Here is a 995,166-nt window from a genome sequence, read left to right as displayed (position 1 = left end):
TGCTTTTAGACACAGGGTAGAATTAGAGACAATATTGGATGTACAATTCCTCAGGAGACTACGGTAGTATATTCTATTCCTTACCAGTAATAAGGTTCTTCCTATTAATAATTAAGAGATTGAAACTCCAAACAAGTATTCATTATGAACAGATACACATCAAAATCATAATATTTTCAAAACAAGGAATAATTTCTCTAATGGTTTATTATAGAATACCAATGTATAGCTTAGAAATAAAACTTTGACTATTTCAAGAATATAGATAAGTCTAATTTTTAAATGCTGTATATATATGGCTTTCACTCAATCATCTCTCAGATGTTGTTATTAACTCGCTCTGTGTTGTTGCAAAACTTTTTGGTGCGGACTCGTTTCCAAAACTATTGCTACTTTGTGTGCTTTAAACAAAATACCTTGGGTTGATCTTTCATCATCCCAGTGCTAGGAATACTGTGTATCTATCATTAGCTATATGGGACTATATTGTAGATTGTGGTTTCTCAGTAGAGAAGTGACTGTAGTGTGATTCTAGATAAATCATCATTAGCAATTCATTCAGATGGTCAATAACTTGAAATTTATAGCTGTGATAGGAGTTCAGAAATTGGCACATCCCTTTACAAATAACAGCAGAAAATACAACTCCTGGGAAAAAAAAAGGTGCTGATTCTATAAGATTATTTATATATGTAGGTGTTCAAAAAAGATTATTTTCCAGAAAGTTTGTGCAGGGTTTAATTTGCTGCTGTTCAGCTACACTATATATAAATAAAATATAGACAATATATACATTGTTTTCGCTGTATCACATTAAAGTACTTGGGCTTCAGAGGTAAGAGGCAGCCAGCTGAAAACAGGAGATGGAGATGAGATACAGTTTTAGTTTTCAGTTTAATTAACACTCTGCATTACAAAAGAACAAGTATTTCACAAATAGGAATCAAACACTAAAATTAGATCTAAAAGAACTGCACGGGCTTTAGGGTTAAATGCTCATCTTAAACCTCGCTGGAGGATACTTTTTCAAGATTAAAGCAAGACCAGTTACTTAATGTGAACTTTTGGGAAGTTTTAAAGGTGTATGTTTTAGTCATATGATTTTAATTTTTATTTTGCTTCTTTTAGGTTTGTTCTTATTTAAAGCAATATGATTGTGTGTGACTCCTTGTAGTTACACTTGTGTTTCAATCAGATCAGATTGTTGTATTTATTCCACTATTTTGCATTTAAATGATAACATAAAAGATATAAAAAATTTAAAACTGCTATTTTTCTTATAGAAGAGAAAATGGGTGTTGGTGATTGTATTTTAATTATTTAAGCGTCTCTGTTTACCTGCCTAGGAAAACATTTTATGGCAGTCTTATGTGCAAAGATCGTAAAAGGACAAAAAAAAATTTAAACTGCTTATAATAATCCAGGAGTTGCATTATAGCCAGTAGTAAAAAAATAATAATAATAATAAAACCATGTCTATAGCTGTAGATGGGCTTCACATCTGTAAAGCAATCAATTGTATATTTTTGTGATGTGTACCATACTGTGTGCTCCAGCAAATGTCCATTTGTGTAAATGTATTTATTTTATATTGTATATATTGTTAAATGCAAAAAGGAGATATGATTCTGTAACTCCAATCAGTTCAGATGTGTAACTCAAATTATTATGCCTTTCAGGATGATGGTAGAGCAATATTAAACAAGCTTCCACTTTTGACTGCTCTTTCGTATTGTGTTTCTTCTTTTCCCACTAAAGAATCAAATCAATAAACAGTGCCCTTTGTTGCTCCCATTCAAAGAGTATCTCTGAGTACCTGTTTCCTAAAAATAAAGTAGGAGTTTAAATAAGAGCTATATAAAGGCTTGTCAGAATGAATTCTAATGTGCCATGAGACACTTTGCATACTCTTAAATATGCAAAATGTCTCTTGGCACCCTAGAATTCATTCTGACAAGCCTTTATATAGCTCTTATTTAATCCTAAAGCATCTCCACATCACCCTGCATTACTCAAAATCATTGCTTCTATGTCAATGTCATAACAGAAAACTTTCCCCCCTATTTTAAGATCATATTAAAACCTGCTAGAGACACCTATTATTTCCCTCTCTCCACAGTCAAATCATGCACCCGCGCCGAGCTTTTCAGCAGGACGGAGGCCCCGTGCAGCAGCAGTGAGTTGCCGACCACATTTCCTGAATGGGAGTCAGCGGCAGAGTTTATAGATCGCTGTGAATTAGGAGGGGGGAGCTGTCTTCGAATTCAAGAGAGTTAAACAGCACCACTGACAGCAAATAGCCCCCCTGGCCTTTTACACTCAGAGAGGTTACAGCCCTCGCTGCTCCGGGTCAAGTTGTAGCTTCCACTGGACCCTCCTGGAGCCATCACCAAAGTGCTAATATGTGCTTTCCTGGCTTCTCTGCCTATCCTGAGAGTGTTTTGTCATTGTGTTTGCCCACCATATTTCTCACCTTTCAGAGGTGGCTGGCTCTCTGGAGAAGCAAGCTGATGACACAAAGGCCACTAGGCTGAATTGGTTTTAGGAGCATGAGATTACCTAAATCACTAAGATGTGCTCGCTCACGAGAGCTCAGCAGGGTCTGTCCTGTTTTAATGTCTGTAGAGGGGCAGCCGCTCAGCATTGACTCTGAGAGATTTTACTTTGGATAGTTTCAAAGTACTGGGGTGGAATTAAAACAATCCGAGTTACCAACCTTCAAAGACATATATATTGCATCTAGAATTTTCCAGTGAGGGCCTCAGATGTTTAAAGACTCAAATATCAGAACTCACTCGCTATTTTTTGTACTTAAGAATTATTACAGGTCAATATTCCTAGTACTGATGTTTTAATCATGTATGCTTTGGGTGTAAAAGAAAATAAAGCACAGTGTTGACATTTTGGCAAATTGTGTTTCTTAGTATACCATGGTACTAGAAAACAAATCATGGAAAATGGGATAAAACTTTTGAAATCTAGGCATCTTTTTCCTAGTATACTTTTTGAAGATATGTTTTATAGATGGATTCCAAAATTGCTTGCCCCCAAAATAAACTAATCTTTTAATTCCATTTACATAAACATTAAAAAGTACCCTTGTATAAGCAAGTAACTCTGACAAACGGGTCATATATTTGTTGTTGTTTTGTTGTTGTTGTTAATTTGTATTTATTTATTTGAGAGAGAGAAAGTTCCCATCTGCTGCTTCACTCTGCAAATGCCCACAATGGGTGGGGCTAGGCAGGGGCCAAGCCAGGAGCTGGGAACTCAATCCGTGTCTCCTATGGAGGTGGCAGGAACCAAATTAGTTGAGCCATCACTGGTTTCTCTCAAGTTCTGTGCTGGCAGGAAGCTGGAGTCAAGAGCTGGAGCCAGAAGTTGAACGCAGGCTGTCCAGTAGGGAATCTTGGTGTCTACACGCTAGGCTGAATGTCTACTCCTTATATATTCCTTTAAAGAGATCACTTTTATTTTACCAGTTGCTTATAGACAATTTTTTGAAACAAGTGTTTCTAAAACTTGTTCCCCTATTTGGGTCACCTGGAGGATGTCAGTCCCACCCCCAGGGACTGAGGTTTCATTGTTTGGAGAAGGGGCCTGGGCCTTGGGATGTTTAGAAAGAATCTCCAGGTGAATCCAGCTGAAATCAAAACCCAAATGGGGAAAGGGCTGCTTTAATTTTTATACTCTTCTCCAATAAGCCAGGGCTTGGCCTTTAAGATAAAGGACTTTTACAGATGGGTTCTTGAGTTTTGGTTAGTTTAGTTTGTTTTTTTTTTACTATCATGACAATTTATTTTTTTCTTTTTTCTCACGGTGTGAAATGCACCTTGATTTTTTTGACATTCCCTGTCCCTACTAACACTTTCCTTATTCCCAACTCCTCCTTTCCCAAACACAGGGAGAACACATTTTATTAGCTTGCTCCCAAATCCCATTTCCTGGTTATGCCCATGCTCAAACACCTGGGTGCAGCATATCTCACAATCATTTTTAAAATCCTATAAATTTGGTCCTTTACTGACACATAAAATTAATTTAAGTGTGTTTAAAAATACCTGTGTTTTTTTCTCCTGAAAAGCAAATGAAATTTTGATTTCTTGGGATGGCTTCTTTTACTTGTGGTTGATTTATGTGAGAAGTAGAAATGAAAAAAGAATAGAAACAGAGAATTTCATTCTTGCTTTTCTGCAAAAACTTTATGCATACTTTACCTATTGCAAAATTTGATTTGTGATTAATCTGTGGGGGAAGAAAAGAGATATGCTTAATTTTTGTTTTAATCCACAATGGTTTACACACTGAATGGATGCTTCGATAATCCAATAGAGTGGAAAGTATTTAAGTCACTGTGTCTTGCTCTTTCAAATCCCAGAATCTAGCTCCTTATGCACCTTGGTGGTATAGAAAATACAAAATGAAACAAGCAGCAATTGATGGATTGCATACTGTGTCTTATTGTGCAACAAAAAGGAATTTCAAAATATAATTGTCCTTTCCCAGGAGTATTTATCTTGTTCTCCATGAAGTTAAAGGTCTGAAATAATGTGCCCATCAGGGCTCAGTGTTGCATGTCCATGCCAGTTGGTCCAAGGGCTTGTTATGATGGTAATGACCTACTGGAACGTGAGCTTGGATTGCAACAATACGACTGCTACCAGCTCACCCGCTGGGAGAAATATTTTATTATTGTCAAATATCCTCCACAGAGATTTGTTTTGCCTGTTCCTGTTTAAATTAAATTCAAAGCAGAACTGTATTACTATTTCTCTAGAGTGTATTTCAGATAAACAACCAGTCTCAAAATTTAGGATTCCTGGCTAGTTCAAATTTGTTTATTAGCAGAAAAATTACAATAGGTGACACCATAGCTGCAGGAATATTATGATTGCAGCTACACAAGAGATTTACGTACTGAGCCCATGGCCTAAAAGCAAGAACTCCCTTTTTCATTACAGATGTCGGCCAGATTAATAATTAACAGCTCCATCAATTGTACAACCTTAACAAAAAGATGTACCACTGTGCTAATGCATGGCCATAACATGCCACAGGATATGGAACAGAAACATTGCTCCAAGTAAGTATGTTTAAATTTAAGATCATAAACCAAATGTGTGTTGCATGTATGTGTGCATGTGTGTGTGTGCACAAAATTTTTTTAAACAGTGTAGTAGACGCAGCACAGAAGCACAAAGCAGGAATGAAACTGCTCTTTGATCATGATATATCTTTCCCAACATTTACCAAAAAACAGTATTTGTTTTATTTGAGAGTCAGAGAATTAGAGGTAGAGATGAGAGAAACAGAGAGCACTCTCATCTGCTAATTCACTCCCCCAAAGCCCCTGACCATCAGAGCTGGACCAGGTGGAAACCAGGAGTCAGGAACTCATTCCAGGCCTCCCATGTGAGTTCTTAAGCCATCACCTGCTGCCTCCCAGGGTGCACATCAGCAGGAAGCTGGAATCAGGAACAGAGCTGGGACTCAAATCCAGGCACGTTGATATGGGATGTTGGCATCCCAACTGGTGGCATTTCAACTGCTAGGTCAAATGTGCACTCCCCACCACCCCAGATAGTTTTTCAAAGGAATTGAAAAGAATGCCCTGGAGTAGATGAAATTGCTTGTATAATTTTCTTGAACCTGTATACCTCAGATTTGACAAAGGATTCTGTGATAGCGAAGGTTTTGTCAACACAAATTTTGTAGGATGCATTCAAATGAGAACTCCAGTTTATTTTACAAAAAAAAAAAAAAAACACCTTTAAAAAGAGAGGGGGGGAGAAGGAAGCAAGCAAGGAAGGAAGGCAGGAAGGAAGAAAGGAAGGAAGGAAAGAAAGGAAGGAGCCTGTTTCCTCTGTGAAATTAATAGCGGCCTGTGTGTTTTGTAATGGGCTGAACTTGGAGAACCGGCCTTAGGAGAAACTGCTGGGAGGGGTGACTAAAAGGGCCTAACAGAAGACATTTCAGACTAGCAGGAGCACTAAATCACACTATTCACACTCCAATCCAATCTGCCATGCTTAGTCAGATTTCACAGTTTTGTTGGGAAGTGAAGAACTGTCTGCTATTTAAAACACACACACAACAAAACAGCCCAGAAAACTAAAACCATAAGAGCAATTTCCAAAATAAGTTCTGTCGTTATGCAAGAGCTGACTCTTTTCCCTTGAAATATGCGATTTCATATCATTGCAAATGAAAAATACTAAAGATTCATGTTAAAAATTACGTTGCAGATACTTTTGGAATAATCTGAGAGATACTTTATCTCCTCTTTTATTATTATTATTATTTTTTTTGCCTTGGTCTTCCTTGCCTGAGCAAAATAAATTGAGCAACCCTGATGTATCAACTTTACCATGCTTGTTAATCAAAGGCAGAGGCATGGCTTATATTTTAAATATGTGAATAGGAAAAATATCCCTTCTCCCAGAGAAATAAATATGTAGTTGAGAATAATTTTGGGCTGGGTAGTAAGTAAAAACATGTTTAGAGAGGAGGAATGTTTTCATACACAGGGAATTCAGTGGTTTATGACAGTTGTTGCGACTTAATCAGATTTGATGGTGGTAAAGTAGATTGGGGAAAATGACAGAGCACCAGTACACCATACTGGTTACCTGTGAGAACGTTGAGCATTTACAAAATTGTGTTTCTTTTCATTTTATTTGAAAGGCAGAAGTAGAGAGAGAGAGAGAGAGAGAGAGAGAGAGAGAGAGAAAGAGAGAGAGGAGAGAGAGAGCGAGCCACCATTCACTGGTTTCCTCCCCAAATGCCAAGGACATCCAATGCTAGACCAGCCTAAAGCCATGAGCTCAGAACTCAGTCCATGTCTCCCACATGGGTGGCAGGGACCCAACTACTTGAGTTATCAGGAGCTGCCTCCCAGGATGCGCATTCCAGGGAGCTGGTTGGGGAGCAGAGGAGCCTGCAGCTGAAACAGGCACTCTGATATGGGCTGCAGGCAACCCAGGTGGGGACTTAGCTGCTGCACATGATGCTGTTTGGGAACTTCGAGATTTTTACACGTGAGTTCAAATCCCCTAACTCTGCACTAAACACTTGTGTGACATCGCTACAAAAGTCTATTCTGCTTATATGAATGCAGGTGAATGTACTGTCAAAGGACTGTTAGGATAAAGGACTGTTAGTATTCAATTAGATAATTTAAGGAAAATCCTGTACCTAACTTTAAAATTCAATATGTTCAATCTTCAGTTTCTTTCCTTTTTAAATTTTATTTAAGTTAATGAGTTTCATGTATTTCATTTACACAGACTTAGGAACATAGTGGTAATTGCCACTCTACAACTTCTTTCAAGAGAGGCTAAGACTCCAAGATAATTTAATTGAAACTGGGAGAACACACAAGGCTTCTTTGTTATGCTCCTCTTGAATGGGCAACACAGGAAGGTGAGTCAGGGTTCACTTGGCTTTGCGCCATGCAAGTTTGACCAGAACACAATCGTGGGAGTAACTGTGTATTGGTCACTCTAACTAATATCTCCAATGCATAGACAAGGGAAATGAGGCTCAGAGAAGGTAAATAACTTGTCCAAGACGTTATAGTTAGTACAAGACAGCTAAATTTGAATGTACTTCTTTTAACTCCTGAGCATAATTCTTAAAACACTAACCCTCCATTTTACAATTTCCTGAAATTTACTAGTAGATAGTATATATTTTTTCTTACTCTAGATATGTAGAACACAGATTGAACTAACTTGGTGGCTTAGATATTTTCAGCCCTTTCTCCACTGTAAATCTTCTGTTGAATCCTTAAAAAATAGAGAATATTGGTTTTTGTCTGTAAGACTTCTAATATGCAGAAATGATGGCATGCTATTATTATGTATGTGAGTTACTTTTTACTCTGCACTGGACTATGATGACTTATCCATGTAGTAAGGAGGAAATGTACAGCAGAGTAAACCACTGAACACATGTATCATATTTTATCTATTTCTCTTGCAATGAATCATAAGGTTGCTTTCAATTCCCTAATACAATAATACTGTGACAATGAACATCTTTGGCCATTTTCCCTTATGAATCAGTGAAATTACTTTTCTGCAATCTATGTCCAGGAATAAGGTTGTGGGGTCCCTGACCATTTATATATTTATTTTTACTACAGGAATTATCACACAGAATTACATTAGTTTGAACTCCTATTGGCACTGTATTTTAGTTTCCTTTTCCCTTGGTAGCATGTAATTTTATCTTCCTCTGAATTTTTTTCTAGTTTGACAGTTTTTTAAGTGACATAATATTGTTTCTCCTTAAACTTCCCTGAGCATCTTTTCCTTTTGTTGTGCCTGCTCAGGTTCTTTCCAGGAAATGTCCACTCTTCTTTTGTTGGGTTTCCCATCACTTTCTTGTACATTTGCATGAGTATATATATATATATATATATTCTGGATACTGATTCCTGAGAGTTTCACTTTTTGTAAATGTCTCCTCCTACTCTATCAATTATACATCTTATTGGACCATTGTCTATTTTTTGACTCTGAGAAAGGCAAATTCATCAATTTCACCCTTATGATTTTAGATTCTAAAATATATTCTTCCAACTGTATTTCCATTATTTTTATAAGTAAGCTTTCACATTTGGGTTTTATTTAATTGGATTGGGATATTCTTAATGTGTCAAAGATTTAACATTGTTTTCCAAACTGTTCATTCCACACTAATTTATGATGTCACATCTATGTATACCTAACTACCACATACAAAGAAGTTGATTTCTTGGCTCTTTATTCTGATTTTTGCATGATTTACCTCTACTGCCACAATGACATATAATTTTATTACTATAGTTTTGTAGTTCAGTTTAATATTTCATAATGTATCATCTGCTTATGCTAACACATTTTGTCATATTTTTCAAATTCTTAATTATTTTAGAAATTTTATTATAACTCAATTTTTTCAAGTTCTTAAAATAATCTTTCTATAAATTGTATTGAAATTTTTCATGTATAAATTAGAGAAAGTTGCATTTTTACAAATACATTTCAAAGAATGTTTTATATCTCCCCATTTATTCTGACATTTTTTCATTATTTTTTTATTTTTTAAGTTTTATTTTATTTATTTGAAAGACAAAGTTACAGAGAAAGAGAGGTCTTCCATCCACTGGTTCACCCCCCAAATGACCACAACAGCCACATCAGCTGTTGTGGATCAGCTGTTTTGGATCAGCTGAGCTGATCCAAAGCCAGGAGCCAGGGCTTCTTCTGGGTCTCCCATGTGGGTGCAGGGGCCAAAGAACTTGGGCCATCCTCCACTGTTTTCCCAGGTGCATTAGTAGGGAACTTGATCAGAAGTGGAGCACCCAGGACTCAAACTGGCTCCCATATGGGATGCTGGCACTGCAGGCTGCAGCTTTAACACACTGTGCCACAGTACCAGTCCCACATTTTTTCTTTAACACAGACATTTAAAAATTAGCTCCAATTATTGGCCGGTGCAGCTGCTCACTAGGCTAATCCTCTGCCTGCCACGCTGGTACCCCAGGTTCTAGTCCCGGTCGGAGCGCCAGATTCTGTCCCAGTTGCTCCTATTCTAGTCCAGCTCTCTTCTGTGGCCCGGGAGTGCAGTGGAGGATGGCCCAAGTCCTTGGGCCCTGCACCCGAATGGGAGACCAGGAGAAGCACCTGGCTCCTGGCTTCCGATAGGCGCACTGCGCCCACCGCAGCACGCAGGCCACAGCAGCCATTGGGGAGTGAACCAATGGAAAGGAAGACCTTTCTCTCTGTCTTTCTCTCTCACTGTCCACTCTGCCTGTCAAAAAAAAAAAAAAATTAGCTCCATAAAATCTCATGCTTTCTTTGAGTCAATTATTGGGTACTCTATAAATTTGTAGCTGTTAAAAGTTATAATTCATTTTTATTACGATAATGATTTTAAAACTATTGTTTTTGCCTTTTAAATTTTTATTTTATTTTTGTTTGAACTGGGTGGGGAGAGAGAGAGAGAGAGAGAGAGAGAGACAGAGAGGTATCTCCTGGCTACTGGCTTACTCCCCAGATATCCGTAAGAGCCAGTGGTAGACCAGGTTGAAGCTGAAACCTGGAAATTCAGTTCAGGTCTCTCACATGGTTGGCAGGGACCCAATTACTTGAGCCATCACCTACTGCATTCTAGGATCTTTATTTTAAAATATTTTTTTTTAAATTATTTAGCTGAAAAGCAGAGTTACTGAGAAGCAGAAGCAGAGAGAGAGGGAGAGAGAGAGAGAGATCTTCCATCTGCTGGTTCAGGGCTGGGCTTGACCAAAGCCCAAAGCCAGGAGCTTCATCCAGATACCTTCTGTGGGTAGCAGTGGCCCAAGTACCTGGGCCATCTTCTGCTGCTTTTGTAGGCACCTTAGCAGGGAGCTGGATTGCAGACAGAGCAGCTAGGATTCACTGGCATCACATGGGATGCTGGTGTTGCAGGCATCGTCTTAACTCACCATGCCACAATGCCAGCCCTGTAAGCATGCATTTTAAAATGTTACTGACTTGTAATTATATTTTGTAATTTTCATAGAACATAGTTTGCATGTGGGTGAGTTATGGAATTTAGTAAAATTTTCCTGTGGACAAGTTAGCAACTAATTTTTGATTTAGTTCCACTAAATAATAATAATAAATAATGTCCCCTTAAACCATTTTTCTTTTTTAAATTTATTTAACAGGTAGAGTTATAGATAGTGAGAGAGACAGAGAAAAGGTTTACCTTGCATTGGTTCACCCTCAAAATGGCTGCTATGCCTGGAACTGCACTGAAACGAAGCCAGGAGCCAGGTGCTTCCTCCCGGTCTGCCATTCGGGTGCAGGGGCCCAAGCACTTGGGCCATCCTCCACTGCTTTCCTGGGCCACAGCAGAGAGCTGGACTAGAAGAGGGACAGCTGGGACTGAAACCGGCACCCATATGGGATGCTGGCGCTGCAGGCAGAGGATTAACCAAGTGAGCCATGGTGCCAGCCCCCCTTAAACAATTTTTAAAAGTAGCAACCGGTGTAGTAGAACTTAGGTGATCTGCAGTGAATTCATGTAAAGTTAACACTCATGAAATCATCAAATGTATAAAAAGTTTACAAAATCTCACATCTATGACTCTTCCAGAAACAAATGATGGTCCATTTTTTCTATTACTTCTGACCAACATAGAAGTTATCTTCCTTCTCTCTCTCTCTCTCTCTCTTCTCTCTCTCTCTCTCTCTCTCTCTCTCTCTCTCTCTCTCTCTATATATATATATATATATATATATATACATATATATATATATAATTTGAAATATACAGCAAATGATATTTTGTGGCTATTTTCTTTCCATCAACACTATTTTTGAGGAATCATCCCTATTGTGAAAAGCAGTCATTAGCTTATCTGCAGTGATAACTAGAACTGTTGCTTTTGGCACATGATGGACGTTTGGCTTGTAAGGAGTTTCGGCTACTACAAACAATGCCTCTATGAACCGACTTGCTTGCACATGTCAGCTGACCTAAATGTACATGCATTTGTTCACGTGTGCTGAACAGTTGTCATAGAGTCTCCATAAACAGAGTATCCTAAACCATTTTCCAAAGTGGCTGGCCCAAGATACTTTTCCATTAACAGTGTGGAGAGTTTCTAAAAGTCTGAACATTTTTGCAATACTATACAGCAATTAAAAAAAAATGAAATCCAGTCATTTGCAACAAAATGGAGGAATCTGGAAAATATCATGCTGAGTGAAATAAGCCAGTCCCAAAGGGACAGATATCATATGTTCTCCCTGATCAGTGACAACTGAGCACCTGAAAGGAAACATGTTGAAATGAAATGGACACTATGAGAAACAAGGACTTGATCAGCCCTTGCCCTGATTATTGAGGGACAACTTACTACTTTATTCCTTTTAGTATTTTTCTGTTCTACTTAATACCATTGGTTTAACTCTTCAATTAACACACAGTTATTCTTAGTCATTTAAATTTAACTGAAAAGTAATTCCCGTTAAATATCAGAGTGGGAATAAGAGAGGGAGGAGATATACAGTTCGACACATGCTCAATCAGACCTCCCCCTAATGGTAGAGCTAGAAATGTTGCAGGAGATTCCAATTCAATCCCATCAAGGTGGCATGTACCAATGCCATCTTACTTGTTAAAGTGATCAGTTTAAGTTCATAATTGATCAAAAAGATAGGATTAAGAGGGATCACATAAGAAGACTAGTGTCTGCTAATACTAACTGATAGAATTAAAAAGGAGATAATGATCCAAAATGGGAAGCAGGATACACAGCAGACTCATAGAATGGCAGATGTCCTAATTGGCCATCAAAGAAGGAGGTACCTTTCTCTGAAGGGAGGAGAGAACTTCCACTTTGACTATGGCCTTGTCTAAATAAGATCTGAGTTGGCAAACTCAAGAGGCTTCCATAGCCTTGGCAACCCATGACAAGAGCCTCGGGTGATTACTGATGCCATAAATAAGAGTGTCAGTTGTTAAACCAACAACAGGAGTCACCGTGCACTTACTCCCCATGTAGGATCTCTGTCCTTAATGTGTTGTACTATGTGAATTAACGGTATAACTAGTTCTCAAACAGTACTTTAGACTTTGTGTTTCTGTGTGGGTGCAAACTGTTGAAATCTTTACTTAGTATATACTAAATTGATCTTCTGTGTATTAAGGTAATTGAAAATGAATCTTGATGTGAATGGGATGAGAGAACGAGTGGGAGATGGAATGGTTGCAGGTGAGTGGGAGGTTATGGTGGGGGAACTGCTGTAATTCAAAAGTTGTACTTTGGAAATTTAAATTTATTAAATAAAATTTAAAAAAAGAAAATCTTTAAAAAAAGTACTCTTGTTCATGACAAGCACAGATATGAAAGCTAACTTTCCTCCTGAAAGGTACAGTTTTGTGTCTTGTGTTGATTCCATCTTAAGTGGTAAAATTTTGTTCAATAAATTCTCTTTAAAAAATAAAAAAGTTTAATCATTCTGATGACTATGAGTGGTATTACATAATGATTTTTCATTTTCATTTCCCTGAAGACTTATCATTGAACACAATTATTTATTTATTATTTGTTATTGAAATGTCTTTTTTTAAATGACGTTGCTGTTCAAGTCAATTGTCCTTTCACATTTCTGGCGATCTGTACTTACTTTTTTTGCAAATGTTTTAAAAATATTTTAGGCATGATTCGATTTTAAGCAAATAACTTTTCTGAATCTGTGGCTTGAATTTTTGCTTTCTTGATGGCACCTTTTGATGAAGCACTTACTTTGAATCTGATCCAAGTTGTCAGTGTTTTTGTGTGTCGTTAGTGCTTTTGGTTCAGCTTTTAAAAATCTTTCCTTATCTATGCTTATGAAAGTACTTTAAAATATTATTTTCTAAAAGTTTCAGAGGTGGAGGTAAAATATCTTTCTTGTTAGATTTTTTTTTTAAAATCTTGTTAGATTTTTCAAGTGACCTGGAATTGATTTTTAAGTATGACATTATGTGAAGGCTAAGTTTTCTTTTTGTTTTTCTCTATGAACATCCAGTTGTGTAAGCACCCTTTGTTGAATAAGCTGACCATCCTCTGTTGTATAGTCTCCCTGCTGCTAAATGTCCAGTCTTTCTCTGGCCCCCCTCTTTTGTTCTGGTCGTCTGGTTTTCAGTTTTTGTGCCAATCCTACGTATACTTCCTTCCTTCCTATAGTGTGTATGGTAAGTCTGGGTACCTGACAGGGCCTTTCCTTTTACTGTTGCCTTTTCCTACATATCCTGGCTTTAACATTTCTACATAAAAGATAAAGTCTCCTCATCCTTTAGCACACGCATACACACATCTATTAATATTTTAATTGGTAAGGCATTAATTTTATAGAGCAAGTTGTAGAACATTTATGTCTATATTACATTAAGACTTCCTATTCAAGAGTATATTAGATACCTCAATTTTATTTAGGTCTTCTTGAATATTGGATGCTTTTATAGAAGAGCATCTTAAAAATATCTTGCGTTTTTGTGACATAGGGTATGTACCATAAATATTTTGCTGCTCTTATAAAAGGGATATATCCTTAACTAGTTTTGTAAATGTCATGTTCTGATTTTGCTGATATATAGAATTGAAATGAATTCTGCTTGTTGATTTCTATCCAACAACCTGGACAAACTCCTCCATTAATTCTAATAATTTATCCATGAATTCTTTTGATTATTTTATATACACTAGCAGTTTATTCACGCATCATTACTTTTTTCTCTTCCTCTCACCCTTTGTGTCTTTAAATCCTGTGCCTTAGAGCACTGGCAAAGATCTCCAGGCTGTGTAGCACGAAAGTAGTGAGAGTTGGCCCCTTGCTTTCCTCACCTTAAAGAAAAAGCATTCAGCATTCACAATTCACTTTGATGTAGGTTTCTTATAGATACCATATAATAGATTAAGGACAATTGTCTGTCTTTTTTTTAAAAATATTTATTTTATTTATTTGAAAGACAGAGTTACAGTAAGAGGTAGAGACAGAGAGAAAGAGATCTTCCATCTGCTGGTTCACTCCCCAAATGGCGACAACGCCCGGAGCTGCGCCGGTCCGAAGCCAGGAGCCAGGAGCTTCTTCCAGGTCTCCCACGCGGGTGCAGGGGCCCAAGGACTTGAGCCATCCTCTACTGTTATCCCAGGCCATAGCAGAGAGCTGGATGGGAAGTGGAGCAGCTGGGTCTCGAATTGGTGCCCATATGGGATGCCGGCGCTTCAGGCCAGGGCTTTAACCCACTGTGTCACAGCATCGGCCCCGACAATTTCCTTTCAACGGGTCGATAATAATTTTTGTAGTGCATGGATTTTGAATTTTACCAAGTAGCTTTTCTTACATGTATTGAGATGTGCAATGATTTTTCTCTTTTGTTCTGGTACTACAGCAACTTACTTTATGACATATTTTATAACAGCTATTTTAATGTAAAATTAATTTTGTGTTTCTAAAAAACCTCACTTGATTATAATGCATTATTCTCCCTATATTACTGAATTTGGTTTGCCCATACGTTTTTTTTAAAAAAAATGATTTATTTACTTATTTGAAAGAGTTACACAGAGAGGGAGAGACAGAGAGACAGATCTTCCAAATGCTGGTTCACTCCCCAAATAGCTGCAACAGCTAGGGGTAAGGCAGGCTGAAGCCAGGAGCCAGGAGCTTCATCTCAGTCTCCCATGGAGGTATCAGGGGCCCAAGCACTTGGGCCACCTTCTGCTGCCTTCCCAGTCCATTAGCAGGGAGCTGGATCTAAAGTGAAATAGCCGGGACTCAAAGTGGAGCACATGTAAGACGGTGTTGTTAGTGGCAGCTTTACTTGCTACACCACAAGATTTGCCTATATTTTGTTAAAGAGTTTTTCCATTTCTATTTGTAATTAGAAAATCTTATCATTTTCTTAGCTCATAATGTAATTGTCAGATTTTTAATACAAAAGCATTTGGGGGAATAGTACTTCGGTTTTCTTCTGAAGGAATTTGTGTGAAATCAGATATTGCTTTGGTAAACGTATGACCAAATCTGTCAGAGAAATGTTGTCTACCTGACATTTCCTCGAAGTAAACTGTTAATTTAAAATTGTATTTTTGAAGCAAGTATAGCACCACACAAAATTTCTATCTTGAGGGCTGGCATTGTGTCATAAAAGGTGAAGCTGCTACCTCTGACACTGTATGGGTGTTCAAGTCCCAACCGCTCTACTTCCCATCCAGCTCCCTGCTGGTGCTCCTGGGAAAGCAGCAAAAGATGGCCCAAGTGCTTGGGCCCCTGCACTCATGTGGGAAACCCTGATGAAACTTCTGGCTTTGGCCTGGCCCAGCCTTGACCATTGTGGCATCTGGGGAGTTAACCAGTGGATAGAAGATTCTTTCTCTCGCTCTCTCCCTTTCTCTCTCTGTAACTCTAACTTTCAAATAAATAAAATGCATCTTTAAATAAAAGCAAATTTCTATCTTTTCTTTTTTTTTAAATTAAGCTGATAATCATATGTATCACCTCACATACATCAACTCTGAGTGTGATTTGGAGTTTGTGTGTAGCATGAACACTTAAAATCTAAGTAATTTTGTAGGATAAAACACATTTTTAGTGATGACAATCACCAAGTTGCAGAGTAAATCTTTTGAATTTATTTCTCCTATTTAACTAAAATGTGTATCATTTGACCAACTTCTCAACCTCTCCACCTCCCCACCTCTGGAAATTATTCCTCCACTCTTCACTGGGGTGTGTAGGTTCCACCTCTAGTAAGCAATGTAGTATTTGTCTTTCTGTGCCTTATTTATTTCACTTAGGTTCATCCACATTGTTCCAAGTGACAGAATTTGCTTAGTTTAAGGACCAAATAGTATTCTACTGTGTATACATACTATATTTTCTTTATCCATTCATCTTTTGATGGACACATAAGTTGATTGTATAACTTAGCTAAAATAAATAATGCTGCATTGAATATGGACATGTAGATATCTCCTTGACATACTAATTTCATTTCCATTGGTTATACACCAAGTAGTAGAATTGTTGGATCATGTGGTTCTCGGGCCTTTAATTTCTTTTGTGGAACCACCATACTGTTTCTCGTAATGGCTATACTAATCTGCATCCTGATGAACAGTTCTGTTTTCTTAATTTCCTCACCAGTGCTTCTTACCTTTCTTCCTTTCTAACAGGCATGAGGTAATGTCTCTTTTTTGTTTTCATGCACAGTTCTCTGATGAACAGTGACTTTGAGCATTTTTTTCATCTACCTCTTGCCATTTCTTTCGTGAAATGTGAAATATCTATGCATTTTTTTAATTGGGCTTACTTTTTTTTTTCCTTTTTACTATTGAAATGTTTGGGGTCCTTATACGTTTTAGATATTAACCTCTTAGCACTTGTATGGTCCAAAAACAATTTGTCTCATTTTGTAGGTTGTGTTTTCAGTGTATCAATTGCTTGCCTGTGCCAAAGCTTTTTAGTTTGTTCTGATCCCATTTGTCTGTTTTTTCCTTTTGTTCCTGTGCTTTGGGATTCAAATCCAAACCATCCTTGCGAAATCTAATGTCATGTGGATTTTCCTGTATGTTTTCTTCTAGCAGTTTCAGAGTTCCCCATCTTACATATAATTATTTAATGCATTTTGAGTTGACTTTTGAAACACTATAAGTGGCTGGCGCCACAGCTCAATAGGCTAATCCTCCACATGCGGCGCCGGCATCCTGGGTTCTAGTCCTGGTCGGGGCTCTGGTCTGTCCCTGTTGCCCCTCTTCCAGGCCAGCTCTCTGCTGTGGCCTGGGAGTGCAGCGGAGGAAGGCCCAAGTCCTTGGGCCCTGCACCCACATGGGAGACCAGGAGGAAGCACCTGGCTCCTGGCTTCAGATCAGCACCGTGCACCAGGCCACAGCGCACTGGCCACAGTGGCCATTGGAGGGTGAACCAACAGTAAAGGAAGACCTTTCTCTTTGTCTCTCTCTCTCACTGTCCACTCTGCCTGTCAAAAGAAAAAAACAAAACAAACCACAAATACTATAAAAATCTAGTTTCATTCCTCTACTTGTGAGAATTCAATTAATCTAATACATTTATTGAAGAGACAGTTCTTTCTTCATTGTATATTGTTAGAAACATAGTCAAAAGTTAATTGACTGTAAATGTGTGGATTTATATCTAACTCTATTTTGTCCTGTTGTTTGTGTGTCTATTTTTGTGTGATTGCTCCACTGTTTTGATTATTGTATTTTATAATAATATTTGTGATGGCATCAAAGTGCCAGGATATTCTAGTATCTCCTCATGTTAATATCCTTTATCACATCTGCGAAGGCCCCTTTTCCCATAAGGTAACATTTACAAGGTCCAGGGATTAGGACCTGACAGGTTCCTTTTCCACTGCTAACATTGGCTAGTTGTACATCCTCCTTTTACTTCTTAATCAATCTCTCCAAGGTATATGAGTTTTAAAAGTTGCTTCAATGAACAAACTTGAAATTTTTTTGATTCCTCCTCAGTTAAGTGATTGCTGGTATGTAAATTTCTGTTCTTATTCCATCTTTTATTCATTTCTTATATTCAATTTTTTTAAACTTCTTGTGTTGGATGTTTAGTCATGAATTTTCACCTTTCCTTCTGTTCTAATATATTTTTTGACATTTTTCCTATGGTACATTTTGCACCAGCCTTACCAGTACCATTTCCTTCTTTGCTTTTCTCCAGAGCAGTTGTCACTATGAGCATTTCTACAGAGTGCGCCTATTTGTTTTGTGTATCGCCTGTCTCCCCTCATGGAAGGTGCACACGGTGAAGCAGGGCTTTTGTTTTCCATTCATTTTTTTTCTCATCGCTGTTCATGACATGAGCCTAAAACACGGCTGCACTTACTTAAGAAGTAGAGATTGGAAGTCCATCTCGTGTTGGGTCCTGTGGCTTCTGGGAAGAATGTGTAAGAAAATAAACATATTCTCCACAATCCTGCAGGACTGCGTCAGAGCTAGGAGGACAGGCTTTGAGTGAAAGATTAAATAGTGAGCTCTTGCAAGGAAGAATTACTGGCGGCTAAGGAGCATAACAGAAGAGCCCTAACCCAGCTTTTTGTAGGCTGAGGAAGGCAGCCTTGAATGAGAAGTAGTTGAATCGAAACTCACCAGCAGTTAACTTCCCTGAGGAGAGAGTAGGAGGGAGGGGGTGCCAAATGGTACAGAAGACCTTAAACAAAGGGATCCAGCAAACACTTGCTGAATGATAGCAATGAGAGGTCAATTGTTGATCTCCCAATTGTACGGTATTTGCTAGCATGTAAACCATTTGGATGCCATGCCTGTTTGCCTTTCTGATGGGTTCTTTCGACTCCCAGTAGCACTGTCACACTCCCAATGTAATTGCCCAGGCAAACACTGTCACCCACCTTATTATTCTTATATACTTTCAGAGAAAGCATAGATATAAAGAAATACATGAAGGGCCCTACCAAGCAGTCTTTATTATTCTAACATTAACTAAATTCTAGTTCTTTCTTACCCAGCCACAAAGTTCCACTTCTTAATTTTTAAAGACTGTATTTTGTGCTCGCACACACAAAATCTGCATGGCATTTCTGTCCATGGAGAATTCCCTGGCCTGTGTCAGAGCTTGCTACCATCTGGAATTGCTACTGTTTTCCTTCTGCCAGATGCTTTTTATGGATGGGGAATTTGTTCTCATCCTTCTGTTCACATCCACCGTACAGTTTAAGGCTCTTAACTCTCTTTAAAAAGTAGAGGTGGGGCCGGCACCGTGGCTCACTTGGTTAATCCTCCACCTGCGGCGCTGGCATCCCATATGGGTGCCGGGTTCTAGTCCTGGTTGTTCCTCTTCCACTCCAGCTCTCTGCTGTGGCCCAGGAGTGCAGTGGAGGATGGCCCAAGTGCTTGGGCATGGGAGACCAGGAGGAAGCACCTGGTTCCTGGCTTCTGATCGGCGCAGAGCAGGCTGTGACAGCCATTTGGGGGGTGAACCAATGGAAGGAAGCCCTTTCTCTCTATCTCTCTCCCTCTGTCTAACTCTATCTGTCAAATAAATAAAAATTTTTTAAAAAGTAGAGGTGTTCTACCTGGAAATAATTCTGGCACCATCTAACCTTCTGTAACATGTTGAAAATCTACCCAGTGGAATTGGAGAGGCACAAAGTGAATTATTTCAGATTAATTTTTTCTTTTTTTAAAAAAGTATGTACTTATTTATTTGAAAGAGTTACAGAAAGAGAGAGAGAGAGAGAGAGAGAGTCATCTATCCTCTGGTTTACTCCCCATATGGCTGCAGCAGCCGGGGCTGGGCCAGGACAAAGCCAGAAGCCACAAGCTTTATTTGTGTCTCCCACATGGGTAGCAGGGGCCCAAGCACTTCAGCCATCTTCTGTTTTTCCCAGGCCATTAGCAGTGATCTGGGCAGAAGTGAAAAGCCAGGACACAAACCATATGAGATGTTAGTGTTGCAGGAGGCAGCTTTACCTGCTCTGACACAAGGCCAACCCAAAGATTAACTTTCATAAAGTTCTACAGAAAGCCATTTATTTTTTTGTTTCTTTTTTAACTTTTATTTAATAAATTTAAATTTCCAAAGTACAACTTTTGAATTATAGCAGTTTTCCCCCCATAACCTCCTGCCCACCCGTAACCAACCCATCTCCCACTCCGTCTCCCATCCCATTCACATCAAGATTCATTTTCAATTATCTTTATACACAGAAGATCAATTTAGTACATACTATGTAAATATTTCAACAGTTTGCATCCACACAGAAACACAAAGTCTAAAGAACTGTTTGAGTACTAGTTATACCGTCTAGTCACATAATACAACACATTAAGGACAGAGATCCTACATGGGGAGTAAGTGCACAATGACTCCTGTTGTTGGTTTAACAATTGACACTCTTATTTATGGCGTCAGTAATCAAAGAAGTCTACTAAGAGACTATTGGAACTCATTGAAGAGTTTGGCAAAGTAGCAGGATATAAAATCAATGCACAAAAATCAACAGCTTTTGTATACACAGGCAATGCCATGGCTGAGGAAGAATTTCTAAGATCAATCCCATTCACAATAGCTACAAAAACAATCAAATACCTTGGAATAAACTTAACCAAGGACATTAAAGATCTCTACGATGAAAATTACAAAACCTTAAAGAAAGAAATAGAAGAGGATACCAAAAAATGGAAAAATCTTCCATGCTCAAGGATTGGAAGAATCAACATCATCAAAATGTCCATTCTCCCAAAAGCAATATACAGATTCAATGCAATACCAATCTAAATACCAAAGACATTCTTCTCAGATCTGGAAAAAATGATGCTGAAATTCATATGAAGACACAGGAGACCTCGAATAGCTAAAGCAATCTTGTACAACAAAAACAAAGCCGGAAGCATCACAATACCATACTACAGGGCAGTAGTTATCAAAACAGCATGGTACTGGTACAGAAACAGATGGATAGACCAATGGAACAGAATAGAAACACCAGAAATCAATCCAAACATCTACAGCCAACTTATATTTGATCAAGGATCCAAAACCAATCCCCGGAGTAAGGACAGTCTATTCAAAATTGGATTTCTTTGATTTCAAAGTGGCATAACTAATGTAGGAATTTTTTCACATCAGATTCACATCTCTTTGGCCTTCTTCAAGAGAAGGCAGGGTCAAAACTTAATCACATGAAAGGAGAATGGGGCCTACACAAATTAATAAAAGGCTCAAAGGAATCATGGTTTTTCACTCAATCTCAGAATCACTGTGGGAGCTGTGTTATTATGTCCATTTTTGGGGTCAGAACATGAAGAAAGTTCATTCAGAAAGCAGAGAGTCCAGACCCTTATCTGGATCCATGTGACTCTAACGTCTGTATTCTATCCATCAGCCCAAGTTGCCTCCAAGAATGAATCAATGAGCGAGTAAAGCCCGATGACAATAAGGGAAACCAGAAAAAAAGGGGGAAATAGTTTCTTTCTTTCATATTAAGCTTTTATTTACCAACTGCAGGAAATTAAGTGGCTTTCTGGGTATAATGTTATTCTTTGCTTGTTTGTTCTTGAAATCAATATTTGATCATTAAGTATAACTAATGGATGTTGGAAATTCTCTTTATTCACTGAAAAATATGTTAGAGCACCAGTGAAATCTTTAAGTCAAATACTGTACTTGAATATTCTTTTTTTCATGGAATGAAAAGACATGCCAAGAAAAACAACATAGTTTGCTACATCAATTTATAGCCAGTTAGGGTTTTTTTTTTTTTTTTTTTTTTTTTTTTTTTTTTTACAGGCAGAGTGGATAGTGAGAGAGAGACAGAGAGAAAGGTCTTCCTTTTTGCCGTTGGTTCACCCTCCAATGGCCGCTGCGGCCAGCGCATCATGCTGATCCGAAGCCAGGAGCCAGGTGCTTCCTCCTGGTCTCCCATGGGGTGCAGGGCCCAAGCACTTGGGCCATCCTCCACTGACTTCCCGGGCCATAGCAGAGAGCTGGCCTGGAAGAGGGGCAACCGGGATAGAATCTGGTGCCCTAACCGGGACTAGAACCCGGTGTGCCGGCGCCGCAAGGTGGAGGAGTAGCTTGTTAAGCCACAGCGCCGGCCACCAGTTAGGGTTTTAAGAGGAGGACGAACCAAAACTCAATTTCTCCTTGTTTTCATTTACTTCCCCAAAGTCAGAGCCAGTCACCAATGTGCTCTTGCTCTAGCTCTTATATTTTGCAGACAAACAGGAACGAAAAAAAAAAAGAATGCTTGGTGGCTCTTCATGGAGATCTATCAGATGTTGACTGAGTATACGGCCTTGTGACCCTGCCCCTCCAGGGACTCAGAATTCAGGTAGGGGTCAGGGCTTGTTTCAGCAGCACATCCACTGAAATAGGAAGGGATCAAACAAACATGTACAAGGAACAACAAAAAGACTGCATGAGAATGGAAGTAAATGCTAAGTTTGTTTTGGTGCAAAAGTCTTTTGAAGTCCATGCATAGCATTTTAAAGTATGCCCTTTCCATGAATTTTGTGAGGACCCCTTGAAACACATGGATTTCAGTTTTTTTGCACCAACATAAAGCTTATCTTTTAATTTCCCTTTCTGTGAAATTGTTTAAATACCCTCATATTTGAAGCTGTGGGAGATCAGTGGAGAAAAATAATCTTTACCACGGATGCCCAGGAAAGGGTTCAGAGAAGATTGTTTGAGTTTATATCACCATAGAGAAAATCAGGCCTCAGGAAAAGATCCTTTGGTAATCCTTGCTGAAACTAGACAGCAAATAGAGTAATATATTTAGTTTGGAATCTTCCAGTTGTGAAAATGGCCAGAAAGCCTAGAATGTGCTAAGCAAGTACCGTAAAAAGGATAGAATGGCAGATGAGGAGCAGTTCCAAGAATTCATGCCAATGGCAATGGCTGCAGAAGATGAGCATCAGCTTCCAATTCAATGAGTTTTACCCAGCAGGAGCACTGGGGCAGGACCCAGAACATCTGCACACTTGTTGAGGATTATACCTGTGACCTTTCAGAAGACAAGTCACCCTTTCAACACTTATTTCCATTATCTATAAAACAAAGAAGTTGCTTTAAAGTATATATGAGACCTATCCCAGGTGTAAAATCCTCTGATCCTAGATATGTGATGCAGGTGTGGGTTAGCAAGGAGAAGGCCATGTATCCACAGCATTCTAGCAGAGCAAACAGGAAAAGCAATGAGCCTAAATAAATGAAAAAGGAAAATATGCAATTAAAAATATTATCATCTCTTTACATTTTCTTCGGTTCCCTTGAGATATTAAAAAATTATGACACAACCATTTGCCAGGGGCGGTTTTGGCATGGTCACTACCAGTTATTTAGTGCTATTGAAGGGTCAAATGCTATATTTAACACTACATATTTTATTTCATTTAATACTCAAGACCTATGAGGTAGGTGCTATTATTATCCCTTCTTTGACAATGAGAACACTGAAGCTAAAGAGGAGGAAATAACCTCCTTCAGGTCACATATGGTCTAGGAGGCAGAACTGGGATTGGACCTCAACCTGTTCTAAAGGAAAACACTTGCACTTAACCTTGATAGCTTCCTCCTGTTTGAGAGAGAGAATGGACCAGAGCCACTTGTGAGATCCTTTGGTTGATTTTGTAATCATGGAACAGCTGATAAAATTTTGAGCAAAAACTCCTTTTCAGATGTTACTTATCAAGGAGCAAATATCTAGTGTTTACAGAAATAAAAGTTCTATTACATTTCCTCATGTCAGAGTATACGGAGGGTTTATGTGCTTCTCTGGGAAGAAAAGGAAATACAGCTGTTTTGTAGGTAATAACAGTTTATTTTATGTCCTATTTTCTTTAACAGTGATTGCTCTTACTTGGAAACTCTCCTGGCATTTTGTAGGCAATAAAAACGTAAAAAGAATGCTCTTTGCTGAGCATTTCACAAGTCTGGCCCCCAGTTCCTAATCTATGGCAGAAGGCATCTGCAACCTGATTCCAAAGCAGCTTCTCAATGCATCCACCAGAAACTCGGGGAGCAGGGCCACTCGCTCTCCCGATGTGCCTTGAGTCAACTCTCCTGCCGTTGGCGCCTCCAGTGCCATTGTGAGACAAGAGAACCACACAGTCGGGCAGAAACAGAAATGGAAGCTTAACTATTTCAAGGTAAAGTTTGTAATTTCATGTTGCTAACACTTGACTGCGCTCTGCTTAAAAATCCTTGCCCAGGCTCAGGGCTAGCATACAGACAAATGATTTTTTAAAATCCTGTATTTGGTGTCTCAGAAAAGTCCCTTGAGACATCCCCTGCTCCTTTGATCTCTGCAAAGCCCTGTTCCATGTGGCCCCCAGGAGACAAGTCTTCTTCCCTAAATCTTCTATGCTTTGCATTTGGGTCTCATTGGACCGTGCTTACTTTCATAAACTAAATCACATGAATGGGCATGGGCACCACTAAATTATGTGCTTTTAACATTTTTTTGAAAGGCAGATGGAGATCTTCCATCTTCTGGTTCACTCCCCAAATGTGTGAAGTAGCTGGGGCTGGGCCAGGCCAAAGGCAGGAATCAGAAACTCCATCCAGGTTTCCCACATGAGTGAGAGGAATCCGGGTACATAAAACATCTCCTCCTGCCTCTAGGGGTGCACGTTAGTGGGAGACTGGAATCAGAAGCAGAGCCAGGATTCAAACCCAGGCACTCTGATATGGGATGTGGATGTCTTAATTATGGTGCTGCACAGGTGCCCCATTTTAATTTTTGGAAAATGAAGTGCCTATTTAAAAATCACTGCTCTATACTAAATATCATGGTGGGTGCTTTATACAGATAAACTTTTGTAAGAGTCTTGTAAGAGCTCCTTGAAAGAATATTTATAGGGATTGGCCCCAGGTCCTATGTAAATACTTTCCCCAATGGACTGCATTTTTTGTCATGGCCATGGATATATTGCTAATAATGTAGGCTTCTCAGGTCTCTGACAGGTCCATGTGTGAGAGTGAGAAGGGGCAAGAACTGCTTAGCAGATGTAAATCTCTTCAACTGATTAACCCAAGACTTGTCTACCTCCCTTCTTCGTTTCCTTATACCTGGAAAATCAAATAGTGTAACAATAGTAATATCCTACTTATAATTATAGAATCCTTTTTATTGTGTTTCAGCCTTGTCAAAAATGAGATCCTATCCTTGAAAGTGTATACTTCATTTAGCAGCTTTTTGAAAGTTTGGAGAAGTTTTCTCACTATACTGGGACAGTGAATTCATAGGCTTACTAGAGAGGCGCAGTGGAAATAAGGGTAATTTTATTATTTTATCTCCTTGCTAGGGACTTTGAGGACACTTTTAATGAATGTAAGTGGTTGGTGCTTGTTTTTTTTTTTTTTCTTTTTTGTTGTTGTTGTAATGGCAATAGCAATTCAGAAAAACATAGATTAAGGAAATCTCATGCCCTACCATAATGTATTGCTGTTGAGGTCAGCTTGTTCGGGAGAAAAGGGTTGAACAAACACTTTGCAAGTTGCAAAGATCCAATACTCTATTAACCCAATATGCTATAGATGACTTACTGATGGCTAATGGTTCTGAGAATAGGACCTCTTTGATGACCTTCTAAGCTACCTGTATATTTCAATTGCTGGTTCAGATCATCAAGGACACCATGGGACACTGATAGTCCACAAGCATCAACCATGGGTGTATGTTGAAGAATGTGTTCACTGATCAGAACAAGAGCTGCAGAAAGTGTCCACAGTAGGTCTGCAGGTGTCCCAAACCCCTCCCATGTGGTGAGTTGGAATGGGGCACCTGTGTGCAAGCTGAGCACAAGGTTTCAGAAACATTTGCCAAGACACAGCTAATGGGAGACAAATGCAGTAGGATTTAGCATTCACAGGTTATAACAGACTGCTACAGGCAAGTTGACCTTTTTATTTACTTTTGCAGAAGTGGGAAAAGTGAGATTGCAATGATATCTAAAAATATAGACAGTGATGTGCACTGGCAAAACTAGAAATTTGTTATATTACATAAGAATTTCAGAAAGGATAGATTTCTTACTCAGAATATGGGGAGTGTTAACATTGTTTACAGTCTACGGGAGGATTCCCTCCATTGCTCAGATATTTTGTGATCAAGAACTTTTTGCATTTTGATACATAGAAGGTCACTGGTATTGTTAGCTCTTAAGAAGTTAAATAATGGATCTTTAGTAAAGGATTTCTTGATTTTTTGAAATATCAGCAATGTTAATAGGAATTCACTGGTGTGTGTGTGTGTGTGTGTTTTCTTTTTTAGTTTTTAGGTTTGAAGTTGCTGAAATTCTCCTGCAAATGTATCTGTTATTACACCATCTTAATATTTCTAATGAATAGATAGTTATCTCATGTTGACTACCTGGTTTTCCCATTCTTTCAGCTTCTAAGTCACCTAGTTTTACTAGCATTTCTTGAGTAATAACTGGTATACACATATATTTATAATAATGGATGTTAAATTTTGATTCCAAAAATAACCTAAGGGAAAAACAAATCTAGTTTGAGTGCATACTATACGTAGATATGTCATTTTATTTGTAATTAACATTTCATATTTAAAATTACTTTTCACCATCCTTAGGACATAGTTTTTATATATGTAAACTGATGTTCATAAAAATGATAGTAACACCAACATATTTAAAGAAAAATTAAATCCTGTGTATTATTTTTGCAAGTTAGGTTCATTCCCTGGCAGCTTGAGTACAGCATTGAACAGCTAGATATTGAAGGTTTACCACTGAATATATCCCTTAAATGACTCTTAACTTATTGTGTGTGCTAGGTACTATTCTTACTGTCAAAAAGCCATAGATAAAAAAATGACAGTCCTGTTTTCAAAGGATTTGATGGCTACTTAGATACAAGTGTAGAATTTTACATACAAGCATTAAATTGTATATGATCTATGGATCACCCAGAAACTTTAGAGAATAGGATGGGAAAAAGAATTGCTGTCTACTAATCAAACATCTATGCAAATGTATTGGGATCCACACATAGGACATTTTCTCAACATAATTCTCATGATATACAGAACAATCTCCATTTTCCAAGGGTATGAGAATCAAAAAGGGAAGATTGATTTGTCTAAGGTCTATTTCAATTTATAAGTAGAAGAATCAAGTATTGAAAAAGTACTTATGGCTCCAGAGCTATTATTCACAGATTTTGCTTAATCCTTTCTCTCTTCCTGCCCCCACCCTCCCACCCCACCCCACACCATGCTACATCAAATCCTGAGCATATTTTTGATTGACTTGTTTTGTTTTGCCTTGATAATGCATTTCAAATAGTCTTTCCTGATCCCCTACACTTGTTTTTGCTGAGTGTGTAGAGGTAAATGAAGGCAAAAGATAATCCAGAAGTTTAGTGTCTGACTGTATAAGACTGAGCTACTTAAAAAATGGATAATTCACAGAATAAACCTATAATTATTATCTTTTTAAAATATAAAATGCTAAAACTACTAAGGATCTTTGAATTCTCTTCCTCATCCTTCATTGAACAAATGAAGAATCCGAGCCTCACAGTGGCCCCACTATTTATAGTCCTTGAAGCAATCAGATCAAACTGGGTAGAGAAGTTTATTTCAGCATTAGCCGTGAATTGTAGGAAAAGAGATATTATTTGTTATTTGGTTTTTTGGATTGTTTTAAAATCTTGTTTGCTGAAATAAATAAATGTCTTCAGAATAAATGAAGTACTGGTATGTTCCTCTTGCCTGAGATTATGAATTTCTGAAGTGTTGGGTGGAATCAAACTATAAGGAAAAAAAAAAAAACAGGGAGAACTAATCTTTGTAGATTAATTTGGTTCTTCCACCCCAGTTTATGAGACTGCAATCTTGCCATGCTTATTGATTATCAGACAAGACTACTAATCCCCTTAAGGTCATTAAGTGTACTTAATTAAAGAGCAGTTAGCAAGCTTCTCTTTACTAAAGTAATGTGGCTGTTAAAAGTGATTTGTACTTTAGCAATACGGTAGCCATTAATCTGAAGGTCAATTTGTCATTTATATTTTCCCAAACAAATGTATTTGGTAGATCAAGTGAGTGCTGATATTTATCGTGCAGCCTCTTGATGCATTGTAACTGTAATTGTCAATTAAGAAAGAAAGCATCCAATAGCCTTGCCAGTAGAATACGACAGTCATTTCTATTTTTGTATGTTGGGAGTAGTAAGGGAGTTGGCCCCCACATATTGTCTGCTGAGCACTCTGTTACTTTTTTCCTTTTTCTGTCAGTGGTAATGTAGTTGAGTATTAATATGAAAAATAAAATAATTTCATGTAGTTTCTGTGTTCCAAAAATAATTTGAACAAGAATAAAAGAAACAAATAAGCTCACACATGGAGTAGCATCTGAGATGGATTAAACGGTAAAAACTCAGTTCTTCAATTCATAGCTAGAAATCAGAGGTTTTTGCACTGATGGAATCCCATGGTGTTAGTTGTTGGAAATTCCAGATTACCATATTTGTTGACTAGCCTCCTAGAGCGTTCTTCATTTTGTCCTATACTCTTTCAACCCTTGCAAACATAATTGTTTCAAGATTATACCTGTAACTTGGCAAATGTTCAACGTCTACCTGATATTAAACATTGGTATGGATTATTAGGTATTAAGGGGTTCCTAAGGAAAAGGAAGAGCAATATGATAAAATAGTACTGGTCTTAATAAATGTGCCAGTCTATTTTTATTGGGTGTAGTTGACATAGTACAACTGGAGTGATTTCAGCAAATACTGGAGAAGTTCCCAGCACTCACTCAAGAGATAGGAAACCTGGGTGTTAGCAATGGATTATCTCTGATGCTATGTTTCTTGCTCCTCTCTTCTAGTCTTCATTTCTATTTCTCCACTGGAAAATGGATTCATAAAGATGGCTATCTGATTTGAGAACATATAAGGGAATATTCAGTTCTCTGATGAAAACTTAATAAAGCCATGGCAGGGAAAGCCATGATTCTTTTTGATTCCAAATCCTTTTGCAACTATAACAACCATTTTCTCCTGGTATCCACCTTTGGAACGGAACTGAATACATGCAGCCTAACACTGCAGTAGCTGGTGCCATTGGCACAGACTCCAACCAACTAATAGCAGTCAGATTTCTCTTGTAGCCATAAAGTATCAGTGTTATGCACTGATGTTGTTCACATTTAATTTTGCAGTTGGGATAGAAACAAATGGAGAGTATTTACTTGGTTCTTTAGGACTAGCTCTGACATACTTAATCTTGTGTATTTCCAATCACAATTGAACATGCATGCATATTTGTGATTTGGTACCACAATAATAGGAGAGCAATTTGATGAGCCATGGCCCAAGTTAGGAGATCCCCAGATGGATGTCAGTATGGGGTGAAACTTTAGAAACAGTAGGTTAGTAAAGCCCAGGAACTAGTGAGTCCATGAATAACAAGTGACATTGGTGACCTTGTTGGCCCTACCAATCATGTGCTTACTGGGGCATGATTACCTTTTTTGTTATACAACCACCTATGAGGTAGAGTATAGCTTATGAGTTATGGAGTTGAGGCCAACAAGGACCACATCTAGTAGTTGAGTTCAGGATTAGGGCAGGTAAATGAGTAGTTATGAGGGCCAGGAAGCATCTTTACCAAGCTACCCTCCACCAATACTCAACTATTGTAGGGTAAAGGATGATCAATTAGTTGTTATGACTGTTACAGTTAAGGTGAGTGGTAGGAAGGAAAGGTAGTGGTTTTAAGTATTGTTTGTTACAGAAGCTTTGTAAAGCTTTCTCTAGTTCAATGGAAGAGTTGACCCTTATGATAAAATCAAACAACCCCCCCCCCCCCAGAAAAAAGCATTTGACCACGTTTATAGTATTAGGATGTTGCAATTATGCATTTAAAGCTTATCGTCCTATTCAACATTTTTATTGGTCTGCGAATTGATGCATCTGAAGTTGAAGAAATCACAACTTACTTGAATTAACCAGGTTCCTAACTTTTACTCTGTGAGTTGTTCTAGCTGCTTTGCTATGTGTCTCTTTAACTTTCTTACACATGTCCATGTTTGCCAATGTCATAGCCATATCCGGGACATCTCTTTAATATTCCTTCAGTGACTATTAAATTTGATTTAAAAATACATCCATTTAGATATTTTCAAGCTGCTTACCAGTTAGCAGTATTTTTAATGCCCTATTTGTCTAATACAGTTGCTTGTGCTGTTTTTATAATCAGATAAGGTTCATTAAACCATTTTTGAGATTAAACAGTACAAAATCATTTTTTTCTGTTTATGTGCCCCATTAATATTGAAGCTTATGCTTACCATGGCTTAATGTTTCCATTTTAAAATATCATTTATGTTAATATGGAAAGGCCCTATTATCTAATTGTGAGGATTATTTCCATTACCTTTTAGTATAATCTCTGCAAATATTGGCCTCCATATTTCTTTGAGCTGTCAGAGTTTTAACCTTGGGCATTTCTTAGGGCATTGTTCAAAATGCTGTTTACTCTTGTTCAGTTTTTAAATATGTGTTGTTTTGTGTTTTCAGATATAACAAGTACCTGATCTCATATGCTTAGCTCTCGTTTTGTTTCTAGGTAACACCTGAAACATTCATGATGTAGAAGACTCAGCGAACCTTCCTGCTATTTTAAATCTTCTTGAAGAGACAGGCTGAAAGATAGAACAAGAGAGAACAGGTAAGTGACCAAGTAATCAAGTTAAGACTAATTTCTTATTTTAAAAAAATCCTAATTTGCAACCACACAGGTGATACTGTTTCAACACAAGGAAAAACCCAATGACATACAGTGACCTGAATTATGTACCTTCTAGGAACCAAATGTCCTTTCCATGACCATATGTCTTAAAATTTCTGGAAAGCTCCTATTTCAAATATCTCCTCCACTGGTGACACCCACATATGCCATCAGTTTCAATTGTTAGTTGAAACACACAGCCACCGTAAATTTTATCTAGCATCATTTACAATGATCAGAAAGATTTATCTTTCCATACACAGAATAACATGGTGTCCCTTTGTCTAGCCTTTCAGTCAGCAGAAGTGAGGCTGCTGTGAGCACTGTGCAACCGGTCCTCCTCAGGTGGCTTTGTCAGCATGGATGGATGAGACCCCGAGGGTGCTGTCTTTCTTAAGTGACCATGTCACTCACTACTTGATCCTGTGCATGCTGTCCTTGCCCACTTCTGATACCACATCAGCAGTGATTCAGATCTCTACATCTAGTTGTCTCTGGATCAAGTGGAGCTCATTGTTATCTCCTTAAAAGGAAAATGATCCATGTGGGATGCAGCTGAGAAGGCAAATGTAGCAAGAGCTTAGATCTGGATTCAAATCCTTGCTTTCTCGTTTACTAGAGAGGTCACAATCTCTGCAAATCTCAATACTCTTTCTTAACGATAAGGATCAATATCCCCTGCTTCTCAGTGGTGTTACAAAGATTAAAATAGATAAATGTGCGTAGATATGGTATTTAAGCTACAAAGTACCATATTAAGTCTAGATGATACTAATCCTACTACCAAGAAGAAAAATGCACAAGCTATGACATTAGTGTCTGCTGTGTGCCAGACTCTGGTCCAAGTGCTATGTTACGTTTATCTTATTTACTCTTACCAGTACCCCCAAGTTGTGGGTACAGTGACTATCCCCATTTTACATATGGGTAAATCAAGAAGGTAAGCAACTTGATGCTGACTCACATAGGTCATGAATGAGCTAGAATTTGACTCTAGAATCCACGTTCATAACCACTATACTCTGACTCTTGAGTAACAAAAGTAATAATTGCATGAAAATTATGTATAAATCTTTACGAATCAGTAATTTTTTTTTTCAAATTATCTTTCTCTCCTTAAACATGTCCTAACACAGTGGATCAATAATCTCTTCTCCCTTCCTGGCGACTGTGTTATGAAAGAACAGCTAAATTTAAATAGTAATACAATATTTTCATTTGATATGAAACATTAATGATGATTTTAAACTATATTTTCTAGGAAATTATTGGTCACCTCTGTGTCTACAATGCATTCTGCTGCCTCCTTTATTTTAGCTGACTCCAGTTTAGATAAAATGCATTAAAGTTGTATTTGTTTCTTCTCATGACATTTTAGAGATTGCTTAGTATCCTTTTTGCTTGTCATCCCCAGCATGTAATTTTCCAGTGGAGTTACAGTACATTCAAGTAGATGTGAAGGTTTCCTGGTCCTCCTGTCAAGCTCCGCCCCCCCCCCCCCCAGCTCTTGATTGACTCCCCATTCTTCCTCATGTCAGCACTTGTTTTAGTCAATTCCAGATTTTTTCAGTTGCTTTAGATTTTAACTCAGTTGCTTCAAAAATTCCCATTCTTCATTCTCCCCACACAAGTGGCGTTTTATTTCTGGGGCTTATGTAGATAGCATCAGGCCATCACGGAGATGCCTGCTCAGGACGCCATCTGCTGAGGTGGCCACAGTTTTGCCTGGCATCTGATCTTCCCAGGACTTCCCTGTCCTGAACTCAAGTTTCCCTCTACCTGCCTCTTTTGACATAGACCAAATCTCAGCATTTACATAATTCCTTTGGGGGAATGGGAAATTTGAGGAATGCATCTTGTGTCTCTGATCTTCTGGAGATTTGTGGGGGTGAAGGTAAGGTCACTGGGGGAGGGTACTGTCCCTGTCTTCTCCAATTGAACTTTCTTTTTGTTTAGTAGCCCTCACTTCCATTGGTCTAATTGCATTTCAACAAAGGATCTCCTGTACTTATGTAAGCTCCCCACAAGTGGCCCCAAGGCACCCTTACTCTTTTTTTGTTAAGTTTTTAAAAATTTATTTGAGAGGCAGAGTTACAGGCAGGGAGAGGAAGAAACAGAGAAAGGTCTTCCATCCACGGGTTCACTCCCCAAATGGCTGCAATGGCTGGAGGTGGGCCAATCCAATGCCAGGAGCCAGGAGCTAAGAGCTTCTTCCAGGCTTCCCACATGGTACAGGGACCCAAGTACTTGGGCCATCTTCCACTGCTTTCCCAGGTCATAAGCAGAGAGTTGGACCAGAAGAGGAGCAGCCAGGACATGAACTGGTGCCCTTAGGGGATGCCAGTGTCACAGGCAGAGGCTTAGCCACAATGCCCACCCTTGCACCCTTACTCTTAGGTGATAAAATTTACTAGGGATGGGGCCAGGGCTGTGGCATAGCTGGTAAAGCTGCCACCTGCAGTGCTGGCATCCATATGAGCACCAGTTCAAGTTCCAGCTGCTTCTCTTCTGGTGCAGCTCTCTGCTATGGCCTGGGAAAGCTTGGGCCCCTACACCTGTGTGGGAGACCAGGAAGCTCCTGGCTCCTGGCTTGGAATCAGCCCAGCTCTGGCCATTGCAGCAGATGGAAGATCTCTCTCTGCCTCTGCCTTTGCCTCTCTGTAACTCTGCCTTTCAAATAAATAAATAAAAACTTACCAGCGCCTCTTTTGTCCCTTACAATTCTGTAACCTTCCCCTCTTGGGAGGAGGATCATGTTGTATCTGGCTTGGGGATTTGAAATTGGAGAAGTACAATACAAAATGCTTTCTGTATGATCGCACATTCTTGTAAATCTGTCCTTACAAGAAAGATTTTTACACATAGACTAAGCACTTTGATGTGAAAGTCGGGATGATAATGATTTAGGCCTGGCTTTGTGGCCCAGCTGCTGAAGCTGCCACTTGGGATGCCGTTTTCCTATACTGAGTCCTGGCAGTTCCACTTCCAACCCAGCTCTCGGCTAATATGCCTCAGAAGGAAATGAATGATGGCCCAAGTACCTGGACTCCTGCCAGCTACTTGGGAGATCCAGAATGAGATCCAGGCTTCTGGCTTCAGTTTGGCCCAGCCTCAGCTTTTGCGGTCCTTTGGAGAGTAAACCAGCAGATGAAAGATCTTTCTCTTTCTTGCTGTTTCTCCCTCTTTGTATGTGAATATGCATTTCAAATAACTAAAAAATAAACCTTAAAAATATGATGATGGTTTTGTCCAGTGATCCAAGTGTGTTTCTTCAGCTTTGGGTACTCCTGAAATGAGAAAGGGTTGAAATAGACAGAGTATAGGAGTGGAAGGGCAGTGAATATCCCTGACAGTATCATGTCACCACACCTACTTCTCCTCCCCTTCTCCCCCCTCCCCTCTGCTTCTCTCTTCTCCCCTTCCTTTCCCTTCTGGCTGGTTGTTAGGGAGGTGAGGTGTGTGATGCTTGCTGTGTTGCTGAAGAGGGTGTGCCTGTAGTCATGTCTCTCTGACTTGTAGAAGTCCTGCTTCAATGATATTGCTTAATTGCATATTACAGATCCTTCAATTTTTCACACCCTTCTTCTCTCTCAACTCTGAACTATATTCTTCCCTTTCATTTAAATTTTTATTTGATTATTTACATTTTTGTTAGCAATCTAATGTTTAGCTCCTGAATTGTTAGCATTTTAAGTTTATTTTTATTTATTTGAAAGGCAGAGCGAGAGCATGCACGTGCGTGAGAGAGATCTTTTATCCACTGGTTCACTCTCCAATGCCCACAGAAATCTAAAGCTAGGAGCCAGAAACTCATTCTAGGTCTCTCATATGGTTTGCAGGCACACAAGTGCTTAGGTCATTATCTGATGCCCCCAGAGGTGTGCAGGATCAGGATGTTGGATGGGAGTGGAACCAGGACTTGAACACAGGCACTCTGAAATGGGATGTAAGTGGCCAAAGTGGTGACTTAACATGCTGTATCACAATGCCTGTCCCAGTTATCTGTACTTTACTAAACAAAAATATAAAAAATAGGGTTCAAATATCTCAAAATACTCATTATTTTGTTTTTTAAAATACTATTGTTGTGCCCAGATGATTCTTTATGCCATCACTGTGAATCCAGGCAATGGAAATTCAGAAATGAGCAGAGAATTTGACACTCTTCTCTTTAACAGAGGTCATAGCCTATTTTGGGAGATGATTATTAGGTGCTAACAGAGAAGGTGAGTACTCTGAAGGTGAAATAAAAGACTGACTATACTTTAGGCATATCTCCCCAAATTTGCCATGTGGTGGAATACTAGAATAAAGAGATCAAACTAAAGCTGTATCATCCCATTAACATTCCCTTTGACTCGGAAATAGGACTGTGGTAGGAATGTTAAAGTAGTTCATCATTAATAAAAAGGATCACAATTGACTAAACATGAATTTGATGTTTTCTAGGGCATTCAAGAGAGGTAATCATTGACTAAAGATAGACATATAATGAAAATTGAGTTTCTTTTATTATGTAGAAAAATATAAAATATGTGAATAAATATGCTTTATTATTTCACTAGTGAACACTATAGGCATATAGCATGATACTGATGAGTTTGACAAAAGGATTCTGAAATGACACTCAGCATATTCATCTGCAAAAATAGTCCTGACTACCCGGGAATTCGATGTCAAAAATAAGCTAGCATGGAAATATGACTCACTTATAATCAACTAAAAGTTTTTGTGTTTTGGTTAGGCAAGCAGCACCATTGCAGCAAACAGGGGTGATGAGAGAGTAGAAGCTGTGTGCTATGTTATGGTGGCATTTACACTGATATTTTAAAATAAGCGCTAAAAAATTTGTTGGCTGTGTACTGGGCAGCTAGAAATGATTCCTCAGGAGTCCTAGTCCCAAATTGTATTTTTTAAATAAAAACTTGTTTCTTTTTGCCTCCAGGACTTTTTAAAACCAAAGATTTCCATTCACCAGCATTGTGCCTGTAATGTGAGGCCCTATCTCTATGAACAGTGCCTGCCCTATGTCTAGCTAGATGAATATGCAATTTGCATAAAACGAAAGTCTGCATGTGTATATGAATGTCTGATCACATTTTAAAAGAGAATCTCAAATGCCGACAGAATACCTCCCTCCTTTCTATACAATCCAACAGCTTGAGTTCTTGTGTACCCATGAAGCCTTATGCCATATCTTTTAAACAAAGAATGAACCCGTGTATGAAAAGCAGCCAGGAAGACTTTGGCTTCATGGCTGTGCATGAAACAAATGCCCCCTGAGAGCCTCTTTCTGTGCCTCCACTCCTCTGCTGCAGAATCCCCAGCCACTGGTATTTGAGTGATGCAGCAATAGATGCTCATGGGATTTCCAGCGGCACTGTGAAGGAGCCCAGGTTTAGATCATAATAGAATGGTTCCTCGTGAAGAACACAGAATGTTATCAGTCAGCTTTTACACTGGCACCTTGGAGAGGGACTTGGGTAGTGTGGGGGTAGGCAGCAAGGGTGAAATTGGGTAGAAGATGCTATACCTTGTCAGCTTCCTGAGTTATGAGAGAGAGCATGGAGACATTTATTCTACTCTATGAATAGTAGCCATTGGTAAGAATTAATGTTCTTTCAAGAAGTGGCATGTTGAGAATTAGACAGCTACTGCTGATATGGTCAGAGGAGGTCATCTTGCATGCTTACATCTTAAAGTGTAATTGGAGAGGTGCTCACAAAATCCTTAGCTGTTGGAGTAAATTAAATGAAAACTCACTATTTTCCTAGACTATATCAAATCTGTCCATGTGAGAAAATGCTCTCTTCTAGTTCTCGAGTCAATCAATATTTTTACCCACTGTAGATTTTCTGTTTAGGAAATTTATTCATCTTCTATCTAGCTCATAGCAATAAGAATACTAGAAATAGAAATAGAAATGGTCAAAAGGCAACATTAGCTTTTCCCTTATTTAGAAGAGCTGGGAGGAGGGGTTATTTTGGACAATTCACTTGACCAAACAGCTTTCTTATATTTATGAAGACTAGAAAAAAATGTCATAATAACTGGTGGCCTTTGTGTGAGGTTCTGAGGATAAATGAATATGAATAAACAGAAAACTGCAATCAATCTTCCTACACTTAGTTGCTGACTACATTGTAGATGTTGAATAAAACTTGATTAACAGAAGGATGTTGGTCTAGGAATAAAACCCTACCGGTGACTCCAAAGGAGGGGTCCACCATCCCTGGAAGAGCCCAGAAAGATTTCTCAAGAAGATGGAATACAACTTTGGTCTTTAAGTGTGATTAGGAATTCATAATTCAGAGAAAAAGAGAGAGAAGCTTATCTTTCTGATAGAGAGCTAGGGCATGTGAAAGATGCAGAAATGTAAAATACAGAGCACATTTAGGAAACTTTGAGAAGTGCAGTGTGAACGGGGGTACAGTATGGCAATGGGGAGGAAAAGAGGCTAGAAGGTGGGGTAAGGTGTGGACTTCAAAGAAGGCATGGCCTTGGATTTGACTCCCTAATGAATGTTCAGTTTTTAGCAAGTGTTGGGTATTTATTGAGTGAATGAATGAATGGACAGAATGATGATGAGGGGGCAGTCAGTGTTTTCTTATAGACAGAGAGGGATCAGTGGAGACTAACCAGGAGGGCGCACGTAGATACAGGGCTGGGATGGAAGAAACCTCTGTTGCCTGATAGACTAGGGTCAGGGAGGTCACTAAAGAAGCAATGCATTGTCTGCTGATGAGTTTCCAAGGGGAATTCTGTTTATGTTGCAAACAGCACTAAGAGAAGCAGCTAGATATGAAGCAGAGAATCAATAGATATTTTTGACTCATTGCATATTAAGGGTAGAATGATTGAGCAGTTGCTTCCGATAAGAGGTCCAGGAAGAATCCGCATAGGTTTTAGCTAAGGATGTCCTGTAGGTTGTTAGACTGCATGCCCAGAAGTCACAGGGAAGAGGGGCAAACTCAGGTTACAGCTTCTGGAACTCTTAGACTATAATGATATCTGAGATGAAAAAAAGTAGAGGTGGGATTTTCAGCAACATTAATGTTCAGTAAGATCTGAAGGGGAGCTCAGACTTAAAAGAGGGAGACTACAAAACAACCAGATAGGAGAAGGCCAGGGAGAAACAAGACTGGCTGTTTTTTCACTAGGACACTTTGAGAAATATCACATATTAGTTATAGAATGCAGGTTGTGTTTTCTGTTAGTCTGGAATTCTCACTTTATAGAGTGACTTGGCATTCTCCATTGGTTGCTGATTTAATGTGATTGTGAAATTCAACTTGGCTGGGTGAGTATCTAGGATACAATTGTGCTTGGTGATAGTTTTTAGAAAGTGGTTTTTGCTATTATTTTATGGTAAGCATATCTTTTTTTTTTTTGACAGGCAGAGTTAGACAGAGAGAGAGAGAAAGAGACAGAGAGAAAGGTATTCCTTTTCCGTTGGTTCAGCCCCAAATGGCAGCTATGGCTGGTGCTCTGCGCCCATCCGAAGCCAACAGCCAGGTGTTCCTCCTGGTCTCCCATGAGGGTGCACGTGGGCCATCCTCCACTGCCTTCCTGGGCCACAGCAGAGAACTGGACTGGAAGAGGATCAACCAGGACAGAATCCAGCGCCCCAACCAGGACTAGAACCCGGGGTGCCGGCGCTGCAGGTGGAAGATTAGCCAAGTGAGCCGCAGCCCCGGCCGGTAAACATATCTCTATCCCCATTAATACCATATAAATATTGCTCCATATCCTAAGTTTCAGAGCAGTAGCAATGGCCCAGCTTTGCTGTGCAAACATGCACACAGGCAGAAAGCTTGTAAACACACCAAGGTGAGAATGTGAGATTATTCTTCAAATGGAAGAAGGAAGAGGAGTAGGGACAGGTAGTGGGGAAGGAGAATCACACAAATCCTGGGCAACTAGATTTCATTTTCTTCCTTTTTTGAAAACTATTCCCCCTCCTGGGATTTATCTTGCTACTCAGAGCACCAGGTGTGTCACACTCAGTCCCAAGTGGGCATTTGTCCAGATCCCCACGTGTGATACAATTTAGCGCAGATTGTCAGCTGGGCTGAGAAGAGCAGGGCCTGCTTTTTCGCCACTGCCCAGTCCATTTGACAGAGCTGTGAGGGGAAATCTCAGCACTTACCGGCACTGGTCATTCGTCAGCGTTTCCGTCAGCGCTGGCCCACTGTGTCTTTCAGGACCCAGAAAGCAGCTGCTGCCCCTGCTAGAAAATCAAGGAACGTGTGGCACAAAAAGGGAAATCAATTAATTTTACAAATAATAACACATGCTAATAAGGGAAATGAGATCATGGGAGCAAATTAAGAAATGCATTGCACTGTTTCCCCATTCCTATACAAATTGTTTTTTTATAAATTAGGACATTAATGTATATAAATCTGGTTGCTGCATACACCATTAATTTATTAGCCCTTCCCGAGACAAATGATAGCTATTTAGGTTCTATTAGAGCATTAGTTGTATTTTGAGCTTGTTTATGAAATCAGGGCTCCAGCAGACCAATTCGCTATCTATTCTGACTCATTATCTATTTTCTGAGACTGATTTAAAAGCTGATTTTATGGTTATCTTTGGTATTGGAATATGTAGGACCCTATCCAGAAATGTAAAGTTAATATACTGAAATGTGGAGGGAAAGGCCATTATATGGTCAGGGTGTAAAGTTACAGGTGAAACTTTGTTTCTCATGGAACCCTGAGAAATCCATTACTCAGCTCTGAGCTAGCCTTCTTGTGAACACTATGTGCATTCCTTATTTTTAGATCGAGCTTATGAGTTTTTTTCTTGTTCTGATAATTGTGTGGTTTCTTACTGGTCAAGACAAAAACAACACACATACAATAAGAAATGTGCTCTTCCACTGAATGATATCACTGAGCATTTCCTGTGTTGTTGGAACTGTGAGAGAAATCACAAGTGCAATGGTGTTTAAGAATTATCTCTAGAGGAATTTCTGAATCCTAGTTTCCTATCCACTGTGGAGATAGTCTAATGTACCTATATCGTTAGATAACTTATTTATTGATGCTAGACACAATTTTTAAAAATAATTAACTTACATATTTATTTTCAATGTATTACACAGAGGATATGAAGTAACACACACACACACACACACACCCCTACCACTACATATGTCAAAGAAGGGGCCAGCCATTATGGTGTAGTGAGTTAAGCCACCACTCAGGATATCTATATCCCACACTGGAGAAACTGGTTGGAGTCCTTGCTACTCTGCTTCTGATACAGCTCCCTGCTGATGTGCTTGGGAAGCAGCAAATAACGACTCAAGTACTTGAATCTTTACCATGCACATTGGGAGACCTAGATGGAGTTCTTGACTCCTCGCTTTAGCCTGGCCAAGTCCCAGCTCTTTGTGACAATTTGGTGAATGAGCCAGTGGATAGAAGATTGATAGGTCTCTGTTTCTTCCTCTTCTCGTCCCTCTCCCTCTTCCTGTCGCTCTAACCTTATAAATAAATAAATCTGTTGTAAAAGGTAAATGGGAGAGCTTTGAGGAGAAAGAGAAATGTGAGCAGTAAAATAACAACTCATACCAAGTATACAATTGCACCCAGAAATGTTTATCATTTGAGTCCATTCAGTGGCACTTACTAGAGTTGGGCAGAGAAATTTGTAAGCTTCCCAGAGGCCAAGGCAAAGAGAAAATGTTAGCATCATTGCTAACATTAAATGCCCCCAAGTTAAAAGCACTACTTAGCATCTGTAGCTTCCATTTTTGGGGCACTTAGATTTCTCAGTTGATTCTCCCAATAACAGAAAAACAGAAGGTTAGAAGGTTAAGTATCTTGCTCAATGATCCACATCTAGTAAGTGGTAGAGCTAAGCTCAGAACTCAGAACTTCAGAACTTGACAACTCTCCCTTAATACTCAAGGTCTCACAAGATGCACAGAATCATCATAAAGTGATATGCTAAAGGCATTTCATGAATATCATGGAAATCGAGAGCAGGAAATGTTTCCACCTGTGTATGTGGCAGAAAGGAGTAAACTTATGGAATAATTGGCGTAGATGTGTTTATACACTAAATAATTTGTGTATTTGTAGGAAGTAGTTTTTATAATTACTCAAGATTCCTTTCTTTTTGTTTTCCTCTAGATAAGCATCTATGCCACCACATATATCGTCCTTTTGTTCTCCCTGAATCTTTTAATGATTGTAGAAGATATAGTGTTAGTGAGACTGGATCATACATCTCATATTAAAAAAATAGTCTACAATGCTCAGAACATATTTAAACAGGTGCTGAAATTTGCTTGCAACTTGTCCTAGTTTTTTAATCAATAGACCAAGGAAAAATGTGTTATTTCAGAGCTGTGTTTGAAGGCTAGTAATCAGTAAAATGGTATATTTTATGAGTTGCATAAATGCTTTGTGTTGTTACTGAAATATCTTAATTGTTTTCATAAATGTATTTAATGAGTTCCATTTAAAATGTGATGTTATTTATCTTATGGGACTAAATGACTCACTCCATCCAGACACTGCAAACCCAAAGGAACATTGCTTTTTGCCTGCGGTGCAAGGTGAACCAGAAAGCTCTAAATCCAACTGTTAGCTGCTCTGCTCTGCCTGTGAGAGCTGTGTGCTTTGCCCACAGGAGATCTGGGCTGGGGACTCTCTGTCTGGGAGCCTCTGGTCTGGAATCCAGGCTTAATTGAATAACAGCAGGGGCTTCAGCTGGGAGAGATGAGATGGCCAGTCAAGACAGCTACAAGGTCAAGAAACAGCCTCAGAGGAATGCTTATGTCCCAGAGTTGGTGGATGATCAATTCTGGATAGAGAGTGAGTGATTCACTGAAGAGAGCTGCCATATCATGGAAGGAGAAAGTGAAGGCAAGGGGGACATCTACTCTCTAGAATTCTTATAATCATTGTAGCCCAGTCTTCAAACTCTTGTTTTTCTTTTAATTCTTCTTTATTTTCATTTCTTTCCTCCATGATTTTATAGTTCATTTATTACCTTTATGTTCAAGTAATAATAATAGCTAATTTTAGTCAGCACTTCCTATTATCTGCCAGATACTGTCCTAACCACTTTTACATGTACCATCTCATTTAGTATTTCCAGCAACTCTATGAGATACAGTTTGGCTATTATTATTCTATTTTATTTATAAAGAAACAAAAGATTAGTGACCCTGTTTAAGGTCATGCTGCTGTTAATCCCAAGAAGCAGAATTTGAATCCGTTACTTTGCTTTGAGTTTGTCATTTGCAGTTCTGAGTCAGATTTATTGAGTTATAATTTATCCTGTTTAAATGTATAATTCAGTAAGTTTTGGCAAATATACGCAATCACGTCACCATCACCTCAATCAAGGTGTAGATGAGGATGTTTCTCAATCCCAAAATGTCCCTAATGCTCCTTTGCAATCAGTCCTTTCTCCACACACACATCCCTGGGTAATCAAATTGATTTTTGTGTTTACAGTTTAGTCTTTTTCATGCTATACAAATGAGATAATTCAGCTTCAGTCTTTTGCTCCCATATTACTTCATTTAAGATACTTTTTTTTAGGATGGTCCACACCCATATTATTTCATTTAAGATACTTTTTTTTAGGATGGTCCACATTATGTGCATTAGTAGTTTGTACTATTTCATTGCTGGGAACTATCCCACTCTCAGAGGTGCCGCTGCTTATTTACTAATGCATTAGTTGCCATTTGGGTCTTTTCCAGTTCTGGCTTACCAAGAATAAAGCTGCTATTAACATTTGTATGTAGGTAATTGTGTGTGATATATTTTCATGTCTTTTGAGGAAGCATCAAAGGTGCAATTGCCAAGATGTATGGTGTGTGCTTAACTTTAGTAGAAGTAGCACAACTGTTTTTGGTTTTTTAAAATGGTTGTACCATTCTGTATGAGTTCCAGTTGCTCCACTGCAGCACTTTGCATTGTCTATCTTTTACATTTTCATGCATTCTTTTTTGTGTATAGTAATGTCTTGTGGTAGTTGGATTTTGTGTTCTTTTTAAAGGCTAATGACATCTTTTAATATCCTTCTTTATCTGCCATTTTTTTTTGTTAAAATGTTTGTTGAACTCTTTTACCCATTAAAAAACTAGATTATTTGTCTTATTTTTGAGCAAAATAATTCTATATATTCAGATATAAGTCCTTTCTTTCCTTTGTTATGTATTCATTCTATTCTCCAAATAATCAATAAGCATTTCTTGTCTATTGGGGAACTTAGTGGATAGAATAGTGTTTTCCTCACTGTTCATGTCAACCTCAGACTTGGACCTTCTTTGGAAACAGCATTTTTTTGCAGATGTAATTCATGTGGGATCTTGAAATGACAGCATCTTGGATTTAGAATGCACTCTAGATCCAATGACTGGTTTTTTTTTTATAAGAAAGGAGAAGACATAGAGAAATGATACAGAAGAAGGTCCTATGAAGACAAGGTCAGAGATTGCAGCTGCACTGTCACAGCCAACACCACCACTAGGGGCCACCAGAAGCTAGAAAGATGCAAAATGATTTCTGCCCATCTTGGGAAGGAGTGTGGCCTGGCTAATATCTTTTTTTTAGACTTCTCACTTTCAGAACTGTGAGAGAATAAATTTTTGTCATCCTAAACCACAAAGTTTGTAGTAATTCAGTGTGGAAGCTGTAGGAAACAGGTACAGACACTATTCCAGGGAATCCAGACTAGTACAATGAATAATGTACTGTTTGTCTTTAAAGAAGTTCAAAGAATAATGCTACAAGATGAACTGGTAGCTATTTCCTGAAAATATCGGCAACAGTTTACAGAATTAGCAATATCTGAACTTTTTTCAAAAATGATGATTAGGCATTGCTTGGTCCGATGTGGGGTGGGAGGGAAGGAGCAAGAGGTGAGGCAGGCAAAGTGCATAGGAGTGTTAGTGAACAATGGAGCTGATGGAAATGTTACTGTATGACTGCAAGCAGAGCATAGAAGGGGCAGGCAGGAGATGATGCTTTAGGGGTTTGGAGGTAGGGACCATCTGAAGGACGTTGTATGCATGCAAGGGAGTCTTTGTTTTACTCTGTGGATGAAGTAGAAGAAGCCAAGTCCCAAAGGATGGAAAATAATGCAATCAAACATCAGCGTAGTGGCATGATTAAGAGCATATGTGCCTGGACCTGAATTCCCAGCTTGACTGCTTATTAAGTCCGGAAATTTGAGCACATTTCTTTATCATCTGTTTTTCATCTGTCCAATGGAAATAATAATAGTACCTACGGTAAAGTGCTGATGTAAGGAATTTTTTTTTTTGACAGTCAGAGTGGACAGTGAGAGAGAGAGACAGAGAGAAAGGTCTTCCTTTGCTGTTGGTTCACCCTCCAATGGCCATCGCACTGCGGCCAGCGCACCGCGCTGATCCGAAGGCAGGAGACAGGTGCTTCTCCTGATCTCCCATGGGGTGCAGGGCCCAAGGACCTGGGCCATCCTCCACTGCACTCCCGGGCCACAGCAGAGAGCTTGCCTGGAAGAGGGGCAACCAGGACAGAATCCGGCGCCCTGACTGGGACTAGAACCCGGTGTGCCAGCGCTGCAGGCGGAGGATTAGCCTACTGAGCCGCGGCACTGGCCCTGATGTAAGGAATTAAGCAGTTTGTTTTTGTTTTTTTTTTTGTTTTTTTTTTTTTTTTTTTTTGACAGGCAGAGTGGACAGTGAGAGAGAGACAGAGAGAAAGATCTTCCTTTTGCCGTTGGTTCACCCTCCAATGGCCGCCGCGGTAGGCGCGCTGCGGCTGGCGCACCGCGCCGATCCGATGGCAGGAGCCAGGTGCTTCTCCTGTTCTCCCATGGGGTGCAGGGCCCAAGCACTTGGGCCATCCTCCACTGCACTCCCTGGCCACAGCAGAGAGCTGGCCTGGAAGAGGGGCAACCGGGACAGAATCCGACGCCCCAACCGGGACTAGAACCTGGTGTGCTGGCGCCGCAAGGCGGAGGATTAGCCTAGTGAGCCACGGCGCCGGCCTGGAATTAAGCAGTTTGACATGCATGATTTTTAGCAGCATTTGGCCTTTACTAGATATGGATCTGGATGCTAGTCATTGTTATTGGTGTGCACTTTATTAATAGGAAGTTCATTCTGGTAGGAATGTGGAGAACCTGGAGGTAAAGACAACACTGATGAAGCAGTAGTAATAAGTTAAGTAAAAGTCTGAATATAGCAAGGATGAAGAGGTTTGGGGAGTATTTCTTACATCGAATCAGAAGATTGTATTGGTTAATATGATGTGAAGAACTGGAAGAGGAAGGTTTTGGCTCAAATATTTCTGTCTTGGCTTAGAGAGTAGATAATGATGCCATTAACAGAGAAGGAATATATGAGGATACTAAAAATTTCATGGAAAATGGAATTTAGAAATCAATTTTTTGATGTTAAAATTTTTAAAATCCATTTGTAGATTTTTTTCATAACATGCATTTGTCATGGACTCAGATGAATGGATTTCAAATTTTATCAAAATACACTTGTCTTGAGTTCTATTTTCCATCAACATTTTGAAGTACCCTAGTAAGATAAGCATGGAGCTAGTGCTGTAGCATAGCAGGTTAAGACACTGCCTGTGACACTAACATTCCTTATGCGTGCCAGTTCAAATCCTGGTTGCTCCACTTTCCATCCATCTCCCTGACAATGTGCCTAGGAAAGCAATGGAAGATGGCCTGGGTGCTTGGGCCCCTACCACCCACTTGGAAGATCCAGATGGGGCTATGGGCTTCTGGCTTCAGCTCTGGCTGTTGAGGCCATTTCAGGGATAAAGCAGCAGATGGAAGATGGATCTGTCTCTCTCTCTCTCTCTGTCCCTCCCTTTCTGTCACTCTGCTTTTCAAGTTTTTCAAATAATATTTTATTAAGATAGCAACGGGATTTGGGGACAATATGGCAGGGAGTGAGGAATACATTTCATTTTAGACATGGTAGGGTTTATTTTTTAATGGTTTAATTATTTATTTGAAAGGCAGAGCAACAGAGAGAGAGAGAGAGAGAGAGAGAGAGAGAGAGAAATTTCCAACTGCTGGTTCACTCTCCAAATGGCCACAATAGCAAGGATTGGGTCAGGCCTGAAACAGCAAACAGGAACTCCATTTTGGTTTCCTGTAAGGGTAACAGAGGCCCAAGTACTTGAGCAATCATCTGCTTTTCCACATACATAAGCAGAGGGTTGGATTGGAAGTGAAACAGCTGGGACTTGAATCTGTACTCTGAGATGTTGGCATCACAAGTGGAAGCTTAACCCACTGAGCCACAATTCTAGCCCCAGACATAGGAAGTTTAAGGTGATTCTGACACCTAGAGAGAGAAGTCTAGAAGGCATTCTAAAAAGGAAGGGAATAGACATAAATTCCTACATTTCACAGAGTGAGGTGCTTGAACAACACTTTTGGGAATCATCTGGGACTGCTACTCAAAATGCAAATTTATTGACCTATTTCAAATCCTACCGAATCAAAATACCTGGCAGGCAGGTCCTGAGGGGTTGCTTTTAAGGACTCCTTCTAAGTAATCCTGATGCTTATGAAAACCCTTGCTTCTGGAAAACATGGGTCTCCAATCCTTCTTGTCCATAACAATCGTCCTCTAAACTTTGGAGAAAATAGTGATGCCCGGGCTCCACTTCCAAAGACTTATTTATTTCAGCACAGACAGGGACCGCAGCCTCAGCCTGTTTTAAGATTAGCACAGGTGGTTCAAGTTTGCAGCCAGGAGCTAGAAGAAAAAAAAGAAAGAATGTTTGAGAAATGGCAGGAGATGAGATCTGAAAGTTAAGTGAGGAAACTATTTTTGAAAGTAGGAAAAGGCAACAGCACTAAATTTGACAGAGGTTGGTAGTTGAAAATGAAACAGAACTGACAACAGCCTAGTGAGTTTGACCAATTGGATTTTGGTTATGATTTTAGGGGGGGCATTTTCAATGGAGTGAACGAGGTATAGGAATAAGAGAGAGTAAGGGTTAAGGATGTGGAGACAACAAATACAGTATTTTCAGTTTGAAGAAAGACAAAACACAGCTCGCAGCAAAGACAACATACTCAAACCCACACACATATTTTTTAGAATGTGTTTAGAAATTTTAGATTTGCAAAAGAAAGAACCAGAAAAGACAATGCTGGAGATGTAATCTTAACAGGCATATTTCAAGTAATAAGTCTAGGAAAAATGAAATGCAATTTGAGATGTGAAGAGAAAAGAGCCACAGTTCTGTCCTGAGAATGAGAGGTAGTAACAAAGAAGGGGCCATCTGCTGGGATGGAAGGCAGTTTTCTATTGATGGCCCCACCTGTGCAGTGTGATGTGTGCTTCAATCATCAGCTAGGAGGGAAGGGAGGGCGGGTCCTTGGAGGGCTCAAAGAGGTTGGGGAATTGTTGCATGGCTGATACAAGAGGAAGCTGAGTAATAATAAACATAAATACTGCCGGACAGTGTCCAGGAGCTCTCTTGTGATGCTGAGTCACAGATTTATGGTGGCAGTGGGCCATGTGGCCAGGTGATCTTAAAGATCTTAACAGAAGGTAATAAAAGGGTGGATAGTCTTCATGAGCTCTTGATGTGGGTTTGATACAGGTGTGGGACTAAGAAGGAGGTGGGAAGAATGAAGATTTGAACAGCAAGACGGATTTCTTAGTATAAGATTTCAGAAGGGATGAAAATGTAGATAGCCGCAGTGCCTTGGTGTTATTAGGAGAGTGAATTGCTGATTATAGTAGAATAATGGGATGAGGGGGTTCTGGGAAGAGACACCATATTTCTGCTCTTTTGGAATGCAGGCAATAATTTGAGAGGTGCTATTGAGGAGTGATGAAATTTGACAAGTTCTGCAGTGTAGCTTAGGTTTGAGCACATCAGAAGAGAGATGTCTTAGTTTGGAATCCTCCATCTATCACTAGTTATTTCGGGGAGCCTCAACTTTTTAATATGTAAAACCTGAGATCACAGTGGTTCTCTCTTACTAGATCTTAATTATTTTAAATGCAGGATAAATAAAATAATGTATGTGAGGCACTTAGCACAGGGTCTGGTGCTTACAAATGCTCATGAAACATTAATTCTCTAATTTCCTCCTACCTTTCTCTATTCTTGTGCTAATCAGAGTCTGATAGGTCATTGAGTAGACGGTTATGAAGTGCTGCTGTATTATCAAGGTCTGTAATTAAGGAATGCAAGAAACACACTTTTGTTATTCTTAATTTAATTTCTACTCAGCTTTTTCTCAAAATTACAGCTAAGTTTTCTGAGGCTTATCTAGTAAGAGACAATGACTAGGGGGAGCATTGGGTCTCTATGATGAGACGCATTCGGTTTCCTCCTTGACTCTTGTTTCCAGCATGCTGTAGTTGCACATACCTTGTGCCTCAGTTTTGGTGCAATACTTTGGGGCATGGAAAGCAGTCTGTTTGGCTTAAGGCCTTTGTAGGGCACAGGGCAGCCTCTGTAAGGATTCAGAACCTGCTCTAAACTCAGTCTGCAGCCTGTCCTTTTGTGGTGCTTTCCCAAAAACTGGGCACAGATTTGTACTCTTAATCAACTGATCTTAGGAAGTCAGAGCACAGGACCCATCGCCTTGTCCCGTCGTCTGGTCTCTAAACGGTCATTGTTTTCTTCTTAACTCCTCCAGCACAACATCTGCCCCAACATATGTCCACAGCAGCGTCAGTTGCAAGATTTGGGAAACATTAGCAGGGATCCCTACTCTTTACAATTCTCAGTGCTCCTGCCCACAAACATTTTATGACTCTCTAGTGAGCTCTTTGTTTCCTGAAACGCTTTAAGCTTTTTTAAACTAAAGTCATAAAGAGAGCTCTTTGACCCCTTACCCCTTTCCTGCCCTATCTTATCCTTCCCATGAGACAATAAACAAACAGATTGGCTACTTGGGGAGAAAAGGATGTGAGGGAAAGTAAATTTTGTGGAAGAATAATCAATTCAGAAGGGTCACCCACCCTGTAACTTGTCTTTCTGAAGTTAGTGTACTCTGAAATCTCTTATTTGAACTGCATCAGAAAATTCATAAATGATGGAAATTCTAGATATAGCAGGTGTGGCATTTGGAAGGTCTGTAGTAACTGAGAGGCTAGACTCCCAAAGGAGAATGAGAGTGATGCCCTGGATTAAGTAGCAGTCTATTTTGCTTAGTTTCTCCCTGGAAAGCAGGGCATTCCTATATTAATGACTGGTAAATACACTTTTAGAGAGATTGTATAATATGGCTATGACCCCTATAGGATAGACTCTGGTCTCATAGACATGATCACTGCTGACTTGAAGATTATTCATTACCATTTACATGAGAGTAGGTGTTTCTTATTTTTAAAAAGCCCATTAGACTACAATAAACATAAATATGGTAGACAAAAATTGTTTTAAAAATCGAATTTAAAGTGCTTAAGGACAAATGATAACACTATTTTATTAAATGTCCAAAACATCATTACCCTAATTCATGGCAAGGAAAATATGTGAACTCAATATGACTGCAGACTTTCCCTGGGCTGTAGTAAATCTCAGAAAGTTTAACTCCTAAGCCATTCTCACAAAATTGACAAAATACACGTCGGTCCTGCTGCAATGTACCCAGCCTTGGGATATTATTCACCTTTGAGTCTATATGAAAGGTACTCTTCCAGTTGAATTCTGTGCACCTGCTGTATGGGAGAAGCAGCAACACACTATGTTAGGAACAGGGAAGTTGTGTGATGAACAACCAGAACTACAGTATTGAAAGCTTTGAAGTCGGACTGATGTCACATTATTTTGAATTTGTATATCAGTAAATGTGTCTGAAAGACAGTTTATACTGTAAACATCCAAATTAATGATTCTAAATGTTCTACGAAATAGGGCATCAAGATCAGGAAGAATTGAAAGTAGAGAGAAATGAAGGTATAATTCAATGCCTGTGAAAGGTACAGATACACATACTATCCGATTGGCTTCTTCCTTATGCTAAACATTTTGATGAATTATAAAATATATATACAGTATACAAATATTAAGTATACTTTATAGATATGTAATATATGCTTTCACAAGTTAAACATACTTTGTAACCTGCATCAAAATAATTTTTAAAAAAACATTATTTATAGACTTTCCAAAGCATTTCCCCTCCTTCAGCCTTGTATCTCTTTTCGCCACCATCTCCTTTAGATCTACCTTCATTCAGGAATTTATCTTCCATATGTCATATTGGAAAGCCTAGTTTGAAGTTAGTCATTGACATTGATCCATGCCAACATAATAGTAACAATATTAAATTTAAAATGAACAATACTTGAATATTCAATGTCAAATGGCCCAAGAAAAGCAGAAGATAGAATTAACAAGGATAAAACAGAAAATGATTAAAAATATGAGGATAATATTTACAAGTTCCTCTAAGAACTAATGTTTAAAATAGACACAGATCTGTAAATTCTAATAAAGAAAAATAGAAAACCACCTAACAATATGTAGTGATGGGTGTAATTATGAGAACATTTTGTCAATTTCTATGTTAATGGATTTGAAAATTTTGATAATATACATAATTTTATGAAAAATACAAATGTAAAAAATCATGCCAGAGGAAATTTATCAGTAACATGGGATGATTTTAGTTATGCAATAATTATACCCCTCACCAACCAAAAGTATCAGGGTCAACTGGGTTTGTTTTGAGTTCTTCCAAATTTTCTAAGAATATATCATTTCTAAGCTGTATATATTGTTCCAGAACAAAAGCAATGCAAGAAATCTTGTCAGATGTTTTTTCAGTAAAGTAACAAAACACAAACATAGTAATGTTATAAGAATTACCATCCAGTACTATGAATATAAATATTAAGTATATATGTAAAATATAAATTCCTACTATAACTGGCTATTTTTCAAAAGGAAGAAGTCATCACAATCAAGTAGGGGTTTTCTTTCCATAAATGATTAAAGTATGTTCCATGTTATGTCAACATAGAGAAAATGAATAATCTTTTCAAAATATGAAGAATTACAAATGCAATGTAAATAACATCTTAGGACTACAAAAACACACTGTTGACATTTTAAACAATGAATTGATTTTTGCACTTAAACTCTAGGTGTCTTGGCCTTATAGTTTTCCAACAGTGCAAGGAGAATTTATATAACATTAAGGAGTGAGATAATGGTACCTGCTGTCATCCTTATTATAAAATTTTGTTCTGGATATTTCTGTAAATATGAAACTGTATAAAGTATAAGTAACATAAATAACAGTAAGAAAGTAGAAAGTAATATTTTATTATCAATATTAGAACTGGTATTCTGCAATTGTGAGTTATATTTATCTATAAAAATGAAAGTTTAATATTGTTTGATAAAGTGGCCATTTATATACTTACAAATTTTGTATATAAACCTACAAAAATCAAAAGACCTTTTCTATATTGCAGTAGTCATTTAAACATTTAAATATAATGAAATGAATTAGGTCTCTTGTAATAATCTTGAAGCACATAAATTGCATAAGAATAATAAGAGGGGCCAGCGGGCGCTGTGGCATAGCAGGTTAAGCCGCCGCCTGAAGTGCCAGCATCCCATATGGGCGCCGGTTCGCGTCCTGCTTGCTCTACTTCCGATCCAGCTCTCTGCTATGGCCTGGGAAAGCAGTAGATGATGGCCTAAGTCCTTGGACCCCTGCTCCCATGTAGGAGACCTGGAAGAAGATCCTGGCTCCTGGCTTTGGATCAGCACAGCTCCAGCCATTGCTGCCGATGGGGGAGTGAACTAGCAGATGAAAGACCCTTCTCTCTTTTTCTCTCTCTCTCTCCCTCTCTGTCTTTGCCTCTTTTCTATATAACCCTTTCAAATAAATAAATCTTAAAAAATAATAAGAAATATGTGTTACTTTTAAATTCCTTTTCCTGGGAATTTAAAAGAAGTCTTGAATAGACAGGTGGACCATATTTCTGGAAGGAAAGAATAACATTTTAAACTATAAATTCTTAACAAATTAACTTACATGCTTAATATCATCTGAAGAATACCTAACAAGATTTCCTTATTCAGCTTTGAAAAATTCAGTTCTAATGATTCTAAGAGAATAAATTGTAAGAAGACCAATGGCTTTTACAAATAGTAGGGAACAAAAAGGTTATTTATATCACTTGTTATTAAAACACAATATAGCTCTTGAATATTTATTGAAGTCAATGTAGAAGGTTCAGGAAAAAACATTATAACAGATAAGAAACTCAGAAGTAAATCTTACCACACCCAAAAGGATTTTTTATGATCAAAATGTTATTGTTACATTTTTAGTTGAAATGGGAAATCCATAGGAGTTAGATTTTGTGATAGAAGGTTGAGTTTCTAAGAAGTCTAATTTATACTTATTAGCTTGTTTCAAACTCTTTCTGTTTTTTCTTTCTGACTCTTTCCTTGGCTTTTCTAACCCCACCGCAATCCCATACCTGCCAGTCTTTTTCATCCCTTTCCCTTTTATGTGGATGTTCTGGGGAGCTCTGAGTTATTCGCTCCTGTGGTTGTTTGTGACTTCGTATGTTGCTTTAAAGCTCAAACCGGAGGACCCAGAATGTGGGTTAACCCATCTGTGTCATCAGCTTGGGTGATTTGTTCACACTTCCAACCATTATATTATATTTTATTTATTTATTTTTAAAGATTTATGTATTTATTTGAAAGAGTTACAGAGAAAGAAGGGGGGGGGGTCTCCCATCTGCTGATTCACTCCCTAAATGGCCACAACAGCAGGGACTGTACCAGGCTGAAGCCAGGAGCTAGGAGCTTCTTTGGGGTTTTCCATGTGTGTGGCAGGGGCCCAAGTACTCGGGCCATTCTCTGCTGCTTTCCCAGGTGCATTAGCAGGGAGCTGGATTGGAAGTGGAACAACTGGGATATGAACTAGTGCCTATATGGAATGCTGGTGATGCAGGCAGTGGCTTTACCCACTATGCCATAGTGCTGCCACCCCCATTCATCAATTTAAAACAGTTTATTACAAAGAGGAGTAGAAAGAAAGACACACAGAGAGACACGGACAAACAGACACAGCTCTTCCATACACTGGTTAGCTTCCCAAATACCTGCATAACCAGGGCTGAGCCAGGCCAAAAGTCAGGGGCTCAGAGCTCAATACAGGTCTCCCACATGGGTGGCAGGTACCCAAGTACCAAAGTGATCATCTCATGTCTCCCAGCAAGTGCATTAACATGAAGATGGAATGAGGAGCAGAGGAACCAGGACTCAAACCTGGTACTCTGAGATGAGATGCAGGCATCCCAAGCAATAAGTTAACTGCTACCCCAAACACTTTCCCCTCATCTATCAAGTTAACAGATCATTATTAATTACTGGACATATATCAGGATTGGGCATGATGGGATGGGCAGGTGGCCTTTTCTTTGAGTGAGCACCTAGAGAGATAATTTCACAAGAATTCTTCAAGCAATTCTTTCCCATACTCCATTTTCTTCCCTGTTCTATTTCTGGCAGCCTTTGCCCATACTACTTGTTTCCTTTGAACTGCACCCTGCTTCGAATGGATCATTTATATACTACATTCTTGTTTTCTTTAAATTTTGGTGACCAGTCCCACAACTGAGTAACAGAGAACTCCTTTTCTGTGGTCTTAGTGTCAATTTTACTCCTATACATTAATTTTTTCATTTTTATTTTGTAAAAATGTACCTTGATATACAGTTGGTGGGAATCTATAGTGGTACAACCATTATGGAAGATGGTATGGAGATTCCTCAGAAATCTAAAAATAGATTTACCATATGATCCAGCCATCCCATCCCTGGGACTCTACCCAAAGGTAATGCAATTAGCATATGAAAGTTACCTATATCCTTATGTTTACAGCAGCTCAATTCACAATAACTAAGTTAAGGAATCAACCTAGATGTCTATCAACTGATGACTACATAAAGAAAATATTGTATATATACATGATCTGATATGTAAAAATGAAATCCCATCTTTTGCTACAAAATGGATGTAACTGGACACCATTATGTTTAGTGAAATAAGACCCATAAAGACAAATATCACATCTTTTCCATATATATGGCTAATATAGAGTATAAAATACTTGATTATTTTCAAAGCAAAGAGCCAACACTGGGATTTTCCTTGGAACAGTATTTGTTCATTAATCAGTAAGCAACTGCAGGCCGGCGCTGTGGCTCAACAGGCTAATCCTCCGCCTTGTGGCGCCGGCACACCGGGTTCTAGTCCCGGTCGGGGCACCGATCCTGTCCTGGTTGCCCCTCTTCCAGGCCAGCTCTCTGCTGTGGCCAGGGAGTGCAGTGGAGGATGGCCCAAGTCCTTGGGCTCTGCACCCCATGGGAGACCAGGAGAAGCACCTGGCTCCTGCCATCAGAACAGCGCGGTGCACCGGCCGCAGCACGCTACCGCGGCGGCCATTGGAGGGTGAACCAACGGCAAAAGGAAGACCTTTCTCTCTATCTCTCTCTCACTGTCCACTCTGCCTGTCAAAAAAAAAAAAAATTAAAAAAAAAAAAAAGTAAGCAACTGCAGAATACCAGGCACTGTTTTCACCCTGGCACCTCAATCATTTTTAGGGCATTCTAGATTATTCTCGGACATTGCTGCTGTTAGGGTTGATTTGACATTGTTGTGAAGATTTAGTTGGAGCTTGATTTGAATTATGTTTCCTTCCTAAATATTAATGGGCAGTTGTTAATAAATTATTTACCACCCCAGTCTCAGCATCCTCATCTGTAGAATAGTTAGAGTATTAATAATTACTTGAGGGCTTTACGTAGAAAAGATAGTATTACAAACACGATGGTGACACATACTATGGACTCAGTTAACATTGTTTTTTTGTATTGTTACTCATTCAAAGGGATTTCTCTCATACCCATGGCCCTTAATACCTTTCTTTATGACAATTTTGATTTTATCCAGAAATTAAATACATTCATGGGTATGGAGTGAGGTAGAAATGAAGAGATCTGGTCATATGGATATATGGCCTTTGATTTATGTCCTAATAGTCACTAACACCATCACAGTTGAGTGTCATGTCACTTCATGCATACCTTATTACCTCTTCAGTAAAATCTTTCTCCAGTAATCTGTATTAGTGATTTTGAGAATGAATGTTTGCCTGTGGTTGAGAAACTAAGTCGCCAAGTATTTTTCTGAGTGTTTACTGCCTGTTCATTTTCTACACTTGCTCTTTTCTTGGAAAGCCTTTGTCTTCTCAACCTAAAAAAAAAAAAAAAACCTGATATTAAGAAACTGTATTAAGTATGTTACATGGAAAAATGAAGGAACTTTCTCGAGTCTGCTGATATAGCATATACCATATGATCTTCCTTCACTTGAAACAAAAGCTGTCAAACACTTGATGTTTGCCTTTTTTTCCAAAGAAAAAATGTTTTTGTTGCCTTTATCATATTTATGGCCTCTACTTCACTCTAAAAGCAGCACATTTGTTTTTCATTCCATGAGACTTTTTTTAAAAGTTCATTTTATTTGTTAGAGAGCTCTCATATCTACTAGTTCACTCTTTTACTGCCTGGAATGATCAGGGCTGGACCAGCATGGAGCCAGGAGCCAAGAATGCAATTTGGGTCTCTAGTGTGGGTGGCAGGACCCCAGTGCTTGAACCATCACTGTTGCCTCCTCATGTCTGCACGTAGAAAGCTGGAGTCAAGAGCCAGAGCCATGCTGGCGCCGTGGCTCACTTGGTTAATCCTCTGCCTGTGGTGCCAGCATCCCATATGGGCACTGGGTTCTAGTCCCGGCTGCTCCTCTTCCAGTCCAGCTCTCTGCTGTGGCCAGGGAGGGCAATGGAGGAGGGCCCAAGTGCTTGAGACCCTGCACCTGCATGGGAGACCAGGAAGAAGCACCTGGCTCCTGGCTTTGGATCGGAGTAGCTCTGGCTGTAGTGGCCATTTGTGGAGTGAACCAGTGGAAGGAAGACCTCTCTCTCACTGTCTATAACTCTACCTGTCAAATAGATAAATAAATAAATAAATAAATCCAGTGCCAGGAATTGAACCCAGGCACTCTGATGTGGGATGCATGCATTTTAACCACTGGGCTAAACATGAACTCCCAAGACTATTTTGAATATAATTAAAGTGGGTTGTGTTTTTAGACTAAATATGCCACCTAACTCACTGCTTAGCTTTCAATTTCCTGAACCTGCTTCGTCAAGCTTCTTCCCTCAATACAGTAGCGCTCTCTGAAAAACATTTTGAAACCACACACTGTGAGTTACAGGCAATCCAGTGCATTCGCACAAAGTGAAAGAGTGTCCATGTCATTCCTAGAAGTATACTGCTTTGTAGAAACTTGACCCTTAATTATTGCCGATTGCCTGTTTGGCTTGAGCTCAGTTCTGTGCTGTACCTGCCTGCTGTCCTCCGCATTGTGTCATTTTCATTTTCAGACCCACACCCACCTCTTTTTCCTGCTCACCAGCCATTAACTTGCCTGCTGCTACCTGTCCCATGCTGCTTGGCAGCTGTTATTTCACTGCCAAGCTCAGACCTAGAGAGCCACTCTTGAATTCACCTGCCAGGCTCAGTCTTGGACCTTGCCCAAACTGAGAAGACGGAACAGACAGGATTTAGATGGCCTGCCACATGCTATCTAAAGTATCAAGTTTTCCCTGGGTCCCAGGTGTACCTGAAGTATCAACATGGGGCTTTTATACCTCCAGCAAATACAATCTTGGATCATCTAAGAGTTTGCATAATTTACAAAGTGTAAGAACACATGCTCAAAAATTTTGACCAAGGCAATAGAATGAATGAGAACTGCTAGCAGTTAGATGTTGAATTAATAATTGAAGCTGTTCAAATTACTTATGCTTCTTAATACTTCAGAAATTTCCAGAAATATCTGAGAATCTAGTAAGTTCTACATTTAAGGGCTGAATTATATTTCTCTACACAGGCTGAAACCAGGAACCTCGAACTCCATCTGGGTCTCCCACATGGGTATAGAGGCCCAAATACTTGGGCCATCTTCTGCTGCTTTTCCCAGGCCATTAGCAGGGAGCTGGATTGGAAGTAGAGCAGCCAGGACTTGACTCGGCACCTGTATGGGATGCCAGCATTGCAGTCAGAGGCTTAACCCATGGTGTCACAATGCCTCCCCAATGAGCTTTCCTTCTTTATTATTATTATTTTTTATTTGAAAGGCAGAGTCCCAGAGAGAGTAGGAGGAGGAGAGAGTGAGAGAGAGAAAGAGAGGAAGAGAGAGAGAGAGGGTTATCTTCCATTCTCTGGTTCATTCTCCAAATGGCCTCAGCAGCCAGGGCTGGGCCAGGTGTAAACCAGGGGTCTGGGACTCCATCTGAGTCTCCCACAGGAGTGCAGGGGCCCAAGCACTCAGACCATCTTCCACCAATTTCCCAGGCACATTAGCAGGGAGTTGGATTGGAAGTGGAGCAGCTGGGTCTCAAACCTGTGCTCATACACGATGCTGGCATTGCAGATGCCAGCTTAATCTGCCACAGTGCCACCCTGAAGCTCCCATTCTTAACCACTGAACGGATTTCCCTTTCTTAATGCTCTGGGTGATGGAAGGTACATAATCCTCTCTTTTAATTTTATCTTATTTGTTTTTGAAACCTCCCTAGAACGTACTCTGCCTTTACCACCTTCCTTGGCTCTTCCAGAAGACAGGGGAGGAGCAATATGAATGAGAAAGGAGGTTTTGGTCTTATGCATTTGTTCAGTGCCTGCCTCTTCCACCTGGGAAACAATTCTTCCCAGGTACCCTCTGAGCCTTCCAGGTCCCCTCTCCCAAGGCCAAATTTCTGGCTACCCCATCAGTTAGTTCTACCACGTGGCTTATTAAAAGGCAGAAACTTCCCTTGCAGGGCATCTCAATCCTAGATTTAAGGTGTGTCAGCCCGAGACCCCTATTGTCCAAAGGTAGAGTGTAAAAGGAGACTCCCCAGGTATACTCCAAGAGAGGCTACCGGACGGGGAGTAAGATGGGTTCACCAACAGCCACCCTGCCAATGTTTTTGTCCTTTATTATGTGAATTGTCTTGCTACCAACCTATTTTTTGCTCTTCTTCCTCCAACTGTCCTTGTACCTGCTGTCTTCTTACTCTAGGCTCCGGTCTGGGTGCTTTCTCTCTACTGGAGAGGTTTGGTTGCTAGAATTATGTCCATATCCAAGACCTGTCTGAGAAGATTTTGACTAAGGTTATTTTTTTCTTAATATGCATCTGCAAACTAATTGGGTCCAATATTACTGAAGTGATTGTAGCCTCTTGTGGGCCAAATAACTACTGACTACTCAGATTCAACTGAGAAATTAAGGACACCATAGCTCCCTTTCAAGGATGAAAAGCAGAAGGTTCTATTCTACAAGGTCAGCCCTGCCAGCTAACTGAAGGGAATACATTTTATGCATGTAGATTATTCAGTTAGTGTCTACTTAATGCGATTGATAGGAGTGCCAGCAGTTTTCCTATGGAAAGTCCAGCTATGTCAGGAAATGCAGCAGACCCTGTGTGTCACATAGGACAGTCCCTGCTGTAATAATCTTACATTCTCAGTGGCTGGAAACCACATGGGTTTATTTCTTGCTCATGCCACATGTCCTTTACAATCCTGTGAGTGTTCTGGGTGTTGCAGTCATTCAGAGACCTGGATGACAGATGTTCTGTCTCAACATGATCAGCACATCAGGGACAGAGGACCACCCCTTCGCTGCCTCTTCAAACTTCCATCCACAAGTGACATGTGTCACTGTTACTCATGTACCATTTCTTGGAAATTTAATCTTAGGTATCTTGTAGTTTTAGCAGCCTTAGCAAGAATTTAGAAACGGGAGAATGTAAGAATTATTGCTTTCATCAAGAAAAGAGTGATTTAATTGGCTACCTGAAATTTAAGCATTGCTAGGAATTGTATTGGTTCAGAAGATTGCAAAAAAAGATAGAAGAGAATTTTTAAATAGGGAGCACATTGCTAATATTTTTTCAGAGCCTTGGATCTGTTTTCTGCATCTCTTGTATATAGAAAAGGGTCAAAATGCAAACCGTGGGGGCATAATGGATAAATGATCCTGGCAGGAAACTGCAACCTTCAGTTTCATCTCTCCATGTTGCTTGAAAAAATCTTATCTTTTCCCTGCAGTGGTCATATATTTTGTAATTTAAAGGAGAAAGAAATTGTATGGGGTGGGGGAGTAAAGAAATGGTGTTTCCTCACCTCATTAAATATCCTTGACACATATTTAATGCATAGCTATCTGAACCAGGACCACCCAGCCTAGGTGGCTGTGATTCTCCAAGGTGTGGTCTTGCCTTGCTCATCTCTTTCAGGAGAAACCTCCTAACATTGGCTGACAAACTTTTGCTTTTTGTAGCAGCTTCCTGATTTACCTCTAGTATCTCTCTTTGTCTCACTCTCCTTCCTATTTCTTACAGGGCTTTCATTTCCTGAATTTACAATTGTGCAACTATGCCTTATTCTTTCCATTTCAGTTATGAAAGAGAAACCGTATACTTGCACATAGGTATCTGTAGATTTACCCTGATGTTGCACATGTTACTTCTCACATTTCGTTAGTTAAAGCAATCCCATGGCCACCCCTAATGTGACAATGGGTCATGTAGTATGTGCCTACAAAAATAGGATGAGCTGGTAGAACACGAAAGAGCAGCATCAGCCATCTGTGCCTTTGCTCTTCTCATATTTTGATCAAATAATTGTCCTCTGATTGTGTTATTGACAGACCACATTGGATAATCATGGATACTACCTACAGTTTAGTATTAATTTTTCTTATCCTAGTTAACTGACCACCAAAATGTTATCTAGATAACCTGTTTTCCTGACATTAACAACATGCTGATTATTATCAGAATTATTATTTATGATATTAACCATTTTTTTAAAATTACCTATGTCAAGTTCCAGAAATTTCCTTCTCTTTTTAGTTTATTAAGTGTTTTGATCCTAAATAAGCAAGCTATTTAATCTTTGGTCTTAAATATACCATCTTATTTATTTTTACTCTTAATATATTTGTATTTTTATAGTGAATTACATTTACATACTCTTTAAGATTTTTTATTTATTTATTTGAGAGGTAGAGTTACAGTGAAAAGGAGAGACAGAGAGAAAGGTCTTGTATCTGCTGGTTCACTCCCCAATGCCTCAATGGCTGGAGCTGCACTGATCTGAAGCCAGGAGCCAGGAGCTTCTTCAGGGTCTCCCATGTGGATTCAGGGGCCCAAGCTTCTGGGTCATATTCCACTGCTTTCTCAGGCCATAGCTGAGAGCTGGATCAGAAGGGGAGCCGCAGGGACTAAAACTGGTGCCCATATGGGGTGTGGGTGCCACAGGCAGAGGATTAACCTACCGTGCTACAGCATCAGACTCAACATATTTTTAATCAAAAATAAATTTTGCAAATCTGGAATAAACCAAATATCATCAGGAGACTTAATCTTTTTTTTTTTTTAATGATTTATTTGAGAGGCAGAGGGAGTGCTTCTACCTGCTGGTTCACTTACCAAATGCCTGTAACAGATGGGGCTGGGACAGTCTCACTACTCAAAAGCCTGCAATATCTAGTGCTGGGCCAGGCCAAAGCTTGGAACTGGGAACTGAATCAAAGCCTACCACATGCGGGACAGCCATTCAACTACCTGAGCCATCACCTGCTGCCTCCCTAGGTGTGCACCAACATGAAGCTGAAATCAAGAGCAGGGCCATCACTCAAACCCACGCACCCTGATACGGGATGCAGACATATAAAGCAGTCTTTTACTCACTAGACTAAATGCCTGCTCCTGAAACTTAATCTTTTAATACATTCCTGGATTCTGTTAACATTTGTTTCATTTCAGATTTCTTTTTAATTTATGTATAGGAGGATAATTGTTTGGAATTTTTATTTCTTATAGTCTCTCCTGTTTCTCTTAGTGTCAAGTTTATAAGTGTTCATGAAGTAATTTTGGAACTACTGTCTCTTCTTCAATTGCAGGAGTGATTTTTAAAGTTAGGATTATATTCTCCCAGAAATGTGGTATAACTGATTTACACCACTATCTAAACACACTGTTTTGCTTGTAGGAGGCAATGTAGCTACAGACTGTTTCATGAGTACAGCTTTTCATGTTTAATGTTTCCTCTGTAATTAAATTTTATTTTTCCTTTTATTGAGGTATGATTTGCATGAGGTACGTAAATCTGAAGTGTATATCTTGATGAATTGTTGTCAGATGCATCCAGCTAAGTGAACCCAACCACTTCAAGAAATGTCAAGAAACAGAATAGTCCCAAAACCTTTGCAGGCTTCCCCAAACCCTTTCCCATTTTATTCTCTGCTTTAAAGGGAGTGTGTTATTCTGACTTCTATCACCAAAGATTAACTTTGCTTATACTAGGATTTCCTATAAATGGGATCATGGAGCATGTTCTTGGTTTTGTTTGGCTTCTCTCACTCACCACAATGTCTGTGAGATTTGTCCATGCTGTTGCTTGTAGCAGTAGTACATTTGTCTTTCAATGCTTATTCTATTATATGAATACACCACAAGTTATTTGTGTATTCTGTAGTCAATGAACATTTGTGTTATTTCTGTCTCCTTGAATCAGTTTAGGTTGGAAAAGGTTGGAATTTTCCAATGTGCGTATTTTTTTTTTTTTTGTATTTTCAGTCATTCTGCCTAGAGTTTATGCCACTGTTTTTATACCTAACATCACTTGCCATACACTATTTTTTTCTTGATCAGTATGTAAGAGGTTGGTCAATTTAAAAAAAAAGTTTATTTATTTATTTGACTGATAGAGTTACAAAGAGAGAAGGAGACATATACACAGGGAGAGGGAGAGACAAAGAGATCTTCCATCTGCTGGCTCATTCCCCAAATGGCTAAAACCACCAGAATTGGGCCAGGTAGGAGCCAGGAGCTCCACCCAGGTCTCCCATGTAGGTGCAGGTCCCAAGTATTTGGGCTACCCTTGGCTACTTTCCCAGGCACATTAGCAGGGAACTGGATCTGAAGTGGAGCTGCCAGGATATGAAACAGGCAAGTATGGGATGCCGGTGTTGTAGGTGGTGGCTTAACCTACGACACCACAGTGCCAGCCCCAAGGTTGGCCAACTTCAACAGTAAATTCATAGATGTCAAGAAATCAAGAACAGGGTATACCTTTTAAGTTTGTCCATTAATACAAACCAAGCCTCAACTACTTGAGAAACTAAGCTTATTGTAGTCAGCTTTTCCAAAGTGAGGGAAACTTGCTTGTACCTGTGTATCTAAATCACCATTTTCTTGATGAAAACAAATTCTGATTCATGACACCTTTACAACAACAAAAGAAGTTGCTAGCAACTCTGTAGGAGACTGCAAAATGGGTTCAAGGGATCAAGTTCTTACCATTCCTGTTATGTGAACTCCTTTGCCATGTAACATTGCCATTCCTTCTTTGAGAAGTGGAGTCTGTTTCACATCCCTTGAATTTGTGCTGGGTCATGTGACTTGTTCTGGTCAGTTTCCATCACAAATGTGAACCCAGGTTGAGAAGTACTGTCTAGAGTTTATGCCTCTATTTTTATACCTAACATCACTTAAGGACTACCCCCTTAAGTTGCTGGAAATTTTTCTACAATTAGCAGAATGGGCTGAGAATAGACACCCATGGCTTTCAATCCAACTGACATCAAACCAACTAATTGAGTAAGGTCAAATTAGACCCTGTAGCCTCAGTCAAGTGGGTTCAGATGGCAGCTATCCAGTGAATGTACAGAAACACAACATGAGCACATGGCTACTTGTGTCACTAAAGTTTTCCCTTGTTTGCTCTCTTTTTTCTTTTTCTATACTTACTTTCCTGGTACTTATATATGTGTGATGGAACTCTTGGTGCCTAATTCACTTCTCGGCATTCATGGTACTGTACTACAAAAGTTGAGTGATATGTTAATCCCCCTTTTCCCTCTGCAAATTATAGGCAGAGTTGCTAATCTTAGATTTTCCATTTTGATTTTTTTTTTTTTTACAGATAGAGTTAGACAATGAGAGAGAGGAACAGAGAGATAGGTCTTCCTTCCGTTGGTTCACCCCCCAAATGGCAGCCATGGTCGGAGCTATGGTGATCCGAAGCCAAGAGCCAGGTGCTTCTTCCTGGTCTCCCCTATGGGTGCAAGGGCCCAAGCACTTGGGCCATCCTCCACTGCCTTCCCAGGCCACAGCAGAGAGCTGGACTGGAAGAGGAGCAGCCGGGACTAGAACCCAGTGCCCATATGGGATACCGGCACCGCAGGTGGAGGATTAACCAAGTGAGCCACAGAGCCGGCCCAGATTTTCCATTTTGAGTTGTGACTTCCTAGAGCAAGTTGGAAGCTCTTATATGATGGGAGACTTTTATCCCCAGAATGGTGACCAAAATAATATGCACTAAAATTGAAAATTAATTCATAGATTCATAAGGTATAAAAAAGTCAGACATTAAGTAACTTGTTTGAAAAAAGAGGATGCACCTTTTCTGACAGGTCTGAATAGTTATTTTGTCTAATTCACTATGTTCTGTATTGTCCTGTATGTCTGGTTTTTTTTTTTTTTTTTTTTTTTTTTGACAGGCAGAGTGGACAGTGAGAGAGAGAGACAGAGACAGAGAGAAAGGTCTTCCTTTGCCGTTGGTTCACCCTCTAATGGCCGCCGCGGTAGCGTGCTGCGGCCAGCGCACTGCGCTGATCCGATGGCAGGAGCCAGGTGCTTATCCTGGTCTCCCATGGGGTGCAGAGCCCAAACACTTGGGCCATCCTCCACTGCACTCCCTGGCCACAGCAGAGAGCTGGCCTGGAAGAGGGGCAACCGGGACAGGATCGGTGCCCTGACCGGGACTAGAACCCGGTGTGCCGGCGCCACAAGGCGGAGGATTAGCCTGTTGAGCCACGGCGCCAGCTCTGTATGTCTGTTTTTAAACATGTCCCCCAAACCTTTGATGCATTTAAATATTATTTGCTGATTATACACTAAATTTGGGTTTATAAATTTGTTTCAGCTCTTACAATTATTTATTTTTACTTTATTTGAAAGGCAGAGACAAAAACAGAGAGATGGAAATAGATCTTCCATCTACTGTTTCACTCTCCAGATGATTCCAAGAAATAGGGCTAGGCTAGGTTACCGTCATGAGCCAAGAGCTCCATCCAGGTCCAGTGCGAGTGGAAGGGACCCACTACGTGAGCCATCCCCTGCTGCCTCCCCGGGTACACGCCTGTAGAAAACTGGATGGGATCCGAGTCTCAAATTAAGCATCCAGTATGCAATGCAGGCATCTGAAGTGCAGTCTCTAGCACTGTGCCAAGCCTACCCCTAAATTTGTTTTTCATTTAAAAATGCCCTTGTAAGATTGCGATAATCAGTAGTCAGGGAACAGGATACTTCGACACAAGGTGAAGAACTTTTCCTGTGGGAGCATCTGGTTCCAGTTGATAAAGTTCATGTATAAAAGGATTGTGGTTTCTGCCTCTTTCAGGGTAAAGGAATTAAAGAGAACCTAAGAGAGAACACAATTAGAGTTTGTCTCTGACTGCCTTACTGACAAGAAACACCACTGAAAACATTTCTCTTATTTCCAAACATTTTTATAAATATGAAGAAAAAAATCATGAGGCTAGCTGCTTCCTGAGGAAGTTTTCTATTCTTAAGATACAAAAGCAAGGCTAGAATGATCAATTGTTTAAAGTATTTCTCCTCTAGGAAGAGAGTCATGGACATAATAGAAACTATGAAGAACTGACTGCAAATGTGTACACATGAGCACACAATTATTCATATACAATGAGGTGGCAACAAAGTTGCCAATGTCATTGTTTCTGTCATTTAATTAACATCTGTATTTTCCAAACCCACCCTCTGCAGATAAAATCAGATGCTCCCCACAATCTAAAAGAGCAGATGTATTCAAATGAGAGTATTTTGGAGCAAAAGTTACAGTGACCACCAAATGGTTGGAGAAATGTCCATCAATAGGCCAAAGTTCTATGACATTGATATATCAAAGTTTAGAATTCAGTGTTGTATCCCTAACACAGCAAGAGCACTGGAAATCACTTATTGTGTTGTTGTCTCATAGTGGCAGCTCATTTTGATTGCAGAATTAAGTGGATTGAGATTCACAAAAGCAGAAAAGGGGAGGGGCAGATGGGGCGATTATAGGATAAGGTGTACTGCTACTTTAAAATTATGCATGCATGGCCCCATCCAGGCCCCTCCCACTGACCAAGGTACCAGCTGAAAGCTTGGAGCTCAGAGAGCTCATTTGCAGGCCGGCCACCAAGCAGACAGCGCTGTTTCAGGTAACTGCTGTGCAGAATACTTTACCTGGGCACCCAAGTCTTCCTTCCAGCTTCCTGAACTGTCCCCTATGTACTGAGAGTAACCGCGGGGGTGATAGCGTTGCCAGGCAACGAGGGACGGTGGTCCTGTGTGAAGAGCCATTTGTCACACTGAGGGACTGGTTGAAACGCAATAAAGAATGGTAACTCGGCTTATTTATCAATACAATTACTTATACAGTATTAGAAATCCATATTTAACTTACAAATATGTAGTCATAAGAGGAAACACTAACACAAACGTGTGCTAACTATTAAGGCATTGGACAGACAGATGGTGTTGGGATTTTAATCAGCTTTACTGTGAGCTTAAAGTTGCTGCACATGCTGGGATAAGGGGAAGGCCCAAGTGCCTTGGCAGCTTTATTGCAGGCACCTGCAAGTTAGCGCGGGATTACAACATTGGATGCATATGTAAGGAAACTCTATCAGGTACTTTACCTTGTTAAATTGAGTGGCTTGTGCTAAATCCATAGGGTGCAGGAGCAACCCCAAGTTACTGCGTGGTGGAATATATTATTAATAATTATGTATGTATATAAATCTAGAAGCACTTCATACAGTTAGATATACTCACATGTAAGTGCCATATATATAAATACATATATATGTAAATTTTGAAAGCTGTAAATAAGGTCATGAAGAAGTTCATGGAAAAATGCATATTATGAAAACAATATGCATGAATTAAGAATTTTTGGCACCAAGATAAACTTGTGATTTCATTTTTTTCCATAAACTTTTTGAAGTTCTTTCGTAAATACATACTTGGTTGTCCTGTGGACTTTTAAAGTGTTTTCTTTGCCCAATGAGCTTAAGATTTATTAGCCCCCCACTCCCCCATATGTTTTACCATAAGCAATGTGCTTCATGATGTTTTTTGAGCTGTGTCCCTCCTCAGGGGCCCAAAGTCTTCATGCTCAGGATGAACTTGAATTTTAAAGACACAACAGCTTTCCCTTGACTTTTTGTTTTTGATTCTCAGACATCAGCTGCTTGCCACTTATGTCTTCGCCGCTGCTAGGAACATCTTTGGAGTCACCTCCGTGTGAAAACGTGTGTGAGGTTTCCCGAAAATGGAGTATCTCAACGTTACTTGAAGTCCCTCACTTTGAAGTGTTGCTGGCGAGCGACGTGGGCCTGGTTATTTATTTAGGAGGGCTTTATCGGGAGAAGAATGCTTTGTTGTAAACATGAATTGCCTGGCTCTTTCAATGGGCTTCGGCTTCTTGTTTCAGGTCATTGAAACATTGATCTTTGGCTATTTTGCGTCAATATCCTTGGCTGACTCACGGGGTCTTTTCCCAAGGCTGGAGAATGTGGGAGCTTTCAAGAATGTTTCAATTGTGCCAACCCAAGCCACATGTGGACTCCCAGAACGGAGCACGTTTTGTCATAGCTCTGCCACTGTTGAAAGTATTCAGTTTTGTACCCAGCGGCTTTGTATTCAGGATTGTCCATACAGATCCTCAGCCCCTACCTACGCTGCCCTTTTCCCAGCAGGCCTCGGCAGCTGCATCACGGCCGACAAGAACGATGTGCGTCCTCGCTCTCCTAGCAATTCTACAAGTTTCATTTTTGGAAATCGCAAGAACTGCTTTTCCTCTCCTCCCCGAAGACTGGCGGCATCGTTTACTTTAGCTGTGTGGTTGAAACCTGAGCAAGCAGGTGTAATGTAAGTAGTAGCGTGGGTGTAAACTTTCCTAGGAGCCTGAAAAAGCACTTAATCGTGAAGATTAGTACAACCTGAACTCCAGGCTAGGAAGGACGCCTCACACTGCAGAAGCCCCACAGCCAAGGACTCACTCCTAGGTGAGTCTGTCCTGGTCAGGTTGCAATCCAAGAGCTGTTTCCTTCATTGGAAATTTCTGTTTCCTATTGATGAATGCAAAGAGTGTGTCAAAGTAGCTTCCATGCAGACAGAAGTGATTCCACCTGAATCACTTATTTTCTAGTTGATTAGCCAAACCAAGTTTGGTGTGTTTTAAGGCCTGGGTCTTAGTAATACCAATAAATTGCTTGGCTTTTGGGCTAGGTTCATATAAACAGTTGTCCCTACTAGAGTACAAAATTCCATTAGGCATATAGATCTCTGAGGACATAGGACTGTGTTTCTTCATCCTTATTTCTCCATGAAGAGGCATGTGACTCACAGAAGATGTTCAATAGTATGAGTTGAACATATGCATTGCACTCCCTCTCTGCCAAGATAAAGCGTTTAGCTCTTTACTAGAGGGTGTATTCACCTCCTGATTAATTATGGAAAATACAGGTTAGCGTGAGAGGTTCCCTAAATCTAATATGCTGCTGATCTTGACCCAAATGCCTCCCATGAGTCTGGAGTCCAGCTTTGCTACAATCATTCCTTGTTTATTTTTTAAAAAGATTTATTTTATTTATTTGAAAGACAGTTACAGGGAGAGGTAGAGACAGAGGGAGCGGTCTTCCATCCCTTGGTTCACTCCCCAGATGGCTGCAATGGCCGGAGCTGCGCCAATCTGAAGCCAGGAGCCAGGAGCTTCTTCCGGGTCTCTCACGTGGGTGCAGTGGCCCAAGAACTTGGGCTGCCATCTGCTTTCGCAGGCCATAGCAGAGAGCTGTATTGGAAGAGGAGCAGCCGGGATTAGAACTGGCGCCCATATGGGATGCTGGTGCTTCAGTCTAGGGCTTTAACCCGCTGTGTCACAGCACTCACCCCCGCTTGTTAGTTTTTTGAATCACCTATTTTTCATCCTGAGTGATTTTTTTTTAGTTGATATTTTTTCTTCCTGAACATTTAGAGCGAGTCTGCACATTTTAAATAAGTGGAACAGTATTTAGAGACATTTGCTGCTCCTTGGTATCCTGGAGGGTTTTTGGACCTTCCCCTTGGGATGTAGTCTTGGTAGAGTGTTGGCTGACTCTCTCAAAAACTTGTGAAACACCCCAGAAAAGTCTGTCACTATCAGAAGCAAATATAACACAAATGTCTTTGGTGTTCAGTTTCAATTTGCCAAGTGCAAGTTGGCTTATTTTTATTTGAAATTTGGAGTGAATATAATTGCAAACCACTATCCCAAGAAGTTTCTGTATCTACCCTAAAATGAAATAGTTTTCTTACTGTTTGAGATTTCTATAAATCCAAACATTATGTTACTAGTATCCAAAGATTGTTCAAACATTGTTTCTTTACAAAGAGGACTAGAATGAGATATTTTTCCAAGCTTACAGAAACAAAAGAGGGGACTTTTAAAAAGTTCATAGAAAATGGAAAGAAAAAATAATTTTATTTTGGTGCAAAATTTTTTGAAATCCATGAATAGTGTTTTTGCATAATATGCACTTTCCACAAACTTTTTGAAGGCCCCTTGTATCTGTACCAAATTCATCTTCTATTGTCATCATTTTGTATAAATAAAACAGTATTTATAGAGGTGTTAGCATTTGGTTTTGATAGTTCCCTGTATCAAGGTTATTTCCATTCTCAAAACTAAAATACTTATGGGAATTGGGGAAATTTCAGGGTGTTTGCACTAGATAAGTAAAACAAACAAAACATGGATTATCCAATTATTGTTTATTCAGGAGCAGAATAAATCCAGTTCCTAAATATTTTGCTACCTGCCTTCCTCTCACATTTATTATCTACCAAAGCTAGTATGTTTACAAGCAAACAAAATAGCAAGGAAGATAATCAATAACATATTAAGAAATGCATTTTCAGTAAGCTTGGGGAAATAAGTCTGTGTTTGGTAAATACGTTCTTGAGTAATGGTCAAGTTCTCACTTGTAGATTTAGATTCAAGAAAAATGAATGGTATCAAACTTAGATAGTTTTAGACTTGGAGGTAGAAGATAAAGGGAGCCCTTTTATTCCAGTGAATTAGAAATATTCAACTTCTGAGGGTTGAAAAAATTGTGTAGAACTTATATAGAATGTTTATTTCTACTTGATATGAAATTATTATCAACTAAATCTATTGCCTAAATTAAAAATGTTTGTTATCATAAATTATCTAGCACATGTACAAAATATATCAAAGTAGTGGTAGTAAAAGGGTTACTATTAGCATTCCCCAATCTTATTTCTACCTTCCAACTCAAGGAATAAATAGATACAGGTGAGAAGAAGTGATTTGTGAACAACACAATCTTTAAGGAAATTTTAGAAACAACTTTCGTGGTAGTCCTTGGCTGGTCCCACTTTACCTTTGCTTCTTTGGTGCTTCCTAGTGAATCTGATCACTCATCAATTTTTTTGAGGGTCTACTGTGAATCACTCATGCTTCGGTCCTAGAATACTGATAATCTGTTGGAGAAGACAGATCTCTTGGTGCTGTTATCTGGACAACACTAGGTTAAGTAAGGAGGAACAGTGGCCACTTAACAAGCCTTGAGTATCGAGAAGTGTTGTGGAATCAGGAATACTCACAGAGGAGAGAACAACCAAGTAAACAAAGGGATCTAGGATGTGAAAGATATGCCACTGAGATAAAGATAGAAATGGTCCTAAAAAATGTTACCTAGCCTGAATGAGACTTAGCAATTTTCTAAGTATTCTCTTATTTTTTCTTTAATCACAATGTAATTTCACTGTGTTCTTTGACAACTAAATGATCTTTCACCCAGAATCACTGACACTATTTTGGTGTCTTATTTGGGCTATGTGTTCACAGAGAGGTAGCCAGTCAACTCACAGACGCTGTCTTTGGCTTCTGTCTGGTTGATGATGGTAGAAGTAGAGAAGATAGCTGTTCATTCTCCATGTCATCGTAGGAATTAAATAGACTGATTCTGACTTCAGGGCTAGCAATATAGAGCCTTCCATGGACACTAAATTCTCTTTACATTAAAAAAAATAAGATGAAGAAAAAGAAAGATTCGCATTGATGACTCAGTACTCAAGTGGGATGTAGTTTGTTGTAACCACTTCTCAGGAAAGAAATAGCAGAGGAACTAATGAGCCAGTAGATTAAATGTTAGTTTTGTGGAATGACTCAACCACTTTAGTTTCCATCATGGATCTCTAATGAAGGGTGTTGAAGCTCTGGGGAATATATTGTAAATAAGAATTCAATTTTTTTTATTGAAATAAAAATGGCTTCTTCATTGGAATAAAGGTAGCTTTGAATATAATGACATTCAGGCACTTATTCATAGGGCACCATTTTGAGTGGAGTTTGGGGTCATTTTACCACAACCGTGACTGCTCAATGCCTTTGCATGTCTTTTTGGTTGGATGCTGACCTTTTCTCTCTCTTCTGGTTGCTTCCTAAGGTGTGTTATAGAAAAGACGGTGGATGGGCAGATTGTGTTCAAACTTACAATATCTGAGAAAGAGACCATGTTTTATTATCGCACAGTAAATGGTTTGCAACCTCCAATAAAAGTAATGACACTGGGGAGAATTCTTCTGAAGAAATGGATTCATCTTAGTGTGCAGGTGAGTAAAATAAAAAATATTTAACATTTGGTTAAACACAAGGATCTGTCTTCCTTTCTCTCCGTTAAATGGCATCCACCCACAAAATCTGAAGCCGTATCTTTTAGAGTTCAGGTGTGTATAAATGATTACTAAAGAAAAATGTTTAAATGACCTAATGTTGTATTTCTTCATATACTGGTTACCCCCAAAAAACTGACATAAAAACTCTCATGAGAACACAAAGACAATCAATTGCTATTTGTAGTAATAGGAAGTTACTCAGGAAATGTTTATTTTATTTGATTAATATATTTTGTTTAAAAATGTGTAAGGTCCCTTTTGTCATCTCATCCTAATTTTACTAGTCATGGCTGTATTAAAATCCCTGTCTGATTTTTATAGCTGTCTTTCTCTGATAGCATCCGATGATGTGAATGAAATTTGGCTCTTGCATTAAAATAGTGACCTTAGAACTAATGAACTTTACACTTGAGGCACTCAAAAGGTGTTATATTATTATTGTAGTTGTCAGCCACAGTTTGTAGGAGCTTAGGAGCTGTTAAAGGCTGAGAGAGCTGTGAGATGTCTGGTATTTATAGTCCTCAGAATGGAGGCACAGTTTATTCTTAATTTCTTCAGGACACTGAAATGGCCCAATGTACCCAAGAGGATACCCCTGCCTTTCAAACTAGAGGTGCTATTAGCACATGCTCTCAGAGCTTGCAGCTAGTGGCCTGTGTGAACCCCACTTACATTAGAGGATGTTTGCATATTCAAATATTTAATGAAAATTACCTTTGTGGCTTAAGTGGTAAAGTTACTGTCACTCACATGGGAAACCTGAATTGTGTTCCTGGCTCCAGGCTTTGGCTTGGCCCAGCCCCAGCTATTGTGGTAATTTAGGAAGTGAATTGGCTGTTTCTTTCTCTCTCTTTCAAATAATTAATTTTTTAAAGTCCTAGGAATAAATTTAAAGTTTTCATGCAGAGAGGTAACCCTGATTAATTTTAGGAAGGTGTAAACAAAGTAATATTCAGTTGGCACACCATGCCATGTGTATTCTGGGTTCTCAGGATATGAGTTTAGCATATGCAGGTCTCCATGCCTCTAGGATCAAAGGAACAGAAAGAGTAGTATGTGTCTGATAGAAGGCACTGCCTATGGCTACAGCAAGTGATGGTTTCAGTCTCTGACTGCTTAACTGTTGTTTAGTAGTGGGATGGAGGATCCTTGTATTTTGAAGTTGTCTATTCTACCTACTGACTGATGCAATAGAATTAAGTTTTATTTTGTAATCTTATTTGTTAAAATATTTATTTATTTGTTTGGAAGTCAGAGAGAGAGAGAGAGAGAGAGAGAGAGAGAGATCTTCTATCTGCTGGTTCACTCCCCGCAGAGGGCTGCAACAGCTGGGGCTGTGCCAGGCTGAAGCTAGGGTTTTCTTCGGGCTATCCTACATGGGTACAGGTCCAAATGCTTAGATCATCTGCCACTGGTTTCCCAGCTGCTTTAGCAGGGAGCTGAATCAGAAGTGGAGCAGCCAGTCAAAGGCGGTGGCTTTACTGGCTATGCCACAACACCAGCCCCCAGAATTGAATGTTGAAAGTGTGGCAGCAAACTGCTAAAGAAAGACAATCTAAGGAAGATGGCAAAAGATATGTTTCTTGCGTATTTTTGTATCAACAATGATAAAAAACATTCTTTTGACTTTCATTTTGCCCTGCCTGTGAAACTTTGCTGAATTTTGGTAGATAGTAGTACACTGAACATTTTACAAAGAAACTTTAAATCTAAATGAAAAGAGGTAACCATGATTGAGTTACACTCCTGGGAGTAAAAATGCTCTGTGAATGCCTATTGAAATCAACATTATCATTTCAATACGTGTCAAATCTGAGTCATTTCCTAGTTAAGGCAGAATTTCTTTATAAATCTTTAAATTTTTCCCTTCTTTCAAGAAAAGGTTAAAATACTTATAATTTAATGAGACCGCTCTATTTCTTGACACTTTGATATCAAGAGAAAACTTGTTCTTTTCAATTTGTACTTTTATTTATTTTTGACAAGTTCTTTATGTTAAAACTACCAAACTAATCAATCATAAACCATTATAAAAACCATTGATATCAGCCATTTATTCTAGTAGTATTTACTCTGAATTCATTCATGTGAAAATTGTGGGCAGGCTTTGTGGTACAATGGATAAGCCATGATTTGGGACACCCACATCCTGTGTCAGAGTGCCTGGGTTTGAGTCCTGCCTCCACTTCCAGCTTCTTTCTAATGTACACCCTGGAATGTAGCCAATCCTGGTCCAAGTATTTGGGTCCCTGCCATTCATTTGGGAGACCCAGATGGAGTTCTTGCTTCAGTCTGGGCCATCCCTGGCTTTTTTGGGCTTCTGGGGAGAGAATCAGTAGATGGAAAATCTCTCTCTCACTCTGTCACTCTGCCTTTCAGGAAAAAAAAATAACAAGCAAATGAAAAGTAAAAGTACTTAGTCTAAATATAACATATGCATTGTTTTTTTTTAAAATCAGACACAAGTTTGAGTATGTTCAAGATATTGCAAATTTATAAGAATCCATATTATATATGTTTATTAAGAAATGTACTCTCTCTAACTGCATTTCAAATAAATGAAGAAATCTTTTAAAAAACGTGTTCACCCATTAAAAGCTGTTAAAAGAACTATTGGGAAGGATAAAAGTCTTGGAGTTGTGGAATCTGATTCAAGGATTGCCCCTTTGTAGCCTTAAGAATGTCAGTTGGCTCAGTTTCCCTATTTATGTGATGAGAAGACTAGTCTAAGTGAAATGTATGAAGCCTTTGTGTATTTTACATTAAAAAGTAAGTGGAGTGTGGAGGTAGACACAGTTGATCAAAATAGGTAAAGCTGCAGAGTTGTGTTTGTCTGGGAAGCAAGTGACAGATCTCATTCCATGTAGAGTACTTTGTCCTGCTGTCCCATGCAGTCTGATATTTCTACAGAAACATTTTTTGTAGATTTTATGATCAATATACAGACACATATAACTTGCTAGTCTTTCGTTACATACATGCAAAGAATATTTGCTCAAAAATATTTTTAAGAAATATTTATTTATTTGAAAGGCAGAGCGTGAGTAAGGAGATGAGAGAGATCTTCCATCTGCTAGTTTACTCTCCAAATGACCAAAACAGGCTAAAGCCAGAAGTTAAGAATTCCATCTGCTTCTCCCACATGGGTGGCAGGGACAGAAGTATATAAGCCATCATCTGCTGTTTTCCCAGGCAGATTGGAAGTGGAGCATCTAGCTCTTGAAATGGGGTTCCAATTTGGGATGCATCTGTCACAAGCTGCAACCTTAACCCAGTATGCCATGTCACTGGCCCCAGGGACAATATTTTTATAAATTTTGACTTGTAGTGGCTTTGTTATGTAATATATTCAACGTATGATTTTGGGTTGAGTGACTTCTTTCTTTTTATTTTATTTTATTTTTTAATTTAGTGAACATAAATTTCCAAAGTACAGCTCATGGAATACAAAGGCTCCCCCCCCCACAACTTCCCCCCCAACCGCAACCCTCCCCCCTCCCACTCGCTCTCCCCTTCCATTCCCATCAAGATTCATTTTCAATTCTCTTTATATATAGAAAATCAGTTTAGTATATATATAGATTTCAACAGTTTGTCCTCCCATAGCAACACAAAGTGAAAAAATACTGTTGGAGTACTAGTTATAGCATTAAATAACAGTGTACATCACATTAATGACCGATATTCTGCAAGATATTTTTTTTTTAAAAAAAGATTGATTATTTTTCTATGTAATTTCCAATTTAGAACCAAGGGTTTTTTTTTTTTCATTTTCAATTATCTATATACAGAAGATCACTTCAGTATATACTAAGCAAAGCTTTCATCAGTTTGCACCCACACATAACCACAAAGTGTAAAAATACTGTTTCAGTACTAGCTATATCATTACTTCACCTTTGACAACCTATTAAGGACAGGTCCCACATGGGACGCAAGTACACAGTGACTCCTGATGTTGATTTAACAATTTAACACTGTTGTTTATGGCATCAGTAATCTCCCTAGGCTCTAGCCATGAGTTGCCGAGGCTATGGAAGCCTTTAGGGTTCACCGACTTCGATCCTATTCCGACAAGGCCATAGTCAAAGTGGAAGTTCTCTCCTCCCTTCAGAGAAAGTTACCTCCTACTTTGATGGCCCCGTTCTTTCCACTGGGATCACACTCGCTGAGATCTTTCATTTAGGTCTTCTTCTTCTTCATCTTTTTTTTTTTTTCCCCAGCGTGTCTTGGCTTTCCATGCCTAAAATACTCTCATAGGCTCTTGAGCCAGATCCGAATGCCTTAAGGGCTGATTCTGAGGCCAGAGTGCTATTTAGGACATCTGGAGTGACTTCTTTCATTCTAGGCATAGGATAGAACACCTAATTAATAATCTGGGACTATCAAGTTTCAAATTGCAAATCTGAAATTATCTTATATTCATATATTCACCCATATTCAAATATGGTCTCAAAATATGGCATGCCTTTCTATGTGTGTGCAAAAAAAAAAGAAGAAGAATCATAACCTCTGTTATGGAGTGACTCAGAAATCAGAATTTAGCTTCTGAGTGCCAATTGATGTAGAATTAAAGAACAGATCTAAGCTTTGCCTTATCTCAGACAGTATACTCAGTATGTTTCTCATCAGTAAAATCAGAATTCTGTTTTTCCCAAATCAGAAAAAAAGTTTGCAATGTGAGCAGAGCCAGACATACTGAACATTAGAGATGTAATTTCCTAAACAAAATACCCCCGCCCCACTATTGTTGAAGACATAAATCTAACAGCTTTTATTTCAAAACTAGCATTTTGAATCTTCAACCAGTTGGAAAATGATTCGTTTTTAAGTTAATATTCATCCAGAGATGACTCTGACATCACTGTCAATTTGGATTTCACTTTGGGGCTTAATATATGAGCTATTTCAAATTATATCAAATTGGGGTTTATTATATCATATTTTTGCACAAAAACTGGAAAATAAATTTGTACTACTTATTATAAAACAGGGAACACTGAAAATAGCGGATTTTTTGAAGCTTTTTATATTGAATTTGCACAAGCAGTTAAGATACCATTTTTAGTCTTTTTGTTTTGAAATGTATACAATAATTTTTCTTTGGCATTGTTTTAGGATTGGTAGAAAACAGCTTGGAATTACATTCATTTAGTTCCATATCATTTAAAAGTAAAAGTGGGGGACCGGCACCATGGCTCACTAGGTTAATCCTCCACCTGTGATGCTGGCATCCCATATAGGCGCCGGGTTCTAGTCCCGGTTGCACCTCTTCCAGTGTAGCTCTTTGCTGTGGCCTGGGATAGCAGTGGAGGATGACCCAAGTCCTTGTGCCCCTGCACCCACATGGGAGACTGGGAGGAGACTCCTGGCTCCTGGCTTTGGATTGGCGTAGCTCCAGCCATTGCGGCCATTTGGGGAGTGAACTAATGGAAGGAAGACTTTTCTGTCTGATTCTCCCACTGTCTGTAAACTCTACCTGACAAATTAAAAAAAAAGTAAAGTAAAAGTGATTTCATAGAATGTGAGAGAAGAATGGTCATTACCAGAGGCTGGCAGAAGTTGGAGAGAGAAAGGGAGAGGAAAAGGTCAATTAACTGCCTTTAGTTGTAGCTACATAAGAGACTGAAATCCTGATGGCCCACTGTGTAACAGGGTAACATTAGACAACAATAATGTACTCTACATTAAAATATCTTGAGGAGGGGATATAAAAATATGAATATTTGAGAAGGTAGATGTTGACCAAAATTTGAACATGACACAATGTTTCGGTGCCTAGAAATATTACCTGTTACATACACATATGCGCTGTTTTTTAATGTATCAGTTACAATAAAAAAATCTCAAAAATTATCCCAGTTTTCTATGAAACTATTCTTTGCCCTTAATTTGTCCCACACACTTAATAGGAAAAATAGTATCAACAGAATCATCAGTATAAAAATTACTATAATTTGAAGCTAAGCAGATACTATATTGTGAACCCAGTAAATGATTTAGCAATCAGATTCACATTTTCTATGCTATTTTGATGGTACTTTGATAAATTGTGAATATAATAGCCACAGGTAAGTCTAGCTACAGTAGTGTGAAAAAGAACAGCTCTGATATGAAGAAAAAAATGCACGAGTAAATAAACTTTTAGGAATCAATAGATGAATGATAGAAGCTTCATAATCATAGCTTATTCATGAAGTATTCTCATTTGATTTATGTAGTCAATCCAGGAAAGGAAGACTATTGATAATTCTGGAGGAAGAGAAAATGCAATTTAAGTAACGTTTGTTGAAATAGATAAACCAAGTCTTTCAATTAATCTCTGGAATGTATGCCCATGTACATGCTCTATAAAGGCTTTTCACTCAGAAGGAAGAGGTCTCTGACCTCCTGCAACTGTAAAGGCACTTAAGGCGATTTTATCCCAGTTTTTCCCTGAGTTTATTATCAGTCGGTAGTTTTCCTCTTATACCAGAAAATCACAGGAAGACAGAGGAAATCTCAGGGATGATCTTGTCTAGCTGCTGAAAGATCAAGACCAAGTCACAATCAGGAGGAAGATTTGGTTTTCTCTTATCGTGATAAACAGAGATAATGACAATGTAATGAAGCTCTTTAAGAAAAATCTGAGAGGATTTTGAATGCTTTCATCTCAAGGAAATGTTGGAGGAGAAAGATACATTTGCCCTGATTTGAACATTACATTACACAATAAATAAATGTATTGATACATCACATAGTATCATAAATATTTATAAAAATACATCCATGTACATATGTTTTTAAGTACTCATTAAAACAAAAAAAATGAAAAAAGAGGAGTCAAACTCGTGTTTTTGAATTAGACGTTATAAGAAGTACTCCAAAATGTTTGTAGGAAAATAGAATTAAAAGATTATCTTAGATGTAAAATTTTGAAAACTATGCCTAGTTTATTTTTATCATAAGCATTTCCATAATTTTAAAAACACCTTATAACTTTACTCTTAGATATTAAACCCTGGGCCATATAACTTGTTAATTGCTGAGTTGGTATCAAGATAAAAATTTCGGCCGGCGCCGTGGCTTAACAGGCTAATCCTCTGCCTTGCGGTGCCGGCACACTGGGTTCTAGTCCTGGTTGGGGCGCCGGATTCTATCCCGGTTGCCCCTCTTCCAGGCCAGCTCTCTGCTATGGCCTGGGAAGGCAGTGGAGGATGGCCCAAGTGCTTGGGCCCTGCACCCGCATGGGAGACCAGGAGAAGCACCTGGCTCCTGGCTTAGGATCAGTGAGATGTGCCGGCCGCAGCGGCCATTGGAGGGTGAACCAACAGCAAAAAGGAAGACCTTTCTCTCTGTCTCTCTCTCTCTCTATCCAGTCTGCCTGTCAAAAAATAAAAAAATAAAAAAGATAAAAATTTCTTTATTTCCTCCTATTTTCCTTCCATAATATATTTCTACATAGGTTAATACATATGTGTATATCTATATCCATATGAGTTTATTGCTATAGTATATTCACATAAGATTCTGCTATTGTGTGTATCTCTCACATTACCACTAGTTTGTAAATCCCTATAAGTTTATGTTACTATGTATATACACATAGATTTATGATACTCTGTGTAACTTCAGTTCCTATTAAATAGGAATCATTTCTTTCTTTCTTCCCTCTATTTCTTTCTCTTTCCTTCCTCCCTCTTCCTCTCCATCTGTCTCCCCTCCCTCCCTCCCTCCCTTCCCTCTTTTTCTTTTCTTTTTCTCTCTCTCTCTTTTCTTTCTCTTTTTCTCTTTTTCTTTTTCTCTCTCTTTCTTTCTTGCTTTCTCTTTTTCTTGCTTTCTCCCTCCCCTCCTGTCCCTTCCCCTCCTGTCCCCTCCCCTCCTGTCCCCTCCCCTCCTGTCCCCTCCCCTCCTCTCTCCTCTCCTCTCCTCTCCTCTCCTCTCCTCTCCTCTCCTCTCCTCTCCTCTCCTCTCCTCTCCTCTCCTCTCCTCTCCTCTCCTCTCCTCCATCTCTATGGCTTGTGGAGACATGTGGAAGTTTGCTCACTGAACTCAGAAGACTATGTCCCAAACATCATCCCAAACTCCACCTGTTCTCCAAGAGTACCCAAATGATATTTTCCCTAAATAATTTTTACTGATTTTATCTATAGTTTTATGTATGTTAAATATTGCTTTTGAGTTATTTAAAACTGTTAAGACCATTGGAATTAGTGAAGTTTTTCAGAATAATTGTTAAAAAATTACAATAGTTCCCATTATTCAGAGTTGAATTATGTGTACTATATTAAACATTTCAAAGCTTTTTAGGGGCTGATGATAGTACTATGATATTAACTTAAATTTCCCCATTACAGAGATGAGAAAAATGAGCCTTAGATCTTTAATTTACATGCTTATAATTGCAATCTCATGCTTCCGTGAACTTAAGTTCAAAACGATAAATTGCCATGAACAAAGTCATTGTGTAGATCCAAAGAGTAATTAGTTTTCACAGTTCTTTGACCCAAACAACAACAAAATCACACCCACAAAAATGCAAGAACCAAAAAGTTATATTTGTAAAACAAATGTAGTTTTGTACTTCATTGCACATTTTGTTTTTTAAAAGATTTATTTCTTTGAAATGCAGAGTTGCAGAGAGAGAGAGAAAGAGAGAGAGAGAGAGAGAGAGAAAGTAAGTCTTTCATCTGCTGGTTCACTACCCAGATGGTTGCAGCGGCCAGGGCTGTGCCCATCTGAAGCCAGGAGTCAGGAGCTTCTTCTGGGTCTCATATGCAAGTGCAGGTGTCCAAGAATTTGTGCCATCTTCCACTGCTTCCCTAGGCCATAAGTAGAGAACTGGATTGGGAGATGAGCAGCCAGGATATGAACCAGGTGCCCATATGGGATGCCGATGCCACAAACAGGGACTTAGCCTGCTACACCACAGCGCTGACCCCAATTCTTGATATTTTATCTAAAAATCATGCAATCCTTAGAAAATTATATAACTTTTCAAAATATGGATTCCTGTTGCAAATTGGAAACAGACACAAACCCAGCCTATTTAGATTCCACTGTCAATTTGAATATGTAGAGAAAATGTCTGCAAGAACACTTCATAGTCTGTAAATTCCTATGCTAGTGGACTTAGTCTGTTGGAAAAAAAAGCTAAATAATCATAACAGCAAAAATGATATGATGACCGTGGCAAGTGCTACAGAATCATGTGAAGGATGGTTTGATCAAATTGCTGGCAATCAGGAAAGCTTCCTTGAAGAAGTTATATTAAAGAATTTAGTTTTCAAGCCTACCCTAAAAATCATCAAAAACTGGATGGTTTAAAATAGCAAAGGTTTATTATCTCTTAGTTCTGGAGTGTGGAAAAAGTTTTAAATCCAGGTGTGGGCAGGGATGTGCTCCCTCTGAAATTTGTAGGGAGAATCTTCCCTCGTCTCTTCTAGCTTCTGGTGTTGGCCAGCAACCCTGGGCGCTCCTGTATGTGTAGTTGCATCACTCTAATGTTTTCCTCCATAATTACTCAGCCATTTCTTCCCCTCATGACTCCGGGTCTTTCCTTTTAACGGGGACGGTATTCATATTGGATCAGGGTCCACCCTGATTCAGTAGGACTCAACTTGAGATGTGAAATGACACTGTAGTTGCTTCAATGGTTGGAATTACTGACCTTATGATTTTACAATGGTGTGAAAGTGATGCATATTCAGTAGAAATCAAAGTTCAAATTTTGAAATTCACTATTTCCTGGGCTAGCAATATGAGATGTGCTCCTCGCTTGTGTTTATAGGCAGCATCAGTAAGCTGCAGCTCCCAGCCAGTCATGTGATTACTGGAGGAGAACATGTACATTGTGCTGTGTTGCTCATTTAAGTTATGGTGTTTCGTAGGTCAGTTATATTAAATGCATTTTTGACTTACGATGGATTCATTGTGGTATAAACCTATCATAACCTGGGATTATCTATATTTTGAGGTAAGGTCACATTCGCAGACGCTGAAGGTTAGGACCTCAATACATGTTTTTGGGGGATGCAGTTCAACGGATAATCATACGTGCTCAAAAGAATGTACAGGATTCAACTAGGATAAGACAGCAGGGAACAGTCTATACACACACAGCAGAGTGCACATGCTCCTTTGTGCAAGGAAATGTGTTGTGAATGAGAGACTAAAAAGCCAGTGGCTAGGATATAGCAGGCAAAGAGGAGCGGTATGGATGATAGGACAGCTGGAAGAAGCTGTATTTTAAAGAGCATTGTTGGACATGTGAAGATTTTTCAAATATTGAAATATTTTATGTAAGGGATAGGAAGAGAGTGAAGGGAAGGAGGGGAAATGTCTGACATGAGCAGATTATCTTCTCCTAAACATCAGTTTGAGTGCAGGGAAGATAGGACAGTTTGCTTGAAGACAAGAACAAGGGTTATTGGGGCACTCTCATGATCCAAGTCACATATGAGTATAACTTGGAGTGTGATCATAATAGTAAATATGCTGATAAGTGATGAGTGTTGAGAGCAGTGTGGACAGAATTAATACCATGGGCTTACTGATGGGAGGAATGTGGAGTTCAAAGGAAAAGGAGCTATTGGTGTGAATCCCTGCTTTCTGACTTGAATGATTTCATGGAAAGTGGTTTCAGTTGCCCACAAAAAAACACAAATGTATGAAAATCACATTTTTAGAATAAGTTATTTTAAAAAATGTTATTGGTTTATTTTTGTTGTATTTGATGGGAGGTGGGGGGATGGAGGGAGGGGAGAGAGACTAAGTCAGGCCTCAGCCTGGAGCCAGGAAATCAATCCAGGTCACCCATATTGGGAACAGACCCAGCTACTTGATGGGTCATCTACTACCTCTGCAGGTAGCAGGAAACTGGATCAGAAAAGGATCTGGGCATCTATCTCAAGCACTTTGATATAGGATACAGGCATCTCAAGCAGGAACTTAACCACAGTACCAAACAGTGGTTAATCAAGAATCAGATTTTTGAAAAAAACACATGTGAACTAGACTTCAGGGCAATAATTCTAGACTACAAAAGTCATTGAAATTGAGAAAATTGAAAAAAATATTTTGGTGCCCATAGTGCATTATATCTTCATTGATCTAGGGTGGGGTACAAGCATTCTCTTTCTCTCTGTATAGTCAAACATGTGTTACAAAATAAAATAAATGGCGTTCAAGGCAGGAAATAATCAACTCCAGTTGGGATCTGTCAGGAAAAGTGCAGAAAGGTGGAACATGAGCAAACTTTGGAAGGATGAATGTTTTTGATAGGTGAAGGGAATGAAGGATGGGATTCTGTACAGGAGGAGCAGGCAATAGTACTTGGGAGATGAGTATAATGAACAGTGTCAGTAAGAGTGTTGAGTCTGAATTATTTAGAAACAAATGTGTTCACGTGTTAGACAAAAAGGCTGAAAAATAGGTTAGAGGTTTGCATAGAACTAGTTTTCTCTCCCAATAGATATCCATGATTTTTTCTTTTCACCTGCTTCTAATTCAGTCTATTTAGTAATTGTTATTACACTGTAGGGCCATTAGCTTGTACATAATATATGTATACATGCAAAAACCACTTTTGTTTAGAAAATGCATGTGGAAATATCATCTCATGTCACATTATGCTGTTTACTTTCCATAAGTCTGAATGTTATCACTCTAGCATTCATAATAAAAATTTAAGTTCAGTGAGACCTTTCCTATGGAAGCACCTCCAATCAAGATCGACAGCAAGCCATGAATAAATTAACATTTAAATGTGGAAACTGATATTTGAAGGAGAATTTAGCAAATACTTATTTCTGCTAGAGCTGGCAGATTCTCAGCCAATAGCTATAAAATGTAAAATATATATAAAAGGGAAATTGTATACAAATATCATAGTGCACATTTATTACACACACTACTAAAATTGAAAATTGCTATAAAATGAAGATTTTCCAGTGTCCACTTATTTCTTCAACAATCTGTAAGCTTGAAAATGCCACTATGGTAATTTCATCAAATTTGCAATGGTTAAGATTTGATAGTAGTGCTTTTTAAAACCTATATTATTTGATGGAATTGTCATTTATATTATATCATTTTCACCTAAAAGCCAAATATAATAAGATTTAGATTATTTTTTGCTTTTTTTGTGGGTAGTCATTTTTGTGCCCAAAGGGTAACTGATGCCTTCAGTTATACATGAACAGTTCCCATTGAAGTCAGAAAGAACACGTGTATATAACCTAGGGCAGAATTTGGCCTATGGTATGTTTCACTTGATAATGGAATGGAGAATATGACTTTATTTAAACATGGACTTGAATAGTTTTATTTCCTGGTACTGTTTCCCTTGATATTTTTTTCTCTTAAGTGCAATATTCGAAAATATTCTGTACAACTGGTCATTCCGGCTGTAACATAAGGGTATGTGTGCAAGACACTAAGTTATAAGGTGAAGACAGGATAGTTAAATTTCTTCAAAAAATACTTTCCAAAGAATACAAGGATCTAATTGATGAATGAATTTTCCAGTGAATATTTGATATTAATGTTATGCATTTATGTACAACATGCCCTAAGGTTATAGTTATATCATTCTGCTTTCCTGTGAAAATTCATCTGTGTATTCTAGAGATAGAGAAATAATTACTTTTGTGTATGATGTTGCATTTTTTTTTTTTAACCTGAGGAGGGAGGCAGGAAAGAAATATAGAAAGGAGGAAAAGAGAAGGAGGGATTGAGGTCATGTGACTTGGGTGAGGCGTTTGGAGACAAAGCTCCCTGTCATGGTAGGAAGCCCTTGCCAATTTTACTATGGTAGCGGTAACCTAGAGAATTTCGATTATGGATCCATGGTATGTAATTATCTGCTGTTTATTTTATGGGATATAAATCCTTTGTATTATTCTAGTTATTTGGTCAAAATGTTACATGTAACCATTTTGTGATATTTGCACTTTAGGGAATCTGTAGAAAGAAATTGGGTTCAATATGAGGTAGATAGAAAAGCACAATCAAAGAATGAGCTGCAAATGAGATATTTTCTGTGGCAACACGCACTGAGGGAAATGCTGGCCATTATAATTCACTAAAATATCTGCAATAATCTCAGTGTTCCAAAGTAAGTGAAAAATTTGTTTTATGAAAGTTGGAGATGCAAGATCTCAGGAATTTTGAAAACTGTGGAGCACTGAACTTGGAGAGGTATAACATAGTAGTATTTGTTTACTTGTTTTTAAAAAACCACTTAATTGAGATATGATTGACATACAAAAATCTGTATATGTTGAATGTATGAGGATACAAGTTAACTAGTTTGAAGATATGTACAAGTATGTGTCCATAAAACCATCACTATCACCTATGCTGTAGACATACCCATCTGTTTTTAGTTAGACTTTTTTTTTTTTTTTTGAGATAATTGTTGGTCAAAGGCACTTTTGAGAAAATATGTGGAGAGATTCTATGTATCCTTCATTAGTAACTTCTTATAAAACAATCATCCTCTATAGTGACCAGCATACGGGAATTGATATGAAGGGCAGGTTAGGGTACCTCTTGCAGCACTGGCATCTTGTATCTGAGTGTCTGTTGCAGTACTGTCTAGTCTACTTCTTATCCAGCTGCCTACTAATGGACCTGGAAACAGCAGGTGGTCCAAGTACTCAGGTCTTTGCCATCCACGTGGCTCTTGGCTTTGGCGTGTTCTAGTCCTGTCGCAGCCATCTGATGGGTGAACCAGCATATGGAAGATCTTGCTCTTGTGTTTTCTTTTTAAAATAAATCTAAAAAAAGTAAAAACATAGATTATGAAAAAAACCCTATGTGTGGATTTTAAGGTATTTTTGGCACCAAAATAAGTTTCTTTCAATTACACTTTCCTTGAATTTTTGAACTACCCCTGTATAATCTGCCCATCTTATTCAGATTTCTCTGTATTTTTCTTATATTTCTCTCTCTCTCTCTCTCTCTCTCTCTCTCTCTCTCTGTGTGTGTGTGTGTATTTATTTCATTCACCACAGTTAAAATACAGAAGAAGTCCATCATTAGAAGGAACCTCATGTGGCCTTTTAGAGTGACATCTACTTTTATCTTTTCCCTACTCTGGGCTCAGGTCACTAACTTCTGGTAACCACTAATATGTACTCTGTTTCTAAAATTTTTCCTTTTCAAAATGTTATATTATGAAGTCATACAATATGTAACATCCTGGGATTTTGTTAGACTCAACAAAATTCTGTGGAAATTCATCATCTAAGTTGTTTATTACTAATGTGGCATTCTGTGGTGTGAGTGTACCACAGTTTGTTTAACCACTTACCCACTGAAGGGATGTCTGGGTTGTTTCTAGTATAAAATAAATCTGATAGAATGTTTGTATATAGAATTTTGTTAATATATACCTTCATTTCTCCAGAATGCCCGAGTGTGTCTGTTGGGGTGTACCACAGTTCCATGTGTAGTGTTTTCTTTTCCAAAATGGAAATACTATTTACAATCCTCCCAGTGATCTTGTTTCTCCAGATCCTTAGTAGTATTTGCTATTATCACTTAAAAAAATTTCACCATTCTGATAGGTGTTTAGTGTGATTTTATTTTGCATTTGCCTAAACCAATGATGTTGAACATCATTTCATTTTCTATTTGCATGTCCTATTTGATGACCTTCATGCCTCTTGCTTATTTCCTAATTGGATTGCTTGTTTGTAGCTTGTCATTTTTCTTCTTAGTGGGGGCTCTTCTGAGAGCAAAAGTTTTAATTTTGTGATCTAATGTATCTTTCCTATTATGCCTTATAATTTTGGTGTCAAGGCTATGAACTCTTGCCTAGTCCTAAATATTGAACATTTCTCCCTAAAACTTTAGTATTTTATATATTTTAAATTTAAGCCTGCATTTCATCTTGAGATTTTTAATTTTTTTTATTTCAGTTTTCATTTTATTTGGAAGGCAGGACACAGAGAGAGAGAAAGAGAGAGAGGAAGAAAGGAGAGGAGAGAAGAGGGAGGGGGAGGGAGGGGGAGAGAGGAGGAAGGGAGGGGAGGAGAGAGGAGAGGAGAGGACAGGAGAGAGGAGAGGAGAGGGAAGGAGGGAGGGGAGAGAAGAGGAGGGGAGGGGAGGGGAGAGGGGAAGAGAGAAGAGGAGGGGAGAGGAGAGGAGAGGGGAGAGGGGGAGAGTGGGGACAGTGGGAAGAGGGGGAGAGGAGGAGGGAGGGAGGGAAGGAGAGAGGGAAGGTGAATAGAGACACTGACTAGCTGACCAACAGAGGCAGATGCCTTCACCTACTGGTTCACTCCCCAAATGCCTCCAATAGTAAGGGCTGAGCAAGGCTGAAGCCAGGAGCCTAGCATTCAATTTGAATCTCTCATGTGTGTGGGGAGGATGCAAGCACTTGAACCATTATCTGTTGCCTGTTAGGATGCTCATTAGCAGGAAGCTGGATTAGAAGTGGAGGAGGTGGGTTTTGAACCAGGCACTCTAATGTATGATGTGAGCATTCCAATCAATATCCAGACTGTTGTTCTAAATGCCCTCTCCTTGTGTTATTTTTTGTATAAAGTGTGAATTTTGTTTTATTTGCCAGTGTATAATGTGATGGTCCAGGAACACTGATTATAAAATCTATCCTTCCTCCATTGAATTGCTTTTGCATATTTGGCAAAAATTAGGTAAATATTTATGTTTTCACCATTTTCTGAATTTTCTTTTTTCCCCATTAATCAATATCATTATCCTGCATCAATACCACATAGTCTTAATTACTGTGAGCCTTGATATCTGATAGAGGGATAGCTGCTATTTTGTTTTTATTTAAATGTTTAAAAAGCTGCTTCAGAGCCTATGTTTTTGTATATATATTTTAGGATAAATTTGTCTATGCTAACAAAAAATATTATTGAGCATTTATTAATACAACTTAGATTAATTGCATCACACATGCAGGACAACTGGGGAAATTTGAAATCTTTCACTATGTTGAGTCCTAGCATGTATGAGTATCTCCATGTATTTATGTTTATGGCTTATGTTATTAAAAGTTTATAATTTCAACATATGGATCCCATCCATGCCTCCATAAGCTTATTCATAAGTGTTTCATTTACTTCAGAATCATTATAATATGCTTTTTGTTTCAAATTGAAGTTTTCACATATTTATTGTTAGAATATAGAAATTTTATTAATTTTTCTGGATTGATCCTGTATTTCAAAACTTTTCTTCAGAAGTTATTAATAGATTCTGAGGGTTACAGCAAGTGTATGATCATTACTACAATACACTATCATATTAACTTGAGAACTGATAAAAATTTTTGAACTCACTTATTTCTGGAAGTTCTTTTATAGTTTGTTGTGCTTTTTTATGTAGATAATCATGTCATTTGAATTAGCAGTTCTATTTCTACTTTCAATATGTGTGATTTTTATTTCTTTTTCATATTGCAGTGGCTAGACTTTCTAACGCTAGGTTAAGTAAGAGTGAAAAGAGCAGCTATCTGCTCATCTTGATCTCAGGAAAAAAGAATTCAGTCATTCACCATCACGTATGATGTCAGCTATAGCTGTTTTTATTTGTGGGTACTCTTTATCAAGTTGGGGAAGTTCCCCTCAAGTCCTAATTTGCTGGGAAATTTTATTATAAATGAATGATTTTTTTTCAAAGGCCTTTTCTGATTTTAATTGATAGGATCATATGATATTTCTTTTGTATTCTGTTAATGTGATTGGTTACACTGATTGATTTTCAAATGTTAACCAATCTCATACACCTGATATAAATCTCATTTGATCATGATATATAATTCCTTTTATATGTTGCTGGATTGAACTTGCTCTTTTTTTCCTAGTTTCTTGAGTTAGGCACATGTCTTTTCATTTTTTAAATAAAAATCCTCCAACTTCTTTTTCCTTTAGTATTAAAAAGTTTATTTTTTATTTGAAAGAGAGGGAAAGAGAGAGCACACACCTATGCCCTTCCACCTTCTGGTTTGCTCTACATACTCATGCAATAGCTGGGACTGGGCCAGCCAAAGCCAAGAACCCTTAGCTCTATCTGGTCTCCCACTTGGATGGCAAAGAACAAGTGTGGCACATTGGTTAAATTGCTGCTTGAGATACCCACCTTCCTTATCAGACTGCCAGGTTCAAGTCCCAGCTGCTCCACTTGGAATTCAGCTTTTTGCTAATGCACACCTTGGGAGGCAGCAAATGATAGCTTGAGCACTTGGCTTCCTGCCACTCACTTGGGAGACTTGGGTAACATTCTGGGCTCCTGACTTCGGTCTGGCACAGCTCTGGCTGTTGTGGGTATTTGTGAAGTGAACCAGAAGATGAAAGATTTCTCTCCATCTCTGTCTGCCCTTAATAAAATGAAGAGATATGAATAAATGCTTAAAAAATGTGGGATTTTTCTTTCACTCATGGGTTATTTAGAAATGCGTTATTTAATTTCAAAGCATTGGAAATTGAAAAGTATGACTCTCTTATTGGTGTCAAATATGAACTCATTAGAGTCAGAAAACTCACTCCTATATTATTTTTTAAAGATTTGTTTATTTGAAAGTCAGAGTTACATAGAGAAGGAGAGGCAGAGACAGAGTGAGAGAGCGAGCAGGGTGGGGGAGGTCTTCCATAGCTGGCCACAATTGCCAGAGCTGCGTCGATCCAAAGCCAGGAGCCAGGAGCTTTCTCTGGGTCTTCCCATGGAGGTGCAGGAGCCCAAATACTTGCGCCATCTTCTACTGCTTCCTCAGGCCATAATAGAGAGCTGGATTGGAAGTGGAGCAGCCAGGGCTCGAACCTGCAGCCATATGGGATGCTGTCACTGCAGGCAGCAGCTTTACCCGCTATGCCACAATGCCGGCCCCAATGTAGTATTTCAATTCTTAAAAATTTGCTGTTGGATTTAAATAGCCCAGGATGCATTTTGTCTTGGTGAATTTTCCGTGAGGACTTGAAATTAATGTGTATTATGCTATTATATAAAAAACAAGCTATATATATTTTTTCATTTATTAAACTTTTATTTAATGAATATAAATTTCCAAAGTACAGCTTATGGGTTACAATGGCTTCCCCTCTCCCATAACTTCCTCCCACCCGCAACCCTCCCCTTTCCTGCTCCTTCTCCCCTTCCATTCACATCAAGATTCATTTTCAATTCTCTTTATATACAGAAGATCAGTTTAGTATATATTAAGTAAAGATTTCAACAGTTTGCCCTCACATAGCAACACCAAGTGAAAAATACTGTTGGAGTACTAGTTATAGCATTAAATAACAGTGTACAGCACATTAAAGACAGAGATCCTACATGATATTTTTAAAAAATTAATTCTATGCCATTTCCAATTTAACACCAGTTTTTTTTTTCATTTCCAATTCTCTTTATATACAAAAGATTGATTCAGTATATAATTAGTAAAGATCTCATCAGTTTGTACCCACGCAGAAACACAAAGTGTAAAAATACTGTTTTAGTACTAGTTATAGCATCACTGCACATTAGACAACACATTAAGGACAGATCCCACATGGGATGTAAGTACACAGTGACTTCTGTTGCTGACTTAACAATTTGACACTCCTGTTCATGGCATCAGTAATCTCCCTAGGCTCTAGTCATGAGTTGCCAGGGCTATGGAAGCCTTTAGAGTTCGCTGACTTTGATCTTATTCTGATAGGGTCATAGTCAAAGTGGAAGTTCTCTCCTCCCTTCAGAGAAAGGTACCTCCTTCTTTGATGGCCCTGTTCTTTCCACTGGGATCTCACTAACAGAGATCTTTCATTTAGGTCATCTTCTTTTTTTTCTTTTCCATGGTATCTTGGCTTTCCATGCCTACAATACTCTCATGGGCTCTTCAGCCAGATCCAAATGCCTTAAGGGCTGATTCTGAGGCCAGAGTGTTGTTTAGGACATCTGCCATTCTATGAGTCTGCTGTGTACCCCACTTCCCATGTTGGATGCTTCTCTCCCTTTTTGATTCTATCAGTTAGTATTAGCAGACACTTGTCTTGTTTGTGTGATCCCTTTGACTCTTAGACCTATCAGAGCCATCAATTGTAAACTGAAATTGATCACTTGGACTAGTGAGATGGCATTGGTACATGCCACCTTGATGGGATTGTATTGGAATCCCCTGGCACATTTCTAACTCCACCATTTGGGGCAAGTCCAATTGAGCATGTCCCAAATTGTACATCTCCTCCCTCTCTTTTTCCACTCTTAAATTTAACAGGGATCACTTTTCAGTTAAAATTTAAACACCTAAGAATAATTGTGTGTTAATTACAGAGTTCAACCACTAGTACTAGAACAACAACTACAACAACAACAAAAAATACTAAAAAGGATAAAGTATTACATTGTACATCTAGAGTCAGGACAAGAGCTGATGAGGTCATTGTTTCTTATAGTGTCCATTTCATTTAACAGGTTTCCCCTTTGGTGCTCAGTTGTCACCGATCAGGGAAAACAAATGATATTTGACTCTTTGGGACTGGCTTAATTCACTCAGCATGATGTTTTCCAGATTTCTCCATCTTGTTGCAAATGACTGAGTTTCATTGTTTCTTACTGCTGTATAGTATTCTATGGAGGACATGTCCCATAATTTCTTTATGCAGTCTACTGTTGATGGGCATTTGGGTTGGTTCCAGGTCTTAGCTATTGTGAATTGAGCTGCAATAAACATTAATGTGCAGATGGCTTTTTTATTTGCCAAATTAATTTCCTTTGGGTAAATTCCAAGGAGTGGGAAGGCTGGGTTGTATGGTAAGGTTATGTTCAAGTTTCTGAGGAATCTCCAGACTGACTTCCGTAGTGGCTTGACCAGTTTGCATTCCCACCAACAGTGGGTTAGTGTCCTTTTTTCCCCACATACTCTCCAGCATCTATTGTTGGTAGATTTCTGAATGTGAGCCATTCTCACCAGGGTGAGGTGAAACCTCACTGTGGTTTTGATTTGCATTTCCCTGATTGCTAGTGATCTTGAACATTTTTTCATGTGTCTGTTGGCCATTTGGATTTCCTCTTTCGAAATATGTCTATTGAGGTCCTTGGCCCATCTCTTAAGTGGGTTGTTTTGTTGTTGTGGATTTTCTTGATTTCTTTGTAGATTCTGGTTATCAACCCTTTATCTGTAGTATAGTTTGCAAATATTTTTTCCCATTCTGCTGGTTGCCTCTTCACTTTCCTGACTGTTTCTTTTGAAGTACAGAAACTTCTCAATTTGATGCAATCCCAAATGTTAATTTTGGTTTTGACTGCCTGTGCTCCTGGGGTCTTTTCCAAGAAGTCTTTGCCTGTACCTATATCTTGCAGGGTTTCTCCAATGCTCTCTAATAATTTGATGGTTTCAGGTTGTAGATTTAAGTCTTTAATCCATGTTGAGTGAATTTTTGTGTACGGTGAAAGGTAGGGGTCTTGCTTCAAGCTTCTGCACGTGGAAATCCAATTTTCCCAGCACCATTTATTGAATAGACTGTCCTTATTCCAGGGAATAGTTTTGGATCCTTGATCAAATATAAGTTGGCTGTAGATGTTTGGGTTGATTTCTGGTGTTTCTATTCTGTTCCACTGGTCTTTCCATCTGTTTCTGTACCAGTACCATGCTGTTTTGATAACAACCGCCCTGTAGTATGTCCTGAAATCTGGTATTGCGATGCCTCCGGCTTTGTTTTTGTTGTACAAGATTTTTTGGCTATTCGAGGTCTTCTGTGTCTCCATATGAATTTCAGCATCATTTTTTCTAGATCTGAGAAGAATGTCTTTGGTATCTTGATTGGTATTGCATTGAATGTATAAATTGCTTTTGGAGAATAGACATTTTGATGATATTGATTCTTCCAGTCCAAGAGCATGGAAGATTTCCCCATTTTTTGGTATCCTCTTCTATTTCTTTCTCTAAGGTTTTGTAGTTTTCATCGTAGAGATCTTTAACGTCCTTGGTTAAGTTTATTCCAAGGTATTTGATTGTTTTTGTAGCTATTGTGAATGGGATTGATCTTAGAAGTTCTTCCTAGGCCGTGGCATTGCCTGTGTATACAAAGGCTGTTGATTTTTGTGCATTGATTTTATATCCTGCTACTTTGCCAAACTCTTCAATGAGTTCCAGTAGTCTCTTAGTAGAGTTCTTTGGGTCCCCTAAATAAAGAATCATATCATCTGCAAAGAGGGATAGTTTGAGTTCTTCCTTCCCAATTTGTATCCCTTTAATTTCTTTTTCTTGCCAATAGCTCTGGCCAAAACTTCCAGAACTATATTGAATAGCAGTGGTGAGAGTGGGCATCCCTGTCTGGTACCAGATCTCAGTGGAAATGCTTCCAACTTTTCCCCATTCAATAGGATGTTTGCCATGGGTTTTTCATATATTGCTTTGATTGTAATGAGGAATGTTCCTTCCATACCCAGTTTGCTTTGAGTTTTCATCATGAAAGGGTGTTGTATTTTCTCAAATGCTTTCTCTGCATCTATTGAGAGAATCATATGGTTTTTCTTCTGCAGTCTGTTAATGTAGTGTATTACGCTGATTGTTTTGCAAACGTTGAACCATCCCTGCATACCAGGGATAAATCCCACTTGGTCTGGGTGGATGATCTTTCTGATGTGTTGTTGCATTCTATTGGCCAGAATTTTATTGAGGATTTTTGCATCTATGTTCATCAGGGATATTGGTCTGTAATTCTCTTTCAATGCTGTATCTTTTTCTGGCTTAGGAATTAAGGTGATGCTTGCTTCATAGAAAGAATTTGGGAGGATTCCCTCTTTTTTGATTGTTTTGAATAGTTTGAGAATAATTGGAGTTAGTTCTTCTTTAAATGTCTGGTAGAACTCAGCAGTGAATCCATCTGGTCCTGGGCTTTTCTTTGTTGGGAGGGCCTTTATTACTGTTTCAATTTCTGTCTCAGTTATGGGTCTGTTTAGGTTTTCTATGTCTTCCTGGCTCAATTTAGGTAGGTTGTATGTGTCCAAGAATCTGTCCATTTCTGATAGATTTCCCTGTTTGCTGGCATACAAGTCCTTGTAGTAATTTCTGATGATTCTTTTTATTTCTGTGGCGTCTGTTGTTATGTTTCCCTTTTCATCTCTGATCCTATTGATTTGGGTCTTTTCTCTTCTTTTTTTAGTTAGTTGGGCCAATGGGGTGTCAATTTTGTTTATTTTTTCAAAAAACCAGCTCCTTGTTTGGCTGAGTTTTTGTAATGTTTTTTTGGATTCAATCCTGTTGATTTCTTCTTTGATTTTAATTATTTCTCTTCTCCTACTGGGTTTGGGTTTGGTTTGCTGCAGATTTTCTAGATCCTTGAGATGACTTGAAAGCTCATCTATTTGGTGCCTTTCCAATTTCTTGATGTAGGCACCTATTGATATAAACTTTCCTCTCAACACTGCTTTTGTTGTATCCCATAGGTTTTGGTATGTTGTGCTGTTATCCTCATTTACTTCCAGAAAGTTTTTGATATCTCTTTTAATTTCATCTATGACCCATTGTTCATTCAGGAGCATGTTGTTCAATCTCCATGTGTTTGCACGTGCTCTAGGGATTCCCGAGTTGCTAATTTCCAATTTCATTCCTTTGTGGTCTGAGAAGCTGCATGGTATGATTCTAATTCTTTTGAATTTGCTGAGACTTGCTTTATGGCCTAGTATGTGGTCAATCCTAGAGAAGGTTCCATGTACTGCTGAGAAGAGTGTATAGTCTTTAGATGTAGGATGAAATGTTCTGTAGATATCTGTTAGATCCATTTGGGCTATAGTGTCCTTTAAATCTACTTTCTCCTTGTTGATCTTCTGTCCTGTTGATCTGTCTATCTCTGAGAGTGGAGTATTGAAGTCCCCCAGTACTATTGTATTGGAGTCTAAGTCTCCCTTTAAGTCCCTTAACAAGTCTTTTAAACAAACTGGTGCCCTGTAATTAGGTGCATATACATTGATAATCGTTATATCTTCCTGTTGAATGGATCCCTTAATAATTATATAGTGCCCCTCTTTGTCTCTCCTAACAGTTTTTGTGGTAAAGTTTATGTTGTCCGATATTAAGATGGCTACGCCCGCTCTTTTTTCATTTCTGTTGGCATGGTATATATTTTTCCAGCCTTTCACTTTCAGTCTTTATGCATCATTGTTGGAAAGATGAGTTTCTTGCAAGCAGCAAAAAGATGGGTTTTGTTCCTTAACCCAATCAGCCAATCGGTGTCTTTTAACTGGACAGTTCAGGCCATTAACATTCAATGTGGCTAATGAGAAGGAGTAACTTTGCCCTGTCATTTGCCAAAGATATTTTCTAATATCTGGTTTGAGATTCCCGTGTTTCTGTGTTTCTGTATGTAACACATCTTTAAGCATCTTTTGCAGGGCTGGACAAGTGGCGACAAATTCTTTCAATGTCTGTTTGCTGTGAAAGGTCTTTATTCACCTTCATTCACAAATGAGAGCTTTGCAGGATATAATATTCTGGGCTGGCAGTTTTTCTCTCTTAGTACCTGGGCTATATCTCGCCATTCCCTTCTAGCTTGTACGGTTTCCGATGAGAAGTCAGCTGTGAGTCTAATTGGAGATCCTCTGAGAGTAATCTGGCATTTCTCTCTTGCACCTTTTAGGATCTTTTCTTTATGTTTCACTGTGGTGAGTTTGATTACAACATATCGTGGTGAGGATCTCTTTTGGTCATGTTTATTAGGGGTTCTGTGAGCTTCCTGTACTAAGATGCCTCTGTCCTTCTCCAAACCTGGGAAATTTTCTGCTAGTATCTCACTGAAAATGCCTTCTAATCCTTTCTCCCTCTCCATGCCTTCAGGAACTCCTAGAACCCGAATGTTGGGTTTTTTAATAGTATCCTGTAGATTCCTGACAGTATTTTTTAGATTTCTGATTTCTTCTTCTTTTCTTTGATTTGACTGTTTCCTTTCCTGTTCTCTGTCTTCTAATTCTGATATTCTCTCTTCTGCTTCACCCATTCTGTTTTTAAGGCTCTCTAATGTGTTTGTCATTTGATCTATTGAATTCTTCATTTCATTATGGCTTCTTGTCACTATCACAGTTTCATGTTCTACTAGTTGTTTCATTTCATTTTGATTCCTCCTTAATATTTCATTTTCATGGGAGAGATTTTCTATCTTGTCCATTAAGGATTTCTGTAGTTCAAGAATTGTTTTTGAGAACTTCTTAATGTTCTTATCAATTTTTTGAGATCTGCTTCTTGCATTTCCTCTATCTCTTGATCTTCATAATCTTGCATTGGGGTGTCTTTTTCATTTGGGGGCATCATAGTGTCTTCCTTGCTCTTGTTACCTCGGCTTCTACATTTGTTGTTTGGCATGTTGGAGATAATTTATGGTTTTTTTTTTTTTTTTTTTTTTTTTTTTTGCTGTGGTGTTTTTTCTCATTATACTATGCCTCTAAGTGGACTGTCTGCTTTGATGGATCCTTAGAGGTTGTGATGGGTGTGGCCAGAGAGCTCTGCTTGATTCTTCAGGTTTAAGGCTGTGCAAAAAGCGACTCACACAGATTGTTCTCTCCCTTGCTGCTTGCTGGATCTCTCTCTCTCTCTCTCTCTCTCTTTTTTTTTTGACTCAGTTGGGACGTAATTCCGCACAGCTGAGTGGAATTGAGGGTAGTTGAAATCTGGCCTCTGTGAGTATTCGTTTGATCTACCCCTGGGACCACACAAAGAGTTTATGCAGCCCTCAATGTGTTCTCAAGTTTCACCATAGTTCCAAAGTTACTGAGTTTGTGTACTTGTTGCCGCTTTACATATGTAAAATGGCTCCTGCTCTTTGTTTTGCTGGGCTTTGTTAGGTGAGTGGAGAGAGAGGCCTCTGCCTTTCCCCACCAATGTCTCGGGTTTCTGAGGTTTTTGTCTTACCTCCCTTTCCCGCGCTGGCAAGATTCTGCGGCTCGGCTCCCGCGGCTGGGGTTCCATGCAGTGGTCTCCCTGTAGGTCCTCTGTGTCACATCCACTAGATCCGGAAGCATTTCCTCTGCAGTTTTTTTCTTGAGTCTTTTCCTGAGGCTACAGTAATTCCACTTTTATGAAACTATATTTTCCCAGACTATCGGCGCATGTCCTCACTATCCGCCATCTTGGCTCTGCCCCAAAACAAGCTATATATGTTTTCTCTTTATCTTTGTTTAAATAGCTAAAACCTTTCTATAGTTATTCTTTAAGAGTTGGTTTGATACAAGTGAATTCATATATGTAAAAACACAAATTGCATGTTATTATTTTATACTTGTTAATTTTCTTTCTAGAATTTCTATCAACTGATGAAAATATTGAAATCCTAATTGTAGGTTTGTTTATTTCTCCTTTTTGCTCTATTGTTTTTTGTGCCATGTATTTTGAAGTTCTGTTCTGAGATGCACATACATTTATAATCACATGCCTTCCAGGTTGAGTTATCCTTTTATAGTGGGTAAAGCCCTTGTTTACTTCTAGATATTTTGTTTATTCTAAATTCTATGCTCTCTGATATTAATGCCGCTACTCCTTTCCTTTAATTCATGTTTGGATGATATATCTTCTTCTGATCTTTTAATTTCCACTTATTTTGTCATATGAGAAGTGAGTTTCTTAAGATAGCATATTTTTGGATCATATTTTTCTTATTTTTGTTATAATCTGCTTTTCTAATCTATCATTTATTGGACATATGAAGACCATTTACATCTAAGTTTCTAATTGGTTTGTCACCCTTATGTCTCTAATTTTGTTTCACATTTCTTCTGGTTGTTTTTGGTTTCTTTGTTTCTGTTTTCTCTCCTTACTATGGGTGAGTTGAACAAATTTTCATACTCAGTGTTTTGAGTATGTCTTTTTGCATGTTTTGAATGGCTCTGGATATGAAAGCACACTGCCTTATGCAGTCTGATGTGGTTGTCATATTGCTTCCACTGATGAAGCCCTACTTCCACGTAGGTCTCTTTACCCACCCTGATTGAGTGGTTCCTCTACCTACATCAAATACCAAATGAAATAGTATTTTAATTCTTGCTTCAGCCATCAAATTATTTAATAAGCTCAAAAGAAGAATAATCTATATAGTTACCCCTAATTATACTCATTATATTCTGTTCCTTATGAAATTCTAATCCTTTTGCTATCATTTTGTTTCTCTTTAAAGAATTGCCTTTAGCCATTCTTCAAGAGCAGGTTTGAGGTCATCAAATACTCTTAGTTCCCATTCATCTGACAATGTCTTGATTTGCCCTTCATTCCTGAAAGGATATTTTTGCAGGATTTAAAATCTGCAATTGACAATTTCTTTCATTATTTGAAAAATGTTGTACTACTACCCGTAGCCTCCATTTTTCCACATGAGAAATCTGCTGTCATTTGAATTGATATTCACTTAGAAGTTTTATATCCTTCTTCTGGTTGTTTTGAAGGTTTTTTTCTGTCTCATTTTTTTTCTAGGAGTTCAATGTTGAATGCCTTGGCATGAATTTCTTTGGTTTCATCCTATTTTATGGGATATATATATAAACATTTTGTATGTATATATTAATGTCTTTTGTCATATTTGCAATATTTTTCAGACATAATTTCTTTAAAAACCTTTTCACTGTTGCACGCTGCTCTCATTCTAGAACCCTGAAGACAAACATGTTCGTTAGCTCTTGTGTTGTTGTCCCACAGGTCTTTGAGGCTCTCTTCATTATTTTCTCTTCAAATTTTCTTTCTTTTGTTCAGATTTTGTAAACTTTCTGGAACCACCTTTATGTTCATGGATTCTGTTCTCTGTTATCTCCGTGTTATTCTTGTACCCATATAACATGAATTTTTTCTTTATGACAGTGTTTGTATTTTTTAGTTCTTTAAGATTCATTTGGATTTTTAAGAATAACTTCTATTTCATTGCTGAGATGGCTCTCACTTTCTTGTTGCTTCACACAATTCACAATTATTTGTTGAAGCATTTTTATGATATCTACTTTAAAATCTTTGCCAGGTAATTCCAATATTTGATTCATCTCAGCACTGCTTTCTGTTGATTTGCTATTCTTAATCAACTTCTAATTTTTCTGGTTTTTTTTTTTTTTTTTGCTTGACAAGTGGTTTTTATTCTATTCTAGGCATTTTGATTGTGGGATTATGAGAGTCTGTGATTTTGTTTTCATTTTTATTGGCAGACTGTCTCCATGTTGAGAAGTGTCACAACGGCTGTGTGGGAATGTAGGCTGATTCAGCTCCCCAAAAAGTGGAGCGATGACTCACACTGCAGCAGATGGGTAGGGTACATGGAACTTCTCCTGTGACACCTTCCCATTGTAAGTGGGCCATCTTCTGGTGCTGCCCTGTTTCCTCTGAGTGGAGATAAATCCCTAGGTCCCCACTGAGCCATGTTACTCCAGGAGAGGGACAGCTCTTGGCTGATTCACATTACTTTTTGCTGCAAGGTAGAAGTGGAAACTCAGCTTCCTGCTAGTCCCTGTTTACATCAGAAGGAGGTAGAGAGTAATGTGTCAGGTCATCCTATCTCCTCTCACCATATTCTGCTGCATTGATGTCACGTATGGAGGCTCTACTCCCACTGGGTCCAGTTTATAAGATAGGGAAGAGGGAGGTGGAACATTTGCCTGCCCTACCTCATCCACCTCATCTACTCCCACTAATACCAGTGAGAACGGGGGCTCAGCTCCTCACTAGGCCCTGCTCGGTTGGTGGAAACCAGGGCACAGATGAGTTACAATACACATCAACTCATTCAGCCTGTTCCTGTGTGGTGGGCTCAGTCCCAAATGACACCAGAAATGGGGAGAATGTAAGTGCTGACCACCCTGACTCTTCCTTGTTCAGTGTTGTTACTGTTGAGCAGATGGTGAGCTTCAGCTCTTGATAGGGCCTTGCCTTGGGTTTGGGAAAGTGGAATGCTACCTGCCCCTGCTTTGCACTGCCTCAGGTGGCATTGACTGAGATGACGCAACGCTAGTCACGTGGAGCATAGCTGACTTCTGCAGAACTAGGATGGGGATCAGCACCCTGATCACTATGTCAGTACCACATGGTGAGGGGAGTTAGAGTACCAACTACTTCCACCAGAAAAGGGCTGGCCAATAAGCTCCTTACTCAGTCTAGCAAACTAGCCCTACAGTTAAATTGGAGAATTGTCTCTTTTGCCAAGTGGATGATGGAAGATCAGCTCCCTGTTTGGTTTGTCAGCACCACTGGGCAGGGGAATTGGAATATTGACTGCTTCTGCCGGTGGGAAGGGAAGATGAGCTCCCTGCTCCGCACTGTCAATGCCACTGCAAAAAGGAATCAGATACCACAGCTTGCTTCTGCCAGGTGAGGGTAGGGTGAAATGTTAGCTCCCTGATGGCTCTGCTGGAACCAAGAGTGGGTGCATGTGTGTATATGGCTTTTCCATTGTAGTTCTGAAGTAGGGCAGGTGCTTTTTGGCAGATAGGTTTTCTGTTTTAGGCCAATATTTCCCTGGTTCTTTATCTAGGAGGAACAGATTTTTCTCTGAGCTTATTTTATCTGTGTCTGTTGGTAGTTATAGGGTAGAGGTTTCTGGAATGCTTTGTCTGGGATATGTGTGCTTATAAGCAAATCTATGGGATTGACTCCATGTTATTCTTCAAGTCTCAAAGTCCCTAAGATTTTCATCTGTTCCCCTATTTATGGAGTCATCCTGTACTTGTTTGTTATCACGTTTGGGAATTTTTAGCCATTGAGAAGTTTTCTGTAAGGAATAAGGTTACTCTTTGCCAAAACTGGAGGTCAGAGAATGCTCTAAAGTACCCTCTCTACCCTTGCAAAATACCCAATGGTTATAAACTCTTCATTATTTAAAGGACATCCACTAACGAGGTGGAAGGAAAGGAAAAATTTTTAAGAAAGGAATTGGTGTGGGAAAGAGAAGAAGGAGAAGATATATTGGTCAGATATTGCAAAGTCAGTTCTGATGAAGCTAGACATGGTCTTATTCACAAATAAAAATCTGACATTAATTGCAACAGCAGTCAGGTGTACTACCTAATTGTAAAGTGCTTGTGAGGAGCCTATGGGTGAACATTTGCAGATTCCCTTAACATTTTTCAGCAATTATTTTATCATAATTGAAGTTAAAAAGCAGGCTGAAATTGTTTCCGAACTAAATTTAAATATTACACTGGATACATGTAAAATAACTAGAAAGACCAACAAGATGTGTCCTTTATTGCTTGTGATTATTGCAACTGCCACTGCTGGCAGAGAGCCATTTCTTTCATGTGCACAAGTAAGAAGATTAATTCTCAATTAGAAATATAGACTTGATGCAAGGGCAACATTTAACTTGGCATCAACGTGTCAACATTTCAGCTAATTTACCTGGCTAGGGACACTTCAGGGGAAAGAGAAATTGCTAATGTTTCATATTAAACATGAGAATGGAGCTTGGGGAGATAATACAATTTATACTTTCTTTACAGTTTGTTTCAATTAATTTTGGCAGTTATGTTCTGCAGAAGCAACTGTAGATGTTGAGAAGCTGCCTAAGGACCCTCAAGTATTGTCTCTTCATGTAACAATCACCATCACCATAGTTTGTGTCCGATTTGGTTTAAGCATGGGGAGAAGTGGAGTCAGTATGGAGCAAAAGCCATCACTTTTATAACTTGCAGATCTTATGAGTAGGAGTTCTTTGTGTTCTTATATGTAGTTTGATGTTCATTTTTGCCATGTGTAACTGGTTCATGTAGTGATTAAAATAATAAGCAATGCTTGATCATGGTTAAAATACCAAGGAAAAATTCTTCCATTAATTACAGCTTATCCAAATTAATATATTTAATTAGGAACTGCTGTTAATTTTTGTTGTAACATATTAGATATACTGTCTTAAATTAACATCAGTGTAACTGAGCAGCACTATAGGTAATTCACTTTTTAAATGTACGGTGGAATGTCCAAGGAGAATGTATGCTTCTAAATCTAGGTCTTCAATAATATTTCAAAAAGAATCACAAAATTCAGATAGGAGTTTAGACTTTGCATAAAGAAAAATGAATTAAGTAGCCGTATTGAGCCAAGCTTCAGATACTACAAACTAGAACTGTGCTTCTGTACAGAAAGTCTTTGAACCAAGATTTCCTTCCACTAAGACTCAGTTTGTGTGGATTTGTTTCCTTAATACATGTTACATATTACATCTATATAATAAATGTTTGATATATTTCCTAAACCGGTCACATTTATGGCTTCGACCAATAGAGAGAGTATTGTTACTGATCGTTTTTTAAAATATTGATTCATTTATTTGAAAATTTGAAGTCCGAGTTACACAGAGGAAGAGAGAGAGAAAGATCTCCCATCTGCTGGTTCACTCCCCAAATGGCCTCAATGGCCTGAGGTCAGCCAGGGCAAAGCCAGGAATCAGGAGCTTGTTCCAATTCTCCCATATGGGTGACAGGGGCCCAAGCACATGGGCCATCTTCTGTTGCTTTCCCAAACACATTAGCAGGGACTTGGATTAGAAGTGGAGCAGCCCGGTCTCAAACTAGCACCCATATGGGTTGCTGATGCTACAGGAGGCAACTTTACCTACTACTCCATGGTACCAGCCATGGTTACTGGTCTTTGATATTGAAAAAATGACAGATTTGGTAGTGTGTGTATTTGTACTTGTGAAGTAGTTGAGACAGAATAAGTGACAAGCCTAGAAATTGTCCCAAGTTTTGATTTTGTTTGTGCTTATTTTTTCATTCAACAGTGCACATCCATGGGTAGATTAATTGCTTTGTGGCAGGATTTTTCAATCCTAGCACCATTGACAATTTGGACTGGATATTCCCTTCCAGTGGCAAGCTGTCTTATGCAGTGTAGGGTGGTTAGCAGCCTCTTTAGCCTCTCTACCCATTGGATGCCAGTGGGAAATCTGCTAAGCTCCACCTACCACCATCCTCTTCCCTTTCAAAACTGTTTACAGACAATGCCAAATGTCCCCTGGGGGATAAAATCATCTTTGGTTCAGAAAAGCTGCCATAGATTCTCATTGTTGGCTGTTCCATTTCTTAGAAGGATGAGTTTTAATACAATACCTGTACACAGAAGGCTTGGATTTAAGGTTAAATTATACTTAAGTGAAGTATCTGAAAAGTTTATCGTAACATAAAATTTAATATATATCTGCAACAAGAAAACTCTGAAATGACACATAATTGATAAGTTTGGAAATAAGAAGTCTGAGTTGGTGGCCATGTTTTTCGGAAGATGAAAGCAATGTGTAGGCATTGTATTGTAGGGTAAGTCAATACTGGGGATGCATTGCCATACTGGAGTGCCTGGTTCAAATACTGATTGTTCTGAGCTGATCCAGCCTTGTGATAATGCAACCAGGAGCCAGCAGATGATGGTCCAAGTACTTGAATTCCTGCCATGCATGTTTGAGACTCTGATGCAGTTTTTGGTTCCTGGGTTTGGCCTGGTCCAGTCCTGGTTGTTGTGGGTATTTGTAGAATGAATCAACAGATAGAAGAAATTCCCCTAAACCAACCTCTCTCTCTCTCTGTCTGCCTTTTAAACAAATGAAAATAAACATTAAAAAGAATAGTAAAGTATAAAAGGGCAAACTGCCTTTTTTCTAAGTTTGAATAGTATCATTACAGAGGCTAAATAATATTGGATTATTTAGAATATATATATTTTAACATAAAATATACAAGTTAAGGTAAAATTTTGTTGAACAGGCTGGCACCGTGGCTCACTTGTCTAATCCTCTGCCTGCGGTGCCGATACTCTGGGTTCTAGTCCCGGTGGGGCGCCAGTTCTGTCCCGGTTGCTCCTCTTCCAGTCCAGCTCTCTGCTGTGGCCCGGGAAGGCAGTGGAGGATGGCCCAAGTGCTTGGGCCCTGCAACCGCATGGGAGACCAGGAGGAGGCACCTGGCTCCTGGCTTTGGATTGGCGCAGCGCGCCGGCTGTGGAGGCCATTTGGGGGGTAAACCAACAGAAGGAAGGCCTTTCTTTCTGTCTGTCTCTCACTGTAATACCAAAAAAATTGTGTTGAACAAAATTTCTTTTCAAAGAAAGTATATAGAATTTTTAGCATTAGAAATATTGTTTTTGAGAAAGATAGTCTTCATTGCATGAAAAAAACAAGGTTTTAGGAAATCATTGATTTGTAAAAGTAAACATTTTTTTCCAAAGTTTTAGTATTGTTTTAGGGTGGTGTAGTATTTGAGTGAAAGACCAGATGATTATAATTAAAAATATCTAAAATTGTAAATGTCTAGAGCAGTTATTCGCCTTAGGTTGACAAAAACCTTCTGCCACTAACAATTCAGAGACATGTGAGTGACATTTCTACAAAGTTTCTTAACTCTATTCCTATACAGGTTTTGAATGGGTAAACAAAATTATCACACTCACATATTTATATGGAGCTTTTTGTCCTTAAAATTTTTTTGTTCACTAAAATTATACACATAAAGCAAAATGTACTTTTATTTGCAAACAATTCTCAATTTTGGCAAATGTGTACTTATGTGTAACCACTATTCAGCCAGCACAGAGAGGAGTCCCAAAACATCAAATATTTTCTCTGCTATCTTTCTAAAGTTATTTCCATCTCCACCCCCTATTAACCTCTGAACTCTTTTCTGAATACATGTACAGGAGTAGGATTGCTGGTACATGTGTTAAAATTTCATGAGAATTTGCCAAACATTATTTCAAAGTGGCTGTCAGTTTTGCATCCCCACTAGCAACGTATGAGATTACAGTTGCATTTTATCTATGCTAACATTTGGTATGGTAGATGCTCTTATTTAGCCATCCTGCCAATACATGTTTAGTGGTTAGCTTATTGTGTCTGAGTTGCATTTCCTTAATGGTAGATAATGATAAGTATTTCCTCAGGTACTTGTCTTCCTTTCATGCATCTTCATTACTGATGTGTTTGCTTATATATTCCCATGTAAAAAGGCAGTGTTCAACCATTTTAGTGGTTCTTGATGTATTATTCAGCACGCAAACCCTTCGTGAGATACCTGTTTAGCAAATATTCTCCCTGTCTGTGGCTTGCCTTCTCATTTTCAGTAGTGTTTGACAGATCAGAAATTTTTAATTCTCTAGGTTTGTTTTCCCCTCCACAATCTCTTTGCTTTGGTTCACTTTTCAGAATCCTTGGTAGTTGATTTCTGTGCCCAGAGTTCCAACGTGGTGATTGGCCATGAGAGAGATGTGTAATAGGCTGACAGGGAATAAAGCACCTTGATACCTGTAAGATGCTTTACCAGTTTCGATGCTTTTGAAGCTACTATGAATCTATGGTGTCTAACTTATAGAAGCTCTGCATAGGAGAAAAGATATATCAGTGTGAGGTTGGGTAGAAATATTTGTGGAAAGTAATTTTTGAGTAAAAAGTAAAAGTATAGTTTTAAATTATAAATGATTTTCAACCAGTATCTTCAAATATTTAGAAAATAAAATAGAAAAGAGAAACCCAGCCAACCCCTAATTTTGCTCTAAAATGATGGTAAATTCTTTACGGTTTTATATGCATATTTTATGTAGTTCTGACCATAATGAAAGCTTAGCACTGAGATAATTTTGTCCCTATCCTTTTTGAAACATTAGATCATAGTCTATTTCCATATAGCTTCATAGTTCAAGGTATGAAGGGAGTAATAGAGGTTTCACAAGAGGAGATGAAGGGTAATGCTACAGAAGGGACTGGTGTGAGTGTTCAGGAAACTGTAGCACTGTGAGTTGGTTTTTATTCCCCCTCGTGTACAAAGTTATATATTTACCCTACATCCTGTGAAGATTTGTCCTTAACAGTGCCATTTAATTTGGACCATAATCTATATAGAAGCACAGGACTGTACTTACATAACATGTTAAAAATTCAGGTACCCATCCACCTACCTACATCAACTGGTTTCTCATCAAGTCAGGGGCTTTGCATGTATCAGCATTTCAACTACCCTAAGTATAAAGGCTGATAAAATCACTGAGATACAGCACAAATGAGGATATTTAACAAAGATGAGCCGAGGATCACAAGCAGTTTAGAAGTCAACACTTTTTCTCAGTGGAAAATATTCACACACAGAAAAAGAGATGGATGGGAAATTTGTTCAATATAAGATTAAGACCTGGAACAAAAGCATATGGGCATCGGCAGAATCTGCTCCAGAGGTCATAATGCCCAGCGGGAAACAACTCTAAGCAAGTCAGTTAACCTCACTCACCTTAGTTCTCTTGTTGGTAAGATGCAGTGCTTATGCAAACTCAATACATGTCAAAAAATATCTGCAAGGCATTGTTTAAAATTGACCCTCCGGATTTCTTCATGCATGCCTGGCTATTATTTATTAAGATGTACTGGGGCAAGGCTCAAATGGAAGAAAAAAGGCAGATCTGCCAAGTGAAGAAGTAGGGTTAAGCATAATGCAACAGAAACTATTACACTAATCCAGGAGGACTTCACCTGTCAATCAAATATAAATTCATTATTTTTTAAAGATTAATAATGATTTGTTAACTTGAGAAAGCCAGCAGATATTAGAGCAATGTGATGACATCTATAGGCATCTATGACCAGTTGATGACTGACTAACCAATTTCAAAAGATGCTGGAGAGGATCATAAAGTTTAGTTCCATGTGTATTTTGATGATATTTGCGCTATATTTAAAGCTTTCTGTCACTGGAAGACTTTTAGTGTTGTCAGACTGTCCATTGGACTGGATGAGCTGCAACAACTTCTTGCAATTGAATGTCAATAAGACCAAAGCAATTTTGGTAGATTCGTAGCCCAGCTTAAGCATATTCACTTGCACAGATTACATTTGACAGATAGTTACCTTCAGCTGAACTCTGTGGTTAGGAGCTTGGGCGTATTCTTGACAGTGAGCTTGGAGTTGATGCCTAATGTTTATTTCATATCCTGTTTTTACCTCCCCTAATGTGGTGTGTGTAAATCTATTTAAATATATTCACAGCTGATATTCTCGTCAGTCCACTTGTTATCTCTGGACAGAATGCTGTAATGTTTCAACTTCATTATTTTGATAAAGATAACTTGCATGCACCCAGTTTTAATTTAATTGAGTCCAATGAGGAATAATTAATTTTACAGAATCTCCTTGATGAGTAACTGCAACACTGTGGTGCAGGAAAATGCCCAAGTGGTGGGAGAATTCTCATATTTCTAATCTCAAAATCTTTAAAATGTGTTTTGTGATTATGAACACTGGGGTAATATTACCACATCGTTTGCTGTATCATTAGCTTGTTTGTTAATTGTAAACGTCATCAGTTCTCTTCAACACTTAAGTATAACATTATCTACTTCAATAATATTTTGTCTTCTAAAATTAATATAATCTAAAATGTTTTAAGTGAATAATAGAATGCATAGAACCCAATACATTATGAAATTGAAAAACAGTGATTTGTGAATATTTAGATGAGAAAATAAGAATATTTAGAGGAGAAAATAAGACTTTGGCTTTTATGTTCAGAAAGAGGTACAATGATGATATGAATTCATTCATCATTATGGTATTCTCAACTTATCCGCTATGTTAAATTCATTAAGATGCCAGTTGGCAAATTTAAGGGATATATAGATCTCATAGTCTAAGGCTCCTGTTCTACTCAAATAACACTGCAAAGTTTTGGAATCCATTTATTTGACTAGGTGACTGGCAGCTTTGTTTGCGTCAGCCTAAATCTAGCTTGGACATAGTGATTTTTAAAGCAAACATTTTACACAGGCATTTCCATCTTTTCTAGAATATGCGATTTTAAGACATCAAACGACTCAAATTATGTAGTTATACAGTTCACACAGGAGAAAAACTCATGCTGAAGTATATGAAATATTTTTCAAAATTATTTTCTCTACATTTACTGACATATTTTTTCTTTTTCTAAAAGCTGGCAGTCTTTTTATTTTTCTCTTTTACTGACAGCTAGTAAGTGTACTGACAGTTGAGAAGCAAGATGTAAATGTAAGTCACTATTATTTTGTCCACCTGATACCTGAGCATTACCAGAAATGCTTGGCTATATTTTAGAATAAAGACTAAATCATATCCAGTGGGTTTGAAGAGAAGATATACAGGAAATTTGTTCTCAGTTCTCTGTTAATAAAAATGTGTTTGAGGCAAATTGTAGTGCATTTAGAAATATCATACTTTCCTCATTAAGAGATTGATATTTGTACTGCAGAAAATAGGCTAATTATTTAAGGTGTGTATTTTCTCTCTGTTCCATTTGCTATAGATCTTTTTAGCATGTAAATTTACTTTAGAAATTAGTGGGAAGCATAGAAGTGGAAGAAAGAAGGTTAAGAAATTAATAAATAGCAGGTTAATTTACCCCTGAAACATAACATTTAAGATAAAATTATTTTATTATAATCAGAAGCAATTCTTTGAAGAAATGCTATAGAAGTGGTTAAATGTGGAGAACGACATTCTTTTTTTTTTTTTAAAGATTTTATTTACTTATTTGAGAGGTAGAGTTACAGACAGCGAGAGGTAGAGACAGAGAGAAAGGTCTTCTGTCTTTTGGTTCACTCCCCGGTGGCTGCAACAGTCAGAGCTGTACCAATCCGAAGCCAAGAGCCAGGTGCTTCTTCCCGGTCTCCCATGAGAGTGCACAGGCCCAAGGACTTGGGCATTCTTCTACTGCTTTCGCAGGCCACAGCAGAGAGCTAGATTGGAAGAAGAGTAGCCGGGACTAGAACTAGCGCCCATATAGGATGCTGGCACTGCAGGCGGAGGATTAACCTGCGCCACAGTGCTGGCCTCGAGAACTACATTCTTGATAGTATATTGGACTAAGCTAGATCAATACTTTTATCTTACTTCCTTTGAAAAGAGATTTTTCATTTCTCTACTTTGTAACATCTGAGTCTGAAAACACAAGTAGAAAAATAAATAGTAGCATTTATTTATTATTCAGGATTCAAGGTATTTTATTTTGCCATTAAACTTTTTTTGGCCCTATTATTTGGTTACATATGTGAGAATTGGTAGATGGGAAGAGAGAATTTACAAATTTTTAAATTTAAAATGTTGAAATTTATAAATTTTTACCTTAATCAAATAATTAACATTTCCTTGCTTACTTAGACTAGATAATTCAAGAAATGTGTTCATTAATAGCATTTTCCCCCTACAGAGAGAGAGACAGAGACACATACATGCAGAGTGCTACCATCTACTGGTTCATTCCTCAAGTGCCCACACTGGCCTTCAGCTGGGGCTGAGGCTGGAACCTGGAAATTTAATCCACGTCTCCCACAGGAAATTAGAATCAGGAGCCGAGCCAGGACTTGAGCTCAGGCACATCCATATGAGACATGGGCATCTTTTTTTTAATGTTTTTTTTTTTAAACTTTTATTTAATGAATATAAACTTCCAAAGTACAGCTTATGGATTACAATGGCTTTCCCCCTCCCATAACTTCCCTCCCACCCGCAACCCTCCCCTTTCCCACTCCCTCTCCCCTTCCATTCACATCAAGATTCATTTTCAATTCTCTTTATATACAGAGGATCAGTTCAGTATATATTAAGTAATGATTTCAAGATTTTGCCCCCACATAGCAACACAAAGTGAAAAAATGCTGTTGGAATACTAGTTATAGCATTAAATAACAGTGTACAGCACATTAAAGACAGAGATCCTACATGATATTTTTTAAAAATTAATTTTCTATGCCATTTCCAATTTAAAACCAGGTTTTTTTTCATTTCCAATTATCTTTATATACAGACGATTGATTCTGCATATACTTAGTGAAGATTTCATCAGTTTGCACCCACACAGAAAAGTGTAAAAATACTGTTTCAGTACTAGTTATAGCATCACTTCACATTAGACAACACATTAAGGACAGATCCCACATGAGATGTAAGTACACAGTGACTCCTGTTGCTGACTTAACAATTTGACACTCTTGTTTATGGCATCAGTAATCTCCCTAGGCTCTAGTCATGAGTTGCCAAGGCTATGGAAGCCTTTAGAGTTCACCGACTTTGATCTTATTCCGATAGGGTCATAGTCAAAGTGGAAGTTCTCTCCTCCCTTCGGAGAAAGGTACCTCCATCTTTGATGGCCCCGTTCTTTCCACTGGGATCTCACTTGCAGAGATCTTTCATTTAAATTTTAACAGAAAAGTGATTCCTGTTAAATATAAGAGTGGGAAAAAGAGAGGGAGGAGATGTACAATTTGGGACATGCTCAATTGGACTTGCCCCAAATGGTGGAGTTAGAAATGTGCCAGAGGATTCCGATATAATCCCATCAAGGTTGCATGGACCAATGCCATCTCACTAGTCCAAGTGATCAATTTCAGTTCACAATTGATGACTCTGATAGGTCTGAGAGTCAAAGGGATCACACAAACAAGACAAGTGTCTGCTAATACTAACTGATAGAATTAAAAAGGGAGAGAACGATCCAACATGGGATGCGGGATACACAGCAGACTCATAGAATGGCAGATGTCCTAAACAGCACTCTGGCCTCAGAATCAACCCTTAAGGCATTCAGATCTGGCTGAAGAGCCCATGAGAGTATTGTAGGCATGGAAAGCCAAGACACCATGGAAAAGAAAAAAAAAAAAAAAAGAAGACGACCTAAATGAAAGATCTCTGCAAGTGAGATCCCAGTGGACATGGGCATCTTAACTGCTGTCTTAACCACTGAGCTAAATGCCTGCCACTTTAATACCTACTAATTTTTTTGCCTTGTTTCTGTTGTTTCTATTTACTATTCTTATACAGACATTATATGAAATTTTATGTAAGATAAAACTTGATTTGCCTTTCAATATGGTAGTTTACATATTCTGTGAACTGTTTGAAGAATACCTATTGGAAAACAAGGAAAAACCTGCATACTGAGGTAAAACGGGCAGGAATTTCTCCATAGAAGCCGCAGCAGGGTTTGCTTGGTAGGAATTTCAGCCAATGGAGTAGGCAGCTGAAAAGCTGCCATTGCTCTGTCAAGTGTTATGCAGATAGTTTGTGGTGCTAGCTTGTCCTCCAATGTCATGCTTTGATTTTTCTCTCTGTTAACATGGAATTTACATTTTGGGCTGACTGAGAAAAGGCCATGTGCAAATGCCTCATGACATGTGTAGAAAGCTGCTTTTATGTTAAAAGTGATATGTTTTCTTGTTCCTAGGTTCACAAGAGAAATTTATCTTCTGGGTCTTAAATCATTTGGAATTCCTTTGTGTGTTTGTAATTTCTGCTGTAAGTTTGTTAAAACTACCAACAAAGCAACTGGTTGGTTGCTTACTAATAGCTATAACCAAAAGCAGCATCATTTAACAAGCGCACTTAATGGATTTTCAGCAAAAGAGGATATCTTTAAGAAGATCTGAAGTATGGCTCTTTATTTCTTAAAAAATATTTTTTATTTGAAAAGCAGAGTTAGGGAAAGAGGAGAGAGATCTTCTATCTGCTGGTACACTATCCAAATGGCCACAAAGGCTGGAGCTGGGCCAAATCAAAGCCAGTAGCCAGGAGCATTTTCCAGGTTATCCATGTGGGTTTCAGGAGCCCAAACACCTGGGCATCCTATATGGACTGCCTTCCCAGGTGCATTAGCAGGGAGTAAGATTGGAAGTGGAGCCCCCAGGACTTGAACCAGCACCCACATGGGATTCCGATGCTGTAGATGACAGCTTAGCCCTCTATTGCACTGCATTGGCCCCCTAAGTATGGCTTTATGAGCACCCAAGAAGGGAGGACCTTGTAACATTTCAGTTTTTAGAAGAAGGATGATTTTTTCCTGTGTACTTGTTTCATGGCCTTCTCACTTTGGAGCCACCTTTTGGATACCTTCGTCTTACATGAAAATTAGATTTGTTTTGGAAAAAATAATGGTTATAATTAAGCCATTTATTTAAGATTATGGAAATCTGTTGCTTTTAACTTTTTTTTTTTTTGCTGTAACACAAAGTCATATTCTTTGTATTTTTTCCCCTAAGAAACCTTTTATTTAATGAGTACAAATTTCTTAAGTACAGCTTAAGGGATATAATGATTCTTCCCACCATAACTGTCTTCCCACCCCTACTCTCACCCCAACTCCTCTTCCATTTCCAGTCCCACTCTCCATTAAGGAAAAAAACTTATTCCTTGACAGTCAAGAAAAGCACTGTTCAAGTCATTGCTTCTCAAAGTGTCCTTTTTACTTTTACAGATTTCCTTTTAGGTGCTCTATTAGTTCTAACAGATCAGGTAGAACATATGGTATTTGTCCCTTAGGGATTAGCTTATTTCACTAAGTATGATGTTTTCCAGATTAATCCATGTTGTTGCAAATGATCAGATTTAATTTTGTAAAGAACTGTGCAGTACTCCATAGATTACATATCCCATAATTTATTTATCCGGTCTTTAGTTGATGGGCATTTGGGTTAATTCCATGTTTTAGCTATTGTGAATTGAGTTGCAGTAAACATGGAGGTGTAGATAACTCTTGTTTACTGATTCATTTCCCTTGGATAAATTCCCAGGAGTGGGATTGGTAGATCTATATACAGATTTCTGAGCTATCTCTAAATGGATTTCCATAGTGGTTTTATCAGTTTAGATTCCCACCAATAGTGGACTAGGGTACATTTTTCTCCACATCTTTGCCAGCATTTGTTGTTTGTTGATTTCTGTATGAAAGCCATTCAAACTGGGCTATGATGAAACCTCATTGTGGTTTTGATTTGCATTTCTCTGATGGCTAGTGATCCTGAGCATTTTTTCATGTGTCTATTGGCCATTTGGATTTCCTCTTTTGACAAATGTCTGTTTAAGTCCTTTGCCCATTTCTTAACTGGATTGTTTATTTTGTTGTTGTGGAGTTTCTTGATCTCTATATATTTTGATTTTTAGTCCTTTATCAGTTGCATAGTTTGCAAATAATTTCTCCCATTCTGTTGGTTACCTCTTCACTTTGCTGAGTGTTTATTTTGCAGTACAGAAGATTCTCAATTTGATGTAATCCTATTTGTTAATTTTGGCTTTGATTGTGCCTCTGGGGTCATTTCCAATTTCTCTTTGCTTGTGCCAATGTCTTGCAGGATTTCCCCAATGTTCTCTAATAATTTGATGGTATCAGATCCTAGATTTAGGTCTTTAATCCATTTTGAATAGATTTTTGTATAAGGTGTAAGGTAGGGGTCCTGCTTCGTACTTCTGCATGTGGAAATCCAGTTTTCCCAGCTCCCTTTGTTGAAGAGACTGTCCTTGCTCCAGGGATTCATTTTAGCCCCTTGGTCAAACATTAGTTGGCTGTAGATGTTTGGATTGATTTCTGGCATTTCTATTCTGTTCCATTGGTCTATCCATGTTTTTGTATCTGGCTGTTTTGATTATAGTTACCTTGTGTATGCCTTGAAATCTGGTATTGTGTTTCTTACAGCTTTGTTTTTGTTGTATAATATTGCTTTACCTATTTGAGGTCTTCTGTGTTTCCATATGAATTTCAGCAAGATTTTTTTCTGACTCTGAGAAGAATGTCTTTGGTATTTTGATTAGTATTGCATTGAATCTATAATCTATAAATTGCTTTCAGAAGAATGGATATTTTGATGATATTTATTCTTCCAATCCATGAACATGGAAGATTTTTCCATTTTTTGTATCTTCTTATATTTCTTTCTTTAATGTTTTGTGATTTTCATCATAGAGATCTTTGACATCCTTAGTTAAATTTATTCCAAGGTATTTGATTATCTTTTGTAGCTATTGTGAATGGGATTGATCTTAGAAGTTCTTTCTCTGGTGTGATGTTGTTTGTGTATACAAAGGCTGTTGATTTTTGTGTATTGATTTTACATCCTGCTACTTTGCCAAACTCTTCTATGAGTTCCAATAGTCTCTTTGTGCAGAATCCTCTATATAAAGACTCTGGTCATCTGCAAATAGGGAGTTTGATTTCTTCTTTCCCAATTTGATTCCCTTTGATTTCTTTCTCTTGCTTAATGGCTCTGGCTAAAACTTTCAGGACTCTATTGAACAGCAATGGTGAGAGTGGACATCTTAGTCTGATTCCAGATCTCAGTACAAATGCTTCCAACATTTTCATATTCAATAGGACGTTGGCCATGTGTTTGTCATAAATTGCCTTGATTGTGTTGAGGAATGTTCCTTCTATACCCAATTTGCTTAGAGTTTTCATCATGAAAAGGTATTGTATTTTATCAAATGTTTTCTCTGCATCTATTGAGATAATCATATGGTTTTGTTCAGGAGTTTGTTAATGTGATGTATCAACATTGATTTGCGAATGTTGAATTATTGTTGCATATCAGGGATAAATCCCACTTGGTCCAGGTGAATGATCTTTCTGATGTGTTATTGGATTTGATTGGCCAGAATTTTGTTTATGATTTTTGCATCATTATTCATCAGGGAAAGTGGTGTGTAGTTCTCTTTCTCTTTTGTGTCTTTTCGGGGTTTAGGAATTAAGGTTATGCTGGCTTCAAAGAAAGACTTTGGAAGGATTCCCTTCCTTTCAATTGTTTTGAATAACTTGAAAAGAATTGGAATTAGTTATTTCAATGTCAGAATTCAGCAGTAAAGCCATCTGGTCCTGGGCTTTTCTTTGTTGGGAGGGTCTTTATTATTGATTCAATTTCTGTCTTGGTAATGGGTCTGTTTAGGTTTTATGTTCTTCATGCCTCAATTTATATGTGTCCAGGAATCTTTTCATTTCTTTTGGATTTCCCAGTTTGTTGGCATATAGCTCTTTGTAGTAATTTCTGATCATTTTTATTTCTCTGGTGTCTGTTGTTACATTTCCTTTTTGACCTCTAATTTTATTGATTTGGGTCTCTTCTCTCCTTCATTTGGTTAGTTGGTTCAAAGGTGTGTCCCTTGTGTTTATTTTTTCAAAAAACCAGCTCTTTGTTTTGCTGATCTTTTCTGTTGCTTTTTTGTTTGTTTGTTTTAATTTTTCTTGATTTCTTCTCTAATTTTAATTTTTTCTCTCACTAGTTTTGGATTTGGTTTGCTGTTCTTTTGCTAGATCCTTGAGATGCATTGGTGCCCTTCCATTTTCTTGATGTAGGCACCAATTGTTATACTTTCTTCTTAATACTGCTTTTGCTGTATCCCTTAAGTTTTCTTATGTTGTATTGTAGACTTTATTTGCCTACAAATTCAGAATGTTTTTGATTTCTCTTTTGATTTATTCTATGACTGACCATTCAGGAGCTTGTTGTTAAGTCTCCATGTATTTGCATATGTTCTAGACATGCCTGTGTTGCTGATTTCTAGCTTCATTGCATTATAGTCCAAAAATATGCATGGTATGATTTTGATTTTTTTGAATTTACTGAGATTTTTTTTATGGCCTAGCATGTGGTCAATCCTAAAGAAAGTTCAAGGTACTGGTAAGAAAAATGTGAATTCTGCATCATTCGGATGAAAAGTTCAGTAAATGTCTATTAGGTTGGTCTATAGCATCGATTAACTCTGGTTTTTCCTTTGATCTTCTGTCTGGTTGTTCTGTACTTTGCTGAAGGTGGGGCAATGAAATCTCCCATTACTATTTATTTGGGTCTCTCTCTCTTTTTTTTTTAAAGATTTATTTATTTATTTATTTGAAAGAGTTACACAGAAAGGCAGAGAGAGAGCAAGTGAGCAAGAGAGAGAGAGCTGTTTTCCATCCGCTGGTTCACTCCCTGATTGGCTGCTACAGCCAGAACTGTGCTGATCTGAAGCCAGGAGCCAGGAGCTTTTGTGTCTATCATGCAGGTGCAGGGGCCCAAGAACTTGGGCTGTGTTCTACTGCTTTCCAAGGCCATAGCAGAGAGTTGGATCAGAAGCCGGGACTCAAACTGGTGTGCATATGGGATGTCAGCACTGAAGGTGGCCACTTTACCAGCTACCCAAAAGCACTGGCCCTTATGTCTCCATTTGGATCCCTTAATTTTTTCTTTTAAATAGCCAGGTGCCCTGTAACTAGGTGCATATGCTTATAATAGTGACATCTTCTTGTTGAACTGATCCCCTTATCATTACATGGTGTCATTCTTTGTATCTTTTAACAGTTTTTCTGTTAAAGTGTATTTTGTCTGATATTAGGATGGCTATACAAGCTTGTTTTTTATGTCTGTTGGCATAGAATATCTTTTTCCATCCTTTTTGCTTTCAGTCTACATGCATCTTTGTTGGTGAGATGTGTTTCTTGTAGGCAGCAAATAGATTTCTTTTGTTTTTTAGTCCATTCAGCCAGTCCGTGTCCTTTAACTGGAGAGTTGAGGCCATTTACATTCAAGATGACTATTGACTATTGATAGCTACTATATTTACCCTACCATTTTTAAAGAAATATTCATGTATTTTTACTTTGAATTTCCTTTGTGCTTTTCCTTGGAGATCTCCTTCCTTTACCTTCTTTCATAGTGATGAAAGTTTCTGTGGTTCTATGAAGCATATCCTTATGCATCTTCTGCAGGGCTGGGTGAGTGGTCACAAATTCTTTCTGTTTGTCATGGAAGGTCTTTATTTCATCTTCATTCATAAATGAGAGCTTTTCAGGGTATAGCATTCTGAGTTGACATTTTTTTTTTCTAATAAGACTTGAAATATATCTTACCATTCTCTCCTAGCCTGTAGGGTTTTTGATGAAAAGCCTACTGTGAAACTGTTTGGCAATCCTCTGAAAGCAATTTGATGTTTCCCTCCTACATATTGTAGTATCTTTTCTTTATTTTTTACTGTGGAGAATTTGATTACAATGTGTCATGGTGAAGTTCTTTTCTGTAATGTCTGTTAGGAGTTCTATGTGCTTCCTGTACTTGGATGTCCCTTTTTTTCTCCAAATTGAGGAAATTTTCTTTATTATTTCACTAAAAAGGACTCTTACTCCTTTTTTCTCTTGGCATGCCTTCAAGAATTCCTAGAACCTGTATGTTGGGTCATTTTATGATATCATTTATATTCTCAACAGTGTTTTTTAGTTTTCTAATTTGTTCTTATTGTGTTTGGTCTGACCGTATAATTTCCTGTGCTTTTTTTTTCTTTAAAATTTTACTTATTTATTTGAAAGTCAGAGTTACACAGAAGAGAAGCAGAGAGGGAGGGAGGGAGGGAGAGTAAGTGAGTGTCTTCCACCCATTGGTTCACTCCCCAATTGGCCACAACGGCCAGAGCTGCACTGATCTGAAGCCAGGAGCCAGGAGATTCTTGTGGGTCTCCCACGTGGGTGCAGGCCATCTTCCACTGCTTTACCAGGCCATAGCAGTGGGCTGGATTGGAAGTGGAGTAGCCAGATCTCGAACTAGCGCCCATATGGGATGCCAACTCTTCAGGCCAGGGTGTTAACCTGCTGCGCCACAACGCCAGCCCCATTTTTTTTTTAATTTATTTTTTCTAAGTTGGATATTCTTTCTTCTGTTTCATTCATTCTTTAGTTAAAGATTTCCACTGTATTTTTTATTTGTTCTATTGAATTCTTTATTTCCAAGATTTCTTTTTGATTTCTCTTTAAGATCTCAATTTCATAGGAGAAATTCTCTTTCATGTCATGTATGGATATCATTAGTTCATGCATTTGATTCTGGTTACTTCTTAAGTAGTCCTAAGATAATTTTTTTTAATTCACTGTATTGCATTTCTTGTCTCATCATCTTCCAAATATAATATCGAAGTGTTGTGCTCTTTTGGTTGTGTCATGTTGTCTTCCTAGTTCTTGTTTCTTGTATTGGTGCATTTTTTATCTGGGATTTGTGGAGATGTCTGTTGGTTTCTTCTTTTTTCACTGTGGGGATTTTATATTTGGACTATGAGTAGATTAGTGGAGTGTCTGCTTTCAGGGAATATCTAGAGTCTTGTAGAGGGTATGGCCAGGGAGCTCTGTTCAATGCTCTAGAGTGAAGGTTGTGTCTGAGGTGACACTCCCAGGTTTGCATGGTAAATCTCCTTTTTTTTTGTTTTTAATCAGAGGGGAAGATTTTTCTTGTTTGTTTGTGTAGACTCAGCTGAGCTCCTCACCTCAAAGGAGACCAGTGACAGCACTAGCCCCAGTAAGTATGTTATTAGTCTTCTGTGCCACAAGGACCGCACAAATGATCTGTGCAGTCCTCAGTGTAAGCTCAGATTCCCCAGCAATGTCCCATGCCAGGGAACCAGGGAGCCCTGATCATGTGGAGCCTCCCACAGTGACTTCCAATGGCCTAGCCACACTCTGTGTCCTCCCATGCAGGTTCAATGTTTTCACAGCCCTGGCACACAAGCCTCCCACAGTCAGAAGCACCGAGCTCTCTGTCTGTTCTCCCCACAAGACTCAGAATTCTCAGCTTGGCTGGTTGCTAGGAATGGGCAGGAGCTAGCACAGCTGTTATATATGTCCAAAATAGTGCCTTCTCTCTGTCAGCTTGTTACAAGATGCCTTTTCAGGGTGATTGGGGAGAGAGAAAATGTACCCCCTTTCATTTTTTCCTCCTCTAAGTTGGCAGGTACACTATCCCCCATGGGGCTCCAAGCCAGATTCCCTCTAGGTTCTTCCTGCAGCTTTTTCACCAGTGGTTTGGGCTGCTTCAGTGTAGTGTCATCTTACTTTCCAATGCTGGTGTGGAGGGTCTCGGCTGCTGGGGTACTAAGTTGTGTGCCTCCTCACCTTCTATGTAGGTCAACTGTGTTCCTCCAATTTGTGTAGAGTTTCCTCTGCTGTTTTCTCCTTAACTCTTCCCTGAGACTGAACTCTTTCCACTTTTTATTTTTTTTTTAATTTTTATTTGACAGGTAGAGTTATAGACAGAGAGAGACAGAGAGAAAGGTCTTCCTTTCTGTTGGTTCACTCTCCTAATGGCCGCTATGGCTGGTGCTGCACCAATCTGAAGCCAGGAGCTGGGTGCTTCTTCCCGGTCTCCCATGCGGGTGCAGGGACCCAAGCACTTGGGCCATCCTCCACTGTCCTCCTGTCACAGAAGAGAGCTGGACTGGAAGAGGAGCAACCGAGACTAGTACCTGGTGCCCCAACCAGGACTAGAACCCAGGGTGCTGGCACCACAGATAGAGGATTAGCCAAATGAGCCATGACACTGGCCATCTTTCCATTTTTTAAAAACTATCTTCTCCTATACTGGAGCAGTAAGCTCCCTCCCTACTCTGCCATCTTAATCAAATGTTTGTTTTTAACTTAAAATAGCCAGGTGACTTGCTCATAAAAGAATGTCATCAAGTCCTGGGCCAAGACCTTCCCTGTCTCCATTTTATTAATGCTATGGAAACTAGTTGCCATGTGGCACTTGATTGTCAGGAGGGTTAAGGTAAGGGAAGATTTGAGGGTCAGGAGATCCTGATGCTATTCAAGCAGATATTTGAGTAGAATTCCCACACCAGAATTTTGTCTCATCCCTAATTCAAATAGTGTAACAGTGGGGAAAGGGAGAGGACAGGAGAACAGACAGAGATGTCTTTTCTGGTTAAATGTTAAAATAAGGTCCTTTATTTCTGTCTCTGGTGGAACTTGGTGTTAAAAACTCTGTGATGCAATTTGCAAATGTCACTATGAAATAGATTTTAACATTTGTGGCTCTATAAAGAGTATTATTGAGTACTTAATAGATTCTGTTTGCCTAGTGAAGTCACTAGACTGCCAATATCTACCTAATTAATTTATAAAGTACTCTGGCCCACCCAGAGACTGTATATTGTAAAAATAAATTCTATGCTCCAAGTTTTTGTGTTTAGTAATTACAAATATTCCACATTTAAGGAAAAATGTCTAAATCAAAAGTATTGGTTTTGAATTAATCAGCAAAGAATATTTCATTAAGAAAAATTTGGTCTGTATCAAAGACATGTTCATCTGGTTAGCTAAACTAAATTGTTAAAAAAAAAAGGATTTCATAGTTTGCTTTTATTGCCAAAATATTATTGAAGTCTATTACTCCAAAGCCTAGGAAAACAAGCTTTAGATATTGTAAGTGATAAGCCTTTAACCTGTCTTTCTTACAACCAATTTCTTTATCAGTTTTATATTAGTTTTATAAGCATCCCTAATATGCAGCTTATTTTTTAATTTTTATATTTTCCAAATTATATCCTATTGCTATAATGGAGGTATAATATTGATATATTCTGAATCTTTCATACCCTGTATTGTTTTTCTCCTTTTATAAAATAAGAAAACTAGGTAATTCCTCTTATCTTACTTTAAAACCCCATTATGACTTATTAGAATTTTCCAGTTGTTCTGTGATACAATTTTTGTAGTATGAGAAGCTGAACGGTAGAGTCAGAGTTTAAGCAATTCCCAGAAAGCTGCAACAGCATAAACAGAGTTATTATTTTTTTGATGACTTCTATTCATTGTGTGTTATTTATAATTGTACAATTAAATTGATCTAATTGAATGCCAACTTTGTACAAGAGGTTTTAGAAATGACAAAATGAGTTAGATAGAATCTTGGTCCAAGGAATTAGTGGAAAAGATGAAACATTAGCACTAGTGACTATAACATTTATAGGGGAAGAAATATGAATTGCTGAGAGGAAGTGTTTTTTTTTTCTGATTATGGTGATGCTTCTTGGATTATAAATAATTTCAGCTGAGAATTGATTGAAAAATTTTCATGAGCCAGAATTGAGGAGATAATAATTCCAGGCTGGTAGTTGGAATGTGAAAGTCACAATGGTCAGAATATTCATTTGACCTCAACATAATAAATGTTATTTATGATAAATCCACAGCCAAGATTGTACTGAATGGAGAAAAGCCTGAAAAATTTTCCTCTAGGATCAGGGATGTCTATTTTTACACTTTTATTCAATATAATACTGGAAATTTTTAATAAAGATTTATTATTTGAAAGGCAGAGTTACAAAGGAGGAGAGGCAGAAAGAGAGAGAGATCTTCCATCCACTGATTGACTCCACTAATTGCTGCAATGGCCAAGAATGGGCCAAGCCAAGAGCCAGGAGCTTCATCTGGGTCTCCTATGTGGTTTCAGGGGCCCAAATACTTGGGTTATACCCTGCTGCTTTCACAGGCATATTACCAGGGAGCTGGATTGAAAGTGGAGCAGCTAGAACTCCAACTGGCACCCATGTGGGATGCTGGTGCTGCAGGTGGCAGTGTTACCTGTTATGCCACAATGCCAGCCTTGGTACTGGAAATCTTTTTTTTTTTATTTGACAGGTAGAGTCATAGAGAGACAGAGAGAAAGGTCTTCCTTCCATTGGTTCACCCCCCAAATGGCCACTATGGCTGGCGCTGCGCTGATCCAAAGCCAGGAGCTTCTTCCTGGTCTCCCACGTGGGTAGGCCATCCTCCACTGCCCTCCCAGGCCACAGCAGAGAGCTGGACTGGAAGAGGAGCAACCGGGACTAGAACCCAGCACCCATATGTGATGCCAGTGCCACAGGCGGAGGATTAACCAAGTGAGCCATGGCGCTGGCCTGGTACTGGAACTCTTATCAGAGCCATTAAGCAAGAGGAAGAAAGAAAAGGCCTGCAATTAGGAAAGGAGTAAGTAAAATTATCCTGCTTGTGTTTGATTAGATAGCAAGAAACCAGAAGATTCCACCAAGAAACTATTGTATTGATAATTGAATTAAATGAAGTTGCAGGATACAAAATCAGCATATAAAAATCAGTAGCATTTTTACATACAAATAATGATCTCTTTGAGAAAGATACTGTAAGAGTGATCTCATTTATAGTAGCTACAAAAAGAATACCTTGGAGTAAATTCAACTGAGAAAGTGAAACCCTTCAACAATGAAAATTATTAAACACCAATGAATGCAACTGAAGACACAAAAAGATGGAACGACTTGCCATGTTCATGGATTGGAAGAATCAATATTGTCAAAATGTCCATATTAACAAGATTAATCTGCAGATTCAGTGCAATCCCCATGACAATACCAATGATGTTCCTCATAGAACTAGAAAAAAATAACCTTACAATTCATTTGGAAGCACGAATGATATAGAATAGCCAAGCAATTCTGAAGAAAACAAAGTAAAAGGCATCACAATACCTGGTATCAAGACATAATACAGAGGTATTGTAACCAAAGCAGTATGGCACTTATATAAAAACAGACACATACACTAGTGGATAGAATAGAGATTTCAGAAAATAACTTATGCATCTGTGACCAACAGATCTTTGGAAAAGGTGCCAAAAACACATACAAGAGAAAAAAAATAAATGGTGCTGGGAAAATTGGATTTAATATATAGCAGATTTGAATTTGACTCATGCCTCTCATTCTATATAAAAATCAACTCAAAATGATTCCAAGATCTAAATGTGAAACCTGACACTATAAAACTATTAGAATAAAACAACAAGGACATACTTCAAACATTGGCATAAGCATTATTGTTTAGATAAGACCCCAGAATCACAGACAACAGAAGCAAAAATAAATGAATGGGATCATACTAAGCTAAGAAAGAAGCTTTGGTACAGCAAAAGAAATGGAGTGAAGGCACACTAAAATAACAGAAGAAACTATTCAAAAACTATGTACTTGAGAAAGGATTGATATCTATGTACACTGTACATGGAAATTAAAAACTAAAAGCAAAGGGCAAAGCATCTGAATAGACATTTCTCATAATAAAAAATACAAATGGCTGCTATTAGATACCACCTCACTCCAGTTATATTGGCTATTATCAAAAAGATGAAAACAAAACAAAAACTGTTAGCTCGGATGTGGAGAAAAAGGAACCTCTGTACACTGTGGGTGGGAAAATAAATTAGTACAACCATTGTGGAAAACAGTGAGGAGGTTCCTCAAAGTATGAAAAATAGAACTACCACATGATAGAGTATATATCTAAAGGCAATGAAATCCTTCTGTTGAAGAGACATTTGTATTCCCATATTTATTGCAGCACTGTTCAATTTGTCAAGAAATGGAAGTAACCTAAGTCTACTTCATGATTAATGGATAAAATGTACTGTGTATATACAGTGGAAGACTACTCAGCCTTATAAAGGATGAAATCATGACATTCCCAATACTATGGATGGATCTGGAGCTGATAATATTAAGAAGGATACGTATTGCGTGAGCTCACTCACAAATGCAGTCTAAAACAAAGGTGATGAAATAGAAGTTAAAAATACAAGGGTGGCTACCACAGATAGGAGAGAAAGGATCGGGGAAAGGTTTATTTAGAGAGACTATAGACAGGAGTAAGAATTTCTTAGATTCTATTGCACAGTAGGGTGACTGTAGGTAATGTCAATGTCCTGTATATTCCTCTATAAAGAAATTTAGAAGATAAGATTTTGGATGTTTTCACTATAAAGAAGTGTTAAATGCTTGAAGAGATAAACATATTTATCTTGATTAGACATTAAACAATATATACATGTAATGAAAATCACATAGCAAGTACCTCATAAATATGTACAGTTTTTATATGTTAAAATTTTACACAAATTTTTATTTTTTTAAAGATTTATTATTTATTTATTTGAAAGAGTTACACAAGAGAGGCAGAGAGGGAGAGGTCTTCCGTCCACTGGTTCACTCCCCAGTTAGCCACAACGGCTGAAGCTGCGCCGATCCGAAGCCAGGAGCTTCTTCCAGGTCTCCTACGTGGGTTCAGAAGCCCAAAGACTTGGGCCATCTTCCACTGCTTTCCCAGGCCACAGCAGAGAGCTGGATTGGAAGTGGAGCAGCCAAGTTTCAAACCGTTGCCCATATGGGATGCCGGTATTACAGGCCACGGTGTTAACCCGCTGAGCCACACAAATTTTTAAAAAGAACAGTACAGTTATTTAAATGCATGATAGTAGATATAATTAGTGATAAATTATTATGTTACTGCTTTAAAACAAGAAATACAAATCATCAACAAATTCTTGAAAAAAATGCTCAGTATCACTAGTCATAAGGGAAATGTATATCAAAACCACAATTACATGTCATCTGACTCCAATTAGAACAGCTATTATCAAAAAGTCAAAACTGGGCTGATGTTGTGGTGTAGCAGGTAAAGCCATCACCAGTGATACCCGCATCCCGTATGGGTGCTGCTATGTGTCCTGGTTATTCCATTTTTCTAATCCAGCTGCTTGCTAATGTGCCAGGGAAGGCTGTGAAGGATGGCCCAAGTGCTTGGGCCCCTGCCACCCATGTGGGAAACCTAGAAGAAGCTCCTGGCTCCTGGCTTTTTACTAACTCAGCCATGTCTGTTGCAGCCATATGGGGAATGAACCAGCAGATGGAAGGTCTCCCTCCTGATTCTCTCTCTGTAACTCTGTCAAATAAATATTTTTTTTTCCAAAAAGCCAAGAGAAACAAATGCTGGCAAAGATATGGAGAAAACTCTTTTATATATGGTTGCTAGAATTTTAAATTATTATAGCTTTGGTGGTGAGCAGTAAGAAGATAATTCAAAAGAGTAAAAACAGATCTATCATATGATTGGTTTTGCACTTCTTGGTATTGAAATGAAATCTGTATGTAAGAGATGCCTGAACTCCTACATTCATTGCTGCACTATTCAAAATGGTCAAGATATGGAATCAACAAATTGTCTATTGATGGATGAATGGATAAAGAAAATGTGTGTATTACATAAATATATATACGCAATGAAATATTACTCAGCAATATCAAGAATGAAATTTTGATATTTACAGCAAAATAGATGGAAGTGAGGATCATTATGTAATAAGCCAGATATATAAAGACAATACCACAAATTCTCCTTGTATGTGGAAGTTAAAACAACTTAGAGTAGTGATGACCAGAGATTGGGGAGGATGAGAGGAGAGAGGGGAGAGTGAGTTTGGGTTAAGAGAACCAACGTGCAGTCAGATACAAGTAGGAATTTAAGGGTTAGCTATAGTTCTTACTAATGTATTATAAAGTATATGAATGACCAAAAAGAGGAGTTGGTGGGCTCCAAATACAAAAGGAGGAAAAGGAAAAACCACTTGGCTGGCTTGACTACTAGGTTATGTGAATGTGATAAAATATTGTGCTGCACTCCACAAACCTGTTCAAGTATTGTATGTTAATCAAATCTTTCCCAAATGATTAAATTATGGGATGATTTCTTTTACAAAAGTTCATATAAGTAAGAATGCAACAAGATGATAATCTGAATGAATTTTAGTGTTGGATGATAGAAATGTGAATGAAGTTACAATAGTCAAAGGGAAACAACTGAAAGCTCATAGAAAAGAGGAGGTCTGGTGAAAACAGTCTTTTATTTATGCTTTAAGCAAAAGGAACTTTGTCTCTGCCAGTACCTTCGCCCCAGAGTTTCAGTGAGGCTGTGGAACAGGTGACCTCATAATCCATTGTTAACCCACAGTTGCCTGCTTTCAGTTGCCTAATGTCTGCTCCCATATTCTCATGCTGCTGTTTTCTGTCCCTGGTTGATTGCCTTTCATTTTTCATTCTTCAAGTGCCTCAATGGGGGAGGTGGTGCAGATGCAGAGTTGGCATCCTTTTTCCTTCATCTTGTATTGGGAAAAATAGTTTTTAAAAACTTAGGTAATTATACAGTATCTTTTTTCATTAGCTGCTTCATTTTTGCAACTCCTGACACCTTGAGCATCTCCTCCCCTACTAAGTAAAAAATTTTAAATTCCACTCATACTCTTTTTTTTTTAAAGATTCTTATTTATTTGAAAGTCCAAGTTACACAGAGAGAGAAGGACAGGCAGAGAGAGAGAGGTCTTCCATCCACTGGTTCATTTTCCAATTGGATGCAATGGCCAGAGCTGTACCGATCTGACTCCAGGAGCCAGGGTCTCAAGCACTTGGGCCATCTTCCCCTGCCCTCCCAGGCCATAGCAGTCCACTCATACTCTTAATGTTTCCCTCTATCAGCATCATTATTTGCTCAAAGCCCTTGTATTGTCAATTTTTCTCCAGTACAAGCACTTTTTCTGATGATACATCCGTCCAAATTATTTTTGACTAATGACCAAAGATAAATATCTGGGAGGGTCTTTTATTGTCCTTTCATTTATTGGGTCCCTTACCAGGTTTTCTTCCTTGGCTTCTAGCACAGAACACAGGAAATAAAAGTGTTTTTAAACCATTTCCCCATTGCATTTTCTTTTGTCCTCTGTTGCCTACAAATACTAATTCTGAGATCATTCACCTGACTACATTCTTATTTCTTAAATGTAGAGCATAGAGTAACACTGGAGGAAAACAAACATGTGTGTGGTTGAGGCCACTATAAATTAATGATTTCCACCTGGAACTGCACTTTCGGGGTAGCCCTAAATTCCAGAGGAGCAGTTGTTGATTCAAAGGGTGTGCATAATTTTATTTTTGGTACATACTGAGAAATTTCCCTGAGAGAAATATTTGACTAATGCACACTCTTATTAAAAGTTAATCAGGGGCCGGCGCTGCGGGTCAATAGGCTAATCCTCCACCTGCAGCGCCAGCACCCCGGGGTTCTAGTCCCGGTCAGGGCGCCAGATTCTGTCCCGGTTGCTCCTCTTCCAGGCCAGCTCTCTGCTGTGGCCCGGGAGTGCAATGGAGGATGGCCCAAGTGCTTGGGCCCTGCACCTGCATGGGAGACCAGGAGAAACACCTGGCTCCTGGCTTAGGATCAGTGTGGTGCGCCGGCTGTGGTGCGCCAGCCTCAGCGGCCATTGAGGGGGTGAACCAACGGCAAAGGAAGACCTTTCTCTCTCTCTCTCTCTCTCTCACTGTCCACTCTGCCTGTCAAAAAAAAAGTTAATCAGGGTGCTTGCTTCTCATATGCTTGCCAATGGAGGGAATTAGATTTTTCATTTTCCCCAATTTGTATTTTTGTTTCATTTTGCATTTCATATCCTGTCTTGTGCATATCTCACCGTTTCTTGGCTTAGTAGCCAGCCATATTTTTTTTCTTCTGAGTAATACCTGTATAGTATGTTCTCTTCCCCTTCCTCTTTCTCTTTTAATGAAGAGTTTATACTTATATTCATAACTAAGAACTCTTAGTATAGGTAGAACCAATTCCCTGTGAACATCTGAAAGGTATTAAACTTGTTATTTCTATTACTGAATAATTTATACCACGTATACTATTAGTATTTTAATATTAGAATACCAGTATTTTATACTAATTATACTATTGAGTATTTTAATATCCATATGTAAAAATAATTTATACTTCTCAATTCATAATTTTGGACATGAAACTGTTAACTCCTATAAGAAAGTAAGAGAATTATCACATCTTTGCCTTCAGAATCCTGTCTGTTCCCACATTCCAGTGTCTGTTGGAATAAATAGGGATTCTTATCCTAGTATGTTATAACAGAATCATTATAATAAAATAATGTTACTTTTTATTTTAAGCATTATAGTATTTCATAATAGTTACTTAGAAAGTTATTTATAATATTTGAATATGTTAAATACTCATTCAGCATTCTTTTAGAATATACTTACCCGATTTCTTAATTTGAATTTAGTCTTCTATTTGGTGAGAATACTTCTACTTCCTGAAAAGAAATGTGACTGATGATATACCTTCTGAATCCTTGCGTAGTTGAGAATATCTTTCAAACACTTGTACTCATGAACAATGACTTGGATGATGATGAATTATTTTAATATCCCCTTTCATTTCTGAGTACTCAATATATTGCATTGTATTTCTAAATAGAAATCTAAGACAAGTTTGAGAATTATTTCTCACTATGAATATCTGAATTTTTTCATTTTTCATTTTCATTTTAATTAATTTTAACAGATTTAATATGATTTATACATACAAGTCTAAGAACATAATTATACTCCCTTCTTCCCTGCCTCCTTCAGGGATTCTTAAATTATTTGTCCTTAAAATCCCAAAACTACCAGCATGTATCTTGTTGTTAATTAATCTTTGTTTTCTTGGGAATATGGTAAGATTTTATTAGCTGAATATTCATGTCATTTGTTTATATATAGATCATTTGTTTCCTTCAGTGTTTCATCATGTAAGACTAGAGACCAGCATAGTTTCTTACTTCATATATCCAGGATACACAAAAGATTGTATATACTCAAATGCCCATTAATTCATCATCTTAGCCCATCCACCTCAAACCTCTTCTATTCAGGCTCTCTACTTTGATATCATCCTGGATCCTTGCCTACCACTGTGCACTTTTCATCCCACATACTCTCCCTGGGAAGCCTTATTAGCAATCATGAGTCCTGGTAGTATTTTTATACTTGTGATTACTAAATCTGGAATTCCTAAGTTCATATTGCCACAGTGCCGTAAGTGAGCTTTCAAAATCCCAGCATCATTATTCTAAGTTGTAAGACTCCGTAGTTTAGAACAAAGACCCTGATTTAGCTCTGATAACTGCATAACCACATGTACTATGAGTCCTTTTCTTGTACCTTTCATCCTTGCCAAATGCATCCATCTTACATCCATGCAACTGCATGTGCTCAATACCTCTGCTATTTATTCAGAGTAACTCTTTTTTTCTTTTAATTTTTAAAATATAAATTAATTTGAAAGGGAGAAAGAGAAGAGAAAGGCAGAGGTAGACATTTTCCATCTTCTGGTTTATCCCCCTAAATCCTCTAACAGCCAAGGCTAGGCCAGGTGGAAACCAGAAGCCCACAACTCCATCCCAGTCTCCTACCTGGGTGACAAGAAACCAACCACCTGAACCATCAGTAATGCCTCCAAGGATATTAGCAGGAAGCTGGAATTGGGAGTGGAGCCAGAACTCAGGGTCAGGCACTCCAGTGAGAGATGCGGGCTTTCTAAAGGGCATCTTAACTGCTGCACCGAATGCCTGCTCCAACTCTACTTCTTCATCACATTTGGCATCAAGTTTTTCAGGAAGCCTTTTGTGGTTTCCAAATCTGAATGAAGATGCACTCAGGGTTTCTGTGAAATCATTAACAATTAACTCAGTGGTTTCTGTTCCTGTCTTCCAACTTGACTGCAGAACCTTTAGGCTGAGGTTCTTAATCTTGTTCACTGCTTGGTAGTATGTTGCAATGTGTTTAACTCTCAATAAATATTTCTCTTTGAAGAATGGGTGAAGTGGATGATTGAAGAAATATCATCCAGTATTGGAATAAGGCTGGAAATAGGACAAGTGGCTTGAAAGTTCCTGCAAGGATCCTGATGATGGGTGTTAATAGACTATATTGCAGGACAAAAGCAAAGAGGAAAGCATTTTTATGAGGCAAGTAAATGACAAAGTTGAAATTCTGTACTGATTTAAGTTGAGAACAGTAAAGATCATCCTGAAGTTTTTAAAATTATTTACTTAAAAAGGAGACAGATAGACACAAAGAGATCTTAATCAATAGACCAGTCTCCCATCCACTGATCCATTCCCCAAATGCCCACAGAAGCCATGCCTGGACCAGATTGAAACAGGGAGTCAGGAACTCAACCCAAAGATAACTCTTAGGTTTTAAACAAACTTCTCTACTATAAGGCCTGCAAATTTTGTCTAGAAAGAGAAGGCTTCATTAACTTTGGCTATGTTAATTAGAACACATTTTTTGTTCCCTTTCTACCCCACCAGCTGCCTCCAAACACTTTTGGCTACTTCTGTCTCCAAAACCATCTTTATACTGTTAACTTCTTCCCTTAAAATACACAGATATCATCACATCCTTTCACTGTTTAATTAAACTCTTTGCTCACCTTTGCTTCTGTCCTCCTAGAGAATGAATTCTCTTTCCTTAAGAAGATGTTCAAGACTCTTCAGAAGTTATTAGTCTGCACATTTGTAACATTGTTGCCTTTCTGTTGGGTCTTCAACTTTAACGTTTTGCTGAGTCTTTCAAACCATGTGCTTCATAGTCTTCATCCAAGTTCTTTGTTCAGTTTCTTCTGCTTTGCAACTTTTTCTTGACCCCATTTCTTTTCCACACATTATAGTACCTAGCCCTCTAACTTCCTCTCCTCTCTGCTCCTATAACACTTTTCCCCTCTCTCTGGTTATATGACCTTTGTTTAATAAGTGGAGAGATTTTATTTGATATCAATAGGTAGATTTTTGCCTTAGATAAATTTCTTAATTTATTGAAGGCAATTACTTTAATTTAGTCATATATATGTGTAAATATATATACACACACACATATATATATAAGTGTGTGTGTGTCCAGGACATAGCAAAATATCTATTGCGTAGCAGATGTTTAAGTATACTATCAGAAAGATGATATTGATAAAAAGTGTATGTGATAGAATGACTAGCTCAAGATGCCTTCTGAAGGAAGGGTGAACATTTACCAGTTTGCTAAATTGCCTGTAAACCTTCTTTCTTTAACCTGAACAAAATTCTCTTTTCCATGATTGGTTATTCCTTTGTAATCTTTTCCAATTATGCTGGTGATATAGCTCAGTGCTCTCTTTTGTCTAATTTTAAAGGCTGAAGCTAAACTAGTGATTCTGTTTTTTCTCCATTATGTATTGTCTCACCCTGAATTCAATGGTATTCTTTTTTTTTCTCTCCAGATATATTCACTGAATGAAGCCTTTTCTGAACTCTCTTTATTGCCCAGAGGATAACCAGAATTTCTTTAAAAGTAACATACCTTAAAAAATTTTCATATCTAGGTTAAAAATCCCAAACATTGGACTCTTTTCACTTTCCATAAAAGGCTTTTTCTGAATTTGACATTTCTGGTCTCTTTGATTTTTTTTTTATAGTTTTTGCTCTGTATTCTGCCTGATGCCCAAAACAGTGCTGCTTTTCAGAAAATAGGAGATCGTGATAATGACATAAATATTTTGATCGACTTGAAAAGAGATGTTACTCAAAATGTGTGTTCTGAATGGCTTTCCATTTTACTCAAAAGAATCTTTTTCTTCATTCTTTCCCCAAATCTAACCTCTTACATTTTTCCTTTAAGTTTATGCCAGCTGCTTTTGCAGTTCTTATAAATTCAGTGTCATCTGCAGATATTAATAGATTAACTGCTTTTTGTGATTGTTAATGAAAATCTGACATAAAATTGTAATTTCTTATCAACACTCCTCTTAATTCAATAGATACTAGTGTTAAGTGACACTACTTGAATTTAGCTTCATACTAAATATTGTTTCAAATAAGTCCTGGTTTTTACACTTGTATGGCTCCATGGTTCTAATATATTTCTATTTTATTCATTTTGATTTCTGTTCTTTTGAAGTATCTTATGATAAACTTGTCCATTAAAACATCTATTCCTACTAAACTCTGCTTAGATCGTAAGTGGCATAGCTCCTCTAGGGAGGTGAATGTAATTTGTTTGATTGGATACTCAAGTTTTCAATTGTTTTATTTTCCTTGGAGAAATAGAACCTTTCTAGCGTTCAGGTCAATTGATGTAATGGTTGGATTCAGATGGAATGACACTTTCTCCCCCTTGTAAGTCTGTAGTTCCTCAGAGAAATCCTTGGGAAATCTGTCGACAACTTGCTGTCATCTAACTGGTATGATGGTGTAAATGACTTAGACAGTGATTCTTGATACTGTGAAAGCCTAATGGTAAAGTGGAATTCTGAGATGGCTTCAAGTGCATTATGAATAAGCACTGAGACAATACCTATATTCATTTCTTATGGTCTGCTTACTAGATCTTTGACTAGAGAAAAGGATTTACAGTTTTAACCTGGTTAGACATTAGCAGCTGATAAAAAATACTACTTTGGTTAAGGTGCAGCAAGGAATGCAATTATTACTTTTAAAGGAATCCTGAATGTAGAAAGCGGATGACATCAGATTGGCAAAGACAACCAGAGTGAACCCATAAATAAAAGGTGCAGCAGAGGTCAGTGCTGTGGTGTGGGTGCTGCAGGCACAGAGCTGACAGCATACAGGAATGGGGATTTGTGGGTGTGGCTCCTGAGGGTACAAATAGCAAACAGCGGTTGGAGCCTGGGTTGACTTATGATGCTTTTCCCCAAGATCAGACATCTGGTAATATAGACATTTCATCTTAGTTTGCAGCACAGATTGTGTGTGGGCTCTAGGGCCATCAGAAAGTAGTGGATGGAACCAGATGCAATAGAGTCCTCTTGCCAAGAAATGAGTTGCACTGAAAACCTATTCTTATCTCACAATTATGGGATCCAGTGTCACGTGAATATAAACATATTGACAGATCCAACGTCCACCTAATGGGAGTTTCAGAAGAAGAAAATAGAATGGATGGGTACAAATCATAGAAATTATGTAACGAAGTTATGTTGAAGTTGTCAAATCTATCTCTGAAGCTACTGGTCTTTGTTCTGAGTGTTGGGACTAATTCAGTGAACTGATTCACAATGAATGTGGCATGAATGTGACTGTGTACTTGCTCACATGTTGAGGGACAGTTGAAAACAAAGTAAACAAACACAAAACACACTGAAAGATAAACAACGCCAAAAGAATTGAAATGGGAAATGTGATAGGAAGTTATTGGATGATTTTTCAGACTTGTGTGGGTGGTAAAGTGTTCCCCTAGATGATAGCAGTCACTCTAAGATCAGATTGACCATAGACTCAATTCATCCTACGTCTCTCATCCCTGCAACACAGTCATGGAGAACAGTCTCAGAAGTCCTTGAGATCTCACCTGAAATTGAGAACTTATAAATTGTAACTCAAAGATGAATTTGTGGAAGGTACAGCTAAATTACCACCTAGTTATACCTCTTTGTATGTCAAAGTGTCCTAATTTACAGACATCCATTGTGACAAGTATTAGGAGCTAAAAAGCATCTGAAAAATGCTGAACAGTAAGTATGTGAGATACAGCAAATATCATGCTTTTTTTTTCTAATTAGATAGTACAACCAGAGTAATTCTTGTGGGTTTTTTTTTTTTTCATGTTAGATATCACAACCAAAGTAACTCTTATTTTTGTTGTGGATTAAACAAGACTTGGCTGCCCAGACTCACAGAGATATTCGAATCCAAAAAGTTTCACGTTAACAATTCCTAGATCAGTATGAATGGTTGATGGATTACAGCAGAGGCTTGATCAAATGAAGGTATCTGCAGGTGGGGCCTTTGATAAGTTGTTGGATTAGATTGCAGGGGTAGAAGCTTATGATTGAATCATGATGGCTTTTTAATGAGAGATAACAGAGGAGGCAGAGAGACAGTGTGCTCCTTGGACCTCACTCTCTCTGCATGTGATTTCCCCTATCCCACCCTCCAGCCTAATAATATGCCTGAAACAATGGGGCCACTTGACCATAGACACTGACCCTCTCAACTGAAAGCCTGAATCAAACTTCCTCAGTGACTACTTTCAGGTATTTTAGTTAAAGCAATGACAAAGACAACAAACTTTTAATTATATTGCTCTTTAATATCCACCTTGATCCTTAATTACTCTTCCTAACAGTATACTGGAAACAGTTATAATCTCATTATTTTTCTTTGTAATGAGTAAAATAAACATGCAAATGTTTCTCACACCAAGTATTTTTATTGTGGACTTCACACTTTGAGGCTTGTTGACCTGTGGGCAAGGCTAATCTGGGCTTGGTGAAGAGAAAAGAAATATTCTAAATATGCACTCTACCAAATTTTGAGATGTTGACAGCTCCTGCTTATCTGAGAGAAAATGGTTTGGGGAGGTATATTAAGGATTGAATATGCATAAATATGAATTAAAATGAATATGATTCTGAAGAGTCCAGCTTAACCCTGGCAACCCACTTGCCAGTATAGATTTTCATATGACCACGATAATATTCACTTATCTTGTGCAAAATCATCACATGATTTCATCTCTTTCTGTTATTGTTGTGAAGGGAGTAAAAGAAAATGGAATAGTCTGCATTTTACCCTTAAATAGCTACTTTTGTGTTTAGGGGTCACATATCCTTGCTTTATAAGAATGACTATTTCTGGGGCCAGTGCTGTGGCTTAGAGGGTAATGCTGCCGCCTGCAGTGCCGGCATCCCATATGGGCACTGGTTTGAGTCCCAGCTGCCCCACTTCCCATCCAGCTCTCTGCTATGGCCTGGGAAAGCAGTATATGGCCCAAGTCCTTGGGCCCCTGCATCCGTGTAGGAGACCTGGAGGAGGCTCCTGGCTCCTGGTGTTGGATCAGCTCAGCTCTGGCCATTGAGGCCAAATGGGGAGTGAACCAGTGGATGGAGGACTTACTTTCTCTCCCTCTCTCTCCCTCCCTCCCTCTCCTTCTCTCTCCCTCTTTCTCCCTCTCTCTGCATAACCTGTGTAACTCTGACTTTCAAGCAAAATCAAATCTTCAAAAAAATAGTAAAAGCAGAAAAGAATGTGTTAAATGTCACCATAGGAATATCATCATCAAAAATCTTAAAACAATGACTATTAATGAGGTCATTTTTTGTCCAAACTAAATGAAATATATGTGCTTCTCCACTACTGACCAGTAAGCAGCTACAGTCCCACTAGTTTTAGGGAAGACCCTGTTCTCAGTTTTGAAATGTCTTCAAAAATAAAGCAATGCACATCAGATTTCATGATTTACGTTTCTAAAGGCAGATAAAAAGATTTGTATCTTTCCTTTTGCTTAAGATGTATTGTTTTAAAATTTAGTGTATAAGACTTATTTTTTAATAAACTTTGCCTAGTAGTATCTAGGGAAGCAAAATAAAATAATAATCTGAAGGCACACATATGGATTTATGGAAAAGCGTGCATTTCTTTTATGAATCTAAAATTAACAAATACTTCATTATTCAGTGGCATCTTCCACCCTGGTTTAAGCTTTTAGCAGATGTAACTCATGCATAGAGGAGATGATTATTGACTTTTGTCTTGTTTATGTGGCAAAGCTCTGTTTCTTTACAAATTATTGCTTTGGATCTTTAAGATGTCAATTGAGGACTGGCCTAAAGTTTATTTTTTGGACTGTGCAGAGAAATGATTTTCTATATATCTTTCTCCATGTTGAAGGCTTGACGAATGACCCTCTGACTTGGGATCAGCAGTGTGTTCATGTCTCTTAGCATGGTTTTGGCTTACTCTATGGAAGTGTAAACAGAAATCCAATGCTTTCTATTTTCATTATCTTGCTTCAGGCATAATGTGACTTAATGATATGCAACTTTATCATTGAAAAGTAATGAAATTAAATAAAATCAGAGGAGACTTAAAATTCTATTTTATTAGGCTAAACATTGTGGCATAGCAGCTTTTGCTGCTACTTGGGGTGCCCACAACCCATATTAGAGTTTAAATCCCAGTTACAATGCTTCTGAACCAGCTTCCTGCTTGTGCATTGTGGGAGGGAAAGCAGATGATGGCTTTTGTGCTTGGGCCACTGCCATCTACAAGGGAGCCTGGACCGAGTTCCAGACTTCTGGGTTGGGTCTTGTCCTAGCTGTTGTGTTTGGAGAGTCAACCAGTGGTTGGAAGATCTCTGTCACCTTTCTTTCTCTCTTTTTTAAAAGATTTATTTTTTTGAAAGTCAGAGTTCACAGAGAGAGAAGGAGAGGCAGAGAGAGGGAGAGGTCTTCCATCCGCTGGTTCACTCCCCAACTGGCCGCAACGGCTGGAGCTATGTCATCCGAGGGCAGGAGCTTCTTCTGGGTCTCTCACACAGGGGCAGGGGCCCAAGCATTTGGGCCATCTTCTATTGCTTTCCCAGGGCATAGCAAAGAGCTGGATCAAAAGTAGTGCAGCTGGGACTTGAACCAGTGGCCATAGGGGATTCTGCCACTGCAGGCAGTGGCTTTACCTGCTACACCACAGTGCCGGCCGACTTCTCTCAATCTCTGTCACTTTAGCTTTCAAATCAGTAACTAAATAAATACATCTAACATTTATATTATTGAAAGTTTGGCATTTATTAGCAGCAGAAGAAGGTTTGTAGTAACTTAACTGTCTTGTAATTTTCTTGCTTAAAATGTTTTTCTCTTTTTCTATGATTCACTTATTCTTTACCTTTTGGTTCTCATACTTTGGTAACTCTTTTTAATCCATCAAGAGTTAGCTTAGGTGAATTTCCATTCATTTGAAGATTAAATGACTGTGCAGTACTTACTATTCTGAAGAATCAGGAAATAGCAGTGAACAAAAAATATAAAGGAAAATAACATCTCCTATGGAGTTTAAATTCTAGGCAGAGAAAGGAAACTAGAAATAAAGAAGCAAGATAAAATATACAGTATGTTAAGAGTGGACAATAAGAAAAGTCTGATAAGAAAGGGGATTCAGAGCTGGAAAGTTGCATCTTTAGGTGAGATAACTTGGAGAAGGTTTGCTAAAATGACAGTTGAAAAAAAGTCTACAAGAGATGAAGGACTAAGCTAGCACACCTCTTTAGGACTAGTGTCAGGGAGAGAGAATAGAAAACGAAAAGATCTGGAGGCAAGTAAGCACCTGGAATGTTTAAAGAGCAGCAAGGAGGGGAGTATATAGTAGATGAGAGAACACAGGAACATACGAATAGGGGATTAGCCCAAGAAGTGATAAGGAGCCAGTGCTCTGTGTAACTTCAACTTTTGTCCAGAGAAAGATATCATTGGAGTTCTTTTTGTAAAGGAATCACTTGATTGTGTTTTAGTTGGAATTCTTGGGCTGCTATCTTGAGACTGGACTGAAAGTCAATGACTATCAAATCAGGGACAGTAGTTAAAAGGCCACTCCCAAAACTCAGGGGAGATGTGGAAGTGGTGTGGTTCAGGGCTGCAACAGAAGTGGTGGGCAGAGTACATTCTGGATACACACAGATAGGAGGATCTCTGCATTTGCTGACAGAGTGGATGAGAGGAATGAGGGAGAGAGGAGTTAGAGTAGTCTCAGGATTTTGGTACGAGCAACTTGAAGAGCCATGGTGCAGATACTCTGAAGTGGCAAGAAGCATAGGTATAAAAGCCTGGCTACACTTTGGAGCATTTATGCTTTTATTTCTATTAGACTCCCAAGAAGATATGTTGTTTAGAAAGGTGGATATGGTGATCTCTAATAGAAATCTGAGTTAGAAGCAGTCATTTGGGAGTATCATTGCAATGTGGTATTTAAAACCAGGAAAAAAGATATTACCAAGGGAGTGTAGAGCAGAAAAGAAAAGAAGTGTCAGGGCTGAACCCTGAGACACTTCAATGCTATGGGTCTAAGAAGAGAAACTAACAAAAAGGACAAAGAAGAACTGGATAAGGAGTGATAGGGAAATGAAAAGAGTTTGTATTGAAAGTAGAATGTGATAGAGAAGTGCCTGTTTTGGGATTAGATGCTGTCATGGCAACTGGAATAATAGAGTTTATTATATTTATATACAATATAAAGTTTTATATTTATATAATACAATATATATAGTTTAAAGTTTATTATGTTTATATATATAAAGTTTATTATATAATAGAGTTTATGTAGTTTAATTATAACTGGTATAATAGAGTTAGATTAGATATATGAGAATTAATCAATATAATGAGGATAAGAAGAGCTAGGTTTCTCCCTTTCAGAGAAGAGGGTTACAAAATGGAAAGAGGGAAAATTGGAATGAATTAAGGGTGTTGGTTTAGAATTTAAGGTATTTGTATAATCACATTTCTCTCTGTGTGTGTATGTGTGCTTGTATATGATGGGTCTCCCAAAATCTCATGGAATATACTTATAATGAAGAAAAAATTATGAATGAGTTTCAAAAGATTTTGCCCAAAAATAAACTTGCCCTTTAAATCTTTTTCATATTTACTGAAACATCACCCTATTTGTACAAACACATATGTAGATAAAATACAGAAGTAAATTTGTATATACAGTTGTTTTATCTGCAGTCATCATCATAGTGATATTTCTTACTATGGTACATTGAGAGGAAAAGGAGCATCTAAGTTATTAGGGTATACCTGACACCAATTGTTTGTTTTGAAATAAGTCCCATCAGTAAAAGGAGCCAGTATTCCTTGGAGAATTGACTGAGCTCAGGTATAAGGCAGAATAGGACAAAATGAGCATGTAACATCTTATTCCAAAAAGCAAGAAGCTGCTCTAAGAATTATGTTACATGTTAGTATGACACAGTCCAGTTTTATGAGGTCTCCACTGTCCAAATGTGAAACAGCATGAGTATTGTGTTATATCTTGTCCATAATTTAACTCCTACTGAATAAAACAGATTCATCATTTTATAGACATAAATAAATAAATGCAAACACTGAAAGCTTAATAATGAAAAGGATATTTATATAGACTATCTCCTCTCAAAACATTTTTTAATTGCAAAGGACACAATTGTATTTTTATAGTGGAGAAGCCTTGTGCATACCATATTAACACGAATTATTAAAGGTAACTGCATTAGTGATGGAACAAATGATAAGATGTAATAAGATCACTATTTCACCTGAAGGTAACTCTAGGGAAGCATGAGACAAACTAAAACTGAGAGGCAACTTGCAAAACACATGGGCTACGGTGTTCCAAAAAGTGGTAGGATCACAAAAGTCAAGGAAGGCTTGAGGATCTATTTCAGATTGTAGAAGAACCAGTAGTCTTGACGACTACACTCATGTAGTTGCAGGCTGGATTTGTTTGCCATAATGGGTATTGTTGGACAGTTAGCAAAACTTGAATGGCCTCCAGGGAAATGAGGGTTGTGAAGTATTCATGGTGATTTCCTAATATGGTTGTTTAGGATGTGCTGGTGTAGGAAAATGTTTGTTTTAATAGCAAATATCCATTACAGAATTTAGGAGTCATGACTCATTATGTCCTTAGGACTTTCCCATCATTTTGAGATATATAGATTTTTTTTAAGTAAGAATCTAGAAACTACTACCTGAATTGCATTGTGGATGGAATAGGAAAAGAGTAAACAGAGCAAGTGGAGAAATATTTAGGAACAGAAATGTCCAACATGATGTTTTTCTTTCTCATTCTTTCCCCTAAGCATTTATTCATTTTAATTTTTCATTATCATTTTATTCAGAAGGGAAAGAGAGGCAGACAGATCTTCTATCTGATGGTTCACTCCCAAAATGTCTGCAACAACCAGGGGTGGAACAGAAGTACTTGAGGTATCACCTGCTGCCTCTGAGAGTACCCATTAGCAGGACACTGGATCAGAAGTATAGCAGGCACTCTGATAAGGGGGTTTCGGTGGGACTGGCATTGTGGCATAGTGGGTAAAGCCACTGCCTGCTATGTCAGCATCACATATGGGTGCCAGTTTGAGGCCCAGCTGCTCCACTTCCAATCTAACTTCCTGCTAATGCACCTGGAAAAACAGTGGAGGATGGACCAAGTGGCTCCTGGACCCATGTGGGAGACCCAGAAGAAGCTCCTGGCTTCAAGCTGGCCCAGCCCTGGGACCAGCCGCTGTGGCCATTTGGGGATTGAAACAACAGATAGACAATCTCTTTCTCTCTCTAACTTTGACTTTCAAATAAATAAATCTTTTCAAAAAGGAGGTGGGGCTTGGGTGTACCCAGCAGGGATTTACTTTTTAATTTTTAATTCATTTATTTATTTGAGAGGTAGAGTTGTAGACAGAGTGATAGAGAAAGAGAGAAAGGTCTTCCTTCCATTGGTTCACTCCCCAAATGGCCACTACGACTGGCGCTGCACCGATCTGAAGCCAGGAGCCAGGTGCTTCTTCCTGGTTTCCCATGTGGGTGCAGGGGCACAAGCACTTGGGCCATACTCCACAGCCCTTCTGTGCCACAGCAGAGAGCTAGAAGAGGAGCGCTGCAGGTAGAGGATTAACCAAGTTAGCCACAAAGCCAGCCCCCCGAGCAGGGATTTAAATGCTGGGCCAACCACCAACCTCCATGTCTATTTTATTGCATTGCTCTGTTATGAGTGTGGTTTCTTGTGGATTATTCTCCAATGTGACAGTGTTGAGAGGTAAGGAAGCTTTGCAGGCACCAGGGTCTGGAGGAATCCATCCACATGAATGAGTTAGCTGTCAATGGAGCTTGCCACCCTTTCTCTCTCTTCCCCATGGCACTGTTTCTCCTTCCACCTATAGGCACCAGTCCCTGACCCTTAAAAGAAGCACAGCAGATGCTGGTTCCAGGGCCTTGCACTTCCAGGATTGTAAGCTAAATAAACCTCTTTCCTCATAAATTACTCAGTCTCTTGATTTCTGTTTTAGCAACACAAAATTGTCTAAGGTATGCATTTGTCACTTTGCACTGAAATTATTTTTTAAATCTTATTTAATTCAGAAGCAAAGAAATAGGGAAAGCCACCATCTGTTGGTTTACTCTCCAAATGTCCAGGAGCTGGGGACTCAATCTAGGTCTCCCACATGGGTGGCAGGAGCCCAACCACTGAAGCCATTATCTGCTGCCTCCCAGGAGAAACAGTAACAGGGATTTGGAATCTGGAGGAGAACAGAAGCCCAAACCCAAGCTCTCTGATATGGGATGCAGGCATCCCAAGTGACAGTTTAACCACTGCACTATATGTCTTGCCTGAAAGTATTTCTATTTTTTTTATTACATGTTGTGAATTCTATAAATGAAAGTTCTGTGTTTTATCCACTCTTTATGTATGCCATCATACTTAACATTCCATTGTGCACTCAAGAAATGTTGAAGCAAAAGAATCATTTTTTAAAATGCTATTGGTTTTTAGTGAAGGGTAGCATAAGCAGTTTTCTTCAAAAATGTGGAAACCAAAATAGGTTGACTTAGATTTAAGAACTGTAGTGAAAGCAAATAAACAATTCCTTGATTATTGGGGTATAAATACTAAAAAGGTTTACTAAGATGCTTAACAGCTAATTCAGATAGTCATTTAGGAATTATCTATTCTCTATGGTAAGATAGGAAAAGGCATCGATGATTTATTGAGATAACTGAGTGAGAAAAATGTTACCATCTGTGCACCCAAAGCATTCTTATGCCTGGGACTGTGTGTGGCACATTCCTATGCAGTATGTATGGCAAATGGGATTGGTCTATCCTGATTCACTAGGAAATCAACAATAAATCCAACAATTGACTGTTTTATCATCATATATGTGAGTGTAACTTAGAAAGTTTGTGAAGGGGTAGGTATTTAGCCTAACAGTTTAAGATATCCACATCCTATATCAGAGTACTTACTTGGACACCCACATCTGGCTTCTGATTCCAACTTCTTGCTAATGCAGACTCTGAGAGGAGGCAATGATGGCTCAAGTTATTGTGTACCTGCCACTGACTGTGGCAATCTGAATTGTGTTCCTGGTTCTTGGATTAGGTATGGAGATTGCAGGCATTTGGAAATGAACCTGTGGATAGGAGCACTGTCTATCTTCATTATTCATTCATTTTTAAAAGATTTACTTATTTATTTTAAAGTCAGAGTTACAGAGACAGGGTGAGTCAGAGATGGCTGCAATGGCCAGGACTAAGGCAGGCCAAGGCAGGAGCCAGGAGCTTGATCCAGGTGTCCCATGTGGGTGGAAGGGGTCCAAGCTCTTGGGCCATCCTCCACTGCTTTTCTGAGACCATTATGAGGGAACTGGATTGGAAGTGGAGCAACTGTGATATGAATTTCATGTATACAGATTTCATATATAAAACATTTTTATAATATTGTTGATTAACTTCTCACCCTCCCTCCTGCCCATTCTCCCACCCTCCTTCGCTCCTTATCCTATTCCCATTCTTAATTTTTTTTTATTAAACTTTTATTTAATATAAATTTCCAAAGTACAGCTCATGGGTTACAATGGCTTCCCCCTCCCAAAACTTCCCTCCCACCCACAACCCTCCCCTTTCCCGCTCCCTCTCCCCTTCCAATCACATCATGATTCATTTTCAATTCTCTTTATATACAAAAGATCAGTTTAGTATAAATTAGGTAACGATTTCAACAGTTTGCCCCCATATAACAACACAAAGTGAAAAAAAAAATACTGTTGGAATACTAGTTATAGCATTAAATAACAATGTACAGCACATTAAAGACAGAGATACTACATAATAGTTTTTTTTAAAAAAAATTAATTAATTTTCTATGCCATTTCCAATTTAACACCAGGTTTTTTTTTTTCATTTCCAATTATCTTTATATACAGAAGATCGATTCAGTATATAATTAGTAAAGATCTCATCAGTTTGTACCCACACAGAAACACAAAGTGTATAAATACTGTTTCAGTACTAGTTATAGCATCACTGCACATTAGACAACACATTAAGGACAGATCCCACATGGGATGTAAGTACACAGTGACTCCTGTTGCTGACTTAACAATTTGACACTCCTGTTCATGGCATCAGTAATCTCCCTAGGCTCTAGTCATGAGTTGCCGTGGCTATGGAAGCCTTTAGGGTTCGCTGACTTTGATCTTATTCCGATAGGGTCACAGTCAAAGTGGAAGTTCTCTCCTTCCTTCGGAGAAAGGTACCTCCTTCTTTGATGGCCCCGTTCTTTCCACTGGGATCTCACTCACAGAGATCTTTCATTTAGGTCTTCTTCTTTTTTTCTTTTCCATGGTATCTTGGCTTTCCATGCCTACAATGCTCTCATGGGCTCTTCCGCCAGATCCGAATGCCTTAAGGGCTGATTCTGAGGCCAGAGTGTTGTTTAGGACATCTGCCATTCTATGAGTCTGCTGTGTATCCCACTTCCCATGCTGGATCTTTCTCTCCCTTTTTGATTCTATCAGTTAGTATTAGCAGACACTTGTCTTGTTTGTGTGATCCCTTTGACTCTTAGACCTATCAGAGCCATCAATTGTGAGCTGAAATTGATCACTTGGACTAGTGAGATGGCATTGGTACATGCCACCTTGATGGGATTGTATTGGAATCCCCTGGCATATTACTAACTCCATCATTTTGGGCAAGATTGATTGTGCCCCATTCTTAATTTTTATAAAGATCTATTTTGAGTTTATTTTAAATCCTACACTAACTAAAGAGTTCAACAAATAGTATTAACAACAACAAAAAAAAAACAAAAACAAAAAAACTGTTCCTCATCAGTAGAGACAAGAACTAAAAATTATCACCAAATCTCAAAATGTCAATTTCACTCCACTACATTACATTTTAGGTACTCTATTAGTTGCCACAGATAAGGGGAAACATATGGTATCTGTCTTTTTGGTACTGGCTTATTTCACTAAGTATAATAGTTTCCAGTTGTATCCATTGTATTGCAAAGGACAGGATTTCATTTTTTTGTCACTGCATGGTATTCCATAATGTGTATATGTGCCATAGTTTCTTTATCTAGTCATCAGTTGATGGACATTTGGGTTATTCTATATCTTAACTATTGTGAATTGAGCTGCAGTGAATATGGGGGTACAGATAATTCTTTCAAATATGCTGATTTCATTTTGTTTGGGTAAATTCCCAGGATGAGACTGCTGGGTCATTTGGAAGATCTATTTTCAGATTCCTGAGGTATCTCCACACTGTCTTCCACACTGGCTGCATCAGTTTACATTCCCACCAACACCGGACTAGGTTTCCTTTTTCCCTGCATACTCACCAGCATTTATTGTTTGTTGATTTTTGGATGGGAGCCATTCTAACTGGGGTGAAGTAAAACCTCATGGTGGTTTTGACTTACATTTCCCTTATGGCTGGTGATCCTGAGCATTTTTTCATGTGTCTATTGGCCATTTGAATTTTCTTTTTTGAAAAATGCCTGGTCAAGTCCATGGCCTATTTCTTAGCTGCGTTGCTTATTTTTTGTTGAGTTTCTTGAGCGTTTATAGATTTTGAATATTAATCCTATATCAGCTTTTTAGTTTGCAAATATTTTCTCCCACTCTATTGGTTGCCTCTTCACTTTGCTGAGTGTTTCTTTTGCAGAGCAGAAGCTTCTCAGCTTGATGTAATCCCATTTGTCAGTTTTGGCTTTGCTTGCCTGTGTTTCTGGGGTCTTTTCCAAGAAGTCTTTGCCTATGCCAATGTCTTGCAGAGTTTCCCCAATGTTCTCTAGTAATTTATGGTATCAGGTTTTAGATTTAGATATTTAATCTATTTTGAGTGGGTTTTTGTGTAAGGTATAATGTAGGGGTCTAGTTTCATACTTCAGAATATGGAGATCTAGTTTTCCCAGCACCATTTGTTTAAGAGACTGTCTTTGCTCTAGGGATTGATTTTTGCTACTTTGTCAAAGATAAGTTGGTTGAAGATGCATGGATTGATTTCTTCAGCTTCTATTCTAGTCCATTGATCTGCACATCTATCTTTTTGCGATTATTGTTTTGATTATAATCGCCCTATAGTATTTCTTGTAATCTGGTATTTTGATGCATCTAGGTCTCTTCTGTTTACATATGAATTTTAGCATCTGATTTTCTAGATCTGAGAATAATGTCCTCCATATTTTGATTGGGCTTGCATTGAATCTGTAAATTGCTTTCAGTAGGACATTTTGATGATATTAATTTTTCCAATCCATGAACATGGAAGATTTTTCCATTTTTTTGTATCTTCTTCTATTTTTTCCTTTAATGTTTTATAATTTTCATTGTGGAGATCTTTGATTTCCTTGGTTCATTTATTCCAAAGTATTTGATTTTTTTGTAGCTTTTGTTAATAGGATTGATCTTAGAAGTCATTTCTCAGCCATGGAATTGTCTTTGTATACAAAGGCTATTGATTTTTCTGTGTTAATTTTATATCCTGCCATTTACCAAACTCCTTTATGAGTTCCATTACTCTCTTAGTGGAGTCTTTTGGATCCCCTATATATAGAATCATGTCATCTACAAATAGGGATAGTTTGATTTGCTTTCCAATTTGTATCCCTTTGATTTCTTTTTCTTATCTAATTGTTCTAGCTAAAACTTCTAGGACTATAATTAATAGCAATGGTGAGAATAAGCATTCTTGTGTGGTTCTGCATCTTAGTCACAATGCTTCTAACTTTTCCCCATTAGATAAGATGGTGGCTAAAGACCTCTTACAGGCACAGATTTCAGAATGATTTTTATATTTGGAAGACACTGAAAGAAAAATAGAGTCTATCTGATGGCTCACTTGCACATGATCACACAACCCAGGCCTGAGCCAGACAGAAGTCAGGATCAAGAACTCAATCCAGATTGCCATATTCAGTGGCAGGAACCCAACCACTTGAGCCTTAACCTGCTGTCTCCCAGGGTGTACATTAGTAGGAACCTGGAACCAGGAGCAGGGCTGAGATTTGAACTCAGATACTCTGACAAGGGATGTGGGTGTCCTAAGCATTGTCTTAACCCCTGCACAAAATGCTTACCCCTGTAAGAATTTTGAAGTACCCTTGTATGTGTAAATTATCTTTCTTTGCAGTAGAGAAAGAGAATAATCACCTAGGAAGAAGTGTCCATGAACAATTCACTGAAATTCAAAATATGACCAAAGAAACTACTAGAATTCTTTTTTGAAATGTAGAAACTGAATACACTAGGGGCTCACCCTCATGAGGTAGCAGCTTGGAGAACTGTAACAGATAACAAGGGGAGAACAACAAATCCTACCCAGGGTATAAGTGTAATATACTTAGCCTCTGGCTAAAGATTGCTAAAAGGGCATGATCTGACTGAGTTTTTTAGAGCAGAAAAACAAGTGTGTGTGTGTGTGTGTGTGTGTAAGTGTAAGTAATTAGGGAATTAGGGAGTGGCAAGGAAGAGAAGTGGTCAAAGGAGGAAGAGCAATGCTGAAATAAAACCTGTGAACTCGTGGGAAAATTCCAAAACTAAAACACAAACAAGGAGAAGCTTTGAGGATCATGTCTTTATATGAACGTACTTCCCCATGGTATCTTTTCTAAGCCATTATTTAGTGAATCTAACTAGTAGTGAATACACATGCATGCTTCAGATATTTCTGAGCAACCCACATGATTAATTTCAGCTAAAGCAACCTTCTCTGAATAATTTCCTGAAGTCCTTATTTTTTATTGTTTGCACAAAAGTGGTTTATTAGATGCTTCTGCTTTATTTCACTTGGGCACAGTAAACCAGAAAGAGAGCCCCTACATGGGCTGGGCTGAGACGAATCCATTCAGGGCCCAACAGTAGCTGCAGAACTGGAGGTGGAGATGATGGCTAATAAGGTACAACACAGTGACCAATGCTTGCAACTGGGAATGTATGCCTCCCCTCTACCTGGAAGTCAAGCTTTCCAAGGCCAAGTGAGCCTGGACCCATGTGTCTCCAAGTACTCAGATGCCCATGAGCAAATAGACAAGAAGTTGACAGAGTTGTCTATGCAGGATGAAGAGCTGATGAAGTGGGTAAGCAGAGCTCAGGGCCTGCCTAAGGCTCCACACAGTACGCATGCAGGGGTATGCCCTGCCTCTTCCCACTCAACACACAAAAGCGCCCCCTCCTGGGTGTCCTCTGTGAAGACTGCTGGCCTATGCTCACTCAAGAGTCTCCAGGGCCCCAAGGTGTGGTAGAACTCTCTCTGGGCTGAAGAAGGGGTGTTTCACACTGGAATGTGACTGTGTGTGTGTGTGTATGTCTGTGAGTATATGAATATAAACAAGGTTGTTGACACCTTATTTGTGCAGAGCAGTGTGATTGGCATTCAAGAGCAAAGAAACAAGACATGTTCTTCGACCAAAAAATAGTTTATAGGATGTTTAATAGCCTATTTTCTAATATAATTATATAAAAACTTAGAAAAATCACTTTGAAAATTATGTGAAGAATTCTCATTTGAAACATTTGAACTGTTGGAAACTGACACTGTTTCTTTATTGCTTGGAATTGTGAAGTGTGGATTGTGTTGGTGATTTTATTTTGGAGATATCAATTAGTCAATCAGTATTATCGAGTACATGAGGCGTGCTCATCAAAGTTGCAAATGACATAAAACTTGGAGGGATGCTAAATATATTGGATGACAGGCATAGCATCCAAAATGTTTGGACAGCCTGAAGCAATGGGCTGAATCTAACATGATGAACTATAACATGGATAAATATAAATTCTTGAACTTAGTTCCACAAAACCAACTGCAAGCAATTCTGAATTGTTTTTAATGGGATAATCCAATACTGATTTAACAGGTCAGGCCACATCTAGAGATTGTGATATTTCAAGCTGCATTTTAAAAAGAGTAAGATGAAAAACCATGTCATATTTAGAACATTCCAGAAATGGCACGTATGCTGAGAGAGACTTGGAGAGAAACCACATCTTTCTTTACATTGAAGTAAATTCTCATTTAGCAAAGGGATTGCTTTTGTACAGTGTGTTCTCAGTATTTAGAGCTGGGTCTTAAAATGTGAAACTATAAGAAGATGCTTTCAGTTTGACCAATCATTTATCAAAGCAAAGGCTGTTCAGAGATGAAAGCGTTCCCCAGTTCTGCAGAAGGAGAACCCTGGAGCTGTTAGGCCTTGTAACCTCCTTGGTAAGGAGGGTTACTAACACTGTTGAGGAGCCCAGGGGATGATCTAAGGAAGATGTCCAGTGCAGTGCCGGGATACAGTGAGGGAGTGAAATGTGCTGGGTGTGTTACTCTTCTTACTGTGAGCAGCATTGACATGGGGCCTGAGGCATCCCTGGGTAGAAGTATAGAAGAAAGGCTCAGTTGATAGGTTCAGTCAGCTAAATGGCTGCTACTTCAAAACACTAACTGGATATAACTGGCTAATTAAAATTGGCCACATAAAACTAGTTCTTGACTGTGTCAGCCTTCTGTGTTACCTTGAGTCATTTTTGTTTTCAATTTTCAGTGGTTCAGTTTCATTATCTTTAAATTGGGTTAATAACTGACCTGCCTTGGGTTGCTTTAAAGATAAAAGGGATGAGGACACATCCAGTAAGAATAGTAATAGACACCAATTATTAACCATCCATTATGTGTCAGGCACTACAACAAATACCGTATGAAAAATACCCACAACAGCAAATATTCAGTCAACACTGCAAGTTGGGCACTACACTTTGTACTTTACACACATTGCTTCAATAATTTCTCACATCATGATTATGATGAATTTAATACAAAATTTAATACAACAAAATTTGAAAATTGAGACCGAGTTAGAGTAATTAGCCCAAGTCACACAGATACTGTGTTGATGTGATGTAAAACCCAGTTGTTTTAATCAGAAATTGTCTCTGCTGAATGGTATAGGATTGTACCTGTGTCTAAAAGCAAGAAATTCACCTTCCTTGCATCCTCAGGCAGAGAGCGATTTGCCTCTCCAGTGTGCTGTCAACCACGGCAAAGAACAGGAAATGCTCCCTTTGGCTCCCTGGCTTGCCAGTATTTCCTAACATTCTCCCCAGATAAACTTTCATTTACTCATTTGTACATTATACATTTTGATTGTATACCTATTTTTAATGAACTATGTTAGATGAATATTCAAGTTAATTTCTATATTAACTTTTGTCTGAGGTGCAGATACCATCAGATGGAGTCTTGTAAGCATAGTGATTCTATTTGTCAGAGCTGTCATTAAAAAGTACCACAGATTGGGTGGGATAAGGACAGACATTTATTTTTCTATCAGTTTTTGGAGGCCACAAGTCCAAGAACAAGGCCTCCAGGGGCTTGGTTCCTTCTTAAGTTTTGTGTCCTTGGAGAGAAGATGGCCCTGTGCTCCATGAGATTTCCATGGTCTCTCTGTGTATATCTTTGTGATAATTCTTCCTCTTACGGAATACAAATCATGTTGGATCCAGACCTGAACGACTTTGTTTTCTCTTTTTTTTTTTTTTTTTTTTGACAGGCAGAGTGGACAGTGAGAGAGAGACAGAGAGAAAGGTCTTCCTTTTGCCGTTGGTTCACCTTCCAATGGCCGCCGCAGTAGGCGCGCTGCGGCTGGCACACCACGCTGATCTGATGGCAGGAGCCAGGTGCCTCTCCTGGTCTCCCATGGGGTGCAGGGCCCAAGGACTTGGGCCATCCTCCACTGCACTCCCTGGCCACAGCAGAGAGCTGGCCTGGAAGAGGGGCAACCGGGACAGGATCGGTGCCCCGACCGGAACTAGAACCCGGTGTGCCGGCGCCGCAAGGCGGAGGATTAGCCTAGTGAGCCGCGGCGCTGGCTTGTTTTCTCTCTTTTAAGACTATGTTTCCAAATGTTGTCACATTCTGAGGTACCAGGTGTGAGAATTTTAACATAGGAATTGTAGAAGAATAAGATCAGCCTGTAACAGTGGTGGAAGAAAAACAGGCCCAGAAGCCAGATACATTGGTACAAATCCTGTTTTGCTAATTAGGAGGTGTGGTACATTTGCAGCCTAGTGAATCTCTTGATTTGTCCTGTTTCTCATCATCTATGAAGAGAGAGTTAAAGGTAGATTAAAAGTTGTTCTACAAAAACCAAAGATTAGAGTTCCTATATCCTGCAAACACAATTCATGTTTGATGTTATGATTTATTACAATAAATTCAATTGGTGTGTTCCTGAAAAAAAAAAATAAAACATCTGACATGCTAATTCTCCTATCAATGTAAACTACTTTTATAATTGTAAAGTAGTTGACAAAGGAGTATTGGGGGTTATAGGACTTGAGAAATATATTTTAAAAAATATTAAAACTTCAGAGAAATGCCCATATAGAAATAACTTGAATAAACCATGGAGAAATAATTAGATTGGAGGTTGACTGATGGTGAAGGTTATAAATAAGGGTGGATGAAATTAGAGAAAATTCAGAAGGTGAAGATTAGGATCATGAGCAATTGGGGGTAGATAGTGTAGGGTGGGGATTGCATGTATTCTCAGGAAGGGGATGCACCATAGATGTGCTATTTTAAAATAAACTTACAGAGATTTCAGAATAAAGTGTCCTATGTTTAAAAATTATTGATGGAATAATGGAATCTTTTATGCCAGTTCTTTTTTCACTTATAAATTTCTACTTCAGGGAAATTGCTAATTCTTAAAGATTTTTCTTCTCCACAGAGTTTTCTCTTGCGATTCATATCAGGGTTGTTTTATGTTTGAATTTCTTAGCATTCCAAATACTATTATATATGCTTATATCAACAATCATCATGTTTTGAGGGTGAAGTTGAATTTAAGGTATGTCTGGGTAAAAAAATAAAAGAGTCCCTAAAGAAAAAAAAAATGTATGTTGCCAAATAACCTCATGTTGTGTCTATTTAAAATGTGGTAAACACAATGGTTAAAATGATTTTGCTTTACAATGACATCCATCAAATTAATGAAACTGACCTTCTTTGGAGGCTTGTAGGCTGGATGTGGGGAGGCAAGTCCACAGAAAAGATCCAAAAACATGTCAAAAACAGGGCACATAGTAGTGACTCAACATAACTTCTCAAAGCTACCCCCTGAAAAAGATAACATTTCATTGGCTGCATTAAGATCCAGTAGTAAATTAAAAATAACTTTATTCATTTATAGTGACTTGAACACTATCTACTAAATTAGCAATTATTCTTTTGTTATGGATACAAGTTTCTTGAGAGATATAATCATGATTTGCTTTTCTTGGTATGACTCACAGGGTCCTGTGGGTGTTTTATTGAATTCAGTTTAGAAGGATATAAGTAATGGGGAAGATTTTGTCTAATAAGAAAGATAACATAGTCTGCCTATTTATTTTCCATCCTGAGTCAGCAGTTGCTTTTGGCTATTGGTGATCAGCAGCAGTAGAACAGCAACAAAGGTAGGAGATTTCAGTGGGACTGGTGATTGTGGACCATTACTACAGTCAAAGTAGACATGATTATATATTTCCCATGGTGACTACTCAGTTATTGTATGAGTTTCTGGATTTTTAATTGTACTTCCCACTATGCAGGCAAAAGAATAAAAGGATAATTCAGAAATTCTACTTTTGTTTTAATCTACTGCACTCTTTTACTCAATGAGTACAACCTATCACAAAGATGTCACTTTGATGAAGAAAGTGATTAAAGTAAAATATGAAACTCCAAGAGAACAAGAGCCTGAGAATGACCTGCTCCTTTATATCTGTTTTCCAAAGTGTTTTGGATCTCTAACAAGAGAGATTTAAAGACTTGTCTACCAGTGTTACTACTTGTGGCAATTCATTCATTCAAGGCACACCAATAAACACACACAAGTTATTCTAATCCACACAGGGCTAGAGCATGAGATAGGTGGTGTTTACTTAGTGGAAGCTTTTCTTTGCACAAATCAGAAATTCCATCCTATATATTCCTATTCCCCTAAATAACTGGCAAGGGGATCATCAGAATGAACTATTGCAGAACGCCACCCCAGGCTTCACAGTTTCAGTGAGATGGGACCCCAGATCAGAATTGTAAAGTAGTTTGGAGAATCTTGGATCATAAAACACAGTGCAGAAAACCAAAGAAGATTTAATCTTATTTATAGAAAGGTGGTTGGCAGGGGAGGGGACAACAGCAGAGTGGCTTGGGATCTTCATTAATCATGTTTTAAGTAGCAAAAAGTGAAAACATTCTTCTGGAATTCACTGCAAGTGACACTGACTTCTCCTAAGCAAATGCATGATGAGTTGATATTAAAAAGGAATAAAAAAAGGTCCTGAACTCCCAACTACAGATATAATACAGTGAATACAGAAAATCAAAGACATGCTTTCTATCTGACTCAAAATAAAGGTACACTTAAACTTGTAAAAGACAACATTTTTATTTGAATGATATGACAGAACTGTCAAAGGAGTGTTACCTGCTATAAAGAAAACCTAAGAATTATTGCCTTTATTAGACCAGTGGCACTGAGCTTTAGCCATACATTTCTAACTTCTGTCCCTCTACAGAGACAATTTTCTTTTCTTAAATAAACTGTCATGCTAGTGTTAATATATTGTTGGCTCTCTCATGCTCTGAGAATACTGCTGATATAAAACATGTATATGTTAGATTGGTAATAGTATCTTTAGTGTAGCTGACTAGAACAAATGTGTTTCCCTCATGGCTGTGCTAATGTGATAAAGGAAAATTGGCTGTTCATCAGCTTTTGGCTCGGTAAAGACAGTAGAGATGGAACCACATTCTTTTTTATGCATTAATACCACCGAGAACTTTTCACTAGTTATATTTCATGTGCCTGCATGTTGCGCAAAGATGTTGTAAAACATGAGATAATGCTACAAATAACAAAGTAGAAAAGCCTGTATCTTTTATAATGATAACAGTCAAACATCAAATGACAGTAACAGGCTGTAAAAAATGGAATGCAAAAAAAAAAAAAATTCAGCCTTGCCACCCTGCATAGAGGCAAAATTCCAGGCCCAAGAGGAACTGGTGTATTATTAGGTCTATTACAGTTTTGTTCTAAGATTAAGTCCAATGCAACACTGGGTCAATGGACTTAAGAAAGAACATGGGATAAATGAAAGCGGATGGGTTAGAATGGAGAAAAGCCATTATGTTCCAGGTCTTTTTTTTTTTTTTCTTTAAGATTGATTTACTTATTTTAAGTCAGAGTTACACACACACACACACACAGAGAGATAGACAGACACACAAAGAACTTAAATTTACTGGTTCACTGCACAAATGGCCACAACAGCCAGGGCTAGGCTGCACTGAAGCCAGGAGCTTCTTCTGGGTATCCCACATGGGAGCAGAGATCAAAGCATTTGGGCCATCCTCTGCTGCTTTCCCAGGTGCATTAACAGGGAGCTGGATTTTAACAGGAGCAGCTGGGACATGAACCGGCACCCCCGTGGCATGCTGGCACTGAAGACAGTGGCTTAACTGCTACACCACAGTGCCAGCTCCTCCAGATTGTTTTTAATTCTTTTTTAAATTGAAGTGTTCTTAAGGTAGCAATTCACATAATTATTGAAAGCTATCAGAGACTAGACTGGTTTTGGAGAAGCGAGTCCCACAGAGAAGATCCAGAAATATATTATTCAGCACATGTAATAATGACTCAAACATAACTTTTCAAAGCTACTCTTTAAAAAAGGCAACATTTGGTTGATAACATCAAGATTCAGAAACTTCTTATTGCAAATCTTTTTTTTAACAGAAAAACATTTTTGAAAAGCAGTTTATTTTTAGACAATTTTTAGGCTCACTGCAAAATTCTCATACGTCCTGTGCTCACATACCTTTTGCTTCTCAGCTATCAGAATTCTGCAGCAGACTGGAAAATTTATTACCACTGATGAACCTATATAAATACATCGCTACCATTCAAAGTCCTTAGTAGAAAACCATTTTGAATGGTATGATTTGGCATATTTCTATTAAGATGTTAACATTTCAATTGCATGCCCTTAAATCTCATTCTTCATCCCTTCCCTCAGTCCTTCCTGTAAAGTCTTTTGTTTGCCTTTTTTTCTCCTTCACTAATTGGAGTACCAATGATTATTTGTGCATGAAGTTAGCACTTGAACAGAAAGACTGTAGAAACTAAAGTTGATATCAAAACAGCTGGCCAGTTAAGTTGGAAATATATGTAATCGTGTAATTCACAGCTAATAACTGAGGTATTTTGCATAAATTTAATTGAATTGTCTATTCAAAGATCATGTCATACAAACAAAAAATTCCATAAGTTAGTGGTGTAATCTAAAGGTTTTTAAACTACAACTTTTGGGTCAAATCTGCTGGCCATATTTTTTTGGTAAGTAAAGTTTTATTGGAACACTGCTGTATTCATTTGTTTACATATTGTTTATGGCTGCTTTTGCATTATAATGTCAGCTATTACAGGGACATTTTGCCCAGAAAATCAGATCACATGGCTTTTAAAAAAATATTCCCTGGACATTTATGGTAAACATTTACTAATTCCTAACATAGGCAATTATTATTTTCCTTGACTGATTCATTTGAAATATGATTGGCAAATCTTTATGCTGGTCTATATTGGGAAAGTATGTTAAAATTACCAGCTGGATACTAACACCTAAATAAATATTTATAAGGAATATTTTTGCTAGTAATTTAAATTTAATTGCATCTACATGTAATTCATTTTTGGTATCTGTTTTTAAATATTTCTCCAGATCATATTAATTTCTGCTTTATTTCTGTATATGGATGTAACAACTGTAGTTGGTGTATAAAGAAAAAACTTATCCTTATAAAACTTATAAAGGCATGATATTCATATGGACAACAATTATGCCCATTTGTGAGTGCATGTAAGCATATAGCTTTTATCTAGATCTATTAAATACAAAAAGATAACATTGAGCTGCTGAAATAAATTATTTACAGTCTTCCAAACTTTTATGAAGAAACTATAGAGGTGGGAAATCAGCTTGACAAAGATTGTTGATCAGTAGTTATTATAAAAGCTTATGCACTTGTGATATTAATAGTGGTAATTTCTTACAGGTGCATCAGACAAAAGTCAACTTCTTTATCAATGGATTAGAGGAGGATAATACTGCTTTTGATACAAGAACTCTAAGTGGTTCAATTATAGATTTGGCTTCTGGTTCCATACAAATCGGACAGAGTTTAAATGGTAAGATACTGACTTCAGAATGCTATTTATTGGATTCAGTTATTTTGCCTTTTTTTTTTTCTTCATTTCCTGGGGCTTCTGTAATAAATTACCCCCCAACTTAATGGCAATGTAATGCAAAAGAGGTTTATGGCTTCTCAGTGTTTGGAGGCTAGAAGTCTGAAGCCAAGGGTTCAGCTGCATTGTTTCCCTTTCTGGAGTCTCTGTAGGAGAGCCTGTTCAATGCCTCTCTGCTTCCAGTAGCTGTTTGCCATTTTCAGCATTGCAGCCTCCTAGCTCCAATCTTTGCCTCTGTGTTTGTATTGCTGCCTCTTTTATATGAGTATCCTCTCTCCTGTCTTCTTATAAGGGAACTTGCTGTTGGACTCAGGACAGATCTCATCTTGTAGTCAAGGGTTCTATGGACAGACACTTTTTCCAAATATGGTTGCATTTGGAAATTCTAGGTGGAAATATCTTTTGGGGCTGCCTATTCAGTCTGCTTTACCAGGGAAGCTTTAAAATTAATGTTTCTCTATTTTGATAGCTTTTATAAGTAAGAACGATATGTATCATACTATATCACAAACTTTTTTTTTTTTTGGTTTAGATTTTAATGTAGGGGATTATTAAAGTAGACTGTAGAGTATTAGAAACTAAGAAATAATGTCAACATGTAATAATGTGCATTTATGTTGTTCATATTTTCCAATGCTACAAATGGGTCATACAGTTTAAGAAAGTAATACAGACTACATTTTGAAAACAGCAAAAGTTAAAATTAGAACCATCTGAAATAGCAGGTACAATGATCTTTAAATTGATTACATTTTAAAATGGAAATATGTTATTTATTCTCATAAGAAAATCTAAGCAGTGTGAAACTCTGAAATAGAAAGCATTTTTCATCTTTCCATCTTCAGAGATAGATACAGTTTAACATTTTATACTCTTTTGGATTTTTAGTACTTAGAGCTAGAGATAGGATTACATGTATAGTATTTCCCAAAACTGAAATTATATATCCTTCTTCAAAATCTCTAAAAATAAATATGAAGTTACCTCAAAAAGTTCATGCAAAATGGACTTGCATGATGTTTTATCTGTATAATTAAAAAATTCATACATAAATATCTTCATAATACATCATTTTCCCATGAATTTTGAAGACCCCTCTTAGGCATGGATTTTGGCTGAAATAAAGTTAGCTTTTAATTATATTTTTATGAAATTTTGAAATATTCTGATATGCCCTTTCTAAATATTATGAGCAATATTTCATGTCATTATATATTCTCATTTAGATGTTTTCATTTAAAATGGCTGAATTTGTTCAGTTATGTAGTTCTAGCACATTTTAAAATGATTTCTTTTCCGTTAGTGAGCATTTAAGATATTTATAATATTTATTATCAGCAATTATTTATATAAAGCCGTATCTTTTATATACTTTTTATCTTTTTATCCCAATTATCTATCATAACAATATCTATGTTATTGAACAATTGACTGATAGCACAGTTCTCTATACCTTGGTGTGCACCGAGGTCTATCTCCCCACTTCTTACTACCTCTATAACTTGGAAATACCTTTTAAGTCTCTAAATTATAGTTTCCCCAATTTTATGATGCTGCAGTTTAAATCAAGTCAACTTTTGGGAGAATGGACATTTAACATCAAGTCCCCTACCCATGAGCTTAATGTATTCCTTAATAACTTCCAGAATAATTTAGTTTTCTGCACAGTTATTGAATTTGTTAGACTTATCCCTACATATTTTAAAAATAGACTTATTTTTTAGACCAGTTTGAGGTTCACAGCACAATTGAGCAGAATATACTGAGTTTCCATAACCTTTCTGCTCCTACACATGAAGACTTCTCCATTATTAATATTACTTACCAAAAAATATGTTTGTTAAAATTAGGGACCTATATTGACACATCATTATTACCCTGTGTCCATTTACATTGGAGTTTATATTAGACTTCATTATTAACATTGTGCCATGAAGAGCATCCACCATCAAAGTATATACAGGGTGGTTTCAGTGCCCTCGTAATACTCTGAGTTCTACTTCTTCCTCCTTCCATCCAAACTTCTGAAAGACATTGATCTTTTTACTATCTCTGTAAGATTTGCTTTCTTCCAGAGTGCTAAATAGTCAAACTTACACAATTTGCAGCCTTTTAAGACTAGCTTTTTTCACTGAGTAATAGCATTTACATTTCCTCCCTGCCTTTTCATGACCTGATAGCAATTTCTTCTTAGAACTGAATAATAACCAGGATATACCACACTTTATGCACTCACTTAATAAGGACATCCTGTTTGCTTCCACATTTTGACAATTATAATTAAAACTGCTATAAACATTAGTGGGCAGGTTTTTTGTTGTTTAGTCTTGTTCTTTGTTTACTGGTTTTTTTTTTTTTTTTTTTGGTCCACTTTTGTCCATTGATGAATGTGGGATGTTGAAGTCCCCCATTATTACTGTGTGGAACATGTACCTCCCTTTAGATCCATTAATATTTGTGTTAAATTGCCAGGTGCCCTAGCATTGGGTACATATACATTTACTGAAGTCACATCTTCCTGTTGAATTGATCCCTTAAGGATTACATAATACCTTCTTTGTCTCTTTTAACAATTTTTGTGTTAAGGTCTATTTTATCTAACATTAGGATGGCTTATCCTGTTCATTTTTTATTTTCTGTTTGCATGGAATATGTTTTTCCATCTTTTATTTTTAGTCTGTGTGTTTTTGGTGAAATATGTTTCTTACAAGGCAGAAAATAGATGAGTCTCTTATTTTTTTAATCTATTCAATTAGTCTGTATCTTTTAATTGGAGAATTTAGGCCATTTACATTCAAAATTGTTATTGATAAAGTTATTGATAAGTAATTACTCATTCTTGCCATTTTTTCTGCAAATATTCCTATTGTTTGTTTTAGATTTGTTTTGTACTTTTACTAAGAGGTTTCTGCATTCAAAATCTTTCATGATGATGATTATCTTTCTCTGTTTCTGTGTGTACTACATTCTTATGTATCATTTTTAAGGCTGGCTGGGTGGTGACAAATTCTTTAAATGTCTGTTGTTTTAGGAGGTCTTTATTCCATCTTCATTTATAAATTCCAGCTTTGCAGGGTACAGTATTCTAGATTGACAGCTATCTTTTTTTAAGGTTTTTATTTAATGAATACAAATTTGCATATGTACAGCTTTTAGAGATAATGTTCCTTCTCCCCATTCCTGCCCTTCCACCCTACCCCTATCCTACCTCCCACTCCCTCTCCCATTCCATTTTCCAGTAAGATTCATTTTTAATTGACTTTATATACAGAAAACAAACTCTATACTAAGTAGAGATTTAAACTATTTGCACCCACATGGACACAAAGTATAAAGTACAATTTGAAGACAAGTTTTACCATTAATTCTCATAGTACAACTCATTAAGGACAGAGGTCTAACATGGGGAGCAAGTGCACAGTGACTCCTGTTGTTGATTTAACAGACAATTGTTATCTTTAACGGCTTGAATAATGTCTCACCATTCTCTCCTAGCCTATAGGGTTTTTGATGAGAAATCTGCTGTCCTTTAATTTGAGTTCCTTTAAAGGTAATCTGGCATTTTTCTATAGCACATTTTAGAATATTTTCTTTATGTTTTGCTTTTGAAAATTAGAATATAATTTGTTGCCTTGAAGATCTTTTCTGAGCATGTGTACTTCAGGTTCTAAGCACTTTCTGTACTTGGATGTCCACCTCTTTCTCCAAATTAGGGAGATTTTATGCTGTTATTTCACTAAATAAACCTTCTAGGCCATCCTGTTTTTCCATTCCTTCAGAAACTTCTAATTTATGTTTATTTCATTGTTTCATGGTATCCCATAGAGTCTCAACACTACTTTTAGTGTTACTAGTTTTTTTTTTTTTTTTACTTTTTTGTCTGATTGAGATATTTCCAAAGACTTGTATTCTGATTTTAATATACTTCTTTGCCTCACCAAGGCTTTCCACTGTAGTTTTTGGACATATTGAATTCTTCACTTCTAATATTTTAGTCTGATTTTTCCTTATTATCTCTACCTATTTGCAGAATTTCTTGTCAATGTCATATACATATTTCTTTTATACTCATGTAATTGCTTCTCTGTATTTTCGAGTAATTTGAATTCCTTTTAAGGCATTTTGCAAATCTCCCTGTCTGCACAATCTAATATTGAAGTATTGTTAAGTTCCTTCTGGGGAGTCATATTGTCTTCATTGTTTATGTTTCTTGTATTTCTATGCACATTTTTTTATGCATCTGGTGAAATACTTGTTGGATCCCCCCTGAAGAATTTATTCTTAGAAATGTGCCTTTATGGCTAGCTGGAATGCCTGTGCCTTTGGCAGAAATCCAGAGCTGTGTGCAGTGTGGAGACAAGCAACACTGACCAGCATTTGTGGGTGGGGCAAGAATTCAGAGTGATACCCAAATTGTACATGGTAGATCTCCTCTTATGTCAGTAGGGGGTAGGGGATGAACATGCTGGTTGGTAGGTTCACAGTCTTAGTCCTTCTCTGTGCCAAGGTGACCTAACTGCTTAGGTTGAGCTTACACTGCCCAAACACTCCACTCTCAGGAGCACAAACCACACAAAGAATTTCTGTGTTCCACAGTGTGAGTGTGGAACCCTCTGTGATGACTCTTTCCAGCACGCAGGGAGTTCTGAGCTTCCAGAATTAGACCCAGTATTTACACAAAGATACAGCCACACCCCAATGCCATTCTCAGTTTCTCAGCCCATCCCATAGCCACAGGATTTTTTCCAGTCAGAGAGTGAAGGGTATCCACTCTCGCCCTCTGAGCCTCCCCTTCCATGAAGAAAGCTGTCCTTTCACTGGAGCCAGCCACCTGCCCAACAGAGATCAGTCAGTGCTCCAGCTGGGAAAGCTGAGTCCTGTGCTTAAGTGGGAGAGGGGAGGGGAGCAATGGGCCCTCCTTCATGTCACTTACTGGCCACTCTGTCCACTGACAACTCTTCAGGCTAGACTTGAAGTTAGTGGGGATTGCATTTTTCTCCCTCATACAAAATCCATCAGTGGCATGTGGGCCACAGCATCCTCTACTTGCTTTATTCAGGGAATATGGCCCTCCCTCCCTTCTGCCTCTACCCTATAGTTGCCTTGGTGGGTGGAGGGGAGAAAAGCAATAGATCTTCATTTCACAGGATTTAGTGGGCACTCTGCCCTCTGTCAGCTCTCCAGGCTGGAGTCAAAGTCAGTGGAGACCACGGGATTCTCCCTCGGAAAAGATTGTGAGTGGCACACGGGGGCTGCTGACTCTTGTCATCTTTCTCTGAGGTGATGGCATCCCCACCAGCCACCAGGTATTGGAGTCACTGGCGGCATTTTTCAGGCTGCTACATATTTGAACAGTCTTCACTGCTTATTGTTGTCTCTCTCCTTTCTGTTGCTTTTCCACCAAAAAGTTCTCTCCAGTTGTCCCCTGGAAAGGCAGTTCCTCCCCTATTCTTGTGGTATCTTCCCATGGTCAAAGTTAGTGTCTCTTTTCCCTGTTCAGGTATCTTAGATACTCCAGTATGCAGGTTTTGGTTTGAAGATGTTTTTAATTTATTTGGGTAAATACCAAGAAGTACAGTTTCTGAATCTTATGATAAATTTACTTCATTTTGTAAAAATTGCCTAATTGTTTTCCAAAGTAGATGTACCACTTTGTATTCCCACCAAAAATGAATGAGAGTTCCTGTGGCTCCATATCCTCACCAGCATTTGATATGTTTAGTGTTCTGTATTTTTTTTGGCCCGTTGGTTAAACTTAGTATTATTTTTGAAGTCCTTTTCTAATTTTGTGATTATGATTTTAAAAAAGTAAATGTTATATTGAACTTGCTAAATTCATTATTAATTTTATTAGTTACAGTTACATAATCCTTTCAGCTCTTTTCAAATTTTTGCATTAAATGCCTAAAATGGACATGATTTTAGGATTTCCACATATGTGTGTGTATGTGTGTGTTATTGTTACTCATTTTGAAAATGACAAATTTCAGTTTCCTTTTTCTCTGATCTGAGTTAGACTCATGTCTAGTTTATTTTAAAAATATTTTGTCAAAGATTTATTTTATTTATTTGGCAGAGTGACAGGGAAAAACAGGTCTTCCATCTGCTGTTTCACTCCCCAAATGCCCACAACAGTCAGAACTGGTCTGGGTCAATTCCAGGAGATAGGAATTCCATCCTGGGTTTCCCATGTAGGGGAAATTTTGATTAACATTCTCTGGCTCCCACGCACATTAGCAGGAAGCTGAGTAGGAAGTACAGAGTACCTGGCATTCAAACCAGCACTCCAGGATGGGATGAAGGCATTCCACCCATGGCTCAACATGCTGCACCACAATACCCACCACTCGTGCCTAATTTAAAGAAAGAAAGTAGGGGCCGGTGCATTGCAGGTAAGACCACTGCCTGCAGTACTGGCATCCCAAATGGGTACCAGTTCAAGTCCTGGCTGCACCACTTCCCATCCAGCTCTCTGCTATGGCCTGGGAAAGCAGTAGAAGACGGCCCAAATGCTTGGGCCTCTGCACTTATGTGGGAGACCCAGAAGAGGCTCCTGGCTCCTGGCTTCCGATTGGCCCAGCTCCAGCCATTGTGGCCATTTAGGGAGTGAATCAGCAGATAGAAGACTGTTTCTCTCTCTCTCTCTCTCTCTCTCTCTCTCTCTGTCTCTGTCTCTCTGTTCCTCAGCCTCTCTATTACTCTGACTTTCAAGTAAATAAATGGATCTTTAAAAAAGGAAGGGTTATTTTTGATGTCTAAATACATATAAAAGTCTGTGGTTACATTTCCAGGCTCTGGTGTCAAACAAACCTGGCACTGAATACAATCTAGTTGCATTCACTTGATCTTTACTAACTTTGAGTTTCTGCTAATCTAATAAATGGTGTTTTAACACATAACTCATAGGGATGTTATAAAAATGGCATAAGAGAATCTATGTTTAGAACAAATTGCTAGTCACAAAGTAAACATGTAATTGTTATTACCTCTTTGAACACCTATTTTCTTCTGGTGAAACAAGAAGGTAGGGATAATACTAGCTTTTCATATGAACATTATACATAACAAAAGAAAAAATATCTGTGAAAGACTGTATCACAATAATTTGTGTATGCTCTTAGATCAAGTTAAACTTATGTGAAGAAGCAATAATTTAATGAACCTTTATATTTAGAAACTAGGTTTCAGTAATTAGTATATTGGAGACTTTTATAAAGTACTCTGCATGCAGAATTTTTAAAGAACACATTAAATCTTGTGGGCCTTATTTCAATATTTAATCCCTATTAGTACTTCTAAAAATGCTTTATTGCACCAAATGTTGCTCAAAGTATTCAGGAGTTCCATAAATTTGTCCACTATGCACTACAGTGTTAGAATGACCTGCTGCCATTCTACTTTACTAATTAATGCTTCGCAAGGGTGGTGTGGATTGAAGGTAATTATTTTTAAACCATGTAACAATAAATTTCACTCTTGATTAAAAAACATATAATTGGAAAGGGGTTTATTTCAAATAGTATTTCATTTTTATTATAATTTATCTTTAACATTCTGGGCATCTGAGAGCTACAGGAGGACAAGGATATTGTAAAATAATTTTTATCTTTATTCAATCAATTTATAGGTACAGTTGTATCTACTGTATCTTTTCTCTAATTAGAGATGGCATGTAGACTGGCTCATTACTTCTGCCTAATGAGCCAGGCTCCATGCCACCTCTCTAATCAGAAAAGAGATAGATACAGAATGTTCCTGTGGACTTATTATAAATCATTTTCTTTCTTTCTCTCTTGCTCCTTTTTTTAATCACAAAATTAAGTCACTGTCCTCCATAGTTTTGTCCACATCCAAGATGGTTTCAGTCAGAAGAGGTAATCGTGCAGGAGATGCCTGTGAGCTGAAGCAGAGGTGCTGTCATCCGTTGCGGCGCAGTCCGCCTCTGCTTTGGAAGACGCTGCCTCAAACACAGGCATATCAAGTCAGGGCCCTGAGCAAACCAGGATGCGTCATTTTGTTTTTCTTTGACTCATTTTAACTTGATTCAATATTTCTGTAGCTAGTAAGTAGCAACTTTCCATATGAGTGTAGACTATCACAGAGCTTTTCCTTTGAGTCTTAGCTCTAACTGAAAGTACTTTCTAGAAAAATGTGTTGCCAGTGACATTTTCTGTTGCAGTGAGACTTTATCTTCTTTAGGAAATTAATCTGTGAACCAAATGAATGCTTTTCTTTGAACTCTCATCTGTCCATACTAGTCAGAGTGATTTTTAAATATGCAAATAGAAACACCTTAGATAGCCAATACCAGTCAATGTGTGCTCATTTTGAGAGCATTTTCTTCTAGTTGTAGGCTGATTAACAGAGATCTAGTTTCCCATTAGGGTGAGAATATGTACACTGTGCATTCAATTTTGTGTCATACTTTTTTTAAAAAAGCCACTGGTTATTAAGGAATCAATAAACACTCGTTAAATACCTATAAAAGCAAAGTAGTAGAGAGTAAAAGGGTACTATTCTAAAGCTAACTCCAACTTTGCTCCCCTTCTGTGTTTTCCACTTTGTGTGTGTCATAACCTACATAGTTGTCATTGATTTGGAACTTAGTTACTACTTTTATCTTCTAGTGTCTAGTGAATATACATTTCTAAATTTACCCAGGTGTAGAAAGTCCATTTCCTTTTATTTCTGCTAAAATTCTTCTGAAGACTGTTTTTTTTTTTTTGAAATTAGATGAAAAGAAATAGAAAAGTAGAAATCAGTGACTTAAGATGAGTAATTAAAATAAAATAAGAGCATGGGGATAAGGTATTGGTTAAAACCAGAGGTCCAGTTAAAAAGTTGGTTTTATATCATTGCATAGGGTTATCTAGAACATTATAGAATAATTTGTTGAATATGTCATATGAAAAATGTTAAATGCATGCCTTACAACCATGCTCCATGAGAATGGTGATGAATTAGTTTGCATATAAAATATATGATCAAGAGGTAGAAGAGGATGATTAAGACAAATGCTTGCAAAACTGTGGAAGGCTTCTATTAGTAACACACTATGTATAAAAAAACTAAGGAGAACATTAACATGCTTGAATCATTGGATGAAAAAACAATTCTTTTTTTTTTAAACTTTTATTTAATGAATATAAATTTTCAAAGTATAGCTTATGGGTTACAATGGCTTCCCCCCTTCCACAACTTCCCTCCCACCCGCAACCCTCCCCCCTCCAGCTCCCTTTCCCCTTCCATTCACATAAAGATTCATTTTCTTTTTTTTTTTTATATACAGAAGATCAATTTAGTATAAAGATTTCAACAGTTTGCACCCACATAGAAACACAAAGTGAAACATACTGTTTGAGTACTAGTTATAGCATTAAATCACAATGTACAGCACATTAAGGACAGAGATCCCACATGAGGAGCAAGTGCACAGTGGCTCTTGTTGTTGACCCAACAAATTGACACTCTAGTTTATGGCGCCAGTAACCATCCTAGGCTCTCGTCATGAGTTGCCAAGGCTATGGAAGCCTTCCAAGTTTGCCGACTCTGATCATATTTAGACAAGGTCATAAAAGACAGGGTGAGGATAGTAACCAATGATCCTAAGAGTGGCATTTACCAGGTTTGAACAATTATACAGCATTAAGTGGGGAAGAGGACCATCAGTACACACAGGTTGGGAGTAGAGCCATTGGTGGTAGAGTAGAGGTTATGATTACAAAGGAATGAGGCCCAAGTGCACTAGACAGGGCCTAGAACAAAGGACAGAGTCATTATTAGAGGAGCTAAGAAAGGTGCTGTCTAAGCTACAATTAAGTTTTCTGATTGAGAGGCAAATAGAACCTGATAGAAGGGGCTTGATAATAATCTGGTGGGCTTTAGGCCTTGTAAGTTCAGAGGCCCAGACCTATCTATCTCTTCACATGGGGTATATCCTAAGGGAGGTGTGAACCTCCTAGGGGAAGGCACTCTGTTGACTTTCATTACTTGGCTGGCCTGGGAGGAGAGCTGGCCAGGTAAAGGCAGGTGGCATCTCTAACAAGAAATTTACAGTTCTGCCTGCAATGTTGCTGACCCTACTTGACCATCCCCTCAGCTGCAGTGGTCCCTTTGGAAGTTGGGCTGAGTGAAGGGCTTTTCAGCTTAGAGCCAATAAGATCTGTGGCTCTGACCTGGGCATCCTTCGACTCCAGGGCAGGTCCATTTCCAGTGATCCAACTCTTGGCAGAGCTGCCAGGGCTCTTCACAAGCTGACTTCTGCTGAAGCCCAGGCTTACCACATTGAAAGCCACTGCAGTGGACTGGCCTGTTGGGTCTCCTTGAGGGCAGATCACTGTACAGATCAGCCATTAATAGGCCTGCCACCCATTGCTTCTGATGCCGAGCTTTCTTTTCCTCCTGGTTTGTGTTAAAGCAGACCAGAGGATGCAAGTCAAGGGAGTGCCCGTTTCCCATCTCTAATCTTCGGTGGCCTGAACTACAAGTCTATAGTCACAGGCATGTTCTGTAGTAGTTTTTCTAAGGTAGACAATGCCCATGAGGAAAATTATATTCTCACTTGAAAACTTTCTTTCCCTTTGGTCTGAAAGGGAGGTTTTTTCTACTTACTGTATACTTCGCTGATGGCGAAGTGAATCTAGCTATGAGATTATTATTTAAGTTCTTATTTTGGCTATGCTATTGCAGAAAAATGTTAGCCATCTCTTTTATAAGGTCTAAAGATTAAATTGTGCATCCTACAGATTCCTTCATAATAGAATTAGTTTCCTACCTTGAAGAGAATAGAGAAATGAAAGAACAAGTTGGGCTTAGAATAGAGAAGTGAGGGAGCAAGTCCTAGATCGCTTGCTGACAATAGCAGTATCACATGAATACTTAGCAAACCGTTTCAACCATTAGATAACAACTTAAGAAAACATTTACCAGAAGGTCCAATGCCTTCTATAAATTTTAAGAATCATGTATTTGAAAACACCTCTTAAATATCTAACATGGTGTAGTTTGTTTAGCCAGTAAACTTAAGCACAACCATCTAAAATGTTTTCAGTTTCTTTCTACCAACAAGTTTAAAACATATGATACACAGATTCAGGTCACACAAATTAAAATGTATCTTTGATTGATTTTAGCAGCTTAAATTTATGGACAATCTTATCTATAAGCCATTTAAAATAAAACTCTTAATAAAATTTCCCCATGTGGACATACAATATGTACACACATATAATATAGCATAATAGACCAATATAGCAATTTTAATAATAGCTTTTAAAATCTTTAACTCTTTTTGTAGATTGCCAATTGATTTGAATTGCTTTTTCTTTTTAGTAACCTCAGTTAACCATACTTTCTCTCAGTTGGTACTGTTAATACATTATTGGCTTCATCTGTTTACAGAGCCATCCCAAAGTACTGAATACAATAGAAGTGGCTGGAAAAAGTCCATAGGAACCTATAGGAGGACAGTTAAACACAGAACCAACAACGCTTTAGTTTTATGAGCAGCAGCTCATATATAACTGTGGATGACAAAAGACTTTAAGTCGCCATGTTTAAAATTATAAACTCATCAACCAACAAGAGGCACTTGCTTACTTCACAGTATTTTTGAAAGCACCTGTAGGATTTTACAAGTATTTAACCCTTTAAGCCTCTGGGGCTTTCTCATTAAGATAACTATCATGTCTAGTAACACAAGATCATTAGACTTTTTAATTCTCAAACATTTGTATTAATAGCATTTTCCATTACAGAAACTTAAAGTCTGGTAACAGACATCAAGAGAACATAATAGATTACTTTAACACATTGCTTTAACAGAGCATCAGAGTTTAATTCTATGTCAAAGAGAAATTGAGCTTCCTGTGATCTTTTGCTGTGAGGTTTTCTTCCTTTACCTTCTTTCATATTGGTGACCATGTTTCTGTGTTTCTGTGTGTAACACATCTTTAAGCATCTTTTGCAGGGCAGGATGAGTGGCAACAAATTCTTTCAGTTTCTGTTTGCTATGAAAAGTCTTAATTTCACCTTCATTCACAAATGAGAGCTTTTCAGGATATAGTATTCTGGGCTGGCAGTTTTTCTCTCTTAGTACCTGGGCTATGTCTCGCCATTCCCTTCTAGCTTGTAGGGTTTCTGATGAGAAGTCTGCTGTGAGTCTAATTGGAGATCCTCTAAGAGTGGTCTGACGTTTCTCTCTTGCACCTTTTAGGATCTTTTCTTTATGTTTCACTGTGGTGAGTTTGATTACAACATGTCGTGGTGAGGATCTCTTTTGGTCATGTTTATTAGGGGTTCTATAAGCTTCCTGTACTAAAATGCCTCTGTCCTTCTCCAAACCTGGGAAATTTTCTGCTAGTATCTCACTGAAAATGCCTTCTAATCCTTTCTCCCTCTCCATGCCTTCAGGAACTCCTAGAACCCGAATGTTGGGTTTTTTAATAGTATCCTGTAGATTCCCGACAATATTTTTTAGATTTCTAATTTCTTCTTCTTTTCTTTGGTTTGCCTGTTTCCTTTCCTGTTCTCTGTCTTCTAAGTCTGATATTCTCTCTTCTGCTTCGCCCATTCTGTTTTTAAGGCTCTCTAATGTGTTTGTCATTTGATCTATTGAACTCTTCATTTCATTATGATTTCTAGTCACTATCAGAGTTTCTTGTTGCAGTAGTTGTTTCATTTCATTTTGATTCCTCCTTAATATTTCACTTTCACGAGAGAGATTTTCTATCTTGTCCATGAAGGATTTCTGTAGTTCAAGAATTTGTTTTTGAGAACTTCTTAATGTTCTTACCAATTTTTTGAGATCTGCTTCTTGCATTTCTTCGATCTCATCATCTTCATAATCTTGAATTGGGGTGTCTTTTTCATTTGGGGGCGTCATAGTTTCTTCCTTGTTCTTGTTAGCTTGGTTTTTGCGTTTGTTGTTTGGCATGTTGGAGATATTTGGTTTCTTCACTGTGGTGTTTTTTCTTGTTACACTATGGCTCTATATTAAGTGGACTGTCTACTTTCAGTGGAGCCTTAGAGGCTTGAGATGAGTGTGGACTGAGAGCTGTGTTTGGTTCCTCAGGGTTGAGGGTGTGTCAAAGATGACACTCCCAGGTTAGGTGTGGTAAATCTCTCTTTCTTTTTTTGATTTAAAAGGGAAGTAATTCCGCACAGCTGAACGTAATTGGAGGTAGTTAGCAGGCAAGTGATATACCCACAGGAGCCAGAGATCAGAAGCTCTTTCCCAAGGACCACACAGGGAATCTCTGCTGCCCTCAGTGTGGGCTCCAATTCTCCTGCAGTCTCCCACTGGGTTGCCAAGTTAGATGCTAATCTCCTGTTATTTCACCCCTCCCCACAGAGTCAGGTTTTTCTGCTAGGCTCAGGGCTGGTGCAGACCTGAGGTCGCCCTGCTTATGACGTATGTCCAAAATGGCGCCTGCTCTGTCTTGCTCGCCTTTGAGAGGTGAGCGGAGAGAGAGAAACTTGTGTCCGTATCAGTCACTTTTTTTATTTTTTTTCTCTCTCTTCTAGTTAGCCTGGTGAACTTTTCCCCACGGAGTTTCAAGCCTCGTTCCCTCTAGCCTCCTCTTTCCGCTTGCCTGCTGGTATCTCGGGCTATGGAGGTTCGGCTCACCTCGCGTTCCAGCGCTGGTGCGTTGAGTCTGCCGCTGGTGTCCCGAACTTGGGCTCCCACGCTCTCCACGCAGGTCCACTGTGAATCACTAGTTCCGGAAGAGTTTCCTCTGCTGTTTCATCCCCTACTCTTCCTTGACCCTGCAGTATCTCCACTTATATTAAACTTTCTTTCCCCCCGGACTAAGTGTGCTCCCTGCCTATTCCGCCATCTTGCCGCCTATCCTCATTTTCAATTCTCTTTATATACAGAAGATCAGTTTAGTACATATTAGGTAAAGATTTCAACAGTTTGCCCATATAGCAACACAAAGTGAAAAAACTACCATTGGAGTACTAATTATAGCATTAAATAACAATGTACAGCACATTAAAGACAGAGATACTACATAATAGTTTTTTTAAAAAAATTAATTTTCTATGCCATTTCCAATTTAACACCAGGTTGTTTTTTTCATTTCCAATTCTCTTTATATACAGAAGATCAGTTCAGTATATAATTAGTGAAGACCTAATCAGTTTGTACCCACACAGAAACACAAAGTATAAAAATACTGTTTCAGTACTAGTTATAGCATCACTTGGCTTTAGACGACACATTAGGGACAGATCCCACATGGGGTGTAAGTACACAGTGACACCTGTTGCTGACTTAACAATTTGACACTCCTGTTCATGGCGTCAGTAATCTCCCTAGGCTCTAGTCATGAGTTGCCGTGGCTATGGAAGCCTTTAGAGTTCGCTGACTTTAATCTTATTCCGATAGGGTCATAGTCAAAGTGGAAGTTCTCTCCTCCCTTCCGAGAAAGGTACCTCCTTCTTTGATGGCCCCGTTCTCTCCACTGGGATCTCACTAACAGAGATCTTTCACTTAGGTCTTTTTTTTTTCCATGATATCTTGGCTTTCCATGCCTACAATACTCTCATGGGCTCTTCAGCCAGATCCGAATGCCTTGAGGGTTGATTCTGAGGCCAGAGTGTTGCTTAGGACATCTGCCATTCTACGAGTCTGCTGTGTATCCTGCTTCCCATGTTGGATCTTTCTCTCCCTTTTTGATTCTATCAGTTAGTATTAGCAGACACTTGTGTTGTTTGTGTGATCCCTTTGACTCTTAGACCTATCAGAGCTATCAATTGTGAGCTGAAATTGATCACTTGGACTAGTGTGATGGCATTGGTACATGCCACCTTGATGGGATTGTGTTGGAATCCCCTGGCACATTTCTAACTCCACCATTTGTGGCAAGTCAGATTGAGCATCTTCCAAATTGTACATCTCCTCCCTCTCTTTTTCCACTCTTAAATTTAACAGGGATCACTTTTCAGTTAAAATTTAAACACCTAAGAATAATTGTGTGTTAATTACAGAGTTCAACCACTAGTACTAGAACAACGACAACAACAACAAATACTAAAAAGGATAAAGTATTACATTGTACATCTAAAGTCAGGACATGAGCTGATCAGTTCATTGTTTCTTATAGTGTCCATTTCACTTAACAGGTTTCCCCTTTGGTGCTCAGTTAGTTGTCACCGATCAGGGAAAACAAATGATATTTTTCTCTTTGGGACTGGCTTAATTCACTCAGCATGATGTTTTCCAGATTGCTCCATCTTGTTGCAAATGACCGGGTTTCGTTGTTTCTTACTGCTGTATAGTATTCTATGGAGTACATGTCCCATAATTTCTTTATTCAGTCTATTGTTGATGGGCATTTTGTTGGTTCCAGGTCTTAGCTATTGTGAATTGAGCTGCAATAAACATTAATGTGCAGATGGCTTTTTTATTTGCCAAATTAATTTCCTTTGGGTAAATTCCAAGGAGTGGGATGGCTGGGTTATATGGTAGGGTTATGTTCAGGTTTCTGAGGAATCTCCAGACAGACTTCCATAGTGGCTTAACCAGTTTGCATTCCCACCAACAGTGGGTTAGTGTCCCTTTTCCCCACATCCTCTCCAGCATCTATTGTTGGTAGATTTCTGAATGTGAGCCATTCTCACCGGGGTGAGGTGAAACCTCATTGTGGTTTTGATTTGCATTTCTCTGATTGCTAGTGATCTTGAACATTTTTTCATGTGTCTGTTGGCCATTTGGATTTCCTCTTTCAAAAAATGTCTATTGAGGTCCTTGGCCCATCTCTTAAGTGGGTTATTTGTTCTGTTGTTGTGGATTTTCTTGATTTCTTTGTGGATTCTGGTTATCAACCCTTTATCTGTAGTATAGTTTGCAAATATTTTTTCCCATTCTGCTGGTTGCCTCCTCACTTTCCTGTTTCTTTTGAAGTACAGAAACTTCTTAATTTGATGCAATCCCAAATGTTAATTTTGGTTTTGACTGCCTGTGCTGCTGGAGTATTTTCCAAGAAGTCTTTGCCTGTGCCTATATCTTGCAGGGTTTCTCCAATGCTCTCTAGTAATTTGATGGTTTCAGATCATAGATTTAAGTCTTTAATCCATGTTGAGTGAATTTTTGTGTACGGTGATAGGTATGGGTCTTGCTTCAAGCTTCTGCACGTGGAAATCCAATTTTCCCAGCACCATTTATTGAATAGACTGTCCTTATTCCAGGGATTAGATTTGGATCTTTGGTCAAATATAAGTTGGCTGTAGATGTTTGGATTGATTTCTGGTGTTTCTATTCTGTTCCATTGGTCTATCCATCTGTTTCTGTACCAGTACCATGCTGTTTTGATAACAACTGCCCTGTAGTATGTCCTGAAATCAGGTATTGTGATGCCTCCGGCTTTGTTTTTATTGTACAGGATTGCTTTGGCTATTCGAGGTCTCCTTTGTCTCCATATGAATTTCAGCATCATTTTTTCCAGATCTGAGAAGAAGGTCTTTGGTATCTTGATTGGTATTGCATTGAATGTATAAATTGCTTTTGGGAGAATAGACATTTTGATGATATTGATTCTTCCAATCCATGAGCATGGAACATTTCTCCATTTTTTGGTATCCTCTTCTATTTCTTTCTTTAAGGTTTTGTAGTTTTCATCGTAGAGATTTTTAACGTCCTTGGTTAAGTTTATTCCAAGGTATTTGATTGTTTTTGTAGCTATTGTGAATGGGATTGATCTTAGAAGTTCTTCCTTAGCCATGCAATTGCCTGTGTATACAAAGGCTGTTGATTTTTGTGCATTGATTTTATATCCTGCTACTTTGCCAAACTCTTCGATGAGTTCCAGCAGTCTCTTAGTAGAGTTCTTTGGGTCCCCTAAATAAAGAATCATATCATCTGCAAAGAGGGATAGTTTGAAATCTTCCTTCCCGATTTGTATCCCTTTAATTTCTTTTTCTTGCCTAATAGCTCTGGCCAAAACTTCCAGAACTATATTGAATAGCAGTGGTGAGAGAGGGCATCCCTGTCTGGTACCAGATTTCAGTGGAAATGCTTCCAACTTTTCCCCATTCAATAGGATGCTGGCCGTGGGTTTTTCATATATTGCTTTGATTGTATTGAGGAATGTTCCTTCCATACCCAGTTTGCTTAGAGTTTTCATCATGAAAGGGTGTTGTATTTTATCAAATGCTTTCTCTGCGTCTATTGAGAGAATCATATGGTTTTTCTTCTGCAGTCTGTTAATGTAGTGTATTACGTTGATTGTTTTGCGAATGTTGAACCATCCCTGCATACCAGGGATGAATCCCACTTGGTCTGGGTGGATGATCTTTCTGATGTGTTGTTGCATTCTATTGGCCAGAATTTTATTGAGTATTTTTGCATCTATGTTCATCAGGGATATTGGTCTGTAATTCTCTTTCAATGTTGCGTCTCTTTCTGACTTAGGAATTAAGGTGATGCTGGCTTCATAGAAAGAATTTGGGAGGATTCCCTCTTTTTCAATTGCTCTGAATAGTTTGAGAAGAATTGGAGTTAGTTCTTCTCTAAATGTCTGGTAGAACTCAGCAGTGAATCCATCTGGCCCTGGGCTTTTCTTTGTTGGGAGGGCCTTTATTACTGTTTCAATTTCTGTCTCAGTTATTGGTCCGTTTAGGTTTCCTATGTCTTCCTGGCTCAATTTAGGTAGGTTGTATGTGTCCAGGAATCTATCCATTTCTGATAGATTTCCCTGTTTGCTGGCATACAAGTCCTTGTAGTAATTTCTGATGATTCTTTTTATTTCTGTGGCGTCTGTTGTTACGTTTCCCTTTTCATCTCTGATCCTATTGATTTGGGTCTTTTCTCTTCTTTTTTTAGTGAGTTGGGCCAATGGGGTGTCAATTTTGTTTATTTTTTCAAAAAACCAGCTCCTCGTTTGGCTAATTTTTTGTAATGTTTTTTTGGATTCAATCCTGTTGATTTCTTCTTTGATTTTAATTATTTCTCTTCTCCTACTGGGTTTGGGTTTGGTTTGCTGCAGATTTTCTAGATCCTTGAGATGACTTGAAAGCTCATCTATTCGGTACCTTTCCAATTTCTTGATGTAGGCACCTATTGATATAAACTTTCCTCTTAACACTGCTTTTGTTGGTATGTTGTGCTGTTATTCTCATTTCCAGAAAATTTTTGATTTCTCTTTTAATTTCTTCTATGACCCATTGTTCATTCAGGAGCATGTTGTTCAATCTCCATGTGTTTGCATGTGCTCTAGGGATTCCCGAGTTGCTAATTTCCAATTTCATTCCTTTGTGGTCTGAGAAGCTGCATGGTATGATTCTAATTCTTTTGAATTTGCTGAGACTTGCTTTATGGCCTAGTATGTGGTCAATCCTAGAGAAGGTTCCATGTACTGCTGAGAGAATGTAAAGTCCTTAGATGTAGGATGAAATGTTCTGTGGATATCTGTTAGGTCCATTTGGGCTATAGTGTCATTTAAATCTACTGTCTCCTTGTTGATCTTCTGTCCTGATGATCTGTCTATCTCTGAGAGTGGAGTATTGAAGTCTCCCAGTACTATTGTATTGGGGTCTAAGTCTCCCTTTAAGTCCCTTAACAAGTCTTTTAAATAAGCTGGTGCCCTGTGATTAGGTGCATATACATTGATAATCGTTATATCTTCCTGTTGAATGGATCCCTTAATCATTATATAGTGCCCCTCTTTGTCTCTCCTAACAGTTTTTGTGGTAAAGTTTATGTTGTCCGATATTAAGATGGCTACGCCCGCTCTTTTTTCATTTCTGTTGGCATGGTATATCTTTTTCCAGCCTTTCACTTTCAGCCTGTATGGATCATTGTTGGATAGATGGGTTTCTTGTAAGCAGCAAAAGGATGGGTTTTGTTCCTTAACCCAATCAGCCAATCGGTGTCTTTTAATTGGACAGTTCAAGCCATTAAACTTCAATGTGACTATTGAGAAGGAGTAACTTTGCCCTGCCATTTGCCAAAGATACTTTCTAATATATGGTTTGAGCTTCCTGTGATCTTTTGCTGTGAGGTTTCCTTCCTTTACCTTCTTTCATGTTGGTTACCGTGTTTCTGTGTTTCTGTATGTAACACATCTTTAAGCATCTTTTGCAGGGCTGGATGAGTGGCGACAAATTCTTTCAATTTCTGTTTGCTATGAAAGGTCTTTATTTCACCTTCATTCACAAATGAGAGCTTTACAGGATATAATATTCTGGGTTGGCAGTTTTTCTCTCTTAGTACCTGGGCTATGTCTCGCCATTCTCTCCTGGCTTGTAGGGTTTCTGAAGAGAAGTCAGCTGTGAGTCTAATTGGAGATCCTCTGAGAGTAATCTGGCGTTTCTCTCTTGCACATTTTAGGATCTTTTCTTTATGTTTCACTGTGGTGAGTTTGATTACGACGTGTCGTGGTGAGGATCTCTTTTGGTCATGTTTATTAGGGGTTCTATGAGCTTCCTGTACTATGATGTCTCTGTCCTTCTCCAAACCTGGGAAGTTCTCTGCAAGTATCTCACTAAAAAGGCCTTCTAATCCTTTCTCCCTCTCCATGCCTTCAGGAACTCCTAGGACCCGAATGTTCGGTTTTTTAATAGTATCCTGTAGATTCCCAACAATATTTTTTAGGTTTCTAATTTCCTCTTCTTTTCTTTGGTTTGCCTGTTTCCTTTCCTGTTCTCTGTCTTCTAATTCCGATATTCTCTCTTCTGCTTCACCCATTCTGTTTTTAAGGCTTTCTAATGTGTTTGTCATTTGATCTATTGAATTCTTCATTTCATTATGGTTTCTCGTCACTATCACTGTTTCTTGTTCTACTAGTTGTTTCATTTCATTTTGATTCCTCCTTAATATTTCATTTTCACGAGAGAGATTTTCTATTTTCTATTGTCCATTAAGGATTTCTGTAGTTCAAGAATTTGTTTTTGAGAGCTTCTTAATGATCTTACCAATTTTTTGAGATCTGCTTCTTGCATTTCTTCTATCTCATCATCTTCATAATCTTGGATTGGGGTGCCTTTTTCATTTGGGGGCATGAGAGTGACTTCCTTGCTCTTGTTGCTTTGGTTTCTACGTTTGTTTGGCATCTTAGAGGTGTGGCCAAATTGCTGTTTGGTTCTTCAGTGTTGCCTAGGCTAAAGAGTTTGTTTTTCTTATGTAAAATGGTCCCTGCTCTTTGTCTTTCTGTGGTTTGCAAGGAGAGTGCAGAGAGGCTAGTGTCCCAGCTGGCTCCCCCCCCCTTTTTTTTTTTTCTCTTCCAGTCAGCCTGATGTAGTTCCCTCTCCCCCCCACGTGAGCTCGGACCACAGTCTAACCTTCGCGGCCAATGTCTCAGGTTACCTGTGCTTCCAGCGCCGGGGCTCAAATTCTGTGGGTGGGCTTCTGTAGCTGGGTTCGTTGTTTTCCCAACTCTAGTGGCCCCCGTGTCCGTGGCGCGGCTCAGTTTGGGTCGGGTCGGCACAGCGCAGCTGGGCGCTGCTAGGTGCGGCTCAGGGCGGCTCTGTGCGGTTCAGCAGGGCTCGGCAGGGCTCGGCAGGGCTCGGCGTGGCGCGGCGCGGCGCGGCAGTGGGCCACCTTACGCTCCTCGCAGGTCCTCCATGTCACATCCACCAGATCCGGAAGAGTCTCCTCTGCAGTTTTTTCCTCTGAGTCTCTTCTTAAGGGTACAGTAACTCCACCCTTGTTAAAATTTCCCTTCCCAAACTGTTGTGTGCGTCCTCACTCTTCCGCCATCTTGGCTCCCCCCCGAAAAAACAATTCTTTTTTTTTTTTTTTTTTTTTTTTTTTTTTAATTTTTTTTTTTTTTTTTTTTGACAGGCAGAGTGGACAGTGAGAGAGAGAGACAGAGAGAAAGGTCTTCCTTTTGCCGTTGGTTCACCCTCCAATGGCCGCCGCGGTAGCGCGCTGCGGCCGGCGCACCGCGCTGTTCCGATGGCAGGAGCCTGGTGCTTCTCCTGGTCTCCCATGGGGTGCAGAGCCCAAACACTTGGGCCATCCTCCACTGCACTCCCTGGCCACAGCAGAGAGCTGGCCTGGAAGAGGGGCAACCGGGACAGGATCGGTGCCCCAACCGGGACTAGAACCCGGTGTGCCGGCGCCGCAAGGCGGAGGATTAGCCTGTTGAGCCACGGCGCCGGCCCCGAAAAAACAATTCTAACAATGCTTATCATTTTGTACTTTCTTTGGCAAAAGATAAAAAAAGAGATATCGGTGTTCTAAAGAGTCTGGGGTAACCTGGCAGACTATCAGAAGCAAAAATGTGAAAGCCACATAACCCAAGGATTCTACTTCAAGGGCATTGTTTCAAGGATTTCATTAGACAGTGTTTAAACGTACACTCAGAAATGTTCACTGTAGAATTTTTTGAAGTAGTAAATAACTGGGATTCATTTAAAACTTGAAAAGGGCATTGATTAAATAAAATATAATTTGTATCTATGATGTGATACTATATAGGGTACTTCAGAACATGTGTGGACAATGGAATTAAATAAATTTATCTTGGTGCAAAAAATATCAAAATCCATGTATGGATTTCTCTTAATGTGCATTTCCCATGAACCTTTTAAAAATTGCTTGTACATAAAAGGAATTTAAATGTATTTCATTTCAAATGAAATGGGTTTCTTTCTAGAAACAAGACAATGGTTTCCTGATGTGTTATTACATTCAAAAAGGAAGAATACATAAAAGATTCCTTAAATTTAGCATATGTGTGATGTTAAGTATAATACATATTATTTATATCTGGAAGGACGCTTAACAAAGTATTCAAAATGTTAATATAAAACTATGAGAGGTGTTGCAGGTAACAATTTTCAAATTTCCTTTTGTATCAATTGTAATTTTTTCAGTAAACTATGTGATTTTATGAAATATTTTTGTAGAAAGTAGAAAAAGGAAAGATTTTACAACATATTCTTTCAAAGTAACCAAAGTTCAGCCAGAGAGGCCTAATTTGTGTAGTTTCAAGTGTAGGCTTCACAATTTTGCTTATTTTGTGTCCTTGGCACATGGTTTGAGGAAACAGAAATCTACACTTGACATTTAATTCACTGTATACACAAATTGCTATTGCTGTAATGATTAGTGCCTGAGAAGCAAGCCATGAGATTTAAAAGCAGATAGATTTGGGATAGAATCTCAGCTATGCTTGTTAAAACCCAAGTGATTTTGGCAAAAAAATAAATTTGTTAATCCAGTTTCTTCCCTGCTGAAATGCATTTTATATACCTAGTTTTCAGGATTATTATGAAGCTTATTTATTTATTTTCAAAGCTTTTATTTAATGAATGCTAATTTTATAGGTACAACTTTAGGGATTAGTGGTTTTTTCCTCCCCATACCCACCATCCCACCCCTATTCCCATACCACCTCCTACTCCCTCTCCCATCCCATTCTTCATTAAGATTAAGTTTAATTAAGTTTAGATACAGAAGACCACCTCTATACTAAGTAAAGATTTCAGCAGTTTTCACCCAACCACACACACAACATAAAAAGTACCGTTTGAGAACAAGTTTTGCAGTTAATTCTCATAGTACAACTCATTAAGTACAGAGGTCCTACATGGGGAGTAAGTTAGTGACTTCTGTTAATTTAACAATTAATGGGGTCCAGCAAGATGGCGGAATAGGAAGGGAGCACACTGATAGTCTGGGAATAGACAGTTTAATGAAAGTGGAGATACTGCAGGTTCAAGGATGAGTTGGGGAAGAAACAGCAGAGGAAACTCTTCTGGAATTAGTGATTCACAGTGGACCTGCGTGGAGGGCATGGGAGCCCATGGCTCGGGACACCAGTGGCGGAATCTACACACCAGCGCTGGAACATGAAGTAATCCGAACCTCAATAGCCCAAGACACCAGTGGGAAAGTGGAAGGAGGAGCCTAGAGGGAAGGAGGCTTGAAGCCCCATGGGGGAAAGGCTAACTAGAGGAGAGAGGAAAAAAAAAGGGGGGGGGAACTGGTATGAACACAAGTTTCTCTTTCTCCGTTCACCTCTCAAAGGCGAGCAAGACAAAGAGCAGGCATCATTTTGTTCATATGTAAAAGCTGCGTGACCTCAGGGCTGCGCCTGCTCACAGCCAAGCAGAAAAACCTGACTCAGGGGGTGGAGTGGGGTGAAATAACAGGATATTAGGACCTAGTGAATGTGTGGAGCTAATGAACTGAGACTGTGAAAAAAGAGACGGTGGGTGAGAGAACTCACAGAGTTCCCGAGAGTACTCTCCTGAGACACTACAATTCGGTAACCTTGGCAACCCAGTGGGAGACTGCAGGAGAATTTGAGCCCATACTGAGGGCAGCACAGATTCCCTGTGTGGTCCTTGGGAAAGAGCAGGCGAATGTTATGCCCACAGGAGCCAGAGATCGGAAGCTGACTACCTTCAATTCCACTCAGCTGTGTGGAATTACTTCCCTTCTGAATAAAGTAAATAAAATAAATAAATAAATACCATGCCTAACCTGGGAGTGTCACCTTTGGCAGACCCTTAACCCTGAGGAACCAAACAGAGCTCTTTGGCCACACCCATCTCAAGCCTCTAAAGCTACATCAAAAGCAGACAGTCCACTTAATACAGTCATAGTATAACAAAACACCACAGTGAGGGAAGAAGAATCCAAAGAATATCTCAAATGCCAAGCAACAAATGCAGAAACTGAGGAAACAAGAACAAGGAAGAAATTATGATGCCCCAAATGAACAAGACCCAAGCCAAGATAATGAAGATGATGAGATGGAAGAAATTCAAGATACTGATTTCAAAAAATTTATGATAACATTTAGAAGCTTTCAAAAACAAATGCTTGAGCCACATAAATCCTTACTGGACAGGATAGAAAATCTCTCTCGTGAAAATGAAATCTTAAGGAGGAATCAAAATGAAATGCAGAAACTAGTAGAACAGGAAAGTGTGATAGTAAAGAGAAATCAAAATGAAGAACTCAATAGATCAAATGACAAGCACATTAGAGAGCCTTAAAAGCAGAGTCAGTGAAGCAGAAGAGAGAATATCAGACTTAGAAGACAGAGAAGAGGAAAGTATACTGTCAAACCACAGAAAAGAAGAGGAAATTAGAAATCTAAAAAATATTGTTGAGAATCTAGAGGATACTATTAAACCCAACATTCGGGTTCTAGGAGTTCCTGAAGGCATGGAGAGAGAAAGGATTAGAAGGCATTTTCAGTGAGATACTAGCAGAAAACTTCCCAGGTTTGGAGAAGGACAGAGACATCCTAGTACAGGAAGCTCATAGAACCCCTAGTAAACATGACCAAAAGAGATCCTCACCATGACACGTTGTAATCAAACTTACAACAGTGAAACACAAAAGATTCTAAAATGTGCAAGAGAGAAATGTCAGATTACTCTTAGAGAATCTCCAATTAGACTCACAGCAGACTTCTCATCAGAAACCCTACAAGCTAGAAGGGAATGGTGAGATATAGCCCAGGAACTAACAGAGAAAAACTGCCAGCCCAGAATATTATATCCTGCAAAGCTCTCATTTGTGAATGAAGGTGACATAAAGACCTTTCATAGCAAACAGGAACTGAAAGAATTTGTCACCACTCGTCCAGCCCTGCAAAAGATGCTTAAAGATGTCTTACACACAGAAACACAGAAACATGGTCATCAATAAGAAAGAAGGTAAAGGAAGGAAACCTCACAGCAAAAGATCACAGGAAGCTCAAAGCATATATTAGAAAATATCTTTGGCAAATGGCAGGGCAAAGTTACTCCTTCTCAATAGTCACATTGAAGTTTAATGGCCTGAACTGTCCAGTTAAAAGACACAAATTTGCTGATCATGTTAAGGAACAAAACCAATCTATTTGCTGCTTATAAGAAACACATCTTTCCAACAGTGATGCATATAGACTGAAAGTGAAAGGCTAGAAAAAAATATACCATGCCAACAGAAATGAAAAAAGAGTGGGCATAGCCATCTTAATATCAGACAAAATAAACTTTACCACAAAAACTTTCAAGAGAGACAAAGAGGGGCACTATATAATGATTAAGGGATCCATTCAACAGGAAGATATAACAATTATCAGTGTATATGCACCTAATTACAGGGCACCAGTTTATTTAAAAGATTTGTTAAGAGACTTAAAGGGAGACTTAGACTCCAATACAATAGTACTGGGGGACTTCGAAACTCTGCTCTCAGAAATAGATCAGCTGGACAGATCAACAAGGATACAGTAGATTTAAACGACACTATAACCCAAATGGATCTAACAGATATCTACAGAACATTTCATCCTACATCTAAGGACTTTACATTCTCTCAGCAGTACATGGAACCTTCTCTAGGATTGACCACATACTAGGCCATAAAGCAAGTCTCAGCAAATTCAAAAGAATTAGAATCATACGATGCAGCTTCTCAGACCATAGGGGAATTAAGTTAGAAATTAGCAACTCAGGAATCCCTAGAGCGTATGCAAACACATGGAGATTGAACGACATGCTCCTGAATGAACACTGGGTCATAGAAGAAATCAAAAGAGAAATCAGAAACTTTCTGGAAGTAAATGAGGATAACAGCACAACATACCAAAACTTATGGGATATAGCAAAAGCAGTGTTGAGAGGAAAGTTTATAGCAATAGATGCCTACATCAAGAAATTGGAAAGGCACCAAATAGATGAGCTTTCAAGTCATCTCAAGGATATAGAAAAACTGCAGCAAACCAGACCCAAATCTAGTAGGAGAAGAGAAATAATTCAGAGAAGAAATCAACAGGTTGAATCCAAAAAAACATTACAAAAAATCAGCCAAACGAGGAGCTGGTTTTTTGAAAAAATAAACAAAATTGACACCCCATTGGCCCAACTAACTAAAAAAAGAAGAGAAAAGACCCAAATCAATAGGATCAGAGATGAAAAGGGAAACATAACAACAGACGCCACAGAAATAAAAAGAATCATCAGAAATTACTACAAGGACTTGTATGCCAGCAAACAGGGAAATCTATCAGAAATGGATAGATTCCTGGACACATACAACCTACCTAAATTGAGCCAGGAAGACATAGGAAACCTAAACGGACCCATAACTGAGACAGAAATTGAAACAGTAATAAAGGCCCTCCCAACAAAGAAAAGCCCAGGACCAGATGGATTCACTGCTGAGTTCTACCAGACATTTAGAGAAGAACTAACTCCACTTCTTCTCAAACTATTCAGAACAATCGAAAAAGAGGGAATCCTCCCAAATTCTTTCTATGAAGCCAGCATCACCTTAATTCCTAAGCCGGAAAAAGATGCAGCATTGAAAGAGAATTACAGACCAATATCCCTGATGAACAAAAATGCAAAAATCCTCAATAAAATTCTGGCCAATAGAATGCAACAACATATCAGAAAGATCATCCACCCAGACCAAGTGGGATTCATCCCTGGTATGCAGGGATGGTTCAACGTTTGCAAAACAATCAACGTGATCCACCACATTAACAGACTGCAGAAGAAAAACCATATGATTCTCTCAATAGACGCAGAGAAAGCATTTGATAAAATGCAACACCCTTTCATGATGAAAACTCTAGGAAAACTGGGTTTAGAAGGAACATTCCTCAACACAATCAAGGCAATTCATGACAAACCCACGGCCAGCATCATACTGAATGGGGAAAAGTTGGAAGCATTTCCACTGAGATCTGGTACCAGACAGGGATGCCCACTCTCACCATTGCTATTCAATATAGTTCTGGAAGTTTCAACCAGAGCTATTAGGCAAGAAAAAGAAATTAAAGGGATATAAATTGGGAAGGAAGAACTCAAATATCCCTCTTTGCAGATGATATGATCCTTTATTTCGGGGACCCAAAGAACTCTACTAAGAGACTATTGGAACTCATCGAAGAGTTTGGCAAAGTAGCAGGATATAAAATCAATGCACAAAAATCAACAGCCTTTGTATACACAGGCAATTGCATGGCTAAGGAAGAACTTCTAAGATCAATCCCATTCACAATAGCTACAAAAACAATCAAATACCTTGGAATAAACTTAACCAAGGATGTTAAAGATTTCTACGATGAAAATTACAAAAGCATAAAGAAATAGAAGAAGATACCAAAAAGTGGAAAAATCTTCCGTGCTCAGGGATTGGAAGAATCAATAGCATCAAAATGTCCATTCTCCCAAAAGCAATTTATAGATTCAATGTGATACCAATCAAAATACCAAAGACATTCTTCTCATATCTAGAAAAAATGATGCTGAAATTCATATGGAGACAAAGGAGACCTTGAATAGCTAAAGCAATCTTGTACAACAAGAACAAAGCTGGAGGCATCACAATACCAGATTTCAGGACATACTACAGGGCAGTTGTTATCAAAACAGCATGGTACTGGTACAGAAACAGATAGATAGACCAATGGAACAGAATAGAAACACCAGAAATCAATATAAACATCTACAACCAACTTATATTTGATCAAGTATCAAAAAGCAATCCCTGGAATAAGGACAGCCTATTCAATAAATGGTGCTGGGAAAATTGGATTTCCATGAGCAGAAGCCTGAAGCAAGCCCCCTACCTTTCACCGTACACAAAAATCCCCTCAACATGAATTAAAAACTTAAATCTATGACCCAACACCATCAAATTATTAGAGAGCATTGGAGAAACCCTGCAAGATATAGGTACCGGCAAAGACTTCTTGGAAAAGGCCCCAGAAACACAGGCAGTCAAAGCCAAAATTAACATTTGGGATTGCATCAAATTGAGAAGTTTCTGTACTTCAAAAGAAACAGGAAAGTGAGGAGGCAACTGACGGAATGGGAAAAAATATTTGCAAACTATGCAACAGATAAAGGGTTAATAACCAGAATCTACAAAGAGATGAAGAAACTCCACAACATCAAAACAAATAACCCACTTAAGAGATGGGCCAAGGACCTCAATAGACATTTTTTGAAAGAGGAAATCCAAATGGCCAACAGACACATGAAAAAATGTTCAAGATCACTAGCCATCAGGGAAATGCAAATCAAAACCAGAATGAGGTTTCACCTCACCCCAGTGAGAAAGGCTCACATGCAGAGATCTACCAACAGTAGATGCTGGAGAGGATGTGGGGGGAGAAAGGGACACTAACCCACTGTTGGTGGGAATGCAAACTGGTTAAGCCACTATGGAAGTCTGTCTGGAGATTCCTCAGAAACCTGAACATAACCCTACCATACAACCCAGCCATCCCACTCCTTGGAATTTACCCAAAGGAAATTAAATTGGCAAACAAAAAAGCTGTCAAAATGTTACATCAACAACAGGAGTCACTGTGTACTTACCCCTCATGTGGGATCTCTGTTCTTAATGTGGTGTTCAGTGTGAATTAATGCTATAACTAGTACTGAAACAGTATTTTACACTTTATGTTCGGTGTGGGTGCAAACTGATGAAATCTTTACTTAATATATACTAAATCGATCTTCTGTATATAAAGGTAATTGAAAATGAATCTTGATGTGAATGGAATGGGAGAGGGATCGTGAGATGGGAGGGGTGTGGGTGGGAGGGAAGTTATGGGGGGAAAAAGCCATTGTAATCCATAAACTGTACTTTGGAAATTTATATTTACTAAATAAAAGTGTAAAAGAAAACAATTGATTCTCTTATTTATTATGTCAGTGATCACCCAAGACTCTTGCCATGAGCTGCAAAGGCTATGGAAGCGTTTTGTGACCACAAACATTATCAATATTTAGACAAGTCCATAAGCAAAGTGAAAGTTCTCTCCTCGCTTCACAGAAAAGTAAATCCTTTGATGGCCCCTTCTTTCCATTGGTGTCTCACTCACAGAGATCCTTTATGTTGAATATTTTTTGCCACAGTGTTTTAACTTTCCATGACTGAATTGCTCTCATGAGCTCTTCAGCCACATCTAAACTCCTTAAGAGTTGATTCTGAGTTCAGAGTGTTACTTGAAAGGATTGTCATTCTATGAGTCTGCTTTCTGGACAGCTTCCCATGTTGGACATTCCCTCCTTTTTAATTATGTCTATTATTATCAGGCACGTGATGCTATTTATATGATCTTTTTAACACTTAATCCTATTGATATGTTCACTTTAACACTAAATATGAGCACTTTAATGATTAAGATGGTGTTTTATAGGTTTACAGTTACAAACTTCCTCCTCCTTCTCTTTTCCCCCCTCTTATTTTTTACTGGGATCTATTTTCAACTGACTTTATATATATATATATATATATATATATATATATATATATATATATATGATTAAATCTGTTAAGTAAGGAGTTCAACATATAATATGAAGAAATTAAAAACTAAAAATAAAAATAATTAAAAATAAAATAAAAATAAACAGTTCTTCAAAGTCAAGACAAGTGCTATTCACATCATTATTTCACAAAGTGTCAGTTTTCGCTTTTACAGCTTTCATTTTAGGTGCACAGTTGTCACAGCTCTATCTAATATAGTATTTTCTCCTAGGGAGTGCATTATTTTACTAAGTATGAAGTTTTCCAGATTGATCCATTTTGTTGCAAATGACTTTCATTTTTTTAATTGCTGTGTAATGTTCTATAGAATACATATCCCATAATTTCTTTATCCTCTCTTTGGTTGATGGGCATTTAGGTGGATTCCATGTCTTAGATACTGTGAATTGAGCTGTAATAAACATGGAGGTGCAGAGAACTGTTTTATTTACTGATTTTGTTTCCTTTCTGTAAATTCCCAGAAGTGGAACGGCTGGGTCATATGGTAGGTCTGTATTCAAATTTTTGAGGTATCTCCATACTGTCTTCCATAGTGGCTTTACCAGTTTACATTCCTACCAACAGTGGATTAGGGTACCTTTTTCCCCACATCCTCACCAGCATTTGTTGTTTGTGGATTTTTGTATGAGAGCCATTCTAACTGGAATGAGGTGAAACCTTATTGTGGTTTTGATTTGCATTTCCCTGACAGCTAGTGATCCTGAATATTTTTTATGTGTCTGTTGGCATTTGGATTTCCTCTTTTGAAAAATGTTTAAGTTTTTTGCCCATCTTTTACCTGGGTTGTTTGTTTTGTTGTTTTGGAGATTCTTGATCTCTTGTAGATTCTGGTAATTAATCCTTTATCAGTTGCATAGTTTGCAAATAATTTCTCCCATTTTGTTGGCTGCCCCTTCGCTTTCATGATTATTTCTTTTGCTGTATAGAAATTTCTCAATTTGAAGTAATCCCATTTGTTAATTTTGGTTTTGAGTACCTGTGCCTCTCAGGTCTTACCCAGGAATTCTTTGCCTGTGCCAGTGTCTTGCAGGATTTCCCCAATGTTCTGAATAAATTTGATGTTTTGTGTCATATATTTAGATCTTTAATACTTGTTGAGTGTATTTTTTTGTGTGTGTAAGGTAGGGGTCCTGTTTTATACTTCTTCATGTGGAAATCAAGTTTTACCAGCCCCATTTGTTGAAAAGACTATCCTTGCTCTGGAGATTGGTTTTAGATTCTTGTTCAAATATAAGTTGGTTGTAGATGTTTGGATTGATTTCTAGGGTTTCTGTTCTGTTCCATTGGTCCAGCCGTGCTTTTGTACCAGTATCAGGCTGTTTTGATTATAACTGCCCTGTAGTATGTCCTGAAATCTGGTATTGTGATGCCTCCAGCTTTGTTTTTGTTGTACAAGATTGCTTTAGCTATTCAAGGTCTCCTGTGTCTCCATATGAATTTCAGCATCATTTTTTCTAGATATGAGAAGAATGTCTTTGGTATTTTGATTGGTATCACATTGAATCTATAAATTGCTTTTGGGAGAATGGACATTTTGATGCTATTCTTCCAAGCCATGAACATGGACAATTTTTCCAATTTTTTGTATCTCCTTCTATTTCTTTCTTTAATGTTTTATAATTCTCATTATAGCGATCTTTGACATCCTAGGTTAAATTTATTCCAAAGTATTTGATTTTTTGTAGCTATTGTGAATGGGATTGATTTGAGAAGTTCTTTCTCAGCCATGGCATTGCCTGTGTATACAAAGGCTGTTGATTTTTGTGCACTGATTTTATACCCTGCTACTTTATGAATTCCAATCGTCACTTAGTGGAGTCTTTTTGATCCCTTTTGTATAGAATCATGTTGTCTGCAAATAGGGATCATTTGACTTCCTCCTTCCCAATTTGTATCCTTTTGATTTCTTTTTCTTGCCTAATAGCTCTGGTTGAAACTTCCATGACTATATTGAATGGCAATGGTGAGAGTTGACATCCCTGTCTGGTACCAGATCTCAGTGGGAATGCTTCCAACTTATCCCCATTCAATATGATGCTGGCCGTGGGTTTGTCATGAATTGTCTTGATTGTGTTGAGGAATGTTCCTTCTAAACCCAGTTTTCCTAGAGTTTTCATCATGAAAGGGTGTTGCATTTTGTCAAATGCTTTCTCTGCATCTATTGAAACTTGGTTTTTGTTCTTCAGTTTGTTAATATGATGTGTCTCATGGATTGATTTGTGAGTGTTGAACCATCCCTGCATACCAGGGATAGATCCCACTTGGTCTATGTGAATGATATTTCTGATGTATTGTTGGGTTTGAATGACAGAATTTTGTTGAATATTTTGCATCTATGTTCATCAGGGAAATTGGCCTGTAGTTTTCTTTCTCTGTTGTATCTTTTCCATGTTTAGGAATTAAGGTGATGCTGGCTTCATAGAAAGAATTTGGGAGGATTCCCTCCCTTTCAATTATTTTGAATACCTTGAGAAGAATTGGAGTTTGTTCTTTTTAAAATATTTGGTAGAATTCAGCAGTGAAGCCATTTGGTCCTGGGCTTTTCTTTCTTGTAAGTGTGTTTCTTAATGATTCAATTTATCTCTTGATTACGGGTTTGTCTAGATTTTCCATGTGTTCATGGCCCCATTTAGGTAAGTTGTATGTGCCCAAAAATCTATCCATTTCTTTTTTTTTTATAGAAGATTTATTTATTTGAATATCAGAGTTATGCAGAGAGAGAATGAGAGGCAGAGTGAGAGAGAGAGAGGTCTTCCATCCATTGGTTCACGCTCCAAGTGACCACAATGGCCATTGCTGCACCAATCTGGAGCCAGCAGCCAGGAGTTTCTTCCAGTTCTTTTACATGGGTGTGGAGGCACTTGGGCCATCTTCTACTGCTTTCCCAGGCCATAACAGAGAGCTGGATTGGAAATGGAGTGTCTGGGACTCAAATTGGCACCCATATGGGATACCAGCACTGAAGTCAGTGGCTTTAGTCACTACACTGCAGCACCATTCCCAAATCTATCCATTTCTTCTAGGTTTCCCAGTTTGTTGGCATACAGCTCTTTGTAGTGGTTTCTGATTATTTGTCTTTCGGTGCTGTTTGTTGTTACATTTCCTTTTGCATCTCTAATTTCTTGATTTGGTTCTTCTCTCTCTTTTTTATGATTAGTTTGGCCAGTGGTGTGTCAATTTTGTTTATTTTTTCAAAAAAATCAGCTCGTCATTTGGCTGCTCTTTCATTTTTTTGTTTATTTGTTTCAATTTTGTTGATTTCTTCTCTAATTTCAATTATTTCTTTTCTTCTGATTTTTGGGTTTGGTTCACTGTTGCTTTTCTAGATTGTTAAGTGCATAGATAGTTCATTTATTTGATGCCTTTGTATTTTCTTTTTTTATTTATTTTTTATTTTTATTTTTTATTAAACTTTTATTTAATGAATATAAATTTCCAAAGTACAGCTTATGGGTTACAATGGCTTCCCCCTCAAAAACTTCCCTCCCACCCACAACCCTTCCCTTTCCCGCTCCCTCTCCCCTTCCAATCACATCATGATTCATTTTCAATTCTCTTTATATACAAAAGATCAGTTTAGTATATATTAGGTAACGATTTCAACAGTTTGCCCCCATATAGCAACACAAAGTGAAAAAAAAAATACTGTTGGAATACTAGTTATAGCATTAAATAAGAGTGTACAGCACATTAAAGGCAGAGATCCTACATAATATTTTTTAAAAATTAATTAATTTTCTATGCCGTTTCCAATTTAACACCAGGTTTTTTTTTTTCATTTCCAATTCTCTTTATATACAGAAGATCGATTCAGTATATAATTAGTAAAGATCTCATCAGTTTGTACCCACGCAGAAACACAAAGTGTAAAAATACTGTTTCAGTACTAGTTATAGCATCACTGCACATTAGACAACACATTAAGGACAGATCCCACATGGGATGTAAGTACACAGTGACTTCTGTTGCTGACTTAACAATTTGACACTCCTGTTCATGGCGTCAGTAATCTCCCTAGGCTCTAGTCCTGAGTTGCCAGGGCTATGGAAGCCTTTAGAGTTCGCTGACTTTGATCTTATTCAATAGGGTCACAGTCAAAGTGGAAGTTCTCTCCTCCCTTCAGAGAAAGGTACCTCCTTCTTTGATGGCCCGGTTCTTTCCACTGGGATCTCACTCACAGAGATCTTTCATTTAGGTCTTCTTCTTTTTTTCTTTTCCATGGTATCTTGGCTTTCCATGCCTACAATACTCTCATGGGCTCTTCAGCCAGGTATGAATGCCTTAAGGGCTGATTCTGAGGCCAGAGTGTTGTTTAGGACATCTGTCATTCTATGAGTCTGCTGTGTATCACACTTCCCATGCTGGATCTTTCTCTCCCTTTTTGATTCTATCAGTTAGTATTAGCAGACACTTGTGTTGTTTGTGTGATCCCTTTGTTTCTTAGACCTATCAGAGCCATCGAATGTGAACTGAAATTCATCACTTGGACTAGTGAGATGGCATTGGTACATGCCACCTTGATGGGATTGTATTGGAATCCTCTGGCACATTTCTAACTCCATCATTTGGGGCAAGACTGATTGTGCATGTCCCAAATTGTGCATCTCCTCCCTCTCTTTTTCCACTCTGAAATTTAACAGGGATCACTTTTCAGTTAAAATTTAAACACCTAAGAATAATTGTGTGTTAATTACAGAGTTCAACTGCTAGTACTAGAACAATAACAACAACAACAAATACTAAAAAGGATAAAGTATTACATTGTACATCTAGAGTCAGGACAAAAGCTGATCAGGTCATTGTTTCATATAGTGTCCATTTCACTTCAACAGGTTTCCCCTTTGGTGTTCAGTTGTCGCCGATCAGGGAAAACAAATGATATTTGTCTCTTTGGGACTGGCTTAATTCACTCAGCATGATGCTTTCCAGATCCTTCCATCTTGTTGCAAATGACTGGGTTTCATTGTTCCTTACTGCTGTATAGTATTCTATGGAGTACATGTCCCATAATTTCTTTATCCAGTCTACTGTTGATGGGCATTTGGGTTGGTTCCAGGTCTTAGCTATTGTGAATTGAGCTGCAATAAACATTAATGTGCAGATGGCTTTTTTATTAGCCAAATTAATTTCCTTTGGGTAAATTCCAAGGAGTGGGATGGCTGGGTTGTATGGTAGGGTTATGTTCAGGTTTCTGAGGAATCTCCAGACAGACTTCCATAGTGGCTTAACCAGTTTGCATTCCCACCAACAGTGGGTTAGTGTCCCTTTTTCCCCACATCCTCTCCAGCATCTATTGTTGGTAGATCTCTGCATGTGAGCCATTCTCACTGGGGTGAGGTGAAACCTCACTGTGGTTTTGATTTGCATTTCTCTGATTGCTAGTGATCTTGAACATTTTGTCATGTGTCTGTTGGCCATTTGGATTTCCTCTTTCAAAAAATGTCTATTGAGTTCCTTGGCCCATCTCTTAAGTGGGTTGTTTGTTCTGTTATTTTGGGTTTTCTTGATTTCTTTGTAGATTCTGGTTATCAACCCTTTATCTGTAGTATAGTTTGCAAATATTTTTTCCCATTCTGTCGGTTGCCTCTTCACTTTCCTGACTGTTTCTTTTGAAGTACAGAAACTTCTCAATTTGATGCAATCCCAAATGTTAATTTTGGCTTTGACTGCCTGTGCTGCTGGGGTCTTTTCCAAGAAGTCTTTGCCTGTACCTATATCTTGCAGGGTTTCTCCAATGCTCTCTAATAATTTGATGGTTTCGGGTCGTAGATTTAAGTCTTTAATCCACATTGAGTGAATTTTTGTGTAAGGTGAAAGGTATGGGTCTTGCTTCAAGCTTCTGCTCATGGAAATCCAATTTTCCCAGCACCATTTATTGAATAGGCTGTCCTTATTCCAGGGATTAGTTTTGGATCTTTGATCAAATATAAGTTGGCTGTAGATGTTTGGATTGATTTCTGGTGTTTCTATTCTGTTCCATTGGTCTATCCATCTGTTTCTGTACCAGTACCATGCTGTTTTGATAACAACTGCCCTGTAGTATGCCCTGAAATCTGGTATTGTGATGCCTCCGGCTTTGTTTTTGTTGTACAAGATTGCTTTGGCTATTCGAGGTCTTCTGTGTCTCCATATGAATTTCAGCATCATTTTTTCCAGATATGAGAAGAATGTCTTCGGTATCTTGATTGGTATTGCATTGAATGTATAAATTGCTTTTGGGAGAATGGACATGTTGATGATATTGATTCTTCCAATCCATGAGCATGGAAGATTTCTCCATTTTATGGTATCCTCTTCTATTTCTTTCTTTAAGGTTTTGTAATTTTCATCGTAGAGATCTTTAACGTCCTTGGTTAAGTTTATTCCAAGGTATTTGATTGTTTTTGTAGCTATAGTGAATGGGATTGATCTTAGAAGTTCTTCCTCAGCCATGGCATTGCCTGTGTATACAAAGGCTGTTGATTTTTGTGCATTGATTTTATATCCTGCTACTTTGCCAAACTCTTCGATGAGTTCCAGTAGTCTCTTAGTAGAGTTCTTTGGGTCCCCGAAATAAAGGATCATATCATCTGCAAAGAGGGATAGTTTGAGTTCTTCCTGCCCAATTTGTATCCCTTTAATTTCTTTTTCTTGCCTAATAGCTCTGGCTAAAACTTCCAGAACTATATTGAAGAGCAGTGGTGAGAGTGGGCATCCCTGTCTGGTACCAGATCTCAGTGGAAATGCTTCCAACTTTTCCCCATTCAATAGGATGTTGGCCGTGGGTTTTTCATATATTGCTTTGATTGTATTGAGGAATGTTCCTTCCATACCCAGTTTGCTTAGAGTTTTCATCATGAAAGGGTGTTGTATTTTATCAAATGCTTTCTCTGCGTCTATTGAGAGAATCATATGGTTTTTCTTCTGCAGTCTGTTAATGTAGTGTATTACATTGATTCTTTTGCGGACGTTGAACCATCCTTGCATACCAGGGATAAATCCCACTTGGTCTGGGTGGATGATCTTTCTGATGTGTTGTTGCATTCTATTGGCCAGAATTTTATTGAGGATTTTTGCATCTATGTTCATCAGGGATATTGGTCTGTAATTCTCTTTCAATGCTGCATCTTTTTCCGGCTTAGGAATTAAGGTGATGCTGGCTTCATAGAAAGAATTTGGGAGGATTCCCTCTTTTTCGATTGTTCTGAATAGGTTGAGAATAATTGGAGTTAGTTCTTCTCTAAATGTCTGGTAGAACTCAGCAGTGAATCCATCTGGTCCTGTGCTTTTCTTTGTTGGGAGGGCCTTTATTACTGTTTCAATTTCTGTCTCAGTTATGGGTCCGTTTAGGTTTTCTATGTCTTCCTGGCTCAATTTTGTAGGTTGTATGTGTCCAAGAATCTGTCCATTTCTGATAGATTTCCCTGTTTGCTGGCATACAAGTCCTTGTAGTAATCTCTGATGATTCTTTTTATTTCTGTGGTGTCTGTTGTTATGTTTCCTTTTTCATCTCTGATCCTACTGATTTGGGTCTTTTCTCTTCTTTTTTTAGTTAGTTGAGCCAATGGGGTGTCAATTTTGTTTATTTTTTCAAAAAACCAGCTCCTCGTTTGGCTTATTTTTTGTAATGTTTTTTTGGATTCAATCCTGTTGATTTCTTCTTTGATTTTAATTATTTCCCTTCTCCTACTGGGTTTGGGTTTGGTTTGCTGCAGATTTTCTAGATCCTTGAGATGACTTGAAAGCTCATCTATTTGGTGCCTCTCCAATTTCTTGATGTAGGCACCTATTGATATAAATTTTCCTCTTAACACTGCTTTTGTTGTATCCCATAGGTTTTGGTATGTTGTGCTGTTATTCTCATTTACTTCTAGAAAATTTTTGATTTCTCTTTTAATTTCTTCTATGACCCATTGTTCATTCAGGAGCATGTTGTTCAATCTCCATGTGTTTGCACGTGCTCTGGGGATTCCCGAGTTGCTAATTTCCAATTTCATTGCTTTGTGGTCTGAGAAGCTGCATGGTATGATTCTAATTCTTTTGAATTTGCTGAGACTTGCTTTATGGCCTAGTATGTGGTCAATCCTAGAGAAGGTTCCATGTACTGCTGAGAAGAGTGTATAGTCTTTAGATGTAGGATGAAAAGTTCTGTAGATATCTGTTAGATCCATTTGGGCTATAGTGTCATTTAAATCTGCTGTCTCCTTGTTGATCTTCTGTCCTGATGATCTGTCTATCTCTGAGAGTGGAGTATTGAAGTCCCCCAGTACTATTGTATTGGGGTCTAAGTCTCCCTTTAAGTCCCTTAACAAGTCTTTTAAATAAGCTGGTGCCCTGTGATTAGGTGCATATACATTGATAATTGTTATATCTTCCTGTTGAATGGATCCCTTAATCATTAAATAGTGCCCCTCTTTGTTTCTCCTGACAGTTTTTGTGGTAAAGTTTATGTTGTCCGATATTAAGATGGCTACGCCTGCTCTTTTTTCATTTCTGTTGGCATGGTATATATTTTTCCAGCCTTTCACTTTCAGTCTGTATGGATCATTGTTGGAAAGATGAGTTTCTTGTAAGCAGCAAAAAGATGGGTTTTGTTCCTTAACACAATCAGCTAATTGTTGTTTTTTAACTGGACAGTTCAAGCCATTAACATTCAATGTGACTATTGTGAAGGAGTAACTTTGCCCTGCCTTTTGCCGAAGATATTTTCTAATATCTGGTTTGAGATTCTTGTGGTCTTTTGGTGTGAGGTTTCCTTCCTTTACCTTCTTTCATGTTGGTTACCGTGTTTCTGTGTTTCTGTATGTAAGACATCTTTAAGCATCTTTTGCAGGGCTGGACGAGTGGCGACAAATTCTTTCAATTTCTGTTTGCTGTGAAAGGTCTTTATTTCACCTTCATTCACAAATGAGAGCTTTGCAGGATATAATATTCTGGGCTGGCAGTTTTTCTCTCTTAGTACCTGGGCTATATCTCCTCATTCTCTCCTGGCTTGTAGGGTTTCTGATGAGAAGTCAGCTGTGAGTCTAATTGGAGATCCTCTGAGAGTAATCTGGCGTTTCTCTCTTGCACATTTTAGGATCTTTTCTTTGTGTTTCACTGTGGTGAGTTTGATTACGACGTGTCGTGGTGAGGATCTCTTTTGATCATGTTTATTAGGGGTTCTATGAGCTTCCTGTACTAGGATGTCTCTGTCCTTCTCCAAACCTGGGAAATTTTCTGCTAGTATCTCACTAAAAAGGCCTTCTAATCCTTTCTCCCTTTCCATGCCTTCAGGAACTCATAGAACCTGAATGTTGGGTTTTTTAATAGTATCCTGTAGATTCCTGACAGTATTTTTTAGATTTCTGATTTCTTCTTCTTTTCTTTGATTTGACTATTTCCTTTCCTGTTCTCTGTCTTCTAATTCCAATATTCTCTCTTCTGCTTCACCCATTCTGTTTTTAAGGCTCTCTAATGTGTTTGTCATTTGATCTATTGAGTTCTTCATTTCATTGTGGTTTTTGGTCACTATATCATTTTCCTGTTCTACTAATTGTTTCATTTCATTTTGATTCCTCCTTAATATTTCATTTTCACGGGAGAGATTTTCTATCTTGTCCATTAAGGATTTCTGTAGTTCAAGAATTTGTTTTTGAGAACTTCTTAATGTTCTTATCATTTTTTTGAGATCTGCTTCTTGCATTTCCTCTATCTCTTCATCTTCATAATCTTTATTGGCATGTCTTGTTCACTTGGGGGCGTCATAGTGTCTTCCTTGCTCTTGTTACCTTGGCTTCTATGTTTGTTGTTTGGCATGTTGGAGATAATTTATGGTGTTTTCTTTGTTTTTTTTTTTGTTTGTTTGTTTGTTTGTTTTTTTGCTGTGGTGTTTTTTTTCTCGTTATACTATGCCTCTAAGTGAGCTGTCTGCTTTGTTGAATCCTTAGGGGCTGTGATGGGTGTGGCCAGAGAGCTATGCTTGATTTTTCAGGTTTAAGGCTGTGTAAAGAGTGACTCTCCCAGATTGCTCACTCACTTGCTCCTTGCTGGCTCGCTCTCTCTCTCTCTCTCTCTTTTTTTTTTTTTTTTGACTCAGTTGGGAGTGGAGTTGAGGGTAGTTGAAATCTGGCCTCTGTGAGTATTTGTTTGATCTACCCCTGGGACCATACAAAGAGTTTATGCAGCCCTCAATGTGTTCTCGAGTTTCGCTAATGTTACTGAGTTTGGCTGCGCTTTACATATGTAAAATCGCGGTGCTCTTTGTTTTGCTTGGTGAGTGAAGGGAGAGGCCTCTGTTCCCCCCCCCCCCCAATGTCTTGGGTTTCTGAGGTCTTTGTCTTACCCTCCTTGGGTTCCCGTGCTGGCGAGATTCTGTGGCTCTGGCTCGTCTCCCGCCCCTCGGCTCGTCTCGGTTGGTTTTCCACGCGGTGGGCTCCCTGTAAGTCCTCTGTTTCACATCCACAAGATCCGGAAGCGTTTCCTCTGCAGTTTTTTTCTTGAGTCTTTTCCTGAGGCTACAGTAATTCCACTTTTATGAAATTTTATTTCCCCTAGCTAAGGCGCACGTCCTCACTATACGCCATCTTGGCTCCATCCCCCCTGTATTTTCTTGATATAGGTATCAATTGCTACAAAATTTCCTCTTAACACTGCTTTTGCTTATCTCACAAATTTTGGTATATTGTATTGTAATCTTCATTTGTTTCCAGTAATTTTTTTGAGTTGTCTTTTGATTTCTTCTATGACCCACTGTTCATTCAGAAACATGTTGTTCATTTTTCATGTGTTTGCATAAGATGAAGAGATTCTTGAGTTGTTGATTTCCAGCTTCATTGTGTTGTTGGCTGAGTAGATGCATTGTAAGATTTTGATTTTTTTTGAATTTGCTGAGATTCACTTTATGGCCTAGCATATGCTCAATCTTAGAGAAAGTCCCATGCACTGGAGAAAAAAAATGTGTACTCTGTGGCTGTAGGGTGGAATGCTCTGTAGGTATCTGCTAGGTCTATTTGGTCTAAGGTGTAAATTAACTCTGTTCTTTCCTTGTTGATTTTCTGTCTAGTTGATCTGTCCACTGCTGAAAGTGTGGTCTTGTCCCCTATTACCATTGTATTTGAGTCTGTATCTCCCTTTACATCCCTTAATAATTCCTTTAAATAGCCAAGTGTCCTGTAATTAGATGCATATACCTTATTAATAGTCACATCTTCCTCTTGAAATGATCCTTTAACCATTATATAGTGTCCTTATTTGTCTCTCTCTCTCTCTTTTTTTTTTTTTGACAGGCAGAGTGGATAGTGAGAGAGAGAGAGACAGAGAGAAAGGTCTTCCTTTTGCCGTTGGTTCACCCTCCAATGGCTGCTGTGGTAGGCGCGCTGTGGCCGGCGCACCGCGCTGATCCGATGGCAGGAGCCAGATGCTTCTCCTGGTCTCCCATGGGGTGCAGGGCCCAAGCATTTGGGCCATCCTCCACTGCACTCCCTGGCCACAGCAGAGAGCTGGCCTGGAAAAGGGGCAACCGGGACAGGATCGGTGCCCCGACCGGGACTAGAACCCGGTGTGCCAGCGCCGCAATGCGGAGGATTAGCCTAGTGAGCCGCGGCGCCGGCTGTTCTTTGTCTCTTTTAATAGTTTTTGTGTTAAAGTCTATTTTGTCTGATATTAGTGTGGCCACACCAGCTCTTTTTTGGTTTCTGGTAGCATGGACTATCTTTTTTCATCCTTTCACTTTCAGTCTGCATGTGTCTTTGTTGGTAAAGTGTGTTTCTTGTAGGTAGCAGGTAGATAAATTTTCTTTTTTAATCCATTTAGCCAGTCTGTGTCTTTTAACTTGGGAATTGAGGCCGTTTACATTCTGTGTGGCTATTGTTAAATACCATATTTTCCCTGCCATATTTCCTTAAATAGTCTTGTTTATGTACTTTGGACTTCATTTGTACTTTTGTTGGGTCATTTTCTGCGTTCATCTTCTTTTGTAGTGATGTTCCTGTTTCTGTGTTTCTGTGTGTAGCACATCCTTGAGCATCTTTTGCAGGGTTGGGCCAGAAGTTACAAATTCTTTCAGTTTCTACTTGTTGTGTAAGATCCTTATTTCTCTTTTATTAATAAATGAGAGTTTTGCAGGATACAGTATTTTGAGTTGACAGTTTTTTCTCTTAGGACTTGGAATCTGTCTTGCCATTGTTACCTTTCCTGTAGGGTTTGTGATGAGAGGTCCGGAGTGAGTCTAATTAGGTTTCCTCTGAATGTGATTTGTCATTTATCTTGTGCATATTTCAAGATCTGTTCTTTGTCTTTTACTGAAGTGAGTTTTGCTGCTATGTGTTGTGTTGGAATTCTTTTCTGATTCTGTATCTTGAGAATTCTATGTATTTGTTGTACTTGGATGTTTCTTTTTTTTTTCAAATTGTGGAAGCTCTCTGTTATTTCAGGAAGTAGACCTTCTAAAACCCTCTCTCTTCCCATACCTTCCAGAATTTCTAGGATCTGTAAATTTGGCACTTGATAGAATCTTGTAACATTCCAACTGTGATTTTTAATTTTCTAATTTCTTCTTCTTGTATTTGGTCTGACTGTATTATTTCTGGAAGTTTGTCTTCTAGTTCTGATATTCTTTCTTTGGTCTCATCCATTCTATTGCTAAGACTTTCCACTGCTTTTTTAATTTGGTCTATTGAATTCTTCATTTCCAGTATTTCATTCTTGCTTCTCTTTAAAATCTGTTTCTTGGGAGCACTTCTCATTTAGATTGGAAATTTGTTTCTGATTACTTCTAAGTAAGCTACTAATTCTCTGAATTCCTTTTCTGGCATATCCTCCATCTCTTCTTCAGCCTCCATTATTGAGGATTTGTATTGCTCCTCTGATGAGTTCATAAAGTCTTCCTTACTCTTATTCAAGATTTTTCCTTTGTTCTTCAATATATCTGGTTGATTTCTGGTTGACTTTATTTTTAAATTCCTTTCCCTCTGCTGTTAACTGCTATGTGTCTGTATATTGCAAGTAGAAGCACTTAGCCCTGCCTCCTATAGCCATTTTGACTTCTAGATTGTGGTGGAGATGGGTACCAAGGCTTTGGTGCACTAAGCCGCACCTGCTGGGGCCAGTAACACTTCTCACTGGTGCGTAAAATGAGCTCAGGTTTTAACTGTTTAGGACTACTCCTTGTTGTACAGCTTGCATAATGGGGAGGAAATCACTCTGAAATGTTGTGACCCTTATTCTCAGGTGGGGCATGTTGTGAGGAGGCCCCCACAATTGATGGGTGTGTGCGCAGGAGGTAAATGTGTGCCCCCTGCTTCCACTCAAAAATGTAGTTTGGCTTCTCCCCATCAGCTGTAGGTCCAGATTGGGGGATGCGAGGAGACACAGAAGGACCATGGCCTGTCAAACCTCTCCATCCTTTCCCCTACAATTTCTCCTTCCTGCTTAGAGCTGCAAACACAGTTTGCCAAGCTTTCCCACCCTCCACTGTCTGCAGCTCTGTGGACTTGCTACCTCTCATCTGGTTTGATGCGTAGGAGGCGGGTGAGGGCGACGAACCAATCTCCTTGCTTGGTTCCTGTGCTACTGCCTCACTACACATCCATGGCCTCTCCCTCTTCTTTGCTCCCCCAGAGTGGATCTGAGCAGTCTCTGGTGGACTGCTGGGCCACTTTACGTGAACCTCTTGTGATTCTGCCACTGGCTTGTATTCCTTCTGCTCACTAACTATCCATTTTTCCCCCTGTTACTCAACATCATGCTGCTATACCACCATCTTGGCCCCCTTCTCGAGGCTTCAAATTTATTTATAATGTATGCTTGTTTCCTGCTTGGTATTCAATACAATTTTGCTGTTCTTAATATTTTTCATTGATATATTTAAGTTTGTTGACTTTATGAAACCCAAGTATTTTAAGATAGTGATCATGGGCTATATTGCATTTTTTGGTTTCAAATTTAAATTTTTTTCAGGGTGAGGTAATAAAGAAATTTCAAGTTAGATCAATAACAAAGCAGATGTTTGAAAATGCTATATCTTGTATAGATATATTCTTTGTCTTTTTAAAAGATTAGCCCTTTAAGTATTATGTTATACAAATCCTGAGCTCCCCCTCATATTATTTTTAGTCAGACCAAAGCACTTCCTTTTCCATTGCTTGTAGCTCATTCTGCTGAAGCAAATAGTTTAAGCATCTGTATACATTCCTTTAATTTATTTTCACTTTTGGAGGATATTCTCATTGGACGTTTAATAGTATTTTAAGAGTTTGTAGAGGGACCACTACTGTAGTGTAGTAGGATAAGCTTCCGCCTGTGGCATCGGCATCTCATATGGGAGCCTTTCACGTCCTGGATGCTCCTCTTCTGATCCAGCTCTCTGTTAATGGCTTGGGAAAAGATGTTCCAAGTGCTTGGGGCCCTATACCCACATAGGAGACCTGGAAGTTGTTCCTGGCTCCTGTCTTGGGATTGGCCCAGCTCTGGATGTTGTAGCCATACAGAGAGTGAGCCAGCAGATGGAAGACTTCTTTCTCCATCTCTGCCTCTCAAATAAACAAATGAATATTTAAAAAAATTTGAAATATTGATTAAAAGATAAATTTATTTTTGGTGCAAAATAATTTTGAAGCCCCTGAGTAGTTTTCTCAGAATATATGTTTTCCATAAATGGTTTTAAGATATCGTATATTAATGGATCAAGCTTATGAACACCAAAATGTCTCTTTTAATTTTTTAACTATTTGAAATAGTCTCATAGAATTTAATATTAATTACTGTTGTTACTTATCTTAGACTTTTAAAGATTTTAATTTTTTTCTTGCCTTCATTGCTTCTGATGAGAAGTCAGCCATCATTCATATTAATGCTTCCTTGTATGTTATGAGTATGTTTTTTCCTCTTGATACTTTTGAGAGTTTCCTTTGTTTTCAAAATGGAATAATATCTTTAAATATGTAAATATTTAAATATTTAAAAAGTTACATAAACAAAGCAAATTTCATGTATTTCATATATACAGTTTTAGTAGCATAATGACACCGTCCTGATTCCTACTCTTTGTTATCTTTTTCTTAACTTTTAAATGTTACAATGACATATTTTCAATTTACTTTATAATCATAAGCTTTACCCTCCAATAAATAAAGAATTAAGCATGTAGAAAGTACACTGTTCCTGAAGAGTATAGAAAAGGGTTATAAGCAATAATCAAATCCCAGAGATGCCATTTTTACTCATATATGTTATATTTTTACACTCTGAATTTTTACACTCTGAATATTATTTGTGATTATCATAAATCAAGGAAAACATGATATTTGTCTTTCTGGGACTGGCCTATTTCACTAAGAATAATGGTTTCCAGTTGCATCTATTTTGTTACAAAAAACAGGATTTCATTCCTCTTAGGGATTTCACTCCTCTTAGGATTCCAACATGTGTGTGTGTGTGTGTGTGTATCATAATTTCTTTATCTGGTCATCAGTTGATGGACATCTGGGTTGATTTCATGTCTTAGCTATTGTTAGTTGAGTTGCTACAATATAGAGGTACAGCTAACACTATCATATGTTAATTTCATTTCCTTTGAGTAAATTACCAATAGTGTAACGTCAGGATTATATGGTAGATCTATTTTTGTATTTCTGAGGAATTTCCATGCTATCTTCCATAATGATTGTGCTAGTTTACATTCCCATCAACAGTGTATTGGGGTGCCGTTTTCCCTATATCCCCAACAACATTTGTCATTTTTTGATTTTTATATGATAGCCATTCTAACTTGAGGTGAGGTGAAACCTCATTGAGGTTCTTAACTGCATTTCCCTGATGGTAGTGATCCTGAGCATTTTTTCATGTGTTTGTTAGTATTTTAACCTTTGAAAAATGCCTATTCATATCCTTAGCCTATTTTGTAACTGGATAGCTTGTTCCATAGACAGTCTTTTCAACAAATGGTGTTGGGAAAATCGAATCTTTGCATGTAGAAATATGAAACAACACTTCTACCTTATACTCTATACATAAATAAACTCATAATGGATGAGGGATCTAAATCTAAGACCTGAAACCATCAAATTATTAGATGAAAATGTAGGAGAAACATTGTAAGATATTGGCTTAGGCAAAGATTTCTTGGGTAAGACCCAAGAAGCACAGGCAAACAGGCAAAGGTAGACAAATGGGATTTCATAAAGCTAAACAGCTTCTGTACAGTAAAGGAAATACTAAAGTAAAGGGCTACCAACAGAATGGTAGAAAATAATTTCAAACTATACATCTGTTAAAGGACTAATATCCAACATATATAAGGAGCTCAAGAAACTCAACAATAATAAAGAATAATATTTTCTTTTTTATCTTTCATGTTATATTGACTGAATTGTGCATAAGAATGGTTTTTGTTATAATTATGCTGGTTAAGGTTTTCTTAGATTTTTCTGTATGTTTATATTTTCATTACATTTGTATTTTCTTGATAATTATTCTTTTATTCCCAAATATATGCATACATACTCCCTTAAAGATCACTTTCAGTCTCATAGCTTTAAATATCCTCAAAATGATTGACTTCCTAATTTGAATTTACCTCGAGGCTTCTTTCCTAATCTGCAGCCCATTTTATGCGTTAGCTACCAGAAACCTCTATTTGATTGTTTCATTTATATCTCAAAATTAAACTTATATTTTCCAAAACTGAAATTTTTAAGGGAATTTTCACTTTGAACCACATACTGCCTCTCCCATATTCTTCCTGATCTCAAGTGAGGTTGGAGCAAAAATCTTGGAATCATCCTTGCCAGTTATAGTTCTCTTGTATTCAACATTTTATGTGTCAAAAATAAATCCTATGGCTGGTGCCATGGCTCACTAGGCTAATCCTCTGCTGGCACCGGCACTCCAGGTTCTAGTCCTGATTGGGTTGCTCCTCTTCCAGTCCAGCTCTCTGCTGTGGCCCCAGGAAGGCAGTGGAGGATGGCCCAAGTCCTTGGGCCCTGCACACGCATGGGAGACCAGGAGGAAGCACCTGGCTCCTGGCTTTGGATTCGTGCAGCACGCCGGCCGTAGCGGCCATTTGGCAGGGTGAAGCAATGGAATGAAGACCTATCTCTCTGTCTCTCTCTCTCTCTGTCTAACTCTGCCTGTCAAAATAAATAAATAAATAAATCCTATTAGCTTTAAGTTATATCCAATTTTGATTGCCTCTCACTATCTCCACTAGAATCTTCCCAATCCAAGTAATCATTGCTGCTCTTGCATGCATTCTGCAGCTCCCACCCTGGCTCTTTACTTTGTTCTTATACAAAATTGCACAAAAATATGAGTTGGATACATTAATTCTCTTCTGTAAATGCTGTATCATTCTTCCTTTCACCAAGGTCATACTTGCCATTCTTAGAATGTTCTACAAGATTAAATGAAATAATTTCAATTGTTCCACTTGTTTTATGTCTTGCCATTGTTGCTTTTTTTCTCTTTGTCTTACACAAATTGGTCTTTTTCTGTTTTTTGAATATGTGAATATATTTCTATACTAGGGCATTTATGCCATTGACTATTCCTTCAGTTTAGAACTTTTTACCTCCCCAGGTACATGAAGCCGACTCCCTTACCTACTCCAGGACTGCACAAATAGCACGTTCTGACAGATAACTTCTCTACCACCCTGTTTAAATTCCTCATATTTAGTTCTTATCATGGTACTCTATATTTTTCCCATATTTCTTACCATCTTTAAAATATCACATAATTTACTTATTTTTTGTTGTGTATTTCTATTTTCCCTTCTAGCATGTAAACTCTATGAAGGCAGTAATTCTTGAAGGCATTACTCCCTGACATATCCCAGAAACCAGAAGATTACCTATCAAATGGTAGTTATTCACTAAATACTGGATGAGTGGATCTGAAAGGTAGTGTCACAGACACAGACAGAGGAATACAGAAAGATCTTCCATCTGCTGGCTCATGTCCTAAATGGCCACAATGGCCAGAGCTGGGCCAGTCTGAAGCTTAGAGTGAGGAGCTTCTTCTGGGTCTCCCACTTGGGTACGGGGCCCCAAGCACTTGAGCCATCTTCTACTGCCTTCCCAGGCCACAACTGGGGAGCTGGATCAGAAGAGGAGCAGCTGGGACACAAACCAGCTCCCATTTGGGAGGCAGGCACCACAGGTGGAGACTTAGCCTGCTCTGCCATGTTGCTGGCTCCAAAAAGATTATCTTTTTTTGTTAATTTTTCTTTGCTACTTTGTTAACGTATGGTAGACCTTATATAACTTCATTCTCAGATTCTTCATTGCTACTGTTTAGATACATACTTTATTTTTATATATTGATATTGTACCCTAAAATTTGATGGATTTTAGTGGGTTTCTTGGGATTTGAATATTAGAGAAACTTTAGGTACTATCTTTCCAATATGTATTTCTTTTTTTTTTTTTTTTTGCTTAATTACCCTGGGCAGTGCTGCTAGACAACTGTTGAATAGAAGTTTCAAAAGTGGACATTGTTATCTTATTCCTGATCTTCAGGAGAATCTGTTTAATCTTTGACCATTCATTATGATATTAGCTGTTGACTTTTAACAGTTTATCAGATGAGTAAGTTCCCTTATTTCATGGTCAGTTGCTGGTTTTGCTTTTGCAAACCAGTGTTGGAGTTTGGCAGTGCATCTGTGGAGATGACCATGTAGTTTCTATTCTTTTTTCTTTCAAGAGGAGGAGTCTTCAAAAAGTTCATGTAAAATGTATATCACTAAACACATGGATTGGAAAATATTTGTAACAAAATAAATTTATCTTTTATTTTTCCATAAACTCTTTGACATATCTCTTATTGTGTATTACTTGGTTTTCCAGTGATGAGTCATATTTACATTCTTGGGATAATTGTATTTTGCTTATGGTATTTTTCTTTACAGTGCTGTATTTGGTTAATTAGATTTGTATAGAAGAATTTGCATCTCTCTAATGTATAATAGTCTGTAGGTTTCTTATTCTGTCTACTGGTTTTGGTATAAGGGTAATAATAGCCTTAAAATGATTTGGAGATTGGTTCTTTTTGTTATATTTTTTGAATGAGGTTGTAAAGAATTGTCCCTGCTCTATCCTTAAGTATTTAGTAGAACTTGCTGGTAAAAATATCTGGTCCTGGGATTTATTTGAGAGAATTTTTAAAATTCTGCTACTGTAACCTCATTACTTGTGATAAGTCTATTAAGATTTTTCCATTTTTGAATCAATGTTAGTGGTTTGTGTCTTTCTTAGAATTTATAAATTTTATGTAGGTTATCTAATTTTGGCATACAGTTGTTCACAGGATTCCTTATAAACTTTCCAGTGTCAGGTGAGTAATAATGTCCCTTTTTCATTTCTGATTTTAACAACTTGTATTTTCTTTTTTCTTGGTCAGTCTAGGTTGTCAAAGTTATGGGTCATGTCAAAGAATGAAAATTTTCTGTTTTCCTTTATTGCTTTCCTATTCTCTGTTTCATACATATCTGGTCCATTCTTCATAATTTCTTTATTTCTACTTGCTTTAGGTTGAATTTGTTCTTTTTCTAGTTTCTTAAGGTAGAAGGTTAGATTATTGATGTGATAGCTTTCTTTTTAAATATAGGTATTTACAGCTGTAAGTATCATTTTAAACACTACTTTTCTGAATCTCAGAGGTGTTCTGTATTCATTTTCATTGATCTCAAATGATTTTCTAGTTTTCTTGTGAGCTTTTTCTTTGATGCAGTTATTAGCATTATTAGGGATGTATTTAATTTTTACATGTTTGCCAATATCACAATTTTTTCCTGCTATTTATTTTTTCAGAAAAAAAAAATTTGTTCAAAGAGTAGGGTAGCAGAGAGAGATACACACACAGAGACAGATCTTCCTTCTACTGATTCGCTCTCCAAATGTCCACAACAATCTGGTGAGGGTAGGCTGAAGCCAAGAACCTGGAACTCCATACAGGTCTCCCAACTGGGTGACAGAGATTCAAGTACTTGGGGCATCTTCTGTTTCCTTCCAAGGTACATTTACAGGGAGACGGATGAGAACTGAAGCAGCTAGGGCCTGAAACTGCCCTCCAATACAAGATGCCAATGTTGCAAGTGGTGGCTTAATGTACTGCACCACAACCCCAATCCCTGCTATTCATTTCTAATCTCATTCCATTATAATACAAGAGCATACTTTGTATGATTTCAATAATTTTATTTATTTAGGTTTGTTTTGTGATCTAACATATAGTCTATGGTGGAGAATGTTTGGTGGGTGGTTGAGATGAGGTATGTGTTTTCCTATTGTGTGGTAGTAGGTTTTATACATGTGTGATAGAGCCAAGTATTTGTAAAGTTAGTTCTTTTCTTCTATTGCCCTGGTGAACTGCTAATTGCTCTCTCAATGATTGAAAGTAGGGTAGTGAACTATACATTACTGAAAGATTGCCTTTTTCTCTCTTTAATTCTGTCTGTTTTTGTTTCATACACATATGTTTATGACTGTCATATCTTTGTGATGGATTGACAGCTTTATTATTAGAAATGTCTGTTGCGTAAATTTTTTGTTTTAAAGTCTATTTTATTTGATACTAATGCAACCTCTTTTTATAGTTACTCTTTTATAACATATCTTTTTCTCCATCCTTTGACCGTAAACCTGTTTATAGAAAGCATTTAGTTGGGTTATGTCTATTTGTTTGTTTTTCCATTCTGTCAATAACTGCTTTTTGATGGGAATGTTTAAACATTTAAATTTAATGTAATTACTGAAAAGGTTTTGTAGTGTCACTCTGCTATCTCTTTTCTATATATGTTATGTATTTTCTGTTTTTTTTTTTTGTTGTTGTTGTTCTTCCGTGGCTATCTTCTTTGTGTTGATTTTTCTAGCATACCATTTCAGTACTTTATTATTTCTTTTATATTTTTAGTTACTTATTAGTGGTTTCCCAACACATTACTGTTATATATATATATATATATATATATATATATATATATCTTAATATAAAAATCTAGTTTAAATGAGTATTAACCTAATTTCAATATTTTACAAAAACTTTGCAATTACATTGTTTTGTTTCCTTCCCCTTCCTTGTGTTGCTATCATCAAATAAATTACATCTTTTTATTTTCTGTGGCCATCAATTCAGTAGTGTAATTACTGCTTTATGAAGTTGTCTTTTAAAATAAGCGAAAAAATTACAATAAAAATACACTTTTTTATATTAACTCATCTAGTTAACTTTATGAGTGCTCATTATCTCTTCATATGGATTAGAATTACTGACTAATATCCTTTTATTTCAGCCTGAAGGATTCCTTTATCACTCATCTTTCCTTCTGGCTTGACTTCAGACTTCCTGCTTCAATAGATCCTAGAGGTCTTTTCAGGTCTTTCTTGAGAATATGCATGTCTGGATGTGTTAGGGTTCTCTAGAGAGAGCTGGCAGAATATGTATATAGATATATATAGAGGGCATTTTATTCCTGGCTGCTGAGAAGTCCTATGACAGGTCAACTGCAGGCTCGACACCATGGGATGCCTGTAGCATCGTTCGTCTAATACTGAAGGCCTTAGAACCAGGAAAACCAACGGTGTTACTCCTAGTTTGAAGGCAAGAGTCTGAGTACCCAGCAAAGGGGCCATTGGTATAAATCCTGGAGCACGAAGACCTGGAATTCTGATGTCCAAGGCATAAGGCAAGCTCTCAGAGAGACCAATTTGTCATAGTTATTCTGTCTTGGCTCCAGACATCTGATGGTACCTGTCCACGTTGAGTGTGTTTTTTCCACACCCAGGTTTTTATACAATTGTCTTCCAGGTTTTTAGATATTCCATAAACCCATCAAGTTTAAACCTAAAATGAGCTGTCACATGATTGCATGTGCCTAGCCTTCTAGAATCCCAGGCACATGTCAGAGATTCAGAAGGTCCTCTATGGAACTGTCATTCTACAGCTTCCCCTTTCAAGTTTTTTTCCCCCAACTGTTATTGCTGCTTCATGCAATTGCAATAAGCAATTGCCATTAATTGTTTTCAATAAACATTCCCAGGAATAGGCTGTTTCCACTGGGCAAACACTGAATCTATTCTAGCCTTATTAATGAGATTTTTCTGGGGCATTGCTAGATACATCAAATAATGACAATCCTCTGTGGGGGTGGGGAGGACCTTTTTTCTGCAAAGGGACATTTGGATATTTATAACATCATTCAACAGCCATACAAAATCATCAAATTAAAAATTAGCCTGCTATAGATTTATTGAATTTTGAGTCCTGCCTGTGGTTGCCTTGGCATGGTCAGAACAAATGATTTCACAGGCCTTTTATGGCCCATAGGATGGATGTTCCCCACCCCTGCAAGGATTTGATTTCCAAAGAGCTCAAATCTGATTCTTTTCTTCCCAGTGGCTGCTGGTTTTCTTGCTTATAGAAGTCTGTTTTTGAAATTTCCACTAAGCAATAGAGAGGTGGAAGATGGGATTTGGGAAAATGAAAATGCCACAGAATATGTTCTTACCAATATTCAGCCATTTTAAAATTAAACATTTCCATCAGTGTTACAAGTATTTAATTATATTCAGAGTTCTGAAAACATTGACTTAACACTGTTGACCAGAGTCCTCAGAGTTGTCATGCATAGGACATCTTCAGTTATTCTTAGTTTGTCGTTACGGATGACAATCTGCTACTTGTTTCCTCAGTGTCTCACAGAACTTACTTTACATATGAGCACTGTCATTCTTTGATTTACAACTAGTATTTCATATTTCAAATGTTAATATAAATGATAACTAAAGTTAATTTACATCAATTCATTGCTAGTATATACTAATTGAATTAATTTTTATATATTGAACATATATCATGCAAAATTGTCTGAATCACTTATTAGTCTCAGTGGCTCTTGTGTAGATTCACTGAGATTTTCTATATAGATGTCCATGTTACATGCAAACAGAGGCAAATATATTTTTTTCCAATTGGTGTGCCATTTGCTTGTTTAGCCTTATTGCCAACCTGTTTTTACCTTGAAATATATATATATGCATATATATATATATTATTTATTCATAGTTTTTCCATTTAACTAACCTTGCTGCAGCCACCCCATTATAATGCAACACTGCTTCTTTCTAGTCATTACTAGACAATCATGAGGTCTTTTTTATATGAGTAATGTCTAATTCCTTTTTCCAAATGATATAATTTAGACCTCTCTTTGCCATATGAATGATTTTTCAAAGAGGAGCTTCTTTATGGAATGTTTATTTTAATGAATATTTGTTGTTAAAAAGTTGGCCACTATCAAAGGCATGAGTATATTCTATCCTTATGATTGTGTCCTTGAAATACCTCATAGCATCCTCTGCCCTGACCTGTCATCATAAATCCCCTGTTTGCAATGGGTGATTCCCAGTGACTGTAGGTCTTTGGCAAACTTTCCCTAACTCTTTTCTTTAAAATATTCCTTCAAATATAAATTTTGTAGCAGTGGCCTGATTGTCTTATCGTAGATTCCGAAATTTAAAACTAAAATCATTTTTAAAGGTTATAAAACCCAGTCTCTTTATTTTATGGAAGATAAAATAGATCTCATTCTCCATCTGCAGCAGAGTTTCCCTTTAACTGTTTTTAAAATATAGAAAGTGAATTCTAATTTGTCAGCTCTGGAAAGTCCATCTCCACTTGTAACACCCTGGTGTGACTACCTTCATTTTATCTGCATAACTGTAATCACCTCCTAACTGGTATTTTTACTCGTATCCTTATCCCTCTGCATGGCAGCCCCAACACTTTTGAATAAACCTGGGATTGTGTCATTCTTCTAGTCAAAACCTTATAGTGGATTCCCATTTCACAAAAATACAAAAATTAAAATCCTCACAATAGACAACCAGGCTTTTAGTAATTCACACCTCTGTCCTCCTCAGCCATTTCCTTGTCCAGACCTAACTTTCCAATATCTTTCTCTGCTCTTACTCCTCCATCATGCTGACTCTTGCATCTCCTCCAATATGCTGAGTGTACTACTTCAGGGGTCAGTGAAGTCAACCTGCCTGGAATACTTTGTCCCTGGACGTATGTGAGGTTTGATTCCTTTCCCCCATCAGTACCATGATCTCAATGAGACCTCTCTTGCACATTCTGTCTCCAATAAGATCCCACCATGTTCTCTGGTGTTCTCAGATTTGACTTGATTTTATACTGGCTTTTTGTTTTAGCCTACTACATAAATGACTGACTATGTTAGTCTGTGTACTTGAATGCAGGCCCTGTAATAGAAGATGTTGTTGACTGATACATCTTTGGCACCCATGAAAGTGTCTGACACATTATAGCCTACTAATAGAGATTTGTGAATGAATACATGTGTGAAAGAATGAAAATACCCTCATGTTAAAAGTCATGATTCAGCTCTAAACCTCATCTTCACTTGATTATATCTACAAAGACACTATTTCCAAAGAAAGTCACCTTCACAAAACCAGGGGCTAAGACTTTGTTATGTCCTTTTTAGGGACATGGGTCAGTCTAGAATACTGACTTTGTTTTTGGGGGTGGGGACTTCATCGAGGCAGAGCATGCTCTCAGTGTGTTAGGAACCTTCCTGCTGCCCCAGAGATGCCGAAAGCACCATCAGTGTTGCTCAACTTCTGTGTGTCCCTGGCTGACTCAAAGGTAAATGTTAACAGTTCTTTCAAATTCCTGGTTCCTCATTTCTACCACATTCTTCTCTAAACTCAATGAAGTGAGCAATAGCCCTTTACTGCTCATCCAACACCTGTCGTCAGGTTTTACCGTCCTGTTCACTAAGCACTGTGGTATGCCACTTATACTCTGTAACTGGAATTATGCCTTTGTATCCTGAGTTCATGCTCATTCCTGAAAATTCTCAATTCTATCACTAATCACTGGACATCTCTATTAGGGTGTTGGCATGTTTGAGGAAATCGTGTAACTTATGAGCTTGTTTCAGTGAGAGTGAAAATCTCTGTTTTCAGAGATCTCAAAATGTTTCTTGAGTACACTGATTTGATCAGTGCCCATTGAATACATGTATTGAGACATCACACGATAGCCCACAAATGTGTATTGTTATCTTTACTAATTAAAAAATCTACCTCATTAGCACCCCTTTATCTCTCCCTTCTCACATATCAACTTCTTCACCTATTTTCTGAAGCAACCATAACAGAACTCTACCTTCCTTAAGTCCACTTTACAATGACCATCCCTCCTCTCTGCTTTCCTCCTTCCTTTTCCTTTCATTATTAAATATTTACTGAATAATTTATCATGTGCCAGGAACTTTGCTCTGAGCTAGAAATGGACCAGTGAATAAGACCAATTACTAAATTGTATGTCTTGCCAGGGAAGTTTATTTAATATGAAAGGTCTTCTAAAAGTTTGTGAGAAATGGATTTTATGAACAAACCATGCATGATTTTCAACATTTTTGGTGCTAAAATCAAATTCTCTTTCAATTCTGCTTTCCATGAATGTTTACTCCTCTCCTGTACTTTCATGTTTCATAAGCAAGTTATAGAAGTAAACAGGGCAAATATGTATTTTTGCAACAGAGTGAGAAGAGTATAGTTATCAAGAGCTCATAGTACCACCATGGTCCAGAGCAAGTGTCCCACAGGACATATTTCAAAGTTGAGGCATTGAAGGACGGGGATGGGACAGGAAGATTTTAAACAGAGGCGAAATCAAGTGTGGAACTTTCAGCCCCAGGAACTCTGATAGTTGTGGGGCATTAAACATTTAGTCTGTGAAACTGCAGGATGGGATATGATGGATGTTATGAGAAGGACAGGTTTGGGTGGGAATGGGTGAAGATGAAGAATAAATAAGAAGCATATTTAGCTTCCTTCACTTTTGGCAGACATTACCTTTTACCTCCCAAGGTAAAGTCATACCGTGAGGAGTAGTTTTCCTCAGTTTGACTTCTGTACTCTTAAACAGAAGCACTTAAGCACACAAGGATGTAGCTGTATTGAGATATGTTTTTTCTCATCTTTCCTCCTGTCTCTAAGAACAATACGTCCTTCCTTATACAATCCCCTACCTTGCTTAACTTTAAGTCCTGGACCCAAGCCAATGTACTACAAACATTTATTTTTGATTTGGTAAAATTTTCAGATCCCATCCTCCTGTATATATCCATAATTGAAACTTTAGTAAGAGTTTTACCATTTTACCAATTTTTCTCATTATTGAAAACAATCAAAACTCAGATATGGTAGTTTTTTTTTTTTTTTAACCTTTTTCTGTCCTCAGTCTTCTGGGCTTTATTATGTTATCAAAATCCTAAATTCAGGGCCGGCGCCATGGATCACTTGGTTAATCCTCCGCCTGCTGTGCCGGCATCCCAGTGGGCACCAGTTCTAGTCCCGGTTGCTCCTCTTCCAGTCCAGCTCTCTACTGTGGCCCGGGAGTGCAGTGGAGGATGGCCCAAATGCTTGGGCCCTGCACTCGCATGGGAAACCAGGAGGAAGCACCTGGCTCCTGGCTTTGGATCGGTGTAGCGTGCCAGCGTAGCGGCCATTTGGGGGGTGAACCAATTGAAGGAAGACCTTTCTCTCTGTCTCTCTCTCTCCCACTCTTTAACTCTGTCAAAAAAATCCTAAATCCATAATTGCTACATAAATTAATAAAATAAATTTTATGTGGATTAATGTTGGTACCTACCTATGCCTTGAAAGCTCATCTAATTTGTTGTAGTTTGGTCTTTGGTCCTGGTTGTCTTAGAAGAATTTTCCTGAGGTGATGAATGTTGAGACTTAACTCTTGGATTCTGTTGAAATATGTGAGTCAGAACCCATGAGTAGGAGGTCTTCAATTTATCCTTATTTGTTGGAGATTTTCAAGGCCAATCATTAATGTAAGTTTAGAGAGGACCCAAACAGATTATTCTGGAGCTTGTAGCTAGCACAGGTGGGAAGTGGAGTGGCAGTGCCTGCTTCATGGCCATGCCAGTGCTTTGGAAATTGCAATTGGAAGCAAATGCAATCCAATTTTGGGCTGATAAGATGGAGAATTATGAACTGGTGAGAGAACTTTAATTTGCAAAAGTGATTTATGAAAAAAGTCATGAATTTATGTCAATAAATAAGTTGACCAGACTATCACTTTAATTTAAGTCCTGCAATGTCTATGGAAATAATTAGTTAGTATTGCTAATCAAGCGGAACTAGCAAAATATATATTGATTAGTACAAATTTGAAAGGTCAGTCATATCAAGATAGTTTAAAGCTTTATTGTTTTAAAGGACTGTTATGGGAGTATTAGCCATTGCTTTGTAGACTGAGATGCCTCATACCCTGTGTGTGTATATATTTATATGACATATATGCATGGATGTATGTATTTTGCAGGTTTTGAGCAGTTTGTTGGAAGAATGCAAGATTTTCGATTGTATTCAGTGGCACTTACAAATAGGTAAGCAGATAGAGTATTATGAACCTCAAGAAGTGTGAGGATAAATGCTGAATTCACTTAAATAAGACTACTGGGAAGAACATAGCATTTTTCATCTTTACAGCATAGGGCAAATCTCACCTAATTAATGTTTACGGTGTTTGGTTTGGTCTATAGTTATTATCCACTAGTGCTGCTCTGTCAGGTAACTCCTTGTAATATGAAATTGATCAAACTTTACAAAGGATTTTTTTCCTAAGAAAACTCTATTTGTGAATATCCCATAGAACTTGGGATACATCTGTTTAAGCATTCTATATGGGGTATTTTCTGATATTTAAGAAACAGTTATATCTCCCTTTTATAGTTGTTTGTTGAATTTAAAACTACTAGAAAATGTAGAACAATGAAAATGATTATTTTGATGTATGGGAAAGTCTTAAGAGACTAGGCTATTAGACTTGAAAAAAAAGATGAATGAGATTTTGAAGTATTTTTGTTACATATTTTTCTATTTCAGTGAACAGATAACTATATAGACTTGTGCTAGCTTTAATGAAGTATTTCCTTATCTTGATAGTAGATAGGGAATCTTTCTTAGGGCTTTTTAAAGGCATATAGATTTACAATGTTGAGAAAACTCGAGTAAAATTCTAAGATAGCTTCCAAAATTTCTTTCTCAAGTTATAGTCTGATGATGTACAAGTATATTGTTTTGTGGATGAGCTGATATTTATTTACTTCTAGTAAAGTTTGGGAGGAAGAGTGTTTGTGTCTTGTTAGGGAGGGGCGGGTCAGGATTTGTATAGTGGGGTGGTGCATGTCCCAGTGACAGGACTAGTTATTGTACACTGATGCATTGCTCTTGAGGCAGGGCTGTGATTAGTGACAGATCCATTATCAACAGGGGCATTCTTTCTCATTAGTTTGCATAACCAGAAGATGCCTGAATAAAGGGTGGTATAACACCAGCATATGTCATTGTGGAGATTTACTTCCAATAGACTTACTACCTTTTAGATCACCTTTGTCTAAAATGTGGAAAAACAAAGTTGCAATAATTCTTTGGGAATGACATTTCCCTAGAGGGCAAAGAATTCATATTGGGAAATGACTATTGGTCCCATTGAAAACCTTGTATCCATTAACAAATATTAATGAAATTTCAAGTAGATATCACTTCATGTGATTTAGTGAATGGAAAGGCTGTCTGACTCCTCCATTGCTCTGCTGGGATCTCTCAGAGGAAGTCTGGTCTGACCTTGGTTACTAGTGTTGGCATCCAAAATGTCTGGGAACCTGTGATGTGGAAGTATGCTTATAAATAGAATGACTAATTCTGATCTAGAACAGGTCTATTGCCCTTAATGGAAAAATTAAATACATCTGCCTTGAATTGGCAGTTCTTTGACTCTTGGCAGCTGCTATATGATCTGAGCCATTGAAGCATTTTAGGAGCCAGAATCTGTGCTGATGAGTCACAGGAAACCACTGACAAGTGGCCTTGGCCTCAGTCCCTTCACCTGAGATAGAAGCAGATAAAATGATTCTTCCTTTCTTACTTCTTTCCCGAGGAAGAACTAGAGACCTCATCTGTAACTCTCATTATTTAAAATAAGTTACTGTTTTGGCTCAGTGATAAGTGTATGATACTTTTCTGTATCATAGGTGCATTGAAATATTATTGCATTTAAATAAGAATCTTCATAATCAGAGAAGGGATTTTGCAGTTTCTTGATGTGAAAATTTATCTTTAAAAATGTATTGGCGGGCCAGCACCGTGGCTTAACAGGCTAATCCTCTGCCTTGCGGCGCCAGCACACCGGGTTCTAGTCCCGGCTGGGGCGCCGGATTCTATCCCGGTTGCCTCTCTTCCAGGCCAGCTCTCTGCTATGGCCCGGGAAGGCAGTGGAGGATGGTCCAAGTGCTTGGGCCCTGCACCCGCATGGGAGACCGGGAGAAGCACCTGGCTCCTGGCTTCGGATCAGCACGATGCGCCAACCATGGCGGCCATTGGAGGGTGAACCAATGGCATAAGGAAGACCTTTCTCTCTGTCTCTCTCTCTCACTATCCATTCTGCCTGTCCAAAAAAAAAAAAAAAAAGTATTGGCTTTGATAAACATTCTCTTGAATGAGTATGTTTATTTGGCCAAAAAAGAGTTTTATTTTATTATGATTCAGAAAATTATTAAAGCTGATTTGATGCTCATCAAAACACTAAAAGAATGATACCCATTTATGACAATTCTTAGAAGTTCTATCACTATTGAGCTATTTGTTCTGATAGTCTTCACTCTCTCTCCTATAGAGAGATTCAAGAAGTTTTCTCTGGAGATCTGCAAAGGTTGCACATCCAGTCACACTGCCGCTGCCCTGGTAGCCACCCTCGCATCCACCCTTGGCTGCAACGGTACTGCATTCCTAATGCTGCAGAAGACACCACCCGTGATAGAGTGCTACGGCTCAATTCTGAAGCCCATCCTCTCTCTTTTGTCAATGACAATGATATTGGTACCTCGTGGGTTTCACATGTGTTTACAAACATTACCCAGCTGAACCAAGGAGTGAGCATTTCAATAGATTTGGAAAATGGACAGTATCAGGTAATTAAAAACGTATTAGTTCCTTGTGGCTGCTTCAATAATTTTGCACAATGACTTTGTACTCTTACAGTTCCAAAGACCAGACATACAAAATCAGGTTATTGGCAGGGCTCTATTTTCTTCCAAAAGATCCAGGAGAGGATCCTTCCTTGCTTCTTCCATCTTCTGATGACCCCTGGCAGCATAATTCCAATCTCTGCATTCATTTTCACATGAGTCCTTCTTGTTTCTTTGTGTGTGGTAATTTTCCCATTTCTTTCTTTATAAGGTCCAACCCTAAATCCAGGATAATGTAATCTTGAGCTCATTCATTTAATTATATCTCCAAAGACCTTAATTCCAAATAAGGCCATATTCATGAGTACCTGGAATTATTTCTTGGACATATTTGTTTGGAGATATCATCTAAGGAACTTCTAAAAGTTTGCAGGATATAAAAGATATTTATTGTGGTACAAAATATTTTGAAGTCCATGCATGCAATGAGTCATCCAAAGGTCATCCAGAAGTTTCTGGAAGATGCATGTTATGGTCAGATTGCAAAATTTGTTTACACAAAATATGTGTATCCTTAGGGGCCAGCATTGTGGTGCAGCAGGTTAAACTGCTGCTTGTGGTGCTGGCATCCCATATCTGAGTACCTAGGTTCATGTGCCATTTCTGCCTCTGATCCAGCTCCTTGCTAATGTACCCGGAAAGGCAGTGTAAGATGGCCTATGTGCTTTAACCCTTGCCACCTACATGGGAGACCCAGATAGAGTTCTTGGCCCAGTGTGGGCAGTTGTGCCCATTTAGGGAGTCAACCTCTGGATGGAAGATCTCCCCCCCTACCCATTCCTTCCTCTTTCTCTGTCACTCTACCTTTCAAATAACATAAATACATACATACATATTTAAAAATAAACATCATTTAATATTTTTTAAAATTTATTTATTTGAAAGGTAGAGTGACAGAAAATGAATCAGAGGGAGATATTCCATCTGCTGGTTCACTCCTCAAACAACTGTAACAACCAGGTCTGGGCCTGGTGGTAGCCAGGAACCCGAAACTCCATTTATGTCTGTATATGGGTTGCAAGGCCCTATCAATTGGGAAATCATAGGCTACTTAGCAAGATGCTAGATTGGAAATCAAGTAGCTAGGGCTCAAACACATGTTCTGATATGAGATGCCTGTACAACAAGGGGTGGCTTAAACCACTGTACCAGAACACTAGCCCTATCCATGAACCTTTGATGTACTCTTGTATAACCTAACTGCATGGTGAAAACTAAGCTACATAAATGAGTATAACCTCACTAAAGTAGTGCCTTGTGATGTCTGAAATAAAAATATCTAAAAGATAATACTCAGGGCTTAGATTTCCAGAGAACTGTATCAAAATAATATTTGTGAATTCTGGAAATGTTCATTTTGTTACTAAGCAGCACAAATAAATAAAAATTGTGGTGTTTATTCCAAATAACTACTTAAGAACACATAGAACATTTGTTTTATAGAAGTAACATCCTTTGTCCTGTCTTTACATCAAACTTTGTGTTAATTTGTACTTTCATCTATAAAATCCCTAAGAAGAAGGACTAATATACAATTATAGAATATATTGCTTGTACTATGGGGTTATGACATTTCTGGATGTCCAATAATTATTTGATAATTATAATGAAGAGGCAGTAAGCCATTATTATTGAATCTAACAAGTCCATGGCTTGATTTATACTGATGGGTCAAACTTAAAATTCCAATTATAATAATTAACATATCCATTTTTCAGGTGTTTTATATTATCATTCAGTTCTTTAGTCCACAACCAACAGCAATAAAGATTCAAAGAAAGAAGAATGACAATTTGGATTGGGAGGACTGGCAGTATTTTGCTAAAAATTGCAGTGCTTTTGGAATGAAGAACAATGGAAATTTGGAAAATCCTGATTCTGTCAACTGTCTTCAGCTTCCCAAGTATGAATATTTTTAAAGCAATTCTAATAAACTGATATGTTAACAATAACTTGTAGGCAATCCAACTCATTCGGTTGGTGGAGATAGCCCTCAAAAAATTTTAATTTTTTATTAATATAAAAATAACTGATGGCTGGCGCCATGGCTTAATAGGCTAATCCTCTGCCTGCGGCGCTGGCACACCGGGTTCTAGTCCCTGTCAGGGCGCCAGATTCTGTCCCGGTTGCTCCTCTTCCAGTCCAGCTCTCTGCTGTTGCCTGGGAGTGCAGTGGAGGATGGCCCAATGCTTGGGCCCTGTACCCGTATGGGAGACCAGGAGAAGCACCTGGCTCCTGGCTTCGGATCAGCACAGTGCGCCGGCCTCAGCATGACAGCCACAGTGGCCATTGGAGGGTGAACCAACAGAAAAAGGAAGAGCTCCCTCCCTCTCTCTCTCTCTCACTGTCCACTCTATCTGTCAAAAATAAATAAATAACAGATTGAATGTGGCTCATAGATATAATTCTATGACTATACTAATTCTCTCCCTCCATTCCCTTCTTTTTTATGTTTGTCTCTTTTAAAAAAAGATGTATTTATTTATTTGAGAGGTAGAATTACAGGCAGAAAGAGGGAGAGACAGAGAGAAAGGTCTTCCATCTGCTAGTTCACTTCCCAAATGGCCACAGCAGCTGGAGCTGATCTGATCTGAGGCAGGAGCCAGGAACTTCTTCTAGGTCTCCCATGTGGGTGCAAGAGCCCAAGCACTTGGGTCATCTTCTGTTCCTTTCCCAGGTTATAACACAAAGCTAGAAGAGGAGTAGCCAGGACACAAACTGGCACACATATGGGATCATGGCACTGCAGATGGGGTCTTAGCCTATTACGCCACAGTACTTGCCTCTTCTTTTTTATTTTTAATTAATTTTATTAATATAAAAGGAGTAGATTTCACACATTTAACAGATATAATTCTAAGAATATAATGCTACTTTCCTCTCTCCTTTTCCCTTATATATTTTATAATTTTTTGTGGTAACATTTTTAATTTATTTTATAATCACAGGCCTAATGCCCACTAAATAAACACTCAAGAAGTAAAAAGTAGAAAGGAATATATATATATATATATATATATATGTTCTATAAAGTATAATCAAATCTCAAGATGTCAGTTTTACTCAAATATATTAAATTTTGTTTTGTACTATAGATATTAGCTCCCACAAATCAGAGAAATTATGTGATCTTTATCTTTGATTCTGGCCTATTTCACTAAACATAATGGTTTCTAGTCGCATCCATTTTTTTTTTTTTTTACAAAAGACAAAATTTCATTCTTTTTTGATTCCATATCTTAGCTATTGTGAATTGAGCTGCTATAATCATGGGGGTACAGGTAACTCTTTTATACATTGATTTCATTATTTTGGGTATATTCCCAGGGGTGGGATGTTTGGGTCATATTGTAGATCTATTTCTACATTTCTGAGGAATATCCGTAGCATCTCATGTAATGGCTGAACTGCTTATCTTCCCATCAACAATGTTTAGGGTACCTCTATCTCCACATCCTTGCAGCTTTTGTTGTTTTGATTTTCGGGTGATAAGTATCCTAAGTGGGGTGAGGTGATACTTCATTGTGGTTTATTTACATTTCCCTGAGGGTTAGTGAGCCTGACAATTTTTTCATGTGTATTTCATCATTTGAGAGATACCCGTTCATGTCCTTTGCCCACTTATTTATTAACTAGATTTTTTTTTTTGGTTGTTGTTGAGTTTCTTGAGCTCCTTATCTATCCTGGATATTAATCCTTTATCTAATGTATAGTTAGAAAATATTTTCTCTGAATCTGTTGTTTTCTTCTTTATTGAGGTTTTCTGTGGCTGAGCATAAACTTCTTAGTTTGATGTAATCTCAGCTTGCCTCTTCCTTGCTTTTATTACCTGTGCTTCTGGGGTCTCATGTGAGAATTTTTTGCCTGTGCCAATGTCTTGCAGCATTATCCCTAAGTTTTCCTCTAGTAATGTGATAGTTTCAGATTGTAGGTTTACATCCTTGAATAATTGTGAATTGATTTTTGTATAGGGTGTAGGGCAGGAGTTTTGTTCCACATGTTTGCCGATAGAGATCCAATTTTCCCAAAACTGTTGGTTGAAGAGATTATCCTCCAAGGAGTGATTTTAGCTTATTTGGTTGTAGATGTATGGATTAATTTCTGGAGTTTCTATTTTGTTCCATTGGTCCACATTTCTGTTTTTGTGCTAGTAGTAGGCTGTTTTGATGTTTCTAGCTTTCTTTTTATTGTTTAAAATGTTGTTGACTATTCAGGGTCTTTTGACCCTGAATATTAGGATTGTTATATTCTGGATACATGAAGAATGTCCTTGGTATTTTGATTAGGATCACATTAAATCTGTAAATTGCTTTGAATACCATGGACATTTTGATGATAAGAATTCTTCCAAGGCATGATTAAGGAAAATTGTTCAATTTTTTGTGTCTTCTATTTCTTTCCTTCATATTTTGTAATGTTCATTGTAGAGATCTTTCACATCCTTGGTTAAATTTATTCTAAGTTACTTAAATTTTTGTAGCTATTGTGAATGGGACTGATATTTCAAGTTCCTTCTCAGCCAGAGTATTGTTGGTATATAAGAATGCTGTTGGTTTTTTGTTGTTGTTGTTGATTTTATATCTCGCTGTTTTGCCTAATTCTCTTATGAATCTCAATAGTCTCTTAGTGGAGTCTTTTGGTTCCTCTATATAATGGCCCATGTATTCTAAAAACAGGGGTAATTTGACTTCCTCCTTCCTAATTTATATCCATTTCATTTGTTTTTCTTGCCAAATGGTTCTGGTTACAGAGCTATATTGCATAATAATGGTGAAAGTGGGCATCCTTCTCTGGTTCTGGATCTTAATGGAAATGCTTCCAACTATCACTCATCCAACATGATGTTGGCTGTGGGTTTGTCATTTATTGATTTGATTGTTTTGAGGTATTTTCCTCCCATAACCAGTTTTTAAAGTTGTTTGTATGAAAGGATGTTGTATTTTATCAATGTTTTCTTGGCTTCTATTGAGATAATCATATAGTATTTATTCTTCATTTGGTTAATGTGATGTGTCGTGTTTATTGATTTGTATATGTTGAAGCATCCCTGGGATAAATCCCACTTGGTCTGGGTAGATGATCTATTTGATATACTATTACATTTGATTAGCTAGCATTTTGTTGAGGATTTTTGTATTTGTGTTTGTCAGGTATATTAATATGTAGTTATTTTATGGGTAAGCCAAGTCACTGGTCTGATAGAGACATCATTCTGCTTTCATATTCTTTGTTAAAAATATATAATTTTTTTAGATATAATGTAGTTCATAGATATACTTCAAAGAATATAATACTTCCATTATTGAACCTCTCTAGTTTTCTCTCTGTTTTTTTGTAAAATCTTCTGAATTTTTGAGTTAACATTTTGAATTCACATTAATTTACATTACAGTCAAAAGGTTAATGTTCCACCAAATAAAGAATTCAGCATGTGAAAGTAAAAAGATATGATCACTAAACTATAGTAGTATATCATTCATAACCATTTGCTAGTCAACTTTCTTGAGGCAGATTCTCCTAAGTCTCTTCCCTGAATGGTGTGTTAGAGTATGTTTGAAGTTTTTTTAGAAAAAATTTGGAGCAACTCTTGTTTATAATTTCACTGGTGTTCTGCCATCTAGTTTCTTGATTGTTTAGTATTTTTTCTGTATTAATAGAATTTTCATTATATTCTCAAGGAAATGTTTTAGTATGGCTTTTTGTCATTTTCTTGAATTTCTTGTCTATGGAACATAGGATATGTGTTTGTTTTCTCAGTATGTAGTAGTTAATCTTTTACTGATATTGTGTAATACTATCTCAAAATTGTGATTTGTGTTTTGTGAAAATTTGAATAGCCTTTCATGGTTTTAAATCTCTTTTGTCAACAGTTTTCCTCCATATTCCCATGGTAATGTGACATTTAGCATCTTGGCTCCTGGACCAAATTATCGTCCTGGATATAATGACTTCTATAATACCCCATCTCTTCAAGAATTTGTAAAAGCAACACAAATAAGGTTTCATTTTCAAGGGCAGTACTATACATCCGAGCCTTCTGTTGACCTCAGACACAGATATTATGCAGTGGATGAAATCACCATCAGTGGGAGGTAATATTCATTACTGAGATTTCAATTGGAATGCATTTTTTTCTATAAATTTATTTTCAACAAGATTTTTGTGATACTTCCTTAAAAATACATTGACTAAGATTTTAGAGCAAGCCAAATTCCAAGCTCATTTTGAAATTATTTCCTACTTTTGATTTTTGGTGAGGAGTTTGAAATAAATTTTCAAAATTTATTGTTTAAAAGTTATGATATTCTGAATCTGACTTAGATATAAATGGTCAGATATTTTACCTGGTTCTTTCTGAAATGGAATTTTCAAATATTCTGGAAAGCAAAGTGATGGAACTAGGTTTGGCGTTAAAGCCAGATAGTTTGTAAGTGTGAACCCTATCTACCTGACTTCAAATTTCCATGAGGAATAATTGTGGTAACACATTTATAAATACCCCATCATAACAGAATATGACTCACAGTGATAAAAAAAATGATAGCTGTAAAACCAGGGCAGCTTGGTATCTAATATGAAAATGGATATATAAGATAAATTTAGAGAGAGTTGTTCTGGAAGACTGATATGTCTTTAGCAGAATACAAATATGTGAGAATTATTTATTAAGTGATAATATAATGAAAAGGTGATACCATTAAGTACTCACTGTACAACTTTGAAAGATATGGGGAGATTTGAAATTCTGTAACTCATTTTGGTATTCATCATGTATCTTCTTGATTGTGTTTTGAAGTTCCAGTAAATATGCCCCCTTCAAAATTTGCCATATGGTTGTTGTGGGTGTTCCCAGTTCCAAACCCCTCACCCCAGTTACAAAGTGACTTGAACATTACCTTCACAATTCAACGTGATTTGGATATTAATGACAGTTATTTCCCTATTTGTATTTCGGGGTTCATTAAGCTTACATGAGTAACTACAAAGAGATTTTGTGTTGGTTAGACATGCTGGTGTTCCCTATTGGGTTCATGCAGAGAAACGGGTTGGTGATTTTTTTTTTTAACCTTACTGATTTGGTGACTATTTTAAAATTTACTTCATATGAGTGAAGCTGAACATTTTTCCATTCGATTATTGTTTTTTTAACTTTTATTTAATGAATATACATTTCCAAGGTACAGCTTTTGAATTATAATGGCTCCCCCCCCCATAACTTCCCTCCCACCCACAAGCCTCCGCTCTCCTGCTCCCTCTCCCCTTCCATTCACATCAAGGTTCATTTTCAATTATCTCTATATACAGAAGATCAATTTAGTTTATACTAAGTAAAGATTTAATCAGTTTGCACCCACACAGAAACACAAAGTGGAAAATACTGTTTGAGTACTAGTTATAGCATTAAATCACAATGTACAACACATTAAGGACAGAGATCCTACATGGGGAGTAAGTGCATACCGACTCTTGTTATTGACTTAACAAATTGACACTCTTATTTATGGCATCAGTAATCACTCTAGGCTCTTGTCATGAGCTGCCAAGGCTATGGATGCCTTTTGAGTTTGCCAACTCTAATCATATTTAGACAAGGTCATAGTCAAAGTGGAAGTTCTCTCCTCCCTTCAGAGAAAGGTACCTCCTTCTTTGATGGCCCCATTCTTTCCACTGGGATCTCACTCACAGAGATCTTTCATTTAGGTTTTGTTTTTTGTTTTTTTGTTTTTTTTGTTTGTTTGTTTGTTTTGCCAGAGTGTCTTGGCTTTCCATGCCTGAAATACTCTCATGGGCTTTTCAGCCAGATCTGAATGCCTTAAGGGCTGATTCTGAGGCCAGAGTGCTGTTTAGGGCATCTCCATTCTATGAGTCTGTTGTGTATCCCGCTTCCCATGTTGGATCATTCTCTCCCTTTTTTAAATTCAATTGGTTAGTATTTTCAGACATTAGTCTTGTTTATGTGATCCCTTTGACTCTTAGTCCTATCATTATGATCAATTGTTAACAGTAATTATCACTTGGACTAGTGAGATGGCATTGGTACATGCCACCTTGATGGGATTGAACTGGAATCCCCTGGTATGTTTCTAACTCTACCATTTGGGGCAAGTCCGATTGAGCATGTCCCAAATTGTACATCTCTTCCTTCTCTTATTCCCACTCTTATATTTAACAGGGATCACTTTTCAGTTAAGTTTCAACACTTAAGAATAACTGTATATTAATTACAGAATTCAGGTTGGTGATTCTTAAGAGCTGTGTGATGCTCACGTTCACAGGTGTCAGTGCCATGGTCATGCCGACGTCTGTGACACAACCAGCCAGCCATATAGATGCCTCTGCTCCCAGGAAAGCTTCACGGAAGGACTTCAGGTGAGTTTGTTTTATATATGGAAATTTAGAAAAGTTAAGCATAGAGACGGTGAATGTACATGGTTAGTTACTTATATTTGAATATAAACAAATAATAAGTAAATATTGTTATGAGCTATCAATAAAGTTGAAAACTGCTTTTCAGAACAATCGCAACCAGGTGAGTAAGAGCTAGTATGAAACCCTAAGGCCTCCCTTTGTTTTCCTTTTCCTTTAAAGGTTTCAGCAGGATTATATTTCATAAAATAATTTTTGTCTGAATAACCTGAAACTTAATTCCTACATCTAAAGGATGTTTATACAAAGGTGTCAGTGCAAATGAAGGGTATTAAGACACAGGATGATCTTTATGTGTTGATTTGTATCTGTCAAGGTAAGTTTTTATCCAGATATCAAATTTTAAATAATGAATTTTTAAAATGAATTTAAAACTACAGAATAAAATGACGACTTGGGAGTTGTGCCATTTTGATGTTTGTCACATAGTCAGTCAAAGTTTCACAGTTCAGGAGAGCATTTGGTTATATCTTCAGGAATAAGAGGTAAATGGAAAAAGAGCGGTATTAGTTGTCATCAGTGATGTCCAGCACCAATGTGAGCAACACCTGACATGAAACGGCCAACAGAAACAGCAGTAGTTGTACCAAGAATCACAGGAGGTAGTTCAGGGTCTTCAGAAAATGATATTTGAGGCATTTGTCTGCTAATTCTTAAGAAAATAAGATTAATAGCCACTATAAGACATTCACAAAAATTGATATGACTTAAGACATTTACCTGTCAGTCATTTAATGGAGAGGTTAGAATAGTATTTGTTTAAAATTTTATTTAAGTTATATAGATTTCAAATATTTTATATACAGATTTAGGAACATAGTGATATTTTCCACTCCATCCTACCCTGCCTTCCATCCTTCCTCCTCTTTCCTCTCCTAATACCTCTCTTAATTTTTACAAAGATCTATTTTCAGTTTACTTTATACGTATCAGATTAACCCTTCACTAATGAAAGAGTTCCACAAATAGTAAGAAAAGCACACTGTTCCTCAGCAGTAAAGGCTATAAACAATCATTGAATCTCATAAAATCTTAAATGAGGGGAATTCGTAAGCTCAGCAAATGAAATACAAAAAAGAAACTCATATGCGGTCATAAAGGAAATTTTTCATGGCTTATTAGTGTCATATAATTATCTAAAATCCTGCACCTTGTAAGGACTAATGTAACTGTAGCGTAGTGATAAGTGATGGCTCGATATAAACTGTATTGTATTAACAGGTAAAGAGTCAAGGTCCCTAATACATATATAGAGAAAGTTATATGTTAAGAAAATTACAACAACCTAATAAAACAAATATACAAACCAACCAATATAAAATGATGAAATAACATTCAATAAACAAGTGAGAGTTTGCCCAAACTTAGTTTTAATCAGGAAAAGTACAACTTATAATAAAAATATTGTTTTTATTTTCTGAATTTATAAAATGTTTAGAGATTGATAATATTTAGGACTTGTGACAATATCATCTTTCATAATCATTGATGGGACTGCCACTTGGTATAATATTTTTGGAAGACATTTTGAGTATTAAAGTTGCACTTATAGTGAATTATATAGTATAATTCCTGTCATTCTTAAAAAAATCCTGCAATGACAAGTGCATAGAATGGTTATGTTTGTATCTGTTTTATGAAGATGGTCTTATATGTTAGTGTACTTTAGTTTTTAAGATAATAGCAAGCATTTAGACTCAAGTATGATGTGAAAGTTTCTGTGCCCTAGAACTTGCCCTGTATGTGTGTCTCAATTAGTCATTTCTCTTCTCTGTGCTCTTTGTTTAAGATACTAGAGAACAATTTCGTTTTTAGATAAACTATCTGTCAAGACATTGGAGACCTCCATTTCTGTCTTCTGTGATTCTTATTTTGATGAACTAATTTGCTTATGACTGAAACATTAATGTATGTAACTTAATAGCAAGAATTTGTGTTGTCTAAAATACAGACTTCCTCTACCACTTTTATAATGTTCTGCTTTTTAGTTCCAACTCAGTCTTTGATTTGGTTATAGATTCCTTTTGCTCTGTGCTCAAACCAAAACCATCATGTTTTTGCTTAGGTATATCCTTTTGAAATTATTTTCCAGACCATTGCTTTGTATTGCTGTTCTTTTTATTCATACATTTAGCCTTCACCATTAGTCATTAGTTGTTTTCAAAAGAAGAAAATCTTTTATTTATAATTCAGATTTCTACTATCTAAAGACCTTTGAATCAGGTTTAATGACTATATCATGAGAAAAAAATATTTTAAAAGACCAATTTTTATTATCTTTGCATTATCATAGAAAAGAAATTAATTTGATTAACTTTACTAATTCACATTTACTTAGCTGTATTGTATTTTTAAAGTTTTGTCTATTCTGTATTTTAAAGTAGTTAAAAAGGTAATTGGCATATAATGATTGTACATAATTTTGAGATCCAGTGTGCTATTTCAATACATGTATTCGATGTGTAATAATCACAACAGGGTCACTAGCATATCCATCACTGCATTTTTAATTTCTTTGTGTTGAGAACCTCCAAAATCCTCTTTCAGCTATTTTGAGATATGCAGTATTAACTATGTGAGAACATCAGAACTTACTCTTCCTAATTGTAACGTTGTACCCCTTTACTGCTCCTCTCTCTCCTCCATTCAGAGTAGAATGGCAAGGACCCACGACAGGTTCTTTTAGGCTTCAGACAGTGAATTTAATTAACCTGAAGAAGATAATAAGATCAATAGCAAAAGTTTATTTTAGATGAATAACCTATATTTCTTTGGAGTAGAATTGGGTCAAAAATCAAAGCTCAGACTGAGGCTGAGAGTGGAAGGCCCCAAAGATAATTGAGGCTGTGATTTCGTCGGAGTTGGTCTTTGGTGTGGGGCATTTAGTGTGGTTCTCAAGTCACCTGGTGTGGAGGCGATCTGGCCATCCTTATATCTAGTAACCACTCTGTCCTCTCCATGAAAACAACTTTTTTAGGTTTACCATTGAGTGACATCGTACAGGATTCTGTGCCTGACTTACTTCTCTGTCTGTAGCTTCCAGGTTAATCCATGTTATTATAAATGACAGGATTTTTCAAAAGGTTTATCTTATTTATTTGAAAGGCAGTCACAGAGTCACAGTCAGAGTGTGTGTGTGTGTGTGTGTGTGTGAGGGAGAGAGGGAGGGAGGGAGGGAGGGAGGGAGGGAGGGAGGGAGAGAGAGAGAGAGAGAAAGAAATTTTTCATTTACTGGTTCACTCCCCAAATCTCAAAATGGCTGCAACTGCTGAGGCTGGGCCAGACTGAAGCCAGGAGCCAAAAGCTTCTTCTGGGTCTCCCACATGAGTTCAGGGGCCCAAGGACTTGGGCCATCTTCTGCTGGCACATTAGCAGGGAGATGAATCAGAAGTGGAGCAGTAAGGACACAAACCAGCACTCACATGGGATGCCAATGTCACCAGAAATGGCTTAAACCTCTGTGCTACAATGCTAACCCCCAAGTGGCAGGATTTGTCCCATCTTATGGCTGAAAAGCATTCCATTGTTTGTATATACAACATTTTATTTATTCATTCATCTGTTGTTAAATACAGGTTGATTACATGCTTGGCTATTATGAATAGTGTTGCCATAAAATGTGAGTACAGATATCTCTTAAATCTATTGATTGCATTTCCTAGTGTTGTGGTGAGATTGTTAGATAATATTGTAGTCCTATTTTTTTTTAAAAAAAGATTTATTTATGTATTTGAAAGGCAGAGCAACAAAGAGAGAGGGAACCATCTGCTGGTTCACTCTCCAGATGTCCAAAACACTCAGGGCTGGACCAGACAGAAGCCAGGAGCCAGGAACTGCATCTGGATCTCTCACATGAATGACAGGGACACACAAGTATGTGGACCATCATCTACTGTCTTCCAGGTGCATTAGCAGGGATCTGTATTTGAATCAGAGCACTGGAACTCAAACTGACACTGTGATATGTGATGCCACTTGTGACAGGTGGTGGATTAATCCATTGAGCAGAGTACACCTGTTTTTAATTTCTTTGAGGAACCCAGGCTTTTCATATTCTTACCAACAGTGTGCAAGGGTTCCCTATTCTGTATATCCTTGGCATCACTTACTGTCTTCTAGATCTTTGTTAGTGGTCTAACTAGAGTGAGGTGTTGTGATTTTGATTTGAAGTTCCCTAAAGATTTGTGATGCTAATCTTTTTAAGTATATCCATTGACCATTTGTGTATCTTCTTTTCTGAGATGTCTTTTAAAGTACTGTTGCCCATTTTAAAAACTATTTTTGCCATGAATAATTTGAGTTCCTTATATAATCTGATTATAGTTTGAAAATATTTTGTCCCAATCTATAGGTTGTTGAATATTTCCTTTGCTGTGCAGAAGTCTTCTAGTTTTTTTAAAAATATATTAATTTATTTGAAAGGTAGAGTTAGAGGGAGAGACAGAGAGAAAGGTCTTCCATCTGCTGACTCTCTCCCCAAATGGCAGTAATGGCTGGAGCTGTATCAATCTGATCCAAAGCCAGAAACTTCTTCCTGATCTTCCACATGGGTGCATGGGCCCAAGCACTTGGGTCATCTTCTACAGCTTTCCCAGGCCATAAGCAGAGATGGGTTGAAAGAGGAGCAACCAGGGACATGAACCAGCATCCATATGAGATGCTGGCACCGCAGGTGGAGGCTTAGCCTACACCACCACAGTGCCAGCCCAAAGTCTTCTAGCTTGAATTAATCATATTTTCCCCAGTGATGCAATGATGGTTCAACAAAGACAAATTAATAAATGTTACACATTATATTAATTAAAAGAAATCAAAACAATGTGGTCATTTCAGTAATGCAGAAAAAAGCCACAAAATCATTCCTTTCTGAAAGTCTGAAGAAATTAAGTATAGAAGGTACATGCAACAGTATGATAAAGGTCATGTATGTCAGACCCACAGCTAACACCATACTGATTAGGAAACAGTTTGGAGATTTTCTTCTATTATCTGTAACAAGACAAGGATGCCCATTTTCACCACTTCTATTCAATGTAGTATTAGAAATCCTGGTCAAAGCAACTAAGCAAGAGAAGGAAACAGTCATCTGAATTGGAAAGGGGCAAGTCAAATTGTTCCTGTTTGAAGGTGAAATCATCTTACATATGGAAAACCCCAAAGAATCAATCAAAAAATACTAAGACTAATGCAGTAAAGTTGCAAGATACAAAATTAATGTTCAGAAGCTAGCAGCATTTTATGCTAATAATAAACTATTTGAAAAAGAAATCAAGAAGGCAGATACAAAAATATCTAGAAATAAATTTAGCTGAGAAATCTCTTTATAATCAAAACTAGTTATGAAAGTGGTCAAGAAGGACACCAAGAAATGGAAAGAGAGCCTGTATTTATTGATTAGAATAATTATTATTATTAACATGTCCTGTACAACCCAAAATGATCCACATATTCAATGTAGCAACTGCCAAAATACAATGGCTTTCTTCACAGAGAAAAATTCTAGAATTCACATGAAGCTGCAAAAGACCCTAAGTAGTTAAAACAAGCCAAGAGCACAAGGAACAAAGCTAGAGGCATCATACTGATTGACCTCAAAATATACTGCAAAATTATATAGGCAAACCAGCATGGCACTGACATAAAAACATACACAAAGACCGATGTAACAGAATAGAGCCTGTAGATACATCAGCTGGTCTTTGACAAAGGTGCCAAGAATGCACAGTTGGAAATGGGCAGCCTTTTCAATAAATGGTACTGGGAAAATCAGATATCCATCCACATACAGAATAATAGAACAAGACCCATATGTCTTACCTTTTATAAAAATCAACCCTTAAGGCATTCGGATCTGGTGAAAAGCCCATGAGAGTATTTTAGGCATGGAAAGCCAAGACACTCTGGCAAAAAACAAACACCTAAATGAAAGATCTCTGCAAGTGAGATCCCAGTAGAAAGAACAGGCCATCAAAGAAGGAGGTACCTTTCTCTGAAGGGAGGAGAGACCTTGACTATGACCTTGTCTAAATATGATTAGAGTTGGCGAACTCAAAAGGCTTCCATAGCGTTGGCAACCCATTACAAGAGCCTAGAGTGATTACTGATGCCATAAACAAGAGTGTCAATTGTGAAGTCAACAACAAGAGTCAGTGTGCACTTAGTCCCCATGTAGGATCTCTGTCCTTAATGTGTTGTACAATGGAAATTAATGTACTCAAACAGTACTTTATACTTTGTGTTTCTGTGTGGGTGCAAACTGTTGAAATCCTTACTTAATATATACTAAATTGATCTTCTGTATACAAAGTTAATTGGAAATAAATCTTGATATGAATGGAATGGGAGAGGGAGCGGGAGATGGGAGGGTTGCAGGTGGGAGAGAAGTCATGGGGGGAGGGGAGCCATTGCAATGCAAAAGTTGTACTTTGGAAATTTATATTTATTAATTAAAAGTTAAAAAAAAAAGATTCAAGGTAAGATCCAGGTCTATGAAACTGCTAGAGGAAAACAGAAAAATTCTTCAGGATGCTGGGCAGGCTAGGTGTTTGTTGTAGAAGACCCCAAAAGCATTGATTTCAAAGTTAAAGTGATATTTATATTGTTTTTAGAGTCTCTTGATCCATTAAGATGGATGGATCTTTCCTTTGCTTGTAATCAGTTATTTCTTTTATTAACCTTGCCCTCCATACCCAAACCCACTAGTAACACAGATAAAAATTGCCCTGGGATGAGTGTAGCAGGGCTCTTTGAACTTAATGTATCTAGTAAGCTAAGGTCTGGTTGGAACTGTGTTATACTTTTTCTGAGCTTGCTTTGCTTTGGCAGTCTCGGTCAGTCTTCCCTTCATCTCTTCCTCTTGATGTCCTGTCCCATGTTTTTTCTTTCTCTCTCTTTAATCACTCACAGTGTAGTGTTGAATATTTTATGATTCTTAGATGATTTCATGCCTCTCCTTAAATATAGAGGCATTAAATGTATCAAGGCTCATGATTGGTTTCTGAAGTCAAGTTGGGATTTTCAGACTTGGTCTCAGGTGGTGACTGTTAGATTCTGAACTAGTCAACTAATTAGCTATAATTTAGATTGAGAATACATTTTAAAGCTTCTTGTTTAGAGAGTATCTCTTGAAAACAAAACTTAAATGCAGACTTTTTTTTCCTCCTTGACATATTCTGATAATTTGTGAATTTAGTCATAAATTTAAAAAGCAACAAATACATAATTGATGGTAAATGCAACTAAAGGGAAAAAGTCAACATACTATTTAGTTGAATAACTTTTTAGCTCCAAATATTTTCAACAGTGTCTTGAAAATGAAAACTGAGGGGCCAGCATTGTGACATAGCAGGTAAAACCACTGTCTGGGATGCCGTCATCCCACATGGGCACTGGTTAGAATCCCTACTGCTCCACTTCCAATCTAGTTCCCTGTTAAGGTACCTAAGAAAGCAGCAAAGATGGCCCAAGTACTTGGGCCCCTGCACTCATGTAGGAGACCTGGATAAAGCTCCTAGCTTCTGTTTGGCCAAGCCCTTGCTGTTGCAACCATTTGGGGAGTGAACCATTAGATGGAATATTTCTCTTTCTCTCTCTCGCGTGCTCTCTCTCTCTCTCTCTCCGTCTCGCTCTCTCTCTCTGTTGCTCCCTTTCTCTCTCTCTAACTCTGCCTTTCAACTAAATCTTTAAAAAAAGAAAATGAAAACTGTTTTCATAAAAGCATTCTCTCTCTTTTTTTTCCAAGTATGTTAATAGCTGCAGGGACCTAAGTGTCTGAGAACAATTGCCTTACAGTAATTTGAAAATATATTTATGATAGAATTTTCTGCATTGTTTTACTCTTTAAAATAATGTTTCAATATAAGCCATTCATTTCCTATTGGAACCCAGATTCTTTTTAAAGACCAGGATATAGTCCAAAAAGAATGTCTTCAATTTACAGTATTATACTAACCATTAATAATATTACTCAATAAACAGAGCTTCTGTGAATTATATTAGAACAATTTGGCAAACAAATGAAAACGTAAGCCTTGACAGTATGCCAGTTCTTGGCAATTGTCTTTTCTATGGGAAAGTAGGTTTAACAGAAGTGCAAATGAATGAAGTTGAGAGAAATGAGTAGAATGGTGAATTCAAGAGGAGGTTGCCATTCTAGGGAATTCTCTGTATGAAACATTCTTCAATTGTTTATCAAGTCACTATCACACTGATATTCCATAGGTAGTAGCAGTGTTTAAACAAATATTTATTTAATTTTCAATAAGAGTTTGACTTTTAAAAAACCTCTTTTAATCAAAATATAGTCAACACTGTGTCTTCTGTGTCCTTTTCTCCAGTGGTAACCATTGGCTGACTCTGGGAAGTGGTTACCTTGCTTACATCAGTATCATGCTTTGGCTTGCTACTCCATTCACTTTTACTACCTATAGCCTTATTTTTGGATGAAATCATTCATACTCCTCAGCCTTCTAGGTCTTTTGAGTTTATGGGCCTTATATAAAGGAAATCTTACTGATAGATTGAGACATTGGTAGGTGGAATGCATGATTAATCACTTTAATTATATTACATATAGGGAAACCAACTCTCTACTACTGTATCCCTACCCATTGCTAATGTCTATTTCTATTATCTCTTCAAAATAAATAGAAACCAACAGGAAAATGATGGAAGAAAATACATTACTCAAAACTCTGCTGATGCTGATATGAACATAATTTTGCTTAATTATTTCACAGCATTTTGTGGTACCCAAAATGTCTACCTTAGGAACAGTTAGTGAGACTCTTCAGTACTATTCAACTAGGAACTCTGATATATTTGATTATGGTATTGACAACCTTAAGAGATTGATTTTAAACTGTGATAGGTATCATAAATATAATGGCATATTTCATTAATATTTTTCGAGTACTTGTTATATTTCTTCCCAAGAATGAATGAAGCAATGAGAAATTAATGTATGGGGCTTCATTAGGATTGATATAAGGTAAAACAAACCCAAAAGACTAAATACTAGTCATTAACTTTCAGAGTTAAACATTTTGAAATAGAATGCAGGATTTTATGATACTGAAATGACATGAATTACTAGATACCTCACAAAGCAGAAACACTTTAAATGATAGATTTTATACAAATGACAATGTTACATGTATACACAGTTTCTTTTTAAGTAAACTTTTTTTTTGTCTTGAGAATACTGTAGACTCATGTGTGTTTGTAAGATATAATACAATGAGATTTTGTAGCCCTTTTACCAATTTTGGTATATCATACAAAACTAGAGTTGTTTTCTTTCTAAATCAACTTTCTTGAAGTATGATTTGCATGTATTAAAATATACCCATTAAAACATATAATTTAATGAGTTTTGGACAAAATATTCCCTTGTAGAATCATCACCCCAATCAAGATATACAGTGTTTCCCTTGTCACATTTTTTCGCAGGGCTTTGTATTCTGGGCTTTCCTCCCACTCTCAGTCCCATCAAGCCACCAATCTGCTTTATGCCACTAGAGTTTACTTTTGTCTACACTAACATTTTATTTTGTGGGGTTATTCAATATGTATTTAAATCCCACTTCACCTCTCTTTTTGAGATTATTCTCTAACTACTTGTGTTAATAGCTTTACTGCAATAAAATACCTCTGGTCTACTTGGGTACCACTCTGTTACAGCTATTGAAAAGTGTGTGTTAAGCTCATAGGTGCCGAATGTAACCTAGGAATGGGGAGGTTTAGTTTGTATATTATATGTCTAATACCATGATTGCAATAGGTACACCCTATCTATGGCTTCTCTCATCTTCTTCTCTTGTCTGTAACTTTATTTACTTGTTAAAATAACTTAGTTTTCGATGAAATCTAGTTTTAAGAAGAGTAATAACATTTGAAACTTGCATCCTTAGGAGTTTTCATTTTCCTTTAATAGCTATATTCACCTCTCAGGGGCTCTGGCCAAGAATGATGCAATGATCAGTGCCTCAGCCAAGCACCGGCACTTTGTTGGCTACTTAGCTATTCTTTCATCATTTTGTTACATCACTACCTGCAAGGGTAGCCAAGTCTTCACAGAGCAATTTATTAGTAGCCATGAATACTTCCTTTATTCTTTGGCTTTAATTTGTGACCCTTTTATAACATTAATCATGGATCTTATGAATTAACTACAATCAAACTATCAATATACGTTTTTGTTAGTGTTATAAATAACAGAGCCAGCTTGAAACATTTTGTATAATAAGCCTTCCTAGTACTCAATAACTTGAATGGTGCCAATATCACACTCTACATTACTTATTATGTAAATGAATATTTCCTGTTATTTTAGAGAGTATGTTCCTTTACAACATTGATGTCCAAAAGTATGACTCATCAGGACTAATTTGTGTCATATTTATATTATACATCAAGTTTACCACTGCTTATTTTTTCTTTATTTGGTCACAGAAGAATTTTACTACAAGTGAGTTTCATTTTATATTTTTATAATACTTGTGAGTTAATTTACTTTCATATAACTAGTATTCAGGTAAGAATCTATTTTATGTACATTTGAGTCAAGGTCGAGAACTTCATTTCCTCTCTGACACATGGTAGATATTATTAATCTTTGAAAAACACTTGCAATAGTTCTTTCCCTGAGATTGGTATATGCATAAATGCATTTAAAAAGCATGTTGAAAACAAGAAAAAAGGTTATGAGCATAGAGATAAATTAAGATAGCCTTACCAAAGGAACAAAATAAAATACAAAAATAATGGAAGATAATACTTGAAGGCACAAGAACAAAGACTTTCCCAAAGTTGAGGAATGGCATAATTCTTAATTCCAAATAAGATAAGTAAAAGAAACACATACATAGGTGTGATATGATGATCCTAATGATTACCAAAGACCAAGAATAGGTACTAAAAGCTACCAGAAAGAAAAAGGCAAATCATAAGAAATGAATTTATAAAAACTACAAGTGTTATTTTGCTCAGTAGCCATGATGGAAACCAGGAGACAGTAGATGATATCCATTGATGTTCAGAGAGAAGTCAACTGACAAATTAAAAGGTGTATTTGTAACTAGCTTTTCAATTACAGGAAAAATATGTTCTAAATATTTTGAAATGATTACCCGTAGATTATCACTAAATTTATATCTAAATTATATATTTCATAATGAAATATATTGTCTCCCCCAAAAGGCCTGATGTGCAAGAACAAATAATGAACAAATAGATTAGCAAATGTGTATATAAATAGAAAGTGACTTTACTAAATAACAAGAATGTTGCATGTAGGAAAGAATGTAAGAAATACCATCATTGGTCATTAAAAACAGTATTTAGAAGAAAAGACTAGGGGAAGTTATGGCAGGGAAAAGCCATTGTAATTCATAAGCTGTACTTTGGAAATTTATATTTACTAAATAAAAGTTTAAAAAATAATAAAAGACTAGGGATCAGTGCTGTGGCGTGATAGGCTAAGGCTCTGCCGACATCCCTAATCGGTGCTGGTTTGTGTACCATTTACTCTACTTCCAATCCAGCTCTCTGCTATGGCCTGGGAAAGCAGTAGAAGATGGCCCAAGTGCTTGGGTCCCTGCACCCCTGTGGGAGACTTGGAAGAACCTCCTGGCTTTTGGCTTAAGATCAGCCCAGCTCTAGCCGTTGTGGCCATTTATGGAATGAACCAATGGACGAGAGACTTTTTCTCTGTCTCTCCCTCTTCCTTTAATTCTAACTCTCAAAAAATAAATAAAATCTTAATAAAAAGAAGAAGAACAGTCTAAACCCAGTTTCCATCCCCTCAAGTGCATGCTGCCAAAACTTGAGGGTGAGAATGGCCCCAGCCATAGATGGTTTGACAGGATTTTATAAGTTTATGATGACACAAAAGCAACATGCATTTGGTAGACATCTTATTTTTATTTTTACTCTTGTCCCTTAGTTAGCAGTATGTGGGATGACCCTCTGATGATCCTGGGCAGTAGCAATAGATGCAGTACCCAGGGAATCCGATGATCATGATGGGGAGATACCTGAAACTCTGCAGTGTGGTATTGCTAAGTTATGTTCAGTAGGGTAGATGGATTAATGCATTCCTGACTTGTGGGGTCTTCACCTTATCTTGGATTTTTCAGGACATAACTCCATCATATGCAAAGGTCTATTTGGACTTACAAAGTTCATAATTCAGAAGTACAGGCTCACTAAACTCTGAAACTTAAAACACTGTGGGATACCCACCACCACCACCTCTCTAAAGACCTGTTTACCAGAATTTCTTCTACCCTGTACATCATGGATGTTTTAAGAATTAAAACAAAGGGGCCAGTGCTGTGGCATAGGGAGTAGAGCCACTGCCTGCAGTGCCAGCATCCCACTGGGCACTGGTTCAAGTTGCAACTCCCTCTTCTGATCCAGCTCTGTGCTATGGCCTGGGAAAGCAGTAGAAGATGGCTCAAGTCCTTGGGCCCCTGCACCCACATGAAAGACCCAAAAAAACCCTCTGGCTCCTGGCTCCGGATCAGCCTGGATTTGGCTATTTGGGATGAAAGATATATCTCTTTCTTCCTTTCCTTCTCTCTCTATGTAGCTCTGATTTTCAAATGAATAATAATAATAAAAAAAAGAATTAGAACAAGACTCAGACATGGCAGTGGTGTTGGATTATCACACCAGGAACTTTAAGCAACTGTGCTTAATATGCTAAAGGGTCTAATGGAAAAAGTTGATAGTAAACAACAACATAAAGATAATAGAAGCAAAAGATAAACATTCTAAGAATCAAAAAGAAATGCTAGAATCTAACACTGTCCTTGTTTATTAGTTTTATAAGTCTGCCTTAAACTATACCTCATTAAGATATAACAATGAATGAGAAACAGATTGGGTAACATGGGACAATATATATACAGTATATACATATATATATATATACACTATATTATATATAGTATATGTATGTATACTATAGAGTATTAACTTTAACCATTTGTTTCTGAATGAGTGAATATTTTATAAGTATAGATAGGAGCATATATTTTTCCTCAGTAATTCAGAATTGATATAATTTGAAACTTGAAATATTATAGTCCTGTATCCAACAAGGAGAAAATAAACATTCTTACAATGATCACATGGGAAATTAAGGAACAATGAGCATGGACTAATTCTTAAAGCTGGTATCAAAAAATTAAATGGAATTTGTAATTTCAGTGGATAAAAGCCTTGATTCAATCCAGTCTTTTTTCTTTTTAAAGGTTTGTTTATTTGAAAGGCAGAGTTACAGAGAGGCAGAGGGAGGGAGGGAGGTAGAAGTCTTTCATCCGCTGGTTCACTCCCCAAATGGCTGCAATGGCTGGAGCTGGGCCGATCTGGAGTTCTGGAGTTTCTTCCGGGTCTCTTACATGGGTGCAGGGTCCCAAGGACTTGGGCCATCCTCCACTGCTTTCCCAGACCATAGCAGAGAAATGCATTGGAAGTGGAGCAGCCAAGACTAGAACCGGCACCCATAAGGGATGCAGGCACTATAGGTGGTGGCTTTACACTACAGCACAGCGACGGCCCCCCTGTCTTTTTTTTTTTTTTTAAAGATTTATTTATTTGAAAGGCAAAGAGATACAGAGAGAGGGAGAGAATGAGAGATCTTTCCTCCACTAGTTCACTCCTCAAGTGGCTGCAACACCCCCGGCTGGGCCAGGTGAAGGTCAGGAGCTCAGAATTCCATCAGTGTCTCCCAGGTGGGATGCTGGATGCCAATGTCACAGGCAGAGGCTTAACTGCTGTGCCACAATGCTGACCTCTTTTCAATCCAGTCTTATGCAAACTAGTGAGGAAAATAAAAAAGAGGGAAATCTTGAGCTAATTTTATAAATGTTTTATTAATTCAATAAAATTTTACTGAGTACTACTGTGCTGTGCACTATTTCTACAGTATAAGCAAAATACAGTTATCTCTGTTCTTGAAAAGCTTACATTCTCTTAGAAGTTGGTGGCAAGGATAGGGAAGGAAAAAAATAAATGTTAATATATATTATATGCCAAGGTTTATTTGAAGGCATAGACCTTTATTTTGAATCTGTCCATGTATGTGTGGAGGCCAGTAAACAAAATCAAAGGTTGTACAAAAATGAAATTTAACAAACCATTTATTTGTAAAATCTACCTAAAAATCTTAAAGTAATAGCAAATCAAATCTAGAAATGTACAAAAATAATATTATATAGTAATTAAATTGGATTTCTCTTATGAATAATGGAATGATTTAAGATGACTGAATTTCTTTGGTCACTACCCTAACATATGGAGGAAACATATGTGATCACTTCAGTAGATTCAGAAAAAATTGATAAAATCTAATACTTATTCAGATAAAAGTTTTAAGCATGTTTTAATTTAAAGAATATTTCTTCAGCCTGACAAATTCTTAGAAATAACAGTGCACAGAATGATGGATCCATTGACACATTCTATTTAAAATCAAGAATAAGAAAAGGATAGCCCACTAAATAGGATAAGAAAAATAAAAACTTGAGAACTGGAAAGAAAAGCTAAATTGCAAATATCTGAAGATGATTGAGTAGTAAAAATGCAAGAATATCTACATAAAATTTATTAAATATTAATAATAGAGTTCCATTAGGTAGCTAAATGATAGATGTATGAATATCAGTTGCTTCTAATATATCAATATAATGAACAGAAAATTAATTTAAAGAGATTCTAGTTATACCTGAAGGATAATCTACTAAGAGATTTACATAGAGAAAAATTCTTTAAAAATTTTTATAGGACCACATCATGAATACATATACAAAAATTTAGTATCACAAAGGTATTGTTCTTTCCAGTTATAACATAAGTACAACAAATCCCTCCCATAATTATTAAAATACCAATAGTATTTTCCAGTAACATTTTTCTGTAACTTCATGATTAGAGAGGTAAAAATTAAAATGATGTATTTGAAAAAGACAATAAGGGGTAAGGTCAGATTGATAGCAAGTCTTATTTTGAAAACAGAAGAAAATAAGGTATTAATTCAAGGATGCATGAATAGAACATTCAGTCACAGAAGTTCTCATTTCATGTATATGGCTAAAATAATGGACTATTTAATAATTATAAGAGCAGGAAAATTTATTTTTCATATGAAGAGTTGAATTTATAACTTGTACCGAAAACAAAAACCAATTCCTAGCAAAATTCATATCTAAACAATAAAAAAAACTAAAAATTTTGACCAAAATATAGTATATCTTTCTGATTTCTGGATTCAAGTGTAAACTATAAAGAAAAATTGGTAAATGTGATTGCATTAAAATTAGAAACTTTTAAACATTAAATGCCATGATTTTTGAAAAAAAAAATACAGTATTAGCAACACACATAACTGACAATGTTAAATTTTAAATTAAACAAATTGAAAAACCACACAAAAGAATGAAAATTCACAGAAGAGATGTGGCAATGTAAAAGGTCACAATACTTAGGAAAATTTGTCACTTTACTGTTTATCAGTAAACTAATAAAAACTGTGAGATCACATTTTATAGCTAATACATAGACAAAAATAAAAAATTCTGAAAATTTCTGCTACTAGCAACTGGGGACTCATAACACTCACTAGAAGGTGCTGACATTGTTTCAAAACAATTTGCAATATCTCAATGCAACACTGGTAGCAGCAGATAAGAATGAATATTGCCATGGCTTGAAAATGTCCAGATTGCTCAAACAGTGATGAGAGCACAAACGTTTTAGAGCATGCCTACACAGAATGCCATTTATGTAAGTTCTAAAAACATACAAAAACAATGTTGTTATACTAAATGACACATAAACATGAAATGATTTTGAATGAAATTAATCAAGAAATGATTTTGAATGAATATTACTAAATTCAGATATTTTTAATAGAGTTGTTAAGTTGGGTGGTAGGAGAGCACAATTACTTGTTTTTAAATCATTTATAAATTTGTTTATAATGAGGATTCCAAAATATTTATAAAATACATTGTATTATGCTATCAAGAATATTTCATCTATGTTAAGTATTCATGCTACTGACAGAGTGGAGACGACTATTCAGTATGCAATGATGACTACATGACTATTGTATAGGTTCTGCTGTGAAGATTAATCATTTGCTAGTTCTATTCACTCAACAAATATTTATTAAATGCTTGCAGTATTATGCCAAATTACAGCTGTTGTATCTTGATTACATATACAAGTATTTGAAAATATTGAAAGAGCATAATAAAGGAGCATAAATATTCAATATGTGAAGATCAAACCATATTAGTGTGTCCATCTCAAACATTAAAATTTTTCATTAGCAATGATTTTTATATATTGTATAAGGTGTGATATTTCAATAAGTGTATGCATGTACTGATCAAATTAGGGTAATTAATTTCTTCCTCTCCTTATCACTTTATGAATGGACACTTCAAAATCCTCTCTTCTATATACTCAGAAAATATATAATATTTCATGTTAACTATAGGCATCGCATAATCTATTGAACATCAAGAACTTTTTCCAATTGTGTTTTGATTCCCATTATCCAACCACATCCCATTTTACTGATCTCCTACCAAGCCACGTCTCCTAGGATCACTGTCTTGCTTCAGATCATTGTTTTTTCTTTATTTTTAGTGTTCACATATTTTTCTGTGTCTGGCTATTTTACTTCATGTAATGTCTTCCAATTCATCCATTAAGATGCAAATGATAAGATTTTCTTTTCTTTTCTTTTTTTTTTTTTTTACAAGTGAGAGTCAACCGTGTGTGTAGACATCACAATTTATTTATCCATTGATTTGCCAAAGGGCACTTTTTCCATGCCTTAAAAATAGTGCTACAATAAATATGGGAGTGCAGATTCCTCTTTCAAAAAATTGTATCATTTCTTTTTGATGGATACTCAGTGGTAGAATTTCTGGACCATATGTGAGAACTATTCTTTTTTTATTGTCAACTAGTCATTCATAATTCTTTCAATGAAATAAAACCCATGACAGTGCAACATTGAAATATTTCTTGAGTGGTTACATGATAAGAATTAAGTTCATTCAGACTTTAAGCCATTTTCTCTTAACAGTTTATGCATAGGAATAGTTTTATACAGATTGCATTGCAAATAATTGTACATTACCTTTTTGGTACTCTATTAGGTATACCACAGATCAGGGAAAACATATAGTATTTGTATTTTTTGGGACTGGTTTATTTCACTAAGAATAATGGTTTCCAATTGCATTCATTTTGTTGCAGAAGATAGGATTTCATTCTTTTTTTGACAGCTGATTAATATTCTATAGTGTATATATGTATGTATGTATGTATATGTGTGTGTGTATATATATATATATATATATATATATATATATATATATATATATCACATTTTCTTTATCCAGTCATTTGTTGACAGGCATTTGAATTGATTCCATACCTTAGCTATTGTGAATTGAGTTGCAATAAACAGATGACTCTTTCATATGCTGATTTCATTTTCTTTAGGTAAATTCCCAAGCATGACATGGTGGATTAAAGAACCTCTACATTTCTTTCCTATAAGGGCTGTTGTAAATTATATTTTCTCCGACAATGCTTAAAAGTGCCACTTCCACATACCCTCCTCAATGTTAGTTATTTTTTATCTTTTTTGATGTCATTCTAAATGGGGTGAGTGAAATGAGGTGATATCTCAACGTGTTTTTGTTTCTCATTTCTCTGATAGCTAGTAATATTGAGCATTTTCCGGCCATTTTTATTTCTTCTTTTGAAAAATGTATATTTGTATTCTTTTCCTGTTTCTTAAGTGTATTATTGGGTTTTTGTCACTGTTGAGTTTTTTGAGTGCATTATGTATTTTGGATGTCCATAGTCTGCCAGATGAACAACTTGCAAATATTTACTCCCAGTTTGTCTTTTCACTCTGTTGACTGTCTTTTGCTGTGCAGAAATGTCTTAGTGATATCTAATATATCTATTTTTGCTTTTGTGGCCTGTGCTTTTGGTACCCTACCCAAAATTCTTTGTCCACACCCATGTCTTAAGCTTCTCCCTATGTCTTCTTTTATTATTTTCAGTTTCAGGTATTAACATGTAGATCTTTGATTCATTTTCAGTTGATTTTCATATATTATATGTATGGATTTAATTTCATTCGTCTATATTCATACATGCACTTTTTCCTGCATTGTTTATTGAAGAGATTGTCCTTTCTGCTGTGCACACTCTTGGTTCCTTTGGCCGTATATACATGGATTACTTTCTGGGTCCTCAGGGCTGGCATCATGGTGCAGTAGGTTGAGCTGCTGCCTGTGATGTCAGTTTCCCATATGAGCATCAGCTCAAGTCCTGGGTGCTCCACTTCTGATCCAGTTTGCTGTTTGTATGCCTAGGAAAGCAGCAGAAGATGACCCAAGTGCTTGGACCCCTGTCACCCATGTGGGATACTCAGATGGAGTTCCAGGCTCCTGGATTTGGCCTGGCCTAGCCCTGGCTGTTGCAGCCGTTTAGGGAATGAACCAGCAAATAGAAGATTTCTCCATCTTGTTCTCTCCTCCTCCTCCCCCTCTCCATCTCCATCCCTCCCCCCCTTAACTCTACCTTTAAGTAAATAAAATAAATCTTTTTAAAAATTTCTGGATTCTCTGTTTATGTTCTACTTGTCAAAGTGCTGGTTTTTATACCAGTACCATACTGATTTAACTCCTATAGCTTTGTAGTATTCTTTACGTCAGGTATTGTGATATCTCTGTCTCTGTCTGTCTCTTGTTCCCTCCTCTTCCTTATCGTTCTTTCCACTCACCCCTCTCCCTCCTAGGATTGTTTTGACTATTCTGGGTCTTTTGTGGTTCCCTGTGAATTTTAGGTTTTTTTTTCTATTTCTGTAAAGAAAGCTGTTGAAATTTTGATGGTGATTACAGTGACTCCTTGGGTTACTTTGGGTAGTATGGACATTTAATCAATAGTTTATAATCCATGAATGTGATATAATTTCCATTTCTTGGAAGTCTTCTATAATTTCTTCATCCGTGTTTTTAAAATTTCATTCTAGAGTTCTTTCACTTCTTCTGATAAATTTCTTCCTAAGTTTTTATAGCTATTAGGAGCAGAATTACTTTCTTGGTTTCTCTTTTAACAAGTTCATTATTGGTGTGTAAAAATGCTAATATTTTTTAAATGTTGACTTTGCTTTCTGCAAGTTTGTTGAATTCATTTATTAGTTCTACTGGTGTTTTTGGCAGAGCATTTAGGCTTTTCATATTATCTGTGCACATATGTATTTTTATTTTCTCGTTTCTTGTATGCAGTTTATATCCTTCTCTTCTCTAATAGCTCTTGCTCAGGCTTCCAATTTGATATCAAATAACAGTGGTGAACATAGACAGCTTGTCTTTTCCTGATTTTAAAGGAAATGCTTTCAGCTTTTTCCCATTCAGTATGATATTTGCTGTAGGTTTTCCATACATAGCTTTTATCATTTGAGGTATTATATATGTAATTTGTTGAGTTTTTGTCATGAATGCGTGAACCTTATCTATATCAATGGAGAAGATCATATGGCTTTGTTTTTTATTGTGTTGATATGATGTATTATGCCTGCCTATTGATTTGTAAATGTTGAGCCATTTTTGCATCACTGGGAGAAACCCCACTTTGTCATGGTGTTTTTGATGTGCTGTTAGTTTGCTTGGATAGTACTTTCTTGAGAATTACTGCATCTATGTTCATCAAGGATCTGTAATTTTTTGTTGTGTTTTATTTGGCTTTTGTTTAGGAGTAATGCTGGCCTGTCCTGATTAAAAGAGGCAGATTTCCACCTTTTCCAGTTTTTAAGAATAGTTAGAGAAATACTGAAATTTTTTAAGTGTATTGTAGAATTCAACTATAAAGCCATTAAGTCCTAGACTTGTCTTTGGTGGGAGACTTTTTTTTTTTGACAGACAGAGTGGAAAAGGTCTTCCTTTTTGCCGTTGGTTCACCCTCCAACGGCCGCTGCGGCAGGCGCATCTCGCTGATCCAAAGCCAAGAGCGAGGTGCTTCTCCTGGTCTCCCATGGGGTGCAGGGCCCAAGCACTTGGGCCATCCTCCACTGCACTCCCGGGCCATAGCAGAGAGCTGGCCTGGAAGAGAGGCAACCGGGATAGAATCTGGCGCCCCAACCGGGACTAGAACCCGGTGTGCTGGCGCCGCAAGGTGGAGGATTAGCCTGTTAAGCCACCGCGCCAGCCGGGAAACTTTTAATTACTGCTTCAATCCTGCTCTTACACTGTTTAGATTATCTGTATATTTTTGATTCAATTATGATAGGTTGTATGTGTCTAGAAATTTATCCATTTGTTAGCATATAATTCAAAATACTTTCTAATGATTATTTGTATTTCTTTAGTTGTAATGTTTCTCTTTTCATCTCTAATTTTATTTCTTTGAACTTTTCTTCACTAATTTGACTAATGGTTTGTCTGTTTTGTTTTTCTTTCCAAAAAACCAACTTTTTGTTTTGTGCACATACTTAGATACACACACACACACAAACAATTTTGATTTAATTTACTTATACTCTGAGTTTTTTTTTTCTTTTTTAAAGGAACTCATTAATACATTACATTATCTGAGTCATAGCAAATGTGATATAAAAAATACAACACAATTCTCATAAATTCTCATATTAATGTGAAATTTATACTGAGGACAGATCAAATATAATTTATAGATACAATCCTTTTCAAATTTTTAAAATTTATTTTCTTTTTAAAATGCTTTATTTAGTAAAAAAAAACAATGAAATCCGATCATTTGCAACAAAATGGAGAAATCTGGAAAACAACATGCTGAGTGAAATAAGCCAGTACCAGAGGGACAAATACCATATGTTCTCCCTGACTGGTGACAACTAACCAAGAATCAAATAGGAAACCTGGTGAAGTGAAATGGACACTAGGAGAAACAATGGCTTGATCAGCCCTTGTCCTGACTGTTGATGTACAATTTAATACTTTATCCCTTTTAGTATTTTTGTTTGTTCTACTTAATACCATTGGTTGAGCTATGTAATTAACACACAATTATTCTTAGGTGTTTAAAGTTAATCAAAAAGTGATCTCTGTTAAATATAAGAGTGGGAATAAGAGAGGGAGGGGATGTATAATTTGGGACATGCTCAAGTTGACTTGCCCCAAGTGGTGGAGTTAGAAATGTGCCAGGGGATTCCAATGCAATCCAATCAAGGTTGCATGTACCAGTGCCACCTCACTAGTCCAAGTGATCAATTTCAGGTCACAGTAGACCATAATGATAGGTCTAAGAGTCAAAGGCTTCACATAAATAAGACGAGTGTCTGATAATACTAACTGACAGAATGAAAAAGGGAGAGAACGATCCAACATGGGAAGCGGGATACACAGCAGACTCATAGAATGGCAGATGTCCTAAACAGCACTCTGGCCTCAGAATCAGCCTTTAAGGCATTAAGATCTGGCCGAAGAGCCCATGAGAGTATTTTAGGCATGGAAAGCCAAGACACTCTGGCAAAAACAAACAAACAAACAAACAAAAAAACAAAAACAAAAAACAAAACAAACAAAAAAAACCCAAAAACCTAAATGAAAAATCTCTGCGAGTGAGATCCCAGTGGAAAGAATGGGCTATCAAAGAAGGAGGTACCTTTCTCTGAAGGGAGGAGAAAACTTCCACTTTGACTATGACCTTGTCAAAATAAGATCAAAGACAGTGAGCTCAGGGGGATTCCATGGCCTTGGCAACACATGACTAGAGCCTGGGAAGATTGCTGACGCCTTAAACAAGAGTGGCAATTTGTTAAGTCAACAACAGGAGTCACTGTGCACTTACTCCCCATGTAGGATCTCTGTCCTTAATGTGTAGTTCAATGTGCATTAATGATATGACTAGTGCTCAAACAGTATTTGGCACTTTGTATGCTGTGTGGGTGCAAACTGATGAAATCTTTACTTAATATATACTAAATCAATCTTCTGTATATAAAGATAATTGAAAATGAATCTTGATGTGAATGAAATGGGAGAGGGAGTGGGAGATGGGAGGGTTGTGGGTGGGAGGGAAGTTATAGGGGGGAAAAAGCCATTGTAATCCACAAACTGTACTTTGGAAATTTACATCTACTAAATAAAAGTTTAAAAAAAAATGCTTTATTTATTTATTTGAGAGGCAGAGTTACAGACAGAAAGAGGGAATGACAGTGAGAGAGGTCTTCTCTCTGCTAGTTCACACCCCAAACGGCTGCAATGACTGGAGCTGGGCCAGATGGAAGCCAAGAACAAGGAACTTCTTTTGGGTCTCCCACACAGGTGCAGGGGCCCGAGCACTTAGGCCATCTCCCATTGCTTTCCCAGGCCGTTAGCAGAGAGCTGGATCAGAAGTGGAGCATCTGGTACTGGTGTTGGTGCCAATATGGGATGCTGTTGCTGCAAGTAGAGGCTTAACCTACTACACCACGGTGACAGCCCCATTATTTTTTGATCTTTCAATTAAATTTTAATCATACAGAAGGGGCTGGTGCTGTGGCATAGTGGGTGAAGCTGCCTGCAGTGCCCACATCCCATATGGGCACCGGTTGGAGTCCCAGCTGTTCCACCTTCTAATCCAGCTCTCTGCTATGGCCTAGGAGGGCAGTAGAGGATGGCCCAAGTCCCCTGTGGGAGACTCAGAAGAAGCTCCTGGCTCTGGGCTTCAGATCAGCGCAGCTCTGGCTGTTGTGGCCAGTTAGGGAGTGAACCAGCAGATGGAAGACCTCTTTTCCTCTCTCTCTGCTTCTCCTTCTTTCTCTGAGTAACTCTTTCAAATAAATAAATAAATCTTTAAAAAAATCAAACAGAAATATATTATCCCTGTTTAAAAAAAAATGGAAATGAACAGTGCTCTCGACCATTTGTCATCCTCAGTTTTGTTCTGCCTCCTCTTTCCCTCTGTTGAGATGCAATGGTTCTTGCCATTTTTTTGGGGGGGGGGGGGCGGGGTCTATTTTCCTGATACTTTGCTATTCATTAATTTAGATTTTTCTCCCTATAGGGATTGTACAGTATAGCTTCCTACCTCCCTACCTCCCTCTGGTATGTTTTTAAGACCAACCCACATTAATGGCTGCCTTCATACATAGCAGATTATTTTTAACTGCTTCAGAGTCCCATTGGATGTGCACATCACACTTTTAAAATTATTTTCCTATTTTTGGACATTTTAGTTTGATCCTAATTTTCCGCTTCTGCCAACAATGTTGCACAAATATTTTTATAGCTGACTTGAACATATATTTCTCTAGGATGCTATGGGAAATTATCTGTAGGATCATATATTGTACTCATTTTTAGCTTCAACCAATTCTGAACCATGATTACCAATGTGGTGAGTTTATATTTCAACCAACAGCACGTAGAGTGAGCCTTTCTTTAAACTCTTGTCAAACTTGTCAACATTTGAAAATATTTTTATATTCTTGTGGGTGAAAAAATAAATCATATAATGTTTATGGCTTTAATGTGCTAATTATCACTGGGGTTTCAAATACTTTCACAATTTTTGTTCACTTATGTTTCCTTTATTGTGAATTGTACGGCAGTATGTGTTGCCAATTTTTCTACTGGCTTGTTTACTTTTTGTTATAGTATACTAACCCTTTGTTTTATATGCTACAAATACATTCTCCCAATATCATTTATGTTTTAACTCTGTTTATGAAATTTAGAAGTTCTAGATTTTGATGCTACGTAAGCCCAATTTATTTTTTATTAACATACAGAGAATGTGTTTCAGGTAGTTCAAACATACAGTTTGAATACAAGAATATAATGATGCCTCCCTCCTTCCCACCTTTCCTCACTCCCTCCTTCTTCCTTTGTTTCTTTTTCTTTATCAATTTTTGTGATAGCATATTTTTAATTTATAATCATAGGTTAAATGCTCCACTAAATAGGAATTTCAGCAAGTAAAGTAGAAAGATCTCTGTTTAGTAGGAACATAGATAAGGGTGATAAAAGTATAATCAAATTCCAAGATGTCTATTCCACTTGTATGCATTAAACATTTTTTGTTACTTTTTGCTTTATACTAATTATGGTTTTCAACTCATTCTTTTAAAAATCCAGGGGATGTATAATTAGACTGATATTTCCTCTTTTTATGTATGCATTTATTGCTATAAATTTCAGTCTTAATACTGCTTTTACTATTCTACCACAGATTTTAATATGCTGTATTTTCACTTGTTTCAAAAAATTTTCAAATTACTTTTTAATTTTAGTGATGATCTATTGGTCCTCCAGAGACTTGTCATCCAATTTCCATATATTAGTTAATTTTCCATTGTATTTGGTTGCTAGTTTAATTCTGTTATCTAGAAGACACATAATATTTTTATTTTCTTTTTAAATGTACTGAGACTTGTTTTATGGCCTAATGTGTTTTCTTGAGCTGTTGGTTGAAATGTTCTGTACATATTTGCTAGATCTATTTGCTATATAGTATGGTTCAACATCAACATGTCTTTGCTGATTTTCTGTCTTGATTATCTGTCTATTCATTGATGACAGTAGTGTGTTGTATTCCCCAACTATTCTTTAACTGGAGACTGTCTTTTCCTTTAAATCTAGCAATATTTATGTATTTGGGTGGTCTGATCTTGGGGTGTGTATGTGTGTGTATTAATCAATTTTTACTGAATTTATTTTACCAATATATAACGGTCCTCTATTTCTTTTTGTAATTTTTGAATTAAAGTCTGTTTTATCTGACTCCTACTCATTTTTGGTTTTCATTTGCATGGAATATCTTCTTGTAACCCATCACCTTTGGGATTTTTGTTTCTTTACCAGTGAAGTGACCTTTTGTAGGTAATATATCATTAGTTCCTTTTTTTTTTTTTAAATTGATTTGGCCAACCTATATATTTCAATTGGGAAAACATTCCATTTACACTCAAAGTTGATAGGTAAGAACTTACTCCTGGGGCCAGCGCTATGGCTCACTTGGTTAATCCTATGCCTGCAGCTCTGGCATCCCATATGGGCACCAGGTTCTAGTCCCGGTTGCTCCTCTTTCAGTCCAGCTCTATGCTGTGGCCTGGGATGGCAGTGGAGGATGGCCCAAGTGCTTGGGCCCCTGCACCTGCATGGGAGACCAGGAAGAAGCACCTGGCTCCTGGCTTCGGATTGGCACAGTGCCAGCTGTAGCGGCCATTTGGGGAATGAACCAATGGAGGAAAGACCTCTCTGTCTCTCTCTCTCTCACTGTCTATAACTCTACCTGTCAAATTAAAAAAAAAAAAAAGATCTTACTCCTGTTATTTTGTTAATTGATTGTTAAATATATTTTTTGTTCTTTTCTGCTCTCTTATTACTGATCTTTGTGTTTTGGTGGCTTTCTCTCATTATAGGCTTTGATTCTTTTTTGTGTATACTGTAGTAGTGAGTTTCATATATTTTCATGATGACATTTTTCATCCTTTTGCTTCTAATATATGGCTCTTTAAGCCTTTCTTGTAGGGCTGACCAGGTGGTGATGAATTTTGTCAGTTTCTGATTGTCTGGTAAAGACTTTATTTCTTTCTCTATTTCTGAAGAATAGCTTTGCTGGGTATAGAACTCTTGGGTGGCAGATTTTTCTTTCAAGATTTTGAATAAATCATCCCATTCTCTTCTGACCATTAAAGTTTCTGCTGAAAAATCTGCTGTTAGCCCAGTTCTAATGGGTATTTCTTTATATGTAACTTGATGGTTTTCTCTTGCTGTTTTAAGAATTCTCACTTTGTCTTTGACTTCTGATAGTTTGATTATAATATACTTCAGATAAGTCTTGTTTGTGTTCTTTGAGCTTCCTGAATCTGGATGTTCATATTAAGTCTTGGGAAGTTTCAGCTATTATTTCTTTAAATAGGGATTCAATGTGTTTTTCCTTCTCTTCTTCATGCATGGCATCTCATAGGTCTTATAGGTTTTCTTGATTCTTCTTAATACTTATTTTCCACTAATGGGTTGATTATGTTTAAGGATCTCCAATCAAATTCAGAAATTTTTCTCCTGCTTGATCATTCTAATATCAACACTCTCAGTTGTGTTTTGTATTTCTTTTTAGTTTTTAGCACAGAAATTTGATAGATTATTTTTTATGATTTCTACCTCTTTGTGAAATTTCTTACTCATGCATGCTTTGCCTCTCTTCTTTGAATGGTGTCTTTATATTTTCTTGCATTTTCTTATATTTTATTGAGTTTCCTTAGGATTTCAATTTAAATTCTTTTTCAGGTGTTCTATAGATTTTCTTCAAACCAGGATCTATTTCTGGAGAATTATTTTGTTCTTTTGGAAGTGTTTTGTTTACTTGCTTCTTGTTGTTTCTTTTGTCTCTATGTTATAACTTTTATATCTGGGATAAAAGTTACTTCATTTAGTTGAGATATGGGTGTCATTTGAGTAGTTACTTTGCTTCTATGTGAGCCAAGAGGTGTAGCCTCCATTTGACTTCTTTTGCTATAACTAACAACAGTAGTGCCTATGTTCTAGAGTGAAGCAGTTCATGGACATAAGGTATAACTTCGTGATAGAAATGGGCTTCCAAAGGTGTGTGTTTTCAGGCCCTGCAGAGTCCAGCTCTGATCACAGAGGGCTTTGTGATGGTAGCAGCCATACTCCTTATGCTGCAGGAAACAGAGGGATGATCCCTAGGACCCTAGTGGTTAAATACAGATAAATCTGGGGCTTGTACTACTGACAGTTACAGGATGCAAATCCTGGAGCTAGAGGAATCAAATGGAATTTTCTTTAGGACAAAGGGAAGGGGCATGTGATGCTGTGAAGGTTGTGAAGGGGACTTTACCTAAACCCTGCTTTGTGAGCATGGGTGACACTGGCACTTATGGCACCAACAGATACTGTCCTAGAGCTGAAGGACACAGATTGGACCATTTTCAAGTGCCATGGAGGAGCATAAGTGGTACTGGGACTGTGGCACTGACAGTCATTTTCCTGGAGCTACAGGATGCAGATGAGTCTATCCTCAGGTCCTATAGGGGTGAGTGCAGAGGAGATTCTGATGCTTGTGTGATGGCATTAGTGAGCTTGAACCTGTGAAACATGGATAGCAACTTAAACAGTCCCATGGGGCAAGAAGGGTTGACCCTGGGGCTTGTATTCATCAACCTTGGATGTTGAGCCACAAACTACAGAGGGACTTTCTCCAGATGTTGCAAGATTGGCCAGGGTAACTCCAGACCTTGTCTGCTGGGCTCTGAGAGCATGATGCTAGCAGTCGTATGAGAGGAACTTTTTGAGGTCCTGCTGGATCTGGTACCAATAGCTACCAGTGTTGAACCATGAGATGTGGAGAACTTCCTGAGGTCACCTTGGTGAGCATTGGTGACTCTGGCATTTCTTCAGTGCAATCCTGCAGCTGAGGAGCTCAGCCTCTGAACCATGGGGTGCATGCTGGCTCTGGGAACTTCTGGTGGCGCTGATGGCTGCTTCCTGGACCCTAAGTAAGAATGAATTCTACTGGTGGCTGTACTGTAGTGTTGGGTTCTGGGGATTAGGGAAGGAGATGCAATGTAGGTTCCTTATTTAGAGCAAAAATGTTGCTGGAATCCTAGTCATTTTTCCAGCCAAGATTTAAAGCCTCTGAGGACTGTGGAATTCTATGGTGGTTATAGCTGATGGTTTGCAGTGATGATGGATTTTGCTGTGCTTTTTCACTAACCTTTTCAGAAATATGGAAACCTCTGCCATTTGCAAGCCAGAGGAACAACTGCAATGTTTCTTTCTCTCTCTCTCTCACCTCCCTTCCCCATCTTTCTTTATCTATGGGCTTTCTGAATCTGTGTGCTGTTTAGAGTTCTTGTCATGTCTTTACTGGTATCCAGAGTTCTCTCTCGGTCAGTCTTAGAATTCACTCCTTCCTTGTTGAATTGGTTCTTCTCTTGTGATGGAGGCAAGTGCAGGATACCTCTTTGCAACTATATGGGTTTCAACATCTTGCAGAGTTATATCTAAAGAACATATTTGTATAATGAATCCAGTTTTTCTTTAATGAAGCGTTTTTTAAAATAATAATTCAGATTATCTTCTACGAATATGATTTCTGTTCTAGGTCACATTTTCTAAGATATAAATAGAATTTAGTTATTATGATTGCAATAAAATAGAATTGTGTTGTCTTGGCCCTTATCCTCAAACTTGAACCAACCTTACAATCGTCCTGCACTCTTGGGGGAACCTGATGTGTCTAGGTGTGTCTTTTCTTTTTAGTTCCCTGAGCAATTCTCATATATAAAGAGGAGGAAGTAATAAAGAAGGACATGTAGGCCAAAGTGGAAGTTAAATATCACACAGCATACAGTATTGAAAATTAACAAATCAGATTTAAGGGCCTGTAATGTAAATTGTTCATCTCATTCAAACACTACCCACCATGAGGTCTGTATATAAAAGGCATAAAATCACAGCTTTGTGTTTAAAAGTTCATAGACTATCAATTAAATTTATAAATTGCTAATCTGCCAACTCAAGTTATCCAAAAAATCCTGCCTACAGTCCGTATTTTTACAAATATCAATTTTGTTTCACGTATTACTAAAATTTGTTTTATGGGATGATTTTTATAATCTTCCATTTCACTTTGCCCATGGGTTATTTTCATTGCTTTTGTTAGACATCTTCAAAAGAAAAAATTAAGTTTCTAAAAATAGCTACCATTTATTAGTAGTTGAAAATATTGAGTAGATTATTATCAACTATGCCTGATCAGTATTACACAACAGTATTAGTAGTTATTTAATTTATCTTATTTTTGTACCTTTAGAGTAGGTAAGTATATCGTGACTGTGGATACTGAATTGTACAAGAATTTCTAGTCAGGGAAAGAGCATTACTGAGAAAGGAATACTTCATTGAAGGATAAATACGTGATCATTGTTTTCATTGCAAAGGCAAAATTCCATGGGTAAAATATTGCATTTACGTTTCAATCTTTAATGTTATTATTCAATTAAATGCCAGTCACATTAAGGTATAGTCCTGTAACATGTTGGAAATGCCAAGTCTATTAAGTCATTCACTCATGTATTCACCAAATATATATTGATCACCTGCCATGTGCAAAGCACTGAGCCGTTATTGTTCTAGGTTCTCTGCAGTTGGGAGCTTTGTGCCCTCCCCACTCCCAAACTCAAAATTAATAATAAATTACCAAGATTGTCTAACATTAGCTTTGCCACTGGAGCAGAGAGCTACCGAGGAAAACATCAAATGGGGAAAACTTATGCAAGTAAACTAAAGTTTTATGTATATCTGGTAGACAATGAAATTACACTAAAATTGCATCATTTATATTATAAATGACCTGCCACCTTGAAAGGAAAGGAGAAACGATGACAAGAGCCTAAGAACAGTAACTTATCAGAGACTTAAGCTTCTATATATTCCCACTTGGGTGGCTGAATTCGAATGAGAAAGGAAACATTTACTGACATTCTAGGGGCCCGCAGTCCTTTCAGGCTATCTGGGACCAGTTTCTCACATTGCCTCTGTGAGTTCAGTAAGTTAGCACTATACTGACCTCTACAAAGTAAAACACTTTATAATTTCTCACATATAAGAAGGGTACTTTCCTGTGTTTCCCAGGAAGGTGAGGGCTGTCTCCATGTTTCTGAATTTTCTAGCCAGGAGTGGAATGACTCAATTCTTAGGTTTCCAGGGCCCTGCTGTGCTACTTAGATGCTGAGAAGAAAGCCAGAGCCAACTGAGCCACAGTGAGTGCCTTCAGCCCCCCACCCCAGGTTATTCTCTACTCCTGGAGCCCTATAATATGATTCAGAGCAAGGACTCTGAAGGAGAGATCTAGATGTATAAATGTAGCACCTACTGTGGGCTACCTGTCTTCTAGGCACCAGGAATATAGTAATGAAGAAAAAATAGCAAACATTTCTGTGTTCAGGAATTTTTACATTCTAATTTACATGGCAGTGAATGACCTTGGGACAATGCTGCACTTCTTCTTCTCTATAATATAAAGATAATTGCAACTCCTACTTCATAGGTTGTTGTAAAAATTTAGTCAAGTAGTAATAAAGCACTTAGGCATGACACTGTGTATCTTAGCTATTCTCATAATGTTAAAAGCGTTGTCTAGGAAAATATATCTCGAAGTATTTCATTGTTGAGGGTGGAACGGGAAAAATTTCTCTCTCACTCTCCCTGTCACCCTCTCTCTCCTAGTGCCAGTAATAAGGGAAATGAATTCACTGACAAAAATGAGTTCTTGCTGCATCATTATATGTTAACTTATTTATACAATCATCCATGAATTCATTTGTTCATTCCTTCAGTAGACATTTATTGAGAAATTACAATAATTTTGGGCATTATGCTAGAATTCACTATTTAATAAAATCTAGTACTGCTTCAGAAAGCTCAGAATACAATAGTGAAGACTGTTAAGTAAATAAAGTATAATATTCTGTCATATCTGCAATGGTTTTAAATGTATAGGCGATTTGCTTTTATCTATAAATGCTAAATGGAATGAAGTATTGATAGTTATCCTTTTGCCCCTAAAATTTTAGCCTATGTGGTAGATAGTAGATTGAATAAAAAATAAATGACTATTTCATTGGCTTATGAATTGGTGAATTCATATACATTTTCCACATGTGGCTTTTAGAAACAAACATTTTAAAGAATTTCTCCCTGTTCTTTGAAATAATTGAAAAACAAATCATTAATTTCTTCTTTTTCTTAATCTGTACATATCGAGGAAAAAATAAGTTCTTTCTGATGACTCATAGTCCTCATTATGAAATAAACTTTCGAGGGCCGGCGCCGCGGCTCACTAGGCTAATCCTCCGCCATGGCGCCAGCACACCAGGTTCTAGTCCCAGTCGGGGCGCCGGATTCTGTCCTGGTTGCCCCTCTTCCAGGCCAGCTCTCTGCTGTGGCCCGGGAGTGCAGTGGAGGATGACCCAAGTGCTTGGGCCCTGTACCCACATGGGAGACCAGGAGAAGCACTTGGCTCCAGTCTTTGGATCAGCGCAGTGTGCTGGCCACAGTGGCCATTGGAGGGTGAACCAATGGAAAAGGAAGACCTTTGTCTCTCTCTCCCTCTCTCTCACTGTCCATTCAGCCTGTCCAAAAAAAAAAAAAAAAAAAAAAAAAAAGAACTTTCAAAGGGCATTGCATCTATTAAGCATAGAGAGCTCACTTGTGAGGACCTTGAAGGAGATCTCCTTTCCCTGCCCTCTACCTTCCATGAGTCCAGGTATCTCTGAGTGATTCCTCAATTATCGGGTATCTCTGACTGAGAGATACCTTTCTTCAGTGATACATAATAAGCATTTACAATTGTTAATAGTGAGTGATTAAATGAGTTATTTCTCTTGTTAAATAACTAAATTTTCCTTTATATAATTTGTAGTTTCTTTTTAAATTTGATAGTATTAAGAAATAAATTATCAAAATTGAGACTGATTGGAGTAGAGTTGACACAAATGCTTTTGGACTGGGGGATTATCTTTGAAAGATTGTCTTCGCTTGTCTGTAATAGTAACAAAAGAACACTGAATTCCAGTTTAGTGATCCAGAAGAGAGAAATGTCATTGTGTATTATTAGAATATAATGTAATAAAATCAATTCCATCAGTGTCTTCTAGATTCAAGGATTGTTGTATGATTTTTTTTTTTTAACCTGAACATGTCAAAGTATTTGGCTGCTACTTAGTGGAGTTGATTAGTAGCCTTTAAGAAGCTATCAAAATGAAAGTAGTTAAATGAATCAGTGATAAAGGTCCTGGACCCTGATATAGCCATTGTCTAATCTTATAATTCGAGCATCCAGGGACATATCAGGGGGAATCCAATTGTTACAGAAGAAACGGAAACTTAATTGAAAGTGACAAATGATCAACGGGAGATTGGGAAAACATTAAGTAGAAAACCATTTGACTCCGGAGCTGCATAAAATATAAGACACACACATATTCTCAGATTTTAATGAGACTTTACTATCATTAATAGAAAATATAGACAAAATTATAAAAAATTCCAAAATTTACCCATAATACACTTACCTGTTATTATTTCTCCCCTTTTGTCATGGGCCTCTTTGTATCATCTAAAAAGAGTTGTGAAGAAATGCAGTGATGGGACCAAAAAGTTAATAGTGTCATGAAACTTCGTAATCAAAAGATAAACTGCAAAGTATTTCTTCTGTTTCTCTGTCATTGTAAATCAAACAAAGGAATAATAACACAGCATCACACTTAGGCTCAAAACCCAAAATATAGGAATCAATATGTCATTTAGTTGTATACGTTTTAACTCAAATTTAAGACAGAAATTTAGGCTGTCGTATCATAAAATATTTGCTTTGTGCATTAATCTCATTTTGAAAACAGTCTTTTCAAAACCATACAAATTACCTATAATTAATAAACTCATTTAGCCTACATTTTTTTCAAAAACAAAATTATTTTATTTGTAGTTTCTTGCTCATCTTTATGTAATTTAAAAATTTTAATTTTCTTAGCTTTTTTTAGCAAAATGTTACATGTAAATGATACAAAAATGTGTAACTTTCTTATAATCATTCATTCAGTTATGTTTTATTTACTCTCAATTTTTAATGTATTAGTGATAAATGTGTACTATAAAAAGATGAAATTATAAAATATGTAAAAGTCATCCGTAACCCTGCTTGCTAATTGACACCCTTGGTAAATAGTTTATATACTTTGAGACCTTCTATTATTGTTATAAGTACATCCATATCATCTGTCTCTATCTTCTTAACGTTCTACCTCCATATTCATATCTGTAGATGAATCTACTTTTATCTGGAAAATAGGATTAAATTCTACATGTTAGTTTAACCTTAGTTTTAAAATTCAAACCATATTATGAGTATTTTTCTGTATTTTTATTTGTAAATGCATTATTTTTTAAGATGTGACTTTAACTGTTTCCTTACTTTTGAGTACTAAGCTTGTTTTATTTTCATCACCATAACAATGTCTCATTATAAAAATATTCTTTTTTTTTAACTTTTATTTAATGAATATAAATTTCCAGTGTACAGCTTATGGATTACAATGGCTTCCCCCTCCCATAACTTCCCTCCCACCCGCAACCCTCCCCTCTCCCACTCCCTCTCCCTTTCCATTTGCATCAAGATTCATTTTCAATTCTCTTTATATACAGAAGATCAATTTAATATAAAGATTTCAACAGTTTGCACCCACATAGAAACACAAAGTGAAACATACTGTTTGAGTACTAGTTATAGCATTAAATCACAATGTACAGCACATTAAGGACAGAGATCCCACATGAGGAGCAAGTGCACAGTGGCTCCTGTTGTTGACCCAGCAAATTGACACTCGAGTTTATGGCGCCAGTAACCATCCTAGACTGTCGTCATGAGTTGCCAAGGCTATGGAAGCCTTCCAAGTTTACCGACTCTGATCATATTTAGACAAGGTCATAAAAGACAGGGTGAGGATAGTAACCAATGATCCTAAGAGTGGCATTTACCAGGTTTGAACAATTATACAGCATTAAGTGGGGAAGAGGACCATCAGTACACACAGGTTGGGAGTAGAGCCATTGGTGGTAGAGTAGAGGTTATGATTACAAAGGAATGAGGCCCAAGTGCACTAGACAGGGTCTAGAACAAAGGACAGAGTCATTATTAGAGGAGCTAAGAAAGGTGCTGTCTAAGCTACAATTAAGTTTTCTGATTGAGAGGCAAATAGAACCTGATAGAAGGGGCTTGATAATAATCTGGTGGGCTTTAGGCCTTGTAAATTCAGAGGCCCAGACCTACCTATCTCTTCAGGTGGGGTATATCCTAAGGGAGGTGTGAACCTCCTAGGGGAAGGCACTCTGTTGACTTTCATTACTTGGCTGGGCTGGGAGGAGAGCTGGCCAGGTAAAGGCAGGTGGCATCTCTAACAAGAAATTTACAGTTCTGCCTGCAATGTTGCTGACCCTACTTGACCATCCCCTCAGCTGCAGTGGTCACTTTGGAAGTTGGGCTGAGTGAAGGGCTTTTCAGCTTAGAGCCAATAAGATCTGTGGCTCTGACCTGGGCATCTTTAAGTAGTTTCAAGATGTTAGTTTTCTGGATTGCTGGCTGCCTTTCATGGTGCAGGGGAAATTATATGTATGTTGTTCTGAAGAGACGTGGACGTGGATAAATAAGCTGCTCTGCTACCTGGATTGGCTTTGAGCCCTTCTACAAATCCTGGTCATTCCAGTTTTATAATAATTTTTAAAATTTCTCAATTTTAGAGTCTTAAAATGAATACTATGCTTGTTTTCTTCAGGAAAACAGAGCATACCTTCCATATTTCTTTAGATTTTTTGTTTTCCAGAAGAGGAAGGCCAGCCACCTGTGATAACAAGTAGCTGGTAGGACCAAAAACCTTCCATTATGTCGGTGACAAAATTCCTCTTTTATTATAAACTAAGGACACCATGATTATGTCTTTTGAGCATTGACAGATCTAGTCTAGTTCAGTCTTATTTGCAAAACAGCTTTTTGATTATTTTTTAAGGTAGACAATAAGGATAAAACCTCAAATGAGATATTTAAAGATCATAAGAAAGGAATGTTGTCTTTATAGAGATATCAGGGAAATCTTTTACTAGATTCATTCTACTAATACACATTGACAAAATCCCGAACTCAAAAAGCCAGCAGTTATTTGATCGAAGACAAACTGCATCTGAAATCATTCTAATATGGCAACAGGTTCCACATAATCATTTTCACTAATTCTTAGACAAGAATACATAATGAATAATAAAATTGCATGCATATAATTCATTAAGGAAAATATATAATTTTATTTTAAAGAGAGATAGATGAAAATATACATACCAAAAAATAGACAAAGTGACATTTTCTCCCATCCACTGTCCCACTCTCCAAACACCCGCAGCAGCCCAACTACTTGAGCCATTACTACTGCTTTCCAGAGTCCACACCAATAGGAAGCTTTAGTTTGGAGTCAAGAGTCAGAGCCAGGCTTCAAACCCAGTCACTCTGACATGGGATGCAGCTGTCTCAACTGCTGTACCAACTGTTAGGCTACATGCTCAGTCTACAACAAGCCTATTTTTAAGTAAAGCCCGAATCATGCTTAGGGCACTCTTTTTCAGGCAAAGTATGCCCATGGACAAAGTTTGTAGATGGAGTAAAGTTTTTAAAATACTGGGAGAGAGGTTGATTGGATCATGATTAATTGTCCTGTGTGACCTCAATGAGTTCATTTCTCTCCTTCGGGTAAGAAAGTGAGTTCATCTATTCTTTCATTTATTCAGTTAGAGCATGTCTCTCTCACACATATGGCAAGCAAGGGAAGTCATGGTTATCCACTAATGATATGTCATGGTTCCTAGGATCTATGTGTAGATAAGCCCTCCTCTGCTTTTTAAAACTACAAATGACAAAACTAACCAGAAACAAATTTTGGTTATGAATTCTGTTCATAAATCATTCTTTGCTCCACTCTACAGATTAACCTTCCTCCATATAGCTGATCACAGGCAAGGACATTCTAGATAATAGAAAATCAATAGATACAAGTGAAATATTGCATAGAAACAGGTATATGTGGGGACCATCTTAAAGTTTTAAACCTTTTACTTGCCATAATAATTATATATATTCATCTGGTTTAATGTTATATTTCAATACATGTATTCAAATGTGTAATCATCATGTCTCCAATAGCCAGGGCTATACCAAACAGGAGACTTAAGCCAAGAACTCAACTGGGTCTCCCATGTGGGTTGCAGGGACCCAAGTATTTGAACTCCAACCTACTGTCTATATTAATGTGTATAGCAGGAGCTGGACTGGAAAAGAAAGTTAGGGCTTGAATCCAGGCCTTCTTATATGAGATGTAGGCATCCCAAGTAGTCATTTAATGTTGAGCTAAAGGCTGGCCTGTCTTTTGTTAATACAAATGCAAAACTCAAAAGTTTTTTATTTAACATTATTTGTCATTAATTATGTTGAATTTATCCTAAGATTACAAGTATAGATTTCAACTAACCTATTAACTTATTACACAATTTGTCACTTCAATAGGTCAAATAATTAAATTAGTACATTTAATAAAATTGACAGTGTATTTCTTATTTTTCAACATAAACACATCTTGGTTTTCTCATTATAGGGATTTTTTTCTTTAAGATGATAAAACTTCTCTACCTAAAATCAATCCATATCACCATATAAATTGTATTATTAAAGAGATTTCTATTAAATCAGAAAAAAGACAAATATGCCTATCATCATTACCATTCCCCATAAGTTAGCTGTTCTGCTGATGAATCTGAACAACAAAGTAGAAAAAAAATTCCAATGTGAAAATTCTGTGCTAAATCTTCACAGACCAAAGGACAATTCTAAGCCCATTAAAATCATAAAAATGAATTCACTGAAAAATAAATAATATTCTCAGAAAAAAACTGTATATCATGAAGAATTAGGTGGAAAATATTTAGCTCTACTTTTTATCAAAGAGATGCATACTAAAAAATGATTACTATATTTTATAAAACCCAAATAGTGAAGAGATAAAAATAACTGTTCTAATCTCAGGTATGGCTGGTGGGAGAATAAAAGAGTTGAATTTTTCTACATGGAATTTGGCCACATTTTTAAAAATTTTAAACATTTATGTTCTTTGAAAATGAGATTCATCTCTTATGATTTTCTTAAGAAACTACTCTGATACATCCATACTCCCATCCAAATTAAATTGGAAAAAAATAAATGTGCAATAATTTCAGAATTCTTGAGTGTTATTTTCTAAAATATGATAGTTAATCCATTAAAATGCCTTGACATTTAATGATATGGGTCTATGTAACACTATTCAATACACATATATATTTCTAATATTGAAAAACATCCACATTTTATAAGAAATTATTTCATGTAAATATTTCCACAATCTTTGGTAGTTAAATTAGTGATTTCTATTTTTATTTAATCTATTTTATAAAAGAATACTTACAACCATCCCAAATTCATTTTAGATAATTCATCAGTTGCATCTAAGAAAAAAATTCTGCTATGTTCATAAATTATATTGGAAAATTAAAATCATTCTTTTTTAAAAGTATTTATTTGTTTGAAAAGCATAGTTACAGAAAGATAAAGACAAAGAGAGAGGGAGGGAGGGAGGGAGGCAAGGAGGCAGGCAGAGGTCTTCCATCTGCTGGCGCATTCCCCAATGGCTGCAATGGCTTGAGCTGGGCTGCTCTGAAGCCAGGAACCAGGAGCTTCTGGGTCTCCCACGCAGGTGCTGGGGCCCAAGGACTTGGGCCATCTTCCACTGCTTTCCCAGGCCACAGCAGAGAATTTGATCAGAAGTGGAGCAGCCTGGTGCCCATATGGGATGACAGCACTAAAGGCTTTACCCACTATGCCACAGTGCTTGGTCCAAAATCATTAATTTTAAAAAATATTTCTAGCTTTAGTTTTTTTTCCAGTAGATAACAGGTATGTTGCACAATTTTGGTAAAATTTTTCTTCTTATAGAGCTTTGTAGGAAGTCTGCTTGCACAATTGTTACATGTGTGAGTGGCAGTTAAAGGCTGTCATTCTCCAACAGCGTGGATCAAGTACCTGTTGTGGTATATTACTATGGTTGATTTCATAAACTTTGCTGCTGCTGCTTCAGCTCACAAATTACCATATAAATAACAGGTGCACATATCATAAGTGACCAATCAGATCTTCTCTTTTGAAGTCTGTGGTGATTGGTCACATCCATATCAAGTTATTCACAGAGAAGGATGTGGTTGCCTCCTTGTCTGTGATAAACCTAAATGATTCTTCCCAAGTAAGGATCTTCAAAAAAGAGAACTGGCCAACAAAGGTTAAAGTGGTGCTAGGATAGACAATAGGGGAGGTGAAGTGTAGACTGAATATGAGTGGAGTCACTGCACTGTTGGGGAGACTCTGGGCATGCCTGCACAACAACGTGGGTGAATTTAAATGAGGGAAGTAGTTTTGTGTGTTAAAAGGTCATTTATTTTCATTTTATTTGAAACACAGATGAACAGGAAGTGGGGGGCTGGAACTCACCTGCTGCCTCCCAGGTCCACATTAGCAGGAAGGAGGAATAAAGAGTGGAGCTGGGACTCAAACTCACGCACTCTGAGTTGGGATGTAGGAATACCAAGAGGCATCTTGAAGCTGGACCAAATGCCCATCTCAAAGGTCATCTTTAATGCATTGAAGATGTCCTGGAGGAAGTGATACCAGCAAAAACTTCACAGTAGAGGAACTCTCAGCCATGTTTCACAACACTTAAAACACAAATGTTAAAACATCGGAAGCTGATCCAAACTTATTAACATGAGTATTTGCCAAAACACAGAAAAGATGCCTGTTCCTTTTTAAAGATTTTTATTTGTTTATTTGAAAATTAGAGTGACAGAGATCTTCCAGCTGCCTGTTCACTCCTCATATAGTCACATAGCTGGGCCAGGGGTCCAGAACTTCCAGTTCTCCCATGTGGGTTGCAGGGCTTGAGTACTTGGGCCTTCTGCTACTGCCTTGCCAGGAGCATTAGCAGGCAGCTGGACCAGAAATGGAGATGCTGGGACTCAACCTAGTGCTCCAGGCTGGGATGCTGGCATAGCAATGCCAGATTAGCCCACAAAATCACAGTGCTGGCACCAAGACCATTGTTTAATACGATAAGGAATAGAATGGCAGAGAGGCATGCATTGTTAAGAGCATTTGGTGCCGGTGCCACAGCTCACTTGGCTGATCCTCCACCTGCGGTGCTAGCAGCCTGGGTTCTAGTCCCGGTTGGGGCACCGGATTCTGTCCCGGTTGCTTCTCTTCGAGTCCAGTTCTCTGCTGTGGCCCGGGAAGGCAGTGGAGGATGGCCCAAGTGCTTGGGTCCTGCACCTGCATAGGAGACCAGGAGGAAGTACCGGCTCCTGGCTTCGGATCAGCGCAGTGAGCTGGCTGCAGCGCGCCAGCTGTAGTGGCCATTTGGGGGGTGAACCAACGGAAAGGAAGACGTTTCTCTTTCTCTCTCTCACTGTCTAACTCTGCCTGTTTAAAAAAAAAAAAGAGCATTTGGTAAGGTTTTTACAAAGAAAGAAAACGCTTCTTCAAGTTTATAATGTTTTAAATTGCAGAGTACTAACATGTTGTTTTACTGCTGATGATTCACCTTTACAGGGGAGTTTGAAATGTTTTGACATGTTTTTAGATTTTGAAACAGTCATAAATTTTACCATTAACTATTGAGATTGCTTTGCATCATTTCAGTTGCATGGTCACTTTCATAATTTAGCTCTACCACACCTATAACATGTTTTTTTTTTCTGATTTATAAAGCATTGTATCCAAAATATAATGCTTCCTAGCTTCAACTCATGAACCCTAGCTTTACATTTAGTAAAAGTGATTGTTGTATAAATAGAAAATTCACAGCTTTCTCTTTCTTACTTGTGCTAGTGTGATCGCTGTTTGCCTCTTTATAACGACAAGCCTTTCCGCCACGGTGATCAAGTTCACGCCTTCAACTGTAAGCCTTGTCGGTGCAATAGCCATGCCAGAAGCTGCCACTATGACATCTCCATAGACCCATTTCCGTTGGATCACCTGAGAGGGGGAGGAGGAGTTTGTGATGATTGTGAACATAACACTACAGGTAATGAACGAAAGAGAAATTGCTGAGTTGGCCTTTGTGGACTGTGTGCGTCTGTCTACAATGCATAGTGTTGCAAATATGCCTAAGCCAAATAATTAGATATTTTTCAGAAGTAGAATTCTAAACTGCATCTTTTTATTTATTTATTTTTTCCTTTGGAGCGGCACACAATAGGTGGAACGGTGCCAAACTGAAGCTGGGAGCTGGGAACTCAATCCAGATCTTTAACATGGGTGACAGTGACCTAATTACTTGAGCCATCATTGTTGCCTCCCAGAGTCTGCATTTACAGAAAGCAGAAATTAGGAGCCTGAGCTAGATAACCAACCCAGACACGCTGACTGGAGACATGGGTATCTTAACTAGCATCCTAACCACCAGGCTGAATGCCTGCCTATATATATTTTTGGAATTTTTTTTATTTAAAATAAACCATTCATACCATTGATTAATCTTCAAATATATTCAAGATGATTTGAGTATTCTTAGCTTGAATATATATCTCTCCTTAAAGTAAGTTTACTTGCATCACTTTTATCTTATATTATGTCCAGATTCTCACATGAAGATGTTTATATTCATTTGGATTTGGCATGGACTTTGATAATCTGGGAATGATCTTTTTTAAAGCCCTAATTAAGGGGCTGGTGCTGTAGCACAGTGGGTTAAAGCTCTGACCTCAAGTGCCGGCATCCCACATGGGTGCAGGTTCTAGTCCTGGCTGCTGCTTTTCCGATTCAGCTCTCTGCTATGCCCTGGGATAGCAGTGGAAGATGGCCCAAATCCTTGGGCCTCTGCACCCGCGTGGGAGACCTGGAACAGGCTCCTGGCTTCTGGCTTTGGGTCGGCACAGCTCCAGCAGTTGTGGCCATCTGGGGAGTGAACCAGCAGATGGAAGACCTCGCTCTCTGTCTCTCCCTCTCCCTCTAATTCTGACTTTCAAATAAATAAAATAAATAATTGAAAATAAATAAGTAAATAAAACTCTAATTAAGAAGATGATAATCAATGCCCTGTTCTAAAACCACAAAGTATTTTAGCTAGCCATCAAACACTACTATTTTTTGAAGACAAGCAGAAATAAGCAACATCTGAATTTGTAAAATATAATGGCTCATGTCCTATGCGTTTGAAGGTGCTACTATGAAGCATGAAGTAAATTATTTGATAATTATTGATGACGTGAAATGCCATTAGAACTTGGCTAGGTACTGGGGACATGAAGATGAGTTGATAACGAATTTTTCTGTCTTTGCATCATTATATAGTAGCAAAGTAGTGTAATTACTACTCAAGGAATAATTCCAACGTTGTCTTACCAGTGCATCCTGTGGTTGCAATAAGGCAACTACAGGAAAGGTTCAGCAGGTGAAATAGTGAGATGGAAGAGAATTCGGTGGATCAACAAAAGTATTTAATAAGGGAAATATGTTGTTCGATGGCCCAGAATAGAAAGAAACGTAGCATCTTTGAAGAAATGATCAAAGGGCAAATGGCTCATGGCAGGAAGAGAGAATAAGAAAGAAAGACATGACAGATCATAGAGGTTTCTATAAGTCAAGATAAGGAATTTGGCTTCTGGCTTAAGGTCAATGAGAACACTTAAAGGGTATTAAACAGGAACTTGCTCTTCAGTTTTTAAGGTTTTCAGGTAAAGTGGAGGATGAGATGAAGAGGGTCAAAGGTGGCTTTGAAAAACCAGTTATTAGGGTGCTGCTGTAGCTCGGCTGAGAAACAATGTCAGAGTCACTGAAGTAGTGTGGGTAGGAAGAGGGGAGCCAAGGGATATTTGGGATGGAAAAGTGAGAGAGTGTTTTGTGAGCAAGGTGTAGGCGAGTGAAGGAAGAGTCTCTCCTGATCTCTGATACTCCAGCTTGAGCGTTGACATCACAATCAACACCATTCATTCAGACAGGAAACCCAGGAAGATCCAGCCAAGGCAGAAATGACAAGTTCTGTTCAGGACATACTTTGTATTTCTAAGGGACACAGAGCAGGTCTTTTGTGGGCAGTTGGAGGTACAATTCTAAAGCTCCTTTCTTCAATAAAAGCTTTTTGTGGTGTTTCAGAAAAGATTGAAATCATCTATATAATTCAGTGGCTCCTTATGCTTATCACAGGCTGTAAATGTACATTTATTCTTGGTATTATTTAATTAAGATTAGTCTTTTCCGTAGACCATAAGGAAGCTCTGGGAGAGTGAGGCACTATGTGTTGTGTGTTTTGCTCAATACTGAGGTCCTTAGCACTTAGCACACTATTGGGAACTTGGTAATCATTCAATAAATATTTATTGAATGATAAATAAAATAGATATTTCTAGATTAGAGATGGAGATTTGGGCATCATCAGCATATGTAAATGGAAATATTCTAGAAATACTATAAATCCATTTAATTTTAATTAGTTCATAGCCACCATCCATCAGAATATGAATTTTCACTAGATTATTTCCATAGTCTTCTAATATTGGACCACTTGCATTGACACCTGAGCAGAATGCATAATGTTTAAAGGGAGCCTTGACAAATTCGAGTTTTGTTTCAACAGTCTTATACTCGTATGCTATTCACATTCACTTAGAAGCTCCTTGTAGTTTCAGTTTCTTTATATTTAAAATGGCAAGGGAAAATTTCCAATTAATGCATTGCAAACAGTAAAAATTACCTGATACAGATAGTATGTTGTACTGTTCTAATATTTAATATGAAATTTATTAGTTATAGCTAAATGTAGAGAATTTTTATTTTGATATTTACAGTGAAAAATGATGACCACTAATAGAAGCATTTGCTGTTCTCATGAAAACTACAGAATAATCAGTTGTATTAAGAACAGTATGCCACGTTATAAGATATTGTTCTGGAAAAATATTTCTACTACTACATACCTACTTGTTTCCAGCTATATAAGAATCACATATCATCCAGGTAGAAATTTCTCATATTTGATTTAGATTAAGTGCCTGGTTCATGAAATAAAGTTTTAAATTTAGAAACAAACTCTTTTAAAATCGATGGGCCCCTACAAGGTATAGCTTCTAGAAGTGTGATATTATATAACAGATGGGAGTTTAATGAAGTAGAGCACAGTTTGTAACAGGTTCATTGTTTCATATGCTCTGGATCACTAAATTGGCAGGTAGAGACGAAAGGTGCATTAAAATGGATGTCCTGAAAATTATAGAATTCCCTCAAAGGAATACAGTCTTTAATTTTGAATTATGTGGTGGACTTTAATGAATTGGAAGTCATAATGCATAACCTTTCCTTGATACAGGAAGACACTGCGAGCTGTGCAAGGATTACTCTTTCCGACAAGTTGGTGCAGATCCTTCAGCCATCGATGTTTGCAAACCTTGTGATTGTGATAAAGTTGGCACTAGAAACAGTAGCCTCCTTTGTGATCAGGTGAGTTCTTGTTGGTATTGAAGGTAAGGATGTAATTACTCTTCCAAAAACTAATTCTAAGATATGCTACCAGTGGAATTGAGGACTCTGTTTTACAGAAAATCTTCTCTGTGTGTTTATATATTTAGTGATGTTCCTATGGAATTGATAGTATGAACATGAAACATATGGTTACTTAAGAGGTCCCTTGAATGTAAGAAAGACTTCTTTCCTTTTAACTTTACAAGTGTCAAAACAAATTGGAGGGTGGGGGTCCAGAGTAAACTGCGATGTTAATTAAGTGTAATTAAGTTAAGTAAGTTAATATTAAATAACAAATAAGAGCAATGTTTTTAAAAATTCTCTAGAAGATAGAAGAGCCAAAGTCACTTGCATATAGACTCAATGAAAACTATGATAGCCTGCTTCTAAATTTCATATTCTTTCTTTCTTTCTTTCTTAAATCAAAAGTAGAAAGGATTATCATGATCTAAGCACATTTTTATTACCTACATTTCAAACATCCATGCCTCACCTATCTGAACACGGATTCTCATGGACCTGGGTCCATAACTCCTATGCGGGCAGAAGCTGCAGCTCCCATATTTAAATCAGGTGTCTTCAGCTGAAGGTGCTACCTGTCCTGGTAATAACAATAGGTGAAAATTATAAAAATAGTAAAAGGGTAATTACTTGGAAGAATCAATTCAATGATTGTATTAGTTTTTAATAATTACAGACCATGTTATAAATAATTAAGGGTACAGTGGCTAGGAACATAAACCACAATCTAGTTCCACAACATTTCTTTTTAATTACAATGGATATAATAAGTTCAAACAATATTTATTATATTACTTTCAGGATGCAATCAAAAAGGCTTTCCAAAAATAAAATACAAATGTAAGTGAGGGCAAAATATGGATTTAAAGACTTTCATAGTAACCATAGTGTGTTAATAGAACAGCATTACATGCTTCATTGGAAAGTTGACGAGCAGAAGAATAATCAACAAAGACAATTTCTATTTTTATTTTATGATATTGAGGGGCTGTTCTCTCAAATCTGACTACATCTCATTGTTACATATCTCCTTTGAATTTTTGGCCTGGCTTCCTTGCTTGTCATTCAAGTCTCAACTGAGATCTTAATATATCTCAAATACAGAACATTCTAAACTCACTGCCTTTTACATCATGCCATCTATTTATCATTAGAGCTTTTATGATATTATTTGTTTACTTCTTGCTTTTCTAACAGAATGCTTCCAGTCATATAACAAGCATCAAATCAATATTTGTTGAAGAAATAGAGATTCTGTCTGAGAACTGATCTCATACTTAGATTATTTAAAGCGATTTCTATTGTATTCTGAGCATTATGTAAAATTTCCATTTTAAGAACAGTGTTTTTTTCCCCCATGAAGATCTAAGGTTAAGTAACTTTGGTATATAGTATTAAAAGACTGTGAAATAAAATTCTACTTCTCAGAATCTCATTTAAATGTCACAAACCATATGGATTAAAGTGCAGCAGATTTGTCTCTCAATTCCACAACTCACATGTGTAATAATTTAACACCTGATTTTTGTGAACTCAAACTTCTCTATCAAGTCCATCCCATCCAGAGTGGTAGACAGTTCCTGATGGCTCTCTAGTTATTTAACTGAGTGTTGGAGGAAAGCCAAAATCCACCATGGTCCATTTCAAGCCACCAGTGAGATGTCATGTCGCATGGAGTTGGTAAGAAATATATGGAATTTATTCTCGTGAACCAGTGCAGACCTCTCCTGCACATTACTGGCTGCAGATCCCTCTCCCTGTGTCTCATAGAGTGGCTCTAATTCTTAGGTGGGATCATTAAAGTGTATACTCAGGGCAATAGTGTTTCAGGGCATGGGACCTCTCAATTCATGCAGGCATTCTTTGAGATTCCTTATAACAGAGGAAATCTCCTCTCTCTCACTCAGAGGGTATTTTTAGAGGCTTAATGGACACTGTGAACTTCCTGTTCTGCCCACTGCCAGAAGGAGACTCACCACTGCTTACTGACAGTGGAATACTTGGATTTCTACTCCTGCCTGGCAAAAGAAGCAGCAGTCTCTCTTCACCAGTGGAAGAGTTTAAAAGGACTGCTGCTAAAACAGAAGATTTAGACAAGACTTGTAGGGGCCACCATGGTGGCATAGAGGGTTAAGTTGCTGCCTGCAATGCTGGCATCCAATATGGGCACCAATTCGAGTCCAAGCTGCTCCACTTCCAATCTAGCTCCCTGCTAATGGGCCTGAGAAAGCAGCAAAGGATGGCCTAAGTGCTTGAGCCCCTGCATTCATAAGGGAGACCTAGAAAAAGGCTCCTGACTCCTGGCTTTTTTCTGTCCTAGCCCTGGCTGGTACAGCCATTTGGGGGGTGAACAGCAGATCTCTCTGTCTCTGTCTTCTCTTTCTTTGTAGTTCTGCCTTCCAAATAAATAAAATAAATCTTGAAAAAAAAAAAGACCTATAGTTGTCCAGGTTTCAATTAAAAAGCATTACTTGTCAGACCAAGAATCATGATAATCATGAAATGAAATAAGAAAAGACCATCAACAGTACCAAGACTAACATGACCTTGATGTTAGAGTTGAAAATATCCATCAGAAATTAGTCATGAAGAGAAATTAAGAATACACTTGAAATAAATGAAAAAAGTCTCATTAAAGAAATAAAAGGTATAAAAAAGAACCCAATGATAATTTTAGAATTAAAATATGCAATGCCAAAACTAGAAAATAATCTCAGTGAATTGAAAGATTGGGAATCATTGGTGGGATGGAAGACACAAAGGAAAGGATCAGTGACCTTGAAGATAGAATTGGAATTACTTAATCTGAACAATAGAAAGATAATAGAGTGAATAAATAAATGGGGAATTAGGGACTTACGGAATTATAACAAAGAATCTAATATTCTTGTCATTTGAGTCCTAGAAAGAGAAAAAATAGAGGGTTAAGAGGGTTAGGGTAATAAAGCATTTGAATACATGTCTGAAAAATTTACAAATTTAGCGATACTCCTATACCTATGAATTGAAGATGAACAAACCCATAACAATTGAAACAAAAAGACATGTACTTCAAACATATTATAATCAAACTACTGAAAACTGAAGAAAGAAAAAATTGTTGAAAACCAGAGAGAAGTAACATATCATCTACAGGAGAAAATCACTTTGAATGGGAGATGACTTTGCTTTTTTAAAAAATACATTTGATTAAAATACAGTATATGTACCAAGAAATGTACTTAGGTGTAAAGATCAATGAGTTTGTTTTTTTTTTTTTTTGTCATTTGATCACACTCATAACCAACACCCAATTAAGAACAAAATGCCACAAGTTTCCCAAGAGTCCTTACTATTCCCTCCATTTCTTTTTTGTCACTGTGTGAAATAAGATTGTGTTATCACTTACATGATATGATTCAGTGAAGCAATATTTGTAACTAGTAACCAAGTGATCTGACACCCACACATTTTTTAATCCTCTTCTTCTCTATTAACTACTACACATAAGAGACAACATAATAATTGTCTTTCTCTGTCTGGCTTATTTCACTTATCATAATAATCTCCAGTTGCTTCCATTTCGTTGCAAATGTCAGGATTTTGTTCTTTGTAGATGGCTGAGTGATAGTCCATGTGAGATATAATCACATTTTCTTTATCTAGTCATTAGTTGACAGATATCTAGCTTGATTCAATATTCTAGCTATTGTGAATCGAGCCACTATAGCCATGGGAGTGCAGGTAACTCTCATATGTTGATTTTACTTCCTTTGGCTATATTCCAAGGAGTGGGATGGTTCAGTTATATGGTCAATTAATTTTAGTTTTCTGAGGAATCTCCAACTTGTCTCCATAATGGTTGTATGAGTTTAGTTTCTAACTAACATTGTATTAGATTAGCCTTTTCTCTACATTCTTGCCAGCATTTGTTATTTTTCTTTTAATTTTTGAATGATAACCATTTTATGTGGATGAGGTAAAACCTCATCATGGTTTTTAATTGTAATCCCCTGATAGCTAGTGAGATTGAGCATTTTTTTCATGTGTCTATTGGTCATTTGTATTTCAGCCTTTGAAAAATGCCTGTTCATGTCCTTTGCCCATTTATTTTTTCCAGTTTCTTTTGTTTATTTAAAGATGCGCATATTTGAAAGGTACAGTGTCAGACAGGTGGGGAGGTTTTTTTTTTTTTTGTCATCCACTTGTTCAACCACCAACAGGCTGTAACCAATTCAGGCCAAAGCCAGAAGCCAGGAACTCCATTTGGATCTCTCACGTGGGTATCAAGGATCCAAGCCCTTGGGTCCTTCTCCACTACTTTCCCAGACATATTAACATGGAGCTTGATTGGAAGCACAGTAGCCAGAACTGAAACTGGTGCTCAAATATGGGATGCCGAAGTAGCAAGTGGTTTTTAACCCACTAAGGCACAATGCTGGCCCCAGACTCATGCTTCTTGAAGCTACAAGACTGAGGTCTTGTTTCCTTCTGCTAGCTGTCAGCATTTCTTGACACTTCTTTTGCCATGAGGATGTCTGCATCATGAACACTTGTAAAAATCAAAGGCAGCAAGAGAGTCACCTTGCACAGTAGAGATAATAATCTTACATTCTAAAATGCTAATCCATTACTGAGGATTTGGGAAGATCACTAGGACATTATAATAAAGAGTCCATCAGCAGCTTTCAAATACCACCTCCTTTTCTCTTTCCGCTGCATGGAGTCCATACATTTTTTTCCTTGAGTGATGGTGTGAAGTTTAAGTTCTGCTTGCTCACATGAACTCTTCCCTGTCCCTACTTCTAATCTTAAGAAAACTAAGGCCACTCATACCAGCTTTGGTGCAGTCTACTCTACCTAGAAAGTCCTTTGATGGGAGTGATATATAATATATATATGTAATATATATTTGAAAATATATAATACACATACACACACACACACACACACACATATATATATATATATATATATAAAATATTTGAAAGTCAGAGTTACACAGAGAGAGAAGAGGCAGAGAGAGAGAGAGAAAGTTTTACATCTGCTGGTTCGCTTCCCAATTGGTCACAACAGCTGGAGCTGCACCAATCCGAAGCCAGGAGCCAGGAGTTTCCTCCGGGTCTTCTAAAGCAGGTACAGGGGCCTAAGGACTTGAATCATCTTCTACTGCTTTCCCAGGCCATAGCAGAGAGCTGTATCGAAAATGGAACAGCCAGGACTTGAACCAGCGCCCATATGAGTTGGTGGCACTGCAAGCTTCAGTTTTATCTGCTAGGCCGTGGTGCCGACCCCTAGAGTGATATAATTTTTCATTTCCTCTTGGACTGTATGTAGACTATTGGCATCCAACCTATTAATTGGTGTGTGTGGGGGGTAATCCTCAGTAGAGTGACTTTAGTAGATATGGCCACCAAGAGATAGCATAACAGGAACCACACTGGAAATGGATTGCTTTGTTTTTGTTGTTGTTGAGTTCCTTGACTGCCATATATATTTTGGATGTTAATCCTTTATTAGATCATAGATTGCAAACATTTCTGTCTTTCATTTGGTTGCTCTTTCACTTTGTTAATTGCTATGCAGAAATTTCTTAGCTTTATGTAATTTCATTTGTCCTTTTACTTTTATTGCCTGTGCTTCTGAGGCCTTATCCAAGAAGTTTTTGCCTGTGCAAACGTTCTTCCATGTTTACCCTATTAATGTCATAGGTTTAGATTCTTGATACATTGACAGTTGGTTTTTATATAGGGTGTAAGTTAGAAGTCTTGTTTCAAACTTCTGCCTGTGGAAATTCAGTTTTTCAACATCATTTGTTGAAGAGTCTGTCCTTTCTCCAAGGAGTGAGTTTAGCTCATTGGTCAAAGTTTAGTTGTGGATTGATGGACTAATTTCTGGGATTCTTCTGTTCTATTGGGACACATGTCTATTTTTTTTCCAGTACCAGGCTGTTTTGATTGTAACTGCCCTGTAATATGTCTTGAAATCTGGTATTGTGAGCCTCCAATTTCATTTTTATTATTTAAGATTGATTTGGCTACTCAGGGTCTTTTGTGTATCCACATGAATTTCAGGATCTTTTTTTCCTAAATCTGTGAAGAACATGCTTGCTATTTTGATTGCAATCATATTGAATTTGTAAATTGCTTTGGGTAGTATGGATATTTTGATGACATGAATTCTTCCAATTGATGAACATGGAAGTTTTTTTTCTGTCTTTTATTTCTTAATGTTATGTAACTTTCTTTTTTTTTTAAGATTTATTTATTTGAAAGAGTTATAGACAGAGAGAGAGGTCTTCCATTCACTGGTTCACTTCCCAAATAGCCACAGTGGCTGGAACTGAGCCAATCTGAAGCCAGGAGTCAGGAGCTTCTTCCAGGTCTCCTATGTGAGTGCAGGGGCCCAAGGACTTGGGCCTTCCTCTGCTGCTTCCCCAGGTGCATCAGCAGGGAGATGGATGGGAAGAGGTGTAACCAGGACTCGAAATGGCAATCATATGGAATGCTGTTACTGCAGGCTGGGGCTTTAACTTGCTGCACTGGCCCCATGTTTTGTAATTTCCATTGTAGAGATCCTTCACATCCTTGGTTAAACTTATCCTAAGGTATTTAAATTTTTTATAGTTATTGTGAATAGAACTGATCTTATAATTTCTTTTCTGGCCGGAGTGTTGTTGGTGTATAAGAATGCTATTGATATTTTTTTTTTTTGTTGATTTTGTGTACTGAAATTTTCCTGAATTCTGTTGAGTTCCAGTAGTCTCTTACTGGAGTCTTTTGTTTCCCCTAAATAAAGGCACCCACAAACACCCACAAACAGGGATAATTTGACTTCCTCCTCTCCAGTTTTTAATCCTTTTGATTTCTTTTTCTTTTCTGATGGCTCTGGTTAAAACATCCCTAACTATATTGAACAATGATGATGATTTTCCATGGTGGTTAGGAGGAGCTGACACATTTTCAAGAGTTGGAGGACTCTCGTGGTACTAGTAATATTTTATTCTTTATTTGTTATGAGTGTGATCATAGGACAAAAATTTATTTATCTCTACACTGATGTATATTTAAGTATATATACTGTATTGCAAAATATTTTATAAAGAATCTCAATACAGACCTTTATATTCAGTAAAAATAGCATTGAAAAGTGAAGAAGAAATCAAGGCATTCTCAGATGAGAGGAAATTAAGAGAATTTGTCTCTAGCATACTTACCCTGAATATTGGCTAAGAAGAATTCTAAAAAGAAAGTAACAATAATAAAAGAAGAGATACTGAAACATCAGGAAACAAGAAAAATTTCACAGAGTTAAATTATGTATAAATGCATTGTTTCCTTTAGAGTTTTCTAAATTATGTTTAATGGTTGAATCAAAGTTTATATCCCCATCTCATGTAGTTCTCAATATATTAAAAAGAATATTTGGGGCAGGCATTGCAATTCGGTGGATTTAGCTACCGTGTAGGACATCTGCATCTGATATCAGAGTGCGTGGTTTGATTCTTGGCTGCTCTGTGGTCCCAGTCCAGCTTCTTGCTTATATGCCTAGGCTACAGTGAATGTTCACTGGGTTCCTGCCACCATTGGAGGAACCTACATGGAGTTCCTGGCTGATGCCTGTCTTGGCTCTGACTGTTGTGGGCATTTAAGGCATAATTTCCTGGGTAAAAGGTCTCTTTCACTCTCTTAACCTCTGGCTTTCAAATAAATAAATATTTTTCTTCTTTTTTTTTTTTTTAGAAAAGAAGGAATATTTAAGACAACTATATTTAATGATCAGGATAAAAGGATTCAAAGAGAATTTTTCAACAGTTAATGAATTGGTAACTAAACAAAGAAGACTTTGTTATATTATGTACATATAATGTAATAACCATAGCAACTACCAAGCAAACCCCTCAAAAAAGATATACTCAGGAAAGCTAAAATAAATCAAAATGGAATTCTAAAATATGTTTAGGTCAGCCACACAAAGGCAGGAACAAATAAATAGGGAAATGAAAAGCAGAATAAAATCCAAAAAATAAAGTAGCAGAAAAATGAAGCCTTAACATATCAATAATAATATTAAATATAATTGGCCTATTAGGCCAATTAAAAATTGAGATTACTAGACTGAATGCAAAGTTGTGCCCCATCATCTGCTGTTTACAAAAAATTTATCTCAAGTGTAATAATATTGGTAGACTTGGGGAAAAAAGGTGGAAAAATTAAACCATGTGGAAATTGGAGCAAATCAAGGATTGCTCTGTAAGTATTAGATAATACAGACTTCAGAGCAAATAAAGTTTCTGGAAATGAAGATATTATATAATGATGAAAGAGTCAATCAGTGGGCTAGTTTTGCCGTGATAACTGGTTAAGCCACTGTTTGTGATGATGGTATTCCACATAGAGTGCCTGCTTGAGTCTAGCTGCTCTACCTCTAGTCTAGCTCCCTGCTAAAGGACTTGGGAGAGCAGCATGTGATGAGCCAAGTACTTGGGCCTCTGCCAGCTATAGAGAAACCTGGAGAGAATGCCTAGCTCTTGGCTTTAGCTGGGCCTAGACCTGGCTCTTGTGGTCATTTAGGGGAGTGAAACAGTTAATGAAAGGTCTCTTCTATCTCTCCTTCTCTGTCACTCTGCTTTTCAAATACATAAATCATTAAAAAAAAAAAAAAGAGTAAATCAAGCAGACAGACAGAAATCCTAATTATGTATGTAAAAATAGCAGTTGACAAAGTTCAATACAAATTCACAATAAATACTCTCAAAATCTAGAAATACAGGAGGAATTCCTCAACTTGAAAACAATATCCATCAAAAATAGTTACCTTCTGATGACATTCTATTTATAAGTGAAACACTAAATTCTTCCACCTAAAATCAGGAACAAGACAAGGATGTCTTTTATGATAACCTTTTAACCTGAAATTTTATAAAATAAAATGTTAAGGTCCTGCCAACACAGCAGAGCAAGAAAAGGAAATAAAAGGCCTATTGATCAGACAGGAAAAACACCTGTCCCTGTTTTCAGATGAAATAATGAACTACATGGAAAATCCCAAGGAATTAAAAATCAATCAACCTTACTTCTGGAACTAATAAATGAGTTATACAAGGTTTTCAGATATAAGATCAATATATGATAATTAACTATATTTCTATGTGTTAATAATGAGCATGTGAACACAAACATTAAAAATATTAATCATTGCTTACTTTATGCTAAATTTCACCAAATGTTGGTTTAAAATGCAAAGATCACTTTGTGTTTCTATGTGGGTGCAAACTGTTGAAATCTTTATACTAAATTGATCTTCTGTATATAAAGAGAATTGCAAATGAATCTTGATGTGAATGGAAGGGGAGAGGGAGTGGGAGAGGGGAGGGTTGTGGGTGGGAGGGAAGTTATGGGAGGGGGAAGCCATTGTAATCCATAAACTGTACACTGGAAATTTATATTCATTAAATAAAAGTTTAAAAAAATAATTTAAAAAATGCAAAGATCCAAATAAATGAAAACTATTCCAGTGTTATTGGATTGGAAGATTCAATACAGTAAATATGTTTATTATCTCCAAATTAATATCTAGGTTATTATAGGAATTTCCTTTTTTCCCATGGAAACATTTTATTTAAGGTATACAAACTTTAGCATTTCATAAATACAATTTTAGGAATATAGTGATCTTTTCACTATACTCACCCTCCCGCCTACACTCCCACCCTTCCTCTTCCTCCTTCAGGTATTCCCATTCTTCTTTTTACTAAGATCTATTTTCAATTAACTATATATATATATATATATATACATATATATATATATATATATATGATTAACAAAGTAAAGAGTTCAACAAATAGTATGAGAGAAAAATTTTTCCTTAAAAGTTTTTGATTTCTCTTTTGATTTCTTCTATGATCCACTGTTCATTCAAGAGCATGTGGTTCAGTCTCCATGAGTTTACATATGTTCTAGAAATTCTTGAGTTGTTGATTTCCAGCTTCATTTCACTGTGGTCAGAGAGGATGCATGATATGATTTCAACTTTTTTGAATTTTTTTTTTTTTTTGGACAGGCAGAGTGGACAGTGATAGAGAGAGAAAGGTCTTCCTTTGCCATTGGTTCACTCCCCAATGGCTGCTGCGGCCGGCGCACCGCGCTGATCCAAAGCCAGGAGCCAGGTGCTTCTCCTGGTCTCCCATGTGGGTGCAGGGCCCAAGGACTCGGGCCATCCTCCACTGCACTCCCGGGCCATAGCAGAGAGCTGGACAGGAAGAGGAGTGACTGGGACAGAATCCGGCACCCCGACTGGGACTAGAACCCGGTGTGCCGGTGCCACAGGTGGAGGATTAGCCTATTGAGCCACGGCACCGGCCAACTTTTTTGAACTTCTGAGACTTGCTTTATGGCCTAGCCTGTGGTCAATCCTAGTGCTTTATGGCCTAGCCTGTGGTCAATCCTAGAGAAAGTTCTATTCACTGGTAAGAAGAATATGTATTCTGCAACTGCAGGATTAAAAGTTCTGTAGGTATCTGTTAGGCCAATTTGGTCTATAGTGTTGATTAACTCTGTTGTTTCCTTGCTGATTTTCTGTCTGATCTTTCCATTGCTGAAAGTGGGGGTATTAAAGTTCCCCCATTACTATTGTATTGGAGTCTATGTCTCCTTTTAGATGCATTAACATTTCTTCTAAATAGTCAGGTGCCTTGCAATTAGGTACATACACATTTATAATAGTTACATCTTCCTATTGAATTGATCCCTTCATCATTATATAGTTCCCTTCTTTGTCTCTTTTAACAGTTTTTGTATTAAAGTCTATTTTGTCTGACAGTAGGATGACTACACTAGCCTGTGTTTTTGTTTCTGTTAACATGGAATATCTTCTATCTTTTCAGTTTCAGTATTCACGTATCTTTGTTGGTGAGATGTGTTTCTTGTAGGCAGTAAATAGGTAGGTTTTGTCTTTTAATCCATTCAGCCAGTCTTTGTCTTTTTTTTTATTATTTTTTATTTTTTATTTTTTTTTATTTTTGACAGACAGAGTGGACAGTGAGAGAGAGACAGAGAGAAAGGTCTTCCTTTTGCCGTTGGTTCACCCTCCAATGGCTGCCGCGGTAGCGCGCTGCGGCCGGCGCACCGCGCTGTTCCGATGGCAGGAGCCAGGTGCTTATCCTGGTCTCCCCTGGGGTGCAGAGCCCAAACACTTGGGCCATCCTCCACTGCACTCCCTGGCCACAGCAGAGAGCTGGCCTGGAAGAGGGGCAACCGGGACAGGATCGGTGCCCCGACCAGGACTAGAACCCGGTGTGCCGGCGCCGCAAGGCGGAGGATTAGCCTGTTGAGCCACGGCGCCGGCCCAGTCTTTGTCTTTTAACTGGAGAGTTGAGGCCATTTACATTCAAGGTGCCTATTGATAAATAATGACTTGGACCTGCCATTTTTCCATAAATATTCCTATTGTTTACTTTGGTTTTCCTTTGTACTGGGAGATTTTCTTCCTTCACCTTGTTACATAATGATGACCGTGTTTCTGTGTGTAGCACATCCTTAAGCTTCTTTTATTTTTTTAACCAAATTACCGGTTTCTTAAAAAAAGTTTATTTATTTATTTGAAGACAGTTACAGAGAAGCAGAGGCAGAGACAGAGAGAGAGAGAGATCTTCCATCCACTGGTTTACTCCTCAGATGACCACAATAAGTGGAGCTGCGCCGATTTGAAGGCAAGAGCCAGGAGCTTCTTCCAGTTCTCCCATGGGGGCACAGTGGCTCAAGGACTTGGGCCCTCTTCACCACTTTCCCATAGCAGAGAGCTGGATTGAAAGTAGAGCAGCTAGGTCTCAAACTGGAGCCCATATGGGATATCAGCACTGCAGGTGGCAGCTTTATTTGCTAGGGCACAATGCTGCCCCCCCCCCCCCAAGCATCTTTTGTAAGGCTGGATGAGTGGTGACAAATTATTTCAATTTCTGTTCGTTATGGAAGGTTTCTATTTCACCTTCACTCATAAATGAGAACTTTGCAGGGTGTAGTATTCTAGGTTGACAATTTTTTTCTCTTAAGATTTGGACTATGTCTTGCCATCTCTCCTAGCCTGTTGGGTTTCTGATGAAAAGTCAACTGTGAGTCTAATTGGAGATCCTCTGAAGGTAATCTGATGTTTCTCATGTGTGCATTTTAGAATCTTTTCTGTTTTACGGTGGAGAGTTTGACTGTAATGTGTCATGGTGAGGATCTTTTCTGGTCATGTCTATTAGGAGTTCTATGTGCTTCCTGTACTTGGATGTCCTTTTCTTTCTCCAAATTAGGGAAGTTTTCTGTAATTATTTCACTAAAAATGCCTTCTAATCCATTCTCTCTTTCCATGTCTTCAGGAACTCCTAAGACCATATATTGGGTCATTTGCTAGTATCACATAAATCTCTGACACGGTTTTACTGTATATTAGTTTTTTTAATTTCTTTGGTCTGACTATAAAATTTGTCTTCTGACTTGGATATTCTTTATTTTGCCTCACTGAATCTGTTGTTAAGGCTTTCCACCACATTTTTTATTTGTTCTATTGAATTCTTCATTTCTGTTATTTCATTTTGATTTATCTTTAAAATCTCAATTTCATGGGAAAAATTTCATTTCTGTCATGTATGGATTTCTTTAATTTGTGGATTTGTTTCTGACTACTTCTAAGTAATCTTATCAATTTTTTGAATTCTGTTTCTGGCATTTCTTCAAATCTTTTTTTTTTTTTTTTTGACAGGCAGAGTGGATAGTGAGAGAGAGAGAGAGAGAAAGGTCTTCCTTTTGCCGTTGGTTCACCCTCCAATGGCCGCTGTGGCTGGCGCATCACGTTGATCCGAAGCCAGGAGCCAGGTGCTTCTCCTGGTCTCCAGTGCGGGTGCACGGCCCAAGGACTTGGGCCATCCTCCACTGCCTTCCCGGACCATAGCAGAGAGCTGGCCTGGAAGAGGGGCAACCGGGATAGAATCCGGCGCCCCAACCGGGACTAGAACCCGGTGTGCCAGCGCCACAAGGTGGAGGATTAGCCTGTTGAGCCACAGCGCTGGCCTTCTTCAAATCTTTTATCTTCACATTCTAGTATTGAAGTGTTATTGTGTTCCTTTGGGGGCATCATGTTGTTTTCCTTATTCTTGTTTCTTGAATTGCTGCATTTATTTTCAGGCATTTGTGGAGATACTTGTTAATTTTTCTTTCTCCCCTGTGATGGCTTTTATCTTTGGACTATGCCTCTGTGGCTTACTGGAGTGTCTGGTCTTTCAGCGAATACCCTGAGGCATGTGCTGGGTGTGACATGTGTCCCATGTCAATTCTCCCAGCTAGACTCAGGCATCTCCTTTTGGCTGGTTGCTGGGTATGCAGACATGAGCTGGTGCAGCTGTTAGTATGTCCAAAATGATGCCTGCACCTCACAGCTAGTTAGAGGACGCTGCTGCCCAGTGCTCAGGGAGAGAGATAAGTGCCCCCTTTTGTTTTCTGAAGGTTGGCAGGTACACTATCCGTCACAGGACTCCAAGCCAGACTCACAACAGGCTTTTCCCGCAGCTTTATCACCAGTGGCTTGGGCTGCATCAGTCTGGTCACAGCTCACTCTCCAAAGATGGTGCAGTGGCTCTTGGCTGCCGGGGTCCTGAGTTGTGTGCATCCACAACCTCCACATAGGTCCATAGTGTCTCTCTAATTTGTGTGGTATTTCCTTTGCCGTTTTCTCCCTAACTCTTCCCTGATATTACACTCTGTCCACTTTTTTTTTTTTAGATTTATTTATTTTATCTGAAAGGTAGAGTTACAGAGAGGCAAAGGCAAAGAAAGACCCTCATTCCGCTGACCCATCCCCCAGATGACCACAATGGCTGGAGTTGCACCAATCTGAAGCCAGCAGCTAGGAACCCCCTTCCCCAGGTCTCCCATGTGGGTGCAGGGGCCCAAGTACCTGGTCCATCCTCTACCACCTTTCCAGTCCACAGCAGAGAGCTGGACCAGAATCGGAGCAGCTGGGACTCAAATCGTTGCCCACATAGGACACCAGCACTGCAGGTGGTGGCTTCACTGGCTAGGCAACAGCACGGGATCCAACTCTCCACTTTTTAAAACTATCTTCGCGGCCGGCGCCGTGGCTCAACAGGCTAATCCTCCGCCTTGCGGCGCCGGCACACAGGGTTCTAGTCCCGGTCGGGGCACCGATCCTGTCCCGGTTGCCCCTCTTCCAGGCCAGCTCTCTGCTCTGGCCAGGGAGTGCAGTGGAGGATGGCCCAAGTGTTTGGGCTCTGCACCCCATGGGAGACCAGGATAAGCACCTGGCTCCTGCCATTGGAACAGCGCGGTGCGCCAGCCGCAGCGCGCTACCGTGGCGGCCATTAGAGGGTGAACCAACGGCAAAGGAAGACCTTTCTCTCTGTCTCTCTCTCTCTCTCACTGTCCACTCTGCCTGTCAAAAAAAAAAAAAAAAAAAAAAAAAAACAAAAAACAAAAAAAAAAACTATCTTCGCCTAGACTAGAGCAGTAAGCTCCCTCTCTGTTCTGCCATCTTGGAATCCTAGGAATTTCATTTTAAAATGTCAGAATTGTAGAAGTAGACAAAATTATTTTATATGTAGGTTTTAAAATAGCTAAAATAATTTCAAAAAGAAAAGAAGGAAAAAAAAATGGAAAGAATCATCTTACCTGGTTCCAAGGCTTATCATATAGCTATGGTAATCAGGATTTCATAGTATTAGCAAATCAGTATAATAAGGAAACCAGATATAACTGCATTGAAGTATGGTTAATCAACTTTTGACAAAAATGTAAAAGCAATAAAATGGAGGGTAGTCTTTTAAACAAATCATGCTCTGGCAGTTGCATATTTACATAAATGAGTCCAAAAAGAAACAGATTTTAATGTAAAATGGGAACAAAACTCTTAAAAGATAATGTAAGAGGGGACAACACTGTGGTGTAGTGGGTTAGGCCGCCACCTGCAGTGGCAGCATCCTGTATGGGCACAGGTTCAAGTCCTGTCTGCTCCACTTCCTATCCACCTCTCTGCTATGGCCTGGGAAAGCAGTAGAAGATGGCTCAAGTCCTTGGGCTCTTGCACCCCCGTGGGAGACCTGGAAGAAGCTCCTGGCTCCTGGCTTCAGTTTGGCACAGATCCGGCTGCTGCAGCCAATTGGGATGTGAACCAGTGGATGGAAGACCTCTCTATCCCCCCCCCCCCCCCCCGCCTCTTCTCTCTCTGTGTAACTCTTTCAAATAAATAAATTTATCTTTAGGGGAAAAAAAAGATAGGAAAATTGTTGGACTGCAAAGCTTCCTAATGGCTTCTTAGAGGGAAGCATTTGGCACAGCTGTTAATTTGCTTCTTTGGGGTACCCGCAAACCCACATTGAAGTGCCCGTCTCTTCTACTTCCGATTCAGCATTTTGTTAATGCACACTCTTGGGGGCAGCAAGCAATGGATCAGTACTTGGGCCTTGTCACTCATGGGGAGACTCAGATGGAGCTCCTAGCTTCTGGCTTCTGCAGGTATTTGGGGAGTGCCTCAGTGGAAGGAAGCTCTATTTTTGTCTTACACTGCATTTCAAATAAAATGAAAATAAGTAAATACAAATTTAAAAATATTTTTACACATAATCTGTTAAAGTTGAAATAGTGTATTTCATAAAAAAATAAAACATTTGTTCTCGATGACAACCTCTTAGAATGGAAAGATAGGGAGTAGCACTGTGGCATAGTGGGTAAAGCCACTTCCTGCAGTGCCAGCATCCCATATGAGCACCCGTTTGAGTCCTGCCGGCTGTACTTCCAACCCAACTCTAGCTATGGCTTGAGAAAGAAGTAGAAGGTGGCTCAAGTCCTTGGGCCCCTGTACTTGCATGGGGCACCCATACGAACCACTTGGCTCCTGGCTTTGGATAGGCCCAGCTCTGGCTGTTTCAACCATTTGGGGAGTGAACCAGTGGATGGAAGATACTTCTCTCTGTCACTCTCACTCTCTTTCTCTGCCTCTCTGTAACTCTTCTTTCAAATAAATAAATGAATTTTTTTAAAAGAATGGAAAGATTGGCCAGTGCCACGGCTCACTTGGCTAATCCTCCGCCTGCGGCGCTGGTACCATGGGTTCTAGTCCTGCTGGGTCGCCAGATTCTGTCCTGGTTGCTTCTCTTCCAGTCCAGCTCTCTACTGTGGCCTGGGAAGGCAATGGAGGATGGCCCAAGTGCTTGGGCCCTGCACCCGCATGGGAGACCAGGAGGAATCACCTGGTTCCTGGCTTCGGATTCGATTGGTGCAGTACGCTGGCCGTAGCGGCCATTTGGGGGGTGAACCAACGGAAAGGAAGACCTTTCTCTCTGTCTCTCTCTCAAAAAAAAAAAAAAAAAAGAATGGAAAGATAAATTATACACTGATACACTGAGAGAAAATATTCCCAAACCACATATATAGGAACTAATTAATATCTAGAATATATGAAGAATTCAAGGCTAAAACAATGGAAGAAAATTAAAGTATAAAAACACTGTCTAACTAGAAAATAGCAAAAAAATAATAAATATCACTGAATGTGATATACAGGTTGAAAAATAAACGTATGAAAAGACATTCAACATTGGCCACTAGGGATATGCAAATTTAGACTATAATGAGATAAAACAATGTAACTGTTAGACCAGCTAAATGTGAAAATAGTGACAATACCAATTACTTTTGAGGATGAAGTGAAACCAGATGCTATTTTATATGGGAATGTTAAATGTTAAATGACTCCAAAAAAAGAATTTGCAAGTTTTTAAAAAGCTAAATACATACTTATCTTGCACTCCTGGTCATTTAAACTAGAAAAATGAAACTTAGTTTGCAAAAGACACATACACATATTTTATTAGCAATTCATTTGTAGTACTCAAAACCAGGAAATAGCGAATTGGTTTCCTATCAGGTGAATAGTTGTTTATTTTTAAGTGATACATCCAGGCTACAAAATACTACCCAACAGCACAAATCTAACAATACATCTAACAACCTGAGTTAATCTCAAGAGCGTTACTGGCATGAAGAAAAAAACAGTCTCCATGAAGCATACACGGTGTGCCATTTATTCAGCGTCTGCAATACAAAATTATACAGATAGAGAAGATTTGTAGATGCCAGAGGAAACAAGATGAATGTGAGTAGAAACTATCATCTTTGTGATGACGGAGCAGTTCTGTTTCTTGTTTGTGGTGGTGGTCACACAAATGTTCACACGTGATAAAATTACATAGATCCACATATCTATGTTTCTTAAATATCAAGTTCTTGGTTTTGATCCTGTTCTATAATTAGATAACACATAAACACTGAAAAAACCAGCTGAACAGTATGTGGAATGCCTCTATACTACCTTTGTAACATCTTTAAAATTTATAATTACTTCAAAATAACCTAAAATATGCAAAAATAGATGAAATGAGTCATATTAATATCAGGAATTAATGTTGCTATAAGACAGTTCAGACATTGTTTTTTGAATTTTTAAAGACTGATTTATTTATTTGAAAGAGTAACAGAGACACAGAGAGATCTTCCACCCATTGCTTCACTCCGCAAATGGTTACAACAGCTAGAGCTGAGCCAGGCCAAAGCCAGTAGCTTCACTCAAGTCTCCCAAGTGGATGACAGGGGCTTGTCCACTTGGGCCATCTTCTGTTGCTTATCCCAGTCACATTAGCCAGCAGCTGAATCGATGACAGAGCATCTGGGACTCGAACCTGTGTGCATTTGGGGATGCCAGCATTGCAATAGATGGCTTTACCTGCTACACCAGAGCACTGGATCCCAGTTCAGACATCTTAAAAATTCCCAGGGAAGAAGTTTTTAATAAAAATTCACAAAACAAAGAACAAATTTCACGTCATAAAGATTGTGAGACATATGGCTACAAAATGAAAGACCAATAAAATTAAACATAATTATAAATTTGTGATAAATAAAAAGAAATATGATAAAGTGACAGTGCTGCAATATTTATATCTTTCAAGTAGTACGTCAATAGATATTATTATGTTCTTTAAAGTTGCCAAAATAACGAGTGAATAACTAAAAATAACATAACCAAATATTTCAGTGGGCAATGGAATGCTTTTCCCTTCAGGTTGGAAATACAACAATGTCCTCTGTCCACCTGTGTCCAATATCCTACTGTGGGTTATCGTCAGGGAAATTAGGCAAGAAAATAAAGTAAAAGACATTTAAATTGGAAAGAAAGAAGTAAAACTATCTTATATGACTTGATTTTACAGACAGAAATTATAAGCAGTCTATAACAGTTAGACACACTAATAAATGAGTTCAAAATGGTTGTAGAATGTAAGATTAATACAAAAATTATACTCATTTTGTAATCAATTGTATTTTATGTATCTATAATTAACAAACTGAAAATAAGATTAAGAAAATAATTTTCATTTTTAATAGAATCAAGAGTGAAATGCTTATTTTCTGAAAACTCCAAATCATTAAACGAAAGAACACCCAAATGGAAAGGCCATGTTCTTGTGTCAGACAACTTACCATTCTTAAGATGACATCACTCTTCAAATTGTTCTAGAAATTCCATGCAATTTCAATGCAATTTCAAAGTTGAAAGTCCACATGGCTTCTTTGCATTAGCAAAAGGACCCTAAAATTCATATGGAAATATAAGATAGTCAAAAATATCAAAAACTGTCTTTAAAAAGAACAAAGTTGGAAGTCTTACTCTTTCCAATTTCAAAATTTATTATAAAAGTGCACTAATCAGAACATTGTGGTTCTATCATAAAAATAAATACAAGGATAACTGCAGTAGAACTGAGAATATAGAATAAATCCTTGTTTTTATAACCAAATGGTTTTTGACAAGAGTTCCAAGATGAATCAAATGGAAAAAGAGGTTATTTTAATGAATGATCCTGGGACAACTTTGTATCACATGCAGAAGAGTTGGGTTAGACCCATGCCCTTTATCTTAGGCAATATGCAAAAAGAGTTAACTTAAAATGGATAGAAGAACTGCATGTAAGAGCTAATACCATAAAACTCTTAGAAGAAAATATAGATGTAAATCTTTGTGTCTTTTGATTAGCCAATAATGTTTATATACAACATGAAGCAATAGAGGAAAAATGTATATATTGGACTTCATTAAAATTAAAAACATTTTATTTTAAAGGGCACCAGCATTAAAGTGAGAAAACAATGCAAAGAGTGAAAGAAAATATTTACAAAGCATATATCTGTTAAGAGATTTTTTTTCTTTAGTATGAACCTTAAAAATTCAACAATGAAAAGACAAAAGCAAAAAAAAAAATATTAGGTCAATAATCTGAATGGACATGCTCTAAGGAAGATACATAACTAGCCAATGTGCACATGAAAAGATCCACATCATCACTAGCCATCAGGGAGATGCAAATCAAAACCACAAGGAGATATCACTTCACAGTTATTAGCATTGCTGAAAAGATGGGCAGAGGCAAGAGCTGGTGAGGTTGTGGAACAGTTGAAACTTCCATAGACTGTTGATATGAATGTAAAATGTGCATTCACTTTGGAGAATAGTGTGGTATTCTTCAGAATATTTAACTAGAGTTAACATGTGACTTTGAATTTTCACTCCTTGATGCATCACCTAGTAAAGTGGAAACTTTTTCTCACAAAATCTTACACTTGAATGTCTTAGCCACATTATCCATAATAGTCAAAAGGTAGAAATAATCAAAATGTCCATCAACCAACAAGTGGATAAATAAAATGTAGATGAACCATGAGATGGATTATTTTTCAATCGGAACAGAAAACAAGGACTAGTATTTGCTGCAACAAATACTTATGTCTGAAATGAGAGTAAGGAAAGATAGAGTGACAGAAGAAAGTTGCTGGTTTTTTTTATTTACTTAAAGATGCTTCTGTAAGTTGATATTTTCTGCATGCAGAAATGTTCAAAATGTATAAAAGTAAAGACAAACTTTAAGTTGTTAATCTTTTTCTTTGTTTTATATTTTTTCATTTCATTTTGAAGGTAAGGACAGAGATATATCCAATCTTCTGATTCACTCCCCAGATGCTAGCGTCTGGCAGGACTGGGCCAGGCAAAGCCAGGAGACCAGAATTCAGTCTGGTGGCAGGCACACAAGTACTTGAGTCATCACCTGCTGCCCCCCAGGATGTGTGTTAGCAGGAAGTTGGAAGAGAAGTAGAAGAGCTAGGATTCAGAATAATGCATTCCAATATGGGATGCAGGCATCTTAAGTGACAGATTAACTGCTGCACTGAGTGTTGATCCCTTTCTCCTTGTTTTAAAAACATTTTTCCTTTTTTAAGTCACTCTTCTGCTCCTTCCAAATTGGCTTTGTTGATAATTTTTAGCATTGGAAAAAACAGAATTTCATTGAATCTGATATGCATCCAGAGAAAGCTATGTATAGGAGTGTGAATGTATGAAATTAATAGTAAGACAAATTTAAAATCTCCACGTTGCCTGTCTGTAAGTCACTTGCATATTTTAGTATTTTCTCATTTTTCAAGAACAGAGTTTAAGTGTGTGTATTGTTGTGTGTGAAAATATTGTGTCAAGTGTACCTCGACTAAATAATGTGATAAAAGATTTCTAAAAAATGTTCACTGTCATTTTCAGTGGGATAACAGAATACACAGTAAAAAAAGTTGTCAACAGTGTCAGAATTATAAACTGTAAAATTGAATTCAAGGACATTTTTGAAATTCATGCAACTGCAATCCTTAATAATATTAGGGAGCATGCAAGGAAATTAGGCAGTAGTTAAAGTCTCATTTTGTTGTAATAATTTAGGACTCAAGCCAGCCCCGAATGGCCTGAGTGACTGTTGTGTGCTCTCTGTTCTGGAAAGGAACTTTCCCTTTGGCACTTGTCATTTGAAACTCAATCTAATCTCATAAGCTATGGCATGTTTGCCTTATTCTTCCATAAGAAATAATGTAATTCTTCCTCATGTGAATGCCAAAATCTTGAGAATGGCATGAACTAGTGCTCTGAGTCACTGAATCCTAAATATGAATGCAAATACAAGGCACCATCTAAAGCATGATAATATTAATATTAAGAAAAGCAGATGAAGAGTAATCATTATGATTAAGGAGTTCTTAATACAGAGTCCTTAGGGTCCCTAGGGCTACCATGTAAATTTTAGGGCATCTATGTTCATCTTTATATTGTATGTAGCAGATATCTTTGTATTTTTCTTCCTTCCTCCTTACCACCTTCTATTCCTCCCTTCTTCTTCTTCTTTTTTTTTTTTGATCTTTCATCTCTGCATTTTTTAAATAAATAATTTATTTGAAAAGTAGAATGACAGAGAGAGCGAGAGACTGAGAGATAGATAGGATCTTCCAATCACTGATTCACTCCCTGAATGCCCACCACAGCCAGGTCTGGGCCAGGCCAAAGCCAGGAGCCAGGAACTCAATCTTGAACTTGGGCCATCTTATGCTGCTTCCCATGGTGCATGGGTACTTGAGAAAATGTGAAAAAGTGGAATTCAAACATAAGATTGTTTTGGTGCAAAGTTTTATTTTTTTTAACCTATGCCGCCTTTTATCATGGCATATATTTTAAAAATATGAAAGAGAGAGAGAATGAGAACATAAACACTCTCCCATGTACTAGTTCACTCTCCACATGCCCACAATAGGTGGCATTGGGTCAGGGCAAATCCAGAAGATGGGAACTCAATCTGGGGCTCTCATGTGGGTTCGAGACCCAACCACTTGACCTGTCATCTGCTGCTAATAGCAGAGTGTGCATTAGCAGAGAGCTAGAATTGAGAGCAAAGCCAGGAATAAAACCCAGGCATTCTGAAATAGGACATGGGTGGTGAGTGTCAAACAGGGCTATGACAAATGCTCTCTCTGCTAATACACATTTTTTTTTCTCTTTTTTTTTTTTTGGACAGGCAGAGTGGACAGTGAGAGAGACAGAGAGAAAGGTCTTCCTTTTGCCGTTGGTTCACCCTCCAATGGCCACCGCGGTAGGCGCGCTGCGGCCGGCGCACCACACTGATCCGATGGCAGGAGCCAGGTGCTTCTCCTGGTCTCCCATGGGGTGCAGGGCCCAAGGACTTGGGCCATCCTCCACTGCACTCCCTGGCCACAGCAGAGAGCTGGCCTGGAAGAGGGGCAACCGGGACAGGATCGGTGCCCCGACCGGGACTAGAACCCGGTTGCGGAGGATTAGCCTAGTGAGCCGCGGCGCCCGCTTTTTTTTTTTTTTTTTTAAACAGGCAGAGTGGATAGTGAGAGAGAGAGACAGAGAGAAAGGTCTTCCTTTTTGGCGTTAGTTCACCCTCCAATGGCCGCTGCGGCCAGCGCATCTCGCTGATCCGAAGCCAGGAGCTTCTCCTGGTCTCCCATGCGGGTGCAGGGCCCAAGGACTTGGGCCATCCTCCACTGCCTTCCCGGGCCATAGCAGAGAGCTGGCCTGGAAGAGGGGCAACCGGGATAGAATCCGGCGCCCCAACCGGGACTAGAACCCGGTGTGCCGGCACCGCAAGGCATAGGATTAGCCTGTTAAGCCACGGCACCGGCCGCTAATACACATTTTTAAAGAACCCTTTGAAGACCTTTCATACGCATGGATTTCAAAGGGATTTTTAGCACCAAACAAGCTTATCTTTTAAATTTTTTTTTTCTATGAACTTTTTGTTATACCTTCATGTAATGTGAGCTTCCTAGGATGTTCCTCTAGTTTCTTCTTGTTTTTGAGCTCCGTGTATGAGTTCCTTAGCATGTGTCCTGAGTTGGAGGTTGACTGCCCCCTTCCCTCATCTGCCATGAAGGAAGTGCAGAAGAAGCAGATAGAGCCCCAGAACTAGCACAGGCTTTCTATGAACCTCGAGGGACCTAGACAAGAATCTGTGAACACACCTGAAGTGCACATTTCTAGAGGTGACAGTCTACTCCTGACCCAAGGTAGGAATAGATGGGCTCTATTCTCTCCCTCCATGCATTGCGTGCCTTTTGAAAAAGAAGATTCTAATTCAGGAAATCTGAACAGGAGACTGAGATTCTATCTGTATAACAATTCCCATGTGATTGCAGTTTGTGGACTGCTTTTAAATAACCACGAAGCTAGAATACTGTCTAAGATGGACAGATAAAAGAAGGCAGATCTAGATGTATGTGTGGAGGAGTGAGAGTTGTGAGTGATTTTATGCACATGTGCATCCACTTGGTCAGGTGTGGGTTCACTCTGTTCCATCCTCTGAATCCCATCTTCAAAGGGTTTTCAAAGTTTTCCACACCATTGAGCCTCTGTTAAAAGAGGATCGAATTGTGTCCTAAGAACTGGTCCGCAAAATTAGGGGAGCTAACCTAAGCCATTTTAGATGGAAATAAATGGCAATAATGAAAAATAAAAGTTGGATGGAAGCTAAAATTATAGTTGTGATTATATAAAAAGAAGAATGTTGATTATAATGTCTGATAAAGCATTAGGCTGGTTGCAGTGTTGCCTGAACAGGGAGAAATATTTAAAAGACATTAAAACAGTTTAACAAAAAATGGACTGAAGTTGAAGTAAATTTCCTGAAATGGGAAGGCATCAATGAAGGAAGCATTCCTGATTCTAATCCATGGACTATGGAATCATAAGGAATAGGGACTCTACTCATGATACTGATGATTTTACCAGAATGAGAATTTTTAAGGAAACACGTTAAAATTTGATACAGAGTATACTTTTTCTGCATAATGTACCATTTTTCACAGTATTTCCATGCCGCCTTCTCAGAATGACATATTAATCACTAATTATCACAAAAGTCATCATATGTATTTTTCAGCAAACTATTTCCTTACATTTTGCATGTTTCCAATATGAAAGTGTACAAAAAGAAGAGAATTAGCACAAAGTTTCCTTTGTCTATAAGGAGCTCATTCCTGAATGGCATGGTGTATGGATCATAGCTACATGCATTCAGATGGTGAGGGAGGCAAAAGGTGGACCATTTACTTCTAGCTCAAATAGAGACATCAATTTCTGGGCCCATGCCATGTAGTCAGGCACTCAGAATTAGCTTAGAAATGATTGATTATCCTGAGATTGTAGTGGACCAGAGTCACAAGAATAGGGATGATGATCCTAGGATATAAATTGGAAAAGAAGAGAAAAATGAACTTGACCTTGACAGAAAGGCTAGAATGGATGGAGCCATCTGAGAATCCAGGATGTGACAAACTGCCTGGAAGTAAAAATTGAAGGAGCTCTGAGGGAGGCTCCCAGCCTCTGCTTAAGTTGTGTTCCCCATGTTTGGGCATGTCTGGGATCTAATTGAGAACACACTCATCCCAAGGCCAAATAATAATCTCTCAGGCATTTCAGGCTACCTTCAGTAGTAAGACAGTAGTCAGCGTTGACAGAGGCATCAGTTAGTGACTGGATGTTGATAGAAGCCCCATTGTCTTGTTACTGTACCAGCAGGAATAGGCTGAACAGATGTAATACGTACTTGCTAAATGTCTAGGGACACATCAATACACAAGTTTCTTCCATAACCCCTCCGAGGCTGCTGTTGTCAGTTGCAATTGGCTCACCTCCTTGTGACAATTCAGGGAGACAGGCTCCTTCCATTGTTTGGCTCTGGTTTCTTGTAGGAAAGGAAAAGATAATACAGAGAAACAACTGCCATTTTTAAAAAGCCTTGGTCCAGAAGGGGCATATCTCTGTTTTGCTGTTACTCTGTTAGTTGCAGCTGGTTTGGAGCTGGAAGATTATTGTCCCTGGCCAGGTAGCCACTCCTCAGATAAAGCTGTGTGCATTGAAGGGCAGACTGGGTCTTAGAGAGCCTATCATCTCTTTGTTCCCATTGACAGGGTTAGCTCTAGAGTGAGAGAGACATTCTCATCTCTTCTATATGTAGACTAGAGCAGCTTCTGTTTAGTGAGAACAGATTCCCCCTCAGCACCATGAGTTTGAGACCATCAGTGGCAGCACCTGCTTGAGAGTAGACAATTGAATAGAAGCAGGGGCTCCAGTGGAAGCACACATCACAACAGCACACTGTGTGGGAGAAGAAACAGCTTGCATATAAGGGGGAAACGCATGTTGATGAACAAAATTGAGAGAAAGGCACCGGGGACAAAGGAATGAGAACACAATCACAGCTTTTCCAACACAAATGATCCTAGAGGAGGAGGCTGGGAGAGAAATACAGCATAAAAGGAAATGAGGCGGGCTGGCGCCACGGCTCAATAGGCTAATCCTCCGCCTGTGGCACTGGCACACTGGGTTCTAGTCCTGTTCGGGGTGCCGGATTCTGTCCTGGTTGCCCCTTTTCCAGGCCAGCTCTCTGCTATGGCCCGGGAGTGCAGTGGAGGATGGCCCAAGTGCTTGGGCCCTGCATCCCATGGGAGACCAGAAGAAGCACCTGGCTCCTGCCTTCGGATCAGCGTGGTGCGCCAGCTGCAGCAGCCATTGGAGGGTGAACCAACAGCAAAGGAAGACCTTTCTCTCTCTCTCTCTCTCTCTCTCTCTCTCTCACTGTCCATTCTGCCTGTCAAAAAAAAAAAAAAAAGGAAATGAGGCTTAGTAATCATAGATTTGAAGACAATTTCAAAATATGAGTATTTTAAGATATTTAGCAAGAGCAACCATCATTGGCTGTATACAATCCTTGAGGTTAGGATTAATACATGAAAATATCTTTTGTTTATATAGGTAGGTAACTAGGTACATATAGATATAAGAAATGTGCTTTAAAAATTATCTACTACATTATAGTGACCCCTTGTGTATACTTTTCGATGATAATGACTTGTTTGGGGACAGAATATAGTCAGCCTCCCTCCTCTCTGTCCTGCCAAACCAATGTGTTGACAATTTCCAGAGGCAGATACACTTTCAGAATCCAGTGCAAACTGGTCATCAGTGTGTTAGTGTGCTAGCCTTCTCAATACTCTCCACAGTTGGGGGATGTCTCAACTTACACTGGACCAAAGGACCTGACCTCCACTTTGATCTACCTACATATTTTGGTACCATGTATAGAGGTGGTACATCTTGAAATGCGTAAAAGAGATTGGTATACTGGTAAAAATTCATGAGGACAGAAAGTAGTCTGTAAGACTCTGATGTGGACCGGCTTTTTAATACTTCCTTTGTACAAATAATTCTGGCAAGCGCTTTAGCAAACTAATTCTATCTTAGCCAAAGTTGGTATAGGAATTATTAATTTAGCCATTGTACAGCTGGAGACATTGAATCTCAAAGAAATTATGAAACTCCTCTAAGATCAAACAAGTGACAGTGAAGCAGAGCAGTAATTCAAAACTTGTAGTTTCCAAAGGTCAGGCTCAGATTGAGATTGGAGAAACTAAGTCTTAAACGTGTGCCCCGACATTGTGCATAGTGCCTTAGATATATGTGAAAACCCATGGTAGATTGTGAAACTGAATATTACGGATACTATCAAAAGTAGAAAGGAGGCCGGCACCGTGGCTCACTTGGTTAATCCTCCACCTGCAGCTCTGGTACCCCAGGTTCTAGTCTCAGTTGGAGTGCCGGATTCTATCCCAGTCGCTCCTTTTCCAGTCCAGCTCTGTGCTATGGCCCGGGAGGGCAGTGGAGGATGGCCCAAGTGCTTGGGTCCCTTCACCGGCGTGGGAGACCAGGAGGAAGCACCCAGCTCCTGGCTTCGGATCGGCGCAGTGCCAGATTTGGCAGCCATTAGGGGAGCGAACCAACGCAAGGAAGACCTTTCTCTCCGTCTCTCTCACTATCTAATTCTACCTGCCGGCCTTGGCGGCCATTAGGGGAGTGAACCAACGCAAGGAAGTCCTTTCTCTCTCTCTCTCTCTCTCTCTCACTGTCTAATTCTACTTGTAAAAAAAAAAAAAAAAAAGAAAGAAAGGGAATACATCTGTTTGTGGAACACTATACCAAGTCCTGTTAACTTAATCCTAAATATTTTTTTAGAATTCCTAAAATTTAGGAAATAATGATGTACATAGAATTGATTGGCAAATGAATTTCTTGGACCAATACAAAATCAAATGGAGATTTATTTGATACTAAAGGGTTAATCTACCTCCCTTGATGCTTAATGTATTACAGATATTCAGCATATTATTTTATATGCATATTTAACAAATTTGGATAATTTGTAAAGCTACTTTTAAAAAGCCTGATTTGGATATTTTACTTATTAACTTCCTCCCATAATATAGCTGTAGTTTATATTTTCTCTGATTCAATTAACATCCTTGTAAGCAAGCATTATTCTACACATTCATGGCAACTTATCACTTTCACTAAAAACAAAACATAAAAGGTTGTAAAACCAAAAAAGTCAACTTTCCTAAAAGTATATATATATATTAACAATAGACATGGAAAATACATTTATTCATATTTGAAAAATGATACTGTAAGATATTTCATATTAACAAAGTCAAAACACCATCTTGTTAATAACTGCTATATTAATTTTGCCAGAAATTACAATAAAATCACACTCTGTAGTTCTGGCATTCAGCTGACATTTATGCAGCCCTCTAATTTAACCCAGTGCATCTTTTACAAGTTATAGCTTAGAATCTTGGAGTGAAATAGACCTAAACCAGCAGAGGGAAAAAAAGATGATGCAATGTAAAATTATACCCCTTTGAGAACTAGAAGGACTATAATTACATTGCTTCCTCTTAAAACCATTCAAGTATGTAAGCATTGCTGGGAACAGCAGTATGTGGGGAACCTCTTTACACTCCTTCCGTCTGAAACACTCAAAAGGTTGAGAAAAAATGTATCCCATTCTTACGTTTGCTTTATTTGAGTAGGCTTCAGAATTTTACCTTTTTGCACACTCCTTAGAGATTATGGGGAGGAAATTTGGAAAGCAGTTTCTGGGAAATGCTTTCTGGAGGGGGAGGGGAGCTGAAAAAATATACCAGCCTGACAAATGACAGGCATTGTAGAGTGGAAAAGAAAAGACACCTTGGTTTTACACCAGTGTAGAAGCTTTTCTTCTCAAATGAATATTTTCGACAGCTGAGCAAGATGATAAACAGCAGTATCACAAAACACTTAAATGGAAACAAGTATTATGATGTACATAATTCACCTGGCGTTCTCCAATTCATGACATTTATGTGTGGCAGAATCTACTGCAGATGCATTTATTTATTTTTGTAGTGGAATGAGTACCTACAAAGGTAGCCTCTCTGGAGAGGCAGAAACTTAAAGAAGTCATTGTGTCTATACTAGGAAATTCTCAAGATCCTCATCAAGGGTGGAGCAAGCTCATAGAGGGTAGAATATGATATGTAAACTGAGACCAGTAGATATATACATACTGGGTACTGCAGAAAGTATGCAAAAAATTAATAGACAAATTTATCTTGATGCAAAAAGCTTTGAGTCTATGCATTTTCATAATATTTTCTGTGAATTTTTGAAGAATCTTTACATGTAATTTTTCTTATAAGCACCAACAATGATGCAAATTATTACATATCTTATAAATGATTTCATAAAGGAGTAGTATAAATACTTTAGTATTGAATTAATCTATGTTTGTTTGATGCTTGAGGATGACTTAAAAGAAAAAGGAGTGAGACTGAGTTCCTAGGAATTGATTGACATGGAGCATTGGTGAAGAGTACAAGCACTTAAAGCAGTAATTTTCAAATGTTAGTCTCCATAATAATCACCAGCAAATCTTATTAAAATGAAGATTCTTAGACTTCACCTTTAGGGAATTTAATTCTTTGGGATATTTAATAGGAGTCAAACAACTCAACTTCAGAATATCATAAGCATGTTGAATGTGGATTTGCATATTCAAAATTTTTCATCATTTTAAATTGGCATGTATACTTGATTGAAACAAATATTTTAAAAACTATAAATGTGTGTATATGTGTATGTGTGCATGTGTATTTGAATGGAGAATAATTTGGGTAGGTAGTCTCTAAAGGGCTATTCATGGAGTCATAACTAACTCCCTGACAAAAGTGAATAAAATTTGTGACTTCTGCAACTCACATATTTAATATTTCCTAAAAATATTTCAGTGATATAAAAATATTAAATAATTCAGTCACAAATCAAACATTATGTGACTATTACTATGTGGCCAACATTGTACTAGTCATGTTATATATCAAGTGAATATAGACTATTAAATTCAGAATTTGAACATAAATTTGTTTTAGTGCATAAAAAGTTAAAAGTTCATGCTTTTTTCACAATATTCATTTTCTGTGAACTTTTGAAGTATGTCCGTACTTCCAAACTCATTTTGTGAAAAATATTTAACTCTAATCTCACAACCTGATAAAACAGTAAAAAGTCATAAAAATATCCCATATGAACATAGATAAAAAATGCCTTAATATATTAGCAAATTGAGTCTTAAAACTGATAATAGAATAATCAATCATGATCAAATAGAATTTATCTCAGGAATGCAAGGTTAGTTTAACATCTGGAAATTATTTAGCCACATAAACAGAATAAAAGAGAAATCCCAAATAATCATCTCAATAGATAGCAAAAGTTATTGAGAAAACACAAAACTCTTCATAAGTACTCTCTGTATACTTGACATAGAAGACAACTTCCTTAAACTGAAAAAATAGTTTACAAAAAATACACAGCTAACACCAATTTTTTTTTTTACAAATATTTATTTGAAAGGCATGGTTACAGAGAGAAAGGGGAAAAGACAGGGACAGAGACAGGGATCTTCCATCTGCCAGTTCACTGCTCAAATTGCTGCAAAGGCCGGGGCTGTGCCAAGCTAAATCTGGGAGCCAGGAGCTTGTTCCAGTTTTTTCATGATGGTGGCAGGGGTCCAAGCACTGGGACCATCTTCTGCCACTTTCCCAGGCCATAGCAGAGAGCTGGATTGGAAGTAGAAGAGCCAGGACACTGGCCTCAATGCAAGATATTTCCCCCTAAGACTAGGAATGAAGCAAGGTTGTTGGCTTATATAACTTTTACTCAGAATTGTAGCAGAGGTCTAGTGTAGTGCAAACTGAAGAAGAAAATGAAATAAAATGTGACCATCAAGAAAGAAACAAAGCTACTATTATTTGCAGGAAACATGATACTGCATAGGCAGTGAAAAGGTAAGATTCGTGGCAGATATCAAATCTTCTGTGCCTACAATATCACTCTCTTCCTGCATTGTTCTCCACAAAGCTCTTTTAAATTGCGTTACGGTCTAAGAACATGGTGCTTGTTAGGTAAATTTAGCTAGAAGACATAGAAATGTGATATGTTGAGGCCACATCACAGCACTTAGACCTCCTTGCATGGACAATAAGAAACTCCTGGATGTCACTGAATATGAGAGTGACACAGAGGTGTTCTAAGTAGGGCAAGGGCAGTTGAAACAGTATACTCCAGTGAGGAAGAGTATGATAGCACAAAGACTGTTCTGTTCAAAATTGCTGGTCCTGGATGGTAATAAAAGGCAAAACATCTTTTTGTTAGCTTGATTGATTTTAATGCTTTTACAGAAAATGCCTTATCTTTTTGGCATCTAATAAATGTCACTCTCACCACCTTGGCTTCAGAATGCCTCAGGACGGTCATTATCGGAATTAGGGTGGATGGAAGTAAATTTGAAAGCATTGTATATATTAGATGAGGAAAGAGGAACAGACTCATAGGTTCATTTGTTATACAATTGCTGGGTAACCATGGCAATTCTCAAGAAGGTGGTGGTATTGCTAGCATAGGAGTAGGAAACACATTAGGTCTGTGCCATGAAGTGGTATATGACTAAACATCTGCTACTGACAACTTGAGTGAATGAGTTCCCCAAGGAAGAATGAGAGTTAAAGAATTTCTTTAAGAGTCTATGATATTATATATAAGGGAACATTCTAAAAATGTTTATGGATTAAATATTTCTTTTTTGTCCCCATTTATATGTCTTTCGGTTTAAAAAAAAACCCTCTACATTCAATTCATTTCCAGGGGAGACTTCCTCTTCTTAAAATTTTTGAGTTTGCTTTGCAAATTCTTTGTTTGGCAATATCAACATTACCTCATTGGCTTTTAGTGAGTTCTATGAGAAGATCTAATCTATAGGACATTAGGTTTTCTCTACCATGAGCCAAAAGAGTGCTTAAGAAGACATATTTTTGCTGTTTTAAAAGCGTTGCTTCAAATTACTGAGAATAAAGTGACCATTAGAGAACCCTTGATAAATACTGATGTTTTTCCCCTAATGTATTAATATTGAAATCATGCTTCATATTTTTAAACACAGAATTGCTACTTATATACATACAAACCCACAAATCATGAATGGATACTGTTGATGCCTTGAGTTCACCCTGGTAGAATTTCATCTCCTAAATTAGAAACTAGAGAAGAAGGCAGACAAGGGGAATTATTGCAGGATCTTATTCTTTTCTATTGTCACTAACATTGCTGCTAAATTTCTTGTGACAGTTGTCACCCAATTGACTGTGTATATCCATTATTGCTTCATATCCTGGGACAGCCAATTTTTGCTTTATAGTCCAAAGTGGAAAGTCCTCATTGAATTCTTCGATCAAAGGCACCCAACATGTAGCAACCATTAGCTAATGTTAGTGCTGTTCAGAGAAATCCAAAAAATAATTACTGAGTTGCTTGGCTGGTTCTTCTGCCATGTCTTCAGCTGGCAGATATGGGCCATTGTCTTAACTTTCCTTGGGAATGTTGAAATATTAGATATTTAGTTTATCATAAGCCAAGTGAATTGGGTGTTGGGTCACTGAATAATTATAGCTTTCAATAACCTGATCTTTTTAAGATTCAGTTGTTTTTATAAATAAGTATAACTGTCACTGTGGAACATATATTTTAATGTGTTTGGGGTAGTAAGGGAGGAAATAATAATAAATATAAATTGATTAAGTGCCATGGAAGTAATCAGACAAGGTAAAAGATCTCAGGAGTGCCATCTTTTTTTAAGATTTATTTATTTATTCATTTGAGAGGCAGAGAGAGGAGAGAGGAGAGAGGAGAGAGGAGAGGAGAGGAGAGGAGAGGAGAGGAGAGAGAGAGAAAGAGAGAGAGAGAGAGAGAGATGTCTTCCATCGCTGGTTGACTTCCAAGTTGGCTGCAACAGCTGTAGCTGTGCCGATCCAAAGCCAGGAGCTTCTTCTGGGTCTCCCACATGGGTGCAGGGGCCCAAGGACTTGGGCCATCTTCTACTGCTTTCCCAGACCATAGCAGAGAGCTGGATCGAAGTGGAGAAGCCAGGACTTGAATGGGCACCCATATGGGATGCGGGCACTGCAGGCAGTGGCTTTACCCACTATGCCACAGTGCCAGCCCCAAGAGAGTGCCATCTTAAGGCAGGGAATTACAACTTTATATATGTAGTCATGGCAGGTGAAAAAGTGACAAGATTTGGAAGTTGAAGGAGGTGAGGGAGTTAGTCCTTTGCAAATCAAAAGGGGAAGACTCAGGCAAAGGGAGCAAGCTACATACACTCTATGAGGAGGGAACATCTGTGATGTGTTGGAGATTAGAACAGGGCCTGTGCAGCTAGCAGACAATGAGCAGAAAAGAGAGCAGGCTGGGTGTTTGACCTGACAGTTAAGCCACCAGTCAACACACCTGTGTCCCATATTGGAGTGCCTGGGTTCAATTCTCTGTTCTTGCTTCTTACTCCAGCCTCATGCTATTGCAGGCTGTGGAAGACAGTGGCGATGGCTCAAGCACCTGAGGTCCTGAGGTTCTGGAAGCCATATAGTAGACCTGGATTAAGTTCCTGCCTATTGCTCACAGGTTCTATTTTGTCCCAGCCCTGGCCTTTGTAGGCATTTGGGAAGTAACCTGGCAGATGGGAGTGTTCTCGCTCTCATTCTATCTGCCACTCTCAGTTAAAAAGGAGCGAGGGAATATTCCAGGTCTTTGGAATGTTTGCACAGGCTGCAAGTGATTAGCCTTTTCCCTTCGCAAGTGCCTGTACAATATCCATCAAGACTACATTAGAAGGGTTGAAAATGTCTCTCAGTCATATTTGTTCTGGACCTGTATGGAATATGAGTTATACCTAATCTGTACCAAGCACTTAGTAACTTAGTATGATCCAGAAATTATGCTGAGAAGTTTTGTGTTAGTAATCTCAGTTAATTGTGTCAACAAATCTGTGATCATTTTACAGATAAAGTAATGAAGACTAAGATATTTTAGGTTGTTCACAAAGTATTGTTTATACTGTGGCTAGTAACTATAGCACATAATCCAAATGGTTAAGGAATTGATACCATTCAGTTATGAAGGAAATTGGACATGAGAGAGTTAAATTCTAAGACTCAGTAGCAAAATGCACAACTATCTAGCACCACGGTGACTGATTTCCCCATATAATTTAGGAAAAGTCAGTTTTTCAAATAGAACTATAATACTTCATGGAATTATTTATTCCTAAAGGGAAAGCATGTCTAAAATGTTGCAGCATTATGCCTGTGGTATTCTAAGTATTTAAAAGTTTGTTGATATTGTTGTTGTAAGCTTAAGAGTTCTATAAGAAATCGAAGGTTCATTTGCTAAATTATCCTGCTGTAGAGCATCCACTACAGTAAAATACCTGGATGGATTAATGGGTGATGTAAAGTTGCAAAAGGTTATGACCCTGGGGTAGCTAATGGTACACTAGAGAGAGGTATTTTCTGATAGTCTTATAATAATTTTAACACATGCTAAGCAGTGAGGAATTACATAATGGTAGAAGCAATAAATTCTGTAAGATAGCAGAAGGAGGAAGAATCCTCTAATTTGGAGGAGCTCAGAATAGAAAATTGTTACAGATGAGTAGAGACTGCCTTCCTGAAGCAGAGATCATGGTGTCTGGTGAGGCGTTATCGATGTATATTTCCCTGTTCAGTGTTTATTTTTAGCATGCAGATATGCTCTGTCTTCCATTTGAAAACTCTTGATCACAATTTGTTCTTTAGTTATTGACTCATTTTCTGGCTGTCATTTTCAGCAAAAGTCTTTAAAGTACTTGTATATGTTCCAAATTCTATTCTCCTGTTATCTCCTCAAGCTGTTTCCATCAGTCCTTTGCGCTCTTCATTACCCTGTAACTTTTCTTGTTAAAGTTTTCAAGGGCCTCTGGCTTTTTAAGCCCAAGGCATGGTCTATCTCATTTTATCTGATGTATAAACAGCATTGGAAATAGTTGATCATTCCCTTGTCACTTGGATGCCAGTACACCATATTCTCCTGGTTTTACTGCCAAATCCCTGGCCAGTCCCTCTTTCTCTTATGCCATTTGTTCCACTTGCCCCAGCCACTTACTTGGAGAGTTCTCCAGAATTCTCTAGGTCTTTGCTGTATTCACACTCATCCCCTTGATGATATTTACTTTATAAGTCATCTATAAGCACTGACAATTTTCAAATGAAATCCATACTCATATTTACAAAAGTACATGACATGACATGAAACATATCTCTCAAGTTTAATGTGTCCCAAACTGGTCTGATTTCCCTTCCAAGTCTGCTTTATCTAAAAACTTTTCATCTTAATTAATGACAACTCTGTGCCTCCATTTACTCTGACCAGAAGCCATGATATCATCTTTGGATTCTTTCTCTTACTGACTATATATGATCCATTAGAAAAATCACATCAACTCTAACTGAAACATCCATATTTTTCATTCTTCCTAGGTGCAGTAATTCCTTTGTTATATATGCTTATTTTTCTGTGTATCTATCATTACCCCTCCTGTACATGCTACCCAGGGAAAGACACAACAGTTAAGCTGCCTCTTGGGACATCACCATAACATGTTGGATTACCAGTTCCAGTACCAGCTTCTCCAATTTCTACCCAGCTGCTTGCTAATGTGTCTGGGAGGCAATGGAGGATGGTCCAAGTATTTGAGTTCCTCCACTCTTAAGGGAGACCCAGAATAGGTTTCTGGCTTCACCTGGCCCAGTCCCAGTTGTTGTAGCCATCCATGGGGTAAACAAACTGAACAGGACTACAGGTATGATTCAACATATGCAAAATAATAAATGTGATATATCACTTTAACAAATGGAGGACTACAAACCATATGGTGAGCTCAATAGATGCAGAGAAAGTATTTGATAAAACATCTTTTCATTATGAAAATTTTAAATTGGGCATATAAAGAATATACAGTCAACACAATATATGGCAAACTCACAGCCGGTATCATATTGAGTGGAGAAAAACTGAAAGCACCTCCACTAAGATCTGGAACCAGACACAGGTGGCCACTCATGATGTTACTATTTAATATAGTTTTGGAAGATTTTGCCAGAGTTATTAAGCAAGAAACAGAAATCAAAAGGGATGTAAATTGGAAAGGAGGAATTGAAATTATTCCTGTTTGCAGATGACAGGATCCTATATAAAGGAGAACCAAAAGACTCCACTAAGAGACTACTGAACTCATAAGAGAGTTTGGCAGAGTTACAGGGTATAAAATCACCACACAAAAATCAAAAGCATTTGTATACACTAAAAAATGTCATGCTGAGAAATAAATTAGCATATCAGTCCCATTCACAATAGCTGCAAAAAATTTAAAATATCTTGGAATAAATTTAACCAAGGATGTGAAAGATCTCTACATTAAGGAAAGAAATAGAAAAAGAAACAAAAAAATGGAAAAATCACCCCTGTTCATGGATTGTAGTAATTAATATAATCCAAATGTCTGTACTACCCAAGCAACCTACAGATTCAATGTGATTCCAATCAAAATATCAAGGACAGTCTTCACATATCTAGAAAAAACAATCATAAAATCAGTATTGAAACACAAAAGACCCCAAATAGTCAAAACAATATTAAATATGGAAAGTAGAGCCAGAGGTATCACAATACCAGATTCAAGACATAATATAGGGCAGTTATAATCATAACAGCCTGGTACTAGACATGTGGACCAATGGAACAAAATTGAAACCCAGAAACTAATCCATACATCTTATAACCAACTGTCCTTGAGAAAGGACATTCTTTTCAACAACTGATGTTGGGAAAATTGGATCTCCACATGCAGAAATGTGAAATAAGACCTCTACCTTGGCCGACGCTGCGGCTCACTAGACTAATCCTCCGCCTGTGGCGCTGGCACCCCGGGTTCTAGTCCCGATTGGGGCACCGGATTCTGTCCCGGTTGCTCCTCTTCCAGTTCAGCTCTCTGCTGTGGCTCGGGAGTGCAGTGAAGGATGGACCAGGTTCTTGGGCCTTGCACTGGCATAAGATACCAGGAGGAAGCACCTGGCTCCTGGCTTCGGACTGGTGCAGCGCACCGGCCATAGCAGCCATTTGGGGGGTGAACCAACAGAAAAGGAAGACCTTTCTCTCTGTCTCTCTCTCTCTTGTCTAACTCTGCCTGTCAAAAAAAAAAAAAAAATCCCTACCTGACATCCTAAACAAAAATAAACTCACAGTGTATCAAGGGTCTAAACCTAAGAACTGAAACCTATCAAATTACTAGAAGAAAACATAAAGGAAAGAATGTGAGACATTGGTCTAGGCAGACTTCTTGAATGAAACCCAAAAAGCAGAGGAAACAAAAGAATATAGACAAAGGGAATTACATCAAGCTAAGAAGTTTCTTCACAGCAAAGGAGACAAGTAACAAGGTAGAGAACCAGTTGATAGAAAATATTTGCTAACTATGCATCTGATAAAGGATTAATAATATGCAAAGTATATGAGGAGCTTAAGAAACTCAACAACAAAATACATAATCCAGCTAAAAAAGGGCAATAGACATGAACAAGCATTTTCTAGAATATGAAATTCAAATAAAAAACAGATACTTGAAAAAATGGTCAGGCATAGTACTTTCAGAGAAATGCAAACAAAAACCACAATGAAGTTTCACCTTACCACAGTTAGAATGGTTACCACCCAGAAATCAAATAATAACAAACACTGGTTAGGACGTAGAGGAAAATGTACCTCAATACACTGTTGGTGGGAATGTAAACTGGTACAACCAATGTGGAAGACAGTATAGATTTCTCAGAAATCTGAAAATGGATCTACAATATGACCCAGCTATCCCACTCCTAAGAATATATCCAAAGGAGATGAAAGCAGCACATGGAAGGGTTACATGTACCTCCATGTTCATAAAAGCTCCAGCACAATTCACAATATCTAAGCTATATGATATACCTACATGATGGCATACTGCTCAGCCATAAAAAGAATAACATTCTGTCTTTTGCAACAGAAAAGATGGAACTGGAGACCATTATGCTTAGTGAAATAAGCCAGATCCAATAGACAAACAAGTTTTCTCTGACTTGTGGTAGCTAATATATACAGTACAAAAAAAAAAAAAAACCTCTTAAAGTATATTAATAAAATTGACATCTTGGGATTTGATTACTGTTTATAGCTCTTGTCTATATTCCTGATGAGCAGTGATCTTTCTATTTTTACTGGTTAAACTCTTTATTTAGTGGAACATTAAGCCTGTGATTTTAAATTAAATTGAAATTACATTATTATACAAATTGGGGGGGCATTGTAATCCATAAGCTGTACTTTGGAAATTTATATTCATTAAATAAAAGTTAAAGTAAATACACGGAATATCCTAATTTGGGCTATTTTAATAAGCAGCCAATTATTTTGATAATAAAATGAGTTTCTAAAATTTAAAATTAAAAAGTAGAATCATCACCAGTAAATTAGATAAAATAACTTTTTCCATTCTTTCACTTTCATTCTGTTTGTATTTTTATTGGCAAGGTGTGTTTCTTGTAGGCAGTATATAGATGGGTCTTATTTTCTAAACCATAAAACCAGTCTGTATCTTCTTCTTCTTCTTCTTCTTTTTTTTTTTTTTTTTGGACAGGCAGAGTTAGACAGTGAGAGAGAGAGAAAGAGACAGAAAGGTCTTTCTTTTACCATTGGTTCACCCCCGAGATGGCCATTACAGCCTGCGTACTGTGCCAATCCAAAGCCAGGAGCCAGGTGCTTCCTCCTGGTCTCTCACGTGGGTACAGAGCCCAAAGACCTTGGCCATCCTCCACTGCACTCCCAGGCCACAGCAGAGAGCTGGACTGGAAAGGGAGCAACCGGGACAGAATCTGGCGCCTCAACTGGGACTAGAATCCGGGGTGCCGGCGCCGCAGGTGGAGGATTAGCCAAGTGAGCTACGCACTGGCCCTGTATCTTCTAATTGGAGAATTTAGTCCATTTACATTCAAAGTTACTGCTGATATGTATTGACTAGGGCTTGCCATATTTCCATAAATATTCATATAATTTGTTTTGGATCTCTTTTGTACTTTTACTAAGAGGTTTTCTGCATTCAAATTCTTTCATGATGATGATTATCTTTTTTTGTTTCAGTGTGTAGTACATCCTTAAGTATCATTTGTAAGACTGATCAGGTTGTAACAAATTCTTTAAATTTTTGTTTATCTTGGAGACATTTTTGTTATTCTCAGAGATCTTTATTTCAAATTCATTTATAAGTGAGAGTTTCACAGGGGTACAGTATTCTGGGTTGATTTTCTTTTTTTTTTTAGAACTTAGATTATATCTCTCCATTCTCTCCTAGACTGTAGAGTTTCTGATGAGAAATCTGTCAATCTAATTGGAGATCATTTAAAAGTAATATGATGTTTCTCTCTTGCAAATTTTAGAAAATTTTCTAAATTAAAATACTTTTGAAAGTTTGACTATAATTTGTTATGGTGAAGATCTTTTCTGATCATGTCTATTTGGGGTTTTATGTGCTTCCAGAATTTGGATGTCTATATAATTCTCCAAATTAGGGAAATTTTCTCTTACTTAATTGAATAAGTTTTCTAAGTCATTCTGTTTTTCCATTCCTTCAGAAACTCCTAAGATATATTTGGCTGTTTGGTAGTATCCTATAGACCCTGAACATTATTTCTGTTTTTGCTAATTCTTCTGCCACCTCCTTCTCATTTTTTAAAAGAGATTTATCTATTATTTGAAAGTCAGAGTTACACAGCGAGAAAAGGAGAGGCAGGGAGAGAGAGAGAGGTCTTTCATCTGCTAGTTCACTCCCAGTTCCTTTTAATGGCTAGAGCTGTGCCGATCCAAAGTCAGGAGCCAGGAGCTTCTTCTGGGTCTCCCACACAAGTGCATAGGCCCAAGAACTTGGGCCATCTTCTACTGCTTTCCAGGCCATATCAGAGAGTTGGATTGGAAGTGGGGCAGTGGGGACTTGAACCGGCGACGATATGGGATGCCAGCATTGCAGGCTGCAGCTTTACCTGCTATGCCACAGCACCAGCCCCCTCCTTCTCTTTTATTTTTTTGTCTGATGGAGATATTTCAAAATACTTGTTTTCTAGCTCAGATACTCGTTCTTATGCCTAACCAAGCCTGTTGTTAATGCTTTCCGCTGTAGTATTTATCTGACAAGTTGATTTCCTCATTCCTAATATTTCTTTAATATCTGTATTTTTATGCTGAATTTCTCATCCATGTTATGTAAGGATTTCTTTAGTTCATGTAACTTCCCTGTGTCTTTGAGTAATACTTGAAAAGGAATTCAAAATGAAAATTGTAAGATTGCTCCTAGCTTACTAGAGGCATTGCAGAAGAAGGAAATGGTGGTGCTGGTAGAGAAGAGGCAGTATATTCAGACTGTTACCTAATACTTCCATTTCCACTCACTTATAAGCTGTTGATGATCTCATGAAATGGAGCTGGTTGATTTCAATTTTTCTTGACAGCAAAATGAATGTCATTATGGGGTAGGTATGATTTGGGTATGGACTTGAAAAGACTTGAAACTCTAAATACGTTAAATAGAATTCCTCTAACCATGGTTTTCAGCTTTGGATATTTTGGCCTGAATAATGTTTTGGGGAGAGGAGTTGTTGTATAAATTATATATTTAGATAATTCTTAGGCTTCTCCACACTGGATGTGTATTGAAGTCCTCCCCAAACTGGGACACCCAAGACATTCTCCAGCCGCTGCCCATTGTCCTTAGGCTTCAAAATCACTCCCCGTTGAGAATTTGTGTTTTAATTTAAGGCTAGCAACATCTTCCTTTCAATGTTTTACTGTCCCATGTCTTAAGACTTTAAAGGGTTCTATGGGAAAATTCAGTTCCTTATTTTAGAAATCCAATTCAGGTGGAAATTTTAGTTTCTCTGGTTAGTTCAAGAATATTGTCAGTATTCATATGTCTTCCTCACATTTTCTGCCTTTGAAATTAATAGTACAATTTTTACTTTCCTATTTTTCTTACTGATGTCAGTCAATTTTTGGATTATAGTTTTTTAAAAAAGGTTCTTATTTTATTATAGTGTTGGGAAAAAGAGGAAATAGGCAAATTCTTCATCTGGATTTTGCAAAAATACTCTTACTTTTGGTTATAATTATTTAAATGTATGTTTTCATGACAATAGTTATCATTAATCAATACCTACATTTTTTATTCAGCAAAATAATCACTTTATTGTTATTTTTACTCCTTTCCTATTGTTCTTTATGATTATTTTCTCTTTACTATTACTTGAGTGAACCATTTCTAGCAAGGTCAGTCCTTTTTCAGATAGCCAAAGATATACAATATGCTTATCCTTTACTTCCATCATCTTGAGCACAAACCACCATCTTCACATGTATACCTAAGGATCAGCTTAATCATAATTTAATTAACTGTTTTGGACAGTAACATATTATTTAGTGGTAACATAGATTGAGGCAAGAACTTTTGTTTCAAGTGAGTTATTTTATGAAGCAAAAAAGGTATACATTTAAAGTGCTTGAATCATTGCCACATGAAAATGAATCTGTTCCCTTACTTTACTCTCAGTCACAGGCAGAGAAACCAGTATGTTTCTGAATTCTGTTTCTCATGCTGTTTCTTAGACGTCTGAGCATTTTGTACATTGCACCTCTGCCAGTCTCCGTACAAATTCTGCTGTATTTCAGAATTTGTGTTTAAGGAAATGTGCTGATGGAGTGATTGGTGGTTTATAGCTCCAATTTTGGCTGCTTAAGAAGATGATTCTTGAGCAATGGAGGGTCAGCTTGGCATTTTTCATTGGTACATTCCTTTTCCCTGGTATAATGTGCAAAGGTATCTTTGCTAACCTTCTTTGGAGCTCTGTGTTATTTGCTTTCAGAACTTGAAGCTTATGGTACAAGCCAAATGAATAGTTTCCAATGCAACTCCATCTGTGATTCAGCTAATGGAAATTCTCTGGATTTTGTCATCTCATCTTCTCCAAAATTGAGTCAAAAAGTCATTTTGAGATTTCTAGTTCCAACTACACAAGTAAATCTACTAGATTCATATTTCCACCTGAAATGACAAAAAAATGGTCAAAATATATATCAAGCAATTGTTGGCAAGACCTTGGCTATTAGGCAGAAATGACAGTGTTCCCTGTGAGATGAGAAATACATTAGAAGAGTATTCCAATTGCCCGAAGAAGTTGTAATAGATGGGAGCAAGAGTTTTGCGAATCCAAAGTGGTTAGAGTTTGCAGAGGAGAAACAGTGGAAAAGGGGCAATTCCATAGATATTCAAAGTATCTTCCTTAAATATGCAGCTCACTACTGGTCATTCCATGTGTTGAGGCAGGAGAAAATGCAAGCTGTAAGGAATTTAGGTAATAGGGCTTTGTATTTATACAAAACAGGGAATAGTGCCTATTTGTGAAGCACAAGTGGAGAAAACCCCCGGTTGCCAGAGAATTAGATGGAGAACTGCTGCAGTACCACCTAATAAATATTAAGAACAACACCTTCAGGGAACAAACTGTTCCCAAGTAATTTCATTACATCCCAGATCAAAGGTCAGGAATATCTATAAGAACACTAAAATATCTAGCACTCAATAAGAAAAGATTCACAGCATCTGGCACAAACAAATTTAATTGATGTTGTAGTCAATATCATAGCTGTTAACTTGTGTGACTTCCTTTACTGGCTTAACACAATAATAATTATGATTTAGAATTCTATGGTTTGGCTTTGTGCTGGTCTGGATTGGCATGGCTGTTTTGGTGACTGCCTCATTTTCTATGGTTAGATGGTGAGAATACTGGTTGCTAGATGACTGAGAGAGGCCTCACTCACATATGTGGTGGTTAGCAAGCATATAATTGTGGTGTTAGGAGCACCTATTGGCTGAAAACATCAGTTTCTCTTCATTGTCCTCTGACGCTCCAACAGGACAGCTTGAGCTTGTTCACAAGGTGATCTGAGAGTTGTAAGTCCAGTAAAAGAGAATGAACACAAGATGTATAACCATTCTAACCTTCTGCTTACATTGTTTTCAATATGTTAATCTAGAGTTAGTATGGAAATATTCTATCAATGAGCATGGAAAGAGTGTTTTATCTGACTCTAAGTGTATTTTTTAAATTTAAGGTGTACAAATTTCATGTATTTCATATATACAGAGTTAGGAACATATGATACTTCCCACTCTACCCTCCCTCCCACCCACGCTCCCACCCTTCCACTCCCTTCCTCTCGTGTTCTCTCTCCTAATTTGTATAATGATCTACTTTCAGTTTACTTTATACTCATAAGATTAACCCTATATTAAGTAAAGGATTCAACAAACAGTAAGAAGACTGTAAGTATATTTTTTAAGGGAGGAGGAGGAATACCTGTCTCTACTTTGTAGGCAGGAATTGGTTGTAGAATACAAGTACATTTGCAGTCATCACACTTAGACTAGTACAGAAGTGAACTTTGTATTTTCTGCTGGGTTTTGAGAAACTTATTAAAATTAACCTGACTTATAAAATTATGAGGCTTTTATCATTTTACTTTTACTGTAATTTAGTGCAGAGGGAAGAAAAGTAGAATGGGAAATATTGTTATGTTCTTACAATTGTTTATAAGCAATGCAAGATTTGAAAAGATATAGCTAATATAGAGAAGCTATAATCTATAAGTATTGTATAAAGTCTTAGGTGAATAAAATGAGGGTAAAAATATCATAGTATTAAAATCTTAGGTGAATAAAATGAGGGTAAATTATATTAATTTGTAGCAGAATTGTTCATATGGAGAAAATTGTTTTTTATTTGCAAAAGACAGCTTGATAAAACTTAAGTGTTGGCAGGAATCAAGGCAATAATGCATATTTGTCAGGTGTTCAATTTGAAAAAGTGAGAATCAGGCACAGAGAAAATTAGACAAAGCAAGGAGGAAAGAGAGAGGGGTGAGTGCAGAAATCTAAGAAAACCTCTGATTAATAGAGAAATAAAGGAATGTTATAAATTGTTCTCCTATTTACCCCAAATCTTTGGTAATGTTTTCTTTTTTTCTTTTTTTTTAACAAATATTCTCCTTCTTGATTTGAAACATTGGCCAAGTTTTCCCGCTGGTGAATATAGGGCAGAGCTCTCAGGAGTCAAGAAGATTCCAAAAGCAAAAATTTAGGGCCAGGGTGACTATGAGATTATTCACCCATATAGAAAGTTTATATACTTAAGCAGCACTTCTATCCCTCAGAAGGAGTGGAATTAAAATTACCAGCAGTCTTATTTAGGTTTCAGGAGGTAAGGATGCTCCATCTGATGCATGTATAATAATGTAACAAAATATATAAAAGGTAGTTTTTATACAAAATGCATTTTTATTTCTTTTTCACCCTTCCTTGGTTTTGAAAGACCATTCTTTACAAGCAGGGAAAGTATTAGATTATTCCTTGACAGAAATATAATACATGCCCAACCACTTATATTTCTTGTCAACTATTTGGAGAACAGAAATAACACACGTGAATCACCAAAAAAAAAAAAAAATCTAAATGATCAGAAGGTATACCAGTGTTGATCAGAGTACTAACCATGGCTATATGTGACAAATAAGCACCAGTTATTTTTGCACTGTAAACCAGATTCCTATCGTGAGTGATTATCTGGTTTCTTATGGAGTTGGATGGGAGTTGGGGGTAGGTAACACAGGCAGGAGTGAGGAGGCATGCATAGTGTTGTTCAGTTTGACAAATCTGCAATGTGTTTTGAGTATTGAGACTCATTGTTACCCACAATTGCATCTGGTGTATTTATAATGCTTTAATTTTCAAGATCTTACACCATTTCATGTAAATTATCTGATCTTAAAATAATTTCAGTTTCTTCCTATTTCTCAGATAGGGAAAAATGAAGCAGTGAATGATAGATTTTTTTAAATAGTTTCATTTAAAGCTCTTTTCCATTCAAATTCTTGCAACTGAGTCCTAAAGTCCTATGATAGTTCTTGATACCTTGAAATCATTGTAGATCAAATCATGTCTTCCCACATGTAGGACACTTCCATCTGTGGAAACCATACCTGTAATTGTGACTAGCTGGCTTTAGTTCAAGTGAAGGAAAATGAGGGGAAGAAAGGCCACTCCTGACTGTTAACAGAGATTTGAGTCTGTGTCTACAGCTCTCTATTACATTCCCGAGTTATTATTAAGTTTCTCATCTTTATTTTACATCTCATTACATTTGTCCTCTTCCAACTAAGTTTTAGCTCTGTTGTGTACTAACAGTGGAAGCGTGCTTCAACTAGTTCAAGAAAGATGCATGCTATGTGCAAACTGTGCGTGGATTTCAGAACTTTCACACTAATATAACATATTTTGATTCTATTATTCCATCAACATTTTGAAGTACCCTCATATTATCTATGTATACAGTAGATGACCATTGCATGTTTTGTGTAATTTTATTCTGATGGTGGCAGCTTGAAGAGAAAACATACCCAGTGTTTTAAATTGCTTTCAAATACTCTAAAACAAGTAGTGTTTTTGTATATTTTATCATAATATAAATCAGCCAAACAGTCATAGTACGATGAAAGAATACTATCAATGAATGATAGGTTTACTGAATATTCCTGAAAGGGGAGTTGTATAAGAAAAAGATATTAAGGTTAGTATCAGTAGGCATAAGTGATGCTACTAACAAAAACTTAACACACTGTACAAACCTTGATGGGACGATGTTATTACAGAAAGATGCTTCTTAGTTTAAACACCTGGCGTATATAAAATGTGTCTGGGTCAACCAAATAGTGAGAGGAATGAAACAAAACCAAATGAACTATTTTTTAGTCTTTTCATCTCTATATTTTGAATTCTTTGTATATATGTGTACTCTGTTATGCTTAATTCTCCCTTTCCATTTTACTCACTTACTGCTGTCTTCGGTGGAGTTTATTTCCATTCAGTTCTATATATGCACCCTGCTGAAGCCATCCATGTTTTGTGTCAAGAGGAAAAATACCTTATTACCTTCTTTTCTATTTAACATTTAAAGTTTTTTTTTCTCTCCCTCCCTCCCTGTCTTGTACCTAATGAGCAAATTATCTAAAAATAGATACGTTCATCATTCTACAAAATGTTCTATCTTCTCTAGATTGGAGGCCAATGTAATTGTAAGAGACATGTGTCTGGCAGACAGTGCAATCAGTGCCAGAATGGATTCTACAATCTACAAGAGTTGGATCCTGATGGCTGCAGTCCCTGTAACTGCAATACCTCTGGGACAGTGGATGGAGATATTACCTGTCACCAAAATTCAGGCCAGTGCAAGTGCAAAGCAAACGTTATTGGTATGTGTAATGCAAAAGTTTACAGTCACATCTCTATTACCATCTGGAATAAAATTCTCTATTTGATTTCTTAACTGAAGAGTAAAGCAAATTTCCTCGCTCAAGGCAGGCTGAAAAAAAAAAACAATTTGGATGAAATTAACTGTCTAAAAATGATTAAATTAATATTTCTATCAAACTACAGCTTGAAGCTTAGTTTAATCAACCCTTTAGAACTTCCTTTATTCTGTAGCTGCATTAGTTCACATGGTCCAATACTAATAAGTCACAGAAAAATATCATTTGCTGACTGCATAGATGTTTCTTTTAGAAAATTAGCACTTTTTCAAAATGTTTTATACTTAATGAGTTCTAAGCAAATCATTTCCATGCTAGTTTTCTTAATAGACCAAAATAAATGGATTTTTTTCAAAATATTCATTGCTACAGGGAGCTTTGTGATAAATCTTTCCATTTTTTTCTATTATATTTCTTTGAACTGTTCCTATGAAATGCAAAATAAGTCAACATAATTCCACAGATCATGTATATTGCTGGGGTTAGTTATAAAGGGCCACATAATTTTAATTTTGTAATTCACTGCCAAGTTGATTATAATAAACAGCTACCTTCGGTGTTATTTATCATTTTTTTATACACGACGTGCTTTTTTGTTTGTTACTCCCACAGGTATTTTTCAGAAATTAGATTTGATTATAGCAATTTATTACATCCAACATTTTTGAGGGGAACCACCGCCACATAAGGACAAAATTTATCAAGTGCCCAAAACACACTATATACATAATGCACTTTGAAATTTTGATATATGAGAATATTATGAGAGGAAAGTTTCCTGATGAAGTGAGTCCAGTATTGTAACTGAATCTATCTTGGTTCGTATAGGAAGTTTAAAAAAGACCTTTGCCTTTCTATTGTCATTCAAGTCACTGAGTATTTCATGGTTTTTGTAATACTGACCTGCGCCTTACAGTAATAAAACATGCCCAGCAGTGACCACACACACATGCATTTGCACGCGTGTACATGAACTTACCTTTAATGCTTTCACTTCTGTCATGTAATTCCTGAATCTAATTCTTCATGTTTTACATTTTTAGTTATACATTTATCATGTTATGGAGTTCAGTTAGCAAAGCATTCCAATTTACGTTAATAAAAAGGAATATGGATGCTCTTGATGGTATTACATGAGATTTCTCTGACTTCCAAAAAGATTGGGTCAAAATCTGTGACATGCCTTATCTTTGTGCATTTCAAGCATATCCAAACTAACTTTTTAGCAAGAAAGAAATAACTGGCTTTTCAAAAGAAGCACATCTTTTTATATATTATCTGTGATGCCAAATTAATTCATAAGACTTGAATTCAGTCCCTGTGGCATCCTTTATTCTTTAATGTGAAACATACAATGAGATGGCTACTTTTCTATATTAAGGGAGTATTTCCTGTGGTGGTTAGATTTCTGAGCTTGAGGAAGGGAAAAAATCCAAATCTACATAGAATTTGTCATGTTATTTACCTATTGGTTGTTCCGTATAGTTTTCTGCAAGAACATATGATGACTATATCATTTTAGTATTATGAACAATTATTTCTAGAATTATTTCTGTGGTTTCAGTATTTTAGCAAAAACATAAATATACAATTATATTTATTGGCCTAATTGGATTAGCAAGTAACCTTACTCAATTTTACGTTGTTAATATGAAGGGGGAAAAACAGAAAGTACAAATGTATATTGTATATGCTTCAGAAAGCAAACTGTTAGAGTTAACAAAACTGTTAAATCTTACTAATGATTCTATCACCAGTAAAATGCATTAGCACCAATAATTTTATTAAAGTAGGTCATTCATCTAGAATAAAAAGGGAGAAGAATGTGAATTAAATGCCAAGTGTGCTAACTCGCCTGTACTTGTTAACACTGAATGTGATGCCCTGTAGGCCTTCCTGAGTATCGTTAGGAATAGATTACCTGTCAGGAATATGTATGGCATATTCAAATAAGCACTGCGCATATTTTTAAAACTGATATGATATGAATCCATGTAGACCAATTTTAATAGTTCAAAATGAGTCATAATTCTTGTTAACAATACAGTTATTTTTAAAATTTGCAGCAATAGTGGTCCTTTTTTATTTTCCTTATTGAAATTAAATGATATGCCTTAGGTGAGTCATTCATCACTGTTAAAGAACTTGCCTCCTATTGGAGTTCTTGAATTTTTATCCACATATATACATACATATTACGCATTTCCTTCCACTTTAGGAAATGCTTTTCTTCATATGAGTTCCTCAATGTGTTTTTGACTCTTATTTTAGGACTAACATTTTTTATTGCTCTTGTAGCTTGAAATAAATGTTTCAGTTGATTCAATTCCAGGTAGTCAGTTATTTAAATTCATGAATATATGAAGACTATCTCAGGGAAACATTTTGCATCTAAACATTTACTATTCTAAATTCCTTTTTTATTCCTTTGATTGTAATACCCTTTTGGAGTCTAACCTAAGTTGTTGAAGATTTAAGTTTAGATGACAAAACATTTTTCTCCATTTGGAAAATGTAAATATGTTCTCCTTTAAGTAAAAGTGATATAAAGAACAGAATTTACTTAGTGCTTAAGAGGTATATTCTGAATCATACAATATGACAAGCCATATGATTGCTTTATGAGCCAAGAAGAGCATAATTTATATTAATTGAAAATGATAAAATATAGGAGCACACAAAAGGATTAAAATAAAAATTAGATCAGTTTTATTCATAATAATTATTTGAAAGTATGATATTCAGAAGGAAGAGTATGTTATTATCACAAAAATACGAATCAGCTTAATGTTTTATTTTTTCTTTTACTCAGCTTTATTAAAGGACAATAAGCAAAAATTGTAAAAGGGTACAATATGATGTTTTAATATATACATGAATGATATATACTTATATATTATGAAATGATTAATTCAATGTAATTAAGATATTCACCACCTCGAATACTTATGTTTTTCTGGCAAGAACATTTAAGATCTAATCTCTTAGCAGTTTTCAAGTAGACATTATTATAGTTACCAGGCTGTACACATTATATTTCTAGAAATTATTCTCCTTGTGGAACTAAAAATTTGTAACCCCACTTAACATCTTATTAAGTATGTTTGGGGAATTCTGATTTCAAGGAATATAACTTATGTGGTAATATGCAATTCTATACCTTTAAATTAACATTCTTTTTAAAAAATGATTTTAATATTTGTTAAGATGGAAAAGAACTCCAATATGGATAATAGAACAACCAGCTGCATTAAGCAATTTGCATTGCGTTATGTAATAAATAATTAAAATTTTCTAAAATTGCAAACAAAGCTATGTATGAGAGCTAAATTAAGTATTGCCATTGTATTTTCAGTATCCAAATAGCCTTCTGTGGCATTGCTTGTGAGAAAACACTCGGTATTTTGTGTCCGTGTGAAGTGTTTGCAGTAGCATTGTTTGTGATTTACCTATCTTCAATTGAATCATTTTCCCTTCCTATTCTTTTAAATGGTATTTTATCTTCAGGGCTTCGATGTGATCATTGCAATTTTGGATTTAAATTTCTTCGAAGTTTAAATGATGATGGATGTGAGCCCTGCCAGTGTAACCTCCATGGTTCAGTGAACAAATTCTGCAATCCTCTTTCTGGGCAGTGTGAGTGTAAAAAAGAAGCCAGAGGACTTCAGTGCGACACCTGCAGAGAAAACTTTTATGGTTTGGACGTCACTGATTGTAAGGCCTGTGACTGCAACACAGCAGGCTCAGTCGCTGGGACGGACTGTGACTCCAGAACAGGGCAGTGCCCCTGCAGACCCAACATTGGAGGGAGACAGTGCAATGAATGCTTGGACGGGTATTTCTACCTACAGCGAAACGATTCTTTTCTCTGTCTGCCTTGTAACTGTGATGAGACTGGGACAGTGAATGGTTCTCTGCTGTGTAACAAGTCCACAGGACAATGTCCTTGCAAATCAGGGGTAACAGGTCGGCACTGTAACCAGTGTGAGCCCCACAGGTACAATCTGACCATTGGCGATGTTCAAGGCTGCCAGATGTGTGAGTGTGACTCCTTGGGGACATTACCTGGGACTGTGTGCGACCCAGTCACTGGCCAGTGCCCATGCTTGCCTAACCGTCAAGGAAGAAGGTGTAATCACTGTCAACCAGGTAAGGGAGAAACTTGTTACATTTTCAGCTCACAATGACATTTACTTTGCTATTCTGTAACATGAAATTATTCTGTTTTTGATTTGAGGCTTCTAAGAAAATACTCTCCCAAACCATTGTTATATTTATGTCATTATCTTACATAGATGCAGCTATTTTTTTCCAAAATTATCTGCTATATTTATTATACCATTCATTGGGGGGGGGGCATATTAGATGAAACGCAGCCAATCAGACCTCCAAGGAGATTTGAAAAGTTCATTGAAAATGAAATTAAAAGATAAGTTATTTTTGTGCCAGGTAATTTTGAAAGCCATGTATAGTTTTTCTCATAATATGCATTTTCTATGAACCTTTAGAAAACCTGTATATTTCATCATTGAGTCTTAATTTCTCAACTTGAAATAAATCCCTGTTTACTAATTGAAAAGTGATTATGAAAAAGAAGAATACATCTTTATTTCTAGAGAAAGGACAACTTGAGTGGATTACCTGTATAATGCCAAATATTTACATAATACCAAATTTCTTAGTAGGCTGGCCAAATATTTTTATTGGAAAATCAAATGTCCAGGTATTATATAGAAATATCTAGAATTATTTTTTTTAACTTTTATTTAATGAATATAAATTTCCAGTGTACAGCTTATGGATTACAATGGCTTCCCCCCCCCATAACTTCCCTCCCACCCGCAACCCTCCCCCCTCCCGCTCCCTCTCCCCTTCCTAGAATTATTTTTAAGTGCCATCATATTTGCAAAATTGACCTCTTTGCATAAAAACTTTTCTACTTGTTTCTGTACAGGAGGAAAAACAGAACTTATGTCAGTCTCTCTTTGCCTTCATAGATTTTAAATAAAATAATGTAATTTATACAGAATTCATCATAATATCATGAAAATATATACTGATCAGTTCTCTAACAGCCATGCTTAACTTTCTATAATGAAAATCTGCTCTGAATTACCTGTGAAAATGAAGAAGATACAAATCCAAAAGGGTGCTTTCTCTGCCTGGGAAGGGCTAGAACAATGTCTTCTTCATATAGGAGAAAATCGAGTTCAGGAGAACAGAGCCATGGTTGCCCTTTCCATTGGTCACGTAACAAGCAAGTCTGAAGAGACAGGAAGGCATGGAAGAAGAGTTCATTATTTTTCAAATATAAGTATCAAAAATATTTCCACATTTTTGAATATAAATGTGGGTAATACTATAAGTAAATGCCTTAAAGCTTAAGGATATGGAACAATGCAGTCAGGACTGAGGAACCAGAAATCTTCTATGAATGCATATATATTCCTATTCTTTCTTCCTCTCCAGTAGGGTGCTCTGCCTTTCTCTCTCTTTCTTCATGGTTATGTGGCCACTCCATGTCCACTGATACTGCTTACAAGTTTTTTAAAACAAATTTTTTAGATTTATGTATTTGAAAAGCAGAGTTAGAAGAAGGAGAGGGAGAGGGAGACAGAGGGAGCGAGAGCGAGAGCGAGAGAGAGAGAGAGAAAAAGAAAGAAAGGAAAGAAAGGAAAGAAAGAAAGAAAGAGAAAGAAAGAAAGAGAGAAAGAAAGAGAAAGAAAGAGAGAAAGAAAGAGAGAGAGAGAGAGAGAAAGAAAAAGAAAGAAAGAAAGAAAGAAAGAGAAAGAAAAGAAAAGAAAAGAAAGATCTTCCATCTGCTGGTTCATGCCCCAAATTCCCACAATGATGGAGGCTAGGCCAGGCTGAAGCCAAGAACCAGGAGCTTCTTCAGGGTCTCACATGCTGGTGCAGTGACCCAAGCACTTGGACCGTCTTCCACTGCTTTCCCAGGTGCAATAGTAGAGAACTGGATCAAAAGTGGAGCAGCTGGGACTCAAACCGGCACCCATATGGAATGCTGGTGCCACAAGCCTCAAACTAACCTGGGCCACAGTACTGGCCCCCTATTGCTTAAAATTTTACTTCCAGCCACAGAGACACATATTTGCTGCCTCATGGCTAAAATTTCAAGAGGAAAATTCTAACAGTTTTGTTTGGTGGCTAACTCGGAGGAAACTCACTGTGGCCAGGGGTGTTCAATCACATAAAATGAACTTGGCTTCTAGGGCCACTCCATCAGGTAGGGGCGAGGTGGTATGTATGCCAGATGATGGGAAGATCTCTAAGAGTTCATTAGGTTGTTGCAAGAGTACTGAACAACTTGATTGACAGCCACAGCACTTTGTACTTTGCCACCTGCAGATTAATCCTTCCAAACTTGCAACCAGTTACCTCTTTCTGGTTTCCTAAGATGATTTTTTTTCTCTTTTACTTCTTATTAATATCTCCAAGTTTGGAAACAACATACTCAGTCTCCTGCATGATCAAATAACCATGGCTTATATATTATTTTTTCCCTTAGTGAACCAACAAACCTAATATATTAAATGTTATAACCTTTAGAGTAATTTATTGTTAAACTGTATGGAGGACTTCATTGGACTTTAATTGTGTGTATATGTATGTGTGTGTATACATATAAAATTATATATAAATAAATATATATGATGATCCTAATTTTGGATGAAACTCTAAAACCACCCTAGGCCTTTCAAAGAAAGACTAAGCCCATCACTCAGGAATTTTGTAAACCTATCAAATGTCTAGATAATGGACTGAAATTCATAATAAACCTATTATCTTTACTGAATGTTTTGTATGCTATGTTGAAGTAACCATAATAATCCAGTATCAACACACAACAGAAATAGGCATTCTCTTTTTTTAAAGATTTATTTATTTATTTGAAAGGCAGAGTTACAGAGAGGCAGAGGCAGAGAGAGGCAGAGGCAGAGGCAGAGGCAGAGAGAGAGAGAGAGAGAGAGAGAGAGAGAGAGAGAGAGAGAGAGAAAGGTCTTCATCTGCTGATTCGCTCCCTTACTTCAATAGCCGGAGCTGTGCTGATCTGAAGCCAGGGGCCAGGAGCTTCTTCCAGGCCTCCCATGTGGGTGCAGGGACCCAAGGACTTGAGCCATCTTCCACTGCATTCTCAGGCTGTAGCAGAGAGCTGGATCAGAAGTTGAGCAGCTGAGACGCGAATCAGTGCCCATATGGGATGCCAGCGCTGCTAGCAGCGTCTTTATCCGCTATGCCACAGCACTGGCCTCATAAGCATTTTCTTTATCTACATGATACAAAGGACTTTTTCATTTGTGTGCTTAATGGGATGGAGAGATGCAGACTTAGCTGTTCCTTCTCTTTGTGACCCTTCTGTAATGAACTCTTCAGTGCCAACCCTAAGCTACCTTCTCTCATGTTGGTCTCTGTCTCTTTTCTACACTGGAAGTGCTGGCAGAATACTTCTAACAACACTTCTCCTACAGAGATTCCTAAGATGATTATTTATTTTTCTTAGAATTTGAGTCCAATATAGGCCAGCCATTAGGAATTTTGTCCTCTGGATCCAATCCAGGCATCTGTCTTTGTTTCTGATAGTCATTGATTCACATACATTCTTCAATCCCTGCAGCCACTTCACTGGTGCTACACCTGTCATGTCTTGGTTCTTTGGTTCATTCTCCTTTCCCAACTCAGAGTACTGTATAGTCATCTGGCATCCTTTTCAGTGTGGTTGATGCCCTCTAATTTTTTTCTGTTCAAATATTGCCTATAATCTTCCACCACTCAGTGAATCACAAATACTTGTTCAATGTGAAGCATAAGTGTATTAGGAAGTGACTGAGTTCAAGTCTATAGAAAACTAATAATTCAGGTTTATGTATTTTTATGCTTTATTATTTGCCTTTGAAGAAAAGTGGATGTTCAAGAAATTATACATATTTATTACAAATATTTCAATAATTGGGTTTCTTTTGTCTGAAAACCTATGGGTTTACAAAGGGAGCCAATGAATAAAGAACATTAACAATGATGAAAATATTTGTTTAATAAAAAAAAGCAACAGCACACAGCATAATATTTAGTGGTAAATGTACTAGACGAAGAGCCAGAACACTTGCTTGGTAGCTCCATTTCTTCTACTTACTGTCCCTCTAAAGGCATTTCTCCACCCTCCTCAACGTATTTTCCTCCAAGTGTCAATGTCTAGCCAACGATGGGCAGCTTTATCTTTCAGGAAGTATCTGAAGGTGCCCAAATCAATTCCACTCACATCCCATTGGTCAGAAATGCTCTGTATGTATGTATATTTCTGCAAGAAAGTATGGCGAATAGATGTGCTCTCAGAATATCCCTGCCTGCTGAAAACTTGAGGCCACTGTCATAAGGAAGAAGTAAGATAGTGATGTTGAAGACAACTAGTAGACTTGGCTTTTGTAGGAATCTTCTACAATTATGATTTGGCTGGCAGAAAATAAGTCAGTTGCTAAATAGCTGCCTCCAATGACAGGGAATTTTGCACTTCTGGGTTAGTTCTAATTGTTAGGCAAAATTTTAAAGCTTTATTTATTTGAAAGGCAGCATGACAGAAGAAGAGTGACTGAGAAAGAGAACGATCTTCCATCTTCTGGTTCACTCCCTAAACGGCTGTAAGAGCCAGGGCTGGGCTCCATCAGCATCTCCCACGGTGGTGGGAGGAATCAACTACCTGAGTGACCCAACTGCTATTTCCCAGGTGCTTTACCAGGGAGCTGGGTTGGAAGCAGTACAGCGAGGACTCAAGCCAACACTCCACAGTTGGATGAGGGGCATACCAAGTGACAGCTTAACCTCCTATGCCACAAAGCCTGCCCTAGCAGATTTTTTTTTTTTTATAGCCAATAGGCCTCTTGAGCCCTAAGGAGATAAATGAACCAATTATTCTGTTCTCAGTTTTATTTTTTTTCTTGGATGCGTTGACCCACTACCATTTGAGTCACTCCCCAGGTCCCTTGCTAGGACAAGTGCTCCTCTGGAGATGATGAAAAGCTAGCATGATCAAAGAAATGACTGGGATTGTTATATTATTTTCTGATAAAGATTGCTCTCACTGAGAAATTTCTTTCTTGTAGATTCCTCCATTAATCTAATCAGAGGATGTTTTATTTGCAGCAGAAAATAATTTGAGTTTAAATCTTGATAGGCCGATTTATAATAATTTAGACATAAATATTAATTTAAGCAGTGATATTCTGTGGATCTTTGACTCAATTGTCTTTCTTGCTAAGAGTTCAAGATATTATGGTTACCAAATGCACTGTCTATTCCCCCTCCCCTCCTTAAAACGATGCCTACGTTGGTTCTGAGTGCTTAAAAATTCTAAAAAGGTGAGGCCACGATTATGGTGTAGTGGGCTAAGATGCTGCCTATGACACTGGCGTCCCATGTGGGCATCATTTCAGTCTAAGCTGTTCCACTTCCAATCTAGTTTCTCAATAATGTGCCTAGGAAAGCAGCAGAAAATGGCCCAAGTGCTTGAGTCCCAGCACCCACATGAGACCCAGGTGAAGCTCCTGGCTTTTGGCTTCAACCTGGCCCAGCGCTGATCATTGCTACCATTTTGGGAGTTAAACAGCAGATGGAAGATCGCTCTCTCTCCATCTCTCCATCTCTCCTTTTCTCTTTCAGTAATTCTGCCTTACAAATAAATAAATAGATATTTTTTTAAAAAAATTCCAGTAAGTTAAACTGGATATCCAAGTTTATATTCACGTAGTATAAAAGTACATTGGTGGGCGGGCGCCGTGGTTCACTTGGCTAATCCTCTGCAGCGCCGGCATCCCAGGTCCTAGTTCCGGTTGGGGCGCCGGTTTCTGTCTCCGTTGCTCCTCTTCCAGGCCAGCTCTCTGCTATGGCCCGGGAAGGCAGTGGAGGATGGCCCAAGTGCTTGGGCCCTGCACCCGCATGGGAGACCAGGAGGAAGCACCTGGCTCCTGGCTTCAGATTGGCGCAGTGCGTCGGCCGTAGTGGCCATTTGGGGGGTGAACCAACGGCAAAAAGGAAGACGTTTCTCTCTCTCTCTCACTGTCTAACTCTGCCTATCAAAAAAAAAAAAAAAAGTACATTGGTGGTCAATTTGAATGGATACAAAAAGTGAACTAATGTGAGGGATAATGAAGAGACAGAAAACCTGAAGCTTTTGTCTTTGTTTTATTTTTAGAAAATTGTTATTTTTTGTTTTTCACTTTTTCCTTTTAAGAATATCAGTGCGTGATTAAAAAATCATGTCAATGAGAGTCCCTTGTTCAATTTCTTGGTTATTACCCAGTGTCTCCAATTAAACAAACCCCTTACAGAGAGACCACAATTTGTGAGGAGTTATATCACCATTGTGGATATGCAAGTTGAATGAAATAATTCTTGTTCTCAATACATTGAAACACTAAGAGAATTAAGAGGAATACAGAAGTAAATTAAATGTAAGAATATTTTAAATATAATTATTTTTATTATTAGTGATGATACCCATACTAAACACTTTTTAAAGAGACAGCAAATTGCCATGAATTATTGGAGTTTTGTGACATTTGTATTTAAGCAAATAACAGCTAAGAAATTATTCTCCAAAGAAGATAAAAATATACTAGATAAACCCCCCAAAAAAAGGCAGAGGGGAGAGGGGAGACTAGGGGGTAGAGGTGAAAGAGAGAGAGAAGAAAATGGAAGTATGATTTTCCATTTCTTAAATTTATTTGCTTAATCAAAGTATAAATGTGTTCAGTATTAGATATCAGAATGTAAAGGCTCATGATGTCAAACAGAAGTATCCCACCCAATCTTCCCAGGAAGCTCCATGCTCAGAGCAGCCACCTTCAATTTCTTTAACTGTCCTCTCTGGGTCTATTTCTAAGTCACAGACATTGTTCCATTTTAATTTTTAAAATTTAGACATTTTCTGTCTTCCTATTATAGAATATGTGTTCTTCTTACCCCCCTACACACTAATCTCCTTAAATTAGTATTCAAAGATTGCTTATTTTGACTACATAAATCTACTTTGAAATCACACTACAAAATACTAGTTATATTTGATTCCTTTCTTGAAAAACTATCTTTGCTTAACTTTCTAGTAATCTCTTATATAGTTCTAGAAAACAAAATTCTCCAAAGGAGCTCCTTTCAAGGAATGTGTCAGTTTCTTGTTTTCTCACAGGATTTGGCAGCCTCCAGAGCTTCCCATTTCCTGTTCTGATTTGGACAGTTGGCCGTCAGCTGTGCTGCACAGCTCTGTGAGGCATCGCCTTTGCAGCTGTACTGGGCGTTTCCTTCACTGGTCTCCTGTGTTGCATCGTGTGTTTCCTGGATCCCTCATGTTCTCTTTCATTGTTTTATTTGTGTATTTGGTAGAACACATGCTCCAGCAGCCTCTGAAAACAAATGTAGAGGGATGTAGATTTTTTTGAGAAGTTTGAATGTCTGAAATTGTCTTTATTGTTTGGAAGTGTCTAAACACAAAGAGCTCTCTGAAATTTTATATATTTTGCCATTGTTTTAGCAATATCAATCAATCATTCACCTGTCTCTTATCTCCTGCTTCCTCATTCCACTCCCTACTCTTACATCTCTCCCCCTTCTCCTCCCTCTATCCTCCCCTCTCTGCCTCCCTTAGTAACCTTCTAGAATTTCCTATCCTTGTAGGCCTAATTTCAGAAAATTTCATAATGATCTGCCACAGTTAAATGATTGTTCTGGATACTCTGTGGGCCCACCTGGCTATGAATTAGTATTTTTATGATCTATAAAACACCTTTTCAGTAACATTTAGGCTAGTGTTCACTGCACAACTAGACACCAAGCCTAGCCAAGTTGACATCTAAAATCAGTCATCACAGGTAATCCCTGTGTTCACTGAGCACTTCAACTCTACACCTGCTGTTTAAATGTCTAGTGAGAAAGCTGGCTGAAATCTCTTAAGATGTGAGAGAGACAACTTACTGGTTGGGAGAGGGATTAACAACACTGTTCTTTCCAGAGTTGTTCAAACTGAATTAATTTGTTTATTGGTGGACTCTCCATGTCAAGTCCTTTTATTTTCTTGCTAACCTCTGATATTGACTACTGTTTTCTTTTTGTGATGTTTTCAGAGCAAATCTTTGCAGCCATCCTTGACTCTCTCCACCACCCATGTCTCACCTATCAAAATCAATCCCACTCATTTTACCTTTACATAATCCAAACTTTAACCACTTCTGATCACCTTCAGTTCATCCATTTTCTAAGCCCCCTTGCTGTTTCTCCTGGACTATTAATCACTCATCAACCTACAGTCCAAGTGATGCTGTTCATACATTGTTTTTAAGATTTTATTTATTTTTATTTGAGAGGTAGAGTTACAGACAGAGAGAGTGAGTGACAGAGAGAAAGGTCTTTGATCTGCTGGTTCACCCCCTAATTGGCAGTGACTGCTGGAGCTGGGCCGGTCTGAAGCCAGGAGCTTCTTCTGGGTCTCCCATGCGGGTGCAGGACCCAAGCACTTGAGCCATCTTCTACTGTTTTCCCAGGCCATTACATAGAGCTGGATTGGAAGAGGAGCAGCCAGGTCATGAACTGGTGCCCATATGGGATGCCAGCGCCACAGGTGGAAGCTTAGCCCAGTACGCCACAGTGCCTGCCCCACAGTGATGCTGTTCATACCTTAGTCAGATCCTGTCCCCCTTCCATTCACTCTGCACTACACTGAGGGGATAAAAAAAGTTAAAGGACTTTCATAGCCCCCAGGACCTATCATGTCCATGATCTCTGATCATGTTTTTCCTCCCCAGCCAACAAGTTCTGTTGTTATTCTTCACAATTGTTCCATGATGTATCCTAGGCACATAGGCCCATGGCTGCTCTGTGTATACGCAATGATTGAATAATGATATTTAAAAAGTACCTCAGTGGCATTCATATATTTTTAGGTATGGGCAGAGCAAATGCCTGAGGTGTTCCTTTCACTGCACTGGAGAAAGGAAAATAGTGGCCAAGAGTACTACTGTTTATTTTTTAAAATAAAACAAGGTATGCTATAAACATATGCATAGCATATAAAGAGGAGAAATTGTTTTAGGGCTATTTTTTGTTCATATGTTTCTGCATTCATCTAGTTTAAGTAATTCCACTTTGAATTCTGTTTTCTGGTTTTATAGTCTCTTACAGTGAAATTCATATTGGAAAGAGAAACCTTTCTCTCAAAGTATCTTTATCAAAAACAGATGCTTCCCAGTAGCCACTTTTGTAGTGTGTATGCTGTTTACCCGGCTACGTTCTAAAGCTGTTTTCATTCTACTACTCTAAACACACCTGAGACTCCTCCATCATGTAGTGGGAGAGGGAAGTGTCTGAACACCACAGTGGGTGTGAGAACATTGAGGCATGTGGGGAGAAGTACAGGGTAGGAGGGAGTGGTCGAGCAAGCCTAAGGACTTATGCTTGCCTTACTTTTGTGAGTGTAAATACTACAGGCCTCTGGTAGACTACTGCACATAGATTCTTGTCCTACTTTCTTAAAAAACATTATTAAGGAAGGTGCATATAATGAAATCTCATGTATTATTAACCTAACCTTACTATGAATGTACAAGGAATAGGCTTAATTCAACTAAAATTTATAGGCAATTTGTTAAAGCAGCAGTGCACATTAGAAGGTACATTAGAGCCACATTGGTTTTAATATGCCATTCAATAACTTGAACAGAGGTTAAAAATGCTGCTTAACCTCCATTAAGTATTTTAAAAATGCTTTAATTTAAAATTATTTGGAGTGTGTGTACATATATGAATGTACACATACCCGCACTAATAAATATAGTGCTAAATATGTTTTCCCGATTCCTTTTCTCAGTGCCGCTGACCTCATAATGTTCAGCAGCAGGCACTTAATCAGAGGCCAGGCCGGGAGAGGCAGGGAGGAATGTCAAGGCTTCCTGAGCCAGTGACCCACCCTTGTCCTTGAGATCCAGAGGCAGAGAGGGTTTATGGAGGACTCGGCAGCTTCGGAATAAAATAAAGGCTAATTTATAAAGAAAACAGCTCCCTATTACATGTTTCATACTAATAGGACAATGCCTTATGCCACCCTCTGGTATTTACTTTTGGCTTTATTTTATAATTCATACAGACTATTAGAATGTAAAAGAATGTGTCTTGTTTCATTAAGAACCATATCAGAGTTGTTAAGTAATGAGCTCATAATCCAGACTTGCATGTAGGGCCTTGCCAATGGAATTGGAACCAGGCAGCTGATATTCCATTAAAGATCAGTGCTTCACAGTTGAGACCCAATTATGCCACATTTCCTGGTGTTTGGTGAAATAACTTTCTAGATTAACATGCTTTCCCCCAGAGAGATCTGAATCTTGGAATAAGAGCCTCTTCCTTGGTAAATCATAAGAATCTGGCCATAGGAAATTCAGGCTACAATTTTAGGGACATCTGGAGGATCAAAAGAAGCTCCCTAGCAACTCATTATTTAAACTTTTTTAGAAAAATGCTACTTTCACAGAAAGCTACTTAAAAACCAGTATAATGATCACACAAAATGTTTTCAGTGTGTACTGAGTGTCAGGCCCTGTAATAGACCTTTTCTTATAAAATCCCAGCTATTATGCACACTATTTATAATGAAGTGGACATTATTGTTCCTATTTTAGAATGAAGAAATGAAATTAATTAAGTACAGGAGCCTTTGACAAATCCAGGCTGATCAGACCCTAGAATCTCTACTAGGAAAAAATGGAATATTTTCTTGAATAACTCAGTATTTATTTTAAATAGTCACTCAATAAGTCTTTGAAGATGGGTTAAAATAGTACTGTTCCATATGTTTGTTCCTTTCTCCAACTCTCTAGCTCATCTTCTGCCTTGATTCTGGTTTCTTGCTGTAGGTCCTGGAATTTCTCAATTGTACAGAATCCAAGTAATAGGCATAAAATGAAAATCAACAGCATGCAAGGGCACTGCAGTGATCAGATAATTACAAACTAACTCAGTAGAGGGATGTACAAAAGAATGAGTCCAGGAATCAAGTTGGGGAAATTTGGGAGGTAGTTGGAATACCATAGGAAAAAGTCTTCAGAACATCCATTTGATAAATATTTTTTATTTATTTTTTTTGACAGGCAGAGTGGACAGTGAGAGAGAGAGAGAGAGAGAGAGAGAGAAAGGTCTTCCTTTGCCGTTGGTTCACCCTCCAATGGCCGCTGCGGCCGGCGCACTGCACTGATCCGAAGGCAGGAGCCAGGTGCTCATCCTGGTCTCCCATGGGGTGCAGGGCCCAGGCACTTGGGCCATCCTCCACTGCACTCCCTGGCCACAGCAGAGAGCTGGCCTGGAAGAGGGGCAACTGGGACAGAATCCGGCACCCCGACCAGGATTAGAACCCGGTGTGCCAGCGCCGCAAGGCGGAGGATTAGCCTATTGAGCCACGGCGCCGGCGTCCATCTGATAAATATTAAGGCAAAGTGAAAACAGAATTTAAAGTGATGCTGTGAATTATGAATAGTCATATATATATACATATATGTATTCATTATAATCTTCTGGTGGTAATCAGAGTTGTCATTATTTATCTTCTTTGTTTTTATTGGATTTGATTCTTGGAGAGTGTGTTTATGAGAGCCTTTCATGAATATTTCCATCAGCATGAGATCCAGAGGAGTGCAATGGAATCCTTTCTTTTGTATAAGCATGTTGTTATATCCTTTCTATAAATAGAAGATAGTTTTGAGGACATGCTTTCTTTCCTGTATATCTGTTCCAATTGTTGAAATAACAAGTCCCATGTTGTAAATTTGTTGTGTCCAGTTCATATCCATTCCTTGCTTTACTCCCTAATAGGTTAGGTCCCTCTGATCAATCATTGTTATAACTCACAGATGTGTATTTATCTCCTTCCTTTTCATTATTAAGGAGATCATCTTATATTTTAAGAGCAAACAGTCATTGACCCATCCATCCACCCATTCAGCTATCTATTTCATTCAAACATCTTTTTCAGTAAATATTTATTTAATAAATTCCTATGTACCAGGGACTATGCTACTCTAAGATATACAATCAAAATATCTTAAAGCATTTATGGCTTAGTCAAGGAAACTGACTCCTATGTAAATAAAATACTGAAGGAAAAGTGCATATTAGAAATGTACAGTATAGAGAAGTAGTAAAGTGAGGGATTAGTTTTTGAAAAATTGGAGGCATGATAAATTTAATAGAGAAAATCAGCTGATTGTAAAAGTGGACAGGAATTGGGAAGGTACTTGAGGAGGTAACAGCCACCCAGAATGAAGGAATAAGACCAGGGCATTCAAAGCATCTCATTTAATGGAAAAGGAGTTTAAAGTGTTTCTCATAGAAATTACACCTTCAGATAAATAATATTAATGTAAATTTACTAACATTTTGTCAACGTTAGGAATAATAATTTCAGCATTATTTTTATAAAACCACAAAATAGAGCAAAGTTATTTAACCTGAATACTACCATCAGCGACTACAGTTCATCCTGAAAACACCGGATGTTGTAAAAGTCTTTTGTTGCAGGTATAGGTGAGCTACAAATTCCTCCCCAGACTTTTCTCTTAATATCATGTCCATGTTCTGGCTTAAAGTGAGAGCAGTGTCTTCCAAATGGCTGATAATTAGTGCTTACCCTCATCATTGCCCTCCTTTTTGGAATAAGGCCTAGAGGTAGAACTTGTTTTCTTTCTCTGCTTTGAAGACCTTGGCAAAGCCTAGTTGTTCATGGTTCTCAGGAGGGACATTGCTGGGAAATGGGCTCCTCTTGATGCCCAAGACAGACACTATTTTGTGCAAATAGCCATGGCAAGAGACAAGACCAGCAGCCTTGCTAATATCTTTGAGCTGTATGGATTCTGTAAGCCTTCTTCTCTCTAAAGCAACACTATTGTTTGGTGTGGGTCACTCTGCTTTAGCTGGATAATACATTGTTTTCCACATGAGATTTTTCTCCTTTGGGACCAGGAGTTTAGCTGAAGTAGAGCTGAGGAAAGTAATAAACTAGTTTGCTTCTTTGTGCTGTGTGTGTGTGTGTGTTTATAATATATGAACTGTGAGCACTACATAATGCAAGGTAGTAATGTTTTAATGACCATGCTTAAGAATGGGGAACAGTATCATTCCTTGGAAGAAATCTCAAGAAGATCAGATGAAATGATACAAAGATGTGGAACTTGAAGTGGAGCTAATGGAGGCAGATCAGAATTGTATTGAGCTAAAGAAGAAATTAAGATCAGTTATCTTTAAGTTCTACTTAGGAGTTGAAGTTTAAGCAGGAGGGAAAGGAAAATGTTTTCTGTAGCTGGAGGTCATAAAAGGAGAGGTAATGTTCTAGAATTAGGCACATTCAGGTAAGAAGCAATCTTGGAGCAGGAAGTTACCTGAGTCACTCTAATTAGAACTGCTTAAAAATAGGGCAACTAAAATACTGGTGGGATTAACCTTTCTAATCATGCTCCTGAGAGTACGGGGGAATTAACCCTAAGGCATACTCCAATGTCTTTTCCTGGAAGCCCTACCTCTGCTAGATGCTCTAACACCACTTTTGGTTTGTTTTCTGCTTACATTTCTGATTTTTCTATGGCATTTGCTAGTCTTCAAAAGTTGGACTACCCAACATGGTGCACCAAAATGCACCCCCCTTTTATTTACAGATTTATTTAATAATTTCACATAAAATTATCTTTAATTGTTCTAAAATTTTCTGTCGCTTAAAGCTATTGCTTTAAGTCCAAATTAATTCAACTTCTAAGTATCCATGCTAATGGGTAATTTATCCAAATTGGAGAGCTGTTAGTGCATTCATGATGCCCTCATGATTTTAAGGACATAGGTACATTCACAGGAAGAAAAACACAAATTATCACAACCACAATAGCCTTGACTCCAAAGTAGAAACCTTTTAAATTGGTGACTTTGATCACATGATGAATCAGGTACAAGAATATTTATTAATTGGCATAGATATATTCTATTACTGGAAATTTATAAGGCAAATTGCTGTCAGGAGATACAAAGAAGTAAGTAGCATATTATAGCTGTAAGCATAAAAACTGACACTTTGTTAATTCTGTCAAACTGAATGGATTAGATTTTGAACTTCTTGCTTTGCCTCTCATGAAGCATACTGTTTTCTATTTTATAGTTCTTGAAGCTTTATAAGAAAACATTCAGGGCCCAGGAGATGGAGAACAAACGAATTGTTATGGTGATGAAAGAATGGCTTGTTTTCAGCAAGAGCCTCAAATGAGTTTTAGAGAATCTTGGCTGCTGTTTGTTTTCCCCTACAGAATAAATATCACAGAATGTGTTCCTTTTGTGCTCAGTCTCTCTCTCACTATCACTGATATTTATACATGTTAAAATAGTGATCATAACAGTTACTGACTTCAGTTTTATTTGCTATAACTTGATTCATTAGAATCCTTCTGTGATCTCTTTCCCCCACTGTTTCAATAAAATTCATTGCATGTTGCATGTGCTTGTGTGTGTCTCCGTGTGTGTGTGCATGTGTATATACATACCCACCTGTGCACATACACTACGCAACATCAAAACCATTCCTGCTCCAATATTCAAATTGTCAGTGCTTTTCTAGTTTTAACTGTTGATGTCTACCTTCTAGGTCCAATAGATTTTTAAGTCATGGGTTTTTTTTTGTTTGTTTGTTTTGTTTTTTATTTTTTAATATGAGAGGCAGGAAGAGAGAGACAGAGTCTGTGTGTGTGTGTGTTCTCTTCTACTAGTTCACTACCCAAATGCCCATAATGGCTAAGGCTGATCTGAAAATGGAGCCAAGAGTCAGAAGCTCAATCCAGGTCTCCTACATGGGTAGCCAGAACCCACTATTTGAGTTTTCACTACTACATCCCAGGGTTTGTTTGAACCTGAAGCTCTGGTTGGGAGTCAGAAATGGGAATCAATCCCAGTTACCTAGATGTGGGGTGGGGGCATCTTATCCCTAGGTTAAATGCCTGCTCCCATATTTGTAATTTTTTCCTGTTATAAGAAAGAGGTTTTAGAATTCATGTAAAATCTTGAGGTTTTGTGGGGTTTTAAGCATTTATAAATTCTTAATTTATGTTTTAGTTTTATTATTAGTATAGTACTTATGGAACTTACTGCTTATTTAATAATGTGGACCATTTTTAAAACAAAGAAATATTTATCTATTTATTTGAAAGACACACACACAGAGAGAGAAAGGGTCAGAGATCTTCATTCTACTGTTTCATTCCTCAAATGGTTGCAACAGCTGAATCCAGGACCCAAGAGTTTCTTCTGGTCTCCCATGGATGGAGGGTCCCAAGCCTTTGGGCAATCCTCCATTGCTTTCTTGGGCTCATTAGCAGGGAGCTGGATCAGAAGTGGAGCAGCTTGGACTTGACCTGGAAAATCTGGGTTCATCATATTTTATGGAGTGCCTACTTTTTGTCGAACTCTGTCCCTAGATGCTAGGGAAACAGCAATGATATGAACCGATGAGGTTCTTGCCCTAATGGAGATTACACCCTGGTGAGAATGATATTGATTATAATTTTCATGAGCACTAAAAGAAATAAGCTATGAATCTGTGGCAGTTACATATGACCTGGCCTGAAGGTTGTTTCTCAGGGAGTCATAAGACTGGCTCAGATAGGAATGAGAGAAGTAGATGAGATGGTCAAGACCACTGCAGCAATGATAGCCTGTGAACAGAAAGAAGTAGGACTGAGAGGGGATGATCTTTGAGATGTAGCTACAGAGGTACATGGGACCAGCTCGGAAAGTTGGAGGAGGTGCTGAGAATCTGGATATTTTTTTTCCTATGGGGAAAGAGGAAGTTATTAAATAGATATCAAGAGAGATGGGATGTTCAAAGTACACTACAGAAAAGACTATTCCAGCTGTGCTGTGAAAAACAGATTGTAGATAAGCGGGGGGGGGGGGGGGGGCACTATCATCCATGGAGATAGCCTCTGGAGTTGAGCAGCGTGGCTTTGAACCTAGGTTCTGATATTTGTTAGTCTATAAAGCGGACACAATAATAATAGTTGTTTGTGTAGCTCTAAGAGCTAAATGAGATCAATATTGTAGTCTCTGGAACATAATGTTAGCAATAAAAAAAACCTGGCAGTGACTTTCACTAGGGAGGTGGCAATGAGGATGGAGATTGGAAGACTGAAAATTCTTAGGAGGCTGTGTCCACAGGACTTAGTAATTGGCAAAATGTAGAGGGTGACAGAAATAGAAAACTCAAGGGTTACTAGTTTTAGCATACTACAAGAATGCTCAGTTAAATTTAAAGTTTAAATTTTTCACAGAAGCAAACATTGTATTGTATGGGACTTACTTTTACTAGAAAAAGACAATTATGTATCAGAAATTCTAGTGGTCATCTTTTATTTTATCTGCCCATCCTTACCAAAGATGTCTTGAGGTTCTAGACTAAGCAATTGAATAGATGATGATGTTATTTGTTGAAGTGAAGATGGTTAGAAGAGAACTACTGTTTAGTAGAAAGATTATGGAGCACCTTTAAATGCGTTGAATTTCAGGTGCATGGGAGACACATTAGTGTTATGTAAGTTATTTACTCAAAATTTCTTTGGTCATGATTGACACACACATGGAGAACAGGTATATGGGGCCAGTGTTGTGGCACCATGGATAAAGCCACCATCCACAATGCTAGCATTTCATTCTAGAGTGCTTTTTCAAGTCTTGGCTCTTCTGCTCTCTATCCAGCTTCCTGCTATTATGCCTGGGAAAGCAGTGGAAATTGGCCCAAGTACCTGGGACTCTGCCACCCGTGTAGAAAACCATAATGGAATTATTACCTTCTGGATTTGGTCTGGCCCAACACCTGCCAGTATGATTATTTGGCAGAGTGAATGAGCAGATGAAAGATCTTTCTCTGTATCTCCCTCTCTCTCTGTCACTTTCCCTTAACCTTAATCTTTAAAAAAAAAAAAAAGGAGCTATGCATTTATATTAAGATAATGATAGAGCATTCTGTTTTTTCTTTGTATTTTTTTAATGTAACCAAACTGTTATCTTTTTTTAAAGAAGATGGGTTGAAATGCATATGTAAAGATTTTTGATTTCTTTATTTCTAGGTTTTTATATTGCTCCAGGCAATGACACTGGCTGCCTACCATGTTCATGTCATGCAACTGGTACAGTTAATCCCATCTGTGATGGCCTCACTGGGCAATGCACCTGCCATGATGCTTCCATTACTGGGAAAAGCTGTGACCAATGTAAAGATCATTATTTTGGATTTGATCCCCAGACTGGAAGGTAAATCATTGCAAGAATTATTAATTCAATACCTTATTTATTTAGAGTTGCAATTACTCTTTCTTTGCAAGCAGTAATTTTTGGTAGTCTTAAGTCTTCTATCTAAAGTGTTCTTTTGTAGTTATATTTTGATTTTTTGACATCTGCATTTATTAAACATAATGGTGATATTTGTATATTTCCTACAGTGGAATGGAATGCTATTTTTTGATTGATGAGCCCTGTTCTAGAGCCTGCGAATATTGAAAATGTAAAAATCCATTTTCTCACTCAAAATTGTTATAATCTGGCTATAGATGTAATTGCTTTAAGGTATATCTTTAGAAGAAAATACTTCCCCTACACATAAACACATAATAGCTGGCAAGTATTGTATATGCCTTCTTTGTATGGCACCTGAATTTATTGTTTATATATTAGTTTATTATATACATTTGTGTTTTCCTTACCTTTCTAATTTAGATTTAAACACAACAGATGAGAAATATATCTTTGCATTTTGTTATATGATTTCTTTTTCAGTGTGTGAGTACAATCTGAAAGATTACTTTTCAAAGGTACATAGTGTTTGATATTTCTTTTTTCTTTATTTTAAAATTTTTATTAATGTATGGAGAATAGATTTCATGTTTTTCATTGGTGCAATTCTAAGAAGGAAACCACTTCTCCCTCCTCCCCTCTCCATTCCTAACCTTCCTCCTTCCTTCCTTTTTTTCCTTTAATTTTTGAAAACATAATTTAAGTCTACTCTATAATCATAGGCTCAATGCACCACTAATCATAATATTCAATAAGTAAAAGGTAGGAAGACCACAGTTCCACAAGAGGATAAACAAGGGTTAAAAACAACAATCCTATTGAAATTGGAGATGACCCCCTAAAATCTATATCAAAAATGTGGCCCCTTAAAGTTCCCCAGAAGTGCTATCTGGGGTGCCACATATGCTACTGGAATTTGGGGTGCCATACAATATTACTATATGCTTATTAATAAATCCCCAATATTAATAAGCCCAAGAGAGTTCTTGCCTAATATTTAGAGAAGAATTCTAAATACTAGCATAAATAAACAAGGCAGCATGGTACATTTTAAGCTTTTATTTAGTGTGAAAGATGCATAGGAGAGTGAGAGCTTTATCTAAGAGAAAGAGGTAAATCTGGGTTCATACCAAGCACCAGGAACCAGCCACGGGGAGGAACATCTAGGCCAGGAAGCCTAGGGCAGGTGGCCCGAAGGCCATATGACCTGGAGGCGCAGGGGTACAGCCAGCACCCTCTTGGCAAGAGGCCAGGGAAAAGAGAAGGGCGTGGACACACCTTGTCCCAGGCTTTTAACCCACTTCCAAAGGGGAGTGGTTAATTAACCAGATTGGCTGGTGGACACCCAGGTGTGGCCAGGCTGGGGCATAAGGTCACACAGGGGCCTGGTGAAGGTATCAGGTAGGGTGTGAGGTCACACAGGGGTGTGGCACAGGCATGGTCTTCCAGCTCACAAACCTAATCAATTTTAACCTGTTTGCCTGCCTACATCACTATCACAAGGTGTCCTTTTCATTCTTGTAAAGTTTTGGGTATTCTGTATTAACTGCCACGTATCAGAGCAAACATATGATAGTTGTCTTTTTGGGACTGGCTATTTCACTAAGCTTAGTGGTTTTCAGTTGCATTCATTTGGTTGCAAAATACAGGATTTCTTTTTTTTTTTATTAAACTTTTATTTAATGAATATAAATTTCCAAAGTACAGCTTATGGGTTACAATGGCTTCCCCCTCCCAAAACTTCCCTCCCCTTTCCCGCTCCCTCTCCCCTTACAATCACATCATGATTCATTTTCAATTCTCTTTATATACAGAAGATCAGTTTAGTATACATTAGGTAACGATTTCAACAGTTTGTCCCCATATAGCAACAGAAAGTGAAAAAATAAATACTGTTGGAGTACTAGTTATAGCATTAAATAACAGTGTACAGCACATTAAAGACAGAGATCCTACATAATATTTTTTTAATTAATTTTCTATGCCATTTCCAATTTAACACCAGGTTTTTTTTTTCATTTCCAATTATCTTTATATACAGAAGATCGATTCAGTATATAATTAGTAAAGATCTCATCAGTTTGTACCCACGCAGAAACACAAAGTATAAAAATACCGTTTCAGTACTATTTTTTATGGTGAGTAGGATTCCATAGTGTATGCATATATTTTCTTTCCCCCATCACCAGCTGATGCACATTGATTCCATCTCTTAGCTATTGTTTTCACCTCAGTGTTTTCACTGCAATAAATATGAGGGTACAGATAAGTCTTTCATATGCTGATTTCCTTTCATTTGGGCAAATTCCCAAGAGTGGGATGGCTGGGTCATCCTCATACCTGAGGAATCTCTTTACTGTCTTCCATAATGGTTGTATTAGCTTACATTTCCCACTAACAGTATATTAGGGTATTTCCCCACATCCTTGACAATCTTTTATTTATTTATTTATTTATTTATTTATTTATTTATTTATTTGATGGTGGCCATTCTGAGTGGGATAAGGAGAAAACCACTGTAGTTTTTGTAGTTTTTATTTGCATTTTATTTATTTGATGGTAGTGATCCTCAACATTTTTCCATGTGTCTGTTAGCCATTTGAATTTCATCCTTTGAAAAATACCTGTTCATTTCCCTTTTTGAAGATTGATTGATTGATTGATTGATTAGAAAGAGTTACAAAGAGGGAGAGAAGCAGAGAGAGAGAAAGAGAGGAGAGAGAGATCTGGTTCACTTCCCAGATGGCTGCAATGGCCAACACTGGGTCAGGCCAAAGCCAGGGGCCAGGAGATTCATCTGGGTCTCCACGAGGGTGGCAGGTGCCTAAACACTTGGGGCATCTTCTAATGCTTTTCCTAGGCTGTTCTCATGGAGCATGATCAGAAGTGGAGCAGGTTGGAATTGAACCAGTGCTCATCTGGGATGCCAGTTTGGTAGACTATGGCTTTACCTGCTATGTCACAATGCTGGCCCCTATATTGTTTCTTATATCCTGTGCATCTTCAGGAATTTGCATGTACTCATTGCTATATTTTTGAACATGTGCTAAATACCAAATTCTGTGTATGTGTATGGGTGTGTTTGTATGTGTGTGTGTGTTGATCAGATCATGAACTTGCATAGGTTTCAGACTGCATTTGTGAATTCTTTGTTGTCCCTGTTCCTAAGTAGCTATTTGCATACTGAACTCAGAATAAATCCAATAAAACCAGTCACATCTGTTTCTTGGTGTTTATAATTGCTTAATATTCAGGGACTGAGACTCTCTGGAATCTTTTAAACTCAATGCCCCCTATTGCCTGCCCTTTGGCTGTTAAACTCCTTGTTAACATCTCCATTAGAATGTGGACAGGATAAGAGGGTAATTACTGAAAAAGAACTTGAGCTAGTTCATTATGGCTTTCTTTTCTGAAATTCAATTTGATCAAAAAAATTAGAAAGATTATTTAAAATATGAAAAAATATTTTTGTTCCCATTACATATATACATGTATATATTAGCTATTAAATATAGATAGTAAGCAATCCATGATGTTCCATTTTTGTTTTCATAGGAATGTTATCTTGGTAACCTGAGAGTATTAATACTCTTTCCCACAGAGACTAAAGCACTCTGAATGAATGTAGGAAACATGTGATACAGTAAATATTAAATAAAATGTACTTTTATTTAATTTTCATAATGAATTTTCATAATGAAATTAGACCCAGTTGCTGCAAGTACTACTTCCTTTTTTTTGATAAAAAGATGAGTTTCTTTATTTTGAGAGTTACAGAGAGTGAGAGACACACGCAGAGAAATCTTCCATCAGATGGTTGCAATGACCAGGGGTGGATCAGGCCAAAGTCAATAGCTTTATCTAGGTCTCCCGTGAATGGAAGGGGCCCAAATTCTTAGACTGCTTTTTGCTGCTTGTCCCAGGTCATTAGCAGGAAGCTGGACTGGAATTGGAACAGCTGGGACGTGGACTTGTGACCATAGAGGCCACTGGTGTTGCAGCTTGTGACTTTACCTGCTAAGCCACAATGCTGGTGACTGCCAATTGTACTTATACACACTTTTCATTGAAAGAGTATGCTCCATATTTTCCAGTTGGAGCTGCTGGGTTTATCACACTCCTGGCCACCTCTGTTGGATTCCTCATCTTTTCCATAGTGCTGACCACACTTACCAAGAGAAAAATCTCCTTCTCCAATCAACTGTTTTCCTTTAATTTCTGTGCTCATCAGTGGCATTTTGTGGTGATCTCTCACCCAGTTTTTGTTTTAATGATCCCCCTTGTTATTCTTCCCAGGTCATCACCAATTCTCTACCTCCAACCCTACTCAGTGTTCAAGTAGTATCTTACTATCTCAGGTTTCTCAATACATAACTTCCTTTTCCTTTTTATTATTTTTTAGTGAAACCAGATTTCCTTCATTACACTACTTCTGTTACCCTTGTTTCGCAAGTTCAAGGCTGACTTCTACCCCATTCTTTTCTGCCCCATTATCTACCCATCCCACTCCCCACCTCACTTTAACCCAAGACCAAGAACTGCTAACAGGAAAGTCTCCTATCACCTAACACTGCAGTAGGCCTGGTTGGCAGTGGAATTTGATTAGGTTAGCAGGTAGCTTGAAATATTTAAATTGATGAGAAACAGTAGGAGCCAACAAAGTTGGTGTAAACTATGTAATTGGAAAATACTAAGCCAGTTCTGTCCCAGTTGCTCCTCTTCCAGTCCAGCTCTCAGCTGTGGCCTGGGAAGGCAGTGGTGGATGGCCCAAGTGCTTGGGCCCTGCACCTGCATGGGAGACCAGGAGGAAGCACCTGGCTCCTGGCTTCAGATCAGTGCAGCGCCGGCCATAGCGGCCATTTGGGGGGTGAACCAACAGAAAAGGAAGACCTTTCTCTCTGCCTCTCTCTCTCACTGTCTAACTCTAACCAGCCAGTCAACAACAACAACAACAAAAAGACTAAAATTAAGAAAGCAGATTTCAATTAAACTACATGGATGAAGGCAGGTTTGTGTCTAACAGAGGGAACCAAAATGAAAAACTGTAAGTTTCTAAAGGAGATGGAGACATCTAGATTAATTGTGGGTTCTAAGTGAAAAGATTCTTCACATGTTTTAAGTAAATAAGACTGAATCCCCTTTCATGCTACCTGGCATATATTATATTGATTAATTGAGAGGGGGCCTACTTTTTAAGAATTATAAATTTCTTCTTGGAGTGTCAAGACTTTTCTTCTATCCTTGTTGTGCTCATTGTCAGACTTCCAGCTTTTAATTTATTGAGTACAATATCTAAGGGATGGTATTTTCCCCCTCTCCTCCCCAACATCTGCCATTACCTTGAACTACTTTGACATGACCAATGTGATTCTTTGGCCTCTTTGTTCACTTAATTGCAATTCCAGCAGCCAGTTTCCAAGGCTGCACCCTGGATTTTGTGATCAGTTTTAATTTCTCTACTTTTCAATTCTTTCTAATTCCATAAATATGACTCTATGAGCATATCACATCTTCCCAGTTCTCTCATCCCTAAACCCTCTCCTAACGTGCTCCTTAATCCATAATCCAGTATTCCTAAGTAGTCCTATTTTGATCAGCCCCCTCCCTAACTTCATTGGCTTCTACTCTTAGACTAGGCTAAAACCATTATAATTCTGATTGATGTGAGCTAGGTGCTTACAAGCAAGATCTCTCTCTTTTGCTGTATTAAGCTCCTGGGATGTTTGCGTTGCTCAGGCCCTGAGCTTGCGAGGGCTTGAAGAAAGACCATGTACCAGTGCTAACTGGAAATACTACCATGGATATACTTCTCATCACTGCATTTATGTTTCCCTTTAACCTACTGCCAGTCTTTCTTTATTTCAGGTGAGTACACCTGCCAAAATCTAGCCCTGTGTTTCACAGAAAAAAACAGAACTAGAAAAAGATATCTACACATTATCATCTATCTCTAGTTTTTCTATGATGGCGCACAGTCTTAGTTTTTATATCTAGTCTTAAAACAATCTAAAAGTTTTTCTGCTTAAAATTCTCCTGCTGCCTCCTCTTGATGTGGTTCCCTCTTGCTTTTCTCCTCTTGCTTCTTGCTTTCTGATTCCTCTTCTTCATCATCATCTTCCCTTCAAACTTTGCTCCCTTCGTTTAAACTTAACTCTCTCTCCACTGCCCATACCGTAGCAGTGTACAAATAAAGTCCTCAGCAACATCCTAAAATCCACTTCACTTGTCTCTGTACTGCTTCATGAGACCTGATAATTACGGTCTAATTTCTCTCTTCATTTGATTCCTAACATTTAAAAACAGGAGTTGTTTGCTGTTGCTCCTTTTTTTTTCCTTCCCATCCATTCTTCAACCTTCAAGCTTGGTGTATACGATAGCAGAACTTGTAAAGTATGGACAACCAACAATAAATCAGCTGAAAACAAATCAAGGACAAGTATCTAACTTGCTATGATAGAGATAAGTGGGCTAAGGAAAAGATAGACTTCGAGAACAGTGTTTCACCGGCAGAACGGAGGAGTCTGTGTGCTTTCCACTTAAGACCAGTTAGAAGGTCTTATTAGATTCCTTGAAGTGTAACATGAGGCTCCTGTAGTTTGGGAGGCCAGCACACTGATGTCTGTCTCAGACCCAGAACTTCTGAAAGAGGAATGACAGTCTGGCTTAATTTGCACAGATGAGTGGGAAGAGTACTCTCCATAACTTATACCTCCAGAGTTCCAGACAAGAGAGTGTTTCTCATGACCCAGTGAGGATTCCAGGGAAGAAAGACAACATGAGGCTGCCTTAGTGTCTGCACATAATGTATGTTACCTTGAAGGCTAGAGACCTGAGCCTCCCCCCTCCTAAAAAAAAAAAAAAAAAAAAAAAAAAAAAAAAAAAGTAAAATTCTTGTGGACTACAAATTCAGTGATCAATCAGGGCAGACAGGCTTAGCTACAGCAGGCTAAGCCGCTGCTTGGGACTTCTGCGTTCATTATCATGATGCCTGGGAACAAGTGCAATTCTGCGTCCCATTCAACTTCATGCAATTCACACCCAGGGAAGCAGCAGATGATGGCTCAAGTCACTGGGTCCCCAGAGACTGGCTTGACTTCCATGCTCCTCCTGGCTTTGGCCTTGCCCATCTCTGGCTGTTATGGTCATTTAGGGAGTCTACCAGTAGATGGAACATTTCTCTCTCTGTCTTTCACTCAGTCACTCACTTTCTGTCTCTCTCTGCCTTTCAAATAAATAAACTTAGTAAGCATTCAGTTGAAGCGGAGATGCATCTGAGTGAGAGAGAATGATAAAGAAATCTCAAAAGCACCACCTCTGGAGAAAGTTGACCATATACATATGTTAAGGGCAGAGACAACAGACTGCTTGGAGTTGTGCTGCTCTAATGACTCCCTACCCTTCCTGCAGCCTGTGCATAAGAGGTGGCTAATAAATAGAGAAGGGGTCATCCAAGCAACTGGCTTTGTTTGTAAGCTTTCTGCTTTCATCACATGCTTGAGTTTATGTTTGATTATTGAGAAGGTATAAAAATGGATTCTTTTATGCTTTCCATTCCTTTCTTGAATGAAAGTATTCTTGAGTATCTTTGTTGACTTTTGTTTGCGGTTGTATAAATACTAACATGAGCTATTCTGAAATTATGTTACAATGGTGGCCAAAATATATGAGATCTGATGTGGCATAAGAAATTTTTGTTTATTCAAGGAAAAACTTCACTCATAGCCTAAGTGTAAAAAGACTGTAAGTATGAGAAAATAACTATGCCTCTTGTTAAAATATTTTTTAAAATAAAGAAACCAGCTAAAGTAATTTGAATGTCTTCAACTAGGCACTATAGTAGGCTCTTACAAATATAAATTTATTAATTTTGAGAATATATCATAGATTTTAGATTTTTTATTATTAAAAGATTGTTAAAGGAGAGGATAGAAGTATTTATTTTGGGTAGTTGAGAAACAAACTACTTTTTGATGGAAGAAACTATAAAATTTCTTGCAAAAGACCTGTAGATTTTGCTGTCTCCCATGGCTACCAACCATATATTCTTCCTTATTATAGATTATGTAAGATCCTGCAAGAAATGTCATTTTTTATGTGTTAGTAGCACTTATTTAATGTAATGTAATAGGAATAACACAAAGTTAGGTTTCAGGATTTCTGTGCTTCAGTTCTGGATTTTCCACTTGATCAGGTATATTAACTTCCTGTTTCTGATGTAATAAACTTCTACAATTTTATGACTTTAAATGATACAGATTTATTATCTTATAGTTCTGGAGGTCAGAGGTCCTAAATTAGTTCTATTGGACTAAAATCAAGATGTCTGCAAGCCTCTGTTTTTTTTTGAAACTAAGAGAAAAATCTATTTCCTTGAATTTTCTGGTGACCACCTATATTCTTTAGCTCCAGCCTCCTTCCTTCATCTTCAAAGCCAGCAGAGTAGTGCTTGCTTTCTTCTCATTTTTTCTTATCTCCTTACATCCTTTATTTTAACTCTCATTCTCTTGTTTTTCCTCATAAGGATCCTTGTGATAACATTGTAAATTATTAGATAATCCATGATAATCTCCCCTATTTAAAAATCTCTAGTTTAATCACATGTATTAAATTTGCTTTTATAGAGTAAAGTAACATAGTCACCAGTTCTGTGGATTAGGACTAGAATATTGTTGGAGGTGGGCACAATTCAGCCTATTAAAACAAAGTTCATTAATTTGGTCTCAGGACTAAATCTGACCTACCACCTGTTTATGTAAAATTTTACTCAAGCATGATAATTTTCATTCTTCACATAATTTTTATGGCTGCTATAGCAGCAGAGTTAAGTTACAATAGAGATCATGTAATCTACAAAAACATGAGATAAGGATATTTCAAATGTTCATGAAAAAAATCAAATGAGAGGAAAAGAAAAACTCTTTGGTGCATCAAATTTGGAAATCTATGTATAGTTTTTACAATACACATTTTCCATGAGCTTTTTCAAGACCATCAGAGTAATATAATTCAAGGGGACTTCAAAAAGATTGCAAAAGTGAAATTAAAAAAAAATAAAAATAGAGGGGCTAGCATGGTAGGGCAGTGAGTTAAGCCATTGCTTGTGACACCAGCATCTGGCATCCCATATCATAAGCATCAGTTAGAGTCCTGGCTGCTCTACTTCTGATCCAGCTCTCTGCTAAGGCACCTGGAAAAGCAGTAGAAGGTGGCCCAAGTATTTGGGTCCCTGCCACCCATGTGGGAGATTTTTTTTTTTTTAATTTATTTTTAAGGAATACAAATTTCACAAGTACAACATTAGGAATATAGTTATTCTTCCCACCATACCATGTGGGAGAACCTGATGGAGTTCCAGGCTCCTGGCTTCAATCTAGCCCAACCTGTGACATTTTGGCCATTTGAGGAGTAAATCAGCAGATGGAAGATCTCTCTCTCTCTCTCTTTTCTCTCCCTCCCTCCTTCCATGCCACTGTGTCTCTTTCTTTCTTTCTTTCTTTCTTTCTTTCTTTCTTTCTTTCTTTCTTTCTTTCTTTCTTTCTTTCTTTCTTTCTTTCTTTCTTTCTTTCTTTCTTTTTTGACAGGCAGAGTGGACAGTGAGAGAGAGAGACAGAGAGGAAGGTCTTCCTTTGCCATTGGTTCACCCTCCAATGGCCGCCGCAGCACTTGAGCCATCCTCCACTGCACTCCCTGGCCACAGCAGAGAGCTGGCCTGGAAGAGCGGCAACCGGGACAGAATCCGGTGCCCCGACCGGGACGAGAACCCGGTGTGCCGGCGCCGCGAGGTATTGAGCCACGGTGCTGGCCGCCACTGGGTCTTAAAATAGATAAAATAAATCTTAAAAGAAATTAAAAAAATAAAAAATATATAAACTATTTCTCAATATAATGCCTATCAACTTCATGGCAGTTTTTTTTTTTTTTAAAGATTCATTTATTTTATTTGAAAGTCAGAGTTACACAGAGAGAGGGGGGGCAGAGAGAGAGAAAGTTTTCCAAGCACTGGTTCGTTCCCCAATTGGCCGCAACGGCCAGAGCTGTGCTAATCTGAAGCCAGGAGCTTCTTCCGGGTCTCCCACGTGGGTGCAGGGGCCCAAGAACCTGGGCCATTCTCTACCATTCTCCCAGGCAATAGCAGAGAGCTGGATGGGAAGTGGAGCAGCTGGGACTAGAACCGGCACCCATATGGAATGCTGACTCTTCAGGCCAGGGTGTTAACCTGCTGTGCCACAACACTGGCCCCTCATGGCTGTTTTATAATCAGTGATGCCAGCCACTTAACTATCCCTAAAAAACTGAGGGTTCTGAAGACTTAATCATGTGAGTGTCATCTTTTTATGTTAATCCAAGAAAAATGAATACCCTAAAAAATACTTTTAAGATAAAGAAATAAAATGCATCAGGAAGAGGCAAGTCAGAATTGTAAGGTAGGTATATTAATGATGTCCTATCACAACTCTCCACAAATTGCTCCTGTTTGATGAGCAGAATGAGAATTTTCATGGTGGACAGGAATCCTCCAGTGAAGCTTTCCAGATGAGACAATGCCAGTCCAATTTCCTCTTCAGTAAGCCATCAGGTGTGTATGGCCTTGGACATTCACAGAGTGGATTCCAAAGCCCTAGATCCTTCTCCTGTACTTCTGATCCCAGTGCCGAGAGCATCAGATGTTATGATAAAACATTACAGTGCTGTGATAAAAGGAAAACTAAGACACTCAATGAGCCCATATTTCTCTGTGGAGATGAAATGAACTCTTAGGGGAAAACCCAGGCTCCTCTAGAGGGCACTTTAGACCTCACCGAATCCTGTGCAAGTGAACTGCGCTGAGAGCTGTGATCTTGGGAGTCTGAACAGAGTCTAGCCCTTAATGAAAAACTGTCTGTTCCTTCCAGGTAAAGTTAGCCAGAGGGACAGAGTTAAGCCAATACAAAAGGGCTCAAAAGATCTAAATTGCTTTGGATCTTCAAGCTCCATTAGATTTTTCTTTGCTGTCCTACCCCAAGTCTATAACTTTCCTGGTGTTGTATTAATGATCATTTTCTTTATTTCACAGTATTTAATGAAAATTTATTCTGAGTCAGCCTTTGTGCTAGGGACTGATGGAAGAAAACTCTTTACCCAACTTTTCCAGTGTTCCTTTAAGCCTCTTTTTTATTTATCAATAATAATTGTGTGAAACTCCTTAGCAATTTGAGATGTCTTCCTCTTTTGTTCTTTGTGTTGAATACTCTCCCAATCATTCTTCTGCAAATTAGAAAACTAAGAGCAACTGCATGCCCTTCTTCCCTTCTCTTATCTTTTTTTAAAATTTAATTTAATTTAATTTTTTTTTGACAGGCAGAGTTAGACAGTGAGAGAGAGAGACAGAGAGAAAGGTCTTCCTTTTTCCGTTGGTTCACCACCCAAGTGGCCACTATGGCTAGCGTGTTGTGGCCAGCACGCTGCGCCAATCCGAAGCCAGGAGCCAGGTGCTTCCTCCTGGTCTCCCATGGGGGTGCAGGGCCCAAGCACTTGGGCCATCCTCCACTGCCTTCCCAGGCCACAGCAGGGAGCTGGACTGGAAGAGGAGAAACCCGGACAGAATCCGGCACCCTGATTAGGACTAGAACCCCGGGGTGCTGGCACCGCAGGTGGAGGATTAGCCTAGTGAGCCATGGCACCAGCTGCCTTCTCTTTTCAATTTATCACCATATCCTACCTTCCAATTTCATATAATGGATGTTTCTTAAGGCTACACCTACTTTATAAAACAGTTTATATTGTGTCTTACCTTAGCCCTAACTTAGCTATTTTTTTAACCTCTGCTTACCCTTCTAGCTTTATTGATCACCATTCATCAATATGAATTTAAATCCTCAAATTCTGAATGGCTTACAATTTCACAACATCTCTTTCTTTTTCCTTTCTCTCTGATTTGCTTGGCTCATTCTTTTTCATCTCTTAAAATTCAGCCCAATTGCCTGTCTCACCAAGCTAAGTAGCTGCCTCGTGTCTGCATAATCTTTATTATTAATGCTCTTCCCATTTTTTTCTTTCACATTAGATTGTGATCTCCTTGAGGACCGGGGCAATTGTATATCATTCCTCTTCACCTCCTTGATATTCGTTGCAGCCCTGGAACATAACTGGCTCTCTATGGATGTTATTCTGTCAATAACTGCTAAACTCAGTTCATGGTACCCTTGAGTTGAAGCCCTAGACAGAAGAAGGGTATACAAAGAGGAACGTTGATAAAGACATCTACATCATAGAATATAGCCCTGGACCCCCTACTGTAGCCCTCCTACAGATAAAGGAGTTTCTAACAATGACATGCACTATTGAAACATACTCCCTTCATTAATGGTCATGTTTCTGCATTAGTAATAATTGGGAAGACTGTTTTTCATACAATTTGAAGAAACTCCCAGGAAAGGAAAATAGATAAGATTTGTGATTCAAGGGACAGAGGCCAATTAACTTCTTTTCTACTCTATCTCATAAATAGTGAGCTCCATGGGGGCCCAAACAAACCATAATAGCAGAGTGCTGGCAGAGATTAGCAATGCTTTACTCCTCTTTTGTTTACCATAATGAACTGGTCAATAAACATCACAAATTGTTTATCTATATACATCTTGACAGATTGCTTTTTATGAAATCCATTTAGCAAGTGAGGTTTTCCCATAAGGGTGAAAAATGAAGATTTTAAACAGATTGTGGGAGAAGCTCTGGCTGCACCAGGAGAGTCAGTGTAATAAAGGTTTCTTTATATTAATATTACAAAAACCATTTATCCTGGCAAAATCAATATCACAATTCAACTTAGCTTGGTGTTTCCCTTCCTAAGCTTAAAGTGTCTTTTCCTTTATTATGTATAATTTTGTTTTAATAAAAGTGAAATATATTTCATTTAGAAGGTACTCTCGAGGAGGGATAGCTTATACAATGACATCAAACTTGTAGCTTATTGGCTGAAGAACTCTTGGAAATGTTTAAAATTATATTTCAGTGGCTGAGAAATTCACAGGAATCATTTTACTTTAACTTTAATTACAAAACTATCCCCAGAGTCCTTTGGGCTAGAAACAAGCCACAATATTCAGAAGAGTCTCCTCCGATGAACTTCATTTAGGGAAAATTCTCTTCTACCGAAGTCAATTATAACAAGTCAAATAAGTTGAATATAACAGTAGCTGGGATTAGAGACTATAAAGCTAGGACTAGACACATTTAATTACTCACAACAGTTCTTGCTTGCCTAAGAAGTGATTTATTTATTCCATTTGGACTTGGAACTTAATATCCCATAGATATTGACATAACTGACTTGGAGTTATGTGTGTAGTGGTTGGTTGGAAGAAAATAGAACTACATCAAGGAAAGGAATTATGTTATACCCTGGAAACTATTACTCTAAATGTACTATATTTAAAGCGAGTATGATTGTCTCATGAGTGAATGGTAATAAAAACTGAAATACTCAAGAGACTTATTCCAGAGGAATGGTGCCATAGTGCGTATGTACACACACACACACAGACACACAGGCATTGGAGAAGCTTCCCTCTTATTTATGGTTGCCAATATTACATTAAAAGCCTCCTTGCAATGTACTGTAAATAATACCATATAATGAAATTAACAGCAAATCAAGTATTTCATTCCTTCTCTAATTCTGTTTTAATTTCACTGCAGGATTTTTTTTTAGTTCTAATACTTAGCCTAAACGCAAAATCTATTTTTCATGCAATTCTGATGTAATGTATAGAGATAGAGGGCCTAATCTAGTTGTTGGTAAGGGGAAAAATGTCCTTTTATTTTGACCATAAAAGGGCAAACTACAGTAAGGTGGTTTGCAGGAGAAACTGTACTTTATTTATTCCCAAGGGGATATTAGTCCATAAAACAAATTTGCAGCTTATTTGGCAGTCCTAGCTTTTATCGGCCTTTTTAAGGGTGTTGAGTGATTACCCAAGAGATCACACTGTAAAAATTGCAGTGAGGTAAAGTAACTCTATCCACCAGCATCTTTATTAGGACACATAGGTGAATTCATTTAGTGTTGGTATAAATGTAGCACACGGAGAGTCCCTGTTTTAACTGTGGGTCATCTGCTTACCTGTGCTGTTTCTTCATCTCTCATACTTCATGGCACAAAAATTGTTTATTTTTTTTTTTTAAATTTATTTTTGACAGGCAGAGTGGACAGTGAGAGAGAGAGAGACAGAGAGAAAGGTCTTCCTTTGCCGTTGGTTCACCCTCCAATGGCCGCCGCGGTTGGCGCGCTGCGGCCGGCGCACTGCGCTGATCCGATGGCAGGAGCCAGGTGCTTCTCCTGGTCTCCCATGGGGTGCAGGGCCCAAGCACTTGGGCCATCCTCCACTGCACTCCCTGGCCACAGCAGAGAGCTGGCCTGGAAGAGGGGCAACCGGGACAGGATCGGTGCCCCGACCGGGACTAGAACCCGGTGTGCCGGCGCCGCAAGGCGGAGGATTAGCCTAGTGAGCCGCGGCGCCGGCCAAAAATTGTTTATCTTAATCAGTGCCATTGGCCTTGGCTAAGTGTTTGAATAATTCAGTCTCAGGCAGCAAGTTTCAGTTTCTGTCTCCCTGAATGCCAGGACTTTTGTTTTTACAGGCAACTTTGGGCTCCAGGAATTTCAGTTGCAGTGGAGTTATCTCAATATATTTATATCATTAACATCTTTTCATAAGTCATAATAATGCTCTATCCTCCCACCATTCTGGAAAAATGAACTAACTACATAAAATAGAAAATTTGATATCACCCATATTAAGGCTTCAAAAGTATTTGAACCTGTCTTCCTCAAGTGATTTTCTTAAAGAAACTCCATCTTCAAAGAAATAAATGCTTTTTAGGGAAAAGACAGATTGACCCCCAGTTTCCTGTTTTGTAATTGGATAGTTACTTGAAAAGATAATTTTATGAGTACCTAGTCTAACTTTTTAGGTTTTAGCAGAAATGCTTTTAAAAGAAAGAACCATTAGGCTGGTGCCGAGGCTTAACAGGCTAATCCTCCGCCTTGTGGCGCCGGCACACTGGGTTCTAGTCCTGGTTTGGGCGCCGGATTCTATCCCGGTTGCCCCTCTTCCAGGCCAGCTCTCTGCTATGGCCCGGGAAGGCAGTGGAGGATGGCCCAAGTCCTTGGGCCCTGCACCCGTATGGGAGACCAGGAGAAGCACCTGGCTCCTGGCTTCGGATCAGCGAGATGCGCCGGCCACAGCGGCCATTGGAGGGTGAACCAGTGGCAAAAAGGAAGACCTTTCTCTCTGTCTCTCTCTCACTATCCACTCTGCCTGTCAAAAAAAAAAAAAAAAAAAAAAGAAAAGAAAAAAGAAAGAAAGAACTATTTGCAATATTGTTAGTGGAACAATTGGTATTCAAACTGATTTGTCATCTGTATCATGACAGGTTAAAAAAAAAGCAACGTAATATTTTTATTTGGCCATTAGTTTACAGAAAGTTAGTTTCGTACAGTTTTTATTAAGGATAGCATTTTGATAAAGATATGTTCTGTTTTTTTCATTTGGCTCAAGCATCCTTTTCAATTTGTTGGCTAAAGCACACCATCTTACTGCACAATATTATTGATAGGTGTAACTTATGCTATGAATTATTAATCAGAATGCTATTCTCTTTGATGGTTTATTCGTCTTGTTTTCAGATGTCAGCCTTGTAATTGTCATCTCTCAGGAGCCTTGAATGAAACCTGTCACTTGGTCACAGGCCAATGTTTCTGTAAACAATTTGTCACTGGCTCAAAGTGTGATGCCTGTGTTCCCAAAGCAAGCCACTTGGATGTCAACAATCTGTTGGGTTGCAGCAAAAGTAAGTAGACTTTGGCCCACTACTGGTGTGTGATGCAGCAGCACGCAGGGAATAGTGCTCTATTGTTTTCTTTCTCTGTTCAGGACCTGTCTGATAAGCCTAGGTGGGATATGGAGAAGTTAGGTGAGAATTGAGAAAATTATACTATGTGGAATTTTTGCAGTGTTCCTTTGTCAAAGAATTGGAATTGGCAGAATGATTATGTTTTCAGTGAGGAATCTACCGAGGTTTGTTGGAATGAAATTACTAGTCAGATGATAGCAGTTCTGGTTTTCCCAGGACACTGGACTTTCAGTGCTAAAGTCAGAACAGGATTGGTTAAACTGAAATGGTTGTTCACCCTCCCATGCAAAGGCATTTCCAGGTAAATGTCTATAAAGTGTAAGGTTTTCTTTTATTTTTAAAAAGATTTATCTATTTATTTTGAAAGTTGGAGAGAGAGAGAGAGAGAGAGAGAAAATTCCATCAGCTGGTTCACTCCCTGATGGCTGCAATGGTCAGCACTGGTCTGGGCCAAAGCCAGGAGCCAGGAGCTTCTTCTGGGTCTCCCATGCAGGTGCAGGGGCCCAAGCACTTGGGCCATCCTGTGCTGCTTTTCCCAGGCCATTAGCAGGGAGTGAGAACATAAGTGAAGCAGCCAGGGCACTCATGGGCACTCATATGGGACACCAGCATCAAAGGCAGTGGCTTTACCTGGTACACCACAATGCCAGCCCTGGTTGATTTATTTTTTTTTTAAAGAGAATTCTTCCTTTTAAAAATTAATTAATGAAGTAATTTAAAAGCTAGACAAAGATCCCTCATTCCCTAGTTCATTCTGTGAATGCCCCCAGTAGCCAAATTTGGACCAGAAGCTGAGAACTTAACAGGGTCTCTCGTGAGTGGCAGGATCCGAACTACTTGAGCCATCATCTGAGGGTGCCTTAGGCAGGAAGCTAAGTGAAACTTGAACCCAGACATTCAGATTTGGGATCTCCCAACTTCTGACCAGGCCATCTGACCAGAAAGATTCATTCTTATTTACTATGAGCTTTTTTATTTTTAAAATTTTTATGCATGAAATTCATGAACAAATTTCATGTATTTCTTAGATACAGATTTAAGAGCTTAGTGATGCTTCCCACCCTACCCTCCCTCCTGACCACACTGCCACCCTCCCTTTATGCCTCCTTTCTTATGTTTTCTTTTAGATTGTACAGTGACATGCTTTCAGTTTATTTTATAATCATAAGGTTAATTTTCTGGGCACTCTTCAGTTTATACATATTTTCACAATTATTGTTCTTTATAACAGTGTATTATTTACTCCTACAATTGATATTTCTTTCAGCTTTGTTAGTTGCTTAAACATTGTTCATGTTTACATTTTTACATTTACAACTTTTGAAGTCTCCACTCACTCTCTGGTGCCTTGACTTGACCTTTCAATGTCACTTGCATTCCTACAATTTCATAGCATATCAGTGGTTTCTCTGTTTAATTCAAGATCATATAATAGTACTTCAAACTGTTTGTGGTAAATAGAATTAAAGTATAAGTTTATTTGGGGACAATTTTTTAAGTCCATGCATTCTTTTTCATAGTATACCTTTCCAAACCTTCTTGAAATTCCTTCATATTCATGAATTTTTTTCAAAAACAAAGTTGTATCAAAATAAACTTAACCTAAGCTTTTTGAAATACCATTGCATGCCATTACCTTTCCCATGATTCCTAAGAAATGACTGCTGGGAACAGGTGGTAACAGCCCTCCATAACACGCTCTGCACATGCTCTCCTTGGGTGTCCTGAGACATTCGTGGTCACGGTACTAGGAAGCAGCATGTGTTGTGACTGATCACAACAGACTCCACCCCCTGCATCTCCGCTATTTGCATTCAAGAGAGAGCAACAGAGGGAGGGAGGCAGGGAGAAAGCAGTAATAGATCGTTGGACTCATAGCATCCCTAATAGATTTTGAGGTAATAGGAGGCAGGATATAGCTAATAATTAAGAAGACATATTCAGATTTTGTCCCTGTGAAATTTCTTTCCAATATCCTATATTTCATTCGTCCTTATGGATTTTAGTGTAAGTAAAACTGGAGCTACTTAGGTTTTTCTTGAGAAAGGACTATCATAATTGCCTTTGTGTTTAAATACAGTCTACATCCAAATGTGTATTTCCTTGACCACTTAATTAATATTTGTTACTCTGTGATGTATTAGTTAGCTTTTCATTACTGTAACAAAAGACCTGGGAGAGAGTACTTATGAAGTAAAGAGAGTTTTATTTAGCTCATCATTTCTACAGTTTACAATCCAAATGATAGGGTTAAAGCTTGGCCCTGGGGAAAGGCCGAGGGCTAATGGCATATGGTGTCTGTAGAGGGAGAAAAAATCACATGGTGAACTGCAAGGCAGAGAGAGAGGTGTTGGGCCCAAACTCAGGCTTTTGTAACAACATTCTCATGAGAGTTACCTTTTAAGGACAGGCCCATAATGACCCCTCCTCCACAAGGTTCCACCACTACCTGATAGCATCACCCTGGGGACCAAGCCTTCAATATACGAATGTTTGGAAGACACCAAAATCACAGTCAAATGATAACAATTGTTTAGCTATATAATTCACTGATACGTGTTCAAGTAAACTACAATATTCCTTTTAGATGTGAGTTATGGATTACCATTTTAACACAATCATGGCATCTTTATCTGCGACACATCTAATCTTCGTGATTTCTGTATTGGTCTGAATTCCTTCTGTCTGAAAACTTTGACACCTGCTTTACTTTTGATATATCTTCTTGCAGCTGAGTCATGAATTATGCCTCAGCAAAAAATCGATTGGTCACCAGAAACATAGCCCACATTTGTTACTGATATTTACTTTTAGTTTCATGCTTCCCCTTCATTGGCCTTAACACACTATTGGTCTTTCCAAGTGCTTTGATTTGTTGTAATTTAAAAAACTTTCACATCTTTAATTTTTCCTCCTTGTATATATTTCTTTTGATTCTTTAAAAATTGTGACTGTTAGTATGACACACGTCCCCCCACTACTTGTGGTTATTACTACTCTTGTTTTAGGTTTGAATTTAATAGTGTTTGCAAAGCACTGTGTAAAATGAGAAGCACAGCATCAGCGAGGTAATTCATTAAAGAAAAACAACTTAGAGAAGATTCTAGTTGAAGCGTAGACAACCAAAGTGACGAATGGTGATAGGTAAGGAGGGGCAGGAAAATGCTAGCTATGGACTGAGTGTGAAGAGAACCAGCTTTCTTTCCTGTTCCAGCTTGGTTTCCACATAGTGCTTGCTTCTCCTGGCAATGGCCAGCCAGAACAGTCGGCTTACCAAAGACACAATATCATTGAAAAGGAGCAGAGTGTTACCTATTGTTGAAACTGTGGACTACCTCAGGCTAGTGTCTGTCTCTGTGCCCAAAAAATGCCAAGCATGTATTTTCCTTGAAAATTAAAAAGCCTCATGGTATACCTGTACACAGTTTGGAAACTGTGGGGTTATAACTTTTCTGTATTTTCTACTTCCCCAGAAGTGGCAGTAGTTTAGCAATAGCATCTGTGATTGATTGATAAATGATTGATTGATTTTGAGCAGGGAAGGGCAGTGCAATCTCATCAAAATCCGTATGGCATTTTTTTGTAAAATTATAGAAAAATTCATTTGAAACTTCAAGGATCCTGCTCTCTTTGAATGCTGAATGTCCCACAAGTACCCATTTGTTAAAATCTTAGTCCCTGGAATGGTGCTATTGGGAGTTAGCAGGACCTTTTAGAGAGGGACTTAGTGCAAGATTCCTTGGCCAGTGAGAGCATGAAGTATTTCTCATGTGACCTCTGGAATTTTTGCAAGAGAGTTGATACACTGGTAAAAACCTATTTTTGGACCTACTTTCTTCTTGCTCTCTCTCTGCTCCAGTTCAAGATGTGATGATTTGTTCCTACATGTCCCACTATGATGTGCCCATATCTACCAACCTTACCAGAGGCCAAACTAATGGGACTATATAATCTTGGACTTGAACCTCCACAACTGTGAGCTCAATAAACCTTTTCACTTTGTAAAATTAGTTTCCTAAAATATTCTATTGTAGTAATAAAAGAGTTTAGATCTTAGAAGAAAAAATAGTAAAAAAAAATATGTATTAATGCTGGATTTGTTAAGAATTTATTTGATATCACACCAAAAGTATAGGCACAAAATGCAAAATCAATAAATTCAACTTAAAAAATTTGTATGTCAAAATGCATTGTCAAAAGAGTGTAAAGATAACCTACAAACCTGGTGAAAATATGTACAAATCACTTATCTGGTAAGGAGTTAACATCAAGGAAGGAAGAGAGATACAGAGAGAGATCTTTCATCTGCTTGTTCACTTCTCAATTTTCTGTGGCAGGTTTGGACAAAATTAGCTGTCATGAAATCCATCTTGGTCTCCCACAATAATGGCAGGGACCTGCATACTTGGGCCATCTGCTTTCTAAGGCTCATAAACAGGAAGCTGAGACTTGAACAGGCACTGGAATATGGGATGCTGGCAAAGTGGTGGCCTAAAGTTTTGCATCATAATGCTGGTCTCCAAACTGTTTTCTTGATAATGAAGATTAATTGCTAGTATATTTAAATATTATTGATGTTAACTTGTTGACATTGTGGCATGTGGCCCTGCTAAATCAGCTTATTATACATGAAGATAAATAAACAATAAAATTTTAAAATAATTTGAAAGAACAGAAAACTAACACACACACACACACACACATCCTTTACTATTTACCCACTAATTTACTATTCCATTGATGTTCCTTTTTCTCCTGTAAGACCCCTTAAGCAGGCGTCCCACAAATTGACCGGACCCCAGAAACACAGACTCCACTCCAATCGATGCAAAGGCAAGAGGAAAGTTTATTTCATTTGCAAATGGGCCGTCTCAGCAGCACCCTCTAGTGTAGTGAAGAGAGAGTGGCCCCAAACATCAGCTTTACAGGGTATTTAAAGCTTAAAACCACAACATTAGCATATCTAGTCGTGTTACAACTCCATTGGATATGTTAATGGTTACTGGGTAAGGGGCTAGGGAAGGGGGTAGTGCGGGCAGTTTCTTAAGCAAGCAGGGCGGGGGATACAGAAGCAGAAAAAAAGCGTGGTTACAGGGTTTCAATAAGACAATGGGGTGGGGGCATGCAGAAAATACCTTGCATACTTTTGCCGTCTGCCGGGACCCACAGATAAGGGGCGGTTGGGTGCTTCCCATGTCTTTATCTGGCGCCGTTATCTCAAACCGCAGCTGCCTGCCCTTGACTTATGGTTTCGGCCCAATTTCCAGGGACTCTTTTATTAGAGTTCCCTAAGATAGTGCTGGGGTAGTTAAAATGCCGTGACCATTGTCAGGGTTGTTCACTTCTTAGTTTTTTAGCAGGTAAATTTTCAGAAGTCCTTCACTCCTAAGATTTGATGTACTCTCTTTTCCTTTTAGCCTAAAGATTTAAAAAAATATATACTTCTAGAGGACTAATGTGTTAGTGATGATTTCTTCCAGTTTTTGTTTCTTTTTTAACTATCTTTCACTTTAATTTATGGTGTACTTTCTTCTAGATATAAAATTCTTGATGGCAGATCTTTTTGTTTGCTATCCTCAATATTAGGGACTATTAGGTCTTTTCTATTGACTTTTTAAATGAACTGATTCATTGTTTCATTGAATTCTTAGAGTTTTATGTTAAAATTATTTAGGTTATTAGACTGTCTTTAGTAATTTTTGTAGGCTTAAATTGTAGACAACTTTCTCCTCAGGTGTGTCCAGTGTCTGCTATCTCTAATCAGTTTTTAAATTTTAAAATTTTTACTTTCACCTTGGCTTCCTGGGTTCACCCCATGTCTGAATCAGGCAATTGGGCAATCCTTGTGCTCAAATCATTCCAGTCTTCTGGAAAACTTTTGGCTTCCACCAATCAACATGTGAATGGGTTAAGGAATGCATTCAGAGTTATAGCTTGGTTCTCAATTGTCTTCAGTTTTCACTGGCTCTCTTTTCACAACACATCCACAGTTTTCCAGGGAGCAGGGAGCTGTGCAGAGCTTAAAGTAACCCTTCCAAGCCTCTGCTGTGTCCAAGATAACCTGTTTATTCCCTGGCAAATTCATCAATTCATCCAGCTGTGAGCATATCCCAGGAAGGCAGGTCTGTGAGTTTTCCACGGTTTCCAATTGGATCTGCCACTTTCAGCTGGCAAAGTTATAAATTTTTGCCCCTCTTTCAAGTCAGTCCCCCTTTTCACCAAAGTTGTTAATATTTATGGCTGGCCCTTCTCTGATAAAGCTAGCATACCAAAAAATTGAAGTAGGGATAAGAGTGGCCCTAGGCTCCTGATGTGCCTACTCAGAGCTTGCCTAGTTTGTCTAGAATAAATTTTCTAAACTTCCAGTCAGTCTTTGATTTCAGTGTCCCAGAAATTGTTACAATTGTGTCCAGGTTTATATTCCAAACTCCTCATACTTCTGTAACCAGAAATTTTTTTTCAAATTTTTCTTTAAAATATCTTTGGCAGTTTTCTGGTAGTTGTTTTATTTTTTAAATTTCATCTATGGAAGGCACATGCATTTTTTTTCTCAGTAATCATCACCCACTTATCAGAACTAAGAGCTGGGTTATATGACCTCATCTTCTCCTGTAATTGGACATTGCACATCACTAATTTTCTGAACAAAATAGAGAGGAATTGATGTGTGGGACTCATAGGCGTAGGGCATACCCTTCACTGAGTGTGGACTTGGTGCTCATCCTCCTGGGACAGGTAGGAATGCCAAACACAGAGATGGAGGGAGTCTAAGCACTCCTGGCCAGTGCCCCGGCTGAAAAGGGAGATGAAGAAAGGAAGAAGGGAGGGCCAGAGGGAGGGAGAGAAAGAAAGGAGATGCTGTGGAAGGGAACAGAATCAGGTACATCTCAAAGGTTCTTATAACTGTCTTCTCTTAATTTCTCTTCCTAAGAATATAGTTCATAATTCACAGTGCTCTCCTTTTAGGAGATTGAGATGATAATATAAAGAGTCTAGATGTTTGAAGCCGCCTCCAGCTGTCTTTGTTCTATATGGTCCTATCATCTCCTTACTATTTGATCAAGGCAAGCATTTACTTACTCCATGTTCACAAGCAACCTCTAGTCTGTAATAGTATTTCCAGTCACTGTTCATTTATGTTTAACTATGTACTTGCTTTCCAGTGGCATTCTGGCACCAGACCTATGAGTTCAATGCAGGGTATGTGTGATCACTTTCCTGTTAGGATATTAGTATAGAATGTAAACTTAGTAAATATCATTATTTTCCTGTATGTATCTCAAAAGAGGCCTTTAATGATGTTTGTGATGTAAGATTTAAGGAAGACTTAGCTACATAATTTAAGGACATAGAAAAAGGTGATGTTTACTGAATCATTACCTTTAGCAAGAATTTGTATGTACCTACATTTATATGAGTACATACATATGCATACACATATTCATACATTTCATCTTCAAACTAACTCTGAAAAGTAGACATTGATGTTCTCTGCCTATAAATGAGAAAAGTTTCAGAGAGTCCAATAATTCACTATAATACAACTGCCAAAGTTCTCATGTTGGGAATTAAAGCTAATGGTTCCCCACCAGTTGGATCTAGCTGCAAAAGGTTGTACTTTTTTTCCTACAAAGAAAGTCTAGCATGTGTAAAGGCCATTCTTGGCAATTAAATGAAGAACCCCTTCTCAGCATTCTACTCAGAGCACAAAAGAGGTGGGTTCTAGCTACCTCATGCTTGAAAAAAATTTCATTTTTATTCTTTTTTTTTCATTAAACTTTTATTTAATGAATATAAATTTCCAAAGTACAGCTTATGGGTTACAATGGCTTCCCCCTCAAAAACTTCCCTCCCACCCACAACCCTCCCCTTTTCCGCTCCCTCTCCCCTTCCAATCACATCATCATTCATTTTCAATTCTCTTTATATACAGAAGATCAGTTTAGTATATATTAGGTAACGATTTCAACAGTTTGCCCCCATATAGCAACACAAAGTGAAAAAAAAATACTGTTGGAGTACTAGTTATATCATTAAATAAGAGTGTACAGCACATTAAAGACAGAGATCCTACATTATATTTTTTTAAAAAAATTAATTAATTTTCTATGCCATTTCCAATTTAACACCAGGTTTATTTTTTTTTCATTTCCAATTCTCTTTATATACAGAAGATCGATTCAGTATATAATTAGTAAAGATCTCATCAGTTTGTACCCATGCAGAAACACAAAGTGTAAAAATACTGTTTCAGTACTAGTTATAGCATCACTGCACATTAGACAACACATTAAGGACAATCCCACATGGGATGTAAGTACACAGTGACTTCTGTTGCTGACTTAACAATTTGACACTCCTGTTCATGGCGTCAGTAATCTCCCTAGGCTCTAGTCATGAGTTGCCAGGGCTATGGAAGCCTTTAGAGTTCGCTGACTTTGATCTTATTCCGATAGGGTCATAGTCAAAATGGAAGTTCTCTCCTCCCTTCAGAGAAAGGTACCTCCTTCTTTGATGGCCCTGTTCTTTCCACTGGGATCTCACTCGCAGAGATCTTTCATTTAGGTCTTCTTTTTTTTTTTTCTTTTCCATGGTATCTTGGCTTTCCATGCCTACAATACTCTCATGGGCTCTTCAGCCAGATCCGAATGCCTTAAGGGCTGATTCTGAGGCCAGAGTGTTGTTTAGGACGTCTGCCATTCTATGAGTCTGCTGTGTATCCCACTTCCCATGTTGGATCTTTCTCTCCCTTTTTGATTCTATCAGTTAGTGTTAGCAGACACTTGTCTTGTTTGTGTGATCCCTTTGATTCTTAGACCTATCAGAGCCATCGAATGTGAACTGAAATTGATCACTTGGACTAGTGCGATGGCATTGGTACATGCCACCTTGATGGGATTGTATTGGAATCCCCTGGCACATTTCTAACTGCATCATTTGGGGCAAGTCTGATTGTACATGTCCCAAATTGTACATCTCCTCCCTCTCTTTTTCCACTCTTAAATTTAACAGGGATCACTTTTCAGTTAAAATTTAAACACCTAAGAATAATTGTGTGCTAATTACAGAGTTCAACCACTAGTACTAGAACAACAACAACAAAAACAACAACAGATACTAAAAAGGATAAAGTATTACATTGTACATCTAGAGTCAGGACAAGAGCTGATCAGTTCATTGTTTTTTATAGTGTCCATTTCACTTCAACAGGTTTCCCCTTTGGTGCTCAGTTGTCACCGATCAGGGAAAACAAATGATATTTGTCTCTTTGGGACTGGCTTAATTCACTCAGCATGATGTTTTCCAGATTCCTCCATCTTGTTGCAAATGACTGGGTTTCATTGTTCCTTACTGCTATATAGTATTCTATGGAGTACATGTCCCATAATTTCTTTATCAAGTCTACTATTGATGGGCATTTGGGTTGGTTCCAGGTCTTAGCTATTGTGAATTGAGCTGCAATAAACATTAATGTGCAGATGGCTTTTTTATTAGCCAAATTAATTTCCTTTGGGTAAATTCCAAGGAGTGGGATGGCTGGGTTGTATGGTAGGGTTATGTTCAGGTTTCTGAGGAATCTCCAGACTGACTTCCATAGTGGGTTTACCAGGTTGCATTCCCACCAACAGTGGGTTAGTGTCCCTTTTTCCCCACATCCTCTCCAGCATCTATTGTTGGTAGATTTCTGAATGTGAGCCATTCTCACCGGGATGAGGTGAAACCTCATTGTGGTTTTGATTTGCATTTCTCTGATTGCTAGTGATCTTGAACATTTTTTCATGTGTCTGTTGGCCATTTGGATTTCCTCTTTTGAAAAATGACTATTGAGGTCCTTGGCCCAGCTCTTAAGTGAGTTGTTTGTTCTGTTGTTGTGGATTTTCTTGATTTCTTTGTAGATTCTGGTTATCAACCCTTTATCTGTAGTATAGATTGCAAATAATTTTTCCCATTCTGCCGGTTGCCTCTTCACTTTCCTGACTGTTTCTTTTGAAGTACAGAACTTCTCAATTTGATGCAATCCCAAATGTTAATTTTAGTTTTGACTGCCTGTGCTCCTGGGGTCTTTTCCAAGAAGTCTTTGCCTGTGCCTATATCTTGCAGAGTTTCTCCAATGCTCTCTAATAATTTGATGGTTTCGGTCATAGATTTAAGTCTTTAATCCATGTTGAGTGAGTTTTTGTGTAAGGTGAAAGGTATGGGTCTTGCTTCAAGCTTCTGCACGTGGAAATCCAATTTTCCCAGCACCATTTATTGAATAGACTGTCCTTATTCCAGGGATTAGTTTTGGATCTTTGATCAAATATAAGTTGGCTGTAGATGTTTGGATTGATTTCTGGTGTTTCTATTCTGTTCCATTGGTCTATCCATCTGTTTCTGTACCAGTACCATGCTGTTTTGATAACTACTGCCCTGTAGTATGTCCTGAAAGCTGGTATTGTGATGCCTCCGGCTTTGTTTTTGTTGTACAAAATTGCTTTGGCTATTCGAGGTGTTCTGTGTCTCCATATGAATTTCAGCATCATTTTTTCCAGATCTGAGAAGAATGTCTTTGGTATCTTGATTGGTATTGCATTGAATGTATAAATTGCTTTTGGGAGAATAGACATTTTGATGATATTGATTCTTCCAATCCATGAGCATGGAACATTTCTCCATTTTTGATATCCTCTTCTATTTCTTTCTGTAAGGTTTTGTAGTTTTCATCGTAGAGATCTTTAACGTCCTTGGTTAAGTTTATTCCAAGGTATTTGATTGTTTTTGTAGCTATTGTGAATGGGATTGATCTTAGAAGTTCTTCCTCAGCCGTGGCATTGCCTGTGTATACAAAGGCTGTTGATTTTTGTGGATTGATTTTATATCCTGCTACTTTGCCAAACTCTTCGATGAGTTCCAATAGTCTCTTAGTAGAGTTCTTTGGATCCCCTAAATAAAGAATCATATCATCTGCAAAGAGGGATAGTTTGAGTTCTTCCTGCCCAATTTGTATCCCTTTAATTTCTTTTTCTTGCCTAATAGCTCTGGCTAAAACTTCCAGAACTATATTGAAGAGCAGTGGTGAGAGTGGGCATCCCTGTCTGGTACCAGATCTCAGCGGAAATGCTTCCAACTTTTCCCCATTCAATAGGATGTTGGCCATGGGCTTTTCATATATTGCTTTGATTGTACTGAGGAATGTTCCTTCCATACCCAGCTTGCTTAGAGTTTTCATCATGAAAGGGTGTTGTATTTTATCAAATGCTTTCTCTGCGTCTATTGAGAGAATCATATGGTTTTTCTTCTGTAGTCTGTTAATGTAGTGTATTACATTGATTGTTTTGCAAACGTTGAACCATCCCTGCATACCAGGGATAAATCCCACTTGGTCTGGGTGGATGATCTTTCTGATGTGTTGTTGCATTCTATTGGCCAGAATTTTATTGAGTATTTTTGCATCTATGTTCATCAGGGATATTGGTCTGTAATTCTCTTTCAATGCTGCATCTTTTTCTGGCTTAGGGATTAAGGTGATGCTGGCTTCATAGAAAGAATTTGGGAGGATTCCCTCTTTTTCGATTGCTCTGAATAGTTTGAGAAGAAGTGGAGTTAGTTCTTCTCTAAATGTCTGGTAGAACTCAGCAGTGAATCCATCTGGTCCTGGGCTTTTCTTTGTTGGGAGGGCCTTTATTACTGTTTCAATTTCTGTGTCAGTTATGGGTCTTTTTAGGTTTTCTATGTCTTTCTGGCTCAATTTAGGTAGGTTGTATGTGTCCAAGAATCTGTCCATTTCTGATAGATTTCCCTGTTTGCTGGCATACAAGTCCTTGTAGTAATTTCTGAGGATTCTTTTTATTTCTGTGGTGTCTGTTGTTACGTTTCCATTTTCATCTCTGATCCTATTGATTTGGGTCTTTTCTCTTCTTTTTTTAGTTAGTTGGGCCAATGGGGTGTCAATTTTGTTTATTTTTTCAAAAAACCAGCTCCTCGTTTGGCTGATTTTTTGTAATGTTTTTTTGGATTCAATCCTGTTGATTTCTTCTTTGATTTTAATTATTTCTGTTCTCCTACTGGGTTTGGGTTTGGTTTGCTGCAGATTTTCTAGATCCTTGAGATGACTTGAAAGCTCATCTATTTGGTGCCTTTGCAATTTCTTGATGTAGGCACCTATTGATATAAACTTTCCTCTTAACACTGCTTTTGTTGTATCCCATAGGTTTTGGTATGTTGTGCTGTTATCCTCATTTACTTCCAGAAAATTTTTGATTTCTCTTTTAATTTCTTCTATGACCCATTGTTCATTCAGGAGCATGTTGTTCAATCTCCATGTGTTTGCACACGCTCTAGGGATTCCCGAGTTGCTAATTTCCAATTTCATTCCTTTGTGGTCTGAGAAGCTGCATGGTATGATTCTAATTCTTTTGAATTTGCTGAGACTTGCTTTATGGCCTAGTATGTGGTCAATCCTAGAGAAGGTTCCATGTACTGCTGAGAAGAATGTAAAGTCCTTAGATGTAGGGTGAAATGTTCTGTAGATATCTGTTAGATCCATTTGGGCTATAGTGTCATTTAAATCTACTGTCTCCTTGTTGATCTTCTGTCCTGATGATCTGTCTATCTCTGAGAGTGGAGTATTGAAGTCTCCCAGTACTATTGTATTGGGGTCTATGTCTCCCTTTAAGTCCCTTCACAAGTCTTCTAAATAAGCTGGTGCCCTGTGATTAGGTGCATATACATTGATAATCGTTATATCTTCCTGTTGAATGGATCCCTTAATCATTATATAGTGCCCCTCTTTGTCTCTCCTGACAGTTTTTGTGGTAAAGTTTATGTTGTCTGATATTAAGATGGCTACGCCCGCTCTCTTTTCATTTCTGTTGGCATGGTATATCTTTTTCCAGCCTTTCACTTTCAGTCTGTATGGATCATTGTTGGAAAGATGAGTTTCTTGTAAGCAGCAAAAAGATGGGTTTTGTTCCTTAACCCAATCAGCCAATCGGTGTCTTTTAACTGGACAGTTCAAGCCATTAACATTCAATGTGACTATTGAGAAGGAGTAACTTTGCCCTGTCATTTGCCAAAGATATTTTCTAATATCTGGTTTGAGACTCCTGTGATCTTTTGCTGTGAGGTTTCCTTCCTTTATCTTCTTTCATATTGGTGACCGTGTTTCTGTGTTTCTGTATGTAAGACATCTTTAAGCATCTTTTGCAGGGCTGGACGAGTGGCGACAAATTCTTTCAATTTCTGTTTGCTGTGAAAGGTCTTTATTTCACCTTCATTCACAAATGAGAGCTTTGCAGGATATAGTATTCTGGGCTGGCAGTTTTTCTCTCTTAGTACCTGGGCTATATCTCGCCATTCTCTTCTAGCTTGTGGGGTTTCTGGTGAGAAGTCAGCTGTGAGTCTAATTGGAGATCCTCTGAGAGTAATCTGGCATTTCTCTCTTGCACATTTTAGGATCTTTTCTTTGTGTTTCACTGTGGTGAGTTTGATTACAACGTGTCGTGGTGAGGATCTCTTTTGATCATGTTTATTAGGGGTTCTATGAGCTTCTTGTACTAGGATGCCTCTGTCCTTCTCCAAACCTGGGAAATTTTCTGCTAGTATCTCACCAAAAAGGCCTTCTAATCCTTTCTCCCTCTCCATGCCTTCAGGAACTCCTAGAACCCGAATGTTGGGTTTTTTAATAGTATCCTGTAGATTCCTGACAGTATTTTTTAGATTTCTGATTTCTTCTTCTTTTCTTTGATTTGACTGTTTCCTTTCCTGTTCTCTGTCTTCTAATTCTGATATTTCATTTTTATTCTTAAAGTGACAGGGAACTACTTGAGCTTTGAGGTTTATGGAAATTCTCATTAAAATGCCAAAGAGGTACTATTTGTTTACACTGTAAAGTCAGACAAGATTATAGTTAGAAATGGTCATACCACACGATCAACCTAAGCATTTGGGAAGATGTTATATATGTGAAGAAGTCTTGTTACTGAGGAAATTTCCATGTAATCCAATAATTTTCTATACCCTCTGACAAAGACCTGAAACCAACCAACCACCCTCCTTCCCTCCCTCAATCCCTCCCTCCCCCCACCCCCTCATTCGCAATGTTCTTTCAGAGTGCTATAAGGTGGCTTATAAATTTTTGTGGCTCTCCAAGAACAATAGGATATAAAACCCTAAGTTTCAAATCCACTGAGGGGGTGAGAAACACTGTCTGTTCCACCAACATCAGCACACTACATAGGGCAAATCCCTGAAATTAAAACTGCAAGGTGCTGTTCAGGAACAATTCTCTTCTCCTGTGTTGGTTTGAGATGGTTATGACTCTCGGAGGATATCTAAGTAGGATAATATGGTCATTTTCTTATAACAAAGAAAATTCCAAAGAAGAAAAAAACAAAATAGGAACAATGAAATTGCATCCGGTTTGAATATTTTTTTAAAAAAACATAAGGCCATTATTATCCTCTCTAGAATCAGAGATGTTGCATTTGGGAAGTATATGTATAAGAGATGGAATTTTATATATCTCATATTCAGTTCTCTTGAAATGCTATCTTTAAGTACTGTTTGATTATACTTTTTAAAATGGAGTGTGTCAATCACGAGTACTGATGAATTAGCAATAGTTCTATTGGTTGAAAAATCTTTTCCTGGTGTGTAGGGTAGATTCTCTCCACTACTATAACCCTGCTCTATCCTCTGTGACCTTATTTGGTCAGTATTGTGGCTCACTTGCCCTCTGGCTTTGGATTAGTTGGCCAGCTGCTAGGAGGAAGCCACTAGACATCTAGAGAGTAAACAGAAAGGAAAGTCTGATGTCTCAGTGTAGGAACAGCTTTGGGCTGGCTGTCCCTCCAGGAGTAGTCACAGTGTCTGCATGTTCTTCGCCCAGCCCTTTCTGTCTCTGAGTATTGTCCCCTTTCAGGGTGCAGATAGTGATCAGAGAAGAGTTAACATAGCAGGTTTGATTGCTTGTTTTTAGAAAGGCCTCCTTATAAAATTGGTCCTTGGTTGGGATCTGGTAACTTGTATTTTACAAGGTTGAGGGTGCCCATTCTCCCAAGAACTGAAACGAGTAAATCATCATGCCTACTTTTTTGTTTGTTTACACAAATTACATGGTTTAGAGGCCAGCATTGTGGTGTAGCTGGTAAAGTTGTCACCTGTGATACCCATGTGGGCATCCCATATAGGTGCTGATTTGAGTCCTCGGTGCTCCTCTTCCAATCCAGCGCCTGCTAACATGCCTGGAAAAGCAGCAGAAGATGGCCCAAGTGCTTGGGCCCCTGCATCCACGTGGAAGACCCGGAAGAAGCTCCTGGCTCCTGGCTTTGGGCTAGCCCAGCTCCGGCCATTGTGGCCATTTTGGGTGTGAACCAGCAGGTCTTTCTGTCTCTCCCTCTCCATCCTCCCCTCTGGGGGAAAAAAAAAAATTTTCCATGGTTTATGCTTACTTTCTGTTTTTGTTGTGGGAAACTGGAAATTTCTTGCATGCAGATAGCCTATATGAACAACCCTCATAAAAACACTCTTAGTTCTGAATTTCTACTGAGCTGCTTTAGTTAGTAATACTACAAGTGTTTCCACAATGCATTGTTGGGGGTGTTATCATGTCTTGTGTGGTATCACTAGAATAGGATGCTTGGGAGCTCGTGCCTGGTTTTCCATGGACTTCATTGCCGTGCCTTTCCCCTTTGTTGCTTGTATTCTGAACCCATTTGCCATAATCAGTCCCAACTGCTGATAAGACTGTGCGATGAGTCCTGTGAATCTTTGTGGTGGACCATTGAGTCTAGGGGTCAAGGTCATCTTGAGAATCCCTGACCTATATAATAATCTCTGCTGTTACCATGTTCAGAGCACTCCACCATTTATTCTGCTTGCACGTCTGAAGATAGTTTATTAAGCTCTCCCCAAGTAACTTAATTGAATTGTGTCTCTCTCCTGAGAAATCTTTCTTCTGGGACCCTGAATGGGTCACCAAGTGACTGTAGATATTTCACATAAAAGTAGTGATATTGATGAATTTACCTGTGCATGTGATTTTTGAAAATGTCTCAACTAAGAGATTAATGGTTTAAAATGTAAAATAACACAGCAATCTATGGCTTTGTTATCTTCTTTAATGAGGGTGTGAGTAGGTTATGATTCTCTAAGTGCATGAAGGATTGTGTATCTTGTTTGAACAAGAAGAGGGTAACTAAACAAGTGCTTGATTGCTCATAAAAATATTTAGTTGTTTTTCTCCTTTATGTTCTGTGGAAACAAAGAAAATTTGCTCTCAAAACTAGGGAGACTAAGATTTACAATGACAGAAGATGATCTTTTCATGATATAGGATTATATTTGCATTATATAAAATATCACTAAAGTAGATGAATGGTCCAGTGTCCCTGATAAGCAGTCATTTTCCTTCTGAACAGCATTTCTAATAAGTATTTGCTTATTCACATAACATATTCAAATTATTTCATAATTATATTTAGATTATTTAATATCCATAGCTATTTATTTCATCAAATAATATTCTTTCTTTTACACTGTACACTGTGAAGCAAGATAAGGCAAATGCTTAATGAAATGGAAAACTTCCTCTTAAAAAAATCTAAAAATTACACTACTTAAATTTTAAATTCTAATAGATCTTACATAACCTTTTAAATTAATCAGGTAGAACATGTTTTGCATCACTGGATGGTTTCTAAAAAAAGAAAGGAAAATAAATGCCTATGTAAACTCTTGTGGTTTTTTTTCCCTCCACTGTATTTGTCAGCTGCTTTGACCTACAAATTTAGTTGATGCTTGTAGATAAAAAGCTTTCTTTCAGAGACCTCATGTTGCATGCCCTTTGTTTATTAATATCTTGGTAAACCACATGTCGTCTTGATAAAGCAATCCTGAATCAGAAAGGCCTTTTTGCTAAATATCTTACTTCAGTTTACGTGTATGTTTATTGATTGCTTTTGCTAATAAATGCTTTCTTCATTGTAATTTAGCTCCATCGCAGCAGCCTCCACCGAGAGGACAAGTTCAAAGTTCTTCTACTATCAATCTGTCTTGGAGCCCACCTGATTCTCCAAATGCCCATCGGCTTACTTACAGTTTATTCAGGGATGGTTTTGAAATCTACACAACTGAAGATCAATACCCATACAGTGAGTTTAAATGTCTGGTGATAGAGAAATATAATATTCTAAGAATTGATACATTAGTTAAGTTCTTTGACATTGACTATAAATGTCATTGTGGTTTTCTTTGTGTAGCACAGAATGTTTCAAGCAGAGAGAGAATTATATATCTCACTAGTAAACAAAGAAACGCAATGAAAAGAAGATGCTTATTACTTGACAAAAACACTTAATGCTTATCAAATGCCCAAAGAGAGAAAAAAAAAAGATGGCCCCATCCAGTATTGATGATGGCATGCTGGGGTGTCTGTGCAGGCTCATTGGTACAGCTCTTCATGTGTGATAAACTGTTGAAATATGTGAAAACATTTCTTTTCACACTGTTTGACTCAACAAACCTCCTTTAACGAGTTTCTTTCAAGCAAATGACTACAAATGGACACAAAATCACAAAAGATGTCATAATTATATCATTTGTTATATCAAGATAATAGAAGCTATACATATATTCAACAGTCTGAATAAATGATAGCATATAGCATTCCAGAATTCTGGTGTATTGTTAAATAGATTATAGGCCATGATATCCTGTAAAATTATATCTTCATTTACATATAAATGGATGGGTTGTTCATGACATATTATTTAAGGTAATTAAAATATTACAAATTTGTGAGTTGTAAATTTTCATTAAAAATGGAAATATTTACAACAAGCACATCTAAATTTTCTCTGCATGTAAATATTAAACAAAATGTATCAAATAGTTCTGTTATAATAGAATCAATTTTTTAAATTCTCAGATAAAAACTAGCTCTTAAATCAAGAAATGGAATATTAACATTTAAGAAAATAATGTATCTTTGTGCATATGCTGCTATATGTAAGAAATGAAGTACAGCAGCAAGAACTTGAATTATAAAAGATACAAATATGGATAAGTCAAGAAAGATGTCTTTGTACCTGTAACTTCTATGAAGTTGTCAAATGAGCTTGTAGAAATCAAACCATTATGAAACCATAGTCTTTAAAAAATACTTACTCCAGTATCTTAGGTGCAGTTTTCCTCAAGATAGAATCAAGAAATAGGATGGGAACTTTTACATCATTCATTCTCTGCCTTCTCTGATTTTTTTTTTTTTTTTTTTTTTTTTTTTTTGCTTCTAGTGTTGTTTAGCTAGAAGCTAGCTTAAGAAAGCTGAGAACAGCGATTCCAATTCAGATTTATACTTTGTTCTCTTTGTTTAATATCCAGTTTTCCAAATTCTAGTTTAACATGTGTAATTATTTAGAAAAGTAAATAAACTTCTGTCAACACACTGCTTTTCAGCAACATTTCTTAGAATGGTTATAAGGATGCCTTACCTTAAAATAATGGTTGACTTTAAGATTCCACCATAGCAGTTTTATTTTGCATATATAATAATAGGTCATATTTTGTACCTAATTCTGTATGTCTTGCTCCTAGCTTATTATGACCAGCACTTTCTATTTTAATTGTAATGTCTCTTCAATATTCCAAGTCTTCTTTGAAGTTAATGGAAACTCTGAACTTCATGATGCAGATTGCAAAGGGAAATGAACATCTGTCTACATCTGCCATGTTGGCAAAGGATCCTAAAATCCTGCTACTAAAATGTTTATTTTCTTCCAAAAACCAGCATGATCCAGGTGTCCCAAAACTTAAACTTTTGTGATAGAAGAAGAGAGAGTTGTAAAAATACCGAAAATGATTTTGATTATGACAGTACCACTGGTTGAAGTTGGGAATTAGGCTTACCCTATTTTCTATACAGCTCAATTCAATAAAAAAAAAAATAAAATAAAATAAAATAAAACCTATCCCTTATACCATTCAATCTAGAGGGATATTTTTAATAGTAACAGGTCATGTCTATTTTATGGAACATTACATTATGATTACAATATTTTAGCTCTTCTTCATGAGTACACTGATAAAGAATCCAAATAGCAGTTTCTTACATAATAAATGTGTATTCATTCACTAATCAGACATTTATATAATCGTATTAAACAAAGTATTATTTCCTAAAGCCTTATTTTTTCATTAAAAATGCCACTTCTGGCATTTCTTGACAATCTCTGTAATTAATGATGTGAAAATTATCCGCATGATGGCATCTGAACGGTAAGAACGATTGGTTAACATTGTCAGAACTTTGTATCATTCTAATAATACCCTCAGTATTCTATTTCCAGTGCATGGCTAGCATGCGTAATATGAAAAGGAAACACTACTACTTCTATTCAGTCGAATGAACACAAATCTTTGGGTTAAATAAAGGCATTCAGAATTATAGGTGGAGAATCATTGAACTTTTCAAAGAAAATTAATAGTGTTGTCTTCCCAGCAAGTTTAATCATTTGGTTGAGACCATTATAGAATTCTTTGTTAGAGTGGAAACCTTTTCGATCTGGCCTGTTATGCTATGGAATTCTCTAGGCCAACAGAGAATTTATCCTGAGCTCATGATACACTGGTATTTGAGAGTACTTCAGAAGTTGATGGAAAATAAAAGGAGTTTAGGGGTAGGCATCTAGCCTAGCAGGTAAGACATCTTAATAGACAACCACATCCTCCATCTGAGTACCAGGGTTCAATACCTGGCTCTGGTTCCTGACTCCAACTTCCTGCTAATGCAGACCCTGGGAGGCAGCAGTGATGGCTCAAGTGGTTGGGTTTCTGTCACACATGGGAGACTTGGACTGAGTTGCCATCTCCTGCCTTTCTCCTGGGCCTGTCCTTGCCCTTGCAAACATTTGGTGAACCAGCAGATAGGAATACTCTGGCCCCCTCCTCCATCCCTCCCAAAAGAAAACTAAAAAAAAAAAAAGATTTCTTTGAAAAAATTATACAGAGAGAGAAAAAGAAAGAGAGAGACTCTTCTATCCATTGGTACATTCCCCAGATGACTTCAGCGGCTAGTGCTGGGCCAGGCTGAAGCCATGAGCTTCATTCAGGTCTCCCAAGTAGATGGCACAGACCCAAACACTAGGGCCATCTTGCACTGCTTTTCCATGGTCATTAACAAGAGCTGGATTGGAAGTGGAGCAGCTGGAACATGAACCAGTACCTATATGGGATGCCAATGTCACTGGTGGTCGCTTTACCTTCTATGCCACAATGCTGACCCTCACCTTTTTTTTTTTAATGAACTTATATTGCTGTAAAGATCTTTTTAAAATCCATGCATTTTTTGCAATATGCATGTTTCACAAGCTTTTTGAAAACTCCTTGCATGCATAAATAGTTTTGACAATTTTCGTGCACTTTGAGTGATGCATATCAGGGGTCTTCAAAAAGTTCATGAAGATGTGTATTGTGAAAAAACTATGTATGGATTTCAGACTTTTTTGCACCAAAATAAATATATTTTAATGCTATTTTTCAATGAACCTTTTGGAATACCCCCAACTATATAGAAGTATGTATATAATATAGGAATGCTTACATATTCAATACATATCCATATATATGTATATAGTGTTGTCATAGGAACTTGTGACTAGATTTCTTTAGCATTTAGGAAAATCCAAGATTTCATAATATTCTCTCAATTCTGCCCTAGTTAGGCATACTGAGGATATTTTTTTAAAACGCCGAAAAGCCACATCTTTTAGTTCTGTAAAGTACTTCAATTTTATGATACAGCAAAGATAAGTAATTAAGAGAATATGAATCTGGATGTTCCCATATTATTTAGATTCTCAGAAGATAATGGTTACTTGATTTGATTTCACAACATAGAAATGCACTAATATGAATTAGATTTCAATAAGAATATGCTTTTTATTAGTTGACACTAAACATACTTGGAGAGAAATTAAAACATCTTTATGGGTATTGTTGTTAGCATTTCTTTAATGTTATTCTTCAAAATAATTTGTATAAACAGTAACTTTTTGACATATCTATCTTTTTATTATTAAAGTATTTTATCCACTGAAGAAAGCTTAAATGAAAAATTAGGCATTACAATTAAAGTATTCTAATATAATCACTAATTTCATTTTGTAAATTTTCTGGGGTTATGTGCACTCCTGATTATTTTTATAATCAAGTATATGTACCTTTGCATTCTATGTTTTTCTGAATTTGCTACATGGTCTTCATCACTATTGATTTGAATGTATATTATTAGAATCCCATTAATGTAATAGACTAATGTTAGAATATTATAATACATTAAGATGTTGCATTTTAATTTATTTAAACAGTGTTCTATTATAAATAGATATAAATAATTTCACACGCTTCCTGAGCAAATGTGCCTTAATAACTTGGCTAAGGACCATGGTCTCAATTTTTTTTTAGTGTATGCTGGTGCCACTTATCAATTTATTACCTCTGAATTCTAAATCCACTCTTCGTTGACTCTTGTGATAATGGAACTGGAGCTATAAACATTTATCTTTTTCTAGCTGGGGTACTGTTCAATTTTATCTGTAGAGGGTGCTGGAATGACCTTTCAGGAAGCAAAGGTTTCTCTTCCAGGATCTGGGGTGTCCCTCTCCGCAGAATGTCAGCAAGATATGTCACCTTTGAGCAGCTTTCCTCCAGCCCCCAAAGGGAAGCTTACTTGATATCATGCAAGTGAGCAGTGAGTTCTGCAGCACACGAAGCCCAGGGGACACATGGAAGTCCCCACCAGTTCCACTGATGGCACTTGTAGGAAGGCAGCCTCCTCAGTCAGAGCAGAGGGTCCCTTCCCAGTGGCTTCCAGGATGCAGTACCTCTTTCTGTGCATGTCCCCTGTCCTCTGGAGCATGGTAGCTCAGTGAGTTCTGTGGCCCAGCACCTCAGGCACTAGAGGGGCAAGGTCCCAGGGGGTTCTGCCTTCATGGAGCCTCAGGAAAATTCTCCAATGCAGTTGTTCCATCTCCAAAGAAGTCTAGATGTCACCATGAGGCTTTCTGGGTATGTTCTTTCATTGGGCATTCTGCCTTAGCACTAAAGTTAGTAACTTCTCCCTGTCCCTTAGGTTCCTATATTCTTAGGTTTTCTCTAGCATTTAGGAAGTGTATTTTGTGGTAAATCATCATTCTATTAAACTTTCCTTATGCAAATTACTCTATGGTTTTTGTGTCCAATTAGGACATTAAGAGAAAGGGCACTTCTAATAGTATGAAGATTCTAATACGATAGCCAACATACTTTCATGAAGAATTTGTAATTATATATATATATATATATATATATATACACAATATATAATAAACAATGACAAACCTTACATTCAGATATTCACTCATGTTGTTTGGTCTTTAATTATCCCCCTCCCTCAACTACCATGGTGACATCTGGGGAAAGGGCAGTTTCTCCTGGCCCTTTGCAGAAAGTCCATTAGAGGATGCTGGCTAATCTATGAGATATAGCTGGCTTCATCTCAGCCTGTGGCATTTGCATGGGATCAGTTTCTGATGCATGAAGCTGATGAACACATTTAGTTTCAACTTGGTCACGTCCTGAATGCTCTGCTGTCTTAGGCTGCCTTAGGCTCTTAATATTGCTGGGAACTTTTCAAAATATTTTCCCATGTCCTACATCCACCCTTGAATTTCCCAGGAGCTGAAGGGTTACTCTACCCCAGCCATGAAAGGTCCCATAGTATGTCCTCGGGCTCTAAACACAGTATCCTTAGCATTTAGGAAACCAAATATCCCTGTGAGTTAAAATCTGAACATGAAACTATGCTACTGTAAGTATGTCAGTATGCTGGGACCTACAGGATGGTATCTTATCGAAATGGAACCCTCCTTTCCCTTCCCCTACAACTGTCCCATGAGGGAGCAGGTGGTAGCCATTCTGGCATTTCTCTTTCACAATCTTACAGTGTACTTGCTGCCCCTTAGGGAAGGGTGAGTTCTGCACCCATGCTTGATAATGCCCACTTCTTATCCTTTCTTGAAAAACGAAAATAACTCTTTTTTTCTACCTCATTCTTTCTGCCCTTACACTGCTTCATGTATAGGAATCCTGCTTGTACAGAAATTCTCTTATATAAATTCTTAATTGATGATTTTTAGGAAAGTCCCTAAAACTCTAAAAGCTAAAAAAAAAAAAAGAAACATTTATACTTTCACACAATTTCCATAGGTCAGAAAAGAGAATTTCTTTTCAACAGAATTTCTAGTCAAGATGCTGGCCAGGGAATTGATCTGGCTTTTGGTAGTTGAGCTGGTCCTTCGTTTATTGTGTTATTGTTTCATAAGCAAACCAGTAATATAGAGGAAAGAGTTGTTTCTGCTTTTATGTTTTGGAGCACTGCAAGAACTTTCTTTTATCCGTTATATCAAAAGGATACTACACAGAGCCAAGCAAGAGCTAAAACTTCTAAACGCTCTTTATTATGAATAACACTTTTCTCACATTGTACTGAATAACAAAAGTACCCAGTGTCCTCTTTATTTCAATTTTTAAAGTAGGAAACATATTCTGAATCCAGAGTAGATCGTCACAATTCATACAGTTTTAAATAATATAATATTACAAAAGCAATTTGATTCTATACTAACTTATATAATGTGACAGTTGTCTACTTTTCTATCTCTTCATTCCAGATGTTCAATACTTCTCAGATACTGCCCTGTCGCCATATAACTCATATTCCTATTACATCGAGACCACCAGCGTGCATGGTTCAACAAGGAGTGCAGCTGTCACTTACAGGACGAAACCAGGGGTTCCAGAGGGAAACTTGAACTTAAGCTATGTCATTCCTGTTAGCTCAGACTCTGTGACACTTTCCTGGACTGCACTCTCAAACCGTTCTGGTCCTATAGAGAAATACATTCTGTCTTGTACTCCTTTGGGTACTACTCAGCCGTGCGTTCCCTACGAAGGCCATGGAACCTCTGCTGCCATCTGGAATCTGGTTCCATTCACCAAGTACCGTTTCTCTGTACAGGCCTGTACTAGTGGGGGCTGTTTACACAGTTTGCCTGTTACGGTGACCACGGCCCAGGCACCTCCCAAAAGGCTGAGCCCACCCGAGGTACAAAAAATCAGTTCCACAGAACTTCACGTAGAATGGTCTCCACCAACAGAACCAAATGGTAAGGACTCACAGCTTAGATTTCTCTTTCTTGGACAAAGCATTGTGAGCATATAGACATTTGGAATTGTGCACTGAGAATCTGGCTACTGTATTGATTTTTATAACTTTGTGTTATAATAATTGAGAAACAATTTCTAAAGACATAGGATACTGTTTGTCCTGGTTAGTGGAACAAGTGTTATTCCTTCTAATCTAATAACAAATTCCATTCAATTAAATTGCCCTTTAAAAGGCTAATATTATCTTTGCTCTTAATGACATCTGCCATAACACAAATGATGTTTATAATTTGAAACTCACTTATGAAATGCATTATATTTGACTGAGTCACAAGTTAGGGCACCAATAAGCAGTAAATTTTCTCTTTTAAGCAAGAAAAGTCTGTAAAATAATACAAAAAATATGCATGTTAGCTAGCTGACTCCATTAAGTTAATTTTTGTGTTCATAAAATTGAACCCTTGGTTATATAGGCCAGATACACATTCGTGGAGTTTTTGTAATTTGTATCATGTACATATTATGAAAAACACTTTCCTTAGGCTTTTTAAGTTATTTGATAAAATTGAGTGGAAGTTAATGATAATATTTTGCAAACAGGGCTCATGTTAAGCATTAAGTCTTTGTGCTATAATGCAAATTTAAAATGTTATGTCAAAAACTAAAAGAAAAGGAGAAGGAAGGAGGATGGGAGGGAAAGCAAGGGAAGAAAAGAGGAAGAAAATATCATGTTTTTAGAACTGTATTTACAAATTACCTTGAATCTGTTAAAAACTAATTAAAAATTACAATAAAAATGATAAACACCCCATATATGATAATGTAATAATTGGAGGTAAGATGACCAAATTCCCAAGAACTACCAATTCTTAATAGAAATTGTGACCAAACATCCTGAAAAAGATTGAATTTTTCTATGATTAATTATAGCTATTGTGTTTTGATACAGTTATCCATTGGGTTTGTTTTTCTCCTAAATCTGTCTGTAAGAGTATTTTATGTGTACATCCACCCAACATTTGTTGTCTTTTATAAGCACCTATCATTTAGATTAGTAAATTACTACAACTAGATTACTAAAGAAATTGACAGATAATCTAGTTGGAAAAATAATGGAAATCCAGCACTCTTCATGTGATCTGTCCCCACCTTACCCCAAATAGTTCCTTTGTCTGATAAGTAACCTAAATTCATGGTTGGACCTTTGTAGGAATAATTATAAGATATGAACTGTATATGAAAAGATTATGTCCTCCTGAAGAAGCTGAAGAAATTCGCATTTTTCAGAGCAGTGGCTGGCTCAGTCCTCACCCATTTGCAGAGTCAGCCAATGAAAATGCACTAAAATCTCCTCAAACGATGACGACCGTCACCGGTTTGGAGCCATACACAGAATACGGGTTTCGAGTCCTGGCTGTGAATATGGCTGGTAGTGTATCTTCTGCCTGGGTCTCAGAGAAAACAGGAGAAGCAGGTAAAGACTGTTGCTTTGAACTCTACTGTCAAACTCATGAATGAAAGTGCTGCTTTAAATGAAAGTCAAAAGTGCTAAAGTACATTTTGAAAAGCAAGAATTATATACTTACATAGGCCAAGGGAAAAAAATTAATATATAGCCTAGTTACTCCAATAACTCAAGGTCATAACGTACTTGCACTAAGTTTTAAGGGAAATAGTAAATGTTGTAGCAGTTAATTCAGGGTGAAATTGACTTAAATAGCTATAGTCTTTGGGGGAATGTTTGCCAAAAATAGCAGTTGATTTTTCTGTCCTGAAGTGAAGTCACCCCTTGTCTCTTCTTGCTCCATAGTTAGCACAGTTTATGTTCACTAGAAAAGACAACTGTTACCAATTTCACAAATCTGCTTTTGTTTTTGTTTATCTTTCCAAAAAATAGTTTAAATACAAGATGGCACTTGCATATAACAGAATCCTAAACACCCAAAGCTCTAAATCCCAAGTGTGCTTATATAAACACTTGGCATAACAGTAAAGAAAGAGGATGAAAATCTGTAATTTTCTCAAAGTAGAATCATTAAGGCAAATGAGACATTTTTCATCGTCTGCCTTATTCTTTACATTGAGTACATTGCAACTTTGAGGAGCCTTTAAGAAGAATGTGTTTGTTGTGATCTGAATGTATGGTGAACCAAAGAAAACCAAGTCCTGATCTCAGCTGGATCAATTAGGACTGTGGAGGGCAAGGGTGGCTTTAAGTTGATGTCCAAGGAAATCATTTCATGAATAAAATGTGCTTTGTGCTTGAGCATCTCTTAATGACTAGCAGCCATCTTGGACAAATAATCGGACCATGATAGCACAAGTGATGAGGCATGGCGTTCTGGAAGGGGAAGATCAAGGTCAGAAATGAAAAGTAATGGGTGAAACTGCAATCCTGGACCCTCATAATCTTATGGGTCACTGGCTGATGAAAGTAGGATGAGGTCCTTTGATAATACACCTTTGGTTAGCACATTTAAAATCCCCATTAAGATCTCAAGGATGGCAGGGGGAAATGTATGGTGTGTATGTACCCTGAACATTTCTATCAAGATTTATTGAAAACTTTCAAAATTTCCTTGGGGTTATTTAGAACATTTTAGATGTACCGTTTTCTGAAGAGTACTATCCTCTCAACTGTGTATGTTTGACTCAGGGAAATAGTTCTTAGTGTGGAAAATCCAGTCCATCACTATGAGTTGTTTCAAACTTTGTGGTTTGAGATAGTCTCTGTTTTGTGCCTTCTTTCACACATGCAGATCTGCAGTTACCTTCCTGACTGTTCACTAGTTATCTTGATGAACACGGGAAGTTCCTCTAAGACTTTTATTTTATAAGTGGAAAATACTTTTGCTGATTATACAAAGAAGGTATTTTTACAGATTACATTTCTAAAAAGTGACATTTACCTACATCTGTGTAGTTTTCAATCTTTTCATATCAGAATATCTTAGAAGAAATGGGATATTTTAGAAACCGAAATCAACATGTGATTTTATTGTGAAGATGTGTACGACTGCATTCATTGTTTTCACGTTGCTGTTTTTGTTGTCTTTGAAAGCACCCATGTTCATGAAGCCTCCGTCAGTGTTTCCCCTTTCTTCATACTCTCTCAACGTCTCCTGGGAGAAACCAGCAGATAATGATACACGAGGAGAAGTTTTGGAGTATAACGTCAATATGATTTCTGAACAGTCACCTCAACAATCTATCCCTGTGGTGTTTTCAAAGGTACTGTTACGTTTAACTGATGTCCTGTCAGTTTTGAATTACAGCTTCATTTTCAACAATTTCTGAGTTTGCAGAATTATACAACAGAAATCTACCCATATATTCATTAAATGAGACATTTTCTTACAGTGTTACATGTACGAGTCTCTGTGTATGTACATCACTTTTTCCATATTTTCTTATTTTAGAAAAAAATATTGGTTTAATTTATTTCCAATAGGCTAATTTTTTGACTTATCCTATAACCTTAAATATTTTGCAATAAATTGATTACAGTCATGGGGAAATATTATATTATTTAGACACACAATAGTGTATTTAACCAATCTACATTCCATAGTTGATATTTATATTGTATCAGTTCATTTGAAGATAGGAATAACAGGTTTTATATGTTTCTATTTCTAAGGGAAAATAATTCTAAAGAATAGAAATTATCACAGCTGCTAATAAAAGTTGTATATATCTTCAGTTTGGGATATACAATTACATATTGCCTTCTAATAGTTCATTACCAGCTAGCAGTAATGAGAATAATCATAGCTAACAGTTTCTAAAGCTTTACTGTGTCCATGGTGAATTCATTTGACACAGACAACAGTCCTGGAGAATGAGAGGTCCTTGTTCTCTCCAGTTGATAATGGCAGCCGCTATGCCTTATTAGCCCATTTTGCCAGTGTGTGGGTAACCAATGACAGAAGCTGCTGATGGCAACTTGATAAGCCACTCTGTGTACTTGATTATTCCTTGCCTCTTTGGAGACAAAGATATCTTTACACTTCATACCTGCTCCCATAGATCAACCCCCAATTTTCTTTCCTAGACTTCCTACTCTCTGATGTTCCAGACTCTCTTCTTTCATTACCATGGGCAATACATCCAGGTCAGAAAGTCCAGTTATATTTTACTTTGAGATACTTAGCTTTCCATTCTAGATGGATGACCAGATACATTGCCTGAAGTTTTGTCCATTGAGAGGATTTCTGAATTTCTGTTTTTTCAAAAGCAACTGAGTGGGATCATGGAGCAGCAGCCACTCAATTTTGATTTGCATCTATATCCAGGACAACATGTTCTGTGAAATGAACTCTTACTTTTTCCATTCTTTGAGTTCTCAAGGGACCCTGCATGGATTTGGTTTGCATAAAGTGATTGTGGGTTTTGGCTCAGGTTATAAGCAGTTCCAGATATTTATTTCCATTTTATAATGATTTAGATTGGGCACACCTGACCCTAAAACTTAGCCTGTCACAAAGAGCCCAGTTCATAAATGTGGCTCTGAATGCATGAGTGTTTGGTGTTTGAAGGTCAGATGTTCTGCTTTTCCTGGTCTGATAACAAGTTGGGAGCTATTTAGTGAGTGGCACACAATGTACCCTTGCTCCAGAACCTAAGTATCTACAGTATGATTCTCTCCATAAGCTTCTCACAATGTCATTGTCCACCATAGATACCTAGAGTACCGTAGGATGTACTAGGTTTTATGTTCCAAGTGCATGTCTTCTTGCACCATGGCCTGGAACTGGTGCTGCAGAACTCTTTTCTGCTCAGGGGTACAATCTACGTGGGCAACATTGTGTGCGACTCAGCCACTTAGTCATAACGGTATTCCCAAGCATGGCCTATGCTACTTTCAGAACACAAGGATATCCGGGATACATTGTGCTTTATTCTTAGTGGTAGAGAATGCAAGCTACAACTTTTTGTCCTTTACTTGGGAGGACATTCCTCATGTGTCTCAGATGTCTTGGACTTTAAAAACATCACTGATGTAACAAATCCCTTAATCTTCATAAAACTCCTTTACCAATCTCTGTAACACATCTTACCAAGACCTCTGCATTCCTTCCATTTTTAGTGTAGCCAATCAATTTCACTTTATATTACTGCTACAGAAAACCAATACTGTCAAGGGGGCCTTTTTAAAAGACAGTTTATTTATTGTTTGTTTATTTGAGAGGAAGAGAGAGATGGGAGAGAGCACTTCCTTCTCCTGGTTCACTCCGTTAATGCCTACAATGACCAGAGCTGGGCCAGGTTAAATCCAGAAGCCCTGAACTCAATCCAGGTTTTCCACATGGATGGCAGGAACCCAACTACTTCAGCCATCACTTACTGCCTCTCAGAGTGTGCATTAGCAGAAATCTGGTATTGGAATGGCAGACAGGACTCAAACCCTGGTACTCTGATGTGGAATGCAAGCATTCCAAGTTGTATTTTCTTTTAAATTTATTTGACAGATAGAGTTAGAGAGAAAGAGAGAGAGAAACAGAGAGAAATGTCTTCCTTTCGTTGGTTCACTCCCCAAATGGCTGCTACGGCTGGAGCTAAGCTGATCCAAAGCCAGGAGCCAGGTGCTTCCTCCTGGTCTCCCATGTGGGTGCAGGGACCCAAGCACTTGGGCCATCCTCCACTGCCTTCCTGGGCCACAGCAGAGAGCTAGACTGGAAGAGGAGCAACCGGGACTAGAACCCGGCGCCCATATGGGATGTGGGCACTGCAGGCAGGGGATTAACCAGGTGAGCCACGGCACTGTCTCCGCCCCCACCCCTGACCAAGTTGTATCTTAAACAGTGTTCCACAATACTAACCATTCAAAGAGGCTTTTTCTCAATTAAAAATTTATATGAGGGCAACAAATTTTATATATACAGTTTCAAGAACATAATTGGTGGTCAGTTACCCTCAGGTTTTCTTTTTCTTCAGTGTCAACCAGGAATAGTCATTGGATTCTAGAATCTACTACTTTCCTGAAGATAGTTTTTATAATTACCAGTTTGATCAAACCAGTGCTTACCTTCCACTGGCAATTCAACCCAGTTCACTGCCAATGGAAGTTTAAGAATTGATCCACGGAGCACTCTGTGGGCTTTCAACACTCTACCTTTCCCTCCTGGGATAGGGTCCTTATTGCCAGTCAGATTCGTGGGTGATCCAGCTCCAAAGTAGTCTCCTTCCTGGGCATACTCTTGGTTTCACTGTCATAGGTCAGGTTCTCTTGAAATGAATTCTGTTTTTGAAGACTGAGTGAAGGCAGTTGTTTGGGGGATGCCCTCGGAAACAACTCGTGTAAAGTGGTGTAGAGAGAAAGCACCTTAGAGCTCAATAGGAAGTGAACTCTGATGCAATAGTGAGAAAGGACTCAGCAGATCCTTGGGTGTTTATGGAGCTGAATGATCTCTGAAGTTGTCACAGATTACGTCCAGAGGCCAGGCCTTTGTGTTCCCATGGTTTGTTTCCCATGACATGAAATAGAGTTTATTCTCACAGCTCTGGCTGGCAGAAGTCAGGAATTAAGGTGCCAGCAGAGAGTCTGTTCTTGGCTCTTTGAGCTTCCAGGGAGCATCTGATGTCCCCTGGCTTCTGACAACAGAACTCCAATCTCTGCCTCCATTCCTGCTTTTTCTCTGAGTCTGTGTACCCCTGTCATTTTTTCTGATGGAGACCTCAGTCATAGGACTTAAAGATAACCCTAAATACAGAATGACTTGACTAATTATATCTGCAAAGACCGTATTTCCAAATAAGGTTATATGCTTAGGTTCTGGGTACTCGTGGATTTTGGGAGGACAGTCTTCAATCTACTACCAGCAAGACATTTTTTTTCTAAGCCTTGTGATTTGTTGTTCCTTCTGTACTTTTCCATTAGCCTGGATATAAGCGTTGACTCATTTGTAAATGTTTTTAAAATATTTATTTATTTATTTGAAATGCAGAGGTACAGGGGGTATAGGGAGGTAGGGAGGTAGTGACACAGATCTTCCATTAGCTGGTTCACCCCACAGAGCTGGGCCAGACTGAAGCCGAGTACCAGGAGCTTCATTCAGGTCTCCCACGTGGCTGTAGGGGCCCAATCACTTGGGTCATCCTCAACTGCCCTCTCAGGTACATAAGCCAGGAGCTGGATAGGAAAAGGAACAGCTAGGATAAGAACCAGTGCCCATACGGGATGCCGGCATTACAGGCAGCAGTTTAACCCACTGTGCCACAATGCCGGTCCCAAATAACTATCTTGTTATAAAAACATAACTAATGCAATATAATCTTTTAGCTTAAGCAATTTATGAATCTAACATATTATGAAATAGAGGATAAATTTACTATTATAATTGCTGTATTTGGTTACCACTTTTTTTTTCCAAAAATGCTTGATATTTAGTTTTATTGATTTTTTTTCTTTTGCATTTTAGGTTATGAAATTTGAAAGCCAGTGCACAGGCAAATATTCCAAATGATTTTTATTGTACTCCTAAAGGGAAATATCCAGAAAATTATTCCAAATGTTACTGAACTTTAAAATTATATCTTTATAATTATTTATAAAATTTATTTTATACAAGTGTGTAGGCACATGGTGCTCACAAAAGGGATCTTATTCTCAGAAATGCTTCGTGAGCTGCTTTCTACAGTGTGTGAACATCCTGGAGTGTATGCACACAAGCCCGGATATTGTAGGTCATTCACTTCATATACATTCAAGAGACATATTCAACAGGAAATTCAGGAGGCTGCTCTAGGGTGTACTGCTTTATAGTAAGCCTGTTTTTGTTTTTTTACTAAGTAGGAAGAGTACAGTCTAAAATAACTAGAGAAAGGATAGTAAGTGCACAAGCCAATAGCATAGTCATTTCTTATTATTATCAAGTAATATGTACTCTACATAATGGTGTAAGTTCTACTTTATATGACTGGCAGTGCAGTAGGGTTGCTTATGTCTGCATTACCACAAATATGTGACTGGTATCTTGTGTTATGACACTGTAACACCTACGATGTTACCAGGTGATTGGAATTCTCCAGCACCCTTATCATCTCATAGGGCCAACGTTATATCTATAGACGGATCCATCGTCAGCCAAAACACGATTATGCGGCATGTATGTCAGCAGATCTAAGAAAAGTAGTTTTGTATGTACATTTGGTGTTGTATTTTCTATCTTAATGACCTTTTTTTCTGAATATAATTTCTAATGGCCTTTGTATCCACAACCTAAGTAAATTTAGAGACTGCTTTTGATCAATTATAGTTATAGTGATGAGGCCAACTCTCAGTGTTAGTTGTTTAATTACTTGTTTATGGACTGTGGAGTTCCTTTCCATCTTATATCTGATAATGTCTTTAATCTATTTTTGCTTGAAAATGCATGATAAAGACAATATTTCAGAAATACAACTCTTTGATCTAATCTGTATGTGCTTATTTGTATGGGAAAAGTAATTGAGAATTGACCTTGTGTGGATGCTCCGTTACATGCTTATCTTTTTTCCCTGTTGATCTTTTCTTCAAAAAAGAAAATGAAAGGATTGATTAACATGGTGGCATCGCTCTGTCGGAGTTCCATCTAGTAACATGTGGGCATTGCTGTACTGGAATTCTGTTGGCCAACCCCATGGTTCTGTTTTGGTGTTTTTCATGATAACAATGACAATGTCACCAGCTTTATCTCCACCATTGGTGACAATAACCATACCACCATGCTGCTTTATGAGGCAATAACTTGGTTTCCTCATTTATCCACTCAGGCGCTGGATTATTACCTCATAAAACAGTGTGCTTGTACAATTATCAATTAAATCCTGGCTTGTTGAGACACTTCAAAAAATCCTTTTTTCTAATACAATAATTCATTCTGTCTGAATTCATGCAACTTTGACTGCCAAAGTTATATTTTTCATAGTGGTTATCTATTGTCTGATTAATATTGTTACTTTTTTTTTGCTTTGAAGCTGCTGTACACTGCTAACCCCCAAGAGCGGTCTTACATGGTACAAGGATTGAAACCTTATAGGATATACAAGTTCACTATTTCTCTCTGCAATTCAGTTGGTTGTGTAACCAGTGCTTCTGGAGCAGGACAGACTTTGGCAGCAGGTAAACAATTTTAATGGACATGAATGAAGATGTTGCATGTTTATAAACATACACAAGTTTCATGCTTTCTCTACTTTGGACCCAATTTTTGTTTTTCTGTTCTCTGATACTCCCTTACAAATACTTGCTTCTACACATGTTGACATTAACTGAAAGGTGACCTAGGAGCTGTGAGTTGCAGCTGTGTCATGTCAGAGTTATAATTAGATGCAGAGTGACTTGGGGCTCAACCACCAGCTGAGGTCCTGCCAGTGTCCGGATAATTGTAAGCATTCAACTGACCTCTTATCAGAACCTCAGGAAACGGTTCCCTGAGTCTAACTTTGTTGTGATTTGGTCTACCCATTCCTGCCCTATGGAGGATAGCCAAGAATTATGTGGCTTACCTGTGTTATTTTTGCCTTTATTAGATAGTTTATTTATAATTAATGATGAACTCTTCAGTTTATATAATTTAAATAAAAACTTGTTATCAAGTACAATTTTAGTGGAAAATGGTTTGCATCATTTTTATTTGCTTTACTAAGAACTAATTCAATATATACAAACCTTGTTATGTAGATTAATAATACCTGTATAACCCAATTAACATTTAGTATGTTTTCAAATCAAAGTTTTTCTGTTAAGCAATAAAACAAGTCTTAGTTCTCTGGTGCTTATTAAGGAAATGTCAGATACAAATGCATTTCAAAAATTTTTGTGACAAAATAAACTCATCTTTGAAATATATTTTTCCAGAAACTTTTTGTAGTAGCCTCTTACAAGCAGCAGAAGCAAGTTCTAACATTAAGGAGTGTATTGCATGAGTACATGTTTTAATATTAGATATCTTCATTTGTTATCAAAGAAGTAGCTCATTCATAATTGATATATATTTCAATATTTTGCTGAAAAACAGAAATTTCAGATTTGTTGTTTGTAATATCAATTTTTAATAATATGACCCAAACATGTTTTTACTATATTTTATTGTGAGTGTCCACATCAATAAGTGTCTGTTTAAAACTTACTCTTTAGAGTTCTAGGGGCAATTCCAAAGCAGTTCTTATGATGTCTGAATGAAGAAGTCAGTATCTAATAGGTAGGATTAACACCATGGTGGCATGTGCAAAGTGCTGTGGGAAAGCATAAAAGAAAGCTTTGTGGACACCAAGGAAATGGGAGGGAGAGTTTGCTTCATGAGATTGGGAAATTGTCTCATCAGATGGCATCAAAGATGGAACCACAAAGGAATGTTAAAGATTTTTGTAGGTATTCACTGTGCATATACCATGTGCCAGTTATAGTGTTAGAGGCCAATATTGTTCCAGGTATTGCTCTCATAAGAGCTGGAATTTATGAAGACTTCTCTGGTGGTAGAATGTGTAACAGATTAGAAGAGAGGGCATAAATGGGTACTGAGAGTCTAAGAGTCAATAATGGAATAAATCAGAATAGTAGAAGAGTGCAAGAAATTCGAGTGGTACCACAGAGGAGTAATCCACAGCTTCAGAAGATCGGAGACTTCAAGATGGTAGTAAATGTTCTAGACAATGGGGTGCCACAAAAATAAAGTGGGAAGAATGAATAAGGACCATATGAGGAAAATAAACAAATGAACTGAAGTTTGATCATTTGCTAGAAAGATATCCCTGGCAGTTATAACCAGCCAGCAGCAGAACGTGGGAATCTGGAACTTCACAGTGATGCAGACTTTGTAATCATCTGCATGTACATGGGAGTGGAAGGTATGGATGATAATGAGTTAATGAGGATGCTTAGGTGAAGCAGTGGTTCTTTGTTTTTGTTTATTCCTTTGGGTTTGCCAAAATTTTCGTTCCATTAGATTTCCACTTTAAAAAAATGCATTAACTTTTGCCCCCAAATTCTCTCTTTCCTGAAATGAAAATTATTTTGGTATTTTTCAAGGGAACAAAAAAATTCCTAATCCCTTAATGTATTTTGTCAGAGTCTTCATCTGTCAAGGGGAAAATGAAGACATTTACATGACAAAAGCAGGGCAAGTAATTTTTGCTTAGAGCTTGATTTATTATAAAGTGCACCATTTTCAGGTGTGTTCAGATAAGTGCGACAGAGCTTATTTGTTTTCATCTGCATACAAGAAAAATCCCACTAATTATTACTCCAATAAATATTTGCCTCCTTTTTTTCAGTAGATGAGTAAGTTGTATTTTTTTCCAAAATTTTCCCAAGATCAAAGATCTGGGTGGACCTCCTTGAGGTAAAGTCACAGTGGTCAGCAATGTGAAAGGTGATGCTGTGGAGTAGTCAACAGTCTGAAGTGGGAAAAGAATCCAAGCCGCCTTGCAGCTTCATGATTCCCCCTGCGCTTTCTTCTCGTGGCAACACAGCAGTTTGGAGGGTGTATATTACTGCTACGAATTCCCATGGGTTTGTGGACATTTCACAAACCCATATTTGAGCTTATTATCAGAAATCAAAAGAGGCCAATGACCATTCAAGACTTGTCAAGAAGAGTATTGGAAGTGGTAGTGAGTCTTTTAGAAACACTGATCATGTAAAGACATATTTCTTTAAGTCTCTGTTGCAGAAATCGAAAAGATACTTGCAAAGGTTTATCTGGCTGTTTCATTAAGAAGCTTGAACGTTGTAATTGACTCTCTTGGCTTAAATATTTTTTCAAATAGATGTGCGATGTGCGTGGGCGCGTTGCATTTGGAATACTGAGTGCGGTTACCCCTTCAGTTTCGGTTCCCAGGACAGAGTCTGGGAACTCACTCGAGACACACATGCTCCTAGGGCCAGAATGCAGCTCTGTATTGCAGGGTTTTGAAGCAGTGCCATTGTGACTTTGGTGGGGCTTCTGGATAAATGAGGGTAATGAGCCGATGGGCTGGGCCCTCTTAAATCCCTATCATACTTCGCCTTAAGATTGCCACTTCATGTAGGCAATGTGTGCATGTCCAACCTCTGTGAATTGAGTCCAGTTTCAAGCTTTCTTAGGAGGAATTCCTTCTGGAAATCCATACCTGAGTGAGCAGTGTGTTATTTCTTCTGCCTGTCATACATTGACTTCCACACTGGAAGCTGAGAATTGCCCATCTTGCATTGCACAAGTAATTAGCGGTGCAATAAGTTTTCTTTCTGAATCCCAAGTAAAATGTATAGGCTGCTGGCTGCTAGGTTGAAAACACACACACATTGTTTTGCATGCAGGTACATAAGTCTTTTCATTGTGACTAGGACCCAGAGTGATTAAACAAGCACTCTTAATATGTTAATTTATAATTTTAATTACAACAATCTTGTATATATAGTCATTAGTGAATACTAATATAAATATTTTTCTATCTTTTTATTCATAATGCATAAACCAATCATCCAGTTACTTCTCTGAGGTTGCCTGTTTTCGTTTCATAATACAATCTTTGTTCTTAGTTATGAATGCATTTTGTTCGTTCCTGTCTTGAATAATCCCTCATTAAGCTAGTCACTTTCTGCTCCATGCTAAAAAGGAAAAATTATCATGCAAATGTGGCATGCCATATTAAAAAGCACATTACCAAACACTTTTGTTGCTGTCCTTCAATTAGTTTCCCTTCTTTGAATTTAATTCCATTTGTTGTTAAACTACTGACTTGATGTATGGACTCATGAATCTGAGGCTGCTGCCAAGAAAGTGGGGGAAAATCAAAGCCTGGGCAAAGAGCTGCAGAAGCAAGCTGAAATGAATTTGCTTCACCTTTGACAAGAACACTTGAACAGCCCTGGAATCCTCTGATGATTCAACTCAGCTAATTATCCAATTATTTATTTCAAGAAGAAAGGCACCGTTTTATAATGAGAGAAGGGTAAGGCAGTCTGAGAAATTTGGTAATGATAGACAACTTGAGGAACTTCAAAGATAAACAGTATCTGCGCAAAAACTTGTCTCACCGAGTGTTTTCCTGCTGCAGTTTTGCGTCCTAGCGTCAGTGAAATCCTGAGCGCACTGAAGATATTTGTTTATTTGTTTTGCTCTTTCAACAGAAATGATTTTACACTTGGAACCCACATGTCAAATTTCCATGGCTCTTAAGCAATGTTTAAGTTATATTTCTCTTGATTAAAAGCTTTTGGTTCAAAGCAATACTTTTTAATTGCCTAATGATATAAGTCAGTTCTTAGGAAAGAACCGCACATTTAGGAGTTCATTTGCAATATAACTGAAAAATTCATTGCATGGCAGTAAAACAATTTACTGTTAATTACAAGGAGAAGAATTTGCTGTAGCATGCTCACAGATTGCCATGAATCATGCAGCACTCCTAGAGATTTATAACAGATGTGTAAGTGGGATGAATTAGCAGGGTTTAATAACAGAGACACAAATCATGCAGACTTCAAGGAGCTTTAATTGATATACTAGAATGTGACGGGCATGAATCACTCAGCCATTCAACAGCACTGTAACATATGGTCAGCTCAATATGCTGCATCTTAAATCGGTTGGTGAGTCGTTGGTTGTCCCATATGGTGGAAGCAATATATTTTTCATGATTAAAAAAATACACCCATTTTTTAAAGAAATATGATTGCAAAGCATGTTTGTTATTGAAGCGTCACCTGAATGCCAAAATGACTTTTATTTTAATGTTTTGATTTAAACATGGCAACTTCCCAAAATAAATACGGGTTACCACTTGTACCACCAGATCACTGGAGGCCTTTTGAGAACCAAATCTGTGCTTGTTGGCACACTTGATCCACAGCAAGCCCATGGAAAGCACAGCTGATGTTAGAGGTGATTTTCGGGAAATCCTTCAGACTCAGGCAAAACAAATAAGATGAAAGGATGATGTCACTTTCAGAGAAGTTCAGGAATGCCCGGCTTTGCAAGTAGAATCCAAGAGTTGAATGGGAGATATCTACCAAGCAGGGTAGGAGAGTGGCTAGGATAATGCAGTGGCTCTTCATGTAAAAACCAGACCTAACGTTTTCTACTTGAGTCCTTTGGGCGCATCACAGAAGAAACACTGGCACATGATCACATAGGCAGTAGCAGCAATTCCGTGTCATTCCTGACGAATTGTGTCTGTGTGTGAGAACAGGTATCCTAGTTGAGGACTGATAACTGGTTGTGTGCAAACATGTTTTAATTGGAACTGGAACCTGGCAGCTTGTGGAAAAGCTTTTGCAGCATTAGTAAATCTGACAGACTTGAAAAAGGAATATTGCAGCCTTAGAACTGTGGCTGCCAGAATTTAATGTCAACAATTAAAATTTATTTTGATCCTTACCTAGTGTTTATTACTGTTTGTATACACAACAGACCTTACTAATACAGAGATGCACTATTAGGCAGAATTACCATCTGTTCAGAGTGAAATGCTGGCATCTGTCTTAGATGCTAAAACTAAAATGATATTATTTCTAACAAAACAAAATTAACTGCTCTTTACTCACCAACTTTAAATTTGAGTGCATGTGTGCACCCAAGGAAAGGGTGGTGTGTGTGTGTGTGTGTGTGTGTGAAATGTGCAATGACCCAGTTCCCTGGGTTTGTTTTGAGATATGTGACTTTATCATGGGGTCTTTTGGGCTCTTTGGTATGGAGACATCACACTTTTAAAATACTATCTTAGCTTTATAATGCACTGATGATGTATCCTGTAAATTATAAAACAGTATAATTAAAATATGTAAAAATTACCTATGTCAATAAGGCCCTCGGAAGCAAAATATTTTGGCAGATATACCCTAAAAAACTATAAGGAAATAGGAAAAATTCATCCAAACAAGTTGCTCTAGGTCCCACAGTGACACCTTTAGGAAAATATAAACTATATCTTCTCTGTAAGACTATTTTAAATTTTCACCCACACTGACATATATAAAAGATTTATATTCAATATTCCTTCCTTTTTTTAAAGCCTGAGTACCCTATTAAAAAAGGTCTCTAGCTTTTTGAGTTACAAAATTTGGAGGCTCAAGGACAGTGGTGGTTCCCATTGTGATGTTAGATCAGCGATGCTACTTTCTAAAAAGGCAGGCTTGAATTCTATATATCACAAAATAATAAATTTTGTCACACCAGCATTTAATGCATGTACACAGTGCATTAACTGTAACTGTAGTACATTTATTTGTGCTGGAGGAGACTTGGAAATGATTAAAAAATCAATACCTTGCTGTCAGAGAAGCAAGTGTTACGATGCATTTAAGTAGTTAATTGCATAAGCCCCATAAAAGCTTCAAGTTTGGGTAGCAAGAATGCCATAATTACAGTCCAAGCAACTACCTTTTATTAATGGTGAACTTTATGGAACTGTGGTTGCTGTCATCATGGCTACTATATGTGCAGTTCGAAACTAATGGGTCCTCTTCCCTCTTCACATGTAGAATCCCAGTTATGTGCAAATTATCATTGATCATCAGAGTTCGCCAAGTTCACTTAAGTTCTCTAAAGCCAGTGCTGACTAACCTTTATGCCACAGAACATACAGAAAAATCACAACTCAGTGTTTGTATGTCCTGCTTGGGTACAGAAGCAAGATGGCTAAGAGCTGGAGTGGATAAGCCTGAGGGACTCTCGCTGGCTTCCTTGAAGGCTCAGTGGATCAGCCTGTCCAGTGCCCTGTCATGGCTTGCTGACTCAGAAGCACTGCTTTAAAATGCCCAACCAATGAATTTTTGAACATGGAGGAGATCCTAGACATAACTAGGCCTGTCACTCTTTAACAAACGCTATGACCAAAGAACAGAGAGACCAAAGAAGGAAGCAGTCAAGGTCCCATCAGTACAAACTGAGTCAGTATGTAGCCTATGTTTTCTCCTTTCCAGATAAAGTTCTTCTGTGCATATCTTGTCCTGGAAACGATTAGTAGGAAAAGAAGGAAGTGCTAAAATATATCTTCTCCCTTTCCCCCAGTTCAAGAATTGCCAGCAGGGCAACACTCAGTGCCCCAAGAATTTGTGGAGAGAATTCTTTTCTCTGGTCACTGGCCAGCAGGTGGTTGCAGCAGGGCAGTTGCCAGCTGGGAAATCACAGCTTCGTGACCTGGGCTTCTTGTTTGTGTCTTGGTCCCAGCAACCTTTGGCAGGGTTTTTGTTTTTAGGTCTAGCACTGCTTGGCAAATTGCATTTCTTGGCATATACTTTAGCAACTATGAGAAAAAAGTAAAACTAATTTTCTATTGACAGTTGCCTAAGGATATCTTAGGTTAGTCCAGTCCTCATGCACCCCTGAAATGTGGAAAGGCTGTCCATTCCTGGATTCCTGCCTTTACCCTAGAAAGTGGATGGAGTTTTAACGTACTGGAACAGCTGGATAGACATTGCAATATGTTATTCCTTGAAAATAAATGGAGTGGCTGGATTTTAAAGACCAGTCCCTCAGCGTTCCTGTTCAGTCTTCAGTTCTTATCCTCTGATGCTCAGAACATCCAGTGCAAAAATTTTACAGTTGTTAATTTATTCACAATGACATGCTGCTAATCAGATTATGAACTAATAACAATGCATAAAGAAGAATGTATGTTGTCAGAGTGTTTTGTAAAAGAATGATACAAATAGAAGACAGAGTGGAACCTGAATTATTGTGCTCTTGGGAAAAAAAAAAAAAAAAACAAGACCATTGTAATTTTACCCCAAGTGAAAATAGACATTGTATGTTATTCTTTGAAAGGATAGATATTGAAGATCCATTTTATGCTTCATATTTAAGAGGATTATCTTAGTAGATACATACAAATATTGAATGTAGATGAATTGTATCCATTCGTAATATGTAATTTGAAAGACGTTATTGGTTACTAACAGTAGTGCCTTGTATTTATATAGAACTTTGTAAAAATATACAGTACTTCTGTACACTTAGTTTTTTTTTTTTTTAAGAAAAGATTTGTTTTATTTGTTTGAAAGACAGAGTTACATAGAGGGAGAGACAGAAAGAGAGAAATCTTCCGTCTGCTGGTGCACTCCCCAAACTGCCACAATGGATGGGGCTTGGTCAGGCCAAAGCCAGGAGTCAGGAGCATCCTCCAGATTTCTGACACGGGTACAGGGGCCCAAAGACTTGGGCCATCCTCAGCTGCTTTTCCCAGATCCCTAGCAGAGAGCTGGATCAGAAATGGAGCAGCCAGGATTTGAACCAGGTGGCTGCTAAACCCGCTACATCACAATGTTGGCCCCCTAAAAAGTGAAATACAATCTCAAAGCCTTCAGAGTCTTTCTTATTATTCAATGCTGTTTCTTATTATACTGTTTTGTAATTACCAATTCTTTAAAGACCATATTTACTAGTACCTGTAGCCCCTTTACTTTGATAATTTGGCAAGCAAGTCTTCATCATCCCAATCTTGATTCTCTTGGTCTATGTTTGTGTGTAATAGTTCAGGAGAATCTGGTTTTCTGCTCCTCATTCTACTTGTGTGGGTGACCAGTCTAGTTTAATTGATTGACAACTTCACTTAATTCTGCCTTCTGGTCTCTAAAAGAATGACTCACCGGGGTGCTCACCCTTTCAAGAAGCTCCACTGACTCTCCACAGGAAACTGAACAACACACCAGCTGGAAGTTTTTTTTTTTTTTTTTTTTTTTTTAAAGCAAGAGGATAAAAAATTTACTCAAGTTCTGCTGTTTTCTATGTTGAATAAGAATGGTGTAATTGCTTGTTGGGATAATTCCCCTGTGAACTCAAAAGATATGCTCACAATGTGTGACAGTTTAAGCAGCATTAATTTCAGTGGGCTCTCTGTGTGAGAATGCCCTTATTGATTGTAATCATTTTGCTAAAATTGAAAAATAAAGTGGGTTCTCAACTTCAGAAGGTGTTTTTAAAACTGTAGACTTACTAGAATTCCTTTTGTTTTGTTTTGCTTTTAACTCTTAATATATGTTTCTGTTAAAAAGTGATTTGGGAAAGGCTGACATTGTCCAATAGTGGGTACAGCCCTGCATGCAACAGCAGAATCCCACATGGGCACTGGTTTGTGTCCAGCTGTTCCACTTCCCATCCAGCTCCGTGCTAATGGCCTGGGAAAAGCAGTAATGATGGCCTAGTGTGCTCGGGCCCCTGACACCCCTGAGAGGGAGACCTGTTTGAAACTCCTGGCTCCTGGTTTCTGCCTGGCCTAGCCTTGGATGTTGCAGTCATCTGAGGAGGGAACCAGCAGATGGAAAATCTCTCTCTTCCCCCTCTCCCCGTCCTCCCTTCTCCCCTCCCCCTCCCTTCTCCTAGCCTCCCCCACCCCTCCCCTCCTTTCCCTGTGTCTAACTCTCTCTTTTCCCCCCTTTCTCTGTAACTCTTTCAAATAAATAAATAAAATCACTTTAAAAAAGTAATTTTTGGATTATACTATCAATAGAGAAAGGGTTCTGAAAACATAGATAAGGCAAAACTTTATGGTTATCCCCATTCAGCTGGGCAGTTGGAGTTAAGTGGGGTTATATCAGATATCAAACAATGGGACCTTGAAGAAGAGGCCACTTTTAAACAACAATGGCATTTTGAGTTATTAAGAGCTTCAGGAGACTTATCCATTCTTCTTGTAACTATTTCCATAACAGAGCAAAGATTCTGAACAGCTTGAAAATGTGCATCACTGGCAAAAGTTCTGGGCTAGATGATATTTTTCAACTTAGAAAGTTCAGGTCTCTGTGTCCGAAAACTGTAAAGAATCTTAGAAGGAATACAGAAAGCAGAAGATCTAAAAAAGAAATTTTTTTGAGCTTGTAAGCATCAAATTTTATGCCATAAAAAAGCTACGTAATTGGTTTTTCATTGCATCCCTGAGCCCAGAACTGAAACATTCTTTGGCAACCTTTCTTCCTCAATGAAGCTCATAGCCAAGAATGGCCTCCTGGAATTTTAATACCAACATAGAACTCTAGACTCTGAAGAGAAGTTTAATGAGAGAAAAGATTTCTGGGTGGCTTAAGCTTTTATTTTGTTTCGGATTATTTTGAAATGAAATCAGAGCTTGTAGAAATCTTTGGGAACCCACCAATTGGCTGATTTTTGGCAGAGAATGCTAAGAGAGAGAAATCATGCATATAATTTACAGATTTATACGTATAGAAAAATATCACATGGGTTGCAGTTGCAGAAAATAAACAGAATTGTTCATTATCTTTCCAAATTAGTAAGGTTTTCTCTCATTGCCTTCTCTTCTTTACTGAAGTTAAAATAGAACCATAACTGGTTGTTTCTCTTTGGAAAGCTGTACAAGGTCTAAAAAGTAACAAATAATAATTGCTCAAAGCTGTTTCAAGGTGAATGCCTTTTTATGATTTAAGGGTCCTGATTCTTGTATTCACATCATTTTAGTTTATGTTTATTGAAGCAAGCAATGACTTTGTGTCTGCTTTAAGACTGTGTTAACACAAGTGTAAATTAGAAGTCCACCACTTGCGTTTGGGCTTGGTGATTGTGATGTTTGTTCCTTCATTCCCACCCTCAAATCCAGCCAACAACATGAGCGTGTTAATGAGCATCAGTCCACAAAATCAATTATTTAAGACTCAAACCAAAACATTACCTTCATATTCAACAACTCAGCTGTTACTCTGATTCCCTTTCCAAGACTATAGTCTTAGGAAAAATCTTAGTCCCAAGAACAGCCGGTGTCTCAGGACCTCAGTACAACAGGTCCCAGTGTAGGTGAGGGCCCAGAGAACTCCTGCCCCAGGGCTTAGACTGGGTCACTCAGGGCCAAGGTTGCTCCTGCTCCTTCAAGGCTTCAGAAGCTGCCTGGAGACCAATGTGCCTGGATCAGTGGTTGTAAACCACTGAAAGCTCAGGCTTGTTCCCTTTCGGGAAGGCTCCATCTATGTTTCCAAGTATTTTTATTTCCAACCCTCAAAAAACCAGAAAATTATACATAAAAATGATACTCTGAAGAAGTATATAAAAAAGTGCTGTGCATTGTATATTGTAATGGACGGGGAGGACGTGGAGCCACAGGCACTCTCATTGCTTGTTGGAATGCAAAATGGTACAGCCACTTTGAAAGACAGCTTGATGGTTTCTTACAAACTAGGCATAATCTTGTTTCTTATATAACTGAGCATTATCTTTCTATATAATCCAGGAATCATATTTCTTGATATTTACCCAAGGAAGCTGAAAACTTAAGTCCTCACATATACCTACACACTTGTGTATATCAGCTTAATTTAAAATTGCCAAAACTTAGAAGCAATCATGATTTTCTTCAGTAAGTGAATGGATAACCTATGATAAATCCAGATAATAGAATATTATTCCACATTATAAAGAAATGAGCTGTCAAGCCATGAAAATGCATGAAAAAAATTTAAATGCTTATGACTGAGTATAAGAAGCCACCGTGAAAAGCCTACATACTGTATGATCCTAACAATGTAACATTTGGAAAAAGCAAAACTACATAGTAAAAAAGATTGATGGCTACTTGGGGTAGGATGAGGGATGGAGAATTGAAAATACCCTGGATGGCCATAATGATGGATTCAAGCCATTAACCATTTACTCAAGCCCAGAGAATCTGCAATACCAAGAATTTCTAATGGGAAGTGTGGACTCTGGATGATATTGACACATCAGTGTATGTTCATCAACTGTGGCTGTTGGGTGTTGATATTGGGAGACTGTGCTTCTGTGGAGTCTTGAGATATATAGTAACTCTATACCTTCTTCTCAATTTTGCTGTCAAACTAAAAAAAAAAAAGACTTCTACATTAAAAAGAAAAACTAAAAAAATTGACAATATTGAGTTATCTTTCATGTATTACCCTATGGTTAGCACTGATCAGTGACAAAGCCCAGCTCTGCTTGGATACCACAAGCCCTGTAATCTCTCCAGCTAGCCCATTTCAGTTATTTCCATTATTTGCTCAACCTCTGTAAGTTGTAGCACTGAGTTTATTCCCTGTCAAGAAATATTGTGACCCGTGCAAGTCATTGGCTGCAGGTTTCACTTACTGTTCCTGCAGCTCCTGGATGAGAGAACTCCACTCAGGCAAGGAGAGTTCTCCAGGGCAGGGGAAGCTGTGAGAGGCCAACAAGCATAGGTGGCAGGCATTGGGGAATCTGGTTGATAGAGTGACCCCAGAAAACATTGAGTAATTGATTTGTCAAACCAATTTTACCAGAAGAGCTTTATGTTATTTGTTTTTTAAATTTTGTTTACATCCAATTTATGATAAACCATAATTATGTTTTCAATTCCTAGAACCGTATAGATACTTGAGACCTTAACTAGTTTGATGGTGTGATGTGCATACAAATGCATGTGTTATGTATGTGTGACTATTGCTACAGAAAGAAACCAAATTTTTGAATGTAACAAGTACTTTCTTATATTTAGCACCAACCCAGCTGCGTCCTCCTCTGGTTGAAGGAATCAACAGCACAACAATCCAACTGAGGTGGTTTCCACCTGATGAACTAAATGGGCCTTCTCCTGTCTATCAGCTGGAAAGGAGAGAGTCATCTCTACCAGCTCCAATGGCCACAATGATGAAAGGAGTTCGTTTCACAGGAAATGGGTATTATAGATTTCCCAGCTCCACCCACCCAATCAATACAGACTTTACTGGTAAGTGTGTGACATCCCTTTTATTTAAGAGATGCTAAGCCCAGGGATGTTTTCTTTTAATTTGATATCCTTTTAGGATACAGTTTTACTATCCATATTTATAGAAATACTAATTTAGCCCTTTATAGCTATAGCCTGATTATGTCAACATGTGCATACTTTTAATATTCTAGAGAAAAATGGTAGTATAAGGAAATAGAAAAATGAGGAGCAGCAATCTTACTGAATCAAAATACTTGCATAAAATGGTCCTCAGGATACTTTACTAGAATATTACTCATGGAGTTCTCTGAGTGAATGAGTTTGAGAATGGCCCATCCTGCTGGAGTTTCTTGAAGTTGGTCAGGTTATTAAAGTTTCTAAAAAGATTTGTAAGAAAGCTATTTAGCTTTCTTTAAACATCCCTAATCAATAGTTGATGTATTTTTCTTTTATGTTTTTTCTTCAGTGGAACACCTGTTAATATTCTCTGCTCTGTGGAAAGCACTGTAGGAAAAACTAATTTCAGGGAAAACATGGTTTTTTGGGGAGGTAGGGCTATGGTAAAGCAAGTGAATCTCTTGCTCCAGGCACAAAATTTAAAGGCATGAAAAGTTTGTGTTAATATATGTTACATTGTAATGCAATATGTACAAAAGTCAAGGCGAAACACTTCATAAGCTCATCCAAATTTTAACTGAAAATAGATTTGGACTATCCACTTGCACAACCCTGCCTTGCTTGCCTCACTCCACACCTGACTTTACAAGTACTATAATATTCTAGAAGTCCACTATGAATTACAGTTCCTAATAGTGTTGTTTCGGTATAAGTATAGAAATCTGTATTGATGGCACACATTTCACCTTTCCAATTTTTTAGAAAAAATATAGAATATAAAATATGTATTATTCCATAAGCTCATGAAAGTATTCATTTAACCAGTGGGAAAGTTATTTTGGAGCAAATAGCTACTTTTTAAAATATTGCCAAGTTTGAGGACAATGAAATGGAATTTGAGCCATAAAATGCAGCTCAAATAGCATTGTTTTATTTTTACCTAAAACAGTAAATAGTTTGCTTTTCCATGAGACTGGCTGCTGATGTATGTTTGTAATGAATCATGATTATATTGTAGCTGAGATATATTGAGATTAATGCATGCGTAACTACCCTCCCAGTCATCAAAATCATCACTGAGGATTAGAAATTGAACCATTCGATTCCCCTAAAATGTTCAACTTCTGCTTAATATTGTTAAAATGGCAAAAAAAAGCATATGAAATGGAATGCATGGATAATAATAAAACCTGTTTCTCAAATAGAAACAGAAATTCCTTCTCTGGTTGAACATTTGGCTTGAGATGTGTTTCTTCCAGGAAATAGCATCCGTTACCATTCACCTAGGCGAAGCTGCTGCAAGGCTAGCCAGCTGACAGATTTTTGATGGGATCACCTACTGTTGTTTCGGTGAAAGATAGAGTGGCCCGTCCACCGTTAATAAATTTAGTCGTCCTCTCTGTCTCCCTTGCCGGCCTTCTACTCGGAGGTGCAAGGGCTAGGGGCAGATGCAGTGTCTGGGAAGTTTTCCAAATTCCTCTTTAAAAAAGTTAGGCCATAAACACTGGCCTCACTAAGCAGGATCCTTCTGTCTATAACAAAGCTTCCAGCTGCACAGAAAATGTGCTTGGAGTACACATCATTTGAAGGACAAGACAGGGAGATCACAACTTTGGTTTGAACTGCTCCCTGGAGCTTTGGTGATTCCCGGAGAATAAGAAGTGCTTTCTACATGCAGGCACACTCTGGTACATTGCTGATTTCCTTTTTATTGGGAGCCTGGCTTTACTTTTAAGGCTCCCTTTAAAGTTGAAAATAACCAGGTCTTCATGAAGTTGCTGGTTTGACTCTTTGGCTTAATTATTAGCTTTGGTTGAAAGGTATAATTGAGATGAGACACGGCTTAAGTAAGTTTACCCAATTAATGAGTTAGAACAGGTTTTCAAAAACCAATTCAGTGGCTTTCTGAAAATTTTCTTTCCTAAATGCAGGGAGGTAAGTGTGTAGTCTTAGGTTTCCCTTATCTGTATATTCTCTTATTCACTCTCTGTGCAATGCAATGAGGTCATTATCTTTACCATCATAGCGCACGAGGAATTGAGGCTTGCTCAGGGTACAAAGCTATTCAATGTCATGGGGCAAACAGCAACTGGAGGCTTCTGATACAGAGGCCAGTGCTCCCCTCAAAAGGAAAAGGAGCCCTTGTAGACTGCTCTTTGGAATTTTTAGAATGAAAAAGCATGTAAGAGTGATAAATAAGAATGAGAGGTGAAATAATTATCACCCAACATGTCCATACTCAGCATAACTAAACTCTTGGGATTTGCCATTCAGTTTTCATTTTCATTTTCACACAACACACAGTGAGCAGTACTATCCTTATTTATTCATGTATTTGTGTCCTCAAAGATATTTGGGGATAACTCTTTCTTTTCCCACTGCAATCAATTTAAGAGTGTTACTAGAAGCTAGTTGTTTGAATTTTAAATGAGATTATTTTAAATGGTCTAATGGGTCATGTCCATGTTTTCTACTCTATTCCTTTGTATTTTGTGTAGTTTTAATATTTTGAAACAAATATAATGAACAAATTCTTGAGGCCACTAATAAAATGAGTTGTATTTTAATGTAGTTCGAAGATAAAGTTGTTCTTTGTTTTAAGTTATCCAATTCAAAATGTCTCACTTCAATTAAAATGATTTCTGAATAAAGAAGATCAATTCTGCTAAGACAATTATATATATGTAAATATTACATTTTGTACTTTGTATTTGAAAAAATCAGATTTCACCTCTCATGTTATTATTTGAAATGATTCATAACTCATTCCATGGTAATGAGAAATACGTGTTACTGTTGTAAGGAAAGTGGGTGTAGAACAGAGAGGAGACAGGATACAAACTTGTAGCCAGAATGAATTTATTCAGAGAAAATAAATTCTCAGGTGTGGGTGACCACTGTCAGCCTGCACACAGAATAAACACGTGGTAAGGCCCGGTCCTCAGCAGGCCGGGCGTTTTTATATCTGAGGGCGGACTAGGGGTCTGGAGGGGAGGTGGGGGTGACAGAGGTGAGTTTCTACATATGGGTTTTTCAAGTTTGGCACTTGCTTCCAAACCTGAGAAAGAATGTAGTGGGTGAGGTGAGGACCGACACAGGGTGAGAGATTGAATAGATCTCTGAGAAGAAAGCAGGCATAAGGGGTAAGTTCTGGATTTTAGAAGACGCAGGGGTAAGGGGTAGATTCCTCTTTTATCTACTTTCCGGCAAGGAGCTAGAAAGGCTGAGGGTTATGACTTTGTCCCATCAATCCTGACTCTGAATATAGGTAAGGAGATGGGACACCGGTTTCTTTCTGGCTACTTCCTGCTGTTTCGGGGTACTGACATGGGGTGGGGGTATCTATACCCTGGATCAGATGGATGGAAGAAGAGCAGTCTTGTGTTCTTTCTTCATGATGGCTTGGAAAATAGCAGTCGTTCGTTCCTGTAAGAACTTTTGAAATATGTTATTTACACATGGTCGGAATAGGAGCACTATGGTTATGAGGATAAAAAGGAGACATTGTCCATGATGAAAATGATGACTGAGACAAGGAGGACAAGGGGGGAAATAGGAAAACAGAGTCCTGTCCAGTTAAGGGGAAGACAGGCGTATGCCTGCAGGCTCCCATTTTGTTTAGTGTGTGCATGCCTGCAAGGGGTGGTGGGATGGAGTTAGTCTGGCCTGCTTCTAGTCCTGGGCTCCCTCTTTTCCTCCCTTTGCTTTTAGAAACCTGGGCTGCTGTTAGGGGTTAGAGGGAGAACTGTTCTTAATTCCTGGAGTAAAGTGGGGGTGAAATAGGGACCTGTGGTCAAGACAGGGTTCCAGCAGGAGCTGACCTCTTGAGGGGGCTACAGTACCAGGTTGAAAAAAAACTGCTTCCGTCTGAGGTTTGATGTGCATGGCCATCTAGAGTTTCATTGCTTCAAGTCTGGAGAAAATGAACCTAACAGGCAAATTAAATACACGGGGTCTAAAACAAAGGACAGCTAATATTATTAGGAAAGGTGTGATCCAAACCAGGAGGGAGTTTTCCCATTGAGAGGTAAGCAGAAACTGACAGAAGGGGATTGATAATAATCATTGGGCATTAAGACCTGGCCAGGCATATGAGGCCCAGATCTATCTACCTTTTCACATGGGATACTAGGAGAGATATCATAAGAGAGATGTGAACCTCCTTAGGGAAGGCACCTTGTTGACTTCCATTACCTAGCTGGCCTGAATAGGTTAGTATCCAATAGGTGGCCACAGCTGTGCCTATAATGCTACTGACCCTAGACTGTCTCCTAAATGGTGGTGGTTACTTTGGAAGCTGTATAGAGTGAATGGCTTTTTCAGCATAGGGAGGGCCAACAGGGTCTGACCTGGGAGTCCTTCGATCCTGGGGCACTTCTGTTCCAGTGGCCCAGCTGTTGGCAGAGCTCACAGGGGTCTTCAGAGGCCGGCTTCTGTCATGACGGCTGTCTGTCCAAAGCTCTGGCTTTCCACATTGAAAACCAATGCCACTTGGGGTGGACTGGCCTTGTTGAGACTCCTTGATGGCAGCTCACTGTGTAAAGCTGTTATTAATTGGCTTATCACCTACCCTCACATTGCTCCTGCTGCCTAGCTTGCATCTCTTCCTCCTGGTTTTTGTTAAAGTGGACCACAGAAGAAGCCTTTAGGATGTCAGCCAAGGGGTGCTCAACCGCATCCCTAATCTTTGGTGGTCTATGCTAGAAATCTGTGTTCATAGACATGTTATGCCAGTATTCTTTCTGTGAGATAAGACAATGCCGTTCTAGAATCAAAATGATGACCACCTTTTCCAACGTGACTATAAATTTTGAAGTCATTAGTAAAACTTCTTATCTCTCCTTAGTTTGGTTTTAAAAGGGAAATTTTGCCTGTTTACTGTGCCCATGGCAAAAGCTATACAATATTTCATTATTCAAATACTAGAAAAACATTGCTTCTGTCACTCAACCCTCTTCAATATTTGCTTTATATATTTTTACTGTATACAATATTAGAAAAAATATGCATATGAATAAATGTACCAAAATACAACATTGCTTAATATTGGAAATTATTGGACTTAATATTGTAAATCAAATCTGTCAAAAATTATCTTTGAGCAGAATAATGAAACAGATAAAACTTTTTGGGGGAACTTGTCTTTGTTCCCTCTTCTTTGTAGGTAGAAGTGTTCATTTAAAACTTTAATCTTCAGGAAGAATGCATTGTTACTAATTTATATAGGCACAAATGTAATTAGACAAACCATTTGATTTTTTATGCCTCTGTTTTCTTTTATTTAAAATTGGCATAATATTCCCACTTATAATAATGGTATCTAAAAGATAGGTGAAGATTAAAGAGACAGTCCACTTAATGAATCACACACATTGCCTGTCATATAGATTATTTAACACTCATTAAATATTAACTGTTAGCTTTTGCTTATTTAGAAAATGTTTATCAAGCCCCTACTATAATACAGGAACTTTTCTAAGTAAGAATATCCTGCAGTTTTAAAAAATCAGTATTCTATTAATCCATTTACTGTTACATATACAATCTATATGTGCCTAAATGTTATTATAATGAGGTATGCATAACATGCAATATTCTGTATTACAATGTGATATTTAATGTTATTGAAAATAGTTAAGCTACCTAGTATTGAGACATTCTCAAGACTACATTTCTGATGATCTAATCTCTCTCAGCTATCAAATTGAGGGTTGTCTTCTATGACAAATGTTTCTAATCTCTAAAATTCTAATTCTATAAATATGGGATATTTAAGTAGCTCCCAAAGTTTAAAAATGGAGATTTTTGCCAAGATATTTGTGAGTTTAAAAATCCCTAGATCTTTGAGCTGATGGATTTGCTATGATTTTTTCATATAACATTATATTTACAACTTAATGTAAATTTAGATTTCTCTTTCCATCTTGAAAATTTAGTGTTATGGAATGAATTCATCATCAACAACAAAAAATGGATAGCCAGTTCTGGGACTATATCACAGGGAATAAAGCAGCATCAAATCCAATATATTTTCTTGATCCTTTAATTAGAAAATTATGTGAGTACCTATGTTGTAAAGATTCCCAGTTACAATGGGATTAATAATACAAGAGTTCTTCAAAAAAGTTGTGGATAAGTGAAATTAAAAGATAAGTTTATTGGTGTGCAAGAAAATCTAGAAATCCATATGTGTAGATTTCAAATTTTTTGCACCCCAATAAACTTTTATTTTCACTTCCTGTGAACATTGTGAAGTACATTCATACTTCTTTTTTTTTTTTTTTTTTTTTTTGACAAGCAGAGTGGACAGTGAGAGAGAGACACACAGAGAAAGGTCTTCCTCTTTCCGTTGGTTTACCTTCCAATGGCTGCTGCAGCCGGTACACCGCGCTGATCTGAAGCCAGGAGCAGCTGATCGGAAGCCAGGAGCTAGGTGCTTCTCCTGGTCTCCCATGGGGTGCAGGGCCCAAGGACTTGGGCCATCCTCCTCTGCACTCCTGGGCCACAGCAGAAAGCTGGCCTGGAAGAGGAGCAACTGGGACAGAATCCGGTGCCCTGACCGAGACTAGAACCCTGTGTGCTGGCGCTGCAGGTAGAGGATTAGCCTATTGAGCCATGGCACCGGCCCATACTTCCTTTTTCAAGAGAGGAATAGTAATCACAGCATCCTCTTCCTGATGCATCTAGAAGGAGAGAGCATTGTTTCTTTGGAGGAAAATCATGCTCATTTTTTTTTCAGGAATGCAGAGTAAATCTACTTGATTTACACAAATAATTTAGTTCTTTCCCTGTGTTTCTAGTAATCTGAGTGAAACCTGCAAAAACAGCACTAAAATATTGTTCAGGTTGGCATCCCAAAGGTGACCCTCCCTCTCCTTGTCACTTTTTGTTTCCTATTAGCAAAAACAAGTCCATGGTTATTTTGGGGGAAGGAATGACTATTGTAGTATTGGATGCCAATCACACCAGCCTTTTAAATTGCCTTTACTGGTGACCCTGCCCAGAAATCAGGAACTGCCTTTGGGGAGATCTTTGTAGCAAACCACTGGGGACATGCGTGCACATGTGCACCTGGATGTAATTCCCTTTTATTTGTCTTCACGAGAAATGTGATTACTGATGTAGAATATCTTGCAGATGAGAACTCTGTGCAGTCTCTTCACAATAATGCTGTTCAAGGACACTAAATGTTGTCATATATTTTTGTCTTGTGGTTTTCATCATCCCCAAAATGGCTAAACTAAAATGCTTTAGTATACAAAATGCAATTAACTTCCAAAGCATGAACAGAGAACTATAACTTCCCCCACCCAATATTCTTTAAAAATATTTATTTTATATATTTTACTATGTGATATTTATGACTTATTATTTTTAATGTATTAGGCATTTAAATACTTCATTAAACGAAAGTTGATTATAAGCAGTTACAGTGAAGGTGCAAGAGGCTTCTTCAGATAGACTAATTAGTAAAAGCATATTAATTTTGACCTTCAACACCCTTGGTGTCCCAGTATTTGTTTTCCCTGAAGTGGGAGCAAGTAATTTTTGCCACAAAATGCTTTTATGAAAAAAACACATATTCACACACACATAAAGAGCCATACAAAACCCTAATTCATTACAAGGCAGATTTAAATCACAAATTTAACTTAACCCTTGAAGTTAAATGTTGGCCATAGTTGTTGAAGAACAAATATATGAGTCTACTCTGAGATCTACCAGTGTAACATACGGACAATCATGATACAGAAAAATCAAGGCAAGAGTCAGAATGTGGAATGAGAAGTCAAAGGGAAGGAGAAATGGCTCTCAAGGATGAGTCTTGGTCTGTTTTCTGACAGTATGAGAAGAGATGAGAATGTGTGCTGAATTCATCTGTATGTACTGTGAAGGCCAAAGGTCCCAGTGCACATCTTAGAATGAAAAGAAGTCAGACTAACCCATGGTAACTAGGGAAGTTGAGAGTCAATATTTCAATTGTCTTGTTTTCACTGCATTTAGCAGAGAGGTGTAAGTATGTGCTTACGAAGTACCTCTTAATGAACTGATGACATTGGTAACTTCAAGAGCTCCATTCTTTTTTCTCATTCACAAAATTAATCATAAAGACCAATTTCTGAATACATTTGTTTTATTGAACCCTAACATTTTTAAAGTGGTTCTTTTTATAAAAATTTTATTTATTTGAAAGGCAGAGTTACAGAGAGAGAAGGGGAGAGATAGAGAACAACAGCTTCCACCCACTGGTTCACTCTCCAAATGGCTGCAATGACCAGGGCTGAACCAGGCCAAAGCCAGCAGCCAGAAGCTTCCTAGGGCCCAAGCACTTGGACTTTCTTCTGTTGCTTTTCTAGGCACATTAGCAGGGAGCTGGATTGGAAGTAGGGCAGCCAGGACTTGAACCAGCACCCATATGGGATGCTGACGTCACAGGCAGTGGCTCCATCTGCTAAATCACAAGACTGGTTGCTAAAATGGCTCATTTTGAAATACATTTCAATAATAATGCTTTTTTTTCAATATTGATGGTTGCTAGATGGCTAGTCAACTGAGCTGACACTGAGCACACTGATATTGTATGTTGATCTTTGCACAGAAATAGACTATTTGCTAGCTGCTAACACTTTTTAAATCTATCTTCCCATTTCTTTTGTTATCAGATGCATTATCCCCTGATATACAAGTTGCACATGGATTCCCTTTCATGCCACACAAATAGACACATACTTTTTACCACATCCCCAGGGTTTTTTACATAGTCTCAGATGTAAGCTCTCAGTGTTTTTTTCTTCTAACATGTTGGGCATTTCAGAATCTTCTCAAGGACATCATTGCTTTAAAAAAAAGTCATCTCTTAATTACCTTCTGCATCAATATAACATGGATTCATTGTAGTTCCTTTCTTACTCAGTCTGGGAAGAAAGGGGAACTCTGAGCAGAGAACTAGTCAACGGGGCTAGCACTTCTGAAGGTAACTCCATTTTGATTTAATAAGTCAAGCTATTCTGTAAATATATTGCTGGAAGAATTAAAGCAGGTAAAGAATTATGAGTATCTTTATGTCAGGATAAATATGACTCCAAGAGCCGGGTGGAGAGTAAGACTAAGTTTGTTTCTACCCAGAGGGCCTCGCTCCATTAATACCGTTGTCCAAGTGCAGGGTATTCTAGTAATAAAATGGTCAAGAGTTAGGTCTTTCAGCGCTGGATTTTTGTGGTCTGAAGACATGTCCTGCAAACTCGTGCATGCACAGTTCCATTAGAGTGGGGACAGGTCCACACACAGGCCACACCGGCAGGGTGTGTGTGTCTTGAAGGAGGTTTGTGGACATAGCCGTCACACCCTTGTTTGGAGACTAAAAGAAAGGAAGCTCAGTTGCTTGTGTTCTCTTGGCTGAGAAGCAGTCTCTCCACTTGGAAATTCTTCAACCTGAAGTGCAACTCCAAGAGAGAGAGGTGTGCAGAGGAAGACGGAAGAGAAACACCTACTTAGGCGTTCAGGCCACCCGAGTCGTCTCAGCCAAGGGGCAGCCAGAGCATTCCCACAGCAAAGGGGTTTCTAGGGAAATTTTGTGAAGGTAGAGTGAGGCCTGGGAGGAAATTTATGGGAATAATTCAGTGGTCCTCTCTCTCTTACAAGCACAAAGTTGAAAAACGATGTAGATGCTTCTCTCAGTTACTCCTTCCCTTTATTTTTTTTTTAAATAGTTTATTTGAGAGGCAGAGTTACAGACAGAAAGAGGGAGAGGCAGAGAAAAAAAAGAGACCTTCCATCCACTGGTTCACTCCCCAATGGCCAGAGCTGGGCCAGTCTGAAGCCAGGAGCCAGGAGCTTCTTTCAGTCTCCCATGCAGGTACAGAGGCTCTAGCACTTGGGCCATCTTTCAGTGCTTTTTCAGGTCATTAGTCTGGAGCTGGTTTGGAAGAGGAACAGCTGGGACTAGAACTGGTGCCCCTATGGGATGTTGGCACTGCAGATAGCAGCTTAGGCCACTGTGCCACAGCACCGGCCCCTGCTTCTTCCTTTTGCTTTCTTTCCCTGAAACCTTTTCCTTCTGTGTTTCGTGTCCATGGTGAATGTTATCAATTGCCTGAGACAGAAACCTGGAAGAGCCTGGAGTGTGTCTCCTCACTCTCTCCCTCCTGTTCCATCAAGTATTCCTCCTCTAGCCATTCTTCCTCTCATACATTTCTCGGTGCTGCTGGCCTCACTGCCCTGACCACTGCCCAGTCCTAATCTAATGCTATAGGTTTATCTGGCTATGGTTTGCTGTGCTTCAAACCACTGGGTCTTGCTGTTCCTTTGCCTAAAATCCTTCCATAGTTTCCCAGTGAGATGCCCTACCTACCTGACCTCTTGTCTGCTCACCTAGTTGCCTTGCAATAGACATATACGTATACAGGCTCCACTCTCCACCCACATGCCTCCTGGTTTACTCTCCAGCTCAAGGTCTGTCTTTAAGTACCAGATGCTTGATGCCCAACACTTTGAAAATACACATCCCTCTGCCTGGCAAGCTCTTCCCTACTGGCAAGACCTTTGCTTTGCTGTCTCCTAATTGCTCCTCATCACTGAAGCTTTAGCTTAGATCTTCCTCTGGTCTCCTGGTAACCCCACTCCACCCCCATTCTATGTCTTCTTCACTTACCTGGCTCCTAAGTAGACTGAAATTATGACTGTCTTCTTTGCAGTTTTAGCATTTCTGTTTTGTGCAGCATAAGACACACTCCAGATGCTCAATAAATGTTGAATAAAGAGTTGATTAAATGAGTGATATAGAAAAGGATAATCCATAAGAAACATTGCTTGACAATAAGAATTTCTTAATGGTGAGATTCAGTAAGTGTTAAAACACATTACAGACTTCTGAAAGCTACCGTTTTAGGGATCTTGATAGTTTAGAGTGATAACTTCATTTATTCAGTCTATTGGCATTAGATGTTAAAGACAGTATATTCTAAGCTGTGTAATACTAGAAGCAAAAATAAAATCTTATCAATGATCATCAGTTGCTGGGAAGTGACTTCTGCAGCGACTGTCACAGCTAGAGTGCTGTATCAGGAATTGTTTCTCCTGTGCTATGGTTATCACATTGTGTTGTTGGAAACAAGGTTGTCACACATCCCAGAGATACAAGATCTCTTTAGCCTTATTAAATTTTGAGGTTAATGAATATTTTGACACTTTTACCTATACATATCATTAGGGCTTATTGCAATAGGTTTAAGATGACAGTCATAATAAACATATACAGTACAATAAAAAGCACTTTTAATCTTGAAAGTGCTTTATAAACAACAGTGATCAATGCTATGGATGGATTAACAGCATCATACTGATTGAATTCTATTTCAAGGACAATGGAGGTATTGATGTTGGCATCTGGTCAGAAGGTAGCCACGGTGGCGGTCACGTGTGATGGTTCTGCATTCAGGCATCCCCAGCTGCAATCATGCTCCTTTACATGCTGGTGGGCAGCTTCGCACATGTTGCTCCTCCAGCCTGAGGCTCCACCTCCTCCTCTGTAAAATCAAAGTTTCAATGCAGGAGTCACTATAAAGGATTGGCAAACAGTATCTTAGTGATGATTTTTATGAATGCATGTATATTCAGCATTATGTCTCTCAGGACTTCAATTGTAGACCTTCCCATTCCATACATGTATCTTATGTGGCTAACCCACATAAATTTTGATGATGGTCTGCTATGACCTTTCTCTATCACTTAGCCTGAAGATCATTTACTTCACTTTATTTAGACTAAGAGCTTAAGATCTTTGTGGGTTTTTTTTCTTGCATTTCTACTTTCTCTAGAAGCTTTACACTTTCTACATCTTATTTATGCCCTTCTGGTGGCTACATTTGAATTTGAACATGCAGTTATAAACATAATTTTATTTCTACTCCTTTCTCCATAATAAGTCTTAAAAAATAAGACTCAGCATGTCCAGTTTATCACCAACCAAAAACTATATTGATGTTATTAATGTTATTAATTTTTTTAAAAAATAAATATTTAGAAAGTATTTCTTACCAGGTTTCCCCTTTTATTTTCTATAATCTGTATTTCAAACTTTTGGCTCCACTTTCTATATACATATTTAAATGAAGGACTTTAATCATTCATTTAGTCCATATACAATTCTTTTACAATTTTACCCCATCAGCCAAATGGTGTGATTGCTATTGTAAAGAGAATATTAGTCAAACAAGTACAGTCCCCAACCTTAGGGAATTTACAGCCTGTAGTAAAATCATGCATCAAACATATAACTAACTAATTACAAGTGACTTCTACATCCAGTTATGAAGCACATAAAAATTTTCCTGATGGGAAAATATTGAACCTGGAAAAATTCTGTTAAAAATGTGGTCATTTAAATAGACCACGTTGAGCAACTATGGGGTTGAGGAATTGTGGGATCAAAATCCCAGAAGCAAGGAAGATCCTTTTGTAAGCATTTTATTTATCATTATTTTTCTTTTTATTGTTTTGCTAATTCTAATCTTACACAGGGCAAGAAAAAACAAACAAACAAACATGACTTGGACAAAACGTTCTGAGTCCAGGGTCCATTAGGAAAGTGACATCTTGTACTCATGCCATGGTGTAGTTGAAATCCTAGCAGTAAGGACAAATCATAAATTGACTAGCCTTCCCAGAGCCTGAGATACAGTCTTAATCTCAACTACTCGTAGGCTCAAATTTATCTTCCTTCCAGAAATATTTAAATATTTGCTAAAATTGATAACATCAACCAAAGTCCCAGAGTCCACTCTTCTTTATACAATGTCTATAACAATAAATGTGTATCTGTGTGTAATGTTCAGATATACTTCAAAAATCACTACGGTTAATATTGTCAAGAAAGTAAAATATGTAAATTTAAACAATGAACTAAAATGTATTAAAATAGGAACTCTAGAACTGAAATAACTAAAATTAGAAACTTAATAGAATTCCAATCCACCTGTAATAAAGTATATGGTATTGAACTTATTATCCTATACAGCTATGGAACTTGGAAAAATATATAAAATACTTAGAGCCCTTTTACAGCACCAGTGCCGAGTGACTGTGTTTGAGTGAAGGGAAGCAAATGAATTGAGCTACATGCTTACTCCAGCTTTCATCTCAAAGGTATTTTCTAAATGACAGAGGTAGAAATGTGGGGCTCAAACAGAGATGTTCAGACCTCGACTTGAGAAGGCAAAAGCTGGAACTCGGGGCTGCATATGTGGCTTCCATTTGGTGGAGAAGTTCTCACAGAGAGCCCAATGCTGAAAAGTAACTTAATAGATGTGTATTACAAATCTTCTCTTGTGTCCCTAGCCAGCTTTTGGTATGGTATCATGAGAAACCTAGCAAAAATTATCTACTTGGTAGTAGGAGCTAACTTAGATTTTTTTTTTTTTTTTTTTGACAGGCAGAGTGGACAGGGAGAGAGAGAGAGACAGAGAGAAAGGTCTTCCTTTTCCGTTGGTTCATCCTCCAATGGCCGCTGCGGCCGGCGCACCACACTGATACGAAGGCAGGAGCCAGGTGCTTCTCCTGGTCTCCCATGGGGTGTAGGGCCCAAGCACTTGGGCCATCCTCCACTGCACTCCCGGGCCACAGCAGAGAGCTGGACTGGAAGAGGGGCAACCGGGACAGAATCCGGAGCCCCGACTGGGACTAGAACCCAGTGTACCAGTGCCACAGACGGAGGATTAGCCTATTGAGCCAAGGCGCTGGCCCTAACTTAGATTTTACTGGTAACATAAAGCTGGAAGATGCACCTTAGAGTTGACTCAGCAGAAGGGAGAAACCTCTGTAAACACCCTGAGCTTTCACTTTCTGTCAAAACACTGATGAAGCTGGCTGGTTTGCCATTTATTTGTCCAAATGAAGCCAGATGTCACTCAAGAAAGTCAAGGTAGTCTGGTAACTCTACTGAATGTTTAAGCAAAATTTTACAGTTTTTGTTAAGAGATAATATAATCCAGAACCTTTACTATATATCATCCCTAAAATGAAGAACAATGAAGCATTCATAATCCATATAAGCAGATATATAGATCATTCTAGATATTGAAGTTAGCAGACAAGGACTTCGAAATAAGTTTAATTGATATTGTACAGGAAGTAAAGACAACATGGGCAAAAGGAGAAGATAATAAGTACTTCAGCCCCAACTTGAGATTTGTTAAATAATAAATATGAGAACACAGCATCATAAAGTAAAACATCTGAAATTAAGAGAAAACTGAATGAGTTTTACATTAACTGAACATAGCAGAAATCAAGGTTGGAGAACTCAGAGATCAATAGTAATTGTCCAATCTGAACTATAGAAAGAAAAAAAGTATGGGCCAGTGTCGTGGCTCAATAGGCTAATCATCCTCCGCCTGCGGCGCCAGCACACTGGGTTCTAGTTCCTGATGGGGCACCGGATTCTGTCCCAGTCGCTCCTCTTCCAGTCTAGCGCTCTGCTGTGGCCCGGGAGTACAGTGGAGGATGGCCCAAGTCCTTGGGCCCTGCACCCACATGGGAGACCAGGATAAGCACCTGGCTCCTGGCTTCGTATCAGTGTGGTGCGCTGGCCGCAGCGGCCATTGGGGGGTGAACCAACTCTCTGTCTCTCTCTCTCACTGTCCACTCAGCCTGTAAAAAAACAAACAAACAAACAAACAAAAAAAGCATGGATAAGAGTGAATGGTACAGGAATAATGAATAATGGACAGGAATTTACAAAATATAATAAAGGAAAAACACTTCACATAAAGTTTTACCAGTTTAGCAAGCTAAAGAAAGTGACATCTAGATATGTTGTGGTCACATTGCTTAAAGGAAATGACAAAATAATGGTGAAGGTAGGCAGATTTACTCCCTTCAAAGGAGCACAAAATAAGAATGATGTCAGGGTTTTTATGAAGAAAAATATGAAAGCCATAATACAATAAAATTCTGCATGTAAAATGTTAAATATAATACCAAAATAAAACTGGGAGTTGAGATTTTTGTACTCTGGGAAAATGTCCTCCATTAATGGTGAAATAGAATGTTTTCATTAATTAGAGTTGAAAAACATTATCTTCAAATGGTGGATATTTGGGGTCGGCTCTGTGGCTCAGCAGGTTAAAGCCCCAACCTGCAGTGCCAGCAACCTATATGGGCACAGTTTGACTCCCAGCTACTCTTCTTCCGATCCAGCTCTCTGCCATGGCCTGGGAAAGCAGTGGAGGATGGCCCAAGTCCCTGTACCCATGTGGGAGACCTGGAGGAAGCTCCTGGCTTCTGGTTTTGGATTGGTGCAGCTCCAGCCATTGCAGCCATTTAGGGAGTGAGCCAGCGGATGGAAAATCAATCTCTCTCTCCCTGTTCCTCCTTCTCTGCCTCTACTCTTTCAAATAAATAAATAAACCTTAAAAATATGGATAATTAAAATAATATAAAATAATATAAAAATTAATTAAGGAAGATCATTGGGACATAGGAACAGATCTCACAAGGAAGTATAGAGTTGCAGGAAAGGATGCAAATGTCCAGAGACAGAAAATATGGAGGTAAATAGAAATTAGTATACATATGAAAAAAGGAATAAAGTCATTAAGTCTTATAAAGTTTATAACACATGTAAGAAAGATGTATGGCATCAATTATTTTGTCATAAGTAATGACAGAATATACTAGAGCTTAAACTGTGATAAAATTCATGAAAAGTTGGGGAAATTAAAGAAGAATGATTGTAAAGTAGACTGTAATAGATTAAGAATTCATATTGTGATGTCTAGGATAGCAACAAAAAGAATTACTGAAAAATCTATTACAGGAGAAGCCGTGACTGTTAAGTAAACAAATGTTTTAGCTAAAAATGACTGGGAACTGGGGGAGAAAAGAACAAAGAAAAAATATAATGAATAAATAAATACCATTACCATAAACATAAACCCACAATAACAATAATCACATTAATTGTAAATGGGCAAGCTAAATAAGCACAAAAATTATAAAATTGAGTTGAATATTTTTCAGTATGTAAGGATACTTGCAGAAAGTTGGGAAAATTGAATGAACCATAAACATTTGAGGGCAAAAATTGTTTGAAATCTATGTATCATTTTTTCATAATATGCATTTTCCAAGAATATTTTGAGGAAACATCATATGTATGGATCTCAGACTTTTTTGTGTCAAAATAAACTTCTCTTTTAACATCATTTTAACTTTTTAAAATTCCTCTGTTGATTATAAGAGACATAGTTTAAATATCTAGATGAGCTCTGAAAATAATGATTGGATAATATCTATAAATATAAGGCAAAGTAGACTTTAAGATAATTGTTATTACAGATCATGAAGAAAACTTCATACTGATAAAAAGATAAAAAGGGGGGCACACAAACCTGAATGTTTTGACTACTAATACCCTCACACTTATATAAAATTCAAGTTTAGAGTAATAAACAGAGAAATAGAAAAACTTCCATACATAATTAAGATGTAAATCTCCACCTAATAATTTGATAGAAATGCAGATAAAATGTTAGTATATTGAAGAATTATTTATATACAGAATGTGACATGTTATTGTCATATATAAAATATTATCTCCAACAACTACATAATATGCATTTTTGAGTACACTTACTCAATGATTTTTACAAAATAGGTAATAACCTGAGTCATAAGGCAAATCTCATGAAATTTTTAGACTTAATTTACGTAGTATGTATTCTCTGAGAACTATGAAATTAATCTAGAATTCACTAACTGAAAGGTAATAAAATTACAATAATGAAAATTAGAAATTATTTTGAGCTTAATGTTAGAAAAGCATTAAATATAAAAACTTATAAGATGGGGCAGGTGTTCAGCCCAGGGTTAAAGATCCTGCTTAGTATACCATGTCTCTTAACAAAATGCTAGAATTTGACAGTTGCCTCTAACTCCTCACTTCAGTGTCTTGACCCTATACGACAGTGATGATGGCTCAAGTAACTGGGTTCCTACCACTCATGTGGGAGGCTTAGACTGAGTTCCCAGCTCATGACTTCAGCCCATCCTTGGTTATCATGGGCATTTGGGGAATGAACCATTTGAATAAATATTCCTGTCTATCTGTCTCTGTCTCTCAAATAAAATCAGCAGAATCAGTGCTTACAGAAGCATTTAAAAACTTCATTCCTAACAACCAAAATGTTAGCAATCCAAGTTTCCAGCAACAGTAAGACAATAAGTTGTATTAATTCCATGGACAATGTATAGCAACAAAAATAAGCCAGTTATGGCTTCAGAAGACAACATGGATAAATCTCATGGCTAATTACTGAGCAAAAGAAGCTACAACCAAGAGTCTGTTATTTCCTTTATATCAGTTTCTGAAACAGGAAAATTAATCAGTTATGTAGAATTCAGAAGGTGGAATAATAATTGAAAGGAAGCACAATGGAACCTTCTGAGATTCTGGAGATTTTCTATATATTGCTAGTCTGAGAAATGTTTATAAATGTAGATTTACTTGGTAAATGTTGACCAACATATCCCCAATAACTGGTACATTTTATTATGGTATAGTTTAATTACAAAAATTTCCTAAAAGATATTAGCCTTGCAGAGTCCAAGACTAAGATGTGAGAAACTTCTGTAATAGATAATGAGCATACTCAAACCAGACTAGAGAGTAAATGAAGGCCTCTCATGAGCTTTATAGTCTGAAAAATGCAGATTGGGTTAGTTAGGCAAAGGGGAAGTCAAGTTTAGGTAGAGCAAGTGGCATGTATATTGCATCCCTTGAAGTGGGAGATATCATGGAATATAAACAAACACATGGACAGCCAAGCAAAACTGGGAGAAATCCAGTGCAGCCAGAACATAGAGCACAGGAGCTAAGCAATGCTGGATGAGATCAAAATAGAAGAAGGTGCCAAATCCTCAACAGCATTGACTTGCAAATTCTCAAAGCATTGTTAATGCAGTCATTCACTAGTCTTATCAATAGAATATCTCACAAAATGTTGGAGGAACTTCTTGGTAAGAATTAGCCTGGTTAAGTGATTATAAAATCAAGTTTTGAATACTATCACAGTTCTATTATATCCTTATCCTTGGGGGAATAGCTAAGAATTTACATTTGGACTAGATTTCTAGATATACTCTGTTGAACACACACCTACTACATCCCTCTCAAAGATATTTGTTTAAGAGAAGTAAAAGAATCTGACCGCACAAATGCTATTCATGTAACTCTTCTTAGTGCCCCTTTTGGCCACAGCCCCAAACAGGAAGCAACTAAAATATCCAGCAAGAGGTGAATGGATAGATTAAGTGTGGTGTTATCCATCCATACAGTGGAATATTACTAAGCAATACCAAGAGGGGTACTCTGGACCCAAACAGTGTGAATAAATCTCAATTCATATACTGAGTAAAGAAGGCAGAAGAGTGTGTATTGATAACTCCACTTAATATAAAGTTCTTAAAAATACAAACTAATCTATAATGCCAAAAAGGAGGTTGGTCTGGGGCTAGGAAGGAAGCATGATGGAAATGTTCAGGACTGATTACGGTGGTGATTTTATAGGCATGTACATCTGTCAGAACTCGCTGAGTTGTACCATTTAAATGGATGCCTTTTATGGCACGTATTATACCTCAGTAAAGCTGATGAAACCAAAGGTTCTCTTGGTGATTCTTGCAAAATTCACATGAGAATAATCGATTTACACTCTGATGAACAGATCGCTTTATCCTTGTTTAGAGAAAAACCAACCAATTTTTATATTATTTAATTTACTGGTCCTTGGTTCCTTTAAAGAGAAACAGTGTATGAACTTTAAATGAGGCCCAATGCTTCAAATTTTGCCGAAAACACATTGATATACAGTACGTTTCTGTTAGTCAGGTTTTTTGCTAATTTAATTAAAATACCTGAAAGGAATGTGTTGGTAGGGAAAGCATTGATCTTGGCTCATAGTTTGGAGATTCACAGTTCAGAATTGCATAGCACCAATGGTCTGTCATCTGGTAGAGACTCACCATGATGGAGGAGGTATGGAGGATAGAGGAAAGATTGCTTTGTGAACTGAGAAGCCCAGAGAGAAATTAGACCCAGATCACTTTACGGAAGGAACCCTTTGCAAAACTACCTTCTGAGGGCAAACTCCTGATGACCTAAAGATTTCCCACTGTTTCCACCACCTACTCCTTGCAACTGGATCAAATCCCCACCCTAATCTATCACCTATTAGCCTTAATTCATTAACTGTTAATTGACAATTTGGGGGTTCAAACATCTGCATGAGTTTAGGGTGCCAAGTCCTGTTACATCCACTCAAGTTATAATGCATAGAAAAAGTGAGTTTAAATTTGCTAAAAACACAAAACTTGTAAAATTTCTATAAAATAATACTTTTTTCTCTGTAGGATAGGGTTTCTTTTGGTTTCTTTCACATTCAGATGGAAAGTTAAAATTTTTTAAAGGTTTAATTGTTTGACAGGCACAGCGACAGACAGAGACAGACACACACACACAGATCAGTCTTCCATTTGCTGGTTTACTTGCCGAATGGCCCCAACAGCTAGGGCTGGGCCAGCCTAAAACCAGGAGCTAGGAACTCCATCTGGGTCTCCCACATGGGTGGCAGGAACCCAGGTACTTAGGTCACCACCCATTGCTTTCCCAGATGCATTAACAGAAGCTGGATTAGGAATAGAGCAGCCAAGACTGGAACTGGCACTCTGATACAGAATACTGGAGTCTCAAATGGTGGTTTAATCTGCTGTGCCACAACACTGGCCCCCAGATGGAATTTTTTGCAAACAGAAAACTCTAATTTGTGTATTTTTTCAGTTATTTCATTATCAGAAGGAATTTGACATACAAACTTGAATATTCAGTTGACCAGTCCTTAGTTTGGCTATTGTACTTCTCTGATGTATTTTCCATAACTCATATAATTGGTGTTAATATGCCAGGTTATTAAGCTTAATTGTGAGAAAAATAGTTTGCAAACTTATCTCCTGCATATTTCTACATTCAGTAGTTCAGAAAAAAATTAGAGAAATATAATTAAGGATTGCAAAATCAATTTGACACTCAGTTAAAATGTGTTGAGTAGAGGCAGCAAGCAGCAGCCACATCTGATGCTGTTCTCTCCTTGTTTACTTCATAAAACTGTGTAAATTAGGACTTTAATTTCCAGAGCTGTTAATGCCACATTAAAAATTTTCAGTGTACATCCATCCTATTTTGAGTTTTTTAAACTTATATATAATATGCAACATTATCTGTGTTATGTCGGCATCTGTAAGAAATATATTAAGGAATATTAATATTAATCTAAATAGCATATGTGAAATGAAAGCTTTTAAGAGATGATGCCTCCAGAAAGGACATTAGCACTGTTTGACAATTATTTTCCGAAGTGTTTAATTTCTTGTGTACTTCATTCTTACTGTTGCTGTTGTTGGTCTGTTGTGACCTGGACATTCTACTGGATTAGGAAGATGTGGATGTGGCTGGAATGCAGCATCCTTGATCTGTGCTCTTATAAGTCTTGTGGGGATAGAAACCATGGCTGTTTGAATACTCTTAACCACTATAATATTCTGCTAATTTTCTGCCAGTGATATGCTATAGACAAAAATCAAGCAACCAACATTTGTAAAAAACCTTCAAATACTTGATTAAATTTCATCTAGCACCTAAACATCCCTTTTTCTTTTTTTTTAAATTTTTTATTTTTTTTTAACTTTTATTTAATGAATATAAGTTTCCAAAGTACAGCTTATGGATTACAATGGCTCCCCCCCATAACTTCCCTCCCACCTGCAACCCTCCCCTTTCCCACTCCCTCTTTCCTTCCATTCACATCAAGATTCATTTTCAATCCTCTTTATATACAGAAGATCAGTTTAGCACATATCAAGCAAAGATTTCAACAGTTTGCCCCCACATAGCAACACAAAGTGAAAAAACACTGTTGGAGTACTAGTTATAGCATTAAATAACAGTGTGCAGCACATTAAAGATAGAGATCCCACATGATATATTTTTTAAAAATTAATTAATTTTGTATGCAATTTCCAATTTAACACCAGGTTTTTTTTTTCATTTTCAATTATCTTTATATACAGAAGATCGATTCAGTATATACTAAGTAAAGATTTCATCAGTTTGCACCCACACAGAAACACAAAGTGTAAAAATACTGTTTGAGTACTAGTTATAGCATCACTTCACATTGGACAACACATTAAGGACAGATCCCACATGAGATGTAAGTACACAGTGCAAACAAAAAAGCCATCTGCACATTAATGCTTATTGCAGCTCAATTCACAATAGCTAAGACCTGGAACCAACCCAAATGCCCATCAACAGTAGACTGGATAAAGAAATTATGGGACATGTGCTCTATAGAATACTATACAGCAGTAAAAAACAGTGAAGCTCGGTCATTTGCAACTCCCCTGTTTCTTACCACACTGTCCCTGCCTCCACCTAGGAGATGCCTAGTGGCATCCTCCTTTGTACTGTGGGTGGCACTTGCTAGAATGATCACAGCTAGGACAACCATGGATACCTGATCCATGCAGAACTGACTCAGTTCTCATAGGAATTTGGAACTGGAATTCAGAGCCAACCTGTCAATCTCTCCTATCTCTTGAATATAACGTATAAAGAATTTAAAATGAGAGAGACAAGTAAACTAGACAAGGGTGAGTGGCAGAGTGGAGAGAGAAGAGTGAATGGATGGATGGAGACAGTGCAGTGAGAAATGCTACTGTAGATGGACAGTGAGCAGCAGAGATGAGAAATGGAACATTTCTGAAGGCTTTCCCACTCCTTGTCCCAGACTTTTCCTAGGCTAGACTGTATTTCTACTCTGGACTTCCAGAACACACCATTATCTGTGGATAAGAAATCTCTAAATGATTTCTTTATTATTTATTCAGACAAAGGTAGTTAGTCTGAATATGCAACCAGAGATTCTTCACTTAAAAAATAGCCACCAGCAAATGAGTGGAAATTAGATCCTGATACATAAGATAAACAACTAGTTGTGTGTCATAGAATGATTCACAAATTAGGTAATGGTTACAAGTATTAGTTATTCAGTGGTCTGCTCACTGCAAAACTGAAAATAGGCAGTTGTATTTTCACCATTTTTATAGCTCTTCTGATTAAACTATTTTAAAATGTATTTCACAATTTTAAGTCCTTCCTATAATTCCTAGCATAATATAAATTCCTAATAAATACTTGAAAATTAAACAATCATTTATTAGGATTTATTATTAAATGATAGGCAACAATTCTTAAAGGTATGCTGAAATGCATTTTGGTTAGTTTAGCTCTATACATTTTCAATGAAAAATCTTGTGAAAGATGTATTTTCCAAGTAGTAAAACAAACAAAACCAAAAATCAAAAACACACAACTGAACATATACAACTTGTTCCAGGATACTTAAAATTCCTGGAGGAACCCCTTGCTCTTTGTTCTCCAAAAGGGCTGTATTAAAACTATGGGCCATTTCTCATGTGAGTAGCTACGGAAGATTAGTTGCTTTGTTACTGATATGCTTAATATGTTCTTAATAACATTGTGGCAACAGATTCTTAGCTAATCTGACAAGATAAAATGTTCCTAATATTTAGAGGATAAAAGGTATCATGGCTACCTCTGATCCCTTTAAATTCTATCTCCTGATCTGCAAGAGATTACTTTATTGCTCTCATTTACTATTTCCCCCTAAAGCAAGTCCTGTTGCAGCTCCTGGGTTCCTGGCTTGTACGTTGACAGTGAAAACAGCAGGTTGGGGTTTTTCTGCTCATCAGATACAATAGCAGATCAAGACGTCCTGCGTTGTTGTCCTTGCCTTTGCCAAATCATTTCATATTTTATCTGCATTTGGCCCTGGAAAATCAAATATCAAGCAAATTTGACAGTCCAGTTAAATTCCATAAGGCCATCTATCACATCACATACTGTAATTGATTTTAAGTTCATCAGTCATTAGTTTCATGGTGTATGTTTCTGCTTTTCTGGTAGAGTTTCCAGAAACTTTCATGTTAACTGAAGAGCTATATTATGCAAATAAAATTCAGTAAAACTCCCCTTTCATTCTAATTACTTGCTTTCATAAAGCTAATTTTATTGGAGTCTTTAAGTAATCCCTTAGGAGTCAGACGTGGATTTTCCACTGTTCGGTACATTTTAATCACAAACAAGGATCGTATATATGTTTCATCATATCATAGTTTTAAAGCAAGTCATATCCATCGACCTACTCTGTATTTACTAAACACCTAAAATTTATCAAATGCTGCCCCAGGCACTGTGACTGAAAGATTAGTAAGTTACTTTCACTAATTCTTGTCCTCAGGAGCTTTAATTTATGCTAGTTAACATCTGAGAAAAAATCAATAGTGTGATACTGTAAAAAAAAAAAAAAAAAAAAAACTGAGAAGGGCAACTGCTGCCCTGTGTTGTGTTAGCAGAATTGTCAAGGATACAATAAATAAGGCAGTTATTGGGCTCCACTTGGCAATCCTGAGCCCTCGATTGGAGTGCCGTGTTCCATCTGGGAAGGCACACTTTTCAAAACAGAGAGGAGTTTGGCAGAGGCTTCAAAAGAGAGCAACAAAAAATGATGGAGGGCCTTGAAAATGGGACCTGGAAGAACAGGCCAGGAGGCCTGAGAATGTTCAATCTTGAGGAAAGAAGACATAGGGGAACAAGGTAGCCGTTTACTGATGCAGGAAGAGGTGTTACAAGGAGAAGAGGGACCTATTTTTCTCAGTAGTCAGCAAAGGTACTTGAGGAAATAATAGCTTTGGGGGGAAATTCAGGTTAAATATTAGATTAAGTAAAATTTAAATATTTAAAATTTCGTGATTCCTGGCGTAATTATGCTGTGGAGACTTAATCAAGTTAGCATTGCATAGGACTGGAAGGTGAAAACAAGTCAGACCTGGATGCAGGAGAATAATTGTTTTAAGAGCTTACCTTTGCAAAAAATAAAATATGTTGGCGTATCTCTCGATCCTTTTACATATATTATCTTACTGATATCTGGACATTTTTAGGAAATAGGGTGGATTGGCTGCTTTTACAGCTGACAGAATGGAATTTCAGAGAGTTGAAATGTTGTGGCTTTTCTTCCTGATTAGACAAAATTAGGAAATGGTCCAGAACCAGACCAGCAGGACTTAGAAGTCAGTGCAAAAGATTTTTTTCAATCTGTTTCTAGCATACCTGCGTACCTTCTTATTTGTCATATGAACTTCATTATGAAGAATGTATGGTTGAATGGATTAAGTCTTTGATCTGTTTGTTTTTTAAAGTGACAAATATGTTTCATGAGTTTCCTTTCTTCATACTGATTGCATAAAGTAAGAATCTGTCAATGCAGATGTAGATCTACTAGTGATTTTCTTAAATAAGAAATATAATTAAATTTATATCTGTTTTATTTAGATACATATTATTTGTCTTCTATTTACAACTGTGAAATAAATTTCACACTTTGGTATTGAAGTTTGACAAATCACTATGTTTTGATAAAACACTTGGGTATTTTGACAAATCAAAAGCAGCACTTGGCTAAACCTACTGTAGTCTCTGGACTCAGTGTACCATGATGAAGCCCTATAGTCTACCATTAATTATGGTTTTCATATTCCTCATCTAGAGAAAGAATCAAATTATCTTCTGAATTCTTCCAAGATTGTCAGGAGGAGCTAATGAGAAATTATACATGAGAGCACCTTGACTAATTAAAAAAATAAACTATAAACTAAGTTAGCAATAATTTTGGGGAAAATTTGCATCATTTTGGTACACTGTTTCATTTTGATAATTTCTTTATAGTTTCTTTTTAACTCCACCTCATTTGCTTCCCTAATTTATATTCCCAAGATCAAAAGCAGTATCCTTGTTCTAGAATTTAAAATTTACTAGACTGATATAGACATTCAGTGATTGGTGAGTAACAGATGAAGTAACAAATATTTTCATTTGTATGTTGTATCTGGGATATGAACAAAAGTAAAAATATTGTGCATAATAATCTTTCATTTGACAGGTAGAGTTATAGACAGTGAAAGAGAGAGACAGAGAGAAAGGTCTTCCTTCCATTGGTTCACTCCTCAAATGGCCGCTACGGCCGGTGCTATGTTGATCCGAAGCCAGGAGCCAGGTGCTTCTTCCCAATCTCCCATGTGGGTGCAGGGGCCCAAGCACTTGGGCCATCCTCCACTGCCCTCCTGGGCCACAGCAGAGAGCTAGAATGGAAGAGGAGCAACCGGGACTGGAACCCGGCGCCCATATGGGATTAACCAAGTGAGCCAGGGCGCCAGCCCCATGCATAATAATTTTGATATACCCTTGATATTTAAAGTATTATGCACAAACACTTATATAAAACATTGCATAACATATTCCCACTTAAATTCTAAGAATATAAGGAATTCAAAATCTAGTTGTAGATTATCAGACCACTGCAATGTTAAGAGTGAGGAAGGCATTTGAAACAGTGGTTAAGATGACTCTTGGGGTGCTAGCATTGTGGCATAGTGAGTTAAGCTGTGTCTGTGATGCAGGCTTCCCATATGGGTACCAGTTGAGTCCAGGCTTCCTCATTTCTGATCCAGCTCCCTGTTAGTGCACCTGGGAAACCAGCAGATAAAGACCCAAGTACTTGGGCCCCTGCCACTCATATGCAAAACCCAGATGAATCTCCTGGCTTGGACCTAGCCCAGCCCTGGCCATTGAGGCCATTTGGTGAATGCACCATTGGATGGAAGATCTCTCTGTGTATGTTTCTCCCTCTCTGTAACACTGCCTTTCAATTAAATAAATCTTTTTTTTTTCTTTTAAAGATGACTCTTGGGGATACCCATTTGCCAGGTCAGACTGCCTTGGTTCCAGTCCTTGATCCACTTCCACGTCCAGCTAGCTCCCTGCTAATCTATACCCTGGGGGGCAGCAACCCACAAGGGAGATTTGGATGCAATCTTAGACTCCTGGTTTTGACCTGGTCCAGCCTCAGCTGCTGCAGTCATTCAGAGTGAACCATCAGGTGGCAGAGGAGTGTGTGTGTGTGTGTGTGTGTGCACGTGTGCACGTGCCTGTGCCTGCCTGCCTTCCACTTTCCTTGGATGTGAGTGCAAATGTGAGAAGGCATGCTGGATCCCCTCAATGATGCACATAACCCGTATAAAGCAATCCTGAGGCAGGCTGTTTGGAAATGCTCTTAGTGTGTGGAGCTGACTAAGGAGGGGAGGAGTTTTAGAGGAGAAGAAGCCTCTGTAGACTCCTAGAATGCTCAACAGGGAGCCCTGGTTCTTGTACAAAGCTTCCTTGGCCCCCAGCAGGGTCCCTGCAGGAAGGCTGCAGCAGGGAGATCCAGAAAAGCTTCTGGGCTCACTGTGTGCAACACCAAGGGGCCCTAATTTTTGTTTTTATCTGAGCTTGTATTGCAGGTTCAGAATGGTAAAAATCTTAATTGGAGTTGCAGTAAGTTGCATAATATAGTCTGTCTTACTTTTGCAGCACACCAAGTAACAGTCTATTTGCCAAATTATGCAGGTGGATTGAGAAGGCAAACTATAATTTGAGTAGATGGGATATCTCTGCCCCCCCACTGCCCCTGTTTTTTTTTTTTTAAGTTCATCACAAAGTTTAAAATGCAAAGAGTAAATCTCCCAAGGGAGCAATTCTATTTCATCTGTGGAGGAAAGACATATGCTCTTGCTGATGAAATCACTGCTGTGCAAGCAGAGGCAACCCCAGGAAAAAATGGAAGCAAGAGCTGTGCCTTTGGCATCTCCACAACCCTGCTCAGTGACCCCTCTCTCAGGAGCCTGTAGCCAACCTGCCCAACCCCGACAGCCTGGACCTGCTCTTCAGGCTCTTTCCTAAGGCCTGCTGTTCCATCTGATTACTGTGGGGGCAATTGCCTGCCTCTCTCAAGTGAAAATGTACCTGTCTTGTGCCCTATCCCTGGAGGCCCCTGATCTGGACAGTAGGCCGATCTGACAGATGTCACTTTGAGAATATGTCAGGGAGAGCAACACGTTTCTGGGCTTTTCTTGGCCTGAGCAGTTTATATGTTCTCTTCCTCAGTGGCCTTCCAAGAAATCATTTATAAAGATGGATTTATTTGAAAGGGTGAGACACACACACACACACACACACAGAGAGAGAGAGAGAGAGAGAGAGAGAGAGAGAGAGAGAGAGAGAGAGCGAGCGCACACTTTGATCCACTAGTTCATTTGCCAAATGGATGCAACAGCTGGGGCTTGGCCAGGCTGAAGCCAGGAGCCCAGAACTCCATCCACATTTTCCACTCAAGGCTCAAGTACTTGGTCCATCTCCCATGGACTTCCTAGCTACATTAACAGGAATCTGGATTGGAAGTAGAACAGCCAGAACTTGAACTTGAACTCCAATATGAGATGCAGGCATTTCAAGCTTTGAGTTAACTTGCTGCACTTCGACAACGGTCCCCTAACAGATAATTTTAGAATTTAAAACATGAAATCAAATTGTACTTCTGTGGCAGAGAGGATTTGACACAAACAGACCTGATTATACTCAAAGGTCTAACCACATGTGAAAATTTTATTCATTTTTTTAAACAAATAGTTACCAATAATGAAGTATCAGGGTGTGTGTTAAAGCAAAGATGTCTAAGCAAAAGAAAGCACAATCCTTAGCTTTAAGAAGTCTAGGTAGTACAATATTCCATATTTATCTGCATTCAGATGTGTTTATTGAGCATTTGCAATGTACCTGGCACTGTGATATAACTGAAGAGCCTAATGGACAACAGCATTGCCTTTGAGAGAACTGCATTCTATTGAAATTCAGGAGATGATCAGAAATTCATGCCATTTATTTTTTCTTCCACTAATACAAAGATTTTATTTTCCTGAAACTGATCATGAAGCTGTTCTTTTCGAACTTCATATTAAGAAAGTCAAATTGTATTGCCCACATTTGACAAAGATTGGAGATAACCTCCTTGTTTTGTTTTTTCACATGCCCTTTGAGAAGCCCTTGTTTGAAGGAAGCTTGTGTTGAGTTTTTCATAGAGTTGGTTAATGATCGTCTAATGAATTGTGAGTGTGTGTGTGTGCACTGTGTTTATTTAAAGGAAGATTTTCACACTGAATTTCTTCCCATTTATGCTCTGAAGACTTAGAAGCTAGGAGGTAGCTGGAGGCAATATGAAGTATTTCACTGAGAGACACAGACAAATTCCAGGAATTGGGCTGAGTCCAGAGATAAGGCATGAGCTTGCAGAGCTTTTTTAGGCAGGACTTGAAATTGGAAGATCATGTAAATTATAACTTGGGAGAAGTACTGAACAACAGGATCATATTATCAAAAATCTGCTGATAGCTTTTGAATTTGCTGACCTGAATCTATTTAGAAGTACATGTTAAGAAGACTAAAGAAACATCACCACTATGGTCTTTTCTAATTCAAAATCTTACTTTGATTATTTTCCAGGAGATAAAACACTGACTGCTACTAGTGTTTTCATCAAGCATACTGAACAGTCTGTCTGTCCATTAATAGCAATACATTGCCATGTAGTTCTGGAACTAGAAGGAAAGAAAATAAATGTTTCTCTTCTTTTTTTTCCCTCTAAAGAGTAAGAAAAATTCAACACCTTGAGTCAGCTGTGACTCAAGGGTCCATTATAACTTCAAGACTTTTAACAGCCTGTGCCTAGGGTATGGGAGATGAATTTTGCTCCAAAGTGGTGACATGGGCAAATGTAAACCCTTGGGAACAATTTCAGCCAAGTTAAGAGTCCACTCTAAGCAAAAATGGACAGAATACAGAGGATAGAATTTCCACATTTGCTTCCTGACCTTGGCTGACATTCCTCAGCATTTGTTAATTCAGTGAAATATTGGAACTGAGCAGATGAAGGAATAAAGGAGGGTGAAGATAATCAAAACTTGACAAACATAAATAGGTAATAAGATGGCTAAAAATAAGAGTGGTGCCATTGACAAAGGTAGCCACACTTTTTGGTAAGGTGGGTGAGGGACATAAAAGCTAAAGCTTAGTTCAGCAAGAAGAAAACCATAGACATGTTTTGAAATGTTATTTATATTGAATCATAACCAGGAAAGCCAATCAACCACTTGGTTTCCTGTCTGCTTTACCCTTTGTTACTCCAACCTCGAGCTGTCTTCCTAAAATCTTTCTGGGCAATGGTTATCTTAGGCATGCCAAGAAGGATATCACAGCCTCACCCAGAAGCTGGGGAAAAATAGATAATATAATATCTACATGTTATTGCCAGAACATGGTCAAATAAAAATTAAAAGTCCCTCAAGTGATCAGATAGAAGCCAATAGAAAGGTCAATATAAAAACAAAGATGAGCCAAAAGAGAAGACTTGGTACACTGAAAAATGCCAGGAAAAATAAAAGGCAGAAAAACTGTTGTGGCAAGATCATCTTCCAGTGGCCTCAGGGAGGTTGAGGATAAAATAATTGAAGCTCAGCAGCCATGTGAAAAAGAGTATAGTAGGAACAAGAGCTGCCCAACCACCTAACAGTAATGATTCTTTAACCTAAGACAGAGATAAGAGTTTTTGTTTGTTTGTTTCACTATTGCAAGCTTTTCAACACCCTGAGCCTCTGTTCAACTGAGCACTGCATTTTTAAGTAATAGAAGTGCTGATTGGCTCTCTTGAACAACTGTTTGCTAAGAAGTCTATTACATACCAGTTAGTGTCATAAATAACAGCACACAAAGAGTAGTTATATGTCAAATCTTTTTTCAAAATACTTGTAGCCTGGTAGCATCATGAGATTGATTTTCATATACATACACAATCTGATTCTGATACAATATTTCCTCTATAGTTCATGTTAAAAACTGGGGAAGCTGTTTTTAGGAAACTACAGTAAATACACAAATATTCTATAATCATTTTGCCTGATGTCCTGTTTATAAAAAAGCATTCATCTTATCCTTATTTAAATTCAAAGTATGTCCTCTTTAATTGATATAAACCTAACATATTAGCAATTTGTTCATGTTGAAAACTTGGCTTGATCAATAAAGATTGCTCTGGTAAATGATCTAGTATAATTTGATTTTATAAACATATAATTTATTGTCTTCAAATGTTTTAAGTAAAATGAATAAGGCAAAATAATCACATCTTATTTAAACATGGATCAGTGGTCTGACCCTGTCATATCTCAAAATGGTCATAATTTGCCAGTCCAAAGAAACATATTGTACACACCAACAGTTTTCAAAGAGTTAAATCAGCAGTTGACAGTTGAAACTGTGGGCTCTGAGGTGCAGCTTTGAGTCAGTCTATGCATTATAAAGTCTCCTTTCTCCCCACTCCCCATAGTGTTATTCAGTCTACCTTTATGGGTGTTCTAGTCGAAAATAAATCATATGATGATTTCTTGGGAATGATCTGTAATACTTTGTTCTCCAAGTTTTATGCTATATATTTATGCCATAAAGTATGTGAAACACACATATACAAGGGATCATCACAAAGTTCATGGGAAATGCATATGGTTAAAAAACTACAGATTTCAAATATTTTGGCACTAACATAAAAACTTACTTTGGTCCATTTCCATGAATATTTGGAGCATCCTTTATTATCTTGAGGTATTCAATGTTGAAATTTAAAAATAATTGTGTAAAGCACATGTTTTATATGACAGCGATTAACACAACTTGGTGCTTATTATCATTATTAAAGTATTATTTGCTAAAGCTGCTACAAGAAAGCACCACAAACTAGATGGCTTAAGCAGTAGAAATTTATTCTCTCTGTTTTGGAGGCTAGAAATCCGAGATCAAGATGTTGGCAGGGTTGGTTCCTTTTGAGGGCTGGGATGGAGAGTGTATTCCAAGCCTCCTGGTGACTTGCTGCAGTCTTTGGTGTTCCTCAGCTTCTGAGCACCATCCTCATCCCTGCCTTTATTTTTGCCTGATGTTTTTCCTATGTGTTTGTCTTTTCATCCCATATTCTTTCTCTGAAGATACCAGTCACCAGTGTGAGCTTATTTAAACTCATTATATCTGCCAAGACACTATTTCCAAATAAGGTCATATTCTGAAGTAATGGAGGTTAGATCTTTACCATATGAATTTTGGGGTATACATTTTTTTCCAAAACCATTACTCTGCTAACTGATGAGAAAGTAAGGATCGATTTGATGTGGGGAAAGATAACCTTATAAAGAAGAAGAATAAACAGCTCTGTGTAATTCCTTACATTTAATTTATTTAATATAAAATTATGATTTTGCAAACGCAGCATTGCACAGTATGATTACTGAAGCAATTGGATGACATGTCAAAAGCTCTAATAACTAGTATTTAATCAAAGATGCTGTGTGTTTTTATCTGAAATTCGTCCTGGAAATGCAACATAATTAATTGGACAATTTATTTTACCATGATATCTCTTATATTTGTAGGATAGCATAGCAATATTGTTTTAAGCTTCCCTCAGAATGCTTGGGTTCAGACATTAATAGTCTCATGACAATAGTTTCATTATCAACTCCTGCTGATTTTTGTACATTTACAGTAATCACCACAATTCACCAACTAGACCTATTGTTCATCTGTCTCCTGTGTGACTTTATGAGGGCATTAATATGCAAGAGAGTTATTTGACACTAATCAAAGATACACAATTATCTTCACAGCTATTACAATATGACAAAGTAATCACACAAAATACATAGAATGATGAATTTCATGTATATTTTTTTCTTGAATATACTAAAAGCCAACCATTAATGAAAGCTTTTATGAAAACTCATTGTTCAGTACCTAAGGAAATCACTTTTGGAGTATAAATACAGAAACCTAACACAAATTCTAATTGTTTATTTTTCTGCTATTTGTAGTTGTTTTCATGGATATGACTTAACATATGATCCATGTATTCTTCAATGTTACTAGAAGATCAATGGATACATCACTGAGTATGTGCCAATCATGTGCAGTTATTTTTATATGTATGTAATACTGGTGGGAAAGTCTTCCATTGACAACAGTCATTTTCCCATTCAATGCATTTTCCTTATGGTATAATGTGGAAATTACTATAAATAATCATAAATATCTTCCTTTAGCTCTACTCTATAAGGGTTTTGTTGATCATGATAATTGCTGGCTGTTTAGTCAGCATGAGTTTAATGTAACTGAGATTGGAAGTCACAGTAAGAGTGAAATTGAATGTGAGCAGAAAAGAGGGTTGAGTTTTTATAGAAGCTAGTCATTGGACATAGATTGCACTTTCTTGACTGTTAAAATCTTATGCTAAGGCCGGTGCCGCAGCTCACTAGGCTAATCCTCCACCTGCAGTGCTGGCACCCTGGGTTCTAGTCCCGGTTGGGGCACCAGATTCTGTCCCAGTTGCTCCTCTTCCAGTCCAGCTCTCTGCTGTGGCCCAGGAAGGCAGTGGAGGATGGCCCAAATGCTTGGGCCCTGCACCTGCATGGGAGACCAGGAGGAAGCACCTGGCTCCTGGCTTTGGAGCGGCACAGCGCGCCAGCCATAGCGGCCATTTTGGGGGGTGAACCAACGAAAGGAAGACCTTTCTCTCTGTCTCTCTCTCTCACTGTCTAACTGCCTGTCAAAAAAAAAAAATCTTATGCTAACTAAAATAGCTTATATCTGGACAACATACTAAATTGTCCATTTGCATTTTTTCATTTAATGCCCTCTTCAAATGTATGTTAGGTTGAAGAGATGAATAATTTGCTGATAATTGTACAGGTGGTAGTAGTAGTAGTAGTAGTAATAGTATGTGTGTGTGTATGTTTGTACGCGTGCGTATACTGGGCTCTCAGGCATATATTGGTGGGCAAGTTCCCTTGTTGCTTTATTCTATCAGTGGATTACAACTGTTGTTCATGTCTTCTCAGTACTCTTCTCAGTATCTCTTTTTTTGAAGCAACTGCAATTATCCTAATCACTAGATTGTGACATTACCAATTTGAGAATTCAAATCCTTCTGGTCAGAGAATCACAGGTAAACCAAATTATTTAAAGATATATGTCTGAGATGAACATTGCCTTGCAGCAGGTTAAGCCACTTTATGGGACTTCTATATCCCACATCAGTGTACCTGGTTCAAATTTACGACTACTCCACTTTCTAATCCAGGTTTCTGCTAATGTGCCTAGGAGGCAGTGGATGATGGCCCAAACTCTTGGGTTCCTTCTACCCATGTAGAAGAACTGGATAAAGTTCCTGGCTCCTAGGACTCTGTATATTTTAAAGTTATGTGTCAATGTGCTACTGAGCTGTGATCATTACCCTTCAGCTTGTTTCGTATAGTTCTTTATCTGCTATCCATTCTCGATACCTCAATTTAAAAATTCCTACAGTATCTCTTTAATTATAATCAAGTCAAGAAATGATTTATGGACATGTTTGGCTATTCCTGAAGACAATTAAATCCATTTTATGGACAAAGTGTCGTCTTTTGTCTATAAATACTGACTCTGAACTGCATTCACTGACAAAAGTTCAGTATGAAAACCTTGTTCACCTGGTGGATAATTTTTATCTGTTTTTTATTCCCTCTCCTTCAAAGATAGACTTTAAGTTGATTTGGCAAAGTTAGTTTCATATGGACCCAAATGAACTATATAATCTTTATAATCTTTAAATACTTGTTGCTCATGACATACCTTTATGAAACTGACCAATATAGCTGACTCAACCAGAATTTCAGAATTTTCCTTTTAGTTCTTTTAAATAGCATTCTTTGCCTTATTCTCTTACTTGGGAATTGTTATCCCTTCTGTATTAACTAATCATTGTTTCCTAAATCCATCTTTCTAAAATCCCTATTTCTTTTAATTATATCTATTGAAATATATTTTCAGAAATTTTTGTGTGAGATATTCACCGTGGTATCAAACTACATGTGTAATCCCCTTCATTTTTTTTCTAAAAAGAAAATGAAAATATGGGAGGAATTTTCAAAAGTTGTACATTCTATATGATTTCTTTCAGTTTGAAAATGAGTTTCTGAATTTACAGGTTAGGTACAATAATCTCAGAACCAAATGAGCTGTTTTTGTAAAGCATAGAAAACAGACTTTGTTTCTAATTATTTACTCAGTATTTCTTACATTGAAAACAAACCAGCGTTAGCGTTCACTTGCAAGACACAAGAACACAATACACAGCACATATCCTATAAGCAACATGATAGATCCAATCATCCGGTTCATTATAATACAGATATTGTAATCAATCATAATATTCAGTGCTCCATAAATCCACAATTCTGTGAAAGGGATAAGAAAAAGGGAATTAAGCTATCAGTGAGTTTACTAAAAAAGGAAAAGAGATTTCCTGATTATCATCATTCTGAATTAGTGAGACATATACATGGTAATCATTCATATTTTAAGCAATAAAATGAAAATCAACACAAAGCCTGGAAAGAAATAGCCTCTTATTTTTATTTTCCCTAAAATGTAAGAAAAATAGATCTAGGTGCTAATTTAATTCCCTTTTAAGTTAATGACATAATGAGATTTTGGAGCATTTAATAGGAAAAAAATATGGCTTTGTATTTCCCTGCCTGAGCTCAATGTTTTCTCTTCCCTCACCTAATTCCTTAGCTGAGGGAAGTGATCAGCAGTCAGTAATCACAGAGTTGGAGCCAGGCACCAGTACTCTGACTTCCTTGAATCCTGCTTAATGCAGCTTCTCAATTCGGATTCTTTCATGAACCCCATCACTGATGACTTCTGCCTTTGTTGTTTTCTATGAATTCAGCTGTTCCTGGGAGTAGACAGAATCTTCTTGCCACAAAATAGCCCTGAGTATATTCAGTTCTCCCCATGGCACAGTGGTCTGAATGCAACATACATTTAATATTTTCAAAGAAATCTAGGAAATACTGTGTTATATCAAGTTACCCAGGTTTTTGTTGCTTTCATGGTTATTTTGTTGTTGATGTTTAATGCATTCTTAGATCATTTAATATGCAGATATTTATTATGAATTTTAAAAATGAGTGGTTTTTTTTTTTTAACCTTCACTGACTTTGACTGACTTTGGAACTGTTTTACTTCATCTTCAACCCCACCATTGCACTTATTTTAACATTGCACTCAGCAGGGCTCTACATATCAACATTTGGGGAATTTAGGTTTTCCCTATTAAAAATGAATTTTTATCCCACGGGGAGAAAAAGCACATTAAGCTTTTATCAGTCTTTAACATTTTCACTTGGACTAGCCATTCTGCTTTTTCTGGATTATAAGAAGTTGCAAGCAGGCTTTTATTCTGAGAGGAAAAGATGGTCTGAAGTGCCATTTGTCCCAAAAGAGGAAATTTCTAAGTGGAATATCACCATGTGATTTCCTGAGCTAGCAGAGTACAACTTGGACAACTTCATACAGTGTGGATTGTAGCAAGGCCATTGGCACCATTTAAACATACGAAGTTATGTTTGCCTCCGTTTCTTCAACCAAAGCAGGGGAAACTTCCTAGGCAATGGCCATCATGGCCTTTAGCTCTGTTAATGCAGTGAGTACAGTTATCTTGATGGCCACTGGTGGGAACTGAGAGAAGTACAGAGGATGAAGACCATGGATGGAAACAAGAAGCATTAGAAATGAGTGTCATCTCAGTGGTGTTTGCCAAGGGTTCTCTCTGCAGAGGCTCATAATATTCACTCCCCAAATCAGCCTTATTCATAAAAAGCGATGGAGAATTTGTAAGATATGCAGTATTAAAAAGGCTACAAATATTTGTAAAATACAGACAAAATTATGCGTGACAAATTTCTGGCATTCAAGAAGTTTCAAATATAAAAAAAACTAAGCAACCAAAAATATCCTAAATGTGAGAAAGGAAGAGAAGTAAAATTTATTCCTCTCTTTGAGAGGGCAGTTTTCCAAGGACAAGGACAGTAAGATAATGCCTCTTCTCTCAAATGTTGGGGAAGAGATAAACGTAATATAGAAATGATATAGGGGCCAGTGATGTGGGCCAGCGGGTTAACCCCCTGGCCTGAAGCGCCAGCATCCCATATGGGCGCCGGTTCTAGTCCCAGCTGCTCTACTTCCCATCCAGCTCTCTGCTATGACCTGGGAAAGGTGGAAGATGGCCCTAGCCCTTGGGCCCCTGCACCCACGTTGGAGACCCAGAAGAAGCTCCTGGCTCCTGGCTCCAGATTGGTGCAGCTCCGGCTGTTGCAGCCATCTGGGGAGTGAACCAGCAGATGGAAGACTTTTCTCTCTCTCTGCCTCTACTCTCTCTGTATAACTCTGACTTTCAAATAAATAAATCTTTTTAAAAATGACATAAATGTCTTATCACAGTCACAGAAGTAAAAGGTGATATGTAGCCTGGTTATTGGAACTGAACTCTATGGCACCTAGATCCAAATGCCATTTTAGCAGGTCCAGGACCTCTTATAACTCTTGCAACCTTCTGTGTTTCAGTTTAATTTTGTGCAAAGTGGTGGTGATAATGGTAGTTACCATGCCTGTCTGACAGAACCATTGTGAGGATTCAAGTAATGAATATGTTCAGAGGACATATATATGTATATGCTGACATGTATATAAATAAACATGTTTATTATCAATAATAAGTTATATCGAATTAAAATGATCAGAAGTGGCTTTAAAAAGAAAAGAGCAGTGAAATAATCTGCAAAGAACGGGTACATTTTTAAGATACAAATGGACTGAGTATGGAAATCTGAGACAAGGAACAATCATGAGTAAGGGCATTGATAGGAGAAATATAAGAGCGAGCTTGAGAAAATGTAAACAAATCAGTTTTTATAAATCAGTGGTCCTTGACTGGTCATTTTGACATTTTGTGGGAAAATAGTAGGAGATGATTTGGGAAAGTTCATAATTTAGAAGTTTTGGTAGATAGATAGGAAGAGGTGTTTCCATCTAATTTGGTCTCAAATGGGCCCTGGTTAATGTTTGCTCAGGAGAATGATAGGAACTGCATTGTGATTGTGGAAGCTTAATCTCAAAATAGTACATTAATTTTTTAATAGTCTGTTGCCTTAAAAATGCTAACATTGGCTCAGAAGACATAGATTTGAATCTTTTATATCATGAGAATAAAACTGTCTAAGCCTCAGTGCACTGATTTTTAAAAGTGGAGAAAGAACTCTGAATCATGTAATTATTTTTACTAGCAAATGAATTAGAAGAAAATCTAATGTTTAGCATATACAGATATTCAATGATATTTCAACTATATAATATTATCTCAAGACACATGAAGAATAAAATTCTGAAAAATTATAATTGGAAAGCTTCAGTCTTATAAACTCTAAGTTCTTCTAGTGATAGTCAATTCATCTGACTCTCTTCAGTGCGATACTCAAGGTTTTATTTTTTTGGACCTAAAGTTATCAACCTTCAACATCCCATCTCATTTCTAGGTTACAATGAAGTTCTCTCCAGCGTCTCAGAGGTTATTCATCCTGAATAGCATTTTTTGAGTTGACAACTACAGAAAATTTAAAAATACACTGACTTCTGATTCAGCATCTTTTTTTTTTTTTACAATATAGATAGCAAATCTCATTGACAGTTACTGTCTGATCATTCTTCTGCCACAATGATGCTCTATAACAGCTCCAAGAAAAGAAGCAGAAATGAAATTAATGAAAGGATGCGGGGCAATTGACAAATTTGTTACAATCACTTTTAATTTAAATTTTTTATACTAACTCTTTACTCATTGATATTTAGATCCATGGATTCTTTGTTTGAATTCTCTTACTCTGGGATTGTGAAATGATGCATCATTTAGGTAAATTGTGCAGCACAGATGGATATTAGCAAGGTCTCTGTCTAAATGCCAGCAATAGAGGTGGTAACATCGCCCTGAGAGTTTCCTCATGAAATAAATCAGATAAAGAAGAGAAAGCATTGCCAAAGCTGCCCTGGACAGATGAAGTGGATCCAATAACAGACATCTCAATGGATCTGTATATGAGATTCAATATAGTGTGACCTTTCAAACTCAGTTTCAGGAAATATAATCTATAGGAATGTGGAAAAAACTGCTCTCACTTTCCCAAAAGGAAACACGTTTCCTCTGCATCTTGATCATTTAATGAGTACTTCCTGGAAAGAGCCTGGCCAATTATATTTTAAGAAGCTCAAGCATTTTTCTTCCTTTTACTCCTTCCCTTTTTTTTTTTTTTTTTTTTTTTTTTGGACAGGCAGAGTTAGACAGTGAGAGAGAGACAGAGAGAAAGGTCTTCTTTTTCCATTGGTTCACCCCCTAAATGGCCACTACGGCCAGTGCGCTGTGCCAATCTGAAGCCAGGAGCCAGGTGCTTCTCCTGGTCTCCCATGTGGGTGCAGGGCCCAAGCACTTGGGCCATCCTCCACTGCACTCCCAGGCCACAGCAGAGAGCTGGATTGGAAGAGGAGCAACTGGGACAGAATCCGGCGCCCCAACCGGACTAAAACCTGGGGTGCCAGTGCCGCAGGCAGAGGATTATCCTAGTGAGCCGCAGCGCCGGCCACTCCTTCCCATTTATTTCTTTGATATATACTGTTGGCAATAATACTTTGACCCCCGTGTTTCTTGGGAAGTTCACAATTACAATTTGGACTGTCTGAAGCATTTGAAATATTTCTTACTGCAAACTGCCTCTATGGAAACCCACATCCATAGCTGTTGCACTTTGTTCTTTGTAGTGCTATTTGTAAACATTGGCATGGGAAGAGCTATAAAATTTTATGGAATAACTTTTATCAAACATGCATTATAAAATCAGGGCTTATTCCAGGCAATCACATTATCATGAATTTCATTTCCTATATGCCTTTGGGTTATTATAATGAAAATAAATAATTGTTTCCTCAATAATAACTATTCCTACACATTGAACCTATGAAATAATACCTGGGATGGAGGCTTCAGCTTTAAGAGAAATTGATTTCTCATAATTGGTAATAGAATCATAGATCGAAGTCATGATTAATGTTATATGAATCTTTCAGAAAGAGGGACTCCTGTTTTTAGTGTTTTTTTTTTTTTTTTTTTGGACAGGCAGAGTGGATAGTGAGAGAGAGAGAGAGACAGAGAGAAAGGTCTTCCTTTGCCGTTGGTTCACCCTCCAAATGGCCGCCGCGGTAGGCGCGCTGCAGCCAGCGCACCACGCTGATCCGATGGCAGGAGCCAGGTGCTTCTCCTGGTCTCCCATGTGGGTGCATGGCCCAAGCACTTGGGCCATCTTCCGCTGCACTCCCGGGCCACAGCAGAGAGCTGGCCTGGAAGAGGGGCAACCGAGATAGAATCCGGCGCCCCAACCGGGACTAGAACCCGGTGTGCCAGCGCCGCAAGGCGGAGGATTAGCCTAGTGAGCCACAGCGCCGGCCTTTAGTGTGTTTATTAAAAGTAACATCTCTAGGGGGCCACTGCTGTGGCACACCAGGTTAATTCTCCTCCTGCATTGCCGGCATCCCATATGGGCACTGGTTCTAGTCCCATTTGCTCTACTTCCAGTCCAGCTCTCTGCTGTGGCCTGGGAAAGCAGTAGAAGATGGCCCAAGTGCTTGGGACCCTACACCCATATGGGAGACCAGGAAGGAGCTCCTGGATCCTGGCTTTGGATCAGTGCAGCTCCAGCTGTTGCGGCCATATGGGGAGTGAACGAGCAGAAGGAAGACCTTTCTCTCTGTCTCTCTCTCACTGTCTGTAACTCTACCTCTCAAATAAATAAAATCTTAAAAAAAAAAAAGGTAACATCTCTGTTAGTTACAGTCTCTCTTGGCCTCAAGTTCCTTCTATACAAAATTGAGTCAAAATAATTATTGTGAGAATTAATGATTGATACATGGGTTGAGAATAATGTCTGACATAGGGAAAATGCTCAACATCTATATATTGGAAGATGCAAGACCTTCTAGAGATGTTTGCCACACAGTAGGCATTTGCTTTCATGAGAGTGCATCTGCAAGCATCCCTAGGACTATCAGAGAAAGCCTTCTGAAACTTAAATATATATTATGAATCCTTACGTTACTAATTCAATAAAAGGAAAAAGGCATCAAAACATAATTTTAAAATGTAAATTTTGAAAGATGCAAGCATTAACCTGATATAATCCATGCTGAGTCAGTTAAATTGGCAACTGTCTTGCAGTGATGAAAGACTGAGACCATTCTTAGATTATGTGTACATGATGCCAAAAAGCTGATTGAATTAAGCCATCCTGGAAATGATTAGCCAGTCCCACCCCTCATTCCCTAGATCAGGCAATGGAGAGTAAAAAATATGTAGTGATTTCTTTAAAGAAGGGACAGAGACTGTATTGGTAGTCAGGAAATCCAGCCTATGTGATTTTCCCACACATCTCTTTATTCAGAAATTTGGTTTCTCATGGATAAAGAGAAGAGACGGAACCACTGGAAAAATGACTCAGCAGAAAATAATGTGCTTATCCAGGGACTACTATTATTGCAACTCAAACTATTTGGAATATGGTTTTAAAATGTGCTATTGACCAAGAAGCCCAGTGTATAATCAAGATGAATATTTAAAACTTACCTATTACAACATACACACTACCTGGTTCATAGTTCTTCATTCAGTTTGCTCTATAGCATTTCCCTAGTTTTCTCTATGTGTGCACCCTAATTTCTTTTACCTTAGAGAAAATTATAGTTTCTTTCTAGTAATTTTAAGTTAACAGCTTACAACAATGATGGGGGGGTGGTGGAACAGAGCTGATAGGAACCTTGCTGATAGAAGGAAATGCAATGTTGCTGGAGGCATCGATGACATTTAGTGATTTTTCTAGGTAACAGAATCTTTGAGGGATTTGTTCATTCTTTAAACAGGGCTGAGTTAATGATAGCAAAGAGATACAGCAACCCAGGACACAGACATGCTGGTTCTTACGTGGATAGAGCCATTTTGACACTAAGACTCAAGATCACCTGAAAGCATCGTGGGTTATATGTGGGTATAATGAATGACAGAAGCATTGAAATAGATTCATCATACTCTACAAAATAAGGAAATGCGTGATGCATTTGATAAAATTTTATCACAATTGTTAAAATAGCTTTGTTTTTAAAAGAATCAGCTTGCAATAACTACAAATGCACATATGCACAATGCTTTGTTACCTGAAGATGCCAGATAATGAGATGTTCCCATCCACAGTAGAAATGTGAAAAACCCTTCCCTGCACAGTAGCCCTTAATTACACTGAGGTTTTGGTGTGTCCCTTCAGGAGAAGGTCACCATGTCAACAATAATTAGGGGAAATGGCATGGGGAACATTATGGGTGAGATGTGGTATATTTCTTATTTTCAATTATTGCCTCCTTGTTTGAATCATTAGCATTTGGCAGATTTGTTGCTGAGTTTGTTGTTCTGAGTTAAAACTTGTGTAGGTTGAATATATTCTTATCTGGGTCTTATGTTTCTGCCATGACTTGCATTTCTGGCTGAGTTTCTGACAAATTGCTTTTTTTTTTTTTTCTCCCTGAGTCTTTGCTTTCTCTTGTATTTCTGTCTGGAGGTGTTACTCCCACCCATTCTTCTTTTTGTTGTATTTCTACTTTGGCCTATTGTATTTCTTGAGCCTATTCATTAGCTTTTTGTTTTTTAAGTTATTCTGTTCAGTATATGTGTTACCTAATCAATATACTTCCTTGCTTGCTGCAGGATTTCCAACTTCTTGTGTTTCCTGTCGGTTTTGATACTGCCTGAGAGGAGTTTCTGTGCTTTGGTTAATGTGCTGTTGTCTAAATTTGCAGTGTTTCAGCTCATTACACTGACTTTAATTTTGATGTATTTGTATTTTATCCAGTTCAAGTCATATTTCTTTTCTCTATCAATTTAATTACTCTCTGCCTGGGCAACATTGTGTTTATACAATTGCTGTTAAAACGACAAAAGGTTTCTATTTAAATTACCATCCAGAACATCAGCAGTTCAGCCTAAAAAATACATAGAACACCTCTGATTGATGTTTACCTTTGTGTAGGCAAGGAAATCCAGAATATTGAGAAGGTCTTCTTTATAGAACTTAGTCAAGCCTGGGTTATAGCCGTGCAGTCATTTAACAGAGCAGATGAGCGTAAGTTTATGGGGTCACTGTACTGCTTCTCTTTAAGAAAAAAACAATAAGGCCAATTTCTATTTTGTACAAGCCATGCCGTTAGAGCAGAAAAAGTACCTTTCTTAGGTGCCTAACTTATATTTGGGTTGGTTTCCCAAGCTCTAGCTCTTGTCTGTGTGTATGTATGTGAAATGAAGAGTCTTCACAAGTTCATGGAAGATGCATAATATGAAAAAGCTATTAATGGAGTTTTATTTTTGCACCAAAATAAACATATTTTCATTCCATTTTTCTTGAACTTTTTGAAGTACACTCACTTAAGTTCCTAATTCTGAATGTTATTCATTATAATAATTTTGCACTTCGGTTTCTAAGTAACCTACATTGATTGAATCTCCAATCTGTGCATGGCACAGTAACAGCTGATCTAAAAACAAATGATGTGGGAAATATGGTAGCTCTTCCTGTTTTAAAGACTCCCAATAGTAGGGAAAAAGGGAAAGCATGTGAGAAATACATCTTTGAAAATAGAAACAATGAAAATACCTCAATGAATACATAATTGATTATTTATTGGGCTGAAAATTGCCTTATTTCCTTCAGGTATAGCAATTGCAACAGCTCTTAGAAATGTTTGGGAGAAAGAGACTTATCAGTTTACCTGGACATATATCATGAACAAAATTCATCCAATGGCTAATGAGCATGACCAACAGATACTTAAATTGCTTAGCTCTCTTTTACAGGACTTAATGGCTTACTCCTGACCTATTCTGCTTGTATTGTTCTGTATGTCATTCAATAGTTGTTGAATTCCTGTACTTAAGAAAACTGTGCAACTGGGCTATTTGCCAAAGAAAAGATGGTTCTTTCAAAAGTCATTCTGTTTATGGCCATATGAGTTTGCTTTCTTTTTGAGCCTTTGATTTTTTAAAATTTAGTAAGAGTTTTACCTTGCTAGTTTATAGTTTAATTGTATAGCAGTAGGTTGAAAAATTCTGATTCCTGCTTTATCGTTCTACTCTTTCCTGAGCGGTACTTAACCTCTACTCTTGGGCCCTGCCTACTCTGTTCCCTCAGGCCAATGCTGAATTCCTGGGGGAGATTCACACACATAAGTTAAGAGTCTCAGAAATTCAGTCTGGCTAGAGTCTGGCCTCGGCTGTGTATATGCTTTTGACAAAGGGTCTTACACCTTCCCAAACCCAAGACCCCTCACTCCCATTTTTATTTCTCTTTGATAACTGATTCCCTTTATGTTCCTGGAAACCAGCCCAGTACCCTGGAACCTGCATTGCTACAAGGCTCTTCCCAGGGTCTTCTCTGAGACTGAAGTCCATCTCTATTCTCATCTTGAACTCTTCATTTCTACTGAACGCATCTCTTGTACCAATCAGTCTGGCTGTTCAAGCTTCACCTATTGTTTTTCTTTTCTTTCAGCCCAAATCTCTCTAGGCCACTCCTATTCCTATGCCCTTATTCTTTAGCTTCTGCCCATCTGTTTTATACTTGATGCATTTTGAGTCTCAGCTTATTACCATGACCTGCTCATATGCTTAAGAATTGTATTTTTTCTTCTTAGGCTTGTAGTTAGTATTCATACCACCTGCCCACCCATGTAAAAACATATAATTTGAGTACATTTTTCATTTACTCCACACTATGATGCAGACTTCATATAGGTAACAATGCATTGTGGTTTTGTTCTTGTGACAACACTGCATGTTCATTAAGATTTTTGTATTGCAGATCTCCTCTGTGGCAAGTTCTTTTCGATGAAAATGCTTTTTCATCATGCCCTTTTGGTACATTGAATCTCATTGGAATAAATTCAGCACAAATGTCCCTTATTCTAAACTATGTCAAATATTGGACAGTGGGACCAAAATCTAGGGTGGTAGGCACACAAAGGCTTTAGAATTTTTCTATGAAGTATAAAGCAATGTACACTGTTGTAATGAAGCACCTATATAAAATTTTGTAATATGTGAGTTTCTTATTCCTCAAATAGTCTAATTGATTGTTCATTGGGCTCACTCAGCCAAAAGTAGAGAGAAACTTTGTACAGACATCATTAGTTTTTCCCCATTTAGAGATTAATCATGAAGAGCTCTGGCTCTTTAATTCTGTAATTTGTATATTTAATGGGCTGCTGCAGAATCTATGACAGTAATTAGCATAGCCTGAAAACTCATTAATACGCAACAACATGATTAATGCAGCATTAATGCAAACATGACTGAAGTTATTTGGGTTATGTAGTAAGAAGATTAAAGCTAAAATGTCCTGTTTGTTTTACCAGTGGTGAGTATAATAGGGTGGTAAAAAAAGTAAAATGAAATGAAAACAGGTATCAAAGTGGTTATTTTAAAATAGAAAAAAAATAGAACAAAATTTAAGTCAAGGTAGTTTCCTTGTTAATGTTACTTTAAAATTTAGTGCATAAGATATTCTCTATTTTTGTATTTAGTCCTTTATTTACACATTTATCATTTATAAATATAAGTTCACTCATCCTGTTTAACCTAGTTAAATTTTTAGCAATGTTAGCATAACATTATTAATCTTACATTATAATCATATTTAAGTTATACTAATCTTTTGACCAATATAATACATAGTTCTTTCTTAAACTCATAAACTTAATTAGCTATACCAAATAATAAAAGGATCTGTTCCAAATTCTGTGAAAGTTATAAATTATTGCCTCTTTTGACTCTGTTCATTTTAAAGGAAATGTTTGAATACTTTACAAGATGCGACCAGGAAACCAATGTATTTTAATAAAATTATCAAATATTATATGTTAAATAATAAAATACTTAAAAATGGTTTAGGAACTAAAATTATAAAAATGTTTGTCTTTTTTTCCCTCTTCGATATTTATATTAAAATCCCTTTTCCCTTTCCTTGAATATAATGTGCCTTACCAGCTATCCTAAATTTTAAATGACTTATTTCTTAACCTTGCAGTCAAATTTTGAATCATTTCTATTATCTGAAACAAAATTTTCATTTCTAGATTGTGTAATCTTGAAAGACAGAAAAATATGCCAATCAGTTTTCTTGTGCTTGTCTTGTTCTAAATCTATATTAGAAAAATGTTTTTAATTTTTTCAACAAAAATAGCTTAAATATACGTTAAATACCTGGTTCTTGGTTTGGTCTTTTTTTAAATTTTTTTAAATGTATTTGACAGATAGAGTTATAGACAGTGAGAGAGAGAGAGAGACAGAGAGAAAGGTCTTCCATCCATTGGTTCTCCCTCCCAAATGGCCACTAGGGATGGCGCTGTCCCAACCCGAAGCCAGGATCCAGGTGCTTCTTCCCAGTCTCCCATGCAGGTGCAGGGACCCAAGCACTTGGGCCATCCTCCACTGCTCTCCTGGGCCACAGCGGAGAGCTGGACTGGAAGAGGAGCAACCGGGACTAGAACCTGGCACCCATATGGGATGCCAGCACTGCAGGCAGAGGATTAACCAAGTGAGCCATGGCAACGGCCCCTTGGTTTGGTCTTGAGGAAGAAACATAAATCCGTCATGGTATCTGAGTCTGGAATGAACTGTTTTGGAGGAAGGAAGCTATTTCCAACCTAAGGATTTCAATAGTTGTGAACAAAACTGCACCACTGAAAGAAGCTTATCAACAAGCCCTGCCCCCAACAGATGGCACTGTTAGTGGTTAGTATCAGGACTGTATCTGTGGGACCAACAGAGAAGATTGTAGTGAGAAGAGCCTCTGAATGCACTGAAATGGCACAAGTACTCAATTTTGTTTAACTGGGCATCTTGTCCATATTTCTGTAGAATTGCTTTATTTACCAAAATTCATATCGGTGTAATTCAATCACGGTAGAAATTTACAGCAACATATTTAAAATTCCTACTGCTTTGGAAAACTAGTCTTTATATATATTCCTTATATTAGATTATCCAACTGATGCAGAGCTCATCAACTAAATTCAGAAATATATCAGCTTTGGACTTATTTTTTAAAGGGAGTACCTAGAAACAGAGAAAATGCACCATTGGGTAAAATCATTTGCTTCTAATGTTTTATTTCACCTCTATGGTTTTTAGTGTACCAGAGAACTATTTAATCAGACCATTACCAAATTGAATAAATGGCTACTTAGTGATTACTGAACTATTTAGTGGTGGAGTTTTGGAGAGCTTCGTCTTATAAATATGCTTTCTTTGAATAGTTCATGTAAAATCATCCTAATAAATGAAATGGAACAGAATCTATTTTCCACACAATATCTCTGTCTTTTCTTCATTTCTTATAGTGATGAAACAGATTTCCAGCATGAGAGCCAGTCCTTTTTTCTCAGAAGCTGTGCAGACTTGTGGCATCTTAGACGCATGTCACTGTTAACAGTGTTTCTAATCACTGGTTCAGAAATGAGACATTTTTGTTTTATTCCAATGTTAAATACAGACAAGGCTTTAATACATGTGGGAAAATGTCCTTTTTGTAATCCAAGGGTCTGTGTTGAGGTTCTTAAAGGGCTGTTGAAAGCATGAACCAGTGTGTCCAAAAGCAAAGGGTGGTACCACAGCAAATAATGGTGATAGGCAGTAGTAATGGCAAAGGGCAGTATGACAGCTCCAGCAGAGTTTTGGGATACATTCATGTCGAAGTGGTTTTAACCCTCTCAATCTCTCATAGTAGAGATGAGGCTGAGGGCTAGGCTCTTGCCTCTCATTTAGCAGATTGAGGGCCATGGGTGCTAATGTGGGGCTTCTCATAGGTACATGATAACCTTTCTCACATCCTAACCATCCTCCCTTTCCAATTTCTTATGCAAAAGTGGTTTAAATTGAGAGAAAATATAATTATATAAACTAAAACATTTTTAAAAAGTATAAATAGGTTTGTCTGCTAAAAGGCAAATTTTTCTGATTTTTAAAAGTTTTACTTGTTTTTCTTGAACTGAATTTACCAATATTTTAATGTCATAATGATTAAAGTATCAAGAATTTATTAATCAGCAAATTTAACTATTCTTAATTCCCATATTAGTGTGAACTAAATAAAATAGAATGAAGTTGTAGTTCAATGTATTCAGTTACATATAACAATTCGCTTTTTAAGAAGAAAAAGGATTATATACAAGCATTAAGGCTACTAAAACAGTGGTAAGATTTTATTGTCTCATTCATTCAATATGTACTTATTGGAATCTTGATATTTTCTTTTTTGTTTTTTAAAGATTTATTTATTTACTTGAAAGAGTTACACAGAGAGAGAAGGAGAGGCAGAGAGAGAGAGAGGTCTTCCATCAGATGGTTCACTCCCCAGATGGCTGCAACGGCCAGAGCTGCGTTGATCCAAAGGCAGGAGCCAGGAGTTTCTTCCAGGTCTCCCATGTGGGTGCAGGGGCCCAAGGCCTTGGGCCATCTTCTTCTGCTTTCCCAGGATATAGCAGAGGGCTAGATCAGAAGAGGAGCATCTGGGATTAGAACCGGCGCCCATATGGCGCTTCAGGCCAGGGTGTTAACCTGCTACGCCACAGTGCCAGCTCCCTGAATCTTGATATTTCAAAATACATGTTTGGAGATAAGTATTGCTGTCTCACCACACTTTTGGCTTAGGTATTCTGTGGTCTGTAAAGGGAAGACTAGTTCATTTTGTTTAAATATCCTTTCTCTCCAGAGGGTCTCCTGAAATATCATTTTAGTAAAACATTTGATCATTCCCCAATCTGCCAAACACAAGGAAGTTATAGACAGGCAACAGATGTGTAGCCCCATTTCCGGCAAGAAAGATAAAGTGGGGTGGAGTGGTGTCAGAATGGCCCGGGCCTTGTCATTTTCATGGTTAGGCTAAATCAGATTCCATAAACCCTCAGAGACATCTCTCTTCAACCAGCCTTTATTTAGATGAGAGGGGCTATGACATGACTATGCTGCTACACTTGAAATTCAGTACAGGATCAGATGTTGATCCCCAGGAAGCTCCTACCTCTTGGTGTTTTGCTTGTTTTTCATTTTTGTTTGTTTGTTGCAATATTGAAATTTTACCTGTGTCTGTTTTTTGTATCCCGTTCTCCATGAAGATAGGATTCTTCTGTATAAAACCCTGACATGACTGTAATAATGTATTGGAAAGTTAAGATAAATATTGTGAATTCAATAATGGCATGTTATTTTTAAGCAAAGCAGGAATAACTGTTTTCTTAAATTTTTGTAACCCTAGATTGCTTGAAAGGAATCACAAATAGTGTGATATGGGTTCAATTTCTTGGGATACACTGAGGTTATTACCAGAGAGGGCTTTGGCATAAAACTCCCCAAGTAGGCTGTTTTTGACCATTGGACCGTTAAGCTTCACACAGAAGCCACTGAAATCATTCCAAGATCAAGGACACTCAGCAATTGTACTAATACTATATATATATATATATATATATATATATATATAGAGAGAGAGAGAGAGAGAGAGAGAGAGAGAGAGAGAGAGAGTTGGGGGGAGGAGAGAGAGCATACAAATGAGCTCCCATCCACTGCTTTATTTACCAAACACCAGCAATGGCTGGGACTAGGTCAGTAAGATGCTGTGAGCCAGGAATTCAATCTGGGTCTCCTACATGAGTGGCAGGAACTCAATTACTTGAGCTATCACCTTTGCCTCTTATGGTTCACATTAACAAGAGCTGGAGTCAGCAGCCAGAGCCAAGAATTGAACCCAGCTACTTTGATGACAGATGCCGATATCCTGACAGGTATCTTAACTAATAAGCCAAATATCTGCCAACTTTAGTATATTTCAAAATGTTTCTGAAATCCCATTTATTTAATAGAAATATAAATTTATTTTTATGAGATACACATTTATAATGTAAATGTGCAACTGTATATAAGATATATGTATATGTGTGTGCATTTATACAAGTATATAAATGAACTTAGATTTTCCCTTGAGGTATAATATGTAAGAGTAGACCTGATATGTTTTATACATATATTTCAGAAAGCTTATTTTTTTTAAAATTTGATAGAAACAGTAAATTGTGACAAAAATCCCATAATATAAACAAATTTCATAACTAACATTGTTCTTTAAACTTAAATGCTTTATTTGCTAGAGTTGCTTCTAAAGTATTAGCCATTTTACAAGATAACAAGGTAAGAGATATTAGTTCAGGAAACCAAAATGCATGAAGATTTTTAAATTTTTGCTCTATAAAATAAGCAAAATATTTATATAAAGATTAAAAGTCATATTCCAGTTATATTATGACAAAATTAAATGGCATTCCGCTCACATTTTAGAATATCATGACTTCGAGAAAAAATATTTCTAAAATGGTCTCAAAGTATAGTGTATTCATGTAATAGATGAAATATAGCTGTTAAACTGGAATTTAGTATATGGAATTCCTATAAAAGGAGTGATGAAGTCTTACTGCTAAGGGATGTTGATGGAAGCATTCTGAGTAATAATACCTTCTTTATAATATACTTGAGTTTTGTGAAATTTGATTTTGTAGTAATGGTTATATAAGTATCTTGAGCATAGGCAATTTAGAGAATTAATTTGGAGAGGGATAGAAAGGGAAAGAGATATGCAAGGATTCTTAGAGATAGATCTCTTACAATACATGCATATAGATACAGATAGAAAAATATGATCGTATTTTAAAATGTTCATGCAAACATGGAATCAAATGCTGAGTCTAGGAGTAGGCATTTGATACTGTGGTTAAAGATGCCACTTGGGATGCCTGCATCCCATATCAGAGTGCCTTGGTGTACAGGTCAAGCTTCTTGCTAAGGTATACACTGAGAGGCAGAAGATGATAGCTCAAGTATTTGATTGTATGAGATCCATGTAGGAAATTTAGACTGGATTTGGGCTTCTGGCATTTGGGGAGTGAACCAGAAGATAGAATCAATCAATCAATCTCTCTCTCTCTCTCTCTCTCTGTGTGTGTGTGTGTGTCTCTCTCTCACTCTGCCTTTCAAAAACAGCTTTGTTTATTTTGGTACAAAAAAGCAAAGCTAAAATCCATGCACAGTTTTTTCATAACACGCATTTTATATGATTTTTTTGAAGACACTTCACATATGTGGATACTTTTAAAAAATATTTATCTGTGTATTTATTTATAAGGAGAGTGGCAGAGAAGACAGATCTTTCATCTACTGGTTAACTCCCCAAATGACTGCAACAGCCAGTGCTGGGTCCTGTCACGCCAGGAGCCAGGAACTGCATGCAGGTCTCCCTGCTAACAATGTTGTGCCTGAATAGGCCTGCAGTCCTGCATGTGTAGTTCAAGCTAAAGCTTTCCTGAGAGAAGCCTGTCTGAGCTGTTCTCTGAGGACTCTTGGTGCATTTTACAGCATTCAGCTTGGTGGATGCTCTTGATGAAATGATTACATTGGTGGTTCTCTTTATTGGGATATCTTCTCCATGATTTATCACTCACTCAAAATAATTATTTTGGAAAACATCCCTGATTTCTCTCTTTCCATGTTTTAGTCTAAAATTTTCTAGAAAATTGAAAATTGTTATACTTTTCTTTACTTTGCTTAACTGTCACAGAATAACAATTCTCAAAATATATCCTGAAAGAATAAAAATGTATGAAAAATGGGCTAAAAGCATAGATGCCCAGGACAATAAACAACAATCGAATAAAACAATCAACATGTTTGTTAATGGTTTAAAAATGATACCAACTGATACTCCATCAGGGACAAAAACATAACACCTATCATCTGTACTGTTTTTTTATTATGATTATGCAAAATGTAGCTCATGTTTAAAGACAGAAACAGGATAAAATCATTGAAAAGGAATAGGCAAACATCAATTTTTTTCCAGAAAATAAGTGTATAGCAAAAATGAACCCCAAAGCCTATTATAAATAATAAAATTATAGTACAATGATTACTTATAAATAAATGCACAAAGTACATATCTTTTCTATAACTTAGCAGTAACAAATCTGAAAATAATCTGATTCAAATGGCAATTAAATGTAATACCAGTGAAATTTAATAAGATACACTTAGGACCTATTTAAGGCAAAGAGAAATTGGAAATATAATTAATATTAAGATAAAAGTGAAATAATTGAGAAGTAGCTTAAGTCAAAAAAGATTGAGTAAATTGTTAAATGTAAGAAATACTATGAAATAATAATATCATGGTATTCTGCTGTAAATACCAATGGAATAAAGTAAAAAGCAAAGAGATTGACCCAGGAAAGTATTTTAAGGATTTATATTTCTTTATTTATCTGAAAGGCAAAGTTACAGAGAGATAGATCTTTCATCTGTTGGTTCACTCTCCAAATGCCTCCAATAGCTAGAACTGGACTAGGCCTAAGCCAGGAGCCAGGTGCTTCATCTAGGTCTCCTGCACGGGTGCAGGGCCCCAAACACTCAGGCCATCTTCCACTATTTTCTTAGGCTCATTAGCAGGGAGCTGGAAGTGAAGTAGAGCAACCAGCACTTGAACTGGCATCCATATGCAATGCCAGAATTGCAGGTGGCAGCTTAACCTACTATGCCACCTCCAGGAGAATGTATTTTAATATGCTGAAGATGAAAATCCAAATATGTATTCAACAAGAACTTTTGGGTCTCTGTTATGTACTGGCCAATGTTCAAGATATGGAAATGCAGAAGTAAATAAAGTTCTTGCCTCAGACAATGTGTTCCATAATAAATTTTTATAAACATTTAGGTGAAAACTTAGGATATAAACTTATCTGTCTTTATATGAAAAATAAAGTACAAATAGACTATAGTGCTAAGTATCATAATACAAGAAGTGAACAGGAAAAAATATTAAAAATTCTTGGCTTGGAAACCCTTTTTCTAAAAGGCTGGGGTAAACATCTTCATTTAAAAACACAGGGTGAACATTTAGTATAGATGTTTAATCCACTGCTTGGGATGAATGCATCCCATATTGGAGTGCCTGCTACTAGTTCCCACTCCACTTCTGATCCAACTTCCTGCTAATGTGCACCCTGAAAGGTAAAGGAGATGATTCAAGTACTTGGATCCCTGTCCCCGACAAGCCTGATGGGCTTCCTGGCTCCTGACTCCGTCCTGGTCCAGCCCCAACTACTACAGACATTTTGAGAAATCAGTGAATAGAAGATTCTCTCTCTTTCTGCATTTGAAATTAAAAAAAAAATTAAAAGTTTCAAAATAAAACTGGGTGCCATTTTATGGTTTTTTAAAAAAAATTTAAACACAATCTGTGGGAAAAAAGTAACTGGTTATAAAATGTAGCAATGCAGTAATACCCTTACTATGTAATCAAAATGAACAGCCTACAAAGAAATACCCAGATGAAGAGCCATGATGGACGAATTTCAAATTCAGTATTCATCCTGGTTGCTGTTTTTGATCTGTCTAAAGCTAGTTGGTCTGTCTCAGAAATGCCATCCCAATTCCTCTCCAAGTAAAGAAACTATTTGGCCTAACAGTGGTTGCAAACCTATTTATAAAGTATGTAAAGGAAGTTAAGGAACTTGAGAAATATCTTTCAATGAACTTAGAGGTAAAAAGACACTTAGATGAAAATTCTGCTTCATGAACTTACAAATTCACATACTATTACCAGGTGTTAGGACCATCCAATTCAATGCCTCTGTCTCAGACGAGAGACCTGAGACCTGTTATTCAGAAATCAGAGCTTGGGTCTGTTGTCATGGCACGGTGGGGTAAACTGTCTGCACGCTGGCATCACATCCCTGTGGGTTCTGGTTCAAGTGCTGGCTGCTCCTCTTCTGATCCAGCTCCCTGATAACACACCTGGGAAAAGCAGTGAAAGGCCGGCCTGGGAGACCTCGATGGAGTTCTAGGCTCCTCCTCTGGCCTGGTCCAGCCCCAGTCTTTGCAGCTGTTGGGTTTGTGAATCAGCAGAAGGAAATCTTCGTTCTTTCTTTCCCTCTCTCTGTAACTCTGCCTTTCAGATAAAATAAAACAATTCTTAAAAAAAAAAGGGGGGGGGGGATAGGGCCATAGTGTGGGATGTTTCAGAAAGTATCCGGTAGATATTTTTTCCATCTATTTTTTATCATTTTTGGACCACAAAACATGACTAACACTCATATGAGTTACACTTAGATAATCACAGTTTTTAATTGTTCTAAAAAACAAATAGATTACCTTTAAAAGATGAAAGATTATTGTTTTACAAATATTAGGATTAGTTTCTCAAAACTTTTTGCATATTGAAACTGTGTATTGTCATTTTTCTCTAGCATTGCCTTGCTTTTTAACATGATCCATACTTCCAATGTGATTTTTAGAACACTGAGCTAAAGTTTCCCAAATTATTTCCTGTTAGCCAGCTAAGTAACCTTCAAAATTATGAAATTATATGTCTCAATAAATAAGATACCAAAACTATTTTTCTAATACACAGTAAGCCATTTGGAGGTTAGGTGCAAATTCAAAACATTCATAATGCTTTCAGTTTTCAGTTGCTGTTGGTCAAATGTAATCAATAAAGATTTTATTATTCATGGATCTTTTTTAAAAGATTTATTTTAGTTATTTGAAAGAGAGAGGTAGAGACAGAGAGAGAGAGGTCTTCCATCCTCTGGTTCATTCCCTAGATGGCCACAATGGCCGGAGCTACACCCATCTGAAGCCAGGAGCCAAGAGCTTCTTCCGGGTCTCCTGTGTGGATGCAAGGGCCCAAGGACTTGGGCCATCTTCCACTGCATTTCCAGGCCATAGAAGAGAGCTGGATCAGAAGTGAAGCAGCCAGGACTCAAACCGGCACCCATATGGGATGCTGGTGTTTCAGGCCAGGGCTTTAACCCATTGTACCACAGTGCTAGTTGTTATTTATGTATTTTTAGGGCTGGTTAGCAATAAATATTTTATGAATGGAGACATTTATAGCACCCCCTACTGGCAGTCAACTAAAAAGAAAAAAGGTATTCTGATTTAGAAACTCATTTACATTATTAAAATTAACCTACACAGCCAGAGTTTACATCTACATGCAACTGAGCTTTTATTTTACCCTAAAGTACTAACCAGGCAATTTGAAACCATCTCCATGTGGGTGGATTGAGTGGGAAGGAAGTGGAAGGGATATTTGATAGCAAAGTTTTTATGCATCAAAGAATCAGAAAACATTACATTTAGGTAATAGGAAACAATATATTTATATAAAGATTTTCTTTTAAATTTCAGGAGCTTACGCATAGCAACTACATTCTGTGGATCCCCATTAATTTCCTGCAAAAATATATCTCAACCCTGGCATTGGTGTGTTTTTCAAGGTGCTTTAAGCGATCATTTGTATCCTTTGAACAATTAAATCTTATCACCTAATAAAGTTGATCTATCTCTAATAGATTTTTTTAAAATAACTGTCATATCTTTCTGATTATAACTTTGGAGTTTTGTGTAGAATATGAGTCAAAGAACATGCTTTGGATCAGGGATAAGTAACTCTTACCTCAGGCTGTACTTATTTATTTCATATGGTTTCTAGTGGGATTTGAAAGGCGTGTTGTCTGTCATATCTTTAGCAAAAAGATCAGTGGATTCTGTTAATGTACCTGAAGGAGAGTTTAGTGATAACACTAGATTCTGATGTCTTTCATCCTCCTCTCAACACTTTGGTTTGAAACTTCCCTCTAAGATTTAGAGAGGGGAACTTGGCTGACTGCAGAAGCTTGTAGTTTGAAAAATCAACAAGCGAGAGAGTCTGCTGGTAGTTGGACTAGGGCGACTTTGGGAAAGGTGCCTTCTCTCCAACTTTTATTTCTTTGTTCCATGAATGTTCATCTATGTCTGTCACTCGGTGCCCTATAATGCCCTTCACTTCATTGTCCAACTGTAAATCATAATTTATCCTTCACCCTCCAGCTTGGTCGTCAGAACTTCTGTGGACTTCTCTCTCTTGTATGTGATTCACTTTTTTTTTTTTTTTGCTGCATATAAACATCTGTGGATTTCTAGATTTTCAAAATACCTTTAGCTGCTTTAAAAAAAAAAATTTACGTGAAAGGCAAAGCATCCCAGAGAGGAGGAAGTTGGGATGGGGGAGAGATTGAAATTGAGTGTCTAGTTCACTCTAAATGGCTGAAATATCCAGACTGAGCTACAGCAAATCCAGGATTGAGGAACTCCATTCTGGTCTTCCATGTGGGTGATAGGGGCCCAAGTGCTTGGGCCTTTATCCGCTGCCTTCTCAGGTGCCTTAGCAGGGAGCTAGATAGAAAGTAGAGTAGCCAACTGACACTCCCACATGGGATGCTGGTTTCCCAAGTGATGGCTTCAGCTGCCCCAACACTGGGCCCCATAGATACTTTCTTTTTTTTCTTTTTTTCTTTATTTTTTTTCATTTGACAGGTAGAGTTATAGACAGAGAGAGAAAGGTCTTCCCTCCGTTGGTTCACTCCCCAAATGGCCGCTATGGCCAGCACTACACCGATCTGAAGCCAGGAGCCAGGTGTTTCTTCCTGGTCTCCCATGAGGGTGCAGGGGTCCAAGCACTTGGGCCATCCTCCATTGCCCTCCCAGGCCACAGCAGAGAGCTGGACTGGAAGAGGAGCAACAGGGACCAGAACCCGGTGCCCACATGGGATTCTGGCGCCGCAGGTGGAGGACCAACCAAGTAAACCACGGCACCGCCCCGCCCCCCTGCCCCAGATGCTTTTTAGTAACTTCTTCATGCTGGGGAGTTATAATCCAGTGTTCTTGCTGTTTAGACTTTAGAAAGCAGAGTTGTTATCAGCTAAAATGTTTCCATTTTTATTTTCTTTTTCTTGCTGTAGTATTTTTTTATGGATATCACGTGACAATTTCAATCACTTTGAAATGTTTTGCATTTTCTTGGCTCTGCAACAGGGTATGTCAGCCAGGATGAAGGTTTTGGGCTTTTTTCTGGGCTTTAGTTCAGGAGAGACACACAATCTTATTTCCTGGAAAGACAGGGTCTTCTAGTTTTGGGGCTTTCTGGGCAGCAGGGGTAGGAGGAGCTGTGTGTTTTCTGATTTTTACCTCTCTTCTTTCTGCTTCAATTTCTTAATTTCCTTTTGCTTCCTTCTTAGACTCTAAGAGGTATAACCCCTTAAAGTGCCTCCCACCCTGACCCCAAGCTTTGCCTTTCATAGAGTGCCCTTGCTATTCCTGTGCCCCTTCACACTCCTTTGTTGAATAATCCACTTCCCAACGTTTTGACTTGGCAGGTTGTGAACTTGTTCTCAGTATCTTCTCATTGTGAGCGGGACTGACATTCAGGCAGTGAGTTTTACCTGATTTCTGCCACAGTCAGGTCCTTGCCTCCCCTCTTCTTTTCTATTCATTTCTCCACCTCACACTCCAGTGTGAACTCTGGTACTGGCTCCACTGGTTTCCAGTGTTTAGTCTTCACTTCATGTTTTGAAGGTTTCAGTATCTTCTCTCTCCAAGTGACTGGAGGCTTGGGTTTTTATGAGTGGTTTTTATTTGGTCTCCTTCTAGTGAATCTTTATAGGAATGGGGCAATATTCGCAATAGGCTCTCATCATGATACTATGGAATGCTAAGCTTTTAAATGTTAGAAACAAAGGTCATGAATATGTTAGAAGAAAATATTGGATACTCCTTTTTATGATTTTTGTGGGTGGGAAAGTCCTTTCTAATTCACAAATAAGTTCCAGAATAAATGAAAAAAAAATCTTACTATTTTAACTCTTTTGTTTTATTCTATAGGACAATGAAAAACAACAAAAGGTTAAAAGGCATAGAAGAAACTAGAAGATACATTTTTAAGTTTAAATAACCAGTATGTCTAAATTATTAACATTTCAATATGTGATCAATATATAGTTATTAATGATAGATCTACATTCTTTCTTCACATTAATATTTGAAACATCTCTAGACAAAGGATCAGCATCTAATTATTCCACAATTAAGAGGGCTTAGAATGGATCAGGCACTCTTCCCAGCTGACATTCTATGGGGTAGAGTTATAGAGTAAGTTAAATGAATGATACAACTGTAGCACCTGCTGGAGATAGTGATGCTTTGGAGAAAGGGAAATATGGTTATAACTGTTAATTGTGCTGATATAAAGTGGAATTTGAGAAAAGACTAATTAAAGGAGAGGTAGCAAACCATGCAGAGATGTGAGAAAGATATTTCAGCTAGAGGGCATGCAGTTACACAGGCTCAGAGGTAGCTAGAATGGGAAAAGGAAGAGGCAGCATAGTGGGAACCCAGGTCTTGAGAGCCTCGTAGATTGTTGTGGAGACAGGTTTTTACCTGGGGTAAAACAGGAAGCCTTTGGCAGGTATCAGGAAGAGGCGAGGATTGCTGAGACTTGTCCTTGGAGGGAATTAGTCTATTTTTAGAATAGATGGTAATATAGGGGGTTAAGGGAAAGAGATGGATCAGGGTTGGAAAAAGAACAAACAGGGGAGGTAATAACAATTATCCAGGAGAAAAAAAATAATTCTTTGCAACATATGATGCTGCACTACATATGAAGAACTTCTAGAAATCATATGGAAATAGAAAAATAGATATTTTGAAATTGGGCAAAGAATATGCATGCACAATTTTCAGAAAAATAAGTGCTAATGGCTAACATATATATGGAAATTTTACCACTAGCAATAATACAAAAAGCGAATTTTACTATTAGCAGTAATATAAAAAGTGACACTAAATTCTCATTTTTGGAAAATCAGATTATGGAATGTTCATTTTGGGTCAATGAGGAAATAAACATTCATACTGTGGAAACGCATATAAATTAGTAATTCTAAAAATTATTTATTGATTTTATTTTAAAGATAAGAAGAGGGAAAGAGAGAAAAAGCTCTCATCCCCTGGTTCATTCTCCAGACAGCTGAAACAGCTGAAGGTGGTCCAGAACCTATTCAGGAGCCAGAAAGTCAGTCTGGATCACCGACATGGGTAGCGGGAATCCAACTGCTTGAACTATCACCTCTTGCTTCCTATGGTGTGCGTTAGTGGCAAGCTGAGTTAGGAGCAGAGCAGGGACTCATACCAAACACTCTGATATGGGGTGGATGTGTTCCAGTCAGGCTCTTAACTGCTCAGCCAAGTGTCTGCCCAGTTCTTAGTTTTTGAAAGGTAATATGACAATGTCTATGAAATGTTGAAACCTTTGGTCTTATTGACATGTTTTACAGCCAAAACCTATGCATGAAGAAAATTTTGTGGCAATATTCCTGTTAAGAGAAACTAATTAAATATTTTTCCAATACAATAATGCAATAATAAAATTCACTATAGTAAATGCATTTAGTTTATAAGAAAATTCATATCTATGTGAACTAGGTAGAAAGAAATTTGCTATATGAAAAAAAAAACCCTCTGCTGAATAGTTATGTGATTTAGTTGAATTTCAGCAAAGAGAATACCAGCCTACATACCAATGTGAGCACACATGTGTGTGTGTGTGTGTGGGGGGGGTGTTGCAATATATGCCAAATGGCTGCAGCACTTTCTCTGAGGATTGTAGGTAGGTCTATGGAGGATCTTCACTTTCTGCTTCTGTAGTTCTATAGAGTTTTATAATGATTATTTTTGTTCTTATGGTAACATTTGTGCAGAAGTGCAAAAGTCATGTTTATAAGTTGATTGATTTCACAAACAGCTCCTCATTAACCAGCAACCAAATTATTCAGTGGAACACACTGCATCTCCAAAAGCCCTGTCTCATGCCCTTTCTAAAGTCTTGTACTGATTTCTAAATTCATCGACTGATCTTTTTTTCTGTGTCTGAACTTTTTATAAATGGTGTCATAGAGTATATATTTCCTTGTGCCTAGCCTCTTTTACCCTGTATTATATTTGAGAATCATACAAGTAATTGAATATGGCTATAGTTTGTGTCCCTCTCATTGCTTTTTATAGTTATGGCCATTTGTGTTTCAGTGTGATGGCATAATGAAATGGGTTGCTATAAACCTAATTGTACCTAAGCTTTTGTTCCTATGCTTTTTGGAGGTGTATATATGTGGTGGAATGAGAAAGCCATGCCAAGATGGCCACTGGCAAGCGAGCAATAGTTACTCAGGAATGGCTTTGGAACCCACCTGGCAATGGAGCCTGCCTGGCAACAGGCTGTGATTGGTTAGGGCATAAACCGCCCCTTGACCGGATTGGCTGCCTTGGCTATGTAAGCTGCTCTACCAATTGAAATAAACGAGTCTTCGGGCTGCTCACCTCTGGCCCACTTTCATCCGACTCCCAGTGTCTGTGTGGTGACTCTGCACCTCTTGCCCCTATTGTGCTCCTCCTCTCAGAATGAATCCACAGCAACGTATATGTATCTAGGAGGAAAATAACTGGATTAAAGATATGTTCATACTTGGAAGTTAAGAGGATAACAATAAATACTGCAAAATAGCTTTCTCAAAGTGGTTGCACCAATTCATACTCTGACCAGTAGCTTATGAGCATTATATATGTGTGTTTATATGTGTAGATATAGTTTTAGAAATACATGATTTGCACTAGAATTTTATATTTTAGTCAATACTTATTTTCATATTAAATATGTATTTTGTATTTATATATATGTATGTATATATATATATATATTTAAAGATTTATTTATTTAAAAGTCAGAGTTACACAGAGAGAAGAGAGGCAGAGAGAGAGAGAGATCTTTCATCCACCGGATAACTCCTCAGATGGCCACAATGCCCAGAGCTGTGTCAATTCAAAGCCAGGAGCCAGGAGGTTCCTCCAAGTCTCCCACGTGGGTGCAGGGGCCCAAGGACTTGGACTATCTTCCTCTGCTTTCCCAGGCCATATAAGAGAGCTGGATCGGAAGAGGAGCAGCCGGGACTCGGACCGGCATCCATACGGGATACCGGTGCTGCAGGCAGCGGCTTTACCCACTACACCACAGCGCCGGCCCCTGTATTTATATATTATATATACACATATATAATATATATTATAATATACATTAAAATTATAAAATATATATTAAAAACTTAAAAAAGTTTCTGGAAAATTAACCTTACCAAAAAACTGTAAATGGATTTGGAAATTTTTTTACACAAAAATAAATTTAGATTTTGATTTCATTTTCTATGAACTTTTAACATTCCTTTGTGTGTGTGTATGTGTGTGTGTGTCCATTTGTCTGTAATTTGTATTTGTTATTTCATTTTAGCTATTCTGGAGGATCTTTAGTATTATGACATTTTGTATTTGTCTAAGGACATGATATTGTGTTTCTTCTTCATGTTTTATTTTATCAGATTGTTATATTTCCTCTCTCTGTTGGCTGCCTTTTCAACTTTTTTTTCTTCTCTTTTGTTACACAAAAGTCACTAATTCAATTACAGTTTTATCACCCTTCCCCATTATCTTAAGCTTTATCTTTATTGCTTAAGAACTCTACTTATTTAATGGTCCTGTAAGTATACTATTTTGTGATTAAATTTTAGTTACAGACACTTACATGAAAGATATTTCCATGTAGCACTTGGATCTTAAGATTTTTAGAATCTTAGGCCAGGCATGTCTATTTAACACATCTATGTATGCCAATAACCTAGAACAGCAGCTGAACAAATTGTTTTCCTTAAATATTTCTTGAATGAATAAATAAATATTAAGATACAAAAAATGCTCAATTATTTCTATAACACTAGAAGAAAAAGTTGAACTTTGAGTTTTCCTTCCATCTTGTTTATTTTGAAATCTAAATTTAGCAAATGTAATGCATACATTTCTCATTTTTCTGCCCATTATAGCACAGACATTTGATTATTTATTATTTGTATGAGTGAGAGATAAGCAGGCAGAGAGCTCTCATCTGCTGGTTCATACCCCAAATATACTCAACAGGCAGAATTGGGGCCAGGGCCAGGAGCCAGGAGCCCAATCCAGATCTCCCATGTGGGTTGCAGAAACACAATGACTTAACACCCATCACTACTGTGTCTCCAGGTCTGCATTTTCAGGAAGCTGGAGTCAGGAGCTGGAATCAGTTATCAGGCTCAGGCACTCCACTGTGGGATTTGAGTGTTCTACCAGTTAGATCAAATGCCTAACCCCTTACAAACATGTAAACCAGAAAATGTTCTGGTACTGCTTGGCTCCAGCTGACAAGATGAAACATATTTCTGAGGACAGGGGAAGATGGCTCCTTAAGCATAGTTATACAACTGCATTTAAAATCTTCTGTGATCAACACCATGGCTGAGCCTCAATCAATAGACTAGAGGATTTAGAAATATATAACAATTTTACAGGAAAATAGAGTGTTAAAGACTTTGAACAATTATACATTTGTATCCATTTATGAATTTAGTACAATAATATTGATGTTAAGTTTTAATCATTTGGCTCAAAAGATAGGATTTATCTATGTCTATAGCAATAATTTTCAAGAACATTTTTGTAAACATATGAATTTTTAATTTTCTCATATAGTCCACTCAAAAAATTGTTATTTTTTTGCTAATATAAAGAGAAAACTGATATGATTGGGTTATTTTCAAATGCTGGGGGGAGGGGGTCTACCGTACACAAGTCCAACTGCACTGTATGATATTGAATTTTTCCTTTTCAACAAGAAACTATCCTTGATCTATGAAAAGTATTTTATTTCCATTGCATTGAAAGTGAATCTGTTATATAAGTATAAAAGTGAAAACTCAATGTATTTTTTAAAAATACACAGTTTCATATTCTTTGGAGTTAAAGCATTCCCAACTGTGACTTGATATACTATTCCAGTAGTCCATTGTCACTCATTTTCAGTCATCTGATTTCTCTTGAGTTAAAGACAAGTTATTGTACTCTCAGATTGAGCAATTATTTTACCTTCTTTACTCAAATCCTAGGTTTCACTCTCCTCTCTGCTGCTGCATAGATACCTCTGAACACCCTAGTAGAAAGATTTATTGCATTCATGTCCCAAAATATAGCTACTTTTGTGCAATAACCTGGAGCTGCTTAATATTTGGGGTTTTTATTTTAATTTAGTTTTTAGCATATTCAATGTAGTTCATACAATTCTACGAATTTAATGATATTCCCTTCCTCCCTCCTTTCTTCCCTCCCTCACCCTCTCTCTGTCTTCCTTATGCCTTTCTTTCTTTTTTTTTTTTAGTTTTCGAGATAACATCATTACAATTTATATTACAGTATAAAGGCTTGATGCTTCACCAAATAAGAAGTTTAACAAGTAAAAAGCAAAAAAAACCTCTGGTTTAGTGGGAAGATAGACAATGAATATAAACAATAATTGAATGGAAAATGACCATTTCATCCATATACAGTAAATGTTAAAGTAATCACAGATAATTCTAAAGCAATCATTTTAAGTATAGTATATGATACCAAATATAAGATCAAAAAATGATGGGAGTAAAATGAGATTTCTGTGTCTGCCATTTCTTTCTATGTCAAATTTATCTGAGTATTTTACATCTATACCCTTATGGTGCATTCCCTCAGTCCAGTATCCTTTGGATAAAGAGGCCATTTCCAGCTCCATTGACTTTACTTCCATTCTAATTATTCTGGATTTATAGGAAGTATTGACACAGTTAACTAACATTGCTTTCTTAATTTTTTCTTCTGTTTAGCCTTCCATGTTACAATATTGTCTTTGCTGTTCTAAATTTACTTTTGTCTATAATTTTTTTTTCCCTTAAACGTGGCACTTTCCCCAAAGGTTCTTTTTCTATGTTTATCTCTGTGACTTGAGTTCTTGGTAGGTGATAAACAATTTACTCTTCTATCTCCATCTTGTCTTCTGAGACTTAATTTCTTGTTTCCAAGTGATAGGCTTCTAATCATTAACATGAACACAATATGCCTAAAACTGAACTTTATCTACTTCCTATTCTGACAGTTCTATTTCTACTAATATTGCTGCCTTTCCCTCAATAACTGGTGAAAAGATTGCTCCACATCTTCATCTCATATCAACACGTCTTAGTCTTTTCTGATATGGACAGAGCCCCCACTCTTCAGTCGATGTAGTTACTTGTTTGTCCTTAATTAAAATCCTTATTATCTTATTCCTCAAAAACACAGTGATCTCTTACCTTGTTTCTCTGTAGCTAAATTATCTGAATCTTCCATATGTTCCACCATTGGTTTTGGTGCCTTAATCCTGAACCTGAGTATCTCATTTCTGTCTTCTACTTGATTTTTAATGTCTTTCTCTTACTAACCTGTAGGATATATTTCACATGGGTAACTCAGGCTTTTCAATCTACATATTAGGAGACATGAGAGAATTAAAGCCAGTAGCTTTAATTAGTTGGGTCAAACAATCTTACTCCATGGAGAAGAGGGGCCAGAAAAGGCAAGGTGCTAAGTATAACAGCAGGAACACAGCATCCAACCAGATTAAAAAAAAAAATGAGCTTAAGTGGCCATAAGACATCAAATGGCAGGAACAAATGTGTTGCAAGTATCCAAGAGTGTAAACTGGTGATACTGAAGCTAAGAAGGCCAGAACAAATTTGAGTTGCCTTTGTGGATATTCTAAAGCCCATATTCTGAGCTTGCCTTTGCTGATATTACATAAACTTCACTCTACATGTGTAGCTGGCTCTCTCTGTCTGTGGGTCCTGCATTTGCAGATTCCATAGACATGGATCAAAAATATGTTTAGTTACCTGGCATATACTATGAAGTTAGGCCTATGATAGTTGCATCTTTATTGAACTCACATAGACAATGCAGTGTAACAACTATTATTTAATATTTACATTTCATTAGGTCTTGTAAGTAATCTAGAGATAACTTAAAGTGGAAGGAGGAGACATGTAGGTTATAAGCAAACATTGAAGCCTTTTATAGAAGGAACTTGAGCATCTTTGCATCTGCAAGGTGTCCAGGAATCTTCTCCCTGTGGACACTGAATGATGACTAAGCACGACCTTGGTTTCCGTCTTCTCCTCCATGATATCTTTCTCCATTTCAATATATTAAGAAAACACTTCCACATTGGAAGAGTCCCATGGTATGTATTGAGTAACTGCGGCACTGGGTACAATGGAAGTCGGGCCTTGTGGTAGTGCGGAGGACGTTATGGGACTACCACATGTTGCCCCAGGTTCCTGAACTGGACATTTCTATGAGAAAACAGCAATACGTGTCCTGTGCAGAGAAGAGTCAGTGGAGACCCTGAATTTCTGAAGGCTGTCGACCATTTGGTTACAGGGTAGTGTTTCAAGAAACTATCTCTTCCAAGCCACTTCATGGCAGCACTTTCCAATTCAAGCATCTGTCACTGGACTGATTCTTTAAACTTCTTAAGTATTTTAAACGAAACACCCTATGTTTCTTTCACTCTATAAAAAACCTATTTATTTTCATGACCCTCTTATAACGTTTTTATGTTGATACTCAGAGTATCCAGTTTGAGGTTGACAAAGTATCTTTTTAGGTTGATGAGTTTTGTATAAATTTAAACTTCATGATATATTGATTAGCAGGTGTGGAGATTTAAGTTTGCAAGTAACGGTTGGCATTTAAAATGGGATATATTTAAAATCAAAAGACTGGGGCCAGCCCAGTACATTCCTTTGTATACTTTCCGGACTGCACTCACTGTGTCATAAATAATAATGAAAGTAAATGTACATTTATCAGAAAGAATCAACAAAACCCCAGCACTGAGTTGCTGATTGTATTTGTCTCTCCAGGCATCAAGGCCAGCTTTCGAACAAGGGTGCCTGAAGGTTTGATTGTCTTTGCAGCATCACCTGGCAATCAGGAGGAGTATTTTGCACTTCAGTTAAAGAATGGACGGCCTTATTTTCTTTTTGACCCACAGGTAAATGAGTACTCATGCAAGTTTGTATTTGTAGCTAATACCAGGTACTGTGATAAGTGCTTATGTTTTCACCATTGAGTCTCATCAAAAGCATATCAGGGAATTAGTATTATTATTTCCATTTTACTAAAGAAGAAAATAGAACTTGAAAAGTAATGTGACATGGGGCCAGCATTGTGGGGTAATGGGTTAAGCCACCACCTAAGATGTCAGCTTCCCATATGGGTGACAGTTTGAGTCCTGGCTGCTCTGCTTCCAATCCTGCTCCCTGCTGATGTGCCTGGGAGAGCAGCAGAAGATGACCCAGGTGCTTGGGCCCCTGGACCGAACTGGGAAACCTGGAGGAAGCTCCTGGCTTCGGCCGGGCCCAGCACATGTCCTTGCCATCAGTTGAGGAGTTAACCAGATGATGGAAGACTGACTCACTCACACACTCAATCTCTCTCTCTCTCTCTCTCTCTCTCTCATTCTGGCTTTCAAATAAATAAAATAAATCTTGAAAAAATGATGCAACTTTCCCACAGCTAATGTAGTAGAATTAAATTTCAAATATAGGTAATTTGAGAATGTATGTGCTTGACAATGAATTTGCAGCTTTTTACACATTAAAACTTTGTAATATATATCTATTTTTTATTCTTTTTTTTTTCTTTTTTTTTTTTTTTTTTTTTACAGGCAGAGTGGACAGTGAGAGAGAGAGACAGAGAGAAATGTCTTCCTTTTTGCCGTTGGTTCACCCTCCAATGGCTGCCATGGCCAGCACACCGTGGCCGGCACACCATGCCGATCCGAAGGCAGGAGCCAGGTGCTTCTCCTGGTCTCCCATGGGGTACAGGGTCCAAGCACTTGGGCCATCCTCCACTGCACTCCCGGGCCACAGCAGAGAGCTGGCCTGGAAGAGGGGCAACCAGGACAGAATCCGGCGCCCCGACCGGGACTAGAACCCGGTGTGCTGGCGCTGAAGGCGGAGGATTAGCCTATTGAGCCATGGCGCTGGCCTCTATTTTTTATTTCTTCAAGAAGAAAAATAGTGTCTTTCCCCTTCCCTTCTATTTATTTCATTCTTCCTTTCTTTTCACCAGCAACTACTTAAGTGGTTATCAGGTACTATTGAGCAGAATGTTGTGTACTATAATAGTTTTGAATTTAAATATAACTGTGCCCTATAAAATAATATGGAATAAAGTAAACCACTTAAGGTGCTCATGAATGTTATCAAGCAAAAATGTGGCATGCTCTGTATTATAGTGGCACAAAATGAAGGGTGTTATTTTTCAGAGTATAACTGTGACATTTTACTGACGTGCAAAACATTGTGGAAAAGCTGATCAAAACAAAAGCATAGGCCGGCGCCATAGCTCACTTGGGTAATCCTCCGCCTGTGGCGCCGGCACACCAGGTTCTAGTCCCGGTCTGGGCACCGGATTCTATCCCGGTTGCTCCTCTTCCAGTCCAGCCCTCTGCTATGGCCCGGGAAGGCAGTGGAGGATGGCCCAAGTGCTTGGGCCCTGCACCTGCATGGGAGACCAGGAGAGGCACCTGGCTCCTGGCTTCAGATCAGCCCCGTGTACTGGCTGCGGCGCACCAGCCGCAGTGGCCATTGGGGGGTGAACCAATGGAAAAGGAAGACCTTCCTCCCTCTCTCTCTCTCTCCCTCTCTCTCGCACTCTCGCTCTTTCTCTCTCACTGTCCACTCTGCCTGTCAGAAAAAAAAAAAATCGGGGTAACTCGGTACAGCTGGAACAGAGATACCAAAGAAAATAGGCTACGTAGACATCAACTCAATCATGGCCTTGTTAGCAAATGCGTAGATTTTTCTGAAAATGCACACATTTTCCTGAAAATACGTCTTTGTTTAGTTAAAGCAAAGATCCTGAAGATGTGTCTTTGTTTTAATTAAACACAAGCTTGTGTTAGTGACTAGTTGATATTAGAAATTGTATTGGGCTTATGAGTAATTGAGACATGAGTAAGTCTAAGTAGAAGACTTTTTGCTTTCCATTTCCTCAAATCTTTAACTGAAAACTGATGATATAGTCATAAAGCATGCTTGCTAAGCAAATGTTTTACCTTATGCTGGTAAAGCAGGCCCAACTCTGTATCAGATTTACATCATCTAGGATCATGGACTGAGAACTCTAGGTGGGGTTCACAGCTTCATGCACCCTGGAGACCCACTTCCTTTGGAAAGGAAGGGCAAGTCTCTATGGTTTGGGTGTGGTTTGAGCATGTCCTCCAACCTAATCCCCATAGTGAATTACTAAGAGAGTGGAAACTTAACCTGATTGTAGCATTTAGAGATCAGGCCTCTGTTAGGTGACTAGGATTAGGTAAGGGCATCAAGAGTATAGCCCCCATGATTGAATTCTGGTGGCTATGTAAGAAGAGCCAGAGGGAGAGAATATGGCCTTTTACTTTCCATCTCTTGTCATTTGATGACCTGCAATCGCTAGAGCTGTTTAGACTTCACATTCCAAATCTTTGTTCTAAATAAAATATATTTTCTTTATAAAATTAACTTGCCTTAGGTATTCTGTGATAGTAGTGAAAAGCAGAATAATAAACATTGTACTGACCAAGTGTGTCTAAGCATGTGCCAGGCTCGAGAGGCTGCTGAAACCTTGATGCTTTATGAACAGGCAACTGAAAGACCAGGGGTGCAAAGACTCTATCCTGATGTCTCAAAAAGAGGCCAAATCACACCCTGGCTCCTGCAGTGGAGATCCTCAAGCACAAGGATTCCGGGTGTCCCCTGGAATTGTTGCTGCTTCAAGAATGCTAACAGTTGGGTGATGAGTAAGCTCAGAGAAAGAGCAGCTCACTTAACTTGACCCAACAGCCAAAGAGAGAGAGCAAAGCAAGAGCCATCACAGATGGGTGGGCTGATGATGACTGACAGCACATCCATGTACTGACATGGGAAAATGAAAATTTTCAATTGAAAATGAGGCATTGAGAGCCTCGGATCAATAGGCCAGAAGACAAAGTTGAATACATTTCTTTTGTTAAGATATATTTATTTGAAAGGCAGAGTTACAGAGAGAGGGAGAGACAGAGACAATCTTCCACCCACCAGTTCACTCCCAAATGGCTGCAGTGGCAGGAGCTAGGCCAGGCTGAAGCCAGGAGCCAGGAGCCTCTTCCAGGTCTCCCATGCAGATGCAGGGCCTGAGCATTTGGGCCATCTGCCACTGTTTTCCCAGGCCATAGCAGAGAGCTGGATGGGAAGTGGAGCAGCCAGGTCTAAAACTGGCACTAATAGGGGATGCTGGCACCACAGGCGGCGGCTTTACATTCTACACCAGAGTGTCAGCCCCTGAAAATATTTCTTAAAATATAAAAATATAAACCATTAAAAATATAAATACTACTACCACCATTAGGAAGACATTAAGGAAGAGAACAAAAACCACACAAATAAGAAAAAGAAGAATAAAAGAAAATAGTGGAACATAAGAAGAAAATACTACCATAAGGAAAAATTGATTATACATTTATTGAAAAGGCTCATCTAGTTCCAGTGAGGGCTGGCATTTCTATGAGGCATTATTAGAAGGACTCCAGTCATTATTTTTGGTGCTTTCTCTAGTATAAATGGGCATACATACACACACAGGTTTTTAACCCAGGCAATCCATCTTCCGAAACCATGATGCTATATTGCTATTCAACATGAAAGAAAGATGTGTGTTAATATCCAGAGATCCTTGGGACTGGCATTGTGGTGCAGTGGGTTGAGCCACAGCTTGTGAAGCCAGCATCCCCTATCATAGTGCCAGCTGGAGTCTCAGCTGCTCCGCTTCCAGTACAGCTTATCACTATTGCACCTGTGAGAGCAGCAGAAGATGGCCCAAGGGCTCTGAACCTGCTCCCATGGAAGATCTGGATGGAGTTCCTGGCTCTTAGCTTCAAGATGGCCTGGATTTTGCTGTTGTGGCCATTTCAGGAGTGAACTAGCAGAGGAGAGATATCTCTCTCCCTTCCTTCCTCCTTTCCCCCTTCTATCTCTGTAACTCTTTCAAATAATTTATTAAGTCTTTACAATTATGCAGAGATCCAGAAAAAAATCTCATCTATGTTCCAAATTGGAAGGAAGTATTCCAGCCAGGCATCTAGCCAAAAGGAAGCAAAAAAGTCAAATGTCTGAAAAGAAGCAGTGGTTAATAATGTCTATCGATATTAAGTTAAACTTAAATACTTAATGGCAGACTAACCAGAAATATGTTATACAGTGCCAAAGAAAATTCTTTGAAATAGAAGAAAAATGTAGCAAGGACAAAAAAACACCTTTAATAATTATTTGCTGCTAAAATTACTGAGAGTTGAAAGAGAAGAAAAGATAAATGAATTGAGAGTTTCTAAAGATATCAGCTTAGTAGTGACGGTTGGAGTATGGGAATAGATCATTTTGATGTCTTGTTTCCATAAAATAAACAGAGAAAATGTTTGATTTTAAATGTAGGAAAATAAGTTAATTACTGAGAGTATAAAATGTTTCAACGGATATCCAAATAAATAAGGTGAAAACAGAGACCTAATACTGAATTGTAAAAACTCAAAGTAAGAAAAAGAAACAGTATAGTAAAATAGAACAATGACATTGAGGAAGAAAAATCTGGTTCTGCTTTTTCCCCTTCACTCTGCTGATATCTGGGGATAACTGTGAAAAAGCCACATGGAGAAAAGCGTTAATCTTATATCCATTTTTTAATCGAGTTTTAATGTATACAAAGGAGCAGCATTTGGTGCCTATTTAAAACTCCAGCTGGGACACCCATATCCCCTGGAGTACCTGGGTTCAAGTCCCAGCTCCACTCCTGATTGCAACTTCCTGCTAATGTGCACCCTGGGAGGTGGCAGGTGGGATGGCTCAAGTACTTGGCTCCCTGCCACCCATGTGAGATAGCCCAGTGGAGTTCCTGGCTTCTGGCTTCCACCTGGTCCAGCCCCAGATGTTGCAGGCTTTTAGGCAGTGGAACCAGCAGATGCAAGAGCTCTATCTGTCAGCTAGCTTGCTTGCTCCCTCTCTCTCTCTCTCTCTCTTTCTCTGCCTTTCAAATAAATAAAATAATTTTAAAGTGAGAAATATTCTAAAAGTAAAGTATACAATGTAGGTTTGCATTAATGATCTTATCTCATTCTTGAAGTACCCATGTGAGGTAAGAACCATTTTCATCTCTGCTGTAGATGAAATAGCTTTTTTATTTATTTATTTATTTATTTATTTGACAGGTAGAGTTACAGACAGTGAGAGAGAGAGACAGAGAGAGAGGTCTTCTTTCCGTTGGTTCACTCCCCAAATGGCCGCAACGGCTGGAGCTATGCCAATCTGAGGCCAGGAGCCAGGTGCTTCTTCCAGGTCTCCCACGCGGGTGCAGGGGCCCAAGCACTTGAGCCATCCTCCACCGCTTTCCCAGGCCACAGCAGAGAGCAGGACTGGAAGAGGAGCAACCAAGACTAGAACCGGCACCCATATGGGATGCTGGACTAGAAGAGGAGCAATTGGGACTAAAACTGGCATCTGTATGAGATGCTGGCATCGCAGGTGGAGGGTTAACCTAGTGCTCTATGGCGCCGGCCCCTGAAATAGCTTCTTAACTGCAGTCACACAGTGGTTTAGAGAGAACTGGCACTGAATTTACTTTTTTTTTTCATTAGGTGGAACATTTGTTAGGAATGCATGACACTCCATGCACAATACGCAGTTAAAAACTGGGAATGCAGGAATGAGAAGTATATAGCAAATCACTCAGTAGAACACTGGCCATAGGTTATTCATCACAGGTATAGAACATTTAATACACACACTCACACACACATATGCATACACACACTCTAAACATAGAGAACTATCCAAAAATGGCTTTCCCAGGCCTGAAGCATGACTGTCATCTCTTTGGATATGAGCATTGTTTCTTGTAAAGGATGTGATGCCTTAAGACTGCTGAATAAGAGGGTAACCAGTATCAAACAATGCTTACTGTACTCAGCCACAGTGCTATGAAACCATGATGTCAGCCACGAAACCTGCCAGACCTCATCTTTTCCAGCTTCTTTGTGATAATCGGATAGACAGGCTGGTGTAACACAGTTCAGGGCATCACACATCATTTCTGTCTGCCTACATTTCTCTCTCACAGAATTAACCAGAATATCCATCACAGCCATTAGCTTTCCCTGCTGCTCTATTTGGATCCTGGATGGCCAAATCTTAACTTGTCTACATAGCTGATGGATGCCAACCAAGTACAAATAAATATTTTATAGTCAAAACTTGGGGGCTCGGGTGAGTGAGGCATTTAAATGATGCCTGCCTGGCAAATGAATTTTTACCTGGAATAACAATCTCTTTCCACAAGATAAAATCTGCCTGTGTTTTCTTCCAAGGGAAAGTTTATTTTTGTTAAGTAAGCAATTGGTTGTGTTGATACATTTGAGGAAAAGCAATAAGCAGATATACTGTACTAGGGGCTCAGTGGACATGGTGCCACTTGTATGAGTTTATGAACCAAGAAGTTCAACCTAGCAAAGCCTGCATCCTTGCTTACCGTTGAGGAATTTATACAACAGTGCTGGTTAACTGGCCTGATTTGCCGATTTTATGATGATGCTCCACTTATTTCTAGACAAAGAGCTGTTGAAACTGAGGGACAGAGAGCGTTTTGAAAAATTGTCTACTGTTTGCTCTCCTTTGGGGTAGGAACATGAATGTAGCTTCTGATACAGAGTTGGAGCCACCACACATTTAAGAGTATAGCAACTTATTTGATGTTATTCTTGCCATTAAAAGTATTTATATTTTAAATTCTGTTGGTACCACTTTAGGACAGTTTCTTTCCTTTTGTTTTTAAATGAGAATGAGGTTATCTAGTGAACACCTCATGTACACATCTCACAAGCAATTATGTGCTAAATATGTCTTATCAGACACATGTGCAGTATCTATGTGTTTAACATTTATTTATTTGAAAGATTTACAGAGAGGCAGAGGAGATAGCAAGCGAGAGCAAAAGAGAGAGAGAGAGAGGTCTTCCATCCGATGGTTCACTCCCCAAATGGCCACAATGGCCTGAGCTGTGCCGATCCGAAGCCAGGAGCCAGGAGCTTCTTCCGGGTCTTCCATGTGGGTACAGTGGCCCAAGGACTTGGACCATTTTCCACTGCTTTCCCAGGCCATAGAAGAGAGCTGAATTGGAAGTGAAGCAGCTGGGACTCGAACTAGCACCCATATGGATGCCAGCACTGCAAACATTGGCTTTACCTGCCATGCCACAGTGCCGGCCCATGTGTCTATGTTTTGTACACAAAGACATCCTCATGACTTACTACAGTTTTTGGAAAATAGTAGGTGCTTAATAACGACTGAGTGACTCAAAAACCATTGTTAAAATGGTAACTCAAACTTGAAAATAATTATCCATTTTTTCTGGGTTAAAATTTCCGTCTTTGTAGTGATTATATTACAATTTAGTTTACATTTATTTTGTCTGCTTATTATTTTGACTTTCATCAGAAAACAATAAGATAACTATTTTTAGAGCTCTATTTTATATATTTGAAAGGCAGAGTTACCTATGGGGTTGGGAGAAATACACACAGAGAAAAACCATTTATCTTCTGATTCGTTCTCCAAATGCCTATGGCTGGGACAGGCCAAAGCAAGAGACCTGGAACTCCAACCAAGTCTCCCATGGGTAGCAGGAGCCCAACCACTTGGGCCATTTTCTGCTGCTTTTTCAGGTGTATTATCAAGGAGCTGGACCAGAAATGGAGCTGCCAGGGCTCAAACCAACACTCATATGGGATGTCGACCTTGTGGGTGGCGGCTTACCACGTTGTGCCACAACACTGGTCCCAGCGGATGATTTTTCTACTTACTGCTCCTGAATCCATTCAAAATAAATTTAGAATAATGGAAATAACATTTGTAGGTAACCCTCAGCTGCCTCTTGCTTCATTACTATCTTTCACATTGAGATCACCTTCAACTTTGCTCTTTTTAAAAATATCTCAATAAACTTAAGTAATGTATTTCTTATATAAAACAGGGCTATTCTACAGAAAGGCTGTACAGCTAAAAACGTATTTCATTTCTCTTCCAACTTTCCAATGCTTTCTGTTGAATAAATGTTTAGAAGGGGGAAGAGTCTTATAAAATCTAAAGTTGAAGTTGTGGCTGTATAATATAGACTGAACACTTGGAACCATTGTTAAGAAACACAATAAAGAAATGTTAAGCACAATTTTTGCTATTTTTTAAGTCACTAACAATTACCTATAATCACACCATTTTTATTTAGTTAATTTTAAATCTACTTAATCAGATGACATTTTATTGTCCAGTAATGACAGTGTTCAGTGGTGTTAATAGGAAACTCAGAGAAAATTCTATTTTCACAGAAGCTGTGGAAGTAAAAGTTTCCAAGTAATTATGAATGACACCTATTTAATATTTTGGATATTTTAACAAATGGAAAGAAAAAAATCGAAAACATGACATCAGACTATATCATGTAATAATTCTTCTAGTATTGGTGGTGGAAGAGAGTCTTAAATTTTTCATCAAAGAGAAATATGAGTATTCTAAGCTCTTCTCTGTAGAAAAGTGAGTTTGGCATAGTGAGGCTGTAGGTTTTGCACTTGAATTTGTCTCCAATAAAAGTGATTTCTGATGTAGAGAACTATTAATGCTTCATACTGTTGCCAAACAAAATATGAAGAACCACTTACTCAGACACCTGATCTTTAGAATGCCGCATCGTTTGTAACAATTTTAACGCTAACTAAGTACACTTTGATGAGACAGCATTTAATAAAATGCTCATTAATTTCATCATTAGCAAGAGTATGCTAAGAAGTAAGCCAGTTTCTTATGTCACGCCCAATTAGCATCCCATGCTAGTAATCCCATTAGTATTGTTGAATTCACTAATGGAAAAACTAATGGGCATGCTACCAGGGCACATTAATTGGGCACGACACCAGTTCTGGTTTTAATTATTAAACTACGATAATGAAATGTGTGTTTGTAAAATATTAAAATGTTGAAATAGGGTTGAACAAAATAAAAAAAAGTAAATAGAAGAAATACACATTAGGCAAATCAACCTATAAAAATTCAAGGCTTAGAAAATGAACTTACCAAATTGCCGTATTTCTAGCTGAGTTGTCCATAGAAGTTGGGATATCGTCCATGTGAGAAGAAGCCTACTCATACTCCTGGGAAATTAAAAGCTTTTTTTTTTTTTACTTTGATAACATGAAATTCAGTATGTCATATATGCTATCAAGCTTTTTATGAGGCCAGACAGGAGCCAATTAAATGTGTAGAATGGACATGTGATATAACTGTAGCTACTTTAGGGAAATACAATCAGAAACATTGTGCTTAACATGGTATGATTAACACTGTTTCTTTCAATGTCAATCTTCAACTATATTATATCAGATAATTACCAGTTTTCTCTTTTGGAAAAACAAGAGTTTGGTGAAATTTTTTTTGAATTGTAACAATTTTTTCCCAATCTCATTTTTATTACTTGCATTTAGAAGATTTAGAATAAAATTTTGTGTGTTTTTTCTTTGATAGTATTGTAAATGTCGTAGATACGAAGTTCAAATTTCTTCTACTCAAGTCTTACTTGCTTATTAATATTAAAAAGTTTACAATTGTGTTAACCATGACATATTGAACAAAGATTCGGTAAGCTGACAGCACTAGGATGGCAGATTTTTTCTTCTAGTTCTCTGTTTCTTTACCCTTACCTCCTTTTTGTCAATCTCAATTCTTGGTACCTGCCAGTTCCTAGATTTTATTCATTTAAGAATTCATACTTAACTACAATATAATTTCCTTAGCCACAGATACAGATGTTAGATTTTAAGGTACAAAGCATCATATAGTAAGTTTAACCACATGCTATGTTTAATGTGTTAATAATTGGCTAATTTTTAAAGTGACTCTCATTCCCTCTTGTTATTAGTAGTTTAATGAAGTTAAAAGAAACTAAATTGCCTAACAGTTCTCTGTCTTTGGAGCCAAATTTTTAAAAAAGTTTTTTAATTTATTTGAAAGAGTTACAAAGAGAGAGAGACAGAGAAAGGAATTTTCCATCTGATGATTCACTCCCCAGATAGCCACAAATGGCTAGCATTGAGCCAGGTCAGAACTTCATCCAGTCTCTCGTGTGGGCGGCAGGGACTCAAACACTCAGGCCATCTTCTACTGCTTTTCCTAGGCTATTAACAGGAAGCTGGATTGGAAGTGGAGCAGTTGAGGCATGGACAGGTGTCTATATAGGAAACTGGTGTTGCAGGCAGCAGCTTTTCCTGTTATGCCACAACATTGCACCTAGAGCCAATTTTAGCAATATTTTATTTGTTGTAAAATCTTTTCTTGATTTTCATATCTGTACCATTAAAAGTAAAATCTAAACAGTTAGAATAGAAAATATATTACCTTTCTGATGAAAGTAGATACTCAAAATGTAAGTGCCCTTGTACGAAATTCTTATTCTAAAGGAATGTGTTTTGAGATCTGAACACTGTAGTGTTCTGAGAAGTACTTTGCAGGAAAGCCAAAATGATGCCAAACATCAACTTTAATTTTGAATTCTGTTTGAAACATATGCATGTTTGCATTGAGGTCATAACATTGAAATTTGCAAATTGGTTTGTAACAAATATACCTGTGTGTGTGGGTGTAAACATTCATTCATTCATTCATTTATATTCATTCATTCTCTTAAGGAATCATCTGTGGAAGTTACCACAACTGATGATCATGGTAAACAATATAGTGATGGCGAATGGCATGAAATAATTGCTATTAGACATCAAGCTTTTGGCCATATCACTCTAGATGGACAGTATACAGGTAAGTATTTTTATAAATATAAACAGTTCTATTGGTATGCTTGTATTAGCATATTTTTCTCTTATTTATATCACTATATTATCATCATCTTCATTCAGATCCATCTGAACTGCTGTAGAAATTTTACTTTGGTTGCTGCTGAAATAATGAAGTCTGGCAGTCAGTTTCTCACCCATGCAGGACTTCAGTAAAACAAAAAAAATGCAGAATTCTCTGTAATTATGTTCATTCATGATCTTTTTGACCTCCAGAAGGCAATTAAAGTAGAGCAAGGCAGTTATCCATGGGTGAGGAACACAAAGACTAGAAGAGCTTTGTAATTTCTCCCAGGTACACAGTTGACAGCCAACATTCTTCACTCACCTATCCTGTCTTTTCATATGTAAGTTTTGTTTTCTTTCCAATCTACCATTTTCATGTAATTATAAAAGAATTAGTGTGCCTGTATGATGACAGAGACTTCTATTAATTCATTCAAGAAGTATGTAATTTTAATGAGCACTTATTACATTCCAAGTATGTTGGAGAAATCCTGGAGAGATGGGGAATGGAAAGCAGAAGACAAAACAAGTAAATGCTAAATACATATCATATGGTAGTAAATTCTGATAATGCAAATATAGAAAGAGAGGGAAAGGGGTGTGTGTGTGTGTGTATGCATGCAGTGTATTGTATCTGTGTTGGAAAGGAGTGTTAGAATTATACATAAGACGGTTAGGGAAGGCCTCTCTGTTGGGTGACAATGGAGCAGAGCCCTGAAGGGATGAAGGAGTAGACCATGCAGATATCTAGGAAAAGAAAGTTTCAGACCAAGAGAACAGCAGGTATCAGGGCTCTGAGTCAGGGAGCAGAAACTAGAGTGGAAATGGAATGAAGGGGCTAGTGTTACAGCATAGGTCCCAGAGGGCATTTGGGGGCCAAATAATAAAGGCTCTGTGGGGGATGTGTCTGAAGAGTTTTGAAAGGGATGAAACAAGATAAGACTTCTTTCTCTTAATGGATCAGTCTGGCTGCTCTGTTGAGAATAAATTTCAGGAGAGATGAAGGTGAAAACCTGGAGACTAGTTAATACACTTCTGAAATAACTCTGTTACAATTCAGGCAAGAAGTCAAGGTGATGTGACTCAGGGAGATAACTGTGGATATAACACAAAGTCGCCTTATTCTAGTTATACCTTTGATATCAAATTAACAGTATTTGAAATGAGAATGAGACAGCAAGGGCTGCAAACAACCACACTGGGGCCACATCCAGTTTATGTTTACTTTTATAAATAAAGTTTCAGTGGAGCACGACACTCACTTATATAATAATTGTGACTACCTGAGGCTGAATTGTATGCAGAGTTGCCATCTGGCCCCTCATGTAATGTCACTACCAGGTTTGGGTCCTCACAACTTGAAGAATGCTGCCAATACTTGGTGTGCAAGGTGGAAGCAGAAGACGATTTGGATAGAGACTTCATCAGTCACCTTTGAACATGTTAAGTCTTAACTGTCTATGGCATATCCAAGTGGAGACATCAGGCAGGCTGCTGGGCACCCATATCTGACTTTAAAACGAGGTCCAGCCTGGAAATACATATCGGGAGTTGTCAGCAAAGGATGGTATTTAAAGCCCAGGGACCAGAGGTAACAGGTTAGTTAGAGTGGATTGGGTTCTGGAAAAAAATAAAATTTTCTTTCCTCTTAAAGCTGAAGTTAGAAATCTTAATGGGGATTTTACATTGTTGTACAACACCATCAAGAGCCAGGGGCCACTCTGGTCTTTGACCCTGGTGCCCAGCACACTAGCAGACTTGTGGATTCCCTGTAGGTAGAGAAAGGAAGAGGTTGGAGAAGGGAGGAAGTCTGGGTTGTTATGATATCATGATACTGAGATGAAGAAGAACCCAGGAAATAAATAACCCAGACCAGACTGAAGTAAAAGAACTGAGAGAAAGAGATGTCCCAAGTCTTGATAAAGGGCTTTACTATCTGTTAGACTAGTAGAACTAGTTATTCTGCTGAAGCTGGATTCTCATCTCCCTTTCTGCAGGTTCCTCAGCCTCCCTGAATGGTAGCACTGTTATTGGAGAAAACACAGGAGTATTTGTGGGAGGGCTGCCACAAGGCTATACCATCCTCAGGAAGGATCCTGGTGAGTTCAGCAGGGTACAGAATTATTTATTATCACTCAAACTTACAAAATAATCCATTTGCATAATTCTATCTCATGTTATATTTTGTACATGCTATATTGTACATATCACTTTCTCAAAAATTCCCGTTAAGTCTTTGTTAAAGAAATTATGTATCATTTATATTTATCGTGTTAGTGCTCAGTTCTTGATTTATAAAAGAAGTCTATTAAACCTCTGAAATAAATTATACTAACTTCAGTTGGAGGTATGTTATTTTTGGATTTGTACATAGATTTTTCAAATATTTTTAAACTGAAGGTCAAACAGCACTTAAATGAGAAAGTATGAGCTTGCTTTACGTTCTAAGTAGGGTGAAAGACATTCCCTGAGAACTATGTGACAGGCACTCATCCAGTCCCTAGATACTCATAAGTAAGTCAAATGTGGTCTTTGCCACAATAAAGGGTACAGATATTGAACACATAATTCCAAGCTAATGCCAAATTGCTATAATGAGGTACTGTTAAGTAAATTCCATATTTTTAGGACAACAAAAAGACACTAAAATGAAACTAATGAAAACTAACATGAATGAAATAAACTTTAGGCAGAAAAAAAAATCATCTTTCAGATGCATCCCTAATAGTTCCAGAGTGGTAGGGCACCTCCCCCCTGTCCCACAGGAAGTTAAATATAGCTACACAAATGTTACAAATATGCCAAGGCCCAGATGAACATATTTTATTTATAGGTAGTACACACACACACACACACACAAAGCGTTTACTCTACCACTTTGTCCTTCCAGGTAATGGTAGGTCCAGGTATCAGAATAAGAACATATCTTGATTCCAAGTAGCTTATCTGTAGAGGCTATCTCTTTGTTACAAATAGATAGACGCCATGTGTATCAGTTGGCTTTTTAAGACTTTGCTACTGCATGCCTTCCCCAGAAGCAAGTGGTAAACTCAAAGCTGAGAGCACAGCCTTGTACCTGTAGGTTGCTTTAATGCAACCTCAATGCCACATGTCCTCCCACCTTTTTTTTTTAACCTGCTTTGTCTGTAATTCTCCCATTTACTCACTTTCTCTTCCAGCCCCCTCCATCATCTTGATTTTCTCTACTTAACCCCCTCCATCCACATGATCTAAAGAATTCCAGTTTTTAAGATTAATATTAGATATCTTCCTAAAAGTAAAATCATGTTTTTGATTCATTTGGGCAACATACTGGTTCATATTGATAATAGAACTGAACTATAAATTACAGATTCATAGAAACATTTCCTTCAAACCTTACTTTTAAAAGTTGCTACAGAACTTACTTTGTAAGGCTAGTGGCAGATGAAATGTCTGTCTGTGTTCAGTAGGCAGTGTTCTTGGAGTGAGTGTTTAGCCTGGTAGTTATGATGCCTGCACGGCATAGCCAAGTGCTTGTGTTTGATTTGGACTTCAGTTCCGGACTCCAGCTTCCTGCAGACCCTGGGAGCCAGTGGTGATGGATCAAGTAGTTGTTTCCTGCCACCCACATGGAAGCCCTGGATTACAATCTAGGTTCCCAGCTTCAGACAATGCCCAGCCCCTGTCGTCGCAGGCATTTGGGAAGTAAACCATTGGATGGCCTCAATCTCAATCTCAATCTCTCTCTCTCTCTCTCTCTCTCTCTCTCTCTCTCTCTCTCTCTCTCTCTCTCTCTCTCTCTCTCTTTCCCTTTCCTCTCTTTCCCTTTCTCTCTCTCTTTCCCTTTCTCTCTCTCTTTCTCTGTGTCTCAATTAATTAGAAAATAAAAATAAGCATAAATCTTTTAAAAGGTAACTTTCTTCCTTATAGTACAAAACAAAAGATTCTGCTTAAATCTCTGTTTCTGCAGATATGCTGGGTCTGAACCAGAGGTAAAGATTTATAACAGCTAACATTTACCATAGCCGATGGCATGGTGAATCATTAGGAGTCTTGCAATAAATAGGGGATGAGAGTGACTGTCTATTTCTTTGATTTTAATGGCACATAAAATTTACTGCTTGAAAAGAATCTTTCAAAATGAGCATTTCTTGGTATCTGTCAACTCCTGCAGAGATAATCCAAAAGGGTTTTGTGGGCTGCCTCAAGGATGTCTATTTTATGAAGAATTACAATCCTTCAGCTACTTGGGAACCTCTGGATTGGCAGAGTTCTGAAGAGCAAATCAATGTGTATAACAGCTGGGAGGGATGTCCCACTTCATTAAACGATGGAGCCCAGTTCCTAGGAACAGGTAAGCTCTGAATAGCCACCACAGATCACTTAGCAAGCTCTATCTCTACCTTTGGCATAATTTAATCTCTCTTGTCTGATTACTTTGACCGCGTATAAACCTGGTATCACAAAAATATCTAGCTATGCCATGATGCATGGAAATATGTCCTCAAAAATCTAGGCATGTAGTTCAAATCGTAAGACTCACATATATGTGATAGTCTTACATAACATCTTTGGTTGCCCATGCTGTTTTCAGTATACATATATTAATGTCACAAATATCCACTTGGAAGTCAGTTGTTTCACAGTAAGAACACAGTTTTACTTAGAAAGATCTTTTGAAGGGGTTTGTCTACTAGATTGATCCACAAATACCTATTTATCTCATTATATAGATGAACAATACTCCTAATAGTGAATTTTCAACTATGTAATGGGTTAAGTAGGCCCTTGAGAGAGCACTAGAGAATAGAATAGAACCACCTTTGCTCCAAAGGCTGCAGCAAAAGGTAACATGTAGTGTCCATGGTATAACTTCCACCTCCCACTTACCTTTCTGTCTTGACAGCCATCTAGGAGCAGGTGCGAGAGTACATGGATATGGGTTCTTCTCCCATCTTGGCCTCTTGCATCTATAATTAAGTCAATTGTTTGTCAAGCTTCTTAAACTGCCTTCAGAAGATAGAGGCATATGATGCTAACAGCATCATGGTCTGCACACTTCCTCATTGCTCTTTTGTCATTGTCTTTATGAGCATTTCTTTTGGTCAGAGCAATCACTTATTCTTAATACATATGTGAAACAATAACATTCTACAGAAATCAGAATATTCCATGATTTAGATAGCAAACTGCTTCTTTTTATAAGGTATATCAAGTTTATTTTACAACTTCCAAACAATTACAAGAGGGAGTTAGCATTGATTTGCATCTTCTCTTATGGGAGATTTATACAATGATGGTACATGTTCTAGAGTATTAAAACACCATGACAATCCTGACCATATTTCTTTACACTTGATAACTGTACATATTCTTATTTTTAAAGGATTCCTGGAACTTCATCCAAATATGTTTCAAGGTGGAATGAACTTTGAGATTTCCTTCAAGTTCAGAACTGGCCAATTAAATGGACTGCTTCTTTTTGTTTACAACAAAGATGGACCTGATTTTCTTGCTGTACGTTAATTAATTTCATTAAATTTGATCGAAAGTGTCTGACCCAATTTTAAAAAAGATAAACCATTTATCATTATTATTATATTCAGTTGGGATTTCTTTACAGTTTCACTTTTGTTTTCATTTTTTCCCCAAGACATTTTAGTTTTGAAGTGCTATGAAACTTTTTATATTTTAGAATCATGATAATTTTTTAATGACAGTTCTGTGAAAATTTTAACTTTAAGCAAACATACTTGATATAAAGAATTTAGAAAATTCAGTTTACTGTTCCACTGAATTTTTAAAAAATTGTTTTCTTCACTGTCTTTTGATAAGGTTTCTATATATAATATACATTACACACTTATAAAATAAAATATACAATGAATCACCTAACCCAGTAACTAAAATAATATTGGGTTTTTGCATCTACCTATAGGATCTCTCCTTTTCTTTTTCCCTGTCTCTTTCCAAAGGTAATGTGTAATCACAATTTTGTGTTTATCTTTCTCCTGGATTTTTTTTTTTTGTAGTTTGAATGTCATACATGAATGCCAAAAAAATGACTTTGAGATCCATGAAGCTGTTTCTGAGCCATTCTTATCTTCTGTGTAGGTGTTCATTTCCAGGGTTCTGTCAAATACCTCTTCTCTTATTGGGAAGGTACTGGTTGGTTCCTTTATTTTTCTATGCCTAATAAGTCTACTACAAATATTTTTGTACGTGTCTCTAGATATAATGGACAAGTGAAACTGCCTTTACTTATCTTTAATTATTCAATTGGATTCTAAAAATAAGTACTTTATTAAAATGCTCATTTTTAAAAAAATTATTTTAAAGACCTAATAAAATCCAAAGAAACGATGAATGTCTTATCCTCAGATTATGATACTTAGGCAGATAGGCAATAAAATACATGTTTGTGATTTTGGGACTCTAAGATATTTTTACTTCAAAGATTTTTGCTTTCTGTATATAATTTTAATTCTGCTAATATGGTTAATGGGAATTTATCCTTTAATGATATTGAATTCTTGCCTATTTAAAGTACTGTTTACTTGTAGGGTGAGAGTGTTGTACAGTGGTTAAGTTGCTACTTGGGATGCCCACATCACATACTAGTGTCCCTGGTTTGAGTCCTGGCTCCACTTCCAATTCCAGTTTCCTTCTAATGCACACAGTGGGAGGCAACAGATAATGGCTCAAGTATTTTGGTCTCTGACACCTTGTGGGATACCTAGGTTGAATACCCCGCTCTTGTCTTTGACCTGGCCATGCCCAGCCATTGCAAGCAACTGGGAGTGAACCAGTGGATGGAATATATCTCTCTGTCTTTCTGGCCTTTCAAATCAATACAAATTAAAGTATTTTTTAAGAACTTGTTGTTGAAGGTAGTTATTCATTCTCTTGTTTATTGTTTTCCCCATCTACTGGAATCTGTCTCTATGAATATAATGACTTTTCCTCTCTTCTTTACAATTGTATCCTCAGTACCTAACCTTTAGCAGTTATTCCATACTCAATCAATATTTTTAGATAAATAAATAAGAGCATATGTGAATGAGCTCTTATTGTGATGACCTGCACCAAGAATTCTGCAATCTTTATATGCATAGCTGTGGGAGCTACAAAGATTTTATCCTTTGGCTCCTCTGGCATAGCACATGCTTCCACTGGAGGTTCCCAATCCTGCTGTGTCCTCATTGTCTTTGGAAATAGGATAAATTTTCACTATATTAAATAGTACTGTTAACTTTATACAAGCTTTATGTTTTTAAAGATTTGTTTTAGTTGAGAGACAGAGTTACACAAAGAGGGAAAGACAGAAAGAAAGGTCTTCCATCTGCTGGTTCACGTCCCAAATGGCTGCAATGGCCAAAGCTGGGCTGTTCCGAAACCAGGAGTCAGGAGCTTCTTCTAGGTCTTCCGTGTAGGTTCAGGGACCCAAGAACTTGTGCAGTCTTCCCTTGCTTTCCCAGGCAGTTTAGCAGAGATCTGGATCAGAAAAGCAGCCAGCCCAAGAAAAAGAGCCCATTTGGGATGCCAGTACTACAGGCAGAAGCTCAACCTACTATACCACAGCACCAGTCCCCTTATTGTATTTTTTAAAATCATTGTATTTAGGCAAATATATACTGAGTGCCTACTCTGTGCTGTGCTTTCTTTTAGTACTTCCCTTACAAAGGAAACATCATCATAGAACTTATTTTCTGGTCTTGGACATTGGAGGACTTTGTCCACAGATTACTCCTCAGTAACTCTATTATCCTGAGTAACTTCAGAATACATGGCTATCCCTTGGAATTTAATACCCTTAGAAATTTTCTACTGATAATATCTTAAATTTCCAAATACAATGTGATATCCTTCCAGCTCTCTCATTCTCTCTCATTTTCACTAACACTTTGAGACCATTGACTGTTAATCTCCTTTCTTTATAACTCATTTCCTCCTTATCTTAGATGTCATAAAACAGCTATTGACATTTCTTCTACTCAGGCTCTGATCTTGTATTTTTAACTCCATAACCATTTCAATCAGTTAACCGACACAGTTTTCAGTTCCAATAGCCAGATCATCAGCACTAAATGCGAACTAAGTAAAGGTATGAAGACTAGTGACACCCTGAGTTTAGCAACCCTTTTATTTAACAATATTTATTGTTTATAGAAATGGCAGACATTTTAGACATGGACAGTGAAAGAATTTCAAGATTTAGAAAACACCACATCAGTGCCTTCAGATAGACTCTCAATCTCACAAATAAAACAAACGTATCTCCCCAACTTCTAACCTCACTTCTTACAAACTGTCTATGTGCCAAGTCTGTCTCCATGCTCTCCTGACTCAGGGGAAAACACATACAACTGCCATACTTACATCTAAAGTAAAGATGGTTGTGCATCCTCTAGTATCGATCCCTTCTTTCACAAAAGCTTGTTCTACAAATTATCCTTTCATGGTAACCTCAATTCTTCCCAGAGTGTTGGGTCTTACCCCTCAACACATAAAAAGATTGAGTTTCATATATCTTATTTTTTTCTTTTGACTTTGAAACCTCCTCTGTTATGTTTCCCTTCCCTATATAGTCAAGTGCATTGTAGGTGGGAACTCTGTTATTTCCACTTTCTCAACTCATCTCAGTCTTCAAAACTACTACAGATAGGGATCTTGCTGTTACAGCACTCCAGTAGTTTTTTGATAGTTGCCAGTGATTCTTACATTTCCTACCCTATTAGAGAATTTTCACCCCTTATCTTTCTGAATTTTGATATATCATCCTCCTTTTTTATTTTATAAAAAGTGTTACTCCCAACATACTAGTTGCTTTTGATTTCCATTAAATATTTCAAGCTTCTCTAAGATTATTGTCACTTTACAGAATTTTTCTATTCTATCTTCTTCTTAAAACATTGGTCTTCCCAAACACTCCTTTTTTTCTAATTACTCTTGTTACACTGACTAGATAATCTTATTTATTTAGTCATGAAGTTTCTCCATTTCACTGGCCTACCCTAAATGTAGGTATATTCATGTTCAACCTCCTCCTCCTCAAAAAAAAGTTTCTTCTGGCATTTCAAACTCAATATATCTACAATGAATTTGTTTCTCTTCCTTATCAATAACAACCACTATACAGAGCCTTTTCTTGGTATGGAATGCTTTTCATATTGTGATGATGGTCCCTAGTTGCCCAAACAATTAATGAATACCTTTGTTTGTTTTTTCATTCACCTAACAAAGTCACCTATTCTTCAGGTTCTGATGAGTTGCTTTTAAAATACTTCTTAGATCCAGTCTTCTGCAGCATCATTATTTTCTTATTTTAGTCTATTTCAAATGCTTTTCACAATTGTGTTGACTTTCTGGTAGGCTTCCTCAGTTCTAGTCAAGATTATATTTACAGTGTGTAATTCTTATGACTCAGAGCATGAATGTTTGGTACAAAGTAACAGTGGAAAGCACATGAGTTCTGGTAATAGACAAACAGGAGAAAAGGTGAACTTTCCCCCTATATTACTCAAAATTAGGCCTTTGCATGTCTGGGAAGACACTTCTTTTTCTTTTTTTTTTTAATTTTGAAATAGATTTAAGAAAAGTTACAGAAAAGACAGTTTCCATATACTCCATGCCCCATTTCTCTTATTATTTTTCCCCAAAGAAACTTTTTATTTAATGAGTACGAATTTCTTGAGTACAACTTTAGGAATACAGTGAATCTTCCCACCATACCTGCCCTCCCACCCCATTCCTCTCCCTCTCCCATTCCCAGTCCCATTCTCCATTAAGATTCAGTTTCAATTAACTTTATACACAGAAAACCAACTCTATACTAAGTAAAGATTTCAACAATTTGCACACATATACACACACACACACAAAACTGTTTGAGAACAAGTTTTACAGTTAATTCTCATAATACAACTCATTGAAAACTGAAGTCCTGCATGGGAAGTAAGTGTACAGTGACTCCTGTTGTTGATTTAGCAATTAACACTCTTTTGTATGATGTCAGTGACCACCTGCTCTTGACATGAGTGCCGAGGCTATGGAAGCCTTTTGAATCCACTCTCTGTCAGTATTTATACAAGGCCATAAGCAAAGTAGAAGTTCTCTCCTTCCTTCAGAGAAAAGTACAACCTTCTTTGGTGGCCATTTCTTTCCACTGGGGTCTTTCGCACAGAGATCCTTTATGTAGGATTTTTTTTCCCCACAGTGTCTTGGCCTCCCATGCCTGATATGCTCTCATGGGCTTTTCAGCCAGACCAGAATGCCTTAAGGGATGGTTCTGAGGCCAGAGTGCTGTTTAAAGCAATTGTCATTCTATGAGTCTGCTTTGTGGACTGCTTCCCATGTTGGAACATTTTCTCCCTTTTAATTCTATCTATTATTATTGCCAGACATTTGATCTTATTTATATGACCCTTTTAACACTTAATCCTTTCGATATGATCACTTTCTAACTCAAACCCCATCCCTACATGTAACCTCTGCCTTATCTAAATTGGTGACTTTCTCTAAACTTAATGTCTTCATGCCACTGTATACATTAATCTCTGCCTTGGAGAACCCTCCTTGAAACTTAGACACTTCCAAAAACCTTACTTTAAATCTTTTCTGATTCCAAGGGAGGAGAAATCATATCTCTTCTCAGTTCCCATGGTACCCCCTCCCATTCTGTGCTTATTGCATTGACCCCCATATGTTTACCTCTTCTTCTATTTGACAGTGTGTTTATCTTGGAGTAGCAGGCATATGGAACATAGAGACTCAACATTTATTCAATGAATAGATAAATAATGACTACTTACCTAATGTACTTCACAAAGATGATATTTATATGGAAAACATAATAATTTTTATCAAGCATGGCTTCATTTGCTTTATTTGACACAATCTCAAATTTTCAAAGATTTTATGGTTGCTTATTTGGCTTCTAATAAAATCAAAACATGGTATGTAAATTAATTATGTAACATTTTGAAGAAAAGCATATATTTCCTTTACTAGGAAAATTTGAGTACAATCTATTGACATTAGAAAATGGTATATTAATCTAAAAGAAAACATACAAAAGCAATTAGGTTAGTTAGGGATTTAGAATTAAACTGAAATACTGAATCAAATATATCTTACAAATTTGAAATTGAGTTCACTAACCAGGTAAAATAAGCTTAATCAAGCTTGACATTTCATTTTCTTATTGTCTTGTCATATTTTCCCCCAAATTAGATCAATATATAAAGTAGTATATTCTCATTTTCTAAAAACTCAAAAATAGAGTCATGGTTCAAAGTGTTCTGTTCTTTTCAGTCATTCAGTCATTTGTACAAGGATTTAATCTTTTTAACTATGTTGCACCAGGAAAAGATGAAATCTTATGCCTACATAATATTGCATCACATAGAATAATCATTACTGGTATGAGTTTGTTTGACTCAATATGGCATTCTTCATGTCAATTATAAGCTTGTAAATTATTTTATTGTATTTCGCTAGTGCTGCATAGGACAAAGTAGAACATTTTTATAGAATGGTTTCAGAGAAATTTCTTGCTTTCATCAAGAAATCGACCTTCTGTTCTCTCACAAACTGCTATTCTGAATTCTTTTTTATACTCCTATTTTCTTTTTTAATATGATATCCAGATGGAGCTGAAGAGTGGACTACTGAGCTTCCGGTTAAATACCAGTCTTGCCCTTACACAAGTAGATCTGTGGCTGGGACTGTCCTATTGTGATGGCAAGTGGAATAAAGTCACTATTAAAAAGGAAGGCTCCATGTTGTCAACAAGCATGAATGAACTGATGAAGTGTGTGCCAGATTCCAGACCACAGTTACTGGAGGTGAATTCACCTGTCTATCTGGGAGGCATCCCACAGGAGCTGCAGAACTCATACAAACACTTGAATTTGGAACAAGGTAAACTTGTAGAACTCACAAATATATACAGCCTTGTTTCTTCCAGGTTTTGGTGATGTTACATTTCAAGATACAGCAGTAGGCTAAAAGCCATATCTTTCAAACTCCTCTCCCTGTTTTTTAGAATTTTTAGCCCTATAGAATAATCACAGAACACCTCAAATTGTTGTGTATGCTACCCTCAAGTATATGCCATTATCCTATCTATACTCAATACATTTATTCCAAATTCTTGCATGCATATATTATATATAATGCACACGAATATAGTTCCTCATATGTTTTCATCAAAAGCACATGCAGCTTTAGTTGTTTTGGGTACTGATCACTATGTGTATTTACAGATGAAAAAAATTAAGCTGATGTTCAGAATGAGAAAAAAATGGCTATTCATTAGTTTTGTTTTCTTTTCTGCATTCCTGCTGATTCCCTCCATGCTTTTTCGGTAGAGTTTTCATGCAGAATAAGTACATGAAAGAAGTGATTAGATTGAATTCCCAAAACATAATTGTGAAAACTTTATTATATTGAGTTGATTATTAATAGCCATCAGAGGAGGGAATAGTGCATTACTGCTAACCCTAGCCAGCATTTGACTAAGTTAAAAGATTAAAAAGATTAACAATATCTAAGTGCATTCAGTGTGGCAGGCATGGGCTTGAGAGTTTTGCAAGAGGACAAGTGTTATTTCTTCATAACAAGGCTATGAGTTAGATATCATTATTCATATCTGCATTTTACAGATGAGGAAACTGAAGATCAGAGAGGAAAGTAACTTGACAAGATCATGCAGTTAGCAAGCAGTCAGCAAAACAGTAAATTTGTTTCAGGCAACCATGTGTCAAAATCCAGTCAGGTGATCTCATTTGTGGGCATCAGTCAATACACCTTATCTTTAATGTGGGGGAAGCACTGTAACTTCTGACAGGTGACCACGCATGGGCCTATGCAGAAAATGCCATCCACATATTTCAAAATCCATATACCATGAATAGTTAAAATTTCCATGAAGCAGTCTTTGCCTATTTGGTAAGTACATAAAGATTTAAATGCCTTTGAATAGGAAATATATGGCAAGCTCTAAGGAGACTTTAGAAGGGTAGTAGTAAGGAGTTAATGAATAACTGGGGTATAAGACAGTAATGACATTTTCAAGGCACTTAAGATGTAACAGCAGCTAAAAATATTACATTCGTACAGGAGCTTCTCCAGGTTTTTCGATTTCTAAGGTTAGGAAGAACTTGAAAATCCTTTGTGTGAGTGAGATTGCTTGATCCTATTTACATCTATGAAAATAAAAAGAAAAGCCAGCATATCTGCTTTTGTGCTTTAGAATTTATACCTAAATTACTACTGATGAACTTATAGAAATGGCTAAAACTGGTGCTGTAGGTGGGAGTTTGAAACTTCAACAAGAACCAAAGGGGAATCATTTTCCTTTTTATTCATGGGTAACACTAAATGTTTATCATTGCAGTGTCATGCATGGCAGGGCATCTCGAACCACTGATAGCAAACTGAAGCAGGGTAGCTAGAACACAAGAGAAGTCACAGTTAGCTCTGATTATCACTATTCAAGATACACTGGGATCATATGGAAGGACTATTAAAAATGCAGATTTTGTGTCCCCCTTCCCTAAGAGTCTGACTCAGATGCTTTGCGACACTGATCTATATGAGCACCACATGTCCTATTCAGTGATGCTGGAGAATATTCACAGTCCAGAGAGGCAGCCTGCATTCAGTCAATTGCAATTAAAGTGACTCATGTTCACTTAATGTATTTCTTTCAATCCACTATCAATAGTCTTAAAAATCTTTCTTTTTTTCCTTTTTTGTGCTTCTTAATTAGCACTTTTTACCCTAGAGGCTCTATTTTGTGGTCATATAAGTGCTAGTTTTTTCTTATCCATTAATGTTGTAATTTTCTTTTGAATCAAATGCAAAATTAACTTTCCTCTTTTCTTTGGAACTGCGGGGCAACATAATGTGCTGAAGATGTACTTCCTCGTATGCCAGGAGTTTATCTTCTGAGAGCTGTGGTTGGGACAGTCACATCTAGGTTGGGCTGGCTGGGTAGGGGCATATGGTGTCACAGGTGCTCAAAGCTCCCAGTAAAGAGGGAGAAGGTGGATCCTGGCTCCCAGTCTGCTGCCAAGCCCAGGGCCGTGGTGCAGGACTGCCTCCCCTGGAAGAACAGCTACTGTCTCTCTGATTGTCAACCTAGAGCTCTGGACCATGTTTTAGTTATTCAAGGGCTTGGTGGGAATTACAGGAGTTGGGGAGTGATTCTCAGTAAGTCAGGGGGGGCAAGAAAAGGAGGAGTCTTTTCTGTTCCTCACATCCCATTCAAATTTTGAAGGTAGCTGGGAGTGTTTCTGGTGGTGCAGAGTTGACAGAATGGAACAAAGCTTCATTTGACCAAACTCTTTGGTCTCAGCCAAAAAGATAGCACGGGGTGGGGGGGGCAGGAAGGGGGCTGTGAGAACTGTATAGCTTTTACCTCCAGGGCCTGAGGCGAGAGGAACATTTCCCTAGGAGGATTAGCACTTACCAACCTCATTTAAGAACTCTCTGGACCTTTCTCTTTATCTGCAAAATTAAGGAAGAATACTATCTCTGTGGCCTTTCTTAAATTTACAATACCATCTTGAGAATTAACTTTTATGACATTTATTATTTTTATTTAAAAAAATTATGCTAAGATCACATAATATAAAATTTATCACCTTAGCTGTTTTTAAGTGCACAGTTCAGTGGCATTCAGTGTGTTTCCATGGATTACCACCATCCATCTCCAGGACTCTTCTGGCCAAATTGAAACCCTGTACCTGTCAAACAATAACGGCATTTCTAAAAATAGTACTCATGTATTCGCCAAAGTTGTCTTTCCAATGTTCTCCTTTCACTGTAGGAAATTTAGGATATGGAGAAGTTAGGCGACTCAGTTATGTGCTATCAGAAAACTGCTGCTAAAAAAAAAAAAAAAAGGATGTTTTACTTCTGAATTTTCTGGCAAATGTTTTTATATTGAGCTTCATTGCTTAGATTTAATCCACCCCACTTCTTTATATCTATAGTATGTTTAAGATTGACTAACAATATTGACCAGCTGAGCCTAAAGTAATAGGAAAGAACACTTAGAAGCAAGGAGGCTACAACTTACTTGTTAGAAGATATAAACACTGAAGACCAATAGCGGGTGCTTGATGCTGCAGTTGGGCTCAGGGCTTGTGACACCTACATCCCATATCCGAGTGCCTAGGGTTGAGTTCTGACTCTGCTTCTGAGTCCAGCTTCATGCTAATGCTAACTCTGGGAGGCAGCAGGTGATGGTTCAAATATATGAGTCCTACCAACCATCTGGGAGACCAGAACTTCAGCCTGACCTACCCCAGGCTGCTGTGAGCATTTAAGGAATGAACTAGAACGTGAAGATTTCTGTGTCTGTGTCTCTATATAATAAGTGAAAAAAAAATCTTTAAAACAACTAGAAAAAACAATATGGTCATTTTAGACTTGAAAATAGCAATTGATGTGCTTGAAGCCTTTCAAACTTGTCAGTGCTTTGTTCAGAACAAATGAATGGGTATGCCCCAGCAGCGTCACACACTCTGGTTTGTCCCAGTGTTTGCAGTGTTTTGAGCAGAGATCTGCCAGACTTCGTTGAGCTGATTTCTCATTACTCAGAATAACAAGCAATTTAAAGACACAGCTATTCCCTGGCTGTCTGGATGCTTTGTGGGGTTTATCCTCTAACAAAAATGTAGAGAATGTTCCAAATTCATTTCATGCACATTCTATGTTAAACATCACAGAACTGTGCCAACTAGTGGCTGTTTGAAGGTCACCAGTGTGGCAGTACACATTCTGTGACATGCCATGGTCTTGCTATTGCCAAAATAGAATTTTGGTTCCCATCATTCTAATGTGAATGCACAGTTGGTGGCCACTTTGTATATTCAGGAATACAAACTCAGTGAAGACTGTAGAGCCCAAAAAAAGCTCCTCTGTACTTTGATTTAACTGAGACTAAATTCTATACCACAGACATAATCATTAGGCCAGGTGGACTTTGTGGCACAGTGGGTCACCCTGAAACTTGGGGGCTCACATCCCAAACCAAGAGCCTGGGATCAAGTCCCGCCCCTGCTTCCTATCCAGCTTCCTGCTAATGTGCTCCTTGGAAGGCACCTGGGCATGGCTCAAGTACTTGGGTGTCTGCCACACACGTGGGAGATGTGGATGGAGTTCCTGGAGCTGGTCTGGCCCAGCCTGGGCTGTTGTGGTTAGTTGGGGAGTGAACCAGCAGATGAAAGTTTGATCTCTCTCTCCCACTCAAATAAATGAAAATACGGAAGTAAGTTTTTAATAAAAAAGATTAGTATGTAATTCATGGGAATGTCTCAGAATTCTAATACATTTTGAAATTATGTTCTCTTTCTTGCTTCCTGCATGAAACCCTCGGAGTGCATTTTCCTCCAATGAGTATGTTGAATAATCACGCTAATTCACATTAGTTTTTGGCACTTGAAAACTGATTTATATAGTAATTTGATTTTCCTGAATTGGGGGACATTTGAGTACTTCCTACCATTATGTGTAATTGTTTAACTTTTATTTCAAAAGAAGAAACATAATTTAGAAAATGCGGTTCTAAAGAGCTTAAATAAATGCTTTTTGGTCCCAAAAGTTGAGTTCCTCTTACTGCAAATAGGATTTTAAAGGCATAGAAATCAAACTGTTTGCTTCTAACAACTCAGCCTGGTAACAAGCAAGAGAAACCTAAAGGATTTCGCAAGCAAGACTTGAAAGTTTTACAATTGAACCTAGCCACATTCCTGCTCCCCAAATGCAGCGCTCCCGAGGATAGAAAATGATTGGTAATTAACGACTGAAGCCCTTTATGTGATACTAATCCCTTACTGTTTGCTAGGTTTCGGTGGTTGCATGAAGGATGTTGAATTTACACGGGGTGCTGCCGTTCTCTTGGCATCTGTGTCCAGCAGCGCTGTCAGAGTCAATCTGGATGGATGCCTATCACCTGACAGCGCTGCTAACTGCGGGGGAAACAACTCCATCCTGGTTTACCGGGGAACAGAGCGCAGTGTTTCCGAGAGTGGTCTTCAGGCTTTCACAGGTAACACGAAGGTCCTCCAGGTTAAACGTGGCGTGTCTCCCTCCTGTCCCTGCCCCCACTGCTCTCTATATGGACGATTGTAATGTTGCTAATTCTTCTTTCCATTGAAGAATACCTGTATCGAGTGGTAGCCTCGCATGAAGGAGGTTCAGTTTATAGTGACTGGAGTCGGGGCCGTACAACAGGAGCAGGTAAATACTATTTATCTTCCAGTGTTTCCGTGCCCACACCTGTGTATGTTTGTACATATGAAAAGCAGAAAAGACCATTACATTAAGGTACTAGTATTTTTGTACTAATAACAGAGCACACTTTGGTTTGAAAATGCATCTGTCGATGACTAAAGCCTTTAACCAATCAACAGTTTACTAAATATTTGCTCATAAACCATTCTTTCCTCTTTGGCTACAGTAGAAAGGAAACTTCGATTGTGTTAAGGTTTTAGCAGACTCCACACACCACAGTGTGTCTGAGGATAGGAAACTTTTCAGACTACATAGATGCCAGGAAGCTCAGGCCAGAGGTCTGTGTTACCATCAGACCTGGGGAGGGGGGATCCCCTCAACCCTCTCTTCCTGGGAGCATGCTCAAAACCAGTCCTGTTGGAAGCAGACATGTCTGTTATCACAGCATTGCTGATATTTGCCACACAGTAGACCATTACAATCTTAGAATAACCCTCTTGGGACAGAAATTGCTTATTGATTTAATATTTTTGATTAGAAGGCTGACAACTAGGAGACCAAATCTGATCAGATCTAATCTTAGACACCTGACTTAGAAATGTGTTGTTCCTCTGACTGTGGCCACAACATATTCTTATCCAATACCATCCCAGGAAGGCACGCATCATGAAGAGTTCTGTGAATCTGTAATCCTAGCTTTGTCCTGCCATTTTGGGTCAAATGTTTGTCAGAAAGTCAAATAAATCTCCAAATGGCTACCACCCATGTCTCTGGAAGAAAGTTTGCCTAGCAAATAACAATCTGCTTAAAGATGATGCTTTTAAGCAGTGTTCCCATGTACTTATTACTCACCCCAGCCAATCTTTGAGGGATCTTCTTAATCTGAAATATTAGAGTACTGAGGTGGGCCACTAAGCATAATCCTCAGGGCTTGCTGCCTACAGATTTTGCCGAGCAGGGCCATGCGATGCTTTTTCAGAATGATTTAAGTGATCATCCATTTATAGCCAGGCAACGAGCTGAAGGATCTCTTAAAAATCCTTTCCAACTTCAAAGCTAGGACAAAGCTCCGACATAAAATATTCATTTGTTACTGACATGTTCTCTGCCCCTATTTCACACTCCTCTACCTTATAAACAAATATACTATCAGGCCTGCTTTGAGGATAACTCAGCAACATAAATAGGTGTCTAGAAAGTGCATTGCTTGCGTGGCTTAATAGACTCCATTGTGAGTCCCACTGAGAAAGTACACAAATAGGGCTCTGAATTTACAGCCATGATCTGACCACGAAGTCTTATGCCATAAATTCATATTTACAATCTGACCACAATACAGAGCAGCTACATGCTCCCAAGGGCTGGAGAATAATTGCACTATTTAATTATTTTTGAGTCAGTTTTGCTCTGTCCCATATGAGAAGACCATCTGTTAGACAGCACTTACTTTGCCCTGTACCGCATTTCAGGACAAATAAAATCAGCATTGCGCCCGTTGTCCCTTCACTTGCAACTTGATCATGTGGTGCCCATGGTGTTTTAACTGCACAGAATGGTTCCTCCTCTCTGTTTCCTCTCATCATGGATGTCCACTGTGTTTCCCTTAAAGCTGTCCTATTTTATGGGTCTGAAGAGTGAAATCAGAGGAGGAGGATATTTGATGTGGGACAATCAGAGTGATTGTCCATTGACAGGGCTCAAGGCTCCAGGAGCAGTTCGAGCCGGTTTCTCATCCATCATCCTGCCACAGAGTTCCTTGGGCTCTTTCTTTGTGTCCCCAGTGCAGTCAGCTGTGATGAAGTTGTTACCAGAACCGTAGCAATATCTAATAAATAGTTAAAGGTTATGGATTTTTAAAATTAGGGTGCTCAACTTGCAAGTGTGGTTTTTGCCATCCCTTTAAACCTTCTGATTTTGTATTATTGCTTTGAAATATTCTGAGCAAAATGTCTGGGAAAATGGTTTTGTAGAATCTCGAAGGTACCAGTTTCCCTCCTCACCCCAGATGCAGTTAGGAGTGTATCCTCTATATTAGATCTGGTAGAACTTTTTGGCTTTTTAAAAATTAAGTGGCAACACACTGGAATTTGGAAAATGGAAGCAGCCCTTCAAGTACAACCCAATCACACTTGTGAGGTTTTTTTTGGCTAATACATTGAAGATATAAAAGTGTCAAACACCTATGTATAATAACAGTCTAATTATCTTGCTTCAAAGGGGTACATCATTATATTGCTTGAACTTGTTATCTGCCTACCATCCACCTCCTTCTTTATGAGTGATGCTTAAACATGTCGGATACATTAAATGTTTTTGGAAAACCTGGACTAGACTTAAAAGAATGTTATGTCGATGGAGTTTTGATGGTTTTGAAATACCGCTTAAGCTGAATGGCTCAAGATGTGCAGTCATATTAAATCAATGCTGAAAAGTTACAACGCTAATAAATTGTATTTATGCTAATGGTTGAGTCTGATTTACTGCAGCCATTAAAAGTGAAGAATAGAGGCAGTAGTCTTCTCATAGCTACTATGTTCTCTATTTTCCCTTTTATTCTTTCATAGCTCCACAAAGTGTGCCAAGTCCCTCAAGAGTCGGCAGCATAAACGGATATAGCGTTGAGGTGACCTGGGATGAACCTGTTGTTAGAGGCGTGATTGAGAAGTACATCCTGAAAGCCTACAGCCAGGAGGACCCCCATCCACTTGGCTTGCCTGCTGCCAGTGCTGAATTTGTCAACACCAGCGCCCTCTCAGGTAAAGGTGATTTCTTAATGGAATGAATCTTTTTATTTCCTTTCTGTCTTGATCTTGAATAAAAACATTTGGCTAGTTTTTTTTTTTCCCCTGAAATACATGAAATACATGTATATTATTTTTGCCTCATTAAAAACAACTAGGGAGGAGGTGGTGTCTTGGCCTAGTGGTTAAGATGCTGCATCGGATGCCCGCGTGCCCCACCATGGGAGTACCTGGTTTTGATTCCCAACTCCAGAGCCCAGCTTTCTACCAATGTGGACTCTAGAGACGGTGATGATGACTCAGGTATCTGCGTTCCTGCCACTCAAATGAGAGACCTGGTTTGAGGTTCTGGCTCCTAGTTTTGGCTTTGACCCTGTCCTGGTTACTGGGAAATAAGCCAGTAGATGGGATTTCTTGTGCTCTATCCATCTCTCATAACTTTCCGCCTATCAAATAAACTTTTTTTTTTTTAATTCAAAACAACTACCATCAACCCTGGTAAGAACCTGTATCTTCCTGTGATGAGAAGTACAATTCTGTGAAAGCACAGGTTCCTATGGATTATTTCATTACAAGGTTGATATTCTTTCCATCTCCAAGAGATTAGGTCACAGGTGGCCATAGCCCTTTAACTCCACAGATGTCTTTGGGGGATTCCTGTGTAGATAGACTCATATAAGACCAGCTTAACTATTTTACCATAGAGCCATTTACTCTTTGGGACTAGCCCAAGTTCACACCACCATTATTTGTTGTAAAATTGCTGATTAAACCTAATTATCTCAAGGTGGAGGAGTATAAGGGCCCCAGCAGTCTGACTGGCAAATTGGTGAATCAATTTCTCACAGAGAAGCATGCCACATAAAATGATGAGAGTGAAATATACACTTCAGTTAACATCTAATAATCAAACTCCTGTGTGTGCAGCAAGACAACATTTTCAGTTTTATAAAATGTGGAAGCACGCAGAAATCAAAAGCTAAACACCAGCGTTTGACCTCTCAAAAAAATGATAGAAAAAAATTCCCCTGTGAAATACTCCTGTAATTTGAATAATCATATGGATGTTAGAAGAGAATTAAATATCTTTCCAGCATATCGATTTTCATTCCCTTGAATGAAAACACTTGACTTCCTTGTTTGAAATCTACAGCCCAAATACATAACCAATCTTAGAAAAAATAAAAAGCAACCCTCAGAGCCCAGCCTCCTCTTCATTGTTCCCTATCTTACCTACCTGACGAGAACCCTGCCTGACTGTGCCTACAGACTGCCTTTTCCCTGGTTAGGTGTGGCAGCTGGACGATATCACCAAAAATTCTCAATCCCCACTAGCAAATGGGCACACACTGATGACATCAAGATCACTGTATTTCTATAAACAGCTCCTTGTCCCATTCTCCTTAAAATACGTGAGACTTTCCTAAGCCCCCCTTTCTCTTCCCACTCAGCCATTGGATTTACATTCTAGATTAAATTAAACACTTTAAAAGAAAAATAATTATTATACAGGATTTCATTTACTTCCTTTTACCTAATGTATCTATTAGTTTTATTTTTTTCTTCCTGATGGGGTTGAGTTCTGAGCTCTTAACTTCAGCCTGTCTCTGTCTGGCCATTGTGGGCATTTGAGGAGTGAATCAGAAGATGGGAGAGTTCTGTCTGTGACTGTCTGTCTTTCAGATTTTCAAATAAATTAAAGTTGAAAAAGATTTTTAAAAATAATATTAACAATTAAAGGGGATTCTGATGTTTTCTGCTGACTTTGGTTGTGCAGGGTCAGGATAATTGAGTAACACCAAAACCAGCTTGGATAACTTGCAAGGTCAGAGAATGTCACAGAAATGGGAAAGACGCTCAAAGTGAGATGGAAAGAGAGAGAAAGTAGAGAGGGAGAAAGATGGATTTAGTGGATTTATGAGTCAGCTTTTCACTGCTATAATGAAATGCCTGAAGCAGATTAACTTTTTAAGCAAAGAGGTTTGTTTGCCCCAAGGGCTTTGGAGACTGCCAATCCATACATAATGACTCAGGATCCTATGAGGACCCCATGGCAGGTGGCAGATGAGGAGAGTGCATAAAAGAGGAAGTGACCACACCTCAAACAGGAAACCAGAGAAAGGCTGACAGTTTCAAGCTTTTATAGTATATGAAACAATCAGTCTGCTTCTCTACACTCTCCCCCACCTTGATCCAGGAGACTAGAATTCTGTACTGAAGGCAGCGCCCCTAGGAACCAAGAGATTTGTCACCAGGCCCCACCTCTGCAAGGTTGCACCTCCTCCGATTACTGCCATCCTGGGGAGCAAGGATGCAGCACACAGACCTTAGTGAAGACAAACCACTTCCAAGCCATAGAAATGGAGATGTTGGGGGCCTGGAGATTGGTTGGTGACTGTTGGTTCCCAGTTGGTTGAGATAACAGATATCAAAGAGGAAAAGAAAAAAAACAATAACAGAATAAGTGAATGTGGACAGTTTTGCTACTGGTTGTGAGGGTCACTGCCTTTTCACATTTCTTTTTTTGGTTGTTTGTTTGACAGGCAGAGTTAAACAGTGAGAGAGAGAGAGACAGAGAGAAACGTCTTCCTTCCATTGGTTCACCCCCCCCAAAATGGTCGATATGGCTGGCGCGCTGCGCCGATCCAAAGCCAGGAGCCAGGTGCCTCCTCCTGGTCTCCCATGTGGGTGCAGGGCCCAAGGACCTGGGCCATCCTCCACTGCCCTCCCAGGCCACAGCAGAGAGCTGGACTGGAAGAGGAGCAACCAGGAGAGAATCCGGCACCCCAATCGGGACTAGAACCCGGGGTGCCAGTGCCGCAGGTGAAAGATTAGCATAGTGAGCCGAGGCGCCGGCCACCTTTTCACATTTCTTATGTGACTTTTGTTGAGATTTTACTTTTTAAATAATTTTGCTTGTTAACATCATATTTGTTTGAAATAATGCTGATCCTAGATATACAAAGCAATTTAGCTTTATTGGTTGTTACAGGGTCCTTTGCTGATTAAGTTATATTGTTATCAGAAAATGTATTGATTTCTTTTCATTATTTTTTTCCTGTTATATAATGAACTCTCTTATTCTTTAAATTTGGGCCTTTCTTCAGCTTGGAAAATTTGCTGTTATGCAAATATGAACACAAATTTTGTGAAAAGCGGTAGTTTCTTCCCATGTGTCCTCCTTTGTTTAACAATCCAGAACACAGTTTACAGAATGAAATCAATCTACACTCAAATGCCACCTATATCACTTCTTAACTGAATCATAGATACATTTAAATATATATCCCTGGTGCCAGTTTGGTATAACAGGTGAAGCTGCCGACTGCAAAGCCAGCATCCCAAACAGATCCTGTTTCAAGTCAAGTCCCAACTGCTCCACTTCCAGTCCATCTCCCTGTTAATGTGACTGGAACAGCAGTGGTGGATGGCCCAAATGCAGGGGCCCATACACCCACACTGGGGACCTGGAGGAAGCTCCTAGCTCCTGGCTTCATACCAGCCCAGCTCTGGCCCTTGCAGCCATTTGGATTATGAACCCGCAGATTGAGGATCTCTCTCTTTCTGTCCCTCCCTCTCTCTATAACTCTTCCTTTCAAATGAATGAATAAATCTTAAAAAAATCTTAAAATATATTCCTTTATTATAGTTTCCTTATCTGTAAATTTGGTATTAAAATCTTTCTTATGAGATTGCTGTGGTGTTGTGACACAGTGGGTTAAGCTGCCAATTCTGATGCTGGTATCCTGTATCAGAGTTCTGATCCAAGTCCTTACTCTGCTCTGTTTCTGATTCAGCTTCTTGCTAATGCACCTGGGAAGGTAGCATAAGATGGTCCAAGGACTTGGACCCTTGTCACCTACATGGGAGACCCAGTTAGAATTCCTAATTCTCGGCTTTGGCATGGCTCAGTCCTGGCCAATTCAGTTGTTTGAGGAGTGAACCAGCAAATGCAACACCTCTTTTGGTCTGTCACACTGCCTTTCATTAAATAAACCATTAAAAAATTTTTTTTACAGATAGAGTTAGAGAGAGACAGAGAGAAAGGTCTTCCTTCCTTTGGGTCACCCCCCAAATGGCCACCACGGCCAGAGCTATGCCAATCTGAAGCCGGGAGCCAGGTGCTTCCTCCTGGTCCCCAACGCGGGTGCAGGCACCCAAGCACTTGGGTCATCCTCCACTGCCTTCCTGGACCACAGCAGAGAGCTAGACTAGAAGAGGAGCAACTGGGACTAGAACCATCGCTCATATGGGATGCCAGCGCCGCAGGCAGAGGATTAACCAAGTGAGCCACGGCGCCGGCCCCAAATAAACTATTTTTTTAAAAAAATGAATTATCTATATGAAACATTTTGCTCAGAAGCAGGCACATAGTAAAAGTTCAATGACTTAATAGCTGTCTTTATAACTCTGAATTACATTTTCTGAATTCCAGGTTATTGCCTCATAATTGTTTCCCTTTTTTCTGATTTTCTGTCTACTTTTTGAAACTTCTCAGCTTATTTTTATGCTATTTATATAAATTTTATTTGATAGGCAGAGAGACAGAGAGACAAAAACAGAGAAAGATCTCCCATGTGCCAGTTCATTCCACAAATACCTGCAACAGCCTGTTCTGGGCCAAGACAAAGCCAGGAACCAAAAACTCTGTCCTCATCTCCAATATGAGTGGCAGAAATATAAGTACTTGAGCCATCACTTGCTGCCTCCCACATGTACAGTAGTTGGAAGCTGGAATCAGAAGCGGAGCCATCACTTGAACACAGTTATAGGATGTGGTTGTCTCAAGCAGTATTTTAACTGCTGTGGCAAGCATCTGCTCCTAGGATAATTTTTAATTGTCCTATTTAAGACATTTATATAATTTGCTCCTCATTTTATCCAACTCCCTTTGATTTCTGCCTGCCTCTCAATATCCTAACTTGCATCTTCATCTCTCTTATTTTCCACTCACCTTCTTTCTCTTGTTTATTGGATCTCAAGTTCTTTTCTATCTTAGTTCCAGCATACTACTGCTTATTTCTGAACTCTATCTATTTTGTAAGTTAAATCCTCCCTAGAACAAGATCATTCCCTGAAATTTGCAGGCAACATTCTTGTTCTCCTTTTGAGTTACCATTTCTCAATCAAATACACCCCCAAATCTCTACTCCACAGTTCAGTTGCAACATTCCTAAACTTACCTTCAGACTGGGTGTTAACACAGCAAAATCAGATAGTTTTCAAATCCTTTTACTGGGCATTGGTTGCTGCTAATGATACCCTTCACTGGGGTGGTGACAGGGTCAATAGAAGTAAATTGGCCTTGGCCTTGCAGCAATCCTGCAGCCTCTGTGCCTTTCTTTGCAGGGTTTGGCAAAGTGGGAGTGCTGGGAGCTTGCCGGCACTTAGCTCCTAGATGGGGAGTGAGTTTTCCTGGGATGCTCCTTCTAGTAGTCCACTTTTCCTTGTCTGGTACACTTCCAGGTTTCTATAAACTTTGGTCATCTTATTGGGATTCTTATAAGGTGATATTTTACCACTCTAGGTTCTCAGCAAGTCACTTGGGCCGCTGTATGCAGCTGTATGCCCCAGCTGCAGTCTGATTTAATGGGTCTGGAATGACTCCTCAGCATGGGTATTTTTTTTTTTTTTTTGGACAGGCAGAGTTGGACAGAGAGAGAGAGAGAGAGAGAGAGAAAGGTCTTATTCCGCTACGGCCGACACGCTGCACCAATCCGAAGCCAGGAGCCAGGTGCTTCCTCCTGGTCTCCCATGCAGGTGCAGGGCCCAAGCACTTGGGCCATCCTCCACTGCCCTCCTGGGCCACAGCAGAGAGCTGGCCTGGAAGAGGAACAACCAGGAGAGAATCCGGCACCCCAACCGGGACTAGAACCTGGAGTGCCAGCGCTGCAGGCGGAGGATTAGCCAAGTGAGCCACGGTACTGGCCAGCATGGGTATTTTTAAAGAGTCTCAGCTAATTCTGTTGTGCAGTCAGAATTGGGAAACACCACTAGAAGCAAGAGTTTGACACCAGTGGTCAATCCAGAAATTGTTTCTTTTTAAAGATTTACTTATTTATTTGCAAGTTGGAGTTAAAGAGAAGGAGAGGTATAGGCAAATAAAGAGAAGTGTTCCATCCTCTGGTTCACTCCCCAAATGGCTTCAGCAGCCTGGGCTGTGCTAGACCAAAGACAGGAGCAGGAGCTTCATGCAGGTCTCCCATGTGGTTGCAGGCACCCAAGCACTTGAGCTATCTTCCACTGCTTTCCCAGGCAGGTTAGTAGGGACCTGGATTGGAAGTGGAGCAGCCAAGACTTGGACAGGTGCCCATATGGGATGTTGGTACCCAATATGGCAGCTTAACCAGCTATGCCACAGCCCCAGACCCCCAACCAAGAAATTTTTGTGACAATTTCTATCTCCCAACTAAAATAAAAATGTGGGCTGAAAAAAGATAAAAGCACATATAAAACTAATAAGATATTAAAAGCAAATAAGTAACATTAGCAAAGGAATGTCACAGGACAATAAAAATCAAGTCTCGGGAAGAAATTGGCAATTAAGATCAGACTTGCAAAAAGCAGAAAGAAAAAAAAAAGTCATTAAAAAATGAACATCACCCAAGAGAACTAGGAGAATAGAATAGTGAAACAGAATCTTTTCTTTGTGAATTAGGTAGCCAGAGGACTAAATGAGAAAAATTTCAGTAGCAGTGGAAAGTTCCAGGGTTAACAGCCCCAACTCAGCAGCAGGTGGGCCCATTTGGGTCACAAGTTCAGGATTCTTGCCCTCTTAACTCCAGGATTCACAGCGAGGACTTCCTGAAAGTACACTTCCTCCCTTCCTTAGCCAGAGCCTCCGGGTAGACAGCCCTATCCTTATCACTGTTGTGTGTCTATGGACTTGTTGCAAAGGGTTACAATGAACTCTGGGTAAGTTCTGTGGATTTTCCCTCAGCCCTGCTTGCCTGAAAAGCAGCTGCCCTGAACTGCCTGGCATGTCCCCTCAAGCTGTGGGCTGCTCAGAAAGCAACTTCACAGTTCAATTTGAAATTATGTCTGGACTGAATATCCTGAAGTTGTACATACATGATTATCTTTTTCTTAAAGACATTTAGGCCTTCAAACTTAATTATAGGTATAATTAGTATAGGGCCCCGGCATGATGCTAGTGGTATAATTGATACATAGAAAATGTTTTCTCAATTCTGTTGTTACATTCCATTAAGATAAAATCTAGAAGTTATATTCCTTTCTTGGGTAGAATAAATAATAATAGTATTTATTACATGGTGTAGTTTAGCAGTTCAACAGTACCCCAAAATTTATGTAGAAAATTTATGTAGATAAATTAGACATTTTAATTTATAATACAATTGATAATAATGCTTTTCCCACTAAAACTGGTTCAGCCCTCATATGCAGTAGACCTCAAAATTTATCTGAAGAAAATGGTTAACATATTGAAAGTATACCTAATTTTTCTTTATCATCCACACTTACTCCTGCTACTAATTAGGACTCTCAGTTCGTTGGGTCATGAGGTGATTCCCAAATTGCTTATCAGTTCTGTTCTTGGGTACCCTCACACAATTTTGTACAAGCATTTAAAATCGACATTTTATTCTGCATTCTAGTTGCTTCCTTTGCAGAAAGTACATGGACCACACATTGAAAAAATACTGTGTCAAGGAATGGTCACTGAGAAGGGGTCGTTTTCACCTGCTAGGGTTGAATTCTTTCCTCCTTTGTTGTATCTGTAGCAGCTTTGCTGTAAGAAGGCTGCTAAGGTAAATAAAGAAATAGAGGTGGTATAAGGAGGCCCTCTGACCCCCAAGGGCAATGCTTCTGAATGTGCCCAGTGCACAGGAGGTGACACTTGCCTGGGGATCATGGAAGAATGCAGATTCCTGTTCTCTAGGTCTGCAGACAGGGTGCCATTCTGCAAGGCTAATCAGCCCACTCCACCCCATCCTGCGATGGCTGGTAGGAAGACAAGAAGCTCCCTACTTATATGGGGAAAGAAAAAATGAAAAAGCAAAGAAGGAAAGACAAAAAAAATGGAGGGAGAAATGGTGAAAGATCTCTATTAGATTCAGAGAAAAGTGGAGAAGGCATGGAAAAGCAATAGGAAAAACTTAATAGATGATGCCCCAACAAAGAATGCTGTCCAGTCCTGAAACTATCAATATCTCTCAAGTGGAAAGAATATGTGAATAACTTTTGGGTTTCCAAACCACTGACAGAGGAGTGAAACTCATGGTTGAGGTGCCTACAAAGAGAATTAAGACTAGGAACCTTAAGGAACCATTGATTAATGAAGAGTTAGAGGCATACACAAAACCAAATGTACTATACTTTATGGGCCGTATAAGGAGTTGTCAAGGGGACTTTAAATCACAAGTTATTTTGGCCTCATGCCTGACTTTGGAACTTAAACCCAGCTTTTATTCCACCAGCAAGGTTCTATTCTGTATGGCTTTGTATGTGTATATGTCACATATGCACAGATTACATATATAATATTACACACACATATATACACACACACAAACACATTATATGTGAAATCATACTTAGTGAGAACTCTGCAGAGAGATGACTGCAACTTAACGTCATGCCATTTTTTTCTATTCAGCTGAGAATCCTTTTTTTTTAATTAATTAATTTATTTGAAAGGCAGCATGGCAGAGGGAGGCAGAAACAGAGAGAGAGATTTTCCATCTGCTGCAAAACTTCCCAAATGGCCACAACAGCCAGGGCTGGGCCAGGTCAAAGCTGGGAGGCAGGAACTGCATCCTAGGCTGCCACAAAGGTGATAGGAGGCCAAGTACTTGGACTGTCTTCTGCTGCCTAGCCAAGTGCATCAGCAGGAAGCTGGGTGGAAAGCAGAGCTGCAGGGACTCTATCCTGTGCTCTGGTATGGGATGCTGGTGTTATTAGCAGCAACTTAACCTGCTGCACCAGAACAGTGGTCCCTCAGCTGAGGATTCTCACTCCAATGTTGTTCAAACAGCCTTGTAAATCCATGTTATTTCTTGATTAGACAATAAGCTTCTGGAGGGCATGTATAGCCTTTTATATTTTTTAAAAGATTTATTTATTTGAAAGTCACAGTTACACATAGAGAGAAGGAGAGGCAGAGAGAGAGTATTCCATCCTCTGGTTCACTCCCCAACTGGCCACAATGGATGGAGCTGTGCCAGTCTGAAGCCAGGAGCCAAGAGCTTCCTCCAGATCTTCCCCCAAGGGTGCAGGGGCCCAAGGACTTGGACCATCTTCTACTGCTTTCCCAGGCCATAGCAGAGAGCTGAATCAGAAGTGGAGCAGCTGGGACTTGAACTAGCACCCACATAGGATGCCAGCACTGCAGGCGGTGGCTTTACCTGCTATGCCACGTTGATGGCCCCAACTTTTATATTTCTTTTAAATCATACTTAGTTCCTTCCTCAAGGTAGCATCAGTATACTTCTATAAAAAGGATGCATGAAGGAATAAATGAACAAGTTCAGCATTGTGCTAGCCCCAGAGCTAATGTAATAATAATATTGTTTTATTAGGTTGAGTTGGATTGAGTATTAAACTACTGGCACTTACTAAGCTGTCATCAGTATTCTAGTTTTCTAACTTTATGAAATGATGTATAGAACAATCACAATTGTGACACATATTTGGAACGTAATACACATTTTCCAATAGGAAAAATGGTGCTGGTTTGGTAAATAGAATCTAAAGATTGATTCTAAAACTCATACCTCATAATGAAACTCAAGCACTATGTGTATTTGAAATTTAAAGTAATGGAAGCTAGTATCTCTGCAATGCTGACAATTATACCTAACAGAAAATATTCATATATTTATAAAAGTTATCTACTGTGCTCCAGACTAGTGCTAGATACTACCTATGCAATTTTTTATATATACCACCAAAATATAGCTCAATCACTCTCTGTAAAGTATAATGTTATGTAGGAAATAAAGTTTTATGGGGGAAGAACTAGGTTTATCATTTTAAACTAGTTTCACTTGAGAGACAGAGAAGCTAGAATAGTGTTGTCTTAAACAAGATAAAATTTTTCTCTGTCTCGTAACAGATATCCACAGTTTGTCAACCTAGAGGCAGAATGTTCCAGTGCTAGGTACCCATGCACTTCATGTGTTTGCTATGGCATCCCTAGAGATAGGGTTTATGCCTCATGGTCCAAGGCAGCTGCTGGAGCTTCAGCTGTCCAGTTTGCTTTCCATCCGGGAGAAAGGAGGAATGTTGAAAGCAGGATATGCACATTCACTTTGAAGACATATTTTAAAAGTTGTTCCTCTACCCATGGTTGTATTCTATGGTCAAAGCTTCAGTACATGACTGTATCTAGCTGCAGGGGTTGATGGGAAATGTCATAATTTAAAGCGTCCATTTGCTCAGCTAAGAATTCTTTTTATTTTACTGAAGAATCTAATACAAAATAAAAAACAATTAGTAGTCTAGCAGTCTATGCTACAATAAGTAAACATCAGAAGTCATCATGGTATTGTTAAAAGATTAATTTTCAGGAAGTCTCTGCCAGTTTTTATAGTACTCCATAAATTAGTATTCCGTATTTGTAGTTTGTCACAAACTATTTCTTTAAATGTAAATCTTGAAAAAAATTCTCTGAAAAATGCATAGTACAAAAAGATGGCCTATGACATAAATATTAAAAATAGAAGTGATGTAATGTTTCTGCTTAGCTAATGTAGAAGAATTTCATTAGGTAATGCAGTGTTGATGAGTTAATAGCTTTGTCTAACTCTCTTGAATACATAATGTGGCTGAACTACTTGCACATTGTGAAATATTCAGAGATAGTTTTTTTTTTTCTTGCAAGTTATTCAATTTATTTTTTGCAACAAGAATCTACAGTACAGGACTTGTATTTCTTTTTGACAGTCAGTTATACCAGGGTTAAAAATGATGGTGATACACATTGGGAAGCAGCAGATAAGGGCTCAGATACTTGGGTCCCTGCCACCCACATGAACCACCTAGGATGATGATAGGATAATATTCCAGGATCCTGGCTTTGGCCTGGACAAGCCCTTGCTGTTGTGAGTATTTGGACAATGAATTAGAAGATGGAGGATCCCTGGTTCTATCTCTTACTCTCTGTCTCTCTTTCTACCTTCCAAAGAAACCAAAATTAATTTTAAAAAATTTTAAATCATGGTGATATATAAATTTTTCTATAGAGTAATAATCAAGTAGAAATGTCCAAAATTCTTATAATACTTAATAAAAATACTTTGTTATGCAACAGATTTAATAAAGAAAATGAATAGCCATTCCAATTTTCTGCTTTCCACCTTTTTAATTATTTTGTATTTTGATTATATTTGGAAGCAATTGAAAAGATTCTATACAAGTGAATAAATATAAAGCAAAAAATAAAAGTCTAACATATTTAATAATGTATACATACACATAGCTTTTCTTATGAATCAGTCGCTATTATAAAGGAGTGTTGTAGGCATGCATACTCATTTTGAGGAGCCAGCATGCTACTCTGTTTGTATACAGCATGTTTTAGTAATAAATTTGATCATTTGATCACATTTTAAGGTACATTTTCAATAGAATATTTTCTATAAAACGTATGCTATTTTGGGTAAGATTTCTTCAATAAATCTTATTCTTATAAAACTAGGGTTTGGATCATAAGAGAAAATCAATGATTTTTTAAAAGATTTATTTATTTATTTGAAATAAAGGGTTGGAGGCAGAGATAGAGAAAAAGATTGCCCATCTACTGGTTCACTCCTCAAATGGTTACAATGGCTGGGGCTGAGCAAGACCAAAGCCAGGAGCTTCTGTGTCTCCCATGTGGGTGCAGGGGCCCAAGTGCTTGGGCCAGCTTCTACTGCTCTCCCAGGCTCATTAGCAGAGAGCTGTATCAGAAGTGAAGCAGCCAGGATTTGAACCTGTGACCATATGAGATACCAGCATCTCAGGTGGTGGCTTAACCTGCCGTGCCCCAACACCAGCCCCATGAATTGATGATATTGAATTCAGAAGACACAGTTTCTAATCTTGGCTCTACTGCCTTCTAGATGTGTAGAGTTGAACAACACCTTTTACATCTAGCCCAGCAGCCCCCTCTGCAGAATGAGATATCCCAAGAGACATCAGCAGGAGATGTACTGGTCAACAGGGCTGACTGTCATTTCTCTTTCTTTTCCTCATGTGTCCTTGCCTGTCTGCCAGTTTAGTCGGGTCCAGAGAGTCCCGATGATTTTCAAGGATCCATGAGGAGTTAATACAAGTGCATGGCTTCAAACTTACATAGAATTAGACTGAAAATGCCAGATTTTGTAGTTCTCGCCACTAAGGACTTGATTTAAAATTTGAGATTGGACGTAAGCCTTCTAAAAGAATCTTAACTGAGTAATGCTTTGAGGTCAATTAAAATTATGTTTAAACTATTCTCTAGTTCTGAGATTAGACCCTTCATCTTATAAAGTAAAATTTTTTAAAGATTTATTTATTTATTTGAAAGTCAGAGTTACACAGAGGAGGGAGAGAAGGAGGGAGGGAGGGAAGGAGGGAGGGGGGGAGAGAGAGAGAGGTCTTCCATCCGATGGTTCACTCCACAATTGATGGCAACGGCAGAAACCACTCCGATCCGAAGCCAGGAGCCAGGAGCTTTTCCCAGGTCTCCCATGCGTGTGCAGGGGCCCAAGGACTTGGGCCACCTACTGTTTTCCCAGGTCATAGCAGAGAGCTAGATTGGAAGTGGAGCAGCCAGGTCTTGAACCCATATGGGATGCCGGCACTTCAGGCCAGGGTGTTAACCCACTGTGCCACAGTGCCAGCCCCTAAATTAAATTTTAAAATTATTTTTTCCTCTCAAAATCCTTGACCCAAGGTCTTAGATCTGTCATGTTCCCTATTAGAAGTTATAAACAAGGTCAGAAAATCCATTGTAAGCAGATTAAATGGATGAAACATTAGCCATAAAGTTTCAAACATATTACTTACATTTGGAGTAAACCTACTCTTCCATCTGTTGAGTAAATTGGAAATTGGCTTTTGTTTCTTAAATATTAGAGATCCTTATTTTTGTCTAAAATGTTATCAAAAACACAACAACAAACCCCACCTTCCTAGGCTACCAAGAACCAGAGCAGAAGCCTCCTGGATATGTTTCCAGATTGCTATTAGACCGTTACATTTTCATCCATATTTAACAAATGTCATTATTCAGTTTCATGGGGTCACTGTGTCAAAATGTCTGTGTTAGAACTTTAATTTATTTTCAGAGATCCCTTTAAGTGGGCAGAAAGCATGGCATGTTGGATTGATTTACTGTCTTTAATCCATCCATTGGGGTTGATTTGGGATGTATACTCAAAAATTAGAATTTATTAGGACTGCAGTGGAAGCCTGAGCCAGAAAAGAAAATGCTCTTTTGCTTCTGCTCTCTTTCTTCTGGCTGGCTTTTCTTTTAAAAACTGGGTTCTTCCATTATGTCTCCAGGTAGTGGTAGCAGCTCTGCGTGTGTGGGATCCCTTACCAGATGGCCCTCTTAATAAATGCCTTGCTCCTGCCCACCCTGTTTCTTGATCCAAATGTGAAATGCCAGCAAATAAATAAGAGCATTGTAGTCTGATGAGTTCTCTTGAGATGGGGAAAAGCCCTGGGGAGAGGAAGTTGGAAACAGCTTTTCTGTTTGCTGGGGCTGCCCCTGATCGCTGGCCAGCGCACAGAGGGCACTGCTTAGGTATTAAGAATCTAAAAGCACAGAGAGAGGGAGGGAGGAAGGGAGAGAGAGAAGCCAGAAGAGAAGGACAGGAAATTCCTCATATGATTCCAGTTGCTTCTGCTAACATGAAAACACTGTTGGATTGATGGAGTCCATTTGAAATATGGTGCGTGACCTTTGAGAGGGGGACCACTGACCTCAGACTCGGGCTAGACAACTGCCGTGTGCAGATTTCACCGGCAGACTCAAAGTGCAATGGAAATGAGTAGGTAATGAGAGCAGAGCAGCCAGTTCTTTAATTGAATTAAAAGCTGGGTGACATCAATGCAGACACCTGTCCAATTACAGACAGGCCAAGGTGTTTACCATTGCTGTACAAGCGATTCGGAGATGACAGAAATCTTTCCGCCCACAGATTAACATAATGAAGGAGAACAGATTACAGTGGATGCTGGCCAAACACCTAGGTTGGCAGCTGGGGGTGGGGTGCGGGAGGGAGGAGGAGGCTGCTGAAGTGTGTAAATAGAGATGGAGTCCCTTTTTTTTGCTCCAAACTGTGTTTGCCTTTAGAAAGAATGCCCTTTGGCTTTGTGTCTCAGGCTGCGTTTCCAGGCAGAGCATTTATCCTTGTCTGCATTTAGTCAGAGGAGTTAATCAGGGAATTTCAACGTCAAAGCGACTCCTCTGTTGTTTTTTCTGCTTCTCGGCATACAGAGTCCTATTAGAGACACAAAGGCTTGCACAGCTGGTGTCAGCTCCACAATGATTTTCTCCTAGGTAGTCGGGCTGCCTCCGATTATTAATATTTCTCTTCGGCTCCTTTGAAACTTGAGGTGAGAGCAAAGGAAAGAAAGTGTTGGAGACAATAATCTATCATTGAAAAGAAACAGTGCCTATTACATTGCTGGCTCCTGTAAGGGATGGAGTGGAGGGGTAGGAAGAAGCTGAATGGAGCTAAGAGGGTGAAAGTCTTCATTTTTTTGGTCAACCATAAGGTACCCATTTTTGGTAAACCAGAGTAACAGTTGCAGGATAAGGAAAGCAGGAAAAGGACATGGCTTGTGCACTCAAGGGATTCCCTAAAACACTGCAAAGTCTTGTAAGTTGCAAGCTTCTCCAGGCTGAGGTTCTCCCCCTCTACTACGTTGAAATCCTCAGGCACAGAATTTGGAGCCGTATACAGGAAGACTGTCTCTTAAATATCCTTTCTTTCCTCAACATCCTGCCCCAGCTCTTTCAGCCTGGACTTTCAGCACCCACTGTGGCCCACAGGACAGCCATTCAAAGGAAATCTACTAAGCTGACTTCAAAACTCCCTTGGTGGGGCATGTCAGGATTTCTCAATGTTAAGCATTAATGCAAAATGCATTATCACTTAGCAGTGAGAGTTATGGCCCTTCTGGTGCCAATGATTTTGATCCAGATACCAGTGTTCCTGTGTTTCATGGGATACTAACACTTTTAAGACATCAATAAGGCTTACTTTATGCTTATTGAATGTTTTTTTTTTCCAACTTTTTTCTTTCAACTTGCCTTCTTCCATTATCAAGAGAGACTGGCAGGTTTCCTGACATGGTTGGGACCATTTTCTCATTTCACAGAGTTTGTGGCTGAAAGGAAATTTGAGAGGTCATCTGGCCTGCTTTGTGGCAGGAGCACTCTCGAGTGAAAAGAAAAAGACTTCCCTTAGATGTCTCCCAAACAAGGTTTCTGTCCAAGCCAATCCTAAAATTCTCTCTCTTTCTGATACTGAAACAAATGCTCAATGATTACCCTATTTTTTCTTATTTGTCTTTAATCTTATATAGCCCTTCTATCATCTTTGAGAAGTATAGACTTTATAAATTCCCTTGTCCACTTGGCATGTATGCAAGTGTTCTGCCATATGTATTAATCACAAGTTAATGTATTATCATTGGTCCTTCTAGTTCAAACATTTAGAAAAACCATTTGTGTTTTATAATAATGCCTTTTCTAGAGGCATACAGAAGAAACATTGATAAGTATTTTATTATGACTATATTATACTAGCAGTACTATTGTTTTTTTCTGGAGTGCTACTGTGACACTTAAAGCTACTCTGCTACTCTGATGCTTAAGTCCATTAGAATAATAACTTAAAGTATATAGCCAAGAAGGTCTCCTTTGTTTAGTCTTGAATAGAACATGCTTGTCCTCATTCTTTGATAATAGTACAACTATTTATAAGCATCAACTTTTAACCATCCTGGTGAACTCTCCATATTGAGAAACTAGAGATAAATTGTGTTTCCCAGATGTTAGGGAGACTTTTTATTATCCCTATTTTGTGAAGACCACTAGGTTGACCAGCCCCTTCCTCTACCCCAATGCTTAATTTTAACATGACTAGAAAAGAGAAGATGCTGAATCATAATAACTGCTCTTCCCACCACAGTAAATTATCCTAATTTAGGGAAATAATCCTGTATTTAGGGAAAACTATCCAGCCGTTTTGACAATCATTGAGACTTTTAAAAGAGCCAGTCCTTTCTCCTGTAGAAATAGAGAGGAAATGTCACTCAGCCTCAAAAAGTATAGAATGCATTTTAAAAGTGTGATTTTCAAACCATCTCAAACCTTCCGCCTGGGATCCAAAGTTGCCAAAAACCAAAACATTAACTTTCTTCTCCTTTTTTTTTCTATTTCTATTTTGCAGCTTTCATTTCTCAGCATTTATTATTGTTTCACCTGACTTGAAATGGGAAATGTGACCACTTTGATAAATGGCCCAAAAGATGATCTAGTTTCTCTCGAGCATCTTTCTTTAAGCATCTTTGGACTTTTCAGTGGCATGCAATACAGTTTGGGGAACTTCTTTACCAAAGTGCACAGCTACAGAAACAAGTCTACAGAGAAGAGTATTACCTGGATTTTAAAAGGGGGTTGGGAATTAGCAAAGGAATATATACACACAAAGTACCACCTTTATTGAAGTCAAGAAAGGTTAAATAAACACTGGAATTTCAACATTGAACTTCAGTTATGATTTGAGAAGAAATAACATCTCAGATTAAATTATTGCAAAATTGCAAACTAGTAGAGCTGTTTTTGTGTTTCACCTGGATGCCTGACACATCCTCATGCTAAGCATGTCAGATCACCAACCTGTGTACAAAACCACTATGTCTTTTTGGATACAATATTCCTATGCCTTAGCAAAATCATGCTTATCCATATGAGGCACTGCTTTTCACATGTGCAAAATAACGTGATGAACAAAAGAAACTTACCTCATATTCCAACATATTTTTCTTGCCCACGTTAGGATTAAAAATGTCATTATCTGGGGATTCTTTCATTTCTGCTGGTTCAAACATGCATGTTATCTTATTTGGAAGCTTACAGTAGTTTCCAACGTGGTAATAGGAAGGACGTGGCAAATGCCAAAGATGTTCTGAGATAGAGTGGCTAGCACATATTTTATGATGATCCCTTAGTTTCGAGCCTGCAGTTTGGGGATCATGGAAGAGGCGTTAAGAAATAAGAAAAACAAAGCATATGATAGTTTGAGACATTGAGTATGCATTGTGGCATGTTGAGTGAGAGATACCAGTGGGACATACATGTAGGGATACATGGCATGCAGGAACAAAAGCAGAGACAGAGCTTGGAAGACATATGAAGCCTGCAGATGGAAATGTGATCACTGAGAGGTGAGGTTTGATGCCATAACAAAGGCAAGTGTTTAGAAAAGGAAAGAAGAACTCAGACTTGTGAAATAAAATCTAGTTCCTATGAGAGGAATGCAAGACATATGAGTCAATTAAAGGAAAGAGCAATCTCAATAGTTAGGAGAAAATCCAGGAAGATTCAATGTTAGAAGGAAGCTAAGGGATGACAAAGTCCAGGGAGTATAGGAGGATAAGGAGCAAGGAAGGTTTACTTGGCTTGATATCTAAGGAACCATGAATGATCTTTAAAAGATAAAAGTTAGTCATAGAAGCTGAGTTGTAGTTTTAACATGGCTTGAACTAACAAAACTCTACTACTTATACAGCTCCATGATGAGTTCTGTATATTACTAAGCAAGATGGTTCATGTTCACACTAACTCTACATTATCTCCAGGTTGCATCCCCATCTCTTTCAAGACAGGGATTACTGTTATCTGTTCTCAGTTAAGGAAATTAAGAACATAGAGTCTAAACAACCTGCCCGAGCTCCTGCAGCCAATCAGGAGCAGAACTGGCAGTTTTGAATCCCAGCCATCTGGCCCGAGCGTTGACATTCTTTGCCACCGTACTATTGTGTGATAAGAATCTCTGTGTGATGATGCTTGCTTTTAAGACATAAGAGAGAAAAGAAATAACTTGTCAAAATAAAGTGAATTCAGAATGTGGATGTTGGTCTTGGAGACAAGGACAGTCACAGTGGCAGAAAGGATGGAGAGCAGAAGGTTATGACACAAGGGGGTTTTGTGATTAGAGAGCTGAGTTTGGCACAAGATGGTCACATGTGTATGCCTATTAGTTCATTGGCTTGCTGTTGTCTTTGGCCATGAGCTAAGCTGGTAGTGCCAAGCTGATGGGTATTTTCATGTAGAAGCATAGCAGAGAGGGTTCAGTGGCCCAGGGAGATGTCTGGGCAGCTGCTGGAAGGAAGACTTAAAGGCAGCACTGGAATCCAAGGGCAAGAGAGTGATGCCAAAACAAACAATAGCTTATGGTCTCCATCCTGGTTCTTTGCTCCTTTAATTCTTTTTAAGCTTTCTATTGGGTAGAGGACATATGGAAACACATGTATTAAAGTTTCCCTCTGAATGATGCAAGCAATCACCAATATTGACACCTTAAAATGATAATATATTCAGTAAGCTATTGAAGGCTTAATCAATAAAGGGATAATATGAGTGGAACTATATTTTTAAATGAATGATGACAATCTGTGGTTGGGGTTAAAGACCGCTTTGGAAAACTGGGGAAAAACAGTGCTGAGCCATTGCACAAATTGTATATTGAGACCTCTTTAATTTAGAGAACTACCTAAATAACAAACTCCTGCCTTGATTATGAACATCAGTAAACACAATGTGTTTTCATTTCTACAGGTACTTTTAATTGCTGAATAAACCTTGTATATCCACCACCAAGTCAGGTTAATTCAACACTTCCATGTATAACACTTCTGTCTCAGACAGGTGTCTTAATTAAATAAACTAATAATTTTGCAAGTGGAAGTACAAAAGCATGATTATCTAATTTGCTAATTGTTCGACTATGTTAATTTGCATATTTGTTAGCTGCAACATAAACAAATGGTTTATATATGTGTATCCTACCGTTAAAATAATAAAGCCACTCTTGGGAGTAGTGTTTCCTAAGGTGTGTTAATAGATACCACATGAAAAGGACTCCTTAGTTAAATATGGGTGAAAAATGCTAGGTTAAAGAAAATTAAATAGTTTTGTGTCTGCAGGAGGTCTGGGATCCTGGAATGAGATAATGTGCATCTTAACTATTGGATCCATTGCACTTTGCTTCATGAACCATATGTGGAACTCCTCATTTTTAATAGGGGAAACATCAAATACTGTTTTATAGCTGTCTTAACAACATTTTGTCTCACAATTTTTTCTCATGAATCATCTCATTGTGCAATCAGCAGACAGGCAGGAGAATGAAGTAAAGAGCATAATTCTTATTTCCCATCTCTCTAACTCTGTGTCTCTGTCTTCCCTCCCTCTACTTCTCTCTCTCTCCCTCTCCCTCTCCCTCTCCTTCCCCTTCCCCCTCCCCCCACAGCTCTTCATAGATGCTATGGTAAACATGCATATCCCTTTTGTCTCCCTTTTATTATAGGCATATTGACGGGCTTGATACCCTTCAAAAACTATGCAGTAACCCTAACTGCATGCACTTTGGCTGGCTGTACTGAGAGCTCACATGCATTGAACATCTCTACTCCACAAGAAGGTAAAGTAATTTCAAAGGTCTTGACTTCCACATTTCAGTCATGAATAATAAAATAGGAGAAGAGCTAAATGCTGCAAGGCCATTTGCTGGAAAACCCCAACCTAATTTGATGACAAAGTGCATTGCCAGGCCATAATTGCTCCATTTTTTGGGGGGGTGCGAAAATGAATCAAACTCCATACCCTTTAATGACATGCATCTTTAATAGCTGTAATGCAGATTAATGGGCTTTTTAATTGCTGTTACATTGTTCATGCAAGAGCCTTGTCATTAATATGAAGCATCTGAAAGATTAATGAAAGCTTCCTCATTTTACTATGGCTCAGAAGTAAATCTAGAGACAGTCTGACTAAAAAGAATTGATTGTATGGCACAGTATGAAATTGAGAATCAAACGGTTGATTTCCATGGTCTCTTTTAACTGCTAAACACCAGCACAGGCAACAATTATTTCAGTGTGATGGAACCTCCAAATGACAATTGAGGAATTATTAAGCACTGCTCAGTTCTTTCTGACTTCAGTCACACTTTTGTTGTACTTGGAACTTGCAAACTGTTGGCATAAATTAATGTTTCAGAAAGCATACGTTAAGAAGGCAATGAAAAAGAGAAAATATTTTAGTACTCCAAAGTAAAGGCTTTGCTCAAGCATCAGAATGCATCACTTCAAGAAATAACAGCTCTCCAAACATGTGAAGCATTGTTACTTCGTATTTCTCTCTCACGGATGAGAGCGATTGCACATTTCTTATGCTGTCTGGTTGTAAAGTTATTTAGGAGATTTAAAAGCTTGATCTTTAGGGAAAAATAGCTAGTTTCGCTCTTTCTATCTTTCCCAGTATCCATGCATCCACCCCCACTCTTTCTCTTAAAACCTTTACCAAGCACCACTTGCACAAAAGATATGTAAGAGAAAGGAAGACGTAGGCCTTTATGACAGCAACAGGACAAAGCCTTTTGTGCAATTCTTCTTGGAACTCTGTACTTTGCACTTGACCTAACAAACACCCTTCACCTGGACCATGCCATGAGTGACCTATTGTCAGCATTTTCTCAGCAGTGTCTCTATCTAGTCCACCAATAATAGTCTGTTTTTCTCAATGTGTCATTGCTTCTGTGGGGACGCATCATCATTGTCCCCTGGTGTACATACTTCCACCAGCCTCCGCATGGGGTGAGGCATCCTATGTTTCTTATTGTTTCCTCTATGTCCACTACATCCTCTGTCCAAATTTTGCCAGAAACCCTTCACTCCTATTTCACAGCTTTGCCCAGAGGAATCCCTATTTGTTTGGATCACATTTCCTTGTCATTATTTCAGGAATTCCCAACTGCAGCTTGTTCATGGAGCTATTTATAGTTTACTAAATGATTGAAGTGTTTTCCATCAAGTTTTAAAAATCCTAAATTTTATGGCTCTACCTCATTGACTGCTGTATAAAATGAACAGATCCTTTTTTCAAAATTAGACAGTATGGAATTTTTACATAAAGTTAAATAACTTGATTCTGTGTTTTCTGGCTATTTTTGTAATTACACAGAGCTTTTTAAACATATCTTTTACGACCCACTCTTGCCAGCACTGCCCATCTTAGATCATAAGTTACCCAAGGCTCAGAAACTCTACCTGCTTTACTAGGCATATCCCCATGTACAGATTATGGGTTAATAATACTTTTGATGCAGTAACAAATATCAGTCAAGTGAACTAGTTTTAAGTATTCCCCATCCATCACCAATGCAAATTCTCATAAATTCAGGACAGTTGTTTAGCATTGTTCCTAATGCAATTACTGATACACTGCCCACGAATCAGGAACGTTTCCATGCATGAGATTTCAGGTTTATCCCATGATTTATTGGTTTGGGTCTGAAAAGTTTAAGTTAGAAAAGTAAACTAAAATTAGACTCTATAACTCTTCCTATTCCCCCACAGCCCCACAAGAGGTTCAGCCACCAGTAGCCAAATCCCTTCCCAATTCTTTGTTACTCTCCTGGAATCCACCACAAAAAGCGAATGGTATCATAACTCAGTACTCCCTGTACATGGATGGGAACCTGGTCTTTTCAGGCAGTGGACAGAACTACACAGTCACAGGTAAGTGTCCCATCATTATCAGTTAATAGTTATAGCTTATGTTGTGTGTGGACTAGAGAACCTTCATTTATGGTTATCGGACAGCATGATTTTTGAAATTGAGTTTCGTATTTTCCTCTCCTGTTAACAATTCTAATAGAAAGATTTCTATGGTCATATTAGACTTTGGTGGAGCCAAAGTGGAATAAATGGGAAGTCGCTCATGTTGTCTCCTTCTCCCTTCACTGAGGGCTGTTGTCCTGTGTTATGTTCTCCACTGTGGATTCCACCTTTCCTGACCTAAATCCTTCCCTCTAAATGCCTTGGAAGGAGCCTTGGGAATATTTGAATACAAAGAGCTTGGCACACAACTACTCTGCCTCCCACAGATGATGAGATTAAAGTAGAGGCACACTCACTGTCTCCATTTGCATCAAGTTTGTTACAGGGAATATACTCCACAGCCACATGGGCTGCCTGCTGTCAAATACTCATGAGCATAGAATCATCTTACAGCACAGAATTGGGACTCAGTGTAGTCTGAATGTTAGCCCTTATAAAAGAAATATAGTAAATGTGCCCAGATCCTATTATAAAGTATAACAACACCTCAGTCAAATGAGGTAAATTGTTGAAAAACTTTCAAAAGAGAAGAGGCCTGGATTATGCATGCTTTCTGGTATCTGTACTATGTTTATATTTGTATAATCTTTATCATGGTTATATATTTCTTATTACTCTAAGAATTATATTTGACTCTCAGATGAGACTTTATTAATCAAGCATTGATGAAAAAGCTAAGACCTAGAAATATTAAGTTCTTCGTGAAAGGTCACAACAAGTTGGAGATAGAGGTAAAATTAATTATTTATGTATTCACTCATTCGCATTAATGCCATGTACTAAGGTCATAACGGGGAATTGGCCAGACACTGGCCTTCCTGTATTAGTACTCTCAGCATCACAGGGATGCACATAGGTGCCAGGATGAGGCATTTGTGCACAGCACCGTGTGTTCATCTGGTTGCATTCTGAGGTTGACCTTTTCTTGTCTCTGTTGTCTGAGAACCTTAAATAGACAAGGACTATTACTCCTATATTTTATTTGTCTTTATTAAATAGGACATTTCTTCTATGTGGTAGATTTTGTTAATAGCCTCATTTATAAAAGGGGAAACAGACAAAGAAGAGTTCAGTAACTTACTCTAGGTCACACAGCCTGTGACATGGTAGACTCACAGTAATGAGCAATTTGTGCTGAAGAGACTGTGGTCTCTCAACAAGTTACTTTAACTTCAACTTCTCTGAGACTTTCTGAATCTGGAAAATGGGGCTACCTACATTTTTCAGGACTTGGAAGAACTTAGAGTATATAGAAAACATGTAATATGTTGTGAGCACTCAGTAAAGAGAAGTTATAATTGTCACTTCCAATAGAACAACAGAATTTGTATTATAAACCAAAAAAGTAGATTACACTCACCCTAAGTACCTCTAATGGCATTAGCAGAATTAAAAGTTATAGGCTACAGAAATTCTTTCAGAAATAATAAAACCATACCAAAGAATCAACATGATACTTGCATTACACAGAGCACTTCTATGGTACTGAAAGATTATTGTGCATGATGGAATATCACAGCACTCTAAGGCCTAGAATAGACATGACTTCTGCAAAACCTTCTCTGACTTCCAAAGTATGACTTAGGCATGCCCCTGTGTGCTCACAGAATGCCTTGGTATCACCCCCTTCACTTATTTTGTTTATGTTGTCTTGAATACTGCTGCTTGTTGGCTTGTTGGTTTGCCCTACTAAGCTACAAGCATCATAAGGACATACCCATGACTGTCATAAGTATTCCTGCCCCTCTAAGACCTATCATAGAGTGAGCAGCCATTAAACAGTGTTGGAGGAACAAATGAATGAAGTCAGATGACCCCTGAGAATAATGAAACAAGCTAGAAAAAGGGAACTGTACTGACAGAGACTAGGGGAGGTAGGTATGGAAGAAAGCAAGACAGAAGACAGAGGAAATCAGTGGAAAAGTAACCAACATCCTTTCCATGTGCAGATCAAATGCTCCCTTGGTCCTGAGGGAAGTAGTGCAGCTGGTAGCAGGTCTCAAAGTATGGGACAAGGTTATTTGTAAAATGTACAAGTTGTGCAAGGTGACATTGTGAGAAGCTAGAAAAACAGCATCGTGGGAAGGATGGGAGGCAAGAATTCACATTGATTTCTGATACCAGCTACAAAACAATCGGAAATGCTATATTTTATTTGATTGAATCAAATGGATTATGTGTGACTGTTGGATCCAGAGTGAAAAAATTGGTAAATGCTACCATTGTAGATTAGTACAGTGTATGCCCCACCTATAAACTAAAGAAAGTGAAATATTTAAAAAATGCCTATAGCCACCTTTTCTTGCTATGGTAGCAGTATATTCTTTGATAGTTTTCAATCTTTATGTGTATTATGAAGAGCATATCTCCAATATCAGCCAGAGCATTTTTCCCCATGGCCTTCTTCACTTTTCATAAGCACCTAACATTTTGGTGTTTTCATCCATAAATAGCTCATGAGTAAGAATTGGCACTAAGCCTAGAAAGATAATAAGAGTCCATAGATGGACATAATTGTTCTAATATTCTAGCTAGCAAAACTAAGACCTAAACCCAATCAGAAAAGACAAATCTAATCAGCAATTGCAGCAACCAATTCAAATGTAGATCTATCTAGTCTCAGATTCATGCTTTTCTACTTCCTGCTTGTTGAACACATTTTATTTTTCCTCACCATAACTCTGAAAGATAGACAGGAGCAAAATTATAAACCCCAGAAATCCTGTATTAATCTTCTGGGGCTGCCCTGCAAAATTGCACATCCTGCAAGGCTTAAATTTTTTTCTCTCTCAGTCAAGAGACTGAAGTCCAAGTTCAAGGTGCTGGCAGGTTTGGTTGCTCCGGAGACCTCCCACTTTGTCTTGCAGATTCCACCTTCACAGGATCCTTCCTGCACGCAGTGGTGTCACTTCCTCTTCCTACAGGGGACAGAAATCAGATCCCATGTGGTCTCTTCTCTTACAACTTCATTCAATCTTAATCACCTCCTTGAAGGTCCTATCTCCAAATATAATTTGAGGGTTAGGGTTTGAACATATAAATTTTGGGTGTGTGGGGGTCACAATTCAGTCCTTAATAGTGCCATAAAGAATTCGTTTTCTACTGCAGCACTGGCTGAATGCTGACTTTTCCAGAGATTCCCAAATTGTGTGAAGAATTAAATAAAACAGGCTTTAAGAACCCTTTATACTCTTCAGATTTTATACCTAATTTACACTAAATTCAGGTCTTTATATGTCCAAAATTAATCTGTCCACTAGGACTCACAGAAAAGACAGAGTGGGAAAGAGAATCTTTCTATCTAAAACCAGTCAAGGAAAATGCTGGAAGGAAATACTCTAATCGTTGAAATGGACACTATTGATCTGTGCCATGTTTCAACATGATCTGTACCTACAGTGCTGTTGGTACTCATGCTTGTCTTTCTGCCACAGCAGCTGGTCTGCTGGCCCTTCTGTGTTGTAGTGGTTTGTGGATGGAACTTTTATTCATGAGATCTGTTGGTTTCAGGAACAGTGGCAGTTTAGGGTCCCTAAAATGGATCTGCATACTTCTGAACTATATTCCAGAGAAAGACTGAGCGATGAAGATGCTGTGAACTAGATGAGGGAGACAGTTAATACTATTCTTTAAGTGTAATACTACTATATGTTTACTGAAGATAAGTTAAACACACAGATATCTGATACCTGATAATCTCACCATACAGATAATATTCTTTTTTAAATATTTATTTTATTTATTTGAAAGAGTTACAGAGAGAGGTAGAGACAGAGAGAGAGGTCTTCCATCCGCTGGTTCACTCCCCAAATGGCTGGAATGGCCAAAGCTGTGCTGATCTGAAGCCAGGAGCCGAGAGTCTCTTCTGGGTCTCCCACACAGGTACAGGGGCCCAAGGACTTGGGGCATCTTCTATTGCTTTCCCAGGCCATAGCAGAGAGCTAGATTGGAAGAGGAGCATCCGGGTCTTGAACCGGCACCTGTATGGGATGCTGGCGCTTCGGGCGAGGGCTTTAACCCACTGTACCACAGCGCCAGCCCTGATAATATTCTTAATATTTGATGTAATTCCTTTTGGTATTTTATTCTTTGTAACAACATTGGACTATAACCTATAAACAATTTTGCATCCTTATATAGTCCCTTATTATGACTTTTCTCCATCATTAAACACTTTTCTAAAACTGTCATGAAATATTTTAATAATATATTTCATTTTATAGATTACATTGATGTATTTAACCATGAAGAAGAAAGTTTTGTTTTTAAGATTTATTTTATTTATTTGAAAGGTAGAGTTACAAAGACAGAGAGGGAAAGATAGAGATCTTCCATCTGCTGGTTCCCTCCCCAAAGCCCACAACTGACAGAGCTGGGCCAAGCCAAGATCAGGAAGCAGCTTCACCCCTGTTTCTCACAAGATTGGCAGGGGCCCAAGGATTTGGGACATCTTCCACTGTTTTATCAGGAGCATTTGCAGGGAGTTGTATGAGAGGTAGAGCAGCCAGGACTCAAACTTGCACCCATATGGGATGCTGGTGTCACAGGTGGTAGCTTGACCTGTTACGCTACAATGCTGGCCCCTGAAAATAGTTCCTAATTTATCCCTATTTTAACTGTTATGACAAATATTATTATACATAAATAATTTATTTGCTAGGTTCCTATAAGGGAACAGTTGAGTCATAAATAATGAACTTTTACAGAATACATTGATATACATTGTCACATTATTTCAAAAAAGTTATTAGCAATGAATGTTACAATCCTAAATCTTAGACAATTTCACAAGTGAGAAAATATTATTTTATTTTTATTTGCATTTTAACTGCTTGTTATACTGACTACTTTATGTATGATTATTAGCCATTTATCCTTTATTTAATTCATCCAATCAGTCTTGATAAGCAAAAACTTAATAAGGGAAAAAGATCATTCTGAATTGCCTTCAGGAGCTGTGCTTCATACTTTGTTTTTGCTGGTTATAATCAGCTGCATATTTAAAACCCTTAGCCCTCTGTACTATCAAAACTTCCTTAATAACAGCTTAATGTCCTCTCCTAAATATTCAAGGTGTCAACAATTTTTTCCTCGCTCCTCCTCCACTTGTAGTTTCCTCTTAAGTCTCCACATAGTACCAATGTTCTCCCATTGTGCTTAGCAAATGCATCTTGCTGCCATGGTAGTATGGATAAAAGTGAATGCATTTCAATTCAGAAGCCACTTAGCCATCTAGGTGGATGGATTTTTTTTTCTTTCTCTTAAATATGAAGCATTAAAAGTCAAAGGCATTTCTGCACCTTGAGTTAGTACAAAATATATTTAAAAATGCATACAGTTCAAATTTTTTGCCTTGCATAGGCCATAAGCTAGTAGTATGGTGGGTCAGTTCTGACACTGAAAAATGAATCCAGTTAGAGAACCTCCCGAAGGCTGTTGATGTTTGCTATAATAAATAGCACACACTTTAAGTCAAACTTTTTCATTCTGTATTCAAAGGTAATGGATTTTTCGTAACCATAGTAACCTTGGTGTATTTCTGGATAAATACATGAGGTATATACATTCTAGTTTTATTTTTGAATATAAACTACCACATTATGTATTACTAATAATATGAAAAATAGGATGTAGGTTAGTATAATGACAGCTTAAACTAGTATGCATTTTTCTTCTGCAAAAAATAAATATTTATCAAAAGTATAGGTTCAATTAATTTTTCCCCTGTTTTGTGGTATTCTGGTGGTGCCATTTATCTTTTTTTGCAAGATCTCCATTAATCTCTTATTTCTGCCCCATAACAGATTTTTAAGATTTTCGAGGTAAAAACAATTGTGCTTTAAAGCTTATGATTAAAAACATTATTGAAAGATGGAGGGACCTGTATTGATATCACTAGCAGAGCTATTGTGGGCCATTAAAGATGAGTGTATACTCTAGGTTCATAAATAGGTAGAAAAAAGAAAGCTCTTTCTGAGACTGTTCAACATACCAGGTTCAGGCCAGATAGCATCCTGATTGATGATGACTATCCAAACTGTAGCCAACCAGATCATTCTCATTTTAAATGAGCACCCTACCAGAAACTGGCAATCTTTAAGAAGTTTGTGAGATGTTTCAGAAAAGTCTACAACGTTTTTAGGAAAAAGAATAGTGAGATGGTTGTAATTGGGAGAAGTATATGAGGTACATACACAGCAAGAAAGTTAAGGAAGTTTGTGTGAGTTGTGCTACCTGTGAAGGAAAGACTGATGCCTCAGAATAGGGTTTTTTTTTTTTTTTTAACATGAATTTTTTTTATTAACTCACCCTACACCATTTGCTGTTGATGACTACTAGAACTTCAAAAAGGGAAGACCAATGGGGACTCTGTAAAAAATAAATAAATAAATAGAACTTTGACACCAAACCATGCTGTGTAATTAATCTATAGTAGTCGTAGGATTGAATAAGGGTGGCTGATTTCTAGTGCCTTTGCTAACATCTTCCCATTGCTGTTCCGTTATGATCTGGACTTCTATCCACAAGACAGGCAGTAAGATGTGGCTCATAGCAATGTTAGAAGTGTGTGTGTGTGTTTGAGAGAGAGAAGAGGGGAGGAGAAGGGAGGAGAAGGAGGGGAGGGGGAAGAAGAGGGAGAGGAGGGGGGAAGAGAGGAGAGGGGATTGATAGAGAAAGGGAGGATAAAGGAAGGGAGAAGAGAAAAGAGCAGAGAAATGAGGGTAGCAGAGAGGGAGGGAAGAATAAGGAAAAGCAGAAAATTTCTAGTGAAGTCAAATAGATAAGTTATATCTTTAACCAACTAAAGTATTAAATTTTTCAATCTTATTTTCCAAGGTCAAAAAGAACCATATATGAACAGCAAAATAGAAATGCTCATTGTAAACCTTCTACTCAGTTAAGTCTTACAATGAGAAATTTATTGAATAAGATGCTGTATTGCTTATGGCACAATAAAAGGCATTTAAAGATTAGGCACTTCTGACCAAGCATTATAAAGAACCTTACCAACACTCTACAAATTTCAGCTAAATTATATTCATTCACACTGATGATTTCCAGTAGTTCTTTTCTTACCAAAATAAAACTTCACTTAACCTAGATATATTCCTTAAATGTTCATTTTTGAATCTCACAATACTATGCATTGAAAATATTCCTCTAATATAATATTACTAAGAGGACTCCAATGAATGAGTTTGTGCCGTAAACTGTTAGCCCAAATATTCAGAAAATTAAGCATTCAAGGGTTTTCAGGTAAGACCATGATTTCATCATGAGTCATCTGGCTTCTCTGTTACTAAGGAAATCATACAGTACCCTTTCATGTCATAGTCACGGAGCAGTAAATCAAGAGAGGTCTAAGAAACGTTGATGGTGTAAAGTTAAAGGAAGCTGAAGCTAGGAAAGGAATCTAACAACTCCATAAACAAATAATCCAAAATACTTATTCAAGGCATACCTAGATATCAGACCTTTGGTTGAATCAACAGCAGATACTATCCCTCAAAAGTCATATTTAGGTAGAAAATATCAAATGAAATGAAATAACTTGGACAGAATATTTAACAATCAGTATGCTTAATCATAAACAGTACAGCCAAAGCATCATTCTTCCACTAAGATGCTTCTACAGTGCACCTGTTACTGAAGAAATAAAATATGTAGAAATTTATATTTGAAAATTTGTACAGAAATATTAACCTAACTCCATTCAATTAAAAAGGCAGAGTTAAATACTGAGAAAAGTGATGGAATGTGTCCTATTGAGAGCTTAACAAATGGAAGCTACCTGTTATTTTGAGCATTGTGAAAAGTGCTATTATTTTTAATTTATATTTTAAAAGCTATTACATTGAATTATAATTTCAGACATAAAAGTAGATGGATATTCATAAACTAAACGCATCTATGGAGCTAGCACTCAAGTCAAGATGCAGAAGATAATGAATCTTCAGGTGTCCCCAGTTTTGTTCCCTCAACTCTTGACCACTTTTCCTGCCTGTCAATAGCATCAATGATCTTTGCTATTTTTGTACTGAATCTGAGTGGAGTCAAACAGTAGGCTCTCTCTTGTCACCCCACTGGCTTCTTTTGGAGAATGTGGAAGGAAGAATGAATTAGTGGAAGTGTCTTTTGTGTTCCTGTATCTATATCCTGAACCTTCTGACCTCGAGTAAATTGCTAAGATAGTGTGACTGTTGAATCTCTGCCTTTAGAATGCCACTAGAAGATTTGTAAAATCAGAGATTTCTCTCTGCAAGCCCAAATCTGGGAGTAATTGTAGAAATGCATCATTTAAGTGGGTTTTTTTTAATGATTTATTTATTTTATTTGAAAGAGTTATACAGAGAGAAAAGGAAAGGCAGAGAGAGAGAGAGAGAGAGAGAGAGAGAGAGAGAGAGAGGTTTTCCATCCTCTGTTTCACTCCCCAAAGGGCCACAATGGCTGGAGCTGGGCCAATCCAAAGCCAGGATACAGGAGCTTCCTCTGGGTCTTCCCACACAGGTGCAGGGGCCCAAGGACTTGGGCCATCTTCTTCTGCTTTCCCAGGCCATAGCAGAGAGCTGGATTGGAAGAAGAGCAGCTGGGACTTGAACCAGAGCCCATATGGGATGCTGGCATTGCAAGCACTGGTTTAATCCACTATACCACAGTGCCAGCCCTAAGTGATTTTCTAACACAGGAAATCACTGGCCTGTGTATATCGTCTATCCCACCACCTCAAATTATTCAAAATGTCCAACAAAGAATCTTGTGTGACCATATAGCTTTGGATGCTACATATAAATATGCAATGTGGAATATATTAAAAACTGTTAGAATGTAGCACATGAGTCTCTTCTCATAAAATATATATATGTATACACATATGCGTATATATACATATATGGGTGTATATTATACATATATACATGTCTATGTAAGGACATAGAGCAAAGTATTAATAGTGATTATTTTCCTAGTATTTTCCTTGAGGGATTATTTTCCAATTTTAAGAGTCTCTATAGGCCAGCGCTACAGCTCAATAGGCTAATCCTCCGCCTGCGGCGCCAGCACCCCAGGTTCTAGTCCCTGTCGGGGTGCCGGATTCTGTCCCAGTTGCTCCTCTTCCAGTCCAGCTCTCTGCTGTGGCCAGGGAGTGCAGTGGAGGATGGCCCAAGTGCTTGGGCCCTGCACCTGCATGGGAGACCAGGAGAAGCACCTGGCTCCTGGCTTTGGATCCGCGCAGTGTGCTGGCCACAGTGCGCCGGCCGCAGTAGCCATTGGGGGGTGAACCAACGGAAAAAGGAAGACCTTTCTCTCTGTCTCTCTCTTTCACTGTCCATTCTGCCTGTCAAAAAATAAATAAATAATTTTTTTAAAAAAAGGAGTCTCTATAGTTTTAATATTAGAAATCAGCATTTTTATAGTGTTTTTCCCCAATTTTAATATATGTCATTAAATTGATATAAGGGAAGGACATTTCAAGAATGTGACTATCTACCAGTCAAAACTTATCTTCTAGTTTGTCTTATTCATCATTTTGATATTTTAATTCAGTTGATTATTTATCCATTTCCTTCCAACCAGTAATAAGTATGTTATTCTTCATAGTATTACTAAAATATTATACATATTTGATGATCTACCTCAATTCCCACATTTTCCTTTGATTCACAGATGATTCCATATAATTTCCCTATACCATTGCCATTTTAATATAGTCTTTCTTCCAATATTAATTTATAAGAGGTAAACATTGATTCAAAATAAGACTATACTTATATTGAGTACAGTCACATCAATTTGTACTCATTTTCATAATCCCCATAGTACCTACACTGTGTCTATTGTGTTTATAGGAATAAGGACACAGTATCCCTTAAACTCTTATTGATTTGAATTGAACTGAATTAAATTGTTAAAATAATAAGTAAATTAGTGATTTATAGTAAATAACAACTCCTGCACAATTCAGATATAATAAATATGCTAAACATTATAAGCAGTTTTTCTAAGGTAGGCTATTATAGCTTCTTAGAATTTTTCCTTTAATCAGTCAATATATAGCAAATCCATATATTTATTGGTTAAGCTACTTGTATTATTTTGCTAGGGCTACCATATCAAAGGATGATAAACAACAGAAGTTGTGTGCCTCACAGTTCTAAAGGCTAAGTCCCAGATCAAGGTGTTGGCTGGGTTGGTTTTTGCTATGGGCTGTGTGGGAGAATATGTCCAAAGTCTGTCCTAGCTTCTGGTAATTTGCTGGCCAGCGTTCGCGCTCCTTGGCTTGCAGACACATCACCCCAGTCTCTTCCTTCTTCCCGTGATACTCGCTCTCCTGGTGTGTATGTCTGTGTCCACATTTCCCCTTCTCATAAACAGACCAGTCATACTGCATCGGGGACCACCCCAATAACCTCAACTAAACAAATTATGACTACAAGGACCCTATTTCCACAGAAGATCACATTATGAGCTTCTAGTGGCTAGAATTTGAACATTTGTTCTCCCCGCATTCAGATTTCTCTCTTCTTATAAGGTGAGCAGTCAAATTGGATTTAAGGTCTACCCTCTTCCAGTGTGACTTCAAATTCACTACATCTCCAAAGACCCCATTTCCAAATAAAGTCACATTCACAAGGATAATGTTAGGACTTAAACTCATCTTTTTTTCTTAAGAACATAAATACAGGGCCTGGCACTGTGGCACAGTGGATTGAGGCCCCAGTCTTCATTGCTGCCATACCATATGGGCGCTGGTTTGAGTCCTGGCTGCTGCACTTCCGATCCAGCTCTCTGCTGTGGCCTGGTAAGGGCAGTGGAGTATGGTTCAAGTCCTTGGGCCCCTGAACCCACGTGGGAGACCCAGAGGAAGCTCCTGGCTTCAGATCAGCATACCTCTAGCCATCTGGGGAGTGAACCAGCGATGCAAAGCCTCTCTGTCTTTTTCTTTTTCTTTTTCTTTTTCTTTCTCTCTCTCTCTCTCTCTCTCTCTCTCTCTCTCTGTCTTTCTCTTTCTGCTTCTGCATCTCTGTAACTCTGCCTTTCAAATAAATAATCTTTTTTTAAAAAAATGAAAACCCAGTCTGTTAAAAAAAAATCTATTTTCACTTTGAAAGGTAGGAAGATACAGACACAAAGAAATTATCTATCCCCTGGATTTCTCCCCAAATTCCCATAATAACTGAGACTGCTCCAGCCTGAAGCCAGGAACCGAGAACCTTATTCAGCTCTTCCATGTGGGTAACAGGGATCCAATTATTTGAGCCATCACCTGCTGCTTCCTAGCATGCACATTAACAGGTAGCTAGAATTGGAAGTAGAACTTGAACCCAGGAACTCCAATATGAAATGCATGTGTTTCAAGGACGTCTTAACTACGGCACCAAATGCTTGCTATTGAATGTACCTTTTAGAGCAGCAAAATTCAACTTACTACAACTTCATTGGCTCTATGGCTATTTCACGCTGAAATGCAACTGTTCTCAGCAGGGCTGTCATCCTAGAAGTCTCCAGATCAGAGACCATGTGGAGGCCTTGTAGTCCATGACACTTTGACAGATGGTTGATGACCTCGCTTCTTTTGGTGTCTGTGACAGCCTGCTTCCCAGTTTCCTGGTGATTGTTTAAGCTGTGGTATGATCTCTTCTTCCCTTTTCATTCCACCTGTAAATGTTGATTTATTTCACAGTTCTGCTTAGAACACCTCACACAATACCCCACTGCTGACTCAGTCCTCCTTCTCTCTTGCTCTTGCCTCAGCCAGGACCACTTTTCCAGCTGGATATTGCACTCTTGCTTTAAGCGTCTTTACTCCAGCTCCCTAAAACAGCACAGCAGCATTTGCCATGCACTGTCAATATGTTCATGTTCTTGAGCTTGCCATCCTAAGAAAGAATAGCACTGATCTGCCCTGTGCCCAAAATTAAAACTTGGATTTAATCTCCTATTAGTTCTCCTTCATCCCTCATATCCACTCTTAAAATCGAAACTCTTTATATTGGCCTGTAACATTCATTGTTTGACACTTACCTACTTTAATTGGCTCATATTGGTCTCCTAATTCTTGTTTATTTCTACGGTGCTATTCTGACTTTTTTTCTGGGTCTTTTTGTTTGATTTTTGAAATACAATTGGTCCCCCTATCAGTAGAGGATATATGTTCCATGATCCACAGTGGATACCAAAAACCATGGATAGAATGAAAGCTTATATATTGTATTTTTTCCTATGTACACATGCCTGTAATAAATTATAAATTAAGTCTAGTAAGAGATTAATAAATAATAAAATAGAAAAATTATACTGGTATACTATAATAAAAGTTCTATAAAGCTTATACATTGTTTATTTCTGGAATTTTTTATAAATATTTTTATTTTTTTAAATTTTATTTCAAGAATACAAAATTCATGCATTTAATGTATACGAATTTGGGATCATGGTGATTCTTACCCCCTACCTCCCTCTCACGCCTACTCCCACCCTTCTTCCTCCTCCCTCTCCCTTTCCCATTCTTATTTTTTACAAAGGTCAACTTTCAGTCAATTTCATTTAATATTTTTGGGCTGCAGTTCACCATGGGAAATGGTGACTACCACAGAGAAGGGGGTGGGGAGCCTTGTGTACAAGCCTCTTCCTCTTTCCATTCCGATACGCTTGCTGTTTTGTCTGACAGGAGTGCTCTTTTCACAGTCCTTTATGTGGCTAGATCATTGGTCTTCCCTGAGTTCTCAGATTTCATAAAACCTTTTCTGTATTAGCTAGGGTAAACCTAGATCAGGGGTGGGGGATGTCCACCCCATGGACCACATACGGCCCACAGAATCATTCCATCTGGACCTGCCAAGGCAACCAAAGGCAAGACTTGAAATTCAATAGAAGTATAGCAGGCTAATTTTTAAGTTAATAATTTTGTATGGGCTGAGAATAATGTTATAAATATCCCACAGGGGGCAAACTGTTGAAATCTTTACTTAATATATACTAAACTGATCTTCTGTATATAAAGAGAATTGAAAATGAATCTTGATGTGAATGGAAGGGGAGAGGGAGCGGGAAAGGGGAGGGTTGCAGGTGGGAGGGAAGTTATGGGAGGGGGGAAGCCATTGTAATCCATAAGCTGTACTTTGGAAATTTATATTCATTAAATAAAAGTACAAAAATAAATAAATATCCCACAGGGCCCTTGGCAGAAAAATGGTACTCCAGCCCTGCAAACTGAACACGTGGGTGTTGAGGTTTCTCTGGAGTTACCTGTACTGCTACTGCAGATGAGGAGAGAATGGAGGCTCATTGTTGGGGACCTTTGTGGGCCAGGTCTGGAAGTGAGGGTCACTTCTGCTCACATTCCAGTGGCTTTAACTGAACCTCATGTCTACATCTAACTAAAAGAGATGCAGTAATCAGCTTAAAGCAATGTCCATTTATTAGCACACAATTCTATAAGTAAGAACTTTTGACAGGCTTGACTGGGCTCTTCATTAGGCCTGCACAAGGCCAAAATCAAGTGTTTGCGCAGTTTGAGCTCCCATCTGGCAGCTCTGGGGAAGAATTTCCTTCTACACTCATTCAGATTGTTGTTAGAGCCCACTTCCATATAGTGGTGATTCTGAGATGTCCCTTTCATTTCTGGCTCTGGCCAGGGACCTACTCTCAATCCTACAGGCCATTCTTGGGTCACTTTGCATGGCCCTGTCCATTTCAGAGAACCTTTGCTGGATTTGATGTTTTGTGTCTCTGACATCTATCACCAACTGGACAAGCTATCTAAGGGCTTGCAATTAGGTGGGGCCTCTCAGGATTCTCATTTTTGCCATACAGAGGGAGATAATGAGAGGATAGCACACTAAATTCACCAGTTCCACTCACACTCAAGAGGAATTGCGTAAAGGTGAAAATCATCAAGTCATTCTTTGAATTCTTCCTACCTCACATCACTAAGATGTGGCTCCTCCCTTCCATGTTATTTCCCTATGCCTAGTTTCTTGGTATAAGAGGGATTGCAGTAATTATTTCAGAGATTTAGGGTAATGCTTTAAAAATAATTAGAATAGTGCTTTTGTGAAAGTATACAATCAACAACCACATGCAATTAGTTGCAGAAATAATACAATTATTGCTACAATAAAGATCTTAATGTAACAAATCTGTAAGTAAGTCTCTATATTCAATCTAATTCAGGAAACATTTGTTGAGCATCAACATATATTGAGGGTTAGACATTACGTATATGACAAAGAGAGCATGCTTTAGTATTCTCCCTGAATCATTCCCAGGTTGATTGCTTAGACACAAAGATAGAACTAAATAGAAAACCATCCAGCCTAAGGCAAGTGCGCGAACAGGTGTGGGAACCATAAAAGAGGTGGTCAATCCCACCTGGAAGCTAAAGTGGAAGTGAATGTTCGAGCAGAGTTTTAGAACTGAAGATACCAAAGGGCTGAGGGAAAAGAATCAACAGACAGAGTGCTACAGAAATGCATTTTGTGAAAATTAAACAGGGCACCATTTAATATGGCTGGGCTTGCCTGGGTAAGCAGTCAGTAGTGAGAGGCCAGGTGGAAGTCAAATCACCCATGGTGCTAAGGTACCTTGAGATGGCTGAACTTTGTTCTTATGCAATGAAGAACCACAGAAAGATTTTCAATAGGGAAACAGCATAAACTAATTAGTGTTTAGGAAATAAATAGTTGAAATATTACTTCAGAATAGTCAAAGCTGAGCCTGTCTAGCTCTCTTCTTCACTGAGTAGGCAAAAGGACAAGTAGGTTAGAACTTTAAGGCAAGAAACTAATTGGACTTAATGGTACAGATGGCAAAGAACAAAGAGGAGAGGAGAGGAAAGCATTATGTTTATTTGTTAACAGCTCTATTGTATTATATTGCTGTGCATTTGTCAGTGTAAAATAAAATCTGCTTATTTTAAATCCTTTTAAATAGTGTTTAAATATTTCCTGATGACACAATCTGCTAAAGTATTTACCCTTGGTACAGATTTCCATTAACCTTGTTGGAGATATTAAGCCTAAAACTGTATATTTTAGGACCTCAAATATGGAGTAAAGCCTAGTGACGTCATTATGAAACCACATCTGGATAAGCTTAGTCTTTGTCTTTCTATCCGATTAAGGAAATTTAGCAAACCTTAAAGGAGAGTACCTTTTGCAGACCCTGCATTCTCAGATTATTATGGTGTCCTTTCTCTAAAAATAAAGGCAGGGAGGTATTAAAGCCTATAAGGTTGTAAATGATTTGGAGACATACCCAGTACACAGATATCAGAGATATTAGGGGAATTAACTTACATTGGATATATAAGAAGAAAAGAATTGGTGGAGATTAAATTCAAAATACTCTTTCCTCATCTCTTTTGTCAACATTTTTCATTGTTTTTAGAGAAGCTATATGGATCCTTTAGTTCCCTAACAGATAAATTCTGCTTGTTATTTTTATGAATTCTCTGGTTCAGTATCTCTGTATCTTATATAGAAAAGTATTAATACCCAGGAAAACTTAGATTGCTTCTCTCAGTCAAGTCAATACTGAAACTGAAAAGAAGCATTCATTTCATTCACGCAAGTACTAGATAGCAAGCTTCAATCAGACAGGTACAGTATGTTTGATTTTATTCATTGCTAAAAACTTAGATGATTTGAATGCTTAAAAAACAGTGATTATTAGTCATTCTTATTATAAGGTAAATATATTCAATTGTCCCAAGTCCTGACACTTTCAGTTGTCAGTGATAGAATGCCAACTATTTGATCTTTGCCTAAGACAAGTGGGTTTTTTCTGTGAACTGGGAATATGGTCAACAGTAACTTTGAATTCATACCCTAATGGCTCGGAAACCTCACAACCATTCCAGGTTGAAAAATACTGAAGACATTTTCTGATTGTGCCATCTTGGATCATTTTTCCAACTTTGTCATGAAAGAGGTATAGGAGAAGACAAGAAAGAAAGATGCAGCCCCGGAAGAACTTAGGATGACCTGTGGAGCACTGCCAAAAAGTAACTCTTACAGTTCTAACATTTGGATCATTCACACACTTACCAACATTAGAATATTATTGTCAACAAAGACAAACCTTGCAAAATAAGTGTGCATATGTATGCACACATACATACTATATACACGTACGCATATTGGAAACGCATGTGTGCGTGTACATATATATTTATATAGTGTGTGCCTGAATGCTGTTTATCATTATGTATCCTTGGAAATCACCCAACTCTGCTGGATATCTGTATTCTTTCGAAATTTTATCTATTTTCCTAAAGTTGAATCTCTATTTTCTTGATTGTTTTTTTTTTTTTTGTATTTTCTATATACTCAGATCTGTCAGTACATGACTTCTCTTCCAAAGCAAAAAAAATCACTATTTAGGTTCTTCTATGTTTTTGTACTGAAGGGAGGCCATTCCTTTTGGTATTTTTTACTGGCATTAGGACATCATCCCAGTACCCTCCTAGTGGTGTTAATAATGCATTACACTCCTGGTATTAGTTTTGTAGCAAAAGTCTAAATAGCTTAAGTGCAACATCTCAATTCATTTGTTCATATGCTACATATATATTTGAAAATGTATTTTCTATGCACGAAGAAATTCAGAAAGCACAGTAGTAAGTTTAATGGAACCTATGAGTTGTGAGTTTATAATATAATGAGCTTATTACCGAATTATCATTATTTTCTAAGTAATTCCTTAAGTGGCTAAACTGTATTTTATGTAATAATTTGTAATATATTTAAACAATTCATCAAAACGCTTTAATTATTTTTAAAACTTCTCCATGATAAACATTGCAGTCTCAACATTGTTCTATGGAAAACATTTTGTATATGTGCATTTTCAATTTCTTAATTTCCTAATATTTTACATTAATTAAAATATATTCTTTCTATTCTGTGAATATTTTAACAGAAATTGAGAATATTTACTGTTTGCATGGAATCATTATTTGATTTTTTTTCTATTTTTGTCAAATTGTTTTATTTTATAGAGATTTCTAAATGGAGGCAATTTTGCCTTAAACTTGTAGCCAAATCTAGAAATATTTTCCATCAAGGTGCTTTCCTTAGATGTAAAAAGATTTTCATCATACCAACAATAGATATTTTCTGACGTTTTGCTTGATTTAATACTTTCAAAAGTTTTATAGTACCAGCTCTTAACAGTCCTCAAATTACCCAATTATGTATAACAGTTTAAAAATTTCCATTTTATAGATGAGAAAATAGAGATTCTGAAACTTGCTTGATTGCGCCTGGAATCATAAAACCAGTTAATGGCATAGCTGGGACTACAACTGTGGTACTCAGATAGTGTTCTGACTCCCAAATCACAAATCTTAACTAGAGATTTAAAATAAAAGAATGATAGGAAATTTCTTTAAATGATTGATAATGTTCCGTGGCTTCAAAATATTAATACAACATAGATAGCTTCATCACATTATCAATGTAGTCTTATGGAAAACATGTCAATTAAAATGTCTCATTGAGATGTTAGCTTCAGTTTTTAAAATTTAAAGCAAGCCTCCAGATTTTAAATGGGAACTGTCTAGTAATGTGCTGTGACAAGCTGAGGGGTAAATGTGGAAAACACAGGTCTGTAGAGTGTCATATCGATAAGTGAGGGGACAGCATTTTCCAAATCAGTAAAGTGATGCATGTTTATGACTCTGTAGCTGCATGATCTCATATCATCCAAGTTTCAATTAATAAGGACATAATTATATGTCCTTTTAATCCACTCACAGAAATGGTAGGTATATTAGCTATCTAGGGCTGCCATGACAAGTACCATGGGCTGAGTGGCTTAAAGGAAAGGAGTTTATTATCTTACAGTGCTGGAGGCAGAAGTCCTTGATTAAGATATCCAAAGGTGTGGTTTCTGATAAGGCTTCCTTCCTTGGCTTGCAGATGCCTGCTTTCTCACAGTGTCCTCACTTGGTGTTTTCTCTGTGCAGACACATCTCTGGTTTCTTTGTGTGTCCAAATCTCCTCTTCTTATAATGATATTTGAGATTGGATTAAGGTCTATCTCTATGCCTTTATTTTAACTTGATTCTTTCTTTAAAGATCCTATATCCAAAAATGGGTACATCCTAAAGTACTGGAGATTAGCGTTTAACACAGGGATTTGGAGGGACACCACTTAGTCCGTCACAGTAGATCTATGTATTGTAGTGATTGTACAGAATCGCTCATAAAGGTGGTAAAAATTTAACATCTATATACATGGGCCTTAGGGGGAATAAAGCCTAAAGAATATTAGGACAAAATTGTTCATGAGTGTTGATTTGTGGTTCTTTAATTCACTTGTTCATTGATTCATCTTTATTGAGTACTATAATGAAGCTAGAATAATATAGTAGTATCTAAAGATTGGCCTGGTACATGTAGACACATGTGGTTTACAGTTTTCCTTTCTGTGTATCCCTCTCTCTTTTGTTTAACACACTCTACTAGAATTATTGATCAATTGATTTAATTGGCTTTCTTACTAAATCATGCATTCCTTGAGGGCAGGAACTGTATCTTTGATGTTCCATCCTGAAGACATGTAAAAATGTACATTCAGAGTAGGAGAACAATAAATATTGTTTTCAGAAAGAAGTGAATAGATTTTTTTAATTATGCAAAAATTAGATGTCATTGTGTGCAGAATTTGTCAAAATGCCAGACTAGTGGGACTATTCAGAGATTCAGTATTTTATCTGAGGCTGACTTAAAGCTATCAATATCAAGGCAGACATGTGCCCCAGTACTAGCCATACATCGGCTACCATTGGCTTCCTGCTTCTCTGTGTTTCATGTCAACGTACACCATTGTAAAGCTCATAAGCAGAACCTCTGAGAGGCGCTTTCTAAATACTTTAAACATCCTTCAATCATATTACAGTAAAAAATCAGTTATTTAAAATATTCAAAATAGAGGCCAGCACTGTAGCACAGTAGGTTAATCCTTCGCCTGTGGCGCGGACATCCCATACGGGAGCTGGTTCTAGTCCCAATTGCTCCACTTCCAGTCCAGCTCTCTGCTATGGCCTGGGAAAGCAGTAGAAGATGTCCCAAGTCCTTGGGCCCCTGCACCCACGTGAGAGACCAGGAAGAAGCACCTGGCTCCTGGCTTCCAGCTGTTGCGGCCATTTGGGGAGTGAACCAACGGAAGAAAGACTTTGGTGCATATTTTAAAAATTAAATGCATGATTTATTGTCAGTTGGAAACTTTTGATGATTACTAGTGAATGGGTCCAAATTTAAATGTTGCATGTCAGAAAATCCCACCCAAAAACTTACTATACTTCCCACTTGCATATATCATATTTCCCAACTTTTGTAAAAATATAATTTGTATGTATATATATATGTGTGTTATTACCCAAACAGATTTTTGTCTACCCTCTTCAAAGTCAATGACTTTATCTTATTCTTTTTTTTAAATTTTTTTTTTAATTTATTTTTTTGACAGGCAGAGTGGATAGTGAGAGAGAGACAGAGAGAAAGGTCTTCCTTTGCCATTGGTTCACCCTCCAATGGCCGCTGCGGCCGGCGCACTGCAGCCGGCGCACCGCGCTGATCCGAAGGCAGGAGCCAGGTGCTTCTCTTGGTCTCCCATGGGGTGCAGGGCCCAAGCACTTGGGCCATCCTCCACTGCACTCCCTGGCCACAGCAGAGAGCTGGCCTGGAAGAGGGGCAACCGGGACAGAATCCGGCGCCCCGACCGGGACTAGAACCCAGTGTGCTGGCGCCGCAAGGTGGAAGATTAGCCTGTTGAGCCAGGGCATGGGCCCGACTTTATCTTATTCTAATCTATGCTGTTTTCTCTTTTGTTTTAGAGGTTGGTTTGAGTTTCTTTTAGAGGAAATGGAGAGAAGGTTGTCTGGGGTTATATAAAAAGGGAAAGTGCACCAAATTCTCCTGTTTCTTTTATTGCCTAGAAACCATACCAGTTTTTACTTTCTTTTCTAAATCTATGCTTTAAAAATTTACAGAGCCCTTAACCTAAGCACAAGATTTGAGATAATGAGTCCCAATTGATTATACCCTGAAGTCAATATAGATAGAAGACAAATGAATAGTTGAATAGATAAATATAGATGGATTTATCTCAAAATTTCTCAGATCCCATTAGTCTGGATGTACAAATAAGTCTCATTAGTTCTAATAGTCATATTTCACTGGCTCATTGCCTTCACCTGCTGTAGATGATCCCTGCCTCCCACAAACTAATCCTCATGCATTTCTAGGGAATCCATATGGGTTTTCTCACTTGCACTTAAGATCAAGCCTGACTCCAGTTGTCTGAGTTTCACGGTTACTCCATTGAGTACCTCCATGGCCCCACCTTGCATAAATACCTTTATCTCTTGGCATTAGGAGCACTGCTACTCTTCCATTTTTGCTCCACTAGGCACTTGAGTCTCTATCACTGTGATGCCTGGTAGAATAGGTTCCCAGCCAGGGTTCCCTACTATCTGGGCACCAGGACTACTCTGCCAAGTAGGGCTCTCACACCTACATCCTATGCCCTCTGTTAAGAGTAGGAGTGGAAGAGTAGTTTTCTACCCTTGCATTGCTTTTTCTTAGGTGAGTCCCAAAAAAATATAGCTAAGTGCATTCTAGTATCTTAAAGAGCTTAAACACAATGGGTCTTTTTTTTATAATTATTTTATTTATTTGAAAGAGTTACAGAGAGAGGTAGAGTGAGAGAAAGAGAAGTCTTCCATTCTGCTGTTTCGCTCCGCAAATGACCACAACGGCCAGAGCTGAGCTGATCTGAAGCCAGGATCCAAGAACTTCCTCTGGGCCTTGCATGTGGTGCAGGGGCCCAAGGACTTGGGCCATCTTCTACTGCTTTCCCCAGGCCATAGCAGAGATCTGGATCGGAAGAGGAGCAGCCAGGACTTGAACCAACATTCATATGGGATGCAGGCACTGCAGGCTGTGACTTAACCCACTGTGCCACAGCTCTGGCTCCCCCCACCCCTCAATAGGTCTTTATGTCTTTACACCACACACGAATGTGAGTAAACAAACAAAGTTATTGAAATGATCTCTCTTTCCTTCGAATTAAGCTATCATCCCTGGTTCCTGCTTCTTTCATGGTGAATTCTCGTAAAGGTTTTCCAGTGTTCAATAAAAACGGGATCCTGCTGGGTCTTTTTTTTTTTTTTTTTTAATTTGACAGATAGAGTTAGACAGTGAAAGAGACAGAGAGAAAGGTCTTCCTTCTGATGGTTCACTCCCCAAATGGCAGCTACGACCAGAGCTGCACCAATCCGAAGCCAGGAGCCAGGTGCTTCCTCCTGGTCTCCCATACGGGTGCAGGGGCCCAAGCATCCTCCACTGCCTTCCCAGGCCACAGCAGAGGGCTGGACTGGAAGAGGAGCAACCAGAATGGGATGCGGGCGCTGCAGGCAGAGGATTAACCAAGTGAGCTATGGCACCAGCCCCCCTGCTGGGTCCTATTAACTGTTGCCTTACGATATTTAAATATATCTGGAGCAATAGTACGCACAGATGTGTTCCCTCCCTTCCATGACTACCACCCCTACCTGCCAGTGCCTAGAAGGCTGCTTTCCAGTTCTCATGCAAGTAGGGTTTAGGTGGGCTGGTCACCCACTTAACTAGATGAACTCAGACTAAATATATGCTGCACTCGAGATAGGGTCTTCTTTTTGGGAGCTACCAAAATGTTCTGTTAGGGTTCTCCAGAAAAATTAGAGACAATCCTGCATGAAAGTCAATAAATTGCTCTTTGTAGAGAATGAGAGATGTTTTAAAGAATTTGATCATGTGTTTGTAGGGGCTGAGAAGTCTGAAATCCAAAAATCTATAGAGCAGGTCAGCAGGCTGGAGACAGTGAAAATGATGTTAGTCTTGAGTCCAAAATTCTCAAGGAAAAGTGAAAGATATTTTTCCTCATGACACCAAATATGTGGGTATTTTACAATTTCAATTTAACCAACTAGGTGTCATACATTTTCAAATCATTTCTGATAGTTTTTATCTAGAGTAACTCCAGATATTTACTTTATAGAGTCAAACTTACTGTTTTTTTAAAAAAGACTATCTATCTATCTATTTATTTATTTATTTTAAAGAGAGAGAGATTTTCCATCTGCTGGCTTACTTCTTGAATGCCCATAACAGCTGGGTCTGGACCAGGCCAAAGCCAGAAGCCAGGAACACCATATTGGGCTCCCATGTGAATGGAAGACCAATGTCCTTGGGCCATAATTCATTGCCTTCCCAGGCATGTGTTTCAGGGAGCTAGATCCAAAACGCAGCCAGGAATTGAACGTGTACTCTGACATAGGATACTGATGTCGCAGGAGGTGGTTTAACCCAGTGTGTCACAAAGCTGGCTCCCACACTTACAGATTTAAGGGCCCTGGCCAAAAGACTACCTTCATTTAAGATGCCAATTGTAAGTATTTGGTCCCCAGATTACTCTTTCCCCTGGATTTGGGTACACTATCCTATCAGTACAAGGATATGTTTAACAATCAGAACCTCCCCCATTCCTATTGTTTAGGCTTTTTTTTTTTCTCTTTATTTATACCATACAGAGTCCAGGATCTCTTATCATGACTCCCTTCCTCAGTCTCTGCACCTAGGATTCAATAATTTTTTTAAAATATTTTTAAAACTAACCAAAAATAGTCAAAGAAATTGGGAAGATGGGGGCAAGGGATGAGGAATCGTGAAGGTGGCCGAGAAGAGGGAGGCTGTTCTCCAGACCCTAACCTGGATTCCAGCCTCGGCAGTAAGGAGAATGAGCCCCTATTTCTCCAGGTACATCTCAGCTGTAGGTGAGATGAGAGGTACGGGTATGAGAGTGCCAGTGTGTGTGGGCAGATGTGGTTTACTATGGAGGGTCTATCACACAGGCAGGCTTGATGATGTCACTGGGTATTGGTGATTAACTTAATTTCCACCCCTTCTTGGTCAAGGTTTGGTCTTGCTAGTGACCAGACTCCAATTTGAAGTCATCTACGGGCCCTCCAAGAGCTGATTAGATAGAACAAATGATATTCCTATCATCCTTATCTCTCAGAAAATTCCAAGGATTTAGGAGCTCTGTGCCAGGAACCAGGTACAGAGACAAACGTCTTTTCTGTATCACTGCTGGAAACTAGCAGAATTGTCGTTATGTAACCTTGAGGCAGAATCTCTTCTGTTTTGGAAAATGTGAATCTTTCCTCTAAAGACTGTCAACTGATTGGATTGATTCCAATCCACATTATGGAGGGTAATCTGCTTCACTTAAAGGCTACTGACTATAAATGTTAATCTCATCTAAAAAAGAACTCTGCAGCAACATCTAAACAAGTGTTTAACCAAACTAGTGGGCACCCTAGTCTTACCAACTTGACTCATAAAATTAACCATCACAGATGCATTATTTCTATTTCAAATCATCAGGAAAATATAAATTATTTCAAAAATAAAAAAAGATATTCACTATCACAGGGTGAGCGTTTATGAGTGCTTTTCCTATAGAAATGTCAATACAGTGTTCTTTGAAAATTGCTGTCTTAAAAGAAAAATTCAGTCATTTTATGGAAATGATTCAATGATAATCTAGTAGAAGTCCTATTATGGGACACAAAAATTCAAGCTGTTATTTTACACTTGCAATACTCAAATATAAATCAGCCTTTAAAAATTCAGTAGTTCCATATGAGGTGTTGTATTTTTATAAATAGGTGGGGAAACATACTTCTTATAGGATATTTTCTTACATCCTAACATTTAAATTCTGGAAATTTTTTGTTTCATTTTACACATTTTTTTCTTGTATGTAGATCTATCAGGGACAACCTGCTCAGGGTATCATTCCAAATTAAATTGCAAGGGCATTCTATGTTGAATGAAACAAGTGATACTCTCCCAGCCTCTGTACCCATCAGAGCAAATATCTAAGAAGTAATATTTTTATCATTGTGTCTGAATGTCATTGTCTCAGAAAAAAATGGAGAAATACTAGATTGCAGCCTTAAAGAGTATCTAGCACAGGCTTCTCTTTCTACAGATGAATAAACCAAGATCCAATGAGAGCAAGTATTTTGCCCACATTCGTGCAGACAGCTAATGGCAGAAATGGGACTGAACAAATGTTTCCTTCCTACTCATTCCATTATTAGCATTCATCACTACAAAGTGAGGTTAGGCTGACATCCAATAGTTTTCCTAAGCTGCCCCTGCCTTCTTTGCTGCTACCATTATTTCCATTTTTTCATTCATATCTCCTGTGCCCCAGTTAAACTGAACTATGTTGAACTAAGCTGAACATGTTTGTCCAGGCTTGTATTCAATTATTCTATAATACCTTTGATCAATGTTCTCCATTCACAATATCTTCTCCCTCTGTCTCTGCCGCTTAAAACTTAGACAATTTCCAATTTAAATGTCATCTCCTGCTTTTAAGCCTGTTGTAATTCTCTTGTTTAGAAGAATGAAGGAAAGTTTTTGCCATATAGTATTGAATCAATATTTAAATTATCTGTATAGCAGCACTAAATCATTATTGACAGACTAGGACAAAATATTTTATAATATATTTATTTAGTAATTTGATGGCATCATAAATGGATACTGTGTTATGTGTTATATCCAAAAGTGTTGAGTTATTAACAATTAACTCAATTAGATATGGGCCAATTAGACAAAATGTGTTTTTGAAAGACAACAAATTCAGTGACAGAAATAATAATAATAAATGAGAAACTGCTACACATGTATTAAATTTGTAAACATTTTTACAAATTTGGTTTGCCCGGTAGAGTTAGAAACGTGCCAGGGGATTCCAATTCAATCCCATCAAGGTGGCATGTACCAATGCCATCTCACTAGTCAATTTCAGGTCACAATAGACCATAATGATAGGTTTAAGAGTCAAAGGGATCAGATAAACAAGACTAGTGTCTGCTAATACTAACTGATAGAATTAAAAATGGGAGAACGATCCAACATGGGAAGCGGGATACACAGCAGACTCATAGAATGGCAGATGTCCTAAACAGCACTCTGGCCTCAGAATCAGCCCTTAAGGCATTTGGGTCTGGCTGAAAAGCCCATGAGTGCATTTCAGGCATGGAAAACCAAGACACTCTGGCAAAAAAAAAAAAAAAAGCCACCTAAATGAAAGATCTCTGCAAGTGGGATCCCAGTGGAAAGAACGGGCCATCAAAGAAGGAGGTACCTTTCTCTGAAGGGAAAAGAGAACTTCCACTTTGACTATGACCTTGTCTAAATAAGATCAGAGTTGGATAACTCAAAAGGCTTCCATAGCCTTGGCAACTAATGACAAGAGCCTAGGATGATTATTGATGCCATAAACAAGAGTGTCAATTGTTAAGTCAACAATAGGAGTCACTGTGCACTTACTCCCCGTGTAGGATCTCTGTCCTTAATGTGTTGTACAATGTGAATTAATGCTATAACTAGTTCTCAAACAGTATTTTACGCTTTATGTTTCTGTGTGAGTGCAAACTATTGGAATATTTACTTAATATATACTAAATTTATCTTCTATATATAAAGATAATTGAAAATGAATCTTGATGTGAATGGAATGGGAGAGGGATTGTGAGATGGGAGGGTTGTGGGTGGGAGGGAAGTTATGGGGGGAAAAAAGCCACTGTAATCCAAATGCTGTACTTTGGAGATTTATATTTATTAAATAAAAGTTAAAAAAAAAAAACAAATTGGGTTTGCCTTTATTGATGAGGAGACTAGAAAAAAGGTTCTTTCCTACGTAGGTGGTACAAGTGAAAATTGCTCCACTTTTGTTCTAGATGTTCTCCATCCTGCAGATACACTTGCTACTCTTTCCTACCTTCTATGCCTTGGCCTCTGGATTCACTTTGGGTTCCAGTAATGGGAAGCAGAGAAAGGTGATCAACAGAAAAGAGGAAGTGAGGCTGGGGAATTTATTCTACAGTCTCCATGCCTCCAGAAACTCAGCTGGGCAGGGGCTATATTCCTCTACTAGAGGGAACTAATGAGCCCTCTTCCAAGCATGGTACAGACCTCAGGGTTAACATAGGAGTGGGTCACCAGGTGTATTATCATTCATGAATATTCTCCTATACTCCTATAGGAATATTTAAATATTCCTCAGCAGAGTTGTCTTCAATAATCCCAGTTGAGTTTGCTATCTGTGCCCTCATCAGGACATGAAGTGATACCCCTTTGACTTTGAATTGCTACTTCTAAGAGTTATGTTAAAGAAATAGTGACAAATGTACCTAATAATATAATAGATCTATATTGAGTTTTACAGCATGGGTAAAAAGGCTGCTAGCAAAGCATCAAAGATTAAATTCAAATGGGAAGAATTTGAGGGAGCTTCCTCTAGGAGGTGGTATTTAAATAGCATCTTAAGGGTGATGTGAGAATTGGCCAAAGAAGAATGTGTGGGTCTTACCATCCAAAAGAGGTATCTTGGCCCTTGAAGGCAAAATATCCATTACTTTGTTTAGTAGAGGACTAAAGAGGAGTGAGAATTAATATTTAAAGACTAAGTGGAAAAAATAAATAAATAAATAACTAAATAAAGACTAAGTGGAGTCTTCATTGAAATGTGTTCGCAGTTTAGTTTACTATGATAACAGTGAACTTAACAGTGCCTGGCAAATAATAGTTGATAGCATTATAGCCATTATTATTACTGAATTAACATCCTGCCTTTACATCATATTTTGTGTGGATCACTGATTAATAAATTTATTCGTTTCTTGCCACAGGTAGCCAGACACTTACTATTCTCATTATTAACTTCTGTAGCTGGACAATATGTTGCATAAGAAATATCTTATAAAATAGTGACTGATTCCTAAGTCTAATTAAAGAATATTATGATAGCAAATATCCACCTAAATCTCAGAGAAAAATCTCTAGTTTGGTAAGAAAAATTTAGCCAAATTATAACAGCCAAATATTTTTAAATAATTGTGAAAAGTTACCTCAACTGTCTCCTCTTTGTTTTCTGGGTTCAAAGCATTCATTAAAATCAAAATTCAGCTACTGACTTCCTAATTTGATGTCTTTTCTTTTCCAGAGGGCAAGGTAGGTAAGTGGGAAGGATTTCAGTGTGTGTGTGGTGGGCGGAGAAGGGGAGAGAAGAAGGAGGAGTACTACTTTATGTTTGTAGTATAAAAGTTATAGAAAGCATCCTTGAGTTCAATATACTACAATTTATTATAAATAGAGTCCTAGGAGTGTTCAGGAAAAAGACTCTAAGATAGCTAAGAATGCTGTCAGCCTGAGGAGGTTTTCCTGGAAGCCTTTTGTTCAAACCAACCAAAGAAGAAAGGAGGAAAATGAGGAAGCAGCATCCCTCATTATCACAACTGACAGTTTTGGTTCATTTTCTTCCTCCAACCCAGTGACTGACAACTACCAGCAGGCCAGGCTCCTCTACCATACGCCATGGGTTACAGTCTCAATGGAGGGACCAGGCCCTTCTTTCCTGATTGCCCATGTTCCTATTGCAATTAATCAAACGTGTTCAAAGTATCAGGTGTCACAAGCAGATGCCTACAAGATGCATCCTTGTTCTCAAGGAACTAATACCATGGATGCTGAGCACTGGTGAAAAGGTGTTTACATGAGACATTGATTGAGAGGGCAACTTGACAGAGTGTGAGCTGCTCTATGGATAATGTAAATGTTGAGCAGAGTTTTGATGAAAGGGAGGGATGTGAGTTTCTTTCACGTGGTAGGAAACATTATAAGCACAAATAGAAGAATTTGTTGACTTTAGTAATGTAAGTTAGATCCAGTTTGTTTGGTTTTTTTTTTTAACATTTATTTATGTGTTTATAAGGGGGGGGGGGATCTTCCAACCACAGATTCACTCCCCACAGACCACAACAGCCAGAGCTGGGCCAGGCAGAAGCCAGGAGCCAGGAGCTTCTTCCAGGTCTCGCATATAGGTGCAGGGACCCAAACATTTTGGCCATCCTCTGATGCCTTACCAGGTGCATTAGCAGAGAGCTGGTCTGGAAGTGGAGCAGACAGGACTCAAACTGGCACTCTTATGGGATGCTGGCACCAGAGGTGGTGACTTTATCCACTACACCACAGTGCCATCCCCAGGTGCAGCTTTATATTTGAGTCCTTATCAGAGCAAACTCATACCAGCCCCGTCAATTAATTTGAAAGAATAGGATTAGATCTTGGTGATGGTTAATTGCTTACTTGGTCAAAGAAAACATGCAACAAGGTAAGGATTTTATGAGAAACAGAACAGCAAGGATGTTCAGGCTAAATAAAACATTTGACTTTTTCAATTAGAAGACCAAGATCTGACTTTACTGTAACTAAATAGGCTGCACATTTATGGATGGAGCAAGGTGTATACAAGGACAGACATGAATGCAATCTGACTCCCTACATGCGTTCTGGCACTGCTCTTTGCTTTCTAGGCATCTTTTATCCGTATGCGTTTTCCATACCACCTCTTAGGTCTGTGGCCTAAGCAGCGTTCTCACTGAACCCTAACCCAGCAGTGGTTCTCGAGTTAGAATGCCAAAAAATGACAGAAGATGTAGTTGGTTGTTACCTGGATTGGGCCAAAGTTTTTAAGCATCCAGGTAATATTGTGTGAGGGATACATGGGGAGGAAAAAGGACACTGAGAAAAATAATACAATACAATAAAAATAAATAACCTGTTTTTCATTCATGAAATAAAAGGAAGTTACCAGAAAAAGAACTAAATAAAATACATTAGATTGTAAAGGAGCAGGAAATACTTCTATATTTTCTATTAGAAGATACAAATGAGAAATAAATTCCTCACTTTATACCAGGAGTTAAAAGAAAAATCATTGCCTACTTATTGGTTCATTTTGTAAATTGAGATCAATGAAGTTCTCTGAACAGCAGCATGAAATCAATCGTAAAATCGCATATAATTCATGGCCAGTATTGTAAATTATAGTTTGCTTGACAGTAATCGGTGAGGTTTCCATGCACAGGGATGCATTTCCTTGTAACACGTCTGGGGATAATGCTGTGGATCCATTTCTAATGCATATTAGAATGATCTGTTTTTCCCTGTCCACAACTCCCTATATTTGATCTTATGCAAATCATGCAATCAAGCAAATGGAAAACAAGATGCTGTTGCTAAGGGTCTCTGACAAACACTGGCCTTATGTTTTCAGGGTTCACCCACCCTCCATTTGCATGACTCAGATTTGTGTACATACCTGCACTTGTTTGAATCCATTGATCCATTACATTGGCCTTGAAAGGCCTAATCACATCTGCAGAGACATATTACCAAATCAGTTGCAGTTAAGGAAGGAGGCAAGAGTTGTCTTCATATTGTTTGCTTTAAATTTTAAATTGGTGGCTTTGTTTCTGGTTTTACTCCCAAAGAATATGTTAGCCATGGTGCCCTGTAATCTTAATCACTTTTTATTGGCTTTTGTATTTTCTTTATTATATCTATTTATTTGAGAAACAGAAACAGAGGCACACACACAGACTGAGATAGAAAAAGAAAGAGGATAGAGAGAGCTTCCAACTGCTGGTTTATTCCCCAATTGTTTGCAAAGGCCAGGACTTGGCTGAGGACCAGTAACTCAATCCAAGTCTCCCATGTGGGTGGCAGGAATCCAACTACTTAAGCCATTCCCTGCTACCTCCTAGTGTCTGCATTAGCTGGAAGTTGGAATTGAGAATTAGAGCATTTTATGAACTGGATCATGTGCATCATGACTGTTACTTTTTTAAAAAAATAGATACTTATTTGAAGGTCAGAACTGCAGAGAGAGAGTAGGAGAGACAAAGAGGGAGAGATCTTTCATTCCCTAGTTCACTCCCCAAATAGTTACAAGAACCTGACGTAGGCCAAGGAAAAGCTAGAAGCCTAGAACTCCATCTAAGTCTCTCTTATGGGTGACAAGAGCCCAGGTATTTGTGACAACTTATGCCACTTTCCTAGGTGAATAGGGAGCTGGATCAGAAGCAGAACTGGCCCCTGTGCTGTGGCTTAGTGGGTAAAGCCACTCCCTACTGTGTTGGCATCCCATATGGGTGCTGATTTGAGTCCCAACTGCTCTTCTGATCCAGCTCCCTGCTAATGTGCCTGGGAAAGCAAAGGAAGATGGCCAAAGCACCTGGGACCCTGCACCCATGTGGGAGACCCAGAAGAAACTACTGACTCCTAGCTTCAGGTTGGCCCAGCCTTGGCCGTTGTGCCCATTTTGGGAGTGAACCAGCAGATGGAAGATCTCTCTGTAACTCTGCCTTTCCAAAATAATAAATCTTAAAAAAAAAAAAGAATGAAAGAAACAGAGCAGCCATAACTTGAACCAGTGTTCATGTGGGATGCCGGCATCACAGGCTTGAACTTAACTCACTGTGCTGCAATGCCAGCTCCTCAACCAGTGTTTTAACCACTTGGCCAAATGTCTGCCACTATTAACTCTTTAAAAAAACTCCCATTCCATTAGTTCCTTTTTTATTCTGTCACACCCCTTGACCTGATGCTACCTCCTATTTTCTTCTATAATATTTCTTTCAATTTTCTTTGCCATCCTCTTCCATTTAATCAAGAATTTCCTTTCAGACCACCTGTGCGGCTTCCTCTACCATGTGTCAAGTCAGGATCTTGCCTCTTCTTTTCATGCCTCATTATTCAAAGGACATTAGAGACGCTTCTTCTTATGTAAATATGTTGAGAACAATCCACTTAAGATTGGACAGTACAAGAAGAAGAATGACATGGAAGTCAAAAAAGTACTTGATCTGATTGATTTTCCTTACACTGTTGATTTTGCACTGTTCAGATTTTTAGAACAAAAGGAAAACCCTTAATTCCTATTGTAGCAATAGCATAGCAGTCACATTTCCCAAACTAGAAATGTAGCCTAAGAAATTACTTCCTTTTGTGAATTAACTTATTTGAAAAGAAAAATTGCAAAAAAATTAAATGCTGCATACCCTGGAAATCTTGGTTGTATGGATATTATCAGCATAGGCATGATGGTGATCAGACATGTGACATTTATAAATGTCTTCAAGACAGCTATGTCTCCATCTCTATGTACATTTATATCTTTATTTCTGTAACACAACTTAATATCTGACTTAATCCCATACAACCTCATAGTAAATAAATCACAGTCGCTTTATTGTAGAGGAGAGTCCCTTCACTCCACTGATGGCATGAAAGATTCATGTCTTACACAGTTCCTCAGAGTTTGAAGTGTGGCTTTCCATTGCACTTTCTTCCCTTGTGCAAAGGGATCGCCACTGAGACAATCCCTTCAGATCCAGTAGAGGTCCTCTTTGCTTCCACCTCACGCTTGGGGAATTGAAATCTGCAAGGTTTTCTGTGATCTTTCTAAGGACCAAGACACCGTTCTTCTTTTTCTTTTCATTGTTTCTTTGTATTATTTTTTTGTCTGGAGTTTTGTCCCCAAGCTAGAATTTTACCTTGGAAATGGATTAGGGTCTCCTTCAAAAGGACTGACATTATTTTTTTCTGATTCCTTCCAACAATATTCCATCAACCTGAAAAAAATCTAAGGTAGGGAAAGGGGAAGACTACATACTTCCTGTTTCTCCTAAACATTATAGCTGAACTCTGACATCTGTGTGTGTGTGTTCTCTCTATGGTTCCATAGCAAGGAAAATGCAACTATTGCCAGTATTCTATAAACTGGCAGGTACCAGAGACTGGATATTTTGTAGGGGCAAAGGAGCTGTGGCATGGATGTGATGAAGAGGTGAGAAGTAGCAAGTTTATGGTTGCATGGCATAGATTTAGATTTAGAATCTTGGACATGGTTCCAAAGACGATCAAGTAGTGCATGTAACTATACTGAATGTTGAATAAATGAAGCAGAGGTGAAGGGCATTGCATTTGAGGAAGTTAAAGTGAAGCCAGATTTGGAGATGAGTCATTATTGAGGAAGTTTAAGTTGCCAAAAAGGGGATTATGATTGAAAAGGCAAGCGAGCCAATGCTGAAGTCATTGAGGAAAGAAGTATGACATAGGAGATGTAATAGGGCATGCATTAACTAGCCTTGGACCATATAGCCTTCTAAATAATGAATTGATTTTGATAAACTCTGATTATTTTTTCTCCATCTATGTGATACATGACATCATAGAACATTTGAAAAATATATCTAACTTTAAAAAGTCTAAATCATCTCTTTTGCCTTCACCCTAAGAAAGACATAGTTAAAATCTTGTTATACCTCTATCTCTTGTTTTTAATACTTGAAAATTATGTATATCACACAGGTGCAACATTGCCCTTTTCTTGTTTATTTTTTTAATGGTGAATTTCTTTTATCTTACAACAGATCCCTTGATTGGTTTGGCAATTATGTCCACTATATTCTTTTTTAAAAAAGATTCTTAGAGATTTTTAGACATTTCTGGACATTATTTGTGAGAAAAAATGTGGGTATGGGGAATACAGATCTCCCTGTGGTGTTGTTTATTCATTATTCAACAAATAAAACTCCAAGTAGTCATCCCACAAATCCTCGAGATGTCATGATGAATATGATAGAAAATATAGCTCAGCATTTAAGGAGTTTACATTCTTTTGGGAAGGATATATAGTTAGGAAATGAATGAAATGGTAATTTATGAAGTGCTTTGGTGATTATGGTAAAGGACTGTGCCAGGTGAAATGACAGAGAAAACCTGAGGATGATGGAGGGTTTTGTGGTTTGATTATTGAGGAAGATAAACCTGAAGGCTGAGAAAAAAAAATCAGCCAGGTACAAGGGAGAAAATAGATTTCATCAGAAGGAATAGTACCCCTCAGAGTCCTGGAAGAGTGAGCTTCCAGTGTTAGAAGAGCAGAAATATGTCATACATGTGGAAGGGGAAAAAGTATGTGTTCATTCAATAGGATGTCACTGACCATTATTAGATTTCACTTTAAGAACAATGAAAGATCACTACAGATTATTTGGGAGAATCAAAAGGTTATTCTTGGTTGATACAAGGGATTCAGGGTGATGGGATAGATGAGAGAGAAATTTCACTGAGTTTCTGCAGATCAAAGGGAGAAGATGAGTACAGAGGAATGGCGGATCCAATGCGTTAGTGTGCAACCATGCTATAATTTTGGCCAAGACTGGCCATGCTAGTAGGAATTGTTCATTGTCTGAAGTTTCCCTTCATTAAACAATGCAGTGATTATGCTCTCTTGGTATAAATCGGAGGCCAATGTTCTCATGATTTTTAACTTCAAAACTTTGATGGAATGTTGGTGCAACAGAAGGCACCCCTTTATGTCTTACTTGTATGCATGTGGTACAGCTGCTGTCATCTTGGCTGAACTTAGGTTAGAGTTCTGAGTACCTTTAAATATGAAGTGTTGATGGCATTTCATAAGTGAATTAGTAAATTACAGGTTAGTTTATTCTAATGCAAGGGAATGTGGTGTCCAATGGAAAGGTAGACAGGTAAAAAGTACCAGAGAACTTCAGAGGAGGGACAGATTATTTCTAGCAAGATATTGTTGCACTCTCATGTCTGTCTTTCATACCTAGCTGGAGGGTACCTATATCTTCTCATTAATTAAATGTTTATTTTTTATTTCTTCTTTTTTAAGATTTATTTAATTGAAAGAGTTACAGACAGAGGTAGAGACAGATAGAGAGGTCTTTCATCCGCTAGTTCACTCCCCAGATAGCCGCAATGGCCAGAGCTGCGCCGATCCAAAGCCAGGAGCCAGGAGCCTCCCTGGGTCTCCTACATGGGTGCAGGTGCCCAAGGACTTGGGCCATCTTCTACTGCTTTCCCAGGCCATAGCAGAGAGCCAGATTGGAAGAGGAGCAGCCGGGACTAGAACCAGCGCCCATATGGGATGCCAGCGCTTCAGGCCAGGATTTTAACCCGCTGCACCACAGCGGCAGCCCCCTAAATGTTTATTTTTTAAAAAAAATACACATTCAAGCACCTGCTCCCCATGTAGGACCTCTGTCCTTAATGTGTTATAATATGCGAATTAATGGTAAAACTACTACTCAAACAGTACTCTATGCTTTGTGTGTGTGTGTGGGTGCAAACTGTTGAAATCTTTACTTAATATATACTAAGTTCATCTTCTGTATATAAAGATAATTGAAAATGAATCTTGATGCGAATGGAGTGGGAGAGGGAGTGGGAGATGGGATGGTTGCAGGTAGGAGGGAGGTTATGGGGGGAAAGCCACTATAATTCAAAAGTTGTACTTTGGAAATGTATATTTATTAAATAAAAGTTGAAAAAAAAGAAAAAAATACACATTGAAAACCTACAATGTGCTCAGGATTGTACTAGATAGTGAGGATGCAAAACGATCTAGAACCATTCTCTTATGATGTGGATCAGATGGTTGTATAAACAAATAATTATTGTTTTTTGAACGTTATGCTAAATGCCAGTACAAGGTACTGTGGGAGACAGAGAAGAGGATCAGAGTTCCATGTTGTGCTGTAGTGGTAGCCAGGAGTGTTAGGGACATCTTAAGAAAGCAACGGAGATCTGCACCGAATCAGGATAATTTGAAGGTCAAATACTGTAGTTGGTGAGCTGGACCTAAGAAGAAAGAAATCTGGCAATTGAAATTACAAGCTCAGAGTCATTGTTACAAGCTAGCTGTTGCATTTCAAAATCAGCTTCTATTGTTTTCAAATATACTTTAAAATAATTTAAATATCTCATTTATAAACAGAGCCATTGAACTAAGATTAAACTCAGAAAATTACTTACTTGGTCATAGGTGTTCAATAAAACAGTCAAATTGTTAAGATGAAAACTCAAAACCAGAGCTTTACTGACATTTGCCTATTGAAATAGAACCACAGTGTCATTAGGGATAAAACACCTTATACTTTCTTGCTACTGATTTTGGATAGCTATTGGTTCTCCTTTTAAATTTCAAGTGTTCTCAGAAGCAAAGATGTGAAGGAATGAGATCTCCTGAGTAAAAGTTTTGATGGTAAATAGATTTTTATTTCTCTCCACTCACTAGATTTAGGGGTATTTACACCCCACCGGTTTCTGCTCAGTGCGTGCACACCCGTGGGATGTACTAACAGTGCCCAAGTCACGCTGCACACAGCACAGCTGCCGCCAGAGCATGTGGAGTCCCCGCTTCTGACTGTCCTGGATTCCAGAACGATTCATATACAGTAAGTCGAGACATCTCAGTCACACACTGGTTCATGCAAGAATTCCAGTGAGTTCAATCAGGAGAGGACTTGTGACATAAAATTAATTTTATTGTGATTAAATGCATAGAAGTGATTAGTTCAGTGGTTCTGGGAACCTTTGATTATCACTTACCAACTTAATTTCCATTTTGTCTTTGTGCAATCAAGCTGAGCTACATATGTACACAGAGGCTATGCAAAGTTCAGTAAGAGAGAAATTGACCACTTATGTGTCTGTCTTGGGTGTTGTACATTTGATGCATTATTTTTATTGATTTGGAATTATTGAATATACTGTACATTTACTTTTTCTATTTGAGTATAAATCAGGAACTTATTATTCCCTATTGCCTTGCACACATAAACATATTCAAATTATTTAACATTAATTTAACATTACTGATTCTTGTCCATTTCCCAATACATGAGATATAAGCTATATTGTAGTACTCAGCTAAACTCTAATAGACTTTTCTTATTAACAGTTAATATTCACCCACACCTATCTGTATTAGTCTGTTTTTTCTCACCTAAAAAGAATTTGTACAAAATTATGTCATTTATTCAAATTGAAAAACACAGCACACATATCATGTACATTGTTCTGTGTTTACACTTTTCTATTGGTTTTCAGTGTGCCCTTAAACTGAGTCACGTTACTAACTGAAAAATATTTCCCATCATACATATTTCTCAATTTAAACATTTCTTGTCTATTCCACAACGTGCTCCTCTTATTCCCACTGATAGATTGTAACCCTCATCTGGAACACCCTCTTTTTTCCTTCTTCCCATCTAAAACTTCATATTGAATGTAAAATTTTATGTACTGCAATAGTGTTTCACCTCATTCCAGAAGTCCTGATTCTTCAACCTCCCAATCCTCAGCTTCTCTGAATTCTATAATTACACAGTAATCTGTGTTAGATTGCTAGGTTTTTAAAAAATTCTCTCTCTCTCTCTCTCTCTCTCTCTCTCTCTCTCTCTCTCTCTCTCTCTCTCTCTCCAGTCATATCTCATAAGTTTCAGATGTTCTACTTCTCCCAGTGCTTGTTTTATGGTTAGATCCGAAATCAAGTATCCTCTCATGCAGTTGTATATTTTAAGTGAATTCAAAATACTGTAGCTGGAGGACAGACTGTGTTGTCTTTTCTTTATGTCACTCAGAGCAGGCGTTTGAAAATGCTTGGTTGTTTTCTCAGCTGAATTCACTGTGTTTTTTCCATGGATCCAAGCCCATAAGCATCCTTTGGAAATCCTGCACATTTCAGTTTGGACTTGAATGAATGATGATGATTGTGTCATATTTTTCCATTCCCAGGTGGAAACAACCAAGGGAACTAAATGGAATTCTGGAACGTTATATATTATATATTTCAAATGATGCCCCTGATTTTGCCATGTGGGATGTCATCTATAACAGCACAGAACTTTTCCAGGATCACACGCTACAACACCTTTTCCCTGGTCATAAATATCTCATCAAGCTGGGAGTAAGTGACCTTGTTTATATCACTTTGCACATTGCCACCCCTTCCTTTTCTTCTTCCCTTCCCTTAACCCCATTCGTTCTCCATCTATAACTTAAAAAAAAAAAAGCAAAAACTGAAGCCCAGTGTATGACACAGGGGATTCAGCTGCCACCTTCAAAGGAGGCATCACATATCTGAGTGCAGTTCAAGTCTCAGCTACTCTGTCCATTTCAACCCAGCTTCCTGCCACTGAAGACAGAGAAAGATGGCCCCTGCCACCTATGTGGGGGACCATGGAGTTCCTGGCTCCTGGCTTTGGCCACACCCATATGTGGCTATCCTTACCATTTGTGCAGTGAACCAGCAGATAGAAGATGTTTCTCTCTCTCTCTCTCTCTCTCTCTCTCTCTCTCTCTCTTTCTCTCTCTTTCTTCAGCTCTCTGTTACTCTGCCTTTCAAATAAATCAATCTTTTTTAAAAAGCAAAATGCTCCAAAATTCCATGTATTCGTATTTATACTGAAAACTTACCTCACTCATTTGCCACATATGAATTCTATTGGTCTAATACCTACACATTTATTTTATATTATGTAAAACAATGGAATAACCTTCTGAGTCAGTAGACTTTTCTAAATGTAGTCTGGAATTATCAGAAAGTATTATTTTTGTTATATTAGAGCATGATAATTATTTAGAATTTTTTCTAAAATGCTTGGATTAATAAGCTTATTTCCCTGTAGAGCTTCTATTCACTTAAAAATGAATGAAAATGGTATGAAAATTTACATCTTATATTTCTAAATGAAAGTTTAAATGACCCCCAAACATTCTTGATTGTTATGATATTCTGGTTTACCCTGTGCTTCTATCTCAGAAGAGCAGTCCACTTAATAAAACAGCAGAATCAACATGGTTTAGAGGTTTCTTCAGAAAGACAATAACATTTTTAATGCAAAATAGCACTTTTATACAAAGGTCTTTTAAAAGACTTTGATATTACTGTGGAATTTATACTCAGTAGTTCCTTTTGTGTTTTTTTATGAAATATAATCTTTTTTAAGTTTAATAGCACATCTGAAAATAACTGAATATAAACATGAGATTGTCCCTATTTGTTTTAAACACACTCTTCATTTTATAGCAATTCCTATATAAGGATATTTGCTTTGATAAATGCCATAGAAAATATTCTGCTCTTGATTATGAATAAATTTACATTTATGTAGACACTGTGTATGCATTCATTTTACTTAACATGCTCTTGAATGCTCTAAATATTATACCACAAGAAAATAAACCACATTCAACTACTGCTGACTGTCTGACTTGACACCACCAAACAAGGGCAATCAGACAATGCTGAAAAGCCTGTTCACAGCCGATTCCATGTGCCTAGGTGATCAGCACAGCCAGCAGGCTTATAAAATGGCACCTTTGCTTGCAGTTTTATCACACAAAGAAACCTAAGAAGTGTGTTTTAACATGATTTGCAAAGGCGAACACATAAATCCTTGCTACTTTCAAAATAATAATAATATTAAAATCGAGAGATGTCTCAATTGCTAAGAAGCAACAGAAATTATTGTGCTCCGGGTTTTTATCAGAAGGAGGTAAATGACCTGGAAAAAGTTCTACAATTATTAGGCAATTATTAGGATATTTTTGCAGTCAATCAAAATAGACCTCAGTTTCCTATATTTTATAAATCTGTAATAGCTGGAAAAGTAAAAACCATAGTTTAAAAGACTATTCTCTTGAGTTTTTATTCAAATTCTTGCCACTAATTATATGGCCTAAAGCCAATTTATTCAACCATACTGAGTTTTATTTTCTTCAAGCCTAAAATTAAAACATTAGATGATTTTTAATGTCTTTTTGAGCCCTAAAATTCTATGATGTACAAGGGCAGCCACAAAAAATATTCTGTGGAGTCAGAGATATTTATCTGTCACTGGATAATGTAGGTGCAAGATATCACAAAAATGTGAAAGTGTTTGGCCTCTTTTTAAGGAAATAAATTTGCTCAAATTCTTTTCTTTTTAGATTTTACTTACTATTTGCTTATGACAGAGGGAGAGGGAAGGGGACAGGGAGGAGGAGAGGGGGAGGGGGAGGGGGAGAGGGAGAGGGGGAGGGAGAGGGGACTCCTACTTGCTGGTTCACTCCCTTAAAGCCTGCAAAGTCAAGAGCTGAGCCAGATCAAACCTAGGGGCTGGGAACCCAGTCCAGGTCTACCTCATGGGTGGCAGGGACCCAACTACTTGAGACATCACCTGCTGCATTCCAGGGTGCCTGTGAGCAGGAGGCTGGAATTGGGAGAAGAGGTGATACTTGAACTCAGGCACATCCTTGTGGGTGTGTCCTGTAGCATCATAACCACCTGGCCAAACTCCTGCCCCTAGCACTGTTTTCAATTTCTCTATATATAATAGGGCAAACATACTGTAATATATTTTCAGAAAGTATTCAACAGAAAGGTTTTTTTTGTTTTTGTTTCTGTTTTTACTTAACTCTGTTAAGCAGTAAATTAAATGAACCAGAACATTGTAGGTTCATCCTTGTTAATTGAGGAATCATTGTATATTTCACAGTTTCAACATAATAAGTAGCTTTCAAGGTCATTGGATTAGTAATGAAGATCAGGTTCTCAGTAAAGTCAGATGGCTGCTATACATTGTCGTAGAGCGTTGACCTAGTGCTGGAAAACAAAACAGACAGATAACAAAGCCTTGAAGTGGCCTTTGGAATAGAGGGAGAAATATGGGGATTTGAACGACCATAATTTACTCCAGGCCTGAGGCAGGAATTTTCCTTAATGTGGCTTCATTTAATTTCCCCTGTTTGATTGGATTTTAAACTCCTAAAACATAGACTGCATCCTTCAAAATTCTATCTTCAGGTTCAAACACAGTTCTTGACTGACGGAATGAATGAGTGACAGCCGAGTACATTTATTGCCTAAAAACTGAGATTTTCAATATGAATTAAATACTTTGCTTGGAAACGTCAGAGGACATGTTCTTTCTGCTCCAGGAAGTAGTGTAACACGTTGCTATGTTCAATGAAGAGTATTTTGAAGTTTGGCAACTAGTGATAGATTTTATTAAAGACTGGAAGCTAGCAAAGTATTAATACAAGCAGGTATCAAGATCAGTGTTGCTTGATAATATTCACATTCCTCCTAGCCACTTGGCATTTGATGAGTGCTAAATGTTACATATGTTACCATGAAAGATTGTTGGAAATAATGGACTTAACTTTTCAAAAGATCGTATGAATAAAGTGGTCTCACTGTTTTTCTTCATCCTTAAAAATATGCTGGATGTATCCTTCATACTCCCAGCCTCTACTTAACAGAGGAAAAACAAGTGGAAAAGAGAATGCTAGTTTTAGATCTCTCTAATAGTCATGATTTCAGAAATAATTGATATACTTTTATGACTCATGCATTTCATTATACAAAATTGAATCTCCTCTATTTAAAATCACATGTTACTCCTCATTCCTGGATAGTATGATGACTTTGTGAATTTTATAAAATGACCATAGCTGATAAACACTATAGGAGATGGATTGAAAGAACTCATTTTAATGGCTTCCAGACTTTCTTTCATCCATCTCACTATTTTGTTTATTTTTTCCAAACCAGAATTTTAATCAGCCTTCAACTATTGAAGGCAGTGGCCTCTGGTACAGGCAGGTCAAACTGGAGACCAATTGGTACCATTTCATTTCAATGATGTCAGTAGAAGAGACCAATAGAAAGCAACTTTATGAATGTTTGTTTCCTCACTAAAGGAACACAACTGCATGGCTTACTCAGGCCCTGTAAGTCAAAAGCCCAAGGGAAAAAATGGCCAAAAAACAATCAAATAACTTACAGGCAGTGCTGTGATTTCTGCAGACTTTTTATCATTTGGTTCACTGTAGGGAAAATTATCCCACACATTGCTGAGATATTTTAAGGGGCTCCTTTGTTAAGTCATTAGTTTTCAGATCTCAGATGATCCAGTCCAAAGAAAAAGTCCTTTCAAACCCAGGAATGTTTTTATAGTTTTAATGATATGTGATCATTTTAAAGTTTACTGCATATGAATGAAATTTTTATTTGCAGCTCTTGCCCATATTCCTGCTGAGCTATTTTCTTTTTACTTTTTATTTGTTGAACTCTTTATTTAATGGATCATTATGCCTTTTACTATAATGTGAATTTAAGATATGTTATCTCAAAAATAAAACAGGGAAAAAAACATATAATTTTCAAAACAAAGTCAATTTTAGTTTACATTGTTTTTAAAAACAGGAGTATATATTATAATGCAATATTTCCTTTGCCACATGTTTTTAAAGATTTATTTATTTATTTGAAAGGCAGAGTTACAGAGAAGCAGAGGCAGAGAGAGAGAGAGAGAGAGAGAGATCTTCCATCCACTGGTTCACTTCTCAAATACCTGCAATGGCCTGGGGTAAGCCAGGCAACAGTCAGGAGCCAGGAACTCCATGTAATCTCACAGGTGGGTGGCAGGGACCCAAATACATGGGTCATCCATCATCTGCTGCCTAACCAGGTGCATTAGCAGGAAATCAAATTGGAAAACAGAGGATCTGGGGCTCCAACAAGCACTCAGAAAAGGGATACAGGCATTACCAAGCAGTGGCTCGCCCAGCCGTGCCACAACACCTGGCCCTATAGTGCAGTATTTATTGGGGGAGAGTTAATAGGAGAAATTTTTTAGGACATAAATAAGGAAAATGAATAATAACAAATAGACAATCAGAATTAAAACCCAATATGTAAGATGTTTCTACATTTTTTGTACCCTAAGGGAAAAATCTAGAAAATGCAACCAGATAGATATTCTCTCCTTACAGCCCTCCCCACCAACCAGGACTGTAAAAAATGTTCTTCGATTAATTTTTCTTTGATGACTCAACTCTTATGGTCTCTTTTTCTGCCATGTTTTCTGGTGGACTTTCAGCACATTTGAACCATGTATTTGTTTTTCTTTAATCTCCTGACATTAATCTGCCAGCAGTTATTTACTGGGATGGCAGTGCCATGTCCTATAGCTTTACGTTTGGGTTTGGCTACATGCTCCACTGATTCCTCTTGATTTGCAAATATTCCATTCTCAGGAAGAACCTGAGTTTTCTCTTACACATATGCACATGCCACCACTTAGAATTAGAGAAAACCCATGGAGATTAATTAGGTCCTCAACCCTACTGCAATTTCATGCACAGGCCACAATTTAACCCATCTGAAACTTAAACTGATGAGAAATCCTGCTGTATTCTGAACATGGGAACTGCAACTGATCTCTTTTTTTGAGAATAACTTATTGTCTATAACTACAATGAAGAATCAGCAACTAGTTGTAACAGCTTTGCAAGTAATATTAAACTTTAAAATAAGGGCATACCTAAAAACCAGTAATTCACCCACTAACTTTAAGGAAAGGAATATTGACTGTTAAGTATCAGAAAATCATTCCCTCTGTGGCTGACACTGTGGTACAGCAGGTAAAGCTGCAACCTGCAGCACTGGTCTCTGGCTGGTTCAAGTCCTGGCTGCTCTGCTTCTGATCCAGCTTCCTGTTAATGCACCTGGGAAAGCAGCAGATAGCCCAAGTGCTTGGGCCCTTGCACGAAAGTGGGAGACCTGGTTGAAGCTCGTGGCTCCTGGCTTCAGCCTGGCCATGCACTGACCAATTGCATCCATTTGGGAAGTGAACTGGTAGTTAGAAGATCTCTATCTCTCTCTTTCTCTCACTTGCTCTCTCTCTCCCCGTCTCTCTGTGTCCCTTCCTCTTGCTATGTAACTCTGCCTTTCAAATAAATAAATCTTAAAAGAAAATCATTCCTTCTGTGTCAAATTAAAAAGCAATGGACAGTCCTAAAGTAATAAAGAAATGCTTTCATTTTGCATGTTAGTGATACCTATTTTCCATGAAAATTGGCTAAATAACTACTTTTTAATGTTGTCCTTTATTTTCTTATGGACTTTGATAAAATTTAGTGTTTTTTGAAAGAGTCTGAAATCTCCGCATGTCCATTGCTGCTGTCATCTTAAAAGATACTAACAGTTTCTAAATAGCATTGCTACTTAAAATTATAATTGGCAATATTTGCTAGTGAATGTAGCCTGGGAAAGCCTTATATGTATGTCTCCATTTCCTGGTGGAGGGCTTGTCTAGTAAATTCAGGAACTACCTGAAGTTTATTACGAAAGTGTTCACAGGAGTCTCTGTGTCTCTTGATCACGTGTGTTACCAGTTCTAGCATCAGTGATAGGTTAGTAGGGAGCAGGGAGTTCCGTGATCACTTCATGTTTGGAGCTATGTTCTAATGAAGCCCATCTTTTCTGACACAGAAATAAATTATTTGACCCTCTAAGTCATTCAATATTCACTCAACAACTGCTTTATATTGATTGATTAAGAAATATTATTTTATTTAATGTAACTTGGTGTTATGCTATAAACCTATTGGTGATGCTAAACTAAGGAAAAGACCATTGTATTATGTTCCCCACCTTCCCTATGCCAGAAATCCCCCTTTTAAAAGAAAGTTGAAATTTATCTATTTTATTTATTTGAAAGGCAGAGAGACCAAGACAGAGAGAGGGTCAGAGATGGATGAAGTTTTCCATCTGCTGGTTCACTACTCAAATGCAGGCAACAACAGGGGCTGGGCCAGACCAAAACCAGGAGCTGGGAACTCAATGTAGGTTTCCCAAGTGGAGAGCAAGTGAATTCAATGCTGAATCCATTACCCTCTGCCTCCCCGGGTACACAATACCTGCAAGCTGGAGTCAGAAGTGGAAGAAACCAGTGGTTGAATGGAAGCGCTCCAGCATGGGATGCAGGTGTTCAAGCAGTGTCTTAGACATTGAGCCAAAGAAACCACTTTTCTGTTGTGAAGAAGTCTTTGGCCCCTAGTAATTTGCTCATGTGTGTGTGAGTGTATGCATGTGAGTGTGTGTGTGTGTGAGTTTATTGCATTCCAGGAAGTTTTGTACAAGGCTAATTTTAAAGGTCTATGCGCCCACTCAGTACTTCTACATGCCCTGTGTCTCTAGGGTCTAACACAGGATACTTTCTGAATTCACACATGCATACATTCTGGATTGTTGTCTGGTTATTGGAGATGCCATCTTGTGTCCTTAAAACAAAAGCAAGCTAATTGAATGTCAAGCCTCAGTGGTGACACAAATTTATTATAGGGAGTAAAGGGAGAGTAATGTAAAGGAAATTGAAACTTTTTTTATGATTTCTCTTCCTTGTGCATGTAAAGGTTGTAGACCCAGAGTAAAACATTTTTTTGCATCTCTGTTTATTCAGGCTTGCACAGGTGGTGGGTGCACAGTGAGTGAGGCCAGTGAGGCTGTAACCGATGAGAACATTCCCGAGGGTGTGCCAACTCCCAAGGTCCACTCATATTCACCTGACTCCTTTAACATCTCCTGGACGGAGCCCGAATATCCGAATGGTAAGTGAACTCTTTTAGCCTCAAGTTAAAAAGATGATTAGCAAAGGTAAATTAATATTCTAAATGGCAGCTTATATGTGGTGCTTAATTTTTAATGATCATTTTAGCACATAAAATACCTGAGATAGTATCATTGTCTGTAGTTGGGAAGATTGTGGTTTTTAAGCTAACTCAGAATTTTGGTGGCTCAAAAGTGCTCCCTTTTGATAGTTCTTGTGTACTGCATCCTGTTGTTTCCTGTGCTCCTGAAGAGGTGACAAGAACAAACGAGGATTCCCAAAGAAGGCCTCGGGAGAGTGACATTGTGGTTTCAATGACTTTCTGTTTTCGACAGCCATTAGTTTTTCCTTGGAGAAGCAGAGAGGTGGAAAGTTCATGCACATACCATGTTGCGAAATGTTTGGATTTAATAAGTTTATCTTAAAAGAGGACACTTGTAACTCTGTGTTTTTAACTATACCATTTTTAAGTATTCCAACATGCAGTTTTTAAACTATGCATACCTTAAACATCCATACATTCACAGGTCTTTAAAGTGGATCGTATGCATTTCTAAGCCATACATAAGCATCTTTGTATATTTAGTGACTTAACCTAGACAGTTAAATTTCATTAAAATAAAATGTCATTATGAAGAGTTTTTAATAATTTTGAGTAGAAATTGCTTTATTCATTTGTTGGAAATATATTTAAGATTCAGACAACATAGTGCTATTTTTTCACACCAATAGAGACTTGCATGACATTGGATTTCCTTCTTTTCTGAGACAAGTATCAAGGAGACTTATTATATCATAGAAATTATTTTATGTAACTCATTACTGAAAATTGAAGCAGACTCTTTGAGCGTATCCAAAAAGAATGAAGGAAAAAATTGCAGTTTTATTAGTTTGTCTTATGTTTACTATGATATTAATTATTCCAGCCATCTCATTTTAATTAAACTTTTGGCAAATGCATAGATATATTTGAGGTAATGAACAGAGCTCTAATAATTAGAGTGAGTGATTATCTCTGCTACTGAAGTTATCCTGTACTATTACACATTTCCTAATAAAAAATAAATGGATGTCTATTTGATACTATATTAAGCAGTCAAAAATCTTGTCACACTTTTTGCTGCACAAAGAAATCTATTCCATAGGTACCAATGAAAATATTAATGATTTATTCCAAGGGCTTGCTGTTAAATGCTATTGCATGATTTGCATAGTAGAGTGCTTCCTTCATCCCAGTTGGTACTTGTAACTGGAGCGCAGGAATACACTTAGAATTCTTGATTGTTTGCAGATACTCTTGCCACATTTCAAAGATCTTTGTTAGGCTTTGGGCATATGCAAGCCGCTTTATAACTTACTTTTAAAATAAGTCCATTGAACAAGAGAAATTTGGAAGATATTTGAGGTTTGTGTTAACACTTTGATGACTTTCTAAATTCTTGTGTTTAGCCACAGTAGAATTTTCAGTTTTTATTGAAGCACCAATTGTTAGATATTTAAAAAGTAGTTTTGTTAAGAGCAGGAAACCAAATGACTTCTTTACAACTTCTCTCCCCTTTTCCAAGTTTTCAGTGTTTCATTTCTGTGTCCATTGTTAGGAGAGGAAGAGCGTGATTATGGAAAAGCCTCTTGCCTTGGGTTCACTCCCCTCCCCGCCCCCCAACCACCAATCCTCCCAAATACCAGAACTATTGTTAAAGAAATTCTCCTTTGAAATTTTTATTTATATATTTTTCATTTTATTTAAAGTGCAGACAGACAGACAGACAGACACACACACACACACACAGAGGCAGTCAGATAGCTTCCATATGCTGATTCTTGTCCCAGATGCTTGCAATAACTGGGGCTGGGTCAGGCTGAAGCCAGGAGCCTGGAACTCAATTCAAGCCTGCTTACTTGGGTGTCAGGGTTCATTTTACACCATATGCTACATTGTGGTTGCTTTTTTTTTTTTTTTTGAGATTATCTATCTATATATACATCTATAAAAAGCAGAGTGAGAAAGAGAGAGATAGAAAGATCTGCCACCCACTGATTGACTCCCCAAATGTGTGTAACAGTGAGGGCTAGGCCAGGCCTAAACCAGGAGCCAGAAACTCTATCCACATCTGTCATGGGGGTGGCAAGGGCCCAAGTATTTGGGCCACCTTCTGCTCTCTTCCCAGACACATTAGCAGGAAGCTGGATCAGAAGTGGAGCAACCAGATTTGAAAAGGCGCTCTGATATGGAATGCCAGCATTAGGAGCAGTGGCTTTAACCCACTTCACCACAATTCCAGCCCTGCTTTCTAGTTTCTGACTATGCTGCAGAAGAATAATACAATTAGAGGATTTAATAGACTTCATTACTATGTTACTAATAAAAACCCTTCAAATGATTTTAAATTTTGTTTCCCATGCATATCTGATCATTAAAACGATCTTGATTGAAGAAGCCGACTCTAGGATTCTACCACGAATATTTTGAGTACTCAGGATCTTCCCAGGCTATAGGCATATAAACATGCTGATAAGCATTTAATACCCTATCCAGGGAGCCATCTTTGCTTAGACTTCTTCTGGATGCTTCCATGTGGATTTCTACAACCTCTTAAACTCAACATACCTGAGTTAATTTCTCTCTGGACTCTGCCTGCCTACTTTTTCTCCTGTGTTTCTTCTCTCACTCATTCATACAAACCACTATGTCAGCCAGAAGCCCAACTTCATGACTACCACCCTCAAGTCACCCCTGACTTTTATCACTGCACCACCCTTGGACTACACTCTTCACTGATATCTTTGTTAACCCAGATAATTTGTGTACCCTCTACAAACCTTATGGAAATCTGAGTTTGTTTATTCAGAACATACATGTTGATGACCTCCTAGGTGCCATCACAACTGATACTCACATATACAGGAGATATCAAGATGAATTTACTATGTCTTTGATTGCAGGGTATCCGAGTCCCATGAGGGAAACATCCATATAAACAGATGCTCACACAGTCAGGCACGCACCAGGTACCAAGTGCATGGAGAATCAGCTTCCTGGGGAGCCCTTTGGGCTGTGGGAATACATCTCCATTAAGATGTTGGCAGGTCCAGAGATGCACATGCATATGATCTGTGATCACCTGTAACAGGTACATCTTGCTTAGTTTTGTGCACTCAGACTCCAAAATTGTGATCCTGCTAGCTGTGAACCAAAGCAGATTTTTTTTCATTATAACTTTAAAAAAACATGGAAAAAGATTGGTTGAGAATAATTAAGCTTTCTGGAATGAGAGCTACATATATTTTCCATATAAGCCTAGATGGTGGCAAAATATAAAAGAAAAAACTTTGATATAAGTGTTTAGTTCTTCTTGCCCATCAAGCATTTAGCCAACACTACTTAGGAAACAGACTCTGCTTTTCATAACTGCTTCTGATTTAAATGATCCACTCCTTCTCTTTGAAGACTGGTGATGATACTGAATCAAGGGGCCATGAGAACAGCCTCTGCCCTTGTGGGTTCAGTTCTTTTATTGTCTCCCAAGCTCTGGCTGGGATGCTTGCTCATTGGTTCCACACATGCTTCATGTGCTCAGGGAATTGTTCCTGTCTTGTTTTGTTTTCCTTTGTTCACTACTATACCAGTAACTCCAAGAATAGTATGTCAAACATAATAGGTGCTCAGCTAAGCATGTGTTCATTGCCACTACCTAAAACAACAGATGGGGCTGATCTTGGGCACAGCAGTGAAGACACTGTTTCAGATGCCTGTGTCCCATCTCTGAGTGCCTGGGTTTGAGTTCCAGCTCCACATTTAATCCCATCTCCCTGAGAATGTGCTCCCTGGGAAACAGCAGGTGAAGGCTCAAGTACTTGGGTCTATGCCACACAGGTGAGAGACCTGGATTAAGTTCTGGGTCCCAGGCACTTGGGGAGTGAGTCAACAGATAGGAACTCTCCTTCTGTCTGCCTCTTTCTTTTTTCTCTCTTTTTCTCTCTGACTTTCAAATGAAATGAATATATCAATAAATACAAATTTGCAGAAAGCAGCAAATGCTGGTGAGAATGTACAGAAATTGAACCCTGAGGTACTGTTGGGAGGCATGTAAATGGTGCAGTTGCTATGGAAAATAGTATGAGGTTCCCTTAAAAATTAAAAATATAGGTGTTGTATGATCCAGATTTGCTGCTTTTAGAGCATATCTAAAAGAATTGAGAACAGACTCTCAGAGAGGTATTTGTACCACCATGTTCACTGCACCATGATTCATAATAGCCAAGAGGTGGAAGCAACCAAAATGTCTATGGCATATGCAAGGAGACTTCAATAAGTTCATGACAAATGGGATTAAAAGATAAGTTTATTTTGGTACAAAAATTTTTGAAATCCATGCAGCTTCTTTTTTAACATGCATTTTCCATGAACCTTTAGAAGATCCCATATACAATAGAATATTAGCCTTAAAAACAAGAAAATTCTATCACATATTATAACCTGGGTAAAACTTGGCCACATTGTGACAAATGGAGCAAGCCAGTCCCAAAAAGACAAATAGTGTGTGATTCCATGCACATGAAGCATCTATAGTAGCCAAATACATGGAAACAGAAAGCAGAGGCAAAAGTACCAGGAGCTGTATGAATGGGAGCTGGGAGAGTTGCTACCCACTGAGTAGAGTTTCCATCTTCCAAGATAAAATATTCTAGAGATCTGTTACACAGCAATATGCATGTAGATAACACTACACCATACACTTACAGTGAAGATGGTGAATTTCATATGATTTTGTTAGCATTATAAAATACTGATGATATAAAGAAGGTGGAATAAAACACTATAAACTTTTTTTTTTTTTTTGACAGGCAGAGTTAGACAGTGAGAAAGAGAGAGAGACAGAGAGAAAGGTCTTCCTTTTTCCATTGGTTCACCCCCCAGATGGCCGCCACGGCTGGTGTGCTGTGGCCGGTGTGCTTCCTCCTAGTCTCCCATGCGGGTGTAGGGCCCAAGCACTTGGGCCATCCTCCACTGCCTTCCCAGGCCACATCAGAGAGCTGGACCAGAAGAGGAGCAACCGGGACAGAATCTGGTACCCCAAACGGGACTAGAACCTGGGGTGCCAGCACTGTAGGTGGAGGATTAGCCAAGTGAGCCGTGGCTCCGGCCTACACTATAAACTTTTCAGGAAGGGGCAAAATATTAAGGATTGTGTTAGAGCAAGCTAACAAAAATTTATTGATTAATAATCACATAAAGGCAGATGCATAAAATAGGTATTTGTTAAACATGAGATCAGACCATTTGGTCCATATTAGGACTCACTTTTCTCATTTAACAATATGGTGGGAGCATCTTTCCTAGGCACTTAAGTGTAGCTTGATCTCATTCTTTCAAAGGGCAAACTCGATGGCCTCTAAGTAAAACCACAGCTTCCCCGTCCCCTCTTTTCTTGATGGACATTTAAGTTCCTACCATGTTTCTATTACAAATAATGCTGCTTGCTAATAATTGCCTCAGTCTGCCAAGTACAGTCTTTAAGTACTGACTCATTATCACTTGATTCACACCTAAGGCTTTGCTCCCTTTCAAATATGTCCTGCCTAATTCTAGTCCCTTGCTTCTCATACCTGCAAAAGTGATGGTGTGACACTGCAGCCCTGTGTCTCTCTGATCAGAGTCCTTTGCACCCATGTTCTCTCTGGCAAAGGTGTTCTTCCCCTTCTGGAAATTCAGGTAGGATTTAAAATCCTCTGTAAAGAGCTCCTGCTCAGTCGAGGTTATGAAAGAATCCTCTATTATGTAGGACCTTGACTCTTCCTTTGTAATACCATTAGCCATCAAAGAGAAGTAGCAGGAAGGATTACTGTCTAAGAAATTGGTGACCTGTATTGTGTGGATTACAATTGCATATCATAATTAGAATTATGCTTTTGAGAGTTTCTAAATTCTCATGAGCCGTATTCCCTTTTAGAAGCTTAGGCCTTACAATCTTGAAATATGTTTTTTCCTAGTACCTGAAGTCTACTTTGCTAAAATGGTATGGTTATCTAACTATGCCACACTTATTCTTCATTATTTAAATTAACACTGCAATGTCACTTAAAAGTGATAAGCTAATTAGCAAGTGTGTTTTTTTAAAAAAAAAACACCAACTAAAAATATAGAATATGAAATTCTTATCCTTCATTAATAGTTGTAAGTTCTTAAAACTATCCTCTCTTCCTAAGTGACTCTATGTAAAATAATTTCCCTGTGCAAGTACATGCCACCTGAGGGCAGGGATCACACGTTTTTGTCATCTGCTACTGTCCCAGACCTTGACAAAGTGCCAATCAGAGAGTTGATGGGTTTTAAAAGGCTGTTGAATGAGTTGTTTACCGATGATGGGAACAATCATAAGACATTGTGATGAGGTGAGAAGCACATGCAATCATTCATAAATGCACATCTGACAATTATGCAAATTAAGTGGGATGATTTCAAAAGTAGTGGAGGGGAATCTCCTTCTTGGCCTTCTGAGGGTTTAAAGCACACACTTAGAAACTCAATTCCTTAGCTGAGATTTCATCAGCTAATGTGACGATATTCTGGTAATGTGTAAATATTCTGAAGAGAGATACCCCACAGAGTTGTATCTGCTTAGGATGTATTGATATGAAAAGATATATTGTTACTGCAGTCAGGATTTGCTAATGTCAAAATGGCTACATTAAGAGAGGACCAGGATCCCAGGATCCTCATGAGAAATGAAAGGTATATGAGGAACCCAGAGCCCCTAGCCTGTCCCTAATTCACTCTTTTGTATTGTCACAGCTTTGCAAGAATTTGTATGTGGCTATGTATCAAGAGGTGGCAATTATGTAAGTAAGAACAGAAAAACTTTAGGAGACTGTTTTTGTAGATTTTGGAAACTTGTGTAGACTTACAAAGATGATAGCAGGTTATTAAACAAAAGCTTAATTCAGTTTTTTGAGCATATCCATTATTTCAGGTATGGGTGGCAGAGAAGCCAGTTTATATAGTGTTTTTATACACATTGCCTATATGTTATCCCTCATATTAACAAATGATGCAATAGAAATAAATTTTTATAATTTATATACATGCAGGTGTGGGCATGAGTATTAATTAAGTACTCCAGGCACACATAGAAATGAGCATTTGATTTCCTGGTAACACTAATAGTAACAATAGTAACATTAACTACAGTTCATATCCATTTACTAGGCACCTTACTTAACTAGCCCATGAAGTAGATATTGTTATCCCTGTGTTCACATGTAGATATTCAGATTCATTAGTAATAAATAATTTAAAATAATCAAAGTAAATGCACCTAGTTAAGTACAAATGTAATATAAAACAAGTTTTGAATAACAAAAATTTTTGGTTTTATTCACTACCCTATTCTGTCTCTACTTTTTGTAGAAATGCTCATAATGTAGGATTCCATCTGGTCATGTGAAAAAAAAAAAGACATTTTTAGTTCCTTGTTCAATGTATTTTTCTCAGAATCACTGCTCAAAATTTATAAGATCTCTGTTCTGATTTTTCCCTGGTTTTAAAGATATAATTTCTTAAAACTTTTTTTTTATTTTGAAATAACTTTATTATAACTAGTCAAAATGTGAGTGTATTTTCTTTCCTGGAAATGTTCAGTTTTAATAGGTGAAATGGATTATGGAATTCAGTGAATCACTTAGGAAAACTGCCTGACAGTTTTGAGCAAACCTTGTGTAACTTTTATGAAACACCTCCAATCAGTTTGTCAGGTAGAATTTCCCAAGCACAGTCTTTTTTAGATTCCGTTGATTCCATTTTTAGGAGAGCATAACAGTAATAAGGCATTATTCCACAAGGTGAAAGCTCTTCTCTCTTTTCCTCTTTAATTGAAGGATCAAGTATTCACAGAGGGAGATATCTGCCACATTCAATCATCATCTGGACCTTAGGGGAACCTTCCGTTGATATTCATATTGCCATTGGCACTGGAAAAAAACAAACAAATATGTTTGGAGCATCTATATTCACAATGCATGTTATTTTTATGATACACTGAAGCATTGTTGTTTAATTCTTACAGTAAACAGAATTCTTCAGTGTAAATAGAAATACCTTGTATTAAATTTACATCATATTGTACTTGTATTGAATTTCCTTGGTTATATATGACAACCTATTGAGCACCTCAGAAAATACAATTTGACATAACATGATGAAGAGGCACAAAGATATATATCCCAGTGGATGTGCTTTATGGACAATTATGATTCAGCTTCCCTGTGAAAATTAAACACCTTAAAAATCTATCATTATGGAATGAGAGAGGTGATAAACTTGGAAGTGCTTGCATTGAACAGCCAGTGGAGACTAAGTATCCTTTTTGTGGATTGGCCATTGAAGAACTGATTGCATAGAACTAGATTAAAGAACCTGAGGCTCCTTATCATATAGCATAATAAGGTTTTATTTTCTTGTAGCTACCTTACTGGCAGATGGTATGAGGGCATTCCAAAAAAAAAGTGGGTAAATAGAAGTCATATATAAGTTTATTTTGTTTGGCATGGATTTTGAAAATCCATGCAATTTTTTTTTCATAATACACAAATGTCATAAACTTTTTGAAGTGTCCTCATATAATACATGAGTGGTTTTATTAATGTAAAGTAGAAAATCATACACAAGTTAATTGTGTTTATTAGGGTTACATTATCAGTTAGGAAAGCAAGGACATAGTTCTTAAAATGTCAACCTTGCTATCTGCAAGGGATGGAAAGGGTAGCAATAAGGGACTCGGGGAAGATTTCTGGAATGCTGGGAGTATTCTGTTTTTAAAATATGTTTCTTTATTTTTCCTCTACTTGAAAGGCAGAGTAACACACACACACACACACACATTCAATACACATAGGGAGGGAGAGAGGAAGAGAGAGAGGGAGAGAGATCTTTCATCTATTGTTTCAGTCTCCAAATGTCCATGATAAGACTCAGCCAGGCCAAAGCCAGGAGCCCTGAACTCTGTCCAGGTCCTTGATGTAGGTTGCAGGGGGACAAGCACTTGATCCATCATCTGCTGTGATGTATTAGCAGAAAACTGGAGTGGAAATGGAGTAGCTGGAACTCAGACTGCTCTCTGAAAGTGATATGGGGTCCTAAGCAGCATCTTAACCAACTGTGCCACAATACCCCCTCCATATTTTTTAATCTACCTGATTATTACATGTGTTTTTGCTTTTTAATTTGTCAATAAAATATTTATGTTTAATGTGCTTTTCTAGGTTTTATTTTGTGGTTTTTTTAAATGTCAAAAGATAGGAATAGAGAAACTGTCAAGTAGAATGTCCTACGTACCATAAGGACTCACTGCATCGGTGCCAACTGTAACTCTACCTCTCTCTAGCTGTGTATTCTTGGCCAAGTTGTTAGCCTCTCTGAAGTACATTTTCTCATCTGTAAAGAAAAACTAATACTCATTCCATTATCAAGGTTCCCCCCCCCCCCGAGGACTAAATGATACCTGATGGAGTCAATAATGTGATTGTTAAGTTTCAGCATGAAATTCCTCACTTTCAAGCATTTTTCTCCTCTTCTGTCATGCTCCCCTGCAGGAAATTTTTAAAAAAATATTTATTTCATTTATCCAAAAGGCAGAGTTGAGAGAGATAGAGCACTTTTATCTGCTGGTTCACTCCCCAAATGGCCACAATGGCCAGGGCTGGGCCAGGCCAAAGCCAGGAGCCAGGAGCTTCTTCCAGGTCTCCCATATGGGTGGCAGGGGCCTAAGGACCTGGGCCATGCTGAAGCCAGGAGCCAGGAGCTTCTTCCAGGTCTCCCATATGGGTGGCAGGAGCCTAAGGCCTAAGGACCTGGGTCATGCTTTCCCAGGCGTGTTAACGTGGAACTGGATCAGAAGTAGAGCAGCCAGGACTCAAACTGACACCTATATGGTATGTCAAGCATTGCAAGCTTAACCTGTTATATGGCAATGCCAGCCTATGCAGAAGAGTTTTAGCTTTTTAATTAACTACTGCATTTGGAGATACTTGTAGAGTCATATGTAGTTGTATGAAATAACTCAGTTTTCCCCAATGCACACATATTCTGAAGCTATAGTGCAATAACGTAACTGAGATTTTAACTTTGCTACAATCAGAATACAGGATAATACTGTCACAGGGCATGACTTTTGTTGTTGCTGAAACTAATCCTCTTTTAGTCAGTAATATGAAGAAGTGAGTTCTTTGGCATCAAGTGTCTATGAGTTTTTCATTGCTAACGTCATAGTCCATTTCTGATAAAGGTAGACCCTTCCTTATTCTGATAGTCTTCTTATCATGCCATACCACAGTCAAACAGCACAGCCCTGTGCATTATACATTTTTTTTTGTTTTTTGGTAGTTTTAACTATGCTATTATCCCCTCTTTCAGTCTATTTTATCTGTGATTCTATGTTGATGCCTCTATTTATGACTTCATCATGTCTCTGAATTAGTTCCTAAAATTGTCAATAAAAACTACCGACTCCTTAGAGTGTTCAAGACCTCAACTTCCCCTTTAAATGTTTGTTTTCAGTTAAATCTTTCCCATGTAAGACAACAGTGACAAATGTTGGTCTAATCAGTTTATCTTTACTAAACCTTGTGCTTTCTTGCTTGTGCCTGTTGGAAAAAGTTAATTTTTCCCACCAAGAATATCTTCTCAAATCATGGACTTTTCACTTTTACCTTAATGGAGGACTAAGATTTATCACATGCAAGACCTATAGAAGACTTTAATGACCTGTAAGAACCCTTGGCCACTCTAATTTTTTTTTTTTAAAGCTCCTGTTCTGGGGCTAGTGCTCACATAGTAGATTAAACCCCTGCTTGCAGCTCCAGCATCCCATATGGGATTCAAGTCCCAGCTACTACACTTCTGATCCTGCTCTCTGCTTATAGCCTGGGAAAGCAGTGGCAGATGGCCCAAGTGCTTGGGTCCCTGCACCCATGTGGGAGACCCAGAAAAAGCTCCTGGCTCCTGGCTTTAGACCAGTCCAGCTCTGGCCATTGTAGCCATTTGGAGAGTGAACCGGCAAATAGAAGACCTTTCTCTGTAATTCTGCCACTCAAATAAATAAATAAATCTTTAAAAAACAAAAGGCTCTGTTCCTACTGCCTGTGACTTCATTATATGTCATTTGTTTGGCATAACATTTTCAGTGGTGTTTATCATTCCTGTTTAACCCTTGAATTTTTGTTTTTAAATTATACCTATGTTAACCCTTTTCTCATTTCTCTTAATTTGTGTGTTTTACTCTTTTTGCCCCACAAAACATCAAGTAAATACTGGAAATATACTTTCAGTAAATATTTACTATTCTTTTCTTTAGGCTTATCTTGGTTGTTTTTAGGATGAGAACATGTTTGTAATGAGTGGAATTCTTAAAAATTTGGAAGACAAAATTAGATCAGGAACACATAACAGGAGTAGGCACAACAGTGAGGTGAGATAATTGGCTTCTGTGCATGTATTCATATTTTTAAAATTGTTATTTATTTGAATGGCAGAATTACAAACAAGAAGAGGCACAGAGAAAGAGATATCTTCCATCAGCTGGTTCACTCCCAAATACCACAGTGGCCTGGGCTTGGCCAGGCTGAAGGCAGGAGGCAGGAGCTTCTTCCAGGTCTCCCATGTATGTGGCAGGGGCCCAAACTTGAGCCATCTTCCACTGCTTTGCTAGGTGCATTAGCAGGGAACTGTATCAGAAGTGGAGCAGCCAGGATGCAAATCAGCACCCATATGGGATGCCAGCACTGCAGGCAGAGGCTTTACCCCACTATGCCACAATGCAGGCCCCACATTGATGTTTTTTGACCTTGAAAAATAACTTAGCCTCTCCAAGACTCCATTCCCTCATCTGTGTAACAGTGCAAATAACAATTCTTATTTCATGACTTGTCCATGTTAAAGGAAATAAAATAAAGCATGCAGCCCATTGTCTGACCAAAGTAAATTATCAGAGCAATTTTAATAACTTTTAAAAATTATTTTAAGTGTTCTATAACTTTGAAAATACTTACATTGCATTTCAAGAATTTACCATTTACTTTCCCAAAGCTATCCACACATGACCTGTATTTCAGTTAAATAGGGAAAGCATCCTTTTAAACTCCAGTTTAAAATGTCTACTACATCATAGGCATTAGTTTTCTTACTCAATTTGGAAATCTGAGGTCATCGAGATTTAAATGGTTGTGTTAATAGATGACTTAGGCTTATGACTTACTGAATGTATGTTTTAGAATTTAATTATATGATATTTTATATTGCATTTATTTTATTTTTATCAAAAAGTCTACTAATAAGACAATAGTTTTGAAAATCTTCCTTCATGTTTTGATAAAAATAATGAAATGTTCTTTCTTCATGATATCTCTTGTTGTCTACACGTTTACCAGGAAGCTTGTCTGTGGGTCCTTAACTCAGGATTTTACAGATAATGGATTTGTCCAAACAAGATCAAAGGAAATGTGTATTCTAATATCAGACTTCTTTTCGAGGCTTCTGTTGACACCAGTTCTAAACCACGAGGGTATCCTGCATCGTGAGATGTGCTGGTGATCGGTTCACAAGACCTGCACCAGAAGACTGAAAACACAAAGAAGCCGGTGTTACCAATGCTTTTCATCCACAGGACACGCTGACATTTAGGCCTAGCCTGATTGTGTCAGAGGCAGCACTCATCTTAACAAGGCCTGGCTAACTACTGACTGGGTGTGGCATGAACAGATAGGAGTTGTGAAACATCCTCTGGCTGTGGAATTAAGCATGAATTGTGTGGAAGCAGGATGCATCAACACAGCTGTGTGGCTGTTATCCTCAGGTGTGAGCTCATGTCAGACTGGAAGAGGAGACTGTGGAAATGGAAAGGAGTAGAGATCAGTTTGGAATGCAATGTCCACAGGACTTGGCAGTGGAGTTGCTGTGGGAGATGAGGCAGAGTGGAGTGCCAAGAATGACTTTCAGGGCAGCCACTCATTCCTCCGTGTTCATTACTTTGTCAGTTTGATCCTATAAATCATCCCTTAGCCCTTGCTACCTATGCTGTCAAATACTCTTACCTACAGACTGCTGGGTGACTGTGTGTGTGTGTGTGTGTTTATGTTTACTTGTGGTAAAGTTGACTTTTTAAAAAATTATCCTGAAGCCAAGTTCCAGGGACAAAATCTAAGTCTTCCATATGGGTAGCGAGGACTCAATTACTTGAACTGTCACCTATTGCTTGCAAGGCTCTCTATTAGCACAAATCTGGAATTGGGAGCAAAACTTAAGTCTGGAACCCAGGCCTATCAATAGGGGATGCAGGTGTCCCAACAAAGTATGTTGACTGCTGGCCAAATGCCCATCTCATCGCATGATCAGGTTTAACTTCGCCCTCATCTGCTTCTCACTCTCAGTGCAGGTACATCCTGGACACTTAAAAGTTTCTGAGCCACTGCACTAACTGTGAAAAGTCTCACTTAATTCCATTTTAGGCTCATTGGCCATGTACTCATCTAACTATCAGCCCTTCTCTCTGTTACTGTTCTTTCCATAGCCACAGTTCCAGGTGTCATGCTTATCTAGTTTTTCAGCATAGATTACTACAGGTTGACTTGCTAGAGTGAGGTTGACAGGTAGTCAGGAAGAAGTAACTTTGGAGAGACTGTCCCTGAGGGAAGATGGAGAGTTTAAGAAGCACGCAGGAGCGTTGGTAAGGTCACTAAGGATGTGCAGGGGAAGGAGTGAGGAAGTGCCCCCTCTCTCAGCAGTTCCTGAGACATAACAGAATGACACAGTGTCATCTTTGAGGTCCATAATAACAGTTTTTGAGTCTTTGCAAAATGATTCAGTAATTAATTCTGTGTGGAGACAGGTTAGTGTTTAGTACTTACTAGAAAGATCTCCAAAAAAAAAAGTGGTTTAAGATTTTAAAGTTCATTCTTAAGGGAGGAGATTTAGTTATAATGAAAATTAACTTCTGTAAAATATCTCATTTCCCAATATGTCAGATAAATGAGATATTATGCACATAATCCTAACATAAAAGAAATTCGCTGTTCCCCAATTATGTAGGAAAAGGGAAATATTGATTTGGGTACATTCTATTTCAGTTGAAAAGCAGGTCAAGTAGATACAATTTAAGGGTCTCACGGTTTCTTTAAGAGCTTCTGTAACACGTTATTTGCACCTAGGATTTCTTTGGATTTCTTTGGTGAGGATTAAATGATTGTTTCCTAGATTGCTTGGCACATAATAATTTCTTTGTCATTTCTATTACTGCAATTATATTCTTTTTTTCCTTCCTTTAAAATTTCTACTCTTAGTCAGTTCTTCAATATATGTGTTTCATTTTTTAGTTATAATATTTTTATGTTTTTGTGTGTCAAGTATTAAATGGCATTCAACCAAGTATTTTGTATAAACGTTGTTAAGAGTTACTATAGATGGTTACTCTAGAAATAAAGGAAAAACAGATACTGGCAACTGTACTTTTCTGTGGAATTTTAAATGGTACTTTACAGCAAAATAGAGTCTTTTCCCGCAGGAAAAGTGGGGAAAAAAAGGAAATGAAATTAACGAATAAACTAGATGAAGTTATCTTCCAAGAGGAAGATGGGACACAGCAGTAGCTCTATTGAAAATTTGAAAAAAATGTCTAAATCCTAGAAGAACATATGGATCAAATGGTAAAGGAGAAAATATGATAGGTATTTAAGACTGAGGATGTTTTATAAAAGAGGCTGGTTTCAGAGGTTTTAACAAGGCTGGAAGAACAGGAGGCTAAAGTAGTGAGCACTGGCAGGGGATGAAGGTAGTGCAGTGGATAGGGACCTACTGTTTGCTGCCATAGTTACTGATTTGACATGAACCATTGTGGTATACTGGCCCAATCAGAGGCAAGTGTCATTCCTGTCCCACTACTGAAGAGGGTGAAAATACAGAAGACATGCTTCACTCTGCAAAGTTTGGGGCCACAGTACTGCCTCCCTCTATTGATGTAGCAATAATCAGCAGAGGCCTCAACTCCTGCAGCCAGCAGGTAGATGCTTATTTTCCATCTCTGCTCCTGTTCTCCTCACTGGGCCTCTCACCAGCAAAATCTTACAGTCAACAAGCTAGGGACTTGGAAATGTGGTTTGTTGGCTCTGAGGCTCAGCAGCACAGCACAGATTGTAGAAGTGTAGATGTGAGGCGGTGGCATCAGTTAAAGAACCATCCTGGGCCTTCAGCTTCATGCATACGTGTCTACTTTGTAACGTTGCTGCTTTCTAACGTGGCCCTACTATGCTTCGAGCAAATGAAGAATGCACAAACAAAAACACTCTCACCTTCCATCACTATATTCACATCTTAGAGATATTAATTCCTTTTAGTTCAGACACAACTCACCTGGAAAATCTGCAACTCAAAAACTAAACTGTAAATTAACACCCAGTAATTTTCTTCATATAAATCAATAGGAAAAAGGGGAAACGAAACTTGGATATCATATACAAATATCCATATAATCAGCAAGAATTAATACATGATAGTGTCTATATGTCTTGTTTCTATAAATAGCTACAAAGGTGTGGTTGATGTTTACAACTTCTCACCCTTTGACCTCGTCTCCACCTGGGACTCTGCCTAGTGGAACTACCTAAGCCTTCATCACTGCAAAGACTGTGTCATTAGGAGTAATGTCTTTATTGGGTTGCTGCAGTCTTTCAATATTTATGATCAGAGCTTGTCCCATAAAGGAATGCCCTTGAGAATGCCCTGAGTGTCAGCTTGCCATCAGGGAGCAAGTTCTCTTTTCTCTTTGCCTGATGGGATAGGTGCCTGAGGACTCCAAGATGTCAGAGGATAGTCTCAGGTTCTAATTTAGCGGTATCTTTGCTACCACCCATAATGTAAGCATTCCTCTGTGTGAAGAGAGAAAGCAAACATATTTTGCATAGTAGTGGAAGGAAACCTGCTGACTTCTTCCCCTTACTTTCTAGTCCCTTGTTTTTTCACTATATAAAAACCATTATCAAATACTGGTCCCTAGTCTAAAGTCTATGGCAGCATCCTGTAGAAACCCCAAATCCTCAGGGTATTGTTCTGCTTGTCCTGTGATGTGGAATTTAAGAGGCCATCCCAGCAGTCTCTTAGGCTGTGTTTTGATGAGGTATATTGTAAGATGAGTGATTTCCATGGATGTTGGCTCGCTGTTCTACTCCTTTAGAATAGATATGTTTATTGATTAGAAGCAACATTGTGAAGGATATCCTGACATTGCATGCAACATTCTGTAAATTCACAGATAATGGCACTGCTAAACAGCTGTAAACAGGTCTAGAGATGAGCCGTTCCCTCACGTTTGGGGCAGGGGCTCCTGGTGGTATGGTTCCATGAGTTATGCTATCTCTAATGTGATGATGCATAAAGATTGACTCTGCCCTCGGGGCATGAGCAAAACCAAAGCCCTTGGTTTACAAGACTGAGAGTCATGCATCAGAGAAGTTGAGCATCAGGAACTTCCTCACTGACCTTGACTAATTACGGGATAAATGTGTAATGCTGTGATGAAGCTGTCCCATGTGATATGGGAGAAGCACCCGATTTCTGTCCTGTAGGAAGACTATCTGACCAAAAAAATGAGAAAATTCCTCAAGAACATGCTCAGAGAGGCCGCTGTGCAGTTGCTTCAAGAGAGATTTCAATTTTGCATGTGTACAAAGCTGTTTCTCATCCTAGACTGTTTAGTCAGTTTGGGGATTTTATGCTTCCGGTGAACATAGACCCTTCGCTATGCCAATCTCTAACTCTTTTTTCATGAAAATATTTTGATTGAGCAAATCAAATAACCATCCAAACTCTCACATTTCAACTAGCTGATTGGATGAAAAAAAAATGCATGACTTCTGAAACAAATCTTAACCGGTCATTAAAACCAGAAAGCATTGTTTCTCCAAGCCACGAGAGTGTGTATCAGGAATGTAATTTGTACAATTAGTACAAGGCGTTAGATGTAAGTGATTTGATGTTGCAGTTGAGAACATAGGATTGTTGGCCAAGCCTCCTAGAATCAAATTTTCACTCAAATATTAGACAGCTGGGTGACCTGACCATGTTACATGTCAATTCCTTCATCTATAAAATACTGATAATACTGCCTTTATTATAGAAAGTCTATGAGGAGAGGTTTAAAAAAGAGTGAGTACGTGTTGGGTTCTTAGAACAGTGTCTGATCACCATGAGTAATATATAATACTTTAACAAATAAGGTCATTTTACCTCTGGAGCACATCTATTAATAATATCTTTTTAGGAAGCAATAAAAATTATAAATGTACTACATTTACTCATTTTTGATCTGGAATATAAATGACAGCAGCTAATGTGATGCAATTGAAAGATTCTCCTACTGGAACTATTGGGTTCTATTTCTGTCTCTATAATAATTAGCTTAACACTTTAATATTCAAAGGTAAATCCTGTTTTGTCCTTTGGAGACAGAGTTTAGGCAAAGAGAAATACCAGAACTGTGATTCAGTGATTCCATGAAACTAGAAATCACATCAAGGAGATGTGACATTCTTTGCTATTGTCTAGTGGTCATGCTAAAAGCCAATTATTATCTTCCCAGGTGTTATCACGAGTTATGGATTATATCTGGATGGTGTATTAATTCACAATTCCTCAGAACTCAGCTGTCATGCTTATGGGTTTGCTCCTTGGAGCTTACATTCCTTCAGAGTCCAAGCATGCACTGCCAAAGGTTGTGCTCTGGGCCCACTGGTGAGTATGTGATTTACATTCTGGGAATGTATTAGATGTCAGATGACACTGAATATCAAGTAAGGAGTAAGTGGCGCTGACTCACTCTGCACAGTTAGAGGGATAGGAGATTTTTCTTTTTAAAAGTTCAGTTAAGAGTTTCTAAGATTTTACGGTCAACATAAATTTCATGGCTATGCATAAGTCTAGTCAAGAACAGAATGTGCATTTTGTGGAAAGAAAGGTAAGTTGGATGGCACAGTAGGCATCCATATAATTTTTCCCAATTCAGGGACATGTTGAAAGGGGGTATTTTTCTTCCTAATAACAGGCTCAATGACTATCATGTTGATGGTTATAAAGTAAGCATAATTGAAAGTTGCAATTGCACATTGCTCAACAACCAGTAGGTTAACCAATTACAAGGTTGAATTTACCTCATCTATTACAATAAAATGCTTTCCTCTCATTAATGTGATACAGCATCATAAAAACAATGTTTAAAATTACATTAACATCAGCTTTTGATAGCCACGTTTTGGAATTCTGTAATGTATTTCTGTATTTCATTAGCAGTGAAAAGCTTGGCAATATTGTGTATTTTATTCCTAATATAATTTAAAAACTCCAATTAATAGTACATAGTTGTCAGACTACCATGACAGTCTTTAGTTCGAAAACATTGCATTATACTTTGTGCATTTTTCTGGTCTAATTCAATTTAGCTTCTTCTTAAAGGAAATACTCATTAGTTTTAGATATTTTTTGGCAGTGTTTGCTAATTCCCTACCATTTGACTGCACTTGGTCTTCATTGAGGAGTGTATTATATAAATATTACCTTGAAAAACAGCTCTATACTTTAATTGCTGCTTCCTCATTTGTGATCCCACCTCACATTTCGTTTCAGAGATTGGTTGCTTTCCAAGCAGCTAACATCATCCGTCGGTGGAGCTGAGCTGTAGTCTTTATTGCCATTAAGGATTTTATAGCCCAGACCCCTCTGATGGACACTTACCCTTAAAAGCAGCCATGGCAATAGGCCAGGTTTGCTTCTCCATTCAAAAAAAAAAAAAAAAAAGAGAAAGGAAGAAAAAGAAACAAAAGAACATTTCCCATGTGCCCATGTGCTTGAAACATAGACTTTTTCTAACTATAAACTTCAAATTGTGGTTCTGGCTGCTAAATTGGCTCCACACTGTCTCCTGTTGTTCTGGTAACTTTAAGCAAGGGGGACATGGTTATTGATCTGAGTCCTGAGCAGATAGTAGGGGACGTTAACCTTAAGAAATCAAATGCCACAATGCTGTGATGGGAAGGGAAAGACAGAATTGGATTGTAAAACTACTGTGCTACAGCCTCATCCATTCTAGACTCAATCCTGACTGCAGCTCAGTTATTTTCTAATCTCAGTACTGTTCTTTATCGTATATGCACTATGCTTTTCCTTAGTCAGTGATCCATCTCTAATCACTGGGATTGAACAACGATGACTTTATTTAGAACAAGTCAAATATATGCTGCCAAGAATTTATTTTTATTTTTTACTTTTTTTGCCAATCACAGTACATGCTGTGCCCTTCCAAGATTGCACATGTAAGTCTTGTAAATAGCCCTGGATATATGTTACAATCATGGAATATATTATGGATGCAGCTCCTTTTTGTTGATGATTCTTTTTAGTATGTCCTTATTTTTTTTAAATATTTATTTATTTATTTGGAAGTCAGAGCTACTCAGAGAGAGAAGGAGAGGTGGAAAAAGATGTCTTTCATTTGTTGGCTCACTCCCCAATTGGCTGCAACAGCCGGAGCCACGCTGATCAGATGCCAGGAGCCAGGAGCTTCATACAGGTCTCCCATGTGGGTGAAGGGGCCCAAGGACTTGGGCCATGTTCTACTGCTTTCCCAGGCCATAGCAGAGAGCTGGATTGGAAGTTGGGCATCCGGGACTAGAACTGGTGCCCACATGGATGCCAGCACTGTAGGCAGCAGCCTCACCCACTACACCGCAGTGCCGGCCCCAATATGTACTTATTGATTTAAGAAGTCTGAATCAATCTTAAAAGATGGAATTTGCTATCATTAAATAATAATGTGATATTAAACAAAATTCAGACAAATGTAGCCATGGCAGTTGCATTTCTCTTAAAAGGATTCTTTACTAAAGCTCTATGTCATAACTTTTTAGGTGAAATATTTCATTGAAACAAAAATGTGGCATTTCTATTCTTAAATCTTTTGCTGGCAGAAATCAAAGAATAACTGTTTGAGTCTAACTTTTTGTTCACCCAACAACATTCCTTAAGGATAATTTTGATTCTTAGAGAAACCTGTTCTTTTTCATTGTTCTACATATTTAATACCATTGTTAAATACATTCAGGGATATAACGTTCAATTTTTTTCTATGACAAATATGCTTCCTAGTTACGGATGTAGTCTGTTCATCTTCAAAACTGGCAAGTTACTCGTAAGATTGTAATAAAGGGAAATAATTCTAATAAGAGAAAAAAAGGATAAATTTGATAAAAGAGAATATTTTTAAAATAAAAATGCATACCAGAATCCCATATTCCTACCCACCATTTTAACATAGTATTAGCTTAGTATGCTTTGTTTTCCTGCACTGGCCATAGTTTGTTATCTGTTCTTCATGGTTCAGAAGGAATTGCTCTGGATCCGTTTTAGAAAGTTTCCCTGGGGTTTGTTCAGTTCTTATCCATTTAAACAGTGCATTTAACTTTTAAAGAAATTCTAATATAGAAAACAATGTACAATGCATTTGATATAATTTTCAGGTGCTAGTAATTGGCTTTTATAAGTGTTTGAAATAATGAAAAAATCAACAAGGGTGCATCAAAGAAGGCCTTTTAAATATTTTCCTCTGCTGTGGCCAGGGAGTGCAGTGGAGGATGGCCCAAGTGCTTGGGCCCTGCACCCCATGGGAGACCAGGAGAAGCACCTGGCTCCTGCCATCGGAACAGCGCGGTGCGCCGGCCGCAGCGCGCTACCGCGGCGGCCATTGGAGGGTGAACCAACGGCAAAAGGAAGACCTTTCTCTCTGTCTCTCTCTCACTGTCCACTCTGCCTGTCAAAAAAAAAAATATTTTCCTTACAAGAGAAACCCTTCACATTTTGTGCCTCTATAATAAAATGTGATGATTTTTTTCATAGGAAATTCATTTTGCTTCCTCCCCACACAACATTTAGCCGATGGTAAATAATGCTAGTAGAGACTAAGACTGAGAATGTTATGACTGGATCTTGCCTTGGGATATTTATTGGATCATTTCTCCAGGGACCCTCTTGAGGGTGACATGTAAAACTATAAGGTAATTGCATTATTAAATGGTTAGAAAACTTCTTGGTTGAAGAGACTGTCCTTGCTCCAGGGATTGGTTTTAGCTCCTTGGGTAAGTTGGTTGTAGGTGCTCAGATTGATTTCTGACATTTCTATTCTGTTCCATTGGTCATTCCATCTATTTTTTACCAGTACCAGCTGTTTTGATTATAACTGCCTTGTAGTATATCTTGAAATCTGGTATTGTGATGCCTCTGGCTTTGTTTTGTTGTATGAGATTGCTTTAGCTATTTGAGGTCTCCTGTGTTTCTATGTGAATTTCAGCATCTTTTTTTTCTAAATCTGAGAAGAAAGTCCTTGATATTTTATTGATATTGCACTGAATCTGTAAATTGCTTTAGTAGGAATGGACATTTTGATGATATTGATTCTTCCCAATCCATGAACATGGAAGATTTTTCCTTTTTTTGTATCATCTTCTATTTCTTTAATGTTTTATAATTCTCATTGTAGAGATCTTTAATATCCTTTGTTAAATTTATTTCAAGGTATTTGATTCTTTTTGTAGCTATTGTGAATGGAATTTATCTTAGAAGTTCTTTCTCAGCTGTGGCATTGTCTGTATAAACAAAAGCTGTTGATTTTATGTGTGTTGATTTTAAATTCTGCTAATTTACCAAACTCTTCTATGAGTTCCTATAGTCTCTTGGCGGAGTCTTTTTGATCCCCTCTATATAGAATCATGTCATCTGCAAATAGGGATAATTTGATTTCCTTTTCCCCAATTTGTATCCCCTTGATTTATTTTTCTTGCCTAATGGCTCTGGCTAAAACTTCCAGGTCTGGATTGAATAGCAATGGCAAGAGTGGGTATCCTTGTCTGGTTCCAGATCTCCGTGAGAATGCTTCCAACTTTTCTGCATTCAATACAATACTGGCCATAGGTTTGTCAGGAATTTCCTTGATTGTGTTGAGAAATGTTCCTTCTATACCCAAATTGCTTAGAATTTTCATTATGAAAGAATATTATATTTTATCAAATGCTTTCTCTGCATATATTGAGATAATCATATGGTTTTTGTTCTTCACTTTGTTAATGTGATGTATCATGTTGATTGATTGGTGAACGTTGAACCATCCCTGCATACCAGGGATAAATCCTACGTGGTCTGGGTGAATGATCTTTCAGATGTGTTGTTTGATTCAATTGGCTAGAATTTTGCTGAGGATTTTTGCATATATGTTCATCAGGGAAATTGGTCTGTATTTCTTTCACTGTTGTGTCTTTTCTGGGATTTATAAATTAAGGTGATGCTGGCTTCATAGAAAGAATTTGGGGCTGGCACTGTAGCTTGATAGGCTAATCATCCGCCTGCGGCGCCGGCACACTGGGTTCTAGTCTCGGTCAGGGCGCCGGATTCTGTCCCAGTTGCTCCTCTTCCAGTCCAGCTCTCTGCTGTGGCCCAGGAGTGCAGTGGAGGATGGCCCAGGTCCTTGGGCCCTGCACCTGCATGGGAGACCAGGAGAGGCACCTGACTCCTGGCTTCAGATCAGCGCAGTGCAGCGGTCACAGTGCATTGGCCACAGCGGCCATTGGGGGATGAAACAACGGAAAAAAGGAAATCCTTTCTCTCTGTCTCTCTTTCACTGTCCACTCTGCCTGTCAAAAATAAATAAATAAAATTTAAAAAAGAAAGAATTTGGAAGGGTTCCCTCCCTTTCCATTGTTTTGAATAGCTTGAGAAATATTGGAGTTAGTTCTTCTTTAAATGCTTGTTAGAATTCACCAGTAAAGCCATCTGATCCTTGGCTTTTCTTTGTTGGGAGAATCTTTCACTATTCAATTTCTCTCTTGGTAATGTTTCTGCTTAGGTTTTCTATGTCTTCATGGCTCAATTTATATAGGTTGCATGTGTCCAGGAATCTGTCCATTTCTTCTTGGTTTCCCAGTTTGTTGGCATACAGCTTTTGTAATAATTTCTGAGAATTCTTTTTATTTTTGTGGTGTCTGTTGTTACATTTACTTTTTCATCTCTTATTTGATTTGGGTCTTCTCTCTCCTTTGTTTGGTTAGTTGAGCCAATGGTGTGTCAATTTTGTTTATTTTTTCAAAAAATTAGCTCTTTGTTTTGGTGATCTTTTGTATTTTTTGTTTAAATATTGTTGATTTCTTCTCTAATTTTAATTATTTGTTTTCTCCTCGTTTTCAGTTTGGTTTGCTGTTATTTTTCTAGATCCTTGAGTTGCATTGATAGTTCATTTATTTGATGCTTTTCCAGTTTCTTTCTTTTTTAAAGATTTATTTATTTATTTGAAAGTCAAAGTTATACAGAGAGAGGACAGGCAGAGAGAGTGAGAGAGAGAGGTCTTCCATCTGCTGGTTCACTCCCCAATTGGGCACAACAGCTGGAGCTGTGCTGATCCAAAGTTAGGAGCCAAGAGCTTCTTCTGAGTCTCCCATGTGGGTGCAGGGGCCCAAAGATTGGGCCATCTTGTGCTGCTTTTCCAGGCCATAGCAGAGAGTGGGATCAGAAGTGGAGCAGCCAGGACTCGAACCAGCGCCCATATGGGATGCTGGCCCCAGTCCTTAAGTTTTGATATGTTGTATTGTCTCTTCAACAAATGGTGCTGGGAAATTGGATTTCTACATTGGACTTCTGTCCTCAATGAGCTGTATTATGAGAATTAACTGTAAAACTTATCAGTTTGTGTGTGTATGTGTGTGTGTGTGTGTTCAAATTGTTGAAATCTTTACTTAGTATAGCGTTGGTCTTCCATGTATAAAGTTAATTGAAAATGAATGTTAACAGAGAATGGGACTGGGAATGGGAGAGGGAGGAGAAGGTGGGGTAGGAACGGGGATGAGAGGCATGTATGGTGGGAAGAATCACTTCTATTCCTAAAGTTGTACTTCTGAAATTTGCACTCATTAAATAAAAGATTTATTTGGAAAAAAAAAAAAAGAAAACCTCTATGGTTTTTTGGTGGTGGCATGCTTATGCAGATGAATATACCAGATACATACACACCTACACACACACTTTCACAATTTTTTTCTGAAAACATGCAATTAAACATACTATCTTAGACATCTTAATCTTAATGGTAATCTGTGTGACAGTCAAAAACAATCTTATGTGGGAAGTCCGCTCTAAATCGGTGTGGGCTTCCTTGAGAAATACACTTGTTTCACTAAGTCTCAGGTCTCACAATTGTTTCAAAGGAAAATGATGTCTAGCTTTTAAAAGGGGTTAGTGTGAAAAATTAAAGATCTTTGTTTTCAAGTGTTCCTAGTAAGAATTTTCTTAGGAATAAAAATTTATTTAAAATGTTTGTATGTTTATACTTCATTTTTGTTGTCAAATATTTTTTCTGTGTCAAGGGAAGTTTCCAGATCAATGCCAACGTAACTTACTTTATTGAGTATTATTCCTTGATATTCCTTTTAAGGCAAAGTAAATTAAAAAAAAGATAAAAAGGTTTAGCCCATGAAAAATAGTATAATTAAAAATTTAATGCAGAGTAAAAACTTGAGCTTTTATCCAGATACTTAAGGAAATTTAAAAAAAGATATAATGATTTTGTATTAACTAGATTTTTGAGGCTACTAATATAATTATCTGGAATTGCCAATAATTTCTCAACATTTAGAATTATACCTTATTTACAACCCTTTAAAATCATTTTTCTGCATAATAATTTGAACTATTATATATAGATATAATGAAACTATGTTGTTATGAAATATTAAAGCTGTGAATTGACATTTTTCCAGTCTAGTTTGTTTTATTTTTTAGATGTTGCTATTAGATTAATAAAAATGAATAGAAGTTACAGATTAGTTTTTTATAAGCTTTATCTGAAGGAAATAAAACATATTGTGATTCCATACTTATTAAAAATTAAAAATCTATCCTTTTTACATTTATTTTCCCAATTGGGAAAGTATAATCACCATAATGAATAAAACCTTCATAATGGAGAACATTTGCCTGCCTAAGAATATTTCATGTTTGATCGCCTGCCCAGACTTTGAGAATAAAGTCAAAGTAATCAATGCAGTCAAAAAATCATAAAAGATGAAATATTTACAGTGGTGCCTCTAAGTTTAAGGGTGGTGTTTTCCAAGTTTAAGCCAGTGACTAAAAAATGGAAAAAAATTCTGGATTCTTTTCTACCTCTTTGCAAGCTTCATCTTCCTATGGGTCACTTAGTCATTTTACTTACAGAGCAATTGAGAGCTCTCTGACTCTTATGTATTTTGAGATTACATTTTATTTCAGAGTCCTTCTCTCCAAATACTACATCCCTAGTGTTTTCTGTATGGGCTCTTAAATTAACATGATATCAACTCCTTTTGTGATTATATGTTAGAAATGGAGTGATACAGGTGCAATTATTTCCTAATGTCAGCATGATACCATCTTTACATACCTAATAGCATCCTAGCTGTGTGTGTGTGTGTGTGTGTGAATCAGAATGCTTAGTTTGACTTTTTTACAAAATCCAAAAGTCTACTGCTTTGGTCAGGAATTTACAAAAACCAACTATATGCATTTCCTCTCATTTGCAATCACATAAATATCATTTTCCAGCAGTCCTGGGAGTGGTTTATAGATATGCGCAGCCACAGGCGTGATCTTAGTGTGAGCTGATCCACATACTCTGGAAATCACAAACAACAGCCCCAGTCAGGAGCTCAAATTCTAAGCTTGAACAGCAGGAGGAAGAAAACATGAGGTGTGCTTTGATCCTGCTGACAAAATGAGGTATTCATACAAGATGCTACTGTCAAAATAGTTTACTTCACAGCAAAAAGAGATTCTTTGAAGAAATGTGCTCAAAGCGAAGCATGTACTTATTTTATTTGCAAACAAAAATAGATCTTTTTATACTCACAGGTGGAAAATCGAACTCTGGAAGCTCCCCCTGAAGGAACAGTAAATGTGTTTGTCAGAACACGTGGATCCCGGGAAGCCCACGTGAGGTGGGAGGCACCGTTTCGTCCTCATGGTCGCTTGACATATTCGGTCTTTTTTACTGGGATTTTCTATGCTGATCCAGGTAATTTGTTTATGAGTTTTACACACTTGAAATAACATTAGAAAATGATTTATTTTCATTTGAAATCTTTCTTTTAGGTACGGTTTTTAATCCTTTTTTTTTTTAATTCCCTAAAAAGAAACTGACTCTGAGCCTGGACCACAGTTCTCAGCCCCAGTGTAGCCGGAAGAGCCACATAGGACATGTTAGTGGGAATGTAAATTCACCACCTCAGCCACATCCTGGTTTGGTTCCAACAAACCCTTCCGGGGCTTAGGATGTACACTCAAGTTCGAGGTTTTCATTGCCTGAGGTCAACCATAGTTCAAAAATATTAAATGGAAAATTCCAGAGAAAGAGACCAATTCACATAACATTTTTTTAAAAAAAGGTTTATTTATTTATTTGAAAGTCAGAGTTACACAGAGAGAGAAGGAAAGGCAGAGAGAGAGAGAGAGAGAGAGAGAGAGAGAGAGAGAGAGAGGGAGGTCTTCCATCACTGGTTCACTCCCCAGATGGCCGCAACTGCCGGAGCTGCTCTAAAGCCAGGAGCCAGGAGCTTCTTCTTCCGGGTCTCCCATGTGGGTGCAGGGGCCCAAGGACCTGGTCCATCTTTCACTGCTTTCCTACCCCATAGAAGAGAGCTGGATTGGAAGTGGAACAGCTGGTACTAGAACTGGTGGCCATATAAAATGCTGGCACTGCAGGCAGTGGCTATACCCGCTATGCCACAGCGCCGATTCCTCATATAACATTTATTATAGTATATTGTTATAATTGTTCTCTTATTAGTCCTTGTTGACCTTTTACCATGTCTAATTTTAGAAAATGATCTTTATTATAGGGATGTACATATAGAAAAAAGCACAATATTTGTGCTTTTCAGTTTTAGGAATCCATTGTTTTGGAACATATCCCCTGTGGGTGTGGTAGGGCTTCAACATATTCTTCCTTTTTCCTAAAAAATGATTGAGAGTTGAAACATTATTCCTGCAGAGTTGAGCTTTAACTTTTCCATCTACCTTAAATAAGCTATTTTGTGTGACCATTTCAATATTTCCAAACTGAGTTAGTAATTCTGGTGTGTCGTAATAAATTAATGGGACATAAGTTATATTACATGAGATTCTTTAAAAATGTTGTCAAAAACTATCTGAATCAATATACCAGGTGCTGTGATAGTAGGGTACCTATTTAAAGCAAACCCTACCATAGAAAAATGCAAGTATATTTTGTACTTGAAATCTTTTAGTTTTATTTTTATATTTTTATATTTATTTAAATATTTTATATTTTATATTTTATTTATTTTTATATTTTTAGTGCTTCCTTTGATCATTTTCCAGAAGTGGTCATACTAGTTTTATAGACGTCTTTCAAGTTTCTTTTAAAATTAGTAGCAAATATGCCCTGTCCTGGATAGAGTTGCTCATACTGTCAACGAGAAAATCAGATGCCTCAGACTTTAAGAAGTTAGTTTTGGAATTATTGATAACCATTCCTAAAAGTTAATAAAATCCTAGAAGCATGAAAGCAGGCGAGGAAGGGAGAAGGCAGACTTTTCTCAGTTTGGAGAGGGTGTTACTGTTTGTGCTTGCGTTGGCAAGTGCGTGGCCCATCGGCGGAGTGCGTGTCAGAGCTGGAGCCGATGCTTTCAAAGACTGGAGGGTCTCTTTTGTATGCAATCAGGCCTGTGATGTATTCTGCTGTGAAGCACTTGTAAGATTATGAGGTGAAGGAGTGATGATCGATTTGAAAAAAGAAGCAACATTTAGGCCGGACCCATGACAGCCCAGCTATTTCCGCCAAGGCAGCTGGGTGAATAATGCAAGAGCTATATTCCCCCTTGTGTTTAATCTTGCATTGTTTTTGCAGAGAAAATTTCTGCTTGCCTTCTAAGTCATGTCATCTTCGGTTGTCATCCCGTCTCTCAAACCATCAAAACGGTATTAAATGTTGCAAAGCTACGCAGCAAGAGAACTTTCAAAAGTCAGAACCCATTTGCAGAGCAGCCCTTGTAGAAAATGTATTCTGTTCTCGGCAGAATTTTCCTTCAGTTCTTTCCACTGAGAAGTTTACTGATTTCTCCCAGTGGAATCTGCTGGAATTTATCGGTTCATGGTTGGCAGTCACAGATTAAGGTAAATGTCGATCCGTAATGACCCTCTACATGTTAGTATTGCAGTAAAGCTGGGCTTTTATGTCAAAGATATCGGTGAGGGAGCTATTACACATGACAGGGGTGATCAAGGGACTCCAGACCAAGGCAAGCATTATTAAATATTGACTAGTTCTGTGATTTATGTAGAGCTGGAGGAAAAAAGTGACTTTTTAACCATTATATATTCTTCAGCAACGAAAACCAGCCATTTATCTCTTGCTGGTAATAAAGAACGGAGTGCCTGCATATTTTAGTGGAGGGAAAACCTGGTCTTATAAATGAGATGAACTCCTTCATGATAACATTTCAGTGTGTTAATTGCCAAAAGCAAAACAGACAAATTGGAAGCAATTACAAGATTTGACTTAAAGAGTTTGGTGGTATGCACTGAACTCTGGGATGAGAAGGGGGTGAGGGTGGAAGCGAAGGGATCATCTTGGGATGGGCCCCAGGAAATGCATTTCATTGGTTCACCATCACCCGGACTCTCGCATCCACTGTTAAGTGAAAGGATTTCGAATAGTGTCTTGTTCTGTCACCCATCAGCAGCGGGGTGACATTTACACTGAGGGTAGGGAGGTCCACGTGGCTCTACAAGAAACGAATTAAACATTAATTCATCAAACTTATTTAAGTTATCATCTGTTCACTAGATTTATACAAAGCTTATTGAATTGTCCAATGGCTAATTGGTTATTTCCTTGACATAATGAACAACTGTATTTCATCCTTTCCTGTGATGGCTGCTAAAGAGGTGGTGGTTAGAATTTATAAGATTGGAAAATTCAGCTGGAAGGAAGCAAGCTTTGCTTCAAAATAAATGTGCTTGCAGCTGGGTCACGATTTTGCAGGGCAGGATATGGGGCTGTCTCTGAAAGGCAGTCCCACAGGTCCCCTGTTCTACAAGCCAACTCAGATCCTGCTCTAAACACTTTACAAAGTCAGCGTCAGGTTTTGTAACAGCAAGTGAAGTAGCACAAATCAAGGTGTGGTTTTCTTAAAGTGATTTCCTGTGGATTAGATATTATATTCCCATGAATCAAAATTTAAAATGTTAAAAACAATAAGCAGTTCTATACTCTCAGAAGATATTAGTGTGCTCAATTTCTTATATCCTTCTAGAAATTTATAAGCAAATACCTATTAATATTCACAAATATACTTAGCCTTCTTCCCACACATACAGCATTTAACATAAATGACATACTGTTTTGCCCCATGCTTTTTTAAACTTAATAATTTCAGTGACTTTGTCATTTTGATACATACAGAGCTCATTCTTTATATAGCTTCATAATATTTAGATGTACAGGTGATATCAGTTTAACCAGTTCACTATTAATATATATTCAAGTTATTTCCAGTCCTTTGTTATTTCAAAGAATGCCTTAATGAATGCATATTTTATACTAGTTACTTTTGCAAGTATATTTGATAAATTCTTTGTAATGCACTGCCGGGTCAAAGTAAATATTAATTTTAACTTTAGAAGACCATCAAATTTTACTCCAAACCAATTTTAATCTCCTAGGAGGAGTATGGCAGTGTATGTATCTTGATAACGTTGTCATCCGAATGTGTTGTCAAACTTTGCCAATTTGCTATACTAAAAATATATCTCAAGGTATGTTGAGTATATATTTTTCTTATTAGGAGTTTGACCACATTTTGATATGTGTTCAATCAGTTGATATTTCTTTTTCTATGAATTCTTTCTGTCTTTTTCACTACATTTCTAATGAGCTTTTGGAGCTCTTTATATGAATAAATTATGAACATGTGTTTGATGAGCAACAATTTTTGCCTTTGTTATTATTTTGTCCAGTACTTTAATGTTTTATTATTCCAATAGAATTATGTCCAATCCATTTGGGATATATACTATCATAAGTAATTTAAGAAGCAAACCCCATTTTTTCCCAGAAAATATCTCATTGTTTGAAAATCAATTATTAAATAATCCATGTTATTTTGCACCAATATCTTTAAAATAAATTTCCACCTTCATAAATGTTGGGATAGCTCTGTAGTTTTATGTACTGTGTTGGGTATTTTCATTATTAAAGCTGTAGGATATATTTTAACATCTGGTATGTCTTGTCTCCCTCATTATATTCATGAAAATTTGCTACTTATTTTTTCTTATTGATTTTCTTTTTAGTAATGGTCATACATTTCGAATTCCCCTCGGAAGTCCTTATACTAGTTTATATAAGTATGGAACTGAATTTATAGGTAACTTAAAATTAATATTTTTATGATATTGGATTTTTCTAATCCGCAATATGATTGCACTTTCTATTTATCTTCTCGGTCTCAAGAGTTTAAAGTTTTCTTCATATAGATCTTGGACATTTTCATTATGTTTATTCATTGACATAATTAGTTGTAATTAGGATAATTATAAAATGTATATTTTATAGTAATAATTACCTGAAAAGAGCTACTTTTTCAAATAATAAATGAATATCACTCTTAGATACCTGTCTTCAGAAAGCCATAATCTCATATTTCTATATGTGTATTTACCTAACTACTACAAACACTCGTGGTTATTATGTTACTAAGATTTGTTGTCATTTTCCTTAAGGTACAGAAATTTTATCAGGTGGAAAATAATAACCTGATTATTAGATTGTCATATGTTTTTTTTAAAAGTTTTATTTAATTAATATAAATTTCCAAAGTACAGCTTATGGACTACAATGGCTTCCCCCCCCATAACTTCCCTCCCACCCGCAACCCTCCCCTTTCCCGCTCTCTCTCCACTTCCACTCACATCAAGATTCATTTTCAACTCTCTTTATATACAGAAGATCAGTTTATCATATATTAAGTAAAGATTTCAACAGTTTACACCCACATAGAAATACAAAGCGAAAAATACTGTTTGAATACTAGTTTAGCATTAAATCACAATGTACAGCACATTAGGACAGAAATCCTACATGAGGAGTAAGTGCACAGTGACTCCTGTTGTTGATTTAACAATTTGACACTCTTGTTTATGGCATCAGTAATCCCCCTAGGCTCTTATCACGAGTTGCGAAGGCTATGGAAGCCTTTTAAGTTCACCAACTCTGATCATATTTAGACAAGGTCATAGTCAAAGTGGAAGTTCTCTCCTCCCTTCAGAGAAAGGTACCTCATTCTTTGATGACCTGTTCTTTACACTGGGATCTCACTCGTGGAGATTTTTCATTTAGGCTTTCTTTCTTTTTTTTTTTTTTTTGCCAGAGTATCTTGGCTTTCCATGCCTGAAATGCTCTCATGGGCTTTTCAGCCAGATCTGCATGCCTTAAGGGCTGATTCTGAGGCCAGAGTGCTGTTTAGGACATCTGCCATTCTATGAGTCTGCTGTGTATCTCACTTCCCATGTTGGATCGTTCTCTCCCTTTTTTATTCTATCCATTAGTATTTGCAGCCACTAGTCTTGTTTATGTGATCCCTTTGACTCTTAGTCCTATCATTATGATCAGTTGTGAACAAAAATTGTCACTTGGACTAGTGAGATCGCATTGGTACATGCCATTTTGATGGGATTGAATTGGAATCCCCTGGTATGTTTCTAACTCTACCATTTGGGGTAGGTCAGCTTGAGCATGTCCCAAATTGCACATCTCTTCCCTCTCTTATTCCCACTCTTATATTTAACAGCAATCACTTTTCAGTTAAGTTTCAGCACTTATAATAACTGTGTATTGATTACAGTATTCAACCAAAAGTATTAAGTAGAACAAACAAACAAACAAAATACTAAGAGGGATATCATATTAAGTTGTTCATCAACAGTCAGGGCAAGGGCTGATCAAGTCACCGTTTCTCATAGTGTTCATTTTACTTTAACAGGTTTCCTTTTTTGACTTTTTTCTTTTTTCTTTTTTTTTATTTTTTGACAGGCAGAGTGGACAGTGAGAGAGAGAGAGACAGAGAGAAAGGTCTTCCTTTTGCCGTTGGTTCACCCTCCAATGGCCGCCACAGCCAGTGAGCTGCGGCTGGCGCACCACACTGATCCGAAGCCAGGAGCCAGATGCTTCTCCTGGTCTCCCATGGGGTGCAGGGTCCAAGCACTTGGGCCATCCTCCACTGCCTTCCTGGGCCATAGCAGAGATCTGGCCTGGAAGAGGGGCAACCAGGACAGAATCCAGAACCCCAACCAGGACTAGAACCCGGTGTGCTGGCGTCGCAAGGCGGAGGATTAGCCTGTTGAGCCACAGCGCCGGGATAGGTTTCCTTTTTGGTGCTTGGTTAGTTGTCACTGATCAGGGAGAACATATGATATTTGTCCCTTTGGGACTGGCTTATTTCACTCAGCATAATGTTTTCCAAATTCCTAACAGGGATCATTTTTCAGTTAAAATTTAAACACCTAAGAATAATTGTGTGTTAATTAGAGTTCAACCACTAGTACTAGAACAAAAAAAAAAATACTAAAATGGATAAAGTATTGCATTGTACATCAACAGTCAGGACAATTGCTGATCAAGTCATATGGTCATATGGTTTTTAATAAATCCAATCTGAGGTATAGAAATGGCCCCAAAGGTTGGACCCAAAAGGATCTGTGCCCTTACAGAATTTGCAAACGAAGACAGGCAACACTTGGCAAGTCTTTCTTGGGTGTGTGAGGCAGGAAGAAACCTGGTGTTGCTGTGACAAGTGAAATTGAGCTGACTGGGGAAAGATTTTGGAAAAACTAGGCTTACCCCTTTTTAAATTATAGATTACAATAACTGAGATATATAAAACATAATGAATAATGATGAAGCAAGCACTAACACATATGAATGGCAAAAATTAACAGACTTCCCAACCCACACTGGGATATACTGTAACCCGTTATGCACACCTCCACCATGAGTTTAGGAGTAGTACTTAGCTCTCTGGGATTCTACCTGATTTGAATCATCCATTTAGAGATGATAAACATATGTAAATTAATGTTTCTGTGTCTACAGGTGCCATTTACTTACCTGGAATAAGTGTTTTACCCAATGACTCTCAAGAGTGTTTCACTCACCTTGCATAGGTGAATAGCCAGCTCCCTGTGTTCAGTTTATGGCATCTTCAGTATTCTTTTCTCCTCACATATATGAATGAGCTAACAATGTAAACCCTCGGTAACAAGTCTGTAGTAATTCCTTACAAAATATGTTGAATATTTTTTAATGACAGACATGTTAATGTAGGAATAAAAAGCTAAAATACTTTTCATCACAGCAATAAAAATCTTGCTTATATGACATGTGTTTTAAAATTGTAAATACTTTTTTCACTTATTTAACCAGTAGATAAAAATAATGTGTGATGAAAATTTAGGGCTATGTAATTATTTTATAAAATTGTAAAAGCAGTCTCAACTATAAGTATTAAAAAAAAAACATGGAATTGTCAAGAAGGAAAATAAAAAATGCCTTTATGAAGACAGGAAGGAAATACTGAAATCCTATAGAATGTATATATTTTTACAAACGGCAGCCTCTTTGCTGCCAGACTTCTTTAGAGCCCCACAGTGATGCTATTCTTAGCAGGCAATACTATGTCCTAGTACCCATAGCCAGCTTTTTTCTTGAGCAGTTATTGTGCAGTCCTCTGTGAATTGTTCAATTCTTCATTATCCTTCCTTTTAAATGAATCAGGAAGTGATCTCCTTGCTTGATAACCTGACAGATTGTTTTGTGTCTGAGTATCTAAGGCAAAGCACCAGGGTGTGCTAATTGCTGAATCCTTTGTGCAGTTAGCTCTCACCTGCTCTGAAAACTGGATTGCAGCTTAGTTTTTCTCTTCAAATGTCTCTTTCTCTTAATCCCCTATTTTGTGTTGTGACTCAGAATAAAGATACTTATTTGAGAAAGAATGCAGATTACTGAGAAAAAAACACAAAAGAGGGTAAAGGAAAATGATCTTCCAGCATCAGCAGCAGAAACTGCTATTTTAATAAAAACAAAAAGCAGATGGATAAATTCCTACTGGGGAGAATGAATCATTTCGTGGATATCTGAAAGTGTTCCATCCTCATCATAGAGATCTAAGAAATAGGTTTAGGTGACACCCCCCACCCACCACCACCAAGTGGATGTCAGCAGCCAGGAATGAATCTTTTCAAAGGGAAAAGGAAAGAACAGGGAAGGGAGGAGAAAAAAAGAAAGGGAACAAGTGGTGAAATTAGCATTAATCGGATGCCTGCCTTGTTCCAAGACCTGACTGTCCTAAAAAAAATTAAAAACCTAAAACAAACGTAGATAATTTTCAAGACTATTTTTGAAAAGGCAAATAGAAATTTGAAAAAAGTATCGATATTATCTCTGAGGGGTCATATTAGGAATGGCGCATCTTCCTATTCTTCCTTTTTTATGAACTCAATTTTTAAACCTTCTACAATAGTATCTGGTTTTGTTTCAATGAATTTTTTCAAAACATGTGGGTAAAGACAGGTGATTCCCAAGTGACGTAGTTTGGAGGGATCGTGGCACTTCTGGTTTGAAGGAAGGGCTGGGAGAGGAGAGTGTGAGACAACCTGTCCAGCAGAGCCACAGAAGAGCCGGGTTCTAGTCCCGGTCAGGGCACCGATCCTGTCCCGGTTGCCCCTCTTCCAGGCCAGCTCTCTGCTGTGGCCAGGGAGTGCAGTGGAGGATGGCCCAAGTGTTTGGGCTCTGCACCCCATGGGAGACCAGGATAAGCACCTGGCTCCTGCCATCGGAACAGCGCGGTGCGCCGGCCGCAGCGCGCTACCGCGGCGGCCATTGGAGGGTGAACCAACGGCAAAGGAAGACCTTTCTCTCTGTCTCTCTCTCTCTCTCACTGTCCACTCTGCCTGTCAAAAATAAAAAAAAAAAAAAAGAAATGTCAGTGATTATCCAGGAAAATGCTTTCGGTGACCTGTGCAGTATTTGCTTATTACTCGTTTGTTATGACTTTTTCTTTATTTGTTTAAGGAAAAGCCTAACTTGTTGAGGGTTTGGTTTTTTGGGTGTTTGTTGTTGTGTTTAATTGGTTGAGGCCTTTTTCTTTTGGAAGGTTTTTTTCACTATTGGAAATTTTTCCATGGAAAGGTTTTTTTCGTTTTATTTTATTTATTATTTATTTATTTGAAAGGCAGAGATACAGAGAAGCAGAGAGAGAGAGAGACAGAGACAGAGATCTTCTGTCCACTGGTTCATTCCTCAAATGGCCTCAATGGCGGGAACTAGGCTGATCCCAAGCCAGGAGCCATGAGCTTCTTCCGGGTGTCCTCCCACTTGTACCATCTTCAACTACTTTCCCAGGCCATAGCAGAGAGCTGGATCAGAAGTGGAGCAGCCAGCATTCTAACCTGTGCCCATATGGGCTTTATGGGTAAAGCCACCTATATGCCGGCTTTACCCACTGCATCACAGCACCGACCTCTGCTCATGTTTTACCTGCGTTTTTCTGCATAGCAATTGCTAGGTCATCAAACACAAACTCCCTTGGCTGGTGCAAAGCAGACAAGGAAACTGGGAATGATCAGAAAAATAAAAGACTGCTTATAGCAAGACATAACGATGCTGTTAGGGAAGTACTGAGGAGCGGGGCAGTTGGGATTTTTTTTTTTTTTTTTTTTGAGGTCATAGATAGGGAGCAGGGACATGGAGTTTTCACCAGAATGGTAAATTCTAGAAGCAGTAGGATACTTTAATGACAGAATAGGATTTTTCAAAGTAGAAAAATAGAGCTCAGATGTGATGATTCCCCACCCCCATTCTCTGAGCATTGTTTTTCCTTCTTGTGTAATTGGAGTCCGTCTGTTGTTTGTCCCTTGGCAATTCCCATCCAGAAATAAAAGAAACGGAAGAAGAGCTGGAACTGTATCAGTGAAGAAAGCATTGCTGAATTAAAACTAGAGGAGTGCCTGTCTTTACCTACCTTAACCTTAAGCACCTCCAATAGGCTTTCTTTCTGCAGGAGTTAGGATACTCAAGAAGGTGTAGGTGTTGTCAAATGCTGTAAACCTCTTAAAATCTTTTTTTAAAAATGCAGTCCATCCTTCAAGGTTATCTGGAGAAATGCAGAGCCCTTCGTAGACAAGCCGAGGCTCTGCATGCATTTCCTGCCAAAGTAAACTGTGTTTTATAAAAACTAGGAGATGCAGAAGCATTTGTTTTCTTGGGGAGGTAAAGAGAATAATGATACGTGGGGAGTGTGCAGGAAGGCTAATGCTGTGAGGAGAGGGACAGCTTTGTTTTATGGTCCCTGCTGCCTGTTTTTAGTGTGGAGGGAGATGTACACTTTCAGAGCTGCGCTTGCAAGGCGTGCAGTATATCTGACACGCTGCCCTCTGGGGAAACCCGCCAGTCGGGGAATTGTTCCGGTGATGCAGTACAGCTTGTAACTTGGAATCCCGTCGGAGAACTTTGTAGTTGCTTGTCAGTCAGCAGGAAGATAAAAGAGGCAGCTTCTTTTCAGGCAATTTGAATTCATTTCGCCATAATGAGTGAGAGGGTCAGGCAGCAGGAGTGCGCGCGCCTGAGATCTGATGAAGTGCTTTTGGTAGGCGGAAGCCAGGAGTGGTGGAGACAGAGGAGTGTGATGCCCATCTCGTGGCGGCAGTGGAGGGCGGCTTCTCCTTGGTCCACGCCCTTCTAGAGCCATTCATCCTGATTTAAGGGTACATGGCTTTAGAAGGAAAAGTCAGGGACAGTACAGCTCTATCCCATCTTAAAAACCCAAGGTATGCACATTAAAACTCAAAGTCAAAAAATCGGCAAGTGACAGTCTTTCATACATAAATATTCACCGAGCACTTACAAAGTAAAAATATTGTACTACTTTTTAACATACAATTTTTTTTTTTTTGACAGGCAGAGTGGATAGTGAAAGAGAGAGACAGAGAGAAAGGTCTTCCTTTTTGCCGTTGGTTACCCTCCAATGGCCACCGTGGCCGGTGCGCTGCGGCCGGCGTACTGCGCTGATCCGAAGCCAGGAGCCAGGTGCTTCTCCTGATCTCCCATGCGGGTGCAGGGCCCAAGCACTTGGGCCATCCTCCACTGCACTCCCGGGCCATAGCAGAGAGCTGGCCTGGAAGAGGGGCAACCAGGACAGAATCCAGAATCCCGACCGGGACTAGAACCTGGTGTGCCGGCGCCGCAAGGCAGAGGATTAGCCTGTTAAGCCACGGCGCCGGCCTTAACATACAATTTTAAAAATTTATTTATTTATGGAAAGGCAGAGTTACAGAGAGGCAGAGATAGAGACAGAGGTCTTCCGTCCACTGGTTCATTCCCTAATGGCTGCAACAGCTGGAGCTGGTCCAATCAGAAGCCAGGAGCCAGGAGCTTCTTCCTGGTCTCCCAGGAGGGTGCAGAGGCCCAAGCATCTGGACCATCTTCTACTGCTTTCTTAGGCCATAGCACAGAACTGGATCAGAAGTGAAGCAGCTGGGATTGAATTTGTACCCATTTGTGATGCCAGCACTGCAGGTGGTGGCTTTACCTGCTACACCACAGCTCCAGCCCTGTTCACTTGTTGCCCTTATAGTTTTTTTCTTTTTAAAGATTTATTTTATTTATTTGAAAGACAGATTTACAGAAAGATGTAGAGACACAGAGAGAGGGGTCTTCCATCTGCAGGCTCACTACCCAGATGGCTGCAACAGCCAGAGCTGCACCGATCCAAAGCCAAGAGCCAGGAACTTCTTCCAGGACTCCCATAAAGGTGCAGGGGCCCAAGGACTTGGGCCATCTTCTACTGCTATCCCAGGCCACAGCAGAGAGCTTGATCAGAAGAGGAGCATCTTGGACTAGAACCAGCACCCATATGGGTTGCCGGCGCTTCAGGCCAGGGCCTTAATGCGCTGTGCTACAGTGCCGGCCCCATCCCTTATAGTTTATTTTAAAAAATTACATGAGGATCACAGTAAGGCAATCTTTGGGTTCAGAACAATAGCCATGGGTCTCACTCCCTACCTTTGCAGATGTTGCTTCCAAAACAGCATGAGAGGTACTAATTGATGATTATGGGAAAACATTCTCAAGTTTAAAGCAAGTGTGATCTGAAAAGCAATGAGAATACAGGAAAAGTAGAGAAAATTATTCCCCAACTCCCATTTTTTTGGAAGCAAATATCTCTTATACAAAAAAGAAAATGAAGACATTACAAGTATTATACCTTTGCATCAAATCTCAACACATCTGGAAGCATAAATAACATTACACGAGATTTTTTTAGAAGTTTGATCTGGATTAGAAATTATTGCCATGCTGTCGGTGAAAATATGAATAGGCAGTAATAAAATACATGTCATTTCAAACATTTGGCTATAGAATATATACCCACTAAATATATTGACACTTCTGATTGTATATCATGTCATGGCTAATAAAGCTATAGAAATGTATAATTAGGACATATTCTTCCACAAGAATGGACTTAAGCCTTAATTCATCAAACTTATTTAAGAACTCATCTGTTCTCAACATTCACACAGCAGCTTATTGAATTTGTGTCTGATATCTAATTGGCTATTTTCTTGACATAATGAACAAGTGCATACTGTAGACTGTTGTGTGTGTTGAGGCGACAACATCATGATGAAATGCAAATCGTAAGCCTGAACTGCACACTGAGTCAGGGCATGCAACTGCTGAGCAAGGGAGAGGCAGGATTGTAGATGTCTCCAACTGTCTGTGTTCATATCTCAGACTCTACAGAGAGTCTTTGGAAGCTTTTAATAATTTTTAAAATAAAATCACCTTTGCAAAAGGGAAAGTATATAAAGCATCTAAAATTGCCCAGGCCATCTTCGTACTCTCACCATGGCTTATCTTGGGGTCTCTGGTACACACACTATGAAGTGGACATTGGGAAATCCAGCCTGGTTTTTGCCTCTCATGGTCAGGGTTTGGTGTTTGTTGAATAAATAGCAACATGGGAGTCAGTTTTTAGATATTTACAGGCTGAAAATATAACCATTATATCAACTTATTTGCATTTTGCATGAGATTCTCACTGGATAAGGGTCAGCCATGAATTAGTGTTAGAGGGAAATGAAGGAAGAGGACTCATAGGAGAACAGAGAACACCTGGCCATCAGGGGCCCATGTCCTTCTGCAGGCTCTAAGACATGCAGGAGGTTCTTTCCATCATTTCTGAATTCTCGTGAGGGACTGAGGATGGACCTTGCCATTGGATCCTCACCATTGTGTAGAGCTATGAGCATCACAGACCTTAAGTTCCAACCCCCTACATCCACCTAAGAACATCATTCTGTATACTAAAAATAGACCACTTTGAACTAGCATTCCCCACGTTTTGTGTGAAGTCCTTATGATCAGTGAATTACTTTACTCAATTACTTTAGAATCTAAAGACTCTAGCAGACTATTGAAAAAAAGTGTTATATACTTTTCAGAGAATTTGGACTTTTTTTATTTGTAAATGGGCTTGCAAATATTTTTTATGATTTTTTCCTAGTCATATACATTTGGGATTTGTTGAAATTTTATACCTGAGAAGCAGAAATCTGAAACCACCAATTACATTTAGATATATGTAAATTCACTCATACATATGTACATGCAACAGGCATGTCTTTAGTTTGTTTCATAGAGCAAATGAAATGATAGGTGTTAGGAGCACAGTGGAGAACTAAGGAAACAAGCTGTCTGCACTGAAAGAAATTGTGGTTTACAGGGAAGACAGAAATTAACCAAATAATCACATGAAAATTTCAAATTTCAAATGTTAATAAGGATTAAAAGTACACCCTCTAATACTGCATAATAAGGAACTTAGTATAAATTGGGTGGTCAGGAAAGATGTGTTCAAGCAAATGACACTTGGGTAACCAGGAAATAATCATATAGCTACACAAAATATTTGTAAAATTATGTTCCTGACTGACTACATTTATGTCACAAAAATTAAGATTATGGCTATATGGATTGAATACATTGTGGTCAACCTATCAAAAAAGATTATGCAGATACATATTTACTAATAAGAGCATATATTATTATAGCTACAAAATAGTATAAAATTCTGAAATTGCACAATATGACAGTAGATGAGGATGGATACCTGTGAGTAAACATGAAAGTATACACACCAAAATGCACCAAAATATTAGCAAGATAATGATTACTTTGAGATTTTATATAATTTTAGGTTGTCTCTTCACAGTTTCTGATAGATTTGAAATTCACAATGAACAAGTATTTCTCTTATAATGAGACAAAAGAAAAAAATGCCAAAAGAAAAAGGGAAAGGGATAGTTTGTAGCATGTCTAATTTTACAGAAAAACTATTGCCAAGAATTTTGGCAACAACAGATCTTTAAACCTCCAACTATCGTGAGAACTTGGGAACAAAAGGCCTGAATTCGTTTTTTACAGGATATTAAAATTCTTGGGCTTCGGATTCTTTTAGAAGCCCAACCAATTACAAGTATTGTTTATTGTCATCTTGTTCTTACTTGAATCCCTTAAAGTATTCAATTTCACTTTTCCCAGTGATTTATTCCTTTATGATAATAGAGTTTCTTATTATCTTTGTGATTTGTATCCTGTTTCCTGGTTAATGATTTACTATATATGTCATATGTGCAAAAGTTATCATACTAGAAAAATTATTATGCTATAATAATTTTGGTACCATCAAACTAAATTAAATTATGTTTCATTGTAAATACTAAAATGTATTAATTTTTTTAAAAGCCTTTTTATGTTGGTGAGGATAAAGTTACCTTCATATGTTTTCATTAAATATCATGACAGTGCAAGCCAAATTGACAGACCTGATAACAAATCAACTCATTCTTTGTAACACTCCTTTCCAAGTACCAGTTCTGAAATCAGATTCTTTAAGAATGATCTGTACATTCCTGGGATAAAAATTTCATCTCCGTTTATGTGACTATATGTAGGCAGATCATTGAACAAAAAGATTCTCTTGCATTGGTTTAAGAAAAAAATGAACCTTCATTTAAAATTAATAAATTAAATATGCATTCTAATTTTTCCATCAGCACATCCAAATAGCACTACCCAATGGAAATATAATGTAAACTACATATGTAATTCTGACTTTCTGGTATACATATTTTAAGAAGTAAAAATCGCAGTTGAAATTAATTTCATCATGTATCATTTAACTCAATATATCTAGACTTATCATTTCAACATGTAATCAAAATATTAAAATTAGCAATTATATGTTATACTTTTTTCATATTAAATCTATATGTTTGTTTTATACTTAAGTATATGACCTTCAATTTAGATGATATTTTATCAGACATTTAATTATATACTTAGGTTTCATACAATTTTCAGTTGAGAAAATAGATTTGCTTACTAAGTTGTTCCAATATATTTAAAAGTTTTCCAGTAACTAAGTTATCAATTTGTAATTTAAATTAATGAACATTAAGCAAAATTCGAAGTTCAATTCCTCAGCCACACCAGCACATTTTAAGTACTCAATAGCAATATGAGGATAGTTGTGGTAGCAGATATCATAGGTTTAGACATGTGTATCAGATATTAACATTGTGGGAAAGTTGAATCAGTTCTAAACTTTTAGGAATTTTTTGATTACTGAATGTCAAGGAATGGAAAATGACTGATTTTTTTCCCTGACTGAATCAATTGGTTGACTATTTGGCTCTCCTGATAGAATCAAACACTTCTTTTGGTTCTATGTACAAATCATCTCCTTTTTTCTGGGCCCTCCAGTTCTCCTTGAGGCAAGGATTTGTGCCAGATTTTGCTGACTATCTTTGTTATCCTTGGGCTATCCCTTAGCTTAACTCTTTTTTTTTAAAAAAAAAACTTTTATTTAATGAATATAAATTTCCAAAGTACAGCTTATGGGTTACAATGGCTTCCCCCCTCCCATAACTTCCCTCCCACCCGCAACCCTCCCCCCTCCCGCTCCCTTTCCCCTTCCATTCACATAAAGATTCATTTTCAATTCTCTTTATATACAGATGATCAGTTCAGTACATATTAGGTAAAGATTTCAACAGTTTGCCCATATAGCAACACAAAGTGAAAAAACTTTCATTGGAGTACTAATTATAGCATTAAATAACAATGTACAGCACATTAAAGACAGAGATACTACATAATAGTTTTTTTTTTAAAATTAATTAATTTTCTATGCCATTTCCAATTTAACACCAGTTTGTTTTTTTCATTTCCAATTATTTTTATATACAGAAGATCAATTCAGTATATAATTAGTGAAGACCTCATCAGTTTGTACCCACACAGAAACACAAAGTATAAAAATACTGTTTCAGTACTAGTTATAGCATCACTTCACATTAGACAACACATTAAGGACAGATCCCACACGGGGTGTAAGTACACAGTGACTCCTGTTGCTGACTTAACAATTTGACACTCCTGTTCATGGCGTCAGTAATCTCCCTAGGCTCTAGTCATGAGTTGCCATGGCTATGGAAGCCTTCAGAGGTCGCTGACTTTAATCTTATTCCGATAGGGTCATAGTCAAAGTGGAAGTTCTCTCCTCCCTTCAGAGAAAGGTACCTCCTTCTTTGATGGCCCCGTTCTTTCCACTGGGATCTCACTCACAGAGATCTTTCACTTAGGTCTTTTTTTTTTTTTTTCCATGATATCTTGGCTTTCCATGCCTACTATACTCTCATGGGCTCTTCAGCCAGATCCGAAATCCTTGAGGGTTGATTCTGAGGCCAGAGTGTTGCTTAGGACATCTGCCATTCTATGAGTCTGCTGTGTATCCCACTTCCCATGTTGGATCGTTCTCTCCCTTTTTGATTCTATCAGTTAGTATTAGCAGACACTTGTCTTGTTTGTGTGATCCCTTTGACTCTTAGACCTATCAGAGCCATCAATTGTGAGCTAAAATTGATCACTTGGACTAGTGAGATGGCATTGGTACATGCCACCTTGATGGGATTGTGTTGGAATCCCCTGGCACATTTCTAACTCCACCATTTGTGGCAAGTCAGATTGAGCATCTTCCAAATTGTACATCTCCTCCCTCTCTTTTTCCACTCTGAAATTTAACAGGGATCACTTTTCAGTTAAAATTTAAACACCTAAGAATAATTGTGTGTTAATTACAGAGTTCAACCACTAGTACTAGAACAACAACAACCACAACAAATACTAAAAAGGATAAAGTATTACATTGTACATCTAAAGTCAGGACACGAGCTGATCAGTTCATTGTTTCTTATAGTGTCCATTTCACTTAACAGGTTTCCCCTTTGGTGCTCAGTTAGTTGTCACCGATCAGGGAAAACAAATGATATTTGTCTCTTTGGGACTGGCTTAATTCACTCAGCATGATGTTTTCCAGATTGCTCCATCTTGTTGCAAATGACCGGGTTTCGTTGTTTCTTACTGCTGTATAGTATTCTATGGAGTACATGTCCCATAATTTCTTTATCCAGTCTACTATTGATGGGCATTTGGGTTGGTTCCAGGTCTCACATTCAGAAATCTACCAACAACAGATGCTGGAGAGGATGTGGGGAAAAAGGGACACTAACCCACTGTTGGTGGGAATGCAAACTGGTTAAGCCACTATGGAAGTCTGTCTGGAGATTCCTCAGAAACCTGAACATAACCCTACCATACAACCCAGCCATCCCACTCCTTGGAATTTACCCAAAGGAAATTAATTTGGCAAATAAAAAAGCCATCTGCACATTAATGTTTATTGCAGCTCAATTCACAATAGCTTAACTCTTATATATTAAATTTTGAGTAAAATGAACATCACCGAGATTAAGGGAAAAAACCTATGTATTTTTCTCTTGCTTTTCCATGATCATACAAATCATGTAAATAAGTGCAATAAACATTTATTGAGTGACTCCAGAATACTGTGGACCTACAGGCCCGTCATTTGCGATTACACATAGAAGTTGGCCTAGGAAAGTTAAAAGTATGTCATTCGTCATGCAATGCCTTCCATCACGTTTGCAGCAGCATTTCTTCCCCAGCATCACAGCTTAGCGTAATGGCACTTGGCAGTATTGGCATTTCTGATATGACTTCTTTTGGCTAGCTCAGCATTCTGAAAAAATAAATAGTTTTTCACTCAGTGATTGAAAGGGTTAAATAGTACCAATTCATTACCACTCACAAAAGGATTTATTTTGTTCTCATAAATCAGTTTTATTCCACATTTTTATTATTCCCTTGGGTGAGCTACTCCAATTGAAATCAATACAAGTGCAAGTGACACAATCAATCTAGATATTTGATTATGGATTTGGAGATCCCCAGGTCTGCTTTTTGGCCAGTTTCTTTCTGATCATCTCTCTGAAGAACTGAATATTCTTATTGGCATCTGTGAGTTATGAACATGTTTATAAAACATATAATAATCTTCATCTGTATACTGCAAGTAGAAGCTCGAAGTATAAGCAAGGATTAAAAGATGGGACTTAAAAGGTATAACTTTATTTTAGAAACTGTTCAAATTTCTCAGTATTTTTCAGAATGTGGAGTCAAGTTTTGAACATAGTTTTACTCTTTCTAATTAAAAAAAAACTATTAAAAATGGTGGCTATCAGCTGCATTGGTGTGTGCTATTAGGTAAGTGATTAACTAGGTCTCATGATGGAGATTTTTATCTGCTTTGACACACTTATTTTAGAGCCAAGCCACACCAGGATAACAAAAAGAAAGCAACAAAGGTCAATAGAATGCCTTTGAAGGAATCCAGGCTAGTTTTTTTTTTTTTTTTTTAATTTTTTTATTTCCATGATCATCCAGGCTGGAGAGCCACCATCTGGGAGTTTTAAAATAGAACGACAGTTCAACTTGAAATTGGAGGTCAAAATTGGTTAACTTTTTATTCAGGGGGTTCAACATCCTTTATCAAATTAACTGTGCTTTACACACAAATTTGTCTTATGATCCTTTACATGTTGAATGCTTATTTGGGGACTCATGGTACCACATTGTAGTTCTCGTGCCTCTGACTCAGGCCACCTGTTCTTGGTTCTTAAGCCAAATTTTTGCATAGGCACAATCAAGTAATTCAGTAATGTACTTCTAAATATTCAGAATAAGGCAATATTTGGTGCACTTGTCTAATTTTTTTTTCCTTAACACAAATCCGAAGCTGATACATTGTTAACAATGTATTTATCATTTGCAGCAAATACTTCAAGATTTTTTTAACCATTTACTTATCTTCTCTGGAACTGTAGGAAGGGGACATTTCCTGTTCCGGGCAAATTACTTCCTCTGCTTTTCCTCTGAAAGGCTCATGACTTTCAAAGTTTAAAAAAATTTTTAGAAGCCATTGAAAGGGTGAACTCCTCCTCCTTCCAACCAAGGAGTCATTAGTTACTGTTTGGTTACTCTTAGTAGGTCTTTAGAATAGTAGCTATAGTGACTACACAAGCTGTGCACTTGACTTTCCCCTGGCAAACTTCCTGGCTATGTGGAATTAGAGGACTATCTGTCACCTTTTCCCCCCCTGCTTTTTCCTGATCAGTGATTTGCATTTATAATTGCTAAATGATGAAAGATACTCAAAGCATTAGTGAAGGTAGTACCATGATGCAACACAGCTAGATCAGCAAAGTGTTCTTTCCCCACACCTTTTTCCACTCTTAAACATTTACTCAAGAGAATCAACCCAGAAATTACTAATGGCTCCTTTCATTCAGGAAGGCAGAATATTTTTAAGAGGTAATATCTATAAGAGTTTAATTCAGAAGTTGGAGAATGTATTCTGTAAAGGGTCAAACTAAACATTTTAGGCTTAGCAAACTGTATTTTCTCTGTCATAATTATTCAGTTCCACAGATAGAGTATAACAATGCCTAGAAGTAAGAAGTGCTTTTGTTCTAATAAAATTTTATTTACAAAAACAAGTAACTGGCGAAATTTGTGTTGTAGTCTATAGTTGGTATACCTTTGGCTTTATCACAATTTGTTTATAAACTAAAATATAATTTATATATTTTCCCTGGATATTTCAATCCTCTCATGATTCTTTTGATTTTACAAAAATTATGAATGGTAATTTAGAAATTCATATATTATAGGAAAACAACATTTGCTAAAACAATACTATTCATAGTAAACCATGTTAACAAATGATGAACATCATTTTATAGGTGGTTTCTTGGCAGCAAACAATAATAAAACTTGGTTAATTAAGGCAAAAATGAATTATCGTAAGAGAATTCAGCAGTTCCAAGGATTGTCAGGAAAGCCCTCAACTCCTGGCTACTCTTCCTATCTACGCAGTCTCCATTTAATTCATTTCTCTCCAATTGGAAGAAGTCTGAAGATAGTCTTGGTTTGTATTCCTTCCTCTGAGCAGACCAGGGGACTGTTTTACTCTGAGCAAGAATCTACCATTTTTTTTTCTTCTGTTGTTAGATTTCAAAGTCAGTGCCATTAATTTATTCTTTTTTCTTTGTACATTTGTGCCTGCAGAACGTTTGGCTCTTTTTGTTTGTGGTGTTCTCTGAGTTTGTTTCCAGTTTGTTGATATTTTGAAGGCTGATTCTGTGATGCTACTTAATTGGTTCATTTTTCTCTAGAGACAGAAATGTTCAAAGTTCACAGCTAATGCTAACAATCTCTTTTTGCAGAGTGGTTCATGCCCACAATGTGGAAACTGTACAAACAGACTCTCAGAGGGCATCGGTGTATCCCTACCTCTGCTGTTCATCCTCTTATGTAATCCCCTCCACTTCAGTGTGACTTGCTTCTAACACAATATAACAAAAGTTCGGGCTGTCCTTTCCATGGTGGTAACTTTACACAAGGTTGTAACCATCTGGCTAGGAGACTCTCTTCCTCTAATAAAGCCTGTGGACCTATTGGGGAGGCCCACATGAAGGGGAAAATAAGGATAACATCCAGCCAGCAAGCAGCTAGGAGCTGTGAACAGCAAGAAACTGAGACCGTCCTTCCTGACAGCCTGCAAATGCCATGGGATGGCTGGATCCAGGTTATTTTCTCTGACACAAGAAAGAATTTGAGGGTAAGATGTAGGTAAAGACCAGCCAAGAAGCAAGATTTATTGGCATGAAAAGTGAAAGTACATACTCAAGAAAGAACATAGGCATGCTCAGGAGATACATGCACTCCACAAGGTTTGGTCCATCCCTTTAGATTAACTGGAGGCATAGGGAGCAGGGAGTCATGTCAGGAACAAGGGACCATGTCAGGGGTAGGACTTAATTGAATGTTCCTAAGGGGTGGAGTTTGAGCAGGAATTGAGTCCTACCCATTTATTCACCCTTCTTTGGAAAATTTGGAAATGTCGTGGTATCAGGTGCATGTCACCTTGATATGTCACCCATGGCAATTTTTATTACAATGACTTGAAAATGAGCTAAAAGTCATTGTGGGGAAGCATTTGGCAACCATGTTTGTAACATATAGCTAGTAAGCTAGTGTGTAAGCCACAGAGTGCAGGAGCTGAGGTTTTTCCACTGCCTAGAAGTGGGGAGGTTTGGACAGAGCAACCAGAGTTATAGTTGGTGGCTCCTCCTTCCAAACTACTTCCCTATCTGCATCACAAGGAAGTGAGTGCTGCCAGCAAGCACAGAAACTTGCAGGGGATTCTCCCAAGAAGAATCTCATTAGAGCCTTGAGATGGGATTTCAGTCTTAGGAAACACATTTTGAGACTCCTAGCAGAGAACTCAATAAGCTGAGCCCAGGCTTGTGACCCATGGAAACTATGAGATCATAAATGTTTGTTGCTCTGAGCTGGCTAAGTTTGTGATAATAGCCTGACATATCAATAGATGAAAGAAAAACATCCAACTTTCTGACTACGTAAGAATAACAGGTAGAAGACAACAGCCAAGCTGAAATAGTTTTCACCTCAACACTGTCTTCCCCAAGTGGTGGTTCTTCCAAGAAGGGATGGTCTCAAGTATGTGTATCCCTGTAATAAAAGAACTTTAAATATTTCGTTAAATGAAGAATGAGCAGTGATCTGGGATCCGTCATGAGAGCTGATTTATCCATTTGCTCACAGGAGCACCAAGGTCTCTGTGCGTTCTGCGTGTTTAGTAAAACTCTACCAGATCTCTGGATGGAAACATTTTCTAGTGATAAAATAATGTTTGTGTCCACTTTTTTGTTTGGTAGCTAGAGGTCGCTTCCTATGGCAGCTCAGGTGCCCAAATACCCCTAGCTGGGAGAGTTAATGGCAACAGTTTGTTCATTTGGAAAATCAACAGTTTCCCCAAATGGTGAAAAACGGGTCAAAGTAGGAAAAGAAATCTTACATTTCAGATTACAACCTGGGTGATGAATTTGACACAGTTAACAATAGATCTCTGAAGTTACCCTATATATGCATGTGTGTTTGTGTGCACACTTGTTTCTTTTGAAATGGATTTTATGTTTTAGAGCAATTGTAGGTTCACAGCAATGTTGAGCAGAAGACAGAGAGATTTTGCATATCCCTTCTGCCCTATCATTCCCTACTGATATTAACAAAATCAAATCCATTTAGGAACATCTGACCGTGGTACAGAGAATAAAGTTTATTGTTAAAAAATGCTCCAAATGACTTAAGAAACTGATTTGAAACAGACAGCTATGAATACACTAGGCATACTCTTATCCACATATTTAAAGAAGTCAAAGCAGATTAAACCCAAAGAGCCTCAGTGTGTAGAGAGCTGTTCTGGCTCCTGCATGAGTGCACTCCGGGCAAATATTTCTGAAGGGTCTTTTGGAGAGTTGATGAAATATTCTATGAAATACTCTGTTAATTCCCCAAACTGCAATTGTCGTCTTAGCAAAATGCCAGATTTAAAGTGAAGTCACTAGCTTCCTGCTACTGCAGATCCTGGGAGGCCACAGTGATAGGTCAAGTAACTGGATCCCTGCCACCCCCAAGGGAGACTGGATTGAGTTGCCAGTTCCCATCTTCAACCTGACCTAGCCCAGCCATTTGCAAACATTCAGAGCGTGAACCAGCAGACTGGAGCTCTCTCTGTCTGCCCCTCAGCATCTCTCTCTTTCTCTCTCTGACTCTCAAATAAATAAAGAAAATAAAAAATCAAGGGGAGTCAAGAAATACTGCTTTTACTAGATGACAGTGACTTAAAATCACTATTACCGTTGTGACAGTAACGAAGAGAAAGATGGTGCACTAATAGAGCACTATCCTTTTCAGAGGACTCAGTGGTTCACAGGCTACTTATGTCCTTCTCTTTCAAAGCCTCTGTGGAGAAAACATCCATGCAGGCATACACCAATATCTGCATTGGCAAAGACTGATGGCTAGGAACAGATCCCCTTGACTGTATATTTAATGAAATATTTGGAACCTTACAAATGCTGACCAACTAGAGATTTCTCAGAATGATGGAATATGGAGAACATTCTTTCTGCTTTGATAATGTGTGTGTGTGTATAAAATGATATCTTTAAGAACAATAAATTAATTTAAGATACCTCAAATGCCCTACAACTTTTGGCTTTCATTAGAGTGCTGGTTTACCTCTTCATCCTTGTCTGCAGTATCCCATTTGATGTCTTTTGATTTTAGTATTGGTAGAATTTTGTGATACTGAGATGGGTCTGAGCAACACTGAGTGGAATCCTCAATACAGGGACAATAGAGCATTTGCTTTTTACAGCAAGAAGTGGGAAAATTAGTTAACACCTTTTCTACCACAAGGTGTAATTGGATTCAGAAAAAGGCTAACTCAAAGCAGGACCAGGTCTGACATGTAAAATCCTCACAAGGTAACAAGAATCAGTTTGGTTTGTTCGCTGTCATTTCTCATTATAATCTTTGTCATGAGAACGGATTCATGTTGTGCCATTTTCTGTTCTTGTTACAATCTTTGTCACATGAATAAGATATCAGGATGTTAATGCCTGGCATACAGTATTCCATGTGTGATGATACTGTATAGGACTACTTTGACCTTTGCAATATTAGGTATTCTGATTGGCTGTTCATTTCACCTCTTTCCAAGAAGTTAATAAGGCTGTAAAAAAGAGAGAACTGAAATGGCCAGCCAGTCAAATTATAGAATATTGAAAAGGTCAGAGCAGTACAGCACAGAGGAAAAAAATTATGGAATATATGGTGCATTAAAATTCTTGTGACAATGATTATAACAAGAATGGGAAAGGAAACCCACATATGTTATTTCAATCTAGAGAGCCCTGTAGGATGTATTACTGGGACAGCAATCATTTATGCATCCTTGAATCATATATGTGAAAATATCTATTTATGCTGATTTTTACTTAAAAATAATTGCATGGAAAATACCCTAATATTCAACAAATAAGTACATTAAAATAAAATTGGGGGGGCCAGCATTGTGGTGCAGAGGGTTAAGCTGCTGCCTGTGACCCCAGCGTCCCCGTAAGAGCTCCAGTTTAAATCTGGCTTCTCCACTTCTGAACTAGCTCCCTGCTATTGCACCTGGGAATGCAGTGGAGAATGGTCCAATTTGTTGGGCCCCTGCACATATGTAGGAGACCCTGATGGAGTTCCAGGCTTCTGGGTTCCATCTCACCCAGCCCTAACCATTGCAGTTATTTGCAAAGTAAACCAGGAGATGGATGACCTTTCTCTCTCTGTCTCTTCCGCCCTTTCTGCAACTCTGCCTTTCAAACAAATATGAATCTTTAAAAATAAAACAAAATTTTTACCTTTTAAAATGGGCATTAATGCTGTGAACATTTTGGTTGAACATCATATTTGAAAGCTCAAGGAAAGATTCTTTTGGAGTCAAATCTGTGGGCCATATGTAGTTTTGTTTGGCTATTTCTGCATTTAACATTTTTTTCTTCAAAATAAAATACGACAGTGAGACTGAATAAATTAACCTCTTCAAAAACCCTTTAGAATGTAGAATACACTGAAACAGCAGTAAGGAGTTTATTTAAAATTTTTACATGATCTATATAAAACTTACTTTTTTTTTTTGATGTGTGATGTTGGCCAATATACAAAGAATCCTTTTCCCTCTTCAGCTCAGAGAGAGAGAGAATATATTTAAATCAGAATCTGAAGTTATTGATCTCAGACGTGCAATGAGATTACTCATTTTTAAAAATGTTTTTATGCATCTAACAACTGTATGATATTTTTGTAGTCTGCCAAGACAGATCTGGTTTAAATACAAGCTCTACACTGACTTTTGAATGCATTATTCTACTGATGGAGTAAATATTTTATAGCCCAAAGCTAGAGTCTAAAGGCATCATTAATAAGGATGTCAAATGTGATCTAGTTACTTTTAGAAGCAGCAGAAATGAATTTTGATCATTGCTTTAAGACCTACGTGGATATAGATTAAACAACCCCGAAATCAATAGTTTTCAAATTTCAGCATACTGAAGGAGAGTCATCCAGTGATTCCTGTCCCTGCCCTTTTGATATTCTCCTTCCCTAGATCTGAGATGGAATCCAGACATGTGACTGTTGATGTACACTCCAGTGATGAGGATGTAGTTGAAACCTGGGGTGCCAGTGTAGACCACCCCATTCTGCAGAGCTTAGTGCGATTACCAAAGACAGACCAAGCTGCAGAGGGTGGACAAGAGGAACTGAACTGAAAATCTCTGAGGCTGAATATGGGACTGGGAGAGTGGGGAAGTGTGGTTCCAGAACACAGCAACTGAAACAGACCTGCACCATCCATTTAGGCTCACAAATACGATGAAAGCTAGGCGGACCAGACAGGACTGGTGACCTGCGATAGGAAATGCTTATCACTTCAGCATTTTTCTAGCTTTATTTTCGAGGCTGAGTCACCTGGGCTGCATTTTCCAGCCCATTGAAAACAAAATATATGCTGTGAAAGTGGTAAAGCATAACCCTTTGCAGAAGGGAATCTGAAGACTTGCAGTTTAAGAACCTTTCCCCCATCCCTAGAAACTCCAATCGGTAAAATTTAAAGGAAGAGACGAACGAGGGGGAGGATGCGGGGAGAGTAAAGCTGCAATCTATGGATCCAGCTTTGGATTTGAATCTGGAGATGCTGGAATGTCATTGAGGGTTGAAATTCTGTCAGTTGCTGCAAATCTGTGAGTTGAACTCTGTGGAGGTGAGAGAACATTGGCCTCACCCAGCTGCATGCTTCCAGGAGACCTATGAGTTCTTTTCTGAGCTGAGCAAAATGGTTATGTAATTGCACACTTCTCATAATTATTGAGTAATTATATACTTCTTATAATTACTGAGTAATCATTGTTCTATAACTAGAACTTAATGTTACAACTAATTGTATAATTACCATGTATTAATGTTGTTATCTGGAAAACTTAGAATAAAATGATACTTAATATATTTCTACCTGTCATGCCATTTTCAAAGCTAGCAATTGTGTTTGTTTTACAGTGCAAAATTTGCTTCAAAAACAAGCAAAGTGCAAGAAAGAAAACTTTGCCTATTTTATAATCATAATGTTTACTCCCTGGCCTTATATTAGCACTGGGCTGAAAATTTGTAAAAATAAGTTCCCATGTCTTCATTTTCGGATTTTCACCATTTTACAGTTTTGTACCTTGTGTACAGTGTGCACTGTTGTACCACTTCAGAGCCAGTTGAGCAGCTGCCTGCGTCTCTGTAGGATAAGCTGACCTTTTAGAAATTTTACAGTTGGGCATATGACAACAGCAGCAGTTGTTTCAACTCTAGCTGAAAATGCTACCAAGAAGCTAAGTATCCTGGGAACATAAAGAGATCTCAGATGCTAACAATGTAATTGTTCTTAGAAAATGGTTAGAAGGGACTTGTATTTAATCATAACTAGGTTTCTTGAGTGCCAGAACCAAGTCATATACATTTGGGGCATATTCTCATTTGCACCTTGCAAAATCTCCTGCTTGCATGCAGTTGGAGCTCAATATCCTTCCGCTGAATCAATCTGACTAGCTCTAAGGAACCTATGAAAGCCAAAATAGTATAAATTTAAAATATCTTTTCAATGCCTAAGAGCTTATCAAAGGCTGTTTTGCAGATTTTAGAACTTCTTACTAATCTGGGTTATACATATATAGGAGAACATTATGTATTTCCATTTTAAGACCTTGAAATAATTCTTCAAGCTATGAATATGTCCTTATCTGGCTTTAAATTAATAGAAGTTATTATTCCCATGTTTTAGCTCAGAAGTACCATTTATTCCCTTTGGAATAAACTACTCCTTTGAATGTGCCAATTTTAAGACCCAAGCAATAAATTATTGTATGCTACTAGAGACTTCTTCAGATCACGGAAAATACTTACAACTATGTGTTTTGCAGAAATAAAATTTTGAGCTATTTCTCTATCCACAAATTATTATAAAAGCATTTTTAAAGTTTTTGTCTGCTTAAACTACATTTCATGAAAGTGGCCATGTCATATCTAGGTATAAGACAATCTTTAATATTATTTGATCTTCATTAATTTCAGAGTGTAAAGTATAACTTGAGGAATAATTAGCCTTGTTTGTTTTTTTAAAGAATTATTTTATTTATTTGAAAGAGTTACAGAGAGAGGTAGAGTCAGAGAGAGAGAGAGGTCTTTCCATTCCGCCGGTTCACTCCCCAAATGACCGCAATGGCCAGAGCTGAGCTGATCCAAAGCCAGGAGTAAGGAGCTTGTTCAAGGTCTCCCCTGTGGGTGCAGGGACCCAAGAACTTGGGCCATCTTCTACTGCTTTCCCAGGTCATTAGCAAAGAGCTGGATCGGAAGAGGAGCAGCCGGGACTTGAACCAGCACCCATAAGGGATGCTGGAGCTGCAGGCTGTGGCTTTAACTCACTGTGCCACAGTGCCAGCCCCAGCCTTGTTAATTAGAAAACCTTACAATTTTCATTAATAATACATTATTAGTTCATAGTGATATATAGATACCTGCTACTGAGAAAACACAAGGTGTATAATTCTTAGTTAATTACCGATTCTAAATGTTTGTCTGGAATATATCAGTTGTATGGATCACAACACAGTTATATGGTTCCTAGCTTCTGTGACTGAGCAAGTATTAAATGCTTAGTATGGTAAACAGATGATCTCATTTAGCTTTTACAGTAATATTGCAACATTGATATTATCATTCTCAGATCACAGATGAATAAGCCAGATTTTCGTGTTATTAAGTAGCTTAACAAAGAGCACATTACCAAAAAATGCAAGGATGTAATCAAATGCAGGACTCTGACCATCAAATTTATGTTCTTTACTTTGTACTATATTTTGCTATGCAACTATGTTAAAATATATTTTGGGAAAAATTACAACCATTAAAATTTATTTGCAGTGAAAGACTGCTTTAATGTGTGCCCATCTTTTACTTTTTAAACATTGAATCAATAAATATGGTATCAGTGTCTAGAGATCTTGCAGATAAGTTTGCTTTTGCCTTTGAAATCCAATACCCTGTGTTGTTGTTGTTTTTAAATATTGGCCTACGTAAGCAGAATTTGTATAGAAAGTGTTAAGCATACATTTCATTAAAAAAAAAAAGCATTTTGACAAAGAAAGAAGGTCATCTTAAGTGAATCTTGGTATTATTAGTTCTTTTTTCTTGTATTCTAAAAATAATTATAGGGGCAGGCTTTCTAGTGTGATAGGTTAGGCTGCCACTTGAGACACTGCACCCTATGCTGGAGTGCTGGTTAGAGTCCTAGCTGCTCAGCTTTGGGTCAAGCTTCCTGCTAATGTCCCTGGGAAAGCAACAGAGGATGGCTCAAGTACTTGGGCCCCTGTCACCTTGTGGGAGGTTAGGATGGAATTCCTGGCTCCTGACTTCTACCTGGCCCAGACCCTGCTGTTCCAATCATTTGGGGAAGTGAACCAATAGACAATCTCTCTGTGTCTCTGTCTCTATTTCTCCCTCTGTTACACTGTTTTTTAAGTAAGTAAATAAACCTATAAAAATTAAAATAACTCGGGCCAGTGCTGTGGTGCAGTGGATTAAAGCCCCAGCCTGCTGTGCTGACATCCCAAATGAGCTCTGGTTTGAGTCCCAGCTGCTCCACTTCTGAACTAGCTCCCTGCTAATGCTGAGAGAGAAAGCAGAGGAGGATGCACCCATATGGGATACCCAGAAGAAGCTCCTGGCTTCCAATCAGCTGAGCTCCAGCTATTACAGCCATTTGAGGAGTAAACCCCAGATGGAAGACCTCTTTCTCTCTCTCTCTGTCTCTACTTCTCTCTGCAACTCTGTCTTTCAAATAAATAATAAATCTTTTTTAAAAGTTAAAATAATTATATTTCTGAAATTTGATTAAAATTAAGAAGTAGTTTTTCAGAAATTGCCTCATATAAACTTTTCAGGAAAGTGTCTTATGTAGAAAGTGAAAGAAAAGTACAATTTTCAGTTGGAGCCCTTATTTTAACACTAATTCTAAGTCTTCTTAACCTTGAACATAACCAAGTGGTGAGAGAGAGAGAGAGAGAGAGAGAGAGAGAGAGAAACACTGTCACCAGCAGAATTTTCCTGTATCCTAGATGTGTTGAGATTTAAGGATGGATTTGCTAAATCTCTGAAAGGATAGTGGTGCTGGAACCTGGCTGAGCATACCTTGAAGGTGAGTCTTTAGACAGCCAAACAAGTTCTGCATTTTCCCATAGAGCTAAAAAAAATAAAATAGATGTTCTGATTAGCTCCTAACCCAGTTGCTTTTCAGGATGCTCTAATTCTGATTTGAAGCAGCATTGGACAGAAAAAAAGCAGCCTAACTCCCAGGCAAAAAGGGCAGAGAATACTTCAGTGATGATATAGGGAATACATGATACATGTATCAGAGTCTACCACTTTATACAGGACTATTCTATCTTACAATATTGACCAACTTATTTTGACTGTTGTGCTGAATGAATTGGACATGTTGACCCATGTAACTTTGTTCACAAGGTTGTAAAATCAAGAGTATGCAAAAGAATGTCTCCTAGGAAGCAAAGTTTATAGTTTTACTTAGTAGAGTATATTTGGGAATCCAAGAAGATGATTAAATAATAATAGGCATGATCCTTGAATGTGTACTAATTTTAATATTTTTTTAATCAGCAGGTAGCAACTACACCCTTTTAAGGGGCACAAAAATTATGCACAGCAGTGAGGAGACCAACATTTGGGTGCTCATTGATGGACTGGTTCCTTTTACTAACTACACTGTACAAGTGAATGTTTCAAACAGCCAAGGCAGCTTGATAAGTGATCCTATAAAGATTGCAATGCCTCCGGGGGGTAAGTCTATGAAAAATGTCAGCTATTTAATTTTATATAAATGCCCTAGAACTAAGTCTTCATTGAACATCTTGTTTATTGTTGGAATTAATATTTTTAGGACTTAGAGGCTTAATTGCATTTCTGGTTGTTTTGGTAGTTGTTATGTTTTGTGGAGATGATTTTATTGACATTCTTTTCTTGTTTTATTAAGACTTCTTTCATCCCCCACTGTGTTTGTATATATATAGGCTGCACACACGTGCGTTTATATTTCTGGCTTTGTGCATGTTAAGAAGATTGGGAGGGCCGGTGCAGTGGTTCACTTGGCTAATCCTCCGCCTGCAGCGCCGGCACCCTGGGTTCTAGTTCTGGTTGGGGCGCTGAGTACAAGTCCGGGTTGCTCCTCTTCCAGTCCAGCTCTCTGCTGTGGCCCAGGAAGGCTGTGGAGATTGGCCCAGGTGTTTGGGTCCCTGCCCCCGCATGGGAGACCAGGAGGAAACATCCGGCTCCTGGCTTCAGATCAGTGCAGCACCAGCCGTAGAGGCCATTAGGGGAGTGAACCAATGGAAGGAAGACCTTTCCCTCTCTGTCTCTCTCTCACGGTCTATAACTCTACCTGTCAAATAAAAAAAAAAAAAAAAAAGAAGAAGATTGGGAAATAGTTTTTGCTTGAGACTTCACTTAGATTCAAGTTGTATATTTTAAGTTCGAGCTTTAGTTTTCTATTACAAATGGTTGTCATTCCTGTTTTTTTAGAGAAGCAGTTTGATGCATATGTAAGCCTTTCTAATCAGCAGAAAAGGTCAATGTGCAGGTAATAGACAGGACAGGAAAAATCTACTGAAACCACTGCAAAAATATCTTTAAATTCTATATCACAATGATTGCCTTTCATCTGTGCCACTTTCATTTTTGAAATGTGATACAGTATGAACATTTTTACTTTAAATATTTGCATTAAAAATTAACCTGACTCATTCAAAATTACCATTACTTTGATCGTAATCAGTTCCAACCTTGCTTTAACAATTTCTGGAAACTAACTGCTAAAAAGAAAATTCTCTCAACTTGGTATAAATGATCCTTGAACAGCACAGATGCGACAAAACAGTAAGAGCCTGATTATCAATTTAATGTTCAGGATTGAATGTTTCCTGCAAATACCAAAGGAGAAGGTTCTAGGATATCCGTTGCTTGCCTTGTAGTCCAGCTTGCATAACCAGTGTGCTCTGGCCTCAGGGAGAATGTGGCTACCTTGTAATCAGCAGTCTGTTGAGCAGGATGGATCTCCTTCCCATTGCAAAGAGTTAAACAGCATTAAATGCCTAATACCTGGAGAAAAGGAAGGGGTAATCTGTGCTGTGCGTGGAACACCTCCCACCCAAGAAAAGATCCATTACCTGGAATATTATGAAAACCACTCACTTCTGTCTACCTTTTATGACATTATAAGAATTCATGAATGGATGTTTACTAAACCACTTGAAACTCTAAATGGCAGATCCCACATTACTTAAGAAGGAAAGAATGCTTAAAAAGGACTTTGGGGGCTGACCTACTCAAGTTAATTATGCATGACATAAACCAATAATAAAAATTTATGAATTGAATTTATATAGATGCTCATTTAAAAACTGAGACCAAAACATAATACAAAACGAACCAAAGAAAAAAGAAAACCTGGGTGTCCAGATCTTTTTCATTCTAACTCACATGCTGAAAGTGATAGATAATTGTGATGACTCTAAATTTTAGTATATATTAGCCTTTATTCATATTTATAAATGAAAAAGTAATAAGTGCTATAATGGGGATTTGAAATTTTTTTTCTTTATTTATTTGAGAGGCAGAGACAGTGATAAAGAAATTCCTTACACTGGTTCATTCTCCAAATGCTCAATGGCCAGGATCAGGCTGGGCTGAAACTGGAAGCCAGGAACTCACTCCAGATTTCCCCTGGGTATGGCAGGAACCCTATTACTCGAGCCATCACTGACACCTCCCAAGGTGTGCAGTAGCAGGAAGCTGGAATCCAACATGGAGCCAGACTCAGACCCAGGAACTCTGATAAGGAACATGCACATCTCAAGCAACCTCTTAACACAGTACTTAGACAATACTTAGATAACACACTGACGTAATGGAGATTTTCATTTGCATAAAAATACCTTCTTAACAGGATATAGGAGATGTTTAATAAATTATATATTCAATTTATGACATTTACATTGATTTAGGGATGGTTTATGATTTATAGTAATTTATGATACATCCATAAAATAACTAACTTAACTGTTCATATATTTAGCAATGTGTGATGTAATCACGTGTTGTTATGTATGTGTATATGATGATTTAGTTAAAAATAGCCAACTCCTATTGTTAACTCAATTCACGCTACACGGATATGTCTGTCAGTAGAAGGGTTAATACTGTGCTGGTGGGAAGGAGCCAGAACATTGTTTTATATTGACGCCATAGAATAGAGGGGAAGTGTTACTGAGGCTTATCATCATCTCTACTCCGTCAATGCTTATATGTGTCATTACCATAATGCTTTTCAGCCCAGACTCTTGGGGCCTGATTCAATCATTCACTTAATGTACTTCGAAATTCAAAATTTCAGAGATGGACCTTCACCAAAAGAGCTAGTAAATGTCTTTAAAGATAGACACAGGTTTGCTCAAGTTTATTATAGACATTAGGCCCTACTTTCTTTCATCATTAGATTGTTGTTGATTACAATTAGGAAACTGATCGCTTTGAAATTATCTTTTTTATGACCTTGTGGCAGTTTAAAGGTGATACCTCATTGATTAAATAGGTTTTAGTTCATGCTTCCTTTTACTTAATGACCTGAAAACATATTATCCTGATTTACACATAAAAATCATGCCGAAAAGCATGTGGCATTCACTAGAATATGTGTGTTTAAGTAGAATTAAATTAGTACTGAGAGTTATTAAAGAAATCTTCCATGCCTTTATCCAGTGAACTGTGTTTCAAACTGAAATGAATAATAAATGAACCGATATGCAGAAGCGAACCAACCTATGGATGGAGAAGGTTCTGTGTGCTATTTATTTTTTCATTATATTTGCATGGTTATCATTATTGCCATTTCCTTGATTTCAATATTAGATCTCTTCTATGGTGGTGTTGAATTCTTAGCATCTTTTCATGCCAGATTATGCAAGATTTTTAATGATAACACCCTTAGCTGTGTTTGTGTTTCAGTATGGTTTAAAAATATAATAGAAAATTTGGACAAAACACAAATTCTGGTTTTTTTTCTTGGTGAAATATTTGCTATCTATATAGTCTGAAAATCCCCCCTTTATGCCTCTGATCTGACCAAGTTTCATCTTAGAAATCATTCCATCAGAAGCTCATGCCTTGTAATAGGGCCCTTTTTTCTCCCAGAGAACAATCATATTATTCTGAAATTCCCTGTTTAATCTGACTGTCACAATCACTATTTATAAGATCTTACACAACAGATTATTTCTTATTCATGTTTTTATCTTCACTTTTTAGGCCAAAATGAAACACAGTAGGTGCATGATGAATAATTGGTGAATGAAGTGAATCAATAAATCTGTCAAGATAGCTTAATTACTGGTTTTACATTGCAAGCTTATCATTGCCAAGGCCTGCCCTGTCCTCATCTCTACCTGAGCAAACATATTTAGTACCAGCTGTGAAAATGAGACCTTCTGTGTACATTCTGATTCAATATAGGGATACCGTGGCTGTGCAGATATAATTGGCAGTCCATACCATAAAGTGGGCAAGAGTACTGGAGTTTGGAAATACTCTCAAGTTTTGCCAACTCATTACTCTTTGATTTCTCTCCCTCATAGCTGTTACTTTTTGCAGATAAGCATAGGATGAAAATTCCTTAGTTTATATAGGAATATAGAAAGAAGAGAGAAGGGGACAGGTATGAAGGATTTTTCCATGATACATCATCACTTAGTTGATGGCTATGAAGTTTCATATTTTTATTAGCTAGCTCTTTTCCTGATGAGAATAAAATATGATTACAAAATATGAACTCAAGTTGTTGGGAGATAACAATTAAAGCATGGGAGTTGGTGTAACCAATAGCTCAGTGTATGGACAGACAGTGACAAAAAATTTAAGGATTCATTTTAAATATGATTTCCACAGCTGGAAGAGTTTCTTATTTTTTCCAATTATATAGCACATCCTCACCTACCTCTGTGCACTCAGGCTTTTTTTTTTTATTTCTACAATTACTATGTTTGTGGGTTATTTGTAATAGCGTGATGCTCATATTTAGCACAAAGGTACTCTTAGAAGTGACGAATATATTTAATCTGAGCTCTTGAATAGCATTATGGTACAGGTTCAAGAGTTCTAGGAAAAGAATTAAAAAAATAAAAATGGAATCCAAATGTTAATCCATAAATATGAAACTTTCCTGTGGCCTTTATCCCTTCAAGGTCTGGAGTTACTAATGGGGTTAGGATTTCAACGCTTAATGGGGCCCAGTGCATTAGTGTTTTGTATGCATGGAATTCAGCATTCAGTTTAATAAGTGGTTGACATTGGTGATGTCCCTTAATTTGCTTAAATCTAATTGGCTCTTTTATCAGTCAAACCTGTATGGATTGGCAATTGATCAGAAAGGGTCAGCCATGACTGTGCATGTAGTTAAATGATGGAACCACTAGTTAAAGTCACAGCTGCATGATAATAAGCAAAGGAAGAGCAAATGAGCTTAGAGGAGGAAGGCAAAGAAGCTTGGAAGTTTTGCAGGATCTTCAAGTTCAGAACAAAGGCATTATAAAGTATATAAATTTTAAATACACTGCATTTTGCCTCCAGACTTAAACCTTTTTTTCCAGTTGAACTGAAATCTTGTCTGAAACTGTCTTTGTTACATCAAAGAACTACTCAGAAAGCTAAGAGAGACAGAAGAAGCATAAAAGGGCATAGTTTAAAATGATTAGTGACAAATTCCATACTGATGAACTGGAGACAGATTTTTTGTGAAAGTTTTATATTTTTCCCGAAAGGAATAATTTTACTCTGTTTATCTTTTGCTGGACTGCTCTGCCGAAGCGGTGAAAGGAACTCAGAGCCACTTTAGTTTGTAGACTTAATCCAGTTATTCTCCAACAGCAAGTAACCTGTTATTTATCCCTTTAAATTGATGAGAATTGGTATGATTTACAAACTCCACAAAAAAGTACTCAGCTTGAGGAACCTGTGTGCTTTCCTAAATGTGTTATCATAAAGTCAGAAACTGACAGAGGCAAAATAGTGGTGAATGGTTCGTTTTAGATCTCTCCTTCCCTATAACCTCTTCCTATCTAAAACAACAATGAAAGAAAAAAGAGGGAAATCCATTCAGAATCAAAACTTAGCGATAATGGAATGCATAAACTTTGGAGTCCTAGAAACATAGACTTTAAAAAAGATTAGTTAATTAAAGGAGCCGGCACTGGTGTGCAGCAGCTTAAGCTGCCGTCTGTAGCGCCAGCATACTGTATGGCATCAATTGGAGTTTCGACTGCGCCACTTCTGATCCACTTCTGCACCATTTCTGATGTGCTAATGTACCCGGGAAAGCAGCAGAGAATGGCCCAAATGCTCGGTGCCCTTGCTACCCAGGTGGGAGACCCAGACAAAGCTCCTGGCTTCAGCCTGGCCCAGCCCCAGCCATCGCGGCCATTTGGGGAGTGAACCAGTGGATGGGAAAATCAGTCTCTCTCTGTCTCTGTCTCTCTTATCTCTTTCTGTAACTCCGCCTTTCAAATAAATAAATCAATCTTTTAAAAATATTTCTTTAAAAAAATTAGTTGAAAGAGACATGATTGAGAGCTCCTATCTGCTAGTTCGCTTCCCAGTTACCTGCCAGGCTCCGAGCTGGATGCAGGATTCTGGAATGCAATCCAGGCCTCTACTATATGTGGCAAGAATCCGATTTCTTGAACCACCACTGCAGCCTTCCAGGGTCTTTATAACCAGGAAGCTGGAGTCAAGAACCAGAATCAGAAATCAAACCTGGGCACTTTGATACAGGAACCAGGCAGCTTAATTGCAAGGCTAACGGGCCACTCCTAACACAGATTTCATTCCACCTGTTTCACTTGCTGGCTGCGGGACCCTGAGGAAATCCATAACTATAAAGGAACCACAGTTTGTTCATTCATGAAACTTGCTGAGTGGTGATTCCAACTTGATTGACACCTGTTTGGAGGACTTCATACAATACATGTGAGGTGTTTAACTCAGTGCCTGTCTTGGGGATCATTTAGTGCTCAGCCACTTGCTGTGTTCCATTTTCCGATTGAGACTTTTTTTTTTCCTTTTGGCCCTTGTAAGCTGGAAAACGCTCTGTACAGAAAGCGAGTGGAAAATGAGTGTTTTTCACGTTTGCTGAAGAGATGAGGATCATTTCAGTTGATGGCATTCCCGTGCTTGCCCCCTTAGAATGTAAACATCAATCTGGCCAGACCAGGAACCCCACCAAGTTGTAGCACAATGTGTGTTGGACGATAAAATAATCAGGAAGGATGGGAAGTAGATTTCCTCTTAAAATAGCTTTCCTGGCCGGCACCGCGGCTCACTAGGCTAATCCTCCGCCTTGTGGCGCCGGCACACCGGGTTCTAGTCCCGGTCGGGGCGCCAGATTCTGTCCCGGTTGCCCCTCTTCCAGGCCAGCTCTCTGCTGTGGCCAGGGAGTGCAGTGGAGGATGGCCCAAGTGCTTGGGCCCTGCACCCCATGGGAGACCAGGAGAAGCACCTGGCTCCTGCCTTCGGATCAGCGCGGTGTGCTGGCCGCAGCGCGCCAGCCGCGGCGGCCATGGGAGGGTGAACCAACGGCAAAAGGAAGACCTTTCTCTCTGTCTCTCTCTCTCTCACTATCCACTCTGCCTGTCAAATAAATAAATAAATAAATAAATAGCTTTCCTATCCCTTTCCCACCTCATGATATCTGGATCCTAACTAGTAAATGGTTTCTATGTCAAACTCCCATTGAATGACTAGAGATTTCAATGGGCAGAAAAACAACACATTTTTTTTTTCTTTTTTAAAGTTGTATTTATTTGTTTGAAGGCAGAGTTACAAAGAGAGGGAAAGAATGAGAGAGAGATCTTCCATCCACTAGTTCACTCCCCAAATGGCCTCAATGACCAGAGCTGCGTCAGGCTGAAGCCTGACCCAAAACTCCATCCATGGCTCCCCCGTGGGTGCCACAGGCCCAAGCATTTGGGCTGTCTTCTGTTATTTTCCTAGGCACATTAGTAAGGAGTAGAACAGCCAGGACAGGAACCAGTGCTCCTGTGTGATGCCACTGCCATCGGCTTAACCTGCTGTGCCACAATGCCAGTTTTCTTTTTAATAGAATTCCCTTCTGTATTCATATTGAGTGACTTTTTGAATACAATTTTGTGATTATTTTATTTGTTGTCTACATATTTTATTCATAAATGCTTTCATAACATTGTTAAAGTAGCAAAAAAGAGGGAATTTGAAATTTATAAAATATTTTTCTGATTGTCTTCGAATACATTGTTTTTTAAAAGTTAAATTTTGGAATTTAAACTTTGTTTCACATTCACTCAATAGAAAAGTTAATAGTTCAGACAATGTGATTGTTTTTGGCTATTGTTTATATTTTAAAGGGACAAAAATGACAACTTATTGTTTGAATTATTTATTTATTTGAATTTGAATATTTATGGAGTAGCATGTGATCATTTGATACATGTGTGTGACATGTAATGATAATAAGATTAGTTAACATGTCTATCTCCTTAAACATTTGAAATTTTTTTGACTAACAATAATTTCACATGTTTTTAGAGTACAATATGAGATTTCAATAAATGTATACAATATGACTGATAGAATCAGGTAATTTAATACTTTCATCTTCTTGTCATTATAAGCTTGAAGTTCTTTTTATTTACTTGTAAACAATAGAAGGTGCTGATGTGGACTTCTGCTTGCCATGTGCAAACACAGCCAGGGCTCTCTGGTTTCATCCTCTCCATGTCCACTCTGATTTATTTACAAATATAAGTAGAAACTTCAGCATGCCAGTGGCCAGAGGATTTCTTCAACAAAGGAATAGAAATAAAAAAAAAAAATTGTGTGTTGGAAAATGAAATAGTACACTAAGATGGTATATTATTGTATTCACAGAGGAAAAGCACAGAGGAGATTAATTGCTTTTTATAATGTAAAAGCCACAATGAAGATACAGGACGGTGAGGAACAGGCTCCTTTAAAACAACAGCACTGCACCCCACACACAGATGGTCTGTCTTTACCTTCAGTATATTAACAGCTACACTATTTATAGTACCTTCAGTTCATATGAATCTTTAGCATAGTTGTGCATAATGTTTTACTTCGGTATATATCTTCCAAATGTGCTGCTATTTTTCCTCTGGAAAAATCAACCCCATGGAAGGTAATAAAGCAGGTGGATTCACCAAATAAAAGCTTTTTAACTTCTTAATAAAATAAATACTGTACTTTTGAAAACACACAGCAGGCCATTTAGTTTAGTCCACACCTTCTCCCAAGCGTGTTACGAGACTGGAACTGAAGTGTTTACGACTGTCGTAAACATGTGCCCCAAAGCTTTTGTGAAAATTTTTGCCTTCATTTTTTGGAGTTGATTGCTTACCCTGCTGTGTGCGTTTATGTATGTGTGTCTGTCTGTAAAATTACATATCACAAAGACAGAGATAAGTTGCTGTTGTGTGATTTGGGGAATTTTCTTCTCTGTTCACATTCACCATCTTGACAATTAACTTCCTGCTTATAAAAACACTGTAGAAAGGGACTAACTTCTGAGCCACGGAGAAGAAGGAAGGGAACTTTGAAGTGCACTTACTATGGAGTCCAGAAGCCTCCAGCAAAGGGCTGCCGGCTTTCCACATTTGCATACTCTCATGTGGTTTATACAGAAACATACACACACCCCACATACAATCCAGTGCTGTCTTCAGAGCATCCTGGGGCGAGGCAGAGACCAAAAACATAATAATAATAATAACTAAAATCACATTTTTCCTGCTTTACCAGAGGATAGGAGTGAGAAGTATTGCTCCTTTCGGTTCCAACTGATATTAAAAAATTGTATTTTTTAAAAGAGTAAGTACAAGTCTCCTTTCCATTTTTTTATCTTAGAAGAAAGGTTTATAACTTTAAGGTTTAAAAGAAGTCATGTCTGTCTTAACTGGCTTTGCAGTTTGAAAGCAACTTGAATATACTCGAATTTTTATGGTGCCCTAAAGAAATTTGTGCATTATTTCTTAAAATAATATCTTATTCTTTTATTTTTCCTTCTTTTATCTTAGGCAGACTTTATGCCTGACTTGCATAAAATTTTGTAAGCATTTACCTGCCTGCATAAATACTCTTACAAAAGTGAGACAATTCTTCAGATAGCTTAAATACTTAGAGACTGTGTTTTCAATCTCTTTTCATCACGAAAATCTTTGTTGTATATCTATAAAATGTTAAAGGGGTATAGACCAACTGAAGTCTAAAGGGTCTAGCCCTAGAAACACTTGATGAAGAATAGATTATTACAAGAGTGGGCTTATTCGCTATAACCAACTATGATGATCACGGTTAGTAATTAACTTGGGACAAAGTAAACTATAAATATGAGGAAATCTAGTAGATGCTTTTTGAGATCATCCTTCCTCCTCATATTCTCATGGTTATTTTGGAACCTATGCTGCCTCCTTTTATTTAAGTATTTCATGTAGGGATCCCCTCTTATCCACTTGAGTATAATTTCCAAGCAAGGATAGCACTATGGTTTGAACATGATCTGGCTTTCAGACTTATGCAAGATGTTAAGCCCCAGAGTCAATCCTTAATTGTACTAACAGGGTAGAAACTTAATCCTTTGATATTTAGGGGTTGGCCTAGTGAGGGGTCTTGGGTCTTTGGGAATGTGCCCTAAGAATGTAGTTCTTACAAGGAGGGAGGGCGGGTTGTAAAAGCCAAGCTGGGCTCTGCTCCCGGGCCTGCCATGTGATCCTTCTTCTGCATAAGCTACCACTGTTCTTGTCACAGGCCAAAACTCACTTTGAACCTGAACTCCCAAAGCTGTGCAATAAATAAACCTTTTCTCTTTATAAAGTTGCTTTAGGTATTCTGTTACAGTGCTGAAAAGCAAACTAATACAGATAGAGTGAATGGATGAATGGCTATAGAAGAATTATAACTGATTCCCTCTCCCTCTCCCTCTCTCCCTCTTTCCTTCTCTCCCCCATCTCTCTCTCCTTCTCTCTCCCTGATTCTCCTCTAACTCCTCTTCTTCTTCTGTTTTCTCTCCTCTTCTTTCTTTCTCTATCACTCTCACAATTTACTTTGGCTCAGGTATATAGCAGAAATTTAATAATAGTTATCAAAGTTGCTCCCCCTTATCTGTGGTTTCATTGTTCATAATTTCAGGTACTCATGGTTGACCAAGGTCCAAAACAAAACAAAACAAAAAAGGAAATTCCATAAGTCAACAATTTGTGTGTTTTAAATTGCATGCCATTCTATGTAGTGTGGTGAAATTTTGTACTATCGTGTTTCGTCCCACCCAGGACATGAATCATCCCATGTACCCATGCTGTATATGCTACTTACCCATTAGATACTTAGTAGCTGTATCAGTTATCAGATCAGTTATTGAAATATAGCAGTGCTGTGTTCCAGTGACTCTGGTTTTACTTAATAATGGCCAAAAGCTCACAAAGGGTGATGCTGACATTTCCAATATACCATAGATCTACTCACCAGAGAATTGATCCTAGAGAAGAAAGTAGACTGTATTTTAGTGACGTCATTTGATCCCTTGGATTCAATGCTGCCTAAAATCAGCACTTTCCCTTTTATTTTCTAATACAGGAGAAATTATCCTCTTTCCTAATTTCAGCCTCAAAAACTGGGCTTTTAGCTGCTCGAAAATAAAGGCATTTAAACCACAAGAAGCATGAGAGAAAGGAAAAGAATAGAGACATTTAGAGCAGCTTCATAACTTGTTGAAAATCATCCCAAATTCGGCAACTCAATATAGGTGCTGGCTTTTGTCTCAACTTTCAGATGAGGGATCCTCAAGAAGCAAACCAGATGGGGAATGAGATTATTAGTCTAAAGCTACAAAATTGATGAATCCATTGTGAAAGTGCTTCTCAGAGCCACCTCATTCAGCAATCATCTAGACAGCAAGAATCTTCTCTATTTTCAGGTCTCAGAACACTGGGTTTTAGCCACAACTCTTGCACTAATTATCTGTTTCATCTCCCTTCAGTGATTTATGTGGCTACAATGTAAGATTCTTATCTTAAAAATGGCAGACATGAACCAGATGAGTGGTTCCCATAGTGTCATCCCTGATTGCAAGCCTTAGCATGTTCTGGGAACTTGCTAGAAAGGGAAATTCCTGAGCCCCACCTTCAACCTACTAAATCTGAAATTTTTAAAGGTGAGATTAGGCAATCTTTGATTTCCTAGATCTCCCACCCTCCTCCTTGCATACTCAAGTTGGGAAAACACTGCACTAGATCATCTTTAAAATACCTCAGAGCAAAATTATTCTGTGACTTTGTTTATGATTCTGTTCATATTTAAACTTGAGATGCAAAAGTCCTGAGGGCAAAATAGGTGACGTAGTTCCACTTGCTCAATTTGTCTTTGAATATACAAGTTCCATGCTCAGGGCCACGGGCCTTTCCAGTGTAAGGAAGATGGCATGTTGCTCATGGTCTTCCAGAATAGCACAGAGTCCTACCTGCGCCACCAGAAGCTCAACATTCCTGATGTTTCACAAACTGAGGAGCACTAACTGGCTCTACTGTGAAGATGCTGCCAACTCAATTTCCTCTGCTCTTTGATTCTTTCCCAGAAAATCTGCTCTGAGGGGTTCCATGTAACTACAACCTTAGTCTCTTGTCTTTAGGGAATTTTTAAATTAATTAATTTATTTGAAAGGCATAATTACAGAGGGAGAGAGAGGAGAAAGGATCTCCCATCTGCTGTTTCATACTCCAAATGACCACAACATCCAGGTCCAAGAGCCAGGAACCTCTTCCAGGTCTTCCATGGATGCAGGAGTCCAACCACTTGGGCCAATTTCTGCTGCTTTTCCAAACCATTAGCAGGGAGCTGGATTGGAAGGGGAACATCCAGACGTGAACCAGAGCCTATATGCAATGCTGGCATCACAGGTGGTGGCTTAACCCCCTATACCACAACAGTGGCCCCACTCTCTAGGGAATTTTTATTAGCACCTTGTGGCTGTTTATGCCTCCTCTCTAGTTTTTAAAAACGTATTTCCTCAAGTTACATCTTTATTCTGGATTCCCGGGTTTTCTGCCTATTAGATCTTAGAAGATTTTCTCTTCTAGGTTTTCATAAATACAACTCCACAGATTATGCTGACATATCTGCCAGCCTTAGCATGTTCTGGGAACTTGCTAGAAAAGGAGATTTCTGAGCCCCACCCTCAACCTACTAAATCTGAAATTTTTGAAGGTGAGATTAGGCAATCTTTGATTTCCTAGATCTCCCACCCTCCTCCTGTCATTTACACACATGCATGCTCAAGTTGGAAAAGTATAATTAAGATTATGTAATCTTTGATTTGTTAAAGAGCTTTTCCATGTAGTGATCACACTCATACCAAGCTAGCACTTACTGTTGCAGTTTGTCATATACTAACTCATTTGCTTCTCATGAACTCCAAGAGAAAAGTGCTATTATTATCCCTACTTACAAATGAGGAAGAGTATGGCTTGCAACTAGTACAACAAGGTCTAGCAAGGAGAAAAAGCAGAGAGTACTTTCAGACCTGGAGCCTGACTACACAAGCCTAATTCCAGCCCTTGCATGCTTTTGCTTGTTTGAAACACATTCCCATGAACCATTCCTTTCCTCTTTTGGCACAAGTAACACAGATTTCATACCTGGTGGGCCTGAATGATGGTCTGAAGAGCTGGTTTGTCCCTAGAGCGGTGTCAAATATAATTTCAAGGGTATTGTTCGGTTGAGCTATTAGGTGTTCAAAAATTGTTGCATGGAGCAACCATTTGGCCTAGTGGTAAAGATAGTTAAGATGCCCACATCCCATATTGGAGTGCCTGGGTTAAATACTTTTTGGCTCCCAACTCCATCTTCATGCTAATGCAGATCTCTAGGGTAGTGGTGAAGGCCCAAGTGATTGGGTTGCTGCTACCCATGTGGGAGACCTTTAGACTGAGGCCCTGGCTCTGGGTACTGCTTCCCAACTGGTGCTGGCATTTGGGGAGTGAACCAGTAATGGGAGGGAGCTCTTTTGCTATCTCTGCCTTTCATACAAATAAATAAAAATTACAAAAAGAAAAAAAAACTGTTGCAAATGGATCAGCAAATTATCCCAGTTAGCTACATGATCTATGCTCTTAACTTTACAATATGAGAGAAAAATATTAAGACCAAGCAGATAATCTTACAAGTTTAGAAAGTTGCATTAGGCAGAAACAACATTACATAGTGTACGTTCAGTGTATAAATGTATACTCATCTTTTCCCAGGATGGTTTTATGTACTTATTTTCCCACCAATTTCTTCCATATTTTCATATGAAGTACGATAAAAACCTAATTAAAGGAAGGGAATGTTAAAATAGACCTCATTTGTAACTCTTTAAGAGAAAAGAATGATAGCTTTTCTGAAAAAAAAAAATTTGTACTTTTAGCTCTGAAGTGACATGTGCATTATAATACATATTGCTTTCTTTGGCTTGCAATAGAGAATTTAGATTTTCAGATTCGATTAGCTGTTGCAGAAGCTTTTGTTTAATTGTGGGACAGAAAATTTCATTAGAACTTATTAAAATACATTTACCCCCAAAATATTGGTGAATACCTATGGTGTCATTATTTCTAGTTACTAAGATAGTCTCTTTTGGGGTCTATATTAAAATTCAGTTTGTTGTTAATACTCTTTATATCGCAACAGAAATGAATAGATGTGATCCTCTGAGTCTACATAATTTACACTACTGCAAAAGAGATTTAATGTATCTAATCTTATTAGTTTTGGATAAAGAACCTCATTAAAAGAAAAAGGCAAGAAAGCCCATATTTGTAGAACCTGATGAATGAGTGGAATGAACCCTTTTATTCCTATATAAAACCAGTTTTCCATGAACAGATTAAGAACCTACAACCAGGTGAGAACACTCATTCACTAGTGGAATGTTCTAGGACCCAGCAGTATGAACAGTGTGAATATGTAAGGAACTCATTCTCTGGGAAGATCTTAGGAGTAAACACCTGTGTCCTTTGGGCCATCCAAAAAGAACATGCCCCTCTCCAAAATCTGAAGCTGAGATCATGACCACAGAAGATTTGGATCTTGTTCACATGGTTGACTTTACAAACACATTGATTACCTAGCTGTGACACTCTCACAATTCAGCTTATCCACCACCTCCTGCCCCCTGCATCTTCTTTACTGAGTATGTGAGCTTGGGGATAGCTTCATTGAAACAGAAGATTTATAATCACAGAACCTTCCTATGGGCTTAGACTCAGGGTAAAGGATCTGAGTCCACAGAGATCATCTGGTACATCAATAGGTGCTCAACTATTTGCTCAAAGAATATAAAGCACTATATAGCATGATAGATACATATACACAGTACAAAACATGCAGAACTATTAGATTGGGACTATTGGGTTGAAAATTAAACAAAACCATAAACATTTGTCTTCATAATCTCAACAGCTCTCTTTTAAAAGCAAGTGTAAGAAAACAGCAGACTGGTTGGGCTATATTAAATTATAACTGAGGAATAATTTGAGGATCAAAGACACTCTTTAGGAGATATCACTTGACTGGTTGGAAAAGCATTAACTGTCTCGCCCTGACTCATGTATTTGTTCTCTATGTCTTGGAAATATCCTTCCTCACAGTTTCTGAATCTTGATGTTTAATTTAACACCACAGTCTTTGAGAAGCACAACAGGGGGTTGTTCCTGATAGTTCTGGCATTGAAGAAATTGAAATGTACATGGGTTTTTTTCCTCATTTATCAAAGAAGAGCAAGAATCTAAACTGACATTTTATTTCAAATGAATTATGAACTGTGTACTTTGTACCTAAGGGAACAACAACTAAATTAGGTTTTAGATAAAAAGGGAGAATGAGAGAAAGAAAAAAAATAGGTTTTTAATAAAACATACAGTAATTCTGTTACTATGTCTGACAGTGACATGGCCAGATACTGTCTTATTGTGAAACTAGTGAATACATACAGACCACTTTAAAAATCTGTAAGATTTAAATATATTTGAGGGGTTGTCACAAAAAGGATTAAATTTCCATTTCTTCTGTCTCTAGTCTTTATAGTCAAGCAAAATATTATTGATCATCTAAGGTTAACTTTTAGCTTTTTGTCGATGTTTACTTTCTTGGAGGAAAGGTAACATTTGCAAATTCTTACTTGCTGATAAAATATGAGAAGAGATGTTGCTTGGGAGGATAAAACAACAGTCCAGAGGACAGAAGTGATATCCTTGAAAGTGCCACATTCTATCTGTCCTCTGTTTACCTGTAACACTCACATGCATACCTACCATGGCTCATGCCCAAGTGAGCACATTATCCTACCGATTCAGAACACGGATTTTAAAATCACACCTTAATTTCCCATCCTACTAGCCAAGTGACCTTGGACAAGGGATATGATCATGTTTTGCCTCAGCTTTTCCACTTGTGAAACAGGAAGAAATAATAGGAACCATCTCTTAGGGTTGACACTGAGGAGATTAAGAATGATAATGCTTGAAATGTAAACAGCATGCTGCTGTACACACAATAATGGGCATTGCATCCCACAGACGTTTCCTTCCCCCGTGTGTGAGAAGGTTAAACAGCAACAGGTCAGCACTCCACTTTAGAGACTACTGATTCCTGAATACAGGAAGCATTATAACTAAACTTTTAAGTGAAAGAAAACTCCATCATGCCTATGCAATAGATCCAATAATCATTTTAAAAATAGCCAACTGTCCACATTCCAGAATGAATTTCATATATATGGATAGAATTGCTTATAAGCCGAAATCATTTCATTGATTTAATTTCACTTAAATTGTTAATGACTAGTGTTTTGCTAATAGAAAATCTGAAATTAATGGCCTCTTGCAGAAAGGGATACTGTCTTCGTCCATTCAGACTACTGTAAGTTATGAGCAGATTCAACATCTGGTTAGGAAATGTTCCCTCGTAGACAGCCATCGTCTCACTCTAACCCATGTGGCAGAAGAGGCAAAGGCATCTCTCTTGGTCTCTTCCAAGGACACTAAGCCCAGTCATAAGGGCTCTGCCCCCATGACCTAATCACTTCAAAAGATCCCATTATCTGAAGGTCAGCATATGCATTTTGGATGGGAGGCAAAACCTCTTATAGAAACAGAATTTTAAGGCTAAATCCAGCTAATAGTTGAGTAAGTGATTAATCAACTTGAATATTAGATCCAATTTCATTGTTAAGATAACTTTTATGACCAATTCCGTCTGATTCCTCAGTCATAAAATGAATACAATTGTGTTAGCTATTCAAAGATTATATAATATCCAGGTGCTTGATTCTTTCCTAGAATAGTAGACTCAATGACATCATAGATAAAGAGTTCAGCTCTAAAATATGAAACTTTATCTTCTTCACCACATAAGTGATTTTTTTTCTTTTGCTATTGTTCTTTTTTTTTTAAAGATTTATTTATTTATTTGATAGATAGAGTTACAGACATTAAGAGGAAGAGACAGAAAGGTCTTCCTTCCATTGGTTCACCCCCCAAATGGCCACTAAGGCTGGAGCTATGCGGATCTGAAGCCAGGAGCCAGGTGTTTCCTCCTGATCTCCCACAGGGGTGCAGGTGCCCAAGCATTTGGGCCATCCTCCACTGCCTTCCCAGGCCACAGCAGAGAGCTGGACTTGAAGAGGAGCAACCAGGACTAGGATCTGGTGCCCATACGGGATGCTGGCACCGCAGGAGGAGGATTAGCCAAGTGAGCCACAGCGCCAGCACCTTGCTATTGTTCTTGTTAGATGAATTCAACAAGGGCTAATTTAATTCACTTTTTCTAAAAAGAGTGGCTTTGACCCCAGCTGGAATTTACTCATTGTTAAAATTATTTATTAACCTTACTAAGCATATCTATCTTTAATTTTACAAAGGTTAAGTTCTTCAGAGAACTATTTAAAATGAAGCAAAGGAACAATATTTGATGTAAACATAGAATTAATTGAGTAATATTTTTGTTTGTATATGTTTTTAATTATTTTGCCAATTGTAGATATACAAAGGGCTCACCGAATCAGATACTCAAAGAAAAAAAATTTAATCTTTGCTGCCTGGAAACTAATTGGGTGAATACAATGATATTAAAAATAATGGAAATACTAAGAAATCGAGTTAGTAATTCTATGAGGAATTCACATGTCTGGGAATAGCATATCTAAATCCAGGAAGTCTCTGGAAGGAAACAGAATGAATTTGGTTGATAGTTAGAGATATAATAAAAAGGAGAATTCTTCTGGGCATTATGACCACCAACTTCAGGGCCTCCAATTAGTCTGACAAAGTGACAGTTCCACATTCGAGTTGAGCAAACAGTGTATCTAATGAAATTCAAAATCCCATTTTTTCTCTGAGTACTCTGAGCTACATCATTCACAGCTTTGGGGAATTTCAAAATTAACAGAGGATGACTTCAGTCTGTCTGATGTTTCCTGGTGAACAAATTCACTGACATTGTCTTGTGGAGTAATTGTAAGCAACTCTTTAATCTCACACCACAAAGGAAGGCTGAGGTAGATGTGTGTTGCCTTGTTCCTAAGGATGCTAATGTGAAGTGGAATCTTTTACTTCTCAGAATGGTCAATAGCAATTAGTATTCAGCTCTGTCTTTTTATTCTGGTGCCCTTGACCCACCCCTGCCCTCCCCTTTCTCTATTACTCCTATTATATACTGTAACTGGGGAAATCCTTGCCTCTTTTCCATTCTAATTAAACATTCTTAGAGAACATAGGGGCCATTTTTGCTTTCAGGAAGAATAATTACTAGAGCTAGGTGAGATTTGCCCACTGGGTGTCATAGAAATTTTGACAAATATTTGTACCAATATTGACTGATGAATATTCACACCATTGAAATGATGATGATGTTTTAGGTCTCCTTTAAAAGTGTAGACCCAAATAAGTCAGTGAAAGACCAGAGAAAAGGGCACCGACTTCAGGTTTTATTCAGGAATGTTCTCGAAGATGCTTCATTTTGTCTCTGAAATAAGAAATAAATAATGGATTTTTTAACAATATTTTCATTTTCTGCATAGTCGTTCTTCTTAGAGCTTTTGTTCTAAATGCTCATTTACTTCATTAGTGACAACTTTGAGAATGCGTCATTTCCATAGCTTGGAGCCCTAAAAATTCACAGTTCTTGTTTCATATATTTCTGTTTTACCATGAAGCCCTTTCTAGGAGCTTGAAGCCAAAGGAGGCTTGATAAGATACAGAAAAATTACTAAACGCACACACAGGGAGAGAGACTTAAAAAAGAGAAAATTTCTTTAAACCTCTTCTCTCAAGCAAGCTCAAGATTTAAATTATACTTTTTTTTTTGGTATCCTTATAAGTGTCTTCCTTCCATACAGATCTCTTAGTTGCACTATTTCTCCATTCTTAAAAGCAGTCACCACACTCCAGGTTGGTGTGTAGACTTCTGTGGGCTCACAGGAAGAGAAAAACCGTATCTGTGCTTATGCAGGGGAAAGGTCTAGTTTGGCAGGTCACTTTTGCTAGCACTGCATAACAAAATGCTTTGGACCTGGGGTTCTGTGGGCAATTGCTGGATTTCAATAGCAGTTCAGCTGCTTGTCAACTTTGTGTTTCTGTGCAAGTCATTTGTCTCATCAAACTTCAGTTTCCTTCATGTCTTCTCTCCCACTTTGCATGTAAAACTATTGTTGAGGATGAAATGTTACAATATATACAAAGCAATCAGCCTTGAATATGTTAACTACTCAGTATTAACTTTGGTGTTTTAGTGTATTTATCTTTACAAATGAGCATCAAAGTGTTGATATTTGTCAAGGAGCAATTAATAAAAATAGTAAGAATTACTAATTTATTTAATAACTCTTAACATGACAAAGTTAAACAGAACTTCAAAACTTGTTCAACTTTCATTCACCAAAAAAATATTTGCTGAATTCACTCTGGTGACCTGGTTATCTACAACTATCTGAGGTAGTGAGCTAGAAATTTCTGGAACTAACAAAGCAGATTCCCTACAGAACTGAAGGTTGTAGACACTGCTGTGTTATCTTCTCAGAATGAAATTTTGCCTCTAAACCATAGTACCCTAATTCAGCCCCAGACTGAGTGTATTTAATCTCTCTAATCCTGTTCATTTGTAAACTGAAAATCATAGTAAATATATTTAAGAGAAATTTTGGATATAAATTGTTAATGTTTTAGAAATATTTGATAGTATCTAGATTGAATGTTAATAGCAAAATATAAGTAAAAAGACCTTCAAAATACTAATATAGCAGTTATGCCTGAAATGTGATGGTCATTTGATTTTATGGCCCATTTAATTGACGAGGAAAAAATTTGTTACTGAACTGATCAAAATTTAAATGGCTAGGTAACTTAAGCTCTATAATGAATATCATCAGAGCATCCATTTTCTAAACATTGTGAATTATTCATAAAATAATATAGGATTAGACAGTGCTCTTTCATAACTACTACTATCACAAACAATATATCTAGAGAGGGCTCACTAAAATCATGGCTAGAAAAAAAGTTACAAATTGGCCAGCACCACCGCTCACTAGGCTAATCCTCCACCTGCGGCACTGGCACTCCGGGTTCTAGTCCCGGTTGTTCCTCTTCCAGTTCAGCTCTCTGCTGTGGCCCAGGAAGGCAGTGGAAGATGGCCCAAGTGCTTGGTCCCTGCACCCACAGGAGAGACCAGGAGGAAGCACCTGGCTCCTGGCTTCGGATAGGCGCAGCGTGCCAGCCATAGCAGTCATTTGGGGGGTGAACCAACAGAAGGAAGAGCTTTCTCTCTGTCTGTCTGTCTCTCTCTCTCTCTCTCTCACTGTCTAACTCTGCCTGTCAAAAAAAAAAAAAATAGTTACAAAGAGAAACAACAAACCCTGATGTACCGAATAGTACTCAAGTAACTTAAAATGAACTATGAACATATGGTTCTCCAACATTTTAAATTGCTACCATATATGCAATCCTCACCTTTATGTAAAGAATCTTGGAGTCATCAGTGAAGCTGTTAGCCCCTAGTTATAAAATGGGCTAGGTTGTCAACACTACACTTGTGATGTTGGCTCCAAAATGCTGGATCTTATTTTTTTAATAATTAGAAATTTGCAACTACTAGTAATTTCAGTGTAACCCAGCAATAATGTTTCATTTGTTTATTTGTTTGTATTAGCGGGAGACATTAAGTAACTTGGTGATAGGTACTTAAGAAAAGATAGTTGGAGTAAACCATGATGGTGATTATGATGTAACAGTCATACTAGGAACATATGCTAGATATTGGAGGAAGTGGAAGATCATGACAATGTCAAATACTTACGTAATTCTTACCATATGCACTTATTGTATTGTATATGTAGTATATACTACTTAATATATTAGTTTGTCCAATCCTCCCAACTCAATTCTATGAAGTATGTACCACTTTTCTCCTTCATTCTTTAACAAGGAAACTGAGGCACATACAGGTTAAGCTATTTGCTCTATAAGAGAATGAGAATTTGAACGTAGGTGAATTGGCTCTATCAATTTACAGACAAGCTTATTTTGTTATTTAATTAAATTGAACTCTACCTAAAAAATATTATAAGGGTTAGGGTTAACCAGATAACCAGATAATTATCTGGTTAGGATAACCAGATAATTGTCTGGATAACCAGACAATTCAGTTAGTACATTTAAATGTACTTTCAAATAGGAAAGTGGCAATGGTATGAAATGTTTAGGATTATGTGACAGAATAAAAAGCTCATCAAAAATGAAAAATCATTTTTGTTGGACAAAATACATGAACAATTACGTTGGAAACAGAAATGTCAAATGGCCACTAAGCAGATTTTATTTTATTTTTAATTTTATTTAAGGTATACAAATTTCATGTATTTCCTGTATATTCAGGAACACAGTCATACTTCCCACCCTATGCTCCCTTCTGCCCACACTCCCACCCTTTGTCCTCTTTCCTCTTCTGTTCCCATTCTTAATTTTTACCAAGATCTATTTTCAGTTGACTTTATACCCATAAGGTTAGCCCTACACTACGTGGAGTTCAACAAATAGTATGAAGAAAAAAACACTCTACAGCTGAGAGAAGGGCTGCCAAAATCATTGAATCTCAAAATGTCAATCTCACTCCTATAGATTACCTTTTAGGTAGTATTAGTTACCCCAGATCAGAGAAAGCATATGGTATTTTTCTTTTGGGGACTGGCTTATTTCACTAAGCCTAATGGTTTGCAGTATATTGCTATCATAGTCTTTGGGCTTTAATTGTTGTCTATAGACTGACATTTCCCTTATTTATATACTCAGCTCCAAAGAGTCTCAAGAACTCCAGGTACAAATATCCAACAGCCTTCTGAAAATACATTAGGCATTTTGGAACCAACAAAATTCTTAATCCTTTCCCTACCAACTGTGCCTCCCCTGTTAGACACATCTCAGACCAAAAAAAAAAAGTGACCCCTCAGTTGGCCAGACTAGAAACTCAGAAGTCAAGTTTGGTATCCCTCTCTCCTGTTCTGTATTACCATGTATGTTCTAAACCCAGTTCCTCATGCACTCTTTCCCTTCCAGTTTTGGCCTCATTCCTGTATTTAAGCACACTGCTTCATGTCAGGCACACTCCTGCCTTAGACCAGCCTGAGTTGTGCTGACCTCAGAGATGTGCACATCTCTGCTCAAATACAACCTCATAAGACAGACCTTCTCTCACTAACACCTACAATACCAGCTTTGTCCCAGTCCCCTGCTCATTACCTCCTCATTCTGTATACTCATATGTTAGAAATGCTTCTATTTCTTTTTATAATGTTAACGGACTTCATTTTGGGGGGCAAATTTTAGAGTCACAGCAAAATTGGGCAGAAGGTACAGAGAGTTCCCGTACACTCTTTGACCCTATACATGCACAACCTCTCCCATGACTGACATTCCCTACATGTGGTGCATTTGCAATAACTGATGAACACATATTGACACATCATTATCCACTCAAAGTCCATTAAGGTACATTTGTGGTGTTGTATACTCTATGGCTTGGATGGACAGATCCTGACATACATCCATTAATACAACATCTTAATAAATAGTTTCACTTTCCTAAAAATCCTCTGTACATCCCCTACTTCCTGAGTTCATCCTTCCCTTGTCTCAGCCCTTGACAAGCATGAATCTTTTTACTGCCACCATTTTTCATTTGGTCTGTCAGCTTGCTCTTCTTGATCAACCAGTTTGAATTTGTTCATGACTATATTCCCAGGAATCATAGAATAATACCAAAAATATTATTGATGACTTTTAAATATATTATGACTCCATAAATGATGTTATATATATTTTATATAAACTATATGCAATAATGTTCTACATTTATAATACATAATTTTGTATCCAATGATAGTTGCATTATACACATTATAATTATGTAGATTCAAACTATGTATGTGCATACATACATACATACATATGTATGTACATAAAGTAAAAAAGTACATACAAATATAAAAATATTCCATTTTCATAAGGAAACTAGGAAATGGGCTATTTGTGTATATAGAAGTATAAATTCAACTTGCTTAAAATCAGTTTATCAACCAGTAATATCATAACATTCATCTCTATTCACCTAACAAGTCCAAAAAGCATACTAAAGATGTATTTATTAGAATAATCAGGATATTATTTATAATACTTAACCAATATCACTCTATATCTATCAATATCAGCTTTGTAAAGTGAATGTTTTACACCTGTGAAAACATTACAGGAAATTATTTTTAAAAGTTATATTACTGAGAAGGCCGGCGCCATGGCTCAACAGGCTAATCCTCCGCCTAGCGGCGCCGGCACGCTGGGTTCTAGTCCCCATTGGTGCGCTGGATTCTGTCCTGGTTGCCCCTCTTCCAGGCCAGCTCTCTGCTATGGCCCAGGAGTGCAGTGGAGGATGGCCCAAGTGCTTGGGCCCTGCACCCCATAGGAGACCAGGGAAGCACCTGGCTCCTGGCTTCAGGTCGGCGCGGTGCGCCGGCCGCAGTGCACTGGCCGCGGCGGCCATTGGAGGGTGAACCAATGGCAAAGGAAGACCTTCCTCTCTGTCTCTCTCTCTCTCACTATCCACTCTGCCTGTCAAAAAAAAAAAAAAAGTTACTGGGAGTATTTAACAGTATTGGAAATTCTCATCATATAATGACAATCAGATTTTACTTCATAATAGATTAGTATTCAGCTTAATTTCTTTAAAAATTATATATATATATACACACTTATATAGAAAATGGAGATATTAATAGCTTAACAATGGCTATCTCTTATTAGTACAATTATGGATAATTGTCATCTATTTGGTAACCTTCAAATTTTGCATCATAAAAATGTAATATATTAACAATTAGAAAAATGTATAATTTTTAAAAGGGGTTCCATTTAGTTCTGAAGGAAGTACATTTTATCATTTGTTTATTACATGATTAATGAACTACCACATTAGTTAAGTACTCTAAATTTTACAAAAATAAAAAGCATAATTTGTGTTCTCAGATGGCTTATATTAGCACCATTTTGGTGCATTATGGTAAAAAACAATGGCTAGACTGAAATTTAAGATTGAAATTGATGTTAAGAGATGAACTATGCTCTTGCAAACAAGAGATGTGTGAAACCTTAGACTGCCATTTACTTGTCATTGACATCAGACATGCTGCTGAGCCATTTCTAAGCTGAGTTTTTACATTAGTGAAATAAGACATTGAGAGAACCAAATAATACAATGAACGTATCCTAAAGCTGTATTTCAGATTTAATTTGATATTTCCTCTAATGATTAATCTCATTTTTGCTGAAAAACATTCTTTTTTTTGTAATTTATTTGCAGATAGGAAATATGAGCTGGATCCTAACAATTGTTAGGGTCATAGGTGAAATACTACTTTTTGTAGGTCTTCCTTTTACCTACTCATATCTCCATTCTTTTTTCATTTATCCATCTATTTTTACAGGACATCTTCCAAAAACGAAACCGTGTTGAGCACTATGATATTTCCTTAATTATTGTCTTAACATTCCTTTAAGACCAGCATTCCACAAGGAACCTCATTCCAAAAGGAACCTCACATACAACTACTGGTGTGAATTCTCAGGAATTAGCCACTGTAAATAGAAATTCAACGAAATCAAACATGGAGGAGTAAGAGAAATATAGATGTACTTTTAAAATATAATTTATCTATAGATACACCACTTAATTGATCTTTGATCATGGACTCTCTTAAACTTAGAGAGTACATAGTTTAATAGTGGTATGGCACTTTTAACTATGCAAATAACCAGCTGTATAGCCAAACCCAGTGAGCTTGATGAATTCCAAGAGAAGGCAAGCCAAAATTAAGATACTTAATGAGATTTCAGATGCATCTCTTGAAGGTAGAAAAAGCAGTGTCTCCCTGGGTTGTGGTCTAGTCCAAATGCACAAGACACCCTTTAGTATAAGGCATCCTGTTTTTTATAGGGATGTAATCCAACTGGAAAAAGTGCTGTAAGTTTTATAGGAGTGATGCACTTTTTAGTTCTACATCAGAAAAGAGTTTTCCAGTGATGAGAAGCATCCAATAATGTGATGCAGCAACTGGAAGAGTGGGTAACTGTTTCCCCACCACTAGTGTGCAGAAGCAGAAACCCAGAAGTGACCTGTCTGGGGTATTTTTAGGCGAGAGTCCTTTATGTCATGAGAGAATAACGTTGATGACTTGTTTTCTTTTTGAAGCACTGTGGTCAAAGATCAATTCAGTGATATACCTATAGATAAGTTACATTTTAAAAGCGTATTTCTCTTACTAACATGAAGACTTCTCCATTTTTCATTTTGATGAATTTCTGTTCATTTTGACTAATCCTGGGAACGGGCAAATTAACCCTGGTGGTTGTGTGTGAGGTTCCTTGTGGAATCAGAAAGAGGCAGAGTCCCTGCTGGGATAAAGAAATAAACCCTGAAAGTATGACTTACAAATATGACTTGCAGAGAAAATAAATCCAACCTTTATTGAAACTTATCTGTTTAATATTATAACTGGTTTGCTTTTATATTTATTTCTGCATTATAAATCGCTTATTATAACCAGTGGTTTCACGTTGTAGAATTAAGAGCACCATGACTTTGAACCTAACAGAATCCTAAACTGAGTCCTCATTCACTCTGCCAGTAACCAGTTATGTGATCTGAGATAAAGTATTTGATTTATCTGAGCCTTGCTTCTTCATGTATATTACAAAGAGATAATACTACAATTTTGGAGTGTCAATCTGAGGATTAGAAATAATTATTTGAAGAACCTGACACACAGTATGTGTTGAAAAAGTTAGCTCTTCGGAGAGACTCTTTGAGAGCATTCAAACTGTTTTAACCTACTTGTTACTATTCACGCACTCTGTCTGTGCATCCTTGTGCTCAAGGTTGACTGTCCATTTGTTAGCACATCTGCATATTCCTCATAATTAATATCTTTTTAAATGACATATGGTTTAGTGACTGGAAATCGAGTCTTGCCTTCTGTTTTCAATTTGTTCATGACTCAATGACTCAATATATGTGTCTGAACTTTAATTTTCCATTCTGGAAACTAGAATTTAAAACCCTTGTTCATATGTAACTGTTACAGAAAATGATGGGGAAATGTGTAATACAAGACTTTTGAATATGCGCCAGGCTATTCAGTGATGCAGTACAGAGGCATATAGATAAAAGCCGATGGTTCCTCTGATGTTAGAAAAGAAACCTAAATGAGGATGTTAAAAATCTAAGCTCTGAAGTAAGGCAGGAGTTACGGGTGAACAGCAGACAACTTCCAAGTGAACCTAGCAAGAAACATCACATCTGCATGGAGTGAGCCAAGGAAGAGTTGATGGGAGCTCAAAGCACTGGAATGAGGTTCAGATTAAGATTAACCTGGCTGAACCATCTGCTACTGCCCCAAGGCACTACTTCTGCAAGCTGTAATCCTCTGAAAGGCAAGGCCCAGTGCACCCCTGGAAGATAGTTTAACTTCTGAATCCCTAAGGCATTTGTATCTCTTTTGTGCTCTGTGTACTATCTTTTTAATAATTATTATCATCATCCCTTACCTGTCGAGTATAAAATCGATTCTGTTACCCCTCTTTGAACGTTTTCTTCTCTTTCCCCACCACCAGCGAGACTCTTGTGCAGTGGTATTCAGTGTTTCTTATTATGGACTTGAATTTAAGAAAAAACATTAAAGACTTCTTTCATATTTTAATGCAGCATTTTATTCAACATACATGCAAAACACACAGTGCAATATTAACCAACTGGAGTGTTCCCCCTGAGAAAGACATTGATGCATAAGGGAAGTGCAATGAATAATTTTCTTCCTCAAACTTTCTTGGTCCCCATGTGTTGATAGTCACCAGCTACAAGGGGAAAAAAGCCTCTCTTTTGCTTTATACAGCTCACCCCCAGAGTTCTGTAAATCTGCACAAAGTGAAGTTTTGGTGCATGCATAAGTCATTTTCTGTTTCTTTTTTTCTTTTTTTTTTAAGATAGCAAAGAATCCACTGCGTACATTGCTTAAAAGTTTAACAAAATCATATATTCAAAAAATTATACCAGCTAGACTAGTGCAATGACTAGTCAGTGATTTAATTTATTGTTTAATGTTTTGTATTAATTTTGCCTTGGAAAGAAGGTTACATTTGAAATTTTATTAAAAACTCCCTTCTGTTGAATTTATAGATTGAGGGAGCTGTTTTATCCAGGTGCCATGTAGAATTAGTATTTACTGGACAAGATGTGTTGATTCAGGAGGTTGTCTGTGGAGTGTTTGCCCCGTGAGGGTCATATTAAACTTGAGAGAAGCTTTTTGAGCAACAGAGCATCTTGGAGACAATATATCACACTGATAGATACAGGGCTCTTCGGTTAAGAAACCAGGGGTGGAATTATGGCTGAATCCCAGTTATTGCTCTGGTGCTAAGGAGCCTCTAGAGAGTTGATCTAGGATAAAAGGGGTTAAAGAGAGGGGAAAGAAAGGTTTCCAGAATTCAGTGTTACTGAAAGCATGCAGAATGAGTAGCAGTTACACATAAATAATTTCAGATGATCACTCTGTTCAGATATATTCTTCAATTTTATATAATCAAAGTGTGTCCCATTTAACACAGTGTATTGTTTTGGTACCTTATTATTATTTTGAAGCCTACTTTTGCACAACCCTCTCCTTTTTTTTTTTTTTTTTTTTTTTTTTTTTTTTTTTGACAGTCAGAATTAGAGAGAGACAGAGAAAAGTCCTCCTTCCATTGGTTCACGCCCCAAATGGCTGCTACAGCCAGCATGCTGCACCGATCCAAAGCCAGGAGCCAGGTGTTTCCTCCTGGTCTCCCATGCGGGTGCAGGGCCCAAGCACTTGGGCCATCCTCCACTGCACTCCCGAGCCACAACAGAGAGCTGGACTGGAAGAGGAGCAACCGAGACAGAATCTGGCACCCCAACCGGGACTAGAACCCCGGGGTGCTGGCGCCACAGGTGGAGAATTAGCCAAGTGAGCTGTGGCACCAGCCTCCTTTCTTAATAATACGGTTAGGCAGTTATTAACACAGTTTAAAAAAATCAGAGGGCAGGCATTTGGCCAGCAGTTAAGCTGCCCAGTCTCATCCCATATCAGAGTACCTGGACCTGAGTCCCCGGGACTGCTTCCGAGCTTCCTGATAATGTGTACCGGGGTGACAGCAGATGATGGCTCGAGTACTTGGGTCACTGCCTTCCAGATGGGAGACCTGAATTAAGTTTGGGATTTCCAGCTTCTGCCTGGTCTAGCCTGGGCTTGTAGTCATTTGGGAAGTGAACCCAAATGAAAAAAAATTCTTTTTTTCTATATATCTGCCTTTCTGTCTGTCTCTCTCTCCAAATCCCCTTCTTCTCTCCTTCTATCCCTCTCTACTTTTAAGTAAGAAAAAATTATTTAAAATTAATATTTTTAGTACACGTTAGAAACTTTTTTTCATATTGACTCTGAGAACTAATTTGGATTGTCAGTGACATTATACTCCTTAATGTAGAAAAACTAGACCAAAAGATAAATAAAGAGCACAGTTTTATACATTCATTATGGGCACTTTACTTTTTGCCTATGTTTTTGTACTGCATTTTCTGTATTTCTACACTTACTATAATGCAATTGAAGTAGATACATCAAATAAGAAATCTGCATCGTTAAAACTGTTTGTGTTCCCAGATAAGATAGCAGTTTAAAAATCTTCAGCAGTAAATGTCCTCCAAACCAAAGATTTAGGGTTAAGTTGTTGGATGGTTGGTCCTGGACAGCAATTGTACTGCATTTTCTAGTCAGGGCGTTTTTGACTATTCATCCCACTTCCACTCCTGGCAGGCAAGCAATTCACCTGCGTTTTGTGGCCCTGAGCTGATGCCTTTGCTTGTATTTTGCTCAGCAAGAAAATTTCACATCATCAGAAGCTATCTTTGCTATTATCCCCTGACCAATCTACCCACTTGGTTGCATCTTAATTCTACATTCACTTAATTCTGCATTCACCCCGCACAGTGGGGGCCTCTGTCTGCTCCAGTGTGCGTTGGCTTTCCCTTCAGTTCACGTGCACACTGTCTTGCCTCCTTTTCCCCACCCAAGGAGTTTCTTCTGTAATTATTCTTCCTTCTGCTACATTATCATTTCCCCCAACCTCTACTGGATTCTGCCAGTGAGTCCACATCTATACCATGAATCCCAGTCTTCAAAAGAACCTTTTTTTTCATATTAGGAACTTCTCTAGCTGCTGCCCCTTTTTCTATTCTCCAGCAGGAAAAATTCCTTTAAGGAGTAGGTCTTAAGGAGTAGAAGGTTAAGCTTCTAATTGAGATACTGTATAATAATCAGAGTGGAGTGCCAATTGGAGTCCCAGACTTTCCACTTCCCATCTAGCTCCCTGCTAATGCACCTGAAAGGCATCAGATGATGGCCCAAGTACTTGGGCCCCTGTCACCCATCTGTAAGACCAGGATGGAGTTTCCGGTCCCTGTCTTTAGCCTGGCCCAGCTTCAGCTGTTGTGGGCATTGAACCAGTGGACAAAGGATTGATCTACCTCAATCCCATTTTTTCCCTCTCTGTTGCTCTGCCTTTCAAATAAATAAATAACTCTTTACAAAAACTTTAAAAGCCCTCAAAAAAATTGCGTATGCTTCCTAGATCCACTCAATGCTCCCCTCATTCTTTTCTCAACCCTGTCTGATCAGGCCACCATGCCTGGTACTGCACTACATCTTTTCTTGGTGATGTCACCCAACAGTTCCACTTGGCCACATGCAATTGAACTCCCAGCCTTATTCTGTTAATCTTCTATTCCCCCATCCCACTGGAAGTTGTTGCTCAATCCTTCCTTTTTGAAATACTTTCTTTGCTTGGCTTCTAGTGTGCATCTTCTCTTTGTTGTTCCCCTACCCAGTATGACTGTTTCTTCTTCATCTCTTTGTTATAGAGGCCTCTTAAAATTTTGGTAGATTCCAGGGCTCTGTTCTAAGATCTCTTTATAAACTCACTATCTCTAGTCTTTAGTTGATTCCATCAAGCCCCAGCCTCTAAATATCATAGTACAAGTTGGCTCAAAACTCCTAGCCAAATTCTCGTCTGAAACTTAGTCCTCTATCATCACTAAAAATTTATAACTACGACTTTTATGTCACATGGGCAAAATAGAACACTCAGTCCCTTCCTAAGTATTCCTCATCTCAGTAATGACATCACCATTCCCCTGAGACGTTAGACTGCAAACACTGGCATCATCTAACTACCTTACCATCTGTTAGCCATACACACCCCACCACTGACCCCAATTAGCGCAGGTCATTATGAGTTTAGAACCAGACCACCTCATTTCCTTTTTTCAAACCTTGAAGTGGCTCCCACCCTTGGATAATGAAATCCAAAGTCCTTTGTGTGACTCCCGAGGCCCCTCTTGATGCTGACCCTGCCTGTCTGTTCAGACTCCTTTCTTTTCCATCCCTCCTTCCTCAGACTACTCCAGCCACTCAGGCCTTTCTACCAGTCCTCAAACACAAGCAGCACTTTCCCCTCCTGCAGCTTCTGCATTTCCTGCTCTGTCTGGCTGGATTGCTGTCCCTCCAGAAATGATCATGGCCCCTGTGCCATCAGACTCTTGGCTGAGATGTCCACTTACCACTTGTCCTTTCTCCTTTTTTTTTTTTTTTGGACAGGCAGAGTGGACAGTGAGAGAGAGAGAGACAGAGAGAAAGGTCTTCCTTTTGCCGTTGGTTCACCCTCCAATGGCCACCACGGCTGGCGCGCTGCAGCCGGCGCACCGCGCTGATCCGATGGCAGGAGCCAGGTGCTTCTCCTGGTCTCCCATGGGGTGCAGGGCCCAAGGACTTGGGCCATCCTCCACTGCACTCCCTGGCCACAGCAGAGAGCTGGCCTGGAAGAGGGGCAACCGGGACAGAATCCGGCACCCCGACCGGGACTAGAACCCGGTGTGCCAGCGCTGCAAGGCGGAGGATTAGCCTGTTGAGCCGCGGCGCTGGCCACTTGTCCTTTCTATAATCTTCCTGCCCACTCCAAATTGTAGTCTAATAACTAAAATTGTGTGCTCTTTATCCCTTTCCATTCCTCTCCACTGCTTAATTTTGTCCAGGTTACTTATCACTGTCTCATATCCTTTAACATGTTCTGTTTGTTTGTTTATTGTTGGCTCCCTCTACTTACATGTAAGCTCCAAAGGGGTGGGGACAGTGACTACTTTACCCATATCTGTTATTCCTCCATATGAAGAATAGGACCTAGCCCAGAGGGGAGCCTCAGTAAATGTTTATTTGGCAAATGAATGAATTATTGACCTCGAAACCCTTACAACAGATTGAAGAAATGTGCATTCTAACGCTTCCTCTCTCATCACTGGTCACTCAACAGCCTCATTACTCACATGTAGCTTCTCCTGATTTATGGAGTATTTTAAAGCCACATACCACACAAGGTCACAAATAAAATAATGTTTAAAATGGACCCTGATCTCTCATTTGTTTTCATGAGTTTCATCATTTTTCCTTCTTCAGTGATGGTTTTAAGTACTGTGTGGTCATTAGGAGGAACTTACTTTAGACTCATCAGAATGTTCCCAACAAATCGTGTTGATGATCAAATTGTGCAAAGGGAAGTTCAGGTTGCTACAATACAGTAGTAACAGAAACAATTAAATTAGCAATTGTCAGGCTCTAAGTAAGGTGCTTAATTTAAATAACTTCTGATTTCACAACAATCCTACAAGGGAAAAATCTTTATTGTATAAATACCAGAAAACCTGGGAATAGAATCACAACATAATTTTTCTAAAGCCACAGAGATTTGCTTAATTTTGCTTTGAGTTTCTAGCTAGCTTTGAAATAAACACTGATATGATAGGTTCATTCCCATTTTATCTACTGGAAAAATAATTAGTTGATAACCAGGGTCATCTTGTCAATTGAGTAGCATACACTTTAATGTCACTCATTCCTGTTAGGCCTTCTAGAACATTCAAATACATTTCCCCAGTAGATTATATCAAGCCGGTGTACTGAATTCAGGTTGGATTTTTCCGAGAATTTCAACTTACACCAGAAAAAAAGGGACATGTATACTTTAATATATAATTCATTTGAATATGGGCAAAGGCACTATGAGAATGACAACTGTATAAAACATTTGAGGAAAAGCAAATTTGTTTTAGCACTTTCACGACTGAGAATTAAGGCTGACATATGCTGTTTTCAGCCATTTATTTGTATTTATCCTTCCAGAAACATACCTTGTTAGCAAGCTTCCCTTCCTCTAAAAGGAAAACAAAGCCAACCATGGTCAGGTGTAGTGGTGTTACTAAGATGACCGTGGGTGATACTGATGGAAGGGATATCAGATCTGGATTGCTCCAGTGTTCATTTGCTCCATCTTTTACACAAATAGTTAAATTAAAAAGGTACTTTAATATTTGCATCATGAATTTCCCTCCATGTTTTCAATTAGACAAACAAGTACAGGTGGGAATGTCTTGAATATTCATCTGTCTTGCTGCTTGTGGGGGGGCTGGCTTTTAAGAAGAAACTACCAATGTCATTGTGCTGTGGTGAACAATAAGGAAGTAGAGTAGTTCAGGAATGAAAATGTTAAATTAAATGGACCATGTTGAACATTGTTGTTGATCCTGAGGAACAGTTTTTCCAGTATATGGAGCATTTCGACTCCATCCAGCATATGTTCTCCACAGTTTTCTCTGCTCTAATTCATCTGTGTTTTTCGACAGCTCCAGATGGCGTGCTGCCTCCCAGGCTTTCATCTGCCACTCCAACCAGTCTTCAGGTTGTCTGGTCTACACCAGCTCGGAACAACGCTCCCGGCTCTCCCAGATACCAACTCCAGATGAGGCCTGGCTCCTCCACCCACAGATTGTTAGAGTGAGCATTCTACTTTGTCTGCCCTCCCATCAGCTGTGTTATACAACTCACACAGAAAATTTTAAAAGACTTGGTTAGTTCTTATGTACAAGTACTGGTTACCTATTAGAAGTCCAAATGAACAAGAACAAGCAAACAAGCTAAATGACAATTATTTGCTTTGCAAAACAAAATTCTGTTTTTATTTATAGAGATAGAGTATATTCTCTAGATTTCATTTATATAGTAGAGTTCATTTAGAGTAAGAGTTCTTCACACAAAACTTTTCATGAACATGAACCTGAAACCAACAGAAAGTTATCTTCACTGTGGCTAAAAAATTACAATGACCTATTCTACAAATTGTACATGACAATCAGTCTGTATACTAGTAGAATATACAGCTCATACAAACACAGGATTACAAACCTTCAGCCAAATGGCCACTTATTTGAAAGAAGTATTAGTTGAGGAAATAAAATTGCAATGCTTAAATGCATGTTATTTTCTGAAATTTCTTGTAATCATGTTTTACTGTTATTTCTTTGAATATCTAACACTTCCCTATTAACATTCTTTTCCCATATAGGTTATTTTCCAGTCCTTCTGCATCGTTAAGCTATGAAGTGAGAGATCTTCAGCCGTACACAGAGTATGAGTTTCGGTTGGTTGCCTCCAACGGATTTGGCAGTGCACATAGTTCTTGGATCTCGTTCATGACCGCAGAGGACAGTAAGTGGTCTGAACAATATACAACCAAATGTCTTCTACATTAGAGCATCTTAAATGTCTTCAATTTTTCCAGAGCAAAGAAATGAGCCTCTCTCATTTCTCACCATTTAGGAACACTGATCTTTCCTGGGGCAACAGAGAGGGTCAGGGCAGTCAAGTCACTCCAGGAGAAGAAAACTGTGGGCTTTCAGAGCAGAGTTTGAGACAGGCTGAAGTAGTTCGCCATCCACATGGCTTGGCCTCAACCTGTCCTGCAGAGTATTCTTCCGTGCCCTGAGACAGACAGGTTGTCATCCTCTGCTCTGTGACTGAGGTTCTCTGCTTTGGAGGACTTCCAGAAGTTGGGGAAATGAAATATGAACCTTAATTTATGAGTATACTTAGAGCATCCATATTCATTTTCTTGGAAATGGAGCCTGTTGTACTTTTACTCATACCCAAAAGGCAATCTTTAAGATAGAGAAGTATACTCTGATAATAGTGATTCTGTATGAATTATAAAGAGCAGATTTAGATTGCTATATTCAACTGGTTGTCTAGTATTTCACGAAAAATGTTCTTTTGCATATATTATGTTTTTACTAGGCTGTATTTGAGAAACACATGGCTATGTTTGGTTTTATACAAATTATGTCTACGGAAGCATATACATGGAAGCTCTTTTTTAAGAAAAGTTAGCAATGAAATCAGGCCATAGAGAGTGAATGAGGACACTGTATCTTTGAACAGTGAGGTTTTTAGGGTTAATCTTGTCAAGTCTTTTAATCACAGTCTTCTTGGGAGATGTTGCTGTTTTGGCCAATTGCCATTCTGGCTCTATATCCAATGAGGATTTGAGTGACTTTGAAAAGTCTAGATATTAATACAAAGGTACAATCTCTGAGACAACAGCATTTGTGTATTAGATTGTTTTATTTCTCTACTACCTTTAATTGTATTATTTTATTGAAGATAAGACATCAGATGAGACAGAATTAGAATAAGCCACTTTCTTTAAAGTTTTATTTTAAAAAATCATTATGAACAATAATCTATAATACTTAATCCACTTCTCCCAATTGATAATCACTCCCTGGGAGCAAGTTAGGTACTTTACAAGGGCAAATGCAGTGTTTTTAGTCTCAAGGGTACCATTTAGTAAATTATCAGCGCAGTACAATAAACGGCACCCAAGGCCCTGGAAAGCACTGATGCGCTGTCTTTTAGGGGAGCATTACGTACACTCCGGGGAACCTGATGCCGTGGTCACCGACGGCGCTCAGATTTATGAACTGAAGAGTTTGCATTCACAATAGAATTTTGAAGAAACATTTTTTGAAAAATAACTGAAGTTTAAATCTCCTTCTTAGATGGAACAGCATACTTGATGACACTCACTAAAGATCATCTAGAAATAATTATTCCCCTACTGCAGAAATGATGGCTCAGTAGAGTGTCAGATTTGAGGAAGGAAGAAGGGACTTTCCTTTTTTTTTCCCCACAAACATTTCTATTCCCCCAGAAAAAAAAAAAAATGGAATATTCAGAGGCAATCAGTCCACAATCCTTATGGAATGTTGGCCACGACCTCCTTGTCTTCGAGCAGGAAGATGGCATATAAAAAAGCAAAATCCAAAAAATGTTGCCAAGTGCCAATTAGCACAGCATCCTTTGTTCAGAAAACTTACCTCCCATCTCCTATCTCAGACTGTGTGCAGTCAGAATTTTAATGCACAGAGCCCTGCCATCTTTATGTCTTTGAAAGGCCTGTGTTTGAAGTGAGTGGTATTAACCCTTCATTTTCCTCACATAAAATTTAGTTACACTTAATCTTATGTGTTTGGTAGGTATCAAACTCTGCCATGATTTTTGTTTAAATCCTTTGCCTGAAATGAGGAGCTCTTCCTTCTGCTGCTTTGCACGGGCTCTGTGAGGCTGGACACATTAGCAAGGAGCCGGAAGCTGGCCCTGTGACCCTCCAGGTTAACTTACCGCCACGTGCTCACCCCTGAGATGTGGTGACAGTGTACTCTATATTTTGGATGTCAGTGGAGATGGATTCCATCTCTGAAAGGATGTGCAATTGAGTTGACAAAGACTGAGTGATTGGCATTGGGCACAAGCAGTTTTTCTGTCAAGACTACAAAGCATTGCTTATAAAACCACCCATGCTGACAGCTCACGCCAGAATTGCACGTCATACTTGATCCTGACCAGCACCTTCTGCTCACCAAAGTGCAATTTTCAATGTAGAAATTCCACATATCATCTTACAGACTGAAACAGAGAAGTCACCTCATGCCCACATTTAAATTTCATATCATCAACAGGCACCTTTCTGCATGAGCCACACGCTCAAACTTCCTAGTGCCAAAGTAGGTCACCAATGGCAACATTTTTAGTGTGATATTTCAAGACAGTGATTTTCATCAAGCCTGTGACACAGCTGAAATCAGAAAGAGAAACCTAGACAGGAAATGAGCTACAGCAGAGACGCAAATGCTCAGGTGCCGAGAGAAGTTCTCCTGGACAGAGAAAAGGGCTGTGAGGAATTTTAATAGATTTTTTTTTCAAATAATTTGTCATTTACATTGGTGTGCCACCGATATTCAGTTCCATGCATTTTTAAAAATCTAGTGTGCTGATGCCAAATAATAATAATGCACATTTCCTATGAATATTTTAAATCCTGTTAAACGTGTGTTAATAAAAGATGTTTGTTCCAGCCAACTTGGTCAGTGTAGTGTTCAACTATTTGCAACCAGATAAACACAAACAACACACGACTTTTTTATGTGCAGCAAGCAGTCCAAGCCTCTGCCATGTCTGAAGCTTATAAAAATGCATTATGATTGTGTTAAACGTGGGAGTGTATGATTAGGAAAATGAAGGCACTTGTGTGGCAACTGAAATTTTTGATATCTTTAAAATAGAAATAACTGCCACTCATGGTTATATTATAGTTCTCTCTCATGCTCATTTACAATTATCTCATGTATGGTAGGTATGTGAATGCAGAAATTGTAGCTAGTAGAAAGGGTGTATGTTTTTGAACCAACTTTTCCTAAAAATTTTGGATAACTTAGACCGGTAAAGGTCGAGTAATCTGTTTTTCTCAGTGTTTTCTAGGTAATAAGATTGAATGTGAAAGAGCTGGTGATTTCAATCATTTTAATGACAAACATATAGGATATAGACAAGCAATGAGATCAACTATTGAAGTTAAAATTGTTTTCTAAAAATCACTTTGCTCCTTCCAAAAAAAAATAAAATAAAAAACCAAACAAAGGTTAATTGACTCCAAAGTATATTAGTTGTCATATTTTTAAAAATTTGATGATTTCCTTAACCTTGGAGTTTAAAATTTCACCTTTAAATTCTCAACCATATAAAGAGGCATTATTAAATAACATTGATGGGATTTGAACAGTTGATTCTGCAGGCTTAGTTACAGTCTTTTTCATTCATTTGTTATTTTGCTAACAGACTGATTATTCATGAGTTCTGACTAGAGCATGCTAAAAGATAAGAAGACATACCTTACCAGGGACATAATGAGATTTTAAGCACTATTCGCATTCTGTATTAATGTATGGGATTAGATCTTGCTATTTTCCCCACTTTGTAAATTATACTCTGAACAGCAGATGCAGCAATGAGGGAAATTATCTTAGAATCTAGGCCCTGCTTTACTTTCCACCCTCAGCAGTCTTCATTCACCCCTGAGATTCCCATTGCAGTTTACAAACAAGAGGTTCTTTGGAATAAGATGGAAAGACTTTGCAATGTCAGTTGAAACCTAGACTGAGCAGATCAGCCTTCTTCTTTCACTGCCTGGCAAAATGCCACCCACTCATCGAGCCCCAGCTCACATGTCACCTCCCCTGGGAAGCCTTCCCTTTGCATTGCTTTCTTCAAATTTGGGTTTGTAATTACTTGTGCATGGTCAGTATGCCCTTCTGAATTATAAATTCTCAAGACCAGAGCTCTTTCTTACCTATCTTGGCATCACCAGTACCTGATGCAGACTCTGATACACAGCAGGTGCCTTGAAAGTTTCAGTGGAAATACTGATTCGAAAGAGTTTATGTAAATCCATGAAAATCAACCAAGCAAACATCAACTGAGTACCTGCTGTATACCAGGAATCAAACTGACAAGGACAAATCTGACTTTTTTTTCCCTTGCGGCATCCTTTTTCTGGCAAGGGGCATACCTGGTAAAACTGCAGTTAGAGGCCACAGAGCTGAGCCACCTATAAGGGTAAGTCTGCAAGAAAGGCACTGCCCACTAAGTGCAGTGCCAGAAAATCCTGCCTCAGGGGACAAGACCAGGAAAGGAAATAGGCATATTTGGAGTTCACTTTCAACAAAAATTCGAAATTTACTTTATCACCATTGGTCTAGAAAATCAGTCACTGTAGGAAGTGGCCACAGACATCTGAGACACAGAGAAGGCTTTTAGGGTGCTGTGTCACCAGTTCCAGCCTCTGGGTATGACACTAGGAGGCCTAGGGTGAGAAGCAAAAGTATTGGAGGGAAATCCCCAAAGTGACCCTCGTCCTTTGCTGTAGTCAGAGGCAGGCTGCTGGCTGTCGCTTTGATTCAGCATTGGCTGTCTTGGCTCGTTTACAAATGCTCTAATCAGAGAGCCCTCTGCTAGCCCCAAACCATGTGCTCTTCAAAATGAGGGGTGTGGGGTGGGACACAGAAAGGGAACCCAAGAGGAAAGCATTTTCTGTTCTTATTCTTACAGCCTATAATGAGAGTAAGGCACTCTGAATCCTCATTGTGAGGAGGGGAAGTAAAAATGTGGTGTGAATTTTGATAAATTGATCAAGATCATTCCAGAGTAGGTATTTCCAAGTGATTTGAAAAAGTGCACATGTGCTCTTAAGAGTATTTAAATGTTAAAACTATTATTACTTTACAAATATCTTGTTATAATTTGTATTCAGAATTAAAGTCTCAGTAAGAATCCTTAGGATAAGAGAGTTCTATGCAAGAGGAAAATGGGAACATTTTAAAATGAAGGTGCAGTGTATTTATATCAGTATATTTTACGTTATAAAGAAATATGAACTGTAAGTTTCAGTTGTGTTACATGACTAGCTTGCTTTCTCCATTCCAAATACCTTTCCTGGTAGCTTTAAGTATTATCATCTGAATGCTGACATGTTTATCCTTTCAAATAATTTTGTGATTATCTACACTTACATTAACAGAAAATCCATGATCAAAAGTAACGTATTTTATCCAGTGAATTTGAGAGCAAATTTTCTGCGTTTGTCGTTACGTAGTTTGTTTTCTGTCACATAAATCCTCCCGAATTTGTACATTTTTGTAATTAATAAGAGAAAATATTATGATTTTGTGTTATGTTATGCCCTAAAATTTTATTATGTATTCAAGCTAAAAGTGACCAACAGAAAATTTTTTAGAAGAATGAATGAACTGATGAAAAGTTCTGTCTTGCCTTCATTTCTCTTCTGAGCTTTTGCATTTCACGTGGGCACATTAAGCTCCCTATTTCTGTGTTCCTTATATCCAGGCACTGAAAAATTCAGATAATAAGCAATCAAGATTTCCTCAGCCTTTCCTAGGTCTAGTTTAAGAAATGAACAAAAAATAAATCTATGATAGCCACCTTCTGATTATTCCTTATTTGATTGGGTGCCTGTTACAAGCAAGACATTTGGACAGTAACTGTGTTTCTGTTCTTTCATTTAACCAGAAAAGGCTATCTGCTGACCATTCACTAAATGCTTTAGCAAACTATTTTTGTTTTTTAACTTGGAGAAAAAAATGAAACTGTCAGGATTTTAAAAATCTCAGCAGACCAAAGACGATGACCCAGTGCTAATTGCCATCCATTTTAGTAAATGGCAGAAACTTAGAGAGTCTCAAATCTAAAGTCTGCTAGCTGCTTGCTATTAACAAGAAATATAGGTGATTCCCAATATCCTATATCCATTTCCTATAGGATTTTATATAGCACCTGCCCAAAAAAGAACATTCTGTAATGCTAAAATAACGCAGAGGTTCTTTTCATCATGTTATCTTACTCACTTTGACAATGTAGCTGAAACTCCTCTTTTCCAAGCAGATAAAATAAGTACAAAGAGAGAAGGGGCTGTTCGGGGTCTGCAAAACCTACTGTGGCAGTATAGCTATGACCTCTGTAACTAGAGTGTATGGACCATGTTTGGAAAAATTCTGATGAAGCTTTATCTAAATACAAGAGGTGAATATAATGATACGTAATGTTCTTAGGACTTTTTTTGCCTTCTATGAATTCCCTCATGAGTATGTTTTATTTTCTGCCCCTAACATTGAAGGAAACATTCGCTGCTGCTCACCTCACACTATGTCCCAGTTCTAGAAGTGAAAACCTACTTCCTGCCCCATCCTCTACTGCCCTACTAGAGGAGAAATGTGTTTGAGGTTGGTTCTCCTCCTTGTAGACCACCCAGCAGTATCTTCTCAATCCCAACATCTTTCTTGCCTCTGCAATTCCTCATGTTAAAGAATGGTGCCTGTGTTACACGGTCCATTTGCTTTTTTATCAGTTGTCAAAAAGCTGAAGGTGCATTTTTGTGCAAAACTGCGATGCACGTTCTTAACATCTGTTTTGGGACACAACTCTTGTAATCTCTTCGTTAGCACAAGATTAATATTCCTTGATTTATCAATCTTCTTACATTTGGTTCTTTTATTTTGAGCTGTCAGAAATTCTTTGGGAAAGTAGTTGGGGGCCTGAATAATAAATTGATAAAAGAATTCATGATTATAGAGAAGACAGTGTCCATTGCTCTGTTCTTTTGCTAAACATATCAGTACTGTATAATCAAAAGGCTTCATTAACAATTAACATATAAAGGATCATTTTATATAATTATATGTGCCACCATGATTTTTAATTCATTGGTAAATTTATGGAGTTGATATTACTGAAATGAGCCTTTAAAACTCACTGAGTGAGCTTTTAATTAGAATGGTAAAAAGTTGGCTCGGGGCAAGAATGAGAACATAACAGGGAAACTGATCAATCACGGGTAATTCTAATAGCAAACAAATGTAGAAGACCCACAAAAACCACTGTTAGGAGAGCTCCAAAAATTTCATCGAGAGATAGAATTGAAATATGTTTATTTTGATGCAGAAAAAATGAAATCTATGCATAGTTTATGCAAAATATGCAATCATGAACTTTTTGAAAAACCCTGATCTGCATTGATTTTAAACACTTTTATACCAAAATAAAATTCTTTGAACTCCACTTTCCACATGCTTTTTGAAGCCCCCTTATATACACATTCAAATTGGGAGTCGGACTGTTTATACAGACACACACACACCCCTGTGTACACATACTCTGCAATATACACACCTGCATGTAGAAGTAAACAGACCCTGGTGTTATCAAATTACTGGTCTGTTTTAGGCTGGGGCTGAACTTTCGAAGCTCATGAGCAAAATAGTTCCCCATAAAAGATAATTTCATTTGCCAAAATTGAAACTGCTTTCTGTTATTAATGCTGTAATGAAATGATCTGAAATATGAAGCTGTGATCGGAGCAGAAAGGCTGCTCCCGTTCCCAGCTCCATGAGGGAGTTCTCTAAACAATTACACCCACGGAGAAGGCTGTACACTTGTGTTTTCATCACTGGCCAGCCAAGCTGTGTGCCTGTCATACTTCCCAGTCTCCCCTCCAGTGACAGCCGCATTGACAACATGTTATACTCCACATTGATTTTACAGTTAAGGAGCTGATTGTGATATATAGGGATTTTAAGAATTCAGCTGAGAGGCTGACTTTTGCCTTTTATCATTCCATTAAAATTTTATAACCATCTTTTTCATGTCATTTCATCCATGAATTCTTACTTTAGAAAGTGATAGCTACTGCTGTGAGCATAACTTTTCTCATGTTCAGAGCTTTTTATTGTATTAGCAAACTACCCCAATTATAGTTATTACTCATGTTTTACATAATTGTGGTGACCCTTTCAACCATGCAGTAGCAGGCCAGTTGATTTGTATATAGAATTAGATGATTCGGCTTATCATTTTAAAGCACTAAATTGAAAGAGTGCCAGGAGTCAGGTTTTAACACTTCCCTAGCCAAAGGAGCTAATTAAGCTGCTTTCAGGCTCCTGGCCTGAATCTCGAGTTGAAGGAGCCTTGTGCAACAAGAGCAGAGAGTGTACCCAGCCAGAGTGGGAAGCTAATAAAATGTATGCCGGCTTTTAAGCAGGGGTGGGGGTGGGGGGATCATGAAATTGAAATTGAACATCTCTTCTTCCCTAGGATAAGAGATCATCTTTAAGGCAAGGCTGTGTTTGTGAGGATTTGAAGTGCAAGTTCATCTCATTATCATGGAGGTTCACCTATCACACTATCGTATTCAGGAGAAATAAAAGGCTTATCCCCCTCACTGCAGAGAACAAACTGCACCCGTGTTGTTTCTTTTCCCTGAAGAAGCTCACAGTTTGATAGTTCACAGATGAGGAATAATTATGCAAGACCCTGATGAAAATCTAATAGGAAAGATTTTGATTTATAAGTGTATGTTGTTCTTTTTGGGGGAAAGAAGGTGAGATGGGTTAGACATTAAAGACTTGAATCTCCACCATTGATTTTATGAACCCCGATCTCAGAGGATTTACTTTTTTTCGATTTCAAAACAACATTGATATCTTACAAGACTCGCACTAGCTTTTCTCAGAGAAATAGCCAAATCTAGGTGACAAGTATAAATAAGAAAAGGAGCTATATCCCCATTTTGATCTAATAATTGCTGCTGCTGCTGCTGCTACTGCATACCAGAGAGCAAAAGAAAAAAAGTCACGTTGGTTTGAAGAAGGCTTTACAATAATAGCTCACAACAGACTAAAACGGGAAATTCCGTTAAATCACTGTTCTTTTAGGACTTCTCTCTTCGAATCGGGGACATTAGCAAATTGTCAGAAATGGCTTGATTTCAGGGTCAGTGCACTGTAGCATCTTCCTCCTCCACAAGTGTGTTGCTTCCGCCAGTCCGGGGTGACCAACACGTGAATCCTGTTGTGTGAAAGCATGTTCCGCTAACGGACTATTGTGGATGCTGACTTCGCAAAGCCGTATCCTGCGTTTAAAACGCAAGCCTTGGAGGTAACACTGACTCTCGTCCACACACTCACACCATCAAGGCTGCTTTAAACAATTACTAAATCCAAGTATATCTTTTTGTAAAGATTTTCAATAAAACCCAGTGTTCACAGAAAAATCTCATAAATGTCAAAACTCCTGTGGGCAGAAAAGGGGGCCACAGTATTTTCTTGATCTGTTGTAGCAATTTATAGATTTCAGCCCGTGGTTTATAAGAATGCTAAATGTTCTGGAATTACAGCTGTTACTGATCAGTGATTGAGCCAGATTTGTGTTATTGCACCATGTTCTTGCTTGTACCTAGAGAGCAGTAAAGCCTCAATATAATAAAAAGCACCTGCATTTTAAATGAAATTTCAATTGAAAAACTTAACAGCCCTTCAAATTGCAGAATTTAATGCAGCCCAGTAAAGCTTAAATAACACTTTGCCTCCGCAGGCTGAGGGGCTTGCATTCAAGGTGACTTGATTGTGTCGCCTGGTGAAATTATTTACAATTAAGGAATTTCTCTGGAGGGCTGCAGAATATTTGCTGTTCCACAACACCTATGCAGGCATATGGTGGGCCTTTTTCAGTATTCATGGGGCCTCCTGAACCTTTATGATAATTGAATCAGTTAGAGTGCTGAGTGGAGCAAGCATAAAACCTGTTAACCTAAAGGTCAGATCTGTGCATTGTTTATTTATCAGTAGGTGAAAGAGCTAAATCGGCAGCTTCTGTCACAGTCACAGTAAAAAATCACCTATAATATTAACAGGGAGTAGATAAATTGCAAAACATGGATTAGAATGATAAACAGAACCAAGTATAATATGGAATATATAATGAGAGATGCCGAAGGATTTTACTGGGCTGTAAAATACGTAGGTTTGTTATGATAGTGTTATTGATTATAATTAGTTACTGGGGCTTTTGGAAAAAAAATGTAGCAGAAGCCAGAACTTGGGTTTAAAAGCCTCCTTGTCTGTTTCTTTTCTAATACCTTTATTTTCAAAAATCTTTGTGAAGGTTTTGCTTGTTAGCAATAGTTATCTTAGAAAAGAAAGTGGCAATTTTGACTCAGTAATATTCAACAAGTATTTCACAAAGATGAATGAGCAAAGCAGCCAGCAGCCATGGCCTTGTCTTGATGGTAGGCTATTTGTTTACCCACTGGCCTTTGCCAAGTGTTTGGTCTCCATGCTGTCCTAGGAGACCTGTCACTTGTTTCAGCTGTATTTTGAGGAGCTATGGGAGTGACTTCTTGGATTTCTTCTCCTTTATAGAACCTGGACCTATAGACCCTCCGATTCTTCTGGACATAAAGTCGAGGACAATGTTGATCACCTGGCAGCAGCCTCTGCAGTGCAATGGGGTCATTACCCACTATAGCATTTACCAACGTGGCCATCTGTGCTTGAGGGCTCCTGGGAATGTCACCAGTGCAACAGTGCTTCATTTACTGCCATATACAGCCTATACGTTTCAAGTGGAAGCCTGTACAGCCAGAGGGTGTTCCCTCTCACCAGAGTCCCAGACTGTGTGGACACTCCCAGGGGCACCAGAAGGCATCCCGAGTCTGGAACTGTTCTCTGATACTCCGACGTCGGTGATTATAGCTTGGCAACCCCCCACCCACCCCAACGGCTTGGTGGAGAACTTCACGATTGAGAGAAGACTCAAAGGGAAGGAAGAAGTTACCACCCTGGTGACTCTCCCAAGAAATCATTCCATGAGGTTTATTGACAAGACTCCTTCTCTTAACCCATGGACACACTATGAATATCGAGTGCTGATGAGCACTGTTAATGGAGGCACCAACAGCAGTGCTTGGGCGGAAGTTACCACGAGACCCTCACGACCTGCTGGAGTACAGCCACCTGCAGTGCAGGTGCTTGGACCCGATGCAGCCAAGGTAAGATCCAGAGTGTTCTTTGCTTTTGCACACTGAAGGAATGCACCCTGGTTTGACTCTGTGTTGAACAGAGCCATCTACTGACAAAACGAATGCATTTGTTGTTTTAGGCATTCACTGGAGAAACTGGGTTTTGGCCTTTGGCCCAAACTATCTTGACTTCGATGTCAGTTTTTCATTTCTCCCTGTATCCCCCTAATTATATTGTCGAGATGCTTCCATTTGCCTCGCACACCTGAAGTATTTTGAATGCCACAATGGGATGCTTAGCTTAACCACCACGTCAGATTTAAATAGATCAGAAAATGAGAAGAGATGGGAAAATATGGAGGAATGGATTAGCATATTAGCAAAAGTTCCAATGACCAAGACTCTGGCACTTTTTAATAATCAAAGAATTGAAGTGACAGGGAGGGAAATAAAAAATACCACAATCCTGGGTTATCTAGAAAGTGTTCAATTATTCACCTCATTCTATTGGGAATGAACTCTAGAGAACAGGATAACTACCATTGTTTTGGCTGGCATACAAACTTCATTCAAGGGAAATTAGTATAACCAAACAGGAGGGAGTTTTGTAGCTTAGAAGCCTCTTTTGTGTAAATACACACATGCTTCCATGGATTCAGTCTTGTACGACTGCCAAAAGCATTGGTGCAGTAGCTTGCTCACCAGAGCACAAAACAAAGGACATTTGCATAACAGCAAAGTTCATCTGTTGAAATTATTACTTGGATCTATGTCGTGTATTCTCTCTTCCTCACCAAAAGTGAACACTAGGTGATGCTAAATAGTATAAATTGTTGAGGAAATTTAATTTAAGCTACAAACTAAAAGCTATTTTTAATTTATACTTTGTGTTTCTGTGTGGGTGCAAACTGTTGAAATCTTTACGTAGTATATACTAAATTGATCTTCTGTATATAAAGACAATTAAAATGAAAAAAATCTTGATTCATTTTAGGATGAGACAGTGAAAGCAGCACACCTATTGGATAGAAATAACAAAAGAACATAGACATGTTATTAAAACACTAAAAGGAAATTACCTTTTAATTATAAGATCTACAATTCATATCACATGTGATATGAATTAGGAAGTCTTAAGCTTCAATCAAAGTAAAAACAAAACTAAAAACAAAAAATCCAAACAAATCTTGAGTTATTCATCATTCCAGAGGAGACTTCTTGTCAATCCCTGGGGAATTCTGGAAAACTTTGGTAGCAGAACCAATCAATAGGATGTAAAATAACAAACCCAGTGCCTTCACACAGACAAAGCCACATAACACACTCTTCTGAATTCTAACAAAAATTTTATAATTATGCATTGCTGATTAAAGCAGATCTAGAAAAAAGCAAGTAGTTTTGGAAGAATAATAACTCAGTACACAATGCTCTTTGATTCAGCATATATAGACAGTGATCAAAAGTGTCTAGAACAAGTTTCTGGCCTGTTCATTTTTTTGCCCTCCTTTGTAATATCCAGGAAGAAAGCAATAGGCATGACTAGACAACTTGCATGAGAAGTTTGCATTAGCTTGGCCAAAGGAGTGATTCTCACAGGCCATCATCTCACGCCCACAAGGCAGGAGTAATCTTAGGTCAGAAATTTAAAAGTCTCTCAGAAAGTACTTGAAATATATGGTCATTGTATACTGCTGATTTTTTTTAAATGCACAAAAATGATTATTAGTTTATAACCATGAAACAAAAAAGTTGTCAATGAAGAGAAACAGCAGCAATATTCAACTGAATCTAGTATTTGATGACGTGTATTTAAATGGAATGAAAATCACATAGGTATGCTGTAGTTCTATTGGCTCATATGATATTTAGAAGGATCTTTTATTTTATTTATTTATTTGAGAGGTAGAGTTACAGACAGTGAGAGGGATGCTGGCACCGCAAGCAGAGGATTAATCACAGAGCTGGCGCTTAGAAAGATCTTAATACTTTACCAGAGCACGTGTTCTTGTGATACAGCTTACCTGGTAAGTGGAGGTATTTGATGCAAAACGAAGACTTCTCTTTGCAGAGTACAAGATTTAAAAGTCAAAATGAAAGATTTATGAGGGTGCCAGCGCCGTGGCTCACTTGGTTAATTCTCCGCCTGCGGTGCTGGCATCCCATAAGGAAGCCGGGTTCTAGTCCTGGTTGCTCCTCTTCCAGTCCAGCTCTCTGCTGTGGCCCTGGAGGGCAGTAGAGGATGGCCCAAGTGCTTGGGTGCCTGCACCCTCATCGAAGACCAGGAAGAAGTACCTGGCTCCTGGCTTCGGATTGGTGTAGCTTCGGCTGTAGCGATCATTTGGGGAGTAAACCAACGGATTGAAGACCTATCTCTCTGTCTCTCTCTCACTAACTCTGTCAAATAAATAAATAAATAGATAGATAGATTTATGAGGAATAACAGAAGGATAGTCATCAATGCCTTGGTTATGAAATTTATTCAACATTTCCCATGAAAAGCTATTCCAAGTATATATTTAGATGAAGAAAATTGTTAATAAGATTAGCAACATCAGTAACAGTTTCAGTGCTGCCATTTAGTGACATCGACACAATCGTCACGAATGCTTCTTTTGGCCACTGTGGTTACAATAGAGATCAAAATAAAGTCCCTGGCATCCTAGAGCTTACATTTTAGATAGAACACAAACAAATCAGCATCTTATATGCCTGAAAGTGACAAAGACTTGGAGGGAAAGAACAAATCAGGTTAGGAGGAATAATGAATACTCACTGATAGGGAGGGGATAGTGGAGCTGGTATTCCACCTGCTTCCTCTGTCCCGTGCTCTTTATACAATGATACCACAAGAATTACAGTCTAAAAGGGAAAGTGAGAGAAACCACACATCTTTTGGTCAACAAGCAAACAAATCCAAAGTAACATTAATATGTATAAAAAGAGATAAAATGACTTGGCGTAGATTTAAGCAATAAGAAAGGAAAATTTGGGGTCGGTGCTGTAGCATAGTGAGTGAAGCCACCACCTGCAGCACCTCCATCCCATATGGCACCGCTTCAAGTCCCAGCTACTCCACTTCTGATCCAGCTCCCTGCTAATGTGCCTGTGAGGGCAGCAGAAAATGGCCCACGTCCTTGGGCCTTTGTACCCATGTGGGAGACACAGATGAAACTCCTGGCTCCTGGTTTTGGCCTGGCCTAGTGCTGACCATTGTGGCCATTTGGGGAGTGGACTAGCAGTCAAAGATATTCTCTCTCTCTCTCTCTCTCTCTCTCTCTCTCTCTCTCTGCCTCTCCTTCTCTGTAAGTCTGATTTTCAAATAAATAAACAAATCTTTTTTTTAAAAAAAAAAAAGGAAGATTAGAGAGTGCAGCAGCAGAAATCAATCAAATTCTGAAAATCTTATTTGATTACAAAGAAAATATATGTGTCATGCCAGAGAGGTTGTGTCAACTGGAAAAGTGAAAGCTGTGCACTTTTCTTTCTATAAAGTTGGTAACAATACTCTGAAAAATATAGCCCAGTAACACCAAAGACGATTGTCACATTTGAATATTGGTCTAGAACTTCCAAAGACGATATTACCCAAATTAAGCAATTTATTGAAAGAATGATACACCAGGACAAATTAGATTTGAGTCCAGAAAGTTAAGGAGGATGGTTCAACCTAAGGAAATCTACCAACACACTTCCTTTATCAGTCAATTAAAGGAGAAAGTCCATTGGTCAATAGATGCAGAAACTGGACTTGTAAAATTCAGCAGTGATTTCTAAAAAGAATTCAAGGTAAGAAGATATTTAAGTTGGGTAGATTTAGTGTACACGTTACTGCACTGAGTGTCTGAGTAGAATTGAGGAGTGATAAGAAGTAAAATGTAGAGAAACTTCTACAACAGTACTGCTGCAAAAAGTTTCTATTATAGGGATATTGCATGTTTCTAAACCTGATGCCTTTGCCAACTTTCTCACAGTTTAAGCAGGTTAAGTGAAGCAAACCTGCAGCCCTCAGCTCCTGTTTTGCAGGCAGCTGAACTCACCAGCCTCAGCACCAGGAGGAAGGAGAGCGCCACCTAGACCATGTCCTTGAGAGCTTTGGCTCTGCTGTCTGCATGTAGTGCCACGCGTGTGTGGGCTTTGTAACAAACCAAAGTAAAAGGAGTTGAGTCTTCATCATAATTCTCATCAGTTTTTAAAGATGGACTAATTTTTGACGGCTGCTTAAATCAACTCACAAATAAAAAATACACATATCTTATGGAGGAAATAAAACAACAATGACAAGCAATATTTATTGAATGTATACATTGTTGCAAAAAAATTGCTCTCATTTAATCTTTACTGCAACCGTGTCAGATAAGTGGTATTGTTATCCCCATTTCACAGATGGAAAGCTGAGAATTGAGAGGTTGAATTACATAAGGAGTAAGAATTAGGATCACAGTCAAGCAATTTGGTTCTGGCATCCATGCAGTTCTGTACTTTATACTGCAACAAACGGGGACTAGGCCATTGTCCTGGACAGAAGGATTTATTCCATCATCAACAACAACAAAAAAATCAATCCTTCTAAAATTGCCAAATAAACCTGATTGTTCAAATCAGGATGCTAGTAACATTGTTGTTTTCTTTTGCTTTTCAAACTGGATAAGATTATTTTAAAATATAAACAGAAGACTAAATGGTTTTAAAAAAAAGTTCTAGAAAAAAAATGTGGCATTATATTTTCTGTAGTACACAAAACTTGTCTAAAGGCACTATATCCCAACAATATGATATTGACATGTAGTAGAACATGGAAAAGACTCAAGAGTTTAGACCTAGACACAAGTCTTGTGGAAACTTATTGTAGATGGGGCATTTATCACACTGGGAAAAGGTGGTTTGTTGATAAAATGATACTGGTCTATCTAGCTATTCATGTTTAAGGACCCAAAAATAGATCCCTCTGTCAAAGCTAATTTTCAAGGAATTAAAATGTACATGTTAAAAAAATAGAAAGTGTGGAAGAAAACGAATGAGAATTTTATGTAATTTAAAGATGAGGGATCCCTTTCTAAATTAGAAGAAGGAACTCAGTGGTTTTAAAGTAAAAGGGTGTGGGAATGTGGCACTGCTGAGTTCCTGCCTGGGATGCTTGCCTCTTGTATCAAAGTGCTTGATTCAAGTCTTCATTGCTCTGCTTCCTGCTAATACAAACCCTGGGAGGCAGCAGTGATGGCTTAAGTACCTGGGTCCCTGCTCCCCATGTGGGAGACAGACAGCAGACAGGAGGTCTTTGCTGTCTGTCTCTGTCTCTCTCGCACTCTCTTTCTCTCAAATAAGATTAAAATAATGTAATGAAAATTTGAAAAAAGATAATTATACATAGTTATGAAATAACTTGATTACTTTTGAGGAGTCATAAAAAAGAATAAAAAGTCAGGTGAATATACGTTAATTAAAGAAATAAGTACTTTGGTAAAAATTAACAATGGTAGTATCGAGAGTTTGTGGGAATACAGATCATGGACGCGTGCCTTGTTTGTGATAATGTGAATTACCTCAACTTTTTCAGAAAGGAATCTCTTCGTAAAGATCAAAATGAAACACATATTTACTTTTTGCACTGTACTCCTTGGTAATCTATCCAGTGCTAAATAAATACAATGGTATGTATTGCATACATCTTAAAATACTGTTTTTAGCAGTGAGATAATGCCAATAGGTAATAACTAAATAATTTTTTCATGAAAATAATGTTATATTAAAGCAAATAAAATATGATCAAGTGTGTCCATAAACTATGGTTAAGGCTAAATACCAGTTATAACATACTAGATATGAAATACACTTTTTCTGTTTACAGAAAGTAAAAAGAAAGAAAAAAAAACTTGCAAGTGTATCAAAATTTCTGCTTTATTTGTATGAGCATTCCGAAGGTGCGGAAGAATAGATGCCAAGCAGTAACTTCCTCTCCTTAAGAAGGGGCTATGGAGGGAGGAATCAGAGAGGCATTGCTGATTTTTCCTTCTCTCATGTTTGTACTGTGCCTGATTGAGAAATACAAGCAAGAGATCTGAAATTAAAATTTACATTAATAATGAGAAAAGGAGGACATTTTGAAGGCAAATATTCATTTTAAGAGCCATTTGTTGTAAATCATTTTCTTGTATGAGTTTTGCCAAGGAGTCAGTTGCTAAGAGGAATTGCTCTATCAAACTAAATATTTACACATGTTCTTTCCCTGTGGTGCATTGTATCTTCTACTGATGAAGCTGTCTTAGAATTAAGCAGTGGAGTGTCTGAACATGAAGCCAGGATTGTGTCTCCACAATAGGTGTGAGGAGCCCAAAGCCTGGAGATGTTACGTATTTTGCTCAGAGCCACCCAATTTCAGTGGCACAGCTGACATAAATATGAAGGACCAACATCTTCAGTCCATTCTCAACACATTAGATCACCTTCATACATCCAGGAAGGTCTTCAAGAAGTTCATGGGAAATTAATATTTTGAAAAGCCTTTGTGGATTTCAAAGTTTTGTTTTTGTTTTTGTTTTTGTTTTTGTTTTGTGTGTGTGCCAAAAAGAATACTTACCTTCTGGTTCTATCTGTCTAGAAACATTTTTTCAAGATTTCTTTACTGGGGCCGCTATTGTGGTACCGCGGGTTAAACCTCTGCCTGTGACGCTGGACTCCTAACATGAAGGCAGTTTCAATGCCAGCGGCTCGGCTTCCCATCCAGCTCCCTGCTGATGTACCTGGGAAAGCAGCAGGAGATGGCCTGAATGCTTGGGTCTCTGCCACCCACGTGGGGAATCCAGATGGAGTTCCAGGCCCCAGCCTTTTAGGCCATTTGGAGAATGAACCAATGAGTGGAAGATTTTTTGTCTCTCCCTCCCTCTTTCTATCACTCTGTCTTCAGAGCAAACAAGTAAATCTTTAAAAGAAAAAAAAATTATTTGTTTATTTGAAAAGCAGAGTGACAGAAAGAGACAGAAGGAGAGAGAAAAAAGATCTCCATCAGCTAGTTTACTCCCCAAGTGGCCTCAATGGCTGGGGTTGGGCCAGGCTGAAGTCAGGAGTTTGTAACTTCACCCTTGCTTCCCACATGGGTGGCAGGGTCCTGAGAACACAGACCGTATTCTGTTGCTTTCCCAGAAACTTTAGCTGGGAGCTGGATCAGAAGTAGAGTAGCCAGGACTCAACCTACTGCTCTGATATGGGATGCTGGTATCACAAGCAGTAGGCTTAAGCCATGATGCTATACAAACTTTTTGAAATACCTTGGTACTCTTATTTATTTATAAACTTCTTAAATACAGTTTGATGGAATTTAAGCAGGAAGTCAGTCAGTTAACAATGTTTATATGTATTACTCTTTCTGAGCCTAAAGCCAATCAACTAACCTATACCTCTAAGTTTCTGTTTAATAATTTGGAATTCTGGTGGTGCCATGATTTTCTAGAACAATTCTTTAAGGATCTGAAAGGGTTGGCAAAAGTCAGTGGCTCTCTAACCAGTTATCTACTTGTCCTATTTTATGAAAATATAACCAAACAAAGAAATGGAGATATAAATATTAAGAATCACTCAAAAAAATCATGTTAAGCAAGTTTTCTATGAAATAAACATTTTATTTCCACTAGAAAACTGTAATTCTATTAAAAGTTTTGATGGGGGTTAGAGTGGTGGCATAGTGGGCAAAGCTGCCGTCTGAGACACCAGCATCCTATATGGGCTCCGGTTCAAGTCCCAGCTGCTCCAGCTCTGATCCAGGTCCCTACTAATGTGCCTGGGAAGGCAGCAGAGGATAGCCATGCATCCACGTGAGAGACCTGAAAGAAGCTCCTGGCTCCTGGCCCCTGGCTTCAGCCTGGACCAGACCCAGCTGTTGTGGCCATTTGGGAGTGAACCTGTCAATGGAAGAGCTCTCTGTCTTTCCCTCCATCTCTCTCTATAACCCTTCCTTCCTTCTGTCCTTCCTTCCTTCCTTCCTTCCTTCCTTCCTTCCTTCCTTCCTTCCTTTTTAATATTTATTTATTTATTTATTTATTTGAAAGGTAGAGTTACGAGAGAGGGAGGGACAGTGAGAAAGATCTTCCATCTACTGGTTCACTCCCCACATGGCCACAACAGCTGGGGCTGTGCTGATCTGAAACCAGGAGCCTGAATCTTCTTCCCAGTCTCCCACATGGGTGCAGGAACCCAAGGACTTGGTCCACCTTCCACTATTTTCCCAGGCCATAGCAGAGAACTGGATCAGAAGTGGAGCACCCAGGACTCAAACCGGTGCCCATATAGGAAGTGGGCACGGCAGGCAGCAGCTTTACCTGCTACACCACAGTGCCAGCCCTTCTCTCTTTTAACTAAATAAAATAAATCTTTAAAAATGAGTTTTGGGGGTTAGCACTGTGGCATAGCAGGTAAAGCTGCTGCCTGCAGTGCCCACATCCCATATAGGCACTGGTTCGAGTCCTGGCTGCTCCACTTCTGATCCAGCTCTCTGCTATGGCCTAGGAAAGCAGTAGAAGATGGCCCAAGTCCTTGGGGCCCTGTATCCATGTGGGACACCCAGAAGAAGCTCCTGGCTCCTAGCTTTGGATCGGCCCAGCTCCAGACATTTGCAGCCATTTGGGGAATGAACCAACAGACGGAATCTCTCTCTGCCTCCACCTCTCTGTAACTCTACCTTTCAAATAAATAAATAAAAGAAAAAAGAAAGAAAGAAAGAAAGTGAAGATGGCTACATTTTAAAAAAATAAGTTTTGTTGGGCTGGCGCCGTGGCTCACTTGGTTAATCCTCTGCCTGCTGCGCCAGTATCCCATATGGGTTCCGGTTCTAGTCCCGGTTGCTCCTTTTCCAGTCTAGCTCTATGCTGTGGCCCGGGAGGGCAGTGGAGGATGGCCCAAGTGCTTGAGTCTCTGCACCCGCATGGAGGAAGCACCTGGCTCCTGGCTTTGGATCAGCGTAGCTCCGGCTATAGCAGCCATTTGGGGAGTGAATCAACGGAAGGAAGACCTTTCTCTCTCTCTTTCACTGTATAATTCTATCTGTAAAATAAACTAAAAAAAATTTTTTTAAATAAGTTTTGTTGTAAAATTAATTACTAAGGAACACATTTCTTGCATTTCAGGCCAAGAAGCTGCAATAATATTTCATAATCCTCGCTATATTTCATGGATATGTAAAAGGTCATAGGGAATTAAACTGAACATTTTGAATCATGCATTTTGGTCACACTATACTAAGTACAGTTGGAAGTACAGGAAAGAAAAGAATACAATATTTAGTTAACTGGCTCCTTAAAATTTTTTAATTTTTATTTTTAATAATTTATTTTTAATAATGGCTCCAGGATATTTTCAGGAGGGTGATCTAATTAGACAACCATTTTTCTTAGGCTACTGACATTAATGAAAGTGTCTTTCTCCATATTGCTATAAAATATTGTTTTATATATTCCTAAAATTTTTCTATATAAGTAGATTTGTTTCTTCTAATTCACTGCTATCAAAAAGATATTTTTCTAATCTTATAACCTTTTTAAAAATGAGAAAAACAGCTAATTTCCAGATGTAAACATTTATAGAGGAGGAAATAGGCTTTTTAGATCTTCAAATGACTGTCTCCAGAGTCATTACATCAAATCCCTTAATCTCTGCTGGTAGATATCTTATTCAAGTTTTATCTCATGAATGCTTTTTCTCAGCCTCAATACCAACTTCCAAATCAATTCACTGTTAGCTCAACTACTAACACAGACTATTTCCTAAGTTTTAATTCTTTCAAGTGTTGCCAAGCTCTGACCTGAACCTGAATATTCTGATTTGAGAGGCAAAGAAGTTGTGAATTCCTAGTTCAGTCAAGTGGAATTTAGCTATAATAGCTCTTCTTTTCTGGTTCATGCTGTAGGACCAGGAACACCCTGAGCTTGACCTTGACTTATTTTTCAAGGCCAAGGAGACCATTGTACCTTTGCAATAATGAATAGAAACCTATGTGTGTTCTATGATGTTTCTTGCTTTGGATTTCTGGAACATTTTCTGTATTGAGACAAATCCTCTTTGCTCATAAGAAACACATTTGAAATTTCTTTCCTCACAAACTTCCCTTCCTGGAACTCTACAGGAAGCTTTCAAGATTAACAATGGTTTCAAGCCACATAACAACATTTGGGTCAATATTGCCCCTTGTGAATTATAAATTACCATGAGAATCAGCAAGCAATACTGCCCAACTCACATGTGCTGAGAGCTCACTTTGTCACCGCCTATTGCTAAAAATATTCTGAAAAATCTCAGGTTATGCTTCTGAAGGAAACTACCTCTTGATTTAAGATAGAATTTTTGGTCAGTTCTTTTCAATGGTAAATTTTCTATTATTCTTTTGTGACTTTGATTTTATATGTATTTATACATTTGGATATCAGTAAATAACTTCGTTGAAATCTATTGTTTAATGTTTCAAAATAACTGTATTCTAAGGAGAAATATAGCCTAACAAGTTATAACTACAACTGCTTACAACAACAGCACTTCTGTGTGCAAGGCCCAAAGTGAATATGCATTTTAGGTTCCACTGTCATAAAGCTGACAGTCAGAGCAAGTGTTGTGACACAGCTGGTTAAACTGCCACTTGGGACGCCTGCATCCCATATCAGTGTGCTTGGTTTGAGTCCTGGCTTCTCTGCTGATTCAGCTTCTTGCTAATGTGAACCCCGGGAGGCAGCTGATGATGGCTCAGTACTGGGGTCCACACCAGCCATGTAGAAGACTCAGATGGAGTTGCAGGCCTGGTCCAGCTCTGACTGTTGGAGGCATTTGAAGAGTGAACCAGCAGAAAAAAAATTCATTCTCTCTTTCCTCTCTGTGTCATTCTGTCCTTCAAATAAACAAAAATAAGTAAAATTTTTTTGTTTTTGTTTTTTGCAGAGGAAGTTTATAGTCTACATAGAAACTAAAACACATACTGTGAGGTATATATTTATTTAAGGGACACAGCAAGGCAACAATAAAATAGGTAAAACAGGATAGTGATTTTTAATAGCCTCTCTGCAAGAACATGACTATATTACTACTATGCTTTTGCAAAACTTAGCAGCAAAATAAACTTGAGACATTATAGAATCCATGACAAAATTCTCTTCTTTTCTGATGTTCATGATCTTCCTTTGCTTACCTTTTTAAGAGCTTTATATACATATATCTGAAAATGGGATGTGCTATTATTGCTTTACTTGCTCAGTTCCATATAATCAGAAATTGAATTGTACCATGTCAGAAAAAGCACATGGTGATTTCTCTTCCCCAACACACCTCCCAAAAGCAACTTATTTAGCATGCACCCTAACAGTGCAAAGCAAGGAGTTCTGATATTCCACTTAATTGAGTTATACACAAGAAAACAAAACCTGCGGCTGCCCTATTGATGCATGTGGACGTGTGAATTTCTTCCATGTGTTTGCTCTGTGTTCCTCGGAACACCCACAGTGGAGATGAATCACTAAGGTGTGCATTCATCTGACAGAGCTGGAAGGTACCAAGAGTGCAAGCCAAACCCAGGAAACAGCATTTTGTCGGAGTCCTGGTGCTCCACTAATTGATCCCAGCCCCTTCATGACCGTCTCATACAATGGCTCAGTTGAGAGTAAGCGCATTGAATGTACCTGCTGCAAAGGAAACAGCAGAGAATTCTAGATCCTGCGAACTTCCGTTGGACTGTGCCTGCATTCTCACACTGATTCTCAGTTTCTCTCTCATTCCAGGTCACTTGGGAAGCTCCGCTCATCCAGAATGGGGACATGCTTAGCTATGAGATCCGCATGCCGGACCCACACGTCACAGTAACCAATGTTACAGCCTCAGTCTTAAGCCAAGTTGTTACTCCCCTGATTCCTTTCACCAATTATTCTGTCACCATTGTTGCTTGCTCGGGGGGTAACGGGTACCTAGGAGGGTGCACAGAGAGCCTACCTACTTACGTAACCACCCACCCCGCCCTGCCTCAGGATGTGAGCCCGCTGTCTGTGATTCCACTAAGCGAATCCTACGTTGGGGTGTCCTGGCAGCCACCATCCAAGCCAAACGGACCGAATTTGAGGTAAGAGAAGGTAACTGGGCTTTTGAATTTTGCCTTGGTCTTTACCTCTTTAAGAGTAGGGAAGGAGGCTTTTACTTACACCTGAGCATAAAGCTAATTCCTTCCTGTATCTGCCTCAGCCGGTAACTTCCAGAGAGTATGACATTTTACAGCATGACATGGAACCATCATTGTGCATCAAGGCAGACAAACCACCATGCTAGTGAGAAGAACTAACAACTCTGGCAACAGCAACACTTCCCCTCTGGACTCTACCAAATCCTTCTCTTGATTCTCTAAGTATATTTGTATTCTGTTGTGCAAACCTGATGCATATTCTACCCTGATCATTCACACAAATATGCTCCAAAATTCTAAAGTGAACACAACAAACTTCTACAGCATGGCATTATTACTGGAACATTTGTAAATAATGTGATCAGGGAGAGAGATAAGATGAAAGAAAGGAGTTGTGATCCTGAAAGGGCTTTGAAACCACTTGAACTTGATGATTAGCCAAGACTGTAGAGTTGATAATACAGTGTTATCATTGTTTATTAAGTATTGATGGTAGAAGTCTTAAGAAATCATTAACTCGATAAGGTTTTTGTATTTCTACTTTATGTGAAACTGGCAATAAATATTTGGCAAATCTGACATAGAAGGAATTTAAAATGTTATCTTTCTGGCTGATAATGGTAAAATGTGAATGTAGCTGATTGTTTTAAAATAATTCAATATATGAAACTTGAGCCAGAAAAAAAGTTTATCTGTAAAAGCCCTCATAATTGAAAACTTAAGATGGAATTGTTATGTTTGCACACATACGTCATACCACATACCACAAAACAACCTGAATTTGGTAATAACATTAGTTGAGATAATCCTGATGTTCCTGCTTGTCTTTTGCTTTAGATATGAGCTTCTGAGACGTAAAACCCGGCAACCACTTGCATCAAATCCCCCAGAAGATTTAAATCTGTGGCACAATATTTATTCAGGAACTCAGTGGTTTTATGAAGATAAGGGTCTTAGCAGGTGAGATTACAAAAACTATAAAAACAAATGCTGGCATTTAGTTTTGGGCATGTTGAATAGTTCAAAGTATCTTAGTGTCTTCATTGTGTGAGTTTGTTATCAGTTATGCAATAGAACATGTTTGGTTATTATCTGTGGCATTAATCATGGAACTGTAACAGTCAGCATGTTTAATGTTTGCTATCTTAACTGCGTGCTTACAATAAGCCTTTTGAAGTCAAACTTGTAGATGTTTGAGCCTTAACCTATTGCCTGTGCCACAGCTCTATCCAGACATGAAATTTAACAGAGGAATTTGGAAATACTGAACACATATGAAACCTAGGAAGTTCCTGGGCATTTGGAAAATCCTTGATACTGCTACCATTTCTGTAAAGTAATTGGCCATAAGTCATTGATTCAGTCCACAAAAAAATATTTAGTAAACAGGATTGGGGTGTGAAAGAACTTAATATAGAATTCAAAGAGGTGAAAAAGTAATTCAGGAGATTATTAGCCAATCTGAGTTCTGTTTCATGCTGTGCTGGAGAACTGGCTTTGTGACCTCAGACAAATGACTACCCTTCTCTGGGCTTCATTTTTGTTGCTCATAAAAATGAAGTGATTGGATGGAATTAAATAACGTCTAAATCTCCATGAGTCTAAGTAATGTAATTGAATTGCTAACAACATGAATGCTATTGTGTGAAAAATTCTTACTTTTCAGTAACTTTCCCATCAAGTCGGTTTGTATCTAAACCCACAACTTAGTCAGGGTCCTCTAACCTTGTTTATAATCCTAGCCTTGTCTCCCACAGCTCCCTTCCTGGGGCCTCTGTGTCCAAACCACATCTGCAATACATTCCACACCTCCAACCTGTGATATCTTGTACACCCCATTGTCTGACCGCATCACCCCTCAAATTTTGTTCTAGACGTTTCTTTCTCCAGGAAGGCTTTCCTACTCATTGTTTCCCTGGTCTGAATCAGCTTCCTTTTAATGGATTTCCATAACCGGTTCTTTATCTATCTCTTATCATTATAATGTTCAGGCCTGACAACTTCTCTGGACACTACTTTATGAATCAGATCTACCATAAGGCAGGGACTTTGCCTTCCTTTTTCCTTCAGTTCCAACCATAGTGCCTGGCACACACTAGGATCCTGAATACTCATTAAATGAAAAAATACGTTAACTCAGTCAAAGGTTGAGTATTTGATTTCTCTGTGCCTTAAGAACATGAACTGTAGTGTTACTCTCTTTGGGGAATGAGCAAAACTAAGGAAAATTCTCCTGTCCATCTTAAGGGATTGTGGAAGAAGAACATTATAGATATTGTAAGATTCTCTGGAGGGGGGCAGCACATAAATCTGACCTAGCAACAGCATGAACCATGTGAAATTGCCACCTTTCTAAGTCAACAAAGGTCAGTTATTAGTAAATCCTTATTGTTCAGTCAAATTTATCATGGTCATTATACAATTGTCAACTGTTTTCCATTCATCGTTATTCTTACTTCAGCTTCCCTGTATGCTTATCTCTTCCGTTGAAGAAGTTCATTTATTCATCAATTTACTTTTATTTACTGTATGCAGAGGCACTGTGATAAGGAACAAGAGATGAATGCAAGGGCAGGCATTTAAGATGTCTGGGTATGAGTCTTTTATTCTTCTTTTTCTTTTTTTGTGTGTATTTATTTTTTTGAAAGGCAGAGTGACAGAGCTGTCGTCCATCTGCTGAGTCACTACCCAAATGGCCACAACAGCCAGAGCTTGGCCTGGCTGAAGCCAAGAGTCCAGAACTCCATTCAGGTCTCCATGTGGGTAGCAAAAACTCAAATACTTGAACCCTTGTCTGCTGTTTTCCCAAGTGCCTTTTCAGGGACCAGGATTAGTAGCTGAGTATCCAGGACGTAAACTGCCACTCTGAAATTGGATGTGGACATCTGAAGTGGTAGCTTAACCCACTGTGACACCTGGCCTCTGCCCCTGGGTTTGATTCCTGAATCTGGCTCCTGACTCCAGTTTCCCACTGATGCAGACCCTGGGAATCAGCAGTGATGGTTCAAGTTGTTGGGGCCCTGCCACTCATGTGGTAGATCTGCATTGAGTTCCTGGTTCCTGCTTCTTTGGCCTGGCCTGGCCTGGCCTGGCCCCCATTGTTGTAGGCATTTGGGGAATGAACCAGCAGATGGGAGCAGTTTTATGCTTTTCCATAACTCTGCCTCTCAAATAAATAAGTAAAAAGTAAAGGAGAAAGGGTGAATGTAGCTTAGTCCTCTCTCTCATTCCAATACTTCAGTTTGGTGGAGGAGCCCTCTCATCCCTGTCCCCACACAGAGAGTGTGATTTGCATATTAATTGCAATCATCACAGTTAACTGCAGTCATCAATTCTGTCTAGGAAAATCAATTAGAAAAGTAGCTTTCTATGATGTGCAAACTCTGAGTTTATATTTTATTAAATATAAAAATATCCAAAATGAGCAGAAACTCTTTAACATGACTCATTCTAAGTTTAGCCACAAGACATTCAACAGAAATACAAAGTCTCAGAAAATTGATTTTATGCCTCTGAAGAAGAAAGAAAAATATATTAAAGAATTAGAATTATGATCAGAAATTTAGTTGGAAATATTAGTGACTCCTCTAAAGATTCTTTTCTTTTTCTTTGTCTTTACTTATTTTCATTTTAAGTGAAAAGCAGAGAGACAAAAAGAGAGAAATCTTCCATCTACTGGTTCACTCCCCTAATGTCTACAACAACCAGGCCTGGGCCAGGTCAAAGCCAGGAACCAGAAATTCATCAAGATCTCCCATATGAGTGGGAGCAGAGGCAAGATTCAAACCCGGGCACTCTGATATGCAATATTAGTGTCCCAAGTCACACTTTAACCACAATTCCAATGTCCACCCCTCATCCCCACCCAACCCCAAGGATTCTTGAGAGGTTCAAATCTGAGGTTAAGGAAAAATGAAGTTAAAACTCCACAAATTAATGGAAGGGAACAGTCAGAGTTTATACTTAGGACAGCTGTTTCTAGAAAGGAACTGTGTATACACAAAATTGTGCTGAAAGGATGTTTTGACTAGCCTCATAATGTTGAATGTTACAGGCGTTTGTTCATTTCTAGTAGCAGTAGCAAAGATGTTCTTTGTACCTTTTTTCATTTCTTCTTAACATTCAAAGTAAATTAACATTCAAAGTAAATGCCATGAGTCTCCTATTGTGAGAAATTCTTTTTTCCCCTTTTCCCTTCCCCTTGTTAGATGCAAAACCTTAAGTGTCTCTGTAGCCCAAGGGGAGCTACTCATAAGTCAGGGGAAACGCTGGGAACTTATCTCCGGGGGGGCAGCATGGTTTCTCTGTTAAAGGAAGCGATCTTTATCGGTCAGATGTTGCCAGGGCCCACCTTGGTGTTGTGAGGGGCTGGCCAGCAGTTCTGCAAATTGAGAAGAGGGACGACGGTGAGCTTTCAGCACATGCTTACATGTCTTTAATGGCCCTTCCCTTTGGCCTCCACAGCCCTCCCTTGTATCCACAAGGGATTAGTTCCAAGTCTCTCATGGATACCAAATCAGCAGATGCTTCAGTCCCTTCTATAAAATGGCTAGTATTTGCACGAAACCTATGCACGTCTTCCTGTGTACTTTAAATCATCTCCAAATTACTTATAACTCCTAACACAATGTAAATACTGCATAAGTAGTTGTTTAGGAAATAGTGACAAAGGGAAGAGTCTACTCATGTGTAGTACAGACACAATTTTTTTTCTGAATATTTTTTATTTTTGGTCTGTGGACCCCTAGGACACATAAGACCAACTGTGTCTTGTTGATTTGTTCATTTGGCTGTCTAGTATCTTTTTATTTCCTTTTCTATCTTTTTTTTTTCAGTAGGGCAGGCATTGTTTAACTGAATTCTGTTACATTTATGAGGAATATACACTTTCTCTTCCATAGATTCCAAAGCTCCCTGTTTTCCTAACTTACATAAGGAAAGGCAACATTGAAATGCCCCTTCTCATCTTTCACTTAATATCACCATTAATACACTTAGAATCAGTTTTTATATAGCACTTCTCTTGAAAAACAAAATTAAAGTTAAGAATCACTGGGCATCCATTAAGAAATGTAATCCATAAGCTGTGCTTTGGAAATTTATCTTCATTAAATAAAAGTTAAAAAAAAAAAAAAGAAATGTATTTGTGAGAGAAAATATAAGGTGAAGTAAATTTCCTTGTTCAAGTGGTCTACGTTAGGTATACCTTTAAAATATATAAAAACACATCAATTTCAAGTAAAAAATTCAAAATCTTATATTCTAAGATTCAAATCATTCTAGCAGCTTTTTCTTTCTAGTCTACATGTACAAAAGCAGAGTATTGAAAAAATTATCCTGCTAATCTAATTCAGACAAAAACACTTTTGTTCTTGTGATTATCTTTGGTAAGGTACATTTTTGTCTGAATTACACAGCTATGTGTAATTCCATTTTTAAAGTTTTGCACTGCCTCTGCAGACAAGAGACTCAGCGTAGCTGCAGGTTTATGCTTCTGGTCAACCTAACTTTTCTTCCTTAATAATTCTGTGCAAAGAGGCCAAGTTATGGTTTTTGGAGGAGCTATAACTTCAAGTGTCCTGACATTTTTATCACTTGGAAACTCTGATGAACCTGTTGTTATCATCAGATGCTGCTGCTGTGACCTGGGCGGGGCTTAGCAGGAGGGCGGCACAGCCTCCTACACTGAAGCATTAATCTGCCCTCTCAGTGCACAGCCTCTACTGCTGCTTTGGTTCCTAAGTGAGCCGATGTAACTGTTGAGCACTCAGTGAGCAATTCGTCTTTTCTTTTGGTTTAAAGAAGGAAGAAAAAGGTACAAGAAACAGTAGAACAGTAGTAGGGTTTTTTTTTCTTGTTTTTTTTTTTTTTTTTTTTTTTTTTTGACAGAGTGGACAGTGAGAGAGAGAGACAGAGAGAAAGGTCTTCCTTTTTGCCGTTGGTTCACCCTCCAATGGCCGCTGCGACCGGTGCACCGCGCTGATCCGATGGCAGGAGCCAGGTGCTTCTCCTGGTCTCCCATGGGGTGCTGGGCCCAAGGACTTGGGCCATCCTCCACTGTACTCCCTGGCCACAGCAGAGAGCTGGCCTGGAAGAGGGGCATCCGGGACAAAATCTGGCGCCCCGACCGGGACTAGAACCCGGTGTGCTGGTGCCGCAAGGCGGAGGATTAGCCTAGTGAGCCGCGACACCAGCTTTTTTTCTTGTTTTAGGGAGAATATTGACATGTATATTATAATTTCGTTGTCATTAAATTTATGAAGGGATGCTTGTTCTAGCTCTTATTCTTTATAGTTCTTTATAAATTCCTCAAAGTATTTCCCATAGTTTAAACACTGCCATGTGCTTCCTCCAGAATCTGCTAATTGTCTTATCTTTAAATGATAGCATTCAAAATTAATAAATGCTCATCTTACTTTCAGAGTGGGTTTTTTGAGATTTGAATACTAAAGTTAAATATATCATAAGTCTGTGTTTAAATCTTATTGACATAGATTCCAACATGGTTTTGAAACCTGCCTAAAATAAAATGTTTCAAATCCTAAAATATAATGCAGTTCTGTGGGAGATGCCACTCATAATTTTGCTCCCTTACTTTGTAATGAGATTAATTGTACACCGATAAATTTTTTTTTCTCTGCCCTGTGGAAAAGCTAGGCCAGTTCCATGCTATGTATTCCTATAATATAAATAGATTTGAGTTGTAACTACTAAGTAAAAAATCGTTACCTCTGCCTAGAGAGGATGCCTGGAAGGAAGACTTTCTCCCATGACTACCTAGATGAGGAAGATCCCCTCAGTTTCTTCCTTACGATCAAAGTGTGATTAAAAGTTGGATCCAGGAATGAAAGCCAACTTCTGTCAACACTGGTGTGCCATCTCTTAGCAGTGTTCTTGATTCAAAGTGCATGAAAGTGTATATCACATTCAGATTGTTGATAGAGTCACAGTTGCTTTTTTCTCCATTGGGATTTTATTTTATTGTCCTGAATTTACTATATACATCCCTTTTTCTAAGTGTCATCATACGAAATGTTACTTCATGAAAAATGAGCCTTTAAATCTGGGAGGATACATTTTGTCATAGGAGGCTTCTGTAGTCTAGGGTTTTCTTAAAGAAAAAAAAAACTGTTTTCTTTGCGTTTCTGTCTAATGTTGGGGAGATAATAGAACAAAGATGGAAATGACAGCAGAATTATTTCAGATATGACATTCTGGTAGTATAGGAATGGACACTGAAACATAATAACAGTTGCATCTTTCACTTAGAATCTAAAAAAATGTCATAAAAACTTTTAAGTGTCAAGAACATCACTCTTCAATTACAAAAGCAAAAATCTTCAATATTATTTTTGAACTAATATAAGATTGAAAGAATACACACCAGCCACTAATGGAAAATTCTAAGAACTGCATATTTAAGCAATGGAAACAATTTGCATTATCATTAATTTGCTTATTTGTTCAGAAAAAGGATTGAAGTGTAAGAAGGAGTATACTACACACCATTTCTCAAATCCTGGCTTGTGTGATGTCCCAAAACACACTTTGGGTTGTGACAGATATGAGGAAGAGTTAGTGGAAGAAGCAACTAAATAGCCTGCATTTTCAGAAGCATGATTTATATTGGTGACAATATTGACACATGAATTCTGTTAGGACATCAATAAAGTTGACACATTTTTAATTCTGATGAAAATAACCTGAGGCATTCTGCAGCTGCACTAAAGAATTTTATTGGTTCTCCAAACACATCAGACCCTTTTAAGATACAAGCCTTCACTCACTCTGTGCTAGAATAAATGTCTTTCACTGGACAAGTGCCTTCACTGCACCAAATACCACTTGTCATCAAAACCTGGCCCAAATGTCCCCTCCTCTGTGAAGACTCCCCTGATTAGATAAGGTTACACTAGATGCTCTCTCCAAAGTGCATTCAAAAAGGAAATAAAAAAGAACAAGTGAATTAACATTTTGGATGTTATTCAAAAACATTATTCTGTAAAAAATTAATTCATCTGATATTACTCCATAAACATCAGGTTTATTCTGTTTATCATATGGTATGTTGTTAATATTCGATAGATATTTTTTGAATGAATGGTGGTGTCTCAGATATGAAAGAGCAATATAATTCTTTCAATTTTTTTTTAAAAAGCACTTTGCTAAATTTCAGTAGGGATCGTTTATTGGACAGGTAGACTCTTGGGTCACTAGCCTACCAAATTACATGTGACCTGATAACGATTGCTTTAGTAACTATGAAACATCTTCATGCTCTTACACATTTACCTATTCAGTAAATAAAAAAAAATTAAAAATTGCATCATCTAAAGAAAATCTAGCTTTCCAATTCCTCTGGGTAATAGCAACTAAACTTTGAAATGAGAATTGTTCCATAAACAAGATTTTAATATATTATCTTTTTTTTAAACTTTTATTTAATGAATATAAATTTCCAAAGTACAGCTTATGGATTACAATGGCTTCCCCCCCCCAAACTTCCCTCCTACCCACAACCCTCCCCTTTCCCGCTCCCTCTCCCTATCCATTCACATCAAGATTCATTTTCAATTCTCTTTATATGCAGAAGATCAGTTTAGTATATATTAAGTAAAGATTTCAACAGTTTGCCCCCACATAGTAACACAAAGTTACTGCCCTGTAGTATGTCCTGAAATCTGGTATTGTGATATATATTATCTTTTAAAAAGAAAAACACCACAGTTGTGTATATAACACAACAAATGTTACCATATGCTAGGGGTGAAGAAGACTGGAGGATAGACCCAAATAAATGAATCATTTAGGGAATGACTCCTGCAGTAGTCCAATAATCCTAAATAGGTTTACAATTGATTTAACTGGCTACATTATAGATTCAACGTAAGTATTCATTTACTTTGAAGTTTTCAAAAACTGTTTTTCCTACAGATTTTGAAATGGGACATTTTTCTAAGTGCACCTAGGAAACACATTAGTATTTAGGGAAGATATTAACTGAGATCCAGAAGCATTGTCATATAATGCAAATTAATATAGTATTTTCTTTCAAACACACTTGATTAATGGAATGTCCTATTTGATATCAATAATCAAAACTTGAGTCCACTTTTAATTTTTTTTAAATATTGATTTTTATTAATTTGAAAGACATAATTTCAGAAAGAGAGAGAGAGCTTCCATCTGCTGGTTCACTCCTCAAATGGCTATAAAGGCTAAGGCTGGACCAGGCCAGGCCAAGTCCAGGAGCCAAGAGCTTCCTGGTCTTCCATGTGGGTGGCAGGGACTCAAGCAGTTGCGTCATATTCCACTGCTTTCCCAGGCGCATTAGCAGGGAGTTGGATCAGAAGTGGAGTAGCCAGGTCTCAAACCAGTGGCCATATGAGATGCCAGCATCACAGGTGGTGGCTTAACCTGCTACTTTAGTGCCATTTCCCACTTAAGTCCATTTTAAAAGCAGTGTAAATACAGAGAGCAGAAAAACACTCCAAGTTAATTAATACATCATTTTTTATATGACATGCTGGAATAGAAACCAATCCATATAGAGACAAATCACAGGTATATATCCTTATTAAATAAAGGAATATATTTTAGTATTTCATTTAAGAGAATTCAAGATCTCATTTCCTTACAAATGTAATGAAAATTTAAGAAAATGCTAAAGATATATATTTGGCATAACCATGCAATGCCTGCTAATTTCTTAAGTAAAATAATAAATAGTGGGAAGAATTTAATATTAGGAATTAAGACTCTAGAGGGTCAGCTAGGTATTAACTAGCTGTACAAATTTAGGCAAACCCCCTTAAGTTTTCAGAGTCTCATTTTTAAATTGTAAAATATAACAGACATTTTATTAGAGTAAGATAAACTTTAAATCCACCACTTACTCTAAATTTGAGTACTACTTAGGAAATAGGCAACCTAACGGCATGTATCAATATGGCCTGTTTCTTCTGGGAAAATTTATTTCACCATCTCTGAATTAGCATGAACTCTCTTAGAGTACCCTAAGAACTGGGCCGGTTCTACATAATTTGTTTACAATTAACTATTTTAGTGCCACCTGATGCTGTGATTTGACTTGTCAAAAAGAGCCTCAAAAAAGGTATCACTTCAAAGCCATAAAGATTACTATTTGTATAATAGCATAGACATGCAGAAGAAAAATTCAAATATTATAGAAGAGATTAGGCATCCAAAATTATAGCTAGATTTCTTTTAAGCCATTTTATGAAATAAAATATAATTATAAGCATTTTACCCAGGGAGCGAGCTAATGAAACCAAGGTCATGGGTTCAATGCCCATGGGAGCCATTAGCTTCAGTTCATTCCATTGCCACACACTCACTCCCCTCTTAACCCGACGCACCATCCTTCATATTCATTCTAGCAGCTGCAAAGCAGATTCGGCCAGACTGTTTGGATGCGTAAGCAGAAATCTGTCCCCTCTGCTAGAAAAAGAACTCAAAGGTCAACCCCAGTGACATGACGTCATCCAAGTATAGAAACTGCAGATCATCACTGTGATTGTTATTACTAGTATTATTATTATTATTATCATTATTATGTTGGCAATATAGCCTTGTGGTTAAAAGGGCAGTCTCTGGAATAAGACCATCTGTATCAGAATCCTAACTCTCCTACTTATTGGCCCCATGAGTTGGACAAGTTATTTAACTCTGAGCCTTATTTTCCAAATAGGTATTATAATATCATCTTACAGGGTTATCATAATGAATAAGTTAAAAATGTAGAAATGCCTGATATATTATTTTTTTTCAGTTGTCTTGTTCACATAAACTATTTAGTACTTAACCAAACAGCATAGGTAATAGTTTCCTAGGGCTACTATAATAATATATCACAAACTGGGTTAGTAAAATACCAAAATGTATATTTTCCCAGATCTAGAGATGAAAAGGTCCCAAATCGGGTTTTCTCCAGGGCCAGACCATCAAGGCTCTGAACAGTCTTTTGTTGTCCCTTAAATTCTGTGGCTTATGCCAGCGTCACTCCAATTTCTTCCTCTATTTTTCACAGCATCATCTCCCTTTGTGTGTCTGTTGTCTCCATCAAAAGTCCCGTCTTTTCTTAGTCATTGGATTTAAGGCCCCCATCTCAACTTGATTAAATCTGCAAAGACTTTATTCTCAAGTAAGGTCATCATGTTCAAAGGGACCAAAGGTTAGGTGTGGGAAATATATCTGGGGGAGAGGAGAGACACAACTCACAACTCAACCCACTACAGCAGGAAAAAAAAAAAAGGTAATTATCACACCTGAAAAAGAGACAGTGAAGCTGAGAGATTTCGAAGATCTGCTGCTCTTAGTAGAGAAATAGATAAATGACCTCCAAATGTCACTAAGTCTTTGCCTGTAGTTACAATATATAGCAAAGTAACTCCCCTAACTATGAGGCAGAGCCTTGGAAGAATACATCTGGGCCATGAGTGGGAAACAGGGTGACACATGCAGACTTCTACCCATGTGATAGCCGAAGACTGAGAATTCGGACATGGCTGTGGTCCATGGCATCCGTCTCCTTTGCATGGTGAGTGGCAGAGGTTGTAAAGTATTGAGACAAAGACTGTGGGGCCTTGCGTTGGGGGCATCAGAACTCAGAGATCCTTAATTGTCTGATACTCCCAAGAAAGGTGATGATCTGTGGACAGTGTTGCCCAGTCCTGGAGGCCCCAGGATGGGCATGGGTTGCATGGTATGTTAAATCAAGTATCTATGTCTAGGCCATTGCCCATCATAGCCTGACCGTGTCTATAAGTAGTGTTTTCCTACCCATGCAGTTTTGAACCAGACAAGGAAGCCCAGATAGGCTGATGCCTGAAAGAGCAAAAGGCCGAAGAATCGGTGGCTTTCCTTTGTCCCTGATTTATGATATGACTTGGAAAGTCCCGTTCATATCGCATCTCCTTGTCCACTTTCGTCCCTCTGCAATGTAATATTCACTCTCCACAGCACTCCCTCCAGTAAATGTCTTCACACTAAAGCAAAGTACAGCTCGCTGGAGCAAAACTCTTAGCAGGAAGAATGTTGAACACTTTGGTCACAGCTGCAGTTTCATTTAGAGGTTTATCTGTCTGACAATGAGATTATAGGAAAGGAGCACAGGTATGGGAAGAAATAGTGATGAGGGATTCTGATATTTGAAAATTTGAAAATGAATGGGTTTCCCAAAAGAAGAGTGTAAAACTGTCTGGATAGAATTCAGTGAGAAAGCTGGCAGCTTGCCAGATGTGTAATTACGTCTTTGAATTGAGCTGTAATCCGCACCACTTCTGAAAACAATAAGCATGAGAAAAATGAGAAACCACATTTGTTTTAAATGGCAATATTTGCTTAGCATTCCTAATAAAATGTTTTCCTTACCCTTCGATTCAGGCCAGAGTTACAAAAGATAATGGTATGTTTTGTGTAAGGAAGGAGAAAGCAAATGATGTTTTTCTAGGGGAAAGCAGGAAACAGCCCTGTTGGGGGTGGAGAAGAAATACTTCGTTTTGTGAAGAAAAAGGAATTGCTATATTTGGTTTTCTGTAAAATAGAAATTTCTGTACTTTCTTTTCCAAACCAATGTTTTAGGTTTACAACATATGAGTATAAGCTTTTTGTACACAACAGTGTGGGTTTTACTGCCAGCCAAGAAGCGACTGTGACGACACTAGCTGGCCTTCCGGAGAGAGGAGCCAACCTCACTGCAGGCGCTCTTAACCACACAGCCATCCTCGTGACGTGGGATAAACCAAGTAAGTCAGCATCGCAGGTCTGAACTTGCCCCGGTGACTACTACTATTCAAGTGAAGTAAAAATGGCCACTATTTTTCAAACAAGCTGAGCCACCGAAGTCCCTGTGCCATTCCTGGATGACAAACCCTCTCCTCCACCCTTCTCAGGCCTGCTCTCCCTTTGTCCGTTTCTTTGCATGGAGAGTGTAGTTTCCAGAAGCCAGTTGTGGTAGAAATGCCTGTATCAAATGAATCTGATACAGTATCATATGGTGCACCTTCCTCCCGACAACTCTGTCCCCTCATACCTTAAACTCATCACTCATTAGCATGAACTATTTAATAGAGTTGTAATAATGTGGAAGATCTTTCTGAAGGAATCATCTTCAGTGCTGATTGTGGGCAAAATTCCACCTTGAAACCAAACAACAAAGACTGGCTTCAAGAAAGCAGAAGTGGGCCTGGCCTCCCTCAGAACGCCTCATTACAGCATCTGGAAGAGCTCAGGGGCGGATCTAACGGGTCCCTGCACCTTTAGAAGCTGTCACCGCCGGAATTTCAGAGCTGCTTGGTCAGTAGGGTAGCATTTAGCATCTGCCAATTTGTGATGATCCATTACGACCACTAGAAAATTATTCTGACTACCACAGAAATACTGCTGTACTTGTTCTTAGAGGTATTACTTGAGATCTGCCAGTTAACTGAATCAAAACCTGTTAGCATATGATCAAATATTGAGAAATACCTGATTTGGAAAGGACTGACTGAAGCATTTTGTTTGATGGAGAAATGTATGCAGTAAGGTAACCATTTACTGTTATATAAAAAGATGTAAGGGGCCGGCACCGTGGCTCACTTGGCTAATCCTCTGCCTGCGGCACCGGCATCCCGGGTTCTAGTCCCGGTTGGGGCACTGGATTCTGTCCTGGTTGCTCCTCTTCCAGTCCAGCTCTCTGCTGTGGCCTGGGAAGGTAGTGGAGGATGGCTCAAGTGCTTGGGTCCTGCACCCACATGGGAGACCAGGAGAAAGCACCTGGCTCCTGGCTTCGGATCGGCACAGCACGCCGGCCGTGGCCACCATCTGGGGGGTGAATCAACGGAAAAAAGGAAGACTTCTCTCTCTCTCTCTCTCTCTCTCTCTCTCTCTCTCTCTCTAACTCTGCCTGTCAAAACATAAAAATAAAAAAAAATAAAAAGATGTGGGTACTACTGGTTGGGCAGATGATTTCGATCCAGCCTTGTTTGTGTTTGTTGTTTTTTTTTTTTTTTTTTTTTTTTTTTACTTTTGGACAGGCAGAGTGGACAGTGAGAGAGAGAGAGAGAGAGGTCTTCCTTTGCCGTTGGTTCACCTTCCAATGGCCGCCGCGGTAGGCGCACTGTGGCCGGCACACCGCGCTGATCCGAAGCCAAGAGCCAGGTGCTTCTCCTGGTCTCCCGTGGGGTGCAGGGCCCAAGCACTTGGGCCATCCTCCACTGCCTTCCCGGGCCACAGCAGAGAGCTGGCCTGGAAGAGGAGCAACCGGGACAGAATCCGGCACCCCGACCGGGACTAGAACCCGGTGTGCCGGCGCCGCTAGGCGGAGGATTAGCCTGTTGAGCCACAGCGCCAGCCCCAGCCTTGTTTTTTACAGCCTGAGAGGAGAAATGCTCTTTCAGCATACACGACTGAATTTGGCCCAATATTCTGTCCCTTGTCTTAGGTCACATTAATTGTAAATGAAAATCAGCACTGCTTATGGTCATCTATGTGATGACCAAATAATCCACTTTTACCAAAAACCATCACCCTCTGGTTTTTTAAGTTTTCAGGTTTTTAATGCTCTGTGGCACCTGAATTGGTACCCCACAAACCATCTTCATAGAGGAATGTAAGTTAATCCATGGTTCTGGTCACCATCTCTGGGAAAAGTACAGTTTTCTCTCTGGAGATGTATTTTTATGTAAAATATATTTTCACCCCTCTCCCTCCTCCACCTCACCAACTGATTCATCTTAAACACCCACTCCCAGAAGTAGCCCCTCTCCCATCATCTGACATTTGAATAGTTGGGTTAAGATCTGGCTGCTGAATTTTTGCCAAGATAGGTTCTTTATGTTATAATTGCATGCCTGAAGTCAGGGTGCTTATAAAAACTGACAAACCTAATAGATTTGAAGCAGCTCACTGAAGTTTCATTACCTCAGTAATCTGAACCTCTGACCTTCAGGATGTAGGTAATACAATCTGCTGTTATTTCCATTCATACCTTAGAAATTTTTCAGATAACTATTTGTGAGCACAAAGGTTAACTCTCAGAAGAGGGTCAGATCTGCAAACGCTTGTTGCATTATCATTTTCTTTGTGCAAACTGCTATCTTAAGTAAATTACCCAGCCATTTCTCTGTGAAAAGGCCACCTATTTTTGTTTCAACTTTAAATTGTTTTCCAGATTGGTGGGGAAACTTTGACACATAATCTAATATGCTAAAAGGCACAAAACTGAAGATGGAAACTACCTTGTAGGTGAAAAGCATCAGTAAATTTAGAAATAGTTGCTTCTTAAAGTTGCTTTTCAAAAACCCCAAAATTGTTCTTTAAAAACACATTGCTTACCAGAACCTTCCACATGTGTACCTCATTTTTGTAGCAAACTGTTTCTAGGAAACGTTTAGCGTCACATATTGACAGTGAGTTGGTGAACTTCAGAAGGGCCAAGTCTTAGCATTACATCATGAAGGTGTTGCAATATGGGGTGAAAGTGGCCCTGTACCTCACATCACCCCCTGGATACACAGGAACCATATTTTCTTTCTCTGTTCTCCATGCATCATTTTTTCCTGTATTATTTGAAAACCATATTTTTTCAACATTTAACAATCAGAAGATTCCGCAAAAAGATGATAGTTTATGAATTCCTTGACATATCAAATGATTGCATGAAATGATTCCCACATTTCTGGAAGGAAAAATCAGCTTGCAATGAGTGCAGTTGCCTCTTTGGACAGGTACCTCATCCCCATCTTCCTGGTCCCAATAGAGATATGAAGTTCTAACCTTGGCTTTGTGTGATAGATGGATAGAAAGATTCACATCAATAAAGTAGATTGAATATAGATTATGTTGGTGCTAAAAGAATCACTGGGGTAGGCATTTGGTGGGCTAAGACACTTGGTACACCTATATCCCACATTGGAGTCTGGGTTCAAGTCGGGCTCCACTTCCGATTCCAGCTTTCTGCTAATGTACACCCTGAGAGGCAGCTGCTGATGGTTCAAGTACTTGGGTTCCTGCCACCAATGTGGGAGACCTGGAATGAATTTCAGGCTCCGGGCCTCAGCCTGGCCCAGCCTCACTAGCATTTGAGTAATGAAACAGCAGAAGTATATATCTCCTCCTCCCACTTTAAATAAATAAAAATAAATAATATTTTTAAAAGTCACATATCTATAAGAAGAGATATATAACACTCTCACTTCAATAGTTATTCAGATAATCTTCAGAAAACCCCAAGAAAATAAAACCTATTACTTAGGGAAGATTACATTTAGTAAGTAACAGCTCCCAAACCCAAACTTAGGGCTTAAGCATCAGCTTTTCTGCTATTTCTCATGCATTTAGCCATAATGACTATTAACATTTCATCAAGAAAAATTTAGTAATGTCTTTCCCACTTTGCTCACTCTAAAGTAAAAACAAATAAGAAAATGCTCATGAGAAGGGAGTACAATATAGAGGCATCACATCCTCTGAGGCTGACTCACTAACAAGGTCTGTGATAACCAGAAAAATATAAGAAAACACTGATTACTTTAAAATTTACTGTATATGGGTGAAATGGTCATTTTTCCATTCAATTATTTATCGCAGTTGTCTATAATCCCACTAACCTAGTGTCATTTTACTTTTTACTTTTTGGGCTTCTTAATATGGGAAATACTAAGCCTTTTTACTGTAATATAAATTTAAAATATGATATCTCAAAAAATTTAAAAAGGGATGAAGGAAGGAGGGTGGGAGGAAGTCAGGGGAGAGGGAGGAAGGTAATATCAGTATGTTCTTAGAATTGTAGCTACACAGCACATTGAATCTGTTAAAAACTAATTAGAAATTAACAAAAAAGCACTGGAAGAGGTGGGACAGTGTTGGAAAAAAGGAAATGAAAATCATCCAAATGTGCTTCACTGGAGTCTGTCAAGAGCTTGCGCCATTCTTGGCAGTGCATCTCTTGTGTTGTAGAATCTTGTTTGCCTTTCCTCTTTTTCTCTCATCTTCACTCCTTTTCTCTTCCAAATGTCCTTATTCCTTCCTTCCTCCCACAAATATTTCTCACATGTTGTTTTGTTTTGTTTGACCTGGACACTGGAAATACAAATGACTTGACTGCTGCATTATAATATCTCAGTGAACTCACTGGAAAATTTATAAAGCATGAACTTGTCACTGGTAAGAGAGTAAGTTCAAATGTACAGATCTGTAAGTTCAAATGTACAGGATGTGCATTGTGCCTCATCCTGACACTACTCAGCAGCTTCCAGATTTTATAGCTAGAAGAAATCCTGACTTTGTCTGAATTTATTTTTTAGGTGGAAATACATATAAATTCCACCTCATTAAAAAAGCACCCACCTCTGTTGTCTTGCCTGGTTCCTCTGCTCTCTTACCCAACATCCACCTATCAAAGCAAATGCGCACAGACGTGACAACCTTTTCCACAACCTTCTCTCTCACTCACTTGTGCACCTGTTGTAATCCATGTGCTCCACCGATGTTGTCCTCTTCATATCATTAATTAAAGTATAATGACCCAGCCCTGTGCTCTCTTCTCAAACCACCCTGTTTCTTTGTTCACTGTGAATGATGGCTCATGGCCTGATGTGCTCCTCTGCTGTTCGTTACGCTCCTATTTCACCAACCAGTTCTTCTACTCCTCTCTAAATAAGGACATCAGAGTTATTTCCTGAGTCTTCTTTCATACCTCAGTTCTGTTGCTGATTCGATTCCATGGATTTTCATAGTTCCACGTTACTTCAAGTTTTCTATAACAAAACTGTGTGAAGCCATATGAAGAAATTATTTTAAAAATAAATTTGGGGGGGCCGGCGCCACAGCTCAATAGGCTAATCCTCCACCTGCGGCGCCGGCACACCGGGTTCTAGTCCCAGTCGGGGAGCTGGATTCTGTTCTGGCTCCTCCTCTTCCAGTCCAGCTCTCTGCTGTGGCCTGGGAAGGCAGTGGAGATGGCCCAAGTGCTGGGGCCCTGCACCCGCATGGGAGACCAGGAGGAAGCACCTGGCTTCTGCCTTCGGATCAATGCAGTGTGCTGGCCACAGCGCGCCAGCCACAGCGGCTATTGGGGGATGAACCAACAGAAAAGGAAGACCTTTCTCTCTGTCTCTCTCTCTCTCTCTCACTGTCCACTCTGCCTGTCAAAAAAAAATAAATAAATAAATAAAATAAATTTGGGGATAAGGAAGATTTAAATTAAATTCCCAGGTCCAATATTTTCTAGAACTATGACCTAAAACAAGCCACTTATACTCACTAAATCCCAGTTTCCCAGTGTGAAATATGGGAATAATAACTGTCCTAAAGTGTCATAATGAATGTTAAGTAAAATAATATGTGTTTAAATCCTCGTTTAGTATTGGTATAAGGTGTTCTTCTAAAATGGGTATGGCAAGTTCAACAGCATTCATCTTACAAAAGTTAAAAAAAATGGAAAGCTAAATTTAACAAACTATTAGGATATTATTCAGCATGACAAGTATATAAAAGCATGACAAGTAAGTCAAAGATACCTAAAAATGTATAGGAACTTACCTTGTGGAACAGCAGGCTAGCCCTTGCAACACTGGTATCCCATTTAGGAGTGCTGGTTTGAGACCTGGCTTCTCTGCTTCCAGTCCAACTTTTTGCTAAGGCACCTGAGAAGGCAGTGAAAGAGGGCCCAAGTACTTGGACTCCTGCCACCCATGTGGGAGACCCAAGATGGAGTTCCTGGCTCGGGCTGCAGTCTGGCCCTGCTCTGGCTGGTATGGCCATTTAGGCAGAGAACTGGCGGGTGAAAGTCTCTGTCGCTCTGCCTTTCAAATTAATTAATCTTTTTTAAGATTTATTTATTTATTTATTTATTTGAAAGGCAGAGTGACAGAGGAGAGGCAGAAAGAGAGAGAGAGGTCTTTGATCCGATGCTTCACTCCTCAACTGGCTGCAACGGCCAGAGCTGCACCAATCTGAAGCCAGGAGCCAAGAGCTTCTTGGAGGTCTCCCATGCAGGTGCAGGGGCCCAAGGACTTGGGCCATCTTCTAATGCTTCTCCAGGCCATAAGGGAGAACTGGATTAGAAGTGGATCAGCCAGGTCTTGACTGATGCCCATATGGGATGCTTGCGCTTCATTCAGGCCAGGGTGTTAACCCACTGTGCTACAGCGCCAGCCCCAATTAATCTTTTTTTTTTAATAACCCCCTGACTTCTCAAAAGGTGGACTTTGGTATATACTTACTCATAAACATAGACACTACTACCTACTGGACAGTATCAATTCTCTCCCTTGTCCTGTTACTGATGGCCTTGTCCTTCAATCTAGAAATAATATTTGTTGGCCTCCCTTGTGAACAGTATGGCTGTGTGAAATTCCAAATTGTGATAACAGAACATGAAGATGTGAGTGTCTTTGAGGGGCTTAGCTCACACATTGGGTGTGTGCCTGTTTTTCCTTTCCCTCCCCTCATGGAGAATGTGGGTGTGGCCATGTTCTACATTAACTATTCAAGCATGAGTGACCTCCAAGTTCTCAGGAGAACTTGGGTTCTTGAATGAACACCTGGGCTGCAATCTGTTCCATTCACTTTGAAGCTATTATGTTAGATATAAATTAGCACTGATTTTATTTAAATCATTGCATTTTGGGGATTCTTGCTTACACAATTCCATATGAATTCACTTAAAAGACAGAAATTATCTTGCATTTGTAGCCAAATATAGAATGATCAATAATTGATGCTACTATTATGGATCTCCTCTAAATACAGTTTTCTCTGGCAGTCCACTGGTAGGAGCTGGAACACAATGAGAGATGAAGGTAGATAGGGATTTACAAAAGAGCAGTTAGTTATTAATGACTGATGCATAAACTCTAGAGAAGACACAAGATTTCTCCTTGGGAAAACTAAGGAGGCTGACTTGGATCACTGCCCCTTTCTTCGAGTAAGCAATATTACCCTCAGGCAGAGTAAAGGATGTTCTCGGGCAGTTTCGATCCGCTCAGGTTTTCTGGAACTGCTGGTTGATGCCGCAGAGCTCTACACCACAGAAACTGGAAAATTACACTCTAATTTGGAGAATCTGTGCGCAAGACCAACCTTTCTATCTTAATAGGGTCCTTCAGGTTTTACATTTGGAGAAAATTACCTCCCAATGAGCCTGTTAATGAGAGATGACTGAAGAATTCAGTACTAGACAAATTCCTATTGAATGGAAGAGTTTGCTGGAGTTGATCTAGATCAGGACAACAAACTTTTCTGCAAAGGGATGCATAGGAAATACTTTAGATTTTGCTCTGAAAAAAGCTACCCAACCTTACAATTGTGGTAAACATAAAGGAAAAGATAATTCTTAGATAAGCATGGTTGTGTTCCACTAAAATTTTATGTTTTTTAAATTTATTTGACAGGTAGAGCTATAGACAGTGGGAGAGAGAGAGAGAGACAGAGAGAAAGGTCTTCCTTCTGCTGGTTCACCCTGCAAATGTCCACTACTGACCAAACTGTGCCAATCCGAAGCCAGGAGCCAGGCACCTCATACCGGTCTCCCATGCAGGTGCAGGGGCCCAAGCACTTGGGCCATCCTCCCCTCCCCTCCTGGGCCACAGCAGAGGGCTGGACTGGAAGAGGAGCAACCGGGACTAGAACCTGGCTCCCATATGGGATGCTGGCGCCACAGGCGGAGAATTAACCAAGTGAGCCACAGCGCTGGCCTCCCACTAAAACTTTATTAAGAACAGCAAGATTTGATTTTCATATTTTAAAAAAATTTCCCCCAACCATTTAAAAATGGAGAAATTAGTCCTCACTCTGAGATTGTAAAAACTGGGTGATGGGCCAGATTTGACATGTCAAATGTTTGCTGACCTCTGAGCTTGATGCAAAAGATCTAGAGTATATAACTGACATTGAAAATAATCTCCAAAAAAGTTTATCCAAGAGTATGGAAGGAGCATAATCTAAGTGATGTTGCAGGAGAGCTTTCCACCCACCCATCTATTGCAGATCAAATGTTTGTGTCCCCTCAAAATCCGTGTGCTGAGCCTTTGACTCCCAGTGTAGCTGTACTGGACATGGAACCTCTCAGGAGGATATTAGGGTCAGAGGAGGTCAAAAAGGCCCGGGGGCCTTGATTCCAAAGGGAAGTGTCCTTGTAAGAAGAGGCACCAGAGCTCGCTCTTGATCTCTCCCCCTCCTTCTTCTCCCTCTCCCTCCTTTTCTCTCCCTTTCCCTCCCCCCCATTCCCTCGTCCCTTTGCAGAGAACAAGCCATATGAAGACCCAGCAAGGCAGATGTCTGTAATCCAGGGAGAGACCCCATACCTGAAAACAAATTTGCCAGCACTTTGATCATGGGCCTTGACCAACCTGCAGCCTCCAGACTATAAGACCTCAGTTTTATTACTCAAGCCACTTAGTCTGCAGTATTTTGTTATGGCAACCTGAGCAGACTAATATACCATCTACCAACTGTTTTAAGTTATTGAGCATCTGTTCAAAAAGAGAGAGGCATGTTCTACATTTAAGAATTTGCCCCAGCGTAGACCACATGTCTGACTAATGAATGAAGAACAACACCTAAAATAGTGTTTAACAGCAACACTCATGTCCACAAGGTATGACCTTCCTCATATGCTAGTTTCAGCAATACCTGCTCATATTTATGTGGTCCACAAAATGTGGTTACATGTAGCAAGTTGAGAATATCTGAGAAGGTATTTCCCAATACATGTATATTTACTACACATCCCATGAAATCTCCATCCTTCCCATTGCTTCAAATGCAAGCCAGTATTCACGCCTTAACTCCCCATTATATAACTAGCTCACATGTTCATGCTGTAAGTTCCACATTCACCTAGTTGAAACAAAACCATTTCAAACTCAAGAAGCCTCAAATGAAACAAGCTTGAAAATTTCCATTCCCATAACTCTTCCAATGTTTTCTATTGTATTTAATGGAATTTACCAGAAACCAAACACAAAAACCTGAACTATAACTGCATTTCTTATCCTGTTCTAAATTGATGTGGGTCATTTATGCACCTAAACTCCTCCAATCTAGTGGGCCTGCCCTCCCCTCAGGCATTGGAGTCCTCCCCCGAGTGGGAAAACTAGAGACAGAAATGACCAATTGTTCCTTGTCACCTCATTCCAAAAATGGCACAAACTGATCTCATGACCTCAGTCAGCTGCAAGAGGCCCTGACAATGCAGTGTAGCTAATTAACAAAGAAAAAACATTATTATTGGTGAGTTCTCAGAGTCTTTGCCACAGTGGTTACCTTTTGTAATATATTTTAAAATATAAGTGCTATTTTATGTTACTAATGCTATTTGTGGCTGGTGATGTCTTTATCTATTTTTCCTTGTTTTTTGATTTTATGTGTCCTACATAATTTCATATGCCGTTATTTTCCTTGCCTTTCTTACCTGCCATTTTCAGAGTTCGGTTTATAAATTATTATGATTGTTGTTATAAAAATTGTTTTGGTATAACTATTTTCTTTAAATAGTCTTAGTATTTATCATCAATTCTTAAATATTCCTATTCTTTTTTTTTTTTTCCCATTCTCTGTCCTGATTGTCTCTAATTTTGACTCTCACTGGTTTCCTCATCGTCATTTTTCTTTTCATTATTTTATTTTGGGCATTTTTAGCTCTGCTCCTTGTTGCCTTCAGTGCAGATTTTTATTCTACCATTGCTTTTTGAATTTCCTTGCTTCCCTGTCCTATTTAAGGTGGATCCCTGTACATCTCTGTCTTCACATGTTTGTTTGTTGTTTATGCTTCCAGACACCCATTTCAGAAAGGCTTCTTTTTCATTAAAACATTTCCCCTTTGTTGTTTTGGGAAGTACTTCTCAACATTCCATGAAACCTTCATTTCATTCTCGTAGAAGTAACACACACACATACTCATATACACACATCTGCTTGTGAAGGTGCTAGACAATGTTTCTATTATGCTATGGACAAGCTTTGTAGCATATTTTCCTCTTTTAGAAAATAGAAATACATGTAGACCCAGCTTTTCTTAATAGGTAGGGAAGATGAAATTTACTTACCTCCTCATTTCAGCTATTTCAGTTTTAATAGCCTTCCTCTCTCAGAGGTAAATTCAAGGTCAGAAGCTTTTAATTTTGTGCTGGTCTGTTGAACTAAGGATGTATCTTCTGTTTCTTAGATGGTTCAGTGACTTAGGAACAGCCCGTTGAAGTTTAAGGACTCTTATCTGAACAATGAAAAAGCATATTCCTATGCATGTGCTGGGCCAGAACTTTTCTCATGCAATGATTGGGAATACAAGGATACATGTGCTTCTGTTGTTTTCTTTTGGCCTGTAACATCCACAGGAATGAAGAAGTGTTGAAACAGGTGTTGGCAAAGAGCAGGGCAGGATAGGGCAGAGATCTGGCCCTTGTTGCCTGGAGGTACTGCCTGTCTCTGGTTACAAGAGCCTTGCTGTATGTCATATAGTAAGACGTAAACCATGGAACTGGATTATCATCTTTTCCTATGCTTTTGGGGACAGTTTGTTTTGTTCCACTTCAAAAAGGTTGGCATTCAGTGCATGATAAAGAATGTGCATCTGGAGATTGGTATGTGATATTTGTTCATCTTGAACTAGTAGTAAATCCTAATATATGTAGTGTAACTACATAGATATGTTAATTGGAACTTGATGGAAGAGATATTAGGCACATGTAATAATCCAAGAAAAATCCATTTATATTCATAAGTAGAATTTGAAAGCACTTCATTTATATTGAATCTTAAGGGCTTGACTTCCTAATCAGCCTGCTCACTTAAACTAAAATACAGCATAGACTTCAAGGCTAGTATACTTCCCATCATACTGCAGAAGCCACAATTAACGAGTAACAAAATTTTAAATCAGTAGAAAACAGTTCTCTTTTTTAACTTTTATTTAATAAATATAAATTTTGAAAGTACAACTTTTGGATTATAGCAGCTTTTCCCCCCCATAACCTCCCTCCCACTTGCAACCATCCCATCTCCCACTCCCTCTCATCTGTGTGGGTGCAAACTGTTGAATACAGTTCTCTTTTAAAAGACTTATTTATTTGAAAGGCAGAGTTACAGAGAAGAAGAGGCAGAGAGAGAGAGAGAGAGAGAGAGATTTTCCATCTGCTTGTTCGGTCCCAAAATGGGCTCAATGGCCGGAGCTGAGCTGATCCAAAGCCAGCAGCCAGTAGCTTCTTCCGGGTCTCCCATACAGGTGCAGGAACCCAAAGACTTGGTCTGTCTTCTACTGCTTTCCCAGGCTATCGTAGAGAGCTGGATTGGAAGTGGATTAGCTGGGACTCTAACCAGCACCTATATGGGATGCTGGCACTGCAGGCAGCAGCTTTACCTACTGTAACACAGCGCCAACCCCAGAAACAGTTCTAATGCTAGAAAGAACTTTTGCACAGAAAACAACAATGAATTTACTGTACTGAACTAACATTATCAATGAGGAAAATATTAAATGATGTGACTAGCTGTTCCTGCCAATAATATCTCATTTTTAAATGTGTTTATATTTTGTGATATCGGAGAAAGAAAATCTTAGTCTCCAGAGGTTTCCTAATTAATTCTTTTTTTAAAAGATTGTTATTTAGTTAATTGAGAGGTAGAGTTACAGACAGTGAGAGGGAGAGAAAGAAGGGGAGAGATCTTTCATCTGCTGGTTCACTCCCCAAATGGCCGCAATGGCTGGAACTGGGCCGATCCGAAGCCAGGACCCAGGAGCTTCCTCCAAGTCTCCTACGTGGGAGAAGGAGCCTAAGGATTTGGGCCATCTTCTACTGCTTTCCCAGGCCATAGCAGCAAGCCTGATTGGAAGAGAAACAGCCAGGATTAGAATCGGCACCCATATAGGATGCCAGCGCTGCAGGCAGTGGATTAACCTAATGCGTTACAGCACTGGCTCTCCAAATTAATTCTTAAAGTCTCCTGATACAAACTCTTCCAAATTTGCTAGGATCCTACCTCCTTTTAAGAATTGCTAGAAATAAAATGAAATAGTAATGTGCTTAGGAAAAAATGAAAATGAACACTTAGCATTTATGCTATGCCGGACCCTTAAAATCTTCATATAAAGGAGCATACCAGTCTATTTTATGTTGCTATAACCAAATACCTGAGATGGATACTTTCTAAAGGAATGAGGTTTATGAGCTTACCATATGCAGGCTGTTGGGACTCTGGTGAGGGTCTCCTGGCTATCCCACAGCATGGCAGATGGCATTATCACAGGATCACATGTAAGAGGGAAAGCTTACATGGAGGCAGGAAGCCAGAGTTATTCAGAGGTCAGCCTTGCACTTTTTATACCAAGCTGCTCTTTAGAAGCCAACCGAGTCCTATAATAACCGCATTATTGCTTTCAAAGGGCAGCTCCCCCAATGATTTACTTACCTTACACTAGCCCTGGTCTCTCAAAGGTTCTACCACTTCCTAATACTGCTGTGCTGGGGGACCAGGGCTCCAACACACGAATATTTGGGAGAAATACTCAAACCATAGCTAAACCATAGGACAGGGCCCTTAAAGTCATTAGTTTCCAAAACTGTAATATTTTATATGGCCATATATATACTGGGGTCTCCAATTTTACAGAAACAGCACTTCAATAGCCATAAGAGAATTGCCATCTTTCCCTCTTCATTCTCACAGAGTGCTACTAAGCTTTCCTTTTTAAATCTAAACATCTTTTTATTTGCTATTTATGTGTTTATTTCTTTGACAAGCAGGGAGTCAAAGAGCTTCCATCCTAAATTGCCACAGCAGTCAAAGCCTGCAGCCGGGAACTCAATCCAGACCTCCCATTTGGGTGGCAGGAACCCACTTACTTGAACTATCACTACTGCCTCCCAGGGTCTGCATCCAGTGGGAAGCTGGAGAGAGGAACAGAGCCTGGAATCATGCCCAGGCATTCCAACATGGCATGCAGTGTTTTAACTATCCTCTTAACTACTAGGTAAAACACCCATCCCTGCTGAGATGCTTCTGATGCATAATTTGACACACAATCTCTAGCACTTCATCCCCATTGTAACACAAACCAAGGTAATGATTCCACATAAGGTCTTTAAACATGAAATTGATGTGAGTAGAACTGTATATTAGCTCCTACCTAAAGCATATGCTTGCTTGATGTCTTCTTTTTAAATCAATATTACGAACAGATAATGAGAAGCAGGGTTTAGTCCAAAGAATGAAGGAAAAGGTACCCTAATACACTGTTGGTGGGGATGTGAACGAGTGCACCCATTATGGAAGACAATATGAAGATTCCTCAGAAATTTGAAAATAAATCTAACATATAACCTAGCCATCTCACTCCTGAAAATTTACCCAAAGGAAATGAAATTAACATAGGAAAGAGTTATTTGTACCTTCATGTTTATTGCAACTCAATTCTCAATAGCTAGGATATAGAATTAACCCAGATGTCCATCAATTGAAGACTGGAAAAAGAAAATGTGGTATATTTATGTGATGGAATACTACTCAGCCACAAAAAATAATAAAATCTGGTCTTTTTCAATAAAATGGATGCAACTAGAGACCATTATGCTTAGTGAAACAAGTTAATCCCCAAGAGACAAATGTGATGTTTTCTTTAATATGTGATAGTTAATATAAAACACAAAAGTAAAATAAGATAAACCAAAATGGAATGATGAGAGGTTCACAGGAGCACAGAATAAAGTATAAGCAACAGGAAACAAAAGGGAAAATGTAATCAGAATTGAGGAGATCGATCACTTGTAGCTAATTTGTGAGGCTTCTTTGCTCATATCCTAATCAAGGACTCTACTTACAGTAATTATTGCACAGCAAAAGTTAGAAAAATGTGGAAAAAGTAAATTGGTTAGAAAAGTAGGAAAAATAATAGATTTGTTGATGAATTGGTAAAATATATTTTGGCTGAGTTACTAATTGATTTTGGCATCTTTCAAGAGCTTGCCTACATTGTGGAAATGTATTTGACTAGGAGAAAAGGATGAGAGCCTTAATAGCAATTTAAATATCATCCTATAATCCTTCTGAGCCAGACCTTAAGTACAGAATGATATTTAGCCCTATTGTGTTGATAGTGTACATGAAGGAGAGCCGAAGCACCACTGCAGTTTCCATTTATGAATTGTTTACTAAGTTAAAGAAAGGCCTTGAGTACCAATGTCAAGAAATATCCTTATTTGCACTAATATAGAATTCTATCCAGGATTATGTCACTTATGAACATAAATTACTCCATGTATTATACATTTTTACTTTATGTAGCTTGTTTGCATGAGTTTTCAAAGATTTAAGATTTTTGAATAATTATAAATAGCATAATGAAATTATTTAAATGATTTAAATGTTTAGGGCCGGCACCGAGGCTCACTTGGTTAATCCTCCGCCTGTGGCACCGGCATCCCATATGGGTGCCGGGTTCTAGTCCTGGTTGCTCCTCTTCCAGTCCAGCTCTCTGCTGTGGCCTGGGAAGGCAGTGGAGGATGGCCCAGGTGCTTGGGCCCCTGCACCAGCAAGGGAGACCAGGAGAAAGCACCTGGCTCCTGGCTTCAGATCCACGTAGATCCGGCCATAGCAGCCATTTGGGGGGTGAACCAACAGAAGGAAGACCTTTCTCTCTGTCTCTCTCTCTCACTGTCTAACTCTATCTGTCAAATAAAAGAAAAAAAAAGATTTAAATGTTTATGTTCTTATATATGATGCTATGCAATTAATTATGAGATAAATTGTTAAGGAAAAACTGCCATCATCCACACCATCACAATGAAGGTTCAAGAAACCTTTTCACTTAGCTTAAATTTTATTTATTTATTGGACAATCAGAGATACAGAGATGAGGACAGAGGAGAGAAACAGAGACAGAGATGGGGATTCAGATAGAGAGCTCCTATCTATTTGTTCACTCCTTAACTGCCCATGTTGGTCTAGACTAGAGCTGGGCAAAGTTGGGAATGGAAATAGTACAGGTATCCAACTACTTGAACCATGACCATTGCCTCCCTGGGTATGTCTTCATGGGAAACTGGAGTCAAGAATTGGAGCCAGATGTGGAACCCATCTTCTCCAATGTGAGACACAGGCATCCTAACCAGCATTTTAGCCACCAGGCCAAATGCCCACCCCTAGAAACTTTTTAACCTTTCCAAAGCAAAGTTCTATAAGCTTTCTTTTTTCCTATTCTAAAAATAGCTAATGGCAGAGTTGCTCTCTGTCTTTTCCCCTAAGGTCCCTTTAGATGAGCCACATTTTCAATGTCTTGTGATTATTGTTACAGCTTTTCAAGACCTTCAAGGTGATGTTGAATATTACACACTCTTCTGGAGTTCTGCTACCTCAAATGAATCACTCCAACTCCTGCGAGATGTCAACTCTCATGTCATTGGCCACTTAAATCCAAACACAGAGTATTGGATATTTCTCTCTGTCTTCAATGGAGTACACAGCATCCGCAGTGCGACACTGAATGCAACCACTTGCGATGGAGGTGAGTCCAGACTCTGAGGGATGCTGGACTTCAGAGATGTGAGTGAAATTGATTGATTCTTACTGAGGTTGAGATCAGTCATCCCTCCATTATGAAATTTCCGGTGTGGGTGGGAAGGGGGTTGGAACTAAAATGCTTAAGTGCTCGCTGTCGTCAAGTAGCAGATCAATAAGTGGTCCCATTGAGAGCAGCACAAGGCTCTCATAATGGGATATTAGCCCCATTTGTTCCTGTGCTTTTCAGTGTATGCTTAGTTTGGAGCTAGATTCACATCAATACATGGTGACATTTTGAAATTTTTCTCTAAGATTAGCTCTCAGAAACAGTATGCTTTTCAAAACAACAGTCAAGCATGGTTGGGGGGGAGGGTTCTGAGTCACCAGAAGTGGTAGGTGGAAGTTCATCCTCTGAAAAAAATTGCCAATGACTCATTTCCAAGCCAGTTAGCAAGGGGGAGGAAGCAAGGGAAGCAACTTGTGAATCTGAAATGTATTTGGAATGGTCTTTCTAATCTTTTTGGCTTTATAAAGTCTCATTATAAACATTATAATATCATTACCTCCCAAGCAAGTGTTCCAGGTCATTAGCAGAGCTCTTTAAGTGGGGAACCCATTTCCCTTTGTGGTGCCAAAGGTCAACACCTTTTGTTTATAAAATAGGATGAATCGCAAGGACAATATTTCAACTAGTTAAGATGGGTTCCTATGATAAAAATAGGTCTCCGCGTAGTTATTTCTGACATGCTTGAATAATTGTGTAATTTAACGCTAAGCAAGATTTTTTTCTAATGTTAGATTTCATCATTACCTATGGTAATCAACATTCAAAATCATTTACATAATGACAATATTGCATTATTGCTTCATATTGCTTGAGTTACAAGCTAGTAACATCAAATGATTTTTCACGTTCCACCAGCCTCAATGTATTTGAGTTTTATTTTTTGCTTAAGGAGCAAATTTTTTTCCTTCCCTCCCTGTCCCCGACCTGGGAGGTATGGAGTGAAGGGATGGGAAAAAAGACAAATAATAGGTATGTGTTAGTAATGCAGATGAGTGAATAATTTATCATCATATCCCACTGGTCACATAGTATTGAAGATTAGCACTATGCTGGTGATATAAAGCATTTCACTACCAATTCGTATGGTTTCTAACTGAGAGAATAATAAGCCAATTTACAGAGGACTACAGACTGTGATAACTTCATCAGAGGAAAGCCAGATAAGCAAGGAACCCTTTGCTAAACCTAAATACTAATCTGCATTTAGTTTAACAAGTGCTTTTTCAGAGCCAGCTGGAGTTTATTCAGTTTCTTCCTTTAATTCCAGAGCCTCAGGGCATGCCTCCTCCAGAGGTTGTCATCATCAACAGTACAGCTGTACGTGTCATCTGGACATCTCCTTCAAACCCAAATGGTGTTGTCACTGAGTATTCTGTCTATGTAAATAATCAGCTCTACAAGACTGGAATGGATGTGCCTGGGTCATTTATTCTGAGAGGCCTGTCTCCCTTCACTATCTATGACATTCAGGTTAGAACGTTGTTTTTTGATGGTTAAGCTTATGGATATGTTAAATAAAACATGCCAAGCCATGTCTCTAAGTGGAAACTTTCTGTCTTGGTTACAGATTATTTATTTGGTGGGCAAAGGGAGAGCAAAGATGGAAATTGATCAGAATTGAATCTGTTTGCTGTAGGCAAACACATGAGTCTCTGGAGAGAGGATAATGGTAATATGGAAAATAATGGTGGTGAGGATGGGGGTGACATTTTCACTGGTAAAATTAAGCTAATTACATATTCTAAATAAATCTTGCTGAGCAGTTTGCATTTTTCGAGGCCTTTCACTGATATCAAAACCAGAGTCAGCCTATGTATGTGAAGATGATTTTTCCATTCCCATTTCTGCTATTTGCTAATTTAGTATCTTCAGGGAGTTACAGAACCTCACTTGATGCCAAATTTCTCTTTGTAAGGCAATGGACTGGACAGCTTAAAACATTCTATCTGCTCCAGGACTTTGTGGTTCTAAATGCAACAGGAAACGTAAATGAAAAAATGATGGACAAAATATTAAAGCTGTTGTCTGAGAATGAGAGTAATACAAGTGCAATCACATCTAATCATCATTCAACAAATTTGCAACACCTCCCACCTATGTGAGAGCAGTTGTATTTACACTTCTTTGCCCTTGGATCTCTTTGACAACCTTTTGCGGCCAGTGCACTCTGCCCTGGAGAAATATGCAATTATGTGATAAATTAACACATCATTTTAGAAAGTGTATTGACCACCTGAATGCCAACTCAGAGATCTGTTCAGGGTCTATTGACCTGAAAGGTAGCAAAAAATATAGGGAATACTGGGGCATAGAAATCAAGGACTTGAATTCCTCCAGGAATTGAATCTCATTAGAATGCTAAGATATAGATAGGCTAAATGAGTGATAAAAGCAGTATTTCAAAAGCTCCAAATTTGTGGGGAAGGCAATTTAGTGAAATTTTAAATAAACTATACCACTTTTACAATTCATGACTACCATAACTAATTTTCAGAAAACATGAAGCACAGAACCTTTATTTGACTGTAGAAGCTCTTCATTGATTTTGTCCATTTAACAACCAAAGTTGTTTTCTCACATTTGAGGGTGAAATATACATGATCATGTGACTGCAAACAATTCTTAGGCACCCCTACTCTTGAATCATAGTCAAGAAAGCATATATTTTTTTGCTTCTTAATAAAAATATATATTTATAGTTGGCTTCCTAATAAAACATGTATGTTTACATGTACATGTCAATATACATACTTAATAAAGGAAAACCAGCATAGTGGTTATTTTTCATTGCATTCCATTTTTTTCCATTAACCTGCCTGAATTATCTTAGGATGAAACCTGTGTACTGATGTTTATGCTCCTGATTTTTATTGCATGTATTAAATTAGCTATAGGTCAAATTATAAAATAAAAATTGTGCTAAAATTAGAAATAGCTGTGTGGATAAGATTAGTATAGAAAGGTAATGGAGGATTTATTGTGTTTCCCTCTTTGGAGCCCATGTGGAGAAAACAGCCTGAGTTCTCAAAAGGCAGCTTATTCATTTGCTTTAGTAAAACCCAAAACAACCTGGAAGCAAAAACAGTGGCTGATGTGGAGCATATGTGCAGCTCAGCATTCTAACTTTGGAGCAAGAGTCGACACTTAGAATGTTTCAGGCTGGTCTGGGGGAAGGTTTCCCCATGCCTACTGGTTTGAGTCTATAGTGGGCTGCAGAGGGTGCAGCATGATCAGGTGGGGGAGGGGGCGAGGAAACAGACAAAATGCCACAGTAGAACCCACTGCTTGAATTTTATTGTTAGTGCTTGAGATGTTCTTATTTCTGATAACTATGATTTTGTGAAGCTATTTGAAGTCAGGGATTGCTACAGTTGATAGATCCTGTTGCATTTCTGGAAATTTGAATGTCAATTTTTTGGTAGTTTTTAATTATGTCAAAAATGATTTGACTTGATTTATAGTAATTATTAAATTGGGGTACCCAATACTTTACAGGTTCTCAATGCTAATCTTATCAGTAAAGCAACGGTTGATTTTAAGACACATATGCCCTCAAGTGTCTAACTTTTTCAGCAAAGGGCTTTATATATCCCTTTTAAAAATAAATAGTAGAGGCTTGCACTGTGGCTCACTTGGTTAATCCTCCGCCTGAGGCACCAGCATCCCATATGGGTGCCGGTTCTAGTCCCGGTTGCTCTTCTTCCAGTCCAGCTCTCTGCTGTGGCCCAGGAGAGCAGTGGAGGATGGCCCAAGTGCTTGGGCCCCTGTACCCACATAGAAGACCAGAAAGAAACACCTGGCTCCTGGCTTCAGATCACGCAGCGCTGGCTGTAGCGGCCATTTGGGGAGTGCACCAATGGAAGGAAGACCTTTGTCTCTCTCTCACTCACTGTCTACAACTCTACCTGTCAAATAAATAAATAAATACATAGTTGTTTTCATTTTTATTCAATGTAATATCTTTTAGTATAAATATAGTAAATTCTTATATTTATGTCCCATTCACATGTCATACATATAGTTACAACACTAGAAATATATAGTCTAATATATATATATAGTCTAATATAAATATATAGTCTAATACATAGACTTGAAATATTATGTTAGTAAGGAAGAAGAATGTTGTTACATTTCTCTAAAGTAGAGAGAAAAGCTTTCTGGAGAAATATTAAGTAATTTAATATTAAGTAATTTAATATTAAGTAATTTAAATCTTAAAGTTATGTTTAATATTTATACTAGAGGGCAATAAAGTGTGGTAAAGCCCAAATCAGATATCCTAAATCCTACCAGATCATCTTATTTCCTAATTTCTGTGTCCCCTCTGCTTGCAAACTTATTAAAATGAAATTGTAAAGAGTCCATAAAATTATTTGTATAATTACCCATCACAATATTTGATACATATTAGGTATATAATAAATTCATTGAATTGGTTCTGATGCTTTGGTATCATATAGTCTAGTATTTTCTAATACATATAAAGTTTATTGCCTCTAATTCTAATATATAGTTATATTTCAAGTTCATCTGCCTTTAGGTCATTTCACATTTAATTAGGCACACTCAGAATGAAGGGCCTTGATACTCTTTGAATATCTACTAAATATTCCCTTAAAAGATTACATGAGATCAAAAAATAAAACAAATCATAGAACCTAGAGTATTATGAACATATGTGTGCCTCAGCTCCCATTCAGGTGCAAGGTACACACTGCCCTAGGAATAAAATGGTGTATCTGCTAAATACAAGGAAAATGATACTTGTCTTTCTTCAAACAATATTATAAAATTCAGAGAACTACTTCAGTTCAAAGCTTGGAATCATTGTTCAAGAGTCATCAGCATCTAGCTCCCCTCCTCCATTTTTGTGTTAGATGGTGAAATTAAATTAGCACTGTAAAAAGTACAGCAGCTCTTTGGTTTATCCTTTCATTGAGAGCAGGACGATGTCACTTTTGTGATGTTCCACTAGCAGTCTTCTGAGTATTCATCTCTTCTCCCTCTTGCTGAATGTGTTCCTTTTGTGTTATAAATGCTTGATGAACCCCATTTCTAATCTTTAGTTATTCCACCCTCCTCAGTTTTTATTCAGAGTAGGTGGCAGAATTAAAGGGGTGAATGATGATTTTCTGCTGTGATTAAGGTAAAAATACAATTGCAGCTGGAACAAATGGATATAAAATAGCTCAGCCATATTGGAAGGCTTCTCTGGGCTTCATTTTTCTTCCATTAGACATTAGCATTTAGGCCATTTGTTGTAAAATGTCAAGACTTCCAGGCGATATCATCATTACACTCCTTGGTTATAGATCTAGAGAGCAGTATGCAGTGATAACCTATTATGCTTGCAAGCTGTCACTTGAGCATCTTCCATTCCTTGACTGTGCTCTGAGTAGATTAATATGGTTAGAACCAGAGACAAAATATCACCATTCTAATCACTACACCGTTGTCCTGAACCTGGTTCTGCACTCCGAGCTCATCACTCTGGAGTCAATTCACATCAAAAATGAATATTTATTAGATCCCAAGAGGCTATAGAGAAATATACAAGATTCATATGAAATGAGGGTAGGTGGGATTCAATCTATTGTCAGTCTTCATTTTGAAAACAGTTGGATTTATTGGTTTCTAAACTAATGTTTACAGGTTGAAGTCTGCACAAAGTATGCCTGTGTGAAAAGCAACGGAACTCAAATCACCACTGTAGAAGATACTCCAAGCAATATACTAGCACCCACAATTCGTAATATCACATCAAGGTACATGATTTTTTTTTCTGTCAGTTAATCTAAAGAACTCTGATCATCAGAAATGAAAATTTAAAAATGAATCCTCTCAGTGATGATGATCTCAATTCATAATTTGTTGTATTTGTAAAACAAATTTTTTATATTGTTTCTTAGGTGTGTTAGCCTTCACTGACATCCACTAACACTTAATCATCATTTTCCTGGTTGTCCAGACTTACTTCCCTAATGTACTCATCTTGAACAAATATTTGAAGGCACAAGAGTGTTCCCTTATTTAAATGTATTCCTTCATGAATCTTTTTGTGAAGCAAAATATCCTTTTAATTAGAATGACACTGCCTTCTAACAATCTCTTCGAAAATTTTTATTTATATATAACAGATTGCCTTATAGCTCAAGATAACTATAAAATAAATTGTGTTTTTGGATAACCATGACCACTTTTATCACCTTCCTAGTAGAATCCCTTTACACATTGGTATCCTTTGGTTGCTGAGAAATGACCATCATGTGAAAGTGATTTCCTTTATAGTTTAAAACAGGGTGATGATGATAATAATGATAATATTTAATTTAATTTCGAAAGCCAAAAGTGAAATAATTATTCATCCTCCTACATCAAGTTTAAGCTAGAGAAAGAAATCTAAGTGATCCTATATCATGCTTTTACCAGAGCCAAATTAATCACTCTTTACATACACACATAGAAACACACACACACACAAACACACACACACAGAGTAACTGAAGAAATCAACCCATTATAAAATGCTTCCATTCTGAAAGATTCTTCTATAATGTATTAAAACTTTTAGGTCTCTTAAAAATAAGCTCAAAAATACCTGTACTGATTTTAGCAATTAGTGAATAAAATAATTAGAAAAGCTCAAATAACTGGGTTCTTAGCTATTCCTGGCAAAAATCAAATTTTGTCTTCATCAGCATATATTCTATCAAACACATGATAGACACTGATCTAATTTTTGATGTGCAAATTAACTGATAATCTTCTCAATAGATTTCTCTTTAGCTACCCACAGGATTGCCTGCTGTGTAGGGGGATATGAAGTTTTGTGGCACCAGAGATCTTTCTGTGTTTTTTTCTTCCAGCACATATATTTATTAATACAGAAGGAAGAAAGTAATATAAAAGATTATAATGCATGATTCCAAATTTGCCAAGTTACATTTTCCCTAAATAACCATTTATAGAACAATGTGGAAAACACTACTGAAGTTTACAATGTGCAAGAATAGCTCGTAGAGAAAAACCCCAAACTCTACCCAGGGTTATCAGGGAAGGCATCATGAAATATATAATGTTTTGAATTCAGTCTTGAAAAACTCAAGGAAGAATTCTGGTTAGTGGATGAATGTTTTCAAATTCTTGTTAGTTGGGTCCTGTGCTGTGGCATAGTAGGTTAAAGCCCTGACCTGAAGCATCAGCATTCCATATGGGCGCTGGTTCTAGTCCTGGCTGCTCCTCTTCTGATCCATCTCTCTGCTATGGCCTGGGAAAGCAGTGGAAAATGGCCCAAGTCCTTGGATCCCTGCATACACATGGGAGACCTGGAAGAAGTTCCTGGCTCCTGGTTAGTGGATGAATGTTTTCAAATTCTTGTTAGTTGGGTCCTGTGCTGTGGCACAGTTTAGCTGGAATTCTAAAAAAGGTGATTGGAAGCTGGGGTCCCTTACTCTTACCTATGCATCCAGAGATCACTTTTTCTCCTCCAGATTAGAGATTTATCATCTGTAGAAACTGTACCCAGTACTTAGAAGTCAGGGCTGGGAGGCACAGGGCAGCTAAGATGAGAGGCTGAGGTGAGACAGTGGTTAAACAAGACCACAACCTGATGGGGGAACCCTTGGCTACTTTTTCTAACTCCGTTCCAAAAACCAAATAGACTGTCACAAATGCCTCTGGATAGGAAACTGAACATTCTTCACTGGACAAGAACAAATGAACCCAAATAAAATACCTCCAGATAATAGCATGTGGGGATCACCCAACAGGAAACTGTTTGGCACCTACTCAACCAGTGGTGAGTGGCGCCAATCCACAAGTCCCTCCCATCTTTAAGATTCTAGTTGTTTTCTTGGAAGATGGAAAGGTGAGTACATTCCTCTTAAAGAGAAAAAAGAGACTAAAATAAACAGAAGAAATGACTCTGTATCAGAGACAATGCCGGCCAAATAAAAGGAGTTCCCTATCCATAAAAGAGAAACAGAATAACTGAATAAAAAGGGTAATCAAAATGGGGAAAACCTCATGGAAACTGGAAGTACGAAAGCGGAATTGAAATTTTGAAAGAAAATTCAAAGGAATGTCTCTGAATGAGAGAAAGTCAAAAATGTGAAAAAAGAAAAAAAATGAAAATTATAAAATATCTGGGAAATCCAGTATTTGAAGAATTAGAATTCCATAAAGAGAGGACAGAATAAAAAGAATGGAGAAAATAGCCAAGGAAGATGCCAAGGAAATACCTCAGAACCAAATTAAAAGATTCTTCAGTGGCAGGCTTTTGGCACAGTGGCTAAGTTGCTACTTTGGGACACCCACAACCCATATCAGAGTGCCTGGGTTCAAGTCCCAGCTCTGCTCCCAATTCCAGCTTTCGGCTATCACCCACCCTGGGAGGCAGCAGGTGATGGCTCAAGTACTTGTGTCCCTGCCACACACGTGGGAGACCTGGATTGAGCTCCCTGCTCCCAGCTTTAGCCTAGCCCATCCCTGGCTATTGCAGGTATTTGGGGAAGCACACCAGTGTTGGCCTCTCAAATAAATAAAATTATTATTATTATTATTATTATTATTATTATTATTATTATTGACAGGCAGAGTAGACAGTGAGAGAGAGAGAGACAGAAAGAAAGGTCTTCCTTTTTGCTGTTGGTTCACCCTCCAATGGCTGACACGGCCGGCGCACTGCGCTGATCCGAAGGCAGGAGCCAGGTGCTTCTCCTGGTCTCCCGTGGGGTGCAGGGCCCAAGCACTTGGGCCATCCTCCACTGCACTCCCAGGCCATAGCAGAGAGCTGGCCTGGAAAAGGGGCAACTGGGATAGAATTCGTCGCCCCGACCGGGACTAAAACCTGGTGTGCTGGCGCCGCAAGGCAGAGAATTAGTCTGTTGAGCCACGGCACTGGCCTAATAAAATTATTTTTTAAACAAAGATATAAAGAAAGGGGAGAGAAATGGAAACTTACTCTATAACATTTGTTCTCGAAATTTAGCTTCCATTCTGATCTGCCTGCCAGTGTTTACTTTTCAGAGTTCTCACATCGCTACTTTTCTGTAATTTGTTCCACTCTTGGTTGTGATCAGTGGGAGAGAGACATGAGTTGTAATAGGCTCACTCCATAATAGCCAGCATAGTGAGTCCGTCTCCTCCAAATTTTTTTTATTTCAATGCCTTTGGCCACTTTCCTCCTCTGACCCTCCCAGTCAGAGAATATGATATAAATAATTTACAAAAAATATTGGCATGTAAAATCTTTCTTGTTTTAAAATGATCCATTGTAGCAGAGTGGCATTGTGCAAAGGCGAGGTTCTAACAAGCAGGTATAAACTGCCAAGCTATTTATCAAAATCACACCAACACCAAAGCACTTAGCCTCCTGTGTGCATGTTATTGTTTGTGTAATTTCATTATACTTCTGGCAATGTATACTTGTTAATTATGTTTCTATTTTGGTTTAAAAAATCTCTTTTGTATTAGCAACATGCAAAATCAAACATGAAATCCTTCTAGAAAATTATCAGTAGGCTTGATTTACTTCACTAGCATTTAAACATCATTTAGTTTCTAAGACACACATTTCTTAGATTCTTTGCTTGTTTTTGGTAACATGAAATAGTAAAATTTATCTCTCGGATATTTTACTAACATATGCAGATTGCATACCAGCCTGTTTGATTATATGCATAGGGTGCACCAACTCATCCTTGTCTTTAGCCATAATTTATGCCTTGCATTTCAGAACATTGTATGTAGTACTAGGGCTTATACATGTTGTTCCCATTATATATAAACCAAAGATGCCACAGCACACAAATGTAGAAAGATCAGGTGGACCCTTCTAGCTTTATCAGCTCCTTCTCCAGAAACAAACTCTGCTTCTGCTTTGCGTTTTCCTTGTCATATTATCATCAGCTGCTTCTATATCCCCAAAGAATACTAACTACTGATCGATAGCCCGGACATGTCTGGCCATGGCCTACACGTGCCCTGGTTAGTTCATTTATTTGCCTTGGTGGATTTGCTAGAGTGGAATTTAATCAATAGCTAATTCATTAATTCTGGTCCTTGAGAATGTAGAGACTGCGCTGGATGAAGATGGCTGGCTGACTCCAGCTTTGATTGAAATATGACTGACACCAAAGCTGACAGCTTCCCTGAGTACAGAGCTGTCTGTGAAGTTTACTTATTTAGTCTCCATAAGGGGAAATCTAAGAGAAGAACATAATCAAGAAAGAGGTTTTATTACATTACTGATAGTATTCCAAAATGAATGGTTTCCAGGCATGAGGCCTGGGGGGGAAGCAGAGAATGCAGATCATGTCTTTTATTGCCTTTAATTGGAACCATGGCAGTTTTTTCAGTTCCAAATCAGTTGGGCCTGTGTTATGTATGAGAGTTTGTGGTATAATGTTTTTGTAACACTCACAAATAATTGTTTTGCAATTTGCCTCAAGACACAGAATGACATCAGTGATATTTTTATATATCAAATTATGATAGCAGGATAAACTAAATTTCTGTAAATTAAGATGAACTCAGTAACATAATTCATAAAATACCCTATATTTTTAAATTACTTAACTTTGTATAGAGTATGGCACAAGAGGTCAGGACTTACATTTTTCCCTTTTTGGCTCACCAAGTTTAAAACCACAGGGCTCCTATTTTCAACACACTGACATTAGATGATCAGATCTCTTCTGTTCTTGCATTTCGCCTCCTGATTTTTTTTTCCAGTAAATGACAATTTAAACTGAAGTAATAATTTTGCAATTTTATTTTTTAAAAAGTTTAAGAGCATATTTTCTGTTTGTTTGTCTGAGTTAGTAGGGAATCCATTGTACTGTAGGTAGAATGACATATCACCTTTTTGTTTATCGTAGTCTAAGCTCACTCACTCCATCTCCAATATGGACAAGTGGAGACAATTCTTACTTTGAAACAGACTTTTCTGTTTACATTTTTAGAGCATAAAGCAAAATGAAAGATCTTTAAAGAACATGGGAAGAACTCCTGGCAGAGAATTTGGTGTACATTTAGTGTTATTGTGCAGATCCAGTGAATAGTCCTATGACCACCTTGGCTTTTAGGAAATATTGCTTTGGTGGCCAACAGGTTCTGGTTACCAAACTCGTCTATTGAAGGCAACCTTGCATAATGCGAAGCTCACTCTTGACTGCCATCTCTGTTTCCTCGCCTTCTCTTCTCTCCCAAACTCTTTCTACCTTCTCTTCCTCCTTAGGCCCTGAGGTGGCTTTGAGTGCTTCTCAGCACTTTCCCCTAATTCATTTTGATTTTGTTTGGCACTTTTGTCCCAGGCTGTCTCCACATTCATTGGTTTCTTGTATTGTTTCCATTGTAAAACCACTCATTAATCCTGGTATTCTCAACAGAATGACTCTCCTGCTGTGCAGATACTTCAAACGTTTGTATGATTTTACTCATACTGAATCTCAAAGACATCTGGCCCAGTTTTCTACCTGAATTCTAGTCCCATAAAGCAGTAGCTAATTGATTTTCTGTTGTGCTATCCAGCATCACTCCAATTACCTTGCATCTCAATAGTTAACTGTCATCTAATTCATCATTTTTGACATCCATTTTTGCAAATACACCACCATTCTGCATATTATCAAGGACAAGTATCCTTGAATTTTCTTTAATTCGAAAAGTTCATGCACTGCCTTTGTCTTTTCATTGGAGCATTTTTTCATATATGTTGCTACTCTCCATTTCTGCCACCACCACCCAGTTCATGCTTTCAACAGTTTAGATTATATCACTAGTTCTTGGAGTGGTCTGGATTCAATTAGAGCCAAAGAAGAAAGCAAATGTGCTTCTTATATACTACTTACTGTCTTACACATACTCTTTCCGCTGTCCTTCCCTCAACTCTTGATTACCTCTTAGGGACGTCTCATGACTTTCAAATTATTTTTAGTTATGAATCTCACTTTGGTAATAAGACTCATGATCAAATATTTAAAAATATATTCCATCGCTATCAAGATATTTATTTGATACACAGAAAGGGAAGGGAAAGGAGAGAGAGAGAGGAGGAGAGAGATTAAGATTGATTTTAATACAGAACTCAGCAGAGGCACCTATCCACTGATTCACCCTCCCAAATACCTATAATGGCTGAGACTGGGTCAGACCAAAGCAGGGAGCCAGGAATTCATTCTGCGTCCCCCACATGATTGGCAGGGAGACATCTGCTGCTGCCTCCCAGGGTACACTTTAGCAAGAACCTGGAATTGAGAGTGGAACCAGGATTCAAACCTAGGTCCTGTGGTATAGGATGGACATCCTAACTGGTAGCTTGTTCTTTTTGTTGTTGTTATTCATCCTAACTTGATTATATCTTGCTCTTTACTTCCTTCTTACTATTTTTCTCCCCTTCTCTGTCATCCTAACATGTCTCCTCCCAATGTTATGATTTCACTGTCATCACTGGGTAACAATCATAGCCTTCTGAACAGCAAGTGGTGCTTTCTCTATCATACACTTACCTTGAAAGGTCCCCATGAGGAACTCCACATAGCCAAATTCCCTGATGGCTAGTGTGGCTTTCTATAGTTAATTTCCTTGATGTCAACAGAACATAATATCCCAAGGACTGTCCCTACTGGAGCTCCCTCATACCAGAAGGCTACTGTTTTGAGCGATGTGCTGCTCTGGTAGTCCAAAGCTAGCTGTCTTCCAAGGTCTACACTTGACTCATAAGAAACCTCACTCATCTATGCCTTGCCAAAAATTAATCTTGGGACAAGACCTTATTCACAAATCCAAATTCACTCCCACTTCTCCCAAGACACTTTCCTTGGTCAGTCTATAACATAGTGATTTTTGCTGGTGTGTGCTCATAGTATTTGTAGCCTGAACTACACAATGCTTGGTTTCACTGTGTTCTATAACATTCCACATGCTCCATGTATGTATATTTTATATACTGTATGACTCAAGGACATGTGTTTTGTTTTTTGATTTATTACCTATTAAAACTCATACTTAACATCCTGCTAGGATAATGAAATATTTGATGACTTGAGAGCAAAGAATGAAATTTTGGCCATAATATGTTTATTTTGTCCTATGTTTATTGAAAGTATCCTGGTTATTTTTATAACACTTATCAGAATACTATCAAATAACTTGAGTGCTACATCAATAATTCACAAAAGTGACCAAATTAAAGAGAACTAAAAAAAAACCTACGTAAATATGATCAGGGAATCTGAAGCTATTTAATCTATATTAATTTAGATTAACCCATGAAGATATATATGGATGTTTCTCACTTCTTTGGCCAAACAGGAACATTTTGACAAAATGGTTATATCAGAATAAAATGTTATAATGGCAGTTTGAACCCCCTAATTCATCATAATAATTCTTTCTGACCTGTAACATTTTTAGCATTCCCCTGTATAAAAGCAGGAGATAAATTATTTTCTTGTTCCTCTTTCTAGCTCCCTTAGTGTCTTGCACTTCTTGAAGTGACGATTGGAAAGGATGACTGCTGTGATAGTGTTTGTAATGGTATGTGGTAGGGACAGCAGAAATAGAAATGATGCAAGGACAGCAATTTTACAAGCAATATGATAGATTTTAAAAGAATTGACTCCAACTGGAATGTCTGAACACATAATGAGTTCATGGAGCAAAATGTGTATAGACAGATAGCTTTTATCGGAAGCTTTAGCATGATAGCATAAATATCAGTCTCTAGTGCTCTGAGAGCTAAATAAACTCTAGTCATTATTTCATGAACAAATCTACCAAAAAGATCCACTTGAAATTTCATAGTATATTTATATAGCAGTCTATGATTTGTACAGATCTCTAACAACAACAAAAACTTCAGGTTGTATTCCCCAGGATTTAACCTGCACTCCTAGGGTTTATGATTGTTCCTTCTGGGAATGGTGTTGTGGTATACCAGGTTAAGCCACCACTTGCAATTTCAGCATCCCAAATGAGCACCAGTTCAAGTCCCAGCTGCTCCACAGCTGCTCCTTCTAATGCACCTGAGAAAGCAGTGGAAAATTCTTGGGCCCTATCACCCACATTGGTAGACCCAAATGGAATTACAGGCTTCTGGCTTTGGCCTAGCCCAGCCCTGGCCATTGCAGCCATTTGGGGAGGATCGACTATGTCTGTCTCTGTCTCCATCTCCGTCTCCATCTCCGTCTCCATCTCAATTTCTGTCTCTACCTCCACCTCTACCTCCACCTCCATCTCTATCTCTGTAACTTCCTTTCAAGTAAATAATCTATTAAAAAAGTAAAAATAAAAGAATGTTCCTTCTATTTTACTCTTAAACATAAAAGCAGTGGAGCCATTAATTCAGTTAATAATGGCACATGTTTCTCAGAGATATCTTTCATTTTAAAGGTAGCAACCAAAAGAATTTTCAGTGTTCCTCCAGTTGAATCTACTGAGAGATTTACAGGTGTTAAATATATTGTTCTTCCTTGATCATTTACTTGTGCAAATAATTAAAACCTTCAAAAGCAAAATCATTCATTTGGCACTAAAGATTTAGATAGTCTCTCAGTAGTTACGTTGCACAATAAAAAGAAGTCACAATGGCATGATGTCATAAATTGTATTTTTTACACTTTAATTCACCAACTTTTGTGGATGTCACACTCTTGAATATCACTTAAATGTAGTCTTTTCTGCAGTTGATTACAAATGAATACAAAAGAGGTATTTATAGAATGTGGAATTAACTCTGAGAGTTAGATTTTAGAATAATAGTCACTATACAAGTCATCTATGAAACTGTTCTCTCATAGGTGACAATTTTCTGTCTATAGTCTTATTACTGAATGTGTTATATTTGTACCCCAAGAAAATGGAATAATTTTAGCAGTCTATTAAAATGTCAAGGTTTATCTTGACTGCTGCTTTTTAATGTAAATGTTTGGGCTTAATTGAATTCCTAATATGTGATGTCACTTGAAATTCTGATAGGATCCAGTAATTTGGCCTACAAAGTTATATTTCTCATTAAAATAAAAATATTGTTTTATAGAAAGGTAGAAAAGTAGTCGATGGAAATTATTTTGAGATTTTTGAAGTACAGGGACAAGACTAGTATGTGTTTACTTTTCTCCAAAGTATCTACTAGAATGTTTTATAGGTAAAAATAATCCTATAACTATGTGTGATTGATTGATTAATTGTGGTGGCTGAAAATTATAGAATGATGAAAAAAGGAATTCATGTGAATGTCAGAGTTCTACTCTTTCTAAAAAATAATAAGCATAATCATTTTGACAATTGCTTTGTGTTTTGCAGAGATGTTTTCCCTTGCTATGCCAACATTGCAAGAACATACCACATTCAAATCTTTATAATAAACTTTATTAAAAATCCTTACCTACTACCTGCTTTGAGAGATTAGTATGAAAATACTAAAAAGAGAGTATAAATGCATGATCTAGGCAAGATTTTCTGGCAAGGATCCTTAAGTGCAAAATTAAACTTCTATAACATTAGCCTGTGAGTAAATTATTTTGTTTAGGGTTTTCTTCTTTCTGAACAGCCTGTAATAGGGACTCATTCACTATAGCAAATGAAATGTGACTAGGTCACTGAAAATGCTGTACCCTTATTGTATATATCAAACTCTCCTAGCCTCAGGAATACCCACCACACACACACACACACAAACACATACATACACACTTGGGTTTAAAATGAAATTATGACTTAAATTTTTAACATTAAAATTGTATTTAAGAATGAAATGATATTAAAGTATTTGTAATGGGAATCTCCAATTCCTATATTTCTGATCACAAAATATATCTTACCATATTAGTTAAAAAGCTGTTGGAGAAATAAATCTAAATTGAGTCAAAACTTAAGATACATTGAAATAAAATACATTTGATGACAGTAAAATTAGAGTTTATGAATTTGCACATTTACTTAAGTTGCAAATGACAAAACCCACCAGCAACAGAGACTTAGGTAAATTCTTCTAGAAGTAGATGGTTGTTGACAGTGATTTAGCAAGACCAAATAGCATAGTGTCATCTTTGTGATGCCTACTGCCTTTCTCATGTGACTTCAAGATTGCTGCTGAAGTTGCAGACATGTTAAACAGAGAGAAAGAGGAAAGGGGAAAGTGACAGTTGTGTCAAGAAAGCAAAAATCCCTAGGCACTTTCATGGGAATCCCTAGCAGTCTTCCAGTGCATCTCTTTGAGTAACTATCATTAGTTCACATCACTGGCCCTAGCTGAGAAGGAGAAGGTAGGTAGAGGTAGGGATTAAGCTTGCCACACATTCTAATTTTCACCCTGTCTACCAAGTAATGTTATTTGTGTCTTATCTTTGCCTAACAAACCAAATGTTTTGTTGATTAGCCACAAAGGACGACACTTTCTTCTTATCTCTGAAACTCAAAGTGGGAAACCACTGGACTTATCTCAGGTGTTATCTCCCAAAAGCTGAAACAGCTTTCATTGATTCTCAAACACATGGTAGTAACATATATGACTAAACTCTACCTGTGTCAGAAATAGCTTAGAATATATGCAAGTCTATGTGTATGTACATACAGACACACATACAAATATTCCTAGGAAATGCACATTTTTAATTCTACTTTCCACAAACTTTCATACGCCCCTTTATCTTTGTTAGTATCTATTTATGCTATTTCATGTTTTGAGAGGCAGAGAGAAAGAGAAACTCCCATCACTGGTTTGCTCCAAAAATGCCCACAGTAACCTGGGCTCAGCTGGCCTGAAGCTGAGAGCCAGGAACAAACACAATCCAGGTCTCCCAAGTGGATGGTAGGAAACCCAATTTCTTGGGTCATCACTCCTGTCTCCCAAGGTTCACATAACCAGGAAGCTGGAGTCAGGAGCCACAGCAACTTAAAACTGGGCACTCTAACGTAGGACATGGGCATCTTAACCAGTGCCTTAACTGCTAAGCTAAATGCCTGCCCCTGCTGAACACTTTTAAGTCAAGAAATTGTTGATAAAATAGACCTGAACAATCTGGGAGATTAATTCAAAAGTAGATGAGGCTGATGATAGGAAGTATTCAGAAGTATTGATTACTCTCTCTGTTGCAGATCCCTTCACATTGATTGGGTATCTCCAGGGAAACCGAATGGCATCATTCTTGGATATGATATCTTAAGAAAAACATTGTTTTCATGCTCTCAAACCCAGAAGTTAATGGAGGACCATAATGCAGAGCTATGCAAAGCAGTAGAGTGTCAGAAACCTTCAGATATATGTGGACACATTTGCTATTCTCCTGAAACTAAGGTAAAATTTTTAAAAAACTGTTCAGAGAAGAAATTGTGTTTTTCTCACTAAGAACTCAAGGTCAAATAACTTACTCCTTACAGCATGGTGCTTCCTGCTATTTCTACTACCCTTTCATGAAGACCTCATGGAGAAAAAAAAAAAAAAGATGTTTATAAAATTCCTGTCATCAAGAGCATTTTGGCCACCTCATTTTTCATTATATTCATGGGAAATATGAGTTTATTAAAATGATAGGGAACCTCCCAAATTTGCAATTGATTGAGTGATGAAATTTCTTTACCAAAAAATCCATTCAGCGACAAATAGATGCTTGTTTACATGACACTGATGAGTAACTGTGAACTACACTTTTGTCAGAAATATTTTAGAATTATGGTCATTTGTAGATTAATGTTCTTATTAGTTGCTGTTTAGGAATCAGATCAATAATGTAGCCAGACAGAGGAGTTTGTAAATGGCTTTTATTGACAAACTATGCAGGAAATCCTTAGTTTGAAGGTAAGATTTCATATCATGAAATAATGTTCCTATTTGTCAACCACATCATACATCCAATGACTAAGCTAGTCTTAAATTGATAAAACTCAATGCAAAAGAACACAGTAATTTAAAAAGTGAGTTTTTGAAAGAATGTGGATCAAAATGCAAATTACTATGGTTAAAAGTTATCATCTAAGAAAAGCATGGAGAGCAGTTACCAACTGTACTTCTTTTTGGACGCTGAGTCTCCAAAATTGTCATTAAGCTTACATTTTACATCATTTTATATCCTTATATATGCACTTATATATGATGAACATACTTTTCTGAAATAAAATTAAATTTAGAATTTCTGAGAGGTAAAGTATGGGAATTTGGGCCCATGAAAAATATTTTCCATGAAATAGAAAGAAAACTTGAAAACATGCTGGGAAAAATACAAAATTTATACTGTAATTATTTAAGGATTTTTAAAATTTTTGCTTCTATCATTTTAATGTGGATTTGCTAATGTGAACCTGGCAAGTAGAGAATTGTACCAGTATGAGAGTCAATGACTTGAAGTTTGTCCTGTGCAGGAACAATGTGTTTCTGTAAAATAAAAACTTATTCTGGCCAAAAGCATATCATAATAGTTTAAGTTTGTATAATGGATTTGATAACAGTTTCACCTGTAAACTAGCAGTGGTAAAATTGAAGCAAAACAGAATAAAACCAGGAAAGATAAAGTCTCAATATTAGTTTATTTTAAAACCTTCCAAGGATAAATGCTCCTGAAAGGTCAATATTAAATTAAAATATACCTATCTTATGGTGAACAAAAATATTAATAGAGTATAATAGAGCATATTTGCCTAAAGCTTGATATATTCAGTCTAAATTGACCCAAATTTCTTATAACAACTTTACCCTGTGGTTATGACAATGGTCCTCAAATCCCAGTGTAGATCAGACTTGTAGGCTTCTTATAAAAAAGATTGCCCAGGTCCCACCCCCAGAGATTCTAATACAATAGATCAGAAACGCAGGCATTTCCATTTTATTAACATGTTCCCATATGATGTGTCCTCCACTGGTCCAGGCACCACACTTAGAGCATCCTAAGACTACAAAATTGCTTTGCAAACCCTCTAGTAAGGAAAGGCCACCTGTGTAAAGATGAGTTTCCTGTGAGTCAGCTCACAAGTTACTGAAATTTCCATTCATGTATCTGGAGACAACTAACTTTGAAAACTGAATTAGAGGATTCGGAAATAGTTTGCATCTTGGGAGACCTCCTAAAGAAGTAATTGCTTGAAAAGATTTCCAACACATGGTTCACATAGCTGAAGGAAGGAAGCTGACAATGCATTGATAATGAAAGGATAGAAGTGAAACTATCCTAATGCCCATCACTAAATAAATATTTGAGGGATAATTTCAAAAGAGAATATGTACTAGATAGCTTGCTGAAGGAAAAAACCCAAATTGCTTAAATGTACAGCAACACACTATCACACGAATGGGACTTTAACAAATACTTCAAGATTAAACAACAGGTTACGGCTGGCGCTGCAGCTCACTAGGCTAATCCGCCACCTGCAGCATTGGCGCCCCGGGTTCTAGTCCCGGTTGGGTGCCGGATTCTGTCCCAGTTGCTACTTTTCCAGTCCAGCTCTCTGCAGTGGCCCAAGAAGGCAGTGGAGGATGGCCCAAATGCTTGGGCCCTGCACCCGCATGGGAGACCAGGAGAAAGCACCTGGCTTCTGGCTTCAGATCGGCACAGCGCGCCGGCCAGTTGGAGGGTGAACCAATGGAAAAAGGAAGACCTTTCTCTCTATCTCTCTCTCTCTCACTGTCTAACTCTGCCTGTCAAAAATTTAAAAAAAAAAAAAAAAAAAAAAGGTTACAAGATTTTAGGTCCCTGACATAAAGCCAGATGAAGATACTTTCCTAAATCTGAAATAAATACATAAAGAAGACTTTTTGCCTAACTCTTCAGAGCAGACCTTAATTTCAAAATCAGCTTTTCACTCATAATATGGTATTGGAGGAAGGAATCACCCATTGTATCCTTGAAATTAGACTAACTTTGAATCCTCATTGCTAATACCTAAACCCCACAAAAGAAATTTGTTTAAGTTGGTTTCAGAAACCACAAGGGTAGACTTTGAATTGAAAAGTCAAAATTTTTGCTTTTAGATGATTTTTTTTTGAAAGGCAGAGTTAGACAGTGAGAGAGAGAGAGACAGAAAGATCTTCCTTTTTCCATTGGTTCATCCCCCAATGGCCACCACAGCCAGCGCACTGCGCCAATCCAAAGCCAGGAGCCAGGTGCTTCCTCCTGGTCTCCCATGCGGGTGCAGGGCCCAAGCACTTGGGCCATCCTCCACTGCCTTCCCAGGCCACAGCAGAGAGCTGGACTGGAAGAGGAGCAACTGGGACAGAATCTGGCACCCCAACCGGGACTAGAATCCGGGGTGCCGGCGCCGGAGGCAGAGGATTAGCCTAGTGAGCCGCGGCACAGGCTTTAGATGATTTTGGAAAATGAAGTATTAAGTTGGTAGTGCTGTGGAAGACTTAGAAACTCTACATTCTACAGTTCTGTGTTGAACTTGATTCAAATGCGGTACACACTGGAGGTGCCAAGGAACGAAAAGAAAACACATCACTTAAATAACAATTTATTTTGCCTGCCACTGGAGGCATCTATCTAATTATGTAACTTATCCCAAATATAGGTTCTAAGGCTATGTTTCAGCAACTATTCAATGTTTGATTTGTTGTCTCTACAGCGTATGTCAGTCTCTCAGACCTCAAGTGAGCATGCAAATAATTATTTGATTGTTCAAGCACATAATTTCTTCCACAGCTCCTGGAGAAACACAGAGTTAAAAGGGCTTTTCAAAATTAATTTCCATATAAATTTCCTTTTTTAATGTGGTGGCCTGTGAGATATATTTATATATATATATATACACACATATACATATATATATACACAAATGTAAATGTTGGATATTGAGATTGCTTTGTCTGAAGATTGAGTTCATAAATAAGTGATCATATAAGTTATAAAGAAAATGCAATTTATTTAAAAAAATAAAGAAGGATCAATGAGAGACAGTTTCTGTAGATGTGGTGTTTTCAAATTAAACAATCATTAAAATAAAAACATACATATGAAGGAAATTGTTCATTTGCAATTCTAAACATTGTTACATTGGAAGCATTGACATTCAAAAGATAATTCATATTTATAGAATATTATAAAAGAACACAAAGCATGGCTAAAGGCTAAAAAGTGAAGCTGCATTGTATCAAGTAGCTTATGGAATTTGATGTTGGAAAATGCATTTTGTCAAATTGATGTAATTTGAATAACATCTCAGAAAAAAGCATTATGAGAAAATAAGCATATCACTTTGGGATAAAGTGACCTAATAGTCTTAATTAAACTAAATATTCAATTATTTAATTAAATTAAGTATTACTTTAAAACTGTTTTCAAACTTTCAGGTGTGTTGCAGTGGAGTTCTGTATGACCTCCAGCCTGGATACGGCTGCTGTGAAGAGAAGTACCTCCCATTCATTTTCAATTCAACTGGAGTGTGCTGTGGTGGCCGAATTCGAGAGGCACGACCAGATCATCACTGCTGCTCTGGGTATTATGCTAGAATCCAACCAGGTGAATGTCATTTCCAGGAGTTCCCAACAATTTGGGGACACTGAAAAGACAATAGTGTGACTCAAGTCAGTGAGTAGTATATCAAATGCTTCTCCAACAATTGAACCACAAGCACATAGCCAGTTTCCTGCTTGGAGTATCATTTTGTATTTCAGCTTTGTTGAGCTATAACTAGGTATTACCAAAAGAAAAGGAGTGCATAGCTTTCTATAGCTACTGCAAATGGAAATATACCTGGAGAACTGATTAATTCCCTTTATTTTCTATCTTTCTTTTATTCACATAGCTAAATCTTTTCACCATCAAATCTGTGAATTGTTAACTGTTCCACTCCATGAATCATTCCTTCACTTCCTCCATTTATATTGCTAACTGCAAATATAACTCCATTATATTTCCTGGGTGGAGTCTAACCGGAAATCTCATTTATCTAGGAGTCCCAGTCCACTGCCATCTCCTTTCACAATTCTATAACAGAGAAAGGAAGAATGCAGTAAAGAGTAGCAGGGATTTTTCCACCCTTTTTTCTCCTGTCTTTTGGCCTATTGAATTACCAATGTTTCTCCAAACTCCAACCATGTAAAACAACACCCAGTGAATCTAGTTGAGAATAGGCTAATACTGAATGGCATTTATAAAATATCAAGACTCTGGCTGGGCCCATTGAATGTTTTACACATAATTGTGGTCACAACCTAGGAAACTGGCATTTTGTCTGAGGTTCATAGGTTAGGAACAAGTATCAATAACATATTCTGATTCAAAGAGGTGCCCTTCAGTGGAAGAACTGAAATGCTACTGTGTCTCTCCAAACTCTGTTCTTTTGAACTGCCTCTTTGACTAGAACATGAAAACAAGTGTTAACAAGTTTCTTGGTTTTTTTGTTTTAAAAGATTTGTTTTATTTATTTCAAGGCAGAGTTATAGAAAGAGAGCAAGAGAGACAGACAGAAATCTTCCATCTGCTGATTTACTCCCCAAATGGCTGCAATGGCCAGGGCTGGGCCAGGCTAAAGCCAGGAGCCTGGAACTCCATCAGGGTCTCTCATGTGGGTATCAGGGACCCAAGTGCTTGGTCCATCTTTGGCTGCTTTCCCAGATGCATTAGCAGGGAGCTGGATGGGAAGTGGAGTGGCCAGGATTCAAACTGATGACCCCATGGACACCAGTGTTGCCTAACTCTCTGTGCCACTATACCAGCCCCCACAAGTTTTTGTGTTTACTTTTTTTAGTCCTAGACTTCCAAACTTTTTTTATTTCTAAGACGACCAGTTACTTTTTATCCTGGAAAAGTATATCCAATCCAAGCTATGTGAAATGAGAAATCATCTTACCCAGTATCTCTTTTTCAAAATGCTACAGCAGAAAAGGAAGGTGTAGTTAATATGCTTTACAAGTATATTCAATATATACCTTGAATATACTTTGCAAGCATGTTCAAGGAAAATAACTGGTATCATTTTCCCCGATAACTCATAGAAAAAATCTACCTTTATACTAGGTTCCCCAGCAAAAAAAAAAAAAAAAAAAAAAAAAGCTTTCATAATTGAATAATTCCAAATTAATCAGATACTCCAAGTAAGAAAGTAAGAATAAAAACCCTATAATTTAAAGGTAGGCCTGAGCCTGTCCTTTATCAAGAGGAGTTTGCTGAATTCGGAGAATGATACAGCTGGCCTGACAAAGTTCTAATCACCAGATTCAAGAAATCATTTGCTTCTCCAATAGATAAAACCCTGTCGGCCAGTGTTGTCCAGAAAGGTTTGCTTAGGGGAATTCCAGGTCTTGACAGGGAAATTCCAGGTCTGGGGCAGAAGGTAACTACCACTTACATGTAATCCCCTAGACCAACTGAAGCCCACTCGGCCATCATAAAAATTCCCCTGAAGAACACAGCATCATTGACCAATCCAACGAAGGTCATGAGCACCACTGACCGATCAGGAGCTTGGATACCATCTGAACATGCACCTCTCAGCCCCAATTTCAGTATTTAAGACCTTCACCCTTCAGGGAGCCCCGGAATTAACCAATAGCAGCCCAGCTCCTTACTCCTTACTCCTTACTTACACTTTGTAATAAACACCTGCTTTTTTTCTACCACCCTGATGATGGCGATTGGCACTCTGCACTTCAGGCTAGGGGACCCAGGTTTGGGGTTCTAAAACAGCACTTCCGACTAGTTTGGAGGGTTGTTCTGCAACAAAAATACATTGTTGGAAGTAGCAATTTTATAGAAAAGGATTCACTTCCTTATACTAAAGCTTACAGTGTTAGCAGTTAATCAAATGTAGTCAATGCTTTACTCTCAAAATAATTTACATTTGCGGAGGTTCATCTATGGTTCCTATCATCCTTTCCCCTGAAAACAATAATCTTAAAGATTATAGTTAAAGAGATAAAATGGATATTCCTTGTGCAACTTTTACCATTGTTCACACTGGTAGACAATAGAGGCCCAGCTGTTCTGGAAGTCTAGTAGAGAACTAAATAATGATGTTTTAATTTATAAGTCATTTACCACAAACTCTTAAGGATCTAAAAAATATATTCTCTTAAAATTAATCAGAATTTCTTGTTCAAATATATGACTACTATTCACTTGGGAGATTTGACTGTCACTTTGGAATCCTAACACTGAGAACTAAGGATCTGACTGAGAAGTAAGATCAAAATGTACTACTATTTTAAAATAAAGTATAACACTTGTCCCTCAAAGTGAAAATAAGCCATGGAAGTCCATGGATCATTTATTGATATTATAAAAAACCCTTTAAAAAGAAATTTTTTGAACACTTCATTGCCAGCCAGACATTTATAAAAAGTCTCTAGAAAGTTCATGGAAATGCATATTATGAAAAAACTATGCATAGATTTCAAAATTTTCCCACCAAAATAAACTTATCTGTAATCCATTGTTCCACCTATTTTTTTGAAGTCTTCTGTGCATGCTCAGTTAGAAATGAAGCATTAAAATGTCTAGTAAACTGTGGCACAAACCTCACATTTGAATTCTTTTTTAAGTAGTTCATTTTTCACAGTATTAGAAAACTTCTACCATGGTGTCAAGAGGGAAAAAATACAGTCTCCTGGAATAATCAAAGAGAGTGTTTTACTCCAATCATTAATCTCAGTGTACCAAAATGAAGAGATTATCTTGTGACTTTGTCCTCAGCTCTGGCTTTTTGTTAACTAGTTTAAGGCTGTTTACATCAAGCAAGAAAGCGCAGTGACTTCAAACCATCTTGTATCTCAATGCAATTAAAATCCTATCAGTGCTCTGCCAGTTCAGGGATGAGATGTGTAAAGATGAGTCCACAATATTGCTTACCAATATTTACTTCAGTTTTTCCTAGTAACTTTTCTCCCTAGCACCCCATAACAAAGAACAGCAGAGACAAGAGTGTTCATCCCTCACTTTTTTATAAATATGCTAATGCCCCCCACTAGATGTTAATGTGGGTCATTCTTTGATAAGAATAACAATTAACTGTTAGACTGCATGGTAGCTTTTAGAGAGAAAACATTTTCAAGCCAGGCTTGAAATAGATTCATTTTGAGAGGTTAATGAGAAGGTGACTGGTCTTTGTATTTTATGTTTAATAGCCTGTTTTTTTGAGGGAAAAATCAGTTTTATTTCTCATTGATATAATACACATATCTTTTTATGAAGCTTTTTCTTCTGTCAGAAACTGAATAAGATTCTGAAGGATTCAGGGAAATTTGACTCAAATAGTACATCAACTAGCATTTGTTTTACTCAAAAAAAGACTAAAAAAATCATTGGTTTCCCCCAACATAGACATGTACACTCCTCTAAGGCCATTTTGTTCTGAGATGTTTAATTAAATGATGCTGCCCTAGACCATGCAACACATTTGTTTATGTTCAACTTTGCAATGAAGAACACGGTGTACTTTTCAGACTAAATGGGAGAATCCTTTTACCCAGGTGAATGGAACAAACCAGGAACTTCACTGTTGTCAATAAGTTCATTCCTCCTTATAGGCCTCTGATACATCAACATGGAAAATTCACTAAATTCCCTTTACTTCAAAGATACCATTTACAGAGTCCTTTCTTTTTTATTTTTAAGATTTTATTTATTTATTTGAGAGGTAGAGTTACAGACAGTGACAGGGAGAGAGAGAGGTCTTCCAATCGCTGGTTCACTCCCCAGATGGCCACAATGGCTGGAGCTGTGACAATCCAAAGCCAGGAGCCAGGTGCTTCCTCCCGGTCTCCCATGTGGGTGCAGGGGCCCAAGCATCTGGGCCATCCTCCAATGTTTTCCCAGGCCATAGCAGAGAGCTGAATTGGAAGAGTGGCAGCCTCAACTAGAACCTTCGCCCATATGGGATGCCAGCACTGCAGGTGGAGGATTAGCCTACTGTGCACAGCGCTGGCCCCCAGGGTCCTTTCAAAAACATTGGGCTAAGCAAGCGCTCCTCTGAATTCTGGGAATCCATATCTTGAGAGAAAACTGGGGATGCCTCAGCCACTCCTTGGTAACTAGCTTAGAGAAATGAATCTTAGTGATGTGGGCATGCGTGTTTATTAATTCTACCCCAGACTAGCCTACTAAGTTTAGACATGTATAAAGTAGACAGTTTTATAACAGTTTTATTCCAAAGGTGAGAAAGTGAGCACACATACACACACACAAGAGTGTGGGTTGCCACACACAGAGAAATGTTTGTCATGAATGGAACAGAAGATTGTTCAAAAGCAGGAGGGGTCGGGGGAAGGGAGAGGGAGAGGGAGAAGAAGGAACACCCTCACAGCACCTCCTCCAACTGGGGTCTTCCAGGCAAGAGAGAGAGAGAGAGAGGAAGGGAGAGGGAAAGAGAGAGAGAGTCTCTCCCAGTTGTTGACCTCATTTGTGAGGTCAGGAGTGATACCTCTACAGGTGTGAAGCCCCCTGGGAATTATTTGGCACATTCGCAAGTTCCATGTAAAGCTTATAGAGTTCAATATCCATATTTTTATGGCATTCCTCCCTTAGATCCGGGATGAAGTAGATGCACATCACCCACCCCTCCACCCAATCCCCCTATTCCTGCCAAGGGGAAGGATAAGACTACACTGGAGGTGGGGAGGTGTGGCTTGCAGGTACTTCCAGCTCCACAGGCCTAACTAGCTGCCTGCCTATCCCAAATCATTAAGTTATACAAAAACCTACTAGCACTAATGTTTATAATACCTCTGGTCATTAATGCCAAAACCTGGAAACATTCGGAATGGCCCTAATGAGCAAATGGAGCAATTGTGTGTTTTTTTTTAAAGATTTATTTTATTTATTTGAAAGACAGAGTTACAGAGAGAGGTAGAGACAGAGAAAGATCTTCCATCCACTGGTTCACTCCCCAGATGACTGCAGTGGCCAGAGCTGCGCCGATCTGAAGCCAGGAGCCAGGAGCTTCTTCCAGGTCTCCCATGTGGGTGCAGGGTCCCAAGGACTTGGGCCATCTTCTACTGCTTTCCCAGGCTATAGCAGAATGTCTCAATGTCTCAAGCTGGATGGGAAGAGGAGCAGCTGGGACTAGAACCGGTGCCCATATGGAATGCCGGCGCTTCAGGCCAGGGCATTAACCTGCTGCGTCAGAGCATCAGCACCGGAACAATTCATGTATAAAGGACTACAACTAAGCAGTAAAAAAACAAAATGCTGATAAGTATCCAAAATATATTATCAATAAAAGATTGCCCCTTTATGGATCGGACTAATCCTTTTACTGTGTTTGCCCCTAATGCCTCAAACTCAACAATCTCTCATCGTGTTTCCCATTCTTTTCCTGAAAGTTCCCCAATCTTGTATTTTAACAGTGAGTCTAATCACACAGTTTTTGAAATTTCTGCTTTCTTAGGAGGAAAGCACTTGGTTTGATATCATTATACCAAGTGAAAGAAAACTGTCTCAAAAAAACTACTGACTATGAGATTGCTTTTAAATGACATACTACAAAAAACAAGCTAAGGTCATGAAGAGCAAATTGATGATTGTCTAGGGTAATGAGTGGGAAGAGAGTGTGACTATAAAGATAGCAAAAGGGCCTGCGCCACGGCTCACTTGGCTAATCCTCCACCTGCGGTGCCGGCACCCTGGGTTCTAGTCCCAGTTGGGGCGCTGGATTCTGTCCCGGTTGCTCCTCTTCCAGTCCAGCTCTCTGCTGTGGCCTGGGAAGGCAGTGGAGGATGGCCCAAGTCCTTGGGCCCTGCACCCCATGGGAGACCAGGAGAAGCACCTGGCTCCTGGCTTTGGATCGGCACAGCACGCCAGCTTCAGTGAGCCGGCCATGGCAGCCATTTGGGGGGTGAACAAATGGAAAAAGAAGACCTTTCTCTCTGTCTCTCTCACTGTCTAACTCTGCCTGTCAAAAAATAAAAAAAAGAGATAGCATAAGGACATTTTTGAAGTGTTGAAACTCTTGTATCCTGATTATATGAATATCTTCTGTTAAAATTCATAGGCTTGTATACATAAGAAATACTAATTTTCCTAATGATATTCCTTAAATAAAGTTAAAATAAAAAGAGAATGCCTTAGAATTCTACTTACATTTTATAAATAGGGAAAGTGGGACATAGGAACATAGCAAAGACACTCAACTAGTCAAGATTTGAATTATCATGATTAAATATTGGGTTCAATTCTTAGATATATTGGGTTATCTAACAATGAGATGACTTTGTATGTATGATTTAGTGTATTTTTCTGGTATGTTGATAGAACACAAGAAATCAAATATATCTTCATTAAAATTACAATGAATATCCTTATTTTTAAAAAAGAAGCAAAAATGTCCTAGTCATAAACTAGACTCCATATTTCAGGTAATATTTTACATGATCACATCCTAATCAAAGAACAAATTCTGTACAGTGTTTTGGTAGTTTACTGTTCAATAGTGAGTGGGTGAGATCATGAGTTCTGGGGTCAAGTTCTCTGCTTCTCGTCCATTTTTTCCCTTCTTAGTTGTCTGACCTTCACTAACTTAAACTAGTAATTACTGGAAGAATAATGTCCCTGGTGTTCATTGAGCTGCTGAGGTAGAATCCCCAAAGCTTATCTAATCTTTCATGGACAAACAGAAAGATTTATAGTAATTGGGGAGCATAGAATATGGAGGGTCAATGGACCTCCTTTAAATGACAAAAGATGATTTTTTTTATGAGTCAGTCCAGATCAAGGACTCAGATGTATCCATTTTCATCATATCACATTAAGGGGACTCTAAAGACCATCGAGATCCTGTGAGAACAAGGATCCTCATTGATTCTTTTTGATACTGTAAAACACAGCAGTCTTCTATGGTGGTTTGGCAGTCGGCTACGGAAAGTCATGAATAGCTTCCAAGCTTTGAGAAGAAAGAGACTTTCCATTGTGTACAAAGCCATAGTTGAGAATCTAGGCCCTAGAATATACACTTTCTCTGACAAAATTGATGTTTAAAGATTGTGTGTCTTTTATATGCTACTACTGTTGAAAAATAAAGGGATTGCTGGGGAGCATAACAGAAGATCATGGCTTAATTGTGGAAGAGTAAAATCTTGTTGGAGATAGGATGGTATAAGGATCAGGAACTACAGAGGAGTGAGGAAGTACAATGTTGTTAATGGCCTTCTAAATATTACTCAAAGTGGTACACAAGCCATTTATCATTTTGATGGAATGAAACAGGTATTATGAGATAATGACTTCTCTCCAAAGATAGGTGGACACAGTAGATCACAGTTACTCCATAGCTCCTTTTTTTCTTACATTACTAAAAGATTAATTTGGGGTCTGTTTCAAGAAGGACATAGCCAAATTGTTAGAGACTTTCAAAGGCTTAGCTTTCTTTGTAAATTTCATATCTCAACTGTTTTTACTGTAGAGGCTTTTGGATTAAGATTCCATGTCTGATTTTGGTCATGGGGGCACCAGGTAGTGGGTAATCCATCTTTGCCATCACTAAATTATTGATGAGGATTCTTTTTTAAGAAGATTTGTTATTTATTTATTTATTTATTTATTTATTTGAAAGGCAGAGAGAGTGAGAGAAAGCTTTCATCTGTTAGTTCACTTTCCAAATCACTGCAGGATCTGGGAATGGGCCAGACTGAACTCAGGAAGCAGTAATGCCATCCAGGTCTCCCACATGGGTGGCACGGACCTGAGCACTTGGGCCATCTCCTGCTGTTTTCCCAGGCACATTAGCAGGGAGCTGCATTGGAAGCCAAGCTGCCAGTTCTCAAATAAGTGTTCAGCTATTCAGTGCTGGCATAGCAAGTGGCTGTTTAACAGTGTCAGCCCCATGACAGAGATTCTTTTGGGAGTTGTAGAAAGAGGTTTCCAGGTCCACCATTTAATGCTGGTATCTCATTTGTGAAGTCAACCTCCTCTGAACAGATGTACTAGGTTAGAATTACTGTACAAAAAAAGTGTGTTTGATTCAACAGAGGGCAAAGAAATCCAAAAGCAGATTTGAAATTTCTCGCACCCTGATATTTTGATTATTTGTAGGAAGGCATAAAAGAAAAGTAGTAGGGTTTAGAATAGATGATGCACTTCACTATCAATTAGACACCAACTTTGTCCATTTTCTGCTGTGATAATAGCATAATACAGGCTAGGTATTTGTAAACATCAGAAGTTTAATTGACTCACTATTCTGGAGGCTGGGAGTTCCAAGAGCATAGCACAGATCTGGTGAAGGGCTTCAGTATGCTTTATCCCATCCTGGAAAGTGAAAGTAAGCACCTATGAGAGAGGAAGTCAGGGCAAACTCATCCTACAACCAATTCACTGCCCTGATAAAGGTCCCATCACTTCCCAAAGGTCTCACCTCTGAACAGTGCTGCCATGACTGTCACATTTCAACATGAATTTGGGAGGGGACATTCAAACCACAACAGATATAAAACCTTCTGTTTGTATAACTATATAGAAATGCTTTCCTTTGTGTTAAGGATGGTCACAAATCGACCAGAGCAGCTACATTCAGGGAGACATGTTGGTCTGTCGACATTTGTCCTGTTTATGCTTTTATTTTAAATTCTAATCTTTCTAGCTAAGACAAAGCAAGGGTTCTCTCAGTGTCTGTTTTCCTTACAATAGTGATGGTTGTCATTGCGCAGACCAGACATAGAGGCATCTTTATTCTGGATTTATCTAATTGCTTAACATAAAAAGCTGATAATTTGGTCTGGTCTTTTTTTTTTTCATTTTCCTTTTTTGAAAAGGCTTATTTATGTATTTGAAAGGCTACAGAAAGAGAGAGAGACAAAGAGATCTTCCATCTGCTGGTTCACTCCCCAAATGGCTGCCATAATCATGTCTAGACCAGACAAAAAGCTCCATCTTGGTCTCCCACCTGGGTGGTAGAGGCTCAAGGACTTGAACCACCTCCACTGCCTTCTCAGGCACATTAGCAGCAAGCTGGATCAGAAGCAGAGCAGTAGGACTCAGACTTGCAACATGGGATGTCAGTGTCATAAACAACAGTGTAAGCTGCTGTGCCACTGCTGTGCCATGACACCATCTCCGTTTTCATTTTCTGAGTCAAAGTATATAAGTTCTCAGTAAGCTCTTGTCATTTAGCCAGCAACAATTTGCTACACTAACTTCTGCTCTCTGGGTAGCTATGATACCTTCTTTACCTTTACTGAGACCGAAGTACTCTTGGCAGATGGTATTTAAATAGTGTCTGAGACCAGGCATGGATTTATGCTTTGCCTGTTTATGGAACTAGACGTTTTTATTACTGTAAAATATACATGACATAAAATTCACCATTTTAGCCATTTTAAATGCACAGTTAGTGGCATTGAGTTTATTCACTTTGTTGTGCAACCATCACCACTAGCCATCTTCAGAACTCTTTTATCTTCCCTTATCTGAAACTCCATTCCCATTAAGCATTAACTCCCCCGTGAACTCCTACCATCAAACCCTGGCAATCACCATTTTACTTTGTGTCTCTGAAAATTTGACTTCTTGGTTACCCATCTAGTTGGAATCCTGCAATACTTATCTTTTTGTGACTGGCTTCTTCCACTTAGCATAATATTCTTAAGGTTCCTCCATGTTGCAGTGCGTGCCAGTATTCCATTCCTTTATAAGGCTGAATAATACTCCTCTGCGTGTATAGACCACATTTCTTTATCTGTTCTTCAATGGACTCTTCCTTTTGATTGCTATGAAGACTCTAATTGATACCTTGAGTATACAAATGTTTCTTCAAGCTACTGCTTTCAATTCTTTTTTTTTTAAGAGCTAGTTATTTATTTGAAAGGCAGAGAGCCACACAGAGAGGGAAAGACAGAGACACTGAGAGACAGAGAGGCAGACAGAAAGTACTTCCATCTATTGGTTCACTCCCTACATGACTGCAATAGCCAGAGCGGGGCCAGGTCAAAGCCAGGGGCTAGGAATTCCATCCAGGTCTCCCAAAAGAGTGGCACAAATCCAATAACTTAGGCCATTATCCAGTTCCTCACAGGGCCATTAGCTGGATCACAAGTGCAGTGTATCTGGGACTGAAATCAGCACTCTGATATGAGATGGAAGTATTTCAAACAACAAGTTAACCCACTGCACCACAGTGCCCACCCCCAATTGTTTTGGGTATATATTCAGAAATAGATTTGCTGTATCATATGATAATTCTCTGTTTAATTTTTTGAGGAACTGCCATACTCTCTTCCACAACACCTGTACAATTTTATATCCCAGTAACAACATGCAAAAGTTCATATGTCTCCATATCCTTGCTAACATTTGTTATTTTCTTTGTTCTTTTACCTTTTCACATAGGTGTGAGGTGGTATGTCATATGGTTTTGGTTTGTATTTCCCTAAGGCTTATAATATTGAGCATGTTTTCACTTCCCTACTGACCATCTGCATTTCTTTTTTGGAAAAAAAAAAAAAAAAAACTTCTATCCCAGTCCTTTGCCTATTTAAAAAGCAGATATTTTTATTACCAAAAAAGCTTTTTTTAAATGATTTTAAAACATTTGTTTATTTGAAAGTGTTACAGAGAGAGAGAGAGAGAGAGAGAGAAGTCTTCTATCTGCTGGTTTACTCCCCAAATGGCTGCAACAACCAGGCTGAAGCCAGGAGCTTCATCCAGGTCTCCCACATGGGTGTCAGGCCATCTTTGGCTTCATTTCCAGGCGATTAGCAGGGAATAGGTTCGAAAGTGGAACAGCCAGGTGACAAACCAGCACCCTTATGGGATGCCAGTGTTGTAGATGGCAGTTTTACCTGCTATATCACAGCACTGGCCCCAAAAATATTCTTTGCACATTCTGAACAATAATCTCTTACCAGAAATATAATTTCCAAGTATTTTCTCCCATTAGTTGCCTTTTTATTCTGTTGATTTTGTTTTTGGATACGTGGAAGTTTTAAATTTTGAAGTCCGATTCATCTTTTTTTTCTTTTATTGCCTTTGTTGTCATATCAAAATAATTATTGTCAAATATAACATCATGAAGTTTCTCCTCTTTTTTCTTTTTATTTATTTATTTATTTATTTATTTATTTATTTATTTATATGAGAGGCAGAGTTACAGACAGGGAGGCAGAGAGACCAAGAGAGAGGTCTTCCATCCACCATGGCTGGAGCTGGACCTATCTAAAGCCAGGAGCCAGAAGCTTCTTCCCAGTCTCCCATGCAGGTGCAGGGCCCAAGAACTTGGGCCATCTTTTACTGCTTTCCCAGGCTTAGCATGGAGCTGGATCAGAAGAGGAGCATCCAAGACATGAACTGATGCCCATCTGGGATGCTGATGCCGCAGGCAGACGCTTAGCCCACTACACCAGAGTGCCGGCCCCTCCCTCATTTTTCTTCTAAGAGTTTTAAATTTTAGTTTTTATGTCTAGTCTTGGAATCATTTGGGTTAATTGTTGTAATATATAGATAAGGGTTCAATTAATTCTTTAGCCTATAGCTATCCAGTTTCCTCAATGCTATTTGTTTAATAAATTGTCCTTTACCTATCACATGGTCTAGGAAACCTTGCTGAAAATTATTTGACCAAATGTATGAGATTTTATTACTAACTTATTCCATGGATCTATATGTCTGTCTTGGTACCAGTACCACAATGCTTTGATTACTGTAGCTTTGTAATTTTTTCCTTTTTTTGTTTTGCTTGCTTTATTTTGTTTTTGAATCAGGAGGTATTAGGTCTCCAACTTCATTCTGTTTCAAAATTATTTGGTTATTTGGGATACTTTGAGATTATACATGAATTTTAGGATTTTGTTTGTTTCTGCAAAACACATCCAGATCTTGATAAAGATTGCATTGAATCCTCCTATCATTGTGGGTGGTGTAGATATGTGGGTGGTGTCTGCCAATTCATGAACGTGGATTCTGTTTTTCATTTAGTTACATCTCCTTTGGTTTCTTTCAGCACTATTTTTAAGTATACCTGTGTTTTACTTCCTTGGTTAAGTTCATTTTTAAGTATTTTATTTTTTATGCTACTTTAAATGGAATCATTTCCTTAATTTCATTCTCAGATTATTAATTCCTGTGCATGGAACAGCATCTGACTTTTTTGTGATTATCCTGCAACTTTGCTGAATTCTTTTATTCATTTTATCAGTGTTTTCTATGTATGATATCATGTTTTCTGAGAACACCAATAATTTTATTTTTTACTTGCAATATGGAGGCATTTTATTTCTTTCTGTAGCTTTAACATCCAGTACTATGTTGAAATGAAGTGGTGAATGGCCGGCGCTGTGGCTCAATAAGCTAATCCTCTGCCTGTGGCGCCGGCACCCCGGGTTCTAGTCCCGGTCAGGGCGCCGAATTCTGTCCCAGTTGCCCCTCTTCCAGGCCAGTTCTCTGCTGTGGCCCGGGAAGGCAGTGGAGGATGGCTCAAGTGCTTGGGCCTGCACCCGCATGGGAGACCAGGAGAAGCACTGGCTCTTGGCTTCGGATCAGCGCAGTGCGCCTGCCGCAGCGGCCATTAGAGGGTGAACCAACAGTAAAGGAAGACCTTTCTCTCTGTCTCTCTCTCTCACTGTACTCTGCCTGTCCAAAAAAAAAAAAAAATATGAAGTGGTGAAAGCTAGCAAGCATCTTCCTCCTAGTCTTAGAGAAAACCTTTCTCTTTCACTGAAGACTATCATGTTAATGTAGGTTTTTTCCATATATTATTTAATAGCCTTTTAAAAATTTATTTTATTTATTTGAAAGAGTTACACAGAGAGGTAGAGACAAAGAGAGAGGTCTTCCATCCACTGGTTCACTCCCCAGATGGCCGCAATGGCCAGAGCTGAGCCGATCCAAAGCCAGGAGCCAGGAGCTTCTTCCGGGTCTCCCACGTGGGTGCAGGGTCCCAAGGACTTGGGCCATCTTCTACTGCTTTCCCAGGCCATAGCAGAGAGCTGGATTGGAAGTGAAACAGCCAGGACATGAACCAGCGCCCATAAGGGGTATTGGCACTTCAGACCAGGGCTTTAACCCGCTGTGCCCCAATGCCGGCTCTATCCTTTATTATCTTAAAGTGATTTCCTTCTGTACCTATTTTGTTTAGTATTTTTATAATGAAAAGGATTACCTTTTTTCAGTAAGATTTATTTATTTATTTGAAAGGTAGAGTTAGAGAGAGAGAGAGAGAGACTCTTCCATCCCCTGGTTTACTCCCTAAATGGCCACAATGTCCAGGGCAGTGCCAGGCTGAAGGCAGGAGCCAGGAGCTTCCTCTAGGTCTTCTACATGGGTGTGAGGGCCAAAGGACTTGGACCATCCTCTGCTAACTTTCCCAGACAACCTTAACTGGGAGCTGGATTGAAAGTGAAGCAGCTGGGTCTCAAACCAGCACCTATACCGGATGCCTGCATTGCAGGCAGTGGCTTTACCCACTACACCAAACACCAGCCCTGAATTGCTTTTCTACATAACTGAAATGGCCATATTTTGTTTGTTTTTTTGTTCCTTCTGTTAATATGCTGTATTACATTGACTTACCCATGTTGACCCACCCTTGCATTCCAAGAATAAATCCTACTTGGTCCTGTGGTATAATCCTTTTAGTGTGCTATTGAATTCAGTTTGCTAATATTTTATTGAAGATTTGGTAGCATAAATGATATTGGTGTGTAGTTTTCTTTATTTTTAGTGTATTTTTCGGATTTTGGTATCAGAATAATCCTTGCCTCATGGATTGAATTAAGAAGTACCACCTCCCCTTAGAAGAGTATGAGAAGGATTGCTGTCAATTTTTCTCTAAATGTTTGATAAAATTGACCATCTGGGCTAGTGCTTTGTTAGGAGGGTGCTGATTAATGAACAAATCTTCTACTAGTTATAGATCTGTTAAGATTTTCTATTCATAATGATTCAGTCGTAGTAGGCTGTGTGTTTTAATTATTGGTCCATTTCATCTAAAGGATAGGGCTTTGACTAATGAATATAGAGAGGAAAGACCTCAGGATAGCTGTTAAGAATTCCTGTCCTATCATTACATGCTTTTTACATCAATTCATAGTTAAATATTGTCCACTATTTTTTAAAGATTTATTCATTTATTTGAAAAAGGAAGAGACAGAGACAGAGAGATCTCCCATCTGCTGGTTCACTCCCCAAATGGCCACAACTACCAGGGTTTGGCCAGTCCAAAGCCAGGAGCTTGGCACTCTATCTGGGTATCCCATGTGGGTGGCAAAGGCCCAAATACTTGAGCCATCTTCTGCTGCTTTCCCAGGAGCATTGTGAGGGAGCTGGATTGGAAAGGTAGCAGCCAGGACTTGAACAGCTGGCATATCAGATGCCAGTGCTGCAGGTGGCTGCTTCATCCACTGCCCCACAATAGCAGCTGCTGTCCAGTATTTTTGATATCATTTGGTAAGCAACTCATGATGTTGTTGCCACCTAAGCTATAGGGTATCCAGAGAGATGACTTGAACATGGTATTTTTATCTCCTTTCACTAAATAGATCTTCCCATTGAAAGTATTTTGTTTGGCTTAGTGAAACAAATGTAGTCTAGCTAAGGAAACTCTAATCATAGGCCATGTAAATTTGTCAGTAGTTTATCAATGAATCTATTATCCTTTAAAAAAAATCACACTAAACAAGAATGTATTTGTTGGCATTTTTTCCTATCCTGCTGCATGGTCTGCATTACCAGACTTAACATGCACATTTATTAGAAGAGAGGACATAGCCAACATAGACTTACTTCTAAACCGGCATGTGTGAATGAGCAGACATGCATGTTTCTATATGTTTAACACAACAATTTTGGGTTGTGTTGAAATTTTTGCAACTCCACGACATTATTCTCTTTCACTAATTCTGTCCATCAGTTGGCATCTGCAAGATGGTTACCATAAAACTTAATTGTGAGTCATAGCATATTTTTTTAATTCTTGTAATGATTGTTATTGTCCTGGCTTGACAGGTGAAGTATGCTGTCCAGATGAACAGCACAATCGGGTTTCTGTTGGCATCGGTGACTCCTGCTGTGGCAGAATGCCATACTCCACCTCAGGAAACCAGATTTGCTGTGCTGGGAGGCTCCATGATGGCCATGGCCAGCAGTGCTGTGGCGGACAGATTGTGAGCAAAGATTTAGAGTGCTGTGGTGGAGAAGAAGAGGGTGTGCTGTACAGTCACCTTCCAGGTAAGGGGCCTTTTCTGTCTTCAGTGGATAAGACAATCTGAGCAGAGGGTGAGAAATTTGCCCTAGAACTAAAACGAATAAAGTTCATGTTCATTGTATCCAACATAGTCAAAAATACATTGTACAGCAAAAAAAAAAAAAAGTAATCTCCCATATTTTGTGTACACCTGATGCATTTGTTGTGGATAAAAATATTTCCATTCAAAAACTATTAGTATGCAAAATTATAATAATATGTTTATATTACAGTCCTCTTATTCTATTTATACATATGAAGCTAGCACTAATATTTATAGAAGTAATTGTTATTGAACACTTATTAACAGGTGCTGTGTACAAAGTTTTGTATCTTATTACCTCAATTAATCTTTACAACAATCTTAAAAAATAGGTACTATTAACCTCACTTTAAAAATGAGGAAAATTAATTACAAAAATTATAAATCTACTATAGAAAAATAAAAATACCACTAGTATGAAAAATTATATTTTGTAATTCCTGACTTCCATTTACCCTCTGCATGCTTGGTGTGTACCTTGATAACGTCTTCAAATGACAATGGCTATGCACCATAATTAAGAGAGAACAGAAAGAGGAGCTTCTCTTTTCTCGTGTGATAGATTAATCAAAATTATGTTTCTAAATTATGTAAGATTTAGAAAAAATTTTAAGCTTCATGACTCATTATTATAATATTAATTACAATATTAATATTGTCAACTTTGGAGATCTCTTCTGAAGGTTTTTCTAAGATTTCAGGGAATTTTAGGTTTTCTTAAAGTGATTTGCAGTGACTTGTCTTAACTATTTGTTGAGTTCACATGAGGATTCTGTGTTTTGTGGAAATCCTTTTTCTATGACTGAATTTGAGCTGTGTGTTATCATTGATGTCACTATTTTGTATGCAAATCAGCAAGCAGTGTAATTTTTCCCAATGTATTTTTAAATTACCTTTCTTAATAATTTATAATATAAAATAATCAGATTACATATGTATTGCTTCAAGTCTAAATCCATCATTTTCTTTTAATAGTTTACCATTTTGAGTATGATCCGAAGTTTATTTTATAATGATCCTCTTCTTGATGTCAAAATAATTTTAATTTATTACATTTTTTCATTTTTATAGTTTTTGTCTCAATTATATTACTTTTTCTATATGTTTTTCTTTCCTTAAAGCATCCCTTTTTAGGCTTCATATTAGGAATATATAATTTCTCATGTTTTTAATCTTTCTAAATTGCAGCTAAAGTGGCATATTCAAGCCTTAACATTTATATGGAAGTGACTAAAACCACAAAATATATCTACTGGACCCAAATTAATTATTTCCAAGACCAAAATTTTCTTTAGTTAGATTTCAAAAATAGCCATTTTCACTATCCTTTAATGAATATGAAGGCCTATAGGGCAAAGAGCAAGCTAAAGAGGCCAGAGAAGGTGGAATGGCCAATGCAAATTATGTTTAAATATTATACTTTTGCAAATTTTGTAAAAATACATAACCGTGTTTGATACAGTAGGGGCTCATTTGAGCAATGGACCCTGAAGCCCAAGCTTCATTAGCTTTTGTGTAAATCCACCCCTCCAACTAACACATACAGGAACTCCAACTCCTCTTTAAATGTGATTGCAGGACATCACCATATCTTGACGGAAGGGACTGTGAATTCTCTACCGCCCTCCTATAGTTTATTCTCTTGTACGAAGTCATCAAAGAGTTGTGCATGACGTAACTCACAATTATTTAAATGGATTATTATAGTGTTATTCATAAATACCACATATAAGAACATGATGTTCCTCTCTTCTGTATAAAGTTCTGATGTAAACTATTAAGAAGAGGGCTTCACACAACACCAATCAAGCAAAAAGTAAATCAAGCAAAAAAAAAAATTATTATCTTAGTCTTAGTCTGTCTTACTGAAAATACTAGACTCAGCATTGTGATGTTCCTTAAATAAGTAAGCCATGCTAAACTGAGTTATTCACAATTTAATTTCTGTCCTTTCATTGTGGGAAAGATTCAGACCCCTCTTTGAGCCAAAAAACAAAAACAAAACTGTGTTTCTTATTTTATCTTTTGAAAACTGATAAGTATGTTTCTGTGAATTTATAAATCATCCATTTGAGTCCATACTGAATCTATACTTTCTTAATTTCTAAATGTATCTCAATATGATACATTTAGAGGAAGGTTATAACATATGCATAAATGTTTGATATTCTCATGTCATATTCTTGATTTTTATCAACCTTCCTGGTAATGGTGACAATGGATAAAGGAGTAGGTTTCAATTAGGATTTTTTGACCTCAGAAATTCAAGGATTGACTCCAATGGGTAGCACAGAGTATATGAAACTGTATCATAAGGTAACAAGAAAGTTTACTTTGTCAGATGTAACAGCCAAATAACCAAACATAAGTACACAGACAACAAAAACCAACCTGCTAGAATCTTCTTTGGAAGTGAGTATGCACTGCATTATAACATAGCTAAGAGTCCAGTATAGATACACAGTCCCTTCAGAAACTTCTCCATGGATTCTATTCTTTTTTCTTAAATATTTATTTACTTATTTGAAAGGCAGTTACAGAGAGGGAGAAGCAGAGGCAGAGAGAGAAGTCTCCTATCTGCTGGTTCACTGCCAAAAGACTGCAATGGCCAGGAGCTGGACCAGGCTGAAGCCAGAAGCCAGAAGCCAGGAGCTTCTTCCAGGTCTCCCATGTGGGTGCAGGGGCCTAGACATTTGGTCCATCATCTACTGCTTTCCCAGCCATTAGCAGGGAACTGGATCAGAAGTGGAGCAGCCGGGACTCAAACTGGCGCCCCAGGCATTGGCTTTTCCTGCCACACCACAACACCAGCTTGAGTCTAGTCTTGACAGATTAGTGTTTTAAACATCTTTTCATTATTTTAACTAAACACCCGAGATGAACTTCTGGCAAAAAAGAGAGCTTATATCAGTTTACTGTGTGAAGGTTCACAGTTCAGGGTGGGTATCTCCATTACTCTTGATTCTGGTGGAAGCTGGCAATGACAAAGTTGGTACATAGGAACTATCAAGTGGTGATCCCAGAAGCAGAGACAGGAGTACTGCTGAGCTCAGCTTAAATAACCACCCCTCTTGCAAGAGCTACACAATGCTTGGTTTCACTCTGTTCTATAACATTTCACATCCCAACGACTTGAGCTCTCCTACCAGACCCACCTCTCAAATGCCATTATCAGATCAAACACTCACTATTAATGCATTACCCCTAACGTAAGACTTCCGAGTTTAAACTTCTGTTAATGTTGGACTAAGTCTTTGGAATTTTTCAGCATGGAAAGGCTTTATATTGAATGTGAGAAGGACATGAGTTTTGTGGACCAAGAATGGAATGTTATAGATTGAACAGGCACCAAACTCACACAGATGTTTCAGTAGGTAGCTGTTGGGTCCATTCCTGTTGCCAGAAGGGAAAAGAGCATGGAAGTGTAGAATATTATTTTTATTGATGAGGCCTAAATATAGCAAACATTTTTATTACTAACTTTCCACTGACTAGAAATCAGATGTCTGTTGCCAGTAAGGATGATTGAGAGATTTGCCCATGCACCTCTTGCCTATGTGGATAAGAAGGGATTCTAACTCCACCCAAATGGCTGTAGAGTCTATGCTGTTAATGTCTAGAAGTGTTCTATACATGGACAAGCCCTGGATGCTCCCCGACTCAAACCGAATCGATGTTCGTTAAATATGATGAGCAGCCCCAATGTAACATAATCATAACACTGTTTACCGAAAGATTGGGGGTACAGAAAGACAGCATAGAATCTGCCTGTGATTACATTCCATACCTATTTGAGAAAATGTGCTGTGTATCAGTGCTGGGCTCTAAGGCAATGGTTCTTCAGGTCTATCTTGCTAACTCAGTCTCTCATGAGGCTACCGTGGAGTTCTCAGAGGTTTCATGGCATGTGGTATTGCAACAGATCAAGCGTAGAAACAAATAGCATTCAGTTGCCTTCTATTAAATGAGGTGTTAAAGAGGTCTACAAGGATGTAAAATATCATTCTTCTCACTAATTTTTTCATTTGGAAAATGTTTATATTTCCTAAGTATGTTAATGTACTATGCTTTATTGTTTATGCAAATTAAGAAATATATATTAAAAATTTATCTTAAATTCTAACAATAAAAATCAGAGCTTTGAGTTATATAAATAAAAGCTATTTTGGGTCCTCAATAATTTGTAAAAGTATAAGGGAACCTTTATACTTTTGTTTTTTAATTTGTCGGTTGCCCCATTAGGGCAATGGTTCTCCATCTTCTTCACTTTAAAATCTTTTGAAAGTTATAAACCCTCACTTTGCATAAAAATATACAGAATGACACAGAAATGTGCCTGCGACTTTATATACCCTTGAAGTCCACCCATGAACCCTAGGTTTTGGATCACTTCCTAATTTAACATGATGCTCTGCATGGTCCAACAGTTTTAAAATTGTACCATTCCTGAACTCCTAAGATGAGCTCTAGAGTTTCCCATGAAACTGTGCACCTGCACCAACTGAAGGAATACTCTTTGCTTCAAAAAGGAAAACAATCGAAACATCCGTATTTATTCTTTTGACCTCTCTGCATGTTCCAGTGAAAATAGATTCCACACGTCCTTCCCCTGTCTCCACTCGGTTGCTCCTGTCACCCCAATGACTGTGACCTTAATGACCTCCCAGACTAGCCATGTGCCCCTCTTTCTCCTCAGCCTAGCAACACATCAAACCTGCTGCAGAAGTGTTTGGCCTTCAGAACATTGTTCCTAAGCCTGGCCTCTCTCCCTGCCTGGCATTGTGTGCCTGCCACGAAACGAGGCTGGCTCGTAAAACATCTCTTTATGTATTTTATTACTTAAACTCTTTTATTTGCCTGCAGGAGCCCTTTAACAAAATCACATTGAATTGACTTTCTCACACCAAATCAAATCTCCCTGGTCCCAGTTCAGTTGTCTTTGTCAATATGTATTTTATAAATGGAGTGAATTAACAGATGCTGTTGGAACAGAAGTGCTGGGGTAGCGTTTATGTTTTTAGTGCTCTCTCTGGGCAGATGAGTTGTGTAGGAGTGCTGTGCAGGTATCTCGGGATGAAAGTCATGCTTGCCATTCCAGGGGATCTGTATTCTTCACCATTTTCTTGGAATATATTTTAAACCTCTATTACTCATTTTCTTCTTAGTGTTTGCTTATATGGTTTTTATTGTTTATGCCGTTAATCTTGAGTTGGACTTGATTATATCTCTTAAATTAAAAGATGAAAATTAAAGCCTCTCATTCATTCAAAGAGGACACGGTTTCCTATTAGCTATGGGAAACTGACCATGCTATTCCTTTGGGATAAATTCCCTTATTTCTATTATGAGTTTTGTCCATGCAGCTTTTGATATGAAACTCGAGGTTGAAATTGTTTCTGAACAAAACACTGAGTCTCCAGGCTGTGGGCTCTGACTTCAGTGGGATGAATGAGTACCACCAGTAAAATGGATGTTTTGTATAATAGACGCAGGGAGTTTGGCAAAGAGGGAAGAAGAACAGAAATCCATGGCGCAAGAGCTACACTGAAAGAATACCTCCTAGGGAGATTTCCATACAACATATATATATATAAATCCATATAACATAATGATATTTTTATGGAAAATGTAACCTATAAGTGCTATGCAATATATTGGAAGCACTTGGGGAACATTTCTAGTCGGCCCCTTCATTCTGTTTTGTGGTGGTAGCCACAGAGCCATCTACTGGTAAAGGCAAACATGGATTTTTCTTTCATTCTCTACCCACTAACTTTTCATTTGTCCTAAGAATGAGTAATCACAAATGAATTTTTCCTCTCTTTCTTCTAGGCCTAAAATATAAAATTATGTGTGTTAAAATGTCATCCCCACCATCAGTTCTAGAATTCCACAATGATTTGTCATATTCCATTCTCTCTCTCTCTCGCTCTTTTTTTTTTTTTTTTTTTTTTTTTTTTTTAGTACTCTTTTTCTCTCAAAAGTGTGGTGCATATTTCCTGGTCTTCTTTTAGAAAAAAAAAAACACAGAGTAAAAGCTTTGTGGATTTAACTATTTAGAAATTCATCAGGTAAATATGTTCATAAATGTTTCCTTCTCGGTTATGGACATTAAAGAAATGTTGGTAACATACTTGAAGTAGTGATAATGTTGTGAGCATAAAAATTCTTTCCTCCACAATTTTCTCAGTTATATCCAATGCAATGGGAGGCATTCATTAGATATATATACCATATGGAAAGGCAATATGTTCTGTTTGATCTGAAAACTTCACATCGACTAATTCATTGTGTACAGGACCACTTTAACAACACCTGCATCTTATTCAAAGAAGCTCTCTACCTTTGTACAAATTTAATGAAGAGCCTCTGAAAGAATGGACAGTCTGTCAATAATGCATGACCTATTTTGTTTTTCTTTGGGCATATTTAAAATCGTGCACTCTGTGTGTCAAAGTGCAAAAGTCAAGTGCTACATGTGATGAATTAGGTAGGGGTCAAAAGTTATTGCAATGCAGTTTCGGAAGATTGTCTGTCTCTGAATTTGCAGCTCATTCATGCTGAAGTGATGCACTATGGGAATTACTACCAAACTCTGCTCTGCAACATCTGCTCTCCCTAAGTGAGTTAGTGCACGTCAGACATCTTTATGTCAGAATATCGCAGTGATGGATGCAGTCTTCAGAAAATGCTGCATAAAAATCTGGTGTGCCGTTCTGGCCATTAAGTGAAATTACTATTTAAATTAATGGCACTGTCACAGTTTATCTGTGCAAAGAATGAACGCTGATTAGGGTATTAAGTAATTAGCAATTTATCACACTGGAACAAGGTTGATAATAATTAAAGAAGTAATGGTTTACTAAAGAAACTAGAAAGGGAGTCACTTCTTGTTATGTGGGTGAAATCTTGGCTGAAAATTTCAATTCAGTAAAACAAAGATGAGGCTCTTTGTGAAAGAAGGCATCCTTTCTCTTTCTGGAATAAAAGCAGTTCATTGTCAAAATTTTCATTGACCTGTCAAAAGTCCCTCAGAGCGATCAGATGACTGATTAGGAGTTTTGAATTGGGTCAATGTCTGCATTTTGATTTTCTACTTAAAGCATGGTACAACCGTGAAATAATTTGAGAGTAAAGGAAGAGAAAATATTCTGTTCCTGAGAGGGCCAGATTTCAGAGTTTGATTGCTCTTTAAAATGGAAACATGAATTCTTTTAAGAAAATTGCTAGAGAAAAAAATGACAGTAAAGAATCATAAGGCAGTAGAGAAATGTACAAACATTATAAAATTTGAAGCTGTGGGGTTTTGCTTTTACTCTGTGTGTGTGTGTGTACATACATTTACCCACCATCATCAGGACTCAGATTATGAGATAGCCCTGTGTACATTTGAGGGAACTCTTCCAGAAAATACTGAAACAACTAAAATAATTAATAAAACAGTTACTTTTGAGACAATGATCTTAAAGAGTTGTCATGTTCAGATAAATGCTGCATGTCAAAAATCTGTGATGATCAGTGTGTATCATTAATCACAGATAAATTCTTTTTAATTTGGGTTTTTTCTTCTTAATTGAATGATCAAGGAGAAGTTTCTTTGGATCCACCTATGAATAAACATCTTCCTTAAGGTGGTGCCAAACCACACTCTATTTTCAATGATTTTTTTAAAAAGGCACTAAAAATTCTTTGGTCTGTTATTAGGAGTGTTTTTTTTATAATGTAGGTGTTTGCACGGAACCAGATTAAACAATTCAGGACCCCAGGGCACTTTGAATTTGAAGTTCTCTATGTTATCAGTAGAGACTAATAATAAATAAACAAAATTTGAATTAAAATAAATAATTCATCACATTATGCTGCTATATAACTGGATATAAATTCTAATATGATAGCACTGTGACATGGCGTATGGGCACCTTAATTTCTAGCTTAATCTGACTCTAGAGTATTGTTTATTTATTCATGCTTTTATGTCTAAATTTCTGCTGTGTCGCTTCTATGGCAATATCCAAATGATATGAACACAGGCAACTAAACTGAATTTGATGTGGGGAAGAAAAAGAGAGTCTGTTGGCATCTCCGGCACATGTGTCTTTCATTGAGACGTGAGAATTCATGATCCTCCAAGCAAGGTCTTTCTGCTGCTGCTTCCAACCTCTCAGCCATATGTACTGATGGGTCTAGAACTGAGCAAAGCTCAAAAGTCACTGGCTGGTTGGTGCGCCTTATCAGGGAACACGCTCAGCTGGTTTTGAATGCCACATCTGTCTCGTGAAGAAAGAATGGTTACCGCCACTGCTGCGTATGTGAAAAGCAAATCTGTGTCCCCCAGAAAAAGCTAGGCAAAGCCTTGCAAGGCTTCCAGTTCTAGAATGGCTCTATCTCCCCATTATCCCTGACCTCTTATCCCAGAGCCCACGCGTGGTGGCGGGGTTGGGGTGGGAGGGGTAGGAGGGGCAGGATCTATTCTCCCTTGCGTGTTGCTCAAGCTTTCTTTCTCTCAAACATTTCACTACTCCTCTTCTGCAGTAAGATGCTATCATCACAAAATGGGCAAGCAGGTTTCATGACAGAAACCCAATCTCTTTTTATGGAGCATGGGTGAAGTTTGGCCCAGCTGAATGATTTCCCAACACTTCCTCTTGTGTGTTCTTTTCCTAATTAGCGTCTCATGCTCTTGCTAAGAAGGACACTCACTGCACGTTTAAATCACCTTGGTGGGCAAATTCCACCTTAGGTATTGCACCAGTGCAGCAACTGGCCGAGTGTGACATTTTTATTCCACGCTTTATAGCAGCCTCAGTTTTTTCCCTTTTTTATTTCATATTCATATATAACATTTTATTGTTGCAGGGATGTTCTGTTGTGGGCAGGATTATGTGAACGTGTCGGATACCATATGCTGCTCAGCTTCCAGTGGAGAGTCTAAAGCACATGTTAAAAAGAATGACCCAGTGCCAGCAAAATGCTGTGAGACTGAACTTATTCCAAAGAGCCAGAAATGCTGTAATGGAGTTGGATATAATCCTTTGAAATATGTTTGCTCTGACAAGATTTCAACTGGAATGATGATGAAGGTAATTGATAGAAAACCTCTCGGAGGTGCTGATTTGACAATGGAAAGAGAAATACATTGTTCATAACTATTTTTCTAAAATAGGAATATAAAAACTCCTGTGTGCATTATTCATTTTCACATTACATCCATATTAATACCGAATGAGTTTGCTATGATTGATGTTATTGCAATGAATTCTAAAGGAATTAATAATGATTAGCCATTCTCAGGGAAGCTTCAGATTAGCACAGGACTGAAAGTTCACAGGGCTGAACGTGCCCACACAGGTCATCCGGGGTCTCTGTAAGGTGCCATTTTATACCTCCTGGTACTGTGGATGGAGAAGGAGAGCGATTCCTGCTTTTTCCCTTTGGCCCCCTCCAATCACAATCTGCTATTTTCATTTGATAGAGTTCTTAGACCCAGCAAATTCACTTAGCTATGTTTAGAACATATCCCTTCAGTCACTGCAAGACGAGCACATGCCTCTGTCAGCCACAAAAGTGAATAGGCTTATGGATCTAATCACTTATGTTTATATGCTATGATGCTTCTGTGCCTTAAATATGACCCAGGACTCCAGAAATCCATTATTTTTTTTAGGAAAGGATTATTGACATTTAAAAAACAAACATCTGCTACGTAAAAGTTTGTCATTGCAAGGTAGCCAGTACTGAGCCTCTTGATTGTATACAGTGGAAGCATGCTTGCTGAATGAGGAAACTCACAATCTTTGTTGTGTGGATGTCATACACTTCAGGATGTGAACTAACTCTGTTGAGATTGTTAAGCCCACAGCAAGCGCTTCATAGCAATGAATAAGATAACACATAAGGTTGATTAAATTATGATGAGGCAGGTAATATTTCTCTGGGCTGAATCAAGTAGTGAATTTCAGTAAAGTTCAATCTATGGATTCTGTTTTGTTTCCTGAAGATCTCTCTCTCTCTCTCTCTCTCTCTCTCTCTCTAGAGACTTCCATCTTTGCTACTGTCTGGATGGGATCACTGTAGTATTTCTACCTAATTGGTCCAGCAATCTCCAGGGCTGTCAACTCAGAGATTTACTTCACCCCTTTCTGGTGTTGATTCTTTTATATTTTGGACTCCAAGTTTCCCTCCTTATGGAAAACTGCCTTCCTAGGAATAGGTGCTTGGAAGGTGGAATTTTTTTGAGAAGCTGATATTTGAACTTATTGTTATTCTACCCTTCCATTAGATCAGTAAGTTGGCTTGATAGGCAATTCATTAAAAGTCATTTTCACTCAAAAAAAAAAAAAGTCTTTCTCAATCAAAGTTTTTAAGACATTTCTGCTTGTTGACTCCTGTTTCTTTGTAGGTAGCCATGTCATTTTTCCTGTGAAACATTTTAAGATATTTTTCCTATCTTTTCTAAAATGTCATAAAAATATGCCTCTATGTGGATATTGTTTTTGTTATTGATGTGTTTTTATGAACTTTATCAGTCTCTTGTCTCATGGTCTCCCATCCTGGGAGGTGTTATTTTATTATTTCATGGCTAATTTGCTCCCTTTTATCTATTTTTACCTATTAGTTGGGTATTAGACTTCCTACAATGAATGACCTTTTCATGTTTTTTTCCTTTTTGCTGTACTCCACCTATTCTTCATTTTTTTCAGCTTAATAAAATATTGCCTTCATTTTATCTCTTACCTTTTCTGTTTTTCCATTTCAGCCATCAAATTTGTATTTTAAGGGCTCTTTCTTGTTTGTTGATTGTTAGTTATTCATAGCATCCTGCTTTGGTTTCATTCATGAAATACCCTGTTTTAGCATTTGATCATGTTGCTCTTTTAACATTGACTTGATTTCTTGAATTGTCTAATTTGGTACTATTTTAGTTTTCTTGTTTTCTCTGCTTTGTTTCTATTTCCTCTGAGTTCTTTTTTCTATGTTTTAAAATTTCTTCCTTCAGTCGGAGGCTGATTGAAAGCTTGGTCAACATAAGCCTGGCCTGTCCATTACTGGGGAGCACAGTAGGGTAATTATGTGGCCAAATGGCTTTTTGTCAAAGAATTACATTGGTAGTAATCTCTAACCATATTTAAGCTGCACATATACACATACACCTGCCTATCCAGGTATGATATATGTATATATTGCAAAGTGGTCACCACATTTAAACTATATCTCTATCTCCTCACATGGTTACTATTTTCTCTTTTTCTTTTCTTTCTTTTGTGTTTTTTTTTTTAATTTCTTTGTGGTGAGAATGCTTAAAATTACCTTCTTGTAAGAGAATTTGCCTTTTAATTTTTCTTTCTTTTTTAAAAAGATTTATTTCTTTATTTTAAAGAGTTACAGAGAGATGGCGAGAGACAGAGATAGAGACAAAGAGGTCTTTCAACCACTTTTCTCTCCCCAGATGGCTGCAATGGCCAGTGCTGAGCCAGGCCAAAGCCAGGAGCCAGGAGCTTCTTTCAGGTCTCCCACATGAGTGGCAGGGCCCAATCACGTGGGCCATCTTCTGCTGCTTTTTCCAGGCCATTAGCAGGGAGCTAATTGGAACTGGAGCAGCGGGACATGAATCAGCACCCATAGGGGATGCCGGTGTTGCAGGTGGCGGCTTTGCCTGCTACGCCATGATCCCAGCCCCACAGTTTGAATTTTCACCTAACTGTCCAGTGTGAGTTAGGCAGCCCTCCTACAAGCAGCATCTCAGCCATCTACATCCTTCCTATCATGATGCCTTACGAACAGCCCTTGGATCACAATGCAAGGGAGAGTAGATAACTGTGCATTGAAGGAGCATACCTGAGTCCAGACTCCATCCTTTCTATACCCTGTGCATGTGGGTATGTCTGGTCAGGGGGCCTCTCTGGTAGACAGGCTTGAAGATCCCATGTTCCTTGGGAGAAGAGGGAGAAATGGAGGTTGCTAAGCACATCGTGTTTTCTCTGATATATCCATCTACTTCCCAGCTTCCAAAACTCTTTGTGCTGTCCTATATGTTATTTTCCTTCCTATTTCCTTGCACTCCTCATATTTAACTCATTTTCTTGGGCTTTAAGAGGGTATGGAGACAAATGCAAATGTACTCTTTTCTATTTTTATGTGCAAGTCCCACTATGTTTTTTGAAGCAGCTTTGTTTTTATTAACTTGTTGAAAATAGTTTATTTTATGCAAGAAAGTTGAACAGAGATCAATTTTTAAGAGCAAGAAGTATTTAAATACATCATGCATAAAATCAAACAAAGTAGATCTATGTATCATGTGAACATTACCTTATTTATAGTTCCTATAATCTGAGATGACTAAGTATTTAATTTCCCCTTATTAGAGCATATTAGTGTTTACCAATGACTATAAAACAATCTAGAGACTCATCAGAGAAAAATTTATAAATAGAAATAATTATAGAAATATAGAATTAGGGGCCAGCGCCGTGGCTCACTAGGTTAATCCTCCGCCTGTGGCGCCGGCATCCCATATGGGTGCAGGGTTCTAGTCCCGGTTACTCCTCTTCCAGTCCATCTCTCTGCTGTGGCCCAGGTGGACAGAGGAGGATGGCCCAAGTGCTTGGACCCCTGCACCTGCATGGGAGACCAGGAGAATCACCTGGCTCCTGGCTTCAGATCTGCGTAGCTCCGGCTGTAGCGGTCATTTGGGGGGTGAACCAACAGGAGGAAAACCTTTCTCTCTGTCTCTCTCTCTCACTGTCTAACTCTATCTGTCAAAAATAAAAATATATAGAATTGTAGAAATTATAAATAGAAATAACTATAATGATATTTATGAAATATTTAGATTTTCTGAAACCTGGGTGAGCAATATTTCTTATGGATCCAATTTTCCAGTCAGCACAGGGAGTACAACTTTTCAAATGTCACGGACTTTATTTTATCTAAAATGCCATTGTTTTGGAGAAACCAGCTACGGTACTTAAAAAAGTTTGTGGAAAATTCAATTAAAAGTTTATTTTGGTTCAAAACAACATTAAAATCCACACATAGTTTCTTATTAAAAAATATTTATTTACTTCTTTGAAAGGCGGAAATACATAGAGAGAAGGAGAGAGAGAGCGAGATCTTCTATCTGTTGGTTCACTTCCAAAATGGCCACAATGATCAGAGCTGAGCCAATCTGAAGCCAGGAACCAGGAGCTTTTTGGTCTTTCAAGTGGGTGCAGGGACCCAATTACTTGGGCCACCTTCCACTGCTTTCCCAGGCAGATTAGCAGGGAGCTGGATTGGAAGTGGAGCAGTCAGCACATGAACCAGCACTCATATGGGATGCTGGCACTGCAGGCAGAGGCTTACCTTCTACATCTCAGCACTGGATCCCACATACACAGTTCCCTATAGCATGCATTTTTCATGAACATTTTGAAGTACCTGGTATGTTGTCACAGTAACAGTATGTAATAATAACTGCTGTTACTGTTTGTGGTGTATATGCTAAATTTCAAGTTTTTATGTGTTTTGTCACAAAGCATTTATTTCCCACTTGATTCAATAGCAACCTTCATTGTAAATTTAATTTCTGTTTTTCCCACTGAAGAAGCTGAGGCTTAGGAGCATAAGTGACTTGCTCAAGTTCACAGAGCTAGGAAGTTGAAAACTAGGATTTCAGTTCCAATTGATGTCATTTCAAAGTAGCTGCTGCTCTTTCTAGTATTCAAACTGCCTTCATGTCTTTGTACAAATTTTTGAGGTATACCTTTAGCAACTACTTGAAAAACAAATTTATTTGAAAGAATTAAGATCTCCCCTGTGTATGTCTAAATGGAACTTTGAAGTCCTCTTCTCTTTCCCCTTCCCCCTTCCACCTGACTTAGGAAACCGTGGAGTGCAGGGCTCTCTGCCCAGCGTCTGTGCAAGCCACAGCACATTGTGGCAGATGTGACTTCACCCTGACCAGGCACATTTGCTCCGTGGTACGAGGTTCTCACAACTCAACAGGGAAGGTGTCACAGGAAGAAACGTGTTCGTCTGCTGAGGAGACCGTGCACACGGCTAGTGTGAACACCTACTCCATCACAGGTAACAAACAGAAAGTGAGTCATCTGCCCTGCCTACGAGGCGAAGGAGAGTTGTTGAAGCAAGTTTATTTCACTCCGACATCATCCCTCCTTAGTCGAATATCATAAATTCTATCACACTTGTGGGCCAGCTGGTTACAAGGTAATTACTTTCTTAGTTTTACATTTTTTTTAATTTGAAAGACATACAACAGCGGTCAGGGAAGAAAGAAAGGAGAAGGGGGTGGTGTTGCGGCATAGCCACCGCTTGTGACACCTGCATCCTGCATCAGAGCGCCAGTTGGAGCCCATGCTGCTCTGCTGCTCATCCACCTCCCTGCTAATGCACCTGGGAAAGCAGCAGAGGATGGCCTAAATACTTGGGTCCCTGTCACCCATGTAGGAGATCCAGATGGAGTTCCCAGTTCCTAGCATGAGCCTGATCCAACCCTGGCCATTGTAGCCATTTGGGGAGTGAACCAGCAGATTGAAAATTTTCTCTCTCTGTCTTCCTCTGTGTGACTATGTCTCCCTCTCTCTGCCACTCTGCCTTTCAAATAAGTAAATAAATATATTTTAAAAGATTTGTTTAGTTATTTGAAAGAGTGAAAGAGAGAGATGGAAAGAGATCTTCATCTATACTTCACTCCCCAGGTGGTCGCAATGGCTAGTGCTGGATCTGGCCAAAGCCAGGAGCCAGGAGATTCATCCGGTCTCCCATGTGGACAGCAGAAGCCCAAATATTAGAGCCTTCTTCCACTGCCTTTTCAGGCCATTAGCAGAGAGCTGGATCAGAAGTGGGATAGCCAGGACAGGAACTGGTGCCCATATGGGATGCCAGCCTCATAGGCAGTGGTTTTACAAGCTATGCCACAATACTGGTCCCAAAAACATAAATATTTAAGACAGAACCTTCCATCACCTAATTCACTCCCCTAAACACCCACAGCCACCAGGACTGGTACAGGCTGAAGCCAGAAGCCAGAACCAGGAACTCCATCTAGGTCTCCCACATGGGAATCAGGGACCCAAGTACTTGAACCATCAACTGCTGTCTTCCAGGGTGCATATTAATAAGAAGCAGGTTGGGACTAGAACCAAGCACCCTGATAGGGAGCACAGACATCTGAAGCAGTGACTTAACCCACTGTGCCAAAGGTTCGGTCCCCAAAGTCTGTTTAAAAAAGGATGCATACTATTTTAAAGAAATCACTAGAGGGTAAAGAACATAGGTTATATGGCCTTTTCTGGTATATCCAGTGAATTAACAATGAATTTAATTTTCTTTCTCATAAGTTTGAAGGCAACTTTAAATGAATGCAAAGGATGAACATTGCTATACCTGCAGGCAGGCAGAAGGAAGGGTGGAACTCATCTGATTGCTAACAAAATCTATCAGCCTCATCCTAAGGAGGAGGTAAATCCAGATGTGGTATTTCCTCAAGAAGAACATTTATCTTAAGAACAATGGCTTTGGGGCTGGCACTGTGGCATAGTAGGCTAAGCCTTTGCCTTTTGCACTGGGATCCCATGTGGGCACTGGTTCATGTACCAGCTGCTCCTCTTCCCATCCAGCTCTCTGCTGTGGCCTAGGAAAGCAGTAGAAGATGGCCCAAGAGCTTGGGCCCCTGTACTAATGTGGGAGACCCAGAAGAAGCTCATGGTTCCTGGCTTCGAATTGAACCAGCAGATGGAATACCTTTCTCTGTCTCTTGCTCTCTCTGTATGTAACTCTACCTCTCAAATAAGTAAATAAAATCTTATTTTAAAAAAAGAAAACAATAACCTTCACAGTTATTCAAAGCATCAAATTCTTGAATATATGCAGAATGCTGGTTCTTAGCTCTGAGCTCAGAAACACTGCCAAGTTTAAGTACATCTATCTACTTAAATCCACACAGAATGTGTTTCTGGTGGTTTTTTTTTTTTTTATGGTGTATGTGTGTGTGTGTGTCATTTATAGTCTAGAGTCACAAAGAATACATCTAAGTGACATGTTTTGGACAGGCTAAGGCTAAATAAAGAACCAAAGCAGTGTATTCTTCCATCATGAACCATCAGTCTGACTTCTTCCACCAATAGTGGGTGATAATGGCAAACCTCAGGAATGCGAAAAGTGAGGCAGGACCCTGAGATACGAGGGTGAAAATGAAGGAGGGAAGGAATAGAGATAAAGTGTATGGGCTGGTATTTAGTCCCAGTCCTGTTCTATATGCTTTAAAACCTGAGCTCGCCTATGCACAAAGCAATCACACATGCATGATCCTTTCACAGATGAGTAGGCAGAGAGTCATATATCCAAAAAGAACTTGATGTGATAAGGAAACAGATTCAAGTCATGCCACTGTCAAAAGGGGCAAATGTAAGAGACTCTGTGCTCCACACTTTTCTCAAGCTGTCCCTCCCACCTGGGATGTCGTTTAGCATTGTACTCAAGGTGAAGGTCCAGGTCCTCCTTGTTTCTCATGTCAGACGCCTGCTCTCCTCTGGGCTTCTATGGTACATTACACAGTTCACCGCTTCTGCCAAGTATGCTGTGCTTGGGACACTTGTCTCATCTCCCCTGTCAAGTGGAAATATCCCCATGAATGAGTTGTCTTTGTGTACCTTCCCTTCATTATTTGGTTTAACACACTGTACACAAGCAAGAAATGTATCTATTGTAATGCATTTGGCCGGCGCCGTGGCTTAACAGGCTAATCCTCTGCCTTGCGGTGCCGGCACACCAGGTTCTAGTCCCGGTTGGGGCACTGGATTCTATCCCGGTTGCTCCTCTTCCAGGCCAGCTCTCTGCTATGGCCCAGGAAGGCAGTGGAGGATGGCCCAAGTGCTTGGGCCCTGCACCCGCATGGGAGACCAGGAGAAGCACCTGGCTCCTGGCTTCGAATCAGCATGATGCGCTGGCCACAGCGGCCATTGGAGGGTGAACCAACGGCAAAAAGGAAGACCTTTCTCTCTGTCTCTCTCTCTTACTATCCACTCTGCCTGTCCAAAAAAAAAAAAAAAAAAAAAAAAAAAAAAAAAAAAAGTATCTATTGCAATGAATTTAACTAGGAAGGTGTCAGGATAAAGGACAATTTTCTGAGTTTTCAATCTCCTACTTTACAGCTTCAAATTCTTGGGTTTCCATCTAACAGATTTCCCTGTTTTTATTTGTTCCTTGTAATCAAGGTCAAGATTTTGAAGTACTTTCAAGACATACTTGCAGTAACCCTCTCCAGAAGTGAAGAGATGTTTCTACCCTCTGATGTAAAGTTATGAGAGCCTTTAGGTCCATATTTCAGATCACTTTGCCTACTAGAAGTTACTATGAATAAAATCTTTAAAATCCCATATTGGAGTACAGATTTGAGTCCTGGGTCCTCCACTCAGCTTCTTACTAATGTGCCTGAAAGGCAGAGTACGATGGTCCAAGTGCTTGGGTTCTAACCACGCACGTGGAAGGCCTATATGTACCTGTATGGTTCCTGGCTTCAGCCTGACCCAGCCCCAGCTGTTGTAATCATTTAAGGAGTAAACCAGTGGAGGGAAGATATCTCTCATATTCTCTCTTTCTCTCCACTCTCTCTCTTTCTCCTCTCTCTCTCTCACTCTCTCCATCCCTCCCTCCCTCCCTCACCCCTTCCTCCCTCCCACCCTCCCTCTCTCACTTTAGCTCTCCGTGTTTGTGTGTGACTCTTCTTTTCAAATAATAAATTTAAAAACTCCTTTAAAAAATGGTGCAGTCACTATCCACATCTCTTCCATGTTCCCTAGAATGTTGACATCTGGATGAAGTGACCACATCATGTAACAAAGGAAACTGAGAACTGTAGTTTTTAATCAGGAGGTCTGTAATCAGGAATGAAGGGAAGTCTGGAGACCCCCGGACCATCATCTCAGGCAAAAAGTGGCAGATACCCTCTTAACCTATGAAAATGGAGGCAGAAATAATCCTCTATATTTGTAAAGTGACTCATGGTTTATGATATTCTGCTACATAATTTTTGCATTTTATTTTCTTCCTAATTCTATACAACAGTGCAGTATGATATAAGGAGATGCATGTAGAAAGAATCTAGCTCAGATAACTCCCCTGGCTAGGCTGAGAACTCCACACCTGATGTAGATAGAGCAATAGCCAGACAGCCAAGGAGAGGGAACTACTCGTCCAATCCTTGGTGTGATAGCTAGAAACCACTACACAAAAATAAACAAATACAGAAATACTACAAACCCAACAAAATGAATTAGGAAATTAAATTAATAAGAAATTTAAATAAAAATCAAAACTTTCTGATAATCTTTGGGAGGAAATTTGTAGCATTCATTCTTCTTACATTATCAAAGCCTAAAATGGATCTAAGACTTTGGGGCCACAGTTGAATCACATGAATTAGTATCTAATAAAATATTTACCAATCTGAAAAAGTCAGCAGGTTTGGTTTTGTTGTTTTAATTAGGTTGGTTGTTTTTGGTTTTGGTAGAAGAGAGAAGGAAATAGCTAGTTAGTGGAACATGAATGTATTTTTATTCACTAATATGAAATCATGATAAGCTAATTTCTAAATCCTGCTTCTTATAACAATTACATTAAAATTCATGTGATACCTTAATTAAGTAATATTAACAAAATAATGGAAAGTAACACTTGGTAAAATTTATAATAATAAAACAATAAAAGAATGTTGGAAATCCTATCAGAAAAAAAGGGAACATGAACTTGTTAAAGCATTGACATCTAATTACACATGTCTAATTGTTTTATTTTCCAAGCATTTCTTTAATGTATCTATATTTCTCTATGTTTTTTTTTTTTTTTTTTTGACAGGCAGAGTGGACAATGAGAGAGAGAGACAGCGAGAAAGGTTTTCCTATTCCTTTGGTTCACCCTGCAATGGCCGCTGCGGCCAGCACGCTGCAGCCGGGGCACCGCGCTGATCCGAAGCCAGGAGCCAGGTGCTTCCTCCTGGTCTCCCATGGGGTGCAGAGCCCAAGGACTTGGGCCATCCTCCACTGCACTCCCGGGCCACAGCAGAGAGCTGGACTGGAAGAGGGGCAACCAGTATATTTCTCTGTTAAGATATGATGAATTCCGTGCAGTCCCATACTCTACACCTGGTGACATGTAAATATGTTTATGATTAAGAATATTTGTACACAAGATTAGAATATTACACATTTGTTTCTAAATGTTTAGAGGTCGGGACTGGCGCCATGGCTCACTAGGTTAATCCTCCGCCTGTGGCGCCGGCATTACATATGGGCACCAGGTTCTAGTCCCAGTTGCTCCTCTTCCAGGAGGACGCGCCTGGTTCCTGGCTTTGGATAAACCAACGGAAGGAAGACCTTTCTCTCTGTCTCTCTCTCTCTCTCACTGTCTATAACTCCACCTGTCAAAAAAAAAAAAAAGTTTAAAGGTCTTGAAATTCCTTCTTAATATGATGGTAAAAAATAATTAAAGTAACGAAAACTTTACTACCTGCTGTCTGTCTCCCCAGATGTGAACCTGGAGCCCTACACAGTGTATGAGTATAGGATTTCTGCTCGGAACAGCTATGGGCGAGGATACAGCAAAGCTGTTAGAGCCCGCACACCAGCAGATGTGCCTCAAGGAGTGAGTCCTCCCCGATGGACTAAAATGGGCGACCCTGAAGATACAATTGTCTTAAACTGGAGGAGACCTATACAACCAAATGGTATTAAGCTACTGGAAACATAGAAGCATGTAGTCTTAAAAATCCATAAAAGAATTGAAATGAGTATATTCTGCATTCAACTGGCATATATCTAACCAGTAGAAAATATGGATGATTGAGGGAACTCAGCTATGTGCCAACCAGTCACACACTTTGTGGTGTCACCCTGATACATTTTTAGCCTAAATAAATTTTTTTTTTAAAAGAGGGACTGAATCTGAGCATGCATGTGAACTACTTTCAGATAAACCAAGCATGTTCATGGAAGGCAAAATAGTATGAATATTTAAAGTAAATCTGGCCATGAAAAGAAATAAACATCAACGACTCTGATAATGTATGTCAAGGGTCTGTCTCTGCCATAATAGAATAATTAAGAACTGATTGAGCAAAGCCATCTAATAGCAAATTAAAATTAAATAATGCTGTAGTATCCCATTCCATCAGAACACAAAGACATGTAAGTGGTTTGCAAACAGTTAATAGTTAGATAAGACACTGAAATACAGCATTTCTCTGCTTATTTAGGTCCTATTATTTACTACATTCTTCTCCGAAATGGGATCGAACGCTTTCGGGGAACATCACTGAGCTTCTCTGATACAAAGGGAATTCAGCCTTTTCAGGAATATTCATACCAACTGAAAGCTTGCACAGTTGCTGGCTGTGCCACCAGTAACCAGGTAAGGGGAGTTTGTCTCAACCTTAGAAAGAGTCCAATGTGAAGACTACTTGAGCATTCAGCTTGAAAGTGATTTTTCTAATAGCAGAAAACAATGTGACCCTTCAGTAGAGGTAAGGAGGGTGTTTATGTGTTCCCTTCATTGGATGTTAGTATTTAGGCTTGACAGGAGAGCTCACCATAAGGGAAATATACTAATAAAAAGCAAATAAGATCTTGAACCAAGATAATGTTTTCTTCCATATTCTTCCCCTACCCAACTATGCTTTTAGCATAATTGCCTTGTTTGGATCTCATTTGTCCCCCCTCCCACCCAGTGCACGCTGAGGTTTGGTCCCCAATTTAGAGGTGATGCCACTAAGAGGCATCTCATTCATAGGGATTGGCCTCACAAACCTGAGCAAACCAGTTGTTTCAGAGGGTTGGATTAGTTACCACAAGAGTGAGTTCCAATGAAGTGAGGCTGCCCTAGTGTTTTGTGTCTTTCACATGCAATACCCTCCCCCTTTCTGTCATGAGTTGAAGCGGCTTGCGGCTCTGACCACTTGCAGCAGCCTGATCTTGACTTCCCAGCCTCCAGAACCGTGATCCAAAGCAAATCTCTTTTCTTTATAAATTACCTGGTCTCAGGTGTTTTGTCATAGCATCCGAGAAAGAACTAAGCCAGTAATCTTTTATAAATCCATAAAAATTCCCAAACCATCCTTCAACTGAAAGGGGTTTGTTTTTAAACCATTTCAACAAAAATCGCCTGCTGTTCGAAACACAGGGCAAAAGAGCCTGGCATAGAAAATCAATGATTCCGAGGCCTCTGAAAAGCTTTGGTAGGAAATAATGAAGACCTGAAGTCCAGCTCTGGGAATCAGAATGGAGAATATCACAAAGGAGCAATAGATATCAGGGGACAAAATCTAGAATAAAAGGAAAGACTTGTGAATTTTTTAAAAAGATATAAGTATGAGGAATTTGTGGATAGTGGTGCCTCTCTGTGAGCAAATAAAAGGGAGGAAAATATGAAAAGAATAATATTAGGTGGCAGGTGTTCGACTTAGCAATTAAGATGCCACTTGGGATACCCACAGCCCGTATCAGAATACATGGTTCAAGTCCCAGATCTGCTCCCAGTTCCAGCTTCCTGCTAATATGAGTAACAAGTGCTGGCTGCAGTAGTTAGGTTCCTTCCCCCCATGGAGGAGACCCAAACTAAGTTCCCATCTCCTGATTTGTCCTGGCTCAGTCCCAGCTATTACAAGCATTTGTGCCAATGAATGAAAGTTTGTTCTCTCTCCCTTCCTCTCTCTCTTCCTCCCTCCCTCCCTCCCTCTCTGTTTCTCTCTCTCTCAAATAAAATTTTATAAAAGGACAAAATTGTTTTTTTTTAAATCTTAAAAAATATTTAAAGAGGGCTGCTAACAGAATGTTGGAAGCAAGTATTTATTTGGTACTTTAACTGAAAATATGCCATCAGTAACTGGGTTAAAAGGATCTGGAGTTGACAATAAGATCTGGATGAACATTTGAAGCAATGAAGTTAAATATGGTCATCAGAAGAGAGTATAGAGCAAGACAAAAACTTAATACCGTGGATGACTGCTGGCGCCACAGCTCACTAGGCTAATCCTCCGCCTGTGGTGCCGGCACCCCGGGTTCTAGTCCCGGTCGGGACGCCAGATTCTGTCCCGGTTGCTCCTCTTCCAGTCCAGCTCCCTGCTGTGGCCCAGGAAGGCAGTGGAGGATAGTCCAAGTGCTTGGGCCCTGCACCCGTATGGGAGACCAGGAGAAGCACCTGGCTCCTGCCTTCGGATCAGCGCAGTGCACCAGCTGCAGCGGCCACTGTGGGGTGAACCAACAGAAAAGGAAGACCTTTCTCTCTGTCTCTCTTTCTCACTGTCCACTTTGCCTGTAAAAAAAAAAAAAAAACATACCATGGATGACAAGTGTTGGGGAATGCTCAGAAATGAAGAATAAAGAGGAACCCAACAGGGAGACTGGGAAGAAACAATCAGACAATTAAAGAGCAAAATAAAGAAAAACCATCTCATTGAAGCCTACATCATCAGAAATAGTCCTGAGAAAGCACTCAGAAAGAACAGCTCTGATTCTGTTATGTGGTTGAAACTTTGGGAGAGCAGCATCTTCAAGAACCATCCAAATAAAACGTGATCATTAAAAGTGATCAGCCACAGAACATGTGTGCAACTTTTTGTTTAACACACTCTCAGAAACATCTCTTAGCTGGCCACCGTTTAGACAGATGGCAGCCAACTGGGCCAATCAACAGTTATGTTCTGAATGGTCCTATAACAGTTCCGTGCCTTTCACATTGACAGCTCATGCTCAGCAAATACCAAAATAATTGGTTAAAAGTAAAAATCAGGGTTATTTTTATGAAAAAAAAAAAAACAAATTCAGCCAGTTTTTGTCCAAAAGTCATAGTTTGATAATATCGACTAAATAATGGATTGCTTTATCATTGTTTTATTCTCACTTGATTCTTTTTCTAGAACACCGGAAGATAATATAAAGTCATTCCAAGTATCACAGGAGGAGTACAGAAAAGTCTGCCCATTTATACTATTCAAAGCACATTATATGCAAGCTAGTTCAGATGTGGATTTTGCTCCATATTTACTGGTGCTTAAAATGTACAAAATCAGGCTGTTAAAATGCAAAGACACTGATGGGCCATATGGAAGAGAGTTAGCAAGAGTTCTCTAGTAAGACAGTCTGCCAGCCAGATTTTACTTGTTTAAACTGAGGGCTGCACTCTGCCGTCAAAATTGTTGTTGAACCTGTTGTGATAAATGGTAGTCTGAGACTTATGTAATATATTCAAGGTCAGATTTCATTGTTTAAATAGGATGGGAGGGAAAGAATAAAAAAGGGGACTGCTTCTCAAAGCCCCAGCTAATGATATGCCAGGCCAGACAACAACATTTTAAAACAAAAGTGACATTCTCATTGATCAGGATACCTGGCGTACTATTATAAAAAATTGCTGTTTAATTCCTGTGTTCTCAGGTGGTTGCAGCCACTACCCAAGGAGTTCCAGAGAGCATCCTGCCACCCAGAATCACAGCACCAAGTGCAGAGGCTTTGCATCTGAGCTGGAGTGTCCCTGAGAAACCAAACGGCATCATTAAAGAGTACCAGCTCAGGCAGCTTGGGGAAGGTCTCATCTACACTGACACCGCTGACAGGAGGCAACATACGGTCACAGGTGAAAAAAAGGAAAACCTACCGGAGGAGTCTGTCACTACGGTTAGGGGGGCAGAGCATCCCAGGGGTGTGTGTTTGATATATGAGGTCACTTCCAAAGGACGTGTTCTCTTGACATATGGTCAGGTCCCACTTATCCATGCTAATAGAAGAGCCCACACTGGCAGCAATAAGCCACAACAGCAGATAACTTCAGAAATAATTTATATTTGGCTTTCATATGCATTATGTGTGGGGTTTTTGCATCAGTATTAACTTTTTTTTTCCAAATGAACAGTAAGATGCATTTTCATTCCCTGAGAATATACTCATAGATAATGGCACTAGGATAGCCAAGAATGTACTGGAAGGCAGGGAAAATCAGCCAGCAGCTAACATTTGTCTTCTAATTTGGTAATTAATACACAGACCTAGTTGACGGTTGACTGCCTGTGAACCCTTTGTTGTTGTTATTAATAGTAATTAATAGTAATTGTGTTATTTTTGTTATTTACCATAGCATTATTAGTTTTAAGAGTAGTGCAGTATAATAGTAGAATGTTCGGTGATTACTAGTGTGATTCCTTTCATAATTGATATGGTTTAGTTCTGAAGAGGTTGCACTTTCTGACGCATGTAGATGGAGTGGCTTCCCTACGCCACTATCGCATCATCTTGCTTTATTCTTGTCATAGACTTCTCACTGCCTGAACACCTTGGGCTTTGCTTTTTGTGTTTTGATACCCGCAACAAACCACTCTCAAATGTAGATGCCAAGGGAACAGGGACTTTTCTACTTTGTTCGATGCTGTACTTCTAGCTCCTAGCATAGCACTTAACTCATCAAGAGACATTAAATAAAAATTTGGGGCATAAATGCATTTAATGTGTGATTCTCATAACAAATCTATGGGGTAGCAAGAATTACCCGTTTTACAGAAATGAGTACTTTAAGAGATTCAGTAATTTAGTTCATTATTGGGAGTCTACTGACTATCACAAATAGTTGTCTAAATTTACATTCTGAGGTTAGGGCAGGATTTCACAAACTTTCATTGTCTCCTTATTGTCAAGCCACCTCCTTCCAAGACCTCCTCAAGTGCATGAGCTTCTTCTGTTAGATCTCAAACATTGCAGAGGACATTGATAACACAGCGAACAGACACATACAGATATGCAGAAAGACCTGGGAAAATATGCCGAATTTTTCCAGGCAATCAAGATTACTCTATACACATAGGAAAATAAGCAACTCCTCTTTTACTTGTAAACTGCACACTTTCATGCCACACAGTCAGCAGGCATTGACAACCTCCAGTGTTTTTCCAAAAGAGCTGTAAGCTTACAGAAGGTGCTTAATGTCTATGAGTATTGTGGACTAGCACATTGCAGTCCCCATCTGGAGAGCCTGAGCTAAATCAATAGTAACAGGGCTGGGGAAAGCCCTCATCAATTCAGATGGTCAAATGAGTTCCTTCTGTATGATTTCACTTGAAGTGAAAACCATCCCAAGTGATTGAAACAATGTTATTTCACATAATAAAACCATCCCTTTGTACAGTGCTTGACCATTTTAAAGAACCATTGCACTGTGACTTATTGGATTCTCATCATAATGCTGTAAGTGTGGGATGTTTTTACAACCACCTTGGAACATGAGGAAGAAAACTGACCTACTCCAGGTGTCCAAAGCTTTCAGCAATCAGAATACTGTTTCACTCCAAAAAGGAATGTTCCTGCTTGCTGTGTTCAGGATAGCACGTTAAGGACTGCAAAATAAGGTCTCTGCTCTTAAGATGCTCTCAGCAATAGAGAAGACTGAGAAGCAAAGAAATTATGACAACAGAAGCCTATACAGGATACAGTGGAATCTTTTGAAATCAAAAGAGTAATTTGAAATAGACAATGGGATGCTAATTACAGAGTTTTAAAAGCAAAGTTAAGGGTGCACTAAGACTTTGTAGCAGTAAAAGCTTCCTAATAAATTGAGATACAAACCAAAGAAATGTGTTCCTCTTATAGTACTTATCTATTTTACCAGCATTTGCTTTGAATTGTGTTGGCCAGCTATCTTGGTTTACATCTTTTTAGAAACCAACATTCACATGCCACCAAATCAAATTCAGTTGTAAGGTACAAACTAATAGGGTTTGTGACCTCATTAATTATAAAGTAATTAATTGCAAAGATTTTTTTAAAATACTTTTACTATACCAGTTTTTTCTTTAATTTCCATTTTTAATCATTATTTCCAAGTCAGAGAGGATTTCATATATACACCTTGATACTAGGAATCCTCATTTTTTAGAATAGATATTTTAAAGTTTTACCACATAATTATAATATTTACAAAATCATAAAGTAGGAAAAGCCTTCAGAAGCCATTTGGTCATCTCCCTGTTCCAATTTTAAAAGATATAGCAAATATTTCACTGGGGTGATACAGAACTAAAGAGGAAGTGTTTTGTTGAATGAGGAAATCCTTATCAGCTACAGAGCCTTCTAAATGCAGTTTCTGTGGAGCAGCAATGGTGTTAGGCATTAGATAATCTAAAACCTAAGATCTATATAGTATTATGCAGTTTATCTGCCAGGGAAAATTTGGTTCCATGGTTAGCTGACTGACCAAATGCAGTATGGAAGTATTTTATGACGTGCGTGAATGTTCTATTGAGTTCATGGAATGAACTAAAATAATCAGATTTATTGCACATTGCATCGTAAATGTTTGATTGAAAAGCTGCTGAATTCCCTAGGATAAATGTTTTGATTTTCTCATCATTTCCAAAACCTTGGCATTCCCTAAGCAGCACAGCACTAATGAAGCTGTAGCACTAGTCGTCCTGGAGACTGAAAATCTAGGTCCTTAGAAATGACAGAAGGGAAAGCCAGCACCTTGCTTCAGCCCCATTGTCTCCATGCTTATTTTTAATTACCTCAAAGCTTTAGAAACATGATCCCGTAAATGCTTTGTGGGAATAGTGGCGAATGCACTCATCATGTGAAATCCATAAATTGCTTATAATCCTCTCAAGATGTTAAAAAAAGCATTAAGTAATTGAAGACAGGAAGTCCTCGGTTAATTATTTAGAGGTGTTATCAATGCTTTAAGTAAACTGAAGCATTTTCTGCTATCTCACTGAGCTGAATACCATGGGGACAAAGGAGTAGCAGCCATCGTCTTCTCATATTCACTAATGCAAACAGCGCATGGCAGCTTGTCAATAAAAGACCTTTCCATATCATTTCTTACTAAATGCATCCAGTGTCCTGTATAGAACAATCTGGATGTCAGTTACTGCATTGTTTAGCTTTGGGTTACCAGGACATCATCCATGGTCCTCCTAATTGGGCTTAGGGATAGAGGAGAAGGTAAAAGGATTAACTAATTTAGCAGGACCCTTAGGAAAAAAAATGAATTAATCATGTCCTCTTTTAGCAGCAGGTATGATAAGAGTCTCTGTGTCTTTTAAATCTGGGGAAATTGTTTGCAAAGTAATTAATTAAAAGTTGCCCATCATTGCATTTCACTTAAATGAAGATTCACCAGCATTAAATTAGCAAAGAGAACAATTTACCTTCATTTCCTATCATCTTAGAAGTTAATGAAAACCCTGTGTGCCAAATAGCATAACCCCAACAGTGCTGGTTGCAGCAGCAGCAAACACACTCATAATTTTATGTTGAAACATATCTTTTATGTAGGACTTTTGAAAAAGAAACAAGAGACAACATGGTTAAACTATCAATACAACAAAATGTGAAAGGGATTTTACTTTTACTTAGTTCTACTGTGTGCTTCCATCACATCTTTGCTCTCGTGGTATTAGTTTTTTGTATAATCCTTTTTCTTTGTTTCTGACTAGTAGGTTAAGTGTTTTAAGTTCAGAGACATTACCTTTTTGTTTGCCATGCTTCCCTATTATTTGTCATAGTACTTAACATACTCAAAAATATTTATTGAATGAATAAATATTAAATAGTAAGCTATAGTGTCTAAGTGATTATATTTCATTTTGATTGGAAATAAAAGAAAATCCTACCATTGAACACATCTAAATCACAGGCAGCATAATCTACATAATTAGTAGGACCCAGGCAAATGAAAATCCAGATCTCCTTATTCAAAAATCTGCAAGAATTTCCAGAAGGTGAAAGCAGAGCATTGAAGTAAGTGTGGGGTACTTCCACGCATGGGAGCTTGCTTGGCTGTCAGATCACAACTACCGAAGCCAGCCCTGGTCTCCAACAGTGGGAATATAATGGTGACATTTCCTTAGCTGAAATAGGAAAAAAATACCCAGGGTGTGACAATGTCTTCAGAGCAGCTCCAGGGTCTTCCTCTGCCATTGAGTAAAATCTCAGCTGCATTTTCCCATCTATTACCTAACTCCTGACCACCAAGCAGTGGGCCTGTGAAAATAGATATGCCAATGTTATTTTTATTTTCCCAACTTAGGAAAACTTTGTGTCTGACTACCTGCCAAAAGAAAAAAAAAAGTATAGCCTTTGTCTACACCTACTTAGTGATCAATACCAATGCGAAAAAATTATAATCAATGTTGTCTAGACACTAATATTTAAAGAAAAACCATTTCCTCTAAAATACCAGCTATCCCAAGGCCCTGTACCTGGGCAATGACTAACTCCACTTTCCCAACAGGTCAAGCCAATGCCTTGTCTCTGCAAGGTTCTTTTCCTCATCATCATGCATATAGTAATATCAGACTTTGCTGCCACCTGATACCAGGTTTTGTTTGTATTTTTTAAAAGTTTTAATTTTTTTATTTTAATTTTTTCTTATATTTGAGAGCGACAGATACAGACAGAGAGAAGTCTCCCTCTGGTTCACTTCCCACTTGTCTGAAACAGCTAGGGCTGAGGCAGGCTGAAGCCAGCCAGGGTCTCCCACATGGGTGGAAGGGCACTTAAGTACTTGGGCCATCCCTTCTGCCTCCCAGGGTGCACATCAGGTGGAAGCTGCAATCTGGAGAAGAGGCAGGACTCAAAAGCAGTGTTATGGCCACTGCACCAAACATTCATCCCTCATTTTGTTTTGAGAGAAGAAAACCCTTTTTGAAAATTCAGAGAAGTGGCTTAATCTAATACAATCCTGAATTCTATAGAAGAATATTTATGAAAATATTCTTACTAAAATCAAGAGAATGTGTTTTTGCCTTAGAGACAATCTTATAGTAAATAGTTTTAATGTCAATCTATATTTAGAAAGAGAGTCTGCCAAAGAAATAATTCATTTAGTAATTGTTTCTTGGGATGAATCTTATCACTAGGATAATGGAGAGGGGTGCCTAGCTTCTGGCCTAGAATTTCACATAAAATACAAAATTAAGAATGCAAATTAGCTTGTAGCAAATAGAACTGAAATTCATCAAGTTATCTCATTGGTGTTTGTAACTTGAGAGTCCCTTTATTTTGATATTTTGATGTCAATGCCATATGAGATGTCCACTGAACTTTTGGAGCATTAATATAGAAAACAGTAGCAATGTCTTATCATGGAGGGGCAAGAAATTAGCTTGGCTCAGTAGAATTTGGAGCTGTTGAGATTGTGATGTATGGAATCATCATACAAAGGGAGAGTTTATTTTTTTTCCAAACATCAAATAAATTTAATTTTATAATTTTTTACATCAACTTTACATTCTTTGTGGAAAATGCATTTGAATATTTTGAATATAATTACATTTTGTTTTTAATATCATAGGGCATTGAGAATGAGTGGAAGTTAAGGGTGAGATACAAACAGGAAATATGAAAGTGAAATTTTTTTATGTTTATATCTCCTTCCTCTCTCAATCCCTCCTACTCTCCTTCATTCTCCCTTTCTTTTATTTTTTATAGATTTTGAGATAAAATGTTTTACATTTACATTACAGTAGAAAGGCTTATTACTTTGCCAAATGAGAAGTTTAAAAGGAAAAAGCAAAAAGACCCTAGTTTAGTGGGAAGATAGACAACAGCTTTAAGCAATAATTGAATGGACAAATGATCATTTCCTCATATATAGTAAATTTGAAAGTAATCGCAGATAATTAAACTATAGTAGTATAACTTTCTTACCCAGTGGTTTGACAAAAGTATGGAAGATTTACCAAACTATATTTGCAGCAATACTGGTATACATATATTTCTTTTTTTCTTTCTCTTTTTTTTAAATTTTTGTTTCCATATTTAAGGGAGAACATGTGGTATTTGTCATTCTGGGTCTGACTTATTTCACTTAATCAGATGTCCTTCAGTTGTATCCATTTGCTGCAAATGGTAGAATTTCATACTTTTTTTATAGATGAATAATATTCCATTGTGTATATATATACACACATACACACACATATATAATACATATATGTATATATATGATGTATATACATACACCACATTTTCTATATCTATTCATCTGATGATTGATACCTTGTTTGATTCTAAATTCTGATTAAGGTATACAGTGCTGCTGTGAACGTGTAGTACAGGTATCTCTGATATATTATGTTCAAGTCTTTTGGGAATATACCCAGTAGTGGGATTTCTGGATCATATGGCAAGTCTGTTTCTAGATTTTTAATGAATCTCCACACTGTTTTCACAGTAGCTGCCCTAATTTACTTCCCCACCAACAGTGTTTAAGTGTACCCTTTGTCCATATGCTCACCAGCATTCATTACTCTCTTTGTTTTGGATTTTTATTCACTCTGACAGGGGTGAGGTGATATCTCATTGTGGTTTTGATTTGCATTTCCCTGATGACTAGTGATGCTGATAATTTTTTCATATATTTGTTGGCCATTTGTATTTCCTCTTTTGAGGACTATCTATTGAAGTCCTTTGCCCATTTCTCAATTGGCTCGGTAGATTTTTGTTGTTGAGATTTTTAAGTTGCTAATATAATGTGATATATCCTTTGTCAGATAGGTGGTTTGCAAATATTTTTTTCCCATTCTGTTTGATGTGCCTTCACTCTATTTCTTTTGCTGTACAAAAGCTTCTGAGTTTGATATAGTCCAATTTGTTTAGTTTTGCTTTTGTTGCCCGTGTTTTGAGAGTCTTGTCTAAGAAGTAGTCCCTGACACCAGTATCTTGGAGTATTTCCCCTACGTTTTCTTCCAGCAACTTCATTGTCTCAGGTCTTAAATTTAGGTCTTGGATGCATCTTGACTTGATTTTTGTATATTGTGAGAGTTTTGGATCTAAACCATTCTCATATATATATAAATCCAGTTATGCCAGCACCATTTGTTTAATAGACTATCTTTAATCCACTGTATGATGTGAGCACTTTTGTCAAAAACCAGTTGGTTGCATGTAAGAGATCTCTGGACTCTCTATTATGTTCCATTGATCTATGTATATGTTTTTATGCCAGCACCATGCTGTTTTAATTATTATTGCTTAGAGCTGGATCTGTGGCATAGGGATTAAGCCATGGCCTGTGGTGCTGGCATTCAATATGGGCACCAGTTTGAATCCCAGCTACTCTACTTCCAATCCAGCTCTCTGCTAATAAACCTGGAAGAGCACTGGAGAATGGCCCAAGTCCTTGGTCCTTGAGCCCCTGCACCCACATGGGAAACCTAGAAAAGCTCCTGGCTCCTGACTTCAGCCTGGCCCAGCCTAGTCTTTGTGGCCATTTGAGGAGTGAACCAACAGATGGAAAATTCTCTTTCTCTCTCTCTCTGTAACTCTGTCTTTCAAATAAATAAATCTTTAAAAATAGTTACTTTAGCTTTGTAGTATGCTTTGCAGTCAGGTATTGTGATGCCATCTGCTTGATTTTTCTTGATTTTTTCCAAGATTGCTTTGTGTATTCTGAGTCTTTTGTGATTCCACATAAATTTTAGGATTGTTTTTCTAGTTCTGTAAAGAATGTCATTAGTATTTTGATAGGGATTGCATTGAATCCATAGATTGCTTTAGCTAGTATAGACATTTTAATGATATTGATTCTTTCAATCCATGAGCAAGGAATAGCTTTCCATATTTTGTGTCCTTGATGATTTCTTTCATCAACATTTTACAGTTTTCATTGTAAAGATCTTTCACTTTTTTTGTTAAGTTTATTTCTAAACATTTGACTTTTTGATGGCTACTGTAAATGGGGTTTCTTTCTTGATTTCTCTTTCTGTGACTCTATCATTAGCATATAAAAACTATTGTATGTTTATTTTGTAACCTGGAATTTTACTGAATTGGTTTATCAATCCAATTCTAACAGTTTTTTGGTAGATTATTTAGGTTTTTCCATGTGCAACATCATGGCATCTGCAAAAATGTATAATTTGACTTTCACTTTTCCAATTTTGGTGCCCTTTTTCCTCTGTAACTACTGTCCCTAAAACTTCCAGTACTATGTTGAATAAGAGTAGAACAACTAGATATCGTTGTCTTGTTCCAGATCTGAGGGGAAATCCCTTCAGCTCTTTCCCATTCACTGTGATATTGGATGTTGGCTTGTCATACATAGCCTTTATAATTTTTAGGAATTTTACTTCTATACCTAATTTGTGGAGGGTTTTTTATTTTTTATCAGGAAGGGAATAGTGAATCTTATTAAATGTTTTCTCTGCATCTATCAAGATGAGCATATGGTTTTTGTTCTTCATTCTATTGATGTGATTTATGACATTTGTTGATTTGCAAATGTTGAACCACCTTTGCATTTCTAGGATGAATCCCACTTGATTGTGTCCATATGATCATTTTGATGTGGTTTTGGATTTGATTTGCTACTGTTTTGTTGATAATATTTGCATCTATACTCAGTAAGGATATAGGTCTGTAGTTTTTGTCTCATGTCTTTGGTTGTGGTATCAAAGTAATGTTGGCCTCATAAAAAGAGTTTGGCAGAGTTCCATCCCATTCAACATTTTGGAATAGTTTGAAGAATATTGGAGTTACTTCCTCTTTGAATGTTTTATAGAATTCAGCAATAAAGCCATCAGGTCTCAGACTTTACCTTGATGGAAGAATTTTGTTCATTGTTTCAATCTCATTGCTTGTTGCAGGTCTGTTGAGATTGTCTGTATCTTCTAGATTTCATGTTGGTAGGTTATATGAATCTTGAAATTTATCCATTTCTTTGAGGTTTTCCAATTTATCAACATATACTTCTTCATAGTAGTTTCCTATGATCTTTGTATTTCAGTGGTATCATTTGCAATGTCTGCTTTTTTCATTGCTGATTTTAGTTATTTGAGTTTTTTTCTCTTTTTTAATTTTTACTCTAGCTGGAGGTTTACATAATTTGTTTATCTTCTCAAAAAAAAATTCTTTGTTTTGTTGATCTTTTGTATTTTTTTGTTTCAATTACATTTATTTCTGCTCTGAACCTTATCATTTCTCTCATCCTGCTGATTTAGGGTTTGGTTTGTTCTTGGTTTTCTAAGTCTTCAAGATGCATCATTAGATCTTTATCTACAGACATTTCTCTTTTTTTGAATGTAAGCGCTTAGTGCTATAAACTTCCCTCATTTTTTCCTTTTTTCTTTCTTTCTTTTTTTTTTTTTTTGAGAGAATTACAGACCATGAGAGGGAGAGACAAAGAGAAAGGTCTTCCATCCATTGGTTCACTCCCCAGATGGCCACAACAGCCGGAGCTGTGCCGATCCGAAGCCAGGAGCTAGGCACTTTTTTCTGGTCTCCCATGCAGGTGCAGGGGCCCAAGGTCTTGGGCCATCTTCTACTGCTTTCCCAGACCATAGCAGAGAGCTGGACTAGAAGTGGAGCAGCCCAGACTAGAACCGGCGCCAATATGGGATGCCGGTGCCACAGGCAGAGGATTAACTTACAGGGCCATGGCGCTGGCCCCTAAATTTACCTCTTAATAATGCTTTTGCTGTATTCCACACGTTTTGATATGTTGTATTTTAATTTTCATTTATTTCAAAAAAGTTTTTTATTTCCTTTTTAATTTGTTCAATAACCCATTGACCATTCAGTAGCATGTTGTTTAATTTTCAAATATTTGTGAGTGTTTTATTGTTCTTGTTGTTGATTTCTAGTTTTATACCTTCATGGTCTGAGAAGATACATCAAATGATTTCAGTCTTCTAAATTTGCTGAGCCTTGAATTGTAGCCTACTATGTGGTCTATTCTAGAAAATTTCCATGTGCAGATAAGAATGTGTAGTCTGTAGCTATTGGGTGAAATGTCCTGTAAATGTCTGTTGAGTCCATTTGTTCAATAATATATTTCAACTCTGATGTATCTTTATTTCTGTCTGTATGCCTGTCCATAGATGAGAGTAGGGTGTTGGAGTCACCCACTATTATTGTACTGGAGTCTATCTCTCCCTTAAGGTCTAACAATATTTGCTGTATATATGTGGGTGGTCTTGTGTTGGATGCATATATATTTATGTTGTTTCTTCTTGCTGAATAGAACCTTTTATCAAAATACAATGTCCTTCTTTATATCTTTTTACAGTTTTGACTTAAAGTCTGTTTTATTGTTTTATCTGATAACAAGATGGCTATACCTTCTCTCTTTGGGTTCCCATTTGTCTAGTATATCATTTTTTCAACTTTTCACTTTCAGTCTGTGTATCTTTGTTTGTAAAGTAAGCTTCTTGTAGGCAGCATATAGTGGGGTCCTGGTTATTAATCCAGCCAGCCAGACTAAACCTTTTGATTGGGGAATTTAATCCATTTACAAGATTAGTATTGATAGATAAGAACTAGGGCCTGTCATTTTGTCGATTGGAAAATGATTTTACCTACTCTGTTCATAAATTTGGTGGTGACACATGTTTTCATGTTTACTTCTAATGCAAGACACTTTCAGAATTTCTTATTAGGTTGGTCTGGTGATGATGAATTCTCCGTTTTTGCTTCTCTGGAAAATACTTTATTTCTTATTCACTTTGAAAGGATAGCTTTGCTGGATACAATATTCTTGGTTGGAAGTTTTTTTTTTTTTTTTTTTAAGACCTTGAATATATTAGCCTACTTTCTTCTAGCCTGTAGGGTTTCTGTTGAGAAGTCTGATGTTAATCTCATTTGTTTTACTTTACATATAACTTGATCTTTTCTCTTACTGTCTTTAGGATTCTTTCCTTGTCTTTAACTTTTGACAGTTTGACAACAATATGGCTTGCAGAAGATATATTTTGTTTGAGTCTGCTTATGGTCCTTTGAGCTTCTTGTATCTGGATGTCCATTTTGTTTTAAAGACCTGGGAAATTTTCAACTATTAATTCATTTAGCAGGTTCTCAATACCTCCTTCTTCTCTTTCAGGAATACCTATAATAGGACTATTGGTTGTGTATTTCGTGTAGACCCTCTTTATTCTTTTTAATTCTTTTCTTTATATTTTTGTCTCATTGGGTTATTTCAAAATTCTTGCCCTTGAGGTCAGAAATTCTTTCTTCGGCTTGGTCTGTTCTGCTGCTAAAGCTGTCAATTGTATTTTTTATTTCACTGATTGAAGATTTCATCTCCAAAATGAGTTCCTGTTAATGAGATCTATCTCCTTAGTAATGTTTTCATCCATGTCACTCATTGATTTCTTCATTTCTCTAATCTGTCTATCTGTATACTCTTAAATCTTATTGAGTTTCCTTATGATCATTATTTTTGAACTTTGTATCTGTCATTTCATAGATTTCCTTCATTTCAGAATCTAATTCTGAAGAATTATTGTGTTCCTTTTTGAGGGATAATTCTACCTCACTGCTTCATGTCTCCTGTGTCCCTACATTGTTTTCTGCCATCGGGTGTATTCACCCCTTCTTTATGGAGTAAATTTTATTGGGAAAGAGTTTATAGTTTAGTTGGAATGCAGGGTATCACTTGGTTTATTGCTTTGGCTTTGGTTCTGAGTGAGCCCAACAGCAATTTCTTTTTCTTAATCAATGTCAGCTGTGTCTTTAAATGATCCAGTAATCTAGGCTGCTGCATTTCATAGGGATAGAAGTATAGCTTTGAGATGAATAAGAGTTTCCTTGGGTTTGTGTATTTGGCTCACAGTTAGCTCAGTATTAGTCTCCCTGGTGAATGTGAGAGCCAGGGCCTTGTTCTTGGTGCTGAGTGATGCTGGGGCCTGTGGTACCAAATGCTGTGTGATTGATGGACCATTCCTCAGATCCTGATAGGGGAGTCCAACTGATGCTGTGGCTACAATACCAACAGCTCTAGTCCTAGAACTGCGGGATGTAATCTGAACCTACATTGCCATGGCACTAAGAAACTCAGGATGAATTGTTACATTCCTGGTATTACAGGATATAGTGGGGTCATTACCCAGATCTCCCAGGATAGGCACAGATATTTTATGGACAGCTTCTGGTGTTAGCCACCAGAAGTCTAGGCGAAATCCCCTGGCTCATGTAAAGTGTGTGAGCATAGCTCTGGGGCTAATGCCCAAACTCTCATAGTTGCAGGATGCAGGAGATCTGTCCTTTGCCCCATACATTACCCTGACTCTGACTGTGGTTCTGGTAGGAGTAGAATAGAGGCATGCTGGGGAGGTTTTTAATGCTGAGTACAGTGTTTTGTGCAGGTTGGGGAGAGGAGGAAAGAAAACCAAGGTGGCTTCCCTGCTGCCACCTGGCAGTTGCTCAGACCTCAATCAGATCTCCAGGCTGAAGTAAAAGTAAGTGGCTAACTGTAGAATTCCCTTTCAGCCAAAACTGTGAATGGTGGGGTATGTGGAAATTTCTTCGTACCTTGAGGTGGGAAGATGGCAGCTCACGGTTGGCAGCTGGCTCTGCTGTGAGCCTGGCTTCAGCAGGGTCTCTGTCTTTCTTCCTCTTGTCCTACAGAGTCCTCATTGTTTTTTGTTGTTGTTTATGTTTTGTTTTGTCTCTTTTTTTGGCTTCTTTGTCAAAAATTTCCATCAGTCAAATCCATGGATATGCAATCCTTCCTTTTTTTTTTTTTTTTTTTGGACAGGTAGTTATAGACAGTGAGAGAGAGACATAGAGAGAAAGGTCTTCCTTCTGTTGTTTCACCCCCCAAATGACCACCACTGCTGGCACTGCACCGATACGAAGCCAGGAGCCAGGTGCTTTCTCCTAGTCTCCCATGTGGGTGCAGGGGCCCAAGTACCTGAGCCATCCTCTACTGCCCTCCTGGGCCACAGCAGAGAGCTGAACTGGAAGAGGAGCAACAGGGACTAGAACCTGGCGCCCACCTGGGATGCCGGCGCCACAGGTGGAGGATTAACCAAGTGACCCACAGCGCCATCCCCTCCTTTGTTTTCTTCATATCACAAAGCAGCTTAAGTTAGTGTTGGTAAACCCTAGTGAGCCATCTTGGATTATCGCAAAGGGAGACTTTAGTATACACCTCCTGAAATATCTCTTAGTCAAATTATGTAAAACAAATCATAATTTAATTGTACCTTTGATGTCTCTAAAGTAATTCTATGATGCCTTGGTACATCAGTTTTGGACATCTAGGTTTTTATTTATAATCAGCTTAATCTAAAGTAGAAACCTGATGTAGTTCTACTCATCACAGTCAGCACTGCCAGTGCATACTGGAAATTCTTGAGGATGTCCATGAGCTGAGATGTTCTAGAGAGCATCATTTAGTGATACTCTAGGCAAGTGAGGGCAAAGGAGGAGTCCTTCACTATTCCTGCAGCAGGGACTTGATGTGGCAGCCAGGTGGGCCAGGCCAAAGACAGAGTTTGAGTGAACTGGTGCCAGGTTGATTATATGATTATTTATAATACTTGATAGTCACCCAACAAAATCTTGTTTTTTTAAAAAGTTCGTTTGTTTGTTTATTCATGTGAAAAGTGGAGTGATGGGGTGGGGAGAAGTTGCAGAGTGAGACACAGATCTTCCATCTGCTGTTTTATTCCCCAAATGGCTACAATGGCTGTGACTGGCCAGGCTGATACTAAGTACCAGGAACTGCATCTGAATCTCCCACGCGAGTGGTGGGTACCCAACCACTTGGGCCATCCTCCACTGCTTTCTCAGGGGCATTAGCTGGGGCTAGATCAGAAGTGGAGGAGCCAGGACATGAACCAGTGCTACGATAAGGTATGCAGCTTTGTAGCAGTAGCTTAACCCAGTATACCAAAATGCCAACCTCTAACAAAACATTTTTAAAATAACCCAGGCCTCTCAACACTTGAACTACTTACAAACTATGCTGATCAAAGAACTCATGGAATTTACATATTCTTTAGGACAATTTAGTAATTATTCAGAAAATAACAGATGATACTATGAAATACTTAGCTGAATGCTTTAAAGTAGCCCTTGTTATCTGAAATTATAACGGACAAAGTACCTTTTCCTGGCTATTTATCTGAAGATTAAAATTAGAGGCAAGCTGCTCTTTACAGAGTTCACCAAACATAACTTACATGGACATGGATTTTGTTTTCCAAATAATATTTTTATGAGCCGTAGGCAGATTTTTAGCAGCCCCTTTTTAACATGCATTTACTCTTGAAAGTAATGTTACTTGCAAGTGTAATTGTAATGAGTTTGGTTATATTATGCCTCTTTTCTTTAAAAGAGAACATGATTCCCTGTAGGGAAATTCAGGTAATTTGCAGCCCCAGTAATCGTCACTATACTGAAATGTTAAATACTTGGCTTTACTCCATGCATTTGCCTTTCTGTGCTCTGCAACTGCTCTTTCCCACTCTTTTAATTCAATGCTGAGCACTTGAATGATGTTTTCTTTTCTCCTTTGACTCTTCGACTTTAGGATTAAGTTACAGTTGGAATGGTTCCTTTGAGACATCACTTTATTTCCCTCTTCTCATCCTGATCAATTCATGAGTAGTTTTCAATTGGTGTGACCTTTTCATTGCCTGTTGCTAATATTTCATATATATCTCATTTTAAGGACTACCAATAGGGGCTTTCTTAAAATGACAGGAAATTTCAGTTGATATGTGTTGATTTTATTGAATTTTAAAGTCATATATATGAAAGGTCATCCAGTTCATGTAAATCATCTGTGCGCGATGGTAGTTGATGCTTTCCCTATAGGTAATTTGAGCCAAGCTTATTAGTAATGTAATCCTATAACAATATGAACAATACATATCCTGAAAAACAGAGCATAGAGAATATTAGATTTAGATGTTATCTTCCATTAAGTTTTTCTGAACCTCTTTAAGCAACCTGCACTGTCATTCCCACCTTTTCTAGGTATGGAAATTGAAGCACTAGGAGGACAGAAATTTGCCTATGGTCATGGTTAGTCAGTAGGTAAATATCAGAGCCCAGTAGTCTAACTCCAGACTCCTCTCTCAGTAGCTGTTCTGTACTACCTCAGTACATGACTCATGATAATATTCAAAATGAAAATAGTAATGTATTTATTCCTACTTGGATTTTTTTTAATAGTCCAAATGCAAAAGTTCCAACCCTGGCCTCATCCTTTCTTATCTCTATAATCAGATCATAGACAAGTTCCTCCAACTCCCTATGTCTACCCTTAATGTCAAATGAACAGATAATGTTGTCCACCCTATGGAATTAGTGTAGGCACTGATTGTATTATTGCTCACGGAAGTGCAAAAAAGAGCATGCCCTCGAAGTAAAAGCTCAATGCATGTTAGCTAGTGTGTTATTTATGTAATTGAACAACTTCAATTCTCAGAAATTATCTTTGATTAGTGTAGAATCCCATGAAAGAAGAGTGAAAGTCAAGTGAAAGAATCCTAAGTTTTTTTACTTTGTTTTTGTATTGACTTGATTTTGAGCTAAATCTTTCAACATGTCTTTAATTATAAGATCAGCTGCAATTTATGTAATTATGACTTGTCAATTAAAAATGATGCTAATTTAAAAAATGATTTCTACTACTTAACATCTTTCAGATGCTTTTTTTAATCTTCAGAGGGTAGGCAGTCACTGAGTAATTTCAGTGTCTTTAGTTGTAGTTCTATGTGGTAGTAAGACCATGGGGCTTAGTGTTCAAGCCATGGGTTTGCCTCATCCGAACCTGAATGTTCATTCACTGTGTGACTAGTTCTTTGAGCCTGTTTTCCTACTGAGGAAGTAGTAACAATTCCTGTTCTAATGATAGTCAAGGTAAAAACCTCTTCACATAAATAATGGATTGTTCATGTGCTGCTAATTCTCTCTCCCGTTATCTTGTAACTCAGTCTAGCTTGTGCATGGGACACTCACCTCAGATGAGATAATACAGGTTGAGTGTCCTTAGTCCAAACATATAAAATTCAAAATGTTCCAAAATCTTAAATTTCTTAAGCTGAAACATGGACTCTGGACTTTTGGATTAGGGATACTCAACTAGTAAAGTCTATGCAAACTTTACAAAATCTAAAAAAAAAAAAAAAAAAAAAAAAAAAGTGAAGCATTTCTGATTCCAGGCATTTACGATGTGGGATCTGCAACCTGAACCAGCTGCTTATAGTCCCCATGTGCAACATACAAGATTCTTAACCTATGTCTAGACAGGTGACAGCCATAGTAATTTTAAGAATTGTATGATTTTTTTTATTTTTAACTTTTATTTAATAAATATAAATTTCCAAAGTACAACTTTTGAATTATAGCAGCTTTTCCCTCCATAACCTTCCTCTCACCCGCAACCATCCCATCTCCCTCTCACTGTCCCTCTCCCATCCCATTCTTCCTCAAGATTCATTTCCAATTATATTTATATACAGAAGATCAACTTAGTCTATACTAAGTAAAGATTTCAACAGACTGCACCCACTAAGACACACAAAGTATAAAGTACTGTTTGAATAGTAGTTTTAGCTTTAATTCTCATAGTACAACACATTAAGGGCAGAGGTCCTACATGGGGAGCAGATGCACAGTGACTCCCATTGTTGATTTAACGATTGACACTCTTATTATGACGTCAGTAATCACCGGAGGCTCTTGTCATAAGCTGTCAAGGCTATGGAAGCCTCTTGAGTTCACCAACTCAGATCTTATATAGACAAGGCCATATTCAAAGTAGAAGTTCTCTCTTCCCTTCAGAGAAAGCTACTGCTTTCTTTGATGACCCGTTCTTTTTTTTTTTTTTTTTTTTTTTAAGGAAAGGGTTTATGGGGGAACACCTAATAGACCGGAGTGAAGGGGCGGCAAAGGGAAAGAAGGAGAAAGAAAGAGAGTGTAAGAGAGAAACAGAGAGGAGAGGAGCTAGCTAGGAGAGAAGAGAGAGAAGAGAAATGAGAGGAGCCAAGAGAGAGGAGAGAGCAGAGAGGAGAAGAGAAAGAGAGAGCCAAGAGACCAGAGGAAGAGGCTAGAGAGAGCCATGTGTTCAGGAACAGGCCCTTTTAAAACTTTGCCTGAGGGCGGGCAGGGAAGCAGGAACGGCAAATCCCATTAGGATGGTGGTGGAGCCTAGCACAGGTAGCTGGGCCATGTGGCCACCTGGCTTCCAGCAATGGCGGCGGGGGCTAGAGCTTGGGATGTAAATCAGGGTATAGATCGAGCCATAGATAAAACTGTGCCAGTTTCCTAACATTCCCCTCCTTTTGTTTTTTATAAAGCAGGATTTGTATGGGGTTACATTAGTCCCAAAAGTCCAGGAGGGGTAGAGGGACGATGATCTGTCTTTAGAGCTACTTCCTGCTGACAAGGGGCAACTAGGTACTCTTCGCTGGCATGGGGTGATGTCTCAAGCCACTGTCTCCTGGGTGGGGAGCAGAGTATATCCCTGTAGCAGCATTTGGTTGACTGCCTGGTTGCTGAAGGCCTTCGTTTGTTCATTTACAACTGCTGTAAACACTTAAACAGACACTGTAGTATAAAAACAGGGTGAGAACAGCAACCAATGATCCTAAGAGTAGCATTAACCAGGTAATGAAAGGATTTCATAGAGGAGAGGAAATGGGGGGGGGGGGCCCTCTGGACCCTTGTGAGGACAGTTTGCTGGATGTGGTGTAAAGCTGATCCCAGCCAAGACTGGAAGAAAAGCCACTCATCTTTGGCAGGTAGAGGGGTTTGTCTGTAGAGAAATTTTGAACAATCATACAACATTAAGTGGGGGAGAGGACCATCAGTATACACAGGTTGGGAGTAGAGCCATTGGTGGTAGAGTAGAGGCTATGATTACAAAGGAATGAGGCCCAGGAGTGGGCTAAACAGGGTCTAGAACAAAGGACAGAGTCATTATTAGAGGAGCTAAGTGCTATATAAGCTACAACTAAGTTTTCTGAGAGGCAAATAGAACCTGACATAAGGGGCTTTATAATAATCTGGTGGGCTTTAGGCCTTGTAAGTTAAGAGGCCCAGACCTATCTATATCTTCACATAGCGTACATCCTAAGGGAGGTGTGAACCTCCTTGGAGAAGGCACCCTGTTGACTTTCACTACCTAGCTGGCCTGGGAGGAGAGCTGGCTAGGTAAAGGCAGGTGGCATCTCTAACAGGAAATTTACAGCTCTGCCTGCAATGTTGCTGACCCTGGTTGGCTGTCCCCTCAGCTGCAGTGGTCACTTTGGAAGCTTGAATGAGTGAAAGGCTTTTCAGCTTACAGCCAATAAGATCTGTGGCTCTGACCTGGGCATCCTTCGACTCCAGGGCAGGTCCATTTCCAGTGATCCAACTCTAAGCTGACAGAGCTGCCAGGGCTCTTCACAAGCTGACTTCTGCTGAAGCCCAGGCTTACCACATCAAAAGCCACTGCAGTGGACTGGCCTGTTGGGTCTCCTTGAAGGCAGATCATTGTACAGATCAGCCATTAATAGACCTGCCACTTGTTAACATTTCTGATGCCTAGCTTTCTTTTCCTCCTGGTTTTTGTTAAAGCAGACCAGAGGATGCAAGTCAAGGGGATGCCCAAGTCCCATCTCTAATCTTTGGTGGCCTAAACTACAAGTCTATAGTCACAGGCACGTTCTGTAGTAGTTTTTCTAAGGTAGACAATGCCCATGAGGAAAACTATATTCTCACTTTAAAACTTCCTTTCCCTTTGGTCTGAAAGGGAGGTTTTTCCTGTTTACTGTTTACTTCGCTGATGGCAAAGTAAATCTAGCTATGAGATTATAATTTAAGCTTTCATTTTAGCTAAGCTATTACAGAAAAATGTTAACCATCTCTTTTATAAGATCTAAAATCAAATTTTGCATTTTGGAGATTCCTTCATAATATAATTAGTTTCCTACCTTGAAGAGAATAGAGAAATGAGAGAACAAGTTGGCTTAGACTAGAGAAATGAGGATGCCAGTTGCAGATTGCTTACTGACAATAGCAATATCAAATGAAAACTTAGGAAACAGTTTTAACCATTAGATAACAACTTAAGAAAACATTTACCAGAAGGTCCAATGCTTTCCATAAATATTAAGAATACATATATTTGGAAACATCTCTGAAATATCTAACATGGTGTAGCTTGTTTAACCAGCAAATTTAAACACAAGCATGTAGAATGTTTTTAGTTTCTTTCTACCAACAAGTTTAAAACATATGATACAGAGATTCAGGTCACACGAATTAAAATGTATCTTTGATTAATTTTAGCAGCTTAAATTTATGGGCAATCTTATCTATAAGCCAATTAAAATAAACTCTTAATAAATTTTCCCATGTAGACATATAATATGTATACACATATAACATAATAGACCAATATAGCAGTTTTAGTAGCTTTTTTAAAAATCTAACTCCTGTTTGTAAATTACCAATGCAAGGTGTCCAGCACATAACAAATCTTCCCAGGCAGACGAATCAATTATTTACAAGCTTTTATTGGGATTCTGCTCCCAGGCGAGGTTCCCTTGTCCCAACAGAGCTGGGGGCGGGGAGGAGGGAGTCACGTGTCAGAGGTTAGGAGGGCTCCTTTTATAGATACAGGGCATGGAAGTTAAAGGTCGAGGTAGGTCTGATCCTCACTGGTTGACCTTTAGGCACCCTCGAGGACCTTGATAAGGACTTTTCTTCCCCGGAAGTGCTGGTAGGGACTCTCCATTCCTGGAAGTATAAGTCTTCCCTTCTTGCGGATCCCAATGTGGGCCCGTTCTTTCCACTGGGATCTCAGAGATCTTTCATTTAGGTTTGTTTTTTTTGTTTGTTTGTTTGTTTTTTGCCACAACGTCTTGGCTTTCCATGCCTGCGAAACTCTCATGGGCTTTTTAGCCAGATCTGAATGCCTTAAGGGCTGATTCTGAGGCCAGAGTACTGTTTAGGGCTTTTTCCATTCTATGAGTCTGCTGTGTATCCTTCTTCCCACATAGGATCAAAGAATTGTATGATTTAGAACACTTTATCTTGCAAGCAAATACACTTGACAAATGGGTGTTTATTGGCTCATGGAGGTAACAAGTCGAGTGCAAGACTCATTAAAAAGCTCTCAGGACATGATTTCTTCTCATCTCTGAGTTCCATTCCATTTTTAGACTCTGTATGGTGAAAAGGGAACCAACAGCAATTTTCAAAATGAAAGCATTTGTCTGGCTTTCATTGGCCTGAATTATGTTCCACACTGAGTCCTGAACTGCTAACACGCACTAGCACTATGGAGCAGGGTCCAGGACTGGGTCATATGCACACTCCTCACTGGTAGTCAACTCTAAATAAAGCCCAGAATCTGAGAGTGGCCAAAAGGCTGGCTTCACTGAGCAAAGTGTGAGTCTTGCTATGAAAAGCAGGAGGAATGGACCTTCGCAAGTAAGGCAGATAGAGTTCACATGAAACACACCTGCAAACATGAGTTGAAATGAGCCTTAAGATTACGTTCATGTTTTGCCTCAAATGGCCCTTTCAACTGGCCAATATGCTCACATTTCAACTACAGACACAAGTTCTTTTTTTAATATTTCTTTTTATTTTCATCTATTTAAAAGAAAGAGTGACAGAGAAAGAGACGTATCTCCATCCGCTGGCTTATTCCCCAAATGCTCACAACAGCTGGGGCTGGGCCAAGCTGAAGCCAGGAGTTAGGAACTTCCTCTGGATCTCCTGTAATGGTTACAGGGGCCCAAGTACTTCAGCCATCACCTGCTGCCACCCAGGTGCATTAGCAGAGAGCTGGATGGGAAGCTGGGACCCAGACTAGAACTGCAATATGGGATATAGATGACACAGATGACAGCTTAACTCACTACACTGCAATGCTCGCCCCTCAACACAAGTTCTTGAGAACGCATTTCCCGTGAATTAGACTAAACCCACCACTCCACTCTCATCATTGTCGTTCTTTCATCTACGTCTCTGTTCCTCAGTTCACCATGTCTCTTCCTTGGTTTGACAATTCTGTTTGAAGTCTTCCGAATTCCTGACCAAGGCTTTTTGCTCAGTGCTGAGATGTCCATCCTTCCCCTGCCTTGAATCTGGTACTCTAATAGCTTCAAAAGAAGTAGATGCCCTCCACCAGCCTACCCCATCCTCTGATAGGTGAGGCACTTTAAACACCTGTAAGTCTCCTTTGGGCACCCCTTCCTCAGCCTTTCTAAAATGCCTAAAGGGCTAGCTGTTCTACCCTTGCATCACCTCCCGACAGCTGCGTGCTAGAGTCCTAGGCCGTGTGTAAAAAGGATGTCACTCAACTCAGAAAGATGTTACAACTTCAGAAAGATGTTGTGAAGAAATGGCAGTGTCAGTTTTTACACATTAACTTTCCTTTAAGCCACTATCCTCATTACAAATATTCTCGGTCCTCAGTCAGCCTTCATACACCTCTGTGATAAGTTTTCCCAACTTTGTCTAATAACCATCCTGAAATTTTCTTCAACAGTCACTGCATGCTGAAACCAGGCCAGCCAGAACACAAAATGAGAAAGAAAATTGAGGCCATTTTTTTTTTGTCTGAGTGTTCCACAAAAAATCTCTGGAGTACAAATTGCCTGTAAATTTCGCTTCACTTTTACCAGTCATGCTTAGATCCGGGTTTCAGAAAAAGAAACTCAAAAATTTGTATAACTTGTAAATTACAGTAACTTTGATGACTATTTTATCATTATTCTGCAACTAGAGAAGAATTGTTGGCTCAATGAAATAGGTGCTTGTGGGCAGAGATACATTTGGAATCATGTGGAAAGACCTGTTTGGTCAGATTAGTTTCGGTCAGATTAGACACCACAGCCTCCTAGTTTTGCCATCCTCTTGGAATTCTTTCGTGGACTTGGCCTTCTTCAAGCAGTATTCCACATTGAACAGAGAAAGTAGGCACATTAGGGGGTAAAGAACAAATAAAGCACTCTAAGTTACCTCTTCTAAAACAGAAAGTGAGATACTCGGGTGGAAAGGTATCAGATGGACAGCACCCCCCTTTCGTCGTAGGAGTAAGGAGGATTAGCTGCATCACTTTGCCACTGCAACCTCTGACTTTCATTGTTGGATGTTCCCTTCCATTTTCTTTTGAGCTGTATATTTTATAATCTTAGCATTTTCCTATAAGCTTTTATCAAACATATGTGACTCGGGTCTAGCTTAGATCTTTAGTCATATTCCTCATCTGTAAATCGGGTAAATATCAAAATTATGTAAATCCCCCATAGCAACCAAATGGAAGATTATAATCAAATAAGTACCTGCATCTTATCACTAAACTGATAAGGAAACACAAAGGGGCTCAGAGGCTGGATCCTGCAGCATCGCCAGCTGCACCACCTTACTGCTGTAGCACAACCCACACTTGTGCCTCCATTCTAAGTGAATCACATCCTTAATTTCTTCCTTCATTTAACAAGCACCTATTTTGTGCCTGTCGCTAGTCAGAGGATAGAGAAGTAAGGTAAACAAAGTTCTTCTTCCTTTAAAGCTTACATCATAGAGAGGGAAACAAACCAGTGACGAAATAGAGAAAAATGGTCAAACATCAGCAAAGAAAGCTAGGAAAGAAGAAAGTCACGTGGGGAATTGGAAGTGGTAGGTGGATTGTTTGGAGACAGTAGTCACAATCTTCACAAATGATGCAGCTTTTGAGCAGAAATCTGAATAAAGTGATAGGCTAGCATGTGAACTTGTCTAGAGGAAGAGTCACTCTGTGAAAAAAAATAAAATATGTGAATTTGCAGCTCAGAATTAATGAGATATAAGTAACTACTGGATCCATGCTATAACAGAGCCAATTATTGGACATATAAACTAAGTCCTGTTCGTTAAAGAAAAACAAGAACATTTTAAAGAATCCTCTGGATTTTCTCAAGAATCAAGGGAAGAGATGGCAAGTCTCCATCCACTTCTCATTGAATGCTGCTGTGTCTTAATGTTGCTTCTGCTAAAATAAAATACTACTCTGAGTGTCCCATTTCATCTTCACATATAAGCTGCATGCTATGATGATTCCCCATTTTACAGATCAATAGACCAAGGCAAAGAGAAGCTAAGTAACTTGTCCAAGGTCATCAGCCATGGAGTGGTAAAATTTTACAATATGCAACACCTATGGTAAATGAAATAAGTCATTCTTTTTGCCCTGAGATCTTATTGAGTGATCACCATGCTGTATCATATTCTGAATGCAAAGCAAACAATAGACACTTCTCATCAAATTATCCTTAATCTATAGGTAAAGACAAAACCAACATAGCCCCCCAAATTGTGAGATGGTACATCAAGGGCACAAACAGTGAAGAAGTACAAAGTTTAAAGAGAGTGGGGGATGGTATTTATATAGCTAAATATGGCTTGGGGCTAGAAACTGTTGAATCTAACCTTCTTTTGATATTTTTTCTGCCCCTATTCACATAAAAAGCCATTCCAGAAACTGGGATGGTTAGTTTGGAGAGGAGAAGACTCAAAGGGGATTTGATACCTGTCTACAAATATTTGAAGCACTGTCATGTGGAAAAGAAATTAGATTTGTTCTCTGTGTCCCCAGGGGTGGAAGTGATAGAAAGCTTACACCACAGCATAAGAAAGGACTTTGAAACAAAGGAAGAAGTACCCCAGAGCTCTCTAACAATATGGTGGGCGCCTTGGGAGACAGACAGCTCCATTCCCAGAGGCAGGGCCCTCCTGAGTGACAACATATGTCAGGGAGTCAGGAGAAGGATGGCTGATGTGAATTTTAAGGTCTCTTCTAAGGCTGAGAATCCATTATTTTTTATCAGTGCTAAAGGAAATGTCTCTCAATACTTAAACCGTGAAGTTCATACATTCATTAAAGAGTACTTGAAATTTTTGGATATCGTATCTCCAGCCCTGCATGTTGCTTCTGGTGCTTGATTGATAATAAATAATCCTCTCTAGATGTACTTTGTTTCTCGCTTGCTCTTTCTAGGTCTCCAGCCATACACCAACTACAGCTTTACACTCACGGCTTGTACATCTGCTGGATGCACTTCAACGACGCCTTTTCTAGGTCAGACACTGCAGGCAGCCCCTCAAGGTAAGGAAAACTTAGCCATGATTTGGGGGAGAAATTTTCATATGGCACGTTGAAATGAACTTGATAAACTCTGTCAAAGCTAACAAAGAAGAAGGTAGAAAATTAACGGGTATAAAATAAAATGGTATTCTAGACTCCCATTCATCAGTCTTGGCTAAGGAACATTTATTCTTCATTTTCTTGAAGCCTTCTGCATTTGCTTTTCTGTGGACAGGAATTATTATAGAGCTGGATATGAAATTCCTCGAAAACTCAGAAGTCAATCTGGAGCACTGTGCTCACTGCAGAAATGGACCATGATATCTACTGTCCTTGAGAATTTATAGTCAAGTGGAAGTGATAGGTCTGCAGGCCTCGAAGCAAAGATGCAATGTTGGGGGGAAGGGCAATGCAAAAAGAAATGAATCAGGTGTACCAATTAGTCTCAGGAGGAAGAGATGTTTAACCCACCATGGACAAGAAAGGTTTTATAGAGTGGATTGCTTCTGAGATGGACCACAAGGGATCAGGATTTTGACCAATGAACAGCGGATGACAAATACAGTCAAATACAGTTTGAGGGAATACAGTTAGACTATCACCTTGAAAGGCAAATTGCCGTTTTAAATTTAAAATGTTAATTTCCCATGATGCAGCAACTCTATTTTCAGCATCTAAGGCAGAAACTTCCAGGCTACACAAGGAAAAAAAATTTTTTTTTTTTTTAGTATTTTTTGAACTGTTTTTCAGTGAATGACAAAACATTGGGAATCGTTTAAATACCCACATGTAGGGAATTGCTAAGTAAACTCAGGTAGTCTCTCATTGCAGAATTCCATGTACCCATTCAAAAGAATGAGATGATCTGTATGTAGAAAAAGGCAGTTATACACCATTTTAATTTACATACAAGGCCGGTGCTGTGGCTTAACAGGCTAATCCTCTGCCTTGCGGCGCCGGCACACCGGGTTCTAGTCCCGGTTGGGGTGCTGGATTCTATCCCGGTTGCCCCTCTTCCAGGCCAGCTCTCTGCTATGGCCCGGGAAGGCAGTGGAGGACGGCCCAAGTGCTTGGGTCCTGCACCCGCATGGGAGACCAGGAGGAAGCACCTGGCTCCTGGCTTCGGATCAGCACAATGCGCCGGCTGCAGCGGCCATTGGAGGGTGAACCAACGGCAAAAAGGAAGACCTTTCTCTCTGTCTCTCTCTCACAATCCACTCTGCCTGTCAAAAAAAAAAAAAAAATTACATACATGTATTTTGTGTACAAAAACAAATTGAGAAAATGACATTTATTTCTAATGGTAAATAAATGCATAGAAAAAAATGTGTCATTTCACACACCCCAGTGATCACAGTGGTACCTCGCGGTCTGGAAAGGGGGATGGGTGATATAATTTACTCTTAGAAGAAAAATGTTCTCAGTTGCTCCTGTTAGTGATCAACTACTTATTTTGTTAACTTATAACTATCACCCTGTTTTGTGTGTGGGGAAATTGAGGCATGAGTAAGTTTCTAAAGAGATATACAATGTTAATGACCATGGTAGAGTTCTGAACTACTTGTCCATTACTCTTCTAATGAAAGGGATTGTTGTACCTCAGAATATTAGACCTGAACTTCCTACCAGTAAATGGGGAATAAAATGGAAAATTCCACATATGGGGCATATGGCTCCTCACCAGGAATTCACTAATGATGTTTTCTATATAAAGAATGTTTCATGTCAAAAAGCTTAGTGTTCCTTTGAAAGGAAGAAACCAGCAGTAGATTTTTTGGAAAGGTAAACTATCAAATGGATACTTTGATGATAATGGATAAATTCTAAAGGATCTATCAACCAGTTTTGGCTGAGATTCAAGCCTGATAAAATAACCGGATCTCTTGTTCCAGTTTACCTACCACATCCGTATCTTTAAATTCTTTGAAGATATGCCTCTATTTTTCCAATTTTCCCAGCAACATTTCTTGAAAGGGCTCAGATTTTATGACTCAGAAATTAAAGCTTTCAACAGTGTAGGAAAGTGTGATATGAGAAATGTCTTCAATTTTTTTTTTCAAATTTCATATACTTTAACAGAAATAACTATGCAAAGAAACAATAAACTAAATGGGCTTTTCCTCTGTGGATCAAATGTGGATTTGGATCCATCTTTTGGCTACACAAATGCCATATAATCTGTACATGAAATAAATGTAGTTTGAATGCCTAGCTTGGGGATTGGAAGTGACCAATCAGCAGTAACATTAAGTACTGCTGTTTCACCAAAAAGTAGAAACAAATGCAAGGATCCTTTAAAATAACTAACCCAGATACAACTAATTGTAAAATACAGTTTCAAAGTAAATCAAACACAGTTTGAAGGTCTCATATTTGAGTGTCCAAGTGGATATGGAGAGAATTAGAAGATGTGTTTGTTCATAGCCACCCTCAGCTCTTTTCAGTTTTGTCTCTTTATTTTCAACCTAGAAGAAAAGTTCACACACATGGCAATCTGGGTGGTACGCTGAACACAGTTCTCTGCTGTTGCATCCCCATCGAAAACTGTACCAATAGTCAAATAGTGAGGAAAGTTGAAACTGAATTATCACTCTCTAATTTTTTAGAACTTGGTTTACTAAAATGTTCTGATTCATTTTAGAGTTAAATCATGCAAAATTGCTAGCATGTTTCCTCTGTTACCAATGATGTTTCAACAGAGAAGGAAGTGAAGAAGAATCTTGCTCAGTTTCATGCCAGAGTCCTCTTCCTCTGCCCTTCTTTTGATCCTGGATGCTACCTTGGATACTCTCTTGGCACTATAGACACCAGAATCTTCAAATACTGGCTTTATCACCTAATGAAGGCTCAGAACCAATTCTAAAGCTCTCACCAAAGCCACCCTGGTGAATCGAAGGCCATTGACTCCACTAGCCTACTAAATATCTGAATTTGGGTGTTTTCCAGATACTTCAACCTTAGCACTCTAAAACTTAAGTAATCCCTCCTTTCCCTCCCCATTCTCCAACTTGTCTTCCTGTCTCGCTCTCTCAAGTGCCACCATCCACATATCACGTAAGTTCAAAACTTGACATTCTTGGAGCCAGCATTGTGGCATGGCTGGTAAAGCTGCCACCTGCCATGCCGGCATCCCATCTGAGCAATAGTTCATGTCCCAGCTGCGCCACTTCCAATCCAGCTCCTTGCTAATGGTCTGGGAAAGGCAGTGGAAATTGGCTCAAGTGTTTAGATCCCTGCCACTCATGTGGGAGACCCAGATGAAGCTCCTTCTCCTGGCTTCAGTCTGGCCTGGCGCTGGTCATTGAGGCCATCTGGATAGTGAACCAACAGATGGAAAATCTCTCTCTCTCTCTCTCTCTCTCTCTCTGTCTCTGTAACTCTGACTTTCAAATAAATAAATATTAAGGAAAAAAAAACCTTGACATTCTTAATTCTTCTCTTTAGGTTGAAGTATGCAATTCAGCAAAAAAAAAAAATTTTTCATTTTAAATCTTACTTTAAAAAAATTTCTTTTCGTCCCTTCTGCTACAGCTTTAGTTAAGATCTTTATAATTTCTCTGGATCCTTCTAAGTAAGTTCTCTGCCTCTAGTCATTTTTCCTGTCTCCTATCTCCTATCCCAAATCTTTTTGCCAAGATAGGAATATTTCTTATTAGTCATCTCTATAAAAAATTCTGTATCCTTCCAAAAAAAAAACCATAAACCCAGATCTTCTTAGCAAAGAAAATTAGATCCCTTGAGTTTTAAACTCTAGCAATCTGTCAACTTTTTCAATCTTCCCCAAAAATCCACGTCCAATATCAGCCATGCTGAGCTACTTGCAGTCCCAGTGTACTTCCCCATCTCTCAACTCTCAGGTTGCCACAAGGCTAACCTTCCCTTATGTCCTAATGGAGCCCATTCCTGCTTGTTGAAAGCCTGGCTGGGCATGTCTCCCCTTCTGGAAATTTTCCACGATGACCACCCACTTCCTCCCACTCCCCCATTTCAGCCCCCAGTTTGTGTCAAGGCAGAAGTTCAAGGGCTCTGTTAATCACTATACTTCCTTCTCTTAAGGCATTTATTGGATCAGAGTATAACTTTCTGTCTCTCATCTTTGTTTATCATGATTCTAGGAACTTCTTCAAGGGTAAGTATATGTCTTAATCCTCACATCCACTGTGCCCAAAACACAAATTGTCACCAAGTCAGGTAAAATGTGACATAGAAATACTTTTTCTAATTAATTAATTTCTAATTAATTAATTTCTTTTTTATTTATTTATTTTTGACAGGCAGAGTGGACAGTGAGAGAGAGAGACAGAGAGAAAGGTCTTCCTTTGCCATTGGTTCACCCTCTAATGGCCGCCGCGTCCTGCGTGCTGCAGCTGGCGCACTGCACTGACCCGAAGCCAGGAGCCAGGTGCTTCTCCTGGTCTCCCATGCGGGTGCAGGGCCCAAGCACTTGGGCCATCCTCCACTGCACTCCCGGGCCACAGCAGAGTGTTGGCCTGGAAGAGGGGCAACTGGGACAGAATCCGGCGCCCCGACCGGGACTAGAACCTGGGGTGCCGGCGCCGCAAGGCAGAGGATTAGCCTATTGAGCCACGGCGCCGGCCTTAATTTCTAATTAATTAATAGTAAATATTCTGGAACATAATGCATTCCTGACGTCGGATGATGCAAAACTGGTTTCCATCACCAGATTCCAGGAGAAAGCCGCTCCATCATAAATGCTGGGGTTGGAGGAGGCATTTAACATTGCAGAGAAGATGCTGCCTGGGATGCTCACATCCCACATCAGGTGCCTGGGTTCAAATCCTGACTCCCTTCCTGATTCCACATTCCAGCTAATACACACCCTGCCTGAGAGGCAACAGATGATGTCTCAAGTGCTTGTGTCCCTGCCACCTGTCTATGATACCTGGATTGAGTTTCCAGGTCCTGGCTTCAACCTGGCCCAGCCCTAGTTGTTGTGGGTATTTGGGAAGTGAAACAATTGATAGAACTACATATGCTCTCTCTCTCTATTCCTCTCTCTCCCTCCCTCCCAACTTCCCTCTCTCCTCCATTTCATTAAATAAAATAAACAAGATAAATGTTGGGATATTTCAACTAGAATGAGTATTTGTGGTAACTTGAGAAATTATAATATTGCAAGGAACTTTAGATAAATGTAAAACAAACCCAGTACGTATGTTCTTTCTCTGCTAGTCATTGCATCATGAGATCCAGCAAGTTTACGTTTGGACCTTTCCCTCTTAGATTTCTTAGCTAATTTACCCCCACTCCTTCCTCTTAGGTCGTTTTCCTCACTATCACCCAATTTATCCCTTGAACTGCCTCAACTCTGCTGAGATTATGCTGGAAAGGCTTTGTGGTGCCACCAGAGACTTGGACTTGTGGAAAAAGGGACAAATTCTCTACCAGGCACTCATTAAAACCATTCACCAAACTAGGACTTACTTTTGATTTCTTGAATTTCCAAGACAACAGTGTCTCCATATTTGCTATACAAATTCTTGCACAGTATTTCTTGTTACTTGCACATTTGAACTTTCTCTTATCAATCAAACCCATGGACACAGGGTTACCCCTAGCTTTAACAGAGTTTTTTTCCAGCCCATATAAATGTGAAATTCAACTTTTATTTAAAACTTGAAACAAATCCAAAATTTTTTCATTAGCTCCTCCATATCCACAGGCTGCCTTGATTGGTTCAAATTGGTAGCTAAGCAACGGCTTTCCAGCCCCTTGGTGATTTTTAATACATACTTCAAGGTGAGAAAGACAAGACTGCAGGAAGTAGATTATGAATGAAAGCTTTATATTTTATCTCTTGAATCAACAAATTAATATTAAGTCAGATCTCTGATGCTTTGATTGAGTTTTCTAGTAGATGCTTGCAGAGAAACCCAGACAAATAAATACCATGATTTTTGGATTTTTCCAAATATCTACCAAAGAGCAAACTTTCAGAATAAAATGAACTACTTTCTTCCGAGGAATAAATACTTAGTACCTGAAAAAAAAATTTTAACTTTGATATATTTTGAAAGCTACCTGTATTCCTTCAGGGTGGTGTTAAATAAACTACAGTTTTATGTTCTAAAAATTTTTCTTCTCAAAATGTTAAAATCTTACCCTTTATAAAGTAACTTAGATAGGATGTGCAGTCAACCCAAAGCTTCTGATACAGGGAATCTAGCATTGAAATCAGCTTTTTAAAGCTCCAGAAGAGAGTTCCAGTGTCTATGCAGAGCACAACTAGTTGACAACACAAAGTGGTGCACTTGATCATTCTCGATTCCAGGTTCTCCATCAGCAGGTTTGCACATTTGACCTTAAATTATAGTATTTCCGTGTACATTTTTTACACAGATGAGTGAACTCCTTGAAATAATGAGACACATATTAGATGTCTTTATATTTCCTAGAGATTCCTACATAATATTTTGTAGGCATCATCTTTGCAATAAACATGTTCATCTGTCACCTGTAAGGCAATATAGGGACACAGTGACAAGTAAGGCAGAGAAGATTCCTCTGCATTGAAGCAGGAGGGAGAAAGGAACCATGCAGTCATAACAACATAGAAATAATATCTCGAAGAAAAAAGATGGCTATATTGCCATGAGTGATATGCAGGAAAGGAGATTTGATAGAGAGGAGCTAAGCTGGGACTCTTTGAGATAACACTCGAGTTCAAGCTTGGGGAGAGTAGTCAAAGAAAGCCTGACACAGTGGTGTTTACACAGGTAAGTGACTAGGAGAATAAAATGCAAAGATATCAGGAGGTCAGGAACAAAAGTGTTCCAGACAGAGGCAAGTCCCAGAGATAGGAAAGGACTTGCAGCATCCTCAGGGTAGAAGGAATCTGACCTGGCTGGCATTTCCTAAATGTGGAGAAGATGCTGGGCTGGAGCCAAAAATATGTGGGAACATGCAGGTCATCCCAAAGAATTAGGATTCTGTTATATGAATAAGTACAAAAGGGCTACATAGTTCGCAAAGATTATACTAGCTCCCATTCACATTTTACACACTTTTAAAAATACATACTTTTTCATTTTATTAGAAAGGCAGAGAGACAAAGAGAAGGGGGAGATAGGAAAGGGAAAAGGAGAAGAGTGAGTGAGTGAGAAACAGAGATGAGAAGATCATCCATCTGCTAATGAATTCCCCAAATACTTGCAAAAGCCAGGGCTGGGCCAGGCCAAAGCCAGGAGCCTGGAACTCTATCCAGGTCTCCCACATGGGTAACAGAGAGCCAAGTACCTGAGCTATCACCTACTGCCCTTCAGGGTGAGAATTAGTAGGAAGCTGGACCAGAAGTAGAGACGCTGGACTTGAACCAGGCACTCTGACCCTGGACACTGCATCCCAAGCAGGAATTTAACTGCTGTACCACATGTCTGCCCCACACTTCATAAATACTTTTATAGAGCTCACAGTGAAATAGAGAAGGCCAAAATTGAAAGGATGCAGACCAGTTTAGAGGCTAGGACAGAAGTCCGAGAGAGAGAAAAATGTTGACAGTCAAGATGTAAACAACTTACAGGATCTGCAGGATTTAATGACAGAATATATTTGAGGGAAAGATATATGACAGTCTGAAGAATAATTATTGTTATGTGTATTGCCTAACAAAATGATACATGAATAAGATTCAGAGATACATCAATTGAAGGCAGAAAAATCAAAAGTCCCATATTTGAAGTTTTTGATATAGTTACCCAAATGGAGATGTGTAGTAAACAGTTGGAGTCTGAGTGTTGGGAGAGAGGGTCTTTTGGGAGTCTTCAGTATACAGATGGTTCCTAAAAGCTAAGGCTGAGTGGAAATCATGCAGGAAGTGGGTGTGGAAAAGAGGAGAGGAAGGTAGAGGGAAGGAAAGAGGACAGGCTTAAGTTTCAGAGGCACCACATCAGTTTGAGGTATAGGAAGAGAAGAGAAGCCAGCAAATCAGGCCAAAAGGAACAGAGAGAAACAGGAAAACAAGCACAGCGCATGGTAAAGCGGTAAAGGGAAAGTAGGCTTACTTGTTGAATTGTGTAATTCAGGCACATAATAAGTGATGCCAATGTCTACTTATTCCAGATGGATGGTATCAAAGTTTAAAAACCCTGGATAATCTCTGAGCCCTTGATTTCAGGTACACTCAAAAGAAATAGATGTTTGGTCCACAGATTAGGAGTGCCTGGGTTTGACTCCCCACTCCGCCTCTGACTCGACTTTCCTGCTGATGTACACTCTGGAAGTTATCACTGATGGCTCCAGTGATTCCTGCTACACATGTGGGAGACCTGGATTGAATTCCTTTTTTCCCAGGCCTAGCCGTAGCTTAGCCCTAGGTGTTGCAGGCTGTTGGGGAGTGAACCAGCAAATGAGAGCTCGCTCTCTTTCTCTTTGTGTCTCTGTGCCTCTCAAATAAGTTTTTAAAAAAATAACAAAATAAATAAATTACACTCAATATTATAGCCAAGATGCAGAAATTTTCTACCACTAGTTATTGGATATTCACTGGCTAATGGCAATTCAAAAGCAAAATAAAATAATAAATCACAAATTTACACCCAGTTACATATTTTATCCACAAAGTAAATTGTGGTTTTTTTTGCTCATAGTGAAATTTTTTGATCAACAGATAAAAATGTCATAACTCATGGGTGATGGTATGACACTTGGTGAGGTGTTTATTTTGCACTAACAATAAAACCTTGTTGTATTATCTTTTCCAGGAGTTTGGGTGACACCTCGACACATCATCATCAATTCTACAACAGTGGAATTATATTGGACTCCACCAGAAAAGCCCAATGGCCTCATTTCTCAGTATCAATTGAATCGAAATGGAATTGTGGTTTTCCTGGGTGGTAGCAAAGAGCAGAATTTCACTGATAGAAATCTGAAGCCAAATAGCAGGTAAACTAATGGAGACTGTACCGATCATCCTCCAAGGGGTTCAGAATTTTCAGGGTTGAAAAAAATTCATGTCTGCCTGAAATGTTATTTAATTAATTCCAAATTCACTATCCAAATTGTTTCTTTTTCACACTACATGAAATTTCTTAAATATGTAAATAATTAGTCTTCTATTTTACATGAAAGCTAGAAAAATTTTAATTATATCATATATGCAGCATGTTAACCTTTTAAAAGTTATCAGATTATCTTTTTTAAAAAATGCCTTCCTAAGCCAGCAACAAAAGAGATATAAAGAACTTTGTTTTATACTAACTTTGCTTCTTGTATAATAATTTCTATATTTGTTATACTATATATATAGACATAAGTACTTTTAAGGGGGAAAGTTTCAAATAATTGCAATTCATTTCCATTCATTTCTCAGCAGAGACAAAATATATCTTATATCAACTGATATTTTATTATAGAGAATAGAGATTAATTTAGTTTTATTGTAGAGTATAGCAGATCTGTTTACAAATAGCTTTCTCTAAACATAAACCCTGAACTCTAACCCATTTAAAAATGGAAAAGACTAAAAAAAATTGGAAGAGAGTCATTCAAACCCTCCACAGTCCATCAGACACTCTGAATCATTTCTGAACTCTTTGAGAAAAGTTAGGGATTGCTAGAGGTTTAAGCATAAAGTCGGGAGTGGCAAAAATAGTGGTGGTCTAGAGAGAATGCTGGAAAGACTACCCAGTTCAAGTTTCAGGACAGAGATAAAGGAATTTACAATTTGTCACAAAGGTAAGACTGATGGATAGAAAAATCATCGCTCATCATTCAGGTTTCCTGGACATGGCCTTTTCACAGTTCTTTCTTTTTACATACAGATACATTTACAAGTTAGAAGCCAAAACTGGAGGTGGCAGCAGTACTAGCAAGGACTACATTATCCAAACACCTGCATGGACACCAGAAGAAATCCATCCTCCACATAATGTCACAGTAACTGGGCCTTACTCCATATTTGCAGCATGGATGGCACCAGGTAAAGAACTAAAACGTGTGTGTGTGTGTGTGCGTGTGTATGTGAGAGTGAGTGAGAAAGCCTAGGTGTATGTAAGCATGTGTGTAAAATATTTTAAAGGAACTTAATTGAAAATAAGAATGGAAATGTGAAGCTAGTAATCAGAAGAAGTAGTTTGTCTTTGGGATAAGTATGAACAGAATAATCCAAACCACAGTGTCTAAATATATATATATATATATATATATACACACACACACACACACATATAGATAGAGATGTATGTACATAGATATATTTTCATTACAGGTCTTCAAAAAGTTCATGGAAAATGGGTCCTATGAAAACCTATCCATGGATTTCAATATTTTTGACCCAAAATAAATTTACATTTTAATTCCATTTCCCCATAAACTTGTTTTTAAAGATCTATTTATTTATTTGAAGGGTAGAGTGAGAGAGAGAGAGAGATCTATCTATCTATCTATCTGCTGGTTCATTCCCAAAATGGCCATTGCAGGGCCAGGCCAGGCTAAAGCCAAGAGCTGGGAGCTTCATCTAAGTCCCCCACATGGCTGCAGGGGCCTAAGCACTTGGGCCATCTTCCATTGCTTTTGCAGGCCATTATCAAGGAGCTGGATGGGAAGTGGAGCAGCCCGGATTCAAACCAGCACCCATATGGGATGCCAGCATCACAGGCAACGGTTTAACCCACTTAATCCACTACATCACAACACCACCCCCACCCTCATGAACTTTTTGTACTCTTGCATACCTTACTATTGAAGCAATGCTCTTTATCAAATATCAGAGCCTAAAAATCTGCCTTCTTGTATACCCAAGGCAAGTCATACAGAACACAAGTACCTTAGACATTTGTTTCTCCAAGACTTCTTAGACTGAGCCACTGGCTCTGCTTATTCCCTCTGTATTTTCCAGTTACTGGTGAATTGGGAAACGCAATAATTCCCTCTGCCCACACACCGTGCATTGTGACCAGTTATGGTGGCCGAATTTTTGCCTCTCTAGGCTTTCTTGTCCCCATGGAGTCATGGAGTCAGTGTTGGGTTGGTCTTATGGTTACGTGCAATACTCTTTTTTGATAGAAGCATTATCTTCATGTAACACCTGACTGTGTTAACACTGTGGAGTAAAAATTGCAGTGAAATCTTCTTACTCTATCTTTCAAATAAAGGAAATAAAGAAGTTTTTTTTTTAAGATTAATTTATTTGAGAGGCAGAGTAATAGAGAGGAAGAGATCTTCCATCCACTGGTTCACTTCCCAGAGGGCCACAATGACCAGGACTGGGCCAGGCTGAATCTGGGAGCCAGGAACTCCATCCGGAATACCCACATGGGTAGCAGGGGTCCAAGTACTAGGGCCATTCTCCACTGCCTTTCCAGGTATGTTAGCAGGTACTTGGTTTGAAAACAGAGCAGCCAGAATTCAAACTGGTATGCCGATATAGGATGGCAGCATTTCAGCTTAATGTACTGTGCCACAACTCCAAGCACTTGGAATCCTGCTACCCCTGTGGGAAACCAGGATGGAGTTCCTGGCTCCTGGCTTTGGCCTGGTCCAGACTTGGCTGTTTTGGCTGTTTGGGGAGTGAACCAGCAGATGGAAGATCTTTTTCTCTCTTTCTTTCATTGTCACTCTGCCTTCCAAATAAGTGGTTTTAAGAATAAATAAAATCAAAGCTTAAAAGGTCTTTTGGGCTCATGTTTACATGAGAAACCTTACCACAAGCTTTATAAGAAAAACAAAAGTATTTCCCTAAGATATGAAATATATATTATTCTATCCACTTTTGTTTTAAAATAAATATAAAGCATGTTAAATTAAACAGCACATAATGGAATAATTAATCATCAGTGACAGCATGTGTTATAAAGTACTATCAACTATATCTACGTTTTAGGAGCATAAATATTCTTGAACTCTGTCCTTAATTTCAATGGAGGAAGTGACAAATCTGCCATGAGAGATATACAAACTTAGAGCCCCCTTTGTAGAATTGATTTTCACTTTCATGGGAAAGCATTGCTATCTTGTGACCTTTCAGCATATTTCTCCCTGACATTTTTATAGTGCAGCTGTGTTTTGGCATTGCAAAGTAAAATGAGACTGGATTGAGCCAATCTGAGACCAGATTCAGCAAATTAACTGGAGATTTCTCAGATTCTGACCAGGGTCTTCTACAACCCAGATTCTTGAAGAACAATAAAGGAAAATCCAGTCTGAGCTAAGGTGATGATTTCCTTGCCATGAGCCTAGGAAGTGTCACAGTCTATCAAATTATCTATTACTGTAACATCATTGCACATACAAATAGCCTCTGCTAGATTGAAGACTCTCTGCTTGCTCCATGTAGATCTGGAAATATCTTTCTTTTAACATACCGTAAATAAGATGACTAAGAAAGCTAAGCTTCATATTTCAGTAGTACCACCTATTAACTGACCTTCAACAGCCAGTTCAATCTCTTTAGGTCTCATTTTTCTTCACCTGTAAAATGGAAATAAGAAGTATCCCACAGATTGTGCTGTTGCAAAAATTAAATTAAGTCATTCATATAATTAGCATTCATTGTCTGGTTCTGTATATTATTCTATAAATGGTGATCATTAGTGTTTTAAAAACAAATCTTTGCTTTCAATTACTCATTTTACAAATTTATTTGCTCCAATATTTGCTGGCTCCTAAAGCTGGCATTTTCAAAATCATAGAACTGCTTATTGCCCAGTTGGGTTAGTAAATTACTGAGACTTCTTTAGAATTTCCCAACATCATGTCACTTTTTCTTTAGATTCCACATCACATTTTTATGCTTAATGTGTTTTTCATTTAGGAAAGTTTCATTGCAGAATCAAATGCAACTTTTGCTTGTTTAACATAACCTTAACTCTTGCCTAACTCAGGCTTTGTAGAAATTGTTCATGCTAGTTGAGCTTAGAGATATTGTAGAAATGCATACACACCAACTCCGACCATTTAACCAATGGTTAATAAATCTATAATATCCAGACCTGTCAATCTTTTAGTTTCAGGCGCGCAAAATCCATTACAGAAACCCTGTAATATATGGAAAGATTAAAATCTTAAATTAAACTGTTTTCCTGGTGCCTAGAAGGATTTTGAACTCAGTAAACAGCCAGATGATTTTGACTTGTGTATAATCTACAGCTGATTTTATTGAAAAGTACCTCATGCTGTGTTTTGATTTGGATAATAAAAACATTTTTCTGTTCCTAAATAGTCACAACTATATATTTTAAACAGAAAGAAAACAAACTTGTTAGAAGTGGAGGTCATTTATTTGTTCACAATCCAGAGTTGTCTAGGTATTTATCATTCTTTCTCCCATTACAAAATGACTGCATCCTAGGCAGAGCTGGAGAGTGGGCAAAACAACACATCCCTGTAATTTCCGAATCTTGGTGAACATTGAACAGTTTAGAAAGCTTGTGTAAAGACAGTTTTTCAACCCCAAATTCACTGAATAAAACTCTCCTGGAATGAAGCCAAGGAATTTAGGTATTATTAAAGCTCCCGCACATGACTTTGATGTGCTACCAAGTTTAGGACCCATGTATTACACACACCAAGCAGAAGTGGTCATTTATAATAATTATCTGAAAATATGATTCAAACCAGTTTCTCTTCAATATACAAAGCCAAAATAGTAGTTAAGTTGATTGATTTTTTTCATGCACCATTTTGCTCTGTGTTCAGTATGAATAAAATAATGTTAGGTAAGATGCTGGGATAAAAACAGAAAAAAAGTGTGTGATTGCATAGCAGCAGAAAATTATCCAGGCAATTAGCTGGATTTTCAACTATCAAATTATTATTCCAATGCTATCAATAAGCCATGCCTTAGTTCATGCTTATAAATCCTACTAGTAAAAGGGGTAAGGTATAGGAAATGTGGGACAATGTCCAAGAGAAAAGTAAAGTGAGACCGAATGCAAATGTCGTGTACATACCTTCAGATTGATTATTGTATTTGTCATTTGTTAAATTCTTACTATGTACAATTTAGTAATCACTTTTCAGCCTTCAAGCGATTTTTATGGAAAACCTAAGAGATAGGTAATATCTTTATCCTCATATTAAGTTAAGAAACTTGAGTCCTGAAGAAGTCATACTACATATCTAAGGTTTCACAATAGTGCCTGGATTCAAACCCAAGTCTGTCCTGTACTACTGCCTCTTAAGAGCAATTCCTTCCTGTCTTTGGCTTAACTCTTATATCCAAATCCAACTTTTCATCTGTTGCCTAAAGCTTCTCAGACTTATGATAGATCAACTGTACATTTTGAATTGCAAGCCCAGAGAGCCAAGAAACAAGCTTACGCACTGGTGAAAAACAAATGGGAGAATGCTTTACTGGGTATGTCAAACCCAGAAGAATTCATTGTGGAAACTGGTGAGTCTCTGAAGGGAAAATATCCACCTGGCAACCATTATCTCCTACACCATGAAGGAATTAGTAACCAGAAATCTTCACCTGCTATCCCAAAGTCCAGAAGGAGTAGGTGTGACTTAACAAAACCAGATTCCAGCTGCAGGAAGATTGTAGTTAGAGGGGAGAAGAGGCGGAGTCATTTGTCAGATTTCTACAAAGACAGTATTGAAAGGCTTGTAAATATTCTCTTACCTCCCAAGCAAATCCTGGCATACTTTACTGAATTATTGCTTGATAAATATCAGGAGTAGTATTGCCAAATACTCCAAGTCTTAAAAAAAAATCAACATTTTGACTCTTTTGTGTATCATTTGTACCTACAAATCAGATGATAGCTAATTGACATATCTTCATAAAATCCTTTCTGAATTAATGGAGGAAGAAAATGGTAAGCTTGCACAATGTATCATGCAGGCAAGTCTTAATAAATTTTGATTTTTTTTGTTGTTTAAAATTGTTTGAACAGTTGATTTCCTGTTAAAACTCAACCCTCCCTCCACATTAGCTGAACACTACATACATACCACACACACACGCACACACACACATATTCTTTATTTAAAGACAAACAGGTACATACACATTTTCCAAAGATTATATGTTGTCTTATTGATGTAGTTTGCTCACCTTCCAGAAAAAATATTGGTTCATATATGGAATGGGCCTTACTCTTTAGTTGACCTGTGGCCAAGGAAAACAACACAATCTCTCTAAAATTCAGGTTTCTCATCTATTAAAGGGGATTTTTTAAGAAAACTTTTATTTAATAAATATAAATTTCAAAAGTATAACTTTTGGATTATAGCGGTTTTTCCCCCCATTACCACCCTCCCTCCCGCAAACAATCCCATCTCCTACTCCCTTTCCCATCCCATTCTCCATTAAGAGTCATTTTAATTACCTTTATATATAGAAGATCAACTTAGTATATACTAAGTAAAGATTTTAACAGATTGCACCCACACAAACGAAGTATAAAGTACTGTTTGAATACTAGTTTTACCATTAATTTGCAAGTACAATACATTAAGGACAGAGATCCTACATGGGGAGTAAGTGCACAGTGACTCCTGTTGTTGATTTACCAATTGTCACTCTTATTTATGATGTTAGTAATCACCCGAGGCTCTTGTGATGAGCTGCCAAGGCTATGGAAGCCTCTCGAGTTCACAAACTTCGACCTTATTTAGACAAGGCCCTAATCAAAGTGGAAGTTCTCTCTTCCCTTCAGAGAAAGGTACCTCCTTCTTTGATGGCCCATTCTTTCCACTGGGATCTCACTCACAGAGATCTTTCATTTAAGTCATTTTTTGCCACAGTGTCTTGGCTTTCCGTGCTAAAGGAGATGTTAATGCCTACCTTGCACTGTTACTAGGTAAAGTAAGAGGTGGCATGGTAAGACTTTGTATGAGCATGGAATAGATGACCACCTTTGTTTTTCAGATCCACAGGCAATATATATAAAACCAAGGTCAATTATTTCTCAACAGTCCTTCTCACCTTTTACCAGCCTGAGTCTTGGAATAGGGTTTACAAAAACTTATATTAAAGAGAGTGAAGAATGTATGTCACCTTAATGGGTAAAGAATTACAGAAAATTAGGAAGCAAATGCTTCATGGAACTTAAATGTCTTGCTCCATAAAAGAATGGAGATAGATATCCCTACTGTTTAAGAATCCAAACATTCAAAATTATTTAAACTCGGAAGATAATAATGAGTGTTTCCAATTTATCAAGATGATGACTCTATTTCGAACTATCCTAGCCCTTAATCATGTTCTAATTAACAATGTCATTGCACTCAAGGCATACTTTTTCTCATGAAGGATGATGAGTTATTTAGGTTTAATGCACAATACCAAAATACTGGTGCTTTTCCTTTCACATTTATCTCTTAGTCACTTAAAGAAAAAAAGGGCAACAATTCTGCTGAGAACTCACTTTAATTAATATTGCTCAGGTATAGAAATGTTTTTTATTAATCAAGTTTCGATTAAAGGTTAGCTAGCCACAATATTGCCTCTCAATAGACATTAGGCCTCTTGGCATCCAGTTAGCTCGTAAGCTGCAGGATAGTAGATCAGGTACTACCCATTTAAAGTCAAAATTGGCGTTCTAAAGCATTCATGTTGCATTACCTGGGATGCTTTGACATTGACAACTGCTTCAGTATTCCTAAGTGCAAAAACCAAGTAACAGAGTAATGAGTTTCAGAAGAAAATGTGAAAAAGAAAATGTGAAACTCACTTTCATGATTAGTATTTTATTTTGCATAATAATAAATAAAGCTTACATTATTGAGGTCTAATATACTCTAGGCATTTTGCTGAGAGATTAACACATCTCATTTAATGCCCATAGTAGCTCAAGCTTGTCCAGTTGTTTCCCCCAATTTGCTAGCAGAAAAAGTCAGTATAAACCATCTGCACTATTCTATCTAGGCCAGTCATCAAGCAGATGTGAAATCCAACCCACATGGATCTGACTTCAAACCCAGTGTTCAATGCCACTGAACCATATGTGCTCATCACTTTTCTACCCCAACAATGCAGAAAGAAAATTATCCTTTGAGGTCCATCTATGATCCAGTTCAGAAGTTAAAAAATAACTATCCTACTGATACAGGAAATATGAATGAGAACGATGTAATTCCAAGGCAATTGATCCACTATCCCTGCAGGGGCATTTCATTTCTAGCTCAAACCTTCATGGATGTAATTCATTTGCCTTTTAGAAAGTTGATTGCTGTGTCCCTTTAGCTGACATGAAATTGTTTCCTGAGCCCCACTAAGGGGCAAGGCATATCTCTGGACATAGCAAAAATGTCAAAGAGGGATGAGATATTGTCTCTCCTAACTAGTAAGGGAGAACTATTATACAGCCTATTTCAAATTTCTGTACAATTGTTGTGAATGTGTTCAAGAAGGTTTGTTTCACTTCCGTACCCCGAAGGGGTATAATCAAGACACCCTACTGATACAGAGGAGAATTTAAACCAATTTGTTAAAAGCAGTATGTTAAGCACAACCCATGTTTTAAAGCAAATGAGGCTATCAAACCAAATGAATAGTTTTCCTCTCAGGATTGTTCCTGCTCCAGCTCCTAAAAAAAGATTTTAAAAAAGGATTATTTGATTGACTTGTCCCATTGTAAAGTATGCACCTGCTGTGAAACGAAGCCACCGAGAAAAAAAAAGTTGAATAATTTAACTTTTTTATTTGTAAAGATAATCAGGGTTTTTCTGATTACATCTTAACTTCATAAATGTTAAATAACCTATCAGCATCTAGTTGTTGTAAATTATGAAAAGGAGCATTGCAAGGAATATTAACCAACGAAACCCTTGTTCTTTAGTGAACAAGAAAATGTGTTATGGCAGCTTGTCATTGTGCGACTGGTAACTTTGACACCAAATAACAAAACTGCCATTTGCACTTAGGGTAAATTGGTTCACTTGAGCTTCCTGTGCTCCTCTTGCTCTGACATAAATTTATGAACTCGGGAACTAACCAAGTCGTGTGGCTTCCCAGCTGACTCTAACAAATATGCCCATTTCATTTCATTTAGTCATCAGAATACCAGGGGGCTCAGTCATTTCAGACTCATTGCAGATGGTGTAGGGTTTGCAGGAACACCAGAGACTTTCATGTCACAGCCCTGTAAATGATGACAGTGGAGGAGGCCTTCTTTCCTAACTGCATGTCGATGTTTGACACGTTCGCAGCTTCCAGAAGCATTTTCTGTTTCAACACCTCATAGGTGGATGTAGAGGACATTTATTGCTGATTAACCAAGATGTGAAAAATACATTCTCCAGGTTCATGCTTTGGCTAGTTGTATTTAAACCCAGATGAAGATTATGTCTCTATTTGAAACATAGTGAAAGTGCCCTTTTGTTCTCTGAGCTGGGGAGGCCTGTCCATTTTATAGGAAATGTTTTCTTTTGAAGGCTACAAAGCTTGGAAGTAGACCAGTAGGTACAGACTGAAGGGAAACAGCCTCAGATAATTTGGAAGAACATTCCAAATTACTGCTGCGAGTGAGTCATCTAGTCTCTTCATAGGAGATTTTAATTTTAAAAATTAGAAAACAAAATATTGTAAAGACATTTACTTAAAAGACAGGAATTTGGCACAGCGATTAAGTTGCCTCTTGAGAAGCCATCAGCCCAATCAGAGTGGCTGGTTCAAGTCCTAACTCCTCCACTTCCAACCCAGCCTCCTGCTAATGTACACCATGGGAGGCAGCAGAAGATAACTATGTGAGTTCCTGCCAAACTCCTCTGGGAAACTGGATTGAGCTATGGGTGCTGGCTTCTACCTGGCCAGCCAGGCCCACTCCACAACCCCACAACCCTACATCACGATGACCTTCAAATTAAATGTAAATACATTTTTAAAAAGTTTAAGACATTGAGTTGAATGAATATAATATATAGTTGTAACTGAAATAGCAACTGTATTTGAAAAATGTGTTTATAAGTGTTTGAGGGCACATGGAAACTGTGGGAGTTATATTTTATTTCATGTTGTCCCTCTCCCTTTTGTTTTGTAAAAATGTCTATTATTTCTTAACCATTTTCAATGTTACAGGAAAGTATTAGTCTGTTTTTCTACTAGAGTCCTCACAACTCTTTACAATCATCATTTTACAAATGAAGAAAGTGGCATTCATAGATGTCACGTCCCTTGCCAGTGGCCACTTGGGAAATAAGAGCAGAGGAAGGTCTTGACATCTCTCACTGCACCCTGTGGTTTGTCCAGTTCAGCTAGATGACGGCATGTTTTTCATAAATGTGTGTTTGTCAAACGTTTCTGTACCAGGAGCAAAGGGGACTGAAAACAGAGCCTAAAGCAATCACTATAAACTGGAGATTTCATCAAGATCTTGCTTTTTCTCTTAAAATTCATGCAAATTTTGCATTGTGCAGCAAAGTGTTTGTCTTACTCTAAAAGATACTACGTTATACAACTTGTCATTTGGGAAAATGTTTTCTGCTAATCTCATTGGCTTCTGAGTGATACGCTATTCTATTTCCAGATATAAGAGAGAGCTGAAACAAGCTAACCCTAATAAGTTCAGTGTTCAGGCAGTTCTTCCCTTCTCCATTTTATCTTAAATATGTGGATGCAAGCAGTAATTTTTCCCCACTATTTTATGAACTAAGGATAACAGTTAGGAGGAATGCCCAAAATGTGGGGTGAAATGCTATGACATTCCAAGAAACTCTGGATGAAAATTTCCATAAGCAAATTTTCTTCTGTAAGGTCAGTTGTAAACTGAGAGGGTCCCAAACTCATTTCCAATCTCTTACTACAAGACACTCTCCCAAGAGCATTTTTAGTGAAATTGTGGGTCAGGGGGAGGGCTGATTGTATTGCTCCATAATTTACCTCAAATATAATACTTGGGTTTTTCTGACCCATTAATGAACTGAGTTTCAAATGATCTCTGTAGGCATAATCAATTATCTTCATGCAACTCTCAAACTTATTTTAATTACAGCATTCTTATTGAGAGCAGTAAAAACATTCCCAGTTTTGTCTGGTGGTTGAAAACTTGGCTTTGAAGAATGTCTCCTAAAATTCTTTTTTTAAATTTCTTTCTTTATTTATATAGAGAGAACAGATTTTATGTTTTTCATATACACAATTTTAAGCATATAATGATGCTTCTCACCCTCCCTCCTCCTCCCTTCTTTTCTTTTTTTCCTTTAATTTTTTGCAGTGTTTTAGGAAGAAAAACTCACATACAATTTCTTGAATGAAGAAAAGTAGAATTCTACTGGTTTTCCTTGCTCAGATAGGAAATTATGCATTCCCCAAATTTTGCAACTCAAAGTGATATTCCAAAGAGAGGCTATGCTGTTTGTCTCTGAATAGCCTTTGACATGAGCCAACAATGTCCAGGTTCGGAAACTTGGTCTTCAGAACAAGAAAAATCCACTTTTAATCTGCTCACGCCCTTAATGACAAGTCTGATGGTCAAGCATTTATTTCCCTGAATCAAATCAGTCGCCAAGACCTATTCTGTCCATCTGCATGCATCTCTCCAAACTGTCTTATCGTGTTCCCCACTTGTCCTAATCCAACAACCACTATCAAGAGAAAGCATATGAAAGCATATTTAGTATCAGCTGGGCCTGATACAAAATTAATCAATATTCAATATGGAACAAGTTAATTACATTTGCTGAGTCTTTGTTTTCATATCTTTTTCAAAAAAGTCTAGTAATATTTTTCTTCCAGTGTTGTCCTAAGGGTTAATTCATTCACTCCATCTGTTTCCCTTCATTAAACTGTGACTGTGCTAAAATCTAGGCACTGGAACTGCAGGAGAAAGGAGGACAAAGTCCCTAACTTTATGAAGTTTGTGTTCTTGAGGCTTTGAAGGAGAAAATGTGTGGTGCCTGGGAGAGCACAGGAATGCAGTGAAATGATGTTATTGGTGTTACTCCTTCAACCATTGTAGTTTCAACTACTCCTGCCTCTCATGTTTTTCATCCACTGTTTACCTCCCAGCAGTGATATCTTCCTCCAATGAGTTGGTTCCTATTAATTCTCTCAGTGTCTCCTTGTTGCTGACTATATATATAAAGCTAAACATTCTTTGAAGAAATAATTGATAAAGTATAATGGTCACTTGAGTTAGGGAATTAAGAAAGTGTGATCTACTCTAACAATCTTACACTAAGGCCTCCAGTATAGGGAAATATGAGCATGGTATTATGGACAACTGAATGAGAAGAGAAAACCTGGGGGAAAAAGGTTTAGGGAATGTAAAATGTAACTAATTCTGGTTTGTATCTGTAGAGATTGAGGTCTCTGTGGAAGATTCTTGAGGAAATATCTAGTAGGCTGTTAAAAATACAAATCTGGGATGCATGTGAGATTCAAAACCAGAAATAAGAATTTAGGTATCAATAGAAAGATAATAGTTTAAGCTGTTAGGAAAGTGTAATACATAGCTTAACTAGGATGCTCTCAATTTCAAATAAAAATTCTCAGTCTGAAGTATCAAATTCAGCACAATCTAACACCTTTACAAATGAATCAATTGATTGGTCCTTCAGAGACTCCATCATACACACAATTTTGAGCATCCTGGAATTGTAGTCATTTTTCTATGCCCTGATCACTTGGCCTACTTCTACAAAAAGCAACACCAGATTTCATTCTTTAGAGCTCAACTCCCTTGCGTTATTGAGTCCTATACTGTTTTCTCAGTGGTACATCTCACTGTTTCTATAATAAAGGCAAGTTTATTTAAGTATAGCAAAGGTAGGTAGCTAAGCCCATAAGTGTTATACATTCTCAGATCAATGAAAAAATTTATCAGGAAAGTCCATTATATTCTTCATTTAAAGCTCCTTTTCTCTTCTTTGAAAAGTATGCTTGTTGTTTGTGAACAAGTAAAGTATTTACTTGAATTAAATAAAACTTAATAGGTGTTTAATTATATGAATAGGTTGTGAAGAGGCTAAACAAGAGCTCTTTACTTTTGGAAGCAATTGTGAAAAATGATAATTACTGGACCAAAATTTCATGTGTACTTAAGGTCTGTAAGGCTCACTGACAGAGTGGACTGTCCTGACTCAATAATTAATGCGTGGGGGATTCTCTAGGTGACTCTGATTTGGATATTTTATGGGCTATTATGTCAAGGATCTGTGTCAGAAAGGATGCATACACAATGCTCTACAGAAAAATTATTGTCACAAGCAAAACTGGTGTTGTGTTTTTATGTACTTTAAGAGCAAGTATGCCTAGGAAAAATATATAACACCATTTCTATTTGCCTCATATTTTTTAAGTGAAATGTGCCTTCATTTTATTTGCCAATGCAGTATACCTTTGAATAAAACTGTTATACTTTTTTTTTGAAAATAGGTGATGCACATTTCATACTTTTGAAATATACATTATAACATTTTCCAATTCAAGTTTCATGCAGATTTTAATCACTATTTTAAGCAATAATCTGTCTTTTTTTACAAAATTATGAATATACATGGGTCTTAAAGGACAAACATATTTTTATTCTGTATAACAAACATACATTCTCTCTCTTTCTCTGTCTCTCTTTTGCTCTCTCTCTCTCTAGGGATTCTCATCCCACAGATTCCCGTGGAGTACAATGTCTTACTCAATGATGGAAATGTCAGTCCTGTGACCTTCTCCATTGGTCATCGTCAGTCCACCCTCCTGGAAAATTTGGCTCCATTCACCCAGTATGAGATAAGAATACAAGCTTGTCAGAACGGTGAAAGTCTTTCAGTCATTTGGCCTTGGCTTTTATGAAAAAGTATTTCATAAAAATTTTTCATTAAAAAGGAATAGATTCTCAGTACAAATACAAAGACTAACATTTCATTTCTTATTTGTAGTGGACTGTTTACCCAGAAAAATCAAAGCCTGGCTTCGAGTGAAGCATTATGCATTTCTGCACATTAAATCATGAATATTTAAATATATTAAAATGGTGGTTTTGCAAAGTCTTGTTTTATAAGACCCTTTAAAAGAAAAACACCTAGCTCACATACAGGTCATCAGTAATATAAAACAAAATGAGTATTACAAAAATTTCATAGAAAATGTATTCACCTTAGTTTTATTTAAATTGTTTTCAAGAAGGGAAATGGAGAAATTATTTTAAAGTTGAATTATATCCAAATGAATCTTAAAAATTTTACAGTGCTTTCTTGAGCCCTATTTTTTGTAAATACATTGTCACCTTGAGTTTCATGGCTTAGGCTAGTGATCGGTGAAATCAACATCAACACATGCTTTCTTAAGGAAGAGCCTCTCCATTGCCTTCATCCCTCCAAGTGGATAATTGATTAAATTTAAACTGAGATTTAAGAGAGAAAACCAGACAATCAAGAGAGCTGCACATTGTTTTCTTTCCATTCCATATTAAACAGAAATTAATATGAACAGATATATTAATATATATGCATGGATATGAGATATATGAGGGGTATTCAAAAAGTTCATGGAAATACATATTGTAAAAAAATGCACACATTCCAAAGAAATTTCACCATAAAATAAACTTATCTTTTAATTCTGTTTTCCATGAGCTTTTTGAAGTATCCTTGTATGTGATGATTGATATAATTATATATGTGCAAAATGAGGAAAAGATATAGCTCCTATAGGCATACAAAACAGCTTACTTAACCTTAGATTATTTTACTAATCTTATACTCTATATGTAGTTGAAACTCCTGCTCTACACGTCCTTAGGAACTTTGGTTTCCAAATAAGTGCCAGTTCCCATGGAGCTGGGGAGGACTAAAGGTCTGCCATTTTGCCATTCTGCATTCATATCAAAAATTGTGAGTCAGTGCTTCCACTTCTGTCTACAAACCAGACCATGGCACTTTTTGTTTGAAGGGTATCACTTTCCATGATCTGGTCCTCAGCTGATCAACATGGAAATGACTTCAAATTGATTTTTCATGATTTAAATGTCAAGTCAACTTTTGCATCTCCATATCCCTGAAACTGCTATGAAGTAAAAATATACTTCAAATTAAGTTATTCCTGTGTATTTCAAGAGCAGCTTCATTGGTTTCAAATATTAGCAAAAATAAAATGTCATTAAAATACTACTAATTCCAATTGTGTAGGTAATACACACATTTGTGAAATTGACATATATGATCACCTGCTCATAAGAATGACTGCAATAAACTTGAGAAACTTCAGTTTAGGCAAGTATATAAATATGTATTTAATTGATGGATTTTACACAAGCAATTCACTATGTAGATGTCCAAAAACCTAGAAGTATTTATAGCACTGGTCAGTACTAAATAAACAAACATGTACACAAATGGTCAGACAAAATGATTTTCCTATCTTCCTCCTTCTGTATGCATATGTAACTGACTTTGCTTGTTTGATAAACTTACTAAACATCTCATTTTTTTTCTCAAGGAAGTTGTGGAGTTAGCAGTGGGGTGTTTGCCAAAACATCTGAAGCAGCCCCAAAGGACCTGAATTCTCCTGTTCTTAAAGCACTGGGGTCAGCCTGCATAGAGGTTAAATGGAAGCCACCTAAAAAACCAAATGGAGTCATCATCAGCTACTTTATTCACAGGTAAGATGGGCTGTGCTTATTATTTGAAGTGATTTACAAATGTTACCTATTCCAGGATTGTAGAATCCAATACATTTTTTATTTCCTTAAGGGCATGAATGGGCATTAGTATGTTATTATTTTCCAAAGCACCAACTAGTGAGGACTAAGACTGCTGCTGCTGGAAACTTGTATACATGATGAAAAAAATGCCACACCTACACCACATGTTTGGATGAGATCAGATAGAAAGCTGAGACCTCGGAGCCCACAGAGCCTGATGTATCAAGAACGGGTAGGGCCATCTTGTAGGCCAGGGTGGAGAACGTCCAGCCTGGGGACCGGATAAGGCCAGTGAATCATTTGGTGTGGTTCTTCCAAAGCAATTCCAGGCAGGGCTCGAAATTCAATAAACCTATAGCAGGCTAATTTTTAAGCTGATCATTTTGTATGGCCCACAAATGATGTGATGATAATCCAAATGGCCCTTGGCAGTACAAACGCTTGCCACCTCTGCAGGGGCTCACATACATATCCAGAGGAGAAAACAGATCTGGAACCAGAATTCTAGTACTTCGCATCCCTTAAAAGTAGAGGTTGCCAAGGCTCCTCCTTGGTCTCCGAAGATTGAGCTTTTCGTGCACATAAAGAGGGGCTCTCCTCTCCTGTCCCCTTCACATTCAGTGAGTCTCCTCTCAGCAGAGTAGATGGTTTATCTCGTTTTCATCATCAGGTGCAGAATGTCTTAAGAGTCCCTCCCTAAAAAGGACAGAAAGAGGGCATGGGGCAAAGGGAGGAGGAGCAAGAGAGATGGAGAAGACAGAGAATGAAAGAGAGACGGAGACACAATGGATGTGATTGGAATGATATTTTGCTCTCTGATCGAATTGCCATCTGTTCAACATGAATGTGTTTTTAATAGCTTTTATTTTTGCTTATTTTCATTTTATTTGAAAGGCAGACAGAAACAGGAAAAGAGAGGGAGGGAGAGGGAGAGAGATTGATTATATCTGCTGCCCACAACAGCCAGGACTGGGCCAGGCAGAAGCCAGGAGCATGGAATTCCATCCAGGTTTCCCACTTGAGTGGGCAAGAATGAAGTACTTGAGTCATTACCTCATGCCTCCTAGGATGCACATTAGCAGGAAGCTGGATCAGAAGCCAAGGAGAAGCCAAACTTAAACCAGATACTCAAATATGAGATGCAAGCAGCACCTTAAGCTGTTCTGCCAAACGCCTGCCCCACTTGTTTTCTTCAAATAAACAGTGAATAAGGGGAGGAAGACGGGGAGGGGGAGAGAGGGAAGGAGAGAAAGAGAATGAGAGAGGGAGAGAGATGAGGAGGGAAGGAGAAAGTGAAATGCTAACAGAGTTCAGGAGGCAAAGACTCTCTCCACTGAGAGTTCGCTGTCTATGACAGAAAGCCAGGGCACGGGCAGACACCCTGGCCTCACAAATGGCAAGCCACACTCCAGAAGACGTGCATTCACATTCAACACACAAAGCACAGCCCATTTCTTCCTGGAGTCTCATCCCACGCTCTCGCGTCCTTGTTAGTGTCTCCCATGCCTTCTCTTGTTGGACTCACAGGGAAACTTAGTTCAGCCTCCTCTAACCACTTCCGATGTTGGAACCCTTTGATTCTGATCCATTCAGCAACACGCGCGCTGAGACACTATAGGAAAATGGTGAAAGGAGAAAGCACTGTCGCGTTCTGTAAATGTAAATGCCATTACTGAAAATGAGCAGGCCAAATTTCTTCTCAGCAAACATTAATTTGAAGAATAATATTTCTGATTCAAATACACATGAACGTGTAAAAATGGCTAATGTGAATTTACATTTTACGCTGAGTACATTAGTGCAGGCTCTAAAATGCCCATCCTGTTGAAATAGTTTTCTTTCATCTACTTAATGCTAATTGTATGAGAAAACCACATCAAATTCCTAGCCTGAAGAAAGGGAAATAAAGTATCTGTTAGAGAGCAGGACGTGGCTTCACTCTGTTGGTTTTGTAAATAAAGCTGATGATTGCAGGGCCTATTCCATGGCAGCTATAGAGAGAGGGAAAACAGGAAATATAATGCAGAAAGCCCGCTTCAATGAAAAATACTGTAAATTGAATTTGACAGCATTTGATGCCATTTGATTATTCTAGTCACAGCCAAACAATGATATAAAGAGTAATATGAAACAGAATGTGTTACTGCCTAGCAGACTCCAAAGCAATAAACCTTCCTCCAATGTGACACAATCACTTCACAATCATAATTGTAGCCTGTTTGATACCTCTGAGTACACCAGAAGGGCACTGACTGACATAGATACATTTTGTTTTTTATTTAAAGTGAAATGAAAATGGCGCTCTGGGGCTCCAGATACAATCGTTATATTCACCTACATGGGCATGAATCACTTGGCAGTTACTTCAGCTGAAGTTTAAATGTGCTTAGACAACAACAATATCAAATTTTTCTTAGATAGCTGCAAAAAAAAAATCAGAAATTTGTAAGGCCGGAAATAGAATGGAGACACACTGTTCTTTTTCATCCTCAGCCTACACAGTGCCTCTCATATAGTTACAGACCCACGCCTGCAGTATTTCTAAGGAGGCTCTGGCATGTAATTTCTGCTTCATCATCTGCCGCCTCTTTCTTCCATCACCACCAAAGGAAATGCATTTAGCTCAAACCAAAGACAGGGTTTGGCCTATGCAGATATTTTCATTAAACTGCAGGAAGCCAACTTGCCAAGCTCACTTTGAAAACGCTGGTCTCTCTGTTCTCACCCACCACCCAAATCATTTTCCCCTCCATCAGTCTCTTCTATTGTTTATACATTGTCTTTTGATAGCATCCTATTAAAAACTGTCCTAATAAAGAGAGATGCTCTTCAGGCCTTCCAACACAAAACAAGAAAGCTTATTGAGAACAACCGGTGACTGGATTACTTTAGCTTTGTCTGCCTGTTGTTTTAGACCGTGTTGTTAAGCATGTGTCAATCACAGGAAAGGGGATTTCCTAGAAAGGTTTTTGATTATGAAGAACAATATCTAAGTCAGTGTTTTGCAACTTGTTTGTTGACAGGGCACAGGGCAGGCCATCTGAAGCATTTGCCACCTCCTCCCAGTGAGTTTGGCTGGCAAAAGGATTCTTCAGTATCCTTCCTTTCCCTTCACCTACCATCTTGCATATGCCAAAACTCTCTTCACTTCCATCTTCTAACTCCATCAAAGATGCTGTTTTAGGACTTTACATGTAACAAAAATGATATCCTAGCACTAGGAGCTCCTATTTTATTGGAGACAAAATTGTGTAGAGTTTATTGTTCTCATCAATTTTCTCCTTAAATAAAATGATTTGAACAATGGGTATTAAGAGATAAAAATATACACAAAAATGCTGTAAACACTGTAAAATAGGAAAAAAAAAAGATGAACATTCTCAGCATTCAGTAAGGGTTTTTTTAAAAAAAATTTTATTAACTTCTTTTGATTTTATTTGAAAGACAGACAAAGATCTTCCATCTGCTGGTTCACCCACCAAATGGCTGCAACAGCCAGGGCTGGGCCAAGCTGCAGCTAAGAGCCTGGAACTCCATCTGCCACATGGGAGGCAGGAACTCAGGACCTTGAGCAATTGCCACTGCCTCCCAGGGCTTGCATTATTAGGTAGCAGGAATCACCAGTGCAGCTGGTTCTAGAACCTACGCACACCAACATGGCATGAAAGCAGTCCAAGGAGCATTAACTGCTGCTCCAATCGCCCGTACCTTCAGTAAGATTTTAAAGAATACAATCTGAGGTGATTTTGAAGAATTTTGATATGGAAGGGCATTCAAGCAGGGATACAAAAATAATAATTTCATAAAATAGACAATTACACAGATGGAGTCAACAGAAATAAGTGAACACTGAATCAAAGGCAAACAAATATTGGTGTAATTCAATTTGTGTTGTGTGAAAGACAGGTTAAGGTATAGATATTGAAATAGATGGTGGGGGGCCAGCTCTGTGGCACAGCAGGTCAACGCCCTGGCCTGAAGCACTGGCAGCCCATGTGGGCACCGGTTCTAGTCCTGACTGCTCCACTTCCACTCCAGCTCTCTGCTATGACCTGGGAAAGCAGTAGAAGATGGCCCAAGTCCTCCTGGCTTCGGATCGGCGCGGCTCTGGCCATTGCAGCTATCTGGGGAGTGAACCAGCAGATGAAAGACCTCTCTCTCTGTCTCTACCTCTCTCTGTAACTCTTTCAAATAAATAAAATAAATCTTAAAAAAAAAAAGAAATAGATGGTGGGTGGATAGATAGGTAGATAGATAAGTAGACATACAGCCTTGTATGTACATATCTACTGAGGAAGATAAAAGGATCTATAAGGGCCTGGCCCCATTACCGATGTAGAAAGAGAAGTAAGACAGGCTATACATACAAACAAAAAATGCAATAGAAGGTGAAAAATGCAAAATCAATTTCTCCCTCTTCCTCTCCCTCTCTCTCTCTCTCTCTCTCTCTCTCTTTCCCACCCGCTTCAGCAGAGCACATAATAGACCCAGCTGACAAAGTAAATGTGTATTTCAGAGTCCTATTTCCACTATCATAACAACCAAACCTCTCAGGTTGAGAGGTGAAAGACACTAGTTTAATAACAAAAACTCTTTGAAAAAAATCAGGTGTCAAGGAGACTCTTAGATTGTTCTTGTCAACCAGTTAGTCACTACCTCAGAAAATACTAAGATGGGATCTTTGCCTTCAATGAACTTATAGTATAGCCTTACAGATGGGAAAAAAAGGACAATATGTCACAATACAGTGTAACAAGTGAATAAATAAAGAGCTTACAACTGTTTCAAAGGTGACAAGGGGAAGACTTTCTGGAAATTGTGGCTTGGGGTAAAGTTATAAAAGGTGAATTGGAGTGAGGTTAGAGGAAGGAAGAAAATAGGAAAGAGGATAGGGAGAGACATTGCAGAACAGAATTAAGAGATTCCAGAAGCATGAAATATCATGGCATATAAAGGAACAATAGACAAGCATTTCATTACAACACTGGAAAACAAAATGGAAATATAAATCTCCAAAAGTGAGTCCTGACTGCTAAGCATAAGCCAGCTGCATGTCAAATCACTAAGGAGTTCTAAAAGGAGTTCTAAAGGGATTAAATGTTAAAGCTTTTTGAAGATCTTTGATGCCTCTTCCCCCAACACCAGAGCATCCACTCATGCCACAAAGCTTAATGGTTCCACTTTCTCAAAACATTTTACAAATTGCTCATGCTTCCATTCTTCTACCAGCAACCTAGTTCAGGATCTGCATTTGTTCTCAATGGACGGCCTATTCAATGTAGTCTTTATAGAACTGTCAGATGTGTCTTTATAATCTCAACATTGGCCATCATTTCCATGATAACTTCACTTTTATTACACGCTATATCTTATCAAGTGATTTTCATGTGAATTATTTGATTTAACTCTTACAAGAATTCTGGGAGGTTTGTTATACCCTTTGAGGTTAATAACTTCGATTTACAAAATGAACTGGAAACTGGAAGACAACACTCAAGGTTGTCCAAGGCCATTTAACTAAACGGCAGCCAGGATGTGCAACCTATTTTCTTTAATGACAGATGTTTCTGGCTTTTTATTTAAATTCAGAGTATTCCCAAACCCTTCATGGGATGAGGGGTAGCAGCTTCACAATCTTTTCTTTTAAAATTTATTTTATTTATTTGAAAGATGGAGTCACAGGCAGAAGCAGAGAGATAGAGAGAGGTTTTCCATCCACTGGTTCACTCCCTAGACAGCTGCAATAGCCAGAGCTAGCCAGAGCTGCTCCATAACCAGGAGCCAGGAGCCTCCTCCAGGCTTCCCATGTGGGTGCAGGGGTCCAAGGACTTGGTCCATTCTCCACAGCCCTCCCAGGACATAGCAGAGAGCTGGATTGGCTGTGGATCAGCCAGGACCTGAACCAGTGCCCATATGGGATGCCGGCACTGCAGGCAGTGGCTTCACCCACTATGCCACAGTGCTGGCCCCAAAAATCTTAAAATTGTTACAAAAAGTGCATTAGATTTGAGGATTTTGTTTTAATTGTTTTTGAAGATAAGTAGTAACAAATGGAGGGAGAAAGGGAGAGTCAGGAACTCTTACATAAGTTGAGGCAGCATTAAGTATCAGTGGCTTTTAAAATACAGAGTTCCTGGTTTTCATACTTATTTTTGTTTTCCTCTCAGTGTTAGGCAACATTAAATTAACTCCAGTTGGAAATATGCATTACTGAAGTATCTCCCAAATGAGCTGAAGCAAAGAATAACCATTTGGCTATTCTGAGAGAACTGAAAATGTGATTTCTCTAAACACAGAGTACTCAGGAGGAAATGCGTCCAGTTAAATGAACAGTTGAAGCCTAAATCTTAAATAGATTAGGAATAATTGTGTTCTACTCAGCCATTTCTACTCAAAATGTATTCAGATACAACAGATTTGAATTTTTAGCCTTGCCAATGGAACATTTACTTCTCTGTTTTATTAATTTATTAACTATTCAATAGTGATAAGATATCCCTAACCAGGCTGCATCCTTTCAGCTTTGGTGGGTAAACTTTAGGCTAACATAATACTTAATCTCCTAAACAGTGTTTTACCCATTCACATTTTCAGGAAAATGCCAGTTTTGTGAAAACCACGACTGACTACATCTCAATTTGAGAACACACGAGTTTAATAAACATCAATTGAGTTGTCATAGAAGGGTTGAAACCAAAGCAGAAAATGTTATTTTCCTTATAGGATTTCATAGGTTTGTTTGCTGTATTATATTCCTAGTAAACACCTTTTAAAGAGTCACTGAGAGGAGTCCTTGGCTGTGAGCCCTGTGGCTCTCATTAGAATGGATCCCCCTCAATGACACACCTGGTACCTGATATGTGCCGCAAGCACAAAGGCCAAACCCTGCAAACCGACACTGAGTGTAGAATCTGGTCCATGCGAGGTAGCAGCACTAATGAGATGGGTTGCCGAACCGTAATTGCAGGTCACTGAGAGGTATCTGTGAGGCCTCTACGGCCTCCCACAGGAAGCTTGTCATTGCTCATACTGAGGTCATAGTCATTTATCAACTTGAGAATCATCAAAAACACAAAGCCAGAGATTTTACATTCACTGCCTTTTTGTGAAAGGCATTGTCGTTTCCCTTCTCTTAATAACCCTTTATGATTTGCTGGAGCTGGTTAATCTGATATGGCAGCATGTGAATTTTCCAGCATCTGAAGAGTGTGTTAATTAAATGCTCCTAACAGACTGGAAAATATTGATTTTTCTCATCACTCTCTTCTCAACTGCAGAATGAGCTGAAGGAAGAGGGTCCTCCATCTCTTGGTTTCATTCTTCCCCAACCTAGATAACTACCCTGATAGGAACTCATCATTGTACAGATGAGACAAAAATGAAAAAAAAAAAAAAAGTCATAGAATCGTCAGTCTTATAGTCATTCATTTGCAAACAATTATGGAACAACTGCTGGGCTCAGAATCTGGGAATACAGAGATATTCTACCCACCAGTGAGTGCCACAGGAACGTCTGTCAGATTTGGGTAGTGAGTCTACTTCTAGATGAACAAAGAATGATTCATGATAAAACACAGATATTGGGGGCCCTTCTAACCACCAACAATTCCATTTCTATAATTTAGATCTTTAATGCTATATATGCAGTACCAACAGAGTATACATAGGCCTTAATTTGATATCAACAAAATCTGAAGATGGGAACTAAGCAATTCCATTCCTGGGCAGTTCAAAGAACATTTTTATCATTGTGTCAGGTTTGGAGGTGGTATCTAAATGGAATTTGATTTTGCCCTTTAGAAATCTCTAAGGAAAATTCCTGTTATATTATTTATGTTATTTTCATGAATTTTCATATGACTCTATCTATTCTATTCAGCTGTGAGCTTCTTTAGGTTCCTCTCTTATCCCAGATTCTGATACAAGACCTGGTGTCTCGTAAATGCTTACTAAAGGTTTGTTGGTATAAAACAACAGGTATAGGGAAAAAAATCATCCTGATTTAAAGAGTTATGATTTTAGGAGAAAAGGGAAAATTCAAATGAGGAGGATGTCAGCAACATGTGGGAAGTCAATTTAAAACACTTTTTGAGCATCCTAGAAATAAATGCAAAATAGCATTATGCTATGTCAAAGAGAATAAGAACTATAGGCTTTTTGACCTAATTCCTCATCTTCCAATATGTTAGCCTAGGCTTTTTCCTTGGTGATTCTGCTGTCCCAACAGCAACAAGAAAGCTAGACTCAATGCCCAAACACTTTTCAAGTCTCTCCAGTCATCCTAGTTGCTGTTGTCCCATGAATGTCATATTGCCAAGTTCAAAGTGAGTTTGAAAGCTTACTAATAAGCATGGATACAGGAAGACAAACTGGAACCCTTACTGCAATCCGTTTACCATAAAAGAGTATAGATTTACAATAAATAGCTTCTAATAATTATATATTATATGGTTCCAGTTGGGCAAAAAAATAAATCCTAATACAGTCACATGTGCATTGCCCACACAGACCTGAACATATATACAAAAATTCAGAAAATACATAGAAATATATTAATAGTGCTTAATATATACTTTTGTATTTTAAAAAATTTAAATAATGCTTGTTTCCTTGTATGAGTTTTGTTTTTTAAGGAAAAAAATCTGAAAGGTAATACAACAAAATGTGATTATGGGTGATGTTTTCTTTTTAGATATATTACATTTCTTCTGCACTTCCTTTTTTCTGTGAAGCATATGCATTCTTACATAACTGATCAAATATATATATATATATATATTTATTTATTTATTTATTTACAATCAAGTATTTAAAAATAATATTGGATCAGGCTTCTGGTTTCTTCTTCCATCTGGCTTTCTTCATCGTGACACCAAGGAGAATCGTTGAGAAGTTGGGTTTATAACAAATTCTTCCAGAAAGCACTTTCTCACTCCACCTGCAAACTTGTTTTGAAGGGTGCACTGTGACTGGTTGCCTGCCTGGTTTTCTTTCAGACGTCATGCTGGCATTGAAGAAGAAACTCTTTTGTTTGTGTGGTCAGAAGGAGCCCTGGAGGTGACCGATACTTCAGATACCCTGAGACCTTTCACATTCTATGAATACCGGGTCAGTGCCCAGAACTCCAAGGGCACAGTACAAAGTCTGTGGTCATCAGTCCAGACTCTGGAAGCCCCACCACAAGCTCTGCCAGCCCCTTGGGCCCAACCCACCAGTGCTCATTCAGTGCTGCTGAACTGGACAAAGCCAGAATCTCCCAATGGTGTTATCTCCAAGTACCGTGTGGTCTACCAAGAGAGACCAGATGACCCAACATTTCACAGCTCCACCATGCATGCTTTCACGGTGATGGTAAGTCCTTAGCAAAAAATTCACCAAGATTCACGTTGTCTGGTTAATATGTAAAACTCATTTTCTTAACTGATGTCATTTTTCTTCACTTGGGGCTTAAATATATGAAAGTCTTTCACATATGTAAAGAAGCAAAGTGGTCTTAGGGTTAAGATGCTCAACTGGGTATGAGGAATACTGGGGACTTGTTTGAGAACTATAATTATTTTGAACTACCTCTGGCAAATAAGTTAATCTTTCTTTGACTCATTTCCATCCCATCTTTCCATACGCATTCAGTGAGAATAATTCAGTGTGTCCATCTATACCTTATGAGGATGAGGTTAAGATAAAATCAGAATACTTAATTTTCTACTTTCTCAAAGCATATATATACATATGTGTGTGTGTAGTATTAAAGCCACAAACACTGTAAAAAGTCATATATTGGCCCCCTCTGATCCATAAAATAATTTAGTTCAGTTTATCTGGTTTCTCTTGAGAGCTTTCTTCATGCCCAGTCTAGGCTGATGTTCTATGGGAGAAACAGAAGCATGATGGTCCTTGTCTCAGACAATGTTCTCTTTTATAATATTGCATAGATGAGAATTTCTCACAAAGACAAGTGGTGGTTTACAGCCTCAAAGATCTGCTATATTGGGAGTTGCATGCCAAACTCTTCCTATTAGTCTTAGGCTACAGTAAAAAGGGAATAAGGTTCAGTAGCAAAAACATTAGACAAAACTTTAGGAGGTTGTTCTAGAAGATTGGTGGGAAGGCCTCAAACTTTTATGGTGCAAAGAATGAAATAAATACAATGGTGTTTTTAAAAGTTGGTAGATAAATATAGGTAAAAGATAACATGCAATTTCCATAAACTTTTTGAAGACCCCTTGTATGAGTTTCAAAATGTGAGAAGACATTATTAAATATGAAAAATTCTCAATAAGAAAAGGAATAGGCAGCATGATGCATTTTTTATAAAAAATCAATTATGTATGCTTCAAAAATCTATGAAGTCCAATTTACATTAAGGTTATCTCACAAAGTATAACATTTGTCAGTGTAGCTATACTGAGAAAATATAGTGAAATCTGGAAAAAATCATTTTAAATAAATAAAATACAATGTTTTATCACTCAGGTTTAATTTTTTTCATATGATTAAAAATAAGCAATACATGAATGAAAAGATAATATGAAAGAAAGCATTTCTTATTTACTTTGGAATTTTTACTTTGCTATTTGTTATAAATTACCTTTACATACCAGGATCTCTCATGTTACTGCTTCTAGATCCTTTATATAAACATTAGAAGCTATGTTCTCTGGTGTAGAAGATCTTTCTTAGTTGATTTACAGAAAAACTTGCTGATTCTTACCATTTCCTTGGAACTCATGTTAAAACTTTCATCCTTAAAGGAAAATTTTTTTGTGAAAATGTAGAAACACCCTTGATAATAGCTTTCTGAATAAGACACCTTAATTTAAATATGCTTTTATCGAAAGCACCAGAGTTGCAATGATTAAACCTCGAATCTATTAAAATATGGCTTCCAGGGGTATGAACCTAATCATTTAATCTCCCCAAACAGTTCTGTTGGAATTCCCTTGTGGAAGACCTTACAAGTCATCTCTTTATAGCTGGTTTCATTGTAAAACACAAGATTTAAAGTATCTGATGAGTCCATGAACTCTATCCTTTATTTAATCTGCTAGGCTCTGCTTTTATCACACTAAAAAGTTCCTAGAAGTGAGGTAACCCTACAGCCCAGCACTATAAGCTTCACAGGACCTTTGTGTGGGGGCCTTCCCTGACAGTTTGCATTTTCAACCTAGTCCTGCCATACTCTTCCATTTTTCTAAAGATCATTCCTTACAATGCTGAAGAAAATGGCCAGCACAACCAAGAACTAATTTTTCTTCTGCATCCTATTTCTCAACATGTATTTGAGGGTGCTTTGAAAAGTCTGTGGGAAATGGAATTAAAGAATAAGTTTTGGTGAAACAGTTTGAAATCCATGCTTGGTTTTTTATAATACACGTTTTCCATTAACTTTTTTTAAAAGATTTATTTTATTTATTTGAAAGACAGAGTTACAGAAAGAGGTAGAGACAGAGAGAAGATTTCCCATCTGTTGGTTCACTCCCCAGATGACTGCAATGGCCAGAATTGTGCCTATCCGAAGCCAGGAGCCAGGAGCTTCCTCCAGGTCTTCCACATGGGTGCGGGGGCCCAAGCACCCAGGCCATCTTCCACTGCTTTCCCAGGCCATAGCAAAGAGCTAGATCGGAAGAGGAGCAGCCAGGACTAGAACTGGTGCTCATATGGGATGCCGGCACTTCAGGCCAGGGCTTTAACCTGTTGCGCCACAGCGCCAGCCCCTTCCATTAACTTTTGAAGACCTCTCATGTGTGTATCAGAAAAATAAACTATTATCTTTGAATTCTGAACCATTCCAACATTCCCCATGTAGAGACTGCGTACAACCCTTCTGAAAGATGTCTAGGGAAAGAGATTCCCCTGCTTCTCCAGTCTGCTACACATCTCCTCAGGGAAGAGTGTTCATTTTATCTGAATCAAACCGCTCCTTCTATCCTTTCCTGTTCAGAAGAGCGTGGCTTGTCTACTCTGGTGAAGTGGGCCCTCAGGGTGGAAAACACTCTATTGACAATTCAGTCAAACTTGGCAAATAGTCATTGAGTACTACATGCAATATGCCAATATTCAATACTATACTTAACTGAGCTGTTAAGTCTACTGTGAGACCAGGCCTTTCAGTAGAACAGAGGCTGTGGGGAAGAGAAGAATGCAGTCTGAGGCAAGGGCTATCACTGCTGGGAATTCTGCATTTTGAAGCTTCTTGCTGCTGAGTTTTTGCTGCTCATGTTTCCATGACTCCTTTTTAAATCTCTCTCTAAATACCTGCCTGGATCTACTTTCTTTAACTCTAATTTCTACAATGGCTAAATGGCTTCACTGTCTCTTTTTTTTTCTGTGCCTTCTTTAGGAAGTGTTTCATGCTTTTGTTCATTGATTATTCTGGCTGAAATTCTCAGAGCAAAGGAAATACACTTTCAGTTACGGATGTGTGGGGTTCAGCCCCAGGATTGCAGCATTGTGATTTAATCTTTTAGACTTGCAGGAGGTATTCTTAATATCCCGCGCTTAGTCCCCTGTTTATTGGGCTCTCATCTCTGCACAAGGGGCCACCAATAAATTGCCTATGATATGGTGCCATCACAAGCTCCCCTCAGAGTTGTTTATAGACAGGTGGATGTTGCTGGGAGAGCCACATAAAACAGGTGCAATGGAGGCATGAATCCTGCTGGTGGTGGCAGTGGATGGAGAACTGGCAGTGGGGGCCCTCCATGGGGGTGAGAAGCGTATGTGTTGGCAGGAGCAACAGCAGCAGCAGCAGAGGCAGCAGGTGACAAAAAATGGAAAGAGTGTGGGTTTTAATGCATCACTAGCTTCTATCTCAACCTCTTGAAAAGTTATCTCCTTTGGGTCGAAGTAGGTCCTTCTAAGAAGAAGAGAGAGCCATCAAGATTCTTAGGGTCTCTTCAGACCAAAACCCTCCAGTAATGAAAATAGGCTTTAGTTAGAAGTCCTTAAACTCCCTTCCCAATTAGCTCTGTGATGAATTGTGCAGTGTCAGGAGAGAAGCTGTATTTAGCCTTGCTTGGCATGCAAGAGTTCCATGGTGGTATTTACAGGGAACACTCCTGGCGAGGCTGGCGATACTGCTACCACCATTCGGGTTTGTTTGCTTTTTCTCACTGGCACCTGCCATCGCACTGGCAGAAATAACTTGGGATTTAAAGGCAAAGGTGGCTTACCTGTTAGTCTGTGCTCTGAATATATCCTTGCTTGCCCCACACCGTTATAAAACATCAAGCCCAGATCATACGTTTGCCCCATGCCCTGAAAGACTGATGGTACTTCATCCTGAGTGTAGAATCAAGCATAAGGTGCTGAGGGGTAAGCAAATTATATGGGTCACTAAAAGTTGGCTTCTAATCTGGAAATAAAATCCAGAAGAACAAACTCCAGTTTCTAGATTCTAGTTGCCAGATTCCCTTTCAAATGTCAAGGAAGAGATATTCAAAATTTCCTCATGTGATTGTATACAATCCCTTTCTACTAAGTAGATACATAGCAATATACATATATATATATATATATATATATACATATATATATGACATACTTCAAAATTGGCATGTTATGGAGAGTCCGTGAGTAAATTGATGCATTCATTTTTAATCCCATCTTCATTTTGGCTTGTTAAAGCAGAAGATATTACTGCTCTTTACATAAACTCTTAACTTAGTTGTAGTTCTTAAAAAGTAATGGGTTCTCAGCCTTCCCTGCGCAGACCCATTTGTTAAGCAACAGAAATGTCCTGGGTGATATGGTTCTCCACAAGTTCTCCTTTCATCACTGTCTTTGTAATGTGAAAAAATGGTAACAAATTACCATATTATCTGTATCAGTTCTAAAAGCTAAGATTTTCATCTGTTATAACTGTGTCATTCTTTGTGTTATATAAAAAATATAAAGCATGGATAGGTAGATGACACACAAAGCAATGAATTCTTGTTAGTGAAACTCATTCTTTTATTGTAACAATGTATTTGGTTTGACATTCACTTTTCATCTGCTAGCCTTAAATAATCTTGATTCCTTTCTCTAATAATACCCTACCAGTCTTGAATACATCTTGGAGATCCACTTTGTGCTCTATATCATTGGACACAAAAGCTGTGTAAGTCTTTTTGAATTCCATTTAACTACTTTGTTGAAAGAGCTTTATTTTTCTTCAGCTATTTTATTCCAAAAAGCTCCTTCCCTTGCTCACCAATCAACAAAATCTAAGGCAGGTCCCATAAGTAATCTTCCAGTCACTTTGAGTTCAAGAACCAACTCAATGCTGGTAATCAAGACTATTTCAGGTATATTTTTTAAATCCAATCTAAATCAAAGTCTGGTTTGTGTTTAGAGAAATATAGTGGGAAGAAAGAGAGATTCATTTTTCTTCTTCTTCAGTTTCCTCTAACTGATTTTCCCAAATCATGGCAAAGAAAGGAGAAAATTAGACAAAAAGGAAAGAGCTTTGTTCAATAAGTTCTAATCCATGTACCATTGTTTTCTGTGGTGCAAATGCCTCATGGGCTTTTCTTTGTGGATTATTATTATTATTTTTTTTTTTACAGAGTGGATAGTGAGAGAGAGAGAGAGAGAAAGGTCTTCCTTTTTGCCATTGGTTCACCCTCCAATGGCCGCTGTGGCCAGCGCATCGTGCTGATCCAAAGCCAGGAGCCAGGTGCTTCTCCTGGTCTCCCATGCGGGTGCAGAGCCCAAGGACTTGGGCCATCCTCCACTGCCTTCCCGGGCCATAACAGAGAGCTGGACTGGAAGAGGGGCAACCGGGATAGAATCCAGTGCCCCAACCGGGACTAGAACCCGGTGTGCCGGCACCGCAAGGTGGAGGATTAGCCTGTTAAGCCATGGCGCGAGCCCTTTGTGGATTATATTAACATCAAAAATCCCATGCTTCACAGTTCCCTAATGCAGACAATAAACTCTATGGGTGATTCAGTATATGCCTACTCATTACTGCCCTAGGGATCTACCCCATAATCCCTCTTATTTCTGGAGTCCCCTCTTCTAGACAAGCAGTTTGTCTCAAGTCCTACCCCACTGACAAAAACCCATTTTTTTCTTAGAATTCACAAGGCCTGCAGAAAACGTGATGTATCAATCAGAAAAACAATAGCTTGTTCAATTGTATCTTCTCTTCATGACCTACCATGCTGAGTGAAACTCAGCCATTCTCCCAACTTCCAAACCATTGAATAAGAAGCAGACATCAGCTTTGGAGTTAAGCCATCTTCCCAGCATTCTGAGATAACATATGGATCTCACAAGACATTTCTCCACCTAGTGGCTTCTTCAAAGTTGCTCTTAAATCTCCAGCTTAGTAAGAAGCCTCCTGTAAACTGACCTTCTCACTTTCCTTGTGACACCCCCAATTTCTTCAAGTGGTTCTCTTGGGTATCTCCTATATGCCTTGAGATGGGGCATGAAGAAACCCCCCATCTCTTGCCTAAGAAGGAAGGAGATAATCAAAGATCTCATTTCTCCACCAAATTCCCATTTTGATTTGCTTCTCATAAATTCAGATGTTCTCTTATGTGAGTTGTTTATATGAATCAGAGGAAGATGGGGCTTGAAAGCATAGAACTGATTCCTTCCAGAAATCCTGCAGTGATATGTCTAGCAGTTCCAAAATTATCTTGGTTTTTCTAAGCTGTTATTCCTCAAGATGAATATGGTCCCAATTTACATCCTGTTATATAATTAAATGGTTCCATTATCTTTCTAGTTGTTCAAGCCTGGTCATCTTTGAGCACTTCCTCTTCCTTACTTCCACATCCAATTCTTCACTATATCCTATCAATTCTACTTTCAAACTGTGTCCTTTTTAAAAGATTTATTTTATTTATTTGAAAGAGTAAGAGAAAGAGAGAGCAAGAGCGAGAGAGAGAGTTTCCTACCCATTGATTTATTTTCCAAATAGCCACAAAAGCTGGGGCTGGGCCAGGCCAAAACCAGGAACCAGGAACTTCATATGGGTCTCCCATGTGGGTACAAGGGCCAAGGACTTGGACTGTCTTCCACTGCTTTCCCTGGCACATACGCATTGAGCTGGATGGGAAGTGGAACAGCCAGGACTCAAACCAGCGTCCATTTGGATGCTGGCATTACAGGCAGCAGCTTAACCCATTGTGCCACAGTGCTGGCCCCCAAACTATGTCTTGAATCCTTTTGCTTGAAGTCCACATGAGGGTCTTCACACAAGTTGTCTTCTGTTTCTGGAATGAGCATGCCCTGTCCTTTATAGTCAAGCCTGAATTAAAGTGTTACATAGCTCACGGGGCTTTTGAAATGGCCAATAAACTAATGCATGTATAAAGCTCTATAAGTGGCAATATAAAGACTGTAAAACATTAGAGTCCCTGTTATTTGAAATAATAGAAACCAAGAAATTAACAAATGTAGATGAAGTTGTGGTGTCTATAAGGCAATTGTACTAATTTGATCATGAGTAAAAAACCTTGTTTTTATATTTTAGGTGTTTCCCAGCTTGCAACAAATTTTGAGCTTGTGTGTTGAAATGTTTCCTCCTGTTACACAGTCAATTTCCAAGTCATTCCCCAAGTGCAGAATTAGGTTCTATTTCTTTTCAAAGTTGCCTGGAGCAAGAACATACTTTTTTTGTCTCTCTGAGTTTTAATACTATCCCATCTTGCCCTCACCCCCTAGAGTAACGTATCACATCTGCCCCTTTAAGAGTCCTCTTTCCTCAGATTTCCACTCTCCATGGAGCTCTGCTTACCAGCCTACTCGCAGGACTCTGCCCATTCCCTCAGATCTGAGATCATAATTGCAGAGCAAGAGGTCTTTGGCCACACACGCATGCACACACCTGCTTCTCAAATCATAGATTCTTCCAAATTGCGTGTACCCATACTTCTCCTATGCCAAATGGTAGCCTATCATCAAAACATGAGGGGCAATTGGCAGGGAGACCATTTAACCTGTAGGTCAGGTATGCTGATATTTTCTGGCCTTTAACCAAGTTACAAGGAGCCTACTGAGATAGCCAGGAAGCCCACAGAACCTTGTCAAAAATGTATCAAAGAAAAATGAACTAGTCCACACACCAACAGGTCTAGGTCATAAATTTAGAATACATGCCATTTAGCAGAGACAGCAAGCTGTAAATGGCAGTGAAGGGCAGAAGTTAATTGAACTACTCTGCTCTTGTCACAAGTGGAAAGTAGCCACTGCCAGAGACAAGATGGCCGCCCCTGAAGTACCCTATTACAGCCAAGAGATCATCTTCTTAGCTCTGCAAGGGCTTATGGGTGAGGGGGAAATCATACACAGATGACCAATTTTTTTATGGTTCACAGCCGATCAAAGTGAAATTCAGCAGCTGTTCAGGACAAGTGACCACTGTAACGGCTGTAATATAACCTCCTAAATAGAGAGGGAATTGCATTAGAGCAAGAGGTTAGCTGTGATTATCGGCAGGTGAGTGCTTTATTGAAGTTGAAAGACCATTAACATTGATAGAGTAATTATTTCAACTTGAAAGTAATTACCTTGATGGGTGATAACTTCTCTAGTGTTCCCAGATTTGATTGGGCCAAACAATTGTGAGCTCCTGAAGCCTAGAAAAATATTACAACAATACTGTGATTTTTAAATTACTGAAACCACTGTTGGAATATTCTAATTATACTGAACAGTGAAAAGACTTTGCCTTGAACAAGCTGGTGACCTCTCATGTAGAGAGAGACATTTGCTTTTTAATCCAAATGCAATGACCCACACCCACCACCTGTGAATACATATGTGATGGGTTTGCAAATGAATCTTTTTATCTCAATATAATTTTTAAGGTGAAACATCTTGTTAGTGCTTTACCTGGATATTACTAGCTGGAATTGCTAACATTGTTGACCCCGTCTAAGAACCCGGAGGCCCCAGAGCAGCATCTGTCTTCTCTCTTTGTCACACAACATTTAAATTTTATAGATTAAATATTTTGACAATGAATCAAACATATTGAATATTCTGTATGTCGTGTGTTTTGGATCCCAAATCTGAGATCTCATTTTGTTATGTTTTTCTATTGTCAAATAGTATTGTTGCCTGATGTTATGCAACCCCATGCAAAGGCTCCGTTGTCAGCGTGTTTTCTGTTTATCCGCACTGGACATCACCAAACAAAATGAAAGTTGAAAACCTGAGCTATTGCTTCTCTGAAGTTTCATGAATATATGAAAATTGCAAGTAATTTGCAACCGAGGACCAAGATATATCAAATGTAATGTCAAAATCAAAACCAAGAAATATTATGAGACTCTTCCACTAATCAGTTGCTCATCATCTTTCTCTTTTGAGAATCCCCTTACCCAGAAATTACAAAGATACAAACAAAGGAGAAATAATCTCTTCTGTCTGAGACGTGTGTATTCTTGGAGGAGAATAAGAAAAGAGACAAATTACAACATAATGAGTAGTTACTTGATTGTGCAGTCATTGGCTGTACTTATAAATACTTAAAAATGCCTAGAAGATCCCAATCCCACCCCAGCACTCATCCTATGGAACTGTAAACTGACATAACAAACACTGGCATCATGATTCTTAGTCATGCTGTCAGAAAAGATGAATGCGACATCGCCTTAAAGTTCCTGGATGATTCTTTAGACCTTTCTATCATCCTGGCAGGGTTTGATCAGATGATCAGCCAATGAATGACTATCTTTTTGGCAGCACTTCCCAGGAATTTTTTCTGATCAAAATCTCAGACTCTCATAGGGACCAAACAGGTTTCCACCTGTTGTCGAAGAGCCAATAAGGGATGTTTTACCGAGCAGTAAATGGGTTTCCTCCATCTCCCCACCTTGGCTCTGAATTCCTCTCCACAAAGTCTTTGGGTCTTTCTTTCAGAAGGAACCAAATTGCAAAAATCCCTGCCAAGCCAAAACAGATTTGCTAACTGAAAAGTGAAATAAGTAGCTTGAATTTGATAAAAGAGTGAGGATTTGAAATGAAACCATGCACTTGGGAAAGTGGTGAAAATTTATGAGTTGAATTGTAAATCTTGCCACTAAGCCAGGCAAAGAATATAAGGGAATCTGAGGTTTCTGACATCACACCCGAGTAAAGAAGAGCTGGCTCACTGTGTGTCATCTGTGGCCAGGCTAAAGATTGTGTTAAGGAGCCCCTTAGGTACTCTGAATTTAAAATAAGTGTAATAACTCATTTTTAAACATTTTATATGATACTTGGATTATTAAATATTCACATTACAAAATCAGAGAGTTTCAATCCATTCAGAAAGGTGCATTGTCTAACTCTGAAAGATAATGATTATGTCTAGATAGTAAAATTACAGTATATTTTTAACAGATGTAAATGTTACTTTTTGACAAGACACAAGTAATGAATTTTATCGTCTAAGTTCCTATTGGGTGATTATGATACAGAGTTTTATTTTTGCTAAAGCAATTACTAATGTCATGGCTGGATACCTGTGCCCATTAGTGGCTGGGTCTGTGTTTTTTTAGGATGGTTATTGATCTCTTGCTGAGCTGAGATTCAGGTTTTATGCCAGATAGCTTGATTAATGGGTTGGTTTCTATAAGCGGACTGAATGGGGATGGAAAGCAGGGGCAGCGTGCTCTGCCAACCCCAAATCCGTCAAGACGCATAGCTCATTATGAAACAGTTATCAAGGATACATGAAAAATTAATTGGGCTCAGTTTGATTCTGAAAAGAATCGGCTTTCGACTTGGCGGCCCCCCCACTCTTTCCAGATGTTGTGCACCGGCCCCTCGAGAAACAGCAAAGGGAGATGTATTAATACATTGTATTGATTAGATCAAGACCCCTGACAGTTATTTGTAGAGATACCATCTGGCTGCTGTTCGAATTCCTTCACCAAAAACAGGACGTGACATGTTATTAATCTCAACTCTCTAAGTATAGACAGTTGCCTTTTCTGCTAAAGCGCATTTTACCATTCCGTGGGAGATGGAGGCAGACCTGAAGGGTGCAGAAATTAAGGTTATTACACAAATTGAGCCATATGGTCCAAATATTTCAGCAAGAAAATTGCCAGGCAATAAAAATTGCTCCTGCCTTCCTAATGGTGTAAATTACAGTTTAACCATGGCTCTAATGATGTCCTTCTGCCGCGCTTAACTACTGTTACATGAAGGACATTGTTTTAAAAATATAAAAAACAAGTAAATGCCAGCAGCGTGTTTTACAATCTGTTAGTGTGTCATTAAGAACACTGTCAGAATTACATAAACATAATGGCAGGCAACCCAGCATACAAAAGAACTCGTATGGAAATAGAAAGTGTCTTGAAAACTCTCTTCCTTATCTCTGTAATGTCAAAAGCATGGTCTCCTCTGGAAGTTTTCCAGGGAGAACAGCCCTGTCCAGTGCTTTATTCTAATTCTCTTGCGTGCCACGGACAGCAGTGTTTTCTAAACGAAGCTTCACAATACTTTGTGTGCCTGTGCACATATCTTAGACCTCAGCCTCAGACAGACGCAGAAGAGGAGAGCTTGTTAACTAGTGCATTGTTAACCAGCGCTTAACTAAAAGATGGAAGTTGACCGCTGTCGCTGTTTCTGTTGTTGGACACAAAGAACAGACTCCTTTATCCTCCTCACCGGGACAGTTTCTGCCATATTTTCAATTGAGCAAATTATGCAGTTTGGGGCAGAATATTAAGAAGAAGATTACTCAAGATAGTCACCAAGCTTCCAGAATAACAGAAAAACATTATGAGCATCTAAGTAAGACTTGAACCCTGACGATGTTTTCACACCTACCAAATGACTTCAAAATGTTCATGGAAAAATGGAATGAAAAGACAAGTTTATTTCGTGTAAAACATTTTAAAATCCTTGAGTGGGTTTTTTTTCATAATATACATTGTCCCTGAACTCTCTGAAGACCATTCATTTGCATGGATTTCAAAACATTTTACACCAAATTCAACTTCTCTTTGAATTCCATTTTCTGCAAATTGTTCAAAGTATCTTTAGACAATACTGGAAAAACTCTGGCACTTGAAAATATTCCATGTCAGTCATAAGAATACGGGTGTTGGGGCCGGCGCTGTGGCTCACTTGGTTAATCCTCCGCCTGTGGCACCGGCATCCCATATGGGTGCTGGGTTCTAGTCCCGGTTGCTCCTCTTCCAGTTCAGCTCTCTGCTGTGGCCCGGGAAGGCAGTGGAGGATGGCCCAAGTGCTTGGGCGCCTGCACCCACATGGGAGACCAGGAGGAAGCACCTGGCCCCTGGCTTTGGATCGGCGTAGCTCCAGCCATAGTGGCCATTTGGGGGATGAACCAACAGAAGACCTTTCTCTGTCTCTCTCACTGTCTAACTCTGTCTATTTAAAAAAAAGAATATGGGTGTTTTAGTATCTAAAAACTGAATAATATGGAGCAGATGTTTGGTGTAGTGGTTAAAAATGCTGTTTGGGACACTGGCATCCATATCAGAGACCCGGGCTCGGAGTCCCAGCTCTGCTTCTGATTCCAGCCTCCTGCTGATGTACAACCTGGGAGGCAGCAGGTGATGATCAAGAACTTGAAGCCCTGTCACACTCATGGGAGACCTGGATTCAGTTACAGGCTCCTTTTTTCAGTTCAGTTTTGCTACTGTGAGTGTTTCGGAATGAACCAGCAGACGGATGATATCTTTCTGTCTCTGGCTTCCTTAGTATACCTTGGCCTTTCAAATGAGTAAGATAAATAAACACAAATTTATTAAATTGTATAATCCCTCCAACCTTTTAGCCTTCTGAGATGTTGTAAACAGTTTATTAAGGTAATAGTTGGGGGAAAAGTATATTATAATGAGACATAAAATTTGAAGGAAGACTATTTGTAGTTGCTAGTAGAGATTTATCTTTTTAAAAAAGACTTACTTATTTGAGAGACAGTGTTACTGAGAAAAAGGGAAAGAAATTTTCCATCTATTGGCTCACTCCCCAAATGGCCACAATGGCCAGGGCTGGGCCAGACCAAAGCCAAGAAGCCTGGAACTGCATCGGGGTCTTCCACATGGGTGGTAGGGACCCAGGTATTTGGGCCATTTTCCACTGCTTTCCCAGGCACACTTGCAGGGAGCTGGATGAGAAGTGGAGCAGCCGGGCCTGGAACCATCTCTCCTGTGGAAGCAGACACAGCAAGGTGGTGGCTTAACCCTCTGTGCCATAGTGCTGCCCCTGAGATGGGCCTTTTATGTCCTCTCTCTTCTCCCTTTCTGCAAAGGACGAAGTCCAGGGTTGAATTTTCCCTTTAACCCAAAAAAGAAAGAAAGAAATAACAAACAGAAAACCGAAACCATGTCCTATCTGCATGCAGGCATGAATACTAATGAAGACCAGTTATGTTATCATTTCCTTGTAGGACAGGGGTCAGGGCAGGGAGCTGTTGAGCAGGGCATTTTCTGCCTGGAAAGCTCCTACCCTCACTGTCCCCAGGGCCGCCTCCCACACTTCCTTCTAGCCTCCCTTAAGCCTCACCTGGCTGACCTCAGGACAACGCCCTAAGCTGCTCCCCACACACCCTTTCTATCACTCTCCCTGCCTGATTTTTCTCCTGAAAACTTTGTCCATCACATTGTTTTCCTTACACATCGTGTGTACTGTCTGTCGCTCCCACCAGTGTTTGTTTACTCTGTTACCTTATTTCTAGCACCTAGAAAATGTCACTTTGAGCCATTTGAGCAATGAATACATGAATGAGTGACTGTTGAAATCTTTAATGAGCAAGGGGTGGTTTGCATTTTATTTCTAGTACCTACCTAAACCATATTACCATTCCAGATTTTTTTTTCATTTTTTATATTTAGCTTAAAATATATGTATGTTCACAGATAAATTGAGGAAGAATTGATTATATGTTGCAGTTTTAACTTTTAAGCTGAAGACTTTCTACATAAAACGTGTTATGGGCATACTCCTACACATACCAGCCAATTCCATCTTAAAGACCTCCCTATGGAGTAGTATTGCCTACAATTTGTTAGTTAGGAAATGGAAACTCAGAGGAAAAGCACATGCCTAAGATCACACACCTAGCTATGATACAATTGCAGATTTCTCTGATTCTAACATCTATCCTTTCTAGTGTCCCATGCTGCCCCTTGAGTTAGGGGAACAAAGTGTTACTTATGAAAAACTAAATGTCAGTAAAAACCAGAAGACATAGTTCAGTAGGACAAAGAGATTCTGTGTAACTTGATAGCACTCCTTGCCTGGTACAAAGGAGGGGAGCAGATTAAGAAAGAGTCAAGGATTTGAAGGAGCAGTTGGACTAGAGAGGCTTAGGGAAGTCTCTGGGGAGAGGTTTATGCTTTGAACCATAATAGGATTTGGGGCCGGTGCAGTGGCTCACTTGGTTAATCCTCTGCCTGCAGTGCTGGCATCTCATATGGGTGCCAGTTCCAGTCCCAATTGCTCCTCTTCAGGTCCAGCTCTCTGCTGTGGCCTGGGAGGGCAGTGGAGGATGGTCCAAGTGCTTGGGCACCTGCACCCACGTGGGAGACCAGGAGGAATCACCTGGCCCCTGGCTTCGGATCAGTGTAGCTCCAGCCGTAGCAGCCACTTGGGGGGTGAACCAACAGAAAAAAGACCTTTGTCTCTGTTGCTCTCTCTCACTGTCTATAACTCTACCTGTCAAAATAAATAAATAAATAAATAATATGATTCAAACAGGAGAGAAATGAGGGAGACTTGACTTTATACAGGCAATGAAACAGACATTTCTTTAAGATCTCTCTTTTTTTAATCTGTTTGATTTTTAAGATTTATTTATTTGAAAGGCAGAATTACAGAGCGAGAAGACAGAGAGAGTGATCTTCCATCCACTGGCTCACTCTCCAAATGGACACAATGGCTAGGGCTGGGCCAGGCCAAAGCTAGAAGCCAGGAATTCCATCTGGGTCTGCCACAGGGCCCAGGGTACTTGGGCCATCTTTCCCTGCTGTCCACGCACATTAACAAGGAACTGGATTGGAAGTAAGCATCCAGGACTCAAACCAGCACTCATATGTTGTTGGCAGTGACTTAACCAGCTGTGCCACAACACTGGCCTCCAAACATCTGCTTTTAAATCATCTGGCGACAAGTCTGCTTCAGGAGGGACAGAGGGTGACATTTCAATAGTGTGTCCCCGTGAGCTGATATTAAAAGAACTGATTTCTTTTAAGTATCAAAATATTCCCATCAGATGCCTAGCAAACTGTTGAGTAGGTGGTCTGGGGTCAGGAAGCATGGATTAGAGATTGGTGCCAACTGCTTTTCCTTGTGTGACCTGAGCAGTTCCTGCATGAGGTCACCCCTCAAGAGGCAGCACCTCACAGAGAGACAGGAACAAAGCCAGCACTCAGTAAATCGTGATGAGAGACTGACCTTCGGAAAGGACTTCAGGACATGAACTTGTTGTGTGTCTTATGTTGTTAGGGTCCTATCTGGAAATACAGAGTGTAAACCAAAACAACACAAAACAAAAATAACAGGAAAAGAAAATGTTTCCTCTTTTTTTGGTCCCCCTTCATTCCCAAAAACCTTTTCCCAAAGCCTGTGCTCCCTAGCAAAATCTGTTGGTAGCACAATAGTCCCCCAAAAGCTGACCCGCATCCGGGTGTAGCTGTGGCGAAGGAAGACACAAGACAGACCAAGAAGCAGGCCATTAGGAGTGAAGAATAGAGGAGATTTCTTCTCCGAAGCTGCCTTGAGATACTAAAGTCATTTGAAATCTTACCCCAGGAGCAGATGTTGGGGCATAGCTGGGTAAGCTGCTACTTAGGACGTACCTGGGATTAAGTCCCACTTCGGCTTCCAACCCAGCTTCCTGCCAATGAACCTGGGAAGCAGCAGGTGATAACCCAAGAAGTTGATGTCCTGTCACCCATGTGGGAAACTTGGATTGATTTCTGGCCTCCTGACTTCAACCTAACCCAGCCCTGGCTCTTGTGGGCATTTAAAAAGCGAACCGGTGAATGAAAGATCTCTCTCTTTCTCTCTCCTTTAAAAAAATGAAAATACACAAGGATTTTTAAAAGAAATTATAAAATAACACCCCAAAGCTGACAGTGTGCTGGAGATGTCTAATTTAGTCTCAGACAATGGTGGACCACAGCCTGACACCCATCAGGTACCCTTGTGATGTCATCACTATCTTGAGGTCATTGACATGGCCTGGGGTCAACTCATCAAGCTTAAAAACAGAGTGTCAATCACAGCAAAGGGGCAGTAGGACACACAGCCAGGACCGGCCCTTAAGATGATAAAAGAACCAGTAAGGAAACTGTTGTGGGTGTGTGGTGGAGATTGGGAGGTGGGGAGGTTGGCAAGGTGCAGGGTATATAACTCTTAGGATTTTATCCTATAGACTTTGCCCTATTCCTGGACATATGCTGTCATCTTTCTTATCTAATTTGATTTCTGGTTTACAAGAAACTAACTATACATCTAAAAGTCGCTTCCTAAATATTTCATGTATATTAAATTGTGCATAATTTTCTTCATGCACGGCCTACCACATTTTAGAAATAATAATTAGCACCATTAGGTCAAGCATAGTAAGGGCCTCATGAGGGTCTGTCTCCTTGTCCTTTCTGCCCAGAACTACCTGGTCATCAAACCACAAGCCCTGGCATCTTTTCCTTAACTGAGCAATAATTATTTATTAGTGGGATATATGCTTATTATATCCAGAAATTAAAGTTGTTAGGGGACATTGTGCATCCAGTTCCCCATGGCTGGATGATCACATCTGGTAGAAATAAATCACTTAAAAAATTATATTAGCCTCACAGACAGTTAAGAATGGAGCAAGGGGAGGGAGGTGTGACTAGGGTGAGGAAGCTTGATTTTAAATCTTGTGAAATAGAGTGTGGTCAGTACATTGTCAGCACATCATGGTGTTCAGACAGCATCTCCATATTGCCCCTCTTTGAACCCCAGGTGGCCAATTAACAGTATGTGCTATTTATCCATTACAAAATAGGCAGGATAAATTGAATGGTTAGATTGGCTCATAAGAATTCTTAGCAAAGAGTAAAACAAAAAGTGATGCATGAAGAGAACCCCACCACCACCAAAAAAAAAATCTTTGATGAATTCCAGAAAAAAATCTGGAGGAATTTTCCTCTTGTGTGTATCTGGAATTTCAACTGAAGCAAGGACGTGTAAATGGAAAGATCCCTTTTGAATGAATATTCAAGCTAAAATTATTTTCAAACTCTCCCTTGTATTTCCTCAGACTTTGTTTGGCAGAGAGTGTTAAATTCCTCCAGCAATCATTAGCAGCATGAGGGTGTTCTGATGCCACATTTTCCAGAAATGTATTTCCCTTTCTTATTTGTCATATGGGAGCCTCTCTCTTCATCTCCAGGCTCTAGCTCAGCAAATGAGAAGCTGCCGAATGTACTTGATCTCATGAATACTCACTTTTGCAAATATTGAAGAACTTAAGAGGGGATTAAGAAACACTCTATCTATATAATTACAATTCCATTGAAATGTATGAATTAAATGTGTTAATTCATGCATTTTCATTTTGTGGCCATTCAAAGATTACACAGTTCTATATGCCTGCCATTAATTCCTATAAATAAGGTTCGGTTCTCTCTTTCTCTCTCTCATTGCAAAATGTACATCAGCAGATGAAAGTGAGGGCTCCAGGGTTTGCAAATCAATGTGACAGTTACTTGACCACACAGTGTGATAGAGTGCGTGCTTTTGCAGGCTGGAAGATGATTGAGGTTTCCAAAAGAAGAAAATTTTGAACTTTGACCGTCAGAGATCCAAAAATATAGTTTTAATGTTCTTTGTTTTCCAATTTTAGAATAACCTGGTAATTCTCATTCAGAAAATTTAGAGTCTACATTAAGCAGCACTAGAAAGAAGTGATTCCACTGAACCCATCACTTTAAAGTCAATTATTTGTTTCATCAGTCAATGTTCATGAAAGGAAATGGCTACTTAGTGTTTTTAGTCTAAGGAATGTTTTCCGTTTTGAGCCCTCAAAGTCAGTGGCCCATCTAGAATGGGCAGAGCCCCTTTCTTTTCACAAGTTACACACCCTCTATTGGTACATCTACATGTCACATAATAACTGCTGTGACAGGAACCATCTGAGAACCAACTGTGTGAGCAATTGCCAAGCACTAGAGCAAAGGTCTTTGGAAAATCCTTGCCCCTTCTTGTACCAGAATGATTGCAAGAGTGGAAGTAGCCATAGTTCACTGTAGTTGTCTTTGTACTGCTGCAATATTGCACCCTGTTGGGGGATACATTTAAGCACTTCCTGTGTCCTGCTTTTAAAATGCCCAGATGGTGGCTGCGTGCTTTGGTTTGACTTGGGCATCACTCATCTTTCATGCCCTGTAGTCTGCCTAGTTATTGAAGATACATGAGATGAGGAAAATCCTTCCATTTTTCAGCTCCTCTTCATCTGTTTCTAGTCACCCACAATGAATGATGCACTTGCACAGTTGTGAAGATGATAGTCACCATGATAACTGGACAGCACCTGCCTGGGACGAGTAGGTCCCTGTGTACCTGTGGCTCCCTGCTCCCCTCCCAGCACACAATCTTTAGCACTGTAACTGATTATTTCCAATTTTGTAAGTAACACAGCAGTGAAAGTCAATGTAAATATTTATATCTTACTGGAATCACTTGTATTTGCATTGGTCTTCTTCAATCTAGTCTTTAAGCTTAACGGAGAATTTAAATCAAATCCTTCGACCTGAGCAATAGCCAAAAGAAGTAATAAAATAAGTGTAACAGTATAACTGGTTAAAACAGCCCAAGTGCATAATAGAGGTTTAGTATGATTTTGTGACATGCACATTTTGTAGGGCTTTTGTCTTCAGAGGTCCATTGGGCACTGACAACTAGTATCATTCTTACCAGTAACAGTCAGCTCTTCCCACTAGGAAATTAGTCGAGGGAATGAGTTGTTGTTTTTTTTTAAGTTATCTTCAAGTATTTATCTTCCAAAAAGTTTTCCTGGGCTTTATCCACTACAAGGCAGCAACATAGGTGAGTGACTTGTCCTCATTTCAGAGCTTTATTCATCATAAAATAGTAATCACACTCATTTTTTTTCAAAAGGAAAAATACTTTGTTTTTCTTCTTAATGATAGCTTTGCTGAAAAAGAATGTTAATACAAGCTAGTGGGCTTCAGACTTTTTATAATGTGGACTTCCATAAGTAATGATTTTTGGAGCACATTTCTCCACTAGATGTATATTTGTTTATTTATAAATTTTAAAATATTTACTAGTTAAGAACTTTACTTATAGTATGAAAATTGACATTTTAAAGGTAATAGATATAAAGTTATCAATAAAATATTTGATTACTAATGAGCCAAAACTATCAGTAGTACCTGAAAGTATAATATGTGCTTACTGAAAGAGTCATCATTATTAATGCTGGAAGTCAATCTATTTTCTAACTAGTATTCTTGATAATTTCAAAACTTTCTGTCCATCTCAGTTAATATGACTGGATAATTAGTGTTTATAACTCATACTGTGGCTGATAAGAGGTTGAAATAAGTATCATGCTGGCCATTTGTTTGTTCTTAATTTATATGTGTAAAATCAGGGTTATATTTGAACCATGAATTTTAATTATTTTAGGAATTTTGAAGGTCACCTGTGTTTCCAAAAACAGTATCCTTTTTTTAATTTATTTTTTTACATGCAGAGAGAGAGGGAGACAGAGATCCTGTCCATTGTTTCACTCCCCAAATGTACAAGACACCTGGAGCTGGGCCAAGGGTGAAACCAGGAGTCAGGAACACAATCCAGGTCTCCCACATGGGGTGGCTAGAATCCAACTACTTGAGTCATCACTGCTGCCTTGCAAGGTGTGCATTAGGAGGAAGCTAGATCAGAAGCCAGAGGCTGGTATAACACCAGGCGCCCCAACGTGGAATGTGAGTGTCTCAACTGTTGTCTTAACCACTAGGCCACTGCCCGCTCTCCAAAACAGTTTTCATAAAACCAAAAAATATAACCCATAAGCCCCTTTAGCATGGGGCCCTCAATTATATAACTGTAAACTAAAGGTAAAGAAATGAAGTGAGCATTGACAGCTCCTCCATGCTAAAAGCTCCCATACCCTTTCCAGAGACTGGTCTAGAAATTAATTTATTCATTCATCCATCCACTCATCAAGTCAATATGTGTAGACACCTAGTATGAGTATATGACAACTGGGTATATGGCAGTGAATAAGCCACAAAAAATCCTTTCCTCTTAAAGCTTTCCTTCTAGTGGGGAGATGATAACAATGAATATGGCAATTTTATAAAAACGTAAGATGAAGGCAATGGAGAAGAAAGCGAAATAGGGGAAAGAACAGGGGTTTGCCCTGTCGGTAGAAGGAAAGTGTTACCTAATATAAGAAAACCAGGGAAAGTCTCATAAGAAGATGCACTGGAGCATAACCTTAAAGGAGGAAAGGAAACATGCAGATGACTTGGAGAAAAATCAAATCTGAAATGAGGATGCAAACTCAGATACTAGGCTCCGGAGTCTGGATTTCTTCCCTGTATGACCAGTTCAACCCTATAAGCCATTAGCATGTGCAGTCACTTCCTGTCCAGGATTCTGAAAGGTAATATCCAGCCATCACCACCTGTTTGACACCTCTGCACAGGACAGATAAATGTCTCATTGCTTGGGAATGTAAGACACAGCCATCAGGTGAATTGTGTACTGTAGACATTTTCCCAATTTTCAGATCTGTTATTTGGTTCCATAACCTTCACATGCCAAGTCCTCCTTGAGTACCAGTCCATCCCCATGAGTACCTAATATCCTTCTTTTTCTTCCCATATAGTCTACAAAAATGCCCCACATCCCAAGTAGCCAAAGTAGGACTCATTCACTGTAAAAAAGAAATAGATCTCTCACAATAGCTATACCCATCTTTGAACCCTGGAGTTGTTCTATGGTTCTAATGGTTCTAATCTTTCTCTGTTTTTTTTTTTTTCATACTCTCATTTGATTATCTGTAGCTCCCAGAATAAATAGTAAATGCCACAATCCCAACACATCATATATTCAATAGTATGTAAATTCATATATGCAATACAACAAAAAGCAGAAACAGAGTCTAGAGAATTGATTTGTGCAATAGCTAAGGAACCAGTAGTTCCTTAATAATTATGACTTCTCTCTCTTAACTCCCTAGCAAACTGGGATTAAGTGGCAAAATCAACCAAACTCATTCACAAAGGATCTTGGTGGTCCTTGGTGGTCTTCTCTTCATAAGCTCGCCCTGTTCCCCAGTAACCTGGAAAGGGTACCACAAAAGGAAGATGAGGGGCAGTTTCCCAAGCTCCACTATGCAACAAGATTCCTATTTTCTCTTACAAACCACCCCAGCCACTACTGTAAGCTCTTTTTCTCTCTATTTCTTGTCTGATTGCCTAGTAGCATAAAGTAATACAAATATCAAGATGAGTTTTCTACATGCAGTTCAATGGAACTGCTATGGAAGCATTTCTTTCCTAATTCTTTCATTCAGAGAATTCCAGAGTTGCAGTTACAGTAACGTTAACAAGTTGGTCTTCTTGTTGTGTTTCAAAGGATGTGTTCCTTCCACACCCCACCTGCTACCTTCTGGGGTTTCTATACAAGACTTGAAAGTCAAGTTGCTACCTGTAAATTCCCTTCTGAATCTAAGATTCTGTAAGTTTTAAGTTGCTGGTTTTGGTATTTTGAAAAGATTTATATTTTTCTTTTGAAAGGCAGAGTTAGAAGAAGAGACAGAGAGAGACATTTTCCATCTGCTGGTTTACTCCCAAAGGAACTGCAATGGCCAAGGCTGGGCCATGCTGAAACCAGGAGTTGGGGAACTCCATCTGGGTCTCCTACATGGGGGTCAGAGGCCCAGGTGGTTGGGGCATCTTTCACAACTTTCCCAGGTGCATTAGCAGGGAGCTAGAATCAGAAGTGGAACAGCTGGAACTCAAACTGGCTCCCATCTGCGATGCCGGCATTGTAAGCTGTGGCTTAATCCACTCCGACATAATGTCAACCCCTTTAAGCTATTTTAATTGTTTAAATCTTACATTGAATTATATAATGCTTCTATTCTATCTCGTACATTTCCTACAGATATATTGATATTTAAAGTCTACCTTTTCTGTGGAGTATTTTGTGATTTCTTGAACTTATGTAGATTTATTAAGCACACACCTTTGTTGTTTTATTTCCATATTTGTGTATGGTGGTTTCATGAATCTGAGTCTGACATTCCTAATAGACTGCTGTTCATAAAATGCAGGATTTTCAGGCTTTGTGTTTTTTTTCCCATATTCTTTAGTGCCTAGAACCATGCTAGAATACTAGTAGAGACAGAGCAGGTGTTTGGTCTAGAGTTAAGATATGTTTGAGATGCTTGCTGCTTGCATCCCATAGCAGAATGCATGGATTTGAATCCTGGCTCCTTCGTTTCTGATCCAGTGACCTGCACATTCTGGGAGGCAGCAGGTGATGACTCAAGTGCTTGGGTCCCTGACACCCTTATTGGCAACTGACTGAATTCCAGGATCTTGGCTGTTGCTCAGCTATTGTGTGCATCTGGGGAATGAACCATTGGATGGGAGATAACTTATACTGGTGTCTCTCTCTTTCTCTCTCTCTCCCTCTCTGCCTCTCTCCTTCTCTCGCTCTCTCCCTCCTTTCCTTTATGCCTCTTTTCCTTTCTCCCTCTCTCCCTTTCTCCCACTCTTCCTCTCTCCCACTCTCCCTCTCTCTTTCTTCCTCCTCCCTTTCCCATCCTCATGTGAATGTATATGTGTGTGTGTGTGTGTGTGTATCTCTGCCTCTCAGATAAAAATTTTTTAAATATTTGAAATAAAATATCTGGCTATGAGTTTAACCTGCAGAAATTCCAATATGAACACTTTTCTCTGCTAAAAACTTTAAACAAAGCACAAAACTAAATTGAAACAACAGGACTTGGGGATCAGCAGACTCTCATGTATCCTTAGCTGCTGCCAGTAGCAAGGATCTGGTTCTTGAGAGTCAACTGTGTGCCATTGTTTAGTTCTCATAAAACCCCATGAGAAATAGCTTAACTGTTTGAAACTGAGACTCAGAAGAGGTAAGTAGTTGGCCTGAAGTCCCACCAATGGGAAGGATAAAGCCAGAACTTGAATTCAAGTCTTCTAAGTTGACTCCTGTTTTGATTAAAGTGTCTGGACTATGAGAAATTGCCTTTTACCCCAGGTGTTGTCCCAGGCTTCTTGGGAATTTTTCTCCTGCACATGAGACAAGAGATCATTTTTGCCTCTTTGCTAAAGTAAAACAAGTAAAATAGACTCCAAAACAATAATGCGTTCAAAATGCCAAATTCATGGTGTACTTTGTATACTCAGTGAGAAATTATTTTCTGATTTTTCCAAATGTCTATTTAAAATGATTGTGCAAAATTAAAAACAATCTTTGATCTGTCTCCATGAAAACAAAAACCTCAACTTCTAGTCCTCAGAACAAATAAAAGTTGTTTTTATTGTTTAAGTATGCTTAGCTTAACTATATTTTCTCTTAAGGTGTAATGACTAAACCGTGATCATTTCTTTTTGTTTATTCATTTAAAACGCAAATAAAAGCAGATAATCAATAGATCATAATCTAAAACTAGAGGATTTGCAAGTTAATAAGCTTGAGTCAATACATATTCCATAACACAGCCCTCAGTGCTGAACCTGGCATAATTTGCTTTGCACTAAGCTGGTTGACTTAATGCTTTAATTTAATTCCAATATTAACTGAAAAATCCAAAGAAAAGGGGAAAATTTAAATCCTATTATATTAAAATATTTTCAAAGCAACAACTCAATATCATGCCACAACTGCTTAAGTGGGCCATCAACATCTGCCCAGCCTGTTGGCTTCCAATTGTGGATAACCAGTTAACCCCTTTGGAGCCAGGAATAAGTGAATTGTGGAAGTTTTTTAATGGTTTATCTTTGCAATAGCTTTTCCCTTTGTCTTGGCAGCCATTGTAATGTCATCTCATAAGGCCTGCTTTTCCTAACTCACAGCCAAACTGTTAGTCGTTTTTCTTTGAAAAGTAAACCTTGTATTTCTCGTGAGATTACCATTTGGCCTGCATCTCCAAACAGAACAGTAGACAGGTCCAGGTGAAAGAGTAGAAGGAAGCCTTCCTTGGTTCTTAAAGAGAAGATGTGGGTGTATCCTATGCCAAGGAATGACATCTAAGGACTTCTGCCTTCTACAGGTTAAAAGTCATGATTGTAGACTCTGTCATCAGAATGCCACCAACCATCCTGCTTTCCCCCATTGTTTATATGGCTGTGCCTAATTTGCTTCAGTTACCTTTTTCTCAATTTCTTTATCTGAAAGTGATGGGTGGTAATGATGTCTGTTTCCTGTAATTGTTTTAAGACAAACAATTTGATATAATGACCTTGAAAATCACTCACTGATATAATCCTTTAATATATTATTTAGGAAAAGAATTAAAAGTGTGGAGAACCTATGCCAGGAAGAGTTTTGAGGAGAACAGCATCAGTCGCTGACTGTAGTCAGTGGCCAGTTGTATCTTTCAGAACTGTTGTGTGTACATAGCCCAATCCTCAGTGTTCCATTTGTTACCACCCTCATTTCATTATTTGTGGGGTCTTAGGTCTGATATTGACTTTGGGTCATTGCCAGTCCCACTACACAAGGGTGTTGTGTGTGTCACGGTTGCCCTTTAACTAGTGTTGTGACCCAAATCAGTTCACTTTGGTAAAGCAAATGAAGTACAAGTTATGCACTGGCTTTTTACAATAAGGGACCATTTTCTGTTCAGAAAGGTGCTCTGGAACTGGAAGTGAAATCTCATTGATTTTGATGATGAACAGGTTCTCACATTTCTCCACCTCTAAAATTGTGCGTGTCTAACAATGTTACAATTGCTATAGGTGACAGTCATTACACACTTGTTATTTCCTGTGCCTGCACAAACTTGATCAATGATGATCATACTCTTGTCAACTCAGTTGAGTTATGGGTGCTGTTGCTACTACACATGTTGAGTTTAATTGCCACTAAAAATGTCTTCAAAAAGATTATACTATGATTTGGCATTAAAATTAAGTTCTTATATACACAAAAAGGTAGAACGCTTAATATAGCATTTAAAAAAAAAAACTTAGCTCCATGCAATTCTAAAGAAGTATATTAACAAATTTAATTTAAAATTTCTAAGTGATAGTAGAAGCATTTTTTTCTTTCTAGGAATATGTAAAATAATTTTTTATTTTAAAAAACACTTTTTAAATATATAGAACCCTGGATTCAAAAAAATTAGGTATATGCCATGAAAAAAATTTTAAACAGCTAGCATATTGTCAATAGGATAATGTATTTAAATAAAAGATAATTTATTCATTCAGCAGACATCTATTGAGCACCCATATGGTGCCAAACACATTTTGTGTCCTTAGTCCCCGTCCTCTAAGAGTTCAAGGTCTAGTAAGGAGAAAAGGCAGGTAAACAGATCCTTGTAATGCCAAGCTGCTATGAACATAAAGAGCAGGAAGGAAAACCAAGTGTCTGTGAAAAGTCAAGACACTTCCAAATGGAGGTGACATTACGTTTGTGTTTCTAAGGAGGATCAGGAGTTACCAGGCACGAAAGTGCATTCTGAGAAAAGGGCAATTCGTGAACAAAATAAGGCCTCTTTGCAGAGTATGCTGTAAGTGGGACCTGGGAGTTGTGAAGCCAGGATGCCTGGTGTGACTGAACAGGGCCAGTGCCTGCCGTGGCAGGGCATGAGTGCAGAGAGGCAGCCTGGGGGAGTTCTTCACATGTGCTTCCTGACCAGCTCTGGGCTCTGGGCATTGCCCTGACTTTCATGTGAGAAAAGTTAGGACTTGATTCTTCCACTTGACTCTGCCAATGAAATAGAACCGAGGAGACCCGGTAGGTAAGAGGTGTTGGAAGGCATTCAGAAGTTCAGAGATGGACAGCTAGCTCTTTCTGCTTGAAGTACCGTGCGTGATTTCCTCTCCTTCATGCTGTGTGATTGGAGATACAGAATAACACTTTGAAAGCAGGACATAGGCCTCATAAATTCTAACAGAAATGGGATTACAGAAAATAGGGAGAGGAGCCCACTCACATTTTTTTTTTTTTTTTTTTTTTTTTTTTTTTTGGCCAGGCAGAGTTAGACAGTGAGAGAGAGGAGCCAGGTGCTTCTCCTGGTCTCCCATGCGAGTGCAGGGACCCAAGCACTTGGGCCATCCTCCACTGCCCTCCCAGGCCACAGCAGAGAGCTGGACTGGAAGAGGAGCAACCAGGACTAGAACCCGGTGCCCCAACTGGGACTAGAACCAGATGTGCTGGCACCACAGGCAGAGGATTAGCCTAGTGAGCCACGGCACCGGCCAACTCAGATCTTAACAATAAATTATCTGATTCTGTAGTATTTACTTGAAATAGAGGATTCAGGCCTTTTTCAAAACTAAAAGAAAAGTAATGATAAAATCAATAAACAGCTTTCACCAAGCCCAAGAAATAAGGTCTTTCCAAACACAACCACAATTTTTAACCATGTTGTCATCAAATATCAAAAATATAGGGACAGGCATAGTGATTAAGACAGTGCTTGGGACACCCACATCTCAAATCAAAGTCCTGGATTTGAGTCCCAGCTCCACTCCCAGTTCTAGCTTCCTGTTAATGCACACTCTGGGAGGCTCTAGGTGATGGCTCAAGTACTTGAATCTCTGCCACCCACATGGGAGACTTAGATTGAGTTCTGGACTGCTGGATTTGGCCTAGTTTAAACTTGTCTGTTGCCAGCATTTGGGTAGTGAACTAGTAGATAGGAGCTCTGTCTGTGTCTCTTTCTTACTCTCTCTGTGTCTTTTAAATTAATATTTTTTACATAAAAGGAACAAAGGTAGGGAGTCTGCACTGGAAGTATTCTAGGATCCCATGGCACCCCATCACTGAGATCTGCCACCATGTCCAATGTAAGCTGAATAAAGAGATGCAGGGAGCATTAGTCTCTATAAGTGGATTCTACTATTCAGTAACAGTGAGCTCCAAGCCAGAAAATATACAACCTAGCTAAAAACTAGTCATATCCTCTCTTTATGAAGATGCACAAAGACAGTGGTCAGACATTTATGAGTCCTAAGGCTGGAAAATTCTTTAGACTGGGAATTGGTAGCCATGCTGGGCAATGAGTCCAGAGAGAAAGCAACTTAAGAGAAAAGGAAGACAAACACCATGCAGCCCTTGAGAGGCAGAGAGAAACTCCAAATTCTAGCAGATTCCTATATTGAAGAGCCCGTGCCATGCAGGGTACTTCAAAAGGCTCGTGGAAAATGGAACCAAAAATTATTTTGACTGCAAAAAATTTGCTACTCCATGCATAGTTTTTGCATAACATGCCTTTTCCATGAACTTTTGTCTTGTATTTGCTTGGCTTCTATCCTTTGCTGCCCCCTATTTTTTCTAAAACCAGTCAAAATGCATCAGTTTCCTGTAACTAAACAGTCTTGAATAGAATATTGAGTCTGCCAATTCCCAGCTTTCCTCTAACGTGGATCTTAAATGTTGGAATCTGGTTATCATCTTTGTTCCTGGAAAATTTGATTGATTTCTGTGTTTGATCCTAACAGTACCAAACTCTATAACAGCTTATTTTTAAGATACTTTGAACCATTTAGGTAGTCAACAACCATGTGCTTCATGCTTAAAAACCCAACCTTGTGTTAGGATAGGATAGGATAGGATAGGATGGCATGGGATGGGATGGGATCGGACTGGACGGGAAGGGACAGGACGGGATGTAGTTAGCAAATACAACTTCAAAATAGAATACTTCACCTTATAAAAGTGGGAAAAGTCAAAGGGGAATTTAGCTACCCTTCTCCATCTTGTATCAGTGCCAAAGGGTGGTAGGAGAAGAGCATTCTGGAGTTTTCCAAGACATTTCTAAGGTCCAGACCTGACTATAGCTTACATCCTTTCTGCCCATATGCCATTGACAAGAGTTAGTCACATAACCCCCATGTAGCTGCACAGAAGCTGAGAAATTGAGGGGAAAATAAATGGATATTTGGTGAGATCTAATAATCTTTCCTCATACCCTCCATTCCCCTTGCATTACATAGAATTACCAGTTCAATAATGAGCATCTGCCTTACTTGTTTGTCTTACAATTAGGAAGAATTCTAAAGTTTTATCACTGTGTATGATTTTGCTATATGAGTTCAGTTAGTGCTGTTTATCAGGCTAAGGACAATTCCTTCTATTTTCATTTGGTTAAGAAATTTTATCTTGAGTGTATACTGAATTTTTTTGAATCCATTGTGGTGGTCAAATGTAAATTGACTTTTGTAAGAACTAAATCCTACAGTCATCGCTTTAGACCAAATGTTGATGTATGTTCCTCCCAATTTCTATGTTGAAATCCTACTCCCCAGTGAGATGGTATTAGTAGGTAGGGCCTTTGGTAAGTGATTAGATCATGAAGGCACAGCCCTCATGATGCCCTTTTAATAGAGTTCTTGAAGGTCTCCCTTATCCTGTCCACAATGTGAAGACCTAGTGAGAAGATATGAACCAAGAAATGAGTACTCACAAAACACCAAATCTGTTGCCATCTCAATCTTGAACTTTCCAGTTTCTAAAATGTGAGGAATTAATTTCTGTTGTTTTTAAAGCACCTAGTCTATGGTATTTGGTGGTAGTAGCTGAAAAGACTAAGGTGAAAATCATCAATTTTAAATACACTGGTAGGGCTGGTGCTATGGCATAGTGGGCTAAGCCTCCTCCTGTGGTGCTGAAATCCCATATGGGTGCTGGTTCAAGTCCCAGCAGCTCCACTTCTAATCCAGCTCTACGCTGGGAAAGCAGTAGAAGATGGTCCAAGTGGGATACCCAGAAGAAGCTTCTGGCTCCCAGCTTCAGATTGGCTCAGCTCCAGCCATTGTGGCCATCTGGGGAGTGAACCTGCAGATGGAAGGCCTTTCTCTCTGTCCCTCTCTCTGTCTGTAACTCTGCTCTCAAATAAAATAAAAAATCCTCTTAAAAAAGAATGTGATTAAAAAGTATACTGTTAGATAGTATTTGCTGCTGTTATGATTTTTTCATCTAGTCATTAAGTGATTTTATCTAAAATATACATTTCTTATGATATTCTTATCTAATTTTGATATTATTCTAATGCAATAAAATGAGTTTTGTATCTTGCCTAATTTTCTCATTTTCTGGAAGACTTTGTATATAATATTAATTATCTGTTATTCACAGATTTAATTAAAAGCAATAATAGCAAACTTTACTGATAAAACTATCTGGTCCCAAACCTTTCAGAGGGGGCTGATTACTGTTGTCACCAGGCTTTACTCTGTGCGGTTTTAAAGTTGATGTATCTAGGCCAGCGCTGAGACTCAATAGGCTAATCCTCCGCCTGCGGCACCTGCACACCGGGTTCTAGTCCCTGTGGGGGCACCGGTTCTGTCCCGATTGCTCCTCTTCCAGTCCAGCTCTCTGCTGTGGCCCAGGAGTGCAGTGGAGGATGGCCCAAGGACTTGGGCCCTGCACCCACATGGGAGATCAGGAGAAGCACTTGGCTCTGGGCTTCAGATCAGTGCGGTCCACCAGCCGCAGCGCACCGGCTGTAGCGGCCATTGAGGGGTGAACCAACGGAAAAAGGAAGACCTTTCTCTCTGTCTCTCTCTCTCTCTCTCGCTGTCCACTCTGCCTGTCAAAAAAAAAAAAGTTGATATATCTATTATTACATCCATTTTGTTCATTTTTCTAGAGTTGCCCATTTAATCTACATTTTTTCATTTACTGTCATAAAGTTGCTCACATTTTTTTTTTGTTTCTATAGATAAGTTCGTTCATGGGTGATGAATGAGTGTCTGGCATCCTTCTGCTCCAGGCCCTCTGGAAAATGCCATTTGGGGGGTTCACAGCACCAACCCCTCTATGCTAATTTCCTATACTACCGAATCACTTTATTCATCATTGACAAAAGGAATTTTCATCTTTTTCTGTCCATGTTCAATATCAGCATATAGAAAGAAAACAATAACTTTATCATATTATATGCTACATAGATAAAAGTGAAAAATCAGACTGTTATATCCCCTCTTTATCTATGTAGATAAATTTCTAAAGATCAAATTGACAGAATTTCCTTTTCAGTCAAGTATTTAACGTGTATGTTTATTCAATACCTAATAGGTTTTCACAACAAACATTTGCAAAGATAGTGCCTGTAAACTTAAAGATGAGCTTTTTTCTGTATGATGCTATGGCTTTTTTTTTTTTTTTCAAAAATGCTATTGTATAAATCATCTATACAGCCAGGTTACTAGGTGCTGAAAATAACTTGTGAGTTGTTCGTTGCTTTACATTTATCCATTTATCATTCATATATTCTAGAAATATTTACCAAATTTATAATGTGAGGAAACATCTCCCAAATGCCTAGGACAATAGTAATAAAAGCTAGCATTTAATAATTATTATGACCATGTCAGGCTAACTAAAGTTTACCCAACACTAAAAGGTAAGTAATATTACTGTTTCCATTTTACACATGAGCAAACTGAGGCAAAGAAAGATTAAAACATAGTCCTAATGCAAACAGTTTCCTTGAAATAAAGGCACAAACAAGGGAACCGGCAAATATACAGTGGAAAATCCATCACTTAATTAAGGCAAATTCAAATTCATTCTCTCTCACAGGTAGCAATGCTTCTGACAGAGATATTTGGATACCTTACCTTGCACAGATTATTTTATTTTCAGATGAAAAGGCAGTGTACATAAGAATCAGGAGCCTGGCAGTCAGTTGCATTTCTAGTGTTGATGAATTGTTATATCTTGTCCAGGTTATTTGGGTCCTATTGACTTTAGGTTAAACCCTAATTAAGACTAATACTAATAGGCCTTATTTATACATGAGTATAAATACTATACGAGAGTTGCAAGTATAAAACTTCTACATTCAAACAAATATTTGATTGATCTTTAATTGGAATTGTGGGGTAATAGAATAGCTAATTGGTTCCCAAAGATCATGAAGTCCTAGGGTCAGAAACTAGGGATCTGCCATCAAAACCATGTTTGTACTAAAATTATGACATCGTGTATCTTTTTCACTCTTATATTCTTACAAGTTACAGTAGAATTTTCCAAAAGCTACATGACACGTGAAGATGTTATCACTGAGCTGCTTAGTAGACTAGGTGCTTCTGTATTCTTTATCTTTAAAAATTTCTCAGCATTCTATTTTTTAAAATTTCTAACATTTGTGTTTGTTTATTTATTTATTTATTTTTACTTATTTGAAAGGTAGAGAGACACAGAGACAGACAGGAAGAGACACATCTTCCATCTACTACTTTACTGCCCAAATGCCCTCAACAGCTGGTGTTGGGCCAGACCAAAGCCAGGAGCATGAAACTGCATCTGGGTTTCTCATGTTGGTGGCAGCCATCACCTGCTACTTCCCAGGATATGCAATAACAGGAAGTTGGATGAGAAGCAGATGCAGGACTAAACACTGGCACTCACGTACAGGGTGTGAGCAGAACAAACAGGATCTTAAACCCTTGTAACAAACGCCTACCTCCCAACTATAATTTTGTAGTTGGTAAATATTGGTAGACAGAAGTTACAAAAACAAAAGCTCTTTGGGATCTTCAAGTGTTTTCAAGAAACAGGATTCTTCCTAAGACCAAAACATTAAAACAAGTTAACATGGCCTGCTCCGCAGCTCACTAGGCTAATCCTCCGCCTGCGGCGCCAGCACCCCAGGTTCTAGTCCTGGTTGGGGCGCCAGATTCTGTCCTGGTTGGGGTGCCAGATTCTGTCCCAGTTGCTCCTCTTCCAGTCCAGCTCTCTGCTGTGGCCCAGGAAAGCAGTGGAGGATGGCCCAAGTGCTTGGGTCCTGCACCTGCATGGGAGACCAGGAGGAAGCACCTGGCTCCTGGCTTTGGACCGGTGCAGCGCGCTGGCCATAGCGGCCATTTGGGGGGTGAACCAACGGAAGGAAGACCTTTCTCTCTGTCTCTCTCTCTCACTAACTCTGCCTGTCAAAAAAATAAAATAAAAACAATTTAACAGATGTATTTTAATTTAATATGGTACAGGAATAAAATCATACCCCTGCAACTTGCCAACAATGTGACCTTGAGCCTCAATTTCCTTACCTGTAGTAACACCAACAACCTCATAGCCTTATGTGAAGATAAAAATGAGACAATGCATGCAAAGTACTTTACAGCAGGCATATATAGTAGGAGAAAAATCTTTATTCAAAAAGTGACCTGTTTTAGGAAGGGTACATGAGAAAATGGCAAACTAGTAAGTTTTGTCATCCAAGAGAATGAGAACTACATGGCTGGGTTTAGGGAGAGAGGCAGGATCTTTTCATTGAATATTCTTCACTCAGAAGCACAGTTTATCAAAAGTAGTAATTGTATTAAAAGTTTAAAAAATAAAATGGAAGAATTACTGTAATCCTTATAGATACAGTAAATTTATATATCACTTCACTTTTTGATAAAACTGTTGTTACAAATTTATGCCAAGAGCTAAGCATACAATGGTGATAGCTCTGGGTAAAACACATTGAGTTGTTGCAGAGGCTACAGCTACTTCGGAGTTAATTGGCTGAGGTCTGAGCCTACACATATCCATTTGCCATGCAGGAGTCTTTGGTGAACCTGGTCTACACATGCAAGTGAGAAGGAAGCCCTGAGTTTTCAAAATATTTTACTTTTATCTCCCACACCATCAATCTCTACCTCATTATTGAAGAACTCCCATCAAGATGAAAACCTGCCCTGGTATCTCCCATTGTGTGTTGAGTATGGCTCTGCAGACTCTCCAGCCAGCATTCCATGCCCCTGTTCCCCTTTTATGGCCAAGCTTCTCAAATATTAATATTCACTGTTTCTACCTCCACACGTGGCTCTCTCCCCAACCCAGGCAGTGTCAGAGTTCTGTTCCTATCACTCTGCTGCAAGGCTTCTAGCAAGACCACTTGCCACCAGATGCAAAGGTCTTTCTTTGGACCACTTGCTTAATATTTCAGTCTACTTTGACATTGCTAACCACACCTCCATTCCTGAAATACCCATTTCTATCAGTTTCCATGAGGTCACATTCTCTCTACTGATTTCCTTCCCCCTCTCCTGCTCTTGTCTCAGCCTCTATTATTGAGTCCTTCTCTTCTGCTGTTGTGTTCAGCTTTACTCTGCTTCTGCCACTGAGTTTGGTCCTGGGCCTTCGCCTCTGCTTAAGCTACCCTCTCTTTTATAATTCCCTTAGACTATTTCTTCAAAGATCTACTGTACACTCTAGTCTTCAATACAAACTACACAAAAGGGAATATCAAGAGATCTTGTGGCAGGGAGTGGGGCTGCATTGCAGTGGGTGAAAGCACTTGCAATGCCAGAATTCCATATCAGAGTGCCAATTTGAGTCCTTCCTGCCCTGCTACCAATCCAGCTCCCTGTTAATGTGCTTGGGAAAACAACAGATCATGGTCCAAGTGATTGGCACCTGCCACCAAGGCCCCTGTGAGAGGCCTTGTTGGAGTTCTTGGCTTCTGGCTTTGGCCTGGCCCAGTCCAAGCCATTGCAGCCATTTGGTAGAGTGTATCAATGGATGAGATTTCCTTCTGTCTCTCCTTGCTTTGTGACTTTGCCTTTCAAATAAATAAATCTTTAAAGAGATAAATACAAAGGGAGATCTTATGGAGATTTGTTAAGTCTGAGATGTAGTAGAGATGTGAGACTGGGTTCGGGGGACATGTCCAATGATGTTCAAATGTATATTACTAATTCAGTATCCACTCAAAACTATAGATTCGTAGATTTGTCCTTTGGCATCTCCAGCTTAACAATTGTGTCCTCTCTCAGGCTCCCACATCTTAGTGCATGGTACCACTACTTCCCTCCATCTCAAGGCTAAAACTTGAGAGTCCTCTTTATTCTTGTTCTTTTCTCTGCCTTCTTCATTCCATCCATCTTAATTCTGTCAATTTCCAAATTATAATTCTATCCACTTAGTTCCATCCTTACCACCATTACAATCTTTTTTTTTTTTTTTTGACAGGCAGAGTTAGTGAGAGAGAGAGAGAGACAAAGGTCTTCCTTCCGTTGGTTCACCCCCCAAATGGCCGCCACGGCCGGCGCACTGCGCCGATCCGAAGCCAGGAGTCAGGTGCTTCTTCCCGGTCTCCCATGCAGATGCAGGGCCTGAGGACTAGGGCCATCCTGCGCTGCCTTCCCAGGCCATAGCAGAGAGCTGGACTGGAAGAGGAGCAATTGGGACAGAATCCGGCACCCCAACTGGGACTAGAACCCATCGTGCCGGCGCCGGAGGCAGAGGATTAGCCTAGTGAGCCTTGGCACTGGCCCATCATTACAATCTTTGCCACTATCACTCCTCCCTGGAGAGTTTAAAAATCCTACTAATGTATCTGGCTCCCTCTCTTTACCCTTATTGTGGACTGAATTGTGTACTCCAAGATTCATATGTTCGAGTCCTAACCACCAATGTGACTGTATTTAGAGATAGGGAGAGGTAATTGAGGTTAGAAAGTTCTTAAGAGTGGAGCTCTGATCCAATAGGACTAGGGTCCCTCTAAGAAAAGGTAGAGACACCTGAGATGTATCTTTCTCTCTTCATGTTGGCAGAGAGGAGGCCATGTGGGGACACAATGAGAAGTCACTTTTTATAGCCAGGTAGAGGTCTTGATCAAAACCAATCCTAAAGGCACCTTGATCTTGGATTTCTATCCTCTGGAACTGCAAAAAAGTAACCTGCATTTGAAGCCACCAGTGTGTAGTATTGTTACAGCAGCCAGAGCAAATTAATACAATCATTTATATATATTCATCACTTACAGCCAGAGTGATCTCTTTAATACCCAAGTGACACTACTCTCTTACTTAACGGCCTTTAATAATTTTCTACTGAGTTTGGAATAAGACTCCAATACTTACTTTCCCTTAGCCTGTGAGATCTAGCCCAGCTGGCTCCTGCCCATGATTTTGGCATTGCCTTATGCCCTTTCCCTCTCACTCATGGGCCTCAGTCATGCTAGCTCCTTTCTGTCAACAAAATACCAGATTGTTCCTACCTTAGAGCATCTGCTCTTGCTCTTCCCCCAAGTCCCCCCACACCCAAATTCTTCACGTGGTTGGTTTCTTCTGTATTCTTGCCTAAGTATAACTTTCTCAAGGATCTCCTTACTCCCCTTGTTAAACCAAGAATCTCACCCACTCCTCCCCACTATGTAAACCCCAACACCAATTAGTGCATCATTCAACTTATCCCCTTCCTAAAAATCTCTTCTTTGCTTACACAACTGTATCATTGATTTCTCTTTATTGTAACACAAACTGAATAGAGAAGTACTCTTTTTGCACTTGCTTTCCACTGTTTCCTCAGAGCTTCGGGGGGTGCCTCATATATAGAAAGCCCTCAATAAATCTATGTTTAATCATGGATTGAGCAACTACAAAACTATGGCTGGGATGAACTTCCTTTACATGTATTTTAGTACAGTTTCACTATATTTCTATAAAACACATTATCAGAGTGGAATTGCTGGGTCACAGAGTATGCACATTTTTAATTTTGATAGATCAGAAGTGCTTCTTTTTAATATTTAGTGTGACTGATTTGCCACTTTAAAATTTAATTACCACAAATTTAATTTTTTTCCTCTTCTTCATTGAAAAATGAGCCATTTCAAAGCCATTCTCCCCCCCCCCCCAATGTTTTTATGGTAACTGAGGTCTCATCGTTCATTTTGCAAGAACTCTAGCTTTGCTTTATAGATTGAATTGATACAGCCAATTTGTCTTTTAAGAAAATGTCTGTGAATGGACTCTTCCTTTTACATTTGCCCCTCACTACAAATGAATGGTGTCCTCCAATGAAAGGAAAAAAAAAAAAAACACTCCTCCTTTTCACATATCATTCTTCTTTTCTGAGTGCATTTGTTCAAGTAAAGGCATAAAGTGCACATGTGAATACCTCAAGCAGAACATTTTAAGTCAGAAATTTACAATTGTTACAATGAATGGCTCTGACTAATCAATTATAATTACACACATCATCATTCTCTGAAGAGGGGTTATGCATTTATACTTTCTTGAAATCATTCAAATTAAGTCCTGTGACATTCGTTAGAACCCAGAGATAAGTATGTTTTCACACACGTATGCATCTTTGAGTCAGTCTCATTCTGTCTCTCAGGCATCAGTGGTATCCTTAACCTTTTCCAGCTGTCTTGTAGCTATTGATCTATACAAGAGGCTAGGGCAAGGGTGTGGATGGCTTCACATAAACATGTCCCCACAATCAGGAGCAACACAGTTCAGATACATGTGGTTCTGGTGGTGGGTCAGGACAGAGGGTGCTATAATTGGTTTTCATTCAGTTCAGTGATTATAATCACCAGCTCAACTGAGAGCAAAACAAAGTACTAACGTCTAAAGAATAATTACAAACTTTGAAATACATAAAATATTCACTAAAGATTTTTTTAAAAATTTTGATTCCTAACAACATACTCTCCTATTACCTTGTGCAAATGGTAATCTATACTTATCGGCTAAATAGTAATTCAATGAGTGAATTAATTAATTCTTCTTGGATTTATTATTCCATCACTCACTGACCATGATCTACAACACAATAGGGCAAAATTCCAAAGTTCCTCCATTATTCCTTCAAATGGCATTGTAGAGCTCTTTGAATACAATTAGTTCTTAAAACTTTTTGCCTGATGTTAACTATTGTTTTCTAACAAATGCTGTCCCAAAACTTTGGCATGACATTTACAGTCCTCCTCAATCCCACCACAAAATCCTACCCTTCCCTGCCTTCATTCCACTGTTCCCCTACACCTAATGTACCACATTGCAGGTACATTAAACCACCAGCTCTTTCTCAAGCATACCCTGCAGTTTCTTCCTTCTGTTCTTTCTGCCAATCCCGCACCTATGTTCATCTACTCAAATTCTACATCTTTCAAGCTGGCTTAGATCAAATGCCTCCTCTCCATTAAATCCCCCCCAAATCCTTACCTCCTCCTTTCCAAATTAGAAATATTCAAAGTCCCTCAGTATGTCCCTGGCACTCAGCTGTAGCACTGCCACACATTGAATTGTGTATATCTACACCCATAATTGATCTGTGCTATTAGATTATAAACTTCCTGGAGTCAAGAGCCTGTGTTACCTATTGTGTGTCCCCACTGCAACTTTACAAAGTCTCTTATGTACAAGGTGTTCAGAAATGTTTAAAGAATTGGGCAGAACTTCAACTGAAAAAATCGAAGGACCTATGTCTCTCATCTTATAGAGACACCAACTAATCAGACTATTTGGATTATATTAGAAGTACTGTCAAGATGTGACGTGGTACTAAATTTTAAGTTTCTATAATGGAAAAGGCAATACAAATGTTTGAGAATTAAAAAGTCTAATGATCTTGTGTTACTAGACATGATAGTTATCTTAATGAGAAAGCCCCAGAGGCCTAAAGGGTTAAATACTTGTAAAATCCTACAGGCGCTTTCAAAAATACTGTGAAGTAAGCAAGTGCCTCTTGTTGGTTGATGAGTTTATAATTTTAAACATGGCAACTTAAAGTCTTTTGTCATCCACAGTTATATATGATTTGCTGCTCATAAAACTAAAGCATTGTTGGTTCTCTGTTTAGCTGTCCTCCTATAGGTTCCTATGGACTTTTTCCAGCCACTTCTATTGTATTCAGTACTTTTGGATGGCTCTGTAAACAGATGAAGCCAATAATGTATTAACAGTACCAACTGAGAGAAAGTATGGTTAACTGAGGTTACTAAAAACAAAAAGCAATTCAAATCAATTGGCAATCTACAAAAAGAGTTAAAGATTTTTTATTTTTTTTATTTATTTATTTATTTATTTATTTATTTATTTTTGACAGGCAGAGTGGACAATGAGAGAGAGAGACAGAGAGAAAGGTCTTCCTTTGCCATTGGTTCACCCTCCAATGGCCGCCGCAGCTGGCGTGCTGCAGCCAGCGCACCACGCTGATCCGATGGCAGGAGCCAGGTGCTTCTCCTGGTCTCCCATGGGGTGCAGGGTCCAAGCACTTGGGCCATCCTCCACTGTACTCCCCAGGCCACAGCAGAGAGCTGGCCTGAAAGAGGGGCAACCGGGACAGAATCCGGTGCCCCGACCAGGACTAGAACCCGGAGTGCCAGCGTTGCAAGGCGGAGGATTAGCCTAGTGAGCCGCAGCACCAGCAAGAGTTAAAGATTTTAAAAGCTATTATTAAAATTGCTATATTGGTCTATTATGTTATGTTATATGTGTGTACATAGTGTATGTCCACATGGGAAAATTTTATTAAGAATTTTATTTTAATTGGCTTATAGATAAGATTGTCCATAAATTTAAGCTGCTAAAATTAATCAAAGATAGATTTTAATTCGTGTGACCTGAATTTCTGCATCATATGTTTTATACTTGTTGGTAGAAAGAAACTAAAAACATTTTATATGGTTGTGCTTAAGTTTACTGGTTAAACAAACTACACCATGTTAGATATTTAAGAGGTGTTTTCAAATACATGATTCTTAAAATTTATAGAAGGCATTGGAGCTTCTGGTAAATGTTTTCTTAAGTTGTTATCTAATGGTTGAAACTGTTTGCCAAGTATTCATGTAATATTGCTATTGTCAGCAAGCAATCTAGGACTTGCTCCCTCATTTCTCTATTCTAAGCCCAATTTGTTCTTTCATTTCTCTATTCTCCTCAAGGTAGGAAACTAATTCTATTATAAAGGGATCTATAGGACGCACAATTTAATCTTTAGACCTTATAAAAGAGATGGCTAACATTTTTCTGTAATAGCATAGCCAAAATAAGAGCTTAAATAATAATCTCATAGCTAGATTTACTTTGCCATCAGCAAAGTAAACAGTAAGTAGAAAAAACCTCCCTTTCAGACCAAAGGGAAAGAAAGTTTTAATGTGAGAATACAATTTTCCTCATGGGCATTGTATACCTTAGAAAAACTACTACAGAACATGCCTGTGACTATAGACTTGTAGTTCAGGCCACCAAACATTAGAGATGGGACTTGGGCACTCCCTTGACTTGCATCCTCTGGTCTGCATTAACAAAAACCAGGAGGAAAAGAAAGCTCGGCATCAGAAGCAATGGGTGGCAGGCCTATAAATGGCTGATCTGGACAGTGATCTGCCCTCAAGGAGACCCAACAGGCCAGTCTACTGCAGTGGCTTTCAATGTGGTAAGCCTGGGCTTCAGCAGAAGTCAGCTTGTGAAGAGCCCTGGCAGCTCTGCCAAGAGTTGGATCACTGGAAATGGACCTGCCCTGGAGTCGAAGGATGCCCAGGTCAGAGCCACAGATCTTATTGGCTCTAAGCTGAAAAGCCCTTCACTCAGCCCAACTTCCAAAGTGACCACTGCAGATGAGGGGATGACCAAGTAGGGTCAGCAACATTGCAGGCAGAACTGTACATTTCTTGTTAGAGATGCCACCTGCCTTTACCTGGCCAGCTCTCCTCCCAGGCCAGCCAAGTAATGAAAGTCAACAGAGTGCCTTCCCCTAGGAGGTTCACACCTCCCTTAGGATGTACCCCATGTGAAGAGATAGATAGGCCTGGGCCTCTTAACTTACAAGGCCTAAAGCCCATCAGATTATTATCAAGCCCCTTCTATCAGGTTCTATTTGCCTCTAAATCAGAAAACTTAATTGTAGCTTAGGCAGCACCTTTCTTAGCTCCTCTAATAATGACTCTGTCCTTTGTTCTAGACCCTGTCTAGTGCACTTGGGCCTCATTCCTTCGTAATCATAACCTCTACTCTACCACCAATGGCTCTACTCCCAACCTGTGTGTACTGATGGTCCTCTTCCCCACTTAATGCTGTATAATTGTTCAGACCTGGTTAATGCCACTCTTAGGATCATTGGTTACTATCCTCACCCTGTCTTTTATGACCTTGTCTAAATAGGATCAGAGTCGGTAAACTTGGAAGGCTTCCATAGCCTTGGCAACTCATGACGACAGCCTAGGATGGTTACTGGCGCCATAAACTAGAGTGTCAATTTGTTGGGTCAACAACAGGAGTCACCGTGCACTTGCCCCTCATGTGGGATCTCTGTCCTTAATGTGCTGTACATTGTGATTTAATGCTATAACTAGTACTCAAACAGTATGTTTCACTTTGTGTTTCTATGTGAGTGCAAACTGTTGAAATCTTTACTTAATATATACTAAATTGATAAAAAAAAAAATTGGGCAGAACTGTAGACCTACAATGCTAAATGTTTCCACTAACCGTTTTGGCAGCCCTGTCACATCACTTAGTGCTGCCACCTAGGAAATACACATATTTGAAGCATATAAAACAATGGGCCATGAACCTGAAGGATATTCTGTTCTACCTTTGATGGACTGTGAATCTCTGATTACAGAGCGACTCCGCCTCTATGTCTCTACATGTGTGCTGTTGATAAACGTCTTTGTTTTAGCAGCTTAGAAATATGTGGGTAGAGAAATTTGCAAGTGAAATCACTGAAAATGTTCTTACAATGTTAACATTTTCAAGCTTTCTCATGCTTATTTGCTGTGGATAAGTGTTCAAGTTTGATATTTGGCTAGTGAGTAGCAAAGAGGTAATTTCTGAAGAGACTAAATCGAATCAGGACTGATTTGATTGTTGCAAAATCAGTACTAGACATAAATATCTTGATTAATCTTTAAGGAATTCAAAAATTAACTTTATAAATGGAAAGGAGAATTGGCCCTGCAGAACTCATGTTTCAAATTATCTGGCTTTCAGAAATCTAGAAAAATATTTTGTGTTGAATTGTTGGCATTTCGGTCTATAAAAGTCAACCAGTTGGCTAGATGCACTCCTTCCAAAACTATTGGTTTTAGAAAATGGTAAATGAGAACTTAAACTACTTGTTATGCTTTATTTATAACCTGAGCTAGAAAAATTGTGCTGTTATCTATGACCATTCCTTTCTTTTATTATTATGACAAGGTAAAATGTGAGTACTTCCAAAAAATTATGGAAAGGAGAATTAAAATATAAATTCATTAAGTTTTGCAACTTATACATAATTTTTTCATACTACACATTTTCCATGAATTTTTTGAAGAACCCTTACATAAAATGATAAAGTATCTGAATGGTTCAACTAAAGAATTCAGAAGTTGATATATTTACATTCCTCTGAAACTCTCTCTGTGCAAAAAAGGACAAACTTGGGGCCGGCACTGTGGCACAGTAGATTAACACCCTGGCCTGAAGCGCCGGCATCCCATATGGGCACCGGTTCTAGTCCCAGCTGCTCCACTTGCAATCCAGCTCTCCACTATGGCCTGGAAAAGCAGTAGAAGATGGCCCAAGTCCTTGGGCCCCTGCACCTGCATAGGAGACCTGGAAGAAGCTCCTGGCTCCTGACTTTGGATCAGCTCAGCTCTGGCCATTGTAGCCAATTGGGTAATGAACCATTGGATGGAAGACCTCTCTCTCTCTCTCTCTCTCTCTCTCTCTCTCTCTGCCTCTCCTCTCTCTGTGTAATTCTGACTTTCAAATAAATAAATAAATCTTTATTTAAAAAAAGGCAAACTTTTGATGTCCCTTATTCTCTAGGCCTTGACATTCATGATAAGTAAGGATGCAAAAGAAACCTTACCACCTGGTAAGGATTTATAATCCAAAACTCCTCCAATTTAGAATGAGGAGCCCAGAATAGGCAGAATAGTAAATGAAAGGCAAAAGAGCAAGAAAAATCCAATTGGCTTGGAGTGAGGTTGATGCTAACCCTTTCCAGTGTATAAGAAGCACACACAACATTCTGTTCATGAACACATTGTGCCTATACTTCCCTGTTTTAGTTCATTCCTGAGAGCCAATTGAAAAGATTCCTAAGTGGGTTTAGTGAAAATGCACCACAAAGACCAAAGGGAAAGCTCTGGAAACTGCTGGATCATCAGATCAATAGACTCAAAGATGACTAAGTTAGGTAGCTTTATGCAGTTTAAACATTTGTGCAGGGAGTATCCCCACCAGTCTTTTATTGACAGCTACAGATCAATGCTAATTTTTGATCATTTTCAACCTACATAAACCTATTGACCCCATGGCCACCTTTGGGGCACTTCAAGTCATCAAAAATAATCAGAGAAAATGGTGTAAAATTGTCAGACAGCTGAAGACTCCAGGTAGTTTCATGTGTCCCTAGGAATAGAAAGTGAAACTGTAGTTCAAATTGCCAGTAGATCCTCAACTAGCAGATTGTTCTAGAGATTCTTGCTTTATGTCTCTGAAAATGATGCACTGATTTGTATCCAGCCTCTGACCCTCACGCATATATATAAGGCTAAATCTCATTGGAAGTTTTAAATTGCAGGGACTAGATTATCCCTATTAAAGTATTTCTTCTTTTTTTTAACTTTTATTTAATGAATATAAATTTCCAAAATACAGCTTATGGATTACAATGGCTTCCCCCCCATAACTTCCCTCCCACCTGCAACCCTGCCCTTTCCCACTCCCTCTCCCCTTCCATTCACATCAAGATTCATTTTCAATTCTCTTTATATACAGAAGATCAGTTTAGTATATATTAAGTAAAGATTTCAACAGTTTGCCCCCACACAGTAACACAAAGTGAAAAATACTGTTGGAGTACTAGTGATAGCATTAAATAACAGTGTACAGCACATTAAAGACAGAGATCCTACATGATATTTTTTAAAAATTAATTAATTTTCTATGCAATTTCCAATTTAACACCAGGTTTTTTTTTCATTTTCAATTCTCTTTATATACAGAAGATTGATTCAGTATATACTAAGTAAAGATTTCCTCAGTTTGCACCCACACAGAAACACAAAGTGTAAAAATACTGTTTTAGTACTAGTTATAGCATCACTTCACATCGGACAACACATTAAGGACAGATCCCACATGAGACCTAAGTACACAGTGACTCCTGTTGTTGATTTAACAATTTGAAACTCTTGTTTATGGCATCAGTAATCTCCCTAGGCTCTAGTCATGAGTTGCCAAGGCTATGGAAGCCTTTAGGGTTCGCCGACTTTGATCTTATTCCGATAGGGTCATAGTCAAAGTGAAAGTTCTCTCCTCCCTTCAGAGAAAGGTACCTCCTTCTTTGATGGCCCCGTTCTTTCCTCTTGGATCTCACTCGCAGAGATCTTTCAGTTAGATTTATTTATTTATTTATTTATTTTTTTTGTCAGAGTGTCTTGGCTTTCCATGCCTAAAATACTCTCATGGGCTCTTCAGCCAGATCCAAATGCCTTAAGGGCTGATTCTGAGGCCAGAGTGCTATTTAGGACATCTGCCATTCCATGAGTCTGCTGTGTATCCCACTTCCCATGTTGGATCGTTTTTTCCCTTTTTGATTCTATCAGTTAGTATTAGCAGACACTAGTCTTGTTTGTGTGATCCCTTTGACTCTTAGACCTATCAGAGTGATCCATTGTGAACCAAAATTGATCACTTGGACTAGTGAGATGGCATTGGCCCATGCAACCTTGATGGGATTATATCGGAATCCCCTGGCACATTTCTAACTCCACCATTTGGGGCAAGTCGGATTGAGCATGTCCCGAGTTGTACATCTCCTCCCTCTCTTTTTCCCACTCTCATATTTAACAGGGATCACTTTTCAGCTAAAATTTAAACACCTAAGAATAATTGTGTGTTAATTACAGAGTTCAACCACTAGTACAAGAACAACAACAACAACAACAAATACTAAAAAGGATGAAGTATTACATTGTACATCAACAGTCAGGACAAGAGCTGATCAGGTCATTGTTTCTTATAGTGTCCATTACACTTCAACAGGTTTCCCCTTTGGTGCTCAGTTAGTTGTCACCGATCAGGGAAAACAAATGATATTTGTCTCTTTGGGACTGGCTTAATTCACTCAGCATGATGTTTTCCAGATTCCTTCATCTTGTTGCAAATGACCGGGTTTCAGTATTTCTTCTTAGCCAAAAAAGAACTAATGTACTTCTAGAATTAAAAAATCTGAATAGGAGATGGACATGGATGTACAATGGACAGAGACAAAAATGGAAGCAAGTTCATGTTGATAGCCCAGAATCAGGGATAAAAAGATTCAGGATATTGGAAGAGCAAAGGAAAGCAAGATAAAAATAATGATGATAAAGACAAAGAAGTAACAGAGTTGAATTAAGATAATCTCCATAGCAAAAACGAAGTGAGGGAAAGAGAGATTGGTAGGCAGGGCCAAAGAGGAAGGAAGCAAAGGAGGAGAGAGGAGGCATGTGAGAGAAAGGAAGAAAAATGGTTTCCATGATCACTTTCCCTAGTCAGTGGGACAGAATGCTGTATGTCCAAAGGAAGAAACTGAATACGAATCACGTAAGATCTGCAGTGCTCAAGCAGATACTCCATGTTTAAAGAAAATAGCAAATAACTGAATAAATGAACAAGATGCAACCCAGTCCAAAGAGTGAACTGTGTCCAAATCTTGCAGAAGGATTCTAAAATAAGGAACTTTGGTGTTAGAAATCTATTCAGGAGACAATAATGTAGACTATTTCCTAAAATGTCGCTGAATTAATTGGTAAGGACTGTTGTGCAATTTTTACATTTTCTTCACCTTTTTGCATATGGCCTTTACTAATCGTTGACAAAAAACAACGTTATTAATGAATTCTATTTAAGGGGTGTGTATGTATATGTGTACATGGGATTTTTTTGTAGCTTTTCAGAAATAACAAATTGATGTAATATGAAAACTTTACCCCAGTGCAATACTATGAGAAAGAAATTCCTTGCATCCCAATATGTGGTTATTTCCATTCTTTAAAAACATATAAACACAGACCAGATTAAGTAAAACAGCACCCTTTGCAGAAACATACCTCTAAACATTTCCTGTGCCATACACACAGGAATTTCCACTTGAGACCACCAGGTCATGTTTCCACATTCTGCAGTGGAGGTTTTCAGCCCGCACATTTTGAATACTCTTGCTTTCAAGGAGCTGAGCCATAAATGTTTATTAAAAGAATCTATAATGAAATCAGTTTTGTTATTTTTTTAATGGTTGCCTGGAGTGTGTTGGATGACAGAATGCTGGTTGTTAATCATTAAGTACTCATGTTACCAAAAGCGTTTGATAGCATTGCCATCTAGGGGCTGAATGGAATTCTCAGCTCTGAAATAAACTGTAATTGAGCAGGTGCTGCCATTGACAATATACATATGTTTTTGCTTTATAGTCCACATGTTTTTCGTGTTTCTTATGACAAAAGCCATCTCTAAATGTCCCCCAATAGCCTACCTTTTTTTTAAATATATAATCGGTTAGAGGTGATTACTATTTGCTTTGGAGTGTATGCATTTTTGGCATCTATTACTGAATATTCCGAACAAAGAATGATTCTTTTTTGCATTATTAATCTTGCCCATGTTTGCCTTATTTCCAAAGAAAAGGAATCATTTATCAGAAAAGGATGTTTGTAATCGGAACTTGTGGCATCTTCAGATTTAATATTCATTATGGTCATTCTATTTCTGTGCTGTATTTATCTAAAAGACCAATCCAATGTTGTGCAGAAATAAGTTTTTAAATATTTATGATCCAACTTTTAATATTTTAAAAAAGAGAAATTAGTATTTCTGTAAAATTTGTTTCAGAGTCTGGTCGCTTAGCAAATGTTTAAATATTAAAAGATTTCAAGAGGTTAGCATGTAATAGCATAATGGAACTTACTGAAATAGGAAAATGGACTTTACAAGTCTTTGATTCATAAAGAAAATTGTATTTTCTCCTCCTATGTTTAACACATAATAGGGAACATTAACATGGTTGAAATTTATCACCAAGAATAAGAGAAGATAGTGCTGAAAATTATTTCTACAGTGTTGTGGGTTTTGTTTAACCAGTTTACTTGAAAATAGTTCAGTTTGATTTTTGCCCCTTGTTTTAGATTTTATATATTTTATATGATGTTTGGATATCCCCAAATGAAGGCAAATTTCTTTACATATCACTTTGTTGTTCTTTATAAATATCTTCCTCTTTCCTCCCAACCACACATTTTTCCTCCTTTTTTCACCAAGAAAATAAGACAATGGGAGACTCTATCACAGGTAAACAACATCACTACATGTAAATATTCTATGAGCTCAGTCAAAATTTCCTCATGATTATTTGCATCCAATGGTGATGATACACAATGGTCTGTGTGTGCGCTCTCATGCATTTACCTAAACGCACACTGCTACCCCATTTCCAGACATACTTCTATGTTGAACAGACACATCCATCCACTCCAGATGAGATAACAGTGCCCTAGAGCCTTTCAAAACAACAAGATTCTTAGCTCCAGTTTAGTTATGTAAAATATGTTCAATGATGCTCTCCAAGCAGAAAAAAAAATTCTGCTACTCCTTTTTTTTTTTCTTTTAAATAATGATTAAATAATCAGAGCTAAGTAACAATTGCACCAGGTACATTTCATGGTTTAACTTATGGTACTTTCAATAAATGAGAATATTTTATATTTATATTAACAATAGACTTTTGTAAGCATATTTGTACATGTGTAGATCAATTAACTTGTTACTGTTTTCTTGTGTTTGTTTTGTTGACTTTGTAAGGTATAAATACACACTAGGAAATTGGGCAAATGGAGAGAGTGTTACTCATAATAAATAATATTGGGGATTAGAGAATTAGGGTGGTTCAGGTTAAATCTCCAAACCCTTAAGATACACTTGGTGAGCAGTTATCCCAGTCTCTGACATGCAAATTTGTACCACCTGCTTTCACCATGAGCTGATGTCAAGAATGATGTTTCAGGTTCATATATCACATCCTCTGAGTTACAATTCTGAGAAGGCAAGGATCCTATCTGATCCAATTTCTAGGTGTCTGAAATCGTACAATATATATGTCAAAGCTTATAATCAGATGTCAACAAGAAAATAAACACGTGAATTGTCTTAATGACAATTCAAGACTCTGCTATAGAATTTATGGTACTGAAGTACTTTTGGCTATGCAGTTTAGAGAACAACCCCCTAGTAATTATTGTCAGTTCCTAAACGAAACCTAATCTGTCAACTTTCTTACAGGGAACAAGCCATCAAGCCCACCTGTTCGGGTTAGAACCATTCACAACATACTACATCGGTGTGGTGGCCGCCAACAGCGCAGGGGAAGTTTCAAGCCCCTGGACTCTGATTCAAACCCTAGAGTCTTCCCCAAGTGGACTGAGCAACTTGACAGTGGAACAGAAAGAGAACGGCCGGGCATTGCTACTACAGTGGTCAGAGCCTATGAGAACCAATGGGGTGATTAAGGTAATGTCTACCGTGCACATTAAATCATGTTTGGTGTTCTTCCGATAAATAGATGAGTCCTGACATGCCATCAGGTCACTGTGGGAAAACTCCCTTCATAGCCCGTTTAATTCTCTCTGATGGCCCCTCCAGGCTCTTAATCAGAGATCAGAACAAAACTATCTTGGATGTGTGTGTGTGCTTTGCTTCCTATGAATCCAACACTGGGCTGAATGCTCTCCATGGATTATCTCATGCAAACCTCCCATCAGCCCTAGTGAAGCATGTAAAGGCTAAATAACTGCCCAAGCTCGCATTGTAAATGATCAGGTTGGGATTTGAAGGCAGAAATTCCGGCCAGCACTGAACTTTAAATGTCTGTGTTCTTACTGGCTCCTCAATCATCCTCCTCAGTTATCTGCATAATCCTTGCATGGTTGGCCCTTTGAACAGAGCTCTCTAAGCAAGACAACATGTCTGCTGCTAACTGCCCCACCCCCTTAGGTGGCCATGAGGAAGAGTCTTCTCAGTGTCACACCTGTATCCCAGGCTTCATCAGCCTGTGAGTACAAAGGAAGTTGCATCTCCATTTGTCGCCCACATCTGATGCTTTGAACCATCACTTGCAGGAAAGCGAGCTCTGCACTCCCTTTCTGACGTTCAACTGAGGTGTGGAAACTCACCTGTCAGTCTCTGCTGTGCCTCAGCCCCAGCCTCTTCTGGCCTTGGGCCACTCTTTAGACCTTCCCGGTGGTCTCCCTCTGGGACTGCAGAATCTCCAACCTGCAGCTGCTGCAGCCTCTTCCTGCCCCTCTCTCAGTCCTTATTAAGATGGCAAAGACTCCCATGTTAACCCCAACCAGCACAGTTAAGCCTAAACTACTCCTTTTGCTAAGCCTTTCCCTGAAAGGCCTGTGAGAGGCTTGGCAGTGCTTACAGTAACCAGACTTCACAAGCCCACATCTACCCTTATGTGGGCTGCCTGCCACTCTGCCTGGAGAAGTAGAGGCAAGCCCTGTCCACCAGGCTGCCTCCCTGTGCCAGAGGCCAGAATGCCCCCACCCTGGGGCAAGAGACTTGCACCTTAGGATCCATGACCTTGAAATCCAAACCTGCATCTCATATAGATGAGCCTAGATTTGAGTTCAGGTTTCACTTTCAATCCCAGGTCTCTACTAATATCTTGGGAGGCAACAGGTGATGACTTGGGTGGGTGGTCCTTGCCATCCACATGGGTGACCTGGATTGAGTTCCTAGCTCTTGGACATTTGAGGAGAGACAAGAAGGAAGCTCTGTCTTTCTGTGTCTCTTTCTGTCTCTCTGCCTTTCAAATCAGTAATTTAAATTTTTAAAAAATCAAATCACAGCCCTAGAGCCCTGATCTGGGAAAAGAGCCCCTCCTCTCACATCCACCAAAGCTCCTCTTTGTGTTTTGTCCCATCTCAGCATCTGCTTCTTCCTAGTATGATTGACAAGAGGAATATTGACTCCTCATACCTTCATTTATATCTCACCAAATATTTATTGAGCTTCTACTAAGTTCCATGCACCTATTCAAGTGAACAAGACAGGCAAGGTCTCTTCTGTCACAGACCTTATGTGTGTATGAATAAGTGTGTGGGAGTATATGAATGGTGGGGCAAATGATAAGCTTGTAAATAAACAAGGACATTTCAGAGAGCGGTGAGTGCTATAAAGAAAATTAAATAGAATAATGTAATTATGCCTGCTCAGGCTATTTTAGAATGGATAATCATTTGAATTGAGTTGACATTTGAGCTGAGCCCTGAATGACAAGACAGAGTTAGTCATGTCAAGATATGAGAACAAAATGTTCCAGACAAAGTGAACATCAAGTGCAAGGCCTGAAGCCAGGAATGAACTTGATGTACTCAAGGAAAGGGAAGAAAGCTAGTGTGGATGATGCACAGCAGGGGAGAGAAAGCTGGCACTAGAAGAGACCAGTCGAGGGCAGGTTGTGCCCAACCTTGAGGGCAGTGTCAGAGTCTGGAATGTGTTCCAAGGGCAATGAAAAATTAGTGAAGTCTTTAAGCAAATGAATTGCATGATCAAATGTTTTTTAAAAATTATTTTGACTGCTGTATGGAAAATGGTCTAGAAAGAGACAAATAGAATTTGGAAGCCACTGAAGAATTCAGGGTAGAATTGATGATGGCTCACAAGGGAGTGGCAATTGGGAAGCTGAGAAATAGGGGTGAATTGTAGATGTATTTAGAAATATGAAAGAAAAGGAACATATCAAGATGACTTGTAGAATGTGGCCTTGAGCCATTAACTAGGAAAAAAAGGTTGGAGGATGAACAGGTTTGATGGATCAAATAGGCAGTTGGATGGCCTGCAAGAGGCCATCACTGAGATACCTATTGGGAATCATTGTGAGATAGACGGTATTTATACCCACCTGGCTGGAAGATATCAGTCATGGAGAAACTGTAGCCAAGCCCTGGGACAGACTGGAACTTGGAGGTCAAGAGGAAGAAGAGGACAAGCAAGGGAGATGGAAAGAGGCAAGTGATGGAGAAGGAAAAGGAGGGGGGGGAGTGGAGTATCCCAAAAGTGAAAAGAAAATATGCCCAGTGCTGCTGGGATAAATAAGGCAGTGACCTGGATTTGGGAAAGAGATCACTGTGATCTCGACAACAGGATCGGGTGATAGAATGGTGGGCGGGATGGCTTGAGGAGAGAATGCCAAGTGAGAGAATGTGGACTGCAGCTCATTGAAGCAGCTTACAGGGAAGCCAAAGCAGAGCAATGGGGCAGCAGCTAGAGGACTGTGGTGTATCCAGCAGTTTTATTTAAAAATCAATGAAAAGGCCGGGTGTCTGGACTTGCAGTCGAAAATGGCAGATCCCACCTTAGAATGCCTGGGTTCCCTACCACCTCCAGCTCCTGATTCCAGCTTCCTGCTATTGTGCACCCTGGGAGGCAACAAAAGCTTGAGGAATGGGTTCCTTCTACCCACCTGGAAGACCTGCTTTGAGTCCCCAACTCCTGGCTTTGGGTCGGTCCAGCCATTCCAGGCATTTGGGGAGTGAACCAGCAAATGAGAGCTCTATTTCTCTTACTGCTTCTCAAACAAAAATATAAATAACTTTAATAGATCAATGAAGGATATGAGAATACTTTTAGAAACAAAGGGAAATAAGCAGTAAAGGGAGATAGATGAATTGGTGATGCAGAGGGTAGGGACAATAATTATGAACAGGAAGTCTTTAGCAGGGAGGAAGGGAAAGGGAAAGGGCTTTAATACAGGCAGAGATGCCTCATCTGTAGGGAAAAGAAGAAAGGAAAATACTTAAGTCCAGATTCACATGAAAATAGTGGTAATAATATATAATATGAAAACATTCATTTCTACCAGCTTCTATTTCTCCATGAAATCTGTGGTTATGTCAACATCCCACTGTGAGGGAGGGAAGAGGGTGTTGGCAATTAGTGGGGAAAGGAGAAGATAGGAAATAATCACCTTGGAAAATGAGAGAGCAAACACATGGAAGAATAGAATAGGATTACAAATTGGCAATCGCCTATTTATATAGTACGAAATTTAAAGAGAGACCAGTCAGCCTGTTTGAGTGTTTTTTGTTTTTTGTTTTTGTTTTTTTTTCCCTCCAAACCAATTCGGAGCCTGGGTGTAGAGGGAGAGCTGAATTTAATGCTATTTAGATCTGTCAAGTGAATATGAGGGGCAGCAAGGGGTTCCAGGGAGTCACAGATGCTTACAAATTGATTATGTTGTCTAACCTCCCTTCAGAAAATATACCCCTCACACACACACCCCAGGAATCCCTCCAAGAAAAGCACACCAAACTGTAGTAATCTAATATAAATCAATTTCTAGAAGTCTGGGATAGTTAATCCTAAATAATATTACAATATATTAACAATCCAGTCTAAGTTAAGCTTCCCAAGGAGCCTCCTACATAGGGAATGTTCTGTACTAGATGTGTTTCCAAGGGATTCTGCAGTGTGCCTGTCTTCTGAGAGGAGCCACGGCAGGGAGTCATCCACAGGCGTGTGTCCTGTCTCCCAGATGCTGTGAGAGGGAAAAACGGGGGAAACCAGAGCTCCAAATCATCTTCATCCAAATTAAGTTGTGTCCTGTCTTTCCAAAAAAGCAATGAATAATACAGGGATGGAACTTGCTCTACATCTGTATAAGGGATGTTTGGTGGTTGTCCCCAGAGCAAAAAAATACTTCGCACCAAAGGAGCAATCAATTCTTCTATGGGATGCAAGAGAAGTATATTTTCCATCTGTTAGTCCTTGAAGTTTATATATGTGGATGTACAAGGATGTTTCAAAATGTTCATTGAAAACTGGAATCAAAAGTTAATGTGTCCTTCCCATAAACTCCTGGGGCTCCCTCCTGTATCCATATATGTATATATGTTATCTATACATGTAATGTATATCCACACACGTTGTCAGCCTCAGCAACCCGTAACAATAAATGATTCAGCATTAAATTCCATTCCCCAGAAAAGGCCAGAGAAGATAGACAGTGTAGATGGATCCTATTCACACTAGTCAGGATGAAATCAGAAGCATGAAGGACCCATAAGGTAGCACGTTTGAATTTAATTCTCTGCTTCTACAAAATCAAAGTAGAAGAAAACTCATGAGCCCCTATTTAAGTCAAAGAATCAGATTCAGAGCCCTGAGTTTTTAGATAAATACTCTCATATAGTGTCCAACCTTTTTTTTTTTTTTTTTTTGAAAGGCAAAGAAAAACATTGTTCCTCTTCCTGGGACCCTATGTAAGATGGAAAAGACAGCAGTCTCAAAATTAGTATCAAATGCTTCTTCTCAGTTAGGGACATCAAGATAGGGAACAGGGGCAGGGCATGGGGTGAGAGGTTCAAAAGGGACTAAAGCCACACCAAGGCATCGTATGCCATGAACTGTTCCCTCTCTTCTATTCTTCCTCCAGACATACAGCATCTTCAGTGATGGTCTGCTGGAGTACTCAGGCTTGAATCGGCAGTTTCTTTTCCGCCGCCTGGCTCCTTTCACGCTCTACACACTAACCCTGGAGGCGTGCACCAGCGCAGGCTGTGCACACTCAGTGCCCCAGCCTCTGTGGACCCAGCAAGCCGCTCCAGATGCACAGTTGGCTCCTACGGTGCAGGCTGTGGCATCCACCAGCGTGGTGCTGCGCTGGTCCGAGCCTGTTAACCCGAATGGAAACATAATTCGCTATGAAGTGATTCGCAGATGCTTCCAGGAGGAAGCTTGGGGGAATCAGACAATCCAGGCCGATGAGAAAATTGTTTTCACAGAATATAATACTGAAAGGAATCCGTTTCTTTATGAGGACCCAGGTTTGCAGCCATGGATACAGTGTGAGTACAAGATCTGCACTTGGAATTCAGCAGGGCATACCTGTAGCTCCTGGAGTGCAGTAAGGACATTGCAAGCACCCCCAGAAGGACTCTCTCCACCTGAGATCTCCTACATATCTGTGAACCCCCCAAAAGTACTGATTTCCTGGACTCCTCCAGAGCACTCGAATGGTATCCTCCAGTCCTACAGGCTTCAAAGGAATTCTGTGCTATATCCTTTCAGCTTTGATGCTGTGACATTGAATTACACTGATGAAGACCTGCTTCCTTTTTCTACCTATAGTTATGCAGTCCTTGCTTGCACAAGCGGAGGCTGCTCCACCAGCAAACCCAGCAACATCACAACTCTGGAGGCTGCCCCTTCAGGGGTCAGCCCTCCAACTCTTTGGACCATCAGTGCCAGTCAGATAAATGCATCTTGGTCACCACCATCAATTCAGAACGGAAAGGTCACTGAATACTTGCTTAGATGTGATGGGAGGGAGTACCTTGCTGGGCAAGGCCTATCCCTACTGGTTTCCCACCTGCAGCCTTATACTCAATACAATTTCTCTCTTGTAGCCTGCACCAATGGAGGTTGCACAGCAAGTGAGCCAAACTCTGCCAGGACGATGGAGGCCCCACCAGAGGACATGGATCCCCCAACATTGCAAGTCACAGGCTCAGAATCAATAGAAATCACCTGGAAACCTCCAAGAAGCCCAAATGGCCAGATCAGAAGTTACGAACTTAGGCGGGATGGAACCCTTGTATATAGTGGCCTAGAGACTCGCTATCATGATTTTACTCTCACTCCAGGTGTGGAGTATGGCTACACAGTGACTGCCAACAACGGCCAAGGAGGGATTTTGAGTTCGCTTGTCAAAGATCGAACTAGCCCCTCAGCACCCTCTGGGATGGAACCTCCAAAATTGCAGGCAAGGGGACCTCAGGAGATCTTAGTGAATTGGGACCCTCCCGTAAGGGCAAATGGTGATATCGTCAACTATACCCTATTCATCCGGGAGCTGTTTGAAAGAGAAACAAAAACTGTACACATAAACGCAACTCATAATTCTTTTGGTGCACAGTCATTTGTAGTAAAGCAGCTGAAGCCATTTCACAGGTAGGTAGCTGTCTGGGTGTTGTTCTGAAAGCAAGCTACTGTCCTTGCTACTATATAAGCCCTCCATCAGTTCTACTGATAACTATAAACATAAGATGCCTGATATCCCCAACCTCCAGCCACTTACCCATCCATAGTGGCTGCTTGCATAACCTCTACAGAGTAGGATCCTTGTAAGCGATGTTTGGAGAGTCAGTGTTTCAGAAACATTGCCTCATTGCAGTATTGGGACAATTAGTGCAGAGCGGTTGTCAGTTCCCTAAATCTGTTTTTTCTTGAAAACCTGCAGCCCTTGGATAGTTCTGAGAAGCCCAGTAGGGTCAATCTGACCCAAGCTGTAAGCAAATGAAGTATTAATTTAAAGTACAAAAAGCATGCCAATCAATGAGAGCTATTATCAGCCAGACTTGATAGGACTGAAACAAAATGTGTCTGAGGGATGAGTCCCTCTTGTCAACCCAGCACTTATTCCAGGAATAATGAGGCTCCTCGGCCCCAACCGGACACCCTGAACCCTGCTTTCCTGGTTTCTCACATGGTGCCACGTAGCTAGCTCATGTTTTCTTCAAGGTTCCATCTGGGCTCCGGAACATGCGTGGAAGTGAATTGCTTTCCACACAAAGGAATCTTACCCTCAGCCCTCTTCCCCTAGCTTAAAGAATGGCTTGGCATTTTTCCCCATCACATTTTAAGTAACTTACATCTGCAGAGAGAAGAGTAATAAAAGACATTTTATGCTTAAAATTTAGTAAAATGAACGGAGCCACTTAAAAAATTAAAGACTGAAAGAATGTTGATTTCCAAGCAGCACAGGTAAAATCCAGTGATTATTGTTATCTACTGATATGTAGATTTGATCCTTCCTGTAATTATCTCTGATATATAGTGCTGTTTAAATGAAACATTTATGGTCTTATGCATCTACTCATTACTGTTATTTAGGGTTGAATTAAATATTAAACAGTAATTAAAACTTCCTCAGGTATCACCCATAGCTAATCCACGTGCTATGTGAGCTGGCTTTTATCTTACATTAATTCAAGGCATAAAAAGTCCACTTTGGCTGCAGAGCTACGTTTTATACTGGTTTCTTCTTGACCTGTTTCAAAAATCATATCAATTTGATCCCCCTTGAAACTCTTATTCAAAAAGATTTCTAGAAAATAAAAAGATAGTCTAGAGATGAGAAGGGCACTTTCCCCAGGATATGAAGAAAAAAAAAATACTAGTTCAATTCATTTGATAAACTTAGCAGTGATATTAAAGGGTGCACCAAGATCTCTTCATTATCAACTCTGATTGAGGCAGTGACACTGATAACGCAAAACAAGATATCACTTCTGTATGCAGTTGGGCCTCATGTTGTTTTTTAGTTTTTTTTTTTCTTTTTCCTAGCCTGTTCATGTTTACTAAATATTAACAATTCGTGTGTCTTCTTTTGTGCACCCTTAGCTGATTAGTGGTAAAAAGTAGCCTGGGAGCTGGCGCTGTGGCTTACTAGGCTAATCCTCCGCCTGCAGCACCAGCACCCTGGGTTCTAGTCATGGTTGGGGCGCTGGTTCTGTCCCGGTTGCTCCTCTTCCAGTCCAGCTCTCTAATGTGGCCCAGGAAGGCAGTGGAGGATGGCCCAAGTGCTCGGGCCCTGCACCCACATGGGAGACCAGGAGAAAGCACCTGGCTCCTGGCTTCGGATCGGCGCAGCACGCAGGCTGTGGGGGCCGTTTTGGGGGTGAACTAATGGAAGGAAGACCTTTCTCTCTGTCTCTCTCCCTCACTGTCTATAACTCTGCCTGTAAAAAAAAAAAAAAAAAAAAAAAAAAAAGTAGCCTGGGAATGGCCTAAGTGGCAGAAGTAATCTGACCCAGGATTTAAAACTATTACCATCAATCCAGAAAACGAGCCATCCCTATGCAGGAAAATCAAGACTGCCTTTACAAAATGGCTTATGAGTCAGAACTGCCCTGCCAGCTATGGATTAGTTCCCCAATAAATTAAGGGTGCCATCGAGGAGCAGGTGGGCACACAAGGAGAGGGCAAAGAGGAGAGAAAAAGAAGAGGCATGAAAGAAGTCACAAAGGAAAAGACAGTTATGATCAAGAAGCCAAAAAGTGAAACAGAAAACAGTGAGAGGAAAAAACAACAGTGGTTAGATGAGCAAGGAGGGAAGGTAAAAAGCAAGAAAAGGCTGGAACCAAAAGAAATGAAGGAGAAAGGGAGATAAAGGGTGCTCCATGCTCCAGGGACAGTTAGGGTGTCATAAAATCAGCAGGGACTGAGAACAAAGAACAAAAGTGGTCATTGGCACCACAGGCACTTAGTCCTAACAAAAGCCCCTTTTGTTGGAAAAGAAAAGTCCCTGATATGTAAATAGACCTTCCCAAGTGGCGGGGACCAGCTATGAGGCAGCACATAATTGATTGGTTGAGTTTAACTGGATGGTGATAAGGTGTCTCCATGATGGATAATCCAGTGAGGAGCTGGGTTAACTTTGGCCCCTAAAGGTCTTTGTGTGGCATAAGAGCACCTGTTTTAAGATGTCGGGTATCAGGTGAAGGGATTTATTACTGCTGACACCTTCACTCCATGATGTTCCTCCCTGACCTGGGAACATTCCTATCTGCAGAGGTAAGAGGAGTCTGGGGCTGCTCAGAGTGATGCAGATACCCAAGGTGTGCATTCCTCATTGCTGTGTGAAGTAATTCTGCAGAGACCAGAATTCTCATGCTGGAGAGAAGCTTGGGCATTTGGAAAAGACTTATACCCACTCCTTTGAAACAGACAGGAATCTTTTCCTTTTGGTTTGGAAAGCCAGGAGGATTTAAAATGCTTAAAAACTTCCATGGAAATATGATGTTATGATTCTTTAAAAGGGTTAGTTATAGATAAGAATAAATGTAAATATATGTCTTTTAAAAAAATACGCTTTGTCTTTTTAAAGATTCATCCCATGAAAATCAGTTTTGGTGCTGATCTGTAAATTCTGCCTTGTGTCCTGAAGGTATGAGGTGCGCATTCAAGCCTGCACTGCCCAGGGCTGTGCATCAAGTGACTGGACATCCTCGCAGACCCCTGAGATTGCACCTGTCATGCAGCTGCCTCCACATCTGGAGGTGCAGACGGCTCCAGGAGGCTTCCAGCCCATTGTTTCCCTGTGGTGGACAGGACCACTTGAGCCCAATGGGAAAGTGTTGTACTATGAATTGTACAGGAGACAAATAGCCACTCAGCCTGGAAAAGCCAAGCCTGTGCTAACCTATAATGGAAGCACAAGCTCCTTTTTGGATTCTGAACTGTTGCCTTTCACGGAGTATGAGTATCAGGTAAGAAATATCTATTATCAACAATTCAGGCTGAGATTGTATGCACCCAGCAGCACCTGTCTGGAAAAATTGCTTGCAATTTGAAAAGCCACTTAAAGAAGTGTGGGGCTTAAGGAGGGTAATAATATCCCTTAGCAATTTTTAAGCAGTAAACGAGGAAGGAAAGACTATGTTCCTTGTTTTTTTAATTGTCTTGAGTGGTGTTATACATGCTTGTGTTTCCTATGTAGATTCCATGTGACATACTTGCATTCTTATTAATGAAGTGATTTCCACTATGGAGCATCCCTCTGTCAATGTTGCCTTGGTAGGAGTCATTCCTTGTTAAAGATCACTTTGGTATACAGGCATTTGTCATGGAGGTTAACATGCTGCTTGGAATGCCTGCATCCATATTAGAGAGCCTGGGTTCAAATGCCAGCTCCACCCTGGATTCTAGCTTCTTACTAATGCACAGCCTGGGAAATAGCAGGTAGTTGGGTCCCGGCCACCCATGTAGAAGACCCATATGTAGTTCCTGGCTCCTAGCTTTAGCATCAACCAGTGGCCATTGTAGGCATTTGGAGAGTGAACCTGTAGATGGGACTTTTCTGTCTCTCTGCCTCTCAAGTAAATAACATAAATAATAGTAGTAATAGTAATAATACAATTAGAAAATTAAGGTTTTTTTTTAAAAGTCACTTTGAAATAACTCATTAATTGTAGCAACACAGAATAAAATAAAGTCTCATAGCAAATACCTCTGGCTTTTGCACTCCAGAAAGCTATGGAGTGTTGAGAAGAGTCTAGAGGAACACAACCAATCTGCCAATCTGTGCTTGAAGAAGTATGTTTTGAATGAGGCTGGCCTAAAAATTGGAATTTTGAATATCCTTTAAAAGCCAGTAATTAAGATTAATATTTGAAGTAATATTCTGAAAATACTTTAAAATCTACAGATGAATCTCTTAGGGTTGTTTCCCGTCAAAATCAGTTTGCATTCTTCCTGTAAATGCAATCTCCTCCCTCCCCGCACCCCCACTATCAGTGGTTCCCTCACCTTTTGCTCAGGTTCAATGAGTGTTTTAGCCCACAAGTTAGGCTGTCTGCCAGCGGAGAGCTTGACAGGGGGACAGGACGGGGAGGGGGCGTGGATGGGGACACATGAGCCACATTTAGCCCCTAAGTCTCACTTGGACCTAATCTTCAGCAGAGTGACTCAGAATTCTAAAAGGCAGAGATGACAAATCTTGGCAAACCATCTGTCGCTCAAGATCAGGTATCTGGCACCACTTAGGATACCTGTGTCCCATATCTGCGTGTCTAGGTTCTAGTCCCATCTTCATTTGTGATTCCAGGTTCCTGCTAATGTACACCCCGGTCATGCTTGGGATATTGTGAAATAATACAGTATATACATTTTAATTATAGTTCTAAAATCTAGAAAAAAATATTTTAAAACTTCCTCTCAGGCCCCCCCAGAGTTTAGGATGAGGCCTGTGGTTCATGACATGAAGGAATAAAATATCTCTTGATGCACAGTTGGAAACAGAACACTGTTAGAAACAGCCAGGACCTGGGTGGCTGTCTCTTCTTCCTTTCTCCTTATCTTTACTGAAGTCTGTCAAGTTACCAAAGACCCATCTATTCTCACTGATCTGGTCTCCCTTAAGAATAAAGCATACCTTTGTGAGAGATCTAGATGGAATCAACATGAAATCTTTGGCCCCAAATTAAACAAAAGGAAAGTAAGTACCTTAAGATAATAAAAGTAAGCCAGTGTTGTGGCTTCTTTGGCATGAGGTTTTGTCATTGGGTTAAATATTGGTTTCATCATCTGTGGATTTTTAGAGTAGTAAACTCCAAGCACATGTCTTGTCTCCAGTATGATTTCAGCCCAGGAACAAAGGGCAACCAGGAACCAAGGGAGGCATATTTCAGAGAGGGGCAAATAGAGAATCTCAGGCTGGGTTGTCTCTTTTAGCATTTTACTGTCACCTATACAGCATACTCCTCCTTCGTATGTTTTACACCTAAATGAGAATTTTAATTTGATTTTTATAACAAATTGATCACAAATTTGCATTTATCAGCCAATCCCAAGAAAAAACACATATCTAGCCTATCAGCCCAAAGACCCAGTTTTTATGGATAATGATGTTTTTAAAATTTATTTGTTTATTTTATTTTTTAATATGAAAGGCAGGCAGAGATAGAGACAGACAGGTAGAAAGAGAGATCATTCAACCACTGATTAATTCCCCAAGTATCTGCAGCAGTAAGGGCCGGGCCAGACTGAAGCCAGGAGACCAGGACTCCACCCAGCTCTGCCACAAGGGTGATCAAGCTCCAATCATTTGAGTTATCACTACTGTTTTACATGGTGTGCTTTAGCAGGAAACTGGAATCACCAGGACTCCAAACCAGGCATTCCAGTGTGGAATGTAGGAGTTCCATGTGGCATCTTTTATTTAAACTTTATTTATTTGAAAGGTAGGTAGAATGACAGAGAAAGAAGGAGATGGAGATAGAGAAATCTTCCATTTGCTGGGTCACTCCATAAATGGTTCCATAGCCAGGGCTGGGCCAGGCCAAAGACAGGAGCCTGGAACTTCATCTGGGTCTCCCATATGGATAGCAAGAACCCAAGCACTTGAGCTGTCAACAGCTGCTTCCCACGTTGCACACAAGCATGAAGAGGGATTGGAAGCAGAGACGGGGTTTCATCCCAGGTACTCTAAAATGAGATCTGGGAATCCCAAGTAATAGCATAACCTCTGTGTCACAAAGTTTACCCCCAGGGGACTGCTGTGAAAGTGATAATTTGAAAAGTACAGAGTTGGCCGGCACCGTGGCTCAATTGACTAATCCTCCTCCTGTGGCGCTGGAACCCTGGGGTTCTAGTGCCGGTTGGGGTGCCGGGTACTAGTCCTGGTTGCTCCTCTTCCAGTCCAGCTCTCTGCTGTGGCCCGGGAGGGCAGCTGAGGATGGCCCAAGTGCTTGGGTCCCTGCACCCGCATGAAACTGGGAGGAAGCACCCGGCTTCTGGCTTCAGATTGGCGCAGCACCGGCCATAGCGGCCATTAGGGGAGTGAACCAATGGAAGAAGACCTTTCTCTCTCTCTCTCTCTCTCACTGTCTATAACTCTCTCTCTGTCTCTCTCTCTCTCTCTCTCTCTCTCTCACTGTCTAACTCTGCCTGTCAAAAAAAAAAAAGAGAGAGAGAGAGAGAAATACAGAGTTAGTGCCAAAATAAGCAAATTAAAATATTGGGCTTATTTAGCTTTTGTAAGTGCTGGGTCTGTATGGACCCTGAGAACCATACATATATCATTTAGGATGTTATATATTAAGATGATTCATTTCTCTGTCTTTTTCAAGATTTATTTATTTGTTTATTTATTTATTTGAAAAGCAGAGCAACATAGAGAAAGAAAGATTGAGAATCTTCCATTCTGTTTGTCACTCCCCAAATGGCTGCAACACCAAGATTGGCCAGGCCATAGCCAGGAGCCTGGCACTCCATCCTGGTCTCCCACATGGGTAGCAGAGGCCCAAACACTTGGGCTACCTTCAGCTGCCTTCCTAGGTACATCAGCAGAAAGCTGGATCAGAATCAGAACAGGACTCAAACTGGTGATCCAACATGGGAGGCTGGCATCACAAGCGACAGTTTAAATGGCTCTGCCGCAATGCCAGACACAGAATCTATTCCCCTTTAATGAAAGAGCATCTTCTCTTTGACATGAATGTGCATTGCTCTCATATCCACTTGAGGGTCAATTCATCTCCAAGTCACCTTGGAAAAAAGGAAGTTCATTGTCCTACACACATCTGCTCATTCAGTGTCTGACAGTGACCACCCTTCTGCAGATGCTGCTTTTGAGGTAATCCACGTGTTTGTAGGGAACTCGAATGAAGAACTGGGAAACTTCCCAGAGCTGGCAAAGTTTTTACCAGAAGGGCAGTGGCACTCTGTGGTTGAGTAGGTGGCCATAGCTGGTGCACCCTGAGAGTGTCAGAGGTGGCCCAGCACCACTTCCCTATGCTGCCTGACATCACCCTATTCATTTCTGTGTTCTGTGAAGTCATTGAAGGCAGCTGCTAACATTTAGTTATGTGAGAAGAACAAGAAAGCATTCCCTGGTCTAAATTAATTCATCAGATCAGTTGGCCAGTGATCTGAAGGATCAAACTCTAAAGAATCAGCTGCACTAAATCCAGAAAGGCCTGAGGTATTAATTGGAAAAATTAGAAAGTGGCCGGCGCCGCGGCTCACTAGGCTAATCCTCCGCCTTGCGGCGCCGCACACCGGGTTCTAGTCCCGGTTGGGGCACCAATCCTGTCCCGGTTGCCCCTCTTCCAGGCCAGCTCTCTGTGTGGCCAGGGAGTGCAGTGGAGGATGGCCCAAGTCCTTGGGCCCTGCACCCCATGGGAGACCAGGATAAACACCTGGCTCCTGCCATCGGATCAGCGCGGTGCGCCGGCCGCAGCGCGCTACCGCGGCGGCCATTGGAGGGTGAACCAACGGCAAAGGAAGACCTTTCTCTCTGTCTCTCTCTCTCACTGTCCACTCTGCCTGTTAAAAAAAAAAAAAAAATTAGAAAGTGTCTTTGTCTGTTTCATGAGGATGGGTTGCTGTGCAGAGCCAAGTAGCGTAGAGTCCCATAAGAAAGCAAACGTGCTCTGAGATTCCAAATACCATTTAGTTGACCAAAATCTAATGCTCCGGCAACTCTGTAGTGCATGTTTCATACATAAATGAGATGCTTCTATCAAAACAAAACTCTTCCTGTGCCCAGAGCTTTTCCTTAAGCAGAGATTACAGGCATATTCAGTGCAACAGAATGTTTACAAATCCAGTAGGATTTTCCATGCAGACAATACTCCTTTCTGTCTTCAATCCTTTCAAAACGAGGCTGTCCTAATATGTACCCTAGAAACCTCCAGGTTCTATATGGGAAGTTCCTAATTATCCAGCAAGCAAATTAAGACAATTGTCTGCCCACAGGCGTGGAGAGGGGCCTGGGCGTGAGTCTACTCCATAAGACGTTTCGCCGTGGACCTCCAGGGAGTGAACTGAGGCTAACGAGTAGCTCACAGTAACTGTGCATTCATATTCGTACTCTCGCTTAAGGCAATGACTCACCACGGAGTTGCCAGGGCCTGCCAGCTCCCCCTTTCACTGAATCATGCTGTCAGTGACTTAATTAGTTTTCATGAAACTTCTCTGCTTTGACAGATTTTTGCGAGAAGCACCCACGCACACTCGGGGCCTCTGAAGATTTGGGTGGCTGATGGCTGGGTGACTGAGAAGCTGCAGGTCAACCCCATGACTCATGGCTGCAGAGGGGCCAATCGTGGGGGAGGCCGTGCTGTGGGAGGCCACACAGGCAGCCATCTAACCACACTGTTCCCGCATGGAGAACAGAAGAAAGGGTAGCGAGAGAGACGTGGAAGGGGCTCCCCCACTCCACCTGCCAAAGGCAGCTGCTGGGGTCCACAAGAGGGTTCCATGAGGATTTTCCCATGCCAATCCTTGTGAAAGCCTTTCCAACTGTAGGTGACAAGCGAGAATGGGCAAGAAGAAACAGCAGCTTCTACTCACTAAGCTGAATCCTTGTGCAAATTTATGTCTTTGGGCCTGTCCTTATTATCATTGTTATCATAACAGAATACCCCAGGTTGGGTGACTTCAACAACAGACCTTTGTTTGTGACAGTTCTGATGGCTGAGAAGTCTAAGATGAAGGCAGGTGCAGAGCGAGTGTATGGTGAGGGTTCACTTGCTGGTGTGCAGACAGCTGTCTTCTCATTGTCCCTTCATAAGACAGATAGAAGGGAAGTGTGGACGGAAGAGAGGGAGGCTACTGTAGTCCCTTTTTCTTCTTATAAGTATGCTAAACCCATTCATGAAGTCTCCTCCCCAAAGCTCCCTCACCCCCTGTTGTCGCCACAGGAACTGGGTTCAGCATATAAATCAGGGAATATGAACATTTAGCACATCACACTCACCTAAAGGAGCTCCCTCCAGTTGTAGATTCTTTAAAAGTAAAAAAAAAAAATTATTAATTTTTATTTGAAAGGTAGAGTTACAGAGAGAAAGGGAGAGAGAAGTCTTCCATCCACTGGTTCACTCCCCAAATGGCCGCAATGGCCAGGCCTGGGCCAGGCCAAAGCCAGGAGTCAGGAGCTTCATCCTGGCCTCCCACTTGGGTTCAGGGCCCAAGGATTTGGACCATGTTCCACTGCTTTTCTAGGCACATTAGTAGGGAGCTGGATCAAAAGTAGAACAGCCGTGACTTGAACCAGCACTCGTATGGGATGCCGACATCACAGACAGCGGCATAACCCATTATGCCACAGTGCCGGCCCCAGTTGTAGATTCTATGGGCTAAGTAGAGGTAAGCTACAACGTATTATTTTTAGAAATTCTAATCAAACATCTTCTCTTGATGGCCTTTGCAATCTACTAGTTACAAAATCTGACAGAATAAATTCTGACTCCCAGAAGCAGGATGTTCTACTGGTATTTAGCTTGAAGTTTTGCTGATGCAAGTGAGTATATGCAATCAGCTTCAGGCAAGAAATAGTAGTACGGTTGCCATCTCCAAAATGGACATGTGGGAATATCAGTAGTGTTGTCTTTTACTGGAACCCAGCTTAGTTTATTCACCATTAAGTTTATTTTCAAATTATAAATATACACAATATAAATGTAAATAAGTAACAAACCTATTTTTTTTGTTTACTATATATGAGAATTCCATAAGTGTCCTTAAGAAAACTCACACCTTCAATAACGTGTCATGACTATTGTGTTAAAAGTAATAGAAAATCAACTTAGGCAAAATGAAACAGAATAATAGTATTAATTCCCTCTATTTCTACTCATACATCTGATATGGAGACTAGAGGAATTCCTTGAAGTCATGGAAAAAAGAACACTAGGCCTTTGAATCTTGAGATGCAAAATTCGATGTTGGCATCATTCATTCCCTCCCTCCTTCTCTCATCTCAGCTTGTCTCTATTTGGCTTCATTCTGCACAGACTGTTCCTAGGAATCAGAGAAAATCACTACTGGCACTCCTAGATTCAAATCCTCTCTGTGCTTTGGTTTCCTTGTCCTTTAAATAAGGATAGGAATAGTTCTGAACTCATAGACTTGCTTTGAAGTTAAATGAGTTCATGAATGTGTGAACTCACCTAGGACAGTCCCTCATGTAGGAGACTGTTCAACAAATGCGATGCTAGTAGTTAGATGTTAGTTACATGGTTATGTAACCCTGCATTTTGCTCTGTTTTCTATTGCTGCAACAGAATATCTGAGGCCAGGCAATTTAGGGCTTTTTAAATCCAAGATTGAGCAGCCCCATTAGTTCAGCCTCTTGGGGAGGGCTTTCCTGGCTGTATCACAACAGGGTCAAGAATTAGAAAAGGAAATGGCCCTGTGCAGAAATGGCCACGCACATTCGGGAGCCTCACTTTCTAACAACCCACTGTCAAGGTAACTCACTCATTCTGCACTACGGGCATTAATCTCATCTGAGGGCAATGCCCCATGACCTTGCTCCAGGCCCCAGCTCTTAGACTCCACCACCTCAACACTACCATCCTGTGGACCAAGTGTCTGCACACAAACCTTTGCGGGGTGCACTCAAAGCATAGCACCACCCCACCTTATAGCGGAAATAGGACCTCTCTCTCCCAAAATTCGCAAGCCGACCAGGAGCAGGACTCTGGCTGATACTATTGCACCACACCCCTTCCTCTGAACCCAGAGGATGGAGAAACATGCTTAAGCAGCCCTGGTTCCAGGGCTACCCCAAACAGGCAAGGCTGCTAACGTCTGTGGGGAATGCTCTAATAGCAAGAGCTGCTACGGTGCAGCACATACCAACCCTACTGACAAATACCCTAAACCTATGAAATACTTACAGCCCCTATGCTTTTTCCCTTTGAATGCTCAAAACTTTCCTGTTTTCCAGGTGAATAAATTGTGTTAGGATCACATAGCTTGAACAAGATCCTTCATTTTTCAAAACCTCACTTTTCTCGTTAAAAGTGGGTGGAGTAGGATGAAGAAGTCTTGAGTGTCTGCTACGTAGTGGCTCTATGCCACTGCCTTATCAACCATGGCCCCCCAGTAGTTAAAGAAAAGAGTTACTTTCTTCCAAGAGGGGAAAAATGACAGATTAAGAGAATTTTTCTGTAACAAATCATCCATGCAAATATTATAATGTAACAACCTCTAATCAAAAGCACAATTGCTCCAAACAGGAGCCAGCCCTTCAACAAGGCAGTTCAATCCTCCTCATGATTGCAGTCTCTCCTAGGAAAAAATAATTCACCCATATACCCATAACTAAAACCCCTGCCGACTCTGATGGTTTGATTCTACGCTTTGTCACTTGCTACTTGCTTCAGGTTGCTTGTCTTCTATTTCTATCCCCATCACCCTGTCCCCTTCCTTAGCAGTTTCTATATCACATTTAGAGAAAACTTACTGAGCATGTTTTCTGTTTGGTTTTGGACTTGCATTTAATTAGGTATTAATCTCACTAACGTATTTCTGACCAGCACGAAGGCTTTTGTTTGGTTACTTTCTCCCTCAAGAACTAAGCTCCCTCCATCCCCAATTCCCACAGCTCACGGTTTTAAATGATTTATTGATATTGTCTGACTCAGGCAGCGCACTCAGCCAGTGCATTCGAAAACTTTGAGGGCCTGAGTGCCCAGCTTAGACTTAAGGCCCTCAGAACATGCCCAGGAATAGAAAACAGAAGTCTGCCACTAGGCCAGGGATCAAATCATGTTTTGCAATCAGGTGTTTTATTTCACAGAATGTTGCATCTACCCTCAGAGTCAGCTGCATGTTCTGTGTCTGTCTGGGTTCTTGCTCTTTCTCTCCTGGAATTCCAGAGGGCGCTTCTCCTAAGTTGCAATTGTTGACCACCTGCTTGGGGCCTTCGAGACAAGTGATCTACCCGAAGACGATTTGCTTCTCACCCTCCCATACGTGGGCCCAGATTGATATTTCACTGAAGCCCATAATGAGCCTCCTAGCTCCATGTTGGATGCTTGTTTGCTAGGAATAAAATGTGAAACACTGGAGAATTTTCTCCCACTGAAAGTAGAAGAGGGTAATTCCAGCTGCCTCCATGGCTCTTCACAAATGGTTCCTGCCAGCTGAGATGACCACAAAAGTCAAGGTGCCAAAGCCATCTCAATCTTAGAGCTCTTGAAAGCATGCAGGCAAGGAAGAGATGGGCTTTATTTACTTTCCTTTATCCTACTGAGAATATAATAGCCTGCCATAACTAAACACCTGTAGTGTTCCAAATGTACACCTAGTTAGTAGAATTGAGGCAGAAGGATCTAGAGTTTAGTGTCAAGACAAAGAAACATGCCATGAATTACATAGTCCTAAAAATACAGCTCTGATCATAGATGTTTGAAAGATGTAAGTGATAGCAAAGCAGGCCCAGGGAGGTAGACAGGGCCTCCTTGTCTTCAGGGACACCATTAGTGCCACACCAGCCTCTCAGACCACTCCCCAGCTACTCTGGCCAGATGGAGTTGTGCAGCACAGGTGGCATCTCAATACTTAAAAAACTACATCAAAATCATTCCCCAGAGACATGAGGAGGCACTGTCTCTCTTTGTCTTCACTTCCATAAAAAGAAAAGCAATGCCCTTCCAGATCTCCATCCTTATGATCAAAGACCTCTTTCTGCCACCCACTGTCCTGGGTACCTGTGTGAATGCTTCAACCTGTTCTCCACTGCACCAGTCAGGGGCCCTGAGACTCGGCATACTCAGAAGGGAATTGGAAGAGGATTTAAAGAAGAGTCTATTTATGGAGATGTGGGAAGAATCAAGAAAATCACTGAGGGATGCTGAAGTACCCAGGGAACAGCAATGGCCAGAAGCTCTTTGGGGCCTCAGGGGTCCATGGAAGAAGCTGGACCATCCAGAAGGAACACAGCCCTGGCCAACAGTGTTTCACAGGGGAGGGAGCAGGAGAATTAAATCCTTGAAATTTCCGCTCCTTTTGTTCAAACCCAACTGGAACGAAGTCAGAGAAAATGTCCAGGTGGAGTTGTCTGAAAAAGTGAGCCTTTTGGGTATGGAGTATCCCAGAGAAAGGCCTAGAGTGGCTAGGGGAAAAGCATGGGCATCCCCCATACCTCTGTCAGGAGCTGCTTTCCCCAGCAGAATGCTCTATGAGCTAAGGGATCACCTGACAAGCTGTGGGCTCCCACACTGAGAGTACTGATAAGTAATTCTGAAGATTTAAGGCAGGTTGCACTTCAGTACTTGAACCAATGGTATATTTCCATTATATTCTAAGTAACTGTCTTGGTCTGCAGGAAGCAATCCAACCTACAAATGGAAACAGAATTAACACATTTAAGTAAATCAAGTGCCTTCAATTCAGATCTTTAAGAAGATGGCTGAGATTTCTTCTTGTTATTGATTTATCCATCTGTTGATGGTTCTGGTCATTACTAAGACACATATAAACATCTCAACATCTCAGAAACTATGCACTTCTCTCCCTGATGCCTACAGGCATATTTGTAATGGGTACAAGAAATAAAATTCTTTTTTCTGAAGTACCGATTGAATTGCTCCAATTGTTTTCTTTTGCTCATGCTTGGGGACTTTTTAAAGAAATCTTGATTAATAATAAGACAAAGAAGAAAACCTACCCAGTGAACAAATTGAATGTAGGAACAATATCTCTGAAAAGCCAGGTTTTCCTCTATTCCAACCCTCAATGCGCTGGAGGAAGAAGAACTTAGATGGAAGACAGAGTTGTGGGGTAAACTCAGAACGTTGTAAAGGTTCTCCAACCTCTTATTGATTCATACTATCTAAGTGGAACCCAGACATGAGTTACAAAATTACTCTCTGTCTAGTCACTCTCTTGTCTTTTCACACAAATAATATACTAATAATCACTATTATCTATCTAGTGGCTGCTATGTACTAAGAGCCGTGTTAAGAACTTTATATGTGTGTATTAATTTAGTCTGTTAACAACCATTTGAGCTGGGATTACTACTACTGTATAACAGAAGAGAAATTTGAGACATTGTGAAATCAGATAACAAGCCCGGGGATATAGAGCTGAGATGCTGAAGGACTTACATTTGAACTTGAAGATTCAAGTTCCAAAGACTGTGCTCCTGAGTGTTATTTCCCAGTTGCCTCTGATTGCATGTGTGTGTAGATCGAAGGCTTTGAAAATCATGATGACAGATCTGTAAGTGTACGCATCCCAAACCCATTCCTCAGTAACATATACAAACGTTACTGCATCAGAGTAGTCATGTGAGTTGAAGATTGCCAACCTGGACCAGCGCCGCAGCTCACTAGGCTAATCCTCCGCCTTGCGGCACCGGCACAGCGGGTTCTAGTCCCGGTCGGGGCACCGGATTCTGTCCCGGTTGCCCCTCTTCCAGGCCAGCTCTCTGCTGTGGCCAGGGAGTGCAGTGGAGGATGGCCCAAGTGCTTGGGCCCTGCACCCCATGGGAGACCAGGAGAAGCCCCTGGCTCCTGCCATCGGATCAGCGCGGTGCGCCGGCCGCAGCGCGCCAACCACGGCAGCCATTGGAGGGTGAACCAACGGCAAAGGAAGACCTTTCTCTCTGTCTCTCTCTCACTGTCCACTCTGCCTGTCAAAAAATTAAAAAAAAAAAAAAAGAAGAAGAAGAAGAAGATTGCCAACCTGGATGATTCAGCAAGTTACCCAGTCCAAAAGCAACAGAGACAGAACTCGGGTCTGCACTTTGACCCCACACCCATCTCTGGTTGTGCTGAGTAACAGCTTCTCCAAGTCACCTACATGGCGAGCACAGACCGTGGCCCTGGGAGACGACTGGAGCTGCCATCTTGGTTGTTGACTTACTGGCTCTGGAACAGCGAGTGACCAAGTCACCCAGCAAGTGGTTCAAACTCACTAAGCCTCAGTTTTTTCATCTGTAAAACTGGGGTGAAACTGTAAAACAGGGTTGCTGAGAACTTTTAGTAAGTTCATTTAAAGGCTAGGCCATTGTCACTTGTACATAAAGTTAAATTTAATCCTGTATAGTAATACATAGGAAGTGCTCAATATACAGCTATCTCTTTAAAATGAAATCAAATGAAGTCACTCCTCTATTGGGAATCCTCCCTTAGTTTCCTGTAAAATGCAGACTCCTCTCTGGGTCCTGGGTCCATGAGGGCTTTCATTGTCTTCTTCTGTCTTTGTCTCATCATTCTTTGACCCTTACTCACCAAGGCCAACCAAATCATCTCATTGAGAACCTTGCCCCAGTTGCACATGATCTTCTTTTTGTACAAAATACTCTTCACCCAGATCTTCATACAGTGACCTCCTGCCAAGTGCATCTCCATTTGACTATCACCTCCTGAGAAAACCTCCTGTCCAAGCCTGCCATTCTCTATCACCCTGTATATATCACCCTACATAGAAATCATTCCCTTTGTAGGGTATATCATTCATTGTTTGTTTTATTAAATGTTTTTAAATATTTATTTTCATCTTATTTGAAATACAGAGAGAGATAAAGATGTGTGTGTGTGTGTGGAGAGAGAGAGCGAGCGAGAGCGAGAAAGAGTCTTCTATTTGCTGATTCACTTACTAAATGCCTGAAACAGATAGGACTGGGCCAGGTTAGAGCCAGGAGACCAGAATTGCATCCAGGTCTTCCACATGGGTGGAAGGGTCTCAGTATTTGAGTTGTGATCTGCTTCCTCCCAGAGTGTGCATTAGCAGGAAGTTGGAAGGGAAATGGAATAGGCAGAACCCGAACTGACACTCAGATACGGGAGATAGGCATCCCAAGTGGTGACTTCACTGCTGAGCCACAGGCCTGCCCCTCTTCATCTGTTCTATTTGTGTTTTACTGTGTCTGTTTCACAACTGCCTCTCCCCACCAGGAGGTTAACTCCAGCCTTGTTCACTAATGTATCCCCGGCTCGTAGGACAGTTGTCTGATGTATAGAAATGACTCAATCAATGTCTGTTGAACTCACGAATAATAGTCTTATCTAGCTACTGATGTTGCATTAATCATTGTTGGTGGTTGTGATCTTAGCTCACCTGGCAACTGATTGTGGAGAAAATGTGCACTATCAGGATGTAGTGAACACCCATTTTTTTTAACAGGGTGGAAGGTATGTGAGCAGTACTTGCCTTTGTGTAATATGTAACATCATTTAAAGCATGTACATGGCATCGGGAACAGATGCCGCAAGGTATGGGATAACTTCCACTGTCACATTTTCTGCCCGACACCAGAGACACAGCCAGTCTTCACTGGGCTGTACAACAAGCCAAGGGCAACAATGCAAACACTTGCAAGGTACATCCAGCCCTTCCCAGCTTATAAAGGAATATTAGCATATTTCCTACAGGCCTTGTAGAGAAACCAGTAGAGAGTCTGGGCCTTCAAATCCTGTAACTGCTTTGGAAGGCTGGTCTTACCTCTTTCCAAGTTGCATAGATGAAACATGTGTCCCACTATTATATTTACACATGTCCATTGTACCTTTAGACATCCTCCACGATGACTGGATGGGCCACCTTTCATTGCAGGAAGGGCAGATCTAAACAAGGAAAAAAAACAATAGCATGAGAGAAATCCCAAACTTTCATTATTCATTATTGCAAGGGCATTAACACCAAAATTTCAGTATATTTAAGCCAGTTGCCCCTTCCTCCTATTTTAGAAAATAATCCAATTCTCGTTGATTGAGTGACTCCAAAGAGCAAGGCAGTAGTGACAGAAGACACCGATTTCCAGCAAGGGAGATGTCTTGTCATTTCTTTAATAGGTTTGCACCTTGGAATTCCCAAAGTGCCAGTAGAACAGAAGGCAACATCCTGCTGTACCATTTGCCCACTGGGTCCCAGAATCCAGTTAAAATCGTGATCCATCTTGTTTGAGGCAACGCCTTATAGATGAAGGGAACTTAGAATGCAGGGACTTAACATCACCAGCCAAGTGCCAGGCAAACCGAGATGCTGCTGCTGAAAAAGTCTACTTGAGGACGAAAGGTAGATAGAGGTCAGCGAGACAGTTACTCCTTCATGAATGGAGGCCACAGGCTGCTCGTGAGATCCAGTACTCTTGTAATCATGCAATGTCAGGTTTGTTGCCTTTTTTTTTTTTTTTTTTTCAGCTATGGATTTCTCTAACCACAGATCTGGCAAAGCCCATTTTGGCGTATCACGAGTCAGATCTATTCAAAAACCAACGAGCAGCCACTCTTTAAAAAGGCATTAGTGTGCTCGCCAAGGGAAAAAAAGCACTCCAGCATTGTAGATGAATTGATATGATTTCCTTGATTGTATCTTTTTATTTATGAGGCATAATTTATGAGCACTGGAGAGCAAACTGCAGTGAGTGATGACTAACTACAGCCAAAGTCATAAATCAGGAGCAGTGAAAGAAGCGGTGATTTTGATCGAATCTATTGAATTAGCTGTTGGCCTTGGCCAATGCAGGTATTGGAAAGACCTTTTTAATATCTCTTTGTCTCCCTCGTGGGAATAAGATAACAATCTCATTGCATGCCCCTAGGAAACAAATCATTTAATTGTTTGCCTGTTAACATGCAACCTGTTTACTCTACTTATTCATTATTGGCATGAGTGTTCAGGTTGGTATTTTGTTTATTTCTGATGTGGAAAGTCACTAAACAAGCAGTCACATCCTCCAGTTTTTATTATCAGTGATGTTGTCTCCTTCATGTTACTTGTTCTGAATTGGTACTCAGAATTGTTGAAATTTTTTTGAAAAAGAAAATGACATTATTCCACAGGATGCTTGGTATCGAATCTCACAGAAGTTACAGAGAGTTCAGAATTTCTCTCTCTCTTAATGCTCTGGAAGTTCACATGTAACTCTTATAATAAGATGCCCGGAACAAAGCAAAATCTCAAGTTGCTCCAAGGGTAAGGACAGTCAGGATCACTTACATTACAAGTCCACAGATTAGAGACTTTTGTAAAAGCCCACTGGCTGAATTTGCTTATTCATGTATTCCATATTTATAGGGAAAAAGATAACAAATACATGAGCAAATCAACATCAGCTGGATGCTGGTGGCATAAGAAACATCACTGCATTCCTTCGGTTTTGACAAGACTTAAAGCATTTGCTCAGCCAAAAGGATTATAAAATATGTGTATTTTTAAACCATTAAGAGATGTTTTTCTTATAAAAGAAAAAGCACAAAAAGACCTCCCTTGAAATTTACATGAAAATTTCACTTCCAGTAAGACTATCCTAAGGAAGGGTTATTGCAGAAAGATGTGAGACCATTGAAGGGAAACCCACAGTCAGGTGCTTAAAAAAAATAATGAGCACAATGGTGTAAGTGCCTGAAGGCCCACTACTGTGTGAGAAGTTAGCAGCAGTCACAGTGCCTCTGCTACCATCCTACGCAAAGTAGTAGCCCCTTTGCTTTTTTCCTTCTGGAATAAAATTAGAAGGAAAATTGTTAGGCTGAGAGGAACTGGGTGTACTTAAAATCATGTTCATCTGAGCTGCAGGGAAAACGTGGATCCACCAAGTTCTTGAATTCTCAGAGTTTCAGAAAATGATGCCTGAAGCAGAAACTGGAAGGCATTGGAGGCCCTCCCAAGTCAATGACATGGGGTTCTGTTGGGCAGTGTGATGCACGCAGTGGCAAATTCTATGATTACTGCAATTGGAACATACTCAAAGAGCCTTGCTTATTGTGTTTATTTGAATGTCTGAAGGTAATGACGAAAGTAATACAGAATACAATTCCCCATAGACACATGGGGATAGGAATTGGGAATGCCTGGTGCTTGCATTTCTGCATCTGGTTCTGCAGAGAACAACCCTTTGTGTTTCTCAAACAATATTGGGCACAAGAAGCCCCTGACAAAACTAAGATACTTCAAAAAGCTTTGCTTGTGGAAAATGGAACTAAAAATTATTTTGGAAAGATGGAAATTTAAAATTATATGGAATTAAAATTGCTTAATTAAATCCATGCAGAGGAGAAGTCTTCAAAGAGATTACATAAAATAGATATGCATAAATTTCAAAATTTTTTTCACCAAAATAAACATCTTTTTATTAAAACTTTTTAAGGTACCTCATGGGTTGAAAGAGCAATTTCCAAGGACCCCACACCAGAAATTCTGATGGAGGTTCCCAAAATGACTTTGGTGCTCAAGGCCAATGAATATATTTTGAATAAGATTTCCCTATTTATTTATTTAAAAGGTAGAGAAAGACAGGTCTGTCATCTACTGATTCACTCCCTCAAATTCCTGAAACTGCCAGGGCTGTACCAGGCCAAAGCCGGGGCCAATAGCTCAGCCCAGGTCTCCCACATGAGTGGCAGGGACACAAGGACTTGAGCCGTCACTTGCTGCTTCCTGGGATGATTAGTAGCAGGAAGCTGGCATCATAAGCAGAGCCAGAACTCAAAGCTAGGCACTCTGATATAGGATGTGAGTGTACCAAGCGGTGTCTTAACCACTGCACCAAGAGCCTACCCTGCCTAGATGTCTAGGAAACAGTTTTCAAGGGAGGACAAATGATGAAATCCATTGGTTTTACAGCAGTGTGATTATGGCAGCTTAGAGGCAGATGTTGACACTTCGTGAAACTAAACAGTTTTAAGGCAAAATACAGTAGTTAGTCTTGAGGGAAGAAGGAATAAATAAAAGAACACTTTTATTTTTTATCAGATAACAAGTGCAAAGATGGTAACAGCCACTAGTGAGATTAAAAATACATTACAGAAATGTAAAATGGCATATTAATCTACTATTTTGCAGGTCAACTCTAGAATTTTGAAGTGAAACATTTTACATTTTCTCAAAGTAGTTCCTCTATGTTTTCTGTGATATCTTACTCTGTAACTCTTTCATGGTCACTGGCAAAACCTTAGGGAAGAAAACACCCTAGCATCATCAGTGTTAAATTGTTCTCATTGTTTTAAAAAAGATTTCTTACAGTTGGAGTTTGTGAACTCAAGAGGCTTCCATAGCCTTGGCAGCTCATGACAAGCGCCTCAGGTGATTACTGACGTCATAAATAAGAGTGTCAGTTGCTAAATTAACAACAGCAGTCACTGTGTACTTACTCCCCACATAGGATCTCTGTCCCAATGAGTTGTACTATGAGAATCAATGGGAAAACTAGTATTCAAACAGTACTTTATACTTTGTGTGTCTGGGTGCAAACTGTTGAAATCTTTACTTAGTATATACTAAGTTGATCTTCTGTATATAAAGATAATTAAAAATGAATCTTAGTGAAGAATGGGATGGGAGAGGGAGAAGGAGATTGGATGGTTTGTGGGTAGGAGGATGTTACGGGAGGAAGAAACGCTATAATCCAAAAGTTGTACTTTTGAAATTCATATTTATTAAATAAAAGTTTTCTTAAAAAAGAACAAGTAGATGGTAAGAAAGAGTTATTTATTTAGTTGAAAGGCAGAGTTACAGAGAGAGATGAGGAAAGACACACACACACAGACACACAAAGAGAGAGAATGAGAGAGATCTTCCATTCACTGGTTCACTCCCCAAATGACTGCAACGGCCAGAGCTTAGCCCAGGCCAAAGTCAGAAGCTGGGCATTCCAACTGGATTTTGTTTTCATTTTTAACTGCTCTTCTGACTTTTTTTAAAAGATTTATTTATTTATTTTAAAATTAGAGTTACAGGGAGGGAAAGACCAAGAGAGCCATATATTTTTGATTCACTTGTTCACTTCCCAAGTGGCTGCAATGAAGCTAGAGCTTCATCTGGGTCTCCCACATGGATGCAGGGACCCAAGTACCTGGACCGTCTTCCACTGCTCTCCCAGATGCATTATCAGGGAGCTGGATCAGAGGTGAAGCAGCTGGGATGCAAACTGGTACACATGTGTAATGCCAACATCACAAGGCAGCTTTACCCACTATGCCACAATGCCAGCCCCAGAAATTCCTGACTCTTATGGTCAGTCATGTGTGCAAGTATTTACCAGACCAGACAATGAGCATTTCCCTGGAAACTTTAGTCATCTTTAATTTTTTTTAATATAAAAGAATAAGTATGCTCACTCTGGACGCTGTAGACATATATTCTGAATAAATCAAAGATGAAGAATATCCTATCTTTTCTCCTCCCAGCCTTTAGATTTATGAGTCATACTTTTTTTCTCTTCTCCCCAAAAACCCTTCCTTTCTGTGAGCAGCCCAGGCACTATATTGATGTTTTCAATGATCATGTTAGGGAATCTTGAGGTATAAAGCAGATGGATTGGCTTATCGGTTTGATAAAAGGTAGGTAGGTAGGTAATACATGATAAATAAATAACAGATAATTGACAAAGATAGTACAAATATATAGATGATAGATACATAAATAGAGGTGGGAGATACAAATAGAGATAGATAGATAGATAGATAGATGCTATAGATAAGTGATAGAAAGATAGACAGATAACCTAGATGATACATATGTAGGGGCAGAAAGATGTAGTATAGTATTTTCATCACCCAGCATGAGGGTCATAGCCATTACTCCTACCATAGAAGGCAGGTTAACAATAGATAAGCATTAACAAAGTTATTTAACAGGTTTTGTGTGACTGGGAGCCTTCAGAAATGAAGATTCAAAGGCCTAGGAAAAGCTAGTTCTGTGCACAGATTCAATGAGAAATGGATAGCATGTAGAAATGTGACTAGAACAAAGTGTATCATCTAATCCTAATAGACTGACCAGACAAACCCAGCAAGTTCTGTCCAGATTCTTCTTGGCCTTTCTGTGTAGTATTCCTTTCTCTCAGGTTTGGGGCAGGACCACTCTGGAAGGAAGGTTTCAAAGGAAATGGGAGAAAGCCAGAGAGCACTCTTTCCAAGTGTTATGTCTGGCTTTAAGGGAAACAGGGGTTACAGTTCCTATCAGCTGCCTTGGGTGAGAGGAGTTGTGATTTCTATGATTCGTTTCAGGTGAGTTAGAAGGAGGAGCCACAGGAGAGTAGGAAAAGGTCAGAGAAGCCTCACCCCTGAGCCCTTCCAAAGTCCTTTACTCAGAATCTTCACAAACCAGTGCATTATACTTTGGGGTATCCTGTTCTGAGCCCCAGCAGGTAGACAGAAGTAAGTAGAGATGGATAACGTAAGCAGCTCTTTGCATGTAAGGTATTTCATTTCTTGATTCTTGTATTGGCTCATTACAACTGAAAGGACATACCTCCCCAAATTTCCCATGCAAAATCCCTGCTTCCTACTTCTCCACCCTATAAAGATGGATTTAAGTCCTGGAGCATTGTTTCTCAGTAGAAACCATAAGCATAACCTGTTAGTGTTCTTGTTCTGACCCTTTCCCTCCTTCTTAGCTGGGCATAGACAAAAATCCACAGTGGTTTTTGGGTAAAAGATTTTATTATGACAATGAAGAGAGAAAGAAAGAGGAAGAGAAGATTGTCCTGCAGTTTCTGTTTTCCTTTACTCCTGGTGGTTTGATAATACAGAGATTTTGCCTGTGGTACAAGCTGTGTGAGATCCATAATGTTTCATTATCTTTGTCAGCTTTCTCTTCATTGTAACTGCTTTCATTTTCATAGGAGTTCATGTAAATAGGCTGATCCTACTTTGCATAAGCATGTTGATTTATATGAATGCCATTTTTATCTCAAATTGATTGAATACTAAAAAGAAAGTCTAGGAGAAAGAGTAATTTAATATGAAAGTCTCCTGTCAAAGACAAAAGACACTAGGTCTTCTATATATTCCCAGTGATTGAAGGAGAATGTTATATTGCCAAGTTTTTAGCAGACTATTTTTGAAGAAATGCAACAAAACACTATATGCATAATATTGAGGCCCAACTCTTTCTAAATATCATAGAGCACAGCATATTTGGAACTAGGACCCCACCTAACAAAAGCCCTTATAATAGAGGAAGTCATGAAATTTTTTACCATTCCCAGCACTAGCATAGAAAGCCTTAATAGTATTTATGATTCTACATCTACACCAAAAATGAAAGAAAGTTAATGTTCATAAGCCTGGACCAGAACAGTCCTGGATACCCTCTATGAAGTATTCTTTTTTTTTGACAGGCAGAGTGGACAGTGAGAGAGAGAGAGAGAGAAAGGTCTTCCGTTTTGCCGTTGGTTCACCCTCCAATGGCCGCTGCGGCAGGCGCACTGCACTGATCCGAAGGCAGGAGCCAGGTGCTTCTCCTGGTCTCCCATGGGGTACAGGGCCCAAGCACTTGGCCCATCCTCCACTGCACTCCCTGGCCACAGCAGAGAGCTGGGCTGGAAGAGGGGCAACCGGGACAGGATCGGTGCCCCGACCGGGACTAGAACCCACTGTGCCGGCACCGCACGGCGGAGGATTAGCCTAGTGAGCCAGGGCGCCGGCCTCTATGAAGTATTCTTATTTCACCTCGTTTCCGCCAGTACCCCATGCCTGTGCTCCTGCTATCTCCTTTTGGTGCCCAGTAACTAATTGGCAGCGTGCTGGATTTTTCTTTTATTGCACCTTGTGGCACTTTTCTCCTCATTTTGCTTCCACCCATTAAAATTCTACATGCTCTTAAATCACTTACCAAAGACCTGTTCTTGGCAAAGAATTTGATATCAACATTCACACTTTATATCCTTTTGCCCACAATAGTGTCTTTTTAAGCCTCGTCACTCATCGTGTAATAAAATGTGTCCCCATCCCACCCCATGGAAAGATATTTGGGGTTGCCCTAGAGCAGAATGAGGAGCCCGGGACCCTTCCTCATCACCAATAGCCTCCTATACCTACTCTCCTTATTGAAAGACTGACCATGGCCATGTCAGAAGGAACTGCCGTAGCAACTAAGTTGGATTCTCGCCTAGACTCTAGCCCGCCTTTTCCACTGCTAGCACAGTTGCTTGCTCTTTCCTTCCTGTACTGTAGAAATGGACCCCACTCAGCCAAGACAGTGTCTATCCATCCATGCAAGCTAATCCGGAATCACAGGTATTCACCTATAGACAAGTGATTTAATTTTCCTGCTCCTGCGTATCTTAGGTTTGCATATGGATGACACACAGAGTCAAAAGCGTATTTCACTGGACAGAGTGCTGGAGAGCAGAATGCTACTTTCGGTCCCTCTAACTGCGGTCACCTTCAACAAGATAGGCAAAGTTTTTGAGCCTCAATTTTCTCACCTGTAAAAGTGGGCAGATAGTCCAGTCTGCACTCACTCTACCAGATTGCCCTTTTGAGGTCTAACTAAGCCATATAAAAGTGCTCTGTATTAAGTAAGTGTAGAGCTTCAGCAGATGTAGTGATTATTGTACAAATATTGAAAGGATAAATCTGAACTCTCCAAGGAGCAGGTGTGGCTATATAAATAGGTTATTTGTCTCTTTTAAAAATCAGACCCTTAATGATCTTGTCAGCTAGAGGCTGGAAATGTACATTTGACAGAAACCTATAAACGATTCAATGTGAGAAATTTTACCAAGGAATCAGGCAAAAAAAAAAAAAAAAATAGGGGATGGGATAGAAACACTGATAGGAGTTGACCTGTTAAAAATTTTTAAAATGCTTTCTCACTTGAAGATATTACTGATGTAAAACAGGGAAAGAACAAAACTGAACTGTCTTACTGTAAAGTATTCTATGACGGTTTTCTTCTAAATAGCTCATAATTTGAATGCTATACGTGCTTTTTTAATACTTCATGCCTAGAATGTGTATATTATAAAATCAAACAAGTTTTCCAGACATCTTTAAAAGCTCAGGGCAAAATTTTGAAATGTATACATGCATATATGTTACATCATACACATATTATATATATACACATACAAATATATATATATAGTATAGAAGACACTCAATGAGAAAAAAGTGTTGTGAAGTTAGACTTGCACATGAAAGCTTACTAAGGGATTCCCCTACTCCTAAACACACAGACAGTCTTCTTGTATTGCCATTTAGATCTATCATTCTGATTGATCACTGTGTAGTTGGCTATTATTGGGCCTAATTTAACCCTATACACTCAGACATCCATCTACTCTGTCTATTGTTCCTGACATTCTACAAATTACTTACTCATGCAAATGATGACCTAAGGCAACCTTTTAGGATATTCGTGTTTAATTATACAAATGGTTCTTGATAAATAAGATTATGCATCCTTCCATATGTTTATTCCCTCCTTGATGAAAGGAAATTTAATTTTCATGCAGATTTGGTGGGGACAATGTTTGAGAATTGCTGAGTTTTGTGTAGTCTGCACATCCAACCAGTTTGCAGAAGCTGACAAAATCACTCCACTTCCCACACAAGGATGAGCAGTTTTTCACTAGGCTTAATTCAACATGCTGCATTCAGAAGTCCTAAATAGCCCTTTTTATGTGCACATAGTCAAAGACAAAAGACAAACAAACAACAAAACAAAGCAAAAAAACCAAGAAGAACCCACTGCCTTTTGTGAGTACCAAGTTGCTAGATCAATGATTCTCTCTGTTGTGTTTGGCTGCTATGGGTTGTCAGCGTCTTTGCAGCCTGAGACTATCTTGCTTTTGACTGGTCTTGTTGATTTCCTTTTGGAGGTCTGGGCAGTGAACTCAGCAGGAAAAGCTCCCAGTAACTGGACCTGGTGTAGAACGGGGCCTGCCCCACCAGAAGGTCTCAGAGCCCCTGAGTTCCACACAGTATCGTCTATGCACGCAGTGGTCAACATTAGTGCTCCCAGGAAGCCCAATGGGGTGATCAGTCTCTACAGGCTCTTCAGCAACACCAGTGGGACCCAGACAGTGGTGAGTAGCAGAGGATTCTGGGGTAAAAAAAAAATTAGTATTGGTTTTATCTTCTACGATTAGTGGCATGGTAAGCTGCTTTTTCTTCTTTTATTTATTTACTTGAGAGGTAGAGTTACAGAGATAGAGAGAGGGAGACACAGGGAGAAAGGTCTTCTATCCACTGGTTCACACACGAGATGGCCACAATGGCCAGAACTGGGCCGATCGTAGCCAGGAGCCAGGACCCTCTTCAAGTCTCCCACATGGATGCAGGGGCCCAAGCCCCTGGGACATCTTCTACTACTTTCCCAGGCTATACCCGAGAGCTGGATCAGAAGATGAGCAGCAGGGACACAAACCAGCATTCATATGGGATGTGGTGCTGAAGGCAGAGACCGAGCTGAGCCTCCTGCACTGCATTGCCAGCCCTGCATTTTCTTCTTCTTGATCCTTATCTCTTCTGCTCTCAATAGCCCACCCCCACTGACCTTGGTAGCACAAAGATCCTTGGGAAAAAGGTGAGTTGTTAGGGAACACAAAAACTGCAAGCTCTCAGTGAGTGAAATGCAGATGGTGTATTAAAAATGCCACAAACGTAAGAAACCCAAGACTGTAGGGTTAAGCAAATCAAATGAATTTAATTTGAATTAGGTAATGTAGGCTAAGCACTTAATAGAATGGTGGCACATATAGGACCCACAGATGATCATTGTTGGTGTCTGTAAATGTTAACATGAAAAAGACTAAATAGAGAGAAGACTATTCTTAGAATCTTCATTTTGACATGTAAAGATCTCTGACAACACATTAAAAGCTCAATCTCGGGGCCGGCGCCGTGGCTCAACAGGCTAATCCTCCGCCTTGCGGCGCCGGCACACCGGGTTCTAGTCCCGGTCGGGGCACCGATCCTGTCCCGGTTGCCCCTCTTCCAGGCCAGCTCTCTGCTGTGGCCAGGGAGTGCAGTGGAGGATGGCCCAAGTGTTTGGGCTCTGCACCCCATGGGAGACCAGGATAAGCACCTGGCTCCTGCCATCGGAACAGCGCGGTGCGCCGGCTGCAGCGCGCTACCGCGGCGGCCATTAGAGGGTGAACCAACGGCAAAAGAAGACCTTTCTCTCTGTCTCTCTCTCTCTCTCACTGTCCACTCTACCTGTCAAAAATAAAAAAAAAATTAAAAAAAAAAAATAAAATAAAAAATAAATAAATAAATAAATAAAAATAAAAAATAAAAAGCTCAATCTCTCTTCTCATGAATTCTAGAAGGTTCTAGTCCTTTGGAAAAAATAGCAGAATGGCCCAGTAAGCACAGCTCTGGCTCCATTGTTTATTAACGTGGTTGGGGCATAGTGGGGAACCAGGAGAGATGGTTCAAGGCAAATCATCTTTCACACTATAGTTTAGCCAAGGCACTTGCTGTAAGAAATATTAATAATCCACTTGACCAATTCTGTGTTATTTAAATGCAGAGATGAAGAGACAGTGGACTGAAGTTTCTTGTCCATGGTACATCCTATGCTACCCTCACATTTGTTATGAATAAGTGGAGATAATAATACTCTGTGCACACAAACTCCATCAGAGGTTGTGCAGATCTCAGCATTACATTATAAATTATTTAGACCAATTTAGGGAGCAATTTGGACAAGTATGGAGAAGTCCTCTGAGGCCAGAGTGCCAGGTATTAAAATACAATTTCAAAAGATGACTCACCTATAACAAAAGTTGTATTAAGTGTTGATATTAGCATATTTCCTAGAGGCCTTTGTTTTCAATAAATATAGATGATGTAAATATAATCAACCCTTGATTAGCCATTCTCATAAAATGATAATATTAATAAACCAAAATAATTTATATTGGACTGCATTGTATGCATTTTCTAAAATAACCAATAGCTCTTCTTAATTATGTGTTATTTATGTCAATGTGTGAAGATTAATTCCAAGTTTCTGAACAATTCTTTTCCAAAGATTATATAATAAAACCACAATGAAGTCACAATTTTGCTCCAAAGAAGCTCAAAGTATAAAAGTATATACTACTACAAAGATTATTGAGAGACTATGATATTTTGTAAAAAATCAGCACCATTAGAGGAATTAATGAGTTTTCATGCTCTAAAATAGCTATACCTAACTCTACACTGATCAGAAGGGATTTTTTAAAAATGTTTATTCATGTACTTATTTTCTTATACTTGAAAGGCAGAGCAACAGAGAGAAAGAGGGAGGGAGGGAGGGTGGGAGAGATGGGGGGGTGGGGTGATTCCATACATTTCACTTCCCAAATGCCCACAACAGCCAGGGGTCAGGCTTAATCCAGGAGCCCAGAATACTATTGGGGTCTCACATGTGGGCGGCAGGGTCTGAAGAACTTGAACCGTCATCTGCTACCTCCCAAGATTCCTTAGCAGGAATCGGGAAAGGAAGCAGAGTGGTCAGAGCTAGAACCCGAACTCTGATAAGGGATGTGGAAATCCCAGGAAGTGGTTTAACCTGCTGCACCACAATGAGAAGGGATTTTTTTGTTTCACAGAAATTACATGCAGGTAACCATAGCAGAATCTATGTTTACCTTAGTAAATGGTGAATAGAAATATAATTCAACTGTGCATTTTGTTTTGTGAAAAGACAATGTTCTTAGGGTCATAGAACTTGATCAATATTTTCTGTGCCATTTCTAATATCTGTCTGAGGTCATGGGGTGATATTGTGCTTTGTGATTTCTATTCTGTAGCCTCTAACTTTTTAAACTGCTCTAAATTTAAACATTTTCTTCCCCTGTGCAAGTCACACCTCCCCAGCTGGAGTGGAAATTCCTTAAGTGTAAATACTATGCTAAATACCCTGGTGCATCTCCCAGAGCACCTGGCACGGAACTCTGTTCATAGAGAGGAGGTGGGAGTCTTGATAAGTATGTCTCCGTTGTCCTTGCCTTGGGACACTGTCTCACCTAGTCCTCTTTCCTCCCGCAGCTATCTGAAGGCCTGGCCACCCAGCAGACTCTCCATGGCCTGAAGCCCTTCACAACTTACTCCATTGGGCTGGAGGCCTGCACCTGCTTCAACTGCTGCAGCACAGGGCCCACGGCTGAGCTGAGAACTCATCCTGCCCCACCCTCAGGATTGTCCTCTCCCCAGATCCAGACGCTGGCCTCAAGGATGGCCTCTTTCCAGTGGAGCCCCCCACTGTCTCCCAATGGTGTCATTCAAAGGTAATGAGTAAGCTGAATGAATAAGGCAAAGCAAGACATGGCATAGGTGGAGTCACCCAGCATACCCCCAAGAAGGACTCACTGATGAACAAACATTTAAGTCAGAATAAATTGATCTGAGTGGAACTATTACCTGCAAAGGGCTCAAGTCATAAAATTCCCTAATGATAGTTTAGGATATTTAAATAAGACAATGCAGTATGTGTGTGCATTCAATGGAAGAATGTACTCCACCTCCTGGCTCTTAGCTGAAACATTTAGAAGCCTCCTGGTTAAATCAGAGTTTCCTAGATCTAATTCTGAATGTTGAAATGAACCACTGTTAGAAAGAATAAAGAAGCTACTTCACATCTTACCTGTGCCGACAAGGAGAGGTGCTAGTTGCTGGTGGAGAGTGATGCCCATGCAGATGTTGGCTTCTCTTAACATGTCTCTGGTTACATCTCTTGCTCCTTCTCAACAACACTGAAGAAACTGTTTCTGTGAGCAGTTTCCTCTAAATGGAAATTCTGAAGACCTTGTTGTTCCCTGAAAACAAAATCTCTCCTCACAGAATGAAACCAGTTGTAAAAAGAGGGATTAGACTAATTCTGTTGCCTGTCTTCTTGAATATCCATTCTCATTCTAGCTATGAGCTCCAGCTCTATGCAGCATGCCCTCCTGATTCAGCCCTGCCCTGTACTCCCAGCCAAGCAGAGACAAAGTATGCTGGGCCAGACCAGCAGGCCAGCCTTGGGGGTCTCCAGCCCTATACCACCTACAAGCTGAGAGTGGTGGCACACAACGAGGTGGGCAGCACAGCTTCTGAATGGATCAGCTTCGTCACTCACAAAGAACGTAAGTAGAAAGGGCTTCTACCAGAAGCCAGATAGCAGCCCGAAGAGGCTTACCATGAAATCCAGGGGAAGTCACTTTTTGAAAGGCTTGAGTGACTATTCAGTTACATTGATTGGCACTAAGGCATCATCTATAAAGATGACTGTTGGACAAAAGTGTCTATGGAATTTAATAATATGGAGGTCAAGGGCAGATAGGGCAAAAACCAAGCTAGAAGAAGTTAATGAATAGGAAAAAAATGGAACATTTTTTAAAGTTTTAATTAGTGAATTAATTTTATTTGAAATGCAGAGACAGACTGACAGGGATCTTTGATTCGGTGGTTCATTCCCCAAATGTCTAGAAGAGTCATGGCTGAACCAAACTGAAACCAGGATCTGGAACTTGTTCTGGACCTCCCACATGGACAGCAGGGGCCTGAGAAATTGAGCCATGACCTGCTGCCTCTCAGAGTGTGTACCACCAGGAAGCTGGAATCAGAGATAGAGCCAGGGCTTGAAGCCAGATGTCACAATATATAATGCCAGTGTCTCAAGCACCATCTTAACCACTATGGCAGATGTCACTCTCATATACCGTTTTTTTTTTTTTTCATATTTATTTATTTGAAATGCAGATGTACAGAGAAAGAGAGGAAGAGAGATCTTCCATCTGCTCCTTCGATCCCCAAATGCTACCACAGCCAGGGTTAGGCCAGACTGAATCCAGGAGCCAGGAGCTAATTGTGGGTGGCAGGTGCCCAAGCACTTGGGCCATCTTCTGTTTTCCCAGGTGCATTATCACAAAGCTGGATGAGAAGTGGAGCAGCCAGGACTTGAACCAGCGCCCTTTATGGGATGCCAGCATTACTGGAGAAGGCTTAACCCATAGTGCCACAATGCTGGCCTCTCATAGAGCACTTTTTAAAATAAGACTTGTCTCTCCATTTTCTTTTCAAATTACGTTATACAACCTCTGGCATTTTCCAAAATCACTGAGCCATGGCCCATCGGGAAAAGTGAAAGGGCAATTGAGTGCAGAAAGGGCCAATCTGCTAATTATCTAAGGGCCTCTTCACATTTTTACAAATTAACTTCTTTTAAAATTTTATATATATATCTATTTATGAATGACAAATATAGAAAGTATTAAGAATAAAATAAGTACTTATCAGTATTAGCTATATTGTTTGTGGAGGCTACTGGAAAATAAAAACATGAGGTTGTTTGTTCAAAAAACATTAAGAACCCTGAAACAGCAACAGCAGAACATCAGAATAAACCTAGGACTCTTCTGTGTGTGGGGCTGTGCAACTTGACAAGTTGAGCTGAGAAGCCAGTTCTGCCAGTAATCTCACCACTCAGAGGCAACTACCCTTCATATTTTGGCATTATCAATTTCTTCAATAGGCATATTTTATTTATGTGGCTGAGATCACACTGTAATTGAATTTTTTTGTTGTTTTTTAAAGGGTTACAGAGAGAGAGTGGGGAGAAAAAGAAGAGGGGAAGAAAAAAAGAGAGAGAGAGAGGGCAGAGAGGGAGATGTTCCATCCACTGGTTTGTTCCCCAGATGACCCCAACAGCCAGCACTGGGCCAGTCTGAAGCCAGGACTCAAAAGCTTCATTCAGGTCACCCATGTGGATGGCAGGGGCCCAAACACTTGGGTCATCCTCTGCTTTCCCCAGGCCAATAACAGGGAGCTAGACTGAAAGTGGAGCAGGGATGGTGGCATCCCAGGTGGAACCTTAACCACTAAGCCACAACACTGGCCCCTATAATTAAAATTTTGTAGTCTATTTTTCACACTTCATATTATTTTATTTGCATTTCCCATGGCATTAAAAAGCTCTTTACCCACAAGATTTAATAGCTGTATGATATTCCATGCATGAATTATTTGGACATTTTGGTTAGTTTTAGTATTTCCCTTTTATAAATGTAATTAGAAAAAAATCTTTGTAAACAAAGAAAAAATTTTGTTTTCAGCATTTCCAAATTGATAGATGCAGTGGGAAGAATCTTGGTTTCTATGTCTGATTGTCTTATTACATTTAAATATTTAGAAACAAAATTTATCACATCAAGTATTTTAGTACTTGAAATCTTTGGATACTTGACACAAATTTTCTTCCCCCCAAAATTATATCAGATTATAATCTCACTTGAAATATTCTGTAGCACAGTGAATATTATCCAACTTTTCAAATTACACATTATGCATTCACTAAAGTCCAATACCTCTTGCAAGTTGCTAAATATGTCTGAGCAATGACATGACAGGATGTTGTAACAGGTTTAGTTAAAGGGGACTTGCCTTACTCTTGGCACTGTTGAAGCATTTTACAAGAGATTCTGACCTGAATCCTATGAGTAGTTATTATTATTACATGAATTTACAGAAGGAAAAAACAGAGGCAGGTGCGTGAACTGTGTGTTACAATTCCAGAATACCATTCACATAGACCAGGATCTGAAATGAGGCTCCTGGACGTAGACAATGAGGTGGCCCTGACCTGTGGCCGCATCTGAAATCACTTGGCCACTTTCCACGTCTAATAAGCAAAGTTGCTCCCAACCCAAGATTACCAGGCTTGGCTGCACCCTCAGTACTACTACGTTTCTCTGGACAATTCTCTTCTATCTCTCTGCAATTCAGACTTCAAACCTTCTCTATCAGTCTTCGGCATTGTGGCTCAGCAAATTAAGTCATTGCTTGGGAGGTTAGCATCCTAAATGGAGTCCCAGGTGCTCTGCTTCCAATCCAGCTCCATGATGATATGCCTGGGGAAAAACAACAGATGATGGCCAAAGTACTTGGGCCTTTGCCACTCACATGGAAGAACAGGATAGAGTTCCTGGTTCCTGGCATTGGCCTGGCCCAGCCCTGGTCATTATGGATATTTATGGAGTACATCAGCATATGGAAGATTTCTCTCTCTGTCTCTGTCTCTCTCTCTGTCTCTCTGTCTCTATCTCTCCGCCTTTCAAATAAATATGTCTAAAAATAAAGACAAACCACTCCACCCTCCTACCTCTCACCCTGTCTTTCCACATGCCCTCAACCAAGCCTACCCACCTCAGCATTTATTCTTCACAAATTCCTTACTTTGTAATTCATCAGAAAAAAGAAGAATCAGATATCAGTAATTTTCTCCCCTTCCCACCCAGACAGACAAACCTATTCCTGCCACAAGGAAGGGTAATCCTGGTACTTTCTGTGTGAAATACACCTGCTTTCTGGGTTGTAGATACCACACCTTTCAGTATAGTCACTTTTGGCTCTCCTTACCTTCAGTGTGTCCCACTTAGATTCAAAGTTGGTTCTATTTGACCCTAAAGCAAACATGTACAGTTATTGCCTGTTCTGTTCTCTGTTCCTTCACAGCAAAACTTGCCCAGAGAGTAGTCTACGTGTGCCTTGCCCATTTTCTGTCTTCCCACGTGCACCCTAACTTCCTCACCACTGGATGAAAATCTCTTCCTATGTGCGCCCTTGACTTCCCTATTGACCAATCGGGTAGACATTTTTCTCCAGTACTCACCGTCATTGACGTCTCAGGATCATTCAATGCAGTTGAACCTTCAGTCCTTTTTTGTAAAGTGGTTTTCTCGAGATGGACATTTGGCCTAGTGGTTATAAAAAGGATTGGGATCCCACTGTCCCGAACTGAAGTGCCTACACTTGATCCCCAGCTCCCACTCCTGGTTCCAGCTTCTCTACCAATGCAGAGCATGGGGTCAGCAGAAATGGTGCAAGTAACTGAGCTCCTGACATCCACATGAGAAACCTGGTTCTTGACTTCAGGGCCAGCAATTGAGGGCATTGGGAGAGTAAATTATAGATGACAGCTGTCTCTTCCTGTCTCTACCTGGTCTCTTTCCATGCCTCTAAATAAATAATATTTTGAAAAGTGATGTTAGCCTCATTTCCATGACAAACTCCTTCTAATTTCCTTCCTCTTTGAATATTCATTTTAAAGCAGCTTGCTGCTTGATCCCAAGTTCTTCAACCTTCAATCCTCGCTTCCTGTACCAGTCTTTCCTCTCCACTTCCCTTCTTTGCATTCTTCGCTCCACCCTCTTCAAGTCGGTTCCTTTATTCCAAGGCGTCAGTTCCCAAGGCTGAGCCCCAAAGCATCATCTCCCACTCAAGTCCTGTGCTTTGAAATGCAGACCCCTGCTCCCAGCCTCCTCTTGTACACCTTCCTCTGGTCTTACGGCCAGCTTAAAGGTGACAGGCTCCTAACGGAGCTTGCGTCTGTCCCCTCAACTATCATTCCCCTGTAGTCTTGGCTTCTCACTTTATCTTGGCTGTGTCCACTCCAGGGCACAGCATATGAGGTTCCCCAAATGCTTAATGAATGTGTGAGTACATGTGAACCCTCTCCTGTTCGTGGATGGCACTATGCAAGCAGTACTCTCTGTCTCCCATACTATAAGCAGAGCAAATTGCAATGGTTCATAATGTCTACTGGTTAATTTTGTAATCTCCTTCACAATACATTCTTAAGCTGATTTTGCTAATTATTTCTGGGGTGTTTTTTTGTGGGCATTTTCCAGAAGGCCAGAGAACAGGTATGTGAGGTTTATGGGTTATAACCAATTCTCTTTTTAGTCATGAAGCTTAGCTTCTGTCAGATAACTGTTTTTCCTATGCAGCAATAACAAAGGGAACACATTTAAGATTTCTTTCCTCTCTGTTCTTCTTTAAAAACTGAAGTCACTAACAGACAATCACTTAATGAGAAAAGGATCCCTTATTCTCACTACTGGATCCACAGATATGAAAAAAATACAAGCAATGGCCACTTATAACAAGGCTTTTTAAAATACCTCTCATGGCACTTTAAGCAATTTTACAAAAAATATTTGAGGGGGAAAGGACACTCCCCAGATGCCCAGGGCTGGGCCAGGCTGAAGCCAGGTGCTGGGAACCTAATCCTGGTCTCCCACATAGGTGGCAGGTATCCAGGTACTTACGCCATAACCTGCTGCCTCCCAGGGTGTCCATTATCAGGAATCTGGATCAGAAGCTGAAATTGGAAGTTGATGTCAGGCACTCTGATACAGGATGGGAGCTGCTTCAGCTCAAGGCCAGACTCCCGCCACTAAGCTACTTGTCACTCAGCATGCATCCTGGAAGAGAGAAAGGGGGAGCAGAGCAGACAAGCCAGAGATAATTTAGAAACCTCTGCAGTGTTCTATCGATGTGATCACATGACTACTCACCGGCAGGTCTGGAACAGCAGTAGCAACACCTCCAGGCCCCTCTGCCTGAATTACCCCTTCTTCAGTGGAAGAGCGGAAGTGAGGTGTGTGGGCCACCACTGGCCTTCCTTGAGAAAATAACGCCCTGATCTAAAGTGCCTGCCAATACCCATGGTGTAAATAGCCCCCGCATTGCTGATTTCAGGTTAACAGCAAGGCGGCACTAAGCCAGGGGTGGGGAAGACCAGGGTAGTCACATATCATAGATCTCCAGCATCTAGATACAGTAAGTGTAAATAAGCTTAAGTGCATAGATGATAGTAAAATGTAGTGAAATTACAAAAAAGTTGTAAATTTTGAGTATTACCTTTTTTAAAAGGATTTATTTATTTATTTGAAAGGCAGTTACAGAGAAAAAGAGAAAGATCATCCATCCACTGGTTTACTCCCCAGAAGACTAGGAGGGTCATGGCAAAACCCAGAGCCAGGAACTCTAGCCAGGTCTCCCGTGTGGGTGGCACAAGCCCAAGCATTGTCCCATCTGCTGCTGCTTTCCCAGCTGGGAGCTGAATCAGAAGTGGAGCTGCAGAGACTTCAGCTGGTGCTCATATGGGATGCTGGCATCGCAGGTGGCAGTTTAACCTGCTATGTCACAAGATTGGCTGCTAAATTGTGCTCGTTTGGATGAATGCACACTGATTGTGACACAGCAACTCCGCCGTCAGTGATAAGCAGGCCTTGGTGCAGACCTTTGGTCTCCTACCAGCCTCTGACGTGAGGCAAGACCTTTGGCCTCCCTGAACCCATCCTTACTGGATTGCTTTGAGGATTAAATGGGATCAGTGATGCCAAGTACCTGGGGCACAATAGCTCTTCCCGTTTTCTCAGCATCCTAGAGGGAGGTCACATCACTCCCTATTCTTGATTATTTTGATTGCTTACTTTTTCCTCAGGAAATTCTCCAAATTCTCCAAGACTCCTATTTTTCTTGCTATTTACAAGCTTTTTCTTACTTGCACTCTTATGTTACATAGGAGAAGTGGAAACCAACTTTATATTCTAGATATAGATGTTAGGGGGAACATCTATAGGTGTTAGAGGGAAGCCATAAACAAAGACAAAAATGAATTTCATTGTGATATTAGACAGGATTAGTGTTAAGAAGCAGAGAGGGGACAGCATGTGGTGCAGTGGCTTACAGCCCTGGCCTGAAGCACCAGCATCCCATATGGGCAAAGGTTCTAGTCCCGGCTGTTTCACTTCCAATCCAGCTCTCTACTATGGCCTGGGAAAGCAGTGGAAGATGGCCCAAGTCCTTGGGCCCTGGCACTCATGTGGGAGACCCAAAAGAAGCTCCTGGCTTCAGATGGGCACAGCTCCGGCCATTGTGGCCAATTGGGGAGTGAACCAGCAGATGGAGGACCTCTCTCTGTATTTACCTCTCTCTGTAACTATCTTTCAAATAAATAAAAAAATCTTTTAAAAAAAAAAGAAAGCAGAGAAATGTAAATGCTTGGTAACTCCTGATTCTGTATTTATGGAAAATTATTTTTATGCTTCTATGAAAATATCTTATTTCAAAAGATACAAATCAAATATGTTCTTATGGTTGAATCTTATGATTAGAAAAGCATAATTAATCTTTGTTACATGTCCCAACATAAGCAACATATGAATTTATTATTTTTAAAAGAAGAAAGTGATATTCAATTTATTCTTACCACTTAGTCCTGTCTTTTCTTAAAAGCCCACTGGGTGTTTAGATGGATCTTAATGCTTTTACAAATGTATTGATTATTTTGGAGAAAATGAGATCTCATGAAATAAATCTCTTCTGACTTGACAAGATGATGTGGGATCCCTTCACTTGTTTCTCCAATAATTCCATTGAATGAGGAGTCTCAGCTAAGAATTTTGGTTTCCCTTTGTTTTAGTAAGGAGTTGACAAATGAGAAGGAAACATGTTGGTAAAAGACATGCAGACTTGTTCTATATCTGATATAATATTCAGGGGACCTGAGCTTGATTATGTACTAACGTACTATGCTATTGATTGATTAGTTGGGGCAATGAATTATTATACTCAAATTGCTGTTTGCAAGGCTTTTTAACCATCTTAGAAAACAAACTAACAGTTCAAGAAAAAGCTTTAAAAATAAATGGGTGCCAAAAGGACATAATTCACCATCTAAGTAGTTTGGTTTGGGAAAAAAAAATCATTAACTTCATCTAGTCTTTGGGGCTTGTAGCAATAAATATTGCTTCGGTATGAAAAATAGCTATCTACTGTAGTTAATAGTGTTAAGGATACTTTTCCTGTTAAAAAGAGGGAAAATACAATAAAATATGAGCTCCAGGGTTATGTCAGTGAGCAGATCTACTTTATGTTAATAGTTTTATTTATAAAACACCACTCTCTATTGATTTTTTTTTTTCTTTCGGAAAGCAGGTGCAAAACTGCTGAGAAAGCATTTCACAAAAATTCTCATTGCCAATCCTGGTTGTGTTGTAACAACTTAGGGAAAAGTGAAGGTGTCCAACAACATGGGGGTTTGGGGTTTTGCTTTGGTATGGTTTGGTTTGGTTCATATGAATTTCCAGAAAAGCACATATGTGCACCCACTGATCAGTTTTACCATAATGAAAACACACAACTTTCTCCCAACAGTGCCTCAGTACCGAGCCCCATTCTCAGTGGAGAGCAATCTGTCTATGGTGTGGGTAAACTGGAGCGGCACCTTCCTTCTGCATGGCCCGCTGAGGGAGTATGTGTTAACCGACGGAGGCCAGCGCGTGTACAGCGGCGTGGACACCACCCTGTACATACCAAGGACAGCGGACAAAGGTTAGTTTCTCATTCACATTTCTCGTGTGAAAGGGCCTCTGTGGCTTGTCAATAAATCTGAAAGTTGAGACAATAAATCTGAAAGTTGATCAGGAGGTGTGCATGGTGAAAATGTCTTGGTTTAAGTGGCCACTTCCCGTGGAAAAGTTACTACTCAGAGTAAACAAGGTCTTCCCTCCCATGAGCGGCTTGCTACCCTACAGTCTCAAAGTGGAGCCAGAGACAAGGGCCGCCTCCAGCTGACCAAGCTGTCCCCAGGAAGGAACAAGACCAAGATCTAAGGGCAGAGGGTGGCGCTGAGAGAAGTGGCACTCACACAATCAATGAGTATCTTAAAATAACACTCTGGTAGGGACTTCCAGGATCTTGCTCAATCCCCAGCTCCAAACAGAGGCCCTCACCCAATAAGACACCGACCTTCTCTAACCATCAGAGGAAATAGGTTTCCCTCAATATCAGCTTCTGAAAGGACAGCCTTCCCCCACCCACAAGACCAGACTTCTCCCTGATTATTTACATGTTCCTTTCAATTGAAATGAGGGAAAGTTTCATTCATGTTAAGTATTTTCTAGTAAGTAGTGTGGTCACACTAAGCAATCTAGACTATACACTGAATTCATCAGCCGTTCTAAGCAATCTGGAATTATATGCTGAATTAATTAGTGGGCATTTTTCAGTTTACTTGAAAATACTATTTATTTTGGCAAAGGGTAGAAGTAAATGCTCCAGCATTTCACCTGTGAGTATTTGGAACTTAACAATAAGTCTCAGCACAAATCGGCTGCCCATTTTCATGGTCACAGTCCTTGGTCACCTGGCAGCTTGTTGCAATGGGAAGATGGTCTGACAATTGGAAGATCCGGGCTCTACCTGGCCAGGCCTGCAACCATCTGTGTGGTTTTTCAGGAGCCACTTCCCTCCAGGTCCTGGCTATTGAAAAAGGAATCCAGACCATGTACCTTCCAACATCCCTTTGGAGCTCTCCTATGCAGTAAGAAACTGATCACTTGATGGAAGGTCCATGTGTCAGTTTTAAAGGACAAATTTAGACCATATGCAAAGTAAGACCTAATTGGTGTGTCTTTCTTTTTTATTACTCCAGACATGTTATTATTATATTAGTTGTAGCTTTTCTTCTGACAATCTTTAATGAGCAATGAGTTTTCGTATTTGGTAAAAACCTAACATCTTGGTCTGGAATCCTATTTACAGAGTTTTTAATGCTGTTTTGAAAGTAGGCCCCCTATTTATGATACCGAATGCCCAAGTCCTTTACCAGTTGTTCCTGTTGTTCAGCTTTCCTTTTCCAGGTCACCTGCACTACAGATGAAGGAAGCGTTAAGACGCCAATGATCCAATACGATACATCTACTGGATTTGGTAAGCTTTTAACTCATACTTGTATTACCTTTAGTGTAGCTCTACACTCGTTCTTCTCAAGACCCACGCATGGGTTTGTTTGAATGTGCTTGTGCCGATATATTAGCATAGACTATGGAAGGAATTGTATTAAGACTAACTGGAACTTGCATTACGTAAGGAGCTGGAATCCACTCTTAAGATGCCAACTCATCAGACAGTAGATAGAGGGAGGCCACAGGGAGCTGGCTAAACTCTTCTAACCATACATCCTGTCAGTATGGCGCTGATGACTTTGTGTACAGAAAAAGGTGATTTCTAGAGGAAGTTAAATGAAAAGGGGGTCAGCAGAAGGGAGAAGATACTCCGCCAATTTGTGTTGATCATACTGTGATAACAGTCTGGACTGAGCCTAAAGTGGTAAATGAGGGACACTTCTAGTTTGTATCTTCCATAAAAGGTTATGCTTATTTGTTAATACTGAATAATTCAGCTAAAGAGATGAACTGTAATTTTTAGGATGCATCTTTAAATTGAGTTCTATCTGCGACACTTTACTATTTCAGAAGCACATTAGGGAAATGCCAAATCTTTGCCACTAGAACAGATTTGGGACTGATACCTTATATTTTTAAAAAGTTATTTATTTATTTGAGAGGCAGAGGCAGAGAGGGAGGAAGGGAGAGGGGGAGGGAGGGAGAGAGAGAGAGGTCTTCCATCTCCTGTTCACTCCCCAAATGGCCACAATGGCTCGAGTTGAGTTGATCTGATGTCATGAGCCAGGAGGCTCCTCCAGGTCTCCCACATGGGTGCAGGGTCCCAAGGACTTGGGCCATCTTCTACTGATTTTGCAGAGCAAACAGCTGGATTGGACGTGGAGCAGCTGGGACTCAAACCAGCACCCATATGAGATGCCGGCACTGCAGGCAGCAGCTTTACCTGCTACCCCATAGCGCCAGCCCTCTGATACCCTATTTTAAATTCCAGAAAATAATGCTATATCCCATTTACATACAATGCTTTTAAAAAGGAAACATGTCCTAAAATTCTGCAACATACATACCGTTATGAAGAAAAGCTTCAATGTGTAAAAATAATAAACTACTATCCCATGTTTCCTGAGTTTGCCTGTTTGAACGCCATATAAAAGTTCTTAGAACCAACAGAATTCCCCCCACATAATGCCTCTAATTTTATTTAACAGCAGCTGGGTGGGATAGGAAAGACCTCCCCCGGAGCTCTTTGGCCCCTGAAGTATTCATGCAAGTGGCTGAACGGAGCTCTGAGTGGCACAGGAACTCACCCTGGAATGCTCCACAGTGTGTTGCTAGGACAAGAACTTGAACATGGTTGTTTCTTTCCCTTTTTCTTTTTTAACCATCGTCATAATCCTTCATCAATTTTATTTATTTGTTTTGTTATTTATTTTTATTTTATTTGAAATGCAAAGAGAGAGAGAGAGGAAGAGAATATTCCATCTATTGGTTCACTCCCTAAATGCCCACAGTAGTCTAGGGTTGGGCCAGGCTGAAGTCAGAAGCCCAGAACTCAATCTGGGTCTTCCATGTGGTGGCAGGAACCCAAGAACTTGAACCATCACTTGCTACCTCCCAAGGTACCGACTTGCAGGAAGCTGGAATCAGAAACGGAGCCACGACTCCAACCCAAGTGCTGCAATCTGAGATAAGAGCTTCATATGCAATATCTTAACCAGTGTGCCAAATGCCTGCTCCAGGCCTGCTGTTCCTCCCCCAGGACCTCCTAGCGATCTTTCTCCAATTTAGGGAAGTGTCAGAATCTCCTCAACGCGCTTCTTTGTCACAGTTTCCTAGGCCCCAGGCAGAGGTTCCGGATCAGGGAGCCCGGCGATCCTGACACAGGGGCCCAGAGCCACACACTGAACAATACCTCATCCTACAGCCGTCAGCGAGGGGCCCACTCTGGCTCCAGCCGTGCACTGGGCTTTTCTCCAGCATGGAGGCTCAGCCACTGGAGTCCAAGCCCTGACCATGAACCTCCCACTAGATGTGTGGTGGGGTCCCTGAAGGTGAACAGGGCTTCAAAAGGATGCAGAGACCCCATCCTGATTTCAAGCACTTCCTGAAAGAGGAGAAATCCCCAGTGGACTCATGAGTAGGTTCGGTGGCAGAGGAGCCAACTGTGAAAAGTGGCTGTCCTGTCTGGAGGCTGGGCCCTGGGCAGAGCAGAGGGGAGGGACGCTGAGGACCGTGCACGTTCCAAGGTGTGCTGCCCACTTGACAGCCATCGTCAGTTTGAATTTCTGTAATACCCCTTTCAAAACACTCCTGCTCTTTGCCTGAAGGCAGCCTCCAAGCAGGAAAGCAGCAGCGCGCTCACTTCCCCCTCACTGTTCCTAGGGCTGTTGCCCTTGCTGCTCCCTGGAGCAGGCCTGCCCTCTGCTGTCCTGTGTATTTCCCAGCAAGGGGCCTACTGGGCCCACAGCATCAGTTTTCAGAGTTCCTGCCCTGCGTCAGCCACAGAGGAAACGTAACCCCAAGCTTTTTGTTTGTGTTTTTAACATTTCTTCATCTATGTGAGAAACAGAGAGTGAGTGACCTCCATTGGCTGGTTTTCTCCCCTCGTGGCTGCACCAGCCCCCAACTGGGGCTACAGCCAGGAGCAGGGACTCAGTCCAGATGTCCCACATGGGTAGAGGAATGCAGTGTCTTGAGCTGGCATTAGCAGGGAGCTGGAGTGAGGACATGGAGGTAGAGGCCACCCCCAGGTCTTCTGCTATGGAATGCAGGCATCTTGACAGCTAGGTCCAATGCCCACCCCTTGTTTGTTTTGAATTGAACAGCACTGATTCTTAACGTAGGACATTCTGACCTACTCTGGAGCTGATCAGAGCTTGAACTCCAACCTTTCCTTTTGCAGATGAGAACGCAGAGGCCCAGTTTTTTCCACAGAGCTGATCTGAAGTAGAATATTAGGGTTACCAAAAAGTAGTCCTCCCCTCCCAGGTCATGGTTTAGTTTCAGTCACCATTTCCCCTTCCTGAAATAGCTTCACCCCATTTCTGAACTCTTTCCATTGAACCCTTCCCCGGAGTGTGAATGTGTTGAGGTGCTGAAAAGGGGAAGGATTGTGTGCTGAGAGAGCAGGCATTTGGGACTGCATCTACCTGTCCTTCTGCCTCTGGCCTCTGGCATTTGCTTTCAATGGGCAGCTCTCTGGCTCATGGCTCTGTGCCAGCCTGGGTAGCAGCTGAGTCAGACCCACGGGTTTTTCCCTGGCTGCAGCTAGCGTGTGGGCAGAAGCTGGGCTCCCAGACCCCTTGAACACTGTTTGCCCAGCTGATGGCGTGTGCTGTTCCACAGTGACCCCTTTAAGACTTTTCCTACCTGCCCTGGCTTGTTCCAGCATTCCCCACACCTGGGAGACTCCACAATCCTGCCACTGCCTTTCCTTTATGCCTGGGAAGCCCTTTGCGTAGGGCCTGGCTCAGGGTAGGTAAAAGCTCATAAAATGGGAGCTACTTGTATGAGTCTCATGTGCTTGCCACACAAGGATGGAAATCCAGGGCAAGCCATCCCATTGCGGAACAATTTCCATGCACAGCTCTCCCAGCACACTCGAGTGATGGTTTGCAGAGCTCTTTGTTGTCTACAGAGGCCGTGGGACAAGAAATGTAAAGGCCCCTTGTTAATGAGCATTAACAATGAAGGCTGTTAATGCAATGGAAAAAGATATCTGATGTTTCAAAATCTTAATGTGCTATACAGTCACATTAAGGGCTCCTGTCCTGCAGGACAGCCCACTGCACAAGAAAGGACTTTGCTCCCAGGGCACATGGTATGAAACAAGCAGCCTTCAAGGTTGCCATGGAAACCCCTTTTAAACATTGCTTCTTGGGGCCAGCACTGTGGCATAGCGAGTAAAGCCACCGCCTGCACTGTCGGAATCCCATATGGGCGCTGGTTCAAGTCCCGGCTGCTCCACTTCCAATCCAGCTCTCTGCTATGGTGGGAAAGCAGTTGAAGATGGCTCAAGTGCTTGGGCCTCTGCACCCACATGAGAGACCCTAAAAAATCTCCTGGCTCCTGGCTTCAGATGGACACAGCTCCATCTGTTGCAGCCATCTGGGGAGTGAATCAGCAGATGGAAGACCTCCCCCCTCCCCCATCTCTGCCTCTGCCTCTCTGTAACTCTGCCTTTCAAATAAATAAACAAATCTTTAAAAAAAATTGTTCCTAAACCACCAAATCTCCCCTGTCGGCCTTCCCAGGACTTGCCACGGCAGTGATGATGACCACCCTGAATAGCGAGGCCAAGAGTGCCAGTGAGGTCTGGAAGCTTCTTGTTCCAACCCAGCAAAACACTGCCCCATTACCCCAGCCTGCACTCAAGCGCCAGCAGTGACCACGAGACAAACCGCTTTCAACTCCCTCCCAATTCATTCCCAAACAAACAACAGACATTACACAATCACTTTCTGGCCTGATAATGTTTCCCTTTGCTTTCTCTGGATTTTGCAGGCCTGGTACTCACAACTCCTGGAGAAAAGAGAGGCTCGGAGAGCAAAGTCACAGAGTTCTACAGTGAGCTGTGGTTCATTGTGCTCATGGCAGTGCTGGGCTTGATCTTGTTGGCCATTTTTCTGTCCCTGATACTGCAAAGGAAAATCCACAGAGAACCATACATCAGAGAGAGACCCCCGTTGGTGCCTGTTCAGAAAAGGATGTCTCCACTGAGTGTCTACCCACCGGGCGAACCCCACATGGTATGTCTGTAAAGGCATGGCCCCGTGTCCTGGTCACCAGGTTGAGTCCTAGTTGATGCCTGGTATTTGAGGAACATTAGTTCAAGCACCGCCTTCTGATACCCAAATCCCTGTATGCTCATGCCCTTTGTACACAATGGCTTACTATTTGCATACAACCACCTACATCCTCCTGTACACGTCAATCTTCCCTAGACTGCTTGCAATGCTTAAAACAATTGTTGTTAGCCTGTATTATTTAAGGAATAATGATGAAGACAAAAGTCTATGCATGTTCAGTACAGGAACAATGCTTTTTATAAAATATTCTGGACCTCCATTTGGTTGGTTGAGGCCATGTCTACAATACCTGCCAACTGGACTCGTTTTTCTTTAAGGGAAATATTTCCATAATGTTAGCAACAAGGAAGTAGATGATGGTTCTGTGTGACTAAATGCAGGCAGTAAGGGAAGCTAACCCTACTGTAGCTTTCTCCACTTTGGCTGTGCTTAGACCTACCTGGGAAGCTCTGGAAACCATCACTGCCCAGGATGAGTCATCTAGAGAATTCTGGTTCCAGTGGGGGCCCTCACTGTGGGACAAACAACTCCTGATAGCTCCACACAACCTATTCCCAAGACAGGAGAACAGGCACAGGTCAGGGTGGTGACCCCAGCTGGGGTGGTACAGGAAGGAGCTTGCATAGGGCGCTTTTGGAGGGGTAAAAGGTGACTGGATTCCATGGTACACTGATTTGCAGCTGTGTCTACCTGAAGGAGAAAACGCTGTGGTTTCTCTTCCATCCTTCCTCCCCCCCCCCTTTCCCTTTCATCCTTTTATTTATTTATTTTTTTCCAAATAGCTGTTCCATATATTGGTTTACTCCCCAAACACCCACAATAGCCAGATCTGGGCCAGGCTAAAACCAGGGTTTGGAAACTGAATCTGTGTCTACCATTCAAGTCCTTAGGAACCTAAGTCCTTGAGCCATCATCCACTGCCTTCCATGATGCACACTAGCAGGGACCTGGAATCGGGGGCAGAGCCAGGACTTAAACCCAGGCTCTCTGCCATGGGATGTGGGTATCCCAAGCAGTGTCTTAGCTGCTACACCAAATGCCTTCCCCAAGTCTCCAGTTTCTAATACTTACCAGGCACCAGTCTGCTGCTCTAGCTGTGTACCCCAAGGGCTGCATCTACCTGAGGGGAGCATCTTTTTTCCGTTGTGCACAGAGGTCTGTGTGAGCTGGTGGCCATATGGAGTGCAGACATCTTCTGAGGGCCATGCTCTGTGGTGTGGTGGACCAGGCAATGGGATACTGACTTGGGGGAGGTGAGGTGGCAAAGCCTGCGCAGCCTGGACCTGGGCTCACTGTGCAGCCGCTCTTCTTCCCTGCCCACCCCCTCACTCCCATGAGCCTTCTCCCTCCTTCAGCCCATCAAACAGCTCCTCTTACAGGGCCTTTGCTACTTCTACCCATGTGGGCTCACACTTCAGCTTTGCTCAATCTTTACACCAATGCCACCTCCCCTGCTATGTGAAATACAATTCCCTAGTCCTTGAACCCACATTTTGTTTTATTCCAAAGCACTTACCACCACATGACACTACGTCAGATACATTTGACTCTTCAGATATAGAATATAAGCTCCCCAAGGGCAGGGATCTTGTGAGCCATTGACTCTTGTGTCCCAGCAGCTACAGCAGTGCCTGGCTCATGATAGGTACTCCACAAAGGTCTTTCTTGAAGAGGTGAATACTGAACGGTCTGTTCCAGCCACGAGCTCCCTTGTGCTCCTGTTTAGTGCACAGACAGGAGAAGCTCAGGAAAGAGCAGATACTTCCAAATCACCCATTGCTGAAGGGTAACTTTCTTTGAAGAGACCAAGCTCTGAAGCAAAGGCTGCTGGGCTGCTGGAGAGAAGCCATGGATGTGTGAAGACAGCAGGGGACATTTGTTTAGCTTTGCTGATGAGTCCACTGACTCCCAGGGCCTGTTGAGTGCATGCAGAAAGTGGAAGGGACCTTCCCAAGCACTGCTGGGAACATCTGCTTTGTAGCATGGAGCATGGTTCCAGAAAAAACTTAGCCACACGCCAGTAGTGTCCAGAACTCACTGATGTTAAATCTTCCTGCCCTGTCCCCTGACCACCTCCCTCTAGGCAGGTGCCCGTGCATCATAATCCTGATGAGGATGGTTGCATCTTCTGTATTTGGTTAACTTAGAAATCAAGAACAACACAGCCTTTCTGTGGGACTGGGATGTTATTCTGGATGTAACCCATCATCGGGTTTTAATAAGTCTTGTTAAGCTTTGTTTTGTCCAAGGGAGGGCCCTGAACTCTCTGCATCAGGATCACATAGGTGTGGTACCTGCAGGCCTGAAAAGAAACTCAAGACTCTACCATTTTAGCCAGCATTTCAGCAAGTCTGATACCCATGGGGATTTGAGTGATGCCATGTAGTGAATTAAAAATTCAACACCATGCCTTGTAAGCAATGTGTACATCTTGAACGCCAATAGAAACAGGTTTGGGGTGGGGTGTGGTCACTGATTAGATGCTACAGTGCTGAAAGGGTATAGGGCAGACAGAGACTCCTGGGACAAGTAGACAAAAGGACTGATGCACCTGTCTCCTTTACAGCCTTGACCTTCACGGAAAACCAGGATGGCCCCCAAAAGACCAGCTCTTGCAGCATGGCAAGACTAAGTGAGGGGTGAGGAGGAGGAGAAGGAATGGCTGCTGGGTGCTCTTGGCCCAGAGCACTGGCTTCTCTCTGCAGTGACACTGCTCCTCCTAAGCCTGGGAGGTGCAGGTTGGCAGCAGTGAGATCTGGGGTGGACCAGGCCAGTGGGCAGTTTTCCCCAGAATCCATTGACTCACAGTTTGATCTTACCCAGTAGAGAAAATGTATTGACATCTTCTTCTGTTGTTGTTTAAAAATATTTTAAAGCCAAGTTGCTCTTATAAAGTTGGAGACCACGAGAAGAAATCAGGCAGGCTGCAGGAGCCTGGTTTGCATTAGGCCAACAGATGAAGCATCTCTGTTGGTGACCACAGGCTCCTGATCTACTCAGCGTCAAGGGGCAGGGTTTACACAGGAACGAGCTGGATCCAGCTTCTCAGTTCCCCCACACCGGTTTTCTTTTCCCTTGGGTGGCTCAGTGAGACACTAATCCACCGCACCCCAAGATCACTGTGTCTCTCACCTGTCAGGCTCTGGTTACAGTGCTGCTGTGAACCCGAAGCACCCCAGCCCTCTGAACAGGTGAGGGACCCCTGGAACATCACACACTACCTGGCCAAAGGATTTAAGGCTCCCCTCTGAACAACAAATTGTGAGCATGGGCAAAAGGGAACACGAGAGTCTTTTGTATTTTATGAACATTTTTCACAGTCACCCTGTACACTACACCACAGGTAAGTTCAAGTGCAGGTTTTACTTGTAGTTAAGTTATGATTACAAGATTCTTTCATTTTAAAGTATGAGAATAATTATGCTGTAATTGGAAAAGTATAAAGAATTTATTTAAAAGTGTTTCAGACATGAACTGACAGGCCCCCTTTTATTCTCAGTTTGATTCTGTGGCTGATATATCTGATGTGTCAAGCAACGTCACCCTAAAAAGTTACACCATGCACTTTGAGGTATCTCTGTGTGCTGCATGAATGCATGAGCTGTTGCATGCATATTGACTTCCTAGTGAAAATGGGGAGGTTTGCATTGCCTGGAGCTGCAGAATCAGAACCTTCAGACATTCCGAGAGCTACATTCTATCACATAGCACATTCTAGGTTCAAATTATGGAGTGACTTTATCTTTCTGATTTTTTAAAAAAATTTATTCTTCAATCCCATCAAGGTGGCATGTACCAATGCCATCTCACTAGTCCAAGTGATCAATTTCAGTTCATAATTGATCATAATGATAGGATTAAGTGTCAAAGGAATCACACGAACAAGACTAGTGTCTGCTAATACTAACTGATAGAATTAAAAAGGAGCGAACAATCCAACATGGGAAGTGGGATACACAGCAGACTCATAGAATGGCAGATGTCCTAAATAGCACTCTGGCCTCAGAATCAGTCCTTAAGGCATTCGGATCTGGCTAAAAAGCCCATGAGAGTATTTCAGGCATGGAAAGCCAAGACACTCTGGAAGAAAAAAAAAAAAAAAACCACCTAAATGAAAGATCTCTGTGATATCCCAGTGGAATCATTAGGGGTAAGTCCGATTGAGCATGTGCTGAACTGTACATCTCCTCCCTCTCTTATTCCCACTCTTATATTTAACAGGGATCACTTTTCAGTTAAATTTAAACACCTAAGAATAATTGTGTGTTAATTAAAGAGTTCAACCAATGGTATTAAGTAGAATAAAAAATACTAAAAGAAATAAAATAGTAAGTTGTTCCTCAACAGTCAGGACAAGGGCTGATCAAGTCATTGTTTCTCATAGTATCCATTTCACTTCAACAGGTTTTCTTTTAAGTCCTCAGTTAGTTGTCACCAATCAGGGAGAACATATGATATTTGTCCCCATGGGGCTGGCTTATTTCACTCAGCATGATGTTTTCCAGATTCCTCCATTTTTTTGCAAATGAGCAGATTTCATTTTGGGGGGGGGCGGGAGGGGGGGACAGGCAGAGTGGATAGTGAGAGAGAGAGACAGAGAGAAAGGTCTTCCTTTTTGCTGTTGGTTCACCCTCCAATGGCCGCTGCGGCCGGCGCATCTCGCTGATCTGAAGCCAGGAGCCAGGTGCTTCTCCTGGTCTCCTATGCAGGTGCAGGGCCCAAGGACTTGGGCCATCCTCCACTGCCTTCCCAGGCCATAGCAGAGAGCTGGCCTGGAAGAGGGGCAACCAGGATAGAATCCGGCGCCCTAACCGGGACTAAAACCCAGTGTGCCAGCGCCGCAAGGCGGAGGATTAGCCTGTTAAGCCACGGCGCCGGCCTCATTTTTTTAAATAAAAGTTTTCTTACAAAAATTTATTCTTATCTACTTGGAAGGCTGAGCAGGGGGAAGGAGTATCATCCATCCATTTGTTCACTTCTCAATACTTTTAACAGCCAGGACTGGGCCATGTTGAAACCCAGAGCTCAGAACTCCATCCAGGTCTCCCACATGGGTGACAGGATCCAAGCAGTTGCGTCATTGTTTGCTGCCTCCCAGAATTCTTTCACAAGAAACTGCACTGGGAGCAGAATAGCCAGGACTCGAACTGATACTCAGATATGGAGTGGGGGCATCCCAGCAGCAGCTTAACCTGCTGTACCACAACACCCACCTCATCTTTCTGATGTTAATGTTAAAATAAGACCTAATTTCAACTGGAGGCTGGAATCCTTATAACAAGGGATGATGGAGGGAAGTGTCCATTTCCCCACAGATATCCAGGGTTTCTAAAGTGAAAGACAGTCCATGCCAACCTAGTGGGCACCCCGAAAAGAACTCTTTAGCTGTTCCCTTTGACTGCTCTGGGAAATGCTGATTCACAAGACGAGAGTACCTTGTTGACCAACCTGCACCCCTCACTACATCTTTGGCACGGCAGCAAGTATCACCCCCACTCCCACCCCCAAGAAACAATAGCCAGAGCACCAGGGCAGGAGCTCTGACACACAGGTCGATGTATCAGCTCACCCTCACCAAGAGCCCAAGGCTAGAGTGTTCATAAGTGTACAGACATTAAGTTCTGTAGGACTGCAGTCATTCTTTCTGTCGACGTGTGTGAGACACGGTAGTTCTCTGTCATATTTCAAGCCTGTTTTCTCTGTTAATCACCAAGAGGAACTTTCTTTTCAGGGATTAGCTGATACCAAAATTCCCCGGTCGGGAACCCCTGTGAGTATCCGGAGCAACCGCAGCTTGTCTGTACTGCGGATCCCCAGTCAAAGCCAAATCAGCCGAACCTATTCCCAGGGCTCTCTCCACCGCAGCGTCAGCCAGCTCCTGGACCTTCAGGACAAGAAAGTCGTGATTGATGACTCGCTCTGGGAAACCATCATGGGCCACAGCAGTGGACTGGTGAGTTGATTTTGTATTGCAGATCCTTGATGCAGTATCCCAGGGAGATATGGATAAAGCCATGGCAGGAAACTTCCTGCATTTCATTCAGTGCTGCCCTGTGGCACTTGGTGTGTCCCTCTGGGCACTCACTCACCTGGTACTGTTAGAACGGACTTGTTTATTACTATAGTTGCCTGAAACCTTGTCTGGTTCTGGCACACACATGGCAGAAGCTCAGAAAACAGATACATGAGTTAGCAAAGCAACGTGGGATATGCTTCAATAACCTGAGGCAGAAGGGGACTGGAAACATTCAAACTGGCCTAAAACAAGGCGTGAGGCACAAGTACCTGTTTTACTAAAAAAAGGGAAAAAAAAGTGCATTCCCCTCCCCCCACCACCACTGATTTACTGTTGGAGAAGAAAAGAGTATTTTTTGAACAAACAATGCTTAACATTTATTAATATTTACAAGAATACAATTGTGATTCAGAGAGTAGGTCATTCAGAATTGAAAGTCAGTCTCAGGGGCTCATATCATAATGAAGAGAACAGGTGCTTGGATTATTAACCACCACCACAGGGATGACCAGACCAGAATGGAACTGCAGGTGACAATTTTCAAAAACAAAGCAAAATTCACATCCAACAATCAGAAGTCAGAGTAAGTCCTCGGCGTTAACCCTGTAAGAAAGTTAACTGTTGAACTGATTCTGGTAAAAGTCAATTCCATCTTTTTGACAGACTTCAAGTGACCACTTAAGTATGGAAACTCATATGGGCTGATGGAATTCTAAACAATCTTTATGCTTAGTTGACGCTTTCCAGAGAAGGTTCAGGTAGCTTAGAAACAGTGAGCCCTACACAATGGCCAAGCATTGTACCAACATCATGCCAGTTTGGTAAAGACAGCAGATGTGTCTGATGGAAACACGGGTTGGTGTCAGCAATGACTCCAAGGTTGCTTTTCTAGAGCCAAGGTTGCTTTTCTCAAGTGGAGAGAGTATTTTCTTTCTTTGTTTCTTTCTTTAGATTTATTTTATTTATTTTAAAGAAAGAGTTACAGAGAGAGGCAGAGACAGAGAGAGAGATCTTCCATCCACTGGTTCACTCCCCAGATGACTGCAATGGCCAGAGCTGCGCCGATCTGAAGCCAGAAGCCAGGAGCTTCTTCCTGGTCTCCCATACAGGTGCAGGGGCCCAAGGACTTGGGCCATCTTCCACTGCTTTCCCAGGCCACAACAGAGCTGGATGGGAAGAGGAGCAGCCGGGACTAGAATCAGTGCCCATATGGGATGCCAGCGCTTCAGGCCAGCACCACTGAGCCATAGAGCTGGCCCAAAGAGTGTTTTCTTAACAGGTTAAAATGATTCCTTTTCAAGAAACTTGGAAAGATCATGATAAATTACAGTGTTACTATTTATGAGCCTCTTTTTTGCACAATTTCAGTCCACAGGGTACAAATTGCTGACTCTTTAAAGGTAACTGTGTCATTATCTAACCTCCTAGTGGCTAAGATGGCTAAAACCCTAGAATTTTTACCAGCCACCAAACTTTGTCATTATGCTATCTATCTAGATGTCTGTTGGAGGACCAGTCCCATGAACTGGCTCATAAGCAGACAGCCAACTAGGAATTTAGCTGCTCTGTATTTTCTTCTGAGGCTGAATTATTCATCTCTACTTCTTTTAACCACTGGCTTCTTTAGCCCTTAGCCTCCCACTCATCTCTCTCCCAAGTTCTCACTTTGCTTTCACTGAAAAGTTGACTGCCATAAAGCCTTTATTAACTAATGGCAAATAACAAAAGGAAATATTTGGCTCCAAGTACCCTGTCACCATCAAAAATGAGAATGTAGTCTTTCATGGATGTTCAGAATTTTATATATAATTATATGTATATATAATGTATGTTTAAAAATCATAAGCCTACTTGATGTTTTTATAACAATTAAATTCTAAGATTCCATTTTAGTTCTAAACTTTTTTTTTCATTTATTAAACTTTTATTTAATGAATATAAATTTCCAAAGTACAGCTTATGGGTTACAATGGCTTCCCCCCTCCCATAACTTCCCTCCCGCCCGCAACCCTCCCCTTTCCCGCTCCCTCTCCCCTTCCATTCACATTAAGATTCATTTTCAATTCTCAGTTCTAAACTTTTTCAATGACAATTATTTAAGCATTTTCTTAATCGAATTTCTTGAAATATGAATAATTGCCAATTGTATTTGACATGGAAATTGGCAATTTGATATTTTAATATGACACAACATGAGCTTGAATGGATTACATCCCTTAATCTCCCTAACTCTATGAGGTAGGTTCTATTGTCATCCTTATTTTTACAGAAGGAACTGAGGAACAGGGATAGTAATGATTTACCCAAGGGACACATAGCTAGGAAGTATTGTATGCCTAGAGTTGGGATCTTAAAAAGATCATCTGACTATACAACTCCTATCTGTAACTACTTATGTTGTCATTTTTGCTCGCTTTTTACGGTACTAGTAATAGGCAGTGGGCAAAGGGATTCAATAAGAGTTTTTGAGGTGCTAGTACTTGGCAAGCCACCTGTTCATATAGATGTGTTGTGTGATCTCTCCACTACACAGAAGGGGAAAACTGAGACTTAGAAAGGTTAATGAAATCAAATCACATACATTTTGGGTTAGTCTATAGTTCATGTGTGCTTTGTGATGTGATTCTCTCAATAGTATAAATTTAAGGCAAGAACTGTGTCAGTGTTGAGCACAGGTTTTCAAGCCTTTAATAAATACCTTTTGCATCAAAGTGATAGAAGTATCCATTGACAGCAACTACTCTGGGTAGCCAAGACTGTAACCACTGATGATTGACTTCTTTTTCAGTATGTGGATGAAGAGGACCTGATGAATGCTATCAAAGGTTTCAGCTCAGTCACGAAAGAACACACCACGTTCACCGACACTCATCTGTAAGGGAAGCAGGCTCAAACCCCAGTGTGAGTTATTGGCTGACACATCATAAATGCTGAAAAATCATTGTTTGTTATTCCGCAGTCCCTTAACAAAAGATTATTTTGGAAACAGTTCCTCTCTAGTGGAAATTTGAGAAACGTTATTATTCTGATTGTCTGAAATGAGGGATAATATTGATGTAAAAATACTTGATCTGCTATGCTTATTTTGTGGAAAATGTAGAAACACTATTTTTTCCCTTGGCTTTGTTTGGCAGTGATGCTCTTAGTTAAATGAATAATGAGTGGCCAGTATTAAGCGCATGTTCTGCCTCTATAACTCTTGTAAGCAAACACATCTGCAATGCACATTTGGCAGTGGCTATGCAAATTATGATATATAGGTATGTTTTCGCCAAAACTTATATACTTTCTGATGTGGAAACCCCAGGATTGGCTAATTTATTTACTTCTTTCGTTTGCCCATTTATTGATTCTGGGTAAATTAGTTGTTAAGCTGACACAACTGAGCTTTGTTCAAGGCTGAGTGCCCGCCTCACATGTGCTATTTAACAGCTACAGAGAACAGGTGGTCTTTTTAGTCACACACGTGGAAGCTTATCCTTGATGGACTCTTCCTTAAATGAGTCACTGGTCGAGTTGCGACTGAGCTTGTTACCAAAGATGTTAGGAAAAGAGGCGCAGAACAGAGAGGAGGCGGTGTACGAATTTACAGCCAGACCGAATTTATTTAGAGAAAATAAGTTCGTAGAGGAGGATGACCAATTGCCCGTGTGCACATTAACGGAACACGTGCAGAAGGCCCTGACCCCCAGGGTGGGGCCTTTTTATATTTTAGGAGGGCTAGGGATGGGGTTGAGGTAGGGGGCAGCAGGCAGAGGTGAATTCCTGGAACTGGGCAGGGCCTTGGAAACCTTGAAAATAATGCAGGATGGGGTAAAAAGGCAAAGGGTATGAGACCCAGTTGGGATTCAAGGGCATGGAATACATTCCAATGTTTATCTGTCTTTTGGGCAATGAGCAAGAATGGCTGAGGCTTATGTCTTTGTTCTATCAGAACTCATCCTTATTTTTGAAAAGCTAATCAGATACGCTTATCATTCTATGTTATTTAAAGCACATTATAAAACTGTAAAAGAATACCACGGATAGAAAACTGCCAGAGAGATCAGTCTCCACTTAAGCATCTAATTCAACATTGAAGTAGTTATTATAATAACTCAATTAGGTGAATCACTCACATTTTAATTCCAAAGTGTGGAGTTTACAGAGGCCCGTAGAGTTTCTGCTCAGAACACACCTCCTGCAATGCTCCTAACCTTACTTGTCTATTTTTTAGATTATTTGTTTTTATTGACACAATAATGGTACAGATTTATGGGGCACAATGTAGTATTTTGATATATGCGTACATTTTAATGATCACATTAGGATGATTAGAATCCATTACTTCATATATTCAAGATTTCTTTGTAGTGTGAGTATTCCAGTCTTTCCTCTAGCCATTTAGAAACATACAGCCTCTTATTGTTAATGATTGTTTGCCTACTGTGCAGTAGAAAACCAGAAGGTTTATTTTTACAATAACGAAAAAAATACTTTTTAAATCAGTAAAAGTAAACCTTTCTGAGGTTTCATTTATATTTTTTCATTTTTGAACTTTTTTTTAGCAACTTAATTAACTTGAAGAAGGACCCAAGAATGATACATCTTTTGTGAGCACTTAGACATAACTATAGCTTATGAGACATAAGAATATCCTGCACTAAATAGACTAAAATGAAGTAAATCTTCAAGAACAAATTTTATGATTAACTCTCATAATCCAGCTCTTAGAGGACAGAGGTCCTGCTTGGTAAGTTAGTGAACAGTGATTTTTTTTTATTAATTTAACAATTAACACTCTTGTGTATGACATCAATGATCACCTGAGGCCCTTTTTTTTTTTTTTTTTTTAATTTATTCACTTGAAAGAGAGGAAGGGAAGGAAGGGAGAAAGGGGGAGGGAGGTCAGTCAAGAAGTCTTCCATCTGCTGGTTCACTGCCCAGTTAGTGGCAATAGCCAGAGCTGCACTGATCCGGAGCCAGGAGCCTCTTCTAGGTCTCCCACATGGGTGCAGGGGCCCAAGCAATTGGGTCATATTCCACTGCTTTCCCAGGCCACAGCAGAGAGCTGGATCAGAAGTGGAGCAGCTGGGACTCAAACAGGTGCCCACATGGGATGCCAGCACTGCAGGCAGTGGCTTTACCCACTACGCTACAGTGCCAGCCCTACCCAAGGCTCTTAACATGAGCTGCCAAGGCTATGGAAGCCTTTGGAATCCAGAAACCCCTTCAGTATTTTGACAAGGCCATAAACGTACTTTTCCCTTCAGAGAAAAGTAAGTCCTTCTCTGATGACCATTTCTTTCCACTAGGGTCTCACCCACAGAGGTCCTTCATGTAGGACAGTTTTTGCAACAGTGTCTTGGCTGTCAATGCCTGAAATGTTCTTATGGGCTTTTCAGCCAGATCTGAAAGCCTTAAAGGCTTGATTCTGAGGTCAGAGTGTTACTTAAGGCAATTGTCATTCTGTGAGTCTGCTGTATGGACTGTTTCCCATGTTGGAGCATTCACTCCTTTTTAATTCTATTATTATTACCAAACACTTAATCCTATCCATATGCTCACTTTAAATTTTTTAAAAAATATTTATATGAAAGGCAGAGTTACAAAGAGGCAGAGAGAGAGAAAGAGGTATTCTATTCACTGGTTAACTCCACAAGTGGCTGCAACCAGCTGGAGCAGGTCAATACAAAGCCAGGAGCTGCTTCTGTGTCTCCCACACAGGTGCAGTGCCCCAAGGACTTGGGCCATCTTCTACTCTTTTCCCAGGCCATAGCAGAGAGCTGGATCAGAAGTACAGCTCCCAGGACTCAAACTGGTGCCCAAATGGGATGCTGGCACCATAGGAAGCAGCTTATGCCCTACAACGCAGCACTGGCTCCCCACTTTAACATTTAAAATGCTATTTTTACTACCCAGCTTAAGGGGATTTGGGGTGCCATGGCAAGTTTAAAAACTGTACCCTTAGAAGTAAGTCTGTAGGAATGTATGCAGAACAATACAGTTTTACAGTTACAAACTTCATACATTTCACAACTACAACTTTAGGAACATGGTGTTTCTTCCACAGTGTCCACCCTCCCCATCCACTCCCCCACCACCCTTCCTCCTCCCTCTCTATTCACTTTCTTATTATTTACTAAGATCTATTTTCAATTAACTTTATACATATATGATTACCTCTATGTTGAGTAAATAGTTCAACAAATAGTATGAAAAAAAACTGTTCCTCAAAAGTCAAGACAAGGACTGCTCAAAGCCATTGCTTCTCACTTCTATAGATTGTACTTTAGGTGCTCTATTAGTTATATGTCAGGGAGAACATATGGTATCTGTCCCTTTGGGACTGGAATACTTCACTAAGTGTAACATTTTCCAGTTTCAGCCATTTTGTTGCAAATGACTGGATTTTATGTACCACTGTGTAGTATTCCATGGTGTATATATCCCATAATTTATTTATCCAGTCTTCAGTTGATGGGCATTTGGGTTGATTCCATGTGTTAGATATTGTGAATTGAGGTGCAATAAACATGGAGGTACAGATAATTTTTCATATGCTGATTACCTTTGGGAAATTTCCCAGGAGTAGGATGGCTGAGTCATATGGTAGGTCTATATTCAGATTTCTGAAGTATCTCCATACTGTCATCAACAGTGGCTATACCAATTTACATTCCCACCAACAGTGGATTAGGGTACCATTTTCCCCACAACCTCTCCAGCATTGGTTGCTTGTTGATTTCTGTATGAAAACCATTCTAACAAGGTAACTGAAAACATGTTGTCTTAATCATTTTTATTTAGCTTAATTGGTAAATAAATACAATAAAACTGTCAGAAACCACTAGCAATATAGTAAACTTCAAAGAATTTATTTCAACTTCACTTACTCATATTTCTTGGAATGGGACTATATACATTATTCACCAATAAATGCTTAATGCTTTAAATTTACAATATTATTTGCAGAAACTTGAAAATTAAATGGGAAAAGTATAAAAACTTCTTCTGCTCTTAAAAGTCAAAATAACACTTTTTACACAGCCAAAACCTTTAACCAAAAATCCATGAATGCATCAAAATGGTCACCATTATCTTGATTATTAACACTGAAAAAGTATATATGGTAGCTTCCAAAACACGGCTGATCAGTAATGGTCCAGTTTTTCCTTCTAAGCACACAAAGCTTTGCCCTTGATCATTATTTTTATTTCACCTTTTCAAACACACAAATTGCTCCAACTTTTTCAAGTTTATTTAAACTTTTGACATCTAATATTGGTGATGCTTGCTAAGATTTAAGAACTCCCAACAACAATAATCAGAAAATGACCCACAGTTAAATAAAATCATCCTAAAGGACTAACTATACAGTGGAGTCTGGTATTCAATGTCTATAGTGTTTTTGAATTACATGATTTTATTTTTTCACAGACATAGCACCTCATCAAATATCTGGTAAACACTTTTCAATCACAGTAAGGGTGGAGAGGCCACGTTCCAAAGACAACTTTGTGACTCACTTAAGGTAACACTGCAAGACAAGTCTCAGGCATAACCAAGGAGAGGAATGCAGTCTGTTGGTTCTCATGCCCCAAGGTGACACTCATCTATGTGGGCAGCATCCTATCAAGAATGGTTCTATGTTTCCAAAGAACAGTTAAATGCTAAGTGGATTCCTGTTTTACAAATGATCTGTTAAATGTAAAACTAAAGCCAAAAAACATTTCCAAAACTTTAAAAGAGACATGGTTATTCTATCTCTTTATTCCAGGGAATTCTGTTAAAAAGATACTAACTAAATGAAGTCCAATGTTGTGAAGTTTTGGTGTAAAAACTAATGTACTGAAATCCAGGGTAGTTACAACTTCCACGTAAATTCTGCAAAAGAATTCCTTCGGAGAGTTTCACAAGCTGTATTCCTGACCTGAAGAGTCACTTTTTTTATGCCGAGGAGAGGGAGTGGTCTTTGTGGGAGATGGGGACGCAGTACCTGGTGAGTCTGTTCCTCCATCAGAAGTGCTTGGTGACGATGCCAGATGGGGAACTTTCTTTTTCCCAAGGAATCCTCCCCCTTCAAATCCTCCTTTCTTCCTTAACTCCACTTTGTTCTCATTTTCATCTTCTGATGACCTTTTTTTGGATTCTGAAAACCCTTCCGCTATTTTAGGTGCTTCCAATCCACTATCCGAGTCTCTCCAACTTTTAATTTCTGTTCCAGGAGACTTTCTCTCAGCTACATTGCATTCCCCTGGTGCCCCCTTCACTTCAGCTTGTATCGGGCCCAAGTTACCATTTTCAGGGACAGCTCTTTCTATATTTCTGTTCAAATTAATAGTCTGGAAGTCTCTATAACTGTGAAAGCTCTCAGTCCTTCTTGCCCTTGCTAACAAAGGACTCTCTCTGTAAGGCCTCATGGAACCATAAGTAGCTGCTTCATGGATGGTTTCATGGTGCTGAAGCTGAAGACTGAAATACAGTTTTTAAAATTACAGTTAAGATTTCATGCTGCAATTTTTCAGGAGCATGGATCATTAATTATACTACCAATATAAACATAAAAAGTGTTTTAAATCCATATTTCTCTATAAAATTATGCTTATTAAGTACTGTGTATTTTGTGTGCATGCATATATGTATACACACACACAAGTACACTTTAAAGGTTAATGGAAAATAGAACTGATAATTTTGGTATAAGAATTTTTGAAATTCATCTATACCTTTCATATTATGCATTTCTATAAACTTTTTGAAGACCTCATATTTAATACTGTTCATATATTCACACATGAAGAGCTGAGGCAGGGAAAATATTTAAAACAGGAAATGAATATAAATCAGTATTTTGCTCCTGGTTCCTTAGATTTAAGATTTTGTCAACACAATTAAAAAAATATGTGCTAAATCACTGTGGTAAAAGTACTTAATACCTAAATATAAGACTAGCCCTGATAAAGCAATCACTTTAATATTGTCTGAGTCAACAGGAACACATACTATCTAAGCTGTCATGTATTTTCCTAGTTTTCCTTGAATTCTGTGTCAAATAGGCATTCAAATTGGCAGTTTACAAAAATTAAAAGAAATATTTTTCTATAAAAAGAACCTGACATGCATACAGATGAGAAATTTGAGTCAAATTTTAAAGATGCAATTGAATGTCAGTATAAAGCCTGAGTTTAAAAAAAAAGCCTTTGAAAAATATAGCTTTTGGACCATCTATCATTTCAGTTAATTTTCCCAAAAGCAACTGATTCAACTTATGATATGTAATACCCAACCCTTTAACCTACCTAGAATTTGATTCTCGGAGGCGGCTATGCTGAACCACAGAAGTTGCTGGACTGATGTTAGGAGTAGCACAGCGAGAAGTGCTGAGATCACACTGGTCCAGTAATTTGAGCAGCTCTTCTTCAGTTGGACCACCTACATCTTAGGAAAACACACTCATTTAATGACTTACTTCAACAGCTTACTCTGACCAAGGTCATTCCATAAAGGAACGTACCCTTATCTTCACTTTTGCTAACCATATCCATAGCAGTGGTCAGATCCCACATCTGAATGCTGCCATTTGTATGGCCTGTGAACAAGTAGCGCCGTGGCCTTGAGCCCATCCTACTGGATCCTTCACATTCTCGCACTGTAAATGCGGATATTGTAGTACAGTCAACAGCTTGGATCTCACATATTCTGCAAAAGATACTGCATAGTTAGAAACCAAGGGAAAAAATACCACTTTACAAATCAGACTTGTTCATTTCTTACAAAATTATAGCTGAATCCTTAACTAAAACACACTTAAAGGGGTCAAGGCAAGCTAAGGACAAAATAGGGTGGATTTCTGGAGTCCAAAAAACAGTTATTTTAAAATTAAATAATTCAAATACAGGCAAATAGTTGAAGTTAACCTTAAAAGCAGAACGACCCTTGATGGGCATGAACAATTCTTTAAAAGGAAGCTAAGAAACTAAAGAGAGCACAGACATCATATTAAATCCTGAAAAAAATCACTGAAAATTTACATGTAAATTTTAAAAATCTAAAACCAGAAAAAGTATAGAGCTCTATGAAGAAATTGCATCTTCCACTGTATTAACAGACAAGCTTTTCAGAGCATTTTTAACTGTTTCACTTATTATCATAAAAGATGAAAGGACAATTATCTATGCTGATGAACAGGGAAATCAATGGATGTCACTAAATCACTTTCCCAAAGTCATAAGCAGTGAATGAACTGTACTTGACTGAATTATTTATCCCAGTTGAGGGGACTTAAAATAAGAAAAAAAGTTAACAGGCAAATGCAGTTAGAAAAATGGAGGAAGAGAAAATATAGTTCACCTAAATGTGAGAAACATCATAGGAACAGAAAATGAAGCCTAGCTGAGTGTGACTGTTGTTAAGCAGCAAAGCAGCTGCCTATGATGCTGGCATCCCACAGGGGCCCTATTTCACTTCAGATCTGCTCCCTGCTAATGCGTGTGGGAAAACAGCAGGAGGACCAAGTGGTTGGTTCCCAGCCACTCCCATGGGAGACCAGGATGGAGTTCCAGAGTCCTGCCTTGAGCCTGGTGCAGCCCTGGCTATCGTGGCCATTTGGGAAATAAACTGGCAGGGGGTAGATCTCTTTTTTGTAAATTTTATTTATTTGAAAGGCAAAACAGGGGTGGTGTGGGATAATGTTAATTCTTGTAGGCCCACATATGAGGGATCTTCAAAAACTAAGAAAATACATTCTTTTAATTTCATTTTTCCATGAACTTATAAAATGTATTTATTTGAAAGAGATAAAATGCCCACAACACCTGGGCTGGACCAAGCTCAAGACAGGAGCCAGGAACTCCATCCAGGTCCCCTGCATGGTGGCAGGAACCCAAATATTTGGGTTATCATCTGCCTCCCAGGCACATTAACAGGAAGCTGGATCAGAGCACTGCAGTAGCCATAACTTGAAGCAGGAACTCAGATACAGCATGAGGGCGTCCCAAGTGGTGGCATTACCTGCTGAGTGACTATGCACACCTCTCCATGAACTGTTTGAAGCTCCATGGCTGAGTCATGAGGTATCCTAGGCTTATTGCTGATCTCAAGGGAAAAACTTAGTATTTCATATTGCATATAAGGTTTTAAACGATTATTACTAGGATTTTTTAAAATCGTGAGTATTGACTTTGTCAAATGTCTTGCACTATTAAGATAATTTTTCCTTATGTGTCATGTAGTGAATTACATTTAATTTTAATATTTATAAATTGACTTATGATGGTTCTAAGAAACACCTATATTTCCAGTTTAAAACAAATCAACATTTATATGTACATGAAAGAATGTGGTTTTACTCTTTTTTCCCCCACGTTGGAATGGAAGCCTTAGAATTCTCTTTCCTGTACAATTTCTTTTCTAGCTCATTTTCAATAATTTCATTTCTTACTATTAAAAGCCTGAACTGTCTTTAAACAAAAAACTTTAATTCAAAACAGATTCATTAAAGACTGATTTTCTACTGAATTCTATTAAGTAATTTCTGCTTGTTATTTTTATATCTACAGCTTTTGTTCTAGAATCATAAATACAGAAAGTTAATTATAACATACTGCTCTTGTTTGAAATATTAGAATTGAACAATGGTGAGACATGATAAAGGATGTGACAAGACCAGTTTTAATGAACATTCAGCAGCTTTTTCACTATGAAAAGTCCATGAAATCATAGAAATTTATAGCATTTCTTGAGATTAACTATTTGGTGTCTTCATTATAGGCTCCTAATATAATTTCTTTTAAAAAACATCAAACTTTAGTATACTCTAAAGTCACTAATTCATTTAATAGTTGCTAATGACTATATGCAGTGAATTCTGATGAAAAGAGAAATTCAACGGGTTTGTTCACTAAAATATTAACTCGTGAGTCATGTTGAAGAAGAGATACCTGAGCAATCTTAGAAAGATCAACAGCATCACTAACATTGAAGTGAAAATCAGTAATCTTTTCAATGATTGCAAGAATTTTACTTTTCACTTATTTGACATCAATACAACTTTGAGCTTTACCATTTCTTCCCCTTAAAAACAATTTGGTTAAGGATATAAATTCTAAGTTTCATTCATTGCAAAAGGAAGACAAAATCAACTGCTACTGAACTTCTAGTGTAGTGACAGACTATGCAAGAAGTTTTGCTATATTTTTAACTCATTTTATCCTATGACATCCTGCCAAAACAATTAAATCTCATTGTACAAGGTAACTAGAACTACAGGAAACAAAGGAACTTAAGTTTTATTTACATACAAGTACCAAAATTAGAATTTAGTTCCTCAGTCTGTCATCAATTTCACTATGCTCTTCACGTAACTGAACTAAAGCGGAGGCATACTGCAATGCCATATATTGGAAGCTGGTGGGGGGGCATTCACACTGAGTATTGAAGAGAATGTATAAAGACAGGGCTCCTTACTGTCAAAGAGAATTTATCTCCATATTAAAGTTGATCAAAGAGGTATTATGAAATTAAACATTGGTATTTTACTGTATGATGTGAAGATTATGCAAACTGTTGTTATTATTTATCAGCTTGTAGTTGCTTCATGGTTTTTATTTCAAGAGGTAATACTAAGTGTCAGAAAATCTGTAATATGTCTTGCTTGAGAGATGTGTATACCATACAAATTTGTATGGAAGGGTTGGGAAATATTTATCCCTAGTCCTTCCTAATTGTCCACAGCATTGTTAAGAGTCTTAAATAGTTGTTAGAGAATAAGCAGTATGCATATCTCAAGTTAGAACAATCAGATGAGAATGGACTTCTCAATAGGTTGTTTGCCTTTTGATATCACTGTTGCCACCACAAATTGCATGTGTTTTATAGGACAGTAAGTGATTTCGGAACATAAGTACCTTTTCCCAGTCGATGAGAGTCTCACAAATAGCTTGTTGGTGATGGGAACAACTTTCTGAATAAACACCTGTTGATCATCTCTCTCTCCAAAGGGGCCTAGGTCAGCAAACAGAAAATATGAAAAGCAGCTAATTAAAATTTGTTGTACATAAAAAGCAATAAAAATATTTTCTCTTGTCTAATATTGCACTGCATTTCAAGTCAAAATCAGTCATAAAATCCAATGGTACAAGTGCTGTTAGACGTTTTCTGCAGTAGGGCTGCAATTTGCCCAAGGCTGTACAGTAACAGTACTACATGAATGTGCACTGAAACAATCTGCTAGTTGGGAGGACTGCCTAGAATCTTGCAACTCCAAGAAAAGGACATGTATTACTTTTCTGAACAGCCAACAGTTTTAAAATATAATCAGAAGTTTTCATTAACTAGATTAACAGATGCAAATTTTTAAGACTTCTTGTAGGGTAACTGGTTATAAAAATAAGAATCAGATGTCCAAAGACTATATGAAATTTGAGACTGAGTTATACCTTGCAACATTTTCAAAGATTTCATTATTTTCTCTTTAGTGTACTTGGGAAAGCATGTAAATAGTCCATTATATTTTAGAAAGATTGCAAACAATAATGTAAAGAAAAAGTGTTATGCAAAACTTACAGCACACATTTTAGTAATTCTTTCTTATACTCTTTACCTAAAATAATTCCATTTACTGTTCATAAGCAGATGATGTTCAACAAATATGCCAAGTTATCTTAATGAATCACACCTGCTTAGTAAATCAAATAATTTCTTTATCTTCCAAATATCTCCACTACTACTTCCTTTCATGCTCACCTTCCATGTGGATTATTTCATTGCGATCTAGATTCCACCCATACTACCTTCCTGAACCCGAACTCTACTGTTTCAGTGAAGTTTATTCCTCATGGGATTCTTTAAAAACAGTATTATAAAAAGGAAAGAAAAATCTTCCTGCCTTTTTTGACTGAATCTCACAATTTAAAGGCCTCTTACTAAACATGTCTGTATTCACATTATATATGCTTTCCCAGTATAAATCCCTTTTTCTTACATGCTGACAACTTGTAAACACAATTTCTGGTTAAGGACTTCCTAAAAGGTACAACCTTCACACCAAAGACTGTTGACCATAGGCCCATTCACTGTACATCTACAAGTCCGCTTGCCTCTTCTTTTGAGAGTCACTCTTTCTATATTTATTTCAGTTAATGACATCCATTACTCCACTTCCAAAGACTCCAGGCAGTCATCCTAGATTCTCTTCTCTCCCATGTCTGCCTTTTGATTCCTACTGAATGATTCCTTCTTCCTAGATAATTAATTGCTCCTTCCTGGTTTTTTTTTTTTTTTTTTTTTTTTTTTTTTTTTTTTTTTTTTTTTTTTGCTTTATTGCTTGCTGTCTCCTTGAACATTCAAGAATGAAATGCATATAATGTAAATCCAGTATCATTTTCAAATTTCCTCAGAAGCTCATCACTTAACAAGATGGAATCTAAATTCCTTCGTTTGAGACCCTCCATGACCTTGTCCTTGCCTATCCACCTAGTATCATGTCCAGATATTCTTATCCACATACCCTGTATGCAGTAGTCAGTGAGCTTCTTGGCATTCTCCAAACTTGTTAGGCTCTCCTGGTCTCTATCCTTTCTAAAATCATCCACACCCATCATCCTCTACACGTGAGCTCATAAACTAAGACTTCAAGAAGTGTCCTGTCTTAATGTTGGTTTCCATCACTGTTAAGTGAGGCCTGGGAGGATGGGCCCTGGTATTGGAGTGCCTGGTTTGAGTCCCACCTTTGCTGTTGTCCCAATTCCCACTTCCTGTTGAAGTATACCCTGGGGGGAAGCAGGGCGGATGGCTCAGGTGGATGGGAGATCATTGTCTCTCTCTCAAGTAAATAAAATTAATTAAAAATACTAAGTTGGGATAATGTAACCCCCATAGTTGTGAAGAAGGTTAGCACAGATCCTAGTGCTATCTCTTGGGTATTTTTCTGCCCTATGTCCTTGAGCATACTGTGCAAAACAATTGTTTTATTTTTATTTCCCCTACTGACTATACTGCAAGTTAGTATTAATGTTGGAGCCAAAGTACTCAATGAGTACTTGTTGAATAAATAAAAACACAAAGTTGCAATTCCTAGCATCATGCAGGGAACTAAAATCATTTAACACTTTTTTTTTTCCTAAATGTAGCTTATAGTTTTTAAACATAATTAGCTTGAAATATTTACTATGAGTGAATTCTAGATGAATACAAGTTTAGTATTTTCATAACAATCATTTCTAATGTACTTCATGCTATAACTTCTGCTTATACAGATGAGCAGAAAGGTATATGAATAAACCAAGTCCTATAGAATGTAAGGATAGTGAGATACAAGTACATATATAGCAGAGATTCTTTCAAATGGGCTCTGGGGTACTGGAAGTAATCTGATAACTGCACATGTATGGATACCGTACAAACTAACTTTATGTACCTTTTGCTGAAATCAGAAAATAAGCTCTTTCTTCTAGCTTCAACTTTTATTTTCAGTTAATTATCAGCAAAAGAAAAATATTTTCAGGTTTCAAATGTGCAGTTATGAACAAAAGTGGAGAAAATAATAGAGAGGACATTATTTAAACAAACACCAATAAGATGAAAACTGTTCATATTAAACAATAAAAAATACTATAATACTTTTCCAGAAAGATATGAATTTCAAAATTAAAAATTTGTTTATAAATCACTTTTACATTTCAACTGCCCCAAAATAATCTAACCTACCTATGTCATTTCCAGAAGAGTAGCTACCATGGCTTTCTGTCTCCTCCAGAGACAATATTTTGAATGATGCTAAGGGAGTAGAACCTGGCTGAGTAGAGATCATTCCTCTGAATCGTGTAACTGTCCATGTCCGGACATGGTTATTATCGGCACAGACTATGGGAGACAGAGAACACAAGAGAGCTGTTAGACAATAAAGGCACAATCAAAATCACTTTCATAAACACAGTCGAGCTGTTTTTACCACGAGGTACATTAACACATCATACAGGTTGTTCCATTTGGCAGTGGAAGTGCTTCAGATGCTGGGGTTCTTCCACAGCCTTTATTGGCTGAGCATTCTTGATCCCCAAAGTCTGGAACTTTGGGATTTATTTTTTTTTTTGGGATTAGGGATGTTCAACCTGTAGTACATTATTTGTGCCTTTGTAACAAAAATGGGACCAAAACCATAAGATGAATAACCATAAGATGAATAAAGTATGTCTGGTTGGAAATACAAGGTACCTAAGTAAATCTATGGTTCCTTATAAAAATAGTCTGCAGGGTTTAAACTTACAGCAGTTTTTGTTTTGCTTTTTTTTTTTTTTTTTTTAAATAAAAAGACTAAGAAGATGTTGAAATTAAGTCTGGGGGCCAGTATATGGTACACTGGGATAAGACATCACCTGTGATGACAGTATCCCGTATCAGAGAACGGATTTAACTCTCAGCTGCTCTGCTTCTGACCCAGCTCTCTGCTGATGTGCCTGGAAAAGCAGTGAAAAATGGCCCAAGTACTTGGACCTCTCTGCCACCATTGTGGGAGATCTGGCTGGAATTTGGGGCTCTTGGCTTTGGCCTGGCTCAGCCCCACTCCAGCTGTTATGGCCATCTGGGGAATCAACCAGCAGAAAAAATATTTTTTTTTAATGGGGGAAAAAAAGTTACTCAGTTTTGTTTTGTTTTTTTCTTTTTTAACCAACCACTGAAATTCTTTCAGCTTATGTAAATCAATTATTAAACAACCTACATCCAAAGTAATTGAATAATTATTGACATAAATGACATTAGTGAAATATCTTATCGTTACTTTAAGGAAAATCAAGATTATGCAGTAAAGCTGAGCATTATTTTTATATAAAATAAGTCTGTATTTAAGAAACATACTCCAGTAGTTTTATGTTTTACTGGGAACAACAGTAAGTAGGTATACATCCCAAACTCCTTGTTTTTTCCCTAAACACATACTCTGTTAGAAATAGAATCTCTGGGCTGGCGCCATGGCTCACTTGGTTAATCCTCCGCCTGCAGTGCCAGCATCCCATATGGGCACCAGGTTCTAGTCCCAGTTGCTCCTCTCTGGAAGAGAGCTCTCTGCTGTGGCCCGGGAAGGCAGTGGAGGATGGCCCAAGTGCTTGGGCTCCTGCACCCGCATGGGAGACCAGGAAGAGGCACCTGGCTTCGGATCAGCAGAGCGCCGGCCGTAGCGGCCATTTGGGGAATGAACCAGCGAAGGGAAGACCTTTCTCTCTGTCTCTCTCTCTATATCTCTACCTGTCAAATTAAAAAAAAAAAAAAGAAGAAGTATAGTCCTTGAATTAGAACCTGGCGCCCAAATTGGGTGCTGGTGCTGCAGGCGGAGGATTAACCAAGCGAGCCATGGCACCGGCCCCGGACTATTACTTCTTGGTATTTAATTTGCCCTTAATGATAAATTTTCTGAAATCATTGTAATGAACCATGGAGCTGTGAACTTATTAGTAAATACTAGCAACACTGATAAAACAAGGAAAGTCTCCAAAATTTATTATACACACATAGTATTTCCTACTGAGTAAAATGTTGGAGTTATATATTTAACAAAACTTTAGCAAACGCCAACAAGTAGCATCTGCGCACTTAATTTGTGTGTAATAAAATCCTTAGAATACCTGTATTCTGTTTGAATAGGCTGTTTGATCTGTTTTATGGTAAGCTTACTAAAATACAGAAAAATAATTTAGATACTTTGGTTGATTCAGTTGGGCAGTTTTGTTTCCATTAGTTATCTAAAGTTTATATTTAAGGTTTAAAATAAACACTATAGGAAAAATGTCATTACATGTTCATATATGTTGATATCCACCAGGTGGCAGAATAATATAACTGAGAATAGATAATACTTCAGATTTTTGGTTACACTGGATCTTTTTCTTGGCAAACTGAAAAACTTGAAACCTACATGGACTATCTGATGTTAATACAAATGTTCCTTGGCATCACATCCTACAATAACATTATCATCATCAAAATAATAGTAATTAGTATTGAGACCTTTAACACTGTCACTTCTGCAAAATAGTGTATTTGCCTATAGGATCAAAATGCTTTACTTTAGGGCCGGTGCCGTGGCTCAACAGGCTAATCCTCCGCCTTGCGGCACCGGCACACCGGTTTCTAGTCCCGGTCGGGGCACCGGATTCTGTCCCGGTTGCTCCTCTTCCAGGCCAGCTCTCTGCTATGGCCCAGGAGTGCAGTGGAGGATGGCCCAAGTGCTTGGGCCCTGCACCCCATGGGAGACCAAGAGAAGCACCTGACTCCTGCCTTGGGATCAGCGCGGTGCGCCGGCCACAGTGCGCCGGCTGTGGCGGCCACTGGAGGGTGAACCAACGGCAAAGGAAGACCTTTCTCTCTGTCTCTCTCTCACTGTCCACTCTGCCTGTCAAAAAAATATATATATATGCTTTACTTTATACAACATTTACTCAGTATCTTTTATGTGCCAAGAACTATGCTAAATATTGAGAAGAGAGAGTGGGGTGGGAGATCTTATCTAGAACAAAGTGATAGATAAGTAAGCAAACACATAAATGATCAAGTGAGGAGTCAATGAAGAAAATAAATAGGGTGTCAGAGGAAACAACTACTGGATAGAGAGTTAGCCAAGTGGCTAAACATTTCAAATGAAAAGAATAAGAGCAAAAGTTCTGAGAGATTTTTACGAAAGAAAAGCCAGTAGGTTAGTGTCATGAGCAACAAGTGGTGTAGGGAGTTGGGAAAAGATTTCAAAGGTGGGATCCAAAACAGGAAGAATCAGAGACTATGGTAAAAATTTATTCTAAATACTATGCAAAGGGGGAATCATATGGTTTGTATCACTAAAAGATACTTTGGATTGCTCTGCAGAACATGTACCATTTAAAGGCAAAATTAAAAAATGGGTTGCGAGACTACTTTAGTAATATAGAAGAGAAATGATGAAGACTGCAGTACAAGAACGCACTGGTTTTGGTGTTAAAAAACTGAAATCTATGCATAGTTTTTTCATGATATCGTGACCTTCTGAATACCCTCTTATTGGGTAGGCAGCAATGACAAGTGATCACATTTGTGACACAGACTGTAGCAAGGCCTTAAGACTGACAGATTATATACACGTGGGAGGGGAGGGAAGGGGAGAATCAAGGCTGACTCTCAGATACTCAGCATGAGTAAATGATACTGTGCACTGAGGGGGTTCTTCAGCCATCAAAAGTTCTAGTGTGGCCAGGTACACTAGATGTACAAGTCTGGAACTTTCTGGAAGGGCACAAGCAAAAGGAAAAAATCTTGGAGTCACAACAGCTCAGAGTCTAAGAAAGGGCTCTGGGACGATCTCATATACATACCTAGTAACTGGACAAGAGAGGAGTTACCAGCAATACAGTTTCCTCAGTGGGACAGGTTGAATATTGTTTTACCAAAGACTCAAGAAATTATTTCAGGAAAACATAACTGTGATTATATCCCAAACAACTAGATGTTCAGTGTAAACAATCATTCCTCCATTGAGTAAGGCGTTTCAGCCTCACTTGGTGTTTAATCAGACTAACAGTTAAAGATGCATACCTTTTAGATAGTCATATATAAATAAAACTAAGGAAAATGTCTATAAAAATCTTAAGTTGGGCAGGACGTGTTCTACAAAAGTTAATGTAAGACTTCAAAAAAGCAAGCTCTACTGATAAACCTGCCTCACAATTCAATTATCACAAAACCTTTGAAAAAGCATCTATCATATACTATGAATTTTACCTTATCAGAACAAACTTGAAAACTAGTATCTTTTAGCTATCTAAATTTAAAAATACTTTTTATGACTATAAGGAACTACAAATCTACAAAAATATTATTTTCTTCAAATATGAAAATTCTAATTAGCAGAATGTCTACAAGATAATCAAATATCAAAACACATATATAAACCTATAGCTTTAGTATTACATCTTAAGATAATCAACAAGATTTACATTAAAATTCAACACTGGAAAATTTCTCTAATTCTTCAACAGGTTTATGAAAAATATTTAATAAGATAAGCCATAAGAACAAAATGATAATAAAAGATCCAATAAACAATGTATATTAAAACCAGGAAAAATTATATCTTTAAAAAGAATCATAGAATTTGAGTTAAGCTTTTCTACCATTTCTTTTAATATTTTTCTTACATAAAACACAGCTTTTATAAATCTGCAGGAATATAAAAGATGGCACACAGGACAAGGTTTTATATGAGGTGGAGCCCTTACCAGTACTAATAGAATCGCATTACCTGATACGAGATGCTTCTCTGACAGCATGATTTTTGTAACAGGACTTCGATGAACTGTGAAAGTCTGAAAAAGCTGAGGACCTGATCCAACTGTCTCTGGGTGCTGGACAATCACTCGCACTGCTCCAGAGCTCGTACCATAGGCAATCTCGATCCAGTTACCACTGACGCCTACACAAGGTCAAAAGTTGAAAGGTGATATGTTAGGTGATGATTAAAAAAAAGCTCTCCTATAATAAAATGCTCTGTCAGCCCCAAATCCAGCTGAACCAAGAAATTTTGAAATTTCTCTGGCCATCTCAAAAAGTTATTTTCTTTGTCAGTCCCTTTCTAACCCTCATTCTGAGTTAGTATTACTCACCTCCTTCCTGATACAACTCTTCAAAGCCCATTCTGTACTGATTTGCATGTCTATTTCTATGTGAACCACACTCATCTTTACCCACCCTACAGATTGCCTCACATACTATGGACTCAATGCATGGTGAAGGAATTAATAAATCTGCCACACCAAGAATGCCACTGAAACAACAGTATTCCTAAAGCAATATTCTGAATTACTTCTAGATTAGAATGACCGTTTGTTTTATTTTTGCAAAATACTGAATTATAATCAAGTATAATACTGTTTAACAGCTTCAAAACACTGAACTATGGAAATATATATACACACATTACATTGCTTACATCATACCTAAATACGATGCTTCAATTACATAAAGCTAATCATATCAGGTTCAGCTATGGATTTTTTAAGACCCCCACCACAAATTTAAAGATAGGATGAAGCTCAAAAATCTGTATTTTTACAAAGCACTGTGAACCCTTCATGTTTCTAGTTATTACTACTTGATCAGAAAGTCTCTAGGGCAGGCACTGTGGTGAAGCAGATTAAGATGCTGGTTGGGACGCCTGCATCTTCTATCAGAGTGCCTGGTTCAAGTCCTAGCTACTCTGCTTCCAATCCAGTTTACTGCTAATGCCTGAAGACAGCAGAAGATCATGTCCCAAATGCTCGAGTTCCTGCCACCCATGTGGAAGACCTAGACCGAGTGCCTGGGTCCTGACTTCAGCCTGCCTCAACCCCTATTGCAGGCATCTGGGGAGTGAATAAATGGATGGAAGCTGTGTATCCCTTTATCTCTGTTACTCTTTCACATACATAAATCATTTTTAAAAAATCATGGAAAACACATCATATTACCTGAGTAAAGTCTTCTTGCCACTACAAAAGATGTGCTTTTGCTTTCTAAAACTTTCTCATTTTTAATCTACATTTTTAAATTGCAAAAATAAATCCATGCCTCACTCTGGAGCAGGGGTCAGCAAACTTTAAAATATATGCTCTCTGCTTCTTCATTATAAAGTTTGCATGATAATCTGTCACAACCTCTCAACTGTCTCTGTGGCACAAAAGCACCCAAAGACATTATACAAAACTGTTAATCTGGCTTGGCCAGCAATTCATGGTTTACTAACCCCTGTCCTAGAGCAATACAGATAAAATCTTGTATAATTTAAACCAAATGCATTTATATATATTCTCTTTCATACTAGAGTTTATGATTTCCTTTAATAAATTCAGTGTAATAATGATTTTGTACAAGTGACACATTTAAACCTCTTAATACTTTGGATGGATACCAGTATTTCTTTGAAATCTTTTCACTGTAGATAAATTTTAAGTTTCCCATTTGTTTATTTTTCACTCTAGAATACAACAATTCTTAACACTTTAAAGAACTATTCTGTTAACTTGATAGCAGTGGCTTCTGAAAGGCAATGAAATTTATATTAAACTTCCAAATCATATATCTTTTCCTCAAATTTAAAAATTTCCAGAGAAATAAGCTTATTTTCCAATACAGAATAGTTTTGTTTTTTCTTGGTGAAAAAAAATTAAAAGCCTGATTTTAAAGTGAAGGCAGTTTTCATTTCCCACCTAAATTATTCTTGTTTACTGGTCATATTTGACTTCAGGATAGATTTTAGACTAATAGAGATGAAATCCTAGGCACTAAGGCACTTAAAAATAAAGGAGCTGATTAGTTTTACCAAGTCACTTAACAAACTAATGTATATAAACACATTCTCAAACACTTCAAAAATCGGTACCAACTGGTGAAGTACTAACTTGTTTTGGGTGTGAGGTAAACACTGAGAGCAGTGATAGCATCATTTGAGGGGTCGTGATACAGTTCTGTCACCAGAAGATCGTTGTCCTTCATCCGCAAAGGGAACTTCTGCATATCTAAAAAAGGTTTCCAAGATGTAAATCATATTAGAACAATCTACTTTAAAACATTTTTTTTCATTTAAAAATCCTATCAAATAGGAGATTATTAAGTCGCTAGAAACTTACCTATGTAATATATTGATCCATTGTTACATCCCAGTAGAAGGAATGACCCAGCAGTGTCATAGCTAGTTATAGGAACAACATCTTGAACCTGATGTGAAATTATTAGATGTTAGAAACAATTATAATTTCTATTTTCCACTAGATTTTCTAGAAAATTGAGTCTTCTGGTAAACAACCAACATGGAGTTTTAGTTAGAAAATGAACTTTTAGGGCATAGGTGCACGTACACATGCACGTTCATGCCCCAGGAAACCATGAGAAGCCGTTAGTGCAGCTCCTTTTAAATTTTTTCAAGTGATATTTGCTACAAGAGTACTTTGCTTTCTGCATTTAGATAGATGCTTTCCTCCTCCTGTTCATGATCACTAGATTCCCATTCTAGGGGGAGGGCAGAAGGACTGTTATCTCAATGTCAGAGGGGAAAGAGAGCAAAGACCAAAGAAGGGTTCAGAGAGGTGAAGCTTGACAATCAAAGCCAGCTGTGAGTGAAGCAGACAAAGGGGAAAGAGAATGCCTGACAACACATCAAGTGTGGACTAAGTATTTACATTCATTCTAATTTAAAACAAAAGCTGGGTAAAATCTGAAAATAATGACTTCTCTTAAGCAGTTCATGTACAAACTCCTAATTCCTCCAGCACTATGGGAAAGCTTCAACTGCTACTCTAGAACCATCACAGCAGGAGGGCAGGAGGGCAGGAGGACGGGGACAGGTAAGGTGTTTGCTGCAGCAGTTCTGATTATACCTCTTGGGATGCCTGTCTCTTGAGTCGCCAGCTCCACTTTTGATTCCAGCTTCCTGCTAATGCATACCCTGGGAGGCAGCAAGATGACTGGGTCTTCACCCACCACGTGGGAGAGCTGGCTGGAGTTCTAGGCTTTTGACTTCTATCTGGCCCAGCCCTGGCTATTGCAGGCATTTGGGGAATGAGTCAGTGGATGGAAAATATTTATCGGCCTATGTGTCTGTTTCAGAGTTTCTGCCTTTTCAATAAAATGGAAATATTTAAAAAAAAAAAAAAAAAAGATTGGCAGCAGCCCAAGCATTTGGGCCATTTTCCACTGCTTTTACTAGGCCATTAGCAGAGAGCTGGATAGCAAGTGGAGCAGCTGGGACATGAACCAGCGCCCCCAGTCTCAATTTCACTTTCTTCTGATTGTTCCTATTCCTACATTACAGTTTATCCCTTACTCTATCTCTTTAATGACTTTGGAAATTCACTCTATAATAGCTTTTTTTTTTTTTTTTATTTGACAGAGTTAGTGAGAGAAAGAGACAGAGAGAAAGGTCTTCCTTCCGTTGGTTCACTCCCCAGATGGCCGCAAAGCTGGCGCTGCACGATCCAAAGCCAGGAACCAGGTGCTTCCTCCTGGTCTCCCATGCGGGTACAGGGGCCCAAGCACTTGGGCCATCCTCCACTGCCCTCCCGGGCCACAGCAGAGACTGGAAGAGGAGCAACTGGGACTAGAACCCGGTGTCCATATGGGACGCTGGAACCACAGGTGGAGGATCAACCAAGTGAGCCACGGCGCCGGCCCCTCTATAATAGCTTTCTAATTGTTCAATCGTTTCCAAGTTGTAAGGAAAAGATAAAATATTTTATGCAGATGAACTTCTCATTTGCTTCCAGGCGCAGTTTATGAAATTGGGAATGTTACAAGCTCCCTTTCAGTAAAAAGTGTGCCTTTTCCTGTGAAAGTCTCCCATGTGGTTTTCTATCTGCATCTAGAAACATAAATAATCCTGGATCAGCAACTCAATCTGAGTTCTTACACTCCATCATAAATTTCTGCCAATTTGAATACAAAAGTCTCAGCTTCTCAGGGGTGGGTTCCCTTAGTTACTACCACTACCACACATCAAATTTTCTTCCAAAAACAGGGCAAAATTTCCCCCATCTTCTTGGAAGCTGAGGCAAACCTTAATCTCCAGATTTTTGCAGCAGGTTCAATTGCTACTATTCATGCTAAACAAATACATACTGCTTTTTAATTGTGGACAGTATTGTTACATGTCAGTTACTTTCACTATCTTCCTGTAAATTCTAAGGACAGTTTTCCCCCCCAAAAAAATGTGGGACAAAGATTCCAATGTCTACTTTATTCTTATTCCTACATGAGGGGGGTTATAAACTCATTACCAAACCAAAATGAAAAAGCCTGCTACAGGTACCTTACAAAGAAAAGCAGACAATTTAAATCAAAAAAACCCTCTCCAATTCTTATCCAAGCCAGCCCAACAGATCATACAAACTCATTCTGAATCCTTGCAGCTACAGCCAATGTTTCCTCCTCAAACTCTACTGTTCACGTGGAGGCTAGGCAGTAACTCAGATGGTAATACTGCCCGAGTGTCTCTAGTCCTCAGAAAGAACAGGGAGAATTCCTCAACCCTTTAGGAAGCAGGACTAACTTCCCCAACTTTTACATGAGAATGAAATGCACAGTGTCTAGATTTCCAGTCTAAGTCTGCATTTAAACTTGAACAGTTTGGGAAGTCATGTCTACAAGCTAAGAAACTAAGCTTAGGTTACCTATTTGACAACATGAATTAATTCCTTCTCATTACTTTTTTTTTTTTTTAAGACAATTTGGTCTGTGCTGGAGGATTAAATAAAAACAAGAAACTGAAACATTTAACTTTTTTCTCTTACCTAAAGCAGACACAATGCTATTGCAAAATTTTCATGTTTCACTGAAACTGACTGAGAAACTGCTATACCAACAAAAATCTCACAGCAGCTTTTCAGCTTAAACATACACACACTTGCTTATTCTCTCTTTAGTGGTCTGTATACCTCGTTATCAACCTTGATGATACAGAGTCCAGATCTACAAGGGCTGTCTTGTCTGTGTTATTTATGGGCAGAATTGTTGCTAAGGGCCAAATCAGAACCCAATGAAGCAGTGTCACAAGTCATAGGAGGCAGCCTCTGGTCACAATTGTCTGTTGAGATTCGTAGATCAGATGCTGAGACTTCATCACTTCCTCTCTCTGCACTACACTACAAAGAAATTCACCTAGCTAGGCTATAAGGTTGTTTGCTACACAAATGCTCAGTTTTCCCAAGGTCTTCTTGAAATGTGTAGCAAATCTACTTTGTCAGATAGTTTTCAATTCATGAATATACCAAGGAAGAAGTATTGGGTTATTCATGAGACTAAAAGTATCCACTTTGAAAACAAACTTTCATATGTAAGATAAAAATTCAAAAGAAGGTAATAATGAAGCATGTGCCTTGAGGAGCCCAGATGGATTTCAGCATTTTTATAGCACAGGCAGAGTAGATTTGTCTAGCAACTAAAATCTCAGACTTGACCTAGTAACCCCAATAAGAGCAGAACTTTGGCAAGTTATTACAAATCATACCCTCCATTATAGAACTGTCACCAGCAAAAGACCCCTTCTGATCAGCTTCCTCTACTTGAACATTAGATACACTTAGACCAGTCCTTTCCCATATTCCTTGGCCCATTATTTTTATACAGGCAACCACTACCATGCCTTCTGCTATGCCTATGTGAAAGGCCACTCTAATATTTTGTTTTTCATAAGCATGACTTCAATGTCTTCATTGTAAATAAAACCTATTTTTCCCAGATTATAATCCCTTTATCCTCTCATGATTTCTGTTGTCTCAGAAACACAAGATCTCAAGAATACTCCCGCCAGCCCAAGTCCATCACACCGCACAGTCACCTATCATAACTCTGCCCTGCTGTCACTCAGGTCAGCCAATCACCTCTGCTGAGGCTCTAGGCACCTGGATCAGTTTACTTTTATCCAATTCTCCATTATTCTCCTGGCATCTAAACATTTATACTGATGTCCCTTACAGCTTCCTTTCATCTTTAAGTGAATTCAACAGATGATTTAAACTGACTCTATCACTGAAAACTGCTGCAGCTCTAAAACCTTAAAAGCAATGTCTGGCCCCAACTACTTAACTTTTGCCAGTAATTCTCACTCCACATAAAGTCATGATTTTCTTTAACTTACCTCTAGCACTTCCCTACTATCACTTCTTGATCTTACAATTTCAGTTACCTTGCTATCCATATACGTTCTTATCCTTTTTATTAAAACGCCAGTCCTAAAACAAGTCAGAAATCTCTTGCTGCTGTCCCTAGTACTGAACCTAACTCTGAATGTGTGGTCTCTAGTTCTGATATTCTGATATTGAATCCTCAATTCCTATAATCTAGGTTTCCCAACACAATCTAATTAATACACATTTTCAAATGATGTCCTAATGCCAAACCCATGGACTTTCTCAATCATATCACATGTATTCTTTTGGTTCTTGGTTTTCTACGTTGGCCCCTGAAATACTGATGTTCCCTCACAGCTTTACCTTTGGCTTTTCTTTCCTTCTCAATACAATCTCAACTGAAAATTCTAACCAATTCTCATTTTTTGAAATTATCACCTAACTACTGTATTACAAGTCTCTGTTTCTAAACATTTCTACTTTTCTAAATTCCAAAGGAGTTCTCTCAATTATATCCCCAAACCTATACTTGGATGTCAAAGTCACAAATGTCAACATTTTTAATCAAACTAATTATTCTTCACCCTACTCACCAGCATATCTATTTCTCTTCCTATGTTCCCTATCAAATCAAAATACCATCAGCCACTTGATTGTCAAAACTCAAAGTCCAAAGCTACATATTTATCTCTCTAATTCTCCACATCAGATACCAGTCCTGTCATTTTAGGAAGTCTCTGAAATAATCTCAAACTCTTCTTTGAGAGGCTGGCGCTGTGGCATAGCAGGTTAAGCTGCCAACCAGTCTGGCACCCATATGGTACCAGTTCAAGTCCTATCTGTCCCACTTCCGATCCAGCTCTCTGCTATGGCCTGGGAAAGCAGTGGAAGAAGGGCCAAGTGCTTGGGCCCCTGCACCTATGTGGGAGACCTGGAAGAAGCTTCTGGCTTTGGATCAGCTCAGCCCTAGCCATTATAGCCATTTGGGGAGTGAACCAGTAGATGGATGATCTTTCTCTTGGTTAAGCTATTTCTTTTGTTGAACTGTTGTAGTAGACTCCCCCAATCTCCAGTCCACTTTTCATGTAGACACCAGTGTTACCTTTCCAAAATATGAATCTGATGATGTCACTCTACATTGACTGTTCTTAGTTTTCCTCTTTTCTTCAGAATCAGGTATTAACATTGTCTAAGTCTTACCTCCTTATTCCTCACAAGAACTTGTGTGTTTAGCTTGCTATCTTTTCTAAATTACATAGACTGTGATTCCACTCAAGAAGTAAAATGTTCCTTGACTACTGTGCCCAAGACATGAGATTTAAAACATTAAGGAAATGAAGAAATGTCAAACAACAGTAACTTAAACTTCTGGAAAACAGTCACATTTGTGTCTAGAAACAATTTACCACTAAATATATTCAATATTCTGTATATTCAAAACCAAAACCACTATTCTTTAAGAATCAAAGATGCGGCTGGCGCCGCGGCTCAATAGGCTAATGCTCCGCCTGCGGCGCTGGCACACCGGGTTCTAGTCCCGGTCGGGGCACCGGATTCTGTCCCGGTTGCCCCTCTTCCAGGCCAGCTCTCTGCTGTGGCCCAGGAGGGTAGTGGAAAATGACCCAAGTCCTTGGGCCCTGCACCCGCATGGGAGAAGCACCTGGCTCCTGCCCTCGGATTAGCACGGTGTGCCGGCCGCAGCGCACCAGCTGTGGTGGCCATTGGAGGGTGAACCAACGGCAAAGGAAGACCTTTCTGTCTGTCTCTCCCTCTCACTGTCCACTCTGCCTGTCAAAAAAAAAAAAAAAGAATCAAAGATGCATAAGCAACATAAGTTTCAGAAGTATCTTTACCTCTGTAATGTGCTTTAATTAAAACTAACCTGCCAGAGCTGGCGCTGTGGCACAGCAGGTTAATGCCCTGGCCTGAAGTGCCAGCATCCCATATGGGCGCCGGTTCGAGTCCCGGCTGCTCCACTTCCAAACCAGCTCTCTGCTATGGCCTGGGATAGCAGTGGAGGAAGGCCCAAGTCCTTGGGCCCCTGCACCTGCGTGGGAGACCCAGAGGAAGCTCCTGGATCCTGGCTTCAGATCGGCACAGTTCCGGGCATTGCGGCCAGTTGGGGAGTTAACCATCGGATGGAAGACCTCTCTCTCTCTCTCTCGCTGCCTCTCCTCTCTGTGTAACTCTCTCAAGTAAAAAGTAAATAAATCTTTAAAAAAACAAACAACAACAACAAAAAAAAACACTAACCTGCCAGTGCTGAGTGACAGCATTCCACACTCCCACTTTCCCTGTGTGACTTGTAGCCACCAACTGGTTACCAATGAAGAAGAGAGCATCTACAGGAACGCCAAGGCTGAACACTCCTTAAATGAAAAAACAAAGAGGTTAGTCAGTCACCACCTTTGAATTAATCAAAATCTGGATTAAAGACATCATAAAAGTCACTAATTTAAACCTATTCTCATTTTCACTAATTATGTGCCAGACACTTTGCAGACCAGAAATGGGGAAGCTCTTAAGCAGCTTATGAAACTCCAGGGCAGGGAAGAATCTGTCCCAAGCAATCTCATAACAGTATAATACCTTGTTATGTGAAGCTGCAGTCCCCAATCCTATCCTAGCATCACAATAAGCTGGTAGTTTTTAAATGAACAAAATACTAATAAACTGAAAAGAATCTTGGGATCCATGCCAGACCCATTACATCAGAAAACCTACTGCACTTTCATAAAATCCTTGGGAGATTTACATGCAGTGTAGTGTGTTCATATACTGTTAATCTGAAGACATAGATTTGGCAATCTTATCTATCTAGGATGTGTCTAAAAATAAGCAAAAAGGAAAAAAAGAAATCACATTATACTCAAAAACATTCAAGCCTTTTACTCAGGGGTTTACTTTATAACCCTTGTTTCCCAACATTGTAATCTCAATTAATTCAAAAGGCACTATATTAAGCCTTCTATTTAAAAGCATGGGAAGACAGTATGTAACTAGGAACTTAGTTTATTAGAGAAAAAAATTACAAACCACCAATTATAAAATGCAAAAACAACAGAAGAATGAACAGGGTATTTAGAGAGTAGGAAAGGGGTTTGAGAATATATCTTAGCAAAGAAGCAATCTGAGTTGGGTTCTAAGAGGGTTAATAAGAGTTCAACAAATTGAAGGACTGGGATCAGACAAGCCCAGGAAACCTGAGGGACGAGGGAGTGTAGATGATGGAAGCTGTAAAGGGGCAAACATCCCATAGTAAGAGCAAAAGACTCAAGAATGCCTAAGAAGAGTAGTCTAGCTTCTCTTGCTATGACATTTACGGCCCCACATGGCTCTTTCTCTTCAGCAGAGTCACTAGCAGTCAGGAGACTCTAGATTGGAATACTGGCTCTCAAAGTACCTTTGTTTGCTACCTTTCTACATTTTTAAAAGTCAACATTTTTAATCAAACTAATTATTCTTCACCCTTTACATATATTACCTACAAAAGAGTCCAAACTAAATGTCTCAATGATCATATTCAACTTAAATGTGTTACAATTTAATAATCTGAAAAACACTGTATGGGAAATTCCTGTTTTTCTAATTATGCTGAAAAAATAACTCCCCTATAAAATACTGTCTTAGGTAGATTTTTAGCTATTTCAAGTATCAGGTTGATTGGTATGTTTCTTAAGAAACACTTATACTAATATGAAAAGTTAGAATTTAGCTGAGGAAAACAAAGATATACAAGGCCTTAAAGAACACATGTGGAAAAAAATTAAATGTAAAACTGCAGCTAAAATCAACTACAGTATGCTCTAATATAACAAGATACAAAAGATAACTGACTTATTCTGAATCTTATCCCAGTGCTAAGTTTTCTTTTTGTCTTTCTATATATATACAATACCAGTGTCCGAATGCTACCGTCAAAATTCTTTACCAATCTTAAGAAAGCCAGGCATCTAGCAGAAAGAAAAATGATGTATACTAGACAAAATTTTTAAAACAAAAGAAGACTGGTAAGTATTGCTAGCAATGTTTCCTACTTATATATATGTATGGATATTTATATAAACATGCACACGAGCACGTTATCTCAGCCCAAATTGTCAACCAAAATGCAAGAGCAAAATGAAACACATACAAAAAGCTAAGCCCTTTGAGGAGAATTAAGAGATAAACCTGCCACTTTAAAAGTTATTATTTCATATTGTATACAATTTTAAGAATTCCTATATACTAGTACTTTAATTTTGATGCCAAATAATTTTTTCATAGCACGTGTAGCCAACAATATTCAGCTTCATGTGTCACTCCTGCTTAGGCTCAACCATCCTGACCACTATCCACAGGGAAGACACAATGTAAGTAATGATTAAGTTCCTGTCTTAAGGGGCCTTCTCGGTAAAATGTTGCTTATTGCAGCAGCAGTCCAGCAGCACTGACCTATATAAGTTATAAGGAAGGGAGTTCTGCCTTTGGGAGAGCTCCACTATAGACTTACCAGCTCTAACAATTTCTTTGGATGGTGTCAAATTCTGAAGAAAATTTTTAACAACAAATGGCTTCTTTTAAGGCCACGAACAAATTAGTACTGCACCATCTCATAACATAGCTACCCAACAAGTTAGTCTTTGAAAACAAAGCAAGGAATAAAATCTCCTTCACTTCCTGGTATATCATAAATAGCAACTGGAAAAAGGAAAAAAAAAAATCATAGCCTATTTCCATTCTGTAAATTGCCATGTGATACAATTTAAAAACGTTTAATGCTAAAATTTTTTTCCTAAAGTTATTAGGGAGGTCTTTTGCTGCTAACCATAATAGAATAAGTGGTGGCAAATTACTTGCTGATTTAAAACAACAAACTAGATCAAATACAGGAGACAACTGTTATTAGGCAAGAACAACAGGCAGCAGAGGACTTTAAAGATGGAAAATGTAAACAAGATAAGCCCCACATCTGCTCTGGCTTTCTGCTTAAGGATACTTTCCATCACAGCAAAACCTAAGTGAACACTGATGGTTTCGTCACAGGGAAGCAAAACCTAAGTGAACACTGATGGTTTCATCACAGGGAAGCAAAACCTAAGTGAATACTGATGGTTTCCCTGAAGTGAGAAGGCAATGATTTTGAAGCTAGAATTTGAGCCGGCGCCGCAGCTCAGTAGGCTAATCCTCCGCCTTGCGGTGCCGGCACACCGGGTTCTAGTCCCAGTCGGGGCACCGATCCTGTCCCGGTTGCCCCTCTTCCAGGCCAGCTCTCTGCTGTGGCCAGGGAGTGCAGTGGAGGATGCCCAAGTGCTTGGGCCCTGCACCCCATGGGAGACCAGGAGAAGCACCTGGCTCCTGCCATCGGATCAGCGCGGTGCGCCGGCCGCAGCGCGCTACCGCGGCGGCCATTGGAGGGTGAACCAACGGCAAAAAGGAAGACCTTTCTATCTCTCTCTCACTGTCCACTCTGCCTGTAAAAAAAAAAAAAAAAAAAAAAAAAAAGCTAGAATTTGTAGGCAAGGCATAAGGAAGAGGGAACTGTGCTAGGATGGTGATGAGAGTGGTACAAAATTGCATGAGAATTTCTCTGAGACCTTAGCTGAGGCCCAGCTCTACCTCAATAGGATGAGAATTCCCCAGGGACACAAGAAAGCGGGAGTTCCAGGTCAATAAAGTATAGAGCCCTTACTGAACACCTCAGGAATTCAGCTGAGACACCAGAAGGGCAGCACTGTGGGCGTAAAAAACACACCCTTGTGAGGGAACCATGCCTTCAAATTAGAAATAAAACTGGAAGAGTTTACCTATCCCAACTAAGCATTAAAACAAGTCTAACAGGATCAAGATGATCCTCTAGTAATTTATCTGCCATGACAGAACTCTTATCTTTTAAAGGAAGGCGACACCATCCACACCCCCTACACAGTGCATCATGCAAAACTCTAAAACCTAATCAAAATATTCTAGGAGAAGGTGTTTGGTACAGCAGTTAAAGACACCTCGGATGCCTGCATCCCATATCAGATTGTGTAGTTCAAAGTCTCAGCTCTGCTTTCAATTTCAGCTTCCTGCTACTGTACACCCTGGAAGGTAAAAGGTGATGACTCAAGTACTTGGATCCCTGCCACCTACATGAGAAACACAGATCAAGTTCCAGGCTCCTGGTTTTGGCTGTGCCCAGTCTCAGCTGTTAGAGGCATTTGAAGAATGAACCAGCAAAATGGGAGATCTTTCTCTCTGTCTGTCCCTGTCTTTCTGCATTTCAAATAAAGTGAACAAAAACAAAACCAAAAATCCTCAAAAACCAAAAAGCAACAACTTTTTAAACATGAAGAAAATGTGATCTAAAAGTTAAAAATGAGATGACTGAGATACTGGAATTAGAAGACAAAAAGTTATGATGATTATGCTTGATTCAGTAAAGTATGCATAATGAGTAAAAGGAAATTCTAATAGGGAAAAACTATAAAACATAATCCGAGTCAATTTTAACATTTCAAACAAAATTCACTAGATAGGATTAACTATAGACTGAATGTTGCAGAAAGAGAGCAAAAATAATTATAGATAGATCAGTGAAATTTGATATGAAGAATGAAAAAAAAAAACCCAAAAACTAGAAAATAGTGCTTCAATGACCTAACTGGAAACAGTCTTAAGGGAGAAAGGAGGAGAGGAATAGGAGAGGGATTTCAGGTGGTGGTGGGGATGCCTACAGTTACAGGTATCCCTTAGTTCCATTTCTTTGCTGGAAAAGTCAGTTTTATTTTATTACTTTTTTATTTAATGTTATCATGCAATAGATTTATTATAATTTTTAAATTGAGAAGTATTTAGAAAACATTTAGTTTCATTTCTAATATGGTAAATAACAATAGATAAAAACCTACACATAGGGGCCAGCGCTGTGGTATAGTGGGTAAAGCTGCGGCCTGCAGGGCTGGCATCCCATATGGGTGCTGGTTCAAGTCCTGGCTGCTCTATTTCTGATCCAGCTCCCTGCTAATGTACCTGGGAAAGCAGCAGCAGCAGAAGATGGTCCAAGTCCCTGGGCCCCTACACCCACAGGGAAGACCCAGAAGAAGCTCCTGTCTTCAGATCAGCCCAATTCTGGCCATTGCGGCCAATTGGGAAGTAAACCAGCAAATCGAAGATCTAACTCTTCCAAAAAAATAAATCAAAAAAAAAAAAAAAAAAGAAAGACCACCAGAACAAAACAAAACCCTACACACAGACTCTGAAGAAAAATTTTTAAGATCATTAAGAGGTCACAAAACTTAATTTCTGGTCTAGAAGCAACAACGATGAGAAGAGTTATTTGCCCCACCTAAGGCCGAGTGACCCAAGATAGGTGAAGAAAAAGCAGCCACCACTGAGTGGGATTCAGGAAGAGCAACATTCTCACATTCAACCAGGTTTCAGCTGGAACAATATGGTGAAAAATGATTCCCTCTTTCTAAAACATTGATTTTTTCCCCCCTTTATCAGTTCATTTCTCTCACACGGGGTAGTCTCATTATGACTTGATCCTGGAAAGACCCTGCAGCAGCTCTAGCTTATAATCCAGGTTAGTTTTTGTATTTAGGATCACTGTCTCTTAAACTTCAAAATATTTTCTGACCAGTAAAATGCAACATAGACAAGACTCTTCCTACCAATCTCACTTCCACTTCCACCATCTTGAACACTCCAAAGGATGATGCTACTCTCTGAGGCAACAGCAACCATTTTGTCTTTGTCTCCATGTGGACCTCCAACCACTTTTGCATTTAAAGCTACTCGTTCGATTGTCCAATCCAAATATGGGCTTGTAAACACTTGTTGCCATCCTGAAGATTCTTTGATTCTGTTAAGAAAAAACAAACACATAAGGTAGACTCACTACCAATTAAACACAAATCACTGTACCTTCCCTGCCCCAAAATATAGCTATCTATCCACCTTCATCATATGTAAAATTCTGTTGATGTATAATTTATGAAGTCAGAGTATCATCCCTGGTATATTTTATTCTTACATACATAGGACAAATAATGACTTAAAAAAATAACAGTTTGGGGCCAGCATTGTGGCATAGAAGTTTAAGCCGCTGCCTATGATGCTGAAATCCCATATGGGTGCCAGTTCATGACCTGGTGCTCCTCTTCCAATCCAGCTACCTGCTACTGGCCTGGGAAAAGCAGCAGTAGATAGCCCAGGTGTTTGAGGCCTGTCACCCACAGGGGAGACCCAAATGAAAATCCTGATTTCGGCCTGGCCCAGCACTGGCCTTTGTGGCATCTAGTGAATGAACAAGCAGATGAAAGAGCTCTCTCCCCTCTCCTCCCTCTCCTTCTTTTAAAATAAATCTTTAAAAAAAAAATAAAGATGTAAGAGTTCTATTTCTCCAAAAAATAATTTAAGAAAGTCCCTCTAACCACTTTAAAAACATGGTTGTATTTTTCATGTTTCTTCATACACAAAAAGAACACTATGGTCCTTTTTTATGGGTAGGAGAAGTGAACAAAAATCAGTATCTCAGAGTCATTTTCAGTTGTTAGTCTTTCAGTTATTAGTATTAACAGAAACCACATGCACGGAATCCATTGGTTGTTGTACTTCAGATGACACTGTCTATCCAGGCAACCCAAGACAAGGGGGTGGGCCACATGCATTCCAACACCTCCCAACAACCTCATGAATAAAGGATGGTGGCTTTGAAAACCTCTCTGAGGATTGGTTTCTAAGGATCTAAACCCAAAACTTTATAGGAATATTGATGTCCCATACATAAAAGCTAATATATTCTATAATATCTAATTTCTCTGACATATACCTGCCAATTTTTAATATTTATGACCATGTAAATTCAAGTCTTTCAGACTTAATTATATAGTATGACTTCATACATTTAAAATGTGAACAGTTGTGTAATAGTGAGTTAAACTATGAAAAAACTTTTTAAAGTTGCTCTCAAAAAATAGGACAAACAAAACTGTAAAGCTTCTTTTTGTGCTTTCCAAGGGAGAGATGGAGGAAAAAAAGCATCCCTTTACAAATTATCTGACATACTCACTGCAAAAAAAATCAAACTTATATATTCATAAATGATGGTCACCAAACGACCTAAATAAAAACACTTCAGTTTCATTTAACTATGCATAGTAAAGTAATATAACTATAATTCATAAAAATACACAACTCCATCTTCTTAGTTGGAGAATCACTGATTTCCTTCAAAGCAATACTGAGAAAGACATATTAATGTTTCTTAAGCACTGCACCATGTGTAACTATCATCTTTAGGCACCAGATGGGATGTGTTAGAATAAAAATTTGGAAATAGAAATGCAATATAGATGCATTTAGAGACTCTGAGACTGAGCACAAAGCAGGGATTGTCAATTTTTCAAGAACAATGAAACATGCTGCTTTGTAGATGCAGACACAGGACAGGTCAATGAAGAAATGCTGAATTTAATGAAGTGCACGATGTGATCTTCCACTCATTAATTTGAGAATATAAATAAGGAAACCATATGTAATCTAATCTTTCACAATGATCACATGTCTAAGTTGTTTATCTCCACAGTAAATGAGGGTATTATAAGAGCCAGAGAAGGGTAAATAATCAGGATAGCATATTTAAGAGTGGCTATGTAACAATTACAAGACTTAATTATTAATAAACTATGTGAATTTACTTGTTTTTAAATTATAATTAAGTAAAAAGAAACATTTACCTTTCCCCCATACAACGTAAGATTTAAAATATGTAAAAAGATAAACAAAATGTAATGAGCTAAGGTTTTAGCACTCCTTTTTACAACAGCCTAGTAAACTAACACTCTGGAGTCAAGACAGTGTGGAAAAGAATGAATTCTTTGTTTAGCTAAGACCCCAAAGAAATTCTATAAAGAGGATATGCCTGTGAAATCCTGAAACTTACTACAAACATCCTGAAACTCAACTTGCATTGAAATAAAGAATACAGAAGTCTCAAAACAGTTATACACACCTACACACAGCAGGATAAAGGAGGCTACCGAATTCAGTTAGAATTATTTTCATGATAAATGATCAGAAAATAATTACCCACCCATTTGGAAGAAAACAAGATAAATAAATTCTTAAATCTCTTATCTCATAAGTAAATTCCAAAAAAAGTCAATTCCAAATAAAGATCTAGAGTGAAATATAAGCTGCAAGAGGGGAGCAATTTACAAAACTATCCTGTGAAGGTAACACTATCATAAACCCAACTAAGAAGACCTAGGGGCCAGCATTGTGGCACAACAGGTTAAGCTGCTGCTTATGATGCTGGCATCTGATACTGGACAGTTAGTTTGAGTCCTGGCTACTCTGTTTGGACCCACCTTCCTGCTAATGTGCCTGGAAGGCAGCAGAAGATAGCCCAAGTACCTGAGTCCCTGACACCCATGTGAGAATACCAGGATGGATTTCTGGCTCCTGGCTTTAGCCTGGAGCAGCCCTGGCTATAGAGGCCATTGTGGAGTGATCCTGTAAGATAAAGATGTTTGTCATCTCTCCCTCTCTGTCACTCTGTCCAATAAGTAAATCTTAAAACAAATAAAACCCAACTGTAGAAAATCTGTGACTCTAAGTGAAGAATATTCAGGCATTCTCTGTGTTACTCTTGTTAAGATTTTTAATTTACTGATATAGAAACTTGAGGGAAAACCAATTTGCAAAAGCTTACACTCTTAAAATAATGTCAATATTTTCCTTTCTATTGAAATCTATTTCCATTGCCCTGAATGATTTAACTATGCATGAAGCAATCTAGTACATCCTCATTCTTCCCCTTGGTCACTCTGCACACTGCTATCACTGACACTCTGAAAGCAAAGAAAGATGGCGGTCAAAAGCAAACAAGATGGGAAATCTAACTACATTCCTCTTCATAATGTGTGACACACAATGTGTGTAATATTGTGCAACACCATGTGTCTCCAACAAGCAGCAATCTTCAGCACTACTGTGAGATAACAAAAGGTATTTCTGCTGTTACACTTGGATAACTTATAATCTTACAACTCTCCCAGAATCTCTTATCAATAAATATTTGTATATAATATTTAAAGTGAAGTCTGTCTTCAATTTACATCCTAAGATGCTAATTTCAAAATAATACTCAAAAAAATTCCTATAGTAAGTTAGTCTTGCTTAAGTCATCCCTACCACCCCCCCAAAAAACAAAGTCATTTCTGTACTATGTTATAATATTAAAAATCCAAGATGGTTGTATAGCAACAGGACATTCCAAGTCGTGCAGGGGAAGTTAATAAGCAGAGGGGATACAAGCTGATTACAGAATCATGAGAAGTTTATACAGAGTAGCCCTGCAGTCCACCAGAGACTGTTCAGATAACGGTAAGGGAGCAAAGGGTAAGGAGAAGTGGTGAAGACCCAGCAGGGAGTTTGGCACCCACCCACCCCAGTGAACCAGGTGAGAGGTCACAAGTCCATGGAGCTGCAGATAGTGGTGGGTGGGGAAGCCTGGCGAACTGAGTTTGAAGTTCCAAGTGGGAAGAAGGAGAAATTATATGGGAGTGGGCAGAGAGGTTAGGCACGCCACGGTCCATTTATGTCTCCCCCTCTCCCCACAAAACCTGCAACTAGCAGGAGAAGTCATATTTATGGTTTAGTGTCAAGTGTAAGCAGGGGTCCACCACATTTGCCTCCTGCGTACAAACCAATTAATTGCGGGGGCTACCTCACAGCACCCCCGACCCAGGAACGAGAATCACATTTCAGAGTGATTTCCTCCCCACCACCCAACCATTACAACAAAGAATAGTCCTGGACAGTGAAAAACCGAGTTTGTTTCACGTACCAGTGAGAAGTGAGCCTGTAGGTGGCGCTTAGTGCACCAAAGCTCTGGTATTGCCTCCATCATGATCTAGACATATACAGCACTCCAGGAGGCAGAGATGCGTGCTTCCACTTGCAACTCACAGACACATAGCAGCACATAGCTCAGGGAAATCACACCACAGGCTCAAAGCCACAATTTAAAGATTAAATCATCCACGAATGTCAAAGAATAAAGGAAAAATCCTGAGTGAGAATAAGGAAAAACCTATGAACTCCCCAAAGGAACAATACAATTCTTCAATAATGGAGGCTGAAGAATAGATTGAGGATATGCCAGAAAAGGAATTCAGAAAATTAATAGTTAACTTAGAAGCAATCAGAAACAAATTCACAATCTAAATGCACTCCCGAGAAACTGAGATTTTCAAGAGAAGCCAGAATGAAATACTGGAAATGAAGAATTCAGTAGACCAAATAAAAAAATGTAATGGAAAGTCTTAACAATAGAATAGATGAGACAGAAGAAAGAATCAGAACTAGGACACAAATTTATGGACATACAGAAAGGCCAAAACAAGAAGGAGAAATCAGAAAATTAAAAATCATGGTTGGAGATTTACAAGATTCTATCAAATGACCCAATTTACAGATTCTAGGAATTGCAGAAGGGGTGGAAAGAAAGGATTAGAAGACCTTCTTAATGAAATAACAACAGAGAATTTCCACAATCTGGAAAGAGAAAGAGACATCCAAGTACAAGAAATACACAGAACTCCCAATAGACAGGACCAGAAAAGAACTTCACAACTTACATTGTAGCAAAACTCACCTATGTGAAACACAAAGAACAGATCTTAAAATGTGCAGGAGAGAAACCACAAATCACATTCAGAGGAAACCCAATTAGACTCACTTTAGATTCTCATTCCATACACTACAGGCAAGGAGACAATGGCAAGACATATTCCAAGTACTAAAAGACCTGTCAACCCAGAAAACTGTACCCTGCAAAACTCTCATTTATGAATGGAGAAATAAGGATCTTCCACAACAAACAGAAATTGAAAGAATTTGTAACTATTCGTCCAGCCCAACAAAAAATGCTCAAGGATGTGCTACACACAGAAACAGGAACATCACTATAAAAGATGAACACAGAAAATGATCCAGCAAAAGTACAAATGAAATCCAAAAACGCAAAAACAGAGCTATTCACAGAAACACGGCAGGACAATTCCACCCCTTCCGGAATTCAGTAGTTAACAATAGTCACACTGAATGTTAATGGTCTCAACTCCCCAATTAAAAGATACAGACTAGCTGAATGGATTATAAAAGAAAACCCATCTACATGCTGCCTACAAGAAACATACCTTACCAACAAAGACGCTCACAGACTAAAAGTGAAAGGATGGAAAAAGATAATCCATACTAACAGAAAAAATGTGGCCATCCTAGTATTAGACAAAAGACTTTAACACAAAAACTATTAAAAGAGACAAAGAAGGACACTATATATGATTAAAGGATCAATTCAACAGGAAAATGCAACTATTATAAATGTATATGCATCTAATTACAGGGCACTTAGCTATTTTAAAAAACTGTTAACGGATTAAAGAGAGATATGGACTCAAACACAATAGTAACAGGGGACTTCAATGCCCCACTTTCAGCAATGGACAGATCAACCAGACAGAAAATCAACAAGGAACCAACAGAGTTAATTGACACCAAGACCAAATAGACCTAGCAGGTATCTACAGAACCTCCCACCCTACAGCCACAGAGTACACACATTTTTCTCCACTGCATGGAACTTTCTCTAGGATTGACCATATGCTATGCCATAAAGTGAGTCTCAGCAAATTAAAAAAAAAAAAAAAAAAAAAAACTGAAATCATACCATACATCTTCTCGGAATACAATGCAATGAAGCTGGAAATCAACAACTCAAGAAACTCTACATCATATGCAAACACATGGAGAATGAACAACATGTTTTTGAATGAACAGTGGGTCACAGAAGAAATCAGAAGAGAAATACAAAGTCTCTGGAAACAAATGAAGACAATACACATACCAAAATTTGTGGAATACAGCAAAAGCAGTGTTAAGAGGAAAGTTTATAGCAATTGGCACCTACATCAAGAAACTGGAAAGGCACCAGATAAATGTATCTATGTACCTCAAGGACCTAGAAAAACAACAGCAAACCAAATCCAAAGCTAGTAGATGGTTCAAAATTAAAGAAGAAATCAACAAAATTGAAACAATACAAAAGATCAGTAAAACGAAGAGCTGGTTTTTTGAATAAACAAAACTGACATACCAAGGAGCAACTAACCAAAACAAGGAGAGAGAAGACCCAAATCAATAAAATTAGAGAAGAAAAAGAAAATGTAACAGATATCACAGAAATAAAAAGAATCATCAGAAACCACTACAAAGAGCTATATGCCAACAAACTCGGAAACCTAGAAGAAATGGACACGTACAACCTATCTAAATTGAGCCATAAAGACACAGAAAACCTAAGCAGACCCATAATCAAGACATAAATTGAATCAGTAAGAAAGGCTCTCCCGGCAAAGAAAAGGCCAGGATCAGATGGCTTCACTGCTGAATTCTACCAGACATTTAAAGAACTAACTGCAATTTTTCTCAAGTTGTTCAAAACTACTGAAAGGGAGGGAATCATCCCAAATTCTTCCCTTGAAGCCTGCATCACCTTAATTCCTAAACCCGGAAAAGATGCAACAGAGAAAGAAAATGACAGAACAATATCCCTGATGAACATATACGCAAAAATCCTCAACAAAATTCTGGCCAATCAAATCCAACAACACAACAGAAAGATCATTCACCCAGACCAAGTAGGATTTATCCCGGGTATACAGGGATGGTTCGACATTTGCAAATCAATGTGATACATCACATTAAGAAATTGAAGGACAAAAACCGTATGATCATCTCAATAGATGCAGAGAAAGCATTTGACAAAATACAACACCAGTGAAAACTCTATTGGGTTTAGAAGAAACATTGCTCAACACAAGGCAATTTATGACAAACCCACAGCCAGCATCCTATTGAATGGGGAAAACTTAGAAGCATTTCCACTGAGATCTGGTATCAGACAGGGATGCCCACTCTCACCATTGCTATTCAACATAGTCCTAGAAGTTTCAACCAGAGTCGTTACGCAAGAAAAAGAAATCAAAGGGATACAAATTGGGAAGAAGGAAGTCAAATTATCCCTATTTGCAGATGACATGAATATATATATAGGAGATCCAAAAGATCCACTAAGAGACTACTGGAACTCATAGAAGAGTTAGGTAAAGTAGCAGGATATAAAGTCAATACAGAAAAATCAACAGCCCTAGTATACACAGACAATGCCACGCCTGAGAAAGAATTTCTAAAGATCAATCCCATTCACAACAGCTACAAAAACAAACAAAAAAATCATCCTTGGAATAAATTTAACCAAGGATGTAAAAGATCTCTACAATAAGAATTACAAAACATTAAAGAAAGAAATACAAAATATAAAAAAAGAAAAATCTTGCATGTTCATGGATTGGAAGAATCAATATCATCAAAATGTCCATTCTCCCAAAAGCAATTTACAGATTTCAATGTGTTACCAATCAAAATACCAAAGACATCCTTCTCAGATCTAGAAAAAAAAAAAGATATTGAAATTCATATGAAGGCACAGGAGACCTCATATAGCTAAAGCAATTTCATACAACAAAAACAAAGCCAGAGGCATCACAATACCAGATTTCAAGACATATTACAGGGCAGTTATAATAAAAACAGCCTGGTACTTATACAAAAATAGATGTATAGACCAATGGAACAGAATAGAAACACCAGAAATCAATCCAAACATCTACAGCCAACTTATATTTGACCAAACAGCTAAAACCATTCCCTGGAAGAAGCACAGTCTCTTCAACAAATAGTGCTGGAAAACTGGATTTCCACATGCAGAAGTATGACACAAGACCTCTACCTTACACATTACACAAAAATCCACTCAACATGGATTAAAGATCTAAATCTACAACCCGACACCAAACTGAAAACATTGGGGAAGCCTCAAGACATTGTCATAGGCAAACAGTTCTTGGAAAAGACCCCAGAAGCAAAGGCAGTCGAAGCCAAAATTAACAAATGGAATTACTTCAAACTGAGACACTTCTGTACTGCAAAAGAAATAGGAAAGTGAAGAGCGAACTGACAGAATGGGAGAAATTTGAAAACTACACAATGTTAAAGGATTAACGACCAGAATCTCTAAATTAACAACCAGAATTTACAAAAAGATCAAGAAACTCCACGACAACAAAATTAATATCCTAGTTAAGAGATGGGCAAAGGACCTCAATAGACATTTTTCAAAAGAGGAAATCCAAATGGGTAACAGACACATGAAAAAATGTTCTGGATCACTAGCCATCAAGGAAATGCAAATCAAAACCACAATGAGGTTTCACCTCACCCTAGTTAGAATGGCTTTCATACAGAAATCAACAAACAAGAAATGCTGTCAAGGATGTGGGGAAAAAGGTACCCTAATCCACTGTTGGTGGGAATGTAAACTGGTAAAGCCACTATGGTAAACAGTATGGAGATACCTCAGAAATTTGAATATAGACCTACCATATGACCCGGCCATCCCACTCCTGGGTATTTACCCAAGGGAAATGCAATCAGTGAACAAAAAAAGCTATCTGCACCTCCATGTTTATTGCAGCTCAATTTACAACAGCTAATTCTTGGAATTAACCTAAATGCCCATCAACCAAAGACTGGATAAAGAAAGTATGGTATATGTACACTATGGAATACTACACAGCAGTAAAAAAAAAAAAAAATGAAATCCGGTCATTTGCAACAAAATGGATCAATCTGGAAAACTTCATACTTAGTGAAATAAGACAGTCCCAAAGGAACAAATACTGTATATTCTCCCTGATCTGTGAGAACTAACAGAGCACCTAAAACAAAAGCTGTAGAACTGAAATTGACACTTTGAGAAACAATGACTTGAACAGCCCTCATCTTGACTGCTGAGGAACAGTTTTATTTTTTCTCTTCATACTATATATGGAACTCTTTAGAGTTAATCATATGTATATAAAGTCAACTGAAAATAGATCTCAGTAAAAAATAAGAGGGGGAGTAAGAGAAGGACGAGGAAGTTTGTAACTGTAAAGCTGTGTAGTTCTGCACACATTCCTACAAACTTATTTCTACACTTGATCTTAGCCAAAAGGCCAAGAAGCGATACAAACTTACTTCTAAGGGTACAGTTTAAAAACTTGTCACAGGACTCCAAATCCCATTAAAATTGGTGGTAAAAATGCCATCTTAATTGTTAAAGTAACCATATGAAGTGTAAAAGTGAACATACAGATAGGATTAAGTGGATCATATAAATAGCATCAAGTGCCTGGTAATAGTAATAGAATTAAAAAGGAGGGAATGTCCAACATGGGAAGCAGTCCACACAGCAGACTTGAAGAATGACAATCACTTTAAATAACACTGACCTCAGAATCAGCCCCTAAGGCATTCAGATCTGGCTGAAAAGCCCATGAGAGCATTTCAGGTATGAAAAGCCAAGACAATGTGGCAAAAAATATCCTACATGAAGAATCTCTGTGAGTAAGACCCTGGCAAGAAGAAGGGGCTATCAAAGAAGGATGTACATTTATCTGAAGGGAGGAGAGAACTTCTACTTTGTTTATGGCCTTGTCTAAATACTGACAGAATGTGTGGTCGTGGCAAGAGGCTCATGGCAAAAGCCTCAAGTGATCACTGACGTCATATATAAGAATGTTAATTGTTAAACAAACAACAGAAGTCACTGTGCACTTATTCCCCATTTAGGACCTCCGGCCTTTAATGAGTTGTACTATGAGAACTAACTGCAAAACTTGTTCTCAAACAATACTTTATATGTTGTGTGTGTGACTGGATGTAAACTGTTGAAATCTTTCTTTAGTATAGAGTTGGTCTTCTGTATATAAAGTTAATTAAAAGTGAATCTTAATGAAGAATGGGATAGGAGAGGGAGTAGGAGGTGGGACCAGAGTGGGAGGGTAGGTATAGGGGGAAAGAACCACTATATTCCTAAAGTTTTATCTATGAAATTTGCATTCATTAAATAAAAGCTTTAAAAAAATCCACAAATGGGCCGGCACTGTGGCTCACTTGGCTAATCCTCTGCCTGTGGCACCAGCACCTCGGGTTCTAGTCCCGGTTGGGGCACCAGATCCTGTCCCGGATGCTCCTCTTCCGGTCCAGCTCTCTGCTGTGGCCTGGGAAGGCAGTGGAGGATGGCCCAAGTGCTTGGGCCCTGCACCCGCATAGGAGACCAGGAGGAAGCACCTGGCTCCTGGCTTCGGATTGGCACAGAGCACTGGCCATAGCAGCCATTAGGGGAGTGAACCAATGGAAGACCTTTCTCTCTGTCTCTCTCACTGTCTAACTCTGCCTGTCAAAAAATAAAAATAAAAATAAAAATAAAAATAAAAAATCCACAAACACTGAAAATATAAAGTCTGCATGTACTCACTATGATGAAAATACAAATCTAACATTAAATAGCAGCCCTTTCATAAACAGATTTTGAAAACATACCTGAGATTAAATCACATTTATAAACTTTAGAAGACTTTTCTGTGTTTTTTTAACCTACTGTGGCTATATTTTTAACCAAATACAATAGTGATTTTTTTCTGCAATTAAATTAGAAGGAATCATAATCTAGATAATTCTATCCAGTTTTGTGCTTATGTACAATCCCCTATCATTACCATTTCTCATTGCATACAATGATTTGGAACTAAAGTCTACCCTTTCCCCAACTTAAAAAAATTGATCACCACACTTTTTCATTACCTTTTAGTTTTTGAATGTTAAGAATTAGCAATACAAAACTACTGTTTAAATCTCACACAGTATAGATACTAAACTACACCATTGCTGCCCACAACTATCTTGCTTCACTACCACAGTCCCAATAATGTGGTCATTGCAACCAACACAACTGCTCTCCTTTACTGTATAGTACAAAACTGAACCAACAGAGGGAGAAAAATCAAGGCACTCATGTTCACAATCCTGCCTAAATTCACTTAAGACAACAGTTAAATTACTCAAAAGCCAAATACAAGCAAGAAGGAGTACCATTTAATATATCTGAGTAACATTACAGTTTATACATCTGGAGCATATTTAAGACATTAAGGCCATCACCAATATTACCACATCAGCTGTGAAAACAAAAGCAAACCAGATTCCAATCAAGTGATACAAAAATAGGTAAAACATGTAGGGGGAAAATATGACTAAAACTGCCATTCAGTCTAACTACATAAAATCAAAATTATTGAAAACTACCCTTAAAATAAACATAGTCATTAATTATATAGTACCTGTAACATACAGCAAAATGGGCATATGCAGCTACAATCCAGTTATGATGGCCAGCTACTATTAGCACCTTTCGTGGATCCACAGGAAATCCTGTTGATTTTAAAAACAGAAATGTTTTCCGGTCTGAAATAGAGATTGGCAAATTATGGCCCTCAGGCCAATTCCAGCCTTCTGTCTGTTTTGGTTAATAACCATGACGATTTATTTACATATCATCCACTACATTTTCATAATACAATCGCAATAGCAAAGCTGAATAGTTCTGAGAAACTGACTATATGACCCACGAAGCCTAAAATATTTGCAGAAAGAGTGTTAATCCCTCAACTAATGAATCAGAGCAAATGGAGAATCACAAAATATTTTAAATAAAAATTATATGTTACATCAAGTTTTTGCTACAAATGATGAATCTGATTTTAAAAGATATGAGGAAAGGCCAGCCTTATGGTGTAGTGGGTAAAGCCACCACCTGTAGTGCCGGCATCCCATATGAGCAGCAATTCAAGACCCAGCTGCTCCACTTTGGATCCACCTCCTTGCTAATGTACCTGGGAAGGCAGGGGAGGATGGGCCAAATGCTTGGACACCTGCACCCACGTGGGAGAACCAGATGAAGCTCTGGGCTCCTAGCTTTGGATTGGCCCAGCTTTGGCTGTTGCAGCCACCTGGGGAGTTAACCAGCAGATGGAAGATATTCTCTCTCTCTCTCCATAACTCTGCCTTTCAAATAAATAAATTTTAAAAAATGGCAAAACATATCTTTAAAAACAATTACTCAATGTTATCTAGAAGTAAAAACAGAGATATTTTTCTTTTCCTATTTATGTGATCTTTGCTTACCTAACCTAACAGTCTCTTCTCCAGTTCCAGAAAGAACAGGCTGTGTGCCATTTCCCCGGGCTTCACCTTCTGAGGAGTTTAGTCCATTCCTAGAATCAGCAGAGGATCTACCTGTGTTGTTTATTTTACGACTAGGAATACCTAGAATAAAATGGAAGAAAAAATTTCCATGTTCATCTTCAAAAACTAAAAATATTAAATTTTAACAAAGAAACATAAAAATGTAAACATTATAGATAAAATCTTCCAATACAGGAATTTGTTGCATGTAATTCAGATAAAAAAATGAAACACTAATTCTTTCAACAAATTTGATGTCATTATTGATAATAAGATTAAGACTTATCATATCATGTTCCACTTTTACCTAGCTCTATATTTAACTCGATCAATGGATTCATTCAGTCTGTCAGCAAGTTTTTACATTCATGGTACATTTACTATGTGTTAGGTACAAGGTACTAATGGAACTGCTATGGAAAGGAGTTTCCTCAATCTTCCAAATATCTTTTATTTGGCAGGGAGCCATTTTAAGAATGAAATCTTGTTCACGAGCCTACTATAACATAGGTAAAGGCAGAACTCTTCTTATTAACCACAGTGGGGCTGAAGTGACACTGCATTTCTCTGTAGAGCTCTTGAGCTTTACAAAAAGGGTCTTGACAACCAGCACTATAAAACAGTGGCTGGCAAGCAGTAGGCCATGGAAAATCCAGCCCTCTAGGAATAGTTTTTCCTATCTGTAAGTTTGTACTGGCTTAAATAAAGATTTTTTTTAAAAGATGAAATAAAATACAGAAATACCTGGTGGAGGCAAGTAACCATGAAAAAGGACACTGCCACAAGATGAGCGCTCCAATTCTTCACATAAGAGAAGCCTTCTTACTGAAAACATTTCAAAGCAAACTTGTCAAGAGTACATGCAAACAGAAAAATAGTACTCCATTTTTATTTTCTCTAGTTAGAGGATAAGGAAAGAAAAGGAAAATGTTTAAGTTACATCAGAGTTGACAACATCTTTTTACTATGAAAATCCACAAAAACTAGGCATTGAATTCACCAAAAATGTGGACCTGACATAAAGCACATTTTATCTGTGCAAGTTCAGTGAACCAAGGGCCAAATCTAACAGACCACTGAGAGAACACATACCTAACGGAGTGATTCCATAAAACTCAGCTTCATGCCTGAGAACGTTGATACTCACTCCCCTGTGAAGAAACAAATGATGTTAACTCTTTAACACTAGCAACTTGGTTTATCCTTGAAACTAATGGAAAAAATACTAGGTTCCTAATATGAACACAATCTTAAGACTTATAAGACTTACTTTTCTCTTCATGGTCTTCATTTATAATACTGTTAATTATTTGAAAAAGTCTAATTAAAAGCTGCACGTGAACACATTTTGTTACCTACTTAAACCTAGTGGCATATAGATGATTTGGGTTATTAAATGAGATTAGAGCTCTATACGTATAGTACAAATTACCAAGAAGTATCTGATAAGGCAGCAAGCATTCTTTTGTGACTTTAATTGCTTTAACTTTTTTTTTTTTTTGACAGGCAGAGTGGACAGTGAGAGAGAGAGACAGAGAGAAAGGTCTTCCTTTGCCGTTGGTTCACCCTCCAATGGCCACCGCGGCCGGCGCACCATGCTGATCCGAAGGCAGGAGCCACGTTCTTCTCTTGGTCTCCCATGGGGTGCAGGGCCCAAGCACTTGGGCCATCCTCCACTGCACTCCCAGGCCACAGCAGAGAGCTGGACTGGAAGAGGGGCAACCGGGACAGAATCCGGTGCCCCGACCGGGACTAGAACCCGGGGTGCCGGCACCGCAAGGCGGAGGATTAGCCTATGGAGCGCGGCACCGGCTAATTGCTTTAACTTTTTATCATAATTATTTCTATACATTTTAACCTCCCCAATTATACTACAAGCTCCCTGCAAACATAATCCACTTCTGTTCTATTTTGGTATACTTCACACAATGCCTAGCCCAGTACTTACAGAAGACAGTTAGGTGATCAATATTTGTTGAACAAATTAAAAACAGAATAGAAAAAAAAAGGCCAGGCTTAGGAAGGCCTAAGTTATCCAGATGAAGATAAAGTTACAAAATGGCTATACAGCTGAGTAATAGAAAAATAAAAAGTAAAATTAAACTTCAGAATTTACAATACTAATGATCCATTTTAGATTTCAATTATAATCCATTCTTCCTCTAAAAATATTTCCTAGCCTTAATACAGACATGCAACTGCAATATTAAATTATATTACTTATGAATTTGATTATGACTTGTTTAAGTGGTCATGACTAGTTTAACATAAGTATGCTTAAAACTTTCTCATTCCACTTCAAAACCATTTGTGTTAACAATGGAACAGCACTGGCCAGTTACAAAGCGGCTCAGGGCACAAACAATATTCCCGGAGGAGCTCCAGCCCCCTGAGGACGACAAGCAAGCAAATATGGTAATTATAATCCATGTGATAAGGGCAATACAAGAATCTCATGCAAAGAACAGATTCAGAACACAGTTACTTGGTTTTTACTATTAGTAGTATTATTCTTTTCCATTTTCTTTGAGAAGGTACCATTCAGAGAATTTACCTTTGCCAGATCTCTTTAATAAAAATGGAAGTAATCTGTCAGAAAAGCAGTCAGTAAACACAGATATTTAAGCTAGTTCTGCCTTCTATGGGTGATGTACTCACAGATTAGTCACATAGACACTGGAAATAAACAAACTAAGGCTTCTTTAATCAAACAAGATGGGTCAAAATGATTTTAGTCAAAAAGTAGTAACATATGTATTCCCCAACCAAAACCAGGCCAAAAAAATTTTCTTTCATCCCGCAAACACCCACTATGTATAGATTCTATGCACTGTTTTAATACTATTTTAATACGGCCGGCGCCGCGGCTCACTAGGCTAATCCTCCGCCTTGCGGCACCGGCACACCGGGTTCTAGTCCCGGTCGGGGCACCGATCCTGTCCCGGTTGCCCCTCTTCCAGGCCAGCTCTCTGCTGTGGCCAGGGAGTGCAGTGGAGGATGGCCCAAGTGCTTGGGTCCTGCACCCCATGGGAGACCAGGAGAAGCACCTGGCTCCTGCCATCGGATCAGTGCGGTGCGCCGGCCACAGCGCGCTGGCTGCGGCGGCCATTGGAGGGTGAACCAACGGCAACAGGAAGACCTTTCTCTCTGTCTCTCTCTCTCACTGTCCACTCTGCCTGTCAAAAAAAATAAATAAATAAAAATTAAAAAAATTAATAAAAAAATACTATTTTAATACAAAGAACAGGCCATACCAAAAACTCTGTCCTCAAGGAACTTACTTTCTAGTGAACACAAGACAACATTCATACAGTATTATAAAGAAACAGCTAAAATAAACTAGATTTTTAAAAGCTATATCCATAAGGATCTACAGATCCTTAGTCAAAGTTCAACAATATATGAGATAACAAAATACAAATTATAGCTTCATAACAAAAACCCAAGATGATTAAATGACCATTATTCTACACACAAAAATCATGCAATGAACGTCTATGCATTAAGCAAGCTCAGTGCTACATTTATAATAAATAGTGTGCCTTTTTGGGATTTAAAGTCTAATCAAGATAGACTATAAAACAGGAGTAAGAGTAATGAATACTGTGGTAGTAACAGTAGAGGAAACTATAAATACCTCTATCAGTTGAAAACAGTAAAGACATACCAGGTTTAACCCGAGTTTGGAGGTAAGAAAAATTAAGCAAGGACCAGAATATGGAAAAACAGGAGGAAATCCAAAATAGCATTCAATAAAGGTTTTAGGCAGAATAGTAACCTCATCAGATTTATATTTTTAGAAGCCAGTTTGTAGCTACAATGTGGAAAGGAAAGGATGTGACAGGAAGGATGCAAGAATGATGGCTGGGCAGTGGGTCGGAAAGCATCAGTGTACTCCAAAGGGAGAGATGATGGTGGCCTGTACCTATGAGAGCTTAAGGAAACTTTTAATCAACAACATTCTTAGGCAAAAGAATCCTTTTTCTTCATAAAATATACCAGAATATTAAATTTAAAAAGAATTCATTTCCTACCTTAGGTCTAGTTCTTTTGTCCGAAGAAAATTTAAGATGGGTGCAAATGCTGCCGGATCTCTGTCAATAAATATCTGCAGATGGAGACTTGTGTTACTCCGTGTTATCTTAAAGCTCCTTACCCACTCTCTGTAACAGTACTCAGGAATGAATTATTAACATGCTGGACTTCCTTGATTTCACTCTTTCATACCTTTAAAACTGGAATGCAGTTAATATTGTATGTATTGAATGGGGCAGTGTCTTCTACCTCTGAAAAGCCATTGTTAAATGGACAGTTGCATCTCCTTATGGATACCTCTGGAAAAAGTAATACTTGAAGAAACATTTCTATCTAAATATTCTAGAATTCACTGATTACTTTGAGATATTTTCTTACATTGTCAAATCATCACTAGTGACAGTGATTTTGACTTACATAATTTGTAATTCACATGCAAATCATTAAAACAAGGTAGACTAATGCACACCGTGGAAATCAAGAGAAATAAATACAGCCTGCTGGCATGAAAACTAGAAGAATATTATTCTCCTAACACTGTTGCATTTACACTCACCACCTCAATTTCCTCAAGGACTGGGGAGGGGTGACAAGACAGACACATTTTTAAAGAGTAACAAGTACAGCAAATACAGGAAAAAGAAAATGCTTAAAAATGTGACATATATGACTCAAAACCTTTACAGCAATGTATACCAACACTATTTTTAATCAGTCACAGTCACAAGAGATCTAGTTAGAAAACTGAACACCTTTTAAAATATGTTAGTGGATCAGAATGGGAAGCAGTAGCTAATAATAAAACTATGTTGAAATCAACTATGTATGTAGAATCAATGAGATGTCTGTTTTTGTTTTTAATCAGAAGATGAATTCATATCACATATTCTGGAGATCTTATTACTGAAGATTTCTGAATAATATCATATGGACATATCTGCTTTTACAGTCATATTTCATCTGGAAATCTCACCACAGCGAATTAACACCATTGGGCACTTGGTGCCTTCAAAATAATGCCTTTTTGCTTTGGGGAGCTTCTACTACCATTAACGCCAGTAATTTACTCTCTTGGCTGTTATGCACACTGCCGTTTAAGTGCACTAGCCAGGTTTTTTGCAATGAAATGCTAGTTCTTCACTTCTGTCACTGCACTACTGCTACCTAAGTTCTTAAGGTCATTCACCAAAATAACAAATTGTAAGAGTCTCCTAATTTGCAACTTTTTACCATTCTAATATAAAAAAATTATATTTGTATATTTACTTTAAAATTTCAATTATTGGGGCCAGCGTTGTGGCACAGTGGGTAAAGCCGCTGCCTACAGTGCCAGCATTCCATATGGGTACTGGTTCAGTCCTGGCTGCTCGACTTCCAATCCAGTCCCTGCTGTGTCCTGGGAAGGCAGTGGAAGATAGCCCAGATCCTTGGGCCCCTTCACCCACGTGGGAGGCCTGAAGGCAGGCTCTTGGCTTCCGTTGGTTCAGCTCCAGGACCTTGTGGCCATTTGGGGACTGAACCAGTAGACTGAAGACCTCCCCCTGTAACTCTGCCTTTCAAATACATAGATAAGTCATTTTTTAAAAAGTCCAATTATTTTGTTAAAGAACTGTTGCCTCCACTGCCAATGTAAGCTCATATCCTACCAACCCTAAGCATAAATACTTAAAAACTGCTCTAGGTAGTATTCCCTAGGTTCTCTTCCATAATTATGCAAACACTCAGTGTACCACAAGAAATGTGTATTAAAATAACAGTTCTCTTATCTTCTAAGTCACTATTAAACTAAGGATCAAACATTGTAAGCATTAACTGATACAACTTAGAAATATATCAACATATACTCACAGCACCAGTTTCATCTCGAAGTGTTGAAATTCTTCCGCTCAGTAAACTATAAGCCATTAATAATCTAGAGTTAGTTTTTAAGATATGAGCATGAATGAATGTCCTAATTCTTTATTCAAATGTCAAAAACCACATGTCATCTTTCTATATTTTTAAAAAATTTTGACAACTTTTTTTACTCAAAAAATACAAATGTTAATTTAACTGACAAGCAAAATTATAATTTTGGTAAATAATCAAATGTATTAAAATTTACTAAAGAATTAGAAGAAATACCTGGAAAAAAAAGAATCTGGAATCCACATAAGAGTTTGTCTTGAGGTACTAAATCTGTAATTGAAAATGATCTGGTATTATAAACAAGAACATCATTTGAAATCTCAGTATTTGTTAACTTGCTTTAATAAGCTGGCTAAGGGGCTGGCACTGTGGTGTAGTGGGTAAAGCCACGGCCTGCGATGCTGGCAGCCCATGTGGGTGCCAGTTCGAGTCCCAGCTGCTCCACTTTGCTACTGCACCTGGGAAAGCAACAGAGGATGGTCCAGGTCCTCAGGCCCCCACACCCACATGACAAACCCAGAGGAGGCTCCTGGTTCCTGGCTTCAGTCCGGCCCAGCCTTGGCCATTATAGCCATTTGCGGAGTGAACCAGCAGATGGAAGATTTCTGTCTCTCTTATGCTTTCAAATAAATAAAATAAGTCTAATGATTTGCAAGTCTAACTCTTTCAAATAAAGTAAGTCTAATGATTTGCAAGCTGTTGCATGGCTATAGCTATCATTGATTACAGTTCATTTAATATTTTTAAATTTTGCTTTCAATTGATCATTAAGATTTAAGGGGCTCTAAACAAAATAAAAAATTCTCTACCATAAAATGCTCCTAAAACACGACCTTCCAGCAAGCCAGTTTGCCAAAGAATCAACAACTATCCCATCACATCAAGTCTCAATTTCTCGGCATATCATTCAAGATTATCTTCAGGTCCTACTTCATTTCTCCCCACATAAACCTTGTTTTTCCTGATAATAAGACAGCATTTATTTATATCCCCCCAAACAATTCATGCTCTCCACCATTTTGCTTTCTTTACCCCATATGGACTGTCCCACGTGTCCAATAAATCAAGTCCCACCCATCTTTCTTGATACACTCAGATGTACCTTTTCTGAAACAACTTCAAATACTCTATCCTATGCTTGTATTAGCTCCTTCTGAGCTCACAACAATTCCACCGTAAATCACACATTTAACAACCACTTTCTTTACATGTAGTCTGGGCTATCTGCAACTGCTGCATTCACTCACTAAAAAAAAGGACTTGGTGGGCCAATGCCGCGGCTCACTTAGTTAATCCTCTGCCTGTGGCGCCGGCATCCCATATAGGCGCTGGGTTCTAGTCCCGGTGGCTCCTCTTCCAGTCCAGGTCTCTGCTGTGGCCCAGGAGGGCAGTGGAGGATGGCCCAAGTGCTTGGGCCCCAATACCTGCATGAGAGACCAGGCACCTGGCTCCTGGCTTCGGATCGGCACAGTACACCGGCCATAGAGGCCATTTGGGGAGTGAAACAATGGAAGGAAGACATTTCTCTCCGTCTCTCTCTCTCTCACTGTCTAACCCTACCTTTCAAATAAAAATAAATAAATAAATAAAAAGGACTTGGCAATATCATTATTTTGAGGTTATCTGCAAAATGATCCCAATTCTAGGGAATATTTAACACAGTACACCAATAAATGATGCAAACTTCCAAGACAAAGAAAGGAAGAGTCAGGTCTCTGAATATTTCATTTAAGATGTGACACTGAAGTACAATGATACCTCATACAGAAGACAGCCCAGCAGATCTCTACCTTCACCCTACATTCATTTCCTAGCACTACATGCAGTTTCTAAACTTTCATTAATCTTCCATACTTAAACTACACAAGGTGACTGAATAGCGTCACTGGTTGCCACATGCTATCTTTGGGAAACAAAGGCAAGCATCAGCCAAAATGGCTTAGGGGTATTTCCCAGCTTGTACAGGCAAATAGTACATCACCTTTCTATCCTTTGCCATCACCTCAATCAGTATCCTGGAATTACCAGAAGAGTACAAATTGTTTACTGGTTGTTCAATCCAGCCTAACCTTAAAATTTCCTCTACTGGCTGGCGCCATGGCTCACTTGGCTAATCCTCTGCCTGTGGCGCCAGCACCCAAGGTTCTAGTCCCAGCTGGGGTGCCGGATTCTGTCCCGGTTGCTCCTCTTCCAGTCCAGCTCCCTGCTGTGGCCCGGGAAGGCAGTGGAAGATAGCCCAAGTGCTTGGGCCCTGCACCCGAATGGGAGACCAGGAAGAGGCACCTGGCTCCTGGCTTCAGATCAGTGCAGTGCGCCAATCGTAGCGGCCATTTAGGGGGTGAACCAACAGAAGGAAGATCTTTCTCTCTGTCTAACTCTGCCTGTCAAAAAAAAAAAAAAAAACACACACACACACAAACAACAACAAAAAATTTCCTCTATTTCCCTTCTCTGTCTTCCAAGTGGCGTATCAAATAGCTGCAGACTGCAGCCAGGTTGAAAACCGTGGTGATCCCTGAGACACAAATAGTGTTAGAGATACAACTCACCCACCAACTTTGCACATCCACCCAAGCACCTGAGGAACCAAATACTCACATCTCTTGATATATGTATGATTCCTTAAACACCTGTACACTTGCCAAGAATGCGTTTTATATAAATAGGGGCCGGGGGAAGACTTGCCAACAATAGTGCTTATCACCTAGCAGGTACACAGTAACTGTTGAAATTAAGGCTTAATAAAATAACCAACCACTGTACTCAATTTCAGTGTTTTGAACACAACTGAAACAGTGATTCCTCTGTATAATTTGCAGGCCTTTTATGGCTACAATAGAGTCAGTTACAGCTGATAAACAGATATCACAGGGCCCTGGCTGTGGCTTAGTGGGTAAAGCCACTGCCTGCAGTGCCAGCATTCTGTATGAGTGTCAGTTGAAGTCTCGGCTGCTTCACTTTCAATCCAACTCTCTGCTAATGTGCCTGGGAAAGCAGCAGAAAATGGCCCAAGTTCTTGGGCCCTTAAACCCATGTTGGGGACATAGAAGAAGCTCCTGGCTTCCTATCAGCCCAGCTCCAGCCATCGCGGCCATTTGGGAAGCGAACCAACAGTTGGAAGATATCTCTCTCCTCTCCCCAACCTCAACTCCGCCTTTCAATAAATAAATAAATCTTTTAAAAAAATAGAAAAAAACAACATCACTAAATTACCCACTTTATAAACTATTGAGTAATATCACCTCTGTGTTGGTCACAGGAACTGCTCCATAAAATGTTGTCTTACAGCATTATTCCCATTCTCTACCTGCAATTTTCCACTATTAGCAAAACCTGTTTCCCATTGACAATTAAAAGATTATCTCCACTTCCTCCCACCCACACTCCGCTAATCCGTAAAAGTATTCTCCCACTGAACTACGGTAGGAACGATGGTAAAATCATTTCTATACGAAGGACATACCTACATATAAACCAGAATAAGGTGTATTACAAAGAACACAGAAGTTAACTCTCAACTAGTTTCATAGGTTATAAATAATCATTTTTAAACAGTTCCTATGTCCATTAATCTGATTAAGAGCCTACAGTTTATTCAGGAAAATATGGCAAATTTTCCGAAGTGTATTTCTTAACAGATCCTTAAGAAAAAATAAAGATCAGATTACCATTAGTCACAGAAGACTCACTTGGTCAAAGAAATAAAAGTAAATCCTCAAGAATCCGATATCCACTGTGACAAAGATTCAGTTCTGGAGGCCATCAAATTAATTCCAAATAAGGATAATATAACTTTGGCCCTTTCATATTTATTGCTTACTCAGCAAATTAGTTTCCTAATAATTCAAATTTTATGTTACACAGAAAACTGCACAAGTCTGTTTAAAGTTGCATTGTCAATTTCAACTTTAATCAGTATTTTGAGGTAGACTTGGTAATCTTGACTTTTTAGGCCTAGAGGCTACATGGTTATTTCACCAATTTTTCTTTTCTAAACAAAAGGAAAAATGACAATTTTAACAAAGCCCTAACACTAGTTTCAAATGTAACTTCATGAAAACTAGGAAATACGATAACGTGAAAAGCATAATCTTTTGCACATGAGTCGTGTTTTTGTCATCTGGTCTACTAATAAAAAAGGTCACATGAATCTGGTCTCAGCAAAAAAAAAAAACAACTGCTGAAGACATTAGCAATCTACTGTTCTACTCCGTGCTACTTGCCTTCTACCTAATCAACCTGGGAGTAATCTAATTAAAATTATTTATTCTGGGCCAGTGCTGTGGTACAGTGCCTTAAGCTGCCGCCTGCAATACCAGCATCCCATAGGAGCACTGGTTTCAGTTCTGGCTGTTCTACTTCTGAGCCAGCTCCCTACTCATGTGCCGGGAAAGCAACAGAACATGTCCACGTCCTTGGGCCACTGCCACCTACATGGGAGACCCTGATAGTTTCTGGCTCCTGGCTTCCAACTAACCCAGACGAAGTTGTTGCAGCCATTGGAGAATGAACCAGCAGATGGAAAAATCTTTGTTTCTCTGTCTCTCCCTCTCCAACTCTGCTTTACAAATAAATCTTTTACAAAACTATTCTATAATATTACTATTTATAGTAACATTAACCCTTGCATTTCACATTTTACTTCAAAAACATATATAAGTCCTGTAAGGATGGTACTATTATTTTCATTTTACACTTTAGGAAACTAAGCATCAAGAAATCCTTTGCTCAAGGTTGCTGATCTAGAGACAGCTTTACCCTGGGAACTGAAGCTAACTGACTCCAAAGCTTTCTCCATGAGCCCCCACTGGCTGGTCCTGGCCTGGGACCTTTCATAGGAGGCCTAAAATCATACTCAGCTAAACAGAATTAATCACAAATTGAGTCATACTGGGTCTCTCTCATGTTACCATTTTCATTGTGTAAGGAACAATGCTAAATGAATCCTCATCTTTCTGAATCACAGTATCAAATGATAATAAAGTTGGAAATTTCTATCATTTCTCTATGTCCATTTTCATCTTTCTCTTGAAAAAAAATAAAAAAGACCTTATTTTTCTCTTGGGGGGGGAAAAAAAACTCAGAAAAACACAATGCTCTCTGCTTCCAATAAACTCCCCCTTGTGAGTTCCACCCTCTCCTTCAGAGCTTAAAGTCTACACCTATGTGGTTCTCCTAGTCACAATTCCTCAGCTTCCACGACATTCAGTCTCTTTTCTCTTACATTGACTTTTAAGTGACCATGTTCATTTTCATTTGTACAACACAGAGATGACTTCTAGATCTCTTCCAGTTCTAAAATGCTGCGAGTCTACGAGTTAAAAAAAAAAAAACCTAGAAAACATTCCTAGAACACTTAGTGTCAGACATTCTGTTTCTTATAGGTCACGTCATTCCTTTAAAAACCATTTTATCCTAATATTTTTGCTTGACTTGTCATTTCTGTTATTTCAGACTATGACTGCCAATCACAGTATTAAGAACAAGAGTCCCACTCAGTATTAAGCTATCCACTGTCAATACGCAATAAATAACAATACCACTTAATTTTTTATATTTTTATTTAATTGACAGACTGAAAGAGCTCCCACCTGTTGGTTCACTCCCTAAATGCCCACAGCAATTGGGCCTAGGGTGGGTCAAAGGTGGGAGCCGGGACTGAATCCATGTCTCCCCTGAGTGGCAGGGACCACCACTTGAGTCATCACCTGCTGCTTCCCAGGGGGCTGTGAGAGCAGGAAGCTGGAATCAGAAACAGCAGCCAGGACTTGAATCCAGGTATTGGCATCTTAATTGCTAGGCTAAACACCTACCCTTACTGCCTAATTTTTATCCTAGTCCTATGCTGCCTTTCTAATGCCTGAAAACAGGAACAATCACTAGTAATTAGAAACTAATGTTGGAATTTCAAATGACAGATTGCTACTCTTTGGTACTAACACATGTTAAGTCTACTCTGGCTGGGTATTCCATTTCTGCACAGGTAAGTTACTTGCAATATTTTCCCCATGGTTTCCGGGAAAAATCTATTTCTTACATTAGGAAATATAACTCTTCTCTATGAGACTGGTATTAATATACTGGCAATAATTTACTTTCTCACCCTCTTAAAGGTTTGGCTTTGGGGGAAGAGGAAGATGAAAGGACGGAGACAGAGTGGGCCGTCACTGTTCCTTGTGTTGAATTCTCTAGCATGCTTATGAGAGCCATCACACGCTCAGGGTTAAAGTACAGCGCTCCTTTTTATCATGATGGAACACTGTTGCCATTTTGCATTTAAAAAAAATAATGGTTAGGCAGACGAAAGATCTCTGCTTCTGCCTTTCAAACGCATATATAAAGAAAAGCACTGGCTACAAGTCTCACATGCTGAAAACCACCCAGACTCCCCTAAGCACTGCAAAATACTCGCACACCACATTCCAGAGCTCTTCCCTGCGGATCTCCTACCACGCCGGGCACTCCACTACCGGGTACTCCCTTCCAACAGCTGGCAAACGGCCTCTTCTCAAAGCAGTGACTCATTCGCCGTAGCAAATCCACCGAAAATATCATTCACCACCCCCTCCCCTCCGCCAACAGGCTTCGTGAAAGGCACAGAGAGGGAGTGGAAGGCAGAGACACGGCGAAAGCGCAGCGTGTTGACTCCAGGGCGCCGCACCGAGCCCGTATCCAAAGCTTCCTGGAAGAAGCTTGGCGCTGCAGTTCCTGGACCCAAGGCTCCCCCCGCCGAAGTTGCACGCAGCCGTCCACGCCCGCGCCGAGACACCGGCAATAAGCAACCACGTACTGCAAACCCACCGCGCGCCCGCTACCGAAATCCGACGCCTGACAACCAGGCCCGAGCACACCGACAGCTTCCAGCCGGACGGCGAAGGGAGGCGGGTTCTCCTCCAACCGCCGCACCATCAGGCCGGGCTTCGACAACGTTAAAATTCCTCAAATGCGCCCGGGGATGAGCTAACGCGGGCCTCCTCGCACCCTAGAAGCAGGGAGGGGCTGCAGGGCTGGCTTTGCAAGCAGGCAGCGACTCGGCCATCCCAGGAGGCCCCTCCAGGGCACAGACGCCACCGGCTCGGACCCGCGCCCCGCGTTCCCCACCCGGCCCCGCCGACTCACCTGGTGCCCCCCACGTTCAGCTGGACGATCTCGCCGCTGCCCGCCGCCGCCGCGGCGAAGCCGCCGCAGTGCCCGCCCGCCATCTCCGCAGGCTCCGGCCGCGCACGCCGCGCCCCCTCCCCGGCCGCGGCTGCCAGGCCCGGGGCGGGAGCCCGTGGCGGCGGCGGCGGCGGCGGCGGCGGCTGCAGGGCCAGCGGGGCGGCCGGAGGGCGGGCGGTGTGAGGAGCCTCCCCCAGCTTCCCGGCGTCCGCCTCGTCGGCTGCAGCGGCGCGCGACGGCGGCCCGGCCTCCACCTCTCGCGGCGTCCAGGCCGCCGGGCTGGCCCGGGCCTCTCCTGAGCCTCCGGCCGCCACAGGCAGGGCACGGCGGCCGCAGCCCGCCTGAGAGGAGGGGTCACCGCTCGGGACAAAATACCGCAGCGCTCACCCTTCGCCCGCGGCCGCGGAGCAGGAGGAGGAGGAGGAGGAAGGAAAGGCCTGGGAGGAGCTTCCCACGCCGCGGGGCCGGCGCAGAGGGAGGACAGGGGAATGTGCTCGCTCGCGGCCCGCCGCCTGCCAGCCGGGACTGCACGTCTCCCCTGCGCACGCAATCCCAGCCCCCTGCCCTCTGACCCTGAAGACCCTCCCGCGCCGGCCTGCGCGGTCGCGGTCCGGGCAAACTTGCCCTAAGCGTGTCTGGGGGCCACTTTCTCCGCTTGCCCTGGCACGGGCACGCTTCCCTGGAGGCACACGTTGAGGCCGAGACGCCAATGTGCAAATGCAGAGAATACGTGGGGATTTTAAAACCTTAGGGTCCCTCCCTCGGAAACCCCATGGCCTTAGCCACCTGGCTGTCCTCTGCTCTCCCCAGCTGTTTGATGTCCTTGAGACCACGAAACCCCCGGCCCTGGAGTGTCCAGCAACGTGTTTCTGGAATAGAGTAAGCACCCATCGAAGTACACATATTTATGTGTCTCTTACATAGTACACGGTGGAAGAGGTGGCTACTAAAACACTTTTTAAACCAGAATACTACAATGTGTGATGCCTCACCAGCTAGGGAAGGCTAACAGGGCGATGAATTGGCTGCCAGAGGTCATTTGTAATAGTAGCTTGTTAGCATGAGCAGTTTAACTAAAATTCTGACACTTTTGTTATATTTTTACCATAATAATAATTAAAACTGATGACCTTTACGATGTTCTTATTTCCCTTGTCATAATCATTTATTTTTTTGAAAAAAATCTCTGCTGGCTAATATACCACTGACATGATATACTTTATCACAATTTGACCTAAAAAAGACAGCAGTACTCATGGATGTAAGATAAATATTATTTACCACAGCTGATGATGATAATTAACAATAATAATGGCTAATTTGTAGTTACTGAGGGCTAATCATTAGCCAGGTGGTTTAGATATTTTGTTTGTTTCACACTATCACTATTTAAGGGGGGCTTAAAATGACAAGAAAACTTGCTCAAAATTACCTAGGTGGCAAGTGGCATAGCAGGAATTTTGAAGGCAGGCAGTTTGAATTCGGGGCCACTGGGGCCCACCCTTGGACAATACATTGTACCTCCTATCTTGATTTTATTCTGGGAGGATGAGTAACAGTTCAGATTAAGAATCTTCATATTTTATTTTTTTAAGATTTTTTTATTTGAAAGGCAGAGTTAGGCAGAGGCAGAGAGAGAGGTCTCCCATCCGCTGGTTCACTCCCCAAATGGCGGCAATGTCCAGAGCTGCACTGATCCGAAGCCAGGAGCCAAGAGCTTCTTCCAGGTCTCCCATCTGGATGCAGGGGCCCAAGGACTTGGGCCATCTTCTACTGCTTTCCCAGGTCACAGCAGAGAGCTGGATAGGAAGAGGAGCAGCCAGGACTCAAACAGGCGCCCATATGGGATGCCGGCACTGTAGGCAGTGGCTTTAGCAGACATGCTACAGTGCCAGTCTCGAATTCTTCTTATTTTAAAATGTTAGCTGTCTTGGCCCTAATCCATAATATCTGTTCCTGTCAGGATCCGAAGCTTTGCTTTCAAATTTGCAGGATAGAAGTAGATGGTTTAAATGCCATACCTAGAAACATGTCAAAGGAGACTTCCTAGTGGCTTTTCACATTAAGTGAATGCAAGAAGCAGTATCTGATCGTGTTTATATTGTTCTACAAACCAATTGAGAGAACAGTGAAAAATGTGGAAAGAATATCAACAGACAAGTAACAAAATTAACAAAAACACTAATAAGCTTATTGAAGTAGAAGAAAATGTAGCAGTCATTCGCAATTGGCAAAAATTGAGCAGTTTGGTAAAATCCAAGGTTGCCATGAGGACAAAATGGTCATACTCAATGTGTTGTTGATTGGAGCTTGAATAAGTGCAGAGTTTTTGGAGGGCAACTCTCTCCAGCTGAATGTGCATCCCCTCGACCCAGCACTTCTAGGAATACAGCCTACAGATGCTGTGTCCAAGCGGGCAAAGAGTCTGTCAGAAGTGCATGTTCATTATATCAGTGTCATAATAACAAAAACTTAGAATCAGTGAGAATGCTGAAAGATGGGGGAAATGACTATCTGAGGGCCAAATCTATGTGAAATGACAAGATGTCCAACTAGATGATTTAGTGGATAAAAAAATTAGGTTACACAATAATACATTATGAATATATTTGTTTTTTCAAAAGGCAAAACTAAAATGTTTATATCTGCTAATATTTCTATATAAAAGTACGCCTAGTAAACAATGAAGAAAGTTTGCTAAAAAGGTCTTTAGAATCTGTGAGAAGCCCTAAATAAATGAACTGATATACCAATCTCTCTCAACATACTAATTCTCCTCAAATTAATCTATAGATTCAACATAATCTCAATAAAAATTTTAGCATTTTTTCATATTAATAAGCTAAAGCTCATACAGATATGCAACACTCCTATATAGCCAAAAATACTTTGAAAAGATAGTTCAAAGTTAGAGAATTAGTATTACCAAATTTCAAGACTGATTTTAAAAAGTATAGAAATCAAGGGGCCAGCATTGTGGTAGAGTGAGTTAAACCTGTGGCAGCAGCATCTCATCTGAGCACCTGTTCAAGTCCTGGCTGCTCTGCTTCTGATCCAGCTCCCTACTAATGTGCCTGGGAACGCAGCAAGGATAGCCCAAGTACTTAGGTCCCTGTCACCCATGTGGGAGACCTGGATGGAGTTCTACGCTCCTTGCTCTGGCCTGTCCAGGCCTAGCCATTGTGGCCATTTGGGGAGTTTAGCAGAAGATGGAAGATCCATCTCTCCCCAGCCTGACCCTGTCCCCTCTGTCACTTTGCCTTTCAAATAAACAATCCTTTTTTTTTTTTAAGAAGTATGGAAATCAAGATGTGTAGCATTTATGCAAACACAGACAATTCAATCCATGGAACAGAATAATCAAAAAATAGACCCACAGATTTCAACAAAGGTCAACGGGTATAAGTACGAAAAGAGTAGTTTTTCAACAAATTAAGCTAAAACGGTCCAATAACTATATGCAAAAAAATAACTGTGACCCACTATTTGTACCATATACAAAGTTACTCAACTGATCAAAGACTTAATCTAACTTAAAAGTACAAAATTTATAGGAGAAAAATTTTTTGTGAGCTTCATTTGGGCAAAGATTTCTGAAATATAATACCATAAAGGAACAAGGTAATAAATTGGACTTCCTCAAAATTTAAAACTTGTAAAATTTGAAATATACTTTAGGAGATTAAAAAGACAGCCACAGATTGGGGGGGACACATTGCAAATCACATAACTGATAGAAGATGTGTATTCCGAATATATCAAAAACTCCACAAAGTCATAAGAAAACAAAGCAGTTAATAAAACACAGGCAAAGGATTTAAACAGACACTTCTATGAAGAAAATGCACAGCCAGCAAAGTAAACACATGAAAGATGCTCAAAAATTAGTTTCTTTAAAAAATGCAAATTGGGGTTTGCATTGTTGCACAGGGGTTAAGCCACTGCCCATGATACTGATACTATTAGAGTCTCAGCTTCTCTGCTTCCAATCCAGCTCCCTTCTAATGTAACTGGGAAACAGCATAAGATGGCCCAACCACCTGACCCCTTTATTTGAAAGAGAAACAGAGAGAGAGAAAGAAATACCTTCTTTGTGTTGGTTTACTCCCCCAAAGCCAACAACAGCCAGGTTTGGGCTAGGCGGACGCCAAAAGCCAAAAACCCAATCTGGGTCTCCCAAGTGGGTGGCAGGAACCCAAGTACTTGAGCCTTTACCTGCTTCCTCTTAGAGTGCACACTAGCAAGCTGGAATGGAAGCAGAGGTAGGACTCAAACCCAGGCACTCCAATATGGGATGTGGGGTCCCAAACAGCGTCTTAACTGCTGTGCCAAATGCCCACCCCTGGCCACAACAATGTTTGGCAATCCTTGGCTTGTAGCTGCATCTTTCCAATCTCTGTTTCTTCAAGTGGGCTTCAGTTCTGCGTTATTGTAGGTCAAATCTTCCTCTCTTTTCTCTTATTAGGATGCCAGTCACTGAATTTTTGTCCCAGGATGTTCACTTCTCAAGATCCCCAACTTAATTACAACTGCAAAAATACTATTTCCAAATAAGGCCACAGTCATGGGGGTCAGGATTTATATGTATCTTTTTTAGAGCCACCAATTAACATTATCTCTCTATAAGAAGAGTCACACAAATCTTCACAGCAACATCATATGCAATAGCCAAAACCCAGAAATAATCCAACTGTTCATTATCGAATGGTTTAAAAACAATACCATTCTTTACAATGGAATTCTCAGTAATAAGAAGATATACACCAGGGCAGATGTTTGGCACAGCACCTACGACATTGCTTGGGAAATCGCATCCCATATTGGAGTTCCTGGATTCAAGTATAGACTTTGCTCCTGATTCCAGCTTACTGCTAATGTACACTATGGGAATAAGCAATAGTCACTGAAGCAGTTGGGTCCCTGCCACCTACAGAGGAAACCCGGATTGAGTTCCAGGCATTTGGGAAGTGAATCAGCAGATGGAAGATTATTTCTCTCTCTCTCTCCCTCTCTCTCTCTCTCTCTCTCTCTCTATATATATATATATATATATATATACACACACACATATATATATATTTCTGCCTGTGTGTGTGTTTCAAAAAGAAAGAAAAGAACACACCATCTTTACCCACAAGATCCTGAATAATCTCAAAACAATTATGCCAATAAGAAGCCTGAACAAAAAGAATATGCATTGTGTGAGTCCATTCATATAAAATTCTAGAAAAATGTAAACTAGCTTTTAGTCATAGAAAGTAGATATATCTGCTAAGGTAAAAGATGGATAGGGAGTGAGTATTGGAAAAGAAGCACACAGGCCGGCGCCACAGCTCACTTGGCCTGTGGCACCGGTACCCCAGGTTCTAGTCCCGGTTGGGGCACCGGATTCTGTCCCAGTTGCTCCTCTTCCAGTCCATCTCTCTGCTGTGGCCCGGGAAGGCAATGGAGGATGGCCCAAGTGCTTGGCCCCTGCACCTGCATGGGAGACCAGGAGGAAGCACCTGGCTCCTGGCTTCAGATGGGCGCAGCGTGCTGGCCATAGCAGCCATTAGGGGAGTGAACCAATGGAAGGAAGACCTTTCTCTTTCTCTTTCTCTCTCTCTCTCTCTCTCTCTCTCTCTCTCTCTCTCACTGTCTAACTCTGCCTGTCAAAAAAAAAAAAAAAGAAAGAAAGAAAAGAAAAGAAGCACACAGAAACGTTTTGTGGGACAGATTTGTTCATTATTTTGATTGTGTTGATAGGTTTATGGATGTTTATGTGTGACCAAACTTACCAAACTGTGCACTTTACCTAAACTCAACTTTTGTACTTTACTTGTACTTCAATGGACTGTTAAGAATATTCTTCCTCATTCATCCTGCCATTCCCTTGTCATCAGTGGTAATTCTTGAAAATCATCTTGAGTTGCCCTTGCACTCCCAATTTATTCTCTGCCTTTTTCTTCTCTCCTGTATGTCAAGGGAGACTTTGGGACATCACCTGATTCAGATTGTCAAGTAATATAAAGGCAATATGGTTTTTGTTAATATATCAACCAGCGTTAGCCTACTTGGAAGAATAAATATTTCAATGCTAAATAAAAAGTGAATATCAGTGTTTCCATGGACTCTTCCTGCTGTTTAATCAGAGCCATTATTTCCAGAACCATTTGGAAAAGTGAAAAGTATTACTCTCTGCCCATCATATCCTAATTATTATTTCTTGGTTGACTAAATTCTTCAGACTTATATCATTTCACAACCATGTATTGTAATATGATAGCTAAAATGACTTTTTGAAGTTTCTAAAAGACTTTGAAGAGATATTCCTCAGATCAATTAAAATGAAACTTCACTCCAAATTTATTAGAACTTTCAGTAAGTGGTAAATTTCCATCTGCACATTTTATTTTCACAAGGGCCATCGTTTGCATGAGTGTGATATTAATTTGATTCTATCAGTGAAGTACTTTGTTCACCGGGTACCTGTGCAGAGATTTCAGTAATAAGTGACACACCCAATAATTCGAGTAGCACACCCCTAGTGACCCAATCACCTCCAACAGGCTTCACCTCTGACACCATCACCAGATCATCTCCACCCTTAGTTGACCATTAAGACATCGGAGTTTAAACAGCTGCATGAGTTTTGTGGAGATAAATCCTACTCACCCCTTAACACTCAGCTTTTAAGAAGTGAATAAAATTTCAACTGCTTTCTTCTCATCTCTTTTGGAGCTACTACCTCATACCTCATCCTCTCGTGCTCTGCCAGAGGTGCAACTCTTCATGGGTCACATGCTCCCCGCAGCGTGGGTTTTCACTCTTCTGAACTCAGACTGCTTTGTTGCTTCAGCTCTAAGACTGGAGAAAAATTATTCAGATGTTTCTCATTATTATGGTGGGAACAACCATGTTTGTATATCCTTTGTGGAAGTGGAACTTAAATGTTATTTGAAATTTTCTTTTTAAATTTTATATCCTACATCTTTTAAGCATCTTTCTGTTCCTTGATGTCTTTATTCATTAAACAGCATTTTGAGAGCAAAGTCAGTGTTGGTCCATGCTCAGTAATGTGTCCAAGTCGTGTGATCTGGGGCTGCTCTGAGTTAGAAACAAGTTAAGAAATTTGCTTTTACAGTGGAGGAGGTGTCACTGTTCAAGGGATTCTCTGGCCAGGGACAAGATGAATTCTCCCCACCAGTGATCAATTTGATTTGTTATTTTTAGAGGACAATGGATAAAATTTCTGAATTCTAGGAGAAAGACAGCAAACTCCACAAATTCTCTCCATTCAACATAATATTAGCAATGAATGACCTTATAACAGCAGCATCGTTCTTATCCTTTCTGTTGATGAGTTGCTTTCTGTTTAATAGAGCAGAACTGGAAAGTAAGTCTGACTCCTTTTTTGGACCAGAAAGAGGTCATTCATGGTGGGTGCATCCTGGTCACTCTTCCTTTCAAGGAAAACTGCCTCTAATATGCAAAATAACTGCAGTGAATGACTCCACTGGGGGTGTTTCCTTTCTCATCCACCTGGCGCTGAGGTCAGCTTCCTCTCTTTTTCACAGGTCAGCAAGCATGCCAACTGACGTTTACAAGACAAGGTGAAAGGTACAAGAATGATGTGACTGAGACTCCTCTTCCTTTCATTTCCCTACTTCTTGGAACATTCTGAGGTTGTCCTGTGAGGATGGAATGGCCCATACGATTCCACTCTATCAACCTAAGATGTGCTGCAGATGAATGAGGTCTTGTGTCCTGGAAAAAATGCCAAGGGGCAACTGGTCTCCTGAGGCAAGTTTGTCTGAATCCTCCATGGAGATACAGAACTTGGAGGTCAGAGCCAATAAACTGTATATAAGAACATCTGTATAAAGTAAAAGTCAGACAAAAGAAGCAAAGTTTAGAAGCAATGAGTGTCATATAAACAAAAAGATCAAGGCCAGGGGAGAAGGAAAATGGATTTGAGGCTCTACCTAAGGTGAACTTGATTTTGAGGTCAATAATTAGCCAGACATCTTTTGTTGTTGTTGAGTTTCTGTTAGAAGCCAGTTCCAGGTCATAGGCAATCTAGGATATAACTGTGCGTTACTGAAACTTTCATGTTATTCATCGAGAATTCAGAGACATTTCTTTAGGGAAAAGAAGATACAACCTTTTCAATGGTCTCACACTTTTTCTTTTTTTCTTTTTTTTTTTTTCCTTTTCTTTTTGACAGGCAGAGTGGACAGTGAGAGAGAGAGAGAGAGACAGAGAGAAAGGTCTTCTTTTGCCGTTGGTTCACCCTCCAATGGCCACCGCGGCCAGCGTGCTGCGGCCGGCGCACCGTGCTGATCCGAAGCCAGGAGCCAGGTGCTTCTCCTGGTCTCCCATGCGGGTGCAGGGCCCAAGCACTTGGGCCATCCTCCACTGCCTTCCCGGGCCACAGCAGAGAGCTGGCCTGGAAGAGGGGCAACCGGGACAGAATCCAGCGCCCCAACCGGGACTAGAACCCGGTGTGCCGGCGCCGCTAGGAGGAGGATTAGCCTGTTGAGCCACGGCGCTGGCCATCACACTTTCAAAGTATGGAAATTACAGTGGAGTATAGTAAGTTGAATTATGATGAATGGACAGAGTGCTGTGGAAATACTGAAGATCCAGTGATACAGTCTGGGACAGTTATGAAGGGGCTATAAGGATAAATGAAGGTGAGTCATTTATGCAAATAAGGTTCCTCAAGGTATAGAATTAAAGGCCTACAAAAGTCCATGGTGTCCTTGGGGAACTGAGACACCATGGTGATTGTTAGGAGTGAATCTGGGAGAGGAGTGACAAGTAGAAGGGTATACAAAGAAAAAAATACAAAGGAAATAGGAATGAAGCATACAATAGTTTCTTTTATGACAAGATGGAGGGTTTAGGCTTCATGTGGCACAGATTGGCAACCATTAAGGAGTTTTTAAATGCAGGAATAGTACTAGGAAGCTTGTATTCTAGAAAGATCGTTGTGACAGCAGAGTCTGAGCAAGACTGGTTAGGAGAGAGATTAGTGGAGGTCTTGCAAGGAGGCAGTCAGATTATAACAGATGATGAAGGCAAGACCCAGGGCAATGCTCATGGGTAAACCACGAGAAAACACACTGGATTTTAACCTTATTCCTCCTGTAGAGACTGCAGACATCTGTAGGAATTCTAACTGACACTCTGAGACAAAGTGAATGGAGTTCAATGATTACCGAGTTCCAGTTCTGAGCCTTAACATGTAGCTTCTCCTTATTCTTTAAGTCTACATATATTTGCAAACACTCACTGACCTTAGCCCATACTCATTTGCATAAAGGAGTGTGGACAGGATATGTTCAGCTGGATTTTCCCCTCCTTTTTCCAATGGGGCTTCTCTTTTAGGTGGAGTGCAGCCTTCAGTATTCCTTTCTACATTGCAACATAATCATCCAAGCAAACTATTAGGATGGCTGAGCAGACATCTCCCCAAGTAAGGAAAAACAAGCTTTCCAAATTAAATGGACTACTTTTAAAAATACTGAAATATAATGCAGAATAAAAGGAATTTGTTCCAAATTAAGCACTGCCAAGAGCTTCATGGCTACCATATTTCAGAATAAACTTTTTGAAATACATGATTTCTAAGCTGACAGAATAAAAGCCCCAAATGGATCTTAAAAGCAGCTCGGGAGTTGGAATAGCTTTTATGAAACAATGTTTTAATGAATTAAGACTAAGCAAACAAGAAACATATGTCTTAAATTTTCCTTGAAATGCACATAAGAACCACAATAGCACAATTTATTATACATCTGGAAACTGTTTATTGACTTCTTAAGTAAACATAATAAGCAACTCATCACATTAAGCAACACAGGAAAAACTACCTTCCTCAAGAATGTATCTCACACACAATTATGTGCACATCTTTACATAGAAAAGTCTCATGACTCTGTAACACAAGGACATTGTAGCATCACTATCTTCAGCCAAACCTTATTTGTAAGAAATCCCCTCTGACACTATGGTTATGTCACCATATTAAATCAGTACCTTGATAATAAGTAAATTCAACATTTTAAGACATGTTAAAAATAGAATATTAGATTTTTATGAATCTATGTTATTCTTCAGTGAGTAGTGTATGACTTCAAAAACTATGCCAACATATCAGTTTCCAATTCTAGAGTTAAATATTATATATTTGATCATATTAGCTGCATCAGCAATATATAGGGACTAAATGTAAGTGTAAAAATAATTTCTCTGTTTATGCTTTCATATGTGTCCAAACATCTTTCTTTTTAAAATTATTTATTTATTTATTTGTATTTTATTTGAAAGAGAGAGAGAGAAAGAACTATTGACTGGTTCACTCCCGAGATGCCTGCAACAGGCAAGGCTGGGCCAGTCAAAGCTAATATCTCAGAACTCAGTCTTAGTCTCCAACATGGGTGGCAGGACCCACGTACTCCAGCCATCACCTGCTGCCTCCCAGAGTACACATTAACAGGAAGTTAGAATTGGAAGCTGAGCTGGGACTTAAACCTAGGCACTCGAATATGGGATGTGGGCATCCCATGCAGTATCTTAACAGCTCTTCCAAAGGTTCACCCCAATATCTACCTTTAAAGAAGCACAAGAGGACTTCAAAAAGGCTAGGAATGTGGCCTAGCACTTAAGACATGGCAGGGGATACCACATTCCATATCAGAGTGCTTGGATTTGAGTTCTAGCTCTGCTTCTATTTTCAGCGTCCAGCTTTTTTTTGGGCACCCTGAAAATCAGTGATAATAGCTCAAGAAATCGGATTCCTTCCATCAATGTAGGAGACCCAGAATGAGTTACCAGTTCCTGGTTTTGGTCTGGGCCACCTGGCTGCTGCAGATATTTGGGAAGTGATCCAGTAGATAGGAGATCTCTCTCTCTCTCTCTCTTTCTCTTTCAAATAAAACAAATATTTGTGAAAGCATGTACCAAAAGGAATTAAAGTATGTTTTGGTACAGAAAATTTGGAAGTTTATACATAGTCTTTTGTAATATCCATTTTTCTATGAACTTTTCAAGGAATCTTTATGTACTGCTGTATTGATACCACTTAATTAAATTTGAAACTGACCACTATAGGAAAAGAATTCTCATTGTCCTACCTAGGAGAAAGGAATAACGTTCACCAAAAAAAACCAACCAACCAAACAAACAAACAAAAAAACACATTACTGGGACTGATTCTGGGTTCAAATTCTGACAATTTATGACAATTTGTTTACTAGCTCTGTAATCTAAGTTTTGTCAACTTTCTCCAAAATAAAAGGATGCTAAAATTACACTAACCTGCATGTCAATGTGGCTGTGGGATAAAATTCAATCATTTTAAACTATTTATAAGTCATCTGCTCTGGGTAGAGCAGCAAAGCTAACAAAAAACATGGACAGTCCCTGCTCTCAAGAGATTTACAGGCCAGTTGAGAAAACAGACAAGTAAACAGGCAACCCTGCAGGCATAACACAGCATGTGAATTCATGAACATCAAAACAGAAATGTTTTTGTGCTTTTAGGAGCTGCTATGAAAATTCCTCCGGGTAGTTTACAGTATATGCTTGAAAGGAGTATGTGGTAAACCACTTGGGCTGGAAGGGGAAGCTCAAAAGACACCCAATGATTGCCAGAAAGACTTTTGATCAGGTGAGGTTGCAAACCTAGGGGTTCCGCTTTGCAGCACTTTGGGGCTAACGCAGCAGTCATCTTGAAGAACAGTGGAACTGCCCAGAGCATTACAAGAAAAATGTTGAAGGAGACAATGGCAGCTGAGAGAAGAGGTTGGAGAAGGACCTAACAGTGGAGGAAGCAGGGAGAGACACTGAGGAAGAGAAGCAGCCAAATGCATAGAGGGAGTTCTTCAGCTGAGCCATTTTTTTTTTAATGCCAAGGATGACATTAGGTATTTTACACTTGTCATCTTGTGTAGGTCTCCAACAATTCTGGGAGATAGGCCATATTTTATTCTTTTTAAAGTTCATAAGCTTCCACGACTAGTAGGCAAAAATTGTTTGAGAGTGGTTTATGTCCCAAATCCCATCTCTTCTATCTCCCTTATGAAACTCCCAATAAATTTGGATTATTTACCAATATTTTGCAGGAGTGCGCATTTCGTGAGGTGGCATGAAAAGGAGTAAGAACACTGCTGAAATGCAAGTGATCCTTCAAAGGGGCATCTCAGTATGAGAGGGTCAGTTGCTGCTTCCTGGAAGAGGTGTGATCTGAAGAGATTGAGTGAAGAATAGGCTTCAGCCAAAAGAAGGTTGTCCTGTGAGGATGGAATGGCCCATACGATTCCACTCTATCAACCTATGATGTGCTGCAGATGAATGAGGTCTTGTGTCCTGGATTTCTGCTAATGTGCAATTCCTGAAGCAGCAGATTATAGCAAAGTTTTTGAGTCCCTGGCAACCGCTTGGGAGACCCTGATGGAGTTCTTGGCTCCTGGCTTTGGCCTGGCCCAGACTTGGTTATTGCAGGCACTGGGGAGTGAACCAATCTGATGGAAGATCTCTCTCTCCCTCTCTGTTACTCTTTCAAATAAATATACTTTTTTAAATAGAAGAACATATCTAACATTCCTTTATAAAATTTTGCATGACCCTGCTCCAGCACTTTTCAATTTATTATCCCTCTCTCGCATTCTCACCCTCTGACCACACCAACTACTTCTCAGATCCTCAAAAGGACTCACAATTTTCAGTGTTAAAATCTTCATTCACATGGATGCACTTGTCTGGAGTTCTCTCATTTCCTCTCTTCTTCATTCTTCTGATAACCAGCTTGAACTGTTCTTGAGTAACATTTTAACCTTCCCCTTAAACTCCCTGATCTAAATCTTAACTCCACTTTTTAATTACTATCAAAAAACACACTACACTTTATATGTGCTGAGTTATCTACATCCCTCTTTTGGCTTACTATCTGTCTCTCTTGGATCTAAGCTTCCCAGCCCCTTGCATACAGCAGATCCCTAATAAGTAGTGTGAATTGAATGAGTGATGGCACCCTTTACAAAGAAACAGATCTCAAGTTTGCCTGCACACATTACCTCCTAAAGGAGGCATTCCTTGATCTACAAGAGCTCCTACAATTGAATCCTCCTTTCCTTTCCTTCATTTGTTATAACAATCTGGTTTGCTTCCTGAGGGGTGGGGATCTTATCTTGTTCACTGATTTTTCCTTCATTCCTAGTATGATGCTGGACACATGGAAGGAACTCAGTATAATGTTTCTGAATGAACTATCAAATGACTAAATGAATAATTCATTTCTGAAAATCACAGATCATCTGGAATAAAAGGGAAATTTAGCTCCATATCAAGGAGCATAGAGAGCAAATATCTTTCTTCACTTTGTTTGGTTTAAAACTATTTTATAGCTCTTCAATGAGTGTGAAAATTTGAATTGGATTTCACACGGGCTTCCCTGTGGGCACTTTCCTCCCATTGTCAGAATATTGGCAGACCTATATTACTAACTCATTAGTCCTCAGTAACTTACTACCATTTCCTCCCCTGGTCTGAGATGCATTTCAGATTCATACATGGATTTGAAACTATGATTCCATTTCTATTTCAGTAGTGTTGCTTGGCCACAGTCTTGCCTTTGAGCAAGACCTTTGCTGAAGGTAACTAGGAGATTTCCCTACTGGTTTCTCTTCCGGGGGAAAGGAAATGGACATTCTGGGCCAATAACAAGAGCACTATACTCATGCATTCCCAGTCTGGCCCTGAAGATCTTGGTACTTATACCCAACCAGCAGCTGCTAGATGTTTAAATGAGTGTGGAAAGCTTTGGAATGTTCAGTCATCCACCCATACATTTGTCTGAATTACCATGATGAAAAGATGGGTAAGAAAGAATTATAACATTGCAGGAAAGCTGGATTTTGTCAGCACCTGTGCAGTGTGGGTGCTTAGAGAACCCTAGGGGAAGAAGACTTAAGGATTTCTCTAATAATTTCTTAATTATCCAATTAAGCCACATTTGCATCTTGTGACAATCTGAGATTCAAGGAATCAGACCTTAGAAATATCTGTAGATAGAAACTTAAATCCTCTGGCCCTATAGTTATAGCCCATCCATTGGATTTCTTTCTCATGGTGTCATTGGCAAAAGGAAAATTAAGGTTGCATTTAACTTTTTATGAATTACAGTAAAATATGCATAATATAAAACTTGTCATCTTAGCCATTTGTATGTGTGCAATTTCAGTAGTGTTAAGTTTATTTACGTTGTTGTACCATCAAACACAGAACTCTTTTCATCTGAAACCCCATACCCGTTAAACCACTACTAACAAAACCCCTCTTCCTTCCACTTTCTATCTCTATGAATTTGACCATACTGGGTACCTCATCTAAGAGGAATCATACAGTATTTGTTCTTTTGTGCCTGGCTTATTTCACTTAGCATAAAGTCTTCAAATTTTATCCATGTTGTAGCACATTACAGGATTTTCTTCCCTTTTAAGGTATGTAATATTCCATTGTATGTACAGATACATCTTATGTATCTGTCAGTAGACCTTGAAGTTGCTTCAATTTTTGGTGATTGTGAACAATGATGCTATGAACATGAGCATGCAAATACAAAATTTTGGAGACCTTGCTTTTTAAAATACATACCTAGAAGTATCATTGCTAGATTACCTGGTAATTTTATTTCTAACATTTTGAGGAAATGCTATTCTGTTCCACCACAGCTGCAACATTCGCATTCGGAACAACAGTGTACAAGGATTCCTGTTTCTCCACATCCTCCCCAACACTTGCTATTTTCTACTTTCTTAATAGTAGCTTTTAAAATAGTAGCTATTATGCATCCTTTGCCTGGGGCAAATTGCAGCTTGTGAGTCCTTCCAGTGATCAAACGCTTAAGATGATTGATTAATGTGTGATTAAAGCACTTCAAATACTAATGATAACCATCTTTAAATAATATTGTTATATTGAGGATGCAATGAAATAATCTGTATACAGTGCTTGGATCCATGCCTGGCACATTGTAAGTGGTTAATGAATGATAGCTATAATATTTACTAAAACCCTGCCTAGGATAAAATACATTTTAAACATTCAGAAGTAATTAAGAATCCTATAAATCATGGTGGTAATGGAAAATTTCAGCAAGTTGAAACTTCACTTTGGCCTTGGCTAAAGCGTAGAATTAGGTGTGCAGAAAGAGGTGCAGAACCATACAGACAGAAGAAAATGGGGGAGGAAGGCTAATGTGCGCCCTGGGAGGCAACAGGTGATGACTCAAGGATTTGGGTCCCTGCAACCCATACGGGAGATCCAGGTTGAGTTTTGGGCTCTGCCTGGTGCAGCCCTGGATGTTATGGGCCTTTGGGAAATAAATGAGTAGATGGGAGATCTGCCCACATATCTGTTTCTCTGTCTTTCAAATAAAATGAAAAACAAATAAAAATTTACAATACACACAGAGACCACCACATACACATAGAAGAGTGCCATGCACCCAGTGTCCATGGATCAAGCATTAATATTAATCCAATACTGTGATCTTGATATCCTTGCAGAAAAAACACAAATAAATACAAAAGCATATTAATGATTTGCAAATCCATATGATCTAAAAGCCTTACCCTATCAATATTATACAAGATTATAATTATTAATTAATGTATTAGTATACAAAAAATAAAGTTGTTGTCTTTTGTGGCAGGGAGTAATTCTCCATAAACTTTTTAAAAAAGCTAATTTATTATTAGTTTTTAATTATTTGAGGAGCAGAGAGAGAGAGAGACAGCAAGTGCATCTGTCTACAGGCTCAGGCCACCAAATGCCCACACCATCCAGGGCAGGGCCAGGCTGAAGCTTGGAGCTGGGAACATAAGCAGGTCTCCTACACAAGTGGCAGGGACCCACATACTTGAACCATCACTTGCTGCCTCCTTGGGTTCATATTAGCAGGAATCTGAAATCAGGAGTCAGGACATTCTGATATGGGATGTGGGGGTCTTTACTGGTTTCCTAACAGTGGGACCAAAAGTCCTACCCACCTCAAACATTTCATTTACAATCATTTATTTCCTATTCACCTCCAACTAGACCAATAAAATGCAATTGAATAATGTGAGTTATTGCTGAGACTGAAGAGTTGTTTGGAGGAATTACCTCCTTGAGAATCAAAAGCCCAGACACAAGGCTAAATTGTTAGATCCCATACAGTTGGAGGCAAATAAGAAATGATTAACTCTTGGTGAACACAAAAATATTTATTCACTGTATGAAACTCAAATTAATACATATGTAAGTGAATTTCTCAACTTAACCACTAGATGGGAGCATTCTTCCAAAAATGGTTGTACATTCATAGCTCCTGAGCCTGTCTCTTAATGCAAATAATAATATTTTTCCAATGGGCTAAGCTCAAGACACATCTCACACTAAGGAATAAATAAATAAAATATATAATTGCATTGCAAGGACATAATCATAGTTTTGCAAAAGTACTTCACCCATTCTTTGTTTTATTTTTGCTGTAAAACATTTTAAAGATACACAGGCATATATTGTAGTAATGGGAAAGGCATAAAAAAGACCTGTGGATAAATAACCTACTCAAGACTGCAGAGACTCATCTCCCAATTTCCAACATTTTGTTTAACCATGTATTTTCCTATCCTTGGGCCTGGAATTTCTTCAAA

The 995,166-nt window shown here is 38.6% G+C and overlaps 2 protein-coding genes across 3 annotated transcripts; one reads left to right on the top strand and one right to left on the bottom strand.

Annotated features, from left to right (window-relative positions):
* Positions 1-66,369: 66,369 nt before the first annotated feature.
* On the top strand, positions 66,370-921,495 carry USH2A (usherin). Its single transcript, XM_062211324.1, has 71 exons — positions 66,370-66,851; positions 70,433-70,598; positions 152,682-152,814; positions 209,444-209,507; positions 211,796-212,090; positions 213,866-214,050; positions 218,018-218,239; positions 220,424-220,517; positions 260,109-260,304; positions 263,584-263,714; positions 309,104-309,299; positions 312,864-313,505; positions 330,494-330,677; positions 346,384-346,547; positions 363,584-363,742; positions 370,298-370,792; positions 372,004-372,267; positions 373,855-374,024; positions 379,752-379,896; positions 392,187-392,417; positions 457,273-457,403; positions 468,153-468,279; positions 470,318-470,419; positions 472,477-472,656; positions 473,689-473,819; positions 479,951-480,224; positions 485,161-485,364; positions 485,475-485,555; positions 488,114-488,305; positions 507,826-507,939; positions 509,876-510,037; positions 545,156-545,315; positions 546,658-546,829; positions 554,154-554,301; positions 571,919-572,070; positions 580,252-580,414; positions 610,535-610,714; positions 643,340-643,490; positions 644,059-644,201; positions 654,596-655,224; positions 666,939-667,273; positions 668,168-668,290; positions 679,934-680,097; positions 695,625-695,834; positions 697,165-697,367; positions 701,553-701,665; positions 713,001-713,199; positions 717,181-717,349; positions 732,758-732,979; positions 741,895-742,118; positions 746,898-747,102; positions 752,561-752,758; positions 753,287-753,441; positions 756,462-756,660; positions 780,781-780,888; positions 789,588-789,771; positions 790,650-790,807; positions 803,364-803,522; positions 805,205-805,367; positions 814,406-814,760; positions 861,584-861,811; positions 866,745-868,261; positions 871,260-871,581; positions 894,165-894,371; positions 897,328-897,566; positions 898,195-898,403; positions 906,262-906,438; positions 907,735-907,818; positions 912,297-912,541; positions 918,333-918,554; positions 921,406-921,495. Exons 1-71 carry the CDS (start codon positions 66,370-66,372, stop codon positions 921,493-921,495), a joined length of 15,600 nt encoding a protein of 5,199 aa, XP_062067308.1.
* A 3,958-nt stretch (positions 921,496-925,453) lies between these two features.
* Positions 925,454-978,534, bottom strand: KCTD3 (potassium channel tetramerization domain containing 3). 2 transcript variants are annotated; one of them, XM_062210349.1, is made up of 18 exons: positions 978,443-978,534; positions 971,540-971,593; positions 971,264-971,309; positions 969,415-969,488; positions 966,473-966,531; positions 966,125-966,205; positions 965,321-965,461; positions 964,477-964,567; positions 952,855-953,045; positions 947,468-947,583; positions 941,222-941,309; positions 940,994-941,110; positions 938,860-939,030; positions 934,305-934,460; positions 931,505-931,601; positions 928,114-928,298; positions 927,899-928,037; positions 925,454-927,071 (listed from the first exon to the last, which is right to left on the bottom strand). In XM_062210349.1, the coding sequence occupies exons 1-18, from the start codon at positions 978,523-978,525 to the stop codon at positions 926,510-926,512; spliced, it is 2,451 nt and encodes an 816-aa protein (XP_062066333.1). In that variant the 5' UTR covers positions 978,526-978,534; the 3' UTR covers positions 925,454-926,509. The 2 variants fall into 2 exon arrangements, with proteins under 2 accessions (XP_062066333.1, XP_062066334.1); XM_062210350.1 differs by having other exon boundaries at positions 927,899-928,031.
* Between the last annotated feature and the right edge of the window lie 16,632 nt (positions 978,535-995,166).

The sequence above is a fragment of the Lepus europaeus genome, chromosome 14, assembly GCF_033115175.1.
Source record: "Lepus europaeus isolate LE1 chromosome 14, mLepTim1.pri, whole genome shotgun sequence".
NCBI lineage: Eukaryota > Metazoa > Chordata > Mammalia > Lagomorpha > Leporidae > Lepus > Lepus europaeus.
Note: the sequence above shows the minus strand (reverse complement) of the source record. Positions and strands in the feature narration are given on the sequence as shown.

Coding starts and splice junctions, on each gene's coding strand:
- USH2A (XM_062211324.1), top strand. CDS start 66,370: ATGAATTGCCTGGCTCTTTCAATGGGCTTCGGCTTCTTGTTTCAGGTC. Junction 209,508..211,795: donor TCAGTGGCACTTACAAATAG/GTAAGCAGATAG, acceptor TCTCTCCTATAG/AGAGATTCAAGAAGTTTTCT. Junction 363,743..370,297: donor TGAAGATCAATACCCATACA/GTGAGTTTAAAT, acceptor TCTTCATTCCAG/ATGTTCAATACTTCTCAGAT.
- KCTD3 (XM_062210349.1), bottom strand. CDS start 978,525: ATGGCGGGCGGGCACTGCGGCGGCTTCGCCGCGGCGGCGGCGGGCAGC. Junction 941,111..941,221: donor TGGATCAATATATTACATAG/GTAAGTTTCTAG, acceptor AACCTTTTTTAG/ATATGCAGAAGTTCCCTTTG. Junction 934,461..938,859: donor AGAGAAGCATCTCGTATCAG/GTAATGCGATTC, acceptor TGTCTCCCATAG/TCTGTGCCGATAATAACCAT.